Source organism: Schistocerca americana, chromosome 1 (genome assembly GCF_021461395.2).
Source record: "Schistocerca americana isolate TAMUIC-IGC-003095 chromosome 1, iqSchAmer2.1, whole genome shotgun sequence".
Taxonomy (NCBI): domain Eukaryota; kingdom Metazoa; phylum Arthropoda; class Insecta; order Orthoptera; family Acrididae; genus Schistocerca; species Schistocerca americana.
The window spans coordinates 17,348,434-18,501,866 of record NC_060119.1 but is presented as its reverse complement, the minus strand read 5'-3'; the positions used below and the strand labels follow the sequence as shown (position 1 = coordinate 18,501,866).

The following is a 1,153,433-nucleotide window of genomic DNA, read 5'->3' as shown; positions in this document are numbered from 1 at the left end:
TCTTCTGCATGTGCACACAATGCAATTGCGGCACGTGCAACAAGTTGTTGTTGTCAGCCATCTTGAACTTTGACGAAAAATTTGATGACAGTGTAATACCCCTTCTAGCGCTACGTCAAATATCTTTGTCAAATATGTTTGACGGAATGTTTGATGACATCTTTGATCAAATCTTTGACAAAGAAATTTGATAGTGTAATACCGGCCTAAGCAACTGGCAGCGCGCGACAGCTTCAGACGACAAACTGCCACCGTAGGTATGGTTACGGAAGTGTGCTACGTGAGCGACGTCCGTGGCGCTGCCTGTCCTCTGCTGCAATTGGCGACGTTCGGATTGAAACGAATCTTGTCGTTGCAGCACGCGGGACAGCCACGTGCCTTCTCGGCAAACCGGTGGAGCAGATGCGACGACAGCTGTGAAATACTTATCGCCCGATTTTAAGGAAACTATTCGCCGAAAAAAATTATTCTTCCGCATCTTACAGCTTGATATATTTGCTCGATAAAGGTTTGTGTTTATTTTCGTTATTCGTCATAGTTACTGTGCTGCACGAAACAATGTACATTGCATAGACTTTCCTATAGTTCATTTGAGGCCATACATTATTGCGTACGAAGTGTAACCAATGTATCTAAATTGTATTTAAAGTTGACCGGAATGATATCTCTCTTCATTCTTGACGTATTAGCTGTTATGTCCGCTGGCGGATCGCTTGCGGCGCGTGCGAATCCTATGCTGCTCTTCGGGAATCGAGTCGTCGTAAAAATCGTCGACCCATAAACGGTTGAAGATATCGGAACGACGTTATTTGGAAATGACAGCACGCAGTAAGGACTATTTTATCGTATGATGCACAGTCGATATGTTTTTGTAAACGCGTGAGCAGAACGAAAACAAGACTCCCTATAAATTAGACCGTGAGGTTTTGTCCGAATTTTCATAGCCAAACGAAGAGAGAGAAACAGGCAAACGGAGTGTCGAAGTAACCAGAGTGAGGTCTAGTTTCGAGTGAAAATATTTAACTGCTTGAAAGTAACAGGGTAATCAAGGAAAGCTTAATTACAGAGTTAAGGAAAAATTGAAATATTTCAGTAAAAACTGCTCCCAAGTTATATAAATGAAGTGTCAAATAGTTCATCTGTTCAAGGCCTAGCTATTTTACACATAAAAAAATTCATTGGTGCGGTATCTAAATGTCAAGAAGGCTCCCTTGGAATCAAGTACCAAAGTTAGGATTTTCGAGAAGAGAAAACGTGAGGAAGGAAAACGAGGAGTCAGTAAGATCGTGCTTTCTGGATAAAACTTCGAAATAAAAAATGAAAGAAATAGGTCAAATATTTTGTGAAATGATTGGGTAAAAGAAATAAATAGATGAGAGAAACGTTCTACGTGCCTTTGAATGACGCTTGAAATCATGAAGAGGAAGTGAGGTGAATCAAACGTTTCCCTAATCTGTTTTATTTCACACTTTTAGACAAATCATTTCACAAAAAGTTTGATTTTCTTTTCAAACATTTTGTACGCTTTACGTTTACAGACTGTTTAGATTAAACGAAACGCTTGATTCGAACTCTGACCGCTGGTGAATTACGTTCGTAACATTTCATGGTTGTTCATTGTAATTTACTAGTAATGTAGTGTGTATGATGTACTGGGATAGGTGTGTATGCACTTAAAGATCATGTACTTTGGCAAGACCATAACAATAAGCGATGCGGTGTACACAGTATACATAAAACTTAGTGTGCCGGATTGTAGCTCAATCAGTTAAAAAGCAGGAATGTACTGGGATCAGACCCAGGACCTTTCCGCAGCCACAGTCTCAAATGGGAAAGGCTTCCGTTACACCACAGCTAGCTCTAGTTTACTGCGCTTATTTATAGTTGACTGAGTTTGTGGAAGCGCAGGAAACGGCGTAACGGAGAGGGGGGGGGGGGGGGGGGGGGCAGCAGCCAGGGGGCCATCGGGTGTGCCGCAGCTACGTAGATTCAGATCAGTATTCGAGCAGTGGCCGAACAAGTTTACTTGTTAAGATTTTTTGTACTTAAATCTCAAATGATTACATTTTTGGATTAAAGCCTTTAGAAGACTGAAACATAAAAGACGACAGGGCGCAGTTGGTTGAGGCGCCACTTTGTGGGATCCGGAGTACGTCGGCAGAGGCTCAAAAATGGCTCTGAGCACTATGGGACTCAACTGCTGAGATCATTAGTCCCCTAGAACTTAGAACTAGTTAAACCTAACTAACCTAAGGACATCACAAACATGCATGCCCGAGGCAGGATTCGAACCTGCGACCGTAGCGGTCTTGCGGTTCCAGACTGCAGCGCCTTTAACCGCACGGCCACTTCGGCCGGCTCGGCAGAGGCTTCGCGTCCCTCCGCATCCAGTTTTGTTTTTTCACCTTCGCGTTATTTGAAAAGTTGTTTGACTTTCCTATGAAATAGCTTGTTGAATATTTGATGTTTTGTAAATACAGGAGTGAAGTTATTCGATTTCGTAACTTTTGATAAGCTGATGTCCTTACTAAGTGCAACGTACCTTTCATTTCTTATTACGCGTTTATTTATGTGCACCACAGACAGAACAGCATGACTACCGTATGGTCGAGAATAGAGCTGACGTAGAAACTGTAATCGCGTGAAGGAACTGTACGGTTTGCGAGCCGTATAAAGTGGACAAGTGCCGCTGGAGACCCCTGAGAGAGCGAAGTGGCGCCGAGCAGCCCGCAGCCCGCAGCGCGCCCAGGCCGCCCCGGCACGCTGCTCTCTCTCTCTCTCTCTCAGCGAGCGCCACTTTTGTTGACAGCGGTCGTACCGTTACTTGTCGGCGCCGGACACAGGCTGAGGTGGCAGCGAGTCTTTTGACGACGACGATGATGGTGATCGGTTTGTGGGGCGCCCGACTGCGCGGGCATCAGCGCTCGTACAAAGTACCAGTTTTTACACAGTCCAATTTTTCACAGAGTCCAATTTAGCCACTGTCACGGTTCATGATGGTGAAATGATGCGGAAAACACAAACACCCAGTCCCCGGGTAGAGAAAATCCCGAACACGGTCATGAATCGAACCCTGGACCCCGTGATCCAGTCGTAGCAACACCAGCCACTAGGAGCTGTGGACAACAAGTCCTTTCTCGAGGTGTATGTCTGGAGTGTATGGGCTGTTCTGTTTCCCTTTGGACAGCAGGAAACTTTGTGTTTATGTAGCGGTTCAGTTTCCTGTCGTTAACTCGGTATCTTTCGCAGACTCTCAACTCTCATAAACAAATGATTCCCGGTCGTTGTACGGGTCAAAGTTACCGTAAATTAATAGCGTCAAGCGATTCTGAGACTCGTGGGGCAAAAGCTTTTCTCGAATAAAATCAGAATGAAGGTAAAATTGTGCAGTTTGACGTTCTAATGTTTCGTGGTTCCTAGCTGGATGACGAGAGGCTGGTATGACAGGTGGGCGGCCAGTTTCCTCTCACTACAACACAAAATGCACACGTGGTTAAAATGCACTTTATTAAAGCATCCAATTGAGCACTTACCTTCAACCATGTTCAATCTGAAGTTCTGTGGTTAACAAATGGTTCAAATGGCTCTGAGCACTATTGCACTTAATTTCTGTGGTCATCAGTCCCCTAGAACTTAAAACTACTTAAACCTAAGTAAGCTAACGACATCACACACATCCATGCCCGAGGCAGGATTCGAACCTGCGACCGTAGCGGTCGCGCGGCTCCAGACTGTAGCGCCTACAACCGCTCGGCCACCTCGGCCGGCTCTGTGGTTAACAGCAATCAAATAACATGTACTGATTCTCGAACCTCGTCCGTGTCCTCGTCACAACTATGTAATTCCTATCGTTCCCTCACAACTAATTAAGTTGCGAGGCGACGACTGTCACAGTGCGACGTATTGAAGTGCAATGCGAACTGAGTCCCTGAGCGACGTGCTGAGGTGCTGACGCACTGAGGGACTAACACAACTCGGTCGGCGGTGGTCTACATGCACGCGTTATACCCTCGTAGCCTGCGGTTCTGTTTCGCTTTTCATATGCGCGCCTACTGCAGCGCCTGCTATCCAATGTTCCTTAGTGTCGACTGGCGAAGGCGTCCGCCAGCGCAATATCGTATTCATGCAATATGCTTACAACTTAAATTTAACGAAATTTGCAACATCTTTCATACTTTGTCTAAAAAATGCAATTTTATATGGAATAAAAAGTATGCCATATGCTTCAGCGCTTGATTTAAAAACAGTACTAGTGAACTCTTTTTTGGTATCTTCGGAAAAGAACAGTAGAAAAAATAAAAAGTGAGTAGAATCAGGGACAACACCTATAAATCATGATTTAAATAAGGAAAACTTGACCTTTACCGTTTTCTGGGTGTTTTATTTATATGGGCGGATGAAAGTACGTTTCTCCTTTATACAAAGGATATTTTTAGTGCCTTCACTACCACTTCAAACGAGGTGAAACATTCGAAAATTGTTAAGAAAAGATCGACGCCGCGTAATGCTGTATCAATCTCCTGTGATAAAACATACAGAGGTGACTACCTCAATTAACTACCTTGTTGTTGTTGTTGTTGTGGTCTTCAGTCCTGAGACTGCTTCGATGCAGCTCTCCATGCTACTCTATCCTGTGCAAGCTCCTTCATCTCCCAGTACCTACTGCAACCTACATCCTTCTGAATCTGCTTAGTGTATTCATCTCTTGGTCTCCCCCTACGATTTTTACCCTCCACGCTGCCCTCCAGTACTAGATTGGTGATCCCTTGACGCCTCAGAACATGTCCTACCAACCGGTCGCTTCTTCTAGTCAAGTTGTGCCACAAGCCCCTCTCCCAATTCTATTCAATACCTCTTCATTAGTTATGTGATCTACCCATCTAATCTTCAGCATTCTTCTGTAGCACCACATTTCGAAAGCTTCTATTCTCTTCGTGTCCAAACCACTTATCGTCCATGTTTCACTTCCAGACATGGCTACACTCCATACATTTACTTTCATAAACGACTTCCTGACACTTACATCTATGCCCGATGTTAACAAATTTCTCTTCTTCAGAAACGCTTTCCTTGCCATTGTCAGTCTACATTTTATATCCAGTCTACTTCGACCATCATCAGTTATTTTGCTCCCCAAATATCAAAACTCCTTTACTATTTTAAGTGTCTCATTTCCTAATCTAATTCCCTCAGCATCACCCGACTTAATTCGACTACATTCCATTATCCTCGTTTTGCTTTCGTTGATGTTCATCTTATACCCTCCTTTCAAGACACTATCCATTCCGTTCAACTGCTCTTCCAAGTCCTTTGCTATCTTTCACAGAATTACAATGTCATCGGCGAACCTCAAAGTTTTTATTTCTTCTCCGTGGATTTTAATACCTACTCCGAACTTTTCTTTTGTATCCTTTATTGCTTGCTCAATATACAGATTGAATAACATCGGGGAGAGTCTACAACCCTGTCTCACTCCCTTCCCAACCACTGCTTCACTTTCATACCCCTCGACTCTTATAACTGTCATCTGGTTTCTGTACAAACTGTAAATAGCCTTTCGCTCCCTGTACTTTACCCCTGACACCTTTAGAATTTGAAAGAGAGTATTCCAGTCTACACTGTCAAAAGCTTTCTCTAAGTCTACAAATGCTAGAAACGTAGGTTTGCCTTTCCTTAATCTTTCTTCTAAGATAAGTCGTAAGGTCAGTATTGCGTCACGTGTTCCAACATTTTTACGCAATCCAAACTGATCTTCCCCGGGGTCGGCTTCTACCAGTTAGTAGTGAAATTAAGTCGGGTGATGCTGAGGGAATTAGATTAGGAAATGAGACACTTAAGGTAGTAAAGGAGTTTTGCTATTTAGGGAGTAAAATAACCGATGATGGTCGAAGTAGAGAGGATATAAAATGTAGACTGGCAATGGCAAGGAAAGCGTTTCTCAAGAAGAGAAATTTGTTAACATCGAGTATAGATTTAAGTGTCAGGAAGTCGTTTCTGAAAGTATTTGTATGGAGTGTAGCCATGTATGGAAGTGAAACATGGACGATAACTAGTTTGGACAAGAAGAGAATAGAAGCTTTCGGAATGTGGTGCTATAGAAGAATGCTGAAGATAAGGTGGGTAGATCACGTAACTAATGAGGAGGTATTGAATAGGATTGGGGAGAAGAGAATTTGTGGCACAACTTGACTAGAAGAAGGGATCGGTTGGTAGGACATGTTTTGAGGCATCAAGGGATCACAAATTTAGCATTGGAGGGCAGCGTGGAGGGTAAAAATCGTAGAGGGAGACCAAGAGATGAATACACTAAGCAGATTCAGAAGGATGTGGGTTGCAGTAGGTACTGGGAGATGAAGAAGCTTGCACAGTAGCATGGAGAGCTGCATCAAAGCAGTCTCAGGACTGAAGACCACAACAACAACAACAATCCTGTATTCACCTGACCAAAAGTCTTGTTCCTCCTGCCACCGAGCTTCACTCATTCCCACTATATCTAACTTTAACCTATCCATTTCTCTTTTTAAATTTTCTAACCTACCTGCCCGATTAAGGGATCTCACAATCCATGCTCCGATCCGTAGGACGTCAGTTTTCTTTCTGCTGATAACAACGTCCTCGTAAGTAGTCCCCGCCCGGAGATCCGAGTGGGGGACTATTTTACCTCCGGAATATTTTACCCAAGAGGACGCCATCATCATTTAATCATACAGTAAAGCTGCATGCCTTCGGGAAAAATTACGGCTGTAGTTTCTCCTTGCTTTCAGCCGTTCGCAGTACCAGAGCAGCAAGGCCATTTTGGTTAGTGTTACAAGGCCAGATCAGTCAATCGTCCAGACTGTTGTCCCTGCAACTACTGAAAAGGCTGCTGCCCCTCTTCAGGAACCACACGTTTGTCTGGCCTCTCAACAGATACCCCTCCTTTGTGGTTGCACCTACGGTACGGCTATCTGTATCGTTGAGGCACGCAAGCCTCCCCACCAACGGCAAGGTCCATGATTCACGTGGGGGTTAACCATCTTATGTTTTCTTATTATTTGGTAGACATTCCTCACTAACTCTCGAGAGGACACTCGTTTTATCACGCCCTTTCTGCATTTGTCTGCGGACGCTCCATTTCCTGATATAGTCAGCCCTCAGTGAGTGTGGAATTTTATTAACTACTGGTCCACAACCACGGGAAAAAACCGACACAGTCTGTCGGTTATTGAAGCAGTGGCTGCAACATTACCACCTGAAAATTTGCAATTTAGCGCAACGGATAGCTGAACAGGAAAATGAGGAGTGTCAGCCAGGAAACAGAGCGTATATTTTCTAGTTTAGTTCCTTTGTCAACGCGTCTCTGAGAAATGAAGGGTTTTGGGCAGCACAGGCTGATGTGTGGACGCAGTGAACTCTCTTTCAGTCACCTTTTTTACTTCGAATGCTTTATGCATTTATATTGCCCTCTGATTTATTTATAAAGGGCTTGGTTTCATAGCATGTTATGCTTTGGTTATCATTGAGCTCATATTTTATCATGCTCGGAAAACATACTCATTTACTAAATATAACGATTTACTCCGTGTTTGTTGCGACAACTGTGCATAGCGTGGAGGTGAGGCCCCATATGGATTGCTAGCTTTAAATATGCACACGCTAAAGAAGCAAACGAGGATTTTAGTGGTCAGGATTGGGTCTGGTCAAGCCGCGAGGAAAGATACCCATAAATTCATTCAACATGCACTAGATGTGGCAAACAATCGAACACAAAAGTGCCTCTAATAAATAGTTTTAATAGGACAGAGCACCGCGAAAGAAGCAGAGATTGGACCACGTAAACGCGAAATATTGAAAGCATATCAAATTTCCATTCGTAGCCCGCTGAGCTTCGACAAAACAAAACTAATAACCCAGTAGGTGGTACTGGCGCTTCAAAGATCGATTCTATTCGTTCTGTAATTTTGGGGGTAAATTCAGCAAATGAACTTTAGAGTTGAGCTACTTCTGATGATAACTTGCCTTTTCATTACCCCACGCATGGAACGAAATGGTTCGGAATGTTCTTCCCATGTGTACGCACCTCTGGTTCCCACGTACATTTGTTGATGACGTATAGATCCGAGAGACTATGATCTCCCCATCGTACAAATAGCAGCAGGGCCTACACCGCCAGCCACAAACAAGAGGATTGCCACGCGCCACCGCCTCCGGCATACATTCGTGGTCCGAAGATGATCTGATAAAAACATCGAAACCTGTCACTGCTTCCAGTTTATTTACAGTTATTTATAGGGTTGGATATTAAAACTTTATTGCGTCTCAGTACACTGCACAATATCTCGCCAACTGCGAGTACTATGCTAAACAATCATTACGAGCGGTAGCCCTCTGAGACGTCCGACCAGTCTGAATAGCTCCCAGCACTGCGGCTGGGGTAGCAGTGGGAGAAAAATATGTTCACCTGCCGGCGGAAACTCGGCCCGCACAATGGTGTCCAGGCTACCCTTAGTGTTGCAACTTTTCACACAGGGGGCACACCAGACCGGACAGCATCACTGTCCAGCTTCAGACTGCCGCCAAATGGCCATTGTGAGCCGAAACACCATGGGAGGATAATTTCGGTCCATTTCGTTGATCAATGATTTTCACAACAATTATCAAAATTAAAAAAAAAAAAAAAAACCACAGGGTCACATAGATGTCGTCCTTGGGGTTATGTGGCCTGTCAGAGTAGTGACAGATCTACCTCATGTGATTTTGAACACAAAAACATTTAAGAAGTTGGCGTTATTAGAACTACAATGAAACAAAAAAAAGTGTGTGAACGTTGCTTATGAAAACGTTTACTCAAACTGTAATACTCGTTGAGTATTAAAGTTTACATACTCACTGTCCAGCGAGGCTGGCGAAGGTGAGTGAGCAAATGAGACTAACTAAAACTCAATCATTATTAAAAAAATGTTCTCACAGTTATTTACAGCTTATAATGTTATAGACAAATATCATGACTATAAACACAAGTCACTGGTAGTTAAAAGGGAAGAAATTCCAAAGTACTCTGTCAATGGGCAGTAGCATTCTATTATAACAGATTAACAATACACAAAAATCAAATGAGTACTGGTTGGCAGCCCAATGGCCCGCGTGACAGTAACACCTGGATACTAAAATTAGGCAAAGACAACTGAAATGGAACAAAAACTCAACCGGTGGCACATTGCAGTGAAAAATGATGAGCACAAATTAGCCGTGACGGCTGACTCTACCTTTGTCCTGATTGGAGCAGCTGAAAGATTTGTTTCGCTAAACCTGCACTGACTTTTCACCAGTTAGGTTGTACTAAAGTTTAAGCAAAGCTTTGACAGGCAAACTCAACTGCTTGGATGCAGAGTCCATAGTGAGTAAAGGAAAGCTGCCAAATTTAAGTGTTCAAACATCTGAACTCCCCGTTGAGACATTTATTTGACTCGTGCAACGATGTGTTTAGAGAAAAATATATGTGAAGGTGACCAGTGTTTTGACAAGGACAATATACAAACGAGTATGCACAGTAGAATACAAAATCACAGATTGCAAGAAAAATCGATGACGACCTGCTTTTTTCTTCAGGTTTTCTTTTCCTAATACAGAAGATTTCACTGGGTGTTCTAGGTAGGGGTCCTGGGGTGGACGTCTCTTCTAAAGGCTACTGCGAAACTGAATATGGAATTTACGTGGCGGCGTTGGAAAATGACGTCCGTTGTCTCGCTCAGGGCTTCTCCGAAAATCAGCCAGTGACACCTCGCATCTCGCCGAGCTCCTCCTCCTGTGCCCAGAACAGAGGAGTGGACTGATATTGGAGGTTAGCAGGACCTCGCAGTTTGTCGACTCCGTTTTGTGGTACAGAAGCAAGCAAGGTGGTAGGTGTCTGTACTTTATGGGGGAGGTGTGTGTGTGTGTGTGTGTGTGTGTGTGTGTGTGTGTGTGTCTTTGGCGCGACACGCCCCTATCGGCAATCCATCTCGTAGTCGACGTCATTGTGATGCGGCAGACACCGCAGTGGCGTGTGTCAGCCCCGTATTTAGCGCAGCGCAGCTTGTTTCCGCGCTCTCCCTCGTTGAGTCGATGCTTTCTGCGTCTTCCTTCCGCCTTCTTGCCGTGCCGTCGCACGCGTGGACCGCGACGCCTCTCCTTCTCGCGGCACGCGCGCAGCACATCGATCTGTGGTGTCCAGCCGCCGCCGTGACCGTGTCTGGGGACGCGCCGCTTGTTGTCAAATGGGGCGGCCCGAGCGCAAGGTTCGCCGACCTGCCTCGGCCCATTCATCCGGCTGTGCGGCTGGTTTTGGCCGCTCGTCGACCTGGGCGGCTGCGACCTTGGGGCGATGACTGTCGCGGCTGCACCCGCGTCCTCACGCGCTGCCGCGGCGTGGAACTGGCCGAGTGCGCCGTTGAGGGATGTTTTGAACAGGTCTCAAAATACACAGCAGATTACGTGTGCAAATAATAAAGTACAGGGAAAGCGAGGTGTGTGACGGACACTGCCTTCCATTCTGCAGATTTAATGTTTTTGGGAGTTAGCTAACTGTCCTACTGTGCTGCAATCTGTGGAATTAATACAATGTTCAAACAACATGAAAGGTTCATTGTGATCCTTATTCAAATCCCTAAAATCTACAAACAATACATGCAAAAGCAATAATAAAGCCATCGTATTCTAAAAATGAAAACCACTCCTGTATCGATGGGTCTAAAAAAAAAAAAAAAAAAAAAAACTTATGCTAACGTCACATGACAATCCTGAAGAAAGAAAAATATACATGAATGTCAGTCATTATCTTCCTAAGAAAAAATATAAATTTTGGGCTCTAAGATGCGTCAGAACTCTACGCGACTAGGGACAACGGACTGCCTTAAAAAAATGTACAATTTTTTTGTGGCCACTAAGGTGTCTTAGTATTGGTACGGTATCCTGCCTTACGGCAGGTCTTGTCATGGGTTAAGCCTCATGCACTTTTGTCTGTCCACAGCCAGTCTTTTCATTTCTGAATATTTGTCTCTTTTGATATTTTCCACCATTTGATATCTTCTTTTTCCTCTTCCCCTTTTTCCCTCCACCATTCGTTCTATTCTTCCTTCAATAAACAGTCCCTCCTCAAACAATATCTAATGCAGTTCCGTTTTCTCTTTCTGATGGCTTTCAAAATGTTTCTTTCTTCTCCAGCTCTCCTTAATGCTTCATTCCTTCCCCAGTCTTCCCATTTCACTTTTTCCATTCTTCTCCATATCCACATCACTAGTGCCTCCAATCTTCTTTTATCTTCTTTCCTCACTGTTCAGGTCTCCACACCATACAGTGCAACGCTCCAGATGTGCCTTAAAGGATGCATTAATATCGGCACTTAATGGGCTCCCTCAAGAGGATGTTTAATGGACAGATAGTCGTAGTTAATATCTTTTCTAGTATGATTTCATATCATGACACAGGTGGTGGAATTGAATGAGGTCAGTTCGTGGGTCTCGAGGTGTTCTAGGTCGGGTTTGGATAAGCCTTATTAGTTTGCGTACCCATTCACCAGTCTGCTCTACTCTTAAATAGAGGTTGTTACTTGTAATTACACGAACGTTGAAATTATGCAACAGTTCCTACATCATTCAATTTGCTCGTGCACGGTTAACATTGGAAGTGAATCCACATAGCCTCGTGGCGTGGTTGGCAGGTAAATACGAGCAAGTCTTAGGATGTCAAACTATCCTATTTGCTGTCAGCCACACCCGAGCTTTCATCAAGTCTCACATGCACAGAAGATAGGCAGTGTCCTTTGGTGAGGTTATTCTTCTACAACGAAAGACACAAAATGAACTATTTTCATCCAGTATGTGTGCTGCTCATATAATGGGTTAGAAAGTCCCTGGGCGCTTCTGACATACGCTCATATACACAGAGGACATATCAGTGGGTTTATGGGACGATACAATACTCTACCACCCATATCACAGGTGCTTTCTGCTGACGTCGTGACGGCTTTCAGCTGCCGCTGTCGGAGTTCTGCTTGTCGGTTGATGGACTGCTAATAGTGAGCTGTCTTCGCGGTGTTTCTATACCTTCTCACTATTTCTCGACTTGTTCCTTTTGTTCCTCATACGCCTCGGCCCACGCTGCGCGCGTTGCTTTCTGTCTGTGTCGATTCCTCGCCTGCTGCAGTCTTGTTTGTGTCTGCCTTCCTCACCTCGCCGGTTGTACTTTCCGCGTTCCTGGACACACGTCGTAGGACTCCCTTCTACCCCGGTACGGGCCGTTTATAAGCAACAAAACGGGCAGTGGCGCTCCGAACGGCGCATCTACGCAAAATGTAACTACGTTGTGTGTGCTCATTTCTCCGTTTCCCATCCATTAGAGAAATCTAGGACAATGTCTCCCGTTCCTGTGTTGTTACAAATCTGCGGAAGCGCATTGATATCGCAAGGCTGTCTCAGTTTAATTAGGAACTAACAGTTTATTACCGCACATATTTTCGGTACAGAAAAAAATTAGATACATTTTAAAGGAACCATTTCTAATGTTACAATGATAACTTCTTTACTGTAACAGAAGTATATCAAACGTAATCTTCGCTACCTGAATCCTTTTTTTTTTAATTGCCGACGTGACCAGGAGTTTCATGTTATTATATACACGATTTCCACAGCTTCATATTCCTGATGTGATGAAACTCACGACCCTTTCTGGTTGGTATCGTCTCGATTTGAACTGCGTTTGGATGTACGAAGCATCGTACACGGAATGGCCCTGCACACAAGTTTAAAAATCTACTGCCTTTGTGTCGGTGCTTTTTCGACAACCTACGCGATCGCACGAGCACTTGTCGTGCCTTTCTAGCTCGATTTCTCGGAAGGGCCCCCCGTGCCGCCGCTTACGGCTCTATGGTTCTTTCGTTATGCACTCGACTGCTTGTCGCACTATTTCGGAGTGCCGTTGTCTCCGAGTGGGTGGAAAGTCTACCAACTCTCTGCTCTTATCCGGGGGTTGTTCGCTTCTGACCACAGTCACAGGCTTGAATCCCGTGGATCCATGCGGCACGCCACTTAGGATGTCTTCAAAATCATTTGAGTACGTGGACCAGTTCCTGTGCTGCTTGTGGCAGTATATTCGCGACAAACTGCAACAGTTACTTATTTTTTGCTGCTTAGCACGACACGTTTCGATAATTTATTCCCGTTTTCAAGTGCCTTTGTGCGTTTGTTTACATGAATATATTCTGCCACGCGCACAGAGTAAGTGATGATTTGCATGTATGTGACAGTCTGTATAACAGAGGAGGCGCAAAACCTTCCAACTTCGAAAAGGCGCAAGAAAGTCAGAAAATCAACCATGCGAACTTCTCCAAACAAATTCGTATAAACAAATGCATAAAGGCACTTGAAAATGAGAATACATTATATGAAAACGTTGTGCTAAGCAGCAAAAAATAAGTAAATGCTGCAGTTTTTATTATTTAAATTGTGAATGACACAGTCGCAGGCTTTCCCAAAACTTCTTTTATGATGAACGAAATTAACCTGTAAATCACGACGCGGCCGTCGACAGTCGCCTGCGGCAACCCATCGCTACACATTCATTATTTCATTACTTTTCCACGTTTCAGACAAGCGTCTCCGTGAAACTTGAAACTGATATCAATATGTAATAAAAAAAGGTTCATGCGTATGTAAATTTAATATCGGTGAAATTACACGAATAAAAGATTTTTAAAAATTGTTCTAATATTTTTTGTTATTGCTATATAGCTTCATCAACAACAGACATTCAGCTTCAAAATAAATCGCAGTTCAATGAAATTCGACATAACGTTATTGAGTTACACGTAAAACAAACTATTACCCTTGGAAAATAAGGCAAACTTCACCGAATTTTAACGGTAAAACTAGTAAATATTTAAAAGATACATTTATAAAAGTTGTTTTCTTTTACGGCTATTGACACATGTAAAATTATTAATGATTTTAAAAATAGGAAGTAAATTTTCTCATTTTTCGTTTGATTTGAAATGCAATAGCAGGTGTAGAGTGCAATGTGAGCGATAAACACAGAAGAAGTGAATAGAAACATTTGAAATGTGATGCTGTAGAACAATGTTGAAGATTATATGCGTAGATAAAATAACTAATGTAGAATAGAACTGGGGAGAAAGGAAATTTGTGACACAACTTCAGCTGAAAGAAGGTAGTGATTGAAAAGACACGTTCTGTGAGATTAACGGAAAATCAGCTTAATATCGCAGGCAAGTGTGTGTGTGTGTGTGTGTGTGTGTGTGTGTGTGTGTTTGTGTTTGAGTGTGTGATAAGGAGGAAGGGAAAAGATTCTAGAGGGACACCAAGAGATTAATGCAGTTAGCAGGAGTAAAGGATTGTGGGTTGCATTAGTTATTGGGAGATGAAGAGGCTTGCACGAGGTGGAGCAGCATAGAGAGGTCTATCAAATCAGTCTTTGGACTCAAGACATCAAAAACAACAGCTGTCGTTAAAATACGTTCGTAATAGTCATTTCTAAAGTATGAAATGTGATGCTGTAGAACAATGTTGAAGATTATATGCGTAGATAAAATAACTAATGTAGAATAGAACTGGGGAGAAAGGAAATTTGTGACACAACTTCAGCTGAAAGAAGGTAGTGATTGAAAAGACACGTTCTGTGAGATTAACGGAAAATCAGCTTAATATCGCAGGCAAGTGTGTGTGTGTGTGTGTGTGTGTGTGTGTGTGTGTGTGTGTGTGTGTGTGTGTTTGTGTTTGAGTGTGTGATAAGGAGGAAGGGAAAAGATTCTAGAGGGACACCAAGAGATTAATGCAGTTAGCAGGAGTAAAGGATTGTGGGTTGCATTAGTTATTGGGAGATGAAGAGGCTTGCACGAGGTGGAGCAGCATAGAGAGGTCTATCAAATCAGTCTTTGGACTCAAGACATCAAAAACAACAGCTGTCGTTAAAATACGTTCGTAATAGTCATTTCTAAAGTATTTATAGCTGTAATAATTTTTTGACAGACTAAAATGCTTGTTAGAATCTAGTTACATTCTTGCGGCTGGCGCTCCCAATTTCTTTACTCACTGTGCAAATGCTGCGCTCAGGTAGAAATAGAATTAGATTATAATTAATAAAAGTCAAACAAAACTGCACTGCAAGATCTCTGTTTCTGTTTGTTGCAGGTAAGTCTCCCCGTATACAAGACACTGAGGTAGCAGTCGTTCTACAGGTAACAAACAACGCTTCTTGGCGTGCACCACAAATAGATTAACTTACTCTGCTTTTCTAATGGCACTGCATCAAACAGCCACGTAAGTAAGTCACGTGGTGTACCTAAACTGGGGTACTTGAAAGACTGTAATTTCGTTACTTGTTTGCCTCTCTCTTTCTCATGATTTGTTGGGAGATAAACCTAACAAATTTATACGGCATGTGGCATAGAATCAATGTTACCTCAGTAATTTCAGTTTTGTAATGTTCATTTGTTCACAGTTTTTAAAATCACTTTTCTTGTTTCGGACTTCTCCATGGCAGGACGTTTTATGGCGATGCTCCGTTTTTTGTGTGAAGCAGAATAGTGTAAACCTGTATCTCAATACAGTGTTTATTACAAGTTCACAGTTTTTAAAATCACTTTTCTTGTTTCGGACTCCTCCATGGCAGGACGTTTTATGGCGATGCTCCGTTTTTTGTGTGAAGCAGAATAGTGTAAACCTGTATCTCAATACAGTGTTTATTACAAGTTCACAGTTTTTAAAATCACTTTTCTTGTTTCGGACTCCTCCATGGCAGGACGTTTTATGGCGATGCTCCGTTTTTTGTGTGAAGCAGGATAGTGTAAACCTGTATCTCAATACAGTGTTTATTACAAGTTTGGAATGTTTTGTTTAGTAGGAGGAAAAACCTACGTCCATTACGATTGTTTCTACAAATATTTTATATCACCAAGACGATGCCTTATCCAGCAAGAGGAAGGTCGCAGAAGAAGAAACGAGGTAAAGCGGTAACTTCCGCCGACATTACTTTACAAGACATTAATGAGAATTAGTAGTGCTACAGATGAACGTAACAGCAACAGCTGTTCGATCTGCCACCCTTCTCGTATATCTTCAAAACCATGCCTCCGCAATAGAATTTCTTCCAGGAGTGCTAGTTCTGCAAGTTTCGCAGGAGAGCTTCTGCGGAAGGTAGCAGACGAGATACTGGCGGAAGTAAAGCTGTCAGGACGGGTCTTGAATCATGCTTGGGTTGCTCAGCCTGTAGAGCACTTGCCCGCGAAAGACAAAGGCCTCGAGTTCGAGTCTCGGTCCGCCACACAGTTTCAAAAAGATCCGTACCCAAAGACTGGAAAATTGCGCAGGTCACACCAATAAGCAGAAAGGAAATAGAAGTAATTCACTAAACTACAGGCCCTTATCATCAACGTCGATTTGCAGTAGTATTCTGGAACATGTACTGTGTTCTAACATCCTATGTATTGAAACTTCCTGGCAGATTTAAACTGTTTACCGGACCGAGGCTAGTACTCGGAACCTTTGCCTTTCGCGGGCAAGTGCTCTACCACTTACCCGCGAAAGACAAAGGTCCCGAGTTCGAGTCTCGGTCCGGCACACAGTTTTAATCTGCCAGGAAGTTTCATGTCAGCGCACACACCGCTGCAGAGTGAAAACCTCATTCAGGAACCTATGTATTACCTCGAAGGGAACAGTCTATTGACTCATAGCCAACACGGATTTAGAAAACACAGCCAGCTCTTTAGTCACACCAAATGTTGGTTGCCATTGACAAGGGATGTCAAATTAACTCCGTATTTCTAGATTTTCTAGAAGACTTTTGACACTGTACCACACAAGTGGCTTGTAACCAGTTTGCGCGCTTATGGAATATTATCTCGTTTATAGTGGATTCGTGATTTTAACTGATGGAAAGCCTTCGAGTAAAACAGAATTGATTTCTGGCGTTCGGCAAGGTAGTGTTATAGTTCCTCTGATGTTCGTTGTCTATATAAACGATGTAGGAAACAATCTGAGCAGCCGTCTTATGCTGCTTGCAGATATTGCTGTCACTGTCGTTTAGTAAAGTCATCAGAAAATCAAAACCAATTGAATAATGATATAAATAAGATATCTGTATCCTGCGAAAATTGGCTGTTCACCCTAAATAATGGAGAGTGTGAGACTGTGCTCGTGACTGCCTACGCTGGGCTCGTCCGCCCCCTTGTGGAGTTCTGCTGCACGGCGTGGGATCCTTACCAGACAGGGTTAACGGAGTACTCAGACAAAGTTCGGAGGGCAGCACGCTTTGTATTATCGACAAATGGTGGAGAGAGAGTCGCGGACATGTTACAGGTTTGGGGGTGGACATCATCGTTGCGGCGGGATCTTCTCACGAAATTTCAATCACCAACTTTCTCCTCCGAATGCGAAAATATTTTGTTGAAGCCGACGTACATAGGGAGAAACGATTATCATAATAAAATAAGGGAAATGAGAGCTCGCACGGTCCTGGTTTTTATCCGCGTGCTCTTCGAGAGTGGAATAACAGAAAATTATTGTGAAGGTGGTTGCACAATCCCTGCACCAGCCATTTAAATGCAATTTGTGGAGTATCTATGTAGATGTAGATGTGGACGAGGATATTGTTCAAGTGAAACCCAGCTAGCTCTTTGTTCGCACAAAGTAATGAGTGCTGTTGACAGCGTATCTCAAATTGATTACAAATTTCTTGATTTCCAGAAGGCTTTCGACACCGTTCCTCACAAGCGACTTCTAATCATATTGCGTGCGTATAGAATATTGTCTCAGTTGTGCGACTGGATTCGTGATTTCGTCTCAGAGAGGTAACTCACGGAGAGTCACTGAGTAAAACAGAAGCAAGGAAGACTCCGCTGGTCCACGTAAACGGTTTAGGAGACAATCTGACAACCCACTTAGATTCCTTGCTGATGATGCTGTCATCCCACTAGCAAAGCCAGCTGCAAAGTGTTTTAGGCAAAATAACGGTATGGTGCGAAAAGTGGCAACTGACTCTAAATAATGAAAAAATGGAAATTTGTGGTAAGTTCCTATGGGACCAAACTGCTGAGGTCATCGGTCCCTAGGCTTACAAACTACTTAATCTAACTTAACCTAACACGCTAATGACAACTCACACATCCATGCCCTAGGGAGAACTCGAACCCGAACCTCCGGGGGGGGGGGGGGGGGGGGGGGGAGCGGAGCCGCGCGAACCGTGGCAAGGCGCCTAAGGCCTCACGGCTACCCCGCGCAGCTCAAATAATGAAAAGTGCGAGGTCATCCACATGAGTACTTAAAGGAATCCATTACATTTCGGTTACACGGTAAATCACACAGACGCAAAGGTTGTCAATTCAGCTAAATAGCTACGGATGAGATTTACGAACAACTTTAATTGGAACGATAATACAATATATACATCCAACATGTCCATTTCGTTAGAATGGTGTGGGAAAGGCAAACCAACGACTGCGTTTTGTCGTCAGAACAGAAAACGCACAGATCTACTGAAGAGATTCCCTACACTAGGCTTTTCCGTCCTCTGCTAGAGCACTGCTGTGTCCTTACCGGATCTGATTGACAGAGGACATCGAAAAAGTCCAATGAAGGACAGCTCGTTTTGTACTATCGCGAAATTGGGCAGAGGTTGTCACGGATATGACACGGGGCTTCACGAAGTTTCGAGCCCCAATTTTCTCCTCCTATTGCGAAAATGTTTAGTCGACGCCCGCCTACACGGGGAGAAAAGATAGTCGTAATAAAATAAGGGAAATCAGAGTTCGCACGGAAAGATACAGGTATTCGTATTTCCCGCTTGGCTCGAGAGTGGAACGGTGGATAATCAGTGTGAAAGTGGTCCGATGAACATACTGTTAGGGACTTAATTATGAATTGCAGTGTAATTGTGTAGGTGTAGACAAGCATCATAAAAGGGGGGGAAGTAGGATCTAAACGTTAAAACAAGTAGAACGAGTGTGATACACGTATTAAGAGGAAATATCGTAGGGCGTCGTGGCGTCAATTTGCGGCGCTCTTGCCGTCCTTCCGACAGTAGGGTATTGTGGTGAGGCGGTGTAGGGCGCGCAGCCGCAGCACAAGGTTTAGCTACTTCTCTTCTCGTGAAGCCAGGAGAGGAGGTCCACGGCAAGAGTAGCTAGGTCCGGCCCTCATGGTTCAACGGCTTCGCAACATAAACAGAAGGACGGAAAGTGTTCTGCCTCATTGCGGATTTCGTTCTAAATTGTACTGTACTACACACACACACACATATGGGAGGACTTCGAACCTCCGAGAGGGGGAGCCATACGGACCGTTGCAGGGCGCCCCAGACCGCGGGGCTACCGTTCAAGGGATGAGAAATCAAACTAAGTCTAATTACGCTGCAACGAGAAAACTGGAGAGCACGGGTCTCTTATACCCAAATACTCGGAAAATATCCCTCAGCAACAGCCGAAATGTTGTTATTGTTGACCCTGTATACATCCAAAATGTCCATTTTCCTAGAATGTCAACAGTCCTTATGCGCATTACATACACCACATGGTGATTCACGGACGTAGATCATGTTTTATTTTACAGTGTTGTTTGTCGAGTAGAAGAGATACGATTTTTAAAACCCACCTCTGTAATTCGATTTTGATGTTTTCTATCGTATCTTCTGAATATCTGGTGCTAAGTTAAAAAAATGGGTAGGTCAGAAAATGAAAAAAATATAATCATACCGGACCGGAAAAAATTAGGCCTTTCAGTTCTTGTTCGACAATCTAGAGTCCTCTTCATCAGCGAGCCACCTAGGGGCGGAACAGAGCGGCCTTGGCCCTTCTGGCTGCCGGGTAGTTGGCTGAGTTGAAACGGGGGGATCAGTGGGACAATTCCCGAACCTTTCCTGGGTGCAGTTTACAGGACATCACGCCGCACTGCCGCCTGGAGAGGGGCGCGTCCTCTGACGTACTCTGTGTAGAGTCGCACCGGTATCCCGCGAGCTCCAGTGGCGTTCTCTCTGATCAGCGGTTTTCTGTCTCTCGGTCGCTTATTTTGATAGCAGCCAGTGTGTCGTTCGTACGAAAATTTAAAGGAGGCACTCTGGTGCTATATTCCGCTGTGAAACAGTCTTAGGGAAAGATGTTTAGCATTTCCGCCCTTTCTCTGTCGCCCTCCGTTTCAGTGCCTTTATGGTCACAGGTTGTCTGGACGGATGACTTCTATAGTTTACTGATTTAACATAAGACCAGAACGTCTTAGGATTTTATGTAACGTGGGATGTTTCACGGATGGCCCTCCCGGGCTATTTTTGGCTTCGTTTGATTTTCGTTTGTCTGAGTCTTTGGCTACACATAAATTTGCGTTGAAGATCTATTTTCTTTTGTAACACTTTTGGAACATTGTTGTCAAACCATCCCTCACAACTCTGCGCCGCTGATACCGGTCTTAAGTATAAAATGCTCTTGAACTTTGTCCATTGACACTCTATATTGTTAGTACTAGTGAGGAAATTTTAGTGCTGACTGCTCAGGCAGTCTGAAATCTTTTTTTAAAATTATTATTAAAAACAGTCTTGAGCACAATTTATTTATTTAGTGGTCGTAATAAATACACTCCTGGAAATGGAAAAAAGAACACATTGACACCGGTGTGTCAGACCCACCATACTTGCTCCGGACACTGCGAGAGGGCTGTACAAGCAATGATCACACGCACGGCACAGCGGACACACCAGCAACCGCGGTGTTGGCCGTCGAATGGCGCTAGCTGCGCACCATTTGTGCACCGCCGCCGTCAGTGTCAGCCAGTTTGCCGTGGCATACGGAGCTCCATTGCAGTCTTCAACACTGGTAGCATGCCGCGACAGCGTGGACGTGAACCGTATGTGCAGTTGACGGACTTTGAGCGAGGGCGTATAGTGGGCATGCGGGAGGCCGGGTGGACGTACCGCCGAATTGCTCAACACGTGGGGCGTGAGGTCTCCACAGTACATCGATGTTGTCGCCAGTGGTCGGCGGAAGGTGCACGTGCCCGTCGACCTGGGACCGGACCGCAGCGACGCACGGATGCACGCCAAGACCGTAGGATCCTACGCAGTGCCGTAGGGGACCGCACCGCCACTTCCCAGCAAATTAGGGACACTGTTGCTCCTGGGGTATCGGCGAGGACCATTCGCAACCGTCTCCATGAAGCTGGGCTACGGTCCCGCACACCGTTAGGCCGTCTTCCGCTCACGCCCCAACATCGTGCAGCCCGCCTCCAGTGGTGTCGCGACAGCCGTGAATGGAGGGACGAATGGAGACGTGTCGTCTTCAGCGATGAGAGTCGCTTCTGCCTTGGTGCCAATGATGGTCGTATGCGTGTTTGGCGCCGTGCAGGTGACCGCCACAATCAGGACTGCATACGACCGAGGCACACAGGGTCAACACCCGGCATCATGGTGTGGGGAGCGATCTCCTACACTGGCCGTACACCACTGGTGATCGTCGAGGGGACACTGAATAGTGCACGGTACATCCAAACCGTCATCGAACCCATCGTTCTACCATTCCTAGACCGGCAAGGGAACTTGCTGTTCCAACAGGACAATGCACGTCCGCATGTATCCCGTGCCACCCAACGTGCTCCAGAAGGTGTAAGTCAACTACCCTGGCCAGCAAGATCTCCAGATCTGTCCTCCATTGAGCATGTTTGGGACTGGATGAAGCGTCGTCTCACGCGGTCTGCACGTCCAGCACGAACGCTGGTCCAACTGAGGCGCCAGGTGGAAATGGCATGGCAAGCCGTTCCACAGGACTACATCCAACTTCTCTACGATCGTCTCCATGGGAGAATAGCAGCCTGCATTGATGCGAAAAGTGGATATACACTGTACTAGTGCCGACATTGTGCATGCTCTGTTGCCTGTGTCTATGTGCCTGTGGTTCTGTCAGTGTGATCATGTGATGTATCTGACCCCAGGAATGTGTCAATAAAGTTTCCCCTTTCTGGGACAATGAATTCATGGTGTTCTTATTTCAATTTCCAGGAGTGTAATTTGTGATCAAGACTGTTTTTAATAATAAATAATTGCAACACATTGATCACTGTCACTCCCATAATGTATTCGAAAGTAAGTCTGAAATCTATTTTCACTCTTGCGAAGCAGAAAGCTCTTCCTACCTGCATTCCTATTAATAGTCGTATTTAGTGTTGCTGTGACGGCTTGATGATCATTGATTCCCTGTCGTATGTTAACTGATGGATCTACTAAGTATGTTTGGATCTTTTTGTCTCCAGCAGACCTAAGATGTTGCTTTCGTGAATCGGTTGTTGGATTAACTGCTCGAGGTAATTTTTGGATAACGCATTCAAAACAATTTCACACGATTCCCTGTCCCTGCCACTTGCCCTAATCCCTCGAGTCTCTCTGTCTATAGGGGCTAAGTTGAATGTATCCACATAACGCTACAACATGAGCAGGAAATTTACGTGAAATATTCTCCTAGTTTCGCTTCAAATATCTCACTCCTGAGGCAGGGCGTCTACAAAAGCATCCGATGACCGTGTTTGATCCACCTCTAACACTTGTATTATTTCACTGTACTACTCTGATTAAATAGTATCGTACTTTCATGGCTATAAACGCGCCTCCAACACCAGCCTCTAATCTAACTTTGATATATACAGAGTGAGTCACTAACTATTGCCACCAAGAGTAACTCCGAAAATAGGAACTGAAAAGTTTGTGGTACAAATGGTGCATGGGACAACGGGGCAATAATATGACCTTTTTTTTTAGGTGGGGTCGCTTCAGAGATATGAAGGTCAACTTTGTTCTTTTAAAAGGGACGCTATATTCTGGTACTTATTTTCTGATAGCTGCTATCGAGACGCATCCAATGATGTGTAGCAGTAAGGTGTTTGAGGGCAACGAAGGTCACAAAGATGGCGTGGACGTGTTTTTTTACAGAAAGTGTTCGAAGTGATGACCATTGGTATCAATGCAGTGCTATTATCATGGACTGAGTGGTACTCCTTACCACATCGGCACTTACCGAACTCTGACAATTCTCTCTCGCATATCTTCAGATGTAGTTGGAACGTCTTTATAAACAATATCTTTTACGAATTGCCGGCCGCGGTGGTCTCGCGGTTCTAGGCGCGCAGTCCGGAACCGCGCGACTGCTACGGTCGCAGGTTCGAATCCTGCCTCGGGCATGGATGTGTGTGATGTCCTTAGGTTAGTTAGGTTTAAGTAGTTCTAAGTTCTAGGGGACTGATGACCACAGCTGTTAAGTCCCATAGTGCTCAGAGCCATTTGAAACATTTTTTACGAATCCCCACAAGAGAAAATCCAGAGACGTCAAGTCGAGCGAACGAGCCGGCAACGACACATCTCCTCCCCGTTCAATCCAACGATTTGGGAATTGTCTCTGCAACTCATTTCTAGCCATCAGCGAAAAATATGCCGGACACCCATCGTGTTGATACCACATTCTGTTCCTTGCTCCTAAAGGTATTTCTTCCAATAACGGACCTTATGTTCTTGCAGGAATGTGGTGTACTTCCTACCATTAAGATTTCCTTCGATGAAATAGGGGCCTATAATTCTGACCGGTTTTTGGTGTGCAACTTACCGCAGCCAAAATGGATTTTCATTTGTCCAATAATGCATGTTATGCAAATTAATATTTCCACGGTTCGTGAATGTAGCCTCATCAGTAAATAATATCGAATTAATAAATGTGTCATAGCTCTGAATCTGAAGTTGAGCCCATCGGCAGAATTCAATGCGACAGCATATCCGTCCGTACCAGTTAATTCTCGGTGGAGACTGATATGGTAAGAATGCTATTTATGGCGATGCAGAACACGAATAACACTACTCTGGCTCGTGCCAGTTTTCCTTGCGATTTGGCGCAAACTAACACAAGGATCTCGAACCACAGTGGCAATTTCCATTTCTTCGGTAGTAACTTTCCTTTTCCCGGAGCCGGCCGCTAGTGGCCGAGCGGTTCTGGCGCTACAGTCTGGAACCGCGAGACCGCTACGGTCGCAGGTTCGAATCCTGCCTCGGGCATGGATGTGTGTGATGTCCTTAGGTTAGTTAGGTTTAAGTAGATCTAAGTTCTAGGGGACTAATGACCTCAGCAGTTGAGTCCCATAGTGCTCAGAGCCAGCTTTTCCCGGATATGTTTCCGATACGTTAAAGATCCAATTGTTCTCAGTTTATCATACACATATTTAGATGTACGACGTGTAGGGTGAGTACGTCGAGGATATCATTCAGCGTGTAAGTCTCCAGCTCTCACTGAATGTCGTTGGCATTCTCCGTAAATGAGGAGCATATCGATTTGTTCTTCGAAGGAATACACCATTCACATTCTCCTGATTCGACGATACTAGTCTTATCGTTCCTATTAGTGTTGTGTCGCGAAACCGTCGAATGGTGTTCCCATGTCAATGACACGTTAGATGGGTACGCAGTATTCCGCGACTGTTTGCTATTTGCACGATATACGAGAGAGAATTGTCAGAGCACGTGTTTCGATAAGTGCCGATGTGATGAGAAATACCACTCAATCACTCAATGCATGATAAGAAGATTGCAGCACTGCATTGATACCAATGGTCTTCACTTCGAACACCTTTTGTAAATGGACGGTCACACCACCTTTGTGACCTTCGTTGACCTTCGAAGACCTTACTGTTACACATCATTGGATGCGTCTCGATAGCCGCTATCAGAAAATAAGTACCAAACTATAGCGTCCCGTTTAAAAAAACAAAGTTGACCTTCATATCTCTGAAGCGACCCAACGTAGGAAAAAAAAAGTACGGAATCTTTTACGATGATTCCGTACTTATACCCTATCATACGTTTTTAGTCATTATTCTGTGACCATGTTATAGAATATAGACCATTCTTTGTTTTAAATTGTGAAGAAGAGACTCCTAGCAGTGTTGAAACCAGGTTAATTTGTTAAAAATAGTGACCGAGGGCTGTTTTTCTTTCAATTGTAACTATTCACGGTCTCTGAACGTGCAGCCATGTACAAAATTTTGCCAAACGAGTATATTGCGGGCAATATATTGCTTACACCCACACACGTCTCACGAAATGACCACAGCGATGAATTATCGCTAATACGGATGTTTACTGACAGTTATTACTTCGACGTGAATTAAGCACAGATGGAACAGCACAAGCTGTCGTACTGAATGGTCCTATATTCTTTCGAGCACGCAGGGTTAATTTTACCTTGGACGTCGCTACCGGAAATTCTGGTACTGGTCGGTTTACGTTAGCCATTGTCCGATGTGAAAACGCCTCACTTCCTGGACTTGAATCTTTTGCCGATTAACGAACTCTCCGCCATACACCGTAAGCTGACATGCGGGTGTTACGCATATGATTTATCGGTACAATTCACCTATGGACGAGAGCATCATCTTGAAAAGCTATTGTATTTATTAATCCTGATTAAGTTCCTACAAAACATATATAAGGCGCTTGTTGTAATAGTCTAGTGTGATTATAAATGTCTGATCACTACAATATGACTTAAATGTCGGAAAGGCCGGTGCCCTATGGAAGTACAAGACTTTTGTGGTAGTATGCGATGTAATATCGAATTTGAATGAACTTTTATAATATATAGCGGTTTTTCGCTGTCATGCAGAACTCGCAGGAACGCGCCTATTTCGTAGCTGTGGCTCAGCACACAACTGGGCGACTGCCAAACCCCCAAATACAAAAGGAGAGAAATCCGTCTGGCAGTAAGCATGAAATGTATTGAATAGTTTTAAACGAGTTCCTGCAACAGCTAGATGATACATCGGATACCCAACCCTGTCATTACATTCTCGAATACCACGTAGGGTAAGGAAGGCATAAGAGAGTGCAGTAAAAGATTTATTTATTTATTTATTTATTTATTTATTTATTTATTGTTCCGTGGGACCACATTTAGGAGAAGTCTCCATGGTCATGGAACGAGTCAATACATGAAATTATAACACGATTGTAGAAACAGATAAAATGAAACAAGTCGTTAGTTTAAATAAAGAAAATCAAGAATGTAACACTGGAATTTGCTCAATTTTTTATCTCTTCCAGGAGCTCCTCGACAGAATAGAAGGAGTGAGCCGTGAGGAAACTCTTCAGTTTAGACTTAAAAGTGTTTGGGCTACTGCTAAGATTTTTGAGTTCTTGTGGTAGCTTATTGAAAATGGATGCAGCAGAATACTGCACTCCTTTCTGCACAAGAGTCAAGGAAGTGCATTCCACATGCAGATTTGATTTCTGCCTAGTATTAACTGAGTGAAAGCTGCTAACTCTTGGGAATAAGCTAATATTGCTAACAACAAACGACATTAAAGAAAATACATACTGTGAGGGCAATGTCAAAATTCCCAGACTATTGAATAGGGGTCGACAAGAGGTTTTCGAACTTACACCATACATAGCTCGAACAGCCCGTTTTTGAGCCAAAAATACCCTTTTCGAATCAGAAGAATTACCCCAAAAAATAATACCATATGACATAAGCGTATGAAAATATGCGAAGTATACTACTTTTCGTGTTGAAATGTCACTTATTTCAGATACTGTTCTAATGGTAAATAAAGCGGCATTTAGTTTCTGAACAAGATCCTGAACATGGGCTTTCCACAACAGCTTACTATCTATCCGTACGCCTAGGAACTTGAACTGTTCCGTCTCGCTTATAACATGCCCATTCTGTCTGATTAAAATGTCAGTTCTTGTTGAATTGTGGGTTAGAAACTGTAAAAACTGAGTCTTACTGTGATTTAGCATCAAATTATTTTCCACAAGCCACGAACTTACTTCATGAACTACATTATTTGATAATGTTTCAATATTACACACAAGATCCTTCACTACCAAGGTGGTGTCATCAGCAAACAGAAATATTTTTGAATCACCTGTAATACTAGAAGGCATGTCATTTACATAAATAAGGAACAGCAGTGGCCCCAGCACCGACCCTTGGGGAACGCCCCATTTAACAGTGCCCCATTGGGACTGAACATCATTACCACTCTCAATATTGCGGAGGATTACCTTCTGCTTTCTGTTCTTAAAGTAGGAGGCGAACCAATTGTAAGCTACTCCCCTTACTCCATAATGTTCCAACTTCTGCAGTAATATTTTGTGGTCAACACAGTCAAAAGCCTTCGTTAAATCAAAGAAAACACCTAACGTTCTCAACCTTTTATTTAATCCGTCCAAAACCTCACAGAGAAAAGAGAATATAGCATTTTCAGTTGTTAAGCCATTTCTAAAACCAAACTGTACATTTGACAGCAAATTATGTGAATTTAAATGCTGCAGTAACCTTGTATATACAAGCCTCTCGATAACTTTAGCAAACACCGATGGCATAGAAATAGGTCTATAATTGTCAACATTATCCCTGTCTCCCTTTTTATAAAGTGGCTTCACTACCGAGTACTTTAATCGGTCAGGAAACCGACCACTGCTAAAGGAAAAGTTACAGATATGGCTAAGTACTGAGCTAATATACGTGGAACAATACTTCAGTATTCTGCTAGATACCCCGTCATATCCATTAGAGTTCTTGGTCTTTAGTGATTTAATTATTAACTCAATCTCCCTCTTGTCAGTATCATGGAGGAGCATTTCAGGTAACAGTCTCGGAACACTTTTTTCTAAGAGCGCTATATGATTCCCTGTTGGGACTAGGTTTCTATTTAGTTCACCTGCTATATTCAGAAAGTGATTATTAAGTACTGTACATATATGCGACTTATCAGCAACACGGACATCCCCACTACGCACTGATTCTATATCCTCGACCTGTCTCTGCAGACCAGCCACTTCCTTTACGACTGACCATATGGTTTTAATTTTATCCTGAGACTTAGCTATTCTATCTGCATACCACATACTTTTTGCCTTCCTAATAACTTTTTTAAGCACCTTACAATACTGTTTGTAATGGGCTGCTGCATTTAGATTTTGACTGTTTCTAACGTTTTGATATAATTGCCACTTTGTTCTACAAGATATTCTTATCCCTTTAGTCAGCCACCCAGGCTGCCTGTTTGTGCTAGTACCCTGTTTTAAACGTTCTAACGGAAAGCAACTTTCAAAGAGCACGAGAAAAGTCTTGAGGAAAGCATTATATTTATCGTCTACTGTATCAGCACTATAAACATCTTGCCAATCTTGTTCCTTGATAAGGTTTACAAAAGTCTGTACAGCAACTGGATCAGCTTTCCTAAAAAGTTGGTAACTATATTTAACATGTGTTGAAGCACAAAAATCTTTTAGACTTAAAATTTGTGCATCATGATCTGAAAGGCCATTCACTTTTTTACTAACAGAATGCCCTTCTAATAATGACGAATGAACAAAAATATTGTCTATGGTTGTTCTACTGTTCCCTTGCACTCTCGTTGGAAAGAATACGGTTTGCATAAGATTATATGAATTAAGGAGGTCTACCAGCATCCTTTTCCTTGCACAATCACTTATACAATTAATATTGAAGTCACCACATATAACTAACTTTTTGTATTTCCTATAAAGTGAACCAAGAACCTCCTCTAGCTTTAGCAAAAATGTTGTGAAATCGGAGTCTGGGGATCTATAAATAACAACAGTAAGAAGTTTAGCTCCACTAAATTTAACCACACCTGCACAACATTCAAACACCTTTTCAGTGCAGTACTTTGAAACATCAATTGACTCAAATGGGATACCGTTTTTCACATACATGGCTACTCCCCCACACCGCAAAGAGCTCCTAGAAAAGCTGCCAGCCAACCTGTATCCTGGTAAAGGAAGCCTCTGAATTATCTCCTTATTTAAGAAGTGTTCAGATATACCAATAATTTCAGAGTCAACATCTATAAGCAGTTCACTAACTTTATCTCGAATACCTTGTATATTTTGATGAAATATACTAATTCCCTCATTAATCGGATACCCAAGCTTTGTAGAAAGTGGTTTCTTTGTTAGAGAGACTTCCCTTAAGCAGGAATACCTATCAGCTGACTTCAATCTAAAAAAGGTACAGCTCTAACACCCACAACTACCGGAATTTTCCCATGAGTGATCCCACCACCCCCACCTATGCTGTCACCTATAAGTTTTGCCAACCTCCCCTTCCCATACCTGTTGAGGTGCAGGCCATGTCTAGTGAAACCCGTCCTACTGATAGACTCCACCGACACCACTGAAATGTGACTCATGCCTTCTGTCATCAACGCACCCCCAAGTCTCATGTTATTACGCCTGACGGCTATATTAAGATGAGGCCGATCGTGACGCTGAAACAGTTCCACGAAATGCACATTCGTGTTGCCAGTCTGAGTGGCTATCTTTTCCAGGTCACCATCTATGTCATACTTCCCATCCCTATCAATACTATTACCAGCCCCACCCACAATCACTACCTGATCCTCTTTAGTAAAATCCCTACATAACCCCCCTATGTTAAAAGTCACCTGAGCCAATCCTGCATTAGGCTTCACAATGCTGGTGACCTGGTACTCACTGCCCAAAACTTCCTGCAACTGCTGGCCTACACCTCTACCATGAGAACTACCTAACAGCAGAACCTTCTTCTTTCTCTTAGACTTTGCAACTGTCCTAGCCACCGTAACTGCTGAGGTCTGCTGCATACTTCCTACATCTACAGCTACTAGAGATTCCTCTCCACTAGACTCTGACAGTTGGTCATATCTGTTACAAACACCAATAGTAAAACTATCTGAAAATCTCCTTCTCCTAGCAGATCTCTTGCCAACAGCCAGCTCCCATTCCCCAACCCCCTTCTCCCTCCTCATCCTATCTAGCTCCTCCTGTGCGTTTTTCAACTGCACCTGAAGGGCACAGATCTTACGCTCCTGCTCCTCTATCAACTTACTCTTGCTACATAACCTGCAGTTCCAGGAGAGGATCTCACCAGAATGCCCACTGGCTTCCCCACTGCATTCCCCCCAGTGAAAATACTTCGAACAAGTCTCACACCGCAATCCACTACTCACGAACCTACGGCAAAGCCCACACTTCTCACTCATGGTAAAATTTTACAATTATTGAAACAAGAAAACAACTTTATCTAAGTTCCGCTACTACAATAAGAAGATGTTAAAAACTGACTACAATTATCACAAACTTGCTCTACAAGGGAAGTAACTACTATTATTGACAGTATTAATCAACAACAAATGAGAATATAACAAAATACTAACACAGAAAGAAAATCAAACGTCTAATGACAGTAACGAAACTGAAAGCAGTTCGCAAAAATTTCTTCTGAAGTTATTTCACCGGAAAACACCAAGAACACCGGTTGAAGACTACTAAAGTTCCTAAATAAACTACTATACACAAACAATTAATTAGTACTTAGCTTTCGATGCGCCGCTACAGCTGCAACTGGTCAGCGCGGAATGTAAACACGGGTAAGAGGTTAAGTTGCTCGATACGAAACACTCACAAATATCAGGCCACAACACACGAAATGCAGAGGTGAATGAAGAAACCACTAATAAGTCACTTATATAGTAAATATTATCACAAAAACAGTTAAAATATATATCTGAAAACTAAAAATAGATGAAAACTTAGAGAGCGATCTCACACGCAGTCCGCACAGTGTTCACGGATGCCTGTTACCTAGGCTATCGAGTGATTGTTCTTAGCGCTACAGTATGTCTGTTAATACGCATCATTAAAATGAACGTCGCCCTATCGAAGGGGCAGTGTAAAAATGATTTTATTTGTAATTTTTTCCTTCGACTCTTGGTGTCACATGAAAGGTGTCTGTTTAAAAAAACTAAATTACAAATATATACCGAAACTGCAGGGAAAAATGTACCTGCTGTAGGGGATAATCACATTATTTCGCCCCACTTGTGTGCATGTGGAGATGTGAGAACGAGAAGGTATATTCAGAGGCTGTTTCTCTATGTCGATCAGATATTACGCTACAACACCTCGAAGCGAAACCAAAGTGCGTCGCTAGACCATCGTGCATTTCTCAACCTTGCCAGCCATCGTTTCCTTTCAAAACATGGCATTTCATTCAGCCAGTCGGCATGTCTCAGTCTAATGTCCACTGTTAGGTGACTGGATCGTTCTGATTACATAGTGCATGCAGACTGCGTATTACTAAAATGGAAGCAAACTCTCGAGTAAGTTTTTTTTAAAAATGAGATTGATGGACAGCGTGAAGAGCAACGAAGTATGTGCTTCCGCCACTGCAGCCGGCTTAGATTCCTACACCCTATTTGAGTGGGCACGTGGACAGTGGACAGTTGGTCCGGCCACACTTTCTTATGCACATGTGTCCACTGGAAGCATTCGACCACTTCGGTCCCCCACCCCCTCCCCCACTCCGATCCTCACACAAACCTGCTGCCATTGCACTATTATTAAGAGAATCGTTTTGTACTTTATCCTCCACTGAGTGCGGAGGCCCTGGACCTTTGCGGTGGCGTGCGTGTCAGCACACTCACATGCATGCACTGTTTCTTGTTGTTTAAAGTAAAGTGCTTAACCTGTGATTTCAATCCTGTCCCCTGTGGTTGCGGTTGCAGCATGAGTGAGGGAAGTCCTTTACTGTGTAGTTTAGCTAATTCTTGTGGATATATTTATCTCAAGAAACGTTCCTCCTTGGTTTTTTCTTGATTTCCCACCGTTATTCACAAGTTCTGTATAGTGTCAGGCTCCTCTCATGCAGTCTGAAAGTGATATGATGTCATCGCTTTTAACTAGTAGTGCAAGGATAATTTCGCCTCGGTGCAATGTATAAAGTGTGTAATAGTTTCACCGTGCTAATTGTTAAACATTAACCTATTTGGATATGACTGTATTCGTTTAAATAATACACTGTGGTGGTAACTGCTAAACAATTACAGTCTTGTATTTATGTGCGTATGTAAATACCATTCGTTGGAGTGCTTGCAGAAAATGTCATTGGGCAGAATAGTGTGTTGCAAATTGTAAATGTCACTTGAATTTCACACGCGTCTTCTGCACTGTAAAAGTGTCTGCCCTAATCATGGGTTATAAATTACGTTAATAAAAAGAACTGAGCCTGTCCTGTCATTTGTACAGCAGCCAGTTGACCTAGAGGAGTGGGAGAGGGGAGTGCAGCCATTTTGGGTCATGAATTATTGTTATTTAGATGACAGTCATGTTATTATAATGACTGATGGAGTGAGGTTGGATTGAAAATTAAAAAATTCAAAACGTTTTGTCATAAACTAGGCTTATGTAAACATAACTGAAGATCACATGTTATCCGTTCGTTTACATTAGGGTCAGACATTGTACTTGTTTGTTTACATAAGGACGCTAGGGCAGGTGGTTTGTTTGTTTGGATAAGGAGAACAGTGAGTACTCTGATTCAGGAACAGCACTGTCCCCTTACTGCTGACGTTTCGCTTTGTATATGCGATGTATCAAAAGGCAGTCCGCCCCCGGTAGCTGAGTGGTCAGCGCGACAGAACGTCAATTCTAAGGGCCCGGGTTCGATTCCCGGCTGGGCAGGAGATTTTCTTCGCTCAGGGACTGGGTGTTGTGTGGTCCTAATCATCATCATTTCATCCCCATCGACGCACAAGTCGCCGAAGTGGCGTCAAATCGAAAGACTTGCACCCGGCGAATGGTCTGCCCGACGGGAGGCTCTAGACACACGACATTCACAGTCATCAAAAGGCAGCCATCCTTACCCCGAGATTAACAACCGTTTAATTGTTGTAGCCCCTCTTGTTACGAGCTGGAAAATATTGCAATTTGACTCTGCGCCATAGAGAAGGCAGTCTGCCGAGTCAGTATGTCTACTTCTTTCGATTCTTTAAACATAATTTCAATACCTCTTCCTTCTATGTATGACATTCGTTGCCATACCTTTGTCTTCTGCTGAAATCATTGGTACTTTTGCCTTCCTTATTTAATTAATTGAGGATCTTTGACGAGCTTCCTTCTCTTTCAGTCTAGATTTCAACTGACTCTTTAACCTACTCATTCAAAAATTACGTTAGATACACTTTATTTCACTTCATACTCCTTCTGTTTTGTTTGTTCTCTCTTTTGTCAATTCCAGGAATAACTACTACAGCATAAGGTACTTCATCTTAGAGATTTACGGACTATTATGAATATGTAGAGGCTGCACTTCGAAACACAAAGAGAAGTAATCAGGGAGGATCTCGGGAAGCCACGGTTGCCAAACATTTGTTCACACAATTTGTGAAATCCTGAATTCTTTTATTTGTCTCCTCGTTTTTCACCGACCAATTCATCCTAGAAAGTGTTTGGAAGTTCACCCATAACCCTGCAAGTCTTTTATTGTGATTCGACCAAAGTCTTATCTCCCGACTGATTCTCGAAAATTTTGTGGAGCTCAGCTCTACGCTGCGCGATTTTTCTTGCGATTGGTCCAAAAACTTCTCCCAACTGTATCGTAGAAAATGCTCTCGTAGCATCATGCCCTGTTTCTCTCTCTTGCTGTCAACCTAATTAAACAGACGTTAGTGTCTTAGATTGCATAGGTTAATACTGTGCACTATACCTGCATTCGTATATATGTTTTCATTGGCCTCACATTTTGTGTTTGTTCTCTTCTCCTGTTTTTGCCACGAGTCACAAAACGTCGGAACATCGAGTGGTGGTTACTCAGGTTTGCAGTAAGCCTGTTGTCTGTCTGCTGGGACGTTCCATAAGTGTGCCAAGTAGTCTGTCTGATCTGGTCCTGAATTAATGGAGTGTCGGTGGTTCTGTGCATCTCCCGAGTCGGGAGATCGCCTGAAAGATGCGTATCGAGTCGCAGAACTCTGCCTGTCAGTACTTGTAGCAGAGGTACGTGTGTATCTGCGGCATCCCCCCTCCCCCCCCTTCCCTATGGCTGCGCATTCTAGCACTGGCCGGATCAGGGTCAGATCCAACATGGTACCGCACTGTAAGGGTAGAGCGAAGTGGGCATTTTGTAAGTTGTAAAGCGCTTGCAGACGACCGAGGGCTTTGATTCTAACCTCTCTGACTTGCGAGCCCAGGTGACGTGTCTCTCTACGGTCACCACAAGATACTTCACAGCGTGAGAGTATCGGGTGATACCGACTTACTGAAGGTCCAGAGGCTAACCACAACCCGTATTTTGGTGGCATTAAGCGTCAGGGGCCACTTAATAGCTCAGGCACCTAATACGTCGCACGAATCTGCAAATGACGACGCAAAAAGTCTACCTTGTGCGTGGAGTGCGGTATCGCCTGTTAAAGTGCCCCTTGGGTATATGTAAGGTAGGCAAGGAGCACAGCAGTGAAGCACCCCTGTGGTACTCCCACTGATGCTGGTAGTCATCTGCAGCGCGGACACTGAAAGAGACATTTGTCAGGTATGACGCAATCAGCCTGACGTGTAGTCTCGGCACTCCCAGAACAGCGAGAGATTTTAAAGAAGGGCGTCGTGCCACACGTAGTTGAAGACCTTGGAGACGTCTAGAAGAACTTCACACGTTCGGAGGCGCCCATCGCGTCCTCGCAGGATGGCGTAGTTATTGAGTACTGTACGTACTCCAGAAACCAAACTGTTCTGGCCGTATTAAAACCTCAGTGCTTAAGTGTTCCATAAATCATTTAACGTGTTTTCTGAGATGGCATGGAGCACAGTGATAGGCATGTAGTTCTCTAGCAGTATTAGGTCGTTGCCTTCTTTACTACCTCTCCACGTTTCCAAGTAGTAGGGTAGTTGCCAATCCTTAGAAAATACTCTCTAAGAAAAAAAAAAAAAAGAAGGTTTGGGTTGGGTTGTTGTGGGGCAGGAGACCAGACAGCGAGATCATCGGTCTCATCGGATTAGGGAAGGGCGGGGAAGGAAGTCGGCCGTGCTCTTTCAAAGGAACCATCCCGTCATTTGCCTGGAGCGATTTAGGAGAATCACGAAAAACCGAAACCAGGTGGCCGGACGCGGGATTTGACCGTCGTCCTCCCAAATGCGAGCTCAGACAAAAAAAAAAGAAAAAAAAAGAAAAAAAAGGGGCTGGGGGGGGGGGGGGGCTCAACGCATCATGAAGGAATTATCCGAATGGAACCGAAATTGGTAGATGTGATATGCACGTACAGACAAACAAATGATTACAATTTCAGAAAAGATGGACGATTCATTCAAAAGAAAGAGCTTTACAAATTGTGCAAGTCCGTTGGTAGTAGCTGTTTACGCACTGTGTACTCACGTGAGCACAGCCGCCAGCCTTCCTGGGGTTTATTGCACCCCCTCCTCAGTGCTGGCTTCCGCGCCGTCATCGTTTGTCGCCCCTGCCACGAGAAGGACAGACATTCGTTGCTGCACAAGGCGACCACGTAGTGGCGTGAAGTTGCCTGCGAGAGGCTCGTACAGTACATCCTTTCCGACTTGCTGGAGAGGGAATCGTCGTCCCTGCTAAGGAAATGTTCCGTTGTCCTTGAGGCAGTGCCACCATCAAGGCGGACTGCCTGCCCAATCCCTCCGTGTGTGATTTTGCGTTGCCGCCTTAGTCTCGCTCCTCAACCGATGCAGGTGACGTTGGGTAGTAGGATGGAGCGTCAGCTGCCACTCTGGGGATCAGTGCGAGATTGCTTCCAGTATCTGAGTGAGCAGCTGGCGTGACCGACCTCTTGCCTTTTGCGGTTCTCTGGGGGCGCGCTGCCAAATTAGTTAGCCATCGTACTGTTTCGTCAGCTATGACAGCATTTCGTCTGGGACATCATCGAAGGAGTGTTCCAGACTCTTCCTGAACTGTTCCTGTTCACTCTGCGTAACTGCCTAGGCGGTGTTGGGATCTTTACGCCGATGATCTCCACGTCAGATATGACAGGGAGATGGTTCGACGTGAAAGCAAAGCACTTTGTGGCGGTAGTCAGGTGTCGGACACCTACAAGAGCAAAAAATAAGAGGCATACGTCAAGGACCAAATTGTAACAGATGTTTTGGGTTTTCCATACAAACTTACAACAAATAAGATTCGATCACCCACCGTATTATCAACTCTGAGAAGATCCGATGGCACGATGACGACAGGCTGGGAGACATTAGTGCAGTAGCTACTTAGAACTCTGTTACTGGGTGGTACGGCGATGGAAAGTAGAGACTATCATTAGAATCTTCGATCTGAATTACTTGAACAACAGTGCTTCGATTCCATTTGCCCAGGAGGAAGTGAGGCTGGCAAAATGATGGTGAAGAGGAAGAAAACACCAGAGCTTGATAGAATTCTGACAGAAGTGTTGCATCGGACAGTGAACCAAACAGTAGCATATGTAACAGTGTTAGCCGGCCGGAGTGGCCGAACGGTTCTAGGCGCTTCAGTCTGGAACCGCGCGACCGCTGCAGTCGCAGGTTCGAATCCTGCCTCAGGCATGGATGTGTGTGATGTCCTTAGGTTAGTTGGGTTTAAGCAGTTCTACGTTCTTGGGGACTGATGATCTCCGATGTTAAGTCCCATAGTGCTCAGAGCCATTTTTTGTGACAGTGTTATTAAGCGAATATCTTTTGCAAGAATGGGTGTTTAAAGTTTGGAACATCTCGAATATCATTACACTAAAAAAAGAGCAAAAGAGAGACACAATATAATAAAAATCTTACAGGCCGACTAGTTTGGTAAATGTTCTAGCGAAATTACAGAAGGAGCTCCTGTGTCGCCGCCTGAGAGACCATAGATACGTAATAGGCATGAGCGCCCTGCAGGAAAGGGGAAACCACCAAGGATGCGATAAATCACATAATGAATTTGATGGTGACCCCCCCCCCCCCTACCGTTCAAAAGACTGAACCAGTAGGAACCCTATATAACAGCCTATGAGATTATTGTGGGACAGATATGTGCAATTAGAAAGTCCTGCAAAGCCTGCCTACAGGCTCCGTTTGTCGTCCAGATTTCTGGGATGTTGGCATAGAGCCATTACTGAACCAGCTTCAGAGGCTGCGTCGCCTACACAGAAGATCTTCTCATTATAACCAACACAAGGGCTAAATTAGAGGAAAGTAGTAGAACACTTCTTGAAGGACTAAGTAACAGGTGAGTAGAAAACAAATTGACGAAGGCAGCACACACAAGCGTCTATATGTTACTAAAAGGAACATCTACAGAATAAATGACCCACCTGTGAGAAGAAAAGAAGTATACAGTGTATTAAAAACCAAGTGTCGAATATTTTGAGGGGTGGTAATACGCATTTAAACAAGGAAAAAAAAGTTCAATAAACGTGAACTCTAAAATGCATACCTTAACAGCTATGACCATTCGTTCATCTTTGATACTGCGAAACACATTTCTTCTAATATGAGGTTTTTGCTTTCCATATTTTGGGGTGTGGCAGCGTGGACCAAAACAAAAAAAAATGTTCCGTAAACGCAAGTTCTAAAATGCATACTTTAAGAATTATGAGCACTTGTTCAATAGAAGAGATAAGTTTCATAGCAGCGAAGATGAACAAGTGCTGATACCTCTTAAGTTATGCACTTTAGAGTGCATGTTTACTAAATATTTTTTTATTCCTTTGGTCCATCTTACCATACGTCATCACAATGAGACGCAACATGGCTGAGTGTCATGGAGGACCAGGAAGGATTTCCTGAGAGACAGTCATCTCCCTCCGCACACCCCTGTGAGTTCTGAGTTGAGCCTCATTGCGCAGGGAACTAGCTAACCAGCCAAATGAGAAATCTAGTTTGGATCTGAAAGCAAGTGCACTTGTGTATGTAATGTAGTGTTACATACTAGCGTAGTCCAGAATTATAAGTTACAAAATTTGTAACCTAGGAATGCAGCAGAGCATACTAGCACTATAGCATGTGGCTTCTGATTCCAGGTGAACATATGTCTGTGCACCACCTGGCGAAGTAGAACTGTTTTTCATTCTTTTAGAAACTGCTTGTTCTAATGTACATATCATACAGTCCCCCCCCCCTTCTACATCATAATGCTCAGTTATACTAACACATTTTAAATTACGTTAAAATAATATGTGATATATTCATGCCAATTCATGTGCAAAAATTGATCTGCCCTCGTATCTAGATAACACACTAAAAAACGAGCAAGTAAATTAACTAAATAGATGTCCAAGACCCCTCCATATTGCCTTATCGAGAGTGAGGCCGTGATTATTAAGAGTAGACATGGTGGGCTGTTTTGGGCGCAAAAATGTGTCACCAGTGGCGTCATCTGTGAGTCATGAGAATTCTCCTAACCACCTCGCAATGGTAAACTGCCTTGTGTGTAAAATGGCGAGAAAATGAAATTTGGTGGGTAATTCTAAAATGATGGGAAATTCCAAAAGTAGCGTCATTGTGACAGTGTGTTGCCCCCACTTCTATGATGTAGGGTTGCTGTTCCATATAAACTGATGGCAAATTCAAAAATCCAAGGTGGAACAGTCATGCCAGACGACCTGGAATACTGGGATAGGCTCTATGATGTCAGGATCCAAGACTCAGAAGAATGGGACTAGTTCTAAAACCTTATAATCCAAGATGGCTGACTTCAAATACAGGATGGCAATCCAACATGGCGACCAGGGCACACTGGTAAGAACTGTCTCTATGATGTAAAGACCCACGTTCAGGAATACTGGCACTATGATGTCAGATTTCCTCAGACGAAGGATGTCCTATTTGACATGCCACCCCCCCCCCCCCCCCCCCCCCAGAGCTACTGTCCACTCAGAGGAGTGTTGTCACTACATACTGCTTCCCCCAACATCAACTTACATTTACAACTTCATTTAAACAAACAGTAGGAGATGGAAAGGGGCTTCTGGACATATCTCTGTGTAGCTGCCGCCCTGTCATGCTTCCCCAAGTTAAAGTGCAAACTGTATGGTGTGTAGTAGGTACGCTTGCAAATTTTTCTAAGCAAATACCTTGCCAGGGAGAGTTGCCTATTCCATGGTCGCAGAGTTCATGATCAGCAGACCAATCAAGAAGTTCATCACACATGGTAACCCACTAAGAGCCAAGTCACAGCACACCACTGCTGCCCCCAGAAGTTGTGGCAGGGTCGAACCATCAGCTTCTGGGATCGCAATGGCACATAGGATAAGCAAGTCACCTCGGAGTTGCCCACCATGCTCCCATGACAGCTCGGTGCAGAGAGGCACCGTGGGCATACTACTGAGTCGATGACCTGACGCAAAATGCTGATTTCCAATGCTGCAGCCACAACCTGAGTTAAAAAATAGGAAACTAGAAGAATATATGAAGAACTCGTACTTTTAATCCAGATATATACAGAAGAATGGAAAAGAAAATTGAGAATGCGCTAGGTGACGATCAGTTTGGCTTTAGGAAAAGTAAAGGGACGTGAGATGCAATTCTGACGTTACGGTTGATAATGGAAGCAAGGCTAAAGAAAAATCAAGACGCTTTCATAGGATTTGTCGACCTGGAAAAAGCGTTCGACAATATAAAATGACGCAAGCTGTTCGAGATTCTGAAAAAAGTAGGGGTAAGCTTTAGGGAGAGACGGATGATATACAATATGTACAACAACCAAGAGGGAATAATAAGAGTGGACGATCAAGAACGAAGTGCTCGTATTAACAAGGGTGTAAGACAAGGCTGTAGCCTTTCGCCCCTACTCTTCAATCTGTACATCGAGGAAGCAATGATGGAAATAAAAGAAAGGTTCAGGAATGGAATTAAAATACAAGGTGAAAGGATATCAGTGATACGATTCGGTGATGACATTGCTATCCTGAGTGAAAGTGAAGAAGAATTAAATGATCTGCTGAACGGAATGATCATTCTAATGAGTACACAGTATGGTTTGAGAGTAAATCGGACAAAGACGAAGCTAATGAGAAGTAGTAGAAACGAGAACAGCGAGAAACTTAACATCAGGATTGATGGTCACGAAGTCAATGAAGTTCAGGAATTCTGCTACCTAGGCAGTAAAATAACCAATGACGGACGGAGCAAGGAGGACATCAAAAGCAGACTCGCTATGGCAAAAAAGGCATTTCTGGCCAAGAGAAGTCTACTAATATCAAATACCGGCCTTAATTTGAGGAAGAAATTTCTGAGGATGTACGTCTGGAGTACAGCATTGTATGGTAGTGATACATGGAATGTAGGAAAACTGGAACAGAAGAGAGTCGAAGCATTTGAGATGTGGTGCTACAGACGAATGTTGAAAATTAGGTGGACTGATAAGGTAAGGAATGATGAGGATCTACGGAGAATTGGAGGGGAAAGGAATATGTGGAAAACACTGATAAGGAGAAGGGACGGGATGATAGGACATCTGCTAAGACATGAGGGAATGACTTCCATGGTACTAGAGGGAGCTGTAGAGGGCAAAAACTGTAGAGGAAGACAGAGATTGGAATACGTCAAGCAAATAATTGAGGACGTAGGTTGCAAGTGCTACTCTGAGATGAAGAGGTTAGCACAGGAAAATTCGTGGCGGGCCGCATCAAACCAGTCAGTAGACTGATGACAAAAAAAAAAAAAAAAAAAAAAAAAAAAAAAAAAAAAAAAAAAAAAAAAAAAAAAAAGATGGGGAGTCAAAATTCATGTAAGTTGAAAATAACCTGTAACCCACACATATTTTCTGCATGGAGATTAAAAATGTAGAAATGCATATTCATCATCCTGGCAGAGCACACTTGTGCAGTGGCTCTGAAGCAAAAATTAATTAATTAGTAGATTTAGGTACTAATAAAATTCACCACAAAAATCTGTGTCTTTGGAATGAACTGTTGCTGTTTTTATTGGTAATAACATAACCAATCACCACAGAGTCATTTTTTTTCTTTATTGTTAGGGTGTCAACAATATCACTATCTGCTCTGCAACCAAGCTAATTAAAAAAGACTGATAATGAGAAACAGAAACTAAAATGGTGGCTGTTTTCTATTTTAAATTAAAAAATCAAAGGTAGACAATTAAGTTATATATACATATATATATTAAAAATACATCGCAGGAGAGTGAAATTCTTCCGATAAAAATAATGAAGCTCCGCACTTTCACTTAAAATCTGAAGGACCTGCTATAGTGTGGAAAATTTTACTGGAGGAGGGTGTGTGTTCCATACAGTTGATGAGTGTGGGCAGAAATATAAGTATCTGTTAGATTATAGAGCTGAGATGTAGGAGTCGAGGTGGATAGTGGCAAATACAGTCGGTGGGTAAGACAGAGAGTGAGAAGTAGTATGTTGTGTGGGTAGGGTAATGGTTGCATGAGGAAAGGAATGGAGATGGGTGGAGAGAGAAAAGGAGAGATGAGCGCTGGTGTAGAGTGGATAGGTGGGGAAGAGTTAAATTGGTAGAGGGGATAAATATTGGAGCAGGTCTCATTGTTTGGGAGAGGGAGTTCATAGTCGTTGCATTGAGGTAGGATATGGAGTGTGTGTGGGATAGAGGGATGTGTCTGTGTGAAGACGATGAGAGGGGAGACAATGGGATGATTGACAGCTGGTTTGTGAATAGTTTAGGAGATGGGGTGGTGTTCGATGTGAGTGAAGAGATGTGTGAATTTGATGGGAGGGTAGAGGATTCCGGTCGGCGAAGGTAAATGTATGCAGAAAGTGAGATGAAGATCATGGCATTCGAGGATTTGCAGAATTTTGGTCGGGGAGATTCATGAAACATTTGCATAGCAGAGGATGGGCCAGATCAGGACTTTGTAGGTGTGGCGACTAGTGGAGGGGTATAATCCCCAAGTTGGCCTGTTAGTAGTTTTTGTAGTTTTAGTCTGTTGTGGGCTTTCTATTGGATGCTTAGTAGGTAATGTCTTCAACTCAGTTGCTGCTCGAGGGTTAGTGTGGTAGTTAAGTGGATAGGCCAGTTGTAAATGGTAAGGTAGAAGTCATGGAGGCGGAAGGTGAGTGTCGTTTGTATTATAATTATTGCCTGGGTTTTGGAGGGGTTGATCTTGAGGAGCCATTGGTTACATCAGAAGGTAACGTGAACTGATTGAGGTGGATTTGGAAGGATCGTTTGGATTTCCGGAGGGTAGAGGTCGAAGAAAGCGGTGTCATCAGTGTACTGAAGGAGGTGGATTGGCAAGGGTGGTTTGGTCACTTCAGTAGTGTAGAGGAGATAAAGGGAAGAAGAGAGACAGACCCTTGGAGCACTCCTGCAGTGGAATGGAGGGTACAGGGATTGGTATTATTAACAGTGACAAAGAATGGGCGATTAACTAGGAAGGATGCAATAGATTGGACGTGATTCATTTGACAGCCTTAAGTCTGAAGTTTTAAAACGAGACCAGAATACCATACACGATTGTAGGCTTTTTTCTGCCTAGGAAGGCAAATATAGCAAATTTATTGGAGTTGGTGAGGCAAGAGATGGGTGAAGTGCAGGAGCTGGTCATCAGAGGAGAAAGTGGGACAGAAGCCACACTAATAAACAGGAAGAAGGTGATGTTAGTTCATGTGTTGATGGATGCACTGGAAGAGGATGGCATCGAAGACATTGCTAAATACTGAGGTGAGGCATATGGGGCGGTAGGAGAATGTATCAATAAGGGGTTTGTGGGATTTGAGGAAAAGTAGGATTTAGGATGTTTTCCATTGTTGAGGGTAGTAACCTGTGGGGAGGATAATGACATAAAGGGGTGGAAGGGTGAGGAGAAAGGAGCGGGGGCATTCTCTGATATGTCGGTAAGTAATGCAGTGATGACTGGGGGAAGTGCTGCGTTTTTTGTGAAGTACTTGTTTTATGTCACTTTCTGTGATTGGTGTGCTTAATTCTATTTATGGTAACTTATAAGTAAATATCCTCGGAGTAGTGAAGCAACTTAAATCACTTATTAAAAGCAAGTCTTCTGGTCCAGACTGTATACTAATTAGGTTCCTTTCGGAGTATGCTGATGCATTAGCTCCATACTTAACAATCATATACAACCGTTCGCTCGACGAAAGATCCGTAACCAAAGAGTGGAAAGTTGCACAGGTCACACCAATATTGAAAAAAAGGAAGTTGGAGTAATCCACTAAAATACAGACGCCTATCGTTAACGTCGATATGCAGCAGGGTTTTAGAACATATATTGTGTTCGAACATTATGAAGAAAACGGTCTATTGGCACACAGTCAACATGGGTTTAGAAACCATCGTTCCTGTGAAACGCAACTAGCTCTTTATTCGCATGAAGTATTGAGTGATATTGACGATTTCAGATCGATTCCGTGCTTCTGGTTTTCCGGAAAGCTTTTGACACTGTACCACACAAGCGGCTCGTAGTGAAATTGCGTGCTTAAGGAATATCGTCTCAGTTAAGTGACTGGATTTGTGATTTCCTGTCAGAGAGGTCACAGTTCGCAGTAACAGACGGAAAGTCATCGAGTGAAACAGAAGTGATTTCTGGCGTTCCCCAAGGTAGTGTTACAGGCCCTTTGCTGTTCTTTATCTATATAAACGATTTTGGAGACAATCTGAGCAGCCGTCTTAGGTTGTTTGCAGATGACGATGTCGTTTATCGACTAATAAAGTCATCAGAAGATCAAAACAAACTGCAAAACGATTTAGAAAAGATATCTGAATGGTGCGAAAAGCGGCAGATGACCCTAAATAACGAAAAGTGTGAGGTCATCCACATGAGTGCTAAAAGGAACTCGTTAAACTCCGGTTACGTTACACGATAAATCAGTCTATTCTAAAAGCCGTAAATTCAACTAATACCTAGGTATTACAATTACGAACATCTTAAATTGGAAGGAACACATAGAAAATGTTGTTGGGAAGGCTAACCAAAGACTGCGTTTTATTGGCAGGACACTTAGAAAATGTAACAGACCTACTAAGAAGACTGCCTGCACTACGCTTGTCTGTCCTCTTCTAGAATACTGCTGCGCGGTGTGGGATCCTTACCAGATAGGACTGACGGAGTACATGGAAAAAGTTCAAAGAAAGGCAGCACGTTTTGTATTATCGCGAAATATGGGAAAGAGTGTCACATAAATGATACAGGATTTGGGCTGGAAATCATTTAAAGAAAGGCGTTTTTCGTTGCGACGGAAACTTCTCACGAAATTCCAATCACCAACTTTCTCCTCCGAATGCGAAAACATTTTGTTAACACCGACCTACATAGGGAGGAAAGATCACCACGATAAAATAGGGAAATCAGAGCTCGTACGGAAAGATATATGTGTTCATTCTACTCGCGCGCTATACGTGATTGGAATAATAGAGAATTGTGACGATAGTTTGATGAACCCTCTGCCAGGCACTTGAATGTGATGTGCAGAGTGTCCATGTAGATGTAGATGTATGTTGTCCAAGTAGTGCAAGCTGGGACCCAGGGGTGGGACACCGGTATTTGTATGTTTGTGGGTGGTAGGGGAAGGTAAGTAATCAAAATATGGGTCATAATGGATGGAAAAGATGTCAGACAGATAGGATGAAAAAACGTTACCTAACTTTGCTCAGATTGTCAGATAAGGGACAGTTGTCACAGAGAAGTGAGTAGTGAGGTATGGAGTTCTTACCAGTGAGTCAGTGGAATGCTTTTCAGTATTTGGAAGAGTTAATGGGAAGTTTGGCATTGAGTTTGGTGCATGTCTGGCGCTAGTCCCAGGGTATTTTTGTGGTTAATAAGTTCCTGATATGGTTATGTATTTGATGGTGGTGTATGAGTGTATCCTGGTTATGAGTCTGCAAGAAGGAATGGCACATATGACATGAGAGCTTGTGGGGGAATGGTGGGGTGGTGAGTATGTATATCGTCTTAGTAGGAATGTGGGTGGATATGGTGTCTGAAGAGGCCTGGCGCAGAAAGAATGTGGCATGAGGGGTATGGTCAGGTTGCTGGAAGGACAGGGGGTGGTTTCCAGTCTGGGTGTCTGTGGATCCCTTGTTGGCATTCCAGTTGGCATGGGTTTAGTCTTGGATAAATCATGGAAAGAGACTGGGATAGGGTGCAAAGGAAGAGTTTGTGTGAAGGAGATGGTGAGGAGTGCAGGTAGATGGTCACTTCCAGTTAGATCGGATACTTCTTCCAAGGAGGTTGAGAGATGCTAGGATGACACAGGAGTGGTGTTCCTTTCAGAATCGGTGTAGCGTGGGATGGGGACAATGTCACCTAGGAGGGAGTCTGTAAACAGATGCCACAGCTGAAGTGGGAGATCTGCTATGACTGTTGACACTTGCAGCAATAGCATAGGTGGAAAAGGTACGATCTATGTGAGTAAGGAATTCATAGGGGATGGGGTGATTAGACAAGATGTAGATGGTGACACAGGTAATGGTTAGGGTCTGGAAAAAGAGTAACGATTAGGTGTTTGGTGGGAGTATTTATAAGGATTGTGGCCAAACGGGGATGTTCTTGTTGTGGCCAATTGGAACTCTACCTCTGATGAGGCGAGAGCGCAGGTTATGGTACAAGATTTTGTAGTCCTGTCGCGCCATCATAAGGGATAAATTTGCTTTGTGGAGTCTGAGGAAGTTTAGACACAAGTTAGTGCCGAGTTAGGTAAAGATGATGTGGAGGTGTTTGTGGGAATATGTAGCTTATGGAAAATGGACTGTGCAGCAAGGAAGATTTGTTGGAGGCTATTTAGACATTGGAATGGATGTATGTTTTGGAGGACGGTTTGATAATAACTTCAGGTATGGTAGCTGAATGAGAGAATTGTTGGGGTCAATGGGGGTATCAGTGGGACATATTGAAACAGCGAGCTCAGATTTGGTAGGTTGTGACTTAGCAGAGTAAGTGGGGTGGGAGACATTGTAGGTGTCGGAGGTAGGACACTGTAAGAAAATGGGAGACTTTGCAGTGTGGGCAGGTAGATGGATTTTTACAATCTGCAGCAAGGTGGACATTGCAACGAAGACGTTTCTGGCAGCTTTAGGAATAGGGATGGAATTTTGAAGGTTAAACTTGTGGCGGTGCTGGTAAATCAGAGCTTCGTCATTATGGAAAGGTGTAAGGTGGCGGAAGATTCAGAAAAGGCACAAAGGAGGCGAGTCGAGAGAAGGTCATTATTGATCAAAAGGGCTTCTCGAACTTTTAAATCTGGGTGGATGTTCAATTCAGATGCCACTTCCTCATTTGTGATTTCAAAAAAAATGGTTCATATGGCTCTGAACACTACGGGACTTAACTTCTGAGGTCATCAGTCCCCTAGAACTTAGAACTACTTAAACCTAACCAACCTAAGGACATCAGAAACATCCATGCCCGATGCAGGATTCGAACCTGCGGCCGTAGCGGTCGCGCGGTTCCAGACTGTAGCGCCTAGAACAGCTCGGCCACCCCGACCGGCTGTGATTTCAAGTTCGGCCTTTGTGAATGGTGCAGTGATGGTGGGACAGTGGTGGGGAGGTTGAGGTTGTGATACACTTGCTGAAGAACACGAACTGCATCAGGAGTTATTAAATCTGGTACAGAATATCATATCTTGAAGATCTTAGAAATGTTGCCTCAGAAGATGAGCCACAGGAAATATTAATTAAAACATTACTATAGGCGTCTAAACAATTGCATCACGTACACACACACACACACACACACACACACACACACACACACACACAGAGGCAGTTTAAAACTACTCGAAATAAAAGGAACGACACTGCACAGTAAATTGCGTCCACAAACAATAGTATTATGCTTTGACATTTTATTAAATAACCGAAACCTACAGTTGTATGACATCATGATTGGAAGTGATGTATGAAATGATAGCTGGAATTACAAATATCGACATAAATTTATACCGTCATGGTTACGGTATTTCCGACCACTACAAGACCGCTAAGTATATTTTCTTTTCACAAGTAGTACGGAATTCCTACGTTATCTGGTTCTGTAGGCTACACCAGGACGAAGAAGGAAGGAGAAAAGGGTCTACCACATGACATGACAGTAGCAATAAGAAATACCGCTGCGATGTTTTGAGAAACATGATTCATTCACGGCTAGATGACTGAGCTCGCCGAAAACCCTCTTGCATCCCACGTCTATACGCAGCGCGCCCGTGCGCTGCCGCCAACGCTCAGAGACAGAGAAAACTACGGACGTAAACGCGGCCGGTGAGAGAGGCCGTTCAGGGAGACCCGAGTCGTAGCAGTTGGAACGCTGTCCATACTCCCACTCCTCACACTGAATCATCTCAAATGTCCACAGTGTGTACTCGCAACACGTGCCTTCGTGAAGGCCACCTAACGCATACCGTTTGCGTGTTCACTATTCACCCATCCAGGGGGAGCCGCGAGCCAAATCGTCACAAGCTGCACCAGACCGGAAGCTACCTCGGACTCTCCCAACTGGTGTACAAACGACGGGCCAGCACGCTCCGAACAAAAGAGTTACCGTTTTCGGCACCGACCTGTTTGCATGCTGCTGTGCTCTCCAGACTCACAAGAATATTTGGGACCAGGCACATATTTATCAGTGTAAGTAAAAGTAGATATTAGGATTGCTGCCGCAGTCTGACACCGAGCGATGCACTGGAAATATCTCCTATTGACGGCTGTGATTTTGGAACGATTCTCACGTTGAAAAATCGTTATCTGTAGTTGCGCAGATAATTTTCGACACAAAATTTTTTATCCCCTTACGGCTGTCCACGTCAGCTTTATATCTCCCTAAGAACGGGACAAAGCCATTTTTTTGAGGAACATTAGCCACAATAACTTTACAGTGCAACGTATACACACTTCAGAAATGCAGTGCAGTTATCGGTAATATGTGTATGGCACCCAAAAAGTTGTATGTCCACATTCACACCGGCTAGGTGTCTCGATTCTCCTCAGTTCTAGAAAACTGTTTGACGTTCAAGTCTTCCAGTGAGTGCTTCTGGAAGGTGCTGCGTCCTGCGAAGATTACTTCAAACATGTATTGTAAAACACAGGCCTCTGGCATTATGTGATCATCAAAGGCACTTGCCTCTACGAAAGGTCTGGGAGGATGCAGCGATACGGCTCAGTGTCAACATTGCAGTTGACAGTGCAACAAAGGAAACGTGAGGAGCTGCCTATATGTGCCGCTGATGGGACGATCCGTGTGTCCATTTTGTTACAGCCTTTTTCGCCATCCTTTATAGGTGTACATAAATAGGTGTAATCATTTATAGGTGTACATAAAAAGAAAATTATGACACGTCTACACTCGCACCAGGCGGGTGTCGTTCCCGCACTGCCCAGTAGCGAATAAGCCTCCCACTATCAGATATTTGTCGATGACTAAAGGATGTAACTACAGTTTAAAGAAGCCCTAGCGTCTTTTTTTATTTGATCGATTTCACCACTTCCTCGAAATCTTTTCGTATTTTTGATACTTGTAAATACAACCAACACACGGTGGTGTATATTCCGACCGCCAAGTCGGGGTTTGTGTCAGTGGATAGCTACCGTAGACCTACAACCCAGGTCATACAAATTTCTACTGCCTAAAAATCATTACGAGTGCAATATATATTAGAGTACGTCCATTCGGAGTTAATATTTCGTCATAAAACAAGGGAGGCGGCAGTATGGAGCAGAATGTGTAATTTGTAAGTTTTATGATATCATGGTAGATGGAGGAAGAGCAGATATTAAGGATCATTTAGCTAACGCAAAACACAAGTTAAACCTGCACTCTGCAAGCACTTAAGGAAATGGACGGTTACTTTGTTTCAGGTTCATTCAATCAGGACCGGTTAGTAACAACAGGGAAATTAGCAATGTGCTAATCATCATGTCTTTTAAATCAATGAACTATACTTTCACGCTAAGCTCCATACTTGTTTCCAAAGCCGCCAAAAAATGTGACATTGGGCGTAGCAAAATGAACAGCAATTGTGAAATAATTGTTAGCGACCGCCACTACTCCGTGATCTTTCAAAGTTCTGTTATTTTTTTGGTATAACTGCATCTGTTCGCAACTGAAAGCGGCATTTGCTCCAATTTTTCAGTTTTTTAAGCTTAAGAGAAGTAACGCACTTTGTCCTGATTTCTCCTTCCCCAAATTACGTCCATATTTAGTCAGTTTGAGAGAAATCTCCTAATTTGTCAGACAGAAATTGTGGCAACCCTAGATACATAGAAAGCTGAACGTATAGATATCGCGAAATTGGGGCGAGCGTAACCTGTACTTAATGTTACGTTCGGTTTCATGCAGCAGCAGATATCTGACAACCAGCAGGACACAGGCACTGCTCGCAGACCGACACGGACCGATACGGACCTGCTCAGGCTGTCCGGCGTGTCCAGCAGGTTGGCTGGCGCTGCATTCCTGTTGGCGCCTCGGCGGAAGTGCTGGTGGGTGAGGGGGCCGAGCATGTTCCCCACCCCTAGTCGCCTTCATCATTTCGTCAACCACCACTGTGTGTGGTCGATTGTATTGTTCCGGCTCGTGTGTGTCAGTCGTCAGTTTGGTTCATCTAACATGACGCGTTCAGCGGCATCGAGCTCCATCGGTGTGCCAGGGGCGGCAAACGACAGAGACTGTTAGGATGGAAAATTACCCGGTAAGTGCAGATTCAACTGTAACTTTTCTCTTGCAGTACGAATTTCGTAGTATTGAAATCATTCCTTCTTATTGCTTCAGTGCATATATAACGATACCAAATCGTGGATGAAATGTATACTGAGATGCACCAGTGGCAGCAACAGCAGAGGCAGTGGCAGCAGCTGCAGCAGCGGCAGCGTAAGTATGTATGCCATCTTTGTAGTAATGGTGAGACCAGCGAGTCTGTACATCATTTAGAGGGATCAAAATAACTGCGAATTTTTTTGACTAAGAACGTCGTACTGAACACACGTCTTATTGTTTCGACGTGTGTGAAATGGATAATAGAAGAGGCTGAGGGGCAGCAGCTGCAGCAACGGAACACCAGTGGCAGCAACATCTGCACCAGCATCAACTGCAGTTGTACCAGCAACATCTGTGGCAGCAACATCATCGTAAGTAGTTTACATGGATAAGATAGGTTCATCTGTTGGCTAAAGAAGTATGATTCATATGAATCTTAAATTACGTACCTAAAATAGGTTCTATCACTTACAAAAATAGGTTATAAAAATCAGAAAATAGGTGTCCAAAATCTGACATTTTACAGTGTAGAACGATAAATAGATTGACAAAAGTCCACATTATTTTATTGTCTATGTCTATAATGACAGTCACAGTAAATAACTAACATTTCTCAAGATTTTCCGTTGGGAAACTGTATCTCTTGTCTGTTAATGGTATCCTTATGCCGAGAATGAGCGTTCCACGTCAACAGATGTCCGCGGATCACATTTAAATGACGGCATTATTCGTAGTGGCACCACACACTCGTGTTCTGTTGATTACCTGATGAGATGTCAGCCACTGTGCAGTGGGTGGTCAGTCCTGGTTTTTTTTGTAGCACTGTCTTTAGTTTCTCACTAACTTTCATACCAATGGAACCTGGGACCGAGCTGATTTTTTCTGTCACCTTTTCTATCAGTCGCATTTGCGTGTAGAATGGTTTTCCCGAACACTCTACAGCTTTACTAATAGAGACCAAAAAATACATAATGAGTTTTTTTATATGCAGTGTCTTTGGAAATTGAGTCATTTATAAGATCTTCAGCTGAAGTAATGCTCACTGCCTCCTCCCGCAATTTAAGAGCGATGTTCTCAATGCTTCGAAACGCTCGCTGTAATAACCCACGGCCTCTAGCCCCGTTCCCCAGCGAGTAGGTATGGATTCTGGTGGGCGAGGTACGTTGGGAAGTTCCCCTCGAAACAACTAGATTTTTGTAGGTTCTTTAATAAAAACCATTTTGATGTTGAAACTACCTTATTTATATGTGGAAATTCGAGAGGTATCGTCGTGTCAGCCGCACGATCCATGGCACAGGCGAGGCGTGTGATATGGAGCAAGGCTGGGTAAAATACTTTCAACAATTTAACGCCGCGCCGTCTGCGGCATCTTGTCACGGTCCGCGCGGCTCCCCGGGTCGTAGGTTCGCGTCGCCCCTCGGGGATGGGTGTGTGTGTTGTGCATAGCGTAAGTTAGTTTAAGTTAGATTAAGTAGTGTGTAAGCTTAGGGACCGATGACAGAAGCAGTTTGGTCCCATAAGATCTTACCACAAATTTCCAACAATTTAACAGCACCAATCACGTATGCGGCTGCATAGAATACAAGTACTTTATTTTCATCTAGACTGTTGCGGAAAAGTAATTTGAGGACTTGTTTCTTGTTAGTCTTTTTTAGTTCCGTGCTGCAGATCAGATGAGGTACAAAGCGAGTGTCAGGATCTAATTTTCCAAAAATCAAATTAGCCACATATCGATCTTGTCTGTCAGGTGTCTCATCGACAGAGATCCACATGTATGAATCACCTACATCTTCCCTTTTCCTGCTCAATGTATTTTCACATAAATTTCTAAATAGTTCTTTCTCAGTGTCGATTCTGATGGAATGCTGCGGTGATAGTATATCTCCAGAAAACTTTTGAAGTGGCTATTTTCAACTGCATTGGATGGTATGTTTGCTGCAACAATGGCTCGACACAGGCCAAGATGAAATTCGTTTTTGTTTGTTGCATTTGGTTTAGTTACAAACGTTTGTCTCAAGTTTCATTAATGTTTAAAATTTGCCTGTTGTTTAATTCCTGCTACATGCTGATTTACATCTGACCTCTGTTCAGAACGTACCTAAAAACAAAAAGAAATGAGAAATACTTTGTGGAACAGTTTACGTAAGCAGCACGCTGACCGACTGAATGAAGCAAGTGCAGGTGTTAAACACAGGCTGTTCCGACCGGCCTTGAAGGCCCCGGGAGTCAGACCACAGGGCTCCTACAGCACGTGCCCTGCCGCCCCATTTGACGGTCCACAGCGAGCGACGACGCTCTGCTGAGCAGGGCGGGCTGGAACAGCCTGGTCTACGCACTTGTCGTCTGACTCACAACTGGCGCTCACCCATGCAAACAAACCAGTTATACAGTATACCGCACGGAGTGGCCTCGCGGTTTGAGGCGCCATGTCACAAATTGCTAGGCCCCTCCCGCCGGAGGTCCGAGTCCTCTCTCGGGCATGGGTGTGTGTGTTGTTCTTAGCGTAAGTTAGTTAAATTAGAGTGTAAGTCTAGGGACCGATGACAGTTTCGTCCCTTAGGAATTCACACACATTTGAAACCAGTTATCATTCAATTACTGTTTTCTACCTGGCCGGAAAGACCAGAAGAGTAGTTTCAGTCATACAAATTTTATTTGACTGGATTTTTAAAAGTTAGATACACTCAGGTTCTAACATGAAATTAGTAATTTTTAGGATTTTTAAAAATGAGGTACAGTCAGGTCCTAGCATGAAATTAAGTATTTTAGGTACTTTAAAATTGCAATTTTCGATAAAATATTTACGTAATTCGTAGCTGGGAAGAGCACGAGAGAATGTCAGTCATAAAAAATTTATTTAATTGGATTTTTAAAATTTACATACCAGCAGGCACTAACTTGAAATTAAGTATTTTTAGCTGCTATAAAAGTAGCGTTTTCGATCATAAATTGGCGTCATTCGTGTATGTACAACTTTTATTGCCTTTATTTAATGAGGAACAAAATAGGTTTTTACCTATAACCCGAAGTCTAGTAATGAGGTAACATGGTAATCAATTCGACACGCCCTCATAGCCGGCCTATAATCCATATGGCATTGTTCCACAGAACAAGAAGGTTATCGGCCTTATGAAAGACGACGCGAATGGATTGCTGATTGCAGAGTTTGTAGGTCTGCGATCAAAAATTACGCATTGGGAAGTGCCACCAGGCCGGGCTAAGGGTGTGCGTCGTACGCGTCGAAAGACTATTTACGGTGCCTGCACAGCGGTGTTGGCAGTGTTGTACTGCAGCCGCCGCATATCGTATGGAAAACTGGTATTTTCAATCGGTACTTTATCCTCGCTTGTTCTTAAAATACTAACTTAGCGGCATCCTGGTGGGCCTTACATTACGTTCCTGCGCAATTGCCCCCACACTGTATGTTGACATGTTATGGAGACGTACAGTGTTGTTGTTCGTTTACATTTGCCGATAGGGGTCGATGACATTTATTGTCTGCTTCTCCGCTTATTTTATCGAATGGATGTCAGCTTATCCTAATAATTCTACAAGAAATTAAAATATTATATACACATATAATATGTGAGTCCAGTACATATTTAAATTTTGTGTGTTAACAATAATTTCCAGTTTGCTTCATTCATGCTGCCGTGTTTCACGCTTGCGCCCTGGCTGATTGGGCGGCAAGAACTAGTTGCCAATGGTCAACGTGTTATATGCTGCCGTTGCACGTGCGCGCAGTCGTTTTCTTGTGGCTGATGTCAGATTGAATGTTAGTTACACTTTCACCTGATTGCCACGTATCGAAGAACTGCTGTGGCATTTGTCTTCATTCTGGGTGCAGTGAGTGTGTGCTTATTGTTCAAAATCCGACGCTGTGGCAGAAGATTATTTTTACGGCCCGGGCGTCATTACTACCCGTCATACTCGCATATTCTGCGGAGAGGAATTTCCCTCGCCAGCGCCGGTGGCCTACCCCTTCACTTGATGACATACATCGCTACAACCGCGGCACAGAGCTCTTCCCAAGTTGAAGGCTGATTACGGAAGACAAAGTGCGACTTATCAGCCGTGCGCATTCCCCTAAGAACAATAGACATCAAGTCTTGCTCAGGCAAATCGACTGACAAGGCCAAGTAGGCCGTCTGAACTCTGTCCATGTACTGATGTAACTGCTCTTTATCCCGCTGCACTTCCCAAACGTAACCACACTCAAGCTGTTTTCGAACTCCGATGGTCAGTCTCTGGCTAATGACGAGCTCCCTCGATTGCTGTAAGGAAACCCTTCCGCCATGGCTCGGGAGAGGAGGTTCTGCAACTCACCTCTAGCTAACGAGTACAACAGTGACAAAATTACTTGGTGTGGAACGCGAAAGGCAGCAGCATGTTGTTCAAGGTTTTAACGAAAGACTTCCTTTGATTTAATTTAGATTGGCTGAAGACCACATCGAAAATCGTAGGCACAAGGCCTAAGCAAGGAATTGAGGCACAGGAGTTCTTCTGGGGGTTTGACTTATTTAGAAACATTTTTTTATCTCCAGTATAAATAGGCTGAAAGCCTTAGCTTAAATTTTTCCCTTAGAACTCGGCTGAAGGCCACACATTAATCAAGATGAGTGTTCCGGCTTAAGGCCGATACAAAGATTTTGAGCGTTTAATCTAAATAGGCTGAAAACTCGGCTGAAGGCCCATATCCACAAAACAATTTAACGACTTAAGGCCTAGGAAGAAGAGCTTTCAATTTGAAAAGGCTGAAGGCCTTATGTTAAAATATTTCGTGTAAAACTCGGCTGAAGGTCTCATACTAAATAATAACAACATTATGAGTTAAAGGGCAAGACAAAGATTTTGTATTTTTAATTTAAGAGAGATTAAAACTCTGCGGAAGGCCACACACCATGCAGAAAACAATATTACGGCTTAACGCCTAAAGGGAAAAGCTTCTAAATTTCAACTAAAATAGGGTAAGGGCTTTATCCTAAAATGTTTCACATAAAACTCGGCTGAAGGCCACATACGAAACCCAAACAATCTCACGGCTTAAAGCCCAGGCAAAGAAATTTCCAATTTTTAATTTAAGCTGGAAAACTCGGCAGAAGTTCACATACAAACTAGAAAATATTTCTTACAGCTTAAGGCCTAAACAAAATTTTTCAACTTTTGATTTGAAAAGGCTGAAAACTCGAGTGAAGGCCACATACCAAACAAGAAACACGTTTTTCTTTTTATGGCTTAAGGCCTAAGAAGAAAAGCCTTGCAATTTTAATAAGCTAAAATCCGGCTGAAGGCCACACAGAGTACTTACGACTAAAAAGGAAATCACTATGTAAAACACAAGGAGCGGCGCTCAGAAGTTTCCAAGGGTCGGCCTAGGAAGGCAACACTAACGCACGTTTGGCTGAGACAGGCAGCCAGACCGACAACCTCGTACTCGGAAGGCAACCCAACCGGAAGCCAGCTGACGAACCAACCGACAAGATCTGTTCTGCTCCCCACGACCAGCAAAACGACAACAGGATGTCAATAGCACAACGTTCTGGATACTGGTGCCCAATCCAGCCAAGTCAAAATAAACGCCCAAAACTACCAACAACACCTCAGCTGTCGAACTACACGCTGTACTGGACAGCATCAACACCACGAGGAAAATACACTGCCGAAAACTACGTCAACGACCAGGGCAGGTAACCGGAACGTCAACGGCCACGAGGCAGGAGATAACGCTGGTGCACTTCATTAATGAAGGAATCAATTAAATTAAGTTAAACACCACACAGGAGGACGGCTGCAGTTCTAGCCGACTTCAATGTACACACGTTGGCCGGCCGAAGTGGCCGAGCGGTTCTAGGCGCTTCAGTCTGGAACCGCGCGACCGCTACGGTCGCAGGTTCGAATCATGCCTCGGGCATGGATGTGTGTGATGTCCTTAGGTTAGGTTTAATTAGTTCTAAGTTCTAGGCGACTGATGACCTCAGATGTTAAGTCCCATAGTGCTCAGAGCCAATTACTCCGTGATCCTAAGTTGGGGCGATTTTGGATTTTTTGAGTGACCTAACTGGTTATTTAAATACTTTGAACATTTCACTCCGAGATGAAAATCACTCCAAGGTGAAAATCACTCTGTTATTGATTTAGTGCAGACGATTCAATTATTTCGAAAAAAACGTATTTTATGGGAAAAACAGTTGTGCGAGGAGAATTGCGGACACTTCTCTGCATTCGACAGCGTTAAAGAAGATGTGGATTTTTCGGATTATGTTCAGATCATTTGTGAATTACAAGAAAAGTTTGACAACAGTGTTTTGAAGATAAGTGAGCTTCAATTGGCCTTAGACATATTTGTTCAGCCGTTTTCCCTTCGGGCAGAGGACGTCTCACAAGTGTTTCAACTAGAGCTGATTGACCTGCAGTGCGCTATCCGCCTGAAGGACCGCTTTGTTATGTGTAAAAGTTGGGATGACTTTTACAGCTGCTATCCACGGGAGAAGTACCTTCTCTTGCACAAGCACGCGACCAAAGTTCTCTCAATGTTTGGTTCCACGTATATTTGTGAGCGCTTTTCCTACCTTTCAAAGCTTGCTGAAACTAAGAACCTTTCACTACTTAGCGATAAAAAGTTGACTAGTTCTTTGAGGTTAGCAGTTTCCAGTAATACTGTACCGAACCAAGACAAAATAATGCACTCGCAAAAGAAAAACGTGTAAAATGTTAGTTGGCTTCTTTAACAATATTGACTGTAAGGATTAAAAGTCTTTATAACCTTAATTCTATTTTTTAATAAGTTTTCAAACTTGGTCAGTTAAAATTACTGTGCACAGAACAGAAAACTAAGGATCCAATGTCTAAACTCTCAAAAGGGGTACAACAAAAAGCTGTAGCACGAAGTGCAACAAAAAATATTTACTTGTAACTTAGGTAAAATTATTTCTAAAAAAGAATCTTTCAGAGGACGACTACTGTACATCTGACGAGTGTTCATGTGCAATACTAATAGAATCAACCTGCAGGTCGGAAAACTACTAAGGTGTTCTTCGATTCTTGATTTGGATATTGTTTGCTAAAGCTTTGCGTAGTAATTGTGCCACACGATCATTAATTGTTACCTTGTTTTACCGCTCATCGACCACCTTCACAGAGCTGCGCTTCCCCTGTTGTTTTGTTTACGTGGGATGTGACCGCGGGACGGTCCAGCGCAGTCCACCGCCGCGCCGTGCGGTCTCACACGGCCCGCAGCTCTCTCTCTCTCTCTCTCTCTCTCTCTCTCTCTCTCTCTCTCTCTCGCTCCTATGCCGCCACTAGCGACACACGGTAGCTTACGGGGCACTGTACTACACTTCCTTGCGCCCGCGGATGAGCCTGATTTACACACAATGAATAATAAATATTGAGGGAGAGGAATGGTTTAATACTTACAATGGAGTGTGCGAGTTATTTTCTTCTGCGTGGAGGTGGCAGATCGATGCTCGATGATGATGCTCAGCCTTTCGTGATGGAGTGCAGGGCGCAAGTGGTGAGTCTGCTTTGTGGCTGGTAAGCCTGTGAGCCGAGGATGAGTGGTGGGGCTAGATGACCACAGTGCCACGGTAATTGGAACAACAATTTTGGACTGTGCCCGTATTCTCAGGTCAGCCATCTTGAATTCTGAAGTCATGGAGGATGTCTTGGATTCTAATCTTAGAACCGTGAAATGTAGTAGCTGTAGGATAACGTCATAGAAACACTATTAGCTACCTGTTCAGTGGTTAGCTGTGCTGGAATGTCACATATGAATAAAATACTAGAATTTCGTGCAAGAAACTTCTTCTTCTGAAGTGTCTGATAAATCTGAAATATTTCAGATGTATTTTTGGTCTTTGAGGAATTTATGTGATGCAGGAAACTGATCAGTGACGACTGATCAGTTCACTCCATAAGAATAGCAAAAAAAAATTTGTCAAAATGCCTGGAAACTATGCCAAAATGTCCATGAAAGTACACTCCCACTGTTGCTGTATGGTCCCCATATCACATCTTCCATAATCGTCATCAAACTATCAACACTCTCATTATCATATGAGTATTTCCTACTTTACGGTGCTAGTTGGCAGTGTGTGACATGCACCAGTGCAGTGGAGACTTATATCAGGATGGTCAAGTTGGCTAACATGTTCTTGATGGCTTGTAAACCTGGCTTACATGGGCGGATGATGGACAGCAACCTGCTGGAAATGGTAGATGTCCTTTGTGCAATGGAAAACACTTAAATTATGTGAGGAGTCACTTAAAAATGGTTTATGGAGTTTAACGTTCTATCTCCATCAGTATCAAAGTTCCATCACACCAAGGCACGCCTCCAGCGAAAATCTGTGCTAGTTAAAAATAATATTGTTGCAATATTTTGTGAATCTATCTTACCAGGAGGCCTGCTGTTTGAATCTACTACTCTACTATCACTACTATCAGTAAATCAAGTGCTATTATGGCACTATACTAACGCAACCGAAACGACGCTTATGCTTGCGTGAGCTATTATAGCCCTTTTTCGTGTTCAGTCACACTTTAAATTCATGAGGGGTGTGGTGTTTGGCTTCTGGTGTGTCTTATTTGTGGTGTTAAAGATTCTGATGCTGCTTCTGCTAACCTCAAATCTTAGAAAGATGGGTATGTGTACTCTGCAGGCCTGCATACAAGGCCATGCAGAGCATTTGTGATATGAGTCTCTTTTGCTATTCTACACTCCTGGAAATGGAAAAAAGAACACATTGACACCGGTGTGTCAGACCCACCATACTTGCTCCGGACACTGCGAGAGGGCTGTACAAGCAATGATCACACGCACGGCACAGCGGACACACCAGGAACCGCGGTGTTGGCCGTCGAATGGCGCTAGCTGCGCAGCATTTGTGCACCGCCGCCGTCAGTGTCAGCCAGTTTGCCGTAGCATACGGAGCTCCATCGCAGTCTTTAACACTGGTAGCATGCCGCGACAGCGTGGACGTGAACCGTATGTGCAGTTGACGGGCTTTGAGCGAGGGCGTATAGTGGGCATGCGGGAGGCCGGGTGGACGTACCGCCGAATTGCTCAACACGTGGGGCGTGAGGTCTCCACAGTACATCGATGTTGTCGCCAGTGGTCGGCGGAAGGTGCACGTGCCCGTCGACCTGGGACCGGACCGCAGCGACGCACGGATGCACGCCAAGACCGTAGGATCCTACGCAGTGCCGTAGGGGACCGCACCGCCACTTCCCAGCAAATTAGGGACACTGTTGCTCCTGGGGTATCGGCGAGGACCATTCGCAACCGTCTCCATGAAGCTGGGCTACGGTCCCGCACACCGTTAGGCCGTCTTCCGCTCACGCCCCAACATCGTGCAGCCCGCCTCCAGTGGTGTCGCGACAGGCGTGAATGGAGGGACGAATGGAGACTTGTCGTCTTCAGCGATGAGAGTCGCTTCTGCCTTGGTGCCAATGATGGTCGTATGCGTGTTTGGCGCCGTGCAGGTGAGCGCCACAATCAGGACTGCATACGTCCGAGGCACACAGGGCCAACACCCGGCATCATGGTGTGGGGAGCGATCTCCTACACTGGCCGTACACCACTGGTGATCGTCGAGGGGACACTGAATAGTGCACGGTACATCCAAACCGTCATCGAACCCATCGTTCTACCATTCCTAGACCGGCAAGGGAACTTGCTGTTCCAACAGGACAATGCACGTCCGCGTGTACCCCATGCCACCCAACGTGCTCTGGAAGGTGTAAGTCAACTACCCTGGCCAGCAAGATCTCCGGATCTGTCCCCCATTGATCATGTTTGGGACTGGATGACGCGTCGTCTCACGCGGTCTGCACGTCCAGCACGAACGCTGGTCCAACTGAGGCGCCAGGTGGAAATGGCATGGCAAGCCGTTCCACAGGACTACATCCAGCATCTCTACGATCGTCTCCATGGGAGAATAGCAGCCTGCATTGCTGCGAAAGGTGGATATACACTGTACTAGTGCCGACATTGTGCATGCTCTGTTGCCTGTGTCTATGTGCCTGTGGTTCTGTCAGTGTGATCATGTGATGTATCTGACCCCAGGAATGTGTCAATAAAGTTTCCCCTTACTGGGACAATGAATTCACGGTGTTCTTATTTCAATTTCCAGGAGTGTACTCGCGAATGGAGCAGTGAGGGAACTGTCAAGTCACTTTAAGCATTCTTATGTGGTGAAAGTGTGAGACTTGTGCAGTACAATATGTATCGCTATTTAGAGACTCAGTCTATGGTGGGAATATCTTAAACAGCTCTTCGATGATGTCAAGTATGTGTTGGACCATAAAGTACCTTAAGTACAGGCTGTACTGTGGTCTGTCTTCTGACGGCAACAGTTTTTTGTTTTGAAATGTCGTGGATAAGAAGGGAATGGACTGTTACTTCATAAAATGTCGCTGTTCCGTCATATGCATTTACCGTAGAGGATGATCATTTGATAGTAATGACGTGAACATACCAAATTTCCGAACCGTAATCGAACTTGAATTTCGTAAGCAGTTAACGTTATACACCTACGGATACCTATAAACGGCTAGTGTCAGACAGTTTGCGACCGTAAGGTGTGGAACCTGCTAGCAGAATGTGTGCTTATGGAGTGTTGGGTGGGTTTAAAACATCGTGGGCACGTCCGCATTTTGTGTGTTCTGCCCTCTCACTTTCTGTGCTTACCTCTGATTCTGTGGCAAGCGTTTTCATCTGCATGTAATTCACTGAAGCTGCTTCAGTAACCTCTGTGTTTGGAGACAGAGGTATTATGGAATATGCACGGAGACAGTAGTTCGAGAACTGCAGAAACCAGCACGCAAAACATACCTTCTCTCGGAGGCATGTTATGATTGGAGGTTTGGATGACTTACGGCTGGCTGATCTTGTCGGTATGCGGGAATATTCACATGAGAATAATGGATTCAAATATATTTTAAAGATTATTGATACATACTCGAAATATGCCTGGGCACTATCTGTCAAAACAAAAAGGGTGGAAGTGCTACGGAACTGTTTGAGCGTTTGCTGCAGACAGGGACGAATCGATGCCCAAATAACCTCCAAATCGATCACGGTGGAGAGTTTTACAATAGGTATTTAAAGACCGTGATGCAGCGATATAGAATACAACACCACTGAACATTCACCCACCTGAAGGCAAGTATCGTGGAGGGTCTGAACTGAACAGTCAAATGGTGGATGCGTTTTAATTTTTGTGGCTCATACAAATATATAGGATGCAGGTGTTGTGTGAAAGCATATTGATAGGGGTTGCAGCCCATGCTAGTGTAGCACGTTAACAACCACGCTGCCTTGCTACGCTACGCGTACTTCGCTGAGGTTCTTAGTGTATGACCTACAGAATAGTTTCCTCAGTAGCTGGAGTACGGTGAGTCCGTGGACAACCTCTGTCACGCGATAGTGGAAGGAGAGAACCTGATCGCCGAAGGTGCAGCCCCAGATGATGAAACATACACTCCTGGAAATGGAAAAAAGAACACATTGACACCGGTGTGTCAGACCCACCATACTTGCTCCGGACACTGCGAGAGGGCTGTACAAGCAATGATCACACGCACGGCACAGCGGACACACCAGGAACCGCGGCATTTGTGCACCGCCGCCGCCAGTGTCAGCCAGTTTGCCGTGGCATACGGAGCTCCATCGCAGTCTTTAACACTGGTAGCATGCCGCGACAGCGTGGACGTGAACCGTATGTGCAGTTGACGGACTTTGAGCGAGGGCGTATAGTGGGCATGCGGGAGGCCGGGTGGACGTACCGCCGAATTGCTCAACACGTGGGGCGTGAGGTCTCCACAGTACATCGATGTTGTCGCCAGTGGTCGGCGGAAGGTGCACGTGCCCGTCGACCTGGGACCGGACCGCAGCGACGCACGGATGCACGCCAAGACCGTAGGATCCTACGCAGTGCCGTAGGGCACCGCACCGCCACTTCCCAGCAAATTAGGGACACTGTTGCTCCTGGGGTATCGGCGAGGACCATTCGCAACCGTCTCCATGAAGCTGGGCTACGGTCCCGCACACCGTTAGGCCGTCTTCCGCTCACGCCCCAACATCGTGCAGCCCGCCTCCAGTAGTGTCGCGACAGGCGTGAATGGAGGGACGAATGGAGACGTGTCGTCTTCAGCGATGAGAGTCGCTTCTGCCTTGGTGCCAATGATGGTCGTATGCGTGTTTGGCGCCGTGCAGGTGAGCGCCACAATCAGGACTGCATACGACCGAGGCACACAGGGCCAACACCCGGCATCATGGTGTAGGGAGCGATCTCCTACACTGGCCGTACACCACTGGTGATCGTCGAGGGGACACTGAATAGTGCACGGTACATCCAAACCGTCATCGAACCCATCGTTCTACCATTCCTAGACCGGCAAGGGAACTTGCTGTTCCAACAGGACAATGCACGTCCGCATGTATCCCGTGCCACCCAACGTGCTCTAGAAGGTGTAAGTCAACTACCCTGGCCAGCAAGATCTCCGGATCTGTCCCCCATTGAGCATGTTTGGGACTGGATGAAGCGTCATCTCACGCGGTCTGCACGTCCAGCACGAACGCTGGTCCAACTGAGGCGCCAGGTGGAAATGGCATGGCAAGCCGTTCCACAGGACTACATCCAGCATCTCTACGATCGTCTCCATGGGAGAATAGCAGCCTGCATTGCTGCGAAAGGTGGATATACACTGTACTAGTGCCGACATTGTGCATGCTCTGTTGCCTGTGTCTATGTGCCTGTGGTTCTGTCAGTGTGATCATGTGATGTATCTGACCCCAGGAATGTGTCAATAAAGTTTCCCCTTCCTGGGACAATGAATTCACGGTGTTCTTATTTCAATTTCCAGGAGTGTATTTGGTTTTTCGTACGATATCTGTAGTCCGGTTTTTTGTGAAATTTCATGTAGTTTTTTCACTGCGTGAATCGCTTCTGTTCATCGAAAGCAAGGCACTTTAATTTTGTTCTCTTTTTTTATACCAATTTGAAGGCCCTTTACATGAGATTCCCATTCCATGATGATCATTTCTAGAACAATATTGGCGATAGTCCGTTCCCCTGTCGGACTTCACTTTTGATTTCGAAGGGTTCTGATATTTCGCCCATGAATTTCACTTTGGATGTTGTTCCTGTAAGTGTCTGTTCTGTGATTTTTCGTGTCCTTCGGCCGATCCCAAATTCTTCCATGATTTTAAACAGGGTTTCACGATCCACTGAATCGTATGCTTTCCAGAAGTCGATGAATGTAATTACTATGTTTCTACATTCCCTCATTTGTAATATCGTCTTTAAGCACCAGATCTGTTCCGCACATGGTCGTCCTTTTCTGAATCCGGCCTGGTATTCACCAATTAGTGGACTTGCTTGTGATTCTATCTCGTTTAAAAGTGCTTTGGAATGGATTTTGTAAGCGACTGGGAGCAGGGAAATTCCTTTGTAATTGTTGATGTCTGTGTTGTCGCCCTTTTTGCGAAGCAGGTGAATTAGTGCCCATTTCCAGTCCTTAGTTTCTACATAAGTGTAGGATCGTTTAGTTTCCAGAATTCAGCAATGATCCCATCTTCTCCTGGTGCTTTGTTATTTTTTAACTGTTTGACTATCTCCATAATTTCTTCGAGATCCTGGGGATGTGAGTCTGAGGGTGTAAATATGTGGTTTGTGTGTGAATACACATGTGTACATAGTACAGATAAATATTTATACCACACACACATACATACATACACACACACACACACACACACACACACACACACACACACACACACACACACATATATTACTCACTCTATGATAAAGGGTCATACTGGTACTTGCAGACTCTCTCTCTATCTCTCTCTCTCTCTCTCTCTCTCTCTCTCTCTCTCTCTCTCTCTCTCTCTCTCTCTCTCATTTTGTCCCTCTCACTCAATCAGGGTTCCCCGCCCATTCTCTCACTACAAGTGAGTAGTCTGAGTACGGGAGAGTTTCAGTCCTGTCATCACAAATGACACTTTTATCGTCACGGGGCGACAGACAGATTTGAGACCGCAGCACAGTGCACGCTTCATGTCCTCTCGCTCGAATACTAGTCTGCCGTACCATATGCGGCGGCAATGGTGCAACTGTATGGGCACCACAAATAGTCTCTGATGTCATATGACGCACATCCCTAGCCCCCTTCTGGGCGGCACATTCCAATATCCGATATTTGACTGCAGACCTACAAACTCCGCAATCGGCAATCCATTTGCCTCGTCTTTCATAAAGCCGATAAGGTCCTTGTTCTGTGGATCAATAATGTAAAGATTAATTACCATGGTACCACGTTGTTCATATGGATTGCAGTTCTTTACCCAATAGCTGAAGCTTCCTGTCCATACAATGTAACTTAGCATCTGCGAACTGAGTTTCCGCAAACTCATAGTGAAAGCGATACATGTGGGGTTTGGGTTGGTTTAGTAAGCACATCCCCACATAAATGGATTTCGTATACACTACTGCACTTTTCGCTGTCACCACAGCAACAAAGTTCTTATTGACTATGGTGACCTGCTTAAAATGAGGTCTGGCGATGCGTTTTCTTACGCACCAACGGTCATCCCATTCAGTTCTAATCAGACTTTCACGTCGTTCCCTCAAGTTCTCTATTGTTTTCTCGAAAATTGAATTCTTCCTTAATTTATAAAAGTCTCACACGTCGAAGAAGCTCTCTGACTCGCATTCAGATCGATATAATCCTTCAACCAGGGGGACTGCTTGAAAGAGATAGCCCAGGTGATTCTAACCAGCTCCATCCCCAAGCTGAGACGCTGATGGAGATTATGATAATTAATAATGTATCTACGGTTATTCCCAGCGTTTTCATCAGTTTTGAGGTGGAGCCTCACACAGTTCAAAATGGTTCAAATGGCTCTGAGCACTATGGGACTCAACTGCTGTGGTTATCAGTCCCCTAGAACTTAGAACTACTTAAACCTAACTAACCTAAGGACATCACACACATCCATGCCCGAGGCAGGATTCGAACCTGCGCCCGTAGCAGTCGCACGGTTCCGGACTGCGCGCCTAGAACCGCGAGACCACCGCGGCCGGCCCTCACACAGTTGCTCTGGACACATCGGCAAATCGGCATGCGCATCATGCAAATTAATAGTGTTGAGTTCTGTCCCCACCACATATCCTACATCAGAATCAGCCGCCATTCCCCCCATGGTTTTTCCACCTAATTCCTTACATTCGTCTTCGGGCACCCATCGAAACTCACTAATCGGCAAAGATTGTTGCATGGCGTGCCTGTATAGGTTATTTACATTTAGGCACATTATGTAACTCGAATCAAGTGTCGCCTGTCTGTGGGTTATTTGCCTTCACGTGCCTATGGACACATTGGCGAAGTCCACCACGGATCCCTCACTCAAAGAAAAGAAGCATGTCAGCATCGGTCAGTAATTAGATGCTGCAGTTCGTTTTCTTGAGCATTGCGTCCCAAGACAACCCAGATGCTGTGCAATAAAAGGCGGGATCCAGAGAATATGTAGTCATACACATACTCCGGAATTTTTCGAAAATGTCCGCAAGTAAGCGCACGTCTGTGTTAATGTAAAGTCGTATGTACTCTCCTAAATTGGAGATGTTGAATTCCCGCCGGACAATCGCTTCATGCTCATGCTCTCTATCCGTTATGGCACCGCCTCTGAGATTACTGGAGAATGCAGTTATCTCGGGTAGCCTGGTTTCGCTGAGTTTTACTATACTATCCATATATTCGCGTGGTTGGTTGGTTGGTTTTGGGGAAGGAGACCAGACAGCGAGGTCATCGGTCTCATCGAATGAGGGAAGGACGGGGAAGGAAGTCGGCCGTGCCCTTTGAAAGGAACCATCCCGGCATTTGCCTGGAGCGATTTAGGGAAATCACGGAAAACCTAAATCAGGATTGCCGGACGCGGGATTGAACCGTCGTCCTCCCGAATGGGAGTCCAGTGTCTAACTACTGCGCCACCTCGCTCGGTATATTCGTTTGGGGAAACCTCCTTGTGTGTGACAAATTGAAACTTATCCTAGTCGGCAAATGCAGCTCGTGTGATATGCATATGCTCCTGAGGTAGAGTTTCAATGAGTTTCTGAAGTGGCGTCTGCATAAAACGTAGTGTGTTTTTTGGAGAATGAAATGTATTTCTCGACGCTCTCAGATAGATTGACCTGGTTTTTCTCCCAACCGAAACCAGCCTAGCACTCAACAAGAAAGTGAGCGTCACATCCACTTAAATTATGGAAGAAAAATTGTGCTTTAAATTGCAAGTATTTTAGGCTGCGCCACGGAACTTTCCTGCTTTTCCATGTAACGGCGCCCCACAAATATGAGAGTTAGCCGCGTTATTGTACTAATCTTCGTTCTCCTTCGATTTGGTCATGGGAATGTTGTCGCTGTAAAGCTTATCAACCTCCCATGAAAATTTTTCGAATTCTGTGAGCAGCTAAACCGCAGGATATCCCCGACATAAGGTTTTTAGCAGTTGAATCATACAACGATACAATTTGGTACGCTGACACATATGGTACATGTTTTCCTGTGAAGTTGGTATGTGAGGTCGTGGGGTCCCTTCACAGCGGGACAAAGGGGTGAGGAGGCATACAATGTCGGTGTTTACTGCAAACCGGCTTGCTCCTAGTAGTGAGCATGTTTAAGCTGTGTGAATTTGTTTTCCTCAGTCAACGTAATAACATTTGGAAGCGCAATCTGCTAGATGCGCTGCTAATAACTTGTCTGAGGAAAAATAATTGAGGCGCTTTAAGCAAGTATGCTTTTTACATCTGTTGTCATTCAGTTGAGAGAATGGATTCGGAACATGTCTTTGATCGAAAACGTAGTGATAAGTGTCACCTACAGAGATGAGTATCATGTTTAGATGCATCTTAAGCTCCCTGGAAAATTTTGAGAAATATGTGTGTCGTGCTCATCCGATTTGCGTTTCTCCAGGCCATAAACACGAACCGATATTGCGTTATTCTGCGCTTCAAATTTAGTTATGTCCTGGATCTCGATAGGGAACTCGGTACTGTCGATGTTATAGCATCCAAGAATATTGTCACCAACAAGGTATGTACCGGGACGCTCAGGATGATCTCTGTAATTGTTCTTACTCTCACAAACCAGGACTGACCGTGCAAAACTGGCCTGATCTTTTGTATTTTCGACATTAATGCGTGACCGCTTATTAGTTACACGTTTAGGGAGATTGATGTAGGTAAATCCTCCATTTACCGGAACATAGTCATGTGCATGGATTTCCAGGTGTAATATTCGGCTGAGTGCTTTAGGTGACGTCTTACTTCCATCTCGTAAAACCAGGTCAGTATAGCACTCGAGGTAGATTTACTAAACTAGTCGGTGATCGACGTGCTCCGCGTTACGGCACCATTTAACGCCGAAAAATAATGAAGATTTGTCTCTCCGGTACCAGAATCGACACTGGGTAAATGCGATAGTTGAGCGCAGAGCACCGCACTGCATTTAATGGCGGGATACCGCGAATCATTGACTTCTTTGAGGAGGTCCTTTTCCACGAGTGGAAGGCATGCCCTTAGAAAACCAGCAGGAACGCGGCACCCTCTTGCCGGATTCTGCAGTCACCTATACAGTGTCACTGATGTGATGTCCTTCACTAAAGCGATGGGAGAGGGAACTGCCACTAGCCACAGGATGATCTCTACTGCTGCTGCTGCAGGGTGAGGTCCGTCCTGTCGACGACGGGCTCGGTGAGGTGCTGGCAGGCGTGCCTTTCTCGGGCGACGATTGGGACGAGGATGAGGAGGTAGATGGGCAGGAGGGTGGGGAGGTGGTTCCCGGTGCTGCTGCAAGCCTGGCCCGGCAACCCGAGGGCTGGCAGCTCGTCGCTCGGCCCACGGACGGCGCCCTTGTAGCTGGTGCGTGCCTCACCGGACACCGCCTCTGCGGGGTACGAGGTTTAGCCACCACCGGTATGCGCGCCACGCTGTGCGGATACGCGTCCGCTGTAGAAGAAGAAGAAGAAGAAGAAGAAGAAGAAAAAGAAAATTAAGTGCATCGTTTGCTGCAAGGAAAGAAAGAAAGAATATAGGCGATTACATGGCTATAAACCAAGTGACTAATTACCTTTCCCGCTCTGGGTCCTCTGCGTGAGCAACTCGTCAATGTTGTCCGGTGATTCTACCGACCCTTCACGGAAGTAATCCTCCTCAAAAACGGCCAGGTCTCGCTGCCTTTCTACCTCTTCGTCCAGGGCCATTTCCCTGACCCAGTCAGGTATTTCATCCTCGTCAGAATCGATATTCTGCTCATCCATTTCACCTACAACAACAGTAATATATATATATGTATATATATATAGTTGTACTACTACTACTACTGCCACAGAGAAAAAAAATTCTTTTTACACTTTCAGGGCTGTTCTGTCGACTCCTTAGGCACTGAAAACTGTTACAAATGCCGAATTGCCTCCAGCTGCCTATCTAGATCGCTGTAACGAGACAAATATATATATATATATATATATATATATATATATATATATTTATATATATATATATATATATAATTTAATTACACACCTACTACTACTACAATATAGATATTTCCCTGTTCTTCCAAAACTTATGCAATTGTTGGCACCGTGTACCTGCTGCTGCTGGAGACGTTTCCACAGCGTGTGGCTGATGTATTTATCCAGCTTCCAGCAATGCTTCAATCCTCTCGATTTCTAGCATGTGAGCTATATATAACAGAATAAATCGATACAGAAAAACAAATTACGCTACTACTACTAATACAAAAGAAATTTTTTTATACTCACGTGGCAGTCCTAGGCGCTGGCTTTTCACATGACGAGGAGTAGTTTGCTGCGGCCCAGCCTCTTCCTCCCGCGCCTACCATCTACCCACGCAATCCAGGATAAAGTCCTGGAGTTGCAGTATAAAACTAGCAAAAGAAACTAAAGTACCGACGTGAACTTTTTGACACACTAAATTTTTTTGCCGATTTAGGCACCACAACCGTATATATAAATTATTCGCGTACGTGGTAGTTCATATTCTCCCTCCTCTTCTTGAGCCATTCTACAACGCTTGCTACTGCCGCTGACGCTACTTCTGCTGCGCTTCACGATTGAGTGATGAGAGACAGAGAGACACACAGAAACCACAACTATACAGACGAACTGACGAGACCGGGAGTGGAGGGAGGAGGGTTTATAGAGACTCGCCAATTTGGCGGGAACCAGTCAGGAAGTGCTGAACAGTATTTTCAGTAACCAATAGGCGTGTGGCACTTTGCCCCACCTGTAGATGAATGCAGGACAAGTCGGTACTGGTGTGGCCGCCTACGGTTTTCGCGCGCCCGTGGACACAGCCAGACAAACCCTCGCTACCGGTCTGCGCCTCACTCTTTGGCGAGCTGCGGACACTCGCCGCCTTGCGAGTCCCCCAGTTACGACCGGCCCTCTTGTGGGAAACTACTGTGACAGTGTATTTAACAATACGTTTTATTTACGTCATGTAGGATCGTCTTCAGAGTTTCGACGCGGTGTATTTGTTCTCATTTATTTTAACGATGTAATGTTTTTCACAGCGTATTTTGTCGTAATGTATTTCCGTTCCACGTGCACCTGGGAAGACAGTGCAGTGTTTTGTCTGTGAGTGTATTTGAAACAAATTGTGTAAAGCAACATCTGCAAATGTATTGAGGCGTTCGACACTTTACCTAATTTGTTTCCAGAGTAGTGGAGGAAGACAGAGGTTTCGCAAGTGTGCCACTGTCTGTTTTTAGAGTTCTGTGTTTAAGCGTGGTCGTATACATCGCAAAATTGACGCAAACTACTGTGCAGCGATCTTTTTGAAACTGCATTAAGGGGCTCCGGAAAGGCTCAAAATCATGAAAAGTTCAATTTTTACTTTTTTGCGTTTTCTGAATCTGCAGACTATTACCTTTTAATAGATATATAATTTATTCAATTCCGAAGACTACAACTATTTATAAATTTTTTTTGAAATGTGTTCTACATGGGCGTGACCCACTGTGGCGCTGTTAAACTGCTGTCAAATGGTGTTCTTATTAACGTCCGTGTTCATCAGGTACATTTTAGTGATGTGAGATAAAGTATGTGTTGTGGCTAACCTGTGATGGTTCAATATATATGCTGGTGTGATTGTCGATTGTTTCATGTTTATTTACTCTGTCGTTATCTCGAAAATATTCGTAATTAATTCTGTTTCTTGAGTCTCTGTTTTGTTGAAGTATAATAATGAGTAAATGTAAAGTTATTAGAAATCCTCTGAAGGCTTTTAAGAAAAGGAGAAATGTTGGAAAGCCAAAGGTACGTGTTATTACTGTAAACAATAAAGACGATAACCAAGTGAGTGAACCTAACCTCTCAAGTACACCTGCCCATAGCAGTCAAAGTGGGAAAGAAAATACTTCACAGAAGAAGCTTGGTTCAATGAGTGAAAACTATGAATGTTTTATGGGCGAATCGGATGTGAATGAAATATTTGATATGTCGGTTCTCAAAGGAATTTTTTCAAACTGTGTAAGATGTATTCATTGTAGTGAAGTTGGTCTGGAACTCTCCATAATAAAGCACGTAGGACTTGCTAGTGAAATACAACTGAAATGTGATAAGTGTTCATACATGACCACCTTTTGGAACAGTGCTGCAGTAACTGCAACTGAAGAAAATGGTAGCAAAATCTACGAACACAACAACGAGCGATGCTTGCTTTAGACAAGGAACGCCTTTGGGCTGCAGACAGGGCTGTAAAGGGTCTAGAAATACAAGCAAGAGCAAACAGGAGGAGGAACAAGAGGAAGCTGGAGGAGGAGTTTGCAGAGGATGAAGATAATCCATCCTATGCACCTGGAATGCACTAAAAAGTTAATCCAATCTTTGTCGCTCGATTCCCAAAACTCTTATTTTCTCATACTAATTACATGTGTTCTAAGGATCTTCCAATCATATTTGTTTCAAACTTTCAGTAAATGTTACACAGTACCTTCTGCATAATTTAACACAGCCTTTTTCCAAAAAACTGTATATTTTTGAATATATAAATAAAAATTGCAAAAAATGTTGTGAATTTAAATTACAATTGAAAAAAAATCATCTTTAATAACTGAACTAAAATTTTGTAAAATCCCTGTGTTAAGTTGTAGCCCATATTCCAATAAATAATCTGTAAAAAGTTCAACTTCCTACCTCAAATACTTTGTGAGGAAAGATGTAATTTATAAGCGTTATTTTAACATTGCAAGTATAGGGCGTTCCGCAGCCCCTTAAGAGACATATACAGTTGGATTTAGTAACTCCAGAAGCAGCCCGTGCTCAAAGACAAGGGTATTTCGCACAGAAGCGCCCGAAATGTCTCTGGGATAGTTTCACAAGTGTGTCGCAATCTTTTTAGAATCCGTGTTCAAGTGTGGCGGCTTTGGTATTCCTCGGAAGCAGTTCGAATTCAACGAAAAAGAGCATCCGTGCGCCGGGGACAGTGGGGAAGAGGAAGGCGGGAGGTGTTTTCAATGCGACAAGAAGTGGGCGGCCACTCGTGCGGCTACCGCACGGCCGTGCCGTGGCCTCTGGGGGCAGGGAGCGCGTGCACCGCACTGAACGTCTTGTCTCCTGCGCTTCCGAAGACTGACTGGACTTACATCGAATGATCTATAGTTACAGGACACGCATTTATCACTATGAGCTGTGAAGCGTAACTTAGTCCCATCCTGTTGCATCTTCAATATTTCGTGAAGCGTATTCCTCTTCACCAAATATCATTGCTATCGACACAATCCTCAGATGCGTGGTTACAGCTAATATACTCCCCCTTCTCCAGCACAAACATCTCACCCATTGAACAGAGTAACAATTACGTCCATCATACCAGTCCAGCATCTAGACACAGACCGAATCCTTTTTCCGCCATTATCTTGAATTACGTCACAGGAGGGGAGAGGGGGAGGGCAGACAGCCCCCTCCGGTGATGTAAACTAGGTCAATTGGCCTGCGGACCTCATGGTGAACACATCGGCAGCCCAGCAAAGACTGAGTTCTTTTTCCGCCAATTTCCTGACGGGGGAGAGATGAGGAGGGGAGCAAAGCATAAAAAATAAAGACACATTCGTCCTACCCGGCAGCTGAGCACAGAGTCCTTCGCCCAACAATTTCCAGATGGAGGAAGGGAGAGGAGGGGGGGGGGGAGAGGGGGAAGGCGAGGGCTGTCGGGTTGCCCTATTTTCCTGACAAAATTTGAACTTCCCACAGTGACATCACTGTGATTTTGGCACATCTATGGTCGCCATCTTGAATAAATTTGGTAACAGTGCAACATGGGGCGGCGTCCTTGTTGCCCTACTACCGCCCTTTCCCTCCCTCAGTGTTTGTCTAAATAAAGATCCAAGTGGAGAGATCCAAAGTTAGTGTTAGCGAAAGTGGTATGCAGTGACTGTAAACCTCTGAGTGAATAGTGGGTTGCGGAAATATATCAAGTAGAGCATCCATTGTCCAGCAGACAGGCCTGGACGTGCGCTAACATTCTTTACGTCAGGAAAACTCATTCCAGAGCTCCGTTTCTGATGTAATAGAGCCAGGGTCAGTGTTGCAGGTGTGGCCGGTTTGTCTCGGCACTATACCGGCCCGCCATCGTCTATTCCAGGTCAATCATTCTGGATTCTAACGTCATATATCCTGTTCCAGGTGTGCAATCTGGGGTTTTCGAATTTCCCACTAGTTTAGCCTTAGGACAACAACGCTACTTTATAGGAGTGCAAGAAGCACAGTAGCACAACTGAGCTATTTTCGGAATTTCTCGCTATTTTCGAATTTTTGGCCTAAATTTGTATTCATTGCCATTTTATTGATGGGAGAATCGACATTTGTGAGAGGCGGTAGAGTGGGGACGTGTGGGGAAATACCACGACTCAACGACGATGTCATTGGTGACAGTCTTTTGCGGCCAGCGTATCTACGGTGACAGGGGAGGCCAGCTATTCTCACTTGACGCCGTCTCCTCGGAATTACAAGCCTAGAATTCCACACAAAGTGTTTGGCACTAAAGTCCCCAGCGAAAAAAGTTTGTTGTGGAGAAACGTCGGTGCCTCATAGTCTCTTGGGTTCAGGATACCTAGCAGTGACGTTTATGTTGTCACAAAGATGATTTGGCCTGAGGAAGTTGTTGCTGGGATGTCAGTGGCTTCAACTGTAGTGAGCTGTGGCAGTTCTTAATATAAAATTGTACGTCCTCGTTCAGTTAAGTTGTCTGTGCTATGGCGCGTGTAATTGGCTGCTCGTACGGAAGCACCGGGCTTAATGTGGCTTTCTGAGACAAGGCAGATTTAACTACTTCTTCCCTCGAGAACTGACGAAAATTACAAAAATGGCTCTGAGCACTATGGGACTGTGGTCATCAGTCCCCTAGAACTTAGAACTACTTAACCCTAACTAACCTAAGGACATCACACACATCCATGCCCGAGGCAGGATTCGAACCTGCGACCGTAGCGGTCACGCGGTTCCAAACTGAAGCGCCTAGAACCGCACGGCCACACCGGCCGGCATGAAAATTACAGGCCTGTGTTGTTGTACTGTTTGTATTTCACACAAAAACTGTTAACCCATGCCCGCATCTCGTGGTCGTGCGGTAGCGTTCTCGCTTCCCACGCCAGGGTTCCCTGGTTCGATTCCCGGCGGGGTCAGGGATTTTTTCTGCCTCGTGATGGCTGGGTGTTGTGTGATGTCCTTAGGTTAGTTAGGTTTAAGTAGTTCTAAGTTCTAGGGGACTGATGACCATAGATGTTAAGTCCCATAGTGCTCAGAGCCATTTGAACCATTTTTTGTTAACCCACGAATGTATTATTGATGATGGCTGGTTGTGAGTGTGTTTACAGTAGTTGTCACCTCTGCAGTCACGAGGACGTGCTTGCCTGGCCTCAGGAGGAGCCCGCTTTTCCTCGGTCCCAAGCCAGTCTCTGTCTGCGCGGCCGCGTCGCTGATCAGAGGGGACGGGCAGCGGGCAGCCCTCTGGCAGGCTGAGCACGCGGGCTGAGGGCCGCACCACCCTTTCCCTCACTCGGCTTTGCCGGCTTGTCCTGAGGGGCGGACACAGCACTAGAGATGAGTCGTTCGCGAACTAACGGGTCCGAAGGAACGGTTCACCAAGATGAACGGAAGAAGTGAGGAACGAATTCTAAGGAACGGTCTTTGATAGTTCACTTCGGTCGCGGCTTTCTGCTTACAGTTGCCGGGAACGGGAAAAGGCCGACCTCGTTCCCGCATCGGCACTTGGGCCGGTCTCGTTCCAGCCTCGCTCCCGTTCCCGCCTCGGCCTCTGTCTCTGTCTCTGTCTCGGTCCCTCTGGGCCGGACTCTCCTTCTTCGCGTGGCCTCTCGTCGCAGTTGCACCGCTGACTGCTCCTAGTTACTTCGCTGTCGAGTTGTTGTTCGTTTCGTTCGCTGCGCACGCCCATTCTAGATCTGTTTCAAACCTTTCTTGAACTCTGGGCCTCTCGTTCTTTTCGTATTCTATTCAGCGTCCACGACCGCTACTGGAAATGTATTTTATAATTACGTAAAGTGCATAAAAATTACGTGCCTTGTAATACATACGTCTTTTCAAGTAACGGAAGGGCACATCAGCTTACTTCACTATTTCGATAAACAGCAGAAGAGATACTTGTAAAAAGGCAACATTTGTTTGTTATTACACGTGCAAAGGTAGTCGACACGGCACACACGAGTGGCCATTTTCCGACTTTTTTTAATCCGAGGTCAAAAAAATGTTCAAATGTGTGTGCATCCTAACGGACCAAACTGCTGAGGTCATCGGTTCCTAGACTTACACGCTAGTTAAACTGACTTACGCTAAGAACAACACACACAGGACTCGAACCTCCGGCGGGAGGAGCCGCGCAATCTGTGACACGACGCCATAGACCGTGCGGCCATTCAGCGTGGCAATCCGAGGTCAAATAGCATGTTCATTGTTATGGAGGACAGAGCGACTTACAACCGGACGAAGCCCACGCTCCATAATCGAGTGTCTGGTGTCGTATTTTGTAAAGATAATATGATAAATTGTACAATATTTTTTCAGTGGTACATGGTGGCGCACAAAATAGGCCCCGAGAACTAGACTGCTCATTGTCGCCCACCAATCGTCATTTATTGTTCCGAGGATATTGTTTTCATTAGCTTATTAGTTATTTCTTTTCTGTCGAATTATTACATGTTTATCTGTTTGCTCGTAGCGGTCAACAAACTGTGCGTAATTGACGAGCAGTCTGTACCCGGGCCGGTTTTTCGTGCGCCACCTTATATTCTTTTACTTCGATCAGCCACATAACGTTGAGTTGCCTAAAGGAGGGAGGGGATTTGCAGAATCACGAAAATAATTTCCGCAAGTGTGTGAGAATTCTGTAGTGAGTAAAAGCTCTGTATTCCCCCCCCCCCCTCCCCTCCTTTGGCCCCTTCCGTCTTCAGTCACCTATGCTACTAATTTTCAATTTTTCGTAAGAACCAAATACTATGCACAAATGAACGCTCAACGAGTAAAAATGGCTCCCAAAAAAGAGTGATCACCATTGAACTGTTTCCCAAAGATGAACGAGTTTTCCCATTTCTACACAGCAGCCTTCCTCTCGAGGCACCGCTGAAACTCACGGTTCGTCTGGCTCGGGTGTTTCCTGCATGCTGCTTGTCGTCCGCCTGCAACGGGAGCGAGTTAAGAATTGCAGCTGTCGGGCGTGTGTTCTTTCGGTTTGAGCGCAGTCCCTACTTTGGAGAAGGCGAAAAAGTGGTTCAAATGACTCTGAGGACTACGGGACTTAACTTGTGAGGTCATCAGTCCCCTAGAACTTAGAACTACTTAACGCTAACCAATCTAAGGACACCACACACATCCATGCCCGAGGCAGGACAGCCCGTACATTTTACGCGGCACCGTACAAACGCTTGTCTCGTGGTTAAGGCCTAGGCGCGAATAGCATTCTACCATTTTGGCTTTCCCGGAAAATATTTTGTCCTGTCCGTTTGTAACTTTCTCAACCCTTATTAACTGGAATATTTTCCTATTTTGGACTTTATACATTCGGACGACCGTAAAAGCTGACGTCTGTCGCTTCAATTTTGGCGTCCCCCCCACTCCCATGGGCGATATTCCTCAAAGAGTGATGTGGTCTGCGTCGGTGTTAAATGGCAATTTATGAAAGACCAAGCTTCAGTGACTCATAGGAGTGAGCATAGAAATGTAGGCCCTCCTTGTTTGTCACGTATTATAGCCACGTAAATCGTCTTTTGATTTAACAGACTCTTGTTACGTATCCCTCCCCGCTAGCCTTATCTCAGCCGGGCTTTTAAAACTTGTTTAAAAACTTTTAATGACTCGACCGTTGCATTGCAATGGAAGGAGATGCGACAGGCTTTGTTCGCTTGGCCGTTCCTCGGTGGTATGAGCTGAGTCTGGGAGCGCCCGCACACCTGCCGCGGCGGTTCGCCCTCGGAGCCTCGGTGCTCTGCCGGCGTCCCAGCGGACACCTCGCCGGATGAAGCCGCCGGCGCTTCCGAGACCTCGCGCCCACTGCCGCTGCTACACGACTCCGGCGCACAAGTCGCGCTGAGAGCAGCTGCCGCCGGGAAACAGGTGGTAAACCACGTGCTCCAAGCTAGTAAAGCTCTCCTCCAGCTGACGAAACTTCTGGCCAACTTATGAGCGCTCGTCACACTATCCGTGCAACACACGTTAATATTCATTTTTGTTGTGTCCCTATTTATATCTTCCATACTTACTACAAGACTTCTTACTTTTCTTCACTTATAGTCTTGTCCATTAACTGTTTCACTTTTCACTAGAAATACCTGCTACTTTGCTCTTCTAACTGTGAATTATTTCGGTCCCGTTTCTCTGTAAACGCCATCTTGTCTCTCACTGTGTGATCTGCCCACCATCGATCTGACTGTGCGCTCGTTGCTGCTAAAGGTATGTTTATCAAAGCACCTTTCATTTTCAATGTTGTGCATGTGTTGCGCAAAAGAGTTGAATATTTTAATTTTCGTATCTCGCAAGCGTGCTGCGCAGTATCAAGTATGCAACTTCTTGAGAGAAAAAGAAATTATGTTTCACGTCAACCAAGTAATACCTGCCCTAATGTACCGGGTAAGTGAGAATAATCACCTTCAGTCTGACTTACAACGATACGAGAGGTAATGTCAGGTTAAGGCCCGCCAGAAGTGCCTCTGAGTACAAATATACCAAGGAAGCATTATCAGATAAAACCAGCTCAAAAACTTTTACAATTTTAAAATATAATGGAAAAGTTTTAAAATGATGAGGCAGAATTTCTGAACAGTACTTTCGTAGAATATGCTTGGAGATACTGCAAGACCGCAAGATAAGGTGCTCCCGGCTCTTGGGAGGACAAGGGCAGGCAAGGGAGAAGGCCCTTTCAATATATAAGAACGTACTGAATCACTGCACGAAAGAAAAAGTTCCGTCTAATATATAACAAAGAAAAGCAACTACTTTTTCGAAGTAAAAAGTGAAATAAAAAAAGCCATCAGACAGATCAGGATGCAGTTGTTGTTGTTGTGGTCTTCAGTCCTGAGACTGGTTTCATGCAGCTCTCCATGCTACTCTATCCTGTGCAAGCTTCTTCATCTCCCAGTACCTACTGCAACCTACATCCTTCTTAATCTGCTTAGTGTATTCATCTCTTGGTCTCCCCCTACGATTTTTACTCTCCACGCTGCCCTCCAGTACTAGATTGGTGATCCCTTGATGCCTCAGAACATGTCCTACCAACCGATCCCTTCTTCTAGTCAAGTTGTGCCACAAACTTCTCTTCTCCCCAATCCTATTCAATACCTCCTCATTAGTTATATGATCTACCCATCTAATCTTCAGCATTCTTCTGTAGCACCACATTCAAAAGCTTCTGTTCTCATCTTGTCTAAACTATTTATAGTCCATGTTTCACTTCCATACATGGCTACACTCCATACAAATACTTTCAGAAACGACTTCCTGACACTTAAATCAATACTCGATGTTAACAAATTTCTCTTCTTCAGAAACGCATTCCTTGCCATTGCCAGTCTACGTTTTATATCCTCTCTACTTCGACCATCATCAGTTATTTTGCTCCCCAAATATCAAAACTCCTTTACTACTTTCAGTGTCTCATTTCCTAATCTAATTCCCCCAGCATCACCCGACTTAATTCGACTACATTCCATTATCCTCGTTTTGCTTTTGTTGATGTTCATCTTATATCCTCCTTTCAAGACACTGTCCATTCCGTTCAACTGCTCTTCCAAGTCCTTTGCTGTCTCTGGCAGAATTACAATGTCATCGGCGAACCTCAAAGTTTTTATTTCTTCTCTGTGGATTTTAATACCTACTCCGAACTTTTCTTTTGTTTCCTTCACTGCTTGCTCAATATACAGATTGAATAACATCGGGGAGAGACTACAACCCTGTCTCACTCCCTTCCCAACCACTGCTTCCCTTTCATGTCCCTCGACTCTTATAACTGCCATCTGGTTTCTGTAGAAATTGTAAATAGCCTTTCGCTCCCTGTACTTTACCCCTGACACCTTTAGAATTTGAAAGAGAGTATTCCAGTCAACATTGTCAAAAGCTTTCCCTAAGTCTACAAATGCTAGAAACGTAGGTTTGCCTTTCCTTAATCTTTCTTCGAAGATAAGTCGTAAGGTCAGTATTGCGTCACGTGTTCCAACATTTTTACGCAATCCAAACTGATCTTCCCCGAGGTCGGTTTCTACCAGTTTTTCCATTCGTCTGTAAAGAATTCACGTTAGTATTTTGCAGCTGTGACTCACTAAATTGATAGTTCGGTAATTTTCACATGTGTCAACACCTGCTTTCTTTGGGATTGGAATTATTATATTCTTCTTGAAGTCTGAGGGTATTTCGCCTGTCTCCTACATCTTACTCACCAGATGGTAGAGTTTTCTCAGGACTGGCTCTCCGAAGGCCGTCAGTAGTTCTAATGGAATGTTGTCTACTCCCGGGGCCTTGTTTCGACTCAGGTCTTTCAGTGCTCTGTCAAACTCTTCACGCAATATCGCGTCTCCGATTTCATCTTCATCTACTTCCTCTTCCATTTCCATAATATTGTCCTCAAGTACATCGCCCTTGTATAAACCCTCTATATACTCCTTCCACGTTTCTGCTTTCCCTTCTTTGCTTAGAGCTAGGTTTGCATCTGAGCTCTTGATATTCATGCAAGTGGTTCTCGTTTCTCCAAAGGTCTCTTTAATTTTCCTGTGGGCAGTATCTATCTTACCCCTTGTGAGATAAGCCTCTACATCCTTACATTTGTCCTCTAGCCATCCCTGCTTGCGATTTTGCACTTCTTGTCGATCTCATTTTTGAGACGTTTGTATTCCTTTTTGCCTGCTTCATTTTCTGCATTTTTATATTTTCTCCTTTCATCAATTAAATTCAATATTTCTTCTGTTACCCAAGGATTTCTACTAGCCCTCGCCTTTTTACCTACTTGATTCTCTGCTGCCTTCACTACTTCATCCCTCAAAGCTACCCATTCTTCTTCTACTCTATTTCTTTCACCCATTCTTGTCAATTGTTCCCTTATGCTCTCCGTGAAACTCTGTACAACCTCTGGTTTAGTCAGTTTATCCAGGTCCCATCTCCTTAAATTCTCACCTTTTTGCAGTTTCTTCAGTTTTTATCTACAGTTCATAACCAATAGATTGTGGTCAGAGCCCACATCTGCCCCTGGAAATGTCTTACAATTTAAAACCTGGTTCCTAAATCTCTGTCTTACCATTATATAATCTATCTGAAACCTGTCTGCATCTCCAGGCTTCTTCCATGTATACAATCTTCTTTTATGTTTCTTGAACCAAGTGTTAGCTATGATTAAGTTATGCTCTGTGCAAAATTCTACCAGCCGGCTTCCTCTTTCATTTCTTACCCCCAATCCATATTCACCTACCACGTTTCCTTCTCTTCCTTTTCCTACTCTCGAATTGCAGTCACCCATGACTATTAAATTTTCGTCTCCCTTCACTATCTGAATAATTTCTTTTATCTGATCATACATTTCTTCAATTTCTTCGTCATCTGCAGAGCTAGTTGGCATATAAGCTTGTACTACTGTAGTAGGCGTGGGCTTCGTGTCTATCTTGGTCACAATAATGCGTTCACTATGCTGTTTGTAGTAGCTTACCCTCACTCCTATTTTTTTTAATTCATTATTAAACGTACTCCTGCATTACCCCTATTTGATTTTGTATTTATAACCCTGTATTCACCTGACCAAAAGTCTTGTTCCTCCTGCCACCGAACTTCACTAATTCCCACTATATCTAACTTTAACCTATCCATTTCCCTTTTTAAATTTTCTAACCTACCTGCCCGATTAAGGGATCTGACATTCCACGCTCCGATCCGTAGAATGCCAGTTTTCTTTTTCCTGATAACGACGTCCTCCTGAGTAGTCCCTGCCCGGAGATCCGAATGGGGGACTATTTTACTTCCGGAATATTTTACCCAAGAGGACGCCATCATCATTCAACCATGCAGTAAAGCTGCATGCCGTCGGGAAAAATTACGGCTGTAGTTTCCCTTTGCTTTCAGCCGTTCGCAGTACCAGCACAGCAAGGCCGTTTTGCCAGACTGTTGCCCCTGCAACTACTGAAAAGGCTGCTGCTCCTCTTCAGGAACCACACGTTTGTCTGGCCCCTCAACAGATATCCCTCCGTTGTGGTTGCACCTACGGTACGGTTATCTGTATCTTTGAGGCACGCAATCCTCCCCACCAACGGCAAGGTCTATGGTTCATTGGGTGAGGAGGGAGGGGGAGGGGGGAGGGAGGGCAGGAAGAAGTATTTAAGTAAAAATTGAATTTGATTTTTAGAAAAATCGTAATTACAACTCAAGAGAATTCTGATTTCGCAAAATTTATGCTTCAAAAAATCCAAATGGAAAACTAGCACTCACCAACAAGGAAAAATCTTAGGAACTGGACCACAGTACTCCGATCGTTTGAACTGGATTCTTTTCAAGATTTTGTCGAGAAATTTTCTAGTTCACTCACCTAGAGACTTCACTTCCTACACAAGAATAAATTAATTCCGAGACAAGAATTCACACAAAGTTCCCACAAATCTGGCAAACGGAGAAACTGTGCAATGGCGGAACTAAACCACGAGTCTTACGTTGTGCAAGAAGGGTGATAAAACAAATATGAACATATATAGAGGAATCTCGTTCTTCAATTCACTACGAAATTTTCTCAGCCTGTTCTCTCGAAAAAAAAAAAAAAAAACAATAGAAGAACGTGAGCAGAAAATTGGCAAGTTACAGGCCAGTTTTCGCACTGGTCTCTCATGCGTTAATCGAGTTTTAACCTAGAAACAATATTAAAATAAAAGAGGCAGAGACAGTCCAATCGTCTGCTCTTTTGTTGATTTCATAGAGCGTGCGATTTGATCGAGAGAAAATCTCATTTCCCATTAAGTGAAATTCGGAGGCAACTTACAGGGGATGGACAAAAACATGGAAACATCAAAAACACGACACATTGGCATGCCTAAAATGGAGTAGAACAACAGGTGGCACTTAAGACCGCTTTCAATCGTCTCGGAATGAATAAATACAGGCCCCGTACGGTTTTGAAGGGAAAGATACCATATTTTGTGCAGTATAGCGGCACATTCAGGCTACAATGATGTAGATGGATTCTAATCTCGCTATCTTACTCCAAAGTATGCATGAAGACCCCGAGATCTGTAAGTGTGATGGCCAGGGGAGTTGCGATAATTGGTCCTCGAGCTCTCAAGGCCAGTCCTAGACGTTGCGAGCTGTCGCCTTGAAGCACAGCGCCACCACAAACACTGCACCACGGATTGGACTTGCTCAACCATAGTTGTCACATAATCACTGGTAGTAACGCAATATTGTAGGGTAGCCACAGGGCCCAAGGAATACTATGATATGGCCCTCTATATCACCAATCGAATAGCCGCCATGTTTCACGAGAAGTTGGATGTTTCTTCTGCGATATTGCAGAAAGACCTGTCATGAAAGCTTGTTCCGCCTCTGTGTCAGTGGCCTCCAGCTAACCTGTCTCCATGCCAGAAACACTGGAGTGTGATTTCGTCTGACAGCAGGAGCGGGAGCATCCCACGCACCCAGACATTCGTGAACGATTTTCCAGGGGGTGTTTTCCAACAGGATAAAGCTCGATCACATACAGCTGTTGCAACCTAATATGTTGTACAGAGTATCGACGAGGTGAGTTGACCGCCTCCATCACCAGATCTGCCTCCAGTCGAGCACATATGGACAACTCCAGCACCATCCACGACCGGTATTAACTGTCCTCGAATTGACCGATCTAGTGCATCAGGTATGGAACTCCATCCCATAACCTGCCATCCGGCAATGTATGCTCGTTTGTATGCTTCATTCTACATTCTGGCGCCTACACCGGTTATTAATTAATATATCAGCATTCTGGCACTTACGCCGGTTATTAATAAATATGTAGAATGCTTCATTCTACATTCTGTCGCCTACACCGGTTATTAATTAATATACCAGCATTTCACATTTTCAGTGGCTTATCTTGCGAGTACTCAACCCGTAATCTTGCAAAGTTAATCACGTGCATATGCAACCTAGACAAATGTGTTCCCGAAATTTAATTATTCTACATTAATTAATTTTTGGTGCTGCGATTTTTCGCATCAGTGTATATAATGAGAAACACATGACACTTGAATAATATTCTACAATATCTATTACTAGTTGAGTATCTGGTACTGCCCAGATTTGTACTTATTCCCATCTTCTATTAGCCCCCCTCCCACGTCCATTTCCCCTTCCCTCTCACCTTTTGCACCTCCTCCCCGCCCTCTTCGCTCCTCTCTGTTTGTCTCCACTTTCCTCTCTCTGACCCTTTCCTTCTCTTCCGCTTTGCTTTCTCTATCCATCTCCTCCTCTCTCCCCTCTCTGTCCATCTTCTCCAATTCCCTTCCTGTCCATTTTCCCCATTTCATCTGTCCAATCTCTCTGTCCATTTCCTCGTCCCCCTGTCTGTGTCCATTTCTTCCTCCTCCCTTATCTCTCCACTTTAACCATATTTCACGTACATTTCGCATGCATTTAACATATTTCACATATTTTACACATACTTGTAACCATACTTAACCTGTACCTCTGCAGTTTCGTTTTCACGCAGCTCAATACTTATGTCATCATGTCTCATGAACTATGGCATACACTGTAGGCACATGTTGTGGTGAATGTGAATATGTCTGTAAAGTGTGATACGAATAGTTAGTAATGAAGAAGTCATAAATTAAAACTTCATGCCTGATGTGACAGTTTTGCAGCATGTTTAGGGAAAGTGTAGTACGCGATAAAGTTTCTGCCTGTCATCTGCTTGTCTGGGATAAAAAGTTTCGTAAATGTTTGGAATTAGCTGTAAGGTTTGATACAAGTCACTAAGTGCTCTCATTATCAAGTACTGGATGAATTAAGTATGGGGTTTCACTCGTCGTGAGCTGCACTTCTTTTCCACCCCCCACTCCTACCCGTTTGATAAACTTTAAACCTAGTAATAATGTTCTTAATTCCGCTGACTTAGTGGGCATGGTAAAAGTATCTGGCGTGTGGTCCCTACGGACACACAGAAGTCACAATCGAAATCGGTTACAAACACCTCGCTCATAATACATTCACAGAAACCGTAATTACAACGAAGCTTGTCTTATAGAACACAAAAATCTTTTAAGATATTTTCCACATATCGTTTTTTTTCAACCACTTACATTAATTTAAACCATGTCCATGGACTCATAATTAGTTCAGTATGACTGACAAATAAATCACGTTTACCTCACCACTTGCACGTAAACCCCTTTTATCTATTCTTTCATCACATCCAAGTTCGGAGTTCAACAGACAGTAATGTTTTAAGGCTTCCTTGGTCAACTATTCATAATTCAAACACTATATTCATAAAAGCATGCTCGTAAAATAACATAACTATCTTAGGTAAAGTTCTGAGTCCACAAAACATCAAAATTTTAAGGTTTACTAGGCCAACTTTTCATTAACTAATACAAAGTTGATAAAATCCGGATTCATATAATATGACTAACATGACTAACTCACATCAAAGTTCGGAGTTCAACAAACCCCAAAATTTTTAACGTTTACTCGACCAACTTCTGATTAATTAGAACAATACTACTTGCATATACCAGGTTCGTATGATTTCATTACCTGACTATAACGAGAAGATATTCCCAAGAAATATTTAACATGGGCCGCTTCCACTCTACATGAGAATTAGTTATGGAGCGAGCACACCAAAATATTTTAACCAATACAAGATATCCATGGTACAGAAATGAAATAAGAGGTACTCAACTTTGCACTGCGATTGAGCTTCAGAAACCATAACTCTCCACCGAAAGGATGGAATTGTATGACAGTAACAACATAACCCGTGACGTAGGGGGGGAGGGGGGGGCATGGCCTTAAATATCACTCTGCCACCGTGGTAGTCCGATCCCAGTTTGCTCGCAACAGCCACTGCTAATTATCTGCAACATAAAACACGTTAGCGGCAGACAGTATTATGAGGCATGAATACACAATCCTAACTGCACAACTAATTATCATATCTTTCAATGATATACTCCACAAATGAAACCAATAGAAATAACCCCTGTGACTTACTTGGACAGTCACGGCTCTTAAATTTTGGTTAGCCGATCTCTTAAAACCATCAAATCATGGCATAAAAGTTAGAATAGCAAGAATAATCACGGTGCACTTTTATGGCCAGACTAAATTAATGATATAACAGGTAGAATGGGGGAAATATTTCAGCGTAGCTTGGAGCGCCAAACACAGACTTACGCACCACTTAGTTACACTTTTAGCTACGTGTTTAGCCATGCTTCGTGTCTGTTTGGTGGGCGTCGTTACATTTCCTTAACTGCCGTCAAGGTACCAAGTGACGACACCAAATTCAGTCATAAACAACTGGAACAATTCCAGATGGTTTTTAGTACACTGGAATATTTAGTTAACATGAACACCACCCACCGAAGCAACTCGACGACTCCAATTCATTCGGCCTGTGTAACTTGTAACCAACTCGACGGAACTTGTCCTTCCAATCTCGAGGAAATCCTAATCACCAAGGGCAGATCAATACCCTGCATTGTAACGGTTGAACTCGCAGTAGCGGCTGGCCACGCTCCTTCGTCGTGCCGAGTCCGCCTCTCGCCGTGCTGCATACAAACACAGTCCCCCGTCACTCCACCTCACACCGCGGATACCCGCACAACAGCCTCCAGCAGAGCGCGCGCACTGCAGTTAAAATCCCCCGCCGCCGAATATGTGAAGAAGACAAATCAGCATCGAAGTCGACTCAGCGATCAAAAAATAATCGATGGAAACTGGCGCCACCAACGCACCAGCTCCGCCTCCAAATTCCCCCTGCACCAAGCTAGTTTCTTTCGATGCCTACAGATTATTTACTAATGCACTCGTCAGGAGCGCCTAAACAATCTCACAGGTTTATTTAATAAGTCTGGAGCTAACCCATTACTAACTGATGACGTAAGGTTAGCAACACGCACTTGCCTAAGACATACATATTTCCCTTTCATTGGTAAGGTTAGATTGCGTGGCTATTGGGTTTCTTCTCAGTTCAATCACAGCAGGACCATCACGGACAATTTTGAAAGACAACTTTTGGAAATCACCCACTCTTTTCCAAGGATGATTACATGTATTGATCTGCCGGTGATGTATCGTACTTATGGACAAGTAGCACCTGACAGTTTCAAGCATATCTCAAACAATAAAAACTAGGAACAGCAATATCATATTCACAATGAAATTTGGCGATAATCTCAGAAAGGATTTAAATCTAACTTCAAATATCAGTGATCGCATTCATACTTTTAATATTCATAGGAAGCCAGCCAGCAACACATATATTACACACATAAAAAAAAGTTTTGCATCACCTCGGTTGCTTCGGAACCTGTAGATAAAACTGGAATAGAGATTAACATATGCTTCATTTCCGCCCTTTTTGTTGCTCATGAAAACCACACATTGCGTTTTGTACCACCATACACCGAGACCTTCAGAGGTGGTGGACCAGATTGCTTCAAATGGCTCTGAGCACTATGGGACTGAACTTCTGAGATCATCAGTCCCCTAGAACTTAGAACTACTTGAACCTAACCAACCTAAGGACACCACACACATACATGCCCGAGGCAGGATTCGAACCTGCGACCGTAGCGGTCGCGCGGCTCCAGAGACCAGATTGCTGTACACACCGGTAACTCTAGTACCCAGTAGCATGTTCTCTTGCACTGATGCATGCCTGTATTCGTCGTGCCATATTATCCACAAGTTCATTAAGGCACTGCTGGTCCAGACTGACTCATTCCTCAGCGGAATTTGGACGCTGATCCCTCAGTGTGGTTGGTGGGTCACATCTTCAGTCTATCCCAGGCATGATCGATAGTGTTCATGTCTGGAGAACATGCTGGCCATTCTCGTAGAGCGATGTCGTTATCCTGAAGGAAGTCATTCACGAAATGTGCACGATGGTGGCGCGAATGCTCGTCCATGATGACATCTCGCCAATATGCTGCCGATATGGTTTCACTGTCAGTCGGAGGAAGGCATTCACGTATCGTACAGCCGATACGGTGCCTTCCACGACCACCAGCGGCGTACGTCTGCCCCATATAATGCCACCCCAAAACAGCAGGGAACCTCTATCTTGGTACACTTGCTGGACAGTATGTCTAAGGCGTTCAGACTGATCGGGTTGCCTCCACTGACATCTCTGACGACTGTCCGGTTGAAGGCATATGCGACACTAATTGGTGAAGAGAACGTGATGCCAATCCTGAGCGGTCCATTCAGCATGTTGTTGGGTCCATCTGTACCGCGCTGCATGGTGTCGTGGTTGCAAAGATGGACCTCGCCATGGACGTCGGGAGTGAAGTTGCGCATCATGCAGTTTGAGTCGTAACATGTCGTCCTGAGGCTGCACGAAAAGCATTATTCAACATGGTGGCGTTGCTGTCAGGATTCCTCCGAGCTATAATCCGTAGGTAACGGTGACCCATTGCAGTAGTAGTCCTTGGGCGGCCTGAGCGAGGCATGCCATCGACAGTTACTGTCTCTCTGTATCTCCTCCATGGTCGAACAACATCGCTTTGGTTCACTCCGAGACGCCTGGGTACTTCCGTTGTTGAGAGCCCTTCCTGGCACAAAGTAACAACGCGGACGCGATCGAACCGCGGTATCGACCGTCTAGGCATCGTTGAACTACAGACAACCTCCTTCCTGGTAGAATGACTGGAACTGATCAGCTGTCGGACCCCCTCCGTCTAATAGGCGCTGCGCATGCATGGTTGTTTACATCTTTGGGCGGGTTTAGTGACATCTATGTACAGTCAAAGGGACTGTGTCTGTGAAACAACATCCAGAGTCAACGTCTATCTTCAGGAGTTCTGGAAACTGGGGCGATGCAAAACTTTTTTGTAGTATGTATAGTAGCAGCAAATTTTCCAGATCCAGTGACCCGTAAAAATGGTGCTTTTCATTCAATAATGCATGGCTTAATGTACATCTTCATGAGCGAAGAAAGAAGCTGAATTAGCTACAATATGATCAAGTAACGGTTACACACCTCCCTTGGTGGTCTCTATACTGCATAGAAATAAAAAACAGCGTACCTCAACCCTTATTTCCCCTACGCTCGATCCACGACCTCAAGATCTCAATAAATAGTACATAGTTCCAGATTTATGAAAAGTCTGTCATAATGTGGTTAGAAGTCCTATTCCAGGAACATTAAATCATTATTTAATGCACAACATTACTAGACACATTTTGCGCAATGATTATGACAGCACATCAGCTTCGGTATAGACGGTAATGTACTTGTGATAGCCTTAGCAACTTGGTACGGCAATATACATCCGCTTGAAGGAATATCACTTCAGACAGAGATTAGAAGAGGAGACTCCTCTTCCCTGAACTGACTACATAGTGAATGCCATAGCTACAATTCAGCATTGTACACGGTCATAAAGAGAGGAAGATGAATCATCTTGATATAATGGAAATTAATAAACAAAGAATTGTTTGCCCAAACTTGGTACTGTATGATCAAACACAGTTCCGTTACCTTGAGGGGAGTCGTTTACCTGCGAAGGCTGTTTTATTTTGAAATAACCACTTCATTTCATGTTTCATTATTTATCGATTAGCTAATTTCGCGCCCTTGGGCATTATTTAGCCAGATGGCGGTGAAATCGATACCAAAAGTATAATAGTTTCTGCAGGAAACAAGAAATGTATAAATATATGTATATAAAAGTTATACGCTTGTGTTACACAACATTAGTTACGTATATTACACACATCTGTGTGAGAAGAAGGAGTGATGGCGTCCTTAGCTCCTTTACTACTTCTAACCCCCAGATGCTGCAGATAAACCCATCCAAGCGACATTTTAAATCACTCTCTCTACTTATATAGCGCAGCTTTTACTTTCTTTCAGTTAGTGCGATTTCACTTGCTCTGTAATTTTACCTAGTATAATTAGAAGTTAAGGTCCATAATTTGTCTCAGATGCGGTATTATATTACACTGAAGAGCCAAAGAAATTGGTACACCCGCGTAAAATCGTGTAGGCCCCCTCAAGCACGTAGAAGTGCACACAACACGACGTGACACGCACTCGACTATCGTTTGAAGTAGTGCTGGAGTTCCCTGACACCGTGAATCCTGCAGGGCTGCCCATAAATCCGAAAGAATACGAGGGGGTGGAGATCTCTTCTGAACAGCACGTTGCAAGGCATCACAGATATACTCAATAATGTTCGTGTCTGGGGAGTTTGCTGGCCAGCGGAAGTGTTTAAATTCAGAATAGTGTTCCTGGAGCCACCCTGTAGCAACTACGCACGTGTGGGGTGCTGCATTGTCTTGCTGGAATTGCCCAAGTCCGTTGGAGTGCACAACGGACATGAATGGATGCAGGTGATCAGACGGGATGTTTACGTATGTGTCACATGTGAGAGTCGTATCTGGAGGTATCAAGAGTTCTGTATCACTCCAACTGGACACGACCGACACTGTGGGGTGCTGGGGGAGGCAGGGCGCAGGCTGATGGTACCGAGTCAGGCTGTCGGCCGGTCTAGGCGTTGAATAAAACGAGCATTGTTAAAAATGAACAGCAATGTATGTAATACAAGAATACATACTGACAGACCAGTGAATGACTTAGTAACAGCTGTGAAAGTTTGTATGTGGCATTGCCTGCGGACGAGGAAGGAATTATTGTAAACAATAATTAACAGACACACAATTTACGATATTGTGCACGGATAAAATATTATTAATGCTAAGGATCGAAAATGTCTCAATCTTAGAATAGCTGCTACATATTAGTATTTACTTGAAATATCTATATGTATACGGTTGTTGTTGTTGTTGTGGTTTTCAGTCCTGAGACTGGTTTGAAGCAGCTCTCCATGCTGCTCTATCCTGTGCAAGCTTCTTCGTCTGCCAGTACCTACTGCAACCTACATCCTTCTGGATCTGCTTGGTGTATTCATCTCTTGGTCTCCCTCTACGATTTTTTCCCTCCACGCTGCCCTCCAATACTAAATTGGTGATCCCTTGATGCCTCAGAACATGTCCTCCTGTAATTTTTCCTCCTATCTATGTAATTATGTAGTTATGTAGTTCTCAATTCGTTCGACCAATCAATCATTCATAATAGGAAACACAGTCATAACTCAGTCACTCAGAATGATTCATAAATTTTACTTGTTTGAATGAAATCAGGCGATGATTCTTGTTCTCTGCAGGCTCGTGCTTTGCGACAGTCTGCTAATCTGTACAAATAAAATGCCTCGTATTTTTGGAAGCGTTGTATAATGTCGGGAAACCTCAGATCAACCTTTGATGAAGTTTAACCTTCCGAAGAAGTAATAGAGCTCTTGGATTATTAAATGCAGGTTCGTATCCAGTCTTTCGGAAGTTCCCTTCTGATTGACAACTACGCAATATATCGATGAATATCATTAATTCTCAAATGTCAAATAATGTAAATTGTTACACACCTCTTGTATGAAGGAGCAATATATATATATATATATATATATATATATATATATATATATATATATATATATATATATTTTCCCTTTTAATCGTACAATTTCGTATCAGTTATCTTTTGTCATAAATCTCAATATTGAGATCACAATTCTTCAAACAATGCTCAGGCTAATCGGCACGAAGACAATCTCGGAAGCTTTTTGCTAACAACCACCAGAGAGAGTACTACAAAGAATACTTATGCGCTCATGGCACAGCTATTGAATGAAACTACTTAGCGCGTGGATTCTGCGAGTATCAAGATAGAAAATTAGTAAACGTCATTCAAGGGTAGAACTGTATCAGAATAATTCATCGAATATAAAGAGATATTACACTACCAACCGATCCCTTCTTCTAGTCAAGTTGTGCCACAAAACTTCTGTTCTTCGCAATGCTATTCAATACCTCCTCATTAGTTACGTAAGATAAATTTGCGGTCTTCGGTAATGTAAAACAAAATCTTTTGAACTTCCAGTTCTTAGCATATAAGTGTTATTCTGCAATCTCTAGTGTAAAACTCGTGCAAACCGTGTTCACGACATATTGTGGTCTCGTTTCAGTAGTCATGTATATGAAAAGAAAACTGCAAATGCAGTGGTTCAGAGTACGTTTTAGACTTGTTGTTTGCTCTGCCTGTGAAATTATCGTATGCCGATAAAGGATAACAATGTAAAGTAGTTGGTGTGTATAGTGACCGGCTGCTGCAGTTGCTTCTGCCGTGAAAGTAGGCTGCCAGGGTGGGGTTCGTACTCCGCCTGCACTGAGCGTCCACTGGCAGAGCCGGACGTCCGTAGCCCGCGCTCGTGCAGTAGGAACCGCGTTTCAGGATACACTCTCATTGTCTGTACGACGGCAACTTTTACAAAAAACGAAGTCGTACCAAAAAGGTCCTTATACTTCGGGTTGCAAAGACATCGGCGCGTACGCTTTCTGTGATCAATACAATCTGAGAGAAAAATATGTACCTACTCAGGATGTTCTGTTGTCATACCTCCCGTTACACCCGGAAACCTTCGCAATGACTGTGATGTACACGGCAGAGGATACATCCCTCTGTACCACGTGTCGTGTAGTGATACCCGCTTCTGTCGCATGTGCGGTGACTGTTTGAATGGCTCCGTGGGCGCTTCAGTTAGTCTATCCTTGACCTCACGATCTCTAGGCGAGCGATGTGTAGGGCTTTCTGCTATATTCCTGGAATCGTCATTTAAAGCTGGCACTTGAAACTTTGTAACAAGGCTCTCTCGGAATAGTTTACGCCTGTCTTCGAGAGGCATACAGTGTAGTTTTATCAGCATGTCTGCGAGAGTCTCCACGGTCAAAGAAACGTGAGACGGCGCGTGGTGCCCTGCCAGTACGTTCAGTACCCCCTGTTACTCCTGTTTAGTATGGATCACGCACACTTCAGCAGTGTTCTAGGATGAGCGACACGAATCTCCTTTGATTGCGTTTCCCTTCAACTGTGTCATTTAAGCGAAATCTTCCGGTTCTGCTCTATCTGCAATTGCGCCCACGTAATCATTCCCTTTAATATCGCTACGAATTGTTAAAGACTGAAATTTGTATGTCTCCGATTTCAGTTATGATTTATTACTGTTGTAGTCAAACGATACGACGTTCTTTTTTTCTTTTTCGCAACTACATAATTTTACATTTCTGAAAATTTAAAGGAAGTTGCTTATCTTTCCACCACTTTGAAATATAATGAATGTCCGATTGACTATTTCCGCAGCTATTTTTCACATAGTACTTAATAGGTAACTGCTTCATATCGGAAAAGTCTAGACTTACTGTTAATGTCGTCTTCAATGCCATTAGCATACAACATGAATACAAACAGTACGTTACGGTGTTTGTTATGAGGTAGATTGATAATGCCCAAAGAAATTAAATCAGGTTATCACTGATAATGAAATAAAGTTGCGTGAGATAAAAAAAATATACTCAGGAAAGTAAACCGAAGAAAATGATGGCGGCTGTAAGGATTATATGAAAAAGGCTGTATAGAATGAGGAACCACAGCGTGAAGCCTGCTGTGCTGCTACCCGCCTGCCCATCGTGTTTCGCTGGTTGCCCGACGAACTGGCGCTAGCTGCACGTGGACTGCAGCAGCTGATAGCTCGAGCAGTTGAGACGCCAGACACCAGATGGCAGCCGCGTACTCATAGTTGCTGGTTTCTACCAACTACTGACAGACAAATCTTCACGTAACAAAAGATGAAGGACTGTACCCGCAAGTATTAATCAGTGTTAGTCGTCAGCGTTAACCGAGGAGCTTTTGTATCGTTAAATTCTCCTGCACCCACTTGTTCCTTACGTTCGCGCTTTCTTTCACATGTACTCTTAGAATTCACGAAATCTCGAATCAGTCACTCCGTGTAGCAATTCTTTCTGTGTACTAATTTGTTTTTTTTCCAATTTCATTGTCTTATCATATATCTTGTTATTTTCTTGTTTAATCAGAGGCATCCACTACAAAATTTGCATCCCACTCGAACTTTAATCGTATCGCAGACAATGTAAGTGGCTGGTCGAATGAATTCCGAAGGTCACGCGGTCACGTAATATATATATATATATACATATATATATTTGTGTGTGTGTGTGTGTGTGTGTGTGTGTGTGTGTGTGTGTGTGTGTGTGTGTTGCACCATAATACAAGGTACCCTCACGACGACTAACTCGCCAAGAGTATAATGTCCTCCCATTGGCCAGAGTTGTTTGAAACGGCGTTGATCTTCGACGGATTACACTCGAGGTCCCTTTGCATTACGCATTTGTTAGGAAATGTCGTTGCAGTTAGCCAAGGGATGAATTCTCATCGGAGTGAATACCAAGCGCCAGTTTCATTCTTTCCATTTTTATCGGTTTCTACGTCACAAAAGAGCTAAGTTTGGTCACAGCGTACGCTTTGCTGTTGCACTGAGCAACGTATTACCCTAGACTCGTTAGCGTGTTACACATTATCGTTAAGGTCACACTAGTACCAGCTGAATGCGCGCGTCGTCAGTGGTGACGGCTTGTTACACTACTGCAGCCGGGGAGCTGCCCTGGACGCCACCGGAACGATCGACGTGGAAAGGAGGTGCAGGGGGGGGGGGGGGGGGGGGGGGCGCTTCTGTTGTTCTGGTACTGCTTGTGGTTTCACGGTTCCAGGGCCACACACGTGTCAGAGTGGAAGCTGTCACAACAAGTACAAGCTGGCGTTTAGTCGGGGCCCCCGAGGCCTGGCAGCTACAGCCCGCCCAATACTGGTCTCGAGCGCTCCAGCCACGTTACGGGTGACAGCATTATCGGGTAAACGCTATGTGTGACGCTTCGGTGAGCCTTTGAATACAGGGTGCACCCAAGACGGCAGAAAGGAGACTCAGACGAAGACCATCTCAAGGGAACGCGCCGTGTATTGTTTTAACAACAGAGCTGTCCCTCAGCGGTCACCATCGTGCATCTCTGTCGAGCCTCTTGAAACAACCTACATGCGGTCGTATACGAGTAATGTCTCAAACTGATGCTATTGTTATACTTGACCGAACTTATTCATCACTCGGACCGGAGCACCGGGAGATCTGCACGCTATACAGTACTGTAGCTGGCTGGAACTGACAGATATACTTTGTGTGCTGTAATCATATACTGTAGTGCTAGGCGTTTCTGATCGTTTAGATTTCCTCTTATTCTGCTGTATGTTACATAATTTTCGAAACTGTCTCATGTAAGGGAGGAAGGATGATGGGTTTAACGTCCCGTCGACTTCGAGGTCATTAGAGATCCAGCACAGTTTCGTATAGTGTCAAGGATGGGGAAGGAAATCGGCCGTGCCCTTCCTGAGGAACCATCCCGGCATTTTCCTACAGTGATTTATGGAAATGACAGACTCGTGCATCCAGTCGTGATGTGCCGATGTATAACAGATTAAATTAATATCAGTTCTAACTAAATGTCCAATTCTGCAAGAATTGTATGGGTCCCTCCTTTTATTCAGTTCGTAATATCTATAATATATTGGATTGTTTCTATAGTGTCCATATTTGATACTGCTCTGCTGAAACCGTGACGTCTATGTAGAGGCCACCAGAGACAGCTCTCAAGCTTGGACTCGGGGAGGGTTGGGCGGGAAATTTCAAACGTAGAACCATCCCAGCATTCCCCTACAGCGATATAGGGACGTCACGAAGAACCTAACTTTGGATGACCGAGCTGGGTACCATGCTCCTCAAGGCATATCCTCTGTCTCGCCACTGCCATGTCCACTTCAAAAGAAAAAAAAGATTTTTGTTAACCTTTACTAACATTCTCCACCTTAACCGCAGTACGCTCATTATTGATGTCATTGGCTCTCACTGTATCAATCGGAATGACTTCCTGTTTGAATAACATTTCGAACTCTTCACTGTTCAGTAATGTATTGGTCGCCATACTTGATATTAGTCAGAATCCTGAACCCAATAGCGATGGTCGGCGTCTACGTCCACGTGATTACTCTGCAGCTCACAGTAAAGTGCCTGGTATAAGGTTCAATCAACCACCTTCAAGCTGTCTCTCTAGCGTTCCACTCTCGGACGGCGCGCGGGAAAAACGAGCACTTAAATTTTTCTGTGCGTGCGCTGATTTCTCTTATTTTATCGTAATGATCATTTATCCTTATGTAGGCGGGTGCCAACAGAATGTTTTCGCAATCGAAGGAGAAAACGGCTGATTGAAACTTCATGAGAAGATCCCGTCGCAACGAAAAGCGCCTTTGTTTTAATGATCGCCACTCCCATTCACATATCACGTCTGTGGTACTATCTCCCCTACTTCGCTATAGTAAGAAACGAGATTTCCTTCTTTTAACTGTTTCGATGTCATTCGTCAGTCCTACCTGATGCGGATTCCACACCGCACAGCAATACTCCAGAATAGGGCGGACAAGCGTGGTGTAAGCAGTCTTTTTAGTAGACCTGTTGCAGCTTCTAAGTGTTCTGCCAATGAATCGCAGTCTTTGTTTGCTCGACCCACAGCATTATCTATGTGATCGTTCCAGTTCAAGTTATTTGTAATTGTAATCCCTAAGTATTTAGTTGAATTTACAGTCTGAAGATTTGTGTGATTTATCATGTAATCGAAATTTAGCGGATTTCTTTTAGTACTCACTTTCTTTATTCAGTGTAAATTGACACTTTCCGCACCATACAAATATCTTACCTAAATCATTTTGCAATTCGTTTTGGTCATCTGATGACTTTACAAGACGCTAAGTGACAGCATCATCTGCAAACAATCTAAGAGGATTACTCAAATTGTTTCCTATGTCGTTACTATAGATCAGGAACAATACAGGGCTTATAACATTTCCTTGGTCAACGTCGGATATTACTTCTATTTTACTCGATGTCTTTCCGTCTATTACTACGAACTGTGATCTTTCTGACAGGAAACCACAAATCCAGTCGCACAAGTGAGGCAATATTCCGTAGGCACGCAGTTTGGTTTGGAGACTGTTTTGAGGAACGGTGTCGAAAGTTTTCTGGAAATCTAGAAATATGGAATCAATTTGACATCTCCTGTCGATTGCATTCATTGCTTCATGAGTACAAAGAGCTATTTGTGTTTCACAAGAACGATATTTTCTGAATGCATGCTATGTGTCAATAAATCGTTTTCTTCGAGGTAATTCATAATGTTCGAACACAGTATATGTTCCAAAACCCTGTTGCATATCGACGTCAGTGGTATGGGCCCAATTCAGCGGATTACTCCTATTTACCTGTTTGGGTATTGGTGTGAGTTGAGCAGTTTTCCAGTCTTTAGGTACGGAACTTTCTGTGAGCGAGCGGTTGTATATAATTGCTAAATATGGAGCTGTTGTATCAGCATACTCTAAAAGGAACCTGACTGATATACACAACCTGGACAGGAGTCACAGTTTTAAGCGATCGCGCTTAGCTGTGACACTGTTTACAGGGACTCATCCTGTGACAACCGATATTGTGCTTCCGTCCGTTGAGCCATTCTTAGCCACTCTCAACGGGAAGCGAGTCCTCGTTCTGTGCAGACGAATAACTGCACCGTCGAAACAATGTGTGAGAGTCTTAGAAGGCTGTGAGGAAGAAGGGCTCAGCAGAATTTAGTTAAGTTAGAAAACGTTAAACATTTTCTAACAAATAGTACTATAAACGATGCGAGAAGCAAAAATTACTGTCAACCAAAATACTGATATAATTGTTGAAGTTCAGCATAATTTTTTATTGCATGCTGTGGCTGTAGCTCACGTATATCCAGAAGTGTAGTTTTTTGTGGGAGAGGGTGATGCGAGCGGAGGGACAGCAACCAGTGAGCGAATGTCATCTTGGCATGCCCCCCATCCTTCCTTCCCTACTCCGTAGTTGATACACCGTTGCCCAGAAACTAAAGTTCAGTGCCGTTCTTGACAAACAACAATGGGAACAATGCGGAAGCGTTTATAGGACGACGTTACACTAGCAGTACATACGGTAACCTTATGACGACCGCTGGCAGAAGTGGCGGATACCTTTGTTGGTTTTTGGGGTGTATTGGTGCTCAATGGCTGCCTTACAAGTATTAAAAAAATTACTATGGTTAAATTTCTTAAAAACGTTGGCACACTCCCTCACTCACTCACTCACTCACTCACTCACTCGCGTTGATCCACACAATCACTCCATATCATATGCCGTAAAACAAAGCAGAAGTAGTGGAAGGTACCACACCAGAGAAGAAAACGGCAGAGGAGCTAAAACAACGGCACAGGGACACGTGAGCGGCGGACCACTTAAGCAAAACGTGGGTGGCTGAGTCACCCTGTTAACATGTTAGAAATGTCTCCTTAAATTTTTGGAAATAAGTTGGACAGGTCACAATACCTTAAAAGTCTCATCACATTCGTTCGAACGACAGTTAAAATACAGGACAGATCTGCTGGCAAATCGGCTGCTGCCCTCTAGTTAGAAAATAAATCGCAGTCCAGTAGATATGGCGCACAGTTATCTGCAGGCCACAAACACCACGCATTAGAGGGTCGTCGCGCCGAAGCAAGAATCAGAGGAGTGTGGCCCATGCGTAGACGAGTGAGCAGGACCTCATCCAGCCTTCGTGGCTGAAACTAGGTGCACCACACCATGTAGCAGTATCACTTCCAGCCACTCGTCTTCCCACCCAACAGCGAGGCGGAGGACCCAGCAGGATGGCATAATGAAATAACTGGGGATCACGACACGACTCCTTGGCTGCTACATCTGCCATTTCGTTTTCCGCAATACCCGTGTACCCTGGTACCCAGCAAAAAGACACCGCCTTCCTGAGCCGTTTTAGTTGGAGGATGTCTTGGATATTCTGATGGATACAAGCGTTGTAGAGAGTGAAGTGCAGTCAGAGAATCGCAACAGACAAGGAATTTAGCACTTGAAGCACATCTCATCTGCTCCAGTGCCGGTAGGACCACATATAATTCCGCATCAAAGACAGTAAAATCTCGAGGTGATCGGACCTTGAGGATGAGATTTGGAAAAACAACAGACGGAATTTTCGACTCATATGTAAGGTCAGCTGTAGATTTGTGACGCTCAGTTAAAATTTCTTAAAATAATGTACTAAAAGCGTATGAAGAAATACAGTTCTTCAGTACCGCACCAAATCTAAAATTACTCTGTGCCTCTGCAGTAGTTATGGTGGCAAGTCCTTCACTTTGAGTGGTATGTGTTCCACACCAAGTTACTGCAGCACGTCGGCCGGGATGGCCGAGCGGTTCTAGGCGCTACAGTCTGGAACCGCGAGACTGCTACGGTCGTGGGTTCGAATCCTCCCTCTGGCATGGATGTGTGTGATGTCCTTAGGTTGGTTAGGTTTAAGTAGTTCTAAGTTCTAGGGCACTGATGACCTCAGAAGTTAAGCCCCATAGTGCTCAGAGCCATTTGAACCATTTTACCGCAGCACACTATGCTTGCGGACCCCAAGTGGCATAGTTGCTCGTGAACGATTGAGGGAAAGGCATTACAGAGGTAGGCGAGCAACAGTTTGGTATCCAGGTGAAGTCAGAACTGCGAGGAGCTTACTTTCCTGACGCACCATGAAGAGCTGCCGCGGGATGGTGAGTGGCGTGGATCCGCAACCTCTACGTAGAGCCTGGTTACGGGGCTGGTGCTGTAAGCACCGCTCACCAGCGTCCGGCCTAATCCCCTTACGGAGGGTAGCGCCAGTAATCTTCAGGTAAGAAGGGCCAATATACTGTGAGTCTGTGGTCTAGCAGTGGGTATACAAAGCCCCTATAAAAAGAGCAGACGCGTCATGTCTGCTCCCCAAGACCTTTGGCTAAGGCACTTTATGATATTCAGTGCCGTATAAAATGGCTTTCAGGTCTCTGCTGTGTTACAATGACAATATGGAGTCAGTAATGAGACCCAGAACAGAGAACAATTAAAATGAACACACACACACACACACACACAGTCGCACGCACTTATCTTATAAAACTGAAAACCAGCCTTTGCAGCCCACTATTCTAATCTCACCACTGTAAACTGCAATACCTAAACCGTCGAAGAGCCACATGCCTGTCCTACACTGCTGAGTAGAGCTCACGAGTCCTCTAAGGAACGGGTTGCGTCGTAAGATGAGTTGAGGACTTCAGAATCAACAAGTCAGCACACATGTGATGTCATCCATTCCTGGACGCTGTCACAGTATTCGACCACTGCCTGCTGGCTCGACAGCGTCCAGTCAGCTCTACTGACCATCCATTTCGGTGACATCTGTCCAAGTAGTCCTCTATCCAGTAGGTGGATCCACAGTGAGCAGTGGTCACTCGAATGAAGGCCTTCAGTTGCTGCCCACTGAGCTGTTCTGCAAGAGCGGGAGAGCAGAAAGAAAGGTCGATGAGGAAGCTCTGTGAAGAATCTTGCACTTACCGGAGATGAACTCAGTAATGCAAGATGATGAAGTTCCCTTCATGTTATTTATTTAGCTTATGGCATGACACACTACACTGCAAACAGCATAAAAGAGAATATACATTGTTAAAATATAGGATACCAACATAATAAAATAATATAAATTGAACATCGGCACATAACAATAAATGTATAACCACTCTCAGACGATGTGGTCGATGGTTTGTTCTTTGGCACCACTGTCGCCCCTAGGGTCTGGTCTCAAGTTCCATCTGTACACCGAGGATCCGCATCGGCCGTGACCTGTCCCTATTCTGTTCGGTGTTACCCAGATTTTCCTTGGCAGGTGAAAGCCCGCTTGATGGTTGGGAGTCTCAAATAAAGTATGTCATCTTAGGTTGGCTCTGTTTGTCCAGTCCGTTCGCCAGATTTCAACGGCGTTGTAATTTTGGCTCAGAAATTGCTGTGCAGTCTTCACAGGGGGATTTCTGGATTTGAGTCTTCTAAATACAGGAAGGTCCTGGTGGATTGACAGGGCTGTATTACGGGAGATGTTTTTAAACTCTCTTATGAGTATGTTGCATCGTCGTATATAAGGCGGTTCGATGTTACAGAGGGCTGGTAGCCAGTAGAGTGGAGTAGTTGTAATAGCTTCATCAATTATTCGCATCGTCTGATTTATCACCACATCTACTTTCCCCATGTTCGGGCTGTTTAGCCACACCGATGCGCAGTATTCAGCTGTTGAGGAGATCAAGCTTAGAGCGGCGGTACGGAGTGTTTAATTTGTGGAGGATGTTGTTTCGTGATTTCAGTTTTGCGGCCAGGTTTGATAGGTGTTTTGTATAAGAGAGAGTGCGATCCAATGTTCCCCCCAGATATTTTGTAAGGGAATTGTAAGGAAGTGCAGTACCATTCAGAGATATCTGTAGAGGTGTTCCAGCCAGTCTATTATTTATGTGGAAGCATGAGGCCTCCGTTTTAAGTGCGCTTGGGACTAGTCACCATTTCCTGAAGTATTCACCCATCAGTTCCAGATCTTGGGTGAGAGTCTGTTCAAGAGCAGTCATATTAGTATGTTGGCATGCAAGAGTGATGTCATCTGTCTAAATAAATTTTCTGGATGTAGTAGTTGATAGGTCGGCTACATAGAGATTGAACAGCAGAGACGCAAGCACTGATCCTTGGGGGAGACCATTACTGAGGAGTTTTGATTTGCTGATAGAGCCATCCATTGAGATTTGTAAGAGTCTATTTGACAACATGTTCTCTAGAAGAGACGTCATCGTTTTACGTCTCTCCAGACATATCATATGCTGCTGTCAAATCGACGAAAAACCGCACCGGTTTTCAGGTGTTATTCATAGACCCGCTCAATGAACTTTGTTAATACGAGGACCTGATCCTCGCAGTTTCAATTGGGTCTGAAGCCGGCTTGGTCGATAAGCAGAGATTCAAGTATGATTGGGTTTAATCTGTTGTGAAGGGGACGCTAAAGCAGTTTATATGCTGCACTTAAGAGAGCGATGGGTCTATAGCTTTCTGGTTTATCGTCTGGCTTTCCTGGTTTGAGGATGGCAATGATCTTTGCCCTCTTGAATTCTTTTGACAACACTCTTGACTGGAGTATGTGGGAGTGCTTTTGGTCCACAGTGTGTTAGGAACTCTGGGTGTATGTTGTCAAGACCAGGGGCCTTGCCGTTGCTTATGCCTTGTAGAGCCTGTGTCGTTTCTGTGACTGTGAACGGTTTTGTCAAGTCTTGTTGTTCACGAGTGTTTTTCTTTAATGTCTTTAGCTCTTTATTTTACGTGAGTGTTCTTTATCGACAGGTGCTTTAGGCGTTTTGACTATATTGTTAGAAATTTGGTCTGGTGTAATACTTGGCTTTGTTTGTGGTACATGTGAATTATCTCCTAGTTTCTTCAGGAGGCTTCATGCTTTTCTGCTAGAGCTTCTAAAATCCAGTTTTTCATTGGTGTTCCTCCACTTGACCTCCTAACTTCATCCAGGCTATGCAGGAGGTCATCTGCGACTTCAGATCTTCCGCTCTTCTAGTACTTCTCATACAGCCGTTCACTATCTACACTCCATCCTGGTATATACTGCTTTCTAATACCCCTAGGAATGTGTTTTTAGCGGTATATATAACAGTGTCAGCAAATTTTTGGTAATGCTGAGGACGATTGGGTATGAATCGTCTCTAGACAAGCCAGACCAGTCAGCTTTGGAGAAATTCCACCAGGGCAGTGGAGACGTAAGGATCACAGGAATCTGTATACCCACCTCAAGAAAGATGGATCTGTGCTGGCCGTGCGGGAAGTGTTTTGCGATGTGACAGTTAACAGGCATTGGCTTAGGCTTCTGGTCTGTGGAAACAAAACATACCTCGGGGTATGTCTCCGACCCGAACTGGCTGATTTGAAGATTGCCATGTCTTTATGGCTATAAATTAGGCGCATCTTCTGCATTTCAGCCTATTCCATAATCCTGAGCCCATCTGCGTCGTTTTCCCTGTAATTCCATTCAGTGTGGTTGCTATTAAAATCACCTGCAATTGTGGCAGGGTGGCCAACGAGTGGAGGCTGATTTGCTGGCCAGCAAACGGCGGGAAGTTCTTAAATGTTAATGATAGTTAAATCTCCCACTTTTATAGTAGTGTGATGGATATTATAGCTGTCAGATGTAGAGACAACCTTCACATTATCAATATTTGTCTTTGCTTAGGTAGCGGTGTTATAGTTTGGGTGGTATGTTGAGCCAATCAATCTGCACCCTGGGATTTTTGCTCTCGATCTGTGCTTCGTCTGCAGTGTGCGTTTCTGGAGTTAAAAGGATGTCAATGTCATGGTCTAAAAGAAGCTTTGATAAGCATTTACTATTCGGTCTGCTTATGTTTTCTATACTAACTGGCAAACGCGCAAGATTGGTGCCGCGGTCTTTGTCCTTGGGTTATCCTGGAGGTCTTAAAACAGTCTGAATTGCCTAGGTTTCTAACTCTTTAGCCGCGTGACAGCGTTGCCCAAGGTGTATCACGTGGAGGAGAATTAGAAATCATATCATGTGATGTGCGGTGATTCAACACACGCTTTAACACAATATGCTAAAGAACTCAGATGCTCAGGTGCACATCCTTCACACAGACCCAGTGGCGTGACGAACTGCTCTGCACGCCACATGCCTAACCGTATTGTCGTTGTGAGGTACTGTACACAGCGTCATTGTTTATATAGACTGTATATTCAGCGCAATATAAAACTGCCCTACGGAGACACTTACGCAGTGCATGTTGTGGACATTAATTACAAAATTGATTTCAGCCCTATGAACTTGTTTTTCACAACCTTTGCTGATTTAAATCACCACGTACTAGGCACTGAGCAATGCTTCGTACAAGATATATAAAAAGATTCCCTCACGCACGGATCCATTTAATGTATTTAATTTATACTTAGTCATTTCTGTTTGTGTAAAAAAAATTACTTGCATGTTAACAAAGCACTGCACGACGTGAAACATATCGCAGCGCGGCACACGAGTTATTTACCACGTCACCGTACTGTGCGATTTGTTTCGCAGTACTGTGTGGTGGGATATTCTGCTGACAGGTCTTAGCTGTACAATATTCAAAGAGTCTTTCACCTGCCAATAACCGACCCTGCGGGAACTGTCAAACGTTTGTTACGTAAGCTGCCCGTAGCCTTAATCTCATGTCTCCCTTGTCGCTGGGGCGACATCGAGGATTTAATTTAAAGAACTCATTCACACAAATAATCGCATGAAAATAAGAGGAAGAAAGCGATTTTTGTATCATGGGGCTTCATCACATTTCGGCGCCATTTCTGAAGATACACAGGAGGATGATGTCTATGGTGACAGGTCAAAGGGCGCTCCGGCGCAATGGTCCAACCCTTCCCACGATCACAGTAATTTGGATTTTTGTCTGTTTGTCACTTGAGACAATTATCTAACGGAGACGCAATCTAGGGGTGTTGAAAAGTTTGCTTAAGTTTCTGGTCCTTGCGAATGTGTATCTTGGACAGAATGGAATTTTCACTCTGCAGCGGAGTATGCGCTGAAGTGAAACTTCCTGGCAGTTTCATATCAGCGCACACTCCGCTGCAGAGTGAAAATCTCATTCTGGAAACATCCCCTAGGCTGTGGCTAAGCCATGTCTCCGCAATATCCTTTCTTCCAGGAGTGCTAGTTCTGGAAGGTTCGCAGGAGAGCTTCTGTGAAGTTCGGAAGGTAGGAGACGAGGTACTGGCGGAATTAAAGCTGTGAGGACGGGGCGTGAGTCGTGCTTGGGTAACTCAGATGGTAGAGCACTTGCCTGCGAAAGGCAAAGGGCCCCTGTCCGAGTCTCGGTCCGGCACACATTCTTAATCTGCCACGAAGTTTGGTATCTTGGACATTTGCCACCAGTTTCTGACCTGAGAACGTTGTAGAATATTATTACATTTAGAACAACAAATGGCTTACATGTGTCGGCCATTTTTACCTTTCTCAACCTTCGCCACGTCACCCTCAAGAGTTTGTAAAAGTATTTCCGTCACACCCTGAATAGTAGCTTTTGATCACGAAAATCACGTTAGGCTATATTAATGTGTGTCTTAGCCTACGTTACTACCAAGTGCTGTGTTTCTGAAGTTTGAATCACATTAATCAAGTTGAACGAATATGTGTTTACTGGATAATTACGTTATCGTCGAACGCACGCCAAGCGCTCGTCTAGACGAGGGCTGCCCGCTGGCGTTCTGCTACTCGTGTCGTGGACAGCCGGCAGTACACGATCGACAGCTCACGCCCGTGTTCGTAGTCACGCCAGTAATCTCTGCTTTTTGCTGATTATTGCAGGATGACCCTGCAACGTGCTTATAGCTCTTGCGAAAATGTAACCTTAAAGACAAGTCTCGTGTTACACAGAAGTGGGATAGAATGAAAAAGTAGTAACAGTTGGTTCAACAGTTGGTTTATGACATTTCTGTGGTCAAAAAACGCAAATGAGTTTACACTGGAATGTATGTTGTTATGGGCCTTGCCATCACATAAGGCTTTGCATGTCGGTTATTAGATTGTAAAACAACAGTGTTGTTTTCCTATGTTTGTCAGTGAACGAAATTATGTTTCTGATATTCATTCCTGTGCGACCAGCTCATACTTCACGTTGCGCTATTTTCTGATAATGAATATTTCACTTCAGCTTCGTTGGAGAAACTAAAGGCAGGTACACACATTCAGATGATACTAGCAGGCGATCGAAAAGCGGTTGACTGTCTGCAGTTCAACAGAGGCACAGCAGAGCGACGAAGGAACAAACAAAGATAACTCTTTTCACTGCGTAACGCCGAAATGTGTGCTGCAGCGCCGCAGAGTAATTGGCTGCGACTACAGGCGGTCTCTGTCGCGTCCAGCAGAGATGGCGGGGATGGAGGGAAAGAGAATTAAATACCGCTGTCGTCGGCTTAACTTCCGCGTCACAGACACAGCACAGACGTAACATAATAAGCAGAGAACGTGTGCTTTTTTTTATATTAAGCTTCTACTAAGTTAGTACGTGTCATCTCAGTGCGAAGTAAGTTCGGAGCTGGCCTACTACTTATCACTCTATAAATGTCCTTAATTGTTATTTATTAGCGTCTCTGTGTTTGGAGTGCATTGGTCCAGTGTGATGAATGTCAAGAAGACTACTCTAAGGTTTCGGTTTTCTTAATTTCATTGTTGAGAAAACGCTTTCGCACAGATATGTTGTCCCAAACATACTGCAGGCTCGAGTTGTTATACCAAACGACTGCGGGAAGTGTTCTCGAGCCAAGTTCTTGTAAAACTTTCCAGCATTTGCTGCGGCACGTAACCTCTGCGCGAGGACAAAACTACACTGAAAGTCAATTAGCTCCAAGTGGATTTCGGGAGGCACAATTGATCTGCAGTCAGAACTACAAAAATACTAAAATTAAGTTCAAACCGATTTAACTCTAGTATCAAAGTTTTGTAACAAGGCCTGTAGCACTGTAACAAATTCATCAAGATGTTCACTCATTGTCTCCTGTCCTTGATTTATTTCATTCATAGCTAGTGTAACTTTCGAGTAGTGCGCAAATGATGTTTCTCAAAGTTGCTTAATCCGCAACAGCAATTTTCTCTTAGAACCAAAAGCCGCTGTCAGTAACACCGGTAATTAGTTTGTGTCTGTCCTGCAAAGTTGTATTCAAGACATTCGGGTGATTTGTAAGGTCAGTTAGAAATCTAAAATCTAATATTCACTGGATGTCATCAAACTGTCAGGATCAATATCTTTCACAAATACAGTAAGCCGAACAACACCGTTTACATCTGTGCTTTCATCCAAAGTCAAAGAGCAAAAAAAAAAAAAAAAAAAAAAAAAACTAAAGCTTTATTCTTACCTTTGAGTTTGATGTCGTTTGTCATTTCTTCGATGCGCCTGCTTTCTGTTCTACGTACAAGAGGAATGTTTTCCAAAATTGGAAGAGTCGCTGGACACAAGATTGATGCGGCAGCAAGAAAACACTCTTCAACAAATTCTCGATCGCTGAAGGGACGCACAATTTCGGCTACTTTAAGAACTTTGTGATAGCTCATTCTCATTGCGGACGATTCTTCCTGTGAGTACATTACAAGGAAGAGGTAAAATCGAGGGCAAAACCACATAACGGTTTATAAATAATGGTAACATTTTCAGCAAGTGACATACATCTATATGAAATTTCTTGTTTCTCTCTTTCCTGTTTTAGATCGAGGAGTTTGTCCTTCCTTTCTTCAGCATCCAAAGTGATGACGAATTTCTGATGAAGGAGTTGCTTCACACTGTACTACTTCGACACCGATAAACCACCATTACAAAACAGACACTCGGGGCCGGATTGTGTTTGAATACGAAAGTAATATTGTTCTGATTGTGAACTGTAGCGTAGGAACTCGACCAATTTTAGTTTAGTTTTGTGCGCCTGAACTCTCACTCAGCCATTTTCCTTTCTCCAATTTTGTCCTATTCGAACGACAAAGATATTTCTGCATCGACAACAGTGACAACAGGAAGCTCTCTCGCAGCACGCACATCGGTAAGAGACGAGCGGCGTTAGCAGAGCCGTGGAATTCACCTGACCTAGCAGCGCGACAACCGGAGAGACATAAACTAGATGGCCTTTTGATTCCCATGTGATTTCCCATCACGCGCAACGTAACACTGTAATATCCTGAACCAGTGGTTTAGCGTAATCACGGGCAATCATTTCTAGAAATTCGTGAGAATTCGGCAATGAATAAATAGAAAAATATGTGCTCCAGGTTCGAGGAGGCGACGACAATCATCCGCTAACCCTCCTCCCTTCCCTTTGATCGTCCTCGTATGACGTGGTCATTATCGAGGCACTATTTAGGACCCGGCGTCACAGCTTTACTTGCAGCAGGAGCCAGCAGCTCTCTGCTAGTATCCAGACTAAACGCAAGTTTTCCTCCTGTATACCTTGCATGTCTAATACTTCTGGAAGAAAGGACGTGGCGGAGAAATGGCCAGGCCACAGCCGAGGAAGGAGGCTGACTGTGAGATGTTTTGGAGCTCCCTTACAGGAATTCAGCAATGTGTACAGAGAGCTCCTCTGAGGTTTTGAATATAGGAGAGAGGTACAGCAGAGCCAAAGCCGCGAGGGTGGCTCGCGAGTCCTGCCCCTATAGCTCAGCAGGTGAGTGCCTTGACGGCGAAACGGGAAGAGCCAGCTTTGGAGTCCCGCCTGCTGGCAGTGAGTTTCACGCCTCGCCACACAGTGACACGTTGAGACCGGTGCAGAGAGTTCGCACGCCGGGTGGCTGGAGGACAGGCCTGCAGACACGGACTGCCCCGTCGGTTGTTTCACGAAAGAGAAGGCGCAGTCGTCGCCGAGTGCACGCGTGCGAGCAGTAACTCGCCGCGAAGGTCGAGAGAGCGCCTCGGATGGAGCGGGAAAGGAAAACACGAGGTTGCGGCCGGCCGGCGGCAGAGGGAGTGCCGGCGTGGGCGCTGGCAGCGGCGCCTCCCACGTCTTCCTCTGTCTCTCTGACTCTCTCTCTCTCTCTCTCTCTCTTCGTACACCTGCAGCACAGCACTACACGCGCACGAGGCCTACACATATTGTCTTTCTGTTTTTTGTGAACAATGAGACGCCCTCCTTAAGTCCGCAAGACGGAACAGGTAGTTGGAACTGTGGAACGGGGCCAAAAGTGGCTGTCAGTTACACTAAGACACATATAACTTTATTTTGTTGTCCAAACGATACAGCAATAATTTTTTAACTTAGTTATCGGCTGTGTAAGCCGCACTATCTTGTCCCTTACGGGCACAACCACTTAAATTTGAAAACGGCTAAAAGCCATTAACTTAAAATTCAGATTCAAAACAGAATATTTAGAAGGCAGAAAGCCTCACGTAAGTAACTTCTGTAACTTGGCTGAAGGCCCAACCAATCAAGCACTTGGAAAGCAAACAAGTTTATTTCAAAGACGGCTGAAGGCCCATGATTTAAGACTGCAGGTAAAATTAATTTTTTTTAAAAAAAGAAAAAAAACACAAGGCAGAAGGCCTTATATTAAATTAGGCTGAAGGCCTGATACTTGAAAGACAAGAACTTTAATTTAAAAACGGCTGAAGGCCGATTACTTAAAACAACTAAAATAAATTTTAGTAGGCAGAAGGCCCAAATCTTTATCTTTAAACAATATTTTACACAGGCTGCAGGCCCAAACAATCTAAGATTTAACAAGTAAGGAATTTAAATTTTAAACCGGCTGAAGGCCCATTGTTGAAAAACACAATTACAATAAATTTTCAAAAGGCAGAAGGCCTAGAGCTTTATCCAAAAAAATATTTTAAATGAGGGTGAAGCCTCAAACAGTGCAACACTTGACAAGTAAGGATTTTTCAGTTTTAAAGCGGCTGAAGGCGCATTATTTAAAACCCAACTAAAAGCATACAAATTCAAACCATTGGGTATAAGCCATTAAAATACACAATTAAAGCCCAATAAGAAATTTCCGGAGATCGGTCTGCACTTGAAATATTAACGTTCGCTTAGGTAGTCGGCGCAGCTATACCCGATCCGCCGGCAACCCAACCAAGAGACAGTCAATGGACTGACCGACAAGACGACTTGATTTCCACCCTACCAGTGCACAACGAACTCCAAAGCCAAAATGTAAAAGGCGTAGCCGCCCGCAATCAAGTATGCATAAGCTGTCAAAGCTACACACACGTGTTGGACAGCGACAACACGGTGAGGAAAGGACACTGCCTGAATTTTACGTCAGCGGCCAGAGCAGATAACCGGACCTCTAAAGGCCACAAGGCAGAAAGTTCCCCTGGTGCACTTGGACTTCAAATAACCAAAATACAATTATACTCCGCCGGATGGTGGCCAAACTTTCGCCAACTCGAACACTCGCTGTGGCTCACAGGAATACCCCCAACAGCCAACCATGAAAGCCAATAGCGCAGTGTGAACAGTCTGGCTTCGGTAATAAAATCACCACTCGACTTTGAAGTCCTGGGTCGGTGAGCCACGAACCCCGCAGCAATCTGAACAGCTCCCACGCACTCCGGCACTGCGCAGAGACCGCCAGCGGGCCCGGCCCGCTGCGCCGCGCGGAGATTTCCTGCCTCATCCACACCAACCGACCGACTCACTGCAAGTATACCGTCGACATTTAAGACAAATTGTCAGTGGAAATCACACCAACTACACACTCAGATTGACAAACACTTGCACGAAGACTTGAACGACACTCAGCAGTGGCTGTGCAATCACGAAGACAAATCGTGAGTCGATTCACACACACACAGCCAACCCATAGGCGATCGGCGAGCCAATTCACGTCGTCCGGTAGGGCGACCCACCGACCATCCACTGCGACCGTGGCCCGGCTCAAGTGATGTGTGGCGGCAACAGTGGGGCGAACCACGGACATGCGGGCCTCACTGCTGCTCCAACCCGACTGATCTAGCGCCGCGTTCCAACTCCTCGACCGGCACGCTCCAACTCACTCCGCGACAAACGACAATGGGATAGCAGTGCAATGCAGCAAAGATACAAAGATAGCACGCGAGGGCTATATCGATAGGCGCTGCTGCTGCCTCTCACGGGCAGGCAAAGCAGCAATTCAGTAACAACAGAATTTGAAACTAACATAACGAAGTTGGAGCACGCAAAAAAAAAAAAGGAAAAAAAAGAAAATGGAGGATGTTGAATAAGCGATGGCACGAGCGCGAACCACGCACGGCACAAACAGTCTCCGCAATTATTCACAAAATGAGGGTGATTGTTTTCATTTTAATGTTTACTGCTGTGGCAGTTTGTAATGGTGTAAGCAATTGTTACTCAAAGTGGTGAGTAAGAACACAGAGCGTGTCGGTCCGCCTCTGAAGCCCTGTGCGGCAGCCATTCTGCGTGGCAGGACCCGTAGGCCTCCGGCGACTCGTGGAAGCACGCGTGTAAAGCCTGGTTTACACGACGACACTGGGTTGCGCCACTCGTCGCGTGGAATGAGTTGCACGCAAGTGGTTTCGTATATGACTGTAGACACAGCGAGACCAGTATACACTTTAGTTTGGTCGTTTTGTGGGTCCCTGAGTCGTGTCTGAAATGAAAGTTTTGGCAGCTGCATTACGCACGAGTTGCGATGGAGTTAAAGCTCGTTGTGTGGATTCGCTGCACAAGAAAAAAGTAAGAATCGTGTTTCGATTCGTGACTGGATGAAGAAAAGACGTCAGCTAGGTTGCTCAGCATCCTTCCTGAAATAATTTGTAACGGAAGATCAAAGAAGTTCTTTTAATTATCATATAATGTAACCAGAACTGTTCACGTATCTTCTAAATAGAGTTAATTATGCGATAAAGAATACAAGTACTGTAATGCATAAAGCACTGTCACCAGAACTGAAATTACATATCGTTGCGTCTGGAGCCGAGCGTCCGCTACGGTCGCAGGTTCGAATCCTGCCTCGGCCATGGATGTGTGTGCTGTCCTTAGGTTAGTTAGGTTTAATTAGTTCTAAGTTCTAGGCGACTAATGACCTCAGAAATTAAGTCGCATAGTGCTCAGAGCAATTTGAACCATTTGAACAATGGTTTGCAAACTACTCTCCTGAACATAGATCTGTACAGTGGCACTATTTCAAAATTCTAACATAAGTCAATGGGGAACACTACAGCGACGTTTTAAATAAATGAGTATTGAATAAAGGATGCAGCTTATCGAATTTGTATAGCCTTCCCTCCTGTCAATAATATTCCTTATCAAAGAGTGGCCAACTCCGACGACGCGATTTTAGTCCTGTAGATGAGAGCATTGCCACAGCTATAATTACGCACCTGCTTAATTCAGTTGTATATGTGATCGAAACTCAATAAATTGTGCCCTGCAACTCAGATATTGTCAAACCATCTATATTATAATCGCACATGACGGTCTCAGCGGCAGAAATATGTTGCTTATTTTTGTAATCGGCATCACTAAAATCCCACAAACACGTATGCATAGCATGGATATACAAAAGGCGAACATTATTCTCCGTTCCCCAGTTCATATTTCAGTTTGTCTGCACTCTATGAAAGCACATAACCTCAAAACTCGTGCAACTAGTGTCGCCAAGGTAGAAACACTCCGAAAGTGTTTAATTTCAGCAACCAGTTGCAGTGGCCTGCAACCTAGTGCCGGCGGGTAAACTAGGCTCAAACGACGAGCCGCAAGTTCGTGGTCGCGCAGGTGCCACGTGAAGGCATCCCACGTGTATTCCACCCGGTTAGGCGAATTTGCTGGTGAAGACAACACCGTGAGTTGGCTCCCACGCTCCTCTGACCCCTGTAGCACGATGCTGGGCTTACAACAAGGACAGCTGTCTTGCTGGAATGTGCCGTCGCCGTCGCCGTCGGGAGAAACATCGAGAACGAAGGGGTTCAGGTGGTCCGTAATAGTGCCCACCTAGTGTGCAGCTGTCACGGTGCCTTCGATTACTAGCAGAGGTCCCACGGAAGACCAGTTAAACATTCCCCGCATCGTAATCCCTGCCCCCACAACTTGCTTCCTCGGTGCAACGCATATTTCGAGCAGACGTTGGCCTAGGTGACGACGTATCTGGACACAGCCGTCCACGTAGCATAACAAGAAACGTGAACCATCCGATCGGCTGGCATACTTCCCTTATCTACGGCCCAGTTTCCCAGATCGCGTGCGCACAGCGCGTCAGTGCTGGAAACGTAGGGGTCGTTTGCTGAAGAGCCGCAGTATTCAGTGAAGAAGCGCTTGTGCTTACACCAGCGTCAGACGTGCTGTCCTCCTTCACGTACCGAGCGAACTTGCGACATCCACGTTGTATGAGGAGGCTCGGACAGCCGACACCTTATCGTCTGCTCGCGCTTTCACCGTCGTTCCACCACTTTCCACGGATGCTCTGCAGCAGAGCAGATCCCGACACGCTCGTTGACAGGCGCGGGACAGCCACAACTTGCACGTTGTGGAGGTCACTCGTGTCAGTCGGTTCCTCCACTTGTGACCCGTATCGCCGCTGGGACGGTTCCGCATTTGTCTTTTCTTTGCAGCATCACGTGTCCCCAGCCCTAGCAGACTGCATTCAGTCCCGCTGTGGGTGATCACTGGGTGTCTGTGCGTCGTATCGAGACGGGCACAGGGAGACATTCTCGACAGTGAGAAGTTACGATGAAAATAGAAACCCATAGTAAAGAACGACCGACAGGGGAAGCACTTTGGTTGAGGGAGGTCGCACGGTCACGGCCAGAGAGCTCACCGTGGCAACTCGTCAGCAAGACTGCTTTGCGAGCAGGACGGGGGCGGAAGGCGTGTGACCGGGTGCCACGCGCCCGTGTATGTACGTCTGAGGATAACGGTCTGCTCTGCAACGCTGCACAGTTGTGAGCAGGTTGGATCGAAGGCAACACCTGTGCTTTTCTTACACCGGCATTTGTGAGCCAATTCTGTGTCTGACGTATTATGTCAACCGTAACACTGGTACTAGCTCAGCATCTTCTGCAGCTCACCTTCGCCTTAAGGCTCGCAGTAGTTCTGTGTACGGGCGTGTCAACGAAGCTGCTAAACGTCAGTTAGACTCCGTCACGTGTGTTGTGCAGCATCTGTGGTTTTGCCCGAGCTGCTGTAGCGCCGTGCTGCCGCCAGCCCACTCTGGTCAGCCGAGTCCGCACGTTTGCTGTTCCGTGCGCCCACTCGAACAGGACGATGCGTCTGACCGCTCTTCAGATGTTCAGTATTTGCTACTCTAAAGTCACGTCCCGTTTTCTGTTGCAAGGGTCCTGAAAGGTAGGCGGTTTGCATTTGCACCGCTCTAATTCTTCGTGAGCGGTGAGATTAACTCTTTCCCCTGATACGGGCGAGATAAGATCCTCTTCGTTCAACCACGCACGAGATACAAACCGGTCATCCCTCCTTGCTCGAGCGGCAGGTCAACCCAGTGCGTGATGCTTCTGGTGTAGTCATCACAGTTGCACATTTTTAATCGACTGTGATCTATATTCAGGTAAGAGTGCGGAGGCTGATCATCCTGCAGATATACACTATGCTTTAAATGACAGCTGAATATGACGCAGTTGCTTTATATACTGTAAAGTGTGCAATTTGTCGTGTAAAATATCAGCTTGGAAGTTTTCATGTGTTACCAGGGTGAGTGGGTCATCAATTAAAGTGATGAGTCAGGTCTACGATTTTGTGTCACAATTCTGCCTTCCTCTTAATTTTCCCGCGTAATAACAAGGTTTTGGGACAAAAGTTGAAGCTGTTGACTTTAAGTTGAAATGAGCAATTATCTGATACTGCAGAACAAATATTCACAAGAACATGATTTGTGTCTTGTAATACACGGCTCCGGATTATAAATAGCTTGGGTGTTGGGTAGAAACATGCTAGACACCTTAGGAAGAAAGGTTACAATTAGAATCGTTGGAGTTGCTGAAGACAGAGGTCGGTAGAGATATTAGGCAAACAGGGAAGTATTGAAACTGAGAAGATAAGGTGGAAGAAGACTCTATGCGGCAAAAACTGCAGTAATATTTAGTTCTCTGTTGACAAAATGTCAATCTAGTGCAAATTCTTGCGACTAGCTCTTAGCGTAGAGAAAAGTTGTAGACTGCATGTGACCTATGACTCCAGGAATAATGGGCGACGCCTGGCGTTAGTCATACCGTTATGGTATACGGACGGTTAAAAGCCACAGTAAATCTGTAGAGACTCAGGCTGCGATTTATTGGTAGAATACTGGGAGAGTCCTTTCCGCCCGTACCGAGTAGTGCTCCAGTGTGTGAGACTTTTGCGTAATCAGACTGAAGCGAGGCATGGAGCGTGTGCAGAAAAAGACGACGCAAATGGCGACACGAGTGTTCGCCTTGCGAAGGAACACAAGAGCAGCCCTGAAACATCCTGACATACTCGTACGTCTGGCGAGAACCGGCTTAGACCACGTCTGTAACGGTCTCGAGGGGCAGAAAATGAACACTCTTTAGCCCCGTACCTACCTGTCCCGCAGTCATCGAGCAGATATTGTCTCGCCCGCCGTATGCGTCAGTGTGACGGGAAGAAATCCGAGTGTACGACAGAAGGAAAAGTGCCCCGTGCCGCGCACTCCGGCACTCGGACTGTGACGAGCGAGAGGGTGCAGACGAGCGCTCGTGGCAACGCCGCCGCGGCCGGTCAGGGCTGTGTGGGCGGCGGAAGCCGGGGAGCGCGGCGGGGGCGCCGCCACGCCCACCTCGCCAGCAGGCGTGCGCCGTCCCCGCTGTGCTGAACGCAGCCGCAGGTTACCCGTGCTGCTGCACGCGAGTGTGGGCGGAGCACTCACTGCTGCGATACTGAGTCACGTGTTGTTCGGAAATCAAGAAGTACCGCATACACCTGACTGACTTGATCCGTGCGTTTCAGGATGTAGTTGAGAAAGCCGCTGGTTAACATTCTGCTCGACACACGTCATTACGTTTGATCTCGGAAAATTCTACAACAGACAGATTGTAGATTGAGGGTGAGGTAAAATCCTAACTTCAACTATTAATGTCAATATTTTAAACATAGCTGCACAGCAGCAACGGTTTCACGTAATAAAGTTATAAACAGTCGACCAGTTGCAATGGAAAAAGAAATTCTTTACCTAGGTTTCGACAGATATAAATTTGTCTTCTTCAGAAGGTAACCTAAGGACAATGAACATCATAGCTTTGTCTGCCTCTAAAATTTTGTTTTTCCTGTGAATGTGTATTAACAGGGTCGTGTACCAGTGTTCGTAATTCTTTCTTGACAAGAGCCATTATTCTCAATTTTAAAGTTCTGACATGTATACCGTTTCTGGCTTCACTAATATAGTAATGTAATTTTTTTTATATTTTGGCTGTATATGCCACTGGGCGTAAGTTTCTCGGCGTAAGCGCCATCTGCCTTTTTTTATTGTATAACTACATTATTTGCACCAATGCTTCCATACTGTTATAAATGGAGTGTTAATTTCCTTCCTTTTTTTTTATTGTTACTCTACCTAAGGACGTTATTAATACTGATAATTTACACGTTGTCTTTGTACGCCAATTGGCACATGTTTCTCGGCACGAGCGCCCCCTGCCCTGTTTTCAGAGCAACTACGCTCGCCGACTACACTCAGTCGGTTGTGAGCTCCGCAAGATCCATGAGCTATTTTATATTGACGTGACAAACCCTAATTCTAGATTTCATTTTTGACACATGGATCTATGCAGACAATTGTAAAAACGGCGATGGTACATTAGTCCTTACTAATGTAAATTTGTAAGTACCAGTCTTCGCTATCATACTTCTGTAATGTAAGAGTTCTCTAATTTGTTTTAAAATGTATTCTCGGCTTACAAGTTTCATATTTTTCTAATGTAAGCTATGATATTCATTGTCCCTAGGTTACCTTCTGAAGAAGACAAATTTATATTTGTCGAAACCTAGGTAAAGAATTTCTTTATCCTTTGCAACTGGTCGGCTGTTTATAATTTTATGACTATTAATGTTTTCAATGTTCGTACTATTTGCAGTCCCACGTTAAATTCTAATTTTAACTGGTGGGCTATAAACGTGACACTTTCCACCACAAATATTTCCTGGGAACAGCAAACACTGCGGATTTTAGCAAAAATACCCGCAATTATTTTCCGTAGCACAACTAGAGGCAACTTGCTTCCATCACGCTTTCTAAAGATGCCTCGTAGCCGTTGTCGCGATTGGTTTCTTCTACTCCGGCCGTAGGCTTCGACACCTGAGCAGAAGACGGTGCACAACGAAATGTCAAATGGGAATACGTTCAGCGTTGTTGACATTGTTGGGCTTACTTGATTTCATTTTAATTTATAGGACGACAAATCAAGAAACGATTCTATCAGTCAGTCTACCGGCATTAATCATGGCAATGTTACCAGATATCAAAGCAAAACGCTCCACACGAACTCACAGCTCACACGAGGTCATACATAAATGCTTTCCTAGGTATTGTATTGTATTGTATGTTAACCGGGGACCTAGAAATGACGGAGAGGCTCCGTCCCCGCCGCAGCCGCAGTGGTCCACAACCCCACGACGACTACCGCAGTCCACTTCACCCCTCCGCCGCCCCACACCGAACCCAGGGTTATTGTGCGGTTGTGCCCCGGTGGACCCCCAAGGGAACGTCTCACACCAGACGAGTGTAGCCCCTATGTTTGCGTGGTAGAGTAATGGTGGTGTACGCGTACGTGGAGAACTTTTTTGCGCAGCAGTCGCCGACATAATGTAAGTGGGGCGGAATGAGGGGAACCAGCCCACATTCTCCGAACAGATGGAAAACCACCTATAAACCATCCACAGACTGGCCGGTTCACCGGGCCTCGACACAAATCCGCCGGGCGGATTCGTGCCGGGGAGGGGACCAGGCGCTCCTTCCCGCCGGGAAAGCCGTGCGATAGACCGCACGGCCAACCGAGCGGGCTTTCCTGGGTAACTTTAACTCCAAATCGCACTCGATGCCTTGAGGCATGTCTTCCTCCGCGGTAACTGATCGTACGCTCCTCGGGGACTAACTTTGCAGTTTGCCACCTGCTCTCTAAGGCGCACCTGTGACTGATTCTTCTATTTCCAACAATGGCTACCAACATAAACTGAAATTTTTATGTTAGTTTTTAATTATGGGTTAAAAGTTATTGAAAATATTGTTAACAAGCTATCAGTGCACGGGTAGAAAAGCGTGCTAATATTTAAGAATTGATATGAATAATGGAAGTTATGCTCCTTCGCACCAACCCTTGCAGGTGAATCACGGCTACCTGTGTTGGTTCCAGCACGGTACGGACCTGACTCGTTGCAACGTTCCCATGCTTAGAGGCCATCCGTTGCGGGACGTAACGTGTACATCTTTCGCTAACTTACGGCCGTCTGAATCATGCTACACTGCATGCTAAAACGTAGAAATATAATGCAATGAAACGTAAGCGGAAATGTGGCAGAAACGTCACAAGATGTCAAGAATATTGGACGACAGCTTTTTGGTTCACTCCTGCAACCGCCTTCCACACGGCGTCGTCAGGAGCGCCCCAGTGAAGTGTGACAGAGCGGCTCTTGTTCCCTTTACATACAGACATCAAAAAAAGTTTTGCATCACCCCAGTTCCCAGAACTGCTGAAGATAGACGTTGGCTGTAGATATTGTATCAGAGACACAGTCCCTTTGACTGCTCAGAGATGTCAGTAAACCTGCGCAAAGATGTAAATAACCATCCACCAGCCGACCAGTTCCAGTCACTCCACCAGGAAGGAGTTACATGGCTCGTGCTGTCTGTGGTTCAACCATGCCTAGTCGGTCAATACCGCGGTTCGATCGCGTCCGCATTGTTACTTTGTGCCAGGGAGGGCACACAACAAGAGAAATTTCCAAACGTCTCTGAGTGAACCAAAGTGATGTTGTTTGGACATGGAGGAGATGCACAGACAGGAAATGTTGATGACATGCCTCGCGCAGGCATGGATAACCGCTACCTACGGATTATGGCTCGTAGGAACGCTGACAGCAACGCCACCATGTTTAATTATGCTTTCGCGCAGCCACAGGATGTCGTATTACGACTCAAACTGTGCGCAATAGGCTGCATGATGCGTGACTTCACTCCTGACGTCCATGGCGAGGTCCACCTTTGCAATCAGGACACCATGCAGCGCGGTGCAGTAGGGCCCAACAACATGCCGAAGGTACAGATGGGCTCAACAACATGCCGAATGGACCGCTCAGTGTCGCATACACATTCAACCAGACAATCGTCGGAGACGTGTTTGAAGGTAACCCAAAGAGGCTGAACGCCTTAGACACACTTTCCGGTGAGCGCAGCAAGCTGGAGGTTCCCTGCTGTTTTGGGTTGGCATTTTGTGGGGCCGCCGTACACTGCTGGTGGTCATCGAAGGCGCCGTAACGGTTGTACGATATGTGAATGCCATCCTCCGGCCGATGTTGTTGTTGTTGTTGTAGTCTTCAGTCCTGAGACTGGTTTGATGCAGCTCTCCATGCTACTCTATCCTGTGCAAGCTGCTTCATCTCCCAGTACGTACTGCACCCTACATCCTTCTGAGTCTGCTTAGTGTATTCGTCTCTTGGTCTCCCCCTACGAATTTTACCCTCCACGCTGCCCTCTAATACTAAATTGGTGATACCTTAATGCCCTAGAACGTCCTACCAACCGATCCCTTCTTCTAGTCAAGTTGTGCCACAAACTCCTCTTCTCGCCAATTATACTCAATACCTCCTGATTAGTTATGTGATCTACCCATCTAATCTTCAGCATTCTTCTGTAGCACCACATTTCGAAAGCTTCTATTCTCTTCTTGTCCAAACTAATTATCGTTCATGTTTCACTTCCATACATGGCTACACTCCATACAAATACTTTCAGAAACGACTTCCTGACACTTAAATATATTCTCGATGTTAACAAACTTCTCTTCTTCAGAAACGCTTTCCTTGCCATTCCAGTCTACATTTTATATCCTCTCCACTTCGACCATCATCAGTTTTTTGCTCCCCAAATAGCAAAACTCCTTTACTACTTTAAGTATCTCATTTCCTAATCTAATTCCCTCAGCATCACCTGAGTTAAATCGACTACATTCCATTATCCTCGTTTTACTTTCGTTGATGTTCATCTTATATCCTCCTTTCAAGACACTGTCAGTTCCGTTCAGCTACTCTTCCAAGTAACGGCGAACATTAAATTTTTTTTTTCTCCACAGATTTTAATACCTACTCGAATTTTTCTTATGTTTCCTTTACTACTTGCTCAATATACAGCTGGAATAACATCGGGGAGAGGCTACAACCCTGTCTCACTCCCTTTCCAACCACTGCTACCCTTTTATGTCCCTCGACTCTTATAACTGTCATCTGGTTTCTGTACAAATTGTAAATAGCCTTTCGCTCCCTGTATTTTACCCCTGCCACCTTTAGAATTTCAAAGAGAGTATTCCAGTCAACATTATCAAAAGCTTTCTCTAAGTCTACAAATGCTAGAAACGTAGGTTTCCCTTTTCTTAATCTTGCTTCTAAGATAAGGGTCAGTATTTACTCACGTGTACCAACATTTCTGCGGAATCCAAACTGATCTTCCCCAAGGTCGACTTCTACCAGTTTTTCCATTCGTCTGTAAAGAATTCGCGTTAGTATTTTCCAGCTGTGACTCATAAAACTGATAGTTCGGTAATTTTCACATCTGTCAACACCTGCTTTCTTTGGGATTGGAATTATTATGTTCTTCTTGAAGTCTGAGGGTATTTCGCCTTACATTTTGCTCACCAGATGGTAGAGCTTTGTCAGGACTGGCTCTCCCAAGGCTGTCAGTAGTTCTAATGGAATGTTGTCTACTCCCGGGGCCTTGTTTCGACTTAGGTCTTTCAGTGCTCTGTCAAACTCTTCACTCAGTATCGTATCTCCCATTTTATCTTCATGTACATCCTCTTCCATTTCCACAATATTGCCCTCAAAGTACATGGCCCTTGTATAGACCCTCTATATACTCCTTCCACCTTTCTGCTTTCCCTTCTTTGCTTAGAACTGGGTTTCCATCTGAGCTCTTGATATTCATACAAGTGGTTCTCTTTTCTCCAAAGGTCTCTTTAATTTTCCTGTGGGCAGTATCTATATTATCCCTAGTGAGATAAGCCTCTACATCCTTACATTTGTCCGCTAGCCATCCCTGCTGAGCCATTTTGCACTTCCTGTCGATCTCATTTTTGAGACGTTTGTATTCATTTTTTCCTGCTTCATTTACTGCATTTTTATATTTTTCTCCTTTAATCAATTAAATTGCATATTTATTCTTTTACCCAAGGATTTCTACTAGCCCTCGTCTTTTTACGTACTTGATCCTCTGCTGCCTTCACTACTTCATCCCTCAAAGCTACCCATTCTTGTTCTACTGTATTTCTTTCCCCAATTCTTGTCAATTGTTCCCTTATACTCTCCCTGAGACTTTGTACAACCTCTGGTTTAATCAGTTTATCCAGGTCCCATCTCCTTAAATTGACACCTTTTTGCAGTTTCTTCAGTTTTACTCTACAGCTACAATGTCTTACAATTTAAAACCTGGTTCCTAAATCTCAGTCTTACCTTTATATACTCTATCTGAAAATTGTCAAGGCTTCTTCTATGTATACAACCTTTTTTTATGATTCTTGAACCAAGTGTTAGCTATAATTAAGGTATGCTCTGTGCAAAATTCTACCAGGCGGCTTCCCCTTTCTTTTCTCTTCATTTTGTATTTATAAGTCTGTATTCACCTGACCAGAAGTCTGGTTCCTCCTCTCACCGAAGTTCACTAATTCCCACTACATCTAACTGTAACTTATCCATTTGCCTTTTTAAATTTTCTGACCTACCTGCCCGATTAAGGGATCTGACATGACACGTTCCGATACATAGAATGCCACTTTTCTTTCTCCCGATAACGACATCCTCTTGAGTAGTCCCTGCCCAGAGATCTCAATGAGGGACTATTTTACCTCTGGAGTAGTAGGAATTTGTATGTTCTGGGACACTAGGACAATTTTATAAAAAATTAAAAAATCGCTCGTGACTGCATCACGATTTTCTTAATTTTCACAAAATTGTCGTAATCTCCCAGAATATACAAAATCCTACTACTATCCCTTTTACCTAATAATATAATATAATAATTCAATAACGGCTACAATAAAAAATCATTTATTTTACATACATTTCCCATAGGTGATAACACGTATTTACAGTTTTACCACATTTACAATATAATGGAATAATATTGTTTGTGTTTATTAATCTCAATTCTTCGATATTTATTTCTTTGGGTATTGTAGAAAACAAAATATTAGATTTCGAAAAATATGTTTCTCCAGATTTTATAAAGCAATTTTGGATAACAGAAATTACATTATCTGTTTCTTCAAAAATCTCTATACAGTTAATAGGTAACAAGTTAAATCTAAATGCAGATAAAATAAATTTAACTAATTTTTCTCTTACTTCATTATTATCCATTTTAATTTTTATTCGTATTCCTGTTAATTTGTTAGTATTTCTGTTTCCCCACTATACATATTCTAAAAGATCATTAAAAAATAATACAACTATTTTGTAACGAATTTGTTAATTTTTGCTACATTTTACCTAGTGGAACAGAATAAAATGGAGCTTTTTCGAAATATTTGCTGTTATGAGTTGCAAACAATCTGTTAATGGATCAAATTGTTGTTATTTTTGGAAATCTGGATTGTTGCTTCTAATCGTGTAATTCCATTGTCTTTAGCTGATGTAGAAGCAAATGTTTCTTTTAATCTTTTGTCTGGACTATTTAAAAAATCTATAATGTGTTTAGCAAGTTGTTTATTAACACCAGGACTTGTTAATTGGCAAATAAATGTATTGTAGATTTTACCTCTAGAATTACAATTAATCCATGTTAAACAATCTTTGCCAACCGAATTATTGTTGTTAACTAACATTACAATTTTCTTTATATTGTCCTTGCATTCTAAAATTAAAATTATTTGTTAAGTATTCGATCATTTGTTCCTTGTTAAAAATTCCTGCAAAATCCTGTGTTATGTCCAAATCTAATAAATAATAATGTTCCTATTTAAGTTCTTCTAAAATTTCTGGTAATGCTCTTAAAAGTGTATCGAGTTTAACATCTGCTAATACTTCTTTGTAAGGAATAACAACAGGATTTTTATACCTTTGTTCTATAATTTTTATATCTTTGTTAATAATTTGTTTGGTACCTTTAATTATTTGTGCATTGGAATCTAATAAATATGGAATTTTTGCTTTAACTCCATGTCTTGTCAAATTAAATTTAGAAAATCTAGATCTTAAAATACTATTAAAACCACCACATGCTTCTTTTTTTACAAGAAATTTGCTATTTTTCATTTCGCCTTCACATTGTATAAAATCTGTTTTAATTATCATAATATTATCGCAAAATGGTTCTGTAATTGGTTTAAATTCTTCTAATTTTTTCTCTCCTTTTCTGTATATTATATCTCCAATATTTGGAACAAGATTATTATTATTTAAATTTTCTGTAAGTAACCATAATCCAAATCTTTCGTTAGTTGGTTTTACTTTATTTCCCGAGAGTTCTGTTAAAGAATATTTCTTTTCGTTTGTAGCAGACACTTTAATTTCAGCTTCCATTTAGGGACATAAAAGAACATTAGACTTGCAAAAATTAGCTAGAAGTAGAAAAGGTCAAAAAATTGAAAAATAAAAAGTAGCTGAAACTAGGTTGCTGAAAGCATAGTGATGTGATTTTTTTACGTATATGAAAATCAACTTTTTTGTTTATTAAGTTATTTTGATGATATTCGGTATATGGCCTACTGTGAGTATGGGACGAACGTATTTGAAGAAAAAATTAAGTTTGTTGCATTTTAAAACAAAAATTGGGTTTGTTGCATTTTATATGTTTCAAGCTATCCACTTGTTGCATTTTATATCTTTTGAGCTGTACTTTGAGACCTGTAGAGACATCTGTGAAAAGTAGTTTGAACTAACTAGATTCCAACTTCTGTCAACAGATGGCACTAGTGTATGTTCAATTGAAAATAACTTGGGAACATACTTCACTTCAGATGTAATTTTCTCTATTTTTTGTTTCTAATTTTGTTGTTCAAATCACATTAATCAATTTTTCAGGCTTGTTCTCCAATTTTAAAATGGAATAATGTTAAGAAAATAATGAATTTGAGCCTTAAATAAATTGATGAAAAAGTTGATTTTTAGAAGATACTTTGTTAGTAGAACAACTATATATACATTCTTCAAGCTCCTTCTACTTCAGCCAAACTTCATACAATCGTTGGCCAATGAGTGTGCGCATATCGAAGGTCATTATAACGTATTTGTGTGGAAAATGCTAGCCATTTGGCTAAAATATCCAACACACTCGCGTATGTACTTAAAAACAGCCCAAATAAAAGAAGCAGTTCTGTTAATTCAGAACTTTGTATTCGTGTAGCGCTGTGTACATAGGGTCAGAGAAGTCTGAAACACAGAAAATGTGTAGGACATTGTGTTAGATGTATTGCAATTTTCAGATCGTGAAAAAAAATTATATTCTTTAAATGAACAACACTAAGCGACAGCTAAAGCAGTCTTTAGGCTGTGCCAAGCCACAATTAAGACAGTGTAGTAAATGTATGATTAAAAAAAGTATTGAAGAATTTTATAAAAATAAATATCGAACTGGTGGACATTCTTATGTATGTAAACAATGCTGTAAGGAACGTAATAAAATTAAAGTTACTTGTAAATGTGGGAAAACTGTAAATAAGTGATATCTAAAAAAATATTTACAAACAACAACTCATAATAATCTTATGGCTGCTAAAGCAAAAAGCAAATAATTTTATATACTTATTCTTTAATATAATTTTAAAAAAGATATTTTTCACAAAATTAAAAAATAGGACAATTTTTGGGCTAAGGAAAAGGTATAAAAATGCTTTTTTAAATTTGTTCCGAAAATAATTTTAAAAAACACGTTCTTCACAGAAGTAAAAAAATAGGACATTTTTTGGGGCTAAGAAAATGTCATAAAAATGCTTTTTTAAAAAATAATAGTTAATTACCTAATTTATTTAATTACATTACATTCACCTATGGGAAATGTATGTAAAATAAATGATATTTTATTATTGCTGTTATTGTGTTATTATATTATATTATTGGGTAAAAGGGATAGTAGTAGGATTTTGTATGTTCTGGGAGATTAGGACGATTTTGTGAAAATCAAGGAAATCGTGAGTGATGCAGTCATGTGCGATTTTTTTTCTATAAAAGTGTCCTAGTGTCCCATAACGTAGAAAATCCTACCTTCTCCGGAATATTTCACCCAAGAGGACGCCATCATCATTTAATCATACAGTAAAGCTGCATGCCCTCGGGAAAAATTACGGCTGTAGTTTCCCCTTGCTTTCAGCCGTTTGCAGTACCAGAACAGCAAGGCTATTTTGGTTAGTGTTATAAGGCCAGACCAGTCAATCATCCAGACTGTTGCCCCTGCAACTACTGAAGAGGCTGCTGCCCCTCTTCAGGAACCACACGTTTGTGTGGCCTCTCAACAGATACCCCTCCATTGTGGTTGCACCTACGGTACGGCTATCTGTATCGCTGAGGCATGCAAGCCTCCCCACCAACGGTAGGGTCTATGGTTCATGGGGGGGGGGGGGGGGATATTCACAGTACACTCGCGAAATGGTCGTACAGGAAAATCCCCCCTTCATCGCTAGTCCAGAGATGCTGTGTCCCATCGCTCGTGCTCCGACTATAACACTACGTTAAAACTCACTTAAATCTTGATAACCTGCCGTTGTAGTAGCAGTAAACGACCTACAACTACGTCTTACATAGGCGTTGCTGACCGCAGCGCCGTATTTTGCCTGTTTGCATATCTGTTTGTTGGAATACGCATGCCTCTACCAGTTTCTCTGGCGCTTCAGTGTATTACAAATGCGTCTTCAGACGACACTTACTGGTTTTCTTTATTTACTGATGGGTCCTCGTTTGTACTTGTTCTGAGATAAATAAAATGTTTTTATTTCACAGTTCGGAAAACTTATGAAAGATTTTTTTTTCGACATTTATAAAAACATCTATGAAATGATTTTAGGGTTAATAATCCACGAAATTGCCGAAAGTTTGTGTATATTTGTATGCGACGAATTCTCCATGTAGTTGTGTAACGCTGTTTAATTATGTGGTAACTGCAGCAGAACAAAGAAATCGATAAGAGCCATCTGGAGACACCTTTGTAATAAATCTAACCCCGGTGTGGGTCGTATTCTAATGACTTTATTTAAGCACACTTACATCTCCTTGCTGTTTCAATTGTAAACCTAATCAATGTTTCTGAACATGTCAACGTCTCGTCGCTGCACTAGATATTTTCCATACTTTTTGTACTTGTTTTGTTCATCGGGAACGAGCGAGCGGCGACAGTAACATCGAGATATCTCGATGACACTGGCGACACGCGTTTAACTAAATTTCATTATATGCTTGGCAACATGCAATGTTAGATGAGAATGAAATAAAAATATGTGCGTTCTGGGAAGTCTGGTTCACTTACGGAAGCTATAGGATGCAGAAAGCTCGTGTGGCCTGTTATTGAACACTGCTCGAGTGGTTGGAATCCCAGGCGTGTCGAATTAAAGAAAGACATCGAAGCTGTTCAGGAACGTGATTGTATATTGCTTCCTGTTCCGTCCGGTCAGTAAGAAAATGTTTCGGATGTAATGAGGGACTCACTTGAGAGAAAAATACATCGTTTCGTGAAACGCTATTCATTAAGGCTAGGCAACCAGCATTTGCGATAGACTGCAGAATGACATTACCACTGTGAGCGTTCACCCTTCACAAGCACTGTAAGGACAGAATGAGGGAGATGGAGGTTGCAGCTACACTCTGTATCCCTCTGTGGTCTGCTTCTCTTCCTGCTGCACGACGCTGTAAGGGTGAGACGAATAGGTGGCTGTGTGCTCAGGTGTGAGCCACAACACCGCCCAGTTACACGACCCTCATTCTTCGTCAGGTGCAGTACGATCCCAGAAATCTCCATCGAGATATGTTCTCAGAATTTTAAACTGTTCCTTTCGACGCAGGGCTCTTCTGTACGATCGCTTTCTTCCTTTTTTCAATTAGTTTAATCGTGTCGAGCGTACAGGTGTTGGACGTGCGAGGTTCTGCAAGACCACGAAGCTCTACTTTTTTGTCAGTCATTCTGAGTATGTAGTGCGGCTTCATAGTTCCAGGACGCATCGTTTGCTTTCCGCACTGGACCCGCATACGGGAGGACATCGATTTGAAACCGCATTCGGCCTTCCAGATTTAGCCTAATCGCTCCAGGGAAATGCGAGGGTGGTTCGTTTCAAAGGGCACCCCCTATTTCCTTCCCCATCCGCTAACCGTTTCGAGGTTGAGCTCCGTTTCCAACGATCCCGACGTCCACTGGATATTACTCTCCAACCTCGATTCCTTATTGCCTCCTCCACCATAAAACTGGGTTTTCCTAGAAGCATGTACTATGCGCCATGTAGAAGGTACTGCAGCTGCTCTGTGTCATTCCATCGATAGTAACAAAATAGTGAAGGTTTTTTCCACCAAATTACAGTGCGTACCTCGCCAGCGCTTTGTCAGGCGTAAGAGGCCAACTGGTTCTACACGTGTCTAATGTGTAGTATTCTGCGTTCAAGTGAATCAGTTGCTGCAACTCACGTAAAGTTTGTGTGCAAAATGGCTACAAAACGTATTGGAAAGCTGCAACGGCTTCTCAGTGCCGAGGAAGATGACCAACATGTGGGCCAGACCAATGGTCTGTGGAGTAGCATTCAGTAAAAGTGCGCGAATAGTGAAGAGAAGTGGAATTGAAATCGCATTTCGGCGGCCTGCTGAGACCAAAGCTGGTCATAGCCTCAGAGTGCCAGACATTTAAAATGTTCCATGTAGGTATGGCAGCAGTTACGTCGGACAGCCTATTTAAAACCGTTTTCCACCTGTGGAGGCGCCGTCAGCGCCGCACCGAGTACACAAAACTGGAAGACTCTGCGTTCGGAACACAAATCTTGGAAATTTGTGGTATGTTCTATGGGACCAAACTGCTGAGGTCATCAGCCCCTAAGCATACACGCTGCTTAACCTAACTTAAACTAACTTACACTGAGGATAACACACACACACACACACACACACACCATGCCTGAAGGAGGACTCGAACCTCCGATGGGGTGAGTCGCGCGAACCGTGACAAAGCACCTCCGAACAAAACAAGTGTATATATAGAAAATCTTATTTGTGCAGACACGGATCTAACCCACTCTTCAACTACTCTGGCTGACTAATTAAAGAGGCTGTGCAAATTGTAACATGTGCTGGAATAAGTTTTGCAGAGATTCACACTCAGCACTTCATGCCAGCGGCCTCTTGATACAGAGAGGCTGTGTACGACTACTTCCCACATTACAAGTGGGGTGCCGCTACTGGTACCAGTACAGCAAAGTCAGCATTTCTGGAAGTCGCTGACGTCAGCACTGGCATTCCAGGATTGCAATGTCAGCAGAATTTTTTCCTATAATTTCCTGCCCTCCCACATTTACTGAAACTGACTCCCCCCTCCATCTTCCTGCTTCCCCACCCTAGCCACACACATACCATACAAGTTGCGAGTGAGCGTCGCAATCAGTGTGCTCTCAGCCGTTAGTTGTGGGCCCCGGTGCACCTGTGTTATGGCCAATGGCGCGCAGGCTGACCGCCCCACCCGTCGAGTAATTTCGTTTATAATCCAGCTGCACGAGCATTGCCACCTGCAGGACCCGCCTCTCTTTGGCAGTTTGCTCGCCGTTCTGGGTATGGCTGTGCAGCGTCCCAGAAATTATCCAAACAATCTGATGGCACTGCATTAGCATAGCGTGGCTTTATGTCGGCGTAACGCCGGCATCACATCAGCGTCACACTGACGTCATGTTGGCGTCACTCGGCGTTATGTCAGTGTGACTGAATTTCCTCATTTTGAGAGAGCTGTAGAGCGATATGTTTAGTTGTTAAAAATCATTCAACCGCCAAGATCGCATAAAATATTACTTTATTTAAGACAACCGGTTTCAACAAACTACGCTGTTATCTTCAGGTCTCTAAAACTTGTAAAACATGTTCATTTTACGCTAACTTCACGCGCAACATGGCAAGAGGATAAACGTTGCATATTCTAAAATGTTTGTGATCGCTAAAATATTTAAAAACAAAGCGCCTTTTTCAAGAGGCTACGTCCATATATATATGTATATCGCTCGCAGTTGGTTGCATCACAAAAACATGGTACACATTAGAAACACTTCCAAGAAAAAGTTTCCTGTATTTCAATGGAAGATTTGTGAGCACTGAGGGTGATGGAAGTGTTGTACAACCAACATCACGGATTACACATAATACATTCGCCTTTCTGTTTCAAGAAGTAAGATTCGACCTTTATGCCTTGAGCTCAATCGCACAAGAAATGCTGGAATCACCTCAGTCTTCAAAACATACATCTCAGCGTCAATTCCGGACCTTAATCCCTTCGAAAATTTATAGCTACTCGCTTTAGCACCTGAATCATACTCAAAATGACTACATAAATACACACACCAAAATAAAGTTTTGCATCACCTCCGTTCTGAGAGTTCTGGAACCTGAACAGAAAATTGGAATAAACATAAACATCATTTCCGCGCTTTTTATTGCCGATGAAAACCACACATTGCATGTTGTACCACCATTCAGCGAGACTTTCAGAGGTGGCGGTCCAGACTGCTGTACACACCGGTACCTCTAATACCCAGCAGCCCGTCCTCTTGCATTGATACATGCCTGTATTCGTCGTGGGGTACTATCCACAAGTTCATCAAGGCACTGTTGGGCCAGACTGTCACACTCCTCAACAGCGATTCGGTGTCTCTTCCTCAGAGTGGTTGGTGAGTCACGTCTTCCACAAAAAGCTCTTTTCAGTCTATCCCAGGCATGTTCGACAAAGTTCATGTATGGAGCACATGCTGGCCACACTAGTCGTGCGACGTCGTTATCCTGAAGGAAGTCATTCACAAGATGTGAACGATGGGCGCGCGAATTTTCCATGAAAACGAATTCCTCGCCAATATGTTGCTGATATGGTTGCACTATCGGTCGGAGGATGGCATTCACGTATCGCACAGCCGTTACGGCGCCTTCCATGACCACCAGCGGCGTACGTTGGCCCCACAAAATGCCACCTCAAATCAGCTGGGATCCTCTACCTTGCTGCACTCGCTGGACGGTGTGTCTAAGGCGTTCAGCCTGACGGGGTTGCCTCCAAACACGTCTCCGACGATTGTCTGGTTGAAGGCATATGCGACACTCATCGATGAAGAGAACGTGATGCCAATCTTGAGCGGTCCATTCGGCATGGTGGTGGGCCCATCTGTACCGCGCTGTATGGTTTCGTGGTGACATGGACGTCAGGAGTGAAGTTGCGCATCATGCAGCCTATTGCGCACAGTTTGAGTCGTAACACGACATCCTGTGGCTGCACGAAACCATTATTAAACATGGTGGCGTTGCTGTCAGCGTTCCTGCGAGCCATAATCCGTAGGTAGCGGTTATCCACTGCAGTAGTAGCCCTTGGGCGGCCTGCGCGAGGCAAACCATCGACATACCTGTCTCTGCATCTCATCCATGTCCAAACAACATCGGTTTGGTTCACTCCGAGACACCTTGACACTTCCCTTGTTGAGAGCCCTTCCTGGCACAAACTAACAATGCGGACGCGATCGAACCGCGGTATTGACCGTCTAGGCATGGTTGAGCTACAGAAACAAGAGCCGTGTACCTGCTTCCTGGTGGAATGACTGGAACTGATCGGCTGTCTAATAGGCGCTGCTCATGCATGGTTATTTACATCTTTGGGCGGGTTTACTGACATCTCTGAGCAGTCAAAGGGACTGTGTCTGTGATACAAAATCCACAGTCAACGTCTATCTTCAGGAGTTCTGGGAACTGGGGTGATGCAAAACTTTTTTTGATGGGTGTACATTACTACGAATGTTAAAAAGGAGATGATGTGTTATAGATAATGACCCGTGCATTCAAGGAGTGTCATAACAGCAGAATAAAATTATGTCGAGTAACTTGATGTGGAAAGTACTTCAGTTTCAGTGTCAGACAAAGAGCATTTGAAAAATTTTTGGCTGATGCATGTTCATGTCACCTTGGGCGTGTAACCAATGCTTCCAGGGAAACCAAGAAGATCATGGACAGTTAAATCATCTCTTCAGGTACGAGTAGTAACGCCTCGATTGCAAACAGATTGGAGGCGGCATCTAAAGAATGATTGAAGCAATGTTGACAACTTTATAGCAATACTAAAGTGTTCCTAAATTCAGGGTGTTTTCCACGTAATAACTTACAGCTCGACTGGAGTAAAAACAATGTCGGTCTACTGTACAACATGTGTGGAAGGTTTCGTTCTTCTTGCTCGGGAACGCGGTGAATTTAACTGTGTGCTGAACTCTGAGAAGTTCAAAGAATTAGCACCCTTATAGTGGTAACCGACTGTTCCAAACAAAACGAAGTAGTGAATCTGGAGTTATACACGTATGTATTGAAATGGATCAGCGCAAAACTTCCCTCCAGGCTCAGCAGCATATGCGTTACTGCTACATTATCATTTCGTAAACTGGTCACCTTCCACAGAAATCACACAACGTGTCGTGTAGAAGTACTGCGTGACATTAATCAGATCCCGCAGTGACGTCACAGAGTTGTTTATATACAGGGCTTCTGTAATGAGTGTGGGCAGTTTATCTTTAAAGATTTTGCATCCACTGCATCCTCTAACACTGGACAAGTATCAACGAAGTATTCCACAATCTTAGCTTCACCTAAGCCGTTTGGTACAGTAGTGTGCTAAGACTCATCAAACCATCATTTGACTGACACCCTGTCATCACGGAAAGTGGTGGAATGCTGAAAATAAGGTAAAATCACTCTGAACCTTTGGTCATAAAGTCAAGACAGTTTATGCCGAAGACGATGAAAATAAAAAATTTGTGGGTGTGTTACAGTTTGAAGAGTGTATCAGTACGGAATCTTGAGGATTACAGTTTCCCACCAATTCGGAGACTTGGGCAAATGTATGGCGATAACAGCAGCAGTAGTTATATTGAGAAGAAAACGGAAAAATATCTTTAAGTTGGATTATAAAGAAATAATTTTTTTAAAATGTTTGTACTTACTTTTTACATTATATTCTTCACTAACACGACCTACAGGTTTCAGGTTTGGATTTCGGACCGTGCACGTCCGCCGCTCTGGCTGAGTCTCAGCTGCGTGTTGTGTCTCAAAGCCACCACACGATGCAACATCTGTGCCATGCACGCACCGAAATCAGCGCAGTGTCTCAGTGTTGGGGAAATGTTATTTTTTTGGGGGGTCATCTGTCCCCTGACTGGTTTGATGCGGTCCACCACGAATTCCTCTCCTGTAAGAACCTCTTCATCTCAGAGTAGCACTTGCAACCTACGTCCTCAATTATTTGCTGGATGTATTCCAATATCTGTCTTCCTCTACAGTTTTTGCCCTCTACAGCTCCCTCTAGTACCATGGAAGTCATTCCCTGATGTCATAGATGTCATATTATCCTGTCCCTTCTCCTTGTCAGTGTTCTCCACATATTCCTTTCCTCTCCGATTCCGCGGAGTATCTCCTCATTCCTTACTTTATCAGTCCACCTAATTTTCACCATTCCCCTGTAGCACCACATCTCAAATGCTTCGATTCTCTTCTGCTCCGGTTTTTTCCACAGTCCATGTTTCACTAACATACAATACTAGTATACATAAGTGCATTCTCAGGAATTTCTTCCTCAAATTAGGGCCTATGATTGATACTAGTAGACTTCTGTTGACCAGGAATGTCCTTTTTGCCAACGCTAGTCTGCTTTTGATGTCCTCCTTGCTCCGTCTGTCATTGCTTCCACATTCCGCACTCATTCCATTCAGGATATCATTTAGTTCTTCTTCACTTTCAGTGAGGATAGCAATGTCATCAGCGAATCGTATCATCGATATTCTTTGTCTTTGAATTCCACACGTCAACCTTTCTTTTATTTCCATCCTTGCTTTAGATATTAATGTAGACTTCTCTGCATCAATACGTATGTTTTTTTGATGGTGTCCGCCTTTAGCAAAACAATTTTCTTTTTTAACCCAAATATGTTTCACTGCAGTTGCAGCATCTTGAGTGGGCTTTTATTTTTCATCCGTTAAAGATATAGAATGTTCTTTACTGTTTGTATACATGTTACTGTTAGTTTTTAAATCGTAATTACAGATATTTGAAAAAACACATAAATTATAAATTCATACCTTTTTACCACATGGTGTGGTTTTTCTGATGCGTTGTGTTTCTAGAGTGACTGTTTTGTTCCACAGTTTGTCATGCAGGTCTGACAAGAGAAATAGTCGCAGAAGAAATAAGATGCATAATAAAGGAAAACAAAAACAACATATTGACAGGAACAAAAAGTGAAGAAGAATAAAGATCCGGAAAAGTAAAGGACAAACTTAAAAAACAATGAGGCACTCATTACGAGACCAGACAATTGCAGCACCATGACAATAAAACAGGATGAAGGCAATGAAAAAACCTTAAAATTTCTGGAAGACAACAATATAACAAAGCTAACCAGTGACCCAACACAAAGATACCAGAAAAACGCACTAACACTCCTAAAAATATCTCACACATATTCACAAATCAGAAAGCAAATTGGTTTGAACAAAAGAACCCCCAAGCACCTACACTGAACAGCCTACTAAAGTTCCACAAGCATGGCATTCCGGTACGCCATGTAGTCAATTTCGGAGGTGACCCACATACCACTTAACCAGAGAAATACACACATACTTACAGAAACGTTACATATACACAAATAACAGAAGCATACACAACACTGAAGAGCTGATACAAAAATCAAAGACATCAACATACCCACAACAGCCACACTCACATAATTTGACATCACATCCATGTACACCACCATCCCCACCACAGAAACCATCAGTATCATCAAACAACAATTAGAAGAACATCCAAAATTCCCAAACCCGACATAGAAGAAATAGCATTCTAAAACTAATCACAGAGCAAAGCTATTTCTCATTTGGCAATCAGTCCTACTCACAAGAAGATGGGCTTCCACTGGGGTCACCAGTCAGTGGACTCCTAGCCAACATTGTTCTCAATCACTTTGAAAATAAAATATTTGATACAATAGTAAGACCTAAACAATACCAGATAGTATATTAGTACCGTTATGTAGATGACAAGACATGACATGCCTTGTAGATGAAACACCAAGTCACACCCAACAACTCCACAGTGATGTAAACAAAGTACACCCAAAAATAAAATTCGCCATAGAAACAGAATATGACAAAAGGTTAAACTTCCTTGACCTCACAATATACAGACACAGCAACCAACACAAATTCTCTGTATTCAGGAAAATGACCACCACCAACAAAGCCATTCACAAAGATTCAAATCATCTGACTACACACAAAGTAGCTGGGTTCCAATATGTGCTACACAGACTGAACAAAACCCCACTCACTGAAAACAACTACAAGAATGAATTACAGACAATCAGACAAATAGCAGTAGAGAATGGATATGACACAAACACTATAGATAAACTGAACCACAAAATTAAAAAGACACCCAACACACAAAAATAAAAGCCTCCACATCAACTTACAAACATACAGAACCCACACATGAGCACACATGAATAAGAAACACCCATAATGACAAACAAATGGTTCCCTCTCACCTACAACATCAAAGCAGTCCACAGAATTGGCAACATACCCAAAAACCAAGGGGGAAAATAGCCTACAGGACAGACAACTCAACACAGAGAAAACTAAGGACAACCAACACAAGCACAGACAAACATAACACATCTGGTATTTACCAGCTAACATGTCAGGACTGAAAAGCAGTTTATATAGGGCAGAGAAGCAGAAACTTTAATACCAGATACACAGAACAAAGGAGAGCATTAAAAAGTAACAGCTGTCACTCCACATTTGCTGAACACCTCATGGACAAGAAACATAACCCAACAAACATCAATACTCATTTAAAAATTCTCAAATACAGCAACAGCCCCCCACAAAAACTAATAATTGAATAAAATTATGAGATACAAAAAGGCACAGTGGAAGGCAAACAAGTGATAAATGAATACAAAGCTCTCTGCAGTGAAACTGTGTTCTCTGTCCCCAAAGAATTGTTAGACAAGAACAACCTATAGAGCTTTCACACACACACACAAAATAAAAAAATAAAAATTCACAGGCACCTCTGACAGATTCAGAACAACTGCCAAGAATACCTTCAACTGTTCCACTGTCAGCCATCTAGTTTTTATGCCTTCAACTGTTCCACTGCCCGCCATGTTTGTTTTTACAGGTGGTAAACAATGAAACAGTGACAGTGACAACTCGATATATATTGTTTGACAGTGATGAAGAGGAGGAAAAAGAAAATATAAGTGAAACATTATGTAAATAGACACACACACACACACACACACACACACACACACACACACACACACACAGAGTTAATTAATTTAAGGTATAGAAATAACAATTTTCAAATCGTAATTTTGGTTTATACAATTTATCTACTTTAAGGTGTAACTGGTTGCAGAGGACGAATTGTGGAACAAAACAGTCACTCTAGGAACACAACATACCAGAAAACCCACACCATGTGGTAAAAAGGTGTGAATTCATAATTTATGTGTTTTTTCAAATATCTGTAATTACGATTTAAAACTAACAGTTACATGTATACAAACAGTAAAGAACATTCTTTATCTTTAAGAGATGGAAAATAAAAGCCCACTGAAGATGCTGCAACTGCAGTGAAACATGTTTGGGTTAAAAAACAAAATTGTGTTTTGCTACAGGCGGACCCCATCCAAAAACATACGTATTGTTAAAGAAAACACGGAGAAAAGAGAGTTTCGGCCCCAAGATGAGTATTTCTCTGCATCAGTTACCAATTCAGGGCAATTCTTCTTGCAGGTACAATGCTCTCCTATTTCATGTGACATTGTTCTTAGCTTTGTGCATTTAACAATGTCAGGAATAAGACTTCCATAAAAGCAGACAAAAAATCAATTCTTCTTCTTCTTCTTCTTCTTCTGCTGCTGCTGCTTATCCATTAATAGATGTCGGCGACCACATGTTGCATCTTTCTTGTGTGAACCGCAGTATGTAATAGCTGGTCAACACTTCGTAGTCCTGTGCACTGCCTTATTTTGTCCAACCAGGATGTTCTTCTTCGACCTTGCCTTCTTTTTCCTTCAGTCTTCCCTCCTATTATTAACTGCAGGATATATTTGGTGTTCCGTACTATACGTCCTAGGTACGCAGTTCTTCTTCTTTTAAGCACTGTCAACTGCTTGTTCATTCGTTCCAGTAGTTCGGTGTTGGTTATTTTTGCAGTCCACGGTATTTTAAGCATTCTGCGATAAATCCGCATTTCAAAGGTCTCTCACTTCTTCGTTGTTGTCATATTTAGTATCCATCCTTTAGAACCGTATAGAAGTACGGACCAGATGTAGCATTTTACGAATCGGACTCTAAGGTTTAGGTCTACGTTTGTGCTTCTAGGAATATTCTTAAATTTTATGAAGGTATTTCGGGCGCTCTCTATGCGACATTTTATTTCCAAATCTGTTCATCAGTCTTCACAAAGCCAGGTACCGAGGTATTTAAACTTGTTGACTCTTTGTATTACAGACCCTTGAAATCGTAGATTTGCATCTTTAAATGAGTCGGACTCTCGGGTGACAATCATAAAATTAGTCCTTTTGATGTTAATAGTCAGACCTAGGGTACTACTGTAATCTCCTACGATGTTGAAGAATTGTTGGAATCAATACAGCTCAGAAATCCGCACCTGCTGGACTTGACCCGTCTTCTCCGTGTATACCGTATTTTAATCTGGCTACAACTCTGCGACTATACCCATCACATTCATTTAAGTTCATCCAACTGAAAGTACATCTGATGAGCTTCATAATGATAGCATTAACTCATTTTCGTGAGATCTGGACTCAACCATTTTTTTTCAGTGTAATCTTCAATTACCTGTGAGAAACAAATACAAAACTTCAAACAACAAAAAGTGGTCACTCACCATATACTAAAAACGACATGAACACACAAAAAGCTCACACTGAAAAATCACAAAAATCTTCAATCGACGAGATACCTCATCACCCAAAATCGGAAAGTACATTAAGAGATAAATACCACGTGACAGTGCATGAAACAGAGTTACTAAACCACGAAGTAAGAAACAAAACAGACTATAATGACATCGAAGAGCATTTTCGTATATGTCGACTGGAAAAGGAAGAAAGTTTTCCTACTGCACTGAGTCTGGTAACAACACTAAACCACCCATTGGGCGAAACTATATGCTGCCGCACAACTGAACAATCAGACAGACATTGATTCTACCAACTCTAACTCTGTAATTTTTATCGCAAATCACGTGAACGAAGAAATGAAGACTTTAACCCTCACAATGTCTACAAGGACCTGGTAAGGGCTCCTGGACGCGAGTACCAGAGCGGGCCGAAGTTCTTTGTTTTTACTAAATTTCCACCATCGAAGTGTTGCAGGTAAACTGTATGCGTAGTATACGACGGTGGCTGCAGAGCTCGGCAGGCTGGTGAACGAGGTATGCGCGGACTTACGGTGTCTACAAGAACCGTGAACTCGAGATGGAAGAATTCCAGGCCCTCCGAGGCAGTGCGTGCAAACCACAGGCACAAACAATCGTAGTGAACACTAACATTACAGTAACACAAATAATGCAGCTATGCACACAACATGGAGTTACAGTCGAAATAACTTCCGGCAGGGAGACACGGATCATCTCGTCGATCTACGCCCAGTTCTCATTTGATATAGAGTGTAACCCAAAAATGGCGTGGGAAGCTAAGAGTTAAATAGAGCCCCAAATTCATTTTTACCCGGGGCCCTTGGTTACAAAGCTACACCACTGATTGCTGCTATGTCTTAAACAGAGAACTACAGAACATGAACGTAATGTTACATAATAATGTTCATGCAATTAAAACTGAATTGCCCTGCACTCCATATTTTACTTTTTGATGTATTTTTATTGTTTATTACTCATGTAATAATAAAAGCATAAAGAACGCCCACAAAACATTCATAAAATGAAAGTTACACTTGTACTTTTTAGGTGTTTAGTTTCCTTCTCAAAGGTTTTCTTTGCACTGGAAATTTTTGTGGAGATTTCATGTCAGTTTGGCTTCTTACAACGATGGCAAATGTAAGGTGTCTCTCTCTCCTTTTTTGGGTCGCAGGTGGTGCATATTTTGACTTCTACACTTGATTCTGCTGCACAGTACACAGAGTGTGCGATACTTGTTGACTCACTTTTTATCTACGGTGTCACGAATGAGATTGCAGGCTTCTCCACAAATTAAAGCACTTCACCTGAGTATTGCTTTTTTTTAGGAATTGTGAAGCACAAACGCATTCTCCCCGTGTCCAACACGCTGAAAAATAATGTCATTGACCATTGTTGGGAGAGGCTTCTATGAGCAACGATATTTGTTTCGATCTAATGTATTTCTAGCAGAATCTCTAGCTAAAGATACAGTCTCTAATTTCTGCCTTCATTACTTTGATCACTTGTTTTGTTAAAGGAAAAATAAATTCTTGTTCACCTCCGCACTGTTCCCTTACTGTATTATGTTCACTTCCAATTTCGTTGTCACTATCTGATCCAACATTACTTCCCAAACTGTCCTCAAACCATTTTGAAACAGTGTCCCCAAAATCAGGGTCGCTGACACGAAGACTGGACGTAGACTTGGTCATTGAATCCATAGCGCAAGGTCCCAGGTGCGGTCTCCGACACCGCTAGCACGAAAGAAGCAGTAATAATATATGTCCACGTCACGTTCAAGTGGCTGCTGGCAGAGGAAACCACGGAAGCTTCGGGAAAGCACAACTACGCATCGCTGTGATCCTCTACCCCACCATTATGCATTAGCGAGAGAGACCGCACTCGGGACTTTAAATGGTCCAAGTAACTAGATACTTTATAGATACAAAACTACTTCATCATCAGCTCCCTACCGCTCGCTGCATGGCATAATATCTCAAACGTACTTACTACTTAGTAAATTATTATGAGTAACGCAGCAGATGAAACTTAACCCTATTCCTAATAATATCATACATGTGAAAGTTAGTTTATTTGTTACGCTTTCACGCAAAAACTATTGGCTGGATTTTAATGAAATTTTGCTCATGGATGGTTCGACCTGATTATAACATCGGATACTTTCATATCCGGTGGGACAAATTTCATTGTTGCTCCGTGAATAATAAACAATGAAAAAGTACCACTGAGCCACGAAAACATGACCCTTTGCCGTGAAGCACGGAGGGAAGTCAGGACTTGCACGTCCGCCGTGCCAGAGAGGTGGGGGAGGCGGGCTGCTGTCGGTGCCGGCAACTGTCTCCGGGCTAGCGCGGTCTGTTCAGTGTGGCGTGGCGACCAGCACGACTCCGCCTAGAACTACGACCACCGATCGTTAAGTGTCGGCAAGCGTCGGAGGCGGGGGCCATGTTTTCGTGGCTGTAGTACATTACATTTAATAATATAGGTAGACAATAAAACGAAGTAGACAATTTTATGTTAACAGTTCATTTTACAATCTTTTTCTGGCTTTAGTTTCGGCGAAATCATCGATAAGTACTGTTAAATCTAGACTTGATGCAACCTTGTTTCAAAATGGTTCAAATGGCTCTCAGCACTATGGGACTTAATATCTGAGGTCATCAGTCCCCTAGACATAGAACTACTTAAACCTAACTAATCTAAGGACATCACACACATCCATGCCCGAGGCAGGATTCGAACTTGCGACCGTAGCGGTCGCGTGGATCCGGACTGGAACCGCTCGGTCACAGCGGCCGGCCAACCTCGTTTTCGATTGCTTTGAGTGCCAAATGTCGGACCCATTAAATAAGTTTTCATTACTTTTAATTTGCTGAATGGTGTTTCGGTTTCTGCAGAAGTGACAGCCAAGTATTGTATGAAACAATAAAACTACGGTAAATATTTCAGTAATGTCGCATTCTTGCACTGCATATGTGGTTATAATTTCCTCACATAATTGGTGAACAGGCCATGTCAGAATCGATATAGGTAAAAGAAGGTGCTAAATATTAATAAATTGAAACGAAAAATTAGGGCCTAATATACAAAATATTTACTTTGGAACTTACAACATTTTTGTAAAAACGTTGCTTCATTTACAATGAGCAATAATGATGGTTTTCGGAATATTTGATAGAATGCACACAGAGAAACGCCTATTTCACTCAGCTACTTTATTATTGTTGTAGTACATTTTTTAAGTAGTAACTTTAAATATTTCCTCCTTCTTTAGTAATCGGCAGTCAGAAGCTACGTTAGCAAAATGATTTTTTTTTTTTAATTTTCTCTTACTGTTTTCCATGAAAATTGGGATCTATGTCATATTTGCAGTTTCATTGGCTTTGCACTTTAAAGATTTGAAATCATTTCTCTCTCTCTCTCTCTCTCTCTCCTCTCCCTCTGTCTCTCTCTTTCTCTCTCTCTCTCTCTCTCTCTCTCTCTCTCTCTCTCTCTCTCTCTCTTTTTTACATCTGCTCACGACATTGCTAAAGCTTTGCTTGCCTCGTCCAAATCGATATCGCAGTTTTGTAAAATTTTGGATGGTGATGCCATTCCATATTTGACGTACGAACACAAACAAAAAATTTAGCATTTTTGTTTTATTACTTTCTGCTTCGTTACACTCTTTACTGGAACTCTTCAGTACTATATAACAGTTTTATTGCAGATATCGTATTAACTACACTAGACCATCCAGTCGGATTTAATGTTTTTTAGAGTGCTTTCTGATTCGCCAGTGAATGTCGACAATTATGTAGGTCTTGCGTTGTTCCGAAAAAAAGTCTGTACTTCTACGCAACTGCTAATGGAGTCATTTATTGTTAAATTCGAATTATAGCTGGCGCAATGTGCGTACATATTCCACATTTGGGCGAATATTCTTAATCTGTTTTTATACACCACTCATCACACTGGCTTCATCATCACCTTGTCCCACACACTTCTTAAACCAGTACTTTTGTCAATACAAAATAATTTAGGCCCATGCTTGACTAAATCTGCTGCGACATGTTTGAGGACTGGAAAAAAGCCTAGCAATATTTCTTTTACTTCTGTATCCACTGGTTATCCATTTTCCGATGTGGTTATTACTGCATATCTGAGAACAATGCTTAGCTCATCTACCTTCGATACATATTGAGTAGTGTCCATTATGATGGCTACAAACATTGATGCTCTAATTAGTTCCCTAAACACTCAATCATTTCATTTTGAGTTGTTGGACTGTAATATCTTGTAGATCCTAAAAACAAAAAGGGGTGATTTTAAAATATTTTCGAATTTAAGTACTTGGAAAAAAAACCAAAAAAAAAATTAAATGCTAAAAAAATTCTTAGAAGTGATAATCATTACGTTTGGGCATATCCAAAACGCGCCCCAAGATGTGAACATGACGGACAGAAAATTACCGTGGTATCCTTCCTCCTGACTTAGGCTGCCTCGATGTCCTCTGAAGGTCAATGAAGTTTTTCCTAGAGTAAGTATGATATCGAATAGCCTTGTAAGAACTATTTTCCAAAGTGACGCTTCTTTACGAATTTCATTTTCAACTTCCTTGTCGATACTTTCATCCTTTTTCCAACGTTGGTACACAGCATATGATTCCGTACGGCAATTCGAGAAACTGTGTTCTCTCATTTTTTTCTGATATGTGCTTCCCGTCCCGATTCCCCGTACACCGTACATTATTCCTTTGTGAAGCAAACAAATGACTCTGAGGACTATGGGACTTAACATCGGAGGTCATCAGTCCCCTAGAACTTAGAACTACTTAAACCTAACTAACCTACGGACATCACACACATCCATGCCCGAGGCAGGAATCAAACCTGTGACCGTAGCGGTCGCGGGGTCCCAGACTGAAGCGGCTAGAACCGCTCGGCTACTCCGGCCGGCCTGTGAAGCAAACAAGCAGCAAGTTTGACAACAGCCAGCATCTATAATTTTGGTATAACATAACCAGAAACGATTAACTGGTCCATACTTAGAAGCTGAAACACGTACCATGTTGCAAAACACCTGTTGTTCTGGTCGGGAAATGGTCCTGAAGGCTGTAACGGTCCCACAACAAGAATTAGACGTTTTTCTCTAACACTCAGTGTCTCAAGTCACGGGAAGTTTTATTTACCTTTTTGAAGAGCGTATAGGTCGTCGGTTCTTTCCTGTACGTGTGCCACGCAGACGTCGTCACCGTGATAGGCGGCGTCGTCGTGGCCGGCAGTATTTTTAACTGCAGTTATTGTCGGATCGTCTTCATTGCGCTTCTCAACAGATACCACCTTATCTGAGTCACAATGAACACACATGTTTGGGCCGGAAATACTTCTAGAAGGCTGATTAAAAAATTAGTCCATTTTGCCCAATTGTTTTGTACTCTCTCTTTTTTCCTGACGTTGTTCTCGCTTAAATGCACTACTATATTTCATTTTTTAATTCATGATTTTAGTTCACTTCAAAAAAACTTTGCAAACTACACAAACGGTCCTAATGCTTAATTACCCGAATGTGCTCGAGTCGAAGACTCATTGCACTGTCTTTACCCGTTGTTAAGAATAAACCTGTTGTAAGCCTTGGGCTATGTATGCTTCCGCATGTGCTGTTACGCGGAGCTTAAAGCACGTCCTCTGGAGTATGCTCAAGTAAGATGGTAATAAGACAAGTTGCGCTGTAATGTTGAATAAATCCCACCACCACACAGATGTTACCGGCACACTCCTCGCTAGTCAGCCGTGGCAGGTGACTCATACTCTTACTTACATGAGCGTCTGCAGATAATTTGTAGAAACGACGACCGACAGAGAAACAACGAAGCGGTTATTTTAAGACAATGAATTAAAATGCGGTAAAACATCAGAAATAGGCACTTTAACAAACATGTGGAAACAATATGTCGGTACAGAAAAAAAGCAGTTAAAGAAAGGAAAGCCACTGAAAGAATTACTTATCGTCATTAACTCATCCTGCAATCTTTTATCTTTCTCGACATCTGATCCGATGGGTACAGTGACAGAGGTCACCACTAGAGTTGTTATTGACTACACTCATGACGAGCCGATCAGGAACTGACACAGTCCACAAAACCATCCAAGACCAAGATCCACATTTTCTCTTCTTCTTTTACGAAATTCAGAGTGCAGCTTATAACATTCTAACGTGTTTCTCACTCTTCGCTAACAACCGAACCTTTAGTCCTGTCACGGGACAAGCCACATATAACACTAACTTGCCATGAAGCAAGCTAATGTTACCCTCTGGTAGGATTTTTAAGATTGCCCGCGCGTGTGTCTAACGGACAAAGATATCGGTCTATAGTTATGAATTTGGTGAAATTAACAGAAAAAAAACCAAACTGACTTTAACCTTGGGAGTTAATGGAAGTGATAAAATCATAAGCGAATGAAAAAAAATGAATGGTCGCCAGCACAATCAGGCACATTAATTTGGAAATATACGTTTCAGAAAATTGAATATTTGTTACGAAGCTACTTTCGTTGAGATCCCCCTTTGAATAGCAAACAGGATACAAACCGACACAGTGCACTCTGAATTGCGTGTAGCAGCAGTTACCAGTAACGCACACATCAGTAAGTTATAAGAAATAATTTTGCACTAAGCTGATACTAGTGACAGCTACACTCAAGAGCGTTACTTAAATGCTGAAATGTTACTACATGAAGTGCAGAACTAAATTTGGATATGAGGGGTTTTTATCTTAACTGACATAAAAAAATCAATAAAGACGAATAAACCCACAAATACGCTGTTTATGATCCTCTACATACATCAGTGTTCCTTCGCAACAGTAACAGTTCAATTTTTTCCTAATGAGTGGAGAATATGGTGGGGGCCCATAAACTAGTGTAGTTTCTCTAGTCAAAAAAAGAATAATTTAAAAAGGTAATCATTTATTTCACTTGGAGTAGTTCATAATTTACTTTGTAAGTCAATAAAACACAACACTGAGTTTAATTAACGTCAAAAAAGGAACCATTCATGATAGAAACCAAAACCACACTATTTCGAAAATGAGCTTAACTTATTTGCCTTTTTATCACCTATGAAGCAGGTATTTCAGACAATAATATCTACACAATCTTGCACTGTATCTACTATATAAAACTATACTTTGTAATAAACTAAGGATACTTTAACAAAATCCTTTCTAACTTCACTTTGGTTTTAATTTTAACTTTTACTACTCCTTTTACATTAGGCAAATAATGAATTTAAAACACTTGAATGCAAGAATTGTTCATTTAAATCAGGATACTCTGTTTTAGTAGCACTTAGGTGAGAACCCTGCATAGGTTCGTGATCAGGTTAGAAGATATGGTTCTGGATACAAATTTGTTTTTGTGATTATTATTCAAACCACACACAAATAACTGATCCATGCCCATATACATTACTGAATGTACGAAGTTAGTGAAGCAGTGACGAAGATTGGTGGCAAGCGACATGGTGGTTAACTGTACTCACGGCTCCTGATGTTCGAATGCTCTATAAACTCTCCTCTTGGCGTCGGATTTTCACCATATTAGGGTCATTTCTATTTGCCGAGAATACCAGATAATAGCCAGATCCACATCCGAGGCAAATCCATTGTAACGTAGCTTCCAATCGCCTCTCTTAGCACCGTCGAAGTGTACCGTGCTACGGCTAGCCACTTAACGGCGTTCCGTTCACACCAAGGAGCCGCTCGGTTCGACCGCCAAGACCACCTTTTACATCGCGCCATGCCACTTCCGTTGCGGAGGGATGTCCTTCCATCTTTTATTTATTACAAATACGAGTGCCCTAACAATGAACCAGCTTTCGATAAAGATTTTCTTTTTATTCACATACACGTATTATAATAATTCATCATTTTCACAAATCATTTTACTTTTTTCGTATATACACTACAAAACTCTAATTTTCCTGTCACACACTCCATAATTGCAGAGACACAGTTACATAATATAAACCTACTTCTAATCGATATAAGTGTTACAAGCTGGTTACAACACTATCGGGATCAATGATTAAGGTTCATTCGCTTGGGGTAGTTCCTTATACAAACTGTTGTGTTACCACGCTTAATGTCGTGTTATTGCTTGTCCTCTACGACGTGGCGCCTCGCTGCCGCGGAGAATTCTGGGACGGTGTGCAGACAGGCCCTGGTGGACGCGGGGGAGGAAAGGTCGCTCCCTTGCAGAGCTTGCAATTTCGCCCGCAATACCCGTTGTTTTCGGCGTTGGAAATTACGAGCAGCAGCAACAGTGTTCCGTAATAATACATTGTAGTGACTTAATATTCAAATGTCGTCACACACTATATCACCAAACACAGTGCTAGTAATTCAGCGCCACTCACCGTTAGTTCGCAAACACTGACAGCCGTGACAACTCCGACTTCAACAGGCAACACCTGAAAGGCGTGAGGATCTACGTCTCAGCGGACAAGCGATACGGGGGGAAAAAAAAATTCAAATGTGCGTCAAATCTTATGGGACTTAACTGCTTAGCTTACACACTACTCAACCTAAATTATCCTAAGGACAAACACACACACGCCCGAGGGAGAACTCGAACCTCCGCCGGGACCAGCCGCATAAGCGATACGTCCTCTTATGTTTATGTTCTGTAAGTAGGAGAAGTTTTTGTGATTTCATTTCGTGCATTTGGAGGTTTGTTGGTCAGGGTCCAAATTGTTGATTCAGCTAAAGTGTTATACAGCTTTTCCGAAGGTCGTCGATGGAGGCCGAGGGGCGCCTAGAGCTTGGGGACCCTGGGGCTCTGCTCCGGTTAGCGCTTTGCTAGCTACGCCACCGGTAGCATTCCTAATTGATCTACATCTGCATCTACATTTATACTCCGCAAGCCACCCAACGGTGTGTGGCGGAGAGCACTTAACGTGCAACTGTCATTGCCCCGCTTTCCTGTTCCAGTCGCTATGGTTCGCGGTGAGAACAACTGCCGGAAAGCCTCCGTGCGCGCTCGAATCTCTCTAATTTTACATTCGTGATCTCCTCGGGAGGTATAGTTACGGGGAAGCACTATATTCGATACCTCATCCAGAAACGCACCCTCTCGAAACCTGGACAGCAAGCTACACCGCGATGCAGAGCGCCTCTCTTGCAGAGTCTGCCACTTGAGTTTGCTAAACATCTCCGTAACGCTATCACGGTTACCAAATAACCCTGTGACGAAACGCGCCGCTCTTCTTTGGATCTTCTCTATCTCCTCCGTCAACCCGATCTGGTACGGGTCCCACACTGATGAGCAATACTCAAGTATAGGTCGAACGAGTGTTTTGTAAGCCACCTCCTTCGTTGATAGACTACATTTTCTTTGGACTCTCACAATGAATCTCAACCTGGCACCCGCCTAACCAACAGTTAATTTTATATGATCATTCCACTTCAAATCGTTCCGCACGCATACGCCCAGATATTTTACAGAAGTAACTGTTACCAGTGTTTGTTCCGCTATCAAATAATCATACAATAAAGGATCCTTCTTTCTATGTATTCGCAATACATTACATTTGTCTATGTTAAGGGTCAGTTGCCACTCCCTGCGCCAAGTCCCTATCCGCTGTAGATCTTCCTGCATTTCGCTGCAATTTTCTAATGCTGCAACTTCTCTGTATACTATAGCATCTTCCGCGAAAAGCCGCATGGAACATCCGACACTATCTACTAGCTAGTGCTTTCGACAACTTTTGGTAGCCGGCGATGTTTGCAAGACTTGTAGAGAGGAATATTCCGCTGGCTCTATACAGCAGTCTTACCGTTTATTGTAAAAACAGGATAGTGGAATGAAAGGCTAGTTGCCGAAAAGTTATGAAGAGGGTAACAAGGGGTTTTCCGCAAGGATCCATATATGACTAATTTTCTGGGACATAGACATAGAACCACTACTGAATGCACTAGAAGACTGCGAAGTGGCAAACTGTGTGATTGCGTACCCTGATGACCTTATGGTCATGGTATTTGCAAACTCCGTGTCCCAGTTAGAGAGTAAAGCGACGCGGCTCCTCGCGTTGATTGGCGAAAGGTGCACTAACAACAAACTCTCAATAGCAACAAACAAAAATGTTTACCTACTTCTAAGAGGCACTCTGAAAAGAAATCAGATTTTAAAGTTAAACAAATATCTATAAAAAAGGAAAGCTATGACAAGATACCACAGCATTTATATCGATCAACATTTACAGTTTAACGAACATGCCAGACTAACAGTTAACAAATCGACGAAACTCATGCATAAATTTGGAAGACTGAACAAATACAGACTACCCCTGCAGACAATGAGGACGTATTACACAGCACTCTTTAAGTCAATAAATTGTTCGCGGCTAGTGCTCGGGAACGGCCAGAGGAGTGAGTGTTCTACTCAGAATCTCAGGGGCTTTCGGCGTTGTGTATGGTACTGGGAGTTTTTCCTGTAGATATTACAACTCGCCAGAGAGCGACTGTCCACTGGCTGAAGAGGAGAAGACACGACAAAATAAGAGAAATAACTGTACAAGATACAACCGACAAACAGAAATTAAACAAATGGAGAACAGATACGTGGCAGACAGAATGAGACACAGTTAAGGGAGATGAGTCTCCTCTTTCTTCACCAGTATCCGAGAGCGGATGTACACTCCTGGAAATGGAAAAAAGAACACATTGACACCGGTGTGTCAGACCCACCATACTTGCTCCGGACACTGCGAGAGGGCTGTACAAGCAATGATCACACGCACGGCACAGCGGACACACCAGGAACCGCGGTGTTGGCCGTCGAATGGCGCTAGCTGCGCAGCATTTGTGCACCGCCGCCGTCAGTGTCAGCCAGTTTGCCGTGGCATACGGAGCTCCATCGCAGTCTTTAACACTGGTAGCATGCCGCGACAGCGTGGACGTGAACCGTATGTGCAGTTGACGGACTTTGAGCGAGGGCGTATAGTGGGCATGCGGGAGGCCGGGTGGACGTACTGCCGAATTGCTCAACACGTGGGGCGTGAGGTCTCCACAGTACATCGATGTTGTCGCCAGTGGTCGGCGGAAGGTGCACGTGCCCGTCGACCTGGGACCGGACCGCAGCGACGCACGGATGCACGCCAAGACCGTAGGATCCTACGCAGTGCCGTAGGGGACCGCACCGCCACTTCCCAGCAAATTAGGGACACTGTTGCTCCTGGGGTATCGGCGAGGACCATTCGCAACCGTCTCCATGAAGCTGGGCTACGGTCCCGCACACCGTTAGCCCGTCTTCCGCTCACGCCCCAACATCGTGCAGCCCGCCTCCAGTGGTGTCGCGACAGGCGTGAATGGAGGGACGAATGGAGACGTGTCGTCTTCAGCGATGAGAGTCGCTTCTGCCTTGGTGCCAATGATGGTCGTATGCGTGCTTGGCGCCGTGCAGGTGAGCGCCACAATCAGGACTGCATACGACCGAGGCACACAGGGCCAACACCCGGCATCATGGTGTGGGGAGCGATCTCCTACACTGGCCGTACACCACTGGTGATCGTCGAGGGGACACTGAATAGTGCACGGTACATCCAAACCGTCATCGAACCCATCGTTCTACCATTCCTAGACCGGCAAGGGAACTTGCTGTTCCAACAGGACAATGCACGTCCGCATGTATCCCGTGCCACCCAACGTGCTCTAGAAGGTGTAAGTCAACTACCCTGGCCAGCAAGATCTCCGGATCTGTCCCCCATTGAGCATGTTTGGGACTGGATGAAGCGTCGTCTCACGCGGTCTGCACGTCCAGCACGAACGCTGGTCCAACTGAGGCGCCAGGTGGAAATGGCATGGCAAGCCGTTCCATAGGACTACATCCAGCATCTCTATGATCGTCTCCATGGGAGAATAGCAGCCTGCATTGCTGCGAAAGGTGGATATACACTGTACTAGTGGCGACATTGTGCATGCTCTGTTGCCTGTGTCTATGTGCCTGTGGTTCTGTCAGTGTGATCATGTGATGTATCTGACCCCAGGAATGTGTCAATAAAGTTTCCCCTTCCTGGGACAATGAATTCACGGTGTTCTTATTTCAATTTCCAGGAGTGTATTTGAAGTACATAAATGCAAAATGCACATTGTAACGGGCCACGGCCCATATCCTGTGCATCTCCACAGGTTTGGCCAGTAACAGATTCACACAGAGTTCATCTGCAGTGCACTAGGACGTGTAAGAGCGAGCCTTGGGGAACCAGAACACAGGGCAGTTAATACGCAGACAAGATTACCGGAAGTCTCTAAACAACGGCGCAGACCAAGCACTACGTGTGGTGTACAAACAGCAGAGACGCTCTGCATCTGACGATCAGCGATGAATGGTAAACGACACAAGCACAGACACTGAATCCGATGTGACATCGCACACAGGAAGTCAAGATGAGATAAACAAACAAATATTGCAAAAGTAAGCCGAAGTTTCCAATACTGAATCGAATCAATTTGAAAATGTAACTCTCTATGTGGTCGATTGTTATACTACTTCAGAGCATGTAACATTTCTTCGAGATGTGACATTTCAACTTCTTTTGCTGCATCGGAAGTGACTGGCTCAAAGTCTTACCGAACCCTCGCACCTGTTTAGCAGCTGACTACGACGTTTGAAATCAACTCCCTGTCTCCACTGTTACGTTAAGATCGGAAACATATTGTAACCTAATTAATCAATACAGTATATATTAAGTATTACCACAGTCAAGACAGCATATGTAACAAATGTAACCATACACAAAGAAAATATAAAGGGAAGAACTGTCACATGACATGTAAGTCAAATTCTCATCTCTTGTTTCTACAATGAAGTACACTTAATTTTAATGTACAACACATCCACAGCCTATTATCTATCTTCTTTATTATCAATATCTAGGTTAACAAGAAGTTTCAATGAAACTGTATACCTGAATTTGTACTTTCTTTATTTTATCCTTTTGCACAATTCTCAAAAAGCATGTACGAGTAATAAAACTGAGGTTGTGTGATATAACATGTAAAATCACACAACAAATCACTATAGGTCTCACTGTCATAGTTTCCCCTCTTGGGATGAAATGAACGGCTACCGCACCTTCCAGGTCCCAGAATAGTGTCAGCATAATCGTATCAGCTGATGGCTGATATTTAAATTTCTTAACTTCCGGTGAGGATGGGCGTTCTCAAACCATGATCGCAGCCTTACTCTTCGCTTTCGTGACGATGCACCCACGGTTCGTCTACAATTATATTTGTTGTAGAAATTCACGTCCCTGTGATAACGAGCGAAATGTTCACGAAAGATGTCCATCCTTTGCGCCTTGTGCTATGCTGACAATTCTTTTGGTACCTACTTTGCACACACTTACCAAAAATTTAGCCAGTCGTGTAAGATGGAATACCTTGAACCATGTAAAATACTGGCGATTTCGTCCACTGTGATTCGTCTGTTCTCAATCACCAAATTGTCCTTAGCGGCTGACGTCGATGGCCTGCCCGATTTCTCCTTGTCACATAGAGAAGTTGTTCCCTGTTTGAGGCGCTCTATCCATACACCATAAACAGCCGTCACCATACTTCACTTGCATTCGACGTATGATTTCCGCAAGTTAGCACCTTTCGCAAACAAAGAGCCTGCCCTCATTTCCTTCTCAGAGCAGATCGACACCTGCCACAGTCTGCTACAATGCAACGACTAAACGCGGGAGTAAGAATGACAAGCTGTATAGAACTGTTGCAGATGACCAATCTTCAGCCATGGATACTAGCACTGTTACTAAGCCCTTCAGCGAGAAATGACAAAAGTCCTTTTACTTTTTGACTTCTCTTTACATTCTTTAAAGACATGCATTTACGTGCCGTTCTGATTGCATTATATTTATACTATTCACACGAAAATACTCCACAAAGTCATAGTAAACAGCTCCAATATATGCAAGCCATCATGTTAGCCTATCCATCCCAGTGCGCAGTATGAACCATATAAATTCAGAACACTTCAATGCGGTGGGTAATTATCCGAGGTTGAATGACAAGCAATGTCTCCACCTTCGTTAATTGCGTTTGGATGGGATTATTTTAGTAAATCAAACGCAGAACTAATCCGATCGTTAATTATCGATATTCACTTTTCCACATGATCACCAGCCAATTGGATACATTTCTGCCAACGATGAATAAGTTTTCTGAAGCCGTCACGGAAGAAGCCGACACTGTTTCCGCAGCCACAGACTCACAGTTCCCTCAACGTCTTCATCGGAAGCACAGTAATGTCCCCGCAGATCGTCTTTCATTATGGGGGATAGACGGAAGTCAGACGGTGCTAAATCTGGACTGTATGGAGGATGTCGTAGTACGGTGGTGAGGTTCAGTCTCTGGAGTTCTGCTGTGGTGGCACGTGGAGTGTGTGGTTTGGCATTGTCATGCTGCAGCGATAGTGTGACCCACACGTTCTTGTGAAATGCCGATTGTGCTTGCAGTTTTTATCTGAGTGATACGACGATCGTCCCGAATCAATCTGTCAACATTTTGCTTGTGAAACTCGGTGGTTGCTGTCACAGGACGTCCAATCTTTGTTTGTCACGCAGATCAGATGTTTCCGCCTCAGCATCTTCAAACATACTCGCCCAACGACGCAAAGTACTCTCACGAACACAATCACCATAAACTGCTTTCATTCTCTGATGAATCTCCTTTCGGGTGACACCTTCTGCTGTCAAGAATTCAGTGACTGCTCGTTGCTTAAATCGCACTGACCGACCGTCTGCGCAGGGTTCCATACTTTCCCCTGTAACACCACAACCGTTCAATGCTAAGGCTTCCCGCCAACTGGAGCTGTAGAAAAGAGGCTACGGAACAAGCCAGTACCTGCCGCATACCAATGCTGCCAACTGTTGAAGAGTTACGAAGGTCAAACTTAACGTTAATTCAAGAACAGATTCAGCACGCATATTGACTGTTGAAACGATACATAGTTATCTATCGTCATTTTCTTGTATATATACTCTCTCATGCTTCACAGACAGTCTCACCGACAGCATTGGCAGCAATACGTTTAATTTTTCTACCACTATAGTTACATAATTACTGCAAAGTCACTGTCCGGTGCTAGACACACATTCACGAGTTTAGAATCACTACTTGTGTTGCCGAATAATAGTTCCATTGTGGGGCTTAGCGAAGGCTCGATATGTTGAGGGAGCTCGAGTAGAGGTACGGAATAGCTGAATGACAGCAGGTCCAATAAATGTGGAAGGCATCTGGAGGCTGTTGCTGCCGTGGGATGGGGGCGACAGCACACTCACTGAACACTCGAGTGTATTCATCACTCCGGTGCGCTGCACTGCTGGCTTAAAGAATAAAGTAACAGAACGTCAAGTGGAAATGAATATCTTTATAAATGATTAACAACAGTATTATTCTCAATTGATGGGCGAATACTTATTTTCAACGTTTCGCTTTTTGAACGATTTTTGCTGACAATGCTCCGTGACGATCCTTTCGTCGCGACGTACAGACATCAGATGACCTCTGTTGGGAAAGGACAGAGTGGGGGAAGGGGAGGAGGAGAGAGGGGCGAGTGGAGGAGGGAGGAACGGGTGACCTTATCGCGTGCTGACCGTGACCTTCAATACGGCATGCAAAGCAGTTCGACAGCTCGAAACCTGCTGACAGCGATTAGGGCCGGCTGTCCCACTGCCCTTCTGCTGTCGACGGTTTTAGGCGCACAGAGACAGTGGACAAAGGTGCTTAAGCAGTCTCAAGACTGTGACAAGGGCCTCGAAATTTGTTTGCTTCAAAACATGGTCTCTTTCATTTCGTCTGCACGATCGTCGTAGCCAGCTGTGAAAGGGCCTCAGCAGACAGAAGCGCGCTTCCAAACTGAACTGCATTTTTGACCAGACTTGCAGAGTTTGCGGAAGTGAATACTAGATGCTGTTTGCCCGTCTAGCAACTGTACAGCTGTTGTAGGAGCGTTTGTGGCGGAGTACGTAGGAATGCTCCAGCTGTGTCCCCGGGGCCGCGGCACGTTGCAGAAGACCGGTGGTTCCGCGACTTGACGCCTACCAGTGCGACACGTGTGTTCCCGCTGGGACGGTACGAGATGCGATACAATATGCGATGAGACTTACGATACGACAAACAAGACAGCACGAATCACATTTGAATTTCAGTTTCACCCGCAATCGTATGCACTTTCGAAGAGGACGTTATTATGAGTGATTATTATTTAAAGCTGTAAAAAAACTGAGAAGTAAAAGGAGGTACTGGGTGCACCTGTAGTATGATACAAATATCCAACACAGTTCGGCTGTCTTTTCTCGTGCGGTGTCTCAGCACGAAGACGAATTCTACAGAATGAGTCCTGACAGCTTTCATTTTTTTAGAGCAATTAGGATCAGCTACTTTGGCAAACATTTTCGAATTAGTATTTCCACTGCTGAGAATCGATGGTGTAGCAGTAGATGGTGAACTCTGAGTGGGGACAAAAATTTGTTCCGAGAAGTAGAAGGAGGACATCATAATAAAAATAATCCCGACGCGTCCTTCTCGGCTTCGTCAGCTACTCAGACGTACCAGCGACCTGGCTTCCGGATCTCTTCTACACCTGTCACGAAATTTCCTGAACTGCGGGAGCGGAGACTGGAAAAAGTTCCGGTCAGCAGGGTCAGTTGATGACTCCCAGTGCCTTTTCATCTGCGTTTCTCGTTTCCGGTTTCGACTCGGTGCGAGCCGTCTCCGCACTCTGCACAGGAGGCGGCGACAGCTTTCGCGTTTGGCGCAACGCCGCCGACCTCGTCGCGAGCAGCCTCGGGCATGGCTGTGTGTGTGTTTGTCCTTAGGATAAATTAGGTTAAGTAGTGTGTAAACTTAGGGACTGATGACGTTGAGCAGTTAAGTCCCATAAGACTTCACACACAATTGAACATTTTGAGCAGCCTCGAAAATACCTCACTTTCCCGAGAATGGAAAAGTTTTCGCACTCCTTCCACCGTTAAACACAATTTCGGTATGTTATGCAGTAACGTATGACTTAAAATCCACAAAATGTGGTCAGCGACTACATTCGGACTGACTGACTCGATGACTGGTTGAATGGCTGAATGGCTGAGTGGGTGACTGCAAACTCTTCACAATATGCCCGGCAATTTAATTATTTCCGAAATATCGCAATAACTATGGGCAAGAACGAAAAGAAAAACAGATCACTTCAGTATATCCATTGTGGATGACAAACTGCGACTGTGATTTAAATTTACGTTTACGTGTTAATAAATATGCAACCAGTCGCTTTTTTATGATTTGTTCAACCGTGAACATGTTTTCCAGCCACTGGAGGGTCATCGTCAGATGAAGGCGTTACAACAACATTATGTTGTGGACCGAGTGTAGGTAGATGCAGTGCAGGTGAGTACACTGCCTTGTGGATCTAAATCGGATTGCTTGTTATAACGTACATTATTAGACTTTGTACACAAACACACCTCCATCTGATCATGAGCCAGCAGTGGCTCGAAAACATGTTTACGATTGAACAAATCGTAAAAAAGCGACTGATTGCATATTTATTAACACGTAAACGTCACATAGTTCATTATCAGATTGTGACGTGGGACTATAAGATCTGAAAAATCAAGTCTTTTTACCCATTAATTTCCTTAGAATCGAATAAGAAATTGGTTCAAATGGCTCTGAGCACTATGGGACTTAACATCGGAGGTCATCAGTCCCCTAGAACTTAGAACTACTGAAACCTAACTAACCTAAGGACATCACACACATCCATGCCCGAGGCAGAACTCGAACCTGCGAACGTAGCGGTCGCGCTGTTCCAGACTGAAGCGCCTAGAACCACTCGGCCACTCCGGCCGGCAATCGAATAAGAAAGCGTGCGTAGCGGAGAACACCTGCGAATCTTGAAACCGTTAACTAAAGAGACGGTTGCAGCTTTGTTTCTTTTACATAAAACAACATTTTCGGGGCAGTTCCAATGGTTCGAAATTCGTACCTTACGGTGCAGTTGTGAGTGCGCCTGCAGCAGCCAGCGTCGCGGGGGCGGTACGGCAGAGGTAAGCGTCGGCGTCGCGGCGCGGCGCTGCGCTGTCCTGCCAGTGAAGTCGCTCTAAGAATTTACATTTTGATTTCCACTCTCTATACTTTTACGAATAAATTCATAAAACTTTGTTAGCATGATCAGGATGGATTAGCATGATCAGGATGGATTCAGGATTCACAATCATAGCAGTGGAAGTACAAAAAAACAACAAAATAATTTTTTTTTACATGTGAAAGTTCATCATTTTTTCACTTCTGTTGGCTGCGTTTGTGGCTATAGGTACACTTTTCTTCATAAGTAAGAGAGATTCTTCGATGAATTTTGCACAGCATACAAACCATACTTACAGGTGTATGAAACTCTAGAAATTATTTAATTTATGAAAAAATGAGTGTGCTGTTACATTTTAAACTTCATGTTTAGAAAAAAACTCAAATTTTATAGCTAATTATTTCAATTTTTACCACAGTTTTTAACAGATTTGGAGAATTCTAGAGCTTCATACACCTGTAAGTACGGTTTGTATGCTGTGCAAAATTAATCGAAGAATCTCCCTTACTTATGAAGAAAAGTGTACCTATAGCAACAAATGCAGCCGATGGTGAGTGAAAAAAAGGTGAAATACAAATGTAAAAAAATAAATTATTTTCTTACATTTTTGAACTTCCACCACTGTAAGTGTAAATCCCGAATCATTTCTGGTCAATCTGACAAAGTTTTATGAATTTATTTTTAAAAGTATAGACAGTGGAAATTAAAAATTCCTGTGGTGTCTCTCCTGCTCCAAGTCGTCCCGTTTGACGTCCTATCTCCCTTAACTATTTTTGTACGCGCGTTGCTTCTGTGACGTCTCGCCTCACTGAGAATACGGCACCGGAAACTGCTCGTTACGCGCGGTACAGTGCAGCACCTGCTCGAGGCGGACCTCTCATCCTACAAATAGCGGGCTCGTTTCCGCGGGAAGCAGTAAATAACACCAATTACGACTTGTCGGCTCGATTCTTTTATTTTCTGTCCTTTCTCGAATAACTTGTGTTTATTTTGAGGTACTGTTCGCTTTTTGCGCTCCAGTCTGGCTTACATATCCTCTTACAACGGTTAATATTGTCAGAATCGTGTAAGAACTACCGCTTCACGTCGGTGTGAACAATCCTAAAATCTGAATAAAAACTCGATGTGTAGGTGGCGTCGCCGGCAGCCGCGGCCCGGCGGCCACGTCGCGCCAGCCGTACAGCGGGAGCGGAGCCCTGGTGCGCGCCTCCCCGCCGATGCCGCGGCCGCGGCCGCGGCCGCCTTTCAAACTTTGCCACCACTGTGCTTTGGGAACGATCCCGCAGCCTCTCGACGCGAAGGAAATCCCTGACCACCTATTTTTTGCGCGAGTAAAGCAGCAGAGACAAATTTTCTTCTTCTGTTTCCTGAAACGTTTCTGCTCATGCAGGTCGTTCACAAACCCTCTTCCGAGCTTCTCTTTCCGCCTCAGTCTGTTATTCGGGGTTTCTTCCCGTTGTAGTTCTCTTCGGTTCACTTCATCCTTCGCCTAATCTCACCATCTTGTCCGTGGTCTCCAACTGGTCTTCGTCCAGATTCTTTCCATTCTACGGCTCTTCTCGAAAGTCCTTCAGGTTCCATTCTTTTAATGTGGGCAAACCCTGTAAGCCTATTACTCTCCAATAGTTTCTTCTAGGGGCTCGATTTGCATGACGTTTCCTATTGCTTCATTCCTTATGTTGTTTCTTCTCGTTTTACCCAGCATCCCCCGTGGAAACCGCATCTCACTCGTATTCTTCTCACGTCCTTCTTTGTCCGTGACCAACATCTTATCCGTAGGTCAAAACTGGCAAATAATGTGGCTTGTACACGTGTGGCACGTTTTTTTATAATTTCTAATCACGTTCGATACGCAAAACTGAAATTAGGAACAATTTTCTGTTGGCTCCGAAATTGCATCCCAGATGTTTCCATTCTTGATAAAAAAATGTGTGTGAAATCTTATGGGACTTAACTGCTAAGGTCATCAGTCCCTAAGCTTATACACTACTTAACCTAAACTATCCCCTAGGACAAATACACACACCCATGCCCGAGGATTCGAACCTCCACCCGGACCAGCCGCACTGTCCATGAATGCAGCGCCCTAGACAGCTCGGCTAACGCGGCGCGGCCCATTCTTGATAAATTTACTTCCTAGATACTCGAAAGCATTCACTTCTTAAATGACTTTTCCATCGCAAGTTTCATCCTTCATTTTTTTCAATTTTTCCTTCAAATTTCGTTACTTCACTTTTATTAAGCTTAATTGCGTGCCTGCTTCTGCAATTAATCTGCCAGGTATTTAGGAGTTGTTCTCGCAATTTCTGCTCATTTTCTTCTCAAATTGTAAGTCATCTCCATATGCTACAAATTTCGTATCACCTGCTGTTGACCTTTGGTGAACATTCGTTAAAATGTTGTCCGTGACTGTATTAAAAAGAACTGCTGCGTTCACACTCCCTTGCTGAGTCCCTCTGTTCGTTATAAACGATTTTGTTTTTTCAGGCTGCTATAAAATAATTCCAACATTTTGTTCGTGTTTCTGATTCTCTGTTGTATTCATTTTGGCAGTTTCAGTCTGGTCAGGCCTTGTCATATCCCGTCCCTTCTATCAGTGTTATATGCCTTTTTCATATCTATGAATGTGACTACACTGTCGTTTGCAAATTCCTATTTATTTTCTATAACCACTCTGGCCGTAAACATGGCATTTGCAGTTGATCTTCCAGGGAGAAATCCTTGTTGTTCTTCACTTACCAGTAGCGCTCCGCTGAAGGTACAAGTGGACCAGCAAGCCAGTAGTGGACAACCCATTTTCATTCAACAACCAAATGAGCCTCGGATCAAAAGCAGACAAATATTAAGTTTAATTATATGAGTACCGGTAATGAGACACGAACTCGATATTTTTCTCTTTACCATCACAATTGTGTGATCATTCAATCTTGAAAATTTCTTAATTTAATTAAAGTTACTGGCAGGAAACTAATCTGACTTGAAAGCAAACTGAATATCTCTGCTTCCAAATAAAAAAAAAAGTCGAAGAAATTCTCTTTAGTAAAATGATAGCCTGGAGTTAATAATCGTTAAGAACGCATAATATCTTGTCAACACGTAACGAAATACTAATAACTACGTAGCTACTTTTTCGGAAGAACAGTAAAATTCATTTAGTCCATGTTCGGTGCGCCGGTGAAGATGCTGGAAATGTCTCGGCGACGCGCAAGCTTAAATCGTCTTTACTCTCATGTCAACTGAAATGTATTACTCAGAATACTCCGCTAATCAGGAATCAGCTTTATTAATAAGACTTGAGTTGTTTGCCGTGGCAATGAAGAAGTATCAGCTAGTATTCGAAAGGAGGGGACGACATGGTTGCTCCCTATGTTCATACGTGCTTACTTTGTACATACAGAAGGCAATCGACGGGGTGAGAGAACAAAAAAGTTCTAGTCTGCAGTAGAAACAAAGAAAGTAAGACAGCAAAATGGCTCTGAGCACTATGGGACTTAACATCTGAGGTCATCGGTCCCCTAGAACTTAGACCTACTTAAACCTAACTAACCTAAGGACATCACACACATCCATGCCCGAGGCAGGATTCGAACCTGCGACCGTAGCGGTGGCGCGGTTCCAGACTGAAGCGCCTAGAACCGCTCGGCCACACCGGCCGGCAGTAAGACAGCAGTATAGTTAGAAAATGAAACGATTGAGGAAGTAAACGAGTTTGACTTCCTGGGAAGTAAAATCACGAGTGGTGGAAGAAGCTACAAGGAGATATTATGCAGAACTGTCAAGTCCGAGAATGCCTTTAATAAGAGGAGAAACATATTCACTACGAAGACGTGAGGAAACAAATGCTGAAGACCTAATGTGTGGGTCATTGCGACGCACGGCAGCGGAGCTTGGACAGTGAGGCGGAAGACTCGCTGCGTTCGGAACACGGTGCTGCAGAAGAGTGATAAAAATCAGCTGGAGACAAGTAATGACGAACGAGAAAGTTTTCAGTAGAGCGAGTGAAAAAAGGTGCTTCAGGAAACACGGGCTCAGCTGACAGGCTGTACTCGCCAACACGACGGTCTGTTGAAAGGAGCAATTGAAGTGGTACTAGATCGGCGAAATTATAGAGGAAGACTCAACTGGAGTACTTTAAACAGATGATGTAGGACTTTAATTGTTCTTCGCATCGTGAGCCGAAACGAAAGGCCGACTGACGAGCAGAACGCTGAGTTGCTGGCAAACAGTCTGACGACTGCTGAGTCGATGGTTGCATAGTGACAGTACATTAACGAAAAGTTATTGGTGGTCACATATATGTCATAATTTCTAACGAGAGAGCAAATTTCCTCATGTCGTAATCATGCCCCCGCCTGCGTACTCATTGACCACATCACATCATTCTGCCTAAATTCGGACAGGGCTAAGCGATGGCTTATTCCTGCTCGTGTGAGATTCAGAGAACTGTTGAAAATGGTAAACAAATGTAAATTTGTCTTCATAAACGTCTTCTGTATTGTCCACACAGTACAATCCTATTACATGTTGCCGGCCGCGGTGGTCTAGCGGTTCAGCCACTCAGTCCGGAACCGCGGGACTGCTACGGTCGCAGGTTCGAATCCTGCCTCGGGGATGGATGTGTGTGATGTCCTTAGGTTAGTTAGGTTTAAGTAGTTCTAAGTTCTAGGGGACTGATGACCGCAGATGTTAAGTCCCATAGTGCTCAGAGCCATTTGAACCAGCCATTTTATTACATGCTGTTAGAAGTTATTAATATCTGGTGAGTAATCTAGCTTCAATTTCCTCAACTTAAGATTTCGTCTAATGATGGCCGTCCATTTGTACTGCACTACAATCACTTCCTCCTTAAGATTAGATTACAAGACAGTGTGAATTATCCGCTATATTCGGAGAGTATTTATTAGCACGTCAGAGCGCTGAAGGCGCTCGCAGGGAAATATCGCTGTTTTGCGTTTATCAGGAATTAACAGTTATTTTGAATAAGTTCGATATACCCTTACGCAGCGAGGCAAACTAATGATTTCATCGATGGTTCGGGGCAAGACAAACTGTGTACCATTTAGCTTAGTTGCGGCACGCGCTAGTTACGAGCACTCGACTGCCGCGCGCCCTGGCATCAAAATGAGGTGCCCTCAGTGTGGTGACCACGTACCACGAAGCAAGGAAACGTGTTCAGAAGGCAGGAGCACCGTTACCACTTCTGCACCACTTGTTAGCTGCAGACACAGTGGCTGCGCCAAAGACTGAGGCGGCGTGGAGTTTTACGATTACTTATTGAACTTTCTTCACAATTTCTCCCTCGTCGTCGCTGCCCAGCCCTGCGGATCCCTCCGCCTGGCTGCTGCTGTGTACATTCTCCGACAATGCGCGCAACACGCGCCGCTGATCGCACTCAGAGCCTCAGGCCTCCAGTGTTCCGCTGAAGCCAGGATGCCCCGTGGTTGAGACGAACTCGGCGCCGCTCGGCGCCCCAGCACGGGCACGCCCACGGGGCCGCGTCGCCGTGAGGTCAGCTGCCGACGCCTGCTGCACCGGCGGCTGGGAAGCCGTCAGTCGCGACGTCCGCGAGGTCCCGTCACGGGCGGAGCACGCGCCGTGGGTCCGGGTTGCCGTGGAGTCCGGGCATCAGTCCCCGGTGGCGCCTGTGACCCAGACCGCGCTGCGGCCGGTCCTGCTGGAAGTCCTCGCTGTAGTCAGTCAGCCGTGGTGCCGACCGAACTCGGGCCGACCTCCAGAGCTGAAGTTGACATCTGGCGGCGAACGGATGACTCCTGTGAACTGGTACAGACGTCGGGAATCGTCACCTACGAAGATTGAACATTCGGACACGGACCACGTCCGTTCTCAGATCCGAACCGCTTCCTAATGGCTTCTGTCTGTTGCTGCCTGCGTTCCACTCTTTATATCCGGCAAGAGGACGTTTTTTACCCTCGGTGGTAGCTTTTTGTTATTACTCCCGCAGTATATTGCAGCGTAACTTAGCGTGCTGGCCTCACTTCCCCTTACTCAGCACTCTCCAGGCTTCGCTCGGCGCTCGGTCTGCGTGCGTCCTTGCGTCAGCCTGCTGGTAGACTGCTGCTGTCAGCAAGGCTGTCTGTGCCTGCCTACTTCGCAACGCCTCGGTCGCCGGCGTGCCTCTGTTTTTGCCATTCTCCACTGCGTGAAGCAACGCTCACTACATGTGGCCGCAACAGTACTTACCCAGATGCCGATGTTGCCAAAAATATGCCCACCACCGCTTCTCAAAAGCTAAGCTGAGATACCTCTGTTACGACAGGTTGTCCAGGAAAGCTGGCCAGACGAGTAGATCGTGCCAGGTACCGCCGCTGTTGCTTCACGCTGGCGAACAGGCGCGGTGGCTCGTTTCGGTTTGCGAGCTGAAGCGCCGGCGGGTGAGAGGCGAGCACTGACCGCCAGCCGGAGCAGTACTGGAACCACAGCCGCCGTCTCAGGGTCGAGGCGTGTGCGTGACGTGACGCTCAGCTACACCTGCCAAGCAGATACGCAATCCGTCGATACCGCTTCGGGCTTTGGCTGCAGAAGCTCCAGGAATACTGAACACAGACCACCTGTCGTCTTCTTGCTGCTGTGTGACTGCAGGGTATCTGCCGCCACCTCGTGGGGCGAGGTTTCGCGTCCAGGCCGATAGCCGCCTGGCTACACTGTCTTTTTTGGAGGAATATGTTGGCTTGATTTCAGTCTTGTTGAGATTAGACACCGTATTTTTTATGAATTTTTATATACAGGCTGATAATGCCATCAGAGGCAGATCGTAAAAGTTTAGGTTAAAGTTATTTGTTGTTTCCTTAGTAGCGCTTCTTTTCAGTCTCATCCAATGTCAAATCCACTTACTTCTCTCCAGAATTTAAGACGTAGTACAAATTTAAGTGGCTTACTGTTCAGTTATTGACTTTTCTAGTTTGATGCGTCGTTATATTATTCTCCTTTGAATTGATTCACTGATAAATATTGCTGTATTTAATTAAGTTAGCATTTAATCGGGCAGGTAGGTTAGAAAATTTAAAAAGGGAAACGGATAGGTTAGAGTTAGATATAGTGGCACTTAGTGAAGTTCGGTGGCAGGAGGAACAAGACTTCTGGTTAGGTGAACACAGGGTTACAAATACAAAATCAAAAGCGTAATGCAGGAATAGGTTTAATAATGAATAGGAAAATAGGAATGCGGGTAAGCTACTACAAACAGCATAGTGAACGCATTATTGTGGCCAAGATAGATACGAAGCCCACGCCTACTGCAGTAGTACAAGTTTATATGCCAACTAGCTCCGCAGATCACGAAGAGATTGATGAAATTATTCAGATAGTGAAGGGAGACGAAAATTTAATAGTCATGGGTGACTGGAATTCGATAGCAGGAAAAAGGAGAGAAGGAAACGTTGTAGGTGAATATGGATTGGGGGGAAGAAATGAAAGAGGAAGCCGTCTGGTAGAATTTTGCTGCACAGAGCACAATTTAATCATAACTAACACTTGGTTTAAGAATGATGAAAGAAGGTTGTATACATGGAAGAAGCCTGGAGATACTGACAGGTTTCAGATAGATTAGATAATGGTAAGACAGAGATTCAGGAACGAGGTTTTAAATTGTAAGACTTTTCCAGGGGCAGATGTGAACTCTGACCACAATCTATTGGTTATGAACTGTAGATTAAAATTTAAGAAACTGCAAATAGGTGGGAATTTAAGAAGATGGAACCTTGATAAACTGACTAAACCAGAGGTTGTACAAAGTTTCAGGGAGAGCATAAGGGAACTATTGACAAGAATGGGGGAAAGAAATACAGTAGAAGAATAATGGGTAGCTTTGAGGGATGAAGTAGTGAAGGCAGCAGAGGATCAAGTAGGTAAACAGACGAGGGCTAGTAGAAATCCTTGGGTAACAGAAGAGATACTAAATTTAATTGATGAAATGATAAAATATAAAAATGCAGTAAATGAATCAGGCAAAAAGGAATGCAAACGTCTCAAAAATGAGATCGACAGGAAGTGCAAAATGGCTAAGCAGGGATGGCTAGAGGACAAATGTAAGGATGTAGAATCTCACTAGGGGTAAGATAGATACTGCGTAGAGGAAAATTAAAGAGACCTTTGGAGAGAAGAGAACCACTTGCATGAATATCAAGAGCTTTATCGAAAACTAGTTCTGAGCAAAGAAGGGAAAGCAGGAAGGTGGAAGGAGTATATAGAGGGCCTATACAAGGGATGAAGATGAAATGGGAGATACGATACTGCGTGAAGAATTTTACAGAGCGCTGAAAGACTTAAGTCGAAACAAGGCCCTGGGAGTAGATAACCTTCCATTAGAACTGAGCCTTGAGAGAGCCGGCCCTGACAAAACTCTACCATGTGGTGAGCAAGATGTATGAGACTGGGGAAATACCCACAGACGTCAAGAAGAATATAATAATTCCAATGCCAAAGAAAGCAGGTGTTGACAGATGTGAAATTTTCGAACTGTCAGAATAAGTCACGGCTGCAAAATACTAACGCGAATACTTTACAGATAAATGGGTAAGCTGATAGAAGCCGACGTCGGGGAAGATCAGTTTCGATTCCGTAGAAATGTTGGAACATGCGAGGCAATACTGACCCTGCGACTTATGTTAGAAGATAGATTAGGGAAAAGCAAATTTACGTTTCTAGCATTTGTAGACATAGAGAAAGCTTTTGACAATGTTGACTGAAATTCTCTCTTTCAAATTCTGAAGGTGGCAGGGGTAAAATACAGAGAGCGAAAGGCTAGTTACAATTTGTGCAGAAACCAGATGGCAGCTTTACAGCTGTCGGGGGCATGAGAGGGAAGCAGTGGTTGGGAAGGGAGTGAGAGAGGGTTGTAGCATATGCCCGATGTTATTCAACCTGCATATTGAGCAAGCGGTAAAGGAAACAAAAGAAAAATTCGGAGTAGTAATTAAAATACATGGAGAAGAAATAAAATCTTTGAGGTTCGCCGATGACATTGTAATTTTGTAAGAGACAGCAAAGGACCTGGAAGAGCAGCTGAACGGAATGGTCATGATCTTGAAAGGAGGATATAAGATGAACATCAACAAAAACAACGCGAGAATAATGGAATGTAGTCGAATTAAATCGGGTGATGCTGAAAGAATTAGATTAGGAAATGAGACACTTAAAGTAGTAAATGAGTTTTGCTATTTGGGGAGCGAAATAACTCATGATGGTCGAAGTAGAGAGGATGTGAAATGTGGACTGGCAATGGCAATGAAAGCATTTCTGAAGGAGATAAATTTGTTAACATCGAGTATAGATTTAAGTGTCACTAAGTCGTTTCTGAAAGTATTTTTATGGAGTGTAGCCATGTATGGAAGTGAAACATGGACGATAAATAGTTTAGACAAGAAGAGAATAGAAGCTTTCGAAATGTGGTGCTAGAGAAGAATGCTGAAGATTAGATGGGTAGATCGTATAACCAATGAGGAGGCATTGAATAGAATTGGAGAGAAAAATTTGTGGCACAACTTAACTAGAAGAAGGGATCGGTTGGTAGGGCATATTCTGAGGCATCAAGGGATCACCAATTTAGTATTGGAGGGCAGCGTGAAGGGTAAAAATTGCAGAGGGAGATCAAGAGATGAATACACTAAACAAATTCAGAAGGATGTAGGTTGCAGTAGGTACTGGGAGATGAAGAACCATGCACAGGATAGAGTAGCATGGAGAGCGGCATCAAACCAGTCTCTGGACTGAAGACCACAACAACAACAGTCGAAATGGTGTTTCTTGTAAACTGCTTATTTTTCAGACGCATTTCATGTTAGGTGTAGAGTGTTTAGCTTATTTACTTTCTGTTAGTAATGATTCGATAGTCGAAGAGGCGGACAGGAAAGACAAAATACTTTTGATATTCTAAGAATGTTGTCTCTGTTTCCTTTCATTTACACATTCTGTCTGTAAAGTAGAACTGTGTGCCAAGTCTCCTATCTCGAACAACAGCTGATGGATGTTGATGTGCTCTCTGTGAACAGCACGCTCTTGCACGTTACGCGAAGATATCGGCTCCAAGATTTTAACTGCACTTGTAAGGAGTAATTTTATATGGCGACAAAAATTGCCGCAGTTTGGCTGGGATGTTGAGGGGGGGGGGGGGGGGAGTCGGCAGTGTAACGTATAGTTTGCTGGTCATTGTTGCGCGTGCCAGCGCCCGTTTTGTATGGCCCGCTTTCTGGTTTCCGTGGGACGGGGCCCACTGTCCCGCCAGCGAATCGGTCTTCCCTCTGTCCAGGTGAACGGCTGGCGGTCTAGCGCGACCGTGCTGTTTTCGAATACCAGTGCCGCTGTCCGTAACACCTGATGCCGGGGAGACTTGCAAAGTCTTGGCAGGAAGTAGGACGCGGTAGCTAGCAGTGTGTACATTCTACTCAGGAGACTGGTCGGTATGCGTGAATGTTGTAACATTTCCTCGAGAGGCCGGGCGCGGTCGCGAGCATAGGAGGGGATGCGGCGGTCGCGCGGTGCGAGCTGTGAGCCGCAGCAGAGGCAGTTTCTGGTTCCTGTGAACAACGGTGTGATGTAATGAGCGAGCACTCTGTGGCCAGAGGCCCCACAGCGGCGCTCTTGTCGAGGTATCACACAGACAGTGAATCCTATTTGTTGTAGAGGAAACGTCAAGTGTGGTATTTTTGTGGCTGTCTTATCCCTTTTGAGTGTTTTGTTCGTGGAGGAGACTGTCGGTGGGGGAGAGTAGAAACCAGTCTGAGGCGATGTTACGGCGAGTGTCTGTGGTGCACGTACTCCAGCCCAGTGATCGAATTCGTCTTTTGAATGTACGTAGACTGCTACAGAATAGTGATTAAGTGGACTGACGTTTCTAATTCTGTGCCGCGTGGGATTAGCCGAGCGGTCTGTGGCGCTGCAGTCATAGACTGTGCTGCTGGTCCCGGCGGAGGTTCGAGTCCTCCCTCGGGCATGGGTGTGTGTGTTTGTCCTTAGGATACTTTAGTTTAAATAGTGTGTAAGCTTAGGGACTGATGACCTTAGCAGTTAAGTCCCATAAGACTTCAAACACATTTGAAGTTTTTCTAATTCTGTACTGTGGGACACGGTGGGGCGGCCGATGCCGACCCTAGCTTCCACCGACGGTGTACGTGCAGCATCGTGCACACTTAATCCAGGTCTGCCAAAAAGCGTTTCCGCCAAAACCTGCTGACCTGCCTCGCGCGCCTACGTGCATCCAGACGGGGTGGGGTATCCAGTGCGACGAGCCACGGCGCCCCCGGCTCACGGAACGAGCTGCTTACACCGATTTTGCTCTCTCAGAGCTCTCCAGCGACAGTTGTCGGCTTTATTTGGCTCGCACGCCACACATTTAATTCACGAAAGTAGAATTAGTACGTTTTCTCTACTGAAACGCTCATTTCCTTCTTTGTCCGTGTGCAAGCAGTGCTGTCTGTGGTAGATATAAAAAAGACCTTCAACGTCCGTAAACGTGTAATAAGGCAGTAAGTTCATTAAATCGAGCAATCAGAGTCCTGACTTTTACCTACACAACAGCAAGTATTGCAGATAGAATCACAGGCTTCCCTGCGAGTGGCCGCGTTCAAAGTCGGCGACGTTTCGACGAGTGTCGTTCTTGTCTTTTGGGTAAGTGTGTGTGAGGTGAAGCGCGGCCGCCTCGGCGCCTCCAGTCTTGCCCAGATGCGCGAAGCTCTCGCCGTGTAGAAGGAATGGCACGCAGTCGTATCTGAATTGATTCTTTGATGACGCTCTCCCAAAAGCCACTAGCTCGGCACGAAACTTTTTTTCTTCTTTTCGAATTCGAACGTTTGTTCCACGTTGAGGCTGTGTTTTGACATTGCTGGTTTGTCTTTACGCCCAAGACGTACGCGTCTCATGTGTTCCCGGCATCGCTGCGATTTACAGCAACCATTTGCAGTTGGAATCTGTTCTTCAGCGAGCTGAGAAACCTTTTTTGTGCTGGCCGGAAGATGGGCTTGATGATGTTTATTCCAGAATACTCTCAATTTTGGCCGAGGGAAACCTGACATAGGGAATCGAGCGAGTTTCTGTTCCTCTTATAGAGTGGCGCACGAAATGTGTTACCATTTTGTTTTTGAATATAAACTGTATTGTCAACACAATCTGAAAGGAACATATAGTACACTGAAGAGCTGTCCATGGAGATTTGTTCTAACCCAGCACATGCTCAATATGTCCACCACTTCGTTTCCTAACTTCCTTCAAACGAACACTGAAGTTAGTGATTACCCTACGGCACATGTCTTCCGTAATTTCACTGCAAGCTTGAAGAATAAGTCTTCTGAGCTCCATTAAACCACATGGACATTTCGGGAAAATTTTTTCCTTTAGATACTCCCAAAGAAAAAAGTCACATGGATTGAGGTCTGGACCATTGGGGGGCCAATTTTGTCCATCATCGAAGCGACCTGGAAACCTGAGTGAAATGATCCGCATGTCGAAATGCTCGTGTAAAAACTCCAACACAGTGTTTGCAGTATGTGGCCTTGCTCCATCATGCATGAACCACTGCGTGTTCAAGGGCAAGGCAGTAGCAAGAATCTGTGGAATGAAGCTATTGCGAAGCATGCTCAAATAACGCACGCTGGTCACAGTTTCTTCAAAGAAAAAGGCTGCAATAAGTCCGTGACTGGTAATTGCTGCCCACGCTGTAATCCTCGGAGCATAATGTTGTTGTTCATGAAGTACTTGTGGGTTTTCAGTGGCCCAGATGAAAATGCGCCTCGTCTGAAAACCAAACGTTGTTGAGAGTTTCTTCCCTATCCTCCGCCCACTGAGCAAACAGTAGTCTCTACTGCTTGTGTTCTTCAGTGAGCTTCTGTGCACAGGTCATCTTGTATGGGTACATATGGGTGCTTTTAAGAATGCGTTGAACGTAGCGTCTGGATATTCCCAGCTCCATGCTGCCTCTCTACACGATTTCCCGGGACTTCTCTGTACAGCAACTCGTACCGCTTCAATATTCTCCGGCGAACAAACAGGCTTAGGCCGAGGTCGCTTTGTTTCCAATACTGTTGCTTCCTGTACAAATTTATCGTACAACCTGTGAATGGTCTTCTTCAAAGGTACCCATCGTGTGTTAAACTGTTATCGAAAACGCCTCTGAGTCAGAACAAGGCTTTTAGTTTCATGAAAAAGTAACACAATAGCCCATCGTTGCTGTGTCCTCAGTCTTCCATTGTCAGCCATTGCTGCTTACTAGTCTCCTAGCGGCAGTATCGTGAATTACACCTCATTTCGTAACTCATTTGTTTTTCCAAGCTCTGCTGGTACTGCTGTAGAGATCCCAGCGGGAATCTAATGTACGTCGTAAATTGTGAAAGAAACAATAAGTAACACATTTCGTGCGCCACCCTGTACTTGCCGATGACAGTATCAGTAGATTTGCTCAATGCACGTCTAGTCTGCGATTCGCTGTAACCATTTCGGCGAAACACTTCCCTAAGCTGTTGCAGCTCAGCCTTTGCCGCGCGCAGTGCGTGCCCCGTGTACTAGCGCCGTTGGAGCGGTGTGCTGCTACGCTGAATGACGACAGCTCGATGTATGCAGGTGTGGGTCTTCTTTCTATTGTCGGCATGTCCCAGTGTGCCGTACGATTTTCTTTTTATAAGAACATTCAAAAATGGAAGACGTTCATTGTGTCCTGCTTCCATCATCATCAGTATGTTTTGATGGATGATGTTCAGGTGGTTCAAGCACACATCCAGAGTTCTCTGTCACGTTCGCCAGTCTGGCCATGACTGAAGACTCCGAGAATGACACTCATCGACACGTAGCGGACTTTGAACGCTACTCAACCGGATGGAAGCTAGGGAAGATTTACCTTGCACTCTGTAATAATTGAAACAAAGTAACAAGTAGACAAGAAAAAGATAATAGAAAAAACAGCACAGCTTAAGGACATTAGGTGCGAGTAGCATAAGAAGTTTAGATCCCTGCTTGCAGTGCACCACGACTCAACATATTTAACTGAGCAGCAATTCTTAGTAGAGCTATACGAAATAAATCTGAGTGAAGACATTACTAAAGAAGAGTTCGATAGCGAGCTTGAAATGAAATTTAAAACAGGAACAAAGTTCAAAAAGACAGTAAAATGTTTTAGTAGTGTCGCCAAGAGTACGATTACTGTTGCTTGAAAAATAAAGAGTTTTTATTCGATTCCAATCTTCGTATATCAACGAGTATGTTGCTGCACAAGAAGGTTTTAACTGTTGTGGCTTCGGTCACCAATAGAAGCGTTGCTATAAGGACCCATCATGATGGAGATGTGCAAAATCGGGGCACAAAAAGTCAAGATGCAGGGGGGAAAATCCTGTTGGCTGTATACCACGCAAACGCGGAGCTAGAACATGCGATAAAGCAGGGGGCCAGACTGTCCTACATATAAACTGCTCTACGAAAGACAAATAGAGCGTACCGAATACGATGTAGTAGAAGATGTCCATTAATGAGGAGTGCTACCGTAACTGTCAGAAACCCACCCTCCTAACACACACAGTAACAGACGTAATAAAAAAGGAGACGGGCAAAGGTACAAATCTCCGGCGACTAAGATGGGCCGGCAGCGAGCCGTTGCCTGGTGGCAACGCATGGGGATATTACAGCCCTCAAATGCAGGTATTAGTACTGATGTAATGCTCAGTTGTGGGAGCCAATACAGTATAGGTACTTCAGCATTACCGACTACATACACGATATGTGCATCCAGGCTGCAATTGAGTGTGAAGTGGCCAGGCACCTCAAACATCATCTTTCTGCCTAGTCTCCTTTTAGGAGTTTGCGAAGTGGAAGACATAATACTACGAGACAGTACGGAGAAATTTAACGACATTCTTGAACATCCTGAGACTGAAGATGTAACAGAGTTCACAAGAAATACACCAGAGGCAAACATAAACAAAGACAATTGCACGCTTCCCGCACAAGTAGAATATGATACAACCAAATGTAGACACTATATTACACCAGTTCGGTTTGTCTACACAGTCTCTACGAAAAACAAAACAGTAAAATAGCTGAGGAGAAAGACACATCCTGTACCGGCACTATACAAGACACAAGCGCCTCAGAAACGGAGGTACAATAGCTTTCACGAACAAGTCCATGGCAGAGATAAATAAACAACCAGTCACTATCAGGGGAAATCCTCAGCGAAAACACATCAAATGCCACACTGCCTGAAACCAAAAAGCAGGGAAAACATGCTACACTACAAAATTACTCGGAATCGGAGCAACAAAGGAACAGTCGAGAACACCAAACAGACGCGACCAAGGACCTCATGTTGAATACCGTTAATTACGTAAACTACGGAAATTTAGAAACTAGCCTGCGGCTTAGCGGGCTAGAAAACAAGGATATATTTCGAACAGCTCTTCGCTATGTAATACGAACCAAGCGTGAAAACGGGGATAAAATCTGCTTCCGAACCAAATAGATCAAGGTGACAGTATGATCCTAAGAGTTGAAAATCTCTCAACGAACCTCAAAGTAAGGGGGGGCCGGGGGGGCTAAACCTAGGGAAAGTATACAAGGACTTCGTGAAGCCACATGGATGTGTGTTTCTGGATTGTAAAGAAAACACAGCCAAGTGTTTTTCCTTCACTAGTCACCCCTTGTGAAGGCGACCGTAGTCAAGCGTGATCGGGCTGCCCTAACACTTGTATGGGTGACCGTCAGGTATGCCGAGCGCTGTTGGCAAGCGGGGTGCATTCAGGCCTTGAGAGGCAAACTGAGGAGCTACTCGACTGAGAAGTAGCGGCTCCGGTCTCGAAACTGACATACTGTCGGGAGAGCGGTGTGCTCAACACATGGCCCTCCATATCCGAATCCAGTGACGCCTATGACCTGAGGACACGGCGGCCGGTCGGTAGCGTTGAACCTTCATGGCCTGTTCGGGAGGAGTTTAGTTTAGTTTAGTACCTTAGTAAACACCGAAAGTAAGCTCTAAGATGAAACAAAAGCAGAAATTGCCTGCGTTCAGGGAACATTTCTGCTAGGCGGCAAGATACCACGGCTGCTCTTCAGAAACATGAAAACAAACAGTAACACAAATCAGACCTTTTGTTACTAACGTGTTCAACGAGGCACTACTCACAGGCAGAGATGCATACCTCTGGAAAACTGCTAATTAAGTAACAATGAGGAAATCAAAAGACAAAGAGCAAACATACCCCAGAATGTACGGACAGATCTGCAAGGTGCAGGAAAGGCTCCTGTGTGACCGCTTAAAATTGCGGAGACGCCTCCTCGGCCTAACGCCCCATCAATTCGGCTTCAGTGAAAGTAGAGCAATAGAAGACGCCATCAACAAAGCACTAGTAGTAACAAATAGCACCAGCGACAAATACCTGACCGTCCTACTAATCGACATAGCTGGGCCTTTTGACAACATGTGGTGGCCGTCCCTCTTCTCCAGGTTGAGGGAAATTAACGGAAATGACGCAATCAGCTTCCCTCTACAATAGCCTCGTCGACTGCTGCAGAAGCAGAGTGGCTGGCTGGTACACACAGTGCGGTCAGGAGAATAACAGAGGGATGTCCGCAGGGCTCGATCTGCGGACCAATATAGTGGGATATCGCAATGGAGCCCTTGCTGAACACCCTGGACGCTGACGACAGGTTAAGAGGTGTGGCGGAGTGCCGCACGCAGATGGGCTGCTCGTAGTGATGTCAGCCAGCACTAGACACAAAAGGCACGCAACTGCTGCACAAAATTAACAATTGGTGGAAAGGAAACAAAACTGTATATTTACTGCTCAGAGTGACACTAAGGAGGAATCCATTTCTAAAATTAGATAATAAAAACGTACAGAAGATGCACGCCACACGTTATGTTGGACTGCATGTTGACCAAAAACAGACTTTCAACTATCATATCAAACTAGCAACTGACAAAGCCTCCAAAATTATGCACAAACTAGCAAGATTCGACACAACTCAGTACAAATGACCTATTAAGACGATAAGGACCTATCACATTGCGCTACTTGAATCCATCGCATGCTTCGCCGCAAGTGCTTGGGCTCACAGACTGACCATACAGACTAAAAAGACAACTGAAACAAGAGGTCAACGTAGTGTGCTCCTGAGAATGAGCGGACCCGTCGACACCACATCCCAGAGGCACTCTGCGTCGTGATGCGAACTTGCCCTGTAGACGAAACAATGAGTTATAGAGCTGCACGTTACTGGCTTAAGAGGGACGGGATCGATAAACGTGTCGACCCAAGCCGTGGGATGGTCCATTTCCTGACAAGCCGTGGGGTGTACCCGGTACACTCAAACCGAATGGGACTAACAATGAAATGTGCGTTTGCGGAGAAAGTGGTGGACCAGAACACGTCACACTGCTGTGCAACGCGTGAGGCCTGTACAGGACGGCGCTGACATCGCCACAGTAATACGTAATCCCGACGACTGCAGCAAAATAAGTAGCGTAGCCGATTTTGTATCGCACACACTGCACGAAGAATACAACCGCCAAAACCCATATGGAAGGAGGCGTTTTTTTTTTTTTGGTCATCAGTCTACTGACTGGTTTGATGCGGCCCGCCACGAATTCCTTTCCTGTGCTAACCTCTTCATCTCAGAGTAGCACCTGCAACCTACGTCCTCAATTATTTGCTTGACGTATTCCAATCTCTGTCTTCCTCTACAGTTTTTACCCTCTACAGCTCCCTCTAGTACCATGGAGGTCATTCCCTCATGTCTTAGCAGACGTCCTATCATCCTGTCACTTCTCCTTATCAGTGTTATCCACATATTCCTTTCCTCTCCGATTCTGCGTAGAACCTCCTCATTCCTTACCTTATCAGTCCACCTAATTTTCAGCATTCGTCTATAGCACCACATCTCAAATGCTTCGATTCTCTTCTGTTCCCGTTTTCCCACAGTCCATGTTTCACTACCATACAATGCTGTACTCCAGACATACATCCTCAGAAATTTCTTCCTCAAATTAAGGCCGGTATTTGATATTAGTAGACTTCTCTTGGCCAAAAATGCCTTTTTTGCCATAGCGAGTCTCCTTTTGATGTCCTCCTTGCTCTGTCCGTCATTGGTTATTTTACTGCCTAGGTAGCAGAATTCCTTAACTTCATTGACTTCGTGACCATCAATCCTGATGTTAAGTTTCTCGCTGTTCTCGTTTCTACTACTTCTCATTACCTTCGTCTTCCTCCGATTTACTCTCAAACCATACTGTGTACTCATTAGACTGTTCATTCCGTTCAGCAGATCATTTAATACTTCTTCACTTTCACTCAGGCTAGCAATGTCATCAGCGAATCGTATCATTGATATCCTTTCACCTTGTATTTTAATTTCACTCCTGGACCTTTCTTTTATTTCCATCATTGCTTCCTCGATGTACAGATTGAAGAGCAGGGGCGAAAGGCTACAGCCTTGTCTTACACCCTTCTTAATACGAGCACTTCGTTCTTGATCGTCCACTCTTATTATTCCCTCTTGGTTGTAGTACGTATTGTATATGACCCGTCTCTCCCTATAGCTTACCCCTACTTTTTTCAGAATCTCGAACAGCTTGCACCATTTTATATTGTCGAACGCTTTTTCCAGGTCGACAAATCCTATGAAAGTGTCTTGATTTTTCTTTAGCCTTGCTTCCATTATTAGCCGTAACGTCAAAATTGCCTCTCTCGTCCCTTTACTTTTCCTAAAGCCAAACTGATCGTCACCTAGCGCATTCTCAATTTTCTTTTCCATTCTTCTGTATATTCTTGTTGTAAGCAGCTTCGATGCATGAGCTGTTAAGCTGATTGTGCGATAATTCTCGCACTTGTCAGCTCTTGCCGTCTTCGGAATTGTGTGGATGATGCTTTTCCGAAAGTCAGATGGTATGTCGCCAGACTCGTATATTCTACACACCAACGTGAATAGTCGTTTTGTTGGCACTTCCCCCAATGATTTTAGAAATTCTGATGGAATGTTATCTGTCCCTTCTGCCTTATTTGGCCTTAAGTCCTCCAAAGCTCTTTTAAATTCCGATTCTAATACTGGATCCCCTATCTCTTCTAAATCGACTCCTGTTTCTTCTTCTATCACATCAGACAAATCTTCACCTTCATAGAGGCTTTCAATGTATTCTTTCCACCTATCTGCTCTCTCCTCTGCATTTAACAGTGGAATTCCCGTTGCACTCTTAATGTTACCACCGTTGCTTTTAATGTCACCAAAGGTTGTTTTGACTTTCCGGTATGCTGAGTCTGTTCTTCCGACAATCATATCTTTTTCGATGTCTTCACATTTTTCCTGCAGCCATTTCGTCTTAGCTTCCCTGCACTTCCTATTTATTTCATTCCTCAGCGACTTGTACTTCTGTATTCCTGATTTTCCCGGAACATGTTTGTACTTCCCCCTTTCATCAATCAACTGATTTCTTCTGTTACCCATGGTTTCTTCGCAGCTACCTTCTTTGTACCTATGTTTTCCTTCCCAACATCTCTGATGGCCCTTTTTAGAGATGTCCATTCCTCTTCAACTGTACTGCCTACTGCGCTATTCCTTATTGCTGTATCTATAGCGTTAGAGAACTTCAAACGTATCTCGTCATTCCTTAGTACTTCCGTATCCCACTCCTTTGCGTATTGATTCTTCCTGACTAATGTCTTGAACTTCAGCCTACTCTTCATCACTACTATATTGTGATCTGAGTCTATATCTGCTCCTGGGTACGCCTTACAATCCAGTATCTGATTTCGGAATCTCTGTCTGACCATGATGTAATCTAATTGAAATCTTCCCGTATCTCCCGGCCTTTTCCAAGTATACCTCCTCCTCTTGTGATTCTTGAACAGGGTATTCGCTATTACTAGCTGAAACTTGTTACAGAACTCAGTTATTCTTTCTCCTCTTTCATTCCTTGTCCCAAGCCCATATTCTCCTGTAACCTTTTCAACTACTCCTTCCCCTACAACTGCATTCCAGTCGCCCATGACTATTAGATTTTCGTCCCCCTTTACATACTGCATTACCCTTTCAATATCCTCATACACTTCCTCTATCTGTTCATCTTCAGCTTGCGACGTCGGCACGTATACCTGAACTATCGTTGTCGGTGTTGGTCTGCTGTCGATTCTGATTAGAACAACCCGGTCACTGAACTGTTCACAGTAACACACCCTCTGCCCTACCTTCCTATTCATAACGAAACCTATACCTCTTATACCATTTTCTGCTGCTGTTGATATTACCCGATACTCATCTGACCAGAAATCCTTGTCTTCCTTGCACTTCACTTCACTGACCCCTACTATATCTAGATTGAGCCTTTGCATTTCCCTTTTCAGATTTTCTAGTTTCCCTACCACGTTCAAGCTTCTGACATTCTACGCCCCGACTCGTAGAACGTTATCCTTTCGTAGATTATTCAGTCTTTTTTTCATGGTAACCTCCCCCTTGGCAGTCCCCTCCCGGAGATCCGAATGGGGGACTAGTCCGGAATCTTTTGCCAAAGGAGAGATCATCATGACACTTCTTCAATTACAGGCCACATGTCCTGTGGATACACGTTGCTTGGAGGCTTAGAGAAGCACAAACAACACAACAGACGATGTGGGAGGACTTCAGATTCCGAAACCGAGGTAGGAAGCAAGAGACTAAATGAAGTTGACTCAGAAGGGGTGAACACGTCTGGCCCGTCAAAGGGGTGCCGGCGTACGCGCCGCCGCCAGCAGCTCCGTCCTCGGAGGAACGCGACCCAGCCGTCCCGTCCGTGCTACGCAGTTCACTTGGCAAACTGGCTGAGAGGGAGCTGCGATCACTGACAGCGCAGTCCCGGTCGCGTTTCACGACGTGGTCCTCCTGTCTCCGTGGGCTGCGATGCTTTTCCGACCGCTGTTCCGAGGTCGCTTTACACGTTTGCGAGTGGTACACCATTCCACGTACAAACGTTGGACGGTCTGCACCGGTACACCAACGGAGTCGGGAACTTGTTTGAGGGTGTGGTGGCGGGCACAGTCAGACACGACGTTTCCTCTGAGCGCTTCCGTCACGCCGGGGCGTCGGCGCGCCCCACCGCACCGCCCGACACGCGCGCGCACGCTTCAGTCACGCCAGCGGCGGAGGCCTGATGACGACAGCCCCACAGGATCTGCGGCGCTCCTAGGCGACCTCTGTGCACTTCCAAGGTGGTTTCCGATCTTTTGTCGCGGGACGTTACAGATGCATTTGCTGATACGATATGCGTGATGAAATAAAATACAAGGAAAAGAAGAAAATGTTATTTATATAGGCTGCCCAATTGTGCATCGTTCTCTCTTCTCCTTGGGGGGGGGGGGGGGGGGGCGGCCCGGATGCACGTACAGACCGCGCAGTCGGCCCCCCGCAGTTCGGTCAGTGTTTCCGCGAGAGGCGGCAGCGGCCGTTGTCGGCACACTGCTCGCACAGTCTGGCTGGAGCAAGGCGGTTCAAGTGTGTCCTGCCGTCCACGTTTAGGTTCTCCGTCACTTCCCTAATTCATTCCTGGCAGATGCCGGGGCGGTTCCTTTGAGGAGGACGCGGCGGATTTCCTTCCCCATCTTCCTGCTCCGTCTGTAATGACCTCACTGTGGACGTGACGTTAAAGTATAGTTCCGCTCCTTCTGCGTGAGTCGGAAACTGCTGCCCACAAGTGCTGACTTTGAGAATTTGCTGTTCCATCAAATCCAATCACTGCAAAAAAAATGGTTCAAGTGGCTCTGAGCACTATGGGACTTAGCTTCTGAGGTCATCAGTCCCCTAGAACTTAGAACTACTGGAACTTAACAAACCTAAGGACATCACACACACCCGTGCCCGAGGCAGGATTCGAACCTGCGACCGTAGCGGTTTTCGCGGTTCCAGACTGTAGCGCCTAGAACCGCTCGACCACCCCGACCGGCCCAATCACTGCAGCTCCTGTAAATAACAGATAGGAGGTAATAACAACATACTTACACTTCCTGCATCAATTCGCCTTTGAAAAATTGGTCGATAATGCGCAGGCAAAGGCTCGTTCAAGATGAGACGAATACACGGTCTGCCAGGTGATTTCGCCTCCACGCTGTCATTCTCTCACCTCCTGCCAGTGTAGCTGGAGGAGAGAATCGTGATCTCCCTCGAGCCAACGCGTAATAAATACGTAGTGCTACTGAAGTGAATACTGCTGCGCAGGTTACATATTTCGCCTGTGTTCTTTATGGAAAGAAGACGCATTTGACACAGCTGTACAGTCTCACACCATTTTACGAATATCATTAATAAATTAAGTAAAAAATATAATTTTTCCGCACAGAAAACGAATGTTTTGGTACGGTTAATCGGTATTTCACTGTAGCCGCACACACAAAACATTTAGAATAAGTTAACACGAAATTCACACAAATAAATGTAATCTGAACTTCACAGCAATGGGAGATAACATTGACTGCATAAGCAGGTTCACTTGCACATATCTCTATCAGCAAGGGAAAAAAATGCGTTTTACTTATTGTTTTCAAACTCGGACTGGATTTTATATATAAGGGCGTGAAGCTTCGTTGAGAACTAAGGTAAAAACAAAAACAAACAAAACGAAGAAAGAATGCTATAGACGTTCTTTCTATAGTTTACAGACAGCACAGAAGTGTCGCTAGAGGCAGAATCGACTGCGCCCAGTTAAAGGTGTCCTAGAAACAGTCGCCCCCGGGACTCGCAGCAGACCGTGTTGCACGGCGGCGCGCGCTCTGCACTCAGCGGCCAACACCGACTCAAGGGAAGGCCTCGTGACGTCACGTCAGCTAGGCACGGCGAACGCCAGGTCTGTTGCAGGCATACTCGTAATGGTGGTGTCTCCCTCTCTGACACACGAAAATGTGGAACTATTGGCGGTAGTTGGCCAACACACATTGTTCTGAGAGATTTCTGCAATCAATTAATTGTGCAATTCATTACACTTCTTAACAAAGAATGTACTCCTGAACTTAAATTTCCACCTGTTTTATAGATTGACGTACAAAAACAACTTCACGGTGCAGCAGCAACAGAATTCGTGCTTCTTTACCTTATTTGGAAATCTGAGGAAGTTACGTTTGTACTGGGTTGCTTTTACAAGAAACTGTGAACATATTGTTGCTTTTCTTTAGGTATCTTGGTTGACTATGGGGTGAGGAGCACTGAATGTTAATGAAATGTCTTGCGATTGTACACGTTGGGGGTGAGGGTGGGGGACAGAAGAAGAGGCAAAACAGAGATACTTATTTTATCAAATAAAATCTTATAAAGTTTCTCTTTTCAGTACCAAGAGGGGAATATTTATCTTTTCTAATGTTCATGTTTAAAATAGTTTAAGCGCAGCAGTATTTTCTATGTATGAAGCTATTTTCTTTCCTGTTTAGAATTCCTTTCGTTGGAAACGACAGTAATCTAATGACTGGCAACAGTCAGACATTTACACATGTAAATTAGTTCACATTTCCAGTGACGATGTCAAACCAAAATAAGAAACGAGTTCATCGTAAGGGGGTTGGGGTAAGTTTCGATAACATAATGGATCAAGTAAATATAGTTACTTGAATGTAAAATTTCCGAAGCTCGTAATGAGGCAAAGCATCTGCTCATATAGATCTACGTTTTTTTCGACAGGATTCAGCAATACAGAACTATGATCTGCATTTGTAGCTTTACGATAGTAAGAAAATCTTTCATCTAAATAAAACTGCAGAATCCAAAACGATACCAAACATTTTGTCCAAAAATAAGAGATTTATAGTGATAAGCACGCCCAGGCGTTTCTGCCTGCAACAGACCTGGCGTTGGCCGTGCGTAGCTGACAGTTGAGCGCGCGATGCCGGTGAGTGCGGACAAGGGAGCGCGCGCGTCCCAGCCAGCCAGCCGGCTGGGCCGCGCCGGGGCCGGCGTGGGGCCTGCCCCGCCGGCCGTCCCCACAGGACGGATACAACGGCGACGACCGCTGCAGCGACAACGGATTCTGACAGGCAACATAATGAGGACAGGACCACGACGAGCGATACGCGAATGCAGAGCGGAGGACACCGTACGCCAAACCCCTGTGACGAGAGACATCAGCTAACACAGAACGATCGGTAACAACGGGAACTGAGACGTGAAATACAGCACATGATTCTGCAAAGCCAGGAAGTATACGACAACCGGACTGGTACAGTTCCTACTTCACAGCCTGAAGAACAAGAAGACGACGTGGAACAATTTTCTCCACCAGAAGTCGACGACGAAATGGAAGGAGTCTCCTCTGAAGAAGTTTGGACCGTGCAGCCCACCGACGGAGAGGGCGATTTTACACTAGTTCGCCAAAGAAAACGACTCAGCGCTTCTCCTAAGCAGAACGACTCTCGGAAGCGACAACGTCCAGAAGAACTGAAAACTTCCAACCGTTATGCGGCTATTGCGACGGAAGATACTACGGATGCTCCAGAACGTATGGACCAGACGAGTGATGTCAGTCTCGAAGCAGATAAAGAGGGGACAGATGGCACTGGCCGTAACTTACTACGCAAAGTCCCGCCCGTTACTATTACCATACCAAGAACTACATGGAACTCAACAAGGCGCTGAAAGCGAATATTGACGGCAGTCTTACGGCCATCTACCAACGAGACAGGATCAAATATCACTTTGACTCCTATGAAGATCAACGGCGGGCCATCAATTTCTTTGTGTCGAATGACATCCACTTTTTTTACACATCAGGCCGCAGAGGGCAAGGACCTCAAAGTCTTGTCAAACGTCTACCTGCCGAAGTTACGGAGGAAGAACTGAAAGACGCACTGATAGAGAAGGGTTTTCCTGTCATCAGCGTCCACCAGCTTAAAAATCGAGACGACAACACGAAGGAATTACGACCTCAAGATGCTTACTGTGTCACGTTGCCAGCCCAAAAGGAAAACTACAAGATTTACGACATCAAATACCTTCTATATACTAAAGTCGTTATTGAAACCTACAACAGACAAGAAGGACCTGTTCAATGTCGCCACTGCCAGCGATTCGAACATACGGCTAATTATTGCAGCTTGCCTGCTCGCTGCGTTCGATGTGGAGGGCAACACCGATCTTCAGCATGTACTCATCCCCGAGGGGCTCCGCCGAAATGTGCTAACTGTGAAAAGGACCATCCTGCCACATGGCGTGGCTGCCAGAAGTACCAGGAACTTCTCAGGAAATACAGACGTCTTCCTCGCAGCCCTCTCAACGGAGGACTCGTGTAACGCGGAACTCCAACCTGACGCCCCACCCTCCGCCCCACCGTCAGCAACCGCCACAAGAACAGCCGGCGGCGACACGGCAGCCAGTAACACAGCCTCCTCCTGAAGCACGCGCATCTCGACAGCACCGCCAGCATTATTCATACGCCCGCGCAGCATCACCACGCCGACCGGAACCGGAAACCTACGTCTCACCAGCTCATTTGATGGAATCTATAGCTCCAGCGCTCTGTGATGTCGCGAAACTTCTCACCGCCGTGCAGCAACAACTAGTGGGGATACTTTCTTTAATCGAAAGTGCATTGAAGGCCTTTGGAACACCTTAAGATGGATCGCCCTGGGACCACGAGAAACCTGAAAATCTGTATATGGAACGCCAACGGAATGAAACACAAGAAAACAGAATTCATTGAATTTTTACAACGTCACAAAATCGACATCGCACTTGTATCGGAGACGCACCTTCGTCCAACAACTGAGCTCAGATTTCGTAACATGTACGTCTATAGAACGGACAGACAAGCCCAACGAGGTGGAGGGACCGCAGTTCTGCTTAAAAGGGAACTGCGGCACCATCATGAAACACTACCACACCTCCAACATCTGGAGGCAACAGCAGTAACGGTTCGATCGGCGGCAGGCAACATCACTTTCATTGCGGCGTACAACAGCCCCGGTTAAAACCTGGTGCCACACGACCTAAGGAGTATCTTCACCAATTTTGACAAAATCTTCCTCGGAGGTGACCTTAACAGCAAGCGCGTCGCGTGGAATTCCCGGCGTACGAACCCTCGTGGACGAACTTTGATTGCCATGGAAGAAGAACTGGGCATCACAGTCCATGGCCCACGAGAGCCCACACGGATTCCTTACGTCGATCGGCAAGAAGCAGACGTCCCAGATATTGCTATCATCAAAAATATTGAGACGAACCTCCAGCTCCGCACCGTCGACGATCTTTCGTCTGACCACCGACCTGTTATCAGCATAGTGGAACGCGCAACGGCCAACCTTCCGCCCCCAACCTCACAAACTCTGAACTGGGGTCAATTTCGGACATATCTTGACAACAACATCTGCCCGACGCAGGACGTTTGAACACCGGAAGCCATCGACATCGCGGTACAAACTTTGACGCTGAAGATAAAGGCAGACAAACGGAGGGCAACTACTCACACGGTCTACCCTGTAGTAGCTTTCGATGAGTTCCCGCCTCTACTCCAAGAGCTGAAGACACAGAGAAACAGGAGCAGGCGACGTCGGCTCCGCTATAGAAACCCGATCGATCGACGAGAAACACACGTCTTAACACGAGAACTGCACAGGAGAGTGGCCGAGTGGCGACAGCAGGTCTGGGAAGATAAGATGGATGAATTCTTACTTCGAACCAAGAACGAATGGCAGGTAGTCAAGAACATACGACACCAGCGGCCACCTAAACGAGCCATCAGAGGACCAGATGGCCTCCTCTGTGACGAACTCGCCCAGGCGGAGCTGTATGCTACGACTCACCAAGAACAGATGTCTACACCAGCGACCCCCGTGAACGACGTCCGCCTGCAGGAACAGGAAGCCGTCGTTACAGCAGAATGGATTGCTTTTCGTGCTGCGCCTGTGCAGAGCCGCCCACAACTCACCACACCAGCAGAGATCCGTAAAATTATCCGGAAGACTCGGAATAACGCGCCGGGCAACGACTCCATAAGCAGCACCGATTTGAAACAGTTGCCCAGGAAGCCAACTGTGCTCCTTACCCGAATTATCAACAGCTGTCTTCTGCAGGGATATTTTCCTACGGCATGGAAGACGGCTCGAGTAGTTCCAATACCCAAGCCAGGTAAAGACCCAGCAGAACCCAACAGTTACCGGCCAATTAGCCTCTTGCCAACCCTTGGCAAGGTGCTCGAGAGAGTGCTGTGGAAGAGGCTCCATGACACGCTTACAGCGCATGATGTTATACGACCCGAACAGTTCGGATTCAAGGACAAGTTATATGCCGAACTTTAACTTCTACGGATCACCGAACGGATACAAGAAGGATATAACAAGCAGCACTTCACGATTGGTGTCTTCCTTGACATCGAAAAAGCTTACGATAAGGTGTGGCGGCCCAACCTTATCGTCAAAATGCATCGCACTACCCCTATTGCGGATTGTTACATTAGACTCATAGACAGCTTTCTGCAGGACAGGAAACTGTATGTCCGAGTCGACGACAAAAACTCCGAAATGAAACTGATCTCCCCAGGGATTCCGCAGGGCTCTGTCATTTCGCCTCTGCTTTTCAACTTATATGTAAATGACATGCCAACAGTCCCCCTTGTTACGGCGAGTTTTTATGTGGACGATACGGCTTTTCTGACAACTGGACGACACTTGGACCAGCGAATCGCTAGGATGCAACGTCATCTTGCTGTAATGGAACGCTGGGCGCTGCAAAATAAGATAACGATCAACCCGACGAAGACGGCAGCCGTTCTGTTCACAGGGAGGAAACCAGTTCTGAACGACAGACTCCAAATAGCTGACCAATTTATCCCATGGTCGCCGGGAGTGAAGTATCTCGGTGTCTACCTTGACAAAAAATTACTCTTTACGCAGCATATTGACGACAAGAAGACGGCAGCCCAGAAGATGGCCAGGTCATTGATTCCGTTCCTGAAGAGTAAGGATCTCAACCCTAAGACGAAACTCCAGTTGTATAAGGCAGCGGTGGAACCCACAATGTTGTGTCTCCACCTCGTGGGGAACTACGTGCGTCTCCAACTACAACAAACTGCAAGCGCTGCAAAACATTTGCTATCGATGGATCACAGGAGCTCCACGGTGGACAAGAAACGTCGACACCCGCACCGCACTCCACGAGACCACTATACAAGAGAAGGTCCATGACAAGGCTCTACGAGTTTTTGACAAAATCGATGCCCTTAGGGACGAAGTTCGACAATTAGAATCGGTAGGAACGGTAAACCCTGCGAGATGGCACAAGTATCGAGTACCGAAGTCAATAACGTTTCACCCTCCATAGGCAATATGTCATAACACGAGGAAGCAGTCACACATAACAGCCTTGACATATTTCACCCTCCACAGGAGATAGACATCACCAAAGACAGCAGGCTAAAGGACCCATTGCGTGCCCAAGCCTAACTGAATGTGTAATAAATAAAGTGTTTTCCTTTTATCCTTACATCCCATCCTAGAAGAATAAGTCCTCAAGGATGATCTCTTCAGTCCACACTACACACTATATTAAAAAAAAAAAAAAGAAAAAAGAGAAGCCTAGCTGACGTGACGTCACGAACAAGCGCCGAGGCCTTCCTTTGAGTCGGTGTTGCTGGAACTCGGCCGGTGGCCAGAGTGCCTCGCAGAGGGCGCGCCCGGTCGCCCACGTGTCCGCCACCGCCGCCAGCGACGCGGTGCAGGTTCCTGGCGACTGTCGTCTGGCCCGCACCCGAGGGGTGCTCGTCCAGTTTTAAACGTCACCCGTCCAAAGAAATGAAGCCGCGTAGTAATGTCTCGTTCGGTCGGGTCACACTCTTTCTGAGAGCTGACATCCGTGCGCCACACTACCGAACCGGCACGCCGCTAGAGGAGCCGAGACAAAACAAAGACGCCCAGCGTGTCGGGTCCACCACGTAGCCAGCACGCCGCTGGAGGAGCCGAGACAAAACAGAGACGCTCAGCGTTTCTGGCGCATTACGTAGCGGCGTGCTGCTTGTGCTACTGTAGGGCACGGATTTCAGCTTGAAACAGGAGTGCAGACCTGTGATTCCGACCAAAACAAACGTTACTGTGCAGCTTAATTTTTGTGGAGGTGACGTTTAAAACTCGATGACTACCCCTGCCACATATGTATAGTCTGAAAGCTACGGTACAGTGCGTGCCACGGAGTGCTGTGTTTCAGTACCAGCGAGTTTTCTGTCCCAGTACATTCGCACGCCTCCGAGACCTATCGACTTATCGTCGTGTCATTTAGCTCGACTTACAGAACTGTCGCATAATCTTCCGCGAGTACGTATTTTTTAAATTTACCCAGCAGGGTTCCGCGACAACATCGCCGCCTTTCTGCCTTTCAGAAGTGTGCGCTGAGAAACACAGAGGAGGATTACTGTCTTCAGTGCACACCGGCACCGATGTCACGTCTTCCTGTTGTACTGACATATGTAAACTAGTTGCTCCTCCTTGCTCGTGTTATGTTTTAAATCTGTACAACTAAACGTTTTTCGTCACTTGTATTACTAACAGATCTGTAAAAATAGCGAAACCTCTTATAATATTTATGTTTCTACTTTAGCACAAAATGTAAAAAAATACCGTTGCATTTGCATTCCGTGAAATTCTGGTTTGATGTTTGCAATATGCGCAGTTTGCTCTGCTTATTCCTCACATATTCGTTATCTATCATACACATGAAAAATTCCCAATTAACTTCCCGGAATACCAGTGTGACACTCTCGTGTGCAATACACTGCAGTCTGTGGTCGTGGATTGTCCTGCTAAAATATGCTATTTGGTATCCCGATTATTTAGGGCACAGCAACAGAATTAATCGCTATTCTCATATACTGTGTGTAGTCAGGTTCCCTTCAACAATTTGCAGGTAAGTCCAGTTGTCACATACCACCCGAGACATCGCCAAGCAATTACTCCATTCCTTGAGTTTTAATTATCATAAGCAGTACACTGTGGGTATACGATCTACAAGTCTGTGTCCGTTACTTGCTGAACTGTTAGATCTGCAATGGTTTAGTTTTCTCAAGAGGGGAGCGCGTGTAGTACGTGCCGTCCCTTGTCCGTCAATGGCAGAAAGACCCCCATCTGTTCGACATAAAAACATGACAGACAAATTTGTTATGAGACTCAAGCTATCTTAATGTATACAAGTAGATTAATACATGCAGAAAAATGTTAAAGCGCTAGCTGTGGATCATAAAGGGGGAATATCCTAATATCCCAAGCCCGGGTTCCCGGGTTCGATTCCCGGCGGGGTCAGGGATTTTCTCTGCCTCGTGATGACTGGGTGTTGTGTGCTGTCCTTAAGTTAGTTGGGTGTAAGTAGTTCTAGGTTCTAGGGGACTGATGACCATAGATGTTAAGTCCCATAGTGCTCAGAGCCATTTGAACCATTTTTTATCCTAATATCAAAAATGAAAATATTCGAGATGTTTAGAACAACACGATTCGAATGAACATATTAATTTTTTCAAATAAGCACAAATACGGAAACGCATCTCACCACTTGACAATAAACAAAATTAAACAATACAAAGACATACCATGAATTTCAAACAAAATGAATCTTTCGGTTGGTAAAGTGACTTCCAAAGCTTGGAATGGCTACCTGTAAACACAGCTGACGTTCTGAGCTACTTCACAGTTTTCCTTCTGGTCGATCACAGCGGCTGCTCGACCGATTGCTACACTGAAAAAACGCTTGCCTCTGTCAGTGCACTGATAGATGTAGAACAGATGATTGCAATGCTGAGATGGAATTCTGATCAGGAATTTTCTAACGTGCCACTCCTGCTATTATTGCTCACCACAAATTATCAGCGGAAGACGAGGAGAGTGTTGCCTCCATCTCTGGATCTCTGAAATACGATGCTAGGATCGCGCGTTAGCAGACTCGCAAATTGAGCCAACACATTTCTCCAGTGAAGACCTCTGCCTGCAGAGATGTTCTCAACGCCAAGAAGCGCGACCAATCTAAAAGTCCACTGTTCTCTTCCCGCTTTGAAAACATGAACAAACATTTTACAAGTATCTCAGGTCGCCAGTTGGCTTACGTCCTTTTGAAATATCCTGTCATAAACTCGCATCACGTAAAAGTTCCACTGACTTCTCAATGCACCCCTCTTCTCTAAACCGAGAGAGTTGCCAGACTGGTGTGTGATATTCACGCACGTCGCAATCCCCCCCCCCCCCCCCTCCCCCGTGACAACGCCACAGGAGGGCGCGAAACACGTGTCACAAATACACTCTGCTGCCACGGATCACGTTCATATTTCGTCGAGTGATTGCGAAATGTCTCTAGTGGTTCCAACCTGTACACGAGAGTAAAAGTGGCGGTCTGCGCTCCAGAAGGGCACGATCGCATTCAATGGGTGTGTGCTCCGAAACGTCGTTAGAGAAGGGTGGTCAGCAGTATCAAACATAAGAACAGAATTCGACTGCCAAATGTGTGGGTGTCTACGCCCTAAGGAAAGGGGTGGTTCCATTGACGTCATTTATGTCACCCTGTGAGGTCTTTTCATGTCGATTGTGAGTGGTTGTGTATCTGAAATCTTTTCGATAAGAAACCTGCGTGATTTCAAATCTTTGTCTCGAGTTTCTGACCTCCATCGCAGAGGCGTCAAAAGCAGTGAGATGTGGGTAACAGAGGATGTGAGGACCTTGTCACTGTGTGATAGGTCCACGATGACGTTGGGCAGAATATAGTGTCAGTGTGACGTCATTAGGCGGCCTTACACGTTACACGAACTTGTGAGCTCTGGCTTTCTTTCCGTGTGTGCCGACAGCTCGACGTTTGAAGTGTCATCGAGACCAAAGGTTACGGCGCCGGAAACCACACTTTTGCACCGCTACAGAGCAAGATTGGAGGCACCTTTGAACAGAATTACAAACTAGTGTGTCGTAATGGGAGACAGTTACGGGTTTCCTAATAAGTGATCCTTTAATTGTGTTGTGCAGTTCAGATAAGTCAAAGAGTACACAGGAGTACATGTAACACACGGCGCATTTTAGTTCTTGTCTCGATACAATTCTTCCTTACAGGGGAACCTCCCCATCGCACCCCCCTCAGATTTAGTTATAAGTTGGCACAGCGGATAGGCCTTGAAAAACTGAACACAGATCAATTGAGAAAACAGGAAGAAGTTGTGTGGAACTATGAAAAAATAAGCAAAATATACAAACTGAGTAGTCCATGTGCAAGATAGGCAACATCAAGGAGAGTGCAAGCTGCGGAGTGCCGTGGTCCCGTGGTTAGCGTGAGCAGCTGCGGAACGAGAGGTCCTTGGTTCAAGTCTTGCCTCGAGTGAAAAGTTTACTTTCTTTATTTTTGCAAAGTTATGATCTGTCCGTTCGTTCATTAATGTCTCTGTTCACTGTAATAAGTTTAGTGTATGTGTTTTACGAGCGCAACGCAAAACCGTGCGATTAGTAGACGAAAGGGCGTGCCTCTCCAATGGGAACCGAAAATATTTGATCGCAAGGTCATAGGTCAACCGATTCCTCCACAGGAAAATATTCATTGACCTTGTTATTGAAGTCGCGAGCTATATTTGCTGGATCCATATTGCCCACGGAATACATCTCACGTATTTAATGCACTCTCGTTCAAAGTAGCGAACAGTCAACTGCCAGCCAGGGAGCCTCGTTAGCAGGAATACTCTCTCTCCAGTGCGCTGTAGTCGACTGACGTCGTGTTTTTCGATGTTTGTTTAGGTGTAGCGTCCCCATACTACGGCGAAGTTACCTTGCATCGGACGTACGGACAGATAATAATTGTCTAAAAATAAAAAATTAAAATTTTCACTCGAGGGAAGACTTTTTTTTTAATTTTTTTTTATTTATTTTGCGTGTCATCCTTGCGCAGGGGCCATGCTAATCTTCTCTGTATCGTTCCAATTTTAGTATATGTACCGCCGAAGCGAGTACGGCTTGAACCAAGGACCTCAGGTTCCGCTGCTGCTCACGCTAACCACTGGACCACAGCGCTCCTCAGCTCCAACTCTCCTTGATGTTGCCTGTCTGCGGCATGGACTACTCACTTTGTATATTTTGTTTATTTTTTCATAGTTTCACATAACTTCTTCCTGTTTTCTCGATTGATCTGTTTTCAGTTTTTCAAGGCCCATCCACTGTGCCAACTTATAACTAAATGTGAGGGGGGTGCGATGGGGAGGTTCCCTTGTTAGAATAAAACAGAGGTATCCTAAAAATATATTCATTGGCAAGTCCGACAGCAGATACACATGAAAATGTTGCAGGGTTTTATAGAACTATACGTAAGAGCATGGAGGGTAACATTTAAAACAGATACAAAACACAGAACACACATACACAAACACACACACACAATTTTTATATGTACCTGTTATTGGACTTGTCAATGAATATATTTTTAGGGTGTATATCATTCTATTTTTATGTATAGATCTTTCTTCCTCATAACACGATTCTGAGCTGTGTTACCGCTCAAGTACGTGCTACAGAAATCACAATTGCAGTTTAACCGCAGCTACTCAAAGGAGATAGGAAGCTAGGGATCTTTGCTGGTGGACAAACTTGTGGTTGGTAAATAATTTTAATTGCAACTAAGGAACAAATTTCGTTATTACAGAATTACAGAATCAGAATAACAATATAAAAATTTAATTCCGACCTTTGTCCTCTTAAGAAAATATACAACTGGCTTTAACCGTCTGTCCCCGCCCCCCCCCCCCCCCACCCCACCGTAGTTTTTTTTAAAGATACAAATGGAATTACCAAAGATCAAGTATCCAAATTTCGGACGCTTGTCCTTTACCAAACTGAGAAAAACTATGTGATTAGATCATGAATTAATATAACAAACCGTATTTTAAAGATAATAACTAGATCTGGTTGCAAAAGGATCACGGACAGTCGCCACCATAAGCACCCTATCAAGTTCATTGCTTACGTAACCAAAATTTACACAACATTTGCCTCGAGACACTTGTGAAAAGATCTCTTCCGTCCCGGCGGACAAGCCGCATATTTAACTAAAGGATGGGAGCGCGGCTTATACACGGTGGTACCCGGGACAAACGAGTAGAAAGCAACCGCCAGCCAATTTCGAAGATCAGGCTGCATGCCACGGCAGAAAACACACACACACACACACACACACACACACACACACAAACACAGACACACACACACGATCTCAGCCTGCCCGCCAACGCGACAATCCCCATCTGCCCCACATACCAGATCATTTCTGCAACAGCAAATAATTCACGCGGCAGACAATTTCAACTCGTGATTCAGCTTTTTCAAGACTATGGAAGGCTTATTGACTGCATGACTATCTGTCACATAACTGAAAAGCAAACTGAGACATTCACCGAATAAAAGAACAATTAAAATTACACTGACTTAACAAAATCTCTGCCCCTCATATTAAAAGGAAGTCTAAAACCAAAACTGGGCGAAGAGCACACTAACTAACATACTACATCAAATTAACACTGCAAGGAACCTTTAAAACAAGCTGTAGAACAATTCCCTTTTCCATTTGCCGAACTAATTAGACAACACTTCCAAGCCTTAGACTTAGTAAGTTCCGTATAACACTCTTATTCAAAACCATGCTTAACCGATCTCCGGTAGGCACCATAAGTTTCACAAATCTTCACAGGTTAACAGCACAATATGAATCACACGTAACTTCATGCTTCCAGTTACGCGATGAGAAGATGTCCAGCATGAGATGTCAAACCGGCCACCATTTCGCACGCAAACGCGTCGACTAATCAGCGCCGGCCGGAGTGGTTGAGCGGTTCTAGGCGCTACAGTCCGGAACCGCGCGACCGCTACGGTCGCAGGTTCGAATCCTGCCTCGGGCATGGATGTGTGTGATGTCCTTAGGTTAGTTAGGTTTAATTAGTTCTAAGTTCTTGGCGACTGATGATCTCAGAAGTTAAGTCGCATTGTGCTCAGAGCCATTGGAACCACTTTTTTGACTAATCAGAAACGTACACGCGGCGCGCGGCAAAACGGCGAGGACGGCGAGGCCTAGGCACAGCGGACGGGGGCGAGGGCCTGCCTTCAAAACATGTTGCCTCGTTGAACGCCGACCGGAGAAAGACCCCAGCCACACGCCAAGCCGCAAAACAGTCAGAGATACAAGAAAATACGCGAAGTGTGGAGCGACCACTTTGTCTGACAGGTGTCGTGGGGTGTTTCATCGGCGCATAATGTACAGGGATAGGACCTCCACCTGGTGGGGGCTCACAGTGTGGGCGTCACTCACCTGGCAGCTCCAGCATCGGCAAGTCGATCATCTCCAAGTCCACGCAGGCACGGTGAGGTGTCACTTGTCCAACGACAACTGGTTCGTGCCTTTGTTTTCCCATAGTACCAACTTCATGCCAAAATGACTACGTGGCCACGAGCAAACAGTCTATCGTTGTTCCTAATGGTCAGTGTTCTGTCGACAGCGTCGGTTGTTCATATTGTCGACTGTATATGATAGTGAGTTGCTCACTGGTACAGTGACTAATCGTGGAGTAGTGTGAACAGGTAGGTCCTCGCTATCGAAGAGTTTAAATTGAATGGCATGTGCTGAGTGATACGGTGTGTTGGTAGATAGCATTTAGTGAATTCTCACTAGGAGAACAGAAATTTTGTAATGGGTAGTGACCATTTAGCGTAGTACTACATTTTGTAACATGCTAGCTAACGTCTGATCTTCCATAAGGAAGAAGGGTCAGTGTACATAAATGGAATCCAGGCTCTTTAAGTGACATTTGCTGTAGGTTAAAATGCTCGTTTCCTGTGCTACGCAACAACATGCCCAGGGATGAGTGCCCTGAGGTTCCCTCGTAGACGTCGACAGCCCTGTGGCCGCACGTTGCGGAACAACCGTGCTTTGACAGGGAAGCCGTGCCAATGCCGGCTTTTGCCGCTCTTCCCAGCTAACCCTCTGTAAGCCCACCAGTCCTCCAATCTGCCCGCTGAAGCTGGGGCCTCGCCTCGGCCGCTGTCGCCACCAGCTGGGGTGCCCGCTCGCTGCTCGCCCCCTTGACCTGCCTCATAGCCGGAGCGTGCCGCTGTTGCACGCCCATTCCTGACGTGATTCTGCACTGTCCTGGAGGCCAGATTCTATACGTAAATTTGTTGTGTTGTGGTGGTCTTCAGTCCTGAGACTGCTTTGATGCAGCTCTCCATGCTACTCTATCCTGTGCAAGCTTCTTCGTCTCCCAGTACCTACTGCAACCTACATCCTTCTGAATCTGCTTGGTGTTTTCATCTCTTGGTCTCCCTCTACGATTTTTACCCTCCACGCTGCCCTCCAATACTAAACTGGTGATCGATTGATGCCTCAGAACATGTCCTAACAACCGATCCCTTATTCTAGTCAAGTTGTGCCACAAATTTCTCTTCTTCCCAATCCTCTTCAATACCTCCCCATTAGTTATGTGATCCACCCATCTAATCTTCAGCATTCTTCTGTAGCACCACATTTCGAAAGCTTCTATTCTCATCTTGTCCAAACTGTCTAACGTCCGTGTTTCACTTCCATACATGGCTACACTCCATACAAACACTTTCAGAAATGACTTCCTGACACTTAAATCTATACTCGATGTTAACAAATTTCTCTTCCTCGGAAACGCTTTCCTTGCCATTGCCAGTCTACATTTTATATCCTCTCAACTTCGACCACCATCAGTTATTTTCCTCCCCAAATAGCAAAACTCCTTTACTACTTTAATTGTCTCATTTCCTAATCTAATTCCCTCAGCATCACCCGACTTAATTCGACTACATCCCATTATCATTGTTTTCTATTTGTTGATGTTCATCTTATATCCTCCTTTCAAGACGCTATCTATTCCGTTCAACTACTCTTCCAACTCCTTTGCTGTCTCAGACAGAATTACAATGTCATCGGCAAACCTCAAAGCTTTTATTTCTTCTCCATGGATTTTAATACCTACTCCGAATTTTTCTTTTGTTTACTTCACTGCTTCCTCAATATACAGGTTGAATAACATCGGGGAAACGCTACAACCCTGTCTCACTCCCTACCCAACCGCTGCTTCCCTTTCATGCCCCTCGACTCTTATAACTGCCATCTGGTTTCTGTACAAGTTGTAAATAGCCTTTCGCTCCCTGTATTTTACCCCTGCCACCTTCAGAATTTGAGAGAGAGTGTTCCAGTCAACATTGTCAAAAGCTTTCTCTAAGTCTACAAATGCTAGAAACGTAGGTTTGCCTTTCCTTAATCTAGCTTCTAAGATAAGTCGTAGGGTCAGTAGTGCCTCGCATGTTCCAACATTTCTACGGAATCGAAACTGATCTTCCCCGACGTCGGCTTCTACTAGTTTTTATATTCGTCTGTAAAGAATTCCCGTTAGTATATTGCAGCTGTGGCTTATTAAACTGATTGTTCGGTAATTTTCACATTTGTCAACACTTGCTTTCTTTGGGATTGGAATTATTATATTCTTCCTGAAGTCTGAGGGTATTTCGCCTGTCTCATAAATCTTGCTCACCAGATGGTAGAGTTTTGTCAGGACTGGCTCTCCCAAGGCTGTCAGTAGCTCTATTGGAATCTTGTCTACTCCCGGAGCCTTGTTTTGACTCAGGTCTTTCAACGCTCTGTCAAACTCTTCACGCAGTATCATATCTCCCATTTCATCTTCATCTACATTCTCTTCCATTTCCATAATATTGTCCTCAAGTACATCTCCCTTGTATAGACTCTCTACATACTCCTTCCCCTTTCTGCTTTCCCTTCTTTGCTTCGAACTGGGTTTCCATTTGAGCTCTTGATATTCATACAAGTGGTTCTCTTTTCTCCAAAGGTCTCTTTTATTTTCCTGTAGGGAGTATCTATCTTACCCCTAGTGAGATAAGCCTCTACATCCTTACATTTGTCCTCTAGCCATCCCTGATTAGCCATTTTGTGCTTCCCATCGATCTCATTTTTAGGACGTTTGTATTCCTTTTTGCCTGCTTCATTTACTGCATTTTTATATTTTCTCCTTTCATAAATTAAATTCAATGTTTCTTCTGTTACCGAAGGAGTTCTACTAGCCCTAGTCTTTTTACCTACGTGATCCTCTGCTGCCTTCACTACTTCATCCCTCAAAGCTACCCATTATTCTTCTACTGTATTTCTTGCCCCCATTTCTGTCAATTGTTCCCTTATGCTCTCCCTGAAACTCAGTACAACCTCTGGCTCTCACAGCACTATGGGACCTACCTTCTGAGGTCTACAACCTCTGGTTTAGTCAGTTTATCCAGGTCCCATCTCCTTGAATTCCCGTCTTTTTACAGTTGCTTCAGTTTTAATCTACCGTTCATAACCAATAGATTGTGGTCAGAGTCCACATCTGCCCCTGGAAATGTCTTACAATTTAAAACCTGGTTCCTAAATCTCTTACCATTATATAATCTATCTGAAATCTGTCAGTATCTCCAGGCTTCTTCCATGTATACAGCCTTCTTTTATGATTCTTGAACCAAGTGTTTGCTATGATTAAGTTGTGCTCTGTGCAAAATTCTTCCAGGCGGCTTCCTCTTTCATTTCTTAGCGCCAATCCATATTCACCTACTATGTTTCCTTTTCTCTCTTTTCCTACTACCGAATTTCAGTCACCCATGACTATTAATTTTTCGTGTCCCTTCACTATCTGAAAAATTTCTTTGATTTCATCATACATTTCTTCAATTTCTTCGTCATCTGCAGAGCTAGTTGGCATATAAACTTGTACTACTGTAGTAGGCGTGGGCTTCGTATCTATCTTGGTCACAATAATGCGTTCACTATGCTGTTTGTAGTAGCTTACCCGCACTCCTATTTTTTTATTCATTATTAAACCTACTCCTGCAATACCCCTATTTGATTTTGTATTTATAATCCTGTATTCGCCTGACCAAAAGTCTTGTTCCTCCTGCCACCGAACTTCACTAATTCCCACTATATCTAACTTTAACCTATCCATTTCCCTTTTTAAATTTTCTAACCTACCTGCCCGATTAAGGGATCTGACATTCCACGCTCAGATTCATAGAACGCCAGTTTTCTTTCTCCTGATAACGACGTCCTCTTGAGTAGTCCATGCCTGGAGATCCGAATGGAGGACTATTTTACCTCCGGAATATTTTACCCAAGAGGACGCCATCATCATTTAACCATACAGTAAAGCTGCATGCCCTCGGGAAAAATTACGGCTGTGGTTTCCCCTTGCTTTCAGCCGTTCGCAGTACCAGCACAGCAAGGCCGTTTGGTTACTGTTGCAAGGCCAGATCAGTCAATCATCCAGACTGTTGCCCTTGCAACTACTGAAAAGGCTGCTGCCCCTCTTCAGGAACCACACCCCTCCGTTGTGGTTGCACCTACGGTACGGCTATCTGTATTGCTGAGGCACGCAAGGCTCCCCACCAACGGCAAGGTCCATGGTTCACGTAAACATATCCTACTAAAAAATTTAACAAAATTGGCGTTCTGCGGGTCAGAGTGTGGAATATCAGATCCCTTAATCGAGTAGGTAGGTTAGAAAATTCAAAAAGGGCAATGGATAGATTAAAGTTGGATTTACTTGGAATCAGTGAAGTTCGCTGGCAGGGCGAACAAGAGTTATGCTCATGTGAATACAGGGTTATAAACACAAAATCAAATAAGGATAATGCAGGAGCAGGTTTAATAATGAATAAAAAATTGGAGCACTACGAACAGTATAGTGAAAGCATTATTGTAGCCAAGATAGACACGAATCCCACGCCTAACACAGTAGTAAAAGTTTATATGCCAACTAGCTCTGCAGATCACGAAGAGATTGAAGAAATTAATGGTGAGATAAAATAAATTATTCAGATAGTGAACGTAGACGAAAATTTAATAGTCATGGGGGACTGGAATTCGATAGTAGGAAAAGGAAGAGAAAGTATTAGGTGAATATGGATTGGGGGCAAGGAATGAAAGAGGAATCCGCCTGGTACAATTTTGAACATAGAATAACATAATCATAGCTGACACTTGGTTTAAGAATCATGAAAGGAGGTTGTATACGTGGAAGAGACCGGGAGACAGAGGTGTCACATTATATAATGGTAAGACAGAGATTTAGGTTTTAAACTGTATTACATTTCCAGGGCCAGATGTGGATTCTGACCATAATCTATTGGATATGAACTACAGACTAAAACTGAAGAAACTGCAAAAATGTGGGAATTTAAGGAAATGGGACATGGATAAACTGAAAGAACCAGAGGTTGTACAGAGTTTCTAAGAGAGCGTTAGGGAACGACTGACAAGAACAGAGGAAGAAATACAGTAGAAGAAAAATGGAGAGCATGAAGAGCTGAAATAGTGAAGGAAACAAAGGATCAAGTAACTAAAAGGACGATGACTAGTAGAAATCCTTGTGTAACATAAGAGATACTGAATTTAATTGATGAAAGAAGAATATATAAAGATGCAGTAAATGAGGCATGCAAAAGGGAATACAAACTTCTCAAAAATGAGATCGACAGAAAGTGCAAAATGGCTAAGCAGGGATGGCTAGATGAAAACTGTAAGGATGTAGAGGCTTATATCACTAGGGATAACATAGATACTGCCTACAGGAAAATTAAAGAGACATTTGGAGAAAAGAGAACCACTTGGATGAATATCAAGAGCTTAGATCGAAAACTAGTTCTAAGCAAGGAAGGGAAAGCAGAAAGGAGGAAGGAGTATAAAGAGGGTCTATACAAGGAAGATGTACTTTGAGGGCAATATTATTGAAATGGAAGAGGATGCAGATGAAGATGAAATGGGAGATATGATACTGCGTGAAGAGTTTGACAGAACACTAAAAGACCTAAGTCGAAACAAGGCCCTGGGAGTAGACAACCTTCCATTAGAACTACTGATAGCCTTGAGAGAGCCAGCCCTGGCAAAACTCTACCTTCTGGTGAGCAAGCTGTATGAGAAAGGCGAAATACCTTCTCACTTGAAGAAGAATATAATAATTCAAATCGCAAAGACAGCAGGTGTTGACAGATGTGAAAATTACCGAACTATCAGTTAAATAAGTCACAGCTGCGAAATTCTAACACGAATTCTTTACAGACGAATGGGAAAACTGATAGAAGCCGACCTCGGGGAAGATCAGTTTCGATTCCGTAGAAATGTTGGAACTTGAGAGGCAATACTGCCCCTACGACTTATATTAGAAGATAGATTATGGAAATTCAAATTTACGTTGCTAGCATTTGTAGACTTAGAGAAAGCTTTTGACAATGTTGACTGGAAAACTCTCTTTCAAATTCTGAAGGTGGCAGGGGTAAGTTACAGGGAGCGAAAGATTATTTACAATTTGTGCAGAAACCAGATGGCAACTAGAAGAGTCGAGGGGCACGAAAGGGAAGCAGTGGTTGGGAAGGGAGTGAGACAGGGTTGTAGCCTATGCCCGATGTTATTCAACCTGCATATTGAGCAAGCAGTAAAGGAAACAAAAGAAAAATTTAGACTAGGAATAAAGATCCATGGAGAAGAAATAAAAGTTTGATGACATTGTAATTCTGTCGGAGACAGCAAAGGACCTGGAAGAGCAGTTGAACGGAATGATATAAGATGAACATCAACAAAAGCAAAACGAGAACAGTGGAATGCAGTCAAATTAAATGAGGTGATGCTGAGGGTAGCGGATGATGGTCGAAGTAGAGAGGATATAAAACGAAGATTGGTAATGACAAGGAAAGCTAGACTAGAAATTTGTTAATTTTTTTTTTTTTTTTGGTCATCAGTCTACTGACTGGTTTGATGCGGCCCGCCACGAATTCCTTTCCTGTGCTAACCTCTTCATCTCAGAGTAGCACCTGCAACCTACGTCCTCAATTATTTGATTGACGTATTCCAATCTCTGTCTTCCTCTACCGTTTTTGCCCTCTACAGCTCCCTCTAGTACCAAGGAAGTCATTCCCTCGTGTCTTAGCAGATGTTCTATCATCCTGTCCCTTCTCCTTATCAATGTTTTCCACATATTACTTTCCTCTCCGATTCTGCGTAGAACCTCCTCATTCCTTACCTTATCAGTCCACCTAATTTTCAACATTCGTCTATAGCAACACATCTCAAATGCTTCGATTCTCTTCTGTTCCGGTTTTCCCACAGTCCATGTTTCACTACCATACAATGCTGTACTCCAGACGTACATCCTCAGAAATTTCTTCCTCAAATTAAGGCCGGTATTTGATATTAGTAGACTTCTCTTGGCCAGAAATGCCTTTTTTGCCATAGCGAGTCTGCTTTTGATGTCCTCCTTGCTCCGTCCGTCATTGGTTATTTTACTGCCTAGGTAGCAGAATTCCTTAACTTCATTGACTTCGTGACCATCAATCCTAATGTTAAGTTTCTCGCTGTTCTCATTTCTACTACTTCTCATTACCTTCGTCTTTGTCCGCTTTACTCTCAAACCGTACTGTGTACTCATTAGACTGTTCATTCCGTTCAGCAGATCGTTTAATACTTCTTCACTTTCACTCAGGATAGCAATGTCATCAGCGAATCGTATCATTGATATCCTTTCTGTGTACTCATTAGACTGTTCATTCCGTTCAGCAGATCGTTTAATACTTCTTCACTTTCACTCAGGATAGCAATGTCATCAGCGAATCGTATCATTGATATCCTTTCATCTTGTATTTTAATTCAACTCCTGAACCTTTCTTTTATTTCCATCATTGCTTCCTCGATGTACAGATTGAAGAGTAGGGGTGAAAGGCTACAGCCTTGTCCTACACCCTTCTTAATACGAGCACTTCGTTCTTGATCGTCCACTCTTATTATTCGCTCTTGGTTGTTGTACATATTGTATATGACCCGTCTCTCCCTATAGCTTACCCCTACTTTTTTCAGAATCTCGAACAGCTTGCACCATTTTATATTGTCGAACGCTTTTACCAGGTCGACAAATCCTATGAAAGTTTCTGATTTTTCTTTAGCCTTGCTTCCATTATTAGCCGTAACGTCAAAATTGCCTCTCTCGTCCCTTTACTTTTCCTAAAGCCAAACTGATCGTCACCTAGCGCATTCTCAATTTTCTTTTCCATTCTTCTGTATATTCTTCTTGTAAGCAGCTTCGATGCATGAGCTGCTAAGCTGATTGTGCGATAATTCTCGCACTTGTCAGCTCTTGCCGTCTTCGAAATTGTGTGGATGATGCTTTTCCGGAAATCAAATGGTATGTCGCCAGACTCATATATTCTACACACCAACGTGAATAGTGGTTTTGTTGCCACTTCCCCCAATGATTTTAGAAATTCTGATGGAATTTTATCTATCCCTTCTGCCTTATTTGACCGTAAGTCCTCCAAAGCTCTTTTAAATTCCGATTCTAATACTGGATCCCCTATCTCTTCTAAATCGACTACTGGTTCTTATCACATCAGACAAATCTTCACCCTCATAGAGGCTTTCAGTGCATTCTTTCCACCTATCTGCTCTCTCCTCTGCATTTAACAGTGGAATTCCCGTTGCACTCTTAATGTTACCACCGTTGCTTTTAATGTCACCAAAGGTTATTTTGACTTTTCTGTATGCTGAGTCTGTCCTTCCGACAATCATATCTTTTTCGATGTCTTCACATTTTTCCTGCAGCCATTTCGTCTTAGCTTCCCTGCACTTCCTATTTATTTCATTCTTCAGCGACTTGTATTTCTGTATTCCTGATTTTCCCGGGACATGTTTGTACTTCCTCCTTTCATCAATCAACTGAAGTATTTCTTCTGTTACCCATGGTTTCTTCGCAGCTACCTTCTTTGTACCTATGTTTTCCTTCCCAACTTCTCAGATGGCCCTTTTTAGAGATGTCCATTCCTCTTCAACTGTACTGCCTACTACGCTATTCCTTATTGCTGTATCTATAGCGTTAGAGAGCTTCAAACGTATCTCGTCATTCCTTAGTACTTCCGTATCCCACTTCTTTGCGTATTGATTCTTCCTGACTAATGTCTTGAACTTCAGCGTACTCTTCATCACTACAATATTGTGATCTGAGTCTATATCTGCTCCTGGGTACGCCTTACAATCCAGTATCTGATTTCGGAATCTCTGTCTGACCATGATGTAATCTAACTGAAATCTTCCCGTATCTCCCGGCCTTTTATAAGTATACTTCCTCCTCTTGTGATTCTTGAACAGGGTATTCGCTATTACTAGCTGAAACTTGTTACAGATCTCAATTAGTCTTTCTCCTCTTTCATTCCTTGTCCCAAGCCCATATTATCCTGTAATCTTTTCATCTACTCCTTCCCCTACAACTGCATTCCAGTCGCCCATGACTATTAGATTTTCGTCCCCCTTTACATACTGCATTACCCTTTCAATATCCTCATACACTTTCTCTATCTGTTCATCTTCAGGTTGCGACGTCGGCATGTATACCTGAACTATCGTTGTCGGTGTTGGTCTGCTGTCGATTCTGATTAGAACAACCCGGTCACTGAACTGTTCGCAGTAACACACCCTCTGCCCTACCTTCCTATTCATAACGGCTATACCATTTTCTGCTGCTGCTGATATTACCCTATACTCATCTGACCAGAAATCCTTGTCTTCCTTCCACTTCACTTCACTGACCCCTACTATATCTAGATTGAGCCTTTGCATTTCCCTTTTCAGATTTTCTAGTTTCCCTACCACGTTCAAGCTTCTGACATTCCACGCCCCGAAAAAAATGGCTCTGAGCACTATGGGACTTCACATCTGTGGTCATCAGTCCCCTAGAACTTAGAACTAGTTAAACCTAACTAACCTAAGGACATCACACACATCCATGCCCGATGCACAATTCGAACCTGCGACCGTAGCAGTCGCGCGGTTCCGGACTGAGCGCCTTAACCGCGAGACCACCGCGGCCGGCTCCACGCTCCGACTCGTAGAACGTTATCCTTTCGTTGATTATTCTATCTTTTTCTCATGGTAACCTCCCCCTTGGCTGTCCCCTCCCGGAGATCCGAATGGGGGCTATTCCGGAATCTTTTGCCAATGGAGAGATCATCATGACACTTATTCAATTACGGGCCACATGTCCTGTGGATACACGTTACGTGTCTTTAATGCAGTGGTTTCCATTGGCCTCTGCATCCTCATGTCGTTGATCATTGCTGATTCTTCCGCCTTTAGGGGCAATTTCCCCTAGGACAAGAGAGTTTAGTATTGGAGGGTAGCGTGGAAAGTAAAAATCGTTGGGGGAGACCAAGAGATGAACATATTAAACAGATGCGGAAGGATGTAGGTTGCAGTAGTCACTTGGAGATGAAGAAGCTTGCACAGGATAGAGTAGCATTGAGAGCTGCATCAAACCAGTCTCTGGACTGAAGAACACAACAACAAATGGCGCTAGGCACTATGGGACTTAACATCTGAGATCATCAGTTTCCTAGACGTGGAACTACTTAAACAGACTAAGGACATCACAAACATCCATGCCCGAGGCAGGATTATAACCTGCAACCGTAGCAGCAACGCGGTTCCGAACTGAAGCGTTTTCGCTACGGTCGCAGGTTCGAATCCTGCCTCGGGCATGGATGTTTGTGATGTCCTTAGGTTAGTTAGGTTTAACTATTTCTAAGTTCTAGGGGACTAATGACCTCAGCAGTTGAGTCCCATAGTGCTCAGAGCCATTTGAACCATTTTTTTGAACTGAAGCGTTTGGAACCGCTCGGCGACAGCGGCCGGCCCACAACAGCAACAACAACATTTCAACACAACATATAAATATCTCTCGACGATAGCATTACATCTTACAGATTTACATAAGAAGTAATCTGATGACATAGAATAGTAAAACGTTCGTTTTCTTGTTGCTAGCGTTGTCGCACGTCACCTTACGTAGTGTAGGTCTGGTGCAGATGACCGTAAGTGGCTTTTGTAGGAACACAGTCATTATTGACGTTGGCAGTATGAATGTTTATTCTGAAAATGTTAATATTAGAACAAGGTCAGTGATATTCGTTAGATGATTAGTATTAACGTAGATCATGCCATGTCTTAAGACCAGCTAACCTTAATTAGCTTCAAGCTCGCCAAGTCCAGTTAGTTACATATATCATGATAGTAAACCACAAATATTGCATAATTTTGTCAACACTCATGATTATTGTAAATGATCTGTGGTTTGAGCAGTTAGTGGTACCATAATTTGTATCTGAGCGATATCACTGTGTATTTCTTCTTCCCACTCTATTCGTCTCTGTAAACTGCTTCCAATGCTGTGTACTATGTCTGTTAACAAAAATCTCGCAACATAAAAATAAAACTTTTTCGCAACGCACGTTATGTCTATCAATCACTCTCGCTCTAACAATCGCAGGTGAAGTCGAGCAGAGTTCCTCACGATGTTATTCTTTGTATAACATTAAGTTTGTTTCTATGTTTTTTATTTTTATTTTATTTATTTATTTTGAGTCTCTGACTTGATGCAGCCTATAATGAATTTCTCTCATGTGCTAACCTTTCTTCTTAGAGTCACATTTGCAACCTATGTTTTCAAATATTTGCTGAATGTATTCGAATCTTCTTCTGTAGTTTTCACCCTCTACAGCTCCCGCTAGTACCATGAAAGTTATTCCCTGATGTCTTAACTGATTCCTACCATCCCGGCCCTTCTTCTTGTCAATGTTTTCCATGTATTCCCGTCATCTTTGATTCTGCATAGAACCTCCTCATTCGTTATCTTATCAGTCCACCAAATTTTCTACATTCGTCTGTACTACCACATCTGAAATGTCTCGATTCTTTTCTGTTCCGGTGTTCCCACAGTCCATGCTTCACTATCGCACAATGCTGGGCACCAAACGTTCATTCTAGAAATTTTTTCCTCAAGTTAGGCCTATCTTTGTTACTAGTAGGCTTCTCTTGGCCAGGAACGCCCTTCTTGCCAGTGCAAATCTGCTTTTTATGCTCTCTTTGCTCCGTCCTTCATTGGCAATTTTGCTGCCTAGTTAGCTGAATTCCTTATCTTCATCTACTTCGTAATCTCCAATTTTGATATTAAATTTCTCGCTTTTCTCATTTCTGCTACTTACCATTATTTTCTTCTTTCTTCTATTTACTCTCAGTCCATATTTTAGACTGCTCATTCCATACAACATTCTTCTTCATACTCACTGCGGATTGTAAAGTCATCAGCGGATCTTATCACTGGTATCCTTTTACCTTCAATTTTAATCCCACTCTTAAACTTTTCGTTTAGTGGTGTCATTGCTTCTCCGATGTATAGACAAAACAGAAGGAGAGAAAGATTACACCCCTGTCTAACACCCTTTTCACTCTGAGCACTTTGTGCGCGGTCTTCCCTCTTAGTTACATTTATTGCGTGTTACCCGTCTTTCTCTATAGCTGATTCTTACTCTCACCAGTATTTCGAAAACCTTTCATCATTTGACACTGTCGAATGAATTTTTCAGTTCAACAAATACTCTGAAGGTTTCTTTGTTTTTTTTTTTTCCAGGTTCAAATGGCTCTCAGCACTATGCGACTTAACTTCTGATGTCATCAGTCGCCTAGAACTTAGAATTAATTAAACCTAACTAACCTAAGGACATTACACACATCTATGCCCGAAGCAGGATTCGAATCTGCGACCGTAGCGGTCACGCGATTCCAGACTGAAGCGCCTAGATCCGCACGGTCACACCGGCCGGCTTTTTTTCCAGTCTTGCTTCTACTATCAGCTGCAACATCACAACCATCTCTCTGATGCCATTACCCTTCTAAAGCCACTTCTATATATTGTTCTTGTGAGCAACTTGGATGCATTAGCAGTTAAGCTGATCGTGCTATAATTATCCCACTTGTTGGCTCTTGTAGTTTACGGAATTGTGTCGATGATGTCTCTCCGAGAGTCTGATGGTATATCACCAGTCTCATACATACTATATACCAACGTGAACAGTTTTGTTACTACTTACCCAAATGATTTTTAGAGACTCAGATGGAATGTGTAGGACGCCCGCTAAACCCGCAGGGCAGAACAGGTGATTAGGATTGTGGAAAGGCCCAAATAAAGTGTCAGTCAGGTTCACTCAAAATTGTAATTTATTATAATTTAATAACACCTTTAAACCAAAACGGCACATAGCCGAACCTTTAGAGCTACGAGTTTCAAAAGGTAATTATTTCATGGCTGAGGGCCTCCAAACAAGAAGTCTTAAAAGTCGATCAAACAAAATGCAGTTATAATAGCAAATAAAATAATTAAAATATGTATGGTATCACAGCATGGCTGGAAAGCCTTAAGGGAAAAGTAGACAGAACAAACATATGCAAGGTGCAATACTAGCGGCTGAGGGCCACAATTAAAGTTGAAAATTTTAAAATATATTACCATAATCTTTTAAGGTAGAAGGCCGCAATGTTTTTGCTTAAGGGGTAATTTCAAGGATAAGGTTTTAAGCGGCTTAAGGCGCACAATTCATTTTCCAAAATTAAAAAAATACGTAAAGTCCAGTAAAAACAAGAATCTTTAAATCATTGGCTATGATAGATTATAAACAGACAATTAAACACCTGTGAGCAGGGCAATAAAGAAAACGTCACTCAGAAGCCTCTAGGGAGGTCGGTCTGCCCTCGTTCACCTAGGTGAGACAGGTGGTGAGCCCAGCTACACTTGATCCGTCGGAACCCAACCAGGGGACAGCCATGGACCGACCGACACAACGACTTGCTTGCCACCAATTGGTACATGAGAACTCAAACACAAAAGGTTACGAACGTGATAAGCCACCATGAAGTATGTATTAGCTGTCAAAACTACACATCATGTTGGACAGCGACAACAGGTGAGGAAAGGACGCTGCCTGAAATTACGTTAGTGGCCAAGGCAGGTAACCAGAACACTTGAATCTGAAATACAGTAATATAGTTAATTTCACCCAAAAGGAACACTGCCTGAATATACGTCAGTGGTCAGGGCAGGTAACCGGAACACTAACGGCCGCAAGGCAGAAAATTCCACTGGTGCACTCGAATTGTAGTCAACCAGTATAGTTAATTGAAACGCATGGCGGCTAAATTTCAGCAACAGAAACACTCGGTGTTGCTCACAGGAAAACCTCCCCAACAGCGAACCACCGAAACGAACCACACAACATGAATGGACGTGGCTCGGGTAGTTGAAACCACTACTCAACTTTGACGTCCTGGGTCGGTGAACCACGAAGCTCGTAGCGATCGGACAGCTCCACACACGCTCCGACACTGCACAGGAACCGCCAGCTGACCCTAGTCGACTGCACCACGCGGAGATAACTTCCCTGGTTCGCAACAACTGACCGACTCCGCAGAATGCCGACAACATCTAAAACAGTCGTCAGTGGAAATAACGCCAACCACACACACAACCTGACAAACACTTGCACAAAGACCTGAACGATACCCAACAGTCACTAAGCACGTACAAAGACAAATCGGGAGTCGATGCACACACACACACACACACACACACACACACATACACACACGTGTTCTGCAGGCTACCAACTCAGGTGGTGCAATTGGACATACAGACTGTATCCTTTGCTCTTCAATATTCAGATTTTAATCGCGGGCGGTCATTGGTGATGATCTTATCAATGCAGCCGACTTGCTTGATGAAATCTTTGCTCGTTGCCATGGATATGGTCTTCACCACACAGTAGCTTTAACATGAGTTCTACTACTACCAGAACGTAACGAAAACTGTGCCATGTTGACAGGAGTGGACCCGTCAAGTCAGCAGCTAGAGGATGTCACAGTTTCTTGGGCACAGATGGACAGAGAGGAACTTGAGTCACCTGCCGTCAAATCGGGAGAAGAGGTCAGCCGAGGTACAGGTCCTCTGCGTACGATCCAGCGATTCGGGAAGAGATGCCGTAGTACTTAGGTCAGTACAGGCTGGACAGCCATCAAGTTGATACTACAGTTGCTACCGGTTTGCAGTGGAAGATCATCTTTAGGAGGGTGCTAAACTTGTGCACGTTCAGTGGCTGGGTCTGTGAGGTGATGGTTCACTATCCCACACGTTTACACTTCACGGATTCTGACATTTGGCGTGGCGAAGCCAACGGGCATTATCAACAGACTAGCAGTGCGTATTTCGGGGGTTTACCTGGCTGGCCACGATCGCTAAATGTGGCTCTGTAATTAAAAAAGATACGCGATACATCTAGACCATCCTGTCTAACGCCCACGTATAGGAGTTAACACGATCGTCATAATCGTTTGCCGGCCGGAGTGGCCGAGCGGTTATAGGCGCCACAGTCTGGAACCGCGCGACCGCTACGGTCACAGGTTCGAATCCTGCCTCGGGCATGGATGTGTGTGATGTCCTTAGGTTAGTTAGGTTTAAGTAGTTCTAAGTTCTAGGGGACTGATGACCTCAGATGTTAAGTCCCATAGTGCTCAGAGCCATTTTAACCATCATAATCGTTTCGATGCAGCTGTTGATGGAGAGAGATGGAATGAGATGGAAACTATGGCGATGCACGACTGACGCCACTTTCTCATGTGATTGCGCGGGAGCTAATGTGCGGATCAACTGCAACAGCAACAAGAATAAAAATTTCCCACTCTTTTGCTGTCGCTGGATTCCTTCTGTTAGGTTATGTAGGTGTTATACTTTCACGTAACTGGTTCAAGAGGTTGATAAATAATTGCCGAGATGGTTGACGTCTGATGGGATATGTTGCCGCATACACCATACAAGAACGAACTGCAGTCTCCCTGCACCTACCATACACCGTGAGCGTGTCGGCTTGTTCTGCATTGGTAACTCCTATCGTCTACTCACCCACTGACGACCTTGTGATTGGACTGTCATACGTTAATTGACTATCGAGTCGCACTGCACTCAAGGAACACACAAGCACACTGTAAGCAAACATAACAGCATCGTACGTACCAGCTACGCAGCTTGACTGGGACAAACAAGTGTCGGTGTGGAAAATTTTAACACCACTGACATTTTAATTTACACTACTTTCAGTTTGTTAGTAGCAACAGGCAGCGGTCACGGTGCATTCGGTTAGTACCAAAGGTCCTATGGAAGGCCAGGTGAATGTCGCCCGTAACATAGTGCGGTCCTCATCGGCCTCCGTCCGTGGCGCAGTGCGTGTTCCGAGCGGCCGTTCGGCTGCGTGACAGCAAATTCAGACATAACCTGAAACTTCTTTGTTTACGTCCACTGAAATAACTGAGTACGTGAAACTTCTTATCGTTTACTTAAACTGCTGACTGAAAATGAACCTACTGTCTCGTTACTTATTTTTATCATTTTATTACTGACCTACAGAATTTTCCCTGACAAAGACAACTTAAAATTGACCTATTCATGTGTTACTAAGAATACATAAACGCAACCCAATCTGACTGCTCTAAAATGACAACATAACTTCAAATAATTAATACAAAAGAATGGTCCTAAATTGGAAGAAATCCTAACAATAACCCATAGTTTTCATAAGCCACTTACCTCACAAAAAGTCTTCATAACACGAACTACAGCAATGACAGCAAGCAGCAACTACACCCAGCTAAATAAAAGGATTCTAATTACTATAGGCTATAACTACTGGGATGCATATGGTTAGCAAAAAAAAAAAAAAATTTGTTGAAGAGCAAACAATGTATTTTACCTTATTCATGTGACATCGAGTTCCAGGAGTGATATAGTCGTCAAAAATTCCACTACCCATACATTACCAACTACATCCATCATCATTTTCCAACGCATGTCCTACCAACACGAAGGACACCTGTCCAAGCTGTCGCCGTCCGCTGGCTGACAGCTAACCGCCAGTCCGTCCAACCACAGAGGGCGCAGAGCGCTGCCAGCGTCTACAGCGCTGCCGACATATAAACACGCTACTTGCGAACCGTCGGCCTGGTGTAACGAGAAAGTTGATTCATCCGACTAGGTAACACGTTTCCCACGGTCCGTAATCCAATGGCAGCGATCCTGCGCCCACTTCAGTCGTCACTTACGATGTCGGTGTCTGGACGTGGCTGTGAAACCCCACGTCCGACAATGTACGCTGAACGATGTGGCCAGAAACACTTGCGCCTGCACCGACAGTGCTCCCTGTCGTCCTATCTACCACATATTTCCGCATGCCCTACTTCAAAGAGTGGACAGGCCTTCGATTTCTCCATCTGATGTGGTGTTGCCTCCCAGCCGTGGTTTCGTGGTCCTCCCAGACAGCAACACGCCAGCAGCGGACCAGCTTGGCCGTTCCGAGACACATAGGTCCGCCGAGACGAATCTGCATTTTGTTAAAATCCTCATCTCAGAGGATCTCCCTACATGCGACCCATATCTTCACTAGAGGAATTCGTCTCTATTCCTCTAAGCTTTCCTTGCAGTGTCGTGTGGCAGTGGCGACAAGTGACTTTCAGTTTCATGATGGGCAGTGGTCACAACGTACTGAAGCTGGCAACTTGTAATCACGATGTTAAGATGTGTTGGCTGAAAGCGCTCTGCTGCATTTTTTGAAATGAAACTGCACGGATTACCAGTCAGCGCCCCACATCTTCGTGACGACGAATGAGTAGCCCTCAGCTGGTATCTATAGTGATACCAGCTGAGGGCAGCTGAGTCGTCGTGACTGGTTATAGACAACCGGCTACAAAGGTAGAAGTTACGCCGTAATTAACCTGGCACTGGTGACTAAGTTCTATCAGCAGATACGAGAGCACTGCAACACGACTCACGTCCAAGCACGGCTGCTGCTTCACAATGGCTCGCTGTCGCCGCTGTTACGCGACTGCGGAGAGAAGTGGATGCGCGTAACATCCTCCTCGGCTGCCTGAACATGTATAGTATTACAGGCCAACTACGAAAACATTGTCAACATTCGATGCCGTCTGCCAAATTCCATGCTTAAATGCTTTGGAGTAAGGCAACTCATTAGCCATTTTAATTGAAGCGCGCATCACCTTTTAATGTGCAGCAACTTTTTGTACTTTTTACTCCAGCGTTCGTAAACATGTTATAAAATTTGTGTGCATACCTGTGTGTGTGTGTGTGTGTGATTTGCATTATTTATGTTTGAAGTGTACGTGTGTTGATGACTGCACGACTAACTACTGATTACTCAAACAAAACGAGTAAACGGTGTCAGCTGCGTTCAGAAGGTTTGTCCCCCGATTAGGACCTTCGATTTGACGAATTTCCACGTACTTCCGATGACGTAGTTTCTTGTAGGCGTAGACTCGTATCTTTCCCGTTAACGACACTTCGTTTCTTCCCTACCACATGGCATACACCGAATGCAGGGATCTCTTTGGCGGAACACTCGAAGCAACTGAAGGTCGGCATTTAGACTGAGGAGACGACTGCTGACAGAACCGTTTACGTATAGTCCTTCCATCTGTCACCCTTCGCTTTTTCGCTTACTACCGGTTTGCAGTCTGCAGTCTGAGCACTAGAAATTGAAAGACACCTCTTTTCTTCAAAGTTTACTTTAATTTTCCTGTAGTCGGCTTCTACATTTCTATGTTCATTGTATATCTGGTCTATCCGATCCTACTTTTCAATTTTCCACTCTCTGTCAGTTTCATATTTAGACAACTATGTTTCCTTTTGCTCGCTTCATTTGCTATGTCTCCATTTTTCCTTTCCTCATTATTCATATTTACTGTCTCATATATTTTGGAATGACTTGTGCTAGGCCTGGACATTTCCTCGAAAGGTCTTTTGCTACATTCAGTGTTTTGTCTCTCAAAACTATTCATCCATCTTCAATTGCATTTCTGTCGCTCATTTCAGTCGATCGTTGTATAAAGGATTTAACGATTAAGCGATGATCCCGGAAGAGTAAGCTATGTACGACTCGTGTTAAACGTGCGGTAACGTCCCAGTGCTCTGCAGTTGCCGAATATGCGTGTGAATCGTACAGGAGTAAATGTCCTGACCTCTTTTCCCTGTCCGCCACCTGCTGCCCCTCCTCCGTTCGCGACCTTCTCCTTGCTCTCTCTGTCCACTTCCTCCTTCCCAATCTCCGCGTCCGCGGCGAGCGAGATCAGCAGCTCACACACAGCTGCTCCCGTCGGTGCGCTCGCCCGTCACGCGGATACGTCTTCACCATTTTCGGTCGCTGTCTCAGTAATAAATTCTCGGCTGCGGTAGACGTACAACTCTGGAGAAACCCCGAGATTCGTCCGGCGAAAGAGGCACGGGAGCGACTCGAAATGAAGTCTCAGAGTTGCGGGCTTCGGGCGAGCACTGACCTCGCGACCCAGCCGACGCGAGGCAAACTGCAGTGCACAGCTGGAGGCAGCCGGCCGGCCGCGGCGGCGCGGTGAGTTTGTCGGGGTGCGGTTGGCAGCGCGTGCTGTGTGCGGCGGCCGCGCCCGCCCGCCAGTCGGCCGCCAGCGCCAGCCGGAGGCCGCAGCGGCCACAGTGGCGGAGCGAGCGAGCGCGCGAGTGCAGTGCGGTGCAGTGCAGTGACACGATGCACGGCGTGCCGCAGCGGCACGCCAAGCAGTTCCGCCGCAGCCTCACCGTCTCCGATGAGTCCTTCCGGGCGCCGCCTCCCCGCTTCACGGTAAGGACCACACTCTCTCTGTGTTCCCGACTGCCGCGGAAGCACCTGACACGACTTCGGTCCGCGGGAAATGCACGTACCGAGTGGCACGATTCGTCAACAACAACGCCAGCAGCTTTACCCCACACCACGGGATACTACTTTGCAGTCGGAAGCGGAGTGCGAGCTGTTCCGGTGCTCGCCGACAGCGCCACGAGCGGAGGGCGGCGCCGCTCTGCGAGAGCGCTCGCCTCTGGACGCGACGCTGCCGTCCGGTACGTAGTTTCCTCCGCCAGCAGGTTTCGAACTCGAGGCTCCTTTAGGCAGCGAATGAGTGCAACGGCATACCTCCAAGCGAGAGAAGGAACCCAATACCGTACCGCTACACGATTAATAACCGACCTATGCAGCACGTAACGTCCATTACATACGTAAGGAGGAACACGAAATGCCGTCAACCAGTAGACGTTTAACGTGGCGAGCGAATGTAACGCGTAATTTATTCCAACGCTTCTGGGAAAGCCGAGTGCAGCTGTAAAACAAATGGCGTACTAGACGCCACTGCAACTAGCTGCAGTGTTTGGAGTCTCTGTCGAGTAGACGAGTAGACTCGGGAACAGACGTCCACCAGATTAAGAGAAGCACTCCTGAGGTCGTAACGAGTCACCCGTACAAGTATAACAGCGGTGTTCGGGAAACTGTGACGGGAGTCTCTCAATGAACTGCGACCTCGGTATCGCGAGACTTTGGTGGGTAAACGTAGCGAAGTGCTACGCTTGCGACAGTTCTGCTCCCGTCGTCGTGTGTCTCGCGCAGCCGTCGTGACGTAAGGACGGGTACACAGGGCCACAGGTAGTCGCGAGAGTGGTATAGCAGAGGAGAAAGGCGCTGCTGCGACTGTACCGAGTAGCCTTCGACACGCACACAGCGCCGGGTCTAAGGGAAAAACAGCAAAGAGGGGCCCATTCCTACTTCGACACTTTTCTCGGATACTTTTACGAATAGTTTCAACGCCGATAACGAGTCCTATTTTTAGGGCCTCCGATGCAATTAGTATGTATATCGTGCCATTTAAACAAAAACTCGTGCTTTGAATATCTCGTTTTTCTTAAACTACTTTTAGAGCGTGAAAATACAGCCATCTCAACACCCCAAATGTTATATTGCACTTTGATTCTGACAACGCAGGCCGTACCATTAGTTTAATTCGTACGAAGTTACAGCTTCAACGAAACAAAGATGCCGACATAAAACAATCGTCCCATACACACTACACTGAAGCGAGTAACAGAGGACACACACATGTACTGTGCTACAGAAGTCCTACATGTAACCCAGTAAGAATTGGTAAAACGCCGTTTGTACACGGTTCGTATACCCTCATTCACCCCATATGTATGCTTGTATCTAAATTAATAATACAATTTTCTTTTGTATATCATGTAAGAATTGTTTAAAAGGGTTCGGATACAGAACTGAGTATTTGTGCAAGTATCTAAGTACCATCTAGACAGAAGATGAGAAAACAACTTTGGTTAATAAACGTATTGGGTATTATACGTGTACAGACACGTAGTACACCGTAACATATATTTATCGACTATATTCATTTACAGATTGAATGTTCCATATCATCCTGTGTGCGATTGACTTCTAATCACCAACAGCACAGGACTCGACGTCGGCCCGTCTGTATTCACCGCGCACGCAGTGTCCTAGTGAGGCACGACCGCCGTGGCCGTTGATTTCTTGTCGCTCGTCGCACTAGTCTGAAGAATCGATATTTCGTACCGTACGTTATAGTGCGGCATGAGAGGACAACATCTCGGCCGATAAAGCAGGTGCTACATCTTACGCGACAATACATGGTGTACAAAAGCTGCTTATGCAAAATGTTATTTAGTTTAGAGGAAATAACAGGAAGCTTTTTCTTATATGATATAGTAAAAAGTCACAGGTGTACCGCACGTTTCCCCGCCAAGGGTCCTCGAAGGGTCTGGCGCCGGACTTGGCTCAGGGCAACGTTCAAACACAATAGCCAATTTGTGAATTCCACCGTCAGCAGAGACTTACCGGACGCATCTTCTGCTAAACACACTCGGTGGAAGAAGATACCGTGTACTTCTTCGTGAAGTACTGTCGGGAATGCAGGAGAATGTCCCGCTAGCAGCTTGATGGTGACTTGCCAACTTCGCCGTTGACGGCGGGGAACACTTACACAGTGTTATGTGCACGAGACGCCGTTAGACACTCGAGAAGAGCTGATCGCCCATTTGACTGCAGCAGCAGCCATTACTCGTGAAACAACTAATTTCTGTGAACATGCTGGACAATCGGTAGCGCACAGATGCCAGTAGTGGGTTATTGTAAATGGACTACGCTCTCGGCAGCATCTCTGGGGCAACATTCAACACGCGACAGTATGTATACAGTCTCTGAACATCACTAGCGCCACGCCACAACCTAAACGGAACCCCAGCGTCGCAGACTTCCTTTCATCTCCTCGGGACACTCTATACTTTCACACGCATAGTATTTTTACACACTGTATATAAACACAAATGGTGAAGATAGGTGGATTTCTTTAAGAACCCTTCGATTTGTAGACTCATTTTGCAGACGTTGAAAAAGATCAATCATTTGAGTCCTGTAATGTAAGCGTAAATTTTATTTTGGAAAGTAGATAGTTGGGCAAAGATTTCAAACATCTTAGAATCGTTGCTGTATGAAACTAAGTGTAAGGAATAGGAACTGAGTTAATAAACACCTATGATGTCTAGCACCATTCCGGCCCTCTGTTCGTTCAGATATCACGGGAGGGGTTCACTCGACGTACACTTGACTCACGCTTTGACTGATGTGTCGTAATTACTCTTGTTTTGTGATTTATTCAGCACCATATTAATAAAAGAGCAAAGTTAAAAACTTATAATTACGTTGTTCCGACTGTTTACTCCAACCTTTTAACATTTGAATTAGCTTAGTTCGCACGTCTGTCTGCGCGATCGTTCCCGTAGTGCTATCTAATGGAGGTGCTTCTGCAGCTGTATACGGGCGAGAGCATTTACTTGTAGAATAAGAGAGTATATTACGCAGCGTACGCTCAGACTGTAGTCTGTGTACGATAGAACTTAAGTTCTGAATATATTACCAGGGAGACAGTGCTGTTGATCTTCACTGAGCACCTGAGTAGGTCGTGATTAGCGTTTCGGACAACTGGCTCAAGTAGGAAAGTCTTTGCTTTCGCATTTATTTCTCCCCGTTGTGGCCCAGTGATATTTTTAATAAAATTAAATTTGCTTGCACTGCAGACCAGACACAAGCAGTCTGACGAATGTGATCGGCAAGGCGCAGGGCTTAAGGGGAACGTGTGATATGCGGGCTGAAAGTCGCTCCCTGCGTTATCGAAATCTGACGCTTTGGTCTGCGGGACAATTTTACCGCGCTCGTTCCTTTAGGGTTCTCTCCTGCCTCGCATGGCACGCGGAGGTAAGCTCACGCGGTTGTTTGTGAGACATGCCAAAGAGTTTGGGCAGCGTGTCGTAGCTTTCATTGCGTGTAGAACCTTGCCACGTGAAACAAAGTTAGCACCAGAAGAAACGGCTGAAGAGTTCCATTACTTAAAACGTTGTTTTACGCCTCTGGAAACCTTACCGTACATTAGTGGCAAAAAATATAATATAATGTGGACGCCAGTGTCAGGTTTTATGTCTTTCTCTTAGAAAAACTAGACTCGTTCCACTTGCTTTCGCCGTCTTGTCGCGGTTAAACGAGATCCGATTTTAAACATTACGACCTACCAAAGACATCTTCTCCATATAAATCAGCTTGGGTTACGAAGACATCCACCATGCAAACCCCAAGTAGTGCTGTTAGTGCGTGATAACTTCTGCACTGCAGATAGCGGAATTCAGTCTAAACTGGGGTTTCTAGACTATCGGAAAGTTTTCTGTTCAGTAGCACACGGATGCCTCCTAATGAAAACGCGACCTCGTGGGATATGGTAACCAAGTTCGCGGTGTTTCTGGCAGTACGCTACCTTGGGCGATCTGAACATAATCGTCCCTTCCTGTACCAACCTTGCAATAACTTCGTCACTGCAGGTATTTGCCTTTGCGTTCCGATAATTCTCTAGCCGGTCTGCTACTCGCTGTGTGCGAAAATGTTATCTTCATAGCTAGCGGTTCAAGTGGGCAGAGGAGAGAATCAGAGGGAGCCAAGTCTGGTGGGTGATCAAAGACTGCCAACCGAAGACCCTGTAGGAGCGGTGTGCGGCCGAGAATCGTCCTGAAGCAGGAAAAGATTTTCTACGTATTTTTATGTGCTCACTGTGCCCTCAGAAATAAATGAAAAGAGCGACGTGAAGCGATCGACAGGCTTACTAGAGACACTGCCCAACACGTCTGTGCAAAGGTTGAACAGTTTTTCACCGTGGCTTGCATTTCGCGACCGAATGGATCTTACTTTCAGAATGTATTGACGGCGGTGTCAGGATCTTGACAAATAACTGAAATTGCATGCTCTAGCAGTTGCAGTGGTATCCAGTTAGATCTGTAATGAAGGTACGAAGTCTGGCAACTTAATGGAGAGAGATACAAAGTTAGGCAAATCCAAAGACGTGTTGCTACCTTTTCACTTCGGCACAGCTAGCGTCAGTTACGTCAATATATGGGAGTAAAGAGGTGTGTAGGGTAAACGACGACATATCGTCACGTGTGGGTTGCTAGGATACTGGCAGAGAGAAGTTTGTGTACAGAAGTAATGACACACAAGACACTTCCACGGGACAAAAAAATGGTTCAAATGGCTCTGAGCACTATGGGACTTATCATCGGAGGTCATCAGTCCCCTAGAACTTAGAACTACTTAAACCCAACTAACCTAAGGACAGCACACCATCCATGCCCGAGGCACGATTCGAACCTGCGACCGTAGCGGTCGCGCGGTTCCAGACTGAAGTGCCTAGAACCGCTCGGTCACAGCGGCCGGCTATGCACGGGACATAGCTGAGCACTGGCTCGCGTGTATGGAAGCGCATCACGTCGGACTGCCAGCAGACACGGAGCGGATAGAGAGAAAGAAAGTGCGGATCGTGTCAGTGATGTCGGCCTCGCGAGATGGTGTGAGGCACAAGTCTTAACCGACAGGCACAAGTCAGCTCGCGACAGCCTGTGAGGAAACTTCGAATACCGTCTCCCAGGGCAGAAAGCACGGGTAATTTGTTAAGTTGGATATATCTTCGATGTATTTGTTAAGTTGGTTATATTGCATTACATGCGTAAAAAGGAAAAAAAATACTATTATCCAATTTAGAACACACCCTATTTTTAAACAATTTAAAAAAATTCAAGAAATTAACACAGATTTTCATCATTGCAGGTACTTAGCCACGCACATACCGTTGCGCCAACTCGCTTTTTCATTCAGAATTTCTAAAATGGCTGTTTCCACAACCGTTGCACAGGTTTGTAAAGCTATCTGGACAACACTCTTAATGAAGCACATGACTGAGCCAACAGAAGATGACTTTAAAAAAGTGGCACAATGTTTTTGGGACAGATGGCAATTCCCTAACTGTCTTGGAAGTATAGATGCAAAACACATTCGCATTAAAAAAAACCAGTAAGTCTGGTTCCATGTATTACTGCTACAAATACTTCTTTTCCATTGGAGTACTAGCCGTCACCGACGCAAATTATAGGTTTGTCATGGTGAATGTAGGCTCCTACGGCAAAGACAATGGCGCAGGAGTGTTTGATGAATGCCCCTTCTGACATGCAATAGGAAAGGGAGACTAAAACCACCTGAAGAAGAATTTTTGCCAGGATACAGTATCAAGTGACTACGCTTTTCTAGGTGATGCAGCATTCCCACTAAAGGAGTATTTAATGAGGCCTTTCCCGGAAAGAACGACGACTGCAGGTGACGGTAAAGAGATGTACAACTATCGGTTATCTCGGGCAAGAATGGTGGTGGAATGTTCATTTGGTTCTATAACATCTAAATTTAGAATTTTCACAAACCTATCGAAACTAGTGTGGAAAATGCAGTACATATTGGTAAAGCTGTAACTTTATTCCACAACATCATCCGCGCCGAAATATACCAAATGCAGCACAAGACAATTTACTAAAGAGATACAATGCATCGTCACGAGCAGCTGTGCAAGTGAGGGATAATTTTAAATTGTATTTTGAACAAAATCCTGTACAAAGAATGCAGAGTACACGGCTTAAAAAGTCTTATGTGGTCTTACTTGTTGTATAATTTATATTGGCAATGAAGAAAAATTTTAAATTGTATGTTGAACAAAATCCTGCGCACAGAACGTAAACAACACCACTTAATAAATGTATGTTACACATGTACTTACTTGTAGTAGCAATTATTTTCGCAACTTCCTCCCATTCACGGTATAATATTAAACGGATATGATAATTTTTATTTCTCTTGTCCCACAAGACACGCCGTTCTTGAACAGCACCGATCAAAATGTCAGCCATTTTAAGGTCAGAAAAACTCTGCAGACGGCGTCGACTTGATCGCCGCGCACGCCCGCCACGTGCGCGCTCACGTGGGACAATGTGACCGTCGGCCATTGTTTGACATATCCGCGCGGTCGCAACAGTCCGCTCACGTAGGACGCCTCCTTAGAGTTCTCTTCGCGAGAGAAACAAAATAGTCTTTAATGCTGATTGAGGTATATAAGTTTCTGAATATTAATAACACTTAGCAGCAGCACGGTACTCGGATGTAATGCGATACGCCCGCTAAACCCACTGGGCAGAACAGGTGATTAGGATTGTGCAAAGGGCCAAATAAGGTGGCGGTCAGTTTCACTTCAAAATTGTAATTTATTGTAATTTAATAACACCTTTAAACAAGAACGGCACATAGCCGAACCTTTACAACTACGAGTTTCAAAATCCAATTCTTTCACGGCTGAAGGCCTCCAAACAAGAAATCTTAAAAATTTGCAAGATAAATTTCAGGTGACTGAAGATACACAGTTAAAATTGCAAATGAAATTATATATATATATATATTGAAGCCTCAAGACAAAAGTGGATAGAAGAAACAAACAAACATATATAAGGTGCAATACAAACAGCTGAAGGTCACAATTAAATTTCAAAACTTTAAAATATATTACCATAATCTTTTAAGGCAGCAGGCCACAATGTTTTCGATTAAGGGGAAATTTTGAGTATAAGGCTTTAAGAGGCTGAAGGCGCACCGTTGATTTTCCAAAAATTCCAAAAATACCTTAAGCTTTAAGTTTTAAGTGGCCGAAAGCACGCTAAATGAAAAAGCAGCACAACGACAATAACTAAATTTAAGAATAAGGTTTTAAGCGGCTGAAGACCCACAATTGATTTCCCAAAAATTCAAAATACCTTAAACAAGTTTTAAGTGTCTGACAGCGCACTAAATGAAAGATAGCACAACAACATTGACTTTCAGCAAAATATCCACTTGCCAGAGTTCAAACTTACTTACACGGGCTGAAGTCCCTTGATTTACATAAAACAGAATAAGAAATTTTTCTTTTAAGGCATCGGCTATAAGAGATTACCAACAGATCATTAAACACCCATGAAAAGGACAGTATAGACAGTGGCACTCTGACGCCTTCGGAGGGAGGGGGGGGGGGGGGGCGCCCTCGAAACATTAACGTCCACTTAGTTGAGAGACAGGTGGTGGGGCGCAACTACACATGATCCGTCGGAAACCCAACCAAGAGACAGTCACGGAATGACCGACCAAACGACTTGCCAGCCGCCAATCAGTATATGAAAATTCAAAGACCGGACTGTTACAGACGTGATTATCCACAGTGAAATATGTATTAAGCTGTCAGAACTACACACTGTGTTGGACAGCGACAACAGCTGTGGAAAGGACACTTCCTGAAATTACTTTAGTGGACAGGGCAGGTAACCGGAACACTAACGGCGACAAGGCAGAAAATTTCGCTGGTACACTCGAATTTGAAATAAGGTAATATAGTTAACTCCACCAAAAAGGAACACTGCCTGAATTTACGTCAGTGGCCAGGGCAGGTAACCAGAACACTAACGGTCACAAGGTACAAAATTCCACTGGTGCACTCGAATTGTAGTGAACCAATATAGCTAATTCCACCGCACGGCAGCTCGATTTCACCACTACACCACTCGGTGTTGCACACAAGAAAAGCTCCCCAACAGCGAACCACCTAACTAAACGAACGACACAACACGAACGGACCTGGCTTGGGTACTTCAGACACCACTCTACTTTAACGTCCTGAGTCGGTGAAGCACGAATCTCGTAGCGATCGGCCAGCTGCACACACGCTCCGACACTGCGTAGCGACCGGCAGCGGACCCAGCCGACTGCGCCGCACGGAGACATCCTGCCCGGTGCGCACCAACCGACCGACTGCGCGCACTCATCCTAGCCGGAAACTACAGGGCGTTTCAAAAATGACCGGTATATTTGAAACGGCAATAAAAACTAAACGAGCAGCTATAGAAATACACCGTTTGTTGCAATATGCTTGGGACAACAGTACATTTTCAGGCGGACAAACTTTCGAAACTACAGTAGTTACAATTTTCAACAACAGATGGCGCTGCAAGTGATGTGAAAGATATAGAAGACAACGCAGTCTGTGGGTGCGCCATTCTGTACGTCGTCTTTCTGCTGTAAGCGTGTGCTGTTCACAACGTGCAAGTGTGCTGTAGACAACATGGTTTATTCCTTAGAACAGAGGATTTTTCTGGTGTTGGAATTCCACCGCCTAGAACACAGTGTTGTTGCAACAAGACGAAGTTTTCAACGGAGGTTTAATGTAACCAAAGGACCGAAAAGCGATACAATAAAGGATCTGTTTGAAAAATTTCAACGGACTGGGAACGTGACGGATGAACGTGCTGGTAAGGTAGGGCGACCGCGTACGGCAACCACAGAGGGCAACGCGCAGCTAGTGCAGCAGGTGATCCGACAGCTGCCTCGGGTTTCCGTTCGCCGTGTTGCAGCTGCAGTCCAAATGACGCCAACGTCCACGTATCGTCTCATGCGCCAGAGTTTACACCTCTATCCGTACAAAATTCAAACGCGGCAACCCCTCAGCGCCGCTACCATTGCTGCACGAGAGACATTCGCTAACGATATAGTGCACAGGATTGATGACGGCGATATGCATGTGGGCAGCATTTGGTTTACTGACGAAGCTTATTTTTACCTGGACGGCTTCGTCAATAAACAGAACTGGCGCATATGGGGAACCGAAAAGCCCCATGTTGCAGTCCCATCGTCCCTGCATCCTCAAAAAGTACTGGTCTGGGCCGCCATTTCTTCCAAAGGAATCATTGGCCCATTTTTCAGATCCGAAACGATTACTGCATCAAGCTATCTGGACATTCTTCGTGAATTTGTGGCGGTACAAACTGCTTTAGGCGACACTGCGAACACCTCGTGGTTTATGCAAGATGGTGCCCGGCCACATCGCACGGCCGACGTCTTTAATTTCCTGGATGAATATTTCGATGATCGTGTGATTGCTTTGGGCTATCCGAAACATACAGGAGGCGGCGTGGATTGGCCTCCCTACTCGCCAGACATGAACCTCTGTGACTTCTTTCTGTGGGGACACTTGAAAGACCAGGTGTACCGCCGGAATCCAGAAACAATTGAACAGCTGAAGCAGTACATCTCATCTGCATGTGAAGCCATTCCGCCAGACACGTTGTCAAAGGTTTCGGGTAATTTCGTTCAGAGACTACGCCATATTATTGCTACGCATGGTGGATATGTGGAAAATATCGTACTATAGAGTTTCCCAGACCGCAGCGTCATCTGTTGTTGAAAATTGTAACTACTGTAATTTCGAAAGTTTGTCTGCCTGAAAATGTACTGTTGTCCCAAGCATATTGCAAGAAACGGTGTATTTCTATCGCTGCTCGTTTAGTTTTTATTGCCGTTTCAAATATACCGGTCATTTTTGAAACACCCTGTATGTGCACAAGACCAAAGTTGGTACACGGTGCAGATATCGATACACGTCGCTGCTGCCACACGTAGAAGGAGGAAGAACCACAGTATAACCGCAACAGCAGCGGGAAACCAAACGCAGATAGACAGCCAAGTTGAAGGGAACGCGTAGTTGGGAGTGAGCACGGTTCCTCAGTGCAGTCCCCCACGCTGCAGGCGCAGTAGGCGTCGGAGCGAGCCGTGAGCCGCGGCTGCTGGAAGGGACGCGCCAGGCAGCCACGGCGAGGAGCAGAAGGCGGCCGAGCGCCGCAGTAGCCGCGGCTGGCGCACTACTGGCCCGCCGAGATGTTCAGGGGGCTGGCAGACCGTCCTCCAGCACAGCACGCCCCCGCGCTGGCGCCGCAGCTTCCGGCCTCGCTGCACATTCACTTTGAAAGCAAGAGCCTTCAACTTACGTACATTTCCGCAGTCTTGCGAATTTCCTGAATTAATTGACTGGTGTACAGAAAATTTCTCTGTGTCCGGCATTCGATGGTCCTGTAATCAGACGAGACGTCGGTGGTTTTAGTTGGGCGGGAAGAAACTGATATTAATGTGGGACGCCCGCGAAAAACACACACTATTGAAAAGATGCAGTAATTCCAGTATTTTGAAGATACGAAAATGAAGTTTTTTACATGAAATGAATACATAGAAAACATGGCCCCACAGGCGTTAGGTGGGAAAGAGGCGGGGGAAAACATCAGACACCGCCGGCGCCCAGTACCTTGAAGACGTGGAAGCTGTGGGGGAGTGCGGGCGGGCACCGTTTCTCTAATAAGCTTTTTTTTTACCTTTAACATTTTACAACTTTATGAACTTGATTTTTAAATAGTAAGTGAATATTGGTTATCATGAACAGCAATATCCTCAATATAGTTTCTTAACGGAAGTTCCTGAATCTCTTGATCTCTTTAATCTCTTGAATAATAACAGATCAGAGAACAGCTCTCATAATCAATTTACTACGCTTAAAACTCAAAATCCCTTTTCAAGCAAAGGAAAAAATACAAAATCCATAATGCAAGGTTAAATAAAAGATTCTAATACCACATGGCAATACCAAAATTTTCCTAGACATCATCTGTGATCTCTACAGGCAATAAAATATTGATGAGATAATTTTAATTAAAACAACAGCATTAAATGCAATAGAATACGATTACCATCAACGTACACTCAAACTCCGTAGCCTCTAAAATGCACGCAGTATCACAAAATATTTTCCTTCCTTTTAAACACTTTACACCATAAACCTCCCTACAAGCGATACATACGACACCTAACGAATTATGAGAAATAATTAAGCGTAAATGTTATAATTAACCAGTTATGTAAATCTGATCCTTTCAAAATACATAAAAAAACGCACAAATCGACTGTTAAGCTCAGTGGTTACATTAGTTAAAAAAATAATATACAACACATATGTTACGATTTCGTCGTGGTCATGCGTTGTCGTGCACGTTGCAGTCCTTGACCATCACTCGCGGCACGGGGAAGATCTTCCACAACGTACAAAACGTTGACACGGCGTAACCAACTTACATAAATTGCATACCGGTACTGGGATTATGCGTCGGATATGGATGCGGCTCACAAATCTTAAAACGGACGACGGAGTAGATGCGGTACTACTGTACACTTTGACTACGCCGCACCGCACCAAACAGCAGTACGGTGGGGCAGACAAGAGACTAATAATCAGCTGTTGCAAGGCAACCTCAGCAAAGCAGTAAGAAAATATCTGGGGCTTTAATCTCTTAGGATGGCCACACTAAGCCACAGAATGACGCCCCAAGCTAAATTACGAAAATACTATCGGTAATTTCGCCACGACAAGTAACACCGTAAAATACCATAAGAAATGAACTGCAATTAAGACGATTCATAAGCGTCCGGCTCAAAAGCTCCACAGTCACTACAAGCACTTAAAAGTACCTCCAAAGTTCACTCATCGACACTGCTAGAGTCTCAAATTACTCGTTCTAACTGTGGATAACAGGGTTTAACACTCTGGGGGCCGACTTAGGTTTCCTAATAAGACAAGCAATGACTCGCTCCCTCACTTGGGTCCGCCTTCGATCCAAAACAGGCATTTACTGTAAAGCAGCTAAACAGATGACAGTGCCGATATCAACGCCCCCAACGTGCACGTTTTTAGAACTCTTATGTTCACCTCATACACCAGACGTGCCGCAACTCTTCGTCGGAATCCAAGGGCAGAACCAAGAAATCGCTACTCGGCCCGTGAATGACGCGTGAATGAGCGCCACCGGCACAACACGGGCCCTCCACACTGGGGTCTCGGAGCCCACGGCGTTGCGCCCCGGCCGACTGCTTCTGCTTCTGCTTCCGCGGGGCCCTCCGACTCCGACGTCGCTCCTCACGCGCAGTCCAGAGCTCACCTACAGCAACACCTACACCTCCTTCCTTCTTCCTCGTTCTGCAGCCTGGCGGCGCGCGGGAAGCCAACTCGCGGCGACCAGAGACTCCATTCCCATATCGAGTACCGAGAAGGCGAGTAGTTTCAAAAAACAAACAAAAATTCTAAATAGCGAGCCGTACCGGCTCAATATATATTTAACTTGTTTATGGAATATAAAAATTTTACAACAAAAAAAAAACATACGGTATGTTTTCTCAGAAATTATTCAAGAGATTTCTACCAATTGCTTATGGTAAACTTTTCTCTTAAGATTTTTTTTGAATACATCGAACAGGAAAATTTTAATAATCGAGAGATTTCTACCAACATTCTCTGCTTATACAGGGTGTTACAAAAAGGTACGGCCAAACTTTCAGGAAAAATCCTCACACACAAAGAAAGAAAATGTGTTATGTGGACATGTGTCCGGAAACGCTTACTTTCCTTGTTAGAGCTCATTTTATTACTTCTCTTCAAATCACATTAATCATGGAATGGAAACACACAGCAACACAACGTACCAGCGTGACTTCAAACACTTTGTTACAGGAAATGTTCAAAATGTCTTCCGTTAGCGAGGATACGTGCATCCACCCTCCGTCGCATGGAATCCCTGATGCGCTGATGCAGGCCTGGACAATAGCGTATTGTATCACAGCCGTCCACAATACGAGCACGAAGAGTCCCTACATTTGGTACCGGGGTTGCGTAGACAAGAGCTTTCAAATGCCCCCATAAATGAAAGTCAAGAGGGTTGAGGTCAGGAGAGCGTGGAGGCTATGGAATTGGTCCGCCTCTACCAATCCATCGGTCACCGAATCTATTGTTGAGAAGCGTACGAACACTTCGACTGAAATGTGCACGAGCTTCGTCGTGCATGAACCACATGTTGTGTCGTACTTGTAAAGGCACATGTTCTAGCAGCACAGGTAGAGTATCCCGTATGAAATCATGATAACATGATCCATTTAGCGTAGGTGGAAGAACATGGGGCCCAATCGAGACATCACCAACAATGCCTGCCCAAACGTTCACAGAAGGTCTGTGTTGATGACGTGATTGCACAATTGCGTGCGGATTCTCGTCAGCCCACACATGTTGATTGTGAAAATTTACAATTTGATCACGTTGGAATGTAGCCTCACCCGTAAAGAGAACATTTGCACTGAAATGAGGATTGACACATTGTTGATGAACCATTCGCAGAAGTGTACCCGTGGAGGCCAATCAGCTGCTGGTAGTGCCTGCACACGCTGTACATGGTACGGAAACAACTGGTTCTCCCGTAGCACTCTCCATACAGTGACGTGGTCAACGTTACCTTGTACAGCAGCAACTTCTCTGACGCTGACATTAGGGTTATCGTCAACTGCACGAAGAATTGCCTCGTCCGTTGCAGGTGTCCTCGTCGTTCTAGGTCTTCCCCAGTCGCGAGTCATAGGCTGGAATTTTCCGTGCTCCCTAAGACGTCGATCAATTACTTCGAACGTCTTCCTGTCGGGACAGCTTCGTTCTGGAAATCTGTATCGATACAAACGTACCGCGCCACGGCTATTGCCCCGTACTAATCCATACATCAAATGGGCATCTGCTACTCCGCATTTGTAAACATTGCACTGACTGCAACACCACGTTCGTGATGAACAGTAACCTGTTGATGCTACGTATTTCTCGTTTCTTGTTTTCTGCCTTCTTTCCTTTAGCAGGTATTCAACTGACGTTTCAGCTTGAGAGAGGCGCTGTAAATATATTTTTGCTATAGGTCTTGAGTAAAATTTCCTGTCTTAAAGTCCATTCTCTCACGTGTCGGATTCACTAACGTCTGCAAGCACAGTTTATGCATTTTTCTATGCACTCTTTGTGACTGTGGTATTATTGAATGGTGAAAGAATCGAACAGCTGCGTTAGCCCCCGTCAGTACCACAAAGCAAAATAAGCATTACTTCTTCATAAACAAAGTAGCTGATTTGTTATTGTTTCTAAATTACGGAACAGAGTCACCGATGATCGTAAAGCAGGCGAGCCATATCACAGTCTTCTAGATGCATGCCGTACAAGTTTGTTCGAAAGTAGTCCCCCGAATCATTGTTCACCGAGCTAGTTTTGAAATGTTGCTTCAAAAAGTGGGCATGGCAAGAAGGTCGCGTCACACACTTAATTTTTTCAGACGGTTCGTGTGCAGTTTCATTATTGAAAATTGGTGAATTCTTTGTAGTTCTACTACTGAACAACGCAATTCAGCTGTCTTTCTTTGTAAGAGGACTGGAGTGGCCAGCTGCTGAAGCTTTTGCTCGTACTTTATACGTCTCAGAAAAGTCTCCCTGTTACGTCTGGTCGAATGCACATCAGTTGCTTACAGTTCATCGTCCAAGGTACCACCATACTTTTGCACTGGCGTCACTTCTACGCCAGAAATAAAATCGTTCTCAGAAGTTTTTCAACGGACGGTGTGTGAATCTCCTACAGATCGTGGAGATGATATCAGGCAGTTAAAAAGTTGAACGGAGACACAGAAGGAATCATTTTTCCCACGCTTCGTCCCTGAAATAAACGAGAAGAAACTGCCCTCTGCCACGCACTCGACAGTGATGTACATGTAGCGTAGGCAGTCACGAATCGCCAGTCCGAACGGTGCAGCAGCTGGAGCTGGAGCTGGAGCTGGAGCCCGTTCATCACCGCGAGCATTTCACGGAGCTCGCGAGGCCTCTGCAAAGTTCGCGAAAGTTGTCTCGGCGAATCCTGCATTACTTACGGAGGCCGCGTACCGTCAACTGCGGTCGCCGGGCGCTGGTTACGAGTGTAACGCGTTTCCATCGGTGTGAGGGGGAAAGCACACAGCTTCGCTCTTAGCGGAGGTCGACTGGAGGCGAGAGGCTGCGGCGGCGGCAAGTGAGAGGAGGCGACGCCGCGTAGTCAGTCGAGCAGTCAGTCTGAACATGGATGGATGGGATGAGCCGCACCACAATTGTAACAAGGGGACGAGACCCAATCTGACTCGCTGATGGGAACGTTTTCAGCATTTAAGATTCACAAACTGATAGGAGAAGGAACCGGGAGAAAAGGGGACACTTGTATTGAGTATCGGGTTTCACATGTGGCGACGCATCAGGAAAAGTTCCAGAATGAGGTCCAGGAGGGTAGGGCTGAGACGAGAGTGACACTGAAATAATGAGAATAAGCAGCAACAGTGATTGCGAGCTACCCAGTCTTGCCGCTGCTCGCGACGGTGGCCAGCGGTCGTCGTCCGGTCAGGAGAAGCACGGCGGCACTGTGCGTGTCGCGGCGGACAGTCGTATTGACCAACGAGGATCACGTTAAATACTTCACTTTCTCTTCTTCCTTTCTTGTTGATTCCTATTTTACCAGTAGTCCCTCATTTTCACCCCATTAAATCTCTTCCTTTCTTCTGTCCATGTTGTTCCTGCTTTTTTATTTCTTCTGCTTTGAAAGCCTTCCAAATGTAGTAATATATTTTTAAAACGGTTTCTTTCCCCTATTTCTGATTCTTGGACGCTCTCTCTTTCTAGGTCTTTCCTTACTTCTGTAATCCACGCTATTGCCGATTTCTTCTAAATGTAGGAGTACTTGTTCCATCCATTCGGTAGTGTCCGAAAAAGTTTAATCATTGTTTGGCCATTACTTCAGATATTTTCTCTATATTTCTGTAGATCTCCTCATTACTTCTCATTTTCCAACCATCTGCAGTTTTTATTGCACGCATTACTTATCTAATAATCCATCTTTCCAGTACCTCTACTCTGTTCATCTTACAGTTCATCGCTAGGCCTTCACATCCATATAAACATTCTGGTCGTACCACTGTGCTGTAGTGTTTTTGCTTTGTTTTTCTAGATATACATTTCTTGTTGTAAATATTTTTGGTCAAACCACATGCTCTTTCCATTTTGTTAATTCTTACATCTATTGCAGATTTTTCTAGTCCATTCTGTTGTATAGTTTCTCCAAGATATATAAACTGATTTACTCTCCCTATTTTACCCATTTGTGTTTCTATGAATTTTGAGCATTTTTTATAATTGTCATGAATTTTGTTTTTTCAGCTTAAATTTTCGAGACCAGTTCTGTTTGCTTTTTTTCCGGAAGGTTTATTTGAATAACCTCTTCTCTCAGGTTTTCTGAAAGTATTGCAAAATCATCCGCAAAAGCCAAGCAGTTTACCTTAATTCCATTTGTTTTCCTTCACAGAGTTATTGGTTCAATTTTGTCATTTTTTAGCTCTGAATTCCATATCCTTACAATTTTTTCTAGAACACAATTGAACAGTAAGGGTGTTAACCATCACCTTGTCAAACACCAGTTTTTATTTCAGATTTGACTTTAGATATTGTACCTGTTAGTGTTTCACGAATTATATTTGCTAATTTTGTTCAACACCAATTTCTCTAATGACCTTATCTATTGTTTCTCTGTCTATAAAATCAAATGCTTTCTTGAAATCAATAAATGACACTATTGTTGGTTTGCTGGTTAACATTATATGGCGAATTTTTGACCTTAAGTTAAAAATTCGTTCTGCACAGGATCTTTCCTTTCCAAAACCACCCTGACATTCTCCCATTTGTTTGTCTAAAGTGTTTACCACTCTGTTCAGGAGAATTTTTGATAATATTTTGTATACCACTGGCAGAAGTGGCACTCCTCTGTAGCTATTGACATTTTATGTAACAGGTCGATTAATGCTGTTTTCTATTCGACTGGAATCTTTTCAGTTTTCCAAATGTTCTCAAAATGCAGCTGTAGATGCTTTATGATAGTCGGTTCTGACCACTTCAATAATTCTTCTGTAGTGAAGTCTTCACCACTTGCTTTATTGTTTTTGCGTTTTTTTGGTGGCTTCGTGAACTTTTTAGCTCTCTTGGTGGGGAAATCTTCCTCTAGATTTTGAAGTGTCACTGGAAATTCTAATTTATCTGTTGGAACTGGATAGTTTAACAGCTTTCCAAAAAATATTGCTAAAATTACACAATTTTCTTTGTTATTTAATCTGATTTTGCCATTTTCATCTTTGAAACAAATACTTGGTGCCTGATATACTTTAAGTATGTGTTTAAAAGTTTGGTAAAAATTTCTAGTTTTATTTTTGGTGAAATTTTCTTCTATTTCAATAAGCTGAGAATTTTCGAAGTTTCCTTTGCCTTTATGGATTATTTTTATGCATTTCTTTCGAACATCTCTATTTTCTCTATTTTTGATCTCTTTGTATTAGTGCTTCTTCACACTCGTCATTCCACCTAGCCTCCTTTTTATTCTCGGCCAATGCTGAAGTTTTCTCTGCTGCTTCAGTTATTTGCATTAGGAGTTCAAGCTAATCACCTTCTTTACTTGTCTCAATTTCTTCTCTAAATTTTTCTATATTTTCTTTTGTAATATTAGCTGTAGTGGTGTTGTATCTGATCACTTTCTTGGTCGCCTCTTTTGTTTTAGATGGGAGAAATTTTATTTTAATCTTAGAGAGATAATCTGAATCGATTTCCACATTTATGACTATTTTTACATTCATAATTTCCTTGATATACTTTTTAGATATGGCTGCGTAATCCAGTTGTAATTCTCCTAGGTTCGGATTCGGATGTCTCCAAGTTTTGGCCTTTCTTGGTAGTTTGCGGAAATGTGTGGACAAGAATTTTAACTGGAATATTTTACACATATTGATCAGTCTTTCACCATTTCTGTGTGTTCTAAAGTGTGCTGGATATTCACCTACAATAGTCCTAAATTTCTTTTCCCTACCAATTTGCGCATTGGAGTCACCAAGAAGTGTTTTAACGAAGTTTCAGATTCCAAAAGATAATCGAATTGATTTATTTTCTCGAGATTTCTTCTGCTTTCAGCATTTATAGGTGTATGACAGTTTATGAGGGTGTAACTATAATAATATAGTATTTTTTGATCTCTTATTTGCCTTGTGATGACTGGGTGTTGTGTGACGTCCTTAGGTTAGTTAGGTTTGAGTAGTTCTAAGTTCTGGGGAACTGATGACCATAGATGTTAAGTCCCATAGTGCTCAGAGCCATTTGATCTCTTATTTGAACATAAAAATTATGGCTGCGACACTAAGAGTTCTCGAAATATTACTCACTGGACATTACTAGTACCACAACACGGCTCAAGAAACGTATTTTCAGGTTTGCACGATACAGCTTTACTATTTTTAACTGACATCGTCCACTTGCGTGTTTTTATTCGCTATAAACAACAACTTTTATTGTGAACGCTGGAAGAACGTCGGCACAGCTCCCGATTTTAGTCTATATTACGTCGGTGATACCAGCTACAATCGGCACATCAGCTTCTGTAAAAATTTAGCGTACAAGAACGGCCGCGGACATATAATTGGCAAACTGGCCGCTGTCTGCCGACTTAGAGCACGCACGTTTCGTCGGGGTCCGCGGCGCAGAGGCGGCGAGGTGTTGCCGCGGGCGCGCACGGCGCTTATTTTAGCCGCTCCTGCGCAAGTGCCGGCCCGCGCTTATTTTGAAACGCGTCGGCCCCGGCCCACGGCCCCGCTCTCATACATCCGCCGGCCCGGCCTCACACGTCTGCATTGTTTCAGCGGCGAGGTGGCCGTCCTGCTCTGTTGCCTGCCCGGGATCTCTAAGAGTAAGCAATGTGCTGAGTACTGTAAGTAAATTTCAGACAGTAACACTCGCCACGGGAAATTTCCTAATTTTTTTTCCGTCCTCATCTTCCAAGTGTAGTCTGGTTTCACCACCTCGTCCACGGTCTGCCCTCTGACCCCCTGCACACAGGATTATATAGTAAAGTTTACTTTGGTATCCCTCTTTCCTTTGATTTACTTCTGTGCAGCTCTATTAGAGTAAATTCATCCTATTATGGTTGTCACTGACACCTTCTACATATCTGTGGATCTTTATTTCTGATCTTACACTTGCTCCCACGTTTTACCATCGAAACAGATTTTTGATCATACTCCTAGGAAAGTCATGAGTTTAGTTATTGACATCCTTAAATTACGTTCACACCTGTAGAGTTATCACAGAATCAGCATGGCTATCCATCTGTTGGGGAATAACACCTGTTGGTGCTGTACAAAAGACTGTAGACTATACTGTCCTCTACAGCACGTGTTTGTAATTGTGGCTGAAACTGTAATGGAAGCTGCGAGTAAACATGTGTGCTGAAACAGCTGTGTCGAATTTCTTTGAAATACTGGAAGTGGAAGCATTTTGGTGTCGAACTGCAGGACTAAGTGAAGAGGTTAAGTGCTATATATTACGTTCTAGAGGATTCGACATCGAGGGAGAAGATTTTGAGCTACTTGAATCTCGACATACGATTGAGCCAACCCTTTGCAACGTTCAGCTCACGCAGATAAGTCGCGGCATTTGCTGTACTCCACTCACGGACGTTACTGATTGATTCTGTTTGTATATGCCGCTGCTTGCTGCGTACTTGTTGCTGGCCTAGGAATATTGAGCAGTTGACACATTGTCACGCAAGATACGTCGAGATAACTTTCCGCATCTGTCGTTCTTGTGAAAGTTAAAGGGCTACGAGAACAAGAAATAACAAAATTCACAACCTTTCTGTGTGTACTGCGAAGAAACCGAGCACTGGGCTGAGACTGTCGAGAGGTCGGCAGCTCACAGACTGCAGCAGGTACCCGGGAGAAAATGAACCGCTGCTCGTTGTACCTCAGACGTGGCCGTAATAAAAATCAGGGTTTGAAACTGGGAAAGAATCCTGTGCAAAATGTAAGGATGAGCACCACATTTCCATTTGGAACAGCCACCTCACGACAGTGAACACGACTGAAACGAGGACTAGCAGTCTCAGATATTTACATCTGCTCGCGTGACTGTCGTGGGACCAATTGGACGGGGTAAACTCATATCAGGTGTCCTATACACACGGAATCGGTCGCCTGTTATCCATCATTCACAGATCGAAGCACTCCGACTGAGAGTCACTGGAGCAGAACTACAGAGACAATGACGTCTGAAGAGTTGTCCTGTGCTTCATACCTCTCACAAAGAAAGACTCATTTTGATAGATGGGATACCCAGTCAACGCCTGCGTATCAATTACAACATTCAGGGTAGCTTCGGTGAGGTGACTGACGAGGCAGTGCTTTGGAACTTGGAGACAATTGCCATCACAGAGCATCAAGAGCGAGCATTGACACCCAGGCACTAATTTGTCTGGTAAGAGTTTCGCGAGTCATATTGCATGGAGAATGGCCGCAGAGTTGTATACCTGGCTGGGAAGAAGGATGTACTTCTCTCCAACAACTGCAATACTGCAGAAGCACATCCTCACTCCTTACAAAACACTACCGAACTGTCTGCTTTGTGTGAGGGAGAACAGTCATCAAAATCATCAAAAATAGTTTCATACAATCATTTCCTGTCAGATGACATTATTGGACGCGGTGATAGGTTCCAATGCACTCCACTGTCAAACTTGGTGAAGCAGCCAGTTACGTTGGACAGACGTCATCATTTTATAGAGATTCTTGTCAAACGCACGCATGTGTGGTGCATCACTCGGAGCACACATTGTGTTTGAAGAATTGCTCGAAGAACTACGGATTTTGCAAGGATGATAAACTGCAAGATAATACACGGTCGTCAATATGAAGAAAAGGAGGTTCGGGTGCTGTACAAATATAAAAGATAACTGAAGTGTTTGTGTAAAATGTGTATATATTGTATTGTAAAGTTACTGTGGCTTACATTGTGTAACATGTGTATGTATTGCAGTGCAACGTTAGAATGGTTCATGCTATGGCATCACTATAGAGGAAGAGTGTGTCCTATGAGAAGAGCCTTCCGGTCTTGGTCGATATGTATGGGAGTTTGCATGATTTAGCTGTCAGTGCAATATGACGATTTGTGTACAATAATGGCTGAAAGTCTCGTCTGCAGAAGGAAAAGATAAAGGAGGACAGTGCTTCAATATCGGTGGTATCAGTAATTCGATGGGTAAATTCGATAACAGCCAATCAGAATGTTCGATTCATTCACATCGTTTGTGCTGGGATATAGGAGGCTCTATATAGCGGAGGGAACATTTGTGTCTGTTGGAAGCATGAATGATGGACTGGGTACCACATTAGGCCCGTGAGGAAGACTGCATTCGATGCTATTTTCGTAAACAGGTTCTGTTAGGATAAGAATTTTGGTGCATGCAAGCTGAGACATTTAGAAAGTGAAAGTTAACTATTTATGGGACACTATACGATTCCCAATTGGTCGACTTGGGGAAAAAAAAGCAGTGTGAGGTAAGAATGATTTTGGGAACGTTTCAGATGGCGAGTTTGCATCTCATATGTTCCGTTAGGGGGAGAGAAGGCTGTGCTATTCTATCATCTGCGGTAAAGACAAGTGCTGCCCTGAGGTGTATCGCGTATGCGGTCTGCGCCTGTGACGTTGGTATATATCAGTAAATGTATTCTCGAAAATAGAAGTAGCTTTCACCTGCGTCCAGTGGCGGCATGTGTCTGCACTCCCGCCCATTCACGTTGGTCGCGTCGACCACTCACAGATGCGGCTCAGCTTGGAGCGTCGGAGCTCTGTAAATAAGTCCTTCTGTCCGATTGCGTCATCGTTGGCGTCTAGGTGACCACGAATTTCCCTGGTGTCAAGTATGAAAACATATGTGGCCGCCTCATGTCTGAGAGCACCTGTGTGCATTTTGACAGCTGACGGCCGCGCCACTTCTTTGGGGTAGCCGGTGCGCCCTATTGGACACGGGTTGTCAGATTGTGTTTGCGCGTGTTGATTGCATTATTTGCGAGCAGGTCTGTAGGCTGTGCTATGCGTTATTTGTACAGTTCATAAGTACTGAGCGTGTCTACACATCCCTGTGCTGCATTATGTAGGAAGAGTTTGCATATGTGTAATGAAATTACTTTGGAAAATTAGTAGTGGTTTGGATGTCTGGAGATCGTTATTTAGAAGTAGTTTACAGGTCTGTATGTTGTGTGAAATGGCCCCAAGGATGTCTTTTGTATCAGTGTGATGAATAAAATGTTGAAAAGTAAATAGAGTGCACTCCTTCTTTAATCTCCCCAGCGCAACCTGAGTTATTTTCGTGCCATTTTCCCCCTATAGATCTCCATCTGGGGTCACGTGACTAATGCAGTATTCTAGCGATGAGCGGGGAGGGGTTGCTACATCATGAATGAATGAACATTGCGCTCCTAGTGGGAAAATGTGAAAATTCTCATTTCATAATTGAATATCGAAATCGTAGATTCATTTATGGAATATAATTAAAATTGAATTGGAATTAAGTACTTAGGTAATTGATACATTAGATGCTCTATGTGGTGTCACAATAGTCAAGGTATCGGAATATTGAACTCGCTAACTATTTGCGAAATAGAATGTCTCATGCGTCTAGCCCCAGCTACCATTCCACGTTCAAAGTCCGTTAATTCTCATTGTGTGGTCGCAATAACGTCGGAAAACTTCTCACATGAATTACCTGAGTTCAGATGGCAGTTCCGCCAACGCTCTGCCGATTTATGCCTTCTGTGCGGGATACTTCCGCCGCTGTGCAGGTGCATATCGCTATCCATAGCCATGATCGCTACATGACCGTTACTGATAACAGATGATAAGCATCTGCGGTTGTAGGTTTTAGATTTCCGTAGAGAACTACTTAGGAGGAAGATTTTTTTTTTTTTTTTTTTTTTTTTTTTTTTTTTTTTTTTTTTTTTTTTTTTTTTTACCGATTCCACAATAAAGACTTCCCCCGTAAGCCGTAACGTTTTCCGGTAACGTCGTACGCGTGCAGGAGGTTCAGAAAGTCAGCTCCAGAAACGATCCATTAATGTCGACATACTTCTATAGGTATAGACTCGTACGATAATCACACTGTTGTATTCAGTACTGTTTATAGGACGCATTCGTCGGAACATCAGCTAGCTGGTTGGCAAGAGCACTACTATTATTTTTTCTACAGAACGCATACTGGCACGCGTAGTGAAACTGCTGATCCTGGTGTGACCAAAAACAGTCAAGGCAAAATAAAAAAAAATCTTGTCAAGCAGACATTTGCGATGTATTTCTGTGGAAATGGACCACGTGGCGTGATCAGGAGCCATCACTCGTTCCTAAGACCACGAATCTGGCATCCATTGTTCTGCAACTGTCGTGAACTGGAATGCAACGCACGCTGCCCCAGCACGCTGCTGCAGCTGGTGTGGAACTGGTGAAGCGACGACTCGGGGCAACAGCACCATGCCTGCTGGCTGTTGCCGGTGCGATCAGAGAGGCAGGCGAGGTCTGCAAGACTCGTCTCGGTACGAGCCGTGTCCGAGAACCTGAGAGACGTCACGCCTGCTACGACTGACTGGTGCGTCCAAAGAACAGACGAGTCCTGCGGTTCGCAGCTGTGGCACTTTCAGTCGAGACATGAACGCCAGGGAGCGAGTTTAGTTTCCAGGTCACATCAGTTTACGTACTACACGATTGGAGCCTTTGAGTACAGAGAGAGGCTCGCAGGGAGCCGTAGATGCGACTAGCAGTCGACTGCTAGCGCTTTCGTCATTGTGTTGATGGTGTCTACACTATTATTTCTCCTGCCCTTCAAGGGGAGTGCAGACGACACATGAAGCTGGTGAATAAGGAGGTGAAAAATAGCGAGTGAATAAACAAATACGAAGTTCTGCTAAAAAAAGAAACACCAATTTATTTATGAAACAGGTGATGGTTCAAATGGCTCTGAGCCCTATGGGACTTAACATCTGAGGTCATCAGTCCCCTAGAACTTAGAACTACTTAAACCTAACTAACCTCAGGACATCACTCACATCCATGCCCGAGGCAGGATTCGAACCTGCGACCGTAGCAGTCGCGCGGTTCCGGGCTCAAGCGCCTAGAATCGCTCGGCCACAGCGGCCAGCTACGTGATGGTATCTTTCATAAGGAAGCTAGTGCATTCTCAGACCACTGCCGACCGTGCGGCGCCAGACAGCACATCACACGTGACGCCTGCAGCCTTATACGTGTGACGCCTGGAGCGTGGCTTCTTGCTTCACGTCTAATGCCTGGCGCGAGACACTCTCTGTAGGTACTCCGCTGTATGACCACCTTCCATTGCTATAAAAGCTAAACAAATGGCGCAATGCATATTAAAGTGATATATATCATAAGGACATCGTGACATTTTTCAGTACGCACGCTCACCTCCCCCTGCTATTTGGTGTAACGTTTAGTGATTTCTTTCTCCAGATACCCCCACGTCTCCATTTTAAGGTTTATGAACAAACACGATATTTTAAATGACTGACAAGTAGCGTAGTGCGATATTTTCAAACAAATGCACCGATAATAGACACTAAAATAAGTATCACAGAATAATAATTTTCTCAAACATGCAGATAGATGCTTGTTGGCTGCTCCATAGTATTACATTGATACGCACTTACGTAAATATACACGTATCATCTAAGGTGATAGTCTCGTCTTCATAATACCGCTGTAATAGTTAGGTATACAAAGAGTGTTCTAGCTGAGAGGTGGCGTTAGGTGCGTGCACCACCAGCAGCCCACCACTGTACGTGTGTCCACATTGACACAACGACATCATCAGCGAGGGGTGCAGCGGGGGTGGGATCACCGAAACCAGGTTGTGGCCAGCGGAAACGTGTCACCTGGTCGGATGACTCACGTTTCTAGTTACATCAGGTCGGTGAACGTGTCTGGATACGGCATCATTCAGGCAAACGACTATCCCAACCGTACAGTGGGCCACAGACGCGGGCTCGTCAGTGGCGGAGGCATTAATTGCAATGGACTCACGTAGGACCTGTGGTAGTATTCAAATGCTCTAGCTGATCCCTGCACGCTTCAAGTCTTCCAGAGAGCGATTATTTATTCCAGCTGAATAACGTCAAGTGGTCAGAATCATTCTAAAGTGAATTCACACTGATATCTGCCAGCCAAATTCACGTTTGAACCCAGTGGGACGCTGCTGGGGCGCAGTCGGGCGGCAGCTGAGCGCCCACAAAACACCAGCTCATAATTTAGGGGAACTGCGTGACGTATGAGAAACATTTCTGAAAACGTAAGTAAGGGTTTGTGAAATCCACCTTACCAACAATTTCAGCCGTGTTGCGCCCAGCGATGGACAATTAAAAACATTGTCATAACACACACATCAAAAAAAGTTTTGCAGCGCCCCGGTTCCCAGAACCCCTGAATATGGACGTTGACTGTGGATATTGTATCACACAGTCCGTTTGACTGTTCAGGGATGCCACTAAACGCACCCAAAGATGTAAACAACCACGTCACCAGCAGCGCGATAGACATGGGCCCAACATCATGCCGAATGGACCGCTCGGGATTGGCATCACGTTCTCTTCACCGATGAGCGTCGCATATGCCTTCAACCAGACAATCGTTGGAGACGTGTTTGGGGCAACACGGCGAGGCTGAACGCCTTAGGCACACTGTCCAGCGAGTGCAGCAAGGTGGAGGCATTATGTGGGGTGGCGTTATGTGGGGCCGACGTACGCCGCTGGTGGTCATGGAGGCGCCGTAACGGCTGTACGACAAGTGAATGCCATCCTCCGACCGATAGCGCAACCATATCGGCAGCACATTGGCGACACATTCGTCTTCACGAATTCACGTCAACCACCGTACACATCTTGTGAATGACTTCCTTCAGGATAACGACATCGCTTGACTAGAGTGGCCAGCATGTTCTCCAAACATGAATGTTATGGAATATGCCTGGGGTGGATTGAAAAGGACTGTTTATGGACGACGAGACCCACCAACCACTCTGAGGGATCTACGCCGAATCGCCGTTGAGGAGTGGGGCAATCTGTACCAACAGTGCCTTGATGGACTTGTGCATTGTATGCTACGACGAGTGTAGGCATGTAAGACGATATGCTACAGGGTATTAGAGGTACTGGTGTGTATAGCAGTGTGGACCATCACCTCTGAGGGTCTCGCTGTATGGTGGTGCAACATGCAATGTGTGGTTTTCATGAATAATAAAAAGGGGCGGAAATGATGTTTATATTAATCTCTATTCCAATTTTCTGTAGAGGTTCCGGAACTCTCGGAACTGAGGTGATGCAGAACTTTTTTTGATGTGCGTGTTTTGGCCCCTTGATGTGTATCTCTGATGATGACTGCTTCGCATTAGTTCTGATGATTCTAGCATCATACAAATGCTCAAAATCACTTGGATCAAGTTTCTTGGATATCCTATTTTCCACTATATCTTCCACTAGTTCTTTCCATCTAGGAGATCAAACACTTTCTTCGAAATCAACGCAATTTGAGTTTCCGACTTTTTAAAATTTTCTTTTTCATTTCACCATCTAATCGAATTACAGAATTCCTATGGTTGCAGGTTATTATGGTGACTATTCATGCCGCCTGTGTGACCGATTTCGGAATACTCATTCCATCAGCAGATGTATCAGGAAAAGCAGTGACTTCAATGGAATGAAATATGTGCGTGGTTGGACAACTACTAATCTCTGGTTTACTGCCATAGCACTTTACACGTTACTTGTAGTTGTGCGAGAAGGCTTTTTTCTCTTTTATGATACTACGAAAGGTATTACTCTGTTGGACTGTATCCGACAACTGAATGCCCAAATTACGCATTCACACTGATACAGATCATCAATATAGATGTTAAAAATCAGAAACATATATATGTAGAGCTGTAGATAATATAAAAATCCAATACACAAAGCTAAATATATTAGAAAGATCGTGAATTACTGAAAGGAACGATACCTCAACTCAGCTATGGATCATAAATTGCTTCGCCTAGACACTCCCGAACTTCGCCTGCAGACCATACAAACATCCAATACACACCGTAGTGCAAGTGTTTGAAAATTTGGCTGTGAATACTGTGTCAAAATTTCGAAAAATTCACTCTAAAAATATCTACCTACAACATTAAGACAAACTTACTAAAAAATAATGTCGCTACTTAAAGCAAACGCAGATAGATCACGTGACAATCGTACATTCTGTGGGAGACAGCGGAGTGGAGTGAACAGCTTGCTCGTTCACTCACTGCCAGCCAGGGTCGGCAGCCTGAAGTCGCGGGTGCCTCGCATTTGCGCCACGCACCAGCCGGGCAAGCTACTACATTAGGTGTACTGTGTGACTAGTGATGGGGAGCTCGTGAATGAGTCGTTCAAGTGAACGCTTCACTCCAGTGAAGTGTGAACTAACCACTCAATTTCAATGAACTGGTACTTCAAACTCTTCACAGATAGCGCACTCCACACTTTTTTCTAGTTCACTCACTCTCTTCCCCTCTCCCTCCCCCAGTACATCGGCGCTACGTCACTCATTCTCCCTTCACTTCAGTCCTCCCTCTACTGCCTGTCGACGAATCGCGCGGTGTTTGTGGGGAACGATAGGGTTAGGAGGGGTAGAGGCGTCGAGGGGCGAGGGGAAGGCAGCGTCAGCTGCTTCCTGCAGGGCTGACAACATTACCCGCGACTATTTGTGCAGTTATACTTCGCGTCTACGGGTAAGCTACCATTGGCAGCGCTTGCAGACAAATGAGTATTAAAATAAAATACAAACGAAGAGGCTGGTTGTGTGAGCACGCACAGCCAACATGAAAATAAAAAGCTTACCTTGTGAGTCTGGAACTGAAGCACGCTTCAAAGATAATCGTTCATGTAGGAATGTTTATCTCGTACACATTATTGAAATAATTACACTAAATGTCAGTTTGAGGATTGTCCTAATTAAATTTAAAAAAATACACATATATATATATATATAAATAAACATCAACGGATTTGGCGAATGTTCAGAGATTTCCGTTTAAAAACATGATTTGTTCCACTTTTTTTCCTGTCAGGCGATTTCTTCTGTCAGTTATAAGGTGTCCTGCCTTCGAGAACACTCTTTCACACGGCGTGGAGGTTGCGACAATACACAGTCGTATTTTTGCAAGTTCAAAGAGCGAGGGGTATACTGACAGCCGTTCAGACCACCACTGAAGTGGATTGCCTTGTCTCTGTAGCAGAGGCTCTTGTAAATATTTGTCCACTTCCACTATTGCAGCAGCTCTCGGGTGTGGATTACTCTGTAGCCTGGAAAACACTTCATCAAATTCGAGCCAGAGACTGGAAGTAGATTCAGTGGTTGGAACTGAGATTGTTGCAGTAGCAGTGGATGTGCTCGTCACAAATATCTCACAGTGCCTGATCAGGTTTAATTTCACATTCTCAGCTGAATTTTTATCAGAAAAACCATATAATTTGAACCGGGGATCCAATGCAGTTGCTTCCGCGAAAAGGGAATTTTCCTCTATATTTCTAAATCGTCGTTTTAGGTCTTCAGCTTACTTTTCGGCCATCTGTTGCACGTCTACATGAATTTCAGTGTTATTAACAAACCCGCAACACCATTTTTTCAACGAGCGACTAAGGAGTATAACTTTAGAAGCAGTGACAACATTTTCACTTGACATTTCCTCAGTGCAGTCTTCGAAAACTTTCAACAGGTCTCAGGCTTGTGTTACACTTGCAGTGTTCTCTGCAGTCAGATTTGGAAGATCCGGACAATTCAGGGTGATAACTGACGTTAGGGAATTCTTAACCTCGATTATTCTCCGCAGCATATCATAGGTTGAATTCCATCTTGTAATAGTGTCCTGTTTTAGTGTCAGAACTGGCTCTTTTAACTGTTCCTGCATCTTTTTCAGTTTCGTGCAGGCCTGCGAACTTCTTTTAAAAAATTCAACAATTTTTTTTTTTACTTTATTCAGAATGGGTTGAATGTGCGGAAACCCATTCTGAACAATTAAATTGAATGTGTGCGGAAAGCAGGGGATGTGTTTCCAGACTGTGAGTCTTATAGGTGCCACAATATTAGCAGCATTGTCGCTGACAACACACACGACTTTTTCTTGAATGCCCCATTCCCTTGTGACACGCAGCAGTTCTTGCGAGAGTTTTTCTGACGTGTGCCTTTCGTCGTATTTAAAGCACTCTAGGAGGGAGGGAAGACGCCAGCTCCAGGTCTTTAACGTAGTGTGCTGTCACCGACAAATAACTCTCATTTGTAGTTGAGGTCTACACATCCATTGTCAGCACAACCGCTTCCGCAGAATTAATTTTGGCTCTCACAATTTCTTTCATCATGGCATACTGTTGTTGTAGCAGTGTATTGGAAATGGTCTACCGAGATGGCATTCTGTAAGCACCATTCAATTTGCCTACAGAAATTTGGAAATGTTTGCTTTCCACAATGTTGAAGGGCAAATAATCCTTTACAACAGTCTGCAGAAGTGTGAAATCTATCTCCTGATTTCTTTTGTTTGAAAGAGGTTTCGGAAAATACATAGGTAATGTTCGGTGATATTGATGTCTGCTGTCTGATAATGAAGTGATACTGGTATTTTCTGGCACCGACTGCTGTTCGCTTCTGGCATTTGCTGATGTTGGTTCCGGATTGTCCGGGTTTTTTGTCCAAGAAATATCGGAAGATGCAGGGGCAGGGGGAAGGGGGCGCTAAGCGCCTGACTGACAATGACACTGTTGGATGCAGCACTCGAACATGGCGCGCTAGATTAAATGTATTTCCTCCTTTATATGAAATAAACTTAGAACAACAACTGCACTTTGCTTTCCCAACACCTAAATCGGCGAAGAAACCCCAGATTTCACTACTTTTACGCGATCGCGAGTTGCTAGCCATTGTATAAGAGTTAACAGTCACAAAAACTGCTTTCCAAAGAAAATAAAGAGGGATTTTACCTGAAATCGTACCAATGACTACAGGTGACAGTTTACGTTTTGAATTTGGAGGGTTATTATTCTCAACAAAAATAAAATCTACAGGAAAACTTCTGAATAATTACTTAACGTAGGTATATAGACTTTGTAACAGTGGTAAACATACCCATTCTATTTTGCATTAAGTTTTTAAAAGAAGCATAAAATTGGACTACATTTCGTTGGTAGCCCTAGTTTTCAGTCCATGAATACAACAAATAAGGTTTCACTTGGCACATAAAGACTTTTTTGGGCACTTTATGAAAAAATGTGGAGCAAGATTAAATGTAATACGTTCTTTATATGCGACAGGTTTCTCTGTTTATCTTTCCTTTGTCCCCTTCGACCATGCTCTATTTATTTAACTTTCAGACACTGTAAGAGCGTAAAACGTTACTGCATAGTTCGGCCATCTGTTGGTAAAATTATGAAGTATTACGAAGCTTTATTGTACGAGCGAGACGAAGCGAGCGTAGCCGCGGCTGAGCGGCTAACTGGGTAACTTCGCCAGGCTTCCGTACTTCATGAATGAACTACTTCATTTGAACGTTTCACGGCAAAGAGTGAAATGAATGAAGTAGTTCACGGGGATGAACGAGTTCGACCCATCTCTGTGTGTGACACTACATGCTAGAACCGTCAGTCGGTGGCCGGCTGTGCCTCACATCACACCGCCCCCTGCCCAGCTGACGGCTGTATGCAACAGGTCGACTTGGGGATCTGCGGCGTGGGCGGCTTCGTTTCCGCGAGCCGCAAGGACAGTGCTTTGCGGAGCGCACTGAGGGCCAGCCGTGATCCTCCGGAGCTGCGGCTGCACGCTTTGTGCCGCACTCGCCACTGCTTTGTTCATCTGTGGAGGTAGCTCATACTGCCCGTGGCACATTCGTCGCCTGCCACCTAAAATTCCACATGTCGCCAACAATGAACGAAGTGCTTCCTGGAAGGACAAGTGCACTCTTAAGTGGTTCCAACCACACGAAATACAGATAAAGTAAGAAGTTCCCCCTATCTTCATACAAAGACCACTTGCGAATCGTTAGTGTAGTTCCGAGAGCGAAGTTTTCTGGCTGTTGATGGCCTTGCAGCAGTAGCGCTTTCTGTCTTGACGCGCAAGTGGTTGCAGAGACATTCCTCAGCTTGTCCACTCGCAGAGCTATCACTTTCTTATCAGACGGACTGGTGAACTCTCGGGTGTTTAAATGACACTGACTTCCAGATCTAGGAAAATAACAGGACATTTCTCTGACAGCGAATAATATACTTCTCATCTTCCCACCTACAAATTGTTAAACGTATTCCTTAGAACGATACGTTCTGCAAGTGGTCCTAAAGATGTGGTTTTGAGACATGTCTGGAGAGGCCGAAGGATGCTCTTTCCATGTGAGCTGCAGCAAAGTCCCTGTCTGGGGACCACCCGACCACAAACGTGCCTGAGCCTATGGAGCTGCCTTTTCCCTACGATACCGTCCTGTAGAAGCATTGCCAGTGGTCCCTGCCACACAGTCATCCATGTTCTGCTCTAGACTCCAGTCGTAATACCTCGGTGTCCAGGCTTATACTGACCTTCAAGAATATATCGTAGCAGAACTGCTGCCACACAGTGCCATCTGGGAGAGATACTACGTACTCGTGGGCTGCCTGAAAGCATATAATGGGAAACGACACTCTTGCATAGAGATGTCGTGATTCACACACGGCCAGGACTGCAATGTGCCATAGCAAGCCAGCCAGAGCTGTCGCGCACTGCCGTACACAGCCCTCTAACCAATATGGGAACGTCCCCACCTACAGTTGGCGTGCTTGCACCCACGTTGCATCAGAGGCCTCAAGTAGGATCCGGTGCAAGTGTGTGCTCGAATTAATTACGTCTGCCAAACCACTGGGAAACATTTGATTCCAGCGTGCAGACAGCACCATGAGACAAAATTTTGCTGGAAAGAAAATCCCTGGTATTGGTAAATCAGTCGTAGGGTTTTGTGCATATAATCTACCATTACACATGACGCGAATCTAATATCCAAGCTAGTAGCACTGCATTTTAACTGACTTCTCACATAGGAACATCACAGGCCAATACATCCGTATGAATGTGTAGCAGACGTGGTCTGAGAACTTAAACGAGGAAGGGGCTACGTCGGAAGCCCTACGAAACTGCAGATCATTTCTCACCTCGCCTCTGAGCCCTGTGCTCCTTCGTCTTAGTATCAGAAGAGACTGCTTGTGCCATGCAGACACTAGTGGAAGGAAGTTTAACTCGCTTTACGTGCGAATCTTCCTCTTTCCTTGGGCGCCACCCGGCCACAACGATGGTTACCGTCGCTCGGAAACCCTGCGCGCTAGCCACGACGTACACTTCAGCTCGTCTGGTGAGTTTCTACTCACGTTCAAATGGCTCTGACCACTATGGGACTTAACTTCTGAGGTCGTCAGTCCCCTAGAACTTAGAACTAGTTAAACCTAACTAACCTAAGGACAGCACACACATCCGTGCCCGAGGCAGGATTCGAATCTGCGACGGTTCTACTCTGGCACCGACAGTGCGGCCCCCGCGTGGTGCAGGCACTTGACGAACCACCTACGGCGGAATGGCTACCGTTCTGGGTTTTTGGCGTAGTTCCATTGCAAAAAAGAAGGGTACAAAAATAGAAAGCCACGTACGTGGAATATGCACTGCACTAGGCAACCTTACTTCCACGATCCGCACGTCTGTAAATTTAGGAATGCAGTATCGAGTGAAACCCAACAATGAGTACTATGTAATGATAAGGTTTGGAAGGGCAGGAAGTAAGAAACCGAGAGTCCAAAACACAAACCAGTTCCAAGCACAATCGACACTAAGGAGACCATCCAGAGGAAAGGGAGAAAGGAAAAAAGGGTAGCAGAAAGAGAGACGTGCAGCTGGGTCTCCGTGGTAGGCAGGCACGTACTTGCAGAAGGCATGTCAGCCCCTGGAGGGGTAGTGTAACGTCGAGGAGTCTTTCTTCGAGTTTTCACACCTACAACTGCTCTCCCAACGGACAGCGAGGTGCCGTCAGCTTAGAAATATTGGTTATGTAACACCGAACTGCCGAATGAATCACGTCGGTGCAGTGAGGCGTCGATGTCCAGTTTAGGCGAAGTGTGGCGGCGGCTGAGCCTTGCTGGCCACGGCCCCCGCGGCTCGGCGCCGGCCGGGCAGCTGCACAGTGGCTGCAGGAGGGGGCGGCGCGTCGGCGATGCGACCCTCCGGCCGGGTCCACGCGCTGCACACTGCTGCGTCTCGTACTCCTGCGACGCCCGAACTATGCCGCAGCACCATTACCTACTAAATACGTACCTCTACACGTACGGTGCATTGGAAGAAAGTCGCTGGTCAGGATACACAAGGGGCGATCAAAAAGTTGCTGCAAGGTACATGCACAGTGCGACTCTGCATGGCTCTATAAGTAGGGATTGGCGCGGCATTTGTGTCTTTCCGACAAATGGGGGAACGTGAACTATGATTGCGTTATTACCGAATGCATCCAAACGGGACCAAAGTACTGTTATTCATTTGTAAGCTGCTGATGGGTGAACACCGACAGACATGTATCGGAGAATAAAGACTGTGAGGCAGGACGTCTGTCGAAAGCCACTGTGGAATAGTGCTCCAAGTTCTGTGCTGGCCACAGTTTGACACACCCCCGTATCGCAAATGTCGTAACAAAGATGTTGTGCCAACACCAGGAGGAGACACTCGAGCACCTGCTCCCCAGTGCTAACGCCTCTCCGTTCTATTATCACGGCTTCCACCTCCTTCATAAACGCCTCGAAAAGCCGACGATTCCTGCCGGACGAGAGCGTACAGTGGGCGGCAGGGCGTCACGTTTTACCAGACACGTTTGTTCAGCCGGTGCGTTGGTGGGGCGATTGCCCCAACCCTCGCGGTGATTTCGCGTGAATGGCGTATCGATTCAGTACTCTACAGCCATTGAATGGTTTTTGTGTTGTGTGTGTGTGACAGGCGTTCGTGGTAATCACATGTAATTGAAGTAAACCTAATACTGACTGTACTCGAGACCACAGTACAAGATGACAGCGGTGACAACCGATTACTTTAGCTTTCGTATGAGATCTAGTTTGATTTTGTTGTTACATGCATCACTGTGCTAATAATTCTTGTACGTATCTTTGGTAAGTATTGATTCGTGCGTGCCATCCCAACTTCCGCAATGCTCGTAGTGCAACAATCGGGTAAGCGTTAATGACGCGACCCGACCAGTCCGGTGTGTCTGGAATTTCTCCAGGACTGGTGTGACTTGCGGGAACACGCCCGGACAGGCGAGGCTATTTGTGCGGCGCTTTCAGGACTCGGAGCGGCGCGGCGGCCGGTTCCTGACTGAGCATACGGCGCTGATTCACTAGGAGGGCTGGAGGGCTGGAGGGCTGGTTAGCCTTCGAGCCCGGATCAGGTTTTCAGACTCTTTTCGCTCATCCCACGAGGTAAATATTGGGCGCCATGCACGTCCCGTCTCAAATATACGGTAGGCATACATTCAAAAGACGTTCTCACATTTGAATATAACATTTACTCTATACGCACGCAGATGGGTTTGGGGGGGGCGGGGGGGGGGGGGGGGGGAGTGGCATGAGTAAGGGGGCAGGGTGCGCCGGGAGCCCGTTCCCGCCGCCGCCAACTTCCCGCCGCCATTGGTGCCGTTTCCGCGGCTCGCCTTCTGCAGCTTACCGTTTCTGACAGCAGTGCAATGCATGTGACAGGACTACCACACTGCGCGCCGCTCCAACTGTCAACACAACTGGAACTGCTAAGAGTATCCTGCGACTTCCACACCACCGGCAACGGGTTATACACAATGCTGGTGACTGCTTAGAAGGCCAGTAAAACTTGGAAACACGTATCTATTTTATACGAGCTGTAAATAAATAGTTGCCACTTCTAAAGTTCCAATCCTCCTATAAATTCACTGGCATACAGGTTCAGTACTTCTGCCCGGCTTACAGTGATATCACATCGTGCCTTTGCATCTTCACCTTTCGCATCGATCAATTCGTATAATTCCAGTGCATGTTCATCCTGTGACGCATATTACTGCAGCATATCAGTTCACACAGACACGAAAAAGAGACAGATAGAGAAGGTTGAGGCAGTAACGCTGTGGCTGCTGCTACGCTTATCTTGCGTCGTCCAGGGCTTGGCTTATTGCCGTCGATACACCACCTACCGGCCCACGTCAATCGTCCTCGGGAAAATGAAAGCCTCCAGAACACCAGTAGCTCCCTACCCTTTCAGAGACGCTGTCCCTCAACGAGATTACATATCGGCCAGTACCTACTTAAAATTTCAAAAATGGCTCACATAATTTGCAAAGGTCACGTACAAGAAAATAAGAAGAAATCCGCCGAAAAATTATTCGAATAATTGAACACAAAAATGAATTCACAGTTACGAAACTTCTTGGCAGATTAAAACTGTGTGCCCGACCGAGACCCGAACTCGGGACCTTTGCCTTTCGCTGGCAAGTGCTGTACCATCTGAGCTACCGAAGCACGACTCACGCCCGGTACACACAGCTTTTCTTCCGCCAGTATCTCGTCTCCTACCTTCCAAACTATGAAAATCTCATTCTGGAATTCACAGTTAGTTAGAAGCCTTATAAGTAATTCAGAAATAATGAACGTCGCGGTGAATAAAGGACTGTATACTGAGACGGGCCATTACTTCACAACGGTTAAGGTAAAATTTACTCCACAACGCTACAACAGGAGCCATTTAAGAGTAACGTAACGGAATTACGAAAAAACGAGGAAATCTTCCAGCAGTTAAACTACATAGAAACTAGTGACCGAAAAAGCGTCAGTAACACCATGGGAACTAGCCATTAATAATAAAGAGAACTGTGGCTTTTAGCAGACTGCTTTAAGAAACTCCTCAATTATGAGAAACCATCAATATTTTTGACAAAGTAGATCCCTGCATATGTTTTTGTAAATTCAAAACCACAAAGTGGTTCGTAGAACAGATTATGAATACGAAACTTACTGTAAGGAACAATTGTCTAAGAATCAAATTTCTCGTGGTAACCTTTGTAAAATTCTAGAAAATCTACAACTCTATAGTCAGACAAACGCTCTCGAATGCACAAGAAGAATGCGGCACAGACAATAAAGCTTTTGAAATAATTGATCAAAGCAAGGTGTCGAAAATAAAAAATTCGTGGAGAAATTCCGGAACCATTTGGAATAAAAACTGTTATAAGCCAAGATGATGGCATCTCCTCATTGCTCTTCAACTTGGAAAAGTCAATACTCGAATGGAATCTTAGACTTGAAGGAAAAGGAATACGAGGGGTCACATTGGGCAATAAAACCTCGAACGTCAGAGTCAGCTGTCTAGCTTTTGCAGATGACATGGCAATATTTACCGAAAACATCGATACAACTGTGCAAATCGACCTGTTGAAAGAGACGACGGAAAACCCTGAATTAAATATTTCTTTCGACAATTCAAACTTCATAACGATAATTAAAAATGCTTCTAAATTCTTAATCACAAGTTAGGATAGAATCAACAGAGTGAATAAGTTGAAGTGTTAGGAAAAAGATACAGTTAAACGGATGGATAAAGAAGTAAATAAAAATAGAATCCAGGATATGGACATCGCTTATTAACTAAGAAAGGACATTTGCAGTAAAAAATTACTCTCTCTAAAACCAAAAAGCCGATACTACAATATTGTCATGAAATTAAAGTGCCTTTATGCAGCGGAATGTTTCGACCTCAACAAAAAAGAAGAAGCTGAAGAGGGAGGAAGAGGAAAGGTAGGTACTACAAGAAGGTGGTCGGTCCAAGAAAAGATGGGAGTATGTGGATGAGAAGGAGAAATGAAAGCTGTCAGGAAAACGAAAATTTTTTTTTATGGTCACTTGGTTCGAATGAATCCCGAAAGACTGACGAACAAAATATTTGACCATTCCGGCGAAACAACCCAAAATCGCCAATTAATTGATTGAGGGAAATGGAAAAGGACTTAGCAGAAATCAACGTTACGAAAGCATAAATTATAAACAGGCAAACTTTTCGAAGCACGGTTACTAAATGCAGGGATTTTCAGAAAAATAACGGAAAGCACATAAATGTATGGACAGGTGAAAGAAGGAAAGACCATAATAATACACTGAACAAATACCGGAAAGACTGAAAATCAGGAAAGGACACAATATGATGAGGAAGTTCACTTCACGTGTTTCACAAAGGGCGAAAAGGATGAATGCGCGTCGCAGTAGTTGCTTTCCCTATTTTTCTGAGACTTCGGCACTCAGTGAAAACTCATAGCATCATGACGTCTAAGTCTCAGCTGTGTGTGTCCTGGCTTTACTAATCGTGAGAACTGCTTATTGTCTTCCAAAGTGGAGGTGCTTTCCTCTCTGAGTCCTATTTGACAACTCATTTCGAGGGAAAACCCATCAGACTGCCCAGATTGTAGCTACTTTTTTTGGTCAGAGTGACAGGGGCTTTCTAAACGAAACACACTGTGGCAGTAATTTTCCATTCTGTGGCGAGATTTTACTGACAACTTTAGGTTACAGGAGTGTGCCCGCGAGTGAAGGTGGGTTCTTGTTTACAAAGACATCGTTTTAAACTTAAATCCCGATCTTAGTGATAATTTATAACTTATTAGTTGTCATACTAAGTGAGCAGCTGAATTGGGATGTGGAGGGGGTGGGGATACCGCTGTATGTAAGGGACGTCGTTGTGTTATCGTCAGCTCTTAGTCGCCTCTGGACCATACAAAAAAATTCCCATGCTTGATAGCTAATTTTTAGTTACATTCTTTGTTTGATCACTTCTTCTATTCACTTTTATGTTGCTTTGATATTAACAGGGCATCGGCAATTCTTGATGATGAGGCATCCCACACAGGGGAAAATCTGCTTTCGTACTGGCGAATTTAATATGTATTATTAAGGTTGGTTGGTGGTTAGCGTTTAACGTCCCGTCGACAACGAGGTCATTAGAGACGGAGCGCAAGCTCGGGTTAGGGAAGGATTGGGAAGGAAGGCGGCCGTGCCCTTTCAAAGGAACCATCCCGGCATTTGCCTGAAACGATTTAGGGAAATCACGGAAAACCTAAATCAGGGTGGCTGGAGACGGGATTGAACCGTCCTCCTCCCGAATGCGTATATTATTAAGGACTTTTACCTAGAATAATGTGTACTCGCTTCTATACCCTCAAAATAAATCTGTTAGCATCAAACTTTGGCCTAGATTTTAAAACGAAACTTTTCAATATTTACGTCCGAAGCGCAGAAAGCCGTAAAAGTGAATAACGGCTCTGGAAGAACGGAAAATGAGAGAATCGAAGCATTTGTAACGTGGTGTTATAGAAATACGCTGGAAATGAAGGACCGATAAGATACAAACAAGGAGCATTTCCGCAGAATCAATGAGGAAAGGAATGTGTGGCAAACAATGACTGGAACGAGATATAAGAGGAAGGGATACGTGTTGAAGCATCAGGGAACTACTTTCATGACGCTAGAGGGAACGGAAGCCGGTAAAATTTGTAAGGAAAGGCGTCCTGGCTTTAAAATTGGGATGACGTTGCCCATCTTCCATGCTGATGGGAAGTGGGTGTTCACTAGACATCAATTAATGATCCATGTGAGCAGGACCAGTGTCTTCCTTGGAGAGTGCTGTAGGCCGGCGTTGGTTATTCAGTTTATTCCAGGCCCCGAGTTGTTTGTTTTCCCAAGGATCTTCGCCACCTCTCGTGAGAATGTCGGTGTGGACTGATAACAAGGACGCTCCAATCTGAATCGTGTGACGAACGCCCTCGTTCTCTCGGAGCGTCCCATGGGCGCTCTTGTGGGCACTAGTCATTCGTCTCAAGTAGGAATCTACCAACAGTTCCGCTTGAAGCAGTGTATCATGTTTTGGCCCATAAGAGCCGGTAATGGCTCACGTAGCTGGCATATGGTTTTGAGTTGCCATTCCTCGTGTGTCTGGAGGACGAACTGAGACACGTTTGTTTCCCACGACTCTTGCCGTCATTCAACCACCCGCTTGCGTAGCACGTCATCTCCCGCGTGTCTGCCGGGTCCCTGCGGAGGGTACACCTGCTTGCTCGGATCCCAGACATCTTCAGCTCTTAACGATGTCGAGGAAAGGTGTCGTATTGCGAATCTGGTAACACTGCGATGTCCGAAATTACCCTCAAGTAATTCTAAATAAAGTTATGCAATTGAAACAAAAACTAAATAGATCATTTTATTGAAACCGTCGTTCCAAACTAGTGATGACGAGAAAAACCAAATCTACAAATGTGTAAGAGATCACATTACCACGAAATTAAAAGTGCACTGGAAAGCATGCATTTACAAAAAGATCGGGATATTCTTACAAACCTCACACTCCAAAACTCTATACGGCATAAAAAATTCCACAAAAGAGAATAGAATTAAATTTCATGTGATGATAGATCCAAATAAACACGAATCTTACAAGAAACATAATACAGATAATCAGAAAAAAAGATATGCCCTAGATAATACCAAAGAACCAAACCGCTTGCAACCATGTAGTATCGATTACTCAGCTGTCAATGTAGCTGTCACAAAATATCATTATAAAATAAACTTTCATAATTCGACAGTTATATAAATAACTATTCCAACAAAAATTTAACATACTATGTCTCCAACAGCATCAAAGGAACAAATTTATAAAATAGTTTGACACCACCTGAGACAATGCCATACGGACATAGATGTCATACGAATATGAAGACCATCAGAGGTATGTAGCATACCATAATTCTATAACAGGTTAAATTATCTGCTTAAATATTTATTACATTTTACGAAACTATGTACTTTTCACGGATAATCTGAAGATGGCAATCACGCTGAAATCGGCGTATTGAAATGCATAGGTAAGCTGAGGGAAAACAATCGGAACACAAAATATAATTAATGTAGAGTAACGAACTTTCGGGAAATCGTTAGACGAGATAACGTATTTAAGAGATTAAAATTGCAAGAACACAGGTTACGTTAAGTGCGAGGTAAGCCATTGCAAATGTGAAATGCTGGTACATTAATAACCGGTGTAACCGCCAGAATGTTGAATGCAAGCTTGCAAACGAGCGCGTAATGTGTTGTATAGGTGCGAGATGTCAGTTCACAGTATGTCCGCATGTGTCAGATTAGAGACACATCTGATGGTCGAGTATGGTAAGGCAACATGTCGACAGTCTGTAGAGCACGTTGGGTTAGAACAGCAGTACGTGGGCGAGCGTTACTGTTCAGGAATGGCAGCGCAACAGGTCGAATCACGAGTGACATACAAATATGCAGTCAGGGTGCGTGAGATAATGACGAGATTGCTCCTGCTGTCATACGAAATCGCACCACAGACAGTAACTTGAGGTCTAGGTGCAGTGTGTTCAGCAAGCAGACAAACTGTTTGCAGACCCTCAGCGGGCTTCCATCTAAACAACACATGGCCATCGCTGCCATGTCACCGGAAAACGCAGCGGATCTCCACCCTGAACTCCAGAGAGCTCTCGCTCGACACCACTGGAATCTCAGATGGCGGCGGTGTGGGGTCAGGGCTTCTGCCTCGGAGCTGTCCTCGCAGTACCTGCTTGTAACAGTCCGTTGTGTCACTGTGATGGCCAGTGCTGCTCAGGCTGCTGCTGCAGATCCAGTGCGATGCACCAGAGGCGTACCCAAAATGTGACGGCCTTACCTCTCTTTAGTGCCACGTTGTTGTCCAGAGCCCAGTCATCTTGCGGCCACACATACGCGTGACCATCGCTCCCAGCAATCATGTGTGGCGGCTAAATTCCTGCCAAGTCTTTCTTCAGTGTCACAGAAGGAACCTCCAACTTCTCATAACCCAACTACACGACCTCGTTCAAACTTTCCTTACAGAAGGAACCTCCAACTTCTCATAACCCAACTACACGACCTCGTTCAAACTAAACGAGTTGTTAATAATCTCCTCTATAATATTGCTATGATTACTACGCTAGAAATACGGCAGTCTAATGGTCTCAGAGTCTTCATCGACAACACAGTCTCTCTCCTCGTTATTTTTGTAACATTCAGTGGAGTAAAACTACGATCTATAAAAGCTTCACGAATGTAACCTGGTAGAGAACTGATAAGATTTTAGCGCAACTCTCTCTTTGAAACAAATACCATCTGTCTGGCCATATGTAGTGATCCCATTAAATATTGGTCTACTGGAGCAGGCGGCCAGTGAATGAAGTCACTTCCATGGATCTTTTGTTGCCTGTACTGGAGGAAGACCATATCCTATAGAGTATCAGTCACAATTTAGGGTTCTTATGTTGTTGTTTCATAAACAGTTTGTTACAGTGTTTTGACTGTAACACATTGAAGCAGTGTATGACTACAGCTGTGTACACAGCCATACACTTTGTTTTTCTACCACGACTTTGAGGTCTGTGTAAGGTACTACACCGGCGTTAACACTTTTCGAACCATTGAATCAGCATTAAGCTCAACATTGAGTGGTGTAAATAAAGCTGCTCCCACAACACACAGGATGCTTAATATAAAATTGACAAATATTTCCAAGTTTTGTAACTTACGGTAGCTGGAAATGTTTACAACATTGTTCTGTGCTTCCAAACAGCTCTCCAGAGGTGAAATCCTCTAAATTTAATCTCATCTTCCACAGTGACAGCGCGGCAGATGTCTCGTGTTCGGTTTTCAAAGAGATCCAGAGCACTGATTCTTCGTATTGGTGGTGCGTATCGCATCCAGATATGAATAGCTCTTTCGGTGTGCTATGTGATAGTCATCCTGACTTCAAAATCTTTGGACACTGTATCTTTCATTTTTATGCTTTACATGCATAACCGCATGTGTAATCTGTAGAGGACTTAAATCCATAGAGCATGAACAGTATGTAGCATCAGTTGCCAATTCCACCATTGGAGAAATGGAATTGTCTCATTTTCATTGGTTTTACGTATTTTCCATAAATTATCGTAATTTACCAGGTTTTCCATAATTTCAATGCATTTTACCCAATTACTCGAGCTGCAAACCACCACTGTCGATGAGTTGTAACGTCAACATTACGTCTCATCACGAGGATCTCATGGTGCTATCAGTTAATGACACTGCAGCATGTTTCTCAATTTATGTGTCATTACTAAGCCACCACCTCAAATACCTTGCGAGTGTCATAAACATGTGGACATATCGCAAACATTGTTACACAGCCTACATCACATCGTGCTACCAGCATCGCATGACATGAATATTGTTTCTTAGTGTAGGAAATAGGCATCAGAATAGAGTGTAGGAAATAGGCATTTGCATAGAGGAGGTGCAAAAATTAAATTCCATAGCCGAAACACTTTATAAATTCGGTAAGATCTTATTACGACTTGCCACCTTCATTTATGTGGATGGGTGTCACAGAGTATTCATGCATTCCTAGGATAAATTCGTAGACTCAAAGATCTAGCGCTCTGCCCTCAGTTCTAAAACAAGCGACCCATTCCGCCTCGAGATTTCCCATGGTGCTCCATCATACTCGATCTCTCTAGATTCGTATATCGATACTGTGAGGGTTAGCACTCCTTGTTGGGGTGTAGTGGATACGAACCTGATACATTTGAGAGTGTTTTCGTGATATAACAGAGACGATTAAGAAAAAGAAGAAACGTATGATTTATGCAAGATGGAGCTCCAGAGGAGTTTGAGACATTTTACATAAACCACTTGTGCTATCAATTCTGTAGTATTGTTACAGTGTCTGGATTCCATACCAACAAGGTACTCGGAAGGGAGAAATGACTGTAGAACATAAACAAAAACTCATAACGCCACATGGGTCTGATCTTAAGCTTTCTATAAGCTTAATTCAAAGTGGTTTCCAATATATTAGTCGCATGTAATGAAATGGTGTTAATACTCCAATGCAGGACATACATTTCCAATACATGAAATAGATTTACCTGCACGTTTTCTGTCACACACACTATGGCGATAAACTGTAAGATGATAAAACTGCTACTTTCTACAGCAACGGAAAAACAACGTAGATTCATTTGATCCATAGGCTATGTAGGTGTATAGCTTGCCAGAGGTGTATAGCGCCCATTGTTCACATACGATTACACTTCGGAAGTTGTGCTTTGCGCGCATCACTCTCTTATGTGATTCTCAGTAACAAAAGTGCATGAAACAACGACATCTTTTGAGGAAATAGACAAATATATAGCAGTGGTGTTTGACATGCTGCACTTACCCTGTGATCAGGACATAGTCTCATCCACACTCAACACCTGAAAATTAAATGCATACGCAGGGATTGAAGTACCTTGCCACTAACTTACTGCAGTTACGAAACTGAAGACTCTATTTATGTCCAAGATGTGGTGGGGAAATGCATCTTTGCATACATCATCATCTGTCTAGACGAGTGTGCACAGTAGGTGTTTTATCGGTTTAATAAACATGATTCATAACACATGCATTGGAAATCCTCTGCTGACTGTGCTATGGAGAAGTTAACGATTGCAGATAGATAGCACTCTAAGCCACACACAGGACACAAAATTGTTTACAAGTCGAAAGCAGGTTATACCACACAACTGACATAGCTCTGGACAACAGTGGAAAAAAAACAAGTAAACAGTCTTGCACAGGGTAAAAAATGCAATCAATTCTGTAGTGGTATATTGCAGCCCACGAGATGATAATACAATGCCCTTTAGCTATGAACACTTATAAAAATTTATAACATGGTTGTCGATAACTTTGGGGTCACAACTGGGCTTGTGATCAAACATATATAAATTGTAGAGTAAGATGGTGGTCGACCACGTTAAACAATCTATGCCAGTCGTCTTATCGCTGTCAGAGAAAACTAACATTTTCACACTGTACCAGAGCTTCCATGTCAACCATTTCTAGTATTCCTCTTGCTATCACAGACTCGTTCCCACGTACAAGACTTTTCGTGTAACAGGCGGACATATAAACACACCCTCATTTTCCCTCAATTTCCACACATTTTGGCGTATTTTATCTCAATTTATACGTACTTTCCAGCAACTTTTGTAAAATTTCTGATTTTACGTGATATCTCCTCGTATGATCACGATATCACTTCTGGCCACATATTCCAAAATTATTTGCAAGTGTAGTACAGTTGTCAACACCTAGCATAACGGGGCCATTTTTCTCATTTGTCTGTTTGTGTGTGTGTGTCCATGTATCACTTTCATCGTGAGAGAGGGGGCAGGGGGGTCCCCAGACCATACTACTCCTACTGCCTGTGACCTTGCCCCAGCCACAACAACGCATGGTGGACCCACCTCACCTCCAAACTCTTTGCAGGCCATAAGGCGTGACGGATCCGCTTTAGAGTCCTATCCCAGCCTTTACACTCTATACCAGCCATAACACATCGTGAATCCACCTTCAAACCCTATCCCGATCATAATGTGTGGCCCCCTATCCCTGACAACGCATGGATCATCCACCTACGAGCTTTAAACTGATGCTGTACTGGACCTACCCTGCGCCTTAGGCTATGTGAAACGTACGTGCATGCACACATACCTACAGACCTTGAGAGAAATGGCACAACTGTGGTAGGTTTGACAACTGTACTACACTTACAAGCAATTTAAGATTGTGGCTAGAAAAAATGTCACGAACACATGAGCAGAAGCGACATAAATCAGTAAAATTACGAAGCCTGACGGAAAATATGTATAAATCGAGAGAAAAAAGGCCAAAATGTGGGGAAACTGAGACTGAGGGAATACTTTGTCTGCTTGGTACAGGAAAATTCTTGTACATAGGGATGAGTGTGTGACAGCAAGAGGAGCCGGCCGCTGTGGCCGAGTGGTTGCAGGCGCTTCAGTCCGGAACAACGCGGCTGCTACGGTCGCAGGTTCGAATCCTGCCTCGGGCATGGATGTGTGTGACGTCCTTAGGTTAGTTAGGTTTAAATAGTTGTAAGTCTAGGGGACTGATGACCTCAGATGTTTAAGTCCCATAGTGCTTAGGGCCATTTGAACCATTTGAACAGCAAGAGGAATGTTAGAAATAACTTCTCTGTATTATCCCCAATCACAGCCTTGCGGTGCCAGGTAACAGATACCTCACAAAGACTTGCTTTTTTTTTCTAATAGTCTAAGAGATAATAATGATGCATGCAAGTTGCCTGCTATCCTTGATGCTTTCCTGGAAAAGAGAACCGTTTACTTCTAAATTGACTCACATCTGTGTTAAAGGGTGGTAGAAAATGGATGGAGTGATTGGTTGCAATGGGATTATAAAGAGGTATGATTTAATGGTAGAATGATGAAGCATTCTAGAAAGAGGGAGAAATTGCTGCAGACCATGTATCATGTATTTAACCACTTTTCCATTGATCTTTCAGGGTGTATCAGTTGTGCGGTATAACCTGCGTTCCACTCATATACACATGCGTATTCTGTGTATGACTCAGAGCACTATCTGCCTGCGATTGTGAGCAGCGAATCTCTCCATACCACAAATTATCAGCAAATCTCTCCATACCACAATCATCAGAGGACTTCCAACTCATGTGTGATGAAACATGTTCATCGATGGAAAACCTGTTTCGGTATCCTGCTCTAGATGAACGAAGATGCTCGCGCACAATGTTGATTGTTCAGATGGTAACGACGCCCCCCCCCCCCCCCCCCCATTTTGGTACTTTCCCCTCCTCCTGTGTCGAGGGTTTGGTTAGCCAAGAAGAACACCATTTGTATTTTCTTATTGCTGCGCCCTTTTAGGAGGTATTTTGTGTATCTTCGTTGGCTACTATGTAATTATAAGATCATAGAGCCAAGATATGTTGTAAATCTTTAACTTCTGATTACGGCGTGGTCGGCCGTTTAGTATTATGGTGATATAGCGACTATGGCTGTTTCTGCTGCAGATATTATTAGTGCGGTTTTATCCGTTAACAATAACGTCCTCAGCATAGCTATCTTTTTAGTTTAGTTGTAATTTCCACCCAATTCTAGGGCCTCTATATTAGCTTGGGGCTGATTTACCATCCGTGCACAAAGTTTGTCGCGCGTTGCTATTAAATATGTCTTAATTCCCGCATCATCGCTTTTATCATTTGCTATTTGTGCGACAACTTTTGGCAATTAGTTAGGTCCCGATCCGTGCTAACTTTGTAATCCCGCTCCCATGCATAAGATGAGCGTTTTCTGGCCGTGCGCATGCACAGTGATTTCGATGGCCGCGCATGTGAGCAGCCTGCGGTGCCCCAGTTGGGTGGAGAGCCTGTGACCATCGTACGTTGGCTGGGGCGAGGCAGCACACACAGGGTTGAGATAAGTAATATTATTGACTTGGTACATGTGCACCGTGTATTTGTAAAAAATTTTATGGGGTCTTGCCGCTTTAGGTGTTGATTTTAGCCTTTGACTGTGCCTATTTAGGCAAGCTGTTTTATATTTGTTCTGAAGAAGGCGTGGTTACCCACGCTGAAACCTAGGTAAACACCAGGTAGTTTGTGCAACCGAGGCGGATTTTTCATAATTATTTCGATACTTACGATTGCTGACGCCCTGCAATGCTGAAAGCTCTTATGAAATTCGTCCCTTCATCCCTCCTCATCACCAGCATTTCCTCAGTTGTACACACGGATGCTTGTATTGCAGTGGATGAACGTCTCACCTCTTGTGGTTCAGAATACCGGTCGACTTTTATCGAATGATCTACTGCCCAACACATGCATTTATCAGCACTAGTTACGAAGTATAACTTAGCCCCATCATGCCGCATCTCGATTATTTGATGATGTGAATTCGTGATCTTCATTATGCTCATTCAGTATCACCGCTTTCCAAGCACTGTGCAAGCGGCCATGGGGACAGTCCTCAGGTGCATCAATGTAGTTAATATACCGTTAAACTCCTTCTCCAGCACAGGTATCTCATCCCTTGAACCGTAGTACACAGTAAACACTTCTATCCATTCTCTTGTGAAGCTGTGCACAGACTGAAGCTCGTTCACAAGTGGAGGAGGGATGGGATTTGGAAGTGTGATAGCAGAGGGGGGGGGGGGGGGGGGGGGCGAGGTGTGATGGTGTGGGAGGAGTGGTAACATCGGTCTCTGGTGGTGATGTTATGAGTTAGGTCAGATAGCGTCTGAAGCTGGAAGTTCTGCCAGTAAATTTGTATTTCCAAGAATTTCAGGGAGTGGGGCTGGGGTCGAGGGGGTAGAGGAGGCAGAGAAGGAGCAGCGGGGAAAGGGACACTCGTGCTGCCTGGGGGTTGGGGGGGGGGGTGCCCCTGAATGTATGCAACCTACACTAAATATGTTGAGTGATGCTTTCTTTTCTCTACTACTCATGACACAGCAATGAAATATAGTGCTTCGTTTGCTTTCAAAGATTAAGTATTTGTCTGCCATTTATATGAGACAATGAAAGAGGAAGCAAAGTATGATAAAAATGGAAAACAGTTGATCCGCTGCCTGTGCCTGCATAACATTCCTTTACCTGCTTGTAGCCCTTGAAAACAGAAAAGTTAACATGAAAAACAGAGTTCCTTAAACTCAGTTTTTATCCTTAAACACTGGCTATTCTTAATGCCCAAATAATGATATTATCCCTAAATACTATATGATATTTTTACCTCAATTTGAAAAAGAGAAAATGAATAGGGGAATATTGGTGATTTTTTTGTGGTTTTCACCAACTTATCACTTTTTGAGAAAAGCAGCGAGCAGTGGACAGGGTAAGTTCCCTTTTATTTCCCTTTTTAATTTAATATTGTAATTGTATATATCTTGAAACCCAGAAAGTCAAAAGTTTTCAATCTTCATTAGATATCTACGTTTATTAGAGGAAATAATAAATAAATAAGTAATAAAAACTGTCATGAAAAAAAAAAAAAACGATATAGCCGGAAACCGATGTCCGTCATCCCTGTGATATGTGGTCGTCTCGTTTGTTTCAGGTAAGTGTGAGGAGAGGTGAGAGGCCGCTTCTGCAGCGCTGGGCAGGCAGAAGAGCCCACCGGCTACAGAGCAGCTGCTGCCCAGTGCCCATCAGTGCAGCTGGCTTTAGTCACACTACAGCGTAACGTGGCGCGCCTAGTTCCACCAGGTCAGGACAGCTGCCAGCTGCTTGTTGCAGTCGTGCAGCATGCTCCCTAGCTTAGCACACCAACAAACAGGACTTCGCCTTATAGTTTGTATACTTTGAACAGTTATTTTAGAAATCAGAAATGCTTGTGTGGCTCACTACCATACTGCTGGCTGTTACCTGTTTAGAGCACAGCAGAGTAGAGACCACTTGAGTAATAGGGAAGTGGAGGCATGACCCCAATTTTAATATGAAATTGATGTAATATTGATATGCGAATTAATTAAATTGATCAATTAATTACCTCCAACCATGTCCACTCCAATCCCCCACCACCGGATGACGTCATGTGTTTTCCTCAGATGGGTCCATGCACCCTTCCCCCTTCCCACTCCTTCCCCTAACCCTTCCCCACATATCGTGTTGGCAGGAATTCTGAATTTTGGCGGAAATTTCGAATTTTGGTGAAATTTCTTTGTACCACGGCTGTGCTGGTTCACCGACCATGGACACGAAAGTTGAGTTTTGATTTAATCTACCAGCAAGTCAAGACTGTTCACATTGCGTCGTTTGGAGTTCGTTGTCGGCTGTTGGGATATTCACGCGAGCAACAACGTGGTTTTCAGGTTGGAAACTTCTAACCACCCTCCGGTGTAGTTCCACTGTGTTTGGTTATTTGAATTGAAGTCCACAAGCGGAATCTTCTGCCTTGTGGCCGTTAACGTTCCGGTTGCCTCCCCTGGCCGTTGACGTAAATTGTAGGCAGTGTAGTTTCCTCATCGTTGTTGTCGCTGTCCATCACAGTGTGTAGTTTGACAGCTCCGTGTATGATTGGTTGTGGGCGTCAATATCTCGCAAGTTGTTCCGTTGAACTCCATGTTGTGCCCTGGTCGGGTGAAGTGGAAGTTATCTTGTCAGTGGGTCCGTTGACTGTCGGTTGGTTGGGCTGTCGTCGGATCGTGAATGGTTGGCCTGGCTGCCTGTCTCACCTACGCGAGCGTTAGTGTTTGAATTGCAGGCCGACCCTCGAACATCTAGGCGCCTTTGGGCGTACTGCCTTTTTTGATTTTGTTTTATGCCTTCTAGCCGATTTTATTTTTAAAATTAAGGTTGTTTTGCCCTTAAGGCGTAAGATTCTTTAGGCATTCAGCCTAATTTAAAGAACGGTTTCACGTAAGACTTTTGGCATTTTAAAGGTTTTAATGTTGTTGAATTTTAAGTGTTGGGCCTTCAGCCGATATTGAGTTTGAGCTGTTTTGCTCTTAAGGCCTTCAGCCTAGTTCAAAGAACTGTTTCACGTAAGGTCTTTGGTATTTTAAAAATTTTAATGTTCTTGAATTTTAAGTGTTGGGCCTTCAGCCGATTTTGCGTTTGAGTTGTTTTGCTCTTAAGGCCTTGAATCACGTAAGGCCTTTGGTATTTTAAAAGAAATGAATGTTGTGGAGTTTTAAGTGTTAAGCCTTCAGCCGATTTGAATTTAACTTGTTTGCTTTTGAAGCGTCCTATTCTTTGGGCCTTCAGCCTAAATAAAGAACTGTTGTAAGATGAGGCTTGCCTTTTAAATTTCTGATTATGCTTGCGTTTTAAGTTATTGTCCTTCAGCCGTTTTTAAATTAAAGTGGCTTTCAGCCGGTAATTAAGTCGCAAATATTAAAGCTGTGAGTTAAAAATTTTTTTGGGCTCCTGTAATGTATGATCAAATAATAAAGTTGTCTGTTCGAGTGTAACTGAGAGCCGCTTATTTTGGCCCCCTTCCACAATTTAAACTACCTGCCCTGTCGTCTCCTGCGGGTTAAGCTGGGCGTTTCAAAGGGGTCATAACGTAGTACATGTATTGGGGAAAATAGTTGTTTCAAAAGACTGCAGATGGGATGGTAGTTGAACATGCGTTCTCCTTAATAAATGATAACATCCTGCTAAAGAACATAAAATTTCGATGCAAGCTATATTAGCGATGTTTCGTAACAATGTTGTCTAGATACTCTAGTAATAATAACAAATCTAGGCATCCTGATGCGCCTGTCGCACCTCCTTTTATACGCTTAAAGATTCGTGATAACGGCACATAATCATCCCAATTCCGCTATTTTGTCGGTTAGATGTCCGCCAGAAGGATGGAGACTGTTAGTCAGATAGTATACAACTGCACTCCTGTGCGCCCAGTCACAAAATATTCTACAGAGGTAATGCATTTGCTCTATTTTTTGTATGTCTGTGTCTGTATGTATATTGCGAATGGCTCCAATAAACCCAATCCAGTCTTCCCGCTGATGGACCCACTGCTTATTATATCCAGAACGGTGTCTAGAGGATGATCCACAATGTAGTACCTTCAGGGTAGGGTTCAAAGGTGGATGCCCCATTGAGAGGATTGGGTGAGGTTTATGGCAGCCATCCATGACACTCACATAGACATAGACACACAGAAAAATAGAGCAAATGCACTGAATCTGTACAATATATATTTGTGAGTGACTGAGTACATTCGAGTACAATGCTACACCATCTGACTAATGGCTGTTCTGTACGTATAAAAGAATAAAACTCACGAAGGACCGTCTCCATCCTTCTAGTGGACATCTAACACACAAAATAGCGTAACTGAGAGAATTATGCGCCGCCTTCGTGGATCTTTGAGGGTATAAAAAGAGGTGCGACAGGCGCAGCAGAACGCCTTGGTATCACTGGAGAACCTGAACAATATTGTTATAAAATATCAGTAATATGACTTGCGTCGAAGATGTTATGCTCCTCAGCAGAATGAATTTAAAAGTGCTTCCATCCCCTTCAGAATCGTTTTGCGAAGATTTTTTCACTATTTGCGGCGTTGTAGCACTGTCAAAAATAACGCGAAAGCGGTTGAAATCAAGACTTAGCGCATAGTAATATGTATGCTTAGTTTCTATCTGTACGTATGTAGAGCTGTCAGCAGTTCGCAGCAGTCTATATATTACGTTGCGTGGGGTGCACACTCTGTAGTTACGGCGAGGGGATCTCTTACATTCTGGAATGCTAAGTGCAATCGATGCGCTGACAACTAACGAATAGCCAACCGTTAGGATAAAAGAATACCCGAAATCTACAGTTTGTAGATGCCCTGACACGGTTGTGGGGATGTATCAGAGTTGGAAGGAAGGTGTAAACAGAAGCAACGAAGCTCATCTGGTAATCAGAGCATATATTTATGGGAAAAAATGTGAGACCATCAGCAGAAATCAATTCTGTACGCATGTCAGCTCCCTGTTGCAGATGTCTACACGGTAGGGTGGAAGTCTGATGAATGTGTAGAACTGTGCCAGACTTTTAGTTTCCATAAAGTGAATCACTACATTAGGCTGCAGAAAAGCTCTATGATGTGACTACGAGTTTCCAACCTGAACCACTCGCTGAGTCTCATCTAGGTACGAGGAGAGTTTACTATACTTTTCATGATCCTCCCATCCAAAATGACGCCGGCCAGTGTGGCCGAGCGGTTCTGGGCGCTTCGGTCTGGAACCGCTCGACCGCTACGGTCGCAGGTTCGAATCCTGGACGTGTGTGATGTCCTTAGGTTAGTTAGGTTGAAGTAGTTCTAAGTTGTAGGGGACTGATAACCTCAGATGTTAAGTGCAATAGTGGTCAGAGCCATTTGAACCATAAAAAATGAATGCATGTAGATAATCAGGAGGCGGGGAATCCTTAGGATTCTTTTAGTAGGCTGGTGTATAGGACACGCAAATATCCTGATATAAAATCAAACAACGCATGGGTATGCCGGCTGTATGACCATACACATACGAAACACTATCGTAAAATCATGAAAAAATGACGTAATAACGATAAAAAACGAAGAAAACCTCATATAATTATGACAAATTGAGGAGAAATGCGTAAGATTGAGGGAAATACGACGAAATATGTGAAGTCGTGACAAAAAGTTGCAAAATTACTTACATCGACTGAGAATACATAAAATTAGAGGAAAAGTACAAGAAAATGCGGGGAATTGATGTGGATAGCAGTACCCGGACACTCAAGTCCGAGAAAAGCTTAAAAATTATACTCTAACTGCATTCACTTTCAACCCTCAACCTCCCCCTGGGTTTTCATGACACATTGTCCAATTAAAGTGACGTAAGTATTATACAGAGGCGCCAGATAAAAGCATGCAAAACATTTATATCCGTACTCATAACTGTATTCACACAGATGCAGTCGAACATAGATAATACCGAATTACGATTTATTCTCATAAACAATGTTAGTCCGTAAGTATTAAGGAGATGAATCAATGCATGCATCAGATTTTATAAATTCCCTATAGTATTCTGTAGGAGAGTGGACTGATGTCACATATATCACTTTTAATAGTGTAAAGAGGTTTACTCGAGAGATGTGGTGTTAGAATGAAGTTGCTGTATTATCGCACACATGAGCAAAACTACCTAACATCACACGAGGGCTTCTTTGTGCAAAAGGCTGAGGTGACGCTGAGGTGATGCTACTGTAAACAACATTGAGACTGTTACATCAACTTTGGCTACCGAACGTGGTGCTTACTCCCTCGTAAGGCGTCGCTGCTTCTTCTGGTGCATTTTCGTCGAGTAGGGAGTGGGTGGTACCTCAATGTATCAGGTATCGAAAGTATTCATCTCAATTTCTCTTCGCTCTATTTTCTGGTGCGACACAGCCACATCCATCAAAACCGATACTGCCACTACTAACGATAATGATGGCTGATGTGGGAGGTGTAATTGAGGGTATGTACATTCCCAACTATAAAATACGTACAAAATCCATTAATTCTCTAAGTGACAGAACAGCTGTCTCCAGACTTTCTTCTAGTTGGTTTATAAGCAGCACGAACGGTGGATATACACTGACGATGCCTCCCCAGCATGCCAGAATAGTGTAGAAGAAATTAGTTTTATCATTTTAAAGTGTGTTAGTGTACTGATTGGGATAGGAAACTTACAGGGTGGTTGTATGTCTGATGTTGGACAAATATATCCTACATTAAAGAGCGTTGCATTCCATGCGAGTAATACTTAAGAAACCATGTGGCTTTAACGACATAGCATAGAACCATGTAACCATCAGAGTGTGTGTTCATGCTGTATGATCTTTTCTCTCACGCTGGAACCTTCCTGGTAGTGACTCCAGACAGCAGAATAATGCTTCAGAATTGATAGCACATTTGACTTACGTGAAATATTTCAAACTCCGTGTGTCTGGAACGCCATCATGTATAAACCACACTTTCTTCTTAACCATCTGTTGCTATGTGCGTGTGGATTGGTGCTGTGGGGAAGGTTGGTGTTGCAGGGAGGATTGGTCTGGGACAATGTGGGAGGGATCTGTCAGTCTCCGACTATATCCTATGAATACGATCATACTCTGTGATGCCCATTCACATAAGGAATCATAAATTCTGCACTACAGTCAATGCGCTGGAAATATGTAGATATCAAGATTGCATTGGTATAGGACGCTGTCTGGTGTACTTTGGTGTATATGGTAGAATGCATTCGCAGTCTTGTGTACCGTACCTGCAAAGTAGTGAAGGGGTGATTTACTGGTGATACATTCTTTGTGTCATTGGCTGATGTTGAAATTACAGACCAACTGGTACAATTGCTAAAGTTCACCGTGTTGTCAACTGCGGTGCATATTACAGTACGTCGTCCCATATTAGTGGTGTCTTTCCCATCCCATCTGTTCACTGGTATGCTGTTGATTACCACATAATGATTGACTGACACAACGTGGTCGAGATGGAGAGAGCCTTGGTGGAACACTGGATAGCTGCTACTTGTCACTGTGGAGCATGTGATTAAATGTAGAGGTCATTACTTTCACACAGTTGTTTGGAAGTGTTCCTCAGTGCTGCAGACTCATACTACACTCCTGGAAATGGAAAAAAGAACACATTGACACCGGTGTGTCAGACCCACCATACTTGCTCCGGATACTGCGAGAGGGCTGTACAAGCAATGATCACACGCACGGCACAGCGGACACACCAGGAACCGCGGTGTTGGCCGTCGAATGGCGCTAGCTGCGCAGCATTTGTGCACCGCCGCCGTCAGTGTCAGCCAGTTTGCCGTGGCATACGGAGCTCCATCGCAGTCTTTAACACTGGTAGCATGCCGCGACAGCGTGGACGTGAACCGTATGTGCAGTTGACGGACTTTGAGCGAGGGCGTATAGCGGGCATGCGGGAGGCCGGGTGGACGTACCGCCGAATTGCTCAACACGTGGGGCGTGAGGTCTCCACAGTACATCGATGTCGTCGCCAGTGGTCGGCGGAAGGTGCACGTGCCCGTCGACCTGGGACCGGACCGCAGCGACGCACGGATGCACGCCAAGACCGTAGGATCCTACGCAGTGCCGTAGGGGACCGCACCGCCACTTCCCAGCAAATTAGGGACACTGTTGCTCCTGGGGTATCGGCGAGGACCATTCGCAACCGTCTCCATGAAGCTGGGCTACGGTCCCGCACACCGTTAGGCCGTCTTCCGCTCACGCCCCAACATTGTGCAGCCCGCCTCCAGTGGTGTCGCGACAGGCGTGAATGGAGGGACGAATGGAGACGTGTCGTCTTCAGCGATGAGAGTCGCTTCTGCCTTGGTGCCAATGATGGTCGTATGCGTGTTTGGCGCCGTGCAGGTGAGCGCCACAATCAGGACTGCATACGACCGAGGCACACAGGGCCAACACCCGGCATCATGGTGTGGGGAGCGATCTCCTACACTAGCCGTACACCACTGGTGATCGTCGAGGAGACACTGAATAGTGCACGGTACATCCAAACCGTCATCGAACCCATCGTTCTACCATTCCTAGACCGGCAAGGGAACGTGCTGTTCCTACAGGACAATGCACGTCCGCATGTATCCCGTGCCACCCAACGTGCTCTAGAAGGTGTAAGTCAACTACCCTGGCCAGCAAGATCTCCGGATCTGTCCCCTATCGAGCATGTTTGGGACTGGATGAAGCGTCGTCTCACGCGGTCTGCACGTCCAGCACGAACGCTGGTCCAACTGAGGCGCCAGGTGGAAATGGCATGGCAAGCCGTTCCACAGGACTACATCCAGCATCTCTACGATCGTCTCCATGGGAGAATAGCAGCCTGCATTGCTGCGAAAGGTGGATATACACTGTACTAGTGCCGACATTGTGCATGCTCTGTTGCCTGTGTCTATGTGCCTGTGGTTCTGTCAGTGTGATCATGTGATGTATCTGACCCCAGGAATGTGTCAATAAAGTTTCCCCTTCCTGGGACAATGAATTCACGATGTTCTTATTTCAATTTCCAGGAGTGTATTTCCATATGCTGTGATACCCTGCACATGTTTTTTCTTTTCACCAATAAGATAACAGTACGTCTTTATATTTCGACTACCTCACACGTATTGTGAACAGCACCTTTCGGCAATGGTCAACACTGGAACAGTAATCATGTACGTGACTGCAAAATGAGGAAACAATGCTCTTTCAAATGGAACACCTGTCGCTGTGGAAGATGAAATTAACTGTATAGGTCATCACCTTCAGATAAGTGTTGGAGAGACTCTACAATGCCGCAAACTCTTCCAGTTTCCATATGTTGTGATGCCTTCCACATTTTTTCCACTGTGTTTTATTTCTGCTAACCTGTGTGTTGTGGGAGCTTCACAGTTTACATCATGCAATTGCAGCTTTCTGTGAGCGCCATTGGAATGAAGTGTGTTAATATGAGTTTACCACCTGACACAGACCTCGAAGTCATGGTAGAAAAACAAAGTGTATATCGATGTACAAAGTTGTAGCCATACACTGCTGAAAAAACAATGTATTTAATTGCTTGTCTAGAAACAACACAGGAGCCCTCTCTTATGAGTGGTATTCGGTTAGACGTGATCGTCCTCCAGTGCTGTCGATAAAACTGTATGCAGGTGTGTGCAAGTGACGTCGACCACTGGCAACCAACTCCAGTGCAGCGATATGTGTATATGTAATATGGTACATGTCAACACGCTGACTTCATTTGTTTTTCGGTATATCGGAAGAGAGAGATGTGGTAAAATCTTATAGGAGGTTCTATTACAAGGAGTGGTATAACTGGTTAAATTTTGGATGCAGATAGTTCTCTCAAAACTGCACTGATTTTGCTCATGAAACTAATGGAAATCGGCCGTACCTGTTCTCATGGGATCATGGTTGTTTGCATTAATAGCGTCACAATTGCATTTTTAACACAGGTGTTACTACGAGTCCTATGTTGTATCCCACTTCACAATCTCTAATTATAAAGTAGACATCTATTGTATTATAACTCATCATGGAACCAAGAAATGATAGTGTTTTTTCCCAACATGTGATGAGATTGCGTGAAACAGGCTGTAATGATCAAAATGCTTCAAAACTAGAACGCAAGAATCTGCTATATGAGAGAAACTTTATAGACACGTCAGTAGAGGTGAGTTATGGATCGATGTATTGGAAGAGAGGAAAACGCAAATACATTAAAGGGAGTTCTATTACAAACAGGCTCTCACAATTTATTTGGTAAGCGCCAGTGCGATATAGCATGGCATTGGTAAAACGTAACCTGCCATAGTGTACAAATGTCCTCGTGAGTTACAGGTTGTTGTCGAAATGGTGTGAAAGATCATATTCTCTAATGTTATTTCAGGTGTCTGAAATGTTTGTAATACACACGTGCATGACAGTTTATTTAGAGACACTGATTTGAACGCAAGAAATGCTTTCATGTCGTTTAACTTGTCTATGAAGATGAAAGAAACTGACATAGATGTTCTTCAGAGTTTATATTCTCGTTCTTTCTTTACGCTGTTGAGGGCTTCGAAATAACGGGGATGTTCTACGGTGATCGGTAATTTTCGCCGCAACATTGTGGAAGTCTCTTTTTTTTTCAGTTTAACGCAGGGTGGATATGTATATGCCTCTGCAGTCTGATCGTTTGTGATCTTTGGCGGTGCACGTTATTGGATGTCGCAAAGTAATAAGATGCGAATTGTATCCTGCAGTCGAATGTAAAACTATACCGATTTTGCTCATGAAACGAAAAGAAAATGGACTGCGCCTATTTTCGTGGAAAGAGGGTCGCATATCGATGAGAACGTACGTTCAACTACCGCCTCCTCTGCAGTCTTTTGGTACAACGATTTTCCCCAGTACATGTGTTGGATTACAATCGGTTCATTACGAGTGCTGGTTTGTTTCACAACAGTTTCTGTGTGTAATTAGGACAGCGTCGCATTCTCCATCAGCTGCTGCAGTGTGTGTCGGCTTCGATTGCCTGGGCAGCAACGTGATTGTGGGGCTGGCGTCTGTAGCAAACGCTGATGTCAGTCAGCGATAAATACCGTCCTCAGCTTTATGCTTAGAGGTAACTCCTCTCCGTCCAACACCTGCGTCTCGTCAGTAAAAGAAAAGGTGAAGATAGTACATAACACCGCGGCCTTTCCGTGGCTCGTTGTGGGTGTGGGGTGGAGTTGGAGTACACCTGCCACTAGTTTCGAATGGCACTGTGAAATTTTTTCCCAGCAGAATAACACCTGTTGTTTGAGCTTCATTGCGATTTTAGGCAGTCATTGTGTAGCGCTATCCATATGGTTGTATAATTAGGCCCAATCCTTATGACTAATTACGTAGTTAGGACCGATCTGTACTTCAGTTTCCCAACGAAAGTAACTAAAGTGCACTAACCTGAGCTTCCTCTCCTGCATCTGGAGACTTTCCATGTGTTGTGTGGGTGCACCTGGAGTTTCATAGAGAAGGACCAGGGTTCGATTCCCAGAAAGGGCGCTGTCATTTTTAATTTCCCCACAACTGCAGGGTGGAGGGTGGGATGTACCGTCAGCACAGGTCTGGGACAAAGAAATTCCCACCAGAATACGCAGCTGCTGCCAAACTTGGAAATTCCCCCTAATGGGTCACGTGGGGAAGGGTTATGGGAAGGGCTGGGGTGGGGAGGGGAGGGGAGGGTTTCGCGGACCCACATGACGGCTGAGCAAAACACATGTCGTCGTCCGAGGTGGGTTGGGGGTTTACGTGCTTGGAGGACAATTAACTGATCAATTTAATTAATTTGCATATCAATTTCATGTCAAAATTGAGGTTCTGCGACCATCTACCTACTGCTCGCTTGTGTTCTTTGCGATACGCATCAGTTTGCAAGACGCTGACTGCGAGACTGTGGCTCTAAACGTCACAGAAAACGACGAGGGAGACTCGTTCGCACGATCCAGCTGCAGCCGTTGTGTGAACGTGGAAAGTACGAGCGATGAAGTCGTATGTTCCCTAGGGGCAAAAAATTATTAAAATCGGTATCGAAACTCAGGTTGCTGTGGACCAATCGTTCCACCAGGAGTTCCTACTTTGAAACATCACGTATATAATGTAGCTGGCGTCGAGGACTGCAGAGAGAATGTTACTGGACGTGGGAAAAAAAAAAAACACGGATAAAGTGTGAGCAGACATTTTAACCAGCTCGAGATCTGATCGTTCCTCCGATGGATTTCGTTCAACACGAAAGAAAAATAAATCTCCTTTGCTAGTGTGGCGCTGGATGGTGGTGCAGTTGGGAAGTGTCTGGTGATTGTGTGAGTTAGGCTCTTAACTATCTGCAAATCATCTTTATTAAACAATGTGAACAATAAAATAAGTCAAAATGCACGGATGAGGAAGCATACTCAGGAGCTTGCGCTCTTTGTGTCAGATGACCTCGATATAGGATGCAACAAAAGAATGCACTATAAAATTCTTGTCCCACGGGAATAATTAGCTTTACAAAGAGGGCGGAAACAAACCTACATCGTGAGAAGGACTTTACCTAACACACAGCGCCAAATAACAATACGTCGCCTCTCTGAGATCACAACGTGATAATAAAGGTCACAAATCGAGTGCTAAAATAACACCACATGTGAGAACACACAACCGAGGACTTTTTCCAAAGCCTGACCATAAAATACGCTTAACCGAGTCAGACACCTTAAGCAAACACAAAAGACATAAATCAGACAAACGAGACAGAATGTGCAGTAAGACGGCAACACGACGTAAGACACGAGGTAAGGCAGTGGTCTGCAAATTGCAGGCCTAGCAGTGGCTTCGCCGTGTTCCACAAAAAATACCGTTCCACGAGATACAGCACTGTTCAACAAGTTCCAGCCCTAACAGACTTTAGTATGCGTGACTGTGGCAGCAGACTGTGAATGGTTTTCACGACAAGACAGCAGAAGCACTGCTTTGCATTCGCGGTGACGTGGTGCAGAGCTGGCCGCCGGCTGCGCGATGTCCCCTCCCTGTACGCGACGGCAGCGGCCGCCACTGGTGGCACAGCTACGATCCATTGGAATTTTGAAATCACAGCCGGTGTTAATTTTATCTCAAGAGGATTCCTGGGGGGTGTTAAAACCTTTCTCATGGTATAGCGACCGTATTCTACTTTGTTAATAGCGTTTCTGAGGTCTTCTTCTTTTAATGAGCCTCTAGAAGAGCCGGCCTTCCGAATGTGCTTATTTAGCATCTGTAAAAAAAATAACGATGACACCAAAATTGAATATACATCAAGTTTATGAAATGGCCATGTATCCCGATGATGGTGTGACCGCCTCTCCCGATCATCCGGGATGGACGGCCATAGCGCCTCATCGAACATGGTGGACGCTAACTCAAACAAAACCTACGAAGCGGTTTGCAGTTAGACCTAAAAACTCTCAAGTTTCCCGCGCTACTCACAACCTACGTTACGTTAAAATCGAAAGATTATGATATACTACATAATTACATGGTGTACTGAAACCTAAAATCATGGAAATTACTGCAGGCCGGAGTGGCTGAGCGGTTGTACGCGCTTTAGTCTGGAACCGCGGCATGGCTGTGTGTGATGTACTTAGGTTACTTAGGTTTGAGTAGATCTAGGTTTTAGGGGACTGATGACCTCAGATGTTAAGGCCCATAATGGTCAGAGCCATTTGAACCATGGAAATGACTTTATTTTAGTTGAGGTAAAGTATCATCCGGAGCAGTGACAATTCCTCACGTAGCTACCAACTGACGGGCAGGGCTGCATAGAGGATGGTGGAAAAACGGCAGGCGCGGCCATCTCTCCCTTACGGCCATCTATCCCAGGTTCACCCTACCACGATTTTTAGAATCATTAAACAGTACTGTTAGTATATTACTCATTTACTTATGTTTGTCATATTTTTAAGAACAACTCCACCTTTTGCAAGTGAATATTTCCGACCAAATATGTTTCGCCTGTTCATAGTTGCCACCACTAGTGGTTTTGCTTTTCATTTTCTTTTCACGTCATGCAGCCATCGCTTCATCTCCAGACGGCGGATGCAGACAGTACAAGTTTCCGGCTGAGAGTACGTCACATTTACAGGTTTCACCACCCACAAATTTTCCAAGTACACATTCCATGTAGCCTTGCTCATTTGCTGCACGGGGTCAACGAATGTTTTCACACGCGCAGGTTTGACGAATGAAGGCTGGAATTCGCACACTTGCGTTAGAGTGAAGTGGAAACGTTTATGGCTGCTGTGTATCGGCGTTGCCAGTAAATATAAGCACAGAAAATCCTTGTTCGGAATGCATGGCATATTACCGTTTGACTGACTGAGTAAGGGCTGGAATGTGCTGGTTTTTAATGTATAGGGATGTATTCGTGGCGAGTCAGGGGTAGGCCGCTCGACATTGATTAACTTGTGAGTCGGAGGGAAAGACTTGGAGAGCGAGACAACCACAGGGTCGACGGCGGCCGCTCGCGTTCCGCCGGCGCCGGCGCCGGCGCCCGCACACAGCCACCGCGCCGCGCACGCTGGCGGCATCAGCTGCCCACCTGTGACCAGCGGGCAAGTCAGCTGGTAACGGACTGCCGAGAGTATCGGGATGCAGCAACGCACGCCACAAGAAGCCATCCGAGCTCCGTGGGAGTACCTTAGCATCGACTCGGGGGGTAAAATATCACAATGTGCAGGGAAACTAGTTTGGATGCTTCAAATGGTTCTGAGCACTATGGGACTTCAATTCTGAGGTCATCAGTCCCCTAGAACTTAGAACTACTTAAACCTAACTGACCCAAGGACATCACCACATCCATGCCCGAGGCAGGATTCGAACCTGCGACCGTAGCAGCAGCGCGGTTCCAGACTGGAGGGCCTAGAACCCCTCGGCCACCTCGTTCGGCAACTAGTTTGGGTGAATGTAGTTTCAGACGTACCTATCAGTAGCCTGTGCCATCAGACGAAAATGTGAAACTGGATAGAGTGCAACATCTTTTTCACTGTGGTATATCTCGTGTACAAGATGTCGACGGGAGTCGTGCAGTACCTATCAACATGGGCAATTTTTGGCAAGACGCTGTACTGCTATCCAGGGATGGACGGCCAGTTTGTATATACAGGGTGGTCCATCTGAAGTTTGGGATGAGATTATCTCGAAAACTATACATAGGGTAAAAATAGTGGGTAAGACAAGTTCGTAAGCTCAAAGGGGGACACGTGACTTTCAGCCCCCGCCCCCTTAGGTGGGGAGGGGGGGGGGCAATTTTTAAAAAATGGAAACCCCCATTTTTATTGCAGATTCGGATTCTCCATAAAAACATTTTTTTAAACCATTGACAGATGGCACTGAAATCGAGAAAAAAGTAAAATTGGGGGAGAACTCAGAGTTATTTAGAATTATCCGAGAAAGACGAATCAAATCGATAAAAAATGTGCACCAATTCTTTCGTTACGCCAAATTAAGCTATTTTTGTACAAAATGCGCTGTATCCTACTTTTCGCCTTACCTAGGAACAACGACATGGACGTAGTCGAATGATGTTCCCATGGGATGGTTCATTAGTGTGGGTCCCCTTGCCTCTCACAATTTGCGGTGCTAAATTAATGAAATTAGCCACGAAGAAAATGTTCAAAAATATCCCCATTTGCTTCAATGCATAAAGTCAATCGCCTGCGAAAGTTGTCCACAGTTTTGAGCAGCACATCCCGTGGTATGGCTGCACACGCTCTTCGAACGCGTTGCTCAGTATAGTTTCGGGTTGTGGTCTCTCTTTCATAACCAATATTTTTTTAATAACCTCACAAGAAACACTCAGGAGATGTTAGTGAGCGGTGGTTAAAAATTGCTGTTTTAAAGAGCGCGCCGCAGCGCGTAGTGTGAAGCAGTCGTCCTCCGTTTCTGGCGGTGGCGCCGCTTTGGTGTCTCCCTTTGGTGGGAAAGGGGAAAGGTTGTCTGTTCACGTGCATTTAAGGGGTGCTATGAGCTCGCCAGTTGGTCAGTCTGGGTGAGTCTGGAGTCAGTCTGGGGTCAGTCTCTCGTCCCCAGCTTGCTAGTCTGTCTCTCGTCCGAATTTGTGAGGCATAAGAGAACTCAGCGAGTGGTCGCTCGGTCGGGGCTTAGTTCCTGCATCTGAGTCTGCGCGTTAGGCCGCCAGTCTGCTCGAGTTGCTCAGGCAACGGTCACTGGCGGTTGGATCGATCGGTTGGTGGGTCGCGCACTGAGACACGAGATGACTTGTCCGCCTTGAGCGTCGGCGCATGTGAGGTCGCCACGTGAGTCCAGTGGGCCGCGCCGCATAGCGAGGGTAGTGACTTCGCGGCCGACACGAGAGCAACAGGAGCGAACCCACGACATCGGTCTGACCGGCGCGAGCTGCGACGCCGTGAGAAGGGAGATCGGCGCGCCTTCCTGCGTCCGTTGAAGCGGCTGGCAGCGGACGGTTCGGGAGAGCGATTTGGGGGTGCTGCGCCAGGTCTTCTCCAGAAATCGCAGTTTCGTAGAAGTCAAGTGATTGGTGATATTTTGTTTCATTTACTTGTTAAATTCTACTTTTTCTTTTTTTTTTTGAGGTCACCATCCGCTTTGTTTTTGGGTCGTCCCACCATTCTTCTCCGTTTGCCCACCCGCAGGAAGGTGGTTATTTATGAATAGGGTGGTCCGTTTCTTTCCTTGTGGAGTAGGGCCGCGTTGTTCGGTAATATCCCTATCAATCTGCCGTACGTTAGTAGCTGCCTCTGTCATGTCTGTCGGATTCGGTGTGTTAATGAATTTATTGCTTGGAGTGTAACGGCCTAATTCCTGAAATATGTTTTGATCTTGCCTGTCATCTTGAGAGGCGGTATATGTGTGTACTGTAGAGCATGTTAACTCGTTTGGCCAACCTTGTATAATTTTGTATAAGATTGCATTTCATGGACTTTTATTTAACTGGTCATTTTAGTATATAAAGTTACCGCCCTTCCACCGTAAGACTTTTCTTAGAAGTTAAAATCAAGTTGCACCTTCGGTCCCACGTTCATATTTTAATTTTAGTGTTTCGTACCTTTTCCATGCCTCCTACGGGGTGCATAGTGATGTGCTTGTGTAAATTGTTAAAATTTTTAGTTTAAGGTAATATGTTGTGTTGCAGATTTGCACCAGTGTAGTCTTTCAGAGGTTGTTGGGAGCTGTTGTGACTACGGCCGTGTCAAAAGGGAGCGGCAAGGTTCTCAGCCCGAAAGCTCACACAGTCAAAAATTTGTTCTTTCTGCCTCTGAATAAATTGTAACTTGATATTTAGAGTGTGCTTTCTGATTATAATTTTAGATCTGTTCTTAAAAAAGAAAACGCTTTTCGGAATAAAATTCCAGTTTGTTAAAAGCAATTTGATTATGATTTCATCAGTTACTCCCTGGCAACTACTTCCACGCTCACATAGTGTGATTAAATGTGTTAATGTTCTTGGTGAATCGCTAGTAAATGAAATAAATTTTTAAGAATATTCTTTGAAAATAAATTTCACGGTTCAGTTAGGTGTGGTGAACGTAGAGGCCACTGGATTGGTCCGCCGCGTTCTATCCACTGACCAGGGTACCGTAAATTTAAAACGTTCCGCACATTTTTAGCATTATGGTGAGCTGCTCCGTCCTGTTGGAACCACATTCGTTGCCTAGTTTCTAAATCAACATCTTCCATTAGCTCCAACAAATCAGCGCGGAGAAGATGTAAATAAGATTCCCCAGTAACATTTATGTCAAAAAAAAAAAAAAAAAAAAAAAGAGAGAGAGAGAAATACGGTCTTATCAAGAGACCGTTTAAAATCCCACACCAGACTATTAACGACCATTTGTGTTGATTGTCAACGGGTCTGTGCAGTGTGGATTGACAGGGGACCAATAATGACAATCATGATGATTTAATTCGTCGTTGTTTTTGAATGTGGCTTTATTGGTGAACATAACGTATCTAAAATAATCAGTCACCTCTCATCATTTCCAAGGCCCATTAACAGAAATGAACCCGTATTTACATGTCTTTCGGTGTTAATGCCTGTGTCAGTGTGATATGGTACATATGATATTTATGTGCCTTCAGAATCCTCAAAACAGTTGATTTCGGTATTCCAGTTCGTCTCTGAATCGCACGAATACTTATTTCGGGATCCAGTTGAACACAGGCGAGGGCGGTAAGGGTGCGAGCGTCATTTCCATTGTATTCGCGATGACGAGGTGGACGGTGCATGTATCCATTTCGAGCTCGTTGAGTGCAATTTCGAATAATGTTTTCGCTTGGGTGTCGTCTGTTTGGGAAACGATCCGCATACAATTGCGCAGCTGCTGGGTAATTGTTACGGCATTCACCTAAAATTAACATCATATCAACAATCTCTGTAGGAGGATAGTGAGCCATGTTTCGCTAAAGAATAATTTGCTTTCGTCAGTTCATGTTTACGGTTCACAATCTGAAAGTGAAGAGACGTCTTATCGCATTGCACCGACCTTTATACTGAGCCATAGTTCGCAGTTTGGCCACGCTAGCGCCACAATCGGGTGAGTGATACAATTGTGAAGAGTTCCCTAACAAGATTTTAATACCATTCCGCCTCCTTCCATCAAAAACTGTGGCGGGTAGGATAAATTTTGTAAAAAAATAGCTTAATTTGGCGTAATGAAAGAACTGGTGCACATTTTGAATCGATTTGATGCGTCCTTCTCGGATCATTCTAAATAAATCGGAGTTCTTCCCCAATATTAATTTTCCTCGATTTCAGCGCCATCTGTCAATGGTTTAAAAATGTTTCAGACAAAACTTGATTACATTTTTATGGATAATCCGAATCTGCAATAAAAATGGGGTTTCCGTTTTATAAATGTTGCCCCCCGCCCCACCCAAGGCGGCAGGGGCCGGGGCCGGGGGTCACGCGTAGCATCATTTGATGTCCCCCTTTGAGCTTAACAACTTGTCTTACCCTTTATTTTTACCCGATGTATAGTTTTCGAGATAATCTCATCCGAAACTTCAGGTGGACCACCCTGTACATTACGAAAGAGGATTTGGGTAGAGTGTTTTGTATGTAACATTCAAAGCAAGGAAATTCTTCTGGTATAACAGCGCTACAGGATAAAGTGCAGGAGCATATAGGGAAAAACCATTGACAGCAACTCTGGTAGCCGAGGGTACGGTCCCCACTGGGAAGGACTCGTGACGTGCAAGAAACCGTAGCGAATTCCATCTCACCTCCAACCTGTAACGGAGGAAATCGTAAATCTGCAGCTGCGTGATGGAATAATAGAATACAATAGCAACCCTTGGCGGCACCCGTGGTAACTGTTCACAACGAAGTGCAGGAGGGAGTAAGGTTTATCAGGTGTGTTGTGGTCAGCATTAGCTACATCAGCCCCCAGTCACAGACACGTGTGCAATGCTCTCACTGAAATACTGGATAACATAGGGAAACGGCATTACATCAGAGCATTGGATCAGTGAAGCAGGTGCCACCAACTAAAGGGATTACCAGAGGTTCAGACCAATCCTATCTGGGCATTATCGATACTGCCAGATGCCATAGGATTGATGAATGTGTTGGCGAAGTTCCAGCGTCTGCTAGGCGACTTAACGAACTTGTGTTTCAGACCTGTCCTTGGTCTGGGTCGTGACAGGCACCGTCTATTGCTACCACAAGTATCAAATATACGTTCATCACTACCTTTACACATACTGACCCGTATCAGTTTTGTTGTCACTCATGGATAAATGGCACAAAAAGGAGTGCGATCTTAGGAAGAGGGAAGCCAAAAGAGTCTCCGTAGATATTTAGTAGTTTTACCAGTGTGTGTATAATAACAGATTCACCAGTACTCACCCAAGGAGACTTGCCTGCCTGTAGAGACTATAATGTCAAATGAAGTTGTGCTACCTGCAAGCAAGCTGAAAAGTAAAAATGTCTACAGTATAAACCGTGACTGAAACAAAGAAAATTACACGTTCAACAGCAGAACGGAATGTGGAGGCCAAATTCTTCAAAAGAGGAGGGAATGTAATGAGACTGGCCAATACAAGCCGTAGTTGACATAACCACGCCGACTGCAGCAAGCTGCTGTCCCAGCGTTTCGCCATCGTGGTGACGTCACCGATATCCGGGACACAATTAGAAGTGGTACAAGCCGAGCACCATGCGGTGGGTAACGCTGTTCGTGTGTAGATGTAGGTCTGCAGGTAGACACACCTATCCTCGGAGTCTGCACTTACTGGCTGCCCAGGTGGCACAAGGCATTGAGTCGGTGGACGCCGTGGAATGGGCTACCACTGTGTGGCCTGCCTGCCCTGCTGCATTGCCCAAAATTAGCTCCGACTGAGTGGGAGTCGAGCCGAGATGCATCTAGCCACTGACCCACTCAACGACAAACTGTCACCGGCTGGCACTGGCCAGACATCAGGGTCTGCAGTTTGCCCCACGGACGTCATCGCTGCTATCACCAGCTATTGCCAGCAAAGGCCTCCAGCACACACACACCCCCATCGAGGCATAACAGTGACGCTCGGCACTGCCGACGCAGCTTAAGCTGCCGTCCGAGAACGCTCACCTCGTGAGGTCACTCCATTCCCACCGTGGGTTCCAAGTCCACCCACCTATCTGCGGTTGTCACCATCGAATCACCACTATACACTGTAGAGAAAGAAATCCGCTATTCCCGACTGGAGAATGGTCGGATTTGCTCCCGTTTCCAACTAGCAAAATGAAGCGGCTGGTGTGCGCAGAAGTACGAGACGCCAGCGTCCGCAGGCTGGTAGCTGGTACGCCAGTGGACACGTGTCAGGGAGGCGGTGCCCCACGAATCAGTGAGCGGGTTGGGAGGGCAGAGGCTGCGCCGGGGGCCGCTTTTGAGTAGCGCCGCCACGGCCGAGTCAACTCGCCGCTGACCCCGGCAATCGCCGCTGCCGCCGGCAGACCTCGTCTGGCGGAACATTCGCACTGTTCTCAGTGGTCCAGTGTTCTGCGGTTCTCTGTCTCGAAAATTACTCACCTATTGCATGTTATATCATCACTGTAAAGGAACACTGGCAGTTTCGTACGCGTTCCTTTAGCTCTGCCCTTCCGGCACGAGCCGAAATTACTGCCATGTTGTCGACCTAAAAGTATCAGCATAAGAAGGAAACACTTGGGGACTGAAGACAATGATTTGCTTCTTATGAGAGCTCAGCAACAACTACCACTTGTGTTTAAGGTAGCACTGCTGACATACATTCCGTTGGATAACTTTTATGGTCTCATTGGAACACTTTAGTCAACCATTTGCTGGCAATGTTCTTCGATAAGTATCTTCCAGATTGCCCAATAGCTGTCCATTCGTTCCGATGTTTTCCATCTTTCGTCACCTGTAGTTATCATTTTCACTGTATGATTTTTCTCTAGTTTTCGGCTTAAATGTTATTTTCTTGTTTTTAAGTTTCCTGAGATTTTTTGTTTTATTTTGAGGATCAAACAGGCTTACTTACAGTTATTACATATCCTCTCTAATTTCCTCGATCGATCGCACTTTCTCTTTCAAATTTCAGAGTTTCTCTACAGTTCTTCTTGATAATATGGTTTCTGGTGCCCTCAAGATGTGAACATAAAAAGAAATGCTCTTGTCACTTATAATATCTGTAAGGGCTCCAATCCCTGAACACCAATTAATTTGGCACTGTCCTCTATTGTCCTTACTCTTGATATTTTTTGTTTTTATATGTCCTAACTAGTCATCTCTCTCTACTTTTAGTGTTTTCTCGATTCTGTTTCTGTGACTGACTTTAAAAGGAGTCTCACTCGCGGTTATGCTACCTCTGGCTGAGCCACCGTCTTCCAGTGTTCTGATTTTGTTTCGATTGATTTGTTGCATGCAACCATGTTAATTTTTGAGCCTTTCCATTGTGTAAGGTCTTTCCGTCAAGTTATATGTTAAAATTTCTTCTAGGTGTTTCATCTGTGTCAGTTCTTACTTCCCTCTTGTTTACTGTTGCGTGATTTGTTAGTAGTGGATCTGCTAGCGTTATCTCACTGTTTTTGAATTATTTTTGTGCTACATTTTATAGGTTTATCACCCATGTTCTGGTTTCTTGTGTATTATTAGCGAGTAACGCTAAGTCGTCTGCTAATCCTAAGGAATTTAAGTTTATTTTATCCTCCTTGGTTCCAGTTCGTATTTTCTTAAGATAACCTATGTACGATGCTCTCATCGAGTATTCCAGAGCACAGCCAGGAACTAGTACTGATAGTCCATCTGACGTCTGCTCTGTTCTAATCGTAATCGGTTAAGATAATTGTTCTCTGAATTTTACTTTGGACAGGGTGCTTGTGCGGGTTAATTCTATAGTTTCTATCGTTTTTGTTAATGTGGAATCAAGTCCGAAATTCCTTAATATACAGCACTGAGGATCTGTCGAAACGGTAGTGGGCTTTCTTCAGGTCCCCAAAAGTTACATGTTGTTTGCGCCTAGACATCTGTTCCGAGCAGTTTCTCCACCCGACTACTTCGTGGTAACGTACGTAGGTTACTAGCTGTAGCCTCAGTGCTCAGGGTTCTGTTTTACTACAGTGATATGCTGTGTTCGGCCACCATAATTTGTTTATCTGCAGAAGGTCGTCGCGTTTCGGAGCTACAAGTCGTTTGCAGGGCCGTGGGCCGTCTCAGTGATCCACCGCACGCGGCGTGCCATGATTGCGGAGTCCGTGTCGCATTACTTTGCTTACGTCACGTACGAGAGCCGTTACTGTTGTGTGAAACTGACTTTGTGCAGGAAATGGAAACAAAGTAAAAGCTGTGTCTGAAGTAATAACGAATTAATTATCATTGGCACAGTAAGTCGTCGATGTCCTCATACGAAACATTTTATGCCAATTATAGACTTCACACAAAAGATGGAAATAGATGACGTGGATCGCCCAATTATTATTACAAAATTTTAGATACAAGTCCATTTTGGACGTTAAATTTGCTTCAGTTTGTCATCCATTAGTGAATGAACGACACAGTTTTACATGTCTCACACGGTATTGAAGCCGCGCAGAGTAGCCGCGTGGTCTGGGGCGCCTTGGCACGCTTCGTGCGGCTTCCACCGCCCTCGGGCATTGGCGTGTGTGTGTGTGTGTGTGTGTGTGTTGCCATTAGCATAAGTTAGTTTAAGTTAGGTTGAGTAGTGTGTAGCCTAGGGATCGATGACCTTAGGAATTTGGTCTCGTAGGAACTTACCACATACTACCTACGATATTAAAGACGCAAATACAGCATTGTAACGCGTTGATAAGTGATTATAAATGTGAAATTTAGCACTCGTGAAAATGAAACACAGATCCAGAGGTCAATGCAAAATCTCTTGTCCTTAATTCTTTCTCCAAAAGGTTTTCGGACGTTGTGTCGGATGGTGTGGTCTGAACTGCACAGTATTTCCAAGAGGCTGGTGCGACTGTGTTTAGCTGTTGTGGCTCGCCGATTTACAGGCTGGTTCGCTGTAAAACGCAGGCGCCGAGAGACGGGGCCGTGACGTCATCGCAGCTGACGTCATCCAGATAGGAAGATATGGCAATTTGTACACAATACCTTCCTGGTACGGTCGCGTGGTGCCAGTAATGCTGCCTTCATTTTTAGAACATAGCATTTGAGCGTTTGTTTCACAATGGACGTGGACAAAAAAGGATATCTCCCGTCGCGGTTAGTAGAAAAGAATGTGGCTGCTTGGGGTCACAGTGTGCTTAGTAAATTGACACACTGTGACACGTGTCTACCATCTGAGAGGTGTCATAGCCCGTTTCAACGAAGCGACGTATTAGGGACACTCGTTAATAGGTCCAGATAGATCGTCAGCAGAGGTCTGGCTTCACCGTTTTATGTTTCTTCAGAACGGGTATTCCGAAAAGCAGATTCGGAAAGCACTTCCTTGGGCGCGAGTGCAAATGATACTGGGTTCCGTAAGGGACGAATGTGCGAGATACCGTGAAAGTGAGGAAACTCGTACGTTGCCCAGACGTGTCGCATTGTTAACGACAGATGCGAGCAGCGCAGCCGCCACACGAGACTGGATCAGCCCGGGACACGGCGTGAGCTGCGCCATGGCGACGGCTGTCACGTCCGCCTAAACGAACTGGCGCTCCGACACCAGAAGGGCGTGCAAGTTACGGCTCAGTGACAGAGGTGCAGCGTGGGGGGAAAGGTACTGGTGGCACAGAGGAGCCGTCGGCCGCGGGCAGCGTGGTGGGACCGGTCGGTGAGCGGCGAGCCTCGGGCGCCAGCAGGGGCGCGCGGCCGCCACCGTGCTCAGCCCTGGCCAACCAGCGTGCCAGCTGGCGCACCCGAGCGCAGCTTAGACAGTAGGACGCGACGCTACGTCCCAGATCCTTTCCAGCAGTTATTACTTCTGGAAGCCTCAAACAGCACAACATCACTTTCTGCGAAACTCAATGGGTGTGTATACAATATCATTGCGAACACCCTATGTAGACAGTGTCCCAAAAAAAAAAAAAAAAAAAAAAAACACTGTTGCCAAATTATTACTTTAACGCTGAAGCTGGAGGTCTGAAATGACTATGTAATGCACAGCCAAGTTTGTTATTGCTACTGATGTAATATTCTCTGAAAGTACGTTGTACAATATGAGATCTCAGTTTTTAAAGCAATAGTGAATTTACTTATTTACTAGATTAGCGCTCGATGCTTTGCTCGCGTGAACTGTAAGGCCTGCAGCGACAGTTTAGCTTTTATTTCAATTCTTATACTGTTCACAGATTGTGACACATTCTGAGTTTTCCATGCTAATTAAGGCCATATAAGCGTGTTCTTCTCATAACGTACTTCTAACTGAAAAGCGATTCCGGTAGCTGGAGTCCAAGGTTTTTGTTAATCCCGCCTTTTGCGTCTTTGTGGAGTTGTTTCCATAGCAACTTCGCATTTACATAGCAACTTTCATTTCCCAACAATTCTTTCTTTATATCTAACCCAGAAGTAAAATACCAAGTTTCATAAATCTAGCTTTAAAATTTTTTTAATGCAACGAATTATTTTCTTAAAATCTTTCGTCCTCTATTGCACTACAGTAGAAGAGATGTGTTTACAGCATCGAAGATGAAGAAGTGTTCATAGCTCGTAACGTATGCATTTTACATGCCCACATCTACTAGACATTTTTGCGTCTAATGTCGTTTAGTTTCGAGTGTATGCGTTTACGCCATAAATTACGATACACTTTGTATACTTATCATTCTAGGTTCACAGTTTGTTAGTATTACGAGCATATGGCAAAGAAAATCAAGTGGCACGTTCCTGTGGGACAAAACTGCCGAAGTCGTCGCTCCCTAGGCTTACACACTACTTAATCTAACTTGCGCTAAGGACAAGAACACACACCCACGCCGTGGGAGGGGGGAAATCGAGCGAACCATGGTAAGGCGTCTCAGACGAAACGATAGAATTAACCCTCACAAACACCCTGTCCAAAGTAAAATTCAGAGAACAATTATCTTAACCGATTACGATTAGAACAGAGCAGACGTCAGATGGACTAACAGTACTAATTCCTGGCTGTGCTCTGGAATGCTCGGTGAGAGCATCGTACATAGGTTATCTTAATACAATACAAACTGGAACCAAGGAGGATAAAATAAACTTAAACTGCTTAGGATTAGCAGACGACTTAGCGTTACTCGCTAGTAACATAGAAGAAACCAGAAGACAGGTGATAAACCTATAAAATATGTCAGGAAGAAAAACTTTCTAGGAGCAACAATTGAACCCCGTGAGTTATCCGCTGCCCCCAGGACGCGGGAAGGCTAGCCAGACCCGGATTGAATCCGACCGGCGGATGAACATCACGAGCCCGCCGGCCTGTATGTAGTTCTCAGGCGGTTTCCAACATCCACGGCGTGAATACCGGACTGGGAACCACGCCGCGCCGCGCCTCAGAGACACGATAAGGGAGGGCAGCATTCAGTGTGATCGCCTCACACTTGCACACGCCAATGCCCGAGGGCGGTGGCAGCCGCGCGAAGCGTGCCAAGGCGCCTAACACCACGCGGCTACTCCGCGCCGCTTTAATACCGGGACTCGAGACACAGGCAGATCGGGAACAGTGGTTCCTTGCTGGAGGGGTGAATAAGAGACTAGTGCCCACTGATGATTAGTCTCTTCAAACCGATAATCGTCACGATTAGCAACAAATGAAAATGTCACCAGAAAGCGAAGTAGCAGGAGGGTAACGTGCTCCAGCACTGTAGTCACATCTTCTGCAGTGTCCACGATGACTGTTCTGCTCCTGGATCGTGTCTTTGCCTTGTCACTGTGTCTCGCTGTCTGCTGACTGTTCAAATGCTCAAAAAGTGTTGCTGTATTCGATTCTACCTGTCCCTTTAGTCCTCCCGGAACTTTTATTCTCCCTTTATTTCAATTAACGTGCTCGATATGCAAGACATACTCTTCTGGAACAGGTTATCAAATAACATGCAATGAACGTAGAAATTGTTTTCATATTTTATGAATGCGCGTCTACAGTGTTCTGTCGCAATGGCAGTTCACTGAAAAATCACGTTGTTTCGCTCAAAAGTCGTGTCAACAAAAAAGAGATGCGACCAGAAATGTTGCCAACTGTTGCACGTAAACTGCTTGCTACGTCAAAGTCATCAACGTTGTGCCGTATCGGATGTGGAAAGTTTTAATTGAGCGAATGTGTCTTTGCAGAGAAAGAAACACTGCCCAGCGTATTATTTAAAAGTTAATGGAAGTCAGCTGCAGCCTACCGAAGCTAATGGGCTTAAAGACGACTACAGAGCAGAATCCAAATTTTAATTTCGCACCGAAAATACGAATTCGGTGACGAAATAGAAATTCTGCAACGGCCGCAGTGAACTCATGGTGTCTATTTTGTTGGACATGTACGAAGCAGCAGACACCACACATATAAGTATAGGAGAATTCGAACTTTTGACCGTTAATACAATTGCCCCTTAATATTTTCAGCCTTGAAATCATAATCGCTATCTGCCCCCCCCCCCCTCTCTCTCTCTCTCTCTCTCTGACTGTGTGTGTAATGACTCAGTCCCGTGGGGCTCCGGCAGTACATATATCTGCCAAAGCGCTGGAGGTGCTGGCAGCGTCGCCAGCGGTGAGCGGTGAGCTGGCTCCCTGTGGCTCTCTTCTTCTCCGTTCACGCCGGCCGTGTCGGCCGCACGCCAGCCAGCAGTCTTACACGGCGGCTGTGGATCGCGGCCAGCGGCCTATTTCTCGGCCTGTGCGCGAGGCCGGCCACGTGTGCAGTGCTGGCGCCTGCAGTCTCGTTTAAAGCAACACTGACGACGGAAAGAAATCGCAACACCGAAACACAGTTAATACAGAGTAACAAAATTTGTCCAGGTGCATATTTAAGCGATTAACATTTCAACAAGCGCGATATAAACCATTTCAGATACGAAATTCTGCTACATTGGTACCCAGTGTAACCGCCAGAAAGTTGAATGCGAGCACGCAAACGTTCGTGCATTGTGTTGTAGAGGTGACGGATGTCATCTTGTAGAATGGTGTTCCGTGCCTGTCGCACTCGGTCTGTCAACACAGGGACGGCGCACGAGTTCTTGTCCGACGATGTCTCGTATGTGCTCGATTGGAGTCACACCTGGTGATCGAGCGGACCGAGACAACATACAGACACTCTGCAGTGAATGTTGGGCTACGACAGCTATATGTGGGCGAGCGTTATACCGTTGGCAAACACTTTGGAATGGCGTTTACGAATGGCAGCCCAAAAGGTTCACTCAAAAGACTGACGACAAATTTGCGGTCAGGGTACGTGAGATAACAGCGTCAATGCTCGCATTGTCATACGAAATCGATCCACAGACCGTAACTCCAGGTGTAGGTCCAATGTGTGTAGCACGCAGGAGGATTGGTCGCACGCCCTCAACTGGCCTACTTGTAACCAAAGCGTGGCCTCCACCGGTACTGAGGCACAACCAGCTCACAGCAGACATCCACCCTGCCCTCTAATCAGCTCTCGCTTGACACCACTCAGGTCGCAAATGGCGGTGGTCTGGGGTCAGTGGAATGCTCGCTGTAGGTCGTCTGGCTCGGAGCTGTCCCTAAAGTAACAGCTGGTTGTGCCACTGTGGTGCCAACTGCCGGTGCAGACCCAGTACGACGCGCCACAGCCGCACGCCGAACCCGGCAGCCTCCCCTCTCGGCAGCGCCACCTTGTCGTCCGGAGCCCGGTCTTCTCGTGACCCTGCGTACTCGTGGCCACCGCTGCCAGCAGTCGCGTACAGCAGCTACATTCCTTTAAGTCTTTCTGCAGTTGTTGAAAACCATTCAACAGCCAAGATCTCTTAATTGTTTTTTGTTAAAGACAACCGGTTTCGACAGACTACACTGTCATCTTCAGGTGTTAAAATCTTTTGTTGTAGAACAGCAGAATATGTTTATTTTATGCTGACCTCACGCACAAGATGTCAAGTAGATAAAATAGCATATTGTAAAAGGTTTGTAATCGCAAAAATATTTAAATGTGCTATTTTTATCCACTTGACATCTTGTGCGTGAGATCAGCATAAAATGTTTTACAACAAAACATTTAAGACATTAAGACGACAGCATAGTCTGTTGAGACCGGTTGTCTCGTTTTTTGTTTTTTTTCAGTCTAGGTTGCTGAATGGTTTTTAACAACTAAACAGATCGCCCTTCAGCCTCTCAAAATGAGAAAATTCAATCTTTCTGCAGTCTCGGAAAGCAACATCCAGCCTCTCGTAGCCCTATTACACGACATCGTTCCAACTCAGTGATACGTTGATAACGGCGTCTTCTCCGCCTGAAAAGCATACTAGACTAACGTCAACTCACCACGTCCAATCTCAGACGCTTACGACTGCAATAGCGTGTGTTTCAAGCGAACCTGATTTTCATCCTTATAGTGGCACAACTACCGAAATGCGAGTGGTGCGTCTTTCAGACGCAGAAACACGCCTACAGTGGACAGGGCATCCAACTTCCCTGGAGTGTCACCTCACGCGGACTCCCCATCTCCGTACCATCCGACGCAAAGCCCACAACAGACTCCCCTCCTGAAACTTGTGTCTGGCCAGACACGGGATTTGCACCCTTCCGACATCCATCTTTGCCCACCCCATCCTTTCTTACAGCAGTGTTGCCTCGATCTCCGCACCTCCTAAATTCTATAAAGCCCTCGAACGCCATGCGCTCCACCTCCCTTTCCATATCCGTCTCCCGTCCCCCACGAGGATCCTCTATGACCTCCACCCCACATCTCCTCTTTTTCCATGAACTCATCTGTATCCTCTACACCAACCGCCGCCTCGATCCCTCTCACCTCCTGCTTTCTCCATTCCTCTCCTCTCCCCTCCTGCTGCCGCGCTTTTACCGATCTGTCCCTCCGTCACACACTCCACCTCCTCTCTCAAAGGAACTTTCACCACCTCTCCCCTCCTCCTTTAGGCTCTCTTTCTCACTTCTTTTCCAGTACTTGCGCTCACTCCCAGTCTCCTGCCCCTCCGTGTGCCACCGACTTCACCCCTTGCCCCCTTCCTGCCCCCCCCCCTCCTCCGTCAACCCCCATCCCTCTTTCCTCTCTCACTCCTATCCGACCTCCCCTCCCTTGGCAGCTCCTCCAAAATTTTGCTGCAGTTACTTTGTCGTGTTTTGCTGTTCATCGCGTGTGTAACATCATTGCAATGTTCTTCGGTGTCGTTGTCCCATGCTGTGTACACCGTTTTTAATTATGCTGTTAATTATGCTACATCTTCGTGTGCCATTTTAACTGTATATGGACTTTATGTAAATGTGCGTCATCCAACTGCCCCTTCCTTGTGTATGTTAACTCCAGTCGCTTCCTCCTTGGCGCAGGGGAGTGAAATGAAGGTCCGCACCGGGGATGGACACTTCTGTGTCATCGGCATTGGAGTTTGTGCAGCGGTCGAACGATGCTCATTTCGAAAGATATTTCTCTATAATTCATAATTTTGGATGCGAGATTTAAGAGTCGAGATTTCATTTCTCTCTCCTGTATATCCATACACGATTTGTCGACGAGTGAGTCAATAGAAAGTCTCGACTGGTCTGCGATTCCAGGTAATACTAACATATCGAAATACAAGTAAATATTGCTGTGAGAACAACAAAAGTACTATCCTACATAATGTGCAACCTTTAAAACAGCCAAGTGGGCACAGTATGCTGAGGAACTGAACGCACAAATAAAAAATGCAGCAAAATTACTAAACTTTCGTAGAGACCCTTCAAAAGACTTCTAGTAGACACATTTCACAAGTCTGCAGACAGCATTTTGTCCCAGGCATCTCAGATGAATCAAAGAACATCTTGACTAAATACAAAACACTTTACGAACGGACTCTCTCGGTCAAGAAATTGTTCTGTGCTGAGGAGCATGACAACAAATAATTAGTGAATTGAGGCAAAGTAAGTGCGTCGAAACCCTGGAAACGTTGGGTATATCCACAGCATCAGAGTGGCCTGGAACTTGTCAGAAAACTTAACTCTCCCCCTGGGACAGCGAAACGACTCCCTACACTAGTACCTAATTAAATAGCCCACTAAATGCCGCTAATTGCAAAATATAACAACAAATATAACAACAAATATCAGAAAATAGTGGCAAGAATAAAACATTCTCGAAATACCCTTTATTGTAAAACAAATTACTCATGGACAGAATGCAATGAAAAATGGGGGAAAAAGGTGGAGTCGACAAGAAATACGTGAAGCACCTCGTCCTAGGATAAAAAAATGGATCTTACAATCTTAAACCGCACTCTAAAAACGTGCAAGATCCCAGAGATGTGGAGGGAGTGGAAGATAATAGCGCTATTGAGACCTGGGAAAGACGCAGGACAACTGAAGAACTACCGCCCCACAGCGCTGCCGTGCCACCTGCATAATGTGGTCTAACTTGAAACCGCATCGCAAATGTCGCAGACGAAAAGCTTGTTCCCAACACTCTCGTTTCACACAGGCAAACCTGTCCCTACAGAACACATAGAGGAAGGATTTTAAAACAAACATATAATACGTGTAGTCTGGTAGTCTTAAATTCCCCACCTTGCACCCATGAAATACTCATGAAAAAAACTCAACACTTCAGCTCAAAAAAATTATTGAGTGTCTGTTACAGAAAAGGCGGTTTTATGTGACGCTGGAGGGCAGGAAAAGTCTATGGCGTTGACAGGAGGACGGTTTTCCTCCGTGTAGTGCCTTGGCCCTCTTCTACGTAACCCAGACGCAACTGGTCTACCAACAACAAGCCATACTCCGTATTTCTTGTATGCCGATTACCAAGGAAAGTAAAGTAAATTTGAGGGAGTGGAAGGGAAAGTGGAAAACTCGTGAAACATCATGTTTGAATGTTACTAAGAGCACTCCCCCAAAACAAACCCTCTGGAGATAAAAGTTAGCGCCCTGCACCTCCTCTCAAAACAGCTAAACAATAAGCGGAACGTCGCCTAAGTGTGACCAACCTGTAGTCGTACAGACAGATGTCGCACTGGACCGATCACCGACACACAAATGTCACTGCGACAAGACCCGCCACTAACAATATCTTAAGGATACTAGCAACAGTTAATGTGGAACCAGAGCAACTGTATTAAGAATGAATGTCCAAATACATTGCTTTTCCGTAGTGGAAAATGAATACCCCATCCAGGTCCGCACGTGCCAAAAAATTCAATACAAGTCTAAACGACACACGAAGACTAACGGCACGATATATATGAAACACACACAGTGTGGTATGAGCATACAGAGCATGTAGGAAAAGTTTAGTAAGCTTTTCGTTCCAAGATATTTGTTAGTACTGCGGTAAATGTGACGCTGAAGGGCTATAGTACCTGACAAGCGATGCCCTGTGGCAGTACATCAAGCTGGACAAAATCCCGTGAAGGATGATGAGACCGGAGAACCAGACTCCCAGGGTTCCGTGCGTCGGACCACAGACACACAGTAGTTATGTGGTGCACAGAAGACAAGTAGTTGATCGGTGTAGGCAGCGAGAGCGGGGATGTCGGTGGAACACTGAAAACAAGAGGGTAGACGGCGTGCGTTTGGAGCTCTGTCGGGACGGAGTACGTGGAAATGGTTCTGAAATCGAGTTGCCATTCTATTCGTGTGCCTCTAGGCCGTTGCATTGATACGGCACAACGTGTTTACCGGAGTCGGTGACACGAGCCTATAATGTCACGTTGCGCTGACAGAAAGTGCTTAGCGTCGGATCGGTGGGGATGGCGGACACTGTGGACTGTTTTTAGTGCGAATTACCTACATCAGTGGCGAATATACATCAGGGGCAAACCTATTCCTCTTCATTTGGCTCACAGTTACTTAAGCTATTGTTCTGCTAAGAGGATTATGACGCACTGGGGATAATCCATCCTTTTGATTGACAGGTCCTTAACCTACTGTTTAGTTACGTGGTTTCCCCTCCCCCTCCCCCACTTCTCTGGAACTCTCCTCGCCGATACAAGCAAGTTTTTGACATCAATTTGATGACTAATTATTTAAATAAATCGATTAATTAACCCTTCCCTCTCTGGGAAGCACTCCAGCCTTCAAAATTGGCGGGAAAGAGTCTCCGATGTTCGGCTGTTTGGCGGGAAATCGGTTGCAGTGTATGGAACATTGTTTAAACAATTTAGACAATGTGTGGAATATTGTTTATGTACACGATTAGTGGGACACAAGGCGATCTATGGAATATAGTTTCTTTAAATAATTTGTCACGAAATCGATTGCAGTATGGAATATTTAAACAACTGCGGCAGTTTCTTATTCTGATTGCGCTCGGAAATCTGATTAGCCGTAGTTGTATTTACTCCTGGAGCCGGGGGTGTTGAGGCCCTTATTTTTTATTTTCCTCACTTTTCGAAGCACACTCGTGTCTAAGCACAGATGGGAAAATCGAAACAATATCTAAAAGTTCTTGACGTATTTCGAAACCCACCGCCATTTTCTGTAGACAGAAGAATTACTGGAATCTCAGTGGTAAGCTATTATGTCCAGCTCGAGAAACATACAGCAGTCATAATGCACTGACAGTTAAACCCTGCAAAAGGAGTTACAGATCATGAATGGAACGAAGCGCAGTACAGTAACCACCGTTTGGGGTCTCCCGTGTGTGTGTCTGTCGTCAGGGCACCACCACTATCGTCAGTGTCCTAATCAGAGATCACGTTACTAAATACCACCGACCACAGACCGCCTATTAGCCTCCTTTGATCTTGCGACCCCCGAACAAAGCGGCAATTGGCGGCATTCTGGTGATTGGGAAATTCCAGACTCGCTTTCTGTTTCTGTGTTTTTCGAGAGGTCACTCCCTGTTTTTGTGTGTCGATCAACATCCCAAAACATGCAACAGGAAGCTGTCATCTCTCCTCAGAATACAGTGTTCCTACTGGTTAGTGTTGGAGACAAAGCGGGAGCTTACGCAATTTCGAATCAAAAATAGAGTGAAATAAGCCATTTGCACTCCCCTAGCAAACTAACAATTTACAACAGTCAAATTGATCGCTTAAAACACTAACCTCCGCCTTACGATGATCCTTCTTCGTAATTAAAGATTTTTTTTCAGCGTTTGGGTAGCACACACAAACATTATACAAATCAAGTAATGTAATTTGCACCACAAATATATCGTACACTAAATGCATCCCAGGTCTTCTGTGCACCAATGTCTGACAGCACAAACACCCTCCTTCACCACAACGTTCCACTAATATCTAATGAAAAAAAACCTACGTATCAAACAAAGTAGAGTTCGCGAGGCGCCACCGCTCGCCGTCTATAGGGTATGCCCAGTCCACACTGCTCAGGAAGAGACACACAGACCATGCCTGCCCGTACCGAACGCATGCATGCACGCAGTTCAGCTATTGGAAAAAATAAATTGATTAATCGGGAATTTGACGGCACGATTGGGTTTTTAAAAGTACTGTAGGATTCCTAAATTGGTTCTCTAGGCTGCAGTCGGAAGGAGGGGGAGGAGGAGGAAGTTTATACTGTGTGATAGAATAGAGACAACAGCAAATACCATTTAAAGACAGACTTCTCTGGTACGAATTGAGAAGCACTAAACACGACATACTTAAACCACAATCCAGACCTTCGCAATAGCTGACTTACACTATGTGATCAAAAGTGTTCGGACACCCGGCTGAATATGTCTTACAAGTTCGTGGCGCCTTCCATCGGTAATGCTGTAATTCAGTGTGGTGTTGACACACCCCTAGCCTTGATGACACCTTCCACACTCTTTAGTCAGATGCTGGAAGGTTTCTTGCGGAATGGCAGCCCATTCTTCACTGCTCTGAGGGGAGGTATCGATGTCGGCCGGTGAGGCCTGACACGAAGTCGGCGTTCCAAAACATCCCAAACAGGTCAGGACTCGGTGCAGGCCAGTCCATTACAGGAATGTTATTGTCCTGTAACCACTCCATCACAGGCTGTGCTTTATGAACAGGTGCTCGGTCGTGTTGAAAGATGCAATCGCCATCCCCGAACTGTTCTTCAACGGTGGGAAGCAAGAAGGTGCATAAAACATCAACGCGGGCCTGTGCTGTGGTAGTTCCACGCAAAACGACAAGGGGTGCAAGCCCCCTCCAAGAAAAACACGACCACACTATAACATCACTGTCTCCGAATTTTACTGTTGGTACTACACACGCTGGCAGATGACGTTCACTGGGCATTCGCCCTACCCATACCCTGTTATCGGATCGCCACATTGTGTACCGTGATTCGTCACTCCACACAACGTTTTTCCACTGTTCAGTCAACCAATGTTTAGGCTCCTTACATCAAGTGAGGCGTCGTTTGGCATTTACCGCCGAGATGTGTGGCTTACGAGCAGTCATTCGACCATGGGATCCAAGTTTTCTCACCTCCCGCCTGTCACAGTAATTGTAGTGGATCCTGATGCAGTTTGGAATTCCTGTGTGATGGTCTGGATAGATGTATGCCTATTACACATTGCGATGATCTTCAACTGTCGGCGGTCTCTGTCAGTCAACAGACGAGGTCGGCCTATACGCTTTTGTGCTGTACGTGTGCCTTCACGTTTCCACTTTACTACCACATCGGAAACTTACGGATGTTTAGGCGTGCGGAAATCTCACGTACAGACGTGTGACACACCCAGTCACCTGACCACGTTCGAAGTCCGTGACTTACGCGGAGCGCCCCATTCTGCTCTCTCGCCATGTTTAATGATTACTGAGGTCGCTGATTGGAGCTCCTGGAAGTAGGTGGCAGCGCAATGCACCTAATATGTTTTTGGGGGCGTCCGGGTACTTTTGATCACATAGTGTAGGTAGATGTCGGGAGATTGCTGGAACACTCACACATCCCGCGCGGTCAATTCCCGAGGTCCACAGGCAGCGCACCCAACTCCTCACGAGCCACCAGCGTCAGTGTTCAGGGATCAGTGACCACTACCCCCGCGACCACAGCCGCAGTCGTGGACACGCGTGTGTGGCAGAATGCATCACCCGCTGTCGTGGACGACATCTGGGGATGATTGGAGTGGTAGGAATTCGGATGTTATAGGTACTTCTAGTCCCAACAGCCGTCATTATGAATCTCCATACACACAACACATACGCATCTGCTTCTGTCGCGCTCGCCCAGCACACTGGTTACTTCGCCAGCCCTCGCTGCCTTGTACCCGTCTTTGTACCCGTCACAGACTGAGCAAATCCATTACTTCCGATTGCCGACTTCTCGTTACCACTGTTCCAGCCAGCCGCGCTGCAACTACGAAAAAAACAGCTGCAGCTTCAGCGTACACAATAGTTCTAAACAATACCACACCGAAACAGGCCCACCAGTTAAAAAAACCACTTTACCCAATCCGAAGCAGCGATGTAGTCGACCACACACCTCAAATGTCTCCTGTGAGATGTAGATTTCCCCCTTTTATGCAATTTATTTTTTAACACTGAAGAAATCGAGGCATACATGCTTTGTCACAACGATGAAGTGTCGTTACTTGTTGTGAAAATCTTGTAACAGTATGGCATAGGCTACTTTTCCTCTAAGTATTTTCTCATCAGGTAGGAAAAAATCGTTTCTCGTCTGTTACGTCGTGAATCACAGGCCTAGAATATTAAATTCATTTTTGGCTCATGACGGAGTTCTAAGATCTGTCATTGTCACAGGACGCCTCCTCAGTTCCGAACTTTCTCTTTAGGTAACCTAATGTCTCGTGACATACGAAGTCTATTAAGGTAACGGCACAGTGAAGTTGTAAATATAAGGTTTATACTACATATCACTTTATAAATTCGGTAATACATCTTATTTTACTACGGTGGTTGTCTCTCACTGTGCAGGAGGAAGATTGATGTAACATTAAAAGATATCACCGCACAGAAAAAAAAGATAACACCCTGTTACTGTTCCAGGGCAGGAATCATTTTCGTGGTGCCCTAGCTATCGCTTTCACTGGCAGGCAGCATGTCACTGATATCAAATTGATAGGCTAATTAAGTAAATTGCTCATGGGAGTCAGTTTGCATGACGAGTAATTTATCTCTTTCACCATTCGGATTACACTTGTATGGGTAAGAAAAAAGGGGGTTACTATATTTTCAACTATCTAGTTTCAACTACTTTTCAAGGTCACCCGACTAGACACTTTCCCCATCCAAAATACGTACACATGTATCAACGTATATAGGAAATATCTTACGATGTTTGGTAAGGTAGCGAATAAGACAAGTATATATTTCATTACAAAATCTTTATTATCATTTGCATATACAATTACATACAGTAAACAACATTTTTCTAATTTTTTTAGGTTCAGTTTTAATAATGTCCACTTCAATTTTTACTTATAACCTAAATCACGCATCTGAATCATCTATTTCTTCCTCCAGCCAGCAATTTGATGTATACAGAGACGCATTCCAATATGTATCTAATTTTTCCTCTAAGCTCTCTCTCTTTTATGGCTTTAACAATTAGTTCTGTTCCTTTTGGCATTTCTTCTAGACAAGAGCGTTCGGGGATTTTCTTTTTGCTTATCACTGTTGTTATAAAATTCCATATCTTCCTGCGCCAGTTCTTCTGCTGCACATTCTTGTGGCATTTCGCCATAGAATTTTGAGTGTACAACTTTTGCAAACTTATTGCCATTAAAGATTGTTATTCCGTCGGTTTTAAGCTCTGTAAACGGTTTTTCTGTTCCTAAGTGTGTGACATCAAACCCACCACAGAAGTGTTATGCTGAAGCGTGAGAAACTTATGTTTCTGAGTCTACACTATTGTTCTCCATAATACCGTGCGATATATATATCTCACAATTAGAATTGGTTGACACAGACAATGTTATATCACAAGTCCCAAGAAAAAGGACCAATGTATCAAACAGACTTAAACAATTCCCCATTAAAGAAATTGCACCTTTAAATACATTTAATGTGTTTCCGTGCATGGGAAAGGAAACTGGAAATTGAGGACATCGAAATAAAGAAAAGAAAACTGGAGCATATGGAGAAGACAACTAACATAAAGCAAGAATATAAGATGGAAATGGAAAAGGATGAAGCTATTGCGGATGTGCAGTCCAAGTTTACATATGCCTTTAAACACACTGTATGAAGAAATCTAGCTACGACTGGAGAATACAGGAAAATAGCATTTAATATAAAGAGCGCTGATAAGTGGCCATATGTTGGAGTACTGTTCGAAATCGGCGGATTGGATCACGTTTACTATGTTAAAGCACACACGAAAAATCTCTTTATCAAACTCCATTCCTCCTTGGATCTGCTTAAAAAGGATGGTTACATTATATGTAAAGGTGGTGAGCTTGATGTCATACACTTAACAACAACAGAAGAACTGGCAGCCTACACCCAGGAAGATGTGGAGTGTTATAAAAACAGGAAACAAGAGGAAAAATTTCAATCCCCGAATGCTCTCGTGTAGAAGATCTGCCAAAAGGAATAGAACTAATTGTTAAAGCCATAAAAGAGAGAGCTTACAGGAAAAAAAAAACAGATACACACTGCGATTCGAGAAAATACCTTCTCCATATCCATCAAATTACTGGCTGGAGAGAGAAATAAGTGATTCAGATGTGGGCTTAAAAATTAAATTGGACGATATTAAAACTACACTAAAAAAATAAGGAAGGAGTTGTTTCCTGTATGTAAATGTATACGCAAAAGCTAATAAAGATTTTTTACTAGAATATACTTGTCTTATTCGCTAGCTTGCCAAAACTCCTAAGGTATTTCCTATTTCATTGATCCATGTGCATGTATTTCGGATGGGGAAAGTGCGTAGTAAGGTGACCGTGAAAAGTAATTGGTAGTTGAAAGTATAGTAATCCTATTTTCTTACCTATATGAAGAAAACCACAGACATAGTATCTGGATTAAACTGTATACTATATAAGGGGGAACAGGGTGGGAAAAAAAGTACACAGAAATTGTGAGGTAAAAATGCATATATTTCTCGTTCAACTTAAATATAATTTTACATTTTCGTAACAGGATACAATAACACTATTTTCACACATCTTCTTCCTAAGTCTATGGAGAGCAGGACACCTGTAGAATTCCCGATCTTGAATAGGAGCAAAATTGAAGATTCGATGCATCCATGAGGTCTTCTTCTTCCCCTTCACATATCCGTGTGCTCAAATAACCGAAGCGAGGTCACCATTTATTTATTGTTCCGTGGGACCAAATTAAGGAGAAGTCTCCATGGCCATGGAACGAGTCAATACATGAAATTATAACGCGATATTAGAAACAGATAAAATGAAATATAAAAAAACATATTCAGGTGACAAGTCGTAAGTTTAAATGAAGAAAATCAACAATGTAACACTGGAATTTGCTTAATTTTTTAGCTCTTCCAGGAGCTCCTCGACAGAATAGGAGTGAGCCATGAGGAAACTCTTCAGTTTAGACTTAAAAGAGTTTGGGCTACTGCTAAGATTTTTGAGTTCTTGTGGTAGCTTATTGAAAATGGATGCAGCAGAATACTGCACTCCTTTCTGCACAAGAGTCAAGGAAGTGCATTCTACATGCAGATTTGATTTCTGCCTAGTATTAACTGAGTGAAAGCTGCTAACTCTTGGGAATAGGCTAATATTGCTAACAACAAACGACATTAAAGAAAATATATACTGTGAGGGCAATGTCAGAATTCCCAGATTTTTGAATAGGGGTCGACAAGAGGTTCTCGAACTTACACCACATATAGCTCGAACAGCCCGTTTTTGAGCCAAAAATACCCTTTTTGAATCAGAAGAATTACCCCAAAAAATAATACCATACGACATAAGCGTATGAAAATATGCGAAGTAGACTACTTTTCGTATTGAAGTGTCACTTATTTCAGATACTGTTCTAATGGTAAATAAAGCAGCATTTAGCTTCTGAACAAGATCCTGGTCATGGGCTTTCCACAACAGCTTACTATCTATCCGAACGCCTAGGAACTTGAATATCTATCCGAACGCCTAGGAACTTGAACTGTTCCGTCTCGCTTATAATATGCCTTTCTGTCTGATCAAAATTTCGGTTCTTGTTGAATTGTGTGTTAGAAACTGTAATAACTGAGTCTTACCGTGATTTAGCATCAAATTATTTTCCACAAGCCACGAACTTTCATGAACTACATTATTTGTTACTGTTTCAATATTACACACAAGATCCTTCACTATCAAGCTGGTGTCATCAGCAAACAGAAATATTTTTGAATCACCTCTAATACTAGAAGGCATATCATTTATATAAATAAGAAACAGCAGTGGCCCCAGCACCGACCCTTGGGGAATGCCCCACTTAACAGTGCCCCATTGGGACTGAACATCACTACCACTCTCAATATTGCGGAGACTTACCCTCTGCTTTCTGTTCTTAAAGTAAGAGGCGAACCAATTGTAAGCTACTCCCCTTACTCCATAATGGTCCAACTTCTGCAGTAATATTTTGTGGTCAACACAGTCAAAAGCCTTCGTTAAATCAAAGAAAACACCTAGCGTTCGCAACCTTTTATTTAATCCGTCCAAAACCTCACAGAGAAAAGAGAATATAGCATTTTCAAGTGTTAAACCATTTCTAAAACCAAACTGAACATTTGACAGCAAATTATGTGAATTTAAATGCTCCAGTAACCTTGTATATACAACCTTCTCGATAACTTTAGCAAATACCGATGGCATATAAATATGTCTAAAATTTTCAACATTATCAATGTCTCCCTTTTTATAAAGTAGCTTCAGCACCGAGTACTTTAATCGGTCAGGAAACCGACCACTCCAAAAGAAAAGTTACAGATATGGCTGAGAACTGGGCTAACATACATAGAACAATACTTCAGTATTCTGCTAGATACCCCGTCATATCCATGAGAGTTCTTGGTCTTTAGTGATTTAATTATTAACTCAATCTCCCTCTCGTCAGTATCATGGAGGAGCATTTCAGGTAACAGTCTCGGAACACTTTTTTCTAAGAGCGCTATATGATTCCCTGTTGGGACTAGGTTTCTATTTACTTCACCTGCTATATTCAGAAAGTGATTATTAAATACTGTACATATATGCGACTTATCAGTAACACGGACATTCCCACTACGCACTGATTCTATATCCTCGACCTGTCTCTGCAGATCAGCAACTTCCTTTACGACTGACCATATGGTTTTAATTTTATCCTGAGACTTAGCTATTCTATCTGCATACCACATACTTTTTGCCTTCCTAATAACATTTGTAAGCACCTTACAATACTGTTTGTAATGGGCTGCTGCATTTAGATTTTGACTGTTTCTAACGTTTTGATATAATTGCCACTTTGTTCTACAAGATATTCTTATCCCTTTAGTCAGCCACCCAGGCTGCCTGTTTGTGCTAGTACCCTGTTTTAAACGTTCTAACGGAAAGCAACTTTCAAAGAGCATGAGAAAAGTCTTGAGAAAAGCATTATATTTATCGTCTACTGTATCAGCGCTATAAATATCTTGCCACTCTTGTTCCTTTATAAGGTTTACGAAGGTCTCTACAGCAACTGGATCAGCTTTCCTGAACAGCTGATGACTATATTTAACACGTGTTGCAGCACAAAAAACTTTTAAAGTTAAAATTTGTGCATCATGATCTGAAAGGCCATTCACCTTTTTGCTAACAGAATGCCCTTCTAGTAATGAGGAATGAACAAAAATGTTGTCTATGGTTGTTCTACTGTTACCTTGCACTCTCGTTGGAAAGAATACGGTTTGCCTAAGACTATATGAATTAAAGAGGTCTACCAGCATCCTCTTCCTTGCACAGTCACTTATACAATTAATATTGAAGTCACCACATATAACTAACTTTTTGCATTTCCTATAAAGTGAACCAAGAACCTCCTCTAGCTTTAGCAAAAATGTTGTGAAATCGGAGTCTGGGGATCTATAAATAACAACAGTTAGAAGTTTAGCTCCGTTAAATTTAACCACACCTGCACAACATTCAAACACCTTTTCAGTGCAGTACTTTGAAACATCAATTGACTCAAATGGGATGCCGTTTTTCTCATACATGGCTACTCCCCCACACCGCAAAGAGCTCCTCGAAAAGCTGCCAGCCAACCTGTATCCTGGTAAAGGAAGCCTCTGAATTATCTCCTTATTTAAGAAGTGTTCAGATATACCAATGATTTCAGAGTCAACATCTATAAGCAGTTCACTAACTTTATCTCTAATTCCTTGTATATTTTGATGAAATATACTAATTCCCTCATTACACGGACACCTAAGCTTTGTCAAAAGTGATTCCCTTGTTAGAGAGACTTCCCTTAAGCAGGAATACCTATCAGCTGACTTCAATCTAAAAAAGGTGCAGCTCTAACACCCACTACTGCAGGAATTTTCCCATGAGTGATCCCACCAACCACCTATGCTGTCACCTATAAACTTTGCCAACCTCCCCTTCCCATACCTGTTGAGGTGCAGGCCATGTCTAGTGAAACCCGTCCTGCTGATAGACTCCACCGACACCACTGAAATGTGACCCATGCTTTCTGTCATCAGCGCACGCCCAAGTCTCATGTTATTACGCCTGACGGCTGTATTAAGATGAGGCCGATCGTGACGCTGAAACAGTTCCACGAAATGCACATTCGTGTTGCCAGTCTGAGTGGCTTTCTTTTCCAGGTCACCATCTATGTTATACTCCCCATCCCTATCAATACTATTACCAGCCCCACCCACAATCACCACCTGATCCTCTTTAGTAAAATCCCTACATAATCCCCCTATGTTAACAGTCACCTGAGCCAACCCTGCATTAGGCTTCACAATGCTGGTGACCTGGTACTCACTCCCCAGCACTTCCTGCAACTGCTGGCCTACACCTCTGCCATGAGAACTACCTAACAGCGGAACCTTCTTCTTCCTCTTCGACTTTGCAACTGTTCTAGGCACAGTAACTACTGAGGTCTGCTTCATACTTCCTACATCTACAGCTACTAGAGATTCCTCTCCACTAGATTCTGACAGTTGGTCATATCTATTGTAAACACCAATAGTAAAACTATCTGAAAATCTTCTTCTCCTAGCAGATCTCTTGCCAACAGCCAGCTCCCATTCCCCTTCTCCCTCCTCATCCTATCTAGCTCCTCCTGTGCGTTTTTCAACTGCACCTGAAGGGCACAGATCTTACGCTCCTGCTCCTCTATCAACTTACTCTTGCTACATAACCTGCAGTTCCAGGAGAGGATCTCACCAGAATGCCCACTGGCTTCCCCACTGCATTCCCCCCAGTGAAAATACTTCGAACAAGTCTCACACCGCAATCCACTACTCACGAACCTACGGCAAAGCCCACACTTCTCACTCATGGTAAAATTTTACTTTTCCTAAGTTCCGCTACTGCAATAAGAAGATGTTAAAAACCTGACTACAATAATCACAAACTTACTCTACAAGGGAAGTACTACTATTATTAACAGTATTAATAAACAACAAATGTGAATATAACAAAAGACTAATACAGAAAGAGAATCAAACGTCTAATGACACAGTAACGAAGCTGAAAACAGTTCCCAAAAGGTTCTTCTGAAATTATTTCACCAGAAAACACCAAGAACACCGGTTGAAGACCACTAAAGCTCCTAAATAAACCACTATACACAAACAATTAATTAGTACTTAGCTTTCGATGCGCCGCTGCAGCTGCAACTGGTCAGCGCGGAATGTAAACACAGGCAAGAGGTTAAGTTGCTCGATACGAAACACTCACAAATATCAAGTCACAACACAAGAAAGGCAGAGGTGAATGAAGAAACCACTAATACGTCACTTATATAGTAAATATTATCACAAAAACCGTTAAAATATGTATCTGAAACCTAAAAATGTATGAAAACTTAGAGAGCGATCTCAAACGCAGTCACTCTCTTATGACGTCACACCAAAGATCTTTGTAGTGTATGCCAAGATCATCCTAGAAATTCCATGGTAGAAATGTGTTAACTACTTTGCACTCTTCCATCTTTTAGCGCACTTCACAACCTCGAACGAGATCGGTGATGCAATATGTTCTGAGAATGTCTCTATTATTCTGGCACCTATGTGTACGCTACGAATGCAACGTCTTTGAATATGAAACGTCTACGCTCATCGTCATAGAAATCCTGAGTGTCTGCAATGACGTTCACACATTGAGACACCTTTGTGAATGCTCTGGGTATGGCGCAACACCTGTTCATTTATACAGCTCGTTACACAACACTGGTGAGCAGGCAGTAGTTGATCACAGGGACATGTAGAACTAGAGCATGCACTTCAGTGCGTTGCGGGAAATTGGTCGAAGATTGAAATTCAGTTAGTACATCATAAGGTCCAGATTTAATTATCTCGTTATGTTTTGAGCAGTCTATTACGATGATTGGCGTCAGCTCCTTAAATTTCCGTGGACTGAGTAGACATCCCTCCTCTTCATAGTACGAAGCACAGAACCTCGCATACATGTCATATGTTAGACTGTGTACAGTTTCAGTCCACTGCGGGTGTAAATTATCATACGAGTGGAATTAAGAGTTGAGGTAGATTCCGGCAGTAGTTAACTTGGCAGTTGTCGAATAAACTGAAGTCAGTTGCTATACGTGTGAAAAGCTGCTCATCCGATACTGTGAAGTGTGACATTTTCCACGTTATTTTGTTGATGGTGATCTCGTTCTTCTCTTGAGCCTCTTGAATGTAAGAATTGTTATCCGCTGCACTCCGTACCAGAATAAGTTCCCGTTTAGCGTTCAGAACAATGCGCCACTTGTCATCAAAGTATTCCGTAAGGTATACGCGCAGTAAATCTCTTGTACTCTTCCACTTTTCTATCTGCTGGTTCGTCGATGAATAATCCAGAATTTTAAAATCGTTCAACTCCGAGGGAGAAGCAGAGACATACGTTTTAAGAGTTGATGTTATGCCTACATTGCGTGTACGGTCAATCTCGAATCCTGTTTAAGTCCATATCGTATATCATGTAACAGGAACGCTAGTGTGAGGTTCCATTCCGTTGTAGCAGTACCATACCTTTTTGTAAATGAAACATCAAGATATATGAAACTTTTGGATGGGAGGGATGAAGCGTCCAGGTGCTGGATAAAAATCCTAATATCATCGTTGATGCGTAAGGTTTATGCGAGAAGTATTCCTGCCTTATAATAATAAACTCGTCATAGTCCACCAGGTTACTTCGACCGAACGACGGCATAGCACGGCTTCAGACCCACTGATTTGAGAAATATGCGGTTTGTGTACGTTATCACGTTGCTGTTCTGTTGTGAAGTGGCGTACTGCGTGTTTTTTGTTTTGTTTTTTTACTTTATTGTTATTTTAAAACCTGTACAACAGGCAGGCTGTCAGCAGCACACTACGCTGCTCTTCAGCCATAGAATATACAAGGAGCAAAAACAGTGAGAAGACACAGAAGTTACAGAACGGTGGGCAATAAAACAGGAGACACATAGAGACAAACACGGAGCCGTTCACACTCGTCGATAATCCACACTGCTAGCTGATGAGACGACGCACAAACACTGAAGATGACGATGGAACTGGTGAACGATGGAGTGGACGGTGAACACTGAACACTAAACACAACGGCACACACACAAAACACTGATGGCGGTGATCTCCGGCGTGCTGCGTGTTGTGCACTTTGCTTTTATACCTCACGCCCATCCTGTTTTCGATGACAACACGGGGCTGCTGCGATCCTGTGACCGTTTACGGGTCCCTGCGGGTTCGAGGTCGATGCTGGTTCCGCTTTAGACGTAACAGCTGTTCCAGATCGTTCAGAGCCTGAACTCTTACCGGTAGGTAAATAAGTGTTGGTAGGGGTCTCAACGATCTTATACCCCATTCCCTCTGATTGGAAGAGTCCGTAAATTGTATGAATCAATCTGTTGTTGAGCTAGGAGTTCGTTGCACTCGACGCGGACTGTACTGACAGGATATATATCCACTGACTCGTAGAATTTATTAGGATCCTTCTCCAAAACTTGTCCTTTTGTGAAACCCGGCAGCCCGCCTATTGATCCTTTCTCGTTAAAGTAAATCTTTGCACTAGTTGTCTTTATTTCGGATTTAAGTGTATTGATGTTTGCACGTAGTGCAATCCATTTTCCAGAGCGTTTTAACACTTCGTTTAAATCGTCAATATCGCGTGCACCAGATTTCATTTCCACATTTTCTTTTTCACCATTAATTTCCAGATGAACTGTAATGTTAGCCTGCGCCATATTCGGAATTCTGATGTAAGTCTCCAGTTCAATCAACACAATACTCCACTGCCCGTTGCATACATCAATCCGTGGGCAGTAATTCGCATGTATTACTGACGATAGTTATTTTAAAGTCAGAGTATAAGGCATTGCACCTGAATCTCGACTGACGGGTCGGCGCTAAATGCATATCCTCGTATATATGCTTCTTCGTAAACGTTACGAGGAACAAGATGCACAGATGCCCGCATAAGAAGATATTAAAGTCTTGAAAGGGATGAAAATTGTAGAACACACGTTTTCTGTCGTTGAAGTATCGTTGTACCTCTTCTGGCGGTTGCAAGTCTCCAAATGAGTCGAACTAGTAGACGTTATTTATGTTTTTCTTAACGTACGCCACCCAGTGAGTTCATGGTCCCCCAGCAACATCTAAATTCACAATTCGAAATTCTCTATATGTCTACATAGTCTTTGGTAATGTAACACTTCACAGAATGTTGTAATGCTGAATTTTTTTCCTGTCTTGAGCAGATTTAACAGGTTTGTCCGGTGGAAAAGCTAACACAAATTACTTTTTATTTACGAAGAGATCTAGTCCTTTCCTGTATGGTTTCAAGTATAGTCCTCTTCCGATGGCTATTGCTTCCGTCTTGAGGTTATGTCTTCTTGCTTCCTTTAGCTGTTCCTGGGAATTCTATGCGTTCTTCACTGTTCTGGCAATAGCCGCGACACCACCAGCCAGCGAACCCACCGCTGAGAGACCTACGAGGGCAGGAATGAGGAAGGTCATGATTCCACCTGAAGTCTTGGACGTCGGCAGAACCCTGGATGCATTAACCGGTCCTTTACACTTCAGGGCACGTTTAGCTGCATACATCGCTGTCACGACCCAGTCTTTTAAACACTCCTTCTTCTTCTTCTTCATTGTTGCCTTCTTCTTCTTCTTCAGTGCACGATGTGCAGCATTCATTGCTTGCTTGAAATTCAACATACCTAAGCCCAACTTAATTTTACCACGCATTGTTTTATCCACTATAAATGCAGCAACTGCCTGTCCCGTACCAATACCCTTTCTTCTGCGTATTGCCTTGGTTTTATCAGTTACAATTCGATCTGTGGCATGACATCCTGGAAGATCTTTAGGTTTTGCGTATACAATGTCGTGTTCTAAACACGCCTGGTCAAGCAGGTTAATCCCCTTATCAGCACTGGGCGGGTCCCCAACCACGCTGTGCGACCAGTGAGACGCCCAGCTTAACCCGCAGGACACGACAGGACAGGTAGTTTAAATTGTGGAAAGGGGCCAAAATAAGGAACTGTCAGTTACACTCGTACATACAACTTTATTATTTGACCAAACATTACAAGAGCCCAAAAAAAATTTTTTTAACACATACCTTTAATCTTTGGGACTTAATTATCGGCTGAAAGCCACTTTAATTTAAAAACGGCTGAAGGCCAATAGGTTAAAACGCAAGCATAATCAGAAATTTAAAAGGCAAGCCTTATCTTACAGCAGTTCTTTATTTAGGCTGAAGGCGCAAAGAATCTGAGATTTTCAGAGGAAACAATTTTTAATTCAAAATCGGCTGAGAGCCCAACACTTAATGCAAAAAAAGAGAAAAAAAGAAAAAAAAACAAAGGCCTTACGTAAAACAGTTCTTAATGAGGCAAAACTCCACCAAAAAAAATTTAAAAGGCAAATCCTTATCTTAAAACAGTTATTTACTTAGGCTGAAGGCCCAAAGAATAAGACACTTCAAGAGCAAGCAAGTTAAATTCAAATCTGCTGAAGGCCTAAGACTTAAAATTCCATAACATTAATTTTTTTTAAATACCAAAGGCCTTACGTGCAACAGTTCTTTAATTTAGGCTGTAGACCTCAAGAACATAACAACTCAAACTCAAATCAGCTGAAGGCCCAACACTTAAATTTCAACATTAAAATTTTTAAAATGCCAAAGGTCTAACGCGGAACAGTTCTTTGAACTAGTTGGAGGCCTTAAGAGCAAAACAATTCAAACTCAAAATCGGCTGAAAGTCCAACACTTAAAATTCAACAACATTAAAACCTTCAAAATGCCAAGGTCTTCCATTAAACAGTTCTTTAAATTAGGCTGAAAGCCTAAAAAATCTTACGCCTTAAGGGCAAAACAACCTTAATTTTAAAAAAATCGGCTAAAAGCCATACAAGTACAAACTACAAAAACAAATAAAAAAGGCAGTACACCCTAGGGCTCTGAGATGTTCGAGGGTCGGCCTGGAATTCAAACACTAACGCTGACTTAGGTGAGATAGACAGTCGGGCCAGCCATTCATGATCCGACGACAAGCCAACCAACAGACAGTCAGCGGACCCACTGACAAGGTTACTTCCACTTCATCCGACCAGGGCACAACAGGGAGTTCAACGGAACAACGTAGAAGGTATTGGTGCCCACAAAAAATCATACATGGAGCTGTCAAACTACACACCGTGCTGGACAGCAACAACACGATGAGGAAACTACATTGCCTGAAATTTGTGTCAACAGCCAGGGCAGATAACCAGAACGTTAACGGCCACAAGGTAGAAGATTCTGCTGGTGCGCTTCAATTCAAATAACCAAATACTGTGAAACTCCATCAGAGGGTGGCTAGAATTTTCCAATTTGTAAACCACGTTGTTGCTTGCGAGAATAACCCAACAGCCGACAACGAATTCCAAATGACACGATGTCAACAGTCTTGACTTGCTGGTAGATTAAATCAAAACTCAACTTTCTTGTCCGGGGTCCGTGAGCCACGCACCTCGTGGCAATGGGAACAGCCCACACACGCCAACACTGCGTAGAGCCCTCCACCGGCCCCGGCCAAACTATGCCCCTCGGAGAATTCCTCGCTGCTCCACGCCTGCCGACCGACTGGTCGCACACCGCCCAGTTGGAAGCAATAAGCGCCAGGTCAAAGATAGTCCAAGGTGCGAACATCGATAAACACTGCTGCTGCCACCCGCGGAAGGAGACGACAACAGCATAATCGCGAAAACCGCGGGAGACTAAACACAGAATTGCAACGAAGGTTTAATCCAGCGCGTAGCATGAGCCAACCACAGCTCAATCTCCACCCCCCCCCCTGAAACTTAACACAGGAAAGGGGTAATTCAACCCCTGAGCTACCTGAACTTAATTTGGCTAAGGTGAACCCGATACTGTTTACCTGAACTGTTCTCCTTGACCAACAGATTTGTTGTTGTTGTTGTCTTCAGTCCTGAGACTGGTTTGATGCAGCTCTCCATGCTACTCTATCCTGTGCAAGGTGCTTTATCTCCCAGTATCTACTGCAACCTACATCCTTCTGAATCTGCTTAGTGTATTCATCTCTTGGTCTCCCCCTATGATTTTTACCCTCCATGCTGCCCTCCAATACTAAATTGGTGATCCCTTGATGCCTCAGAACATGTCCTACCAACCGATCCCTTCTTCTGGTCAAGTTGTGCCACAAACTTCTCTTCTCCCCAATTCTATTCAATACCTCCTCATTAGTTACGTGATCTACCCATCTAATCTTCAGCATTCTTCTGTAGCACCATATTTCGAATGCTTCTATTCTCTTCTTGTCCAAACCATTTATCGTCCATGTTTCACTTCCATACATGGCTACACTCCATACAAATACTTTCAGAAACGACTTCTTGACACTTAAATCTGTACTCGATGTTAACAAATTTCTCTTCTTCAGGAACGATTTCCTTGCCATTGCCAGTCTACATTTTATATCCTCTCTACTTCGACCATCATCAGTTATTTTGCTCCCCAAATAGCAAAACTCCTTTACTACTTTAAGTGTCTCATTTCCTAATCTAATTCCCTCAGCATCACCCGGCTTAATTCGACTACATTCCATTATCCTCGTTTTGCTTTTGTTGATGTTCATCTTATATCCTCCTTTCAAGACACTGTCCATTCCGTTCAACTACTCTTCCAAGTCCTTTGCTGTCTCTGACAGAATTACAATGTCATCGGCGAACCTCAACGTTTTTATTTCTTCTCCATGGACTTTAATACCTACTCCGAATTTTTCTTTCGTTTCCTTTGCTGCTTGCTCAATATACAGATTGAATAACATCGGGGATAGGCTACAACCCTGTCTCACTCCCTTCCCAACCGCTGCTTCCCTTTCATGTCCCTCGACTCTTATAACTGCCATTTGGTTTCTGTATAAATTGTAAATAGCCTTTCGCTCCTTGTATTTTACCCCTGCCACCTTTAGAATTTGAAAGAGAGTATTCCAGTCAACATTGTCAAAAACCTTCTCAAAGTCTACAAATGCTAGAAATGTAGATTTGTCTTTCCTCAATCTATTTTCTAAGATAAGTCGTAGGGTCAGTATTGCCTCACGTGTTTCAACATTTCTGCGGAATCCAAACTGATCTTCGCCGAGGTCGGCTTCTACCAGTTTTTCCATTCGTCTGTAAATAATTCGCGTTAGTATTTTGCAGATGTGACTTATTAAACTGATAGTTCGGTAATTTTCACATCTGTCAATACGTGCTTTATTTGGGATTGGAATTATTATATTCTTCTTGAAGTCTGAGGGTGTTTCACCTGTCTCATACATCTTGCTTGCCAGATGGTAGAGTTTTGTCAGGACTGGCTCTCCCTAGGCCGTCAGTAGTTCCAATGGAATGTTGTCTACTCCCGGGGCCTTGTTTCGACTCAGGTATTTCAGTGCTCTGTCAAACTCTTCACGCAGTATCGTATCTCCCATTTCATCTACATCCTCTTCCATTTCCATAATATTGTCCTCAAGTACATCGCCCTTGTATAGACCCTCTATATACTCCTTCCACCTTTCTGATTTCCCTTCTTTGCTTAGAACTGAGTTTCCATCTGAGCTCTTGATATTCATACAAGTGGCTCTCTTTTCTCCAAAAGTCTCTTTAATTTTCCTGTAGGCAGTATCTATCTTACCCCTAGTGATATAAGCCTCTACATCCTTACATTTGTCCTCTAGCCATCCCTGCTTAGCCATCTCATTTTTGTTTTCCCTTTTGCCTGCTTCATTTACTGCGTTTCTATATTTTCTCCTTTCAACAATTAAATTAAATATTTCTTCTGTTACCCAAGGAATTCTACTAGCCCTCGTCTTTTTACCTACTTGATCCTCTGCTGCCTTCACTACTTCATCCCTCACAACTACCCATTCTTCTTCTACTGTATTTCTTTCCCCCATTCCTGTCAATTGTTCCTTATGCTCCCCCTGAAACTCTGTGCAACCTCTGGTTTAGTCAGTTTATCCAGGTCCCATCTCCTTAAATTCCCACCTTTTTGCAGTTTCTTCAGTTTTAACTACAGTTCATAACTAATAGATTGTGGTCAGAGTCCACATCTGCCCCTGGAAATGTCTTACAATTTAAAACCTGGTTCCTAAATCTCTGTCTTACCACTATATAATCTACCTGAAACCTTCTAGTATCTCCAGGCTTCCTCTTTCATTTCTCTCCCCCAATTCATATTCACCCACTATATTTCCTTCTCTCCCTTTTCCTACTCTCGAATTCCAGTCACCCATGTCTATTAAATTTTCGTCTCCCTTCACTACGTGAATAATTTCTTTTATCTCATCATACATTTCATCAATTTCTTCATCATCTGCAGAGCTAGTTGGCATATAAACTCGTACTACTGTAGTAGGCATGGGTTTCTTGTCTATCGCGGCCACAATAATGCGTTCACTATGCTGTTTGTAGTAGCTTACCCGCACTCCTATTTTTTATTCATTATTAAACCTACTCCTGCATTACCCCTATTTGATTTTGTATTTATAAACCTGTACTCACCTGACCAGAAGTCTTGTTCCGCCTGCCATCGAACTTCACTAATTCCCACTATATCTAACTTTAACCTATCCATTTCCCTTTTTAAATTTTCTAACCTACCTGCCCGATTAAGGGATCTGACATTCCACCCTCCGATCCGTAGAATGCCAGTTTTCTTTCTCTTGATAACGACGTTCTCTTGAGTAGTCCCCGCCCGGAGATCCTAATGCGGGACTATTTTACCTCCGGAATATTTTACCCAAGAGGACGCCATCATCATTTAACCATACAGTGAAGCTGCATGCCCTCGGGAAAAATTACGGCTGTAGTTTCCCCTTGCTTTCAGCCGTTCGCAGTACCAGCACACCAAGGCCGTTTTGGTTAGTGTTGCAAGGCCAGATCAGTCAATCATCCAGACTGCTGCCCCTGCAACTACTGAAAAGGCTGCTGCCCCTCTTGTCTGGCCTCTCAACAGATACCCCTCCGTTGTGGTTGCACCTACGGTACGGCCATCTGTATCGCTGAGACACGCAAGCCTCCCCACCAACGGCAAGGTCCATGGTTCATGTTGGTAGGCCCTTAAATACGCTTGATAATGCAAGGGCCCAGAATTCGAGGAGTAAATTTACTAAGATTCCCTCCACGCACCTGCCTCCCTGCGAAATTGCGGACATAAACTTGATCCCCTGGCCGGCCCTTAAAGGTTTCTCGACTGCGATTATATCGCTCAGCTTGTTTATTATGGGCTCTGAGTATACTACGCCTGCCCCAGTTCCAGTTTTCCTTGATAACACGAGGACTAATATCGGCTGGAATAAGATCTTGAATTCCCCTCATGTTTGAAAGAAGGGAGTTAACCGGATAGGTAAAACTCAAGCTGGTGGGCGTAGCTCGCAAGGCTTCATGACTGGCGGTATGAAAGGCAAAACTAAGCCAGGGAAGACTGGAGTCCCATTTACTAGTAGTTTTCTGATGATCAATAATCAACGCGGACTTAAGATTTCGGTAGTGAACTCTGGGGATAATACGGGATGGCAGTGACATGCCTGACACCGCTATGAAAACAGAGGGCCTTGGCAGGAGCCGAAAGAAAAGCAGAAGCATTATCGCTAACAAGCTGCTTGGGTGGGCCAGAAATACTGTAAATAATAGTTAAATGATAAATGGTGGGGGCAGCGGTAACGTTACGGGCTGGAGGAGCCAAGTAAATCTGGAGAACGCATCCGTAATAACTAGTACATATCGATGGACATTCTTAGTACGAAGTAGAGGTCCTAAATAATCAATATAGAGCTCGTGTAAAAGACACGACTCTCATTCAGAACTCAACAAACCCTGTTGAAGAGGTTTCTTGGGTTTGACTACATTACACAAGCGGCATTGGGATATCATTTCTCTCGCATCCCGGTCCATGGAGGGCCAAGTTAAATGCTCCTTGATTTTTTGGAGAGTGTTATAAGTACCCAAATAGCCACCGACAAACGAATCATGAAAATAACGAAGTTACAGGCAAACAGCTCTTGCACTGTTTAGCCTCGCCTACCCTCTCACAGAGAATACCACTCTTAACAACATATTAGACAGCTCTCCTGCCAACACAAATTGCTTAATGGGGGCCCAAACAGGGTCCTGATGCTGATGCTGATCCACATCTTCAAACAAGAAAGGAATTTCACCCAACACCATACAATTAAGACCATCTCCTTCTACTTGATGGTTTTTCTCACTAGGTGTAGTTTCGGTGAACATCGGGCTGAGGCACCCGCAAGGATAATTTCAGAGCCCTTCACATGTATAACTTCAAACTGAAACGCCGAAATGCGTACAGCCCACCTGGCAATACGGCCAGTTTTACGCGGCCTCGCCAACACCCAGCTCAAAGCCTGACTGTCGGTTTCTAATTGGAAAACTCGATGTTCAAGGTAGAAGCGGTACTTCTCTAATGCAAACAAAACGGCCAAAGCCTCGCACTCGTAGACGGAATATTTGAGTTCGGCATCAGTTAACCCCCTAGACGGGTAAGCTAATGACTGTCTCTGCCCCTCAAACTCCTGGAGAACAATTGAAACCCCAGCATTAGAAGCGTGAGTTTGAACAATAAACCTTTCATTAAAATCGGGTGCCCCAAGGACCGGAGGATTGGCTATCGCTGCCTTAATATGCTCAAAGGCAGCCTCCTGTCCGGGTCCCCATTGAAAACGGGCGCCCTCCAGGCGTAACTGATTGAAGGGTGCTGCCAACTTGGGAACGAAACGCCTGAAATAATTTGACATACCTATAAATTTAGCAATACCCCGCTTACCAGTAGGTGGAGGCTAAGCCCGTAAGGCTTAACACAATATACTAGGGAGGTATTTGTAAACTCCGAACTTCTACGACAAAATAATTAACGCTTAGGTGCAAAAGTTTCCTCCACCCATAGAGCCCCATTTGAGCAGAGGCTGCCCACTTCCCCTCTCCTCCCTGTATAGTATACCACGCGAACACATGATACCCATTCCTCGTACCCTCTGCATCACTCCATTCATGCACAGGGTGGCTGCTTCCCCTTCTTCCTCAGAGTGCCCCATTTGAGCACAGGATGCCCACACTCCTTCCCTCATAGTGCCTGATTTGAGCACGGTGTATTCGTTGGAGAATTATCTCCTGTTGTCTTATATTAGTCCACGCATTATATCTTGAGAGGAATTAATTTTCGTCCATCGCTATTGATGTTGCGAAAAGAGATCCACCCAAAGTCTTCCTGCCTCTCCTTTCACATATGTGTGTCGTACACAAATCCTTGTAAATGACTGATGTGGAATCCAACATAGGTCATCTCATCGAAAGCTCTATCATTTCTTTTCCGAGTGAATTTGATAAGTCACTTGTTCCTTTTCTAATTTTTCACTTAATACAAGGTTTCTTCAAATATTTCATGAAATTCTTTTTTGGAGGGGAAACTTGAAAAGCTCCAAATGCTTGTATCGTCTGTTGTGACAGATTAACTATTTTAGCAGACTACAGTGTCCATATAGTTGTAATTATCACTGCACGAATAGCTTGGTTATATTTGTGTTGTTACATTTTTTCCTCTTTTCCTCCTGGATATATATTGGCTTTGTCCTCTGCAGTCTAGAATGAAAATAACACAGGATAATCATATTGACAAAGTGGCCCAAAATTTGGCTATAGAATAAATTAAGAACATTGTAACAGACCAGATCTCGACAATTACTTTAACATAATTTTTAAGTTTATTACAAAACTATCAACAATAGTATCTATTAAAGTTAGTTGTAAAAGCTAAGATTAAACTGAACACAACTAATGAACTCATCACTTGTGCAGAGAAATACGAGGGTTGTAACTTAAATAGTGGCAACTATTTATTCACAACCGATACAAAAGAATTACATGTTTGCACCCGTTACTGTCCTTCCTGTCCTTCAAAGTAATCACCAGCGTTGTGTGAAACCCGTTACCAGAGATGTGGGAGGCGTAGTGTACCGTTAGCAGAGCCTGTTCTATTGATGGTGCGAATGGAGCGGTCTACTGCCTGTCGAATCTCTGGAACAGTTCTGAAGTGCCACGGAATCAAATCAAAGTGTCAACGACATAAGTCCGGGGAGTTTGGTGGATGGTACAGTATTTCCTAGTCCCATCGACCGAACAGAGGAGCTACAGCTTGCTCTGTATGCGCCAGTGCATTGTCGTGCAAAATGATGTGTGGGTCGCGCAGAAAGTGTCGCCGCTTCTTTCGCAAAGCTGGTCGTAGGCGATGCTCCAAAAACGAACAGTAATACTGTGTACTGACGGTCTGCCGTGGGGGAACGTAATGCGTTAGGATAACACCATCACAGTCGTACACGAGGATCACCGTAACTTTAGACCGATCCATTCGCACCATCAACAGAACAAGCTCTGTTACACCTACTACACCTTCCACATCACTGGCGACGGGTTCGACACAACGCTGGTGACCAATTTGAAGGATAGTAAAAGGTGAAAACACGTAACTCTTTTGCATCGGTTGTGAATAAATAGCTCCATCCCTCGATTTTAATGAGCACATTCAAAAATTTTCACATGGTTGGAGTTTCTGTTGGCAACAACCACACGCGACAATGAACTGATATGACGTTCTTACAGAACAACTCAGAGCTTTACTTGTTTCCTAAGAATATTTGCTACGCGGATATACACGTATACAGCAGAACTAAATTCATGAAAATGTTTTCCCATCATCTGGAGGGAACGCATCACCAGGGACAGGCGAGTGCCCCTGTCCATGTCTCCTGCTTCCCCTCCCAACACCTCAAAGCACGCTGTTTGAGCTAAGGCTATCTGCTTTCCCTCTACCACCCACCCCACTATTCTCAATTCGAGTACAGCCTGCCAACTCCTCCCGGCACTGCACCCCATTCAGCAGCAGGTTCACTGCTCTGTCTTCCCCCACAGCACCCAGTTCATATAAAGGATGTCTTCCCCCTTCAGATCCCCTTATCAGCACAGTATGCCTATTCCCCCTCTCCCCCTCCCCCAGAACGCCATGTTCAACCACAAACAGCCCACTCCCTCTTGGCTGCCTTTCTATCCCGTTGTAACACAAGCTGCTTGCTCCCACTCCTCCTCCCACAGTGTCCGGTTTGTCCGTAGACTGAACACTCTCCTCCGCGTCGCCTGCTACCCTTCTCTCCGTGACACTGCCCCATTCGAGCACGGGACGCCAGCTCCCCATGCATCACATTTGTGCACAGCAAGTTCATCTCCATAGCAGATGGTATATTTGGTCATCATCCTCTGCTGTTTGGGAAGATGCAGGTCTGCTTTTCTTTAGTTCTCCTCTGCCGCGCACCCGATGCGGGCTTGCGGCACCACAGACGCTGCCCGCTCGGGGCCTTGCCAAGCGCGACCGCGCCACGCACCTATACGAGAGTGCCCGCTCGGGCCCGGCGGCTGACAGACCACATGTCACGCTAATCCCACAACAAAAACACCAAAGAAATTCACGTAAAAGCAAGCGTCCCTGTGGAATACCGACACGTGCGAGAACTCTTTCCGAGGCAAATTCCTGACTGAGAATGGATTCCGCCATGGGCTCTGTGCTACCATATGTGGTGGACAGAAAGGATCTCATGACGAGAAATTCAATTATATAACGAAGGCAATACTGTTTATTTACGAGGGCTATCCACAAAGTACATTACGTTTTGGAATTAAAAATAAATAAAGTATTGGAAATTTTTTTATTATATACAGATGAAAGCCACACTTAAATACTACTTTTCTACATAGTTGCCATTTAAATTAAGGCACTTATCGTAGCGATGGACGAGCTTGGAAATTCCTTCGTCGTAAAATTCGGCCGCCTGCGCCTTCAACCAAGTGGTTAATCAGTAACCCGGTAGAAATACGATTTTTGTGGGTTTCCTGGAAAGAGGCACTACAATAAACTCTCAAAGGTATTGCCAAACTCTGCACAACCTCAGAAGAGCTATACAAAACAAGCGCAGGGGAAAGTTGGGCTCAAAGATCTTGCTGATTCACGACAACGCCCGGGCCCACACGGCAAATGCCACTCGTGAAGTTCTCGAATCTTTTAAGTGGGAGTTGTTTCCTCATCCGCCGTACAGTCCCGACCTGGCACCGAGCCACTTGTTCCCAGCAATGAAGAAGTGGTTGGCTATGCAGCGATTTGATGACGACGCACAGCTTCAAGAAGAGGTAACGACGTGTTTGAAGGCGCAGGCGGCCGAATTTTACGACGACGGAATTTCCAAGCTTGTTCATCGCTACGATAAGGGCCTTAATTTAAATGGCAACTATGTAGAAAAGTAGTATTGAAGTGTGGCTTTCATCTGTATATAATAAAAAAAATTTCCAATACTTTATTTATTTTTAATTCCAAAACGTAATGTACTTTGTGGATAGCCCTCGTATAAAATCCAGTTTGCAGGGACTGGATATCACTTTTATTTGGTGGGAAAAGGTCCAGCAAATACGTGTCCTAATTACATAATTACAGTGTTGCAGATTGATGTTGTCATCTTATTGGAAACTTTTTCTCTGTGCACTCAGCTTGACATGCAGGGATCGATTGAGATGGTGCACAGTGCCACCACCAGAGGATTTTCCACCCCCTATCCCCTGGCTCCTCCCTCCCCACCACTCCTAGAAGCAGTTGGTAGCAAAAAAAGAAACACTCTGCGCTGGAGAAGAAGGATATTACGACATGAAATTCAAATGAGAGTCAATAATATATTGATAAATATTCTGTATTCAATCACTTTGCAGGAGACAGGGTTCGCCCACTTGAGCAGACATCGTGACTGCACCCCGTCATCCTTGCTCCCCACGACATAATAACTGTAATCACAAGGGAATGGAATGAAGTGCGATGTAGCAGCCACTGTTTTGGGCCTCCCACAAGTGTGTCTATTGTCAGGGCTCCGCCGCGAAGGCCTAAACTGGCCAGTGTCTGAACCACACATCACGTTACTGAATACCACCGACCGTGGACAGGATGCTGGCCTCCTTTGACCTCGCGACCCCCAAACAAAGCATCAAGTGGCAGCGTTCTGTTGATCGGCTTCCTGACTCTGTACCTTTCTGTGTGAACCAACGTCTGCAAACAGAAAGATGGAGATTTTCGTCTCTCCTCAGAATACTGTATTCCTATTGGTTAATGCTGGAGACAAAGGACGCCCCGACGCAATTTAGGAATCAAAATAGAGTGGAATAATCCAGTAGCACTACCCTATCAAATTAATTGTTTAACAATTTACAGGGGTCAAGTAGAGCGCTTAAAACACTCACTTCCGTCTTACAACGTTTGAGTGTCACACGCAAATATTAGGGAAATCAGGTAATGAAATTTCCGTCACAAATGGAGCGTAGCGCTAAAACATCCGAGGGCTTGTACACGCACTGCTCCAACACAACGTTTCGACTAAACATCTCTGGTGAAGAGAAATCCTGACGATCATACAAGCTCGCGATCATGAGGCACCGGCCGTGCTTGCGCCGCACCGAACCCATGCGTGCGTGTAATACGACTGATCAACAGAGAATCTGACATCGCGATTGTGTTTTTAAATGTACTATATGCTTCCTGAATTGATTCTGTCCTCTACATTCAGAAGGACGGAGGAAGGTTCTGCTGCGTCATAGAATAGAGGCAACGACAAACACCATGCAAGACAAAATTCGCTGCAAAGAAATCAGAAGCACTAAACACGTCATACTTAAACCGCGATCCAATCCGTAGCAATAAGCTGCCACGATTAGATGTCGGAGAAAGCTGAAAACACTCGCGCACGCTATACTCCTGTGCCGAGGTCCGCTCGCAGCGCGCCCGCCCACACGTACATCGCCAGCGCCGGCATAAAGAAGTAGGTGGAAACCTCCGCTGTGGCCGCAGTCGCGTGTTTTCCAGGGTGCATCACCTCCGGCCACGGACGTAAGGGGTTGGTGGGGGTGGCGGGAATTCGGATGTCATTAATACGTCCAGCACAAACGTCCATCATTTTAAATCTTCACTCACGCAACACACACACTTCCGCTTCTGCCGTACTCACCGAGCACACTGGTGCTGCGGGCAAGATGAGGCAGGTAGGCGCACCCTTGGTACACGTCAAAGGCCGAGCTAATACCGTACCTCCAGTTGCTGACTCCTCGTGACCGCTGCTGCAGCGAGCGGCGGTGCACTGCGAAACAAGCAGCTGCAGCTTGGACGTGTACAGTATCTACATCTACATCTACATTCATACTCCGCAAGCCACTTGACGGTGTGTGGCGGAGGGTACCTTTTGTACTTCTATCGGTTTTCCCTTCTATTACAATCTCGTATTTTTCGTGGAAAGAAAGATTGTCGGTATGCCTCTGTGTGGGCTCTAATCTCTCTGATTTTATCCTCGTGGTCTCTTCGCGAGATATACGTAGGAGGGAGCAATACAATGCTTATCTCCTTGGTGAAGGTATGTTCTCGAAATTTCCACAAAACCCCGTACCGAGCTAGTGAGCGTCTCTCTTGCAGAGTCTTCCACTGGAGTTTATTTATCATCTTCGTAACGCTTTCGCGATTGCTAACTGATACTGTAACGAAGCGCGCTGCTCTGCGTTGGATCTTCTGTATCTCTTCTATCAACCGTATCTGGTACGGATCCCACACCGGTGAGCAGTATTCGAGCAGTGGGCGAACAAGTGTACTGTAACCCACTTCCTTTCTTTTAGGACTGCATTTCCTTAGGATTCTTTCAGTGAATCTCAGTCTGGCATCTGCTTTACCGACGATTAATGTTTTGCACCATGCGTCAATTCGTTGCAGATCCTCCTGCATTTCAGTACAGTTTTCCATTGTTACAACCTCTCAATATACTACAGTATCATCCGCAAAAAGCCTCAGTGAACATCCGATGTTATCCACAAGGTCATTTATGTATATTGTGAATAGCAACGGTCCTATGGCGCTCTCCTGCGGCACACCTGTAATCACTCTTACTTCGAAAGACTTCTCTCCATTGAGAATGACATGTAGTTCTAAACAATTCCACCCTGGCATAGTCCACCCGATTTTTTTAAAAAAAAAAAAAAAAAAAAAAAAAAAAAAAAAAAAAAAAACTTCACCCAACCCGAGGCAACGATATTTTTGACCATACACGTCGAATTTCTCAATCAAAATATAGATTCCTCCCGTGTATATGAGTTATTTTCGAAGATAGAAGAAATCAGACAATACACACGTTTTCATATCATATAAGTGCAGTCACTTGTGAAATTCCTGTACAGGGCTGTGGCATAGGCTATATTCCCTCTAAGTATTCTTTGATCAGGTAGAAAAATATATTTTCTTATTATCTGTTATGTCTTGCAGCACAGGACTACAATATTAAACTCATTTCGGTTCATGATGGAATGCTTAACATATAGCAGGAGGATCGTACAAACATACCGCCGTTTGAGTCTCGTACATATTCCCGTATGGAGGACATAGTGATAGACATCCCTGGGATTGTGAAGCAACTGAATGGGTTGAAAATAAATAATCGCCAGGTCCTGATGGGATTCCAATTCGGTTTTACAGCGAGTACTCAACTGCATTGGCTCCTTACTTAGCTTGCATTTATCGCTAATCTCTTGCCCAACGTAAAGTCCCGAGCGACTGAAAAAAAGCGCCATGTTGCAGCCCTGTCAGCAAGTGTGATAAATTAATACGTGAAAGATCCGCCTCAGTTGCGAAAAGTTACTGGTCTCTACCCAGGTTTCAGATCGACTAATCTAGACTTCTTCAGAAGCATAAAATAAACTAATACATGCCAGAATAAGGCACGATCAAACATAAAAAGCTAAAGTACCCTGTTACCATGTCAAGCTACGTCATGCCTTATTCTGGCATGTATTAGTTTTTTTATGCTTCTGAAAAAGCCTAGATTACTCTAGCTGAAACCTGAGTAAAGACCAGTAACTTTTCGCAACTGAGGCGGATCTTTCACGTATTAATTTATCACAGTTGCTGACAGGGCTGCAACATGTTAAAAATTCTAAAGCATTGTTCTAGCGTCTGGGGTCAGTACCAAGAAGGTGTTGACAAGAGGGGACGTAAAAACATACAGTCCTAATGCTACACGGTTCTGCACTTCAAACACTATATAATTAATGTTATATCACTGCGGTTTCCGACCTATTAGTCGTGTGGAATGCAACCCTGTTGCCGGCCGTGTGGCCGTGCGGTTCTAGGCGCATCAGTCTGGAACCGCGTGACCGCTGCGGTCGCAGGTTCGTATCCTGCCTCGGGCATGGATGTGTGTGATGTCCTTAGGTTAATTAGGTTTAAGTAGTTCTAAGTTCTAGGGGACAGATGACCACAGATGTTAACTCCCATAGTGCTCTGAGCCATTTGAACCGTTTTTGCAACCCTGTTACTTTCCCAAAGTAAGACATACAGGGTGTTACAAAAAGGTACGGCCAAACTTTTAGGAAACATTCCTCACACACAAAGAAAGAAAATGTGTTATGTGAACATGTGTCCGGAAACGCTTACTTTCCATGTTAGAGCTCATTTTATTACTTCTCTTCAAATCACATTAATCATGGAATGGAAACACACAGCAACAGAACGTACCAGCGTGACTTCAAACACTTTGTTACAGGAAATGTTCAAAATGTCCTCCGTTAGCGAGGATACATGCATCCACCCTCCGTCGCATGGATCCCTGATGCGCTGGTGCAGCCCTGGAGAATGGCGTATTGTATCACAGCCGTCCACAATACGAGCACGAAGAGTCTCTACATTTGGTACCGGGGTTGGGTAGACAAGAGCTTTCAAATGCCCCCATAAATGAAAGTCAAGAGGGTTGAGGTCAGGAGAGCGTGGAGGCCACGGAATTGGTCCGCCTCTACCAATCCATCGGTCACCGAATCTGTTGTTGAGAAGCGTACGAACACTTCGACTGAAATGGGCAGGAGCTACATCGTATGCCTGCCCAAACGTTCACAGAAAATCTGTGTTGATGACGTGATTGCACAATTGCGTGCGGATTCTCGTCAGCCCACACATGTTGATTGTGAAAATTTACAATTTGATCACTTTGGAATGAAGCCTCATCCGTAAAAAGAACATTTGCACTGAAATGAGGATTGACACATTGTTGGATGAACCATTCGCAGAAGTGTACCCGTGGAGGCCAATCAGCTGCTGATAGTGGCTGCACACGCTGAACATGGTACGGAAACAACTGGTTCTCCCGTAGCACTCTCCATACAGTGACGTGGTCAACGTTACCTTGTACAGCAGCAGCTTCTCTGACGCTGACATTAGGGTTATCGTCAACTGCACGAAGAATTGCCTCGTCCATTGCAGGTGTCCTCGTCGTTCTAGGTCTTCCCCAGTCGCGAGTCATAGGATGGAATGTTCCGTGCTCCCTAAGACGCCGTCATTAGGGTTATCGTCAACTGCACGAAGAATTGCCTCGTCCATTGCAGGTGTCCTCGTCGTTCTATGTCTTCCCCAGTCGCGAGTCATAGGCTGGAATGTTCCGTGCTCCCTAAGACGCCGATCAATTGCTTCGAACGTCTTTCCGTCGGGACACCTTCGTTCTGGAAATCTGTCTCGATACAAACGCACCGCGCCACGGCTATTGCCCCGTGCTAATCCGTACATTAAATGGCCATCTGCCAACTCCGCATTTGTAAACATTGCACTGACTGCTAAACCACGTTCGTGATGAACACTTACCTGTTGATACTACGTACTGATGTGCTTGATGCTAGTACTGTAGAGCAATGATTCGCATGTCAACGCAAGCACCGAAGTCAACATTACCTTCCTTCAATTGGGCCAACTGGCGGTGAATGGAGGAAGCACAGTACATACTGACGAAACTATAATGAGCTCTAACATGAAAATTAAGCGTTTGCAGACACATGTCCACGTAACATCTTTTCTTTATTTGTGTGTGAGGAATGTTTCCTGAAAGTTTGGCCGTATCTTTTTGTAACACCCTGTATATTTCCAAGGCATGACATACATTCGAAGTTTCCCTACTATAAACTATGGTGACTATCTGAAAAATGAAAAAAACTACTTCCTTAAAACATCGATTCATCGTGATACATGAACAACATACCTTGCATGACGCACACCGTTGGCGAGACTACGACGACATGTTCCCATTTCCATCGAGTGGTGAAAACACGCTCCTGTCACAATGTCTCAGCTCAGGAGACTAGAATGCAGTTGTAGGGAAAGGAGTAGAAGGGAAGGTTACAGGAGAATAAGGGCCTGGAACAAGGAATGAGAGAGGAAAAAGACCAATTAGGTTCTGCAACAAGTTTCAGCTAGTAATAGCGAATATTCTGTTCAAGAATCACAAGAGGAGGAGGTATACTTGGAAAAGGCCGGGAGATATGGGAAGATTTCAATTAGATTACATCATGGTCAGACAGAGATTCCGAAATTAAATACTGGATTGTAAGGCGTACCCAGGAGCAGACATAGACTCAGATCACAATATAGTAGTGATGAAGAGTAGGCTGAAGTTTAAGACATTAGTCAGGAAGGATCAATACGCAAAGAAGTGGGAAATATAAGTACTAAGCAATGACGAGATAAGGTTGAAGTTCTCAAAGGCTGTAGATACAGCAATAAGTAATAGCTCAGTAGGCAGTACAGTTGAAGAGGAATGGACATCTCCAAAAAGGGCCATCACGGAAGTTGGGAAGGAAAACATAGGTACAAAGAAGGTAACTGCGAAGAAACAATGGGTGAGAAAAGAAATACTTCAATTGATAGAGGAAAGGAGGAAGTACAAAAATGTTCCGGGAAACTCAGAAACAGAGAAATACAAGTCGCTGAGGAATGAAATAAATAGGAAAGGAAGTGAAGCTAAGACGAAATGGCTGCAGGAAAAATGTGAAGACATCGAAAAAGAAATGATTGTCGGAAGGATAGACTCAGCATACAGGAAAGTCAAAACAACCTTCGGTGACATTAAAAGCATGGGTGATGACATTAAAAGTGCAACGGGAAGTCCAATGTTAAATGCAGAAGAGAGAGTCGATAGGTGGAAAGAATACACTGAAAGCCCCTATGAGGGGGAAGATTTGTCTGAGGTAATGCAAGAAGAAACAGGAGTCGATTTAGAACAGATAGGAGATCCAGTATTAGAATGAGAATTTAAGAGAGCTTTAGAAGACTTAAGATAAAATAAGGCAGAAGAGATAGATGAGATTCCATCAGAATTTCTAAACTCATTGGGGGAAGTGGCAACAAAACGACTATTCACGTTGGTGTGTAGAATGTAATAAATCTGGTGACATACCATCTGACTATCGGAAATGCAGCAAGATGGCAAAAGCTGAAAAGTGTGAGAATTACCGCACAATCAGCTTAGCAGCTCATGTATCCAAGATGCTTACAAGAATAATATACAGAAAATGGAAAAGAAAATTGAGGATGTGCTAGATGACGATTAGTTTTGCTTTAGGAAAAGTAAAGGGACGAGAGAGGCAATTCTGACGTTGCGGTTAGTAATGGAAGCAAGACTAAAGAAAAATCAAGACACGTTCATACGATTTTTTCACCGGGAAAAAGCGTTCGACAATGTAAAGTGGTGCAAGATGTTCGAAATTCTGAGAAAAGTTGGCGTAAGCTATGGGGAAAGACAGGTCATACTCAATATGTACAACAGCCAAGAGGAAACAATAAGAGTGGACGACCAAGAACGAAGTGCTCCTATTAAAAAGGGTGTAAGACAAGGATGTAACCTTTAGCCCCTGCTGTTCAATCTGTAGAGAGAGGAAGCAATGATGGAATAAAAGAAAGGTTCAGGAGTGGAATTAAAATAGAAGGTGAAATGATATCAATGATACGATTCGCTGATGACATTGCTAACCTGAGTGAAAGTGAAGAAGGATTAAATGATCTGCTGAACGAGTACAGAGTATGGACTGAGAGTAAATCGTAGAAAAACGAAGGTAATGAGAAGTAGTAGAAATGAGAACAGCGAGAAACTTAACATTAGGGTTGATGGTCTCGAAGTCAATGAAGTTAAGGAATTCTGCTACCTAGGCAGTAAAATAACCAGTGACGGACGAAGTAAGAACGACATCAAAAGCAGACTAGCAATGACAAAAAGGGCATTCCTGGCCAAGAGAAGTCTACTAATATCAAATATCGACTTAATTTGAGAAATAAATTTCTGAGGATTTACGTTTTGAGTACAGCATGAGTGAAACATGGACTGTGAGAAAACCAGAACAGAAGAGAGTCGAAGCATTTGACATGTGGTGCTACAGACGAAAGTTGAAAATTAGGTGGACTGATAAGGTAAGGAATGAGGAGGTTCTGCGCAGACTAGGAGAGGAAAGGAATATGTGGAAAACACAGATAAGGAGAAGGGACAGGATGATAGGACGTCTGTTAAGACATGAGGGAATGATTTCCATGGTACTAGAGGGAGCTTTAGAGGGCAAAAACTGTAGAGGAAGACAGAGATTGGAATACATCCAGCAAATAATTGAGGAAGTATGTTGCGAGTCCTACCATGAGATGAAGAGGCTATCACAGGAGAGGAATTCGTGGTGGGCTGCATCAAACCAGTCAGAAGACTGATGACAAAAAAAAAAAAAAAGGAAAGTTTTTCTCTGCTGGATGGTACAAAATGACGATGGTAGAATGTCTGGATGACGGACGTGAATGCATCCTGAGGGACGCATATCTCCTTTCGACAGTAGAACCTGTATGTAGTTTGCGGTTGGGGGGTTTGATCTGTGGGAGGAGACAAAACTGGGAGGTCATCGGTCTCATCGGATTAGGGAAGGATGGGGAAGGAAGTCGGTCGTGCCCATTCAAAGGAACCACCCCGGCATTGGCCTGAAGCGGTTTAGGGAAATCACAGAAAACCTAAATCAGGATGGCCGGACTCTGAATTGAACCGTCGTCCTCCAGAATACGAGTTCAGCGTGCTGACCACTGCGCCAGTATTTAGTTTGGAAACGCATCGCAGTGCAGTAGCAAATCCTACTTGTTATTACACTGTCACAGTAGTAATTGTATTAGTAGAATTGCATTAGTTATAATACTGCCCACCAACTGTTGTGTAGATAGTGGGATAATTGTAGCCAATAAATAAATAAATAAATAAATAACCTTAATTGGAATATTTTCTATCGCCACATTTGCAAGGAGGACTGGACTAGCGGAACCATCACGACCTGTATTCACCATGTGAGAACCAGCGTGAGTGATAAGCCGGTGTCCTTGTGAGGGATCTTGAAAGTGTACCAAACATGCATACAAATCAGAATCAAAATTATCAGGCTCCAGTTGACCAGGTGCAACTGGAATCGCATCAACCAATCAATCATGAATTTCTAAAGAGCCTGATTGAGCATGACGCATACTCTTGTCTAAACTGAACGAATAGTACTCTGATGGTGAAGATTGATACCCGTGGTCTAGGGGTAGCGTCTTTGATTCACAATCAAAACGTCTTCGGTCCCGGGTTAGATCCCCGTCACTGCCTAAATTTTGATAAATAATCAGCATTGGCGGCCGAAGACTTCCGGCATAGGAAGTCAGCCTCATTCTGCCAACGGCCTTGTCAAAGAGGGCGGTGGAGCGGATTGAGGTTCAGGGCACTCTCTTGTCCTAGGGGTGGGAAATTGCCCTTAAATGCGGAAGAATCAGCAATGATCAACGACATGAGGATGCGGAAGGCAATGGAAACCACTGCATTAAAGACACGTAACGTGTATCCACAGGACATGTGGCCTGTAATTGAAGAAGTGTCATGGTGATCTCTCCATTGGCAAAAGATTCCGGAATAGTCCACCATTCGGATCTCCGGGAGGGGACTGCCAAGGGGGAGGTTACCATGAGAAAAAGATTAAATAATCTACGAAAGGATAACGTTCTACGAGTCGCGGCGTGGAATGTCAGAAGCTTGAACGTGGTAGGGAAACTAGAAAATCTGAAAAGGGAAATGCAAAGGCTCAATCTAGATAGAGTAGGGGTCAGTGAAGTGAAGTGAAGTGGAAGGAAGACAAGGATTTCTGGTCAGATGAGTATCGGGTAATATCAACAGCAGCAGAAAATGGTATAACAGGTGTAGGATTCGTTATGAATAGGAAGGTAGGGCAGAGGGTGTGTTACTGTGAACAGTTCAGTGACAGGGTTCTTCTAATCAGAATCGACAGCAGACCAACACCGACAACGATAGTTCAGGTATACATGCCGACGTCGCAAGCTGAAGATGAACAGATAGAGAAAGTGTATGAGGATATTGAAAGGGTAATGCAGTATGTAAAGGGGGACGAAAATCTAATAGTCATGGGCGACTGGAATGCAGTTGTAGGGGAAGGAGTAGATGAAAAGGTTACAGGAGAATATGGGCTTGGGACAAGGAATGAAAGAGGAGAAAGACTAATTGAGTTCCGTAACAAGTTTCAGCTAGTAATAGCGAATACCCTGTTCAAGAATCACAAGAGGAGGAGGTATACTTGGAAAAGGCCGGGAGATACGGGAAGATTTCAATTAGATTACATCATGGTCAGACAGAGATTCCGAAATCAGATACTGGATTGTAAGGCGTACCCAGGAGCAGATATAGACTCAGATCACAATATAGTAGTGATGAAGAGTAGGCTGAAGTTCAAGACATTAGTCAGGAAGAATCAATACGCAAAGAAGTGGGATATGGAAGTACTAAGGCATGACGAGATACGTTTGAAGTTCTCTAACGCTATAGATACAGCAATAAGGAATAGCGCAGTAGGCAGTACAGTTGAAGAGGAATGGACATATCTGAAAAGGGCCATCAGAGAAGTTGGGAAGGAAAACATAGGTACATAGAAGGTAGCTGCGAAGAAACCATGGGTAACAGAAGAAATACTTCAGTTGATTGATGAAAGGAGGAAGTACAAACATGTCCCGGGAAAATCAGGAATACAGAAATACAAGTCACTGAGGAATGAAATAAATAGGAAGTGCAGGGAAGCTAAGACGAAATGGCTGCAGGAAAAATGTGAAGACATCGAAAAAGATATGATTGTCGGAAGGACAGACTCAGCATACAGGAAAGTCAAAACAACCTTTGGTGACAATAAAAGCAACGGTGGTAACATTAAGAGTGCAACGGGAATTCCACTGTTAAATGCAGAGGAGAGAGCAGATAGGTGGAAAGAATACACTGAAAGCCTCTATGAGGGTGAAGATTTGTCTGATGTGATAGAAGAAGAACCAGGAGTCGATTTAGAAGAGATTGGGGATCCAGTATTAGAATCGGAATTTAAAAGAGCTTTGGAGGACTTACGGTCAAATAAGGCAGAAGGGATAGATAACATTCCATCAGAATTTCTAAAATCATTGGGGGAAGTGGCAACAAAACCACTATTCACGTTGGTGTGTAGAATATATGAGTCTGGCGATATACCGTCTGAGTTTCGGAAAAGCATCATCCACACAATTCCGAAGACGGCAAGAGCTGACAAGTGCGAGAATTATCGCACAATCAGCTTAACGGCTCATGCATCGAAGCTGCTTACAAGAATAATATACAGAAGAATGGAAAAGAAAATTGAGAATGCGCTAGGTGACGATCAGTTTGGTTTTAGGAATAGTAAAGGGACGAGAGAGGCAATTCTGACGTTACGGCTAATAATGGAAGCAAGGCTAAAGAAAAATCAAAACACTTTCATAGGATTTGTCGACCTGGAAAAAGCGTTCGACAATATAAAATGGTGCAAGCTGTTCGAGATTCTGAAAAAAGTAGGGGTAAGCTATAGGGAGAGACGGGTCATATACAATATGTACAACAACCAAGAGGGAATAATAAGAGTGGACGATCAAGAACGAAGTGCTCGTATTAAGAAGGGTGTAAGACAAGGTGGTGGTGGTGGTTAGTGTTTAACGTCCCGTCGACAATGCGACAATGAGGTCATTAGAGACGGAGCGCAAGCTCGGGTTAGGGAAGGATTGGGAAGGAAATCGGCCGTGCCCTTTCAAGGGAATCATCCCGGCATTTGCCTGAAACGATTTAGGAAAATCACGGAAAACCTAAATCAGGATGGCTGGAGACGAGATTGAACATGTAAGACAACCTTTCGCCCCTACTCTTCAATCTGTACATCGAGGAAGCAATGATGGAATAAAGGAAAGGTTCAGGAGTGGAATTGAAATACAAGGTGAAAGGATACCAACGATACGATTCGCTGATGACATTGCTATCCTGAGTGAAAGTGAAGAAGTATTAAATGATCTGCTGAACGGAATGGACAGTCTAATGAGTACACAGTATGGTTTGAGAGTAAATCGGAGAAAGACGAAGGTAGTGAGAAGTAGTAGAAATGAGAACAGCGAGAAACTTAACATCAGGATTGATGGTCTCGAAGTCAATGAAGTTAAGGAATTCTGCTACCTAGCCAGTAAAATAACCAATGACGGACGGACCAAGGAGGACATCAAAAGCAGACTCGCTATGGCAAAAAAGGCATTTCTGGCCAAGAGAAGTCTACTAATATCAAATACCGGCCTTAATTTGAGGAAGAAATTTCTGAGGATGTACATCTGGAGTACAGCATTATATGGTAGTGAAACATGGAATGTAGGAAAACCGGAACAGAAGAGAATCGAAGCATTTGAGATGTGGTGCTATAGACGAATGTTGTAAATTAGGTGGACTGATAAGGTAAGGAATGATGAGGTTTGTAAGGGGTCCGTAGGCCCTTACTATAAGTTTGCAATCGGCACAGGTCGATAGGGCAAACAATCGATAGTGTGTCGTGTTGCGAGAGCGAGTGTAGAGTCAGTGTTTCCCAGGTTGCGGGCCGAGCCTTGTAGAGGCCTGTTGCTGTAATGCAAGGTTTACCCACAAAGGGAGTGGCCATCGCCGCGGTTTAGCCCCTTTGTGTTAGAATAATACGGGAAAGTGAAGAAGTATAATTACGATAGTGATCAGTGATATTTCTGTGCCGATATTTATGGCTTCGCGTCTACCGCGCCGGCATCATTTGGATTGCAGTGTTAGATTGCAGTGTTGGATTGCAGTGATTGTATTAGCGTGTGACGATTATGAATAACGAAGAAGCCTGTGCTGAGATTAGGCGTAATTAAATATGTATGACGAAGGCAGTGGCTGTCTCCTTCTTTTTTGTGTGTTTTTGAGACGAATATAGGTTCTTGATTAGTGAAGCTGTGTTGTTGTTCTTCTTGGTACCCGACATTTCATTATTACAGCATTGAGAAGGACAAAATGGAATGTAACAACTCCGTAGCAGTCAAATCCGATTGCCAGCCCCATTAGGTACACGGTCACATTAATTAATATTTATTTGGGCTGCTATCAGATCCCGATCGAGCGGGATACATAAATCGGAGGTGTTACAGGTTCTACGGAGAATCGGAGGGGAAAGGAATATATGGAAAACACTGATAAGGAGAAGGGACAGGATGATAGGACATCTGCTAAGACATGAGGGAATGACTTCCACGGTACTAGAGGGAGCTGTAGAGGGCAAAAACTGTAGAGGAAGACAGAGATTGGAATACGTCAAGCAAATAATTGGGGACGTAGGTTGCAAGTGCTACTCTGAGATGAAGAGGTTAGCACAGGAAAGGAATTCGTGGCGGGCTGCATCAAACCAGTCAGTAGACTGATGACAAAAAAAGGTGAAGATTTGTGGGAGACTCGGCAGAAATCAAGAGAACAAGCCGACAAAGAACTCCGCTAGACAAAAGCAGTGCGACAGTGACGAGTGACCAGTGCTCGGACAGGACAGGACAGGTCTGCGTGCGCACGAGTCCGCCACACACAGTGCGGCAGGGCAGCCTGTTCACTCGATGCGAAAGGTGGAACTGCCAGCACCGCTAGACCGGCAGGTCCGAGATAAATGATCTATCACTTCTGAAAAGAGAGCTTGCAAATATCAAAATATTTTAAATATGTGACTGTATCTATTGATTGTATTGACTTGGACACCGCTTTGGAACTTAGACCTTACAATGCGACATAAATTTCAACTTGATACCTTTACTCGTTCATGAGAAAAAGCGATCTTAACAGTGGACGGGAAGACATATGGACAACAAAGTAATCCTATAGGAGTGAAGTGCGCAACCCAAAAAAAAAAAAAAAAAAAAAAAAAATTATTTAAATGTTTGTATAGTTTTAGAAATGAATGAAAAATAAAGACTCAATTACAACTTCCTTGCTGATAGGCAGTGGTCGATGTATAAAACTCATCCCTGACGTTTTGTCTCCGACGGCTGGAGACATCCTCCGAACTGTTCACCGCTTTACCTCGGAGGATGTCTCCCGCAGCCAGAGACGAAACATCAGGAAAGAGTTTTATACATCGATAGTATTGGAACAAGGCGGAATCTACACCAAAGTACCGTTATCCAATATGGAGGCGATGACATCATACAAGATGGTGGATTGGGCTACCTCTAACCTAACCCCCCCCCCCTCTCCTCAACCAGTAAATGGCGGGAAGTTCAAATTCCAACATGATAATGCATCACACCTGGGAAGATGGCGGGAAAAATGGACTTGCCTTTATTATTTAATCAGTTTCACGCATGTGTGTTCGGTCTTTATTATTTAATCGGTTTCAAGCATGTGTGTTCGCCACGGAGTCTGGACTGCAACTGACTTAGTTCATATCCGTACCATCAGAGGTCGCCACCGTGATGCGGCGCGAGAGAGAGAAAGCTGACAATCTTGAGTCGTCTCCTGACGTCACAGGCCCGCGAGCGGCCTAGCGCTCCCTCCATACACGCTTTGGACATAGTATTTCTTAAATATTATAACACTGACATCGTGCATCTAACGTATGAATTACCCTAGCACTTAATTCCATTTCAGTTTTAATATACCACTTCGATACAACTGACAAGTTTCACATTTTCCCACTAGGGGCGCTGTGGTCCTTCATGACGTACCACCCCCAAGCCTTAGAATGCTACTCTCCTACTCGCTACTGCACTAGTCACTTGACTCTACATCATAGAACCTATATAAACCAGACCAGAACCGAACTCGCCCTCGCTCTGCTCCTATACTTGGTCCACTGCGTTTATCGTCAATAGCAAACTTTCGATATGAAGCGATCAGGAACTGCCAGCAGCACGGACAGTGCCAGTGGAAGCAGCGAACGGTCCCGCTTAGAGGGAGTTCCATTACCTGGTAAGCACATTTTCAGTGTTCCGATATCTGTACTCTTTAACTCTGTGTATGAGTGCTACATCCGTTTCTGACCACTCTCTATAAAGATTGCTGCGTATTTTAACGGATTCTATATTTTTGTGTCTATGTGTTCAATGTTACCTCTTATATATCCGTTTCTGACCGCTCTCTATAAAGATTGCTGTGTATTTTAACGGATTGTGTGTGTATTCTGTGTCTATATGTTCTGTGTTACGTGTTATATATCCGTTTTTGACCGCTCTCTCTGAATATTGCTGTGTATTTTAACGGAGTGTGTGTGTTCTGTGTTATATCCGTATTCGAGTGCTCTCTATAAAGATTGAGCTTACTCGTGTTGTGTCTGTTTTGGACCGCATTCTATACAGAATGTTGTGTCATTTAACAGATTCTATGTTTGTTGTACGTGTCATATCTGTTTTGGACCGCAATCTATACAGAATGCTGTGTCATTTAACAGATTGTATGTTTGTGGTACGTGTTATATCTGTTTTGGACCACATTTTATACCGAATGCTGAGTCATTTAACAGATTCTTTGTTTGTGTGTCTCTATCTTATATCTACTTTGTAGCGCATTCTACCCAGATTGGTGTGACATTTAACAGATTTTTTCTTACGTGTTGTATTTGTTTTCTAGTGCTCTCCATAAATGTTTCTCTTCTTTCGTTTTTTGTCTATATCTTCTGGTCTGCTGGTTTCTGTATCATGTAAGTCACTGCACATTTTCCTTTCCATACTCGATATTATACTCAGTCTTTTCCATCTGTCTAGATTTCATCCGTCAAATGTTGGCTGCTCTAGACTAGCAGCTCGAGATGAAGAGGGCGCAAGTGCAGCTCGAATGTAAGTACATTTCTAATAAAAACGTAGTTCTTAGGTCAAAATAATCGCGTAACATATATACCCGTTTTCCGTTTGTATACATTCAGTCTTCATATTGTTGTCTTTTCTTTGTAGATGTTTCTAATTCGGCGCACAGGAAGGGGGTGTACAGACCAAAGCGAACAAGGCGACGGCGGTCAAACGACGTCCGCTCCAGGGGGCACCCAGTTCTTAGAGGAGGAGCAGCTCGACCCGCCTGACTGGTTTGGGGGCCTAGTTGAATGTGGCAATGAGTTGCTCAAACCGTGGAGCCAGAGCGGAGCAGGTGAATAGTTTTCAACATTAACATTACTGCAAATAATTACCATTATTTACTCTTATTATTATTTATTGCTCTTTTAAATCTATATCATTAAACTATTTTTTTCTTATTTATGTTACAGGTATATCATACTGTGTAGTCCGTGTACCTAGAGCGGCGATTGCGGGGGTGCCAATCCAGGGCGCACAGCCGTAAAGACATGCGGAGCCTCATATAGCCCCAATCAGGGCTGCGCGAGAAGCGGCTGCAGGCGTGCAAGCTCCACCCCCAGCACCGCCGCACCCCTCTGGCGTCTGTGGACAACTCAACCGGTTGGACTCGACCAAGAAGAAGAAGAAGAAGAAGAAGAACATTGGCCCCCCACGCCACAGACAGGTAGCAGCTGCAACAATGCACCCCGTGGGCCGTCGCAGCAGGTCGGCTGCCACCGCCTCCTCCCCGCAGCGAGCCCACCGCCATCGTCCGCGCAAGGTACACGTTCCTGCAAATGATGACGACGCACCATCTACCGGGTGGACCCCTAACTGTCGTACTAGTGGTAGCAGTAATAGAAATTATCCTGTAGCTAGTGGTAGTTCTCTCCCCCATTCTATCGATAATGATTTGGATCAGAATTGCGTAACGCCCCTCTTAGAATAATCAGCAGTAGCTAGGGGCGGATCTCATTCACTAGAATTGAGAATCCGGGCAGGAGGTATCGCGACCCTGTCGGGTTTTTACAAGCGTGCCTCTCTGTCTTGGAGACCCAGCTCCTCAAAGTCCTACAAGATCCGGCATTTAACGCCATTAATTGCTGCGAATTGAGTCACCCACGTAAACATCAAGGTGAGGCGGAGACAACGACTCTGCACTGTATATGGGGTGATAATGTCGTTATTTCCCGGAGCACATCGATTGCTGAGTGGTACCGACAATCCACCTTGAGTGCTGTTGTGGCCCGATTTCCCGAGATGGAAGTACGTGGGTCCGCCAAAGTGCTCAGCAGTATACCACGCCTCGACATCCATATGCATGTGTATGATCCAATAAATGGAGGGTCCAGTTACATTAAACTCCCTCAGGATATTAAGCAGAAAAAGGCATGCATTAATGTTCAAAATCAGTATGATAATGCTTGTTTTGCATGGTGAGTCCTGGCTTGCGAGAGAAAGTATCATTATCGAGATCATCCCCACTATCCGGGCAGTTACAAAGTCAAAGATGTTAAGAGACAAGTATAACTTTGATGAAATAGAGTTCCCTGTATAGATCCAGGACATAATTTTGAGACCCAGAATACCGGAATATCGGTTCACGTTTATGGCCTGGAGAAGAAAAGCAAGTCAGATGAGCAGGACAAGCGTACAGTAATAGGCCCCTTCCATTTCTCAAAATTTACAGGTGTGCGAGAGTTACATGTAAACTTGCTACTCTTTTCTGAAGGTGATAATTACCACTACGTCTGGATCAAAGACATTTCCGAACTCCTTTCCTCCCAACTATCAAAAAATAGAGATAAAAAGCATATTTGTTTAAGATGTTTGATTTATTTTTCTTATGAAGAGTTATTAGCGACACATCTATTAGATTGTGTTTCCAAGGACCCAGTACGTGTGGTTATGCCCACTGAGGAAAATAACTTCATCAAATTTCAAACTGCTCACCACCAGCAGCATTGTCCTTTTGTTGTGTTCGCCGATTTTGAATGCTTGCTGGCTCCTATTAAACGTTGTGGAGGGAATCCCCTAGCCTCACACACAAATTTCACACAAAAACACGTACCTTATGTGGCAGCGTTCCAAGTTGTATGTGCATATGATTCTAAACTTAACCGCTATCAGTCTTATGTAGAGAACGATCCAGCGGTTTGGCTTCTCACTGAGCTTGAAAAACTTTTAAGGGAAGTTGGCAGGCTCAACAGCATCAACATTCCCATGACCAAGTTAAAGGAAGATGATGAATTGTATGAAAAGGCGGTTAATTGTCATATTTGTGGGTTCGCCTTAGATAGAAAAGCAGAAACCCCCTGTAGAGACGACTGTCATCTTACGGGTAAGTTCCGCGGTGCAGCCCACAACGCATGCAACTTGCAGTGTCAGTTACCTAGACACATACCCGTCTTTTTTCATAATTTGAGCGGGTATGGCGCTCATTTTCTCGTTGAGCACTTGGCTAAATTCGGTAAGAAGAATGATCAGGTCAGTGTCCTCCCTGAAAGTGTTGAGAAGTACATTTCTTTTTCAAAACGAATGACGCCAAAAATTACACTCCGCTTCCTTGTCTCTTTACGCTTTATGCAGACATCACTCCAGGAACTGGCTGAGACTTTACCTAGGAATGATGTGCATATCACTCGATCTCCATTTCCCGATGAGGAAAAGTTCCAACTTGCGACTAGGAAAGAAGTTTTCCCATAAGAGTATTTTGATAGCATGGAAAAACTCCACGAAACCAGGCTTCCAGACGCGTCTGCTTTTACCAGGACTCTTACAGGCGATGCCATAACCACCGCAGACTATGAGCATGCCGTGAATCTCTGGCGGGAATTCAACGTCCCCAATTTGGGAGAATATGCAAGGTACATGGGCACGGACGTGTGTTTGCTTGCAGATGTTCTGGAGTGTATGTATGACCACGTACTCTCTGGACCCCGCCTCTTATTACACGGCACCTGGGTTGTCCTGGGACTCTACGCTCCAAAAAATGGGCCGCAGCATTGAACTTTTGACTGATCCTGCAATGCTTCTATTTTTTGAGCGAGGGACCCGTGAGGGACTTTGTCAATGTGTTCACAGACACGCCAAGGCAAATAACCCGCAGATGGGCGTCGAGTTCAATGCATCCCTTGATTCTAGTTTCATTTTGTACTTAGATGTTGACATCTTATACGGGCACGCCATGATGCAACCGCTGTCGGTTTGTGGTTTTAGGTGGCTGCCTGAAAACGAATTGAAGGGATTGGGTAGACAAATAGTGGGTCTTGTGGCTGATTCTGATGTAGGGTATGTGCTTGAGGCAGACATCGCATACCCAAATAATTTGCATGGAGAGACAAGCGACTTGCCATTACGTCCGGAGCAACAAATTCCGTGAGGAAGCACCATCACTAAACTGTTGGCTACTGTTGGGGATAAGCGGAGGTATATCATTTATATCATTCATTACCGTAACCTCCAGCAGTGCCTCAGATTAGGGATGAAGCTTGTTGGAGTCACCCGGGCAATCTCCTTCAAGCAATCCCCATGGTTGAAGGAGTGTATTGAACTAAATACTGAAAAGAGGGCGGTCGCAAGTAATTTAAAAACTCAAAAAAGTGTATTTATGTAAATATTTTTTGACCAGTATTAGTACGTAATATATGAACAAAATATAAATTTTCTCACTTTATTTGTACCTTCTATATGAGGAAAAAAGTTGAACTTTTTGCACTTCATATGTGGTTCCGTGTGAGTGGTTATAGAGATTAGATTTTAGTTTGTAAGTTGTAAGTTTCACCTACCGCTATATATATATATATATATATATATTCACCTTGTTCTTGTAGTGGAAAATGTTTAGAGCCACTTACTTCAGAGAAATATATTTTCATTTGCTTGTGGTAGTGGAAAATGTTTTAGAGCCACCCACTTGAAGTAACTATGTTCGCCTTTAGTTAAAAGTGTATTCCTTTTTTTTGGGTGGAGCTTCACTAGCGATAGTATTTACCTTATAAGATAGTGTCATTAGGTTGTAGTACCTCTGCATATATATATATATATATATATATATATATATATATATATATATATATATATATATATATATATATAATTTATGTGAGGAGAATGCTTATATTTCTCAATAATGTAAAATGTTAAACACCTATCTGCAAACAGCGTACGGTTGATATTTTTCGTCAAAAACCAATGATGTATCTGTAAACTCATATATAAATGTGAAAACTGAATCATGTTACTGTAAACTGATATTTTGCAAACATTGTTAAAAAGAATTCTGAATTCAATAATAAATTCACTTATTATTTTATAGTAAAACTGTCTAATTTTGTTATTATTTCACACCTCAATAATGCGTCTCAGACAGTTCCATTGAAATTCACTTGATATACAATATCCCTCAATAAACGTTTATTCTACAGACGCTGGGTGCTATAGAAAGAAAGAAAAAGAGCAAATTCTATAAATGATTATTTATTTGTAATCCAACTTAAAAGTAATTTTACATTCTCATAAGCAGATACAAAAGCACTTTTTTGGTAAATGTTCTTCAGTTAATGGATAGATGGACATCTGTACAATTCCAGGTCTTGAATAGAAGCAAATTTAAATATACCACGCAGCCAGGTAATCTTCGAATCGCCTTTAATGTAGATGATTGTCTCCTACTGATCAAATACTCGGAGCATTTGCACCAAATCTTTATAAGACATGCCAGGGTCATCCCAGTGAATTTCATGATAGAAGTGTGTTAACCACACTGCACTTCTACATGTTTCACTGCACTTCACTTCCTTGAATGGTTTCGGCGATGCAACTCTTGATGCAAATGTTCCTATTATTCCATCACTTTGTGTGAATGCTATTAATGCACAGTCTTTAATTAAGAACCGCCTGTGTTCATCATAGTAAGATCCTTGAACGTCAGCCACAATCATCACACTGTGGGGTAACATCGTGAGCCAGCAGAGCGCCCTTAATTTACACAACTCCCTGCACTACACCAGTGAGTGGGCAGTAGTTAACAACACGACCATGCAGAACTAGAGTATAAGCTGCAGTGTGATCTGGTAAGTTTGTTGAAGATTCAAATTCAATCTGTACATCTACAGGCCCTCGTTTAATTATCTCATTGTGTTTCAGTCATGATTCTTGGTGCTAGCCTCTGGAAACTCTGTGGACTGAGTAGGCATCCCCCATTTTCAATGCCTTCGTAGTAAGATGCTCGGAATCTCGCATACATGTCAAATGCCAGACTGTATACATTCCTGTCGCACTGTAGATGTAGATTCTCGTATGGGTAGTATTCGGAATTCAGGTAGACTATGGCGTTAGTTAACTTGCAGTGGTCAAATTCTGTAGAGTCCTTTGATACATTGGTACGCCTTTGAGTTTGAAATGCGATTATGATGAATCGAGGGTCTTCCAACTGCACTGATGTTTTAATAGCCAAAGAATGTGTTGATGCTGTAGGTAGGACTGGTTATTCAAAAAGTTCCCATGATCGGAAGGTTAGTGGTAGACAGGTGCCGGCATTCAGAACTTTTAAGAGCTTCAAGCGTTCCTCGTCAGCAACAGTGACGTGAGGCATTTTCCATATTATAATATTAATCTTGATTTGAACAGTCTCTGTAGCTGTTTGAAAGAATGAATTCGTGTCACTTGCACTCCGCACCAAAATAAACTCCTGTTTAGCGTTCATAATAATTTGCTGTATGTCCTAAAAATAACCCATAAGCATTTTTCGTGCCACACATGCGGTAAATCGACTGTATCCCCCCTTACCATCCGGCGCATCGATGAACCATCCCGCATTTTCCAAGCTGTTTGAATCAGAGGCTGAGGCTGAAACATATGTCTTAAGGGTTGACGTTATGCTGACATTGCGTGTGCAGTCGATTTCGATACCGTTAAGTTCATAACGTATCTCTTGAATCAGGAATGATAGAGCATTCCACGAGAGCGGCTTTCTTAAATGTACACTCCAGGTACAGGAAGCTTTTGCAAGGCAGTGTTACGCCGTCCTGAAGCTGGATAATAATCCTAATTTCATCATTTTCCTTAAATGTGCTTGAAGTGTAGGGTTTGTGTGAGTGGTATTCATGACGTATAATTCAACCATCATACTCTACTAACTGAGTTACATTGAGCGACGTCATTTTGCGGTTTGAAACCTGCTGAAATAAGGAATTCGTAATTAAGACATGTTATCACCTTGCGCTGCCGCGATACACAGACAGGTTGTGAGCTCGGTGGGCCACCTTTACACCTTACTCCCATCTCGCCTTAGATGCGTGTGTGCAATGATCTCTTCTCTTCAAAACTTAACAAGCTGATTATTCTGGTCTGCAATACACAGTTCTAGGTAATTCAATGTCTGAACTGTGGGGGCTTGAACCATTTTATACCCAGTACCGACTGTAGGGAAGAATCCGTAAATTGAGTGGATCAACTTATCTTTGAAGTATGAGTTTGTGGCAATATTGCACTCAATGTGGATTGTGCCGACTGGGAGTGTGGTGTCACCCCCAGACACCACACTTGCTAGGTGGTAGCCTTTAAATCGGCCGCGGTCCGTTAGTATACGTCGGACCCGCGTGTCGCCACTGTCAATGATTGCAGACCGAGCGGCGCCACACGGCAGGTCTAGAGAGACTTCCTAGCACTCGCCCCAGTTGTACAGCCGACTTTGCTAGGAAAGGTTCACTGACAAATACGCTCTCATTTGCCGAGACGATAGTTAGCATAAGCCTTCAGCTACGTCATTTGCTACGACCTAGCAAGGCGCCATTACCAGTTTATATTGAGATTGTAATACTGTCTAAACAAGAGCGATGTTTTCCAATTGTGGATTAAAGTTAAGTATTCCAAGAACTACGTTCTTTTCTTTATAGGATAATTACTTTACCTTGTTCCAGACCTCACGCCAATCTGCGTGAGCTTAAAAGCGTGCATTCGGCCTCCTCTAGCAACACGGTGTTGGCTCTTCTGCCAACACTTCAGGAAGTATATCTACGGCTTGATCCGATGCGTAAGATTTACTGGCGTCCTTCACCAAAACACAATCCTTTGCAGAACCTAGCAGTGGACCTATTGAATCTCTCTGTCTAAAGTCGATCGTAGCACTCTCTGTCCATATTGTAGATTTAACGGTATTAATGTTTGCCTGTAGTTCAATACCTTTTCTTGACTGTTTTAAGTCTTCGTTTAAATCATCAATGTAGTAGGCACCAGGTTGTATTAGTAGAATCTCCTACCAATGCCGTGGTCGGTTAATGAATTCTGTGTCAATTCCCAACGTTTCGTCCCCGTCTGCGGAGACATCTTCAAATGGGTCTGTAGCTCGATGGAAGGTCCAACACACCCACTGACTGGCTATTGACTGCCGCTAAACTCCGTGTCTACTGTCTCCACAGCACAAACGTGTCATCCACGTATTGGAACCATACATTTGCTTTCTTACTGGCAGTACCTAAGGCCTGTTCTTCGAATTTCTCCATAAAGAAGTTTGCAATTACAGGACTTAGGGGGCTTCCGATAGCCACGCCATACGTTTGTTCATAAAACTGTTCATTCCAGTTGAAGTATGTGGTCGTCAAACAACACCTAAACAGTTCTGAAATATCGGCAGCAAAAATTCGTTCCAGCTGTTCCAATACATCATTAAGTGGAACCATGGTAAACAGCGAACCCCATCGAAGCTGACCAATATGTCCTCTGGCTGGACCACTATCCCTGCTGATGAAATATTTGTGAACCTGAGTTGCTTGACGCTGAGATGGAACATCTCCACAATGCACTAATGAAGAACAGATATTCGTCGCCGAAATAAAACGTGCGTTGAGACAGCCACGCAGAAACCATAGTGACGTACAGGCTACTGCAAAATCTAAGGTTTTCATGCCGTTTGTTAAAAATGTAACGGAAAGAATAGGGAGGATCTTGACGAAGCGGAGTATTACCGTAATTTACAAGCCCACCAGGAAGATACAGGGAACCCTTAAGCCTGCCAAGAATGCTTGCAAACCATTGGAAAAAGCTGGAGTGTATAGGATCCCGTGCAGCTGTGGAGATGTTTATGTGGGTAACCACTAAAAGAACTGTTTCAAAACGTTTGGTAGGGCACAAGGGCACTTGTAGAAGAGGAGAAACAGAACGATCAGCTGTTGCGGAGCATGATTTCCAGCCAGGTAACCACCATATTCGTTTCGAGGAGACGCAAGTGCTAGCGGCCATAAGCGGATATTACGAAAGGCTCTACAGGGAGGCAATTGAAATCGCCAAACATCCTAATAATTTCAATCGGAATGCGGAGGACGTGAAATTAAACAGTATATGGATGCCGGTGTTGAAGATGTGTACCACCCATCCACCACTGGGTGATGGCAATGGCGATCGACGGCAGCGGACAGCGGCCAATTGCACTGACGTTTTCAAAACACGTGACGTCACGCCTCGGCGCGGGAGCGCGTAGACACGGAATTTAGCGGCAGTCAGTAGCGAGCCAGTGGGTGTGTTGGACCTTCCATCGAGCTACAGACCCCCTTGAAGATGTCCTCCGCAGACGGGGACGAAACGTTGGGAATTGACACAGAATTCATCAACCGACCACAGCATAACAGCCCGGATAATTATAATGGACATGACATTTCCGTGGGTGAAAGTCTACATTTTAGTATTATAGAAACAACCTCATTCGAATGAGCTGTTTTGCCCATGGCAGCCAAAGCCATCAACAGTCGAAGTCTGTCTATTAGTTCATCCGGCTCATCGTAATGTATATGCTGCAGGAGTTGATTGCTCATACCTTTACGCTGAAAGTCTACACCCTCACCAATGCTGTTAGGTTGCTCATTCAGTAAAGGTTGTATAATGGTTGTGTATTTAGAGTCTTGCGGGTTTCTCAGTGTTCCATCAGAATTTTTATACAGCTCAGTCAATTGTAGTATTTCACCATACACTTTGCCATCATTGGTAGAGTATTTTAAGTTTTTTGAGGGCCTTAGGAAGATTAGATTGATTAGTACAGGTGTTCTTTTTGTATCACCGATGCGTATTGTGCTATCTGATAAACTTATAGTTTGAGAGCCTACCTTGTACGGTCTCTCCCTGCTGACACCAAATGTTCAATATATCTTACCCGCCTCATACTGGTTGGTGCATTCTGCGATTGGACCATTATCATGTGAAGCCATCTTACTGATAGATTCGGTAACAGGTTTAAAAGTTCCTCTTAGTGTTTGCTCGTGATCCATATGTCCCAACCTCAGCAAACGTAATTTCTTTCAAACTGCTTTGCTCACGTGAATGACTTTATGCTTTGTCAACATCTCGGAGCATACTAATCAGAGCTCTGCGTATCATGTGGTTTTTATATATGCTTTGTTGTTGTTCTTCTTCTTCTTGTTTCCTACACCTCCTTCTTCAATAACAACAACCTCAGCTTCTATATTTCCCTCAATTGCGCTAATTCTATTCTCTAGCTAATTTTGGTTAAGTACAAGAAGTTTCTGACTGTCCTTTAATTCCTTTACAACCTTATCGAGTCTTCCCTCAAGATTCTTAAATTTCATATCGGTGTACATGCGAGCATTCTGTCTATGCACACCTAACCTCTCAGACTGAGCGTCCGCCATACGTGCGAATTTGTTCATGGTGTAGTGTCAACTGACGCACTCAGCTGTTTTGTACGTTTATATATCGAGAAACTCCTGGAAGTTCTGGCTATACCTACCGTCATTCAGTTCCCGACTTTTATCTATAACGAGAAACCCGTATTGTGAGTGGTTCCAACAATCAGCACATATCTTTACAAATTCATTGTATGACATGTCGGTCCCTGCATGAGCCTGGTAAATGTGTTTTAAATTGAGACTGTATTGTTTGAAGGCTATAATGAGGTTGGAGTTATGCCTCATCAACTGTTTTGGGATTCTGGAATATGTCTGACTCAGATAAAATATATCAACACGCATATGACGACCAAAGCAGATATATCTACGGATTTCATCCTGCTTTTCAGCAGCCACATCATCAAATATGAAGACAGTGTTAGGCTTTACCTCTTTAGGTGGGGGAATGTCGTCGCTTTCACGTTACACCATCCACCCCATCTAATATTTTCTGCAATAACTGTTACTTGGGTTGAAAGAGTTTTTTGGAGAAGACGAAAAGGTGCTCAAATCGGACACGGTCTATGTGCGCTAACAGAACCATGAGGACATTTGTCTTACCACAGTTGGGAGGACCTACAATCTTCGCTCGTATACTGTCAGGAAGGAGTTCTCCATTTTTCTTCTTCTTATTGGTCATCTGGTCTTGGTCATCATCACAGGACGAGTCACCTACAACAAAGTCCTTGCGGCCGAGGTGCTTCACCCAATCTGCCACGATACCTACTGTACTAGGTACTGGTGTGCAATAGACTTTTATATGATAAATAATATGTGTGTGTAGCCACTATAGCGCAGTCACCTTACCAACTGAGCTACAACGGCTACACGATAGAAAGAACTCCAAGTGGTATATTTCAAGGGAAGAGTGTCACATACATTACCGTATATAAATGTATACTAACATGCATTAACGTATGTGACACTTTTGTCTAGAGAAATAAAAAAGACAAACAGAAATTTAAGATTATAAACATATTTGTTTATTCACGATATACAATTTCAATCAGCATGGAAAACAATAAGTTCATTCTTTTTTAAACGGGCGGCAGAACTACAGTATATTCTTGTATCCCTCAAATTCAGCATGTCTATCTCATAATGTTATAGGCGCATTGTAATAGTCTGGTATTCCATCAGTAAATTTGAGTTCAACATTTTCAACACCTATTCGAGGAATAGCACAAGACTTCAAGTCCTGCATGAAGACGTTTTGAACCACTAACTGTTAACACATAGCATGAGGCGAACACTGGAGGTCGGTATCCTATCGTCCACAGCATCTACACCAGGCCAGTTAGCCTGCTGTTCGTGCGCTGATGACTGTACGTCTCTTGTGCGATGATCAATGGACGACAGACACGTACAAAGGAGTCCAGTACTGTGAAGCTGCCTCAAACGCAGTCTCTGGCACTGACATTAGCACCTCGCTATCCTGCATACCATCCATCTACGTCATTATGATGACGTGTTCATATTGGCTGAATCATGTGATCACATGACCTATCGAAGCGCCTTCTAGTGATGAGCTCGTGAAGTAGATCAGTTCTTCGGTCTGCTGGATCGGAGGCAGTTGTCTCTTGTGGGCTGGGAGTTTATATGGTACTGTTAGAAAAGGCAGACAGTTCTAACAATAGCAGATGTTTCCATGATATGGGTAATGCATCTTTAACGCATCTCACTGCAACACATTTATTTGCAGGACCGTATTCTTCCTCTTCATTTCTTCGACCATTAATGCGCGCTTCCATTCTGCATGTAGGAGGCTATGGGGGCAGTCCTCGACTGCATGCTTACAAACAACATAGCTGTTAAACTCATCCCGCTCAAACACCAATAACTCATCGATAGAACACATTCGGCATAACAACGAGGAAGGGGGGAGGGGTGAGCAGCTAATCTTCGATGATATATACAGAGTATACGAATATGCTTAGACTGGAGCGAATTGACATCAACTGGACGTCTCTTCCGTTTGGGGAGAGTGAATGCTTCATGATGAATATCTCGGCAGTTTGCGCATGCGCATGAGCATGTGCTGGTTACGATATGCATCCTGGCTGCATCCCTCTGTATTGCCGAAATCTGCTGAACAGAATTCTTCTACTTATTCCTCCTACACTCCTCCATTGTCATACTCTCCCAGATGTGATGTAGTGAACTGCGGCTACAGTCCTCCCTCGAATGTCTACATGTAATGCAGCTACTGAAAGCTGCGCTATCATTCACATTCATCTTGATGATCGAACACATGACGATGGTTTGACAACAACAGCTCAGCAAAGACTGAATGTGCACTACCAATTCATGTCATCTGAGTGGAGGAAAAAAATTGTCGCCATCTTGGATAACGGTACTCGCGTCATCAGCTGATGTCAAAGCAACGTCCACTGTGTACCAAGCCAGGTGGTGAATACACTGGGTGCAGCCATCTTGAATAACGGTACTTGTGTCATGATCTGGCACCACAGTGGCGCTCTATGGTGGTGATGATATGAACTAAGCCAGTTGCAGTCCATACTCAGTGGCGAACACACATGCTTGAAACTGGTTAAATAATAAAGACATTCCATTTTTCCCGCCATTTTTCTTGGTGTGACACATTATTCTGTTGGAATATGAAATTCGCGCCATTTTTCTGGTAGGGACGAGCTTGGCAGTTTCCGCCAAAATTCAAACTTCCCGCCAAAATCCTGCATCTTAGATGACGTCAACGCCGCCATCTTGGATGAAGTCATCGCCACCATCTTGGATAAAGGTACTTTGGTGTAGAATCCTCCTTGTTCCAACACTATCGACAGCACCCTATCAGCCCGGAAGTTTTAAGTGAAAATACCAGCCATAAAAGCCTACATTTTGTGATCTAAGAGAATAATGAAAACAATAACATTCTAGAAATAACAGCACATGAGAGGTATAAAACGATTCGAGGTATGAGGACAGGAGAGGCGCTGAAAACAATTAAAGCTGGAGGCGAAGTACACTACAGGCTGGTTGTCAACCATATCTGGTGTCAGTTAATGTTCAATCCTGCGTGTGTTGGCACCTGTGCAAGTTCAAGTTGCAACATCATCTCTCACAAGAAGACCCTGATCGACAGGTGTAATTTGCAGATGGCGATCTAAACTTAATAGTGCAGGTGGTGTACAGCGAAGAAGCTAATTTTTAAGTACAAGGAGAAGTAAACAATAAGAATTATCGTTACTGGTCAGATGCAAACCCCTCACGGATGGATCACTGTAAATGTTCTGGTGGTGAAAGTGATGGTCTGGTGTGGGATTTGGGACACAAGAATCGTTGAGTGTGGTGTTTATTAATGGAATCTTGCATGGGAGAAGTACATGCATGTTAACATGCTCCGTGATTATGTGATTCCAACGCTGTTGAATCCGCAGGGTGGTTAGCCAAATCTTTTTCCAACAAGACGGTGCGCCTCCGCTCTGTGTTATTCAAGTCAGACAGTTTCTGGATGAATAGTTGGGTGGTCACGAGACAAGTAGTTGGGGGCCCATCGGAAGGCCACCATGTCTTCTGGTCTTACACCTCTTGACATTTATCTGTGGTTTCATTTGAAATCAGTTGTGTATGAGGTAAAAAGCAACAATGTAGCTCACCTTTGGCGGGTTATTGAGGAGGTCTGCTCCTCTGTTGACCCACAGCACCTTCAAAGTGAGCAAGAGGACTGGCAAAAAAGACTCCGATGGTGTGTCCAGCGCAATGGAGGTCATACTGCAGGTCGTAACTCCTACACAAATAAAGGTATCTTCAATGAGATTTCACATGTGTATTCCTGACATTTATGCATGTATGTATGTATTTATTTCATTAACAGTACAGAGTAACCCACCGCCTTAAAATGTAAGGTGAATTTGATGCTTCTAAATCTAACAGCAAAGACTTCTCATTATTACAGACTTCTTGGTACGCAGTTGTTAATGCTTTTTTTGAATAATATAAAGAACATAATATGTAAAAAATTCTTTAAGGTTACACCGACTTTAATGCTTAACATTGGTGAAGCGGTTCTACAGTTAGAGCAAAAGAAACTGCAACGCTGCCTAATATCGTGTAGGGCCCCTGCGAGCACGCAAAATCGCTGCAACACGACGTGGCACGGACTCGACTAATGTCTGCAGTAGTGCTGGAGGGAACCGGCACCGTGACTCCTACCGGGCTGTCCGAGTACGAGGGGGTGGAGATCACTTCTGAACAGCACTTTGCAAGACGTCCCAGCTATGCTCAATAATGTTCGTGTCTGGGGAGTTTGGTGCGCAGCGGAGGGTTTAAGCTCAGAAGAGTGTTCCTGAAGACGCTCTGAAGCAATTTTTGACGTGTGGGGTGTTGCATTGTACTGCTGGAATTGCCCGAGTCCGTCGCGAGCCGTGCGTGGCCCCCGTTCGTGCCATCTCTTATTTAACCTCCTGTTTTTGCCGTACTGCCACCTCGTTATGTCAGTTTCAATTACTTGTGTCACTGAGTTGCTGCTCTGCCTGCCTGTGAATGGCAGCAGCAGCGCTTATTGATATAAGCCCTGCCGTATTATCTTTGCTGGACTGCTATTACTTCCTGGTCGTCGTGTGTCGACCAGTCAGTTGGAACGTGCCAGCAGTTAGTTCGGACCTGACAGTGTTTGAGTTGGCACGTGGAGCAAGTTCAGTCGGTGTGCGGCAGCGGTGAGGTCCGGACTGCCATGACTCGCCCGACGGTTGCCGAGACACGTGACTGGAGTGGCGACGGCTTTGGTGGGTCGTCCGTCGGTCATGTTGCCGGACGACGTGTATTTGGCCGGCGGTCGCTTATGGGTTGGCTGTGTGTGTGCCGACTCGTTGTTCGTCCCTGTTACTGTACAGTGACTGCTGTTGGCATTGTCTAGTTCTTCGTGCAAGTGTTCCTGAAACTGTGTGTAGTTTGTGTGTATTTGATTGACAATGTATTTTAAATATTGTTGGCGTACTGGGTGTGTGGCAGTCGGTCGGTTGGTGTGGATTAGCTAGGAAATCTCCTCATGGTGCATTGGGCCAGGCCCGCTGGCTGTCTCTACGCAGTGTCGGAGTGTGTGGGAACTGTTGCGATTGCTACGGGGTTCGTGGTTCACCGACCCAGGACATCAAAGCTGAGTGGTTATTTTAATTACTGAAGCCAGACTGGTTTTCATGGTTGGCTTTTGGGGGTATTCCCGTGAGTAACAGCGAGTGTTCGAGTCGGCAAAAGTTTGGCCACCATCCGGTGGAGTTTAACTGTATTTTGGTTATTTGAAGTCCAAGTGTACCAGCGGAATTTTCTGCCTTATGGCGTTCCGGTTACCTGCCCTGGCCGCTGACATAAAACTCAGGCAGTGTCCTTCCTTACCGTATTGTCGCTGTCCAACACGTGTCTGTAGTTTTGACAGCTTATGCATACTTGTTTGTGGGCGGCTACGCCTTTTACGTTTCGGCTTTGGAGTTCCTTGTGCACTGGTAGGGTGGAAATCAGGTCGTCTTGCCGGTCGGTCCATTGACTGTCTCTTGGTTGGGTTGCCGGCGGATCAGATACAGTTGGGACGACTACCTGTTTCGCCTAAGTGAACGTTAATATTTGAAGTGCAGAGCCACCCCCGGAAACTTCTGAGCGCTGCTGGCTGTACTGCGAGTGGTGTTTGATTGTGTATTTTAATGGCTTACAGCCGATGGTTTGAATTTGAATGCTTTTAGTTGGTGTTTTAAATAATGCGCCTTCAGCCGCTTTAAAATTGAAAGTTCCTTACTTCTCAAGTCTTGCGTTGTTTGGGCCTTCAGCCTCACTTAAAATATTTTTTTGGATAAAGCTTTTGGCCTTCTGGCAACTAAAAATTATTTTAGTTTTTTAAGTAATCGGCCTTCAGCCGTTTTTAAATTAATGTTTTTGTCTTTCAAGTATCAGACTGTGTGCCTTCTGCCTTGTGTCTATTTCTTTTTTTAATTAATTTTACCTGCGATCTTGAATCATTGGCCTTCAGGCGTCTTTAAATTAAACTTGTTTGCTTTCCAAGTGTTAGACTTGTTGGGCCTTCAATCAAATTATAGAACTTACTTACGTAAGGCCTTCTGCCTTCTGCCTTCTAAATATTCTGTTTTGAGTCTGAATTATAAGTTAATGGCTTTCAGCCATTTTTAAATTTAAGTGCTTGTGCCCTTAAGGCATAAGATAGTGTGCACTATTCAGCCGATAACTAAGTTCAAACATTTTTGCTGTATTGTTTGGACAAGTTATATGTGTTTGAGTGTAACTGACAGCCCCCTTTTGGCACCTTTCTACAATTTCAACTACCTGTTCTGTCCTGCGGAGTTAAGCAGGGTGTTTCACGGCGGAATGCACATTGGACACGAATGGATGAAGGTGATCAGACAGGATGTTTACGTATGTGTCACCTCTGGGTGTCGGATCTAATCGTTTCAGGGGTCCCATATCAGTCCAGCTGCACACGCCCCACACTGTTAGAGTCCCCAACAGCTTGAACAGTCCCCTGCTCACATGCTGGGTCCATGGATTCATGAGGTTGTCTCCATACCCGTACATGTCTACGTGCTCGATACAATTTGAAACGATACTCGTCCGACCAGGCAACATGTTTCCAGTCATCAACAGTGCAATGTCGGTGCTGACGGGCCCGGGCGAGGCGTAAAGCTTTGTGTCGTGCAGTCATCCAGGGTACACGAGTGGAGTTTTGGCACTGAGCCCATATCGATGATGATTCCTTGAATGGTTCGCGTGCTGACACTTCTTGATCGCCCAGCATTGAAATTTGCACCAATTTGGGGAAGCGTTGCACTTCTGTCACGTTGGACGATTCTCTTCAGTCGTCGTTGGACCCTTTCCTGCCGGATCTTTTTCCGGCCGCAGCGATGTGTTGCTGGATTGCTGATATTCACGGTACACTCGTGAATTGGTCATACATGGAAAATCCCCGCTTCATCGCTACCTCGGAGATGCTGTGTCCCGTCGCACGTGCGACGATTATAACACCATGGTCAAACTCACTTAAATGTTGATAGCCTGCCATTCTAGCAGCAGTAACCAATCTGACAGCTGCGCCAGACACTTGTTGTCTAATATAGGTATCGCCGTCCGCAGCGCCGTATTTTGCCTGTATACATATCTCTGTGTTTGAATACGCATTGCTAAACCAGTTTCTTTGGCACTTCTGCGTATATAACTCCTTTGTCCCTAGTTGACGAGAATATAATTTATATAATGCAAATATCAAAGGAAAATAAAAAATATATACACATTAGAAAAAGTTTTGAATCACCCTGGTTCCGAGAGTTCCAGGACCTGTACAGAAAATTGGAATAGAGATCAACATAAACATCCTTTCCGCCCTGTTAATTACTCATGAAATCCACACATTGCATGTTGTACCACCATACAGCGAGACCTTCAGTGGTGGTGGTCCAGATTGCTGTACACACCGGTACCGCTAATACCCTGTAGCACGTCCTTTTGCATTGATGCATGCCTGTATTCATCGTGGCATACTATCCACAAGTTCATAAAGGCACTGTTGGTCCGGATTGGACTCGATGTAAATCCCTCCGAATGGTTGGTGGGTCACGTCGTCCATAAACATGTTAGATAGGGTTAATGTCTGGAGGACTTGCTGGCAACTCTAGACGAGCGATGTCGTTATCCTGAAGCAAGTCATTCACAAGATGTGCACGATGGAGACGCGAATTGTCGTTCATGAAGACGAAAGCCTCGCCAGTATTCTGCCGTTATGGGTTTACTGTCGGTCGGACGGTGGCATTCACGTATCGAACAACCATTACGGCGCTTTCCAGGACCACCAGCGGCGTACTTCTGCCCCACATAATGCCACCCAAAAACAGCAGGGAACCTCTACCTTGCTGCACCCGCCGGACAGTGTGTCTAAGGCGTTCAGATTGACCAGGTTGCCTCCAGACACGTCTCCAATGATTGTCTGGTTGATGGCATATGCGATACTCGTCGGTGAAGAGAACATGATGCCAATCCTGAGCGGTCCATTCGGCATGTTGATGGGCTCATGACTACCGCGTTGCATGGTGTCGTGGTCGCAAAGATGGACCTCGCCATGGACGTCGGGAGTGAAGTTGCGCATCATGCAGCCTATTGCGCACAGTTTGAGTCGTAACATGGCGTCCTGTGGCTGCATGAAGAGCATTATTCAATATGATGGCGTTGCTGTCAGGGTTCCTCCGAGCCATAATCCGTAGGTAGCCGTCATCCACTGCAGTAGTAGCCCTTAGGCGGCCTGAGCGAGGCATGCCATCGACAGTTCCTGTCTCTCTTTATCTCCTCCATTTTCTAACAGCATTGCTTCGGTTCACTCTGAGATGCCTGGACTCTTCCCTTGTTGAGAGCCCTTCCTGGCACAAAGTAACAAAGCGTACGCGATTGAACCGCGGTATTGACCGTCTAGACGTGGTTGAACTACAGAAAACACATGCCGTGTACCTCCTTCATGGTGCATGGTGGAATGCCTGGAACTGATCGGCTGTCGGACGCCCTCTGTCTAATAGGCGTTGCTCATGCGTGGTTGTTTACATCTTTGGGCGGGTTTACTAACTTCTCTGAGCAGTCAATGGGACCGTGTCTGTGATACAATATCCACAGTGAACGTTTATTTTCAGGAGTTCTGGGAACCAGGCTGATGCAAAACTTTTTTCGATGTGTGTATAACACAATGAATGGGGTGAATTTAAGTTGCAAGTCATGTTCTATATTTGGATGTGTAATATAGTATAAGTAGCTTGTTGGTTGATAGCCTATTTCTACCTACTCCAGATGAGAGGGTATCGTTAGAACCTCGAGTTATTCTCAATTGAAATGGTTTTGCTTATGAATGTTTATTGTGTTTGTGTGCTTACTGGGAGTGTTGCGAGTCATGACACTACATGATATTCAGTAGCTCTTTGTTTGGCCAATTGTTGGTAGATGTGGTATACTCCATCTTAGATACATACACTTGATATTATACAGATTAAATACTGACTGAGCATTTGATACATGGAATATATGAATTTCAGCTTTGTATGAGGAATACACTTATGGTTGTAAATTTGTTAATAGAAATAGAATATAATTCATTGACACTTGAATTCATTATTCCTTCAATAATTTAATACATCACATTTTTAGTTTTGTACGTATTTTATACAGAAAATACATTTGATACATAAAATTAATTGATTGTAGCTTGAAATAGAGAAGAGAATATGCTTCTGTCTCGGGCTTATATGCAGTATACTTAAAGCAATATGTAGTGTGTCATTGGGGAGGAGAAGCCTCGAAATTAAAGTTCTTCGATCGTTCTTCTCCCAAGCGACGTTAACTTATTGCTAGAGCCTTGGTATGTGGTGTCGGTGTTTGTTTGTTTATGATTGTTACTGCCTGTTGTGTTGCTTGTGACCGTGTTATGGCATGCAGTGCCATGTGTTGTTGGTTTGCTTTCCTTATGTGTTGATCCCTTCTGAGTCATATTCACTTAGTGTGTTGGTTCCTTACTCAGTTTTGGAATCTATGGTCGTGTTTATGTCCTCCCAGGCAGTAGTTGTGTCGTTTGTGCTTGTCTATGCCTCCTTCCATATGGGTTTTGGCGCTTGTGGTCTTCGTGCGGTGTGTTGGGTACAATATCAGCTATGCTATTTATTTTGTTCCAATCATCGGGATTATATATTATCCTCCTGATGTAACTCTCGATCTGTATAGGACTCACTTCTGCTAGTGAGTTGCATAGCAGTGTGACATTTTCTGGTGTCCCAGTTTCTCCGATAATGCATATTTCATCGTTAGTTAGTGACATGAGTTTTAAGGGTACTGGGTATGGCGCACAGAATTTCAGAAAATGGACAATCCCACGGCTTGGGACGACATGTTTCAGTTGTAATATCTCGCTGACGTCAGGAAAGAAAGGGTGTACGCGGTGACCCTTGTCGGATGCGTCTCACACTCTCTGCCGTCTTTGAATCGGCCATTCTTTCATTTGTGTTTTGTGTAGAATGTTGGTTCCTGCAATTTCGGTGACTTTATCGAGCCTGTCCCTTTTAATCCAGTAAAGTGCAGCTCTATAACGTATTGTTAAGGTATCCATGACAACGCAATGTGCCTGTAGTGATGTGAAGACTCCGCTCACTCTCAGGAGTGCACTATGTTGACCTCGTCTGAGAGCCCAAGCACTTGCGGCGAAGCATGCGATGGGTTCACGTATCGCAATATGGTAGATCCTAATCGTCTTAATAAGAAATTGGTCGTGAGTTGCGTTGAGTGTTCCTAGTCTGTGGATAATTCTGTAGGCTTCGTCAATATGCAGTTGTGGATAAAGTGTGGCTTGCTTTCACTGTAATCTTGTATTGTCTAATTTTAGAAATTGTGGACTTTCAACTGAAATATTAAAGGTTTTGGCTGGTTTCATTGTCTAGGGGCTAGGATACGTAATTGCCTCATTACAAGCCAAATACTGCTGAGTCAACAGTATAAAAAAAGGAATATACACATGAATCGAATGGTCGAAGGTTCCTATCACTCGGCAATTGCGAATTTTGAATGTAACGTAGAAATTTATAAATGAAAGATTGCAATTAAATAAAATCTGCAGGTACTATTTTTGACGACTTTAGATGATGAGTACGGTAGTACCTTTAAGAAAGCCGTATATCACTGAAAACACGTATATTTTCGATGGTCCAGAAATTAAATGAAATATGAGTTGAATAACAGGGAAACAATAGTTTCCTACATCACGTAATTAGTTAGGAACAACAACATAGCTCACGAGATATTCACTTCTAAACGCACACTACGCCTTCACTGCAGAAGCCACGGAATCTCACAAGTGCACAATCGGCCCTACGAAATATTTCTACCTCGCGCGACCAGGCGCAAACTGCTCCACTGTGCAAGTAGTTCCTGCGACCGACCGTCGCTGCTCCCTGTCCAGCACCCGCTCATGGGCTCAACTCCTCCCCCACTTCCATCCAGTCTCCCCATTAACGAGTACTTTGACTGGCTACAGCACTCCCGCCATTTCTCCAAGCCAATGCACGCTCACAAACACATTGAAACACATACCAAATACGGGATATACATTTAAATAACTTGAAATTAAATAAATATTTCTACAGCTGGACCATAAACACGCTCTAAAACACATTATTAAATCCATAAACAAATCAAATAAACATATATCAAAGGAATGTCTCTGTGCTTTCTATAATACAGTAAATATTTGACCAATTTCTTCATGAATAGTATATATCGGCTATAAAGAAAGAGATAGACGAATAATAATATTTATAAGCATGCTGCTACCGTTATTTCGTGTCACTGTGGAGTACTTGTGGCCAGATGCGATCAATAATAATCGGCTAATTTGACCTGCAATAACTCTTGTACTATTGAAGTTAGCACGAGGTACTTCATCTGGAAGACCCATCATTAGGCAAAGTTTTCGACTTAGCACAAAGCTTCGAAATGACCCGAGCAACAGGAGTCGTATATCGAAATGGCAGCCTTTAATGTAATCACATCCGGGCCAACAGCCAATGGACACGGTAGTGGCGATTTGAACGTAGCAACTGTACAGACAGGATGCCTTACCATTAACCAACAACGTCCTCCACCTCGCTCGAACCGGTCAAACAGGTTCTGGGTACCGAAACGATTGCCGTCATATCCAGATTGTTTTAAAAAAAACATCAACGTGAAGACTGTCCTGACAGATGGGCCTGTTGCCAAAAATGTCCTGCCAATGGCCATTTAGCTTCTGTCCCGTCAGACAAGACAGCCTCCTGCCCGACAGATCTGGTAGCCACTATAGCCAATCAAGAGACCCCGAATACGCTTTTCGTGGAAGTGAAAGTTGCGGAGAAACCTGTTCAATTACAAGTAGACACCGGCGCAATCGTTAGCACACTGAATTACGGTATCTATTTGAAACTTGGAGATCCTCCTTTGCAAGAAGCAAAGAAATATGAAATGGCGTATGATGAACATACATCCCAGCACGTGGCCAAGTGTAACAGCCAACGACGTATCGTAATGTCACTCGCAACGTTACCTTCTTAGTCGTTGACAGTGATTCTGCTGAGAACTTGTTTGGACTTGACTCTTCAGAAATTTTTATTTCCAATAGACGATTCTGTTAACCTGCTATTATCCGAAGATGTTTAGTACTCGGACCTAGAGATACTTTGCCAGGATTATGAGAACGTGTTCAACCCGGAACTGGACACCGCAAAGGATTTTGAGGCGCACATCGCACTGAAACATAGTTCACGGCCTCGGTACTTTCGAGCCCGCGCCGTTCCGTTAGCTCTCTGAGACGAAGTATAGGAAGATATGGATTGGAGTCCTAGACCTATTCCTTCTAGAAAATTGGCTACCCTTATTAGTCATAGTGCGAAAGCCATAGGGGATGATCCGCCTGTGTGAAGATTTTAAGGTAACTTTCAACGCCCCATCAGAGATTGAGACATATCCTATTCCGAAGCCGGAAGAATTACTCTCAAAGTTAAAAGGTGGGAACTTCTTCTCTAAAATAGACCTGGCGGATGCATACGTCCAACTCCCCCTTGATGCTGAATCTCAACATTTTTTACACATAACACGCCGCACGGGCTTTATCGTTTTAAACGCCCAATGTTTGCTGTAGAAAATGCCCCCGCCATTTTTAACGGTTTTTAGAATAATTAGTACTCAAAGTAGATGGATCCATTAACTATTTATACATCATTGTAACAGGGAGAACCACGGAGAAACACCATCGCAATCTGAAATATTTACTCGGTGTCTTAAGTGCGGCTGGCCTAGAATGCAAAGAATAAAAATGTTGGTTTTTTCCAGCTCGAGATTGAGTACTTCGGCGACATCATTTCCAGGATGGGCATTCGCCGTGTGGATAAACATGTCGAAACCATAATCAGACTTCCCAGACCAACAACTCTTATCGAACTTCTTTATTTTCTGGGGAAGATATCGTATTACCGAAAGTTCTTACCCGCAGCAGCAACAGAAACCGACCCTGTGTCCCAGTTATGCAGAAAAGGCTACCTTTCCAGTGGACGCCAGTCTGCGAGCGCGCCTTCTCAGTCGCTGACGGCTCCAACAAAGCAGATAGTTCCTGCAACAGACGCATCTGATACTGGCGTCTGAGTGGTCCTGCCACGGATGGCTCTGGGCACCCTGTAGCCTATGCATCGGAAACATTGACCGACACCCAACGCAGGCACTCCCAAATAGAAAAAGAAACACTGTCCATCACCTTCACATTAAAGGTATTCCATGTTTTTATTTATGGCAGAAAGTTTCCGTAAACCGCTGATCACTTATTCAATCCAGCAGCAAAAATTCGAGACAGGACTGCTCACCGCCTCCAGCGCTGGACTTTATTTCTTGCTGGCTGCCAGTATGAGATTCACTTCCGCAACCCGACTGAGCATGCCAACGCCGATACCCTCTCCAGGTTGTCATGGTGACGTGATCCAGAGTTCGTTAAAGAAGAAATTCTGTGTTTTCACGTAGATGGAGAAGCAGAAGATGCTGTTGATTCTTATCCCAATACCAGCTCCTGGATCGCAGACGAAACCGGCAACGTCGAGGTACTCCAACAAGTCCTGAGGCACATAGTTCATGGATGTCCTGAACAACAACCTCCCAAAGTTCCGCGGCATTCCGTCAGTTCTTTAATTCCCGCCATCAGCTAATGTTGATGAACGGATTAATTCTAAAATGAAACTTCCTGACAGATTAAAACTGTGTGCCGGAAGGAGACTCGAACTCGGGACCTTTGCCTTTCGCGGGCAAGTGATCTACCAACTGAGCTACCCAAGCTCGACTCACGCCGCGTCCTCACAGCTTTACTTCTGCCAGTACATCGTCTCCTATCATCCAAACTTTACAGAAACTCTCCTGCGAACCTAGCAGAACTAGCACTCCTGAAAGAAAGGATATTGCGGAGACACGGCATAGCCACAGCCTGGGGGATGTTCCCAGAATGAGATGTTTTCACTCTGCAGCGGAGTGTGCGCCGATATGTTACTTACTGGCAGATTAAAACTCATTCTGGATTAATTCTACTCGTTTCCAACGTGGGATACGCACGAGTAGTCACTCCTTATTCTTTACGTCTGCACGTCCTTCAACTACTGCACCAAGCTCACTGGTTTATCCCAAACTAAACTTCTAGCTCGCAGTTTCACTTACTGGCCGGGCACGAACCAGAAGACTGTATGGCTTATCTAAACATATCCATCCTGCCAAAGCCTGCAGGAGCCTCACAACATTCATTTGCGTCTGGGGCACCATTTGCTCGCCCTTGGGAGCAGTTGCATATTGTTTTTTCCGGGCCAGTGTTTAACGGCATGTCCTTGAGAGTGGTTGATGCTTACTCCAGATTTCTATACATTGTCCAATGCAACACCGCGTCAACAACCAACGCCTTCACAGCCTAAGAAAAAAAATTTACGATTGAAGGCCTGCCAGAAGTGCTCGTAACTGACAAAGGTCCACAGTTCTGTACCGAGGACTTTCATGGTTTCTGTGCCCAGCATGGCATTCACCACAATTTAATGCCCCTCTTCCATCCACAGTCTAATGGAGAAGCCGAGAGGATGGTCCGCACTTTGAAAACTCAGATGACGAAATACATCCAGGATCACTCCAAAGATGCATCACTCGCTTCTTTTTGAGCAAGAGTCACTGCACTGATGCACCACAAACTTTTTCTTGAGCAGTTACAGGTCGACGCCCAAAAGAAACAAAAGTCCTGCGCAGCTTCTGCGCAGACGGCAGCCCTCTTGAGCCTGCTCACGCTGACACCCTGCCCAGCACCACTAGTGCCTGCTTCCAAGTTACGCCCTGGGACCTCGGTGTCGGCGAAAGTATTTGGCTGTCAACCAGCCTGCATTCTCGGAATAATCACCCAGCACCGGGGCCTTAAGTACTTCTGGGTGCGGCTTCTGGACTGGGGGATTCTGCGACATGCCAATCAAATTCGTGCCCGACTAGTATCCCTCTCTGCACCACCATCACGAGTCACTTAGTTCCCATACTCCCATACTACCCCACACCACTCAGCCAGTGTAATACCAGACTTGTATACGTCATTTTCCCACAGCTAGCTGACCAATACCACTCCCTGATAAGAAATACTAACACGAATTCTTTACAGAAGAATGGAAGAACTGGTAGAAGCCGACCTCGGCGAAGATCAGTTTGGATTCCGCAGAAATGTTGGAACACGTGAGGCAATACTGACCCTACTACTTATCTTAGAAAATAGATTAAGGAAAGGCAAACCTACATTTCTAGCATTTGTAGACTTAGAGAAAGCTTTTGACAATGTTGACTGGAATAGTCTCTTTCAAATTCTAAAGGTGGCAGGGGTAAAATACAGGGAGCGAAAGGCTATTTATAATTTGTACAGAAACCAGATGGCAGTTATAAGAGTCGAGGGGCATGAAAGGGAAGCAGTGGTTGGGAAGGGAGTGAGACTGGGTTGTAGCCTCTCCCCGATGCTATTCAATCTGTATATTGAGCAAGCAGTAAAGGAAACAAAAGAAAACTTTGGAGTAGGTATTAAAGTCCATGGTGAAGAAATAAAAACGTTAAGGTTCGCCGATGACATTGTAATTCTGTCAGAGACAGCAAAGGACTTGGAAGAGTAGTTGAACGGAATGGACAGTGTCTTGAAAGGAGGATATAAGATGAACATCAACAAAAGCAAAGCGAGGATAATGGAATGTAGTCGAATTAAGTCGGGTGATGCTGAGGGAATTAGATTAGGAAATGAGACACTTGAAGTAGTAAAGTAGTTTTGCTATTTGTGGAGCAAAATAACTGATGATGGTCGAAGTAGAGAGGATATAAAATGCCTCATATCCCATACCATCGCTCTTTTGATAATAAGCGTGGATGTGGTACGGCGTCAAACGCTCTTCAGATATTCGTCTACCTGACTGCCTCAATCCGTGGCTTTCAGGTAGTCCAGTGAGAAAACTGCGAGCTGGGTTTCACATGGTCGATGTTTGACATGCAGCAGATAGCGTATCACGTTTGCGCTCAGAATATGTTCTCTTATTCTAAAACAAGTAGATATCAAAGATTTTGGACCTTAGTTTTATGGTTCGTTACTTATTCGCATCTTGTGACTGGGTGTGGCCTTTGTTTTCTTCCAATAGTGGGCACCGTTTCTTGTTCGAGGGATTTATGATAAATTATGGTTAAAACGAAGCTCACTCACACGGATATCTGCTATTGAATCTGTTAGCGATTCCATCGAGTGCTGTCGCTTCGTTACATTTTAGCGGTTTCAGCTGTTCCTCAATATCACTGACTCTAATATTTCTACCACTTCTCTTTGCGGTGGAGTGAGAATTGTGTAGAAGCAGTACTCCTGGATAATTCTACTGATCATTGTCATTATTCATAGTATGAAGGCTTTCACGACCGGATGACATATCTTCTGGTAAACCTTGCGGGATGTAAGGTCGTGGTCGATGAAACTCTTCAGCTCCTAACGTTTCGTCCAGTGCTTCGCTGGACATCTTCAGAGGGGTGTTTCTCCTCCGGTGAGTCTTGCCGGCAAGACTCACCGGAGGAGAAACACCCCTCTGAAGATGTCCAGCGAAGCACTGGACGAAACGTTAGGAGCTGAAGAGTTTCATGGACCACGACCTTACATCCCGCAAGGTTTACCAGAAGATATTGTCATTCTTGCTAAGTGAAAGGTACATGATCATTATGAAATTCTGTACTATGTAAGAGGCACTAAAAGAACATACTATTCATGACAAGTTACATAACATCACAATTTACGTGACAGGAGAACAAAAAAGTCATCCACGTGATTACTAAAAGGTATCCGTCAAATTTCGGTTAAACGATAAATCCCACAAATCTAAAGGCTGACAGTTGAGCTATGTAAGAGTTAGGAGCTAATGTAACTGGAACGGTCACGTGGCGCCGGCCTCTCCGCCCGGGAGTCACGGAGTGCTCGCTCGTCAAAGTCTAGGCCCCCACAGCCAGTGTATCCAGCCCCCACGAAGAGACATCGGCCAGGTGATGGCGGCGGTCGTTGCTCTTGAGGCGCGCTGGACAGCAAGAATGTAGTTTTGAGCCAAATGTCACTTACTTTATTAACTATAGTCGGATAATGGGATGTGAAAGGTGCTAGTCACTTGTCTCTTGGATTCATCTCTGTTATTCTTGGCTGTCATATACATTCTCTCTATGAGAGTGGCAAGAAGTGGTATCCCACGAAAAGAGTCAGCTCGGCTGTTGGCGAACGCGTTTCGCAGCATACACTACTCTTCTATCACTCAACCAAAACACGGGTAGCAGTGTCCAGGGCACTTGACTCGCACTGGAGAGGAACCGTCTACAAACCGCCGTCCGCCCATCCAGATTTATGCTGATCCTGATTGTAAGAGGAATCCTAGGTTGATTCCTTTAGAAAGGACACGGCCAGCTTCCTTCCTCTTTTCTCCCCAATGCGAGCTCGCGATCCGTCGTCAGTGATCTGGTCGTCGGCGATAGGATCTTAAACACTCTCACTCCCTTTCCTTCCGATACCTTCGTTGACAAAGGTATTGTCCGCGATTTAAGCTCCTCTACCTAATGTACAACAGACAGCTCGTGAGCCCCTTCCCCAAGATGAGCGACTGCCTGTGTGTGTGTGTGTGTGTGTTCTGTTCACATCCCCCTGTGCCCTTTCTGATGAGTGTTTGTCTTATGTTTCAGGTGAGTGAACGGCGTAGCCAGAGACGTCACACCTACCTGCTACTTTCACCGCTGCGTATGAGGTATGCTGTTTTAGATGCTGAGGAAAGCAGAAGTTATTGGGCAAAGCTGACACTGACCAACTTTTGATATTAAATTGATATCAAATCAATTATGCAAATAAATTAATTGATCATTTAATTACCTCCACCTCCACGACGGTGCCATGAGTTTTCCACAGCCAGCACGTGTACCTTTCCACCACCACCCCAGTGGGAAATCCCTGTCACACAAACTCCCTACCCTCACCCAGAGAAAATGGTGCGAAATTCGAATTTTAGCGGGAAAGTAGAGCAGATGGGCTGGTTCCACTGACCTGCGCTCTCCCCCCCCCCCCCCCCACTCCTCTGGCGTCTCCTACCCCCAACCACCTGCCCACCCCTGGAAATGGCGGGAAAAATCGCTCAATCAGAGCTGGACTATCGGACTGGGTGGATCTTACGAGAGTAGGGTAATGTATCGTTAGCCACACTGCATTTTACAATTTAAGGCATTGCAACATTGTTCAAACAGTTTTTGGGCATGCTGTTTATTTAAACAATTTACAGGAGCGAGAACAGCGGAATATTACTTACTTGAACAATCTGCAGAGATGGATTTCACGCAGTTTTTTCATAAATCACCATCCACCTCGAAATTGACGATGTCAAACAATTGGTGTTACTCTGCTGGAAGAAAAATTCACAGTGCCACTCGAAATTAGTAACAGGCAGACTCGAATTCTGCATCTTGCCCTCCCTATACCTACAACTTGAAATAAATAAATTTCTCTGCAACTCTAATTAGGATGCTCACCACTTTTAGACTTTTAGGTACTTGTTTAAAGGCACTGTCAGAGACAGAAAAATTTCTGGGTGCTATGGCTCTGTGGTGTACATCTCTTGTTTCCTCACTTTTCAAAGCATACTGATATTTCAAAGTTCATAATGTATTTCGAAACCCAACACAAATCGTAGAAAAAAAGAAAACAAAGACACACAGTAGATTGGATGTCTAAAAAATTCTCCTAGTATTCGAAATACTGTCCTATAGATGATAAAAACGGCTGGATTGAGTGAATTTTTTATGTCCTATAGCTGCTGGTCTGGAGATGCTCTAAAGCCACAATGCCGGATGGGGAACAGAAACCCACCTGTCCGAACCAGACGAGGCTGGTCTGTCTCGACTTGCCTCTGAACACTCGCGCAAAGCAGACATCACGTGACTCTCTGACGTCACTAACTTTTCCATAGATACGTTGTTCTGCCCCAGTCTGTGCGAATGACAAGTGTTGATTTTGACACTGGTTGAATACAGGCATTTCTACGTTGTTCTAAAAGACGACACCTAAGTGTTTGATATAAATGCACCTGTCTCCTAAAGTTAATTCCTGCACTGCATCAAACATATGGAAGTTAATAGGAGTGTAACGGATTGTTCTCATTCGTCATTTTCCTCTCAGTGTAGCCTACCAAACTGTATTTTGTCCATATATCCCACTTCTGCAGGTGCTGTGCGAATGACAAGTGTAGACTTTGACACTGGATTAATACAGGCATTTATACGTTGTTCTAAAAGACGACACCTAAGTGATTGATATAAATGCACCTGTCTCCTAAAGTAAATTCCTGCACTGCTTCAAACATATGGAGGTTAATAGGAGTGTAACGAATTGATCTCATTCGTCTTTATCCTCATAACATAGACCGCCAGCTTAAAGTTAGATATAGTGGGAATTAGTGAAGTTCGGTGGCAGGAGGAACAAGACTTTTGGTCAGGTGAAAACAAGGTTATAAATACAAACTCAAATAGGGGTAATGCAGGAGTAGGTTTGACAATGAATAAAAAAATACGAGAGCGAGTAAGCTAGTACAAACAGCATAGTGAACGCATGTTGTGGCCAAAATAGACACGAAGCCCACGCCTACTACAGTAGTACAAGTTTATATGCCAACTAGTTCTGCAGATGATGAAGAAATTGATGAAATGTATGATGAGATATAAGAAATTCTTCAGGTAGTGAAGGGAGACGAAAATTCAATAGTCATGGGTGAGTGGAATTCGGTAGTAGGTAAAGGGAGAGAAGGAAACGTAGTAGGTGAATATGGATTGGCGCTAAGAAATGAAAGAGGAAGCCGCCTGGAAGAATTTTGCACAGAGCATAACTTAATCATAGCTAACACTTGGTTCAAGAATCATAAAAGAAGGTTGTATACGTGGAAGAAGCCTGGAGATACTGACAGGTTTCAGATAGATTATATAATGGTAAGACAGAGATTTAGGAACCAGGTATTAAATTGTAAGTCATTTCCAGGTGCAGATGTGGACTCTGACCACAATCTATTGGTTATGAATTGTAGATTAAAATTGAAGAAACTGCGAAAAGGTGGGAATTTAAGGAGATGGGGCCTGGATAAACTGAAAGAACCAGAGGTTGTACAGAGTTTCAGGTAGAGCATAAGGGAACAATTGACAGGAATGGGGGAAAGAAATACAGTAGAAGAAGAATGGGTAGCTTTGAGGGATGAAGTAGTGAAGGCAGAAGAGGATCAAGTAGGTAAAAAGACGAGGGCTAGTAGAAATCCTTGGGTAAAAGAAGAGATACTGAATTTAATTGATGAAAGGAGAAAATACAAAAATGCAGTAAGTGAAGCAGGCAAAAAGGAATACAAACGTTTCCAAAATGAGATAGACACGAAGTGCAAAATGGCTAAGCAGGGATGGCTAGAGGACAAATGTAAGGATGTAGAGGCTTATCTCACGAGGGATAAGATAGATACTGCCTACAGGAAAATTAAAGAGGCCTTTTTAGAAAAGAGAACCATTTGCATGAACATCAGGAGCTCAGATGGGAACGCAGTTCTAAGCAAAGAAGGGAAAGCAGAAAGGTGGAAGGAGTATATAGAGGGTCTATACAGGGGCGATTTTCTTGAGGACAATATTATGGAAATGGAAGAGGAGGTAGATGAAGATGGAAAAGGAGATATGATACTGCGTGAAGAGTTTGACAGAGCAGTGAAAGACGTAAGTCGAAACAAGGGCGCGGGAGTAGACAACATTCCATTAGAACTACTGACAGCCTTTGGAGAGCCAGTCCTGACAAAACTCTACCATCTGGTGAGCAAGATGTATGAGACAGGCGAAATTCCCTCAGACTTCAAGAAGAATATAATAATTCCAATCCCACAGAAAGCAGGTGTTGACAGATGTGAAAATTACCGAACTATCAGTTTAATAAGCCACGGCTGAAAATAGCAACACGAATTATTTACAGACAAATGGAAAAACTGGTAGAAGCCAACCTCGGGGAAGATCGGTTTGGATTCCGTAGAAATGTTGGAACACGTGAGGCAATACTGACCATACAACTTATCTTAGAAAACAGGAAAGGCAAACCTACGTTTCTAGCATTTGTAGACTTAGGGAAAGCTTTTGACAATGTTGACTGGAATACTCTTTCAAACTCTGAAGGTGGCAGGGGTAAAATACAGGGAGCGAAAGGCTATTTACAATTTGTACAGAAACCAGATGGCAGTTATAAGAGTCGAGGGCCATGAAAGGGAAGCAGTGGTTGGGAAGGGAATCAGACAGGGTTGTAGCCTCTCCCCGAAGCTATTCAATCTGTAAATTGAGAAAGCAGTAAAGGAAACAAAACAAAAGTTCGGAGTAGGTATTAAAATCCATGGAGAAGAAATAGCAACTTTGAAGTTCGCTGATGACATTGTAATTCTCTCAGAGACAGCAAAGGGCTTGGAAGAGCAGTTGAACGGGTTGGACAGTGTCTTGAAAGGAGGGTAGAAGATGAACATCAACAAAAGCAAAACGGGGATAGTGGAATATAGTCGAATTAATTCGGGTGATGTTGAGGGAGTTAGATTAGGAAATGAGACACTTAAAGTAGTAAAGGAGTTTTGCTACTTGTGGAGCAAAATAACTGATGATGGTCGAAGTAGAGAGGATATAAAATGTATAATGGCAATGACAAGGAAAGCATTTCTGAAGAAGAGAAATTTGTTGGTATAGATTATAGATTTAAGTGTGCCCCCCATGAACCATGGACCTTGCCGTTGGTAAGGAGGCTTGCGTGCCTCAGCGATACAGATAGCCGTACCGTAGGTGCAACCACAACGGAGGGGTATCTGTTGAGAGGCCAGACAAACGTGTGGTTCCTGAAGAGGGGCAGCAGCCTTTTCAGTAGTTGCAAGGGCAACAGTCTGGATGATTGACTGATCTGGCCTTGTAACAATAACCAAAACGGCCTTGCTGTGCTGGTACTGCGAACGGCTGAAAGCAAGGGGAAACTACAGCCGTAATTTTTCCCGAGGGCATGCAGCTTTACTGTATGAGCATGGAGAGCTGCATCAAACCAGTCTCAGGACTGAAGACCACAACAACAAGTCGTTTCTGAAAGTATTTGTATGGAGTGTAGCCATGTATGGAAATGAAACATGGATGATAAGTTGTTTAGACAAGAAGAGAATATAAGCTTTCGAAATGTGGTGCTACAGAAGAATGCTGAAGATTAGATCGGCAGATCACATAACTAATGAGGAGGTATTGAATAGAATTGGGGAGAAGAGGACTTTGTGGCACAATTTGACTAGAAAAAGGGATCGGTTGGTAGGACATGTTCTGAGGCATCAAGGGATCATCAATTTAGTACTGGAGGGCAGCGTGGAGGGTAAAAATCGTAGAGGGAGACCAAGAGATGAATGCACTAACCAGATTCAGAAGGGTGTAGGCTGCAGTAGGTACTGGGAGATGAAGAAGCTTTCACAGGATAGAGTAGCATGGAGAGCAGCATCAAACCAGTCTCAGTACTGAAGACCACAACAACAACATAGACCACCGTACTGCATGGATAGTCCTATTCGCACCACGAATACTACACTCCATTCTTAAGACGTTGAATAGTCTCCACTTTAATTGATACATGATGTCGCTCTCAAGCACGTGACCTAGTTTCATACGTTAAGATTTAATAGCTGACGAATTATAGGACTGTCGAATAGCAGTATGTTGCGAGGATGTGGAAGGCCAGTAGTGGGCTGCCAAGGTGGTGGAAACAATGGTAAATTGAACACCTGCGTACCCTGATTCACCATTTCTGCAAGTGTAGCATCAGGGACATGTGCTGTTGGGTAAAACAACAAAACATAGTGGTATGACATAGGATCCGTTAATAATAATGACAATAACAATAGTGGGTGGACAAATAATTTCAGTCTTCATTTTATTGCGTCCACAGACCAGTCATTTCTCTTGCTGGCTCTTCGTAATGATCATTTCACTTTTGCTTACAGGACAAGAATGATGAGTGGACAAAAGGAGCAGGGGGCAAAAAATTAGGATCTCGGCAGGCACATGGGGGGGGGGGGAGTTTACCTGTTACTGGGAGCTCCAAGGTTCGGCGCGTTATCTAGCCCCTTATACAGACAGATTCAGGGCTAGAAAGAACGAAAATTTGCACTTGTATGTCTGGTGGGGGGCCTCATCCGAGATGCGGAGGTGACCTCGCCTGTGGCTGTTGAGAGTGCAGGGTACGATGCCCACGTCAGCACCAACGATGGCTGTCACACGGTGTCAGAGGCCACCTCACTGGCGGAGGTGTGGGGTGCAAGCAGAGCTCGCAATCTGCAACATTGTTCCCAGAGTTGATCGAGGTCCACTGGTTTGGAGCCGAGTGGAGAGTCTCATCCAAATGCTTAGCCAGCTCTGTTTTTGTAGGACTCGCCTTGATAGGTAAGGGGTGCACTACACAAAGGAAGCAGCTACTCGAGTTGCAGAGTAGTTGTGGATTGCACCTGAAAGCTTTCTAGGCTCGGCAATAGTTTGAGATGCTGCGATGAACAGTCGCCAGTCCATATGCAACAAGGGAAGTCAAACGGCATTCAGAATAAAGGCGCTTCGATTGTCATAATTTTGTCAGTAAAGTGTCTAAATATTCGTAATAAAGTTGGCGAAGTTATTGCCGTCCATGAAAATTCTCGCGCTCAAATTATTCTTGGGACTGAGAGCTGGCTGAAACCGGAAGTGGAAAGCGCCGAGATATTTAGCGAGTCGTGGAACGTATATCGGAAGATAGATTACAGGCTGCAGGAGGGGTCGTGTTTATTGCTGTTAACAAAAATACTCTCTCTAATGATGTCAAAGTTGAGCGTAACATGGAAGTTGTCTGGTCGTGTATAACAGGTTTGGGTGAAACCAAGTTAATTGTTGGACGTTTTGACTGACCACCCAATTCTGCTGTGACAGTTCTACACTCAATCAAAGAAATTCTGTGGTCAATAGCACGTAAATAGTACAACACTAGTTAGAGACGACTTTACCCTGCAGAGTATAGACTGTGAGCAGTAGGCTAACCTGTGTACTCTGCGCACTATGAGACTTAACTTCTGAGGTCATCAGTCCCCTAGAACTTAGAACACATCCATGCCCGAGGCAGGATTCGAACCTGCGACCGTAGCGGTCGCGCAGTTCCAGTCTGTAGCGCCTAGAACCGCTCGGCCACTCCGGCCGGCTCTGCCACCCTCCACCATCTAGAAGTGTATGGGAAAAGGGTTCTGTGCTGCAGAGGCAGGATCTCATGACAGAAAATTCGAATCAATGTCAGTTATGTAGCAAAGGTTATACTGCTTTTCATAAAATTCATTTCGTGAGGTTTAGATTTCTCTTTCTCATCATTCTCTGCTGTTTCAGAAGATGCAGATCTTGCAAAATCCATCAAAAAGAGGTAATTAAATAGATTACTTTTTTCAGATCACGCAAGGAATAAGGTTATGATATCAATGTCAACGTAACTACACGTAATTTTCCGACCTCGTGTTCATACCAAGAGCGTTGTGGATACGCTGGCCGGGACATTGCACGCCAACGTGGCAGCTGCGTACCTATTCTCGCAAGTGCAGGCTGGGAGAGAGTGCCACCTCGTGCAGCACGCAGACCAGAAGTCGCACTAATCCCCCGAACAAATTATCAGGAGACGGCAAAACTTTGAGATTGATACCTGAGAAATTTCTGTCAATACACATTCGCTCTCTCTTACCCACCCTCTCACAAGTGCCCACTTCCTGTCACATGCCACTGCTGGGCCCGTACACACAGCCAGTTGTCACTGGATAGAACCACAAACAAAGCAACGTTTACCTGTGAAAAATCCAAGCCTTCCTTCCCCTGCAGGTAACTATTCTGTGCTTCAGACGATAAAGGTGTTGTAAAATACGTTGAACAGAGATAATTAAAGAGGTCACTACTTTTTGTGTTTGTGCAAGGAATACCATCATGAAACACTCAGCACACGTAATTACACTGTCGTCCCGATAAACAGATCTGGGTTTTAAAGCGCTATATATATTGGGTTCTATCCCAGGACGAAAAAGGATGATGATGTGCTTACTCCTTATAGGATAGCAACAACAACAGATTACACTATACAGCGATGTACTGAGAAATACTAAACATGACAGAGTTAAACCACGACCTAATGTGTTGTCGTTTCCAGATGTCGAAGATCGCTAGAACTCTAGTACATCCTACGTGTTAATGTCCCAATGTCTATGCACATCGCCCCAGGTCAAAATGTCGTGCAGCACCACTTGCCAACATGTAAGAGTATGCGCGTCTCAGAGATCGCTCCAGGTTGGCAACTGGAATTGGCCTGCTGGAGAGAATTGCCCAGCTGCCGAGAGCGTCTGGGGGTGATTTGAGTATTAGGAGTTCAGATGTTATCAACACCTTCAGTACCGCAATTAATGATGTAGAGTCATCTCAAATATCCACGTAAAGATCTGAGAACACTCGAAAAACACGCAGTCGCGAATGCTGCCCAACACATAGTTAGTATTGAGAGGCACCCACATGCCTTGCTCATACTGTGGCATCAAGCAGTCAGGCCTGCAAGATGAGTGGTCTGTCAAGCGAGTGGATTCATTCTTATTTATCGAGTAACATGAACTCTAATACTCACAATTAAGTTACAAATTATTCTTCTGTATGAATATTACGCAACGGAAACGCACTTCTGACTATTGGTAATTTACACAACTCTGACTGTTCACTACGCACTGGCAATACCACATTTTCTTTTTTATTTAACGGCTTTGATCAACACGTGGCCATCGCACTGAATATGAATGGCGCACACATTATGAATTCTGGATATCATGGCAACATACAATTCGAAGGAAAAGGACACCAGTCTTTTTCCTTTCACTATCTTATTTATTCCGATAAATTCTATAACCTAAACACACAAATTCTATAACCTACAACAATAACACATGAGAAATTCCGCCCAGAGGGCATGGCTTTACATTGGTGATTCTCTATCTTATGGTCTCGTAATTCTTTAACGCTACAGTGCGCTTTCTGGATAGGATGGTGGATCTTTTGCTATCTCTCACACTTCGACTCTCACTACCATCATCACGAAACTTTCCTCCAGACCGAGCGGTACGAAAGGAACATGCATAACCCACTACCTCTGGAACTACCTTGCTACTCTCCCATTCAAACCACACATACTTAAATTACATGACATACACCACACTGCAACATGGAATACAACATAGGAATAGTCACAACATTATAATCCCATCACTTTCAGCTTTCCCACTTCAATTAGTATTCATCCCAGTTCCACACGATACTGCCCCACTTCGTAACTTTTCTTTCCTACTGCGAACTCTGGACGATATATGCACGTCTTCCTGTGCAATGCAAGCCAAGTGGCGTTGCTGGATAGACGGCTGACTCACCTTGCTTCTCTCTCAGAGTATTATAGTTTGAATCAAGCGTCACACGGAAACATAACATGCAAAGTAATATTAAGAACATATTCATCACACACGCGAGTCCTCAACTGATACCATGGACGAGTACTTCTCTTTATCCTTTGTCTCATACACAGATTGAGACTCACACAGTACTCACCACGTGGAAGTACTCGTCTCTAATTTCAAGTCCTGCACACGCCATTTCTTAAATATTACCAATTTATAGTACACACGCTAGTAATTCAGCTTAACTTAAGCACTCGGAAGTATTTCAACTTATTGCTACACGTGGTTTCATTGTGACCATTGGTCACTTCCGAAGATTACTACGATCCCATTAATATTACCTGCCTGACATTTAATTCTCCCCACAAAAGTTCCTGAAATAGAGAAATTATTATTCTAAACTACTCTTAAGTATTTCACATGCATACCATGTCTCCACTCTTTTGTCCTTACGGGGCACGCCTAAGACAGGTCTTACCAACACTAGATCCAGCGGCAGAGTGCTGAAAACACGACCGTTCTTCAGGTCCTCTCGCACCTCTGCCGAAGTGGGGGAGCACCTTGCTACCATATTGGTCAGCCACATTTCAGGTGCTCAAAGCTCCGGTAAATTTCATCTCTTTGGTTCCACCAAAGGTGGCCAAAGGATCGTCTCAAAGATGATCATATAGTCACATTCACTATCTGCGGTTAGCAGACGACCATACATTCATTCATTTTACCGATCTCACCAAACTGCATGTAGGGATTTATTTTGTGGGAGTGCACATGTGACCAGTTAAATAAATAAATTGTCATTCTTTCCCACACTGGTATCCGGCTTTGCTGTATTAATTGAAATTGAGTTTGTTTACAAAAAATATCTTGTTCTGACAAGAATAATGAAGTATGTTGTACCTATTTTCAATGTCGGGCTGTACTGTACCCTTTCAGTATGAGTTCGCTAGACAGTGACACGGCTGTACTCTGCCTGACCGGTTGGTGAGGCTTAGCGATGGTTTGCACCTGAAGCCGGAAATGTCAGTTGGTGCCAGTCACCAGCTCACCTGTGCCACGCACTCTGCACGCCAAACGGTCTCGTCCTAGGAAACCAGACACATATGTGTCACTGAAATTTCAATTAACTATTATGATTGCAATCCCAATCTGGTGAGATTCGACAGTCACAAAGTACCAGAAATATCTCAGCCTGATGTATGTGGCTCCCACATTGTAATACGAATAACTATATCCTCCTTTTGATTGGGCACAATTTTCCACGTAAAATATTTCATCCCCTTACGGCTATCGTCAAACCCTTTGTTACGACCGGACATAGTCAATTCCTTTGCACTTGTCAGAACACTCACCAGAATAACCTTACACCTCAACAAATATTTTATAAGTCTGCCGATCACAGAGAATCTACATACATCCCCTACTAAGTACAATAGTTTGCCCATAACTGAATGCTGGAGACACGAAACAATTTGAACAAAAATCCGCTATCGATGAACATGCTCCACATGTTTTTCTTGTGAGTGGCAGCAGTGTGTCTTAGAAAGAAAGAGGTAATCGTCTTACAAGCGACACACTATTTTTTAAAAACACGACCGCATCGACCATGTTACTGTCACCCTGCAAAAGAAGCGGTCGTGCTTCTACAGTTACACACAAGTACCGCTAAGGACATTCATGTTAAAAATTATACATGGTTTATAAATCGAGGTATGGCACTGCTTCTGAATGAACTGGTCTTCCACAAAAACACCGCGACATTGAATATAGATGATGATTGCAGAGTGTGCATTGATAGAGAAAAAGTGCATGTACACATAGCCAGCTCGTAATAAATTCAACCTTCTCACGAATTTAGAAAGTGGTTCGGGTAAGGAACATGATATTAAGCCGATATATGCGGTTGCTACATGTTTACGATGCAAACAAACTCATTCTACATGGATAATATGTAGACAGCATAACAGAGGCTCTGCAATATGTCTGCAGGGATGATCGTTGATTGAAAATTAACGCATACAATATACTATGTGAGGAATCACTTCAAAATGCAATGCAAGATTGATGTCGTGAGGAATGCACAAAATCCAATACACTGGCTTTTTCAACCTATACTGTTATGCTATCTGATAGAAATTCTGCCTGGAATATGGAATCAAGTCTCTCCATTCAACCATAGACTTGCATTGGATCCTGTGGAGACAGCGTTTGATAATTACAGACGTTGGTGACCGTTTTTTAACCTATCTGCTAAGGACCCCACACAGCAAACCTCCAAAGTGGTCTTAGACAGCCTTTCTGCACCTTGTAGCTGTTCCTCATTCTCTGGCCGGCCTCCCTGCAGTGTGGTCCGCGTGATCATTCCAATTTGAGTTGGAACTGAGCGGAACTCCGAGAGCGCTACATCTGCCACATTCTGCATCCCATCTAGAAACACAGTGAGGTGAGTTAAGGTGATAGGACAGCGTATTGACCACGCGGTGGGATTGGGCATGTGTTGGCATTGCAGTGGCAACCATGTACAGTGTGTAGCGCCAGCGCCAAACCAAACTTTCGTCTGCGACATGATGTAGTAAAAAAAGACAGTACAGGCACCTACAGTGGTGTTTCTTATCGGGAAAATTAGGAAGACTTCACATTGTAAGGAAACTGGAAGAAGGATAAGGATACTGAATTAAGGTGCATTTCCAGACTACATACAGGTTTCATCCAAAGGCGATATGCGTCTCTCACTGTGGATTCGTGTCTGTCACCCAAACATTTTCTCCCCCCGTGTCATTTTCTACCAACCTTCGGAGAAGAACTATGAACTATAAAAACTTCACTTAATACGTCACCTGGTAGAGAAATTGATAAGATATTATCGCAACTATTTCTACTTATATATCGAAAACAAATACCAACTGCTTGCTGACATCGAGCATATGTGGTGACCCTATTAAATATACAGGTATTGGTCCACAGTAGCAGATGGCTAAATATCGAAGATGCTTGCACAGATCAGTGTAAAATTCCGTCACTTGCACTGTAGCAGGTTCATATTCCACAGACTATCAAACACAAGAGTGGGCCCCCGTGTTGTTCTTTCATAAGCAGCTGCTGTAACACATCAAAGCCGGCCGGAGTGGCCGTGCGGCTCTAAGCGCTACAGTCAGGAACCGAGCGACCGCTACGGTCGCAGGTTCGAATCCTGCCTCGGGCATGGATGTGTGTGGTGTCCTTAGGTTAGTTAAGTTTAATTAGTTCTGAGTTCTAGGCGACTGATGACCTCAGAAGTTAAGTCGCATAGTGCTCAGAGCCATTTGAACCATTTTTGTAACACATCAAAGCAGTGTATGACTACAGCTTTGGACACCAACATACATTTCGGTTTTTCACCATGACTATGTGGTCAGTGTCTGGTGATAAACTGACATTAACGCATTTTGATCCACTGGCTCTCACAGGAAGATGGACATCGTATTACATAAACTGTGTTGCTCCCAAAACACGCAGGATGATTGAAACAAAAGATGGGGCGGTGTTTCTTATTTGTAAAAATGTGGAGGACGTCATGGAATATGAGAACTGGAAGAGTTTGCGGCATTGTGGAGCATTTCCAGACACCTGTCCAAATGTGATGACCTCCACACTTAATCTCTTGTTTCACAGTGATGGGGTAGCAGATATCTAGGTATTCAGTATTGCAGGCAAGTACATGATCACTGTTTCGGTGTTGACCATCGCCAGAAGGTGCTGCTCCCACCAAAACTCTCTCCATCTGAAACAATTGTAATCAGTCATCGTTATGTGGTAATCAACAGCATACCAATAGGCGGATTGGTGAGAGAAGACACTGTCAGTATGGGACGATGTACTGTAATAAGAATTGCAGCTGATAGTGCAATAAATTTTACCAATTTACCAGTTTTTCCGCAATTTCAACACCGACCAGTGACATGACAGCATGCTTCCCAATTTATGTATCATCGCTGAACCACTCCTCCACCTCTTGCATGTACCATTTACTAGATTGCAAATGGAGGTAGATGGCTGTACCGTACATGTGAAGTGCAACGCAATGCAAAACTTATATCTTCAACGAGTGTCATTCATCCACCCTGCCAATTTTCTATCCCACTCACTATGATGATAAAACTACTTCCTTCTACACCAAAGGAAAACATAGATTCTTTGTGATACATACAAAATATAGCTTTCTGGAGGTGTACAGTGCCCACTGTTCATGTCTGATTTTGGTTAAGAAAGTATGCTATGCTCATATCAGTCCTCTAAAATCATCACCAGCAACAGAAACACACGAACTCATGGTAGTGGTGTCTCAGGTGTGAAATTACACACCATGTTGCACTAACTGTGTGAACAGGGCAACTGTCAGGCTAATGTATTCACTGGGTTTTCAGTATCTCACAAATCCCCATCACTAACTTGCACTGCAGATTTGAGACTGAAGACTCGATTGATGACCAAGGTGTGGGAGAGAAATGGAGTAATGTGCATACAGCTTAGTTCTTTTAGAGGAAGGTTTTGAAATAGGTTTCCATCGATGGACATGATTCATCACACATGCGTTGAAAGCCTTCCGCTTACCATGGCATGGAAAGGTTTGCTGTTAACAATTGCAGGTAGATGTAATATTATTGGGGTTTCCGTCGTATGAAAGCTATTAGTACCCTTGGAAAGGCATTTACCAAGCTACGTATTAAATGATCAACTTATAAGTTGAGACCTATTCTTTGAAAGACATTTGGTTTATATAATTTACGTAACTGTAAAGATGCGCATCTAGCGCAAACGCTAATACATCGACTGCGCAGTCAGAGAAACATTTTAACAGAAGCTGAACTGAGCGTCCCGCTTCGATCTAAATAAAAAATATGATGGTAAAAACTTTTGTAGATCTTCAGATTTTATCAAACTTCTTCTTGTAATGTGAAAGAGTAAAAAAAAGTCGATTGTGAGCCATAAAACGAGCGGTCTTGCCAGCATGCAGACAATAATAATTAATTGGCAAAAATTCAAGTAATTTATGTTTGATACTGTAAATCGGCAAGTAATTGTTATAAAAGTGTTAAACAGTGAAAGAATTGCATCGAAAGAAAGAGAAAGATAATGAATATAATTTCTGATATAGACGTGAACCAAGAAGCGATCACAGGACAGGCTGAAATCTTATCGCACCAACATAGAAAATTACTTATGTAAGTCATCTACATCTACATTTATACTCCGAAAGCCACCCAACGGTGCGTGGCGAAGGGCACATTACGCGCCACTGTCATTACCTCCCTTTCCTGTTCCAGTCGCGTATGGTTCGGGGGAAGAACGACTGCCGGAAAGCCTCCGTGCGCTCTCGAATCTCTCTAATTTTACATTCGTGATCTCCTCGGGAGGTATAAGTAGGGGCAAGCAATATATTTGATACTTCATGCAGCAACGCACCCTCTCGAAACCTGGCGAGCAAGCTACACCGCGATGCAGAACGCCTCTCTTGCAGAGTCTGCCACTTGAGTTTGCTAAACATCTCCGTAACGCTATCACGCTTACCAAATAACCCTGTTTATAAATAAGCTCTAATTGCTTGTGCGAATTATTTGAATATATTCAGTGTTTACCAGAATTCTTATTCTATTCCTTTCTTTCCTTCCACGTCATATTATATTTATAAATGTCAATCAGCCTTTACTACAGCAGAGAATATTGCGGTATCCTGGTCGTAGACAGAAGGCCGTTTCTTGTTTTCTATACAACTCATAGCCGCCCCATTTATTCATGATTTCATCTGCAAATGCGATTTTTATTGTTCATTTTTAAAGGTCCCTTAGGTAATTATAAAATTCATACTGATTACGTAAAAGAATCCATGTTGTTCTTTTCCAAATAATAGAAGCCTTTGCGTAATCAGAAAACTAGCCTCCTTCTGACAACCATCAGGAGCCGATCAGAAGACGGACGTCTTCGGCCTTTCTTCTTTCCCGTGGCAAAGCTGTGCCAAACTGAGAACACGTCATTCTAGTATGAAATACAACATCTATGTGTATTAAATCAAGACTGAAAAAATTGAAACATATAGATATTTAATTTATTTATTTTTTTCATACTAGATAGACTGCGATCTAAGTCACACACAGACCATGCAATTGTGTAGGAGTCAAACATAAGTTACACAGCACACCGGATGTAACCCGAGAGAACAATGAATAAAACTGGTTAAATGCATGATAAATGATGTGCCGCACCGCCTTCCTCTCTCTCTAGAATGTGTTTTCAGTCTACCTTGTTACAACTCCTCTCATCCGATCGCTGCATTTACTATCATCCTTTGATGCAGATCAACGTGAAGTTATGTCGTGATCACATGGGTCGAAGTGACTTACTGTCATTAAAAACTCGAAAATTGACGGAAAATACTTAGAAATTGCGGAAAAATAAGCCAAAATGCGGGGGAATTGAGGGGGGATGATGAACATGTCTTCTGCTTCATGCAGGAAAATTCTTGTACATGTGAATGTTCACATGGAAGCATCAGGAACCACAAAAACAGTCATTTTTCGTCGACAGCGATCAGACTCCTGGAATAGACTGTTTAACGCTGTTGATCACCAAGTGTGGAGTAATTAATTTGTATATCTCGGACCACAAGCCCAGGCGTGACCCCAAAGTTATTGGCAACCACCACATAGATTTTTATAAAGTGTCCTTAGCTAAAGAGCGTTGTATTACCAGCTGGGGAACTGCAATATACAACTGCAGAATGGATCACGTGTTTGATCCTGTGCAAGACTGTTAGGTGTTTTAAACCCTAACACAGAGCGTTTACAATGTGCTTCTCTGTACTCTTTACCAATTACAACAGTACGGTGTCAGCTAAAAAATGCCTTACACAACAGTTGCTGCATGTTTTTTGACAACATTCAGCTGTATGTCTATCAAGGTAATAGGGAAACATGGAAGTTAACTGCTGTCTTCGATGCTTTCCTGAAAAAGAGAACTATGTGGCTCTAAATTGACGTGGATTTGCGTCAAAGGATGATAGAAAATAGATGGAGTGATCTGTTGAGAGGTGTTGTCAAGAGGTAGACCGATGACCCATTCTAGACACACGGAAATGTTGTGGCAGGTCATTTATCATGCAGTTAACCATTTTTCCTGTTGTTCTCTCAGGGGAAATCCGTTGTGTGCTATAACTTGCATTCGTTTCGTATACAATTGCGTGTTCTGTGTGTGACTTAGAGAGCTATCTACCTGCAGCTGTTAACAGGAGACCTCTCGATACCACAGTCAGCAGACAACGTACAATGCATGTGTAATGAACCATATAGGTTTAGAAGTCCATTGATGGAAAACGTATTTCCACACTCTCCTTTAAACAAACGGAGATGTATGTGATATATTCTATTCCTCTGAGACATCTTAGACATAAATCTATCATTCAGATTCATACAGAATGATTCTAAGTTAGCGACGGGGGCTTGTGAGATACTGTAAATGCTGTGTATATATTTGCTTGACTATTGTCCTCTTTATGGAGTGAGTGTAACATGGAGTTTAATTTCATATACAAAAATGCAAAACACCACTGGCTGTCTTTGTCTGTTTCCTTGTAAGATGCACTTTCCACTGCTGACAATCATTTGATAGCACTGAGCCTAGCACAGCATGATTTCTGATTCATAATCGAATGTGAAGAGTGGGTGCTATACATCTCCAGAAAGCTATGTTGTACATTTATCAGAAAGAATCCATGTTTTTCTTTGGTATAGAAGATAGTAGTTTCATCATCTTAAGATTTCTCACCATAGTGAGTGAGATAGAAAACTTGCAGGGTGAATGTATTTCAGATGTTGGAGATATACGTGTATGTCCTTCATTAGAGTATTAAGAGCATTGCACTGCGCATGATTAAGATTTTGGAAGCCACGTGGCTATAACATTATAGCGTGTTTAAGTGCAGAACCATATAGGTTTAGAAGTGCATGTGTTTATGTGCTACAATCAATCCTCTTGCCAGCACATTTTTGCTACTTACCCTAGACACTAGAATAATACTTTAGAATTAATAGCACAGTTCATTTACGTAAAATGGTTCAAACTAAGGCCATCTGGAGCTCCATCATGCATAAACCACACTTTTCTTCCTACCCATATGTTATATCACAACTTCTCATAGCTAGTATGCACCGATAAGGTGTGCTAACACCCTCAACAACGATGCATCTAGAGATGTTGTGAACTTGGATAAGTGCCGGAGTAAAATTGGTGTGGACAGTCTTGCTGAATAGCAATTACGGACCTAGCTCACTCTGTTCTTCACGAGATGTGTAGAGTAGTGGGTATAGTACCTTCCTGGTTCTGGTCAATTGCAAATCAAATCAACTACAGTATCAATGACAATGCAGGGAGATCTTCCAATGTCCAATGTTATCCTATGAGTGCCAGAATATTCTGTGACTCCCATCCACAAAGGGAAAAATGGGCAATTGTAAATGTAAATGCAACACTATAATCGAAGTGAAGGATATATGCAAATAGGCTGATTGCATCGATATAGGACGCTGCCTGGTATACTTTGATATCCATGCTTGAAAATTATCACTAAATGGACATAGCGCAATCTACATTGGCAATCTAGTATATGGTACATGCAAAGAAGTGAAGGGGTGGTTTAGCAGTTATACAGGAATGGAGGAAACTGCTGTTGTGTCATTGTTAGGCATTGAAATTATTGAGGAAGTGGTAAAATTGCTAAAATTAATTGCACTATCAACTATGGTGCTGACTACAGTACATTGTCACAGTTGATGATGTCTTCTCAATCCTTTGCATCCACTAATACACTGTTAATTACCACATAATGATTGACTGACACTGATTGTTTGAAGTGGAGACTCTTTGGCAGGAACAACACCTTCCGGGGAAGCCATCACCAAACCAGTGATGACATACATGGCTGCAGTATGAAGATTCAATCCTGGGGTCTCTTCAAACTGGAACACCTAGATAACTACTACCACATCACAGAGATGAGATTAAATGTAGAGGTCATCACCCTTGGACAGCTGTTTGGATACATTCCACAATGCCTCAAACTCTCATAGTTTCCATAAGACATTTTTTAAATAAGAAGCACCAACTATATCTTTTATTTCAACCACCGTGTGTGTTGTGGGATGAGCATAGTTTATACCATGCTATGTCCTGCTTCCTGTGGGAGCTAATGGATTTAAACACGTTAATGGCGGTTTAGCACATGACACAGACCCCAAAGTAGTGGGGGAAAAACAAAAGATATGGCGGTGTACAAAGCGGTACTTATGCGCTGCTTGGATGTGTTAGGGCAGAATGACAGTGTATTACACTGCTTATGAAGTCTTGATAGTCTGTGGGATATGGTCCTCCTACAGTCAGAGGGTGAAACTTTACACTGGTTTGTGCAAGTGACACCGATCACTGGCCATCTGCTCCAATGGACCAATACCTGTATATTTAATAGGATCGCCACATATGCTCGATGTCATCACGCAGATGGTATTTGTTTTCGATGTATTGGAAGAGAGGTACATGGTAATGTTGTATCGAGTTCTGTACCCGGTTAAATTCCCTTCTGCGTAATACGCATTTTTAGTGATTCATTTATAGGTTTATACGACGTAAAACCCATAAACGAAGCACTAGAAATCATCCATATTACAGAGAATGGAGCATTCATGAAAGTCCTTGAGGAAACAGAGATATGTTCTCATTCGCATAATGGTTCAAATGGCTCTGCGCACTATGGGACTCAACTGCTGAGGTCATTAGTCCCCTAGAACTTAGAACTAGTTAAACCTAACTAACCTAAGGACATCACACACATCCATGCCCGAGGCAGGATTCGAACCTGCGACCGTAGCGGTCTCGCGGTTCCAGACTGCAGCGCCAGAACCGCGCGGCCACTTCGGCCGGCTTCATTCGCATATCAGCCCTATAAATTTACCGAATGAACAAGCCGACCTAAACTACAAAAACTACATACAAAATTTTATTCACATTATAAATCAAGAAAACAGGTAAACTAATAAATCAGTGATGCTAAATAACACGTATCCATAGTAACAGCAGTAACAACCTGAAGAGTATAAAATGAAGACATAACACACACATTAATCATAGACAATAACAAAATTATTAGGAAAAATAAAAATATAAACCCATAAATAAAACCAAAACAAATACCAGAAAAAAACATGATTAGAACCAAACCTATAACAATAATTACAAACAACCGAATTTCCACCCATCACTTACTTATAATGATAATGATGTAAACATGTATTACTGCTGATTCATTGTCATCCAAGCTGTCGAGAATAATAGCATACAAAGAAACCAAGTAAACTCAGATACACGCCTCCAGTATACATCTGAGGAGAAAGTAATATGCAAAGAAGGTCACGACACTGCAGCAGCAATTTTATGTGTGTGCTAAAAACACCTCACGATGTTTTATAACTTTTGTGATCATAGTTACAGACCGCGCTGTAGAGCCAAAGAAACTGGTACACCTGCCTAATATCATATAGGATCCCCACAAGCAAGCAGAAGTGCCGCAACATGACGTGGCATAGACTCGACTAATGCCTGAAGTGGTGCTGGAGGAAACTGACGCCATGAATCCCGAAGGGCTGCCCGTAAACCAGTAAGAGCACGAGGGGGTGGGGTTCTCTTCTAAACAGCACGTTGCAAGGCAACCCAAGTATGCTCAATAATGTTCATGACTGGTGAGTTTGGTGTCCATGGGAAGTATTTATACTCAGAAGAGTGTTCCAGGAGCCCCTCTGTAGTAATTCTACGCGTGTGGGGTGTCGCAGTGTCCTGCTGGAATTGCCCAACTCCGTAGATATGCACAATGGACATGCAAGGATGCAGGTGATCAGACAGTATGCTTCAGCACATGTCTCCTGTCAGAGTCATATCTAGACATATCAGGAGTGCCATATCACTCCAACTGCACGCACCCCACATCATTCATGGTTGTCCCCATGCCTGTAGACGTTCATCCGCTCGATACAATTTGAAATGAGGCTTATCTGAGCAGACAACATGTTCCCAGTCGTCACCAGTCCAGTGTGGTGACAGGCCCAGACGAGGTGTAAGGCTTTGTGTCGGGCAATCATCAACGGTATACGAATGGGCTTTCGGCTCCTAAAGCCCATATCGGTGTTGTTTCGTTGACACTTGGTGGGTCAGGAGTGAAATCTGCACCAGTTTGCAGAAGGGTTGCACTTCCGTCATGTCGAACGATTCTCTTCAGTCGCCGTTGATCCCGTTCTTGCAGGATCTTTTTCCGGCCGCAGCGATGTTGGAGATTTGATGTTTATCCAGGCTCCTGATATTCACAGTACATTCGTGAAATGATCGTACGGGAAAATCCCCACTTCTTCGCTACCTCGGAGATGCTCAAACTCACTTAAATCTTGACAAGCTGCCATTGTAGCACCAGTAACAGATTTGACAACTGCGCCAGACACTTGTCTCATATAGGCGTTGCCGACCGCAGCACTTTATTCTGCCTGTTTACGTATCTCCGTATTTCAATACGCTCTGGTGTATTAAGACCATCGCTATTTACAGAGCACCTGATAATGGCAGTATGCCGAATAATTTAGAAAATAAAAATTAAGATACTTTAATATATATATATATATATATATATATATATATATATATATAAAAATAATGTATAAAAAAGAACTACCTAAAGACCAGTGTAGCTGGCTGATATTCGTAATAACCTCTGTCCGTGGCTGGGGATCGCTCAGAGGATTTGTTCACCCTCGCCAATTTAATGGGCTACGCTTCACCAGAGTAACGCGCTCTGCTGGGACAGTTAAACTTCTCTCCATGGTCGCTACACAGCGAAAATTGGCTAGTCTGGCGTAGCAGACTGCGAGCTCTCACTATCCACGAGAAACACATTTCACTCAATTCTATCGCGCACTCGGTATCACGTACAAGATTAGGATATAGACATAACGCTTTATATAAGTAGAAGACTCTTTCGGTTCCATGAGGCTAGCTGCAGTCTCGAACAGGCAGGTACAGGCAGCGAAACAATTCTTTGAAGGGACAAATTATATGAAAGAGATTTAACAGACCTGTTTGTGTACTAACAGAATGCTGGGCAGCAGCATAGAAGCAGTCAGATCTCGAGAACAAATTCACTGGCCCAGAGGCAGGTGAAAAATAATAGTCAGCAGATGAGAAGCAAGCTTAGAAAAGTAACAGATTGGACGAGGAAAGCTGTGGGACAGAAATACTGGTCCGCCACACTGCAGAAGGGAGACGGCTTGCGCCTTGAGAGAAACGGCTCCCATGATTAGAGATTTAATCTCCTCTCGAACACAGGGGAGCAGGAGAAGGTTCAGTGAATTTGCAGTTTGATTCAGACTCGTATGACGAAACAGGTAAGTTTCATTGGTATGCACAGGTTGAATGAAGATACAGGATATAACAGATATAGTGCTGCAACTAAGGAGCTATTAGGTGAAGCGAGGTAACAGGAACATCAATGGCTAACAAACCAGTGAACAAAACGTCGCCCATCTGCTCCCACACATCCTGAACAAACGTGGAAGGATATTATGTACACGTTTTATGCAAATATTCATTGCTAAATGAATTCATCTGAAGTTTTCGGTATCTGTGCCGTTTCCAGTGTGATTAATGATAAACCTACTTTCCATTTTAGATGGAAACACTTTTTTTTTTAAATTTTAGGATTTTACTAGATACCAGGGATATTTACTGCATCTGTGACAGTTTGTTCTCCCATCGCGTATAACACCGAAATCTTTTATTGTTTTTCGGTATGGTAGCTGGCCACCGTAGAGGAACATGGCGGGAAGTATCTCATGGAAGTCCTCGTTGATCAAATTTCTGTGCGATATGGGGATCATATGTAACTTGATTAGGTTTTATTTCTGTTGCGCCCATTGTGATGCTGAACGACAGTCGTAATTCGTAAATAATGTATCAGAAGTCATGTAATTACGGCTGATGTACGCAGCTAGATGACGACAGTGTTCAGGAATGTAACTCAGATACAGTACAATAACGACGTCCAAGTTGTGTGCAGCAATCTGGCTGGCTGAGGGCGACCCCGTGGTGGGCGGTTATGCGACGCAGTCACGAGACGGGCCAACCATGTGGCTTTGCGTGCCCAGCTAGCTACGTTTGTTCGTGTTTGCAACACAAATTTCACTATGTTTAACATTGTCGTGACCTTTTTGTATTGAACTTGAAACCTTCCCGAATCCTCTATATCTCTTTTGTTACGCAACCTTCCCTTCTACGATAACCTATGAAACCTTCCCTTAGTATTTCCATCTCTTGGTTAATAATAACAAATGAAATCTTCCCTTTGAAATTAATTCTCTTTCTCAACAATAATAAGTGCAATCTTCGCATACAAATTTAAATGCTGCTTATTGCAAGTGATTTGCCGATTATTTCGACGAAACATAGAACGTGTCGTCGTCGTGGCCCTCAGTCGTTACCTGCAATAACCCAAAACAGTTCCTTACCTTTTTTACTGTTACTGGATCGCCACGTGACTGCTACATCGAACTGCGACATGAATATACTATACTCTGTTAGCTGCTGGTGGGTTGTCATAATAAGTGGCTGAATTTATTACCAAAGCTGACGTTATTCTTTAACTAATTTGGCTGAAGTTACGTAATTCATAGTTAAACTTTTTTTTGACAATAATAAAATTTTGCAAAGTTTTATGTTGATGGTTTTTGGGATGGATTATAATCAGTAATGCAATATTGCTGGCAAAAATTAATTATATTCTGAAAACGATTCTTCACATATTTACTGTTGATAATGAAATGATTTTACAAACGGTCAAATGGGACTTGCTTTTTACAATAATCTTACAACTAGCAATGCGCAAACATACCTTCAGTAGCCTTGAGGTTCTAAAAAAAAAAAAATCAATAATATTAGTTCCTCTTATGATAATAGTTAGGTGATGTCTCTGTACATCCGCTTATAATCTCTTGTAAATCATAGCTGGTGGCTGGCAGGCACACCGCTCCTCTCAACCTCTCGCTTCAGACCTGCTACCGACTCGCTTCACATCTCGCTTACTACTGACTTCCTACGAACGCTAAACTGCGGTCTCTCCCGCCAACAATGCTTTCTGGTGCAGACAATCCCTGCTACCATTACAAAATGTATCAATGCGCGGTCTTTCCCGCTCTTTTCTTAAAATGTATTCATGCGCGGTCTCTCCCGCCCTTTTTAAAATTATATCAATATGCGGTCCCTCCAGCCAACAACACTTTGGTGCAGACATTCCCTGATACCACAATTATTTCTAAAATGACAAATATTAATTATTCCTACTTAATCCTATTAATAAAATATAAAGATCTTCCATAAATTGTTGTTTGACAATAGACAATAGAAATATACATGTCTTACATAAACCTCCACTGGGTTTCCTTAAAATTTTCCTACGTCGTTAAGTCATTTGGACTTGACGTAAGGAGAAAATTTGATTATAGAAATATGTGTAGTAGTAAGTAAGTTAATGGTAGAATATTTCTTTCAACAAGGCACATACATATACTGTCATAAGAATTTGTTTTCCTAAGTCTAACAAAGAGAATATTCAGAAGAGTATACATCAAAGTATACAAATAATATGAGTCAGTAAGTTGGAAGTGTACATCAGGTAGTAAAAGTTATTTCTATCTCTAATAATAATAAATGGAAAAAATTAGAACATAGTTTATGTTTCATTATAAATTTGTTTCACTGGTAAAATTGGCATCTATTAGTACCATATTCAAGGAAGGAAAAAAAATGAATTGGATAGAATGGTCAAAGCACTGGCAACTAATGCACTCAAAAGTCCGTTTCTTTCCCTCACATACCACAACACCAGGTTTCACCAAGTGATTCCGTCGTCTCTTTGATCCATAATTTTAGTCTAACCAAACACTAAGTTAACCGTCGAATTGCATGAATTGATGCAGCTTCATCTGGTAACAGTTCCAACTCCAGTTGTCCATTAGTAGTGATGATGTGCATCTTGGTATGCAAGAAATTGACGCACATCATGACTGTGGTGTGCCGGCGCCTGGTAGAAAACATCGTAGGTTGAAGTAACGTGGTTCCCTATCCACTTTGTTTGTCCTCCTTAACCATGGGGATGCACAGGAATTAAGGTACGGGTATAAGCATTTTGCCAAAAGGTTAACGGATATGGTTGATACCGTTATTACCAAATTTTACATCATCTCTTTCCTCTGTGCTCATAAAAATTATCTTTGCCGTATTCTTATTTTACGTTTAAAAGGACAAAATATGTCACATTGTGTGACTGTAGAAAAAGTTTATAGTTTTAAACAATTACACACAAAACACTTTTTTATGTGTAGTGAATTCAGCCTACAGTACACATGACATTACGTGACAGACAATAACATAAACAACTATTCCTGTGAGTGTAGTACATTTAGACATCAACATTTTAAATAAAATAGACAGGTACCCTTACACAAAGTATGTCACATTCTGCGACTTTGGCAGATACATTTCCTTTAAATAAATCATAATCTGGTGCTCATTCAAATAATTACATAAAGACACTGTTATATTACTTCACAGGTTGTGAATTATACAAATACAATTGGACAAGCTGTGTCACTTTCTGTCACTTTAGTAGTTAAATTTCCTTTAGCTAAATCATAGTTTGGTGCTTGTATAAACAATAACATCAAGAACCTCTTGTGTAGCTTCACAGTTTTTGAAATATTCAAGTACATTTTGACAAACTATGTCGCTTTCTGTGACTTCAGTGGATAAATTTCCTTTTGTGTGTTCTGTTCGGCAATGTGGTCGTCAGTTACGAGTCATATTGTCAGTCGACTATAAATTATGTTTGAGTTGTGTAGCACACATCGTCATTGTTATTTAAGAGAAAACATTTGTATTTTACGCAGACTGCGAATCGGTATGCTGACATTTGGCGTGATCTGTTTTTCCTGTGTATGTATTTGATGTAAAAGATATCATGTTCAATGCAGAAAAACTGTTTTGAATAGCAAAGTACATATAGTAAGCAATTTAATGTGGTTTCTCCATCCGTAGTGCTGCGCTGTGTCACCTGTTATCAATTCATTGTTAATAATTGTCAGCGTGCGGCCTGACTTCAACATCCCTCTGCATCTGGAAAATCGCGTCAGCTCTCGGCATGACCTGTAAAGCGTTTATCCATATTTCTCCATATTCAGTACTTACATTATAATTAAAACTACGTTTATTTTGGTGAACTATGACAACAATGCTGCATGCACGGGTTAAAGAATACATCTAATTGCTACTACTGTTTGAAAATCATTTGTACATGTTATACATTTACATTGAAAGTAGTCTTGTTAATTGCTTCACTTACCTTACATAATGTGAAATAAATTTCCTGCGAGTACGCTTCTAAGACTGCTGTTAATGTTCAGTGTAATTATCTACGGTCGAGTCGAGGCGACCTGTTGTGCACGTAAATAACCCATTAGTAGCTCACTGCGTTCGGGCTTGCTGGAATGTGTCAAAAAGCTCATTGTTATACTCCGTCTATATGTATCCCTGTAAGAAGGTTTTTCTATTTTAAGAATTTCTTTATGTTTGACATATGATGGTTTCCTCTCGAATTTTGTCTTCTGAGTGTCTGAATGTGTACTACATTAGCGTGCGGAATATTTCGAATTCTGTACGGTCCTGCATATAGAAGTTCAAAACTTTTGCATCGGTTCTTCCCTTTATGTGACAGACAATGGGTACGGACTAGTATCTTATCGCCAATCTCGTACTTGCGTAATCTACTTACCTGCGTCTGCTGTCTCTTCCGACGATCTGCAGCTCGTTTAATGTTCGCTAGTACCATGTCTGTTATCTCACAATGACGAAGTCTACGCTCCTTTGGAAAAGCAATCATTTCAGTAAGTTTAGTCAGTGGGTCTTTATTCGTCAGTATTACAGTTGTTGGGAGCATCGTTGACTCATTAGGTATTGCATTTATTACTTCCTGAAACTGTGAAATGTATTCGTCCCATGTTGTATGCTTTCTGTGGCAATAAATTCTACATAGTTTCCCGATCTCTTTCATTATTCTTTCTGACGGGTTAGAAGAACTGTGATATCTTGATATGTATATTGGTGTTATGTTCTTACTCTCTAACATTTGTTTCCGTATGTCTGACCTACTGCGATCCGTTATCTGAAATAACTTTCTGTACATGTCCTACTACTGACAGCGAATCTTTTACAAATGCTCTTGACACTGGTCTAGCTGTTGCTTTCCTTAGTGGAGAAAATGTTACAAATTTGGGTGTCAGTTCTACGGCTACTAGAATATAACTAGGGTATTTGACCGAAGAGATCTACTGCTGCATTGTGTCTTAACTGAACCGCTATGATGGGATACAGTGGTGGAATATGTGATACTATTGATGATTTAGTTTTTTGACATATCTTGCAGGGTGCTACAACTTGGCGAATGTGTTTTTCCATATTGTTGAAGTGACAATTTTTTCGAAGAATTAGAAAGCATTTCCTAGCTCCCTAATGTGCATATCTTGGTGCGTATGCCACATCAATTTGTTTCTGATCCCTTCTGGAATGCATAAAAGCCAATGTTGCCGTCTGGGTATGAGCGAATAAACAGAATATTTTGATGTATAGTGTAATTATGTTTCATTTTTGCTTTCCTCTTGTCTCGGCAAAGCGTTACAATCGCTTTTAGCGTTTCATCTTTCTGCTGTTCTCTCTCTATGTCCCGTAATTCTGATGATATAAAGTTTTCGAAAGCTACTTGTTTGATATAAATAATACTATGGTTGTTGTGGCGGAAGGTATTTTCTTTCTCTAGTCGTTTAAGATGTATAGATCTCGATAGTGCGTCGGCAACAATATTCTGCGTGCCTGGAATGTGTACAATAGTAAAGTTGAACTCTTGTAGATATAATTTCCAACGGCTTAATCTATCATGCGTAAGTTTTGCTGATAATAAAAACTAGATTGCTCGGTGATCGGTATATACTGTGGTGTGTCTTCCGTATAGATAATGATCTCTTAAATGCCCATATTACGCATAGCGTCTCTAATTCTGTTACAGAATAATTGCGCTCTGCTGGGGAAAGTATCCTGCTTGCAAACGCAATATGTTTAAGTATTGTCTTACCCTCCTCCTCTACTTCCTGGGAAATATGTACTCCTAGTGCTGTAGTTGAACTATCTGTTGCAATGGAAAAGTTTTGTGTTGGGTCAGGATGTGATAACAAAGGTGCCCATAGTAACGCTTCTTTCACATTCTCAAATTCAGCTTGAACGTCTTCATTCCATGACCAAATTGTGTTTTTACTTGTGAGCTGGTACAGATATTAATAAGGCCTAAAAAGCTCCGAAGTTTCTTCTTATTTATATTGTAACAAATAAGCCCTCGGTCACAAATATTCAGTCAAAATTGACCTGGTTTCGACGCTACTATGAGCGTCGTCTTCAGAATTAGACTAACTGTACTAAAACATTAGGTATATAGTACATTAATAAAATTAAAGTTTGTACTGACTCGAAAAGATGCAGTACTTACAAGTCTCACACTAAAAAAGTAAAAGATCTAAGCCGGAAAGAGCGACGTCATGAACACTTGTGAGATGGCGAGCCGCTAAGGGCTGCTCGTACTGTGAACAAGGGTTGCAACAAGACGGTGAATGACATACGCGAAGAAACAGAAATGGAAATATCGAAAACATTTTTAAATTCAACAAGACAGTAACTTATAGATGAATCAAGATCGGTGGAGCTGGAATTAAGGACGACTGACAAGCCGAGAAAGACTGGGACCGACCGAAAGAGCGAGACCTCGCTCCTTCTGCAGTTCATCCCGGTGAGCCGTTTGTTTCGACACACTGCTTCACGAATGACACACCTCCGCAACTCGTAAGGTTTTAATTATCTCCTAGAAACTATAAAGTTAATTACTGTAATTAATATTTCGTTTTGTCGGCAGCTACGTGTCTACAGCTACAGTCCACGCTGGAGTGGCCACGCCACAGTGAGATAGCACGCCGCTACACGAACCGTGACGAAGGGTTGCGGGAAAGGGGGGGGGGGGGGGAGGGTGCGCTGACTGCAGAGAGGAACGGTTTCTACCAGTTTCTAACGCCGTAAAATGTTATTATATTGTAAAATTTTTAAATTTATAACATAATTTTTCGTATTTTTTATATTCCTGACTGTAGCTCAATATTGTACTTATAGCAATAACCAAGATCCATTCGACAACGTTGTAGAGAAACAAGTGAACTTGATGATTTACTAATAAATTTAAAAAAAAGGACATTTTTGCCGTACGTGCCTCGAAACAAGGGGCAAGAACAAAAGCATTATTCATAATTACACAGTATCAGTGGGGGCAAATAAGACGTAAAAGTTGTTTGTTTCAATTTATTGCTTAAATTTGGTTTCGTGTCTGTAAAGAAGATAAGTTTTTCGTAGCTCTATGTTGACCGCCTGTCAGACACGTGAGTGCTGCGGTTACAAAGCAGATGGGCGTTTCGTGTTTGACCGCGTTTTGCCGCCAGCTGGATCGAGTCCAGAAGGTGTCCGACAAGCCGCGAGTCTATAAATAGACACGCAATATGTATTCTGGCCTGACGGCGGGCGAGGGCGCAGTTGTTGCGACCGGCTCATTCTTCCTCCTCCCTCGCCTTCTCGCGAGATACAGAAAGTAAGTGCGCAGCGGGACTGCAGCGCAGCCAGGCGCACACGCGAGCAGCGCCGTCTGGCCAGAAATAGCTGCCGTCACTGACGGACTAGCAGCGGTCGATAACGCAACCCGAGTCCAAGCATCAGCTAATAGCCTTGTGTTCATACGTGACACAACTTGCGACAGGCAGGTCGGTTAGACAAATAGACTGACAGTAAGGTGGCAGCGCTACAGGCGAGTAGTGTCCGTTTCTGAAATATTTTTAAGAGCTGCAAACAAGAACAATTTATTTTCTGTTACTTGTGTACTTAGTAGTTTTAATTATTAAATTTATTGCACGTTGTTGTGTTTGCTACGCGAGATCTAGCGTTTTACTTACTGTCTTGTGCACAGTTCCATCGTCTTTAGTACGGATAGGGACTCTAATTGCTGTATTCGATCGGAGGCTATGCCAGTGACCCTCCACTCGCAGCTCCGGGTTGTGATGCAGTCGGAGGCTGTTGGCAGTGGGCGTCACTGTGGAGGCCCTGATGGGAGGATCTGTCCCACCTGCCCGCCGGTGGTTGCCCCAGTTACTGCACGCACTGAGGTCGTGCAGCAGGCAACAAAAGATTTTACAGTTGGTCTGACATTCAGGTGCCGGTCGCTATCTGTGGCTGACAAAGATTTTGAGGAAGATACAGTCGCGTGTTCTGTTTCAGACGAAGTTTCACAACTTGCACGATTTGGGCATTTACAGAGGCTGGAATGATTAGTAGTTGGAAATTCCAATGTTACGTATCACGGAGCCCCTTATGGATATGGCTACTGAGGAGGCGAAGAAATACAGTGTGCAGTCTTTAAGCATACCGTGAGGAGTCATTCCCAATGTGGAGAGGGTGTGCTTCCAGATGCAGTGGAAGAATGCGGGGTGCAGCAACATGTTGGAACTGATGATGTGTGCCACTTAACATCAGAAGAGATACTCTCTGGTTTCAGGCAGCTATCTGAATTTGTAAAGACTGCCACTCTTATTTGTGAGATGAAGGCAGACCTGAACATCTGTAGCACAGCTGGCTGGAGCGACTGCGGACCTCTGATACAGAGCCAAGTGGTGGGCTTGAATCAGAGGCTCAGGTGGGCCTGCAGCCATGTAGTCTGTAGATTCCTCACCTCGTGCCACATGATGTTGGTATTTTTCCCACTTAATTAGTCAGGGGTTCGCTATACACTGGAAATGGCAACATACGTACTGGACGCTGTCTGCAGTGGTGTTTTCAGTTTAGACTGCCTCAGGAATCAAGAAAAATGATTCCATTCTCAAAGGGTGCAGGTCAAACACAGGAGAAAGGTAGACACAGGAACCATCGCTATTATAGTAGTAAGCGGTCGTAGTTGCGAAGGAACCGAGCTCCAGGCGCTAATAGAAAGCTCGGAAGGACAAATTGTTATTGGTACTGAAAGATGAGTTCAGGAAGGAAAGATTAAATACGGTTGCTGGTGGCGTGTTTGGTACTGTTAAAAGTAGTCTATTTTCTACCGAAACTGATGTAGGTACTTCTTAGTGGTTAGCATGATTTACTTATACTTGACAACTTGGATACTGACCTCCCGAATCGGATGATACAGTTGCTGAACAGCTCAAAGAAAACTTGAGACTCATTTCAAATTCGTACCCCAGTCATTCAATTATAGTTGATGGTGACTTCAATTTACCCTCGAAATATTGGCGAAAATACTTGTTGATGGGCATAAAACATCGTCCAGAATCGTATTAAATGCTTCCTCCTAAAATTATTTTGAAGAATTACTTCAAAAGCCCACACGAAGTGTAAAAAGTAGCGAAAACATGCTTGACCTCTTAGCAACGAAGAATCCTGAGAAATAGGGAACATCATGATTGATATAGGAAATAGTGACCACAAGGTCGTTGTCGCGAGGCTGAAAACTGTAACATCCGAACACCCCAAAAATAAATGAAAAATATATCTATTTAAAAAAGGAGATACAGTTCGCTAGTCGTCTTCCTAAGAGACACCTTCGATTCCTTGCAACTGTACTACCGAATTGTAGACCAGATGTAGCTCAAATTCAAAGAAACAGTATCGACAGCAGTTGAGAGATTTATATCAAATAAACTATTAAGAGACAGAACTGATCCACCGTGGCCCTCAAAAGACGTCCTAACATTGTTGCAGAAGCAAACAACAAAGCGTACCAAATTTAAAAGAATGCAAAATACGCATGATTGACGAAGTTTTACAGCAGCTCGAAATTTGGCACGGTCTTCACAGCGAGATGCTTTTAATGGTTTCCAGAAAGAATTTCTGTCTCGAAATCTGACAGAAAATCCAGGGATGTTCTGGTCTTACGAAAGTACACTAACGTCAAGAAACAATGAACACTTTCATTGCGTTATAGCGATGGTATATTACCGATGACAATGTCACAAAGCTGAGTTATTAAATAGGGCTTTCCTAAATTCATTCACTGAAGAAGGCGAGTTAATTATTCCAGAATTCGAATCAAGAACTGCTGCCACCATGAGTAACTTAGAAGTAGGTAACTTTGGTGGAATGAAGCAGCCCAGTGGACTTAATGTAGGTAAGTCTTCTGGTCCACATTATATACCAATTAGATCCCTTTGAGGGTATGCTGATGTAATAGGAATGGCACCGCCACGTTCAAACTAAAAGCTAACAAGGACAGATTTTTGCCACTACTTTAGGCTTCGCCCGCGGGCTGAGACGAAACATGCATCCTATCATTCAGTAAAAAAAGGAATGGGAACAGAAAAGGTACAATACTTTTTATTTACTTATTTTTCTTTTTATCTTTTTTCCCAGAGTGTCTACAGCAGCCAGATGGCGGGATGTCCGGGTCGTCTTCACGTTTATCGAGGGTTAAACACCCTATAATTATCAGTTGATGTCCCATGTCAGCCGATCCTGTGCTATACCTTCAGTCTCTTCTCTCACCCCATACACCCCAATGGCCTGCAGGGTGCGTAAACAATGATCCCAAATAATTCGCAAAGAGCGATGCCTTACGCCTTAAAACCGTGTAGCTGCTTGTTAAGTAGTGCGAAAAATCTAACAACTCTGCTGCACCCTCACAAAAAATGTATGCCAGCGCCATGCCTTTAAGCCACACAGTGACATTATGTCGAGTAGCAGGGCAGTAAGTGACATCAGAATGGATCAGTTTTGTGGTCTCTACGGACTGAGGTGTCCGTCGCAACTACGGTGCCAAGGTGCGGCTTGTGAAGAGCTGACAGTCGGCAGTCGTATTAAAAACAAAATGGTGCAAGTAGGCGTTGACAGAGGGGTTTTTTGGGCAGAGAGGGTCCTCAGCAAGATGTGTAGTGTATAAATGTTGGGCGGAGAATTTTTCAATCGGCTTCACATACCACAGACTCCTCACCGCAATGGGAGGTAAAGGAGAATGAATGTAACTCCACTGCCGCTTGCAGCCAACTGTCGGATGTCGGAGTTCAACCACATTAGCAGGCAGCGTCTGTTGAAAATATCAGTAGAAGTCCTTGGCTGTAGGCGCCCACGTAGTCGGTAGGATGTCCAACAGATAACTCGTGCCCAGCAGATACGTGCGAATGTGACATTACTGGCGGCCCGACACGTCCGATAGGAATCAGTGGCCAGGGGGACTGTGGCCTCCTCAGTATGCAGTGAGGGTTTCCTTGTCCGAAGCATGTAGGTGTTGCATCGTTCACAGAAAGAGAGCATGCGTCCTATTTTGCACATCTATCATTCTAATGCTTCCAGTATGTGTAGGCACATTTGTTACATGAAACGTCTTGAACTCCCACCATCGCTGACGAAATGATCAAAGGCCGTCTGGAATTTGGCAGTACTGCAGTGGGCATAGGGAGAACTTGTGTTTAACGAGCAAGTTTCGGGACAAGGTAGGTGTACACAGAGTGTATCCGCATAATGAATTCGTGCGTTGGAAAGGTATGGATACGAACTTGTGTGCAGATCACAATAAGTCTGTGATACGTTGTCCTTGTCACACTGAGCGCTCAGCAGCTCATGGTGATGATTGGTAGCCATTGACCATCCTTACAGTTACGAGGAGGCGAGTAGAAAGTATGTGTTCGAACAGCTTATAATTCGAATTCACTAAAATCAGAGGGCGGAAGTTTCGCGGTACGCACCATTCGTTCGGTTTTGGCACAGGAATTCCCATGCCCTCCAAAAATTCTAGAGTTGCAAACGTCCAGGGCCAGAAGTTCACAGCACTTCTGTCCCCAAACGACCCGCATCAAGCGAGGAAAGGTGCTATAAAATTCGAGCGACAGGTCCAGGCGATTTGTTTCTTACACACTGTGACAGGACCACGTACAATTTCTCCAGTGTGATGACCTCCAAGAATGTTTGGGTCTCCTCGTGACCTTTCCTCAACGTCATTGTCAGGCCATTGAACAACCAGATACAGCAATAATCTGTGATGACACAGGAGATGGCGGTCTGTGTCTCTGCACGTTGTCTGTCCACCGCAGTAGCTTCTCTGAGACTCGCCTCCTGCGATGTCTCCGTTGTCTGACGACGCGATGGACAGAAGCACATTCATCTGGGACGGAATGTTGCAACCTTGCTTGAACCGACACGCCTACCAGGATGGCCGCCATGATCTGCAGGAGACGCGCCCATGTCTGGGGGACAACCGTTTCGCGCACCTGCCAACGTCGTTGTGACACTGGTTTTCCTAAGACCAAATAGTAAAACTAGAGGGCTGCTGTTGCCAAACAGGCCTGTCTCCCCTGTACGCCCTGAGTGTGTGACAAATAGTGGCGCAGTTTGGCGCAGGATTATAGATATGATTAAAATGGCTCTAAGTACTATGGGACTTAACATCTGAGGTCATCAGTCCCCTAGACTTAGAACTACTTAAACCTAACTAACTTAAGGACATCACACACATCCATACCCGAGGCAGGATTCGAACCTGCGACCGTAGTAGCAGCAACGCGGTTCCAGACTGAAGAACCTAGAAGCGCTCGGCCACAGCGGCCGGCATCATAGGAATGACGTAACATTTGTACCAAATATCAGTGATGGCCAGATGGCAGGCCTCATCCCAGAGAATGTTAATAATCCGTGGTGTTCCACTACAGCTCCTCTATTGTCGTCACGGAATCACAATACAGATGAAGAGCTAATGGTTGGTGACTTCAGTGGGCCACTGCTCGGTGCTCACAGTAGCTGCCCTAAGACCTCGGGGAAGGTAGATCGTGTCCAACACACTGGCTGAGTGTGTGGTAAAATACATGTCGTTCACCGTGGATTTACCCATGCATTGTGCACACGAAGGACCGGATATGTGGAATATGACGGATCTGATCGTCAGAGGGTAAGATCCCGTTAAAGTCCCTGTCCACCACTAAGTGGTGTGTGGTGCCTTAAAATAGCGATCTCGGTGGAGTAATAGGCTGCTTGCTCTGTGCTTCTCCATTCCAGACTCACACAGTGCTGGTGGTAAATACTGAATGTCAGCTGCCTCTATGCCATCGTGTATGGCCGTTCTACCACCATCTTTGGTAGTTGGGTTGCTGTAAGAAGTGTATCCATAAAAATATAGGTGCCGACCGGAATGGACCTCTTGAAGAAGCACTGCCTGAGTCATGTCCTCAGCAGCTGGGTTTTGATCATGGAACTAATGGCGCTGATATTGAGTGTACCTATGCAATACGCCTGGGACATCTGATAGTACAACGTATCCCGCAGTCGTCTGGGCGAGTAAACTTCACGTCGCCTTACTGGCACCATTGCATTGGTGCCTTAGCCATCAAATTCATCTGACCTGACAACATCTGGAATGCTATTGGACGGCAATTCAAAACTGGAGATTACGAGAGATGTGTGTAAACATACGATGCTACATTCTTCAGGAGGAAATCGCTCTAGAATTAATTCATCTCCGTGCCTGACCTGCTGGCTTGCATGTGGAATGCAACGTGAATCTCTGACGTGGCCATGTGCAACCTTGGCCATCAAAAGACTTCCAACATAAGCATGTTGTGGAACGAATAACATCTGCATTCATCAAAAATTATTTAAAAATTCTGTGGATACGTCTATGTCTGTTGTTTATGTATATCGAGATTAACGGAATTTGCACTCTAATATAACGAACTATGTGCTAACAACCGATTCGCGACAGTTCGTGCAATACGACCATCCTGGCGGTCGTCTGTGTTTCGTAGACGTCCAGAACCTTGTCTAGGGGTGTGAGAATGTTCACGTGACTACTGATATCAGCATCGATGCGCAACTGACACAGCATGTCCAACTTGTGTGTAAACCACGTCGCTAATCGGAAGGTCACAATGTGACTCGTTCAGTTGGCTGTAGGGGGGCGCGAATATCGCCTGTGTGCTACACACGTTTGCCCCACAGAGAGCCTTCCGACTGGGGGCAATCTCTCGTAGCTGTGCCCTTACGCTGCCTGTTGGCGGACGACGTTGAAACTATTGTTTTCACATCTACCATCCAACAGGTACCATATGCCGTCATCATATCAAAATCGACGTCGTTTTTCCAGGTGTACTAATTTTCTTACGGCAATCTGTATCATGCTTATAGACACATATCCTACAGCTCAATGAAACTGTTTATTACAACCCGAGCACTTCTCTCATGAATCTTTTATATGACCTGATTTTGACATGAAATTTGATGAAACATTTACTGCTGGCATGCTCCATTTTTGCTTTATTGTTCTTTCCTTCGTTTCAGTGATCTCCATCCTGGTGTTTGCTTACCTTCATCCCAAATCTGTCAACCTAGATTGTCTTTGTGCTAGTTATGCATTTTTTCCAAATGCTGTGTGGTCTTAGGTGCATTTGTCACAGCATCACTACAAGTTTCTATTGCAATGTAGAATGCCTTCATACAGCGCATAGTGGGAGCTAACTTGTTTCACATATAGTCAGTAGAGGGACAAAGCTAGTTAAGGCCAAATTTTGATATTAGTTTGATAAGAAATTAGCTATGCAAATTAATTAAATTGATGAATTATTTACGCCATCCCATGATGACATCATGGGTTTTCCCTAGTTGGCACATGTTCCTTACCCTTTCCCTCCCCTCCCCTTCCCACCCCATCCACCACCAACCCTGGATATGGCGGAAACTGAAATTTTGGGAAGACATTAAAAATGGATGGAAATTCAAATTTATTGGTGGGAATACCAAATTTAGTGTTTCCACCTTCAGGTTCAGAGATCAACAGACCTAGTTCACAATACCACAACAAGGCGCTGTTGACCCTCCCTTCTGGGAACTGGCAGGAAAAGGACAGAGTCTGTGCTGGGCTACTCGACAGGACAGACATAAGTCTATATTATTTTGTATGCAGTGCAGTACATTGTTTACCGAAACAATTTGAGTTGTCATTGATCGATCACTAGACAGTAGGTCAATTCAGTTTCATCAGTAAGTGATACATGTGGAGTCGATATTTTCACTGTTAGTCTACCACTGGAGAGTTGCTCCAGGAAGTCTAGCCAAGTCCCTTTATGGACAGGATAAGTGGTAATAATACGACGACAGTAAGCTCTCATTGAAGTACAGCCGAGTAGCCACCTGCCAGTCTACAAGTGAAAACCTGCTGGACATGGGCGTACCCAGCGAGGGGCAGTGGGGGGCAGCTGCCCCCCCCCCCCCACCTAGAAGATATTCGAACTCGTTCGCGCAGACCTGGGAGTAACTTTTTCGTCTTTGGCACGTTACTGTCGGCAAATCCTAGAAGATTATTACTGAATTAAAAAGTTGTATTTTTAAACAAGTGCACTCTTATATTTAAAATGTTTATTGAAAGCAGTTTTTCACTAGTTTACTGTTCTATTTAATAAGAAGTGCTGTATGTTGTCTCGAGTCCTTGTTTCCTGAGACTAGTATGACATGCCACCCCCCCCCCCCCTCCCCCCCTCTAGTTCAGATCCTGGGTACGCCCTTGCTGGTGGATGTGGAGATGATATTTTCAGTATGAGTCTAGCACTGAAGAGTTGCTTCAGCCAGTCTACCCAATAGCCCAATATAGCAACTGTCACTGAATTACAGGCGAAAGCAGCTGCTGGGAAATGATAATATTCGAACAGTGATCCACTGTCCCAATGCCTCTCTTTTCTTATTTTTCTTTATTATGTTTCGATTCCCCTCCAGAGGGGAGGGGGGGGGGGGGCTGGCAGCAGCATAATAAGCCGCTCTGCAGCCTACAGATAAACACATAATGAGGAGATATAACAATAAAAAGAGGTGATAAAAAGGTGACAGTTTAAAACTGGTACATGGCGAAAAAGTTGTGAATAAAACATAAAAAACAAAGGGGATCACTGATGCTGATTAAAAACACTTAGGAAATAGACAGGCACAGTTAAAAACACCGTGACAGTGTCGTTTCTGTTCGCAGCACAATACTGAAAACTCACGGAAAATACTGCACCATAGAGTATAAAGGCAAATGGTTATGAGTGGGGGGCAAAGGTGGGGAGCTGATGGAGGGAGAGGGCACAAAAAAGGGGGCCAGCAAGGGAGGGAAAGAAAATGGACTCAGGGGGAGAGAGAACAAAGTCAAGGAGTGAGTTGGTGGAGAAAAAACAGGATGAATGGGAGGGAAGAGGGAGGGGGAGGTGAAGATCACAGTTGATAGGAGGGATAAATGGAAGGAGAGAGCGTATCATCCAGGAGGGGAAGTTGATGGAAGCCACCTCAGAAATGGAGATAAATGGTGTAGAGATGGATTTCAGTGCCCCATCTGGGGCAGCCTGGCAGCAGCATATGCACTGCTCTTCGGGCGACAGACATTTATTATACAAAGGATACATTTGAAACAACAGAAAGGAGACAATATTGTGTACATATGTGTAAAAAAGAGAGAACAGTACGGAAGAGAGTAGACAAAAAAGGGGACGACTGTAAAATTCAGATAAAAACCGGAAAAAATTAGCGCACTCAAAACAAAACCACACACTGGATCGTAAAAGTGTCACTGACAATAATGCTATGTACAAGTCGGGCACACAATTAAAATCATAGCTCTTGACGCACAGGAGAACAGCACCAAACATAACACTGACGTAGTACACTGATGATGATGAGAAAACGGAAAGGATCTTCCAGGGGCATACAGACTAGGGAGGATGGAGGAAGGAGGAAGGAATAAGAGGGGGGGGGGGGGGGTAGGAGAGAGGAAGGGAGAAAGGGGAGGAAAGGGGGGAGAAGGGGAGAAAGAGGAGAGGAGAGGTGAGGACAGGAGAGGAGAAGAGAGGGGAGAGAACAGTAGAAGGGAGAGATGGAAGGAGAGGGGTGGCGATGGGTGGGAGGCACGACAAAGGGAACCGGGGAGGGAAGCAGTCAAGGAGGGGATGCAGGGACTCAGGGAGGGAATGCGCCTCTCTTTTTTTTTTTTCTTAATTGGATTTCGATTCCGCCCAGATGGGGGGGGGGGGGTTAGCAGCAGCACAATACACCACTCTGCAGCCTACAGAAAAGCTAAAAAACAGAGTTAGGAGATTGTTGTTGTTGTGGTCTTCAGTCCTGAGACTGGTTTGATGGAGCTCTCCATGCTACTCTATCCATAGGAGAGGAGAGGAGAGGAGAGGAGAGGAGAGGAGAGGAGAGGAGAGGAGAGGAGAGGAGAGGATAGGATAGGATAGGAGAGGAGAGGATAGGATAGGATAGGATAGGATAGGATAGGATAGGATAGGATAGGATAGGATAGGATAGGATAGGATAGGATCTAGTCGGCGGGAGGACGCGGATATGCTCGAGGAAAAGGACCAGATGGGGGAGACCGCGCCTTGTCGCCATATGCAGGACTCATGTAACAATATCATTTGAGAACGAAACACACTCACACCTATTTATGAGCCGCAAGTGTCATCCTAGCCAACAGAAACATGGAAAATATATGGTAAGGTATTTTTTACGAATGTAAAGTGCTCATTACCTTACCTGAACACTGTGTCCCAAGACGAAAAAGAAAACAGATCAGCCACCTCCAATCACTTTGCATCGTCACCTACTGCGTGTGTTATGTACTTGAAGAGCCGACTAGCTGGGGAGCTGCCACTCGGTGGAGTCCCGGATAATCCGCAACTTACTACCGCGGCTCGACCCCCTCCCACCGCCAACTGCGATACTATGTGAGTCGAGCGCCAGCAGCCGGGATGTATACAATACATCCATCCCTGACACACTCCTTAATTTAAAAAACCGGGAGTGAGTATGTTGTTTTGTCAATACACCTCGAATTTCTCAAGCGAAATGTAGCTTCCTTGTATTTATATGAGTTGTTTTCGAAGGAAGAAGAAATTGGACCATACACGCATTTTAACATCACTAAAATATCGTTACTTGTTGTAAAACTCCTGTGCAGCACTATGGCCTTGCAATATTTCCTCTAAGCATTCTCTCACCACGTAGAAAAATATGTCCTTATATGCTACATCCTGCATCACAGGACTAGAATATTAAATTCTTTTCTGTCATGATGGAGCATGCTCTACCTCTGTCTCCTTTTCGAACCCTCCCTTAAATATATTGTCACATATGAAGTCTCTGAAGCTAACAGCTCAGAAAGTTTTAAATATCAGGTTTATACAGCACATCATTCGATAATATAGCTGATCTTATTACTATGATCATCTCGCCCTGTTTAAGTTCCGTTAAAAGATCTCACTAAAACGAAAAAAAACGCCCGATTTATGCTCCAACTCTCGAAGAATGTCTGCGGTACTCTCAAAATCGCATCCACCCGACTGGCGGTACGTCATTGGTACCAAATTGATAGACTAGTTCATTAATATGATCATGAGAGCCCCTTTGCATGGTGAGTAAAATTTTTTTCCCACAATAAGATTACACCCATCAGGTAACCATTACACGCGTTTTCGTGATGTCTCTGAAGGCCTCCCACAGGCTAGATAATCACTTCCTCTGATACCAGAATGGGTGGTAACCATCGTCAAGTCGCTGAAGACGGGTGAATACTATTTGCGTTCTGCCTCTGGATTGTCTTCTCAGTCACTTAGAATTCTTGTATACTGCTCCCGAACTAACCCTGCTGACACCTGTTGGTCTATGGGGGCAGTAGGATGTTTCACTCTCTTCTCTATCCGCAGATTGCATGTGAACAGCTGTCACTGGGGCACTAACTTCTGCCTGCACGTCAGAGATGTACCGCTACCAGCCGACAACCCACTTTTGTCCATACTGGACAACTGTTAATGAATCCAGACTCGCAAAAGTTGTCCTATCCTTTTCAGGAGGACTGTGCGCTTAAATATCAGGGCGTTGAATATTATGTTTTCCACCATCTCTCCTGCAAGCCGAAACTTTCTTAGATATGTTTTCGAAATATCCCAGAAAGGCTGATGCAGTGACCAATAACAAAATTCTTGTCTACTGACCGCCACATCCCAAAAGTGTACCAGTCTGCAGACCTATCGACGTGTTCCCATTGGCTCCCGCCAAATTAGTGGGCACATGCTTCGAGAATTGAAATGGGAGTCCCCGGAGGGAAAGTGATGTTCTTTTCAAGAAACACTATTGAGAATTGGAATTGGAAGCTGACCACAAAGGGATTCTAGTACCCTCAATGTACATTTTGCATGAGGACCACGTTGATGAGACAGAAAAATTAGCGCCAATAGGGAGACGTATAGGCAGTCTTTATCCCTCTCTGTATTTGAATGACTGGTAGTGCTACAGGATACGCTGCACCACACACCGTATTATGACTTGTTAAGTAATCATATAGATGTAAATATAGTTCATCTGTTAAAATGTCAGTCCCTTCATTTATAGGCACATAAAAGTCACAGAAGGATGTTGCGTCTTATTTATCGAGAAAACAAAAGACGGATTTTCTGCTGCTGTCTTCCTCTAGCAACCTTTATATTAGCCCCTAATTTTCTCATTGCAGTCCTTCATGAGACGTAAGTGAGAGGTTGTAATATTTTTGGCCACAATACCTAGAAGAGACGATGTAGAGCTCACCTCTCACCCTATCACCTACCTGCCGCATTCTCATCAATCTTCCAATCTTCAGTGTATAGAATTTTATTCCACCTGGTTTCGACGAGTAAGAGATGTCTCACGCCAAGTTACAGACCCCTTCTAATTCTGTTGAAATCTCATCACGTTCTGACAGCACTGCTCCACTGACAGGTAGAGAGCTGTCACAATCAGAAAAATAGCATACTAACATACAGGAGGAAATGCATAACCATGCAGAGTATACATGGACCTCACAAAGAAATTCAGAAGCATAACACTTAAAATTTATCGATATCGAATGACTGACTATAAATATCCCTCCTGCGTATGACCTAATTTTCTTTATCACAAGAAATACAATGGTATGGTGGTGTCGGATGTCCGTTGACAGCACAGTGTTTCTCTTTCTCTCTCTCCTCGTTATTTTTCTTACAAACAAGTGAATAAAAGTGTGAAACATATAAACTTTGCTAACGTTACCTGGTAGAGGACTCATCATTTGATTTTCTCACATCTCTCTCTTCCTATATATTGGGAAACAAATACTGTCTGCGTGTTGACATCAAACATACGCGGTGATCCTATTAAATATACATGTATTGGTCTACTGCATCAGGTGGCCAGTGATCAAAGTCACTTTCACTCACCTGTGTAAAGTGTTGCTGCCTGAACTGGAGGAAAACCACACTGTTTATCAAATGTACAAAATACTACACCAGCACACAGACTTTCATGTATGGTGTTGCGATTTCTGGTAGAAATGCTGTGTGTGGTTTGGAAACAAGTCTTTCCATTCAGCCACACACTAGCATTGGATGCTATGGAGACGTCTTTTAATGATTTCAGTGAATCATATTCATGGCACCCCCATATCTCTAAATGAGTCACCTTTTTCGAACCCATATAGAAAGACTCCAGCATGGTTTTAAACAATCGCTCTGCATCTTGTAACTGTTGCTTGGTGTCTGCCCCGACCTCCCTGCAGCTTTGTCCACGAGGTCATCCCAGTTGAAGTTGGAATGGAGAAGCAATCGAAGAGCGCCATGCCTGCCACCTTCTGCAATCTGTGGAGGAACAGGGTGAGCTGACTTAATGCGACAGGATTGTGTGTTGAGCAAGCAGTGGTGATGGGAACACGTTGTTGTAGCTCTGCCAACTGTGCACAGTGTGTAAGGACAGCGCAAAACGAAGCCTTCTCATGCACCACCCGCTAGTAGAAGAGACAGTGCGAGCAGTTACAGTGGTTTTTCATATTGGGAAAATTAGGAAGATGCCATATCATGTGTGAGCTGCAAGGGGGATTACGATTTTGCTACTGCATTGTGGTATGTTTCCAAACTACATACAAGTACTGCAGTCTGAAGATCTGTGTCCTTTAGGGTCCACTCATATCTGTAACTCAAACACTCCCTCTATCGCCGGCTGTGGTGGCCGTTTAGGTTAGTTAGGTTTAAGTAGTTCTAAGTTCTAGGGGACTGATGACCTCAGATGTTAAGTCCCATAGTACTCAGAGCCATTTGAACCATTTGAACTCCCTCTATCCTCATTATTTTGTACCATCCAACAGATAAAAAATTACAAACTATAAAATCTCCACTAATGTCATCTGGTAGAGAAATTGTTAAGATATTATCCTGTCCCTCTCTCCCAGTATATCGAAAACAAATACTGTCTGTGTGCTGACATCGAGCATAGGTGGAGATTCTGTTGGTCCCTTGGAGCATGTGGTCAGTGATCGAAGTCGCATGCACAGACCAGTGTAAGGCTTCATGAGCTGTACTGTAGGAGAACCGTATCCCTCAGCCTGTCGGTCACAAGAGAGGGTCCCTGTGTTGTTCTCATAAACAGTTTGATACATTATTTTTGTGCTGTAACACATCCAAGCAGCTTATGACTACAGATTTGTACACTGCCATATACTGTATTTTGTTTTTCTACCACAACTAGAAGATGCTAAACTGACATTAAGATGTTTCAACCCATCGGCTCTCACAGAAAGCCGGACATCACATGGTGTAACCTATGACGCTCCGAAAACAAGCATGATGGTTGAAATATTGTTTCTTAATGACAAGAAATGTGGAAGACATTGCAACATATGGAAACTGGAAGAGTTTGTGGCATTGTGGAGGCTCACCAAACAGGTGCCTGTTGGTGATGACCTCTATATTTAATCTCATCTTTCACAGTGACAGGATGGCAAATGTCTAGGTGTTCAATTATGAAGAGAGCAAGAATATTGATTCCTTATATTTCAACCATATTCGTGACCACTATGTTGGTGCTGGCCATCCCCAGAAGGTGTTAGCCCCACCATGACTCTCACCATCTCAAGCAAGTGGTATCAGTTAATCATTATCTGATAACCCACAGCGTGCCAGTGGATGAATGGAATGGAAAGACACCATCGATATGGGACTATGTACTTTACAAGCACCACAGTTGATAGTTCATTCAGTTTTAGCAGTTTTTCTGGAATTTCAACACTGACCACTGATATGGTAGCATGCTTCCCAATTTCTGTTAGACCACTATTCCAGTAATTTGCATGTACCATATACTTGATTACAAAACTAGATGGATGTCTGTGCCGTATGACCATTCATAGTCAGTCCTCAAACAGGTACACCAAAGTGTACCTGACAGCTTCCTATGCTGATACAGTTACATTATCTATACATTTCCAGCACGTCAATCACAGTGCATAATTTACAATTACCTTTGCCCATCTTTCCCTATGTGCATGGGAGTCACAGAGCATTCTCACTATCTTAGGATAAAGCATGTGATTCAAAGATCTTCCCACATTGTTTTTGACCAACCCACAGTACAACACTGTGACCAATTTAATTTGCAGCTGACCTAAAGAAGTGGGGTGCTACCCATGCTGCATTCTACATTTTCTGGATGAACAGAGTGAGCCGAGTCCACAACTACTGTTCAGATGTCTGCATGTCAAGGAGGTTAGCTGCCCTTATTGGTCTCACATATATCCACCCTGCAATGTTTCTTTCCCATTCACTGGGGTGAAAAATGTTACGATGATATAACTACTTTCTTCTACACCAAAGAAAAACAGTTGATACAAGCACCATATAGCTTTCCAGAGGTGTATAGTCCCACATTTCAAGTCTGACCATAGTACAGAAATTGTACTGGCATCAGTTACATAACATTTCGTCCGCAATGGAGAATTCCTCTTACATGCAAGCAGACAAAGGCATAGCAGCAGTGTCTGACGTGTGAAATTACGGCCATATCGCTCTAACTCTGGGAACAGAAGACAGTCTCTTCCACACACGACATCTGTCAAGCAAATGTATACACAGGGATTGCAATACCACACAAACACCTGCCACTAATTTAGAGTCACCTCTGTGGACCGTGGTATGGAGAGATTTGCTGTTAACGATCACAGGTAGATGGTAATCTAAGTCACACAATGAACACGCAGCTGTACAGGGTGTTACAAAAAGGTAGGGCCAAACTTTCAGGAAACATTCCTCACACACAAAGAAATAAAATATGTTATGTGGACATGTGTCCGGAAACGCTTACTTTCCATGTTAGAGCTCATTTTATTACTTCTCTTCAAATCACATTAATCATGGAATGGAAACACACAGCAACAGAACGTACCAGCGTGACCTCAAACACTTTGTTACAGGAAATGTTCAAAATGTCTTCCATTAGTGAGGATACATGCATCCACCCTCCGTCGCATGGAATCCCTGATGCGCAGATGCAGCCCTGGAGAATGGCGTATTGTATCACAGCCGTCCACAATACGAGCACGAAGAGTCTCTACATTTGGTACCGGGGATGCGTAGACAAGAACTTTCAAATGCCCCCATAAATGAAAGTCAAGAGGGTTGAGGTCAGGAGAGCGTGGAGGCCACGGAATTGGTCCGCCTCTACCAATCCATCGGTCACCGAATCTGTTGTTGAGAAGCGTACGAACACTTCGACTGAAATGGGCAGGAGCTACATCGTGCATGAACCACATGTTGTGTCGTACTTGTAAAGGCACATGTTCTAGCAGCACAGGTAGAGTATCTCGTATGAAATCATGATAACGTGCTCCATTGAGCGTAGGTGGAAGAACATGTGGCCAAATCGAGACATCACCAACAATGCCTGCCCAAACGTTCACAGAAAATCTGTGTTGATGACGTGATTGCACAATTGCGTGCGGATTCTCGTCAGCCGACACATGTTGATTGTGAAAATTTACAATTTTTATCACATTGGAATGAAGCCTCATCCGTAAAGAGAACATTTGCACTGAAATGAGGATTGACACATTGTTGGATGAACCATTCGCAGAAGTGTACCCGTGGAGGCCAATTAGCTGCTGATAGTGGCTGCACAGGCTGTACATGGTACGGAAACAACTGGTTCTCCCGTAACACTCTCCATACAGTGACGTTATCAACGTTATCTTGTACAGCAGCAACTTCTCTGACGCTGACATTAGGGTTATCGTCAACTGCACGAAGAATTGCCTCGTCCATTGCAGGTGTCCTCGTCGTTCTAGGTCTTCCCCAGTCGCGAGTCATAGGCTGGAATATTCCGTGCTCGCTAAGACGCCGATCAATTGCTTCGAACGTCTTTCCGTCGGGACACCTTCGTTCTGGAAATCTGTCTCGATACAAACGTACCGCGCCACGGCTATTGCCCTGTGCTAATCCGTACATCAAATGGGCATCTGCCAACTCCGCATTTGTAAACACTGCACTGACTGCTAAAGCACGTTCGTGATAAACACTAACCTGTTGATGCTACGTACTGATGTGCTCGATGCTAGTACTATAGAGCAATGAGTCGCATGTCAACACAAGCACCGAAGTCAACATTACCTTCCTTCGATTGGGCCAACTGGCGGGGAATCGAGGAAGTACAGTACATACTGATAAAACTAAAATGAGCTCTAACATGGAAATTAAGCGTTTCCGGACACATGTCCACATAATATATTTTCTTTATTTGTGTGAGGAATGTTTCCTGAAAGTCTGGCCGTACCTTTTTGTAACACCCTGTATATGAGTCAAATGCAGGTTATATACCACACAACTGATACACCCCGAGAGAAAAAATTGTTAAATGCGTGATAAATGACCTGCCTCACCATCTCCCTGTCTCTAGAATGTAAAATCAGTCTACCATTCACACCTCTTCACAACCCCATCTCAACCGATTACGCCATCCACTTTCTGTCATTCTTTAACGCATATCCACGTCAATTTAGGGGTAGATGGTTCTCATTTCCAGGAAAGCATCAAAGACAGCTGTCAACTTGCATGATTCACTGTTACCTTAATAGGCATATAGTATAATGTTGTTAAAGAAACCATACAGCAACTGTTCTGTAAGGTATTTGTTAGCTGACACAGCATAGTTGTGACTGGTGGAGAGTACACAGAACCACATTTTAAATACTGATTTTTAGGGGTTTAAAACACCTAAACAGGCTTGCAGAGGATAAAATATGCAATTAATTCTGTAGTTCTATATTATAGCCCCCAGCAAGTAATACAACGCTCTTTAGCTTTCTATAAGGTGGTTGCCGATAACTTTGGGGTCACACGTGGGCTTGTTATCTGAGATATATAAATTTATTACTCGATATTTGGTGGTCATCCGCGATAAACTTTCTATTCCAGTCATCTCATTGCTGCTGCTCATGACTGCTTCCCTGGATCCCAATGCCTCCATGTCAGCAATTTCTCGCATTCTTCTTGCTGTCACATACTGGTCCCCTTCCTGCACCAAGCAGAAGAAATGCAAGTACGTCGTCATTCCCCATAAATTTCCCCGAATTTCAGCGAATTTTCGCTCAATTTATACGCATTTTCTGTCATTTTTTGTAATTTTATAGATGTTATGTCACTTCTGCCCATGCGACAGGAACATCACTTGTCGCCATGTATTTAAAATTGCTTGCAACTGCAGTGCAGTTGTCAACATCAAGCGCAAATGCGTTGTTCTACTGTCACAGTATGGTACAGCACTGTGCCTGATTGCATCCAGACACTTCCAACAGAACATTCCACAGTTGCAGTGCATTTGTTTTGTTTTCTGCATGTTTGTGTGTGGTGCCTATGGCTCCCTGTGGTTTGATCGGTGCGCCAGGGAGGAGGAAAGCCGGGGTGTTTCCAGCGCAGTAGGAAGTGCGTAGCTGAGCCCTGTGGCTGTCACATGTTGGACCCTGGCTGGCTTGGAGCACCCTGGCGGACGATGAGACGCGGGAGTTGCCTACTGCGCCACTTTTTGTATTCATCTACATCTACATCTACACGGATACTCTGCAAATGACATAAGTGCCTGGCAGAAGGTTCATCGAAGCACCTTCACAATTTTCTGTTATTCCAATGTGCAACGAGCGGAAAGAACAAACACCTATATCTTTCTGCACGAGCTGTTATTTTATCGTTGTGATCGTTTCTTCCCATGTAGTCAATGTCAACAAAATATTTTCGCATTCGGAGGACAAAGCTGCTTCAGGTTGTTCGAATAACCCACCTCCCAATCTATCAAATTGATTGACTAATTAATTAAATTAATATCCTTAAGTTTCCCTTGGTGTATACTGGAATATTGTTTGATTGCCAGGAAATCGACTGCAGTGTGTGGAATATTGATTAAACTATTTATGACTTACAAGGCAGTGTGTGGAACTGAAGCGCTTTTATTTATTCCGAAACACGTAATTATACTGTCACAGATCGCGGTAACTTCTTCTAAAAGATTACGCTAATTTTTTTTCGAATAGTGTATATGTTACCAGCATTTTGCGAATTACGGTTTTCTATAGGATGTCTAGTTAATGTATAGGATATCTAAAATCGAACGTCATTGTAAAAAGGCTGATTTTTATACATTGCCTAGGCATTGTATACTTTTTCGGATTTCCTGTTGTCAAATCTCTCCATTTTTTTCCGCCACCTCCGTTAACTGTGGTTTTCGCGTCTTTGTTTAATGCTCGCTAAGGCAGCGTTTAACTATCATGCCAGGTATATCACCGTAATAGCTTTCCAGTGTAGAGAATTTGGTTGGAGTTCCATAGAATCTCTCCCTTCATCCTTTCAGGCTGTTCTTGTATTATCATTTCGGAAGGGAGTGTTGCGCTTAGAAAGGAATCACGCACTGCTGACATGCAACGACTGTTCTGTAATTAATTATCTCAACCCAGAGCTAGTACTGCTAAAAACTGTGTTTTCCTAAACGAAGCCAGTTACCAAAATTTAATCAACGATGTGAAGAAGGCTAAGACGACCATGAAGAAGGAATCACGGGACTATTGGCTGCAGAAACACTATGACATATTGATGGTCGAGAATAAGATGAAGTTGATGCATCCAATTTATCAGATAAATCAGATCACAGTCGCCAAATACACCCACGTTCGTAATGGAATGTAACCTGATGTTAATCTATTCTGTGAAAGAAGCTACGAGTGCTATGTAGTTTTACGTCGTGGACACCGAGATATTTGCCATACTCCACAAGGCCCATTTGGTTAGTGATCGTGGAGGGTGGAAGAGGATACTGAAAGAACTTTCACGCTGGTGTTAAGAACATTACCGAACACGTTATTGAACTGCACTTTCACCTTTGTGAGCCTTGCTGGAAGAGGCAAAAATGTGTTAAAAAAGATGTTGAGATAAAGCCAATGGTTCCTTCGGAATTCAGTTCCCGTTGTCTCCGTCCCATCCTGGTGGAAAGTACAAGTTTGTACAGGTCTCCCAAGATCATTTCCCTAACATTGTAGTTCCCAGAGCTCTGGGGTCAAAGAGAGCGGAAGACGTAGCTCAAAACTCCATCACATTGTTGCGTTACTTGGTGCTCCAACGACTCTACAGCCCGATAACGGCAGAAAGTTTGCAAGCAAAGTGGTAAGCAGCCTAAAGGAGTATTGACCAACCATGAAGTTCGTCCATGGTAAGCCGCCCACTCTTAAAGTCAACAGAGACTCGAAAGAGAAAATCAGGACATTGAAAATATGCTGCGTGCTTGGATCCAAGATGAAAAGAACTAGCTGCTGGAATGACGGACGGCGGTTCATCCAACTTATTAAAAACAGCTCTTTTATTTGGGGGATTGACAAGTCACCATGCGAAGCTTCGTTCGGCTGCAAAGCTCGAGTTGATGTCTCGAAGTCCTCCCTGCCTGAGGACGTTTTTCAAGACGTAGAGACTGAGAGATAGCTGTAAAAAAAATAAAGAGCTTACAAACAAAACAACAGCAGAAAGAAAGACGAGATGAATCAATGCAAGAGGCACAGCTCCCTGCAGAAGAAATAGATGAGAATGCAATCCATGATGGACGGAAAGAGTCTTCCATTTATATGGTTACCGAAGATTCTTTTTTTCCGATATCTGTTGCATCTGTGTAAAAGAAACCAGCGGAGCTCATATATGTCAAGAGTGTGCCCGAAACGTTCGTGTTGTCTGTGGACATTCTCCTAAAGCGATGATGACGACCGACCGAGGTGGCGCAGTGGTTAGCACACTGGACTCGCATTCGGGAGGACGACGGTTCAATCTCGTATCCGGCCATGCTGATTTAGGTTTTCCGTGATTTCCCTAAATCGCTCCAGGCAAATGCCGCGATGGTTCCTTTGAAAGGGTACGGCCGACTTCCTTCGCCGTCCTTCCCTAATCCGATGAGACCGATGACCTTGCAGTTCGGTCTCTTTTTCCCAAACAACCTAACCTGAATCAACCAGATGACGACGACGTAGTAGAAGGTTATGGGGTTAGCATTTTGTGCAGTGTTTGCTTCAGCATTGGGAAAGCTATCCGAAGTAAAACGGAATCGAAATTGGACCTTGAGATTCAGGCCACAAATATGAAAAGGAATCCTGACAAAAAAGTTCTTCCTGGACCTTTGGCTGCCATTGTGCGAGTTCCCATTCCTGACATCGACAAATGGCGGGGTGACTCACGCAGTCAGTAGTTAGCATGTGAAACTTCTAGCACAGCTGACGGAAGCTAATGAAATTGTCACGTAAATTATCATGCGAGAGTTCTAGAGCAGGTATACACCAGCACACAAAAACCTTATTAAAATTTTTCCCTCACATAAAAATTGTAATTTTTAGATTTACTGTTTTTCCAGTAACGAAAAAATTCCAAATCCTAACAACGTAATAACAATGTGTTTAAAATTAAGAATACCAAATGGTAAAAAATAAAAAATTGCTAATAATGTCCTCGTGATTTGGCAGGTCATAAATTTATTGAAATTTGTGTTATAAAAAAATTCCAATCTATTTTTCAATATCCGTTACACTCAAAGAATAATTTTTACTTTTTTTGTACCTCTATACAGAAATTTTAAAACAACAAGAGTGACTAGTTTATCTTCATCATCTGAAAATGTAACTTTCTGACCAGATATATTAATTCTGTTAATTTAGTAATACCCTATGTAGAGACATTATTGAAAGTATTAAACTTGTTTAATAGCTCTCCAGTATTATTGCTCATGGTTGTTTTGTAGTTTTACTTATATATATAAGACAATTATGTATTTATTAATTAAAACTTCCGGGCTGAATTTCCGTGGTCCATATATAAAACTACTTCTCATTCCTGACGTTTCGTTGCCGGCTGCGGGCAACATCTCCTGAGGTGAGTCGGGAACGAGAAGTAGTTTTATATATGGACCACGGAAATTCAGCCCGGAAGTTTTAATTAATGAAGACGCCGGCCGTGAAAGCTTACATGCTAGAATTATGTATTTTTTAAGAATAGAAATAATGTAGTTAAGCTTGTTTAAACTATGTTATAATTTTAATTTTTAAAAAATATCTTCAACCACCATATGGAGAAAAATTATAATATGAAAAAAAAACAATTCTCAAAAAGTGCAAAACTTTGGCACCAGAGGAAGCGTGGTGGGAGTTTTTGTTGGTACTCTCTTTATTTCATCTTACCCCACCAGGCAACCATTGCTGTTGGTTGCGACTTGGGTTGCTACGTCCATCCACCCATCTTCTTGTTGGCTATATCTTGACATCTACATCTTGGTGTAGACAGAAGAGCTGCTGACGCCTAGTGTCTTTTCCTTGATGGGCTGCAGCAGTGGAAATATAGTAAATAAAATAGAATTAGTGTAGCCCCGTCACGAACGCACAGGGCAAAAATTAGAAAAGGAGACTCACAGAATTTATGCATATTACATTAAGTTTACTTATGTTTTGATTTCGCTGCTAATATCTCCAAGAGCCGCACATTTCTGCCTTCTATAGCAAGTTTATGACGGTTTCACCTCGCGTCCCTTTACATGACTGAGTTATTGGCGAAGAGCTTGATACAGGGTTACAGACATGACGCGCCGGTTGGTGATCGCTAAACATTAAGAACGGCCTCCCGAGTTCTTCCAGCGAGGTAACTGTCATTCTGATCACATACCTGTTACGATATTCCTTGTGCAAGTGTTTCGTTTGCTGGGTGAAGGGCACGGAAATGTATGAAATACTTTCTAACAGTCAAGAAACACTGCGTCAGCGTGAGCTCCGCTATCCACTGCATGCATCGTATCTCGTGAATGAACACAGCGGGCTGGGTTTCACACGACCAGTTTTTGCGGCAACCGTGTTGACTCCTTCACAGGAGCTGCGCGTCATCGGAAAAGTCATGAGCCGCGAGTGCCACGTCATCTTAAACCCACTGCTGGATCCAGGAGCCCTCTAGTCCTCTCCATACACAACCATTTTTATATTTTCACTTCCCAGCTTGTCTCTCTTAGTACCTCGTGTCATCTATCCATTTTCCATTTGGTCTTCCTCTAGGTAATATGTTTTCACTCATCATTTTACCTCCCTTTGCGCCCAGCTCATATCAATCTGAGTTTGGTAACAATCACTACCTCGTCCTTAGCTCCTGTCTTTTCTCTTACACATTTGTTTCTCTTTTTTCTGTCCCTCTTTGTTATGCCCGACATGCATCTTCCTATTGCTGATTGGAAGAACCTCAATTACAGACCTGTGCACACACTTCACGTCCGTGTTTCACTGGCAGTATCCTCCGCTTAGAGAGATTCCGTTGAAGACAAACTGGATACGTAGTTCTGGGTAACATATTCAATATCGGAAATTAACTGCAACGCATTTTTACCCTTAACTATTAAAGAAGCCCTAAGTATAAACATCCGCGAACCATTTGTAAGTACAGTCTATTTTCTATGGTTTAGAATGAATTAACTTCGGTGAGATGGGTCGATAGTCCATCTGACCCAAGTGCCTTGAAAGTTACTCCACGACGACTCTGCACACGCCCCCTCAGTCTTTTCCTTCTTCTAGTCAGAGCTGTCCACGTGTTCCACTCCTCACAGATTCTGTAGAGAACCTCGCAATTCGCAACATTATCAGCCCATTTAACTTTTTGCTTTCGTCTGTAAGCGCACATCTCAAGTACTTCATTTTTCTTCGTCTCCGATTTTCTCCCAGTGCACTGTTCACTTCCATGCGATGCCTGAGAAGCACTGTCTTAGAAGCATACATGTCGAGTTGAGGGATACTTTTGATGCCAGTAGACGTGGAATGCCTTGTTTTCTTGTACCAGATATTATTACGTCTTCCTAGCTTCTTCCGTCTTGAATTACTTTGCTTCTGGGGCAGCAGAATTTCTTCACTTGGTCTAGTCCAGTGTCCCCAATATTGATGTTAAGTTTATTGTAAACCTCATTTATGCTAATCTTTACCTCCGTCTTTCTTAGGTTTATTCTTAAACCATATTTTGTTCATTCCATCGAAAAGATCTTTTAATTTATCCTCTCTTTTCCCTGAAGATAGCAATGTCATCAGCGAATCTCATCATCGATATCTTTTCCTGACGAATTTTAATCCTACTCCCGAACGTTTCTTTTATTTTCACGACCGGATGACACTGCTTGTGGTAAGCCTGTCAGGCCATAGGATCGTGGTCCACGAAACTCTTCTGTTGCTAGCGTCTCTTCCAGACCTGCGCTGGACATCTCCAGAGGCTTTGCTCCTCCGTCGAGTCTTGCCGACTGACAGGTCGGACGTCTCAGAGCGTCGTGTACACCGTAGAGAAAAGGGGCGTGGCCGGAGCTACAGGCGGTAAGCAAAATGATCCTTGTCAGAGATAAAATTTAACTGTCGGTTGTCGTCTTGCCAAAGATAAAAAACTGTTTAGAAATTCTGAAGAGCTACTGTCCATGTGTCGCTAAGTTTCACGGTCTCTTCTTTCCTATTAAAATTACCCCTACGTTTGTATATTTTAATGGTTTCTCTACGTAACCATGAATAACATTTCGTCGTCGTAGATAAAATTTTCGTTTCAGAAAAATTGCACTTTGTGGCATCCTGTGCTACAGCCGATTTGTCTATTTTTCCTACTCGGCACAGACTCTTGTCATCCTTTGCCCGTGTACTCACGCTTCTCTTGATTGTTCCAATAGAAACTTTATCACACGTACGGGGAATTTTATATACGCCACATGCTGACATAATTGGGCGTTTATCAGTTGACCCTTTTGTTCTTCACAGATAGGAGTGTTTGACCCATTTTCCTTGTTGGTCTACAAACCGGTCTAATGCCATCTGTCTGTAAAATCATTCCGATCTGATCTGTTACGTCCATAACTCCTGTCGTAACTTCTTCGATGTCCAGGTTGAACAGTACATGAGAAAGACCATGTCCTTGTTTTCCCCCTCTTTTTAATCCTAACATAATTCCTTCCCGTTCAAGTCTTACTGTTCCTTGATAATTCTTGTGTGTAATGTAGACTACCCGTCTTTCCCTATAGCCTATGCATAATTTTCTAACAATTTGAAAAACCTTAAATCATGTTCCGTCAAGTACTGCTTTTCAACGCCGACAAATTCGATGAATGTGTTCTAGAGGTCGTCACCTCTTGTGTTTTTATTATCTTTGTCAGAAACTTGTGTATATGAGAAGTTAATCTGATGATGCAATATTTGTTGCATTTACCCGCCTTTGCTATACCCTTTTGCTATCCTTTGAGTATCAATTTAAATAAAAATGTAAATGTTCATTTGTACAAAATCGTAAATCTTCGAAACTTCTTCACCGATTGCTATAAAATGTTTTCACAACGTTGCGGTAAAATACGCACCTTTTATTATACACTTACTGGGCAAATCTATACAAAAATGTTAATGTTCGTTTGTTCAAAATCTTAAATCTCTGAAAGTTCTTCGGCGATTGCTTCGAAATTTTGACACAACGTTGCGTTCGAATATGCGCATGTTTCATATACTTATTTTTACCGAGCGAGGTGGCGCAGTGGTTAGCACACTGGACTCTCATTCGGGAGGACGACGGTTCAATCCCGCCTCCGGCCATTCTGATCTAGGTTTTCCGTGATTTTCCTAAATCGCTCCAGGCAAATGCCGGGATGGTTCCTCTGAAAGGGCACGGCCGACGTCCTTCCCCGCCCATCCCTAACCCGATGAGACTGATGACCTCGATGTTTGGTCTCTTCCTCCAAACAACCCACCCCAACTTATTTTTAATACACAGGGTATCTCATTTATATTGACCAACCTAAATAACTGTTTGCCCAGATGCAAATTACAGAATGTTTCAAGCAAATGTTCTTTAGCCGTCAGGGGGACATCAGTCAGCATGATCACCATCGTTGTGGCTTTGTTTTTACGAAGATATGTACAGCGGAATGACTTTTCTAAATGGTAATTCATTTACTCTCCTAAAGACCTATTCAAAAATGTATCACAGTGTACCAGTCACTGAAACACAACGTTATTAATTACGTGACACAATACTGACTTTGAGCCCGGGCTCACAAACTCGTCCACTTGCTGTAGTCATCAGAAAACAAATCAAAACCAAGCAAAAGCATAACACAAAATTGACTTTGACTCTCCTGTACCATTGCCCAGGAGTAGAACATTCAAAGGTGCTCGATGTGGTGACCCAGGACACCGATACACTGGTGCACTCGTTCAATGAAAGAATTATTTACTGCTTCCAGTGTTGCCTGCTGAAGAGAATTACAAGCAACCACGATACGTTCCTGCATGTATCTCTGGAATTGTTAGAATATCGCGAATGACAACATCTTTAATGCATCCCCAAAGAAAAAAGTCCAGAGGATTTAAATCAGGAGACCTAGCAGACCAAGACCTCCTCGACCAATCCATCTGGCAGGATACCTTCGGTTCACAACACTACGTGCACCGAGGCATTATGTGCTGCACATCCATCGTGTTGATACCAGATAAGCATTCTGGTTCTTAATAAAATCTCGAAAACTTCTCGAGCGATTTGCTTCAAATTTTTGCACTATTGTATATTCGGACTGACGAAATCTGTATTTTAATATGCATAATAAGTAAATATATATGTGATACGTAAAGTGGAAACACTGTTACGAATAATTTCAAAAAGAGCTTCACCAATTTCCTTCAAATTTCTGCACATTACTGTAATAAACGCTTGAACACATACAGGCTATTTTAGATATACAAGGTGTTCGGAAATTTCAGTTATAGACTTCTAGTACCTGCAGGAGGAAGTAAGTAAATAATATTTTGAATAGTTTGCGTACTACAGTCGTTTGAAAGCACGTTTGTTAGGTAGGCGTGAAACGTGGTAGTCACGGTCGGAGGTGGTTACATCAGATCGGCTGACGTCATTTGACTTCTGTCCTACCCCTCTGACGGGTTTCGAGCCTCATTCACGTGTCTGCGAGTGTTACAGAAACTTGGTTGAGCACACACTTGCAGATGCAGCAGCGTGATCCTTCTGAATTGTGAAGCTCACGAAAATGGAAAAGTTGCTCGTCGCCTTTATCAACATCGTTCTCCCTAACGTCCACCCTTTCCGCCACAACTACGTAACGGCTTCGAGAAAGGGTAGCTTCAGCGTGAGCAGGCGGGACTGTGGTGTTCCAAGGAGACGCTACACGGCCGCACTGCAGCACGTCCAACAGTACACGAGCAGTTTCTCTGGCTATTAATGAGTGTAACTGCAAAACGAGTGATGTACTGGGACACGCATAATCAATTACTTGTGAAAGAGTTCACGTTGCGAAATTCTTTCAAACGTTTGTAGCATGGAAACTGTACGTTTCTGGATAAGAGCTCCATTTGAAAATAACATCTACTCATCCCCCTCCACAAGTGCTGGAAGTTTTTAATGGGAATTTCCGGACACCCCATATATAAGAATGTAATACGAGAACGGTGTTAGCAAACAAGAAACTTGTATTTGTGGCTAGTCGGCTTATGATTAAGAATACCGATACTACTACAGAATCTGAATTTGCAATTACAATAAACACTGCTCAAAGTCAGAGAGAGGGTGGAAGAAGAGGTGGCGAGAGGGGTGAGTGGACAACGACGTAGAAAGATGAAGAGAGAGAGAGTAAGCAGGATGAAACAGGGCGAGGGGAGGAGAAGTTGGACTGAGAAATTGAGAGAGAGGGAGCAAGAGGGACCGGAGGAAAAGCTGGACAGAGAGAGGGACCGTGAGGTGATGGATGGACAGAGGGAAAAGGAAATGATTGACAAAAGGGCAGGACGAGAAGGGCAGAGACAGGAGATAAAAACATTGCTAGGGATTCGCATTTTAGGTCTTGATCTCGCTGTTCCCCAATACTACATTTGCTATGTGCGGTTTATGACTTTTTTGCGTGGGGAAATTGTGGGCAGCATGTTCAGAGAATAGGGAGAGAGATGAGCTGGGGGCCGCGACCTAGCCATATGAGTGATTCTGGGAAGTAGCACCCAGAGGATCGTACCTGCAGAGCGACTTCTGGCCTAAGTGCTCATCTCCTTCCGCTTAGAGCCCGACAGAAGGGCGCCGGTTTGCAAAACACTTTATCTGGGCCAGGTGGCGATGCGTTGCAAAGGTGGCCGGATGCTCGAAAGTGGGTGGAGGAAGCCATTTAATAGAGACCCGTGTAAATTGAGTTTTTATACAAATCGTGGGAAGGTCATAGAAGTCCATGGATTCTCATGTTAGAAGCCAGCGTGGCTGGTGTACGTGTCTAGTGCAGGCAGTGCTGTAACCCACCCTGAGACCGGGAAGTCGCCAGGCTGTTTAGCGAGCGGCAAAAACGTATGTTTCGGAGGCACGACGGTCTGCGAAGCTTAACAGTCTTCTTTCAGAAATTGGAAATGGTTGGCCCGGAATGAGTCGATCTCTGCGTAAATGAGCGACTGTGGTCCCACCGAAGCAGAGGCTTACCATGAGCACGACGCCTCCATAGTCTAAAATCTTCTTTTTCCAAACAAGAGAGGTTTAGAGTCGCCATTTGGCTTCTCTCAGGATATGCAAAGTAGAGGCTTGGTCCCCCAGCGTGGGAACACCAGTGCGGTGTCTGTACAGTATTGGCTATCAGGCCAACAGAACAGTCAAGGGGGGAGACTCAATGCGCACAGGATGATAGCTCGATCGGGTTATACAATGTGGGTAGGTGGTGGTTTTGCTTTTGCTAATTCCATTCCTGTTCTGTGGCTTGTGGAAAGTGGTTTTGATTCTTTGGCTTCTTCGTCTTCTGGTCCTCTCGTGGTGGAGAACTTCAGGTCTTTCCCTAGTGGGTGAGACTTGTGGTCTGCAAGTTGTGGTGGAGTAAGAGTCAGTGGCAGTTTTCAACTATACCGACAGTGAAACTGCGTTTCATCTCGGACATATCGTGTGTCACGAGGGTGAACTTAGTCGTCCTGAGTCGGCCATCTGATGTTTGACAATTCTAGCACACACCATCCTGTCTGTGAGTCAAATTGGTTTGACCAGACCAGCGAACGGGTGCACCTGACATTGAAATATTCCAGGATTTCAGCTCTCTCGTATGGAACTTCCCTTCGTTCTGATAATCAGAATGCCAGACCACGTAGTTTGCATAGTTTCGTGGACGTGCATCAACATACAACTGCCACAGCACACCACTCCTCGCGACAGCGCGCCGTTTTCTACTGCTGACTGAATCGAGGCGATGGCGTAGGGTTGCTAAATGGTATTCACAGCTGTTTGTTCTGAGGTGAACCATGGTTTGCGATGCACTTGATCGTAATAGATTGATGTAAACAAAATCAGATTCCTTTGTAAAAGGTATTAATTTAGGGGAGAATTAGTATAGCTTCCACCCTAGTGTATGCTTTGATTATCAAACACCATTCCTTAACTGGTTTGTGTTTGTCATTTTTGTGTAAGATTTATCAGCCGGTTCTCTAGAAAGTTGCGGTTACTAAAGGCTTAATAAAACTTGTCATTATTTTCTAATCTTAAATACGCCACTGTTCTCATTCATACTACCTCTACTATTCACTGTTCTTATTTCATTCTTGCTGTACACGGGTACACCAGGAATTTAAGGTTCAGTATTATTAAATTACTCGATTCGATTATTAATCTGAGTTCTGAAAGTGATTACAGGCATAGGGGAACAAAAGTGCCTCGAGTAAATTCACGAATTGATGTATAAAAATTAATGCTGTAGCACTCAATTTGAAGTTTATTGCCAAGATAATATTTTTCTTTATGTGAAGATAATGACATTTAGCTTCAGTCAGACATATATTTAGGTTTTTAAGCGAGTGACACCTAGCAGTTCTATACATATTAGAAACGCGCTTTTCCTTCTCTTCCATTTCACCAGACTGAACCACTGCAGCGCGTGGCCGGTAACAGCTAGTTTACTACGAAATGTTACAAGGACACCGTCACGTTCCGTATCCTTTATCGAGTAATTTGGGCTGTTCTGTAATTCTGCGCAGAGCTATTTCCATACGTCTGTTTCGATTCGTCCTCGTTATCTACTTCTGTAAAAGAGTTTCGACATACAAAATTTAGTATTTCATGCACGATTGTATCATATTTTGTGGTCGTGCTTTAAGAGGTGCGATCGGCAGCGTCGCGGCCGCTATTGCCCCCGCTCGCCAGAGGCTGCGGCCGGCCTCGAGACATGTGGAGGGCGCTGCGAGGCCGTTCGAGGCGCCCCTCACAGTGGCGACCTCTTGCCTTCTGGTGGGGACTGCCCTACCTGCTGTCGTGCAGTCTCGTCCCAGCTTAGCGCCGTCGTGACAAAGCAAACACGTCTAGGTCGTCGCATGCATATTTACTACCGCCTACTGCATAAATTCATGAGCCATTTTTGCTCCGCTACGGCGGGCTAATGAAAGCATCTGTAGGCCATTGTGTGCCCTTTGACGGAGGCAGCACAATGGCAGGACACCGCCCGCTGTCGGCAGGCGCTCTGCTGGACGGCTCGCCGGTGGAGCACTAGAGCGAGACCAGTCGCAGACTCGCTCTAAGTCTAGTCCCTTACTTCTGCTAAGACTCAGTTGTCAAATTAAGCTCTCAAACTTCCGAGTATATTAAATACGTCTGTATGAATACTGTGTTGCTCAGAAAGAAGTTCCACACCTGAGAGATTACATAGCTACAATTCGTCCGCACTACACTTACGATATGCAGCAGTGCAAGGAATAAAAAAGCGACAGCGTTAACGATGTGTTATGGATGAATGTATCACGGCACATACATACAGAATTCTTATTAGTTATAAACACTCATAGATAGAAGCAATAACAACTTCATTAGTTTGCAGATAGCTTAATAATGGTCGTGGAGCCGAAATAGGCTTATAGCACCAAAAAATGACATCGTAATAAAAAGTGTTTGAATACAGACGCTTGTAGGTAACTGAGCTAGGTTGTTCAGGTAGAACTCGGGAGTTCGAATCGAGGCGTATGGCGCTCTGTATATCTTCCCATATGATCGGCTGCCGATACATCCCGAACTCTCCACCATGTTATATGAGGAATCCATTAGTTTCATATAGAAAAAATGTGACTGTGGGGGCTTTATCTGAACTTGTCCACCACACCACGGACACGGATGGATCTGCTCACTTATTGACTAGGAGCACGTCATCCTACGGTAGAGGGCCGACCGACGTCCGGCGTGCCGGATTACTGAGACACTTTCGACAATGTGCCACAACTGCGTTACAAAACGTCTAGCGCGGTGTACCGGTGTACTGGTAAGTTACCTGTCTGACGGATTCCATTCGTTTACGGAATTTCTTATAATTACTGAGCGAATTTAAAAGTTTAAAATGCCTTCATAATGCAGACATTGAGAGGTATAATCCCACGTTAACAGGTGAACACAGTAAGTGAAGGGCTAAAGTCAGAAATTGCATCTATGTCTGGAGGCGGCGTAGGTGAGGGCACACCAGTTATGGAGACCACGCTGACCCAGTGTCTCATGACGAGAGCATCTGGCGCCTCCTGACGGCTGATGATCTAGTATAAATGAAATACGATCGTGTGTACTATCTTCACAGGTATGCGGTTGTCTCGCTGAATACGAGGGTGGGAACTTTAACAGTGGCAACTATTTATTTACAGCTTGTAAGTAATAGATACGTGTTTCAAAGTTCTACTGGCCTTCAAAGTAGTCACCAGCATTGCGTATAACCCGTTGCCAGCAATGTTGAAGGGGTAGGATACTCTTAGCAATGCCAGTTGTGTTGACAGTTCGAGCGGTGCGGTCTATTGCCCGACGAATTTGTAGCAGTTCTGAAGCGAATGCCGTCAAGTGTTTCCTTCAGTTTGGAAACACGGTTGAACTCACGAGGGCTTAAGTCAGTGGAGTGCAGCCCCATCAGTCAAACAAACCAGTAACAGCTTGCACTGTACGTGCTTGAGCACTGTCCTGCAAAATGATGGTCAGGTCCTGTTGGAAGTGTCATCACCCTCTATGCTGTTAGTAGGTTGTGCTCCAAAAATGAATGGCGTAGAGACAGAAGTGATGACACTTTCTGCAGGACCTGACCATCATTTTGCAGGACAATGCTCGCACAGTGCAAGCTGTTACTGATTTGTTTGACTGATGGGGCTGCTAAGTGCTACACCACCTACTGCACTCCACTGACTTAAGCCCTCGTGAGTTCAACCCTGTTTCCAAACTGAAGGAAACACTTCACGGCATTCGCTTCAGAACTGCTACAAATTCGCCGGGCAATAGACCGCGCCGCTCGAACTGTCAGCACAACTGGCACTGCTAAGGGTATCCTACAACTTCCACATCGCTGGCAACGGGTTATACACAATGCTCGTGACTACTCTGACGGTCAGTAAAACTTTGAAACACGTGTCTATTTTGTACGAGCTGTAAATAAATAGTTGCCACTACTAAAGTTCCAACCCTGGTATTTGACGGACAGAACGCAGTACGTGTTGCGCCCGGGGACGACACTAACAACGGGCGTGCGTCAAGGGCGCGTGCTGGGGTCGCTGCCGTTCCCGACACACACAGACCATTCAACCAGAGTGGATCGGCAGCACTGTTAGCTGCGTCGCCCACTGAGTTGTTGTTGTTGTTGTTGTTGTTGTTGTCCTGCGCCGGAGGGGATCGTGGCCGGACCATCTTTAGTAAGTGAAGATGCAGAAAGGCTTCCACAAAATTTCTAATAATAATAATGAATTACAAATTAAATACAAGGCAACAGAGACGAGGAACCGGATAGTATCAAGCAACAACCTTGTTGTCAACACCTGCAATGTGCCACATCGTATAAGCAATTAGGAGCAGTAGTAAAAAGCGATATAAAATTGTCGAACCGAAAAGTCTGTTGTAGGCAAGCCGAAAGGAAGACTTTTGTATTGTAAGCCAGCTGGAGAAATACGGTGTATATGTAGAGAAACGCGCAGACAAGACGCTAGAATCAGGAGACAAGGTACGATTTGAGATGAGCCCCGCTAGTGTCGTACAAGGGCAGGAGTATAATCCACACATCTACTTGGTCAGTTTCAAAGGGAATCTCTGGTAGATTTTGTTCTCGTGAAGCCCCTGTGGGTGACGATGGCTATGCGACGTTCCTATTGCACCATTGTATACTTTGCTCCAGGAATCACGACAATAAGGTAGGCCTAACACAGATTGTACAGAAACATGTAGACAATTATTCTTCTCTTGCTCAAAGCGCGAATGGAATAGGAAAGTATGACTGAGGAAGTCGGGATGAGGGGTACACTTAGCGTGTACCACAACGACCATATCAATAAATTAAGAATTAATTCAAAGACAATACTTATAAAACAGCTAAGAGACAATCATCATGTGGCCATCTTAAAGACAATACCAAATTATCACAGATAGCTTGCTTCTCAAGCAGGGCACAAAATTACAATTACGAAAACTGACTTAAAGAAATGAGCCAAAGACATTTCAATACCTAAAGGGAACAATAAATTACAATCAGAAAGTGATTTAAAGAAATGTGGCACAGATAATTTACTTAAAAGAGCAATGATTTGTTATATGAAAGTGATTTATAAAACGCACACCAGTTCGTTAAGAACCCAAATAACACAAGCAGCACAAGTTAAAATTTAATATAATTCACTCCCAAGCAAATAAAAAACCTATATATTTTTAAATATACATGATAGACGTTAAGTGTTTACCAAACAGGCAGTGACGCAAGGTCGCCGTGGGCAAAAGGTGACTTAACTTAAAATGCCGGAAGCAGCAGACAAGCCGTCCAAAACAACACCTAAACCGCGGGGCCCAACCGGGAGGCAGTTCCCATTAGACGACACGTCACAGCTTCTGTGCACCGAAGCGGAACGTGGCGCCCCTCCCACACACCCCAACTCGTAGAAAACTGGAACACAAACAGACCGCAGAAGACACGGCAAACACCAATTAAACATCAATTAATGTAAGTTAAGTGATCAATAAACAACAAAATAAATGAAGAACCAACTTTTACTAATACTGAGTGAGTGCATTCAAATAAATGCACGCGTATAAAATTCTACGTACAAATGATTCCCTTTTACAGAATACGAGCCTTTACTAACGACTGAGTGAGTGGTGTCAAATAAATACACGTATATAAAGGGACTACGTACAAATGACTAGCTTTACAGAATACGAGTCCTTACTAATAACTAAGTAAGTGCTTTCAATAGAAGTCACCCAAATTTTACAGCAATATACAAGGGACGTCGATTTAATGGCGATGAAAATACACTGAATTCTCATACAGACAATACATAAACTTCTGGATACTGTCCCCAAAAAGAACAGCATGTAACTCATACACCTTCGAGCTAATCAGTTTCCTTCCCTAAGGGTATCCGGAGTAATGGAAAACGGCAACAAGTCATTGATCTGCCAAAGATTGGAGACAGGCGAATTGACGCGATATGCCAACACTAACTGAGCCGGAACTACCCTAGAAGTTTCATGTTGGGCCGTGTTGAATGCGAAATTTAACCACGGGAGTGTAGTATCCCACCTACTGGGGGATTTGGCGTGGTAAATTACAAGCGCTGCCTTTATGTTACGGTTAACCCTTTCTGCCAAGGGCTTGCGGATAGTAAGGGGTAGTCGTAATATGCGTGATTCCACCACGGAAGCAAAACTGTTTAAGCTCTCTCGATATAAAAGCAGGCGCATTATCACTAACGAGTTGTTTCGGGGGCCCAAACCGTGAAAAAACACGGGTGAGATGACGGATGGCTATACTCGCAGTTACCCCAATACTGGGCAGGAACCATACAAAACGCGAAAAGTCATCAACGGCGACGAAGATATAACGGTACCCTCCCTTAGTCCTAGGCATAGGTCCTACAAAGTCGATAAACATCTTATCCATCGTTTGCTGCTCTCTTTGAGACTGAAGTAGACCGAAAGGGGCGTGAGAATTGGCCTTGCTCCTTGTGCAGTCGTCACATTGACTCACCAGTTGCCGCACATCGCGGTACAGAGAAGGCCATGTCACGTGGGCCCGCACCTTGGCCAAGGTTTTATAGAGGTCGAGGTGCCTCCCTAGTACAGAATTATGGAAATACTGAAAGAGAGTGTCAAGCAAACCCTAACACCACCGGGCTTACCAACCTCTTTACAGAGTACCCCATTCCTTAAGGAGGATCTGGGCAGGCCTTCACCAACTGTGACCTTCCGCTGATCGGACCCAAATACGGATCTAGGAATTTTTAGCATATTGCAGCCCCGTCAGCAACTGTGATAGACTAATATTTTGAGGAATCAGCCTCAGTTACACAGATTTTCTGGTTTTTACCAGCTTTCGGCTAAATTAGTCTAGCCTTCTTCAGAAGCATAAAAGTACTGCAACATGCCCGAGTTAACTGTGGCGCTCTGTATCTCCTGAGCGAACAGGTAGAGGCGAATTTCAGACTACCTCTGTCTGCAGGAAACACGTCGACTGCCACAGATGAGGTTTCAGTTCTCCGGAAAGGTCACCCCTGGACGTTACAATAAAACGAGTTCCGTAATTCTGACAGCGGACCTCTTTGGGCTAAAACATGCGCGTGCTGTCACGTGGACGGGCCCACTCAGCCGGTGACTGACGCACGTTCCGCTCCGCCTGGATATGAACCGTGTTCCAGTTCACGGGGTGTTTCCAGCTGCTACGACCCTCATCTCGGCTCGTCCTGCGTCATGCTTCACGCGCATCGCCAAAGGCGAAAAAGTGGTAGTAGGCTACCAGCGTCCACTGCTTGTCCCAACATCTCTCCTATCAGCGGACAAAATGCCAACGTCCCGGACCCAAAATTATTGGGAAGAACGACTAACGAGGAAATCGAGAGAGAAAGATCTCTCCCTATGGAAAGTCCTCGTTACTTTGGGGAATATGTGCAAACGAAGTACGTATTGGACCTACGACGTAGACAGAGCTCTCTACTGTTTTAAACGACTAGTCTGATCGCCAACAGCCCGTTTCTGTTTTAGCAATTGATCGAAGTTGTTTTAGAGTTTTATGTTTTAGTTCTTATTTATTTCTTTATTCTCTTCTTTCATATTAAAATAACCAATAAATTCCAACAGATCTTCTCTAGCTACATTTGAATAACTATTTTCTTTACAGTAATTTTCTAAATCCTTACATATCAATCTATACTTTCCTTTACTATAATTTTCCAAGTTCTTAAATAGTGCAGGTTTGCTGATCTTCTTTGTTTTCATTGTATTTATATAGAACGAAATTTTATTTTCTTATTTGATTAAAACGTTTACCGCTAAAATGTACCTTTGAGATTTTAGGTTTGATGGTACTTACTTGAAAATTTTTAAATGAGAAAATGAGAATTTGGTTTTTTCGATATAGGCAAATGATATTTTTCAGTTTGGGAAAACTACTAAATTAGATTCTTGGTGTGCAATGTCGAATTTTTACTCGGAAATGTTCTTTGAGCCAGAAACCCAGTAATATATAATTAATAGAAGGAGAATTGTGTTGGACAAAATTCGTTTCTATATTGCTGCTACGTTATAATAGCTCTAGCTCCAAGCAACTGCATTTCGTGAACGATAAGTTACTTTCCACGTAACACAGGAAATTAGTTTGTTTGTCGTTAGAAAACTCGCTACCATTATTTTTCCGTGCCCGAGTACTAGTTTATCCAGACTCACATTGAACAGCGGGCAGGAGTCACTGGCCTTAAAGATGTAATAAAATTCGACGTGATTTAGCGAAACTTAATACCACTGTGCCTCTAAGACGATTTCCCCATCGCTCAAATGGCCCACCTGACGAATTCCAGCGCCGCTTTTTTACTTACCTTCACGGCGTTGGGCGCAACCGCCGCCACGCTACGCCAGCCGCGAGCTGCCGCTGCCGGCTGCCCTCTCGAGTGCGCGTCCTATAGTCAACTTGTGCCACCAAACTCTCCAGTTCAATAGACTTCTTCATCGGTCCTCCTTAGCACCGCTTTTCAAAAGTTTGGATTCTGTTTTTGGTTGTACAGTTCATCACTTCTGTATAAGGTTACATTCCAGACAAATACTTTGAGGAACGACTGCCTAATACCAAGCTGACAGTTAAGGAACTAAATCAAACGTTGCGGATTGTTACTGTAATGGTCAAGTCAAGTCCAGTACTCTTGTTACTGCCCGGAGCTGCACCCAACCACCTGATCCGAGAACAAAGAATATCCTGCAGAAGGAACAGAAGAAAATCTACAAGTGCAAACAGCTGCCAGTTCGTGAGGACGTACCTGCTATCTGAGTTAGCAGCCTACACTCTAGACGTCCTCCACTCAGACACTCTGAACCTGGTTGACAAAAACTTTAAGTTGTACAAACTTTGAACACCTCAGCTGCATAACTGCATACCAAAACAACAACACCGGAAATCAATCTGCCCTGTAATACATGAAGGACTCTTAGGATCCAGACTAAGTATGGGAGATGCGCTTACCTGCTGTGCAGATGCGGAAAGCTTGTCACTGTGGGGTGCACCCATGACTTTTCAAGAGAGGAATATTGTTGAAAAATGCCCTCAAAACTCATAACCTGTAAATCCCACCAACTTTTGGACAGTAGAGCAGATGCGGTCATTTATGTAAATAACGTGTCTGTAAATCTGTAAATTATTAACATATTTATTTTCATTTCTAAAGTAATGTATTTGCCACATGATTAATAATAATAACAATAATAAAAACAATAACATTAAGTTTATGTTCAGTGTTAACATATTGCTCGTTTTCAGAAAACCTCATCTTGCTATTGCCAAAGTGCATTTTATATTCTCGTTACTTTTCCTGCTCCCCCAATAGTAAAACTCGCCTTGTACCATTTTTGTTTAACTGCCTAATTTAATTCCCTCGTGACTTGAATCCGTCGTTTAGTTGATACTAGCAGTGGAGCAAGGAGAGCACCACCCAAAAGTCGGGCGGGCATAACCCCAAGTACCGTTATCCAAGAAGGCGGCCGTGACGCAAGTACATGACGTCAAGTGACGTCAGCTGATTATGCGATTGACGTCATTCAAGATGGCGGGAAGATAGGGCAGTTGGACTACCTCCACTAACCTGTCACCTCGTCCTTGGAACTGGCCGGAAGTTTGAATTTTGGTGGGGAGATAGGTCAACTGGGCTGCCTCTACTAACCTAAGAAAATGGCGGCAAAGAAACGGCACTTGAGCTATCTCCACTAATGTAACTCACCTCTTCCTAAGTCTTTATTTAAACAATTACAAGCAGTACCACCATCAACTGTGTCAGCCATCCTCTTGGAAAATTTTGCTGAGGGGACTTGGTATTGAGTCGCCCCCACAACAGGCTGCTCATTCAATTCTAATATAATTTCTCAGATTTTTTTAAAAATTTGTATAAATTTCTTTACATGTATTTTAATTTGTTTAAATGTATTATCTACCTACAGCATTAATGTTGTGTTACCGCTACAACAGGCTTATATATCCGTTTCTCACTGTTTTAATAGCTGTATTACATGCACTCATTTAGTTCTGGACATTAGTCTTTATTTAAACAATTATAACCACTACCGCCATCAAATGTGTTTGCCATCCTCTCGGAAACTATGCATGAATTTTGCTGAGGGTGGGTTAGAATGGTGTCGGCCCCGTTAGAGGCTGCTCACTCATATGGGCAAGAAAAGGTGTTCGTTGCCCTACCAAATAACTTTTCAAGGTCATCCAACCACAATTCCTACATACATCGACTTACGGATCTCACCTAGTTTATTACGCTGATACAAAACACTCACTATGCCAGCGGCCTGGAGGCGGGGAAAATTGGTGTGAAAAAAAGAGTCAGAACGTTCTGGGCTGCTGGAGAAAGGAGGGAGTGTACTTTATTTATTTTTTTGAACTATTTACTGAGCTACACATTTCACCTAGTTTATTTATTACGGTGATGCAAAACACTCACCCTAATGTGCTTAGAATCACTATATACAGTTTACAGACCTCGAAACTACTCCTAAATGATAATACATGTGCTGAGACGCAAACAACTCGTAAATTACGACGTCGTGCAGTGGCTAGCAAACTGGACTCACATTCGGGAGTACAACGGTTCAATCACACTTTAGGCCCCATCCTGATTTACGTTTTCTGTTATTTCCCTAAATCGCTTCAGGCAAATGCTGGGATGGTTCCTTTGAAAGGGCACGGCCGACTTCCTCCCTCATCCTTCACTAATCCGATGAGACCGATGACCTCGCCATCCAGTCACCTCCCTCAAACAAGTCAACTCAAAAATTGTCGAAATAAACCAGTACATACCATGCAGACGTGTTAATTACTCGTAGATCACCGAAATAATGCATGCAAACACGCTCACAACGCTTAATCACCAGAAAACAATTCAATGCAAAAACACTCACTGCAGATAAAAAGCCCAACTTATCAACCACTCGAACCCTGATTCTACTGGATGGAAAGCCTAAGTGCACCCCCGCCCCCCCTAACACATGGAAACTATCCCGATGCAGGAGAGGAAGCTTAGGTTAGTCTACTATATTTATTTTGCTCGGGAAACTGACCCAAATATCCATCCTAATTACATAATTAATCATAAAGATCGGTCCTAATTACACAACTATATTCATAGCGCTTAAAATCGCAAAAACTAACTATACAACTCACTTTATCATGCTTTAATTACACAACCATATGGATAGCACTGAACAAGAACCGCAATACTATGCATAAACTGACAACCCGCGTTATCCTGTTTGGGAAAAAATTATACCTCTCAAACCAGCGACAGAAACTCTCAAACTCTACCCTACACCTACAAGCTAGGGGAAAAACGTTCAACTCACTAGATCCTGCTGTTCGACAGAGATAAGTTTAAAAAAGAAGTCTATTAGCTCCAAGCATATACTACCTATCCCTGTTTGAAGTCAGAGTTTACTACACATGCCATCTAAAAAATCACCCTAACTGAAGCCAATCCTCGTCCTAAAAGAATGCCTTCTCATCCATATACAATTACAAAGCTACTATGCCAACAGTCTCAAGGCACTGGCCTAGCCGAAGTGCCTCGCCACGAAAGCCCTTCTTTCCTCCGGATGCATCCTGTTCCTCTGAAAGTGTACTGCCCCTAATGGCTACGAAGCATCGCTTGCACAGCCACACAACGCCTCGCGTTCACAGACTTTGTTTTTACGTCACGTAGTACGCTCGAACAGCGCCGAATGAGAGCCACCGTTCAGCGTGCCATGATTATTTTTTTTAACATCAACTTCGCTCCTATAATAAAGCAAAATATTTCCGATCACTATAAATGTCTTATTTTTCACCAATATCAAAGTCGGAAACGTGATGGTACGCATTTCTCCTCGCTACACGAGGCATCACAATAACGTTTCACCAGGAAACGCAAGTCAACTGCTGTCTGTATATGAGAAATCGGTTGGAAACTTTCCTCATGTCAGCACGTTGTAGGTGTCGCCATCGGCGCCAACCTGGTGGGCATGCTCTGAAAAGCTAATCATTTGCATATCACAGCATCTTCATGCTGTCGGTGAAATTTCGCGTCTGTAGCACGTCATCTTCGTGGTGTAGCAATTTTAATGGCCAGTAGTGTAGATTGGAGGCGCACCGCAGTACGGTAGAAAAAGAAAATCGTTGTCCTTCTAGCGCCGGCCGGAGTGGCCGAGCGGATCTAGGCGCTAATGTCTGGAACAGCGCGACCGCTACGGTCGCAGGTTCGAATCCTGCCCCGCGCATGGATGTGTGTGATGTCCTTAGGTTAGTTAGATTTACGTAGTTGTAAGTTCTAGGGGACTGATGACCTCAGAAGTTGTCCCATAGTGCTCAGAGCCATTTAACATTTTTGTCCTTCTAGCGGTTCCGGTTTCCATGGAATGGAGAAAACACCTGTCGCAGAAATGCGGCTTAGCCTGTTTCTACATGGGTTGCAGAAGGTGGTAGATACATTTTCCCCCGGATCCTACTCAGTTGCGATTTAAATTGGGACGATCACATGCGTAAAGCTGGAGAAATGGCAGCAGTTGCATGGGGGGATAACTAAAACGAGGTTGGAATTTTACTGTAGCAGATCGGCTCGAGAAAGGTGACGCGTTTCGAGATATGAGAGTGATAGAAATATGACTCATTAGTGGCTGTAATAAACGACTTCTCGTAGGATCCTACGCAGGTCTGTGCTAGAATGCGAGGACTTGATTGAAAACCGGATACTGCACTTCTAGCGGATAGTGTAGCACTAGAGAACTGAAAAGGCAGTGTACATTACTTACTTTCACAAGCAGCACATCATCCACAATTTGTGATCCTTCTCAATCAAGCATCGCCTGTAGCCCAATCGATATATCACAGAACCTACTGCATGGCATACAGAGAGAATGCTTTACAAACACTGGATAAATGTCTAGCCGCGGTGGCTTGAGGAGGTTGAAAATACCGGCTTCATAACACGTTCCTTAACAGAATAATTTTGCGTTCTGAGATGTGTAAAGGAGATGACTATGTCCAGTGGTAATGAAGGCTTGGATCTGACGTGGAATACTGTGACAGCAAAGGGAAGAGTATGTCAAGTGATAAGAATGGTACAGCTACTCCTATTTCCAGAGCTGTTTATGCGTGGCCTGTGGTGGGAATGATTCAAGTTTCCCACTGACGGTGGGAGACCATCCTATTGAAGAGGGCTGTTGCAATGCGCGAATGTATTTGACTCAACTCTGTAGTCGTCTAGACGATCAAATAGCGAACTAATACTCAGTGTATGTTGGACAGATTTCGTGACCAAGTGGGAGTTTGACAAGATTGAATACGGATCTATGTTTGCGCTTGGTCATTATTCCGTTACCATATAAATTGTTCGGTCGAATGCTTCTTCATATTTGACTTCTTTATTTAGTTGAGAGGAGGTCGATTGTGGTGTGTGCATCTAGCAGATGGAAGACACGTTTGCAGGTTGTCTAGATATGAGAAAGACGTTATTACACTTTGTATACTGTTGGACGTAATTTGGAACCTGCTAAATACGGAAATCTTTATTCGTAAGTGGAAATCTCGGTTTAGACGTAATCGTGTTCGCAGGGGCGATAAGTTTCTAAGTCGAACGTGAAAAACTATATAGATTTTTGCTCATAAAACTGGACTTTGTCTATTTTCATGAAAAATAAGACATTTATAGTGATCGAAAATATTTTGCTTTATTATAAGAGCGAAATTGATGTTAAATAAATAGTCATCGAACGCAGAACGGTGGCTATCGCCTGGTGCTGCTCGAGCTTACTACGTGAACGCCTGAAACATCTGCGTGACGTACGACAAGTGAGCTCCCACGTTGGTGTAAGTGCTACTCTGACGTGAGAAGGTTGGGGCGAAACAGGAATCCGTGATGGGCCGTCTCAAAGCACAAGGAAGAATGATGACGTAAAAAAGTATATACTACTGGGATTAGAATCGGCCTTCGATGGAGGCCATGCGATATTCTGCGTGTTGGCAATAAGTAATTGTGTTGTAGCCATCTTACCAGTCCTATTATTTGGAATCCATTCCAGAGCGTTCCTGACGCACGACCATAACGAAAGTCGGCGATAATACCTGGTCTGCACTGGTTTATTACCTCTGCTTTGGTACAGGCGCAATGATTTGTTTAGTTCTCACGTTGTGCGGGACTGTGACACAGCTACTCGAGACATTGAACGAGTCAGTATATAATTTACAGACTGCTGATTAGCAAATTTACACGCGAAAGAATTAAAAAAACACAAAAAATTAAAAGGATGTACACGAATAAGTAATACATTATACATGAAAGTTCTCAAAACACTACGAGGAACTCCTGTCCAGAGTAGAAGTGAGCGACAAGGGCAACTTTCAACTTGGGTTTGAATAGTCGAGTTTGTCACTTAGTTTTTTTGTATTCAAATCTGCTTACGACTCCACACTTTTCTGTAGAGTGCATATTGTGTTTCTGCCTAACGTTCACTGAATGAATGTTGCAATGAGTCAATATTGCAAATAACAAATCCCACAGTGGAATATACGTGCAGGAATGGCGGAAACGTGTTGTGACTGTGCGGGGGAGTGAGCGACTCTCCCTGGCACATTGCAGCTGGCGGTGCTCTCGACGACTGAGCCCTCGAGTGACGGCTCGGGATCCGCCACGCACCTCCAGTGCCTGCCTCCGGCAGAACACTAGCCGCCGCAAAGGTGTAGGTTTGTGGTTCGACGCCTGGTGTGACAAATGGTCTTCATGTCTCAGGAAGTTTCGAATCAGAACGAACCCCGCTGCAGAGGGGTAATACATTTACTAAGATCTATTTCACTCATCTTTGCAATGACGTGAGTCTTAAGCTGGAATATTATGTCTGTTTCTTCCTAAACAAAGTAACATTTGAAAGTGGAGTTCACTATTTTAGAGCTCCTTCGATCATATTCTGCCACGGTAGTCATTCAAGGGTGCACACTTTGCCTCTTGACGGGCAGACGCGATTCATTCAGCATCTTCTTAACCTCAGCTCTATGCTTTGTTTTACAACTGTTATGAAGTACCGTCTGTCTGTTTGGAAGTTTCTTTGTAGCGAGTGTATACCGTGTACTTTCTGTACCATCGCGAACTGCTCTACTACATTGTATCTATCGAGTGCGTGGTCAACCATTCTTCTTAACTTGAGTCACTGTTCTTCCAAATACTTTTCTCGAGAGCTAAATAACAGCAGCTCCTAATTGGTATACGTCACTACTGCCTCTTTGTCTAGTTTGCTGAACATAGAAAACCTTCTCTAGGTTTTACTCGCCCTTTGTACATTGATAATCATTTGTGCTACAACTGCAACGTCGTAACTAATACGAGTTTCAATGTGGGCGTTCTCAAAGAGATCGGGTCTCATAATTGCTATTAGATTCAAAATATTTCCGTCTTTTCCAGATAGTTATCAGAAAATTATCAAGCAACGTTTCTAGGACGTCTTGTCATACCTGCGACTCATAAAACTGTGTTTCCAACTCATCGATGGTTGATTAACTTTCCTCCAGTGATGACAATGTGGTTAGAGAACTTGCTAGTGAATTTGGGTTTCTCTAATGTTTTCGGTTACATCTGTAGATGAGGCTTGTGGTAGACGCAAGAGACCGATTGTAAGTTTATCTCCACCGCTGGTACTGAGTATTGGCCAGCAGTCTCGCATGCAGTTTCAATTTCGATCTCGGTGGATTTGCGTTTCTTGCCTGCTGCGACAGGTACACCATCTCTGTTTACCACAAGCCTATTGTTTCGGTGTACGCTTAAATTTTCGTCAAATATCTCACTGCTACCAATTTCGGGCTTTAAACACATTTTTCGGTACCTAATACGAGGTGAACTCCACAGCTTTTGTGGACTGCTTCAAGTTCTTTCACTTCATTGCTAAAGCTTAAGCAGTTAATATTAGTTTTATAGAAGTCTCGCTTGTAGGGAGAATTTCTTTGGATTATGCGATGCTACTCCGGCGTCTCCTACAGCTATAAATATCGGGCCAACACGAAGGGTCGCGTAATCTAAAAACAACCTCGTGTGCACCCCACATGCAGTCAGTCACCTCGGTAGCAGCCTCTGATGTGTAGCCCACTCCTAAAACATTTGCGGGGCCCCGCAATTCTCAACTTATATACAAAAGCCCAAGACGTCGGAGAGTAGCAAGTCGCGGAACCTTTCAAGTCTCTGTTTTAATCCGTCCACTCGACTCGGAACCAAAGGACCAAGATCAATTCTGTAGGCAGTGCTACAAATTTTCAGTCTCGTTGAAATTCGGTGAGCAAGGCTCAACCTTGCCCACCTACCGAGAGCTAGAATGATCCGAGCCCAGACGACAGAGGTCGTTTGTTGCAACGTGCGCCATAATCTATTGTTGGCCGTCCTGGTCCTCGAATGACTGCCTTAATAGCGTCTTCCACATGTGAGATGCGGCCGCCAGGCAGATCCCGGGTGCAGGATGTGTACACCTATCACTGGCGTGCCTCTCACAGACAGGTGGATGAGTCGTGATGGATGTCGAATTTCCTGTAGAGAGACAGGATCAAACAGGAGAGGATGGTACTTATGGTAGCACTGGTGCCTCTGGTACACGACTCTCGGTAGCTCTCCCAACATACTCACCGGCAGTAGCTTCCAGTCGTCTGACAGGAGTCAGGGCGATTTCCAGCTACTTAAAAGTGTCGAGTAACTCACCCTGTGTTCGAAAATAGAATTTAAACTAATGTGGTTGGTGCAGTGTTTTACAGAACAGGAGTCAAATAAGTTTAAAATACGGTTGCTCATTGTCTTTTAATTTCTGGAGCTGTTATCGTAAAAGTTATGGCGCATGGATTTCACGTCAGCTCTTAAACAACTGTTATTTAACGAACTATACAATTACCATAGTGCATAGCAATAACGAAGGAAACCGAGAGTTCGTTCTCAGCTATCCAATTCACTTAATACATTATGTTGTATAAGAGGAAATTAAAAAGTTGCCGTTCGAAAGCTGTACAGTGCAGTACCGGTACGCCACTCGAGCAAACCGCCGCGAGCAGTGAGGCAATCGTTGCACCACATCACCAAGGTGAAGATACTCGTTTGGTAAAACACCTCGTCCTGATACGTGGAGTCCGTAGCTGCCTGCAACACATCCTCGTCCACCGGGAACCGTGGACACTGCAGGGCCTTTTTTTAAGTAACCAGAGACGAGAGATCAGGGCTGTAGAGCGGCAGCTCGAGTGTATCCCACTTGAGTTGACGTAACTTCTGCGTTACGACATTCAGAATACGGACACGAGCTGCGTTATCACGAAGCACCCCTTGTCGCAGTTTTCCGATCTCGGCTCTAGTGCTGCCCCATCGCCATACTCATTCTTCATTCTCCGATGGATGTCTGCCTATGTTTGTCCTTCGGCAGTCAAGAAAAGCGTGACAGCGCGTTGGTTCTGTTTGGACGTCTTTGGTAATAACGTCGGCATAGTTCGCGTTTCCCAATCACCGCACCACAGATGGCACACCAGTCTCCTGCCTACATGTCCGTGCTTGTATACCCAAAAATGGTTCAAATGGCTTTGAGCACTGTGGGACTTAACACCTGAGGTCATCAGTCTCCTAGAACTTAGAACTACTTAAACCTAACTAACCTAAGGACATCACACACATCCATGCCCGAGGCAGGATTCGAACCTGCGATCGTAGCGGTCGCGCGGTTCCAGACTGTAGCGCCTAGAACCAATCGGCCACTTTTGAACCATAAAAATTACTAATTTCCAGAAATTTCTGTGAGATTATAGTCGCTAACAACTCGAAAATAGCGTTATTTTACGACAAATGCAGTCTCCTGTTGAAAGAGAAAACTAAAGTATCATGAGAGAAGTGGGCAATTTGTAAAAACGTACTAAAAAACTATCAAAAGTGACTAAAGAAAAGGAATGTTGCAATAATGGGTCATTTTAATGCAGCAGCAGACTCCCGTACAGACAATAATAACGCGACACGAAATTTTGACTTGGGGATAACAAACGAAAGCGGTGAAAATTTTGTAGATTTATGTATTGAAAATGGTATACATGTAAATAGATTATTCCACGTTAGAAGAAGGTATAGATGGGAGGCGCCAGATAGATGACGATCAGTTAGACCATATACTAGTGAAGCAAAGGTATATGGATGAGATAAAACTATGCCACAGCTATCGATGCCCAAAAATACATGCTGCCCTACACTTCTGTTATTGTGCAATATTAGATTTAAAAGAACGAAGAGACGTTTCAAAATGAAATGAATTGAAAGAAGAGGCAATAAAGATGGCTTTTGAAGAAATAACAAATAAAATAAGTAATGTAAGTGATGAACCAAGATCAAGAAGGCGATAATTGAAGCAACGAACCTGGTTTTAGATAAAAGGAAAATGTAATCCACAAAACCTTACTTGACAGAAGAAACACTAAAACTAATTCAGGGAAGGATTAACCTCGCGAAGATGACTACGAAAGAATTAAAACTCACGTCACAACGAGATGCAAGGGAAGACAAAGGAAAATGGACCCAAAACATCGGACAAAGGGAAAGCAGGACCAATTTTATAACAAAATCAAAAGCTTTCATTACAATTCTAGAATGAAATCTGTAGCAATAGTAAAAAGTAAAGAGGGGAAATATTGCTGGTAGATAATGATGAGATGCGTGCTCGTTCGAAAGAATGCGTAAAAGAACTGTATGGTGATAAGGACTTCAAGAATGAAAAGAATGTAATTGAAGACATGAGTGATTGTGAAAGAGAAATCATGATACGTGAATTTGAACACGCCCTTCGAAGACTCTCAGATGAAAAAACAACCGGTGTTGATGGCGTCCTTGCAGAACTGCTGAAAAATTTAGATAACTACATAAAAGACCTATTATTCAGAATAATAAATGACTGCTACGAAAGAGGAAAATGCTAGAAGATTTCACACAATGCAGAACCATTACCATACCTAAAACAGGAAAGGCAATTGGCTGTACCATTTATAGAACACTGTCAATCTTATCGCATGCTCCACTAACATAGTTAGCAGCGGTATAAAAGGAAAAGTAGCTAATTATGCTGAACAAGACCATTTTGGATTTACAGAAGGCAGAGGAACAAAATGGTTCAAATGGCTCTAAGCACTATGGGACTTAACATCTGAGGTCATCAGTCCCCTAAACTTAGAACTACTTAAACCTAACTAACCTAACAACATCACACACATCCATGCCCGAGACAGGATTCGAACCTGCGACCGTAGCAGCAAAGCGGTTCCGGACTGAGCGCCTAGAACCGCTCGGCCACAGCGGCTGGCCGAGGAACAAGAGAAGCGAATCTGGTTTGTGCATGCCATTGTAGAGAATTGTTGATATGAACAGAAGACATTATCTTTCGTTAGAAAAAGCTTTTGACAATGTTAACAGGGAGCTACTCTTCAGAACTACGAACAAAATAGGACTCGACTGGAAAGATAGGAGACCTATTAATCAACTTTGTCTGAATCAAAGCACAAAAATAAATACGAATAAGATGGAAGAAAGGACTAGGATCAGAAAAGGATTCAGATAAGGAAGACGACTTTGTCCGTATTTATTTCGCATGTTCACGGAGAAAGATGTTCAGCCCATGCAGAAATAGTTCAAATGGCTCTGAGCACTATGGGACTTAACATCTATGGTCATCAGTCCCCTAGAACTGAGAACTACTTAAACCTAACTAACCTAAGGACATCACACAACACCCAGTCATCACGAGGCAGAGAAAATCCCCGACCCCGCCGGGAATCGAACCCGGGAGCGGGAAGCGAGAACGCTACCGCACGACCACGAGCTGCGGGCCCCATGAAGAAGAAGACAACGACAATAAAAGCTAAACGTAAAACCATGCATTGTATCACGTACGCTGAAGACATCGTAATAGTTGCAGACTTAATTGAATAGTCCTGATAGACGACCTAACGAAAAGTCAACATGAAGAAAACGAACGTAACAGCAGTGCAGGAAAATACAAAAACTGATGACGTCAGAACTGTCCAGGGGAAAATTTTGTTATCTCGGGAGGATAATGACGGCGGACAATAGATGCGTAATGAAACTGAAGAGAAGAATTGCAGTGGTAAAACAGGCCTCCATGACTAAGAAAAACAATATGCCCACCAAGAATATGAATCTCCTAAAAGTTATTTCACGGAGTACACTACTCTATGGAAGTAAAAGTTGGACTCTGGATAAATTAGATAGGAGTCGACTCGAAGCTGCTGCATAGAGAAAAACAATCTGGAATTCGTAAGTGAAGTGAATGAAGAGATAAAATTATTAAGGGAAATGGAAAAGTGAAAAATAAAATTTATCGGGTATGTCTTCGGACACAAGACTTTAATTATCGATGTTCTTGAGGGTATAGTGCTGGAAAAGAAATCAAGAGGACGGCGTAGGATAAAGTATTCTGAAGGCAAGGTGGTAATTACATGGAACTGAAACGAACAGATAGTGACAGAAGAAAGTCGTATTACAGTAACTGTAAATCACAAGGCGTTGATATACACTAAAATTCAAGTTACACAATTTTACTAAAATTGTATAATGCACACATGTTCATTATAACTGATGTGGTAGTACAAAATACGTTTTTCTTGGCATTAAACATACGAGAATACACAATATATTGTGACACAGGCTCAAGTTTTGATACAATGAACACGCAAACCACGTTTAAATTTTATACGGAGTTTTTGAATCTAACTTATTTTACTCGTACGTTAAGGAAACACCGGAAGTCAGCTTGTATACGTAAATATAAGAAGTTAAGTGTGCGAATTACACGGATTTTGCTAATTTCATAACATCTCTTACACTAACGTGCCGAAGATGAACACCGTAGCATCATCCCACAGATACAACGTAAAATGCGGACTACAACGAAGCACGTCTTCCGCACGGAGCGAGTAGCGGTGTCTACGCATATACTGTTTAGGTTCCGAACATGCTTTACGATGCTGCTAAGGCGTGCATCAGTGTCATTAGTCCGTAATTCCGCGCGTCCGATATTTTACACTTTTTGTGGTGAGGACGTATCGCGGAGCAACAGATCCCAGACAAATAGGATCTAGGATAGGGGCCGCTTCCGCAGGCTTTTCAGTGTCCGAACCGCCCAGTGCGAGATCTGTGCAGTGTGTGACACGAGAGCGTGCAGCGGCTGAGCGCGGGGCAGGGGTCAGCGACCTGCCCCAGGGCGCACGGCCATACGGCTCGCACTAAACAACCGAACACTCCCTCGCGTCGTAGTGCAGCCGTTAGATTCTTTAGTTCAGAGACAGCGGGAAGGTACGCTGCTTCATTTAGAGGAACGCCGGCAGAGGTGAAGGAGAATAACTCACCGAGAATTAGAGCACTTCTGGATGGAGGGGATCTTCCGTCACATACAGTCTCTGTAAAGTAACTGCTAATGAAACAGCGACTACTTTGCAAAGAAACGTCCAAGATGTTGGCCCAATTTAACTGTCGCACCACTACAGAGATCAGTGATATCGGTTTTGATGTCTACGGCATTGACGAAACAGCACAAATCCTTAAAAGTGAACTGAACTCTAGGGCCCATTGTGATCCGTATCAGATTTCGGTTTGCAGCTGAATTAGCCCAATCTTTAACCGTAATCCACCGTAGATTTCTCCAGTAAAAACCTGTCCCTAGGATGAAGGCACAGATCACAACCTTATAGAAGAAGGGTAGCAGAAGTATTCCACAAAACTACCGTCCAATATCCTTAAGATCCATTTGTTGTAGAATCTTGGGACATATCCTGGTATCAATCATATTATGAATCTCGAACAATAAGACTTTCTCCGTGCCAACTAGTATGGATTGCCAATACGTCAGGCAAGTGAAACCCAACTCACACGTTTGTTACTTTACAACCTGAAAGCCATAGATAGAGGCAGTCAGGTTGATGCAGAATTTCTCGATTTCTGAAAAGCGTGTGACCCTGTACCACTGCTGAACTTACTTTCGAAAGGAAGATCGTATGGGGTATTAAGCGATTGGACTGATGATTTGTTGTAGGGAAGATGCAGCATTTCATCTTGGATGGAGAGTCATTGACAGATGTAGAAGTAGCTTTAAGAATTCCCCAGGAACTAGACTGGAACACAGACATAGCTGTACGTAGAGCAGATTGCAAACTTCGGTCTGTTGCTATAAATCTACCGAAATGCCATCAGTCTACAAAGGAGACACTTGTGCGACCCATCCTTGACCATTGTTCAAGTCTGTGCGACACGTACCAAGTAGAAACAACAGGGGATAGACTTAGAAAGGCAGTATCAATGGTCAAAGATTTCTTTGACTCGTGGGTGAGTCTAACCCAGATGCTGAAGAAACTGAACTGGCAGAGATACAAATAGTGGAGTGCTGAAAGCATCGCCCCACTTTGTTAGTGTAGGTTGCATACATTTGGAGGCAATCCCTTCAACCCCAAATGATGTCATGAGTTTTCCCCAGCCAGAACATGGGTCTGTTGCCCCAGCTCTCCCCCCTTCCCTCCCCCATCCTTCTCACCCCTCCTCTCAAAATAATGGTAAATTCAAAAAATGGCGGGAAATTCAAATTTATTGACGGGATTATCAAATTTCGTGTGTTTAACTTGAGGTCTGGAGACCAACTGACCTAATTCACAACGCCACCACCACCAGAGGGCGCTGTTAGCTCTTAGCTCTCCCCATCCCCGCCACCATTCCTCCCCCACTACCCTACACCCCCTCCCATCCACCACTTGTGAGGGAGCTACAGTGTGTGATGAGTCATCAGACAGGACTGGCATACATTTTTACTCTGTACTATGTGTTCAATGGACGAGATGTCTGTGTCGCTTAGTATGTCTTTTGGTTTGTGTTTGTGTGCAAAAATCACAAACCACAACATATACTCATAAGTACAAAAACAAACAGAATACAGAGATGTGTACAAAAGTGTGCGGTGGAAAAAATAAGAAATGCATAGTGATGCAGTACAATTGAAAATTAGACCAAAATTATCAGTGTCCAACGCAGAAAAGGAACGCTGTGCTAGCAGACGGCCTTTCATGATTTAAGCGAGAAATGAAGCGAAAATCACCGTAAGTACAAATCTTCGCTCTAAAAGCAAATATAAATGTAAATAACTTAATTACACATCACTGATTATTGTAGAGCAACTATGGACACCATGACCACACAAATGAAGAATTTAATGTCGCATTTGCCTTGTCTTTTATAATGCTGGTAAGCTTCTTGTCCTGTGGAAACAATACCATAAAGGTAGTATGTGCAGCCATAGGGTCGCCTTCACAGCGGGTCATGTAAGCGAAGTCGGAGTATATTACAAATGGGCATCGTTCCTGATGGTGAGCACTTTAAACCTAACGACTTTGTCTTCCTCAGTAGCCAAAACAACACGTACCAGATGCTTGGAAACGCAATCTACTAGATACATTGCCAATAACTTGCCTGAGGAAAAGGCATTGAGGCAACTTAAGCAAATATGTTGTTCACCATTATACCTAGTCAACTGTGTGGGAAGGAGACAGGACATGTTTTTGATCCAAACATAACGATAATTGCCTGTCTCCTTATTTTTGTCGCCGGAATAAAAGAGCATTCTTATATGCATCATATGCTCACTGTCCTGGATCTTTACAGGGAACTCGATGACATAAAAGTTATAACACTTATGAATGTCTACCATATCGAGATGTGCGCTCTGGATGATCTCTGTCATTGTAATTTCTTTCGCAAGCCTGGACTGACCTTTCAAAACGACCTAATCTTTTTCATTATCATCATTAATACATGTCCTCTTATCAGCTGTATCCTTAGGGAGATTGATATAGCTAGATGCTCCACTTATCGGATCACAGACATGTTTATGGATGTCCAGGTGTAGTGCTTCAGCTGACCCTCTCACTTCCACCTCGGAGTACTGTGCCAGGTAGCTCTCCAGGTGGATCCACGAAACCACTCGATAACTGACGTGCCCCGCGTTATCACATGTTTCCCTCTCAAAGATAATGAAGACTTGTCTGTTCAATCCCAGAGGCAACTTTGAGGTGGGTGCGGCAGTTCGATGCACATAATAGCACCGCGTTTAGTGTTGGGATGGCACGGCCTTGAGGAGCTCTGTCTCCGTGACAGGAAGGCACATTCTTAGAATCCCAAAAGGGTCGCGGGGTCGCGGTAGACTCCTGCCTCATTCTCGATCCTTGGAGCTTTAAGGCCGGTTCCCACTAAAGGCCGGTTCCCACTAGGGCTGCCGCGCGTCAAAACGGCGCGTCAGCGGCGTGGTTGCCATGGAAATGGCGTCAGCGGCAAGGCGCGGCGGGCTCTGCGTCGCGGTTTGACCATGTCGAACCGCTTCCGCTGCCGCGTGCCGCGCTCCAGGTGCGCGCCGCCAATCACAGAACGCGCTGAGCGTGACGTCAGGTACGGACTCCCGGGCCACACGAACTTTCGCCGAACCGCTGGCGCGGACGCGGCGGCAGCTATGAAATACTTATCATCCGATTCCAAGGAAACTATTCGGTAGAAAAATTTGATTCTTGGGCATGTTACAGCCTGATATCTTCTCTCGATAAAGGACCGAATTTCTTTTCGTTATTCGTCGTGGTTACTTGCTGTATCGCATTTACGTAAACCTTTACACGAAATTTTAATGAGTGTGCAGAGGTAAAAACGCATTGCGTGGACTTTGCGTACAGTTCATTTTAGGTAATACATTATTGCGTATGAAATTTAGTCAACATATCGAAATTGTTTTTAAAGCTGAGAGCAGATCGATAGCTATCACCGTTCTCGAGATATTGTCTGATATGTCGGCGGACGGGCTATGCCGTGACCGCGCGCGGGTTGCTCGGCGACGCGACCGGTACTTCGTCCTGCTCGTCGTAAACCATGTGGTTGTATCAACCGCAAATTTCGTAAACGGTTCAAGAAATCGAAACATGTTTTTTTGCAAACGATAACTTGTGAAAAGTCATGTATTTCGTCGCATGATAAATATCCTAAATCTGTTTATCTACCGAGATATGAAAGTAACTCCAGTTTTTCAGAAGGGATAGATGAATTTTTTTAAACGGCATTAATAGCATGTCGAATGAGAAGTTAAACCGAAACTAATTTGCTGGTATGTCATAAGATGTAATTTACTAAATATGTAGAGCTATTGATTATTTCCTTTCTTTTTTCTTTATCCAGTGTACTTTACTGACTCAAGACGCGTTTCGCCTTTTACTTTAAGGCATCTTCGGTGGAATCTAGAATGATTCAGTTTTGTTTTGATATGTGATACTTGGAGATTATAAAACAGTTCACATCTTTTTTTACGTGAATGACTGATTACTTTCAGTGAATCGAATTTTTGGCGGACATATACGTTTCCCCTCACCTGGTCACATGCTGGAGGTTGAACTAAAACTTAGATTATGGAACATAAGCACATTTTCATGTTCGCTCTTTTTTCTTCTGTCACTAGCAGTAGACGTTTTACTGAAAACTCTGATTTGACGTCGTAACTACAGTGTGTTCACCTCATGTCCCTTCCTGTCTGGTTTGTTTATGTACATGTTGCCAAACTGCAGAATTATATGCTGAAAACTAATGTTTGTTTATTTTCGTTCTCCTTATATCTGTGTGTGTGTGTGGCTAGCCGGTGATAGTTATAGAAAGTTGAAAGTGAATCCAGTAGTTGTCAGACAGTGGTTGAAAGATTTGGTGTTCAGCTGATTTCAGTTTTGGTTTAAATGTTTTGCGGAGGAGTGCATGGAAGAGTAAATTCACTGCTTACATTAACAGATAAAATAGTAGAATAGTATTTCAACAGATGATTATTATCAGAATAGTATCAACCAACCCCTTTGTTCTCACTCTTTGACGCCCCATAATATGTCCTGTCAACTAACCCCTATTGTTGTCAAAGTTGTGCCATAATTTCCTCTTCCTCCTCTATTTAATTCCGTACCTCTTCATTAGTCACACGATCCTCGTATCTAATGTTCAGCATTCTTATGAATCACCACGTTTTGAAAGCGTCTATTGTCTTTTTGACAGAACTGTTCATCATCCACGTTTCACTTACGTACAAGGCTGCACTCCACACAAATACCTTTGTAAAATAGTATCCAACCATTAGAATTTATATTCGGCATGAACAAATTTTCTTTTTCAGAACTCTTTTCTTGCTATTGACAGTCTTCAGTCAGGTTTGCGTCTGCATCAGGAAATGCCTTACAATTTAAAATCTGGTTTCGAAAACTGTTCGAAGTATATATTATTCTTTCGTGATTCTTAAGCAAGGTGCTGGCGATGATTACATTATGCTCTGTGGGAAATTCTATCAGGTGGCTTCCACTTTCATCCCTTCCCCCTAGCCTTTGTGTTCTTACTGTTTCGTGTACCTGCTACCATATCACATTTTAAATTTTTGTCTCGCTTAACTATCTGAATAATTTCTTTTGTCGTACATTGTTTCAATGTGTTAGGAGATAGTGAACAATCGTGAACGGTAGTCATGAATTCTGTTCATGGTGAAATGAGAAAACATGAATAATGAAATATGTGAAAGAGTACATTGTACAGAAAATGAAAAATTGGTATGTCTTCAGCCAACTTAGTCTTTCCTTCATGTAGGGGTAAGATACAGTTAATCAAACGCACCGGGCGTTTCAGTGGGTCCCGCCCCGTACCTCAGTGGCTGTCCGTCATTGGCTACCGCTAACGTCTGCCGCTTCCAGATGGGAACGCCAATTCCGCGAGCCGCCGCGTCAACGCGGAAAACGCTTGCCGCAGCCGTTGCCGCACGCCGCGCTGCCGCGCTCTAGTGGGAACCGGCCTTAAAGCGCGGCAGCGCGTCGTGCGGCAACGGCAGCGGCAAGCGTTTTCCGTGTTGACGCGGTGGCTCGCGGAATTGGCGTTCCCATCTGGAAGCGGCAGACGCTAGCGGTAGCCAATGACGGACAGCCAGTAAGGTACGGGGCGAGACCCACCGAAACGACCGGTGTGTTTGAATAACTATATCTTACACCTACATGAAGGAAAGACGAAGTTGGGTGAAGACATACCATGTTTTCACTTTCTGTACAAATGTACTCTTTCACATATTTCATTATTCACGTTTTCTCATTTCACCATAAACAGATTTGATAACTACCGTTCATGATTGTTCACTATCTCCTAACACATTGAAACAATGTACGACAAAAGAGATTATTCGGATGTTAAGCAGGACAAAAATTTAAAATGTGATACGGTAGCAGGTACAGGGAAACAGTAAGAACACAAAGGCTTGGGGGAAGGGATGAAAGTGGAAGCCACCTGATAGAATTTCGCACAGAGCGTAATGTAATCATCGCCAGCACCTTGCTTAAGAATCATGAAAGAATAATACATATTTGGAACAAAGTTTTCGAAACCAGATTTTAAATTACAAGACATTTCCTGGTGCAGACGCAAACCTACAATAATTTATTGGTTACGAGCTGCGGTTTACAACTAAAGACACAGTAAACGGTGACAAATTAAGGAAACGGAACTTGAATACGTCAAGACCCACAGTTATTCGATGATCTTAAAGTTACCGCAATGCAACGACTGACTGAAATAGAGGAAGGAATCTGCTAGAATACGAATGGATATCTTTGAGAGAAGAAGTGGTCAGTGCAGCAGAGTATGTGAATGGGAAGAAGGTACAGTAGAAATCGTTAGATAAAACGTGATATATTAAATTTGATACGAGGGAAAAATATAAAAATGCAGCAAATAAAGTAGGCCATAGGAAATAGAAATGCCTAAACATGACGTTGACAGAAAGTCCAAAATTGCAACGCGATTTTGCACTTGGAAAACATAAGGGATTGAAACTGAGAAAGAACAAAGAAAACTTTGCTCAAAGGAGAAGCAACTGTCAAGAACTCATTTGGCAAGTCAGAACTAAGCAAATAAGAGAAGGCTGGAAAGTGGAAGGAATATGCAGAGAGGAGAGGGGGAGGGGTTGTACAAACTAACATAAGCACAATGTTAGATTCCTGTGAGATGTCTGAACACGCAAGGCAATACTGATCCTACCACTTAGCTAAGTAGACACACTGAAGAACTGCGAAACTGTGTTTATAGCATTTGCATGTTAAGAGAGAGATTTTGACAATCTTCATTAAAACATTCTTTGAAGCTCTGGAGATGTCATCGATAAAACTCAGGGCCACAAGATTATCTACAACTTGTACTGAAACCAAACTGCATTTCTAAGACTTCAATGACTTGAAAGGGAAGCAGTAATTGAGAAGGCAGAAGTAGAGAGGATATAAAATGAAGTCAGTGAATAGCAAGAAAAGCGTTCTAAAAAAGAAAATTTGTTCACATCGAATATAAATTCTAATGATTGGATACTATTTTACAAAGGTATTTGTGTGGTGTGCAGCCTTGTATGTAAGTGAAATGTGGGCGATGAACAGTTCTGTCAAGAAGACAATGGACACTTTCAAAACGTGATGATCAATTAGAATGCTGAAGATTAGATATGAGGATCGTGTAACTAAAGAAGAGGTACGGAATTAAATAGAGGAGGAAGAGGAAATTATGGCACAAATCTGACTACAAGGGGGGTAAGTTGACACGACATATTATGAGGCATCAACGATTGAGGACAAAAGGGGTTGGGTGATAGTATTCTGATAATAATCATCTGTTGAAATGCTATTCTACTATTTTATCTATTAATGTAAGCAGTGAATTTATTCTTCCATGCACTCCTCCACAAAACATTTAAACCAAAACTGAAATCAGCTGAACACTAAATCTTTCAACCACTCTCTGACAACTACTGCATTCACTTTCAACTTTCTATAACTATCACTGGCTAGCCACACACACATACAGATATAAGGAGAACAGAAATAAACAAACATTAGTTTTCAGCATATAATTCTTTAGGCTGGCAACATGTACATAAACAAACCAAACAGGAAGGGACATAAGGTGAACACACTAGTTACGATTTCAATTCAGTGTTTTCGGTAAAATGTCTACAGCTAGTGACAGAAGAAAAAAGAGAGAACATGGAAATGTGCTTATGTTCCACAAACTAAGTTTTAGCTCAACCCCCAGCATGTGACCAGGTGAGGAAAAACGCAAATGTCCGCCAAAAACTCGATCACTGTAATTAATCAGTTATACACGTAAAAAAAAGTGAACTGTTTTATAATCTGCAAGCATCACATATCAAAACAAAACAATCATTCTAAATTCCACCGAAGATGCCTTAAAGTAAAAGGCAAAACGTGTCTTGAACCAATAAAGTACACTGGATATGGAAAAAACGTTTGCTACTTAAAAAGAAAATAATCAATAGCTGTGGATACTTAGCAAATTACATCTTATGACATACCAGCAAATTAGTCTCGGTTTAACTTCTCATTCCACGTGCTATTAAATGCCGTTTAAAAAATTCATCTATCCCTTCTGAAAAACTGTGGTTACTTTCATATCTTGGTAGATAAACAGATTTTGGATATTTATCATGCGATGAAATACATGACTTTTTACAAGTTATCGTTTGCAAAAAAACGCGTTTCGATTTCTTGAACCGTTTACGAAATTTGCAGTTGATACAACCACATGGTTTACGACGAGCAGGACGAAGTATCGGTCGCGTCGCGAGCGACCCGCGCGCGTCACCGCATAGCCCATCCGCCGATATATCATTCAATATCTCGAGAACGGTGATAGCTATCGTTCTGCTCTCAGCTTTAAAAACAATTTCGATATGTTGGCTAAATTTCATACGCAATAATGTATTACCTAAAATGAACTGTACGCAAAGTCCACGCAATGCGTTTTTACCTCTGCACACACATTAAAATTTCGTGTAAAGGTTTACGTAAATGCGATACAGCAAGTAACCACGACGAATAACGAAAAGAAATTCGGTCCTTTATCGAGAGAAGATATCAGGCTGTAACATGTCCAAGAATCAAACGCCCGCGCCAGCGGTTCGGCGAAAGTTCGCGTGGCCCGGGGTTCCGTACCTGACGTCACGCTCAGCGCGTTCTGTGATTGGAGGCGCGCACCTGGAGCGCGGCACGCGGCAGCGGAAGCAGTTCGACATGGTCAAACCGCGACGCAGAGCCCGCCGCGCCGTGCCGCTGACGCCGTTTCCATGGCAACCACGCCGCTGACGCGCGGTTTTGACGCGCGGCAGCCCTAGTGGGAACCGGCCTTTATTCGCTACTCAGAGCCGTCCGCAATCACTGAGTATTCTAACTGCAGTATGCTATCACTGACCTGATGTCCTTCACTAAAAAGATGTGAGAGAGAACAGCCACTAGCCACAGAATCATTGTCATTAACACTATAATTAATATTGTTTCTAAGAGATGAAGCAGACTGCTGCGTCCACCCTGTGGATGACGGCGTGGGTGAGGAGGCACCTGCGAGGGGGAGGGGAAAACACAAGAAGGGCTTCAGTCACAAAGGGTGCAGGCCTATCACAGGAAGAACGTAGATACAGGAACCATCGGCATAGCAGTTGAAAATTGTCGTAGCTGTGTTGGGAAAGTACCACAGCTCCAAGCCCTAATAGAAAGCACTGATGTTCCTATCGTTGTAGGCATTGAAAGCTGGCTAAAGCCGATGATAAGTTTGGCCGAAATTTTTGCGAAGAACCTAACGGTGTTCTGAAACGATGGACTAAACACAGTTGGCGGTGGCGTGTCAGTTGCTGTTATGTGTACTTTATCTTGTCGCAAAATGGAAGTAGATAGTTCCTCTGAGTTAGTATGGGTAGAGGTCATTGTTGGTAACCGGAATAAAATAATAATTGCATCCTTTTGAAGACCTCCCAATTCAGATGATACAATTGCTGAAAGGTTCAAAGAAAACTTCAGATTGATTTCAAACATGTACCCGACTCAGAACATTATACACTCCTGGAAATTGAAATAAGAACACCGTGAATTCATTGTCCCAGGAAGCGGAAACTTTATTGACACATTCCTGGGGTCAGATACATCACATGATCACACTGACAGAACCACAGGCACATAGACACAGGCAACAGAGCATGCACAATGTCGGCACTAGTACAGTGTATATCCACCTTTCGCAGCAATGCAGGCTGCTATTCTCCCATGGAGACGATCTTAGAGATGCTGGATGTAGTCCTGTGGAACGGCTTGCCATGCCATTTCCACCTGGCGCCTCAGTTGGACCAGCGTTCGTGCTGGACGTGCAGACCGCGTGAGACGACGCTTCATCCAGTCCCAAACATGCTCAATGGGGGACAGATCCGGAGATCTTGCTGGCCAGGGTAGTTGACTTACACCTTCTAGAGCACGTTGGGTGGCACGGGATACATGCGGACGTGCGTTGTCCTGTTGGAACAGCAAGTTCCCTTGCCGGTCTAGGAATGGTAGAACGATGGGTTCGATGACGGTTTGGATGTACCGTGCACTATTCAGTGTCCCCTCGACGATCACCAGTGGTGTACGGCCAGTGTAAGAGATCGCTCCCCACACCATGATGCCGGGTGTTGTCCACGGGTGGACGTACCGCCGAATTGCTCAACACGTGGGGCGTGAGGTCTCCACAGTACATCGACGTTGTCGCCAGTGGTCGCTTCTGCCTTGGTGCCAATGATGGTCGTATGCGTGTTTGGCGCCGTGCAGGTGAGCGCCACAATCAGGACTGCATACGACCGAGGCACACAGGGCCAACACCCGGCATCATGGTGTGGGGAGCGATCTCTTACACTGGCCGTACACCACTGGTGATCGTCGAGGGGACACACTGAGAGAACCGCATGCCCACTATACGCCCTCGCTCAAAGTCCGTCAACTGCACATACGGTTCACGTCCACGCTGTCGCGGCATGCTACCAGTGTTAAAGACTGCGATGGAGCTCCGTATGCCACGGCAAACTGGCTGACACTGACGGCGGCGGTGCACAAATGCTGCGCAGCTAGCGCCATTCGACGGCCAACACCGCGGTTCCTGGTGTGTCCGCTGTGCCGTGCGTGTGATCATTGCTTGTACAGCCCTCTCGCAGTGTCCGGAGCAAGTATGGTGGGTCTGACACACCGGTGTCAATGTGTTCTTTTTGCCATTTCCAGGAGTGTAGTTGGTGGTGACTTTAATTTACGCTCGATATGTTGGCGAAAATACATGTTTAAATCCGGACGTGTGCATAAAACATCATCCGAAATTACGCTGAACGCATTCTTTGGAAATTACTTCAAGCACTTACTTCATGAGCCACGGGAAGAGTAAATGAACACAGAGTGTTCGCAGCGAGACTGAATAGTGTAACACCCCATTTCTCCAAAAATAAACGAAAAATATACCTGTTAAATAAAGCAGATAAAAATTCGCTTGTGCCTTCCAGAGAGAATCTCCACTCCTTCCAAATTAACAGTGTACCGGTAAATGTAGATCAGATATATCTTGAATTCAAAGAAATAGTTTCGATGACAACTGAGCGATTTTTGCAAAATAAATTTACGAACGAAGGAGCTGATTCCCTCTTGGTACACAAAACGGATCAGAAAACTGTTGCAGAAACAACGAAAAAAGAATGCCAAATTTAAAAGAAAGCAAAACCTCCAAGATCGGCGATCTTTTACGGAAGCTCCAAATTTAGCGAAGACTTCAATGCGAGATATCTATAACAGTTTGTCTCAAAACCTGGCAGAAAATCAAAAGAGATTCTGGTCGTGTGTGAAGTATGTTAGCGGCAACAAACAATCAATGCCTTCTCTGACGATAGCTATAAAGATACTATCGAAGACAGTGCTGCCAAAGCAGAGCTACTAAACACACCCCTCCGAAATGCCTTCAGAAAAGAAGACGAAGTAAATATTCAAGGATTCGAATCAAGAACAGCTGTCAACTTGAGTAACGTAGAAGTAGATATCCAAGGAGTAGTGAAGCATCTTAAATCACCAAATAAAATAAAACCTTCCGAGCAAGGCTACACGCCAGTTAGATTAATTTCAGGGTGTGATGATGCAGTAGCTCCCTACCTCACAATCACATGCAGCCGCTCGCGGAGGAAAGATCCTTACGCAAAGACTGGAACGTTTCACAGGTCACGCGAATATTCAAGAAAGGCAACAGGAGTAATCCACTAAATTACAGGCCCATATCATTAACGTCGATATGCAGCAGGATACTGGAACATATATTGTGTTCCAACATAATGAATACCTCGAGAAGTACGGTTTATTGACACACGGTCAACACGGATTTAGAAAACATCTTTCTTGTGAAACACAACTAGATCTTTAGTCATATGAAGTGTTGAGTGCTATTGACAAGGGATTTCAAATTGATTCCGTACTTCTGGATTTCCGGAAAGCTTTTGACACTGTAGCAGACGAGCGTCTTGTACTGAAATTGCGTGCCTATGGAATATCGTCTCAGTTATGTGACTGGATTTCTGATTTCCTGTCAGATTGTCTCCCAAAGTTTACATAGATAAGGAACAGCAAAGGGCCTATAACACTACCTTGGGGAACGCCAGAAATCACTTCCGTTTTACTCGATGACTTTCCGTCAATTACTACGAACTGTGACCTCTCTGACAGGAAATCACATATCCAGTCATATAACTGAGACGATATTCCATAAGCACGCAATTCCAATACGAGCCGCTTGTGTGGTACAGTGTCAAAAGCCTTCCGGAAATCCCTTGTCAGTAGCACTCAACACTTCATGTGAATAAAGAGCTAGTTGTGTTTCACAGGAACGATGATTTCTAAACCCATGTTGACTGTGTGTCAACAGACCGTTTTCTTCGAGGTAGTTCATAATGTTCGAACACAATATATGTTCTAAAATCCTGCTGCATATCGACGTTAACGATATGGGCCTGTAATTTAGTGGATTACTCCTACTTCCTTTCTTGAATATTGGTGTGACCTGTGCAACTTTCCAGTCTTTGGGTACGGATCTATCGTCGAGCGAACGGTTGTATATGATTGTCAAGTATGGAGCTAATGCATCAGCATACTCGGAAGGGAACCTAATTGGTATACTGTCTGGACCAGAAGACTTGCTTCTATTAAGTGATTTAAGTTGCCTCACTACTCCAAGGATATTTACTCATGTTGGCAGCTGTTCTCGATTCGAATTCTGGAATATTTATTTCGTATTCTTTTGCGAAGGCATTTCGGAAGGGTGTATTTAGTAACTCTGCTTTGGCAGCACTGTCTTCGATAGTATCTCGATTGCTATCGCGCAGAGAAGGCATTGATTGTTTCTTGCCGCTAACATACTTCACATACGACCAGAATTTGTTTGGATTTCCTGCCAGGTTTCGAGACAACGTTTCGTTGTGGAAACTTTTATAGGCATCTCGCATTGAAGTCTTCGCTAACTTTGGAGCTTCTGTAAAAGATCGCAAATCTTGGGGATTTTGCGTCTGTTTAAATTTGGCATCTTTGTTTCGTTGTTTCTGCAGCTCCGTCGTTTGTTAATTTATTTGGTATAAATCTCTCAATTGCTGCCGATACTATTTCTTTGATTTTAAGCCACATCTGGTCTACACTTATGTTATTAATTTGGAATGAGTTGAGATCGTCTCCCAGGAAGGCGTCAAGTGAATTTTTATCTGCATTTTTGAATAGGTATGTTTTTCGTTTATTTTTCGGGGATTTGGGATTACAATATGCAATCTCGCTACGACAACCCTGTGTTCACTAATTTAAGGCAATTTTAAAAAATAAATCAAACTTGAAACAAACGTTTGTAACTAAACCAAATCCAACAAACAAAGACGAATTTCATCTTGACCTGTGTCGAGCCATTGTTGCAGGAAACATACCATCCCATGCAGTTGAAAGTAGCCACTTCAAAAGTTTTCTAGAGAAATACTGTCACCGCAGCATCCCATCAGACTCCACACTGATAAGGAACTATTTAGATACTTTATGTGAAAATACATTGAGCAGGATAAGGGAAGATATAGGCGATTCATATATGTAGATCTCTGTCTATGGGAGAACTGACAGACAAGGTCGATATGACGCTAGTTTGATTGTTGGCAAGTCAGATCCTGACACTCGCTCTGTACGTCATCTGATCTGCAGCAAGGAGCTAAAAAATCCTAACCAGGGAACAATTGCTCTCTTTCTTAATGAAGCCCTCAAATTACTTTTCCCCAACAGTCTAGATGCAAATAAAGTACTTGTATTCGACACTGATGCAGCCGCATACGTGATTGGTGCTGTTAAATTGTTGAAAGTATTTTACCCAGCCTTGCTCCATATCATATCTCATGCCCATGGCACGAATCGTGTAGCTGAGACGTCTCGAATTTCCACATGAAGCTAGTTTCAACCATCAGAAAGGTTTTCATTGATGCACCCACAATAATCCAGTTATTCCGAACGTACCACTTCCACCAGAACCCACACTTACTCGCCGAGGAACGTGGCTAGAGGCCGTGGAATGTTACAGCGAGCATTTGGAAGACATTAAGAACATTGCTCTTAAACTGCGGGAGGAGGTACTGAGCATTACTTCGGCTAAAGATCTTCTAAAGAACCCAACAGTTTCCAACGGCATTTCATACATAATATCTCGTTATGCAATTTTGGTTCCTATTATTAGCACTGGTTGACGTGAAACGTTCATTCTCGGCATAGAAGATGCTATTAACAGAAAAGAGATGCAGTTTCCCGATGAAAAATCTTGAGAAAGTGTCAGTTATTTACTGCGACTGTATTATGGACACGGGCAATAATATAATGCGGATTCTTGTGAATTTATTTATCTGTGTAGGCAAAAAGTGTGAGATTTTGGTGAGCTATTTTCTAATTTTTATAACCAATTTTTGTAAGTGATAGAACCTATTGTGTTGCAGGCCAGCCAGACGTCGCTGCCGTGCGGGCCGAGCGCCAAGGGGTCTGCAGCAGCGCGGGCCAACCAGCAGCAGGTGAGTGAGGCACTCGTGTACACTATGGCAATATGCTCTAGTTGTGCCTCAGTATTAAAAGTATTCGCATTTTCACGTGTTAGAAATTTTACATTTCACGAGCGAGCCGATACTTCCAGTGCAGCAAAATGTACAGTTTCTCGTGAGGCGGCCGTTTCTCCTGCGGTATCACTCGCACGTACTGCGCCATCAGCCCCTGTGGAGCGTGCCCGCCTGCTCACCCCACGTACTGCTCCAGCTCAGCTGCCTCTCTCACGGCGACGGCCCTACCCATCCGGCGGGGACATTTCGATGCTTCTGAGCCAGCTCCTAGAGACGTCCCATTGTCAAGTGTACACGCGATGGAAGGCACAGCTAAACCGAGACCACGACCTCATCAAATAACGGACACGGGCCGTCGAGAATTGCACAGGGCAGGTATTAAAAAAAAGTCGCGCGAAATCAGTTGAAAGAATCAGTTGTGAGCTCCGGTATGCCACCAGGAGACCGTGTAGCACAATACTGTGCGGATGGCGTATAAAAGAGTAGCGTACAGTGAGGGAGCAGTTCCTCGTAAGCCACTCAACTGTGTAGTGGACGTAAGCGCCGCCTGAGCGACGTCACTCGGCAGCGGGCGGCTGCAGACGAGGGACCGTCCTGTGGCAGTGCTCTGGTAGGCCTTGGGTTTGGTGAAAGCCTCGACAAACTTACGTTTACGTCTACATCTATATACCGCTGTGAGGTGCACGTATCCTCTATACGTCCCATAGTGCCACTTATTAAGGGTTTCTTCCTGTTCCATTCACTTGTGGAGCGCAGCAGGAATGATTGTATGAACGCCTCTGTCCGTGCAGTAATTGTTCCAATCTTATCTTCACGTTCCCTGTGTGAGTGATGCGTACGGGGTTGTAGTATATTCCTAGAGTCACCATTTGAAGCCAGTTCTTGAAAATTTGGTAAATTTCTCGGGATAGTTTACATCTATCTTCGAGAGTCTTCCAGTTCCGTCCCTTCAGTGTCTCTGTGACACAATCGCACGGATTAAACGAACCTGTGACCTCGTACCTGCAATTATGTGTAATGCCAACAACCACGTAGGGAGGGGGTGGTGTCCCAGTATGAGGGAGTTTTCGCAGTTAGGGTGTCGTCTCCTCATTGTGCGTCCAATGCGGAAGGATATCCGTACAGTTTACAGCTTTGCGTGCTGCGCAGACCAGAGAATCGGTGCGGGAGCGGTGGCTGTTTCTGGCAATATGGCGGCACCTGCGGAACAACGACGAGAATGGTCCGCCCTCCCACCACACAGATTCAGACAACTCACTGAAACTCTCCCCAGCAGACGTAAAGCCGTCACAAAGGTGGGAGGGGCGGGGGCGGACGCATTCCATACTGGTATCTGCCTGCTAGTAAGTGTTCGGATACTTTTGGGTAGACAGTGCGTCCGTCTCTTCCCTGCACTGATTAATCGTGTCAGAACTCCTACTTTCCAATTATTTAAATTATTTATATATTCATTAAATCATTGTATACAGCATTTGGTTGCACTTTTACTGTCCGTTTCCGGTTTCCGACAGTGCTGCTTTTTGCAGAAAAATGCTACAATTTTGTCGATACTTTACTCTCGAGCCCCCACATGGGATTGCACGAATTCTAAATCGAAATTGTCAAAACAGTGTTCTCGGGTTTTTACGATGTGGCTGCGCTACTGTTTAGGGGTCAACCCAACACACTTGTCGACAATTTGTTACAAATGTTCAGCAATCAAAATATGGAGCAACGATTATTTAGCGACAAATAATTAAAGTTGACAACTCGGACCATTTTTAAATTACATAGAACTCTCCTGTCGTTCTCTTTTTTTTAAGTCGAATCAACGTAACGACTGTGTGAGCGCTTAAAAAGACGAAAACCAGACCGGCACCTCGCATGACCTAACGCGTAGAGTCTCGGCAATTAAGTGAAAGTTCACTCAGTGTAAGTACTGACTAACCGGAAGTTCAAATCGCTCCACCGGCTATCAGGTGTCCGTCCTGGAGGCCAGGTGCAGCCCTTATGCAGGCGGCGTCGAGCCCGCCTCAGCCGGGTGGCACACCCGGCCGCCCCCACGAGACGCGCCCCTACCTGTCTACCTATACAGTTTGCATTCTATTGTATAGTGACTACCCTAATAATACTCACATTTGCTACTCCTTACACGCAGCACCAAACACAGTGATAACTGTCTCCAACATATTTAAACAACAAGTTAAAACTTCAAATGATCTTACCACACTGTAACCCAGCTAACATACGGGCTGGCATTTTCTACTCTGTTATCCAAACATAACTGAACATGTGTGTTTCTGTGTATCCCAAAAGCAAAGTGCACATCTGCAAACAAAAACATGTAGAATAAATTCAATCCTAGTAAACTAATGCTCGTAGCATTTTCTGTTTTTTGCATGTGCATGCGCACAACTGGTCTGGCAAATGAAAACAAAAAGATTACGTGACCACAGTCTCACAATCAACTTCTTAAAAATAGTTACGTTCTCAATGTAGTCGTTTTATAATGACTTATCAATTCAGTCACTTATATCGTCGTATTTTGCTACATCTTTTTCGTAGCACAAACGAAATCACTGTTGCCAACACCTTTGCTGTGTTCTTAAGTACCTCCCGGGCTCGTTACAATGACGAAGCTCAGATCATTGCCGCTGTTCCAAACACTCCTGACAACCAGTTGATATGACGACAGAAACAAAAAAGAATCACAAAGTTAAATGCATCCGAGTACCGAGGATATGTCAGATCTAAACCTGTCTCCTCTGCTATCCAGTCTTCACACAATTGCGGACTAAATCTTAGAGCGAAACAAACAGGTGATACTGTTCGCCAGGAATGGAAGCTAAGTGCAGACTTCCATTTATCTAGACGGAAATATAATGGGAGACTATAGGTCTTCAACCAAAAATGAAGTCAAACTGTGACGTAAATAATGCAGAAAATTTTAATTAATTGATCCCTGTCATCAACAAGCTTAAGCAAAATGAACTAAAACTCCGTTTTTAGAAAAAAGAAAACAGATTTGAGTTTTTGCCCCCTTACAGGTTTACCACAAGCTTGATGCCACGAGTTGAAAACAAAACAACACTGAACCAATTTTATGCATTATGCATTTTAAGTTTATCATTAATATTCCTAATAACCCTGTTGGTGTCATGTTCTAAGTAGACACCATTATCTTGTTTATGTAACTGATTTTGTATAATCTTCGCTACTTTACACTTCCTTCTTCTTCTACAGGTAGTTTAGCCGTATCCAACGTTACTTCGGTATTTGCTATAAGGTTTTTTATCGTACAAGATAGTACATAGTCTGTTGGTGACGTTAAATTTCAATCCCTTATTTGAAACATTTAATTCTTTAGCCCTGAAGACTATATCGGTAAGATTTTCGATTCTTTTGAAAAATTGGAAGTTACTGTGTTCACTGTCACCAACGTTTTGACATTTGGTTCTACGTTGATTAGCTATCAAATTAGTTATTTTCTTTGAATACTTTGTTCTAACTTGTTCATTAACATAATGAGTATAATCATTTACAATTCTTATAAGGTAATCAAATTGCAACGGAGAGACACTCTTAGCTAATTGTAGATGTGCTAAATACAACTTTTGACCTAACCACTTTTAATGTTTAAAACTGTCTCTAATTTGTTCTTTGAGCTATACTTTTCACATACCGTTTTAGCTCGTCTTGCTGCCGTGGGGGTGGCTTTAATTTCCACGTGTATTTAGGAAAAACTTCGTTATTCTCACACTGTTTATTGAACTTTATGCATTGTGTTGTCTTTAATTATTTTATCTTCGTTCGTGAAAGTTCAGCAACAACCCCTATGCGTGGCTAGGCAAACAATGAATAAATTTGTTGTAGCTGGGATTCACAGTCTTAAATTTTTTTTTGAAGGACATCATCTTCACGCCAGTGACTGTCATAAGTTTTTATTACACTATTTCAATTGCGGCCTTAGGCCATTATCAAGTGCTGCTCAAAAATACAGAATGTTTAGAAAATTATTTTACGGATTCATTATATATCTCGACGTTGTGCAGCTTATACAAGACATTTTAACTGTGTACAAATGTAAATGATCGATTTGGAATCTTCCGAAAACCAACGACAACAGACTGTATTAGGAGTATTGACTTGTGCCATCCAAAACAACATAAGCTAGCATACTTCAACGGTATGACACATAAATTATGTACCCTACCACTAGACGAAAAAAAAGAACTAAGGATACTACAAAAAGTGGCTATTAACAACGGTTTCGAACCCAAATTAGTGAAGGACCTATATGAACGCAAACTTAAAAGAGGAAATACATGCCTAAATAATGAAATTATGTTAGAAAGAGAGTACAATTCGCGCAAAAAGAATAAATAAGCTACCTTACCATACGTAGGCACAATATCAGATAGAACTGCGCAGGCTTTTAAGAAAGCCCCTCTAAATTTATCTTCCACACCAATAACGCCCTAGCTAACAGATTAATACACAATTACAATAATTCTAGCCAATTCAAAAAATGAGGGGTTTATAAAGTAGAATGTGACACTTGTGACAAATATTACATCGGACAAACAGGGAGAACATTTACAGACAGCTTTAAAGAACATGTTAGACAAACAGAAAATGACACCTCTACGTTTAGCAAACACTTAAGTGAAAACAAACATAATGTTAGTAACGTCGATACAGCCCTGACAATATTACATGCTGTACCTAAAGGAAGAGTTATGAGCGTGCTAGAAGACATGGAAATATACAAGCATCTCAAAAATGATCGTGATAGTCTTCTAAATGAGCAAACCGACTTGAGAAACAAACAATTCTTAGATAATTCTTACTCGATCTTACGATGCACACACTAATAGTAGCTCAGACTTAGGCTCTGGTTAACGTATTCAGTGTATTATGAATTTTATACAACGACTAATATGAATGCAGTGTGGTGTGAATTTTATAAAATGACAAACTCCCCCCAAACCAATATTGTACGCTATTTTACGATATATTATTTTACTCTTCGATGCCGGTAGCACGTTTCATATGACTGACACAGAGAACACGTATTGTATTGTATTTTCATATTACTGTCGTTTGCTATGTCGATGTTCAATTCATGTATTGATAATGCATGTAAAGCTGAGAAAATGTTACGCCAGCAGTGTTGGACTAGAGCGAGGGTGGTTCCATGGGACCGTGATACTGATTTGATAGCACATGAGGTACTGCGTGACATCTCAGTGTCTATGTCAGTTTGGTTATGCAGTGTTAATACGATAAACCTACGACGTAATACAATACATTTCTGTACAAATTTAACAGCAAGAGTGGGCAAAAAAGAATACCTACAGTTACGTATAACGATGTTTAACCCTTATGTGTGTAATTCGACGTATAATCCTCAAGTTTATTCATGATGTTTTAAAAATAAGTGACATAAGATTTTATGTATAACCCTTGTGTATGTAATTCGATGTGTAATCCAAACGTTTATCTATGATTGCTTAAGAATTAGCCACGTAAGATTTTATAGCAGGCTTCATAATTGTGCAATGAGGGCATACTCTTTGCTTCTTAGTACAGTCGTTGGACTCAATGGCGCTCCACACATGTCAAAACAACATATGTAATCCGTTTATGCGCCAAAACGGTTATTTGTAGCCTGCAAACAGTAGCCTGCAGCTGTGGTCTAATTCATTTGTGACTAGTGATGGGTTAACTAATTATGGTGTTTTACTATGTTTGAATACGTGTGCTCTCACTGTGTAAAACGTCACGAATGTATTCAGCAGTGTTGACAACGACATACAAATAACCCCTCTAAAACCCTGACAATCACCATAGACCGCACCACCTGCTCTTTCCATCTCCATGACTTCTACTCACCCTTTATGGTCGTCCCACCCAGCTCGCCCCCACCCTGAGATACCTTGGCCTCACTCTCGACCGTCGCCTCACCTGGACCCCTCACTTCCTGAGCATGCAGCAGAAAGCCAATTCCCGCCTCTGCCTCCTGAAACTCCTGTCTGACCAGACATGGGGATTGCATCCTTCCACCACCCTCCACACCTAGAAATCCCTCATCTGTCCTATCCTACGTTATGCCAGCATTGCCTGGATCTCCTCACCCACCCGCTTTTACGAGGCCCTCCAAATCCTCGAACATCGTGCACTCTGCCTTGCCTACCGTAACTGCCTTCCTTCCCCCACACGGCTCCTGTATGACCACATCCTCTTCCCCCATCTCCTCCTTTTCCTCCAACGTCTCTGCATCCTAAAACTGCCCACAGGCTTCATTCCTCCCCACCTCCTGGTTTGCTCCTTCCTCACCAACCCCCACCCATTGCCGCGCCTCTATTGCGCTATTCCTCCCTCTCTCCACCTCCACACCCTCCATCTCCTTCATCAGGGCAATTTCCAGCACCTCCCCCTCCTGGATGTTGAACTTCGCCATTACATCTACCCTTCCTTTCGACTGTAACCTGGCCTTGCTCCCTCCCCTCCCCAGGGGTCCTCTCCCCTCCTTCTCCCAGAGTGGATTTTCCTCCTTCCCCCCCTCCCCAGAGTCCCTGCACCCCCTCATCGTGTCCCTCGCACGTTCTTCCCTCCTCAGCCCTCTTCGACGCGCCCGTGCTCATCTCCCCTCTACCCTCCTCCCTCCCCTTCTCGATCATCTCCATGCCCCTGGCTGATCCTGTGTTTTGCTCATCTTCATCAGTTTGCTACGTCAGTAATGAGTTTGGTGCTGCTCTCCTGTGCATCGGGAGCTGTGATTTTAATTGTGTGCTGGACTTGTGCATAGTGTTGCTGTCAGTGAGTCAGTGGTGAGTTTGGTGCTGTTCTCCTGTGTGTCGGGAGCTGTGATTTTACTTGTGTGCTCGACTTGTACGTAGTGTTGCTGTCAGTGATTGTTATGTGCTACGCCGTCTGTCGATACTTTTATGCTCTGGTCATACTTCGCTGTGTGTTCTTTTAAGTGCCTCAGTGTGTGGTTTTTTTGTGTGAGCTACTTTTTACAGTTTTATATGTTCTCCATTTTACAGTCACCCCCTTTTTGTCTATTGTCTTCCATAAAGTTCCCCCCCCCCTTTGTTGTATCTATGTACACCATATTTTCTCATTTATGTTATTTTTAAATGTCTTCAATTGTATGTTCTATGTCTTTTGGCTGAAGAGCAGAGCATATCCTGCTACCAGCCTGCCCTGATGGGGAACTGAAATGTAATAAAAGCAAAGACAACATACAAATGTGTCAGCTTACATTACGTTGACATGTCTTAAAGCCACAATATGTAAGTTACATGGCTACATATTTAAAATGTCTTGGTAATCGGCACAATGTCGAGATACATAATGAATCTGTAAAATAATTTTTTAACCATTCTGTATTTTTCAGAAGCACTTGATAATGGCCTAAGGCTGAAATTGCAATAGTGTAATAAAAACTTATAAGAGTCACTGGCGTGAAGATGATGTCCTTCATAACATTACCCTCTTTACTACCCATGTAAAAAGTTTGCAAGTCCTACATCTACTTGCCCCCAACAATTTAAAATCTTTGTCCCCAGCAAATATCTCGTTACCAACCTGTAACTGTTGATCACCATTACGAAAGTAATGTACCTCCACAGTCTCTTCACTCATACAATTAGCAACATAATTTCACTTCGTTAGCATGCAATGCATCGTCCTTAGCTTCCACCACCAAACATTATCTCCACAAAAGAAACATCATCACAAAAAACAAGTGCCTGCTCATAGTTAAGCCGTACTGCCTGCACACCCCTCAAGAGCTGGAGCATATACCTTCCACGTATGTTGCGATTCACAAAATAACTTCAACCACAGACCCTGCTGCCTGCCCACAAATAACATGAACCTCCACTTGCTTGGATTTCACTTCACCCAAAACAATTTATTAATTCCAGATGAAATTTTGTTCCATGGCTACACTGACAGAACAATAATATCCTCAAGACTTGCAAAACATCTGCAGACACTAAGGCTACACAAATGAAGAATTCAGTTTATTCATGTTGCCAAAGACACATACATTCATCCCATTACAGCATACATTTATACTCTTAAGCGCCACACGTGAATCATCTTCTGACTTCTTACTGTATATTGATGATGCTGCAGCTGTCTCAAATGATGAAGATAACAGTAAGATTGAAAGTGTTGAAGAGGTAGTACGGACTACCTCTTCAACACTTTCAATCTTACTGTTATCTTCATCATTTGAGACACCTGCAGTTTTAATATCATCCCTATGATTCGTTGATTCCTTACAAAATATTCCCTTACTTCGTCCTGTCATCCTGCCTATAGTTATTTCATTTCTTATTCCTATTTATTTCGTCAGTTAGTGCCCAAATTACACCCCAGTTGTAACAGATTTCAGTTTTTCAAATTTTGTCACTGTTGTTCCCACTCATTCATTTCAAAATTACACGGCTCTAATGTGCTGATGACAGCGCCATCTCAGTTGGTAGGAAGGAAGACTCTTCAGCACGACTTTTTCTTGTTTGGGGGGGCATTGGTCTTTTGCACTGGTACTGTTGTACGCAGTGACACCATTTGTATTCCTCGGATGTAAAATGTGCGTCTGAAAGACGACATGAGCATCACACACCGCAGGACGGTGCCCAGTGGGACGTATTTGGTGACTGCCGTGACCGTCAGGGGCAGAAAAGCCTGAGGACTCTCATTCAGTCAGAGCGCGGAGCCTGGCATACAGCTGCACGCCCGCCTGGACACTGCATGGCAGTGGATGGCGCTGGCAGTGCAGCCCAGTGCACACTACTGGGGTTGCCAAATACGCCTTGTTTATAATGGATACTTCTGACTGCAAAAAACCCCCACCTGTGCTCCCACTTCCTCAAACAATGTCTCAACCTCGCCACCTGCAACACCTGCAGTGATGCCCACTCCACCAAGTACAAGGCTATACCCCACGTGTCAAACCAGAATTAACAATACCCGCCCAGCCTGTCGATCCTCTTATCCATCCCAGGAATTCACTCTGCCCAATTCCCACTGCTGCGGACATCGTCAATTTGCTCATCATCGTCCTCCAAAATATCTATCTCTTCCAACGACTGCATACCCTACCGCAAATTTCTCTTGCCACCTGCTGTGTTTTCCACCCCAACACCAAGGCCACTTACTTCCAAAACCAAGTCCACTACATTTTCACTCATCTCAACACCCTCATTTAAAACTCTCAACCCTCTCATTCAAAACATTTGCTCCCTTCCCTTGAACAAATCCCATTTCACGCACACACTCTGCCATTGTACAGATTACCCCTCGCCCTAGCCACAGGGGAAACTGCAACTGGCCACCATAAAAACTTCCCTATTGAGCCACAACCCTTACTGAGTAATCCTACTGAACACCTTATCCTTAACCTCTACATAAAAACACTATTTACCTGTGCTTCTATTTACATCTGACCTAATACTCCCATTCCCTACGATTTCCTCACCCACTTCAGTGGTACCTTTTCCATCACTAATATTACTGCAGACCTAAACACCCAAAGTAGATCCGCTGCAGAACTCTGGTGGTGTTGTCAGCTTACAGACTCCCTCCAACGTGACATCGTCCCCATAACACAGCACACCTGTCCTGAAAGTGACATCATTCCAGATTACATCCACACATCCCCCAACCTCCTTGTTCATGGCCATCCCATCCAGCTAACTAACATACTACAATACCTTAAACTAACCTTCGACAAGTAAGTAACATGGAAACCCCACCTACTAACTGTCTAACAGAAAAACCACAATAGACTAAAACTACTAAAACTAGGAGCTTCATCCTTCCACTGTCCGTCACGCATACAAATTTCTAATCTGCTTCATCCTTTGCTATGCAGATGTTGAACAGATACCCACCGCTCTACAAGTCCTTCCAGATACTCAAAGGTCGTGCACTCTGTCTCACTTTCCACATTCGTTTACCTTCCCCAACAGGGATCCTTTCATCGTCTCATCACATTCCCACCTCTCCTCATTAACGCTGAACACCTCCGAACTATCTACACTGTCTGCGAACTCGACTCCAATAATCCTATCGTGTCCTCTCTACTTCCCAATCCTCATACACTGATGCCCCTTTACCAGCACAAACTGTCAACCCGCCACTTACACACCCTCCACATGCTCTCACAAACAACCTTCAACCATCTCTTCCTGTGAGATCACGAACTCCATCCCAACGTTTACCCATCCTACCAGCTATAGGTCAGCCCCATCCAGTCCACCTGCTCAGGGCTTCCTGTCCTCCTCCTTCCCACATATCCTTACCCCTTTCCTTTTCCCTTCTACCTTTCTTCCTCCCCTTTTCCCAATAACTATTAGTGTCACCACTCCTCTATCTACTCCACCCTCTCTTCTGTAGCAACAGCCTGTCCTACCCCATCGCTTCTATGCACCACTTCTCCATCCTCATATAACCACATTTCTGCCCTCTTCACTGGCCAATCTTTTATCCTTCGACAGCTAACTTCCTATCCTGCGGCAGGTCCTTTCAATTTCTAGTGCAGGGAAGTGCTTATTTTACATATTAGTTTTCGGCAACATATTTTGAATGTTTTAAATGGGCACCTAATGTATTTCATTTTAAGTTACCCATCATATATGTCAAAAATAGCATTTTTTCGGCTTAAAAAAGTTTTATATTCATTGTATATATTTCCGCTAGAGATTTTTGTTGTATTTATCACTTTCACTATTTTTTCTCTATTTGTTGAAGAGCAGGTTGATTGTACCGCTGGAAGGCATCACAACCCCCCCCCCCCCCTACACACATCCACACCCACATGGAGCGCGGGGGGATGAAATGACAATCGATAAAGAGAAGAAAGCCTCGCCGGGACGTGACAGGAGGTGAGGAGGTGGCGGGGGGTGGGGCGGGAGGGGGGGGGGGCGAGCGAGCGCTGGCCGCGGCCGCCGAGCAGCTCGCCTGCCGAGGCTGCCGCCGCTTACTTCAGAGCGCAGGCATTTCCGGAGCCCAGGTTCGGCGTTGCGCAGTCGCGCGTGGCCTCCAGTGTCGTCCGCGGGTACACTCGACCGGCTCTTATACCGCAAGCTACCCGAGAGGCCCAGCAGCGCGCTAGCGAGTAAGAGCTTCCTCCTACATTAACGGGCCGAACGTATGGCAAGCGTCAATTGTACACTGTTTGATCAGAAGGGCCTGGACGCCACTAGGCAATGCAGCACTGAGTTGGCGATGTGACGAGAAGCAGGCGGGAAGTAGTGTGTTGTCGGTAGAGAAGCAGTAACGACAGAATGAGCCGGTCAAGTGGGCTTAGTGACTTGCACTCGTTCGGTCTCACGAATCCGTCAGGTGGATTGCAGCTCTTCCAAAGCTGCCCGAGGCGACTGTTTGTGATAAGTTACTGTGGAGGACAAACGTGAAGGACGAACCACGGCCAAACCGCGATGTTGCGCTGGCGGACAGGGACCGTCCAGCGTTCCTGAGGGTGGCCCAAAAACTCACACCAAGTCAGCGGAAGAGAGCGTGCGTGAATTTCAGCTGGCACAATGGGGACAATGGTCCAACAGCTCCTCGTGAGCTACACATTTCTCTAGTCAGTGTTAAGCTACGCTGTGTTGTAAAGAGACACGCCACTCAATACTGGGTCTCTGGAAACGAGTTTTTCGGAGTGACGAATGACGCTACACCCCGTGACATTCCGATGGAAGGGTTTGGGTTTGGCGGACGCCTGCAGAACGTTATCTGCCACCGTGTGTCAAGTACGCACCGGCTGGTGCTACGGTGAGCGCTTGTTTTCCGCTGTCAGGGTGCGGCCTCCCTGCTGCTAAGTGTCAACACGTTTACAGCACTGTGTGCTGCGTACAGTGGAGGAACAGTTTGTATCGGAGCGACAACACAGCCTGTCATAAAGCAACGGTCTGCGGACAATCACATTCCTGGAATGGACTCGCGTGCGCAGAGCTCGTTAGGGATGAGCCGATTCCCGGTGAGCCAGCTCCGCCTACGGGGGAAGAGAGGGCCGCCACTCCTCCACTCTGAATGTGTCGCTCCCTGTCACAGCACCAGCCGCCGGACAGGGGAAGGGTGTACACAGCCCCGGATAACACCATGGAGCAGTTCACTTCACGAACACTAACAGATTCTTCTGGCAACTAGCTGTACATATACACCCGAGAGCCTCAGAACTGAGGAATCGACGTTAAATATGCGCTGTTCGTACAGTACTTTCTTGCAACATCTAGCTATCAAAGTAAAAGGTACTATCGTAGTTAACCATCCCGAGACTAAATTAATTTTCATATCTCATATCGTGTCGTAATTATTGGACTGTTTCTTGAATGCATGGTAAGTGAGCCAATGTTTCCAAAGTGTCCGCGACTACTTTCAGTTTTACAATTATTTTACGCAGTAAGCCAGTAGATGCCCCACTGGTCTCGAGATAGAAAAAAGAGAGCTATTTTATGAGGAAAGTTAGGCTGATCTGTAAAAAACGGTACATCGTGTCACTAAGGTTGAATTATTCAAAACGTGATTCGTGAAATGTTCAGAGTACCCCATTGGTTCGCAAATCGTATGACATAAAGTGCAACTTACATAACTGGGATACATTTTAAGGAAAAGAAGTGAAATGTCAGAGGGGGGCAGCATTGGACGAGGTGTTGGACAAGGTTGGTGCCTTTCCCCACTGTTGTTTAACGCATTAAAAAAGGGTTCAAATGGCTCTGAGCACTATGGGACTTAACATCCGAGGTCATCAGTTCCCTAGAACTTAGAAATACTTAAACCTAACTAACCTAAGGACAGCACACACATCCGTGCAGGAAGCAGGATTCGAACCTGTGACCGTAGCGGTCGCGCGGTTCCAGACTGAAGCGCCTAGAACCGCTCCGCGTTTAACGCATACCTTGAAGAGATTATTCCGAAAGGCTTAGGTGGGAAAAAAGGAATATATATTGCCGGAAAGAGAATGTATAACATTTCTGATGACATGGTCTTAGTGACAGAAAGTGAACGAACAGTGAATAACATGCTGAAAGATGTGAATGAATGAATGAAGCTAGTTTGGAATATTGGATGCAAATAAATACAGCAAAAACAAAAGAGTATGGTCATCACTACAAGATGCAGACTGTACAATATTAAAATAGGACAATCTACCACTAGCGAAGTAAGGGCATTTAAATATCTTGAAAACTCAATAACTGAGGACGTAAGATGTCACCAGGAGGTGAAAACTCGAATTGCCATAGCGAAGGAGGCATTCAACAGAAAGAGGAGAGTCTTATGTGGCAACTTAGGTAAAGGTCTAAGTAAAAGGCTTGGCAAACGTCTGGAGTGTGGCAATACATGGGGCAGACACATGGACGCTGAGACGAGAGGATGAAAAAAGGTTAGAGGCATTTGAGATGTGGATGTGGAGGAGAATGGAGAAAATAAGCTGGATGGAAAGAATGAATAGTGAAAGAGTGTTGGAAAGAGTTGGTGAGAAAAGATGTCCTCTGAAGGTTGTAAGAGAAAGGAAAAAGAACTGGTTGGGACATTCATTGGAAGGGAGTGCTTGCTAGCAGATGCTTTGGAAGGATTTGTTTGTGGAAGAAAACTGAGAGGAAGAAGGAGATACAAGATGATAGACGACATAAAGGAAAGAGGAAATTATGCAGACCTGAAGAGGATGGCAGAAGACCGGACAGCCTGGAGAACTACCACGTGGAAACCTGCCTTTAGGCAGAACACTGATGATGATAGATACCTGGTCTGATATTTGCTGCCCCCGTGAGAACAACCGTTAACCCTCTCGCTCAATGGACTAAACAATGCTAACAAACAAACTGTCGCCCCCACCAGTGCCCTTACGCTGGGTTATTTATTATATGAACACTGCCCTCCGAAAGTATCCCCATCTCACAAGAAAATTAATTAATTCGGAAATGATTAGGAAGGAAAAAGCTACTGAAATGAAATATTGTTTTCCTCAGACTTCGTTCATTGTAGTGTAAAACATTAAGTACACAGAAGACAGGTCAAAACTGAAATGACAGTCACGAAACATATTCACTATCCCAGAAGATACTGACGGTTGGCAAAGTTATTAAAGGAAAAAGGCGGTCAAGTTAACACGGTGCCCCTCAAGGTAACCGTAGCAGACGCTGTCTGAGGCTTGGAACTTAAATAGTGACAACCATTTATTCGCAACCGATACAAAAGAGTTACATGTTTGCACCAGTTACTGTCGTTGAAAGTAGTCACCAGCATTGTGTAGAGCCCGTTGCCAGCGATGTGGAAGCCGTAGTATACCGTTAGCAGAGCCTGTTCTGTTGATGATGCGAATGGAGCAGTCTACTACCTGTCGAATCTCCGGAACAGTTCTGAAGCGAATGCCTCGAAGTGGTTTCTTCATCTTCGGAATCAAATCAACGTTACAAGGACTTAAGTGCGGGGAGTACAGTATTTCCTAGTCCCATGACCGAACAGAGCTGCCTCAGCCCGCGCATTGTCGTGCAAAATGATGGGCGGGTTGCGCAGAAAGTGTCGCCGCTTCTTTCGCAAAGCTGGTCGCAGGCGATACTCCAAAAACGAACACTAATACTTTGCGCTGGCGGTCGCCTTGGAGGAACGTAATGCATTAGGATAACACCATCACTGTCGCACACGAGAATCACGATAACTTTCACCATACTGGGACTCTGACGCGCACTTTCGAGTTCTGTGGCGACCCATAATGACGCCATTCCTTGGACTGGCGTTTCAATTTTGGCTCTTACGATGTGCCCCATATCTCATCCAGTGTTATGATCCAGTGTAAGAAAGCCTCTCCTTCGCGCTCATAGCGCTCCAAGTGCGTCTGAGCAGCGTCGTAAGGCATCCATTTCTGCATTTCTGTCAAGTTACTTGGAACCCATCGTGATGCAATTTTTCGCATGCCCAGGCGTTCCTTCAGGATGTGAAACGCAGTCGTATGCGCTAATCCGGTTTCGTGCGCGAGCTCACGAATCGTATGGCGTCGATCACCGTCCACTAGCGCGGGAACAGCATGCACTTCTTCTTCAGAGATATCTGCCACAGCTTGCCGACCTTCGTTGAAGGCTTTTACCCAACGTGCCACTGTTCTGTACGGGAATGGCGATTCCCAGCCCGCCTAGTGAAGACCTTGATGACACTGTCGTGCTGTACGACCTCTGGCACATTCAATCTTGATCCAACTCCATTGTTCCTGTTTCGAAAACTTAGTGACAATGTTTCCCTCGATTGTGCACTTGTCGGTGACGTGGGACGGGCGAGTCCATTTGCTCAGAGGTAAGGTAGGTATGTCAACAACGTGTGCTACCAGCGACAATAGTAGATTCCATTGCAGTGACTCCACAGCAATGTAAAAGTAAAAGATGATATTCACGAAAATAACCAAGAGAACAAGTATAAACACCAGAATAATAATTACCATGCTGAGAATAAGAATACATATATAAAGTATAAACAGCTCTAAAAAAAGACAAAAAAATTAAAGCAAAAAATCTAAAATAAGATCAAGACATAATTCTATTTAATAATCTATGCCACTATTTAAGTTCAAACTACGTAGATGGGATGGACAGAGATTGCAGATTTCTAGCTAGACGTTCAAAACGACATACGCTGGCTGAAATACAGATGCCGCAGGTCAGATAGACTCGCTGCAGTGAAGACTAAACTCGTCACAGAAAGAACACTAATATGCACGGGTGCATATATTCACCAACATACTCCTCAACGAGTGATGTGGTGTCTGCTCGAAGGTGCGCAACTGCTAAGGCACCAAGATGAGTGGAGAATCATGGCTGGCGCCTGCCAAAAAACGAGGACTTTCGTCTCCAGTGGACCTCCACCAAATGCCAGACAGATATTCTCTGCCTTCCGCTGTAAACAGCACTGCACGTCGTGGAGTGTGTAAAGAAACTGGTTCTCTACTTCTGAAATAGAAACCATTTTAAATTATAATACATGAACTATACAAGGAATCGTACTACCCCTGTTAGTAATGGACGAAAAAAAAAATTGGCATAGTCTTTGTCAGAACGTGCAGAATCTTATGTGGGGCCTATAAGACGTCAATTTTAATCTAAATATGGTATGGCAATGTTAACCTAATAAAAAAATAAATTAGGTAATTCAGTACAATTATTATATACACGCGATAAATAATAATAATAATAATAAAAAAGTGGGGGCCTACATAGACATCGCGCATTTGCTAGATGCCCACGAAATACGTGTTTTGAAGCTGACATCCAATGAGCAAATAGGTGAGAAAATACTATTGGTCAGTTTTCAAGCAGTAATGGTCGACAGCATCAGCTGGTAATATACGTAATTTTATGGTAGCTAATTTTACTGCACAAAAAATAAAATATGTACTCCCTGCAAAATAAGTTACACACAAACATTAAATAAAATTATGATGAGCAGCAAAATGTCCGAGAAGAATTTTGAAACAAAATTATTAATTGAATTTTAATTTGGCGGGTTTTCAACAATGTCAACAAGACGAAATAATGGAAAGAGTATTTATTGTAACTAAACAAATTTGAACCTTGATATTGCGACAGTATTTTTAAAATAGATAATTAGCTGCAAATTGCCTTTAATTTTGAGATGAGAGAGAGAGTAATAATTTTCTTTTAATGTCTTAACTGTTGCTGCAGGCAGTCCGATGACGTCAGCGGTGGTCCGCGCGGACGATGTGTGAAGTTAATCCCGGTTCGTGGCGCGAAGATAATGATGGATCCTCCTGTTTCACTAATATTCCAGTCACGGCGGTGGTCCACGTCTCCGTTGTAGTCGAATCAGCTGGCAGCACTGGCGCGATAATGATAGTTTCAGTGTGTGCGTTGTCGTTACGCGCGCGACGTTTTATTATTAAAAGTTTATTAATCACGCGGTGCGGGTAGGTCGGAATTATGCAATGTCTTTAGTATTTACGATATATATATACACGATATATATTTACGATATATATACACCTAAAAAAAATATCCATTTGAGTCCATAGACCTATTACTGCACTGCACTGAACAGATATTTGAATGTTGTGCAGGGTCAGTTGGATTTAGTGAGACTAAACTTCTAATTGTTGTTGTTTATACGTCCCCTAACTCTGACTTCAGAGCATTTCTGCTCAAGCTAGAGAGGGCTCTTGATTCACTTTGTAGGAAATACAAAAAGTTAGTTATATGTGGTGACTTCAATATAAATTTTGTGTATGATGATGCACGAAAAAGGATGTTGGTAGAATTCTTAAATTCATAGGATCTAATGCATACTGTGTTTTTTCCAACTAGGGTGCAGGGGAACAGTAGCACAGCCATAGGCGATATTTTTATTCGTTCTTCATTACTAGATGGGCATTCTGTCAGTAAAAGGGTGAATGGCGTTTCGCATTATAATGCACAGATTTTAACACTACAAGGCTTTTGTACTCAAACAAATGTAACATATGATTCTTCCATTTCTCCAGGCGTATTTCATGACGAAATAAACCACACACACCAGGCTGTTCACCCAAGATTTATTTCGTCAAATGTCACGTGTAATTACAAGCTACGTAGGAAAGTTAATCCAACAGTAATAGAGAGTTTTTTAAACCTCGTCAAGGAACAAGAATGGCAGGATGTTTACAGTGCCGATAACATAGATGATAAATATAATGCTGTCCTTAACACATTTCTCGTGCTCTTTGAGAGTAGCTTTCCATTAGAACGTTCTAAACGGGATACTAGCAGTAGAAGATAGCCCAGGTGGCTGACTAGTGGGATAAGGATATCATGTAGAACAAAGCGGGAATTACATCAAAATGTTGCAAGGAGTCACAGTCAAGCTACAGTAGGCCATTACAAAGACTACTGTAAGGTGCTTAAAAATGTTATTAGGAAGGCAAAGAGTATGTGCTGTGCAAATAGAATAGCTAATTCACAGGATGAAATTAAAACCATATTATCATTTGTGAAGGAAGCAGCACAAAGTCTCCGATATGAACTCACTTAGTGGTAAAAATATTTCTATTACTGATAAATCAGATATATGTACAGTATTTAACAATCAGTTTCTCAGCATTGCTGGTGAATCAGATAAAAATTTAGTTTCTACAGGGAATCATATACCTTTCTTGGCAAATGCCTTTCTGAGATTGAAGTCTGGAATACTCCTCTGTGATACAGACAAGAGGGAGACTGACTCAGTAATTAAATCACTGAAGCCTAAGGATTCTCACGGTTATGATGCAGTGGCTAGCAGAAAATTATACTGTGCTGCTCATGTTAGGTCTGTATTTAGTCATATTTGTATTTTTTTCTTTAGGAATGGTCAGTTTCCTGAACGATTAAAGTACTCAGTAGTAAAGCCGCTTTATAAAAAGTGAAAAAGGGATAATGTAGACAGTGTTTGCCAAAGTTATTGAAAAGTCTGTGTATGTAAGGATAATTGATCATTTTATATCACATGATTTGCTATTAAATGTACAGTTCGCCTTTAGAAGTCGTTTAACAACTGACAATGCTATATTCTCTTTGCTCTGTGAGGTATTGTATTTGTTAAACAAAAAATTTAGAACACTAGGCATATTTCTTGATTTAACTAAGGCGTTTGATTGTGTTGATCACAAAATATTGCTCCAGAAGTTGGACCATTATGTAATATGGTGAGTAGCTCACAATTGGTTCACCTCTTACTTTAGCAGCAGACAACAAAAGGTCATTATTCACAGTGTTGAGAATGGCTGTGATGTGGCGTCTGAGTGGAGTACAGTCAAGTGGGGGATGCCCCAGGGATCAGTGTTTGGGCCTCTCCTGTTCCTTATTTATATATATGATATGTCCCCTAGTAACTCTAAAATATATCAGTTTGCTGGTGGTAAAGGATGTTGTGTGCAACATTGGCTAGGTTTCAAATACTGCAGTTCATGACGTAAGTTCGTGGTTTGTAGAAAATAAACTAATGCTAAACCACAATGAGACTCAGTTTCTACAGTTTCTAACACACAATTCAACAAAACCTGACGTTTTAATTTCACAGAATGGCCATATGATTAGTGAAAGTGAACAGTTAAAATTTCTAGATAGATAGTAAACTGTCGTGGAAAGCCCACTTTCAGGATCATGTCCAAAGATTTAATGCTGCCATTTTTACTATTCGAAAGGTATCTGAAGTGAGTGATTGTTCGACACGGAAGTTAGTCTACTTCGCTTATTTTCATTCGCATATGTCGTATGGTATTATACTTTGGCTTCTCATTCTGAAAGGATAATTTTGGCTCAGAAACGGGCGGTTCGGCAATAAGTGGTGTAAGTTCACGAACCTCTTGCCCACCCCTGTTCACGAGTCTGGGTATTTTGACTTTGGCCTCTGAATATAAGTATATTCGTTACTGTCATTTCATGTTAACAATATTAGCTTATTCCCAAGAATAATCAGCTTTCACTTAGTTAATACTCTGCAGAAATCAAACCTGCATTTGGATCGGACTTCCTTAAATCTTGTGCAGGAAGGATTTGCAGTATACTGCTCCGTCCATTTTCAATAAGGTACCACTCGAATTCAAAAATTTTAGCAGTAATCCACGTGCTTTCAAATCGAAACAGAAGAGTTTCCTCATGGGTCACTCCTTCTATTCTGTCAAGGAGTTCCTTGAAAAATGAAGCTTATTCTTGTTGGGTTGTTGATTACGTTCATTTAAACTTATGGAGTGACTTTTTTGGGTTCATAAACATTTTATTTTTATCTGTTATGACTTTTATGTTGTAATTTCATGTATTGACACGTCCCATGACCTTGGAGATTTTCTCCTCAATTTGATCCTAAGGAACTTGACGTGTAAATAAATAAATAACACAGGGCTGTTGATTCGCGTACACGTTGACGGACCCAGATGGGTTACGTGTCAGACGAATTGGGTTGCCAAGAGATCAGCACGAGTTCACTATAGTGCGCTTCAAACCACTGTAGCACGGTTCTGGCTCTGAGCCAAGGGCAATTACACTGATGAAGCATGAAATGATAATACCCTAAGCTGCCGACAGCCGTTGATGTACAACAATGGGGTCAGCTGAAAATGTGTGCCGCGAGCGGGACTCGAACCCGGGATCTCCTGCTTACATGGCGGGCGCTCTATCCATATGAGCCACCGAGGGCATAGAGGATAGTGCGATTGCAGGGATTTATCCCTTGCACGCTCCCCTTGAGACTGACATTCCCAACTTAATGTCCACACACTACATTCGTAGTGTCCATAAATGATGAAGCATGATGTCGCCGCCGCGAGCACGAGGTGATGCTGAGCTGTCAGCAGTAGGGGGATAGAGTTTATATCGCCTCATGTTGTGTGTTGTCTACATTCAGGAGCAGCATACAGTCAGCGGTAAGCCTCTCGTTCTCTTTTCGTTGACAGGTAGTTGACCTATGGTCCTGCTAAGTGGTTTATTACCATCTCATCCTTCCCGTCTGTGATCTCCCCCACCGATACAAGCACACTTTTCATATCAAGTTAATTGACTAATTAATGAAATCGAATAATTAATTAACCCCTCCCTCTCTGGGAAACTACACCCCTCCCCCTACCTCCACCCGGAAACTGGCGGGAAAAAGACTCACCTGATTGGACATTTGGCGGGAAATAGATCGCAGTATGTGGAATATTGTTCAAACAATTTATGTTGGATACTGTTTATTTTAACAATTTATGGGGTACAAGGCGGTGTATGGAATATAGTATATTTATTCGAAGAATTTGTCTGGAAATTCACTTTAATGTAAGGAATACCGTTTCTTTAAACAATTTCTAGGCAGTATGGAATATTTAAACAATTGTGGTGCTTCTCATTCTGATGACGCAGGGAAACGCTGAATGGGCTTAGTTTATATTTGCTGTTGGAATCAGGGAAGATAAACACTTTTTTTTTATGTTCTTCAGTTTTCGAAGCAAACTGGTGTCTGGACATTGACAAGAAAATGAGGACAAACTCATATGTAAGAGTTTATGGCATGTTCCGAAACCCACCACGTATCATGAACAAACAAACAAACAAACAAACAAAAACAAAAAAAAATTCGAAGCACTGGCCTACAGAAGACAAATATGGCTGGAATTTTCGATGTCCTACAACTGCTAGTCTGGAGAGGCTCTAAATCCGCAAAGGTGGCTGGCGGGCGGCATTCCACGTGCCTACACTTGTCGCACAAAGAAGAGCTCACGTGTCTCCCTGACGTCACGGAACGTTCTGCAGATGCACTGCTCTGCCCCATATTGTTCACATCAGTCTGTCTTGTGTCTCTCTGACGTCACGGAACTCCCTCTGATCTGTCCTTACTGAACTTACGCGCCAAATTGCTGCTGTTGGTGTCGGTGCACTGCCCGGCACTTCTCGCAGTTGCACGAATTACGAGAATTTTAGCGAAAAACTATTTTGTACAGATCGAGAAACACACACCAGTCATATTCCACCGACAGTGAGACCCTGCAAAAGTGGTCTACAATCGTGAATGGAATGAAGAGCGGTACAGTAGCCACTGTGTGGGGTCTCCCACCAGGCCGCAACGACGAAGGTAAAAACCGCCCAGTGTCCGAGTTACAGATCACGTTACTAAATACCACCATCCACGGACCGGATATCGGCCTCCTTTGCTACCGCGGCCGTCTAACGAAGTTTCAAGTGACGGCTTTCTGTCGATCGGGAAATTCCACACTCGCGTCCTACCTCTGTCTTCCTCAAGGGGCCATTCTCTGTTTGTCTGTTTGAACCGACGGCTTGAAACTCGAAGAATCTGGTTTTCACCTCAAAGGAGAGCAGACACAATTTCGATATGAAAAATAAAGTGAAAGAATCCATTTGCACTACGCTATCAAATTAATTGGTTAACAATTTACAAGAGACAAGTAGATCATTTAAAACCCTAACCTCCACCTTACGATGATCCTTCTTCGTGATAAAACATATTTTCAACGTTTGAGTATCACATGCAAACACGATGTAAATCGAGTAATGAAATTTCCACGACAAATGTATCGTGGCGCTATATATGCGAGGTCTTGTAAGCACTGACTTTTGAGGGCACAGACACCGTTCTCCACCACAACGTTTCAATTAAACATGCCAGAAAAGAAAATCCGAGCGGCCACGTAAACTTCGCAAAGAGAGCGCCGTCCGCCGACTGGCAGGAGCTGCGGCCGCGCCACCCGCCGTCGCCAGCAACTCGGATGTGTACAGCAGCAGCTCTGACAACTTCTGCCTCGACACAGAGCCACTAGTGGAAAACATCTGCTTTACCAAATGAGTTGCAGCGATGTTGTTGACCAAGCATCTCCAATTTCTCTTGCGAAATGTTGATTTGTGTCTTTAATACAAGCTATTTTCGAAGACAAGAATTCGGGGCGTACATATGTTTTCACATTGCTAAAGTATCGTTACTTGTGAAAATCCTGTAACAGTACGCCATAGGCTACATTTCCTCTTAAATATTTTTTCATCTCATAGGAAAAAATCTGTTCTAATCACCTTAATGTCTGTTACTTCATGCGTGAAGAACTAGAATATTAAATTGATTTTTGGCTCATTACAGAGTGCGAATTCTCTTAAAGTAACCAATTGCCTCGCCACATACGAAGTCGTAAAAGGTAACACCACAGGATGTTCAAATGTGCGTGAATTCATAAGGGACCAAACTGCTGACTCATCGGTCCCTAGACTTACACACTACTTAAACTAACTTATGCTAAGAGCAACACTCACACCCATGCCCGAGGGCGGACTCGAACCTCCTGCGGGAGGGGACGCACGATTCGTGACATGGCGCCTCTAACCGAGCGGTAACAGCACAGAGAAGTTGTAATTATCACGTCCATACTAGGTACCAATTAGGTAATATATACGATTTTATTACGATGCTCTTCTGTCCCTCTGTAGGTGGCAGACTGAAATTTCATTAAAAGGTGTCGCCGTATCGGAAAAAGAAAACGCCCGATTATTGCTCCAAGTCAAGAATCATTCCCTTGGTATCATACCCATCGCTTCCATCGGCCAGGCGGCACGTCATTGATATAAAATTGGTAGGCTAATTGAGCCACTGATCTTGAGAGTCACTTTGGATGGAGGGTAATTTTTCTTTTCTTTCAGCAGTCGGATTAGCTCAAATGGGAGTCCCTGGAGGGAAGGCGATGCTCTCTTCGAGGAACACTACTGAGAACCGACATTTGAAGCTAACCGGAGAAGGAGTTTATTGCTGGCAACGTACATTCCGCGTAAGGACTGCGCTATTACAAACGCGATCACGATGTTACGTCACCCTGCATAAAAAGCGGTCTTAGTTCTACAGGCACACACAAGAGTCAATGATAAAGTTACTCTTTCTGATAGAAATGCAGGGTGCGATTTGGAATCAGATCTATCCGTTTAATCACACAGTTGCGTTGGATCCTATGAAGACGTCTTTTAGTGATTACAGCCATTGATGGATCATATTCGTTCCTCTCTCATATCGCGAAACGAGTCACCTTTTTCGAAAGTATCTCCTAAGGATCCCATTCAGAAAAAATCCAGAGTGGTTTCTAGACAATCCCTCTGCATCTTGTAACTGTTCCTCAGTCTCTGTCCCGCCATCCCTGCGCATTTTTCGATGTTATCGTCAAAATTTAAGTTGCAACTGGACGTAAGTCAGAGAATACTGTATCTAACAGCTTCTGCACCCTACGGAGCTGAGTTAATGCGACAGGAGCGTGTTTTGAACACTCGGTGGAAATGGGAACTTGTTGGCGCAGCTCCTCCAGCCATGGGCAGTGTGTGAAACCAGAGCCAAACGAAGCTTTCCCCTAGTAGAGAAGACAGTACAAGTTGTTCCGGTGGTGTCTCTTATCGAAAAAATAAGGAAGACTCCACATCGTACACGAACTGGAAGAAGGATGAGCATTTTGCTACTGCACTGCAGTACATCTCCAAATTACACACAGGTACTGCAGTCCGAAGGAGATCTGCGTCTCTCAGGGAGACTTGAGAATTAGGATAGGTACGGCAGTGGATTGACGGTCGTTTAATCGGGGCAAGCGGCTTCTTCTGTTCGGTTGTGCGGCGAGCAGCTAGTTGCGTTGTTGGACTGTCAGACAAATCTGAAAAGCGTCGGATTTCAGTCGAATCACACGGTTCATTTTCGGGGACTTCCAGTCTGCATTTTATGTACTAGCTACTTTGATCATCGTGTTTCTAAAATATCAAAACTTGTCCTCTCTTTTCACTGTTTATTTGCCTATTCCAATTATCCAGTTCGCTCAGAATCACCAAACTTAATCTTACTAACACCGATACCCTTGTTTTAATTTTTGTTGACGTTCATTTTATAATATCTTCTCAAGAGACTCTGCATTCAATTCAGATGGCCTTTCACATTCTTCATGGTCTGAAAAAATGTCATCGGTAAACCCCAAAAAATTGTGTTTCTTATCCCTTATTTTAACCGCCTTTCCAAAGTTGTCCTCGGTTTCCGTTACTGCTTGCTCAATGCACAGGCTCAGAGCATCGGGGATAGGCTGCTATCCTGTCTTTACTCGCTTCTGAACTAACAGTTACCTTTTTATTGTGCTTCGTCTCTTAGAACTGCAGTCAGATTTGTGTACGAGCTCCAGACAACTTGTGGGTAGCAGTATTTTATGCCTGGTAGAGTGCGCGCAGACGACGTGGCACACATGTGGAGAGCAGTAGTTGTGGGGGTTGCAGGAAGCCGCCGAAGGTAAAATGCACGGCTCTGGAGGGTAAGTGCCGTTGTAAAAACTGAAGCCTACGTTGACATTTTTTGTAAATATTAAGTGGGGCCCTTCCACGCACATGCTTGCATGGTGACCATTCAAAATCAACTGTCGCTTCTGCTTTGATTAGCCTCTAAAAAGAATTCCGCAGAAAATGTAGCGACTTATTTTTGCCCCGCATGTTACCCATTTGTAACTTTCAGAGAAGCGTCATGAGTGGCGAATTTCGAGTAAAACCTACACATTTCTTTTGTTGACGTGCTAAAAGTTCCTTCTTTTGCCAAAGCACCTTACTAATATGTTACGCCCACGCAATAGCGACAGAATTCTAAAACAGTGGTTTATTAAGTTTATTAAGTGAGCTAGTGAGAAAATGTTAGGTCAGTATCATGAAAAAGTACATCCTCGGAACAAAATAAACGTGTAAGGTATTCACTTACGCTGTTCCAAAACCCATAGCACTTCGCACTTCACCAGCTATCGATGACCCTTAAAAATTACATTCTTTCATAGAAAAAGTGGAAATAACGCAGAAGCTAATGAAGTTTTGCATCACAACCATATGGAAAAATACTGTCCTCTTTGCGTGCTATCATTTGCCAAAATATCATTTGGATACCTCGAACCGCTTATGAAATATGAGGAATGTTGTGAATATTTCACTCTGGCTTTATCGCTGCCGCGGCGCGATCGCAAATGTGTGTGCTACACCGGATCAGTTTTATCGATATTTGTGATAGACTGTAAAGAAAAATTCAGTATGTTTGCTAAATTTTGTATCCAGGAACATATCATGTAATATGCACCAAACAGAAAATCATAGCGATCCCTATTTTTCATTGCAAACTTTTTCGAATTTCTCGCAGTGTCTTACTTCCACGTAAATATCACAGTAACTATGATCGTTAACAAAATGATGGGTACATTATCACGAACCTGACATATAAAGTTACACGTAAAGCAAAAACTAAATTTTTTACCCAATAGTTTGCGTAAACTCGTTTGAGAAAGGTTCAATGGCGTGCTGATCGATTCTGTCACCGCCGATCTGCCGGAAGGTACACGGTCGACCTTCCCCTCCGAACAAACGAATGAACTCGCCCAGCGCTCTGGACGACGACTGATCGCCCCGCATCGGCCACCGTATCCTGCTAGAGCTCTACCTTCAGAATTTCAGACAGCGTGTTTCAGTCGACGTTGTCAAAATCTTATGTTCGTCTTTCCTCAACCCAACTTGTAACGTGAATCGTAGGGACAATATTGCCACCAGTGCTCCTGTATTTCTCCAGAACGCGAAACGATCGTCCCCCAGTTGGCTCCTACTAGTTTTTCCATTCTTTTGTGAATAACTGGTGTCAGTATTTTGCAGCTACGTCTTATTAAGCTCATAGTGAGTGACAGCTGACGAGTGTCGCCTGCTACCAGCTGTCAGCCACCGCCCCCCGCAGTGCCCCTGGCTTAATGAAGCGCCTATCATCAGCTCGCCTCCTGCCAGCGCGCCGCGCAGTTAATTGAGTCACTCTGGTTCCTTAATCCCTGGTGCGGCGTCAGCAGATAGCAGGCAAACACTGCCCCACGATACGGTCCCCAAACTAAAACAACATTCGATGCTCCGAGGAACAGAAGACTCGCTCGCACTAGGCCATTAAGTGAGTCGAGCGGCGAAACACGTAGTGACTAAACGTGAGTGGGCGACAACGTGTAGTGAAGCAGCGGAACCGTTTAGTGGGTGTGATCCGGAAGGCGAAGTCTTCACCGGTCGAATAGCTTCTAGCCTGCAGGTGTACACACTCCTTGCCTTCTACAAGTGATACTTACGGCACGCCTATATTTCCTACCTCTCAATGGGCCACATTTTAAAGGTATCCGACTTTCGCATACGTAATCACTTCAATTCGCTTCACGACAACACGACAGGTATACTTTCTTCCTATTCCTTTTTTTAATACGCTGTACATATGCAAAGGTTTTCTCATCTTGAAACACCTACATTCCTCTGACGTTAAGTATTCATTATATCATTATGCACAACGTTTGGTTGTATTTATAACGTCAGTTTCATACTCTGCTAGAAAATAGGTTAAATGGAAAAGCCGATATCGGGGTGGAGTTAAGTAAAGAACTTTTCAGCCAGTGGGGCAGTTTTTTATTTTTTGGTAAAGGTCGTGTTCGCCGGCGCCCACAGGACTGGCTGGCCAGCCACCAGGCCAGCGCCTCAGCTACCCACCTGCTGGCCCTCTTTCCGTTTAGCGGAGCTACGTAGTCCCTCCCCGCGTGACCAAATTAACTGGCCTCCCGAGAGCGGCCTAGAGGAAGTCGTGTGAGAGCCAGCTGTAGAGTTTAACGCACCAATATTGACGTTGAAAATTGTTCTGACCACAAACACTATTTATCGTCCACGCAGCGGAGTGCTGCTGAGAAGCTTTGTTATTCAGCTACCTATGTTTCCACTGGAGAGGAAACAGCTTGTGCAGTCAAGGCCTGCAAGGCAGCCGGCAGCAGTGTGTGTCTGCAGCAGAGGAGCTGTCAGCGGCCAGCAGCTATAGTTCAAAATGGTTCAAATGGCTCTGCGCACTATGGGACTTAACATCTGAGGTCATCAGTCCCCTACCACTTAGAACTACTGTACTTAAACCTAACTAACCCAAGGACATCACACACATCCATGACCGAGGCAGGATACGAACCTGCGACCGTAGCGGTCACGCGGTTGTGGACTTGACGCCTACACCCGCTCGGCCACCGCGGCCGGCCGCAGCTATAGTGACCGGCACGAAAATAGGGCTTCAAGGTCATCTCGCTGTCTTACAGCATTGCCAGTTTTTTTTTATAGTGATAGTGTCAAATGTTCGTAAAAATTAAAAAAAATTTGGCCAACTCTATTTTTAGTCTAGAATATGATGAGTACTTTCCAAAACAAAATTCTCACTAGATACAAGGGAAAAAAATGAAAACTAACCTTACAACAAATTTTGAAGGAAAATAATTTTATACTTCAGTCTGTGTAAGTAACAGAATCATTAATGTAATTGAAGTGAAATAAATATTTGAACATCCTCACAGTTTGCAGATGGATATGCTGCATCTTTTATTTCAGAAACGTGAAAGTATTCTGAGATAAAAAATAAAATATTACAAGAGGTGTGAAACCATGCCGATTGCATAGTGAAAAATGTAGTCGCTGATGAATTTTCGTTCTGTAGGATTGCGAAGAAACTTCCCACAAGAAAACTGTTAAGAAAACTACAAAATAGTTTTTAATAATATTTCAGACATCATTACTGTATCGTATCACGTACTTCCGCGATACTCCGTGCGCAGCAGTGCGCGAGTCATTGTAGGCCGTCGCCAAGAGTTTTGTGCAGATGGCTCACTTAGACGGTACTTGGCTTAACTGCAGGATCTTGTGGCTCCGTGTCTTCAGATTCACTGTGGCTTGTGTCAGCCAGGTGCGTCATTGAAGATTCGACTGTGGAGTCCCTTAAACCCTGGTTCAAGAAGTCAGTTCCATGCAGCGCGCTTCTGCGTGTTTCACGCATCTCTCCCACTCATGATGAATAACACTGTCAAGAGCTTCGTGTGTCATTTTCTCGACATCAGCAAGTTTGAAAGTAGTGTTTCCTTTCGCTACTTTTCCCTTTACTTGGGCCCATATCAATTCAATGGGAATTGTACTGGCAGTGATACGGCGGTAGACGTACCACCTGGTGTCCCATTCTGTCTGCCTGTTGATCTAATTCGTAAGTCTTTTTGGCACCTACGATTTCTTCCTTAGACAGGACGTCAGCCTTCGTTTCATCGAATGAAAATGAAACATTCTTTCTTTTTGACCACTCCATAACATCTGCCTTGCCCCGATTTGAATGTGACAGGTTTTCTATCTGAACGGAGTGGTAGCTGGCGTTATCCGTCACGATACTTGACCCTTCTTCCAGCGCATCCAACAGTCGAATAAACCAATTCTTAAAAACTACTCCATTCATTTCTGAATGGTAAAAGGATTTGCAAGAACTTTTCCCACCACGAAAAACAAGTCTGACCTCTGGTATGAAGCCTGTGATTAATGAACCAGCGTGGGCGATGATTAATCGGCCATCCCTACCAGCGGACACTTTCAAACGGCCGTTTCCTCTGGAGTCGCACCACACGTGCTTACTGGTGTGGTTCTGTGAAGGGACACTACAGGTCTGGTGTCTTCACCATGCAATAAGTCCATCGCACGCAAGAACTTCGCATTTTCTACTGCAATGTCTCTGCGTTCCATTAACGATTTCCGTGCGTCATTACACTTCTTGTATCGGAAACCGAGGAAGCGGAGAAGACGAAGAACGGAAATCTCTGAGCACGAGTAATTAATTTTTTCGTGGAGGTCAGCCTGTATTTTTTTAGCTGTTGGATACTCTCCTCTGTCGAAATATCCCAAGTACAGTTCTAAGTAAGAGCTCTTTGTTAAAATGGTCAAAGTCTGTTGATTTACATTCACGTTTCTATCCCTTTCTGGAGAATCGAAACATTCATTCGTGTCTGGAGATTCTGCCAATGACACAGATTTGCTAATATGGCCTGCAGTTGACCCGGAGACACCACACGCTTTAGCAGTGAGTTTATGAATTTGCGCAAAATTTAAGTTATTCTTCGCTTGTTCATTGTCGGTCAGGTCAGTAAAAAATTTGAGTACATTCCATATGATAATTTTCGATTGTTTACGAATGTCTTTCCGCCCTTCGCCCACCGGCTGGAGGAGTAGTACGAGTAGGCCGTTGTTCGTGCTCACACCGAACACACGTCACCACCAAAGACACGTCAAAACACCTTTCTAAAGGCAGTAAGACACTGAGATCAGGTGTGAACACTGAGCTTTCAGCTGCTCTCACGTACCGCACAGCTAACTACGTGGCAGCAAAGCCGAGAGGCGGCCGAATCACAGCCCGCAGCCCCTGCTGGCAGCGACCTTCAGCACTCTACTTTCGTGCTGGCCACTCTAGCAGCCAGCCACCGAGCCTGCCAGCTGGCCAACATTTGTGACGTCATAATAAACGCAGCGTGCCCCAGTAGGCACTTGTGCGGCCAGGGTGCAGTCAGTAGCCGCCCTGCCGGACCTATTTTAGTAAATTACCGGCTCCTTATGTCTTCGAACGGCACTGTCGTAGTAACTTTATAAGCTGTAGCGTCGTTTACTTACTTCGTAACTCAGAACCAAGTTCATTCTCGTGACTTATAAAAATGAGTAGTTTCTCCCACTAGTAAACTAGTGTATGCGTATTTTAAACCAATGACGTATAGTCGGTGGTGTGAGGGGTAAGTCAGTTACCGCTTCCTTCACACCTGCTGGTACTACATGTAACTGAGAACTGCCCCGTTTCACCGTGGTTCGAAGTCCATAAAACATGTGTGCCCCTAACTGGCTGGGTTACTGAGTTCGGAGAAATGTAAAGGCACAGCAACTGCTTGTGTCACTGCCCAGTCGAAACAACTCTGGCTGAGGGCTGTGCTCGCTTCAGCGCTCGTTCCTGTACGCACACGACGAAGGGCGCGTAACACGCGAACGGCGAAAACTACGGTGGTCAGTAGCGCGAGGAGGTGCGTGCCAGGAAAACCTGCTGTGTGTACGGAGCGCAGGCTGTCGTGGCGTCGAGTGCTAAAAGGAAATCAGCAATTCTTGTTTTCTCTGCAGCCACTGCATTATGTACTGAGACAAACAACACGAAAATAAGGGAACAGCCGTTACGTGTGAAAAAATGGATGAGCCGACGTGAGGAGAGAGAAAGCTTGACATTTTGTCTGGTAGAGAGCGGATACGCGTTTCGCTGTTAATTGATGAGCGAGGATAATAACAGATTCCTGTTGGACCATGTGCGGAAAAAACTACCTTAGCAGCACACTGCCACGAGAAAAGCAGTCACGTCTTCCGAGAAGTTACCGGCTACTCTAAGGTTCAATGTAACTGATGAAATGAAGCCTGTCAAAAATTGTACTTTTGGTACATAAACATTCTTACCTCCTTAACAACTTCTGTTTGTGGCCTGAAAGACACGGTTTTCCTTTTTTCTCTTCTTTTTTCTCAATACTGTGAACGCTCAGTGTTTATTTATTTTTAATTTCGTTCAGTGCTGTCTGTAGTTAAAATGAACAGTCGAGATCGAAATAATACTTCTTTATTAACCGGCTTCGGCTTGTGTACTAGAATTTTCTGGCCCCCTACAGCTGGTGCTAGCGGCTGCTCGAACTTATCGTGACACCACGATCGTACGAAGCAGTGTTACTGCCATCTCGACTGTTCATTTCAACTTAAACGTAGCATCAGGTCGCCGGTCTCCGTAGACTATGTTGTCAAAACTTATGATTTAGTTTAATGCTGTATCACGTTTGTTCCTGTTGTGGTAATGTTTCCTGTGAGTGTAAAAAGACACGGCTTCCCGTCGTAATGTTTGCAACCAGTTGCCATAGTCTACCTTTCTTCTTTTCGAAACCACTTAGTCATAGAGTCGTGGGTGCTGTATAAAGCTCGAACCTGCAGCCAACGTCAGCACTTGACCTGTGAATGAACGCTTCAGCTTGTATCGTCAACGTTCGGTGGGCCACCGGATACGTTCCCACGCACCGCTGTAGACTTGCAGCAGGGTGGTGGCAGTGGTCTTGGAGGCTCGTGTGAAAGGCCACTCGTAATTATAAGCTGTTTCTTCTTCACACTACGCTTACGATAACCGTTCTTGATTTACTCCTTACAGCAGTTCTGTCAAGCTACATATCCCTAACTACAATAGAAATAGTTCGCAGAGTGATCTCTGACAAATTTTTCCATCCGTGTTACCTCTAGTTCCTCATGCAGACATGTTTCGCGACCTGTTTATTGAACATTTCAGAGCGATTTAAGAGCTCTAACCATTAACCGTGAAGTAAAGAACATGGGGCAACTGTAATTCAATAAATACAACCCACATGCACCTGTTGCATCCCGCCATTACTCCAAACTGTTCTCGGTGTGGCATGCATGCTGCAATCAGGACGTTAACGGCAACGTGAATTAAGCATGATTCTTCGTAGATCTTTGTAGAGAAGATGGGAAGGAATAAACCTTCTCGCCGGCCGGTGTGGCCGAGCGGTTCTAGGTGCTTCAGTCCGGAACCGAGCGACCGCTACGGTCGCAGGTTCGAATCCTGGCTCGGGCATGGATCTGTGTGATGTCCTTAGGTTGGTTAGGTTTAAGTAGTTCTAAGTTCTAGGGGGCTGATGACCTCAGATATTAAGTGCCATAGTGCTCAGAGCCAATAAACTCTCTCGGCTGGAGCGGGCAGGACTGCAGAAGGTGTGGATCCTCGCTACTGACCACCTGATCTGCTGCCGCCTGGTCTATTATTTCGTTCTTAATGAATTCTGGGTGCACATGGCCCATTTCAGTATCTGTCTGGAACTGTCCTTGGAACATTCCCTCGACTTAAAGTTTGATTATCGTTCTTAATTCTCTCGTGATCCCTCCACGCAGCGTGTCTGAACGTTTCCTTTTATTCCACTGGCTTCGACCCTCGGAGTCTATGGCGAGGTATCAAACGTAATGCTTACTGGTGTTTCTGACTAGCCTCTCAGAAACAAATAGTGTCTAGCTGCTTCAGGAAGCGTTACCTTCTATCGATATCCTGTTTGTCTGCCATCTGTTGAGCACTGCTCGGATTCACTATGGAACACTTCACACTCTTCTTGTTATCATATGACCGTAATTAAAATTATTAACATTGTCTAAGATCGGAACACTTCCCCCGAAAAAGTATATTGATATGCACTTCCCATTGTGCCGTTAATAGATTTAAAACATAGTTACAAAGTTTTTTACATAACTTTTCTCTTATACTACACTTGACAGAAAACGTCTCAACGTCTAATTGTTATTACCACTCCGGCACCCGTGTTTCTCAGATGTCTTTCGCACATGACCATTTTATCGTCTGTCTACTAATCGTAAAGGTATTCTATTTATGTTGGGTGTTTGCACTACTGTCATCTTCACACAAATACACTGACACCAGTTCCCATCTCCAGGTTGATCAAACAATTTTATGCATAAATACAGGTACAGATTTTTGTTTCCAGTTCGTCACAACAATGTACTTTTATACATGCATTTGGTGTTGCATCTCTCCTGGATCACTTTCTATGACTGAATATGCAAGTGATCCTCATCCTTTTCTGTTTTTCCGAAATTATAATATTCCTATTCTCTTTAATTTAATGTCCTTAGTCAGATACATGCTACACAAATTGGTCATGTTTCCCTCCTTAGGTATTACATATAACCACTCATTAGTACTTAAACTAGTCCGTATACATCTTTCGAACGAAATAATTTTCTTGACATTGAAATTAAACCAAATATTTGTTTACATATACTTCTTTGTTTGTCCATTTCTTCACAATCTAATTGAACAGGTGATGGTTTAGCATACCGTTTCTTATGGGTGTTAATCAACAAATATTCTTTCTTTGGTTCTATGTAAGCATACTGATCTTTACCAGAAGTCAATTTAATCGGTAATGGTAACATTTTGTACAAATTCAAATCCTATTTCTCAGTATGTATCGATATTCTTCTATTAGTGATTAGAAACTTTAGTTCTCTTCATTCATTTTGAATTAGTCTTAGATATTTGACAATACCCCCCCCCCCCCCCCCCCCCCCCCCAAGAACCATGGACCTAGCCGTTGGTGGGGAGGCTAGCTTGCCTCAGCGACACAGATAGCCGTACCGTAGGTGCAACCACAACGGAGGGGTATCTGTTGAGAGGCCAGACAAACGTGTGGTTCCTGAAGAGGGGCAGCAGCCTTTTCAGTAGTTGCAGGGGGAACAGTCTGGATGATTGACTGATCTGGCCCTGTAACACTAACCAAAACTGCCTTGCTGTTTGGTACTGCGAACGGCTGAAAGCAAGGGGAAAATACAGCCGTAATTTTTCCCGAGGGCATGCAGCCTTACTGTATCATTAAATGATGATGGCGTCCTCTTGGGTAAAATATTCCGGAGGTAAAATAGTCCCCCATTCGGATCTTCGGGCGCGGACGTCGTTGTCAGGAGAAAGAAAACCGGCGTTCTACCGATCGGAGCGTGGAGTGTCAGATCCCTAAATCGGGCAGGTAAGTTAGAAAATTTGAAAAGGGGAATGGATAGGTTAAAGTTAGATATAGTGGGAATTAGTGAAGTTCGGTGGCAGGAGGAACAAGACTTTTGGTCAGGTGAATACTGGGTTATAAATACAAAATCAAATAGGGGTAATGCAGGAGTAGGTTTAATAATGAATAAAAAAATAGGAGTGCGGGTAAGCTACTACAAACAGGATAGTGAACGCATTATTGTGGCCAAGATAGACGCGAAGCCCACGCCTACTACAATAGTACAAGTTTACATGCGAACTAGCTCTGCAGATGATGAAGAAATTGATGAAATGTATGATGAGATAAAAGAAATTATTCAGATAGTGAAGGGAGACGAAAATTTAATAGTCATGGGTGACTGGAATTCGACAGTAGGAAAAGGGAGAGAAGCAAACGTAGTGGGTGAATACGGATTGGGGTTAAGAAAAGAAAGAGGAAGCCGTCTGGTAGAACTTTGCACAGAGCATAACTTAATCATAGCTAACACTTGCTCAAGAATCATGAAAGAAGGTTGTACACATGGAGGAACCCTGGAGATACTAGAAGGTTTCAGATAGATTATATAACGGTAAGACAGAGAATTATGAACTAGGTTTTAAATTGTAAGATATTTCCAGGAGCAGATGTGGATTCTGACCACAATCTATTGGTTATGAACTGTAGATTAAAACTGAAGAAACTGCAAAAAAGTGGGAATTTAAAGAGATGGGACCTGGATAAGCTGAAAGAACCAGAGGTTGTACAGAGTTTCAGGGAGAGCATAAGGGAACAGTTGACAGGAATGGGGGAAAGACAGTAGAAGAAGAATAGGTAGCTGTGAGGAATGAAATAGTGAAGGCAGCAGAGAATCAAGTAGGTAAAAAGACGAGGGCTAGTAGAAATCCTTGGGTAACAGAAGAGATACTGAATTTATATTAACAGAATCTTCCGTCGGTTCTTGGTAGAACAACATTATAATAATAAATGAAAAGCACCAGTTTGCTTTTGTTCTACAATATTATTTTTATTGCTAACCGGTTTTCGGCTTACAAGGCCATCTTCAGGCATTTAGCTTAAGTTCTTCGTGTATTCTGTATTTACATTGACAAATGTCTCTTCTTTTTTAATTGGTTGTGTATCACTCTCCATGTTTCATACCTCTTGATGCAGCCTTGCCTAGTACTAAGTTTATCTTATTTCAATAGTTTTGTTTATCAATAGATACCGTTATGTAGGCATGTTATTCTTATATTGTGCTAAATGTTTTCCTGTCAACTCCATTGTTATTTATGTACTGTTCAGTTTTTACTATTTCATTGCAAAGATGTTACTCACTGTATGTTTCTACTTCACTCTAGATGTTTTACTTCTCTTCCAGTGTTGTCTGCTAACATTTAACTTCTTTGGTGATAATACTCAGTAAATGCCTGAAGATAACCTTGTAAGCCGAAAACCGGTTAGCAATAAAAATAATATTGTAGAACAAAAGCAAACTGGTGCTTTTCATTTATTATTATACTGAATTTAATTGATGAAAGGAGAAAATACAAAAATGCAGTAAGTGAATCAGGCAAAAAGGAATACAAACGTCTCAAAAATGAGATCAACAGGAAGTGCAAAATGGCTAAGCAAGGATGGCTAGAGGACAAATGTAAGGATGTAGAGGCTTATCTCACGAGGGGTAAGATAGATACTGACTACAGGAAAATTAAAGAGACCTTTGGAGAAAAGAGAACCACTTGCATGAATATCAAGAGCTCAGATGGAAACCCAGTTCTAAGCAAAGAAGGGAAAGCAGAAAGGTGGAAGGAGTATATAGAGGGTCTATACAAGGGCGATGTACTTTGAGGGCAATATTGTGGAAATGGAAGAGGATGTACATGAAGATAAAATGGGAGATACGATACTGAGTGAAGAGTTTGACAGAGCACTGAAAGACCTAAGTCGAAACAAGGCCCCGGGAGTAGACAACATTCCATTAGAACTACTGACGGCCTTGGGAGAGCCAGTCCTGACAAAACATGTTCTGAGGCATCAAGGGATCACCAATTTAGTACTGGAGGGCAGCGTGGAGAGTAAAAATCGTAGAGGGAGACCAAGAAATGAATACACTAAGCAGATTCAGAAGGATGTAGGCTGCAGTAGGTACTGGGAGATGAAGAAACTTTCATAGGATAGAGTAGCATGGAGAGCTTCATCAAACCAGTGTCAGGACTGAAGACCACAACAACAATATTTGACAATTTCAAGGATTCAGAGTGTGAGGCGCAAGAATGCCCTTCTGAGCGTGTATTATCACCTTTACTAATTGTTCCTACTCCTAATTAATCATGAATACAGAAATCTTACGTATATCATGATCCGTAGCAATCAGAGAGCATGTAATGAATTGTTTTAATTTAGTCATTCATTTTTTCAACAACTGCTCATTTCTGGCGATCAGTTCTACGTTTCTATTCAGATCTGACACCGTGGTCCTTACAACAGCCACTTGCTCTTTGGATGATTTCAACAAATATTCTGATCTAGACTCCATACGATGGACGTGCATTTTGTAATAAGCAGCCTTGTCCAAGGTTACAAATAAAAATTCATTGAGTTATCCTCCAAAGTTGTGAATTCCCCCTTTTGTCACGTTACTGGTATTGTTAACTGATGTCTCATGGAGTCGGTTTCTTGCAGTCATTCTACGTTGTGCATAATTCCCCTAACTAGCATATTATGTTCTACCTAATATTTCATTGCTCCAGCCTATATTTACATCCTTCTTACAGCATTAAATTTTTCATCTACTGTTCTCAGATTCACACAAGTCATCAATTTCGATGTTGTACTGGTTATGTTGAGGTCGGCTTTATGGTGGTAATAAATTTTTGGGGATGTCTTAATCATGTGAATCTCTGCAATTCTATACGTCTCTCCATACACTTGACAATTGTAGGTGAAATGCGTATTCCTGTCACGAAAAGGTTTAATGTTAGGTTATGAATTTCGTAAGTCGAACGCGGAAAAGATGTGCAAAATAGTGGAAAATGAACAATGTAAGCTTACCACATAAGTGATAAGTTTACACTGTTCATTTTCCGAATTCATAACCTAACATTAAACCTTTTCGTGACAGAAATATGCAATTCACCTCATTCCAGAGAAGAAATAAAACGTGTATTAAGACAAATTTCACCTAACGATGGACTCACAGGGTCCGAAATGCATCGTGTAGTTAATAAAACATGAAAAAGTTGTGACTGAAGGCGTTGTTTAATTCATACCTCCAATGGCATTTTGGTCTCACTTTGAGTAAATTTGTTTTGTTGACATTCGTGACATGTTCTGATGTATTCCTCGACATGTCTTTTCATTCCCTTCCATGAGCCATTTCTCCTTAAACGATCCAGCATTTGCTGAATCCACCTAATGGATTGTGATGTACTTTCTACATAATTTTGGTCTACTGTTCCTCTCTTAGCTCTGCTCTGTCTTCACTTGACTCATTAGTCTCTGTTATCCACCTGATAGGCTCCTTGTTTTCTCTTACATTTGTCTTTGCGTAACTTCGTCGCATTCCACTTACAGCATCTGCATTGGTTTTCAGTCGGGCTGGTTGCTATTAATATTAATCTCGTTTGTCTCCGTCTTAGTAAACGTGTGGAAGGGCCTCTTATATTAAAAATCCGCGTTAAGGGGATACGGAATCGCGTAAACCCGCAATGTTAAAATATGCCTACTAAAGGGAACATTTTCTCACAAACTACTGGAGACAGAGAGATAAAATTTTTACTGTATGTGCATTATGTGGATTGATATGTAAGCAACAGTTTATTGTCAAAGTATTTTCTTACAGAGATATTTTACATTTATTTTTAAGTTAATTTTTTCCATCACTTTTTACTAGATTATCACCACGAAGTCTTTTGTAAATCAAGTAATTGAAAAATCGTTTCCAAATGTGTAAAAGAAACCCATGTGACTAAGTTATAAAAATTTCAGACTTATAGGTTCACCAGTACCTGAGATAATGTTCCTAGAAGAAGTTAAATGCAGACTTACGGGAAACGGAGAAAGAAGATTAAAACATTCCTGATCCATAGTTAATACCCCCTTAACAGTCTTCTTAATCATCTTCAAGTCTTCTTTTGGCACCCCTGTGCACCTGTCTTTCTTTCTTCACTAATGTCTTGGTTATATTGTCAGCATGCCTTAGTCTGTGCTGCTCTAAAGTCAACATAGCACATACTGTGCGGGAACCAACACACAAACCCAACTTTTGAAGGACCTGGCATTTAGTTTTATTCCCAAGATTGAATGTTGCCACAGCATCATATACACCACAATGTAGTGTATTAATTCCGACAAACACTGTTTTTGGGAGTCGATGCTATATCACACTATTCAAGCGCTCGTGGGGGTTCTACATTTTTCCATGAAGACATTTCATCAGAAGACTTCTGTCAGCCTGATCTCTGAAAATGGGCTTTATTTCTTCCATGATGCCTAATGGTAGACTGTGGTGGTGAATGTATTTCTCTCCAGTCCCCTATTGTATTTACACCAGTTCTTTTTATCTTTGGGGCACGAACCATGTTCGGGATGCTCATCTGTGGATGCGGTGTGGAAATACAAAGCCCTTAAAGCTTTCATCATTTCTTCAAGATTGCCTGTATTTTGCCTGATTGATAGGCCATAGCAATTCTGAATGTGGTCTATTATGGAATCAGTCAATCTTCCTTCGCCATGCAAGGTTTTCCCATCATCTAGTTTTTTCCCTTTCATAACTGGTTTTAACCTTCTCATCCTGGCACCCGTTCTCTTCTGCACTTGTCCTATACATTCAAGTTTTGTTATATTTACACTGTTCCCATATGGTTTGCTTTCCAAAACTTCTTCCAATGCTTTAGAGTCACCATCTCCCAGATATTTGACATAGCGAACACTATACCACTCTGAAGAGCGAAGAAAAATTTTTTCCACCCCAGTAACCTCCATGCCATAACTACCACCATAATAATTAGCAACACAGCCATCACTATGTTCATTTTTCAGCCTGTCATCCATCTACAGTATTTAGACATTATTGCAACATCAATAAACTTGCCAGTGTCAACACTAGTTGCTGTTACAACACCATTGATGGAGGTGTGACCCCTTTTTTGCCACGTGCCATCAAAAGCTACTGTGAGGTCACGACTGCCATTATTTTCTTCCACTGCTTCTTCCACAGCTACCTGCATTGACTTCTGTGTTACATCTTCAACTGCAGATCTTAGTACATAGTTCTAAGCATCAAACTTTGAAGGTACACTTGGAAGTTTTAGAAGACCGCACTGCGTATCACCAGCTGCTTTGTCCTTACCAATTGCTCGCAATCCATAAACTAACCTAATATTTAAACTACAAAGTTTAGTTTTCTTGTTTCCATTATTTACAGTCACTGAAACAGAACTTGGAAACTTACAGCTGTACTTACAAACACTGCATATTAAATTAAACTGGGCAGCGAGGCCAGCATGGGATTCTACTTCCGGAGATACGCTTCCTTGACATTTTTTGCAGCACACACTGTTTTCAAGAGCTTCACACAATATACTCGTATCAATGAGTTCAAAAACTTCTTTCCCTTTATCAAGTAAATTATATTTCTCTTCAAAATCAATTAATTTTTTATGGGAAGCATTGTTTTCAATTGGAGTAAGTTCGTTTGGCAAATCAGTAGTAAGTGTACTCACATTTTCCAACAGTGATGATGAAGAACTGCTTTGCTAATGAATCATCATTTCTTTTCTTTTTCCAGTTCACACGCTTTTTAAACACTTTTGCTCTAGCTCTAGGCATTTTCATTGCGTAAAATGAAGCACTAAATACGAAATAACTCGAGAACAAAAACTTTCATATAGCACACTGTTTACAAACAATACCGTTACATAGTCAAAGAGTAACTTGAGGAAATCAGAGGGAAACATTTTCGGACAAATAGCGTATAATGAGTCGCTGGAAAGCGGGATATTTGAATTCATGTCACATAAATGTAGTGCCAAAACGTTTATGGTCAGCCATGAGAGACGTGTATAACTAAAGCGCAATACCCGATCTCACAAATCTACAAAAATAAAATAGTTATAATTCTAGTAGAGCTATGTATGATACGTCATTTTAAAGAGGAATCTTGGCGGAATATAATACGTCAGTAAAACGAAAATCGATTTTTTAACCCAAAATCCGATTCCGTATCCCCTTAATGGCTTGTCACCTGTTACTATTTTGAATATCCCCCCAAATGTGTATGGTCGAAATTGCATTGTTGTGCGTACTGTGGGAAACACTCCAACTCGATGGCTGAACAGATTCTTTATGCTTTATTCAGTGACATAGGTGTGTACAGCATTAGTAAGTCTCTCCCAACCTTGCCTTGTGATAAAACTAGACTGAGTGCTTCACCACTTGCGTCCATAGTAGTAATAAAAGGTTTCTAGAAGTCAGAGTACTGTAGTATGGGAGTACTGATTAACTTATCTTTTAATTCTTTGAACGCCTCTTGCTGCTATCATCCACACTCATAATTTTCGTTGGTGTTCACCAACATGCAGAGGGATTGGAATTTTATAAAAATCTTTTGGAAATTTTCTATATTATCTTACTAAGTATCCTTTTAATTTTTTCCGTCTTTGGACGGGGAATCTCTTTGCCTTCTCTACATTCCTCTTGTCTGGCTGTACTCCTGTTTCTGTTACTTTATGTTCCAAAAATATTACTTCCTTCCGTAAAAATTCAATCTTGTCTGGTGCAACTTCAGCCAGTTTTCCCAAATTCGGTCGAAAATCTATCATAATTTAATATTATGTTGTCTTACAGAACTTCTGTAGTAGATAATATCGTCTAAATATACGCAGTACTTTGTACCCTGTAATCTTAATACTACAATGCTCATTAGTCTCTGAAATATATCAGGTGCCCCTTTCAATCCAGTCTGCATTCTTTTGTACTTGTACTGCTGATAATTGGCACTGAATACTGTTTCCTCCCTGCCCTGGGGGTCAATTCATGTCTGGTGGTATCCACTAGCCAAATACAATGTGGCAAACTACTTAGCTTCTCTGTTGGTCCAGAATTTCCGGTATATTCAGGCTTGGGAATGCCTCCCTATTGAAGTCTCGTTTACTTTATGAAAATAGTCACCCAATCCCCATGACCGCACGTGCAGACAAGACAATTCTGTAAAATACGCACACGAACAGCACACAGGAGAACAACAAATTTACAATTTAAAGACAATATCCATTAATTAGAACATGAACCATGTGCAATAGCAGCAACCACTCTGCTACCAGAACTGGTCCGAGCACGGGGCTCACAACCCGAACCACACGCCACTGTTAAGCTCTAATGAAGGACTCGGTCCCTTACTTCAATTGCACATAATTCATTAAGGTCAATCCAACACATTTATTTTAAATAACATAAATGAAGTTACATTTGAATCTGTCTGACATTAAACAGGAATGAGAAAAACAATTTGAATATCAGCTGATTTAGTGCGCGAGGCGCGAGTTAAGCCAATAACCAGGTAAACTAAACAATTCTCCGTAATACAAAAGAAAGAGAAAAACAAAAGTGAATCAATACACCCCACTGACATATATCCAGCAAACCTTACAATACTACTCAAAAGTATACACTGAAGTGGGGAGCAGTCATTCACCCGACAAAACACTTCAAAATGAGTTCAATAACACAGCTGCGTGCCCCAGAAAACTGCAAGACATTAAATACACTTCATTTGATGAATAACAAATACTCATTAACATTACGCCACTCCTGTTTGAACTGCAGTGTCCCAAAGAAACAGGCGCTTATTCTGAAAGAACAATTTTTCTTAATTGGATTAAGGAATTCCAAATCTTTCCCCTTTCTAGGCGAAGGCTGAACCACGAACACAGAATGCCCCAAAAACACAGTTTTGCTGTGAAATCTTACAGGACACCCGGAAGCAGTAACAGACAAGGGGTCGGCACCCACAAATAACACAGGCTAAGAGTCAGCCTGGGGGCACATCCTACGGGAATTTGTTCACACTACGCTCACCACAAACTGTAGACATTCCGGCCGAACATCCGCTCGCGGTGGCTGCCAGAAGGACGAAGCAGCCAACAGGCCCACGCCGTGCTTCTCACACGGGCGCCTCAGTTTGTACAAACATCTCGGCCAACACCAACTCCGGACTCCCCCCTCACTGCGAGGCTCGGCACAGTTTATACGAAATGCCTTCCAGGCAGCCAGTAACCGCCGCAGGAGTTTCACGGTTAGCAAACAGCCCCAGCGTAACAGACATCGCACGTGTGCTTACTCCCGAGCCACAACTCGGCCAGTCTCACCGGCCGCCCCAAACCGACTGCCCCTCCGTCCTGCGCGCCCCAGCCGAAAACGCAAAGATGCTCATGCCCGGGGACGCACCAAAGATAACAAGCCGACAGCTCATGATCGACCAGCGATCTGGCTCATGATGTTCATGTGGTACGGGGCAATGGTCACTATCACAAGACTGACCTTACTAAGAAAGGGCCAAGACAGAGATCGATGTGTTTGTCAATATTGTAAATACTCTGCCTTCCCCTCCCCCCCCCCCCCCCCCATCCAGGTACTGATCTGCAAGAACTTGAAATTCATGTGTGTTGGAGGATCGCTGTTTGCTCACAGTATTTACCGGCGTAAGATGCAATACACTCTGAGCCTCTCACAGATCTTGGAGAACAACTGCCCTGACAATTTTCCTACAGGGAGACGTCAATGTGCATCATGCAGAGTCGGAGTTTGGAGAGCCTCATCATACCGCACAAGCCGTGCATCCTCAACACAGCTACTCCCACTCATTTCTGTGCTGCTGCTGGGTCACTCTCAGCCATCAACCTCTGTTGCTGCTCTCCAGCATTCACAGACTCTGTTCAGTGGAAGTCATTGATGACCTTCATTCCAATGACCACTTTCCACTTTGTATTCAGCTACTGGATGGAGAATTACCTGAAGAGCAGCCACCAAAATGGATCGTCAGCTGGCCTAACTGGACGCTGTTCAGCCAGTTGGCTATGTTTGGACACCGTGACAGTGTCCAGGTATGGGTGGACCACATAACATGAGAGATCCATCCCAAAGTCCTCAGGGCGTCTGAAGAGGGAACGTGTATCTTGGTGGACCAGTGAGTACCACTCAGCAATTTAGGACAGGCGTGTATCACTTTGACAGTTTAAGTATCATCAAACGGTAGAGAACATATACGTTCGAGTCGCGAGAACCAAGACTCGACACATAATTAAGAACAGCGTGACAAGTTAATGGAGTCCAGCTCCACTTGTTCTACAAAAAAATGGTTCAAATGGCTCTAAGCACTATGGGATTTAACAGCTATGTTCATCAGCCCCCTAGAACTTAGAAGTGCTTAAACCTAACTAGCCTAAGGACATCACACAACACCCAGTCATCACGACTTGTTCTACGAAAGTATGGGAAGCCATCAGGTGGATTTCCAGTAAAGACGTCGTTTATGAATAGCAGCAGTGCTGAAACAGTGGTGTCTCCAAACAACGCCCAGAGACATGGCCCAGACGATGGTAGAGCACTTAGCAGCGACTTCTGCAAATGCGACCCAGGATCCGGCTTTTCGTCGCTACTGTGCAACTGCAGAGAGGGAAAAAGCTACACTTCAGATCCCACAAAGCTAAGTCTTATAACTGCCCTTTCTCCATGTGAGAGCTAGATTCGGCACTGTCTGGATCTCGTAATACTGGGTCCTGTCACGACCAAATCCGGCACTGCACGCTTCATCATTTGCAAGCAGCATCAAAGGAAATTGTCCTCGAATATTTCAATTTGATACGTCAGACAAGTCGCTTTCCAAACTCGTGGAGAGAGGCAGCTTAGATATGTCTGCTCAAATCAGGAAAGGATCACACATGTCCCAGTAGCGACCAGTACGAAAGTCCCTGCAGCAAATGGTTAACCGACATGTGCTCTGGTTGTTAGAGACCAGGTGGCTGTCGACAACCTGATCTTACCGGAGGCGGCCATTGTGCAGGCTTTGATAAGTAAACATCATTGTCTCGGTATATTCATTGATATCAATAAACTGCGCGACGCTACTCGGGGCACAGCATTCTCGTGCAACTGCGTCAGTGGGGCCTTCGTGGCGGCTTCCCATCTTTTCTGGCGAAGCGGTTTTTTACGTCGTGAGTTTGTAAAGTGGTGTCGGATCGTTTCGTGCAGGGCAGTGTTTTAAGTGTGAGGCTCGTTGCCGTAGCCTTAAACAGTATCACGTCCAAGGTAAGGAATCGTGTACACCGCTTATTATTTGTGAACGATTTTGCCGTTTTGTGCAGCTGACAGTGCAGAGGTAGAAGCGGGTTGTGTCTGTGCTGAGGCTGGGGAATTTCCACTCACCACGCAGAGGCGGCTCCCCGCGGCTCGCCAGGCATGTTAGCTCCTCACACCTCCGATATCACCTGCATATCACACTGTTGCTCGGCCACCTCTGCTACGCCGCCCTTTCTCCAATCGTACACAAGTAACAATGCCAGTTAGGACCGGCTGCAGTCACTTTGTGTGCAGCAACACCCCGCATCCAGGGACTTAACCACCTGCCACCACGTTTACTGCAGAACTCCAGAGTAATTTTAGATTTCGTGCGGTACAAGACCGACTGCACTCCTGCATATGCTTTTAATACACGATTTTGTAACATTTTCGCTGAGCATTGGTACTCTTCAGCTATCTCTCAGATGGGTCGAAGCAGGGGAATTCCGTTGGTGGCGCTGTTGTTTTCCCTGATCGTCTTCTGAAAGTCCAAGTGCCTCGAAACTTCACGGTCTTCGACGTGCATTTATGTGCGGTCTTTCGGGCACTCAAGCAGATGAGATGTACTTCAAGTGCTAAATTCGTTGACTGTTCCGATTCCCTGAGTGCCCTTCACTTTCTACAACTCTTGAACCAGCAGATGAAGTAGTTGAGAATATGCGGCACACCCTCCTCTAGCTACAACAGCTGGGGAGGAGGTGTCCTTCTGTTGAGTACCAGGGCACGTGGGTACTGTGGGGATTGAAAGGCCAAGGGGGCGTGTCGTGATCCCCGCTTACTTCAGTGCGTCAACCCTGTGCGCACTACCGCATCGCTGTTGAGGTACAGAGCCATTCGTCTTTGGGAAGACGAGTGGCTGGAAGTGGCATACAGTAAGCTGCGTCTGGTAAAGCCGTGGTGGCCCTCCTTCCAGCCCTCCTCACTCACAGTCCCCTGACGCACGGCTTCCCGCTCCGGCTCGGCGACCCTCTAAAGTGCGCTGCTTGTGGCGTAGAGGCTATTCTGCGCCGCATTTTCATGTTCAGACCAGTGGTGTTCAAACGAATGTGGTGAGACTTTTAAGGTTTTGTGATTTGTCCAACTTGTTTCCAAAAATGTTGAGGTTCTTATGTGTTAAGAGGGTGACTGTCTCACTCGTGTTTTCTGTAAGTAGTCAGCCGGTCACGTACTCGTGTGTCGTTGTTTCATGTCCTCTATCATTTTCCTTCTGTTTTCTTCCCAGCCGTAGCACCTTTCATTACTTCTCCTTGGTTTCACGCCGTGTGACGTGGAGTGATTGTCTGGATCAACGCCAGTTAGTGCGAGTTGATGAATGAGTGAGTGCGCCAATGTTTCCAGCCCTTTTAACCGTATTCTTTCCTTTTAAAATTTGTAACGGCGGCGATAACCTCACCGTTGAGTGCTCGCACGCCCAAAAAACAATAACAATAACAACCCGTACTGAAGAGCGTTATTCAAGTGCAGAGTGTTTATGTGAAGTACTCCTTTCTTTAAGGGTCTACATTTCCTGACAACTGCTCCAATTAATCTCAGTCTGGCATCTGCCTTACTCGCGATTAATTTTATGTGGTAGTCCCACGTCAGATCCTTTCGTACCTAGACTTGTAAATATTTTGTAGAAGTAACTGGCCACAGTAACTGTTCGGCAATCGCGTACTTGCCGTTGCGTGTGTGCACTCCGAGCACGCCACGTGTGCCAGCGCTGAGCTGAGCTCACGGTGTCCCACCCTGCAATCCAGCGCTGCGTCTTCTCTGTACGCAGCAGCATCATTTGCCAAAATCCTCATAGAATAATATCCTTCGTTGTCTACTAGGGCATTTAAGTATATTATGAAAAGTAGCCGTTCTATAACCACCATTCGGGCACACCCGAAGTTACTTCTACGTGTGAAGCGCCCTCCCCATTCCGAATGACATGTCGTGTTCTGTTTGCGACAAACTATTCAACGCAATAACACAATCGTGAGACCCAGAATACGGACTTGGATTGATTTAAGGAGAACGCGTGGAACGGTGATTCCCAAACAAACATTCTTATTTAATAATAATGCTATCATAATGCAACTAACATTTACCAAGATTCTTGCCAAATTCGTACAAATAGTTAAGCTTTTTCAATTATCACAATGCATAAGGACATTTGTATTATACTTAAAATTACAAATGGTACTCGAGGAACATGTCGACTGTGAAATATACCGGTTACAAACAGTTAATTTATTAAATAAAACTGCGGCGGCGCTCTGTCCGCGCCACTAGCATTACAACTGTCGGCCAATCCCACAGTCCAACAAACGTCAAATAAAATACATTAAAATGCATACTTCTACATCTACATCTACATGATTACTCTGCAATTCACATTTAAGTGCTTGGCAGAGGGTTCATCGAACCACAATCATACTATCTCTCTACCATTCCACTCCCGAACAGCGCGCGGGAAAAACGAACACCTAAACCTTTCTGTTCGAGCTCTGATTTTCTTATTTTATTTTGATGATCATTCCTACCTATGTAGGTTGGGCTCAACAAAATATTTTCGCATTCGGAAGAGAAAGTTGGTGACTGAAATTTCGTAAATAGATCTCGCCGCGACGAAAAACGTCTTTGCTTTAATGACTTCCATCCCAACTCGCGTATCATATCTGCCACACTCTCTCCCCTATTACGTGATAATACAAAACGAGCTGCCCTTTTTTGAACCCTTTCGTTGTCCTCCGTCAATCCCACCTGGTAAGGATCCCACACCGCTCAGCAATATTCTAACAGAGGACGAACGAGTATAGTGTAAGCTGTCTCTTTAGTGGACTTGTTGCATCTTCTAAGTGTCCTGCCAATGAAACGCAACCTTTGGCTCGCCTTCCCCACAATATTATCTATGTGGTCTTTCCAACTGAAGTTGTTCGTAATTTTAACACCCAGGTACTTAGTTGAATTGACAGCTTTGAGAATTGTACCATTTATCGAGTAATTGAATTCCAACGGATTTCTTTTGAAACTCGTGTGGATCACCTCACACTTTTCGTTATTTAGCGTCAACTGCCACCTGCCACACCATACAGCAATCTTTACTAAATCGCTTTGCAACTGATACTGGTCTTCGGATGACCTTACTAGACGCCGGCCGTGGTGGCCGAGCGGTTCTAGGCGCTTCAGTCCGGAACTGCGCGCCTGCTACGGTCGCAGGTTCGAATCCTGCCTCGGGCATGGATGTGTGTGATGTTCTTAGGTTAGTTAGGTTTAACTACTTCTAAGTTCTAGGGGACTGATGACCTCAGATGTTAAGTCCCATAGTGCTCAGAGCCATTTGAATTTGACCTTACTAGACGGTAAATTACAGCATCATCTGAGAACAACCTAAGAGAACTGCTCAGATTGTCACCCAGGTCATTTATATAGATCAGGAACAGCAGAGGTCCCAGGACGCTTCCCTGGGGAACAACTGATATCACTTCAGTTTTACTCGATGATTTGCCGTCTATTACTACGAACTGCGACCTTCCTGACAAGAAATCACGAATCCAGTCGCACAACTGAGACGATACCCCATAGGCCCGCAGCTTGATTAGAAGTCGCTGTCGCTTGTGAGGAACGGTGTCAAAAGCTTTCCGGAAATCTAGAAATACGGAATCAACTTGAGATCCCCTGTCGATAGCGGCCATTACTTCGAGCGAAGAACGATGTTTTCTGAAACCATGCTAATTGCGTATCAATAGATCGTTCCCTTCGAGATGATTCATAATGTTTGCATACAGTATATGCTCCAGAACCCTACTGCAAACCGACGTCAATGATATAGGTCTGTAGTTCGATGGATTACTCCTACTCCTATTACCTTTTAAGCAGTGGTGCGACCTGCGCAATTTTCCAATCTGTAGGTACAGATCTATCGATGAGCGAGTGGTTGTATATGATTGCTAAGTAGGGAGCTATTGTATGAGCGTAATCTGAAAGGAACCTAATCGGTACACAATCTGGACCTGAAGACTTGCCCGTATCAAGCGATTTGAGTTGCTTCGCAACCCCTAAGCTATCTACTTCTAAGAAACATGCTAGCAGCTGTTCTGGCTTCAAATTCTGGAATATTCCATTCGTCTTCCCCGGTGAAGGAATTTCGGAAAACTGCGTTCAATAACTCCGCTTTAGCGGCACAGTCGTCGGTAACAGTACCATCGGCACTGCGCAGCGAAGGTATTGACTGCGCCTTCCCGCTTGTATACTTTACGTACGACCAGAATTTCTTCGGATTTTCTACCAAATTTCGAGACAATGTTTCGTTGTGGAAACTATTAAAGGCGTCTCGCATTGAAGTCCGAGCCAAATTTCGCGCGTCTGTAAATTTTAGCCAATCTTCGGGATTTCGCGTTCTTCTGAACTTCGCATGCTATTACCGTTGTCTCTGCAACAGTGTTCTGACCTGTTTTGTGTACCATGGGGGATCAGTTCCATCTCTTACCAATTTATGAGGTATGAACCTCTCAATTGCTATTGCTACTATATCTTTGAATTTGAGCCACATCTCGTCTACATTTGCATAGTCAGTTCGGAAGGAATGGAGGTTGTCTCTTAGGAAGGCTTCTAGTGACACTTTATCCGCTTTTTTAAATAAAATTATTTTGCGTTTGTTTCTGGTGGATTTGGAAGAGCCTAGCTACAAAGACCTTGTGATCACTAATCCCTGTATCAGTCATGATGCTCTCTATTAGCTCTGGATAGTTTGTGGCTAAGAGGTCAAGTGTGTTTTCGCAACCATTTACAATTCGTGTGGGTTCGTGGACTAACTGGTCGAAATAATTTCCGGGGAAAGCATTTAGGACAATCTCGGAAGATGTTTTCTGCCTACCACCGGTTTTGAACTGCAACATTACGCTGCAGGCCTACTCGATGGCAAGAAATTAGACAACGTACATATACTGTTGGTACCCAAGAAGTCCATTAGTCTTCTCATCACTAGGAGGCACAAAATCACTTTAAATTTTCCTTTTACTAACAATAAAACGTAAGCCACATGACGACACGTTGGTGGTACAAGACAATGTTGTTCTACTCCCATATAGACAAGATACGGCTAAGCTCGCCAACTCTGCCCACGTGTAAAAACCACAGCAGATAATATACTTCACTGAATGACCACAGGGCTGTTACATATAAATCAAGGTAAGTGCTTAAAGAAACTACTGACCCATTATACACTATTAAAATGATAATGACTATAAAACCCTTAATTTTTGAAATAAATCAAGAAACTCAGTGCTCAGTTTACACAAAGTCTTTCATCGCACGCCCAGAAGGACCTTGCAGCAACAGAAACACTGAGTAAATTACTTCCCCAGTATCACTTAAGCCAAGCCCTAGTCCGGCGACACCCCCGCTGCGTCACGATATCAAGAAATGGCAATAAACTTCTCAACGTGGGGCTGGAACAGAAGACCCGCAGGAGAGCGCCTGACCTGCCAACACTTATCCCGTGCGCTGGACCAGCAGAACAGAAACCCTTCGACCGCCGCCGATACAAGGCTGTCAACACATACCAAACAACAAACAGCAAACAAGTTTGATAAAAATTAACGTACACAGCAATACTTAAACGCCCAATTAAAGACTATTTTCAAGGAAACCAACTGTTAAAACTTCAGTGCCTGCTCACGAAAATTGCAAGTTAACCTTCCTAGCAATAACAAGAAACAATGTACAAAATCAGTTGGAGGAATAATTGCAGAATAATTCAAAAATTAAATAAGTCAAGGTATACCTTTAATGTGGCCTTTTAAAGACTAATAGACAATGTAATTTGGATCTGGCACCAAATGACAGAGGACCGGTTAGAGTTAGAATGTACGCCTGTAACCCGAACTTAATCATAGCTAACACTTGGTTCAAGAATCATAAAAGAAGGTTGTATACATGGAAGAAGCCTGGAGATACTGACAGGTTTCAGATAGATTATATAATGGTAAGACAGAGATTTAGGAACCAGGTTTTAAATCGTAAGAGATTTCCAGGGGCAGATGTGGATTCTGACCACAATCTATTGGTTATAAACTGTAGATTAAAACTGAAGAAACTGCAAAAAGGTGGGAATTTAAAGAGATGGGACCTGGATAAACCGAAAGAACCAGAGGTTGTACAGAGTTTCGGGGAGAGCATAAGGGAACAATTGACTGGAATAGGGGAAAGAAATACAGTAGAAGAAGAATGGGTAGGTCTGAGGGATGAAGTAGTGAAGGCAGAAGAGGATCAAGTAGGTGAAAAACGAGGGTAACAGAAGAAATATTGAATTTAATTGATGAAAGGAGAAAATACAAAAATACAGTAAATGAAGCAGGCAAAAAGGAATACAAACGTCTCAAAAATGAGATCGACAGGAAGTGCAAAATGGCTAAGCAGGGGTGGCTAGAGGACAGATGTAATGTTGTAGAGGCTTATCTCACTAGGGGTAAGATAGATACTGCCTACAGGAAAATTAGAGAGACCTTTGGAGAAAAGAGAACCACTTGTATGAATATCAAGAGATGGAAACCAAGTTCTAAGCAAAGAAGGGAAAGCAGAAAGGTGGAAGGAGTATATAGAGGGTCTATACAAGGGCGATGTGCTTGAGGACAATATTATGGAAATGGAAGAGGATGTAGATGAAGATGAAATGGGAGATACGATACTGCGTGAAGAGTTTGACAGAGCACTGAAAGATCTGAGTCGAAACAAGGCCCCTGGAGTAGACAACATTCCATTAGAACTAATGACAGCCTTGGGAGAGCCATTCCTGACAAAACTCTCACCATCTGGTGAGCAAGATGTATGAGACAGGCGAAATACCCTCAGACTTCAAGAAAAATATAATAATTCCAATCCCAAAGAAATCAGGTGCTGACAGACATGAAAATTACCGAACAATCAGTTTAATAAGTCACGGATGCAAAATACTAACACGAATTCTTTACAGACGAATGGAAAAACTGGTAGAAGCCGACCTCGGGGAAGATCAGTTTGGATTGCGTAGAAATATTGGAACACGTGAGGCAATACTGACCCTATGACTCATCTTAGAAGCTAGATTAAGGAAAGGAAAACCTACAATTCTAGCATTTGTAGACTTAGAGAAAGCGTTTGACAATGTTGACTGGAATACTCTCTTTCAAATTCTGAAGGTGGCAGGGGTAAAATACAGGGAGCGAAAGGCTATTTACAATTTGTACAGAAGCCAGATGGCAGTTAAAAGAGTCGAGGGGCATGAAAAGGAAGCAGTGGTTGGGAAGGGAGTGAGACAGAGTTGTAGCCTCTCCCCGATGTTATTCAATCTGTATATTGAGCAAGCAGTGAAGGAAACAAAAGAAAAATTAGGATTAGGTATTAAAATCCATGGAGAAGAAATAAAAACTTTAAGGTTCGCCGGTGACATTGTAATTCTGTCAGAGACAGCTAAGGATTTGGAAGAGCAGTTGAACGGAATGGACAGTGTCATGAAAGGAGGGTATAAGATGAACAAAAGCAAAACAAGGATAATGGAATGTAGTCGAATTAAGTCGGGTGATGCTGAGGGAATGAGATTCGGAAATGAGGCACTCAAAGAAGTAAAGGAGTTTTGCTATTTGGGGAGCAAAATAGCTGATGATGGTCGAAGTAGAGAGGATATAAAATGTAGACTGGCAATGGCAAGGAAATCGTTTCTGAAGAAGAGAAATTTGTTAACATCGAGTATAGATTTAAGTGTCAGGAAGTCGTTTCTGAAAGTATTTGTATGGAGTGTAGCCATGTATGGATGTGAAACGTGGACGATAAATAGTTTGGACAAGAAGAGAATAGAAGCTTTCGAAATGTGGTGTTACAGAATAATGCTGAAGATTAGATGGGTAGATCATATAACTAATGAGGAGATATTGAATAGGATTGGGGAAAAGTTTGTGGCACAACTTGACTAGAAGAAGGGATCGGTTGGTAGGACATGTTCTGAGGCATCAAGGGATCACCAATTTAGTATTGGAGGGCAGCGTGGAGGGTAAAAATCGTAGAGGTAGACCAAGAGATGAATACACTAAACAGATAGAGAAGTATGTAGGTTACTGTAGGTACTGGAAGATAAAGAAGCTTGCACAGGATAGAGTAGCATGGAGAGCTTCATCAAACCAGTCTCAGGACTGAAGACCACAACAACAACAACAACCCTCAAGGGCTCCTCAATACGGAGTTAGTGTGCAAATACAAGCACACACACACACACACACACACACACACACACACACACACAGACAGACACACACACACACACACACACATGAAGCACATGTGCGTAGTTTTTGGCTGACCGCACACGACTTTAGTTACGGGCCAAACCTAGTAAATCGTCCCAGGAAGAGCCGTAAGGTCAACAACGAACAGAAATTACAATCAGCAGTATCAAATACTCAATGATACAAAATTGTGATTTGCAGTACTAAATTAACATTGCCAAGTACTTGGCACTTACAGAAAGCTCCAGATTGACACACACAGCTCCAAAAGTGGTCACAGAAAGGCATAAAGGAACTGGATTTCCGGCCAGCAAACACTGTGGCAAAATGAACAGTCATTCAGTACAGTACTTACTGAACGATCTTCAAATAAATACGAAGTAAGCCAATAGCTTTATGACTCCAATTAGTCACCGGATAATACTGCCCTCGCCGGCCGGAGTGGCCGTGCGGTTCTAGGCGCTACAGTCTGGAGCCGAGCGACCGCTACGGTCGCAGGTTCGAATCCTGCCTCGGGCATGGATGTGTGTGATGTCCTTAGGTTAGTTAGGGTTAATTAGTTCTAAGTTCTAGGCGACAAGAGGTGACCGAGACGTGTAACCAATGGCACCCCATACCATCACACCGGGTGATACGCCAGTATGGCGATGACGAATACACGCTTCCAACGTGCGTCAACAGCGATGTCGCCGAACACAGACGCAACCATGATGATGCTGTAAACAGATCCATTTGAATACTGCCCTTCTGCTCGTAGTTGCAAACAAGTTGTTTACGTATTTAGCAGACCACAATTGACAGATGCACTCCGTGACGTGTTTCCACACGACAAGATCCGCTCTCTGTCCGCTAAACTCGCCGGTAGCAACGGTCAACGCGCAGAAATCGCGGTTTCCCGCAGCCCAACGGTCAGTGGTTTCACCTCTCTGCAAGCGCCAGAACGCCAAGTGCTCGGATACACCCGTCCCACACCGTACTCACTATCAGACAGCCCCAGAGGGAACACACAACCGAGCGAAGATGGTACGACGAGGACCACAGCCGATGACACGCGCGCGCGCGTGTCGCCAGCAGGTTGACAGAGGCCGCGGTCTGACGCTCCGCACGCTCGTGTCTGGCTCGTCAGCTGGCAGTGCGCAACACCACCCTCCCCTGGGTGCCTGGGCGGGCAGCTCGCTGGCTCTCGCGGACGAGCAGAGCGCGCGAGGTTTCACACGGTCCCTGTGGATTTTACACAGACTTTCGCTCACCTGAAATGTCATCATACGCGCCCATAATACATGTTACCAAATTCTACAACAGACTGACGTCAGAGATAGGGCCTATGATTTTGTGCATCCGTTCGCCGTCCCTTTTTGAAACTGGACTGAGATGTTCTATTTTCCAATCATTAGCAACGCTTCGTTCCTACACACACCTACGCCACACTGCTGCTACAAGAGGGCCAAGTTCTTTCGCGTGCTTACTATGTATAGAATCGAACTGGTATCCCGTCAGGTCGAGCGGTGTTTCCTTTGTTGAGCGATTTCAGTCGGTTACTTATTTCGATGTCTGTTCGTTCGTGTGATGGTTTGAAGGAGGAACAACATTCCTCTGCAAAACAGATTTGGAAAAAGACGCTTCGTGTTTAGGTTTCTGCTTCATTGCCACTACGATCACAGAATGTCTGAACAGATGGCTTCGATCCGCTTGCCGATTTAATATGAGATCAAAACTTCTTAGCCGCGCGGTCTAGGGCGCATTGTCACTGTCCGCGAGGCTCTCCCCATTGGAGGATCGAGTCCTCCCTCGGCCATGGGTGTGTTTGTGCTGTCCACAGCGTAAGTTAGTTTAAGTCAGATTAAGTAGTGTGTAGGCTTAGGGACCCATGAACTCAGTTGTTGGTCCCTTACCACAAATTTCAATTTATTTTTTTTCAAAACTTCTTAGGATTTTCTGTCAAGTCTATACATAGAATTTTAGTTTACTTTCGTTTAGTTGAACGCATCACGCATAGCCCTCCTTACTTTGATTCCTTTATTATTTTATCTGTGAGGGTTTATCTACGTTTACATTTGCAGTGAATCTCTCTTTGCTTTCGTAGCAGCTTTGTAACAGTTGTCGAACCACGGTGATTATTTTCCATCCCTCACAGCTTTGCTCGGCGCATACCTGTCTAAAGCAAATCGTACGATGGTCACGAACTTTGTCCATTGATGCTCAGCATTGGCGATCCTGCAGACGAAATCATCGTTCGATAGCCTTACGAATAACTATTAATTACCTGACATTTGATATAGCTCAGTGAATATATCGTGCTATTCCTCAGTTCCAAAGCAGGTACACAGACATTTCGGTTGATGGCCTGTCACATAGTACAGGGTGGATTCACTATTTCGTCTGTTGTCTTTACCTCGCACGATGACAAGTGGTGTGGGGGTTGCCACCCAACGAAACGCTAGTCGTCGGTTTTCGCGTTCACGTGTACCTAGCTGCCCGACATCTCTCCGTGGCTCCCACATTTGCTGGAATTGCACCTGCGTTGTTCCCAGTTCCCGGCCTGCTGGAGAGAGTGCGTGCTCCGGCGACAACGTGCGCCACCCGCGGACGCGCCAGCCCAGCTCCGCAGCAGACGTGTTAGCCTCTGCCTGCACAGTGTCCCTGTGAAACACTGGGGCGCAGCTGCACCACTACGTAGGGGGCAGCAAACGACCCCGACAGCAGGAGCTTCGTGCGGGTACGCTCTGGTACCCACGTGTCCGATGTGTCGACTCTGAGACGTCGTCGTCAGCCGATCTCCGAAACCTCTCCCGGACGTACTTCCTAGGCAGGTGGAAGGCGAGTCTGACAGCTGGTGCCACACGCTGCAGGCGATCGACTCCTGTATCGGCGCAGCCTCGCCACGCTTTTATGCTCAGTTATTGGACACACTAGCGCCAGAGTAGACGGCTGCCGAGAGGGACACTTAGTTGGTCGGCAGTGCTCGTCCGCGTGTGTGCCTCGGCGGGGGTGGCGGCACCTCGGTGCGCCCCCGCCCTGCCTCCGCCTCCGCCTCGACAGCTGCGACACCGGGGCAGTGCAGCGTGGACAACGCTGCCTGAGGCACCGGCTCACAGGTACACTTCGTCTGCGTGAGTGTATCGGCAGACTGGCAAGTCCGCGGTGTACAAACTTTGGGTCTACAGCTCTCAGAACGGGCAGCTAGCCCCGAGTCCTGTCAGCGGTTGTGGTTTATGGGCGTCTAGTGCGAACAAGTAACGACGGTTCTGAGGGGACGAAAACATTCACGGGCAAGCGAGTAAAGTTACGAGCGAGGAATGAGGAAGCGACCACGTTCAGGAGCGACAGCCCACGTTCACGGCCACTGGGACTCGGAACCCACTCCCACTGCTCCTCACGGATGCATTCGTCTCAAGCTCTCACAGTTAGAATCCCAACTGTCAAAAACTACACACACCCAAACGTGATGTGATCTGGGCTTTTTCCAGTATCAGCATCTCAAGGGGACCTCCTGCCTTCTTTCAACTCAAACAGCAGCCCCCTCTCAACTGAAATCTCTCTCACACGCTCATTGGAACGCCGAGTGAGCCACAAAGCACTTATCCGCTTCCGCGATCACAGCCAGCAGACATAAAAACGCGTTCACTGCCACTGAATGTGTCTACACCCGGCCCATCAAGTTGAGTCTCTGCTGTGACGCGGCAATTGTTTTCTGCATAGAGGACTACGTATCTCTGAAATTGATACTACCACATCAAATGAGTTTCAGAAAAGGGAAATTACCAAATTACCTTTGTAGCAGATCGGCAGCCCGAGATCTGGTAATAGCGTTAGTAGCCTTCAACAAGCATACGGTTCCGTCGGAAGGGAAGTGGATGCCAGAAAAAAGAACTAAAAGTATCAAAAAACTTTAACGGGAATCCATTCGAAGGTATAATTTATGAGAGAGCTGTCGTTGCAATTTGATATTAAAACAGGCGAAAGACATGACTTATGATGGGCTCTCTCCCTTTCGACTGTAATTTGGGGACGGTCGTCGATGAATCTCTAAGAAACAACAGGACAGGGAAGGTCTTCTCAACCCAGTACGCACAGGAGGATCTGGAAGCTGTACCAAAATCAAATGCCTCGCTTTCGTTGAAGATTTTGTGTTCCTGTCAAGGGTAAATAACAGCTACCGCGCAGATAAATCTAGTAAAATAACAACCACAGAAAGCCAGATTGCACATTTCCTTCCGCAAAACAAGATACATACATAGTTTGAAGATAGAGCTTGGTAAGACTGAAAGAGCCTACAGTTTGAATTATCTCTAGGAAGTTAGCGACAGAGACGTAAATAGCGTCAGTGGCGAGATCTTGGCCACTGCTTTCGGCAGGATACGTCTTGTATATAAGAGATAACCCTTCTCCGGACGATCCGAGCAAAATACAACAACACAGGTCCTAAACCAGAGCGTCTGTAAGGCGAAGGCCTCCGAACGACAGGAATGTCGCGACGAAGACAAGCCGGTAAATTCTAGAGACGGAGAAAGACCCTTCACAAGACATCCAGATGTCGCGGATGGATAGCATAGATCACGGGAAATGTTCGAAAGGTACTAGCAACTTAAGACTGATCTAGTCAGTCGAAAAATGAGACTAAAATTTTACTGATACATGTTTAGGACGGATGTGAAGAGACTGACAAAACGAAATAGAACTTAGCTGACAATAGACTAATGAAGCTGTAAGATGAGAAAGCATATTGAAAGGGCTGGATTAAATTGAGGAGATTTCTCAGATCGGATCAACGGTGGACAGCTCTACAGGTTCCCATGATGAAGAGAACCTAACAGGGGATGTACAAAAGACATAAAACAGAAAGACTGCAGTACAGGCTTCCCGTAACGTGTAATTCTCACATCACGTATTGTTTGATGGCTGTTTTGGAATAATAAAATGGTATGCCATTTCAAAACTCTAACATTCTAAAAGCGTATAATAAAATTTTGCTGCACACGCAATTTACATTCTTGCAAGTCGTTACAGTTTTCCCAAATTAACTACAAGGACAGGTGCTGAAACATTTCCACTTTGCAATAAACTCAGCAAGTAGTTAATTGACAACACTTTGACTTTCTTCGACGAATAAATACAAAATTTATAATAACGTCAAAAACATTCAAGATCTACGAAAATGGCATTCGGAGATGGTTTTCACGCTAAAATATTTGAAGTTGCCAAGTTACAAGCCTGTAACTACCGATTGTAGTGGCATAGTGGCATTAAACATTTCGAAACGAGCAAATATCTCGGATATTGCCCACTACAAACTATTTTATATGCAGATTGCTTACATTTTTATTAATCTGCGTCAAATGGCATCGAAAAACGATGCATCAAGAATTTCTTAGCGAGGTGATAGCACAGCAGTGACGCCAAATGCGGCTCAGACGGCAGCTCGGAGAGTGATTTTGGGGGGGGGGGGGGGGCGGTAGTGTGTCCATCACGCACTGTCCAGTTTCTTCTGTCCAGTGTCCAGTGTCCACTGTCCGCTACGCACTGTCTAGTATCCACTGTCCAATGTTCAGTGTCCCAGGCTGCATCGCTATACAGACAGGCACGGACACTGGGGCGCCACAGGGCTAGACACCAAAGCTGCAGCCTCTGTCCAGACTGGACTCCAGAGGCTTTGGCACTGCATCGGGGAGCACGTTATTGTGAGGCATGCACCCATCGCCTTCTGATAGTATAAACGCAACTTCTCCTGTCCAATTACTTCAGGTTCCCGACAACCACAGATGTTTCCCGGTGTCCCTGTTGCCCAGCTGTCGCACAGAGAGGACCAAAAAATGTTACTGCATCATCTACAAATAATAGCCCACTTAAATTATTGTAGTTACCTACTTCCCGTCTTTCTAATGAAATAGTTAATACAAATGTTAAACAGAATGAGTCCAAGAGAGCGTCAAATATGTGTGAACACGTTGCTCAAATCTCTCGGCTCACGATGAAAGTTGCGGCGTTTCGAGGCAAATACCGATTACCGTCGCAGATATTGCTTAATCCCTCTTTGTTCTGGATTTCGTTGCGAGTCTTCACAACGGTGTTGTTGCAGCTTGTTTACAGTGAGAAGCAGGAGCCATAAAAGTTCCCCTTTTTAGATGCAGGTACGCAGTGCGCAAGACACCTCGCTAGTAAACTCGTAGGGCAAAATACCCTGAACGATATCGAACTTTTCAGTTGAGTGCAATATAAATAAAAACAACGACTTCCAAGCAATGGCACGATCGCAGGGGACAGCGAGTTGCAGAGGACAGGTTTGGCACCTGCTGGCGGCAGGCTGACTGCGCGAGCCTCACGCCATTGCTTTTTTCGCGGCCGTCAGCCCCACGGAGTGTAGTGGCGATGACTATCGTACATTTAATTAAGTGGAGTACATTTGTAATTTCTTGTATTTTGTTTGTAGTGTTTACAGGTTAATAGTTGAGCGAATCGTTGTCGTAAGCCGTGGCGATGGGGCGCTCTTCCGGACAGTAGAGAAGCTGCTAGTGTCGTGTCCGGTTGCCTACCGGCGCAGGCGAACACCGTGCGCCGCTGCTGTGCCGACAGGCCCGTGCAGAGTTTCCAGCCGCGGCTATCGGACGTCCGGTGTTGGGAGAACTCACGCTAGTGCCTTGACGTTTACGAAACTTGAAATAGCAAATAAGAATACGTGCGACGCGTTACGGACGTGGCGATACAGAAACGACCTCAGTGCGCGGCGTACAGAGGAGGTGCCGCTGGATCGCGGTTCCCGACCCGACGAGGCGTGTTGACGGCGAGCCATGCACTCAGTTCACAGATAGTCGACAACTATTCAGTCTAAGTACACATTACATTACTACAAACACATTATCTATTCCATTCCGAGTGTTTCGTACGCGAAATGGCTTTATTTATCTGAGCTCGAGAGACAACCGGCTCACGAGGATAGCTTTCCAATCGCTTACCGTTGGCGCTATGGCGGCGTCCAATACTGCGTCCCCTGTCTATTTTACTTATTTCTGCTGATCTTCTGCAGACTCTTGACTACTCACCCCGCTGGAAAGGCCACCTCGATCTTGTCGTGAGTCCTATAGATGTTTCTGCGCCTGCAGTTGTGAAAATTTCCACAACTGTACGAGGTGCATTCAAGTTCTAAGGCCTCCGATTTTTTTTCTAATTAACTACTCACCCGAAATCGATGAAACTGGCGTTACTTCTCGACGTAATCGCCCTGCAGACGTACACATTTTTCACAACGCTGACGCCATGATTCCGTGGCAGCGGTAAAGGCTTCTTTAGGAGTCTGTTTTGACCACTGGAAAATCGCTGAGGCAATAGCAGCACGGCTGGTGAATGTGCGGCCACGGACAGTCTCTTTCATTGTTGGAAAAAGCCAAAAGTCACTAGGAGCCAGGTCAGGTGAGTAGAGGGCATGAGGAATCACTTCAAAGTTGTTATCACGAAGAAACTGTTTCGTAACGTTAGCTCGATGTGCGGGTGCGTTGTCTCGGTGAAACAGCACACGCGCAGCCCTTCCCGGACGTTTTTGTTGCAGTGCAGGAAGGAATTTGTTCTTCAAAACATTTTCGTAGGATGCACCTGTTACTGTAGTGCCCTTTGGAACGCAATGGGTAAGGATTACGCCCTCGCTGTCCCAGAACATGGACACCATCATTTTTTCAGCACTGGCGGTTACCCGAAATTTTTTTGGTGGCGGTGAATCTGTGTGCTTCCATTGAGCTGACTGGCGCTTTGTTTCTGGATTGAAAAATGGCATCCACGTCTCATCCATTGTCACAACCGACGAAAAGAAAGTCCCATTCGTGCTGTCGTTGCGCGTCAACATTGCTTGGCTACATGCCACACGGGCAGCCGTGTGGTCGTCCGTCAGCATTCCTGGCACCTACCTGGATGACACTTTTCGCATTTTCAGGTCGTCATGCAGGATTGTGTGCACAGAACCCACAGAAATGCCGACTCTGGAGGCGATCTATTCAACAGTCATTCGGCGATCCCCCAAAACAATTCTCTCCACTTTCTCGATCGTGTCGTCAGACGGGCTTGTGCGAGCCCGAGGTTGTTTCGGTTTGTTGTCACACGATGTTCTGCCTTCATTAAACTGTCGCACCCACGAACACACTTTCAACACATCCATAACTGCATCACCACATGTCTCCTTCAACTGTCGATGAATTTCTATTGGTTTCACACCACGCAAATTCAGAAAACGTCTCCATTTGAAGTATTTAAAACAGTTCTCATTCTCGCCGCTGGCGGTAAATTTCCATCTGCCGTACGGTGCTGCCATCTCTGGGACGTATTGACAATGAACGTGGCCTCATTTTAAAACAATGCGCATGTTTCTATCTCTTTCCAGTCCGGAGAAAAAAATCGGAGACCTTAGAACTTGAATGCACCTCGTAATTCGTAATGAATTACTGTGACTCCTGCTGAATTGATTTTCACTCTCGAGTCTCGATGGGCTTTGATATTCATCTAGTTCAACTTCGGATATATTAACTGGAATATCAATCATCTGACACTTCTCTTCATTAAGGAATGTGCCATAAATAGTATGGGATCTTATGTCGACTCCCGGTATAAATTTATAATACTGATCACATTCGAACAACGTGCGTTTGCGTGCACACACAGATCCACAGCTGCTGCATCTCCGCGTCACTCCTTTGTGATTTAATTGAAATACATCACGCGGTGGCTGTCTTCTTTCCTCATCGCAGCGTGCTTCTCCGTAACTGGGGAGAGGTCTCAGGTAATTCACAGAAATGTTATCCATGCATATCTCTTCCTGGTAGGAATAAAAAATTTTTGATGGGTCTTTGAATTAGGCTAAGCTATCCTACAGTCCTGACACTACCCGAATAATTTCCTTAAGTCGGTGTTCAAACTCCTCCTGGTTAGACATAGATACTTCTTAATTTTCCTGATTACTTTGTACATACCCAAATGTCCCCCACAGCGTAACTGGTGAAAATAATTAAAGACAGGGGGAACCAGTTCCTTAGAGAGGTAGACATTTAATTTACCCCCATAGCGGGTACAGTTACAGAAAGTACCTTTGCTAATAGGATACTCCGGAATCTGTTGACAACCACTCCCGTTTGATGTTACTGAACTGAGCATATTTATACAGTTAACGTCCGTACTACACTCAGGAGTGAGAAACACACACGGGTTCCTGGCTGAGTTGTTTCCGGCTTACATACGGCTAAGACCATCAGTGACTTGGTTATTGGTTCGTAATGTGTCTCAGTTGAAAATGGAAAGCACAAATCCTGACAGACTTGTGGGATATACTGCCACGGATGTCCAGGGATTAGACGCATCTGGAAAGTAAACTCATTCTGTGAATCAGGAACGTCCAAGATTAGACCTCTGTGTAAAGCCTTTTTCAAGGCATAAAATCCAGCTTCTCGTGTGTCAGTGCACTCGAACTTTCCCACTTTCCAACGTAATTGATTTAAAGGCACGGTCAATTGGGCATATTTAGAAATAGGTTTCCTAAAAGTGTTCATCATGCCTATAAATCAACCAACACCTTCTTTGTGCATCGGTGGAGGAAATACATACGTGAAGATAGCCTTAGTGCGATTCTGATCAGTCTTGAAACCAACAACAAAGATAACGGATCCCAAAAATGAGATTTCTCGACGGGCTAAATTAATGTTAGAAGGTGTTGCAGTTAACTTGACATTCCGTAAGCAGTACACAACCTGGCCAAGAAGATCAAACTGTTTAGAAAATTTTTTTCTGTACACGTCGTCATCTAGGTAGTTATTAACGATTTAAACTTAAGTTCACCTGAAACAGATTCCAGTAAACACGAGAACACCGCCGCCACAGTGGACAAACAAAAGACCATTAAAATTGCTGCACCATGAAGATGACGTGCTACAGACGCGAATCACCGACTGGAAGAAGATACTGTGATATACAAATGATTAGCTTTTCAGAGCATTCACACAAGGTTGGCGCCGGTGGCGACACCTACAACGTGCTGACATGAGGAAAGTTTCCAACCAATTTCTCATACACAAACAACAGTTGACCGGCGTTGCCTAGTGAAACGTTGTTGTGATGCCTCGTATAAAGAGGAGAAATGCGTACTATCACGTTTCCGACTTTGATAAAGGTCGGATTGTAGCCTATCGCGATTGCGGTTTATCGTATCGCGACATTGCTGCTCGCGTTGGTCGACATCGAATGACTGTTAGGAGAAAATGGAATCGGTGGGTTGAGGAGGGTAATACGGAACGCCGTGCTGGATCCCAACGGCCTCGTATCACTAGCAGTCGAGATGACAGGCATCTTATCCGCATGGCTGTAATGGACCGTGCAGCCCTGAGTCAACAGATGGGGACGTTTGCAAGACAAGAACCATCTGCACGAACAGTTCGAAGACGTTTGCAGCAGCATGGACTATCAGCTCGGAGACCACGGATGCGGTTACCCTTGACGCTGCATCACAGACAGGAGCGCCTGCGATGGTGTACTCAACGACGAACCTCGGTGCACGAATGGCAAAACGTCATTTTTTCGGATTAATCCAGGTTCCATTTACAGCATCATGATGGTCGCATCCGTGTTTGGCGACATTGCGGTGAACGCACATTGAAAGCGTGTATTCGTCATCGCCATACTGGCGTATCACCCAGCGTGATGGTATGGGGTGCCATTGGTTACATGTCTCGGTCACCTCTTGTTCGCATTGACGGCACTTTGGACAGTGGACGCTATATTTCAGATGTGTTACGACCCGTGGCTCTACCCTTCATTCGATCCCTGCGAAACCCTACATTTCAGCAGGATAATGCACGACCGGATATTGCAGATCCTTTATGGGCCTTTCTGGATACAGAAAATGTTCGACTGCTGCCCTGGCCAGCACATTCTCCAGATCTCTCATCAACTGAAAACGTCTGGTCAATGGAGACCGAGCAACTGGCTCCTCACAATACGCCAGTCACTACTCTTGATGAACTGTGGTATCGTGTTGAAGCTGCATGGGCAGCTGTACCTGTACACGCCATCCAAGCTCTGTTTGACTCAATGCCTAGGCGTATCAAGACCGTTATTACGGCCAGAGGTGGTTGTTCTGGGTACTGATTTCTTTGGCTCTATGCACCCAAATTGTGTGAAAATGTAACCACCTGTCAGTTCTAGTATAATATATTTGTCGAATGAATTCCCGTTTATCATCTGCATTTCTTCTTGGTGTAGCAATTTTAATGGCCAGTAGAGTATTTTAACAAATTTAAATGCCGGAAGAGGCTTAGTCTTTGCAGTCAGTGATATCTGACGACAGACTTGAGTCAGGACGGTACAATGCAGGGCTTCAGCGAACCCGGTGGCACAGTTATGGAAATCGGGCACGGAGACCAATTCAGACCAATTGCACCAGTGACTATTGCACTATTTGCACTCAGAAAATAGCTGATGTGTATGGTGAAAATGATGGCCTAATAAACCTGTTAGCCGAAAGTTTATCTATGATCTTAAGTATTTCCTTAATTTTGGGAGGAAAGAAGAGATAGGGAGCTTGATGGACAGGAATTTGATCTGTAAGATGAATTTGATTCTTAGTTTTCTTCGTGAACTCTAATTTGTCAGTATGTACATCAGGGAATTTAGCAACTAATTTAAGCAATTGCTGTGACTCTAATTTGTTTAGTTGAGCCTCATTAAATCACTGTATGACGTTGCGTTCTATGAGTAAACCACCTATAGCCAAGTCATACTGGAGGTGGTTTATCGCCATATACGATATGCCCAATTCATCTGTTTTGACAAAAAGGACAACTCAGAGCAGTAGTTATAAGAGCCACCGAAAATTTATGAATGAATCCTGTAGGGTGCCAACGTGCCACACAAGAAGAGTCTGCGACTGTTGGTACCGCAGGAACACGGCTGCGCGCAGACCAGCCACGCAGCCCGTCACCATCACGCCTCCAGCGGGACAGAGGCGCGCACGAGCACAAGTTGCCACTTCCAGCTGCAAGTTAGTCCGAGTCTTGCTACGGACCCCTTACACAACGTTCGTCCGGTCTTTTAGTCTCGGAAACAATGGCCATTAGGTTGACAGTGGTTAGGCTTCATTAGAAACAGAACAGTGAAAAGAATTATCGGGTATCGACGGAGACCACCTTTGTACAGAATTAACTGAGCACTGTTAATTTGGGACAGTTCATAGAATAGCACATCAAGATAGAAGTTTTGTTCCTTCAGACTTTAGTTCAGGGAACATTATTTACTTTGTGTTCACCTAATTGTAGAAACGCAGGAGACATAGGCTAAATCTGAATTGACAATTGCTGTAACCAGCATTACAAAAGTTTAGTAAGATATTTTACTATTCACTATTCTGTTTCACTTTCAATGTGTGTGTGCTGTCGTAGAATTCACCCCTCCATCCTTCAGGACACCTTTTTTCCGTCAAAGTGGGCGCCCTCAGACATCAACAAATCATAATATGAAGACACTAAAATCTATTAAATATTTATTAAAAATTTTAAGCTTTTGCACATATGAGTTATGAATACCATAAACACAGAGAGAATCAATATTATCAGAACTTAAATAATGAAAACGACATTAAATCACAATTCAAAGAGCTGTAACAAACGCACTTTGTTACTGACGTTCAAATGGTTCAAGTGGCTCTGAGCACTATGTGACTTAACATCTGTGGTCATCAGTCCCCTAGAACTTAGAACCACTTAAACCAAACTAACCTAAGGACATTACACACATCCATGCCCGAGGCAGGATTCGAACCTGCGACCGTAGCGGTCACGCGGTTCCAGACTGAAGCGCCTTTAACCGCACAGTCACACACACCGGCAGGTTACTGATGTGCCGCTGGCCTAAGGCGGCCAGCTTCAGTTCGGCCGAGACATCATTCGATCCTTCATTCAACTCAGATTAGCTAGTCTAAAAGACAAGCAGGGCAATATTTAAAACTATGTAGCCACAAGATGACGAGACCAAAAATTCTTTACAAAACGCGCAGCGATAAATCTTGTAGGACCCATTCAGGATTTAACTGTGGCTCAGCAAACTTGAAAATAACTGTGGCGACTTAACACACGAGTATTTAAAGAGAACAAACACTCCAAATATTGACCTCCCGTGACAGTTGCAACTTTTCTGCCTTCAAAAGGAGGCACCCAAAAAGATTAGATTTTTAGTAAATAATTACTTCCATAAAGCAATCAACATCAAAATTTAAATTCTGTTTTTTGTTACAAGTAGGCTAAATATAGATAGGATATGTAGTGGTAAAGCGAAATCCTGATCCACGTCGAGGAGTAATACCAATTTGACGGTCGGTAATCATAGTTAGATAGTGTTACTCGTGAGAATCCAAATTAAATCTCTATAACAAAGCCTTGCACAAAGAACGCGGGCTTTTGCGGATCACAGCCAGTACTTTAGTCACACGTAACAAAAGGTGCTCACTGTTTCCCTTCTACTGCGGTCACTGGCTTTGTTGTAAAAACAGTCATCTCAGCATATGCAAACCAAAACAGTAGAAACAGGCAGACTGGCGACCACGAAGGCAGAGGTAACGTATAGCCTCTGGTACGTGGTAGGCACACTTTGCACAGTGTGGCAGGGTCACCTCAGTCATTGGTAAGCAAAGCAAGTTACCACGCAGAACTGCCGGAGGCAGCGTGCATGCTGATCCCGCCCCTGTCATACAGAGCACACAAAAGTTTCGTAAGCGACAGGTGTTGATACATAAGCATGTGAAGGAATTGCTTGTGTTTTCTGGATGGTAAATAGGTAAATTTTTGCTTTAGTTTTTTGTATAGATCTAAATATGAAGTTGATACAGATTCATTTTTTGCTCTTTATGTACTGTGTACCCCGAGGCCATCATTTATGTTCCCAAAATTCTGACCTGTATCTTTAATTATCAGCACTGCAGGCCACAGGATTGGCCGTCTCACATGTTCTTACAAGAAATCATCAATACTTACCACTAAGAACAGCCACATAAAAGACACCTCCCAGCTAGCTGCTGATGGCGGTAGAACATCGAATCGCTTAGCGCATGAAACAAAACTTGGTGGCTGACGGAAAATTGCATTTTTGTCACCTGCTGCCTAGAAGTAATTCTGAGCAGAGACAGCACTGAAACAAGGGAGACGCAATTCTGATACCTCTGCTCAAACCAGGAAAGGACCTTACATGTCCCAGCAGTTACTGGAGTGTGGCCTTAACGAGCTGTGTAGGGAAGACACCGAAGCGAATGGTTAACCGTCGTCTGCTCTGGTTGTTAGAGACCAGGCGACTACTCGGCTGCTCTCAGTATCGATTCCGGAAATTTCGGTTTTCTGTCGACAACCTGACCCTACTAGAGACAGCTGTTAGCAGGCTTTTCTATGTAAGCTCCACTGTCAGGGTATATTCTTTGATATCAGTAAGCCACGCTTGGAGTCACAGTATTCTCATGCAACTCCATCAACGGGGTTCTTGTGGCCATATCTCCATCTTCATGCGGTCGCTCCTTTGTTTTTCACGTCCGAAGTCGGTGATACGCTGTCAGATCATTTTGAGCAGGTGAATGGTACTCCACAGAACAGCGTTTGAAGTGGTGGTCTCTTTACCACAGCCAAATTTGTGGAGATGCTCTTAAGGTGTTAACAGGGTGACTGGCTCACCCACTTGTATGTAGTCATACACTCACATTTCCCTGTGCTTTTCTTTGAGCTATTCTGTGGTTTTACTTCTGTTTTAATCCCATGTATAGCATCTTTCAACCTTCTCTATTGTATTAAGGCCTGTGAGGTAGGGTGATTGTGTGTACGAACGCGAGTTTGGTCGGACTGAATGAATGTCATTTGATATGTTTCCTCCTCGCTGTGTGAAATTATGTTTGGCGTTTTATCCACATTTGTTTCTTTTAATATATGTATGCGCACTGATAACGTCGGTGTTGAGTGCCTGTTATCTCCAGATGTATACACGCGCGCAAACACACACACACACACACGCACACACACACACACACACACATACACACACACACACACACATACGAGAGTGGTTTGTATCAAGGGAATGAAATAAGTGTCATGGCATTCGCCATTGCAGTAACAGGATTACATCCACAGTGCGACATCCTGCACCGTGTTCTTTCTTTGTGGACGACTTCTCCATCTTCTGTCATCTTCCAACCTTGCAACAGCTACTCGGCAATTGTAATTGACGACCAGTCGGTTGGAGGAAAGGTCTTACACCAAATGTTTTAAATTCTCTTAGTAGAAAACTGTTTATGTTGATTTTAATCGCCCCCATTCTTTTTTTAATGTACCCATTTTAAAAGTGGGAGATACCGTTCTCACGTTTAAGGAAAAAGTGCGATACCTGGGACTTACTTTTGAGGAGAAGCTAACATAGTTCCTACACCTTGAAGAACTGAAACTGAGGGGTCTCGCGGCCTTAAACACGATTAAATGCGTCAGTCATACTTCTTGGGGAGCCGACAGGGCATAATGCCTTTATGCGACCCCGGCTTTAATACGGATGTTAGGATTATGGGTCAGCAAGGCCTTCACACGTCAGAATGCTGGGTGCGGTTCACCACGAGGGCATTAGGCTGTCAGAAGTGCTTATCGCATGAGTCCTGTTTCGAGATCATACACTTGGCTACTAATGAAGCCGTGTTTACTCTATGACTAGCTGTTTATGGGAAGCATTGCACCCCAGACTACATTTATGCAATTAAATTTAGCGAGATTTTACATCGCCACCCAGACTTTATTACTGTTTACATGGGTCAAAGCAGAGAGATTTTCTCGGTTGTTCTGTAGTGTTATTCCAGCCATCTAACGTTGTTTCAAACACTTTAGCAGGAGCCTTTTTGTTTTTGAAGCTTCTCATTACTTTAGGCCGCTCACTGTGCTAATAATCTGCAATTTAGGATTCGTTATTTTGCGCCGTGGCCTCTTTCCCACAGTTTCTCTGTTCATTCAAAGTCTTCCTCCTCTGGAAGGCAAGTGACGCCCGTTCTGTAACAACTCGGCTCCTTCGAGGAAAAAAAGCTAACCTCATCGTTGCTGGAATGTGTCTGCTGAGGGCTGTAGGCCAGTGCTCACAGGCAGACGGCCCCTGAGCGCCCGGCGGCAGGCTCGCTTTACCTATCCATAGAGTAGTCCGTGGTTACAGGTTCGCCACCGCCTCTCTGCCTTACAGCATCACCATTCTGGTATTCACAAGGAAATGGCTCGAGACCCAGGTGTGGACGTCCTGACGGAGAAGCTCCAGCCACCCGACTCGGTAGCGGTGTTGAACTGCCGGCCTGTTGGGGTTCACGCAGAGGCTCGAAAACTTCACTCGGACAGTTTTAAAATTGTAGCAGTGGCCCAGGTTGGTGTGAGACCGCCATACAGATTTCTCTGTGAAGCGATTGCCACAGTTTCCTTGCTGCAAGAAACAACTTGATCCGTCAAGACATCTGAGAAACGTACGGAAGCAGCACCTCCACCCAGGGGACACCTGAATTCTACGGCACACAGGGCTGCCGCCTGAGTCCTAGACACTACGAGATCCAAACCGCGCCACGAAATGAGATAACGGTTGGCATTTGTAGACACTCAGAATGTAAGCGTTATAACTGACCTCTTGCTGCCGCCGTTTGTAACGCTGCTGTAAGGTGGTGATCCCCGCCGGGATATTACGTCTTTTCAGACGAACACAACGGCCACAGGAGGGAGTAAAGAGGTGCGCCGCACCCCGCCGCTCTGTCGTACTGTAGCGCTGCCCGACGGCAGGGGGAGCCGGGACGTAAGGAAACCGTGTCCAGTGAAATCTGTGCCCAAACGCAAATCTCAGAAATTTCGGCCCAGTGTTGCTGGAAACCACGTACTCACGTCAGTCTCGGCTTACTTGCGCCCCAGGAGTCTTTGTCCGCCCGGAACGCTCTGTTTGGCCGCAGCGAGGGTTTAAGTCGGCCTGTCGGCGCTGCGTCGACGCCGGCAAGCAAACAACGAGCAACGCGAACGTCCTGCAGCTGGAAGACGAGCCCGCCAGTGGTCGGCACGCACAGTGGGCCCTCTTTTGCGCGCGTATTCAGTGCTTCCGGTTGTCTCACCTTTAAAATCCCGCTTTTTCTTCTTTTTTGAGCCATAGTCTGTCTTAACGTGAAAACAATATTAGTCGCATTGAGGTTTTTAAGAAAAATGTTATTACACAAGTTATTTACGATGCATAATCCGTGCTTTAAATAATAAATTAACATACTATGTCATCATCTCTGTGTCTGTGCGGTAGTGAAAACGTCGTGAAAAATTGTAACGTTAAAGAAAATGGTTGCAATGTTTTGAAATCACGCGCAGCGGACGGCCTACGTGGAGCGCCGCGAGCGCAACGAGGAGCCGCCTACGGCTTTGGGTTTGTTTCGGCGGCAGCCACTGCGGTGGCGCTCTCTGCTGCTGCGTCCACAACTCTCTCGAAAACAACAGCGCGGCGAGAGGTCCGTGGCGCGGCACCTACGTGGCTCCGTGCAGTGCTAGGCTTCCGAACACAGAAACTAAGAGTGGCACTGGAGCTCTCGTCGCAAAAAATGAACTGAAAGAGTTGCCTCTGCGCCTGTTTCGATAGACCACTTGTATTCGTAGTATCTAACTTCAGTTTTAGTACTGTTAATAATGTGCTTTCAGGCGAGGTACGGGCGTCGTCGACGCGTGCGCCATCGCGCGGCTGTTTCGGAAGGTATTCCGAGCATAGAAACCGAGAGTGGCAGTGCTTATCGCATCGGTGAGGCGGCTAATAGAGGTTTCGGTACGTAGTCTGTCAGCGGCCCAGAGATCGGTTTCAAAAGCGCAGGCCCTATCCGACAAGGTGCTATCGGATGCGGTATGCCTCCACCTCCTCCCGACTGAGGCAGCCTGCTGTAACGAGGCCCGGCTCGGCCCACTGTTCCGCGTGGATTCTGTACCACCGTGATGCTCGTAAAAAAAAAAAAAAAAAAAATGATGTCGGGCGGTAAGGGACAGCTTATCGTACTACGATTTACCGGGGATCTAACCTGTGAGTTCTACGCTCCTACAAATTCGTGGCCTCGTAGTTCGTATGAGAACGTACTCCGTGTACCGAATGCATTTACAACATTTTATTTTATATTATAGTGTGACTTGTCAAGAGGAATAATTTTCAGTCCAATACATCTACATCTACATCTACATCTATACTCCGCAAGCCACCTGACGGTGTGTGGTACCTTGAGTACCTCTATCGGTTCTCCCTTCTATTCCAGTCTCGTATTGTACGTGGAAAGGAGGATTGTCGGTATGCCCCTGTGTGGGCTCTAATCTCTCTGATAGTATCCTCATGGTCTCTTCGCGAGATATACGTAGGAGGGAGCTATATATTGCTTCATTCTTCGGTGAAGGTATGTTCTCGAAACTTCAAGAAAAGCCCGTACCAAGCTACTGAGCGTCTCTGCTGCAGAGTCTTCCACTGGAGTAACACTTTCGCGATTACTAAATGATCCTGTAACGAAGCGCGCTGCTCTTCCTTGGATCTTCTCTATGTCTTCTATCAACCCTATCCGGTACGGATCCCACACTGGTGAGCAGTATTCGAGCAGTGGACGAACAAGCGTACTGTAACCTACTTCCTTTGTTTTCGGATTGCATTTCCTTAGGATTCTTCCAATGAATCTCCGTCTGGCATCTGCTTTACCGACGATCAACTTTATATGACCGTTCCATTTTAAATCACTCCAAATGCGTACTCCCAGATAATTTATGGAATTAAGTGCTTCCAGTTGCTGAGCTGCTATATTGTAGCTAAATGATATGGGCTCTTTCTTTCTGTGTATTCGCAGCACATTACACTTGTCTACATTGAGATTCAATTGCCATTCGCTGCACCATGCGTCAATTCACTGCAGATCCTCCTGCATTTCAGTACAATTTTCCATTGTTACAACCTCTCGATACACCACAGCATCATCCGCAAAAAGCCTCAGTGAACTTCCCATGTCATCCACAAGATCATTTATATATATTGTGAATAGCAACGGTCCTACGACACTCCCCTGCGGCACACCTCAAATCACTCTTACTTCGGAAGACTTCTCTCCATTGAGTATTTTCAGTCTGGTTTTTATGTTCTCCAGTGTAGTTTCAGAAGATTCGGTCATCAGTTAAAATTCTGCGATTGCCTTCTAGACAAAATAAAATAAGCTACGATCAATGTGCATTATAAAAGTTTCGCTATGACACGTTGTGGGAGCGCCTCCACGTAAGACGTCGGCCCCAGTACGAGCCGGGCCGGGCCGGGCCGGGCCGGGCCGGATGCGCGAGGTTCGTTCAGTGCCGTGCCGTGCAGCTGGGGAGCCGTGGAATGCGCGGCGGGTGAGTCAGGCCTGGGCTGGGCCGCGCGGCGCGGCGCACAGTGAATCACCGCCAGCCGGGCCGCTGCCGCTGCCGCTGCCGCAGCAGCACTCGGCTCACCTCTCCCACGTCGGCACGCCGGGCTGCCCTGCCGGCCCGGCCTCCCGTGTCCACTCGCATTATCATTGTTCAACAGAAACAACTAAAACTGCTGTGTACCTACATCAGTCGTTACACTCATCCTCAGCTCAGACCTAATTTGATGAGTAACATCGATAAGAAAAGCACCCGTAAGAACAGGAAATTGTTTGAATCCGTGCGAAGAAATTATGTCGTGCGTGTGGTGCAATCGGTGGAAAGCACAGCGTGTGGTGACAGACTGCGGTCGGCGCGGTGCCGGCCGACGGACAACGAGTGACAGCTGTGTGCCGTACAGCCACTGAGGCACTTAACGACTTCCAGACACACTACTACAGGCGTACGATCAGCTCCGCTACAGAATAGGAAAATTATCCAACAAGTTTTATTTCAACAAAATGGTGAACATAGTGACATAACGTGGTGCAATCTATGGTAAAATAAAACAAATTGTAAATTATAAGTGATAACTCAAGTAATAACTATAACTGAAAATCCTCAAAGTAAAATGGAGCTATTGTCACAGTAAATAAGAACTGAAACTTCCTGGCAGATTAAAACTGTGTGCCCGACCGAGACTCGAACTCGGGACCTTTGCCTTTCGCGGGCAAGTGCTCTACAATCTGAGCTTCTGTAAAGTTTGGAAGGTAGGAGACGAGATAATGACAGAAGTAAAGCTGTGAGTACCGGGCCTGAGTCGTGCTTCGGTAGCTCAGATGGTAGAGCACTTGCCCGCGAAAGGCAAAGGTCCCGAGTTCGAGTCTCGGTCGGGCACACAGTTTTAATCTGCCAGGAAGTTTCATATCAGCGCACACTCCGCTGCAGAGTGAAAATCTCATTCTAAATAAGAAACTGTCTTCAAAAACGTTGTAAAGTTGTTTAAAAATATTCACTGTTTTTTGTCAATTTCTTGTCACGAAGCGTTTCGGGACCGTCGCTTCATCTGATGACCGTGGAGTACATATGTACGACACGAATTCCACATAGCACTCGTGTATAGTCCATTGACGCTTAACCTCGATCGATTAAAAACTTAATGCCAATAAGAAACCTACGGGCGTAAGGCTGCTGAAATTTTGCTTTCACACCATCATTCTTAGTGCTATGAAGTGTGAAACCGAAATTTCATCTACACATCTACACTCACACTCCGCAAGCCACCTAACGGTGTGTGGCGGAGGGCACTTTATGTGCCACTATCATTACCTCCCTTTCTTGTTCCAGTCGCATATGGTTTGCGGGAAGAACGACTGCCGGAAAGCCTCCGTGCGCGCTCGAATCTCTCTAATTTTACATTCGTGATCTCCTCGGGAAGTATAAGTAGGGGGAAGCAATATATTCGATACCTCATCCAGAAACGCACCCTCTTGAAACCTGGACAGCAAGCTACACCGCGATGCAGAGCGCCTCTCTTGCAGAGTCTGCCACTTGCGTTTGCTAAACATCTCCGTAACGGTATCACGCTTACCAAATAACCCTGTGGCGAAACGCGCCGCTCTTCTTTGGATCTTCTCTATTTCCTCCGTCATCCCGACCTACATCTACATCTACATCTATACTCCGCGAGCCACCTTACGGTGTGTGGCGGAGGGTACTTATTGTACCACTATCTGATCCCCCCTTCCCTGTTCCATTCACGAATTGTGCGTGGGAAGAACGACTGCTTGTAAGTCTCCGTATTTGCTCTAATTTCTCGGATCTTTTCGTTGTGATCATTACGCGAGATATATGTGGGCGGTAGTAATATGTTGCCCATCTCTTCCCGGAATGTGCTCTCTCGTAATTTCGATAATAAACCTCTCCGTATTGCGTAACGCCTTTCTTGAAGTGTCCGCCACTGGAGCTTGTTCAGCATCTCCGTAACGCTCTCGCGCTGACTAAATGTCCCCATGACGAATCGCGCTGCTTTTCGCTGGATCATGTCTATCTCTTCTATTAATCCAACCTGGTAAGGGTCCCATACTGATGAGCAATACTCAAGAATGGCAGATATCAGACGAGGAGCAGCTGTAACGAAGAAAGAAGAAAACATGTACATAAGCATTCACTAAATCTATAAGTGAAACTTTACATTATTACTTCATCGTGGAAAAGCAAAAAGTGCCAGAACTGTTTATAACCCATACGTACAACGTCCTAAATGTAAACTAAATAGTATGAACAAAAATATGAACATATTACGGGCCACCGAACAGGCCTCGAAGGAATAAAGGCAAAACGCGTATGGCACAAAACTGTTTGTTATTCAGTTCTGATTCTGATTAATAACTACCAATATGCCCCAATAAAATGCTGGGTGTTTTCGATACGGAGTGTGAAGCAGCTGCGTCACTAATGTGCAGACAGTACGCCGAGTGGGAAGTAAATACAAGCCAGAAATCGTCCAAATGTGGGAGAAATATGTCACATCAGCTTGTTTTTTTGCAAGTTGGCTACCTCCAGGCGAAAGGAAGAACACTACGACATCGAACTAATGAACAACGATGAAAGAGTCAACCTAAGCAAATAAAGCATTCCTCTAGGGACAGTGACATAATCTGGAAGAAAACCCACAACAAAGTCATAGGAACCCACATAAGACCAACCTGGTACAAAGTAATTAATGAAACAATACTAGCAAAAGAAAAACTTCACAGACTACATTTGTTGCGGTCTGACAAAAGTGAGCAGTGTAATCTTATCGGCAGCCTACCAAAAAGATACGTCAGTCGAGAGAACAACGTTATGCGAAATTGTGTAAAAGGAATCTGGTTACGACCTGCGGAGAAGCAAGGCAGTACATGACGCTAACACTGGTCCTACAACCAGATGAAAACTACCACCCCACAACCAAGAAAAGCACTTGGACATGGCTAGTTGGAAATACCCTGCATTACTTAACAAGTGAGCACGAAGAGCGATCCTATAGGGGCTATATAGCATACATCACAACGACGCCCAACTACTAGCGAAAGACTCTTAAATATAGACGCAAGCATGCAAATTACATCTCAGCACTGGAGTTAATGAAAATAAGGGGTAAAAAGAGTAATAGGCAAAAGATGGGGCTATTGAAGATTTTTTGTTTGGTTGATTGCTGAAACTGGTAAGAGGGAAGAAACAATGTCCCTCAACATTACATCGTGCACCCAGAAAAGAAGGTGGAGACTGATCACGAACATTCGCTGCCCAATACAAAATAATGGTTTTTGTTACTTAAGAAGTCTTCGAGTCGCTCATATATCTGTGACCTTCTTCCGTACGACCGGACCTTGGTTATCAATCTGCAGTATGCTACTGTGTCAAATGTTTTCCTCTGCCTTTTGTCCTTCATCCATGGTTCACAGGATATCCTACGACACAAGACCAAGTTAAATTTTGCACGAACGATGCTTTCTAAATCCGGGTTGATTAGTACAGAAGCTTTTGTCGCCCTTTTCTTCGCCTGGTCCTACTACACATGTTTTCCCACTGCTGTAGGTTCCATAGACAGGCTGCTGGAGGCCGTAGCAGATCTCACATTAACCTCTCCTTTCTTCTGGCGACGGTCTTCTGTAGACTCCTTTCCTATCTGTTCCTTTCAGTACTTGTCCATTTCGGGCCTAGTGTGACAATAGTCATGATATCTGTCGGTCCACTAGTCACGTACATATACTCTCGCTGTTACTCATTCGTCATTTACATACCTCTATGTGGCCACAGCAGTAAGCTTTCTTCACTGGTACCGGTCTGCTTGTGGTGGCTCCCATGTTTCGGCTATGGTGCGTAATCCCGCTTCACTTTTCCCCAACTGTGTCCAGCTCTGTTCAGCACACGCTGTCCATCCCTCGCGGCGAGTCTTACCACTCTGTCTTGCCTACATAGAACCATTCGGTCTGAGAGCCAACCACGCCTGACAGTATCAGCCCGCAACGTTTCGGAGTTTCGTTCTGCTTCCGAACTTTTTCGTCGCTTCCGTCAGTGCCCCCGCGAAGCATAAGTTACGCTGATAAGCCGCACCCCTGGCCTAACGTGAATTTGCTCACCTTGACCTCGCACATTTATTACTCTCATTTGGGTTTTGTAGATGTTGTAGATTAATCGTTCGATTTCGTACTTTATAAGATTATTGTTTATATTAAATTGTTGGTTTTATTCTAGCGCCGAAAGTCAAGAATAAATTATCCAGTAGCGTTGAATATCTAGTCTGTTGTATAAATATTCCTTTTTATACTGTTTATAAACTTGTAACTATCATTATTTGATCCTTTATTGAACACTCTCTATACGTTGTTAGTATCTAACTGTGTGATTTTGCTAAAAGATTCTGCGACATTCAGTGTCCATTTTTGAACGCCCAGAGGGGTGGTTTCCGGAGTACGCCGGTAATGTGCGCTGTTCTGCGTCTACGATGGCGGCGAACCCTTGTCGGTGTGCCGCTCCTGCCACGAAGACGACGCCGTAAACATTTTACCTGGTAGTCGTGGGAAGGTGATTATGTTAAATAAGAAGCCCACCATTTTATCCAACTTTTTTAGTTACTAATTATTATTAAGCACCTAACTTCTCGACACGAGCTGTTAATATTCAGGGCTAATACCGACTCCATTATCTTTGTCAGTCTCAATAAACACTTCAGCGAACACTGCAATGGACATAGTATTCACTTGTGATATGCACACCTCGTAAGAATTATGTCAATGGATATCTCCTAAAGTTCACAGATGCCATCCCAGTTGACTGAGATGTATGTCTTTAACATTACCTTGGAAGTACTTGCGAAAAAACTTTTTAAATGAGAAACGCAGAGCGGTTTCGTGATTAACCTTGCAGTGCTTTCATGAACTATATTGAAACTGTGACTCGTCTCTATTTTTCAAACAATTTTTCATGCCAGTCTTGACGGGTTCTCTGCCGTAGCCTTGGTCGCAACATTTGTTGACTTGCAGGCCCATTCGTTGTGCAGATTCAATGAATTGATATTCCGGTTCTATTTGAGATTGATCTTTTACCAGGGTGAAGGATGCAACTGTTTTCGCCTATCTTTACCTCTGCACCATTATTTGAACACAGCGAGAGAGATCGCGCGACCGATCGATTTGACTGATTTTCCGTTTTTCCTTTCCATTTTTAGGTTTCTTTCTTTTCTTTTTTTTCGTTCTCTTCGTCCTCTGGGGTCCCACGGCGTTGCCCCAGGTGTCGTAGCCTAGTAATGCCCTTGCTTTATTGGTGAGTAGTTACTTTAATAATTGTGCAGGGATTATTTAAATTCTCAACGATAGACGGGCGCCTGCGGAGGCCCATGCCCATGCAATTCATCGGTGTGAGACGTGATTGTATCCGTCCGTAGTCGAATGTAATAACAGTGGCAGAAGGCAACCAAAACACAGGAGTTAAAGCAGTGTATGGAGACAATCGACTTGGCAGTTACATCAGAGTAATCATCCACACTCTACACCACAGCTCATTTGGAGCAGTTTGTGTTCGGAAAGCCCCAGTGTTATCAATATACTAATTACAGGAAAACAGGAATACTACAAATTATGTATTCTCCTTAGCAGGTTCCGTGTAAAAGGCACTTACGCATTCGCTCACACATAACGTTCAACTAGTCGAGTGTTCCAGCATGGTGACTTGAAATACACGTCTATGAAATACACTTACATGCACTAAAACAAATATATTTTTTGCGAATTTGTACCGAATTGTAGATAGATTTCATATATTGATCTGTTTATTTTGCGTCAGAAAAGTAATTTGTTATTTGCGTCATAGGTGTCTTCAAAACTGGGGGTATCAACGGGATGAAATGCGATTCAAAATGGTTGTTTCTGCAGGCTTGTAACTAAGTAAGGTGGCTCGAGTTTATCGCCTGTGTGCCGATGTAGTTCGTGTCCTAAATACCACAGTACATTGCTTCTCGCCTCCCTGGTGCTGAACGGGTAAACGTCGCCGGTATTCGAACTGCTAATATTTTGACTCGTCTCGTTGTCATGTTAAGTGACCAAACGACACTGCGCGCAGTAGACCTGATAAAATGCTTCTCGTGGCTTACTGCTTCGATCCACTTCGATAAAAAAAATAGTTTATAACAGTAAGCATCACTTTTCATGACATTTTACGACTTTCTCTTCCTGGAACGACACATCAAGTGGTCCCAGCGATTATGGGTTCGATTTAAGACGCACAGTTGATGTATAGCTGGCAATCTCGGTAGCAGCATCGCCTGCAGTTGGCGGCTGCCATCGCAGTCGTCCCAGACGAGCCACGTGATAAGGAACTTGAAACAGCGTTTTGAAGTCACTGTATCGGGAAGCTCTATTATGGAAAAATTACTGCTGTATTTAGCAGCACTGTTTTGGAACCCACTTCTTGGTAACTCTAATCTGTCAGCTAAAGAAGTGTTCAGACCGAAATTACCTGCTAAGAAAAACCTTGTCGAAAGTGTCTACAAAGTAGGGACAGCTTTTGATCAGTTCACCATATGTGTATATATGTGTCTGCTCTATCCTGTGCATTTAACAGTGGAATTCACAGGGCACTCTTAATGTTACCAACTTTGCTTTTAATTTCACCGAAGCTTATTTTGGCTTTTCTACATGCTGAGTCAGTCCTTCCTACAGTCATTTTCTTTTCGATTTTTTTACTTCTGACAAGCAATCACGTCGCCTTAGGTTCCCTGCACTTCCCGTTTATTTCATTCCTAAGTGACTTATATTTCCGTATTCGTGAATATCTCTGTACTTCATTCATTTTTTTTTTTTTGTTTTGGCAGAGTTTTTCCTGGCCGGATGCCCTTCCTGACGCCAACCCTCGTCCTTTATCGGGGCTTGGGAGCGGCAAGAACAATTAACGAGCTACTCACTCCACTCGTTACCTGTTGCAGGCCCTTCGCAAAGTAAATGTTCCGCAGTAATAGTCTCTGGGGGAGACGTGCAGACAAAGAGTCCGGAAATGGAGTAGGGATTATTGTGGATAAAGATCTAAAAGAGGAAGTCTGTGGAGTGGACAGAATTATGAGCATAAAACTTACTATCGGAGGAGGCGTCATCACAGTTTTAAGTATGTATGCACCCCAGACAGGGTTTTCGGAGGAAGAGAAGGACGAATTTTGGAAAATCCTAGATGGAGTAACAATGAAAATACCAGACAATGAAAGGGTGATAATTGGGGGAGATTTAAATGGACATGTTGGTGAGAGTAGGAATGGGGAAGATAGAATTCATGGTGGATGGAGTTATGGAGAAAGAAATGCAACAGGGCACAAGATTGCAGAACACGCTGTATCTTTTGACCTAATGATTGTCAAAACCTTCTTCAATCGTAGAAGAAAACAACTTATCACGTACTGGAGCGGAGATCATAAAAGTCAGTTAGACTAATTGTTGTCCAGAAGGAAACATATAAAGGAAATAAAGAATACCAAGGTTATATACAGTGAAAGTGTGGCTGCGCGACACAAACTTGTAGTGGCCGATTATGAAATGGTAGTGGGAAAAGACGTAAATGTATCAAGCGAGAAGAACAAAGAATGAAGTGGTGGTCACTGAAAGATGAGGTGTTGCGAGAAAAATTCAAGGAAACAGTATTCAGAGAAGTGAAATTACCAGAGGATGTACAGGAGTGGTGGAGTTATAGCAGAAATGTAATTAAAAAGCTGGAAAAGACATGCTGGATGTAACAGCAGGAAAGGGACCACCAGAAGATGAGGAGGCATGAGGAGGTTCAGAAAGCGATACAAGTGAAGAAAGATGCAAAAAAAAGGGACTTAACAGAAAGACAGGAAGATAAGAAATCCTGCAAAAAAGATGGCAAAAAGAGCAGTTGCAAAAGCAAAGGCTGAGGCAATGGAAGAGGCGTATGAAGAGCTGCAAAGAAAACAGGAAGGCAGGCAACTACGGACTGCTAAAGCAAGAGATAAGGTGGCCAAGGACATAACATCAATGAGGCAGATAAAGGATGAATCAGGTGTAGTATTACACGACCTTAAGTAAATCCTAAATAGGTGGTGGGAGTACTTTGAAAGGCTATTGAATGAGGAAAATGTACGAGAGGAGTATGAGGACGGAGATATGAATGGAGGACTGACCCAAAGTAGGGAAGATGTCGAACACACGATGAAGAAAATGAAAAATGGGAAGGCCCTAGGGGCAGACGAAATATCAATGGAATCATGGAAAAGTCTGGGAGAACAAGGAACTGATATTCTCTGGGATCTAATGAAAAAGATCTGGAAAGGAGAAAGAATGCCGAATGCGTGATAAGGAGAAAGGGGTATCCAAAACTGGCAATTATGGAGGGATGAAACTGATGTCCCACACAATGAAGACCTGGGAAAGGATAATTGAGACGAAGTTGCGTCTAGAAACTGAAGTATGTGAAGATCAGTTTGAATTTATGCCGGGAAGAAGAACTACCGACGCAATATTTGCACTAAGAAGTACAATCCGAACTGCATATGGCCTTTATCGATCTTGAGAAGGCATATGATAGAGTGCCGAGTCAAGAGATATGGAGATGCCTGAGAAGTAAATGCCTGCCAGAAAAATGTATCCCATGCGGTGTAAGGCGCCTTGCTTCGGTTCGCGGCGGCTCCCCCCCCCCCCCCCCGCCCCCCTCCCCCGTGGAGCGGAGATTCGTCTCCTCCCTTGGGCGTGGGTGTGTGTGTTGTCATTAGTGAAAGTTAGTTTAAGTAAGCCTAGGGACCGATGACCTTAGCAGTTTGGTCCCATAGAAATTTACCACAAATTCCCAATTAAAAAATATATCGGCGTGGTAGAAGACATGTATGAAGGTGCAAGGAGCAGTGCAAGTGCAACAAAGCATTTTCCAGTAAGAGTAGGACTACATCAGGGATCGGCTGTCAGCCCATATCTCTCTGACCTTGTCAAAGATGTGAAAAAAGAGGCAGCTTTGGGCAAGGTGTTTGCCGATGACGATGTAATCTGTGAACCCAGCAAGGAGGCACTTCAAGACAAGCTTGAACAGTGGAGAAAAGCTCTAGAGGAAAGGGGAATGAGAATTAGTAGGGTGGAAACAGAGTATATGTGTACAAAGGACGCCAAAGATCTATGTATTAACCTGCAAGGAGAACAACTGACGCTGGTCAAGAAATTTAAGTACCTAGGCTCTTACATGGAAAGTGATGGAGGACTGCAGGCCGAAATACAGCACAGGATAAATAGTGGATGGACGAACTGGAGGAAACTGAGCGGAGTGCTGCGTGATAAGAAAGTTAGGTGCAGAATGAAAGGAAAGCCTTACAAGTGTGTGGTGAGGCCCGCGATGCTGTATAGTGCAGAAACTTGGACAATTAGAAGAGAAAAAGATGGAAGTGGGTGAGTGGGGTGACATGAAAGGATAGACTAAGGAATGAGTACATCAGGGGAACAGTGAAAGTGGGAAGGAGACCCGAGATAGTTGGCTAAGACATGTGCAGAGAAAAGCGAAGTACTACGTGGGGAGAAGAGATGGAGACCTAGAAATCGAAGCATCAAGGAGAGGGGGAAGACCGAAACTGAGATGGAAAGACAAGGGGAGAAAGGATGGCCGAGAGAAGAAGCACTGGATAGGCTTTTATGGAAGAGAAGGATCCAGCAAAGCAACGCCGACCCCACATGACGTGGGAAGAGACTGAGAAGATGATGATGATGATGATGATGATTCCTGTACTTCCTTCTTCCGTGGATCAACTGAAGTATTTCTTCTCTTACACGTGGTTGTGGTTGCCTACGACATTGGCACGTATAGCTGAACTGTCGTACTGTGGTTTTGTTTCCAACTTCTGTGATTGCTCTTTTTGCAGATGCCCACCCCTCTTCAACTGAAATGCATACTGATCTACTCGTTGTCGCAATATCTACAGGTATAGCCTTAGAGAATTTCAAGTGCACTTCTTCATTAGTTCATTACATCTGCATCCCACTTCTTTTCGTATTGGTTGTTCCTGACTTGTCTTTTAAACTTCAGAGTGCTCTTCAGTACCAAACTGTGATATGGTCTATATCTGCTCCTGGATACGCCTTATATTCCGGAATATCTGTCTGACCATGACGTAATCTAAGTGAAATCTTCCCGCACCTCTCCTCCTTTTCCAAGTATAGCTCCTCCTCTTGTGATTCTTGAACAAAGCATTCGCTAATACTAGCTGAAATTTATTGCAGAATTCAATGTCTTTCTTCCCTCATATTCCTACTACCAAGGCCATAATCTCCTGTCAACCTTTCTTCAAACCCTTCCCCTACAACTGCTTTCCGGGCTCCACGACTATTAGATTTTCATCTGCCTTCACATACTCAACAACCGTTCAACACAGTAATATAATTTCTCTGTCTCTTCGTATTCAGCCTATGACATTGGCACGTATACCTGAACTTTCGTTGTCGGTGTTGTTTTGCTGTCAATTTTGACGAGAAAAACCCTATCGCTGAACTGTTCACAGTAACACACTCTCTGCTCCACATTCCTATTCGTAACGAATGGTATTCCCGCTAGGCAAGTTTCCGCTATTGTTGATATTACCCTACACTCATCTGGCCAGAAATCCTTGTGTTCTTTCCATTTCACTTCACTGAAGCCCAGTACATTCAGCCTCAGCAATTTTCTTTTCAGGTTTTGGTTGGTTGGTTTGGGGAAGGAGACCAGACAGCGTGGTCATCGGTCTCATCGGATTAGGGAAGGATGGGGAAGGAAGTCGGCCGTGCCCTTTCAGAGGAACCATCCCGGCATTTGCCTGGAGTGATTTAGGGAAATCACGGAAAACCTAAATCAGGATGGCCGGACGCGGGATTGAACCGTCGTCCTTCCGAATGCGAGTCCAGTGTCTAACCACTGCGCCACCTCGCTCGGTTTTTCAGGTTTTCTAGCAGAGCATTTAAAGGATATTCTCCGTCACCGTGTCATAAGGATTGCTTTTCCACACTTTATTTTGACTGTGTCGCAAGTTCTTGTTTCTCGAGGTTTTTTTGAAAGTGCATGCATTGGCAAGAGTGTAGACTTCTATGACTTCAATTGGAACTAGTTCAGGCATGCAGAATTTGGTTTTTCGAAATTTTCCTAACTCGCCTAAGGCGTTCCGATTCTATTTCAGTTTTTGGTTTTGCCTTCGTGTCTGGTGTTTCCGGTGGTTTGCTCGAGTGGCCGCAGGCCGGTGACAGAGCTGTGAGCAGCTAGTGACATCGTTGAGCGGTGGGTGCGGTGCTGGCTGCCGGTAGCGAGGGGTGGTGCGTGCAGAGCGGCCGCCGGTGGCGGCCAGTTTTTCCCTCGGCGGACGGCGCGGGACGGTCCTGGCACGGCGCGCCGGTGGAGCTCCAAAAGAGGCCGGGCTGCGGCTGCAGCGGCCGTCTTAAGGAAGGCGAGAGGGACAGACAGCGCTGCAGGCGTCCCGCCGGGCCGTACTTGGCGCAGCCGCCAGTCGCCAACCCCACCCTGCCAGCCTGCCAGCCTGGCAGCTCGCTACACGCGCTCTCCATCGCTACTCGTCTCGACAAATACGGGGCCCGTCGTCGCTTTACTATTGACGGTATTAAGTGGACGACTTCGCGAGATGAAATCGTCGCTTTTATCTAAGCTCTCGTACCTTCATTTTGAAATTTGGCTCTGATTTAAGAACGTGTTTAGTCTACAAATAAAGTCGGTGGACTCTAGCTATTTGTTACTGCGCACAATGGGTATTCTACTTTGTGCTAGAGATATTCAGAGTAACATATTCGGTCGAGTTACGTTTCAAGTTATTATTTGTCTAGATCGTAAAAACTACTCGATTTTAAAGACAGATTCGACGTACAGAGGTGATAACGTAACGTGCACTAGTTAAACAACACACTGTGCAGCACCATCCTTAATCGTATTACAATAAAAATGTAGTGCAGGAACCTTCGAGCGAAGATAGCCACTAAGCCTTCCAGCTGGAGATGAGGATCGGCATTAGCAGATGTCCACTTGTACTCAAAGAAACATTTAACTTCGACCTTACTTATCCTTCTTAAATTTGTCATTTACAGTTTTAATTTTCATTACATCGGCAACAACATGAAAAGTCTCTGAAAACACATATATAGATGCCCAGTAATACGTTTCATAGACTAATCGCACCGTATATGTAATACGAGGCTCAAATCCAGTTAACGAAACATCAATAACAGGAAAATTACATCTTAAAGAAAAGTGATACTTAGATTTTTTTTTTAAAAAATCTTTATTCAAATTATTGTATTATATATATTAACCCACTACCTGAGTACAATAGTGGGTCCTAATTTCGTACACAGTGTTGCAGCTATTTTTTCCACAGTACAGGTAAACCTTAGATTTTGGCCTTGGCACTACGCCGGCCGGTGTGGCCGTGCGGTTCTAAGCGCGTCAGTTTGGAACCGCGTGACCGCTACGGTCGCAGGTTCGAATCCTGCCTAGGCCATGGATGTGTGTGCTGTCCTTAGGTTAGTTAGGATTAAGTAGTTCTAAGTTCTAGGGGACTGATGACCTCAGATGTTAAGTCCCATAGTGCCCAGAACCATCATCTGTTAGACTGTATCGGCTTGCCAACGGTGTTGTTTATTGTCGTCCCCAGCCGCTATATCGGCACCAGCAGTTTGGCGAGGCAGTTTCTGGGACGTACTTGTCGGGGTCGGCAGCCAGCCGGCGCCCAGTGGCTGCCCTGCGGCCCTGCGGCCCCGTCCCGTGCCGCCTGCCACCAGCCGCTGCTGCCGGCCCCTACCGCTGCCGATAAGCGCTAATTGGTTTCGCTTGTAAAGGGCCGCGGCCATCTCCCCCTATCTTATCTGCCAGCAGCCATTGTTTGGCGAGCAAAGTGTCCTCTCGGAATCGATGTGGGCTGCGCGTGTCTCCCTCTCCCTCTCTTACAGAGGAGGCCTACGCCCGGATCAGCTTCTCACTGCAGCTCTGTAGGGAGAAAGCGCCGCCATTCTGAGACCGTCGCGTTCACTGCCCGCCACGGTATACACTGATCGGCTACAGAGCGATGGCGACAGCACCTCGGCCCAGCTTTGGAAAGCAGTACACCGACGATTGTGCGTGACACGGTTTCGACAAGTTTTCGGCACGTTCCCGAAGGTGCACTGTCTCGTCAAATGTACCGGGGCATCTATTACCAAACATCAGTGTGGGGTGCGTCCACCTTTCGCCTCAATGACGACTCGAACTCTGCTAGGGACACTTTCAGTGAGGTGTCTGGACGTCTGTAGAGTCGACACCAGAGGAGATAGTGATCGTTATTTATTTCATTTATTTATTTAATTATGGCCAAATTATAGATCTGTTACCTGATGTTTTAAAACAGGTCATTCATTTTACAATTTTCGTTTTTCATCTTTTTAGTTGTCTTTTCCTTTGTTTTATCTACAACATTAACAAAGAATAATACTTTTAAAATTATAAATAATTTAAGTTTGAAATATGAATAAAATTTTGTTGCTTTTGAAGAAGAATATAGAAAGATGATAGGATAGAGGAGAGAAGCACCTTACGCTTATTTACTGTCACATCTCCACTTCCTCCTCCTGTTCGTCCTCATTGTCACTCTTTTCGCTGTCACTGTGGGTATCGCAGTCCACCCTCTGGAGATTGTTGTTACGTTGCACACAGGCATGTCTGTTATGTCGTCTCCGCATGTACTCTTCATTGTTCTTTTTGAAATACTGTTTGTCAGTACGTTTAATTGTGCCCATTGTTCTTTATCTCTTATTGCTGTGTATATATCTATGTCTGTATCTGTGTAGGCTAAGTGTAGCGTACGTATATTGTTCCGTATTGCCCGCACAAAAAGACAATGTTTTCTGGGGAACCTTTTTCCCCACATGTGCATGTAGGTGTCTACCTCAGACTCACGCTGTTTAAGTGCGTGGGATGAAGTCCGTGCCCGGTTAAGAAATGTACCATACCGCGGCTGGGATCGATATGTCTCATTCTCAACCGCTCCCTTACGTCCGGGAGGAAGTCGTGCAGTCTACGTCCCTTATCACTTACATCCCACTCAACTTTCCATGTATCCAAACGCCAACCTTTAAGGTGACGTATCGTCTCGATGGCACACCAGTTATTGTGTGTACCTTATCTAGTCTCCCCACCTTTAACCATTACCTCGCAGCTCTGTATTTGATCGTGACATCTATGGGTCATATTCCGAGCACCACACACAGTGCATCCGCTGAGGTGGTACCGAAGGCTCCAGATAGCCTAAGTAGGACACTTCTCTGCCCTCGTCTGACGGATGCTTTGTTGGCGACCACGTTCAGTCTATGCGCCCATGTGTTAGTTGCGAAGTTGAGTACTGATTCGAAGAGCGCACAGTGGTATGTTCGTATGACTGGTAGACGTAATCTGTACTATTTTGAATTTAGCCTCACCAGTTTGTGTAGTATCTTTTCTGCTTTGTCTGTTGTTAGTCTTATGTATTCGTGGAAATTCAATTTTTCATCCATGTGTACCCCAAGATTGCGCGTAACGTGTGCTCGTTTGATGTTTGTATCCCCAATTTTAACGATTCCTTCGGAGCGATCCTTTATGTTGTTTTGTTTTCGGCTATCCTGAGTTTCTTGTTGCGACACCATTGTGTAATTGTTTGTAGTATTCCACCGGCTTTCTCTTCTAACTGGTCTCTGTTGTTTGCAGTGACTACGGCTAATAGGCCATGTCCGTAGGCGACAAATCCGCCTGACCTGTCATCCCCATCCAGAAGTTGTAGGAGGGGTTCGATTTTTATGGCCGGCCGAAGTGGCTGTGCGGTTAAAGGCGCTGCAGTCTGGAACCGCAAGACCGCTACGGTCGCAGGTTCGAATCCTGCCTCGGGCATGGATGTTTGTGATGTCCTTAGGTTAGTTAGGTTTAACTAGTTCTAAGCTCTAGGGGACTAATGACCTCAGCAGTTGAGTCCCATAGTGCTCAGAGCCATTTGAACCATTTTTTTGATTTTTATGCCTCAGAAGATGGGGCCGCGGATCGACCCTTGAGGACAGCCTTTAGTAATTCTTTTAATTACTTTCCGGCTGTCCATCTGCCATTCGACTACTCGGTCTTCACAGTAGTCTAGAAAACTGTTGTACAGTGACTGCAGTACCTCCAGATGTCTTAACCTCTGAAACTGCGGGCCACAAGAGATTATCGAATGCCCCGGCAATGTCAATCATTATTGGCATGTCGTATTTGTGTTTTGTAGTATTAACTATGTGCAGGGCCTGGTCGATGGCATCATCTGTTGATCTGCCAGTTCTGAAGCCGAACTGGTGTTGGCTCATACCCCTGAGAGCTCTGTGTGTTTGCAGGCGCTTACACAGTAGCTTCTCCTGAATCCTTGCTACGGTGTCTATTAGGCATATTGGCCTGTAAGTCTTTGGATCTGAAGGATCCCTGTCCGCTGATTTCTTAATAATGACTGCTTTGGAGTTTTTCCATACTGTAGGTACTCTGCCCAGCCGTAAGGCATCGTTCAGTAACGTTGTTAGGAACGGGTTGATCTGCGGTGCTAGTTTTTTCAGTGTTTCCGAGTGGATAGCATCTGATCCAGGTGATTTCTTGTTTTTTGAGCTCTGAGATTGCTAGCGCAACCTCTTCTTGTGCAAAAGCACAGATGACAGTTGCAATGTTGTGTGGTGTGTGTTGGTTTTCTCTTAGTGTTGCATGATCTAGTGTGTCTGTACCGGAGAAGTCTGTATAGGAGATAGTGATTTTGGACACCGTGGTCTGGAGTGAACTCCATGTTCTAACTCACCTGAAAGATATGCCATTTTTTTCAGGTCACAGCATTTCGGGGATGTCATCGTCCACAAATCACTGCCACACAAACTGTGCTCTATGGCGGGGCGCACGATCATACCGATACAAACAGTCGCCGCCTCCGAACTGCTGCCGCGCAGAGCTGCGCGGCGCGGCGCACGGCGCTGCAGACTGTGTTCGCAGGCGTCGACGTTTAGCGACCGCTTAAACGCGATAAGGTGGCCACAACCGTACTGCAGCATCACCCACTCTGTGGGTATAGGACGTCGTTTTATATCTTACTATTCTCTGAACTGTGGTAGGTGTAAATAAAACGTATGCAAATGTACCCTTCAAAATTGTGGTAGGGGGAACGTATGGATATTAAATGACGCAATATTATGTCTTCGATTTACTGCTATAAAGTCAGTGTTAAACAGGGAACATGTGGCAACATTAACATGATAAGTCATAGGTAAACAAACAAATGAAAGGTAACCTGTGGCAGCATTAACGTGATATCGTTGGAATAGCTGACATCGGGTCAGAGGGAAAAGCTTATTATGTCACAACAAATTTACTTAATAACCGCGGAATGCGTTGTAATTGTCGTAGGGTTAATAGAAGAAACTCTTACAACAGAAAGGAGAAGTGTCACAACCGTGAGCGATTTGGAAGCTGACTCCTGACAAAATGTCTTCACAGTGAAGCTTGAAATAATCGGATTACGAAAAAGTGAGTCTAATTTCTTTACGCTCACATTCGGGAGTACGACGGTTCGAACCAGCTTCCGGCCATTCTGATGTAGGTTTTCCGAGATTTCCCTAAATCTCTGCAAGCGAATGCCGGGATGATTCCTTTGAAAGGGCACGGCCGACTTCCTTCCCCATCCTTCCCTAACCTAATGGGACTGGTGACCCCACCGGTTGGTCCCATTATCCCAAATCGACCAACCAACTCTACACCTCGTCTCGCAGCTGCAGCAGTGTTGCACGAGATGGTTTACCTGGCTGTAGAATGTGTCACTGGTGGAAGCAACGACTCTCGCCAGCAGCTGAGGCCAAATTTGCCCAAAATGTTTCCATGCCCCAATCGTCAGTCAGGAGGTTTCAGCATCGGAGGGACGGTGGAGGCTCAGGATCTTGATCTCGATCTGAGAACGCTACTTTGCCATCTGATTTCCAATTCATGGCGAAGTAAGGGGAAACCTTGCACTGCCGCGTTTTCCACCTCTCAGAGTGTTTGACTGTCTCGGCTCTGAACCTTCCGAGAACTGGCCGCTCAAACTGATCGTTACAAAAACTCGTCTCCTTTCCCCCACTGGTTAGCCAATGATTTGTGTCCTGTCATACTCTACCGTGAAAATGGCACCGTGCTCTGTCTGTCTGTCTGTTGTTTTGGCCAATGAGGTGCTCTGTCTCGCCACCTCCCAGAGTCTCTTTCTAACTCAGAGGTTTGCCAATGGCGGCGCGTCTCACTTCAAATAACGTTGTTCTTCCGCAAAGTCAGAGCGTTCAATGTTATCCCGCAGTTTCAGAGGCCAAGAACTGAACGTCACTTATCCATCTCTGAGATCTTTAGTTTCTGTGCTTTTCTTGGGAAGTGGCCAGCGTTCGCTATCTCGTGTACAAAGACGCATTCCAGCTGAAGAGGGCGAGTTCTCACTCCATTTCCTGGTCGAAGACGTTTTGGCCAGGCGTTTCTCTACAGAAGGTGCCGTCTGCGTGTCTATAAAATGGTCCAACTTGCTGCAGTGCCTCTGCGTGCCGACAACCTTTCTCCGTCGGCTGTCCAGTGACTCGTCGGACCAGCCCTACCAGCCTTTCCGAGAACTCGTGCCTGCGCTGCCAACCCCTTACAGCCTCGTCCGCTACGCATCCCTGCTTCCAACATTTCCCAATGCTACACTGCACGAATATGAATTAAACGTATAAGCACACCGAGACTGGATCAGTTATCTACTGACAATCACTGGTAATGTAGTTTATCAATTTTACCGACGTAAATTAAGTATTCCGATTAATTGGGAGTGTCATTACTGATCTGCATATGTGGCGGGATGTTTCCGTCGCAGAAGGTACGATTTCGCCGCGCATGTTCCAAACCCAAAGTCTTCCGTCGGAGTGCCACAGGGTTTCATCGCTCCAGATCATTCGTTTCCAGCTATGGCGTCACTCTTGACATCGGCTAAGGCATCGCTACAGAAGTATGGCTGGCGAGGAGATACGTGACAAGTGTACACTACCACACGACCAGCACACGCAGCCTGCCCGGGCTCGGCTTTGTGATGGACAGTTAATCTTCTACAAGACGCCATTGCCACAGTCCACAAGTGTCACGATGCCTTCGGCTACTACCACACGTCGCATGGAATGCCATGTGAATGTCCCTCTCAGCATAATACTACCCTCGACGACCTGCATCTCTTATGCGTTGCATGTTTCGAACACCTGGCAGTGGCTTTCTTGTGCTTCTTTTTTTATGCGGTCCTCAAATCGACGATTTATTTAATGCAGATCTCCATGCGAATGTACCCTGTGGAAGTCTCTTCATCTCTGCCCAACTTCTTCAGCCTAAATCTGCATAAACTTGCTTACTCTACTCTAAGCTTTGGTCTACCTCTACGACTTCAACCTCTACACACTTCCTCTTTTACCAAATTGACAGTTACATAATGCCTCAAAGATGTGTCGCATCAAGAAAACCCTTCTTTCAGTCAAGTAGCATCATAATGGTCTTTTCTCCACGACTCCATTCAGTACCTCTTCATTGGTTTTTAGGTCTACCCATCTAGACTTTATCATTCTTCCATGGAACCACGTATCAAAAGCCTCTGATCTCTTCTTGCCTCTATCGTCTATCACTCATGAATGTTACTTACCACAAAAATAACTTCAGAAACAATTTACTAACAAATTTATCGTACAGTGCAGCCTTTCGCGGACAGTATATGCCTGGCCCCATAAATCACAGCCATAGGCGAGGTGGAGTGAGTTGCGTGTCTCAGTGATACAGAAAGCCGTACTGTAAGAGCCAGCAGCCTACTAAGTAGCTGCAGGGGCAGATGTCTCAACAAATGACTGGTCTTGTTACGCTGGTACTATGAACAGCTGAAAGTAAGGTGAAACTACAGCCGTTATATTTAAGGAACATGCAGCTCTAGCGAGTAACGAAATAATAATGAGATTCCCTTGGGTCAAAAAGACCGACGGGATTAACGGTCCTCTTATTTGGATCTCCAGGCAGCAGACACTGAGACGGCTGTCATCATCAGGAGAAACAAGCCTACTGGCTGGAGCGTGCAATATTAGATTTTTGTATAGGTTAGGAAGGCTAGAGAACTTAAAAATGGAAACAGACGGGTGGAAGTTAGATATATCTGGTATTAATGATGCGTGGTAGCAGAAAGAACAGAACTTCTGATCAGATGAATACAGGGTTATAAACACAAAATCTGATGGGGGTAAAGCATGAACAGGTCTAATAATGAATGGGATAACAGGAATGCAGGTTAACTTCTATGAACAGAATAGCATAGTCAATGCATTATTGTAGCAAAGACAGACATGAAGCGAACGCCCACTTAAATAATATTAGTTTATGTGCCAACAACCCCTGCAAATAATTAAAAAAGGGAAGAATATGTAATAAGGGAAAAGAAACTATTTAGATAGTGAAGATGGACCAACATATAATTGTGATGTGAAGAGAATGCGATAGTAGGAAAAGGAGGAAGAAGAAAAGCAATAGTAGAACATGATCTGGGGGGAAGGAATGACAGAATTTTCCACACATCATCATTTAACCATTGCTAATTTCTGGTTTAAAAATCCTCAAAAATGATGGTGTTCGATAAAGAAATATGGAGTCACAGAAAAGTTTCAAATAGATTCCATAATGTAACGCCTGAAATTTAAGAAGGAAATTTCGACACTGTATATCAAATGCTCAGTTTCAATGGTTGTTCCTCTTGTTTTACTTATTTTGGTATTTTTACTGACTTGTATGCCACGACAGTTCATGTGCCTCACTCAGATGATGAGATGGCTGCTACACTATGTTATCAAAAGTATCCGGACACCTGGCTGAAGATGACTTAAATGTTCGTGGCGCCGTCCATCGGTAATGTTGGAATTCAATATGGTCCACCCTTAGCCTTGATGACAGCTACCACTCTCGTAGGCATCCATTCAGTCAGGTGCTCGATGGTTTCTTGGGGAATGGCAGACTATTCTTCACGGAGTGCTGCACAGGAGAGGTACCGATGTCGACCGGTGAGGCCTGGCACGAAATCGGCGTTCCAAAACATCTCAAAGGTGTTCTATAGGATTCAGGCCAGGACTCTGTGCAGGCCAGTCCATTACAGGGAAGTTGTCGTGTAACCACTCCGCCACACGCCGTGCATTATGAACAGGTGCTCGATCGTGTTGAAAGATGCAATCGCTATCCCCGAATTGCTCTTCAACAGTGGGAAGCAAGAAGGTGCTTAAAACACCAATGCAGGCCTGTGGTGTGATAGCGTTGCAAAACAACAAGGGGTGTTAGCCCCCTCCGTGAAAATGACGACCACACCACTACAACAACGCCTCCGAATTTTACTGTTGGGACGACACACGCTGGTAGATGACATTCACCGGGCATTCGTCATACCCACCCCTTGCCATCGGTTCGCCACATTGTGAAAAGTGATTCGTCACTCCACACAAAGTTTTTTCGCTGTTCAACCGTCCAATGTTTACGCTCCTTACACCAAGCGAGGCGTCGTTTGGCATTTGCTGGCGTGGTGTGTGGCTTATGAGCGACCGCTTGACCATGAAATCCAAGTTTTGTCACCTTCCGCCTAACCATCATAGTACTTGCAGAGGATCCTGATGCAGTTTGGAATTCCTGTGTGATGGTCTGGATAGATGTCTACCTATTACACATTGCGATGATCTTCAACTGTCGGCGGTCTTTGTCAGTCAACAGACGAGGTCGGCCTGAACGCTTTTGTGCTGTACGTGTCCCTTCACGTTTCCACTTCACTATCACATCGGAAACAGTGGACTTAGTGATGTTTAGGAGTGTGGAAATCTCGTGTACAGACGTATGACACAAGTGACACCCTATCACCTGACCACGTTCGAAGTTCGTAAGTTCCACGGAGCGTCCCATTCTGCTCTCTCACGATGTCTAATGACTACTGAGGTCTCTCATATTGAGCACCTGGCAGTAGGTGGCAATACAATGCACCTAATATGAAAAACGTATGTTTTTGGGGCGGTGTCCGGATACTTTTGATCACATAGTGTATATCGTACCTGTAAAACATGTAATATTTCATCTCAGAGCAAATGCGGGAATTGGGACGGATACCTCGGGAAAGAATCATGTGGGAGTGCAAAGGAAAAATCGTTCGGAATTGTTCGATTATCTTGAAGTAAACAAGTTTGCCAAAGTGTTGCTGGAACCGTCCGTATCATCTGACCATAGTGTAAATTTCAGACTGCATAGGTCACGTTCTACCAAAGTTGCACCGTATTTGGTAACAATGGTTCATAAATTTCTGTAATGGTTATTTCATTTTCAGATCGTTTGTTCATTTATTGTCATTGTTAAATTATGTGGTACTTAAAATGGGTTTCGACAGCTTACTTTAACAGTGTTGTATAACGAAAAGAAGTCAATTGAACAAGAGAATAAGTCAGTTACTTGAGGTTCTGTAAGTGCAAAAGACGTTATGCGTTGGCATTCTGCTAAAAATCAATTTGTCATATTCAAGTTCTTGTCACCTTACTGAAGTAGCCCTGAATAGTATAAGTGCCAATGTGTCTTCATTTTGTAGAATAAAGTGGACGAGGGATCTGTATGGCCAGAAAATATATAATTTCATCCTGCTGAACCATTGCAACATAATATTGTATTTCATTTTATTTTGACAAAGTTATTACTTCAGACAGTTTTGCATATAACAGTGTCGATGCTTCGACGAAAGCACTGCTTGGCACAAACAACATGTGTCAACCAGTAATGAGTATTTGAAACATTTTCTCCACGATTTGGCACTTGGAACAAGTACAACAGAGTAGTGAGGAGACAACGGCAATGAAAACGCGTTTTGAGAGAAGCTGGCACTCGAAACGCTCTCTCCACTCTGTTTCTCGCTGCCGTGCACTAGAGTACCTCCCGCCCGACAGAGGCCTTCTTCTGTGCTTCCGCACCTACTGCTTCATCTAACGCAAAACCCACCAGCAATTTAAATTTTCTGCGGGACAACAAAGCTTTAGCACCCAGTGGCTTCGTCATTGGAGACTGCCGCTCTCGATGGCAAACCGAACCAGTAGTCTCTGGAAGCTGCAGGCCGCCGCGCCACCCCCAGACTGCTGGAGAACGGCCTCTGAGTCTCATTCGTCGTGCGCTGTTCAAGTTCACTGCCTCGCACACTGATCCTGACTGTTCATAGCAGTTCTATTAAGTATAGTCGCTTTGCCTCACTCGAGTTTCTACTTATGAGTGGCTCTCTTCGGTCAAAGCCCACTTTTTCATGCACGCGGCACTCTTTATATTGTGTGAATTGGCGTTCCTACAGACGTATCACATCACAATCTCATGCTGACCATCATCCTATCCTGTATATTGTAATGGAACTGTTTTTATCGGATTAAGAAGTTGGTCACCGTAATAGCACTGAAGTTAAATTGCTGGTTTTATTCTGGCACACAAGCAAAGATTGTAGTCTAAAAGTGCCCCTATTTTGTTCATAGCCACGTAATTGCTATTTAATTCTTTGCGGACAACAGTTGTATTCCTGCCGTAATCTCCTTCTGTAGTATCTATAAAACAATGTACGAAATGCAGTACTGAACCTCATAGTCTTTATGTTGACAGGATGTCTCAGTCAGTCCTTTACGCTCAGACTGTTGGTTTGCGCAACATACCAATAATAGTGGCGAACCATGTGGAGTGCGTTCCTACCATCGTGACGATTTCATTGTAGATATTTAACGTCGTACTTGTGGGAAGCTGTTTATGTTAACTACGAAACACACAGTTCTATTCGTTTTTGATTAGGGCTTATTATTAACCACTTAAATTCTCGATACTAGTTGTTAATGCACAGAGTTATATAACGAAAGGAAGTCAATTGGACTATATTTGTGTGTGTTTTATTTGTAATCTATATTTGTAAATCTACTGCGAAAATTGAAAATAACAAAGTTCTTTCTATTATACACTCTTGAACGATCCCTATTACTTGCTAGGTGTATTCCAATCTTGTCTTCTTCTACAGTCCTTCTACAGCTCCCTCTAGTACCATGGAAGTCATTCCCTCATGTCTTAACAGATGTCCTATCATCCTGTCCCTTCTTCTTACCAGTGTTTTCCACACACTCCTTTACTCTCCGGTATTTACTCTCGTTAAATTCTGCCTGCTCCGAGCACACTCTGCCGACCGTGAGCACACGCCATTCTTGTTCCACGATTCTGCGACTGACCCTCCTAGGCTGATAACGTGAACCTCCACGCAAGACTTGGCAGTGCCAAAACATGTCTGTCTCACGTGTTAGTGTAACGAGCACGATACTCTTCCCTGTAATGCCGTCTTTCGTTTTTCTTATAGATAAAATGCGTGTTAATATAATGTAAGGTTGCAGCTGAGGATTCTGAGTATACGCTAACCTTAAAACATATGTGAGTGGCTGTGGACCTGGGCGGTAACGAAGTGTACTATTGAACGATTTAGTGGCAACAGTTTCAATATAAGTCACTCTCGCACACTAGGAGAAGTTTCGCGAGTTGCGCAACCTGTCTGAGAGATACCTCTTTGTTACTGCCGAATTCGTAACGCGGTTTTCTGGATTTCCTGCTTGCCGGATACTCCTCGACTGTCTCATTTAGCCTAGTTTCCCCTTTCCCGCCGAAGGTACGCAGCACGTCTCCAAACAACCGCGTTCAAACCGAAAACTGAGAACCCTCGTCACGCACTGGCAGGAGCCGGCGGCTGCGGCGCGTGCCCCGTGCCTGGATGAGGCGGCACGCGGCCACAGGTCAACGAGGCTGTCTGCCTGCTGCTGATTCACGCCTGCCCTCTCTGCCACTCTCTGCGGAAGACGTCCGCTCTTTCACTGTCTCTTAGGTCGCCAGAAATTCCTGGCAACAGGGTCGTGACGTCCCTATCCTCTGAAACACACACATGTCATCTGACATGACGTTATTCCACAGCAACTGCTAGTTGAGTACCTCGGTCATGTCTACTGGGACCGAATTTCCTCTTTGCATAGCATCGAGGAAAACGGACGTGCTATGCAATAAACTCAAAACGATCCCAATCCCAAAGGAAGAAAAAAGGTTATTTACACTGACGAGCCAAAACGTAATAAGCACTCTCTACCTCAAGGCTGAATATCCGAGTGCACTCTAGGTAAAAAAAAAAAAAAAAAAAAAAAAAAAAACGGTAGCATTGCGAAGGAATTATCCGAATTGAACTGAAATATTTACATGTTATGTACATGTACAGACAAACAACTGATCGCAATTTCATAAAAAACACGATTATTTATCCGAGAGAAAGAGCTTCAGAATTGGAGAAAGTTAATAACGCGTTCGTCGATCTGTGGGCCTTGTACAGGCGGTTATTGGGCTTGGTATTGACCGACAGAGTTGTTGGATGTCCCCTCGAGCAATATTGTGCCAACTTCTGTCCAACTGGCGTGTCAGAATTACGGGCTGGTTGGAGGACCCTGTCTGTAATGCTCCAAACGTTCTCAGTCGAGACATATCCGGCGACCTTGTCGGCCAAGGTATGGTACGGTAAGCACGAACGAAAGCAGTAGAAATTCTTGCTGCGTGCAAGTGGGCATTCTCTTGCTGAAATGCTTGTCCAGGAAGGCACGCCACGAAGGGCAACAAAGCGGGGCGTAGAATATCGGCGATATACTGCCGTGCTGTAAGGGTGCCGCGTTGACAGCCACAGCTGTCGTGCTATGATACGTTTGTCATTACGTGTACACTAGATCTAACGATTTCCGTCCCGTTTGCATAATTCCTACGTGGTCAGTCGGTTTTTGCTTTTCAGAGAGTGTATGTGAGGTGAGCTTTTATGAATGGGCAGTCATTCGAGGAGCGATATTGGCCGCAAACGTGGAAGTCCACTGACGTTAAAGGACAGACTGTTACGCTCAGCCGCCTGGAAATCAGCATCACGGAACGGCGAAAGTGTTGGCGCGCTGCTGTCGCGGGCTTGTACGAAATACGGTCGAAGGAACGCTGAAACCACGAGTAGCCGACGAGATGTTGAACAGCAACGCCTCATTACACGAACTACAGGTCACCGCCCAGCACACTTTGCTCAACGTGAGCCTCCACAGAATATGACCCGAATGTGTTTCCCGACGACAACGTCAGTTACTATTGTGGTAGGCAAGAGATCATCGAGAATGGACCGAGAATCAATCTATAAGTGTACATTGCTCCTTACATCAGTAGGTGGTCGTGTCCGCATACGCCGCCAGCAGGTGTTTTAAACGTGCACCGCACCTCGGTAGCAGGGCGGTGGGCTATGGGGGCCATTCACATCCCCTTCTACGGAACCTGTGGTAATAATCGAAGGCACCGCGACAGCTTTGGATTCCACGAACATCATTACGACCCACGGGCAACCGTTTATGCTTGGTGTCTTCCTCTCCAGCTACGACAACTTCCTGCAGGATAACTGTCCTTGTTAGGAGGTAAAGTGGCTTGAGCACCTTGTTAGTTAAATGACACTGATGTATTGGCCACCAAATTTTCCTGATCTCAACCCGTTGGAACACACCTGATTCGCCACCCCCGCACCCACGAACCACCGGCACGAGAAGTGCACGACGTGTGTGTAGGCGTTTGGTGCTTCATAACTCCAGACTTGTTGAACCCGTGCCACTCAGAGTGGCCTTTGTATTCACTTTCACAGATAGGCAACAAGGTATAATGCAGTCGGTTATAATGTGTTGGGTCGTGAGTGTATCTTAACCGGTATCTGAACAATGGCTTTCTCTTGCCTTGCCACACATTACGATCAAGTGTCGAACTTTGAACTATAGCAGAACTCACCGAGCACTTACTAGGTTTGTAAACGAAATAATCATTAGTAGTAGGGCAACGGCGTCGTCACCCCACTCTCAATTTTTGCCAAAATTATTCAAAATGGCGGATCCAACATGGTGGCCATAGATGTGGCAATGTCGCACTAACGTCATGGCGGGAAATTCAAGTTTTGGCGCGAAAATAGGTCAGTTGGGCTACCTCCACTAACCTAACTCCACTGTCTTCCCCTCCCCTCACCTCCCCCTCCCCTCCCCTCCCCTCCCCTCCTAGAAATTTGTGGAAAAAGGATCCAGTGTATGCTGAGCTGCTGGGTAGGATGGACAAAAGTATTTATTTTTTATGTCGTGTGTATATTATATTATTATCATATTATTATAACGATTGTTCCCCTTTAGGAGAGCGATTGAACTTGAATTCATAATTTCATCTTCGGATGTTTTTCTTCTTTGCTTCCCAAAACCTCCTCATCCTCTCAGAATGCTTCTTCTTCCGTTCCTCTGTCCATTTTTTACCAGGCTGACGCGATGTTCTTTCTCCAATTTGTATATTGTATATTGTTTATTTAAACAATTTTAGCTGTACAAACTTCCAGCATGCTGGACAAGCTGCAGGTCAGCAACTTCCGTCAATCAGTACAACGAAAACCCTGTCCAAAGTCGCAAATTTTACATTTTTCATTCATGTGATGACTACTTTTGGGCTGATACTCATTTTCAGATCATTGTAACGAAGTAAAAAATAGTATTTTTGAAGATGTGAAAACCCAAAAATATGCAATAAATAGTTACAGCACATACAGTTATTTGTATGTGCTGTAACTGTTCATTGCACATTTTGACATGGTTTTCACATCCTCAGAAATACCTTTTTTGAATGTGTTATGCTGATCTCAAAATAGGTCTCAGCCCAGAATTAGTCATCAAGTGAATAAAAATAGTAAAATTTGCAATTTTGGACTTGTTTTTTGTTGCACTGAATTTGAATTTTCATCAACAGTAGTTCCATCCAGTATGTTCATCTTGAGGCCTGTAGTCCAACTGATCTAGCTCACAACACCACCACCAAAGGGTGCAGTATGCCCTCCCTCCAGCCTCTTGTGATGTAATCCGAGATGGCGGCCCAGGGAAGATGGCGGGAAATTCGCTCAGTCTGCGTCTAGCTGTTGGAGTGGTAGGACAGATGTAATTGTTTACAGTGTACTATGCATACAGTGAATAAGATGTCTGTGCTGGAGGAGGAGGAGGAGTTTAATGGGTATATTAGCAGCTGCAAGCCGTGTCAATAACCATCTGCACGATGCTAGGAAAGCAATGATATTTGGTGAATGTTTGAAGAAGGTGAATATTCTCATTAGATAATGGAGATGCCGCAGGATGGGGAGCTAAGTTACACTTCACAGCTCATGCTGATAAACGTATGTGCTGTAACTGTAGGTCATTCGATAACAGTCCAGTGTCCTGAAGTGCAAGAGGCAAGACGTTGTTGACCCATTCTGGTGCAACCCTCCATGTGTACAATTGAGGAAATGGTGGTCATGAGCAGGTATGAGTATAATAAGTGTACTGCATGGAGGCACACAGCTGAGGACTATATCCACACGATGAGTGGAAAGAAAGAATATTGGATGAGCGTGTGGTGAATACTTTTCGACAAATAGTAGCAATGGAGTGGGATGGTGTTAAGATGCATTTCAGAACTAACGCAGATAGTTGCTTATGTTTGAACAGCCTATCCTTTTTGAAGTTGTGTAGCACCCCACATTAACTTTGCCCTATTTCACAAGGAACCATAGGTGTTCACGTTGAGGTTTGGAGACCAACTGGCCTGTTTCACAACACGACGACCAGAGAGCACTGTCGCCCCTCCCCTGCTCCCCTCCCGTGACGTGATTAAAGATGGCGGTCCAGAAAAAAATGGTGGGAACCATTAGGAAAGCTGAATCTGGTCATGTGACAGGCTTTGCTCAACAGGTTGGCAGTATCTGGTGACACCATCAGAGGAGATTTACGGTGGGCTGAACTGCTCTGTAGCCTCACTCAGTCAACCAGCAACAGAAGAAGAAGAAGACTAATGAAGCGTCAGCAGCAGCAGTCGAGATCCGGCACAGCCCAGTAGAAGGTGAAGAAATCTAAAAATAAGTATCCTGTATCATACCCTTGTCAGTAGCTAAATTTATTATTGTAGGTTGTTTTCGTGTCTCGGTCTGTACGTAACGCTTCTTTCCGCTTGTTCAGAAGTCGGCTTCGACATGTTAATGCCTACAGGGTCGACATCGGCTACAGCCGGACCCGCAACAACCTCAGCAGCCATCTTGTAGAGACCTGCTCTGACCTCTAGACCTACAGCAGCAACCTGTAGTGACAACTTGGGATCCTGTAGCGCACATATCCCACTTGCTGGAGCGTGACAAGCAGCTATAATTGTCTGTTCCACCCATCGACTTAGGAGATGAGGACGCCCGGTCTGTTCCTAACGTTTCGAACGCTGCTGGCGATCCTAAACAACACGAGATGAAGCTCAGTACTGGTCACCGACATATGACCCATCCCACTAGAACACCCCTGTGGTAGTGCAGGGACAGAGTGCAGATGTTGTGGATAAGGAGGACATAGTCCACTTGCTGGTGTGGTACATGGAGCTGTTATTGTCTGTTCCACTCATTTATTTGTGTGATGAGAACATGTAGTCCGCTCCCAGTGCCTCGAATGGTGCTGGTGGTCCTAAACAACAGCAAGGTGGAGGACTGTACTGGTCACTGACATACGACCCATCCCAGCACAACATCCGTGTACCAGCACAGGAACAGAGCGCAGATGCTGTGGATAAGAAGGTATCAAGTGTACCCACGATTTTCAGTTCTACATACAATTTAGCTCGTAGTGGAACGAAATGTTTAAATGTGGATATAGAAGCACGCTATGAGTGGGGCTCACCCCAACTGAAAAAGTAAAGTCAAATACTGTTTTCATATTTGACAATGTTGCTGAGGAAAACCAAGACCAATTCGAAAATATTTCTGTTTTGGTCCTCGTATGGGTGCCGATGTATTTTATCTCAGGCAGACATATTCCAGAGTCCCAGAACAGTTGTTAGGGATAATGCAAACCTCATTATAACCTTCAAACAGGACAATTTGAATTCAAAACACATTTACGAAGCACATGTAGGAAGTGACATGTCGTTCAACGTTTTTATAAGGATATACACCGATTGTTGGTATCATTCACAGCATGGGTTTCTCGTTACTGATAAAACAAGAAAACGGAATGATGGTAGATATAGGCGAAACTTCAAGAGTTTCTGTATACATAGCCCAGTAAGAAAAGTGGAACCCGAGAGAATGGGTGCACACTGACAGAGCATTCGTTTGTGTATGGATGCAAAAATTCAGACTATCGTCCATAAAGTTGGAGGTGTGCGCAGGTAGCTAGAGACGTATTACCGGACTCTTCTCAGAATGATCAACGGATAAGTGTGTTAGTTAATGAAATAACCGACCTAACTGAGGTTCAGGCTACTGAGGGGAAAATAGATGAAGAGACCCTCGTTATTGAGAAAGGGGAGCAGGCACGTAATAAGAGGAAAGAGACCTGATACATAAAGCTTCACGCTGCAGAAACGTCTGATTAGTATATAACGTGATGTCGAAGAAGCAGGAAGTCAGATTAGGACATAGGGATCGACAGCAAACACTAAGAGAGGTCTTTAAGCCAATTACTGAATCACCCAGGCAGCTCCCAGCAGAAACAACACCACAGGATGACGACGGTGGTGCCATTCACGAATTCGTTATCCGTCACGCCCCACGCCAGACTTTTAAAACATTCGGCGTCAGCAGGGAAAGACCGTACGTGCTGGGTACGCACCCAAAAATGTAACTGATGACACAATACAGATTAGTGATAGGCATTTTGAGACACCTCCTGGCTGAATGAATCTTATTTTCCTAAGACGCACGGAAAAACCATAAATTATTCAGTTAATGATAACCGTTGTAAAACCAATACTTGATGGTGAAAACAACAACGGCAGCAGCGGTGACAGAGTGGCGTGTCGAGGCGTGACTCTGATCTGTATGCTGACAATAGCCCTGCCTTTAAGATCGTCCCAGTACTGATGTAAATCGTCACATTTTTAGTTCAAGATGATCATCTGAGTGAAAGTAATAGGAACTGCTCACAAACTACGCATGCGACTAAAACACAAGTACACAGGCTACATTACGTCGTACACACACTGTCAATATTACACTCGTCAATAGTGTTGCAGTGCGTTGAAGTGGTCAAACTTAAACACACTTTAGTATCGGTACTATAACTAGGATTTGATTAAATCTTGTGGACACTGCACATTATCTGAAACCTCAGTACGCTCGTTCAGTGAGCTGTAATGTGTGTTGCTACTGACAAAAACAGTTCGACAACTCTCAGTAAAATTGCGTACGTTATAATTCGTAATCTGCACCGATTATGGTGTATTATTAATTATTTAAATGATTAAAATCTCTTACTGACATCAAACTACTTTATAACACGAAATAACTACAGCTATCGCTTAGTTATTTATGTAATTCACGCTAACGATCGATATAGTCTACTACGCCATCTTTGTCTCATTACGATAAAACGAAAACACGCAATCTTTCACTCACTACTATAAAACGAAATCACCAAAAAACGCCTAATAAATATTTACCGTGGTCAACGTTTCACTTTCTTACGTCAAATCTCAATTTCGTACACACTTATTCAATCAAATTAAATAAACATTTTCTTATTACGATAATTCCGAACGTAGTAATCAAAGTTATAATTTTATTGCAAACCAGCGATATAGCGATAGCTATCTTTGCGATATTCTTAATTCTCTTACGACCTGTAAACGTTATTTCTCGTTGTCCCTTCCACTTATTTCTTTCTTTTTTATCTTTGAAATAACCGTTATGTGAAAAAAGAAGTTAGCCTCCTTGTCTTTTCCTTAATGAAATCTAAGTAAGTCTTTTCTCTAATTACTGATTTTTAAATCGTAATAAAATCTCAATATGACATTGTGGTAGTCGCCGCCCAAAGAATAGATCGCACACAGTCTGTTTTACGTGTCTGAAACGGACGCTGTTGACAGTACGTTTACACTTTGGAAATGGACACTGCTCTTAGACTAGTTAAGTTCACTTTGACATAGTATGAAGGCTTTCACGACCGGATAACATATCTTCTGGTAAACCTTCCGGGATGTAAGGTCGTGGTCCATGAAACTCTTCAGCTCCTAAAGTTTCGTCCAGAGCTGCGCTGGACATCTTCAGAGGGGTGTTTCTCCTCCGGTGAGTCCGGTGAGTCTTGCCGGAGGAGAAACACCCCTCTGAAGATGTCCAGCGCAGGTCTGGACGAAACGTTAGGAGCTGAAGAGTTTCATGGACCACGACCTTACATCCCGGAAGGTTTACCAGAAGATTCACTTTGACAGTTTGTAATAGCGAGTTACGTAAAAATAAATTTTTTCGTAGTAGCATCCCCAAGAGTGTTTTCATCGTCTAAAATTACTAACGTGCAGGATCGCTACAAACCAGTGACCTCGAACTGCAGCTGTCAAAGGTACAAGACGAGTTCCAGAAGCAGATTAATGATCTCGAAGACAGAGTAGAAACGCAAGATAGAGGAGAAACGTGGCCACAATCGCTGAGAGAAGACATTCAGGTCGACAAATATGAGTTGCGAGTCAAGCCTAGAATGAATGTGCAAACTCCTCGGTTCTTGTTGAAAAACCGGAATTATGGTTTGCGGTGTTAGTCCTGGCATTTGTTCAGAAATAAATGACTGACAAATGCAATAAACAGCTTTGATGGTACAGCTGCCGCTATGGTCACGGACGTCATACTGGAACCATTGCAAAAACAACAGTACACACAGCTAATGGAAACGCTAATTTATGGGTTGTGTACGTCAGTCAGTAGGGCAACGAGTGCAGCAGGTATTGCGCAGCGAGCAGGCAGCTGACGGAACACCAGCAGAATTCTCGCGACATCTACGAAGTATCATCAGTGGAGTTTTCAGCCGCTACCCTGCGACACGTGTGGACGGCAGACAAAGTGTATACAACGTTAGACCAGGCAAACGCATCGAGCACAATTGAATTCCACGAGGGAAGCAATACGCAAGGAACTGCGGCTATACAGAAAGAGCGACACACAGACGTTAGCAGGCAGTACGAACACTTGAAAGAGCGGACAGCAGCGTAGCGGAAACAGGAGGCGGCACTCGTAGAACACACAAAGGATACACACCGACGAGTGAACAATATTTCAAGAAGAGGCACGATTCAGCGCGCTGGTATCATCGGCGTTTTGTGGAGCGGGCCACGAAGTGAAGTGTTCATACTCAAAACGGTGCCGGCGGGCGGCAAAAGACGCGGCAGGCAGCGGACCTCAAAAGAAGCGCCATACTAAGACAATCGACGACCTGAGAGAACCCCAACGAGTGAGTGACCAGACCAGTCTCCTGGCATAGTCGCGCACATTCTAGGGCCGGTCGATGCGTGCGGTGCACATAGCCGTACATTCCAGGAGCTCCGCTCTACCGCAGGGAAGCTGTGTGGGAATCGTCGCACAAAGAATAGTTCGCACACAGTCTATTTTACGTGTTTGAAACGGACGCTGTTGACACTACGGTTACTGTTTCGACTTGGACAGTTTGTAATAGAGAGTTACGTAGAAATAAAAGAAAAGGCTTTCGTCATAACATCCCCAAGAGTGTTTTCACTGTCTAAAATGATGAACATGCACTATCGCCACAACATTGATTCTTTGAGTCTAGTTCTTTGACCTTGAATAACTGACTTATCTCAGCAAGAATGACTTGTAACTACTTTGCACCAATGTAGCTCTTTATTTTCCAATGTAGAATCAGAGTCTGAATTCAGAATTCAGTTTAACTTTTCTTTATTAGGATCAAATTATTATCTCAAATACATCTTCCATGTGAACGAGTGATATTCAGAAAAGCTAAACCCCACACAAATCGGCATAGAAAAGACAAAACAAAAAAAAAAAAAAAAAAAAAAAAAGAACATCAAATGTGCCACTACCACTTTTGTACCGACTTTAATACAACGATCTAAGCTCATCCACTTCAAGTGTTGGAATCTCGTTGCGTCTAACAGTCCCTAAGTTAAATTTGCCACTCGTCACCGCACCAAGCAATGGAATTGAGTATCGTCAAAAATATTAATTGATTCCGCTAGGTTACGTAGTCTGTTTTCAGAGATTAGTGTCACAAATTTTACGGGCTACAATAACTGTGTCTTCCTTTACATAAGTCGTGCCGACCCTGGTTCCTGGCTTTGTAAAAGGCCAATTGAGACATAAACTCAGTGATACCAAAACCAGAATTATTACGCCACTATCACTGTAGTGCGTACTGAAATACATACATCAACATAAACCGCTCAACACTCTACTATATTAGAGCAGGCGTCCCAAAGCCACACAATACTGCAACCGCTCAATTATCTTAGAGCGTGAGTGAATACAGATTCCACCAACGTAGACCACAACGGCTTCTATAGTCTTGTGCGCACCAGGAACACCACGAATTGCGCTCAAAGTCCACTCCAATGACTGAGTAACACCGCCAGGCGTCAGCTTCTCCCAATATGGAGCACAGTTTCCGAAAAACAAGATCGCAATATTACAACAGCGCTCTACCCCGTTACTTCTTACACAACGTGATCACTAACAAATTTTATCCACGGAATTGCAGCGTCAGCCAACCAATTGCTCCACACATACGATCGTAGTAAAAGTCTTTCCAGTACTACTTCCCAAAATAAACCCCAGATCAATTAGTTTAATGTACCCTATTTTCTCTCGCGGAAAAGTATAAATTGAAGCAGATACACAGCTAAATACGTTTAATAACGCGGTCACACTAAGTTCTGATCGACAATACCGACCGAATACCAGCTCAGTACTTCAAGAAACCCTCTTGACGAAATACTCACACAATTTATTAGTCGCGATCCCAGATAGATCCGCGATCATTGTCTTTCCCCGGTGACTGTTGTCTTTCCCCGGTGACTGTTAGATGTGATAATTAATTGGAGCTTGCACCTACCATGTCCAGTGTAAGCGTCCCCAACAACTGAAATTCTGAATCCCAAAGACCATAGGCGAACCAATTTAGACAATCACTTCACAATTCCATTGCTTTTACCAATTAAATGTTTCTTCGGCGGCCTTCGTCTCGTTGAATAGCGGCCACCTCGATGTGATGATATCTCTGGCTCGGGCAGCTTATGCCTGCTGCTGCCGGCGCGAGGAACAGGAAACTCTTTGCCGCAACTTGTTCTTTCTGTCAAGCGCAGTCGAAAACTTGCTTTTCTACAACATTTGCGCACATAAGGACTTAAGTTGCAGAACATACATACATTTATAACTATTCATTACGTATTTAGCACTTGCCAGCCACTAAGTTAATATGCTAAGGCGAATCAAATTCCGTGACGGCATCCCAAAAACCAACTGATTGGAGCGCTGGTGAATGGAGTATTGCTTTGATTGGACTGGAGACTTACAGCAGCATGCCAAACATTACCGAGCGCAACAACAAGCTGTATCTGGATATTAATGGTGATAAAGATATTGTGGAATTATAAACTGCTGCGTACGAATCGAAGATTGAAACGAAGACATAAAACAGCCTGGGGAAGGTCTTGAGCTACGTCATCATCTTCGTTTCCCCTCTGTACGTCATCTGGTCGGATTGGGGTATCAATGGTACTTCGCCACTTTACCCTGTCTTTCCACCATTCTTCTTTCACAATTTGGATCCATAGCAGGTTTCTCCTCCTTAAACTCATCTTTATTGTATCAGTGCATCTTGTTCTCGGTCTTCCTCTTGGTCTCTTGCCCTCAATCTTGAACTCCATCATTCTTCTTGGTATTCTTCCCTCTCCCATCCTCTTCACATGCCCAAACCATTTTCATCTATTCTTTTCAATTTTCTCAGTCAACTTCTCCACTCCAATTTCCTTCCTAACACCATCATTTTTCACTCTGTCTCTCCTCGTCTTCCCTAGCATATTTCTCAGAAACTTCATTTCACTGAATTGTATCCTTTTCTCCTCTCTTGTAGTCATAGTCCAAGTCTCTGAGCCGTAAATTAGTATGGGTGTGAAGTAAGTTTTGTATAGCACCAGCTTGCACCTCATTGGCACTTCCCTTCCCCACACCAAGTCCCTCACACACACAGGTAAATTGTACTATTCTGTTGTATTCTTATGCTAATTTCTGTTTCCAAACGAGCATTCCCCATTAATACACTTCCCAAATATTTAAAGTTGTCCACTATTTCGTTTAATATGAATTTGTCCCTTGCTCTCTCCACCCCTTCTGGTTACCACATTGGTCTTGCTTTTCGCCACCTTAAATTTCATTCCATACTTCTCGACCTTATCATTTAGGATATCTATTTGTTTTTGTACCTCCTTACTGCTTGTTCCCGACACCACAATATCATCAGAAAATAGTAACAGCTTCATCCCCCTTCCTCTATGGGCTTCTTTCGTCTCCTTGGCTATTTCATACATCACCATTATAAATAGTAATGGTGATAACACACTTACTTGTCTTAGTCACGTAACATTCTTAAACCATTCAGTTCTTCCAACCGGTGTTTGCACACAACTACACCAGTTGGAAGAACTGAATGGTTTAAGAATGTGGTCTACGTGCAAACATCAATACACTTAAATCTGAAATAAGCACTGTGAATCAGCCATTGACTTTAACCAGAAACGTTCAATAGGGGGCCTACTGGGTTTCACGAAAAGACGGGTTTTGAAGAAGGATCCTAGTAAATTTTGCATGTCAGATCAGACTGTGGACATAATGCCTGTGAGCACAATCCGAGTCGAGTGTAACATTGCAACGAACTCCTACGTCAACGACAGCCTGATTCGTACCATTTACAGATTCCTACCCGCAGTTGCAATAGGGTAAAAGGTTGTTGAGACTCCCACTAATGCAATATACCTACCATGACACTTCAGACATTGGACTATTTGGAGGTGCGTAGTGTGAACCAGAATAATCAATTTGCTAACTTTCGCAGTGAGGAAATCATTGTACAATTACATCTAAGGCAGGATGGGCGTACGGTATAAAACCAGTGCGCGCAGTCCACAGCATGTGACTTTGCTGCCGAACCGCAAAGTGACAATACGTATGAACTACGAGTTTCTTAACCAGTTGGCTTGAAATCTTGCAGTGACGTCCTCACGCAATGTAACCAGTCCCGCAGAATATGACGAGCGAATTATATGTCAGGAATACTTCTCACATAAAACTTATGCTTCAACGACATTTAACAAGAAGGATGAAATTAGGATTGTCATCCAGCATCAAGACATGCATGCAAGAGTTTCATATATTTGGAGGGATCATTCAAGAAAACCGATTGCAGCGTTACAGTGGTATCCAAGCTTACACGTAATGGTTTATAATTCCTATTTCTAGGGATAGACAGTGAACTCAGTGGATCTGAGAGCTATTGTACACGCAATGTCAACATAACAAAACATAAGTCTCTGCATCACCCATGGTTTTGAATGATTTAGAAAATGCAGGATTGTTCATAGATGATCAGTTGGATAGAACAGTTGCAGAGTACAAGCGATTTACTTCATGCATACCTCTATAAATGCTTATGGGCTACTTTGAGGACATGAAGCAGATTATTATGAATGCTGAACAGAAATTAATTCTGGTATGGAGTGCGATGCATAATAACTCATACATTCAAGGAGGTCAAGAGGAGAATATGGTCACAATGAGCAATATAATATGGAAGTTGCATCACACCAGTATACCAGACGAGGAGCGTTTGATTCATTTAAAAGTCCTGAATTCCGGTACATATATATCCCTAACGTTTCTCTCTTGGGAGTTTTTCGAGTACCCAGTGCTACCGAATGCAAACGGATAAACATGGGCTATTGAAACCGCATCTACAGACCCCGAGATTCATCACACTTGTCTTTCTGACTGATAGAAGGGGGAATATAGTAAATGACTCCACTGTATTCGACAACTACAAGTTAACTAATGCCAGAGTCTACCTGAATTCAGAATTCTGTCTGTATGACAATTTGTGCATGCAGTGGGCTGAAAATGCATACAGTCTGTCATATGACATATATGCTAGATTTCATGCTTCTTACTATTAAAGTGCTGAAGAAGTAGGAGGAAGGTGTCTGCTCAGTCCACGGAAAACAAGGAGATATCGCCGATAATCGTAATAAACTGATGAAACGGAATGAGATAATTAAGTCTGCACCTATAGGTGTATGAACTGAATTTGAATCTTCATCAAATTTCCGAGAACATACTGCAGCGTATGCTTTAGTTCTACATGACCGTGTCATTCACTACTGCCCGCTCACCGGTGTTGTGCAACGAGTTGTATAAACGTACAGGTGCTGTGTCATACCCAGAGCATTCCACAGTGGTATCTCAAGGTGTCAACATCATTGCAGACGCTCAGGTCTTCTGTGGTGATGGCGTAGACAGTTCACATTTAAAGTTGTTGCATTCGTAGTGCACACGAAAAATGTCGGAATAATAGAGACATTCTCAGCAAACATTGCATCACCGAGGTCTTCCATGGATGTGAAGTGCGCTAAAACGTAGATGAATGCAAAGTATTTAACACATTTCTATGGTAGAATTCACTGGGATAATCGTGGAATACCCTATAAAGATATGGGGATGACGGTTCGATTATCCGACCACATGAAGAAGATGGAGTAGAACTCATGGATGCGTGGTATCTTCAAGTTTGCTGCTATTCAAGACCTGGTATTCTACGGATGTCCTACTCTCCATCGACTCAAGAAGAAGATGTAGTGAAAATAGTGTTGCTGTGTCTACTTATAAAAATGTAAAATTACTTTTACATTGATTGAGAAATAAATCAATATTTACCTCATAGTAGTATGTGTATGATTTCTCTTCACCCTGTTCGCACTTTCATAGTATACAATTTCGTCCAGATATTATGTCTGTCGTTTTCTTCAAGCACAGGAGATATTATTTTAGACGTGTTTAGACATTTTAAACATGTCTTTGGAAGCGGACGCGGTCACCCGCCTGCTGCCCCCATAAGCCAATACAAGCTGCACGATAGCCGTAATTAAATGTGACCATTCCTTATGTTTTGTTATTCTCTGTCTCAAACTTCACCTCCTTAATAGCTCTCATCCGCAGAAAAACTAATTTCATTTGTATCACGCAAAGTTCTCATATATATATATATATATATATATATATATATATATATATATATATATATATATAGGGTGATTCAAAAATGCATGTAAATATTTTAAGGGTGTATTTGTGAGGTAAATATAAGACAAAAATGTTCTATAAATGTTTTTCCATAAACGTTTAATTCCAGAGTTATCGTTAAATACGAAAGTCATGTCCGTATCAAAACGACGGCAGTGCAAGCAGCAGGATGCCATATTCTGGTACGTAATTCACATACGTATCTCCCAACAGTTGATTCGAAACTGCATGAATAGTGTTTGTTTTTGTTTGCACGTGATGTTTACTCCTACTGTACGGAAGATGGCGCTGATGTTGTTGGTAACGGAAAAGTACGTCCTGTCGTTCATTCATCGTCGGAAGGCTAAAGGTTTCGTGCACATGATGTACTCAAACAGTGAGTATGCTGATATGCACCTTGTGTATGGTGCAGCAGATGGAAATGCACTTGCAGCAAGACGAAGGTACAGTGAGCTGTTTCCAGGAAGACGGTTACCAAGTCATCAGACGTTTGTATCTGTGGACAGACGTATGCGGGAGTATGGCATTCGTCCTGGGCCACATTCAGGTCGACCACTTGAGCATGCAGTGAACGTCGAGGAACATGTTTTGGACCTGGTAGACCAAGATCCATCTATCAGTACGAGACAAATTAGTGCAGCTGTACGACTTCCACAATCTACTGTATGGCGGCTGCTTCGGAGACAACAGTTGCATCCATTTCACCTGCAAAAAGTGCACGAATTGACACCTGAAGACTATCCTCGCCGTCAGCAATTCTGCCAGTGGTTACAAGAGCGTCATTTGAATGATCCAATGTTCATTCGGCGGATATTATTCACAGATGAGGCCATGTTTACTCGTGCGGGTGTAATCAATTCGCATAATATGCACCAGTGGGCTGTCGAGAATCCTGGCGCGAGAATTGTGCGTGGATATCAACATCAATTCTCCATAAACATTTGGTGTGGTATTGTGGGGAATTACTTACTCGGACCTCATGTTCTGCCTCCAAGGCTGAATGGGCACGCGTACTGCGAATTTTTGGAGGGAGAATTGCCTGGATTGTTACAGGATGTCCCTCTTGCAACACGAGCCACCATGTGGTTTATGCACGATGGTGCTCCCGCCCATTACAGCCGCAACGTAAGGGCGTACCTCAATTCTGCGTATCCACATCGATGGATAGGTCGCGGAGGACCAATTGCTTGGCCAGCCAGATCACCTGACCTGAACCCTTTAGACTTTTATTTATGGGGCCGACTAAAGACATTGGTGTATTCTTCTGCAGTACCGAACAGAGAAATGCTACAACAAAGAATTGAAGGTGGTTGTGAAATTATTCGTGGAGAGTTGAACGGACTGTGTAATGTGCAGAGATCATTGATGCGACGAGCACGGGTCTGTCTGCAAGTTCAGGGACAGCATTTTGAACATGCATTGCATTAAGATTTGTGCAAATACAGTACAGTACAGTACAGTCTGTAAAATGCTTCAATTTTCCTTAGTTATTGTGCATTGCTGTAGTTCAATCAACAGGACCTAAATTAATACAGTGTTCGCGAGGAATTGTTTCAGTTTGTTACGTCACGTTTATTTATCAGTTTGCGTTGTTAGTCCAAATGCACTGTAATTAAACTGTGAACTCTGGGAATTAAATACCTTACGTTGTATTGAATGTATTATCCTGTTTTGTTCATAACTCTGTAATAAGCCAAGTATGGAAAAAATTGTATAGAACATTTTTGTCTTATATTTACCTCACAAATACACCCTTGAAATATTTACATGCATTTTTGAATCACCCTGTATATATATATATATATATACATATATATATATATATATATATATATATATATATATATATATATATATATGCAATAGGGGATAGGTTATCTGCAAATAACAACAACGGAGACATATGGTAAACAATTTTTTTCGTTTACCAGTTCACACGAATACAATATAGTTCTTGAGATTAGAGTTCATTTTTTGAGATCAAAATTTAATTGTATAGTACTATTCTTGAGATTCAATATCGTTCTTGAGGTACTATATAGTTCTTGAAGTACGATTTGACTCTACTATTCCAATGCAGAGATACTTAATGCTACAACACTAACACTGGTTGAGAATACATTCTTCACAATTTCTTTCCAGTAGTGCTAGATGATAATTTACAATTTTTGCCAGGTATATAAATCTACGCTGAAAACTGATTCGGAGAAACTTTTTTTTACTACTAAATTCCACAGTCCCACTACCATAGCTTTTACGATAGTTGTGATGGACTGTGTACACTTCAGAACTAATTTCTGCAGCCTCAACAGCAAAGGTTTTCACAATAATTCCGATGGACTGTGAGCTATCTGGATATATATACTTAAAAACTAATCTGACTTGAATGGCTAACTGCAGGTGAAAAACTTAAAAAATATTCTGTTTGCAAGATACACATGGTGCGTAGATATCCATACACTATGTGAACCAAAGTATCCGGACACCTGGCTGAAAACGACTAACAAGCCCGTAGCGCCCTCCATCGGTAAAGCTGTAATTCAGTATGGTGCTGGCCCACCCTTAGCCTTGATGACAGCTTCCACTCTCGCAGGCATACTTTCTGTCAGGTGCTGCAAGGTTTCTTGGGGAATGGCAGACCATTCTTCATGGAGTGCTGTTCTGAGGAGAGGTATCGATGTCGGTGAGGCCTGTCACGAAGTCGGCGTTCCAAAACATCCGAAAGGTGTTCTATAGGGTTCTGGTCAGGACTCTGTGCTGGTCAGTCCATTACAGGGAAGTTATTGTCGTGTAACCACTCCGGCACAGGCCGTGAATTATTAACAGGTGCTCGATCGTGTTGAAAGATGCAATCGCCATCCCCGAATTGTTCTTCAAAAGTGGGAAGCAAGAAGGTGCTTAAAACTGTGCTGTGATAGTGCCAACAAAAACAACAAGGGGTGAAAGCCCCTTCCATGAAAAACACGACTACACCACAACACCACCACCCCCGATTTTTGCTGCTGGCACTACACACATAGCCAGACGACGTTCACCCGGCATTCGTCATACCAACACCCTGCCATCGGATCGCCACATTACGAACCGTGATTCGTCACTCCACACAAAGTTTTTTCACTGTTCAATCGTCCAATGTTTAACCTCCTTACACCAAACGAGGCGTCGTTTGGCATTTGCTGGCGTGATGTGTGGCTTATGAGCAGTCGGTGGACCATGAAATCCTAGTTTTCTCACCTCCGGTCTAACTGTCTTAATAGTTGCAGTAAATCCTGATGCAGTTTGGAATTCCTGTGTGATTGTCTGGATAGATGTCTGCCTATTACACATTACGACCCTCTTCAACTGTTGGCGGTCGTTGTCAGTTAACAGACAAGATTGGCCTGAACGCTTTTGTGTTGTACGTGTCCCTTCACGTCTCCACTTCACTATCACATCGGAAACAGTGGACCTCCTGATGTTTAGAAGTGTGGAAATCTCGCGCACAGACGTGTGACACAAGTGCCACCCAATCACGTGACCAAGTTCGAAGTCCATGAGTTTTGCTCTATTGTGATGTCAAATGACTACTGAGGTCGCTAATATGGAGTACTTGGCGGTAGGTAGCAGCACAATGCACCTAATATGAAAAAAATAATGTTTTTGGGGGTGTCTGGATACTTTTGATCACATAGTGTAGTTACAGGGTAGACATATGTTGCATATGAATAAATAAATATACACATATATTTTCTTCTGGTTATGCGATTTTAATAAAAAATAAACATATTTCTTTCGTTTTCGCTTTTTTGACCTTTTTTTACACACACAGTATATATGTTCCTTTTATCTATTTTTTCACACACATGGTGTATACACATGTCTACATAATGCCCACAAATAAATAAATATTTTCATCTCACATTCTCTCTCTCTCTCTCTCTCTCTCTCTCTCTCACACACACACACACACACACACACACACGCACGCACACTCCACGCATACAATCACTGTGATAAAAGGGTGATACAGCTACTCTGTAGGCACCCCCCCCCCCTCTCTCTCTCTCTCTTTCTCACTCCTTCTCGCCCTCTCGCTCAGTGACAGTCCCCCACCTCTTCTCTCGCTACAAGTGAGTACCGTGAGTATGGGAGAGTTTCAGTCCTGCCATGCCATATGCAGTGGCTGCAGTGCAGCACTACGGACACCACTGTATGGGCACCGCAAATAGAGAGGGCTCTCGATGCCGTACAACGCACACCCTTAGATCGCCTCTGCATGGCACATTCCAATGTGTGATACACATATGGTTTGACTGCAGACCTACATACTCCACAATCGACAATCCATTCACCTCATCTTTCATAAGGCCAATAACATTGTTCTCTGGAACAATACCATAATGATTATCAGCCGTGTATAAGGGTGTGTCGAATTCATTACCATGGCACCTCATTACTTCATATGGATACTTAACTCAGTAGATGAAGCTATCTGTATCGATATGAAGTAATTTATGATCTGCAAAATGAGTTTATGCAAACTCATAATGAAAGGGGTACATGTGGAGTTTGTATGCATATCTCCACATAAATGGGTTTCGTAAACTCTACTGCAGTCTTCGCCATCTCCATAGAATCCAAGTTCTTACTGAATATGGTGACCTGCTTAAAATTTCGTCTTCCACTGCATTTCGTTACGCTGTAACGCCCATCCGATTCAGTTGTAGTCAAAAATTTGACGTCGTTCCCTCTAATTCTCCATTGTTTTGCTGAAGATTGAATTATTCCTTAATTTATAAAAATCTTTCTCAAAGTCAAATGTCGTGAAAGCTGTCTGTCTCGTATTCAAATCAATACATTCTTCAACCTGGGGGACCACTTGTATGAGACAGCCTGCTTGATTCTAATCAACTCCATCCCAAGATGAGAGACTGTTGGAGATTACGAGTATGAATAATGTATCTCCCCTTATTCCCCAGCATTTTCATCAGTTTTGGGGTGGAGCCTCCTCTTCGAAGTAGTTTCTATGGGCACAGCAGCAAATTCTCTTGAGCATCATGCAAACTAACAGGGTAGATGAGTTCTGCCTCCACCACGTACCCTACACCAGCTCCCACACCTCTAATGATTTTTCCGCCTACTCCCTTGCATTCTTCTTCAGTCACCCATCGAAACTCACCAATCGGCAGTGATTGTTGCATGGTGTGCCTGTATAACTTGTTTTCATCCAAGTATATTATGTTACTTGAATGAAGCGGTACGTTGAGTCGTTCACCCATTCGTAGGTTATTTGCCTTTGCCTGCATATGGACACATTGGCAAAGCCCCATGGATCCCTCGCTCGAAGAAAAGAAGCATGTCAGCATTGGTCAATAATTCGATGCTTCACTTCCTTTTCTTGAGCATTGTGTCCCATGGCAACCAGGTGCTATATAATAAAAGGTGAGATCCAGAGAATGTGTGGTCATGCAGAGACTCCCGACTTTCTCATAAACGTCCGCAAGCAAGTGCACGTCTGTATCTATGTAAAGCCGTACATACACCTCTAAAGTAGAGATGCTGAATTCCCATCAGATGTCCACAGCATCCGTTATGGCATCGCCTGTAAGATTGCTGGAGAATGTGGTTATGTTGGGTAGGCTGGTTTCGTTGCGTTTTGCCATACTACCACATACTCGTATGAGAAACCCCCTTCCCAGTCACAAGGTGAAACTTTTCCTCGTCAGAAAATGCCGTTCAAGTGATATGCATATCCTCCCAAGGTGGAGTTTCAACAAGTTTCTGGAGTGGCGCGTGCATAAAATGTTATGTGTCAAGGAAGCAGAGCGTAATTCTTGGCGTCATTCATTTGTAGAGCCAAATGTATTTATCGACACTGTTGGGTAGAATCCTGACCTGATTTTTCTCCCAACAGAAATCAGCCAAGTGCTCAACTAGAAAATGAGCGTCATACCCGCTTAAATTACGGAAGAAAACGGGTGTGTGCCTTGGAAGCTGTTACTCAAAATTGCACGCATTGTGAGCAGCGCCACGGACGTTCCCTGTAAGATGACAGTCGTCCCTACGAGGATTTTCCGATTTTCTAACTGCAGCCCATAAATATGACAGCCAACCGCGTTATTGTACAGATCTTCATTCTTCCTCAATTTGGTCATGGGAATGTTGTCGCTGTAAAGCTTATCAAAGTTTTTCAAGCACAGTGAGCATTCAAAACTCTTGACGATCCCCGATATAAGATTTGTAGTGTTAAAGACTCGAATCATATGACGACATAATTTGGTGCAGTGCCGTAAATGGTATGTGTTTTTCTGTAATTGTGGTGTTAAGTGAGTTCGTAGGGTTACATTCACAGCGGGTCACTGGAGAGAAGAGGCATTCAAAGTCGGCATACACTACAAACGGTCATCGCACCTGATGGTGAGCATTTTTAAACTTTATGAATTTGTTTTCGTCAGTTGGCATAATAACACGTACACAAGTGCTCTTTTAATCTTGCCTGCTTGTCTGAAGAAAAGGCACTGAGGTACCTTAAAGCAAATATGCTTTTTATGTACATGTTTACTCAACAGAGAGATGGGACATGTCTTTGATCGAAACATAATGATAATTATCATCTTCAGAGAAGGGCAGCATATTGACATGCATCTCACACTCACCAGCAAATTTTGAGAAATTCCTGGGGCCGACGACAATATGCTTGTCCTCCTCTTTTTTTCTTCTACAGGCCATAAATATGAACTGATATTGCAGAATTCTGAGCCTGAAATTTAGATATTTATGGGGGACTCGATACCATCACAGTTAAAACACTCGCGAATTTTGTCACCTAGTGGTATGTACTGGGACACTCAGGACGATCTCTGTGATTGTAATTTCTCTCGCAAGCCAGGACTGACTATGCAAAATGAGCCTGATCCTTTCTGTGTTCGACGTTAGTGCATGCCCTCTTATTGACCATATCCTTGCTTGTTTCTCATTTTCGCAAATGAACGTGATGTTTAAAGTTTCATACTAGAATAGGCTCTAGCTTTGCTAGAACATTTATCTAAACTGATTTAGTGTATTAAATTTACTGATTATAGAGTTATTTGAATTTACACAACATTGAGTAATTTGGAACTCATCTTAAATTAAACATTTTGTTTTATACTAACGTGACTATTGACTCTGCTTGAAGTCCGCCCCAGAATATCTGCACGTTATTGATATTTCAGCCGACATATCAGTTTTGAGAGTTGTAAGAAAATGTGTGTTAATTATGTTAAATGTGTGAATATTATATTAACTAAAATTACGTTAACTTACACTTAACGAAATGTGACTTGTTAAATAGTCTGTATAATATCGGTGAAAATGCGTCGTAATTTAAACCCTATACATAGAACCATGAAAGAATTGGAATAGCAGATATCATGCAGAATTGAACATGTGTCTTTTATTAAGTTTCGGAAAAATCCTTTGTGCAGTCTCCGGCCTGAATTCTGTATAGAAGCGCGTGGAAGTAAAATAATTTTTTTTTATCGGTTGTGTTTCAGAGTTTTGCGTCTCGTACGCTCATTATGGACTAAATGCCAGAGAACGTTTGTCGTGAACCTAATTGAAAGATTGAAGTTTCCGGAGTAACTGAACAGTAAAAATATTGGAGCGTTATTAGATCAGAACACTAGACAGTACAGAACTGAAATCAGGTCAGGATTTGTAGACACTCTCACTGGGCTTGTCAGAAATACTCACCTTCCCTGCTCGTCCGAAATGATGTCTTCATTTACTTGTGTTTTGTCTCCTCTGTTCGAGGTGCGCATTTGTTCACCTCGACGAGCCAGGTGGCCGTTCCGAGTGCGCCAGTATGTGTGTATATGTGCCGCGAGCAGCTGATGTTCTTACATCGTCACTGTTGCTACCGCTTCTTGTACTCTTAACAATATTACACCGTGTACGTTACATATAGAACAAGTGTTCTAATAGCAATCTTAGTTGCCTGCCTATTCGGTCTTCGCCAATAAAGCTATCATATTTTCAGTTTGATTAAAATATTCTGAAATCAATGAACGATGTTACTCTAATTCAAAATACCGACAGAAAAGCGAACAGACGTACACCTCCAGACATAAAAAGACAATAGGTATAGAGATAAAGGAGTCACTTATAATATCATGATGAACGTTTTAGTATGGAAGGAACAACGAGAGATTTAGCAAAGCAGATTTCTGTTTTTTCATTATGCCTGATAAAATATATACTGACGATATACCATAAAACATGGCTAATAGTTAAGTAAAGTGTGGTAACAAAAGTAAAGCAGTCTTATCGGAAATTGTCTTAAGTTACAGAAGTTGTTGAATGTGGTTTCTATTACACGATCTAAGTAACTGAATACGACGTTGCATGTTCTTAAACACATGCTGCAAAATTTCTTGAGAAACTGCAGTAACATAGTTGTGCAGTTCGAGAACAGTGTGGCGTCGAGGTTCAGAAGCAGCACCTTTAAGCTATCTCCATGAGAAACAAGTCAGATGGAGACAAATCACAAGTTTGTAGGGAGCAAAAACACTTCGAAAGCACTTGCCCGCGAAAACACTGAAGCAAGAAAGACATCGTGTTTGACTGAGCGAACCACAGATTTGTCTTGGAGAAACTAAGTGTACTGAGTGGGTTCTCAGGCACAACTTTAACAAATTGTTGCAGGTCTGTACTGATGGCTGTACACTGTGCCACTTGAGAGTGTAAGAGGTGTTGCCTACGGTTCTACGCAACATACACCAACGTCAGTGAGTGTTGAGGGTTTTCGTCCCGCTGACATGGATTTTTCGTAGGCCAAATGCGTGAATTCTGTGCAGTCACATATTAATGCAGGTGCAACGGTGCCACATCACATCGGGCTCGTCCCGATCAGACGTTACGGATGACAGAAAGCTACCTGTCTTCCATTTGCCTGTCTTCGGGTAACAAGTCGTGAGCATCAGCAGTTCTGCATAGATACATCTTTCAACACTTGAGCAACGCCGTGTGGACAGTGCCAACGTATTAAACAGATCTGCTAGACAGTCATCACATAGGATTCGTCCTGCACGCAAAACCCACATCAGCTGCACGACCTCCTAACAGTTACACCACTAGAGGATGCTAGGTTACGTTAACAGGACCGTAGTTGCCATGTTATAACATATAGGTGACAGCACTTGAAGGTGAGTCCTAGTTGCTTGGAAATCGAAATTGAATAAATGAAAACACTAAATACAACTGAGTCTGAGAAAAGTGATAAGAGAAAAGCCTTTCTTTTCTACAATAACATATTTCGCAGCTGACATCTCCAATTTAGGCCAGTATAAGAACAATAAGACTATCAGCTGAATGCACAAATAGTAGACGTTCGGTGAATCTCCATCAAGTTGACTTATCTGACGTTAGAACTTTGCGTCGAACGCTACTGGCTGCGTCTGGCACATTTCACGTCTTCTGGAACTTGTCGTTCATAAACTTGATGTGACCTTGTGAGGGCACTCTGAGTCTCGACGTATCTAGCATATCCAATGTATGAGTACTGTATCACAGAGTATTCTGGCTGCTGTAACTCCCTTAGCTACACAAAGACCGTAGTAGTGTAAACGATGTTTGTTATACCCTGTACCTCGTACACTGTCCATTCACATTAATGTGTCCACCTATCAAATCCCTGAATGAGAACTTTGTCCGTGCTGACGATGGGAGACGTGCAGCAAGGGTGTCAGCTGGGTCCTGAAAGGTGCCGCCCCGGCAGGGACACAGCGACTCCAGGTCCGTGGCCAGCTGCGCTACACTGCTCGGTTGGGGATCCGTGGCATGAAGAGATCAGTCAACTTGGTCTCACAGATGCTCGATTGTGTTTAAATCCGAGGAGTCTGACGGCCAGAGCAGAATGGTAAAGTTTCCTGGTGCTCTCAAACCGTGCACATCCCTGTGAGCTATATGAACACATTGCACTGTCATGCTGGTAGCTTGAAAGCTATACATATACTGTATATGTGGATTGTATCGTGAATCGGTGTTTAACTGAATTTCTCGGTAACTATACGAAAACTGTCTGATATCTATATTCCGATTTCATGTTCAGAACTGGAATAAGTTTACCTACCCTACTTTTGAAAATTTACTTATTTAAACAAATTAATTTTTAAGAAAATGATTTTAATTAATCGGGAATGCTTCCGACAATCTATAAATTAGACTGCATAGAAGTGCAATTCACAAGACTACTCAGAACGATTAACTGTTACATAATTTAAATGTGCCCTATTACAAACACAGACTTGTTTAATTTACATGAAATTTCGATAACCAAAAATTGTTTTCCATATTCTGTCAGAAATAGTCACATAGGCCCTAGAATAAATTCTTACCTCGCAACAGATAACTGGAATCTACTCTGGCTGCATTGTAAATGATGTTCTGAAATAAATCAATGCATAGCAGTTTGCTTGTAGTGGGACAAAGCTGGCATCAGCCCATTTTGTTAATGAAGGTTGCCTACATCAGGGGCAGGTGTGCACTCGGGGGCAAACCTAATGTTCTGCTTTCATTGACAGGACATTAACCTATTGTTCTGCTAAGAGGATTAAGACTCCCAGAGCAAAATCCTTTCTTTTGACTGACAGGTCCTTAAACTAATGTTCCCCCCACCCTTATCCCTCCCAGTCCTCCAAACAAAGCCCAAAGCAAACCTCCAACCCAACCCCCTCTCCTCGCTGCTACAGGTATAGTTTCAGGTCTCCTCTCACTCTCATCAATTCGATTGACTACTTCATTAAATTGATCAATTAACTAACCTCTCCCCCTTTGGTAAACCCCAGACCCCTCCCCTTCTCCCCTGCCCCCCCCCCCCACACCTAACTGGAAATTGGTGTCTCTGTGGCAGAGCAGAAGGATCTCATGACATGAAACAGAATTGTGGATGCCTGAAAAAGAGGTTTAATTAGTACATCCTATCGCTACTGACCACACGATCGGAAGAAACCGGTGTTCGAATGTTAATCCTGCTTAAGGGTTGACCACGTGCAAGCTCCCAACGACTGGTATTTAGATCGTAAATGCCGTTAATTCTACCTGTCTGTGGAAGGCTGAGAAGGGAGTTTGCTTAATTTTATCACCAGGGGTTACTTTTATTCATTTTTATATAAGCCTGCTGTGGGGAAGGATCTTATGCTTACATTTTCTCTCTCGGCAGCATAGGTATGGTTTAAATGAGCAAGCCGAGAACGAAAATTACTTCGTAAAACAAAGTTAATTTTATTTTAACCAACATTAGACAAAAATTAATGAAGTTACTTTATAACAATCTTTTGAATACACATTTTACTAATTCTGCTTTGAATTTTCATGTAACTATAGACAAAGATTATTTAACTATGCACATAGATTATTTCTCCTTTGAATTACAAATTATGTTGCCTTTGATTTGCATCGTCCTGTGGGGATAAGGAAAATCTTGGAGAGCACGTGGTCACTACACTACTATGCTGATACATACACATGCACTAAGTTATCACTGAAATGCAAATATCGTAACTATTTCTTTATGCAGATTTTCTATGTACAGTGGCTGGCATCGAGCAGGACTTGTGGCTGGTATCTCCAGTGCGAAGTGCTTGTGCTTGAATACGAAACGATTCATCTTAGAAAAGCTACACTCGTTACTAAATTTTTCTTTCTTTGTTTTTTTTTTTTTTTTTTTTTTTTTTAGCCACAGAATAAGCAATACAATCAGTCTTGTGACTTGCAGTTGTGCTGTACACTTGACAGCAAAAAAAGTGGGTCACTACCGAATACAACCAACATAACGTAACTGTGTTGCAGGTCCTCTAAACACCATAACCCCTATGGGGTACAGTCGTTTGACTACACACAATGGGTACTGCAAGAGACTACTAGAGACCAAAGGCCTTTATGGCAGCCAGTCTAAGCGTCAACTAATATCATCATACAAAACATATTAGAAAACACGTTCTTAGCGATGAGACACCCCATAACACTCATAAACTAACCTTAATTACAACAAGTGACATTCCAAAATTTCTGAGAAAACGGATTATTTTACATATATCGTACAGTAATCCTTAGTCACAATGAAATACTTGAGACAATATATGGAGTTACAAAGCTGTACAGCAATTGGAAAAAAGTTTTTCGCTCTCGAAAAGGTTTTCCATCCACGTGCTGAACGTTGCTTAACGGCGAGTGGCTCTGGAAATTGGATATTGAACGAACCAGTAAAAAACGCGATTAACGGCAACAAGCACTCTACGGAAATCTCAACATTAACAGCGAATCACCAGTAATATCATTGTTCTCGTAACACATCAACAGCTACGTGTACACAAATTTGAACTTTAAATGACATGACCAACGTCGTCGTTCTGGACCTGGATTCAAACCCAGCACCTATAGCCATTGCTAACTAAACTAAGCTTTGTTTGTGCCTTATTGAGATCTGATCACTAGGCATAAAGAGACGTGAAGTATAGACGTTTGCACCAGTATCAGTTATCAATTCAGATCCTGAAAATAAATGACGAAAATGTTTGTACTGAACTGGGAATCTTGTCATAACAGTTACCTTCCTGGGAACTACCCCCAACGACTTTTAATATGGTGTCATTCACAAGGAACAAGGTATGCTCATGTTTAAAATTGAAATGCCATCATGTAAAGCCTGTGACAGGGATGAGAACCCAGTACCTAATCGGATTGTTAACGAAGTACGTAAAATCAGAAGTTAAATATCAAATGTTTTTACCATTAGCGAGATGTTGGAACCTTAAATGACGATAGAACTGTTTTTGCCTAACTGGGATTCGAACCCAGCATCTAGCGCCGTCGTTTTCTAGCCAGGAACAGACGATAAATAGCTATTGTTGGTTCACCAGTAGCGAGGTGTGCGCATGTTTAGCTAGACATCAGGCGACGAAAAGTTCTATGCTGAATGGAATTCAAACCCCGCACACGAGGTCATGAAGACACTATGAAATTCTTTTCCAATAATAGCTAGGAGTGGCATATTTGTACTTTCAATGATGTGATGAAAAATACTCTGCTGGCTAGAAATTGAATCCACAACATATCATCGTTGGTGATCACAACGAACAGAACGTCAAACCCAAATCCGTTTTCGCCAGTAGGATGGAAAGGAATGTTTGAATTTGAAAAGATGTAAGGAAACGTTTCATCTTATCATGTTGTGATAAAAAGCTTATCATGTGGCTGTGAGTTGAAACGAATACGTTACATCTGACAACGCACGAAGAGACGTTGAAAATGCATCTATTTTTCACTAGTAGTTCAGAGTGCACAAGCTAGGGCTTGAAATAATGAATATTGTGTGCTGATCAGGACTCGAAACCAGATTGGTGCCTTTAGAGGTGGCCTAGAAGAGTTTGCAATCTTGGGGAACACAGTGAAATCGAATTTGAATCCCAGCCCAGCACCACAATTTTCAACGTCTCAGTTTCAAATAAAGTGAGAGCATTGTGAACTTACATGGCCATTGGTTCATTAAATGAAGTACATTTTCTAGATTACGACGGCTTGCTGGTGACAGAGTCTCTGCCTTCCGAGGTTTCTCCATCTGTCACAGCTCAAACGATGCCCCTGTGCCCCAGTCGGCAGCGAAGGGATGTTATCTTTACTGCGTATATTGAACTACGGAGCTTACTGGCTTTCTGCCCTTGGCTTTACTAGGGGTGAAGGAGAGTCACTTGTGTGTGTTAAAAATCTACGCCTGACGTGAGATGTGAACCTACACGTTTTACACATCAATACAAGATTAATCCACCAGACCACAGAACCCCCTCCCAAGCACATAATTATGAAGTGCATAGTATTCATTTAGATGTAGATGCAGACGTCAAGGGACGGGTAACAGGAAGGAGGGCGGGATCTGGGAATGGATAGAAGTGCAGAAGTGCAAAATACAAGCTTGAAATGCTTGCAAACTATTGGTAACTTAGATGTGTGCCACAGTTCGTTTTATCTTAGGACCGAGAGATAAGGAAGGACTGTTTTCGGAACTAAGAATGGGTTATAGGGAAGGAGAGATCAAAGAAAATGGTTTCATAGGTGTTGAGAGGAATGATAGGGAGTAAAGACAGCAGAAATCAAAAGAGAAAATGTAGCGTCAATGGAAACCGCTAGCTTTGTTTATAAAGTTTTGGGGAATGTAATAGAAGGGCACTTGCGGCGATAGTGTCAGAGAGAGAGAATAGAGGAGATATTAAACAACGAGTAAACATAATATGAAATCGTTTGCGTATTGTGTGGAGGACGGAAGGTGTATTCATGGATGGAGGGGAAGAGAGAGATGTATTTGAAATAACAAAAACTACTGTGACAGAGTCCATCTACGCTGATTAGTTTGTAAGTATCTAGAGACTATAAATCAAATCAAAATAGAATATTTAATAAACTGTATATTCAAAAGAAAGCCACTTGAATTAAAAAGGCAACTCAAAGGGAAACTAACCCGTATTGTATCTTTTCTGTTGCCACGCAATCTGCCACTAGCTCCCAATGAGGAAAAATGACGAAAAAGAAGACATAACAAAACATTTTAAGGAGTCTAATATTTTATCCTGAATCTTTCATTATTTTGTACTTCTATCATGCGTCTTAGCGTAGAATGTATAAGCCGTCGGACGTAACAGCCTGAAGAAGCAACTTCCTCCCACGCTTCCAGGACGCAATCCCAAAGAGCGTCCGCAGTCGTTGGTTGGTTTCGTGGCCAGTTCTCTGTTAATGTTCTGGCGACCTCAGCCCACATGTTTTCCATGGGGTTCATATCAGCCGCCCGTGGCGGCCAGTCCATGACGTTGACGCCAATCGTGGAGAGCCGCTGCTGAACAAACGCAGACTTGTGATGGGGAGAATGGTCCTCTTGCAATGTGACGTTCCCTTCTGCGTACAGCATTCGCACTGACGGAAGCATCAGATTATCCAATTTGTGGGCATACTGCACGCTGTCCAGAGTTCCTTCTACCCTGTGAAGAATTCCCGCCCCTCTCGCGGAAATCCAACCCAGCAGGTATCAGATAGCCGGCCACTTCATCTCGTCTTGGTTACATATTCGCGTCGATGGCGAGTCCCTTGCGGCCTGTAAACGATTCGTGGACCGTCGTTGCTGGTGGAAAACACCTTCTTATCAGTGAAAATGACGTTGTCCCACGACGCCCTCGGATGCAGCTCCGCAAATACTAGCCGGTATAAAACGTTGTCTTCGCTGAGCTCTTGTTTCACGGCGGATCGTCGTGCATGCAGTCCAGCGTCCCTCAGCCTTCGGCGAATCGTGTCACTGGAGCCGGGGAAGTTGGTCTCCCACCGCAACTGCTCCGCGTTCAGAAAGGGATTTTCTCTCCTCCTACACACTACGTCTCTGTCTTCCTGCTGTGAGCTCACTCTCTTCCTGCCTGAGCCAGGAGCCCTGTTGGTGGTGCCTCTTTCGAGGCAGATCCTCCACCATCTCGTTGCAGTGGTATGTGGTACGCCATACCGTCTTCCAGCTTCTCTGATGGAACATGCTCCTTCTTCAATGAGAGCGACGACTCTATCTCGAATAGACCTCTCCCAGTAAGCCATTACGGCAGCAGCCTGATGTGTATTTCTGCTTGCCGCTCTTATACTGATGCCAGGAGAGGAGGTAAACATATTTACGTCAGACGGAGCGGCAGAGGCAGAGGCATGCGGCGCAGCCGTGTTGGCTCGTCCCGGGCTGTTGGCCCACCAGCGCCACCGCCAGCTCTCTCACTTCCGCCTCGCCTCGGCCAGCCTGGCTGACCCGTAGCTCGCGAGCCGCGGCTACTACAGACCCGGGACTCAAGGCCACGATCACCCCTTGAAGGATCAAACGTTACACCTGACCTACCCAAGTCTGTAGTATCAACTAACGCAGCTACAGCTATTATGCTATAACATGTGCAGGCACACCTACAGTTGACGATTCGTTCAAATATTTGACGAACAATACGTTCAAAAATACATTCATTTTAAACATAGCTTCAACAAAATATTTCACCTAGCTAGCAATAGCATGACGCAAGAAACTATTCTTTCTTGTAAGCACTCTGCATTAGATGTAGCCTTAAGAAAATGTATTCAACCACGACAACTAAGCAGAATGTAAAAGTAATTAGGTTTGGCGGCAGCTTCTCCAAATAATAGTACACAGGGTGAGTCACCTAACATTACCGCTGGATATATTTCGTAAACCACATCAAATACTGACGAACCGATTCCACAGACCGAACGTGAGGAGAGGGGCTAGTGTAACTGGTTGATACAAACCATAAAAAAATGCGCGGAAGTATGTTTTTTAACACAAACCTACGTTTTTTTAAATGGAACCTCGTTAGTTTTGTTAGCAGATCTAAACATATAAACAAATATGTAATCAGTGCCGTTTGTTGCATTGTAAAATGTTAATTACATCCGGAGATATTGTAACCTAAAGTTGACGCTTGAAACCTCCGACGTTCAGTTGCGTGTTGTAACAAACACGGGCCACGGTCGGCGAGCAGCATCTACAGGGACATGTTTACGATGACGACCGTCTTTACGAGTGTGGCTGTAGTGCACTGTTGTGGTTTGGTCTAGCTGTCGCAGTGTCCGCATGTAGCGCTTGCTGCTATTGTTATTCTGCATTCGTCTCCGCACGCAGACCAACTGTAGTACACCGTGTTACCAGACGTCTGTGATAGTGTAGTGTTGTAGGAACTGTGACCATGGTGTATTCGAACTCTGGAAAGGCGGAGATGATACTCATCTATGGCGAGTGTCGACGAAATGCAGCTGAAGCCTGCAGAGTGTATGCAGAACGGTACCCGGACAGAGAGCATCCAACGTGCCGCACATTGCAAAACATCTACCGCCAACTGTATGCAACAGGTATGGTCGTAGCACGCAAACGGCTCCGTAACAGGCCCGTCACAATTGAATAAATCCAATGACATCACATTTGTCGTATCCCCCGTGTCTATCAGTACATTTACAGGTATTCCATTTATCTTACCAACTATCAGAGCTTGAATATGTTCTTTCGGTTCCAAACGTTGCGTAGTTGCCTCACTCATCAATTCATCTCTGATATCTATCCCTGCATTATATCTTAGCAAACCTACACAATGATTGTCATGACCTCCACTGCTTGTACCAGCTACCCCCGTAAGTCTAGGACCGGCTGGCCCTAGTTTGTTGGATTCACATATTCACTACGCGGTTCTTCAACAATCTCTACAACATGCACATTATGGTTTTGGGAATTATACAGAGGATTTCGGACCTCTGCTGCACCATTTGCTAAGGGAATGGCCGCAGAAGCGTTCTGACACGAAGAATTTGGTATATTACCTGAGTTCATTTGGTTAACCCAACGAGAATGAGTCGGAACCCATTGGACTGATTCTGATTTCCAGTATTCTTCGTTTCTTGACTTATATACGGTCTACTGCCATTAGATTTTATTTTTCGATTCTGTATAATAGATTCATGAAAACGTGTAACATTCACCTCCGGTGATGCCGGTCCGGTCCTTAATTACACTTATTTCTATTGTTTTGGTTATTATAATTTTGATCATGGAAATTTTGGTCGTTAAAGTTAGGCCTACGCTCTGTATCTCTGTTACCAGTTTTCCACCGATTGTTGGTATTATTCTGGGAATGATTACCATTATTCTAATTATTACTGTTACCATTCTTATAGTACATTTCTCTGTTATTTAACTGACGGCAATCTTTCTATATAATGTCAATAGAGTCTATTGTAGCTAGAAATTGTTCAGAGTCATCATCCGGAGCATGAACTAACATCTCACGGATATTAATTGGAAGTCTTGTCTTCAAAATACGAATAACCTCGCGATGTGATATCGGCTTCGTCCAATACCGAGTTTTATTCATACATTTATTAAAATATGAACGTAATGCTCCCCTTTTTGGATTGTAAAACTCGGGATTATATACTTCGTTACGCAAACGTTCCTGTTTAATAGTGGACCAATACTTAGCTAAAAACAGTTTTTCAAACCCATGACAGGTTTGACACGTTTCACTAATCTCGCTGGCCCAGAGTGAAGCCTCAGTGTCCATTTTAGAGATTATGAACTGGATCTTATCATATTCCGTCCACACCTTGGGGAATATTCTTTTAAAACCATTGATAAAGATCTTAGGATGAATAGTATTCTTTTCACATGAGAATATTGGGAATTGTCTGCTTTGAAGATACTATTTTCAATTTTGATCGAAAACAATGCAGTTCGTTGATTAAACGATTCTGTATCGGGCAAAGGTCGTTCCTCATTATCGATTCCCGCTGCTTTAGATTCGTAAGGTAATCTTTTTCTGGGCAAACGTTACAGTTTTGACTTTTACTGGCTATTTCCCGCTCGTTTTGGCTACGCTCCTTTACACTTTCGTTCAGAACGTCACCAAAACGACCGGTACTCTCTATTTCTATTGCAGTTTCGTTGACTACTTTGTTCTTAATAGTACGACGCTCCTCTTTGAGCTGTTCTAAGTCTTCAACATTAGAGGCATTTAATTTAGAATTACTGATAGAAGTCAATCTACGTGCTACCGTATCATCTACCCGTTTTTTAATCTCTTCAGATTGCTCGTCTATCCAGTCGGACATCTCCTTTTCCCACTGGCTAGATCTTTTAACAAAGAACGAATCAACATTCTGCTTAGTAGTTGGTTCTAATTGGTTCATCTTCTCTGATAGGTCCGCAACTTGAAGTGCTACTGAATCTTGTGTAGACTTTACTGCTGTTAAATTCTCTTCTAGCGTTTGAACATAATTGGCTATGTTATTAACCTCATTCTGTACCTTTTCTATCTTTTGGTTGTACTTAAGATCCCAATTCCTTTGTAATTCTAACCTTTCTTGCCTAAACTTTCTATTTTCCTCGCTTTCTAATTCTCTCCGTTTTATATCTTCCTCCATCTTCGACATGAAACTAAATAGTATATTCATATCGAAGTGCTGCGCGGGAGAACCATCTGCCAACCCAGAAGCTTCTCTTGGTTCGTTTATTACTGTTACCTGCGCTTCAACAACGTCCGGAATTTTCTCAATTTCATCATCGGAAGTTGTGGGCATGTTCAGTTCATTCATTCGTTCTATTGACTCAGTTTCAGGGTCAACAGAAGGAATGTTTTGTACATTTTGATTTATCTCTCCCACTGGGTTTTCTCTAATACCGAATTCCTCCCTGTCAGGTTCGAATCTACTTTTCTTGGATCTCTTAGACATCTTGAATAATACTTGACAAATACCAGTTTACAAAACCTATTTATCTAGTAACACTTATTCATTTGTCTTTGTAGGTGCACACAATACCCTACTAATGCTCGATGGTCAAAGATTCCAATGCTACACCACACACAAAACAAGAGTTCGTTTACAACTAACTAACCTGAGTTGTACAGTACAGTACAGTTGTACAGTACTTTACTGTTTGTTGCTGGGTTGGGTCGAGACGACCGGCGCGTCAGCCTCAGCGCCCCTGCGGCCTTCACGGCGTCGCACGCCGTCGCTCTCGCAGTCGGCGCGTCGCTGTAGGCTGGTGCGGGCTGCGTCCTGCAACGCCGACTCCAACTTCTGCGTCGGTGGATGGGCGGCATTTTTGTTTAACGCAATCTTCGGATCTTCGGTCTTGGCTAACACTTAGCAGTAGAGCAATGAGATTGTTATTTCTTATGTATCGGTATCGACGTTACAAACAGAACACTGATGAACTGAACTCGCGACTGGTGCGAGATATTTACTTCACCAAATGTCGTAATTAAATCGTTTGTAATCGATGGTTTATCAGTTGCTATTTAAATATTAATGATAAGTTCAAATTAGTTTCAGTGACACCAAATTCCCTATAGACTGGTTGCAATCTCAAATCTATAATCAGTCTTAACGGTGTCATTAATTCCTAACGTCAAGGAGTTTCTATGTAAGCGCAGAGCGCGTCAGTCAAATAATACCCCAGCACGTTATCTCTATAAATAATATTGTTAAACTTGAATGATGAATGCGTGAATTGACACGATATGCTGGTTTATTACACAATATTAGTCACTTCCTAACAGAGCCGCGAGGAAGAAGCTTTCCCAGGTGTTGGGGGGAATTACAAATTATATGCTTCGTAACTATCGCCAACATATTACGAATGAAATTGTCTATCTGCTTTCACTTCCTAAATAGTGTTAACTTTAAATTATGTAATTAAAAGTCACTTATGTCTAATATATGCAAGTCCTCCATCTAAATTCTAAATAACGTAATATTTGAAGTCAAAGTATCGTTTCACTGCGTCGTAGTAGATCGCAATAATCAGTTCTGAAAAACAACAATCTAATTGCGCCTACATATACGAGCATTCAAAAGTATGACCTGCTTCGGCTAGCTCTCGTAACGTAGTGATAATGGATTGAATTATCCTTAGCCATTACTCACGAATGTCAAAGAGTACTAACACGGAGTATTCTATGGGAACGTTGGCTCTACTTTGTGAATTTTAATTATAATGATGTTGCGATTTACTATGATTTTGAATTTGATTTTACTGGATTCCTATCTTTGTTTCGTATGTTAATAAATGACTAAGTAGTACATTCCTGATTCAATTACTGGTTAATATCCAAATAACAGTGTTAACTGGAAATTTGTTTGCTTGTTCATTTTTCATGGAATTTGGAACTTGTTTTGGGGAAATCTTTGCGAATTTGGGAGCTAATTTTTGATTTTCATTTCTCGTCCGAGGAAGTGACATTACAAGTAAAAGAGTTGTGGATGGTTATTCATTATTTGAATTTTGGCTATGGATACCACTGGTTCTGTTGTTTTGTTCTGAGCTTCGAGATGGCAAGTTGGGCGATGTAGAATACTCCGTATACCCACCTCGACGGTGCAATTGCTCCGGATTAAATATGCAAACAGATGAATGTTAAACGAATCACATTTACAACATAAACAAGTAATTGTTTCTGAAATTTGTTTTGAAATTAATAAGCGTAACAGATTTGTTATCGAATGAAGTCATTTTTTTTCTTCTTCTTCGCGGATGGATCACTTACGACCACGCGTAATCAACATTTGTTGGCCTTCCTTTTCGCCCAGTATTCCTTCATAAACAACGAATGGGCTAGCTTTCGTTGCGTAGACCACGTATGTCGGTTAGTTTTTCTCTCTTCTTCCTCAGAACCCCGTGTGTTTTGATTTTCTGATTTCATTTCTATCGTGTAAATTTGGAGACCCTAATTCTCTCAGGTCTTTTTCTGTCTGTTTGTACGAGTTCGGTCTTGTAGCTTTGTTCTTTAAAAATGTATGGATTTTGTGCGTTAACCTGTTTGAGTCCATTCTTTCTAAATGCCCCATGAATTGGATTCTTCTCATGCGCGTTGTGTCTGTTATTTTGGAGATATTTTTATATATTTTTGCATTGGGCTTTGGATCACGCACACCATCTTTAGTTCTTGGTCCTAGGATTTTCCTCATTATTTTACGTTCTTTCACTTCTAATTCCTCTTTTAGTGTTCTGTGTTGAAGGTTTAGTGTCTCAGATGCGTAGAGAGCTTCGGGTTTAATTACTGTTGTGTAGTGTCGTATTTTGCAGTTCCACGAAAGACTCTTTTTGTTGTCAATGTTTTTTGTTAACTGAAACGCCGTCTCCATTTTCTGGACTCTTGATCTGACAGATTTCTTTTCATTACAATTTTCTGCAATCCATTCACCTAAATATTTAAATTCTTTTACTCGAGAGATGTAGTTATTACCAAGTTTGAGATCAGAAGGTGCATCTTTGATGTCATTCATAAATTTTGTTTTTTCAAATGAAATTTGTAATCCTATTTTTGTTACCTGCTCTTGTAATAATTCTAGCTGTTTCTGTGCATCGGTAATGTCTTGAGCGATCAGTGCCACGTCATCAGCAAGTGCTAAACAGTCTAATTCTATGCCCTTACGTCTTGGTCCCGGTCTGTGTGCTGGTGCACCTGCTTTTCTCCATTCTCTAACAACTTCTTCAAGAGCACAATTGAAGAGCACTGGGCACAGTACATCTCCTTGTCGTACTCCTGTGTGTATTTCAAATTCTGTGCTCAGTTCTCCCATAAATTTTACTTTGGATTTGGTCTCCGTGAGTGTTTCTTTTATTTTTTTCTGTTATTATTTAGTAATTCTTTCAAGAGTGTAAACTAGAAGCAAACTCTGAATTTATTTTGTGAACATAAAATATGTATGTTCCCAAATTTTCATGATTATATGTATTTTTAAAACCCTATTTGTGGTTTCCCAAGTATTCCATACTGGCCTAAAACTACAACTTTTTTAAAAAAATTGTATTTTTTTAATGTCACTAAGGGAAACACAAGTAGTCATTTTGACGAGGTGTGACGTCATCGGCTGTGCTGCGTCCACTGTGCGGCGGACAGGCCCGTGTCCGTGGTGGAGGCTGAGGCTGAGGCTGGGTGGCGGCTTCGACGCAGGCAGGCGGCGCGCTGCGGTCGTTATACGTACGCTGCCGCCGCCCCCCTCCCCCGCTGACGCCGGCTGTTTGTCCCGGTCAGTAGGGCGCCGGGGCGCTCTAGCGCGGCACGGTCACTGCACGCCGTGTCGTCACTTCGCAGTGGGGCGCGTCGCCGATGTAACGTAACGTAACGCACCTGTTGCCCCCTTCCTTTCGCCGTCCTGTTGTCTGACTCGGCAGGTCAGCGATCAACTTACGACACTGCCTCGTTCCCCTGAGCTGGTAACAAAAGTCACACTACTTCTTCAACCGTTTTAATCCGTTTAACCAATCTAAATACAGCTCGCTTCCCACGCTTTTTACAGAAACGTAGCGGTGTCTTTGTTCTCTGCTTCCAATTTCAGGACAGCCTGTGGGCTTTTGTTGAAATCTCTCTGGAGCTCACGTGGTTTGCTCTGTTTCTAAAGGTGCTTTAAAAGTATTCTGGCTTAAGAGATACCCAAAGCGGCTCACTCGCGCGACCACTGCTGGCGGACATTCCCGGTGGGAAACGTGCCTGGTCTCCGCCGTTGACTGCCCACCACGTAAAGCTAGCAGGGACACGTCTCCCCGCAGTCCGCCAACGGCAATAACACGACCTAAAGTGTCGCAGGCCCGGCTCTTCCATTCAGGGAGTTTGTCAGAGTCATAATTCGAATGTGGTTCGTGTTTTAAGGTTATGTTTGATATCTGGTCTTCTCAACAGTGTCTTAGGCAGAAGTTGTTAGCGTGTTACTCTGGTGGTTGTTTCATCATTTATTTTACAATTAATCGTGCAGGCACAGTTCCTTGTCCCACTATTTTAGACGTTGAGTGCTTATAGTCTGTGTATTATGCTCCCACTGCCTTAGGCACCCGCCTCTTGCTGTTTTGTGTTACAATGTGAGTGAGAGAGTCCCAGGATGGCTGCGAATTCCATTTTTTAATTTACATTTTCTTGCATGGTTCTAACAACTCATAACCACACTCGTGCTCTTTTAATTGAGTACAGGCGCTGTTGACCTCGCTCTTGAGCGACCCATACATACTATCACCACCATCAAATGGCAACCATAAATACTGCACAAATAAATTTAAGAAACAACGCACAACTGGGTTCAACTAACAGTAATATGTCTGACACTGCATACCAAAGCCAGTTACAATAATACTCCTAAGTTATTAAAACCTCTGATCCAGTAAAGAGGAATATCTGTAACATCAAAGGTTTAAAATTCATATCAAAGTCTGTATATACAGGGTGGTCCATTCATAGTGAGCGGGCCAAATATTTCAAGAAATAAGCGTCAAACGAAAAAGCTACAAAGAACGAATTTCTCTAGCTTGAAGGGGGAAACCAGATGCCGCTATGGTCGGCCCGGTAGATGGCGCTGCCATAGGTCAAACGGCTATCAACTGCGTTTTTTAAAAAATAGGAACCCCCATTTTTCATTACATATCCGTGTAGTACGTAAAGAAATATGAATGTTTTAGTTGGAAAATTTTTTCGCTTTGTGATAGATGGCGCTGTAATAGTCACAAACGTATAAGTACGTGGTATCACGTAACATTCCGCCAATGCGGACTGTAACTGCTTCGTGATACATTACCTGTGTTAAAATGGACCGTTTACCAATTGCGATATCGTGTTGATGTATGGCTATTGTGATCAAAATGCCCAACGGGCGTTTGCTATGAATGCTGCTCGGTATCCTGGACGACATCATCCAAGTGTCCGGACCGTTCACCAGATAGTTACGTTATTTAAGGAAGCAGGAACTGTTCGGTCACATGTGTAGCGTCAACCACGACCTACAACAAATGATGATGCCGAAGCGGGTGTTTCAGCTGCTGTCGCGGCTAATCCGCACATCAGTAGCAGACAAATTGCACAAGAATCGGGAATCCCAAAAACGTCGCTGTTGAGAATGCTACAGCAACATCGATTGCACCCATACCGTATTTCTATGAACCAGGAATTGCATGGCGACGACTTTGAACGTCGTGTACAGTGCTGCCACTGGGGACAAGAGAAATTACGGGACGATCACAGATTCTTTGCACGCGTTTAGCGACGAAGCAGTAACGTAAACCGGCATAATATGCACTATTGGGCAACGGCGAATCCACGATGGCTGCGAAAAGTGGAACATCAGCGACCTTGGCGGGTTAATGTACGGTGCGGCATTAGGGGAGGAAGGATAACTGGCTCCCATTTTATCGATGGCAATCTAAATGGTGCAATGTATGTTGATTTCCTACGTAATGTTCTACCGATGTTACTACAAGATGTTCCACTGCATAACAGAATGGGGATGTACCTCCAACATGATGGATGTCCGGCCACACAGCTCGCGTGCGGTTGAAGCGGTATTGAATAGCATATTTCATGACAGGTGAATTGGTCGTCGAAGCACCATACCATGGCCCGCACGTTCACCGGATCTGACATCCCCGGATTTCATTCTGTGGGGAAAGTTGAAGGATATTTGCCGTCGTGATCCACAGACAACGCCTGACAACATGCGTCAGCGCATTGTCAATGCATGTGCGAACATTACGCCGGCCGCGGTGGTCTCGCGGTTCTAGGCGCGCAGTCCGGAACCGCGCGACTGCTACGGTCGCAGGTTCGAATCCTGCCTCGGGCATGGATGTGTGTGATGTCCTTAGGTTAGTTAGGTTTAAGTAGTTCTAAGTTCTAGGGGACTGATGACCACAGCTGTTAAGTCCCATAGTGCTCAGAGCCATTTGAACCAGCAAACATTACGGAAGGCGAACTACTCGCTGTTGAGAGGAATGTCGTTACACGTACTGCCAAATGCATTGAGTTTGATGGACATCATTTTGAGCATTTATTGCATTAATGTGGTATTTACAGGTAATCACGCTGTAACAGCATGCGTTCTCAGAAATGATAAGTTCACAAAGGTACATGTATCAAATTGGAACAACCGAAATAAAATGTTCAAACGTACCTACGTTCTGTATTTTAATTTAAACAACCTACCTGTTACCAACTGTTCGTCTAAAATTGTGAGCCATATGTTTGTGACTATTACAGCGCCATCTGTGACAAAGTGAAAAAAGTGGTCCAACTAAAACATTCATATTTCTTTACGTACTACAGGAATATGTAATAAAAAAATGGGGGTTCGTATTTGAAAAAACACAGCTGATATCCGTTTGACCTATGGCAGCGCCATCTAGCGGGCCAACCATAGCGGCATCTGGTTTCCCCCTTCAAGCTAGACGAGTTTCGTTCTTTGTAGTTTTTTCGTTGGACGCTTATTTCGTGAGATATTTGGCCCGGTCAAGATCAAGGACCAGCCTGTATAATTTGAACTACAACGCCCACATGGCTTCAGTTAAGACAGGAAAACTAAAATTGCCTTCATGGTGAGTACAAATTACAGGCGCAACTCGTAGTATTCATATGTTATCCACAGAGCAAAAGGTACTAGACAGCGATAAGCGCGAAGTGAATCAGCTTTAAAAATGTACCTACAGTAAACGCCTCTCAGCAATACTGGGGTTAACTGAAGCGTAGAACACACAGTATAAGAAAACCCCGACCGAACGGGTAACTCTGACTAGCTTCTCGCGCACTTTACATAATGAGATGCTCAACAAGGAAGTCCATATGGCTCAACCGTTCATGCCACTTTGCGAGCAATTTCCGTGGATGCGATGCAGCAGACGTAATACCGAGATCGTCTTCCTCCAGATTCGAATGCCAGGTTTCTCGTGCATGTAAACTAACAGACTGGCAACGCCGACGTTCGTTCAGATTCCAGCAGGTGCCTGCAGCGTCCACGTCGTACATAGCCGCGAGTGGGCGTCGGTGGTGGGCCATCTCGTGTGGCTAGTCGGAAACGACTGCGGCCAGGTGGACCCGGGAAAGCGGCAGACTGCGCGGGGGCCCGGTGGTGGTTGCCAGCAAAGGGGCTGGGCTCAGCTTCCCATTATACATCGAAAGCGAGCAAGACTCTAAAACGAAACAAGGCTTGATCAACTTTTCACACAATTAACGTTCGTTACCACGAAGAATACAAGAACAGACTGGGAAAAGCGAAACACTTGTCTGCTTTAAGGAGGTGATTTCACTAATTTTTCGCAAAATTAAGCTTTATTGTCACAGTAAGTAACGACAAAAAGAAGACTTTTCAAAAAGTAAAGAATCAGTCGTTTTATTTAGGTGTTTCACTTTGGAACGACTAGGACATATAGCTTGCGACCTCCCAACATTTCATGTGATATATTTGAAAGGAAATTCGCAATTTTCTTAGGCACAATTTCACATTTCGAAACTTGCATGAACAGATAAGCCTAAAACATATTATAGTCCTAAATATCGAGCGAAAATTGTCCTAAAATTTAAAAATTTTCTATCAGAACTGTATACTACCGCGTAGGATTCGTATGGAAGTCACTAATAACTTTGAATATACTTTCTCCCACTGTCACTGATCCCGTGACAATCAGAATGAGAAGCATCTGGAATCACGTAGAGTGTCTCTGCGCCGACTGTTACTCCGAGTCCCACAGGTAGCCCCGCTACAAAGCATTCTGCTACATTCGTAAAGGTAGCTCAGTGTGTCAATCTGTCTTGCAACAAAAGAAGCTGCTGTATTAAGAAAATAATAAAATGGCGCAGTCGAGCAGAAACCACTGCTACTCACAGTGAGACTAACGCTGCGGGAGGAAGAAAGATTGCACGGAGGCTACAGCAGCGGGGTATCCTCACCCGTGTAGCTCGCTGATGCAAGATTAACGAACCTAAAATTCATATTAGAATAAAGTCAGCAATTTAGGTTGCACATCCTGAGTACACGAGAAGCGAGCTGCTCTGATTGCGGATCGCGAAAACTTACCTCTGCTGCTCCGAGTGAGGAGTGTGTGGCAGGCGGCCCAGATGGCCGTCTTCCCGCCCTACTCCGTTCACCTGTGTGGTGTTGCGGCGCTGACGCAGTCACACTCTGACTTACGCCAGTGGTAGCCCACCCCCCGAGGAGGCGTGGCTGACGCCGCCAGATTCACCGAAGCACTCTTTGCAGACAAAACAACTCCGAACACGACCTGCGACGGCAGTTGGATGCGAAGCTCCCTTCCACACACGGACCGACTGACCGTAAAGGTAACAGCAAAATACTGGCCGTAAAATGAATCGATGTCACATAGCGATAAGTGACAGTAATGACACACCTCTTAGAAATCTGGATTGTGGAAACTGTCTTTTCTTCGTTCCTGAATCTGTACACCAGCATCGTCAGTTGGGTAGGAATGTTACTGTTCCGCCGCGATTTTGCCATTTGCAATCTTTAAATGGCCTCTGCACTTACTCCATTCGAAATTCATCCACAGCCGGTCCGTATGCGAGTCACATTTTCTGTGTACTCCGAAGCGGTGACCACCTTAGAGAGGACGCGGTTCTCTTTCGTTGTTTTAATTATTTGCAGTAATCGCAGTGTACAGAACTGGGTTAGCTTAGGCCCAGGAAATTACAGGGAAACGAAGGCTGTAGGTGAGGGCACTGGGTGACAACACGCCCGCTGCTGCACGAGGGGGTCTCCGGTGGGGAGAGGCTACTACTGCTCGGCTGGAGGCTCTGGAGGCTCCTACACGGCGGCGGTCAGCTCTACGTAGCCCCCAGTCCGGTGACGGTGTCCGAGTGTTCTCGGCCAACGCTACGCACTGCACGCGTGTAAAGTCACCCTGGATAAATCACGTGCGCACTGTATACCATTCAGGTGGCAGAGTACGTGTCGAATTCACACGGTTTTTGTGTCCTCTAGATTGGACGAAATTCCGAGACCTGAAGTAGGAAAATCAGCGTCAGGTGAACCACTTACTTCAGCAACAAATGTGCAACGTGAGCTGTCTGGAAACGCAGAACAGGTCCGCCGTTACATGTCACGGTGGAAGCGTTCACGTTATTCATCACTCAATGCACCGTAGCTTTCTGTTAAAACAATAAAATAAAATAAAATAAAATAAAAATTGTAATGGGACTGGAGAAAGTGCGGTTTGAGTAGCACGTCGATGCTTAAGCTCAGTTTTAAACGCTTTCTAAGTTTATTTCTGATCGATCTGGTGAACTAAGTGAAAGTTCTGATCCACAACAGTTTTACGAACTTCAAGATCTGTGAAGCTCCTTTTCTTCGATTTCACCTCATTCGCGGGTGATAGTTTGTCTCTCAGTTACTTGAAAGCATTTACATCCTCGGTCAATTTCTTTACAGAATTGTTAGTGAGGCCGAGTTTGTAGTGTAAAGGCAGGAGAATAATTTCATTTCTTCGAGACCAGTGTTTTCTGATGTTCCGTGCAGATCTTCCCCGACTGTCTCACTCGCATAGGAAACAGTATGCTGACTGAATGTATAGCAATATTGAAATCACATTGAGATGTCGCCAAATGTGCCAGTTGAGTCTTTGTACTTAATTGCTTCCGGAAGTAATTTCATCCTCGCACATGTTTCCTTCATACGGACAGCATGGCCTGTAGGATTCGAAAGCAGACGACTCATATTACGTAACAACACGGCTTACGAATTAAGCTTTGACACGTTTGTGAATAGTTCTCTGGCCGTTGCACCTTATACAAAGCTGTCATCAAACCATTCACCATTTTTAAAATACCTTCTGTGCGCAGCACATTTAGATATTAGCATGTAGTTCTACAAGTTTCCACTGTATTAGCCTAAATGCTTTTAAATTCAGTTTCGTTGTCAGTAGGTCTGGCTCTCGAATCAAAGCACTCACATCACCTCGAGTTAGTCTGTGTGGCTCATTTATTGATTCAGCTCCGAAATGAGGATCCTATTATTTTGAAGCATATGTTGGCTCCGTTTTGGTTCCATCAATATGTGCCTCCAAACTATAGCGCCCTGGTGGATTCGGCACGGGCACATGATCCCCAAGAAGAACTGGGCGGATGGCTGACGGGATGTTGGTATACGTAATATTCAAACTCTTATTTCTTAACAGATCACGCGGAATTAATAAGTACATACGTGCCTTGTCGGCTCCCTCCAGAACATAGGGACGGTGAAGGGCGTGGAACGTCCGGTTTCATTGATCCGTCGATGTCAATTTGCAAAATACCAAATTGTAGAAAACATGAGGTTTGCCTTGACGACCTAACTTCAGACCAACACAATGGTGGTAGCGTTTCTCGCTGTCAAACATCACGTTTCTACAGATAATATAGAACTAGTCAGGATGATTAACATATTACAGTGACATTTCAGCTTTTTTAAGTGATTCAGTTCATATTTGGCTTCACTGGAGACAATCTGCGAACAGATAAGAAATCAAACAAGTTGTTTACAGGGCGGTCAGAAACAGTCTGAAAATCTTGCAGGAGAGTTGCAGGGGAGGGGGGGGTTGCGCTGGGAAATAATTGTTAGCAAAAATATTCCATACGTTACCCCTTTTCTGAATTATTTACCATTAAAGTTAGTCGATCAGATCGCTTCACACGGAAATTCAAGCACTTACACTTGCTAAAATGTGGTAATGCACCGACATCTGTGTCTCAGTGAGTTACCACTTGTTGAAATTACTAGTTAAAATGTGCCTTTTTCAGAAGTGATAAATTTAATCTACATCGAGGAAACCAAACGAAATACAAGTTTGGTGACTCTGTCTCTGGCGGACGACCCCCTGGTTGGCTAATTTCAGTGCTAAATAACTCGGAAACGGCTCAAATTGCCGATTTTTATTCGTCGCTATTATTTCTCAGCTCAAGCACTCCTGCAAGCTTTTAGGACCGTTTCTGATCATCCTCTATAATGAACTCAGGAAGATGTACATCGATATTTTAACCTAATGCAGACTGGCTCGACTACAAATTTTAAAACACCATTATGTACTTTATCTGGGAAATAAAAGCTAACGAAGCGTTTCAGACGCCGTATTCGTTTTTGCAGCCCAAACTGCGTAAGAAACAGCTGTTTTGAACTTGTGCTATCTGATATCTCTGCCGCACATCAGAGTGTGACACATCGGTTGTAGTCAAACAGAGATAACTTAAATCAAACAATGGAAAATCCAGGATGGAATGTAACAATATTAGAGAAGGAAAGTTGCTACTCACCATATAGCGGAGATGCTGAGTCGCGATAGGCAGAACAAAAAGATTCACACAATTGTAGCTTCCGGCCATTAAGGCCTTTGTCAGTAATAGACACACACATACACACACACACACACACACACACGCACACACACACACACACAGCCGGCCGGAATGGCCGAGGAGTTCTAGGCGCTACAGTCTGGAACCACGCGACTACTACGGTCCCAGGTTCGAACCCTGCCTCGGGCATGGATGTGTGTGATGTCCTTAGGTTAGTTAGGTTTAAGTAGTTCTAAGTTCTAGGGGACTGATGACCTCAGAAGTTAAGTCTCAAAGTGCTCAGAGCCATTTGAACCATTTGAACACTCACGCAAATGGAACTTGCACACACGTCTGCGGTCTCAGACAACTCGCGTTTGCGTGTTTGTGTGTGTATTGCTGACAGAGGCCTTAATGGCCGGAAGCTAAAATTGTGTGAATCTTTTTGCTGTTCTATCGCGACTCAGCATCTCCGCTATATGGAGAGATAACCTAAAGTGAGTATCACGAAAATATCACGTACGGTAGTGGCGGGTGCCGACCTGAACGTGCCTAGCGCCGGCTCTCAGGAGAAACAGCGCCGCGCACCAACACTCAGAATAAAACTGTTCTGGGGTGACCGTCTAATGCTGTTAAGTATTTCCAAAAGCCATATTTCCGCCATCAGCTGTACAATTGTATATTTACTCTCTACCGGTTTCAGTTACAAGAAGCATTTTCACATGAAAGAAACAGGATTCACCAACGAATCGAAAAAACGTTTTCATCAAATACCACACGACCACATGCAGAACGTAAGAGTCTATCTGAACATAATCTATACGAGCATGCTGTAGAGTTGTACACTCGATCTCCGAGGTGAGGTTTGACTAGAGCGTCGGACGGGTTCTTCACGAAATGACTGCTCCTTGTCTGTGGGTCATGTTTGAAGGAGCTGTACAGTATAGACGAACCGACAGCAGTGACGCCTGGAGTGCCACTGGTGAGATGTTGCCACTGGTCACCGCCACGAGTGCCGGGCAGTCGGCGGTCGGCAGGCTCCCAAGCCGCCGTCTACGCGTCTTACGCGACACAGCCAGTACGTCAGGCACCTCCTTCTTCGACGTTTTGGCTCCTTGAAATCACGTTGCCAAATGAAAATACTGACCGATTTTAGGTACAGTTGTTGCAACTGATACCAACATATTTCCAGCTACCGTTCCGTTGTACCGAATCAGTATGTGGAAATCGAAATATTTAAAACATCTTGGAAACGAACGAATATGTCAACACGTAATTAGTTCTTCCAAGCATAAACATAGCCCCATCGTCCCTCCACCTGTGCGGCAGCTTCTTTCCACACTTGCAGGTTGCGACAGAAAAAAGGCCATCGCCAGAGGAGCGGGCGAAGATCTATGTAAAAAGAATGTGAACGTTCGCTAATCATTGAAAATACTACGTTTTTGGCTAATTTAATTACTATGACTCACAGTCCGAAAAACAATAACAAATTCATTAATAATGTTTCACGGGACGACGTTAAAAAGAGGGTGGCGGGGGGGGGGGGGGGGGGGGAGAATATTTCGTCACTAAATAGAAAATTACAGTTGTGTGGCGACCGGTAAAGTGTATATTGATGTTTTTTCCTTGTTTGTACGTTGAAATGTTCGACAGTGCTGTGATGCGCCCTTTCACAAGCGTTTGAAGACTACTCATGCGGACGGCCAGAAAGCAACGGAGAACGTGCTCTCCATACTCTTCATTTCACAGGTTCACTTCTCAACTTGCCTAAACTGAAATAAAATGTTCCAACTCTTTCAGAAAATTGAAAAAGGAGTCGGGAATCTCGACGATAAATGAAAATCTACTATCGCTTAACGGAACAATATACTATGATCAGTGGTCACACGTATTAATAAATATAAAAACCTTTAAGGTTTCTGCTGTTGTACTCAGCGCCCAAATCAGATCTCAGATGATTTCTGCTGTTTTTTCCCGATTACAAAGAAATTAGTTTTTCGCGTCGAATTGCAGAATAGTTTCGGAATCTTGCTAGGCGATTTTCTGTAATGTGGCAAGCGGCACACGTACAAAACATGGAGAACAAAACGCATATTTTCCAGATAAAATCATAATCCAAGTAAGTTCCCTTCTACACAGTTTAACAGTCATATGCGGTATATCGTTCGACCGAAACACAAGAATGTCAGCCATTCACAGTGAAGCGAAGCACGCTACCTCACTATTTACATTTCTCGGTGCTGACGTCGCAGGGAACACTTGCTTCGAAACTGCTTCCAGCGGCAGCAGCAGCGCCCAGTCAGCACCCATTTTGACTCTAAAAATTGTTTATATCGTTGTCAGTTGAAGCCTAACAACGATCACAATTTTCGCATACGAAAATCTCTACTTTACTTATCAACAGTGTAGGAGACGACAGACTGCTACCTACGGTAAGGACGGCACGCGTCGAGAGCGCCACTTTGGTCCGGGGTGCCCAAGTTGGCGGTCACGTATGCTTCAGGTGTGCTTTGCTCGTCTGAATGAATGACGTGTGTTTCTCTTTGTTTTTATGACGAAGCCTGTGAGCGAAAGCTAATGTGTAGGCGTATTTAAACTGTGACTGTGTGCAACGTAACGTCCCATCTTTACGGTAATTAGCACTCTCTCTTTTCTTACATTACAAAATTGTTAAGGACTTCGTGGCCATTTGCCTGTTGGTTCTTGTCTCGAGTTCTTCGGCCGACTATCGTTTGATGATTTTTCTGACCTTTCACCAGCACGAGTGGCTGGCATTGTCAAAAGCTTCACCCTCCATTGCTGGTGGTGGAATGGAGTTGAGCTCGGGGCCGCAGGTTGACACGCCAACGTCCGGAGGCTTTTCCGTGGTCATTTCCGGTGCGGTTCTCCTTTTGTTACCTGCAACGGTCGTTCGCTGCAACACGGCATTCCAGAATTCGTTCACCTTGACGTTTTCTCCTTTCTATCGTACATACGACAGAATGGAACGAGCTTTCCTTTGTGAGCACATTTATGCAACACGGAGAGACTTTGCAAGAACGGATGAGAAATTTTTGGACATTTTGTATCAATTAAGTAGCAGAGTGCATCGAGAGGATGGGACAGGATTGACAGCATCACTCACAGGAGCGTGCAGAACGAGCTCGAGCGTTGCACAGAGCGACAGAAGAAAACAAATTGCAAGATCCGGAAGCAAAGTGCCAGCGCTATTCCCAGCATGTCACGCACAGTGGTCAACCTCACTGAACGACAATTGAGCAGAGAGAAACAGTCTGTTCTTCAAAAAGGAGAAATTTCGTGGTCTTCCTGAGAACCGTGCCTATGGAGGACCTTATTGCTAATACCGAAGCGGTCATTCGGACCCTTCGTTCTGAAAAAGCTGAGGAAATACGTAGTGAAAGAGCCAGGATGCCCCGCCGAACAAAACCACCATCTTGTAACCTGAAGAGAAAAGAGGTAGTTGCTATAAAGAGTCTGAACGCCGACGAGTGTATATTGGTACTGCCTCGCGATAAGGGAAATCCGGTCGTCGTAATGAAAACCGAAGACTACGGGCAGAGGATCCGGGCCCTATTAGGCCAACGACGTACCGGAAACTAGCGCAGATCCGACGCAGCTGGTCACGTGGAATACTAAACGGTTTATCGAGGCGTCTTCTCTCTCGGCGGACATACAGAGGGACCTGCGGAACACAGAAGCCCTGCCATATCGGCAGTATCGATTATCAAAGATCCGTAAGAATAATGTTCCATTAAGACCGATTTCTAGCGCTCCTGGCTCACCGACTTAAAACGTTTGACCTCTCTGGTCCAGTCGCACGTAGGGTAGACTGAGACATACATAAAGGACTCAGGACATTTCATTGAGGAGCTGAAGAAACCAAAACTGGTCAGCTTTGATGTTGTTTCTTTGTTTTCTAAAGTGTCACTCAGTGAATCTCTGGAGCACATCAGTTCCATTTTCCCGCAAGACATCGCCAAGTTCTTTCATCCGCGTCTGACCACGAACTGTTTCACGTGGAATGACAACTTCTATAAACAGCCGGAAGGCATCGCCATGGGTAGCCCTTTAGGTCCACTGATGGCCAATTTCCTCGTGGAAAATTTCAAAGCACAGGCACTGGGCTTGAAACCTTGTGGACGTACGGCGTCGTACAGGTGCGCCCGGTGGTGCCTTCGTTGTGTGGAGCCACCGTGACCAACAGCTCGGTGACTTTGTAACAAGACTCAACAGACTCTATGGCAACACAAAAATTTGGAAAAACCTGGGATACAGCGTGTACTGAAAACCGACACACTCGAGCCGATACCTGCACAGACTGTCAAACTACGACGGCGTATGCTTAGGCACTCTGCTGGACTGTCCTTGACCGAGCAAGTGGGAGAAATAGCAATACTCTACTCGCCGTACTACGCAGGCTCGCTTCCCTACATTTGCCGCTATTCTGCCTTGTGGAAAGATATCCTGAAACAAGATCAAATATTGGAAGCAAGAACTTACAAAACCGTTTTACCTCTATAAAAAGTTGTTAATGTCAGTTTTGGTACTTAATAGTGGACATACAAAACAGCTATTTATACACACCTAAACACGCATCAAAGTATTATTATATACGTATACAAAAACTTGTGAGTAAATTTGAGGTAGTATTTTACAGTTTAGTTTGAAAATGATTTATTTTGTCCTTTAATGTACCTGAAAAGAAAGGAAACAAGCACTTCAGACTGACAGCTTTGATATTCACGTATCACTGTTGTCTCTATTGTGAGTGTACTATGCTTACTTGCTAATCACTCCGGGCAGAGAGGGAGTGACTATGCTGTGGTGAAGCTTCTACTCGCCACTCTACTTCTACAAATAGAGAGGGCGGGGAGGGGCCACTTCGGCCGGTGGCCTTTCTCGACGCTCTGTCCTCACAGTTCACAGGATGCAGTTGTAGCACGCCTCCGTGTCGCTTGGGAAACAGATAACGTAGCCTCAGCTGTTGTTCTCCTACTATACCGATTCAGAACAAAATAAATAAAAATCTATTTTCTTTTCCTTACTCACTTAAATACTTGTAATAGAGGTCAACAGAAAGAATTTTTCTGTTTAAAGTAATTGTAATTCGAAAATATAGATAAAATGCCGACCTGTAAATCTTTGCTAGAGGTATTATCCTGCCGCTTCGTACTAAGCCATTTACTTTAGACGGTGTCTTGTGAGGGCCGCGACGAGGAAAAGTTACAGGAAGTGACTGCAGTCCGCCCGCGGCCGAGTCAGCTGGCTGGAAGACGCGGAGAGTGGGCAGCCCCCGGGTCTGTGACCAGGGCAGGGCGTGGCCGCGGCAGCGGAGGGCAGGGCAGGGGCGGAAGGCAGCCCAGCTGGCGGGGGGTACGGGCTGCTTGCTCCGCCCGGATCCCACCTGGCCGCTCACTGCCCTCGCCTCGCTGCTCCACAGCGCCATCGTTTCCACACAAAATATTTCGTTCACTAAGTGTTGCAATAACCAGATATTTCTCGCTCGCAAGAATGCGTTTCATTTGTCACCTTTTCTGTTTTCGCTGCGCCTTTTGATCTTCAGTGTGTGACTTTGTGTTCTCATTCCTGTTAAACTAGGGACGCCAAGTTCGTCGTCAGATCTTACTGATGGATTATGGCGGCTCACGACAGTTTGTAACGGTAAGGCTGCTGGTGAACTGGGCGGCCGAATCCCATCACGAGCCGAGATTAGTCCGACTTTCGCCGTAACGATATATACCGCCGATGACTCAGTTGAATTTTCTCGAAAGTTGGTGTGACCGTGTTTACGTTTTGGCGCTGTCACAACGAGCGTCCTGTGCCCCCGAAAAAGAGATGGCCGCCCGCCAGGCGCGCTCCCCCCCCCCCCCTCCCCCCCCACCCAGCAACCCGCGCCCTTCCACCGCTGCAAACCGCCGCCGCTGCAACGACACGCGCGCTGATGCCTTCTCTTGCTGCACCAGACAAAGTTTTGTCTTAATGCTAGACAACGCGTTGAGTGGCAGAATTTGCGATCAGTCTCTGTCGGCAATACTGTACGTGCCGTGACGAGTCGAGACAGTTATGTAAGTCTAACGACACAACACAACACCCCGAGTAAATAAAAACAACTTGTCTCCTGTTATTTCATGTTCTGTTCGGGAACTAACTGATAGTCATTACATGTCGTAATTACACACATTTTGCACTCGAGTAAGGCATTGGCAGCCAACACTAAGTGTCACCGTGAGATGCGCAAGTTGAGCGAATGTGATTACAATAGATTACAATTGATTTTATATCCACAAAAGACATCGATTTCTCTTACTCAAAATATATAAAATTATTCGGAAACAAACAAAATCTGTTCATCATTCAGTGACACTCAAAGGAAACATGATAAGTCGGTTGTGCTAGTAATCCTGGTCGACAACCACTTTGCAAACTGCCGTCGAGGGCTCAGCATTCGTCTGCTGGGTACCGACTTGCCGACGCCCGGGATCCTCAGCTGCGGACTGGTAGGCGCCGCCAGCCCTACGCCACCGTAAGGTTCGGAGCGTGCTCAGCGGCCACCCTGCGCCGCGGCGGTGGAAAGTTGTGTGTCACGCAGAACGGGGATCTCGGTTTAACCACTCGGATCGCGCGTATCGTGAAACCCGGGATACAACGTTCCGTCGTTAGCGGTGATTCGGACTTAAAGTCTAACAATTCGCAGTCCTATAACTACCCATATTCCATGTGGGAGTTGGATTCGGCACTACCTGCAGTTCACGATGCTGCGCACGGTCTCGACCGAGTCCTCTTTTGTAGTCCGAATCCAATATAGCAGAGAGACAATTTTCCAGACTCGTGGTGGGAGGCAATTCTGATAACGCTTTTGAAACTGGAAAAGGACACGACGTGTCTCTGTAGTTACCAGAGGTGTAAATGAAAGATCTTGGAGTGAATGGGTAAACGTCCTCGTGTCTGGATGTTAGAGACTAGGCACCACCTAAGTCGCTCTCGGTGTGGATTCGGAAGATTTCAATCCACTTGCGATAACCTGACTCTGCTAGAGGCGGCTATTCCCCAGGCTTTCCTCCGTCAGCTGCAATGTATACGTATATCTTCTGATATCAGCAAGGCGTACGATACTATTTGGAGAGTCAATCTTCGAGGTGAGCTCCAGCAATGGCGCTTCCGTGGCCATCTCCCCTTTTTTATTCTGCCTTTCTTATCGAAGCGCTCTTTTCGTGCTTTCGAATAGTTTTGAGCAGGAGAATGGTGTTTCTTAGGGCAGTGTTTTATGTGATACCCTCTTTGCCATAGCCATAAACAGTATCACATCCACGGTGAAGAATCTCAAGCAGTGTTTCTTATTTGTTTACGACTTTGCAGTTTTCTATTCAAAAATGGCTCTGAGCACCATGGGACTTAACATCTATGGTCATCAGTCCCCTAGAACTTAGAACTACTTAAGCCTAACTAACCTAAGGACATCACACACATCCACGCCCGAGGCAGGATTCTAACCTGCGACCGTAGCGGCCGCGCGGTTCCAGACTGTAGCCCCTAGAACCGCTCGGCCACAGCGGCCGGCGCAGTTTTCAATTCCTCCCCCAGTACTGCAACAGCAACTCGTCAACCGTAACTTACATTGAAAACGCTCTAAGTGGATTGCAAAGACTGCTTTTACATTTTCTGCACAGAAGTGTGTGTGTACATTTTAATCGATCTCGTCGTAATTTTAGTTCATCTGAATTGCGTAAGTGGAAAACTGTTCTCCCTTTTAAAGATTGTACTGTATTTGGGCCTCATTTTTGGTTCCAAAGTGCCTCGGTTACGACACCAGAAGGACCTGAAGGCAAGGTCCCAGCAGGAATGACTTCTTGGCCACAGGTGTCGGTGAGTGGAGAGCGTGCGTTTGGTCCAGCTTTGCAGGGCTTGGACTGAGGGTGTACAGTGTTCCGGTAAAACGCTAGTTCTAGCAACCTGAAGGTCATTGACGCTGTACACCATCTGGTAGCAGCTTCTCGTGGTGCGTCAGGGTTGTCAGTTGCTCGCTACGCCCAATTCCCCAGCATACCATTCTGTTGCTCGTCGAACTGTGGGATATCTCTTACCAATCTTCCACGAGCATCGATGACGTCTGAGATCCGTACAAAGTATGTGTTGGAATCCTTTGGTGTGGGTCATTACAGACTCAAATCCGTGGTTCAACCATCTCCCACCCTGGTTACTGCAGAGGCCAAGAGTGATTTTGGATTTAGTGAAGTGTAGGAGAGATCGCACTCCTGTTTCTGTTTTTAATGCGATACTTTCCGACATGTTAAATGAGCACCACACGTGTGTAGCGGTGTTCACAGATGGGTCCAAACAGCGAGAATCCGCTGATTGCTGTGTCGTTTCCCCGGGTCGTGTCCTTAAGTTTCGTTTGTCTCTTGAGTTCACTGTATTCGATACCATCTTGAGCAGATGAGATGTGCCATGCCTGCTAAATTCCTCGACTGTTCCGACACTCTGAGTGCAGATAAAATAGTCCAGAGTATCCAGGACGCCCTCTTCCGGCTACAAAGGCTCAGGAAGGAGGTGTGCTTCTTCTGAGTGCCAGGCCAAATGAGTATAAAAGGGCGGACGCAGCAGCCAAGTCGGCATGTCATGTTGCTCAGTTAGTGCCATTGCCTGGCTGTGGCTCCTTCCAGCCACGCAGGCGGGACGTGGTTCTCCTTACTCGTCTCGTCTTCACACGGGCCACAGCGCTACCACGCCTCGGCGAGAAGGCCCTCTAAGCTTTGGCACTTGTGGCGTGCACATCATTTTATTCGAGTGTGTTTTACTTTCCGGCCAGCGGGTAGCGGAAAATCTACCGACAGATCTGCACTCTATTTTAAATATCGTCAAAACGAACGTGGCGCGAGTTTTCAGGTTTTGTGATTTGTTCAGCTCGTTTCCGGAAATTTAGGGGAGGAGTTTTTAATGTGCTACACATTGACTGGCTCATACATGTTCTTGTAAGTGATCAGCATGGTTTATCTCCTTGTGCCTTTGTTTTAGCTCCTCGTTTTATTTCTCTTTAAATCCCCTTCTCCATTGTCTTAAGGTATATGAGATACTGTGTTTATGTAGGTCAAAGCGCATGAGGTGGGAGTGAGTGCATGAGTATCATTTTATAGGTTGCTTCCTCACTGTGTGACGACAATTTTCGTAAGTTTATGCACAATCTTTTCTCTTCATGCGTGTAAGGAGGCCGATAACCTCGCCGTTGAGCAGCCGTAGGCTACTTAAAATTTAAAAAAATACAAAAAATAACAAATGGCAACCAGTGTGATATTATCATTTCCTAGGTATTTTTGGTTGTAGAAGTAAAATACGTCCTTAGCGATGCGTAATGTTTTTGAGTCAGTTTTAAAAGAATCATCCTCGGTGTGTGTGTGTGTGTGTGTGTGTGTGTACCTTTGGTTGAGTCACTCGATACGAAGGGAAAATATCACAGCTTGGTACTGTTACTACAGGGCACTAAATACGATGGTCTCCTCCTATATAACAGTTGTTGCACTACATACACCTTTACGGGCTTGTTTAACAAAACAGTGTTCCTTTATGTGTTTGTTCGACAGCTCAAATATCAAAAACCACAACAACGTCAAGAGGGGATCTATGAGACATGTAGGAAGAGTAATGTTAAGAACAGACTGTTAGCTGTGCCTAGCCAAATCGTGCAGTCTCTGCTTTGTATGAAGTTAGGCCTGATGACGAAGACGGTCTTGATAAACAGCGTGAGCCGTTCAGTAATTCGAAAGATGGATTTCCCAAGATCAAGCAGACCAAATTGCAAGAAACTGTGTGGGAATGCAAACCAGAAAGTTTTAGATTGATGAGACCTTTGATGCTACACTCAGCAATTTCTACTTACAAGATTGGACGTCTTTCATAGGCATTGTTCGTGGCTATTTTGGGCAACGGAAAATGTTTTTATAGTGACTGAACTATTGGAGAACTGCTGAAGGGCGGGATATAGGACGTCAACAAAGATACGGCTTTTACGTTCCTTCCTCGATTTATCCTGCAAACCGTGGGTGCTATGAGCGATAAACAGAGTGAACGCTTCCAGCAACACATTCACACGCCGAAGCATTGCCCTCAAGGTCGTCGGAATCCTTCAACAACAAAAAATTTGGAATTTTGTGGTAAGGTCTTATGGGACCAAACTGCTGAGGTCACCGGCCCCTAAGCCTACACACTACTTAGTCTAACTTAAACTAACTTACGCTATGGACAACACACACACCCATGCCCGAGGAGGGAGGACCTCCGACGGGCGGGGGGGGGGGGGGGGGGGGGGGGAGCCGGACCGACCGTGACAAGGCGCCCTAGACCGCGCGGCCACCCCACGCGGCCCTTCGAAAGCAAGCGACTGCTGTTACTTTTTGTTTAGAGGGAATGGTGTGACATCTTACCAAACGAAAACATCTGCATCCAATTTCTCAACATAAACTAACATCCAACATTTTGATGCACTAATCTTTGTAATTATCGTTAGTGTTTTGATGGTACTGTGACTTCCTGTATAAAATGATCACGGTTACGGTACTTTATGATTTTCAGGTTACATGTGTCACACTTTGTTTTATCAAAGTACACCATATGATGGAAACGAAAATGTATGCCATTTGAAACTTTTATGTACGTTATCATACGATCTGGTAGATAAAATTTGCTAGCATCCAAATTCAGTACCCCATATTTCCGTAAAACCTCACTTTTAGAAGCCAGATGCAAAAAGAGTTGAAATTTGTCGACCAGTTAACGACGTCAAGTTCTCACTCGAGACTGTTAAATGTTACACCGAGGCCTACAGCTGACTCGCATTTGGAGTTTTACAAGAGTGCTGGTGTCAGTCCGCGCCGGGCAGAGCCTCGTGCTACGTGCTACCTGCCCACCAAAGGGTGGGTGTCAAGCCGGTAAACAGGCCCCGAAAATACGTCGTCGCGGTCGACCAAATCTGGTACCAACCGATTACAGTATCCTATACTTCCGTGGTTCCACACATTTGGGAACCAGATTCAAAAACATTTTCTATTTGTTGATCAGAGTAATGACGTCAGGGTCGCTTTTCATAGCGAGGCGCACAGGTCACCTGCAGCCAGACTTCCCGAGAGTGCTTGCGCCAGTCCTCGATGAGCCAGCAGGAGGCGTGCGCTGACCACAGCTCTGGCGCCAGTCTGCCTGTAGACACCGGCGCCACTACCCCACTGGTCGTGTCCCCAAAAGAATCCGAGTGAGGCCGCCCACATTATGGTGAACAGCAACCCAAAATACGGTGTGGTCAACCAAAGCTGGTAGCATACGAGTACGGCATCCTATATTTGCGCAACTCCATTGTGAATGTCACTACACCACTTCTGTCTCCCTAAGAACATCTGTTCAGGCAGTTGCTGTCAAGACGCATATTGAATTGCTGCTTCCATCTGTAGTCGGTACCTGCCGCCGAACAAAAGTTTGGATACAGCGGGTGCTTCTGACCTGCTTTCACAATTTCCTCTGCCTTTCTTCCTTGGAGATTTTAATGCACACAGTGTGCTACGGGGAGCTCCACGAGTGTGCCCCAGGGGTCGGGCTGTCGCCAGCCTTCTTGTGTCAGAGCAGTTATGACTGGCGTGGGAGCGTTCTCGGCCATAGACCTCGCTTTTTGTTCTTCTGCTCTTGTCGATGCTGCTGACTGGGAAGTGGTTAGCGACTTGCATTTCAGTGATCGATTTCCTGTCTCGATTCATCTCTGTCCCTGAAAGGAAACCGCCACGGTTGACGGTTAGCAGAGCTAATTGGGTACTGTACAGTCAATTAGCTATTTTTGATCGCTCAGATAGTGCCCAGGACTGGCGGGATGACATTACTAAAGCGATCGCCCATTCCGCTGATGCATCTATCAGCAAGCCTTCAGACCGACTCGGAGGAGCGCTGTACCGTGACGGAACAATGAGCGTCGCTTGCTATCAGGGAGACACGCATGGCCTTGCGACGGTTTAAGTGTCAACCTTCTGGTATCAACCTCGCAAGTGCAAAGGCGAGACAGACAATGAGGGAGACCAAGAAGACGCCTTGGCAAGTTTTTGGTCTCGAGCAATCATTCCACTAGCTCCTCAAAGCTATGGGAAGCTATACAAAGGATATCTGGCAAATGTGCTGTATTGCGGCAAGGTTGCCTACAGTGTACACCTGGGAATATAGCGAATACTGTGACAGATTACTTTGGTTCCATTACTGCCACTGCAAGTCAGGATCCAGCTTTCCGCCATCGGGCATGATGGAGAGGAGAGGTTGGAATTTTAATTCTGCCAAAACAGATGAGTGGAATTGCTCTTTTTCCATGTGGGAGTTCGAGTGTGTCCTGTCTCGGGTTAGGAGACTGTCCCGGTTAAGAATCGGATCCCGAATAGCATTTTGCAGTTCCGTCACCAGGATACAAAAGAAATACTCTTGTCCCTCTTAAGTGTCAACTGATTGATCAGGAACTTTTCTGACTTGTGGAGGGAGGCGATTTTAGTGCCCCTTCTCCAACCGCGGAAGGACCGCATGTTGCCCAGTTGTTTCTGTAGTGTGGCGATCACTAGCTGCGTGGAAAAGTCACTAGAACGCATGGTCAACCGCCTTCTCGTCTGTATCCTAGAACTGCGAGACCTACTTAGCTCACAGGTATCACTCAGCCCTCGACAACCTCATACTGCTGGAGGCGGAAATCCATCTGTCTTTCTCAGCTCATAGTTCTTCGATCTTGAGAGGGTCTATGACGCTGCTTGGAGCCATCACATCCTGGGATAGCTTCACCAATGGGGCTTTATATGACGATTGCCAATTTTCATTCGGTCCTTCTTTTCAGATGAGTTTTTCGATATCGGGTCGGTGATGATCTTTTCGGGCAGTTAGGCTGCGTTCACACTGCCGGCCGGGCCGGGCCGGGCTGACGCGTACTGGCTCGGCTCGTGCCTATCCTGCTCAGGCCGACGAGTAGTGCATTCACACTGCGCGCCGCGCCGAGCCGGGTCGGCGAAATGGGGGAAAATCCACTTCTCCGATTTTCATGTTCTAAAAATTCTTAGCGGCATATAAGACTGCGCCACATCGTTTTATGAACTCATTTTTTCCTTAAAAGCGTTACTTACGTCGTGAAAAAAGAAAAAGTCTACTTTTCGTTTCGCGTGATTTCTTAGTTTCGTAACGCTTCCCAACCGATTTTGAAGAAAGTATGCGGCTAAAAAATCTGATTTTTGTACACGTGCTAGTGTAACATCTTAGCTTCGTATTGAATCATTTATCTTTTCGTATTTCTTAACAGTCATTGTGAAATGATGCTATTTGTCAACGTTGTGCACTTGATTTACAAATCTTGTAGTGAAAAAGTTATGTAGCGGGTAGCTTACTGTTAGATGCGTTTTACACCATACATTGTTGCGAATGAAATGTAGCTAAAAGTACCAAAAAGTTTTTGAAATGATAATGACACTGATATCTGTCTCTGGTCACAAGGAATGCGAGATATTCAGTGGCGTCAGTGCCGCGTCCGCAAGCCACGGAGTTCGAGCGGTTACAGCTTGGTTTAATGTAGTCATATAATGCAGGACAGAAAAAAACTAATTACTAGTGATCAGTGGTGTAAAACTAATCACAAAAACAAACTGGAGATTTGTGATACGTTTACTGCAGAAACTGAAGCGCAATTCTGTAGTCTCGTTGTCTACTTTGACAGAAAAACTACTGTACATCGACACAGATGTGCGTTTCATTGTTCTTCATTGTTTTTTTTTTCTTCCTTGGCGGGCTGCGCTGCACTGTCAAGGTAATACCCACTCTTTGGCTAAATGGATGTCAGCTGCCGGAGGCCAAATAAATAAATTTTAAAAGATCCCCACCCTTCGACAGCTGACAAGCAAGTCAGTAGAAAACGCAGCTGCAGCCAACAGCTGCTCGCCTTTACCTAGTCTGTGCTGTGTAGAACAATGTCTTCACTCTTTTATTGGTATTGTTTTGACTCTGCATTTAGGAGAGTTTTTCTCTTTATATGAAGAACTTAAAAACTATCCTGAAAAATTTTATTCAAATTACAGAATGAATCATCATACATTTCAGTATGTGCTGCAGAACATTCAAGACAAAATTTCTAAACAGAACACAAATTTTCGCAGAAGTATAACAGCAGAAGAAAAATTGTGTATAACGATAAGGTAAGATTCGTTAGTACACACTTTTTGGTTTGCAGTAGAACTTTGTACAGCATTCGCTACCTCCAGTTAATTGTAGTCATGCTTTTGTATTTTAAATTTCACAAACACTAACCTCTGAGGGGAAGAGAGTTTATGGGACTCCTGAGAATCATTAGGAAGTAATTAGCTTCGTCATTTTGGGTAATGTCTTGCTGTGCCTTCAACGAAGAATCGCAGAAATAATCCTTCAGAATTTTCCAAGTTTTTTCTTCTTTTTTCTTCATGATGCAGCGCTTGGCAGTGGTGATGGTTCATCATGTGGAGCCACTGATGACCTCACAGAATTCTTTTCATTACCTTGTAAGATAGACAGATTGATAGGCGAAGAGTTTTGAGATAATGCCCTTTGACTCAGTGGTTCTATCTCCACTGATAAGGAACTGCCACAGCATGACTTTACAATGCATTATCATCTGGTAGGGACACCTTTCCGTCCCTCAGTGACACTCATATCTGTCTCCGTTTACAAGTAAATGCGAACTATTCAGTGGCGGCAATGCCGCGATCGCTGGCAAGCTATTGTTGTAAATGCATGCAAATACGGTAGATTAAATAAATGAAATAAAAGTAATTTCGCATGTATCATCATAATAAACGTAATTTTTCCTCACTGATTGTGAAATGTGAGGTAACATCTTAAAATAAGACGTGTGCAGTCACACTTGTGAAGAAAGCAGAAGGGAGACGTGTGATGCGTGTACTGCAGAAGCTGTAGTGCTGCTCCACAGGCTCGCGCCTGCGGTCGGCTCGCGCCGGCAATATTAAACACTCCGAATGTCGTCGGCTCGGCTCCGGGAGGCTCACGCCGTGTCGGCGCGGCCCGGCCGCCGGTGTGAACACCGCAATTCAAAACCATGTGTTTGATATCGAAGCGGGCGGCGGCCCGGCCAGGCTCGGCTCGGCCCGGCCGGCAGTGTGAACGCAGCCTTAGAGTAAGAAAATGAGGTCCCTCAAGGATAACTCAAGTGTAGCTCTGTTTGCCATTGCCATCAATCGTATTACGTCCACAGTTACGTCTCCTGTTCGATGTTCATTGCTTGTGGATGACTTTGCCATCTTCTGATCTGCTCCTCTTTGAACCTTGCAACGACCGTTCGTCAGTTGCAACGTACGATATGGAGACTGGAGGAGTGGACAGAGAGTGCAGGTTTTAAATATTCCCCGGAAAAATGTTTTTGCGTTAATTTTAATCGTTCTTGTCGCCCTTTTACCCTGCCTCATCTCACGTTGAGCGACACTGTTTTTTTTATTTTAAACGTTCAGTGAAATTTCTATGTCTCAATTTCTAAGAACGACTCATGTCGTTACCGTATCTGAAGTCTCTTAAGGCCAAACGTTTGAAGGCATTTAATATTTTAAAATGCCTCAAATACAGGTCATGGGGCTCCGACCGATCATGTCTGCTTGAGTTATACAAGCTGTTCGTGCGAACTCCTTATTGACTATGGTTGCACGGCTTATGGTTCAAGCCGGCCGCGGTGGCCGTGCGGTTCTAGGAGCTTCAGTCCGGAACCGCGGGACTGATACGGTCGCAGGTTCAAATCCTACTTCGAGCGTGGATGTGTATGATGTCCTTAGGTTTGTTAGGTTTAAGCAGTTCTAAGTTCTAGGGGACTGATGACCTAAGAGCCATTTGAGCCTTATGGTTCAGCACGACCATCTTAAGATGGTTGATGCTGTTTATCATGAGGGATTCCGTTGGCGACAGGAGTGTATAGAACGAGTCCAATCTGTGTTGATGTTGGTGATCCACCACTTGAGTCCGGCAGCGGGTTCTCATGATGCAGCCTGCTCTCCACGCCACAGTCACCCTATCACTGGGACAACTATTTAGAAGTGGGCTAGCAGCATCGAAGCTACTCAGCATTCGCGTCGGAGTCGTTCGCTGCCCTGATTAATACGGAGACCCAGGATTATTTTAGATCTCTCAGTGTGCGAGAAGTCCTCTGTTTGTAAATCAATGGTTTATAGAATTTTAATCGAGCACTGTGACCGCGTGGTCGTTTACACTGATGGGTCTAAGCAAGATAATTCCGTCAGATCATATCATCAAGATTCGCTTACCTTGCCTTCCTGCTGCCTAATTCCCCATCTGCACCGACTCCCTAAGAGCCTTTCAGGCTATCGAGCACATGTGTCCAGTGGGAAAGTATCTTCAGCTGATTCGTGACACCCTTTTCGAGTTACAGAGGCAGGAAGAGGGCGTGTCATTCAGCTCGGTACCAGGGCACGTGGACTTTCTGGGTAATGAGGTTGTGGTCGCAGCATCAAAGGCTGCCTGTTTGGAAGTTACAGTTTCCGATCGTGCTGCCCGTGACCACGCAGTTGTCTCGCTAGTGAGGCAAAGCATCACGCCTCTGTGTGGGGGCGGGGAGGGTTGGGGAACAACAAGCTGAGGCCCGTGCAGACAGCGACACGACCGTGGCGCCCCTCCCCACGGCCATTGTGACGGGAGCAAGTGCTTTTAATGCACCTATGGATAGGACGCTGTCCTCTGACGCACGGACTCTTCCTTTGGCAGGAAGACCCACTGGTACGCAGTGTTTGTGGTGTACAGGTTTCTGTAATCCACATTTTAACTGTGTGCGTTTCATACCAAGCCATGACAGCCACCACCCATTCATCAGCTGACCTGCCCTCTATTTAGGTGATGATGAATCGAATGTGGATCATGTTTTAAAATTATGGATGACGTCTGGTCTTCTCTGTGTGTTTTAGGTAGAAAGTTTTTGTGTGTTTCTAGGGTAGTTGTTTCATCATTTATTTTACTATTGAGCGTGTAGGCACAATTCCTTGTCCCAATATTTTAGATATTGTGTGGTTATAGTCTGTGTATTATGCTCGTATGCTTAGGCATCCACCTCTTGCTGTTTTGTGTGACAGTGAGAGAGAGAGAGTCACAGAATGGCTGCGAATTTCATTTTTTTAATTTGCATTTTCTTGCATGCTTCTAATAACCCATAACCACATTTGCGGGGGCTGGTGACCTCGCTCTTGACCGCCCTAACATACCATCGGCACCAAATACATGTGAGGTCACCCACATTATGGTGACTAGACTTCGAAAATTACAGTGATCGACCAAATCTGCTAGCAACCGATTACAGCATCCTATATTTCCGGCAGTCCCAGTTTCAGTCTGTTGATCAGTGTAATGAAATCAGATTCGGTTCCCAGGTCGTTAATTATTACGCCAAGGCACACAGGTCATTTGGAACAAGACTTTTACGAGAGTGCAGTTGTCCGTCGTCGACCAACCAGTAAGAAGAGCGCAGTAACCGCTGGAGCCACTCTGCGTGCACAAAGTAGCGTCACTGGGACGAGTGTCTGCTCACCAACGCTCACGCCCACGAGTACATTCATTTGAGGCCGCCCATAATATGATGAACAGCCCCTGAGACAAAGCCGCACTTTACTGTCTTTGACGCTCAATTATATGCGATCTTACGAGCACTGGAGCAGATGAGATGTGATTCCAGTGCTCCACGTCTGTTCTGATTCTCTGACTGCCCTTCACTCTTTCAAGGAAACAAAGTAGTCCAGAATACGCAGGACGCTCTACTCCAACTACACCACCTGGGAACTGGGCGCCAGCAAGTGAAAGTCCACACCGCATAGTAAATCCAAACGACAGAACACTGAGAAACAAAATACAAAAGACTGTCAGCAACGAGGAAACCGGGAGAAACAACATAAAATACAACATACAACTAATACTAATAATAATGATTCTGCGCGAGTTTACAGGTTCTTTAAAGTAAAGTGCACAAACACAAAATCTATGCAAGCAAGCTGGGTGATACTTTTCACAGAAATTATTAGCTGAAGGAATTTTAAGTTGAGGTTTCTGTCAACCGATTTTTTTGTCTATCGGGGATGCCTAGAAACTAATGCTGGCACGGTCATCCATTTCTAACACTCCCCCAGTCGTTCACCTATGTAGTTATCTGTGAGTTTTCTGCTGTGCATTTTCGAGACATGCAAACTAAGGGGATCTATCAGTGTATTAATTACACAATGGAATTTTTAAAACGCTATCTTGAAAAGTAGCCCTGTCACACCCCTGGAGGCCCGCATCTCGTGGTCGTGCGGTAGCGTTCTCGCTTCCCACCCTCGGGTTCCCGGGTTCGATTCCCGGCGGGGTCAGGGATTTTCTCTGCCTCGTGATGGCTGGGTGTTGTGTGATGTCCTTAAGTTAGTTAGGTTTAAGTAGTTCTAAGTTCTAGGGGACTGATGACCACAGATGTTAAGTCCCATAGTGCTCAGAGCCATTTGAACCATTTGAACACCCCTGGAGGAGATGTTTGGATCACTAATTACAGCTGTTACCTAATATGAATTTTGACATACACAACGTTCAGCGGACACATAAAAACATGAAGTGACTGCAATAAAATGATACTGGCTATTTTCTGCCTAGTTTTGCCCAGTTGTGAATTACGCAATCCGAGATTGTCTACACGGAATGACTCACTTCGCTTCCGTACTGGAAAATTAGAAGAATCTACTCCCGTCAGTTAAGGTGAAACCTCAGTTGGAATACTTTTACAAGTAATCCCAGAAATTTAAACTGTCTGCCCCCAGCGCTGGCGTGGGTGTCTGTTTCACTGTCTGAGAGAGGCTGACGACTCTCGAAGCAGTGTGCACTGAGGGCGAGGCTGTGCTGCCTCGTAATGTTTTTAGTGCTGAAAACTAAATCCTCAGACAGCAGGCTACTGTCCACGCCGGACCTTTGCCACACCTGCCCCTTCGCCAGGTAGCTTGAGTAGCGATCCCTCAGGTAAGGGACGCCCTTCGTCGCACTTCTTCTGTCCGCTTTCAAACCGCCGTCTCCACATCTTACTCGATACAACCAGTACGTAAGGGACCTCCTTCTTCGACATCTTGGCGAAATACAGAGCTTCTTTTCCGAAATCGAAATATTTATAACTTTTGGGAAACGAAAGCAATTCCCACGATTATGTCAGTATGTAATTAGTTCTGCGAAGTATAAATATAGATCCCTCTGTCTGTACGGTAGCTTCCTTTCACGCTTACTGATTGCGACAGACACAGTCCATCACCATGAGAGCAACAAGAAAGGAACGATGTAAAGACAATGCGAATGTACACTAAACATTTCTTTTTGTTCACTGCATTTGTGTCTACTTTAATTACTACAACTACATGCCCAGAAGACAATAAGAAAAGAAGAAATGGGTATGTGAATGTTTGAAAAGAAGAACGAGATACTCCATATTAATTTACTCTCTAAAATCCGATATCCCTTGCGGCGAAACATTAGTTAATAAAGTGTAGCGGGACAATGTTCAAAACATGACTGAAAGTACGTTCATAAACAGAGATACGAACATCTATGATTGACATGTCATCTAAAGTCGATGTACAGTTTTAAAATGTTAGAAATAAAGAAACGAAATAATACAGAATGCTGTGCTTGTAACGTGCGTTGTTGTTCTACATTGTGCAGCTCTGGTATTTACAGGGTCACAGAGAAAGCATTCTACGTTTTGGAGGGAAAAGTAATTCTAATGATCTGCACTAACATTTCAAAGAAAACTCGAGTCTCATCGCAAATAGGTACCCTACTCATACAGTTGTAGTTGGCAATGACTTCAATCTACCTTCCGTATGTTAACAAAAATACATTTTCAGACCCTATTATAGATAGAAAACAACTTCCGTAATTGTTGTAAATGCTTTTTTTTAAATTATTTTGAACAATTAGTTCACGAGGCCATTCAAATTGTAAATGGTTACGAAAACACACTTGGCCTCTTAGCCACAAATAATCCTGAGCAGGCCGGCCGGAGTGGCCGTGCGGTTATAGGCGCTACAGTCTGGAACCGCGTGACCGCTACGGTCGCAGGTTCGAATCCTGCCTCGGGCGCCGGCCGAAGTGGCCGTGCGGTTAGAGGCGCTGCAGTCTGGAACCGCAAGACCGCTACGGTCGCAGGTTCGAATCCTGCCTCGGGCATGGATGTTTGTGATGTCCTTAGGTTAGTTAGGTTTAACTAGTTCTAAGTTCTAGGGGACTAATGACCTCAGCAGTTGAGTCCCATAGTGCTCAGAGCCATTTGAACCATTTGAACCTGCCTCGGGCATGGATGTGTGTGATGTCCTTAGGTTAGTTAGGTTTAAGTAGTTCTAAGTTCTAGGGGACTGATGACCACAGTAGTTAAGTCCCATAGTGCTCAAAGCCAATCCTGGGCATCACAACGTATACAGGGATTAGTGAAGACACAGTCGTAGCGAGGCTCAATTCCGTAGCAAAGAAATTCACTGAAACTAAACGCGAAATATACCTATTTATAAAAGCAACGAAAAATTCGGTTGACGTCTTTCTAGGAGACAGTCTTCAATCCTTCCAAACTACGTAAGTGAAGACCATATGTGGCTTAAGTTCAAAGAAATAGTATCAACAGCACTCGAGAGATTCATACCAAATAAATTAATAAGAGACGGAACTGCTCCCCCGTGGCACACAAAACACGACAGAAAGCTGCTGCAGGAGCACCGAAGAAGGCACGTATAATTTAGACGGATGCAAAATGTCTAAGATTGGCGAAGTTTTACTGAGGCTCGAAATTTGGTGTGAATTTCAATGGGAGATGCATTTAATAGTTTCCGCAACGAAACTCTCTCTAGAAATGTGACGGAAAATCGATAGAGATTCTGGTCCTATGTTAAGTAAACCAGCGGAAAGGCTCAGTAAGTACCTTTACTGCGGGTCGGGCGACGGGTGAGGAGGGGCAGGAGGAGGGGGAGGGGGAGGAGGGGAGGGGGAGACAAGGGACCCAACCCTTCGGAACAAGTAAAATCGTGGCAAATGTCCGCACAGCTTCGCAGACAGGGGCGCGGTCCGGCCAGCCGTCGGCTGACTGGCCGCTTTCCCGTTCGCCCGCTTGTGGCTGCACTCCAACCCTCGTCTCGTTCCCTCACTGAGCTTTCCACCGCAACACTACATTTAAATTCTGTCACCCAGCATGCACTTCACGTTCAGTTATTAGTAACAAGGTGCGCTTGTCAGTGTCAGTCATATACTGTATTCGTAATAAAACAGCCTGCTCTTACCAAATGATATCAAAATCCAATCTAATTCCGTATCGTAGTATGCTTCGTAAGCATTTTAAGGTGTAAAATCTCTCCGTCTTACACTATAAAGCGTCGATAACTTGAACGATCTTTGTGGAATTCGATTTGGTAATCGTTCGAGAGGACCTGTGCAACTATTCTGACTCGACGTGTAATTATTTTGCCAAAGAGCTTATATATCATTTTCACTAAACTTATTTCTCTGTAGTTGTTTGGGTCCATTTTATTTCCGTTCTCGGACACTGATACAATAATTTATTACAGTGCTAGTGTTGATATCTCTTTGTTGAAGTATGGAATACGTGTTAGGCTATCTCGTCCTTATCTGTGAAGTTCTGAGTGTGGCGCGGTCCGAAAAACTGAATCGTATATTTAAGATAGCAACGATCAAAATGAAACACCGTATCATATTTTTTATTGACAAGGTACAGCTTCTGCTCGCACCCACTTTGCTCTGAAGCACATGCAACTGTATGGTCGCAGCGTCAACATTCTCGTACAGTACGGCTTTACAGCGTCCATCAAAATTTTCGTTCTGTTATTCTCCACCTCGCGCTACAGACTTTCCTGGCAGCAGTGCGGCTGTGCGGCTGCGCCAGTGCCGCTCGCGACCGCTCGTGCTGGGTCGGGCAGCCCGGCGAGTGCAAAAAGCACGCGCACAAACTGGGGGCGGTGGGGCCGGCTTCTGCCGTCGGATGGTAGGTAACCAGTTCCCGCCGCGGTTGCTCCTATTATGCTACGGTATTTCGTCCTTCTTGTGTCTTCTCAGTTCGTGGTTCGTTTTGCTTTTGTGACTTTTTTTCTACGACTGTCCTCTCCAAAAGAGGGGCCACTTGCGTGAAAGCTAATAGTATTTAGTTTTTATAATATCCTGGCAAATAAAACTTCTAATTTGTGTGTAAATAAGAACGTACACAAATAAAAAAAATTTTTTAATGGAAAATGCGCCGACAGCGATAAAGTCAGTTCCACTCAAACACAAAAAGGGTTTCGGCACTTTGAAAGATTTTTAAGGATCTTTTGAGGTGTTGAACATAGAGATTATTCCGAGATAATGAAACGCTTCAGCGACACTTGTACGATTCTTTCAGTGCTTCACAGCGTACAGAATTACAGAATTAGCCGTACCGCTATCCAGTATCCAGTATGAACTTTGCTTTGCTCTTTTGACTAGTTGCTTAATGCTGTGACTGGATGACGGCCTTTTGTCAGACTAACCACTCCTCCAAAGTGACCACTGGACACAAGAAGCGCGCCTCTGTTCAGGAACGCGACACACCACGGTTTTCTGCCTGTGTAGTAGCAATGTGTTTACATTGAGGGTCAGCTGCTACTCCCTGCGCCAAGAGTCGAACCTCTGCTGGTCTTCCTGCATTTCACCACAATTTTCTAGCGTCGTCGCGACTTTTCTGCGCGCAACAGCGTCATCTGCGAAAAGCCTCTCTGAACTACCTACGTTATCTAGTAGGTCACTCAGATGTACAGTGTATTGCGAAAAGTAAGATCCTATAAACCTCTCCTGGGGCACACCCGAAGTTACATTTACGTCTCAAGACTTCTCTCCATTCAGAATGAGATGCTGTGTTCTGTCGCTAGAAACTCTTCAGCCCAGTCACACAGTTCATCTGGTATTCCGAAGGCTCGTATATTGTTGATTAGACGTCAGTACTGAGCTCTACCGAATGCCTGTACCTACCGCTTTCTGGGTCTCGTGGACGAACACAGAGCGAACACGTTCATTGTTTCCGGAACCCATATTTATTCCTTCAGACGAGATTTTCGCCCTCCAGAAATGTTACAATGTATGTACAAAATAATGTTCCAAAATTCTACAACTGACCGACGTTAGAGATACAAACATATAGTTTTGAGCGTCTGTTCGATGATAATTGTTGAAAATGGCGATGACCTGTGCATATTCCAATCATTAAAAATATTTCGCTTCTCCAAAGACCTACAGCAAATTGCTGCTAGAAGTCGGACTAGTTCTTTCACATGCTCAAAGTAGAATCATGTTGGTATCAGGTCAGGTTCAGCGGCCCTCCCTCAGTTGAGCAATTGAAACTGCTGTTCTGTCCGATGGTCATTAATTTGGTATTAAACATTGTGTCGTTTGTGCGACGATTTGAAAGAGGCATGACAGTGCGATCTTCGTCAGTGAAACAGGTTTGGAAAAAGACATTAAGTATTTTCGTCTTTTCTGTGTCGTCCTCCGTTTCAGTGGCATTATGGCCACAGACTGTCTGCACAGATGGCTTCGATCCGTTTACTGATTTAATATAGGATCGAAACTTAGCTAATTTTATCTTCGATCGGTTTTTGTTTGTGAGACTTTGGTTACGTTTAAACTTGCACTGGAGCTCTTTTTGATATCGTAGCAGTTTTCTAGCACGGCTGTCTAACCAGAGCGTGTCTTTGCCGTTCCTAATAACTTTACTCGGCACATACCTGTCTAAAACATACTGTACAATGCTCTTGAACTTTTTCCATTGATAATCACCGTTGTCAATGCTGGAGACGAAGTTTTCGTGATGACTGCACAGGTAATCTGAACTCTGCTTCATGTCGCTCCTGCTAAGCAGATAGATATTCGTGCAGAATTCGTTGTATTCCTGTTTACAGCCGTATTCAGTAATGAGGCAACGGCCTTTTCTCCGCTTAATGAGTCGAGAAGTACGGATCTGCATGTCACCAGCGGGTCTCAGATGCTATCTTCACGGGTCGCGTGTCTGATAAACTACACAAGGTAATTTCTAATAAAGCACTTGGAACAATTTCACTCGATCCTCTGTCCCTACTACCCATATCAATCGCTTGAGTCTCCCAGTCAACAGCTAATATCTTACAATCTCCACCTCAAACCATAAGATGAAGAGGAAATTTACGCGAAATATTCACCGAATTTCCCCTCAAATATTTCGCCGCTAATGAGGCTGAGAGAAGGGGTCTATAAAAGCTTCCGATACCATGTTTTATCCACCTTAAAACAATTGACTTCCCCCACATTGTTTCGAATTCGGAATCTGTGTTAATATCACTAGACATTAATTATATTTTTTATGGCTGCAAACGCCGGCGTTCAACGTGCCTTTCCGATACACATTTCAAGCCGAATTTAGAATTTCATTGCTCCTGACATGTGGTTTCAAACGGCTTTCTGTTGCTAGTACTACGTAGGCATTGTTACCGTTTATAAGCGAGGGTAGTTACAGGACCTTCCCAAAGACGTTCCTGCACTTCACTAACACTATGTTAGCATTCTTTCTCCGATCTGCTATGACGAATACTACTCTCTCTGGACTCACAAGGCATCTTTTGAAGGTATTTCTGTATACTAAGAAACCCACGTGTGCACACCACACGTAATCCACTACCCTAGTGGGCACTTCCTTCGTGTAGTGGACACCTGATGTATTAAAGGAAACACTATAGTTCTCCACCTGATAATCCAATGCCGTCACAGAATTGTCTGCGCCTCTGATTTAGCCTTTCCATTTCGCTCCAGATCAGAGGACCGTGACCAGTTCTGGGAACGATGCTGCAAAACGATAGGCTGCTTCCACCCCATCCTCCAGCCACCTGTAGGAATCGAGGATGGCCTGTGAACCCAGACGGCAGAAGTCACTCGTGCCTACACGAGCAAGTAAACGGAGTGGACTCTCGCCACGTTTGTCGAGCTGCCTGCTTTTTTCTTGAGGTGCTCTGTCACGTGCCTTACTCTGGAGCTCCCAAGTCGTCCCTCCCACTGCACTTTCCCGGGCCTCTGAGGGATATCGGCCATAGTCCCAATGGGCCAGTTGTTGTGTGCTGGCTCAGGCTTCCTTCGCCAAAAGGCAATACCTCGACCCTGTGTTAGGGGACAGCCGTGGAGCCGGTAGAGGCTTCAGTCGTCCTGTGACGCCGCCACTGACGGCCAGCCACCGCCAGGGAAGCGTCGATCGGCCAGGACGTGCGAGTCGGAGGGCGCAGCGGCGCCGGGGCTGTGGCCTCCAGAGGCTGGAAAGCACTCTGCTCGGACGCATCGACGCCGCCACGGCCCAGTACGGCAGCGTGGGTCCTGCACAGCTCCCTGCCGTCAGCGGACGGTGGTCAAATCCTCCTACATCCGTACAAAACAGGCCCAGTCCTCGTCAGAATGATAGGTAATGTGCCGCTAACCCAGTAAACTGAACACGCTCGTCACAAACAGTCGAAAAATATGCGAACTCTTTCAACAATAACAAATAGCACTATGAAGAACAGGTAAATAATCAGTTAGTGTCCACTTGTACTCAGAAGTACGTGAGAATACCACTAAAGGACTTTTACAGCCTGTGTTTAGGTGATAGACATGAATGCACCCTGGCAGACACAGACCCCCTTCGCACTGCAGTACCTGTATGTAGTTTGGAGATGCATCGCAGTGCAGTAGCAAAATCCTCGTCCGTCTTCCGTGCCCTGTATGATGTGAAGTCTTGCTAATTTTCCCAACAAGAAGCACCACTCTAGCTGCTCTACTACATAGTGTTGCAGGGAAGGCTTCATTTGGCGCTAGCCTTAGACACTTAACGCGGTTGGCGGAACTATGAGAACATACTCCCATTTCCAGCGAGGGGTTAAAACGCGCTCCTGTTGCATTAGCTCGTCCTGTTTCTCCATGAGATGCAGAAGGTCTTAGATATAGCACTCTCCGATTCCCGAGCAGGTCCGACGTAAATTGGATCGATAACATGGACGAAGCTGCAGCGAGGCCGGGGCAGACACTGATGAGCAGTAACAAGATGCAGAGGGACCCTTATCAGATAGGTCGAAAAAGGTGATTCGTTTCGAGATATGAGAGCGGCACGAATATGATTCACCAGTGCTGTAATAATTAAAAAACGTCTCTTCAGGATCCAAAGTGGTTCAGTGGATAGACTTGACTCCAAATCAGGACAACATTTCTACCAGAAATCGTAATGCTATCACCGACACGTGTGTGCCTCGAGACCGCTTTTATGCGGGCTGACGGTAACATACAGTAGTCGTTATGATCGTGTTTTTAATAGCACTATTCTTCTGCGAAATGTATGTTGTAGGCTGTAGAATCCCTCTGCTGTCAGCTTCAAATTTCGTTTCTCAATAGCGTTCCTCGAGAAGAACATCGTCTTCCCTTCATGGATTCCCATTTGACCTACATGGTGAGTGTAATCCGACTGCTGAAAAAAAAATACTCGCCATGCAGAGTGCCTCTCATGATCAATTTGGCTCTCAAACGGCTCTGAGTATTATTGGACTTAACATCTGACGTCATCAGTCCCGTAGAACTTGGAACTACTTAAACCTAACTAACCTAAGTACATCACACACATCCATGGCCGAGGCAGGATTCGAACCTGCGACCGCAGTCGCGCGGTTCCGGACTGAGCGCCTAGAACCGCTCGGCCACCGCGGCCGGCTCTGTGGTGAACTCTGACGTGAAACAACGCTAGTGAGCCGTGCACAGCTCGTGTTCGTGCCATTTGTCGTTTGTCATCTTGTATTACGGTAGTGCCGCCTCGTTTTCTTATTCCATTTGCTGGCGTCACTAACTTCCTGCCTTACTTGTCCGTGAGTGGCAGCAGCAGCGCGTATCGATAAGTGCACTGTCATACCATCTCTGGAGCGAACGACAGCATTTCGTTTGTCTGGTAGCCAGTTTGGAGACGGACCAGCAGTGCAGTCGGGAAGTGGCAGCACTGGTGCGCCGACAGCCAGTGCTCGCCGACCGCTGGCGACACACACGAACTGACCGACAGAGGCAGACTGGAGCCGGACGACCGACGGTTGGTCGTCTCATCAGCCTACGATATTTGGTCCTTTCACCGTTTCCGCGCCTGGGCAGTCTGTCAGTTGGCGCGGAGCAGCGACGAATTCTCCACGGGACGTGGTTTGGCCGGGGCTGCTGGCGGTCTCTACGCGGTGTCGGAGTGTGAGGCGCTGTTCCCACCGCTATGGGGTCCGTGGCCCACCGGCCCTGGACACGAAAGTTGAGTTTTGATTTAATCTACCAGTAAGTCAGGACTATTCACATTGCGTCGTTTGGAGCTCGTTGTCGACTGCTGGGATATTCCCACGAGCAACAACGTGGTTTTCAAGTTGGAAAATTCTAGCCACCCTCTGCTGTTGTTCCACTGTATTTGGTTATTTGAACTGAAGTGGACCAGCGGAATCTTCTGACTTGTGGCCGTTAACATTCCCGTTACCTGCCTTGGCCGTTGACGTAAATTTCAGGCAGTGTAGTTTCCTCATCATCTTGTTGCTGTGGGGTGTAGTTTGACAGCTCCATGTATGATTGGTTGTGGGCGCCAATATCTTCTACGTTGTTCCGATGAACTCCCTGTTGTGCCCTGGCCGGGTGTAGTGGAAGTTATCTCGTCGGTGAGTCCGTTGACTGTCAGCCAGTTGGGTTGTCGGCGGATCATCAATGGTTGGCCCAACTGGCTGTCTCACCTAAGCGAGCGTTAGTGTTTGAATTCCTGGCCGACCCTCGGACATCTGAGCGCCCTTGGGTGAACTGCCCTTTTTTATTTGTTCTTGTTGTTTCTACTTGTATGGCTTCTAGCCGATTTTCTTTTTTTTAAATTAGTGTTGCCCTTAAGGCGTAAGATTCTTTAGGCCTTCAGCCTAATTTAAAGAACTGTTTCACGTAAGTCCTTTGGCATTTTAAAGATTTTAATGTTGTTGAATTTTAAGTGTTGAGCCTTCAGCCGCCGATTTTGAGTTTGAGTTGTTTTGCTCTTAAGGCCTTCAGCCTAAATTAAAGAACTGTTTCACGTAAGGCCTTTGGTATTTTAAAAAAATTAATGTTATGGAGTTTTAAGAGTTACGCTTTCAGCCGATTTGAATTTAACTTGTTTGCTCTTGAAGTGTCTGATTCTTTGGGCCTTCAGCCTAACTGAAGAACTGTTTTAAGATAAGGCATTGCCTTTTAAATTTCTGTTTTGGTTGAGATTTGCCTAAGGTTTTATGTAAGGCCCTTTTTAAATATTATTTTATTTTATTCACTTATTTATTTTTAACTAATGTTGTTCAGCTTTAAGTGTTGGGCTTTCAGCCGATTTTGAACTCAAATTGTTTGCTCTGAAAATCTGAGATTCTATGGGCCTTCAACCTAAATAAAGAACTGTCGTAAGATAAGGCTTGCCTTTTAAATTTCTGATTATGCTTGCGTTTTAAGTTGTTGGCCTTCAGCCATTTTTAAATTTAAGTGGCTTTCAGCCTGTAATTAAGTCCCTAAGAGTAAAGCAGTGCGTTTGAAAAAAAATTTTTTTCTTGGCTCTTGTAATGTTTGATCAAATAATAAACTTGTATGTTCGAGTGTAAATGGCAGCCCCTTAGTTTGGCCTCTTTCCACAATTTAAACTACCTGTCCTGTCAATGATTACATTCAACTACTTTTCGAAGCTTACAAATTTTACAGTGACTCTGACGTTTTCTGCGTCATGGTAACTTCTGTTCGTAAGAATTTAATTGTCCATCAGTCTGGAGTTTCTTTAAAGCCTTTGCTACTGTTTCGCCAGTCTTCATTGCTGACTGTTTTTTCTTCCTTTTTTCTCTTTTCAGATCAACGTTTAAAATTAGTCGGTGAAAGCGGTGGCCATGTTACTCTGCATCTTCTCGAAGATTAAAAAAAAATGGTTCAGATGGCTCTAACCTCTATGGGACATAACACCTGAGGTCATCAGTCCCATAGACAGACCTACTCAAACCTAACTAACCTAAGGACGTCACACACATCCATGCCCGAGGCAGGATTCGGACCTGCGACCGTAGCAGCGGCGCGGTTCAGGACTGAAGCGCCTAGAACCGCTCGGCCACAACGGCCTGCCGAAGATTTGTCACTAATGAGTAAACATTAGAGTGAACTTTTGATATTAGGGTCTAATGTATTTCTTCTTCGATTCTATCATTGTGAGACGTTATTAGCGCGATGGGGCCTTCCAATGCAATTTCACATCTCTCTTGCGTGTGTTCGTCTTCGAGCCACTGGTCCAAAAAATAGTCGTAAAAGTCGTGAAGCTTTTGGTTTCCAGGCATGCTCTGCTGAATACACAGCCAACCATCATCCAATATTTCCAGTGATGATGTGCTAGAGCAGAACACAGCTTATTTCCTCGTTTTCCTTATAGGCTGGAACGAGGTCGCAAGGCTGAACACACACTAACTAAAATGATAACTGCAACCAGTAATCTCTGTTCCAGGAAACAAACTATTAGCTAATTATCACTGTTAGCATTCAACCACGATTCTTATACATATATTTTAACAACGCGTTTCAAGAGACAAACCGAGCGAGGTGGCACAGTGGTTAGACACTGGACTCGCATTCGGGAGGACGACGGTTCAATCCCGCGTCCTGCCATCCTGATTTAGGTTTTCCGTGATTTCCCTAAATCGCTCCAGGCAAATGCCGGGATGGTTCCTCTGAAAGGGCACGGCCGACTTCCTTCCCTAATCCGATGAGACCGATGACCACGCTGTCTGGTCTCCTTCCCCAAACAACCAACCAACCAACCAAGAGACAATGCTCTCATCATCAGGTTGTAAAGTCTATGTCATGAAATTAAACGGACTAAAAAGACAAAATACCATGGGAATACTATGGGAAGTCCATAGAGTAAAGCAGAATTAAAAGTATATTGGACTCTGGGTCCTCGTCTTACATTGAAGTTGTTGACACAAGTCGATGGCCGTCCCACAGCTACCAAGTATGCTGTCGCACTGTGCCGGCTCGGGAGCTGTTGTGGACTGACGTGCCTAGGTGTTGTGGCGTGGTTACAGCCGTGTGCTTGACGGTAACACTATGCTGTTGGGCGCCTTATTTCCTTACTGCATGGGCCTGCCATCGTTAGCCTCTCGCAACTCCGTCAGTGACATGCTACAAGTTTAAAGTCGCATACCTACCCTAAAATAATTCTAAAAACCCGCTAAAAAATCTCATTTCTTTAAAATTATCTTGTGCATTTAGAATATTGCTTTGTTTCTTTTCATGCATAGCTATCTCGAATTCCTCTAGTGAATCAAGTTTCCTCCCTTTGTTTTCTACATGCAATATTTCTACGTTATCTTCTATGCTATTAAGGGGATGGCCTGTTTCATATATATGGTTCGCAACAGCTGATTCGTCATAATTTCCTAACCTGAACGCATCCTTATGTTCTTTATACCGGATCGCGAATGATCTTCCTGTCTGCCCTATATATTTTCCATTAACAAACTCCTGATCTTTCAAACTTATTTCTCTTCTCGCCAATATCGTGCTTAAGGCTATACCTCCCTTGGTTATTAGTCTGAAAAGTTATTTTAACACCGTATGGCTTGCTATCTTTTGTGAGACTGTTCCGTAGTATGGCATCGTGATAATTTTCACTTTCTCTCCATCAGGTTTTTTCTTTTTGCACTTACTACTTTTCCGTAACAGTTTTTTAACCTAGTGAGGTATAGCCTTAAGCACGATATTGGCGAGAAGAGAAATAAGTTTGAAAGATCGGGAGTTTATAGGATTCAGTGCAGAACTTGTGATGCAAAATATATAGGGCAGACAGGAAGATCATTCGCGATCCGGTATAAAGAACATAAGGATGCGTTCAGGTTAGGAAATTATGACGAATCAGCTGTTGCGAACCATATATATGAAACAGGCCATCCCCTTAATAGCATAGAAGATAACGTAGAAATATTGCATGTAGAAAACAAAGGGAGGAAACTTGATTCACTAGAGGAATTCGAGATAGCTATGCATGAAAAGAAACAAAGCAATATTCTAAATGCACAAGATAATTTTAAAGAAATGAGATTTTTTAGCGGGTTTTTAGAATTATTTTAGGGTAGGTATGCGACTTTAAACTTGTAGCATGTCACTGACGGAGTTGCGAGAGGCTAACGATGGCAGGCCCATGCAGTAAGGAAATAAGGCGCCCAATAGCATAGCGTTACCGTCAAGCACACGGCTGTAACCACGCCACAACACCTAGGCACGTCAGTCCACAACAGCTCCCGAGCCGGCACAGTGCGACAGCATACTTGGTAGCTGTGGGACGGCCATCGACTTGTGTCAACAACTTCAATGTAAGACGAGGACCCAGAGTCCAATATACTTTTAATTCTGCTTTACTCTATGGACTTCCCATAGTATTCCCATGGTATTTTGTCTTTTTAGTCCGTTTAATTTCATGACATAGACTTTACAACCTGATGATGAGAGCATTGTCTCTTGAAACGCGTTGTTAAAATATATGTATAAGACTCGTGGTTGAATGCTAACAGTGATAACCAGTGTAACGAAAACTGCTACCTCGATTCCATAATGGATTATATTAAAACTATTAGCTGCTGGGACGATAGAAATTTCAAAGTCCATCATCATTCGAGCTGCAGAGTTCCATCCATCCAGTTTTCAATAGTTTTAAATATGTTCATATATTTCTCGCTTTTAATTAGGCTACAAAGCGTAACAACTGGAATGGTATTTGTTTCCTCCTAAGAACTATTAAAGTAGGTGTGTAGTATAAACAACCGTCTAAACTGCTTGTTAGAACTCATGAACCTTCCGTCGAGAAACAGTGATTTGCAGTTTGACAAACACGCTTTTCCCTTTCCCCTGGCAAACATCAGTATTGTGACATTCGGTCCTGTGTTATCATCTACAAGTAAAAAGCTGCTACCATCATTCATCAGTAAATATTTTCTTCCAAGAATTTTCCTCCAGAATCCGCGGGATCTTGTGTAGTTGCCATATTTTCGCCTAACGCAATGTGACGATTGTTTCGCGCTTCTGTGTGATGGTAATGATGTTACTAAATCGTAGCCTCGATTTCAGCGCTGCCGTTCTTATTCAGCGTAAACCAATGGAATTGTAACTTTTGTTTCTTTCGCCCGCTTCTTTGCACTGACAAAGTGTTTTCGCACTTCATTTGCTGATTCATCTGCAATACAAACCTTCTTCTAAACCTTCATGTATAACTGTTATTTTTTGTGGATAGTCTTCCCTTGAATTTATTCGTTTTAAATTTTACACGACGCCATTAAGTCACTTCTCGTTTGTTTGTATAGTCCACTATATGTTCTGATGGCCGTTGTAAGTCAGTGAAGGCTTCGCTACAGGGGTCTCAGTGAGCTCGACTACCTCAGCACTAAGACACGGAGCACTACTTACCTGTCAGAGATCAGCCGCAGCGCTGAACTCGGGGAAAAAGCCACTCACACGGGGCAGGGAACTTTGTACAGGAAATGGGCTTTGGCCTTCTCCATAATAGACATTTGTGAACAGTGAATTTACACTGAAGAGCCACAGAAATTTTAACACCTGCCAAATATCGCGTACGGCCCCCGCAGGCTCGCAACACGACATGGCATGGACTCGACTTATGTCTGAAATAATGCTGGAGGGAATTGACACCAAGAATCGTGCAGGGATGTCCATAAATTCATTAGAGTACGAGGGGATGGAGATCAGTTCCGAACGGTAATTTGCAAGGCATTCCAGACATTCTCGCTAATGTTCGTGTTAGGGGAGTTTGGTGGCCAGTGGTAGTGTTTAAACTCATAAGAGTGTGTTTAAACTCATAAGAGTGTGTTTAAACTCATAAGAGTGTTCCTGGAGTCAATCTGTACCAATTCCCGAAGTGTAGGGTGTCATATTGTCCTGCTGGAATTGCCCAATGCACAATGGACACGAATGGATGCAGGTGAACAGACAGGGTGCTTACGTACGTGTCGCCTGTCAGAATCGTACCTAGACGTATCAGGGGTCCCATATCACTCCAACTGCACACGCCCCACACTATTACAGAGCTTCCGTCAGCTTGAACACTCCCTTGCTGACATGCAGGCTCCATGGATACCCGAATCCGCTCGATTTAATATGAAACGAGACTCGTCCGACCAGGCAACAAGTTTCCAGTCCTTAACAGTCCAGTGTCGGTGTTGAAGGGCTCAGACAATATGTAAAGCTGCGTGTCGAGCAGTCGTCAAGTGTATTTGAGTGGGCCTTCGGCTACGAAAGCTCGTATCGATGTTTCGTTGAATGGTTCGGACACTGACACTCGTTGATGGCCCAGCATTGAAATCTGCAGTAGTGTGCGGATTTCTTGCACTTCTGCCACGCTGAGCGATTATCTTTAGTCGTCGTTGATCCCATTCGTGCAGGATCTTTTTCCGGTTGCAGCGATGTCGGAGATAAGATGTTTACCCGGATTCCTGGCCGTTCGGGAAAATCCCCACTTCATCGCTACCTAGGCGATGCTGTGTCCCATCGCTCGTGGGCCATCTATAACACCACCCTGAAACTCACTTAAATCTCGATAACCTGCATCGGAATAGCAGTAACCGATCTAACACCTGCGCCACACGCTTGTGTTGTATAGGCGTTGCCGAACGCAGCGCCGTATTCTGCCCGTTTGCATGTCTATGCAGTTGAAGACGCATGCCTATACCAGTTTCTTTGGCGTCTCAGTGTACAGTTAAGGATTTTCCTGAAAGTATTTGTCTGTTGTTTACAAGTGAAATATGAGAATAAACACTACAGACAAGAAGGAATAGAAGCACTTGAACTATGGCGCTCCAGAAGAATTTTAAAGTTTGAGAGATGGAACTGAAAAGCGGTGAAGAGAACAGATGTTTGTGGAACAACTTGACTGAAGAAACTAGCAAGTTGGTGGAATACGTCTTAAGCTAACTGCAGTTAAAGAGCTTTTTCAGCAACTGCGTTCGCTTTTATTTATGAAGCATCTTGTGGACATGTGTCTCTACATTATGCTATTTATAAGTTAGGTTATAGAATTTACTTGCTGTCTTTTTACCTCTAGTGGACTTGACAATATGTAAACGAGAGGAGAAAAGCCGGGTGGGAAAACATAGCGCCATTGTTACAGAAAAACACTTTCCTGAACCTATTATATTTCCAGAGAAGTCACACGAGATGCTTTCTAAATAAAGGGAAAATAAGTCTGGTGAAAAATATTATTTAGTTGCAGTAAGCTTGCGACGTAGAAAACAATAATGATTGGTATACCAGAAGCTGCGGAAGAGAGTCTTGCAATAAAACATGATCAGGTTCGTAACGGAACGAACAATGGGTGTGAGCGGGGGTTGGGGGGACGGGGGCTAGATGTTGGAGGCAGAGGGTCGAATACAGAAGCGGCGGACAGTGGGTGAGGCGTGAGTCCCCGTGGACGCGCTGCGCTCGGCCGGCGAGTACGGAAACGCCACAAAAACTGGGCGCGGCTGCCTAATGCCCGACTTCCTCCTTACTTAGTCGGGCCGTCGCGTCGGCCTGATTGCTATGGCGCCCACGGCGTGGCCACTCTTGTGAGGGGCAGTGGGGAGAGGCGTCGCGCTGACCTCTGACCTCTGACCGTCACGCCCCCCACTCCTGGCTATGGAGTCATCCCTCTCACTGGCGTCCCATCCGGATTAGAGGAGTACGTCGAAGCATTGCAAAGGCGTGTTGCTTGAGAAGCGAACAAAATTTGGGGAACGGTAACAAAAAACTTTGAACGAGATACCACTGAGACTCGACGACATGGCGTCAAAGTGTGATAGGAGCACTCCTGTCCTTTAGGACGGGCAGCAACCTGAGACGGTCTGATGATGGAGTTACTCCGTGCACTGACTATCGGAAATTCGGTGCGATGAACGGCGGCTTTCATTAAATGTGCATGTTGTTATTGTTGTTGTTGTGGTCTTTAGTCCAGAGACTGGTTTGATGCAGCTCTCCATGCTACTCTATCCTGTGCAAGCTTCTTCATCTTCCAGTACCTACTGCATAACGTAATTCAATAATGCGGATAGGTCGGAAATCATTCCCTCACTGGCGGTGTACAGTGCTAATCACACGCTGCTCACCTCACTGGCCTCGATTACATACGAAGGCCTAACGTTGCAAGACGGCACGAAGTGAACCCAGCTCGTAGGCTACTGGCCAACTGCGACCTGCTGGACAGTTGTGGCTTACCTGTGAACACGACAGCATGCGAGTAGAAGGATCGACCTCTCTCCTCGGGTACGGCTCGGTCGGGATTCCCGTCGTGTCGGATTCAAGGAATACGTCGACGCCTTTCAAAGGCGTGCTGTCAGATTCGTAGCTGGTCGGTTCGATCAGTACTTAAGTGTTGGGAGCATATTTCTTGAGCTTGTATGGGTACCTAAGGGGGGGGGGGGGGGGAAGTAGACGACGAATGTGTGAAATGGTGTGGACCGAGTCTGGAGAACGAGCGCTTTCACAACTACTCTGCCGCCCCAGTACACGCGTTCCCCTCGCGCGACATCAGTGACGACAGTGCCAAGGTAGTGCAGAAGCGCGCAAGGAATCACCTTACCCTGATTCGAGGTGCAAATAGAATACGAAGGCAAATCCCTAACAGGTAACTGGGAAATGACATGTAGAAACTGCCCTCCGCCATGCACTGACAAGTTCCCAGCGAAGTTTGTGTATAGACCTCGTTTTCCTTTTCGACGACTTAACACTGAGCTCTCGCGTTTCCAGTCGAGTTCTTTGGAATGGCGTGACGTTCCAGTGACCGTGACGTTCTACCCAATTGGTAATGCGAGCTACACTCGCGGAAAGTTGCGCCATTTCGACGAACTCATTTGGCTGGAAGTGCGACAGCTTTGTATTTGTGTACATAGGTTTAAATATAGAAATTTTTGAAATTTTAAATATGTTGAAGGATATTGCTTCGATTATTTAGCCTAAATGGAATTACAGTGCAAAGAAGTCGAATTCTTGAAAGTAAGAAAAGGGGGCGAAATAGACTGAATACCAATAACACATTGGAAAAACGGACCGAATGAGTCACATATTGCAAAAGAACATTTTAAATAAATATCGGCATACGGAGCAATACGTAACTGTTGGTGAACTGCGTTATTACACACAAATATGAACCGAAAAGCTTATGTAAAAATAATATGAGGGCCTCTCTACTCACAACAACAGAATTAAAGAAATGTCACAGCTCTGAAAGAAAAACGACAGAGAAGAACAACGCGAAGTCACGGCAGGCACTAAAGTGCAGAAGCTGTACTTACATAGACCAGCACCCACTGCTTCGCTCGCGTGCAGTGCATGGTTTGCACGGATTGTTTTCCCTTCAATCAAATTTTTACGTTGTTTACAAACTGCTACACTTTCTAAACTTTCCACGCTAATTTCGGCTTTTTTTGGATGTACTTCTGATCAAAACGCGCTCTGGTAGCTGGAATCCAAGCTTTTTGTTAATCATGCCTTTTGTGTTTCCGTAGAAACTTTTATCCTCTAACCCATATTTCTTTATTCTGACCGAGAAGTGAGAGAGCAGTTTTCATAGAATTAATTGTAAATTTTTTAAATATATCTAACTATTTTCTTAAAAATTTTGATGCTCTATTTCATCCGCTTAGTCGATAAATTTCCAAAAACAGTAAAACATGTATTTCTTTAATTTCTAACACAGAAGCCAATTACAAATTTTCATATGTTTAGGGTTAAAAATGCTTTCATAATGAAATAATTCATAAAACGTTTCATCGCCTATTTCAGCCCCTTAACCGTTACGAAAATTAATTTTTAGTTTCTCGGTCAGAAATAAAACAAAACGTGTTTCAGTATTTTTGGAAATTTAACTTCCCTGAGGGTGACATAGTCGGTATAGTCGGTGTAAACTCACTATTTCACCCCCATAAGGGCTAAATTTCCAAAAGTACTGAAACACTTGTTTTTTCTTCCTGACCAAGAAACAAAATAGCAACTTTTGTACGTCTAGCTTCAAAATAGCATTGATAGCGACATATTTTCAGAAAAACTCAGTCTTAGATCGATATCCTCTCCATGTTTCTAGTTTCTATCCGCAGCGGTATGGGCTGGGCGATGGTGAGTCAGTCAGTTAGTCAGTCAGTCTGGACATTTGCCTTTTGTAGGCAGTTGAAAACTATTTCTGTAGTATTCTGTTAGATAACACCAATATCATCCGTTCCCTAAAAGCATCGGGCTCTCATGTACAAAACAGCTACTGACGTCTGATTACTTTACAAATGAGTTAATATGTTATATAGTTGACGATAAGGGTGTAAAACGTTTATGGCTGAAACCGCAAAACTCTATTCCTGTTGGTTTTATTACTTTCATATCATTCTCTGCATGAGTATAGTGTGGGTAAGTGTGCTCCGTTTTAATAAAAGCTAGTTTTTCACGGACTTCAGTGTTTATGAGGTATCTCGTGAACTGTGCTTCGTACAATGCTATAAGTTTGCAGGAACACTCACTGGTATACGTGGATACTGTCAGAAAAATGTGCTGCCAATAGAGTTAATAGTAAAGAAGTAATAAATTAAAACGTAATGCCTGATGTTGAAGTTCTACCAAATGGACAGTGAAAATGTAGAAATGGCCTTCATTATTTTGTATGGGTGTGAAATTACTTGAACTTACGCATGAAGTTCTCTCTAATTATCACATACCGGTTTTCCCAATTTGCCCGCAGCGAGTTGCGCTGCCTTTAGGCATGTACACCGCTTCTGACTTTGGTGCTTGGCTTAATGCGTTAAACTTGAAACGTAAGATTTTATCTCTTAGTTAGAGGACCATATTCACATTTTAAAATTTTGAATTTGATCAATAATATAAAGATGAAATATTGATAATCAAATTTTTGTGGACTGTGGCAGCCTTTAGAAGGGTAAACTGCAAAAGGGATTGGGTGATGTTGTTGCTGTGCCCTCTTGTAATGTTTTGTGGTTCGTGGCTGGATGAGGAGAGGCTGATATGATAGGTGGGCGGCCAGTTTCCTCTCACTACATCACAAAATGCGCACGTGGCTAAAATGCGCAATTGAGTACTTAACTTCAGTGATCTCCAGTCTGAAGTTCCGTGGTTAACAGCAATCAAATAACATGTACTGATTCTTGAACCTTGTCCGTGTCCTCATCACAACAACATACAATGACTATCGTTCCCTCACGGCTAGCTAACGTACGAGGCGACGACTGTCACAGTGCGACGTATTGAAGTGCAATGCGAACTGAGTCCCTGAGCGACGTACTGAGGTACTGAGGGACCGAGGGCTAAGGCAACTCGGTCGGCGGCGGTGGTCTACATCACGCGTTGTAGGCGCGTAGCCTGGGGGCGTGCCTCGGTCTTCTCTTCTCATAGCCGCGCCTACTTCAGCGCCTGCTATACAACGTTTCTTAGTGCCGACTGGTGTGCTGGCGAAGGCGTATGCCAGCACAGGTGACTGTGGTAGCCGGTTAGTAATATAGACAAGTGGCATGTAGTAACACTTAGCACTTTACTCTGTTATCACTTAATGGACAGCTTGTTTCACTACGTCGATCCGTTCTCTGCTTCCTTAACATTAGTTAGTGGTCTCTGAAGAGTTAAATAAAAAAGGATCCCATTAGTACTTGAGCACCACTCAAAAATATTTTATTTTAAAAAAAATGACTTGTAAGTAGCGCGAACAAGAAAAGCGTATTAAAATTCATTAAAAAAAAGCCCATGACGTGCTGCGTAAACACGCCGAAATTCCGGAAAGCCAAAACCATATTTTCACCTTAAGAAAACAATGAGTTTTTCGAATAAAAACATAAAAGTTACGTCCTGAGTGCAGATGAGTACCGATGAACATGAAAACATCAGTTCTGCAGAAGGACAAAAAAGTTTCCCACGAAAATTCAATATTGGGCTGATAATTTCAGTGACTCAAAATAACAAGCTTGCACACAATCACCCTCCGAAAATCATATCATATAGGCGATTTCTGCAATAGCGCTAAACTTGTATCTCTGTTCTCTGGTAAACTGCAAAACATCCCCAGAGGCGTTGGCCTGAGGTATTCTCGGCCTCCCACCACGCAGTACGTCAGCACTGGCACAGAGGCGCGTCTCTGAACTGGCAGAGTGCTCCACTGATTCTGGCTGAGGCACGCCTTTTTTCCCTACGACAGGTGCAAGAGCCGCCTGGCGTGCATGTTTTACCAAACAGGCACGCCTGCAGTGATGGAACAGTTTCTGCCAACCTGCAGACTATAGGACCCCTCATCAGGCACGATACTTGGTCAGCGTTTGTTGCCGAAATATCTACGGTCTTCTTTCTTTATTGTAATTTCACTCCTCTGCCCCATATGAGCAGTGGAGAGCTGGCAGTGGCACAGTCCACCGCTCTTCAGCCAAACTGGTTTACAAAATACATGAAAGCGGAACGTTTACTAAAAAGGGGGGGATCAATGGGGACTTAAAAACAAATTAAATGGAGAAGATGCGAGTTAGAATATACACTAATATGGGGACATGCAGAGGAGAACAGTTAAAAAGTCGACATAAAGTTAAAAGAACACAGCTGGCAATTTGTTGCGCACTTAAAATCATTGGAGTCAAAGTTAAAAAGTCGGTCACAGTATAAAAAATCACATGAACTCATGGACTATACAGGGTGGTCCATTGATAGTGACAGGGCCAAATGTCTCACGAAATAAGCATTAAACGAAACAACTACAAAGAACGAAACTCGTCTAGCTTGAATGGACAAACCAGATGGCTCTATGGTTGGCCCGCTAGATGGCGCTGCCATAGGTCGAACGGATATCAACTGCGTTTTTTAAAAAATAGGAACCCCCATTTTTTATTATATATTCGTGTAGTACGTAAAGAAATATGAATGTTTTAGTTGGACCACTTTTCTCGCTTTGTGACAGATCGCGCTGTAATAGTCACAAACGTATTAGTACGTGGTATCACGAAACATTCCGCCAGTGCGGACGGTATTTGCTTCGTGGTACATTACCCGTGTTAAAATGGACCGTTTACCAATTGCGGAAAAGGTCGATATCGTGTTGATGTATGGCTATTGTGATTAAAATGCCCAACGGGCGTGTGCTATTATGTATGCTGCTCGGTATCCTGGACGACATCATCCAAGTGTCCGGACCGTTAGCCGGATAGTTACGTTATTTAAGGAAACAGGAAGTGTTCAGCCACATGTGAAACGTCAACCACGACCTACAACAAATGATAATTCCCAAGTAGGTGTTTTAGCTGCTGTCGCGGCTAATATGCACATCAGTAGCAGACAAATTGCGCGAGAATCGGGAATCCCAAAAACGTCGGTGTTGAGAACGCTACATCAACATCGACTGCACCCGTACCATATTTCTATGCGGCAGGAATTGCATGGCGACGACTTTGAACGTCGTATACAGTTTTGCCACTGAGCACAAGAGAAATTACGGGACGATCACAGATTCTTTGCACGCGTTCTATTTAGCGACCAAGCGTCATTCACCAACAGCGGTAGCGTATACCGACATAATATGCACTATTGGGCAACGGAAAATCCAGGATGGCTGCGACAAGTGAAACATCAGCGACCTTGGCGGGTTGATTTATGGTGCAGCATTATGGGAAGAAGGATAATTGGCCCCTATTTTATCGATGGCAATCTAAATGGTGCAGTGTATGCTGATTTCCTACGTAATGTTCTACCAATGTTACTACAAGATGTTCCACTGCATGACAGAATGACCTCCAACATGATGGATGTCCGGCACATAGCTCGCGTGCGGTTGAAGCGGTATTGAATAGCGTATTTCATGACAGGTGGATTGGTCGTCAAAGCACCATACCATGGCCCGCACGTTCATCTGATCTGACGCCCCCGGATTTCTTTCTGTGGGGAAAGTTGAAGGATATTTGCTATCGTAATCCACCGACAACGCCTGACAACATGCGTCAGCGCATTGTCAATGCATGTGCGAACATTACAGAAAGCGAACTACTCGCTGTTGAGAGGAATGTCGTTACACGTACTGCCAAATGCATTGAGTTTGATGGACATCATTTTGAGCATTTATTGCATTAATGTGGTATTTACAGGTAATCACGCTGTAACAACATGCGTTCTCAGAAATAATAAGTTCACAAAGGTACATGTATCAAATTGGAACAACCGAAATAAAATGTTCAAACGTACCTACGTTCTGTATTTTAATTTAAACAACCTACCTGTTACCAACTGTTCGTCTAAAATTGTGAGCCATATGTTTGTGACCATTACAGCGCCATCTGTGACAAAGCGAAAAAAGTTGTCCAACTGAAACATTCATATTTCTTTATGTACTACACGAATATGTAATAAAAAATGGGGGTCCTATTGAAAAAAAAAAAACGCAGTTGATATCCATTTGACCTATGGCAGCACAATCTAGCGGGTCAACCGTAGTGGCATCTGGTTTTCCCCTTCAAGCTAGACAAGTTTCGTTCTTTGTAGTTTTTTCGTTTGACACTTATTTCATGAGATATTTGGCCCAGTCATGATTAATGGACCACCCTGTATATAGGTGGAGCACACAATTAAAACCACATCACTGTATAACGGCACCGAACGCAACACAAACGCAGCACACTTGATAATGAATACAAAAATCTGGGAGGATCTGCCAGGGGTCGGGGACAAGGGAAAAGGAAAAAGTAGGCAAGAAGGAGGGGAGGGAAAGAGGGATGAGGTGGGGGCCATGTCGAAAGGGGACTGGGGAGGGAAAGGATGGGAGAGGAAAACAGCTGAGGAGGGGGTGCAGGGGCTCAGGGGGTGGGGGGAAGGAGGAAAATCCACTCTGGGAGCAGGAGGGGACAGGAAAAGGGGGACCTAGGGGAGGGGGGCTGGGAAGAAGACCAGGCTGGAGTTGGTGGGAAGGGTAGATGTTATGGCGAAGTTCAACATCCAGGATGGATATTGCCCAGATGAAGGAGGGTGTGGAGGTGGAGAGAGGGAGGGATACAGCGATAGAGGCATGGCAATGGGCGGCGGGTTGGAGAGGAAGGAGGAAACCGATGGGTGGGGCAGGATCAAGCTTGCAGACAAGGATGTGGAGATGTTGGAGGAAAAGGAGGTGGTGGGGGAAGGGGATGAGTTGACACAGGAGTCGTGTGGGGGTGGGAAGGCAGATACAGAAGGCAAGGCGGAGTGCGTGGCATTCTAAGACTTGGAAGGGGGGGGGGGGATGCAGAGATCCAGGCAATGCTGGCATAACAGAGGATAGGACGGATGAGAGATTTGTAGGTGTGGAGGGTAGTGGCAGGATGCAATCCCCATGTCCAGCCACACAGGAGTTTCAGGAAGCACGGGCTGGAATGGGCTTTCTGGTGGATGGTCCAAGTGAGGTGACGGTCGAGGGTGAGGCAATATCTACAGCCCACATTAACTACATTTGAGAATATTTCTCAAATTTTTCTCATTATTCTTTGTTAAACAAAGAAAACGTTAACATCACTTCAAAGGTCAATTTTCGTACTACACACAAAAAAATATCGACTGAATTCTCCATACTGCAAGAAAAGCGAGCTGGCACTGTTTAGACCAGACCAGGCCTGGCTGAACAGCATTCTGTAGCCGTAGCCGCTGGCGCGGGGAGTGCGGAGGGGTTGTGTCAGGCGGGGCAAAAGGGCGGCCGCAGCCGGACGCCGACGCCGACGCCGCCGTTAGTGAATGTGTTTGTGTTGAAATTTTGTGCTGCTTAGCGTGAGATAATTTGTTATTGCGAAGTTTATAAGTCGAACCCCTTTTTCCGAACTTTTCTCGTGTAAACTGAAATTGCCAATGGTTAGTCTGTAAATTTCCTCCTTTCCTACTTTGGTATTAAAATCTCCTAAAACTACTTTTACGTTATGTCAATTTATTGAGTTGTACTGCAGAATTCTTCATTCATATCATTATCCTTATCTTCTGTGGGTGCATGTGCATTTAGAAATGTAATATCTAACCACTGAGTCTGAACTGTGATGTATGATATTCGATTATTGATATGTTTGAATTCCTTTATTGAGTCATTTATTGGTTTATGAATGCAGAATCCAATTCCAAATTCATGGCGTTGACCGCAATCTCCGTATATTATAGCCCCGTCTCCTATTGTCAGCGAGCCAGTTCCTTGCCATCTTACTGCTTGGCGAGCTACCAGTTGTACTCTGTATTTCTGTAGTTCATTTATTGGAATTTGGGCACATCCAGGGCGGTATAGACTTATGATATTCCGAGAAACAAAAGAGGAACCCTTGTAGCTTTGCTAACTTTTGTTCCAGTGTATTCTGTCCTGTTTCCGAGGCATGCGTTGAGTAAAAAGACATTTAAAAATGCCTGTGAACTTCGTGCATAGCTAGTCCTAGCCCTGGATGTGAAGGGATGCTCTTATGACAAAACGGCTGGCAGGGCCTTTCCCACGGTCGGTCGGGAGAAAAGCACGTTGCAAAGAGCGCGGTCGGGAAGCCGGTGGCCCCGCGTGGCTGCCGCCCTTCACCACGCGGTGCGGGGACGACCGTCTGGCTCGCCTCTGGCTGAGCTCCTGAGCCCGCAACAGGGACCGCTTACCTGCTTGCCGAGTTTGGGCGTTTGTACGGCCGTGACTAATTCTGGCTCTTTATCTTTCGCACACACTCATATATATGCCCTGCACCTGTGCTAGCTGAAACCAAATAGCTTACACAAGTAATGCTGCAGTCGAAATTCCAGGTACGCGTAACTTCGGAATGAACCACAAATCCAGCTGATTAATGATAAATAATTCTGACATATCCTTTATGATCAGTAGTGGTACCCAACACAAATGAGTTAAGTTTTGATGAATTAATTTCTTTTTTATTCGTCAACGGAATGCAGAACAACTAAAACTGGCACTTCAAACAGTTAGCGTACACACGGTGAGGTACCTAAGACCCAAAATATATCCAGAATGAGTAAATATATCGAGGTGCGCTTTTCACAGAGCTACAGTGGACAATACCGCGTATTGCCTTACGCTGGCAAGTAATTTTTGTCGTTTATAGTCGCCGAATTACGACACTAACCTTTTCTTGTAATGGTTCTATATTTGTTTCTCTGTGGCATCTCCAGAAACCTTTTAAGGAAACTATTGCCGCGCAGGATTAGCTGAGCGTTCTAAGGTGCTGCAGTCACGGTCTGTGCGGCTGGTCCCGGCGGAGGTTCGAGTCCTCTCTCGGGCATGGGTGTGTGTGTGTGTTTGTCCTCAGGATAATTTAGATTAAGTAGTGTGTAAGCTTAGGGACTTATGAGCTTAGAAGTTTAGTCCAATAGGATAAAAAAAAAGGAAACTATTCTACCAAATGTAAACAAGCACGTAACTCAGGTACGGTTCGCTTGTTTACTGTCGCGGCTGAACAAGTCAAAAAATTTTGATGTTGAGCAATGCTGCACCCTATAAAGTGCCTCTGGAGAAACAATACTGCACGTTCAATTACTTCAAGAGTTAACGGATGCACAGAGACGTGTTATAAGGCGTTTGATGCCCCCGAAAGTCCTCGGCATTTCCTAATTAAATGGAAATAAAGTCCCATGCTTCTTGACAGAGCGTAGGGGAACGATGCGAGAGACCCGCACCGCCGTACTAGGCAAGGTCCTAGTGGAGGTGGTTTGCCGTTGCTTCCTCCGATCATAATGGGGATGAATGATGACGATAAAGACGACACAACAGCACCCAGTCATTTCGGGGAATCTAACCCGGGAACCCGGGCGTGGGAAGCGAGAACGCTACCACACGGCCACGAGCTGCGGACCCACTGGGATGCATTCCAACATCTGAGACGGCAGCATATCGTAGGAATTGGAGATACTTGCGTGTATTTAGATTCCTGTCAATAAAACAGGGACCGATGATGCGGGTCTTGCAAAACACGCATCAGACATTAATACAACACAGCATTGTTTTTATCCACTTCGTTGAGTGAGCGTGGATTTTCAGTTGACTATTACTGCAAATTGCGAAGATTGACTTCTCTGAGGTTTGTAAACGATGCTTTTTCCTTAAACAAAAGTTTACATAGGTATGCCGCATCACATTACACCTTCCGGAAGTCACTGCCGTGATGCTGTAGATGCTGATGAAATGCGATGAACACTCGTTTGGTCGACCCTGTCGTACTTCCGGGATACATCTGAGTGACATTTGCATTTTGTGTTGTGTTGCAGCAATGTTAGTTTCATTTCTTTCATCAGCTGCTCTCCTGCTTTCTTGCCGTATTTTATCCTACGCACTAACAGTTTACAGAAATTGTTTACAATGTTTTGAAAGACAGATCGTGAGTGCCTGGTAAGAACTGGATATCGTTCAGCGTACAGCCGCACCGATGCTGTAATAGTTTGGCCAAATTCGCCATAAACGATATTCACTTCTTCAACTGTCGCGTACATTGTGAACGTGTGAACAGCTTTACGAGCGAGTTATGTGATTGCTGCAACACCAGAAAACAGACTGATGGACTTGAAGCGCACCGGTAAACACAAGAATCCTACCCGAGTTACGTGTCTGCGTGCAGATGTGTAGGGGTCAGGGTACGGAGCGGCCGCTTGTCACTCACTTGATGTCGTTCCAGTGGCTCAAGCAGACAGAGGCGTGTCACGGTAGCGCTGCGCCAGCTCGGAACGATGCTGTCGTGAGCACTCCAAACTACTGATAATTTTGCGAAAATGTTCCACAATTCAAACTAGGAGCAACCTGTACGTCACTAATACATGCCGATTGCAGCGCTTCTCTTCGTCGGCCATTTTCTGATATCACAGGACAATCCAAACCCTTTGGTTGATTTATAAACCATGTTACTACATATCAGCCGCTCATGCGCTTAACACTTATTGTAAAGGGAAGATATTTAACCGCACGAATTCAAATCGACATTGCCTATTCATAAGGATCGTCTTCCCGAGCTCTTTTCAGTGATCGGTTCACGTTCTGACACAGTTACATAATTGGGTGTAAGTTAAACATAGGCTGTTTATTAATTGGCGACCCGGGCACAAAGAGTGACAACATGTACCTCCGTATCAGCATCCGGTGACGCCTGAGGGCTGAGGATGACGCGGCGGCCGGTGGCTACCGCTGGGCCTTCGAGGCCAGTTCGGACGCTGTTTGTTTTTATTAGTTAGCGACGCGAGACCGCATCTGACGCAGCTATCGTCCGACAGCTTGACTGTAATTATTGCTCAGTTCGTTACTAATTTTGAAGGGGCTATGTAACAATGTTCTGTGCCGAAGTAAATTCTGCAGTGCAATTGTCGTTCGAGCGACGATGCACTTGTGCCGCTGTCACGATCTCCCAGATATATTTGGAATTCTAGTAGTACGTTCCTGTGATTTACAACGTAATATATGAATTATTGGTCGTAGCCATTCTTTTATCCAACAAGTAGCGAACTCTGCCAGCTTCGCTGCGCTCGTCTTCGACCACACTCCACCACTTCAGCGCTCTGTAGAATCGCAGCTGGCTGCCCAAGCAAACCTACTTTCGAGTACGCACCGGCGCCTGTCGGATCCCCTCCTGTGTTTGCAAAACACGGTAGGCGTCATCTTAACTGACTGCTTTGTGAGTCACGTCTCAGGTGGGTGGGTTTCCAGGGACTCGCTATGGCCCCTGCTGTTCCTCCGCTCCGCTTTAGGTGAGTGTTCCCAGCAAAGCGTACCGGGAAGCGCCGGTGCAGCCGCGCGGCGCCTCCGGCGAGAGAGTGGCGCTCCGCGCCGCCGTCTTGGCAGCGACGCCCGGCGCGGCCGCAAATAGCCGAGCGACTCAGGGCGCGCGGGCCGCGGCGTCGCGCCGCCATTGGCCGGCGCTGCCTTGACGTCACGCCCCGTATAAATGCGGTCGGCGGCTCCCTCCCGTGAGTTTCCGAACGAACAGTTTTGCTAGCGAGTTTGTTCCGCAAACCGACGAACCTCTCGAACGACCCCCGAACGACAGTGAAGATGCCGTCCCAAGGAAATTTCAAGAAGATCTTCGGCAAGTCCAAGAACAAGGTCAGTAGTGGCGCGAACTGGCAGCAGTTGCAGTGCGGTGGTTACCGTTCACGCGTCGTGTGTCTGCCTCGACAGAAGCCAGTGGTGTCTTGTGCAACTCCTCCCGACGATAAGTGACTTATGACTCTCGAAATTCTTTGCGTAGTGTTTGGTTTTCAGTTTCGTGGCTTTCTAAGCGGTCTCTCTTTTCTCCACTTGTTTTCGTGCCACATTCCGTCAACGCCTTTTCCTTAAAGTGACTTTGTTTCTCTCATCGTATAATTTTCACGTTCTTCGTCCTCTACGTTTTATGAAACGTCCCCTTAGAAAGTTTAATGAATTACTGTGCTGATAAACCTCTTACATTATTTGATTTTCAAACAGCTGAGCAGAACTGAACGTACTCAGACATTTCGCTCTTTACCTATTCTGATCAACACTAAACTGATAGCCAATATTTTTAGCGCAACGCTATCTGACTTTCAATAACCCCGACAAGAGAATGGCCCTGACTAATATTAACCTATACCTTTCACAAATCACTCACCTCACAAAAATCTTCGTTACTCGAACTGCTGCAATACAGCGAGCGCCACTACTGCCAGCTAAATAAAAGATTCAAACTACTGAAGGCACTAACTAATGATAGGTATACTTAGCAAATGAAAGATTTTGATAGAGAACAAACAATGTATTTATGATATCCAATATTACAAATTTACTCTTTCTGATGGACACACGTCCAGATCGTCCGCTCTCAAAACTCCGCCACCTCTCTCCCCACATCCACCACTGCTGGCGGCTCGCCTCCAACTGCGCAACGCTACGTGCTGTTTAACAGCCAACTGCCCAACACTACAATAGCATATAATCCAACAATGCAAACCAACCACAGCCATCACACAGCACAGTCAGTGATTTTCATATAGAGCGCTACGTGGCGTTACCAACATAAAAACCTAAACAGCCTACTTACAGTTTTTCTACAAAGACTCATAGCGTATCGAAACGGGGATCTCATAAAATCGCTCCATTCTTTCTGAACAATAAGCTAACATATCTGACTCGACTCGAATCGTTGCTAAATAGTAATTTAATTTCTTTGATATCTGTATTGCTTGCATTGACTCTGTAAATTTACATACATTTAAGTTTATGTGTGTCGTCTAATGACAGTAGTAAGCAGCGATCTTCATTCTGGCACACTCTTTATTTACAAGTCACAGAACATCTATACAACAAAAGAGTTTAGATGTCGTGTCTTACAAAGAATATTACTAACCAGAGATATAAATGTCCCGACGACTTCAATTTCCACAACTCCCAACTTCCTCCCTACTCTCGTCAACCTCCAGGGGGGTGACCAGTCTCGTGGAGCGATGTAAACCATCTAGAAGTAATGGATCTCGTTCCTCACAGTTTAGGTCTGCAAACTGTAGTTTATCTCCCAGTCGAATGAGTCCGTCTTAGATGAGTAGTTGAAAGCGTCAAATTTTAGTCTCGTGTAATCGGTTTCCCGTTCTGGAGTGCGTGGAATTCTCGCGTGAATCAGCGACGTTGATCCAGTAAGTGCGTGCACCTGCGACCTCGATTGCTGTCAGCTCCCCGGTAACTTTATCTTAGTGACGTATGACGTATGAAGCGAAAGACCAAGCCGGTTGAAAGAATTAGTCTTCAGTAGGACCTGAATTTGGAAATATCTATGATGGTGGGAGATATAGCAATTGACATTACATGTTTTATATTCCTTCTTTCTACCGGGAAGTTATGACGAGTATTTGGAGTACGAGATGGCCAACAATCTCTGCGTGTGTAAACCATGGCGGTCATTCGCATCTAACAATCGTAGATTGGTTCTGATTGACAAGAAGTCCTCGTGTTAGGTGATGCGCTGGGTTATCATTTCCAGGACCACGTCTCCTATGACTAGAGGACGTATATGTATGAATTGCAGATGAAAGCTTCCATCGATTCGTATCACCAAGGTCACTGCAACGTCAGTCGACAACACTGCATGGGTAATGTCGTACCCTGATAAAAGTGAAGAAATATCTTTGTAATCATGCTTCCAGAAGTGCACCTATGTTCTCGCTGCTAGCCAGGTGAATCACTGCGGGTGTACAGATCTGTGCCGTGCAATCGTTCCGAAGCATCGCAAAATACGTGAATCTGAGCGTCGAGATCTTTGGTAGTTGATATCCATCGTCGGATACTAATGCAAGACAATTGACGTAAAGTGGACACCTAAATATTCCATTGTGTTGCCAGATTGTTGGGTATCAATTCATTCATTCCCCTACACCAGGTTGCTTGGAATAATTGTTTTTCCATGATTGACACAGGAGAGAATAGTTCTTGTGGATCGGAAAATTTAGAAACAGTCTGTAGTAGTTTCCTTTTGGTAGTAGGTTCATCAGATAATTTTTCAGACATCATCCGTGTAAATGTCCATTGCTGTGTTCCAATATACGTCCAAAACTTGAGTAGATGTAATAATCTGTCATTCTTCCGTTCTCCATATGTCCTGTAACTGATCGGAAGTAGTTGCCCATTTCACTAATTGAAAGATCAATAAGGTCGTTAGTTCTTAATACACAGCGATAGCTTCACTGTCGTCATCTGCACCAAATGCAAAGTCATCCATGAAGACATTGTTGGCTAGTATCTGTGCGGCGAAGGGAAATGCGGTGTCATGCCTAGAAGCGCGTTCTTTCAGCGTCGCCGGAAGCAGGTGTGTACCACATGCCAGGCCGAATGGAGGCTTAGTGAAACGGTAAGTCGTTACTTCGTTCGTCGTATGGTAGTTTTCGTGACTATCTTGAAAAACTTTGTGCAGTATAAATCTTGTCAAATCCCTGTCGTCTTCGTGAGAGATGAGGAGCAGAAATGCTTGCGTAATATCGGTAACAACAGCCACGAGGTGTATTCGAAACCGTATGGGACAAGCTAGTATTTCTGGCAGGAGATTTGGTCGCTCCTCTAAAGTTTTGTTGAGAGAGGGTGCGTTGATCTCGGGAGAAGACGCATCAAAAGCGATCCTCAACGTTATTTTACGAAGTTTCTCCTTCCTAACTGCACGATGTGGAAGGTAAAATATGTTGTTACTTGGGTGAGTTCTACATGATTCTTTATAATGTTGACCTACGTAAGACGGTGGTAATTGTCCCCTCAGGAAACGTTGCTAAGAAGTCTTTAATGTGAACTTGGAGATCTGCTTCCTGCTTTCATTCGGTTAGTAGAATATAAAATCATATTTTGTTTCTTGGGAAGACGAACGACTCTTCGGTGATCCTGCATAAGGTAAGACTCCTGAAATTCGTGAAGGAGGACAGAGTTTTTATTAGTCTTTACCGCGTCATGAAGGGCATTTATTCCAATAGTATCTAGACCCCAGAATCGTCACAAGAGGCCGTCTGTGGGCATTTGAGTCTGAAGTACAAAGTTAGAGACGGCAGATCTACAGCCACTGAGGATCCAGCCGAAGATGGTGGGAAACAGAACAGTGGATTTAGAAATACGGATCGGTAAATCATCAGTGACAATCTTCTAGTAGTGATCACTACCAGTTAACAGATAGATGGGCACATCTTCTGGGGAATCTGTCTGTGTATCAGCTAACTGCATTTTGCATGCATGTGCTACATCCTTAGTATCTTTGGCCTGAGGCATGAAGTGGCGGTCCCTCCCATATGTGTAGAATTAGTCCACACCCCTGTAATTTCGAAACTGACAAGGCTACGCCGTCGTGAGAAGCTAGACGAGATTTGAACGTGCGAACACTTAGTTGTCGTTGGTCTAGGATGGGCAATTCCAGATCTTCTGTTAATGACTTTACTATGAAGAATGTTTGGCTTCCCTTGTCTAGCAAACATCGAGTGAGTTTTCTTAGTCCTGTTGGTCCTACGAAGTGCACCTAAGCAGTTTGCAAGAAGGTAACCGTGGGTGTAGCTGCGTCTATGTTACTAACAACAGTAATGTTGCTTTCTTACACGTCGTACCTTCGACGCATATCCACTTACGATGTCGTTTTTTTACATTTAGTGCAAAATGTCCTACCCTTCTTCCCGCAACCGTGACACTTCATGTCCTCTGTTCAGTCATAGAAAACACCGGTTGGTACTTTTCAAATTCTGTTTGCCTTCCGTGAGGTCAGTAACTTCATTTCATTCTTGAGCCCAATCGCCACGTTCTTCGCAAAAGACGCAAAATGGCCGTAGTTTTTATTGCGCTCGACTAATTTTTATTTCTGATTAGCGCGGACATGAAGAGCTATAGTTGTGGGAGTGTAATTCGCCGTTTTGTCACACCGGACCTTCTGCGAAGCAAGCGCTGCGCTGCGTCTACTCCCTTTCCTATAAATTCCATCAATTGAAGTATGCCCCCTTCTGAAAGACCGGTTTGCTTGAAATGAAGGAGGCAGCGTCGGTAGATATCATCAGGAAAAGTTCTGAGAGTTTTTAGTGCCAGCACGCGACACTACTCTATTCAAGCGTTGTAACTGACGGTTTCTATCAGAGTTTTTCCGTGTCAGACATCGTGAAGTGATTGCAGTTGTCTAAGCGGATTAATATAGTGCGTCCAGAATGAGATTTTCACTCTGCAGCGGACTGTGCGCTGATATGAAACTTCCTGGCAGAGACGAGATACTGGCAGAAGTAAAGCTGTGAGTACCGGGCGTGAGCCGTGCTTCGGTAGCTCAGATGGTAGAGCACTTGCCCGCGAAAGGCAAAGGTCCCGAGTTCGAGTCTCGGTCGGGCACACAGTTTTAATCTGCCAGGAAGTTTAATATAGTGCGTAGTTGGAAAACAACTAAAGGCACTACAACATGTGTGGCGTGATAATTTAGTTAAACTTAACTGCGTGCGCACGCGGCTGTCTCGGGAAGAGTTTGACTCCTGGTGTGACAAGTCTCGTGGTACTGCCGCCTGAAGAATCATGTTGTCACAGCAACAGTCGTGGAAGTCACCCGGGCTTCCGAACCAATTGGAATGACAGTAGTAAGTAGCGATTTTCATTGTAACACACTCTTGATTTATAGTCACAGGATATTCATACAACAAAAAAGTTATGTCTTACAAAGAGTATTACTAATCAGAGATACAAATGTGCCGATGACTCCAATACCCAGCAGTGCAACACACTGATGGCCGAAATGGGCTAACTACTTATTTTCAGCAGGAGACGTACATTGTGATCAGTTCTGCTGCACGCACGCTTACATATTTGCCGATTGTGTGGTAACTATCATACGATTTGGCGTCCACATTATACCGTGTGTATCACGACACGATTACATTCGTCGTTTGCTGTTTGCTCATCAAATAGCATACCTTCGTGGACGTGTCCACTTTAAAATGGCTGTGTATCCGAAACTGGCGCTTGGTGGTTTAAAGAAATGTTGACCTGCCCAAATAAACAATCCCCGCGGAAACAATGCCGTCTTTCGTGAGCCAGTGACTCGTCGAATACCATGTTCCGTCTGCGTCATATAAAGAACACAGCGTTTACACAAACAGGCACCAGCCCAGTAGCAATTACGTGTGCTAGCACACTTTTCATCATATTACAGTTCCGTTCAAAATCTTCTCCCAGCCAAAGTTGTGCAACACACAAAGAGCCACAAGCATTAGACGGTATATGGCACTTACGACTGTAAATTAATGAAACTACTCGCATCGCCAACTGAGTCCACTGAGAAGTGCGGCGTTAAAAACGAGTCGGGCCATCCCGAAGAGTGTTCGCGTTGCTGGCACGCGTTCAGAATCTGGTTTTCCAGTGTGTCACGTCCGCGTCGGAGGCTGCAGCGGCGGCAGAGGACAGGCGGCGCCCTCCCTCCCCCTCCCCCCCCTCCCCCCCCCCCTCCTCACCGGCTCGAGTGTGACGTCTGTTCCGATGCGGGACGTGGCGCTGGCTTCTGGGGTACTGAGGACGTCTCGCACCGGATTTATAACTTCAGTTGCGAGTAAAATGTATGTTTGTATGGGTGGCTATGTTCGATTACGTTGGCACAACTGAAGAAAGATATCTGAGTAATTCAGACATGCGCTGCTAGATTCGTTGCCATTCGGTTCTATCAGTACGAGAGTGTTTCACAAGTGCTGTACGAGCTAAGATAGGAATTTTCGAAGGTAGAATACGATATCCAAACGAAAGTTTTGAGAGGAGAATTTGCGAGCAACTGTAGACCTCGGACGTTGTTCTGTAGTTAGGACAAAATGAGGAAGATCAGGACACGCAAAGAGTCGTCATTTTCCTAGCTTCGGTTGGGAGTGGAGAGAAAAGTTTAAGACTATCACTATTCCGCAGTACCTTCCGCCATGTACTGTCCGGTGGCTTCTGTTCCCAGATGTCGACTTAAAAAAGGTAGAACCACCGGAGAGCTATTTCGTTGGTGTCACTCTGAATTTAGTCTCTGAATAAATTTATTAGAGGTTTGTCGCCGTGTCACTTGTATATTTGTTTTGATTTAAACAGCCCAGTGAAAACTAAAATTAGCTATATAATCGGTCGCTGTTCAGCGATTCTTAACACGTAAACAAACAATGGAAAATGCAGGATGGAATGTAATAATATTATCAAAAGGAAAGTTGTTACTCACCATACAGCGGAATCCTGAGTCGCAGATAGGCGCAACCTTCCCGCCAGTAAGGCCTTAGCCAAAAATACATCACACACACACGCTGTATGATGAGTAGCAACTTCCCTTCTCATAGTATTGGTAAATTAAATAAACTTTTGTTAAAGGCAGGATACTAGAAGTATTGACTTGGCAGTGACTTCTCGAAGACGGTAAGACACACACACACACACACACACACTGTTGGAGATTGGCAACTGCGTTGAATTCTCAGATTTTGTCGGCGACTGCCAAATGCGAAATTTCATTGGAGACTATCCAGTGTCAATGACGGCCTGACAAATTTGTTGCAGTGACGTCCCATGCAGTTTGCTACGATAGGGCGCAAAAACGTCAGAGAAACAATATGATCTTATTTCAGATTCACAATAGTATTTTTTCCATCATTTCTTACTCCAAGAAACCTCCCTATTAAGCATACATGGCACTTTGGCATCTAGAAAGTATTTGTGGAGCTTCGAATGCTTCTTTATGCGTTTGCGTCGACTGAACATACCCTTTTGCTCCAAACTAATCTCGACAGCAAAGCACATAGTCTCGCAGTGCGTAATTTTTTTTATGTGTTGACGCTCTTACGTTCTTCTAAGTAAGACGACTCAGATTTGTTAATCAGTTGTTGTGGCTCTAGCTGCAGCCAACATCCAAAAGTCTTCGGTTTTCATCTGCCGCTGAGGAAAGCCTGCTGTCCGGCACAACGAAAACTGCCACTCCTATCTTTCGTCCACTGCTTTCACTCACCTCGTCAATGACGAACGACTCAACTATTCCAGGAGTACCTCATCAACTGTATCGGTATCAAAAATCATTAAAACATCAGCGCACACTCCGCTGCAGAGTGAAGAATCTCATTCTGTATGGGTATTCTTTTAGTTTGCTTACTAATGTTACCCTGGCCGCTACTTAAGTCGGATGGTAAAATGCACGACACTGGACACGCGTATGCTTTACAAAATAGCGCCTGCCGCGTTTCTGCAGGCGAGTGCCAGTGCCGTCTGCAGTAGCAGGGTGGAGGCGCGGTGTCCGGCGGGAGCGGACGCTGCCGGCTCGTACACGCCATCGCCGTGCCGGGCCGGGCCGGGCCAGCGACCGCCGCGGTAGCAGCACGCGTGGCTCGCGCAGCTGGTGACTCTGACGTCGGCCGGCACCTCCCTGTGGCTGCGCACCGTCTTAGAGGTCTCCGTAAGTCGTCTTTCAACAAGATAATACGGGACCTCGTCATTTCTACCCCGTTGCATTTGGAAATGGAACATGAAAATGAATTGCGGGCAAGTGTAGGACGTATGAACAGTGCAGTTCAAAAAATGGCTCTCAGCACTATGGGTCTTAACATCTATGCTCATCAGTCCCCTAGAACTTAGAACTACTTCTACCTAACTAATCTAAGGACATCACACAACAGTGCAGTGGTTTTATAAAGACTCCTTTTATTACTAGGCTAATTACTGTTTAGCTCTACAGGGCCTTTATACTGAAATGTTTCCCCACACCACCTAGTATTGTCTTTCTATTTGTGTGAGTAACTGTATGTTCACTGTTGTGCGTAAATACATACAGCGTACACAGGGCGGTGTGTGAAACTGATAGCGATTACACGCTTCCGCTGTTGTAGAAATCTGCTCCAGATGCTGCAGATACCGTGTTGAGCTGAAAGTGGTAACCAAAGTACGGAGAAATATTCTTCGGGGCTCTGTTGCATAGCAATCAGATTGCTTTCAGTTCTGAGAAATGTCCAGTTACTATTGTGGATTTGAATGATCCGTGAAGTGACTTCTTTTCCGAAGAAAACATCGAACTATTTCACTATAACTGAACGCTCCCGTCGGAACTGTTCTCAGCTGGTGTTTATTAGTAAATCACAATAGCAGTACATCGCTGGGTGTATAATAAGACGTACCTTCTTGAAATGAACAATATTTTATTGTTCTATTAACTGATTTCCTTCCATATGCACTTATATTTTACAATGTGAATCAAAAACTCGCAATGGCGTCGATTTTTTACATCACAAGATTGGCTCTCCTCCCCTCAAATTACTCTTAACAAGAACAAAAGACTCTATATCCTAAGAATAATTATGTGAGCGCTGACCGCCACAGAATAATAAACAATATCTTTGTCTCTCTCTCGCACTGTCACAGCAAGTTACGTTGCATGATACATCATAGTTTGCAGAGTATGTATGTAGATGCAGATGAGCTGGCAGTTCGAAACGACTACCGTTCAGAGCAAAATGACGCTCCACATACAAAGTTGCAGTGTGTCCCCGTCTCCAACACAAGTCTCGTAGAAATAACAGTCGGTTGGGAGCTGTTTCGAGTAAATTATTGTTCCACAAGTTAGGTTTGGAGGCAGGGTACCTGGGCCGCGCTGTAGCCTGCAGGCAGTGCGCGCTCGGGCGGACGGAGGGACCCGCCCGTGCCTCGTGCTCTTCACTCACAGGCGTCCGCTGTGCTGCTGCACGGCTTGTAAACGTCCCTCACCTCCCACAGTCGTTATCGTTTCAGACGAGATCAGATCTGTAGTGCGGCCTGCTGCCCGGTTCAGTTCGGCGCCTGCTCCCTCTGCCGTGCTCGCCGAGTAACTCGCGGTTTTCGCGTGCTTTCCTCACACGTCTCCATCTCCAGACGATTCAGAAGCTCAGCGCTGACTACCTCGTTTATGTTTCCAGAACTTTACTTCTTCCCTGTTCGCCTAGTCATTTATTGTCTTCAACTGCGGAGAACAGCTGTTGCCGTACAGTGTTTCTGTGACTTCATCCTCGACATGCAGTACCCCTTTTGGACGTCGTGATTACGTGTTGTTCTAGCCTTACTGAAACTCATTTACGTGCGACTACTTCTTACGTTTTCTCTATCAGATCCTTCCATTAGTGCGTACGATTTGCCCACGCTAGAAGCAAACCGCGCACTGTCACCATCAAAACGGAGGTCATTCAGTTGTAACACGCACTCTTCCTCGTGTTTTCCAGTATCGGCTTCTGATAACTTTCTCTAGCAAGTCTTCCTGTGTACGTGATGAACTAGAAGCATTTTCCGACATCTAAATTTAATTCCTACCAGAAGGGCAGTTGCTGCTGGCTTCCGACTGTGGCTTATTTAACAGAAATTTTGCTAAAAACATCAACAGTTGAAATTTATTACTCCATAGACCAAACAAAAACATTTGTAGTGTACAAGACCGTACGAATCGTAGACTAAAAGCCTTGCAGTTTGGGAAATTTGCCTGAATTCTAATCAAATTGAGTGTTGCCATACACTTCACGATTTCCTAGTAGAAAGTCATTTTACTTGGGACGAAAAAGTCAAGAATAAAATTAAGGAACATCTGAAGGGATTTGGAAAAATTTCAAACAGCTGGATTCCCAACGGCATGGGAAAGACTATAATTCTCGACTCGACATAAAGTGTAAACTAAAACAAGTAGCTACTCCAAACTTCCAGTGACTAAGTTACAGAAAACAAATCATTGTCACTGATATGTTTGTGGCTAAGCTTAAAGACGGAGTTTGCTGTCAAATAAAGCTGTAACAAAGTTTATTACCTGTCTCGTACACATATATGTGCGAAAAGACTTTTCCTTCTTACACATATATAAACAATAAATCCAGAAACGAAGTACACAGCGAAAGTAATTTGAAACTGTCTTAGTATTGGGCCAAGGGTGATTCTGCACCACTCTCCATTGTTGCCAGATGTATCCAAGATCATAGCTGTGACGTCATTCAAGATGGCAGATTTTGGTGGGAAGTTTGAATTTTGGCGGGATGATAGGTCAATTGGGCTACCTCCACTAACCTACCCTCCCTCCCCCAGAAAATGGCAGGAAGTTCAAACTCCAACAGGATTATGCATCACACCACGGTTGTCTCTAGTAACCTAAGGATATGGAGGGAAAATAGGTCAACTGCACTACCCACACTAACCTACGTCATCTGACCGCCACCTCATCCTCTGGACTCGCGCCAAGTTTGAATTTTGGCAGTAAAGAAAGGTCATTTGGGCTATCTCTACTAACCTAAGAAAATGGCGGAAAGAAAAGCTGTTTGGACTAACCTAAGTCACCCAACCGCCACCTCTTCCTACGGATTGGTGGGAAAAGGACTCAGCCTGCACTGGGCTGCTGGGGAGAGGACAGAGTGTATTTTATTTATTTTGGAACAATTTATTTAGGGACGGAGTATATTTAGCACAGTGATACAGAACACATGCTCTGACATGCCATACAGCATACAGACCGGCAAACCATTTCTAAATAATGCAATACCTTTATGTCCAGAGAGCCAAACTACCCATAAATTGTCAAAATAATAATCCATCTAAAAGAATCTGTAAACATGCTTGCTAATCGTCAACTGTCTAATTGATGCACGAGTCTATTTTTAAACAATTAGAGGTGGCACCACCATCCAGTGTGTTCATCTCGAGGTCTGGACTCCGACTGACCTAGTACACAGTACCACCACCTGAGGCCACTGTCGTCCATTCTGTTATGTAATCCGAGATGGCATCCGTGACGTGACATCAGCTGATGACACAAGTACCGTTATCCGAGATGGGGGCAAACAGTGTGTTCACCACGAGGTCTGGACCTACTACACAGTACCACCACCAGAGAGCACTGTCATCCATTCCGTGATGTAATCCAAGATGGTGCAGGGAAATGGTAGGAAAACGACTCTCCATGTGCTGCACGTAAGTTTTTATTTTGCAGGCAGTGTCTCCATTATGAGAACTAGACCCCAACTGACACAGTACACAGTACAGAGGGGAGTTGCTGTGTTTGCCAGTAGCACACACCACTCCTCTCCTTGGTTACTGATCCACAAGCAGGAGCAATTGGTGCTCCTGTGGGTCAGAAGGTCACTATCTGGTCTCTTGCAGGGTACAATAGACTCTGAGGCCCTCATAAGTTATATTGCACAACTGCCCTGACCATTTCTCCTACTGGGCGAGTCCAGTGTCAATAACATCTTATGAGGATCGAACTATGCTTGCCTCAAGGGTCGATTCTTGAAGAATCTCATGATGTCTGAGGAGCAGTGGATCCTCAACACTGGCAATCCCACTCTTCTCTCAGCAGCTACTGAGGCATCCACTTTTTTTTCTGCTGTCCAGCCCTTGCAGAGTCAGCACAGCACAGTGGGAAGCAGTTGATGACTTTTATTCCAGTGTCCACTTCCCACTGTTGAACCACATAATGGGTGAAGGATTGCTTAAACAGAAGCCACTGCAATGGGTGGGCAGCAGCTGGTGGTGTGATAGCATCCAGGAATATGTGGACCATATCACACGGGTGGTCCATCATAACACTGACTTATCCACCACAAAATCTTTGGGTCATCCCCGGTTGTAGCCTGTACCTTGGTGGAATGATGGGTGCCACTCAGCAATATGGGACACATGTATGGCTCTTCTACATTTCAAGTACCACCCAGAAGCAGACAACCACACAGCCTTTCGAAACATGAGAGCCATGGCTCGATGCGTAACTATGTAGAGCAAGAAAAGGCCATGGCAAGCGTTACTGAACCTTGTCAACATTTCCATTTGTTCGACGAAAGTACGGGAAGCCATAAGGAGGATTTACAACAAACAAACGACCTATAGCAGCAGTGCTGAATTAGAGGTGTGCCAAACAACGCCCACAGACATGATCAAATGATGGCAGAGCACTTTGCAAAGACCACTGCCAATGTCAGGGACTGTCGGACGGTTTGCCGCTAACGTGCGACTGCAGAGAGGAGCAAGTTAGACTTCAGATCCGACAATTCTAAACCCTATAACTGCCCGTCCTCCGTGTAGGAGCTGGAGTCGGTACTGTCTGAAACTAGTAATACGGCGCTCTGTCAGGATCAAATCAGATACTGCACGCTTCGACATTTGCCAGCAGCGTCAGAGAAAATCGTCCTCGAATTTTTAATTTGATGTGGCAGACAGGTCACTTCCCCAGTTCGTGGAGAGAGGGAATTTTGATATGACTCCTCAAACCAGAAAAGGACCGCACATGTCCCAGTAGATACCTACAGTGGCTGGGGAAGGTGTCTTACTGCTGGATACCAGGACACATGGGTATAATGGGGAATGAAAGGGCAGATGTAGTAGCGACAGAAGCAAGTTAGTTTGGTGCGCATTTACTCTTGCTATTGAGATACAGAGTCTTGCGTCAACGCGAGGTTGAATGCCGACAGAGAATAAGAAAAACCCACAACTCGGCTGTGGCGCACCTCCTTTCAGCCACATCGACGGGACGAGGTCTTCCTCACTCGTCTTCGCGTAGACCACAGTTACATCACTCAGGGCTTCGTGCTCCAGCGAGAGGACCCTCCAATGTGTGGTGTTTGTGGCGTACCGATCAGTGTGTGCCACATTTTACTAGTTTTTTTTATTTTCAGGCCAGAGGATAGACGCAAATTTTCCGACAGACCTGCTCTCTTTTTAAAAGGGACTTTGTGTCTTTCCAACAAATGTGATTAGAGTTATAGTTTTCTAAATCGTCCAACATCTTTCTCAAGATTTTCAAAAGTTGGTGTTAATGTGGGCCGGCCACGGTGGCCGAGCGGTTCTAGGCGCGAAGTCCGGAACCGCGCGACTGCTACGGTCGCAGGTTCGAATCCTGCCTCGGGCATGGATGTGTGTGATGTCTTTAGGTTAGTTAGGTTTAACTAGTTCTAAGTTCTAGGGGACAGATGACCTCAGATGTTAAGTCCCATAGCGCTCAGAGCCATTTGAACCATTTTTGTTAATGTGGTGAGAGGGTGACCGGTTCATCCACTTTTTTGTTAAGTGGTCAACGAGTCACATTTATCTGTGCCTTTGTTTTAGCTTCTCTGTCTTTTTACATATATACTGTAGCGCGTTTTCCTTTTCTCCGTGTCTGAAGAGTTGTGAATGTGTAAGTGTATGCGAGTAAGTTGGAAGTGAGTGCATGAGTGTCGTTTTGCAGGTTTCGCCTTTACTGTGTGCAACCATTTTAATAATTTTATCCTGATTCGTTTCTTTTAAAATGTGTCCGACCGCTGATAATCTCGTTGTTGAGCGGCCGTGAAGTCAACACACACACACACACACACACACACACACACACACACTTATCCTGCTAATTGATTTACGGCACTGTGTTGGAATTTCACATGTGAATAACATGCTAGAAATTCATAGCAGAAGCTTCTTATTCTTCTGAAGTATTCTGGTAAATATGAAATATTTCAGATGTACTTTGGACTTTCAGGGATTAATATGACGCAGGAAACTGATCGATGGGGACTACGTAACACTTGATCCCTTACATGTTTCAGCAAAACACGTAGTAGCAAAATGCTTCCCGAACCAGAGCTTCCACCATCATCGACACTCTCGGCACTTTCACCACCACATGAGCGTTCCACGCGTTACCGTGCTGGTTGCCGGTCTTTGAATTCCAGCAGTACAGTGGACTCCTGTATCAGGGCGGCCATGTTGGCCAATATTCTCGTATTTTTCATGGCTATTAAGCCTGGACGCTACAGGGGAGTGGCGGATAGGAATCTGTTGGAAATGTTACATGTCTTTTGTACAACATAAAACACAACTCTTAAAAAGGTCACATTCTGTTTATAAGAAGGATGGTTGGAGTTTGACGTTTTATGTACATCGATATCAAAGGGTCCCTACAGCGAAAGTCTTAAGAAACTGATAATGTCATCGAACAAAAAGAGAGAAATACAGGTGACTGAGAATCCTACAAGCAGCTAGGAGCCGACTACGATCTGACTTTGCCATGAGACCTACTTGAATCTACTGCTACGGTTATTACTCTTGTGGTTGCTGGTGCTATACCAACTGAGCCACAGTGAGCCACACACATGTTTGAGCCATTATGTCTGTGTCTCCTGCAAGTGACTTTAAGCGCTCAAGAGTGGTGACTGGCCGACTTTGTAACATCGATTTCTATGGAAGGACTCAATCTATAGTGACCGTACCTTGAACTGCTCCTCGACTATGTCGTCAAGTATGTGTTGGAACATAAAATAAGCGTTGCTGTCATCTGATATGTATTAAATACAGTGCGTGCCGGCCGAAGTGGCCGTGCGGTTAAAGGTGCTGCAGTCTGGAACCGCAAGACCGCTACGGTCGCAGGTTCGAATCCTGCCTCGGGCATGGATGTTTGTGATGTCCTTAGGTTAGTTAGGTTTAACTAGTTCTAAGTTCTAGGGGACTAATGACCTCAGCAGTTGAGTCCCATAGTGCTCAGAGCCATTTGAACCATTTTTTAAATACAGTGCGTATTGTAGTCTGACGGCTGTCTTTCGTGCTGAAATGACGAGGGTAACAAGGGAACTGACTATTTCTCTCGTTAGATGTCCCTGTTTACTTTCTGGACTGTAAATAGCGATAGACAGAGATGTATTGCTGGAAATAGTTCCCACAAGAGTTACATCTTATTCCTTTCAGCACAGTGGACCGCTATACAGTTCCACATCTGTGTTGTGACATTATTTCAGCATAGGCATTAGCAGATTATAGATGATTTTATAGAGAACCATGACTAAAGGAACACATTATTAAACTGCCATTTGCAACTCCATGGTGCTGCCGGATGTTTGTCCCGCTAAGAACAAGTATTCGTACTGCATCCTATGACATAGACTTCTGTGTAATGTAGACTGTGGAATAGTGTTGTGTGATGTGTCCACTGTGTTATAAGAAAACGACATTGTGCACCTAGAAATTGGGAAGGAGTTAACTGAGTTTTTAAAACCCGTGGAATAACTGAATTTACGAAGAATTTGTTTGCTATGATTTTTAACTTACATGCAGACTACGTGGAACTTGATTACACAGGCTGAAAGACTATTTATGGCTCTGTATACGAATCACCGAATCTGTAAAGTGCTCGACTAAAGAAGGCGATAGCATTTGCGTACTATTTATAACTACATTGTTTGCCTTTACACAAACAAACATTAACAGAGCAGTCAGAAATGGTAAGTGACAGATATGAACGCTACGACTGATTGACGATGGAACACATACCGAGGGCTTCCGATCTATATGCTGGTTACAGTTCAGTCGTTCTCTGTCTTCGTAAAGCGCTGGAGAAGCGAATGGAAGTCTCAGATTTCTTGAAAACATAACAAGCCATTATATCACTATATGCGTGGAACTCTCAGTTTGCTAGTTGTAGTTTTGGATCTCTGCCAGAAATAAGAGCGCCTGAACATGATAGTTGTATGGGTATTACCACAATATGTCAGAACTACGCCTGTTGTGCTAGTTCGAAATCACACCAGGAATGTGAAATGTACTGTGTGAAGTATCGTCGAGTTGGTCCGTACAACTAAACGTATGTGTCTCTAGTGCTAGTCGTCCATTCAGTTTTGGAAAACGTCTTATGCTCTTTCTAGAGACAGAATAACAACATGTATTCCATCCCTTTCAGCCTATTAAGAACCTGTCCAATCCATGTAACACAGAATCGCGAACTTTGTGTGAAAAGAGAAGGAACAACACAGCAAAATTCAGTGTTGTTGGTACAATACTCGTTTTGAAAGCATAAGACCACACCTGGAAAGTGGGTTAAGACTTACTTAGGTGCTAATTTCATTAATTTCGATACATTGTTGGTCGCACTATAAAAATGATGTGAAATTCAGTAACTTCCTTTATATATTTCCCCTATTGCAATTTAGAAATCCTGTGGAGACGGTAGATTTTTAGTAAAATATTTTTTGATCTCTAGACACTATACTGTATTGTTGATGTACATAACTTTTTTCATTTAACAATACTACATTTCGCATCCGAGCATTACATCTTAATTAGTTTTCGTAATACCAGTAAACAAACCTGAAATATGTTGTTACTTCTATTGAAATTTAGCTTTTACTATTTATTAGCTGACATTCTCATTCGATTGTAAATGTTTTGTGGTCATTCACACGCCTACTTAACTTATGGTACTGAGTAGGTTCTCTCCAGTATGAATAGCAAGTCCTGCGATGTCGGAGCAGCTGATATTAGTTACTTTAAAAAGTGAAAAGATGCGTGAAGCCGCTTGCCGCATGACAAGCAACAAGACTGCGTGAAACACACTTCTGTTACAGTTTCAGTTTCAATCGTAAGCTATTCTAAACAGGACGTTATCGTGGCTTATCATTATTTAATGCTCGGGAAACAGAAAAAGAGAAGGAAGTACCGGGTGAATCTTACAGTGCTACAAATATCAAACATAGTACGGCTGTGGTTTGTTGTGAGTCTCTCAACACTAAAAACGCCATGAATTCTGCATGATGAGCTCAGACGGTTTCCACTTCGACAGAAATAAGGAAGAATAATGTTAATTAATAAAACTTCTGTTTATCATTGCATCAGTATGTTGTTATTTAACTGACTTCCTACTTCATTTAGCAAATTAAATATACCTGTGAAACGAATAACATTTTTCATTATATTTTCGAACCAGCCGGAGCTGCTTGAAATTAGCTTCTTCACAACACCAAAGAGTGTTACGAAATGGACAGTGACATAAAGTACAGAAGTCTTAAGAAATCCCAAATCTGGCGTTTTTAGTTACTTGCTCTTTGACTATTACGGAATTCCTTCCATATATGTGCAGTGTGGTCGAGCGTTTGACTAACACTTTATTAGTTAGCAACTTAAATAGTAATATGTGAACCAGAAAAAACTGGATACAAATAACTACATACCGCCAGGAAGAAAACTATTTCTGAGATTGTTTTTACTTCCCGACTATTAAATATTCAGAACGTCGCTCGTAATTATGATTTGAAAATGTGGAATTTAAGAAATAATATCTGAATAGCTAAAAAATAGTTACATTTCTTGGTTCTGCTTACTACACAGCGTTTACACGATCGCGATGGTTCTCCAGTGTTCCTGCTCAACTAACGTCCATGGGTCAACGGATATGACTGAGTTATGTTAGTATCGTAATCTTCTTTTTTTTGTTCCTCTTGAAGGATGCGAAAACAGCAATAGAGGGAAGTACTAATCCGACAAAAAAATTATATTTTGTGGGACTAATCGGCGTTAAATTACGTTGTATTTTATTGAACATCGCAGATTTATGAAAAATGAAGTTGGTGGTTTTTGAGAAAATTATATCAAAACTGAAATCAGGTACTCATACGACAGTACTAGACAGAATTTTTTGAAATAAAGGTAGCGGAATTCTATCACGGAAGTGACGAATGAATGCGCTCACTTTGTTCTGATGAACATGACTGAGTCGAGAACTTGGCAAAACTTGCTGCTCTGTCCAGACTTTGCCAACCGTGACATTTCAACTCTTAGATCTACTGCAATTCCATCCGAGAAGACAATAATGGCTGTTAGCATTCATTTTTTCTTCAGCTTTGGGTATCGTAAGGTCGTCTGATGCAGAAAAATCATAGTAAATTATTACTATTATTATTACCGTTTTGTTTTCATGTACAGTGCCAGAATGGTGACGGAGTTGAGTGAATATATGTCGCGACACTGTTCTCAGATGCAGTTTGAGTGTAAGAACCGAAGTCTTTCGTGGCCTAAAATGAAGAACATTCTAACAGCTGGAGCAGCTCTGTCGCTCAGCAGATGTGGAGAAACTACGTAATGTAACGTCACAAATTCGGACCACGAGAGGATAACGTTGCACCTCCGTCTCCCGCGCGCGTTTAGTGGGGTATCAGTTGCCGGTGGCCGGCGCTCGCTGCCTGGCGTCGTTCAGCCTATGAGTGCGGTGCACAGTGGCGTACAAGCAGGCGGCGACCGAACGTCAGGTGTGCGAGCGGCGCCAACAGACCACCGTGCTGTGCGCGCGCAGCCGAGACAAGAGCCGGGCAAAGTCGTCCATCTTTGGGAACTAGTTCACTGGTGAATGTTTCTCTTTTTCACTCTTTCACAGTTCCTTGTTTTACGTAATTGTGCATGTTACGTGAATCTTAGATAAATTCCCAGAACAAAATGACAGGCACGCATTATTATTTCTGCTTGATAAATTTATTGATTACCTCATGCAGACGTTTCATTTACTTGGATTTCTTCAGCTGAATGCGTTCTTACGAAGCATCGCATTAGTCGACTGACGTGACGAGTAAGTGACCACAAGCCAAGTATATAGAGAAAGGTGAAAGCAGGCTGGACACAAGTGCGGATTACGGAACCCGTTTATGACCCAGCGCCGACCACACCATCCGCCATTCAACTTAAAGCAAGATCTTAATCAGGTGGCAGCAAGTACGCTGTCTTCGTTTTCACTTCCTTTAGAGAAAATATGCACTTATCTGCATTACTAACATGAAATACGTGAAAGTAAACACTCATCTGCCGAACTAAAATCGTTAGTTTTCTCTCACATTGTGTGTGAGTTTAAATTAACTGCGCGTCAAAGTGCCGTACTACCTGTGTGGGAAGTGGAGACTTATTTGGAAAAATCACTACTTCTAACGCAGGAGCTGAAAAATTGGGCACTACAATTAGAAACTTTGTATCAGCAACGGGAACAACTACACAAATATGATGGGACATTGTTGAAACTCAATTACAAATCCTTGACGAAGTACAGCACACATCACTGCTTTGCAGTCTTCACAGTAGAAAAAAATTACCAGTTTTTGATCAGTCTTCAGCTGAAAGCAGTCGCCAAGGTTCGTGCATGGAATCAAGTGGTAGTTATTTGAGATAGTGAGCTTATGGGCGCCATTCACAGACGACAGTCAAACGCGAAAGAGAAATTCAGTGCTAGTTCAATACTGATAATTTTACACATTTCTCGGTCTTTTAACTTACTACTGAAAAGACTAGTCTATGAAATTCGCACTGAATGTCTTTTTATTTTCATTATTAGCTTCTGCCACAACAGCACAAAACTCAATCAGTTTTAGAGGTTGGATTCAAAACATTTTGGAAAAACATGTCTTGAATCTACCTTGCAAGCATAAAATAAATGGGAGGATTATACTGAATTAACTGCGAATTCTCTTCTCGAGGAACCATCTTACGGTGAATTTTTCCGCGCTCCAAGGGAATCCGTTATGCAAGACGGACTGCGAAAGCCATTTATGTATTGAAAAAGTTGAAATACGGCCACAAGAACAGACTGCAATTTGTTTTATGTGTATTTTCCTTACCAGTACGTAAGTTGAGAAACATGATCCTGTGCCGCTTGAGAAGCCAAAGCAACATATAATCCTTTCATAGTCACGTCGTCGAAAGTGATCCCCCGTGTGTGGCTTTACGAACCTGAAAAATCGTCCGTGTTTTCCGTCCCTTATTATGACGTCTCAATCTTCTGAATCAAAAGTGAAAACAGTCACTTCAATGAATCGTGAAGCAGAGCCAACACACGATAATGTATATAGGGATTCAAGTAGGAATCAAACAAATACCAAAAACTATGACTAATGGGCCCCCCCCATGAAACGTGGACCTTGCCGTTGGTGGGGAGGCTTGCGTGCCTCAGCGATACAGATGGCCGTACCGTTGGTGCAACCACAACGGAGGGGTATCTGTTGAGAGGCCAGACAAATGTATGGTTCCTGAAGAGGGGCAGCAGCCTTTTCAGTAGTTGCAGGGGCAACGGTCTGGATGATTGACTGATCTGGCCTTGTGTTGTTGTTGTGGCCTTCAGTTCTGAGACTGGTTTGATGCAGCTCTCTACATAGCAGTAGGAATGTTAGTGTGTGTTGAAAGCAGGGAGGATAACGTGTGATGAACGGACTATGGTGTTAGGACCGCTAGGAAGAGGGTATTCGATGTTATTCTGCGCTATATTCGTAAACAGGTTCTGTTAGGGCAAGAATTTCTGTGCATACAAGCTGACACATCACGAAAACTCCTTCAAAAGCGCACGTTAAGTATTTCTGGGGCACTATGCAATTTACTAGAGTTCGACTCGGTTATTATTTTAGATAGCCACGTGGCTTCAGTCTAACATTGAGAACGTTGCTAGATGTGCTTGCGATGGTATGCAGCGCCGCGCGTTGATGCGTGACCCACCCGTCACGTATGGTCTGTTAGAATCGCTAGGGAGAAAGCAGCTCGTGCTGTTCTCGAACAGATCTCTGCAGTGTCACTCGGTAATTGTCTCTTTAGCGGACCGCAGGTAGAGGGCGAGTACTGGTGAACACACGCTTGTGCTACCCACCTTGGAGCATCTGCGCTCTGTAAATAAGTCTTAGCTCCCGCCTGGTTGCGTCATCAACGGCGCCCAGGTGAACACCTGTATGTAGTTTGACAGCTGACGGCTGCGTCACTTCATGCGGTTGTAGGTAGCCTCCTGTGCGGACTAGTCGACAGCGGCATTGGGCGGTGTCTGCGTACTTTGTTTGCATGTTTGTTGCATTATTTTACGAGTGGTTCTACGTGCTGCACTATGCATTATTTGGTCAGTTTAAGAGTCGATTTCATTTCTGCACATCGGTGTATTGCATTGTTTAGGAGGAGTTTGCATGTCTGTTCTGAAATTATTTCGGTAAGTTGCGAGTTGTTTATATGTCTGCAGAGCGTTATTTAGGAGTGGTTTACAGATCTGTGGGCTGTATGGCATGACCCCAACCATGTCAGAGCGTGTATTTTGTATCAGTGTGATAAATATACTCCATCCCTGAATAAATTTTTCCGAAATAAATACACTCCTTCCTTACTCTCTCCAGCAGCCCACCTCAGACTGTCAATTTCGCTCCATTTTTCGCCTCCAGGCCACCATCTTTGTTTATGTCACAGGAGGGATGACAGCACCTTCTGGTGGCAGTACTGTGTACTAGGTCAGTTGGACTCTAGATCTCGTGGTGGAGACACTGTCTGCAAACTAAAGAGCTACGTCCAGCACAGGCAGAGTCCTTTTCCCACCATTTCTCCCAACCCCAACCGTCATCTTGCATTATGTCACGGAACGGAGGACAATGCTCTCTGGTGTTGGTGTTGTGTGCTAGTCCCAGACCTTGTGGCAAACACACTGCTTGCCGCCATATTCCCACCATTCTGAATTATGTCACAGAATGGATGACAGAGCTCTCTGGTGGTGGTACTGTGTACTAGGTCATTTGGCGTCTGGACCACTTGGTGAACACACTGGATGGCTGTACTGCATCAAATTGTTTAAGTAAAGACTTATGTCCAGCACTGGTTGAGTCCTTTTTCCCATGAATCCCTAGGATTAGGTGGCAGTTGGGTGACTTAGGTTAGTGGAGGTGTCCTTTCTTTGCCGCCATTTTCTTACATTAGTAGAGATACACCAATTGACCTAACTTTACCGCCAAAATTCAAACTTGGCGCCAGTTCCTAGGAAGATTTAGCGGTTGGGTGACTTAGGTTAGTGGAGGTATCCCAACTACCCTTTCTTTCCCGACATTTTCTTAGGTTGTTGGAGATATCGGTGGTGTGATACATTATGCTGTTGGAATTTGAACTTCCTGCATGTAGCCCAATTGACCTATCTTCCGACCAAAACTTAAACCTCACACCAAAATCCGCCATCTTGTATGATGTCATCAACTGTAGTCATGGCCGCCATCTTGGATGACGTCATGAGCTGACGTTAGTTGAAGACGTCACCGCCACCATCTTGGATACGGGTACTCTGGGGTAGAAACAGATCTGCCCCAATACTCACAGCCAGTGTTCCTCGTATACGTTGTGGCCATTGTCTTGCAGTTTCGGCATTTAAAAAGTGCTCACTGTAACTGCTACAAAAATTGTCCAAGCCTCTCTGCATTTCCTTTCCTCGCGATCGCCCAGTGGCGACACTTCGCTGCAGGCAGCGAGTGCCTTTTAGTGCTGATAGTGTATGTATGGTACAACAACAACTTTAAGGGTCATGCTCGTACAATGAGGACTTTAAAGGTCTTGCTCCTCGTCTTTGGACCACTCCCAATGAAAATCACTATCCAGTATTAAGCTTCTATCGCCAGTCCCGTATCGTCAGACATCCATACTGTCGTATCTCGCTTAATAGTCTACACTCTCTGTGAATGTGGAATCTCGCAGAATAGCAGACGGACCATTTCGTCGCCTTCGTTTCCTACAGCAGTAACACAGTTTCTGAAATGATGCCTTTCACCTGTGTGTGCATCGTCCTTACAGCCATTACCATGTGTGCTGATATCTTTGTTTCTGCTTCTGTGTTGCAGGTGAGCATTTGTTCATCTCGTCCAGTCAGATGCCCGTTCGAGTGTGGCAGTACGTAAGTGTGCTGCGAGCTATGCGCTGCCACTACAGCTACCGCTTTCACAATTTTAATCACTAATTCGCGGTGTATGTGACTTGCAGGACCGGTTTTAATATAGCGGACATAGTAGCCATATTGATGGTTTGTTGTTATTGAACCTCTCGTGTTTTTGTTCCGAGTGAAGCAACCTGAACGGACCAACTGAGTATCTCATTTTCCTAAGGTTTGAAGTTCCTCTTTTCGTTCTTCCGTGTTTGCGATTTAAAAACTGGGTTGTTTTGGAAATCAGCCTTATGCAAACACAAATAACCAGAGAGAATAGGTACAACACACAAATGATAAACAAACTGAACAACAAAATTAAAAAACAATTTAAAAGAGAACTAACCATCGACATATCACCAGCCACAACAGAAAACCAAGAACATAACCTCCAGACAAACACAGGATACCAGGAACACCCTACAAAGAGTACAGCAAGACACACACTAACATACAGCAACAAAACCGTACACAGGGTGGGAAACATGCTGAGGATACAAGGGCTACAAATATCATTCCGCACAAATGACGCAGTACGGAAGAATCTAAGATCTAAGAACACCTCTGCATACAAATTCTCCAAAGCTAGAATATATCAGTTAACCTTCAGGTCATGCCAGTCAGTCTACATTGGCCAAACATGTAGAAATTTCATAACGAGATCGAACACCTCAGAGCCCTAAGAAGTGATAGTACACACTCCACCCAAAGAACATGGAGACTGATCTTAAGATCCTCAAAAATGGTTCAAATGGCTCTGAGCACTATGGGACTTAACATCTGTGGTCATCAGTCCCCTAGAACTTAGGACTACTTAAACCTAACTAACCTAAGGACGTCACACACATCCATGCTCGAGGCAGGATTCGATCCTGCGACCGTAGCAGTCGCGCGGTTCCGGACTGCGCGCCTAGAACCGCTAGACCACCGCGGCCGGCTTAAGATCCTCAGAGATAGCAACAGTCTCTGTCAAAAACTCACAATAGAGGAGAACTACCACATACAAAAGGTAATAATACAGGGAAAGAGAGTCCTGAATGAAAATACAACACTATGCAGCAAAACACTGTTTGCAACACTGAATGAACTATACAAAGGTGACTCACTACAAAAAACATAAAAGGAAAAAAAACTTCTGTTTTCTTGGTTCTCTTCGCACCCCGTTTTCCATATCTCTCTCTCTCTCTCTCTCTCTCTCTCTCTCTCTCTCTTTCTCTTTCGCCTCCTCCCCTCCCCTCTCTCTCTCACACAAACACACACACATTCAAAATCAGCGCCATAACACACACAAGACCAACGATGCACAAGTGAGCAACGACGGTAACATGACACGTCTCACTGGCTGTATTGTCAGAAGTGTCTGATCAAATCACATTTCGCCACATTTTGTGTAAGTGCATGTGAGGTGAAGTAGTGAGCGGAAAATTATGAAGAACTGAGTGAATGCAATGCGCTAAATAGTAGCTGATTGAGACACCAACCAGGGCAACGAAACAGGACGGGAAATGTAAGTACAGAAACGTACATAACCTCTAACTTCGAAACAGCTCCCCACAAATACGCAATAATTTTCTTCATGGCTAGTTTGCAGATGACATGCTGTCAAAAAATCGACGGAAACGAGCACTAAAATCTATGTATAATAAATAATACAGTTCAATTAGCGATGTATTTTTAAGGTGAGTGCCCAGACGAAACGAAGCAAATTGCAAATATTGTATTTCTTAGGCCTACAGTAGTTAAATTATTACAAATGTGATATTGTACTTTACAGAAAATAAAAACAGTAACCCAAACAATATGATACATTGGTGTTGAAACATGTCTAAAAGAATTAGGAAATATAAAAATAAACTGATTGTTTTTTCATAAGGCTGATTTCCAAAACTGAGTATCATTGAAAATGGCGATAAACCAGAAAAACATGTTTCTTACGGTGACCGTTTCTCAGAACAGTTATGTACAGGGTGTTATGGGTATAACTGAAGATACACAATGACTAATGACTACTCAACAACATTACATCAGTATTAACTTCATTTGCAGACTAATAATTATAGCTGCTATGAGTAGTATGTTTTTGAGTTCGTTAGTATCTCCAAGTACGCAAGGCACAAGAGAGGCATTAATTCTTATTCCCCCCCCCCCCCCCCCCCCGTCAGGTAGCAAGCCAGGTGTTGAAGTGAGGACATGAGAACAAAAAACGGAAAGTCTATACTGACAGGCAGTAATGGTGGACTTACGACTATGCAGAAAACAGCAGATAACAAATTACGTAACGTGTCTGCAGGAAGGCTGTTAGCCACAGAAAATACAATTAACACAATGAAGTGGGTACACATTAGAGTGCGAATGATCACAGTATCTTTACCCATACACCTAACGCCCTGTACATTAACAGGGTGTTACAGAACGAGGTGAAAAAAAATTGGGACATTGTATAGGACGAAATTCAGAACGTTTTTATGTCAAGAAAATACTAAGCTGAAATGAAGCTTCTACAGCCACCACTTGGCTGTTGAAGACCAACACACCACATGTACTAAGAGTTGACAGGTGAGGCTCTCAGTAAACATTTGGGATGAAATTCTGTGGTGTTAACATTATGGGACCACGTATCATATCAGATTGTTTGACTAGTATTTGAACTTCCTGGAGAACTTGTGGAAGACCTTCCTTTCCAGTTGTGTGGTAGTTTGTGGTTTCAGAACCAAGGGTCTCTAGCGCAGTGTGATCGTCGAGACTGGACGTATCCAGCAGACAGCTTCAGGCAGGCAGTAAGCAGCGAAAAAAAAGCGAATGTTTTAGAGTTAAAAAGGCTCCGACAGAAGAGTGGGGAGCCGGCTGCCTCAGTCCTCGTTCCGCCGTCCTCACTAGAAATTCTGGCACGGGAACGTATTCCCACTCCTTTAAAACAGAACACTCTAAATCCTTCTACACACTCTCTCTTAAGATTTAGGTATAGGGGAGGGCGCATTTTGGATTGAAGTTCACTGATGTGGGAGGATCCAAACCCCACAAGCCTCTGTAGGGTCTACACTCGTATGGATTTTTCATTCCCGCTGTCTCCTCTGTCTTTTGCTCCCTGTGTTTCTATCTCCACCCATCACTCTTTCATTTTCACTGCCACTGTCCCTCAGGGAGCATCAATGTTTCCTCTCTCTTTGAGTCTCACTGCTATTGTCTTCATCCATTTCTCTTTCTCTCTCACTGCCATTCCCTCTCTCTCACCATCCCTGTTTCCACGCATTTCCTCTCCAATGAGCGTTGTCTCCCCTTCCTTCCGGCATCACTGTCTCTCTGGTATTCTCTCGGAACACGAAAGAGTGCGAATATTTTGGCGTGCCAGAAGTTTGGGTGAGGCAGGTGCAGTACGGACTGAGGCAGCTAGGTCCAACCCAGTCTTTTTAAGAGGAACATACTCGCCTCTTTTGTGCTCCAACAGGATCGTTTTTTCCGCTCGTTCACCTCTTCACCCTGCTACAGCAGGGTGTGTTGCTTGTGTAAAACCAAGTCCAGTCAGAAAAGTTTTGACAGTTTATTTACGTAGTTCGACACATTTATATGTTTTGATACATATAAATAACAAGCACGGATAGTATAAGGTTGGCAAAAAATCATTTGCTTAATATTTTTACTTGATGCTCATCGATTGCAATTCATTGAAAGCACCCGAATCGTGATTTGTATCTTAACTGAGTAAAAATGTTATCAGAAATATTTTACCCAGTTTGCAGTCTTTCTTGTTTTGGCAGTCATTTTCTCTTCAGGCATGCCAAGAACTCTTTTAACCCTTTTTCGTCATCACACTGTCACTTTGAACAGATATGTAAAGGCTTAAATGCTCATTATACAGAGCCGGCACGCCATAAGGTTTTATTGATGAGAAAGTACTGACTAAAAGCATAGTTTGGTGACCTCAGAACCCTTGGTATGACTCTAGAACCCTTTCCATGTGTTCATAACGTCAGTTGAAACTATATTTGCACCTCAGACCGTATATTACGTGCACGTTTTACGAGCATAAGAACGGTATCTCGGTACCGGGTACCGGTGTCGAAAAATTTTCAAAGTTCCCTGAGAACTTCACGATAAGAACATACGATATAAATTTCTACGATTTGTACTGAACAGAAATTATAGAAGTGGCCGTCCCCACAACTGATACTTTCCGACTCAAAAATCGTGATCGAGATTTTCTCAGGACCGCCCGTCAAGAAATGGCGCTTTTAAAAGCCGCCTACGGTGCACTCTAGGCCAAACCTATTGCAAAAGAATCAACTGGTTTGTTCAATTTGCCTGGGTTGGAGGAAGTGAGTAATGTTCAAGTTCGGCCCTGTACTGTAGTGTAATCGTACAGTGCAGTATAACTGCAGTGTGGCCGCTCCTCCGTTAGGTATAGGCCAAGGGCTATTCAAATCACTTGACCCCTTATCTCTGTCATCAGCGGAAACCAGAGTGTGATCCGCTGAAAAATGGCGTTTTCACGAGTGACCTTTTGGAACATACCGGTACGGTGCACCGTCGTCCACGAGCCGGCCGGCCTTTGCGCTTCCCTGACCTCGCCCCTCTGGACATTTTCCTCTGCGACTATGTTACGTCCCTTGTATTCCCAACGCCTTCAGAAACAGTACCTGAGTTTGTTGAGCGCATCTTTACAGCGCCTGGCGCCGTCAGAGGGAAGCGTACAATCTTCCGACGAGACACGGGGCTGTGCTTTGCACACCACATAACAAGGCAGTGGGGCCACAGGTCCGGTTTACAGTATCTGATTGTACTCCGCTGTAAATAAACGTTCTCCAAGTTTCATTTCGCTTACCGCTCACAGTGCTGAACAAACTTCATTTCGCATTTACAGCTAAAGGTTCCTTAATGCAAAATATTCTGAATTTCGCCTTCTACAGCCTCTCAAATTTTTAAAACGTAGTTCTGTAACACACTTATATGTAGTGGCAGTTAGCAAGAAAACATATTTTCGCCTGCTGCATGTGAAATGTTATTTCTAAATTATTTCTACACCCAGACACGATTCCTTTTTTAACAAGGCATTCTCAGTGGGTGTCCTGCAATATCACACGATTTTTCGTTTCCGTATAGTGGTTGGTACATATTCAAAAGGTTCATTGCCTACGTAACGGATTTCCAGGACAGCTGTTATCATTATATTCTTTTTGTCTAAGAAGTGTTACCCAAGTTTAATGAGAGACTGGACGTTTGATGTTGCTATATAGTTTTTATTTCCTGGATTTAATTTTGCGTGTGAGATCTTCAGGGTGCTCCGATTCACCTAAAACTTTACATTATGATCCCTCAGAATACGAATGACTACCTCACACCTTACCACTGGCTGTGGCGGAAGACTTACCTGACGTATTCTGACTACATAAAGCCTTCATATCCTTACTGATTATTGTTTTAGTGATTCGTTCACCTCTGATTTTTGAAGATAAGATGTTAGGAAACGGCCGCGCCTCACATTGTGAACAGACGCCTACCAGGGAGCCGCTCAATATGAAGCAGACGCCTCTGGACTTGACTTCCTACCCCAAACCCGGTAAGGTTGCCTCTTCCGCCCGCTTCACCGTACCAAGGTAAATCTCTTCCGCTGTTGCTACCGTTGCGATCTTCGTGTATCCTGACAGGGGACCCCCACGCCAGCCAGGTGAACCGAGGTTTTTTACCGAGATGTTACTCCTCCCTCTCCTTCTTTCTCAATCGGGCTTGGGACAGTCTGTGACGGATTACAGATGCACAGGAACCCGTTACGTAGAAAATAAACCTTTAAAATAATTGACTCAGTGATAATTTTTGACCAGATTGCCGAAAGAACATCTTCTCTAACATTTAAATCCACAATTCTGAAAGTCCATGCTCCGACAAGTGATAAAAACCAGAAGAAAATAAAACATAATGTAGACGAATACTGGAAGAAAATTGACAACTACATGAGTAGAAAACCAACGAAACACACTATTATTATACTGAGCGACTACAGTGCACAAATTGAAAAAGAGAAAAAATATAGGAAAACGGTTGGTAAAAACATCTGCTCATGAACTTACCAACAAAAACGAGGAAAGACTGATAAAACTATGTGATAAGGAGAACTTACTCGTAAAGTCCACGTCTTTTCAGACAAAACCTAAGAAGCTAACGATATGCGTATCACCAAACCGAATACGTGGGAAAAAACAACCAGACCACATAACAATAAGGAGAAAGTCACCTAAAAAAATAATGAATGTCACAGTATAAAATCCGCAAATATCAAATCGGATCAATACATCTCTGTAGCTAAGTTTAGGATTAAGTCTGAAGTGCGCGGGAAACGCAAAAGACAAACTAAGATCCCAAAATACGATCATGACAAACTACAGCAAGGAAAATTAAAGGCAGAACTTCAAAACCAGGACTTTCAAGTATGGGATGATCTCAAAAATGGGATCATTGAAGTAGCAATCAGAACGGTACAACATACCAAACGTAAAAAACAGACATGGTGAAACGATCAATGTGACAAGGTTCTACAAAAAAAGACAGAAATCATGGGAAAAGTAGAATGCAAACAAATGTCACGAAAACAGAGAAAACTTCCTACAAAAGAAAAGAGAAACCACTAGAACTGTTAGAGAGAGAGAGAGAGAGAGAGAGAGAGAGAGAGAGAGAGAGACAGGAGACAGGGAAAGGGAGAGGGGAAGCTGTTCATCATAAATCAGCTACATAAAATCAATGAAGATTTCAAAAGGCGTAAGTCGAGAAATTATTACCAACTGTATAAGAAACATCTAACCAAATTTATACCTCCAACATTACAGCTAGTGAGCCCAAAAACGAACTAAAAGGCCCATTCTAAACAGGATAACTGTGACATCATGGCAAAATAATTTGAAGATTTACAGAATCGTCATAAACTTGAAACTAGATCCACTTTTAGTGAAAATTATACTCAACAATTCAACGGCCTCGGATATAAAAGAACTTAAGGAAGTCATATGCATCTTAGAAAATAATATGGCAGTCAGTGAGGACGGGATTAAGGTGGAGCTACGGTAGGCTCCAAATAATGACATCATTTTTAAACTTTAAACTATAATAGATCAAATCTGGGAAAAAGAACAAATTCCAGAAGGCTGTAAAACTGCCTCTGCACAAGAAAGGCCCTGAAACAGATCCCAATAGTTGCAGGGGCATATCCCTTCTGCCAGTAACATATAAAATCCTACCTAAGTCACTACTCAGTCGGGTGGAACATCAGCTAGACCCACAAATAGGGAAATACCAAGGTATATTTCGGAAAAATAGATCATGAATTGTACAGATCTGGAATCTAAAAACCATCCTTGAAACGAGAAAACTGAGAAGCAAAGACACAACTAATACCTTTCTAGAGTTCATAAAAGCATATGATTCCATTTATAGAGAATCCCTTATGGGTATTATAAAATAATTTGGCTTCGATTCCAAAAACTACAAAAAAGTAGAAAGGAGACTGATTGGGAGCATACTCGCCCAAAGGACAATGGGAACAGTATAAAACAGACTACGATCCAACATAGAAATCTAGGAACATGTAGGGAATATAATACGTACTACGCGCAAAAGAAGATTGTCATTCTTTGGGCATTTGTCGAGGACGAAAAACGACATGCTCACAAAACAAATTTTTAATAAAATAATGAAGCTTAAAGGTTTACACAGACTTTAAATTACCTCAGAGAAGCAAACATTGAAATAATGGACACACACAACGGAAATTTATAGTGGTAATCTTCAGGGAAGAACAGGAGAGAAGAAGAAAGCAGCCTCATAACATCGAGGAGCTCCAAAGACAGAGGTCAGAATGCATGCAATAAATGTGGCCAGAAAGGAAGAAGAAGGAAGAAAGCAAGAACTGATGTATTGATTTAACATGCTCTGTAAAAGTGCCATTCGTATATGTGTGCGTGTGTCCATTCATTCCGGATGATAATAGTTACAATGGACTCGAAGTATTAGGGTAAGATTAAAAGAAATAGCATCCTCAGATGAAACAAAATTCTATTGATCAAGTGCAAGAACAAATGCCCAATGTTCAAGAGTTTCATGCACCGCAAAAAAGCTGGTTACAACCCGAAATTGATAGCAGTGGAACCTTTTGGGGAAGATGTTAGTGCAGGTCAAAATGACAGGCTAATGGAAAATGTCGCAGTTGACAAGAAACTAAGATCCACCGACAAAGAAACTGAAGCTGTACACGAGATTGTTTGGCGAGATTCAGCATCGGTCATTTCTTCTGGCTCTATCGACCTTGAGACTCACCCCTAGATGAAACTTTAGAGCAAACCTCAGTTCCCTAGTACGTAAGTTCTCCAAACATACTGTCTACATCTACATAATTACTCTGCAGTTCACAGTTAAGTACCTGGAAGAGGGTTCATCGAACCACCTTCAAGCTATTTCTGTATCATTTTACTCTCGAACACCGCACGGGAAAAGGAGCACTTAAAACTTTCTGTGCCAGCTCTGATTTCTCTTATTTTATTGTGATGACCATTCCTCCCTACATAGGTCGGCGCCAACAAAATAGTTTCATGCTCTGAGGAGAAAGCTGATGATTGAAATTCCATGAGAAGATCCTGCCGAAACGAAAAACTCATTTGTTTTTGTCGTCATCAGAGCAGGTGATAATCATCCAACAATGACCTAGGTGGGTTGCAGTTTTTTAGCTGTGGGCGTGACAAAACATCCTGCGAAAGAATTAGATCAGTGAGTTTCCAGCATCAAAGAGCCTATCCAGATTGAAATTTCCACCCTACAGCGGAGTGTGCGCTGATATTAAACTGTCTGGCTGATTAAAACCTTGTGCCGGACCGAGTCTCGAATTCGAGACCTTTGCCTTTTACGGGCAAGCGCACTCTAGAGAGATACGCAAGCACAAGCCATTATCCGACTGAACTACCCTAGCTCTTCTAGGAGATGAGGTGCTGGTAGAAGAGAAACTGTGAGGACGGGTCGTGGGTCGTTCTCGTATAGCTCAGTCGACAGAGCAGTTGCCCGCAAAAGACAAAGGTCTCAGGTTCGAAACAGTGCAGCACACAGATACACCGTACCAGACAGTTTCATCTCAGGAAAGTAAGTCTGATAAACATGTATTCACGTAATCTTAACTTCGTTGTCATTTATCGGATTGTACATTTTGCCTGTTTATCTCTTTTTTCCTTAAATAGCTGCACTGTCGCAGAATAGAACGAAATTAAGTGTACACCAGTTTCAAACAGCATCACGTGAAACGTTATCTTACGGCAGAGCTTTTAAAACGTTTACTTAAAGAGCAGTCGTTTTCAGATTTCTCGTATTTCCTCCTTTCCCTAATATTTGAGATTTCCTTTTGGGTGTTTGCTTCTCTATTATAGAACCAGGAACCATATATCTCCCTACGTCTTACTGTTTATGCTAAGAAAACTAATAATGAAATTTTTTCGAACTAGGTGTCTGTATAAAGGACTACCAAATAACAATAATATAAATAATATATCACCAGTTCGTGTTTTTTATGGTATTTCCATGGCGTTTGACTGGGTAGATCATGACACTAAGAAACCCAAGTTTTATGGAACTGATGACTTTAAAGACAACTGGTTGGACTCGTACTTGACAAACAGAAAACAAAACGTTGTGATGAATAATTCAGGCAATGTCAGAAATGTAGAGAATTTTAGTGACTAGGGTAAAATCACAAAGGAAGTCCCACAGGTCTCAATTCTGAGTTCACTCCTAATCCTTATACACGCGAATGACCTTCCGCGTATTATTCAGCAATCAAAACTTGTACTTTCTGCAGACAATACTGAGCCGTGGCTGGGTTACTGGCGTCGCCTTTCGAACTCCTGGCGCCACCAGGTCAATACCAATTAAATGAACTTTCTTCTGTAGAGGATACGAGATGGCAACATGATCAATCTGATATTCACCGAGCTCTTTTATTGGGGATCTCCAGGTCTTTTGTTATCGGGGATTCTTCCTCAATGATGTTGACATGTTTTTAAGGTTCCTTTGTTGGCACAGTTCGATAAGCCTTTTTCCGTTTTTGATGGTAAATTTAAGGGCGGAATATTTTCCTACAGTTTTCCAGTATTGTTTTTCTTTGCCTATCTGAGCATTGAAATCACCCAGTAAGATTTTGATGTTCTGCTTTGGAATTTTAGCCATTACTTCTTGAAGATAGTCCCAGAATTTCTCCACAGTCTGTGGATCCTTTCTGTTAGCAATGTTGGTGAGGACATGAACATAAATGAAGGTATATTTCTTGTTGGCGCACTGCCTGCTCATTGTCATAACGCGGTTACTTATGAGGCATACATCTCTTATGAAGCTTTTATGTTATTATGTATGACAACAGCCATTTTCAGAAGCGGTGTACCTTTAGCAATACGTTTTTCTGTTTTACCCTTAAAGATGTGGTAATTTCCATAATCTACTGTGGCTTCATCCGTGAATCGTGTTTCTTGAAAGGATAAATCTGAATTTTTTGTCGATCTGTCTCCTTACTAGGTTGTGAAATTTTTCCGGTTGAATTAGAGTGTTGATATTACGTGTGCCCATATGTAAGTGATGGTTTTGGATAGAAGTCTGCCACAGAACTCCGACTTTCTCTGTGTTCGTGACTGGCCAGATCCCCCGGACTCCGAAGACCCGGTTGCCGTCTATTGACGGCTAGATTGAGAACCACGTGGGGTAATATTGTTATTACTTCCACGAATAGTGATAGCTTATAACTGTTTGTCCAATGTTTTCCACTGGGTTATTAGAACCAGTTTCTGGAGCAATTATTACAATCGCCCCTAACATGAGGAACAGACACTGACCAGAAAGCCGCCCGTTATGGCATCAGACGCGTCTGGGTTTGCTATCGTGAGTTGTTATATTAACCCTAAAAACAGGAGCGCCTCTTCCGCCAGCTCCGTCGTGCTGATGATCTTCATCTGCTTCTTCACTGCCGCTGATGTCTTCGCCGTTTCCCTGACAACGAACCCTCAAGGTACTACCACCCGGGCCACGTGAACCAAGGTGTGACTCCTCCCCCGTCTCTTTTATCAACCGGGTTTGGGACCGGCTACGGCGGAGTTTTCATGCATATATACATATACACTTGTAAATTTTACGAAATAACTAAAATTTAAATATTGCAAAGCATTAATTAGTGTATTAGTGATTCTCTGGCCCTCTGCCTGACACTTAATTGTGAATTGCAGAGTAATCGTGTAGGTGTAGATCTACTTTATATTTTAAAATACCGCAAGCTAATAAGTATCGTAGTATTTATGGACTCTGATAGTTACTTTTAAACAACAGTGCTCCAGCAAAGCCAAATAAATGTATCAAAAATCCAGTTAATTTCGTCTACATAAGAGGAGCAAGTCCTTAAATGGGCATTTTGGTTCTTTCTATGTACGTGTGGCACTGTTTGTTCTGCGTATTCTTGCTATCTGGGTTTTTCGGTGGCCAAAGAAATACGCAAAGAAATCCCTCGTACTTCTTGACAACGAATAATGCAGCAATTTGGGCCTCCTCTGATTTTGCTAAGATAGCGTGGTAATTTTATGCGAACATACGCTAACGCGTTAATTGAGACCTTTGCTAAACGTGAATGACTGCTATATTGTATGAATATGCGTACAGTTGCAAACGCATGCATTCGCTGAATTCAGGTGGACTCTTTAGGTTCAGCTACGCTGCAGAGGCCTGGGAGGGGCCGCTGAGTTTAATTTTCGAGGCTGGATCGAGGCGCCGGGACCTCAGCTTCGTGGGCTTTCTCAGTGTGTGGCTTCACGACTGGTCCCTTCACGCCCACACACAAGACACGCGTTCCTTCAGGTTTTAGACTTGGAACCGATGGAAAATTTTGAGCGAGGGAAACAGATGTCGTCTCTGATATCTTCTGATTGGAGGGGATGCCTACTGAAAGATTCATCATGTCAATTGGTCAGTTCACTCCCTACTTGATTTTTAGATCTCTGCGCTCGGAGGCGAGGCAGGTTCGATCTTGTAAAAAATTATGCAGTCGTTGTTCTGATGCCAGATGAGTATAACATGCCTGTTCTGTACTTACATAGGAGGTGTTGTTTGGATGGGGTTGTATGGATTTCCGTGTTAGGAACATTCCGTAAATTAAAGTCTGTTTGTCAGAAGCGTTATGGGGTTCTCGCGAGTGAAAATTTAGCTATCGTTTAACCAGATTTAGATGCAGTGGAACTTGTTCATTGTCCGGTCACGTATCAAAATTGGTTCAAATGGCTGTGAGCACTATGGGACTTAACTTCTGAGGTCATCAGTCCCCTAGCACTTAGAACTACTTAATCCTAACTAACCTAAGGACATCACACACATCCATGCCCGAGGCAGGATTCGAACCTGCGACCGTAGTGGTCGCGCGGTTCCAGACTGTAGCACCTAGAATCGCTCGGCCACTTCGGCCGGAGGTCACGTATCATTTAATGCGTTGTGATCCCGAGTAAGTTTCACGCTGCTTTCCACTGCGAGGCATAAGCCAGATTTCATTACTCGCTTTTGCTAAAAATGGTGATTTTCCCGTTCGGTTATTTTGTGAATGTTTGTATTTTATGCATGAACTCGTGAGCGTCCTTGTTGCGTTCCTTGCTGAACCTAATCCTCGTTAAATAACGATGATCAATACAGTGACGAACAGTTTATCCTTACGGAACCATAGTTTTAGGGTATTGTACGTGATAAATCTTTACTGAAGTTCAGGAGTATCTCCTGTTGTCGTTAACATCATGCACCTTCTAAGGGGAAGATACCAGGAAGCATTTAGTAAAGTTCAGTCTCTGATTGGTCGATTCGAATTTCGGTTGTTAGATTTACATTTCCCCTTCCTTGGTGACAAACCTTGGGCTAAATTCAATTAATATTTCTGGAACCTGATACTACTTGGCACCTAGGGGAAGTTAGAGAATGCTGAGCAGTGTTTTGCTCGGTAGCAAGCTCGCGGCTGTGAATGTTGTATGCCAGAAGTGCTTCCGACTGAAGAACCACTGACTTATATTAAGACGTTTTCAACAGTTCATAAACAGTGGCTGCCTTTAAATCCAACTGCAGGTTTTGCTGGACGGAATTTCTTCATCGATAAATGCATCAGCTGCGAAAAGTCAGAGCTTACAGCCAATGTTGTTTCTAAGGCACTAACGTGTAATGCGAAGAGAAATGGTCCTATTGCAGTCCCCAGGGACGTCCCAGATATCATTTCAAGGTCTGCCGCAGCTGACTCTCCGTCCGGGACGTCGTGCTGCGTCCAGTTTGTGTGGAAGTTCTTGATCTAATCGCAAACCTGGACAGCTGTTCTTCAGGAGCGCATTTTAATTTACCACAACATTAACCCGGTGTCATCAGAGATACGATGGAGAAGGAAAATTTGGAAACAGATAAGAATAGAAGTGTAGCAGCGTGTAGTTGCTCTTTTCCGGCAGGTACTACAGCTGAGCTCACTGGTCAGACGCGGCGCTGTCTGCCGAAGCTATCCTGCTTCTTTGCAGTTTGTTCCGTGCCGTCAGTGCAGCTGTTGTTTGTCAGAAAGTGGAGGAGGCAGGGGGGCCACGCAGCCTGCGGCCTGCGGCTTGCCCTCTTTGCGTGCACCACTCTCCACTCTGTACAAGCTGCTCGTGGTGGGCGCCCCTCACAGGCCGACGCGGCGGCTAGCCTCGGACGGCGTGGCCAGCGGCTGAGTGGATCCGGCCGCACGAGCCGAGGGCGCAATTACGAAATTCAGAGCACGCTCACCACTGTGCAGGCGCAGAAACGGGGCCAGTGCCGTCGTTCACCGGCGCAGCGAGTCGACCAGTCTTTGCCGCTTCCTCTCGTGTTGTACCAACGGATTATGTACTTCTTTTTCATTTTATTGTTTGCTTCGTGTTGGTGACAGACAGCGAACACTGTATCGGGACACGATACTTTGCCCACTGATATTTTCTCAGAAAACAGATCAGTTACCTGAAATATAAGGAAAAGAATTAGTTTATACAATACAGGGACAAATAAACCCCCCACATTCTGCATAAATAACAACTTCGGTAGACAAAAAAATTTCCTAATTAAATTGTTTCACAGTCGTAAAAGTCAGCTCTAGTAGTAGCACTCCGTCTTCAGGCCACAAGTGGCCCATCGGGACCACCCGACCGCCGTGTCATCCTCAGGTGAGGATGCGGGTAGGAGGGGCGTGTGGTCGGCACACCTCTCTCCCGGTCGTTATGATGGTATTCTTGACAGAAGCCGCTACTATTCGGTCGAGTAGCTCCTCAATTGGCATCACGAGGCTGAGTGCACCCCGAAAAATGGCAACAGCACATGGCGGCCGGATGGTCACCCATCCAAGGGCCGGCCACGCCCGGCAGCGCTTAACTTCGGTGATCTGCCGGGAACCGGTGTATCCACTGTGGCAAGGCCGTTGCCCAAAAGTCAGCTCTACTGAATGAGAAAATCAAATCAGGATGTAATTGGGCACTTGAAAACAAAACACAAAAGAAAGGATAAAGTAAAACCGTTGCTATGTAGTGTCTAGTAGTATTCTTTGACATCTTTACGTTCACGTTTCCGCAGTGTAAGGAATTTTCCATAAGCCATCTGATCGAGAACATGTTCACTTAACGCTCTCGCTGTGTTAGGACCTTTAGTCAGACTGACAGTCCCTCACAATCTCATTTGCCCGTGCAGTTCTGTCGGGGATTAGACCTACTCGTTCCTGGCGAAGACGTGTTGACACAAGTGAGCAGCCTGGACGCGCGAGCGCGGGCCCGGGCACAGGGCGCAGCCGCAGCTTGGGTGCCGGTGCACCAGGCAGACGCTACACGCAATGGTAATCAACTAGTTTACACTGATCACCACTTTTCACAGACAACTAAACGTCGCGAAGTTGTGTACAGGTCATCAGATACAAACCATACTCGCAAGAATATTGGACCGTCAAACCGAGCTCCAACCTGGGAATATAGCACCGAGTACCGTCAATTTTCGCAGTACTTCTCGATATCAAGAACACCGCACTAGCCTCCCGACCGCTAACGTAGCATATACACTATAAATTATTTCTCCACAAACACCAAACTTTAGCGATGTGCAGCGTGCTGTAAACCATTGACTAACTAGAAACAAGTAGAGTAAACTGATATTCGCTCTCCCGAATACCGAAGTCGGTCATCTAACAGATCCGAGATGATCAATATTCTCTACAAACCAACTATGGTCGTTCCCACGTCTAGAGAACAGGCAAACGTGTGTCCAACACACCACAAGCCATATTCCCTCAACTAAATAAAGGCAGCAAATGTGCAGAAGCAGTCGACCGAAGGGAGGGGAGGGAATAACGCTCCACCGCAAACGCGCCATCTTCTCAAAGTTACACTTGATCACGAAAGCAGCCCAGGACATACTTAGTTCGCTGTTCGGTCGTCTAGAACATGATAAAGTTAACTCTGATACATTCCTACACTCCAACAGGCCTCTGCATTCGGAAGACCGCTACCATTATCGTGGTAACCCGAATCAATACCATCACAGACTTTGCATAACGAACACATTCTAGAAAACGCCTCACATATTTCTTCTATAATCATACGTAAAATTAAATCTTACGATGTAGGTCTCAACTGAACGGTATTCGGCAATGAGCGAAGTATTGGAAATACACTCTGTTGAGCGCTGTGGCTCCAGAAATACCTGTACCTTCCTCAGCACCAGACACACTCTTCCCTTCGCTATCTACCACAGTACCCCAAGTCAAATCCCCCCCACATAGACATTTCATTTACACAAACTGATGTACTTTATAAACCTGATCCTCAAATGCGGACATATTACACACACACACGATTAATTTTGAAAGTCATTCGGCTAAGGAACGCAGTATGTGACCGGTATTTTCAACTCCCTCACGCCTCTAGATATTTATCAAGTATGTGTAACTGATTCTGTCTCGATACTATGTCAGATGTTCCGTTATATATCCACTGAGAAAGATCACAGCCACAAGTGAATCATATCTCGAAACGAGTCCCCTTTCTCGAACCTATCTGCTACAGTAAAAATCCAACATGGTCTTAATCAGTCCTTACACATCATGCAACTGCTCCCATTTATACAGCTTTGCACATGTAATCATACCATTTTAAGTTGGGACTGTGCAGAAGTCGGACAAAGCCGTATCCACCACCTTCTGCAGGCCGCCTAGAAACAGAGCGAACTGAGTTACTGCGACAGGACCGTGTTTTGACCATTCGGCGGAAATGCGCGCATTGTGGTGCGTCCCCAAACTACATACAAGTCCTTCAGATCCACATCCATTGCCGGCCGGAGTGGCTGAGCGGTTCTAGGCGCTACCGTCTGGAGCCGCGCGACCCCCCAGGTTCGAATCCTGCCTCGGGCATGGATGTGTAGGATGTCCTTAGGTTAGTTAGGTTTAAGTAGTTCTAAGTTCTAGGGGACTGATGACCTCAGAAGTTAAGTCCCATAGTGCTCAGAGCCATTTTAACCACATCCATTCAAATCTATAGGCCCGACATCCTGTCATCGCTATTCTCTACCCCCCCCCCCCCCCCCCCCAGCAGACAAAAATTAACAGCTATAGAAGCTCAAATAACTTCATCTGATATAGAACTCACATAGACGCCATTACTCGCGCGTTGACTCAAAGCTGCGTTGCGGGTCCAGCGCGTAGAGAGAGAGACACAGACAGAGAGAGGGATATAGACAGAGAGAGAGATTTCGCGATGCTTCCCAGAATAGCACAGCGTGCAGCCCTAACGGCATACTTTGCCCCTCACTGAATTTACCCCTCAACCTGTTGCTGCTACTGCTCCCTGGGTCGAACAAACGTATTAAATACACACTTATTGATACACTACAGAGGGTAGTTTAAAGTAGCATCACCTCTACTCTAGGAGAATGGTCGTGTCCCACGTACTATACTGTAAATCGCAAGAAACGTCCACTGTGCTCCTGTTTACTTGTTTGAAACACTGTTTTCTAACGCGCTTTGTACACTGCCAATCATTTCTTTTTTCTGCCACCACTTCGACCTCTATGTCACATTCTAAACTGGCATTAAGACGCTCTGATCCACGACCGCTCACAGAAAACTAGACATCACACTATGTAAATCATATTTTTACCGCCGATAGCATAACACTGAATTATTTTTAAATATGACACACTTACAGCATTTAAGTTCATATGTCGCCGTGACGGAACAGATGATGGCTCCACGTTCCATTTCGAGTTATTGGTACTTTTGCACTCATGTAAGCGATCGCTGTTTAGCTGCTAGCAACCCCCAAAACTTGTCTCCCATCCACTAAACATCTCCCCCAATTCAAACAAGCTATGTCACTCAATTATTATGTCGTAACCGATGCGTGGATGTGATGGAAAACACACCTTGGATGCCCTGTAATATTAAGCAACAGACTTGATAGTGCGAGGAATTTTACACTACCGGCCATTACGTGACAGCATTTCAGTACCACAGCTAAATCGCCCCTTTTACATCACTTCGCGAGTGTGATTGCGAATGTGGGTAGATTGCTGTGCAGTACGTGCACTCATTGTTAATACATGATGAGAGTACATCAGATAATGCTCCACACATTTGTAACACTTAAAGCATAGTGTTTAATTTATGATCTGTCTCTCAGCGTATGGGGGTCCGGGAGCACTCTCCCCGTCTTAGGTTCAAAATGGCTCTGAGCACTATGGGACTCAACTTCTGAGGTCATTAGTCCCCCAGAACTTAGAACTAGTTAAACCTAAGGACATCACAAACATCCATGCCCGAGGCAGGATTCGAACCTGCGACCGTAGGGGTCTTGCGGTTCCAGACTGCAGCGCCTTTAACCGCACGGCCACTTCGGCCGGCCCCCGTCTTAGGGTAAAACACCAACCTCACACAGTCATTGACCAACACACCCTGCAGCAGCGCTAGAGAATTAATCTCCAAGCGATCCACGTCTCGTGAATGAATATATTTCTCCAAGCCCCAACCCATCCAAGTGCACGAGATTTCTCGAGATGTTACGATGTCGAGGAGCTTAGCACTCCGTATCGATGTATAGTAACAGATTTCAAAGCGCCGTAATGTAATAGCATACAGTTAAGAAGAACAAGACAAGGCTTATTTTTATGCGCAATGGAGTTCGAGATGAATTGAGTTGGATACATTTTTACCTAAATCAACGAAGCTATCAACTCTAAATTATTGTTTAGAGTCTAGGATCTGTACTTGGAAGGAGAGAGCAGACGATCTTGAGTCTGTTAACTTAGCGAGAGCGTTCTTTGTCGAGCATGCTATATGATGGAGCGGCGGTTGTGTGACGCCAGGTCAGATTCCACTCTCCAGCAAACAACTTTGGCCCCAAGCGTGTTCTTTGTCCGCCACGAAACGACGTGGTGGATCGCTAACCGACCGTTGTGACGTCAGAATCGGCAGGTTCGAACGACCAAAACATGTTTAGTGGTCCGAGCGGCCGATCGACCGTCGTGAGGTGGGCATGGGCAGGCACCAACCTGTACAGCAAATCAAATTTGGCGCAAAAAGTGTGGCAGTGCATTGTATGTCGATCACGTGGTGGATCGAGAACAGACGGGCGGTTGTGTGACGTCGGCATCGGCGGGTTCCAGCGTGTCCGGCGAAAACATGTTTACAGGGTCCAGCGGCTAGTGCGGTTGGAGTGGCCGCTGGACCTGTGGCGAGCTACCGCTCACCGGTTGCGCCAGGGGTAGCCTCCGCACTGTGCGTTGCTGCGATCTCAAGGATGTGTACTAAATCTGTTGGAGAACAAGGGATGACTGTACTGCTTGAAATAAACACTTCAGTCCTTTTTCCTTGCAAAATCAGAGGATGTGAATTACGTTAGTACAAGTGCAGTTTATTATTTGACGTGATTTGGATGGGTTAGCAATGAAAAAAGATAAGTGACAGTCAAAGTTCGTAGGATGTGGACTATTTTGCACGTGTGATCGATTATGGTGTTGGAATTTGAACTTGTGACAGATCTTTGTTGTGGATGTAATGCAAATGGCTTTCGTCCCACCAAAATCGGACATCTTGAATAAATAAAAAATGATGATAAATGATAATAATAATAATAAATAGAAGTATAGTTTTCGAGACATTATCGTGTTGGAATTTAAATTTGGCGCAATTTTCTAGTGGAGGTATGCCAATAATAATAATAATAATAAATAATAATAATAATAAATAATAATAATAATAAATAATAATAAATGATAATAAATGATAATGAGTGATAATAAATGATAATGAATAATGATGAATAATAATAAAGACAAGTACGGTTTTGCAGCCATTATCCTGTTGGAATTTGAAATTGGCGCCAATTTTTCCTGCAGGGTTAGGTTAGTGGACGTAGCCCAATTGGCCTGTTTTCCCCGCCAAAATCCGCCATCATGGATGACGTCATGCGCTGTTGCCAAGTCTACATGTCGCCATCTCGGATGAAGTCATCGCCACCATGTCGAATAAATATGGCAACAATGCGGAGTGGCGTTGTACGAAGGTTGTCCCACTACTTATGTCTCCCTTGTCTTATTCGTGAAGTATTATCTACAGGATCATAATGAGAGTTTTAATTAGTAACTAATCAGAAACTGACATAGAATTTTTACCTCAGATTGCAGCTATTTACATTTTCTTTTTGTTATTCCGTGAGAATGAAATGTTGGTCGGAAAGTATGAAAGACGCTAAACTCTCCTGGCTCGTCCCCTCCCCTTCCCTTTCTTTGCCTCGATTCCACTTTTTCTTATTAAGTTTCCGAATGCTGATGGCCAGTTGAGATCATTAGAGTAAAGAAATCTGGAATGATTGATTTTCTTGAAGGAGTAATTGGACGTTGGGTCTGTTACACTTTATCAGGCTATGTGTAGCGGCACGGCTACCTGGGCGACAAGAGCTCAGTACGGCTCGTTCGTTGCACCACAAGGGGCGAGCGGGGTGTCCGGGACATGGGCAGCATCGACGCCGACGCCTCGCAAATCGTTTTAGTGCACCGGGACCCGTCGCTCTCATCGGTTCAGAGAATTTTAATGTTCACCTCCACGGGAGATCGACACCACGGCACCCTCTTACATGACTGTCATTCAGTGGCAGTGGCAGAGGCAGTTTCAGGTCTATACTTTCCCACGCACAGATCGAAAAGTGCCATCTGATTGGTGGACCGGTATGAGGTGTGCTGCTGACGCAAAAGAGCACACTATGACGGGACGACCCGTGATAGGAGTGAAATTTAGTGCAGTAGTTTGGAGGGGAAAGGAGAGGCAGCTCTTTGTGTGCCCTCCCAAGATAGGAGACTTTCCTGCACGCTGCGGTCACGGCCCTAACCTTTGGATGTGAAAGCCAAGTAATTGGTTCGTGGGAGTCTCTTCCGGAGGGCGAAAGCGATCGGTCGTGTTTCACTTCTAGAGCGGCAGAGGAAGCGTTAGAGGTATTCACTTCTGGTCAGAGTGAAGAGTCAGAATTATTACTGTCACAGTAGTCCGGACAGAGCCAGTCTGTTACCACTTGCTGACAATACTTGATATTGTTTCTCATTTCGGGCTTGCGTTATTTCTGCCGGATCTTTATCCGTATTTGCAGCAGCGGCGGTGTGCAGCTGCCTTATCGCCCGACTGACGCAGTCCCTGCCAGCCTACGCTGTCGCCTTGTCGCCGTAGACAGCCGCAGGTTGCACGTGTGACCTGCATCGAGGGCTCTCATTGTCGATCAATAGTCAGAGGTGACGTGGTAAGGCATCATCTCACAAAGTTTCCGCTACTCCATAACGTGATATTTGATCCCACTCCTGTTCGCATATTCAGTCAACATCTCGTCACCCAAGTTACGTTGTTCTTATTTATATTCCATTCAAAATTTGTGTCTGGCAATACTTTAGAAAATCTCGCAGTAAATCACTTTGTAATGCAAAATGTCTATTATTTAGTATTTGAATTTCAACTTTATTATCGGGGCCCTTTGCCAGATACGAGTGATGAGCTACCAAATTATCATAAATAGAATTATGTCGACGGTGCAGCTCTTAAACTGACCACAAACAGGGCCATATCTTAATTTCTTCCACAAATTGTGTGTTGCGTGATAGAAATTGTGGTAGTTAAAGGGAAGATTGAGTGTATTAGCATGACTAACATGAATTTCTTGAATGAATTTGGGTGCCACGACTACCGTTCAAGCCCGGCACCTCGCAAGTAATATTTCGTGTTCTAGAACACTAAGATCTTAGCAAATTTGAAGACACTTTGTTTCTATAGCAGGGCAGTGCCACTAATTAATTTACTGATAAATAATTCCGTTGCTTTGAAAAAGGGGAGCAAGATAAGAGGAGCATCAGTACGTGCAGAAACTAGTCTCAAGCGAAGGACGGAAGTTAAAAAATTCATCATAAAGTTACAGGGGTAAACGTTCTATTTGGGACGCACTCTCGTAATTCCGCAGTAATTCTTGTTGCCTGTTCACCTATCGAATATTAATTAAAATACTTGGTGATGGTATTTCAACAGGCATGTTTTTTATCTGTTAGATTTACAAATGATAAAACCAAACCATTACTACAGTATACTGTCGCAGAAATATAAATATATATGTGTGTATAGATAAGAGAAAATAAAATATTAAGTGCTGCACTAATTTTGCATCTTTTTGGATTCTTTAGGTCAGTAACTTTAAGACATAATTCGTTTTGAAAGCTCCGTATAATTCCGACTAGTGCAATGTTCTCCGAATACAAAAGATACATCATCTTCTTCTAATAATAAAAAAACTAATGAACTGAAATCTATACTAACTACTGTTTACAGTTCTTGCATATTATATCAGTTCATTTTTTCACATTTGTTATCTTTCCGGTGTACTACTCTGCTCGGTACAGGATGAGCTATTGTTATCTACAGAGATCAGATTCCTTGCCACATTCTCAGACAATCACTACTTTTATTAAGATTTGTGCTATACCAATTCAGATTGTGATAGTATGATCATTTACGTTATAAAAGAGAAAACTTAACACTCGTTGTGTGTACCTTCACAGTTTGTGTCTTTTCGTGTACTCTGTACTAGAGGAACTCTGTACTCTGTATAGAGGAACTCTGCAACTAGGAAATTTATTTTAAGGAAATTAAGAACTTTCTGTTAGTTTGGCAAAAGTTCTTTGCACACAATTTCGAAAAAAATCGATAAGAGAATTGTGTTGTCACCATTGCATTTCGAGTCGTTTTCGTGTGGAAAATTAGTTTGCGTAATACTCCTGTACGTAGTTCATATGAAGGTTACGATCCCATTATTTCGTAATTTGTACAGACATATTTGGCGAGACGCAACCACGATTGTTTTTCGTAAACTGGACGACTAATGCGTAAATACACCTTTACGGATTTGCTATACGATAACAAGGAATGAACTGACGAAACTATGTTTTTTTTTCACTTGGTACTCAAATTGTCCTTGTTCGCTAACTGGTTGTACAAACCTGCAGTCCGCGACGAACTCCCGGCAACATTGTAGTGTCCAGAGCGAGGACGTGCGTGTTTTGCGCTGCTGGAGCTGGCAGGGCAGGGCAGGGCAGGGCGCCGCTACGCCGCCACTCTGCCGGCCTCTCGCCCCCCGCCCCCCCGGTCCACTACTTCCGGCGTGCAGAGCTACACCACACACACACACACAGGAGACTCTTACGGTTACCAATCCATGCCAGAGGCAAAAAAAAAAAAAAAAAAAAAAAAAAAAAAAAAAAAAAAAAAAAAAAAAACACTGAGACATGTTTATAGAAAGAGGACGCTAACAGCCATAATAATGTTAACGGTCGGCATCTGCGAACATACTCAGCGGCCCACTGATCAGTCCATGGCGAAGGCTACCTCGTACCATTCCTGTCGTGTTAAACAGCGGATGGGGCGATGCAGCCGTGACTGCCACTGCTCCTCGTCACGACCCGTGACGTCCCTTCTTTGTCCTCACGTTCCTTTCCCGAGGTACTGAGATGACCATTACTCTACTTTCAATTATCTGTTGCTACAGGTGCTTGAGAAAAAACTTATGCAACTATACTACGAATTAAATTAAATTAATTAGGTATAAAAAGAAAATAAAACAAAAGTAACATATCACAAAGTACACTCTGCACTTTCTCATAAATGCTGTTTCTGTAGACTTGTTCAGTAGATTTTCATGAAAAGATCGTCTCCAAAAACTCCGATTTTAGCTGACAAAACATTTCCGTGACGTTATCGTGCCGATCGAACCGTCTGGAACAACTCCAGCAGCACGTCTTCGCATAGCTTCGACGTCTTTCTTCGATCCCATCTGGTCGGATACAAAATGGTCGGGCAGACTGAATAACGGGTCCCACGAGCGAGCGTTCTGTACGTGGCCTTGTGCACAGGTGCGATACACTGTTCCGAAAGTCTCGCAGTAACCCGGAGCTACCCAGTCCCTACAACTCACCGTGTGTGCTCAGTGCACTTCGTACCATTTTGCAATATCACGCAAAAACGTTTACTGGGCGTGACTTGAATTAAGCAGCATATCAGTGAGCCGTGGTCGGCTCGCGTTAATGCCGTTTTTCCTTTTGGGCATTTTGTCACCATCGAGTGGCGTCTTACTCTTCCCTCAGCTAGTATCTGAACGAGTTGCTCACTTGCCTCCGTCAGTGGCAGCAGCAGCGTTTATCGATACTAGTACTGCAGTAACTTCTTTGGTGTGGCAGTTGTATTTCCGCGTCACAGTGTGTGTGTGGCAGTCGGTCGGAGCAGCGAGGAAGTCTCCGCGGCATGTAGTCAGGTGGGGGCCGCTGGCGGCGTGCGCGCGCGGTCCGAGTTGTGTGGCACCAGCGAGAACTGCTAACAAGGGAACCTCCCCATCGCACCCCCCTCAGATGTAGTTGTAAGTTGGCACAGTGGATAGGCCTTGAAAAACCGAACACAGATCAATCGAGAAAACAGGAAGAAGTTGTGTGGAACTATGATAAAATAAGCAAAATATACAAACTGAGTAGTCCATGTGTAAGATTGCAACATTAAAGATAGCGTGACCCCAGGAGCGCAGTAGTCCCGTGGTTAGCGTGAGCAACTGCGGAGCGAGAGGTCCGTGGTTCAAGTCTCCCCTCGAGCGAAAATTTTTTCTTTATTTTCGCAAAGTTATGATCTGTTCATTCGTTCATTGACGTCTCTGTTCACTGTAATAAGTTTAGTGTCTGTGTTTTGCGACCGCACCGCAAAACCGTGCGATTAGCAGACGAAAGGACGTGCCTCTCCAATGGGAACCGAAAACATTTGATCGCATGGTCATAGGTCAACCGATTCCTCCACAGGAAAACACGTCTGATATATTCTATACGACACTGGTGACGGCATTTGAGTCACATGACAGGAATATGTTGTCGACCCACCTAACTTGTACACTTGGCGAATGGGTAAAAACATTCTTCTACGTTGCCCGATTTAGGTTTTCCTGTGGATGTGATAATTACTCCCAAAAAAGTGATGAAAACATAAGAGTTTGTCACATAAACTGCGACAAATGAATGCAACAGTTTCCCTGTGCTCTGTCAAAACGTTTTCAAATTTTTCCGTGTGTAGACCGTCAAATCCTGCATATGTCCAAGCAAATCTGAACATGTCCTGGAATTTTGGAGAGCGAAGTGTGGAGAGTGTGTGTGTGCCTGAACTTTGATAATTGTCTGAAAATAAAAAATTAAAATTTTCACTCGAGGGAAGACTTGAACCAGGGACCTTTCGTTCCACAGCTGCTCACGCTAACCACAGGACCACGGCGCTCCTGGGCTTATGTTATCTTTAATGTTTCCTATCTTACACATGGACTACTCAGTTTGTATATTTTGCTTATTTTTTCATAGTTCCACACAACTTCTTCCTGTTTTCTCGATTGATCTGTGTTCAGTTTTTCAAGGCCTATCGACTGTGCCAACTTTTAACTAAATCTGAGGGGGGTGCGATGGGGAGGTTCCCTTGTAAGTACGTCGCCCACCGCACCTGCGTAATGGAGTTGAGTAATCAGTGAACCTGTCACGAAAGCTCAACCGATGTGACATCTCTTCGTCGACTGCCGGTTGTCGCATCCTGGGCTGTCCCCGCAAGCAGCGAAGTGACGGTGTGTCGGAGTCGGCAAAATTTTTCAGCCGTCTCCCTGTATGGTGTTTAACCTTTGAAATGATTATAATTTATTAGCGAAGTGCCTCGGGGCCGTTAACGTTCCGGTTACCTGCCCTGGTCGTTTTCGTAGTTTTCCGGCAGTGTGTTTTCCTCGCCGTGTCGATGCTGTCCGGCACGGCGTGTAGTTCGATAGCTCGGTGTTCTCCTCTCCTCTTTGAGTGTTTATTGTGTCTCGAATGTGTTTACACGCCAATTATTGAGACATATTCCTGCTGCGATCCTCGTCTTCACTGGGACTTTCGGTTGTCGTGCTGTTGGTCGGGTGGAAGGGAATTGATTAGGCGGTTGCTTGGTTCGTCAGCCGTCCACAGGTCGTGCTGCAACCCGCTTGGCTGCCTGTCTCACCTAAACTGTGGTTATAGTTTCCTCCCCAGGCCGACCCTTGGAACACTTCTCAGCACCACTGTTTGTTCTTTCTGCTGTCGTTTTATTTGGTCGCAGGTAATGTGCCAGGCCATCAGCCGTATTTCATTTAAAATTCTTGTTCCTCTGTATTTAGGTTGTTTCAGAATCTGTGGCTTTAATATGTAAATCCTTCTCTGTAAGATTTCTCTTTAATTATTTAGAATTCTTGAAACGGCCTTCAGCCGTGTTCTGTAAATGTTTGAACTAAGGTTGTCTTTAATTATTCTTGAGTAATTACTTGGGCCTTCAGCCGACAAGATACTTCAAGTTTTCTTAACATGTTTTTCTGTTGTACTGCGTAAAGGCTTATCTCTAAAGTCTCTCTTTTATTATGTAAAACAAACTTTTTTAATTTTGCTTTCAGCCGAAGAATTAACTTGAATTTTCTTTTAATGTGGCCTTTAGCCGGAATTTGTAAATGCTTGGCTTTTAGAGAATATACTTCGCTGATCTGAAATATTATTTCGGCCTTTAGCCGAGAAGATATTGTAATTTTACTTAAGGCCTTCAGCCGTTACTAGAAATCCTGGTGTTTTAAAAACAATCATTTAAACTTATTCTGGAGAAGTTATTTGGGACCTCAGCCGTGAATTGATCTTTGTTGTTCCAAAGAGAAAACTGTGCATTGGTTTGAGGAATAAAGTATAACTAAGAGCAATTGACCTTGGCCCCTTTCCACAACCTGATCCGCTGTGTCCTGGGAAACCAGATTACAGTCAGTTTAACTGTATTCGAACATGGCAGGTATGTTTCCAGTACGTATCTCCGCTTACTTACATCTTACGTTGACACATTCCAAGCCTATAGGTGAAGAAAAAAAAGAAGAGTCACGTTAACTTGGATTTTCCTCTCCGTCACTCGGTAGACACCGAGACAGGCCAGGTGGTTCACGTTCTATTCGCAGCCTAGTGCTTCTGTCGGCTGAATAATTCCTCCGCTTTCACAGCTCACGAGTCTCTGTACTTGGCTGTCTGAGTGACATGCTTTCTGAGCAGCAGGTGCTGATTAAAAAACTTTTCAACGTCCTACATGTCTGCAAATATATATTGGCTTAAATTCGAAGGGGACAGAGAACGAAAGAATAAGCCTTACTAAAGTATCAAATAAATTTTACACTGAAAGAGATACAAAACAATAACCGAATTGAGGATACGCAACTGGACGGTGCGTATCTTTGCACATTGATATAGTTGAAATCTTGTGACGAGTGACAGACACTTGGTACGGTGACCTCTGAGGTTTTCTCGGTGGAGCCTGTGTGTGCGCGCAGTCCCTGCAGGAGCCGGGTCGCCCAGTGCAAGTTCTGCATGCCGCGCCGCCCACAGTCCGGAGCTCGCAGCGCCTCCACAAAACGAACGCGTCTGCCACCGAGGCCTGCGCTCGACGTGCGACCACCGGCGGCTGTCCGGGAGGGGATAGCGGTTATCGCCGGAACACCACGCGTTTTCAGTTACATCGTATTTTTTTCCAGCTCCGCTTTAACTGGACTATCAAAACCGCTCAAAATAACAGGTTTCCGAAATAACAACTTTTCATTTTTTATGCTTTTTCTGTGTGAAACGTAGAAATCGAATCAAGATTGAAGAGCTTTCAGTGTCCAAGTTTTAAGACACGTAGAATCAAGATATTAAATTAAATAACCTAACTGTCGGTACAAACTGGGCAGACTGTCGATCGACTGTTGCAACCTGCATGCACTTAATCAAACTCCGAAGAATATTGACGATAGCTTTGTTTAAAAGAAAGAAAAATAAATAAAGAAACGAAGAAGCTCTAAGCACTATGGGACCTACAGTCTGTCGGTAAACCGAAGAGCGAGCGAGCGAGTCCGCACTCTGGCCACCCTGCTACGGCACTAGGCGCCTCTACAGGCTGTTTCACAACGCAGTGCTGGCCCTGCCGCGGCGCGCGCTTTCAATCTGTGGCGACGCCGTCTCGTCTCGGCTGCGTTTATTTTTAGACAAATGCATTAAGACCAGAAGGGATACAAAAAACGACAGCTTCTTCCGAAACACAACAATGCAGAGTAAATAATGTTAAGATAAGAATGGAAGTCAGGATTACACTACACACATAGAACCGAATGCCTGTACATGTGAATGTATTGTATCATCCTCTATCGCTATTCGTAAAACGAACCCCATATAATGCAATCAATCTGTAGAATTTAAGGCTTGTTCTTACTTCGTGTTTCTACTAAAAGGTAGAAGTTTTCTTTGAAAGACTTGCAACACGAAGAGTGTTTAAAAAGTAAGCAGAAATTTATAATTTTGTGTGTCCGATTTGCTCTACGTTTTTATCACTGTCTTCGTAAACATGTCTCGAAAGTATGTGTACAATGTTGTATTGGGTATTTACTCTCTTGTCAGTTGTCAGAAAGGTTACATGTGTTTTGGTAGCATCAAGGATTATTTGTTTTGCATAAAAACAGATTAGAGAATGTGTATTACATTTTGTTATAGGAATGGAATAAAGTGTATGAAATTTTTAGAAATGTTAAGTATTGCTTTTGGTGAAACTGTTCTGACTGAACCAAGGGCATAGAAGTAGTATAAACGTTTCAAAGCATGGATGAGATTAAAAATGCACAGTTAAGAGATCTATAAACTACTTCCGTAGAAATACTGGAACACGTGAGGCAATACTGACCTTACGACTTATCTTAGAAGAAAGATTATGGAAAGGCGAACCTACGTTTCTAGCATTTGTAGACTTAGAGAAAGCTTTTGACAATGTTGACTGGAATACTCTCTTTCAAATTCTGAAGGTGGCAGGGGTAAAATACAGGGAGCGAAAGGCTATTTACAATTTGTACAGAAACCAGATGGCACTTATAAGAGTCGAGGGACATGAAAGGGAAGCAGTTGTTGGGAAGGGAGTAAGACAGGGTTGTAGCCTCTCCCCGATGTTATTCAATCTGTATATTGAGCAAGCAGTAAAGGAAACAAAAGAAAAATTCGAAGTAGGTATTAAAGTCCATGGAGAAGAAATAAAAACTTTGAGGTTCGCCGATGACATTGTAATTCTGTCAGAGACAGCAAAGGACTTGGAAGAGCAGTTGAAGGGAATGGGTAGCGCCTTGAAAGGAGGATATAAGATGAACATCAACAAAAGCAAAACGAGGATAATGGAATGTAGTCGAATTAATTCGGGTGATGCTGAGGGAATTAGATTAGGAAATGAGACACTTAAAGTAGTAAAGGAGTTTTGCTATTTGGGGAACAAAATAACTGATGATGGTCGAAGTAGAGAGGATATAAAATGTAGACTGGCAGTGGCAAGGAAAGCGTTTCTGAAGAAGAGAAATTTGTTAACATCGAGTATAGATTTAAGTGTCAGGAAGCCATTTATGAAAGTATTCGTATGGAGTGTAGCCATGTATGGAAGTGAAACATGGACGATAAATAGTTTGGACAAGAAGAGAATAGAAGCTTTCGAAATGTGGTGCTACAGAAGAATGCTGAAGATTAGGTGGGTAGATCACATAACTAATGAGGAAGTATTGAATAGGATTGGGGAGAAGAGAAATATGTGGCACAACTTGACCAGAAGAAGGGATCGGTTGGTAGGACATGTTCTGAGGCATCAAGGGATCACCAATTTAGTAATGGAGGGAAGCGTGGAGGGTAATAATCGTAGAGGGAGACCAAGAGATGAATGCACTAAGCAGATTCAGAAGGATGTAGGTTGCAGTACGTACTGGGAGATGAAGAAGCTTGCACAGGATAGAGTAGCATGGAGAGCTGCATCAAACCAGTCTCAGGACTGAAGACCACAACAACAAACTACCACGAAGAAACAGTTCCTAAAGAATTTGGGAATAGGAAAATGTACTGACACAAGTGAATAGTATGTAATGGGGAATATTTTGAAGAAAATAACGTTGCTGTAGATTAACAAATAAAGTTCTTACCAAAAACTAAAAATTAATATGCGAACGCACCATGTATGTCAAGCTATTTGCTTGTAAGTCCATAATCGATGTACATGTTACGAAGAAAATTTCACCGGTGTTTAGAATATCTATTGAAAACAAATTTAAAGTAATATGTCTCAGACTCAGGTGACTAGTGACCGAGATAGAGATTTAGTGTTCCATAAGTATCAAAGGTTTCACGTGATTTTGAAACTGTCTATAACGATCGCTTTCCTCCCAAAATTATTAGTTTTGCTTCTTGGCGATTCCACTATGCCATGCGGCTTATTTTCGCGTTCGTTCCTTATGCGTCCTATTGGACGAGGCTGACTTTTGCATAAATTTCAGCCCTTTGATTGGGGCTCGTAACATTAGCCAACAGTTCTTTTTGGGTCGTCTCTAATACACGCTGTAATAACATTAGAGACGGTCGAACGCTCGTTTACTCCGCAAATACCTCCTCTTCCTCGTATTCTGCACATTTTCTTGCAGTGCTAGACGATTATCCATCACTTCCGGATATCGAAGTATATCAGTAAGTATACAAAGTTAAGTGACTGACACTGGCAACTAAGGTCCCACGAACAGAAACGACGTATATCACTGCACGCCGATCTGCACCGCTAGACATGTAACGGCCAACACCTTTTGGGTGCCCCTGTAGGCCGGTGGCAGCGTTTTTCCGGGAAAGGCCGCTTCCCCCACCAAAGTGCTGCTCGCTCTTGAGTTTACAGACAGACTATAACATCTGAGGTCATCAGTCCCCTAGACTTAGAACTACTTAAACATGACTAATCTAAGGTAAGGACGTCACACACATCCGTGCCCGAGGCAGAACTCGAACCTGCGACCGTAGCAGCAGCGCGGTTCCGGACTGAAGCGCCTAGAACCGCCCGGCCACAGCGGCCGGCGATACGTTTGTTGATCACAGCCACAGGGAGAACTGGTCGGCAACCGCGGTCGCCATTTGGGTAAGTGCAGGTGTTGGTGACGCCAGCAGATGCCCCGCTGCTGAGGCTCGAGTGCGGAAGAGGCCGCGGACGACCCGCTGCGGTGGCGCTTGCGGCTCGCGCCGAGCTACCAGTCAGCTGCGCCCGCGGGCTGACCCCCGGCGTCGCCGCGCCTTGCACTTCATCGACCGACCCCGCCGCGACGTCGACGTCCCACTGTGACGCTACGCCTGCTCTGAGAGGCAGGCGCACGCGAACGACTGCTGCGTAGTGTGCGCAGTAGGCTTTCCCGAACGCTTCCCACGTCTGTTTTGTTCTATCGTTCCGGGCTTCCAGTTGAAAATAACTTGCCTGGCTACGGTAAACAGTAGTATCGTAACAGTGCAAAAACTAACTACCAGTACGAAAGTTACAAAACGAGAAAAAGCATCATCGAAGAATAACGAAAAGACAGCACACATACACAATACACAGCTTCTCTGGTGGCTGGCGCAGAATTGTTGTCAGTGCGATTGTTCCTAAACAGGCGCAGACGACACGTGCGGTACGACATTATGTAACTAACTGCGCCACGCCTCCACGTCCACCGCTCGCTGCTTCTCTCAAAAAGTATTAAGTGGCCGACTACTGCAAAACAAAATCACCAGTAGTCTCCTATTGGTGCTATTTTTTTGAAACTTTGCTCAAAAATCGTGTTGTAATCCGAGATCGTAGCACAATGTGGACATTATAAATAGTCAGTGCTAAAGAGTGAAAACTGCAATCCGCAGGCTCAGTGTTTTGTTTTAAATAGTCCGATTTCGAGGGTTACAAACAGATAAAGGCATGTTAAGGCAACACTTCAGCTGCTTTCTGGACACTACGAATGAATTGTTAAGTTTTAAGTTTCGTCCTTACAGTTTGTTCTGCGGCTCCTGCCGTTCTTAATCTTTTAAAGGAAACGGAGATTTGCTCTTAACTATTTTCCCACTTGGTCACAGTTCGTGTCAGCAACTACAACACAGACCAGGCGGCACGTACACTCCGTGTGCTGGGGGACCCTACTGTCTCACCAATGCTGACCCACTCCTCGTGCCAAGTGTTTGTTGCTCGTTTCTGCTGACATTGTTATTATATAATATTATTAAAATAACACTCGTCACTTTTCCGATTTTCTATAATTATGCAAGATTTGAAAGCAATACAAATTTCACGAATAAAAATTACTCGTTCTTTAAAGGAGGTTTATTAAAAAATGCAAAATTTTAGCACTGCCACTATCACTAACTGATACTGCGTTTTCTTACCCGGTTATTAGTAAAAGAAAAAAAAAAAGACTTGTTATAACCCAGAGGAGTCAAATATCGAAAAAGTGGCGATTGTTTCGGACTAAAATCCCGGTATCGGTGTTAAGCGGTCAGTGTGTGCCACGGCCACGTGTGGGTCCGCGCGCCCCCTCCTCCGTCCGCAGGGAACCCGAGCGCGGGCGTCCGTGCCCCCTGGGCCGGCGGCTCTGTGTGCAGCGCCTCCCCTCGCGCCCGCCGCTGCTTTCCACGAAGCGACGGGCTCACGCGGGCCATTAGCGCAGGCTGCACTGTCCCGTTTCAGCACTGCACACTCAGTGCGCCCTGTTTTGCTGCTCTGGTACGCATCTTTACTTTTACTTCCGTTACAGAGCTCGTTGTACGTAGCGATTCTCTATGCATGAGGGCGGTGACAAATACATACTGGCCATTAAAATTGCTACACCAAGAAGAAATGCAGATGATAAACGGGTATTCATTAGACAAATGTATTATACTAGAACTGATATGTGATTACATTTTCACGCAATTTGGGTCCTTAGATCCTGAGGAATCAGTACCCAGAACAACCACCTCTGGCCGTAATAACTGCATCGATACGCCTGGGCATTCAGCCAAACAGGGCTCGGATGGCGTGTACAGGTACAGCTCCCGACGCAGCTTCAACACGATACCACAGTTCATCAAGAGTAGTTACTAACGCACTGCGACGAGCCAGTTGCTCGGCCACCATTGACCAGACGTTTTCAATTGGTGAGAGATCTGGAGAATGTGCTGGCCAGGGCAGCAGTCGAACATTTTCTGTAGCCAGAAGGGCTCGTACAGGACGTGCAACATGCGATCGTGCATTATCCTGCTGAAATGTAGCGTTTCGCAGGGATCGAATGAAGGGTACAGCCGCGGGTCTTAGGACATCTGAAACGTAACGTCCACTGTTCAAAGTGCCGTCAATGCGAACAAGAGGTGACTGAGACGTGTAACCAATGGCACCCCATACCATCACGCCGGGTGATACGCCAGTATGGCGATGACGAATACACGCTTCCAATGTGCGTCCACCACGATGTCGCCAAACACGGATGCGACCATCATGATGCTGTAAACAGAATCTGGATTCATCCGAAAAAATGACGTTTTGCCGCTCGTGCACCCACATTCGTCGTTGAGTACACCATCGCAGGCGCTTCTGTCTGTGATGAAGAGTCAAGGGTAACCGCATCCGTGGTCTCCGAGCTGATAGTCCATGCTGCTGCAGACGTCTTCGAACTGTTCACGCAGATGGTTGTTGTCTTGCAAACGTCCTCATTTGTTGACTCAGGCATCGAGACGTTGCTGCACGATCCGTTACAGCCATGCGGATAAGATGCCTGTCATCTCGACTACTAGTGATACGAGGCCGTTGGGATCCAGCACGGCGTTCCGTATTAGCCTCCTGAACCCACCGATTCCATTTTCTCCTAACAGTCATTCGATGTCGACCAACGCGAGCAGCAATGTCGCGATACGATAAACCGCAATCGCGATAGGCTACAATCCGACCTTTATCAAAGCCGGAAACTTGATGGTACGCATTTCTCCTCCTTACACGAAGCATCACAACAACGTTTCACCAGGCAACGCCGGTCAACTGCTGTTTGTGTATGGGAAATCGGTTGGAAACTTTCCTCATGTCAGCACGTTGTAGGTGGCGCCATCTGCGCCAACCTTCTGTGAAATCTCTGGAAAGCTAATCATTTGCATATCACAGCATCTTCTTCCTGTCGGTTAAATTTCGCGTCTGTAGCACGTCGTCTTCGTGGTGTACTAATTTTAATGGCCAGTAATGTATGTCCCCGATGAAGGACAACAAAGAAACTATGCAAGTCGTAAAGGCACTGCTCTGGGAGTAGACCTCACGACGCCCCTCATATAGACGAACATATACAAGTATTTGCTACCCTGAGTTCTAAGAGGTATGGCCGGCCGCAGTGGCCGAGCGGTTCTAGGCGCTCCAGTCTGGAACCGCGCGACCGCTATGGTCGCAGGTTCGAATACTGCCTCGGGCATGGATGTGTGTGATGTCCTTAGGTTAGTTAGGTTTAAGTAGTTCTAAGTTCTATGGGACTGATGACCTCAGACGTAAAGTCCCATAGTGCTCAGAGCCATTTGAATCATTTTTTTCTAAAAGTTCCTAAAAGCTTCGATATTTGAGTTAGAAAATTTACTCACATTGCACAAAAACACAAATCTGTTCTTCTGGCTGACCCGTGCACTCCAACAGCTGCTACTGTATAGTTTGTGAGAGCTGTCAGTAGCTTCCATCATCCGTGGCACTCGAGGGGACTGGTTCCCCACAAAAGGGCTCTCTGTAAGCGTGCCCCCTGCATGAAAGGGAGTATTGGGACAATTGGTATGATGCCACTCTGCATTATTGCCAGTTGTATCCAAGATGCCGTCGATGACGTCATGCAAGATGGCTGCACGTAGACTTGGCAACAGAGCATGACATCATCCAATATGCCAGGCATGACATCATTCAAGATGGCTGATTTTGGAGGAAAGTTTAATTTTGGCAGTAAAGTGCCACGCCCCTTCCCCTCCCCTCCCTCAGAAAAATGGCGGGAAGTTCAAATTCAAACAGGATAACATATCACACCACGGTTATCTCTACTAAGCTAAGAAAATCGCTGGAAAATAGCTCACTTGGCCTGTCTCCACTAACGTAAGTCACCTGATCGCCACTTCTTCCTATGAACTGGCAGTAAACAAAGGCCAATTCGCATATCTCTACTAAGCTTAGAAAATGGCGCGAAAGAAAGGACATTTGTGCCTACCTCAGTCACCTGACTGCCACCTCCTCCTAAGGATTCGTGGGAAAAGGACTTGGACATGTCTTGTTTAAGCATTTTCACACAGTCCGGCCATCCAGTGTGTTCACCACGAGTTCCGGAGTCCAACTGACTTAGTACACAGTACCAGCACCAGAGGGCACTGTCGTCCGTGACGTCATCTGATGATGCGACTACCGTTACTCGAGATGGCGGCATACAGTGTGTTCCCTACGAGAGCTAGTACATATTGACTCCACCAGAGCGCGCTCCTGTGGACTCGGAATGAATTTTCGCGAATGCCACAGCTACCTGGACTTGTAAGAAAATATTTAAAGTCTCCACCACGATCCTCAACCAGCTGCCACGTCCCCTGACCAGCCGATGTTTTTCGGGCTAACGTGCACTAACGTGTACTAATGTGCACAGTGCATGACGTAATCCGAGATGGTGGAGGGGAAATGGTGGGAAAACGACTCTGCCTATGATGGACGTAAGTTTTTATTTTGCAGAAAATGTCTCCACCACGAGATCTAGATTCCCACTGACCTAGTACACATTACTGCCACCAGAGGGTGCTGTCATCCCTCCTGTGACCTAATCCCAGGTGTAGGTCTGTAGGGGGAAAATGGTGCGAAAACGATTCAGCCTGGGGGGCTGCTGGAGAGAGTAAGGAATGACTGCACTCTATTTATTTTGGAACATTTTGTTTAGAGATGGAGTATATTTATCACAGTGACACAAAAAACTCGCCCTCATGTGGTTGGGGTCACAATACACAGTCTGCAGAAATGCAAACCACTCCTAATTTTCCTAAATAATTTCATTACAGACATGTAGACTCCTCCTAAATAATGCAGTACACAGATGTGCAGACATGAAATCAACTCGTAAACTATCCAAATAATGCACAGCACAGCTTACAGACCTGCTCACAAAAGAATACAACCAAGACACGCACAAGCACCATCCCTCAGCCTGTCCAGGAGAGAGCACAGGAGGTTAGCGGCAACCCCACCAAGTGACGTGGCTATCAGCTATCACTCAGGTGCCCTCAGGCATGAGGTGGCGACATCCCTTTCATACTTGACTCCAAAGAAATTCCTATCGCAATATGTGTTCACCTAGACACCAGTGCTGACGTGATCGGGCAGGGACCGGCGCGCTATCACAGTCGCGAGCTGCCGCAGGGTCCAGGTGAAAGCTGCATGTATTTTCGAGTATACAGCCACTGTTTTACTGATGTCACAGAACTCCCCCATATGCCAGACATCTCCGGACAGCACTTGTCCTTACCGTTGATGACAGAGTAGCACAGGGCGCATTGCTCCTGGCGCGACACGACACACCCATTTAAGCCTGCTTAGCAGCCAGCGTAACTCACACCTCGCCACGAAACGTCCGCATAGCAACTCACCATCTAAAATGTTCTCTATCTTATACTCATGTCAAGTGACATTATAAAAAACAAGAACTCAGTTGACCTCACGGAAATTGTATAGTGTCCCAGAAATAGTTAACACTCGCTTTCTTCGTGTCTCAACTTGTATGTACGAAAATTCTTGCCTTAACAGAACCTGTTTACGAAAATAACGTGGAATGCACTTTCCCCCGCGCTCCTAACGTGGTACCCACTCCATCATCTGTTACCCTTCCTGCTCTCAACTTATGCAAATGTTCTTACCACTATGTAGAGGCTCCTATATCCCAGCACGAAGGATGTGAATAAGTCGAGCATTTTGATTGGCTCTTATCGAATTTACCCGCCGAATTACTGATGTCGCCGTTATCGAAGCACCATCCACCTTTTCTTTCTTTCTGCAGATAAGAGTTTTAAAGGTAAAATTATTTTGCACAGATCGCTAAATTACATTCACAGTTGTCTGTAGATCATCAAATACATATGAGAGTCACAAGGATATGCAAGCCAGGAAAATATTTACCAGTGTAACTGTAATTAAGTATTACAATTGCTGCTACAGTCTGACACCGATCGATGTACAGGTGATGTCTCCTCTTGACACCTGTGCCTCTGGAACTAATCTCAGTATCTATACTGCACATAATTTTCCACGTAAAAAATCTCTTCAGTTATCGATGTGCTGAATCTATACGTACCTCACGACAGGACACACGGTCATCCTCTCTAGTGATGCCACAACATAAATCACAATAACTTTACAATGCAATAAATACACATTTTACACAACATAAGCCACAGTTACTTTACAATGCAATATAAACACATTTTGCACAAACAGTGCAATTATCATTTATATCTGTGCAGCACCCGAAAAAAATTAGCGCATACCTACACTCACACCGGCTATATGCCATGCTGCTCCTCAGTCCTAGAGAAGCACCACCCGCCTTTTCTTTCTTTCTACAGACGAGACTTTCAGTAGCAATAAACTATTTTACACTGATGGCCTTATTGCAGCCACAACTAAACCTCGCAAAGTGCCATACATGTCGTCACATACGGAAATACTCTTACTCAATTACATTGCTCTCTCACTGATGACAGGAGCTCGAAGACATGAACACAAGTATTTTCGAATGGTTTACGATAATATTATATCATTTACGCGGTACTTATCGATGTCATACACACATCATTAGCCTTCTAATAGCTCACGCAACATAATTTCCAAGATATAGACTGAAAATTATTTCTCTACAGACCCGAAACATTATCTAGGTGCAGCATGCTCTAAACCACTGAGTAACTGGAAACAAACAGATGAAAAATGATATTTCTACCAGCGAATACCGATCTCGCTGATGTAACAAATTCCAAATCATCCCTACAATTTACAATCCAACTAAGATCTTTCTCATGTCTAGAGAACAAGCTTCTAGATGCACACACCAGAATCGATCTACTGTCAACTAAATAAAGGCGAGAAATGTGCAGAAGCGGTCAACTGAACAATTTACATGGTAGGGAATAACGGTCCAGCGCAAACGCACCCCCATACGCAATCTTCTCAAACTTCCTCTTGATCACGAAAGCTATCAAACACATATTAAGTATTAGTTCGCTATTCTGTCGTGTAGACGACGACAAAGTTAACTCAGATATATTCCTACATTCCAACAGGCCTCTGCATTCGGATAGCTGCTGTTGTTAAAGGGAAACGTGAATCATTCCCACCACAGGCCATGCATACACGGAATCACTCCAGAAAACCAGTCACATGTATGTTTTATCACGATACTTCCAATTAAATGTTACAATCGCGCTCTCAACTGAACAGCATTCGACAATCAGCCAAGTATCGGAAATACACCCTGCTGAAGGCTGCGGCTCTGGAAGTGGAAATATATGTACCTTCCTTACGACTGGACATTGTCATTTCCTTTACACAAACACATAGTTTATAAACGTGATCCTCAGATGCGAACATATCACCCACCCACCACTACTACTAAGTATAATAGTTTGTCAATAGCTGATTGCCTAAGATACCAAATAATACTAGCCAAAAATCAATGATGGGTCTCCATGTCTCTTACATTTCTTCCTGTGAATCTTAGAAAGAGAGACGAAATCGGCCAGATGCTAAAAAAAAAAAAAAAAAAAAAAAAAAAAAAGACTGATCTCAACAACTACTGCATGCATGTTACTGTCACAAGCGATGTTGGTTCTACAGATGCATAAAAGTGTCCACGTTAAAGCCTATTCCTGCTTTGTGGAGAGAGGTACGACATCACCTCTGAATGAGGTTTTTTTTCCCGGACAAATACCGTGACGACGGTGATCGTAGGAGTGTGTGTATTATCAGCCCACGATGCGAGCTCGTGATGAAATCACTGGACTTTCAAAGTGATTCGGCTAAAGAACGTCGTATGTAAGCGTCTCAGCTAGATAATTCTGTAGTATTTGTACAGTATTCTGTCTCGAGACCATACCGGCAGTTCCGCGATATACCCATTGAGTTATAGGCGATGACTAATTAAGAAGGAACACAAACAGTAGTAGTAGATGATGTGCCAATTTAGGTCATAAGAAAATGTACACTAGCTTCTCAGATCTGTAATGTTACACTATCTGCTAGAAATGATGTCGATCATTTCCAATCGAGTTTCTCTATCGAAGCATTTACCTCCGTTGGATCCTATTGACAATTCCTTTAATGATTACAACCACTGCTCAATCATATTTCTGGCACTCCCATATCTCGCAACGAGTCACCTTCCTCGAACCTGTCCGCTGCGGTAAAAAACCTGGTTTAAGCCACTCCCTACACATCCTGCAGCTGCGCCCCTTTCCACAGCTTCCTCCCTGTGATCGTTCCATTTTAAGTCGGAAGTAAGCAGAAGTCGGAGAAAACCATACCCACCACCTTCTTTCAATCCATGTAGAAACAGAACGACCTCAGCTACTGCAACTACTGCGTGTTTTGACCATTCGATGGAATGCGCGCATTGTGGTAAGTCCCCAAACTAGATACAGATACTACAGCCCGAAGCAGATCCATGTCCATTCAAGTAAGTCAGCCCAACATGCAATCATCATTATTCTCTACCCCCAAACAAAAAAACTATTAACAACTATAGAAGTACCACTAACTTCATCTAGGCGCCATTGCTCGCGCGATAACGCATAGATTCGGTGCGATCCAGCGGAGAGAAAGATTCAAATGGTTCAAATCGCTCTGAGCACTATGGGACTCAACTTCTCAGAACTTAGAACTAGTTAAACCTAACTAACCTAAGGACATCACACACATCCATGCCCGAGGCAGGATTCGAACCTGCGACCGTAGCGGTCTCGCGGTTCCAGACTGCAGCGCCTAGAACCGCACGGCCACACTGGCCGGCGGAGAGAAAGAGATTTCACAATACTCCACAGAATAGCGCAGTGTGCAGCCAAGCATTCCTAACGGTATACCCAGTCCCTCACTGAATTTGCACCTCAAACTGCTGCTGCTGCTGCTGCTGCCTGTTAAATACACAGGCACCGCAGAGGCCACTTTAAAGTTTGATCAACTATACTCTATGTGAATGATCGTATCCCACAGACCATACTAAGTCGCAATAGACGCTCCCTCTTGTCCTGTTTAGTTGTTTCAAACACTGTTTTCTAACACGCTTTTGTACAATGACAAGCAATTCTTTTTTTCTGTTACGACTTCGAGACCTGTGCCTGGTTCTAACACCGAGCGAGGTGGCGCAGTGGTTAGACACTGGACTCGCATTCGGGAGGACGACGGTTCAATCCCGCGTCCGGCCATCCTGATTTAGGTTTTCCGTGATTTCCCTAAATCACTCCAGGCAAATGCCGGGATGGTTCCTCTGAAAGGGCACGGCCGAATTCCTTCCTCATCCTTCCCTAATCCGATGAGACCGATGACCTCGCTGTCTGGTGTCCTTCCCCGAAACCAACCAACCAACCTGGTTCTAACCTGACATTAAGAAGTTCTGATCCACGGCTTTTCGCAGGAAACTAGACGTTGCACATAGTAAATCATATTCTTATGCCGGATAGCATAACACGCCACACATTGGCTGATTTTAAATAAAAGACAGTTACAACATAAGGAAAGTGGCAGAGTTTTACGGTGTTGGCGTAGGTTTCCAAACTACTGTCCGAAGGTGATTCACTAGCTCTACATTTCGACTTGTCCCTCACACTGACGGAATAGCTGATGGCTCTGCGTTCCATTCGACTGTTTCCTCATATTGCACTAATGAATGCGTTGAGTGTCTCGGCGCTGTCCACCCCTGAAGGTGCCGTGCATCCACCAAAACTTTTTCCCCAACTTAAACAAGCGATATCAGTCAACCAGATTATGTGGTAACCAACAGTGTGCCAGTTCACGGATGGGACGGGAAAGACACCATCGATGTACTCTAATAATGAGCATCACAGTTGATAGTGTGAACAATTTTGGCAATTTTACAGTAGCTTCAACACCGGTCAATGATGTGACAGCATGTTTCCCCGATTTCAGTATCACAGCTAAGCCACCCCCTCTAGACTTTGCGAGTATCATTGCGAACATGGATAGATGACTGTGCAGTACGTCCATTCAGTGTTTATTCTCGAACACAAATATGCCAAACAGCGTTCCACATATTTATATCACCTCGAGCATAGTGTTTAATTTATCTCTCTGTGCATGGGAGTCACAGCGCATGCTCGCTGTCTTAGGGTAGAATTAGAGAGTGAAAGACCCTCCTCACACTGCCATTGACCAACCCGCCGTGCAGCACCGTTACCGAATTAGCCTGCAACGTATCAGCAGAAGACAGCTACACTCCACGTCTCGTGAATGAATGGAGCTTTCCGAGTCCTCACCCATCTCGAGATGCGTCCATGTCGAGGAGCTCAGCACTCCTTATCGGTGTATAGTAACAGATTTCAAAGTGCCGTGATCTAATAGCAGACAGTTAAGAAGAACAAGAAACGAATGATTTTTATACTCGATGTAGCTCCAGACGGATGGAGTTCGGCGCATTTTTACATAAATCAACCAAGCTATCAACTCTAAAGCACTGTTCTAGAGTCTAGGATCGGTACATGGAAGGTATTGGTAAGAGAGAACATAAACACACGCACTCCTAAGGGTACAACGTTCTGCACTTCCAAAACGGGCTATAATGTTAGATCACCTGCGTTTCCGAACTATCAGTCGTATGGAATGTAGCGTTGTTAATATTCATGTGAGAAATATTTTTCAAGCGCATGACATACATCCTTCTTCCTTGTTTCTCTACGATAAACTATGTTATCGAACCGTAAAAACAAAAAAAACTACTTCCGTAAAACACTTGCTCTGCGTGATACGAGCACAATATAGATCTCCGGAGACGTATAGTGTCCACTATTCACATCGGATCACGGTTCAGAAATTATACGATGCCTGCATCAGGTGTATATAAAATGGTCGTTAGTAGTGGGGGATACGTCCTACAAGGAAACAGATAAACACATAGCAGCAGCGTCCGACGTGTGAAAATTACATTCGATCACCCCGTCCACTCTCTGTTATCCTTTGACGCAGATGCAAGTAAGTTTATAGATGAATGGTTCTCTGACCTCCTGAAAAGCATCAAATACAGTAGTCAACTCGCGTGTATCACTGGTACCTCAATAGACATACAATATAATACTGCCTCGACGGAAAAAAATTGACTGCCTCCCTGATTTCCTTCGTTTCGAAGTCGACATTTTACCGGATTCCTCTTGTTGCCGCATACTTGTTCCCACATACAAATTGTTCGGCGCGAGCCACAAGATACGCAAGTACTTCCTCAGTTTCCCCGCATTTCGATGTATATTCGGTCAATTTATACCTATTCCCTCGTCATTTTTCGCAATTCTATCGATTTTATGTCAGACCTATTGATGCTATCATGGCGTAAGATATCGTTCTGTGTTCCAAAATTCCTTGTAAATGTAGCACAGCTGGCAACACGTAACCCAAATGCACTGATCGGGAGGCATAATACAGCATTGTACTCGTCTGCATCCAGTTGCCTTCACATTAGTAGAGTGGGATAGCTCAGTTGGTGGAGCACTTGCCCACGAAAGGCAAAGGTCCCGAGCCCGAGTCTCGGTACGGCACACAGTTTTAATCTGCCACGAAGTTTCAAATGGAGATTTGTTCTTAACTGATACCCCACGTCACAACTAGTCACAAATAGTCGTAGTTGAAAACTCCCGTTATGTACATTGGAGCACAGGTTAACAGCTTGGAAACAAAAATGACAACTGCATTGTAACTAGAGTAGCAACAGCTATGATAGAAGCTTTATCTCTGTAACCAATTCATACTGGACCCGTGAATTAGGAAACTAACACCTAGTAAGTATCTAATATTCCTCCTGAAGGGCAGTGTATCTCTCGTTTGCGTGCACCTGCGACGCTGAGCCGCTGCAAGCGTCCATTTCATTTCGCACGAGCCAGCGACTGTCTGGGGGCGTGTGCACGCCACCGACTCACTCTGTCTTCAGCGGCATCGTCGCCGCCGCTACGTGCACAATCGACTTTCGCTCTGCTGCCAACTGATTTGAGTGCAAGGTCAGACGGAAAAAGCCTTATCAGCTCCCACTTCGCTATCAGTATAATTTATGGACACTGAGTTGTGTTTGACTCACGAGGGTTCTACAACCGCAATATTCTGTGGCTTATATGCCGCGCTAAATCTTAGAGCTGCATTAAGTACACGGATGGGAGATGATCCCGTCAAGGAAATTGTCAGGACGTAGTAAAATGTGTTTCTGTTATTGATAAATCAGATATACATACAGTACTTAACAATCACTTTCTGAACATTGCTGGTGAATTAAATAAAAACTTAGTTGTACAGGGAACCATATAATTCTCCTGGTAAATGCCTCTCGGAGACTGCCAACTGAAATACTTGTCTGTGATAGTGAAAAGGGCGAAGTTGAGCCAAAAATTACATCACTGAAGACTAAGGACTCTCATGGATATAATGGCTTATCTAGCAGAATATTAAAGCATTGTGCTCCACGTGTTACCCCTGTACTTAGCTATATTTGTAGTTTTTCCTTTAGGAATGGTTAGTTTTCTGAACTATTTAAGTACTCAGCAGTAAAACCGCTTTATAAAAATGGAGAAAGGGATAATGTAGACAATTTCAGACCTATTTCTATGGCATCAGTGTTTGCTAAAGTTATTGAAAAGGCTTAATAGGTAAGGATAATTGATCATTTTATTTCACAGAATCTACACTTTGATTTTAGAAGTGGTTTAACAACTGAAAATGCTTAATTCTCTTTCTCTGCAAGGTACTGGATAAATTAAACGAAAGGTTTCAAATGATGGGCATCATTTTTTATTTAACTAAGGGGTTTGATTATGTTGATCACAAAATATTGATCCATAAGTTGGACGATTATGGAATATGGGGAGTAACCTACAATTGGTTCACCTCTTAATTTAACAACAGCCAGCAAACAGTCATTCTCCACAGCACTAAGAATGGCTATGGTGTAGGACCCAAGGGGGGGCATAGTCAAATTGGCAGGGGGGGGGGGGAGGGGGTGCCCCAAGGATCAGTCCTGGGGCCACTCCTGTTTGTTACTTATAAAACTGGATATGCCCCCTAGTATTACATGTGATTCTAAAATATTTATGTTTGCAGATGACATTATTTTGATAGTAGAGGATGTCGTATGCAACGTTGGCACTATTTCAAATAGTGCAGTTCAGTACATAAGTCCATGGCTTGTAAAAAATAAGCTAACGCTAAACCACAGTAAGACTCAGTTTTTGCAGTTTCCAACACACGATTAAACAAAACCCGACGTTTTAATTCACAGAATTGACATATGATCAGTCAAACTGAACAGTTCATATTTCTGAGTTCAGATAGATAGTAAACAGTCATGGAAAGCCAATGTTCAGGATCCTGTTCAAAGGCTTAATTCTGCCATTTTTATTATTAGAATGTTATATGATGTAAACGACAGTTCGACACGAGAAGTAGTCTACTTTGTTTATTTTCATTCGCTTATGACGTATGATATTATATTTTGGGGTAACTCTTTCCATTCTCAAAGGGTATTTTTGGTTCAGAAACGGACGGTTCAGGCTATAAGTGGTGGAGATTTGCTCCTAAATTTGGTCTTATGGAAGTGTACGTGTTAAATTTTTAAAAAAAGAGGATCATTGTAAGAAGGTATGTCTCCATTTTGTATTAATTCCAGAGGAATGTTATGAGGACCATAAATATTTCTTAGTCTTAGTTGATTGATTTTTAAAAGTTCCTAAAATAAATTCGTGTGAACATACATCGGTATTCCGTGCTGTCTACTCATGAGGCCACTTACACTCGTGGCAGTATCTGTGGTTCGACCGAAATCCATTTTCCTTTGTGGAGACATATTTTCGTTAACGCTTCTCTGCAGATGTGTGATGGGATATGACAGACAAGCAGTTGACTGGGTGGTGTTATCAGTTCGTCTTACATGGCCATGGTTCAAATGGTTCAAATGGCTCTGAGCACTATGGGACTCAACTGCTGAGGTCATTAGTCCCCTAGAACTTAGAACTAGTTAAACCTAACTAACCTAAGGACATCACAAACATCCATGCCCGAGGCCACTTCGGCCGGCTTACATGGCCATGTTATCTAGACTTTCTGGAGAAGGAGGTTCCTGCATTATTGCAAGACGTTCCTCTAGCTACTAGGATGGATAGTCATCAGGCGCTCAGTCTTCATTTTCTGGGTACGGGCTTTGCGACACCGGTGTACATGAGCTAGAGACTGGTAAGTGCTACCAGTCCTCTGCCACTGAAAGCTCTGGGCATGCTTCAGCGACCACCATGTGGCGCTATAGTGCAACGTCCTGTGTCACAGAGAATATGTGGGGGATATTGGATTGACTGCCTGGATCGCGAAGATGGTAAAAATCTCTATAAAAAGCCCCTCAATCTCAAGGTGCGCAGTGCACGGGTGGGATGTATGGCTGTTGAAATGGAATAGTCGTCAATGAGAACTCTGGAGGAACCTGCTGCACCTCAGTTGTGTAAGGCTTGCCTAGGCAGGCGGGGTTCTGTCTAGGTGCTTTCGTTTCCATAGTTGCCCATAGGACAGATTTGGAATCCTTGAAATTTCCTCTTCATCCTTCCAGCGGAATGGGTGGACCACTGGTAGGAAAGAACACCCAATCTCACTATAGGACTCATGTCAGCAGTCCTCCTGACTCAGGGACTATACAGAGTTCTTCAGTGTACGAGGGTTGGAACTTAACTAGTGGTAACTATTTATTCACAACCCATACAAAAGAGTTACATGTCTGCACCCAGAGTAATCACCAGCGTTGAGTAGAACCCGTTGTCAGTGATGTGGAAGGCGTGGTATACCGTTAGCAGAGCCTGTTCTGATGATGGTGCGAATGGAACGGTCTACTGCCTGTCTGATCTCTGGAAACAGTTCTGAAGCGAATGCTACGGGTAGTACAGTACTTCCCAGTCCCATCGACCGAACAGAGCAGCCACAGCTTGCGCTGTATGCGCCCGCGCAATGTCGTGCAAAATGATGGGGTTGCACAGAAAGTGTCGCCGTTTCTTTCGCAAAGCTGGTCGCAGGTGATGCTCCAAAAAAGGAACAGTATTACTGTGCACTCACGGTCTGTCGTGAAGCAATAATGTCTTAGGATAACACCATCACAGTCGCACACGAGAATCACCTTAACTTTCACTATACTTAGTTTCTGACGCACTTTCGACTTCCGCGGCGGCCTATAATGACGCCATTCGTTGGATTTTCGTTTCAGTTTTGGCTCGTACGATGTGGTCCATGTCTCATCCAGTGTTACGATACGGCGTAAGAAAGCCTCTCCTTCGCGCTCATAGCATTCGAAGTGCGTCTGAGCAGCGTCGTAACCCATAAATTTCTGCATTTCCGTTAAGTCACGCGGAACCCATCGTGATGCAATTTTTCGCACGCCCAGGCGCTCCTTCAGGATGTGAAACGCAGTCGTATGCGCTAATCCGGCTTCGTGGGCGAGCTCACGAATCGTATGGCGTCGATCACCGTCCACTAACGCGGCAACAGCATGCACTTCTTCTTCAGAGATATCTGCCACAGCTTGCCGACCTTTGTTGAAGGCTTTTACCCAACGTGCCACTGTTCTGTACGGCAATGCTGGTTCCCCGCACGCCTCTTGAAGACCTTGATGACACTGTCGTGCTGTACGACCTCTGGCACATTCAATCTTGATCCAGCTCCGTTGTTCCTGTTTCGAAAACATAGTGACACCGTTACGTTAGACCGCTCGCTCACAAGTGATTGTGTTTCCCTCGACTGTGCGCTTGCCGGTGACGTGGGACGGGCGAGGCCTTTTGCTCGGAGGTAAGGTAGGTATGTCAACAACGTGTGCTACCAGCGACAATAGTAGATTCCATCGCATAGTGCCTCAACAGCAGTGTTGCCACAATTTAAGTTCCAGCCTACGTATAATAACAGAACGATTACTGCTGGTCAGAATGTGTTTTTGATTGTAAAGCGAAAAGTGGGCGGTTTGAGAAGGTTTCACCTTTTTGTATTCAAAAAAGTTTAGGGGCATCGCAGGTACACTGAAATCAGTCAGCTGATTGTGTAACGGAACACTGTTGGTTGAAACTGGTAGTTCCACACCAAGCAACCAACCTCTGGAAAACTAAATGCGTTAGGTAATATGCCATAGAAATGGAGCTCCGGTACTCGACAACTCCTTGAACTATAGCAAAGGTGTGTCACCAAGAGATCTGGTTGACATTCCCAAGGAGGATTTGAAAGATGAGTATACTCAAGAAGGGATCGTTGATGCGCAAAATATATTGGAAGGGCTGTATGGCGATCTGGTAATGCCTGATTCCTTCATCATTACCTTCACTTGCACAAAACTGCCAGAGCATATCAAGGATGGTTTCCTTCGCTTAAGTGTATGGCCTTATGTATCCAACCCAATCTGCAGTTTTAAATTTTTAAATGCCGGCCCTTTGGGCACAAAAGCTTTGGATGTAAGGGTGAGGTCACCTGTGGCAAATGTGACAAGCCCCCTTCCCCCCCTCACCCCCGTCCCCCCCCACCCCCCCAGGATGAAGTTGCTTGCCAATCTCCTGCAAAGTTGTAAATTGCTCTGGGGATCACCCTGTCTGGAGGACGGACTGCTGTGTACTGCTTGAAGGAACGGAGACACATGAGACTAAAACATAAAAGATACATCCCACATATTGAGGTCGAGATGGCCTTTAAAGCCATGCCGCCTCCCTTATTCAATACACATTTTGCTTCTGCCGTTAAAACGCCTATTTGGAAAGCCAATGCTTATACACAGATGTAGGTTGCTAGTGTCAGCACCAGTACCTCCGTTTTTCAGAGCACTTGTCAAGCTGCGGTTGCTTCAGAGCCTATAGCCATCCTGAGAACATCAGATAAAGCCACAGTTGCCTCTACTGCGGAGCTTGTGGTACCTCCAAAGGCGGGGCCTCGTAAAAAAAAAAAAAATAGCTCCAAGACTGCTGTGGTAGCTCTGGTAGCTTCCACGAAGGCCTCCCAGACCAAAAAAGCAAAAGGAAAGCTTCTACTCCAGGTGAAAACAGGTGACAAACCGTCAGACCATGTCGATGTCATTCAATTTGACCGTTCTACTGCTTCTGTTTCAGAGCCAATGGACTGTAAAGTGTGGCCAGGGCGGCCATATTCCACTGGGGTTGAATCTTCACCTGATGCGTCCACCTCATCCTAGCGAAAATGCAGGGTGAAAGTGCAACCCCTGTGATAAATGGCTCCCATAATACAGTGGAACATAAATGGATTAGGACACACGTGCAGGAACTGAAATTCCTGGCACAGGCATACTCCTAGAAATTCTGTTTTTAGGAAACACATTACAAAGCCACTGACATCCCTGAACAATGGGGCTATGCCCTCCACCGAAAGGATTACCTGACTGGCGAAAGAGCTAAAAGAGGGGTTGCTATGTTTGTCAGTACACAAACCAATTCTCTGCTCTCGCCATGATTAATGACGTACAAGCCGTAGCCATTGCTGTTCATGTTCGTCAAAATATCATTATCTGCTCCCTGCATTTACTGTCACAAGATGCGAGAGACTCTTGCAAGCCTTAATGTACAAATCCCCTGCCATTTTCTATTATTGAGTGATTTCAATGCTCATAACATATTACTGGGCTCAAACTGTACTTGCCCCCAGGGGTCGAGTCATGGAGAAGCTGCCGGCCGCAGTGGCCGAGCGGTTCTAGGCGCTACAGTCTGGAGCCGAGCGACCGCTACGGTCACAGGTTCGAATCCTGCCTCGGGCATGGATGTGTGTGATGTCCTTAGGTTAGTTAGGTTTAATTAGTTCTAAGTTCTAGGCGACTGATGACTTCAGAAGTTAAGTCGCATAGTGCTCAGAGCCACTTGAACCATGGAGAAGCTCATGATGTTGTGGTTCGATGAACCCACTGCCAGGCACTTAAATGTGATTTGTAGATGTAGATGTAGATGTCTCAGGAGCCGTGAACCCACAACACAGGCAGTCCCAATCATTTCTTGGCTGCTACCGTGTCATCCTCAGGCACCGACCTCTCTTTCTGCTCTCCAGGTCATGCAGACTGAGCACAATGGAAAGCAACTGATGAGCTTCTTTCCAGTGACCATTTCCCATTGTGGTTCCATCTATTGGATGGAGCATTACCTGAATTGAAGCTACCAAAATGGATGCTCAGCAGGGCAAACTAGTCGGTAGAACGAATTTGAACCATCACTCTCGCTCCAGCCTGCAGTTATTTAAGAGTGACTGTTTTTGCACCTAAAATCCAAACGAAGGTGACTGTTTTTGCACATACAAATAGTGCCATTAGCTGAGCACTAATTTTACCCTCTCTTTTACAGCAGGAATTAATCCGTTCTCACAATCTGTCTGGGCGCCAGCTCCGGTTCGTCGTTTACACCTTGCTTGATATACTGTGACATAGCTACTGTAAGATAGATGTTAGAATGGCCATGGGTCCGAGCTAAACCTGAAAATTTCCACTCCATATTCCTATATCAAATAGGAAACAAGCACCAAGATTATGCCCCCCCCCCCCTCCCCTCTTTTACACTACAATGTTAACTCTAATCATCCCATTCTCACGTCACTTTCTGAAAGGTTTTACGTTGATAATATACAGTCATTTATTACGTTCAAGAGCATTATTCTTTATTACTTTGTAACATACTGGGTAGGTAAAAAAAGAACTACAAACTGCAGCCAAACCTGCCACACCTCTCCTTATAATAGAATTTCCGAACATCACCCTATAGCATAATACTTCGTCTCTCTTCAGATATATCGAAAAACAAATGCCATCAGCATGCTGAAGTCAGCCATAATTGATCCATAACTCGCTTTTACTGATCTATGTGTGTGTGTCTACAGCTACGTCAACTGTGCAGGAAAGAAGAATATATCCAGCAATCTACAATAAATATCTGCGTGTTCCGTCTCGAAGAGCCCAAGGCACATGCACATGATTACTGTTCTACTGTTTACCATCCCCGAAGGTGCTGTTCACAACACGCACGGAACAGAGGCACTGCCACCTCAATGGTAATAAAAAAAAGAAAAAATATAGCATTCATCACAGCATGTGGAAATAGGTTGAGTCTGCAGCATTGGGGAAGACCTTCAACCACTTGTCTGAACGTAATGACCTCTACATTGGATACTGTGTAATATGGTGACAAGTGGAGGGATGTCCAGTGTTCCACCAAGGCTTTCTCAATCTAAAACAAGCGGTGCCACTCAATCAATATGTGGTAATCCAGAGCGTACCACTGGAAGTATGGGAAGGAAAACACAACATCGATATGAGACGATGTATAATAATAAGAACTGTAGTTGATACCAAGATAAACTTTAGCAATTTTACTTTTCCGTAATTTCAGCACCACCCAGTGACACAACAGAGTGCTTTCCACTTCCTGTATCATCGCTAAATCACCCCTCCTCTACTTTCTGAGTACCACATACTAGACTGTGAACGTAGTTAGATGACTGTGCAGTATGTCCATTCCTTCATATACACCAAAGTATACCAGACAGTTAGGTTATCTGCATATTTTTAGCACAGGAGTATGGCAGTATTGGGACAAAGTTCATTCTGGGCCACTCTGCATTGTTACCAGATGCATCCAAGATGGTGGCTATGACGTCATCCAAGATGGCAGCATGTAGACTTGGCAACAGTGCATGATATCATCCAAGATGGCAGCCATAATGTCATCCAAGATGGTGGATTTTGTCATGAAGTTTGAACATGGGCAGGAAGATACGTCAATCAGGCTACCTTCACTAACCTAACCCCCCTCCCCTCCCTTCCCCCCAGAAAATGGCGGAAAGTTCAAATTCCATCAGGACAATGCAACACATCTCTAGTAACCTAAGAAAATAGCGGTAAAATAGGTCACTTGGGCTACCTCCACTATCCTAAGTCACCCAACCGCCAACTCACCCTAGGAAATGGCAGGAAGTTGAAATACCATCAGGACAAGGCAATACACCTCTACTAACCTAAGAAAATGGTGGGAAAATGGGTCACTTGGGCGACCTCCACTAACCTAAATCAACTGACTGCCACCTCATTCTAGGAAATGACTGGGAGAGAACTCAGCCTGTGCTGGGCTGCTGGAGAGAGGAAGGAATGTACTTTATTTATTTATTTTGGTACATTTTATTTAGGGATGGAGTATAATTATCACAGTGATACCGAACACACACTCTGACATGCTTGAAGTCACGCCACACAGCACACAGACCTGCAAACTACTCCTAGATAACCGATGTATAATGAATGCTCTGCACACGCACTTGCTAATTGTAAACACCCAAAATAATACATTTCACAGCCTACAGACCTGTAAACCACTCGTAATATCATGAAATACATTTATGTCCAGAGACCCAAACAACTCGTAAATCGTCGAAATAATAATCCATGTAAATGACTCTGCAACATGCTTGCTAATCGTCAACTCTTGAAATCATGCACCAGTCTTTATTTAAACAATGTGATACAGTACAGCCATCCAGCGTGTCCTCCATGAGGTTCAGAGTCCAACTGGCCTGGTACACAGTACTGCCACCAGAGGGTGCTGTCATCCATTCTGTGACATAATACAAGATGGCCGGTGTGACATCAGCTGATGACATGAGTACCATTACCGAAGATGGCAGGAAACAGTGTGTTCATGACAAGGTTTGAGCCTAGTACACAGTACTGCCACCAGAGGGCACTGTCGTCCATTCCGTGACGTAATCCAAGGTGGCGGCAATGACATCAGCTGTTCATGCCTCTGCCATTATCCAAGACGGCGGCAAATAGTGTGTTCATCATGTGGTATGAAGTCCAACTCCATACATTCTATGACATAACCCAAGATGGCGCTCTGTGTTGGGGTAAAATGGCAGGAAAACGACTCTGCCTGTGCTAGACTTGTCTTTATTTTGCATACAGTGTCTCCATCACGAGCTCTAGAGTCGAACTGACCTAGTACACAGAACAGCCACCAGAGGGTGCTGTCATCCCTCCTGCAACATAATCCAAGATGGTGGTCTGGAGGGGGGAAATGGCGCGAAAATGACAGCCTGGGCAGACTCGGTACAGACATGCAGACTCCTCCTAAATAAAGCAGTACACAGATGCACAGACACGAAATCAACTCGTAAACTGTCCAAATAGTGCATAGTATAGCCTAGAGACCTGCTCACAAAGTACTACAACACACACGCTATCAACATGCACAAGCACCATCCGCCACCCAATGCCCAGTAGACCGCAGCCCCGCTAAGTGACGTGGATATCAGCTGTCAAACCACGCACAGGTGCCCTCAAGCATGAGGCGGCGACATTCCTTTCATACTTGCTACCTTAGAAATTCCTCTAGAAATACGTGTTCACCTAGGCATCATTGCTGACATGACTGGATGGGAGCGCAGATGCTCCAGGAGTCCGCGCACTGACACAGCCGCGAGCCACGGGTGGATGCAAGCCAGTGTGACCTATTGCTCTCATGCTGCTGCAGGTGAAAGTTGCTTCTATTTTCGGGTATACACTCAGTGTTATACTGATGTCACAGAACTCCAAGCTGCAGTCCTGCTGCTCCCGTATGCAAGACACCTCTGGGTGGCACGTGTGTTTACCATTGATGACAGAGCAGCACGGTGTGCATTGTTCCTAGCTGGATATGAGAGCTGTGTCTAGCTGTGTTGTGTAACTGAGGCAATGCTGTGAAGTGCATGCACGTAGCTACAAACCATTGCAAGCGCATCTGACAAGGTTCTCAATCTTACACTGATGTCACATGGCTATGCAAAGTCGGAACCAAGTCGACCTCTCAGAAATTGTATAGTGTCCCAGAAATAGTTACTGCTTGCTTTTTTGAGGTGTCAGCTTGTATGCACGGAAATTCTTGCCCTAACAGAACCTGTTTATGAAAATAGCGGAGAATAACATCGAATGCAGTCTTCCTAGCGTGAAATCCCCTCCATCACATGTTACCCTTCCTGCTTCAACATACACAGACGTCCCCTCTGCTATGTATAGACTACTATGTCCCAGCACAATGGCTGTCTTGTGAATGAATGTGGGATTGTGATCGGCTCTTAGCGAATTTACCCACCAAATTACTAATGCTGTCAATGTGGAAGCACCATCTGCCTTTTTTTTCTGTCTGCAGACGAGATTTTCAGCGGCAAAAACTATTTTACAGTGATCTCCATATCACACCATCAACTAAGCCCCGAAATTTGCCAGACATATCATCAAATACGGAAACACTCGTACTCAATCACAGTGCCCTCGCACTGAGGACAGCAGATTGAATATTAGAGCGTGAAACTGATCTCCAACCCAAAAATATATCACTGCAGACCGTATCGATGTAGTAAACATACAAAATCGCCCCTTTCACAACATTCGTACATATACCAAGAAGACACTCGTGGCACTAGGGCATCCACACCCGACTAGTGGCCACAGCACCCTCAGCTGACCAAAGTCACTCTCAGAACTGTTCTACAAATTTGGACTCGCTTCCCCTTGGCACAAACGCATTACTGTTTCTGGTTCAGACCTGCTTGCTTGCTTTTCTACACCCATCTCCAGACTCTGATATTACAAGAACACATGTATTTTCGCATGGTCTGACATACTATTATAATATTTTTGCGGTACTTCTCGATATTAAGCACACAGAAGTAGCCTACCGATCGCTCACGCAACAAAATTCCGAAGATATAGACTGGAAATTATTTCTCTACAAACCCGAAACATAAGCGCTTATCCTGTCTGCGAAGACCTTTACGTGAGAACTCGAAAAATATAGAGGAAAATGATATTTCCAGTTGCGAATACCGATCTCGGTGATGTAACAGGTTCCAAATCATCCCTATAATGTACAAAGTCAACTAAGGTGTTTCTCATGTCTAGAGAACATGCAAACATCTCTTTCACCTGCTAGATGCACACACCACAACCGATCTTCTCTCACCTAAATAAAGCCCCGAAATGTGCAGAAGCAGTCAATCGAACAATTTACATGGTAGGGAATAATGGTCCAGCACAAACACACCTCTATATTCAATCTTCTCAAATTTCGACGCGATCACGAAAGCTGCCCAACCCATACTTAGTTCACTACTCTGCCCTCTACAGGACGACAAAGTTAACTCAGATACATTCCTGCATTCCAACAGGCCATTTCATTTGGACGGCTGCTGTCGCTAACAGGAAACGTGAATCATTCCTGCACAGGTCAACAGCGTTGCAGGCCAAGCACATATAGAGAGAATGATCCTACGAATTCGTTCACATATATATTTTATCCCTCTGCTTACAACTAAATGTTAGCACTGTGGTCTCAGTTGAGTGACACTCGTCAATGTGCAAAGTATCGGAAATGCACTCTGCTGACGGCTGTGGCTCTGGAAAGAGAAATATCGGAACCCATTCTTATGACTTGACATACTCTTCCTATGCTATCACAGTAGTCCACGTCAAATCCACACCTTCCTCACGACTGGACATAGTCATTTCCTTTGCACATGTCAGAACACAAACACATACTTTACAAGCCTGATGCTCAAATACGGACATATCACAGACCCGCTACTACTAAGTATAATACCTCGTCAATAACTGATCTCTGGCGATACGAAATAATACTGAGAGAAAATCAGCCATGGGTGGACACGTCTCATAAGTTTTTCTTGCTACCACTGTGTCCTACAAAGTGACGTTTAACCACCAGATGTTGAAAAAAACTCGATCCCAACTACTGTTGGTCTTGGTTCTTCAGGTGCACACAAGTATCTATGTTAAAAGCTATACTGGCTTTATAAATCGAGTTGGGACATTACCTCCGAATGAGGTGGTATTTCCGGACAAATACCGAGACGGTGATCGCAGGAATGAGTATTATCAGACCAACACTCTGATTACACGTCGCCGACGGTGCAACCTCGTAATAGAATCGCTGAATTTTGAAAGTGATTCGGCTAAGGAAAGTGTTATGTAAGCGGTATTTGCGACTCTCTCACGCTGCGCCAGATAGATATTTCTATAGAAGTTGTAACGTTTTCTGTCTCGATACCATGGCAGAGGTTCTGCGATATATCCACCGAGTTATAGGCGATGACTAATTGAGTAGGATCACAAACTATGGTAGTAGATGATGTCCTGACTGAGGTCGTAAGAGAGTGTACACTAGCTCCTCAGATCTCTAGTGTTATGCTGTCTGCTAGAAATGACGTCCATGATTTGGAATCAGATCTTTCCATTCAAGCATTGGATCCTGTTGGCAAGTCTTTTAATGATTACAAACACTACTCAACCATATTTCTGGCACTTCCATATCTCGAAACAAGTCACCTTTCTCGAATCTATCTTCTACAGTAAATTTCAAACTTGTTGTTAGTTAGCCCGTACACATCTTGCAACTCCTCCCATTTATACAGCTTTGCACATGTGATCAGCCCAATTTAATTCGGAACTGTGCAGAAGTCGGAGAAAGACATATCCACCACCTTCTGCAACCCATGTAGAAGCAGAACGACATGAGTTAGTGAAACAGGACCGTGTTTTGACCATTCGGTGGAAATACGTGCAGTGTATTTCTCCAATCTCCAAAGTAGATATAGATACTACAGTCTGAAGCAGATCCGCATCCATTCACATCTATCAGCGCAAAATGCTATCATCGTTATTCTGTGCCATCCAACAGAGAAAAATTACGAACTATAAAAGCTCCACTAACTTCGTCCGATATAGAACTCACATAACTGTGATTTGCATCCGCCACAGAGAGAGAGTTGTGCGATGCTCCCCAGAATAGCATTCCTAACTCTGGCTACCATAACACACTCAAGACCGAGAAAAGCTTAAAAATTATACTGTGTGTGCATCCGAAGCACCCTGCAGTTAGAGTAGCCGTCATGACGTCTAATAAAGGCCTTTCTGGTCTGAACCCCGTCTTCCTGCCATACAGCAGAAAATACCCAAATTTCTCAAATCACCACACAGAGCGGGGGCAGCCTGTTCTATCACTGCATAGCTCTTCTCTTCCTTCCTTCCTTCGTATGCGACTAGCCAAGGTTATTATCTTTCGTCTTGTCTCCCCTGCTTCTCTGATTTCTCGGAAGATAACCATAACCAAACCTGTCCATGCATTGTCCATTACCTTACAAAAGTCCTTACGACAAGTGTGGGTGGGATAGCATCAGTGCAGCTTCAGTGAGTGGATTACTTCTCAGCAGCTGCATCCCAGATCCAATTTGTCTTCTACCCCATCCCACATAGGTTCAGCGTAGCTACGTCCTCTAAGTGCACAAAACACTTGTAAAAATTTCTTAGTCCAAGATACTGTATATCCATAATTATCATTTAGTCTACAGTGAAGAGCGTGGTATCGTTTCCACTTTCTGAAGATCCAGTGAAATCCTATTACCATCTATTATATGCCTTAAGAAGTGGATTCAGCAACCGTAAACTGTGACTTCAGTCTTGGCCGTTATGCCGAGGTATCTGAAAATTATGAGTAGTTGCTTCAGTGTGGGATCATGTTCTTCCCATGAGAATCCCGCTATCAATACGTTGTCCACGTAGTGCGTAATGCGGCAGTGCAATCAGAGTATCAAAGATACTATCCGAAGTTTGCATGAAGGCGACTGTAGATACATTCAAGCTAGAAAGGAGTCAGTGAAATTGGTAACATCGACGAAAACGTAAAAATGCTGCGTACTGTCAGCATGATGGTTCTAACTCAATTTGTCAGTATCTGACCATAGGTTCAGGGAAGGAAACACCTTCACGCCGTGAAATTTCTGTAGTAGTTCTTCTAGACTTTCTGGTTGATTCGTCTCCATGTGAATCACTGTAGTGATTTTCCTGCTGTCCAAAAAAGATATCTCATCCTATCTCTCTATTCTGCTGCTGTCAGTGAATAATGAAGATATCGCCAGTTCAATCCTACCTATTTCATGTAGTATGTGGTTGTTATATGCCAATGGAATCGTAATGGGTATCGCAAAAAATTTTATGGGGTTTCACCACAAACTTGTATTGAAAATTCCATAAAGTACCTACTTTTGGCGAAAAGACCTCCACCTTGTCGTTCAAAATTGTTTTCAAGTTATCGTTGACGCGTCGCTCCATCTGTGTCTCTTCTTTCTCTCAATTTGATCCAGTCTTCTTCATGTGATACTCTTCTATAGTTTCCTCCATTGTATTGCATTTCAACATTATCTATAGTTTCCTCCATCGTCTTGCATTTCTACATGTGGTTTTAAGCTGTTCAGCAGCATTTGTTCTCTATCGATTTTTAAAGGTTCTAGTCATACTTCATGCCACAGATCTGCACTCTCAGAGTTAGCTCATATCTTACTTTCATCCTGGGTGAATTTAACATGGGCCATTTGTTCCCTTTCATAAATAATTGAAACGTGTCATCTTGCACTACCAGAATTTGTGTATCACTGTCAAGAATAGTCTCAAAACCTATAAACCAATTTCACGAACTAATGCATTCAGTAACGGTTGTATGTTTCGCGTAACCACACTCTCCTCCAACAACACTTCACATGCGATGCACTTTATGTTTCCTGTTCCGAGTCCGTTTCTCTTTCATTTAGCCACGGACGTCGACAGGCACTGTGATGATGACATCGGACGGTGAGGTTCGTTCGTGCGTCAGTTCCGCGCAGTTCAGTAACCACGACTTGTAGAGACTCGTTCGCCAGTTGCCTGTAGTCCATGTGACCGCTACCCTGTGGCAAGTGCGAGCGCTCCTCCTCCAGCCTGCATCCACGTCTGTACCGCACGACACTCCGCAAGCTGGCGAGCGGTGTGCGGCAGCCGGCAGACGGTACTGTCCCTGCCCACCTGTCCACGCTCCACCCGCGAAAGGCCGTGGGAAGAGCCGCCGTCTACAAGCTCACCACTAGCTCTCACTCCTCATCGTGAGCTGTATCTGGGAGGAAGTAATTGTTGCTCACTTGAGCCTTCCAGAAAATGGGAATAGCATTTGCTCCAGTCGCAAGGTACACGCTGTTGCTCAGCGATCTACAATAGACTGCTGCTACAAAAGAAACAAGTTCTCTCATAATCTCTGTAGAATCTTGTAGGTATCTCACCTGCTCCTGACGCGTTTTCACTACTAATCGACTGTAACTGTTTTTCTTTTCCGCGATCGGTTACACAATATCTGTCATTTTGACATTCGTACGATGACTGTGTTACGATCTTCTGCAGTGAAACAATTTCGGAAGACCGAATTCAGTATGTCGGTCTTCTGTTTGTTATCTTCCATTTCGGACCTGTATGTTCCCTGAGTGAATTAACAGGAGATTTCCAACCACCTACTAATTTTATCTAAGACCGAACGCTCTTAAGGTTTTTACTCAGGTCAGTTGACAAAATTTTACTTTCAGAGTCATTGAAGGTTTCTCTCATTCTCTCCTTAAGCTCATTTTCGCCACTGGCAGCTTTTTTTTGTCAGCTAAGTTTTGACTTCTCTTGAATCTGAGTTCCCTGACACAGCTATTAAACCCCAGTGGGTCTTTCCAATCGCTTAAGACCTTGCTCGGACATAATGGTCTAAAGCACATTGAACGGTGCTTTTGTATTTCTTCCATTTGTGCTTGACATCTTCCTGTTCTCAGTATTGAATATTCGATGCTGACTACTCAGATACTACGCAATTGGCAAATAAAAATATTCACTATAATACGAGAAGTCAAGTTGCTATCGCAGCCTTATGACCAGCCTGTCACTACGTTAACTGCAGATTTGTTTGTAGCTGCTGCACCACCAACACCGAATGAAAAATGGCCACGAAGAAATGGTTCAAATGGCTCTGAGCACTATGGGACTCAACTGCTGAGGTCATTAGTCCCCTAGAACTTAGAACTAGTTAAACCTAACTAACCTAAGGACATCACAAACGTCCATGCCCGAGGCAGGATTCGAACCTGCGACCGTAGCGGTCGTGCGGTTCCAGACTGCAGCGCCTTTAACCGCACGGCCACTTCGGCCGGCAGAGGGCCACGAAGATTCTCATCATCAAGAGCGAAGGATGCTACATACCATGCAGGACGTTCAACTACATGCCCACACTTTAAGAATGCGTATAGAATCATATTGGTGTAAGGGGGTAACGAGGACTAATCAAATGTGGTGGCATCCAACCGAATTCAGAACATTCTGTCCCGAAGCTTCTCGTGAAGATCGCTATCTTTAAGGTGTAGCTGCAGATAGTGCGATAATATGTTTTATAGACACGGGAAAAACAAACATTCAGAAGCTGTATTTGTCCACTGGTTCCAGGTGTTATGAACTGCAACGTTACGCACTTCTCAGGAGTGATAGTTTGCTCTAAAGGAGTATGATTTTTATACACAGACCAAGAATCAAGGAATAGCTAGTTAGTTTGACCTGCTGTTGGCCAAAAGCAGTGATTTTATCAAAGTTGTAGTTTGACACGTTACTAGCCGTAAATATATTCAAAAACAGTAATTTCAATGACTCAGTGTAAATCCTAAAAAAGGAGTAGGTGTCACCAGATTGTGGTTGCTCGTTTTGTCGTACGCAATACGCACGGCTCAGGGTGCTAATACAGTCAATGTCTCGTACCGAGTTCGGCGTGAAGCTGGGAATGCAACATATAACGGGAATTAACTGCCATCAAAACTTTCAAATGTTCGTGGGGCCTGTGTCTGACAGGGGGGTAGGCCGCACAATGACGTCACTCTTGGTAGACGATTGACCGAATCGTTCTTTGCACAGGTTGAGTGAAAGTCCTACGAGATACAAATAAAATGATCGGTCCAAGGCTCTCAGGGACGTGCAATGTAAGATGCAATGGAAAATAATGGTCGAACACGAAATGTGGTTTTGTTAGAAATTAAAGGCAGAAAATTTTAACTTCATACTATATTAAGGAAACCTAATTATCTGTGGTGTCCTGCCCACTCGTCTCTTATAGGATACCTAAAGGATGCTTCTTTCTCGGATAGCTATAGAACAATTCAAACAAATCACATTAATGGTTTTTATTACAATAAAGTAGATTGAAAATACTTAACTTTGGTTTGCAGTGTCGTGTCGCAAGCTAATGGCGACACGCAAAATAACCAGTGTCTTTCGCTGTATGGAATTTCCATGTAAGTACTGGATATGGATCACAAGTGACAGCTCTGCTCGCGTCCGTCTTCTACTGTGCGGCCGAGGGCGGCAGCAGCGGCGCTTATGTTCCCTCCGTATAGAGAGAGGCCGCTCCTGCCGTGGTGCTGTCCTAGCCAGCGAACTATCGGCTGACGTCGTCTCGCAGTCTTCTCTGCTCTTGCGTTCTTCGCCTTCGTGCCGGCGCTTGTCGATATGCCGGAACGTAATCTTTTATGTAATAACCTTTACAGTGAGTACAGCAGAATGACGAACGGTGTCCGTACCTTACGAGAGCGAGACAACGAAAGACAAAAGTTCAGCGATTAGATAAGAGGTTTTAGGAGTCGATATACTCACGTAAATGCGTAAATTGAAAGTAAGAGCGCAGGTGCATCGTTATCAGAGTTATTTCAGAAACAGTTCATACGTACAAAATTTGGATGAAATAAAAAGTACTAATACGTCGCCCTCTCGAAGGCTTGAAAGTATAAAATACAATGAATACTGTCAAGTGTTCAACCAACGTTAGGATAATAGTCGTAGTACACTTGGTTGCCATAGTTTCATTCCACAAGTACGTAACATTAGTTGGTACGCACGGTAAGTGTACAAACACATAAGAAATTCAGAGAGTGTTGCATACAGTAGAATCAGATAGCGATTTTGACTTATTTAGTTGCATATGTTACAGTTATTTCAGTAAATTATAATTCAAATTCAATATTTAAGTATTTTCATCTTTACAAATGATACATGGACCCCGGTGATAACTGCAGAAGATGAAAATTTTTCATAGAAGTACAATGTTTTACAAATCAAATTATTTACGTCAACTCGGTTAGCTAATGATTTCACATAATTTAGCAGAGTCAATGATTTCATGTCATAAGTTTTCGGAGGATGAATTTTGGAATGATAGTGCTGACACATCATCACTACCTTCTAGTATTCTGGCTCGATACCACAGGTTTCACGAAACAAGTAGACTCGACGTCTTCATAGATCGACGGTTAGCGATGGTCCAAGGGAAAGTCGGTTATACAAACACATTGTAGACTCGATGTCGTCCATAGATGTATCAGGACTTTCGTTTTACGAAAAGTGAATATATACAAACACAAAGTAGCCTCGTAGTCTTCTGACGATTGATGGCGTAGAAAAGTTCGAAGGCAGTGAATTCATACAAAGCAAAGTACACTCGAGGCCGTGTTAAGTTGAGTAACGTCAGAATCTTCTGGGAAAATGGTTGTACGCAATAGCCAAGTAGACTCACGGCCATCTGGCCGAGTGGTTTACAGAGTTATTTAAATGACTCGTTGTTGATATTTTCATTCGACACATGGGCGGAGGAGCAGTCAGCGGCAGAGGGAGAGAGGGCAGGCTGCCTCCTCGGGTTGATGACCGCAGCGGCCCCCTCCACCGACAGAGCACGCGGTCCTGCGTGTTGCCAACTGTTTGCTCAGTACTCCACAGGTTTCACGAAACAAAGTCAAACCCCAGTATCAGTGACTCGTTCACTCGTGCTACCAGTGGTATGTTCTGATGTCCTAATGCACTTTCTGGTTTCGTGCAAAAGTTTGATCCCGGACCACGTTACTGTCGACTAGCTTTCTGTAAGTTGGTACTGCCGGTCAACATTTCCTACTGTACAAAAAATTTAATCCTAAAAACAAACAATACTGTTTGAGAGAGCAGAAATGCTTCTTAAATTCACGTTTACACTCTCTTGTCCTTGCGGTGGGAAACTACCCCTAAAGGCGGAACGATCGGCAATGACCAACTGCATGAAGATGCAGAAAGCAATGGAAACTACTGCATTAAAGAGACATAACGTTTATCCAAAGGACATGTGGCCTGCAATTTAAAAAATGTCATGATGATCTCTTCATTGGGAAAAGATTCCGGAATAGGCCCCCACTGGAATCACCGCCAGGGGACTGCCAAGGGGGAGGTGACCGTGAGACAAAGATTGAATAACCAACGAAAGGATAATGTTCTACGAGCCGAGGCGTGGAATGTCAGAAGCTTGGTCGTGGTAGGAAAGCTAGAAAATCTGAAAAGGGAAACTCAAAGGCTCATTCTAGGTATAGTATAGATCCGAGAAGTGAAATGGAAAGAAGACAAGGATTTCTAGTCAGATGAGTATAGTGTAGTATACAGTAGCAGAAAATGTGTTACTGTGAAAAGTTCAGTGATAGGTTTGTTCTCATCAGAATCGACAGCAAACCAACACCGACAACGATAGTTCAGGGAGGTATGCCGACGTCGCAAGCTGACGATGAAGAGATAGAGAAAGTTATTGAAAGGGTAATACAATACGTAAAGGAAGAGGAAAATGTAATAGTCATGGGGGAATAGAATGCAGTTGTAGGGGAAGGAGTAGAAGGAAAGGTTATAGCAGATAATGGGCTTGGGACAAGGGATGAGAGAGGAGGAAGACTAACTGAGTTCTGTAATAAATTTCAGCTAATAATAGCGAATACTCTGTTCAAGAATCATAAGAGGAGGAGGTATACTTGGAAAAGGCCGGAAATCTGGTACTGGATTGTAAGACGTTCCCAGGAGAAGACATAGGCCAGATCACATTGTAGTAGTGATGAAGAGTAAGCTGAAGCTATTAGGGAGGAAGAATCAATTCGTAAAGAAGTGGAATACGGAAATTCTAAGCAATCACGAGATATGCTTGAAGCTCTCTAAGGCTATAGATACAGCAATAAGGAATAGCTCAGTAGGCAGTACAGTTGAAGAGGAATGGACATCTCTAAAAAGGGCAATCACAGAAGTTGGAAACAAGAACATAGGTACAAAGAAGGTAATTACGAAGAAACCATGGGTGACAGAAGAAATACTTCAGCTGATCGATGAAAGAAGAAAGGGCAAAAATGTTCAACGAAATTCAGGAATACGCAAATACAAGCCGTTGAGGAATGAGACGAATAGGAAGTGCAGGAAAGCTCAGACGAAATAGTAGCATGAGAAATGCGAAGAAATCGAAAAGAAATGATTGTCGGAAAGACCGACTCAACATATAGGAACGTCAAAACAACCTTCGGTGTAATTAAAAGCAAGGGGCATAACGTTATGACTGCAGCGGGAATTCTACTGTTAAATGCAGAGGACAGAGCGAGTAGGTGGAAAGAGTACATTGAACGCCTCTATGATGGAAAGATTTGTCTGACGTGACAGAAGGAGGAACATGAGTCGATTTAAAAGAGGTAGGTGATCCATTATTAGCATCAGAATTAAAGTGAGCTATGGAGGACTCAGGGATTTGTTAGATAACTTTCAGTTTGGCTTTAGGAAAGGTAAAGGCACGAGAGAGGCAATTCTGACGTTGCGGTTGATAATGGAAGCAAAACCAAAGAAAAATGAAGACACGTTCATAGAATTTGTCGACTTGTAAAAAGCTTCTGACAATGTAACATAATGTAAAATGATCGAAATTCTGAGAAGAACAGAAGTAAGCTATAGGGAGAGACGGGTAATATACAATACGTACAAGAGCCAAGAGGGAATAATAACAGTGGAGACCAAGAACGAAGTGCTCGGATTAAAAAGGGTGTAAGACAGGGATATAATCTTTCGCCCCTATTGTTCAATCTGTACATCGAAGAAGCAATGATGCAAATAAAAGAAAGATGCAAGGATATCAATGATACGATTCGCTGATGACATTATTATTCTGATTGAAAGTGAAGAAGAATTAAATGATCTCCTGACTGGAATGAACAGTCTCATGATTAAGAATGTGAACTGAGAGTAAATCGAAGAAAGACGACGGTAATGCGAAGTAACAGAAATGAGAACAGTGAGAAACTTAACATCAAGGTTGATGGTTACGAAGTAGATGAAGTTACGGAATTCTACTATCTAGGCAGGAAAATAACCAATGACAGACGGAACAAGGAGGACATCATAAGAAAACTAGCACTGGCAAAAATGGCATTCCAGGCCAAGAGAAGTCTACTAGTATCAAAAATGGGCCTTAATTTCAGGAAGAAATTACTGAGAATGTACGTTTGGAGCACAGCATTCTATGGTAGTGAAATATGGACTGTTGGAAAACCGGAACAAGAGAATCGAAGCATTTGAGATGTGGTACTAAACACTAATGCAGAATATTAGGTGGACTGATAAGGTGAGGAATGAGGAGGTTCTGCACAGAATCAGAGAGGAAAGGAATACGTGGAAAATGATAAGGCGAATGTACGGGATGATAGGACATCTGTTAGGCATGAGGGAATGATTTCCATGATATCAGAGGGAGCTGTAGAGAGCAAAAACCGTAGAGGAAAACAGAGACTGGAATAAATCCAGCAGATAATTGGGGACGTTGATTGCAAGTGCTGCTCTGAGATAGGTTGGCACAGGAAAGGAATTAGTTAAATAATGCACACGTCGTGGCAGTACTCAAATTTACAACTTAGTCTATGTCCATCAGTTACTTTGCAAGGGCAGGCAACTCTTGAGTTCTCATCCTATTAAATAAATATATTGTGCACAAGAAATGTACATAATATTTGCACTACAGTCCCAGGATCGTGGTAAAAGTCTTTTTAAAATTCTTTGTCATAGGAGTGTAAGTTCTAATCAAATATAAATGGTCAAGTAATTCTTCTTCTTCTTCTTAGCGTGTCTGTCTGCTCCGGACGTTAGCAATCATCATGCCTATTCTATCTTCATCAGTTTCAATGCGAAACAGTTCTTCATAGCTAATATTAGACCATGATCTAAGGTTGTCGAGCCAGGAATTTCTTCTTCGTCCCGGAGGTCTCTTTCCCTCGATTTTTCCTTGCAGGGTACGTTGAAACAGCTCATATATTTTTTGATTCCTCATGAAGTGGACAAGGTATTGTAGTTTGCGACACTTGATGATGTTGATCAGTTCTGGGCTTTTGTTAACTCGACGTCGAACCCTGACATTTGTCACTTTTTGAGTCCATGATATTTTCAACATTCTTCTGTGTAACCATAGTTCAAAAGCTTGGAGTCTGACAGTGGTTGCCGTTGTAAAGGTCCATATTTCCACACGATACAAGAGAACTGAGAACACATAGCACCTGAGGAGATCGTGACTCTCGAAGGCTGAGCTCATCGAGTTGAAAACACTCCTCACCTTTCCGATGCGACACGTTATCTTCTGCAAGTTGTCTCACGCTTTGTTAATGATGGTGCCCAGATACGGGTACTGTGCCATTGATGTACAGACTCACACCTCGAATGTTCTTCCTGCTGATGATCATAAATTTTCTTTCGTTTGTATTGATGTCTTGCTTGTCTCAGAAATTTTGTTTATCAGCTTCTGCGGCCTTTCCATTGTATCCGCAAATACCACGGTGTCATCTGCATATCGAAAATCGTTGAGTGTGACACCATTCACTGAGATTCCTTCTTCCACTTCAAGTAAGGTTTCTCTGAATATGTGTTCTCAATACAGGTTAAAGAGGATCAGTGATATTATAGAGCCCTGCCTGACGCCATGTCGTAAGTAGTAGAGCTACAAGGATGCCGGTGCATTTTGTTAGCATGGGTTGCCTACATTGGGGGAGGTATACACTCAGGGGAAAACCTATTGTTCTCCTTTGATTGACAGGTACTTAACCTATTGTTCTCCTTTGGTAGACAGTTCCTTAGGCTAATGTTCTTTTAAGTGGTTTTCCGTGTCACTGCACTTAACCTATTGTTGTCTCCCCCCCCTCCCACTCCCCTCCCCCCCTCAGGAAACCTCCTCCTTGCTGCTAGAGGTACACTTTCAGGTTATTGGAATAGTCCCTGTCATTACTATTAGTTTGATTGACTACTTAATTAACCCTTCCCTCTCTGGTAAACCCCCTACCCTCCCATCCTCTCTGCCTCCCCTAGAAAATGGCAGGAAAAAACTCTGCCTGTGCTGGACATGAGTCTTTATTTTGTAGGCAGTGTCTCCACTATGAGATCGAGACTCCAAATGGCCTAGTACACAGTACTGCCACCAGAAGGTGCTCACTTCCATCCCATAATGTAATCCAAGATGGTAATCTGGAGGGGGAAAATAGCTCTAAAATGACTCAGCTTGCGATGAGCTGCTGGGGAGAGTGTGGCAGGAGTGTACTCTATTTATTTTAGAATATTTTACTTAGGGGTGGAGTGTATTTATCACACTGACGCAAAACACTCGCCCTGATGTGCTTCGGGTCACAATATACACTCTGCAGACCTGTAAATAATGCTCTCCAGACACATAAACAACTCCTTAATTTACCGAAATAATTTCAGTACAGACCTGCAAACTGCTCCTAAATAATGCAGTACACAGATGTGCATACACAAAATCGACTTGTAAACTGACCAAATAGCGCATAGCACAACCTACAGGCCTGCTTGCAGAATAATGCAACAGACACACAATCAACACACACATACCCAGCACACATGCATAGCTACAAACCTTCACAAGTATATCTAACAACATTCTCCATCTTATACTGATGTCACGTGACTATGTAAAAACTAAGAACTGAGTCGACTTCGCGGAAATTGTATATTGTCGCAGAAATAGTTAACGCTCGCTTTCTTGATGTACCAGCTTGTATGCACGAAAATTCTTGCCCTAACCGAACCTATTTACGAAAATAGCGCAGAATAACATCGAATGCAGTCTTCCTCGTGGACCTAATGTGGTACCCAGTCCATCACGTGTTACCCTTCCTGCTTTCAACGTACACAAACACGTTCCCTCTGCTATGTAGAGGCTCCTGTTTCCCAGCACAAAGGATATGAATGAATCGAGCATATGAATTTACCTGCCGAATTACTGGTGCCTCCTGTATCGAAGCACCATCCACCTGTTCTTTCTTTCTGTAGACAGGACTTTCAGCGGTAAAATTATTTTGCACAGATCGCTAAATTGCATTGACATTTAAACCCGCAAAGTCATCTACAGAACGCTGAATACATACGAGACTCACAAGAATATTGGAAGCCAGGAAGATATTTACCAGTGTAACTACAATTAAATATTACGATTGCTGCTACAGTCTGACACCGATCGATGTACAGGTAATGTCTCCTCTTGATGACTGTGCTTCTGGAACGAATTTTCCATGTAAAAAATCTCTCTCATACCCACGTGGTTATCGATGTGCTGAACATCTCTCACGATAGGGGACAGTCATGTCGCAACATAAAGCCTATGCTGTAACTTTACAATGCAATATACACACATTTTAAACAACGTAAGCCACAGACACGCAATCAATGCACACAAGTACCACCCCCCCCCCCCCCACACCCCCTGTCCAATAGAGTGCACAGGAGGCTAGCGACAGCCCCCGCAAAATTTTACACAAACAGTGCAGTTGACTTTTATATCTGTAAAGCACCCACAAAAATTATGGTATGCGTACACTCACATATGTCACCATGTTCCTCAGTCCAAGGAAAGCACCATCAGCCTTTTCTTTCTTTCTACAGACGTGACATTCAGTGGCAATAAACTATTTTACACTGATCACCATATTACACTGACAACTAAACCTCGCAAAGTGTGATACATATCGTCAAATACGGAAAGACTCTTACTCAATTACACTGGTCTCCCACTGAGGATAGGAGCTTGAAAATTAGAGCGTGAATCCGATCTCCAACCCAGCAATATGTCACAGTGTACCGTGTCGATGTAATAAACGTACAATTCATATCCTCTGCCACACAAAATCATCCATTTTACACCAGAGAACCCACAGTGGACCGAAGTCGCTCTCAGAGCTGCTCTACAAATTCGCAATCATTTCCCCTCGGCACAAACGCGTTACTGTTCCTGCTCCAAACCTGCTTCCTTGCTTGCTCGCTTTTCTACGCACATCTCCAGACTCAGGGATGCCAAGAACACAGGTATTTTCGCGTGGTTTGCCATAATATTATACCATTTTCACGGTAATTCCCGATATCGAGCACTAGGCAGCATCTTACAGATCGCTAGCACAACATAATTCCCAAGATAGAGTGGAAATAATTTCTCTACATACCCCAAATTTTGGTGAAGTGCAGCATGCCTTAAACCACTGAGTAACTAGAAACTGATATTTCCACTCTCAAATACCAATGTCGGTGAAGTAACAGATTCCCTATAATTTACAAGCCAACTGAGGTCTTTCCCATGTCTAGAGAACAAGCAAACGTGTCTTCCACATGATAGATGCACACACCACAATCGATCTACTCTCAACTAAATAAAGGAGTGAAATATGCACAAGCAGTCAACCAAACAATTTATACGGCTGGGAATAATGGTCCAGCACACACACACCTCCGTACACAATCTTCTCAAATTTCCACTCGATCAGGAAAGCCGCCCAACACATACTTAGTATTAGTTCGCCATTAGGTCGTCTAGACGATGGCAAAGTTAACTCAGATACATTCCTACACTCCGACAGGCCTCTGCATTTGGGCGGCTTGTGCCATTAACAGGTAACGTGAATCATTCCCACCACAGGCCGTGCATACACGGAATCATTCTAGAAAACTGGTCACATATATGTTTTATGATTATACTTACAATTAAATGTTACAATCGCGGTCTCAATAGAACAGCATTCGACAGTATCGAAAATACACCCTGCTGAAGGCTGTGGCTGTGGAAATAGAAATACCTGTACCTTCCTTGCTACTGGACATAGTCATCTCCTTTAAACATGTATATTGTAAGCCTGATACTCAAATGCGAACACATCACGCAGCCTCCACTAGTACTAAGTATAATACTTGACCAATAAATCATTCCAAACAATGCAAAATAATATTGACCCAAAATCAAGAATGGGTGGTCATGCCTCTTAAGTTTTTCTTGCGAGTCCTACCACTGTGTCTTAGAAAGAGAGATGTAATCGGTCAGATGTTGAAAAAACGAACTCGCAACAACTACTGTATGTTACTGTCACAAGCGCAGCTGCACACAAGTATCCATGTTAAAAGCTACACCTGCAATACAAATCGAGATAGCTCTGGATGAGGGGGTTTCTTCGAAACAAAAATGGTTCAAATGTGGCTCTGAGCACTGTGGGACTCAACATCTGTGGTCATCAGTGCCCCAGAACTTAGAACTACTTACACCTAACTAACCTAAGGACATCACACACATCCATGCCCGAGGCAGGATTCGAACCTGCGACCGTAGCGGTCACACGGTTCCAGACTGAAGCGCCTAGAACCGCACAGCCACAACGGCCGGCCTCTTCCGAACAAATACCATGACGGTGATCGTAGGAATGTGTATTATCAGACCAACCTGTACCCCATGATGCGACCTCATGAAAAAATTACCGCAATTTGAAAGTGATTGGGCTATGCTAGATAATTCTATTGTATTTGCAACTCATTCTGTCTCGAAACCATATCAGAGGTTCTGCGATATATCCACTGAGTTGTAGGCGATGAGTGATTTAGAAGGAACACAAACAGTAGTAGTAGATGAGGTGGTGATTGAGGTTGTAAGAAAATGTACACTAGCTTCTCAGATCTCTAGTGTTACGCTATACACTAGAAATGATGTGTGGGATGTGGAAACAGGCCATTCCATTTAAGTACATACCTGTGTTGGATCCTATTGTCAATTCCTTTAATGATTGCAACCACTACTCAATCATATTTCTGGCACTCCCATAGCTCAAAACGAGTCACCTTTCCCGAGCTGCTACAGTATAATAACAGCGTGATTTTAGTCACCCCCTATGCATCTTGCAGCTGATCCCATTTCTACAGATTTCCATATGTGATCGTTCCAATTTAAGTCGGAATTGAGCAGAAGTCAGTGAAAGACATATCCACCACCTTGTGCAACGCATGTAGAAACAGAAAGACCTTAGTTAGTGCAACATGACCGTGTTTTGACCAGTCGGCGGAAATGCGCACAATGTGGTACGCATCCAAACTAGATACAGATATTACAGTCCGAAGTAGATCTGTGTCCATTCAAATCAATAAGCCCAACATGCTATCATCGTTATTCTCTACCCGCCAACAGAAAAAAAATACGAACTATAAAATTTCCACTAACTTCATCTGATATAGAAGTCACCTAGGCACCGATGCAAAGCTGCGGTGCGGTCCAGCGCGGAGAAAGAGGTTTCGCAATGCCTCCCAGAACAGCGACGCGTGCAGCTCTCTGAGCACTCCTATCGGTATAGCCTATGCAGTTTGAATATAGCTTCAATATTTTTCCTGTTCACTCCCCATAACTACACTCCTGGAAATGGAAAAAAGAACACATTGACACCGGTGTGTCAGACCCACCATACTTGCTCCGGACACTGCGAGAGGGCTGTACTAGCAATGATCACACGCACGGCACAGCGGACACACCAGGAACCGCGGTGTTGGCCGTCGAATGGCGCTAGCTGCGCAGCATTTGTGCACCGCCGCCGTCAGTGTCAGCCAGTTTGCCGTGGCATACGGAGCTCTATCGCAGTCTTTAACACTGGTAGCATGCCGCGACAGCGTGGACGTGAACCGTATGTGCAGTTGACGGACTTTGAGCGAGGGCGTATAGTGGGCATGCGGGAGGCCGGGTGGACGTACCGCCGAATTGCTCAACACGTGGGGCGTGAGGTCTCCACAGTACATCGATGTTGTCACCAGTGGTCGGCGGAAGGTGCACGTGCCCGTCGACCTGGGACCGGACCGCAGCGACGCACGGATGCACGCCAAGACCGTAGGATCCTACGCAGTGCCGTAGGGGACCGCACCGCCACTTCCCAGCAAATTAGGGACACTGTTGCTCCTGGGGTATCGGCGAGGACCATTCGCAACCGTCTCCATGAAGCTGGGCTACGGTCCCGCACACCGTTAGGCCGTCTTCCGCTCACGCCCCAACATCGTGCAGCCCGCCTCCAGTGGTGTCGCGACAGGCGTGAATGGAGGGACGAATGGAGACGTGTCGTCTTCAGCGATGAGAGTCGCTTCTGCCTTGGTGCCAGTGATGGTCGTATGCGTGTTTGGCGCCGTGCAGGTGAGCGCCACAATCAGGACTGCATAAGACCGGGGCACACAGGGCCAACACCCGGCATCATGGTGTGGGGAGCGATCTCCTACACTGGCCGTACACCACTGGTGATCGTCGAGGGGACACTGAATAGTGCACGGTACATCCAAACCGTCATCGAACCCATCGTTCTACCATTCCTAGACCGGCAAGGGAACTTGCTGTTCCAACAGGTCAATGCACGTCCGCATGTATCCCGTGCCACCCAATGTGCTCTAGAAGGTGTAAGTCAACTACCCTGGCCAGCAAGATCTCCGGATCTGTCCCCCATTGAGCATGTTTGGGACTGGATGAAGCGTCGTCTCACGCGGTCTGCACGTCCAGCACGAACGCTGGTCCAACTGAGGCGCCAGGTGGAAATGGCATGGCAAGCCGTTCCACAGGACTACATCCAGCATCTCTACGATCGTCTCCATGGGAGAATAGCAGCCTGCATTGCTGCGAAAGGTGGATATACACTGTACTAGTGCCGACATTGTGCATGCTCTGTTGCCTGTGTCTATGTGCGTGTGGTTCTGTCAGTGTGATCATGTGATGTATCTGACCCCAGGAATGTGTCAATAAAGTTTCCCCTTCCTGGGACAATGAATTCACGGTGTTCTTATTTCAATTTCCAGGAGTGTAATAACAGAATGGATATACGCAACTGATCTAATACATGAAATATCAGATCCCGAAGTAAGAACTCTGAGGGCATAGCATGCTGTAGAGATTCTGTTACGAAGAATTTTTACATGGTCTTCCCCCTTCAACTGACTATCAACTTGCATGCCAAGAAATTTTGCGCTTTCCACCCACTGTATGGCATCATTATGTAAAAGTTTGTAGCACTTGTTTTCCTAAACTGCTGCAGCTACTACTGCAGGTGTGGCACGATCCTATTAAATATACATGCACTGCAGAGGCCAATTTGAACTTTGATCACCTATACTCTAGGCGAATGATCGTATCACACAGGCTATTCTAAGTCGCAAAAGACACTCCTTCTGGTCCTGTTTCTTTGTTTGAAACTCTGTTTTCTAGCACACTTTTGTACAATGCCAAACATTTCGCTTTCTGCCACGACTTCGAGACCTGTGCCAGGTTCCAAACTGACGTTAAGAAGTCCTGATCCAAGGCCGTTTGCAGGAAACTAGACGTTGCACATAGTAAATCATGTTCTTACGGCGGATAGCATAACACTCCACACATCGGCTGATTTTAAATAAAAGACAGTTACAACATAAGCAAACTGGAAGGGTTTTACGGCGTTGGCGTAGGTCTCCAAACTATAGTACAAAGGTGATTCACGAGCTCTACATTTAGACTCATCTCTCACACTGACGGAATAGCTGACGGCTCTGCGTTCCCTTTCAACTGAGTCCTCATATTGCACTCATGTACACGATCAGTGTTTCGGTGCTGTCCACCCCAGAATGTGCTGTCCATCCAGCAAAACTCTTTCTCCATCTCATCCGAGCGTTACCAGTCATTTCTTATGTGGTAACCAACAGTGTGCCAATGGACGGATGGGATGGAAAAGACACCATTGATGTACTCTAATAATAAGCATCACAGTTGATAGTGTGAACAATTTTGGCAATTTTACAGTAACTTCAACACCGGCCAATGATGCGACAGCATGTTTGCCCGATTTCAGTATCATAGCTAAACCACCCCTTCTGCAATTTGTGGTTATCATTGCGAACATGGATAGATAACTGTGCAGTACGTCCATTCAGTGTTAATTCTCGAGCACATAAATCATCAAAGTATACCAGACAGCGCTCACATATTTATATCACCTGGAGCATAGTGTTTAATTTTCGATCTATCTCTCCACGTATGGGAGTCACAGCGCATGCTCGCTGTCTTAGGGTAAAATTAGAGAGTGAAAGACCCTCCTCACACTGCCATTGACCAACCCGCCCTGCAGCACCGTTAGCGAATTAATCTGCAACTGACCAGAAGAAGACCGCTACACTGCACGTCTCGTGAATGAATGGAGCTCTCTGAGTCCTCACCCATCAAGAGATGCGCCCATGTCGAGGAGCTCAGCACTCCTTATCGATGTATAGTAACAGATTTCAAAGTGCCGTGATCTCATAGCAGACAGTTAAGAAGAACAAGAAACGAATGATTTTTATACTCGATGTAGCTCCAGACAGATGGAGTTCGGAGCATTTTTACGTAAATCAACCAAGCTATCAAGTCTAAAATTATTGGTCAAACGGGTCAATACTTGTAAAACTTTTATTCTTCTCTCTCAAACCCCACCCTATGGGGAGAGAGGGAGAGTTTTAGATTAAGCGAATCAAAATTTACAAAGTAAATAAGTATATTTTATTTATCCATAAGCATTTTCCACGCAAAAATGAGAACATGGATTTTCTTGAATTACAGCGCCAACTACCAAGAATCAAAACAAATATTTAGGACAAAATGTACGTTGTTTTTTATGTAGAATCTGATTCTGCAATAAAAAATGGGGGTTCCCATTTGAAATTTTAAAGTTGTCTCCCACCCACAACCAGGTGGCTGGGGTGGTGGGCTAGTTTTAGCATCAGCAAATGTCCCCCTGAAATTAATCAGCTTTGGATTCTACACAAATTGTAATATAAAATGGTACAAATTACCATTTACGTATTGTCACTCTATGAGTCTATGTCAAAATTACAAAGTTGCACCTCAACAAGGACGAAATATTGCGAATGTGAGATTTGCAGTTATAATAATCGTCAGTGAAGGAAATTTCGATCAAGTTTATTATACGTTATTTGAAATGACACTTTACACTTATGCCACAAGAAGCACATTCATGTATGTTTGTTCCTTATTGAACAGTCCGTGTTGCAGGGCCTGCAACCTTTAATGCTTAACTTCACCCGGATTAATTCACATTCAGAGTCCATAATAACCCCGCTAGATATTATCTGATTTTTCACTGCAATAAATACGCTATCACCATTGGTGACTAACCTATCCTTACGGTAAATACTGCAATCTGTACTTAGAATGTTGTTGCCATTCACTTTCGTTTTCAGCCAACTTGCTGTTCCTATTACTATCTGTGATTATAACCGTCAATAAGCGGTAGGAAATCTAGGACCTTTCCTTCGATGCTGCTGCAGTTTTCTAATATGTGACCTTTTTTATATTCGATCTGAGAGAACAAGAACATTGTGCCTAAGGTAACTTCGTTTTAGCAAGTAATTCCTGTTTGATCCCAGGGGGGGGGGGGGGGGGGGGGGTTCTCTAACCTAAAAAACCGTCATTTGCATGTTGCACACTACCCAAGAAGCCGCTTCCTGCCTATAGTGCACGCCTGACATGTTAAGGGGAAACCTATTATACTGCACCTGATAGCAGGGGTCGAGTAATTCGCAACCAATAGCGTCGCAGAGTCATCTGAGCCTCTGACTTAGAACTTCCGCTCCGCTCCCGACCAGAAGACCGCGATAGGCCATGGCTACAATGCTATAAATAGTGAGTTTTGCCTGTACACCGTGAGCAATGCCAGTTGCCTTCACCAGACCAGCCACCTTCCGAAAGGAGGCGAGGACGGCCTCAGAAGCCAGCATGTGGCGCTATCTGCAGTCGGTTGCAGCCAGAGCCCCTCAATTTGTACTAACCTCAGTCGACTCCTCCGCCTAAGAATTCCTTGCAAGAAAGCACTTTCCGTTATTATTTAACCAATTTCAAGCAGGTGTGTTCGCCACTCGGTCTGGACTCCAACTGGCTTAGTTCAGATCGCCATCAGCAGAGAGCGCTCTGAGATCGTCAGATGATAACGCAAGCACCTCTATCCAACATGGCGCCACGCAGTGTGTCCACAAAATAGGTCCAGAGCGCAACTCGGTTAGTTCATAACGTCACCGCCAGATGGCGCTGCCGGCCGAAGTGGCCGTGCGGTTAAAGGCGCTGCAGTCTGGAACCGCGAGACCGCTACGGTCGCAGGTTCGAATCCTGCCTCGGGCATGGATGTGTGTGATGTCCTTAGGTTAGTTAGGTTTAAGTAGTTCTAAGTTCTAGGGGACTGATGACCTCAGCAGTTGAGTCTCATAGTGCTCAGAGCCATTTGAACCATTTTAGATGGCGCTACCGTGATGTCGTGTATGATGCAAGTGCCACTATTCAAGATGGCTGCATAGAGCATATGCTCTACGACACACAACTACTGCACGGTCCCATTATGTAACCCCAGATCGTCTGTTCTATCTGCCTCGCGTCAGCGACCCACGAGCGCGGGACCACTGACGTCACAACCTCCAGCATGCATGCCATAGATAGTCTTCTGCAAATACCCTAACGAATGTAACTAAACACATGTGACACCCGCATCGTGCATCTAACATTCAATTACCTAATAGTTAGTACAATACTGTCTCGCGACGGAAATTGAGGAGGCAATTTAATTCCATAAATGAAACAAATATTTCTGTATTCAGTTATCAAATGACAATTTTCACATTTTCCCAATAGGAGAGCAATGCTCATTCATTCATCACGTAGCATCCTGCCCACCCCTATAACGCTGCACTCCTATTGACTACACAAATAGTCACGTGATTCTACTTCATAGAACCCAAGATGCTGATCTGTAGGGGCCAAATGACTCAGGCTGTGCTGGACTGCTGGGGAGAGTAAGGAAGCAGTGCACTCTGTTTATTTTTGAACATTTTATTTATCACACTCATACAAAAGACATCCTTCAGGCCAACTCACACGGTCCACAGACCTGTAAACTACTTCTAAATAACGCTCTCCAGACATGCAAACAACTCCTAATTTCCCAAATAATTTCATTTCACACTTGCAGACTACTACTAACTAACGCAGCACAGGGATCTGTAGACACGCTCAGTACTCGTAAACTGTACAAATAACGCATAGCACAGCCTACAGGCCCGCTCCCAAAATAATGCAATCAATGCGCGCAAGCACCCTCCCCCAACCCTGTCCAGTAGAAGTAACAGACAACCCCAATAAAGGGGCGGGGCAGTCAGCCGTGAAACCACACACATGCACCCACTCAGGTCCTGCAAGCATGAGGCGGCCACATACTTGACACAAGAGAAATTCCTAGTGCAATATGTGTTCACCAGACAAATGTCCCGGCACAACCGGCCAGAAACGCGCACGCAGTCACAGTCGAGAGCCGCAACCGAATGCAGGTGAAAGGTGCCTGCCCATATTTCCGTGTGTGCACTCATACTGATGTCACTGAATTCCAAGATGCGCTACACGAGACACCTCCAAGCAGCAGATGTCTTTTCCGCTGATGACAGAAGGAAAAAAGGCGGAAAGTGCTTCGATATCAGTAATTCGGTGGGTAAATTCGATAAGAGTGAATAATAATGCTCGATTGATTGACATCTTTTGTGCTGGGATTTCTCGGTTTCTATACGATAAACTAGGTTATGGAACCGTAAAACACTTGCTCTGCGTGATACGAGCACAATATAGCTTACCAGAGACGTATAGTGTCCACTATTCACATCCAAACACCATTCAGAAATCGAGACCACAATGCCTACAAAAATGGCTCAAATGGCTCTGAGCACTATGGGACTTAACATCTTAGGTCATCAGTCCCCTAGAACTTAGAATTACTTAAACCTAACTAACCTAAGGACATCACACACATCCATGCCCGAGGCAGGATTCGAACCTGCGACCGTAGCGGTCTCGCAGTTCCAGACTGCAGCGCCTAGAACCGCACGGCCACTTCGGCCAGCAATGGTCGCAGGTTCGAATCCTGCCTCGGGCATGGATGTGCGTGTGATATCCTTAGGTTAGTTAGGTTTAAGTAGTTCTAATTTCTGGGGGACCGATGACCTCAGATGCTAAGTCCCATAGCGCCCAGAGCCATGGAACCATTTTTTAAACACTATGCTCGAGGTGATAGAAATATGTTGAGCACTGTCTGGTATACTTTGACGATTTATGTATTCGAGAATTAACACTGAATGGACGTACTGCGCAGTCATCTATCCATGTTTGCAATGATACAAAGTGGAGAGGGGCTGGTTTAGCTATGATATTGATATTGGGGAAACTTGCTATAACATGATTGGCCAGTGTTGAAGTTATTGTAAAATTCTTTGCTCTATGAAATGTGATGTTTATTATTAGATTACATCGATGGTGTCTTTTCCATCCCATCCGTGCACTGGTTAGCACATAATGACTGACTGATGTCGCTTGTTTGATTGGGGGAACAAGTTTTGGTGGATGGGCAGCACCTTCTGGGGGCTTGCTAGCGGCGAAACAGTGATCGTGTACTTGAGTGCAATATGAGGAATCAGTCGAAAGAGAACGCATATTTGTCAGCTATTCCGTCAGTGTGAGAGACGAGTCTAAATGTATAGCTCGTGAGTCAACTTCAGACTGTAGTTTGGTGACCTACACATACGCTGTAAAATTGTTACAGTTTGCTTATGTTGTAAATGCCTTTTATTTAAAATCATCCAGTGTAATGCTATCCGCGGTAAGAATATGATTTACACCGTGCAAGGTCTAGTTTCCTGTGAAAGGCCGTCGATCTGAACTTCTTTGTCAGTTTAGAATCTGGCCCAGGTCTCGAAGTCGTGGCGAAAAAAAGGAAATGTTTGACATTGTGCAAAGGCTCGTTAGAAAACAGTGTTTGAAGCAAATATACAGAATCAGAGGTCATTAGCCTAGAGTATATGTGATCAAACTTTAGAGGGGCGTCTGCGGTGCCTGTATATTTAATAGACGGTAGTAGCAGTAGCAGTTTGAGGTGATGGAGTTGGTAAACGCTTAGGAATGCGTGGATGGCTCCACACTGCGCTATTCTGGGGGAGCACTGCGTAATCTATTTCTCCATGCTGGAGCGCCAACGCAGGTTTGCGTTATAGCATCAGCATCGGTGTCTAGGTGACTTATATATGCGATGAAGTTAGGGGAAGTTCTATAGTTCGTAATTTTTGTCTGTTTGAGGGGTGGGGGGGGGGGGGGTAGAGAATAAGGATGATAGCATGTTGGGCTGATTGTTTTGAATGGATGCGGATGTGTAGTACTTGTATGCAGTTTGAGGATATAGCACATTGCGCGCACTTCCGTCGAATGGACAAAACACGACCCTGTTGCACTACCTGAGGTCGTTCTATTTCTACACGGGTTGCAGAAGGTGGAGGGTATGGTTTTCTCCGGCTTCTGCTCAGTTCCGATTTAAAATGGAACGAATACATGCGCGAAGGTGTAGAAATGGTGGACTTGCAAGATTCGTAAGGACTGGCTAAAACCAGGTTGTATTTTTACTGTAGCAGCTAGGTACGAGGAATGCGACTCGTTTCGAGATATGGGAGTGTGAGAAATATGATTCACTTCTGCGTGTGATCAGATGCAGGTACGTGCTTGAACAGAGAGACTTTATTCGAAATTATTGACATCATTTCTAGCTGATAGCGTAACAAGACTGCTTGTGGCAGTAACATGCAGTAGTTTGTGCGATCTATTTATTCTGTAACATTTAGCGGATTACGTCTCTCTTTCTAATACACAGTGGTAGGACTCGCAAGAAAAACTTAATCAACTTGCACACCGAAAGTTGATTTTCGTTCAGTATTATTTCATATCGTAGGCAATCATTTATTGACGAAGTATTATACTTAGTAGTAAGGGATGCGTCATATGTTCACATTTTTGTGGGAAGTAGAATATTATTTACAGTCGTAAGGAGGGTATGGATTTGACTTGGAGTACTGTGATAGCAAAGGGAGGAGTATGTCCAGTCGTAAGGAAGGTACAGATATTTCCATTTCCAGAGCCACGGCCGACAGCAGGGTATATTTCGGATACTTCGCTCATTGTCGAATGCCGTTCAACTGAGAGTGCGATCGCAACATTTAATTGCTAGTATAGTGATAAAAGATATATGTGACCACCTCTGTAGAATGATTACATGTATGCATGGCGTGTGGTGGTAATGATTCAGATTTCCTGTTAACTTCAGCACCCGTCCGAATTCATAGGCCTCTTGGAGTGTAGAAATGTATGTAAGTTAACTTTGCAGTCCTCTAGACGGCCGAATAGTGAACTAATACTTAGTAGGGACCGGAAACATGAGTTTGATTTATTTGTTTCTAGTTACTCGGCGGTTTACAGCACGCTGCACGTGGCTAAAATTTGACTTTGTAGGTAAATAATTTCCAGTCTACATCCTGGGAATTTTGTTGCGCTAGCGATCTGTTGGACGCCACCTGGTGCTTGATATCGAGAAATACGGTGAAACTGGTATAATATTGTGGTTGACAATGCGAAAGTATGTATGTTCTTGTAATCCCCGAGTCTGGAGATGTCTGTAAAAAAGCGAGCAGGTTCGGAGCAGAAACAGTAATGCGTTTGTGCTGAGAGGGACCGATCTCGAATTTGCAGAAGAGTTCAGATACCGACATCGGTCCACTGAGGGTGCTCTCATGTAAAAGGAATGATTTTGCATGGCGCTGAATGTTACGTCTGCAGAATGAAAGAAAGGGATGAAGGTGCTTCCCTAGGACTGGGGAGCATGTGACATGTAGCCTGCGTGAGTGTAGGCATAGTATAATTGTTTTGGGTGCTCTACAGATAAAAAAAATAGTTGCACTGTTTGTGTAAAATGTGTATATATTATATTGTAAAGTTTATGTGGCTTAGGATGTGTGTAATATGTATATATTGCATGGTAAAGTTACTATGGCTTATGTTATGGCCTGACTAGAGAGATGACTATATGTATGGTAGTTTGTATGATTTAATTGTCAGTGCAATATGGTGATCTGTGCAAAATAACCAATGAAAGTCTTGTCTGATGAAGAAAAAAAGGTGGACAGTGCTTCGATATCGGAGGTATCAGTAATTCCTCGGGTAAATTCGATAAGAGCGAATCATAATGCTCGATTTATTGACATCGTTTTTGCTGGGATATAGAAGCCTCTACACAGCGTTGAGGACGTTTTTGTGTGTTGAGTGCAGAAAGGGTATGACGATAATGCGCTGGGACGATTGCATTGGATGTTATTTTAGTAAAGAGGTTCTGTTAGGGTAAGAATTTCCGTGCATACAAGCTGAGACATGTAGAAAGCGAGCTATTTATGGGACACTATACAATTCCCGAGAGGTCTACTTGGTTCTTATTTATTTATTTATTTTACAAAAACATGTGGCATACGAATAACATTGAGAACGTTTTATATGGCGAGCGGCGACGCAGACGTTTCGTGGCGAGGCGAGAGCCACGCTGGGTAGTTAAGTATGGTCAAATGGGTGTCTCATGTCGCGCTAGAAGCAATGAGCCCTGAGCTATTCTGTCTTCAGCGGTAAAGACATCTGCTGCTTGGAGGTGCCTCGTGTGAGCGCATCTTGGAATTCAGTGACATCAGTATGAGTGCACACACGGAAATATGGGCAGGCACCTTTCACCTGCATTCGGTTGCGGCTCTCGACTGTGACAGCGTGCGCGTTTCTGGCCGGTTGTGCCGGGACATTTGTCTGGTGAACACGTATCGCACTAGGAATTTCTCTTGTGTCAAGTATGTGGCCGCCTCATGCTTGCAGGACCTGAGTGGGTGCATGTGTGTGGTTTCACGGCTGACTGCCCCGCCCCTTTATTGGGGTTGTCTGTTACCTCTACTGGACAGGGTTGGGGGAGGGTGCTTGCGCGCATTGATTGCATTATTTTGGGAGCGGGCCTGTAGGCTGTGCTATGCGTTATTTGTACAGTTTACGAGTACTGAGCGTGTCTACAGATCCCTGTGCTACATTAGTTAGTAGTAGTCTGCAAGTGTGAAATGAAATTATTTGGGAAATTAGGAGTTGTTTGCATGTCTGGAGGGCGTTATTTAGAAGTAGTTTACAGGTCTGTGGACCGTGTGAGTTGGCCTGAAGGATGTCTCTTGTATGAGTGTGATAAATAAAATGTTCAAAAATACACTCCTGGAAATTGAAATAAGAACACCGTGAATTCATTGTCCCAGGAAGGGGAAACTTTATTGACACATTCCTGGGGTCAGATACATCACATGATCACACTGACAGAACCACAGGCACATAGACACAGGCAACAGAGCATGCACAATGTCGGCACTAGTACAGTGTATATCCACCATTCGCAGCAATGCAGGCTGCTATTCTCCCATGGAGACGATCGTAGAGATGCTGGATGTAGTCCTGTGGAACGGCTTGCCATGCCATTTCCACCTGGCGCCTCAGTTGGACCAGCGTTCGCGCTGGACGTGCAGACCGCGTGAGACGACGCTTCATCCAGTCCCAAACATGCTCAATGGGGGACAGATCCGGAGATCTTGCTGGCCAGGGTAGTTGACTTACACCTTCTAGAGCACGTTGGGTGGCACGGGATACATGCGGACGTGCATTGTCCTGTTGGAACAGCACGTTCCCTTGCCGGTCTAGGAATGGTAGAACGATGGGTTCGATGACGGTTTGGATGTACCGTGCACTATTCGGTGTCCCCTCGACGATCACCAGTGGTGTACGGCCAGTGTAGGAGATCGCTCCCCACACCATGATGCCGGGTGTTGGCCCTGTGTGCCTCGGTCGTATGCAGTCCTGATTGTGGCGCTCACCTGCACGGCGCCAAACACGCATACGACCATCATTGGCACCAAGGCAGAAGCGACTCTCATCGCTGAAGACGACACGTCTCCATTCGTCCCTCCATTCACGCCTGTCACGACACCACTGGAGGCGGGCTGCACGATGTTGGGGCGTGAGCGGAAGACGGCCTAACGGTGTGCGGGACCGTAGCCCAGCTTCATGGAGACGGTTGCGAATGGTCCTCGCCGATACCCCAGGAGCAACAGTGTCCCTAATTTGCTGGGAAGTGGCGGTGCGGTCCCCTACGGCACTGCGTAGGATCCTACGGTCTTGGCGTGCATCCGTGCGTCGCTGCGGTCCGGTCCCTGGTCGACGGGCACGTGCACCTTCCGCCGACCACTGGCGACAGCATCGATGTACTGTGGAGACCTCACGCCCCACGTGTTGAGCGATTCGGCGGTACGTCCACCCGGCCTCCCGCATGCCCACTATACGCCCTCGCTCAAAGTCCGTCAACTGCACATACGGTTCACGTCCACGCTGTCGCGGCATGCTACCAGTGTTAAAGACTGCGATGGAGCTCCGTATGCCACGGCAAACTGGCTGACACTGACGGCGGCGGTGCACAAATGCTGCGCAGCTAGCGCCATTCGACGGCCAACACCGCGGTTCCTGGTGTGTCCGCTGTGCCGTGCGTGTGATCATTGCTAGTACAGCCCTCTCGCAGTGTCCGGAGCAAGTATGGTGGGTCTGACACACCGGTGTCAATGTGTTCTTTTTTCCATTTCCAGGAGTGTAAATAGAGTGCACTGCTTCCTTACTTTCCCCAGCAGTCCAGCACAGCCTGAGTCATTTCCGCGCCATTTCCCCCCTACAGATCACCATCTGGGGTTTTATGATGTAGAATCACATGCAGCAGCCAATAGGAGTGCAGCATTCTAGGGAAGGAGGGGGGGGGGGTGCTACGTGAAGAATGAATGAGCATTGTGCTCCTATTGGGAAAATGTGAAAATTCTCGTTTGCTAATTGAATATACACTCCTGGAAATGGAAAAAAGAACACATTGACACCGGTGTGTCAGACCCACCATACTTGCTCCGGACACTGCGAGAGGGCTGTACAAGCAATGTTCACACGCACGGCACAGCGGACACACCAGGAACCGCGGTGTTGGCCGTCGAATGGCGCTAGCTGCGCAGCATTTGTGCACCGCCGCCGTCAGTGTCAGCCAGTTTGCCGTGGCATACGGAGCTCCATCGCAGTCTTTAACACTGGTAGCATGCCGCGACAGCGTGGACGTGAACCGTATGTGCAGTTGACGGACTTTGAGCGAGGGCGTATAGTGGGCATGCGGGAGGCCGGGTGGACGTACCGCCGAATTGCTCAACACGTGGGGCGTGAGGTCTCCACAGTACATCGATGTTGTCGCCAGTGGTCGGCGGAAGGTGCACGTGCCCGTCGACCAGGGACCGGACCGCAGCGACGCACGGATGCACGCCAAGACCGTAGGATCCTACGCAGTGCCGTAGGGGACCGCACCGCCACTTCCCAGCAAATTAGGGACTCTGTTGCTCCTGGGGTATCGGGGAGGACCGTTGGCAACCGTCTCCATGAAGTCCCGCACACCGTTAGGCCGTCTTCCGCTCACGCCCCAACATCGTGCAGCCCGCCTCCAGTGGTGTCGCGACAGGCGTGAATGGAGGGACGAATGGAGACGTGTCTTCAGCGATGAGAGTCGCTTCTGCCTTGGTGCCAATGATGGTCGTATGCGTGTTTGGCGCCGTGCAGGTGAGCGCCACAATCAGGACTGCATACGACCGAGGCACACAGGGCCAACACCAGGCATCATGGTGTGGGGAGCGATCTCCTACACTGGCCGTACACCACTGGTGATCGTCGAGGGGACACTGAATAGTGCACGGTACATCCAAACCGTCATCGAACCCATCGTTCTACCATTCCTAGACCGGCAAGGGAACTTGCTGTTCCAACAGGACAATGCACGTCCGCATGTATCCCGTGCCACCCAACGTGCTCTAGAAGGTGTAAGTCAACTACCCTGGCCAGCAAGATCTCCGGATCTGTCCCCTATTGAGCATGTTTGGGACTGGATGAAGCGTCGTCTCACGCGGTCTGCACGTCCAGCACGAACGCTGGTCCAACTGAGGCGCCAGGTGGAAATGGCATGGCAAGCCGTTCCACAGGACTACATCCAGCATCTCTACGATCGTCTCCATGGGAGAATAGCAGCCTGCATTGCTGCGAAAGGTGGATATACACTGTACTAGTGCCGACATTGTGCATGCTCTGTTGCCTGTGTCTATGTGCCTGTGGTTCTGTCAGTGTGATCATGTGATGTATCTGACCGCAGGAATGTGTCAATAAAGTTTCCCCTTCCTGGGACAATGAATTCACGGTGTTCTTATTTCAATTTCCAGGAGTGTAGAAATAGTAGATTCATTTATGGAATATAATTAAAATTGAATTGGAAATATGTACTTAGATAACTGGTATTTTAGATGCATGATGTGGATGTCACATGCGTTTAGCTACATTTGTTAGGGTATTTGCAGAAGACTATCTGTGGCGCGGATATGAACGTGCAGGGCGGAGGTTTTGACGTCAACGGGCGGCAGACGCGAGAGAGATAGAACAGACGATCTGGGGTTACGTAATGGGACCGTGCAGTTGTTGTGTGTCCTACAGCACATAGTGAGGAAAATGTATGCAGCCATCTTGAATAACGGTACTTGCGTCATGATCCGACGTCATGGTAGCGCCCTCTGGTGGCGACGATATGAACTAAGCCAGTTGGGCCCTGGACCTCTTGGTGGACACACTGGGTGGCCCCATCTTGGATAATGGTACTTCCGTCATCGCCTGACGACCTGAGCTGGTGGCGATCTGAACTGGTTAAATAATAAAGGAAAGTGCTTTTCTACAAGGAATCCTTAGGTGGAATAGTCGACTGAGGTTACTACAAGTGTCCTTTCTTTCGCGCCAGCAGAGAAACCCCAAGTGACCTACGTTCCCACCAAAATTGAAACTTGGCGCCAGTTCGTAGGAGGAATCGGCGGTCAGGTGACTTAAGTTAGTGGAGGTAGGCCAAGTGTCCTATCTTCCCGTGATTTTCTTTGCTTAGTAGAGAGCTAAGCATGGTGTGGTGCATTATACTGTTCGAATTTGAACTTCGCCCCATTTTACAGTAGGAGGGGACGTGGAACTTTCCCACCAAAATTCGAACTTCCCGCCAAAATACGCCATCTCGAATGACGTCGTGTCCGACATCTTGGATGACGTCATCACCGCCATCTTTTATAATGGTACATTGGGGCCATACCCCTGTTGTTCCAATATTCGAGACGCTGTAGCAGACACACCCAGGACACACTGGCGTTCTCTCCCGCCCTGCGTGCTATTTTCCTGCGGGGCTCCATTGTCTGTCTCACCTCGGAGCTAGCACTCGTCCAGCTTGGGCAGGAAAATCGGCCACTGGCCCAACAGAAGATGCATCGCGCGTTGGCTAAGAGGTACGAGCAGCTGTGGGTAGGACATTAAAGGGTAAGAAGCCGGTCGTGCAGCCAGTTTCCCCTCTCGCCTTGCATCCAGTGACCCGCGGGTCCACCACCGACTGAGAGCTGCTCGTCAGAAGACACAGCGGCAGCCAGAGCAGGCCTCGTTGCTGGCATGCCGAGCAGCCAGAGGCCTGTCGACTGTGGCCAGTTCTAATTCCAGCTATTTGCAGTCGTCAGCCAACTCTTCTTTTGTCCGTGACCACAAGCTCTGTCCCTGGCCGTATCGTGCTGTGTAAAAATGAGTAACATCTCAAAAAATACGTGGAAAATAACGGGGAGTGACGCAGAAACTACTAACAGATCTCCGCAAAAAAATAAAATATCCCGACTCTGGCGCTACTGAGATCGAAATGTACGCAAAATTTAACGGAGGGAATAAAAATACCAAATTGTGGTCAGCACAGTTCTCACTACTCACTACAGCCTGACACCGCACATTCTGCGAGCGCTTAAAATGAAGATAAATTGTTGTACTGAAAATGGTTGTGTCTACAGTTATTTTTTACTAGAAATTCTGCTTACACAAAAGCTGCTGCAGGAAATAAATGTGCAAACTCTGACGCACTGACCTAAAGTATACTCTGTCAACTAACACGAGAGTTAGAGGTTGTCACGTGACTTTTCAGCAGAAAAAACAAAAAGACACGAGGGGGCCGTCCCGCACAAGGAGCTGCAGCTGCAGCCGCCGCGGCTGCAGGACGCCGCCCTCTGCTGGGCGCCTGCCGCTGCACGTTTGCATTCGTCCGCCCCCTGTGGTTCTGTTGACGCGGTCGACATGTCCGCCGCCGCTGGAACGCGACCTACTGTTTCTCCGGTCAGCAAACTCAGATACTCGCGCCACTGGTTGCTCTGTGCACTGATCACCACGGCGTACAAATTCGATTTCCTGCAATAGGTTCTCCAACTGCTACAGTGTCCTATATGCTGGTGCCGACCGGGGTGACCAAGCGTTTCTAGGCGCTTCAGTCTGGAACCGCGCGACCGCTACGGTCACAGGGTCGAATCCTGCCTGGGGCATGGATGTGTGTGATGTCCTTAGGTTAGTTAGGTTTAAGTAGTTCTAAGTTCTAGGGGACTGATAACCACAGCAGTTAAGTCCCATAGTGCTCAGAGCCATTTGAACCAGTATATGCTGGTATTTTTAAAAACGAAATCTAACCAACTCTTCAACACAGCTGCGACGCTGCTGAGGGAATTTGCACTGACTGTTCGTTTCTCTCTGTTGCAGGTGAGCGTATATACACGCCAGTCGCCGTTCGGGAGTGTGCGGCTCGAAGCTGTGTTACGCTGCTTTTGTGGGTAAGAATACGTCAATGGTCCGCTTGTTTTACTGGCCCACCCTGATGCAGCACTGTGACTCATCCCCATCTCCTGTAATCTGGTCAGAAATTGACACGAGGCAATGCTCTGTCCACGTATACTGTCGAAGCAGTTCAAGTCTCGGTAGTGGATTCACATTTTTATCGTACTAAACCTACGTGTGATGACATGGACATTTCACCTCCATTTTGCTTCGCAGATGACAACTGCCCTGTGGAATAGCCAAATCGTAGCCTCTGCACCGGCTGGAGGTCTTTCTGAGTGCTGAAAACTGGCTGCAAAATCTATGTAAAGCCGAATAAATGAAACGGGCCGAGTCATCACGTTCAGGGCAAGAACGCAGCATTTTGTCAGAAGATTATCAGATAACAGGATGATTCCTTTCCAGCGATACATTAAAAAAGCCACGAATTTTAAAGTCGCTCCTGTTGGTTTCTTCCTGCAAATGGTAACAGGAAATTTAGTTCATCGGGAGTATTTTGTGAGTTTCTTATCTTTATCTAGAACGAAAATCGTTTTGAGTCACCTTGCACAAGTATCTCCGTTGTCAAAATAGACCACACGTACTATCCAAAATGCAGATAACGTTTCCCAAAACATGAAATGTGATATGTTGAGACAAATAAATCGGCGCATTCGCAGTATGTGCCCCGTTCTGACACTGGGTGGCCACAAAAATGCTCGTCAGCAATACGTCACACAAAATATGCAGACTGTAAAAATGTATTCCACTTCAGACTGAGACGTAGATGTCCTAAGATATACTAATATTATTTCCTGCTTAAGAAATATTTCTTCGTTCCATTCGAAATTTTAATGATAGACTTTGGCATGTCGAAGGAAATGGTCTGAATTGTATTGAAGACACATTTCCATTGTTTACAATACTTCATTTTAAGAATTGCTTTCGTTTAAAGATACAGCTCTTACTAGTACTTACTCTATCGATTTCTGTTGCGCCGCGTTATTGTCTACGAGAACGAAATTTATAAGTAAAGTGAGAGAGAAATAAATGGTGATCAGTTGTCTGATGCGCTTTTAAAAGTCCGACCCACGCAAGAGTTCCGGAATTACACAACTGAACTGACACCGATATTCTCTTAATAAAGTTAAAACAAAATCTTAGGACTAGGTAAAACACAGTAGTCCAGTGCTCACGAAACAATGAGAGACGTGAGACCGTCAAATCCTTTGCCTACCTACGGAGTAAGCTTACATCAGGCGGAAGACCGAGGAAGGATACTGGAAGCAAAACCTACCAGGGAAGAAACGTTTTCACATTCGACTGCATACACAAACATCTGAGGAAACACCCTATAAAGACGATTGTTTGGCATGTGCTGCTGAAAGGAAGTAAAACGCGGGCACTCAGAGAAGCAGAGAAACACAGGATGACAACCTTGGAGATGCGGTGCACCGCAAAATGCTAAACGTTTCCCGGATGGGGAAGACATCGAGTCGCGCCTCCCGCAGTGTACGCTACGTAGTAGCGACACGTGCTGGGACTGCAGGAGGAGAGGGAAGTGCACGGCCGGCAGAACGCGTGAGCGCGCCGCTCTCAGGAGCCGCTGCCGGACCGACCTGAGCCCGGGTGGCTCACCCTGATAGCTGCACAGCGGTGGGACACCACACGCGTCTCTTACATTCCAGTGATGCAAGTTTGTCGTTGTACAGGACTGACGGACTGAGTGTAGCAGCGACCGTCGGACTGTTAAGCCTCTTTTACACGATCCACTTCCTTGTCTCAATTGACTCCTCGAGGCAAGTGCGTGTACTGCAGCGCCCCTGGCTGACAGCCACAACTAAATTTCAAAACTTCTGAATACACTACTGGCCATTAAAATTGCTACACCACGAAGATGACGTGCTACAGACGCGAATCACCGACTGGAAGAAGATGCTGTGATATACAAATCATTAGCTTTTCAGAGCATTCACACAAGGTTGGCGCCGGTGGTGACACCTACAACGTGCTGACATGAGGAAAGTTTCCAACCGATTTGTCATACACAAACAGCAGTTGACCGGCGTTGCCTCGTGAAACGTTGTTGTGATGCCTCGTGTAAGGAGGAGAAATGCGTACCATCACGTTTTAGACTTTGATAAAGGTCGGATTGTAGCCTATCGCGATTGCGGTTTATCGTATCGCGACATTGCTGCTCGCATTGGTCGAGATTCAATGGCTGTTACCAGAATATGGAATCGGTGGGTTGAGGAGGGTAATACGGAACGCCGTGCTGGATCCCAACGGCCTCGTATCACTAGCAGTCGAGATGACAGGCATCTTATCCGCATGGCTGTAATGGACCGTGCAGCCCTGAGTCAACAGATGGGGACGTTTGCAAGACAAGAACCATCTGCACGAACAGTTCGAAGACGTTTGCAGCAGCATGGACTATCAGCTCGGAGACCACGGATGCGGTTACCCTTGACGCTGCATCACAGACAGGAGCGCCTGCGATGGTGTACTCAACGACGAACCTCGGTGCACGAATGGCAAAACGTCATTTTTTCGGATTAATCCAGGTTCCATTTACAGCATCATGATGGTCGCATCCGTGTTTGGCGACATTGCGGTGAACGCACATTGAAAGCGTGTATTCGTCATCGCCATACTGGCGTATCACCCAGCGTGATGGTATGGGGTGCCATTGGTTACATGTCTCGGTCACCTCTTGTTCGCATTGACGGCACTTTCGACAGTGGACGCTATATTTCAGATGTGTTACGACCCGTGGCTCTACCCTTCATTCGATCCCTGCGAAACCCTACATTTCAACAGGATAATGCACGACCGCATGTTGCAGGTCCTGTACGAGCCCTTCTGGCTACAGAAAATGTTCGATTGCTGCCCTGGCCAGCACATTCTCCACATCTCTCACCAACTGAAAACGTCTGGCCAATTGTGGTTGAGCAACTGGCTCGTCAGAATACACTGAGTGAGGTGGCGCAGTGGTTAGACACTGGACTCGCATTCGGGAGGACGACGGTTCAATCCCGCGTCCGGCCACCCTGATTTAGGTTTTCCGTGATTTCCCTAAATCGCTCCAGGCAAATACCGGATTCCCCAAACAACCCCCAAACTCGTCACAGTACGCCAGTCACTACTCTTGATGAACTGTGGTATCGTGTTGAAGCTGCATGGGCAGCTGTACCTGTACACGCCATCCAAGCTCTGTTTGACTCAATGCCCAGGCGTATCAAGGCCGTTATTACGGGCAGAGGTGGTTGTTCTGGCTACTGATTTCTCAGGATCTATGCACCCAAATTGCGTGAAAATGTAATCACATGTCAGTTCTAGTATAATATATTTGTCCACTGATGACCCGTTTAACATCTGCATTTCTTCTTCGTGTAGCAATTTTAATGGCCAGTAGTGTATATTGCCATAATCTTTGAAGGCAGAAGGCCGCAGTGTTTAAGCTTGAGATCTATTTAAAAATTAATTTGCAAAATTTTAAGAAACCAACAATAACCATAAGCCTAAAATTTAAAATAGCTGACAACAGATAATTAAACACTGGTGGCACTCAGAAGCCTCTAGGGAGGTCGGTCTGCCATCGTTCACGTTGGTGAGACAGGTGGTGAGCCCAACTATACCTGATCCGTCGGAAGCCGGAACCCGGAACCCGGAAGGACTACATGAGAATTCAGAACAAAAGTTACGAGCGTCAATATCCACAACCAAATACATGTGTGTACTAAGCTTCCAAAAGTACACACCATGTTGGAGAGCAGCAACAGGTAAGGAAAGGTCGCTGCCTAAAATTACGTTAGCGGCCAGGGCAGGTAACCAGAACACTAACGGATACAATTCCACTGGTGCACTTGAACAGTAGTAAACTGATTTGATTAATTCCACGTAACAGCGGCTACTTCGAGCACTTCAAACACTCGTTGTTGCTCACAGGAAAACTCCGCAGCAACTGACCGACTAGCTGCAGAATGCCGACATCTAAAATAGTCGTCAGTAGAAATAAGGACAACTAGACACACAACGTGAGAAACACTTGCACGAAGACCTGAACGATACCCAACAGTAACTAAACACACACGAAAACAAATCGGGAGTCGATGCGCGCACGCACTCACGCACGCACACACACACACACACACACACACACACACACACACACACACACACACACAGCCGACTAATGAACGATCGGCGAGCCCAAACGCGTCGTCCTGTAGGGCGGGCAACCGACGATCCGCCAAGACCGTGGCCCGGCTCAAGTAATGCATGGCGGCAATGGTCGGGGGAGCCATGTCGCTCACTGCTGTTCGAACCCGACTGTTCTAGTGCCACATCGCCACTCCCACTTGCAGATTCGGACTGCGCTCCAGACGGTTTCCAACTGACTGGCATACCCGAACTCGCCGCGAGCTCCCGACGCGAACTGACGACGAACTCCTCTCAGAATGCCGACAACATCTAAAACAGTCGTCAGTGGGGATAACACCAACTACACGCGCAACCTGACAACACTTGCGCGAGGACCTGAACGATGCAGAACAGTAACTAGGCTAGGCGCAAATTGAGACGCGTATAGCGCGACGCAGCACAGCGCGTGTTTTTGTAACATCACAGGTTCAAATGGGACGGCGCAAACTGCGACGCGACGCGACTGGGACGCGACACGCGCGGCGTTGTGGTTGAGGCACAGTTTCTCGCCTCGCTACCACCGTGGGAAATCTGAGGCGGGGAGCGGAAAAGTAGCCCGGCCATATGCTCACATCGGAACGGTGCATATGAGCAGTGGTAGTATTGCCCATACGATAAATTTTGCTTTACTGTGTACTGAATTGTATTGCCTTTGGGTAGTGTTTCCTTTTTCGCCATTTAAACGCTCCAGCTTTCTTCGTTAGCACGTTATTCTTTTCTGTTATTTATATGTGCATAGTTTTGTTTTGTTTATCTTCTGTCAAGAAAAATGTATACTTCAGTAACTGATGAGCCATTGGCCGCTGGAATTGCACCACTGTCGATGTTTTCAGATCGCAAGAAGGGACAGAGGGTAGTGAATAAGGAAGCAAGGAATATTATAAAATCATGTGATTAACAATCAAGGCAGGGAAGTAAGGCAAGGTTATCTTCTCGCTACCTAGTAAGCTAGCGTATCTGTACGATCTGTTACAAAAATTTAGAAAGGGATAATCGCCACAGGTGTGATCCCTTTGTGCATCTGGTAAAAAGCGTCCAAGATCTGAAGTATAGAAGTTTCACTGTGATTACCCAGATACGGATGTAATAATGTAATACGACACACTGTACTACATGCATGTGAACAACGTATTTCCACTGCAAGCTAGAAACAGTCGAAAAGCAGTCACAAATAACAATGTTTTAATTGATTCGCCGTGATGAGGAAAAGCATTTCAATTGTTGCATGGACATTATCAGCATTAATAAACTAACTATACAACAACAGGCTACACAAATGAAGAAAATGATCGGTATTATTACGAAAGTAGGAATATCCTAAAAGAGTGTTCTGATTAGATATGTTTAGTTTGTTGAAATGTGCTGCTGACAAAGGCAGATCTACTTTCATGACAATGTTTTCGAACTCCATTTCACAAGGCACAAATGGATAGCTGCATTCCTGTCGTGCGCATTATCCTTCGCTGCTGACAATACACTGACCATTGTGTAGTGCGACAGATCAATTGTTTATTTTTCTCAATAACAACTATTTTATTCGCGATCACACATTGTCAGTTTGCCAAGCCCTAGGTGAGTAAACAGTATCTGGCATGTGCCTATCATTCCGCCGTAAGGAATGCTCGTCATTATTTTAATACTGCTCAGATCAAGAGAAGGAATAAAATCTTTTGGTAAGTTTCCATTCCAGTCGCTCAGTGTTAAAAATACGATGGGTTACGGGGATCCCACCAAAATTGCAACAGAATTGCCAATCTGTTTTTGTGTGGTTGTTAACCTTTTCTCATTCGAAGAAGCATCACCGTTTATGAGTAAAGGCCAGATTTCTCTTGGTGACTGGTTTAATTGTACTTCCTTTGTCACAATGTAATTTGCCAAACTCATTTCACATCAGCTGTTCAGACAGAATTCCGAAACGGAGGGCCTCATTAAACAAGTAGTTGGCAATCACAGAGCTCAATAGCTTACGAAAAACCTCGTAGTGTCGGTTTGCAGTAACATAAAAGAAGAAATTTCATGTTTATTTTCATACTAGGAAGCTCTTGTTTCGCTAGCTGTCGATAACTCTTAAAAAATTACAGTCACTGGAGTGAAATAAATAAAAAAAAGAAGTAGTGATATATCGCCATAGATAAGAAAGTTCCGTGTGTTTAATAATTGGCAAAACACTCTCCTCCTTGTGTGCTATCATTCGCCAAACTTTCGTTTCGATGTCTCGAGCGGTTTAGGAGATACGAGAGATGTTGCGAGTATTTCATTCTCGCGGGCGTGAGATCGGAAGTGAGCGCGCTACATGGGATCCATTTTCTCGAGATCGGAGGCAGATAGAGATCTCCTCCCAAGTCTAAACAAAAATTCAGCATGTTCGCTGAATTTCATACGCAGCAACATATGGTGTAACACGCCCCAAACGCAAAATCATAGCGACCCCTAATTTTCGTTGCAAACTTTTTGAGTTTTCGTAGTGTCTCACTAAAATGTGTACATCACAATAAGAATGGTCGTTAACGAGGTGATGGGCACTTCGTCACGAAGCTGACATATAAACGCTACAAGTAAGGCAAAAATAAAATATTTTCAGAGAATAGTTTCTGTAAAATCGTTTGGGAAAGATAAGGGGTTGTGCGCGCTTCGGTTCAGTCAGCGCAGAGCGTCGCCAGTCGGCGCGTGCGAAGTATGGTGGTGTACGCGTCGCAATGTGCGCTGCACGCGCGTGACCCGTGCGGCACGTGCGTGTCGCGCTGTAGTGTCGTGTCGCGTTACACGTGCTACACGCTTCTCAATTTGCGCCTAGCCTAAGCGCGCACGAACACAAATCGGGAGTGGATGCGCGCGCGCGACTGTTAGTATTTTGGTTACTTGCCCAGGTCGCTAACGTAATTTTAGGCAGTGTCGTTTCCTCACCTGTTGCTGCTGTCCAACATGGCGTGTAGTTTTGGAAGCTTTACTTTATACTTCGTATCTCGTTCGTTGCCAAGTAGCACCGAAAATTATTTTTCTCGTCCAAAAATTCCGACTTTTACACTGTTGAAATAATTTTCTTTAAACGAGTTTGTGTATTTAGGTTTCTCCTCTGTAAAACGTATATACTTTTTTACTTTATCGTATTTCGTCTCTTATATAGGAGAACACTAGGAGGTAAAAAGTAGCAGGCCCTCGAGAACCTTCTCAATGTGCCACGAAAAATAATAAATATTAAGAAGACACGAAGTCCGTTCTTGTATTAAGAGTGAGCTCGACTGGAATAGGTTGTAACATCTTATGTTAGCAGACGCCGTTATATTCCCTTGTCTGCGCGACGTGCTGCAGACTCTGAAATTTATAACTCCGCACTCGGCGCAGTCTGTACATCATTGACGCCCCCCCCCCCCCCCACGACACACACACACACACACACACACACACACACACACACACACATACACTCGCATCGTGAAGCACGCATGCTCTTCGAGTAGTCGATTTTGACCAGAATGCCGCTACTGTTAAGACAAGCGAGTGTGTGGTTGCGAGGCCGGCTGCGGTAGTTGCGGCGGCTGCCGCGCGGCGCGCTGCGGGCGGCTAGCCGAGCCGAGGCGGCGCGAGGTGGCGCCGAGCGCAGCCGCTGTTGGCTGCCCTGCCGGCCGTCCTCGCGACCGCCGACGCCGCCGCGCCTGCCATGGCGGCGCGCTCTCCGCCGACGCTCAGGTAAGCCGGCCAGCTGCGCGTCGCCGTCTTTCCGCACGTGTCAGAGCGGGGCTCGCTCGCCTATCGCCCGTAGCGTCCCTCTCGCCGAGGATTTGTCGAGCTGGGCACGAATTCAAGTTCGTTCCTCGACGCGTTATTTCTCTGCCAGTTCCGACGCACTCGTCACCCGCGAAACAGCGGTTGCTCGTACGTTTTGCGGCAGCTCGTAAGTGCACAGCGCCAGACGTGGCTACAACGAAAGAACCTCTCTGTTCAGATTCGTCGTAAAACAGATGAGAAGAGAGTCGCGGCTAATTGCGTGTAAGACGGGAAGCTGCCGTCGGCGAGTTAAGTGAGGGACGTACGTGCCGCAGCTGTGAGCAGCCGGGGTCACGGGGCGGCTCGCCGGCCAGCGCGCCGGCCTTGGCCGCTCGCCGCGTGGGCGGGCAGCCGGCGGCCGCCATGTCGCGGCGCACCACCAGCCTTCCGTCAGCGCGCAAAAACACGCGCGAGGCCGCGCCGCGCCGAACAGCCGCTACGTGTAGAGGGGCTCGCCTGCTCAGCTGCACCTCAGTTTCCGGAAACAGTAACACGGAATACCCGATCCTGCCGAGACCGAGGTCCCGGAGACAGTTGCCCGATTCGGGTTTTTCCAGTGGTTCCACTGTTTCTACAGCTGATGGGCTAATTTTCTCCGAACCGTGCAGAGTGAACTGGAGCAGACGGATACTGTACGTGCTGCAGGTTTGTGTCCGACACTTGCTCGGCTAACGAAGGGCTTACCGGTCTTCCACTGACGTAGGTTTTTTCCAGCTCCGTTTGATTTGGAAATGCGCTCGTGATACTTACTCAGTGGCACCGCCTGCCTGCCTTCAGCCCCTGACCCCCGGCAGGCTGAATGGTGTCAGCGCACAACATCGTGATTAGAGATCACGAGCTCCTCATCTTTACTTCAGTGGCGAAAACTGGATTCACAAAGTGCATACGATAGTTAAGAAATACACAACACTGGACACCTGTAGAAATATAGTATAGTTTCCGGAAACTAAAATTATAATGCAGAGTGTTAATTAGTTCATTACCTGTCTTTATATATTTTAACGCAGGCTACAAAGTATCGTACAACTTTTCAGTTGTTAGTTTCACTCTCCTCTCCCTATCCCCCCCCCCCCCCCTCAACAGCCTCGGAAATTCGATCGTAACATTGCCTGTTCTTTGAGACGGACCTCACAGTTGAGGTATTCGCCAGCTCGAAATGAGGAAATGAAACTGTTATAATTTATCTCTCGAACAATGGCGTCCATTGTCCGAGCAAAAACCAAGATTTTACGTTTATACTTACGAAACAAATAATTCCTTAAGCTTTTAAAAACCTAAACTGAACGACGATAGAGTCCATACATCAACTGTCAGGTTAATTTTGCCTACGAGACTCTTCATAAATAAATTATTCTGTTATTGTTGCGTAATTGAAGCAACTGTCGATCCTGTACGGTGATTTGTGTCAGTACCCGCGTGTAGCGTGGACCGGCTTTTGAGAGACACGGGGCAGCGGTGGCGCGCCTCGCCGCCTGCAGACACGTCCGCGCACTCACCGAGAATCACGGCGAGCCCTGTGCAGAGTGTGCAGGCGCCTGTAGCAGATTAACCAGAGAGTGCTGGCGCTATTTGGCCTCACTCCCTACCGCAGTGTTTAAAAAAGAGACAGCCCTGTGTACGTCTCATCGCATCGTCGGTTCTTCTCCAGGCTGCAAGTGTTGCGATCTTTGTATGACTCTCGCCCCGCTTATGTTCGAACCGTTGCATTGTGTTCAGCAATGAATCGAGCTTCTGCACTACCCTGAAAGGCCACCGACGGCAAATCTAGCAGCCCTGTGACAAGTGCCAACGTTTTATAGAGGCACGCCGGTGTTATTCCCGGCGCCACGGTGTCAGGAGGCACCGGGTGTGACGTCAGGCTGCTGCTCGTGGTGACTTTGATGACAAAACAGTACATACAGACATCCTGCATCCTCAGCTGTTCCTCTCACTGCGACGGAAGTTTTCAACAGGACCATTCTCGTCCACACGTGGCACGTATACCCAGCAACTATCTCCGTGATGTTGAGGTATTCCTGTGTCCAGCAAGGACCTCGGATCCGTCAGTGATACAGCATGTGCGGAAGCACCTGGGACGCCATCTCCATCCCAGTGCTGCATCCAGCATGGCATTTACAATATTTGTGAGTCCGCTTTTCTCAGGAGACGCACAAAGCGTTCATGACACACTCTGCAACCGAATCAGTGGACACATCCAGGCCAGAGACGGAGCAACGTAATGTTGTAAGTGGCTTCATATTGCCAAGTTCCTTGTAAAGTTGATTCGATATTGTAATCACTGAAATAACATCACATCCCTCTAAACCCGTGGCCTTTTATTTTTGAAATAATAGAATAAACTGCAGTCGGCAGATTAATGTTATTCCACAGTATCTTCAAAGGGACAACCAAACACCTTTATCGAAATAGAGTGCTTCGGTTCGATCCTACTTGTCGTCTTTGACAGCAATATTGCGACTGTGCGTCCATTCTACAACTAAAAGACGGGCGGGAATAGCGACACACAATTTATTATTGTGGCTGGGTATGCAAAAGAATTTAGAAACACGAGAATCCTTGTATAAACTGGATATGCACTTTATGATTTCCAGTGCACAAACAAATAAGAGAGCAGCTTACGGAAATCGGTTGAATGTGCAGAAGTCTGAGAGACAATTGCGCTTGCTACCCACGAAAAATTTGCTTGAGTACTGTAATGGTTTGAGACGACGACAGTCATCCTAGAGACAGTTTACACAATGTCCATAGCAGTGTACCAATGTATGTTCTCGATCTAATCACAAGGTCATCACTACAGGTGCTACGTTACAGCCGAGGCGTATGTTCTTATTATCTTCGAGGTCACTGGTGTGACAGCTAAGGCAACAGATAGCTCACTTCCTCCCCTTCCACAAGTCGCTTTCGATCGATCGCACGGCAACGTCATCGTCCACTCGGCCGATAATCGTAGAGCCATAGTGGTCTCGGACAAATTGCTTTTGGCCAATAGGAATCGAGTTCCCCCCAGATTGCTAATGAAGAGGCTACGATGTGACGGCTAACGAAGTGGCTAACGTTGAAGCTGCTATCGGAGTGGGCCGCCGTCAGCTGGGATGTCGTCTTCACCTAGGGGCCGCTGCTGTCGCGTTGTCGCCCTGGAGAGAGATTGGCTGACCTCTTCTCACAGCCGTCTCTTCTCTGTCGTTCCCGACTGGCGTGCCGACGCGGGCTGCCGGCGCTGACTTTACGCTGTAAAGTGTGATGTTTATGTCGATTATCATATTGTTAATTTCCATGTTCACCCATAGTCATCAAATTAGCTCCTAAAACCCTAAAGTAACTACTCCAGACCCATTTCCATACTTATTAACAGCTGACCATTTTCCACGTCATTGATGCTTGTCAAGTGCCCCGTATTCTGAAATGTTTGCAAAAATAAACTTGCAACACAACAAAATGTTATGTGTAGACCAAGTATCATTATGTTGATTTCCACATATACACACAGTCGTGAAATGAGTGCCTAAAACTCTAAGGTTTGTACTCCAACGCCACTTCCATGATTAATAACAGTTGCCATTTTAAGGAGTTAGGCCTAAGGGACTTAACTCCTAAAACTAACCTGACCGGCCTTGTAACAGCATAAAAATATATTTTAGCTAAAATACTATGCTAAGCGGGCAGATTGACAGGATGATTGTAATTAATTAGGTCTACCCTTGATGTAAGACACAATACACCTGGAGATTAAATATTTCCACATTGAAAATGTTCTCAAGTACCACTGTAGAAGGCGTAAAGATAATGCATAATGTTATACCCTAGAAAAATCTAATTGGTGATACTGACTGACAGTTTTCGCTACTGTCTGTAATAATACAAACAACACAGTTCTACTGGAGTTTGCATACAACTATTTATTTTGACAAAGTCTGCAGTTAGAACTATGACATCTAGGGCTTCTAAAAGCTGTACAGCACGTCTTCCCTATGTCTTGAATAACATCATCATCTAATAAAAATATGCGACGCACACAACATAGCCAAAAGACAAACAAAAGCCATACTGCGGCAGGTTTCTTAAGCTGTAGAACGAGATGTTATATTTGTACACGCTTATGAGATAACCAAAGACGGTGACAGAGAGGTATGATGTCTCCAGAGACGATGACAAAGTCCATATCTCGAAAAAAAAAACATTTATGTGACATATGGGATTATATGAAATATACTATAATATGGCATATAATACATAATATAATAGGGCATATAATATGACCTACGTAAGGTACGGCTCTCTGGAGATTTAGACTAAATATTTGTGCTTTTAAAGTGCCTGTATAACTTATTAAAATAGCACACGTTATGTGCTTATGATAATATACAAGACCTCTGCAAACATTCCAGCAAAAATAAAGTTGCATTATGTGCAAGACTTTGCACATTTTACACGCACACTGAGGCATCAGAATAAACATTTTCTCACCTATGTTGTCTCCATTACTTAAATAATTATAAATTAGCTGATTACATTAGTTTGAATAAATTAAACTCCTCTAAATAAATAAAAATTGATTGCACATGGGCACTTAGCCTGATTACGATTCCATCTTCTCATTTAATGTGGTTAAGATTTTGGAAAGATGTATGGTTAATGTAGCTCAGTGAGTAAGATATTTGACTCATAAATACAAGCTTATACATGGATGAAGTAGAATAGCCCACTGACTGACTGGACAAGATTGACCACACATTTTTGTAAGAAAAACATGTACATTGCAAAGATTTGGTTGCTGTGAGTTATTGGATGTTTCGCATTTCAAATCCTACAAAATGCTGGAAAATGTTGGTCTACCCACTCCTTTAGGCGAACTGTGTGTGACTGGAGGCCATCCTCCTTAAGAGTGGTAGCCAGTATTCGTATAATTAAAGCTTCGCAATGGCAGCTATCAAGTTTCATATCTTTATTAACACAATTAACAGCGCAGTATGGATATTTTTCTATAAGCATTTCACCTCCCAGAGCTTTTATGTAAGAGTGTGTGCAGCAAATAAAGTATTTCTCAACACATCAATCTAGAACAAACTGCAGTTCGCAGTGTGGTTTCAACTGAGGCCTGCAGTATGCGTCAGTGACCACCACGGCCTGTGCAGCACCATCTTTGTACATGAACAGCACCTTGGCCCAGCGTCTACAGTTATGGTGTCTTACATCATAGTATGTTAAAAGTATGACATAAGCACGTAACTTCCCATTGCTGTTTTCAGTTTCAACCAATTTTCACTCAAATACCACATTTTCATTCGAATATGTACGATGTTATGAAATATTCTCTAAGTTGTCCAAAAGTTTTAGTCCTCTAGGGGAATTGTGTGTGAGAGCATAATAGCCTCCAAAAATGTAACGCGATTTTTATCAGCAATGCCATTATGCATTCTAATTTTAACACTCATAACTGGAAGTGATGTCATGATCACATGCTACACTTACAAGGGTGTAGTTTTCAATTCTCGAGATACAGTTCCTGTCATCAATTTATGGCTTCTGTTTACACCGTAATACTTCCACACAGTCATTAGTATTCTTAGCGAGTATCAAGAAAAATAGCAGTAAATATTACCATAATTTAATAGAGAAGACACATTGATACTACATTGTGTGGCTAAATACTATAAATTACTAGCAAAATGGTAGTAACAAATACCTATCCCACATTAAACAAATAACACGTTGTCCCTACATTATCAGTGTAGTATACTAGCAAATAAACGATGGGTAAAAAATTCCAATGACAACACACTATTAAATTTATACTGTAAAAATTACCTCTACCAACGTAGAATGACGATAGGATAGACAAGCACCCTATTTAAAACAACCTGAAAGAAAGGGAGACGGTAGAGAGCTACCTACACTGGACCTACCTGGTAGTCAGCTGGGAAGTGATGTCGGAATTGCTTTTTGCCGTGAGGGGTCTGCCGCAGTCGCCAGCTGCCGCAGTCGCCTGTGTTTCACGGCACCGGCCGTGTGCCACAATTGTCACAGGCCACTCACTACTAACCACATGTGAGATGCTTACGGCAAGGTGATGGTCAACTGCTGATCTGCGTGTCGTTCTGGCTAATGGCTAAATTCTCCCCTCCAGTTCCCAGCCCACTAACCAATATGTGTGCATTCAGTACATCCACACACCTTAGAGGTGCTGGCAGACAGGAAACACCAGGTCTTGTCTTGTCCTAGCAGTTAGCAGAGGATACGGTATGCAGGCGATATAAATATTTTTGTTACACCTTGACTGCACCTGCCAGCAGTATTAAGAATTGCATTCTACGTAGTTGCAAGGAGACTCGAGCTGCAGCTGCCTTTTGCTCGGCAGCAGACCTATGTGGGTGTGAGTGGGAGGTTGAAATGATCCCTCTACTCCCACCGCATTCCTTGACTGATTGTAAAGGCTACATTTGACAGTGAGAACTATGTTAGCAGATTCTTTTTCGTGGTGAGCATTTGGAAAAGATGTGCACCTCAAACACTTTGTACATCAGGGAAACATTATATTAAACATCTTAATATATTATTAATTTTATAGTCGACGACTTTAAAAGATTGAATGAGGTCGTCATCATAATTCCAGAATGAAAGCGGCTTTCGTTAATCTGCAAGGATTTAAAGATGATGTAGAGTTTTGTGCTAAGACAAGCTATCAAGTTATCGTTGTGGTTTCTCTCAGAATAGCAGTATTCAGTAGCCTCCAAGAGAAAAATGCAAGAGACGGACTCTCGGTTGTCACGAAATCCTCACCGTCAGCAGCTACTTACTGCAAAAAATACGTTGTAGGGACTGTGGAGATGTATGGAGTACGTTATGCTAACCATTCACGAGAAAGCGAAATGGTTAACATCTGTGCTAGATGTGGATCCTCTTAAAATAGGTAACATGCAATCTCATGATTGTCCATCACTCAAAAAACTGCACAAGTGTTTCAGTAACACTGAAGATTAGTATCTGATGATGCCAATGTATGAGTAATGATACTTTGAGACTAAAAGTTCCTCATAAAGTATGTGTTTTTTGTTTATTATTTCCTTCAACTCCTGTAAACCATGACTTCAGGCTACAAAACTGAATCTCGACATCATGAGATAATACTTGGATTTTGTTTGTCGCTTATCTGTAACTGAGAATGATAACTCCGATTTGGTAGTTAATAAACACTGTAAGTTTATGGTGGTACATCACAATTCAGTAGCAGACACCTAATGCCACATTATGACACATACACTATCTAATCACAAGGATCTATTAATATAGGCTGTGTTTATCCTCAGTTGTAATATTCGTTACACTGTTACATAGTTTCTGTCAATATCACTCATACATACTGATAAATAGATTAAATGCTGTAAACATCAGTTAATGATACAACTGAACAGTTCAGGTAGAGTCCAGCCACGCAGCGTAACTTTTTACGTCAGTATCGTATATACACATGACAAACAGGTTTGAATTCTATAAAATAATTATAAGGCCACTTCAGGAGCTATATCTCAGCGGTCCAGTACAATACTAGAAGCCAACACGTGACGTAGAGTGTGTTTCTGCCTACTGTAGGTGTTGGGAGCTATGTTGATACTACTTACATGATTGGTTCGTGATCTTCTCGAAGCGTGTGGTAGGTGCTCATAGCCTGTTGGCATGTATATTTGGAAATTCGGTACAGTTCCACCACGTCATACTCATGTCAATAAGCTGTCATAAAAATACCTACGATCATCCATCCTGATTGATCTTGTCATTCGCATAATAGATTTCGGGTAATGACTCACGTCTTCAAGTGCCTTTTTCGTGATGTGTTAACGTAAAAATATATCAGGCTGTGCTAGTTGCTCGTCAGCCTGAGACCCTCATCAAGTTGGATTAATGGAAGCGTGAGAAAAATTTTAGCATAGTCTACCTCAAATTAGAGTCCCCAAAAAACTGCCCAGCAGTTACGCGAGAACTACATATGTTGTCATTCTTCATCAGGCGTTAGACGTTACTGGGTGTTAAAATAGTACTCTGTCAACTGACCACAAATCAAAAAATTGCTAGGACAATCCATACAGTTGGTAAATTGACAGGACAGACATTAAAAATTGGCAACGCCACTTACCTTTGAAAGTGAACCACCTCATCAGAAGTTGACAAGTCACCGATGTGTAAGGAGCATTACGCCGAGAGCATTAGGCCGATAGATGTGAAGCAGTTGGAGAAATGATGGTATAACTACCAGCATGTGCATAGTGGTGTGAGCAGATACCAGTTTGTAATACGGATATAATAACACGGTGGCACGACATGCGCTTTTAGGTGAGCCGCCGTCAGCAAAGAGTCACTGAAAGGAAACCGCTGGCTGGCTTGGCGCACACACACCACAAGGTGTGTGGCGATTGCGCACTAACCTTGTATACCAGCAACACAACCAGTTTGTAGTTGCAACACTTCTGTATTGATTACACATACACGTGAATTCATCAGCAGTAATAATCAAATAACAACATTTGCATATCAAGGCCCCATCTACAATTAGTATTTTACAATATAACCGTCACACTTGTGACAACGGCCCCTTTACGTGGCGGTAACAACCAAAATAATAGATGAAATAGATAACGAAATGTTTACAACGTCGGATATCGCCTTTCTCACTCAGTTATACAGTTCTTGAAAAGGTAAAATTAATTTGACGCTATTTGACCTGAAGGGTACTATTAATCATTCTGTTTACACTTTGCATTCTACTACACTCATCGTCCGGAAGATTCTAGACTTTATGCAAGCTTAAGGCAAAACGTCAATTTGATGAACATTTGATGGACTTGAGCAATCGTTAACCTATTACGATTTCATAAACACACGATCCAAAGGGTGAACTTAAACTCAACTTTGGGCAGTAGGAAATCTTCTGCCTAAAACAAGACTCTCATTGAATGGGATAGAGAAATCGCGCGTTAACGGGGTCCGGACGGCCCTGAGTTCAAATCCTGAGACTTCCGTCACACTGCAAGCTCGCGGGGCGAGGTTTGCTCGCGTCGACCACTATACACGTTTCTGAAAACAGGAAAACATGAGCCGCAGACGCACTGCAGTATATACAAGCTACACAAATAGCAATACCTTAATATATTACAGGTTAACCAATAAACGGAATTAAGGAGCTTAGTTTCCTTTGATTAAAAAAAATCTAGATACTACGTGAAAAGATGTGTCAATCCACACCCAATGAATTAAGGTCCACCTTACAAGATAATGTGTTTTCGCTGAATGGCTGAGACACATAAATCAAACGTGCACTACCGAACGTGACAATGAAGCTTCAGATAGGTGTTTGAAATTTACATAGAAAACTTCACTTCAGTAGGTCGCTAATGCAATAAGCGCGGCCCCTATGGCCGCAGACCGAAATACACACGGCCTCTATCCGACCATAAAACACAATGTGACCTGTATTTATCATGGCCACTTGCCTTCCATACACACAAGAATTCGTAAAACCAGAAAATTCTAAATCTATAACTAGATTAAGAAATGACGTTCAAGTGAACCAACTACCTTCAGCGTGCCACTAAGCACCAAATCCAGACTTACAAATGCGAGGCGCTATTTCTAGCCACTTTAGTAACATAATTTCATGGCCGTTCCACTGCAGTGAATGTTTTACTGGCCACTAGCACGAGCAACTCCAACAGTCAACAGTGCTGAAGTACACAATAATATTCACTGTATATAATGTTGGAGAAGGAACCCACCACGAAAGCTTGGCGATTAATTTCTTCTTCTTCATGTGAAGTTCACACGCCATCCTTCCACATAGCTCTCGAGGTGTCAGCAAATCCTGGTCGCCATTGGCCAGCCGTGTCAATACAACTTTAATACTTTCCATGCTTCTTCGTTGCTCCAACTCAACTGGTCCTCACGGCATACGGCCGTGCCACGTGACATGATGACGCCAACTCCCCACAACGACAACATCGAAAGCACGTCACGTCACGGACTCACTCGGCTCGTGCGCGGACCCACTCTCCCCGACTTGCGCACACGCGCCACCAGAAATAGCCTGCCACAAAGACTCAAAGAGAACAAGGCACAGGGACAACGATCAAAGATGGAAGTAAGAATCCACATCGCCTGGCGCCAGAAACCCACCGGCTCACAAGGCAAACCGCTTTGATGTCTGATGCATGCGCTGGAGACACACACGTGCATCGCTTTGGATATGCGATGCGTGCTGGAGCTGCCGCAGCGGCGCCTGACGCATGTCGACCAGTGAGCACGGCTAACAGCTTACAAGGTAGAGTCAACACACATACGGAAACAAGTTATTTGCATAACATAAAATTGGAAAAGGAGAACGAGAAAAAGAGTGTTCATTTTCTGGATGATTTTGTGCATCAGTCGACATATATTTTTCTGTACACAGAAAGGCCCACACTGATCCTGGGTACAGGGAAGAGTCGACGGATACCACTTCCAGCATCGTGTAGAAAGGCACTTAAAATTTTATCTTTCATCCTTGATGAACTGCGTAGGCAACGCGTAATGAGTGCTTAGTTAATTAAAAAAGACCTGCAAGATGTCCAGGGGTAGCTGAATAAATAAATACGCCGTTGAATATGTTGAAGACTCCCACGTAGTCAATTCGAAAGCATGACCTTGCTTCTAAGTTTGGTTCTCACGAGTTGATAGGTGTTTTGCATTCCAGATTCTACAAAATGGAGCAAATGTTAGTCCAATGGTGGAATAGGCCACAAAAGTGATTTCCCCGCGTAAAAATGATGTCTGGGAAGGAGTTGTCAGTAATGCTCTGTGAAAGGTTGTTGGATGCAGGGCACACATGGCACGCAATGTGGCCACAGCAGGGGCCAGCTCGCTTCAACGCAGCTCAGTCAAGCTGTTTTGTATGGAGGTCCATACTACCTCCCACTAAGACATACTTCGGACACTACCCCGGAACCCCTGTACTGAACCTGCCCCAGACAGTGGGGGGAGAAACCAGGAGGAGAAACCGGCATACAAAATAGTATAATGGTGCTTTCTTGAAGCGATCCGGCCCCCACTATGGGCACACGGCACAGTGCCCGTGACCCACATGTAACAACCTTTCACAGAGCACGAATGTCCTTCCTTCCTTTCTTTCTTACTCACAAAAATTCCATTTTAAGTCCAGTCCTACGAATTTTCCAATTTTATGGTCTATACTACCAATTTCCTTCCAATTTTATGGCATATCCTTCAAAACTGCCTCTGCTACCAATTTCCTGCCCGTTCCCATTGTTACACCCTTTGCTGCCAGTATGATGATTTTACGGTCGGTCCTACCAGTTTGAAGATTTAGCCCTTGTCCGCCATTTTGTAGAGTTTGAAATGCGAAACATCTACTCACTCGCAAGAGCCAGTTTTACAGGCCATGTCTTACATTCTAATGAATATGTTGAGGTATTCCACGTATCGTCTTTTAAAACGACACACTTATTCAGCTCCTCTGAAAAGATTTCTTGGAAGATTTAATTTAGACGCCTCTTGTATACGATTCTAGAAGCAATAATGGTCGATGACTGCCTGTAGCCAGTGACCCATGTGGGCCTCTCAGTATATAAAAATTCCCAGTCATTTAATATGTGAACTGATGCACACAGCTCATCAAGCAAATGAGCTTTCATTTTGTTCTTCTCCTCCGTAAACCTCCTCCTTAATTTAAACATGTAACGAACGCCTCGTAACATATCTAAGGCGATGTGCCTCCAGCGCGCATCTGGTGCGCCAGAGTTCACGGATCCCTGTCAGTCTCGCTGTGCCATCAGGGTCCCACGTCTGTGTTTCTACGGCGCTCACGTGACTGCAGCTCAGTGGTCTGAACAGAAGTGGGCAACGCCGCACGGCCAGCGAGACCAGCAGCCGCTGCGGCCACAGGGGGGCGGGTCGGCGCCAGCTGGTGGCTCGGTATTCTCTCTGTGCGTTAAGCGGATTCTTTACCGCTCCTTATTACTCCCTGCCACATATGTGTCGCCATCCGAGACCACAAGATTCGAACGAACATGGAGGGTAAGCGAGAGTCTGACAAAAGGGAGCCTAAGAGCTGATCTCTTTCCCGTACCTTCTAATCGTTGTGAGCAGACATATTACCCCTCCCACAAACGTCTCGTAAAGCGGCTGCAATGAGAAAATTAGCGGCTATACCTTTTATAAATATGTTCACGAAAAGACGGTAATACGGCTATAGAGATACATTAGCAGCGAGATAAAAAGGAAGTGCAGCGCAGCCACGGCAATATGCCTGCAGGGAAACAAATGAGATGTGGCATTTTTACCGTTGTTCATAACTCTCTTCCTAGTCAGTGACGGGCGGAGGACTGGACAGCCTTCTGCCTAATCGAACAGTGCCATCAGAACGTGATGGAATTTCGAAACAGTTAGCAGGGGTTGTGTGACTTGGCGAGGTCACATCTCTCTCACTCGTCAAAACCAGGTGGATTAAAATGCTGTACATCAAAGACTGGAAGATTCGTGAACATACGGTGGGGTAAGCGATGCTCTGGCTAAAGACGAGTTGAGAGGTGAGCTCTATGTAGCTTTTTCTAAGTCTTGTGGGCAAACATACGTCTCATAAAGTAGCTGCAGTGAGAAAATAAGAGAGAAATATTAATGTCTTTATTGAGAGGCAGTCCGTAGCACAAGTTTCTTCTTTTGTTTTCTCAATAAATGAGAGGCAACACTCTTCCGTGACTATTGTGTGCCTATAAATGGGAGGACTATTGTCTTAATAGATAGACTAAATTTATATATACATCTATATGCATACTTCACAACCCATCGTATGGTGCGTGGCGGAGGGTACCCAGTACCACTGCTACTCGTTTCCTGTCTTATTCCACTCGCAAACCACGTGAGGGAAAAAAAGACTACCTATATGTTCCATATGAGCGCTAATTCCTCCTATCTTATCTTCGTCGTCCTACGTGAAATGTATGTTGTTAGCAGTAGAATCCTTCTTCAGTCAGCTTCAAATGTCGGTTCTCTAAATTTTCTCAATAGTCTTTCTCGAAAAGAACAGCATCGCCTCCCCTCCTGCGATTCCCATTTGAGTTACCGTGGGTGGCAGGAAAAAGTCACCATGCAAAGGGAATCTCATGATGACTTTAATTAATTTGTCAGTGAAACTGATAGGAGTGACGTGTCACCGGCCATGTTAGGGTGACAGTGCCACGGACACGATTCACAAGTTGGAGCAGTAATCAGGCGTTATTTCGTTTCGGTGGGATCTTCCAGCAAAATTTCAATCTCTCACCTGCACTGGGAGAGGCGATCATAGTAATAAAATCGCATAGATTATCAGAGCTATAAAGTTATATGCAGTATCAGTCAGATATTTACAACTCCTCTGTGCTACTACTTGGCTGCGTTAAGAGACTTCGTAAGGGAGTTCGAAAGCGAGGAGGCAGCCTGTTACAGAAGCAGACCATATTCACAGCAATTCATCATGAGCCAAAAATGAGTTTAATATGCTGGTCCTGTGATGCAGAATATAACAGATATTAAGCTGCCAAGAACAGATCTTTTTTATCAGACGAGAGATTACTTAGAAGAAACGTAGCCTCTACCATACTGTTGTACAGATTTTTCACACTAAGAATCGACAAGTAACGATTCTTCAGCGATCATTAATTGGGTGTATACCCCAGTTTCTTCTTTCTTCCAAAAGAACTTGGTTAAAAGGCAGGAATCCACATATCACATGAGAACTGGAGATGAGTGGCGGGGGGTGGGGGACTGCGCCTACTCGTCTTACAGTGTGCTAGAAGTTGTGAATGGCAGATACAAAGAAAGGCTGTCAGCTCTTCAGGAAACACAATACAATTGGTAGATGGGCCTGGACTAGATCGGAGGTGACTGGCCAGGTTTTTCATTTTGATGGTCTGTGTTCTAGTATGATAATGAGCACTACACTCATAAAAATATCGTGCAATGGATTTCCCATCTTTCTGTTGGCTAGTATGCGTCTTTCGAGTTATAAATAGGTTTAAGTGTGTTTCATTTCCCAGTGTTGCTGCCACAAGACTCCTGTCTTAGACATAGGGAGCATGGATTTATACCTGCACAGGGACAGTGGATCATTGTTCTAATGTTATTACCCACGCTACGTTCGTAGCATTTGTAGACTTCGAGAAAGTTTTTGACAAGTGCAGAACTTAGAGGATCGAAATATCTTTTTACTACACTTTCTGCCCTAGCAGTCGATATGTTCCAAGCAAATCTCTGTGTCAGATACTATGGCCAGTCATAAATGCGTTTTCTTCCCCCACCGTCTAGATATGCCTTCACTATACATCTCAGATCGAATCTTGCGACATAAGAACCATAATTGGACATTCTACATTCCAAATATATTACTTACACTATTTAATCTCATAAGTGCTTCCTGCAAAGTTTCTGTTGTATAAACTGCAATATGGGAGTGCGTCGACTCTTCCTCTTGACTTTGGAGCCATTTTATGATGTAAATTTGACAAGAAAGCCAGGAATATAGCTAAATTCAAAAATAGCTGTGATCGGTAGTTTTACAGGACAACTTTGTGGCAGTGCATTCTGTCGCAATGTTGTAACCTATTTCATCCCAAGGAAAAAATGCGCTACATCTACGATTTTTAACAGAGATGCCCTCAGCACATAGTACTTTGAACTCATCTCTATTACACTGGTCTGCGAAAGCAAAGTTTGGCAGAAAGCTCTTTAGTATCTGTAACGCGGTGAACAGTGGCTTTGTGATACTGTTGTAGAAGACACTCAGTTAGCTTCCAGTTGCTCTAGGAGATGGCGTCATTCATAATGCTCGCAGGCCACACGGCGTCGAAGTTCTCAGCGTCACGGAATGCCGCCGAGATTTGAATACATCGCGCACGGTGTAGGTGTCACAGTTTTTCACCACCTGCCACGAAGTTGCTTCGGTTTACGGTAATCGTCTGGAGCACTGCCACACGCCTTCACAATCACAGTGTGGTCAGCCACTGTTCCTTTCCGCAACTGCCGCCGCTCGCGCTGCAGAAGGCTGACAGCTGACTGTCGACCGCTGACGTCGCCGGTGACTTTGGCCTGCGGCGGGCTCCCTCCGTTTCCCACGAATCCCCGCTGATTCACGCCTCCCTTTCGAACCACTGCGCAACGCGCGCCAAGTCACTGGAATACCTCCTCCGTGGCGTAATGGCGCCAGTCCGGCTGCAGCAGGGCGAGCGCTAAGAATAGGCTAGGAGGGGGGGGGGGGGGGGGAGGGGGGGGGGCGCCCGACTTGTGACGTCACTCCAGGGTCACACACCGACAACACAGTTCGCGTCTCCCTAGGTGCCGCCTGTGAGCGTGCCAAATTCTTTAAGGAGCCCTCTGCGTTCTGTTTTCTACTTTCTCGTGTGTTTATCTCACTTGCCAGGGTATGTGTCACTTTATCGTACATCAGTAAGACGTCATAATTTTCATTTATAGGAAAATATAATTTCTCATAGATTTTATTTCCCATCATGTACGACAAAAGTTAGCACTAGATGGTATCGAGACAGTATACTTCCATTAACAATAATAATATTAATAATAACAAAAAATCTGAAGGATAGCTGACTTACAAGATGCTTATCGTAGTTATGTAACGTAACATATGAAGGAACAGAAACAAAGTACCAGCGTCCACGCCAATGAATGTCATGTCAGATTACTGTAGAAGAAGGTATGAAAAGGAATTTGGAATTAAAAACAAGAAGATATTTTTTTTCGTTCGTTGTATCAGTTATAGATACAGAAAAGTTAGTAGTTTGGAACGTGGCTTCGTATGCTTAGCGGACTGGGGTTGATGGGAGGATGTTGCTGTTGTAACTCATTCTTATCATCACCCCAGTAAGCTTGCAGCAGTGACTTGATTCGCACAAAAGCTTTATACTGCGTAAAAATAGTACATTCGCTCTTGCCAGAAAGCTGACACGGAGTAGATGTGTTAAATACTAATAATCTACAACCACTCGTCACTGACATTGTGACGTTAGTCCAGAAATGTCAAACTACCGTTGCCCTATCCTTTTATACAGAGCAAAGCTTGAATTCTATGGGTTACCTCCGTCCATAGTACAGCTGATCAAATCTAACCGGTATTTATCTACACCCCATTTTAAAATTATCAAAATGGATGTAAACTCCTAAAACACTATGTGTCTCACATTACACTACTTCAAAGATAACCAACTCGATACCACTATGCAACTGATACACAAAGCGGAACGTTGCTCGTACTAAGAAATATGAGGAAAATTTATTGGTATTCGGGTGATAATTCTCCTAGGGAACATCAAAAAGAAAATTACACGTATCGTACCATGCTAAGAGCATTGCGTGAGAAAGAGTGTCTCATCGTCAGAAGAAAGCACATGTTGTTGGTTTCCTGCAGACGCAATTCCTCTGAGGTACGTAAACAGGTGCACCACAGTGCGCGAGGAACGTACTCGAGTGTAGGAGTGTGCGCAGCACCAAGGATTCATGTGGGAAAAGCGTCTAAACTGAACATACATTGAGCGTGAAAGTCTGACGGTATACTAGCGCGCAGTCAGTGAAGATCAAAGACGTTCTAACAGGAAAAAAAATAATGTAGTCGCAACTTTTTGTACTCTGGTGGTAGGGACAGCCATGAATAGCATACTAAAAAGCCTGATGGCTAGGGTGGAAATGTGGGGCGCGAGATTAAGGTTCACTTGTAATTCGATTTTTTCGAATAAGCCGAAATCCGCGGACTCTAGACAAAATGTCGCCCAGTATAAAATTAAACTTCATTAAATTTCTTGGAAAAAGGACCAGATACTTTCTTTTTTATGTCGTCTCGTTGTCTCTGTAGAGATGTACCAAGGGAAGCTAGGACAGGATTAGTGGCCAGTATCCTCTTTCTATAACACAAACTGCACGCATAAATTAACTGGGTTCTTTATTCAGAAGACTAGAAAATTACTTAACTCTAGATAGTTGTTGTGGTACAAGCTGTCTGTAATAGTCCACGTCAGACTCACTGCTGGTGAAGTACGAAGTCCGCTATGTACACTACTCTGGTTGTCGATGTGCTGAGCTAGATGCTGTGTAAGTACCGGCGGCCGAGAGGATGTTGGCGCCGCGTTTCCTGGAAGTCTGTCGTTGGTCTCTATTGATCTTGTCATAATCTCTGTGTCGCCTGGTGTGCTTACGCAAGCACATTCCTCCCCCGTGAAATGTCACACCTTTGTCGTGTAGTGAGGTTGAGAACGACGGTAGGGAGAGAGACAGGATGCTCGACGTAGAGATGGGCCAGGAGCTGTGATTGTGCGAACCGGAGTACGAGGGGGGACCCAAAAGAAACCGGAAAAATTTATTGATGAACCTTTTTACAAAATTACTTCAGTCACCTTCAAAATACTCTCCATTACATGCAATGCACTTGTCTAGTCTCTTTTCCCACTGTTGGAAGCATGTTTGGAATTCTTCAAGTTTGATATTGTCCAGTGCCCTTTGCGAAGCTGTTTTTACCGCCTCCACATCGTCATAACGCTGCCGTCTTAGCATTTTTTTTTCATTCGTGGAACTAGGAGAAAGTTGCACGGGGTTAGGTCCGGCGAATACGGAGCGCGGGGAACGACAGACCACCTCTGAGGTGCCAAATAGTGGGTCACTCGTAAGGCCGTGTGTGCTGGAGCGTTGTCTGATGCAGAAACCAGTCACCTGATCGCCAAAGTTCCGGGCGTTTCCTTCTCTAATCCTCTCACAGACGCCTTAAAACATCCAAGTAAAAGTGTTGGTTAACAGTCTGGCCAGGGGGTACGAATTCCCGATACACAGTTCCACGAACATCAAAAAAGACAATGATCATCGTCTTCACATCTGACCTCACTTGCCCTGCTTTTTTTGGTCTGGGAGACTTGGGAGTCCTCCACTGGCTTGACGCTTGCTTGGTTTCTGGGCCATACCAGTAACACCAACTCTCATCCCCTGTAATGACTTTGTTCAAGAAGTTCGGATCACGTGCGGTCCCTGTTTCCAAGTCATGACACACATTCGTGCGGATGGTTTTTTGCTCCTGTGTGAGAAGGCGCGGAACAAATTTAGCAGCAACACGTCTCAAGTGCAAATCCTCACTCAAAATCTGCTGGCACGAGCTCCAACTGATTCCTGTCTCTGCTGAAATGTGGTCGATCGTTTGGCGACGATCCTCGTTGATCTTTTCAATGTTCTCCTCATTTCGCGATGTTGAAGGGCGTCCAGAACGAGCTCGGTCTTCAACACACATCTCACCACGTTTAAAGCGCTCAAACCACTCGAAAACCTGTGTGTGGCTCATAGCGTCCTCCTGGAAAGCTTCCTGAAACATTTGGTGTGTCTCCATTGCAGTTTTTTTAAGCAGGAAACAAAATTTCACACATACTCTTTGTTCTTTTAAAGTTACCGTAACGACTTCGCAGAGGTAACCCGCCAACAGTCAGAGAAACACAACACCACACTCGCACGTTCAGCTCTACACTGACGCCGCCCGCACACCTGTTTCATGAAGGTATCTACTTACACCACCTAGCGTGAGAACCCTGTACTACGTGTACGAGTGCCAGCGCCCTCGGAGTCCGGTTTCTTTTGGGTCCCCCCTCGTATTCCCCCGCCATCTGGCTTGCGAGGCGATGGGAACGTCCTCCGGAAAACTGCTGCCGGGGCACGTGCGCAGGCAGGCCTGAGGCGTGTGGCGTGTCCTGGGGCGATGGCGGCAGTGGTGGCAGCGACGGCCAGTCCAGGTCCGTCGGGTCGGCCAGCGGGGACTGCGCGTCGGCCGTCCGCTCCTCTAGTGGTGCCCTTGTGGCACCGGCGAGCGGTTGCGATGGCCGCGTGGTCCTGTCAAGTCGTGAATCTTGGGGAAGAAAAGCAACACAACCGTAGGGCAGATGACATGCGCGAATAAGGTTCTGGTGGAGGCGCTGCAAACCGTTGGGACCTGCAATTAAGTACATATAAGAGCCAATGCGTTTCTGGATGACGCCTCTTTCCCAGTGCCCACGGTTGCCACAAAATCCCTGAAAAGAACAAGATCGCGTGGCACAAAGCCATACTTGCGGACCATTGGCGGCGCGGGATGCTGTGGTGGGTGGAGCAAGTGTAACAGCGTTCGAAGGCGGCGGCCGTGCACAAGTTCGGTCGGTGATGGTCCGTCTCGTGGGTGGGCGTGATAGGAGGCGACAAAGAGTTGCAGATCCTGTTCCTGTGTGTGGGTGTTGTGAAGCTTGGCCATTGTGGCTTCAAAGTTCGTATGAAGCGTTCTGCTTTTCCGGTGGGCTGCGGATGAAACGGAGAACAAGTGAACTGTGGTCCGTTGTCTGACACAAGTACTTCTGGCAAACCTTCGATGCAAAATATTGAGGTCAACGCTTGAAAAGTGCTACATGATGTGGTAAAAGCCATAGGCACCGCAAATGGGAACTTGCGAAAAGAATCTACCACTATGAGCCAACGAATGTTTCAGAATGGTCCTACAAAGTCTATGTGCACTCGTTGCCATGGCGATTGAGTCTTAGGCCAAGATGAGAGTGTTTGTGGCGGAGCGGATTGGTTCCCCGCACATGCGGCTGTGACGCATCTCTTCAGTGTGGGCGTCCGTGCCACGCCAAGTACAGCGCGGGCGCGCTAACTGTTTAGTGTGAACAATTCCCCGATGCTCTTGATGGATCAATCGCAACACATCCATTTGCGACACATTGGGAATAAGCACACGTGATTGTGCATCATCATTTTGAACTACAATCACACCTTGTTGTACTGAAAGGCTATGCTGACGAGTATAGTATCCGGCACACTACTGATTTCTGAATGCTGTTCAGTGAACGAGGCCAAGACGTGCGAATGTAATGTAACAAACTCTTGAGGTCTGGGTCTGCTTTCGTTGCCTGTGCAGTTTGCCTGCAGTCCAACCAAAAGCTTCCACCAATTCAGACTCCTGCTCGTCGCTTTGGCAACACGATGCGGCAGATGCATCAAAATCGGAGTCTGGGCCAATCGGAAGGCGAGATAGAGCGCCTGCACACCCATGCTTTGGCACACATTTTCATACTGTCACTGCGAAACCCACAAAGTGCAGCGTTGCAGTTTTTGAGCAGTGCGTGCAGAAGCCGGTTTTGATGGATGAAACAAGGATTGCAAAGGCTTGTCATCTCTCACTAAATAGAACTTGCGACCATACAAATAATCATGGAGTTTTGTCACACTATACACAATAGCGAGAGCTTCTTTTTCAATTTGAGAGTAATTACACTGCACTTGAATTAACAATTTTGAGGCAAAAGCAATAGGTCTTACTTGTGCACCGTGTGAAAGCGCAGCGCCGATTCCATAAGAAAACTACCGGCATGGTAGGTTCAAAAGGCACTAAACATCTGTCACTGAGCAAAGCATTTTTGAGTTTGTGAAATGCGTCTTGACACTCCCTAATCCCCCCGAAAGGCACATTTTTGTGGCGCAAGTGATGCACTGGAGCCACAATGTGTGCCTAGCAATGACTGCAAAATTGTTCAAATGGCTCTGAGCTCTAGGGGACTTGACATCTGAGGTCATCAGTCCCCTAGAACTTAGAACTACTTAAATCTAACTAACCTACGGACATCACACACATCCATGGCAGAGGCAGGATTCGAGCCTGTGACCGTAGCGGTCGCGCGGTTCCAGACTGAAGTGCCTATAACCGTTCGGCCACTCCGGCCGGCATACTGACTGCAGTTCAGATACATTGCGAGGAACAGGCAGGTTACGGATTGCAAGCAAATGAGATTGTAGGGGGTGCACACCCTGACTGTTTACCGCATGGCCTTAGTACTGTTGTCCAGTATGAAAAAATTGACACTTTTCGAGACAACACTAGAGTCCTGCTTCTGACATGACTCGAAAAAGAGTACGCAAATTGGCAATGTGTTCCTCTGGAGTACGACCTGGGATGACAATATCGTCAAGGTAGTTTGAACAAAATGGCACTTTTGCAGTCAGCTGTTCCAAATAACGTTGAAAAATGTCGGGTGTAGAAGCACTACAGAAGGGCAAACGCAAATACTTGAAAAGTCCTAAGTGTGTATTTACGCCAAACACTTTTCGAAATTTGTGGTAAGGTCTTATGGGACCAAACTGCTGAAGTCAGCGGTCCCTAAGCCTACACACTACTTAATCTGACTTTAACTAACTTACACACACACACCCGGGCCTGAGGGAGGACTCGAACCTCCGACGGGGGGAGCCGCGCGGACCGTGACAAGGCGCCGCAGACAAACACTTTCTGTGGTTCTTCATCCAATGGACTTTGCAAGTAGGCATCACGCAGATCCATCCTAGAAAGGTAAGGTCCTGCACGAATCCTGAGGGCGAGGTAACGAATAAGTGTCAAGTAACGTCTGTGAGTTGACTATCGACTTGAACTCAACACAAATGCAAATGCGACCAGAAGGCTTAGGCAACAAAACGAGAGGACTTGCCCATTGACTAGCTTGAATGGGAGCAATTACACCCTTATCTTGCAATTCTTTCAATTCTCCGGCTACTTTGTCTCTTAAAGCAATTGGAATGGGGCACGACCGAAAAACCTTTGTCTGTATATTGTCTTTCGATGTAACATGCGCTACAAAGTTGTTAGCCTTTCCCATCGCTTCTCAAACTAGTGGCACTGTTTTTCAGATCGCAAGTCGGTATGGAAACTACGTCGTCGTGGATGCTAATGCCAAACAAATCAAACTGAATATGTTCTCACTGTGTCTGTATTTCAACACAGTAAACTTGGCTGTCCTGGTGTGAGATTTGTAAGTAGCAGGCAAACTACACTGTCCAAGCACTGGGATTTCCTTTCCGTTGTAAGCAGTGAGGTGCTTGTTAGATATAGAAGATCATGGTGAGCCTAACTGTTCGTACGTGCCACCATTAAGCAATTGTTACTGAGGCATCTGTGTCTTACTGAAAGTTCGCACGACGGCCAGCAACGCCTAATGGGACAAGTAGTGTGTTAGAATGTCGTTGCACAGCACTAGAGCGAAAATGAGGCACAACCTTAATCTTACTTTTGTCAGAACCTGTAGTAGGTTTGAGAAACAGAACGCTCGCTGCATGTGCGCGAGCCTGTATTTCCTGGGAGCGGGCAAAATTGGCGTTTTTTTGCCGTTGCAAACGAACTGCTTGGACATAGCCTCTTTCCATACGTGTAACGTGCTGCTTTACGTGATGGGCAATCCTGTCTTTTAGGGCGAGCAAAACATCTAGGGCAAACCTTTACTAAGTTCACAGGTCTGTTTACCTGTCTACGTGGGCCGGCTGGAGTGGCCGTGCGGTTCTAGGCGCTACAGTCTGGAGCCGAGCGACCGCTAGGTCGCAGGTTCGAATCCTGCCTCGGGCATGGATGTGTGTGATGTACTTAGGTTTGTTAGGTTTAAGTAGTTCTAAGTTCTGGGGGACTGATGACCTCAGAAGTTAAGTCACATAGTGCTCAGGGCCATTTGAACCATTTGTCCACGTGGCTGTCCACGCGCCAGCATACGCGCTCGTTGTGGCTGCTTGGGGCAGCTGAGAGCAAGGGGCGACTCGACCCGACAAATCGGGGCCTGGTCAAACTAATCAGCCGCTGCGGCACCCGAATCATATTGCTCTAAGATTTGCAACACGTGAGGAAGCGATGGACTCGAGTACTTTAAGGTCTGTTCCCGTATTCTACCATAGGTGACACTGAGTGTTATAGCACACCTAATCATTAAATAAGGGACCGATTATCAAACAGTTTGCTCCCTTCCCCCTTCCCCCCTTTTAAACCAGATAATCGTTAAATAACTGTAAAAATTGCCACAGCTGCACTTAAATTTACACTTCCTAGTCATGCCCATTAACTCTGTGTACCACTGACAGCATGTGTGTTGTGGCTTTTTCTGCAAGCGAAAAACTGATTTCTGGTTGCAGCTGCTTGAACTTGCTGGTCATAGTACTCGGTTAATGCAGCAATTACTTCGTCATAACTGAGTTCGTCGGGAGACGCAGTTGGGGGTAGTTTTTGTATTAACCTCGACACTGGGGACCCCGCAATCGAAAGAAAGCATCGTGGGGCTTTGCAGTACCTTGTACACGACGAACTTGTCAGGTGTTCAGGCCATTCCTCGTCGGTGACGTTAAATTGCCACACTGGTTCAAATGGCTCTGAGCACTATGGGACTTAACATCTGAAGTCATCAGTCCGCTAGAACTTAGAACTACTTAAACCTAACTAACCTCAGGACATCACACACATCCGTGCCCGAGGCAGGATTCGAACCTGCGACCGTAGCAGCAGCGCGGCTCGAGACTGTAGCGCCTAGAACCACTCGGCCACAGCGGCCGGCCGCCACAATGGTGGTATGCTGGTTGGCCACACTTACTGGGCTCGTCGGTCGGGTGTTGTTGTTGTGAGGCCGACGCTACCTGTGCAGCCAGTTGTTGTTGTACCTTTGTCAGCAAAGCAGCAATTTGCAGGTTCTGAAACTGGAAAGCTTGAGTTACATACATCACATTGGCCGTCTGCAGTTGAGGGGGGAGGGGGAGGGGCAGGGGGTGGAAGGGGGGTAGCCATGGTTTACACGGTTTGGCAAAAAATGGAAGCAAAACCTCTGAAAAGAGAAATTTGATTAGTTCTGTGGCTCCCCTCCTGGAATACACGCAAGAACACAACAAAAAATTAGCAAGCACTTGAATATGATCAATTCTGAAAAAAATGGTTCAAATGGCTCTGAGCACTATGGGACTTAACATCTATGGTCATCAGTCCCCTAGAACTTAGAACTACTTAAACCTAACTAACCTAAGGACATCACACAACACCCAGCCATCACGAGGCAGAGAAAATCCCTGACCCCGCCGGGAATCGAACCCGGGAACCCGGGCGTGGGAAGCGAGAACGCTACCGCACGACCACGAGATGCGGGCGATCAATTGTGAAATCTGAAACAACAGAAGCAAGCAATGTTTACTTCACTGAATTATTCTCGTCGCCATCTTTTGTGTCGTCTCGTTGTCTCTGTAGAACTGTACCAAGGGAAGCCAGGAGAGGGTCGGTGGCCAGTATCCTCTCTCTATAACACAAACAGCACGCATAAATTAACTGGGTTCTTTATTCAGAAGAATAGAGAATTACTTAACTCTAGATAGCTGTTGTGGTACAGACTCACTGCTGTTGAAGTACAAAGTCCGCTCTGTACACTGTTCTGGTTGCCATGTGCTGAGCTAGAGGCTGTGACTACGACTCCAACTGGGCTGTGACTGATGACACACTCGAACTCACTCGGTATGACAAACTCGAACTGACCAACCCTCCGGTACACTGCGGCGATCTAAATACTGGCGACCGATAAGGCGTTGGCGGCACATTTCCTGCAAGTCTGTCGTTGGCCTCTATCGATCTTTTCACAATCTCTGTGCCACCTAGTGTGCTGGCACCAGCTTACGCCAGCACGATTTTTCTATAGGACTAATAATTTCATTGCGCCTGATGGAAAAATGGCAATTACTAAGAATAATGTTTTAATGGTATAAAGTAAATGTTTATTTTTATTGAAATGTGTTAAGAACAGATATTAAATACATGTGTCCCACATCGAAGTGCAGTAGGACTGTGTCAAGGGATAAATTGATAAACTGTGTTCTGGGATGGAGGGGGCAGCTGTGCAGCTAGGGCTAGGGCGGCCGCGCGCTCCCCTCCTTTGCCTCCCCCCTCTTTCTCCTCAACACGTCTGCTGCGACGAGAAGAGTGTGCAGGCTGGCTGCAGTCACAAGAGTGTCCACAAAGCTGTACCGACCCTTCCACAGCTTGCTATATGAACCACTGGCGACGCAGCCCACAGATACACCCAGTGCGTTTATCTACCACAAAATACGTTAACACTACATGAATATAGGTATGAGTCACTCTTGACACTAACACGAGAAACGCATATGCACAGCTTCTACGTAAATCTCTGTACGCAGATCTACACTGCTAAACTCATTCTCAGTCATCCTGTACGACAGCTGTAGCGTTGTTCTGGGAAAGGCAACTTCGCCCACCACGAGTGCTGTTCGCTTTTCAATTTACGCACATTACCTCCCCAGAATTTCCGTCCAGTTCTCTTATGTAAGCAGACAAAAATAACTTCATTTAGCTTGCGTTTATACAGGGTGTTTCCGTAACAGTGTGCAAAAATGTAACAGGATGTAAAGAACGCTCCACTGAACAATTTGAGGTAGGGAACCTGCGGTCGGAGAAGCCAGCCTGGGGAGATACAAAAATAAACTTGTCTCTCCCTTTGACTAGCGGTACTGATTTCCAGCTTGTTTAAAAACTAACATGTATAAAAGTTTTCGCGTACTGTGCTGTTTGATTACATGTACATTTTTGGTCGGCATTGTAGGCGACAATCTCATAAGGCCATATTGTCTACCTGGCCATCTGAATGGGCACCTGTGCTTGAGGTTTGTGCAAAGAGCTCTACTTGAATTGTTGGAGAACGTGCCCTTGGCTGTTCGTGAGAGGATGTGCATACAACATGACGGTGCACAGCCTCACCTCAGTATAAATATTCACATCCATTCCGATACTGTATTTCCCGGTCGCCGAATTGGAATGGCAGGTCCTATTCCGTGGCCTATAACGTCATCTGACCATAATTCCCTCGATTATTTCCTATGGGGATGTCTAAAGCCACTTGTGTATGAGACCCCAGTGGATATAGAGATGGAATTAGTTGCCAGAATTGCAGTTGTCTGTGATGAGATGCGAAACACACCAGGCATATTAAAGGGTGTGTCAGAAGCATCTTCACTGTTGTCATACTTGCATTGAGGTTGATGGCTATCGGTTTCATCACATTTTGTAAGATACGCCACAAATGATACTTTCATTGTGTCGTTGTGTCAGTTAACTGTAACTAATGTAAATAAAAAACTGCGCAGAAAAGTGATTTTATTCCTGTTACCTCTTTCAGCTGGCTTCTCCCGACCGCTGAGTCCCTCAAATCGTTCAGTGGAACATCCTCTACATCCCATTACATTTTTGCACACTCTTACAGAAACATCCTGTATAGTGGAGCTATTTTCAGTTCATTACGCCAGTACTTATTTACAGCTGCTAAGGGAATTATTGTGTAGGATCTCTCAACAACTGCCGCTGTCAGCTATTTACCACGATGACGAGCATATCCAAAGTTTAGCATGTAGACAATACCTGTTCTATTCTACAGTGTCGGTTTCATAGTATGCAATACAACGGATGGAATACTTTCTACAGCATGAGGGGTGCATTATCATAACCTCAGCTCTCTCAACATTTGAAAGTGCCCAAGGCTCAAATTGGCTCCCATTGCAACAGAAATGTGTCACTTCAGTATAATGGAACTTAAGATATTTCAACGTAAGTCAAGCAATGCATTATAGTGGATTACTGTTCTAGACTTGAACAAATCAGTCCCATTCCATCAGATATTTTGACACGTAACTTGCAAGATATGCTTTGCATGTATGATAGTAACTGGCTCCACACAGTGCAGCCCATTCTGCAAGTTCCAACAATTCCTCAATGGGAGATATTTGTGCAGTCAAACAGTAATCAATTATTAGTAGTGAAACAAGAACAGTAACTTTCTGGTAATTCATTAATTCACCAGCAAGTGAATCTGACACAGTTACATAGTTTTACAATAAGTGTCAATAATGGGCATCAGCAAGATGCCGCATTTACCAACACAGTCCTTTTCCCACCCACGCTGCATCTACATCTACATCTACATCTACATCTACATCCATTCTCCGCAAGCCACCTGACGGTGTGTGGCGGAGGGTACCTTTAGTACCTCTATCTGTTTTCCCTTCTATTCCAGTCTCGTATTGTTCGTGGAAAGAAAGACCGTCGGTATGCCTCTGTGTGGGCTCTAATCTCTCTGATTTTATCCTCATGGTCTCTTCGCGAGATATACGTAGGAGGGAGCAATAAACTGCTTGACTCCTCGGTGAAGGTATGTTCATGAAACTTCAACAAAAGCCCGTACCGAGCTACTGAGCATCTCTCTTGCAGAGTCTTCCACTGGAGTTTATCTAACATCTCCGTAACGCTTTCGCGATTACTAAATGATCCTGTAACGAAGCGCGCTGCTCTCCGTTGGATCTTCTCTATCTCTTCTATCAACCCTATCTGGTACGGATCCCACACTGGTGAGCAGTATTCAAGCAGTGGGCGAACAAGTGTACTGTAACCTACTTCCTTTGTTTTCGGACTGCATTTCCTTAGGATTCTTCCAATGAATCTCAGTCTGGCATCTGCTTTACCGACGATCAACTTTATATCATCATTCCATTTTAAATCACTCCTAATGCGTACTCCCAGATAATTTATATAATTAACTGCTTTCAATTGCTGACCTTCTATATTGTAGCTAAATGATAAGGGATCTTTCTTTCTATGTATTCGCAGCACATTAGGCTTGTCTACATTGAGATTCAATTGCCATTCCCTGCACCGTGCGTCAATTCGTTGCAGATCCTCCTGCATTTCAGTACATTTTTCCATTGGTTACAACCTGTCGATATACTACAGCATCATCCGCAAAAAGCCTCAGTGAACTTCCGATACTATCCACAAGGTCACTTGTATATATTGTGAATAGCAACGGTCCTACGACACTCCCCTGCGGCACACCTGAAATCACTCTTACTTCGGAAGACTTCTCTCCATTGAGAATGACATGCTGCGTTCTGTTATCTAGAAACTCTTCAATCCAATCACACAATTGGTCTGACAGTTCATATGCTCTTACTTTGTTCATTAAACGACTGTGGGGAACTGTATCAAACGCCTTGCGGAAGTCAAGAAACACGGCATCTACTTGGGAACCCGTGTCTATGGCCCTCTGAGCCTCGTGGACGAATAGCGCGAGCTGGGTTTCACACGATCGTCTTTTTCGAAACCCATGCTGATTCCTACAGAGTAGATTTCTAGTCTCCAGAAAATTCATTATACTCGAACATAACACGTGTTCCAAAATTCTACAACTGATCGACGTTAGAGATATAGGTCTATAGTTCCGCACATCTGTTCGACGTCCCTTCTTGAAAACAGGGATGACCTGTGCCCTTTTCCAGTACTTTGGAAAGTTACGCTCTTCTAGAGACCTACGGTACACCGCTGCAAGAAGCGGGGCAAGTTCCTTCGCGTACTCTGTCTAAAATCTAACAGGTATCCCGTCAGGTCCAGCGGACTTTCCTCTTTTGAGCGATTTTAATTGTGCTTCTATCCCTCTGTCATCTATTTCGATATCTACCATTTTGTCATCTGTGCGACAATCTAGAGAAGGAACTACAGTGCAGTCTTCCTCTGTGAAACAGCTTTGGAAAAATGCATTTGGTATTTCGGCCTTTAGTCTGTCGTTCTCTGTTTCAGTACCATTTTGGTCACAGAGTGTCTGGACATTTTGTTTTGATCCACCTACCGCTGTGATATAAGATCAAAATTTCTTAGGATTTTATGCCAAGTCAGTACATAGAACTTTACTTTCGAATTCGTTGAACGCCTCTCGCATAGCTCTCCTCACACTACATTTCGCTTCGCGTAACTTTTGTTTGTCTGCAAGGCTTTGGATATGTTTATGTTTGCTGTGAAGTTCCCTTTGCTTCCGTAGGAGCTTCTTAACTCGGTTGTTGTACCACGGTGGCTCTTTTCCATCTGTTACGATCTTGCTTGGCACATACTCATCTAATGCATATTGTACGATGGTTTTGAACTTTGTCCACTGATCCTCAACACTATCTGTACTTGAGATATAACTTTTGTATTGAGCCGTCAAGTACTCTGAAATCTGCTTTTTGTCACTTTTGCTAAACACAAAAATCTTCCTACCTTTTTTAATATTTCTATTTACGGCTGAAATCACAGATGTTGTAACCGCTTTATGATCGCTGATTCCCTGTTCTGCGTGAACTGTTTCAAACAGTTCGGGTCTGTTTCTCACCAGAAGGTCGGTTCTCTGTTAACTGCTCAAGGTAGTTTTCAGATAATGCACTTAAAAAAAATTCACTGGATTCTTTGTTCCTGCCGCCCGTTATAAACGTTTGAGTCTCCCAGTCTATATCTGGTAAATTAAAATCTCCACCCAAAACTATAACATGGTCGGGAAATCTACTCGAAATATTTTCCAAATTTTCCTTCAGGTGCACTGCCACTACAGCTGCTGAGCCAGGGGGCCTATAGACACATCGAATTAGCATGTTTGAGCCTGCTTTAACCGTGATCTTCACCCAAATTATTTCACATTTGGGATATCCGTCTATTTCCTTCAATACTATTGCACTTTTTATCGCAATAAACGCGCCTCACCCTTCAATGTCCAGCCTGTCTCTGCGGTATACATTTCAATCTGAGTTTTACTGTTTACATCTGGTTTCAGCCAACTTACCGCGCGACTGCTACGGTCGCAGGTTCGAATCCTGCCTCGGGCATGGATGTGTGTGATGTCCTTAGGTTGGTTAGGTTTAAGTAGTTTTAAGTTCTAGGGGACTGATGACCACAGATGTTAAGTCCCATAGTGCTCAGAGCCATTTTTTCAGTCAACTTACCGTCCCTAGTACTATGTGGGCATTGTGACCATTTATTAATGAGAGCAGTTCTGGGATCTTTCTATAGACGCTCCTGCAGTTTACTATTACCACATTAATATTGTCATTCCCTGTTGCGTTTTGCCTATTGCTACCTTGTCGCGTCTCAGGAGGCGTCTTGTCGTGCCTAGGGAGGGAATTCTCTAACCTAAAAGACCCACATGTGCACTCCACACTAACTCCGCTACCCTTGTAGCCGCTTCCTGCGTGTAGTGCACGCCTGACCTATTCAGGAGGACCCTACATTTCTCCACCCGATAGCGGAGGTCGAGAAATTTGCACCCCAGATATCTGCAGAATCATCTGAGCCTCTGGTTTAAGCCTTACACTCGGCTCCAAACCAGGGGACCGCGATCGGTTCTGGGAACGACACTACAAATAGTTAACTCATATACCACCCCGCGAGCGAGGCGTTCCGCCTTCACCAACTCCGCCAACCGCCTGTATGAACTGAGAATGACTTCTGAACCCAGACGGCAGGAGTCATTGGTGCCGACACGAGCAACAATTCGCAGTCGGGTGCACCCAGTGCTCTCTATTGCCGCCGGCCATGTTCAAGTAATATAATGTGCACTACATTTATAAAAAATATCACACGATGTAGTTCCCATATTTCTGTTGGCTAGGATGCGCGTTGCAACTCGTAAATAGGTATAAGCTTGTTTCAGTCCAAAATTATGTTGCTACAGGAGTCCTGTACATAGGGGCAGGGATTTACAGCCGCATTCCCCTCCGCAGGTGTGCCCCAGGACTCTGTCCTCTCCCCTCTCCTCTACCTCCTTTACACGCAGATATGCCCCAACCCCCCCTCCAGTACACCTCTACGTGTTCTCTCACCAGGTAGAAAAATTTGTTTTTATCAGACACGTCGTGCATCATAGCCCTAGAAATCACACTCACGTTTCGCTGATGACGAACTGTTAAAAGCGTGCTCTACCTCTGTCAAAGGACGGCTCCTCACTTTCCAACTCTCTTAAAGCAACCAAATGTCTCCTCACCTAGGAAGTCATTCAAGGGAGCAGCAAAGGCAAGTTGGAAATATCAGGTTTATCTTATGTATAACTTTACATATTCTGTAATATATCTGATTCTATATCGATGATGATCTGTCCCTGTGTAGATGGGTGATTGAAATCTCTCTACTAACGAAAAAAACGCCCGATTATTGCTCCAACTCTCCAATCATATCCATTGTACTCTCGCCCTCATTTATACCTTCCCCAGAACATGTCACTGGTACCAAACATTTTGACTAATTAATCAAATTCATCGTGAGAGTTCCTTTCTGTGGTGAGTAATTTTTTCCTCTAGTCGGTTTACACTCGCCAGTATCTGTTACAGACGCTTCTGTAACACCTCGGGACGCTTCCCACAGGCTAGGTAGTCACTTCGTCCGACACAAAATGGGTGGTAACCATCATCAAATAGCTCATGACATCGATCTGTCTCTCGGTTGCCTTGTCAATCTGGTGGAAGTAAGTCACTTAGAGTTCTGGTACACTGCTCCCGAACTAATCCTGCTGAGACGTGTCGTTCTATGGGGATGTTTCACTCTCCTCTTCGGCCCCGCGGCACCTCCACCCCCATCCCCGCCCCCGCCACTGTGTCGTATCAGAACAGCTGCCACTGCCGCCACTTAGTCGTGAGTGTCTCCCCGCGTGTCAAGTTTGTACCGCTACCGTCTGACAACCCACTGCTCGCCATGCCGGAATGCTGTTAATGATTCCAGACTCGCAATACTCATCCTTCTCAGAAGGACAGGGCATTTAAATTCAATGGGATAAATACCAGCATGTTGAACAATATGTTCCCCCTCATCCCTCCTGCAAATCGAAACGTTCTGAGATGTGTTTTCGAAATATCCCAGAAAGGCTGACCCATTGGGCAATAGCAAAGTACCTGTTTACTGACCACCACATGCCAAACGTGTACGGGTCTGTAGACCTAGATTTCCCTCGGAGTACAGCCGTATGGAAACGTTTCTATTGGCTCCCACCAAATAAATGGGCGGATGCTTCAGCAACTCACATGGGAATTGGTTCAAATGGCTCTGAGCACTATGGAACTTAAAAATCTATGATCATCAGTCGCCTATAACTTAGAACTACTTAAACCTAACTAACCTAAGGACATCACACAACACCCAGTCATTACGAGACAGAGAAAATCCCTGACCCCGCCGGGAATCGAACCCGGGATCAAATGGGAATCCCTGGAGGTAATGCCATGTTCTTTTCTAGGAACACTGTTGAGAACCGATAGCTGAAGCAGACTGCAAAAGGATTCGACTGCCGTCAACGATAAGCCAGGCATGTAGACCGTCTTTTCTACCTCACTCTATTTGCGAGTGGAATAGGGAAGGAAATGACTAGTAGTGGTACAGGGCTTTCTCCTCCACGCGCCATACGATGGCTTGCGACGTATCCACGTAGATGTAGATGTAAATTTAGTCTACCTATTATCAGTCCATGTGTCCACAGGCACACAAGACTCTCGGAAGAATGTTATCTCTTATTTACAGAGAAAACAAAATACAACTACATCTGCTGCTGACTGTCTCCCTGTTCAAATCTTCGTATTAGAGTCAATTTTCTTATTACGTCACTTCGCGGAATGCATGTGAGAGGTTGTAATCTGTTGTTTGCCCACAGTACTCTCTAGAGGAAAGGAGGCGTTCTTTACGTGAATCGCTACTGAGGAAATTTAGAGAACCAGCATTTGAGGCTGACTGCAGTACAATTTTACTGCCGCCAACTTACATTTCGCGGAAAGACCACAAAGATAAGATAAGAGAGATTAGGGCTCCTACAGAGGCATATAGGCAGTCATTATTCCCTCGCTCTGCTTGGGAGTGGAACAGGGAGAAAGATGCTAGTTGTGGTACGAGGTAAACTCCGCCACGCACCGTATGGTGGACTGCGGAGTATGTATGTAGATGTAGACGTAGATACTTCGAAGAAACGGTATAGAGCTCACCTCTCATTCTCACGAGTCCTCCAGTCTTCGATATGTACCGTGTGAATCCACCTGATTTCGAAGAGTAAGAAATGTCCCACACCAAATTACAGACTCCTGCTAATTATCTCGAAATTCGACATCGTCCCGCCAGCTGCTCCGTCAGTTTGAAGGCCGTCCAGAGCTCCACCCGTCACGGGCTAGGTAGAGCGCTATCACAACGAGACAAGTGGCACACTAACGTACAGCAGTAAATTCACAACCACGCAAAACACACGCTGACTGCACAAAGAAATTCAGAATCATAACATCTACCATTCATCGACATCGATGAAGCTTGTCTCGCTGTGGCAAGTGCAGACGACACACAGTTCCTCTCATCTGTAGCTGGAGGCAAGCATTCACTTTAACGCTTCAGCCACTTATTGTGTTTGCACTTAACAGACACCAAATTTCTCCTAAATTCTAGATCGTAATACCATGGTTATCGGTTTTACATTTGGTCAGTCAAACAGTAACACACAGTTTGAAACATTCTACTGATAACTCATTCTTTCTTTTTTCAGTGAATTCCTATAGTGTTTACACTGCGGGTCATTTATTTCTCTGCTTCCACGGGATCATTTAGTTTTTTCACGATTTCTCAAAAATATAAATGAAATGCTATATTCTGATTTATTAAGAAATGAGATACGTTCCTACCCATAATGCCCAATTATTAGACAAAATAAACTTTTATGTTTGATGAATTTTGCTTAATCCAGTATGGACTGAAAAATAGCATTAAGATAAGATATTAGAAAACATTGATAATAGAGAAAAATATCGTACTGGGATAGATATTAACATTCTACCAAATACATTCAACATTCAAAATCTTCGTTATTCATCGAGTTTTAGGTCTTAAGACCAACGCCTGTTTTATGAATGCTACATCTTAAGATCAACACCTGTTTTACGAGAAGGATATATAGTGACCCTTATCAATCAATTCATACCATTTAGACACAACAAAATACTCTCAATAGAATACCATTTGGATCTCCTTAGTACAGATATCACTTCTTAGCTTCAGAGTGTACATTCACTCACTTGAAACTTCCTGGCAGATTAAAACTGTGTGCCGCACCGAGACTCGAACTCGGGACCTTTGCCTTCGCGGGCAAGTGCTCTACCAACTGAGCTACCCAAGTACAGTTGGCAGAGCACTTGCCCGCGAAGGCATAGGTCCCGAGTTCGAGTCTCAGTCCGGCAAAAATCTGCCAGGAAGTTTCATATCAGCGCACATTCCGCTGTAGAGAGAAAATTTCATTCTATTCGCTCACTTATTCTCTAAAAAAATTTGGCAATTTTAGCTCTGTTTTAAAACAAGTTTACCTGCACGCTTAAATATTACTTCCTTTCCCATAGCCTTCAGTGCACTGGTGTCAGAAAGAAACACCTTAAGAAAGTACTGCAGTAAGGATAAACTGAACAGGTAGTTATCACAGATGTTACTTTCAGTGTGATGATAGTAGTGGGATAAAGAGAGTTCTGGGACACTTTTGATCTCAAATTGATATCAAATTAATTATGCAAATTAATTGAATTTATCAATCAAGAACCCTCACCCCCTATTGACGTCGTGGGTTTTCTCCAGATGACACAAGGAATGCTTTCCCCACCACCTCCACCTTTTCCACCTTTGGAAATGGCGGGGAATTGAAATTTTAGCGGGAAATTCAAATTTATTGGTGGCAATATCAAATTTTGTGTGTTCATCTTTAGGTCTGGAGGCCAACTAACCTAGCTCACAACACCACCACCACCAGAGGACGCTGCTGGGCCTCCCCATCACCACCACCACTCGTCCCCCACTAGCTCACATCCCCTCCCCTCCTCCACTTGGGAGGGAGCTTCAGTCTGTGCTGGGCTGCCAGACAGGACAGACTTAAGTATTTATTATTATTTTGTACACAGTTCAGAAAATTGTTTATTTAAACAATTTGAGTTGCATTGATTGAGCACTAGCCAGTAGGTCCACCATGTTTCATCAATAACTGCTAGATCAGAAGTGTATATTTCCACTATTAGTATAGCACTGGAGAACTGCTCCAGCCAGTCTAACAAATTGCCCTGTAAGGAAAGGCTGGGTGATAATAATAATAGGAAAGCAAGCTATTACTGAAGTACATGGCAGTAGTTTCTTCCCAATCTACCTGCTCGGTTTGGAGAGGATCTTTTCGCTTTTAGTATAGCACTGGAGAGTTGCTCCCTAGCCATTCTAGCCAATAGCCATATATTAAAATGACAGGACTGTAAGCTATCAGTGAAGTACAAGGGGGCTCCATCTTGCTAATCCAAAAGCGAATAGCCACTATAGAGAGGAACATAAAGATAGGTATTAATAATGTTAGAACAGCAACCCACTGTCCCACTGCAACAGTTTTTTTTTCTTAGTTGTAATTTAATTCCCCTGCTCCATTTGAGAAGGGGAGGGTTGGTAGCAGCCACTCTTCAGCCAGGTGGCTTTATAAAAAATAAAAAGGTGAACTTATACATAAGAAAGGGGTGGAAAAAGGGGGGATATAAAAACACAGTAATTGGTGGCAATGAAAGTTAAAATATACACCAACACAGGGAGGTTCATTGGGAGACGGTTAAAAAAGTCGACATAAAGTTAAAATAACACAGTTGGCGATTTTGAGGCACTTGAAACACACTGGAGTCACACACAAGTTAAAAGTCGACCACAGTACGAGTATAAAAACGCACTGGGAATGGCGGAGCACACACAAAGAATGAAAACCGCTGGTAGGGTCCTGCCGAGGGGTGGGAGGCCAGACGGGAGGGGGGCTGCAAGGGGTGGTAGGAAGAGAAAAAAGGGTGCAGGGGATGCACCAAGAGGCAGGAGATGGGTGGGGTGGGAGATGAAGAGGGGAGGCAAGTCAGGAGGCAGTGCAGAGACACAGAAGGGGGGTACAGGATAGGGAGGGGCATAACCGGGTGCGAAACAGCTCAGGGGAGGGAATGGGAGGGGAGCTCCAAGGAGTAGGAAGGGGAAGGTGGGGTTCGAGTTGGTTGGAGGGGTAGAGATCAGGACGAAGCTCATCATCCAGTAGGGGTAGGTGCTAAAAGTTGTGTTGGGAAAGGAGGTGGCGAGTGTGGAGATGTAGAGAGGGCAGGATACAACGGTAAAGGCTAGAGCAAAAGAAAAAATGGGGGAAGGGGATGAGGTCATAAGGATTCACACGGGGGACAGAAGGCGAGGCAGAGTGCAAGCATTTGGAGGGCTTTATAGAATCTGGGAGGGGTGAAAATCCAAGTTACACTGGCATAACAAAGGACAGGGCGGATCAAGTAGGCGTGAAGGATGGTGGAAGAACAGGAGTTTCAGGAGGTGGGGTCTGTTGTGGGTGTTGTGTTGGATTGTAAGGAGATGGGGAGTCCAGGTGAGGTGATGGTCGAGGGTTAGGTCAAGTTATTTCAGGGTAGGAGTGGGGTGGATAAGACAAGCATAGATGGTGAAGTAAAAGTCGTGGAGCCAGAAGGAGCGGGTGGTACAGCCTATAACAATTGCCTGGATCTTTGAAGGTTCGTGTCAGTTCTCGGTAGTATTCATCGTCTTTACTTCAGGGATTCCCATTTAAGTTCTCGGATCATCTGCGCACTAATTTGGCGAGAGCCAATATCAACGCTACGATAGGGCTGTATTCTGAGAGAAACCTACGTCTGCAGAGTCGTACTCGTTTGGGATGCTGCGGTCAGTGGACAAGGATTTTAATGTCAGAGGTGGAGATGCAGGTAATCCGATTTGCACTGCGTTGCGTCACGGACAGCAGCAGGGGTGGCCGGAAGCAGAGGCGTGTCGTCAACAGCCAGCATTGGAAAACTGCGAGGCTGCCGATTCTGAATTCGCAACCGGCAGACCACGCTCATTCCTGTTTTGTGTAGTTTACCACAAATCTGTGCAGGAGAAAGATGGGATATATTCCTCCCTGCAGTCTTACCTGGCCTTCCGACGGAATGTTGCGCACATCGAGTTAACAACTGGGTGTTTTGCGACTGCCAGTGAGTGTCTCTCAGGGAGACCGCCCCCCACACCTCGAGAGCCGCGGCCGTGGGGGGAGCCAGGCGCCCGCGCCGGGCTGTTGGTGTGGCAGTCCCAGCTTCCCTCCTCCCTCCCAGTTACTGCTACGTGCAGTGTTGCCACCTATATACACACATTACTTTCTACTTACCCGTGTTTGGGATCTTCTTCTAACCTGTGCACCAGACTGCTCGACAGCAAGTTCTTACAAGTTTACAGAACTATGAACTCCTCGAACTCAATAGCATAGGCTGCGAACGGTGTGATAGCGTTACATAAATTATCCGACAGGTCGTCAAGACTTGCACCGGGACCTAGCACAGCACACTAAGGTAGTCAGAAAGTCGTACTCAATTATTTTTACTGACAAGTCTTCGGTCCAGTCGTATATCTTTTCGGACATCCCGCTTTCAGGTATTTTGTTTAGCAGGCGACGGTACGAAATGGTATCTGTTGATTTATGGATGTCAAAGGCAAAGGAAAAAACTATCGCATCAGCGTGATCCATGGCCTTCTCCATCTCATGAGTGAACAGAGCAACCTGGGTGGCAGACAGAAATAATGCTGATTCTTACGTACATGTTTGGAGACCTGTCACTTGCAGTAATTGTGATTACTTAAGTGAGTACCACATCGACTGTTCAGAATGAAGCTTCTTGCCTTGTTGAGCATCAGAGCACACATTCTCGCCAACAACAAACAAAAGAAAGAGAAGACGATGTCCTCAGAGAGGACGAAGTGTCATTTGGTGTGTGACCGCGGTGTAAGATGTATCTTGTGTTACTGCGTGAGGCATTCTCTGGAACATGTTGGCTGACGGAAACTGTGAAATGCTGAAATACATGGGAATCACTGAAACTTGGGAGAAAAGAGGGACGTCAAAGGGAGTAAATACCATGAATACAGAGGGCCCAGGATAGTGTCTGTTGTATTTCGGGTCTGCTTTCGTGACTAATGATCAGGTGAACGGTAGTTCCAACAACTATCTCTGCTCTAACCGGTGAAAACGTATCGCGTTCCTCGCATGACAAGTTTGCAGGGAACAGAGGTTTTACTTAGTCCCGCCTTGATGGTTACACGTCTCACCATATCAAAAAAACGACGGAAAAGCGAGTGAGATTAGCCGGCTGGCTCTCTTAGGTCGAGAGAAATACACACGCAACTGGCATGTATAGTATGGACGAGGCAGGTGTAATGTAACTATACGAGGTATATTATCTGTGTGTTTGTGTAAAGGAAATAAATGATCTGTATGCAGCGCAATTCTAATGCGTTGCACGAAATTGCCTTTTACACAGACAATGATTGATTATTTTTATTGCAGATCTTCTTACAGTCTTTTAAATTGCAAAAATGTTAGCAGAGATTTATTACACCCAACACTCTGGTGTACTAAACAATTGATTGTAATTATTGCCTTTTACTGAAGTTACGTTATCCTGCTGATTCGTTGTTGCACACCAAAGCAAAAACAACATCTGAACATGATCTCTTTTGGCCTCAGGGGTTGAAACTTTACGGTTCGTATGTATGTATTGGTTTGTCAATTTCAATTGAATGAAGCATACTTATAGCTTTCTCTGTAGTGGCGCCTACATGAAACATAACGTACTCGACATTTGTGGCCCAGTGTGGAAAAATTTGCGTCAGAAAATGATGATAATGACTGAGATACTTTCATACATTTGTAAATGCACAAACTGAATAAGTTATCTGAATAATGTCTCGGTTAGAAGAACCGAAATGGCAGACAACTATTAGGTAACATCTTAACAAATAAAACATACAATAACTGCAAGAAAGGTCACAATTCTTCTATAAATAAAAGATGGTTTCAACAGTAACAAATAAATTTCGTATTTTGAATACGATTTAGATAAATTAACATTTGTTACAGTTAGTACAGACCTCTTAATGTGGAAAGTAGGAAGAGTGCGTCTTGCTAGGTCATCGGTACTATTCGAAAAGGTACAACGGCTTCCCTTTTATCAGACAAATGAAAATTAACACAGAATATATTGTCCTTTTTAATCATTGCCTACACAGATAATAAATCGCGCTCATTGCCTTTGTCCTTTTCCCTCGATGCGTACTACATGAAAAAAGTCTATGTTTTTCGCATATTAGAGAAAAACATTAAGTCTTTTTTTCAAGTATGCCCACAGGGAAAGATACGCCAAGACACACCACACAGGTTTCACATCTGGCTGTCTTTACAGGACGAGAGATAAGCTGGCAGCTGGTGTGACTTTTAGAAAAGCAGGCTGTATAGTGATGACTTGTTGATGACGCATCACCGCCGTGGCACAAGAAAAATCGTTGAGGCTTTACTTCCTGTAGTGATGGCCACTGTGGATGGCGCCTACGGACAGTTAACTGCATGCCGCACGAATATTGGTCGGTGGATGCGAGTGGTGTCTGTTCAGAAAGTGGTGTAACGTAAATGTTTATAGCGACGCCGAGGACGAAGCACGAACGATGGCGTCGTATCGGAGGCTCGGAGCACGCAGCACGGCGGCGGCTCTGCAGAGCACCTGGCTGGAGCTCTGGCCCAGCAGACGAGACCGCCACGTCCTGGCGCGCGCTACCGGCGTTAGGCGCGAGGCCACCATTCCATTACCAACGTGAGGACGTTTGTGAGGGGGTGGCAGTATGTGATACCGTAGTGAGGGGACAGGAGCCGAAACTGAAGCAAATGCCGAGCTTCCGTACGCACCCGAGCGTACACCCTGTGCCTGTGTGAGAACACCAGCCGAAAAACTAGGCAGAGGGCTGACAGCCGTATCCAGGGGCATCCCGGTGACTGCAGAGGGCCACGAGGCGAGAACCGCTGCGGAGAGGGGCTGTGCCCAGACGGTGGTGACTGGTGACGGATCTGGCGCCAGTGGCACAGGACGCACGGAAGCTGGGTGCAGTGCGGGTTGCTGCGTCCTGTCAGGAAACAGAATCTGAAAGCCCTAAGCCTACTACGGGATCACACAATTCACATGGACGAATTTGATTCTACTGGGATCTCAGCAATCGCTTCGGTCCCTGCAGGAGAAACGAAAAACATCCGACATGTCGATCCCAGCGCTTCCATCCATCATACAGTCTGTAAAAGACCGAATCGCTGGTGTTACACTTGGCCAGTCTAGCCAGAGTGGGCGGCGCCCATTGTGGTGGGTGCAGCATCTGAAGTAAGGTGTGGTGGCACCATGCGTCTAACATCTCTGACTGCAGTGGTCCGTCGCGTGGCTGGGAGCGGTAGTAAGATAACAAGAAAAACAGAGCTCATCCCATGTGTGGGAGGCACCACGTTTGTCCATCTGTCGATTAAATGTTCATACAAAGCGTTCAGCTTTGTCGTTGGATTGGGTGGAACGGTGCGCTCGACATGTAATTGATGCTAGAGGCTGATCAAAACATCAAAACTATTCAGCCTCAGTGGGAACAACCGGAGGTCCATTGTCAGTCACAATCTCTTCAGGCAACCCCTCGAGACAAAACATCGCGAGACGAAAGATCGATGATAAGTCTTGGATCGTGGAGCGAGGAATAGTTTATTGGATAGAAATTATGAAGAGAAATTTGCTGAAAGCATCAACGACCGTGAGCCAACGTGTATTCCACTAAGGACCCACGAAATATAAGTGCAAACGCTTGAGCTTTGAGCCATACAAACAACTGCTGACGCTCAGCACAGGCGTGGCACCGAGAAGTCAACTCTTAAATCTGCACAGCCAGACTGTGCCAAGTGAAATGACGTCGTGCCAACTGCTTGGTGTGCAGACGATGAACCCAAGGCGGGAGAGCCCGGGGAACCACAACGCATGACTGGTCATTATCACTAAGAAATGAAATGATACCTTTGTGAACTGCAAGGGCATGCGGATGAGCAAAATATCTGCAGAGCTACAATGTGTCCGACTGAAAGCAGCCAACCACTGTGGATGTAGTCCAACAGAATCTGCAAATCACAATCGGTTGCTGTGGCTTGGAAAATGTTCTGGCGATTAAAGGGAAAGCTGTGCAGAGCGTGTGTGTCTCGTGCATCAGTGCAGCAACTAGAAGCAAAGGCATTCGGCCTCTCAACAGAACCAAATTCGTGTAACAAAATTGCACCAATGCTGTAAGAGGAAGTATCTACTGGCAAGAGCACAGGTTTGGATGGATGAAAATGAAGAAGGAATCAATGACAAAGCAAAGCATCTTTCAGCTGCTGGAAAGCAGACTGATACTCATGTGACGAAACAGAAAGAACATTTTTCCTGCGAAAGTGGATGGAAGGAAGCCGCCGTTTGAGCGGCGTTAGGAATAAACTGGATGCAATACGTGAGCTACCCTAACACAGACTGCCACTGCCGCACATCTCATGGGGGTGGAAGGTTACGAATAGCAAGTAAATGAGTCAACACCTTGGCTGTTAATGACATAAGGTAAGTGCTTGAGTCTGTAAAAGACATACATTTGTCTCCGTTCCACTGGAGACCAGCTGCAGACAATACTTGAAACAGAGTGCGAAGACTGCCAATGTGTCCTTCAAGAGTGAGACCACAGCCGACAGTGTCACCTAGACAATTTGAGCAAAAAGACTGAAGCGCCTAGAACCGCACGGCCACACTGGCCAGCAAAGGATCTGCGTATTCAAGCATATGTTCACGAATTCTAGAGTGAGCTGCACTGTGCGTGACGCCATCACGAATCACGGCATCATCGTAGTAATTAACGCAGTCATTTCTGAATCTTTACTGTCTCGCAAAGCTTGCATTTGAGTCAGAAACTGATGGTATGTCTGTCCTCGTTGCTAACTAAAGAATTTGTAACAGGCAGCTGCCAGTTGTGTCCTGTCATCATAACACTTCATAAGCGCCTACAGTAGGTCCTTTCACGGGGCTAGTTTAGGGGGGGGGGGGGGGGACATGGGAAACAATTTTGTGGACAAGTGGTAAACAGTCACTCCCAGTGTGGTGAAGAAATGAGAATGTGTATGTGAGATGTGATGTGCGTGTGGGTAATGTGTCCAATCTTCCCTGGCCTCGCCAAGCTCACCAGCTGGCAGCAGACGCGCGGCTGGTGCAGGCGGTGGCGCTGCCGTTGCGTGCGGCGGCCTGTGTGGAGCCAGCCAGCCACCTGCCGTCTCTCACCAAGCCGTCCCTCACTTAACGCAGTTGCGGCGTTTGTCGAATAAACTGCGGTAGACCAGACGTGGGCGACTGCCACTCAGTAACCGTCATCTACGAAACAGTGGACACAGACAAGCAGCGAAAAGCAAAAACTGTGCAGGAAAAGCGAAAGGGGATGCAAAACTAGCAACTGCGGAACCTGGAACATAAAGAGCACACAGGTCAGGTACCCACAAAGTAACGGGAAATAAAACAACCAGTAACAGGAAAAATCAATCAAATAGACAACAGAACAGGAAGAAAGTACCTCGAAGACTGCCACACGTAGGCTCGATAACCAGTCGCCCGATGTCGTGTAAGACTCGGTGCGTAATGGTAAGCGAGGGTGGCGACTGTCGCTGTAGGAATACTGGACAGGAGCAGAAATTATTAGCGAAGCAGATAACACAAGTAAAAGAAGATTTACTTGACTCGTATTTCTCCGAGTCTCAACACAAATAATGCCGCCAGAAACGGAGTACAGCTGAGACAGCGTCCCTCGGCTGTCCTGCTGTGGCGGCAGAGCAGCCGGAGCGCCGCGCCGCGCCGCGCCGCGCCGGCGTCACGCCCACGCTCGGCACTCTGTTACCACTGTACCTGCTGTCTCGGGCTGGTACCGGTACACAGTATGGCGAAATACTCGTACCTCTACTGATACACTTCAGAGTGTATGCAATAACAGCAACAGTCTTTGACTGATGAACTCACAAGATTTTCAGCCAAACAGAATAAAGAACTGTTTGAGATTTTGACACAGAACAGCCTTTTACGAGTATATGCACTGGAAGAGAACGATATTTAATATATGGTAACCATTCGACCTCCACAATTTTTTTCATATCCTCACTTATTTCTTCACTTTAATAACCAGCTGGTTAGAGGTTGATAGGGATCACATTTTACAATAAATTCTTTTGACACAATTTGAAACGCAAGCACGAAATGTCAGAAAGATTGGTAGAAAGAGAATCAAGGACAAAGAATGAAAAATGACAGCTTACTGGCATTCGTCACTACTAATTCCAGAAAATCGTAGATACTCCTAAACGAGGAATTCTGAATTGGTTTCTCCTGAATAAAAGTGCCGTGTTCCACTACCGGATCAAAAAAACTGAGCCCAGACACACCTTATAGATGAGACACGCTTTGTACTCGTAAACTGTGCAAATAAGGCATAGCACAGCCTACAGACCTGCTCGCAAAATAATTCAATCGACGCCCGCAAGAACCCTCCGCCAACCCCCCGCCACGTGGCGCGGCCGCCACCTGTCAGACCACGCACAGGCCCCTGCCCAGGTCCTCAAACCGTCAGGCGGCGACATCTCACTCGTACTTCATTTCTGAGATATTCCTATCCAGATAGGTGTCCACCTAGACACACGTGCTCACGCGATCGGGCGGGAGCGCAGCCGCGAGCTGCCGCCGAGCGCAGGCGAAAGTTGTGTGCAGGCGCCTTTGGTGACGCGGTCGGACAGAGGCGAATGCTTATTTACAGAGCGCGTACTGCATCCGAGCAGGGCCGCACGCGTGCTGGGTTCCTCGCTACCCTCAATCTAACTACGGTCTGGCGAAGACGCTGCAGGAATCCATTCCAGGGTAGCAGAACCTGCTTTCTCCTTAGCGATGCTGACTGACCGTACGTGACGTTTGACTGACTCTTCGCCAACGGTAGCTACTTACCATCGCAAGTGCATCTAGGAACGTTTTCAGTCTTATACACAAGCCACATTGCTATCTAAAATAATAACCAACTCTAGTAAATGCTGTAGAACCCCAGAAATACTTAACCTGCGCTTTTTTTAGTAGTTTCCGTCTTCTCTCACCTTGTATGCACCGAAATTCTTGCCCTAACAAAACCTCTTAACGAAGATAACGCGCAATAACGTCCAATGCAGTCTTTCTCACGGACCTAAAGTGATACCCACTACATGACGTGATACCCATCCTGCTCTCAACATACGCAAATGTTCGTACAGCTATGTACAGGCTCCCACATTCCAGCACAGAGCATGTGAATGAATCCAACATAATCATTGGTTATGGATAGTTTGGGTGCGTGATGTGGGTTCCACACGTGTACACTTACATATTTGCAGAAGACTTTCTGTATCTCGGGTATGAACGTGCGGGGTGGAGGCTGTGAGGGCTACAGTCACGCACTGATGCGGCGCGTGTCCGGTTATGAGAGAGAGAGAGAGCAGATGATCTTGTATCGTCACCTGGCGTCACGATAGCGCCCTCTGGTGGCCACGATATGAACTAAGTCAGTTAGGCTCTGGAGCTCGTGGTGAGCACACTGGGTGCCGCCATCTCGAATAATGGTACTTGCGTCATGATCTGACACCAGGGGAGTGATGATATGAACTACACCAACTGGAGTCGAGACCCAGTGGCGAACGCACCTGCTTGAAATTGGTTAAATACTAAAGAGATGTCCTTTTCCCCATGAATCCTTGGGAGGAGGTTGTGTTAGCGTAAGTGTCGCTTCTTTCGTGCCAGCACTGAAACCTCAAGTGACCCATTTTCCCGCCGAAATTCAAACTTGGTGCCAGTTCTTAGGAGGAAGTGGCAGGTGACTTACGTTAGCCCAAGCGACCTATCTTCCCGTTATTTTCCTTGCTTGGTAGAGATAACCTGGGTGTGATGCATTATCCTGATTTAATTTGAACTTCACACCATTTTTCAGGGCTAGGACGTGGCACTTTCCAGCCAAAATTCAAACTTCGCGCTAAAATCCGCCATCTTGAATGACGACACAGCTGCCATCTTGGATAACCTCATCGCCGCCATCTTGGATGACGTCATCGCCGCCATTTTGGATAATGGTACTTTGGGGTGGTAATACTTTGTTCCAGTACTTCTCATATCTTATCCTTTATCCCTTTCGTGGGCAGAATTATTGAGCAGTTTTTTTAATGAATGGAGAGCAGATAGTTTATCATACAGAATATCAAATTTGCTCCAGCTGTGAAAGTGAGGTCACACAACAAGGTGGGAAGTATTCTTCCCACTGCCCTTCCTTGGCGATAAATGACAAAAACAACTTTTTCAATATATGTCATATTTATTTGATACATTTACTTCTCTTGTTACAATGATTGTTCACAATTACTTGCCATGAAATTTTCTGAAACATGGGTCTATGCAAAGTGGTATTTGACAATATGTATAAACACAGCGAGTGCTCTTTTCCGCAGCTTTGGTACAACAATGGCGACACGTCCAGTAGGTTTCTCCTAAAATGGCTTGATGCTCCCCTACAGCCACATGACGAAAATCTTCAGGTACTTTACCCCTTTTTCGCCAGAAAGACAGGGTTTTGTCGACGCCCTTTTTGGGATGAGAAGCCAGCGATCAATTGTCTGGCTAGATGGATCCTGTATGTGAGCTGATCATGCTGTCCACCTTCTCTTTTGCTAATTTTCCACAGGATAAAACTGTTGACTGCAGCAACGTCCACCAGGAAATAAAATATTCTGTGCCACCGTTTTACAGAACGTCTGCCAATAGCATACCTTTCTCGTAATTGATCAAACTTGTCGACACCAACCCTTATTTTGTTGTATTCTGCCACAACTTCAGGACAAGAAATCTCTGTACTAGTACCATCCTTGTTTTTCCTTTTCACTGTGGCTGTTTCTCATGGCTCATGAATTGAGGACAGGAAAGTGACTGGACGGTTATCCATCCATTTTACTGCAGAAATGGTTCCTTTTGTTTCAAGCTGGAGTTCTCCTCGTTCAAATTTTAAGTTTTCCTTCATAAATTTGGGTAAGTCAAAAGTATTTACCTTATACTGTAGCTTTGAGCGAAAAATCACAAAATGTCACGCAAACAGCACCGAAAGGCTCCTCTACAGAGCAACACTCAGCTATACAATGCCTCTGCACGAAGGTACAGCAAAAACGGCGGGAACTTGCGATTGGAAGTAGTACCCTATACTGTTCACTAGGTGGTAGCACCGTACAGAGGTGGGAACTGTGAATCCCACGGGAGTAGGAGCGAGTTCATTGTAGTGGGAAACATGTTTCCCACGGCTCACAAAGAGTTAAATAACCATCACACTCACACTGCTCATATATTGTCATTGAAATCACGAATTTTTACTTTGGAATCAATACATTGCATGTTTTCAACTTCAATGGCCACGGCAAAGTCATTATCTGGATCTGGGCCAACATTAGCAAGTTTAGAGCCGCACGCAGTAACGTTATGTGTTCCCACAAACAGTAGTACTTGTGATGCTGGACTTTCCTGCATGTCTGCAGGCTGTTGGTGCTGCTGCTGCTGCTGTATTGGTGCTGTACAGATTAACGAAGGTGGCTGCTGTGGTTGAAACACACCAGGCCCGTTAAATCGGGAGGCCCATGTGTGCGCTGGTGTAGCAGTGTTTCACGTGTGTGTCCCCATCCAGCAGTTCAGGGACGCAGTCTGCTGCTGCAACAATAGCGAACCAGATATTAAGAGATATTTATTAATAACAACAGCAATAATTATATTATTATTAGATAGTTACTTTCAAATCCAGCTGCCTCATTCCTCTTGTCCCTGTTGCTGATGATGCTGGCGTTTCATCATCCTCTCACTGTGAAGAACAGACCTCAAATGAAGAGGGCTAGGGCTGCTGGATTGGTAGTATGATAAAGGTAGGGGGAGGGGAGAGCTCTATTGCTATTGATCATGTTAAGTCCCTTAGTACTCAGAGCCATTTGCTATTGATCAGTTGGGTTTCCTCCATTTTATTGTGCTCCTATTGGCTGAGAGAGAAACTGAGGCGTTTCCCATCAGTTTTATATCAAATGGCCAGTATTGCATAATTTTCCTAAGATGTGGTGGTGGTGGGGGGGGGGGGGGATTGCCTTTGGTGACCTAGATCAGTTCCCTGTGGTTCCTGGGGGGGGGGGGGGTGGCACTCGCCTTGAATACAAGTCGGCCAAGTGTGTAACCCCAAGAACGTGATTTGCTCTGGAAACCACGGTGCTACCCTAATACCGCCCGCCCACATGGTGACGAGGCTGTTCCCACTGCGCTGCTGACATTCTCGCTCAGAAGCCCTTACACATCCGCCGGAAATGCCCGATCTCTCCGTGTGGGATTTCTGTTTTTGTGGAGTCCTGGAGAAAAGCATTCCTGCTCGTCGATTTGCTTCCGACGAAGACACTTGTGCATGGATGTGATCGCGGGTTCTGTAGGCAACTGTAAACATTGTTCAGTGAAGACACTGATCATCTGTCTCACACTGGAATAAAGGTATTAACAATCTGGGCTATTACTTACGAAATAATAAATAGTTTAGTAGTTTTTTTTTGTCTGTCTCGATTTGATATGACTGCCTCTTTTACAAAACACACTTTCACTACTTGCAATAGGAGACTTTGCACTTTATTGTTTCACGTCATTTGTATTTCACACCTTCTAAAAATTCTGCTTCAGATTACAAGCAGTAGCTTAACAAGAATGGCTTTAGGGTTTTACTATAAAACAAGAATGATAAAATAATTTCTAATAGAAGATTTAAAACTGCTGTCCTTACTTATGGCAATGAAAGTTTTCGTCTCGTAAGTGATATAGTTCATAACAATGTTTCCGACTGTAACAAAAGACTAATGTAGACCATATGCATTTCGTTTAATTACAAAACCTCTCAGTCGTCATTGTAACAGCTTCCCTTTTCTTGGATAGCTGTTTGTCAAGATCCTAAACAGTTCTCGTTTTACACATTACCAGTATTAAACAATATTAAATTGGAATTATTAGTCACAAGTTTTTGCTTCATACTCCGTCCTAATTTTCTTGCACATATAACTCCTTCATTATTTATTACATCTCAGCACTTCATTGACAGTGTACAGATTCCCGTTCTCATGATTGTACCTGTACTTATATCTTGTGCTTTCGTATTACGAGACGCAATTCTCTCTCTCTCTCTCTCTCTCTCTCTCTCTCTCTCTCTCTCTCCCTCTCTGTATACACATATCAAAAAAAGTTTTCCATCACCTCAGTACCGAGAGTTACGGAACCTATACAGAAAATTGGAAAAGAGATCAACGTAAACATAATTTCCGACCTTTTTATTGCCCATGAAAACCACGCATTGCATGTTGTACCACCAAATGCAGCGAGACCTTCACATTGCTGCATACACCGGTTCGTCTAATACCCAGTAGCACGTCCTCTTGCGTTGATGCATGCCTGTATTCGTCGTTCATCAAGGCACTGTTGATCCAGATCGTCCCACTCCTCAAGGGCGATTCGGCGTAGATGCCTCAGAGAGTTGGTGGGTCACATAGTTAACAGCCCTCTTTAATCCATCCCAGGCATGTTCGATAGGGTTCATGTCTGGAGAACACGCTGGCCATTCTAGTAGAGCGATTTTGTTATCCTGAAGGAAAAGAAGTGCACGATCGGGGGCGTGAATTGTCGTCCGTGAAGACGAAAGCCTCGCCAGTATTCTGCCTATATGGTTGCACTGTCGGACAGAGGATGGGAATGGCATTCACGTATCGTACATCCGTTACGGCGTCTTCCATGACCACCAGTGGCGTACGTCAGTCCCACATAATGCCACCCCAAAACAGCAGGGAGCCTCCACCTTGCTGCACTCGCTGGACGGTGTGTCTAAGGCGTTCAGACTAACGGCTTGCCTGCAGACACGTCTCCGACGATTGTCTGGTTGAAGACATAGGCCACACTCGTCGGTGAAGAGAACATGATGCCATTCCTGAGCGGTCCATTCCGCATGTTGTTGGGACCGTCTGTACCGCGCTGCGTAATGTCGTGGCCGCAAAGATGGACCTCGCCATGGACGTCGGGAGTGAAGTTGCTCATCGTGCAGCCTATTGCGCACAGTTTGAGTCGTAACACGACGTCCTGTGGCTGTACGAAAAGCATTATTCAACATGATGGCGTTGCTGTCCGTAGATAGCAGTCATCTACTGCAGTAGTAGGCCTTGGGAGGCCTGAGCAAAGCATGTCGTTGACAGTTCTCGTCTCTCTGTACCTCCTCCATGTCGGAACAACATGGCGTTGCTTCAGTCCGAGACGCCAGGACACTTCCTTTGTTGAGAGACCTTTCTGGCACAAAGTAACAATGCTGACGCGATCGAACTGCGGTATTGACCGTCTAGGCACGGTTGAACCACAGACAACAAGAGCCCTGCACCTCCTTCCTGGTGGAATGACTGGAACTGATCGGCTGTCGGACCTCCTCCGTCTGATAGGCGCTGCTCATGTATATTTCTTTACATCTATGGGCGGGTTTAGTGACATCTCTGAACAGTCAAAGGGACTGTGTCTGTGACATAATATCCACAGTCACCGTCTGCCTTCAGGAGTTATGGGAACTGGAGTGATGCAAAACTTTTTTTGATTATATATATATATATATAGGGTGAGTCACCTAACGTTACCGCTGGATATATTTCGTAAACCACATCAAATACTGACGAACCGATTCCACAGACCGAACGTGAGGAGAGGGACTAGTGTAATTGTTTAATACAAACCACACAAAAATGCACGGAAGCACGTTTTTTTAACACAAACCTACGTTTTTTTTAAATGGAACCACGCTAGTTTTGTTAGCACATCTGAACATATAAACAAATACGTAATCAGTGCCGTTTGTTGCATTGTAAAATGTTAATTACATCAGGAGATATTGTAACCTAAAGTTGACGTTTGAAACCTTCGACGTTCAGTTGCGTGTTGTAACAAACACGGGCCACGGTCGGCGAGCAGCATCTGCAGGGACATGTTTACGATGGCGACCGTGTTTACGAGTGTGGCTGTAGTGCACTGTTGTGGTTTGGTCTACCTCTCGCAGTGTCCGCATGTAGCGCTTGCTACTATTGCTATTCTGCACTCGTCTCCACCAACTGTAGTACACCATGTTACCAGACGTCCGTCATAGTGTAGTGTTGTAGGAACTGTGACCATGGTGTATTCGAACTCTGAAAAGGCGGAGATGATACTCATCTATGCTGCGTGTCGACGAAATGCAGCTGAAGCCTGCAGGGTGTATGCAGAACGGTACCCGGACAGAGAGAATCCAACGTGCCGCACATTGCAAAACATCTACCGCCAACTGTATGCAACAGGTATGGTCGTGGCACGCAAACGGGTCCGTAACAGGCCCGTCACAGGAGAAGCGGGTGCAGTTGGTGTGTTAGCTGCTGTTGCCATGAACCCACACACGAGTACACGGGACATTGCGAGAGCCGGTGGACTGGGTCAAAGTAGTGTCATGCGCATACTGCATCGTCACCGCTTTCACCCGTTTCATGTGTCGCTACATCAGCAATTACATGGTGATGGCTTTAATCATCGAGTGCAATTCTGTCAATGGGCATTAACAGAGAATGCGTTGCAGTTCTACCTGTTTACCGATGAAGCGGGTTTCACAAACCACGGGGCAGTGAATCTACGGAACATGCATTACTGGTCCGTGGACAATCCTCGCTGGCTCAGACAGGTAGAGCGACAGCGACCGTGGACTGCAAATGTATGGTGCGGAATCATTGGCGACCACCTCATTGGTCCTCACTTCATTGCAGGGGCCCAAACAGCTGCAACATACATCACGTTTCTACAGAATGATCTGCCAACGTTGCTCGAAAATGTCCCTCTGGAAACGCGTCGACGTATGTGGTATCAGCATGATGGTGCACCTGCACATTCCGCAATTAACACTAGGCTGACCCTTGACAGGATGTTCTACGGGCGTTTCATAGGATGTGGAGGACGCATAAACTGGCCAGCCCGTTCTCCTGACCTTACACCTCTGGACTTCTTTCTGTGGGGTACGTTAAAGGAGAATGTGTACCGTGATGTGCCTACAACCCCAGAGGATATGAAACAACGTATTGTGGCAGCCTGTGGCGACATTACACCAGATGTACTGCGGCCTGTACGACATTCATTACGCCAGTGATTGAAACTGTGTGCAGCAAATGATGGCGGCCACCACATTGAACATCTATTGGCCTGACATGTCGGGACACACTCTATTCCACTTCGTAATTGAAAACGGAAACCACGTGTGTACGTGTACCTCACCCCTCACGGAAATGTACATGTGTGTCAGTGAAAAAGACCAATAAAAAGGTGTTAGCATGTGGACGTAATGTGCTGTTCCAGTCTCTTCTGTACCTAAGGTCTATCACCGTTCCCTTTGGATCCCTACGTAATTCGATGCTCTCTGATACACACAATCGAACAGCGGAGGAGTGGTACTCAAGCGTCAACTTTAGGTTACAATATCTCCGGATGTAATTAACATTTTACAATGCAACAAACTGCACTGATTACGCATTTATTTATATGTTCAGATGTGCTAACAAAACTAATGGGGTTCTATTTAAAAAAACGTAGGTTTGTGTTAAGAAACATACTTCCGTGCATTTTTTTATGGTTTGGATTAAACAATTACACTAGCCTCTCACCTCACGTTCGGTCTGTGGAATCGATTCGTCAGTATTTGATGTGGTTTACGAAATATATCCGGCGGTAATGTTAGGTGACTCACCCTGTATATATATGGTGTTACAAAAAGGTACGGCCAAACTTTCAGGAAACATTCCTCACACACAAAGAAAGAAAATATGCTATGTGGACGTGTGTCAGGAAACGCATACTTTCCATATTAGAGCTCATTTTATTTTTTCTCTTCAAATCACATTGAACATGGAACGGAAACACACAGCAACAGAACGTACCAGCGTGACTGCAAACACTTTGTTGCAGGAAATGTTCAAAATGTCCTCCGTTAGCGTGGATACATGCATCCACCCTCCGTCGCATGGAATCCCTGATGCGCTGATGCAGCCCTGGAGAATGGCGTATTGTATCACAGCCGTCCACAATACGAGCACGAAGAGTCTCTACATTTGGTACCGGGTTTGCGTAGACAAGAGCTTTCAAATGCCCCCATAAATGAAAGTCAAGAGGGTTGAGATCTGGAGAGCGTGGAGGCCATGGAATTGGTCCGCCTCTACCAATCCATCGGTCACCGAATCTGTTGTTGAGAAGCGTACGAACACTTGGACTGAAATGTGCAGGAGCTCCATCGCGCATGAACCACATGTTGTGTCGTACTTGTAAAGGCACATGTTCTAGCAGCACAGGTAGAGTATCCCGTATGAAATCATGATAACGTGCTCCATTGAGCGTAGGTAGACGAAACTAAAATGAGCTCTAACATGGAAATTAAGCGTTTCCGGACACAGGTCCACGTAACATCTTTCCTTTATTTGTGTGTGAGGAATGTTTCCTGAAAGTTTAGCCGTACCTTTTTAAAACACTATATATATATATATATATATATATATGTGTATATATATATATATATATATATATATATATATATGTGTATGTGTGTGTGTGTGTGTGTGGACAGCTAAAAATACAAACACAGAGAGTGAGTAACAGCATACACTTCCACAACCACAGAAAACAAAACAAACGAGGATTGTGCCTCACAACACGAAAACAAACAACACGACATGTCAATGCAGGTGCAGTGATGCGGTGATGGAGCGTCAGGCAAGTGCTGCAGTTGTGTAAATAATCAAGTAGCTATGTCTGGAAGAATATTAGGATGGAGCTTGAAGCAAAAGACCAGTGAGTAATAATTGTAATTTAATACGGCTTAACCGTCGTAACTTGACAAACAGCTTTGTAAATAAAGCAAATCGCTACAATGACCACTTTGAAATGAAGCAAAATGTGCACAGTGTAAATAAGAGTTTTGTTACAGTCGTAAAAGATGGTTATAACCTACACTGCTTGTATAACTGCAACTGTGTGAGAAAGGAGACCTAAAACAAAAAAGGACAACTTCTGTTTTCTTCTCGCCTTGTATCATTAAACAACTGATGAGGGTAAACTTGAGTAGAATAAGGTACCCGTTGACAGGGCGTATCTCAAGGCATCGATTTGGTACTGCAGGGAAGTGTGGAGGTAAAAACTGGAGGGAGAGTGTAGTAAGCAGCTTCAAATGGACGTGGGTTGCAGTAGTAATTCGACAGTGAAGACTCCTGCGCGAGACAAACCAGCTTAGGGAATTGCATCGAAACAGTCTTTGCATTGGAGACTACCACAAGAAACGACAAGAATGACGACGACGACAAAATAAGAAATGTGTGTTTCAAAGTAGGTAATGCAGCAGTTTTACGCGCGACCATTTTCGTAAATGATGTGGTTTGCGGGTCAGACGCAGCCGAGAAGTGCCGGTGGTGGCCGCCGCGGCTTCGAGCCACGACGAGGAGCACGGTGTGTTGGGTGCGATGCGGTCTACCAGCCGGTTTCTGAGCGTGGCGAAAGCGCGGCGGAAACCACGTTTGGCGCGCGCACATGCTGCGGGAAGACGCCCCCCTGCCGCCACCTGCTTTCGACATACAAGGCCGGCCGGGGCGGGCGTGAGTCAGGGCCGCGCTGACTCACCGCGGTGCTTCCGGCTGGCAGGACAGGGGACTCGGGCTCCGCAGCACCAGTGGCGGCCAGCCGAATTCCACGTTCCGCAGCCGAAACAACGTGGACAGTGACAACGCAAGAGCGTCGTTTTTTTGTCGAACCTCACATTTGGTGGATTTTCTATTATAACTAACGGCCAGTAAATATAAGCTGTCACAGAACACCAGCACATTTAACGTTTCTCGAAAACGCAACTGTACCGTTGCAACTTCTCGTAGAAAAAATGATTACAAACGGCACATTGATGCTGACACGCTCGTCGTCGCATTTGGAGCTTTCGTATTGTAACTTGCGTTTCTTAAAAGTATACGGTTTCGAGACGACAGTCCACTGAAGGGTTAACAAAACACGGCGGTCTTTGTACGATTTCTTCTGATTAAATGTCACTTAGTGATATATCGGCAGTTAAGGGAGGGGACCACACGCTGTTCAGGTCGAAAAAAAGGAGTCTGCTGAAAAAAAATTTTTTCGAGCATTTAAAGAGGATTTTCCTACCACGTGTGATTACGTGCAACGCCCACTTTTCTGTCAGCCACTTTTCTGCATATATTTCAGATCTTTATGTCCCCTACATTGCACGTTGGAGATTTTTTTTGTTTTGGGTTTCTTTTTTTTTTTTTTCACGCTCTCAAACACGCGGTTCGTTTTGTTCACTTGTAATTGCGAGTAGTTGTTATACTTATGTTTGCAGTGCTTCTTTACGTGTCGCTTGTTGAGTTTATTGAAGATCACGAAACGTAAAGGCATTTTCAAGAAACGACAATTTAGAGGAAACAAGTTCAGAAACCTTTCTGTACAAGAGGTTATGTAGCCTGGTAACGATGATTCTAATTCTAATCATCTCACCATTTCAAGAGAGTTACAACGAATTTACTGCAAGTGACAAGAGGTGCAGTAATATTATTATAAATTTCAGAATATTATCAGAAGTAATTTCTAAATTTGTGTAATGTAGACAGTGTGGTGAATCACAGAGTGTCAAAATTTGTGAGAGTGCCAGTGGTAGAAAAGACCTAGCAATTGCTTTGGATTTTATTTGCACTAAATGCTCAGCTGTGATTTCATTTATGAGTTCTTCAAAACCAACCTTATGAAATGAATACTAGATTATTTTATGCCTTACGATCCATTGGCAAGTGCATGGCTGCAGGGAGAACATTTTGTTCAGTGGTGAACCTACATCAACCACCAAATAAATTTGAAAAACTGACTGCAATATTACAGAAAGCTGTATGTCAGGTCAGTCAGGAAAGCACGAAACTGGCTGCTAGGGAAGTAGTGGAAGAAAATGATGGATGTTCGGATATTGCAGTTGCACTCGATGGAAGTTGGGAGAAAAGAGGACATACTTCTCTGAATGGAGTAGTCACTGCCATGAGTGCAGACACCGGTAAAGTGTTATATGTGGAGATGTCTGAATATTGTAAATGTTGTAAAGCCAATGAACATAAAGAACATAACTGTGTGGCTAATTTTAGAGGAACAAGAGGTGGTATGGAAGTTCGCTCCATAGAAACAAGAGCTGTGTGGTACACCAAATATTTGGGCGATGGTGACAGTAAGACATACAACAATGTGGTGAACTCTAAGCCATATGGAGATGCCATTATTAGCAAAATAGAATGTGTAGGCCATGTTCAAAAACGTTTGGGAGCAAAGCTGAGAAAACTAACTGTTGATATGAAACAAAAAAAATTAGAAGATGGAAAATTGTTGACTGGACAGGGTCGGTTAACTAAAACTGAAACAGAAAACTTGCACGTATACTGTGGGCAGACAGGAGAAATAAAGAAAATCTGGAGTCAATGAAGAGAGACGTTTGGGCCATATTCTTCCATAAGTCCTCTGCTGATGATAAGCCACGTCATGGATTGTGTCCATCAAATACAACAGGGCTCAGGCAACTGGAGAATCTTATTCTCACCAGCATTCTCTTCCTGCTGCTGATTTTACAGCAATTAAACCTATTTCCAGAGACTTAGCTCATCCTGTCCTTCTAAGGAAATGTTTGCATGGGCACACACAGAGCCCAAATGAATGTTTCAAGAGCATAATTTGGAACCGCCTTCCTAAAACTGTATTTGTAGGCATGCATACAATGAAATTAGGAGTTCATTATGCTGTTATTACATTAAATTGTGGGAATATTGGAAAGTATTGAGTGCTGAAAAAGCTGGGAATTAATCGCGGTGAAAATATGATCACTGGGCTGCAACATTGTGATAAAATGAGGATAGCCGATGCAGATGGGTCTGCATCCAATATGGCCAAGAAACCAACACAAACATCCAGGAAGGTGAAAAAGAAGCTGGAAGACCTGCTAGAGGCCAAAGAAGGGCCATCATATGCAGCAGGATAGTTTTAATTAACTGTAAGTAACAAATTTCAAAAGTTTTTTCTTTAAAGTCAATTTCCCGCAAATTAAAATTTTCAGTACATATGCCCCATTATATCAGAAAAATCATAGATAAATTAATGAAATTTTCAGAGACTCTGCATAACATAAAAAGCCACCTCTGGTACTACATTCATTAATATTCCCCAATTAGAAAGTTCACAAAAAATATTTTCTGCAGAAAAAACTTGATATTTTTTGTTATAAATTTAAAAAAATATTTCTTAAAAACTCTAAAATGGATAGAGTAGATTTTAGTGCAGTTGACTCTATTAGCATCAGGTAACATACAGTAAGAATATTGAGGTCCTGCATCAAATAGTTTCTTCAGAAATGGGTCAAATACTTGCGTAAATCAACATGGGTTAGGTAGACAGGGTGTGGTCCACTTAAAGCACCTAAGAGCCGTTCATTCAGTTTTGACAAGAGCACACGTCATGTTCAACGAGGCTCTTTAGAAATTCACGATTGGTCGGTTGATACGAGTCGAATTACCTCTGATCAGGCAGATACTGCTTGCTTTCATTCTGATTTATTTACATTTTTTGTGAAGCTTCAAGAATCCTCGCAGGTAGACCGGCTGCTCTATCTGGTTGGTTCTCAGTTGACCTTTACACATCGTGACGGTTCCGTTGGCCCAGCGCTTCTTGCAAATGCAGCGATCGAGTATATTCCGCTTAGAGTTTACAATCTTCTAATTTCTTAAGGCAGTGTTCTTTCCTTCCGGATCTTTTGGATTTGCAGCTCCTGTATTTCTTCTATGTTTGTAGTTTAAATTATTGACTTTTGTATCTACACAACATGTTTCAGTACCTCTGTGTCATCCTCAGTGGGTTATGTTTATTGAACAACTCTAAAAGTGAACGTATTTTACGTTGTAACTAATCTAACAAAATGAGGCCACCCACTCTAAAATCCCTACTTAAGACCAGTCACCAGCTTCAGAAATGCTCCATCGTGCCACCAAGCCCAATGTCGAAATTTAAAAAATAAAAATTACTCGTTTTAAAAAAAGGGTTATTTAAAAAGGAAAAGAACTAGCACTGCTGCTTTGGCTAGTTGATATTCCGATTTTTTACCCGGATACTAGTAATAAATGAAAAGCACCTGTTCTAACGAAGATCAAATAGATACCAAAAAAACCGGTTATTCAGAACTACAACACCGGTCGGGGTTTTAACCACTCGGTTCTTTCCATTCCTACTATGTCGTTTTTATGATCTCGCCTTAATTCTCCATCTCGTAGTCGTACGCATGACCGCTCGCGATTTTATAAGAAAGATGCCGTTTATTTACTTCGTCAAACCCGCGAAAAATTTGTATGGGGGAGGTTTCAACAGCGTCTTGCGTCCAGTGCATCAGACTCCCAGTAATAACTGTCGTTGTGAACCTAATGACATGGTGGCGACGTTGAGTCTGCAGGATGCTCGGATCTGCGGATATCCCACATAACTGCAGTTTACATATTTTGTTGCTACTTCTAGTAGTCGACTGGACCGTTTTTATTTGTCTGCTACCTTAGTAGCCGCCCAATTGATGTAATTCCTGCCAGCATCACTGACCATTATCGTATTTCAGTGAGTCTTAACCATGCCCTGCAGCGGGTACATCTTTGTCGCCCTATCTGGAAGCTAAATATTTTACATCTGGCGGACCACCCTCTGAACGATATCGTCGCTGACGTGTGCGAGCGGGCGAGACGTTCCCAATGCATTATCCCTCAGTTATGGAATGGTGGGTTGCCGTTGCCAGACCACAGCTTCTCACTGCACTCATGCGCTGTGTCGTCTCTGTATCATCTAATTTGGCTTTGAGCGCGATCTCAAAGGGCGTGTCTCACTACCATTCGCTCTGTAGACGGACGTTAGGGATCATCCCAACCTGATATAATGCCTCAACTTTCCCAGTATTTTTCCGATCTTTACCCTGGAGTTGTATTACACAATATACCGTCTGAAGATTTTACTTCCTTACTTTATAGAGTTGTTACACAAGCTCTCAACTACAAGCTCTTCAAGCTATTGATCGTGATAAAAGGGTCTGACTGTAGAAAGGAGATGGCGGCGTAAGGACACTTTTGATATCAAACTGATGTGCAAATTAATTAAATTGATCAATTAATCACCCACGCCCCCTCCAATCCCCAACCCCGACCACGCCCACCCCCGCTCCCAGATGACATCATGTGTTTTTATCAGCTGCACGTGTGCCTCAGAATCCTCCTCCCCTCCCCACCCCCCTCCATTCATCCTACTTATTGGCGGGAATTTCAAACTTTGGCGGGAATTTCGAATTTTCTTGGGAATTCCTTTGTTGAAGGGCTGTGCTGACATCCCGACCCACCCCCCAAGCGAAAATGGGAGGGTGGTCCTCCTGGGCAGAAAGCCCAAGTGCACCCCTCTAACACAATTAAACCACCAGAGGCGCCTGGAATTAACGAGTAATTAAAAATGGCTTTGGCCTTCAGGGGATGCGAACCCTAATTCCCCCCAACAACCCACCCCCACCCCGAAAGACAATTATAACGTCAGAGGTGCTTGAAATTGGCAGTAGCCAATAGGAACGAAGCATCCGATCACAGTGGCGATATAAGGCGGGCCCTACAGTTCTGCAGCCTCAGTCTTTCCGCTTCTGTCATCGCTTGTAACGGTTTGCTCATCAGCAGATCTACTTCTACATCTACATTTATACTCCGCAAGCCACCCAACGGTGTGTGGCGGAGGGCACTTTACGTGCCACTGTCATTACCTCTCTTTCCTGTTCCAGTCGCGTATGGTTCGGGGGAAGAACGACTGTCTGAAAGCCTCCGCGCGCGCTCTAATCTCTCTAATTTTACATTCGTGATCTCCTCGGGAGGTATAAGTAGGGGGAAGCAATATATTCGATACCTCATCCAGAAACGCACCCTCTCGAAACCTGGACAGCAAGCTACACCGCGATGCAGAGCGCCTCTCTTGCAGAGTCTGCCACTTGAGTTTATTAAACATCTCCGTAACGCTATCACGGTTACCAAATAACCCTGTGACGAAACGCGCCGATCTTCTTTGGATCTTCTCTATCTCCTCCGTCAGACCGATCTGGTACGGATCCCACACTGATGAGCAATACTCAAGTATAGGTCGAATGAGTGTTTTGTAAGCCACCTCCTTTGTTGATGGACTACATTTTCTAAGCACTCTCCCAATGAATCTCAACCTGGTACCCGCCTTACCAACAATTAATTTTATATGATCATTCCACTTCAAATCGTTCCGCACGCATACTCCCAGATATTTTACAGAAGTAACTGCTACCAGTGTTTGTTCCGCTATCATATAATCATACAATAAAGGATCCTTCTTTCTATGTATTCGCAATACATTACATTTGTCTATGTTAAGGGTCAGTTGCCACTCCCTGCACCAAGTGCCTATCCGCTGCAGATCTTCCTGCATTTCGCTACAATTTTCTAATGCTGCAACTTCTCTGTATACTACAGCATCATCCGCGAAAAGCCGCATGGAACTTCCGACACTATCTACTAGGTCATTTATATATATTGTGAAAAGCAATGGTCCCATAACACTCCCCTGTGGCACGCCAGAGGTTACTTTAACGTCTGTAGACGTCCCTCCATTGATAACAACATGCTGTGTTCTGTTTGCTAAAAACTCTTCAATCCAGCCACACAGCTGGTCTGATATTCCGTAGGCTCTTACTTTGTTTATCAGGCGACAGTGCGGAACTGTATCGAACGCCTTCCGGAAGTCAAGAAAAATAGCATCTACCTGGGAGCCTGTATCTAATATTTTCTGGGTCTCATGAACAAATAAAGCGAGTTGGGTCTCACACGATCGCTGTTTCCGGAATCCATGTTGATTCCTACATAGTAGATTCTGGGTTTCCAAAAACGACATGATATTCGATCAAAAAACATGTTCTAAAATCCTACAACAGATCGACGTCAGAGATATAGGTCTATAGTTTTGCACATCTGCTCGACGACCCTTCTTGAAGACTGGGACTATCTGTGCTCTTTTCCAATCATTTGGAACCCTCCGTTCCTCTAGAGACTTGCGGTACACGGCTGTCAGAAGAGGTCAAGTTCTTTCGCGTACTCTGTGTAGAATCGAATTGGTACCCCGTCAGGTCCAGTGGACTTTCCTCTATTGAGTGATTCCAGTTGCTTTTCTATTCCTTGGACACTTATTTCGATGTCAGCCATTTTTTCGTTTGTGCGAGGATTTAGAGAAGGAACTGCAGTGCGGTCTTCCTCTGTGAAACAGCTTTGGAAAAAGGTGTTTAGTATTTCAGCTTTACGCTTGTCATCCTCTGTTTCAATGTCATCATCATCCCGTAGTGTCTGGATATGCTGTTTCGAGCCACTTACTGATTTAACGTAAGACCAGAACTTCCTAGGATTTTCTGTCAAGTCGGTACATAGAATTTTACTTTCGAATTCACTGAACGCTTCACGCATAGCCCTCCTTACGCTAACTTTGACATCGTTTAGCTTATGTTTGTCTGAGAGGTTTTGGCTGCGTTTAAACTTGGAGTGGAGCTCTCTTTGCTTTCGCAGTAGTTTCCTAACTTTGTTGTTGTACCACGGTGGGTTTTTCCCGTCCCTCACAGTTTTACTCGGCACGTACCCGTCTAAAACGCATTTTACGATTGCCTTGAACTTTTTCCATAAACACTCAACATTGTCAGTGTCGGAACAGAAATTTTCGTTTTGATCTGTTAGGTAGTCTGAAATCTGCCTTCTATTACTCTTTCTAAACAGATAAACCTTCCTCCCTTTTTTTTAATATTCCTATTAACTTCCATATTCAGGGATGCTGCAACGGCCTTATGATCACTGATTCCCTGTTCTGTACATACAGAGTCGAAAAGTTCGGGTCTGTTTGTTATCAGTAGGTCCAAGATGCTATCTCCACGAGTCGGTTCTCTATTTAATTGCTCGAGGTAATTTTCGGATAGTGCACTCAGTATAATGTCACTCGATGCTCTGTCCCTACCACCCGTCCTAAACATCTGAGTGTCCCAGTCTATATCTGGTAAATTGAAATCTCCACCTAAGACTATAACATGCTGAGAAAATTTATGTGAAATGTATTCCAAATTTTCTCTCAGTTGTTCTGCCACTAATGCTGCTGAGTCGGGAGGTCGGTAAAAGGAGCCAATTATTAACCTAGTTCGGTTGTTGAGTGTAACCCCCACCCATAATAATTCACAGGAAGTATCCACTTCTACTTCACTACAGGATAAACTACTACTAACAGCGACGAACACTCCACCACCGGTTGCATGCAATCTATCCTTTCTAAACACCGTCTGTACCTTTGTAAAAATTTCGGCAGAATTTATCTCTGGCTTCAACCAGCTTTCTGTACCTATAACGATTTCGGCTTCGGTGCTTTCTATCAGCGCTTGAAGTTCCGGTACTTTACCAACGCAGCTTCGACAGTTGACATTTACAATACCGATTGCTGCTTGTTCCCCGCATGTCCTGACTTTGCCCCGCACCCGTTGAGGCTGTTGCCCTTTCTGTACTTGCCCAAGGCCATCTAACCTAAAAAACCGCCCAGCCCACGCCACACAACCCCTGCTACCCGTGTAGCCGCTTGTTGCGTGTAGTGGACTCCTGACCTATCCAGCGGAACCCGAAACCCCACCACCCTATGGCGCAAGTCGAGGAATCTGCAGCCCACACGGTCGCAGAACCGCCTCAGCCTCTGATTCAGACCCTCCACTCGGCTCTGTACCAAAGGTCCGCAGTCAGTCCTGTCGATGATGCTGCAGATGGTGAGCTCTGCTTTCATCCCGCTAGCGAGACTGGCAGTCTTCACCAAATCAGATAGCCGCCGGAAGCCAGAGAGGATTTCCTCCGATCCATAGCGACACACATCATTGGTGCCGACATGAGCGACCACCTGCAGATGGGTGCACCCTGTACCCTTCATGGCATCCGGAAGGACCCTTTCCACATCTGGAATGACTCCCCCCGGTATGCACACGGAGTGCACATTGGTTTTCTTCCCCTCTCTTGCTGCCATTTCCCTAAGGGGCCCCATTACGCGCCTGACGTTGGAGCTCCCAACTACCAGTAAGCCCACCCTCTGCGACTGCCCAGATCTTGCAGACTGAGGGGCAACCTCTGGAACAGTCCTCCAGCCTGTCGGAGTCTGCAACAGCGACATGTCCCAGCCCGTCGGGACCCTCAGCAGCCGCAGCATCCTGGGATCCTGGCGCGCACCTGGTCAGCTTGATGGAGCAGGACAATCAGCTGTTATTGTCAGTTGAAGACACCCAGCCAGCCCCTGACTTACTGAAGGGCACCGGGGGTCCTAATCAGCATGACGCACCATCGCAGAATATTCGAGGGATACTGCATGAGCAGAGTGAGCATGTAGTGGATGAGAAGATACAGACTGAGCTCTGAGCACCACTACTCTCCTCTTCAGTGTACAATGTAACTGCTAGTGGTTCGAAACGTCTTCGTATTGGTATAGAGGCAACCACAAACAGAGAATGGCGGACTGTGATAGAGATCGAGAATGCAGCTAAAGGTATTAAAGTGCGGTTTACAGAGGTGGAATGGAATGAACTCTGTCGTGCAAAAGAGTTCATCATGCAGAGTTGACCGCCAGTATCACCTAGGTGTTCTCCTCTGGACATTTACTGTGCTGCTCTAACTCTATCCAATACATCAGCGTACAATGACCGCACTGCGTGTGACACCAGGTAATGTATCTATTTATCTACAGTACTCCACCGTTCAAACACTTTTTTGATCTACAGATGCTAATATCCGTTGTGCTGGAAAGATTCAACAGATGGCTGCCATGTGTTAAAGCTGTGTATAGAGACATTGCAGAGTGTCTAAGTATGAACAGTCCCACTTCGAACAGTGGGTCAGTATGGTGCCGGCGAAACCTAATGTACTGCCAACACATTTGTGAGAAATACATGCTGAATTCTGTGCTTCCAACTAGGCTTTATTTTCTATATTCTGTATTGGATTACTATAAAGAATGAACCAGTTGATGTGGTGCATATTGTGTATGATAACTGAATAAAAACAGTGTACAACCATGTATTTGTTTTTTATTGCTTATCTCTTATTATATTGCAAGTACTAAAGCTATAGCCCTGTATTTTCACTGGAAGCATGCAACAGCTGAAAACTTTGTCATTTAATTAAATTCCCCGTAAAAGCCCATTGCCCCCTACAATTATTGCACGTATGTTGTCGGGAAGGAGTGCACCATTCTCCTTCGTCCGGTCTTCTTGCGCACCGCCACAGCTCCAGTCGGTTGCAACAAAGTCTTGATGCTTCACCCACCCTGCCATGATACCCACTACGTCAGCTACCGGCGTGCAATGGGTTTTTATAGAAAATAATTAACACTATGCCCTTTCAATGATACCGACCATTTCAGGTACTGGCGTGCATTGGGCCTTTACGGGAAATTTAGTTAAATGACAAAATTTTCACATGTTGCATGTTTCCAGTGAAAATACAGGGCTATAGCTTTAGTACTTGCAATATAATAAGAGATAAGCAATAAAAAACAAATACATGGTTGTACACTGTTTTTATTCAGTTAATATACACAATATGCACCACATCAACTGGTTCATTCTTTATAGTAATCCAGTACAGAATATAGAAAATAAAGCCTAGTTGGAAGCACAGAATTCAGCATGTATTTCTCACAAATGTGTTGGCAGTACATTAGGTTTCGCCGGCACCATACTGACCCACTGTTCGAAGTGGGACTGTTCATACTTAGACACTTTGCAATGTCTCTATACACAGCTTTAACACATGGCAGCCATCTGTTGAATCTTTCCAGCACAACGGATATTAGCATCTGTAGATCAAAAAAGTGTTTGAACGGTGGAGTGCTGTAGATAAATAGATACATTACCTGGTGTCACACGCAGTGCGGTCATTGTACGCTGATGTATTGGATAGAGTTAGAGCAGCACAGTAAATGTCCAGAGGAGAACACCTCGGTGATACTGGCGGTCAACTCTGCATGATGTACTCTTTTGCACGACAGAGTTCATTCCATTGCACCTCTGTAAACCGCACTTTAATACCTTTAGCTGCATTCTCGATCTCTATCACAGTCCGCCATTCTCTGTTTGTGGTTGCCTCTATACCAATACGCAGACGTTTCGAACCACTAGCAGTTACATTGTACACTGAAGAGAAGAGTAGTGGTGCTCAGAGCTCAGTCTGTATCTTCTCATCCACTACATGCTCACTCTGCTCATGCAGTATCCCTCGAATATTCTGCGATGGTGCGTCATGCTGATTAGGACCCCCGGTGCCCTTCAGTAAGTCAGGGGCTGGCTGGGTGTCTTCAACTGACAATAACAGCTGATTGTCCTGCTCCATCAAGCTGACCAGGTGCGCGCCAGGATCCCAGGATGCTGCGGCTGCTGAGGGTCCCGACGGGCTGGGACATGTCGCTGTTGCAGACTCCGACGGGCTGGAGGACGTCGCATCTGCTGATGAGCAAACCGTTACAAGCGATGACAGAAGCGGAAAGACTGAGGCTGCAGAGCTGTAGGGCGCGCCGTATATCGCCACTGTGATCGGATGCTTCGTTCCTATTGGCTACTGCCAATTTCAAGCACCTCTGACGTTATAATTGCCTCTTGGGGGTGGGGGTGAGGTTGTCGGAGGGGGGGGGGGGCGGGCGGGGGGAGCTCTTGGTCTTTCCATCCAGTAGAATTAGGGTTCGCATTCCCGAAAGGGCAAAGCCATTTTTAATTAATTGTTAATTCCAAGCGCCTCTCGTGGTTCAATTGTGTTAGAGGGCTGCAGTTGGACTATCCCCCCAGGAGGACCAGGTTTCGAGTTCCGGGAAAGGAGAATTCGTAGTTTCCGCCAAAATTACAAATTTCCGTCAATAGCAGTGGTTGGTCGGAGTTGTTGGAGGGGGGGGGGGGGGTGTAGGAAGGAGCTGGGGCACACGTGCAGCTTAGAAGAACTAGTGACGTCATCTTGGTGTTGGGGTGGGCGTGGTCAGGGCGTATGTGGGTAGGCGTTGGCGGGGAGTGGGTGGTTAATTGAATTAATTTTCATATCCAATTGATGTGTCCTGACGACGCCATCTCCCTACTACTTCTGACATTTTGTTCATATTCATTTCCACAAATCGCCGGGTTTGGATGGCCTGCCAAAAGAGTTTTATGTTCTGTTATAGTTGCTGATGGGAGATACGGCAACATGTATGGTGAAGGGGTACATATCCTGCCCTCCTTTAAGGTCCGAAAACAGCTTTAATTCCCAGAGAGACAGGATGTGTGTCTGTATATCAGGTCTGACCGATAAGGCTAATCAATTGTGATTATAAATTGTAGCGTGGGCGATAATTAGCCGTTTGTCAGACTTGCTTTCTGGCATTGTCGCGCGTTATCAGAGTGGCCTTCCAGATCGTACTCTCCTGACTCCCGTTGCTGAACGTCGCGATCTCACCTCGATTGCTTCCACTGTTCCCGGAAGCTTAACTTTCTGTTGATTTTAATCATGATTTTGTGTTGCGAGTGTTGGCGACTGTTTGTTTTAATAATGCCGCACGACGGATGTCCACCTCTGTAATTGCTGGTACACAGGCGTCTGCTGACCCGAGCGGTCGTCGTACTCCAGCCATACAAGTGCGTCGACGTGCTCGCCAGGGGACAGGGGAGTACCCCGTCTGTGCCGTTGTCCGTACTATTTCTGCAACTCGTATTGCGGGTCGATAGCTGCTCGACTGAGTGGCCTGTCGTTTTTGGGAGAAAGGTTCATCGCTGGCGGGTGTTCCGATGACGTCATCACACTTCTTAGTACTCATGACGACCTACCGGTGCCCAAGGACGTTTTGAATGCATTTTGAGGTGTTTCAGAAGCACAGATAATGACCGGGAGTGTCTGTTACTCAGTTTTCGGGGATTTGACATCGTTGGCTTCGATGGACTATGGCGGTCGCCGGCCTTCGATCGTTGGGTGTTATTATTGATCGCTGTCCGATGATGACTGCGTTAAATTGTAAGTCCGTCACAGACAGGATTCAAGGAGCGTCGCTTCCTCTCGTTGCTTCATAAGGTCCGGACCTTGGACACTGATTTGTTGCACAAATTTGTCCCCTTTCCTGCGATGATGTCCCAAAAGTTACATTTATTATCGGGCAGGTTCTTTTGCCAAAACTCTATTTTTCGGGTGCTGTGAGATTATGCAAGGCTTCTGCTTCTTTTCTTCGTTGCCTGATTCCGACCTGCTACATTAACCTCTCCAATAGGTGTTGATGGGATAAATAATAGTGACATTCGTGGAGTTCGTAACGCCTGCTCCGTCCACCGCCACCCCCTGCCAACATGGTATGAGGTTTGAATATGGCCAGTAACTGGCCGAAAGGTTTCCTGGGGTCGATGGTGAAGTGCAACCAGCGGTGTTTTTCTACACCACTTATCTGCCATGAAGGTTGGCGTATTTTCGCGGCAGTGTACCTTTCCTCACCTTGCCGCTGCTGTCCGGTAACGTGTGTAGTTCGACAGCCTCCTTGATTGTGGTTCGGATATTTGTTTCTTTTGACTACTTTGGTCATAGTGGGGTCCTTCTGCTTCTGAATGATCTAATCACCGGATTCAGAAGACGCAGTACTGTCTACCGGTTCCGCCTTGTCTGGGTTATTCCATCGCTGTGTTGGTTATCAGACGTTAGGTAGATGTTGCAAGAGTGTTGGCAGCTCCGTAATGCCTCCCTTGTCATCTCGGCCTACCAGCTGTTAATTGCTGAGATCAGCAGTACCTCTTCAGTGTTTACTTCTACAAACTTGCTCAACGCTCCCCACTTCACTGGATATGAATGGACCGCGAAACACTGAAACCTCGCGTTTTTCCCCATTACTGGGAATTGCATCAAATATACACTCGTGAGCCTTGTTACCTTTACTGTTGCAACATGGTAGAAAAACGGCAAAGTTTGCTCGCTGGGCTCCATTATTAAATGTAACCCTGATGGTAGCTCCTTCTGCGTCTTGCGCAACGTACCTAAATACTGGTCCGGCGGTAACAAATCAGTACTTATCTGGCCTCGCAATGCGTGATGCAGCGCTTCTCGCATATTCGTTATCACTCACTCTCTGTACACCCCACACACTGTCAGCTACCCCCTGCAGAAGTCTAGTTAACACCAGCTGGGTATCTAGGACTTCCAAACGCCCCTATAAGGCTCCTAGGTTACGATTTATTACGTCTTCCGACGCCTTAGCGTATTCCACTACCTGCCCTGCTAATGAGCAGAGTAAGCGTGTGTTATTCAGGACTTCCCCTTCTAATGTCCTGTCTGGGTTACGTGCCGGGTTTCCGCCACTCTACTCTCTTCTGCAAGTTGCCTCACCGCTTCCTCCGTGTTGTTCAGCTCCTTTATATTGCTTTCGTCCGCCACTCCAAAGACTGTTTCAAAATTTTCCCTCCTGCATTCAGCCACCCTCGTTTCTGTCCTACCCGTGGCACCGCTTCCTCCTCCATCCATCCTACCTGCCTCCGTAGCGTCTCATAAGCCTCATGCAATTTCTTATACTCCCCGGCTACTTCCTTCAGCAATCCCTTTCCCTCTGCACATTGCCTAAGCTCTTCAAACACTTCCTCAAGCCTCCTTCCTTCATTCCTCATTTCCCATACGTTCCATACCAACCTTAATGCCCACTAGTGACTTCACACCACCTCGAGTACAGCACACCTTTATCCAGGTGCTGCACCTACAAGGCATCCACCCCAATGATGAAGAGATGAATCACCGCCAACACTCCCCTTTCAGTGACCTGAGGACAGGGATCAACATTACCCTTCCTCCCTCCTCAAAAAGACTGTTGTCCCCAGCAGGCTCACAATACTCGAAAACTCATACAAAATATGTAAATACAATGCCTAATTAATCTACGCATAACAAAAAAACAACAAACTACAAACACTGTGCTACTTTCTGGATCGTAAAGTATACAGTACATCATGCTGTACTCTATCTTCCTGGTTTTCCCATGCGCTTAACACCTTTTTCCACCCTCTCTTTCTTCCTCTTCCCTTTTTGAGACATGCCTGGAATCACATCTGGACCACTCTTATATGTCCGCAACCACCCAATGTATACTATCGTTGTTCTAGTTGGCAGCTGAAGCTTAGCATTAAAGGGGGATGTGGTTTTCTACTACTTGGTATGACTCTTGATACCTCATGATGAACTTCGTTTTCCCTTTTGGCGTATAGGAGCTGGATAGCATTCCCCATTGCCCAACTCTATACTGCAATAAACCTCCTTTCCACTTCACTGCGTCTTCCTGCCTTTCCAAAGCCTTCGTATTCTCCTTTTGTACCTGTTTCCAAATATCCTGAATTGTCCTCACGAACTGACGTACAGATTCACCGGTCCTTCCTTTCTGTACCTTCACTAAATCAAATGGTGATGGCATTTTTTTGCCCATACACTATCTCAAATGGAGACAATCTGGTATTGGTATGGATTTTTGCATTGTATGCTTCAAATACTAACTGACACAGTGATGAGAATCCACATAAAAACTCAACATCTTCCCGATTGTTCTGTGTAGACACCCCCCCCCCCCCCCCCCCCGTCCTTCCACTTGCCTGTGGATGCAACGCACTCGTCCTCAACTTCTTTACATTCAACAATTTACACAGTTCCTTCATTAAATCCGACATGAAGTTGATCCCTTGGTCAGTAATTATTGTCTCCGGTACAAAATTATTGATGCAGAGAGCAAAAACAAAATTAACACTCTCCTTATGAATCTTAAATTTTCAACATAAGTGACACACAGAAGACCAGTAGAGATTTCAGATGTGTTAAGAAAATTGTGTTTGGAATGAATGAAAAATTACTGGGCTGAGTGCAAGAAGAATTATTCCAATCTTCAAAGAGAAAGTGAACTTGGAATGACTCAAGTGGTCCAATGTGGCCAATCAAGTTAATAAAAAAAAAGATACTGCTGTAGTGAAGAATGCTTAAACAACCACCAAGTAGTTTGTGATAAAGCTTAAAAAAGTGAAGAATGCAGATCTGAAATTCATAAATTTGCCTTTGACAGATGTAGAAACTGTGATCTAGAAGTAGAAATTAATAATCACAAATGTTACATGCAATACAATAAGGTGGTCTGTGTAAAGAAAATTTAGTGAAGAACATATAGTCATAGGTTGTCAAAAATGAAGTGAAAAAGTTGTTATATTAATGATGACTAAAATTTATTATATTTTTGAATGTTCAAAATGCAGTAACATAGTTACAGGAAAATGGTTTAAGTGTTGTAGAAAAACATTCACTATGAGAATTCCGTGTATCTATATTGAAAAATACTTGTGGCTTGATTATGAAGTTCGACCAGAAACAGTAATACATATTCCACATCTCATAATATTCACAATTGTAATGTGGTACTGCTTATAAATTTCAAACAAATGATTAATTCTATAGTTGGATGATATCTAATAAACATAATTTATTTTGAATTATTGTGTTGAGAATACAATAAAACTATATACTATCTACACAGAAACTAAATTAATACTGTTGGAGATAAAACAGTAAGGTTTTTAAAATTGTACCTAGCAGTAATTTTATACAAGGATGACTTAATAGTTTTCCAAGAGCATTTCATCTGAAAGACCTAAAGAAAGGATATTTCCCTAATTTATTCAATGCACAAGAAAATAAAAATTACATAGGACCAATTCCTGATATCAAATATTATTTTGCTGATGTTGTGAAACCAAAGGAAATACAAATCTTTCTCAAATGGCATAGTCAAAGATAGAGAAAATTACATGTTCAATATGAAGAGATAAATTAATATTGTAATTCTGACATAGATATATCGAGAAGAGGTTGTTTAGAACTAAGAAAACAGTTCCTGGCTATAGCTAATATAGTTCCATTCTGTTGAATAGCAGTTGATGGAGTTCATATGGTTATATACAACTCTAAATATTTACCTAATAGAAGAGTTGCTCTATTGGATAAAGAACGAAAGGTAAATTAGAGTAAAGAATCTATAGCTTGATTAAATAGTTTAAACAATAATAATATACAACATCCTCATAATTGTGGTGAAGTAAATGTAGTAGGAGCTAAAGTAGATGGCTTTGATAAAGAAACCAATACTGTTTACAATAGTATGGCTGTTTTGGGCATAGCTGAAAATTTTTTTAAAACTGAAACAATCTGGAATCTGGAATCAGTGGTTGATTTGTAACAAAGGAGATGACCAAGAAGTACAGAAATACAAAATTGTGAAAATAGTTTAGTAGAGATTTGGGAATGTAATTGTGAGTACAGAAAAACTTAAGAAATTACAACAGTTATCCGAATTTGTCAAACCACTAAACTCAAGGGATGCTTTTTATGGTGTTTGTACAAATATAATGACATTAAGAGCTAAAGCACATAGCGGTAACACAAAAATAAGATATATTGATGTGTGTAACATCTATCCAAGAGTACAATATTATGATTACTATCATGTAGGTCATCCAACAAAGATATATAAACAGAAATATTAAAACAGTGAATGGTATGAGCTTATAAAATGTAAAATAGTGGCACCTAGAGGAATGTACCATCCAGCTTTATCAGTACAAGTAAACTTTGATAAAAATCAAAAAGTGTTGTTCCCTTTATGTGAAAAATGTGGAAAACAGAAAATAAATAAACATACTCACAATGATAATGAGATAAATCGTATTGTAACTTGGCAACTGATGAAATTGATTAGGCTTTGGAAAAAGGATATAAAATTTTAGATACCTGTGAAGTGTGCAATTTTAGAAATATAAGCAATAGATTTTAAAAATTATATGAAAAACTTTACGAAAATAAAATTAGAAACCAGCTCCCATACATTTGAAACTGATTAGATGTATATGTAATGTATAAAAGAAAAAATAGATATTGACTTAGATCCTGATAAGAGAAAAGAAAATCCAAGAAATGAGCTGTTGCTAAGATATATGTAAATTCATTGAACAACAACAAAACATGAGAGAAAATTGACTATGTTACATACTTACTACAATTTTATAAGATGCTATTGGATGATCGATTAGATAATATACATATAATTTTATTAATGACATTATGGTGCAGATGATGTACAGATTCAAGGATTATTATGTGGAAAAAACACAGCTACAAATATTTGTATAGCAAGCATTCAGAGCATCAAGTACAATGGTCAGATTATATGATCTATTAGATAAGCTGGAAAAGGGGTTATATATTTTGATACAGGCAGTATAGTCTATACTGTTAATGGTGAGAATACTGGGGAAATAGGTTGTATGCTAGGCGAACAGACAGATGAGCACTTGCCCGCGAAAGGCAAGGGTCCCGAGTTCGATTCTCGGTCAGGCACACAGTTTTAATCTGCCAGGAAGTTTCAGACAGATGAATTACGAGACAATAAATGGATTGCAAATTGGGTTTCAACTGGTCCTGAAAGTTATTATATTGAGAAAAATGATAAAAACACTGTAATGAAGCTAAAAGGTTTCACTTTAAATCACAAGAATTTCCTGAAGTTGAATGGTGAATCTCTGATGAGTTTAATAGAGATTGAAGTTAAAGAAAAGAGTACAATCACAGAAGAAAGAAATAACTAGAAATGTAACTACTAAAAATTTAATCAACAAGCAAGTTAAGAAAGAATTCTCATTTCAGAAGGATAAAAGAATAGTTCTGCAAAAATGTGATACTGTACCATACAGCTTTTAAAATTATAACAAACAATTATTCTATATGAATGAAAAACGTTTTGAAGAAGCTCAACAATGTTAGCAATTTTAATTTGTTTTAAAAGAATAGTGAACTACAGGCAAATGTTTTAATCATATTAATTGTTGTGAATATTTGAATACTAGACATGGTGATAAAATTTGCACTGAAGAAAATGCAATATGTTAATGGTAATAACATCTTCATGTATAATTTTATTTTGGTTTATTATTTAATACCTTTTTTAATTCATGACACTCTTGTGTGGGATGGATTTCCAATGTGGGAGTTCACAGACCAAAATGAATAAAATGTCTATAATTTAGTTCAAATGGTTCAATTGGCTCTGAGCACTATGGGACTTAACTTCTGAGGCCATCAGTCCCCTAGAACTTAGAACTACTTAAACCTAACTAACCTAAGGACATCACACACATCCATGCCCGAGGCAGGATTCTAACCTGCGACTATAGCGGTCGCGCGGTTCTAGACTGTAGCGCCTAGAACCGCTCGGCCACTCCGGTCGGCTATAATTTATTGGCTGATAGCCATCAGTCATGGAATTTGCTAAACCAAGATGAATAAAACGTTATTTCATTCATTAATGGTAACCAAACTAAGGATCTGTGTTTTTTAATAAGGGCTAGTGTGCCCAAAATGACCATTATTTTTAACTAAAATTTTATTTAATCTAGTGCACTGAATATTGATGTGAATTTTTATATATACAAGGTGGATCAAAAAGAATCATATGATTTGGCATGTCTATATTACCTGAACTAATAAACATGTTGTTGTTGTGGTCTTCAGTCCTGAGACTGGTTTGATGCAGCTCTCCATGCTACTCTATCCTGTGCAAGCTTCTTCATCTCCCAGTACCTACTGCAACCTACATCCTTCTGAATCTGCATAGTGTATTCATCTCTTGGTCTCCCTCTACGATTTTTGCCCTCCATGCTACCCTCCAGTACTTAATTGGTGATCCCTTGAAGTACTACCAACCGATCCCTTCTTCTAGTCAAGTTGTGCCACAAACTCCTCTTCTCCCCAATTCTATTCAGTACCTCCTCATTAGTTATGTGATCTACCCATCTAATCTTCAGCATTCTTCTGTAGCACCACATTTCGAAATCTTTTATTCTCTTCTTGTCTAAACTATTTATCGTCCACGTTTCACTTCCATACATGGCTACACTCCATACAAATACTTTCAGAAATGACTTCCTGACACTTAAATCTATACTCGATGTTAACAAATTTCTCTTCTTCAGAAACGCTTTCCTTGCCATTGCCAGTCTACATTTTATATCCTCTCTACTTCGATCATCATCAGTTATTTTGCTCTCCAAATAGCAAAACTCCTTTACCACTTTAAGTGTCTCATTTCCTAATCTAATTCCCTCAGCATCACCCGACTTAATTCGACTGCATTCCATTATCCTCGTTTTGCTTTTGTTGATGTTCATCTTATACCCTCCTTTCAAGACACTGTCCATTCCATTCAACTGCTCTTCCAAGTCCTTTGCTGTCTCTGACAGAATTACAATGTCATCGGCGAACCTAAAAGTTTTTATTTCTTCTCCATGGATTTTAATACCTACTCCGAAATTTCTTTTGTTTACTTTATTGCTTGCTCAATATACAGATTGAATAACATCGGGGATAGGCTACAAACCTGTCTCACTCCCTTCCCAACCACTGCTTCCCTTTCGTGTCCCTCGACTCTTATAACTGCCATCTGGTTTCTGTACAAATTGTAAATAGCCTTTCGCTCCCTGTATTTTACCCCTGTCACCTTCAGAATATGAAAGATAGTATTCCAGTCAACATTGCCAAAAGCTTTCTCAAAGTCTACAAATGCTAGAAACGTAGGTTTGCCTTTTCTTATTCTAGCTTCTAAGATAAGTCGTAGGGTCAGTATTGCCTCGCGTGTTCCAATATTTCTACGGAATCCAAACTGATCTTCCCCGAGGTCGGCTTCAACCAGTTTTTCCATTCGTCTGTAAAGAATTCGCGTTACTATTCTAATAAACATATACAATGAATTTTGTTTTTTGATGAATAGGAAACTCAAAAAGTTTTTTTTGTACCTTTTCATAGGTGTTCAATTCGCCCATTTGACATGCACAGAATATTTCAGTGTGGTATTCTGATCGTTCCTACACTGCAGATAGCATTGAATTACAGCTTTCACAGCTGCTATTATGTGATGTCTCAGTTCATTCATTGTTGTTGGTAACGAAGGCGCATAAACAGAGTCTTTTGTATGCCTCCACAAGAAATCACATACTGTCAGGTCAGGTGACCTTGGGGGCCAGTAATTTAAGGTTGAATCATTTGGTCCAGTTCAACCAATCCATCGTTCAGTAATCCTTTGATTTAAAAATTCCTGCACTTTCAGATGCCAGTGTGGCGGTGCACCAACCTGTGGGTAAATGAAGTCGTTCGTATCATTCTCCAGCTGTGGAGAAAGGAAGTTCTCAAGTATATCGAGATATGTGCTTCAGTAATCAGTGTTCTTGGCAAAGAAAAATGGACCATACACTTTTTCCCAGGAAACTACACGAAACACAGAAAATTTGAAGAGTCCCTCTCATGTTGTACAACTTCACGTGCTTGTTCTGTACCCCATATTCTCACACTGTGATGGTTCACCTTTTCATTTAAATGGAATGTTGCCTCGTCACTAAACACTAATTATGGAAGAAAACTGTCTTAATCTTGAACAGTTATTACTGATCCACACTGCACAAAACATAGAACACAAAATGCTTTCTGTTGTCCCGACACCATTTTTACTCGAACTGAAGATGGTGCACACAGCTGCTACCTAACGGAAACACTGTAAAATTCAAGAGTTTGCTCTCTTCAAGAGAAAAGTGACCTATGTACGGCGACTATGTTCTGCTTCCAACGTGCAACGATGTCGTGACTTACTGACCACGTTCCTCTCCATAAGGAAACATCTGACGTGGTAGATTCTTTGTTTCACGCTGTGTAGAGTATTGGAATTACACGTGACGTCACCAGCTCCTCGCCCGCATGCGTTTTTACGTCCTGTAAGGTAACCTCTTTAGTGTGGGAACGCAAGGGAAGCCAGTGGTCTGCGTGATGACTCACTGCAGGTTAGGTGCACCCTGATCACCACTCCAGGCACGCCGAGTGCTTCGCAGTTTTTCTTAAACGATTTTACATAAATTACTTTTTAGAAATGCCATTCTTTCTGTTTTTCCTTTATTGTCATTTCATTTTCCTCGCCCTATACGGGCAGAAGTGGATTGTCAGTGGGTACAACTCGCCACTCTTCAGCTGTATAAGAGTAAAAAGTTTAAAGCATATTATAGAATTGGACACAGTGGCTGCCAAAATGAATGTTTGGCATAATAGAAAGCCATACATTTCGTTGCATCATTTGAAATATAAAAGGTGGATTTGTTGAATAAGTAAAAGACTGACAAACGAAATGGCAAATGAATGTTTCACAAAAGATAAAAGACCGAGAGACAGATGCATAAGTTAAAAAAGTGAAACGCCAGTGTCAGTTGACTGATTAAAATAGAGACGTAGATGAGTGAAGTGATGAGTAGGCTCAGAGTGCCAGGAAGAGGGTATCGTAGGAACATAACAGTGGGATGGTGCATAAAAGGGTGTTTGTGTGGGTAGATGCTCAGAAGAGGATTTCGGGAGAGCGAAGAGGAATGTTGTCCCGGACCAAGCCCTAGGATGTTGGTGGAGAGGAGTGGAGTGGAAAGGTGCCCTAACAGGGTGAGGTGGGGTGGGTTCTTTTAGCTCTGGTAAGATGGGTGTATATCAGGGCGGTAAGGAAAAATGATTAAAGTTTCGTTGGGAGAGAATGTGGAGGGTGTAGAAGTGTAGCTCTGGGAGAATGTGGTGGCAGAGGTGTGGCAGAATACCAGGAGCAGTGAGCAAAAGGGGGGGATGGGTAATGTCGAATTTATGGGTGATGCAGGATCTACATCTACATCTACAGTTATACTCCGCAAGCCACCCAACGGTGTGTGGCGGAGGGCACTTTACGTACCACTGTCATTACCTCCCTTTTCTGTTCCAGTCGCGTATGGTTCGCGGGAAGAACGACTGTCTGAAAGCCTCCGTGCGCGCTCGAATCTCTCTAATTTTACATTTGTGATCTCCTCGGGAGGTATAAGTAGGGGGAAGCAATATATTCGATACCTCATCCAGAAACGCACCCTCTCGAAACCTGGACAGCAAGCTACACCGCGATGCAGAGCGCCTCTCTTGCAGAGTCTGCCACTTGAGTTTGCTAAACATCTCCGTAACGCTATCACGTTTAACAAATAACCCTGTGACGAAACGCGCCGCTCTTCTTTGGATCTTCTCTATCTCCTCCGTCAACCCGATCTGGTACGGATCCCACACTGATGAGCAATACTCAAGTATAGGTCGAACGAGTGTTTTGTAAGCCACCTCCTTTGTTGATGGACTACATTTTCTAAGCACTCTCCCAATGAATCTCAACCTGGTACCCGCCTTACCAACAATTAATTTTATATGATCATTCCACTTCAAATCGTTCCGCACGCATACTCCCAGATATTTTACAGAAGTAACTGCTACCAGTGTTTGTTCCGCTATCATATAATCATACAATAAAGGATCCTTCTTTCTATGTATTCGCAATACATTACATTTGTCTATGTTAAGGGTCAGTTGCCACTCCCTGCACCAAGTGCTTACCCACCGCAGATCTTCCTGCATTTCGCTACAGTTTTCTAATGCTGCAACTTCTCTGTATACTACAGCATCTTCCGCGAAAAGCCGCATGGAACTTCCGACACTATCTACTAGGTCATTTATATATATTGTGAAAAGTAATGGTCCCATAACACTCCCCTGTGGCACGCCAGAGGTTACTTTAACGTCTGTAGACGTCTCTCCATTGATAACAACATGCTGTGTTCTGTTTGCTAAAAACTCTTCAATCCAGCCACACAGCTGGTCTGATATTCCGTAAGCTCATACTTTGTTTATCAGGCGACAGTGCGGAACTGTATCGAACGCCTTCCGGAAGTCAAGGAAAATAGCATCTACCTGGGAGCCTGTATCTAATATTTTCTGGGTCTCATGAACAAATAAAGCGGGTTGGGTCTCACACGATCGCTGCTTCCGGAATCCATGTTGATTCTTATAGAGCAAAAAACATGAGGTCTATAGTTTTGCGCATCTGTTCGATGACCCTTCTTGAAGACTGGGACTACCTGTGCTCTTTCCCAATCATTTGGAACCCTCCGTTCCTCTAGAGACTTGCGGTACACGGCTGTTAGAAGGGGGGCAACTTCTTTCGTGTACTCTGTGTAGAATCGAATTGGTATCCCGTCAGGTCCAGTGGACTTTCCTCTGGTGAGTGATTCCAGTTGCTTTTCTATTCCTTGGACGCTTATTTCGATGTCAGCCATTTTTTTCGTTTGTGCAAGGATTTAGAGAAGGAACTGCAGTGCGGTCTTCCTCTGTGAAACAGCTGTGGAAAAAGGTGTTTAGTGTTTCAGCTTTACGCGTGTCATCCTCTGTTTCAATGCCATCATCATCCCGGTGTGTCTGTATAGACCAGAGCTTCTTAGGATTTTCTGTCAAGTCGGTACATAGAATTTTACTTTCGAATTCACTGAACGCTTCACGCATAGGCCTCCTTACGCTAACTTTGACATAGTTTAGCTTCTGTTTGTCTGAGAGGTTTTGGCTGCGTTTACACTTGGAGTGAAGCTCTCTTTGATTTCGCAGTAGTTTCCTAACTTTGTTGTTGTACCACGGTGGGTTTTTCCCGTCCCTCACAGTTTTACTCGGCACGTGCCTGTCTAAAACGTATTTTACGATTGCCTTGAACTTTTTCCATAAACACTCAACATTGTCAGTGTCGGAACAGAAATTTTCGTTTTGATCTGTTAGGTAGTCTGAAATCTGCCTTCTATTACTCTTGCTAAACAGATAAACCTTCCTCCCTTTTTTTATATTCCTATTAACTTCCATATTCAGGGATGCTGCAACGGCCTTATGATCGCTGATTCCCTGTTCTGCACTTACAGAGTCGAAAAGTTCGGGTCTGTTTGTTATAAGTAGGTCCAAGATGTTATCTCCACGAGTCGGTTCTCTGTTTAATTGCTCGAGATAATTTTCGGATAGTGCACTCAGTATAATGTCACTCGATGCTCTGTCCCTACCACCCATCCTAAACATTTGAGTGTCCCAGTTTATATCTGATAAATTGAAATCTCCACCTAAGACTATAACATGCTGAGAAAATTTATGTGAAATGTGTCCCAAATTTTCTCTCAGTTGTTCTGCCACTAATGCTGCTGAGTCGGGAGGTCGGTAAAAGGAGCCAACTATTAACCTAGCTCGGTTGTTGAGTGTAACCCCCACCCATAATAATTCACAGGAAGTATCCACTTCTACTTCACTACAGGATAAACTACTACTAACAGCGACAAACACGCCACCACCGGTTGCATGCAATGTATCCTTTCTAAACGCCGTCTGTGCCCCTGTAAAAATTTCGGCATGATATTAGGAGGTGTTCAAGATGGAAGAGGAGGGAGGGGGAATTTTGTAAGTTGGTAGAGGATGTTGGTGGGGGAGAGTAAGCAGATTGGAAAGGCTAGAAGAAATCCATGGGTAATTCTTCCTTTGTTCATAACCTTATATTCCATCTTCCTGATGAATTGTCTGACAGTCCACACAAATCTACTGTATTTTTTCTTTCCTTTTAATCTCTTTGGACCTAGGAATCACATGACATGAGTATCTTCTTGCAATCAGCAGCACTACAGGATCGATGGAAAGTTCCTCCATTTTTTATTAGTAGAGCCACTGTAGTTTGATGCTTAATGGAGATAGTACCACTTCGCACCAATAGATCGTACTGACTATATGAACCTTATGCTAGTCTGTATTTGTTAATGAATCATAGAGAACACATCCCTTCAGATGTTTTTCTGCCACTGGCAAATGTTGTTGTACTGATGCACTTCTTCTAAACGGATCATTTTCATAAATTTGACACATTCTCATGTCTTCATCTAAATCTTAATTATCGAGGTAAAGAAGACAAGTGTTGTAAATGTTTGATTTTCTCCAATTTAATGGATTTACACATTGTTGATTTATATAAATTTTTAACTTTGTCTGTTTACTGTGTATAATAAAGAACAAAACTAGCGCCATTACTCGAACACTTGCCAAACGTCTGAATTTCTCAGATGACTGCCACCAAAGACAGAAGATCATCGGTGGGACAACTCTAACAGACTTTATTCATAGACAATCCTGGGGAAAACATGCTTATGTCCAACCAACAAAACCCATTCTGTCAGGAAAAATGTTGTTGATCATCAGGCATCTTGGGAAAGACTAATGTCTGAAGGTTTCTGCAGTGCCAGTCCCGATGGAAAGAGGACAAGGATGCGTGTTTTATTTACAGACAAGTCTCCAGTCCAAAGCTCAACAAACAAGATGTCTGAATCCAGTCTGAATCCATACCAGAGAAAATATCCACTGTCCACAGACAAAAACAAGATCTGAAGATAATGGTCGCTGGCGGCATCTATGGCGACTAGAAAACTGGACTGAATGTAGTTCATGCAGAAAGAATGGTCAGTGGTGATTATTATCGGGGAAGAATTGTTCCTGTCTATGCTGAGGCAGTCCAGAGTGGTCTTTTCCCAGCTCCAGACAAAGTTGTTTTGATTCAAGATGGAGCAACAGCTCTCATATCCAAACAAACAACAGCACTTCTAAGGAGAATATTATCTGTTGTTTGGGATGACTGGCCTGAAAACAGTCCAGATATAAACCCTACAGGGCACCTGCGGGACAGATTACAGGACACTGTCTCGTCCACGCAGCAGAGAGCAGCTCTTTACTCATGTTCAGGAGGAATGGAACTCAGTCACCCCTGAAGAGACAGCTGTGCTCACGACGAGTTTTAGCAGAGGGGTTGAAGAATGTCTTCATAATCAGGGACGCCATACAAAATACTGAAATAGTGAAAGGATGACTGGCAAAATCATTCATTCAGATGTAGAAATGTGTTACTGTAAGAAATTTTAAAAAAATCTTTGTGATAAAAAGTCTTTTAAAAACTTAAGAAGAAACTTTCCATCCTCCTTACACATTACTCCTTTTTTTCATTTGGACTGGAGCAGCGGTGGCGAGATGCTGAACAATTGCAGACTGTCAGTCTCAGGCAAGGAATGGCGTTTGATATAATTTGCAATGTTGCCTTTAGCAGAAACTCGAAAGGTAAGCCATTATAGCGATATTACAGTTTACTCTTAAGGGGTTTGTTATTATTGCAGTGTTATTTTCTAATTACATTTTATTTACTAGTTACATTGTTATGGCCCCAGAGAGGTAAATTTACCACAGACAGGAATTGAAACGCAACGAGTGCAACTGAAATTCAAGATCTAATGGGCTTAATATATTTAGCTGGGATGATGGAGACTAAATGCAGACGATCTATGGAAGATGGAAGGCATGCTCACCACGTCACTGAATAGATTTCTCTTCCTTCTTCCATATCTGCGAGTTGCTGACAAGTCAACACCAGACGAAAGACTGAAATACGACAAGTTAGCTCCACTAAAGTTAAAATCTTATGGGTTGATAGGGCCACGTCATATTTCCTCTAAAATAATCAACGTTTTGACCCCTCTGCTGGGATGTTCTTCAGGATGTTTCGGTGTCCTGTAGTGCTAGTGTTCTAGCAATAGTGGACACCGAAACAATATGAAGACGATTCCAGTAGAGGCGTCAAAACGTCGATTATTTTAGAGATGACGTGGCCTAACAATCCAGAAGATTTTAAATTTAGTGACAACGGTCACGAAAGCCTGCAGACCTTAATATAAGTTAGCTCCAGTAGCAAACATTTTTGACATGTTTGCCGAAAATTACGAAACAGCATATAGTGCTTTCGTTTTTCTCGCAATCCATGAGAAGTTAGAGACATTTCGTGGTGGAACAAATATGAAATAAAAATACTTGCCCTATGTTCAAATGGTTCAAATGGCTCTGAGCACTATGCGACCTAACTTCTGAGGTCATCAGTCGCCTAGAGCTTAGAACTAATTAAACCTAACTAACCTAAGGACATCACACACAACCATGCCCGAGGCAGGATTCGAACCTGCGACCATAGCGGTCACGCGGTTCCAGACTGAAGCGCCTAGAACCGCACGGCCACACCGGCCGGCACTTGCCCTACGTGACACCAGGATGTATAAGTACTATGATATGGAAGTGTGTGCAGGAACACTACCAGAGGAGGCATATTGTGTAAGTAATACTTAGACAGCTGCAGTTCAGAGACTGTGTACCTCCATGAAATGGCCGTGCGCGATTAGCAGAGCGGTCGAAGCCGCTGCAGTCATGGACTGTGCGGCTGGTCCCAGCGGAGGTTCGAGTCCTCCTCGGGCATGGGTGTGTGTGTGTGTCGTGTGTTTGTCCTTAGGATAATTTAGGTTAAGTAGTGTGTAAGCTTAGGGACTGATGACCTTAGCAGTTAAGTCCCATAATATTTCACACACATTTGAACATTCCATCAAAGGAAATAGGAATATCACAGTGGATAACTACAGTACCAGTCTTCAGTTGGTTGTTAGGATTTACTGTTACGCATTAATACATTGGTACAGCCAAGGCGAAGGTCGTGTACTGTTGTATTTATGGAATAACGATAGGTATCTGGTATACGACCTCGCGTGTTTACAACACCAGTGACTAAGAATATGTAGACGAAAACAAAACGTTTGAAAATCATGACGGCTCTCCTATCACACTCACACTAATAGAGCATAGGAAGAAGTGACGTGAGCATACAACCGAATTTTACGGCTGCTCGCCGACAATGTATTCAAAGGCTTTAGATACTGCGGGCGATATGGTGATCGGCCTGTGAACGCATGCTGGTTTTGAGTCATAATGCTTCGGTACTGTGCATCATGCTTTGTTTTACCGTGTACCTTTAACGAGGGATTAGTTGAATATGTCTGTAAGAACCGGAATAATAATTTTGACGTTTTCGACCATTACACTCTGCCTGAGAAGCTATAGTCATGACAGCTTTCTGCACCTTGTGCGTCGAGATATGTATTAAAAACAATAAAAATCTTTCGTGAAAGAGTTATCTTGTGATTAATTGAGAGATGGTTGGTGTCGTATGTATAATGCACATGTGGAGGCTCCAAAAACATCGTGAGCTGCGCCATTTCTTATGCCGAAGATGTGAAGTTTTTTCCACACCGTTGCACGGTTAGGAAAGACGGTTATTTAATCATCAGCGCATTACCTTTCCAAACATCGGTCATCGGGGTGGTATCCAGCAGGGCACAGCAACACTTTTGTTTTCCGGAGGAAGATTACGCAAGCGCTGGGACCTGCACTGGGTTGAGCGTCCGGCGTTTGCGAAACACCAGCTGACGCCGGCGGTTGGTGCGTGCGCGCAGGTATGTGGGCCGAACTAGAGTGCGGCTGGCGCGACGACTGCCTACCACGTTACAGTACAGCTGAGCTCGAGGGAGACGTGTACTAGTCGCGACGTCTAACCGCGGCCATAACACGATAAAAAATGTTGTACCTATTACTTAGGCAATTCGTTACACAGAGAAAGCAGTTTATATTGACAAACTGCCTGTTGCCTTCCGTCTCGCGTTCTTCTACCGACGTTCGTTTGATGGTCTTTCTTACTCTTCGCCAGCACGAGTGGCTGGTATTGTCAAAACTTCACCCTCGCTTTCTGCTGGTGGACTGGAATCGAGCTCGCGGCCGCAAATTATACGGCATGTACCTGGCGCGCCATCTGTGGTCATTTCCGGTGCGGTTCTCCTCTTGCTACCTTCGACGGTTGTTGGCTGCAGCACGAGAATACAAGGTCCATTCACCTTAGGGCTTTCTTCTGTCTGCTCATGTTTGTGTTTTTCTACAGCTTCTCTGAACAAGCGAGTGTGATAGCTCTTCTCCACAACCGGGACTTCCGTGTCGGCGAATTTTACTATGCGGTCGGCCTCACAGAGCGTGTACTCTTCTGCCACGGCCGATTTCTCCACCATTTGCAATGCCGCTTATGTTCTGTGATCCTGGCGTTGATAGATCGCCCAGTCATTCCGAAATAAACCTTTATGCTGTGTTTACGGGCAATATGCAGCCGTTTCTGTCCGTCACTCAGGGAATGAATGGCACGAAGGTCGTACCCAGTATTCATTTTTCCCATGTCTCACTTCGCCGAGTGTTACATTTCTTATATAACTTGTGGAGTACTCATTGCTCCTCAGAACGCGGCCGTGAGATCGCCTCAGTTTACTACCAGCAGTGGAGCTTGAAGTTTGACAATGGTCAGAAAAATCGTCAAACAAACGTCGACCGAAGAACCCGAGGCAGAAGCAACACGCAGTTTATCAACAAACGACCACGAAACCCTTAACAATTTTGTAAAGTTTACATTCTCTCCCGTCGCGATTGCGTCATTCAGCCGTCGATAGCTGTTTCCTGTACTAGTGTTTAAGGCAGTTTCTTGTAAATGGCTGTTCTGTGTAACAACAGTTTCCCTAATACCTGCTGTCTCGTCCGGCCAACTGCGCTCTGCTTCTGAGACTGTGTGACGTAGAAAGGTACAGTTGACTGCAGACCTACCATGTGCTTTTAACGCGTTACATTGTACACTTGGGAATGGCAACTCAGCCAGAACTATTTAGTAGAGAACAATTTAAAATAAAAATATGCATTAATCCCATCAAGAACAGTCAGTGCCGCGAACTGGTATCATTATCGCCTCATCGACCGAAAAATTATGTTTTGAAAGTGTATTAATTCAGATCAGTCAAGGATTTAGGCATAAATCGGCCTTTTTTCCGAGGAGTCGTTCCGGCATTGCTGTATGATTGAGGAAACTACTACAAGTCTAACAGAATGATTTCGCTCAAGTTTTTGAGCTAAGATCCACTTAACTGCGATTCCAATATTTTATCGTTGCTTTGAATCTCTCGCGGCGTGCTTGGCACGATTCGTCGCTGTGAGTCATTAGCGCTGCAGTCCGAGACAACAGCATGACGACATCCAGCGCTGATAACCAAAGCCTTGGACTGGTTAACTTAAACGTGGGTTTCAACGTTATCAGAAGTGCCGTAGCTAACTCATAAAGAGCACTCTTTGAACAAGTGTTCTATAAATACTGTACGATAAAACTATTTAACATGTAGTTTTACCGTATAAGAGCAAATCGCTTTCCCCGTAAGAAAATATTCTCCCAGACGACCAGAAACATCGTAAACGTTTTTAGTGGTATTTGTTTTACAGGCATTACGCCATTTCCAAGGCACATTTCTCAGCATAACGTTTCGCCTTCCAGTATTGGAGACACCGCCAGCGGCCATAACCAGTTAGAAAGGAGTTACGTGTGGACGCGTCGGTCGGTTCCTCACGTCAACAGGGAGCCCACGAAGACCGCAGACCGCGCCGGCGTGCGTAACGGAGCTTCATTTATTACTAAGGCCCACAACTTGTCTAAATTTAATCCTCTTTCTTTTCTTTTACAGGTTTTTTTGTATGGCTTTTCTATGCCTTCTAGCACAGTAATCATTACAACTCGGTATAAGAGAAACGAATCTGGCGGTTCTCTGGTCCCAGTGCATGATCTACAGTTGACGAACAGTTGCTCTTGCGTTCCTTAAGGCGGGTGTTAATGTTCCTTCCTGTAGTTGGTACGTACAGTATACCGCGTTTGCGTGGCATTTTATGTACTCTTGTGGCAAGCGGCGATCGTAGGTTGTTTTCAGTATTTAAATAATCACACACCTTTCTCGTTGCTTTAAACACTGTGTCACTACCGTGACTTCTGCTGAGGCAGACTGCGACAGTGTTTACACGTGGATGGAAAAGTTCCCTTTTAGTTGATTCTTTTTCATTTGAAGTTGGAGGTACTTTATGATGCAGTGCCGTGTTTATCTTTGTCGGTGCAGCCTTTTGTTCTGAAGGCAGTCCTTAATGATGCAGCTCCTCCTCCGAGTACTGTGTTTCACAGATTCTTTAGGCCGTTCCACCAATGTTCTGATAATTCCTGTTTAGTGCTTGTTATGGTGACTGGAATTTCTGTGCGGGTATCTTTCCAAAAATGAAATTTTCCACAGTGAACTTCATATCAGAATTAATATCACTAACACAGTGTAGAAATTCTGAGAATTATTTTTCTGCAGGAGGCCGTATAAAGAAAGTATTATTAACGTACCGAAACCAACATGAGTGTTTTTTCTTAGCCATCTGAAGGACTGCGTCTTCAATTTTTTCCAAATAAAAGTGCGCTGAGTGGCCTCCTCACAAAAGAGTCGTCAGTTTTCTCATAACATTTGCTCTCTCACTGGAAGTAAGCCGATATGAGATATTTTTAAAGCGATCTGCCATATCGCTTGCGAAAATACTTTCCAACTGTGACAAAATCCGATGAAGAGGAAACGTCAAAACTGGTCATATCGCTTGGACTCCGCCTGAAGAATTTTAATACGGGTGTTTTTCCTGTAAATGGCTGTAGGAGAGTGGCAAAGTGTTTGGCTGGACAGTCAGGAATGACAGGCTTTTGCATCTTTGGTAAACCATGCAACCTCGGTGATAACTCTTCTTATTTTATGAGACACTTCTTGTCAAAGAGTAAAATCGAAGAGGCCTCTTTAGTTTATTCGTTATCCTAAAAAGAGAGGTTGTGGGATTTCCATACCTCCCGGATTCTAACACGTCCCGAATTTTACTGCCGTAGTCTTCTTCCTTCGTTCCTATTCCAGTATTGGCATTATCTGCTGGAAGGATGAGAATGTTTTTATCAAAATTTAAATCTCGGAGAGGCTTCATCTCACCTTTCGTTAACTTAATGCTAGGTAGTTTGCTCCTAAGTAGTGTCCAGGTCGATTCCATGCGTATTTCATTTGCAGCTGGTTTAGGTAAAAAACAAATTCCAGCTTCGACATTTGCAAAAATGTCTTCCGCTGGTTTTCTGAAAGCGTTAACTCCATAGTTTTCGCCTTTCGCAAGCGCACCTATTGCATTTTTTTAGGCACCACCGTGTCACACCTATTAATAACGGCATGACTCATATCAGGAGGTAAGAAAGGCACTCTCACCGTTGTGCAGGTGCCTCTTCGTCGCAGCAGAAATCAGAGCGTACCAGCTTACTTGCGTGCCCTTCCAGAAGTTTCAGAAGAAAAGGCTGCTCTGACAAAGGGATAAATACGGCACTGCACCATAAACATCTGGAGCTTGTAGTGGAGAAGAATCAACTAAAGGGGAATTTTGCCTCCCATTCCAGAAAACGGTCAAAGGTCGTGCCAGCAGAGTACTCAGAAGACGCGCTCTTAATGGGTAAGCCAACGAGAAAGGTTCGCGAATATTTGAAGACGGCGGAGGACCTGCGACCGTCGCTTGCCCCACCAGGAGTACGTAATATGTTTGCAGATGCGGTCAGCCGTACATACGAACTGCAGAAAGAAGCGATCGTGCACTGGGATCAGATTCGTCTCTCTGATACCATGCCTTAATCAAGACGTAATCATTACTATCCTAGGATGGGCTGACTTGCTATAGCAATTCAAAACCGCAAAAACAACTTTAACAGGAAAGAAAAAGAATTAAAATTAGACCAGTTAAGGGCCCTAGTAATACAAATTTTGGGCCCTAGTAATAAACTGAGCTCCATTACACGCGTCGACTCGACTGCGCGATCTTTGCCAGCGACCTGATGATGTCACGAACCGACCGATGCGTTAATACGTATAAACAGCCCGGCTTGCTGCGTTTGTTGAGGCGGTAACTGTTCCCTAAGTCGTTACAGCCTCTGATAACGTCTCCGTCATTGGAAGATGAAACTTTAGGTCGAGAAGACTGCCTTCGACGACGGTCTAATGAACATAAAATAAACGCCAGTAAACACTGAAATACCGACCGTGGAAGCCTGTATTGTATGGGCATTAACGTTTCGTCGTATTCACGTCGTAGGTATGGCGTCGGGGCTTCACACAGAAAGAAAGCCTGCGTGTGATAGTGTTAACGGCCTATTAATTTCTTACCTTCTCCAGTCATCGGTCAGAGCGATCGTGGAGGAGTGGTGGGATTTTCGGTAGACGCTGGTCGGTGATCGTGGGCACTGCCCAGGATAGCCGGAGTGGGGCACCCTGGCACACAGTGTGATTCTGGGGCTCCACGTAATGGACCGGAGACTGCGCTCTCTCCTTGTCAACTCAGTGAAGGCGCCAAGTCACACTGAGAAAGCCGGCCGCGGTGGTCTAGCGGTTCTAGGCGCGCAGTCTGGAACCGCGCGACCACTACGGTCGCAGGTTCGAATCCTGCCTCGGGCATGGATGTGTGTAATGTCCTTAGCTTAGTTAGGTTTAAGTAGTTCTAAGTTCTAGGGGACTGATGACCTTCGCAGTTAAGTCCCATAGTGCTCAGAGCCAATAAATGCAAAATTTTCGGAACAATAAGAATGTATCTAAAACATAAAACACTGGAACATATGAGACAGAGATTTATAAGACTCTGAGTCTAATGACACTCTTATACTGAAGTCAACAATGGGTAATAAACAAGATGGAAGACGTGTTTGACCAGAGTACACAGATGAGGTTCCTATGTAGTACCATAAGAAGTGAAAGAAAAGACAGAATCGGAAAAGAAAAAAATATATGTTGCGTAAAAGATATGGTGGATTGAGAATAAAGTGGATTCGACATCCGTAAATAATGTATCCTGAAAGATTACCGGTAAAAATAAATAAATGCGAACGAAATCGGAAATGACTGCTGGACAGGTGGTGAAAGCATGGGGACCGTTGCACGCAGAAAACGGTATAAGAGGGGCAGTGAAGGGGAAGAATTCGTGTGCCGACTGGATACGCCAGGAGCTGAAAAGGGAGGCCGGGTTGGCGGTGGGCGGGCGCCGGCAGCCAGCCCGGCACTCTGCGTGCCAGTCACCTGTCAGCCGAGACGTCGCGCGCAACCAGGGGCTTCGGCAAGGCCGAGAGCATTCACGGCAGTGTGCAGGAATAAACTGTCAATTTCAGCGTTGACACGGAGGCCGTGGAACGAAATGTCGTACCTGCTCCAAGTGTATACGATAATCGGGAAAGGTTGCAAGCACGATTGCTCATTGTCGAAAGTGGCATTTACTTTTCTTTGTTGTAGCGACACTGCGACGGAAGACACGGGCGATCCCGAGGTGTCAACCAGTTGCCACGGACACAAAATCTGCTCGTTTTAGCTCGCGGACGACGTAGCAGTAATCGCTGAAAGCGAGAAATGAAACGGGTAATTAATGGAATGGAACAAGTTTTAGGTGGACGCCATATATCGGCAAATGAAACGACCGCGGTGTGAGAGCGTGGGGCAGATCGTATACGGTGCGGAAGGCGGCAGTTGAGGCTGAAGAACCGGTGACAGGATAGAAGAGGAAACGGCAGAATGGGATAGACTGCGAGCGACAGGAACAGGGGACCACACGACGTCGACATGGAAGGCGAGGGCTCGATGTCGCCTCCGGCTGTCAGCTGGCGAGAGGGAGCAGGCAGCGGCCGGCTGCGGCCAGCTGCCAGCTGCCGGCCCAGCCGCGTGCACAGCCGGGGCTACCGCTCATAATTACGTCGCGTCCTGCTCCTAGTGTTCATTTCGTGTTTCTGTAGATCAAACAAACGACGGCAGTGGAACAGAAAGTAACTACCAAAAGTGGGGTTCCGTCAAACGCTGCTCTCGTGGAGTTCGGTATCGGGATGTCACGCAATTACCTAGTCATTGCCGCGATATTCAGCTAACTCTGTCGTACTGCCATCGACACCAGATCGCCGCGCGATTATTTAGTGTCTTTTCCAGCGGGCGGAAGGTGCGTGTCTCGTTACGTCGGCGACACAACTGCGACGGCTGCTGGCTGCTGGCGGCTGGCGGCTGGCGGTCCGCCCCCCCCCCCCCCCCTGACGTCAGCTGCGGCCTCGCCCTGGCCCGCAGTCCGGGACGGGACGGCTGCCGGTGGCGACGCTGGCCTTCCCGGCCTGGCTGGTGTGTAGCGCCGGGCCGGGCAACAGGAATAGGACTCCTTCTTCTTAACAGTGCTGCTCACCGGACATCTCCAGTCGCGACCGACCGACCAAAAAGTCTCCGTCCCAGTCGCGTGCTGCACAACCTGTTACGTGTGGTCGTTTTTTGCTACCAGTCTACGGTGTATCACAGTGTCGAACGCTTGCCACAAACGTAGACTCTGTCTGCTGATATGCGTTCGAGATTTGCTAGATATCGTGTCGAGAAATGGAGCGCTGCGTTTCTAACCGACGTTTTCTAAATCCGCGCTGATGTACGGACAGAACAATTTTTCCCCTTCCAGGGAACTCGTCGTATTCGAGCTCGGAATATTCTCACAGATCTCGCAGCGGGGAGACGCTGCGATTCTGCACGGCGGCTCTCGCCGTCACCAGCAAGGCGCGGTACGAAAAGCCCGCTGCACTTACGCGCAGCTCTGATACCAGCTGCCCCGTCACACGAGGCGCCAGACGGCCAATCGGCGCAGGAATGTGCCTCTGATCTCCGTCGAGGCGTCTGCGCGGCAACGAACGAGTCGTGACGTAGGAGTGACGTCGGTGCGGTGAGGTAATGCCGCCGTGGGAGCGTGAGTGACTGGATGCGGCTGACGTCACCGGCTGCCGGCCTACTGACTGACTGCCTGCGCTGCAGACGGGCTCGCCGCAGGTCTGTCGCGTGACGCGCCACTTCAGTTTAACTTAAATCATTTACTGTGCAACGATAGATAATTAGGTAGCGAAAAAAACTCCTCATTTTAATTCAGTTAGCTTGCGGCATCAGTCGCATATGATAAACAGATAAAACTTTAAAAGCTTTGCAGCTATCAGCGCAACGTTTAAGCGCAATGCAAAATCAACTGAACGAAGGTCAGATGGGAGAATCTAACATATCACTGAAGAAAAAAAAAAAAGAAAACAGAACTGAGTGTACGGCATTATTGACCGCGAAACTCTGTCTAGGTTTGTTCTGCTGCTTGTCTTTCTATTTAACGCCACTAGGACGACTTGCGACGTTGATAAAGAGGAGATTAAATCATTAGCACGAGATGAGTACCCAGCTCCAGAGTCAAGAAAATATCTGAGCCCGTCGGGAATAGAACCCAGGACCGTTGGTGCTAAGACTTCTGACGCCGACCACCAGACCACGGCCTACTGACAGAGCTCTTGAAGGCCTGAGTGGTTAAAAGCGTCCTGAAGCTGACTACATTCTCTCAGAATGACTGAGACGGCCGCAATAAAATTATTCCATCTCCTCTGCAACGTACACGAGACAGGCAAAGTAACGTAACGCTTCAAGAAGAAGAATGTAGTAATTTTAATACCAAAACGGACAGGTCCTGACAAGTGTCAATACAAACAGTCAGTTTAACAAGTCACGGTTGTAGAGTAATGACAAGCAACGATGGAAAAACTGGTAGAAGCCGTCATCGATGGAGATAACTTAGGGATCCGGAAAAATGTGGTAATCAACTTGAATCAGGTGACAATGATGGAGACAGATATGGCAATGACACATCAAGAATAATAGAACCGTTCTGCTATTTGGGTACCAAAATGACTGACGATGGGAGGAGTAGAGAGGATATAAAAAGCAGATATCTAATAGGAAGAAAAGTATTTGTGAAAAACAGAAATTTGTTGATATCGTATATTATTTACTGTGCACAGCAGGTTAATATTATTAAACGTAGAACGGTCATTGAAAGCCATTCGAACAACAGTTTAAAACTTTCTGTAATTGACAGGCAATCGTAACACACAACAGTTCCACAAAGTTCGTCGCCGTGGGAAGCATTATTATATGTAGCTTCGTGGCAGCTCTCAGCGACATAATGTTAATACTTAATGTTGCTATTGATCGTGTGGGCATTTCAATCAGGGTTTAGGTCTTTCGCCCATCACGAAGTGTCTTATTGTGTTAACTTTGACACAAAACAGACATGGGTACACACAAAAATAAAATAAATATTACCGTAAGCTGTTGTGACTGTTGTTTGTTTCTTTGTTTATCAGCAGCCGAGTAGCTTTCACAGATGTTTTCTTGCTGATTGTAAAAGGAAAAGAGTAAAAAGCAGCCTGTCAGATTTCACGTGTTTCACAGGTAAACCTTCATTGAAAGGCTTATTTCAATAGTGGTACAAGTCCATTAGCTCCACTTTTCTGCCTATAATGCTTCTGAAATTAATGATCCAAACTAACAGAAAGAAAGGTTCATCTCTAGCAAGAAGCCATATGCTTGAATATTTCTGGTATCTCATCTGCAGATTTTACAGCACTCATTTAACTTTAGCACACTCTATCTCACAATGAACAAAAATGGACTTGTACCGCTATTAAAATAAGCCCTTCATACATCTTTGTACCACATCATAAACAATGTCGCTTGAAACAATTTGTAGACATGTGATAGCGAAGGTGTGTAACAAACGTGAGTGATATTCTGGAGGTAAAATAGTCCCCCATTCGGATCTCCGGGCGGGAGCTACTCAAGAGGACGTCGTTATCAGGAGAAAGAAAACTAGCGTTCTACGGATCGAAGAGTGGCATTGCAGATCCCTTAATCGGGCAGGTAAGTTAGAAAATTTAAAAATGGAAATGGATAGGTTAAAGTTAGATATAGTGGGAATTAGTGAAGTTCGGTGGCAGGAGAAACAAGACTTTTGGTCAGGTGAATACAGGGTTATAAATACAAAATCAAATAGGGGTAATGCAGAAGTAGGTTTAATAATGAATAGGAAAATAGAAGACGGGTAAGCTACTACAAACAGCATAGTGACCGCATTATTGTGGCCAAGATATACACGAAGCCCACGCCTACTACAGTAGTACAAGTTTATATGCCAACTAGCTCTGCAGATGATGAAGAAATTGATGAAATGTATCATGAGATAAAAAAATAATTCAGATAGTGAAGGGAGACCAAAATTTAATGTTCATGGGTGACTGGAATTCAAGATTAGGAAAAGAGAGAGAAGGAAACATTTTTTTTTTTTTGGTCATCAGTCTACTGACTGGTTTGATGCGGCCCGCCACGAATTCCTTTCCTGTGCTAACCTCTTCATCTCAGAGTAGCACTTGCAACCTACGTCCTCAATTATTTGCTTGACGTATTCCAATCTCTATCTTCCTCTACAGTTTTTGCCCTATACAGCTCCCTCTAGTACCATGGAAGTCATTCCCTCATGTCTTAGCAGATGTCCTATCCTCCTGTCCCTTCTCCTTATCAGTGTTTTCCTCATATTCCTTTCCTCTCCGATTCTGCAGTAGAACCTCCTCATTCCTTACCTTATCAGTCCACCTAATTTTCAACATTCGTCTATAGCACTACATCTCAAATGCTTCGATTCTCTTCTGTTCCGGTTTCCCACAGTCCATGTTTCACTACCATACAATGCTGTACTCCAGACGTACATCCTCAGAAATTTCTTCCTCAAATTAAGGCCGGTATTTGATATTAGTAGACTTCTCTTGGCCAGAAATGCCTTTTTTGCCATAGCGAGTCTGCTTTTGATGTCCTCCTTGCTCCGTCCGTCATTGGTTATTTTACTGCCTAGGTAGCAGAATTCATTAACTTCATTGACTTCGTGACCATCAATCCTGATGTTAAGTTTCTCGCTGTTCTCATTTCTACTACTTCTCAATACCTTCGTCTTTCTCCGATTTACTCTCAAACCACACTGTGTACTCATTAGACTGTTCAATCTGTTCAGCAGATCATTTAATTCTTCTTTCACTCAGGATATCAATGTCATCAGCGAATCGTATCATTGATATCCTTCCACCTTGTATTTTAATTCCACTCCTGAACCTTTCTTTTATTTCCATCATTGCTTCCTCGATGTACAGATTGAAGAGTAGGGGCGAAAGGCTACAGCCTTGTCTTACACCCTTCTTAATACGAGCACTTCGTTCTTGATCGTCCACTCTTATTATTCCCTCTTGGTTGTTGTACATATTGTATATGACCCGTCTCTCCCTATAGCTTACCCCTACTTTTTTCAGAATCTCGAACAGCTTGCACCATTTTATATTGTCGAACGCTTTTTCCAGGTCGACAAATCCTATGAAAGTGTCTTCATTTTTCTTTAGCCTTGCTTCCATTATTAGCCATAACGTCAAAATTGCCTCTCTCGTCCCTTTACTTTTCCTAAAGCCAAACTGATCGTCACCTAGCGCATTCTCAATTTTCTTTTCCGTTTTTCTGTATATTATTCTTGTAAGCAGCTTCGATGCATGAGCTGTTAAGCTGATTGTGCGATAATTCTCGCACTTGTCAGCTCTTGCCGTCTTCGAAATTGTGTGGATGATGCTTCTCCGAAAGTCAGATGGTATATCGCCAGACTCATATATTCTACACACCAACGTGAATAGTCGTTTTGTTGCCACTTCCCCCAATGATTTTAGAAATTCTGGTGGAATGTTATCTATCCCTTCTGCCTTATTTGACCGTAAGTCCTCCAAAGCACTTTTAAATTCCGATTCTAATACTGGATCCCCTATCTCTTCTAAATCGACTCCTGTTTCTTCTTCTATTACATCAGACAAGTCTTCACCCTCATAGAGGCTTTCAATGTACTCTTTCCTCCTATCTGCTCTCTCCTCTGCATTTAACAGTGGAATTCCCGTTGCACTCTTAATGTTACCACCGTTGCTTTTAATGTCACCAAAGGTTGTTTTGACTTTCCTGTATGCTGAGTCTGTCCTTCCGACAATCATATCTTTTTCGATGTCTTCACATTTTTCCTGCAGCCATTTCGTCTTAGCTTCCCTGCACTTCCTGTTTATTTCATTCCTCAGCGACTTGTATTTCTGTATTCCTGATTTTCCCGGAACATGTTTGTACTTCCTCCTTTCATCAATCAACTGAAGTATTTCTTCTGTTACCCATGGTTACTTCGCAGCTACCTTTTTTGTAACTATGTTTTCCTTCCCAACTTCTGTGATGGCCCTTTTCAGAGATGTCCAGTCCTTTTCAACTGTATTGCCTACTGCGCTATTCCTTATTGCTGTATCTATAGCGTTAGAGAACTTCAAACGTATCTCGTCATTCCTTAGTACTTCCGTATCCCACTTCTTTGCGTATTGATTCTTCCTGACTAATGTCTTGAACTTCAGCCTACTCTTCATCACTGATTCTTCCGCCTTTAGGGGCAATTTCCCACCCCTAGGACAAGAGAATGCCCTGAACCTCTATCCGCTCCTCCGCCCTCTTTGACAAGGCCGTTGGCAGAATGAGGCTAACGTCTTATGCCGGAACTCTTCGGCCGCCAATGCTGATTATTTATCAAAATTTAGGCAGTGGCGGGGATCGAACCAGGGACCGAAGACGTTTTTGATTATGAATCAAAGACGCTACCCCTTTTTTTATCATATTTTGTTCTAGATTGTTCGTTGAATTTGTTCGTGGCGGACGTCCGATGACGCCTGTTCAGGTTGATCGTTGATTCGTTCACTCAGTTTTTTTGTTACAGAGGTTAGCTAAACCCTCTGACCGAACACGCTGAGCTACCGTGCCGGCTTATAAACTTTTCACTTTTTTTTTTTTCATTTTGTTCGTTATTGATCGTTGTGTTTGGTCGTTGCGGACGTCGCAAGACATCCTGTTCAAGTTCGGTGGTTGATCCTTCCACTCAGTTTTTTATTACAGAGGCCACCCGGCTCTCTGACCGAACACGCTGAGCTACCGTGCCGTAAACCCCTAGACCACGGGTACAACAAAGGAAACATGGTAGGTGAATATGGATTGAGGGTAAGAAATGAAAGAGGAAGCCGCCTGCTAGAATTTTGTACAGAGCATAACTTAATCATAGCTAATACCTGGTTCAAGAATCATAACAGAAGGTGGTATACATGGAAGAAGCCTGGAGATACTAGAAGGTATGAGATAGATTACATAATGGTAAGACGGAGATTTAGGAACCAGGTTTTAAATTGTAAGACATTTCCAGGGGCAGATAAGGACTGACCACAATCTTTTGGTTATGAACTGTAGACTAAAACTGAAGAAACTGCAAAAAGGTGGGCATTTAAGGAGATGGGACCTGAATAAACTGTCTAAGTCAGAGGTTGTAGAGAGTTTCAGGGAGAGGATAAGGGAAAAATTGACAGGGATGGAGGAAAGAAATACAGTAGAAGAAGGATGGGTAGTTTTGAGGGATGAAGTAGTGAAGGCAGAAGAGAGTGAAGTAGGTAAAAAGACGAGGGCTAGCAGAAATCCTTGGCTAACAGAAGAAATATTGAATTTAATTGATGAAAGGAGAAAATATAAAAATGCAGTAAATGAAACCCACAAAAAGGAATACAAACGTCTCAAAAGTGAGATCAACAGGATATGCAAAATGGATAAGCAGGGATGGCTAGAGGACAAATGTAAGGATGTAGAGGCTTATCTCACTAGGGGTAAGATAGATACTGCCTACAGGAAAATTAAAGAGACCTTTGGAGAAAAGAGAACCACTTGTGTGAATATCAAGAGCTCAGATGGAATCTCATTTCTAAGCAAAAAAGGGAAAGCAGAAATGTGGAAGGAGTATATAAGGGTCTATACGAGGGCGATGTACTTGAGGACAATATTATGGAAATGGAAGAGGATGTAGATGAAGATGAAATGGGAGACACGATACTGCGTGAAGAGTTTGACTGAGCACTGAAAGACCTGAGTCGAAACAAGGGCCCGGGAGTAGACAACATTCCATTGGAACTATTGGCAGCCTTGGGAGAGCCAGTCGTGACAAAACTCTACCATCTGGTGAGCAAGATGTATGAGACAGGCGAAATACCCTCAGACTTCAAGAAGAATATAATAATTGCAATGCCAAAGAAATCAGGTGTTGACAGATGTGCAAATTACCGAACTATCAGTTTAATAAGTGACGGCTGCAAAATACTAACGCGAATTCTTTGCAGACGAATGGAAAAACTGGTAGAAGACGACCTCGGGGAAGACGAGTTTGGATTTCGTAGGAATGTTGGAACACGCGAGGCAATACTGACCCTACGCCTTATCTTAGAAATAGATTTGTAGACTTAGAGATAGCTTTTAAGAATATTAACTGGAATATTGTCTTTCAAATTCTGAAGGTGGCAGGAGTGATATTCTGGACCGAAAGGCTATTTACAGTTTGCACAGAAAGCAGATGCCAGTTAATAAGAGTCGAGGGACATGAAAGGGAAGCAGTGGTTGGGAAGGGAGTGAGACTGGGTTGTAGCCTCTCCCCGATGCTATTCAATCTGTATATTGAGCAAGCAGTAAAGGAAAGAAAGGAAAAATTCGGAGTAGGTATTAAAATCCATGGAGAAGAAATAAAAACTTTGAGATTCGCCGATGACATTGTAATTCTGTCAAATACAGCAAAGGACTTGGAAGAGTAGTTGAACGGAATGGACAGTGTCTTGAAGGGAGGATATAAGATGAACATCAACAAAAGCAAAACGAGGATAATGGATTGTAGTCGAAATAAGTGGGGTGATGCTGAGGGAATTAGATTAGGAAATGAGACACTGAAAGTAGTAAAGGAGTTTTGCTATTTGGGGAGCAAAATAACTGATGATGGTCGAAGTAGAGAGGATATAAAATGTAGACTGGCAATGGCAAGGAAAGCGTTTCTGAAGAAGAGAAATTTGTTAACATCGAGTATAGATTTAAGTGTCAGGAAGTCATTTCTGAAAGTATTTGTATGGAGTGTAGCCATGTATGGAAGTGAAACATGGACGACAAATCGTTTGGACAAGAAGAGAATAGAAGATTTCGAAATGTTGTGCTACATAAGAATGCTGAAGATTAGATGGGTAGATCACATAATTAATGAGGAGGAATTGAATAGAACTGGGGAGAAGAGGAGGTTGTGGGACAACTTGACTAGAAGAAGGGATCGGTTGGTAGGACATGTTCTGAGGCATCAAGGGATCACCAATTTAGTATTGGAGGGCAGCGTGGAGGTTAAAAATCGTAGAGGGAGACCAAGAGATGAATACACTAAGCAGATTCAGAAGGATATAGGTTGCGGCAGGGACTGGGAGATGAAGAAGCTTGCACAGGATAGAGTAGCATGGAGAGCTCATCAAACCAGTCTCAGGACTGAAGACCACAACAACAACAACATGTTGTAGGAAGTACGTCCATAGTGCTGGTCCCACAGGGTGTAGAGGAACTCTGGAAGGAGTTGATCCAGTCGGCCAGCCTGGCAGAGCGCTCCAGGGGCCTATTCTGTATCTTTCCGCCATTTTGCCGATTGGTTCGGTACGCGAGCGCACAGAACAGTCTTGTTTTCGAAACAGATGCCTGTCGTTGTTCAGTAACCATTTCGAAAGCGATGCCGAACGGTGCTAGTGAACCGAAGCGCTGTTGTCGGCCTTCCTCGCGCCAACCAGTGAAAAGCAATCTGCCTCAGATCCGCGCATGCGCACTACAGCGCCACGGCGGCACTATCTTAAAGCGGCCAGCAGCCGACACAGGCGTGCCATTCTTCACAGTACCGAGAAGTGTGGTTAGAGCACGTAATACTGTTCAAATTACGCTGACCACGGCCTTCCACGAATGCATGATAACGATAAAATATTGACTGTGTTCTGGAAACTCTCGTAAATCTCACATTTTATTCTCATTCATATCTACGTCTTGTTTTGGATTTTATGTTTCATAATATGATGAGTAGAGTGTAATACCAGTTTGTACAAATACATCTATAGAAACACCCGAAAAATTCGTCATTTTTTCTGTTTTCCGTCGTTCCTTAGTTGCTTCAAAATTCATGGAGGTACGCTCCATTTGTGCAACTATTTGAAGGCAGTTTGTTTATTGTCACTCGCGTTTCGCTTTCTTTATTCCTGATGATGTTTCACAAATAAAAGAAGCGAAATGCGTTCAAAGATGCTACTCCTGGCGGGTGTAAAAAATGAACATGTGCAACGGAAAATAGTAAACGCTAAAATGCTGAGTTCGCCCTGTTTGACTAACCCCTGAAGCAGATCTTAGGATCTCTCGATGCTCTTTTTTGTATATAAATTTCAATGTAACATAAATGAATGATGAATTAAATGATAAATTTTGTTGTTCGATATATATTTATTATAGATTAAAATTCAGCCTTTAAGTAAAATTGTCTATATTTCCTAACTAAAATTATTGATCAATTGCCCCCTTGTTATGACTGTGCGGTCTAATATCACTAACGCAAAATGACTGACATCATCCACGTACCAAACACTAGAAGACACTACTTTCAAAGATGATCTACGGTGGTGTCGAACCTCAGTGGAAATAAACTAATGTGATCACAGCTGTTTAGCTTTATAGCCCTAATAAGCCGAAGCAATTTGCGATATCACCGTATGTACTGCGTCCGGTGCGTCGAAGTGAGGGTTCTCGTACTCGTCTGCGACGATGGAAGAACTCCAGCCACAAATAAACTCTTTCCAACACTAGGACGGCAGAAGGCGGTCCTCTGACTAATATACTCTAACACTGTCTTCTCCTCTCTGTGTTCTACAGACGAGAAACGCGAACTCCCAGCCACAAGGACGGAGTTCAGATAGTCCATACTCGTACAATGGTACGCTTCTGCGTAAAAATGCTTGGAAACAACCCAGCCTCCGTGGTTTCCGAGGTGCTGCGTCCTAGATTTGCTGAGTTTCCGGTTATCCTTCCGATCCTGCTGTAATAGGCCATCACCCTATTGTGCTCCAGAGCTCGGGTGCAAAAGTTTTGTTTTTCTGTGTATAAAAGCAACCACATACCATCCAACGAACGTGAGTACACCAATAGTTAAGCAACAGCTAAATACACACCAAAATAACTGGTTTCCACAAACACTACCGCAACCCCAAGTATATACTGCTGACATACGAAGTTCACCTTTGAGTATTTGTTTACTAACAGCCGCTCACATGGTTGCAGATGACATGATGTATAAAAAGACGGCAACAGAAAAAGAGCACAGAAAATATGTCACGAACAGCGCCAATAATAGCTTAAAACATGCTGTAGCATACAATAAATAATGTAGTATAACAGTATGAATATAAAACTATATTTCAAAAGTCGTCTGACCTCCGCGATCTCTCGTTCTAGTTTTATTCGGGGCGTTACTACCTCATTTTTCACTTCCCTCGCCTCATGTTTTATTGACTGAATTTCAATACTAACATCATTGGCCAGGATGCTGACGTCGAAGACGTGTGACGCTCATGTACTGTCGGAGTGGGGGAAGCGGGTGCTGCGACAAAAGCTGTGGGGGATCCGTCGTCCTCGCGTACTGGCAACATTGAGTAAGTGTTCTTCTGTCACAGGAGGGGTGCCAGGAGAGGCCGTGCCCTGTGACTGAACGCAATACGGAAGGTCACCGCCACACATCCGGCCATCATCTCGGAGGCCATCTGGAGGACGGCATCGTCAGAGGCTGTTCTTCGGCATTTCTTGCACTTACTGGGAGACCGCTGTTTCCTTGTGTGTTATTCTGAATCACAATCTTCTGATGCCGTCCTAAATGCAAGCACAGCTACATTGTTCGACCCTAAAACGACAGTTCTGAGTTATTATTGTTCATTTCGGTTGTTTCCCTGTACAAGAGTGTCAACAGAATGTATATTTGTTTTATCTGCTTCACGTACACCACGAACCGCGTTAGATTTTCATCGAGCGCAGTTATTCCGTTCGTGCGTCATCCGAAAGGCAACTGATAGTAGCACACCTCAACAGCTCTCAGCGCGTCCAGCGAAACGGAAATTGTAAACTGAACGGGTAATACGTGCCGATAACAAAAATAAAAAGGTTTACCTTCATCTGAAGCATATAGATGCGTTTTGTGTTGCATTCTGGCGCGATACGAAAGAACGAGCGTGACAGAGGCCCCGGCCACCTGGCGTAATCCGCACGTAATGCGGTGCGAGTGCTGGGTGGCCTGCAGGTTTATTCCAGCACAGTCCCAGCTGAGCGTCGCGTCGCGGAAGGTAACGCCGAGCAGCGAATGGCAAGCAGGCGGCGCGCCAGCAGCCAGTCACAGTCGGCGGGCACGAGGTCGCCACGTGCGGACGCTCGGCGCGTGTCGTCACGACGGCAGCAGCGGCAGCGGCAGCGTCTGTGTCTGGCCAGCGCGGGCTCTGCGCCGCAACACCCAGTGATAGGGGTCGACATTCTACAGCCGGATAACGTCGAAAACGCCTTTGCGGTGTCCTTCAGATCACTGCGACTTTCGGGGCAACGACGATAACGAGACATGTACGTGCGTTCGAAGGAACACTGCACCGTAACAATACAGGTGCTGCAATACCGTATTTTCCCGCCGACACTAAACTGTTCTCCCCTCTACGGGAATAACATAACGTGTGTAGGAGTACAGGTTGCGACGCAGGAATGACGACGTGTGGAGGTTTCGACCTGGGCGTCAGCAGTGCACGGGTAGCCAGCGCGGTCGCTTAAAGCAGGAAGTCCGAGTTGGAGTCCCGGTGCTGCACGAACTTTCCCTGCCGTCATTCCCTTATACAGCTGACGGTCAGTTGTACGTATCCGCTACTACGAATACATTTCACAAATCTTATCTGATAGCTTTTTTGTGTTATTGCGAATTTGTGTCATTTGATGTCGGATAGACAAATTGTCCGAGCCAGTATTATAAGACTTTTCTTACATTTCCCTTGTTAGCTCTTTTTCAACCATCTGAAATTAGAATTTTTTTAAGTTTCCGTTGATGACTCTTACGACCATTTGAATTAAGAGTGGCCTAGTTTATTTATTTTCACAACTCTGTTTCCTAATAGTGGCGTGCTAAAATCGTAAAAACTGATTCATGTGCGTCAGTTTAAATTAAATAATTAAGAAGGGCGACGCGATGAGCAGCACACGCCACGTCACGTGACCGTGGAGTGCAGGCAGGGCGAGGCAGGCGCGCGGGGGCGGCGGAGGCGGCGGAGGCCGCGGTCAAACGCAGTCCCTCAACTAAGCGACGTATCCGTCAGCATTTATTGCAAGGCTGAGAACTTTGCCTTCAGGAATTCAATTTTGAACACTTAAATTTATCAAAACCATTAAATGGTCTACAAGCATTCAAATTCCAACTACTGAAAGACGACGGTTCAAACAATCGTGATCTAGGTTTTCCTTGATTTCCCTAAATCGCTGCAGGGAAATATCGGGATGGCTTCTTTGAAAGGGCATCGCCGATTTCGTTTCCCATCCTTCCAAAATCAGAGCTCGTGCTCCGTCTCTAGTGACCTCGTCGTCTCGTCGTCGACGGGGCGGTTAACACTAATCTCCTTGTCTCCAGAATTACGTACGTCAGGCCTGTTCGCACAAAATGAAGCCGACCAGAGAGTTACACACACAAGTCCAGAATTTTAACCAAGCCGAAACGGCTTTAATAGTGATGACCTCGAATCGTTTCTCAGACAGCAAATTTAAAGGAGAGAAAGTCTAAAATCAGCTTTCGTTACAGTACCTGACTTTGACAGTAATAAAGTTTATATGCCGAAATGGAGATAATAGCAAGAAAAGAATTTCTCATTGAAAGCGGTAAAAAGTAAAACATCTGACGCCACATGTTAGATACGTCCATTATTCAAAATCAGTATTCACTTCCAAAATAATTAACCTCGAGAGCGACAAAATGTTATTGCAAATGGCGATAATAGCAAGACGAAAAACTCTTATTTCATACAGCAGTCATAGAAATGACAGAAAATTTTTGACATTCATTCATACAAACGGTTGAAGGATATTAAAGTTGTAACTTCAGAAAATTAATCCTTGTCAACAGAACAAGGCATTACAGCAACCAAGTAATTGAAAAGACGACCCCCCCCCAATGTGCGGCCAAATACTTCGACAGCCCCCTCCGTTGGGAGGGTCAGACAGCTGCAGAGGTACACTTACAACACAGTGAACGACTTATGGCGGCATTGTTGCCAGATGTATCCAAGATGGCAGCGATGACATCATCCAAGATGGTGGCGTGTAGACTTGGCAACAGTGCAGGATGTCATCTAATATGGCGGCCATGACGTCAGCTGATGACGCAGTTACCGTAATTCCGAGAAGGAGGCTTTTGGCGGGAAAGTGCCACGCCCCCTCCCCCAGGAAAATGGTGTGAAGTTCAAATACCAACAGGATAATGCATTACATTTCTACTAACCTATAAAGTTGCTGGAAGATAGGTCACTTGGGCTACCTCCACTAACCTAAGTCAAACTGCCACTTGTTCCTATGAACTGGCGCTAAGTTTTAATTTTGACTGTAAATAAAGGTCAATTCGCATTTCTCTACTAAGCTAAGAAAATGGCGCAAAAGAAAGGACACTAGGACTAACCTCAGTCACCCGACTGCCATCTCCTCCTAAGAGTTCATGGGAAAAGGACTCGACCAGTGCAGGACATAAGTCTTTATTTTGCATGCACCAGTCTTTATTTAAACAATTTCACTGCACAGCCATCCAGTCCAGTCCAGTCCAGTCCAGGTCCAGACTCCAACTGACTTAGTACACTGTACCACCACTCATCTCTGATATAAAACGAGATGGCGGGAAACAGTGTGTTCGCCTCGCGGTCTGGACTCAAACTGGCCTACTAGACATTGCCGCAACTGCAGGGCGCTGTCGTCCAAGATGGCGGCCCAGATGTCAGGTGACGACGCAAGTACTGTTATCCGAGATGGCGGCAAACAGTGTGTCCACCACGAGGCCTAGTACATATTGACACCACCAGAGAGTGCTACTGTGGAATGAATTTTCACGAATGCCACGCCCATGTGAACTTGTAAGGAAATTGTTAAAGTCTCCACCACGATCCTCAACCGACCACCACATCCCCTTACCGACCCATGATGTCGAGTTAATGTGCACTAAAGTGTACTAACGTGCACGTCGCATGACGTCATCCAAGATGGCGGCTATGATGTCAGTTGATGATGCAAGTACCAGTCCCCTTGGTTGTAAGTTTGAATTTTGGGCTACATCCACTAACCTAACCCCCCTCTCCCAGAAAAACGGCGGGAAGTTCAAATTCCAACGCAATAATGCACCACACGACGGTTATCTCTACTAACCTGAGAAAATCGCGGGAAAATATCACTTGGGCTACCCCCACTAACCTAAGTCACCCATCGCCACCTAATCCAAGGAATTGGCGCAGAGTTTGAATTTTTATCGGTAAAGAAAGGTCACTTGGGGTTTCTCTACCAACCGAAGAAAATTGCTGGAAACAAAGCTCAGCTCCAGTAACCTAACTCACCCGATCGCCACCTCTTTCTAGGCATTGGTGGGTAAAAGACTCAGCCTGTGCTGGGCTGCTGGAGAGAGGAAAGAGTGTTCCTTATTTATTTTGGAACAATTTATTTATGGATGAAGAATATTTATCACACTGACACAAAACACTCGCCCTGATGTTCTTGGGGTCACAAAGTTACAAAATAAAGACTGTCAATAGCAAGAAAAGCGTTTCTGAAGAAGAGAAACTTCTTAATATTGAATATAGATTTAAATGTTAGGAAGTCCTTTTGGAGGTATTTGTCTGGACGTTGCCTAGTATGGAAAAAAAAGGTGAACAATAAAAGTTTAGACAAGAAGAGAATAGAAGCTTTTGAATTGTAGTGCTGCAGAAGAATGTAGAGGATGAGATGTGTACATCACGTAAGAAATGACAAGGTACTGAGTAGATTTGGGAAGAAAAGAAATACGTTGCCCTAGTTTACTGAAAAACGTTATCGATCGATAGCACGCATTCTGTGACATAAAGGCGTCACCAGTTCAGTACTGGTGACAAGTGTAGGGGGCAAAATTGTAGATGGTGACCGAGAGACGATTGCAGTAAGCAGATTTAAAATGGATGTCGGTTGCAGTAGTTATTCGGAGATGAGGAGGGTTCCAAAGCGTAGAGTAGTGTGGAGACCTTCATCAAACCAGTCTTCGCTTTGGAACCCTCGTCATCTCCGAATAACTACTGCAACCGACGTCCATTTTAAATCTGCCTACTGCATTCGTCTCTCCGAATAGAAACAACAGAAACCGTAAATGTGAAAACTCACGAAGAAACAGTGTGGAAATTGCATACGGTTGCAACTTACTCCACTGAAAGGAATATCCAGTGTCGTAGTGCGTAACAGAGACGAGCGGTAGTGTCGCAACCGTACGTGCGAAGCTGGAGCATCCGGTCGGTGTGTGTGGCCGGGACGCTGCCGGAAGGCGGCAATACGGGAGCGGCGGGCGCGGTCCCCCTGTGTGTGTGTGTGAGTGAGTCAGGCCGCCGCGAATAGCGGCGCCGTTTCCGCGTCGCTTCCGCCGCCGCGCCGCGCCGCGCCGGCTGGGGATTTCTGCGGGGGCAGCCACGCGGAAACAGCGACGCCGGCCGCTGCTGCCCGCGTGCGGCCGTGCCAGCGAGGCGCGCCGCGTGCCGACGCCGTGGTCGTTGCCGCCCGACACGGACGGGACTGGACGCAGCGACAGCCACACATCCGTACAACAAAAACTGCCGAGTTTCCGCAAAAACGGTTTTCCTTACAATACAGCAAAAATTGTTGCCAAACAACACATTTATCGACATCGTCAATAGGATACTTATTGTGTGCACTTCGTTTCTTCCTCGGTGCAGACACGCGGGGGTCCTTTCGTCAATTCCTCACCGACAACTTACACGGCTTCAGAACGTTCGCCTTTTCCGCTTTAATGACGTCAAACGGCGAGCCCTCGGGGCATTTTCCGTGGTGATGTCGCGCACTTCGACTGTCTTTCAGCTGCGTCGCCAGCTGTTTCGTAAGTTCCTGCTACGATGGGAGCACGGTGGCCCTGCTCTGTCTCTCTGTCTGTGCGCCTTTGTTGCAGAGTATCACCTCTTGTCACCGTAAGCAGCTGGCGGTAACTTAGTTCTCTCTTCCTCGTGTCTTCCACCGCCACGTACATTTCCACTTGTTTCATAGGGCTACCTTTTTATTATAGTCTCATTTTGTTGTCTTGCCGCGAGATTCTCTCACGCTGAGTTACAAACATTCACACCTCCTCACCCAGCAGCAGTGGCCTTGCTGCACGGCACGGACCACACACGTGCTGACGGTACGGGGTGTGGAGGACGGGGCGGCAGTCCGCTCGTGCCACCCCAGTATTCATCCTTGCCACTCTTTCCGCGGACGGTAAGTGGAAGAAAGAGTGAATCCACACTTCACCGAGTTCACCTTCGCGACTGCTCGGCTCGGACAAAGCGGTATACGTTTGTCCACACGACTACAGCGCAAGTTCTCGGAATTTTGCGAGTAGAGCCCTCCGCTCTGCTGTGTGCGACACCTCTCTCGTAACGCCTCCCCCTACCCTCCAATTGCAGTCTGTTCAGCACCACTCCCAACGTAGCGTGCAGCTCCTCTTTGGTAACGCTCCCAGACTGACCGACAATAGTCTAGAACTGAGGTTGCGTGGGCGAACTGTGTTGGTGCGTCGAGTACACGTGCTCAGGAGACTGCCGGTAAGTCAGGATACTGCGCCAGCCAGACTCCAGTGGCCGTATCGTTCCACTTTCCTTGACTGTGGTCTCGCGGATGATACTGGACGCTTCGGGCCTCGGAAGGGAGGGGGAGGGACCCAACCGAGACAGCGGTGAGAAGGCACCGGGATGACAGCGGCTCAGCTATCCCGCTGGTCTGAGTTTTCCTCCGGTTCCCTACATCGCTCGAGACAAACACTCGCATGGCTGCTCTGGAAAGGACGTTGTCCATCGTTCCCCAATACGAGCTTCTGAAAAGATGGAACCCCGTGGCTGAGAAACTAGCAGCCACTCCGCTGCTGCTGCTGCTGCTGCCTACAGCATCGAATCCGGAACGGACTACTACAGCTGCTACAGCCGTGACGCCGCCTTGTCCTCACAAGCACAGAGGAGAAGACTAGCCGTGATGACATGGGGATAGCACAGCTCTATTTGAATAAGATTGGACTAGAGACTCTTTAACTGTGTATACACTGATAAAGACTCACAAATACATTAGTAGTGTAGCTCTCACGACTGAACAATGTGAAAAGGCACTGACTTTGGTGGGAAAAGTGCCCAGATACGAGGTGTTACTTGGCCGGGAGGCACCGCTACGTCTACATCTACACGACCACTTTGCAATTCGCATCCAATTGCTTGGCAGAGGTTTCCCAGAACCACTTGCTGACTATTTAACGGCCGTTTCCCTCTCCAGTAGTAAGTGGGAAAAACGAAAGCCGAAATCTTTCAGTGTCAGCTCTCAACTCTGTTATTATATCACGATAGTCATTTCTTCCTACGTAGATGGGAGTCAACAACATATTTTCACACTCAGAGGAGAAAGTTGGCGATTGTAATTTCGTGAAAAGACTCGCCGCAGCGAAAACGCCGCTGTTTTAAGGATCGACATGCGAGGAAGCATCATAGTCCTGATCCTTCCTTCCCTGTTTGGCGATAACACACAACCAACTCCCTTCTTTGAACTTCTTCGGTGTCCTCCGTCAGTCATACTGCTAAGGATCCCATACCGCGCAGCAGCAGGTTCGAGTCCTGCCTCGGGCATGTAAGTGTGTGATGTCCTTAGGTCAGTTATGTTTAAGTAGTTCTAAGTTGTAGGGGACTCATGACCTCAGATGTTAAGTCCCATAGTGCTCAGAGCCATTTGAAACGTTTTTTTATATTTGTTTTCGCCTGCTTCATTTACTGGATTTTAATATTTTCTTCTGTCACCAATTAAATTCAATATTTCTTCTGTTACCCAAGGATTTCTACAAGCCCTCGTCTTTTTACCTACTTCATCCTCTGCTGCGTTCACTATTTCATCTCTCAAAGCTACCCATTCTTCTTCTAGTATATTGCTTTCCCCCGTTCTTGCCAATGGTTTCCTAATGGTCTCTCTGAAACTATCTACAGCCTCTCGATCTTTCAGTTTATCCAGGTCCCATCTCCTTAAATTCGCGCCTTTTTGCAGTTCCTTGACTTTTAATCTACAATTCATAATCGACAGATTGTTATCAGAGTCCACGTCTTTATACTAGGAAATTCAGAAGAGAGCGCACTGTTTGGCAGAAACTGCAGACTGCCACAGACAGCCGATGGACTGCGTACTCCGTGGCTCCCGTATTGACTGCGAGAACGAGGCCGGACAATTTGAACGCTGACAGGGACACTCAATCTCGTCGCGCTTCACACGCGACTGGTAGGAGAAGAAACGCTAACATTTGCTATCGGGCTGAACACTGTCAGCCGGGAATCTGGCGGCGGTTTGCGGAGGAAGACGCGGATACGGCTCCAGGCCGTGGCGGCGCCGCAGATGTGGCAGGGGTAGCCAGATAACGCGACTGAACAAGTAAGGGGGAGGGAGGAGTATGTGTAACACCAAACCGGTCGGAAGTTGAGTGGTCCCGAGTGATCGACAACCGTATTCGACCAGGGTGGAGGGCTTTGAGAGGCCGCACGTGTTTTACACCGCGCTAGCGTCGATTTCCTCGTTGTCATCGGAAGCAGTTACTGGGATCAGGTGGGGCAAGTATACGAGCTGCTACTCACATACATAGGCTTTTTCCAGTGTACGGGTCGCAACTCGGAAACCTTCTGAACGCCCTGCAGATTTCTCTAGGGCATTAATCGTTAGTTTTGGAGCGGTTACGAGTTTAACCCTGTCTTACTGTACGAAGCAAGGATGGAGACTTTTCTGCAGAGTGCTATTATTAATAGCGTAGCAGTGCAGAGGCAGAGCGAGAGGGGCCGGCGACGAAGTGCGTGGCGCGCCGCGCGCTATGCGTGAGCCGGCCGGGCCGCGCGCGTCCGCCGCGTGAGTCAGCGGGCGGGGGCCGCCCCCGGGCGCACTTCCTCGCCCCCAGAGTGCGTCACTCGTCAGCCGAGAGTCAGCCGCTGACGACGGCGGGAACGGGGAACTGCACCAGCTCAACGCCTACACTATTCGCTGCTTCCCGACACGAGAATTTAACTCAGATCGACCCGACGAACAATTTCATTGTTAGCAAAAAATATTCCTACAGCTGGCAAAAGTCAGGAACGACAGTACGAAACAGATAACTACTCACCGTACAGAGGAGCTGCCGAGTCACGGACATGCTCTGTAAAAAATACTCTTTTCGGGCGAAACAGTCTTCGGAGAAACGGAACACGAGCAAATCTCACACGCACGTAGGCACTGCCTCTGGGCGCTGGGGCTAACTTCTTCTTATTCTATTCTGGACTTTCCAATGTTTCACAAAATTAGCGTCATTTTATTGCTCGCAATATTTAAGCCCAATAAAAGAGTGTACGCCCAATGACTCCGTGTACATGTGGCTACGGCGTACGAAGCAGTGTGTAGGCTGACTGGAGGATTCTAACGGAAACACAGACACCACGGAGAAGGCCCGTACGAGACAAACTTACAATTACGGGGAAGATCAGTTCGGATTCCGTAGAAATATTGGAACACGTGAGGCAATACTGACTCTACGACTTACCTTAGAAGCTAGATTAAGGAAAGGCAAACCTACGTTTCTAGCACTTGTAGACTTAGAGGAAGCGTTTGACAATGTTGACTGGAATACTCTCTTTCAAACTCTGAAAGTGGTTGGGGTAAAATAGAGGGAGCGAAAGGCTATTTAGAATTTGTACAGAAACCAGATGGCAGTTATAAGAGTCGAGGGGGAGAAAGGGAAGCAGTGGTTGGGAAGGGAGTGAGACAGTGTTGTAGTCTCTCCCCAATGTTATTCAATCTTTATATTGAGCAAGCAGTGAAGAAAACAAAACACAAATTCGGAGTAGGTATTAAAATCCATGGAGAAGTAATAAAAACTTTGAGGTTTGCCGATGACATTGTAATTCTGTCAGAGACAGCAAAGGACTTGGAAGAGCAGTTGAACGAAATGGAGAGTGTCTTGAAAGGCGGATGTAAGATGAACATCAACAAAAGCAAAGCGAGGATAATGGAATGTAGTCGAATTAAGTCGGGCGATGCTGAGGGAATTATATTAGGAAATGAGACACTTGAAGTAGTAAAGGAGTTTTGCTATTTGGGGAGCAAAATAACTGATGATGGTCGAAGTAGAGAGGATATAAAATGTAGACTGGCAATGCCAAGGGAAGCGTTTCTGAAGAAGAGAAATTTGTTAACATCGAGTATAGATTTAAGTGTCAGGAAGTCATTTCTGAAAGTATTTGTATGGAGTGTGGCCATGTATGGAAGTGAAAAATGGACCATAACTAGTTTGGACAAGAAGAGAATAGAAGCTTTCGAAATGTGGTGCTACAGAAGAATGCTTTAGATTAGATGGGTAGATCACATAAGAAGTTTGTGGCACAACTTGACTAGAAGAAGGTATCGGTTGGTAGGACATGTTCTGAGACATCGAGGGATCACCAATTTAGTATTGGAGGGCAGCGTGGAGGGTAAAAATCGTAAGGGAGACCAAGAGATGAATACACTAAGCAGATTCAGAGGGATGTAGGCTGCAGCAGGAACATGGAGATAAAGAAGCTTGCACAGGATAGGGTAGCACGGAGAGCTGCATGAAACCAGTCTCAGGACTGAAGACCACAACAACAACAACAGTTTAGTGGCGCGTTGCACGAGCCACTGAGCAGCGCGCGGCACGTAGAGTTTGGTACGAGCGCCACCACTCGCGTCACACACCTGTCTGACCGGCCTGGAGCCGCGAGCCTGCGGCCGGCGTCCCTCAGCTGGCGAGGCGAGCGCCGGGGTGCGGCAGGCGCGGCGGGATGCAGGTGAAGCTCCACCTTAACTTCCTGACGTGTCGATAGGTGAGGTGTACCAATACTCGTCACGTGTTAGCCACTTCACGCTCTTCCGTGTTTTATCACACTTCACCTCTCTGAAAGGTCTCGGCGACGCAACGCTTTCCGAAAATGTATCTGCTATAAGTTCTGTGTACGCTGCTAACGGAACATCTTTAAATATGAACTGTCTACGCTCACCATCATAGAAATCAAGAAGTAAAGAAATAGGTCATTAAAGAAGTAGCACCTTACCGGGCTACAGAATACCCATCATTATTATTATTACGTTGCCAGTCTGACCACGCTGGACACGTCGGTGCCCGTCTGCGAGCACAGCCTGCGTCCAGATGGTTGCGGAATTTTTCCTACAGCTGCAGCTACGTATTTGTCTGCCGGTGTCGGGCGCTAACAATTATTTTAGAATTGCTGTTAGCGTGAAAGTACAGTTCAACGATTAGAAAGACATGATCATTTTTTTAGCGGTATGATGGTACATTTGCTAATTTCGTTGCTGTCACTAATTGCCTCTATTTGAATGAATTCGAACCAAAATAACTGTCCAATTCTTTAAGTGCTTCACGTTAGCTAAATAATACTTAATATCTGATACTCCCCCATCCGCATTCTGCTTCATAGTCACACCTCCCTTCTTTTATGAAAAAATTAACCGCTAGACGCCTCAGAGAACGAAGAATCACGGTGCCGTAAAGTTTAAAATAAAGTCACATAAGGGACGCTGATAGCGGTCCATCAGTGTGGCATAGCACATTCGAGTCATAGTGCTTAAAACGTGGCTCATTCTTTGACATACGTCAGGTAGCAAGTAAAATATATATCTCACGTAGTAATGGTAACAAATTGTGTAGGGAACATGTAATAATCAAAAGCGTTCACGTGGCGACGACTCTTCACAAGTTGTCATATAAATATCCAAAAACGCATTTCATGATTTCACCAGCTCAGACACGCTGTAAGCAGTGACATTCTCTTTTCCCCTGAATCCGTAGTTCTCAAAGTTAATTGTCGTAACATAGTAAGGAAGTAAGAGCTATGGAATATTTCTTCTAACATGTGGCTTCAGCTCTGTTGTCGAACAAGTGGAGGCGCGCAGTCATTACCCCCTTTATTAGCGATAACTAAAGCATGACCATACTTTGCACACTACACTCACTACCGCCCCTCAGAACTACGGCATTCCTTATTCACAGACATCTAGGACACACTTGAAGCTGAATAACTGAATTACGATGGAATCATGGTCATTATTCAGTTAGAAACAACTAGTGCGTTGAAAGAGACAGACACAATTCTATTGCACGCTTGTAATAAAGCATTCTTTGCATTCAGCCGTGTAGGAGCTTTCTACATGATATTCCATTTTTTGAAAATTCACCTCCCACGCACACGTTATAGGATCTAAACAGGGCTGTATCAACATTTCTCGCACGTGTAATAAACAAAATCTTTATATGACGCTCTAACAGGCTCTTTTGTTTTTCGTAACAACTCAATTCTGCCAGTTGAAACAACGTATCCGTCCTGTGTCAACCCCACTCCTACTCCAAAGTGTTAAACAGGTACGGCGCTTAGTAACATGAACTTAAAAATACGCTTAGATAAAACAGTTTTGCGGTTTCTGCACCCACCTGCTGCGCCCGTGAAAATTAAGTCCGAGTGAACTTACTCTAGTATATTTCGCACTCACAATGATTTTTTAGTCAGGGGGAAAATTGTGTGTGTGGTGGAAGCTATGCATGGAACGCGCTGACACAAACATCGACTTGGCTGTGTTTCGTGGAAGTGGTGAAATCGATAAACCGAATATACTCCAGGGCTTTTTTACACTGTAATTACATCCTTTATTCATTGACAAAAACGTAATGGTGGGAGGCTTTTTTGCCGTGCGAAAACGACACCCCTCTGGTGCAAGTGTGGACGTATCATAATTTTTTTATACGCCTATAACTGATAGTCAGAAATGTCTTACTGCTGCTTGAACGTGAAGGTACCGTGGCTTATGTTCCGACATACGTTTGTGGGAAGTAATATCACTACTATTCACGTAAAAACAAAAAACTATTTCGTATGTCTACCCGTAGTGGAAGGATAGATTGGACGTGGTGCATTGTGATTTCAACGTACTGAGAAGTATACCCGAACGTAAGGGGCGATAGGTTCATTTCGGTAAACAGCTGAACAATATAGCAATGTAGATTGAAGGCTTTCACGACCGGGTGACATGGCTGTTGATATACTTTGCGGGATGTGAGGTCGTGGTCCAAGAACTTTTCTGCTCCTTGCGTTTCGTCCAGGACTGCGCTGGACTTCCTCAGAGGCGCTGCTCCGCTGAGTCTTGCCAACTGACTGGTCGGGTGTCTGAGAGCGACTTATATATTGTGAGATAGGGGGCGTGGTTCAGGTGACAAGTGATGAGCAGTGATAATCCATAGCAAAGATAAGGTTGACTATCGAGTACCACCTTGTCAAAGATAAAAATTGTTAGCAATTTTGTAGAGCCACTGTCCATATATCGCTAAGTTTCATAGCCTCCTCTTTCCTATTAAAATTATCGTGATGTTTATAAATTTCAATTGCTTTTCTATATAGCCGTGGATAGTAATTTAACGTTGTAGATAAAACTTCGGTATCCGAAAACTTCACTTGGTGGTTGCCTGGTTGAAGAGCATGTTCCGCTACAGCTGATTTTTCTATTTTTCCAAGTCGACAAAGACTTTTATGCTCTTTCAGTCGCGTGTTTACGCTTCTTTTGGTAGTACCAATATAAACTTTACCACAGGTACATGGAATTTTATACACACCACATGTCGACAGGGGAGGGCGTTTATCCTTCACAGATCTTGACTTATTTTCTTTGTTGGTTTAAAGACCGGTTTTATGTCGTGTTTTCGTAAAATCGTACCGATCCGATCTGTTACTTTTTTAATAAAAGGGAGAACTACTGTATTTTTCTGTCGTTGTGGTTCATTCTTATCTTTTGGTCTTCTGTTCCTTGGACGCAAAATTCTATTTACCTCTTTCCTTGAGTAGCCGTTTTTTTCAAAAGCCTGCTTCAGATGTTTCACTTCAGCATCCAAATGTTCAGGTGTACATATCCGTTCCGCCCGATCGACAAGACTTTTTATGACACCCCTTTTTTGTTGTGAATGATGATTAGAATTTTTATGTAAATATCTGTCTGTACGTGTTGCCTTCCGAAAAACTTTATATTCCAAGCAGATATCGGACCGTCTCATAACTAAGACATCCAAGAAAGATATTCCGTTATCCTTTTCTATTTCCATGGTAAACTGTATTTTTGGGTGAATTTTATTTAGATAATCAAAGAAATCGTCCAAGGCCTTTCTGCCATGGGACCAAACCACAAGTGTGTCATCTACATATCGATACCAACGAGATGGTTTGTTATTAGCTTTGTCTAGGGCTGATTATTCAAATTTCTCCATGTAAAGATTGGCAATCGCAGGGCCTAATGGATTACCCATTGCTATTCCATCAAGTTGTTCATAAAATTCATTATCCCACTGGAACTGACTTGATGTAAGACAATGTCTGAAAAGAACAGTCAAATCTTCTGGAAAAATATCCGCTATGAAAATCATAACTTCGTTAACAGGAATCATTGTGAATAAAGACACAATGTCAAAACTTACAAGAATATCTTCAGGGGCCAGAGTTAGTCCCTCTAGTTTTTCAATAAAATGACGCGAATCTTTTATATATGAGTCAGTTTTTCCAATAAATGGTTGTAAACGAGTTGTTAAATATCTTGCTATTTCATAAGTGGGAGAATTGATGGCACTGACTATGGGTCTTAAAGGAAAATCTATTTTATGAATTTTGGGTACACCATACAATCGAGGACACATAGCTTCACTTTTCAACAAAGTTATTTTATCTTCTTTTCGGATAGAGGTAGATGACTTAATCAAATTATTTATTTTCCTAAGTACACTGGCTGTAGGATCCCTCGCAAGTTTTTTATACTGTCCTGACGTTAAAAGGTTCAAAATTTTCCTTCGGTAATCTTCTGTATTCATAACAACAGTAGCGTTCCCTTTATCTGCAGGAAGAACCACTATTTCTTCATCTGCATTCAAATCCATAAGAGCCTTCCTCTCACCTTTTGTTAAATTACTTTCTAGAGGTTTGCTGTGGCTTAAAACTCTAGTGGTTTCAATTCGAATTGCATTCGCGGTTGCCTTAGGGATATTTCGTATACCTGCTTCTATATTCGCGATAATATTCAGCGGAGCAGCGCCTCTGAGGAAGTCCAGCGCAGTCCTGGACGAAACGTAAGGAGCAGAAAAGTTCTTGGACCACGACCTCACATCCCGGAAAGTATATCAACAGCCAATATAGCAATGCAAGTGTTCAACTGGATCTGCTGTAGTGCAGAAACAGGACGGGGAATACGGCTGTAGCCATACGCCCCCTCATCGACAGTCCTAAGCGTACCCTAGCATTTTCCTTGCTGTTCTATCGGTACTGATGTTGATTACAGTGCACCAACCTGCGCGTCGGTGATGCCTTTCCAAGCATTACGCCCGCGGGTGCGGTATTCATTATCTGAACACAGTTCCAGACGTCTGTCCTTCATAACACGTGTTTGAGAGAATCTTGGCAACACTTTCCAGAAGCGATGATTCAACGACTTTGTCAGATAATTTCCTAGGACTGAGGAGAATCGAGACATATAGCATGTTAGAGTGTATGTATACCATAAATTTTTCGGGCACTGTACGGATATAAAAGATAACTGCACTATTTATGTAATAAAAGTGTCTATATTGCAGTTTGATGTTACTGTGGCTTGTGTTGTGGCATGACCAGAGAAAATGAGTGTGTGTCCTATCGTGAGGGACGTAAAGATTAAGGACATCGATAACCGCGAGAGATTTTTCTTACGTGTGCGCATTAGACAGTGAGATTCGTTCCAGAGAAAGCATTACCAGTACATCGATCGGTGTCAGAGTGCAGCAGCAATCGCAATATTTAACTGGAGTTAGACTGTTAAATATTCTTGTGAGTGTTGTATGTATTTGATCATCTGTAGACAACTTTTGCAGGATGTAACTGTCTGTGCAATGTAGAGAACTGCTCAAAATCTTGCGGATTGTGTAGATGTATTAAATGCCAACAGACAATACTTAAAATGTGCACTGGCGTACTCCGTTGTCATCACATCTACGTGGTGTCTATCAACGAATGTCTCATAGAGCAGCTGCTTTGTGGTGTTTAACAGTATTGTGAAGTTTGTTTAGCGGGGTAATAACAAAAAAAATGGTTCAAATGGCTGTGAGCACTATGGGACTTAACATCTGAGGTCATCAGTCCCCTAGAACTTAGAACTGCTTAAACCTAACTAACCTAAGGACATCACACACATCCATGCCCGAGGCAGGATTCGAACCTGCGACCGTAGCAGCAGCGCGGTTCCGGACTGAAGCGCCTAGAACCACTAGGCCATTCCGGCCGGCGGGGTAATGACAGTACTCAAAAATTGACACGTGTATAGGTAAACCTTCCAGGTCATCAAGAACTAGAAAGGGTTATAAATACACAGATATATTTCATCATATGTAAACTACTTGGAAATTGTTAACACAGACTGCAAGGCAGACGATGTAAGCATTACGCACAAGTGCTATATTATAGCAAGAGAAAAATATTTTTCACGATCTAGAACACTGTTCTTTACAATATCGTTTGATACAGATCTTGGCGAATTAAGGCTGCTTCCTATAAATGATGTAATTCCATAGGTCCTAAGAAAAAGATTAAACGTGAAGCACAGACTTAAATAATACAGTTCACTTTTAAAGAAATTAGGCTACCTGTTTAAGTATAGGTAATGTTCTACGTGTAAATAAGATTAATCTCAAAATGGAAGGGGTTGAATCGTAAAACCGAAATCTGGGGCATATGGCGAAAACAAATCCCACAAAAGAAGAATATAAGCAGCAACATGCTATAGCAGATGCGTAGTCAAAGCTTATTTATCACTTTGAACACAATGGATGGTCAATTGTGGATCCAATTTGAGAATAGCAGCACTTACTGTCAATAGCACTTCTTAAGAGTACTTGCCGCAAATTATGGATCAGAGCTTGTTTATTATACGTTATTCCAACATCAAGTCAGGACAGGACCAGCAACACGGACTTTTTTTTTTACTGTAATTCCGTCACTGTTGCATTTTATTATCCTGGCGACTAGTTTCGAAATACCAAGTTCAGTTTCAGGCTACGCGTACTCTTTTTTAAGAGCCATATGTATCCTACAATGATTTGCAATGTACGTGTCTATGTATTTCCAGCAAGAGGTTGGAACAGGGCGAGGAACATTGACAATATATATTCTTTCGTTAATTCGAAACAGCTACGTTTTATTATACCGGCTACTACTTTCGCCCTCGGGGGCTCAACATTCATTTGCTGGTCACTGCCACCATAAACTCTGGGCTTGCTTCAGCGACAACTGTATGGTGCGGCAATGGATGTTGAGCGTCACAGGGAACGCCTATCTCGAATTGAATGCCGAAACGGTGGAAACCTCTATAAAAAAATCTGTCATTCTCCAGGTGTGCTGTGCACTGATGAGATGGATGGCTGTTGAGGTGGACCAGTCGGTATGGGCAACCTCTGCGGAATCTGTCGTACGACATTTAAGGCTTACCTAGGCACACAGGGATCTGTGTAGGTGGACTTTTATTTCCCTAGCTGCTCGTGGGACGGAGATGAAACCTTCGACATCTTTGCTTCCTCGCAGTGGAATGCGTGGGCTACTTGGAGGTACGAGCAGCCAGTCGCACAAGGGCCGTTGTGAGACGATTCCTCCATATTCTGGAGTTGTTAAAATTAATTCTGTGTTTAGTAACAGAACGCACGGTGCTGGTCAGAATGTTTTTTTGGTTGTGAAACGTAAGGAGGGCAACTCTGAGAAGTTTTCGCCTTTTTATATTCAAAAAGGCTTAGAGGGCATCGCAGGGAGATTAAAGTCAGTCAGGCGGCTGCGAACCTCTAATTCCCAGCACTCAACCAACCTGCAGGAAGCAAAATGCCTTGGGGAGTATGTCACTGAAACTGAGCTCCACACCACATTGAATTGCAGCAAGAGTGTTGGGGTATTCAAGGGTCTGGTGCTCATTCTCAAATAACAACTACAAGTCGAGTGGACCTAAGAAGGTATAGTTGATGTGCAGAATATCATGGAAAGGGTGAATGGCGATCTTGTCAAATTCGACCCTTTATCCTGACTTTTAGCAGCACGAAGCTTCCAGAGCACATTGCCAGGTTTCCTTTGGCTCAGCGTGCGACTATATGTCCCAATACAATGTGCTGCTTCAGTTGCCAGTACCTTGGGCATACTACTCTTGTGTGTAAGGGAAAAGCCACTTGTAGCAAATGTGGTAAGACCTTCCACCAAGGAGGAACTGCTCTGGGGCTCATCCTGTCCGGAATCTGCAGTGTATATCTTCAAGAACGAAAGATCCAAAGTGCACTCCATATAAGAAGTCCATAACGGTGCTGCCGACGTTCGCCACATTCTTGGCTTCAGTACTGAAACGGCCTGTGCAGAAAGCGAATGCTGCTACACAGAGATTGTGGCTCCGAAGCCTCTTCGGAAAAAAAAGTCGAAGGCGAAAAGTGTCCCACTGACGGGGGCGAGAAGCATACAATCTGACGATGTCGATGTCATCCAGTCTGATTACTCTCTCGACTCTTCTTCAGAAGTGATGGACCTCGATGTCAGACTGAGGCAATTACCTCGTGCCAAGACTGAGCCGAGCCTCCACCCACGGCAGAAAGTCTGGATGATAGTGCTACGCCCTTGGTAAGTGGCTCCCATCCTACAGTGGATAATTAATTTATTCGGGACACATGTGGAGGAACTGAAAATCCTACGACAGGAATGTCCCCTGCGCTTTTGTTTATGCAGGAAACGCATTTTAAAGTGTCAGATGCCCCTGTACTATGGGGCTATACCTTCGTGAGTCACCTACTGGATGGAGTATTATCTGCAGTGAAGCCGCCAAAACGGATGGGCTAGCTGCGCGCTGTTCAGCCAGATGGCTGTATTTGAACATCACGACAATGGGTGGACCACGGTACACGAGCCATGCCACTGACTTTTCCGTCCCAAAGTTATCAGGTCATCGTGGGAGCCAAGCTACGCCTTAACTTACCAGTGAGTGCCACTCAGCCATCCAGGCCAACTGTGCGGCTCTTCGTCTGTTTATATGCCGCCCCACAGCAGAGAACCTCACAGCGTTTCGTGTAGCAAGAGCCAAGGCCCAACACGTAATTAAGGAAAGCAAGAGAGATTCATGGCAAGCGTACCTGGAATCTACCAACCGTTCCACTTGTTCTACGAAAGGAAGCCATCTGGAAAATTTCTGGTAAACGCAGCTGTTTACCAATAGCAGCAGTGCTGAAGCAGGGGTGTCTCCAAACAACACACAGAAACATCGCCCAGACAATGGTAGAGCATTTTCCACAGACCACTACCAATTCCGGCCAGGATACAGCGCTTTGCCGCTACCGTGCGACTGTAGAGAGGGTCTATGTGGGAGGTGAAGTCGGCGTTGTCTGATACTCGTGGCGCTGCACCCGGTCACGACCAACTCTGGTACTGCACGCTTTAACATTTGCCAGCAGCGCCAAAGGAAATCCTCCTTGACTGTTTTAATCTCACCTGGCAGACAGGCAACTGCCCTGAATCATGCAGAGAGGCAATTCTGATACATACCCTCAAATAGGGAAAGGACTGCAATGCCTGAGTAGTTACCGGAGCGTCGTCTTAAGGGATGTGTAGGAAATAACTTGGAGCACGTGGTTAATCATCGGCTGGTCTGGTTGTTAGAGATCAGGCATCTCCTTAGCCGGAAACGCAGCCAAGATAAATCTTCACCCCTGGCATATATACAAACATGTGAAACAAATGTCCATTTGACTACGAAGGTCAAACTTTCACACCAAATTTAAAGAACACATCAACACCTCCCGATATAACACACCACACAAATCTGCAATAGGAACCTGTATAAGAGATACAGGGCATACATTTGGTGGTGTACAAAGCAGTCTTAAGATACTACATACACTGAACAAATGAAGCAAGGTATCACTTTATGAAGAACCAGAAATATATATCCACAAAAAAAAAACTTTGGACGAAATCTACTCAGTGACAATGGCGAAACAGGTTCGACTAACCTTTTCAATAGTTTTGACAAAGTACTTCAAGAATTTTCATAATCTAGAATTTCAATGGACATTTCATTTAAATCTTCCATTCATTTCTCAGTAAGTTCAGCCCACAACATACATGTATAATCTGTTATAATCTCTATGTATAAAAAGCAATGTCCTGAAGAGTTATCACAGCCCAGCCCAAACCGCTAAGGATACAAATTCGAAATTTGGAGAATATGTGGACGTCGTTTAAGAAGGGATATTTCGAAATTCGAATCCTGTGGGAGTGGAATATTCGATGAGAGGTTATTTAGAAACAATATCATTATTAAAGAACTGCTAAAGTATTTTTAAAGCTACATCTATGAATATTGATATTTGACTTATCTATTACAGATTACAAGGGACGTGTTTCAGTGTTTTTGGAAATTGAGCCCCGAGGAGGGTTCCAGGGGGGGGGGGGGATTTTTTAAGAAAATACTTTATTATGAAAGCATTTTTAAAGCTAAATCCGCGAAATTTTAAATTTAGCTTCTCAGTTAGAATGAAAAAATATGTTTGACTGTTTTTGGAAATTCAACACCTAAGAGGGTGGTCAGGGGTCAGGCTGATTCACTGGCTCATCATCGCACAGCCCACGCCGCTGGAGATGGAGAGAGGAACTGTGGAGGCATCGTTTAAGAAGGGATTGTGTAAAATTCCACTCCTAAGGGGGTAAATAGGAGATGCGAGGCTGTCTGAAAGTATGTCGCTATTAAGGCAAGTTTGAAGCTAGAACTACAAAAATTGGTGGTTGGTTTCTATTTTCATTATTTTGAGCTTTGCCTCATTACAGAGGCTTATCTCCAACATAATAATTTACTAGGAAATAACTATACAAAGAATAAACGTTCTTAAACTACATTTTCAGAATGTTTCTCCAGGTGTTCCGATCTTGTGTGTACTCTTCCTCTGCGCCCGTTCTCCTCATTGTGTGCTGTACATTTTGGAGCCGGGTGGTCATAGGTCGTCCTCTTCTTCTTCTCCCCTCCGCTTCCCACTCCAGTATTAAGTTTGGTATTCTGGCTTTCTCCATTCGTCGTACACGCCCGTACCACTGTAATTTCTTCCTATCCATTACATCATATATTCTTTCTTTTATTTCCATTCTCCTTATTACTTCGGTGTTCCTTATCTTTTCTTTCCTGGAGATTCTTGCCGATCTTCTCTAAAAGTCCATCTCTAGAGCTTGAAATTTTCTAATCTGCTTCAGGTCAATTGTCAAGGTCTCAGCTCCATACAGAACCACACTCTCTAATATAGATTTGTATATCAATTTTTTAGTTCTGATCATTACATTCCTGCTCCATAAGACTGAGTTAAGCATTCCAATGTCCTTCCGTCTGCTACTAATTGTTTTATTGATTTCTGGCTCTGATTTTCCCTAGATTTCTAAAATGGATCCCAAATAACAGAAAGTGTTTATCTTTTGATTTTTTTCCTTCAATGTATAGTTCATCTGAATCATTAGTCAAGTATTCTGTTTTGTGGTCATTAGTCTTCAAACCCCAAGTTTTGTATACTACTGCTAGTTGATTGCACATATAGCTAGCATCCTACCCATCTTGTGCTACGACTACTTGATCATCAGCAAACAATAAATGATGAAGGTAAACTCCATCTGTTATTTCTAATCCCATACCATTATATTTACGAGACCATGTTCTAAAGCTAATATCTATATCGGTTTCAAGTAATGATGGTGACATGGGACAGCCCTGTAAAAGGCCTTCGCTTTTTCTAAATTTCTGTGAAAGTATATTACCAACTTTCACTTGGGAAATGTTATCTTTATACATCTGTTGTATTATTTTAATCAAGGACGGGTGTATGTTTGCCATATGTAGTGCTCTCCAAACTAATTTTCTTAGAACAGTATCATACGCTTTTTCTAGATCTGTGAAAATTAATCCTATATTTTTTTTATTTTTCCCTATTGTTTCTCCAAAATCTGTCGTAATGTGAAAATGTGGTCTACACAAATCTCCCAGCGGTAAAACCACATTGTTCTTCCTGGGTTCTAAATTTTTTTCCAGTTTGTTTTTAATTATTCTCGTAAAATTCTCATTATGAGTTTGTAACACAAATTTCTCGATAGTTTGAACAAATTTTGCGATCCCCTTTCTTAAATATGGTCTTAATGTAACCTAGCTTCACCTCGTTGGGAACTGAATCTCCTTGTATCATTTTGTTAAATAGCTGTGTTATCAGTTTCACAATTTTGTCACCACCATATTTCAGACACTCCAGACTGATATTGCCTGGTCCAGGTGATTTACCATTCTTTCCTGATCTCAATGCCTGAAGTACTTCACTTTCTAAAATCTGGATCTCATCATCTTCCTGTCTATTTTCTTCCACTGTTCCTTCTGCTATAAATTCTTCTCTGTCCTCATTTAATAATTCTTGGAAATACTCTTCCCATTCCTTTTGTGTTATCAGATGGAGATTGGTTTTGCTTTTTGTATCCTCTTGAAGCCCTTTTAATACTGACCATGCTTCTTTTGCTCACCCAAATCCTAATTTGCTATTACATGTTCTTTCCCATGCTTCATTTTTTCCCATCCTTATTTTTTCTTCATTCTTCTTTTCCTTGTATATTGATCTTGTTTCTTCTGATTTATCATTCAACCACAGGAGGAATGCATTTCGTTTTTCTCTAACGAGGATCTCTATTTCCTTTGACCACCATTCTGCTGCACGCTTGTGGTTGCTATCTTTTTTACCCAACACCTCTGTTGCTATGATTTTCACATTAGTTTTTATATAATCATATACTTCCTCTGTACTTCCTTCAAATGATTCAACCAGTTTCCTTTCCATCCTGGCCACAGTGAGTGTTCTGATACTTTCGTCTTTTAGCCTGTCAATATTAAAAGATAAATTTTCATCTTTTTCAGTCTGGTTCGTTTTATTTATGTTACTTATATCATTCCTTGCATTCTTCCATGGCCAAAAAGATTTCATTTTCACTAGATAGTGGTCTGATCCACACTGGGCTCCTCTAAAAGATCTGACGTCTGCTGCCTAGAAACTACTTGTTTGCCTGATGATAATATAATCTATTTTAGAACGAAGTTCTCTAGTGTTCTGTTGCCAAGGACATTTATGAATGTCCTTGTGTTTGAAAAAATGGTTCAAATGGCTCTGAGCACTATGCGACTTAACTTCTGAGGTCATCAGTCGCCTAGAATTTAGAACTAATTAAACCCAACTAATCTAAGGACATCACACACATCCATGCCCGAGGCAGGATTCGAACCAGCGACCGTAGCGGTCGCTCGGCTCCAGACTGCAGCGTCTAGAACCGCACGGCCACTCCGGCCGGCTGTGTTTGAAAAATGTGTTGGTAATTTTTAGATCAAATTGTTCAAAAATTACAATCAATCGTTCCCCATTGCTATTATATGCTTCCTCTCCATGTTTTCCTGCTATTCTACAGCCTTCGCTTCCATTCATGTCTCCCATAATAATCAGTTCCTTTCTTCTTGAGATTTTTTCAATAGTCTCCCTGATAGTGGCCCAGAATGTAATTTTCTCCTTATCTTTTGTGTCGTACGGGTTGCGTATACACCAATAACCACAACTTCCGAAGCAAATACTGCCATTTCAGCAGTTATAATACGCTGATTGATGAATGTCCAATTTGTGATTCTTTTTCTCCATACTTTCTTTATCATATTGGTGACTTCTGCTTTTTCTCTTACTGCTTTTGATACCCTACTGATACATGTACATAATTATCCAGACCTTCTACTCCTTGGCTTTTCTTCTTTGTTTCAGAGAGTACGACAACATTCATGTTGAACATTTCAAGTTCTGCAGGTAGTAAATTTAGTTTAATGGAAGTACCTTGCACATTAAAGCATACAAACAACATCTTCCCTTTCTCATCGCCAGTTCGTCGTCCAAAGTTCCAATTTTTCCGAGGCATATTGTTAGGTTTTTTAGCATTTTTAGGTTTTTATGTGAGTGAGGAGCTGGCCACACAATCCCCAACCCACCTGATAATTTTTATTCAAGGTTTTCTTGCTTTAGCCTTTGATGAACAATATCATATTACAAGGCAGCAGTTGCTAGTTTTGGTCCACCTCGGGTATTTTATTTCCCCGGTACCCACCGTATCTGGTGAGCATTCCCCTATCAGACACCTGGGGAGGCGCTCGATGGGAGACCAGCAAATTCCACACGGGGCTTGGTTTCACAGTCAGAAAATAAAAAATAGCTGTTTCGGCGTTTTTGAAAATTCTACCACTAAAGGGATAAAATAGTGGGTGAAAGTGTTTTGAAAATAAATAATTACAAAAAAGCGACTAAAAAATTTATGAGGCTATATCTATGACAGTCTGTATATGACTTCTCGGTTACAAAGAAAAAAAATACGTGTTTCAGTGTTTCTGGAAATTCAGGCCCTAAGGAAGTGCAATAAGGGATGAAAATTCTTAAGAAAATATATCGTTTTATTAAAAAAAAATTAAATGTAAATTAATGAAAATCGGTATTTCACTTCTGGGATAGACATAAAGAAATATTTATTACGGGATATGTAAATATCTCCACAAGAATGCAAAAGTCATTGGACTCCAGCTACCAGAATAGCTTTTGGTCAGAAGTACATTCGGAAAAGACCATGCTTATGTGGCCTTAATTACCGTCACAAGCTTGGAAGGTGTTGCAGTTTGTGAACAACATAAAAATTCAATTAAATAAAAACAAAAACAAAAAAAAATCTTTCAGCAAAGTGTCGGACGCGAAGTTAGCCTGTTTTATGGATAAGCATTTATATGTAATAAATGAAATGTCCACATGTAGATATTCTGTTGCAGCACATCACATTGTCTGAAATAAACAAAGAAAATATTAGGTACGTAAAACCACCAAGTACAATAATTATTTTGTGAACATATCCAGATTTTGTTACAGGAAATTCATATTTCTTAAAATAAAATAAAGCATATTTATATGTAGAGCTATTTAATATAATAACTGGCTTGTGATGTACAGCAAGGAGTAGGCAAGGTCCAGTAAATGCATCTCTCAATTACTTTTTGTACTTCATGTGAGGAAGAATGTCTGTAACATGTGTAATACGTGTGGAGTGACACTGTAAGGATAATGTACAGCAAGTAACGGTATGCGGCCTTTTTGCAACTCTACTTCTCTTGTAAGTACACTTTATTCTCACAAATTCATATTTATTAAGTTTAAGTCTACTTCTGTTGTAAGTACGCTTTCTTCTAACGTTGATATTTATGCAGCTTAAGAGTGTCTTTTCTAAAAACACAATTTTATTATCTGCAAAAGATGCAACATAACCAGCCTTGCACATGGTCTGCTGTTGTGGAAGGGGGGGGGGGGCGTGCTCTTCACTAAGACGACCTACATGACTAAACAGTTCTTCAGCTAAAGCTGATGGTGTGAACCATTGAAACACATAGTGGCAAACAGATAACTGACTGATACGGGAAACAAACATTTGTGTTTGTCGACAATCCCGGCCTTGTGATGGCGTTCTTTATGGATGGAATACCTTAAGATATGTAATACACACAGCTAGAAACAGAACATTTCGGAATCCGAACGACATCAGAAGAGCAAAGAAATGAAAAATGTTAAAATCCTAAACAATTCTACTGTAGAGTAGTGAACAACACATATGTATCGTTCAATGAGAAGCTGTAAAATCTGTTAAACGAAGGTTTGTTATATAACACAAAGGAATATCTATCAGGGACCACAGTCGATCAGCTCATAGTGGATTACTGTACCAGCGCAGCGGAAATTCTAGCTGACAGACACTGCTGCTCGTTTGTGGTAAAGGTGGCCGGAAGGTATCTCCAAGTCCCCATTCTGCTCCTCTATATCCTTCAAGTTCGTCAGTGGTTTTGTCACAAGATTTAGCAACACCGCCGTTTTTTCACCTCCAGCAACGCTACCAGTAGCGAAAAAGGGATAATATTTCCAAAATAAACCCGTTTTAAAATGTGAAAATATGTGCCAAGGGTATTTGCTGGGTTATTTATGCCCAAGATATCGCCTCAACTCTCTACCTTTGATCAGGTGAACGAAAATACTGTAGAATCTTGTACTCATTTTTTGGCTGCCGGAAACTTTAGATGTAACCTTGTTCTTTTCAGTTTTTTATTTCCCTGTGTATATTGATTCAAATGTGTTAGAATTCCACTTTGAGAAGAGATTCATTACCTCTTCTTTGACATGAGGTTGCTCAAGAATAACAAGACTCTGTGATGGAGATCTCTTTTATTTCCCGGTTACCTCAGAGATGTTCGTACTTATCGCAAAATCAATTTGTTTGCACAATTAAATTTTAGGGTGGAATCGAGATATGTGCAAAAATATACGTACGAATGCAAATCGGAATGCGGTGCAATGAAGACTGAAATGGCAGTCTTCTTTTTCGGTCTTCCTAAGTCGAAGGAAAGCGTTTTCTGTCGGATCACATTTTTCCTTTCCGTAAATGAAACTTTCATTACGGAGGGCAGCATTCGTCGATTCCTCTGGCTAATCATTGGCATTCAGTTCGGTTTCCCTTTCTGCAGATGAATCAGTCCTAGAGATCGTCTCTGACAAATGCCACAGTTGTGTGAAAAGTGACGTCCGAGGTCTTGGGTTATCTTTTTTTTTTTCTGCTCGCTACATGTGCTTACGAACAGCAAGGACGTGCTCGAGGCAAATATTGGTATTAGTTCCGACCGGCTACTACGTGCCCAAGTCAATATAGGTACATTACGAATTTTGTGGAAGTAAATGCCGAATTGGCTCCCTCGGTACGCAGTAAGGAAATGTGGGCGAGCGAAGCGGTCGGCTGTGGCCGGTAATCCCGGCGCGCTCGCCGCCGTGGAGGAAGTGTGCGCCGGGGCCGCGTAGTGCCGGGCCGGCCGGCAGAGCGCGTCACGTCCACCCACAGGCGGCGGCTGCGGCGGCGGGCGCGACTACTGTGCGGGCAGCGGAGCGGCACTGGCCAGTGGGCCCCCAGCACCCGCGCCGCGCGGACGACCGCCCCGCAGCCACACGATGAGCGTGTCTGCCGTGAGCGGCGGCCCGCCGCCCCTGCCCGTGCTGCCGCCGCCGCCGCCGCGACTACTGCCGGCTCTCCGCGCGCGCTTCAGGGTGAGCGCCAGCTACTGTGCCGCGGCCGCGCTGCTCACACCACGGACGGACCACTCTTTCTTCCGACAGTCGCCGTAGTTTGTCACGTGCGCGTGTTGTGCTTGTGTGTCTGTGTGTGTGTGTATGTCACACGCTTCTATTTTGGCGCAACATTTCGTCTGTATCGTGAGGCGGTGAGTGCTAATCCGACGGCAACACAGGCTGTGACACCACCTCTACCTTTCTTACGTCAGCCCACACACCCAGCATTTCACGTGCAAAAGGGTCACTGTCATATGCAAAAAAAAAAAAAAAAAAAAAAAAAAAAATGTTTCCATCTATGTTAACGGCTCGTGTTCTCTTTAACGTACAAGTTACGACTTCCGTAGGCTCACATTCCTCAAGTAAAGAGACTCGAAAGACAAAAGCAACCCTGTCCTGTGCTACGTACCGAGTTAGGAAGAAAAAACAAAAGCCACGAACGGGTCTTTCCAGAGAGGCTGATGAGATCGCCGTCTCCTGTCACGATGCTAGCGGCTTTCATTTCCGAAAGCTCGTATCCACTTTGTTCCGTGTCACTCGGAACCTACGCGGAAGTACTGTATCCCTCCAGTCTCGGATGACAATTTCAGAGCGAGTAACGTCTGAATCGTCATTCGGTGACAGCGCTGCTCGTACGATCGCACGCTGTTCCAGAGCTACGGAAAGCACGCCTCGTTCCTACTACGCCTTATCATTCTATATACTTCTTGTCGTTCCTTAGCCTTTCACTTTCTTACTTGCGTCTTCTCAGCGATCAGGTTCGTCTGTGCGTCTAACGATAACGCTGTGTTACTGATTAGCACACGCGCTCCTTAACTTTCATTTTGGAAGCATTGCCAGTTGCAGTTTTGTGCCGCCTTCTCTTGGCGCACGTGACGAAACAGAGGTGTGTAATGAAGTGAGGACACGCACGCGCCGGCCCGGACTCTGGACTGCTTCCGTGTCGCTTTGCGCCGCCGCTGCCGCCGCCGCCGCCGCCGCCGCCTTCGCAGTAGGTGTGGACGCGGCGCGGCGTGCAGGTGCCGCCCGGGCTTCGGCGGTCGCCGCACAGATGGAGCACGAGTCGCCGCCGGCACACAGCCGCGCACAGCTTCCGCTGCCTCTCTGCGTTACGAGCTCCCCGCCTCAGCGGACAGCTGCCGCACAGCTGGTGCAAACAGCGGCTCGTTCCGAATGTTTCGACATCAGTCTGTGAGACGCGTAGTTTCGCCGCGATTTCCAAAACTGGAATTGACAACCCCATATGCCTCCTCTGTGGTCGACACAGAGTTGATTAATGTGACAACTGTCCAATACGAGCACGTCTTCTTCCTTCTTTACTCGACTGCTACAACTGCGTCCATGCCCCGTCGCTACTTTTCCTTCTTTTTTCCTCCGAGACGTAGTTCAAACTGTCTCATCAGTTCTCAAATGGAAGCACTCCTTTTGGCAGGAAACCGTAATTATAGTGTTGTCAATCTTCTTGAGTCTGAAGAATACAATGTGCAAGTGCGCTGAATATTTTCCTCCATCTTTGAAGGTACCTTGGATGTGAATCCTTTTAAGCTATAACATACGTTGTAAGTGAAACAGTACGTGAAAATTCGGTGCGTCGGTGATGCTGCGTGGGACAGACAGCCCGCCGCCTGACCTTTGCCTTTGCGACTGCCGACTACTGCTCGCCGCGATAACAGCGGCCGTGTTCCCCTCGCGGGTCGCGCGCCTTCGCCGGCCGCTCTTCGCTATCGCTCCTGTTCCAGTACAGACACACTGGTTGCTCACACGAGGAAACGTCCAGACACGCAGGATGTAACACAAAATGGAGCACACTTTTCCGCCATTTTAGTATAGCTTATCGTATCCCGTCTCCCTACATTGAATAATCACCGTTCCCCAAACATTCAGCAAAAGCGTATATAGCCGACGTGGTCGCTAACAGCTGCAGGACATCACAAAACGAGACTTCATTTCTGAAATAAATTGTTTCAAATAGTGTGTCGATAATTTTCGGGTTAGGCCCGTCTATGGCAATGGAAATATATACCAGTTTACACGTACACGTATTCGAGAGTTGCAAACAAGTTCTGACTGAAAATTGGAAAGTCTGGATGCAGAAAATCCGCTTTAAAACCAGCAAAGCAAACACACGTGTAGAGTAGCATCGACAATCCTCGTAAATTAATAATTGGTCGTTATTACATTATAGAGACTCAGAAAGTTCCTGAACGTCTTGTAACCCGAAGGTACAGTGTCTGGCATGTAAAGCACAATAGCTTACACACTGTTATGTACATATTGCAGGCCACAGATGAGGCTTTTCCAAAAATAAAGGCTGAACGTGTATGGCGTGATAAAATTAGTTTTGTTCAATTCCTCATAGACGGACCTAACGTGAGAATTATCATCGTAACATTACGCACAACTGAAGACGACGGGACAACAGAAGATGGAACATATTTCAGGTCGTTTTGATTTCTTCAGTTCGTTGTTGATGTTATTTGGTGCGGGAAATAGACATCACAAAAGACTAATTTCTTGATTGAATAAAAACTTTTAAAGCAAACATTGCAGATCGCAATTTTCTCGTCACAATTAAACGCATGCAGCGTTCTCATATTATTCTTCAATTTGTACATATTTTATAAAGATGACTACGTTATACGCCCTGCAGGACCATTCTTGTGTTAGCCAGGGTACGGTGTTTCCATCCCATTTTATGATTATTGATCACTTAGCTGTATTACCAAATTACTACGAAATGTGTGGCTTGCATGTTCACAGCTAAGGAACAGTTGACAGTTTTCGTAGCCGTTGCGTATGCTGCTCTTACGATAATACCTGTTATACTATTGCAAATAATGAGCTTTTACTCCCAGTTCTTCTCATGCAAACTGGACAATTTCCAATTGACCGTCAGCGTGCGAATGTCATTCATATTTCTAGCACTAGCTCTGCTTTCACGTTTTTATCCTTTGCCTCTCACGTATGATCTGTCTTTTATTCTGTTATTTACATCTGTTAGCGCTACTGTACGTTGATGTTTCTATCAATTGACTCTCACATATGATACGTCTTCTACATGTGGCACGTTGCCGATCAGCTGTATAACACAGCTTCCCTGTCTTGTAGTTTTAACTACATTCCCCTGTCACTTTTATGGTTTTAAAATTAGTTGGACTTTGGCACAAGCTGCTTGGATTTCATTCATGAATTACATATGATCTACTTCCTACAAACGGCATGTTGCCAGTTGAGGATGAAATACCAATCTCAATTTTATACCATTATCATCTATATATTTTGAAATCAATTTCAATGCAGAGTGAGCCTCTTCTTCTTTCTGATCTACAATTCTTCCGACAGATCTACAAACCGGCTTGCTCACGGTGACAATTTCGGCTACTTACTGCAGTGGTTTTGGTACTTAGGAATGCATACTGTTGCATGACGACATCGTGCTTTCCAATGCTTATTCACCGCCTTTTCATATTTTGAACAGTATGTTACTAAATGACCATTAACATAGTTTGTACTACACTGTTAAATGCATTTTCAAATATTGACTTTTACATCTAGAATTGGCTCCCCATTATTTTGTCTCAGGTACTGTACGGTGTTTATGTATTCTGCTTGATTGTACATAATTTCCTTAGGGTATGTTTCCTACATGCGTTACAGATCCGAAGATGGTTGCAGATAGCAACCGAAGCTAGTTATTTAACTTTTAACTGTAATAGAAAAATTGCTGTCGGATCGTTAAAACTGTTTACTTTAAAAAAAATTTTATTCAGTAAAGCACATTAAGACCGCCGCCTCTCCCTCCTGACCAAGAGAGGCTCCACCGTCTAATTTCTTTCTGTAAAAGTATTTTCTAACTAGTCATTCGAAACAGCTGCGGTTTGTTTGCCCGATAAATTGCAAATGAAGTATTCCCTGGTTCACAATATGTTAAAAATAATTTCACCTCGGCTGCCCTATTCCCTAACTGCTTTCCCACGCCGATAGTGATTATTTGGAGAACTTTCATTTTAGAAGGGGTCAGATGTTGGTATTCGTGGAACACATCCCAAACGCGGAATTTAACGTTCGGCTTTGTGTCTGCTGTCTTCAGATTTCACACCAGATTGATCCGAGTGTAGACTGAACACTAGGTATGGACACATTCAGTGAATTTACATGAGATCAGAATTTAGTTGTACTTTTTGACAGGCCTGGAATGTATTGTTCACTTCCCGCACAGCCCCTTCTTGCTGCTGCACTAATTGTCATCGGTTATTTTCTCTCTCAGTATCCCAACATTCTTTATAAAAGCGTGCGTTCTGTTTTCCAACATTATCCTAACGGGACCATAAAACCGAGGTGAGTCTTTTGCCGTCTTTCGTCGCTTTGCTTCTTACTTATTTGATTCGACCGTCGTCGATCGGATCTTTGAGTTTTTATCAGTGCTGTTCTGCGTTTGTCAGGATCGCCGTCCGTGTAACAGCAAACCAATCGCCGATTCCTCCCTCGTGGATGATATTCCTAGTGGCCAGGAGCTTAAAATGTATTTTTCTCGTGTGGACTGCCAAGTAGTTAGTTCGAGGCGGTTGTCAACGAGTTCAGTAGTACTTCTCTATTAAGTCCGCACCGCCGATAACTCGTGCGTGGTTTTCCGAAGTGTTAGTCACCACCTGCGACGTGCTCTCATTTCCGTGAATCTATCCTCGCGCCGCGTCACGACACGTTCGAGATAAAATTCCTGCGTTAAGTACTTGACGCTAACGCGACGCTTGCGACGTAAATCCGTAGCCGTGAATGGTGACGAATGTGGTGCGCTGTCGTGTCGCCGGACTCTGCGAGCGCAGCTGTCACCTGTGCGGCGTGCTCTGCAGCCAGCGGCGGTGCTCAGCACGCCGGCTCCCACCCTACTTTCCGGTTTTCCGTCGTTTTCGCGACTCCCTCCGGGACGGTTTCTCTGCAAGGGCGGTGCCGATTTCTTTCCCCGTCCTTCCGTTCTCGGAGCCAGTGCTCCGCCTCTGGTGGCGCCGCCGCCCTAATCCTCCCGGCATCCTCGCTTCCTTCCTTCCTTTTTCCTCCAACCGTCGTTCCATCGTCCGGCGCCCTCAGGATTTTCGCTGCGGACTGACTCGTGCAAAATTTTATTTTGTACGAGTGACCTCAACGAGCGCCATCCTTTAGTTTCTTGCTGCTGATATTTCACTAGTTGAGCCCTGCTGTGTTACTCTAGGTTAAACAGTAGTTTATATTGAAATGTTAATCCCGGAACTCACTATCCGCGCGTATCGCCATAAAAATGCTATCTCTTGAAAGTCTCGCAGCCCACGCCAGTTGCGGCCCAGGAAACCGTGCGCATCGAATTATGAGATGATGCGAAAAGTTGACAGAGTTTGTGCCGCTCGCTCGTTTCTTTGTCTGAGAAAGTTGCTACGCGACCGAGTGCCCAATTACAGAATGTCCCAGAAAGGAGTCAATAATTTTACGGCTGTTTGCAACATGCTTAGCACGTGTAAGATCACAGTTGTCACGGGTCGCCAGAAATCTATTGCAATACTTGTTCTTTGCGTGTATGTAGAGAGAGCTGGGTGCCCGCCGTTGGCCGGGTACGTACCTATTTCCACCTTACCGTTAATTTATGTCCTTCCTCCTCTCCCTGTGCCTTTTACTTCTTTCCTCCCCATATCAGTCCTCTCCTGCACGCTCCGCCACTTTCTGTTGATTTCATGCACCCATCCCTGTGCAACTGCTCCTCCATCTCTCTCTCTCTCTCTCTCTCTCTACCTTCCTCTCTCTGTCTCTCTCCTCGACCCAATAGCAGGATGGTCGTTCTTAACCACCACAGTATTTCTTTCCAGATTGTAACCATAATATTTCTACCAAATTTGGTTGAAATCGTTCCAGAGTTTAGGACGACCTTTTTATCCGTGGCTTTCCCCACATACGCACATGTCAAATCTATATCACATATATTTAATACATTTCACCTGTATCTCGAGCAAATTTCTCCCTGCTGTTTCATTTTCACGTAGCTCAGTTTTTATGACCTGAACTATATTCGTAGACTGATATAATTTTGCAGATACGTCTAGTCCTATACGTGGCTACTGTCTACGAACTGTATTGCAAATAGAGTTAGCAGTAAAGAAGTAATCAATGAAAATGTCAGACATATGCGGCAGTTTTCACGCTTCTCAGTGTTTACGACGCCGCAACTCCTGAAATATGTATCGTGCAGCGATATATTTTTCTTTTTACGTTCGGCTGTGGAACTTGGCCGTGACATCTACCCTTCCTACCAACTGCAGCCTGCTCTTGTTCCCCCCCCCCCCCCCTAGGTCCCCCTTTTCCTCTCCCCTCCTTCTCCCTGAGTGGATTTTCCTCCTTCCCCCCACCCCCTGAGCCCCTGCACCCCCTCCTCAGCTGTTTTCCTCTCCCGTACCTTCCCTCCCCAGTCCCCTTTCGACGCGGCCCCCACCTCGCCCCCCTCTCCCTCCCCTCCTTCTCGCCTACTTTTTCCTTCTTCCTTCTTCCTTGTCCCCGACCCCTGGCGGCTCCTCCCACATTTTTTTATTCATTATCAAGTGTGCTGCGTTAGTGTTGCGTTCGGTCCCATTGTGCAGCGTCATCAAGTGATGTGGTTTTAATTGTGAACTCGAACTGTATATAGTCCACGATTGTTCATGTGATTTCTTATACTGTGGCCGACTTTTTTTGGGGGGGATTTGAGGTCCGCCAATTACGCAAAACACCGTTTTTCTCAGTATGGGTACTGAGAAAAACGGCGTTTTGCGTAACTGGCGGACCTCAAATCCCAAAAATCTTAACTGCAAACACGGCCAATACAAGGAGCTGCAAATCAAAAGATGGATATTTTTAACTTGAGTTTCACTCCAGTGATTTGAAGTGCGCAACGAGCTGCCAGTTGTGTTCTTTTACCTTTATGTCCCCCCTGTGCATGTCCCCATATTAGTGTATATTTTAATATCCATCATCTCCATTTACTGTGTTTTTTATGTCCCCATTTCATTCCCCCCTTTTAGTAAGCTTTCTGCTTTCATGTATTGTGTAAACCCCTGCCGCCCGGAGTGGCCATGCGGTTCTAGGCGCTACAGTCTGGAACCGAGCGACCGCTACGGTCGCAGGTCCGAATCCTGCCTCGGGCATGGATGTGTGTGATGTCCTTAGGTTAGTTATGTTTAATTAGTTCTAAGTTCTAGGCAACTGATGACCTCAGAAGTTAAGTCGCATAGTGCTCAGAGACATTTGAACCATTTTTGTAAACCCCTTTTGGCTGCAGAGCAGTGGACTGTACCACTGCCAGCCCTCCACTGCGAATATGGGGCAGGGGAATGAAATTACAATAAAGAAAAAAAAACCGTAGATATTTCGGCACCAAACGCTGACTGGAAGTATCGTGCACGACGAGGGGCCATATAGTCTGCAGGTTGGCAGAAACTGTTCCATCACTGCAGGCGTGCCTGTTTGGTAAAACATGCACGCCAGGCGGCTCTTGCACCTGTCGTAGGGAAAAAAGGCGTGCCTCAGCCAGAATCAGTGGAGCACTCTGCCAGTTCAGAGACGCGCCTCTGTGCCAGTGCTGACGTACTGCGTGGTGGGAGGCCGAGAATACCTCAGGCCAACGCCTCTGGGGATTACTACATTTCTGCTCAGAAGAAGAATTTAACGTTTTTCAAGCTGGTAATATTAAACTCGTTGTTATTGAACTAGTGTGTGTAGTGCCTCTGTTTGTATGTTTGTGAAGGAAACTCTCTTGATAGGCATCGACTACTCTCACAGCATACGTAATTTCGAAAATGTAGACAAGTCAATCTCGTGGTGGAGAAGCAGCTGCCGACTGCGACGGTTGCCTGTAAAATTCTTGAAATATAAGATAAATAAAACTTCTATAGGATCTTCTCCAATTGCAACACTGCCATTCGCATTTGGGCATTCGATGATTGTCTGCGAGTGAAATGAGTTCTTTTTAGCAGAGAAAACTTTCTCTATTCTCTTCACCGTGTTATTGAAGCAGAATCCTTTGTTCAAAATTAAATAGCAGCGCTCTTAGAGGCGCCATGTCGCTGAAAGCACGGCCCCTCCCGCCTGAGGTTCGAGTCCTCCCTAGGGCGTGTGTGTGTGTGTGTGTTGTTTCTAGCACACGTTAGTTTAAGTGTGTAAGTCTAGGGACCGAGGACTTCTGCAGTTTGGTCCCTTAAAAACTCACACACATTTTTTTTTTAATTAAATACCTTTGAAATGCAATAGACTGTATTATGAACGTTACGAAACTCCACATTGACATAACATATCGCCTGTGAATCTCAAAAACACAAATTATCCAATATGGTGCCTAACAATTACTGTTTCATTGCACACACTCCCTACACGTCCTATCGTTATTCTGTCTCGTAACAAAGTCTAGTCATATTCTCATTTTCTTAATTTTCTTCGCTCGCCATGGAGCAACACGGAGTCAAGGAGTAAATATTTCACTCGCTTAGGCGAAACGCACTACCTCGCAATATGTGTTCACTTTAGACCAATAACATCAGGATGGTCATTGAACCGATCAGTCTCTTTCGCCAGCTAGCACGGGCCAAGGGATATTATGGACTGCTTTAGTCCGTTCGAGAGAATGAAGTTTTATGCTATCGCGGGAATTGGCTGTACGATAATTATTTTTGAAGCGCCACTGTGTGCAACCGTGTTATTTTGTGGGAATCTTTTTCGTTATTCTTCAGAACTGTTGTTTTCATGTTCATCGGTGCTCATTTGCACTCAGTGCGTAACGTTTATGTTTTTACTCGAAAAACTCTTTGTTTTCTTGAGGTAAATGTATGGTTATGGCTTTCCGGAATTTGGACGCTTTTACGCAGCGTGTCATGGGCTCTTTTTTGTGAATTGTGATACGCCTTTTTGTTCGCCCTACTTACAGATCATTTTTTAAAAACATCGAATATTTTTGAATCGTGATGGAATCCTTTTTGATTTTACGCCTCAGAGACCACTGGACTAATGTTACGGAAACAGAGAACGGATGGAGATATAGAAACAAGATGTCCGAGAAGTGACAACAGAGTAAGGTGCTAAGTCTTGTGCTATGGTTATTACATGTCACTTGTCTATATTACGAATCAGCTGATACAATCACCCAATCCCTTTTGCAGTTTACTCTGCTAACAGCTGCCAGAGCCCACAAAAATTTGATTTATGTTATGGATCGAATTCGAAACTTTAAAACGCTGCCATGGTCCACTAACTACGAGGTATAACCTTATGTTACAGGTTTAACGCATTGAGCCGAGCACCAGAGTCAGAAGCCGTGTGTAGCCCTAAAGCCAGCGTTACCCGCTGCGCGCAGATTAGGGAAACCGGTGTTTGACAATGAGACCACTTCACACGTAATTTCAAGTAATTTCGTAGCTTTTTCTCGCTGTCACCACACACAAACTAATGAAGGCTCGTACTACATTTTCGCTGTCCTTTTAGTAAAACTTCACATCAGGCATTACGTTTTAATTTATTACTTCTTTACTATTAGCTCTATTCGCAACACATTTTGAAGGCAGTATCCACATATACCACTGAATGTGGACGCAAAATTACAGCTTTGTATGACGCACAGTTCAAGAGATACGTCATAAACACTGATGTCCGTGAAAAACTAGCTTTTCTTAAAATGGAGCACAGTCACCCACACTATACTTAAGCACTGGATGATCAGAAAGTATTAAAAAAAACACAAACAGGGTTTTGTGCCTTCAGCCATAAAGGTTTTACATCCTTATCGTCAGATATTTAACACGTTACCTCATCTGTAAGGTAATCAGACGTCTGAAGCTGTTTTGCACACGAGAGCCCGATGCTTTTAGGGAAAGGATGATACTGGTGTTATCTAACAGAATACTATAGAAATAGTTTTCATCCGCCTACAAATTTACTGACTGACTGATTCACCATCGCGCAGCCCATACTGCAAAGGACAGAAACGAGTACCTTAGAAAGGTACAATATCTTAATACTGTCGTTTAAGAATCGATTTTTTGAAATTCCAACCATAAGATGGTTAAGCAGGGGACGAAATGATTTCTGAAAATATGTCACTATTAAGGCAATATTGAAGCTAGACCTACGAAAATTGATATTTGGATTCTCGATCAGAAATAAAGAAATTTTTGTAAATTTATCCCCTATGAGGGTAAAATAGAGGGAGGAATTTCTTGTGAGTAAATCATTATTGAAGAGATACTAAAGTATTTTCAAAGCTATGTCTATGAAAACTGGTGTTTAACTTTTCGGTTACAAATATAAAAAAATACGTGTTTGAATGTCTTTGGAAATTCAGCCCCTGAGGGTAAGAAATAGAGGATCAAAATTGTTAAGAAAATATATCGATACATGGACCCCGTCAGATCTGAATTCTCTCTGGAGGAAGGAAAAATTTTCTGTATATACTGTAATACTCTTAGGTGATTTTTTAATGATTTTAGATGCAAGTTGTATACAAAAATATGTACCAGTTCTCAAAATATTTTCTACACTGGGCTTTTTTTGCAAATCACTAAAATAACTAATTTTGAAGTATTCATTGTTGTAATAAATAAACTGATCCTTTAATAAGTACAATGCAAAATAACAATAATAATGTTCATTTATGCCGAGGAATGTGACTAACCAACCACTTCCGTGTATTCTGGCGGTTACGAGCTGCTGCACACTGCTACATTGTCTTATTGATATTCCTATAGAAAATCTCAACTGGTGGCAGCAGTTGTACACGATTAAAAGATTTAACTTTCACAAGTGTGTACATGAGGTTTCCAATGTGGAAAAATATTAATGTTGCAACTGAAAGACAGTAGGATTTTGTCCGCAGCTCGTGGTCGTGCGGTAGCGTTCTCGCTTCCCACGCCCGGGTTCCCGGGTTCGATTCCCGGCGGGGTCAGGAATTTTCTCTGCCTCGTGATGACTGGGTGTTGTGTGATGTCCTTAGGTTAGTTAGGTTTAAGTAGTTCTATGGGACTGATGACCATGGCTGTTAAGTCCCATAGTGCTCAGAGCCACAGTAGGGTTTAGTGTATACAGTTATAGCCAGACGTTTCAAAGGGTTAAAATTTTTAAGCTAAATTTATGAAAAGTGTTATTTCGCTTCTCAGTTAGATATCAAGAAATATGTGTTACGGGATAAAAGTTTCTACTGGAAAGTCTCCACAAGAACGCAAAGGACATGATAACCTTGGACTCTAGCTACCAGAATCATTTTATGGTCAGAAGTACCTCCGGAAAAGATCATGATTCTATGGCCTCAATTAGCGTGAAAAGCTTAGAGTGTGTTTTGATTTGTGAAGAACGTAAGAATTTAATTAAAAAAATAAAAATAGAAAATAAAAAAATATCTGCGCGGTACATACGGTCTGCACGAGCGAAGCGGCGGGTGCTCGCTAATCCAATCATAAAGTTCATTGTAGCAAAAGAAAATGTTGAAGATAACGTTATGTGTACGACACTATGAATTGAAACGAAGTTGATCTAATGCAACCACGAACTAAGGAAATGAAACTTCATCTCTCTGCCACAATTTTCGTGGCTGTCTCGGAGAGACTTGGTCTCTCGGTAGTCGTTTCTCGGCATCTTAGCGTAAGTGAGAACATTATATCTCATTTGTTCCATACTGTCCGGTTGTTGAGTTTCCCGGGACAACTGTCAGGTAGATGTTCTGTGAGTTATCGCTATTGTAACTGAAATAGTAAAATGCACACACTGTGCACACAAAAAATAAGCAGTGATAACGTTTAAATGAAAGTTGCATCGAGGAAATGCCACTTGGACTTTATACTGGCTGCCGTAAAAGATGGACGGATTGCTGTGCGCCGGGTCACCTGGCTACGGGATGCGCTCGTAGTTGGTGTTGCTTCCCCGTGATGGCTGTACACTTTAAGACCGTACTCGTGTGTATCAGTGCCAAGAGGTCGCGCAACGAAGTCAGGAAGCTCCGTTTCCGAAACTTTCTGCGTGGAACTGTGTCCACTCAGCGCCGTAGTTAGGGCTCTTTTGGAAGGACGTATCGAAGGCAATTGCTTCCAAACGTCTGCGGTGGACCAATCAGAAATGGGTACACCCGAATCGAGTCCTGACGTTTACAGTGTCGCGTCTTTGTGAGCGCCATCAGCAAATTTTGAAGAAACGTAGTGGGTAACGACCACGGCCACCCATGAGTTGAGTTGCGTCAAAGTGATCCAGTTCCCTAATAGTCGATTAACTCTCGCTCGTGCCGCAGAACTTTAGGCTCTCTCTGTCCGTGACTATGAAGTCTGCCAATCCTTTAGGTCTTCCCGCCGAAACCAGTACGATGAAGCCACGTTTCTAAATCGTACGCAACGATCACAAACCGTAGTCGACGAAATGTCGTCAGGAAAGGTGTGACGGAGAGTGTGGGTAGGCTCTGCTAGTACGGCAGTAGATGTACCCCCGTACTCTCGCCGTGAAGGCGACGTTGTGAGAAACACAAACACACACACACACTCGGCGGCAGTGCTGACACGTGCTGTTGTCCCGCAAGGAGCGCCTTCTGCGAAACGTTTGCTGTGTCGAAAGATTCCTTTATCATCGAGATACGCACTGAGATGCTTTGTGGAGAATATCTCTTCTCGTCGGATACCGTGCAACTAAAAAGTTGTGTGCTAAGTCTACTGTTAAGCACAGTAAACGTATTTCGTTGCGGTTGCTTGTAATTTGTTAGCCACGTTACCGCGCTTGTGCACCTGTGCGGCATTGGCCGAGCGCTCTCTCTTCGCACCGGAGCCAGTGGTGACGGTGAAGCAGGAGGTGGATCCGCTGTAGTGACTCGCGCAGTAGTTCGGCCGCCGCGCCCCCGCCCCCCGCCACCGGGCCGGTTATCTCGCGCCTCTGCCGCTGGCGCTGGCGGCCGCGCAGCCGCTCGCCAGTGCTGCCGCCGCCTCCGCCTCCGCCGCTGCTGCTGCGACGCCGGCAGCCATGCAGCGCCGGCCGGGCCCGACGGGCAGCGGCCTCGCCGTGGGCCGCGCGCGACAGGCGTTCTTCAAGTCGGTCAGTACGGCGCCCAGCCGGAGCTCGCCGGGCGCCGGGCGCCGGCCGCCACTGCCGCCGTTAGCTTAGCGCGAGTCGTCGAGCGAGGGAGCGAGAGTGGCGTTCTTCAGTCTGTCGTTGCGCAGCGAGTATTGTGCTCTCGCACGAAATTACGTGAGTAGCGGCGACCGTTACGGGTCGGGCAGTCGTTCGAGACTGCCCTCACTGCAGACTCGCGGCTACGTACCTCCAGGGGGCGTGGCCCCGCGGGAGCCGCCACTCCCGTTACTCCTATAATCTGCCATAATCTGCCGCTCTTTGTCGATTAACACGTACCACTACACAGAGCACCGCCAGGGTCGCAAGCGAATCCAGCCCCTGTACTGCACTTAACACAAGTAATACCACATGTCGGTGATAAATTGTACACTCGGAGGTTCCTGTATAATCGTATCCAGTAGAAAATGATATGGCATTATTGCTCATGTCGTAGTATAACCTGTGTCAAGTGCGTCCGTTTAGTTTGCTCGTGATAGGTATGGTAGATACCGGTATTCGTGAGATTTGTTAAATAATCGGAAGTGGAGGGAACTGCCTACATAACCTTTCCCCACATTTCGGCTCTCATTATTTTATACGTTACCCTAAACTCGTGCGGCATCAGTTAGCAATAAGGCACACAATTTGGGTATTGTTCTCCACTGTGCTCGCTTGCGAACAAGAAGCTCTTATCTTATCGTTCACAGATTTTGACAGCTGAGATGCCCAACTGGGTACGTGCCAATAGACCAGTGCCGAATGGACACAAAACCAAATACCGATACGACGAGTGTCACGCTTCTTCTTCACAACTATTACAAACTTCCCAGCTCACACAATCGTGGCCGGGCTCATTTCAACTCGTGTTTTGCGAATGTTGTGCAGGGAATAAGACCTGGGACTCACGTCGCAGTTAGCAGTCGTGTCGGTCGATGCGTACATTCCTGCTTGTAACGTTACGTATTTAAATAAAGCTCTCTCGTGATTTCATCCCGCTTTCGATTTGCATTGTTACGGCAGTGCTGTCTTCAGTGGAAGGCACCATTCTCTTCGAATAAATTGCCGTCGTTTTCCGTATGACAGCACGTGTACGAATTCCGTCGAACAGATTCATTTTCGTGTTTCTTTCCATAGACCGACCGTGACTGGTGTCAGAAAGACAGGTACCTCCGTCCAAACTGCTTCTCGTTGTTAACAGTGCTCTCCCGGAATAAACGCCAAGTAAAAGAAGAGATTTCTTGCAGCCGGTACGGCAGTTCGGCCGGAAGGAGGCGACGAGAGGCGGGCGGCGGCGGTGGCGGCGCCGGGACTGCCTCCGCGGCAGCTGCAGCGCGAGCCGCCCTTGCGGCTGCAGGTCGAAACCGTCGCAACAGCAAAATTATCAGTGCAAGTCCACCTCTTTCATTAATCTGCCTGCTGTCAAAATAACTCACAGTACAGGAGCAAGTGACAGGCACGCCCCCTGGCTGACGAAGACGAGCCCGAGGTTGTTCGTACCCCCTTCTCCACAACAGCTCAGCGCTGTGTTACACAACATATATGAGCCTAATCGACTTACAAATATGCCTGTCTCAACACAAAAATGCCAGTTGAAGACCGGGGACGAGGGTGTATTGTAAACTACGTCCGTAACTATGGAAAATGATTTTCCAGGTGTTTACGCCTCGCCATAACAGGATGGCACATGCAGCAGTCACCCATCCATTCGAAATATGGTGCAGTCGTTCCATACGGAAAGTTACACACTCGATTCCTCAACGGGAGAGGCTACTGCCTGTGGAATTCCCGCAGCCGCATTTGGTGAAATTGTGCGTCCAGGGTATGTAGCACCGCGGCAAACGCACCCCGTCACTTACTGCGCGACCCTGACCTACCGGCTGCGTGCCTACGAGAGCGAGTGTTTGCACCGTGGGGCCGGCTTCTACGAGCCGTTTACATAAATCAGCACACTTGTCTGTGAGTCTGCAGAAACTGCGCAGAAGGACAATACGTTTTGTTCGAGCTGCTGTCTATTTGCATCGAGCGCGTATTCTTTCCCGGAGCGAGAGTGCCAACGCCGGTCATCGGACGGCGCGGCGGCACGCAAGACAAGCGCTTCGGTACGCGACGGCGACACAGCCGCGCTGCTTCACGTGCGTCTGCGCCTCGCCGTATCCGTTATAACTGAAATTTCCGCCACATATCGTATCCCAACTGTAATACGGTTTTTAATGCCCCAAAAAATATCGAATCTGTCGACGTCGGTCGCGAAACTTGTACTGCAACGTATACAGATGGTCTGTGACGCGTGAAGCTGGTGTGCGTCATTGGCGTCGTTTGTTTCAGAGCGGAAGGCAACTGTTGACAAGAATGATGACAGAAGTGGCCGTCCGTCTGCTCTCAGTCACCGACTTATGCAGGATGTTCTTTGATTGCTTAGGGAGATGGTTCATCAGAACTACAACAGCGGAAATATTACTTCACTTTATTACATAAATGAGAAAAACATTTACTTAACTCGATACAGTCCTTTGCTACAAAAGCGCTTAATATACAGCTGTCATTGACTATTAAATCATCATTTGATGCACTAATTAACAAATACTTCTCTCGCAGTGCAATGTTTGACATTTACAAAAGTACATTCTCATCCGAGACTCGAATAACTCTTTAGTCCTACTCGATGATGTTTACTGCTTCAACTGAGGTCACGAGCGCTCCCAGACTCGGCTCTGTATTGACCTCCGGTCGCCGGCGCTGCTGCGCTGAGGCGGGACAGAGAGGGCAGGCCGTTGCCGTCTTCGCCTTCTCACATTCGTCGTTGCGGACTGCTACGACACACGGTCCGATTGGCGTTTCCGAATTTGGTGTAGCAGGAGCCGCCATCTTTTTACAGATTTCTCCAAGTATTTTCAATGAGTGTGGGCCTAAACAATTACACCGCATGTTGTCTTCTTTGTTTTCGAGACGTATCCTCCGCAATGTCCATTTTACAGCTTCAGTAATACGGAAGCTGCGTCGTCTTTGGCGACTGTATAAAGTCTTATTTTCACCAAACGCGTTTCGCTTTATTTAAAGGAGCATCAGTGGCCACTGTAACAATTGTAGTTTTGTACACTATCTGTTTAACGAGCTCAGAAACAAGTTTCAGGTTTAAACATACTTCTTTTTTATTCGCGTTTTTTGGTGTGTTCTCCTATGCAGAGGCGGTCGGATTCTAACACGCTGCTCTGCGCTAACAGAACATATTTTTTCGTTTGCATGTTTTATACGAGGCGAGAGGGGCGAGTTTCTCCAACTTGTAGCGGACAATATGGCGGATTTGTTGACGTATGAAAGTAATTTTTATTGTTTATACTCGGCGAATTACGATATTTACTTAATGACTTTGTTATTTTTCTCTCGGAACTATATACTTTCTTCTGTGACATCTGAAAGAAGATTCGAACAGAACTTGAACGACATAACCAGCATGCGACTTGTCGAGTTCCATAATTCACTTGCTGCTCCTAGTCCCATCGAGTTGCGTTTTGCAAATTGGACGGATGAGTATAGCCTGCCCGTTGTCGGGAAATATTGTAACTTTGCGGAACTGGACTTTGCAGGTCCTGTGTGCACGCCGGGTAGCCTGCAGCGAGCAGACGTACCTCTCGACAAGTCGAGGGCCGCAGCGCCACCTGGTATTTGTCTATAACAAACTCTGTTCCATCAAAACATTGTAAGTGGAAGTAAGGGGAGAGCAGTGAGTCCTCAAAAACACTTCAAGCTTAAATGTAACAGTGCAATCCAGAGCCCTGTAAGCGAACTATGTACAGTTTGTGGTCCTCCAAACCTAATTAAGGGAAACACGCTCTGTTCCGATATTTGTGAATGTGAAAAAATCGCTAGAAATTAATCACATGTGAGCTGTACACATTCCCGGTTTCGTCAGGAAGTGCTACCGAGTGTTCCAAACTCAGTTCGGAAACTCGAAAACAACAGCTTCGACACCAGTGTTCCGAGACCTTTGTTGCCGACGTTTGATGTGTTTCGAACTCGGACGGCGCCAATCGTCATCTTCTGTGACGTCACCCCGCCGAAACTTGGCAGCCCCCGCCGCCGCTGTTCCGGTCCGTACTGCCGTTTACTGCTGGTGGCTTCTTGCTACCATCTACCCATATCCGAAGTGGATTGCTCTGGCAGAACAGGATTCGTGAAACAGGGAGAGATTGCAAATGGCATTCTCGCACACTGAGGGAGTTTTTGCAGACTGCAGACAGTGCCGGAATGTCGGAATCAAAATAAGCAGATTGGTGCGAATTCAGATTAATTTTGAGTCGTCTCAAAGCCGCCTGGAAATTGGAGACGAATCCTCGAGTCATTATAAGGACAGGGTGGAATCCGAGGGTTTCTGTGACTTCACTGAATCCACTATCAAGATTTTAATGAAGGGGCACATAACTACTGGGGCAACCTGCGTTCTGAGACACCCTGCATTGTTGCCAGATGTAACCTAGATGGCAGCGATGACATCATCCAACTAGGCAACAGCGCATGACGTCATCCAGTATGGCGCCGTGACGTCATCCAAGATGGTGGATTTTGGCGGGAATGTTGAATTTTGGTGGGAAGATAGGCCAATTGGGCTACCTACACTAACCCAACCCATCCTCCCCTCCCCTCCCCCAGAAAAATGGCGGGAAGTTCAAATTCCAACAGGATAATGCACCACACCACATTACCTCTACTAACCTAAGAAAATAGCGGGAAAATAGTTCAACTGGGCCACCCCCACTAACGTAAGTCTTCTGACCGCCACCTCATCCTAGGGATTGGCGGCAAATTTGAATTTTGGCAGGAAGATAGATCTATTGATCTCTAATAACCCAAGAAAATGGCAGGAAACAAATGGCAGTTGGGCTACCTCCACTAACCTAAGTCACCCGACCCCCTAGGGATTTGAGGGAAAAGGACTCAACCAGTGCTGGGCATAAGTCTTTATTATTTTGCATGCACTATTTTATTTAAACAATTAGAGGCACTACCACCATCCAGTGTGGTCGCCAAGTGTCCAGAGTCCAACTGACCTAGTACACAGTACCACCACCAGAGCTCACTGTCGTCCATTCTGTGATGTAATCCAAGTTGACAGCCATGACATCAGCTGATGACAGAAGTACCGTTATCCGAGATGGCGGGAAATGGTGTGTCCACCATGAGGTCTGGACCTGGTACACAGTACTGCCACCAGAGAGTGCTGTTGCCGTTCTGTGATGTAACCCAAGATGGTGGGAAAGTGGCAGGAAACAGTATGGTCGCCATGAGGTCTGGACCTAGTACACAGTACTGTCACCAGAGAGCGCTGTCATCTATTCCATGACGTAACCCAAGTTGACTGGAGGGGAAATTGACGCAGCCTGCGCTGAGCTGTTGGAGAGAGGAAGAAATGTACTTTATTTATTTTGGAAGAACCGACTTGAGATACTCTATTTATCACACTGATACAAAACACATGCTCTGACATGCTTGGGGTCATGCGACACAGCCCACAGACCTGTAAAATACTCCTAAATAACACTATGCAGACACGCAAACAACTACATCTACATCTACATCTACATTGATACTCCGCAAGCCACCCAACGGTGTGTGGCGGAGGGCACTTTACGTACCACTGTCATTACCTCCCTTTCCTGTTCCAGTCGCGTATGGTTCGCGGGAAGAACGACTGTCTGAAAGCCTCCGTGCGCGCTCTAATCTCTCTAATTTTACATTCGTGATCTCCTCGGGAGGTATAAGTAGGGGGAAGCAATATATTCGATACCTCATCCAGAAACGCACCCTCTCGAAACCTGGCGAGCAAGCTACACTGCGATGCAGAGCGCCTCTCTTGCAGAGTCTGCCACTTGAGTTTGTTAAACATCTCCGTAACGCTATCACGGTTACCAAATAACCCTGTGACGAAACGCGCCGCTCTTCTTTGGATCTTTTCTATCTCCTCCGTCAACCCGATCTGGTACGGATCCCACACTGATGAGCAATACTCAAGTATAGGCCGAACGAGTGCTTTGTAAGCCACCTCCTTTGTTGATGGACTACATTTTCTAAGGACTCTCCCAATGAATCTCAATCTGGTACCCGCCTTACCAACAATTAATTTTATATGATCATTCCACTTCAAATAGTTCCGCACGCATACTCCCAGATATTTTACAGAAGTAACTGCTACCAGTGTTTGTTCCGCTATCATATAATCATACAATAAAGGATCCTTCTTTCTATGTATTCGCAATACATTACATTTGTCTATGTTAAGGGTCAGTTGCCACTCCCTGCACCAAGTGCCTATCCACTGCAGATCTTCCTGCATTTCGCTACAATTTTCTAATGCTGCAACTTCTCTGTATACTACAGCATCATCCGCGAAAAGCCGCATGGAACTTCCGACACTATCTACTAAGTCATTTATATATATTGTGAAAAGCAGTGGTCCCATAAAACTCCCCTGTGGCACGCCAGAGGTTATTTTAACGTCTGTAGACGTCTCTCCATTGATAACAACATGCTGTGTTCTGTCTGCTAAAAACTGTTCAATCCAGCCACACAGCTGGTCTGATATTCCGTAGGCTCTTACTTTGTTTATCAGGCGACAGTGCGGAACTGTATCGAACGCCTTCCGGAAGTCAAGAAAGATAGCATCTACCTGGGAGCCTGTATCTAATATTTTCTGGGTCTCATGAACAAATAAGGCGAGCAATTACCAAAATAATTTCTGTATAGACATGCAAACTCAACCTAAATAATGCAGCAAACAGATGTGCAGACACGAAATCAACTCATAAACTGTCCAAATAATGCATAGCATAGCTTACAGAACTGTGCAAAAAATAATGCAAAAGACATGCAAACGATGTATGCAGGCACCACCCATGTCCACTGGACCGCACAAGAGGCTAGTGGCAGCCCCAGCAAAGTGACATGGCCATTAACTGCCAAGCCACGTGCAGGTACCCGTTCGAGTATCTCAAGCATGAGGTGACGACATCCCCTTCATACTTGACACCTGAGAAATTCCTCTCGAAATACATGATAATCTAGGGGCCATTGATGACGCGACTCCACAGGAGCGAATACCTACTTACAGAGTGCAGACACTCCAAGGTGGGCTGTGCAAGTGTGTGTTCTCTGCTGCTGGTGTGAACCCCCCCTCCCCCCTCCTACCAGTGGTCTGGCGAAGAGCTAATTGCTGAGTGACACTGTAGAAATAGCTCAAGCTGCTTTCTCCCTAGTGATTCTAGTGGACCATGTGTCATGTGTGGCCGACACATCGCCGCACGTAGCTACATACCATCGCAAGTGCATCTAGAAATGTTCTGAATGTTATACTGTAGTCACATGGCTAGCAGGAAATTGTATAGTGTCCCAGAAATACTTAATGTGCTCTTTAGTAGTAGTTTTCGTGATGTCTCAGCTTGTATGCACAGAAAATCTTGCCCTAACAGAATCTGTTTACGAAAATAGCACAGAATAACATCGAATGCAACCTTCCTAGCAGTCCTAATGTGGTATCCCATCCATCACGTGTTACCCTTCCTGCTTTCAACACACACAAATGTTCCCTCTGCTATGTAGAGACTCCTATATTCCAGCACAAAAGAATGTCTTGTGAATGAATCGAGCATTATGAGTAGCTCTTATCGAATTCACCCACTGAATTACTGATGTGACTGGTGTGGAAGCACCATCCACCTTTTCTTTCTTTCTGCAGACGAGAGTTTCAGTGGGAAAAACACTATTTTACACAGATCACCATATGGCTCCAACAATTAAACCATGCAGAGTGCACCTACATATCGTTAATTACACTACTCTCCCACTGAGGACAGGAGCTTGAATATTAGAAAGTGAAACTGACCTGTGACCCATCAATGTATCATCACGTACCCTACATATCGACAAATACGGGAAGACTCCTACTCAGTTACAGTGCTCTCCCACTGAGGAGTGGAGCTTGAATATTAGAACGTGAAACCAACCTACGACACATCAAAATATCACTGCGAAACCTACATATCATCAACTACTGAAGGAGTTCTACCCAATTACACTTCTCTCCCACTGAGGACATGAGCTTGGATATTAGAGCGTGAAACTGATGTCGAACCCAGCAATATAAAACCGCGTACTATCTCGATGTAGTAAACATACAATTTGTATCTTATGCCATACAAAATCAGCCCTTTTACATCACCCATACATATACCGCAAAGACAGACAGCGCCATATATACCCGTCAGAGCAGTAGATATTTACTGCAAGGTCACCCGCCAATGAGTGACCAGAGCACCCTCAGCAGATCGAAGTCACTCTCAGAACTGTTCTACAAATCCAGGCTTACTTCCCGTCAGCACAAACGCATTACTGTTTCTGGCCCGGACCTGATTTCTTGTTTGCTTTTCTACACCCATTCCAGACTCTGGGATTACAAGAACAGATGTATTTTTGCACTGTTTGCTATAATATTATACCATTTTCGCGGTACTATGGGACTTAACATCTAAAGCCATCAGTCCCCTAGAACATAGATCTACTTGAACCTAACTAACTTAATCACGTCACACACATCCATGCCTGAGGCAGGATCCAAACCTGCTACTGTAGCAGTCATGCGGTTCTGGACTGAAGTGCTTAGAACCGCTCGGCCACTGCGGTTGGCAACGTTGTAGTCTTAGGGGTGCGTATGTTTATGTTCTCTCTCACTAATACCTCCCAGGTCCTGAACTAGAGTCTGGATTAATACTTTAAAATTGATAGCTTGGTTGATTTATGTAAAAATGCTTCAAACTCTGTCCGTCTGGAGCTCCATCACACATAAAAATCATCCCTTTCTTGTTCTTCTTAACCATCTGCTATTACATCACGACACTTTCAGATCTGTTACTATACATCGATAAGGAGTGCTAACCATCTCGACATAGGCACATCTTGAGTAATCTTGTGCTCTTGGATGGGTGAGCCGGCCGGAGTGGCCGTGCGGTTCTAGGCGCTACAGTGTGGAGCCGAGCGACCGCTACGGTCGCAGGTTCGAATCCTGCCTCGGGCATGGATGTGTGTGATGTCCTTAGGTTAGTTAGTTTAATTAGTTCTAAGTTCTAGGCGATTGATGACCTCAGAAGTTAAGTCGCATAGTGCTCAGAGCCACTTGAGCGATTTTGGATGGGTGAGGACTCGGCAAGCTCCATTTATTCACGAGATGTGGAATGTAGCGGTCTTCTGGATGGTTGCAGATTAAATAGGTAATGGTGCCGCACACTGTCAGTGTGAGGAGGGTCTTTCACTCTTTAACATACAGTAGTTGTGGCGATCGGATTTTTTAACATCTGGCCAATTACACTTCTCTTTCTAAGACACTGGTAACACCTGCAAGAAAAACTTATGAGACGTGTCCACCCATCGCTGATTTTTTCTCAGTATTTTTTTGTATCGTGTGGAATCATTTACTAGCCAGGTATTATAAATAGTAGTAGAGCATGAGGCTTATAAAGTATGTGTTTGTGTTCCGACATGTGCAAAGGAGATGACTGTGGAATACTGCGATAGCAGAGGGAAGAGTATTTCCAGAGCCACTGCCGTTGGCAGGATGTATTTCCGATACTTCGCTCATTGGAGAATGTCGTTCAATTGAGAGCGCAATCCTAACGTTTAGTTGTAATTACAGGCATAAAATATATATGAGGGTGGTTTCTAAGCATGATGATTGTGTCTATGTGTGCAGCGTAGGTGATCTGTGCGCCAATGATACACGTTTCCTGTTAACAGTAGGAGCCGTGCGAATGTAGATGTCTCAACCATGTAATCCTCTAGACGACAGAATAGCGAACTAATAGTTAATGTGTGGTGGATTGCTTTCGTGATGGGGTGGAAATTTGAGAAAATGGAGGTGTGTTTGCGCTTGAACATTATTCCCACCCATGCAAATTGTTCGGTTCATTGCTTCTGCACATTTCGCGCCTTTATTTAGTTGATGGAACATGGATTGTGGTGTGAGCATCTAGCAGGCGAAAGACACGTTTGCTGGTTCTATAGACATTAGAAACACGTTATTTAACTTCGTAAATTATAGGGGTGATTTGGAATCTGTTACAATGCCGACATCGATATTAGCGATTGGAAATAATAGTTTATTTTTCTTTTGTCGAGTTTTTTTCACTTAAAGATCGTCGCACACGGGATAAGTTTCTAGTTACTCAATGGTTTAGAACACGCTCGACCTCGCTGAAGATTGGGGTTTGTAGAGAAATAATTTCCAGTCTATATCTTGGGAATTACGTTGCGCGAGTGATTGGTAGGATGCTGGCGTGTGGATGCTGCGGCAATGGTATAATATTACCGCAAACCTTGCGAAAATACATCTGTTCTTGTCATCCCAGAGGCCAAAGATGGGCATAGAAAAGCAAGCAAGCAATCAGGTCCGGACCAGAAACAGTAATGCGTTTGTGCCGAGGGGAAGTGAGCCCGATTTCGCAGAACAGTTCTGAGAGTGACTTCGATCCGCTGAGGGAACTCTGTTCACTCGTTGGGGGTGGATGCCGCGTGACCTCGCGGTAAATGTCTACTGCTCCGAGGGTCATATTCGACGCTGTCTGTCTTTGCGGAATATGAACGAGAGATGTGAAAGGGCTGATTTTGTATGGCGCAGGATAGGAATTGTATGTTTATTATATCGAGAGTTTAGGCGGTGATAAATTGCTTTGTTCGACGTCGGTTTCACGCTCTGATATCCAAGCTCTTGTCCTCAGTGTGTGAGCAGTGTAACTGAGCAGGAGTCTTTCCATATTTGACGATATGCAGGGTACGCGGTGATGTATTGATGGGTCACAGGTCGGCTTCATGTTCTGATATTTAGGCTCCTGTTTTCGGGGGCAGAGCAGTGTAATTGAGTAAGAGTCTTTCCGTATTTGACGACATGTAGGCTTAAATTGTCGGTGCAATATGGCGGTCTGTGTAAAACAGTTTTTCTCCCGCTGAAAGTCTCGTCTGCAGAAAGAAAGAAATGGCGGATGGTGCTTCCACACCAGCCGCACCAGTAATTCTGTGGGTGAATTCGATAAGAGCTAATCATAATGCTCGATTCATTCACAAGACATTCTCTTGTGCTGGGATATGGGAGTCTCTACATAGCGATGGGAACACTTGTGTGTGTTGAAAGCAGGGGTGACACGTGATGGATGAGGTACCACGTTAGGACCGCTAGGAAGACTGCATTCGACGTCATTCTGCGCTATTTTCATAAGCAGATTCTGTTAGGGCAAGAATTTCCGTGCATAAAAGCTGAGACATCACGAAAACTCTTACAAAGGCGCATGTTAAGTATTTCTGGGACACTATATATTTTCCTAGAGTTTGACTCAGTTCTGATTTTACATAGCCATGTGACTTTAGTATAAATTGAGAACGTTGATTGGTGCGCTTGAGATGGTATGTAGGTACGCGCGGCGATGCGTCAGCCACACGTCTTGCATGTTCCGATAGAATCGCTAGGGAGAAAGCAGCTTGTGTTATTCTGGATCAGATTTGTGCAGCTTCGCTTGGCAATTAGCTCTTCGCTGGACCACAGGTTGAGGGAGGCTTCACACCAGCAGCAGAGAACACACGCTTGGGTGGCCCACTATGGAGCGTCTGCACTCTGTAAATAGGTCTTTACTGTTGGGTAAAATGTTCCGGAGGTAAAATAGTCCCCCATTCGGATCTCCGTGCGGAGACTAGTCAAGAGACGTCGTTATCAGGAGAAGAGAACCGGCGTTCTACGGATCGGAGCGTGGAATGTCAGATCCCTTAATCGGGCAGGTAGGTTAGAAAATTTAAAAAGGGAAATGGATAGGTTAAAGTTACATATAGTGGGAATTAGCGAAGTTCGGTGGCAGGAGGAACAAAACTTCTGGTCAGGTGAATACAGGGTTATAAATACAAAATCAAATAGGGGTAATGCAAGAGTAGGTTTGATCATGAATAAAAAATAGAAGTGCGGATAAGCTACTAAAAACAGAATAGTGAACACCTTATTGTGGCCAAGATAGACACGAAGCCCACGCCTACTACAGTAGTACAAGTTTATATGCCAACTAGCTCTGCAGCTGACGAAGAAATTAAGAAATGTGTGATAAGATAAAAGAAATTATTCAGATAGTGAAGGGAGACGAAAATTTAATAGTCACGGGTGACTGGAATTCGAGAGTAGGAAAAGGGAGAGAAGGAATATAGACTGGCGATATGAAATGAAAGAGGAAGCCACCTGGTAGAATTCTGCACAGAGACAGGGACAGCGGTGGGCCAATATCGGGGACGTCCGACTCACGCCTCTGAGTTGAGAGCTGTCCAGTGTCGGGACAGGACCCTGCAGTCCATTTTCCAGCCCTACAGTCGTAATTTTGGCGGCAGGTTCGTGTTTGGAGACAACAATGCAGACACTGCCCTTTTTCAGGAGGTAGGAAGCGCGCCGGCGACCTGCTGGAAGCTTTCTGTCACCCTGCACGACCCGGGGGAAGGCGGCCCGGACGGCCGTGTTTAGCGACGTTTCGGCCATTTTGTGGACAGCGCAAACGTGTTATTTCCCGGCTCCACCGAAGCATACCTGATTTCACAGGTGTGCTATTTTGGTTTCCCAGTAAAGCCGTTTTCTTAGTTTTGTACGGATAGCCCTTAATTCCCTGTTCACCTTCACTCCTAGACCACGTACGCGCACAGTGCAAAACGTTCGCTGAGCAGTTCGTGTCTTCCATGGCGAAGCCGTAACGCGCTCCTCCACCAACCGCACGCCCGTGAAGAGGAACACCACCCTGCGTCTCGCTGTCAGCTCTTCCTCTTCTCGAGTACATCTACGTGGTGTGTTCCCTTGCCCTCCAAGCCTCCGTACAGTTTATAGCGTCCCATTATTATTATTATTCTTCATTTTATTTTGTACTTCATTCGTGTACTTGGAGCGGATAAAGACATTGTCTACATGCGCGTAATTTTTCTCGCCTTATTCCCGTAGTCCCTGCGCGAGACGTAGGCTGGTAGGGAGCAGCACACTGCCGCCAACCAACCCCGTTCTCTACACTCACCCAACACGGTGTCGCCAGACGTACTTCGCCGTACTTCGAGACATGCTCACTTAACTTCCCCGGGAATTTCCAGTTACACTTCGTATGGTCTATGCCAAAGTGTTATAATCCTATCAGCGCGTCACTGAATTCATTTCTTGTCTGCTATCAAAACTGCTACGAACGACGACACGAATGTGAGTCGTTGGAGAAATACAAAAGTGCCAGTCGAACATTTTACGTAAGTTCCACCCTAACACATGCTTGTAACGCAACCAGCAATATTACATATTCGTAGGTATAATTTACTCATCTTAGTTCAACTTTTCTGCAAAGAATGTGACGTGTTTGGAAGAAAGTATGGAAACCGTACGATGACTCACTGTATTAATTCCAAACCGATAACGGTAAAGCATATAAAACAAATTTGTAACCGGTTGGTGCTGTTTTTCATCAACAATTTGTCAGGGTCTCCAATCGTGTCCTTATCTGATGAAATTGCATGCGAGATCTCCGAGACACTTTGAATGGTAGGTCTGGACTCTATATCATTGACTTTACGTATGACTAGAACCTCAAAGGATTTTTGATAAACCTTTGACCAGGATCTGACCGTGAAAATTACTGTAGGCTTTACGTACGACACTTGATGGGGTATGAGAGTCGCTATTAACTTTTCTCTGTCAGCGTTCCTGCAGTATCTTTTGTTCCTAGAGTGTAGTAGTCTTTGTTTTTGCAAAATTCTCCCATCGGTACCGTTAGATCGGGATAAATCCTTGCCATTTTACATTACGTGTCTTGCAGCGTAGTCCGTCACAGTGTGATTTGTAACGTGTTTCAGTTTTCTCCGCAATTGTTCTGCGTTTGCCAGAACTTAAGCTCTCATTTCGTTCTCCTAATAAGTCGATAGTGACTCTCAGTCAGTTGGAGCAAACACAAATACTCTCCTACCGTTCTTGGTGACGTTTCTGTCTTCGGTACTGTTGTTCCCCTAATAGCATCGTGCCTTTTAATCCCTCTCACACTGCTCACACTCTCTTCCACTGGCGCTCAGGAGCCGCGCAGTGTAGCCCAGAGCATACGCGCCGCGCGGCACCTGACCGCAAACTCTGCCAAAATGTTTGTTTGCAGTTTGTGACGCAGAACACGGCCGGTGTCGTGGTATTTATGGTTCCCCGCGTCTTTTGGCGTAAACGTGGAAGGATTGACGTTATTTATCAACACACCGGCCGCTCGTATCCAGCCTGCGCGATCCCAAGGATGGGTGGACGAAACGAAAGATTTGATTTCCCTCGACAAGTTTCTTATTACAATGTGAAGCGTAACGTGCTACTCGGTTCAAAAATAGCGAAAGCGTGAAAAACTGCCTTATTAGGATACTCCAGTGTAATACACATATATTCATTATCTCATGAAAGCCATAAAGTCGTTGTTTAACTGAAGACGAGGAGTCGGAATGAAGCCGGCCGGGAGGACGCGCAGCGTGACCTTCTCTTGTTCCGACACGCCGGGGGACGGAGTGGGTCAGAGGTAAGCACATGCTCAACTCTGGTGAAAGCGAATGACGAACCCAGTTTCCTCATCCGAACTCAGAAATGTTCCTGCCGTTGCAACACTGCCCAGCTTCTCTTTGCTGCCCTCTTTGTCCTCTGTTAGACAGCTCGCATCCCTTTCCCGCTAAACATCGAAACGACATTGCTCTTTGGACGTATGTTATCAACCAAGTGAATATGTAACTTCGAGTTCCCCTAACGTTCGCTTAGAGCTTTGGAAGTTCACAGTAATAATAGAGTCGTTTATCTCAAACATTTGTCTATCTTCAGGGTTCTACATCATCTTACACATTCGAATGGAGTGACTACCAATGACGAAATGTCGAAATGTCAGGACGGATTTAGGTCGTTAGTATGAAGGGATACCAGTGGTAAGAGTTTAGCACTTTTTAGTACCAACATTAGTAACTTTGACCTGTCGTACCGAACACCTGGTAGCAGAAAAAATTAGTGTTCTCGAATTTCCGTAAAATATTCTACGCCATGCCACATGGTATTTTTACAATGGAGACACTATTATATAAAGTATGTGCGTAGGGCGTAGTCGTGAACATACAGTGTAACAGGTGTAAGGGCAGATATTTTTATTGGTGATTGAGGACATTGTATTAAACATGACATCAGCATTTATTTCATTTGCAGACTAGTAACTATAGCTATGAGGAGTAAGTTTTTAGGTTGGTAGGTACCTCCAAGTATGTTCCGGGACGATTTGTTGTCGTTCCACGCACACCTTCCACTTCCGGCCTTTCTTCCTCCATTTTCAGTCAGGAACCCGTCCCTGCAGTTTGTCGGTTTTATTAATGTTCGTTCCATAACGCAGTCCACTCCGTGTAAACGCGGCCCACGACGTTACGGAGCCGTCGCCAGCTTGCGCCCTGCCTTGTTGATAACCTGGCTCCACGACTTCGTGGGTTCTGCGCCGCTACCATCAGCTCTGGGACTCATCTGACCAGGCCACGGTTTTCCCGCCTTCTAGCGTCCGATCGACGTTCTCGTGCTGTCAGCAAAAGCACTTGCATCGGTCGTCTGCTGCCAGAGCCCATTAACCTCATATTTCGGCGCACTGTCCTAAGGGATACGTTCGTCGTACGTCCCACACTGATTTCTGCTGTCATTTCACGCAGTGTTGCTCGTCGTTAAGCGGTGTCAACTTTAGGCAAAGGCCGCTAATCTCCGTCGTTAAGTGAAAGCCATCTGCTACTGCGTTGTTCGTGGTGAGAAGTAATGCCTGAAATATGGTAGTCTAAGCACAGACTTTACTGTGCGGATCTCGGAATACTGAGTTCCCTAACGATTTCCGAAATGGAATGCCCCATGCGGCTAGCTCCCATGCGCTGTCAAAGTCTGTTAATTCCCGTCATTCGGGCGCACTCTCATGGAAAACCTTTTCACATGTTTCACTGCGCACACCCCACGCCACTCACTTCCTGTAAATGATGGGCCGGTGGTTTCTGGGTGAGGACCTTGTACTGTGCCCGCCTGCCCTGTCTACTGAATGAACTTCATAGGTTTTGTTTAATACGATTTAACGTTGTACTGCACTTTGATGATAGTGACGATATTATCGAACAGTGATTACATTCGACTCCCTACACATGAAAAAATAAACACTTCAGTAACTGATGTGCTTCACAGGTTCCAGAGCATAGTAGAAATATTTGTAGTTTCTGACATGGATTTAGGGGTGGACTCTTAATCTACTGTTTCTCGTTAGAACTGCACAATCAGCGTCCGTTACACTTATTAATACTCAATAGAACTGTCACTACAGAATCACACGCATCCCTGCTAAACCAAGGTTTCTATATTCTCAAAGATGACGTTTACTCGACGAATGATTAATCCAAGTAAAAATCACGTTAAATCTACTAGTTATTAACAATTGATTAAGAAACTTACAACACTTTTTTGCAGTTCAAAATCCACTTAAAAACTTTTAGATGCATCTACTGTATTATTAGTCCATAGTCAGAGTACCTGAACGTCTTTGGATTACCAGTCATTGATCGCTGTTCTCAGTATACAAACAACTTTAAATTACTTTTCTATAAACTCTATACCTTGTCGAAACCAATGTCTCCTTGTAGTATACTGATCACGTTTCATATCATAATATTAATTAGCTTGAATACTTCGTAGAAATGCTGAGCTTCTGTGAATCCCTTTGCCTTTTGCTTATAGCAGCGATGTTAGTAGTACATTTCGCTACTTCAGTTTATTTATACCAGTAATATCTCTGAACTCTGAGTTCATATTATGAGAAAATGAAATAATTCAATTCATTTCCTTATTCCGGATTAATTATTACGGAAAATCTTGTTCAAGTATTTGTCAAATGTTCAAATGTGTGTGAATTCCTAAGGGATCAAACTGCTGAGGTCATCGGTCCCTAGACTTACACACTACTTAAACTAACTTATGCTAAGAACAGCACACACACCCATGCCTGATGGAGAACTCGAACCTCCGGCGGGAGATAACGCGCAATCCGTGACATGGCGCCTCAAACCTCGCGGCCACTGCGCGCGGCGTATTTCTCAATATATATGGTATCCTACATGCGAGTCGTAATTAAAGAAATAACGCATATTTCTTCGTAATGTCTCACTTTACGACGAAGACTCGAAAGATTTCTCTTTAACTTGACATGTCCAAAAGAACAGATACCATCTTCATATAGTAAAGGCTAACCGGCCATTGACCTTCTTCTGTCCGGATGCACACGCATTGCCTGAACATTTACGAGACTCGGTAAGATTGTCTGCCTCGAGTAATGAGTGTAGTGGGCAGTGTCACTACGAATGTAGTGTGTGGACATTAAGTTGGGAATATGGGTCTCACGGGGAGCGTGCAAGGGATAAATCCCTGCAGTCGCACTATGCTCTGTGCCCTCGGTGGCTCAGACGGATAGAGCGTCTGACATGTAAGCACGAGATCCCGGATTCGAGTCCCGGCCGGGTCACACATTTTCAACTGTCCCCGTTGATGCATATCAACGCCTGTCTACAGCTTAGGGTCTTGATTTAATTAGCATTTCATTCCTCATAACTTATGGGTTGGAATACGAAATACTGATTTGGTTTTTGATTTCTGTAGGGTCTTATTTTTTGTTTGTACTTCATTTTTGTCAGTTAAGTTCAGTGTTTTGCACCATTTAAAAGAGGCAGTGCCCGAGAACGAGCAAATCAGTTTCATTTTTTCTAATGGAATCCAAAGAACAACAAAAATATAACAAAAATCCTAAGTGCCGCCGCCACTTTGCACTAACCTTAGGACAATTCATAGACAAAGCTAAGCCTCTTCAGACGTTGACCGGTCACGTATCCCACTAATCAACTCAAAGTTAAAAACAGTCAGTCACTTCATCAATCACAAAATTATAGCATAGAGACATGCAGTTTCCTAGAATGTTCCCAAATTTCAAGGAAAATTTAAGGTATGGAAGAAAGAAAATGGCTCTGAGCACTATGGGACTTAACATCTGAGTTCATCAGTCCCCTAGAACTTATAACTACTTAAACCTAACCAACCTAAGGACAACACACACATCCATGCTCGAAGCAGGATTCGAACCAGCGACGATAGCGGTCGCGCGGTTCCAGACTGAAGCGCCTAGACCCGCTCGGCCACAACAGCCGGCAGCTATGGAAAATTTCGCTGCCCGACTTCTATATTCCATAACGAGGCGTTGAAGTCCAACGTAGTGACTCTTGCCGTGGCTTCATCGCCTTTGGACCACAACACTAACACGCAGACAGCCAACCGACTTCGAGGTCCCACAGCTGTTCGTCACCAGGTGACGCTCCACAGCAGTTCGCCATTTGTCGAACTCACTTATGTCAGTAGATTTCCCCATTTCCAACATTTATCACCGACAAATGTGTTTCCCCTTTTGCCGTACTCCATTTATGTACGAGTATTTTTATTGGCACGCCACGTGCGCACAATGCCACCAGATGGCATTCATTCTTGAAGTGGCCATAATCTTATGGCTCCTCAGCGTATACTTGGCGTACAGTTACAGTACTACAGGGGTGAGTTGGCATAATGTTTTGGATCCTCAGATTATACTTGACCTGAAGTTAAGTCACTACAAGCCCATTGTGTTCGTAGAAACGCTTTTAATGAGGCGCGTACAATCGAACAATGCTTTTCGCTCCTATTATATCGTGTCATGTAGTGTGTTCTGAAGAACCTTAATGAAAGTTGAACGCTAATTTTCTGTTATTTTGATCTGAACAGTAAGAGAACACACAACTGTATTTAGGAAACTTTCACTTGATCAGGTAGTTTGAGATCTTTTCCAACAGACATATCAGCAAATTTCTCTCTTCCACCTCTACGCTAGTGATGATAATGCCCTGTAGTCACTAAGATTTGGGCGAAGGACTTGCAGGAAAAGTGCCCTTTGCGGCCGCCGAGGGACACGTGACCTGCGGCTAGGTACACACTCCGCCAGCCACAGTGCGGCGTTTCGAGCGGTGTACTTGGCGTCCCCACAAACTTCAGCCAACTCTAATTTTTTTTGAGTTTTTCACCGTGGTCATTTCGTGCTTGTCTGTTAGCACTGACAGCTCTACGCAGAAGCTGCTGTTCTAGGCCGTTAAGGGAAGGGCGTCAGGCACCGCATTTTCCGTGGTGAGAGACAGCGCCCCAAAATTTGGCATTCTAGGCGCAGTTTTGACATTGTCGATATCGGAATGTTAAATTCCGTAACGATTTCCGAAATGGAATGTTCCATGCGTCTAGCTCCAAGTACCGTTCAGCGGTCCAAGTCTATTCCGATCGTTCTGCCAGATATTTCCTACACACTGAATGAACATGATGAATTAAGGCCCCCGTGGCGTCATTCTGTCTGTACAGGGTGTAACAATAAGGTACGGCCAAAATTTCACGAAACGTATCTTCCACCGAAAGAACGAAAATGTGTTATATGGATATTTGTCCCAGAAACGCTTTATTGCCATGTCAGAGTTCATTTTCTGTTTTTCTTCAAAATCACATCAATAATCGTGAAACAACAGAAATAGAACGTACAATGATTGCATGAAACATTTTTACCAATGAAATGTTGAACATACCCTGTTGGTTACCGAGGGTTGGTTACCATATGAAACGGCTTCCTAAATGAAATGTTGAAAATGGCTTCGTTAGCAAGATTACACGCATCAACCCGCCATCTCACAGAATCCTTGATGTGCTGACGCATCCATCGAGAATTGCCTAGTATTTCACAGCCTTCAACAATATGGGCGCAATGACTCTGCACATCCTGTACCCGGCTTCCGTACACAAGTGACTTCAGATGCCGCCACAGATAAGAGTCTGATGTATTTAGACCCATAGAGCGTGTAGGCCAAGGAAAATGGTCCACTTCTACCTATCCACCTCTCATGGAAGCTGTTATATAGAATCCTATGAATGATAGCGCTGAAGTGAGCAGGAGCTGCAAAGCATATGTCTTGTCGCACTCGTAATGGCGTGTGTTGTAGCAGAACAGGTAGGCTGTCCCTAAGAGATCATGGGAAGTCTTTCAGTTGAGGCTAAGTGAAAAGAACATGAGGATGTAATAAGCAGTCACCAACAATGCCGGACCAAACGTTGAAAGAAAGTTTTTCTTAATGATGTGATTCTTCAGGGACGCATGAGCGAATCAAGGATTCAGTGTGATGACGGTTTAATGAATGTATTCATTTAGGAAAGTGTTTCATACTGTTGAAATGCGACAACATGACGTGGGGATCTGAGAGTTGAAGGAGGTATGTAAGCAGACTTCCGGCGTACTGTCGTCGCCGACGACGTCTCCATGAGTTGTGGGATTTGCCCCACGTACGAAACGGCAAGAAATTTAATGCCATTATATTCTGCATAAAACATACCAAACTGTGGAGCACCGACGCTTTAGCAACGTCCTTGCGTTGGGTGTGAATCGCTCACTACGTGGTATTCTCCTTGTCGATGTATATTTTCCTTGTCCTAGGATGGTTCTTACACTCTGTAATCCAGCAACGCTATCAGCGCTTGAGAGTTGAACACTGAAATCACTTGTGCTAAATTCTGGTCCCGCCCTACTCCGTCCTACAGCAAACACACACATTGGTAACTACATGTTCTGCAAAGGAAGGCGCTAGTACGATAGATTTCAGAATACGTGGCAAACAGATATCGAACCAAGTCACAGACATCCTGTTAGGATCATAACATTTATGTATAGTACAGACGAAAGTGTAGCCGTACGACTCGAAATTCACTTCTTACGGTAAAATTGTCAGTGATGTAAGCACAGAGTTGGATGATTTGGCTTGGATGTTGGTGGATGAGCGCTATATTGTTGCTTCCAGCGCCGATGTTATTGCTATCGTGGCAGAAGTTAGGTAGCAGTGCTTGCGTGCAGCTGTCGATTGTTTCAGTTTAGGATCTAGTCATTCCCAATAGCGTCTCGCGAAAAGAACGCCAGCACACTGCAGCCGGCCGCCCTGTGTCGATGTGTGGGTGCTCTGGTCGCGCGTTGGGGGCGTCGGCTGCAGGGAAAATATCTAGCGCTGAGAAGAGTATATATACGGCAGTGCTTGTCTTCGCGCTATATGTACGAATGATATAAAAGGGATGATTTTGTTTGGCGCAGGATAAGAATTGTATGTTTACTACATCAACACGGTACGCGCTGATATATTGCTGGGTTGGAAATCGGTTTTGCGCACTAATATTCGAGGTCCAAGCTCCTGTCCTCAGTGGGAGAGCAGTGTAGTTGAGTAGGAGTCTCTCCGTATTTGACGTTATGCAGGGCACGCAGTGATGTATTGGTGGGTCACAGGTCGGTCTCACATTCTAATATCCGAGCTCCTGCCCTCGTTGGGAGAGCAGTGTAAACAAGTAAGAGTCTATCCGTATTTGACGATATGTATGGTAAATTTAATTGCCAGTGCAATATGGCGATCTGTGTAAAATAACTGCTGAAAGTTTCGTTCGTAGGTAGGAAGAAAAGGTGGATGGTGCTTCGATACCGGTGGCTTCAGTACTTCGGCGGGTAAATTCGCTAAGAGCCAATCATAATGTTCAATTCGTTCACAATCGTTGTGCTGGGATATAGGAGCCTCTACATAGCGGAGGGAGCGTTTGTGTCTTTTGAAAGCAGGAAGGGTAACACGTGATGGACGTGGTACCATGTCAGGTCCACGAGGAAGACTGCATTCGACGTTATTCTGCGCTATTTTCGTAAACAGGTTCTGTTAGCGCAACAGGTTCCGTGCATACAAACTGAGCCATCAAGAAAGTGAGCATTAACTGTTTCTGGTACACTATACAATTTCCGCGAGGTCGACTTGATTCTTATTTTTACATAGTCACGTGACATCAGTATAAGAATGAGAAGCTTGTAGACGTGCTTGCGAGGGTTTGTAGCTCGGCGCGCGCACTTCGCGGCACTGCGCCAGTCACGCTGGGCAGTTAAGCGCTGTTAGACGCATCTCTCATGTTGCGAGAGGAACAATGCACCCTGTGCTATTCTGGGAAGCATTGGAACATCTCTCTCGGTGCTGGGCCATACCACAGCTATGCATCATTGCATATGGGACCAGCGTGACTGCGTCTTGGAGTTCTGTGATGTCAGTTTAACACTCGAAGAATTCTAACTGTGTACACAAAATAGAGCCAACTGTCACCTGCAGTGGTGATGGCTCGTGCTGGCTTGCATCCGACTGTGGCTCACAGCAGCGGCGCCGGCTGCAGCGTCGGGCATCGAGTGGCAGGACGTGTTTTTTACTAGCAATCTTTTGTTTAAGCCATATTCCATCGATTTCACCGACCAGTAGTATGCTGCAAATTAAGAATAACTACCTCGTACATGTGAAGAACACCAATTTAATGAATTTTCATAAATTTTTTATGTCAATGTGGTGTTAGCGGTACAGTGGTTAATGGGAAGGAGTGCGTATGTGCATGACATGGAGCAGAACAGCAGGTTAAGCGCAGAAGACTAGGTTAATTTTCATAATTTTTATGTTAAATGCACTACAAAAGTTTAAGGGTGTGTGTGGCAAAGAAAAATTCACCTGAAATGGCGTTCAAAAGCATGTGAAGTTAGAAAAGTGTACCAGAAAATGGTGGGAGGACATCAATGGCGGTAGAATATTTCAAGAAAATAGGGACGACATGGAAAACCACTTAACAGAACAATAGGTTAAGGGCCAACAAAGGCCCAAAAATTAGGTTAAGACACCCAGAGTACAGTGCCAAACATTAGATTATGTGTCATATTTGGTCCACATAATTACTTCTAACAAGACCCTCGTGTTTCCAGCAGGAAATGGTGAGCAAGAGAAATCCAACACCCATAAACTGATTTTTCTATAAATAAACAATATACCCTTGAATTTCCTGTCATGAGATCCTTCCTTTCCACCAGTTTCCATGTAGCCCACACAATGCCTTCAATCCCCTAAATTGTTTAAATAAACACTATTCCACACAATGTCTAAATTGTTTAAACAATATTCCATACACTACAATCAGATATCCTCCAAATGATCGATCAGCTGAGTCTTTTTCCCGCCATTTCCTAGGAAGAGGTGGCGATCGGATTTTCTTAGGTTAGTAGAGGTTGCATTGACCTGACGGAATTTGAACTTCCCCTCAGGGGGTTGTGAGACATTCTCACCAGAGAGGTTAATTAATTGATCAATTTAATTAAGTAGTCAATGTGACATAAATCATCTTCCCACTATTTTCTTAGGTTAGTAGAGGTTGCATTGTCATGACGGAATTTGAACTTCTGATCTGGGGAGTATGGCAGGGGGGCGTAGCACTTTCCCACCAGAGAGGTTAACTAATTGATCAATTTAATTAAGTAATAAAATTGATAAGAGTGAGAGGGGGCCTAGTCCAATAACTCAGACTCGAAAGTGTACACGTAGCAGCGATGGGGAGGAGGAGGGGGCGGTGGGGCGATGGACAATAGGTTAAGTGCCTGTCAATGAAAGGAGAACAATAGGTTCGCCCTTGATGTAGGCAACCCGCACTAACAAAGTGGCCCAGCACCCCCCTTGCCCCCCTACTTCGGGTGCCAGTGGGTGGCCTTAGCTAGCGTAGAACTGGCGCTGGAATCGTGGAATCGGATGACCAGTGAGTGACGATAGCTCGAGTAGACTGGCAGTGGAGTCGGGTGGACAGGCGGCAGCCTTAGCTCGAATAGAACCGGCACTGGAGTCGTGTGACAGCAGATCGGGCAGAACTGGCGCCGGAGTCTGGCAGCGAGCATTTGGCCGTAGGTCGGCCAGAACTGACACTGCCAGTCGCCGTAGCTCGGGCACAACTGCCACCGGAGACGCGCGGCTGGGGAGTGGCCGCAGCTCGGTAGAACTGGCGCTGCTGTCGGGTGGACTCGCTGGTGCAGTAGCTCGCAGTTCCCACCTTTGTTACGAGATGTCACTCCAAACGCCAGTCAAATACGGAGCTAGTAATATTCGTCCCTGCCGAAAATTCTCAGAGATTATAGACTAAATTGTTTGCACCAAGTGTAAGTGATGATATTCAGTTACCTAACGCCATTCTCTGAGTTTTAATCTTAACCTTTCGCAGTGGCCCATAAACAAAATTATCGCTGTGCCAGACCAATACAGAGGGTACAGATACTTGGTGCCACCTGTGCGAAGATGGGGCGGGTCACCAGTACAAATATAATTGGGTGCGCCTCTCACAGGGCCAGTCTAGGAAAGAGTGTGACCGGCGTTGTTTTCGAACAGCTTGTGGATCTTTCAAACTGCTGTCTGTCAAGATTCTTTCGTGCATCGGATGTACAGGCCTTTCTTCTGCCCAGCAAAACAGTGGACTAGCTGGTGCGGCGTTACTGCCTCGACACGAGACTGCAGCGCGGCGACTTCTGTTGCAGATGTCGGACCTGCCCGTGGAGAGCGCCGACAACGGGGACGTGGCCTCCGTGATGGACAGCCTGCACAAGAAGGCCCTCGTCCGCCCCCAGGCGGCCGCCGTCACGCAGGTAAGGCTTTCGTTCAACTGCTGAAACGATTTGCACAGCTCTGGGCTTCCAGCCGTTTTTCTTGCACACTGCGGCTGGCGAGCTGTCTCCCTGTCGTGGTCAGTGAAGATTTCGCTGCTCGCTGTTTGCTCTCCATCCAAACTGTCAACGGAACACTCTTCGCCGCACTGCTGAGGGTTTCCTGGCACAGTCGAAGAATGAAACAGTCTCACATGGACTTAAGAGGCTAACCTAAAGAACGTGACGCAAGAAACGTCTCAATTCGGCCCCTGCACCACGACGCTAGGTGTGTCTAATAAATGAGGAGGTCCAAATTGGCTCGGTGTATAATTTAACTGACAGGGACAGAGTGTTTATAAGAGAGGCGTCGCATCCGGCATTCTATTTGCTTGTATGACGTCGCAAACGTATTAGTCCTCTGCCCGCAGTCGGCGTTTTTTGGCGAAGGACGTTTCTTGCGACAGTTTGGCATAGCCTTGTGGTTTAAGTACGACGGCATTTAATTATTCTACGGCGCTGGTAAACAGTGACTGTGGCTACCCGCAGACCGAGACCGGGACCTGACCGAGACAGCTAGGCAGGTTGTCCAAGTGTCGTGCAAAGAAAGCTGTACCTTTACCACTGATGTGGTTAGCTGTAGCTCAACGGTACGTGATTGCAAATACTTCCGTAATCTGCGCTGTTTGTCTCTGTATTCAAGACTGTTTAATGTGGCGTTATACCCGTACCTGCTCTCCGATACTTCCTATGCACGTCTTAACATCTCACCAGATGCTGGGGTTCTTCGCACAGTTCTGCTGATTAACAATAATAGCCCGATTTTAATTATATTTACTGTTTTACGCGGAACCTAACATCTAGTGAACTTAACGCAGTGGATAATGCTAGCTGCACCACGAACCAACAAATTCAGTTTCCTTTTGCCTGATCGTGACCAAATGGAATGTTTAATCCTTCCTTCTGCATTTTTTTTTATATTTCAAATCATTCTTTGGAATGGAATTCACCACAATCTTCACCTAGTAGGGAAAGGACTGGTGATCTGGTTATATTGTCCTCAATATGTGGTTTTTAAAAATTATCCACATTTATTGATCTAGAGCACTACCTTCAACATTAGATGATGTAAATATGACATTGATTCTAAGAATAGTAATCACGTTTGGACTAATAGCTGTAGTTGAGTTTTATGTTCGACTAATAGTAATGAATTTTACGTTATTTGGTCTCTTACATACAGAAATGGAACTTCCGTCACGCTGTGTGAAAGAGGGATGGATTAAATCGATTGTTGTTCCACGTAGATCCATACAACATCATAATCACACAAAACAAGTAAAATGTGCAGCTAGGAGATAGATTCTGCGCATAGCAGGTATTGAGACTAATTGCGCCAGCTTGCACTGTAGGCAAGCGAAACAAAACAGATTGCAGAGGGGGTTTGTGCACAAATTACGTTACGCACTGTCAGAGCTGTGATTGTATCTGATGCCGTTCAGGAAAGCAAATTCGTGTGAATGGACTCAACAGATAAAACCTAGGCGGCCGAGGTGGCCGAGCGGTTCTAGGCGCTTCAGTCTCGAACCGCGTGACCGCTACGGTCGCAGATTGGACTCCTGCCTCGGGCGTGGATGTGTGTGATGTCCTTAGGCTAGTTATGTTTAAGTAGTTCTAAGTTCTACGGAACTGATGACCTCAGATGTTAAGTCCCATAGTGCTCAGAGCCATGTGAACCATTAGATAAAACCTACCGCGAAGAAGAATTTGAGATAAATTAATGAAAATAGCTTTTAAGGGTTACTATTGCACACTAAGGGAAAATAAAATGCATGCAAGGACAGAGAGTAACGAATTCACAATGGCGGGAACGCGTGGGGTCCGTTAGGATCAAACAATGGTTCAAATGGCTCTGAGCACTATGGGACTTAACATCTGAGGTCATCAGTCCCGTAGAACTTAGAACTACTTAAACCTAACTAACCTGAGGAAATCACACACAATCATGCCCGAGGCAGGATTCGAACCTGAGACCGTAGCGGTCGCAAGGTTCCAGACTGAAGCGCCTAGAACCGCTCGGCTGCACCGGCCGGCGGTGCGTTAGGATTCGCAAATGCAATTCACCGAAAATTTCTAAATTATTAGGAAAGGCATCAAGATTATTATATGGTACTGCAGGAAATTAAATAACATCTGAATCACTATCAAATTTATGTACCACGTGAACTACTACTACTGCACATGTGGGTAAACTTCACTCACAAAGAACAAGTTAAAATCGAACAAAAATTCTGAATAAAGGGGACATCAAACTTCATAGAATCACTTTTGGAAAACATTAATGCACTTTAGCATACTCCGATACCTCACCTGGGAGCAGAACAGATTCCACGCACCTACGTGGCGAGCGCAATAGGTGCATTACAAATCACAAAGAAAACTGCCTACAGTTTGTAAAATAACTGAGTGAAAATACTATGGTCCGGCTTTTGTTCTCTGTGGCAAGCTTTTAATATGCTTAAAAACACGCAAAACCTTAACTTTTTAGTTGTGAATCTACGCTCACAGAAGTGGCACGAACGTGTGCTCGTGACCACATCACAAAGAAAATTGGTATGAAAGTTAACTTTATCCCACAAAACTGTACTAACTAAGCAGTGACTCGAAACATTCCCTCAAATTTACTCACTGTTACTCTGCAAACAACGTGCATAGCTGATGGCCAACACTCACACTTAATGTACATGACCATAGTATACCAACTACGTTATAACAAGAAAATTATGATGATTAAATCGTTTTCTGACTGGAAACGACCCATTTCGAACGCTTCATCCAACATCAGCAACGTCCACCCCTCACGCCAGCCGTCCAGCGGTGCACCAGCATGACGGACTTACGGAGACGCCTCCTTGTTCAAACCGCCTGGCGGTGAACCTTGTAATCTTACCCTCCCACACATCACTGTTAAAATTCTCTTAGTCTCGTCATTATTTTCAAACGCATTGAGAGGCATAAGATATACAAAAGAAAAGCTTTTTACTTATCTTCATTTTCTCATCTTGTTGTTGGCTCCAAGTCTTGCTCAAATTTTTATTTATAACGCTGTGGATTCCTGATGACTAAATAACTGATGAAGATTTGCCTGTATTGTTCCTGAATTTTATTCTTTGACACATTTTTCAACAGCACACCGTCTTAACAACTTCCACTTCTATCACACCACAAATTACATTAGTAGTGACACAATCAAAAACACGTCTGATTCCATTAAAGGCATGCCCACTACTACTTACATTCTGCAGTGCTCAACAATATTCTAAAGAAGTTACAAAGCATAAGAGCTTACAAACTTTCTTGACTAAAGTAGAATCATTACTCCATTATATCATTATCTTCTAAATGAATCCAGAAATAAATATAATAATTCGCGTTAGATTGTGCATTTAATAATATGAATTTTAAGTATGCCAGATATTTTCGTAATTTCAAATATTTTTAAAAGAAGAGTAATGTTAAGGGTACATACAGAGTGTAACAAATTAGTGTCTTTTTACACATTTTAGTTTGACATTTAATACATCGTACACAAAATCAAATTAAAGTCTTTCACTGAAACAGCCGATAATGTTCAGCTATACCAGATTCGGGATTAATCCTGGTATCGGCTGCTTCTATAAAAGAAGGTTATGTTAGAAAAAGGGTGTCCCATTACAACCTCTCTTATTGGTTGTTGCCGCCTGACACGCACTACTCTCGACTCTGTCGATCGCTTCTGAAACTTACAGGCGATGTCTTTGCTTTGCCTTTCCACAAGTTATACTTTGTCCAAGCCCGCTACAGTCTGCCTTTGGCTGGTCCGCCACCTTTGTACAGCCCATCACCACCAAACGTCAGGCAGTCACACACTAGTGGAATGATGTAGATAGGAATTCAGAAGTCTGACACGGAAAAGTAAAACGAAGGTAGATCCACTCTTATACCTATAGGGAATATTTTATGATCATAAGAATGAAAAAATTTTGTTATGCCAGTAAGTACCATGTTAATAGTAGTACGCAAACTGTTTAAATGGAGCGTACTAGCAGTACGGCTTCAATGTCGCTACAGTAATTCCCCTTCAGACCCAGAAACGTGAAAATAACAGCTCCACCGAGTAAGCCAGATAGATCATAACAACTAAATTGTTTGCGACCACATTAATTCCCAATTTTCAGAGATAGCGGTGCAGGAAACAACTTTGAATCACGCACATGCACTTACATACATACATACACCACATTTACGTGCACCATTCAAAATCTCACAGCTTACCGTACACACAGTAGTGTATTTACAAGTAGTAGAACAGTGAGATTGTGCGTAAGATTTTAATACTGTGAGATCTTAATGTGAGCATGAATAACTCGGTACCATCTCGAAGGTAATTTTTTCCCCTCGACGATGTCATCTTGCTTTCGCCCGTAAATGTTTTCACTATTGAAATTTTGGTATTAAGCTGTTTTCAAGTGTCTACGAAACATAATACAACGTTAAAGAGGACTATGTAAAGTGGAATTAACATTACGTACAACCAATTTTGTAGTTTGTTGACATCATATACTTACAAGATTTTGACACATAGGTTTACATTACGCAGAGATAAAATGTAATATGCGCATGATAGAACAACAAGTCAGTGATGCTAGTCAATAATCCATTTTATGTTCAAAATGGTTCAAATGGCTCTGAGCACCATGGGACTTAACTCAAAAAATGGCTCTGAGCACTATGGGACTTAACTTCTGAGGTCATCAGTCCCCTAGAACGTAGAGCGACTTAAACCTAACTAATCTAAGGACATCACACACATCCATGCCCGAGGCAGGATTCGAACCTGCGACCGTAGCGGTCAGCGGTCGCGCGGTTCCAGACTGTAGTGCCTAGAACCGCTCGGCCACTCCGGCTGGCTCCATTTTATGTACTGCAATTTTCAGTGTTTACATACATGGTGAGTCACCTAAAACTTGCAACGCAAACACTGTGGAGACGGCAAGTGCTACTCATCTGTGATTTTCACAGAATGGACTGGTAGTCAGAAGCTCGTAACGTTAGCCAATCACGTCTTTTTTTTTTTTTTTTTAATGGAACAATACCTGTTGACATTAACAAACTAAGCGTAGGGCAAATTAGAATGTGAATGGTGTTAGTTGCAGCATTCTAGTGCGAGTCGTTTGCGACGTATCGTAATTTGAAAAGTTCCCACATGGACACACGTGTAGTTCCTGTAGCAGCACAAACTAGAGGACAACACGTGTGTATACACTGGTCATGTGGGTTCTGACCAGCGTCGAGACAGTTGACCATCACAGGTTGTGTTCAAAATGACCACCAGCAGCGCCAACACCCGCTTCCAGTCCGGTGTGGAACGACTGCTGCACATTTCAGCGGAGATGTCCGAGCGGGCTAAGTAATACATCGTTGCGTATCTTCTGGTATAGTTGGTATCATCTTGTAGACAGCGTCTTTTACGTTTCCCCACAGTGAAAAGTCTATAGGCGACATATGCAGGAAACAGGCCGGCCAAGATAGAGGTCCTCTGCGTCCAATCCAACGATTTGGAAACGGTTCGTGCACCATGGTTGAATGGCCACCGTGCTGGTACCACGGTTCTCCTAGTCTGCAGTGAAACGTCTTCCAGCATCCGTGGAAGATGGCCTATTAGGAGGCTGCGACACATGTGCGCGTTCCTTCACACCTGTGAAGGAAGTGAGGAAGATTGAGTTTAACGTCCAGTCGACATTGTGGTCATTACAGAGGGAGCACAAGCTCATGTTGTGTCAAGGATGGGAAAGAAAATCGGCCGTAACATTTCAAATGAACCGTCCCGGCATTTGATGGAGTGATTTAGGGAAATCACGGGAAACCTAACCTGCATAACCGGACGCCGGTTTCAACCGTCGTCCTCCCGAATACGAATCCAGTCAAAGCATTTGCTATATATTCCTCTGACCCCTCAACTGCGTGTAGTGGTAAGGTGTGAGTCATACGTCTTAGTTTTGCCCAGTTGGCCTTATGTGCTGTGTAGTGGTGTGTAGCTGTGTGTCTGTGTTCACGATAACAGCGTCGCCGCCGCTGTGAGAAGCGCCATCCGTGACCTCGCAGCCCGTCATAAGTGGCGGTGCATCTGCATTTGCAGTTGTTTGTCAATCCTGCTGCTGGCTCCCGGCGGCGCTGTGTATGTGGGCGGCCGATTCGGACTGTCGGCGATGTAGAGGTTGCGTTCACTTAACTGCTCGTGGACTTGGTGCCCCTGGTCGTCCGTTGTGTCAGCATGGCATATAGTCGACCTAGCATGTATGCCTGCAGCTATTAATAAGTTTCTGTTACTGGCGTATCCGACAACGTCTCTCATGTAACTGAGATATGGCTCAATGTCGTGCGAGTGCCGCCCGTATAACGACACAATAATCTTCTCCTTGCCTCCGTGCACTATTTCCACTGTTGCGAGGTGTTCGTTACATCGGTGAGCTATCTGTGTAACTGTAACGTTTCGATTGGTGACAACGATCGCACTCTTAGCATTGCATGTACCTGTTACGATGGTTTGCCTGTGGCCGAAACCTGTTAGTTTGCCGTTCCTGGTGTGGGGTTCCTGCAAGCAGACCTCCTCTGAGTGCACTCTGCCCACTGGTGTAGATAGCTCCATGCCAACTAGTGTCTATTTTCATAGATGTCGGCTGGATACAAAACATTTAGATCCCTATTGATTGTGATCGAAGTATACTCGTCCGCGGGCCCTCGCAAGGTCTTTGTACACATTTTATAGACTGTACAGCAAAACTTTGACTATCAGCTCGGTCGTCGGATAGCAGATTGTGGCACCTTTCGAGTTGCCAATTCTAGTCGCAAGTAACGAAGTTGTTTGGGAGGTGCGTCTGTTTTCTAGCCTCAAAAGGTGTATTTTTCTTCCAGCTTTAAAATGTCGTCTGTTCCCAAAGATCCGTGTTGTGTGGGTCTGATGATTCTCTCGCTGTCTGCTCGGGCTGCAAGTGTGTTGTGGGTGTCTGTATTTCCCGTTTTGTGTCGTGTCCTTGTTTTACGTTCGAGCTTACGTGGTAGAAATTGTGTTGGGTTGTCTGTTTGTTTGTGTGCTTTTGGAATCGTCAAGTTTTCACTTTTTCCCTTCCATGCTGTTCATCATCATGCCTTGTGATACTGTGTACTGTGTTATTCGTGTTTCTGAACACCCCCCCCCCCCCCCCCCCGAGGTGAACGTCACTGGTTTGATGTGGGTTTCACACTTTTCGGTGTTGTAGGCCCTGTTGTGTTTCGGTGTGTCATGTTTGTGTTCTGTCACGGTGCTTTTTCCTATGTCTGTGTGTTGGGTGTATCCTTGGGTGTCTGCACATGTTTCAGGAGCTGGATAGTTGTTGGTGCACATGTCATCATTAATTTCCTATTGTTCTTGTTTGTGATGTCTACGCTTTACACGATCATTACTAACTAATTCTATTTCTAATTCTTCTATTCTTAACAAAAAAATGGCTCTGAGCACTATGGGACTTAACATCTGAGGTCATCAGTCCCCTAGAACTTAGAACTACTTAAACCTAACTAACCTAAGGACATCACACAACACCCAGTCATCACGAGTCAGAGAAATATTCTTAACAGAAAGCATGTCTCAATGGTAGCCCATTGGTACATTTCACGTTTTAGGTGCCTGGGTACCTCATAGTCCTCGGCACCTTGCATGCGCAGTAGATCGATGTGTTCCGTTGTCTGTGAGTAATGGCACTGAACCGCTTTGTTGGCAACCAAAGACGGGTGGGTGGATTTCAGTGTTGTCGGACGTCTCCGGGAGAAAGCCCGCCTGTTGCAGCCATGCAGTTGCGCGGCGCCCTGACCTCGTCCTGGTAGCTGGAGACTTGTGTTTCCGGCGCTGAATGTCTTCGTATGCGCGTAATGGAGGTCCTCATGACATGCCGTGGTCTTAGTAGACACACTTTTGATAATTGTAGTCTGTGTCTGCGATCAGTTTTTCAAGTAACTGTTTGTACGTGAGGCATTCCGGACCACCTGATTTGTTGCAACTACGGTTTCAGGACATACATGGTACGGAACCAACCGCCTTTTCGGGAAAATCGGTTTGGATGTGTCCCGGTTCGGCACATTTGTAGCAGACGGCTCCGTCTCGCCTGTAGCGCTTAACTGGGTATGATTAGTCATAGAATGTGTAGCATTTCTGCATCCTTACGAAGCGCCTCGAAATGTATGTATATCCGTTCTCTTTACATAAGGACATACCATTTTAGAGGACTAACCTCAATAAGGTTGTTCATCGTACGCTTGAGTTTCTGTCCCGTTTCAAACTTCAGCTTCACTTCTTCGTTAAACATTTCTCTGGTGACGTCCTCACTGAGGTTAATCTCATACAGCCCCACCATAAAATTCTTGTTCGAAATATACGTGGGGACGTTTTATGTGGTCATTACCGGTCTGTTTTTACGGGCCTCTTCGGGTTTAATGTCCTTCAGCTGCGATGTTTCCTCTACGATTTTCATGGCATCCGTCTTCGTCTCGGTTTCGATAATCATTGTGTTGCCGGCAGGTGTGGCCGTGCGGTTCTAGGCGCTTTAGTCTGGAACCGCGTGACCGCTACGGTCGCAGGTTCGAATCCTGCCTCGGGCATGGATGTGTGTGATGTCCTTAGGTTAGTTAGGTTTAATTAGTTCTAAGTTCTATGCGACTGATGACCTCAGAAGTTAAGTAGCATAGTGTTCAGAGCCATTTTTGAACGAATCATTGTGTTTGTTGTTGACGTGATCCCGCTTATTTTGATTTTATCCTGAAGTGGATTAATCGTTTTCGTCAACGTATCCCGTATCGCCCTCGTGTCCTGATTGGTTGTTAGCTTAAAAAACACAACACTTGTTTTTACTGCATTTACTTTCTCAATTTTACTAATCATTTCGAATGTGCGTTTCGTGACACTAGGAACAGAATCTACAGCAGCATACTTTGGGAATTTGGCATTTCCGTTCGGAGTTTGTAATTGTCTTCCTGGAGTGCCTCTATTTTCGCTTCTACTTCGGCACTTCTGAATGATGCGTCAGGCGCATTGGCGACTGCAAGTTCATTTCTTAGTCTTTCATTTTCCACTTTTGGTTTCTCTTTGTTACCTGTGTGTTTGGCGTGACCAAGATCAAGTGACCAAATTTCTTGTCTGACAAGTACAGCAATTGTTGAGGATACCCTTTTTTGTTTTAATTCAGCTCGGAAATCTGCGAGAATATGATCGAGAGTTTCTGTTCGCTTTCTCTCCACGTCTGATGTTTGCGGCGTAGCCTCCCCCTCGAGCTAGCTGCTCCGGCCGGTGTGCCGTTCCCACCGTCTGACTTCTGCGGTACGCTCGTACCCGGGGATCGGGTCGCGCCATCACTATTTGCAGATGTTGCCGCCAGATTAAAGGAAGGTACTTGCTCTAGTGTCGGCGTACTAACGCGGACGTGGACGTAAACTTGGCGGAGTGTCTGATGCTCGTGCCCCTAGTGGCTCAGTGTGTGAGCCGCCCACGGCCACGCCGTGACACCTGCTGCCGCAGCCAGTCACTCGCCGGGCCCTGCTGAGTGGGCGGCCCGCGGCTGCCAGCAGCGGCTGAGGCGGCCCCCAGCCGGCGCGCGGCTCCGGCCGGCACCGTCTCATGTTGGGTGGTGTTGGTCCGGCCGACGACGCGCCACGCGTGACGCAACGTAGGCCGAGCGCCGCGGCAGGCCGGCGATCCCTCCACGCTGGCGTTACCGATTGCAATTTAAAACTTTTATCGCTCGGGCTCTCTAATCCCACCCGATTTCTCTTTCAAATGTCGCGCACCACGACGAATGTCACTTCCGGGACTTGTGAGAACAAACGCTAGTCGTTGAGATCCACTTCTACCACGTGAACACCACGTTCCAACACGGAGCCGACATCGAGCCACAACCGAGCCGGCAGCCATCTTGGAGGGACTACGATGACAATATGCGACCTCGCGCAAATTTGCACACCCGAGGGGAGGTCACAAAACGTCATTGAACTGTTCTTCGTCATTCACCCTACAGCCTGGATCACTCTCCTTCCGGTTTGCGTTTGTGTGGCCCAGTGTACGGTACACTCCGTGGGAAGCAGTGCCTACCTGGCTCGCGTGGAAGTTACTGGTGCTACAGGACGTTGGCTCCGACGTCGACCAGTACAGTTTCACTACGTGGGCACAGGCCCTTCCAGTGAGGTGGCGTAAGGTTGCCGCGTTCGACGAAGATCGTATTGTAAAATAGGGTTTTGTAAACCCTCTATGTATTGAAATCCTCTATAAAACCAACTTGCTTTCAGAAAAAAATGGTTTCATTACTCATTGGACACCCCTCGTATATTAGAGTAAATGTTAAAACAATCGAGAAAAATTTTAGTTCAGACATCTGTTTGTTCATTGAGTACGTATTGTGGTTTTTCTTTGAAGGCTCTCGAATTTCTTCCTTAGCATCCGTTAGTCTTTCTCTATTCCTGTGCAGTATCTTAAACATTCCTCCGTGCTGCTGGTTTTATGATTGTAGGTTCGTAGATGTGCACTGAATTAAGATTTACAGTTCTTGCTTACGTCTGAGTGCTCCCTCAGTTTCGTGAAGAAACATCTACCCGTTTGCTCCACACAGAAATTTTCACACTCTCCACATTTGATTTTATAAATCCCTGATCGTGTAAATGGGTTTAGTTTTGCGAATTGTGTGTCTGACTATGGTCCCTACGTTCTTGCTCGAGCGGAACCCGATTCTTACATTTGTTTGGCGAAAATTCTCTCTGATATGGTACCGTAATAAGGTAAAGCAACGTGTTTAGTTTCTTAGGATTCTGTAGTTGAATCGGCAAAAACGGAACCCTTATAGGATCAAAATACAGGATGCTGCTCGAGTTTAGGGGCAATACCAAAAAGGCCAATGCGTGAATAGCAATCGGGGCTGAGGAGCGAGCCGCGCCGCGCCGCGCCGGGGTAGGCGCCAGTCGCCAGTCGCCAGTCGCCAGTCGCGCAGAGCCTCGTCGCGGTCAGCACATCGGGCCGGTGAGCGGCAGACTGGGCTGCGGCGTTTCATTCGTCGCTTCAGTCCGTATACTTTATAGGATCGCTTTGTTGTCTCTCTGTCCTACTATTAAGAACCGTTTGTGCCGGGAACGGGAAACAACTTGTAGTTGAAATTTATGCCACACATTACGGTCTACAGTCCCTTAGCGGTGTAAAAAATTAAATCTGCAAAGTCAATACAGTAAAAAAAAAATTACGACCATTTATGTCACATATTTTGATACTCGCAAACTCACTCATCATAACTTGTAGGGTACTTCCCGTGAACCTAGAATCGTGGAATTTGACAAGAAGTAAGCTTTCACGTTACTAGTTACGGAAAAATCCGAGAACTGTTTATTTGCAATATCACACGAAGAAATATTATCATTTGTTATCCGATTGTCCGTCCGTCTGTTAAGAGCCCTTTTTCTAGCTACGCGCGGACGAATAGCCTGCCGGTACTGATTTCGATATCAGGCAATAATCGTCGAGAACCTCGATTCCCGGGATAGATTATCCATAATTTTGTACGGAGACCTTGCTGTGCGAGTTCTGCTCGCACGTGTCCCGATTTTTTTATTCTGCTTCTGCTTCTCTTGCTAGTGTTATTTCTTTATCTATATTGTGCTCTTCTTACGCAAAGTGGTAGTATACATTCTGTGTACCTTAACAGCCCTTGTAGCCGTTGTTTGTTGCTATATGTTGTACTGTACCTCTTCGGTAATTTCGTTTTGTCCTAATCGGAAGTTAATGGTTATATCGGTAAAGTAGTGAAAAGAAGAGTTTCTTATGCATTTCTGGGTGGCACAAAATGTTGAGGATTATGCTGTTAGTGCGAGTTGATTTCCAAACAATTCCGAATTTATGGGTGCCATTGTCATTCTTAAACATCAAATCTAAAAAATTAATGGACTGTTGTGTTTCTAATTCCGTAGTTAAAACAATTTTTGGGTGTACACAAATTATGAAAGCGTACTTCCGATTTCATCAATTGTGCCAATTAAGAGGAGTATCGTCTACATACATCTTGTAATATAAAAGCTTACTAGGAGTATCAGTGTATTTTTAAAGAATAGGTTCTCTAAATGGCTTACGAATATACCTGCCAGTGTGCTAGCAACACAACTACCCATTGCAACACCATGTGGTTGTGAATATATCTCATCTTGGAATTTAAAGTAATTGAAAGATAAGATCAACTGTAGGAACTCAGTAATTGCGTAAATTTCGAATGCTCTAATTTTGTTGTGTTTTTGTAGGGTCTTTTTTTATAATGTCAATCGTTTCTAATAGATTTACTGTATCGACTAAGACGACCTTTTTTTTATGTGCATGCATGCATACGTCTGTATTCTGGGCAGCTACATCAATGGCATTCGTAACTTTACAGTGTGTTTCAAAAGTTTATTATTTTCTATTAGTGTATTAAATTTCTTACAACTTCCTACTATCAGGCAGAATAACCGATAATTTTCGTAAAACTAGTGCACGAATCGGTTTCCGCTCGAACAAAGTAAGGACAACCCGTGAAACAAAACCATTTACACAATCATAAAATTAAGTGTGGAGAATGTGAAAATTTATGTGTGGGGCAAACAGGTAGATATTTCTCCAGCAGATTCGGAGGGCACACAAACGTTAGGAAGAGCTGTAAATCATCATTTAGTGCACATCTACGAACCTATAATCATAACACCAGCAACATCGAAGAATCCTTAAGAGATAGGGTAGAGAAAGACAGATTAATGGATGCTCTAGAAGAAATTGAAATTTATAGCTTCTTCAAAGATCAACCATAGTGCATACTCGGAAATAAAAAAATCATCGATTGTTTTAGTCATTTACTCTCACGTGTTGTACCGCGAAAAAGTGCGATTGAACCTGAGTAGCCATGATTTCTTCTTCTTTTCTCGTTCTTCCCAAATTCCCTGTGTTCTCTCTTGTGTTCTACCGATCATCTTTTTCCCGTTCTGTTCTCCGTGTGTTCTTGTTTAAGTGTGTGTTTCTAAACTGTTCTCTATTGGGTATGTTCTCTTGTGTGATACCCAGTTCTTTAATGTCTTCGTCTGTTTCAGTGATCCACTTTGTCTTGTTTTTGCTCTTGTTCACTATCTCAGCCTGGTTTTATTCATCCTGCCCATAAAATTTCGTCCTTCTCTTTCTAATGGTGTTTTTCTTTTTTTTTTTACGATCGTATTGACCAACTAGGATCACGTTAACAACTTCAGTTCCTCTTCTTCCTTTGTTGTTGTTTCCTATTTTTCCACTATTCCCTCATTTTCTCCCCATGAATTCTCTTCCTTTCTTCTGTTGTACCCGGTTTTTTTATTTCTTCTGCTTTGAAAGCCTTCCAGGTTTAGTATTTTATTTTTAAAAGGGTTTCTTTCTGCTATTTATTATTCTTTGATGTTGTTTCTTTTTAGATCTTTCCTTACTTCTGTAATCCACGCTATTTTCGATTTCTTCTTCCAGATATATAGGAGTATTTGTTTTGTTAGTCTATTTCCATCCATTCGGTAGAGGTGTCCGAAAAAGGTTAATCCTCGTTTAGCCATTACTTCAGATATTTTCTCTGTATTTTTGTAGATCTCCTCATTATTTCTGATTTTCCAACCATATGCACTTTTTATTGCACCTATTATTTTTCTAATAATCCTTCTTTCCAGTACCTCTAGTCTCTCCATCTTATAGTTCATCGTTAGACATTCAGATCCATATAAACATACTGGTCGTACCACTGTGGTTTAGTGTTTTAGTTTTGTTTTTCTAAATATACATTTCTTGTTCTAAATATTTTGTTCAAACCATATGCTGTTTCCATTTTGTCAATTCTTACATCTATTGCAGATTTTTCTAGTCCATTCTGTAATATAGTTTCTCCAAGATATTTAAATTTATTTACTCGCTCCGTTTTACTTATTTGTGTTTCTATGTATTTTGGGGCATTTTTTATATTTTTCACGAATTTTATTTTTTCAGCTGAAATTTTCAGACCAGTTCTTTTTGCAATTTTTTCCAGAAGGTTTATTTGGATAACTGCTTCTGTCACGTTTTCTGAAAGTATTCCAAAATCGTCCGCAAAGGCCAAGCAGTTTACCTTAATTCCATTTGTTTTCCTTCTCAGAGTTATTGGTTCAATGTTGTGATTTTTTAACTCCGAATTCCAGATCCTTATATTTTTTCTAGAACACAATTAAACAGTAAAGGTGATAAGCCATTACCTTGTCTAACACCAGTTTTTATTTCAAATGGCTGAGATACTTCTCCCATAAATTTGACTTTCGATATTGCACCTGTTAGTGTTTCACGAATTATATTTGCTAATTTTGATTTAACACCAAATTCTCTAATGACCTTATCTATTGTTTCTCTGTCTATACAATCAAATTCTTTCTTGAAATCAATAAATGACAATATTATGGATTTGCTGGTTAACATTCTATGGCAAATTGTCGACTTTAAGTCAAAAATGTGTTCTGCACAGGATCTTTCCTTTCGAAAACCACCCTGATATTCTCCCAGTTGTTTGTCTAAAGCATCTACCACTCTGTTCAGGAGAATTTTTGCTAATATTTTGTATGCCACTGGCAGAAGTTACACTCCTCTGTAATTATTGACATATTGTTTGTCTCCCTTTTTATGCAGCAGGTGGATTACTGCAGTTTTCCATTCAAATGGAATCTTTTCAATTTTCCAAATTTCTCATAAAACAGCTGTAGATCCTTTATGATTTTTGTTTATGACCACTTTAATATTTCTGCTGTAGTGAAGTCTTCAAAAAATGGCTCTGTGCACTATGCAACTTAACTTCTGAGGTCATCAGTCGCCTAGAACTTAGAATTAATTAAACCTAACTAACCTAAGGACATCACACACGTCCATGCCCGAGGCAGGATTCGAACCTGCGACCTTAGCGGTCGCTCGGCTCCAGACTGTAGCGCCCAGAACCTCACGGCCACTCCGGCCGGCTGTGAAGTCTTCACCACTTGCTTTATTGTTTTTGAGTGTTTTGATGGCTTCATGAATTTCTAACTCTGTTGGTGGGAAGTCTTCCTCTAGATTTTGATGTGTCACTGGAAAGTCTAATTTATCTGTGGGAACCGGACACTTTAACAGCTTTTCAAATAATTTGGCTAAAATTTAACAATTTTTTTTGTTATCTAATCCCATTTGGCCATTTTCAACTTTGAAACAAATACGTGGTACCTGTTATCCTTTAAGTATGTGTTTAAAAGTATGGTAAAAATTTGTAGTATTTTTTATGTGAAATGTTCTTCTATTTCAATAAGCTGAGAATTTTCAAGGTTTCTTTTGATTTTCCGGATTGTATTTGATGTTTCTTTCCTTTGTTGTCTGAATTGTTCAAGGTCTTTGTCTTTTTTGGAACATCTCCATTTTCTCCATTTTTGAGCTCTTTGTGTTAGTGCTTCTTCACACTCCTCATTCCACCATGTCTTCTTTTTATTCTTGGCCAAACCTAAATTTCTCTCTGCTACTTGAGTTTCTGGAGTTCGCGCCAATCACCTTCTTTACGTTTCCCAATTTCTTCTCTTAATTTTTCTATATTTTCTTTTGTAATACTAGTTGTAGTGTTGTTGTACCTGATCACTTTCTTGGTCATATTTATGTTTTAGATGGGAGAAATTTTCTTTTAATCTGAATCGATTTCCCCATTTCTGTTTTAAGATTCATAATTTCCTTGATACACCTTTTATATATGGCTACGTCATCCAGTTGAAATTCTCCTAGGTTTGGATTAGGATGTCTCCAAGTTTCGGCTTTTCTTGGTAGTTTGCGGAAATATGTGGACATTTTACACATATTGATCAGTCTTTCACAATTTCTGTCTGTTCTTGAGTGTGCTGGATATTCAATTACAATATTCCTAAATTTCTTTTCCCTCCCAATTTGCGTATTGAAGTCGCCAGGAAGCATGTTAACATTCTTTTTAGGTTTGATAGAAATTTCAAATTTTAAAGGAACCCAAAATTGATTTGCTTTCTCCACATTTCTTCTGTTGTCAGCATTTATAGGTGCATGACAGTGTATGAGGGTGTAACTTTTATTCTTGCACTTTATTGTTAACATGGATATTCTTGCTGAATTCGATCTAAATTCTGTTACACTGTCTACGATTTTTTGTGTGCTTAAAATGCTGTTTCAGACATCGGCATGTTTTCCATTATTCTCACAGCTGGTTTCCCTTTATAAACTCTATGATGTTGTGTGTCAACTACATTCTCATCTAAGAATCGTGTTTCCTGGACCGCTATAATTTGTATATCGTTCTTCTGCAGAAATAATTCTAATTCCTTTTGTTTCCCAATTTTCAGAAGAGAATTTATATTTTATGTTCCAAAGTAGTACTTCTTCATGAACTGAAACTTGGAAGGCTCTTCAATATATTCCATTTCTTCTTCACCGCAAATGTTGGGACTCTCCAGAATCCTAGGTCCCATTGCACTACATGATGTAATGGTGGATTCGTCATCAGAGTTACCACCTTGGATAGAGCGTCCATTGTGCGAACTTTCCATTTTTTGACTTGAGGCTGTAAATTTTAAAAAGTAGGGAATCTAAAGTCATTCCTGAATTTCCAAAGTAAGACCAGGTTGTTAGCCTGGAATATTACTTATTCAGCAGCCACTAACATGTGCAACAGACGATGTCGGGGTGCCCTCTGTCCATTTTGGCCTTGGACAAGAGGCTGCCTCTTCCCTTCTTCCGCCAGCCCCGTCGTACCGAAGTCCATCTTCTCCTCCTCCGCTGCCATTGACGTGTCTGTTGTTGTTTCTAAGTCTTTGTAAATCTCTCTAGATTGCCTCTTCACCAAAGTTCCTTCCCGAAACACTGGTCCATATATTTTCCTCAGATTTTTTCTTTCCTGGTTTTCAATCTCTTTGATGTCCGCCCCGACAGCTGAGTGGGCAGCGTTCTACGGGCCCGGGCTCGATTCCCGGCTGGGTCGTGGATTTTCTCCGCTCAAGGACTGGGTGTTGTGCTGTCTTCATCATAATTTCATCTCCATCCGGCGCGCAGGTCGCCCAGTGTGGACAGGGGGCCTCCCGGCCAATGACGCCAAACGCTCATTTCTATCCCTCTGATCTTCGCACGACCATGAATCACTGTAGTTTCTGCAGCATAATGTGTTTCTGGTAGGACTACTGTGTTGTAATGCCTTAGTTTCGCATTGACAGAAATAGATTTATTAATATAGTGATTCCAAGTGAGCTTATATGCTTTTGGTAATCTTTTGATTCTACCTTTATTGGCTATTGAGTTCAATCCTGATGGTTGGATTACCTCTCCCAGATATCTAAAGTGGGCAACCGACGATGCCAAATGCTTTTTCTGGGTCAATCAATGTAATATATGTTTTTTTCTGTGTAGTTGTAATCTTTATTCGAAAATGTATAATAGTGCCAATACTGATTCTCTGCTTTCCCTAATCTAAAGCCAAACTGGATCACTGGCTAAGTTAGAATCTATTTCCATTTTGACGCTCTCTTTAACAATTGACAGTACAATTTTTGTTGCATGTGAGAAAAGGCTACTGTTCTAAGATTCGTACAGCCGTTTGGATTTGCGCTCTCGGGTGACGCAATAGATATGCTTTTTTCCCTCGTAGTAACATTTACATACCACAGTAATCAGTTAATGTGTGCATCATTACTTTTGACGAGGTAGTGTGCATTTGCTGAGGGGTCGCCTATTTTGGGACTGATCCACACACAAATTTCAAAATCGACTGATTCAGTTAAATTGCTTCTGCCTTTCTGAAGGATTCTCACACTTTATGAAAATCGCAGTCCAGTTTTGGATACTCATAGTTGGACAATCGCTATCGTAATATTAGAATGCGTTATTTCTGCCGTAGGCCTAGAGAGGACTTGTTGGCCACAGCAGTTTAACCGGTAACGCTCTCGGTTTTACAAAATGAACACCACAACAAACCGGCCGCATCGTAGCGTGTGCAGCTGCTACAGCCGAACAATCTTTTTACGGGCGTCGTTGCTGCCTACACACATACGCTGTGCGTGCCGCCAAGCAGCGCGGGGCTGGCAGCGGCATTCTAAGGGGAGGCTGAGGCGGTGGTCGCCTCTTCCGTCTCACTGAAGGTCCGCTACGTCACGTACAGGTACGGCGGTGTCGCTCGAATACGGGTTGTCTAGATGTATCCGACAGTGTTTCGGCGGAGGAATGCCGGCTTTCTTCGAGCCGGTGCCCTTTAAGTTGGCGATTACAGCTGTTGCACTTTGGTATGCGTTGTAGCTACTTGTAACAGTTGGAGGGAGGCAAGGTGTCCTCACACCGACTCAGTAAGCACTGTTCAGACTGCGACACGACTGGCCGTTGTATATCGTTTCTGCGGCTACCCAGCCCTAAGCCCCGCCTATTACAGACTATACGTGTTGATGCCATTTCGCATTGATGCCTAGCGTTAGCCCTAAATATTTAAACGGCGTGGCGTGGGTGCGTCGGATAGAGCTGCCACTTGGAGACCGAGTGGGGACTTAGTGCAGGAGAGCGGCCGCCCTGGCTGGCAGCGAGCAGCCAGCCGCCGGCAGAGCGCCACTGCGTGCCGTGCCGTGCCGGGCCGGGCCGCGCTCTGTGCTCTGTGCTCTGTGGTGGCCGCGCCTCTCCTCCTCGCCTCCTCGCCTCCTCGCCGCGCCAAGGCCGCCCGCAGCCCGTTGCGTTGCGCAAGCCGCGCGGCTGCCGGCGCTGCGCTGCCACGTCCTCCACAGCCGCAGCCGCAGAGCCACTCTGTACCGTCTCGCTGATCCCTCTCCTCTGTCTGCACCACTCGACCCATTACAAGCGTACACCATTTCCTACACCTAGTCTCTACACAGCTTCGACGGTAAGTGCAAAAAAAAAAAAAAAAAAAAAAAAAAAGGTCCGAATGTTGAAAATCAGGTGGAATGATAACGTAAGGAATGAGGAGGTACTGTGCAGAATCATAGAGAGAAGGAATACAGGGAAAACAAGAAGGGACAAGATGGCAGGACATCTGTCAAGGCATTGGGGAATAATTTTCATGGTACTAGAGGGAGCTGCAGAGGATAAAAACGGCAGGGAAGACACGGATTTAAATACTTCCAACAATTAACTGGGGACGTAGATTGCAAGTGCTACTCTGAGATGCAATGCCATTTCAATAGGAAAAGAGTAATTACGATAGCAAACGGGGCATGTGCTGACAAGTGCGAGACTTTGTAAAGGAATGGAAGGACTGATAAAAGCAGAGCTGGGTCAAAGTCGGCCCTGGGTCCGGAGAAATGCAGAAGCACGGCGCGACTACTGATCCTGTGACTTGTAGAAATATGGCAAAGGACTCGGGAAATCTGCTTAGCGGGATGTACAGTACCGTAGAAACATCTTACAAAATAAGCACCAACAAAACTGTCTGTTTTATTGTAATGTATTCGAATCAAATCGTGTGACAGCGTCGAAATTATATTACGACACGAGACACTAAACGTAATAGATTATGTCGGCTGTTTAAGCAGCGAAACGAATGGCGATGGCCGAAGTGAAGATAATATAGCATACCGGGAGTACCGAGAACAGCTGCTCCGAAAAACACGTACACTTAAACCCTTTCAGACCCTGTGCTGCAGTTCGGTAGATCAACTTTCACTTTGCAGGGTGAGATTTTCACTCTGCAGCGGAGTGTGCGCTGATATGAAACTTCGTGGCAGATTAAAACTGTGTGCCGGACCGAGACTCGAATTCGGGTCCCGAGTTCGAGTCTCGGTCCGGACACAGTTTTAATCTGCCACGAAGTTTGAACTTTAACTTTGTCTTAGCTGCAGTAGAAGTATTTTTTCCAATGGATAACTGAGGTAGAGATCTGTGAATGTTCAACCCTTTCATCTTGCGCGACTGCCGCCAGCTGCTCGGCATCAGAAGCTCGTGACCACCAGACTTTACCGATGTGATCGGTTCGCCAAATTCCACTGCATAACTGAATGTTATTAGTGTTGTTTTGTACGGTAATTATTGACTGGGCATTTTACAGTCTATTAAGATAGAGAATATTCCGTAATTAGTTACCTTGGCCCGTAAAATGAAGCCAAGTGTACAAAGTATCTTTTCTAAACGGGTACATATTTTTACATAAATATTGCACCTAAAGTCATTAAAAGTCACCTAAGAGCATTACCACATAAAGAAAAATTTTCCTTCCTCCAGAAGAAACTACGGTCAGAAAGGGTAAAATGCTAACGTGAATTTAAATATTGCCAAGGCTGTCTCGAAAGTATACGTCACGAGTGTGGCGTTATATGGAACACGAATAGTGTGGACGAGAACAGGATGGAAGCTCTTCTGGAAAATCGTAAATTCTCAGGGTAATGAAATTCATTGGAAAAGTCGGGAATTCGGAAAGGCTTCGCGACAGACTGTGGAAGCAGTTGCAACCGCCGGTTAGCGTCGACTCGTTTTTTAGCGAGTCGCTGTGAGAGAGTGCCGTGGGGTGGCGCGCCGGAAGCCGGCCGGGCGTGGGGCTGCGCGCAGCGCGCAGTGCGGCCTGTCTCTTTGGCCGTGGCCCCGGCGACACGGCAGACAACTCTGAGGGCGACTTCCGGGTTAGCGAGAGCTCACAGCCTTATACAATTCGCGATAAAAGCTAAATAAACTGTTCTTTTCTCTTTCTCTCTGTTTCGCGCTCAGCTAACGATTTTTCGATCATTACGCTCAGAAGATCCGAGCCACACGTTTTCTGCTCTGTCTGCGTAATGTCGCCAGTTTTGTCAGTGACACAGATAAAGTCCTGCCGCAGAACTGAGAGGAGTCACCGCTTATCTCGTCGCGGCGTTGTTTGCCACGTCTCCAGTTACTTAGTCTCTGACTACAAAATCTATTTCGTGCTCGAGATCCTGTGTGGTATTTTATTGGCCTTTGTTCCGAAACTAGTGGATCTGCTGAATATTCATTTTCTTTTCTTCTGCTGTAAAACGAGCAGAGATATTCACCGGTAAATTTCTTGTCGATGGTCTTACCTTCACTTCATTTAGTATTGTAACAGTAAGAAAATGCACATCGTAGACAGAAGCGGCTAATTACTGTTACGAATCGCGCCAAGTATTTTGAAACAAATACATGTGGTCCACAATGACGGTCTCCGAATAATAAAATAATGTAGATTCTACGTTTGGTACGAATTTCGTCAGTTGAAGATTACGCTCTTAAATTCATTTGCTGTAGCTGTGTTACAGTATATTACGAGCGAACGTCATTTCTTGAAAAACAACAAAAATAATCAGTGTTCTGCGTATCTTTTTTTCAGTCCTAGCTGAAACTGAAACCATCACTTCATCAAACCAGTTCTAGGTTTGAAGAGCACACTACAAATAACAACATATTATGGCTGTCAATATCGTAATGTACTCTTACTCTTATTTTTTGCTACGGTATTTGCCAGTTCGTCCTCTAAAATGTGTACAAGTGTAGACGACTCGGACTGCTGGCAGGGCCCGGGTGCGCGCCGCCCTCTCTGCGCTGCCGTCAGGCGCACCAGCGCGCCGAGCCACCCCATCACAGTCTAGCCTGCATAGGCCGAGAGCAACAATCTTTCGTCTTTTATAACCGACGAACACTTTTTTGTATGAGTATTGTGGGCCATTTCATGGAGCCCGCAATGATTCCCTTATTGCCCTCCAATGGTAAAATGTTTATGCTAGAATAACATATGTTATTCATAAATTACAGTTTCTGTCTTCCCGTACAGTTTTTGCCGCCTAGAGTACCACGGACGTTATTCTCCATGTGTCGTATAACGTTTCCTATTCATTCGGTTGCTGTTTCTAATATATTTGTTTCCTCAACAATTTTGCAGAGGACCTCCATAATAGTGCACATAATTTTCAGCATCTTTCGGCAAGCGAAATGTCAATGTTTCGATTCTCATCTTTTCCAATTTGAACAAAATCTATGCTTTTTGTAATCGAGAGATGTTTCTCAAATTACGATAGACACTAGAGCAGGGCGATTCACGTTGGAGGCAAGTGCTGTGCGGAAAACGGTACGCCCCCTCCCCTCCCCTCCCCTCCCCCCATCAGCCGAGCAGGCAGCAACCAGCGCACGGCTGAACGGGCCACTGATCGGACAGAGCCTGCCCACGCCTAGTAACACACCGAAAACCGAGAGACTCGTTAGGAGCGGCCTCAGAGAGAACGCTGAGAAATGGCGCGTGAGACGGGCGTGTCGGTGGTCTGGCGCCTGGCTAACGCTGCCGTGCTGACGGTGCCACTGTTCCAGTCTTTGGCCGATTGACGCTCTTCTCTTCTCCTGAAACTCGACGTTGCTTTTAGTGGGCTGCACGAACTAACTGAACAATGGACGCTGGTGTGAAGATCCGCGTCTGTTAAATCGAGGTGTGCAAGCCCGAGTGTTCTGTGCAATTAGTGCAACACTATTGGGACCGTCTTTTTTTCTCGAAACCGTAACTTCTTACACGTATGTAAACAATATGCTGCGTCCTTTTTCTTTCATAGAAGTAGCCACTACGGTTATTTCATGGAAAACAACGCGAGAGCAAACACCGTCCGCCAGTATTACCGAGATGTGGTTTTGAAGGTATCCTATCATCAAGAGGCCTCGGTTCTCTCATTCTTTTTCGTGTCTCTATCTGATTAACTCTCGTGCTGAAAAACAAAAGTTTTAAATGAATTTTATCCATGTGGTCATCTACAACCCCAAGAAAAGTTTTACTCGAATCGAGACCAAATTATGTCAAATACCGAGAGATAGATTTGACCATCTGTCAGAGTTGAGTGGAGAGGAGCCTCTTGTAACTGTAAGTGTAGGGAACATGCAGCAGTCCTCAGCAGTTAGGAAGCATAGGTCAGTTGCAAAGTGTAACAGAAAGAAGGAGGTTCTGCTGCTAGGTAGTTGGCACGCTAGAGGTGGGGGCAACTGCAGGAAGTGTTGGGGAGTGACTACTAGGTCGCCAGTATTGTGAAGCCTAGTGCAGGGTTAGCTCAGGTGACTGACAGCATAAGGGAGTTATGTAGGAATTTTTCGAGGGAGAATCAGGTAGTGATAGTGGGGTGGAGCAGGGAACAGCCTTGACAGGGACGGGGAATATGACGTAGGTGGTGACCAGGTACAGATAGCTGCTCAAACTGGTCGCACTAATGTGTATTTCGTGCCACTGTTTCAGCGTCGTGACCGGCCTCATCTTAATACGGCTGTTGGGCGCGTTAAGATGGGCCTGGATGGGCGCTGGTGACAGAGGGCATTGGGTACATTTCAGTGGTGCCAGGTGGGGTGGCCTGCACCTCAGTAGGTACGGGAAGGGGAAGCTCAAAAATGTTCACATGTGTGTCAAATCTTATGAGACTTAACTGCTAAGGTCATCAGTCCCTAAGCTTACACACTACTTAACCTAAGTGATCCTAAGGACAATCACACACACCCGTGCGCGAGGGAGGACTCGAACCTCCGCCGGGACCAGCCGCACAGTCCATGACTGCAGCGCCCTAGACCGGTCGGTTAATCCCGCGCGGCAAGGGGAGGCTGGCAAAGCTTATAGGTAACAGTGTAGTGGATGGTGGTGGGATCACTCATGGAAAAATTTCTGTAGTACTTCTGTAGTACCTGCTTAAAGGAAGTCCCTTTAACTAAGGGCTGACCTTCAGGGCACGTAATGTTTCCAAGTAGAGAAGCAATTAGCATATTTCATCAAAATATAAGAGGTATTAGAGATAAAGTTTGTGAACTGCTTATAGATGTTGACTCTGACATTATTGGCATATCGGAGCAGCAATTAAATAATTTTACACTTCAGGGGCTTTCTGTACCAGGATAGAGGTTAGCTGGCTGTTTTTCAAGGAGTTTCTTGCGTGGTGGGGGATTGGCCATGTAAGTGAAAGACAGTATTCCCTTTGAGTCCATACACGTATCACGGCACTGCACTGAATAGATACTTGAATATTGTGCAGGGGCAGTTGAATTTAGTGAAATTAAACTTCTAATTGATATTGTTTATAGGTCCCTAAAATTCTGACGTCAAGCATTTCTGCTCAAGCTAAAGAGGGTTCTTGATTCACTTTGTAGGAAGTACCAGAAATTAGTTACATCTGGTGAGTGCAATATAAATTTTGTATTTGATGGTGCAAGAAGAAGGATGTTGATAGATCTGATTCAGACGGTGTTTTTCCAACTAGGGTGCAGTGGAACAGTAGCGTAGCCATAGACGATATTTTTATTCATTCTTCATGACTGGATGGGCATTCTGTTACCAAAAGGGCGAATGGCCTTTCAGACCCTGATGCACAAATTTTAACACTAAAAGGCTTTTGTGCGCAAACAAATGTCATATATAATTACAAGCTATGTAGGGAAGTTAATCCAACAGCAATAGAGAATTTTTTAAACCTTGTCGAGGAACAAATTTTAACACTAAAAGGCTTTTGTGCGCAAACAAATGTCACATATAATTACAAGCTATGTAGGAAAGTTAATCCAACAGCAATACAGGATTTTTTTAAACCTTGTCGAGGAACAAGTGCGGCAGGATGTTTATAGTTCAAAAATGGCTCTGAGCACTATGCGACTTAACTTCTGAGGTCATCAGTCCCCTAGAGCTTAGAACTACTTAAACCTAACTAACCTAGGGACATCACACACATCCATGCCCGAGGCAGGATTCGAACCTGCGACCGTAGCAGTCGCGCGGTTCCGGACTGAAGCGCCTAGAACCGCTCGGCCACCGCGGCGGGCATGGTATTATATTTTGGGGTAACTCTTCCCATTCTGAAAAGGTATTTTTGTCTCAGAAACGGGCGGTTCGGGCAATAAGTGGTGTAAGTTCAAGAACCTCTTGTCGACCCCTGTTCACGAGTCTGTTTATTATGGCATACTGTCATTTCTTGTTAACAATATTAGCTTATTCCCGATTATAAGAAACTTTCAGTAAGTTAATACTCGGCAGAAATCAAACCTGCATTTGGATCGGACGTCCTTAACTCTTGTGCAGGAAGGTGTGCAGCATACTGCTGCATTCGTTTTCCATAAACTGCCACTCGAATTAAAAAATCTTAGCAGTAATCCACGAGCTTTCAAATCGAAACTGAAGAGTTTCGTTATGGGTCACTTCTTCTGTTCTGTCGAGGAGTTCCTTGAAGCTGATTCTTGTTGTATTGTTGACTGCGTTTACTTAAACGTACGGACTGACTTTTTTCGGGTACATAAACATGTCCATAAACATTTTATTTTTATCTGTTATTACATTTATGTTGTAATTTCATTTACTGACACTTTCCGTGACCTTGAGATTTGCTCCTCAGTTTGGTCCTACGGAACTTGACGTGTAAATAAAACAAATAAATAAGTAAAGCCTTGTTAAATAATGTTTCAAACAGTGAACTCAAAAAGACTGAAATGGAGTGCGGAGCGAACGCGCCTCTGTGGTCGCTTGTCCCCGCAGGTTTTCTTGCCTGGCCGCGCGGCAGCGGGCTGTGGGAACTCATCTCCGCCTCTGGAGCTCGTGCGAAAGGAAAGTGACGCGCAAAACACGACCTGTCGCGTTATCACTGCCAGCTGCTCGGAACAAAGGTGCGTGCGTCGCAACCTTCAAGTCCGCTTTATCTGTGCAAACACCCGCAGCGGCCCGCCTGTCCGCGAACACTGACAGCCGCCCAGTGGAGTCATGAAAGTGCACCACGAAGACAACTTTTCTTCCTGGCTTTACGCTTAACAGGAATACGAAAGGTACAAATTGTGTCCGTACAGTTTGCTATAGTCGCTGCATCTTGTTCATCGCTGCTGTATATCAGCAGAGAAACAGCTGTGAGATTACCGTCTACTTGATTACATAATGCCATGTCCAGACAAATGCTACGTGGACGTCGGTGAACACAGGAAAACAATGTTCGTTGCATTAAGGCAATTGTTGCAATTTATTTGTCTATGATGTATTGAGAAAATACGTATTGGTTGTGTGGTGGCGATTCCTATGTATATGTATGTACAGAAACAATGCTGCGATGCTTGTGGCGAAGTACACTGGGGTCTTTGTTTACTCTAAAGCTTGTCCAAGTCTGTCCGTGTGGAATTTCTGGGATCATCATTAAGTCGTACACGCCCTCTTAATATTGTGTTAAACAGGGTGATTCAAAAGTAACTGTACTCGACCCTGGGATTAAGGTATTCCTCAAAATAAAGATAAAATGTTAATAAATTTTTGTCTCAAATTACTTTGTTTCATAGCTATGCAGTAGGGTAAAGATCACAAGTGCATCACAACCAAAACAAAATTAATTCTTGGCAACTTCGTGGATGTAATGTATGGATCAAAACAAGCGTAAAATGTTAAATAAAGTTTTGGCTGAAATTACTTTATTTCAGAGTATTGCAGTAGAGAAGGAATCACAAGTGCAACACAAACAACACAACATTAATTCCTGTGAGAAAGCAACGTCACTAAGGGACCCGAAATTCAACACAGCTACTCATTGTGTATTTGCGCCAGAACATATTCGTAACGATATCAGTTCAGACGAAGGCAGTAACGTTCTCGACATCTCACAGCTCGTGGAATGTTGCAGGGTCCGTTCACCTCGTTCTGCACAGTTGCATAGTGATTTTCCATCCTGTGTTGTAGTCGAGCTACGTTCACGGTATCAATATCGTACACGTGCTCCTTGAGACGGCCCCAGATGTAAAAGCCCTGGGGGATAAGATCCGGAATCTGGCGGGCCAAGCAACTGGTCCTGCACGACCTGAGCATTTATGTGCATACGTGTACGCATTTCACTCACAGTCCTCTGGTCCTGCGTTACTACATTAAGTTTTGAGCGTGCAGTGTGAGAGGACTACTCCGTATTACTTTACAGATGTTACTCAGCAAAATCTAATAAGTGCCCGAGAACTGGGCGAGACATTCGTATGCTCGCCGCAGTCTCCGAGCTACCTGCTGGCCGACCACGAAGGACCTGGGAAGCCCATTTCCCACACACATTACAATGTTTCCCGAAAGGGAGCAGATTATAGCGGACTGTCTGACCTGCCCAGTTTTAAAACTGCCGCTAGATGGCTCTTACAGTGGCAAGTTGGTTATCTAACTCAACAACAAGTGAGATCGAGATACGCTTTTGTCTCCTGACTGTAATTTGTAGGGTCAGCGCCATGCATGAGCTGTAAGTTGCTTCGTGTAGGGAGCGGTACATCATGAAGCAGACCGCCAAATTCATGTTCCAAAACTGTCGGTACACTCTGCCAGTCAGGTGCTGTGGAACAACGGAAAATATTCATCTACATCTAAATCTACATGGTTACTCTTCAATTCACACGTAAGTGCCTGGCAGAGGGTTCATAGAACCATTTTCATACTATTTCTCTACCATTCCACTCTCGAATGGCGCGAGGGAAAAAGGAACACCTAAATCTTTCCCTTCGAGCTCTGATTTCTCTTATTTTATTATGATGATCATTTCTCCCTACGTAGGTGGGTTTCAACAAAATATTTTCGCATTCGGAAGAGAAAGTTGGTGATTGAAATTTCGTAAATAGATCTCGCCGCAAAGAAAACCGCCTTTGTTTCAGGGACTGCCACCCCAACTCGCGAATCATATCAGTGGGACACTCAACCCTATTGCGTGATAACACGAAACGAGCTGCCCTTCTTTGCACTTTTTCGATGTCCTCCGTCAATACTACCTGGTAAGGATCCCACACCGCGCAGCAATATTCCAGCAGAGGACGGACAAGTGTGATGTAGTCTGTCTCTTTAGTGGGTTTGTCGCATCTTCTAAGTGTTCTGCCAACAAAGCGCAGTCTTTGTTTTGCCTTCCCCACAATATTATCTATGTGGTCTTTCCAATTTAAGTTGCTCGTAATTGTAATTCCTAGGTATTCAGTCGAATTGAGAGCCCTTAGATTTGTGCGATTTATCGTATACCCAAAATTTATCCGATTTGTTTTAGAACCCATATGGATGACCTCGCACTTTTCTTTGTTTAGTGCCAGTTGCCACTTTTCGCACCATACAGAAATTCTATCATTTGAAATTGATCGTCTGATGATTTTACTAGACGGTATATTATAGCGTCATCTGCGAAAAATCTAAGGGGGCTGCTCAGATTATCACCTTGACCATTTACGTAAATCAGGAACAGCAGAGGGCCTATGACACTACCTTGCGGAACACAAGATATCACTTCTGTTCTACTCGATGATTTACCGTCTACCACTACGAACTGTGACCTCTCTGAGAGGAAATCACGAATCCAGTCACACAACTGAGACGATACTCCATATGCACTCAATTTAATTAATAGTCGCTTGTGAGGAACGGTATCAAAAGCCTTCTGGAAATCTAGGAATATGGAATCGATTTGAGATCCCTTATCGACAGCACTCATTACTTCATGGGAATAAAGAGCTAGCTGTGTTGTACAAGAACGATATTTTCTGAATCCGTGGTGGTTATGTGTTAATAAGTCATTTTCTTCAAAGTGATTCATAATGTTCGATTACAGTATATACTCCAAAATCCCACTGCAAATTTAGGTCATTGATATGGGTCTGTAATTCAATGGGTTACTTCTACTTCTCTTCTTGAATATTGGTGTGACCTGTGCTACTTTCCAGTCTATAGGACCGGACCTTTCGTGAAGTGAGCGGTTGTATATGATAACTAGGAAAGGCGCTACTGTGCCTGCATACTCTGAGAATCGTCGTAACTGCCGTCTGCTTCACATCTCCTGTGCAGCAAGCTACGAAAATTTAACTGTGTTTTTCTTACATGTTACTTCTTTTTCGGTGTGTTTTTGCTTTTAGGAAGATTTAATTTTCGAGTACTCGTAATAATGTTCCATAGATTTCGTGTTTGTTTTGAGTACAGTCCAGAGACAGTTAGTGCTTATTTTCATTGTTTCCAACAAGAAGTGTCTAGTAACCACAGTTTAGTCAGCTATCAGCCGCCTTTAATGAATTAGCAGTCTAGTTAAAAGTTGTTTACTTAACTCTCTGCAGCAAATTGTTGATTTCTTAGGATGGATAGGATGTGGAACTGCTGTGTACGGACGCAGGAGGAGCTGGCCACTGTTCGCGAACAGATGAACGTGCTGATGGGTGCGGTCAACCGTCTTCAGGCTGTTGCCTCGGAGTGTAGCGGCAGTGGGGTGTCTGGTGTGTCGCATGGTACACCCCAGGTGTTACATACTTCACCCACGGTCCCTGCTGTCGAGACTTCTCGGATACCGGGCACGGTTGGGCCATCCTCTCCCCAAAGGGAGTGGCGGCGCACGAGGCGGAGGGTCAATGTGGAGGCTGGCCGTGTGGCATCGCCCGCTCTGCCTGTGAGTGGACATGTGGCCGCTCCTTCAGCAAGGTCCGAGCAGGCACACGGGGGGAGGGGTCTATTAGTGATTGGGAGCTCCAGTGTTAGGCGGGCGATGGAGCCCCTTAGGCAAATAGCGGAAAGGTCGGGGAAGAAGGCCAGTGTTCATCCGAGATGTGGAGGAGGCCCTGCCGGCGGCGATAGAGAGCACTGGGTGCACCCGACTGCGAATTGTTGCTCATGTCGGCACCAATGACTCCTGCCGTCTGGGATCAGAGGTCATCCTCAGTTTATACAGGCGGTTGGCGGAGTTGGTAAAGGCGGAAAGCCTCGCTGGCGGGGTGGAATCTGAGCTAACTATTTGTAGTGTCGTTCCCAGAACCGATCGTGGTCCTCTGGTTTGGAGCCGAGTGTCAGACTTAAACCAGAGGCTCAGACGATTCTCCGGGGATCTGGGGTGCAAATTTCTCGACATCCGCTACCGGGTAGCGAAATGTAGGGTCCCCCTGAATAGGTCAGACGTGCACTATTCGCAGGAAGCGGCTACAAGTGTAGCGGAGTACGTGTGGAGTGCACATGTGGGTTTTTTACGTCAGAGAATTCCCTCCCTAGGCCCAACAAGACGCCTCCTGAGACGCGACAAGGTAGCAATAGGAAACGCAACAGAGAATGACAATATTAATGTGGTAATAGTAAACTGCAGGAGCGTCTATAGAAAGATCCCAGAACTGCTCTCATTAATAAACGGTCACAATGCCCACATAGTACTAGAGACGTAAAGTTGGCTGAAACCAGATGTAAACAGTAATAAAATTCTAAACTCAGATTGGAATGTATATCGCAGAGACAGGCTGGACATTGAAGGATGAGGCGCGTTTATAGCGATAAAAAGCGCAATAGTATTGAAGGAAATTGACGGATATCCCAAATGTGAAATAATTTGGGTGAAGGTCACGGTTAAAGCAGGCTCAGACATGCTAATTGGATGTCTCTATAGGCCCCCTGGCTCAGCAGCTGTTGTGGCAGAACACCTGAAGGAAAATTTGGAAAATATTTCGAGTAGATTTCCCGACCATGTTATACTTTTGGGTGGAGATTTTAATTTACCAGATATACACTGGCAGACTCAAACGTTTATAACGGATGACAGGGACAAAAAATCCAGTGAAATTTTTTAAGAGCATTATCTGAAAACTACCTTGAATAGTTAAACAGAGAATCGACTCGTGGCGATAACATATTAGACCTTCTGGTGACAAATAGACCCGAACTATTTGCAACAGTTAACGCAAAACAGGGAATCAGCGATCATAAAGCGGTTACAGCAGCGGTAATTTCAGTCGTAAACAGAAATATTAAAAAAAGTTAGGAAGATTTTTCTGTTTAGCAAAAGTGACAAAAAGCAGATTTCAGAGTACTTGACGGCTCAACACAAAAGTTTTATCTCAAGTACAGATAGTGTTGAGGATCAGTGGACAAAGTTCAAAACCATAGTACAATATGCATTAGATGAGTATGTGCCAAGCAAGATCATAAGAGATGGAAAAGAGCCACCGTGGTACAACAACCGAGTTAAGAAACTGCTACGGAAGCAAAGGGAACTTCACAGCAAACATAAACATAGCCAAAGCCTTGCAGACAAACAAAAATTACGCGAAGCGAAATGAAGTGTGAGGAGGGCTATGCGAGAGGCGTTCAACTAATTCGAAAGTAAAGTTCTATGTACTGACTTGGCAGAAAATCCTAAGGAATTTTGGTCTTATGTCAAAGCGGTAGGTGGATCAAAACAAAATGTCCAGACAATCTGTGACCAAAATGGTACGGAAACAGAGGATGACAGACTAAAGGCTGAAATACCAAATGTCTTTTTCCAAAGCTGTTTCACAGTGGAAGACTGCACTGTAGTTCCTTCTCTAGATTGTCGCGCAGATGACAAAAAAGTAGATATCGAAATAGGTGACAGAGGGATAGAAAAACAATTAAAATCGCTCAAAAGAGGAAAGGCCGCTGGACCTGATGGGATACCAGTTCGATTTTACACAGAGTACGCGAAGGAACTTGCCCCGCTTCTTGCAGCGGTCTACCGTAGGTCTCTAGAAGAGCGTAGCGTTCCAAAAGATTGGAAAAGGGCACAGTCATCCCCGTTTTCAAGAAGGGACGTCAAACAGATGTGCGGAACTATAGACCTATATCTCTAACGTCGATCAGTTGTAGAATTTTGGAACACGTATTATGTTCGAGTATAATGACTTTTCTGGAGACTACAAATCTATTCTGTAAGAATCAGCCTGGGTTTCGAGAAAGACGATCGTGTGAAACCCAGCTCGCACTATTCATTCACGAGACTCAGAGGGCCATAGACACGGGTTCCCAGGTAGATGCCGTGTTTCTTGACTTCCGCAAGACGTTTGATACAGTTCCACACAGTCGTTTAATGAACAAAGAGCATATGGACTATCAGACCAATTGTGTGATTGGATTGAAGAGTTCCTAGATAACAGAACGCAGCATGCCATTTTCAATGGAGAGAAGATTTCCGAAGTAAGAGTGATTTCAAGTGTGCTGTAGGGGAGTGTCGTAGGACCGTTGCTATTCACAATATAGATAAATGACCTTGTGGATAACATCGGAAGTTCACTGAGGCTTTTTGCGGATGATGCTGTAGTATATCGAGAGGTTGTAACAATGGAAAATTGTACTGAAATGCAGGAGGATCTGCAACGAATTGACGCATGGTGCTGGAAATGGCAATTGAATCTCAATGTGTACAAGTGTAATGTGCTGCTATTACATAGAAAGAAAGATCCTTTATGATTTAGCTAAAATATAGCAGGTCAGCAACTGGAAGCAGTTAATTCCATAAATTATCTGGGAGTAGGTATTAGGAGTGATTTAAAATGGAATGACCATATAAAATTAATCGTCGGTAAAGCAGATGCCAAAATGAGATTCATTGGAAGAGTCCTAATGAAATGCAGTCCGAAAACGAAGAAAGTAGGTTATAGTACACTTGTTCGCCCACTGCTCGAATACTGCTCACCAGTGTGGGATCCGTACCAGATAGGGTTGATAGAAGAGATAGAGAAGATCCAACGGAGAGCAGCGCGCTTCGTTACAGGATCATTCAGTAATCGCGAAAGCGTTACGGAGATGATAGATAAACTCCAGTGGAAGACTATGCAAGAGAGACGTTCAGTAGCTCGGTACGGGCTTTTGTAGAAGTTTCGAGAACATACCTTCCCTCCTACGTATATCTCGCGAAGAGACCACGAGGATAAAATCAGAGAGATTAGAGCCCAGACAGAGGCATACCGACAACCTTTCTTTCCACGAACAATACGAGACTGGAATAGAAGGGGGAATCGATAGAGGTACTCAAGGTATCCTCCGCCACACACCGTCAGGTGGCTTGTGGAGTATGGATGTAGATTTACATGTAGATATAGATGAGAGGAACCTGACTGGTATACCATCTGGACTGGAAGACTTGTTGTATTAGCAACACCTAAGGTATGTCACTCATGCTAACAGCTGTTCTGGTTTCGAATTCTGGAATATTTTCTTCGTCTTCTTTCGTGAAGGAATTACAGAAAACTATATTTAGTAACTCCGCTTTAGTGGCACCATCGTCGGTAACATTTCCATCGCTATCACGCAGTGACGGTATTGACTGTTTTTTGCCACTGCTGTACTTTACATACTACCAGAATCTCTTTGGGTTTTCTACCATATTTTGAGACAATGTTTCATTGTGGAAACTATTAAAAGCATCTCGCATTGACGTCCGCATTAAATTTCGAGCTCCCGCGAAACTTAGCCAGTCTTCTGAATTTGGCGTGCTTTTTTCGTTGCTTCTGCAACAGTGTTCTGACGTGTTTTGTATACCATGGTGGATCAATCCCGTCTCTTATTAACTTATGCAGTATGACTCTGTCTATTGGTGTCGATACTGCATCTTGGAATTTGAGCTATATCTGGTCTACACTTACATAATTAGCTTGGAAGGAATGGAGACTCTTAGGAAGGCATCAAGCGAATTTTTATCTGCTCTTTTAAATAGATATATTTTGCGTTTATTTTAGTGGTTTTGGTTGATATGATTTTGAGCCTCGCTACAATGACTTTGTGTTCATTAATCCCTGTATCCGTCATGACGCTCTATATTAGATCATGATTATTTGTTGCTAAGAGGTCAAGTGTGTTTTCGCAACCATTTACAATTCGTGTGGGCTCACGAACTAATTGTTCAAAGTAATTCTCAGAGAAAGAATGTAGTACAATTTCGGAAGATGTTTTCTGTCTACCACCTGCTTTGAACATGTATTTTCGTCAACAAATCGAGGGTAGATAAAGTCTTCACCAATTATAACTGTATGAGTGGGGTACTTATTTGTAATGAGATTTAAGTTTTCTTTGAACCGTTCAGCTATTACATCAACTGAGTTGGGGGGGGGGGGGAGGAGGTTTCGGTAGAAGGAGCCAATTATTATTTTGGTACGGCTGTTGAGTATAACATCTTCCCATAGTAATTCGCAGTAGCTATTTCAACTGCACTACAAGATAATACCAACAGACACTAACACACCACTACCTACTTTATTAAATTTATTCTTTCTGAACACGGTGTGCGCCTCTGTAAAAATTTAGGCAGAAATTATCTCCGGCTTTAGCCAGGTTTCTGTTCCTTTAACGATTTCAGCTTCATTGCTTTCTATCAGCGCTTGTAGCTCTGGTACTTTTCCAATACAGCTACGACAATTCACAACTACAATACCTACTGTTGCTTGGTCGATTCTCGTCGTTTCTTTGCCCTGTACCCTTTGAGACTAGAGCCGTTTTTTCTCTTTCCCGAGACTGTCTAACCTAAAAAACCGCCCAGTCCACTTCCACGCCACACAGCCCTTGCTACCCGTGTAGCCGCCTCCTGTGTGCGGTGGACACCCGACCTATTTAGCGGAAACGGAAACCCCACCACCCTACGGCGCAAGTCAAGGAATCTGCAGCCTACACGGTCGCAGAGCCGTCTGAGCGTCTGATTCAGACCCTCCACTCGGCTCTGTACCAAAAGTCCGCAATCGGTCCTGTCGACGATGCTGCACATGGTGAGCTCTGTCTTCATCTCGCTAACAAGACTAGCAGTCTTCGACAACTCAGATATCCGCCGGAAACCAGAGATAATCTCTTCCCATCCATAGCGACACACGTCATTAGTGCCGACGTGAGCCACCACCTGCAGTTGGCTGCACCCTGCACCCTTCGTGGCATCCGGAAGGACCCTTTCCACATCTCGGATCACTCCCTCCGGCATACACACGGAGTGCACATTGGCTTTCTCCCCGTCCTTAGCTGCCATATCCCTAAGGGGCTCCGTCACCCACCTAACATTGGAGTTCCCAATGACAAGCACTCCCACCCTTTGCTCCTGTCCGGACCTCTCAGGAAGACCGGCCACTGCCGCAACAGGCGAGGTCACCCATGCTGGCTGCAAGGTACTTTCAGCAGTGGGCAGCACCTCAAACCTATTACGGAGGCGTAAGGGTACAGCCTTGCGGCCAGCACCAACTTTCGCCTTTCGCCCAGGGATTCGCGACCCCGCTACGGTTCGCCAATCACCGTCAGGCAAGTGTCGGCCGGGCGGGCGTCCGAATCCGAGGGCGCAGTGGCATCAGAGATCCCAGGCGATGCTACAGGTTCCAGAGGTGGCAAAGCGCTCGCCTCGGGTGTCCGAATGTGATCGCGGCCCAGGGAAACAGCCTGGAGCCTGTCGAACACGGCCAACACAGCTTCCAGCTGTTTACGGACGGTGGCCAATTCCCCCTGAATCCGTACACAACAGGCGTAGTCCCTATCCATCCCTAACATTTTTCTTCCTCTCTTTATCTCACAAGCCGCTCAAAACAAACAGACGACTGACGACTACGCGAATTTACACTACGCGGGTACTAAAACGCGATGCTACAACTCTCAAGTACTATAATACGCCCGAAATTTGTGAATTAAACTATGCAAAAACCCAAAAACACGCAAAGAAATTAAGAATTAAACTTTGAAACAAATAATTGAGCTAAGAGTACGACTTGCTGCTGGCTGCTGTTTATCCAACGGCGGCAGGAAGCTCACGGCAAAACTATGTTGACATCCTCACACTGTAATGCGAAGATTCTCATTCGCCCACACGTGCACGTTATGAGCATTTACGGTACCCGCACGGGTAAAGAGGCTCTCATCCATAAACGGTATCCGACGACCGAACAGTGGATCACCAGAACGCCGCTCGAGCAGTCGATGACAGAAATTCTGACTTGAAGGGTAGTGTACAGATCTCAGCTGGTGTACCTTCTGCGCATGAAATGAGTGGAATTGCTGTGTCCGAAGCAGGCGCCGTACAGTCGATGGAGGACCCGCTGCAGTGGCACGTATACGGCGGATGCTCGTGGTCAGATTTTCACGTAACACTCCATCGAGTTGAGGCCAACCTAAACGTGTCACACCACGAATATCGTATTCCCTTAAACGCCTGTCCATAGCTGTGAAAAGTCTGACGGTTTGGTACTCTGCTTTTTGGAAGCAATTCAATGTACCTTCATGCTGCTGCTCGAGCACTGCCTTCTGCTGCGACGTAAAGAAGGTGCAGACCAGCGTATTCACCGTCTACGTACGCCACCGTATTGTATACGACGACTGCAGTCTGTGAACTGCGACAGTACGAATGTAGGTAATACATGTAGTGCCGCTACACAGCGATAGCGCCATAGTGTACAAAGGTCCGAAAAGAAATCAAGTAAACAGAGGCATTTCGTCAAGCGATCAATGTAGAGAGGTGTACAAAGTAGCATTAGTCTATATGCAAGCGAAAACGATACGCAGCAAGTCTGTACTGGTCCGCCATATAATGCCTACCACAAGCGACGTTACGCATCGTAACTGGGAAAGAAAGGAATTTACTCTTACTGTGATGTATACTTTACACTCACGAAGTGTGACGATTACTTGTGCACGAGCTTTTAAATGGCTGACCGTCGCTAACCGTGTGCTGCAGATGGTGGCCAACGCGACGAGCGCCAGCGCCAGCACCAGCACCAGCAGCTCGTCGCGCGTCGCCAAGACGTGCTCCACGTCCACGTCGTCGTCGTCGACGTCGTCGTCGTCGTCACGCGTCCACCACGTGACGTCGTCCAGCACGAGCAGCAGCAGCAGCAGCTCGAGCAGCGAGATGAAGGCGTCGTCCATGAAGTCGGACCTGTCCGAGCTCAAGTCGAGCATCTCGGAGATGAAGAACATCTCGAGCAGCGCGGCCAACTTCAGCTGCCGGCAGCTGCACACGTGCGGCTCGCTGGAGGAGCTGGACGAGCAGCCGGGCCCGGCCGACGAGCCGCTCGTCACGTTCCCGCCCGAGCCCGACTCGCCGTCGCCGCCGTCGCCGCCGCCGCCGCCGCCGCCGGCCGCCGCCGCCGCCGTCGCCGTCGCCGCCGACACGCTGCAGCTGGAGCAGAAGCGCGTGCTGTCGGCGTCGAGCACGCAGCGCACCCTCGTGGACGGCGCGACGACCACGGCCGAGCTGAGCTTCCAGCAGCACCACCAGCACCAGCAGGCGGCGGCCGCGCTGCGCGCCCGGCTCGACGCCGACGGCCTCTCCGCCGACAGGTCGCTCGCGCTCAAGCAGGTGGGCCGCCGCTCTTGCCGTCTAACACCTCTTCCTTTCTCTCCACGCTCTTTCGCTTTTATTTATAAATCTTTTTCAATCTTCATCCTGGAGATATAGCAGACGGTACTTACAGATTAAAAACGATTTTTCTTTATCACATTGGCGTGCAATCTATTTACGATACTTTTGCCTCTTCTTTACATGTCCGCTGCTTTTTTCTTCGTTGTCAGCGAAGGTCCGAGACGGGAAAAAAAAACTGGTTGCACTTACGCTTTTCTTACTTTTTCGGCTTTTATGAACCCGATTTTTCCTACGCTGCTTTTGTGGATGTGGAACCGAGTTTCCCTCGGACTTGGACCTCCGCTAACAACTAAAGAAAAAGCTTGTAATGTGAAAATTCCGTGACTAACTTGTACGTCAATTTTATAAAAACAAACTGTGTTTCTAATCTATATTTAGCAAGATGAAGAGACGTATTATGTACACCTTAGTTGGAGGATCATCACTGAATATGCTTTATAGACAATAGGGAATTGCGTCTGTTCAAAAATACGTATATGTACATATACTTAAACTGAAATAAGCTTAAGAGCAAAAATCCGATATTGTTTGATTCGTCGCAGCTGCTGCGGAAGATGGACGTGTAAAAAACGTATTACGTTACTCGTTAAAGCATCGAACTTTCGGCGCTGACAATTGGTCGCCCACTTTGCAGTTCATCGTGAACATTAGTACGGGAACTTATTCTGTTTATTTTCGCCCTTCAGAGTGCACCCGTACACCAGTCTACAAGATACTTCTTGGACTCCAAGTTTCGAGTATACTACTCGTACTTAAATACACTAGTTTATTCTTAATTCTCGGTTCAGTATCTTAAGATGTGCGAGCAGCCCTAAAGTTGGAAAGTAAATGAACGTCCAGCAATAGACAGAATAATTCCTGTCACTTATTACACGTTTTGAAATCTTACACTCCTGCACATGAAAATCGAAACCGGAAGTGTACAAAGCCGTTTGTGTTGCACACAAGTTCATAAATTTTATAGTCACTTATTGCAATAAGCATTTCAACACTTGTCCGATGTTGTCTAGTGTTGCGCAGCTCGCTGCATCTGCGCGATGTTCGTGTCACACTAGGAGAACACCTCTTTCAGTTTTTCTACAGCGTCACATTCGCCCGGATCCTATACGTGACACGTCTGCTCTGTGCAGATTCAGTGGATAAAATTAAGTCTCGCAATTGACGTTCCCGATGTTTCGTGCAACTTTCGACTTCATACCAGTCCTTTACTGTGATACAAATTCGCCTCCTAGTTGTGACTATGTGATCCACCCTCTTTCCAGTCACGTGTGACGTCTCTCTGGGACGTGGGCGTTGCTGCAGCGTGTATACAGCGTGTATGCAGGGCGGGTATCTAAGCACCGACACGGAGGCAAGGCATTAGTGTGGCCGACTTGCGTGCGGTAAAAGTGGAAAAGTCCACTATGGTGACATTGTTACCAAATGCTGCCAAACAGGACCAACGTGCTGTTATTCTCTGTTATTCTTTTCTCGGCTGCGGAAGGACAAACACCGGTAGACATCCTTCCCTGTTCGTCCCGCACAACACAGCCGAGGGCCCGGAATCAGCTGTTGGAATTTTAACAGCAACATAAAGTTATAAAAATAAATTACTGAAGTAACATTATCTCCGAACCTCTCTGTCTCTCCCTTGCTGATCGAAAACAAAATTGAAGCTAACACGGATCTCATAAACTATAATGTGAACTGAATGTAAGGGGTGCCCGATTACCCGCCCTATAACCGTGATCCCTCCCCAAGAGATTACGACGTCTCCGGCCCCTTAGAAAAGGCTGCGGAGGGTCGACGCTTCCTGTCGAACGAGGAGGTGCGGCAAGCAGTTGCGGAAACACGATCTTACGTGCGACCTGGTGCGTCGGTGAGATGGTTGCCTCAGTGTTCGTGGCGATTTAGCCCTACTGGAATATCCATTCTGGACTGTACGGCCTTCGCACGGACGCTTCTTTATCGCCCCTTATACAGTTCCTTGAACAAAATGTCTTCGCCATTAAACAGCGAAACGGCGAAACGATCGTCAGTTATGCAGTTACAGTGAGTGGTTGCTCGCGCACACGTGACTGCAGGAAATGATTGTTAGGTAACTCTTAGCTCCTGTTGTTGCCGTGATTCCCGTCACCCCGCACGTCCTTCTCTGACCTGCAACGGTGCCTGTGTGAGCAGACATTTTCTCTGCGGTGCTGGAGCGCCGCCGCCTGCAGCCGTGGCACGCAGCCTGCGGCGCGCCCACTGCCAGACACAACGAAATCGTCACATTTTTAACTATGACTTGGCCACTGTGTACAATACACAGAAATCGTCTTGTCGGTACCGGTGGAAGCTAGGCGAGTCTGTTCGCGCACCGTCTTGTTCTACTTAGGGTAAGCTGCAATACTAGAAAATCGAAAAGACATTCAGGAAAACGTGCGGAGGATCGACGAATTGTGGGGGAACTGAAAACTCACTCTGAACGTAAATAAATGTAACATACTGCGTGAACTAGCCGGAAAACCGATATTATACATTTACACCTACGTGCAGATGTAGAAAATGCAATTAATTATGTATACGGTTCGATTGCAGTGTTGGTGGTGTAACAACGTAAAATACATAGGAGTAATGTACCGCAGAGAGCTACTCTATGTACACGGGTGTGCAAAAGGACAAAAGTAATTTTCACACAATGTGTCACAGACAACTAACACAGCTGTATGGAACTTGGACCACACACAGAAATAATTGCCTCGGTATAGTACAGAAGGTGAACTGAATGGAATACGCAGTAAGACGGACGGAAATGATACCTTTATTCGAGGGCAATAATTACACTGAAGCGATTATGATGGTTCTCTAGACATACCAAAACCCGGGTCGCGGTTCTTACTAGGGTATGTGATCACCACGGATAGAAGTGCGTACTCTGCAACGTGCTCCAATAGTGGGCACGAGGTCGGTAAGCAGTTGTGGTCGTGTTGCGCAGTGGACAGCTGTGGGTGGTGGCCGGTGCACGTGGCGCGCTGCGGTACGTCTCCCGCACGTGCTGGATGTGCGTCAGGTCGGGGTGCGGACAGGCTAGTGGCTTCCCCTGACATCCTCTCATTCCGAGGGCTCCACCGGCTTCGCCGTTCGATGCGGTCGTGCGTTGCCACCCGTAAAAGTGAAGTCAGAGCGGAATGCAGCCGTGAGAAGACGCGCGTGGTGACGCAGGACAATGTCGTAACGACGCACACCGCTGTGAGTACGGCTTCGAAAGATTTGCAAGTCAGTGCGCCGACTGCCCACACCGTAACACCGGGACCATCAAAACTATCACGTTGGACGATGTTGCTGCTCGTATTGGTGTTCCCACGTCCGAAATGACCAGGCACACTGAAACCGCTCGCACCCGGGAAGGGCACGGCGTCCCACTCTCGGTCGGTCCTGTCCCAGTGCTGTTGCTGCCATCGCGAATCCCTCACCGTGGGGTACTCGCGAGTGGACGTCGTTGCGACCTAGACGGCTTCCCCGTGCACATCTTTCCAGGAGTGCATTCGGCGACGACGCCAATTTTATGGACGAAAGTGCAGGACCGCATAGAACAGAGCGGCCGGTGGAGCTCTCCGAACGAGAGGATACGAGGGGAATCGACTCGCCTGTCCGTTTCCCGACTTCAACCCCATCCAGGCCGTGTGGCACGCGTGCTGCAGCGCACCGACCGTTCGGCAGTGGTCGACCGCGCTCGAGGACGGCTGCAACGCTGTGCTGCCGACCTCGTGGACGGCCGCGGCACGGCAGCACGTCGCACAGTACGTGTTGAGCTGTCCGTGCTGGTCACACACCCAATCAACAACCACGTTCCGCCTTTCGTTAAGTCTGGGCGACCGTCATAAATCGAGCTGACATCAGCGTAGTTACCGTCTTTGAGTAAAAGCATAATTTCTCTCCTTCTAATTGCACGTTTAATTAAGTTTATCTTCTGTACTATACCGTGGCAGTTCTTTCTATTTACGGTTCAAGTTTCGTAGAGCTGCGTTACTTCTCCGTGACACATTGTGCGACAGATATTTTCGTCCGTAAGTTTTGCGCAGTGCAGTGCACTGTGCAGACCGCCGAGGCGTACCACGAGGCAGTTATCGCAGAAGCAAATGTATCGATCACGCGTGGCTCGGAAGCAACGAGATCGCTGCTGTGGTCAGTCTGGTTCTGTCGTCACGGCACCTGCGGCAGCCGTATCCAGTCTCCTCTAGAGCCGGCCGCGCTGGTCTAGCGGTTCTAGGCGCTCAGTCCGGAACCGCGCGACTGCTACGGTCGCAGGTTCGAATCCTGCCTCGGGCATGGATGTGTGTGATGTCCTTAGGTTAGTTAGGTTTAAGTAGTTCTAAGTTCTAGGGGACTGATGACCACAGATGTTGAGTCCCATAGTGCTCAGAGCCATTTGAACCATCTCCTCTAGATTCTTCGCGTGAAACTCGTTACAGAGATTTTGTGAGTAGGCTTTCGTGCGAAATAACCACAACAAATAATTTGTGGGGAAAGCAGATGCCAGACTGCGTTTCGTTAGAAGATTTCTTCACATTTGCCATGTTATTGCCAGAAGGTTTGGCGAGCGCATTACTTTAAACAGTAAGGTTTTAGAAAACCTACCGAGGAATTTGCACGATCATTTTTGAGTGAAATAAATTTTTTTGTTCATTACAAGAAGCCGAAAGCAATACAATTTACCCACTACACATGCCACTTGCAAAACACTCGTTCGACTCGTTAGTGAGCATTGATCGTATGTACAGGACCTTTACCTGGTAAAATTAATAGGAGATTCAAAGAAGAGCCGCATTTAGTGAATGCGAGAACGTTGTACATCCCTAAAGGTTTATTGTTAAAATTAAAAAAGCTAGCGTTTTAAGATAAGTGGGAGAAGCCATTGCGGATGGTAAGCCAGGAGAGGGGGAGGGGGACGGGGCTGCCGGAGTAGGCACCTGTCTGCCTACCGTAACGCGAGCGCTGTGGTGGCTCAGCAAAACGGTCAGCCGTCAGTCTACTGCGAGTGGTTGGACGTCGCCACATTTCGACTCACTGCAGGCTACACTTGTATCTATGTTTTGCAAGTGGTAGGTGCACCTTAAGACTTTGGAACAATGTTTTATGACTATAATGTGATGTTTAAAGTGTTCTGATTCTGATTTAAAACCCGATTTCGGCTTTCCTGTATCACTTTTTTTCTAAGATGGAATTTTTAATTACATTAGCAATAAATGATTCAATTTGCAACCTTATATAGAATTACTACACAGTGTGTTAGAGTAAACTTGCGGTTCCCAACCTTTCCGAGATCATCATCCCCGAGTGAAATCAGATGTTATCTAATACACCATCCACTCTCCAATTACCGTCAGCATAAGCACCAAATTCAGCTCAGAATAAAAAATATTTTTCTTTCAACTTTCATTTTTAAAATGACACAAGAAAAACTACACTTGGTTTTGCTAACCCGCGTTCTAATGAGGCAATAATACCGCTTATTTGTAGCAACGTTTTTGTAGAATTCTCAGTGCGACCAGACGCTCCTTCTCAGAAGAGGAAGCTCACTGCCGACTCTTGTCGTAGACCGTGCTTCATCTCCACCGTTTCCATCTCTGCTGACACTTGTTCCACCCACATGCAGCGTGAACTCAATCAAATTATAATGTATGCACTGCACATAGGAGTACTATTTGTTAAATCACTTGACTGCGGGCGCTTACTCCTAAACTGGCAAAAATTGAAATACTTGTGTATCACCACTGATACTAAGAATGATGGTAATAATATTAAGGGTGTGTGGGCCCTACAGCAGTGTTGTGCAAGCAACCACCATCACAGACTGTCACGCATTAGTGGTAGTATTTTTTTAAAAAATGTAGTTATTAGTAATTCATATAATCACTTTATATTCTTATTAAATAGTACATAACAGTAAATGTCTCTTAAAAATAATTCAGTTTCGTCAGCGAAATGCAGTCGAACCTGGCTTTTTCCATTTTTTTTTTTTTTTTTTTTTTACCCGTCAGAAAATTACATTTTACTCCTCAGGGGATAAATAGTCCCGAGTTTGGAACAAATGGAGTAGAAAATGGTATATGTTCACTTAAAAATGCTAATAATTATTTTTGTTGATGTAGCACCAGCGACCATTTTATTTCATAGCGAGTGACAGCTGCAGTACATGTATTTTCTTGGTGATTAGTTTCAAACGCACTGGTTCATTTTCAAGACTGAACCACTGATGCTGCACATGACATGCCAGATCATAATGGCAACCATCTAAAATTGGTAGTACGTGCATCACACAGTGACATCACAACATGCATATGCTCACAAGTCTTTAGTTTGATTTTGATTTGTATTGTAGGCGTAGGTGTATTGTGACATTTATCCATCTTCACAGTGTGGTACTTGTATGACAATTTTATGTGGTTGCGATTAAGATTTGGCACCTTAAGTGCAGCCTCGGTAGGTCAAGCTTGAGAATGAACCAGTCGGTTCGAAACTAGTTGCCAAAAATATACGTACTGCAGTTGTGACACCACGTTCTTTTTAACATGGGGCGAAAGATGTATCGAGCCAAACAAATTTCAGTGATGTAAAAGTACACCTTTCAGGCTATGTAGTGACGAGTCTATAATGAAGCCACAATGATACAGATCTCAGGTGGCGTTAAGGAAATTCAATAAATCCTCAATACCACAGCAAAAGACAATATGGTTTTCTTTTTTAAACAATTTTGTTAATAACTTTTATCTGTTTCTGTATCAAAAGAATAATACTCCGTTTTGCTTTCGGTCTTTATCCGAGAAATTCAGTGGCATCTTTTCTCAGATTCAACTCACGAGTAAAATTATTTACTTTGTTTTGGCTAAATAATTCTATTGCAGAATCGTTTTCGAGCCTGTAATCATCACCCTCAAAGAATCATTTCCTGAGCTGCTCTCCTGCTGCAACTCTCCAAGAATAACAGGGCTGCTGCAGTAGGAAAACATTCACTATACGTAACTGGTCGTAACTTAGGGTATTTTAGGTATTTTATAGCTTTTTCAATACTAACCGTGCAAAAATAACAATCGTTTACACGACTGTGCTGCTCCCTCCAAATCACGGGAATTGCAAAATGCATTGCTTTCGTCATTTCATTTTTGCACAATTTCAGTCCGTATACTCACGTGCAGCTTACCTTGTCTCGATCAACAAATCTTATACCAAAGTATGTCATGTGTGACAAATATGGTGGTTACCGTAGACATCTGAAGGAGGGGGTGTTCTGTAGGTTATGGTTTCATTGGGGGGGGGGGGGGATGTAGCGGCGAGGAAACGGGGGTAAATAATGGGGCTCTTCCATGGAGACGTAGGTTATGTTGAAAGGACAGAAAAATCGCGGAACAGGAGGCGAAGATTTGTGCCCTTCAGCCTGAATTATAAAACGTGAATTTGGAGTTATGTAGGCTAAGGAGGAAAAAGAGATGGGGTGCTGGGAAAAGGTAACAAGCAAAGAGCGAAAAAGGGAAACCCTTGAAAAAACTTTAGAAATTCCTGCTATCTGAAGTAGTGGAGGAAGGGCATCATCCAGATGTAGCTGAAAGTAGGTTCAAAAAATGGTTCAAATGGCTCTGAGCACTATGGGACTTAACTTCTGAGGTCATCAGTCCCCTAGAACTTAGAACTACTAAAACCTAACTAACCTAAGGACATCACACACATCCATGCCCGAGGCAGGATTCGAACCTGCGACCGTAGCGGTCGCGCGGTTCCACACTGTAGCGCCTAGAACCGCTCGGCCACTCCGGCCGGGAAAGTAGGTTGAAGCAGAATATTATCGTAAAGAAAAAATACAGATCGGGACAAAATCAGCACAGGAAAAGAATTCTGCTTCTAGGCAGCAGTCATGGGAGGAGTGTAGGCCAGCCGCTTCAGGAGAAATTACGTGAAGGGTACCAGGTCACAAGTTTTGTGAAATCAAGTGCTAGCCTTGGGCAGGTGACAGAAAACGTAGGTCAGCTATGTGGGGACTTTGAAAAGGAAGATCAGGTAATTATTGTTATGGGAGCAAAAACAGCCTGGCTATGAATCTAAGATATAGTATTAGGAGTGACCAGGACAAAATAGGAGCAGAAACTAGGCACACAAATGTGGGTTTTGTGGAGGTCTTTCAGCGCCATGATCGGCCATGGGTAAACACTGCTGTAAGACGTGTTAACACTGAGCTGAACAGGATGCTTCAGACCCCGGCAAAATCTCACATGAATGTTGTTCCAGTTGTTGCTGTTGGTAGGTGGAGATACACTACACATGGCCTGCACCTGAATAGGAAGGGGAAAGATAAGTCAGCTTTTCTGTTAGCAGATACTGTAAGGGGAACCACAGTCACACGTGAGAATGGGACCAGGCAACAGATTTTTTAGGTTAAAGCCAAAGTCTAGGCAGCGAATAATCAAGAGAAATAGAATAGAAGAAGCTTCATGTACAGTAAATAGTGTAGTATCAATTTACTAACCCACCAGGCTAGCCGAGAGCGCTAATGCGCTGCTTCCTGGACCCGGGTAGGCGCGCTGGCCCTTGATCGAATCCGCCCAGTGGATTACTGACGAAGGTTGGTATGCTGGCCAGCCTGGATGTGGTTTTTAGGCGGTTTTCCACATGCCACTAGGTGAATACCGAGCTGGCCCCCACTTCCCTCCCAGTTACACGACTCGCAGACATCTGAACATGTTCGCACTATTCCATGGATTGCACTGGATGCAGACAGTGGGGGTGCACTAATTCCATGCCGGGGGTCTGGGGTGGTGACAGGAAGGGCATCTGGCCACCCCTTAAATTATCCTTGCCAAATCCTACAACAATGCCTAAGGTGCACGTTTGATGTTAAACAAAGTGTACTACTCACTGTGCATGAGTGTACAAGTGTGATACTGTTAGTTACGTAAGCCCATCCATAGTGGCAAGATCATATCACATCAGATGGGAAAAATCGGTTTTTAATTGTCCTGAGGCCGAAAACCGCATAAAAAGGATCAATGGAAATCAAATCTGATTATTAATTTCCGTCTGACTGCCGCAAAACATGTTCAATATGCTGAAACTTCCTGGCAGATTAAAACTGTCTGCTGGACCGAGAGCCGACCCCTGGATCTCCGTCGTGAGTCGTGCTTGGGTTGGTCAGTTACCACAGCACTTGCCCGCCAAAGGCAAAGGTCCCGAGTTGGAGTCTTGGTCCGGCACACAGTTATAATCTGCCAGGAAGTTTCATATCGGCGCACACTCCGCTGCAGAGTAAAAACCTCATTCATGTTTATTATGCTGTCCATCGTTTTCTGCAACAAGTTGAAATTAAGAAACAGCATGTTCCACAACTGATCGAAGTGTTTCCGGAATCACGTTCAGAATGTGTTGCGCAATGTGTGCCTCCAATGCAGCTAAGTTTGCAATCGGAACACTGAACACGACATCTTTCAGATAGCCCTTCATGAGTTCTCTGAACTCGACCTCTTGATTAACAATGCCGTCTGCATTAAAGACACACATTGTCAGGCACTGGATATTTGGTCGTCTATCCATGATGGGGTTTTGTAACCACTGGCGAAGTCGCAGAGGGGAGCGACTGCTGGACTGTTGCCTGAAGGGCAACGCGGATCTGAGTGTTCTACTTCTGGGCCTCCCTGAATTCCTTCATTATTTCCATGACGAGGTTCATGGTCTGGACCATAACCCCTAACAATTGATCCGACGTGGTGGAGTGTATGTCGGGTTCCCTAGGGCTTCCTCTGTTCAAATGGCTCTGAGCACTATGGGACTTAACATCTGTGGTCATCAGCCCCCTAGAACTTAGAACTACTTAAACCTAACTAACCTAAGGACATCACACACATCCATGCCCGAGGCAGGATTCGAACCTGCGACCGTAGCAGTCGCGCGGTTCCGGACTGAAGCGCCTAGAACCGCAAGACCACCGCGGCCGGCGCTTCCTCTGTCTTGGTGTACCTGGTCATTGTTGTCTTTTTCCCGGTGTGGTTCTTGCGTGTGTCTGGTGTTGTGGTGACAGGGCTTGCGCCGATTTCTCGACGTTTTCGTGGCTCTTTGGTGGCAGTAGTGACGTGTCGCTCATCAGCGGTGTTATTTATGTCCGTCAGTCGGGCTTCGACTCCCTGTGCCGCCGACATTGTGATTGCGGCCGCCGACGCTTCGACTGCGGTCGCCCCGCCGACCATCCGTTTGCGGGCGCCGATCCAGATCCGCGCGCAGGTCGGAGCCGTCCCCGCAGTCGCACCGGCTGGTGGAAGATGCAAAATCCCGTGGAGAGTCCCCGAAGGCCGTCGTGGAACGATCTTGTGTCCGTTTGAGGCGTGACTCCTTGATGGAGCTAAATAATGGTTTCCAAGCCTTCACTCGCTGAGTGGCAGTCAAGCGTGGAACATCTGTTCCGCGAACTCGCTCACGTTCAGCCATAGGCCCTCGCTTACACGGGTGTACAACCAGGAGTGTATTCCGCCTTTGTTTTTATTAAAACATTGACGGGCACAAGCACCGAGGCCTCGCAGCATAGTAAAACGGGAAGTTTTGCATGGCGTCGTCCGACAGCAGAATTGTCGTGTCTTCTCGTCGAAGTGGGATGTCGAGCTTGGATAGGCCTTGGGGTCGCGGCGATCTCTTTTCGCCGACGACACGAGGCGTTCGCTTTTCGCCGCGGACCGCGCCGACTGCTTTTTCGAGCATTTCGGCGACCACAGAGCTAGGCTCTCCTCACCCGGAACAAAAGACAGGTTTTCGCCGCCTCCGCCCAGAATTCCGCGTCTATCATTGTGAAATACTGGATAAACAGTTCGTGCAGTGCAGTTTAGTTGCTTCAGCTCCAAAATAAGGTTTCATACAATTTTTCCGTATCATCTTAATGTTCTCTATTCATTATACCGGGAAAGAAAAGGTATGAGGGAAAACGTAAAAGCCGGCCGCGGTGGTCTAGCGGTTCTAGGCGCTCAGTCCGGAGCCGCGCGACTGCTACGGTCGCAGGTTCGAATCCTGCCTCGGACATGGATGTGTGTGATGTCCTTAGGTTAGTTACGTTTAAGTAGTTCTAAGTTCTAGGGGACTGATGACCATAGATGTTAAGTCCCATAGTGCTCAGAGCCATTTGAAAACGTAAAAGAAGTTATAGGCAAAGTAGAAAAAAATTAATTTACCGGAGCATGACTAGAGAAAAAGCAATGTAAATGATTTTAATGGCAGATCCAAAGGAGAGGGAGTGGTGGGGGAGGGACTGCATGCGTCTTTCCGCGTCCAAAATTTGCTTAACTACAATCTCTGGCTTGAAATACTATTGTGTGTGACGGGCAGTGCATATCTTACTTATTCTTTATTTATTTATTATGAAGTATTTTTCTCAGCGATATCGCAATAGATGTTCGAGGTTGCAGTATAGGAAGTGTTAGGCCAGCATGCTGTCACATTTATCCGCGGTCTAGGGGGCCGGCACGGTAGCTCAGCGTGTTCGGTCAGAGGGTTAGCTGCCCTCTTAATAAAAAAAAACTGAGTTAATTGATCAACAACGAACTTAAATGGATGTCTTACGACGTCCAACCCGAGCAGATGCAACGAACGAAACCGAAGAAAATGAGATTAAAAAAGAAAAAAAAAAGAAAAGGGGTAGCGTCTTTGATTCATAATCAAAATGTCTTCGGTCCCGGGTTCGATCCCCGCCACTGCCTAAATTTTGATAAATAATCAGCATTGGCGGCCAAAGACTTCCGGCATAAGAAGTCAGCTTCATTCTGCCAACGGCCTTGTCAAAAAGGGCGGAGGAGCGGATAGAGGTTCGTGGCACTCTCTTGTCCTAGGGCCGGGAAATTGCCTCTAAAGGCGGAAGAATCAGCAATGATCAACGACATGAGGATGCAGAAGGCAATGGAAACCACTGCATTAAAGACACGTAACGTGTATCCACAGGACATGTGGCCTGCAATTGAAGAAGTGTCATGATGATCTCTCCATTGGCAAAAGATTCCGGACTAGTCCCCCATTCGGATCTCCGGGACTGCCAAGGGGGAGGTTACCATGAGAAAAAGATTGAATAATCTACGAAAGGATAACGTTCTACGAGTCGGGGCGTGGAATCTCAGAAGCTTGAACGTGGTAGGGAAACTAGAAAATCTGAAAAGGGAAATGCAAAGGCTCAATCTAGATATAGTAGGGGTCAGTGAAGTGAAGTGGAAGTAAGACAAGGATTTCTGGTCAGATGAGTATCGGGTAATATCAACAACAGCAGAAAATGGTGTAACAGGTGTAGGATTCGTTATGAATAGGAAGGTAGGGCAGAGGGTGTGTTACTGTGAACGGTTCAGTGACCGGGTTGTTCTAATCAGACTCGACAGCAGACCAACACCGACAACGATAGTTGAGGTATACATACCGACGTCGCAAGCTGAAGATGAACAGATAGAGAAAGTGTATGAGGATATTGAAAGGGTAATGCAGTATGTAAAGGGGGACGAAAATCTAATAGTCATGGGCGACTGGAATGCAGTTGTAGGGGAAGGAGTAGAAGAAAAGGTTACAGGAGAATATGGGCTTGGGACAAGGAATGAAAGAGGAGAAAGACTAATTGAGTTTTGTTACAAGTTTCAGCTAGTAATAGCGAAGACCCTGTTCAAGAATCACAAGAGGAGGAGGTATACTTGGAAAAGGCCGGGAGATACGGGAAGATTTCAATTAGATTACATCATGGTCAGACAGAGATTCCGAAATCAGATACTGGATTGTAAGGCGTACGCAGGAGCAGATATAGACTCAGATCACAATATAGTAGTGATGAAGAGTAGGCTGAAGTTCAAGACATTAGTCAGGAGGAATCAATACGCAAAGAAGTGGGATACGGAAGTACTAAGGAATGACGAGATACGTTTGAAGTTCTCTAACGCTATAGATACAGCAATAAGGAATAGCGCAGTAGGCAGTACAGTTGAAGAGGAATGGACATCTCTAAAAAGGGCCATCACAGAAGTTGCGAAGGAAAACAAAGTTACAAAGAAGGTAGCTGCGAAGTAACCATGGGTAACAGAAGAAATACTTCAGTTGATTGATGAAAGGAGGAAGTACAAACATGTTCCGGGAAAATCAGGAATACATAAATACAAGTCGCTGAGGAATGAAATAAATTGGAAGTGCAGGGAAGCTAAGACGAAATGGCTGCAGGAAAAATGTGAAGACATCGAAAATGATATGACTGTCGGAAGGACAGACTCAGCATACCGGAAAGTCAAAACAACCTTTGGTGACATTAAAAGCAACGGTGGTAACATTAAGAGTGCAACGGGAATTCCACTGTTCAATTCAGAGGAGAGAGCAGATAGGTGGAAAGAATACATTGAAAGCCTCTATGAGGGTGAAGATTTGGCGGATGTGATAGAAGAAGAAACAGGAGTTGATTTAGAAGAGATAGGGGATCCAGTATTAGAATCGGAATTTAAAAGAGCTTTGGAGGACTTACGGTCAAATAAGGCAGAAGGGATAGATAACATTCCATCAGAATTTCTAAAATCATTGGGGGAAGTGGCAACAAAACCACTATTCACGTTGGTGTGTAGAATATATGAGTCTGGCGACATACCATCTGAGTTTCGGAAAAGCATCATCCACACAATTCCGAAGACGGCAAGAGCTGACAAGTGCGAGAATTATCGCACAATCGGCTTAGCAGCTCATGCATCGAAGCTGCTTACAAGAATAATACACAGAAGAATGGAAAAGAAAATTGAGAATGCGCTAGGTGACGATCAGTTTGGCTTTAGGAAAAGTAAAGGGACGAGAGAGGCAATTCTGACATTACGGCTAATAATGGAAGCAAGGCTAAAGAAAAATCAAGACACTTTCATAGGATTTGTCGACCTGGAAAAAGCGTTCGACAGTATAAAATGGTGCAAGCTGTTCGAGATTCTGAAAAAAGTAGGGGTAAGCTATAGGGAGAGACGGGTCATATACAATATGTACAACAACCAAGAGGGAATAATAAGAGTGGACGATCAAGAACGAAGTGCTCGTATTAAGAAGGGTGTAAGACAAGGCTGTAGCCTTTCGCCCCTACTCTTCAATCTGTACATCGCGAAAGCAATGATGGAAATAAAAGAAAGGTTCAGGAGTGGAATTAAAATACAAGGTGAAAGGATATCAATGATACGATTCGGTGATGACATTGCTATCCTGAGTGAAAGTGAAGAAGAATTAAATGATTTGCTGAACGGAATGAACATTCTAATGAGTACACAGTATGGTTTGAGAGTAAATCGGAGAAAGACGAAGGTAGTGAGAAGTAGTAGAAATGAGAACAGCGAGAAACTTAACATCAGGATTGATGGTCACGAAGTCAATGAAGTTAAGGAATTCTGCTACCTAGGCAGTAAAATAACCAATGACGGACGGAGCAAGGAGGACATCAAAAACAGACTCGCTATGGCAAAAAAGGCATTTCTGGCCAAGAGAAGTCTACTAATATCAAATACCGGCCTAAATTTGAGGAAGAAATTTCTGAGGATGTATGTCTGGAGTACAGCTTTGTATGGTAGTGAAACATGGAATGTAGGAAAACCGGAACAGAAGAGAATCGAAGCATTTGAGATGTGGTGCTATAGACGAATGTTCAAAATTAGGTGGACTGATAGCGTAAGGAATCAGGAGGTTCTACACAGAATTGGAGAGGAAATGAATATGTGGAAAACACTGATAAGGAGAAGGGACAGGATGATAGGACATCTGCTAAGACATGAGGGAATGACTTCCATGGTACTAGAGGGAGCTGTAGAGGGCAAAGACTGTAGAGGAAGACAGAGATTGGAATACGTCAAGCAAATAATTGAGGACGTAGGTTGCAAGTGTTACTCTGAGATGAAGAGGTTAGCACAGGAAAGGAATTCGTGGCGGGCCGCATCAAACCAGTCAGTAGACTGATGACCAAAAAAAAAGAAAAAAATAGTATTCGCTTCTGTAGGGCCTTTCAAACTGACGTACGTACAGTTCAGTGTTCTGTAGGTGTATGGTAGAATCTCAGTTGGCAACACTTGCTTTGGTATTTTGAAAGACAAAAAATGGTTCAAATGGCTCTGAGCACTATGGGACTTAACATCTAAGGTCATCAGTCCCCTAGAACTTAGAACTACTTAAACCTAACTAACCTAAGGACATCACACACATCCATGCCCAAGGCATAGCAGTCGCGCGGTTCCGGACTGAAGCGCCTAGAACCGCTCCGCCACCGGGGCCGGATTTTGTAAGACACATCCTAGGTGACCAGTTCCAGCACTTGATTGCTCATCTGTTTCGCAATACCATAGATAATTTCCAGTAAGACTCTAGATTTTACAAATGATTTGTACGTCCAACTTATTGTCACACTTATTGATGTCTGGATAACTTCCATTGCCTTGTTCGGACCATATTAAAATGTCTTTGAAATATTTAAGTTTCACCCCTAACGCGAAAATGAGTTAACAAAATAGGTTACTCATGAAATACTTGAGTAGTGGGCTTAACCCACCGCTCATAATAATGCATCGGTATACTTAGAACCCGGTTAGTTCCAACAATGTATATAGAGGTAAGCTATATTTAAAATTGTAACTTTAGCATTGTGTAACTTGGACATTTTCTTTCTTAAAATTGTACTTCTTGTTACTGTAACTAAGAGTCATCTCTTCTGGAAATATTATTTTGCGCCCGCCGAAAACCTGCCTTCCTGGGCGGTGGCGCGGTTTGCTTCCCCCCATTCCCACCCTCCTCGCAAACGCCCTACCTCCCCTCCTACCTTAAAGCCGGCTCTGGCTTCATCACTGTTCCTTCTCAATAGCAGGATCTTTACAACACGTGCAAGTACAAAACTTGAAACACCGAAGTATAAAATACCTTACTGCAAACTGTCTTGTCGATAAAGCCAACCGAACAAACCCACTCTTCAGGAAGAGTGCACTTATATTTACATAATAACTACTGTTATGCGCAAATCTTCCATTAAATTAATCAGAAAGTGTCAGGACCTATTGGAAAATGCGAAGGTTAGTAAGAAAACTTGATCCAGCGGGACACGAACCAGCAACAGATTGCAGCTGCGCCCCTCCCTACTGCACTCCTCTGCTCATTATGCCACACGTGCCACAGACCACTGGCGACCGTGCTTTGCGTCTTAACGTCTCCTGGAAGCTTTAATCGTAGATGTTTTACCAACCGACATTTAATTATAACAAATTGTACCAAGAACGATGTGCGTTGGTGGTTTCTCAGTATTCCGTTGCTTTGAAACGGAATACTTTCATAATTAGAAAGTTGCAGCAATTCTTTAACCACCGATATGACGTTTCCCAACGTTTTGTTACAACAAATCGTACGTGTCTTCTAGAGATACACGTGCTGAGAAACGGTGTGTAAACATATGGGCTTCAACGGAAAGCCAAAAAGGCACCTCGCAGCTCTGTACTGAAGAGAGTGGCGTCCACGTGACGTAGGTGGCATTCTTCCATCTCGTTGGTCTACGTTCAAACGCACGTCCAGAGTAGCTGACACGCTAGATATCGCCTTGCACGCTCGGCTCGGAAAGTCCCGCCGGCGTGCGTTTTGCACGCCCGGACGTCGGGCCGTCAGCTCTCGAGTGGGCGGCCCGCGTGCCGGCGCCGGCGGCTTACCAGGGCGGCGAGCGGCCTCCACGTGCTACCCCGCTGACCAAGTCGCGGACCCGCGTCACCTATCTGCTGTAAGGCTGTTGATAAAACATCGGTATATCGATATTTTTTCCACAAATGTCGATGTATATTTGCCGTAATTTTTCCCGATATGTCGATATCCAATGGCAGTATCGGGTGCCGATATTTTTATTTTATATTGTACTTTTCTCATAATTTTCGGTAAATATTCGGACTTGTTCTTTTGGACCAGAAGTTGAAATTACTGCTACAGTTCTAAGGTTGTTTTACTTAGGACACCACCGGTTTCGGGTTCTTATGCGCCCATCTTCAGGTGTCGTTTGTAGCACAGTCTGTTGTCACTTTGGCATTGTATTAAGTTTTACAGCACCTCGCCCGACAGGTTGTATTTTAAATTTTTTTGGAATATTTTGTATTTTTTATGTATATTTCTGCATGTAAAAATTATCTCTCGTCTCTTGCTATTTTCAGTGCGACACCTAAAGATGGACGTATAGGAGCCCGAAACCGGTTGTGTCGTAAATAAAAGAATCTTACAACTGCAGCGATATTTTCAACGTCAGCCAGAATGCTGAGTCGCGGATGTTCCTCCGAAAGGATTGTTTGTTATTTTGTAAAAAATTGTAGTAGAACATGATTTTAGTTTCACCGAGTGAAGGAGTCTTACAAGTTTTTCAGCTTTCATCACGTCCAGTCTTACACGCAGTCTTTATCGCTCGTGCAGAATTCGCTTTCTGACAGAGATTGATAAGTTTGTCTCGGGGGAAGACGGATGTATCACCTCGCGGCTCGTATTATTACTGACTTCCAGCCTTACTTCCAAACTTTCTCTGTTGCGATTTCATTCCCTGCTGAAGTTTTCCTACTCTGTCTTGCCGAAAACGAGGAAACTTGAAACATATTTATTGCAACCACACGTACTCCTGCTCCTTGTCCCCCTATGTCTACATATAATTCACATTTTCTAACAAGACAGATTTCTTTCTTAACTTTATGGGGTATATCTTCCTATTGTAAAGTATGTATATTCTATGGCCAAAATAAAGCTGATCGAAAATTGGAACCAAAAACTGCAACTGCTGTTCAGTGTGTTGGTGAGCACTTAGAGAGACATAATGCCGCGTGCTCTGTGAATTTACACACTCACAAAAGCTGAAGAAAGTGTCATCAGCACACACCAGAAACTGCGTATGCAGGTATCCCAGTCTATTTGGTCCAGAGAATACCAGCAGTGCCGAACACGCACGGGACACTCGGAAGAGGTAAGCCGTGCACAAGTTGTAAGATCAAGAAGCAGGTCTTCTTTGATAGTACACCGACAAGACAGCCTCTCAATTCTCACCTCCAGAGTGGCTGTCCAGTGTGTTAACCATTGAGATACCTTAATCGACAATACCTTTGGCGCCAGTTTTCTTTTACCACCCGCTACACGCACCTACGTACTTTTGGAATTCGACGCTCCTTTGCTTTCTGATGGATACGAGTGTCGCCAAGAGAGTAGCCAGCAGCTGAACCAAGGCTGGGGAGACACTCGTACGCAGTCAACGATGAAACAGTTAACGACAAATGGCACAGGGTGTATCTGCTGCGAGTCAGTGTGAGTCACTCTCTGTGGCTTACCTCGGGGGATAGGGAGGAGGGGGCGTGGGCGGTGATGCGAAGTACTCGCCAGGTACTTCCTTGCCCGCGTCACGTTCCCTCTGCAGAGGTCCGTCGTGGCGGTAACTCTGGCAGAATCTCAGTCTGACCGGACACCTGGGCCCCCCCCTCCCCCCCCCCCCCACCCCGGATTTGGGCACCTGCCAATGCCGCCGCGCTACTTAATTAGGCGCTGACGTAAGGCAGGTGAGCCACGCAGCCGCAACTGCGCACGCCCGAAATTCGCGGTCGCGACAGCACCGTTCCACTCGCTCGTGCGACTTGGAGCGACACGGGCCGTGCAGTGCGTAGCAACAGTAAGTAGCAGCGTCGAGCCGCCGTGTAGGGGACACGGCGCGACGCTTTCGTCTGCGAGGGATGTTTCAGCCAGCCAGCAACTGAGTCACGTGCTGTTATCGACTGCCGGTGACAATGGTCGAGTGACCAGGTGTGGTGGAGGTCACAAAAACTGCAGACTGCCAGTACGAATAGGAATGGGCCCACAGTAAGGAAACTGTTGTAAAGCTGTTGTCTCGGCTGTCACCTGAAATCCCGTAAGGCTTTTAGAGCAACTACGAAGTAACTCGAGTAGCTCAAGGAAAGCCGAGTTGTTGTGATGTTTTGTGCGCAGCAGTGGCGGCAGTCTGCCTTCTCGGGTAATGCTTGCATTCAAAGTCCGTAGGAGGAAACGCGGCAAATTCCAACCGACTCTCGTACGTTCCAAACCTAAGTCTTGCTAGCTGTAACCATTTGAAGCTGAGGTTGTCCTGATCATACGTTGCTAGCACTACTCTAAACCGTGACACTCAATAACAGGTGGAAATGTACGGCTAAACACCATGTGTTACAAACTTTCCTTAAAATTCTGTCGAATACGTACACGCTACGTGACTCGGCTATCTTCGTCACGTGCCGCTTGTGAACGTTACTTGGGAAGTAGGCTCCGCTTGCCACGACTCACTCTCCTGTGCTGATTCTTCATCTCGAGAGTATCACGTACACCCAGCGATCTAGATAGTTTGCCGGACGTACTCCAGTCGCAGCTTCCCCGCCTGCAGTTTTTGTCCTCTGGTGCCGTGCAAGTTTTTCCCTGATGTCTTAACAGGTGTCCCACATGTTTCTCTCTGCACTGATGCTCCGTTTATCATCTTATCAGTGCACTTAAGTTTCAGCATCTGTCTCTAACAGCACACAGCAAACGCCTCTGTTCCCTTCTTTCCTGGTTTTCCTACACTCCGTGACTCATTTCCAGAAGTAATTCTCAAAAATTTCTACCTCCACTGAAGGTCTATGTTTCATCCAAGTAGACCTGTGCCATCTTTTCCCGGTACGGTTTTTGTTACTATATCCTCCTGCCTTTGTCCATCGTCCGCTGTTTTTCTTCCGAGGCAGCGGAATTCCCGTACTTGGTCCACTACGTGATTCTCAATCTTGATCTTCCTGCGCCCATCAGACTGTTCATTCCACTCTTCCTCACTTTCACGGGGGGAGCCATGTCATCACCGAGTGTTGCGGTTGATATACTATCACCCTGGGCTTTAATTCCACTCCAGAACCTTTATTTTTTGTGCCATTACTTCTTCGATTAATTGTTCCGAGTTGTACATTTTTCCAGAGTCAGCTCCTGTACAGGTTTGCCGGTTCGCGCTACCCCCAGAACTAATTTTGTTCAAAGGTGTTTGCTTTTTGAGCTTTTTATACGAGTGAAGAAGCTGCGCGCCCCGATTTCTTCAGGGATGCCCGGTTGTGTGCTGTCCTTAGGTTAGTTAGGTTTAAGTAGTTCTACGTTCTAGGGGACTGATGACCTCAGATGTTAAATCCCACAGTGCTCAGAGCCATTTGAACCATTTTCTTTGGGATGCCCGGGCTATGGCTCGAAGCGCCTAACGCTGCCGAATGGGACGGAAATGTGCCGACAGCGACTCGGGGCAGCACTTCCCTTCCAAAAGCGGACTAGGGGGTCCCAGGGGGGTGAGGGGTGCGGAGAAAGTGCTTGGCAACACGGGCCTCGAGCGTATAAACCGTCTCACCCGAGCTACTCTGCCATCCGCAGAAACAGTCCCCGATCTCTCCCGAAGAGAACCGCAACTGTCAGATCTTCGAACGAGGCGGCGTTCTCGCACTTCCTTACCCGTTCACGTTGTCTCCGTTGTTTTAGCGTGTGCTATAGTGAATTTTGCGGCTCAAGTACCAAGTCAGTATGTGGAATAATAAATCAGGTGAAAATCGTGCTTGACTCATCATGTCCCAGACCGACACACAATCCTAAGGGAAAATTGTCGTCACAGTTGTGACCAGCCAGTAGAGCAACGTCGACAGCGGCTACCCAGGCCGCATTCCTGTCCACACAATCACCTTCACGCATCCGGTTGCAACAGTACGAGTCAAGATAGATGTAACGGATCTTGAATAGCGTATTTGCCTCTATTGGTTACGGTAGAGAGATCGATCTTTCGGTCCTGTCTGTATATTTATATCTAATATTGCATGTATAAAGGCTGGGCGAGTGTAAAGCTATCGTTAAAAACGCACGACGCGCTATTTGTTACGATTTGGTCGGTCATAATAATAATAACATGCTTTTGAATACAATTAAAATATAACGCCGATACCTGTTTAGTGTTATTGGAAATAATATGTAGTAAATTAATGAGTAAGGTAGCCGATCCTATAAGAAGAGGTAAAATTGGGCGTATTGAAGTGTTCTGCTTTATATCGACGAAGCCGATGATACGGCGCCATTTTTTCGTTTACTCTTAGAAATAAACAAGTAAAGAAGTGCTAATTGTGTGTTGTGAAAAAATATAGGGGCGAGTTTTAAATAACTACAGTATACGATCAGAGTAACAAAAGGACATTTAGTTACACGAAATCGCGGATAGCGAAGTGTGGTCATTAAAATGATTGCACCTACAGGGCGGTCAATTCCGGGATAAATCTATACGCATCTCACGAGGGACGCGGTATTGAGACCGTTTCTTTTCTTTTTTTTTTTTTTTATTTATATCGCGGAGAACCGACTCCAATTTATGAAAAGGTGCAAAACGTTAACTTTTACGCGAACCCTTAATAATAGTGGACCGGAGAGAAAAGTGTGTAATTGTCTTACGCCTAACAAACATTCGTGGACGGCTGTGGCTAAACTAGAAGAGCCAATTACAAAATACTGTATCATTATCATTGACTGTTGGTGTCGAGCAACCAAAACTGTTCGTCAAAGGGTTTCGATGGAACTTGGGAGTTAGGGTTCAGGCACTCGCATGTATTCCACATCAGAGTGTGAAGGAGTGGTGAATGCGAAATGTGAACAAAGTTACGTTAAATAAAACAAAAGAAACAAGAATCTTTCGTCATATCTGTTATTATTCCATAAACTGTAACAAAAAAAAATGGTTCAAATGGCTCTGAGCACTATGGGACTCAACTGCTGAGGTCATTAGTCCCCTAGAACTTAGAACTAGTTAAACCTAACTAACCTAAGGACATCACAAACATCCATGCCCGAGGCAGGATTCGAACCTGCGACCGTAGCGGTCTTGCGGTTCCAGACTGCAGCGCCTTTAACCGCACGGCCACTTCGGCCGGCTAAACTGTAACATTTCTTATCGTTGTACGAAGCCTTTATAGACGATCGTTATGACAATTTGCTTCGAAGGGATCTCGTTAAGTTTTGGGCACCTGGTCAAGAGGGGGTAGTTCGTAGATCCTAACTACTGCAGCAATTCTGGAATCAGGTGCTACCGTGACCGTTGAGTGTTGTCAGTGACTTAAGGTTACCATATCTCATGCTCTAAGATGGACGCGCCTTTCCACTTGGTATAACGGTGCCTAACGGCAACAACGACAACGCCGACGACGAAGGAAGGTACGGTAGACGGTGTCAAGTTACACACCCCATGTCGGGTTACGTACATGGACTCCTTGCTTCCCCCACTCCCTTTCCCCCGGGCAATTACCAGTGAACTGAATGAGTTCATCCATGGTAATCACATAGGTAATTGTGCAAGTTATATTCCATGCCTTGACGTTATGTAATAAAAAAATGGCAGCACTTCCTCTCAGCGAATGAGCACGCCCTCCCTCTCCTATGTAGCAGGGACACTTCAATGGGAAGGGTTATTCTGCAGCTGGGCAGCACTGGGAAAGGATCAGGCTGTGTCTGTCTGTTTATAACAAATTAAATCACATCACTTGAGTTCTAGTTCTTAAAAACAATATTGCGTGACAGCAGAATGGACCACACTCAGATACGTAAGCGCTCCCATTTTTATGTATTTTCCTATATTTTTCATAGCATCCCCAATTTTACATATTTCCCACTCATTTTCCATAATTTTTCTATTTTGTAACTGGAACACTCTGGAGCAAAGGTTGTACGCATTGTCTATATGTTTATAACAAATTATGGCGCTCTAGGTCTATTTCTTAATAAAAATTTAATAATATATGGCACGAGCAGAGAACTCACCTAGGTAGATATGTAAGCACTCAGTTTTACGGATTTTTCGTATTTTCCTCAATTTTACGTATTCTTCACCCATCTTGTATCTTTGTTGGGTTTTCCATAATTTTAATAACTTTGTCCAACCACGTAAGACTCTTCCTGACCTCATGGCGCTCTCAGACAATCACAGTGCCTGAGTTAGATACCACTGATACTCAGACACACTCCTCAGCTGGTACGCTCTGGAGCTGGGTATCATAGGGATAGGCCGAGACTGTTTGTTAATAACAAATTACGTCACGAGATCTGTTTAATATTTCGAGACACTCACTCACTCAGACAGATATGTAAGTACTCTCAGTTTTAGATATTTTCCATAAGTAATGCATATTGTGACCGACTACGCGAGTTATGTGTCAATATTGCATCGCATCATGTCACGACGACACGTCATCACGGTGCCGCATAGCATCGACATCCTGATGCTCTCGGCAATGTCCCATTTTACGTGTCATAGCTCCTTTACTAGCATGTGACGTCGTGTTGTTGACATCATAGAGAATTCGATAAGCACTACCGATTTTTAACCAAAGATATTGTTTAAGAAATACACACCACATTACTATATTGTGTGATGTCACAGTAAAATTATGAGGCCTCCAACCAAAGATACCATATTTGTAATGCACCTCTAAAGAGAGGCGAGCAGTATCTGCGACAGCCCCAGCGAAAATCGTGTCACGTGCCGGTTGGGGGGTAGACCACCCCTCGCCCAGACGCAGATGTGTGCGTGTGTAGCCGCGGACGCCGGTTATCGCGCTCACAGTGCCCAGCAGTTGCCGAGGAAGTTCCGGTTGATACTTAACATTGCTGCAATATCAGTTCCGGCCGAAATATCTACGGCTCATGGTAATAACGGCAAACAGATACGGTCAGTGGAAATGAAAGATTGATACGCACGTAGATTACGTGTGTACCAGTGTGCAACTTTGTCCTCCATGTCTGGTAATATGGTCTAGCATAATGTTGGGCGGACCTGCGAATGCTGGGGAGAGTTTCTCATAATCTAGTTGTGTGTTTGTGCCAGATTTTAAATTTCCACCAACATGTTGGGATCAGTTTGCTGTTATTACCGCAGGTCAGAACTGATATAGCAGCACTGCCTTTTTGCATCAGCCGTGACTCCGGGCGTGATTACATTGCAACTTCCTCAGTCATTGGTGGTTTGGTGGGGGAAGGGCAGTGTTCATGGCTACACGCCAACGTATTGGAGTTTGGGGAGTGGGCTACCCTGCAAGTGAGACGCCGTTGATTGGAGGTGATTGCAGTTACTGCTCGATTTTGTCTGTAAGTGTATACAGTATCTTTGTTTGGTAGCATCGCACAATGTAGTGCTGTAGATGTGATTTGACAGGGGTTTATCTACTTCGATGTGGTGTTTCCTGTAGATACAATATTTTTGGTTAGAAATCGGTACTGCTTTTAGAACTTGCTACGTCATTATTTTATGACATTACGTCATTATTTCTACCAGTGTGTTCGTTTCTAACATGCACACAATCATTAATAAATCGGGGCGGATGCTGCATTGTGGTTGACTGAAAGCATCATGATGTTGACACAATGTGACGTGGCGGAATGTTAATGCAATGTCGCGACACGACACAGCGCAATGTTAATGCAACGTTGAGGCAGAACTCGTGTAATTGGTAAAATGAGTAAAACGGTGGAAAATATAGAAAAAATGAGCATACATACATATCTGCATGGGTGTAGTGTCTGCTGGTGTCTCGAATGACGAAATATTAAATTGTTATTAAGAAACAGACATTTTTGTTAGCAAATACACACGTGCTACAATCCGTCTCTACGCTGTTCAGTTACAGAGTGAATCCGTGCATCCCGAGTGAAGCAGTTCTAAACGATGAATGTGTGGACACGGTGCTTGCCTTCATTAATCCAGAGGGGAGGGCAGGGACTGGGTTTCCCACGGCTGGCTTCTTATATAAGTCACAGAATTGCGGAAGGTTTGTGGAGGGTTCACGTGGGTGACGTCGATCGATTCCCGGTGGTTTTCCAAGTGAGACGGGTCAGAGGTACTGAGGAGACCAAGTGTGTAACGTGACACGGGATGTGATGAGATCGTTGTCTCGGCCAGAGACCACAGTGCTATCTTACTCTCAAGGATATTTTTCGGCCACCACCAAAGAAGTCGATCGCCTGCTCTGGGAAGGAAGATCGATTCTACAGAAAGTAAGCACGTCACTGCGGTCTGTCGTATACGGGACCAGTCGACACGTAATCGGAGAACGTCGCGCTGTACCTGCCCGCTACATTCCGATAATTCTGCCTCGGCCAAGCACCGTATTCGGGAAGGCCGAGATACAAACTACGAGAAAGTCCGGATTTTAATATCTTTTAGTCGTTCTGGGATTAGTGTCGAGGAATGCCATTGAAATAGTTTGACGAACGATTTAATTAATCGCGACACTTTGCCAAAATGTGGAATCCGGCAGTGGCAGTAGTTAACTGTCATACTGTCCCCTGTCGACCAGAATTTGAGAGACGACAGAGAGCGCTACGCCTGCACGTATATCTGTGCCGTACGTGTCGTATTTCTTCGGCTACGATTTACCATTTTGTCATTCTGACTTACCTTTGCTGCTGGTATATAAGGTTAACGGGACAGCTTTACCGTCAGCATTTCCAGCTCGGTCGTAAGATGGCCGAATGGTTTACAGCAGAAACATTAGCAACACACGAAGTTTAGTTATAGCGGCATTTACCCAGTTGTACGTTTCTGCTTGCGAGAGATTCCGTGCGTGGTAGCACGCGTCGCTGCCACGAATCGAGTAGCGTCGGCTCACCTCGGGGAGGCGATCGGGGGCGGCGGAAGTTGTGGGAGTGTGCCGCTGCGGGGTCGATGGGGCGGCGCCTGCAGTGCTGCGGGCCAGCGGATCGATGGGGAGGAGTGGGGCCGCACCGCGCCGCGCCGCGCCGCGCCGCTCCTTCAGTGTCGCATGGCGGCGTCGGCAGGCCGGCTGGTCGCGGGAGCGGCGCGGCGGTGGCTGCGGGGGCGGCTGGCCGCGGCTGCGGGCCGGCAGGTAAAGCTAGGGCGGCGGCGGCGGCGGCGGGCCTCTGTCTGCCGGCGTGGACGCCTTCAGCTGGTGCTGCTGCGCCTGCATCCGCCTCCTAGCCTCCTCTGGTGCACGTGCTGTCACGTCGAGCCCCTGTGCTGCGCGTCGCGCTTGCGCGCCGACGCCCACCCTACGAATGATTCACGTGAATGTGCCAAACACTAGAAACCTCCACTGGGCTCTCGTTTTTCACCCTCATGTCGAGTCGAGTATAACGCAGTGGGTCTAAAATTTAGTGAAAAATTCGTCCGAGCGTCGGCTCTACGTCTGTTATCAGCCGACGACGGTATGCAGTGCGCCGCGCTTTTCGGAAATGTACGGTGAACCAGTCCGGCTGCTTGCGTTAACCTCACCATTGTGCAAAATTTAGTTTACCTTTATGGCTGGATTCCCTTCGTCGGTTAAGCTAAAGGTGGCGAGTCCTGTGCTCTATTTATCTGTGAATCGCGTAAACTTCGTTTTCTAGTGCGAATAATTTCGTAGCCCTGTCTGTGACGTGAAGCCGAATATAATTTGTTTACAGTTCCGTGGTCTAGAAATATCAATGCGTTCGAAAGTGACATGTGGGTCCAGGTTTCTGGGTGCACGTTGTATTTCAGAGGTGTCGGAGTTTGTTTGCGAACGTGTTCCGGGCTGAGGAATCCCTCGCCCCGGCCTACGGTGAGAGCGACGGCGCGCGCGTGACTGTGTGACAGGTGTCGGCGGTGCAAAGTGCCGCGGCCTTGGCGGCGGCGAGCAAGTGGCGGGCGGTCGCGAATGAGGGCTCGCCTCGGCTGCTAACAGCCGAGGCTGGGCCCGCGCGGACAGTCAGGCGGCCAGCGCGCCCGCCGCCCGCCGCCCGCCATGACGCCCTCGCAGGTGGTGGGCGCCGCCCTGCAGCGCATCTGCCTCGTGAGTAGCCCGCCGGCCGCGCTCTCTCTCCTCGGTACACGTCGCTCCTTTGCCTTCAAAAATGGCTCTGAGCACTATGGGACTCAACTGCTGAGGCCATCAGTCCCCTAGAACCTAACTAACCTAAGGACATCACACACATCCATGCCCGAGGCAGGATTCGAACCTGCGACCGTAGCGGTCTCGCGGTTCCAGACTGCAGCGCCCAGAACCGCGCGGCCACTGCGCCGCCTTTGCCTTCGGCGACAGGCCGGTCTACTCCCGTTTGCAATCGCGCCCGTTGCACCTGCTCTTTGAATGTGACTTTCACAACAACAGTAGCCCCGTGCAGCTGACTTTTATTTTTGAGGACGAACGTAATTATTCTCAAAGACTCGACGGGCGCTTTTTCCGCTTTTATTTAACATAGTCATATTTACATTAGCGATTTTGGGGATACACTTCCCATCTTCTTAGGTTCGTGTAGCTAGTCTAACAGTCGAAATTTGCAGTCGTCATCCGTACCAATGTGGCATTACAGATCTCAAAAAATAGGCTATATCCTTATAAGGTCATAGCGTAGCATAGAACTCTAAATAGTGCATTGATCGCATTCGGTACTGCGATCACTGCACTACTTAAAATTCTATGCTTGTCCCTATACCTCCTTAAATATCCACCGTGCATGTGATTTCCATTCGTTGGACAACTGTATGGGCATTCGAAAATGTGATACGAAAATAAAAGACAGGTGAGTGGAAGTCAACCCCGCATACGGTTAGTTAACAACTATTTTATTGTAGAATTTCAGTGTTGGGCAACAGTAAAAATCCTTTTGAAAGCTGGTTCTTCGGTGAACCTTCCTGTCACAAAAGAACGCTCTCACAGAATTAAAAAGAAACCGCGCCCTCCGTGATGGACAGCCGCGTCGAGCACACCGCGCACTATGAAGCCTTACGCAGCTGTTTTTTCCAAGTGGCAATTCCTTGCTATAGTGCGCACTGGCAACTCGTTCGTGGTGGCGCTTTTGCGACATCTAACTAGATGCTGTTCGCGCATTTCCTTCTCCGTTCACTGTTTGATCAGTTTTATTGTACTAATGTTGAACATAAGAATCGGTACACACCCAAGTGGTTACCAGTTTCATCCGCTCAAAGCAGCGGCGGATGTTCTATAAGTATTTCGCCAGCTACAGCTGCCGTGAGCAAAAGTCGAAGGCTCCAGTATCGGCAGAAAAAAGAGAGGTATGGCTGTGGCGCCTCGCGCACCTGGTACTCCACTTTCTAGCTCCGTACTTGCCGACCTCGTCTCTTTTCTGCCCGCTCATTCACTTTCAGAGGATTCTCATCAGTTACCTGCACTCTATACATACGAGGTTAAACGAAGAAGTAACGAGTACTTGACTTTAATGATATGTACGAGAAATGCATTTCATTAACAAAAGGCACATGAACTTTACTTTAATCATCTTTTATGTATTCCTTTCCCATGTCCACAAGCTTCGGAATCTCAATGTCGCAGCTGTCTGTGGCAATACGTTCTCTGCGTCTTCACCTCCACAACACCCAACAATCTTTCCCATCTTGCGACTGGTGAAACTTCCTCTAAAGCTGAAAATAGCTAACAGTGAGAGGCGATGAGATTACAACAAGCGTGCGCAACAGTCTCTCAGAGCGTTCGGCACTGCTCGCCGCGCCTTCCTCACGATGGCAGTATCGGTGTGCCCTGATCTCAGTCTGGTGCCCTTCGGCTTGAGATACACCAACAGAACGTTCTTACCACCATAAAAAACGCCATCAAACGTTTCCGCGATGCAAGAATTTGTTTTAATTTAAGCAGCTTTCTGGGAGATAAAGGATGCAACCACATGTGTGATTGGCGCTAGTAGTAGAGAAAACTATTTTTTGGGACACTTTTGCTATCAAATTGACATGAAAAGTAATTAAATTATGACAGCTGATTTACGACGTTAACCTACTGTTCTGGTATGTGGTTTTTCGTGTAAGCCAACCTCCTCCCCGCAAGCTATTGTTCTGTTAGTTGATTTATGACGTCTCAAGGATAATCCTCCCTTCTGAGAAACCCCCCATCCTTCCCCATCCCCATCCACCTCCACCACCCCTCTGGGAAATCCCTCGCCGACACGAGCACACATTTGATATCAAATTACGTAATTAATTAAATCGATAAATTAACTAACCCCTCTCCTCTACTTCACTGCAAATTGGCGGGAGAAAGACTCAGTGTGTGTAGGAGGGGAAGGATCTTACGACACGAATTCAGATCGAGGTCAGTAATGGGAATGCATATTTTCTATTTAATCAGTTTTCAGGAGACAGGTCCAGTTTGCACCCACCCCTGCTTCCCCTTCCCAGTGAGCACCGAGGAATGGAATGAAAAGCTGTATAGTAGCCGCCATTTTGGGACATCCGCACGTGTGTCAATCGTCTGGACGCTCTGAGGTCAAAAACCGCCCTTTGTCCTAATTACAGATCACAATACAAAGTATCACAGATCACGGACTGCATGTCGGCCTCCTCTGATCTCGTCCAATATCGTAAACTGGACAGTTTCTCCAGTCGACATAAACGTTTTGTGGGTGTGGTACCGCTTCATAATGTATCAAACTACTGCTGCTGGAGAAAAAAACCGACGTTTCGGCCACGGTTGCAGCGGCCTTCTTCTGGGTTTACTGGTGCGTTCTAGCTATGCAGTACCCCTTATATTTTGTTGTTACTGTTCACTGCGTCTGCCATTACATCATAATTTTATCGCCTACCGACTGGAATAACGTAGACAGAATCACTCATCTGCAAGCGTATGCAACTAGTGGAACCGCCGCCATTCGCCAGAGGAAGAAATTTGAGCACCTAGCAAAGACGACACGGAACACTACGCCTCGACTGGATACATCTCGAACAGTGGAAGAAGTTGTCGAATCCGTGAAAACAGCACTCCGGCACACATCTGCGATAGGAGCTGAGAAAATTAGGCAGGAAACCGTTCGAGTTCTACTACGTGCCAAGCCACCTAAACACAACCTTAGCCGAGAGGAAAGCGCAGCTATCAAGGAACTGAAGAACAACAACTACATTGTGATATTAACAGCAGACAAAGGCAATGCTACTGTTGTATTAGACACTATGCAGTACGAAGACAAGATAAAAGAATTATTAAATGATCCCAACTACAAAGATGTAAGACGGACCCTACGGCAAAGATAATTGGAAAGACGCAGGCCTCGACTAAGGACTCGAGAATTGACACTGACACAGCCAAGGGTCTTATTCCCAGAATACCAGTCTCTCCTAGAATTTACGGTGTTCCAAAGATACATAAGCAAAGTTATCCTTTGAGGCCAATAGTGAATGGGATCAATTCGCCTACCTACAATTTGGCAAAGTATCTAGCCTGAAAATTAAGACGTCTAGTTGGCAAGACGGATTCTTATGTGAAGAACTCGACGCACTTTATAGAACGCCTAAAGGGAGAAACTGTTTTACCTACGGACATCATGGTCAGCTTTGACGCGAAGTCACTCAAAAAATGTGTGTGAAATCTTATGGGACTTAACTGCTAAGGTCATCAGTCCCTAAGCTTACACACTACTTAACCTAAATTATCCTAAGGACAGACACACACACCCATGCCCGAGGGAGGACTCGAACCTCTGCCGGGACCAGCCGCAGTGAAGTCACTGTTTTCGAACATGCCAGTAGGTGAAACTAACCACATTCTTCAGAAGCATGTCCCGCCAGACATAAGCGACCTGGTTGAGTTGTGCCTGACTTCAACGTACTTCAAATGACAAAGAAAATACTACGAGCAGACAGGCGGCTTAGCAATGGGGTCTTCCCTATCTGTTTCTCTGCCTCGTGATGACTGGGTATTGTGTGATGTCCTTAGGTTAGTTCGTTTGAAGCAGTTCTAAGTTGTAGGGGACTGATGACCATAGATGTTAAGTCCCATAGTGCTCAGAGCCATTTGAACCATTTTTTTCTTCCCTATCTCCGCTGGCAGCCGACATATGCATGGAAGCCTTTGAAGTTACGGCCCTTGGTTCAGCTCCTTTACTCCTACGTTGCTTGTTCAGATACGTGGACGATACGTTCGCTATATGGCCTCATGGTGATCGGAGTTACGCAACTTTTTATACCTGGGATTCCCAGCCATGTAGAACTTTATAAAAGACATCATATTTACGCCAGTGACTGTAACACTTTCTTTATTTCGCGATTGAAATTTCGGCCTTAGGCAATTATCAAGTGAAGCTGAAAAATACAGATTTTTTAAAATTATTTAACAAAATTGTGTATCTTGATATTCGGCCGATTACACAGAATGAAAAATCCAGTTGCGTAAGCATGTTACTTACATGTTATGGCTATTAGGCCATGTCAACCGAAAATGAGCTGACACATTTATATGTTTTTTTTTTCTTTATTGTGTTTCAATTCCCCATCGGGGCGTGTTGACAGCAGCATATGAGCCGCTCTTCAGCCGAAAGACGTAGAACAAACAATAGAAGACAGTTAAAAATATTCAAAGGAGAGAATTTGGTGGACATAGATATAAAAAAGGGGGGACATCATGGAAGGCAATAGACAAAAAAGGGGCGACTATAAAATGGAGATAAAAACTGTAAGAAAGTAGCACACACAAAAAACCACACACTGGGACAATTAAAAGAACACAAGGCACAGTATGACCGTAGCGTAAAAGTATCGACGGATGGCGTAGCACATAACAAACACTGACAGCAAACCTCAAGGCAGCACACAATTAAAATCACAACTCTTGACGCACAGGAGAAACAGCACTAAACACAACACTGATGTGGCACACTGATGATGATCAAAACAGAGGATCTGCCAGGCGCTAGGAGATGAGGGGGACCTGAAGAAGGGAGGGAGGGGAAGAGATGGGGGAGATGAGCGTGGGGCGTGCTGAAGAGGGCCAGATAGGGAGGGAAGTGGGAAGGAAAGAGGCAAGGATGGGGTGCAGGGTCTCAGAGGGGGGGGGGGGGGGGAGGAAAATCCACTCTGGGAGAAGGAGGGAAGAGGAAAAAGGGGGCCATGGGGAGGGGGGGGGGGAACAAGGTCAGGTTATAGTTGGAAGGAAGGGTAGATGTCACGGCGGAGTTCGTCATCCGGGAGGGGGAGGCGCTGGAAATTGCCCCGACGAAGGAGATGGAGGGTGTGGAGGTGGAGAGAGTGAGGGAGACAGTGATAGAGGTGTGCCAACTGGCAGGGGGTGGAGAGGTAGGAGGAAACTAGATGGTGGGGGGGATCAAGCCTACGGACAATGTAAAGGATGCGGAGATGTTGGAGGAACAGGAGGAGGTGGGGGAAGGGGATGAGTTCATACAGGAGTCGTGTGGGGGAAGGAAGGCGGATACGGAAGGCAAGGCAGAACGCACAGCATTCGAGGATTTGGAATGCCTTGTAAAAGCTTCAGAGATCCAGACAATGCTGGCATAACAGAGGATAGGATGGATTAGGTGTGGAGGATGGTGGAAGGATGCAATCCCCATGTCCGGCCAGTTTCAGGAGGCAGAGGTGGGAATGGGGTTTCTGCTCAACGGAAGGAGGTGAGGGGTCCATGTGAGGTGACGGTCGAGGGTGAGGCCAATGTATCTCAGGGTGGGGGAGAGCTGCATGGGACGATCATAAAGGGTGAGGTAGAAATCATGGAGGCGGAAGGAGTGAGTGGTGCTGCCTATGATGATTGCCTAGGTTTTGGAGGGGTTGAGACAAAGGAACCACTGGTTACACCATGTGGTGAACTGGCCAAGGTGGGTTTAGAGGGTGCGTTGTGACCATTGAAGGGTAGAATAGACATCCAGGAAGGCAGTGTCATCAGCGTATTGGAGAAGGTGGACAGGTGGGGGTGGCTTAGGCATATCAGCCATGTACAAGAGATAAAGGAGAGGGGAGAGGACGGAGCCCTGGGGGACACCAGCAGTGGGATAAAAGATGCGGGATTACTTGGAAGGAGAGACAGCATTGGTCGTATATTTTTGTTTATTATCGCAAAATCGATTTTCGGTCACTCAGTGACCATCTTCAGTGCTGTAATATATAACTTAAATTAGTAAGCACTGGTGTCAATAAGCTTACGGCGATCACATAGAGTCAGTGCTGTAATATATAACTTAAATTAGTAAGCACTGGTGTCAATAAGCTTACGGCGATCACATAGAGTCTATGTGATCGCCGTAAGCTTATTGACACCAGTGCTTACTAATTTAAGTTATATATTACAGCACTGAAGATGGTCACATAGAGTCTATGTGATCGCCGTAAGCTTATTGACACCAGTGCTTACTAATTTAAGTTATATATTACAGCACTGAAGATGGTCACTAAGTGACCGAAAATCGATTTTGCGATAATAAACAAAAATATACGACCAATGCTGTCTCTCCTTCCAAGTATACCCATTATCTGGTCGTAGTGCACAGGACACTATGGAGTCGCCAATCAATAAAGATACGGGAGTTGGTGTTGTGGAGGGTGACATAGGAAGCATGGCGCGAAGGGAAGGAAGTGACCAGAGGGGCAAATTGATAGGCAGAAGTCAGCAGTCTTCGCCAGAAACGTCGCGAAATATCAACGCTACCACCCGGCTGGAGACCCGAGAAACTTTCATCTTTATCTCCATGTATTTTATGTACGATGTGTTAAAAATTGGTTACGTAGTATATTATTGAGGCACAACGAGGACATACTCTATGCTTCCTAGTACAGTCGCTGGACGGCAATGGCGCTCCACACAGAGCAAAACAATATTTGTAATCCGTTTACGCGCCAAAACGCCTACCAGTAGCCTGTAAACAGTAATCTGCCGCTGCAGTTTAGTGCATATGTGGCTAGTGATGGGCTAATGAACATGACTGTCTACAGACTATTCTGTTTTATGACATAGGGATATCTGCGCTCGCACTAAGTAACCGCGTCACCAATGTATTTAATAGTAATGACAACGACATGTAAATGTTGACCGGTTCACCACTTGGTGTAACCAGTGGTCGCTCAAGGTCAATCCTTCCAAGACCCAGACGATCACTGTAGGCAAAACCACACCTTCCTTCCGTCTCCTCGACTTCTATGTCACCATTTATGGCCGTGCTATCACCCCCACCCCCACCCTCAAGTACCTTGGCGTCACCCTTGACCGTCGCCTCTCCTGCACCCCCCACCTCCGGACTATCGGAGCCAAGGCACGCTCCCAGCGCCCAGCTCCCAGCTCCGTCTCCTCGAGCTCCTTTCTGGCCGCACGTGGGATTTGGACCCCTCCACCATCCTCCACACCTATAAATCCCTCATCCGCCCTATCCTCTGCTAAACCCACCCCACCTGGATCTCCGCCCCTCCTCCCCTTTACAAATCCCTTCAAATCCTAGAACGCTATGGGCTCCTTCTCGCCTATCGCATCCGCCTCCCCTCCCCCGTGCGGATCCTGTATGACCTCATTCCGTTCCTGCACCTCCTCCTTTCTGGATACAGAAAATGTTCGACTGCTGCCCTGGCCAGCACATTCTCTAGAGCTCTCACCAATTGAAAACGTCTGGTCAATGGTGGCCGAGCAACTGGCTCGTCACAATACGCCAGTCACTACTCTTGATGAACTGTGGTATCGTGTTGAAGCTGCACGGGCAGCTGCACCTGTACGCACCATCCGAGCTCTGTTTGATTCAATGCCCAGGCGTATCGAGGCCGTTATTACGGCCAGGGGTGGTGGTTCTGGGTACTGATTTCTCAGGATCTATGCACCCAAATTGCGTAAAAATGTAATCACATGTCAGTTCTAGTATAATATATTTTTCCAATGAATACCCGTTTATCATCTGCTTTTCTTCATGGTGTATCAATTTTAATTGCCAGTAGTGTAATTGTTTACTGTGTTCGATGGATGAGATGTCTGTGCTGGAGAAGGAGGAGTATATTAGCATCTGAGGACTGTATTGATAGCATTTGTATATGTTGATGACAAATACTTTTCATGATATAATGAAAATGGGCCAAGTTACAGTTCGCTATTGATAAATGTCTCTGCTGTTAATGTAACTCCTTCGATAAAAGTCCAGTAGCATTGCTATTTGGTTTAGACAAATACAACTCAGACTGATAAATGCCTGTGGTTTAAATGTAGATCATTCGACAAAAGTCCAGTGAGTCAGTCCTCCGAAGAGGCGAGGCGTTCACCCACTCTCGTGCGCGACCTCTCCCAGGAACTCGGTCCGCTGACGCGCCACGCTACCTGCCCCGAGTCCTTGCACGGCTTACGACACAGTCACGCGCTAGCCGCTAAGCACTTCCTGTCGCGTTGGAAATACCAGCGGGCTCCTAACTTCCCAGTGCACTGATCCCCTTTGTCTTTCAACACGAACTGCTTCAGGAATTATTACATCTGGTGTTGTGGAATGTTTTCACATACAACACTTGAAGATACCAGAGGAACTAAATGTACCACTGCACAGAGAGAGAGAGAGCTTTGCAGATGACGCGAAATACACATTTTATTCCGAGAAATATCGCCACCATCGCACACTTGAATACGGACTCTAAAAGAAAAAGATCGCGACACAGATGTGAAACCGTCCCAGAGAAACATCACTTGTTTCTGTGGGAAATACCCTTGTCTTCGAGCAGAAGCCGCTTCAGGAGTTACCAAATCCAACTGAATATGTCTCTAAACGCGCTTTCAAAAAGATCAATGCACAGTAGTTTGCGTCAATATTGCGATGTATACCGCCACACTCGAACTTGGACTCTAAAAAGAGATCAGTGTATACTTGTGAAACCTCCCTGAGACACTTCACACGCTTTCGTGGCAAACAGATCCCGAAACCGATATCAGCTGCAATATCTGATTTTACACACGAAAACGATGATATTTGGAAGTCGAAATAAATATCCCTGTAACTCTAAACAGGAGGCTCACCACTTTTCGAGGTCTAGCTACTTTTTGAAAGCGCTGTTAGAGGGAGAGAAAACCTTCTAAGTCCTACAGTTGCTGTGGTGTTCATCACTTTTCTGAAATGACGAGAGGGCTGCTGTTGGAGTCAGGGACATAATTTTTTCCTGACTTGTTGAGGTACACTCTGGTGTCTAAGCACAGACGGCAAAATCAGAACAATTACACAAAAAGAAATCGAAACACTGTCCTACAGACGAGAGTAATGGGCTGGAATTTTCGGTGTCCTGCAGCTGCTGGTCTGGAGACGCTCCAAAGTCACAATGGCGGATGAGGGGCAGCGCCCCGCCAGAGATGGATGGTCTGCTTGAACCTGTCCCTGTAGGAAGACATCACATAGAACTTTCCATAGATACCTTACTCCCCCCCCCCCCCCCCCCCCATCTTGATCGAACCAGTCTGTAGGGGCCCCTTGCGCCACACAAAGGACGTCTTTTAATGAGTGGAGCATTCTCACCTGCGAAACTGATGCTGCTGCCCTGTTTGGAGCACTGTCCTCCGTTATTTCTGCAGACAGACAAATTGCGAGTCCTTTAGCGGCTAAACTATTTTGTGCAGTTTAAAAAAAAAAAAAAAAAAAACATAATGCAGCCATATTGCACTGACAGTTAGATCCTGCGAAAGTGGACTACAGACCATGAAATACGGAAAGACACTTCCTCAATGACACTGCTCTGCTACTGTCGAGGAAAGCGTGAATATTTTAGCGTGAAAGCGATCTCCAACCCGACTATATCACCACATACCATATAGTAGTAAACATAATTCGTATTCTGCACCATACAAAACCACTTCTGCATCCTGCATGTAGCTATTGACCACCAGACACCCGTGCATATACCTTGAAAACAGGCAGCAGAAGCACATGCACAGTATATAGATATTTGCCGCAAAGTCGCTCGGTCATCCATCGCAGCCAACATCTCCCTCCCCCCGCACACACGGTGGATCGATGCGCCCACAGCGGACAGCAGTACAACGGCTGGGAAAGTGTCCCTTGGCACAAAGACGCTAATTACTGTTTGTGGCCCTTGCTTGCGTTCTGCACCCATATCAAGACTCCGAGCTTACAAGAACCCATATATTTTCACGCGGTTTGGTAGAACATCATGCCATGTACTCAGTACATCTCGATATCAAGCACATAGCAGTATTCTACCGGTAGCTTGCACAGATAATTCCGAAGAAAAGACTGGAACTTATTTCTCTAGCATCCCAAAACTATCTAGAATCCCAAAACACTGGTGAGGTCCAGCGAGGTGGAACGTGCTGTAAACCACCGAGAACTACAAACTTATCTCGTGTGCGAATATGTATACGTGAAAAATCGAAAAAAACTAGAGGAAACTGGTAGTTCCACTTGTGAATACTGATGTCAGTCATCCTTCTAATTTACAAAGTCTTTCAAGATGTTTGTCGTATCTAGAGAACTACCTGACTTTCACCATCTAGACGCACCCAACACACACCACAGTCGATGTTCTTTCAACCCAATAAAGATGGAAAATGTGCAGAAGCAGTCAACCAGAAAATTTACATGGGAGGGAATAACTCTCTAGCGTAAACACACGTCCATATTGAAGCTTCTGAAATTTCCACGGAGAACACACGCGGTCACTTAGGCTGCCCAACACACACTGCGTATTAGTTCTCTATTCAGCCGTCTAGAGGACGACACTGTTAGGTTAGTTAAATTCCTGTACCCCAGCCGGCCTCTCCATTCGGACAGCTGCCACCACAAGCCGCAAACGGCACTCATTCCCGCCATAGCCACCGCACCCCAGACTGAATCGCCCTAGGAAACCAGCCACATACGTTTTATCACTGCACTTGCGATAAATATCACGATTGCAACCTCAATCGGGCTACATTCGACAGTGAGAGAAGTATCGGAAATAACACCTCCCGACAACTCGAAATAAAAATATCTGTACCATTCTGATGACTGGACATGATTTTCCAAAAAAAAAAAAAAAAAAAAAATCGACTTTGGGGTTTTCCCTGTCAATTGCATACCTTTCTTACGGCAATTTTCCATTCTATTTGCGCTCGGTGTCTGGGATGAAGTTAGGCACACCTGTCTCAACACACTAAACTATTTCATCGAGAAAGGCGTTTCCGTGAGCTCGGTACCGCGTCAAGAAGGCAGCGGTGCCGCCTTTCTGTTGCCTGTTGGTCACTGTTACTAAGGAGCTGTTACTAGCCGATATGTTGGGACGCAGTATTTGGGGGATGAAATGTGTACGTAACGCACGTAGGGTTACGTCTCCGTCTTGCACGATTTCTTCACTCGATTCTTTAAATAATTTGTTGATGGTGGACGAGTCGCGTAAGTGAAGGAAGAGTTTCGCCATGCCACATTTCTGGCACACAGCTTTTTCACATTTCTTTCGTCTACTGCTGTAGCAACTGCGCAACAGCGAGGCGAGGCGCTGAGAAAGCGTGCGGCCTGGTGCGTAAGTACGGCTAACTTGTGCACGGCGCTCGTGCTCGAGCAGTCGCCGTCGGCTGGTGTCTCTGGAGAGCCGGCCGTCGCACCACACCTGGCAGTGGCTGACTGGAGCCAGGAGGAGAGAACAGTGGGCATAGGGCGGCTGCACCTGCCGCGGCACTCGAGTCCAACACACCTCTCCCGTAAAATTAGCACCACAGTGTTTCACACGATCACGAGCTGTGTCAGTGTTTAGACATTAAGAGTAGTAAACGCGCAGGAAACCGTCTGTTACCTGACCAGCAGTGGAACGAAAGGTGGATTTTTGCGTCACCAGGACGCACGGAATGGTCGCAAGCTGCAGACGTCACAGGAACAGAGCGGCGGAAAGTACAGCTGCAGTCGATGGATCAGTCTGTTTTGAATTCATTAGATCGTGATCTTTTTTACACAGCCGGCGTTAAAGTTACAGTTTCAGTCTGTTTGCAGATACATAATTGTCAAATAATAACTTTTAGATTCGTGATCAAATCAGTGTTAATAACGAAATTCAGCGGACAACGAATGTAAAGCGAGGCTTTGTCAGTACCCCCCGACTATTAGTTCCTCTCAAAATTATAATTGCTTTTTTTGTATAGAGGACATTTTTTTCTCGGTTTCCTTAAAACACAAATCAGTGAAAAGACGTGAAACATGTTAATTGACTGGAGGCGTTATAAATTTCACTACCCCTACCGAAATCATTTTGTGGTGTTGTAAAACTCGTAGCATACGATGTTCCACACGGAAGGTCACTTTAATACGTGACTGGAAAACGTTTTAGCGATTGCCGCCGGTGTCTTCAGCAGTACAGTCGTTCGGTGCCTATGGCAGGCGTGCAGGTCGGAAGTGGCTCGCTGTAAGCGGACTCCTCGAGGTCGTCGGGGGCTGGGTGGTGGTGCGTCCTGCTGCCGCACGTCGCCGACGGCTGCGGCCTACGACGTGCACCGTGCCCTACGTGCACACGTGCCGGCCGCGTCCGGTAAACCGTAGCACAACTTTTATTTCGCGAACGTTGTGACACGTCGAAACGAGGCAAACAATAGTAATCAGAGATGAGCGTAATTTTGTTCTAGGGCAAATATTCACAAGTCTCGTCCGACTTAGGTGCAGGAGCAAGAGTGAGTACTATACTTCAGTTAACGGCTTTAGAAATCTCTGGAGAAGGCGAATTTACCGGTACGACGATTGTTAGTGTTGCCGTTGAAACTTGTCGCAAAAAGTGCCTGAGAAATGCGATAAGATCGAGGGTCACTGGCGGGCAGTGGTGCTGTGAACAGCTTCATTTTTATCGTCGCGAGTAGTGACTACGCGAGATATCCGTTTAGCTGGTGGTTTCATCACGATAGCGTTTTGCGGACACGTGGCCTCATGTTTCTTACATTATTTTGCGAAATGGTCCAACCCAAACTGCAACGAGCGTTGTCACTCTTCGAGAGCTTTGTCGATGAAAAATAATATACCGTAGGCTGAAAAAATGATCTCGTTCGATACCACACTCGAAAGTATTAATGTTCTATAAAAATTATGTATCCTTCGGTGTAGTATTATTTGTTGAAAACCTCGTTTCGACATCTCCAAGTGGTCAGGTTGTACAAGGGGTGACGCGCGTTATGTAACTGGCCGTTTATAAACTGATCAGCCAGCACATTACGATCAGCTACCTAATAGCCGGCATGCCCAATACTAGCGGCGACGTGTCGTCGCATCACCTGATCCCCGTAAATTCTGGGGAGGGGGAGGGGGGAGCCGAAGTCTGACGCCTCGTTCAATCGTGTCCCAGATGTGTTCGATCGGGTTCGGATCTGGCGAGCTAGGGGGCGAGCACGGCAATTGGAACTCGCAGTTGTGTTCCTGGAGCCACTCCACCACACTCCTGGCCTTGTGACACGGCGGATATTCGTGCTGAAAAATGCCACTGCCTTCGGGAGAAAATGATTGATACGAAGGGGTGTACGTGGTCTGCAGCGAGTACTTCTCGGCCACCGTGAGCCCCACCGGACCCCCAATGCCCACGCGAATGTTCACCAGAGCATAATCGAGCCCTGCCAGCTCGTTTCCGTCCCCCAGTATAGGTGTCGAGGAGCTGTTACTCTGCAAGGAGACGGATTCGCGCCCTCTCATCGGCACGACGAAGAAGATGTCGGAATTCGTCAGACCGTACAACGCTCTACCACTGCGCCGATATCCAGTGCCGACGGTCACGTGCCCATTTCAGTCATAGTTGCGGATATCACGGTGTTAACATTGGCACGTGCACGGGTCGTCGGAGACGGAGGCCCATTGGTAGAGTGTTTGGGGCACTGTGTGTTCACACATATTCGTACTCTGCCCAACATTAAAGTCTGATGTGAGTTCCTCTACAGTTCGCCGCCTCCCCTGATTTACCTGTCTGCCCGGTCTGCAACGTGCGACACCTGTAATAGAGGGTAGTCGTCCAGCCCCAAGGTGCCTGGGCGTGGCTTCACCTGGGTTTCGCCACGTGTCTAAGACAATCACCACAGCACTCCTCGAATATCCGACAAGTAGTGCAGTTTCCGAAAAGCTCGTGCCGAGCCTCCGGGCCATCGCAATCAGCCCTCGGTCAAACTCAGAAGAATAGTGTGCCTCTCCCATTGTACACAGGGACAGCACACTCACTACACTACATGCGCCGTCCGTGTGTCTGACAAGCAGTCAGATGACGCTGCTACCCGCTGCTCGGGTTTATATCGACAGTAGGTCAGTGGTCGTAATGTTCTCGCTGATCAGTGTGTCTGAACGTGCACACGCCAGCGCCTTCGGTGTGTGTCTGCCGAGTATGTCGGGCCAAAGCCAGTGCGACTGGCGCGCGCCCAGCGGCCGCCCACGCGCCGCCAGAGCGCGCCGCAGCGGCGGTGGGTAGCGGGGGCAGCGGGGGCGGCGGCGGCGGCGGCAGAAGAAGAGGCAGTGGAGAGCGATGGCCGGCGGAGCGCCGTGGCCCGTGCGTCGCGGAGCCCTCCGCAGCGGATGGCCGCCGCCACCTGCGGTGAGTGCGCGCAGCCGACACCTGCGGCGCCACTAATTCGCTGACGTCAGTCGCTGCGAGCTTACACGCGGCAAATCCCGACTACAGCCGAGCGAGAGCAGCCGTGCGCCGAAATGGGCGACGCTCTGGCCGTCTACTAACGTCGACGGGGTCTATAGCTTTCTACAATTCATATACTGTTTTTTTTCATCTTTATTACTGTTGTTTGCTCTATTTCGTGAGACATTAGAGAGATTGCGAAAGGATAGGATATTTTTCGTACGAGTCTTCTCCGGCGACGGATATCGTTAATGTGACTGTCAAAAGTTATTTAAGATTTACAAAACGTGGACGAATAAACGAAGCGTCCCGAGTGACGAGCAGACGCGGCCGCGTATCGCCAGAACTCGGCCGCAGCTGCTCCTCGACTAGAGCAGACAGCTTCTGCTTCTACCACTGCTGCTCGCTAGACAGTTTCGTTCGACACGACGTACCGACAGAGCAAGTCATCGACTTGACTCTGTTTGTACACCGAGATTTTTTTATCATCTGTGTGGTTTGCTCAGTCCTAGAATTAAATGTGAAACAGTCCCCATCCCACGGTTCTGACCAATGTTTTCCGGAGGTTCCCTCTGCTCCCCCCCCCCCCCCCCCCCCCCTCACCCTTCCACCAACTGTAGCAGCTGTGCCAGCTCACCTGCTGTGCCGTGCGTCGTTACTCGAACCGCCGCTCTCTACCTTTGAACATAGGGAGAAATATCTCGTTGAGAACCGGTACAGCTTCGAGTCTCCGTCTTTCCTAATAAAGTTAATTTGCCTTTTGATGTCTCCAAACTGCATAACATGTTTATACCCACAATGGCTCTAATAAATTATATCACTTTTTCGTTGCACAAAATCATAGTCAGATAAACATGGTAACACAACAACATTTAACTTAAATATACGCGGATTTTGCTCTAGCACTCTTTTAGTGTCTGCGTGTCCTACGGACTGCCCACAGAAAAATAGATGTGTAACTCATTTTAGAGTGCCTTTGCTTCGGTTGTTCCCCAATTGTTAACATGAAAGTATAAATAATCACATATTCTGTCGTCTTGTAGCCTGTTATTCCTTTTCCACAAGACAATAACTAATTCTCACGAACGATTCACTTTCTATAATTGACAACAAGCCAGCAAACCGAGAAAACGCTTTCTCCAACACGTCGTATTGCTCTGTTTTTCCACAACCACATGTTGCTTGGCGGCAGCTCACCACTAAACTGTCACACAGCGTGTTCTGTAGTGTCATATAGTCGAATCTTCAGTGCTGCATAATAACTGCAGACAATATTTGGGACTACCAACGACTCCCACCTAATTTACTTCTTCTCTTGCCTTCGTTTTCTGCAACTTTGGAAAGCTTTTTCTAGCTGGCTTGCAACGAGGGAGTTCACTTAAAGGAACAAGAGAGTCAAAAATTTGTTGAAGATATGAAAGCTGCCATCAAAAGCAGGTAAGGAACGCAGAATTCGCGTCGTCGCGGTATGTAAAATTTCAGGAGCGTCTGGACGGGGTGAACTTCTTAAGCAAGCAAAAATTATCTTCTGGGACGAATGCACAATGTGACATAAGAAATCACTGGAAACCGTGGACACAACGTTACAAGACTTGCGAGGAAACTCTGAAGTGATTAGAGGAGCTCTGCTCATACTCTCATACAATTTTCGACAAACACTTCCAATTATCCCCAAGTGAACATCAGAAGACGATATAAATGCATGCTTTAAAGAATCACATCTCTGGTCACACATACATACAAATATTGAAACTAAAAAAAATGAGAGTTGAACTATCGAAAGACGATGTAACATCGGATTTTGCTTAACAACTTTTACAAATAGGCAAAGGTACTTTCGTATGGACTAGATGTCCTCATTAAACTCAACAGTAATTTCTGCAACATAGCCTCTGCTGAAAACGAACTCATCCACCCAGTTTATCCAAATATTGTTCACAACTGTATCAATCCTGACTGGCTATTTGAAAGGGCAATTTTCGCTACTGAAAAAAATATTTTCACGCCGATATCAGCTGTAATATTCAAAAGAAAATTCCCGGTGAAGAGAGAATATGCAACTCGACCAACACGATGGTAACGCTGAAAAAAGTGTAAACTTCCATACAGAATTTCCAAAGTCTTCGCACGTACCAGCACCGCCATTACGCGGCGTTTGACTTAAAATTGGATCTGCTGATGTAAGGAAGTATTATTATTATCATCATTAAGCATCAGATTGAGAAGGAGAAGCAATATATATTTGCGTGGCTCCCTTTACCGTTTAGAAAGTGCCGCGTACTATCATTGTGGAACAGTGAGGCTTTGTACGAGCGATGTGCGACTGAAGTATACTAAGAAATTCCCGGACGTCACTCGCACTGAAAACGTACCTAAAGCCATCGGCACACGGACCGTGCATCCGAACGTTGAGCGTTGAGCGTGCCGAGTTTCTGACGTCATAGCGCTCGGGAGTCTTTCCGAACGTGCAGAGCCAATATCTGGCATATCAGATATTCTGAGCGTGCGTCTGAGCGTTGACCAATGAGATGGCACAACGCCACCTACGTCACACGCACGCCGTCTGCCTTCAGTACAGAGTTGTGAGGCGTCATATTGGCATTCATTTCAAGCTTATATGTATATATGCGGTTTCTGAGGACCAGCAAATTGAGAATGACTGCAAAACCCGTTGTTACGTGTGTGATTCGTTCCAATAAAATAATGAGAAACATCATATTCGTGGGAAAAGAATTATTCTAACTTGCGTATTATGAGAGTAGGCTATTAGAAGGCAGCGACATACTCAAGATCCACCCAAAACGCATTGTTGTTGGTACAATTTGTTATAATTAAATTTCAATCAGTAACATATCTACGATTAAGGTTTTCAGCAAGGCGTAACACAATATGATTAGATGCAGAACATGTGATGTTGGTTTTGCGTACTTAGTAGCGTCACTGTCCTGTAAATTATTAGTTTAATATGAGTATATACTATAATATTTGATGCTATGTAAATATATAAGTTAACCTTTTTTTGAGGGGTGACTTTGTTCGATTGGCTCAATCTACAGGACAGCTTGCGCTAGTTGTATAAAGATATTTTGCTCCTTTTTCTTTTACGCTTCGTAATTCACATGTTGCAAAGATTCTGCTACTAGGTAGGAACAGTGATCAAGTAAAACTGACTTTGGTGTTGTACTAAAATGTGGAAATGATGAAATAATGTTTATCTTATGTGAAGAAGTATTCCAAATTTTGTAACGCACTGTTTGTAATGGAACGTTTATAAGCCTGTGTCCTTAGTGATTGGACATGGTACTTTCCTTTTCGTGGACGATGTAGGAAATGTGCCTTTTTAATAGAGCTAACGTGGGAATTTCACGCGCGCCCGTTGAGTAAACAGTGTGATTTACGAACTAGACACATCCCTCAAACTGCCGCTGGAGTGCGTTGCGATCGCGTACACCACGTCGGGGCCCACGTACCGTACGCACGAGTCGCATCGGTCCTGAGCGTTCAGCAGCACGTTGAACTCGGCACGCTCAGCGTTAACGTTCGACAGCACGGTCCGTGTGCCGACGGCTTAAGGGCCAGTTTAAAACTGAGTTTGAAGAATATATAAGTAGTATGTTAACGTCGGAGTCGACTGTTCCGCCCGCACAGTGATACGTCACACACAGTTGGCTCTGTAAAAAAACTTGGCACACAGAAAGTAAATTATTAAGCAAACACAAATTTAGAGTAATTGACACTGTAATTATGAACTTGGACGTTAAGTCCATATAACATGTTAACACTTATGTCAATAACACCGACAGAGCTTGAGTGGTTTGTAAAGTTTAGAAATCACGTAGAAATGTTCATTCAGTAACCACTCTGCGTTTTTCACACATGCTAGTCCCACGTGCAACAAAATGACAGGGTTTAACAAATTACAAGTCTAATAATGACGCCTATGTAATGGTGCGTCCGTATTATACAGGAGATAAAAAGAGAGTGATATCGTCCGGCAGTGCAAGATGGGTTGCGCGCTTGTTTTTTGTAATATTCAAATGTCTTCAGAGTATGTCTTTAATATGGTGCGCGCTGAATCAGTCTATAGTTTCTTAGGCGCGTCGGTGGCGCTGGATCCATTTCTCCTTGTAAATCGTCAAAATACATCATCACAATGCGTAGTTAAATATTATACATTGGCAAATAAATGGCTCTTGGCCTCTTTCATTACTCAAATCAGTGTTTTATATGACGAGATGTGGCGGTGTGAAAATACAAGATCTCAATCTCCCATCGTACTTCTTAGAAATTTTAACTCACCAAAACTATGTAGTGGAATAAGGAGGATCGTCAAACAGCTGTCGAATAACAGCATCTAAGCCGAACTTATGACTGGAATGTACAAAGGACACACGCTACTTATCCCCAGAATACTGATCTCTGCTGAACTGCCACCCAAATTTAAAAGACTGAAATTTTCAATCAGATTAGCCTCCAGTTTCACATTTAACAAAGCGTAAGGAGAAACTTTAAAATATTACGGCATCAGTCTCAAAGACTCCTGGATCTCACACGATCAACTACACGTAGCTTCCTCTCGAATAGAAAATTTAAAAAAAATTGTACATACATACACTCCATAACAAAATGAAAATGTTGTTTATAAACTTGCTTCGTTTACATGCATTGCGTTCTTTCAGCAGAGCAGGAGATGACTCTACTTTCAGCTTTCTGCTTTCCTTGAGTGAAGCTTTGGACACGATTCTTTGCGTGGCACAGCGAAGCAGTCTGACATAAAGAATACACGACAAGAAATTGCGCCAATGAGCCTGAACAACGGATCACAATGCGTAGTAAGCTTTACAAGAGCTCCAAACATGTACGTGATTTTTTTAATTTTTTTATTGTATTTGTGCCACCTGAGACAGCCTCCGATACATATCGAATCACTCACATACACGGGCAGCCGTGATTTGCACACAATATTTACAATGGTCGTAAACATATTGCTCGTATGACGATGTACCCCTCACGATTGCCGCGGGATGTCATTCGAAATTCCGATTCGGTACGGAACACATAATATTCGTACCTCCGGGCGACTTTCCTGCCGTGCACCACTTACATCGTGTAAGTTTATGAAAGTGATGATATTCACTTACTTAACGTTGTTCTCTGAATAATTTTATTCGTGGTCCGCAAACAAAATACGCGTAGCCATTCGAGTCGTGTGGCCGTAGATACCTCTAGGGCTAAGCGTGCGGGGCAGGACGGAGAACCGCTAGTCTGGCCTCACTCCTCACTCCATTTACAGTATCTGACTGCACTGTGCTGTTTTCTCATTGAGACTTTTCCAGACTACAGTATTCTGGTGTTTCATTTAACCTACCGAGTGCGTAAAAAGTGCACAGTGCTGCAGAGACTTCATTTCACATTTCCGGCTATAGGTTCCTAATATCCGAAGATTTCCCAATTAATCCTCTGCAGCCTGCCAAATTTTTGAAACGTCATTCTGTTACACCGTGATATACTCTCTAGTTCAGTCGAATGTCGTGCTGTCGAAGGATGTCGAAAATCAGATGGATGGGTGAGATAAGATATGGGGACAGTGTTAGCAGAATTGGAGAGCATAGGGGTGCGCCGACAAGAAGGAGACACAGCATGACACAGGACGCGTGTTAAGGAGTCGGCGGACAACTTAATAACTACCAACTGTAGGGGAAGACGGAGGCTGCAATGCATCCAACACAGAACTCAATTTGTAAGGCTGCGAGCTACTGCGGACGAGAAATACCCGTTTGCGAGCTTCGCTGGGTCGAGAAAACCATTTTCGACGTGCTACGGTTTCTCCCTATGCGCAAGATCGGGAGAAACACACTGGTTGCACTGGGTGATCGCAATAATTTTAGTTCAAAGTCAGTTATGTAGTAAAACTAGATGGCTCGAGCCCCCACGAGGTTCTGCACGGAAAAAAAGAAAAAAAAACAGATAAACAATTATCACCCAAGGACCTACATAGCATGCATCTCCTTGGGGTTCCGTTAAATATGGTTGGACTTATTAAATAAACTGGCTACGTTGGATCTGAGTGGTGCCAACCACATCCGCTGCACTATCCCCAGTAATTTTAAATTTGTGTCAAGCTTATAAAACAAATGTTAGCAGGCGGGAATAATTTTTAGTAAACACAACACACTTTTAGCTAATTGGAGTTTATTTTAATTTGTTCAGGACAGATTTGACTGAAATACTGTTAAGTGGTCTTGATTTGACCTCAGATATTTACCGAGTTAGTTCAACAATGCCACTCGGATATTAATCACAATCATTAAGCAATTATTAACTTAATGTTTGTTTTAATATAGCTGAAACCGAAAGGTGAACAAAGTTCCGTGCGGGGAATACTTCTCGAAAAATGATAATAAACCAAACACAATCCGAAGTCCAACGGTAAGCTGAAACCACTATGTCGCACAGCGGTTGTTCAGAGTTCGACACGACTTCGCGGTACGAAAATATTCCAAGTTCATCTCGTGCGCGAAATTTTCCATAAGTCTCACAAACGCACCACCGAGAATTCTTCAAAGCCCAGCAGAACCCAACTGCTGAAAATCATAAGTTCCACGCGACTTCGCGGTCCGAAAATATTCTAACTGCAATTCCTGCACGGACTTTCGCCAGTTAAGTCACACTTTCAACTCAACTGAATGACTGCCCCGTACCACAGAAAATTGCCGCCCTTAAAAGCCCTCTGTTTGAACACTCTGAAATCAAATCAAGTTTGTTTGCACATAAAATTTACTTTTACACTTAATATAGGTACAACAAAATGCATGTAACACTTCTATTGAGATGGAAATTTTCCGTTGAATTCAGATTCATCATCACAACTTCTGTATGGGATCTTATTCTGATTTTATTAAAATTTACGTGTTCTTCATATGGAACTTTTCATTATTTAAAATACTTTCAATGCATAAATAACTGATATTATTATTGTATTACTAATTTGCTTATGTGTAGTTTTCCATACGGCCGCTATCTCTATAGTTCCTATTTTTTATTTATCAAAATTTTGCATTTTAATCACGAAAACAGCATTCCGGCTCCTCATTCGAATTTTTAAAACAAGTTAAAAAAGTTACGTAGATATCTTAATACTACTCATTCAGACCTTTCATTTGACACATCGTTCGTAAAATTTTCTCAAAGCTTCTCCAAGATGTCCAATTTACACTCTTACTTAGTTATTAAAATATTCAATTTAGTGTAATTCAAAAACTACCAGGGTGACTGGAGGCGCGTTTATAAGAGGACAACCGGCTAATTTTCTGCTTTAAAATGAGCCTACAAGCTCCTTTGTGCCACATTGGGATCAGTTTTTTATTTATTTCTACATCATACATTCACTTCGGCTCTACGCTAAAAGCGGCCCGGAGAAAGCCCGCCAGGAGCCACAGTGGCGGCCGTCGAGTTTCCCCGTCACGTGGCTGGACGCCAAACTGACCGTAGGCCTACTCATTTTGATGTACCGCCACCTGTCGGTCAGTGCCGGAACTAGGAGGGTTCTGCTGCTGTCCAGACGGCTGACACACGCCCATCTCAGATGTAAACACGTCAGATTCTCGACCGCCACTTTGCCGCGATTTTTACTGCAGAAACGTCCGCCCCCAAAGCCCGTGACGTCACGAGGTGCGACGAAGGCAGTGGCAGTCGCAGCGGGCCGCCACGTCTTACAGCTCAGCAGGCTGACCACTTCGCACCACCGGGAAGACGTCGCAAAGAATGGCTCCGAGGAGTATGGCACTTAACAGTCCCATAACTTAGAACTACTTAAACCTAACTAACCTAAGGACATCACACACCTTCTTGCCCGAGGCAGGATTCGAGCCTGCGACCGTAGCAGTTGCGCGGTTCCGGCGCGAACCGCCTAGAACCTCTCGGCCACAGCGGCCGGCAGGAAGACGTCACGTTGAGAATGCTGCAGTCGCAGGGACGAGCCCTATTCGCGGCGTCGTGGCGGTCGGCAGCCTGCAGCTGTGTGTGTGTCTGGACCCGACTCGGAACACTGTGCGTGCCTCGCGTGACGAGTAAGGACGTACACGGCACTACTCAAGAATGATCCGTAAACTAAGCTATAATTCACCTAGTATATCTGCAGATACTACTTCAACGCAAAATTAAGAAAGCCTGCTTGTTAGACGTGTGTAGGCACCTGCTCGGTCCTGACGGTGAAGTTAGAAGCGATTCCGCATCGGACTTATTCGCGTTAGGTAGCAGGTTTCCCAATTCCGACGAGACTCTATGCATTTCTGTCACACTTGCGAATGCTTCGCAAAGCAAAATTCCGCCATACGACGTCAGGAAACTCGTCCTCTTTGACGCCCACCGCAGCTTTCACGCGAGGACGGCATTAAACGATCACAGTGCGCGGTATCGAGCACTCAAGGCGCTTTCGCGCTTTATCTACGAAAGAGTTGTAACCGGCTGCAGTGGAAAACTAGAAAATGAATGCGGAGCTGGAGAAGTCTGACGGGGGGGGGGGGGGAGCAGGACTGCGGCGGGCGCCCGGCTGGCTGCGGCTGCACGTAATTCGGGACTTTAGGTGGAACTCGGCCGCCCGCCCGCCGCTGCACAATATAAATAGGCAGCCGTCAGTCAGCGAGTGAGCCGGCCAGCCAGCCAGTGCCCGCGCAGCGCCGCGTCCGGCCGGCCCACCTGGTAAGCCGCTCTCCGCTCCACCCTAGCGCACTGTAACGCCGCAGGTACCGGTCTGTTGTTAATACGTCAGCCCGCCGGCTCGCCGACCGTCCATTCCAACGTCGGCGCCGAGCGTGCTGAGTTTCTGACGTCACAGCGTGCAAAAACCGTGTGCGATAACCTTTCCGAACGCATAGACCAATATCGAGCGTGACAAATATTCTGAGCCTTTCGACGTAGAGCGACGAGACGTAAGAACACCAGCTATGTCACAAGCACATCTCTCTACAGTACAGAGTGTACCACATTGGCTTCCAGTTGGTGGGTTTTATTTTATATCTTACGTCCTATGAATATATGCCGTTTTAAAGCGCCAGAAAATTCTTCCCTCGAAAACCCGTCGTTTATTGATAGGATTTGTTGTGCTAAAATGACGGGGAACGTGGATAAATAATCTTCCAGCTGGGTGTTGAGTGTAACGAAAGTATGCTGCCTCCAGGGAAAGCCACGTTGAAGGTCTCAAAACGCATTCTTGTTACTACAATTTCTTATAATTAAATGTTACTTAGTAGAATCTCTGCTATTAAACCTTCAGAAGATGCTAACATACGAGACAAGGCAGAGACGCAGCGTTACAAAGTGATGTGTCGTGTGTTCCGGGTTCGCCCCTTGCCATTTCGAAATTCCTTCTTACTTGCCTTCACGTTGCTAAAAGGTTCTGAGACATAGTTATTAATTTAAAACTGTGTGCGTGTGTGTGTGTTCCTGTTTGTTCAATTGGCTTTATCTACTCGAGAGCTTGTACTAGTTGGAGTAGGATTTTTTCTACTTTCTTATTTGGTCTTGTATTTCACATGTTATCAAAATTATGCTACTGAATAGAAACAGTTATCAGAAAAGAATGAAGCAAGCGTTACACTAAAAAGTGAGAATGATGAAACACTTTTCTTCTTTTCTAGAACACGACTGTAAATTTGAATTTCACTATATGTAATAGCGTGTTTGTAAGCTGATACCCTTACTAACTGTATATAAAGATTCCTTTTTGCCTCATAACATGTTCGTGAGCATTTAAATTTTCGTGTATTCGTAGTGCAGACAGAACAACATGTCTAGTTTATGGACAAGGTAGTGTACATGCGTTTTAATATAGCCGAAGTAGCTGTCTTATGCCCCCGCATTTCGTAGACAGACTCTTTGATTTGCCCGCAGGATACAGCCGACAGTGACTTGGTCCTTTTACTGTCCCCCAACTCAGATGACACAGTTCCTGAATAAATACTTGTTTTGTAAATAAAACTGCCTTTTCGTGCTGCTAGTTACTTTACTTATCCCACAAGCGTTTCGCCCTCTCCTGTCCTAAGGCATCATCAGTGGCGTGCTTCGCTGATCTGCGTTTCCTCACATCTGGTCTGGAGGTCGCACTACCACTGCCATACAATCACATCTTTGTGTTCTCGCCTTCCCCACGCTGTTCACCATGTTTCTCACTTTTGTTTGTGGTGGACTATTGTTCTTTTGTCACTCGATACAACTATTTCGTCGTATACTGTTTTTCACAAGGTAAATATTGCGTCTCGATTTATATGCTTGCTGGGGAGGATGACCACACAAACAAACTTGTTAGTTGCTGAATAGTTGAATAGTTCAAAGAAAACTTGAGTGTCATTTCAAATAGGTATCCCACACGTATTTTTATAGTTGATAGTGACTTCAAAATCCACTGGACATGTTGGCGAAAATATGTGTTTAAAATCGGTAGTAGACATAAAACGTCGTCAGAAATCGTACTGAATGCGTTCTCCGAAAATTATTTTGAACAGCTAGTTCACGAGTCCACTAGAAGTGTAAACGGCTATGAAAATATACGTGACCTCTTATGAACAAATAATCCTGACCTAATAGGGAATATCGCGAGAGGGATTAGTGGCCACAATATTGTTGTAGCTAGATTGAATACCGTAACATACAAACCCATCAAAAATGAACACAAAATACATCTATTTAAAAAAGGAGATAAAAATTCCGTTGAAAACTTCCTTAGAAGCAGTCTTCACTCCCTCCAGTCTGACTATGTAAGCATAGACCAGACGTGGTTTAAATTCAGAGAAATATTGTTGACGGCTATTGAGAGATATATAGCAAATAAATTAATAACACACGGTACTGGATCCCCTATGGTACACAAAACAGGTCAGAACACTGTTGCAGAAGTAACGAAAAACGTATGCCAATTTTAAAATAACGCAAAATCTCCTAGATTGGCCAAGTGTAGCACAAGTTCAAATTTTAGCGGGAACTTCAATGCGGGAGGCTTCTAATAAATTCCACAAAGAAACCCTGTTTCTAAATCGGACATAAAACCCAAAGAGATTCTAATGGTATGTAAAGTACACCAGTGGCAAGATGCAATTAATACCTTCACTGCGTGAGAACGATGATTATGTTCTTGATGAGTGTGTCCCTAAAGCAGAGCTACTAAACTCGTTTTTCCGAGATTCCTTCACAAAAGAAGACGAAGTAAATACTCCAGAATTCTAAACAAAAATAATTATCCACATGAGTAACATGTAGGTAACATAACTAAAAGTAGATTTCCTTGGTGTAGCCAAGCAGCTTAAAACACTTAAGAAAGGGAAGGCTTCCAGTCTAGACTGTGTACCACTCGGGTTCCTTTCAGAGTATGGTGATTCAATAGCGTCATACTTAGCAATCATATAATACTGCTTTCTCGCATAAGGATCTGTACCCAAAGACTGGAATATTTCACAAGTCACAGCAATACCGAATAAAAAAAATAGGAATAATCCGCTAAATTAGAGACCCGTATCACTAACTTCGCTTTGCAGTAGGGTTTTGGAACATACACTATGTGGTCAAAAGTATCTGGACACCCCCCAAAACATACGTTTTTCACATTAGGTGCATTGTGCTCCATATCAGTAGTTATTAGACATCGTGAGAGAGCAGAATAGGGCACTCCACGGAACTCACGGACTTCGAACGTGGACAGGTGTCACTTGTGCCATACGTCTGTACGCGAGATTTCGACACTCCTAAACATCCCTAGCTCCACTGTTTCCCATGTGACAGTGAAGTGGAAACGTGAAGGGACACGTACAGCACAAAAGCGTACAGGCCGACCTCGCCTCTTGACTGACAGAGACTGTAGACAGTTGAAGAGGGTCATAATGTGTAATAGGCAGACATCTATCCAGACCATCACACAGGAATTCCAAACTGCTTGAAGATCCACTGCAAGTACTATGGCAGTTAGGTAGGAGGGGAGGAAACTTGGATTTCATAGTCGAGTGGCTGCTCATAAGCCACACATCACGCCGGTAAATGCCAAACGACGCCTCGCTTGGTGCAAGGAGCGTAAACATTGGACGATTGAACTGTGGGAAAACGTTGTGTAGAGTGACGAATCACGGTACACAATGTGGCGATCCGGTGACAGGGTGTGGGTATGCCGAATGCCCGGTGAACGTCATCCAGATACACAATGTAGCTCGAATCAAGGAATGCATTTAACTTGTCACCCATGTCTATGGACACATTGGCAAAGTCCCCCACGGATGTCTCGATCACAGAGAAGAAGCATGTCACCATCGGTCAATAATTCTATGTTGCACTTCGTTTTCTTGAACATTGCGTCCCACGACAACTTAGGTGCCGTGTAATAAAAGGTGGGATCCAGAGAATATGCATGGACTCCGAAAATCCTTGGAAACGTGCGCAAGCGAGTGCACGACTGTGTCCGTGTAAAGTCTCTTAAGGTGGACATGCTGAATTCCCGCCAGACATTCACGGCATTCCCACAATCTGAATCCATTATGGCATCGCCCGTAAGGTTGCTGGAGAACGCAGGTATGTCGGGTAGCCTGGTTTCTTTGAGTTTCTCCGTACTGTCCACATACTCGTATGGGGAAACCCCCTTCCTAGTGACACGATGAAACTGTTCCTCGTCGGGAAATGCAGCTCGAGTGATATAAATATCCCCCGGAACTAGAGTTTCAACAAGTTTCTGGAGTGGTGCCTGCATAAAACGTAGCGTATCATTCGTATGGAGAATGAAATGTATTTCTTAACTCTCTCAGGTAGGACTCTGACCTGATTTTTCTCCCATCCGAAATCAACCAAGTGCTCAACGAGAAAGTGAGCGTCATACCCGCTTGCATTATGGAAGAAAACGGATATGTGCCTCGGTAGCTGGTACTTCAAATTGCACGTGTTGTGAGCTGCTTCCCCGTAAGATGACAGACGTCCCTACGAGGAGTTTCCGCTTTTTTGTTTAACGACAGCCCACAAATATGACAAGTCAACCGCGTTACTGTACAAATCTTCATTCTGCTTCGATTTGGTCACGGGAACGTTGTCGCTGTAAAGCTTATCAAAGTCGAGCCCAATGAGCAGCCAAACCGCAGGATTGTCCTTGACATAAGATTTGTAGCGGTTAAGACTGGAATCATAGGACGGTGCAATTTGGTGCGCCCCCGCCGCATATGTTTTTCTGTAAAGGTTGTGGGGTCATCAGAGCAGATCACAGGAGCGAGGAGGCATTCAGAGTCGGCGTACACTACAAACGGGCATCGCTCCTGGTGATGATCATTTTTAAGCTTTATGAATTTGTTTTCCTCAGTAGGCAAAATAACACGTACTGGATCTTCGGAAGTGCAGTTTAGTAGATGCGCCGCTAATGACTTGTCTGAGAAAAAGTCTTTGAGGCACCGTAAGCAAATATGCTGTTTACCCTTATTGTTATCCAGTCGGGCGGAAAGGAGGCGGGACATGTCTTTGATCCGATCACAGTGATAATGATCACCTTCAGAGAAGAGTAGCATGTTTACATGCTTCTTACACTCACCCGCAAATTTTGAGAAATGGAGGGGGCCGACCACCATATGCTTGTCCTGCTCGTCTGACTTGCTTTTCTTTTCCAGACCATAAACTTGAACCGCTGTTCCGGTATTCTGCGCCTCTACTTAGGTACGGTCGGATCTTGGCGGAGAACTCTATACCATCAGAGTTATAGCACCTACGGATATTATCACCTACACGGTATGTACCGGGACGCTCACGATGATCCGTACGGTCGTAATTTCTCTTGCGAAGACAGGACTGACCGCGCAAAACAAGCCGGCCCCTTCCCACTTTCGCCATTAATGGCGCTAGACGCCGCTCTGGCGCGTGTCTCAAACTCCGCCCCCGCAACCACCGCTCTAGGCACTCGTGTCACAGCCAGCTGGCGTGGTGCTGGTCGCGACTCTGCAACTTATGAATAACGAAAAAAAAGTTAAGTACAATGCTCAAGGTTTTATTTTTTTACATGTATATGCTGTAAAGAAATAACAACAGTATTTGAGAATAATACGAGTAATTATTACGTGCCGTAACGACGATGGTTGCGTTCTAATCACCTATTCCACTGTGACTCGAAGGATTGAGCAGTTGGATTTTCCAGTAGCTCTCCCACCCAACCCAGAATTTCACCATCCTCCCTCGACAAGGCGTCCCCTGCAGCAGCCACCATCTCATGTACCCACTCCGGTATTTCGCCCTCGCCTTAGCACAATTTGTCGTGCTCACTGACGCTACCTACAACAATAAGATATGGAACGTAATTATTTCTTTGTGTGAAACACACTGAATTTGATAATCGTGCGCTGCTACTTACAAGACTGAATCGATTGTTCCTGGCTCTCGGCCTCGACACATACCCCTCTGTCTCCCTCCTCATCCGTAGAAACATCTAGAAAAGCAAAGAACATGTCTCAGAAAACAGAATGCATCATGTTACGAAAAATAAATGTTAATACGTTCCGCACCCCTCATCATTATAATCACAACACATTACGGGAAGAAAAAAAAAAAAAAGTGATCTGAGGCTTTCCCGGCGAATGTGCTGTATCCAAGGGCGTGCAGCCGGATCCGATCGTCCAAGTTCCACGATATTTCGGCGAATAACCGTTCCGCCTTCATCAGGTGGTTCTGAACCTTGCATTAAAAAAAAAAAGTTTTGTAACAGCCACATGTTAAAAATAAGAAATAAATACACTTACGTTCTCGCTGCGCCGATTCGGTTAATATTGCTAGAGGCTGTTGCAGAAATAGTCTCTCAGTCTCCAGCTGCCGATCTCGGGGATAAGGCTATAAGACAAGGAAAAAATAGAAGAGCTGTAATACCAGCTACAGTATAAAAATTCGTCACACACTAAAATTACAGTAACGAGCCTTTCAAAAGCTCGGCAGTATGGAGGTTTACCTGTACCAAGTACGACCTAAACAAGTGCTGTGATAGGTACTAAAATTACGGGGCATACGTAGGTACATTGAATGATTAGAACAATTAACTTGCACGGTAGACTGTCCTGGCGACGGCTTCTACTGCTACCGCTGCTGATGCTGTCGCTGGCTTAACGTTTCACCTTGTAATGTAAACGAGTATCACACAAGCGACCAAAGGAAGACTAGGAATGGTGATAAGCAAACAATCGAGCACACGGGAAAACTGACGAAGGCAGAGTGAGACCGAGCACACCACGACGAGGGTTTATATAATCTCTAACCCCTCCACCCGCCATTTTACCCAGGGAACCAATAGGCGTGCGACATTCCATCCCACCTGCAGACGAATGCTGAACAAGTTGGTACCGGCCACGGTTTTTCTCCTCGTCTGCACAACGATCTGCCGCGCGGGATTAGCCGAGCGGTCTGAGGCTCTGCAGTCACGAACTGTGCTGCTGGTCCCAGCGGCGGTTCGAGTCCTCCCTCGGGCATGGGTGTGTGTGTTTGTCCTTAGGATAATTTAGGTTAAGTAGTGTGTAAGCTTAGGGACTGATGACCTTAGCAGTTAAGTCCCATAAGATTTGACACACATTTGCACATTTTTTTTTGCACAACGCTCTGGGGTTGCGGACGGACGCATCGCCGCTTTGCGAGTCCCCCCAGCTACGGCCGTGCCTCGTGTATCAGACTACTGTCATACTGTATTCAACAGTATTTTGCACGATCGTGCTGACAGTTTCGACGGAGTTTATTTGCACTCATTTCATTTTAGCGATGTATTTTTCCAGGTGTATTTTACCGCAATGCATTTCTGTTCCACGTGCACCTGCAAGACAGTGCACTGTTTTGTGTGGGAGTATATTTGAAACAAATTGCTTAAAGCAACATCTGCAAATGTATTGAGGCATTAAACACTTAATTTATCTATGCACGTAAAAATTCCGGAGTAGTGGAAGAAGACTGAGAGGTTTCACAAGGGTATTGCAATCCTTTTTTAAAATTCGTGTTCACGTGTGTCTGTATACATCGCAAAATTGAGATAAAATACTGTGCAGCGATCGTATTTTCAATGTGTATTTACTGACGTACTCAGTTTGATTTAGTAACTCCCGAAGCACTCGTGCTCAAAGACAAGTGTACGTTCCACAAAAGCGCACGAAGCGTCTCAGGGACGATTTCAAAAGTGTACCGCGAACTTTTTAGAGTCACTGTTCGAGTGTTGCGGTATACATCGTAAAATTGTGGCCATCTACAGTACAGCTGTCTCTTTTGGAAGAGTATTTACAGACGTATTGAGTTGGATTCAGTAACTCCTGAAGCATCTCGTGCTCGAAGAGAAGTGTATTTCCCACAAAAGCGCGCGAAATGACTCAGGGACGGTTTCACAAGTGTGCGGCAATCTTTTCAGAGTCCGTGTTCAAGTGTGGCGGTAGCTGGATTTCTCAGAATGAAACGTGTAATTGTTCAAATATTTGCGCGTCATCTACAAAGCTCTTTGTGCAGTGGTACATTTAGTTCCTGTGGTATCTTCAAGTGTCGTATGTGACAATATCGCACAACACCAGACGTAACAACTCCTGAAGCAGTTCGTGTTGAACGACAAAGGCTGTCCTTGCGCCGGGATGGGAAGGAGGAGGGCCGCGGGTACTTCCAACGCGACAGGAAGTGCTTAGCGGCCGCCTCAGTCGCGACGCTCCAGCACGATTTCGTTGCCTACTGCGCCAGCAGCGCACCGATCGGTAAGTAAGTCAAACTGATGAGTTCAGCGCGATCGTGAAAGTGAAAGAGAACGGTAGTTGCTTATTTAGGTTTGTACTACGGTTTTCACAAACCGGAGCGTCTGTAGCGCAATAAATTGCAGCAACAACAAGAAGAAGATACATCTGCCTTTTTTAGGTTTCCTAAGGACCCTGGGAGGTATACATATCATCATGTTACTAAACTGTATTGTAAAGATTCGCTTGTAAACTACAGGTTTATTAGATTGTTTCGTTTTAGGAGCTGAAAATGGCTAGTGAATATCAGACGAGAAGATCTCATGAAAAAAGACCCTGTTTATAATACTGTTACGTTTTGTCCGCTACACTTCGAACCGAAGCAGTTAATGAATGCAGACAATAATAAACTCGTGTGGAATGAAGTACCCACACTATTTGACATCCCGAATAAGCTACTTCAACTGACGACGAAGAGGAAACTGCCACAGAGGTTCGATAATTCGTTTAAAGCTGTAAAACAGTCCTGTGACAAAGAAGCAGCCATTTCAACTCCATATGTCAGTGCCAGATCCGTCTCAATCGTCAATACAGACATGCTTTGACGATGAAGTGGTTGGATTAAGTGCAGTTATTGCTGTCTTGCAAAAGCGTTTGAAGTATCATAATGTGCAGATCGCAAGTCTTTCTGCAAAACTATTACGACACAAGGAAAATGTCTATCATTTTAAGTACAGACGGCAACAGAAACTGTATCAGGACGATCAAGTGAAGAGGACAAACAAATTTTGAAGACTATAGAATCCCGATATTTAAAAAACAGATGCTATTGAAGGAGAAACGAGCTGCGAGATGGAAAGACGAAAATAAAGTGTTTGCTCTAAATTTATTATATTACAGCACTCTGGAAAAGGGTTTTGTGAGAATGTTTTATTATGCTTCCATCAGTGCATACATTGCAGAGGGATGTGGAAGGCATACAAATGAAATGTGGGCTAAGCGACACCTTTTAAAGCATAAGGTACAGCATTTCTCCGATAGTGATAAACTAGTGAAAATGTTATTGGATGAAATGCATCTGCTGGCCGGCGTGGCCGAGCGGTTCTAGGCGCTTCAGTCTGGAACCGTGCGACCGCTACAGTCGCAGGTTCGAATCCTGCCTCGGGCATGAATCTGTGCGATGTCCTTTGGTTAGTTAGGTTCAAGTAGTCCATTTTTTTGAAATGCCTCTAATGGCAAATTTAACAAATGACAACAATTCTGACAGTGTTATTGGCTTTGAGAACTCGGGGCTTACACGCACAGCATATTTCTCCCGTTTGCAGTTGGTTGTCCCACACAGAATAATATAATGTCACAACAGGCGACAATGACTAATACACAGTGGGCCTACGGAACTACAAATGAGTGGTACTTGTCTGTGCTTCTTACGTGTGAATTTGTGTGTTTGCATTAACGTGGTAAGGTGCAGTTCTATCCAACGTCACAACTGTTTCTTCACGAAAGCTTGTCACTGGATACGTGATTTTTGTCCCTACTTGCACTTATTTTAATATCATTTTTAGAAACATGTCCTATTACACAAACTCTTGGAGGCAAAAAAATAATTCACACATTTCGTAAATCACGTAGGAAAGGGATGAATCGCAAACGTTATCCTCTTGACGCATCTGACCTTCTCCTTTGTTGCCGCTTGGAGCGCTAGTGTCGCTCCAGCTGTCAAACGGTAACAACTTTGACAGCAGTAAGTGTCGCGACTGTTGTGTTAGACTGTGGCGGCTACTGCGAGACCCCACCCACCATGAGCCGGCGCGCTGCCTGGTGCCTGGCCGGGTCTTCGTTGTGTGTTGCAAGGGACGACGCCCCACACTGGGTGAACGTCTTGCCTCTTGCGCTTCGGAAGACTGATTGACTTGACATTTATCGAAAGATCTAGATTTACAGCACACGCATTTACTAGTATGAGTTGCGAAGCCTAAGTTAGTCCATATTCATTATGTCATGAAGCGTATTTGTCTTCACCAAATATCAATGCTATCGGCACAGTCCTCAGATACCAATGTATTCCTCCTTCTCTAGCACAGACATCTCGTCCATTGAACACAGTACACAATTACCTCTGTCTTCCCAGCCCAGTAGCTAGACACAAAGCCTAGCAGAGATTGTGTCTTTTTCCCGCCAATTTACTAAATCGGGGAGGGGAGCAATGCATAGAAAATAAAGACTCACATCTGTACCATCTGCCAGCCGGGCATAGACTGAGTCCTTTTCGCACCAATTTTCAGATGGGGGAGGAGAGGGGGAGGGGAGGGTGTTAAAAAGCATCAGTGACCGTTATCTTGAATCCGCCATCTTGAATAAATTAGGCAACAGTGCAGTGGGGTCATACCCACTTTGCTCCACTACTCTGGGAGTGTCCTCGGACAGCCTAATGGTGAGGCGACCGATCGCAATAGGCGGGAAATTCGTGTTGGAGTCGTGGTCTGGCACAAGTTTTCATATGTCGTTTTAGCTGGTAAATGTATACCTATTACTGTCAATATGAATGTCAGGACTAAACTTTAATGAATTTGATGAGATTGGAAATTAGCTTGATTATTGATGTTTTGGAAACATTAAAGACTATGTTTTCTAATGGATAAAATCGCTGAAAAGCACGTGATACCAGTGCACTAATTTCGCTTTCTGTAGATTCGTCGGCTCCAGTACGGAACTCGCTCGCCCTCTGGTTCAGAAATGGTTCAAATGGCTCTGAGCACTATGGGACTCAACATCTGAGGTCATGAGTCCCCTAGAACTTAGAACTACTTAAACCTCACTAACATAAGGACATCACACACATCCATGGCCGAGGCAGGATTCGAACCTGCGACCGTAGCGGTCGCGCGGTTCCAGACTGAATTGCCTAGAACCGCTCGGCCACACCGGCCGGCAAACAGCTTTCGCTGGTACAGACTTATACGATCTCAAAGGTTGGCCACCGGATGTCGAAGCAAATAATATCCTGTGTTGTATGCAATATTTGCCGTCTATACAGCTCATTTAGATGACATTTCCTAGTAACGCTTCATTTTTATTAACCGTACTGTACAAATTACAAAGTGTCTTCTATCTCAGTAGAAAAAAAAAATAGTTTTTGTGGAAGGGTGAAGAGCGCAGCTGAGCAGTGTGCCAGTGGTGCAGGGTCACCGGGGGAGACTGGCCCGTCGCGTCGCCGCGGCTGCCGGCACCGACACCGACACGGAGCACTGCAAACTGAACCCGATCACCGCCGCTCTGTCGCACTCGTACTACGTCAAAGTAACGTCCAACTCAAACTGTTCGATATAGTGCTGAAAAAATACAGCGGATAAAATAAACGCGGATAAAGAAGAGACAAGAGAGCAGCTCGGCTACGGCGCAGTACGGCGCTCGCCTCCCGCCGCCCGCCGCCCCGTGACTGGCGGCGACGCGAGGCGGCGCGCAGCCGGCGCCAGCGGCGCGGCCTTGGCTCGGCTCGGCCGCCCGCCCTAAATTTAGTGCCAACTTATTTCGAGGGCAGCGCGGGTTTGTTTGTGTGGGTGGCGGCAGCGCGCGGCGCGAGGGCAGCCGCAGCGGCGTGCGTCGCTGAGAGCCGACACCTGACGCCGCGGTGCGCCGTTACTTCGGAGCACGAGAGCACTACGTGCAGATATTAGTCGTGTCGTGCGAGTCTCAGTCACGAGTACATTTCTCTGAGAAACTAAGATTAGCGATAATTTATGCTCACATTCAAATATACTCGTAAGGTTCTTTGCAAGCGACCCCCTCGAAATTGTATTTAAATAATGCTATGCCCTTCACCGAGTCCGCATTAAATATTTTTTTCATTTCTCTATTGGTCCAAAATCAATCAAAAACCACGTCCAGTAGCTGCAGTACGAGTTGTAAAAGCCAACAAGTACAGACATAAGCCCGTAACTGGAAAAGAAAAAAGAATACTCCTATATCCCAATCATATACCGTTTATGTGCTACACAGACGTATATCCCTGCAGAGAAAGTTAGGTCTTACGCTTCACGGTCGTTCCTTACTGCTTTTGGACGCATTAAAGCTATTTTAAAATTCTACATTTTGTTAGCACGGGTGTTTTCCCTTCTCACAGCGATCGGATGTTCGGTTCGCCGTCGGGAACGTACATCTACATCTACATCTATACTCCGCGAGCCACCTTACGGTGTGTGGCGGAGGGTACTTATTGTACCACTATCTGATCCCCCCTTCCCTGTTCCATTCACGAATTGTGCGTGGGAAGAACGACTGCTTGTAAGTCTCCGTATTTGCTCTAATTTCTCGGATCTTTTCGTTGTGATCATTACGCGAGATATATGTGGGCTGTAGTAATATGTTGCCCATCTCTTCCCGGAATGTGCTCTCTCGTAATTTCGATAATAAACCTCTCCGTATTGCGTAACGCCTTTCTTGAAGTGTCCGCCACTGGAGCTTGTTCAGCATCTCCGTAACGCTCTCGCGCTGACTAAATGTCCCCATGACGAATCGCGCTGCTTTTCGCTGGATCATGTCAATCTCTTCTATTAATCCAACCTGATAAGGGTCCCATACTGATGAGCAATACTCAAGAATCGGACGAACAAGCGTTTTGTAAGCTACTTCTTTCGTCGATGAGTCACATTTTCTTAGAGTTCTTCCTATGAATCTCAACCTGGCGCCTGCTTTTGCCACTATTTGTTTTATGTGATCATTCCACTTCAGATCGCTCCGGATAGTAACTCCTAAGTATTTTACGGTCGTTACCGCTTCCAATGATTTACCACCTATGGCATAATCGTACTGGAATGGATTTCTGCCCCTATGTATGCGCATTATATTACATTTATCTACGTTTAGGGAAAGCTGCCAGCTGTCGCACCATGCATTAATCCTCTGCAGGTCCTCCTGGAGTACGTACGAGTCTTCTGATGTTGCTACTTTCTTGTAGACAACCGTGTCATCTGCAAATAGCCTCACGGAGCTACCGATGTTGTCAACTAAGTCATTTATGTATATTGTAAACAATAAAGGTCCTATCACGCTTCCCTGCGGTACTCCCGAAATTACCTCTACATCTGCAGATTTTGAACCGTTAAGAATGACATGTTGTGTTCTTTCTTCTAGGAAATCCTGAATCCAATCACAAACCTGGTCCGATATTCCGTAAGCTCGAATTTTTTTCACTAAACGTAAGTGCGGAACCGTATCAAATGCCTTCCTGAAGTCCAGGAATACGGCATCAATCTGCTCGCCAGTGTCTACGGCACTGTGAATTTCTTGGGCAAATAGGGCGAGCTGAGTTTCACATGATCTCTGTTTGCGGAATCCATGTTGGTTATGATGAAGGAGATTTGTATTATCTAAGAACGTCATAATACGAGAACACAAAACATGTTCCATTATTCTACAACAGATTGACGTAAGCGAAATAGGCCTATAATTATTCGCATCTGATTTATGACCCTTCTTGAAAATGGGAACGACCTGCGCTTTCTTCCAGTCGCTCGTTCTTCCAGCGATCTATGATAAATTGCTGATAGAAAGGGGGCAAGTTCTTTAGCATAATCACTGTAGAATCTTAAGGGTATCTCGTCTGGTCCGGATGCTTTTCCGCTACTAAGTGATAGCAGTTGTTTTTCAATTCCGATATCGTTTATTTCAATATTTTCCATTTTGGCGTCCGTGCGACGGCTGAAGTCAGGGACCGTGTTACGATTTTCCGCAGTGAAACAGTTTCGGAACACTGAATTCAGTATTTCTGCCTTTCTTCGGTCGTCCTCTGTTTCGGTGCCATCGTGGCCGAGTAGGGTTCGTGGACTCTTCTCTTCCGATATAGCAGAGTGATGCTGCGATTCCAAAGTTCACATCCTATCGGATGGCAGCTGTGCGTCCATCTACACTCCTGGAAATTGAAATAAGAACACCGTGAATTCATTGTCCCAGGAAGGGGAAACTTTATTGACACATTCCTGGCGTCAGATACATCACATGATCACACTGACAGAACCACAGGCACATAGACACAGGCAACAGAGCATGCACAATGTCGGCACTAGTACAGTGTATATCCACCTTTCGCAGCAATGCAGGCTGCTATTCTCCCATGGAGACGATCGTAGAGATGCTGGATGTAGTCCTGTGGAACGGCTTGCCATGCCATTTCCACCTGGCGCCTCAGTTGGACCAGCGTTCGTGCTGGACGTGCAGACCGCGTGAGACGACGCTTCATCCGGTCCCAAACATGCTCAATGGGGGACAGATCCGGAGATCTTGCTGGCCAGGGTAGTTGACTTACACCTTCTAGAGCACGTTGGGTGGCACGGGATACATGCGGACGTGCATTGTCCTGTTGGAACAGCAAGTTCCCTTGCCGGTCTAGGAATGGTAGAACGATGGGTTCGATGACGGTTTGGATGTACCGTGCACTATTCAGTGTCCCCTCGACGATCACCAGTGGTGTACGGCCAGTGTAGGAGATCGCTCCCCATACCATGATGCCGGGTGTTGGCCCTGTGTGCCTCGGTCGTATGCAGTCCTGATTGTGGCGCTCACCTGCACGGCGCCAAACACGCATACGACCATCATTGGCACCAAGGCAGAAGCGACTCTCATCGCTGAAGACGGCACGTCTCCATTCGTCCCTCCATTCACGCCTGTCGCGACACCACTGGAGGCGGGCTGCACGATGTTGGGGCGTGAGCGGAAGACGGCCTAACGGTGTGCGGGACCGTAGCCCAGCTTCATGGAGACGGTTGCGAATGGTCCTCGCCGATACCCCAGGAGCAACAGTGTCCCTAATTTGCTGGGAAGTGGCGGTGCGGTCCCCTACGGCACTGCGTAGGATCCTACGGTCTTGGCGTGCATCCGTGCGTCGCTGCGGTCCGGTCCCAGGTCGACGGGCACGTGCACCTTCCGCCGACCACTGGCGACAACATCGATGTACTGTGGAGACCTCACGCCCCACGTGTTGAGCAATTCGGCGGTACGTCCACCCGGCCTCCCGCATGCCCACTATACGCCCTCGCTCAAAGTCCGTCAACTGCACATACGGTTCACGTCCACGCTGTCGCGGCATGCTACCAGTGTTAAAGACTGCTATGGAGCTCCGTATGCCACGGCAAACTGGCTGACACTGAAGGCGGCGGTGCACAAATGCTGCGCAGCTAGCGCCATTCGACGGCCAACACCGCGGTTCCTGGTGTGTCCGCTGTGCCGTGCGTGTGATCATTGCTTGTACAGCCCTCTCGCAGTGTCCGGAGCAAGTATGGTGGGTCTGACACACCGGTGTCAATGTGTTCTTTTTTCCATTTCCAGGAGTGTATAACTGAACATTGTGGAATTTTTTAAATATTATTCTATTCGCTGCCTTTTACAGGGACCTGCCACCTAAATACTGAGACAGAGTCTGAGTTGGCGCTCGTAGTTAACTGATCGTGGTCGCCCATTTATAACCAGTACGACGCTGCACGGTATGTCCTAGTACCGCGTACAGTGCTTCCGCTGATGTCGTGCCAGACGCCCGAGACGGTCTCAGCAGTACACTTTTCTGCCCTCACCTGACAGCTGTATAGTTCACAGCCAGACTTGGACGGAATGCCCGTGCACTCGCAGCAAAGCTCAGTACTGACTCCGAGGTCGCACACTGCTGTGTTCGTATCACTGTGGTTGGCGGTCTGCAATTGCCTAAATTTACGCGTGCTAATTTGTGTAGTATTTTTTATACTTTGTCTGCGTCACTCGTATATGTTCGATACGTTCGTTGAAGCTATGTCTTTCGTCTAGGTCTTCCCCTAAATATCTTGTTACTACTGTGCGTTCAATTTCCTGACCCCGAGTCTAATGCGGCAATTTGTTTTCAATGATCCCTCCGCTATAATGTATGTAGTTTTGTTGTTTGCGGCTATTGGCTTGCTCGTGTTGCACCATTCTGTAATTGTACGAGGTATTCGACTTGTTTTCTCCTCCAGCTGATCTCTGTTGTCAGCTGATACGACAACTAATACGTCCTCCGCTTAGGCAACTAGGCTACTGCATCCACTGTCGCGTCTCCTTCCTGTACGTGGAGGAGGGCTCCCACTGAGACATCCCAGAGTGTGGCGGCCCGCAGGGAGCGACCGCGCCGGCTCGTGCACGCGACACGCGACACGCGCCTCACCGACAAGGCGGCAACCGACGGCTTCTCACGTCCCGCGCAGCGCGAAACCGAAAAAAAGAAAAAAAAATAGTCCCGAACAAGTTCCTGCCATGTCGAGTGATAGATCTCACCCTCAAACATTGAGGTGACAAAAGTCGTCGGGTGGCGATACGCAGATATACGTAGGACGGCAGTATGTGGCAGTGCGTCAGCGGATCCGTCATTTGCATTCAGGTGATTCGTGTGAGGAGGTGTCCGACGTGACTGTGGCAGCGCAACGGCAGTTAACAGCATTTGGACGCGGAACGTTAGTTGGAACTAGACGCACGAGATATTCCATTTCGGAAATTGTTAGGGAATTCAATATTCCGGGGTCCACATCGTAAAAAGTGTGGCGAGAACACCGTGGAAAATGCAGTAGCAGACGGCCTTCACTTAGTTTCCGAGAGTAGCGGCGGTTGCTTAGAGTTGCCACCGCTAACGGACAAGCGACACTGCGTCACAGCGCATCCGTCAGGACAGTGCGGTAAAATCTGGCATTGTAATTGGTATGGCAGCAGACGACTGACGCTGATGGTTTTGCTAACAGCGCCGAGTGGCCTACAGTGCGTCTCCTGCGCTCGCGACCTTAGCGGTTGGACCCCAGACCACTGGAAAACTGTACGCTCCTCAGATGAGTTCTGATTTCAGTTGTCAAGAGCTGATAGTAGGATTCGAGTGTGGTGCAGATCCCACGAAGTCACGGACTGAAATTGTTAACAAGGCACTGTGCAAGCTGTTGGTAGGTCCGTAATAGAGTGACCTCTCTCTACACGGAATGGACTGCGTCCTTTGGTCCAGCTGAACCGATCATTGACAGGAAATGGTATGTTCGGCTACTCGGAGACGATTTGCAGTCATTTGAGCCCTTCACGTACCCAAACAACGATGAAATTTCCGTGGATGACAATGCGGCAAGCCACCGGGCCGCAATTTTTCACGATTGTTTAGAAGAACATCACAGACAATTCGAGCGAATGGTCTGGCCACACACACGGTCCGAAATGAACCACATCCAACATTTATGGGACATAATCGACAGGTCAGTTCGTCCACAAAATCCTGCACCGGCACACTTTGGCAATTATGGACGGCTATAGAGACAGCACGGCCCAATATTTGTGCAGGGGACTGGCGAGTAGCTGCTTTGCGTGGGACAAAAAGAGGTCCGACAAGCAGGGCGTTAGGAGGCGCCGCGCGACTCTCGTCGCGTCCCTGCGTACTGCGCGCACGCCCGCACTTCGCTGTAGCGTCCTAATTCGCTCTAATATCCCGATTTTTTCCCACTCGAGCAATAGTATTAATGACAAAGCAGAGAAACAACAGTACGGTTGTCTAACCGGAGATTCCTGACGAGGCTGAACACTCGTCGTAAACACAGACAGAGACATTGAAGAAATAGAAAAAGACGGATGAAAAGTAATCGCGAAAATTTTAGCTTCAAAACAGACTGAAGGAGGAACATAAGGATAAAAAGCAAATAAATAAACTGAGACGTAAGGCTAAAATTGTTTGTCCATATTAAAAAAACTGAAACAAGCAGATTAAGTAGACAAATTGTAGACTTATCGGAAACTAGCAGTACGATCGAAAGTGACTGAGAGAGAAAAGGATCATAGCACTGAACAAGCAGGTATAAGACGACCGGAGATACGAGACAGAAAAGTTTTACGCTTAAAATTGACAACTGATTAGTCGGCCAGGCAGAACAGAAGCACTCGTTGTAAGTATGGGACGGGAGCGAGAGCGTCAAATGTAGAGAGACCGAAACTAGTCTGTGTACAAAGGGAAACAAAAAAGACTGAAAGGGAACTCTGAAATAACCTTTCTGCTAGATCCCGTAGCCCAGTAGGAGTACCGGACTGGCGAGCAGGTGGCTGCGCTCTCGAGTGGGTCTCCCGCGTGGCCATCCGTGTTCTCCTGCACGAAAGCGGAGAGGTGTGCTCCGCATTCCCGTGCGACTAGGTGCCGGTGGCGGCTCGCAGGAAACGCCTCCGAAGCCGGAGAGAGTCCCGGGAACAGCCGCAGAGCGGCGGGCGCGGCGCTCGCGACCCGCACGGCTCCAGCTGCAGCCGGCCACACCAGTATTTTCGTGTCCGTGCGTAAGCGGAACGTCAAAAAATTGTCACTGAAACTAATAATTAAACCTATGTTCATACCGTCCGCGGTCGCTAAACAAATGAACAACATATGCGCATTTGAAGATGAAAATAAGGGACTGTCCTCGATAACTACTTTCCAAGTCTCTAAAATACTGTGGGTGTTGCCACGTGCACACGTAGCGAGTTGCCGCGGCGGAAGGCAGTTCCCTGAGGACGAGAGCGATCAGCAGCTGTTCCCTTTTCTCTCCTCTGAGGTCAGTGAATGAGACACGTGCCGAGGCGGTGACGCAGCAGCGCGCAGAGCTCCGGTCAGCGGTTCGCGGCGGCTGTGCTGAGCGCGCGCGTCTTACCTTTCCTGTGTGTGTTGCAGGAGCAGCGGCTGCTGAAGGCGGGCGACATGGCGCACCAGGAGAGCCAGAGCGTGGCCGCCTCCAGCATGAAGGTGCACGCCAACGTCTACGCGGCCGAGCAGGTCAGTGGCCCCCTCCACCCCACTCACTTCACCCTCTGCCCGGGCTACGGCTCTTAGCGATACACCGCGCAGCTGCTGCAAAATATTCACCGCTGGCGTGCTACACGAGTTTCCGACTCGGTTTTTACTTGCAGTTTTATTGAGAGAAACTGCTACGAACTCCTAAATGGTCGTACGTGGGACCCAATAGTACACAATTTTCTGTCTATGAAATACAAAAATAAGTACTCGAAAGTCCACGAGCATTAGAGAAGTCTCTCTAATGTGCTTCCAATGTGATTTATTTACTGTTACTCAGTCGGCCATTGTGCCATTTTGAGCATAATTGCAGGGGCAGTTTTTGTACACAGGCCTGTATTGTTACACTTTGAAAATGAACACACGTGTTCGAAACTAAAAAGAAAAAAAGAAACTTCTAAATGAAACATATGGCGAACCTGCAACCATTTATATTAAAAGTACTATGTCTAATTACTAAGTTCCATTAAAAATAGTGCCATACAAATTTACAGTACTTCTCCATATAAAATACAAATTATTTCATCGTTCTCACGTTTTAGTAGAACCCAAAAGTCATTCTTACTTAAACACTGTTCCTATTCAGAAGCAGAATCTTGCTAATACGTAAAATACAAAGCCTAAAAGAAGCAAGTCCGAAATATCTTATGCATGTACTTCGTGCTGTCTTGTAGATTAAGCCAGTCGGACAAAGTTACTCCTCCGAAAGAGCGCACTTTCATCCACATAACTTCCAATATGATGGAATACTAGCTGAAAATTCGATGGTAGGAAAAGGAAGAGAGGAAAAAACCGTAGATGAATATGGACACGGGGAAAGGAATGAAAGAGGAAGCCATATAGAAGAATTTTGCTTAAAACGTAATTTAATCATCGCTAACACTTGGTTCACGAATCATAAAAGAAGGTTGTATATGTGGAACAGACCTGGAGACACTGGAGGGTTTCAGACTGATTATATAACGATTCGAGATTTAGAAACCGGGTTTTAAACTGAAAGACATTTCCAGGGGCAGATGTGGACTCTGCCACAATTTATTGGTTATGAGCTGTAGATTAAAACCGAAGAAATTGGAAAAAGTAGGAAAGTGGAATCCAGATCATTTGAAAGAACCAGAGGTTGTTGAGAGCTTCAGAGGTAGAATTAGGCAACGGTTCACTAGAACAGGGAAAAAGAATACAGTGGAAGACGAATGGACAGCTTTAAGAGATGCAATAGTCAAGACAGCAGAGGATCAAGTAAGTAAGAAGACAAGGCCTAGTAGAAATCGTTGGATAACACAAGAGTTATTGAATTTAATTCATGAAAGGAGAAAATTTAAATATTTAGCAAATGAAGCAGAGGAAAGGGAATACAAAAGTTTAAAAAATGAGACTGAGAGGAAGTACAAAATTTCTAAATGGGGAAGCCTAGAGGGCAAATGCAAGGATGTGGAAGAATATTTCACTACAGCAAAGATAGATACCACCAGTAGAGGGGCAAAGCATGGCACTATCCTCCACCATTGCCATATTTATTCAAGATGGCGGATCCAAGATGGCAGCCATAGATGTGGCAACATAACAGTGATATGGTGGCAGGAAGTTCAGATGTTGGCAGAAAGGTAGCTCAATTGGGCTACCTCCACTAGTGTAACTCCACGCTCCCTCCCCTCCCCCCTTCCCCTCTCCACTCCTCCCCTCTCCCGTCCGGAAATTGGCGGGAAAAGAGTCTGTGCTGGGCCGCTGGATAGGATGGACGTAAGTCTTTATTTTGTATGCATTGTTTTTTTAAATAATTTGAGTTGTCATAGAGAATAGTTCCATTAAATATCTTTCCCCTGAGGTCCGGAGTCCAATTGACCTAGTTCACAACACCATCACCGAGGGCGCGAAATAAATATCTCTGTAACTCTAAACAGCACGCTCACTACTTTTCGAGTTTCAGCTGGTCATCAGTCCCATCGGGTTAGGGAAGGATGGGGAAGGAAGTCAGCCGTGCCCTTTCAAAGGCACCATCCCGGCATTTGCCTGAAGCGGTTTAGGGAAATCGCGGAATATTTAAATTAGGATGGGCTGAGGCGGTTTGAACTGTCTTCCTCCCGAATGCGAGCCCAGTGTGCTAACCACTGTCCCACCTCGCTCGGTTTATCTGCTAGTTTGAAGGCACTGCCAGAGAGAGAAAAACCAATCTGAGTCCTACAGCTGCTGCGGTGTTCATCACTTTTCTGAAACGGTGACTGGGCTTAGTTTATATTTTCTTCTGGAGTCAGGCACGTTATTTTTCCCACTTTTCGAGTCACACACTGCTGTCTAAGCACAGACAAGAAAATCAGAACAATTACACAAACAGAATTCGAAGCACTTTTCTACAGACGAGAAAAATGTGTGGAATGTTCGGTGAATTTTCGATGTCCTACAGTCGCTAGTCTGGAGATGCTCGAAAGCCACCGTGGCGGTTGGGGCAGCATTGCGCTGTCCGAACCAGAGAAGGGCGGTCTACACGGACTTGTCTCTGAACACTCGATCAAAGAAGACATCACACGATTCTCAGACGTCGCAGAGCTTTCCGTAGATACCTTGCCGTGTCTTGTTCAGACCAGTCTGTAGAGGCACCTATGCCCTGCACAAGGATGCCTCGTAACTCTGATGTCATGGAACTTCCTCTGAGTGGAGCATTCTGATTGGCTCTTACTGAATTTACTCGGCAAACTGCTGCTGCTGCCTGTGTGGGATCACTGCTCGCCATTTTGTGCGAATGGACAAATTACGAGATTTTCAGCAACAAAACTGTCTTGTACAGATAAAATAAAAAACATACAGCAGTCATATTGCACTGACAGTTAAACCCTGTAAAAGAGGTCCACAGATCATGAAATACGGAAACTATTGCCAAAGACATTTCTAGGCAACCAGCAAACCTGTTTTTAGCATCTAGATGCACGCAACACACACCATAGTCGATGTTCTTTCAACCAAACAAAGACGGGAAATGTGTAGAAGCAATCAACCGGAGGCGGCCGAAGTGGCCGTGCGGTTAAAGGCGCTGCAGTCTGGAACCGCAAGACCGCTACGGTCGCAGGTTCGAATCCTGCCTCGGGCATGGATGTTTGTGATGTCCTTAGGTTAGTTAGGTTTAACTAGTTCTAAGTTCTAGGGGACTAATGACCTCAGCAGTTGAGTCCCGTAGTGCTCAGAGCCATTTGAACCATTTTTTGAGCCAATCAACCGGACAATTTACATGGGAGGGAATAATTGTCTAGCGCAAACGCACGCCCATATTGATTTTTCTCAAACGTCCACGGATAACACACCCGATAACGAAGGCTGCCCAACACACACTGAGTATTAGTTCGGTACTCAGCCGCCTAGAGGGCGATGCGGTTAGGTTAGCTGCATTCTTATACTCCTGCCTGTCCAGTTAAGACGGCTCCCGCTGTAAGCCGGAAATATCGATCGTTCCGGCCACTGGCTACCGCCGCCATACGCCGCGCACCCCTAGCAGAACTGTTCTACGAAACCAGCCACTTATTTATCACTGTACTCACAATTTAATATTGCGATTGCAGCCTCAATCTGACGGCAGCATGGCTCTGTATATCCTCCTTATGACTCACATAATTTTCCACATAAAAAAATCTTTCAGCTCCTTATGGTTATCGCAATCTTCCTCGTCAAATCCGTGCCTCCCCTTACGACAGGACACACATTTTCTTTGCACATGTTGTAACACTGACCACAGTACACATACTTTATAAGCCCGCGGATCATAGCGAATCTATGACACATTCCCTACTAAGTATAACAATACTTCGCCAGTAACTGAGTGCAGTTGACACCAAGCAATATTGAGCGAAAATTCACGGTGGATGGACATGTCATTTATTTTTCCTTGCAAGTGGTACCAGTTTGTCGTAGGAAGAGAGAGACGTAATCGTCTTATAAGCGACCAGCTAGTAAAAACACGATCGCAGCGACCATGTTACTGTCACCTTGCATAGAAAGTGGTCTTGTCTCTACAGACGCACACAAGTATTGCTAACGATATCCGTGTTAAAAACTATACAAACTTTATAAATCAGATATGGTATTGCTCCCGAATGAAGTGATCTTCCACACAAATGCCACGACACAATATAGTCGGTGTTCATTGGGGTGTGTCTTTACAGACCGTGAGACCGTATGAGCGGGTGCACGTCGGCGGCAGTGTAAGCTCGTAATAACATCACCCAATTTAGAAATAAAGTGTTTCGGCTAGTAACGTGGTATAAATGAGGTATTTGCAACTACCTCATGCCCTCGCTACATATTTTTCACGCTAATAAACAGTATTTGTAACGCATTCTATCTCGATGTCATGTCAGAGGCTACGCGATATATCCATTGGATTATAGGCGAGGGAGGTTGATTGAGAATGATCACATACAATAGATGGTGTTCTATGCGACGAATCACTTTTATAAATGCAAAGCTAGATTTAGGTCGTAAGAAATATACAAAATCCTACGACTAATACATTGGCTTTTCAGCTCTATAGTGTTACGCTTGATAGTAGAAATGCTGTCTACGATTTGGAATGAAGTCTTTCCATTCAACCACGTACCTGTGTGGGATCCTATGGAAATGTCTTCTAATGGTTCAAATGGTTCTGAGCACTATAGGACTTAACATCTGTGGTCATCAGTCCCCTAGAACTTAGAACTACTTAAACCTAACTAACCTAAGGAGATCACACACATCGAGGCCCGAAGCGGATTCAAAACTGCGACCGTAGCGGTCACGCAGTTCCAGACTGAAGCGCCTAGAACCGCACGGCCACTCCGGCCGGCATCTTTTAAATGATTACAGCCGCTAGTGAATCTTATTCGCGGCACTTTCTCATATCTCGAATCGAGTCACCTTTTTCGAACGTACCTGCTATAGAAAAACTCCAGCGTGGGCGTCGGCAGCCCCTGTGCTTCTTGTAAATGTTGCTGAGTCTCGGCCCGCCATCCCTGCAGCTTTGTCCATGTGGTCGCCCCATTATAAGCCGGAGAGCGCTGCGTCTGCCACCGTCTGCAACCCCTGGAGAAACAGGTCGAGCTGAGTTAATGCGGCAGGACCGTTGTTTTTGGCCACTCGTTGGAAATGGGAACATGTCTTCGTAGCTCCGCCAACCGTGTACGACGTGTGGGGTCAGCGTCAAAACGAAGCTTTGTACTGCAGCACGAGGTAGCAGAAAAGACAGGACGGGAAATGGAAGAAGGACGCGAATTTCTACTGCACTGTTGTGCGTCTCCAAACTGTATACACTGGTACTTCAGTCCGAAGGAGATCTGCACCTCTCAGGGTGCGTTCGCGTCTGTCACCCAGACATTCTCTTAGCTCCGCTAACTTAACCCGACAGAGAACTCGATAAGATTTTACTGCATCTCTTTCTTCCGGTGTATCGAAAACAAATACCGCCTGCGTGCTTTCATCGAGGATATGTTGCGATCCTATTAAATATAACCTAATTTGGCCATCAAATCTTCAGAGCGGGTCAACGGAAAAGAATCGACAACCGTTATTGGGTTAGCAGTCGAGTTAAAAAGTCTGCACAGAGTCTCAACCGGTCTGACGATTCAGTAAGGACCACCAGGGGGACGCCCACTGCCTTTCCAACACTCGTTTGATGACGTCACAGTCTGCAACCGCTGGAACTCTGCAGCAACTCAGTCCTGTAATGTATGAGCGACAGGCCGAACACGAAAACATCTCGTTTGGATATTTTAGTATGGCAGCTCGGATACGAGAATCAGCCGTATTCTGTCTGAGTAATCGCATATCTCAACACAGTGCCATTGTCACCAAATGAACACTGAAAGTGACAGCATCTAGTAAGGCCACAAAGTTCTGTTGCCCACTGGTTGTAGGGTTGTACCAGTTGCTGTTTTAATCTGAAGAACGTATAACGAGCAGCCGCTACAAGCACATGTGATTTAAAGTGATTTGACAGTTGAGGCGCGCGGAGTGGCCGCGCGGTTTTGAGATGCCATGTCACGGATTGCGCGGCCCTTTCCACCGGAGGTTCGAGTCCTCCCTCGGGCATGGGTGTGTGTGTTGTTCTTAGCGTAAGTTAGTTTAAGTAGTGTGTAGGACCGATGACCTCTCACACACATCCGAACATTTGAACAGTTCGTCAGCTAACTCGCCGTTGGGGACCCCATGAAGATGGCGATCTGAAAACACTATCACTATCAACCGGAATGCATCTGAGCCTACTGTGGAGAGAAAATGGTAAATACGCCGGTTACGCGTTATGCTGTAGTCGTTGAAATGCGTCGTCGATTGTGCAACATAATCAGCCAAGTCTTCGCTTTACCCCAGAAACTCTCTGAATTTAGGCGCGTGAACCGTCGATTGAGTTGTTTCCGATTGAACAGGCTAGGGTGGTGGTCGTAGTGCGGCCGCAATTTCTTGCATTGCTTGTAATAATTGTACAATCTTTTGTTCCTGGAACTGTATAGCTTGCACTGAAGCACATTCGGAGGAGACATCGTGAACACTCAGTATAACAACACACACAAACAGAAAAATTACACTGCTGCAAGAGAAGGTTAGCTACACAATATGCCACACTGAGCTTATCACCGCCTGCGTTCTCGACATCACTGTAGTTGTGTCCGTCTTCTTGGACACTGGGGAGGTTGCTAATAATACAGGTAATTAGAACACTTCGAATAAGTTATACTTTATTAATTACAACAGAACTTACCTGTGGTCCCCAGGCTCGGCTGCAGCTGTCTTGCGGCTCAGAGCACACTAAATGAGCCACGATTACTGAGTGGTGAATTGACACAAGTTCAGAATGGTCGTACTGTGACGTCACTAGAAAACGCAAATTCGTAGACAGCTGTTGACACAGTTCTGGTGAAGTTGGCGCGTAGGCACGATTCACAGGAGGCGAGAGTCTCTCCACTCCTCGACGGTTGGTACGGTCCGTGTCACAGCGAGTAGGCGGCACGACGACGCTCTACCGACTGGAACTTGCTGGAAGTGCGGCAGGATCCGCCCTGGAGCGGAACTGCCCTGCTGGCCCCTGGCGGGGCAGAGGCGCGGCTGCGGCTGCGGCTGCGGCGCCTCGCAGCTACGGGAGGCGCGGCTTCTTCGCGGCATCTCACCGGCCCCTCACGGTACCGCCTTCTGAGCAGTATCTGTGCGCTGGTCGATACTTCTCACGCCGCTCTCGATATTCGACGACACCGAAAATATGACGTTTCTTGTCATTTTGTTACAAAAATAATACAGTTAACGACGGGATTCCGAGAAATCCTCAGTTTGCCGGTGCTTAGAAATGGCATATATACTGATGAGACAGAAGTCACAGGCTCTCCTTTTGCCCGGCAACTCGACATTGCGTGGACTCTACAAGTGGTCGTAAGTTACTTGCAGAAGTATCGAGCCGTGCTGCTTCTATGCGAAAGCGCTGCCGGTGCCAGATTTTGAGGAGGAACTCACCGCTCGATGATGTTCCCTGTCGGGTGACCTGGATAACCAAATCATTCGCTCCAATTGTCCAGTACGTTCTCAAACAGACTGTGAATATCTGTCGCCTGGCGACAAGCGGATTGTCATTCATAATAATTTCATCGTTGTTTGGGAAGAGGAATTCCACGAATGGCTGCAGATGGTCTCCCACTATCCGGACATAAGAGTTTCCAGTCAATGATCGGTTCAGTTGGACCAGAGGAACGAGCCCATTCCATCTAAAAACACAGCCCACATCAATAAAGAGCCGTCACCAACTTGCACAGTGCCTCGTTGACAACTCGGCTCCGTGGCTGCGTGGGGTCTGCGCCACGCTCTAGTCCTGTCATCATCTCTTACGAGCTGCTACGGTTTTCCAGTCGTCTAACATTCCACCAGTATGTTCACGACCCCAGGAGAGGCGCTGCAGGCGATGTCGTGCTGGTAGCAAAAACATTCTCGTCAGTCGCCTGCTGCCAAACCCCGTTAACTCCAGATTTCGCCACACTGTACTAACGGATACGGTCGTAGTACATCCTGCTCTAGGTCGTAAAGTGAAGGCCATCGGCCGCTGCGTTGTCCGTGCTGAGAGGGAATGCCAGAATATATTCTCGGCATACCTACGCCGCTGGGACAGCTGTAGTCCGCGCATAACTATTACTTGGGACAGAGAGCGGACAGACTGTACTGCTCGCCAGACTGCAAAGTGTGTGCTGCTGTTCTCACAGCAAGGGCAAATTGTCTTGTTACTTGGCTCGCGCCGCGCGTAGTGGCCGCGCGGTTAGAGGCACCGTGGTACGGATTGCGTGGACTCTCCCGCCGGAGGTTCGAGTCCACCCTCGGGCATGGGTGTGTGTGTGTGTGTGTGAGTTGCCCTTAGCGTAAGTTAGAGTAAGTTAGTTCAAATAGTGTGTAGGTCTAGGGACCGATGACCTCAGCAGTTTGGTCCCTTACAAATTCACACACCCACACACACACAAACACACACCCACCCACCCACACACACACCCACACACACACCCACACACCCACACACACACACACACACACACACACACACACACACACACACACACACACACACACACGTGGCGCTGAGCACGGCGAATCGGGGCCTATCTAAACGCTGCGACAGCGAATCAGACAGGACGCAGTCGGTAGCCCGGGCTTCCGAAAGCACCGGCGAGCGAGTACAAGAGCAATCGTTCCCTGCAGATCCAGTGCAGAGGAGAGGAGAGGAGAGGACAGAGTTGTACGATCTGGCGGCAGTGGAAGTGCGAGGTCGTCGTCGAGTCGACAGACTTCGACAGCGGAATCGAGCTGGTAGCGGCGAACACGGGCGACAACGAGGCGCGGAGGAGCACTGCAGCCGCCTACATCGCTGACGCACCCAGCGAGCAGACGCCGCTGGAACCCCGATGCGTGAAGACTACCGAAACACTCCTGAGGGGACTGCCTCCGATCATCAGCGAGAGAAGAGTCCAGGATGGACTGCACCGAGCAGAATTCCAAAATGCAGCAGTGGACCTGCACAACCGGACGAACGAGAAGAGATCGACGCTCTTCACCGTCGCTGTGCGAACGGCAAATGCCGGTGACGACATAAAGCGCTGTGGAAGCTTCTAGGCTTCCCTGCCGATGCGGAGGCTTTCCCCGCCAACCCGGACCCGCCACCCCAATGCTACAGGTGACAGGAAGAAGTGCGTGTGGCGAAATATCGCCACAGCTCCGCAAGATGCGTCAAGTGTGCCGGGCAGCACGTCAGCCGAATCTGTACAATCGGCACCGACGAACGGCCGACGTGTGCCTACCGTGGCGGAGCACACGTAGCGGACTGGCGTGGCTGCCCGAACTTCGCAGAGCGCAGCGACACGAGTGAGAAGACGAAGAGACCGACTTGCCACTCAGTTCCCAAAAAAGACGTCGGAGACACAGGAATGAGAAGATGACAACCTCGCCTCGAGAGAAGTCCAGAGACGCGAGGCGCGACGGCAGCAGGCCACACCCACGCGTGGCCGGCCGCTCACCCCACCACTGGGGGAGGCAGTCGGCGTCCTCAGACCGGAGGCGGCCGCTGCATCGGAGCACGGCGCAGCAGCCCACAGAGAAGTCGAACACCGCCACCCTGACATTGGCGCGGCTCTGCAGGGGGCAGAGAGCCGCTTCGGGATGGCGCTCCACGCGGAGACGCAGACCGCCTGCCTCCTCCAGCTCCACCGGCAGCAACTGGAGCCAGGGCGGCGCAAACGGACGAGCAGTCGTGCTACGTGACGGCCTCCCAAACGGAAGACCGCACCGCACGAGTCTCTCGCAAACCGACAGGAAAAAAGACACGATAATGGCAAAACGCGCCACACAGACAACGGACGTCGCCAGAGAAGACGCGCCAGCACCCACTGACAGGGACGCACAAACAAGGGAGTTTGTGACCTGGTACGGAAGTGCAATAGACCGTTCCAAACGTAGAGGAGCGAGCCGACCGCCAACGCAAATGGCTGGAGATCTGGGAGGAGAAAGAACAAGAACACAAAGAACTCGAGACGAAGATGGAAGGCCGCAGCAGCGACAAAAAACGCCGACGCAGACGAATCGAGACGTACCTGCCTAGTGCATCCAGAATGGACGCGCTAGGAAAAGGTGGCAACACCAGCAGCTGTGGCCGGGTTTTTCACGTTTCCCTTAGGCCGTAAGGTGAATACCGTAGCTGTCCCCAAAATTTCTGCAAATAAATTCCTAATTGGGATAAATAAGACCCACCTCCATTTTTACAAGACATAATAAATAAATGAAACCAAATAAAACTTCCTAGAACTCCTCGGCTGAAGAGGGTGCTTAGCACGACTCAGAACAGCCCTTATGTATGCTACTATCACCATCTGTATATGGGCATATCGTTGTCCCACAGCTTTTGTCACCTCAGTGTATACATATTGGCTTCAACGGAAAGAAAATATGGCGTCTTGCGACTCAGTACTGAAGAGAGATGCCCTGCATGTGACGTAGGTGGCGTTCTTCCATCTCATTTATCTACGTTGAAACGGCCATTCAGCAATACCCTGGCATGCTCTGCACATTCAAAAGAAACCCGTAACACCGTTGCTGCGACGCCATAAGCTCGACACGTTCGGCGCTCGACCGTGGAATGCGCGGTACTCGTGGCGACTGCCGTGGCGTCACGCGCGCTCGCTCCACGGCTTGTCGAGGAGAGGCTTGTGGAGGGCCGGGCTGCCGGCGCAGGCAGCTGCCGCTCCGCCTGCGTGCCGCGCCGCGCCGTCCTTATCTGGCCGCGTCACGTCACGTCACGTCACGCAGCATCGCGTCACGTTACGACCTGTCCGTCATTGTCAGTGTGGCTTTTAGCGCCTGACTGATTCCCTGTAATTTTTTCTCTACGCCGTATTAGGTCAGCCGCATAATATTAGCTGGCCACACAGAGCCCATAACCTGGGAAGCGCGCAACGAGCGCAGGTAGCTTATCTCTCAGTTTTCGCTTCTGTGCGCGTCTCTGTGCCCGACTGAAACTGCGTCGGATTGCCTCTCTAGGCTAACCGTCAGTGGTTTGCCGGTGAACCGTACGAGCCGCAGAAAGACGACGACTCGGAACACCGTGAGTTGGAAGTAGATGCGCGTCGGAAGCCGGTTTTCTCTGTTCCAGCACAGATTTTTTAAAAAAAGTCGGATAACGTGCTTGCGTACTGAAGACGATGCGTGATGCTCTGAAACAAAGCAACAGTAGTTAACTTTATTCCTTTTCCAGGTCTTTCGACGGAATCAGGAGAGCGCAGGGGTAGCAAAAAGGAATGGCACACCACACGTTCCAGGCGTCGCTCTCCAGTTCTCGCCTTGTTAAGTGATCACAGCTTCGCTTTTGATATGTAAACTTACAGTACTTCGTTTCACTATAGGAGAGGTTCACCACAGAAGCCCTCTAGCAACTGCCGGCCGCGGTGGTCTAGCGGTTCTAGGCGCTCAGTCCGGAACCGCGAGACTGCTACGGTCGCAGGTTCGAATCCTGCCTCGGGCACGGATGTATGTGATGTCCTTAGGTTAGTTAGGTTTAAGTAGTTCTAAGTTCTAGGGGACTGATGACCTCAGAAGTTGAGTCCCATAGTGCTCAGAGCCATTTGAACCATTTTGAACCTCTACCAACTCACCTCACGTTGGGCTTTTATTTAATAAAAGAACTGTCTAGCTCTGACTTTACTTATCGAATGCAAACTACATGTTCCGGCGCATTGCCCTCATAAAATTCAGTCTGACTTTTTTTTTCTTTCGGAAAGACATATGTCACAATTTTCCATTAACTATTAGGAAGCAGTCGAACAGTAAGTTGCAAGAAAGGAGAATCAGTACCGCACATACCGTGTAACTGCGGTGTCGCATATCACCTGCCCACAACTTCCGCTAGCAAATGTAAATGCCTCGGGAGCGTCAGATCCGGTCCTGCTCACAGGTCTGCACCGAGCAGCCACTCTGTCTACGGAGCAGTCGCGGCTAATCGCGATCCAGCTGACGAGGCAGTAGCACAGTCATTAGGGAAGAAACTGCACTCCTTAACTGCGTCACACTCTGCATTCGAGATTTAGAAAGCAGCAAAAAAATGGATATCGGGCGCCGATATCCGAAGGAAAGAGGAAGATTTCAGTTTCGAGGTCAGTTTAAACAAAAGTTACGAAGATGTACTCAAATACGTTCATGTAAGATCGCGACGAACGAGAGAGAGAGAGAGAGAGAGAGAGAGAGAGAGAGAGAGAGAGAGAGGGAGGGAGAGAGGAGCGGGGGGCGGGGGAGCAACGCTGGCAGAGAGCGAGAGGGCGGCCTGCCAGGCAGGCAGGCCCAGCGCCCTGCGCCACGTGAGTCGGTGTTGGTCGCGCCCGGTCGCCGTGCCGAGTGTCGTTTGAAAACTCGGTCACGGCGGGAGAACGGCGGGCTTCCAGGGCACGCCTGCCTCAACCGCACTTCCTGCAGAGAGCTCTGTGTGTGTGTGTGTGTGTGCGTACGTCTCACCAGCTGCCGTCAGTTCTAGTCGCCAACTACCTCCCTACAGCTCCTGCAGCGCTTCCTCAAACGAGGAGCTTCTCGGATGGTCACCGCCATCTCGGTGACCACCGGCAGTTGCAGTCTGAAAGACAATGCCTTAAAATTTAACTGTCTTAAAGCTGCTCCTGTAGAGATAATAATGTTACACAATCTCACTCTTGTCCCGGCTACACGCAGAACATCGCGAGGCAAGGTTTCTTATTTTAATTGATAGTTTCATTCCCTAATAACGTAAATATCGTATCACGTAATCGACCTTATCGTATGCAAGTTTCAACACCACGTTCAGAGAAGCAGACTAATCGATCCGCCACCACGTGTCGTTCGAGATCCACCGTACACGTGGCAGCGCAGTGCGACGAGGTCAAAATGACGTCAAATACAAAACCTTCCCTGAGCGCCTGTTCTATCCATATTTCAGTTTATAGAATTTACCGAACCCATGCGCTCACACGAACTTTATCAACTAATTTAAACTCGTGAGAAGGCTGTCCCAGGAGGAATGGTGAATATGCAGCGATATGACAGGAACGATCACTCGAAGCAGCAACGTTCAGTAAACATGGACACTAAAGTGAATGCCTGAAGTATTTGAATGCGTGGTGTCTGTTGTTACGGACACTGCGCGGAATCCGCAGTTGTGACACATACTATGTAAACTGAGGGAGGAAAAGGGGGGGAAGAAAGGAAATTAAAGGGGAGGGGCTATTGATATGAGCTGCAGCAGCGCTTTGTGCGGCATCGGCGGACTGGCTGGGCGGGCACGCCCCTCGGCCGACACACCCCCCACCCCAGCAGTCCCTGCCTATCTCCTCCGCCCCCACCACTTTGGAATTCCTCCAGGAGGTCGGAGGTAATTGTGCACCCGCACTGAATGTCGTGGGCTCGTCTTCGAAAGAATAGATAACACATTCGTGTAATTGATTCTCCTCGATAGGCAATGAGCACCTGTTCATCTTCGATACTGTGAAACGAATCATCGTATCTCGGCGGCTGCTTAAACATACTCTTCATCGGCTATATTCTTTCCGGCCATACATCAATATCATCACAATGCAGCAATACTGAGGACAACACCGTTGCCACCACACATTGCCGTAAAATGAAGCCCGTATAAATGCAGCCGAATGTCGTTTTTTCTTACAATAAGTGCTGCTCGGGTCTCCTGAGCGTTACTTATTGGACTACACGTCCATAGTAGCACCATTTAACCTTTCCAGGACCGAATTAATTTCTGTATACCGTTTTGCTATTATAGTTGTTGGACTCTTTGAGTGCATAGTGAATAAGTCAATTTCTGCGAATTTCCCCTACTATTTATAGTTTCATCGTTATTTTGTATGGGATACGTTCGAGATGAACCGTAATATTTTGTCAGTAGGATCTAATTACTCAAAAGTTAAGATTATAAGATTTTTTAAGTATAGGTTGATATATAAGATGACGTGAAACTAGTGTGAAACTAGTTCTTATCTGTGGGTTTTCTGTGCTGCGTTGTCTCTATCGCCTCCGTGTGCTTTCCTACCGCTTGTAGCGGCTCGTCGACAGGAACTCCACAAACGTCTGGCTTATATGCGACGAAATTCGCAATCTCCTTCTCTTTTCGACGAATCTGACGTCTTTGAGACCCTGAGCAGTCGACAGAACTGTGACTGGCTTCTTATTCCAGCATTTCGCGACAGGCGGACAGGCGCATAGTCTTTTGTCCTCAAGAGAGATTTCCCTCGCTGTATTTGGTCCTTTCCCTTCAGAACTGTCGACCAATTGTTTGCTATCTGGCCTGGCTGTCCCCACTGCATAAAGACCAGATCCGTACAAAGAGGCGATTACTTAGAATGCAGTGAAGGCAACAACCCGATGCGATTTCACGCACGTCTTGCAAAATCTCTGCAACTCCCCCTTACAATAAGTCGGAATCTCCTCGTCCTTGCCGAATGGTTATCCTTTCAGTAGATAACGCAACAAAGGTATGTAGGACCCGCAGTGACGTTTTCGTACACAAATAAATCCAAACTAAAGTAGCAGAAAGCTTTACGAGAGTGGCGCGTGGCGGTGGGTGTGTGGTGTGGGCTTAGGCGTCCTCTGTGTTGCAGAAGGCGATGGCGGCGCAGCAGCAGCGCCACACCGTCAGCTCGGCGGCGGGCGTCATCAACCAGGAGAAGCACGTGTCGTCCTCCTCGCAGTCCAACATCACCATCACAACCAAGGGCGTCTGCACCAAGTCCGTGGTCGCGTCCGCTTCCCAGGTATACCACCTGCTGCTGCTCGTGTTCACATTACCTTCTGTATTTCATTGTGTCCTAGCCATTTAGTATTGGAAACTTTTTTGTAGTCTGAGACGCGACTTATTTAAATGGTCACGCAGCCGAAATTAGTATTGACAGGACAGCAGAATAATTCGACGTTGCGGCACAAGAAATGTTAAACTGTACGTACGTCTCGAACTCGAATGGAATTCTTCCAACAGATAAAAACTCTGCACTTCTCACGAAATGAGGATGTCGACCTGTTCCCATTTGAATTTCCGTCAATTTAGCTCATCTGATTGTACAGGGCATCTACAGGTTTTTTGGATCAAAAAAATGGTTCAAATGGCTCTGAGCACTATGGGACTTAACATCTATGGTCATCAGTCCCCTAGAACTTAGAACTACTTAAACCTAACTAACCTAAGGACATCACACAACACCCAGCCATCACGAGGCAGAGAAAATCCTTGGCTCCGCCGGGAATCGAACCCGGGAACCCGGGAACCCGGGCGTGGGAAGCGAGAACGCTACCGCACGACCACGAGATGCGGGCCTTTTTGGATCAATTTCACGATTACACCGTATATGTTTTGTTTATCATAATTTCAGAAACCTCCACAAGTATTTAAAAAAGCACTCTAAATTTCCCCACTAGAGTCGTTTTTCAGATAAAGTCCTCAGTCACATACATACTGAAACGTATATCTCCTAATATGACGAAAAACTTTTGAGGTGAACCGGCAGTCCTGGTAGGTCTCGTATTGGGCAAAGCATAAACTCCGTTCACATGACGCTACACGTAAAGGTATCCCAGCGTGGAACGTGTTATACTTTCAGCACGGTCAATCTGTCCCGAACTCGAGACTACCGACTCAAGTTGAGATACGGCGTAAACATCAGATGATGATAGGTCGCCATTCCCCGCTATTAGAATCACGACAATTATTTATTTGTAATTTTTGCTACCAGTCACTTTTTTATTTTTTTGTTTTATGTTTAATCTTACATATTACAACGCATTTCGAACATGTTCTGTTCATCTTCAGGCGTTTATACATACATACATTAAGAGAAATGTTACTTAAAAATAAACTGTCTTAAACTAGATTAACTTAGAACTCTTTGTCCATTGTTTGTTATTGCAGTGACTGGTGTATCATTTGGGGGGGGGGGCAGTGGATGGCTAGAAATCGGTGTCAGTGACGTCTTCTGCTGGTTTTTTTGCTTGTGGTTGACTACGTATGATATCACAGCCTGTATAAAATACAGATAATTTTTCATCAGTTGTGTGTTGCGAAAATAGCGTGAAAGGCTTTTGTATGACAGTTGATCACTCACAATTTCAACACCTTGCAGCTTCACTTGCATCACTGGTGCAATGGCGGAGCTGTTGAGTAACATTACATGATTGCAGATTATATTTTGTCACTGATTTCCGACGTAGTTCACTGCACAAGTTGCTTCGACATACATGTAAACGTTATGCACGTAACACAAGATTGCAGACTTGTAGCATGTGAGTCAGTATCGAGTATGGAGGTTTTGTATCGATATTCCTGGTACTGACAGATTTGTAGTCATTTATTTACATTGACACATCTTGAATCTACTGAGTTAGAACTAGTTTAAGACTGTTGAAGAATTTTGAGTTTTTGAATTCGGTTATCTCATTAAGAATGTTATGTACATGCTTTGTAATATGTATGAAAATTTCCATTTCTTCCATGACATCCATTCTTTTACTTTTCCCTATTTTGTGTAAAATTTCAAGGTTGTCTTCGATTTTCAAAGGGTGCCTGTGTCTTTAATGTGAGTTGCTACTGCTGATTTGGTACATTTATCAAGTGTGTAGCAGTCTAAAAGTTCTTTGAATCGAGTTCTGAAATATCTGCCTGTTCAGTTGATATAATTCAGTTGATATAATATTTATTACATTGACCGCAATTAATTTTGTAAATGCAGCTAGCATCAAGGCTTGTATCTGGTGGTTTTATATTGCGAATAAGCTTCCTACTTAGGTTGTTGTTGGTGCTGAAGCTGGTTTTTACTTCTGTGTTTTTGAATAATCTTGCTAATTTGTTGGATACTGTTCTAAGATATGGCATTTTTACATATTTGACTGCTGGGGCATTGTCCGTTGTGAGTATAATTTGATGTTGTTTGTCCAGTATATTTTTCATCTGCTGTGACATGGTAGTAATTAGAGAAGGATCAATGCATTGTTTATTGCGGTGCATGTTACGGTTTCTACTCCTAGTTGGAGTTCTGTATGTTGCAGTGGAAATTTGTGTGCTCTGTAAAGCACAGCTATTTCGTCGGAGGAGGGATGTGTTGAGGAGTTTGGCATAGTGGTGTCAGTGCCAGTCGGTTTTCTGTAAACATTGAAAGATACCTTTTGGTTCTGTTTTGATATTTTTATGTCAAGAAAAGGTATGGTGTTGTTCTCTTCCTGTTTAAGGGTGAATAGAATATTTGTATGTAGCCTGTTGAATTTGTTAAAAAGGTTTGTCACTTCATACTCTTTGCTATCAAATAGAATGAGGGTGTCATCTACATTCCTGTGGTAGAATTTAACTTTGCTTGTGATGTTATCAGTCAGTATTTTTTTCTCTATATGGTGTATAAATATTTCAGCTATTAGGCCACTTAGAGGGCTTGCCATTGCTAGTCCTAGGTCCTGCTTGTAAATTTTATTGTTAAAGGAGAAGTAATTATGTGAAAGTACTAATTAAGTATATCTGTAAGTTCTATGATTTCTGGTTTGCTCATTGTCTTTTTTCTCAATAGGTTCATTCTTATTATCTCAACTGTTTCATCTACAGGTATACTGCTGTAAAGTATTACATAGTCGACCACAAGGGAAAAAACCAGCGGAAGTCATCACTGACATCGATTTTTGGCCATCCACTGCCCCCTCCCTCCCCCCCCCCCCACCTGCCCCCAAATGCCACATCAGCCACTAAAGTAATAAACAATGGACAGAGCTGTAGGTTAATCGAGTTGAATATGGTTTATTTTTAAGTAAGATTTCTCTGTATGTATGTATAAACATAGGAAGATGAACAGAACACGTTCGAAACGCGTTGTATTATGCTAGATTAAACATAAAACGAAAAAATAAAAAAGTGACTGGTAGCAGAAATTGCAAATAAATAATTATCCCACACAGTCACGGTTCACACATGTAGCCATTATGGCCTAAAATAATTAGAATCACGATGTTACATAATACACAACAATTCAGCAACCGTTGTTACAAATGACTAGCTGCAGAAAATGTCGCGCGTGTTTTGTATCCAACTTACCGAAAAAGTCTGAGGTGTTAATGTGTGTTCACGCGTTTGTAGTTCTCTGATGAAGACGATCTGAGCTACTTCAGAGATTTTGGGATGTCGCTACTGACGCCAGCCCGCTTCGGAGAGCACGGTCCTACCGGAGCCGGTACGCCCTCGCCTTCCTGCGAGTGTTTCAACTGAGTTTCCAGGCCACTTTATACCGACAGTTTAATGTCGAATGCCAAGCACGGTGGAACCTCGCGTTTTTCAAATTAACAAATCATTGCCAGAGGTGAAAGTCACAGAAACAAATCCTAGCAGTAGGCAAGAGCTGAAAGACAATCTTTGCATTACTATTGTGGCACTACATCACTGAGCCACCGAGAATACTGTGAAACCCAAAAGACTCGTTTAGGTAAAAGTTTTCTTCGTCAGTCACAACTCTCGTCATTATACTGTTTTACTGGTGCCGACATCGCCGGACACGCGAGAAAAAAAGATAACGGGCCGTACGTTCCGCACTAATGCTTAGTGTGCGTTTCAGAACGGATTGTAACGTATTTGTGTTTGTGACGCAGATGAGTCAGTTGGTGAACGGCCACCTCAGATCGGCGGAGGACGAGCTGCTGAGCGAGACGTTCGAAGACCTGGACCAGCTGTCGGCCAACTCGAACCCCAAGGAGGTGGAGAAGGTGATCGTGAAGTACTCGCAGTGCCTGGAGCGGCTGGTGCAGAGCCTGGAGCGGGGCGGCGGCGCGGCGCGCGTGCCGCAGGCGCTGGACCGCGTCAACGAGCTGGTGCGGCGCGCGTGGTCGGTGCCGCGGCACGGCCACGAGCTCGGCTACTCGCTGTGCAACGCGCTGCGCGTGTGCGGCGCGCTCGACATGCTGGTGCGCAACTGCTCGTCCGACGACGGCGAGCTGCAGTTCTCGAGCGCGCGCCTGCTCGAGCAGTGCCTCACCACCGAGAACCGCGCGCACGTCGTCGAGTGCGGCCTCGAGAAGGTGGTGAAGGTGGCGTGCGTGTGCATCCGCAACTCGCGCGGCAGCACGGTCGACCACTCGCGCGTCGGCACCGGCATCCTCGAGCACCTCTTCAAGCACAGCGAGGGCACCTGCAGCGACGTCATCCGGCTGGGCGGGCTCGACGCCGTGCTGTTCGAGTGCCGCAAGAACGACGTGGAGACGCTGCGCAACTGCGCGGGCGCGCTCGCCAACCTGTCGCTGTACGGCGGCGCCGAGAACCAGGAGGCCATGATCAAGCGCAAGGTGCCCATGTGGCTGTTCCCGCTCGCCTTCCACAACGACGACAACATCAAGTACTACGCCTGCCTGGCCATCGCCGTGCTCGTCGCCAACAAGGAGATCGAGGCGGCCGTGCTCAAGTCGGGCACGCTCGACCTGGTCGAGCCGTTCGTCACGACCCACAACCCGTTCGAGTTCGCCAAGTCCAACCACGCGCACGCTCACGGCCAGAGCAAGAACTGGCTGCAGAGGCTGGTGCCCGTGCTCAGCTCGAAGCGCGAGGAGGCGCGCAACCTGGCCGCCTTCCACTTCTGCATGGAGGCGGGCATCAAGAAGCAGCAGGGCAACACGGAGATCTTCCGCGAGATCGGCGCCATCGAGCCCCTCAAGGTGGTCGCCAGCTGCCCCAACGCCGTCGCCTCCAAGTACGCCGCCCAGGCGCTGCGCCTCATCGGCGAGGAGGTTCCCCACAAGCTGAGCCAGCAAGTACCGCTCTGGTCGACGGAGGACGTCAGGGAGTGGGTCAAGCAGGTGATCACGCCGTAATTCCTCTAACGTCCTCGGGCTCGGGCTCGGTCTCTCTTGCGAGAACGGAGCGAAACAGATCGTCCGTTAACACCGTTACTGACTTCTTCTTCTTCTTCTTCTTCTTCTTCTTCTTCCCCTCCGAGTCGGTAGTCCGTCCGTGCTGCTACCGACGGCGATACCGTTAAACTCTGACGTTCCTCCGGTATCTCGGTGTCGACAGGGCCCGCAGCCACTAAAAGTATTCCAGTGATCGAGTTTTAACATACTGGACGAAATAGAACGTCCTTTTCCATTGCAGCACAGTTTAAGCTCTGAAGCAGTATTACCATTGTTTGCCAGTATATTGGTCGGAGTGTAATAACTCATCAAAACACACAATCCTGTAAACGTAGGACATTACCAGACTATACAATTAAAGGCACGACGGTAAGCCATTGCACGTAGAACTATAACAGTACGATTACTGTTTTGGATAAACTCAGCGTGACTCTTTAATTCCCCAAGTCCAATAATGTAGCTAACCATCTACGTTTCATCACTGTGTCAGTCCCTCAATCCTTGGGCTCTAACCACAGGCGCATCTTTTATGCAATCATAAAAGGTCGATGGGTGAAGCGTCCACAAAGTCCACCGTCATAACGTAGCAAAAGTTCATGCCGAGAGCCAGAGAGAATTCTGGCCTTACGTAAAATCTAGAACAGAGTCGAGTCTTCTACACAGTAAGTCGTCAACCATTCTCGTGTGGCAATACAAGACTCCAAAGGGAAAGCAAAATTTTTTATTTTGCTTTATCATTCACGCAGGAGATTGGACATCCACACGAATGTCACACGAGTTCCTATATGGAGGACATACAAATAGCCATCCGTGACGTTGACAAGCAACGGAAAGAGATGAAAACAAACAAGTCACCAAATCCGATCAAACCCAAGTTGCCTTTACAGAGAGCGACCTTCGGCGTTGGCCCCTTGCCTGAGTTGTTTTTATCGCGAATCTCTCGCCCAGAGCAGTCTCGAGCGACTGGAAAAAGTTGCAGGTGGCTGCTGTATATAAGATAAGAGAAAGGAAGGGCCAATATCTTCAGCGTCGGTTTCCTGCAGAGTTCTTGAGCATACTCTACGTTCGAATATAATAAATTTCCTTGAGACAAAAATAATCCTGTCAACACATCAGCATAGATTTAGGACGACCACTTGTGTGATACTCCATATCATCTTTTCTCACATTACGCTCTGCAGACCCAGGATGAACGACAACATCCAGAGCCCTTATTCTTACATTTCCTGAAGCGTTTGGACGGTGCTCCACTGCAGACTGTTGACGGGAATAGGTTCCCACATATGTGAGTGGTCCGAACACTTCTTAAGCAACAAAACCAAGTACGTTGTCCTCGACAGCGAGTGCCCACCAGAGACAAGAATATCGTCAGGAATGCACCACGGAAGTGTGATAGCACGCCTATTGTTCTCTGAACATATAAACGATTTCACGGACAAGGTGAGCAGCTGTCAGCAACTGTTTGCTGATTACAGGGTGGTATACGGGAGGTTCATTTGTGTAGTTGATGAATGTTTTGACACATTCGTATGCAACAGTGCCAGCGATAAGTATCAGTGGATAGCCGTTTCCACAGTTTTATATCTGTCTTCAGGAACCTCAAGCCACATTAGGGGAAAAACATGTAAAAGAAGACTGGTTAGTAGCAAAAACCCTGTAAATGGCGTGGAAAAGTCTGCAAAAATGGAAGAGAATAATTTTCAGTACTAGATCCGAAACATCGTTTTACCAGTAACAGGAAATAATTCATTGCTTTTGTTGGACTCTTATCCTGGGCATCACAATACCGCTGTCTTTAGGAGGAGGACGGAAAAACTGTTAATATACACTCCTGGAAATTGAAATAAGAACACCGTGAATTCATTGTCCCAGGAAGGGGAAACTTTATTGACACATTCCTGGGGTCAGATACATCACATGATCACACTGACAGAACCACAGGCACATAGACACAGGCAACAGAGCATGCACAATGTCGGCACTAGCACAGTGTATATCCACCTTTCGCAGCAATGCAGGCTGCTATTCTCCCATGGAGACGATCGTAGAGATGTTGGATGTAGTCCTGTGGAACGGCTTGCCATGCCATTTCCACCTGGCGCCTCAGTTGGACCAGCGTTCGTGCTGGACGTGCAGACCGCGTGAGACGACGCTTCATCCAGTTCCAAACATGCTCAATGGGGGACAGATCCGGAGATCTTGCTGGCCAGGGTAGTTGACTTACACCTTCTAGAGCACGTTGGGTGGCACGGGATACATGCGGACGTGCATTGTCCTGTTGGAACAGCAAGTTCCCTTGCCGGTCTAGGAATGGTAGAACGATGGGTTCGATGACGGTTTGGATGTACCGTGCACTATTCAGTGTCCCCTCGACGATCACCAGTGGTGTACGGCCAGTGTAGGAGATCGCTCCCCACACCATGATGCCGGGTGTTGGCCCTGTGTGCCTCGGTCGTATGCAGTCCTGATTGTGGCGCTCACCTGCACGGCGCCAAACACGCATACGACCATCATTGGCACCAAGGCAGAAGCGACTCTCATCGCTGAAGACGACACGTCTCCATTCGTCCCTCCATTCACGCCTGTCGCGACACCACTGGAGGCGGGCTGCACGATGTTGGGGCGTGAGCGGAAGACGGCCTAACGGTGTGCGGGACCATAGCCCAGCTTCATGGAGACGGTTGCGAATGGTCCTCGCCGATACCCCAGGAGCAACAGTGTCCCTAATTTGCTGGGAAGTGGCGGTGCTGTCCCCTACGGCACTGCGTAGGATCCTACGGTCTTGGCGTACATCCGTGCGTCGCTGCGGTCCGATCCCAGGTCGACGGGCACGTGCACCTTCCGCCGACCACTGGCGACAACATCGATGTACTGTGGAGACCTCACGCCCCACGTGTTGAGCAATTCGGCGGTACGTCCACCCGGCCTCCCGCATGCCCACTATACGTCCTCGCTCAAAGTCCGTCAACTGCACATACGGTTCACGTCCACGCTGTCGCGGCATGCTACCAGTGTTAAAGACTGCGATGGAGCTCCGTATGCCACGGCAAACTGGCTGACACTGACGGCAGCGGTGCACAAATGCTGCGCAGCTAGCGCCATTCGACGGCCAACACCGCGGTTCCTGGTGTGTCCGCTGTGCCGTGCGTGTGATCATTGCTTGTACAGCCCTCTCGCAGTGTCCGGAGCAAGTATGGTGGGTCTGACACACCGGTGTCAATGTGTTCTTTTTTCCATTTCCAGGAGTGTAATTCGGATTCCGTGCGGAACTAATAGTGTCGTTCAGTCCCTCAGCAAGGAAATTTTTCGACAGTGTAATGCATTTCTCAGAAAACTGTCTGGCAGCACAATTTCCGATAGCTCTTTGGCATTTCATCTTCATCAGCGTAACAGTGTTGTTAAACTTAAACACTCATGCATTGTCAGTTTCTTTAACGAGTCTGATCGAGTATACCAGTTACGCATCACAATATGCAAAACAACAACAACGACCTTTCTTACTGCACCCCAATTCTGTCTAAGTAAATCTGGCAGTCGCTGTGTAGTGCCTACATGTGTTAGTGTTTCTTTTGTCAGGAGTACCTTGTAAAACGTCTTTTTTCGTCATCCAATACACAGTTCATATTTTTGTGACGACTACAGTGAATAAACAAAGAACTGTTCCTTTGTTAGTAAAATATTCATTATTAAAAATTATCAGAAGAACTGTGATAAAGAAATTTTTAGAAAATATTTCATCTCAACGAATATAAGTCCCGACTGGTGGAAGTTGTTTGTAATGTAACAGCATGCAAAGCCTTTTCTGTTTTTGCAAGTCACTTGTGTAACAGCTTCATCTGCAACAGTTTAGCTGTCGATATGAACTGCAAGTTATTGAAAACTTGACACATTTTTCATTTAAGTGGTTAAAATTCGCGTTTGTGCTCTTTGAACTTGGCACTGCGCTGCACCACGTCACGGTCGTGTCCGCTTATTTGCCGGCTCGCGCGCTACGGCTCTACAAAGTAAAGTTCTTCATGCCGAATAACTGAACAGCATTAAAATTTTTAAATACTTGCAGTGCGCCTTAGCACCTAAAATTTTGACACTGCATTTCTTTCTGTACATTCTTCTCGTGACAAAAATTTCAGGATGGGTTTCGACATGTCAGATTGGACCATTACCTTGGTAGAAGGAATTTCCGTTTGGTGTGATGAAGGGCAGTTGGCTCGAAATGTAAAAAATCCAAATTAGTCCTGGCGAGTAGATAAAGACAAATCCGTAATGTTAAAAGTATTAGTGCTTCGCTGCTTGAGATACTCGTATTCATTAACGGTTTTCTAGGCGTAACGTTGCAAAGGGATGGAACGAGCACGCAAGGTTGGTAGTAGGAAAGACGTGGGGTCGGCATAGGCTTATTGGGAGAAGTCAAGGGAACTGTAGCTCACTTATAAAGGAGAACGCTTATAGAATACTCGATCGACCCATTATTGAGTAATGCTCGAAAGTTTGGGATCCTCAACAGGATGGATTAAGAGAATATATCGATACAGTTGAGAGATATGCTGCGAGATCCGTTACTGGTAGGTTCGATCAACTCGAGAGTATTACAGAGATGCTTCGTGAACTCAAATGGGGACGTTTTTAAGGAAAGACGACGTTCTTTTCGTGAAAGACCTTCGAGAAACCTCCTTTTGCAGCCAACTGCAGAACAATTCTGCTGCCACCAACGCACATCCCGTGTAAGGACAAATTAGGGCTCGCACGGAGTTATATAGACCGTCATCCATTTGCGAGGAGTGGAACAGTAAAGGGAGAGACCGACAGCGATACAAGGCACCCGCTGCCGTGCAGCGTATGGCGGCTTGCGTCGTACGTATTTAGTTGTAGATAGAGGACAAAGTAACAAAATGAATTGTAAAGTGATGTTTTATTCCATTCAGTAGCGACCACTGCGGTTCTCCGAACGAGACGGCAAAATTTTCTCTGCTATCCATGTCGTCTCCTATTGTATGTCGGTACATTTTATTTGGGTCTACTTGTAAGCCTTGTTTTATCCGTAGTCCAATTAAGCCCTCTCCATATGGCCCTGCCATCTGAATCTACGTGTTTGTCCTAAGTCCTACAGTTTCTCTACCCCGACGTTTTGGTACCAGTTGTGCACAGAGCGCTTTTCCGACTTGTCCCGCTAGCCGTGCGTGTCAGAGTGCCGGTTCAGGGACGGCGAGGTCCGCCGGCTCCGGATCGGACCCAGACAATAGGCTAAGGACGAGGGTCGGTGTGCAAGCGGCTGCCAGAACGCCTCTCTTTCGCGCAAGTCCCGCCTGTTACACGATTGTCAAACATTAAGAAAAACAACTTTCGCTCATTTTCACTACACGCAGACAGTTGCGGCACGCGCAGCACTGTGCGTAACTGCGCCAAGTGCCTCAGTGGCAAGCGCCGACCGTGCGCCGAAGCAAAGCAGAGGCACAAAAAGACCAGTAGAGCTCTCATTTGAGACCTTATTTTCGGTCCTGTTTCCCTAGTTTCTCTGGAACAAACAACTTCGTGCAGTTTAATGGAATTCTGCTGTTCCAGAGCAGCTACAGCATCTATCTAGCAAGACGAATCTTCAGTATTTCGTTTATCTCACATTGCGCTCGTTACAATATCTCCGAAATTTACGTAGAACGTTCGAAAATAACACTCTTATAGCAACCGCCTCAGTCATAAATTGCGTTTTCTGCTCAAGCACGCAGTGCATTAGTAGTGGGGCAAGGGCGGTGCCACCCAACTTTCCATTGTTGCCAAATTTATTGAAGATGGCGGCGGTGACGCCATCCGAGATGATGGTATGTCGACTCGGCAACAGCACACGACGTCATCCGAGATGGCGACTTTTGTCGGGAAAATAGGCCAATTGTGCTATGTCCACTAACATAAACCCCGGAAAAAATTGCGAGAAATTTGAATTTTGGCGGGAAAATAGTCCAATTGGGCTATGTCCACTAACCTAACCCTCCAGAAGAAATTGGCGCGAAATTCAGATTCCAACATGATAATGCCTGCAAAACCATACTTTTCTTTACTATTATTGATTATCATTTATTTATTATTATTATTATTATTATTATTATTGGCCTACCTCCACTAGAAAATTCGCGTCAAATTCAAATTCCAGCACGATAATGGCTGAAAAGCCGTACTTCTCTTCATTATTATTGATTATCATTCATCATTTATTATTATTTATTATTATTATTGGTCTACCTCCAATAGAAAATTGCGCCAAATTCAAATTCCAACACGATAATGTCTCGAAAACTGTACTTCTATTTTTTATTATTTATTATCATTTATTATTATTTATTCAAGAAACCCGATTTTCGCGGCGAGAAAGCCATTTGCGTTACATCCATAACAAAAATCTATCACAAGTTCAAATCCCAACACCATAATCGATCACACGTACGAAATACTCCACATCCTACCAACTTTCGCGGTCACTTATCTTTTTTCACTGCTAACCTATCAAAATCGCATCAAATAACAAAGTGCACTTATAGTATCCTAAGTCACATCCTTTGCAGGGGGAAATGGACTCAAGTCTTTATTTCAAGCAGTACGGCCATCACTTGTTATCAGTACACATCTTTGAGATGGCAGCAACACCCAGTGCAGCCCCCACAACGAGGAGTTAGTTCAGATCGTCGCCACCCCGCCAGCCAGTGCGCGGACCGCTACCGACGGCGGTCACGTGAGGCGGCTGCTCGCCAACTGGGGGCCGGCCCGCGCCACCTGCTGGACTGGGGATCGCTCCCACGTCGTAAACATGTTTTCCCTGGACACGCTGGAACTTGCCGAGGTTGATGTCACAACGGCCCGTTGTCCGTTCACCACGTGTATTCGTCGCCTCCGCACATTTCCCGCCAAAATTGTTCGCCTGGGAGCGGAATCACACAACGGTCGATCTTTCGGCTCAGCACGTGGTGGGCAAAGAACGCCCCGCCACACTTTTGACTCGAAAGTCGTTTTCCTGGACACGTTCAAACCTGCATACGCCGACCGTTCGCTATCCATCACGTGTCTTTGTGCGACCAAGAACACCCTGCTACACTTTTGGCGCCAAAGTTTGCTCGAGAGTGGAATGCACCATGCCTGTACAACAGGTGGTGCAGCACATGTGCTCGCCACGACATCCGTCAGTAAGTTAATTGATCATCCAACTCTTATTATTCAATCCACATTCTGCACTTACCTAATCCAAGATCGTCGCGAATACACACGCCCGTACACACGAGCCATCGCGTGCGCCTAGCTTAGTATCTCCGCAAGTGAATGTAGCAAAGTTAGCATGATACTTAATTAAATTGATCAATTAATTAACCTCTCTGATGCGGAAAAGTGCCACGTCCTAGTGCCACGTCCAGTGCCCGACCACCTGGACTTGGAATGAAATCGTTAAAGTCCCTACCGACCAACACATCCCCTTACCGACCCATGTTCGTTGGCCAACATGTACTAATGTTTACTGCCGTTTACTAACGTGCTCTAACGTGTACTAACCTACATTAACTTATATCACATTCTGTCTATACGAGTAAGCCAAGTTTGAATTCTGATGGTCAGTTCGTGTTCCGCTACCAACACAAGAAAATTGTGGCCAACAAAGCCACTAACCTAAGTCACTTGTGATGACTCAAAATCGTCGGTGTTGCCTCTCTCACGCACCACGAGCGCGAGACCACCCACGTCACAGCTTGGACCTTTACACTCGCGTCGGACATACTCCTCTATAAATATTCTGGCTAAACTATGACCTGAATACAGTTGTTCAATCCACACGGTCTAGGACATGGCCAGAGCGCACCCCCAGTACCTATGCCGAGAACATCGCTTGCCCCACCTGTAGTTAACCGTCGAGAGACAAAGATATGCTGCAATCACATCCCTCGCGCTCTCGAAGCTACTTGCCTCAGCAATTCGATCTAACAAAACCTCCAAGCAGAAAAAATAATAACCAACTCGAACTCTCTCATATTCTACACTCCTGGAAATTGAAATAAGAACACCGTGAATTCATTGTCCCAGGAAGGGGAAACTTTATTGACACATTCCTGGGGTCAGATACATCACATGATCACACTGACAGAACCACAGGCACATAGACACAGGCAACAGAGCATGCACAATGTCGGCACTAGTACAGTGTATATCCACCTTTCGCAGCAATGCAGGCTGCTATTCTCCCATGGAGACGATCGTAGAGATGCTGGATGTAGTCCTGTGGAACGGCTTGCCATGCCATTTCCACCTGGCGCCTCAGTTGGACCAGCGTTCGTGCTGGACGTGTAGACCGCGTGAGACGACGCTTCATCCAGTCCCAAACATGCTCAATGGGGGACAGATCCGGAGATCTTGCTGGCCAGGGTAGTTGACTTACACCTTCTAGAGCACGTTGGGTGGCACGGGATACATGCGGACGTGCATTGTCCTGTTGGAACAGCAAGTTCCCTTGCCGGTCTAGGAATGGTAGAACGATGGGTTCGATGACGGTTTGGATGTACCGTGCACTATTCAGTGTCCCCTCGACGATCACCAGTGGTGTACGGCCAGTGTAGGAGATCGCTCCCCACACCATGATGCCGGGTGTTGGCCCTGTGTGCCTCGGTCGTATGCAGTCCTGATTGTGGCGCTCACCTGCACGGCGCCAAACACGCATACGACCATCATTGGCACCAAGGCAGAAGCGGCTCTCATCGCTGAAGACGACACGTCTCCATTCGTCCCTCCATTCACGCCTGTCGTGACACCACTGGAGGCGGGCTGCACGATGTTGGGGCGTGAGCGGAAGACGGCCTAACGGTGTGCGGGACCGTAGCCCAGCTTCATGGAGACGGTTGCGAATGGTCCTCGCCGATACCCCAGGAGCAACAGTGTCCCTAATTTGCTGGGAAGTGGCGGTGCGGTCCCCTACGGCACTGCGTAGGATCCTACGGTCTTGGCGTGCATCCGTGCGTCGCTGCGGTCCGGTCCCAGGTCAACGGGCACGTGCACCTTCCGCCGACCACTGGCGACAACATCGATGTACTGTGGAGACCTCACGCCCCACGTGTTGAGCAATTTGGCGGTACGTCCACCCGGCCTCCCGCATGCCCACTATACGCCCTCGCTCAAAGTCCGTCAACTGCACATACGGTTCACGTCCACGCTGTCGCGGCATGCTACCAGTGTTAAAGACTGCTATGGAGCTCCGTATGCCACGGCAAACTGGCTGACACTGACGGCGGCGGTGCACAAATGCTGCGCAGCTAGCGCCATTCGACGGCCAACACCGCGGTTCCTGGTGTGTCCGCTGTGCCGTGCGTGTGATCATTGCTTGTACAGCCCTCTCGCAGTGTCCGGAGCAAGTATGGTGGGTCTGACACACCGGTGTCAATGTGTTCTTTTTTCCATTTCCAGGAGTGTATATCGTCCCACAAATACTTAACGTACGTTTTATTTAGGCATCGAGTATATCTATCACTCTCAAACAAAAAACACTCGCCCTGACGGACCTGGTGTCATGTTGCACAGACGGCAGACACGCAAACAGCTCCTAATTTCAGTGCACAATATCAAACTGTTCCTAAATAATGCAGTACACATAACTGTAAACACCATGAGTACTCGTAATCTGTCCAAATAACGCATAGCAAAATAACTCAACAGACGCACGCAATCAACCTGTCGCACACTAAGTCACACGTCCGACAGCTCTCAATTCGCTGAAAGGTCTCTGTTCGACCCCTCAAACATGACTTGATGACAACCGCATTCACACCTAACACCTGAGAAATTCATATCACCTAGACGCCAAACATGACTATCCAAGCCAGGCAGCGCGTGTCGCCTGTCATAGTCCTAACTCACAGCGGTCCAACACATTGGTTAATGCCACATTCCATTGCTTGCCGGCCTATTTACGACACATCTCCACCTTCACGTCTGTTGTCAGAATAGCCGAGAGCGAATTGACACACACACACCATCTGCACACATCCGAGCGCTGCCCTCTCTTCACAATCTAAAACGATCATCTGACTATGTATAAAAAGTAAGAGCCCAGTCAACCTCTCCGAAATTGTATAGTGCTCCCAGAAATAGTTAACGCTCGCTTTCGTGTTTTCTCAGCTTATTTGTAAATTCAAATTCTTACCCTAACAGGACTTGTTCAGGAAAATAATACTGAATGCGCTCCTAAACTCCTACCCTTCCAGCTCTCAACATACGCAACTGTTCTCAACCCTCCTATATCCCAGCACAACCGATTAATCATTCTTATTCCTTCTTATCGAATTTACCGACCTAATTTCCTAAGGCCCCGTTTTCGAAGTACGATCCTGCTTTCTTTCTGAGGCTTTCTGTGCTTGCTTTTACAGAGATCGCTAAATTACCCCAGAGCCTCCTCAATCGACACACACACAAACACACGGTCATCCTCTCTACTAATCCCTAGAAATGGAACGCATAGTTATCAGCTATTCGGTCATTGCGACATATGTAGAGGCCGTCAGTCACTTTCGGGGGGTAGTTTGGAAAGTCACCACAACGCCACCAGACTCTTCTAGTTTCCTAGTGTTGTGGCTGTCCTTTATTTAAAATCATTCAGTGTTACGCTATCAAGCATAAGAATATGATTTACAAGGTGCAAGGTATAGTTTTCTGTGAGAGGCCGTGCATCAGTCCCTGTTAATGTCGGTTTAGAATCAGACACGGGCTTCGAAGTCGCGACAGTAAGACGAAATGTTCGGCAGTGTGCAAAAACGTGTTAGAAAACAGTGTTTGAACCAGGGTCAGAGGTAGCTTCTCATTCGCTTAGAGGAATGGTTTTCAAACTTTAAAGTGGTCTTTGCAGCGTCTGAATATCTTCCATACTCCGAACGCTCGATGAGGATTTGGGTCTTTTCTTTTTTTCTCTTTTCGTGTTGGCTGTCGGAACGATCGAATACAGGAAATAAATTGTAGCAGTTGTATCGCGATATGTGTGTGTGTCGGAGAGTTGCTGGAAATCCACCTGAGGCGCACGAGACGGCGGGAAGCGGGCAGCGGGCAGCGGGCAGCGCGCGCGGTGTCTTTGTCGACATCTGCTGTACGTCTCTTGTTGCTTTACAGATCGGATTTGCCGAGTACGCCAACAACTTCACCGAGAGCAGGGTGGACGGCGACCTGCTGCTGCAGCTGACCGAGGAAAACCTGAGGGACGACATCGGCATCGGCAACGGCATCCGGAGGAGGAGGTGGGTAAGCTGAGCGCGTGCGCCCCAGCTCCTCAGCATTACGGACCGCCTCAGCTGTGCGTCTTCTCGCCAGGTTCACGAGGGAGCTGCAGAACCTGAAGAAGATGGCCGACTACAGCAGCCGCGACGCCGGCAACCTCAACACGTTCCTGCAGACGATCGGGCCGGAATTCTCCATCTACACGTACTCGATGCTGAACGCGGGCGTTGACAAGGACTCGATCAGGTCCCTCTCCGAGGAGCAGCTGGCCAACGAGTGCGGCATCACCAACAGCATACACCGGCTGCGCATCCTCAACTCGATCAGGGAGATGGAGACGGGGCTGGGCAGCTCGTACGACGAGAGCCCGGACAAGTCGCTGGACGTGTTCGTCAGCTACAGGCGCTCCAACGGCTCCCAGCTGGCGAGGTAACTCTCTCCCGACCCGTACCCGTCTCACAACTCTACTCTGCACATAGTCTGGCAGCTACTGTCCACTGAACGCACCCTGTGTTCGCCTTCCAGCTTACTGAAGGTCCACTTGCAGCTCCGGGGCTTCTCCGTCTTCATAGACGTGGAGAGGCTGGAGGCGGGCAAGTTCGACAACAACCTGCTGCAGAGCATCCGGCAGGCGAAGCACTTCCTGCTCGTGCTCACGCCCAAGGCGCTCGACCGCTGCATCGGCGACACCGACTGCAAGGACTGGGTGCACAAGGTGAGCCGGGCGCCGCTCTCTCCTCCGTCACTCTCTCTTTCTCTTTCTCTTCCCTTTAGCTCAGCACCACTTTGTTGTTGGCGTCATTTGTGAAATGAACTTTTTGCCTTCCTCACTTCAAAAGAGACCCTTCGTTGTGTGACTTTGTCTAAGTTAAATATTTTACAGGTATTTATGCGGCAAAATATGGAAACTACAGGGCTTAACAAAGATGTACGGCACAAACTGCACCCTTTTAACCGTGCTTCAACGATACCACGATAGGTGTTATATGCTGCAAACTGCAGGACACATTGCTTACAAGAAGACGATGAAATTATGTTGTACGAAGATTGGCAAATCCATGTTAGCCGGCCGCGGTGACCGAGTAGTTCTAGGCGCTTCAGTCCGTAACCACGCGACCGCTACGGTCGCAAGTTGGAATCCTGCCTCGGGCACGGATGTGTGTGATGTCCTTAGGTTAGTTAGGTTTAAGTAGTTCTAAGTTCTAGCGGACTGATGACCCCAGATGTTGAATCCAATACCGCTCAGAGCCATTTGAACCAAACTCCATGTTACAACTCATCTTCTCGAACTCATTAATCGTGGGAAACACACGAACAGAACATTAGAATCGTGGGGAACGTGCACTCTTGGTGACGTCGGTTTACGTTGTGCACCAAAACTGTTTTGTTGAACATGTACCTGTTGCCATGTGACGTAGGCCTACGTCGTTGCTTGTTTACAGGTTCCAGCGATCAGTACGACCGTTGCGAGCATACAGGTTCCTACGTAGAGTTAATCGTAGACTGTGCTCGTGCAGTGGTAGTGCACACAAATGTAAAGAGGGCAGATGCCCATTTAGTGAATCGATTAGCTGACGGCAATGGCTCTCGCGCTCAACATTGGACCGCGAGAGATTGCGTGGACGAAGGTGTCCTGACAGGAAAACGTTTGAATCCACTGATCGTCGACTTAGAGAATATGGAGCATTGAAAACTGTTATTCGTGACCGGGAGAGGCCTAGAAGGACGAGGACACCGCAACGGGAGGCGGCAGTTCTCGAAGCAGTTGACGACAACAATAGTGTCAGTACAAGACACGTAGCTGCGGCACTGAATGTTACACGAGTACCAGCTGCATCCATACTATTTACAGGGATGCAGGCAATATCGTCAGTGATTTTCTTCTGCGAACAGTTTATTCAACAAAGTATGTTCACGGATGAGGCGTCGTTTCTACGACGTCGGATTATAAATTTTCATAATCAGCATGTACAGACGGACTTCAGTCCTAATACAACTGTTGAAGCAAGTCATCAGTAAAGATTTTCTGCCAATGTTTGGCCGGGCGGCGTTGGTGACTGTTTGGTAGGGTCTCACTTTCTGCCACCAGGATCAACAGACAAATTTCGAAGGGAATGTTGTACATAATCTGTCAGCAGATCATCTCAGATGTGCAACAAAACACGTACTTCATGCGTGGTGGGGCACCTCCTCATTTTAGTGCTTATGTCCGTCGGCTCCTATAAATAACACATTCGGCGAGAGATAGATACGTAGAGATAGGCCAACGGCATGATCTCTACGCTTTCCGGAAATAAACTCGCTGGATTTTTATTTTATTTGTGGGGTGTTTGAAAGTTCTTGTGCATGGAACCCCAGTACAAGACATTCAGAGTCTCCGTGCCCGTAAGGCTGTGAAACCGTAGGCAATACTCGAAGAATACATCACCACACCCGAGATCCACGACAACGGCAGGTTGATACTTGTATCAAGGCCCAAGGAGGGCATTCTGAACATCTCCAGTAAGCATGTGGTATGGTTGGGCGTTCTGTTCGCGTGTGTTTCCCATGATTAATGACGTTTTCAGACCCATGTTCATGTAACGTTGTTGCTTCGCAATTTGTGCAGTACGTTTGTGTTACACCCAGTGTACAAAAAAAAAAAAAAAATGGTTCAAATGGCTCTGAGCACTATGGGACTTAACATGTATGGTCATCGGTCCCCCTAGAACTTAGAACTACTTAAACCTAACTAACCTAAGGACATCACACAGTCATCACGAGGCAGAGAAAATCCCTGACCCCGGCGGGAATCGAACCCGGGAACCCGGGCATGGGAAGCGAGAACGCTACCGCACGACCACGAGCTGCGGACACCCAGTGTACATTTATAATATAAAAATGGTCCACAGTTTAAAAGTAAAAGCGGAAGCGTCACACACAAGACTGCATTGTTTATGAAGATGGTATCTGTTCATGTCCGAAAGAACAGATACCACTGGTGACCTTGCAGCCCTCGAAGAATCAAATTACGATGAAGTGCACACATTTTCAACTGTCCCCGATGCCTGTAAGCAGCCAATGGTCTGCATTTCATTGTGATTTCAGACTGCATTGTAGTGGCTGATGAACATTATGATCAAATTGTCAGTCGTGAAACAGTGGCGACTGTTCGGCAACACGGCTTAGCAATGTCAGACAGCGGGTCTACATCATTTGTTGAGGCACTTGCGTATTTAAATGAAGCCCGTTATTTCACTGACAGTCCACCAGAAAGCGATGCAGAGCTCACCGTTCAAGGTGGTAGAATCAGTAGGCGTAATTTCGAAGCTATGACTTCCTTCAAATAGAGAAAGAAATTTTGCGCATTTGCGTCGCCTATGTTACCACCTACCTATTCGAGAGTTGCAAGGCCGTTACCAACCTCGTCTACTAGGTCAGTCAAAACCAAATCATAAGTATCTGTAATTCACTAGAAACGTAATTTTTGATTGTCTGTAAAGCAATTCTGATTTCAAATTGGATTACATTGAAAATCGCACTGAATAGCGATGAAGAAGCTAGTTCTGTGCTGAATTGCTGTACGACGCTAAAACACTGTTCATCTACGTCTACATCTACGTCTACATGGATACTCCGAAAATCACACTTAAGTGCCTGGCAGAGGGTTCATCGAACCGCCTCCACAATAACTCTCCATTATTCCAATATCGAACACCGCGCGGAAAAAAACGAACTTCTATATCTTTCAGTGCGAGCTCTGATTTCCCTAATTTTATTATGATGGTCGTCCCTTCCTTTGTAGGTCGGCGTCAACAAAATATTTTCACATTCGTAGGAGAAAGTTGGTGATCGCAATTTCGTGAGAAGATTCCTTCACAACGTAAAACACGTTTGTTTTAACGATGCCCGCCCCAAATCCTGTATCACGTCAGTAACACTCTCTCACCTATTTCGCAATAATACAAAACGTGCTGCTCTTCTTTGAACTTTCTCGATGTACTCCGTTAACCCGATCTGGTAAGGATCCCAGACCGCGCAGCAATTATCCAAAAGAGGATGGACAAGCGTAGCATAGGCAGTCTCTTTAGTAGATCTGTTGCATCTTCTAAGTGTTCTGCCAATAAAATGTAGTCTTTGGTTTGCATTCCCCATGACATTTTATGCGTTCTTTCCAATTTGAGTTGTTCGTAATTGTAATTCCTTGGTATTTAGCTGAATTTACGGCCTTTAGATTTGACTGATTTATCGTGTAAGCGAGTTTAACGGATTCCTTGTAGCACTCATGCGGATGACCTCACACGTTTCACCTCACACGTTTTATTATTTAGGGTCAACTGCCAATTTTCGCACCATAAGTCATCTTTACTAAATCGTTTTGCAATTTTTTTTGATCTTCTAATTAGTTTACTAGACAATAAACGACAGCATCATCTGCTCTGATCGTTGACATAGGATAGACAAGGAATAGCAGAGGCCGTATAAGAGTTCCTTGGGGAACGACAGAAATCAGTTCTGTTTTGCTGCATGACTACCCGTCAGTTACTACGAACTGTGACCTCAGTGAATCACTAATCCAGTCACATAGCTGTGACGATATTCCATAAGCACGCAATTTCACTACAAGCCACTTGTGTGCTACAGTGTCAAAAGCCTTCTGGAAATCGAGAAACACAGAATCAATTTGAAACCCCTTTTCAATAGCACTCAGCACTTCGTATAAATAAAGAGATAATTATGTTTCACAAGAACGGTGTTTTCTAAATCCGTGTTGACTGTGTGTCAATAGACCTCTCTCTTCGAGGTAATCCATAATGTACGTAAACAATATATGCTCCAAAACCCTGCTGCACATCGACGTTAGTGGTATGGTCCTGTAATTTAGTGGATTACTCCTCTTGCCTTTGTTTAATATTGGTGTAACCTGTGCAACTGTCCAGTTTTTGGATACGGATCTTTCGTCGAGCGTCCGGTTGTATAAGATTGTTAAGTATGGAGCTATTCCTTTCAGTGTATGCTACACTGAAAGGGACCTAACTGGTATAGAGCGTGGACCGGAAACGCTTTCATTCAGTGATTTCAGTTGCTTCTTTACTGAGAGGATATCTATTTCTAAATTATTCATGTTGGCAGCTGTTCTGGATTCCAATTTTGGAATATTGACTTGGTCTTCTTATGTGAAGGAATTTCGGAAGATTGTGTTTAATAACTCTGCCTTTGCAGCACTGTCTTCGATGGTATTTCCATTGCTATCGCGCAGGGAAGACATTGATTGTATCTTGCCGCTAGCATAGTTTTCATACGACCAGAACCTCTTTGGATTTTCTGCCAGGTTTCGCGGCAAACTTTCGTTGTGGAAACTGTTTAAGTCCGCGCTAAATTTCGAGCTTATGTAAAAGATTGCAATCTTGTAGATTCTGCGTTCGTTTCGATCTGGCATGCTTTCTTCGTTGTTTCTGCAACCATGTTCTAACCCGCTTTGTGTACCAAGGAGGATTAACTCCGTCGTTTCTTACGTTATTCGGCATAAAACTCTCAGTTGCTGTCGATACTGTTTCTTTGAATTCAAGCCACGTTGGCCAACACTTACAATATTAATTTGGAAGGAGTGGAGATTGTCTCTCAAGATGGCATCAAGTGAATTTATATCTGAATTTTTGAGATGGTATCGTCAAAATGATAAGCACGATTTTTATCTGCATCAAACCACGACTAAAAAAGCCAGAGTGACACATGTAACACCCCTCCCCCCCTCCTCGCCCCCACACCCACCCACACGTGTGTGTGCGTGCGTGCGTGTGTGCCCTTGAATCTCGATACGCGATGGACTCAAGCGTGACTCGCCAAATGCGAAATTACTAAGCTAGGCTATGGCCAGCCGGCAACATATATGGCTTGGTCACTAGGTAGAAAATATGTTTCAGACAGGTTATTCTGATGTTTATATAAAATGAAAACGGGAAATGTGTACTAAATGTGCTTTATGATAAAAATATTTCACGTTAAAGTAACACTGTCTTACTATGTCTAATAAACATTTTTTTAAAAAAGACGGTGAAATGTTTTTTGAAACTATTTATGTACAGGTAAGAAACGAAATAGGTTAGAAAAACATTCGACATGCCTTCAAACGATGCTCTAAATCATGCGCAGCAAATTAGGTGCGTCCAATGTTTCCTTAACCCGATTTATTTTTTACTTTTAAAATTACCGTTGCACAAAACAGTTGACCGCTTTTCCATTTTTTTATTGTCAAGTTTTTTTGGAAAGTATAAAATATGATACACACTCCTAAAAAACAGGCAACACTCTCCAGGACTGTGTTTAGTGATACCAGCGTTTAATACACGCGTATCGCGGGATTGGTAGAGACTTTTTTTTCCACGCTTATCGGCGACCAGACAGCCCCCTATGCATTCTTTTCTTTACCTCTGCAGGAGCTCGGCTGACTAATTCATGGTCGAGTACAACCGTGCCCCAGTGACGAGTACGTACTCCTGTTGAGCAGGTCAGTCATTTGAACGAATTCGAACTGCGGGTCAGCGGGAAGATGGATGGACGTGTTGACGGACTGGTGCATACGACGATCGCACTATATCGCAGGTGCTTCGCTGCTTTCAGCAGTGGTCTCTGGAACACTCCCACATCCATAGATGTCCGCACAGATGAGATGATACTTAATTTATGTAGCCAGCGACAGCTATTCATGAAACGTTCCAGTTATAACCAACTATCAGTTTGCATATGAGAGTTCGGACAAAATTTCATTGTGTAATTTTTAGGGAGTCTTGTCTTCGCCCCATTCAAACATTTGACCAATAAACTAGAGTTTTAGTAATAGATTATCGGTGTAGACATCAATTCTCAGAGGTATTCTACGTTAAAAAATTTAAGTATCTTCAGAGTGAATCACCTAAAAATTGTGCTGCAAATGTTGCTGTTGATGTGCGGTTTTCAAACAATGAATTGTTAGTAAGCGACTAGTATTGTTAACAGTCACTCTACAGATTGTAATAACATTTAGAAAGCGTATTTTTTGTGCAAACACACACTTTTTAAAATGAGACAGTGCCTATTGACACTACCGAGCGAAAAGTAGGGTAAATTAGAATGTCAGTGGTGTTTGTCGCAGGATTCTAGTGCGAGTCATTTACGAGATCAGTATTTTGAAAGAGGTTGCACACCGACTCTTGTCTGTGTTATTGAACGTAATTGCTAGGTACGGTGTTCTTATGTTTGCCAACAGTGCTCTTATGTGTTCTTTGAGTGCATTACGACTCGCTAGTCAGTGAGTGTGTGGAAGTACAAGTTGGAATGGATGCAAAGCACCTGTCTTGACCGGCCCATTCCCTGAATTTGACGCCTGTACACTTCTTTCTGGGGGGGGGGGGGGGGGGGGGGAGCTAAAAAACGCTGTATTCAAAGGTATACAAACTACACCCGATGATATGTGACGACGTACTACTTCACCCTCCCAGGACATCTCCGCTGAAATGCTAACACTCGTGAGCAGTCGCTGAACAGTGAACTGGAAACTTGTTTCATCTCTCCCGGTGGTCATTTATAACACAACCTCTGATGCTCAATTGTCTCGTCGCTCGTCATAATCCACATAATTAGTGTATGCACTTGTGTTGTTCTTTAGTGTGTGCTACCGCAGGTATTGTACAAGTATCGGTGTGGGAACTTTTCAAAATGCGGTACCTCGTAAACGACTCGCAGTAGAATCCTGCAACAAACACCACTGACTTTCTAATTTACCCTACTTTTAGTTTTTTAACATCAATAGGCGTCGTTCCATTTTAAAAAAAGTGTATGTTTGCACAAAAAACACACTCTATAAGTGTAAGCCTGTTTATATGGTTAACAGTACTCAGCTTTATTTGTGGTACAAGTTGTAGGTGATTCAAATTAGCCAGCCCGGTCACCACACGCGCACATTCAAGCAGACCGCCAGAGACAGTGGCACCGAACGTGTTTCCTGAAACCGAACGAACGTAGCTTTTGCTCACCTATCTTAACTTACGACTCCCGAAAAAGACGCATTTAACTGGTGAGAAGCATTCGAACAAGTTGTAATTCAGGCACCCACAGATGTCTGTGTACAGCCGCATTTTAGAGCGTGCAAGTGCTTCAGTTAGCGCCAACTCCAGAAACGGCACAACTTATCGAATTTTTTTCCTAAGAATTATTTCTGAGCACAACATCCACTGCACGCTGTACATACTGCAACACCCTCACAAGCTTATCAGACTGTTTCTGACCTCCATATATATATATATAATCTGTGCCCTGTTAATAGCGTACGAAATGAATGGGAATGATCGAACAACGTATTTTAAGGCGAAACGCATTGGTGCAGAACTCAGACGTAGAGAAAAAGAGAATTTTCGGAGTCGGAGGATTTCAGAAGGAGGCAATGCTATCATCCAGCGGGAGAAGGGCAGGTGGTTTGCCTCCCATCGACCATTGAACGGACGTACAGGGCCAGGTAGCCTATATGGTGACGTACAGTGTGACGTGGCTTCCTAACTACGGAGAAAATCGGTATTTTTCGCGTCAACAAACATTGCCACAAGTGCAAGAATTGGTAAGTGACAGATAGAAGTCTTAGGATTGATCGGTGATTGAACCCGAGATGTTTGGATCCGTAGTAAATATGAGACATTAATTAAGGAATGTCAAAGCTGGTTGGCCATAACATTTGTGAGGGGCACTTCATAAACTGATAGCAGTACCGAATTAACATTTCCAACTGGTGGCGGACATTTTTCTGTGTTGTCAACGCTGGTAATGCTACACACGTTGACTTCAAAGTAACCTTTTTTTTTATGGAACCCGTATCCGTTTCTTAAGAGCTGTGAGAACTGTTGAAAACGAAAACAGCATATCAGCTGATACTGACAAGAACAACTTTTCTGTTTTCCGCTGATAAACTGGGGCGATGCGCCGTATGGGAGTATAAGACAGGGCAGACGACGGAGCTCACGCTGACCTCCATCGGCACGTAAACATTATATAGTGCGACTTGCCCTCTGCATTCAAAGTGTTTTACGTATATTGGGACATGTACGACTGCAACTATTTACGAGCGTTATATTTATGTTTTTAAAGAGATTTGCTGAGTTACTAAAAAGAATGTGTAAGTCGATGAAAATAATATTACCCCTATTTTCAGCACATGTTGCAACAAAGTGCTGCTTAACACGCTGATTAAAATCTGTCTGCTTAGACATATTTTAGTCAGCTCGGCCCAAACGGGCAGTTCTAACCTCGTGCAGTAGAAGATAATCTACGTCAATAAATGTTTAACTGCTATTTTAAAAGAACTTATTTATTGCACTAACCACGAAACACTATGAATGTCGATATTAGAACTTCACGAAGTCTCTCGTAGTTCAGTCAACGCTTTCCCTACAAAACTGAGACAGTTTAACTAAGCTTTTTAAGTTTAAGTAAAATCTTGCAGTGACTTCAAACATCAGAAATTTCCGTAATTCAAAAATTCTTTAAGTGAAACTTTACACTAAGTAAGAAAAATCGAGACATTTCAAAATGTGAAAGAATAAAATCACTCTAAAGATAAGAAATGAAATGTGAAACTTTGGCAGCAGACGGAAGTAAGGCGTCTCGCATCCGGAAGGAGCCCGCTACCGTTTAGTGGCCGGTACTGACCCCAGGCGGCAACCCCTGCTCACGTCGCTCGCACGTGCCTCTTGTATAGCTGCTAATTGGCCCTTACGTCCATTTAATAGTACAGCAAGAGCTCCTGCAACATAAAAGCTGTTAAGCATTTACAATAATCAGGAAACCTGGATGAGCGTATAATCTTTTCATACTTACCATCACCAGGGCATGGCATAATTAACTGGTACTTACTTTATTTAATTTCCAACAAATAATTTCAGTGGTGATGAAATCATATCGGGCTTTCATCCGGGTAGCTGCGTCGAAAATCTGCGACATTCACGAATAATTTCGGTGATTAATTAATAAGAAAAAGAATCGAAAATTAAGTATAGCGATCAGTTTCATCTCCAGAAGTACCTCGTGCGTTGCGAGTGTTTTACTCGACACTCGCACCGAATAGCTGTAGCAGTTAAAATGACGCGTCAGCGAAAACAAACGGTTGACACCACAGTTTACTACCCACAGTACATCAGTTAACTAATGAAACTGAACAACGGTAACAAGTAGAAAATGTAAATATTGTTAAACAGCACCTAAATCACTTGGTGTACTGCTCTCTTTAACGTTACTGCGCAAAGCCCTAAAAAGACTCACTTAACTGAGACGAAATGTATGTCCGGTAACCGGAATGGCGATCCCCACACAGGTTTACTGCAACACGTGTATTTAGAACTGGGTAAGTGCTTATCAATAATCAAACCCTCACTGCGTCCTTTACCGCTAGTGAAGTAATACAGTTGCCATAGACATCATCATAGTCGGAGGCCCATCAAAAGCTGGCCGCTTTCCACCCACTGTCGGCAATAACTTGTTCTACAAGGTGCACCAGGAGTGGTCCTCCAATAGGGAACAAGTAGCAGTTTCATGTGCAGAGAACCGCGATCCACTCTTCGAAGTGAGTCGAGGAAACGCGAGCCGAGTGGGCGTGTGTACTCGGTTCCGGCTGGCAGAGCGCACACGCGGGACGGCAGCCAGCCCCTGTGGTCGGCGTCGGCGTCACCCTTCAAGGTATCCCCGGCGCCACCGTGGCCGCTCTTCTGACTAGCCGTGCCACAGTTCCTCTAGTAATCGGGGCCCCCAAACTGACGCCAGGTATCAATCCCAGATAACGACGGACACTGAAGCAAAGCCAACCGCGCCGCGGCTCGAACGTAGCTGCTTACGCAGTCTCCAGATACTTATCCCTTCACGTACTCTTACACGCCATACTCTTTTCGGCACGTGTAACTATTCGCCCAAGAATATCGATGTGTGTATTGCCTGGGAGACATCGTATTTCTGCTGTTTGGAAGACAATTAATGGCAATGCATTAGAGTGAGACGGAGGTAAAAGACACGCCAGAGAGCAGCGCGAGACGAGGCTGTGTTGTTGCAGGAGGTGGTGGCGGCGCTGCAGTCCCAGTGCAACATCATCCCCATCATCGACAACTTCTCGTGGCCCGACGCGGAGGAGCTGCCCGAGGACATGCGCGCCGTCTGCCACTTCAACGGCGTCAGGTGGGTCGGCTGGCGCAGGCGCATGCGCACACGCTCACGCCCGCCCCGCTGCTGCTGTCCAACGATTCCTGTAGCCTTGGAAACTTAGTACAAAGTACAGACCGATTTAGAGTGAAAAGCGTAGGCCACAAATGTGCAGGGCGTGGACAAAAATGTGGAAACAGCAAAAATACAGCGCATTACCGCGATTAAAACAGCTCGCAGTCGTCTCGCGGAGATACCAGTAACATTCTTATGACTTGACATACTCTTCCCACTGCTATCACAGTACTCGACGTCAAATCCATACCTTCCTTCCGAATGGACACAGTCATTTCCTTTGCATATGTCGGAACACAAACACATACTTTATAAGGCTGATGCCCAAGGCGAACCTATTACGCACACACTACTACTAAGTACGATACTTGGTCAATAACTGATTACCTACTATACAAAATACTGAGAGAAAATCAGCGATTGGTGGACATGTCTCATACGCTTTTCTGGTGAATGATACCACTGTATCTTCGAAAGAGAGCCATAATCGTCTCTTATGTTAAAAAACTCGTCGCAACAACTACTGTATGTTACTGTCACAAGCGGTCTTGGTTCTACAGGTGCACACAAGTATCCATGTTAAAAGCTACGCTGACTTTATAAATACACATATGGCATTACCTACGAATGACGTGCTTTTTCCAGACAAATACCGTAACACTGAATATAGACGGTGAGCGCCGGAGCGTATATTATCACACCAGCGGTGTGGTTACACGTCGCTGACGGTGCATCTTCGTAACAAAATTATCCAATTTTGAATGTGATTCGTCTAAGGAGCGCGGTATGAAACAGATATGTGAAACCCCCTCACGTCGAAGCCACTAGATGTTTCTCCAGTATTTGTAACACATTCTGTCCCGATGCAATATCATATTTCTGGCACTCACATATCTCGAAACGAGCCACCTTTCTCCAGCCTATCTGCTACGTGGTTTTAGGTAGCCCCTATGTATCTCGCAGCTACCCCTCAGACCCTGCACTACCGGCCCTACAGCGTTGCGCATGTGATTGCTCCAATGTAAGTCGGAGAAAGCAACCCGTGTACAAACAGGCGAAGCTGAGTTACTGTTACTGAACGGTGTTTGGACCATTCGACAGAAACGAAGCCTGCTCTTGCAACACAAGGAGGTATAATAGACAGAACGGGAGCTGGGGGAAGGATGTGGATTTTGCTACTGAATTGTGGTGCCTCTCCAAACTACAAGCAGGTACTACAGATCCGCGTCCCCCTGGGTCCATTCACTGTAATGCACTTACCAATTCTGAGAAAAATAGGGGTAAGTTATAGGGAGAGACGGATAATATGTAATACATACAAGAACCGAGAGGGAAAAATAAGCGTGGATGACCAAGAACGAAGTAGTCGGATTAAAAAGGGTGTAAGACAGAGTTGTAGCCTTTAGCCCCTACTGTTCAATCTGTACAACGAAGAATCAATGATGGAAATAAAAGAAAGGTTCGGAGGAGGAATTAAAATTCAAGGTGAAAGAATATCAGTGATAGGATTTGCTGATGACATTGCTATCCTCAATGAAGGTGAAGAAGAATTACATGAATGGCTGAATGCAATGAACCGTCTAAAGAGTACTCAATATGGATTGAGACTAAATTGAAGAAATACGAACGTAATGAGAAGTAGCAGAAATGAGAATACCGAGAAACTTAACATCAGGATCGATGGTCACGAAGTATATGACGTTAAGGAATTATACTACATAGGCAGCAAAATAGCCAGTGGCAGACAGAGAAAGGACATAAGAAGCAGATCAGCACAGGCGAAAAGGGCATTCTTACTCAAGCAAAGTCTACTAGTACGAAACATAGACCTTAATATGAGGAAGAAATTTCTGCACAGCATTGTATGGTAGTGAAATTAGACTGTGGGATAACTTGAAAAGAAGAGAATCCAAGCATTTGAGACGTTGTGCTACAGGTGAATGTTGAAAATTAGGTGGACTGATAAGTAAGGTTCTGTGCAGAATCGGAGAGAAAAGGAATATATAGAAAACACTGACAATGAGAAGGGACAGGATGATAGGAGATCTTTTAAGACGTAAGTGAATTACCTCCATGGTATTAGAGGGAGGGATAGTGGGTGAAAACTTTAGAGGAAGACAGAGATTGGAACGCATGCAGCAAATAATTGAGAACTTAGTTTGCAAGTGCGGTGGGATGAAGAGGTCGCCACAGGAGAAGAATTCATGGCGCGCTGCATCAAATCTGTCAGTGTCGTAAGACTGACGACTCAAAAAAGAAAAAAAAAAAATTGCGCACACCAGCTAGGACATCTACCTTCATTTCCACTTCTTCCTCCGCCGCCTACTGTAGGAGCTCCCCTGCGGATAGCAACTAAAAAAAAAAGTTACACAAAATTATTTAAATACCTGTCTTGATGGCAGCTGACGTTAACCTCTGGCCTCTTTTAATTACTGTCAGTTGCAGTAACCCTACACAGCCACCCAGATGGTGCAAACTCTGATAATGGCCCGTTATTGAAAGGCCGAAGCCGGTCAGAAGTTAACATTAGCTGTGTTCAGGACTGTTTTTTAAATAATTTTATGACAATAAAGATTACACCATTGCACGTTATTTATTTGTAATTATATATCAGATGACTGAAGCTGCCGTAACTGGGTTATTTACCTTCACTGAATTCCACAGTATCTGTTGTGTGGATTGTATGCCCGTCCTCCTCCGCCTCCTCGTAGTCTACACACATCCACATAAACGTGTGGATGGCTCTCACATCTTTGGGGTGCAACAAGATGAAGGAATCACAGTCACAGTCTCTTGGAGGATCAATGGAAGCGTCCGATTCCTCCCGTCTACTTTGACCCATGACGGAAGGGTGTTGTATTGTGTGGCGTCTATACGGCGCGGCGTTTATGTGTTGCTTGTGTTTGTTGTGTTTGATGGTGCACTCTAGTGGTGTCTGTGTAATGTGTTGTATTGAGATCATTTGAGCCTTGGTGTTGGATGTGTGAAGTCGTTGGCAGTGTTTGTAGTTCAAAACGTGAAGTTTGGAAGTATTTTCAGTGAGTTATCAATTTTTTTGTTTGCGTGTTTGGCGTTTTCGTTAGATGTTGTTGGTTTGCTGTTTGTGGTGCGGTAAGACGTTTAATTCATTGTGCGGTCCCTGTTGTTGGGTGTAGATGTGACGATGAAATATAACAGTGCTATGTCGCGGTCGGCGGTGGAGGAGGACATGTCCGTTATTACATTCATCGAGCTATTTCGAATGATCACTGAGATTATGAAGTGTAGTATTTGTCGGGAGAACGTTAGGTTGACCAAAGTTCCGACGTCTCGGACCAGCGACGGGTGATGCGGTGGAGTCTGTGTGTGTATGTGGAGGGGAGGGGGGGGGGGCGGGGAGGGGGGAGTTGGGTCTATTCTTCTCTAGTTGTGATGTTTTGTGTTTTTATGGTGTTTTCAATGTGTTTTATTTTATGTGGGGATGTCTGGTTTTTCGAATTTTGAGGAGTTGAGGTTTTGCTTTTATTTTTCGTAGTTGTAAGTGTTGGTTTCTTGGTATCAATAGTTGTAGTTGATCTACATAGCTCAAGGGAAATGACCGATTCCAACTTTCGTAGTTTTAATTGTAGGTATTGATGGTTTGGTTTCGTCAGCTCTAGTTGACCTATCTAGGTCAAGGGGAGTGTCAGATTCCTGTTGGTGTAGCGGAATGTTATAATTTCTTTTTTGTTATTTTATGTGTTTTGGAATCATGGTGTGGTTTTTTTCTATTATATTTAGCTTGTTCACATCCTGAAACTCCCAGTTTCCAGCGGTAGTCCCGTTAGTTTGATTATATTTTTGGAGGGAGTTGCTATTGTCTTATTTATATTGGTGGTGGTGGTTAGTGTTTAACGTCCCGTCAATAACGAGGTCATTAGAGACGGAGCGCAAGCTCGGGTTAGGGAAGGATTGGGAAGGAAAGCGGCCGTGCCCTTTCAAAGGAACCATCCCGGCATTTGCCTGAAACGATTTAGGGAAATCACGGAAAACCTAAATCAGGATGGCCGGAGACGGGATTGAACCGTCGTCCTCCCGAATGCGAGTCCAGTGTGCTAACCACTGCGCCACCTCGCTCGGTATTTATATTGTTTGTTGCCGAGTGTATGTAGTGACATCATAGGCGCCATATTGGAGGAGCTTAGAATAGCCATTTCCTACATATTGATGACGTCATGGGTCAAAGAAGACGTGTGGAATCGGACACTTCTGTTATGAAGAAACACTGCAAGATATGGTCTTTCTAGTAAAGTATTTCTGAAACGCAAGAACTGTAAAGATCAGAATTAATTTTGTATCAATAGGAAGACTGACAGTGGGTACAAAACTAATATTCAGTTTGCGAGATGGTGACTTAGCTGGTACGACATCATGTGCAGTAATGAATCTTCCAAATGGCTCGACAGTATTCCAGAAGTATACAGATACATTATATGAAGCTGCTAAGCATTGTGCTATTTCCTCTATGAAAGCTGCTGTCAACGAGGGAATTGAAATTAAATGATAACTCTACAGATATTCCTGTGGCTATTGATGGGATAAGAAAGTGTAGAGGACAAAACGTCTGAATAGTCCACTAACTGCAGTAAACATTTTTTTCCAGGTCAGGTGATGTGTCTGAGATAAGGTATGTATAATAAAGGATGGAGACAGTAAGTGCTTCAAGAGCGTGGTAGAAGCAAAGCCACATGGAGATGCCAGAGTGGGAAAGCTGGAGTGTATTAGCCATGTCCAGAAAAGAATGGGAAATGGGCCTTCACAATTTGAGGAAAGAGACGAAAGGCATAAATTTGCAGAACAGTTACGGTATGGCAGTTAGTAGAAGATGAAAACTATCAGCTGACAAGGAGCCTTCTCGTACTTGGTGCGAAAAGTACCAACCGCATGGTGTAAATACAACTGTGCTCTAGCAGTTAGTGAACAGTATAATGAAAGGCATTCATTGTCTGTTGAAATGTGCAATATAATTACGCCAGTTTTTAGAAGTTTGGCTGATCACACCCTGTTCCATAAATGTCTGCGTGGAAAAAGAACGAAAATGAATTATTTTACAGTGTCATGTGGTCTAGAATTCCTAAAACAGTATTTGTATATAAGGATATATTGAATTTGGGTGTTTATGATGCAATTGTTTTATTTATTGATGACAGTGTAGAGAAGTTAAGCTGCTCCAGGAGTCGGCACACAACTAGGGGGAAATATGGTGAAGGCATGTTCCGAGTTGGATGCTACCCGTGTAAATAAAGCAGAATATGAAGTGACTATGATAGCTAGGAAGCCAAGAATGCACTCAAGCACTGCTAGGAGGGCCAGGAAAGGTGAAAGAAATGCAGATGACCCATGATATGGTGCAGGGATGTTCTAAGGTAACAAACTTTCTTCAACTTAAAAACCTGTTTTCTGAGGTTCTATTTTTTTTAATGTTTAGGTACACTTTTTCTCAGGAACTTACCGTCATAGAACAGTAAAACTTAAAAAAATCTTACAGAAACTGGGCTGATATTCGTTAATACGTTTTAAAAACATTCTGAGTTTTACATTTTAGAAATTATGAACTCACAAAACTGAAATATTTGGAAATCTTTTTATAACTTACAAAAAAAGAAGCTGCAAAAAATAAATTATACAAGCTACTTATCTACACCCTCCCCCCCCCCCCGCCCCCCACCATGAACCATGGACCTTGCGTTGGTGGGGAGGCTTGCGTGCCTCAGCGATACAGATAGCCGTACCGTAGGTGCAACCACAACGGAGGGGTATCTGTTGAGAGGCCAGACAAACGTGTGGTACCTGCAGAGGGGCAGCAGCCTTTTCAGTAGTTGCAGGGGCAACAGTCTGGATGATTGACTGATCTGGCCTCGTAACACTAACCAAAACTATCTTGCTGTTGTGGTACTGCGAACGGCTGAAAGCAAGGGGAAACTACAGCCGTAATTTTTCCCGAGGGCATGCAGCTTTACTGTATGATTAAATGATGATGGCGTCCTCTTGGGTAAAATATTCCGGAGGTAAAATAATCCCCCATTCGGATCTCCGGGCGGGGACTACTCAGGAGGACGTCGTTATCAGGAGAAAGAAAACTGGCATTCTACGGATCGGAGCGTGGAATGTCAAATCACTTAATCGGGCAGGTAGGTTAGAAAGTTTAAAAGGGAAATGGATAGGTTAAAGTTAGATATAGTGGAAATCGATGAAGTTCGGTGGCAGATAGATTATATAATGATAAGACAGAGATTTAGGAACCAGGTTTTAAATTGTAAGACATTTGCAGGGGCAGATGTGGACTGACCATAATATATTGGTTATGAACCGTAGATTAAAACTGAAGAAACTGCAAAAAGGTGGGAATTTAAGGAGATGGGACCTGGATAAACGGAAAGAACCAGAGGTTGTACAGAGTTTCAGGGAGAGCATAAGGGAACAATTGACAGGAATGGGGGAAAGAAATACAGTAGAAGAAGAATGGGTAGCTTTGAGGGATGAAATAGTGAAGGCAGCGGAGAATCAAGTAGGCAAAAAGACGAGGGCTAGTAGAAATCTTTGGGTAACAGAAGAGATACTAAATTTTACTGATGAAAGGAGAAAATACAAAAATGCCGTAAATGAAGCAGGCAAAAATGAATACAAACGTCTCAAAAATGAGATCGACAGGAAGTGCCAAATGGCTAAGCAGGGATGGCTAGAGGACAAATGTAAGGATGGTTGGTGGGTTGGTTGCTTTGGGGAAGGAGACCAGACAGCGTGGTCATCGGTCTTATCGGATTAGGGAAGGATTGGGAAGGAAGTCGGCCGTGCCCTTTCAGAGGAACCATCCCGGCATTGGCCTGGAGTGATTTAGGGAAATCACGGAAAACCTAAATCAGGATGGCCGGACGCGGGATTGAACCGTCGTCCTCCCGAATGCGAGTCCAGTGTCTAACCACTGCGCCACCCCGCTCGGTAAATGTAAGGATGTAGAGGGTTATCTCACTAGGGGTAAGATAGATACTGCCTACAGGAAAATTAAAGAGACCTTTGGAGAGAAGAGAACCACTTGAATGAATATCAAGAGCTCAGATGGAAACCCAGTTCCAAACAAAGAAGGGAAAGCAGAAAGGTGGAAGGAATATGTAGAGGGTCTATACAGGGGCGATGTTTTTGAGGACAATATTATGGAGCGGGAAGAGGATGTAGATGAAGATGAAATGGGAGACGCGATATTGCGTGAGGAGTTTGACAGAGCACTGATAGACATGAGTCGAAACAAGGCCCCGGGAGTAGACAACATCCCATTGGAACTACTGACGGCCTTGGGAGAGCCAGTCCTGACAAAACTCTACCATCTGGTGAGTAAGATGTATGAGGCAGGTGAAATTCCCTCAGACTTCAAGAATATAATAATTCCAATCCCAAAAAAAGCAGGTGTTAACAGATGTGAAAATTACCGAACTATCAGTTTAACAAGTCACGGCCGCAAAATACTAACGTGAATTCTTTACAGACGAATGGAAAAACTGGTAGAAGCTGACCTCGGGGAAGATCAGTTTAGATTCCGTAGAAATGTTGGAACACGTGAGGCAATACTGACCATATGACTTATCTTAGAAGCTAGATTAAGGAAAGGCAAACCTACGTTTCTAGCATTTGTAGACTTAGAGAAAGCTTTTGACAATGTTGACTGGAATACTCTCTTTCAAATTCTGAAGGTGGCAGGGCTAAAATACAGGAAGCGAAAGGCTATTTACAATTTATACAGAAACCAGATGGCAGTTATAAGAGTCGAGGGGCATGAAAGGGAAGCAGCCGTTGGGAAGGGAGTGAGACAGGGCTGTAGTCTCTCCCCGATGTTATTCAATCTGTATATTGTGCAAGCAGTGAAGGAAACAAAAGAAAAATTCTGAGTAGGTATTAAAATCCATGGAGAAGAAATAAAAACTTTGAGGTTCGCCGATGACATTGTAATTCTGTCAGAGACAGCAAAGGACTTGGAAGAGCAGTTCAGCGGAATAGACTGTGTCATGAAAGGAGGGTATAAGATGAACATCAACAAAAGCAAAACGAGGATAATGGAATGTAGTCGAATTAAGTCGGGTGATGCTGAGGGAATTAGATTAGGAAATGAGACACTTAAAGTAGTAAAGGAGTTTTGCTATTTGGGGAGCAAAATAACTGATGATGGTCGAAGTAGAGAGGATATAAAATGTAGACTGGCAATGGCAAGGAAAGCGTTTCTGAAGAAGAGAAATTTGTTGACATCGAGTATTGATTTAAGTGTCAGGAAGCCGTTTCTGAAAGTATGGAAGTGAAACATGGACGATAAATAGCTTAGACAAGAAGAGAATAGAAGCTTTCGAAATGTGGTGCTACAGAAGAATGCTGAAGATTAGATGGATAGATCACATAACTAATGAGGAGGTATTGAATATAATTGGGGAGAAGAGGAGTTTGTGGCACAACTTGACTAGAAGAAGGGATCTGTTGGTAGGACTTGTTCTGAGCCATCAACGGATCATCAATTTAGTAATAGAGGGCAGCGTGGAAGGTAAAAATCGCAGAGGGAGACCAAGAAATGAATACACTAAGCAGATTCAGAAGGATGTAGTAGGTACCGGAAGTTGAAGAAGCTTGCACAGGATAGAGTAGCATGGAGAGCTGCTTCTAACCTGTCTCAGGACTGAAGGCCACAACAACAACAACTTATCTGCAAAAATAGGGCAAGGAAGAGAAACCCTACGTCTGCCAGCCATTACAATTTTATAACATTATAATGAACAGTTCACGAGAAAAATTTACGTAAAATTAGCCCGCATCTCGTGGTCGTGCGGTAGCGTTCTCGCTCCCCACGCCCGGGTTCCCGGGTTCGATTCCCGGCGGGGTCAGGGATTTTCTCTGCCTCGTGATGGCTGGGTGTTGTGTGCTGTCCTTAGGCTAGTTAGGTTTAAGTAGTTCTAAGTTCTAGGGGACTGATGACCATAGATGTTAAGTCCCATAGTGCTCAGAGCCATTTGAACCATTTTTACGTAAAATTGGCAAATTCAACATTGTGGATATACAAGATAGAATCTGCCCTTAACTTATCCAGAGGGTTTCCGAAACAAAGTAAACCTTTTCTAATATAAAATACCTGTTTTTTTTTGTAATGAAAGAAAAAGAAAGGAAATAAGAGGCAATAATATTTATCAGTTAGTTAATTTTTGTCAGATCACTTTAACGAGTCTTTTCACCGAAACGGTGTGGGCCCAGTGAGTTTTTGGGGTACGTATACGTGCTGAATGTTAATGTTAGTGAACACAATATTTCTTAGTCCTATTCGTGCCATTAAACTTAAAGTGCTTTGATTCAGAACATTTTATGCTATTTTAACATAGTAATAACTTGTAGATTGCACTAAAATAACTGCTATAATTTGATGCAGCTAATAACAATTGTTTTCTCTGAAGAACTACTTACGAGGACGCAGTACTATTCGTTTCTTCAAAACAAATTGCAGTCAGAAAGTGGTCGAAAAATTGGCGCAATTAATTTTTTCAACTACGATCTCGCAGCCTCGATGTTTCAGCAAAGTGATGAGCTCAATAAGTTGTGCAACTGATTTTAAAACCTCCTCGAATGTGCTGCTAGTTTGAGTTTTAAGCTATTACAAATTTGCCCTAAACTGTCGTACAGTTGGCACAGTTTGCAGTCGTGCACCAAAAGTCCCATCGATCGAGGTGGTGCAGCGTTTAGCACAGTGGACTCGTATTCGGGAGGACGGCGGATCAAACCTGCGTCTGGCAGTCCAGGTTTAGGTTTTCTATGGTTTACCTAAATTGCTTCAGGCAAATCCCGGGACGGTTCCTTTGAAAGGATGCAGCCAGTTGCGTTCCACATTCTTGGCACCATCTGAGCTTGTGCCCCGTCTCTAATGACGTCAGTTCAACGCGCCATTAAACCCAGTTTCCCTTCTACCAAAAGTCCCTTAAACCCTGATTTTTTTTATTATAGTTTTTTCAGCTCAAGAGAATAGAAATCTCTGAAATATAGTAACACAGAAACATGCTGAAGATTATGTGGGTAGATCGTGTAACTAATAAAGAGGTACCGACTGAGGAAAATGCGTCGATAGGTCGCATCCCGAGGCATCGTGTGAACGTTAGTTTGGTAATGGAGTGAAGTGTGGAGCTACAGTAATTGTAGAGGCAGACCTAGGCCCATGTGCAGCGAGCAGGTCGAAACGGATGTAGGCTCTGATAATTATTCCAAGATGAAGATACGTACGACACAGAGCATATTTTGAGAGAGGGTGTGCGTGTGTGCAGGTGGATCCACGACTACCAGGACGCGTGCGTGGACAAGCTGGAGCGCTTCCTGCGCGGCGAGATGAGCGTGCGCGCCGAGGGCCCGGGCTCGGCGTCTCGCATCGGGCTGGCCGGCAAGGGCGACGCGACGCCGGGCGGCAGCAGCGGCGCCGCGACGCCGCTGCCCCTGGGCGCCGGCCGCCAGCCGCCCTACCAGCGCATGCACTCCAACGACAGCGGCAAGGGCAGCACCAGCGACAAGGACAACGGCGCCCCGCGCGACTGACTAGATGGTCCCCGCGCCTCGGCCAACTTACAAAGGTACTGTTCCTCTCTCTGACCACCCGCCACTGCTCCTTCGAACGTACCTCGATGCCGTAGCAGATGTCTTACTGACCGGCCCCTTCCTCCCATAATGCTCTTTCCTCAGAACCTCTCCATTTATTGCTTTACCTATGTGCTCGTGTTTCTTTTTCTCTCGATTTCACTTCGTTACAAATTACACTGTCCTGGACATATTCCTCAGTTTCGTAGCGCTAATGCCGATGGAGCTCTACTGTCGAGAAGGCTTTCTCTACCTGTGACAATTTTTTATTTATTTATTTATTTTTTCTTGAGTCTTCCCCACTTCTGCTACACTGTTTAATTTTGTTTCCTAGACAGAAGAATCTTCCAACACTAAGTAGTACCACGTTTTACAGTAAACGAATCGTTACTCCCTTTTCTACCACTCTCACCACTTTTTATCTGTGCTAAGTACGCTGTCTACTCTTCTCAGTATACGTCTGCTGAGAACCCTGCAGTGTGTCCGTTTCGCACCTTTATTCGTGTATCCTTTATTGTCTCCGTGGCTCCTTTTGCGTACGAGTCGGACGCCGGTGGTGAAAGCTGGAATCCTACGGTGCACCCTTGTTAACGAGAACGTGCCTTTCCAATATCGTTTTTCTTTCTTTTACTCTCACTATTGCTTTTTTCACATACAACTTGAGCACTGGTGGTTAGTTTGTCAGTCAGTTAGTTAGTTTCACATTCCGTGGATCTTTCGCGCAATAAATTTTAATCGTGTCGGACATGTCATTTTACATCCACATCGTAAATAAATGATGAACATTTATAACTTTTTTCTTGCTGTAATATACAGGTGTGAGTTAGTAATTCCTACCCACCATCTTTTACCCATTACGATAATAGCAATTCTTCTACAGAATACGACGAGTTGTCGAGGAGAATATCAGTTTGTTGCTAAAAAATGGTACTTTTCTGTATGTCAGACATTTCATGACAAAGTAATCAAAAATTTTAGTTGCACCCTTTTTGTGCTAACAACCTTATTGTGGAGTAACGAATGTCATCTTTCCTATCCTTTTTCTTCTTCCTGCGAGTTTTGTGCACCGCGCGGCGTGTTACCGCATCCGAGTTTCCGTGCGCTTCTATCCTGCCAGTCCTTTTCTTTCACGGTCCTGTCTTGCATCGCACGCCTCACTCCATCGTTCCAATGTTGCCGGGGTCTTGCTCTTATTCCGTGTCGTGGAGTTCTCCAGCGCCATGTTTTGGATGGAAGATGTCCGTCACATGTTAGCTGTTTATTTTCGCTATTTTCAGTTGTATCTACAATACCTCCTACTTGTTCTCGCTGTATTTCATTTCTCACTTTGTCTCTTCCTGTTACTTCGTAACTTCATTTCCCTTGCGTTTAATTTCTTCTCACTGACTTTGGAGATTCCCACAGTTCGGCATCATACAGAGCCATGCTCTCAACTACAGCTTCGTATATCCTCCTTTTCAAACTTTTCACCTCGTTTTAACCAAGCAATTTCTTCATTCCCACCTTTCCCTTTCCTATTCTGTGCTTGATTTCCTCATTGCTTCCACCATTATCCACAACTGTGTCCCTAAATATGTATACGAACGGCTAGATTTTACTATTGACCCACAATCCATAACAAGATCCATTCGTGTACCTTTGACAACCAAGTACCCAGTCTTTCAAAACTTAATTTTCATGCCCCTCTGCTCACATTCTTTTTGAAGGTTTCTTAACATATAAGACACGTCCCCTTCTTTCTTGGTGAAGATGAACTGATCGTCGGTGAAGTTTAGGGCGAACAGAATGTCAACACCTAATCTAATTACGAAGTTTTCACTTCCGTTTCCAATTTCTCTGTGCTTCTTTCGAAAATATTTTAAATAGGTTATGCACTAAACAGCATCCTTGCCTCAGTCCTTTATTAACCTTAACTTTCTCTGACAGTAACTTCTCAACTTCAACATAGCAAGTATTATCTGAATACAGATTTGTAGATTTATAGCTTGTACATGACATTTATGCAAGTTCTGGTTTTTCATTGCTTCCCACATCCTAGAAAGTGCTTCACTGTCATATTCCTTCTGAAAATCTATAAAAACCATGTGTGTCCCAAAGTTATGTGCCAGTCTCTTGTCAATCACTTGCAGATATTATCGATAAAAGGCCTGCTGGAAGTTTAGTAATGTACAGCACTATTCCTTTTGAACTGTATTGGATTATTGAGGGAATAAATATGCTGTGAAGCAGTAGTCGGAATGCTCAACTCCTTAAACAAATGTCTACACGATAATCATGGATGAGCTCCACATATTTTTACAACATGCTTTTGAGCATAAAGATTTTATTTCTTTAAGATGAGCTACCCCAAAACATTATTTCACATGACGTTATCGAATAAAAATATGTCAGCTTACGTATTTGTCTCTCCCCAAGGTTTGCCGATGTAGGTGAACTAAGTTGTTCCAGAAGTTCCAAAATGTACTTTATCCAGTTCAAAATCTCATCGCTACAGACACCTAAGAATTTTAAAGTTCCACCCTATTTATTGTTTCCCCACCAGGTGTTACACTTGTCATTGGTGTAGTATCCCTTGATGTGCAGAACTGAATATGTTGTGCCTTTTTAAAATTGAGGGCGAGAACCAGTCAGTGACACTTTTAAGAATTTCTCCTGTGTCTGTATGTAATGTCATCTGGAAAACGAACTAATTCTGCTTGTTGTATGTAAGACGCAAAATCATTTACATACATAGGGCGTTTCCGTAAGAGAGTGCAAAAATGTAACAGGACGTAGGTAATGCGCCACAATTTGAGGTAGGGAACGTAGGGTCGTAGAAGGTAGCTTAAGGAGGTATGGAAGTAAACTTGTCAACCGCTTTGTCTAGTATGACTGTTTTCCAGCTTATTTGCTACTAACATGCACACAAATTTACATGTACTGTACTGTTTATTTACATGTACATTTTTTCCCTGCTAGGAAACAAGGAGGACGAGCGTGACTATTAGGTCGCCATGATGCAGGTTTTGTATACTTTACTTGTCCATAATGTGGTTCTTTTGTATACCATTTGCATTGTCTCATGACAGAACGTGCTACGAATCAATGACAGACCGATTCATTACTGACTGCTACTCAGAGAGATACAGTACAATGCGATGGAACAGTACTAGTACAGTTTCGCAGAATTCACTGACACGCACCTTGTGTATGGGGAAGTATGCTGAACAGCTCTCGCTGCTGAAAGGAGGTCCAGGGATGGAAGGGGAGGTCCAGGGATGGAAGGGGAGGTCCTAATCCGTGGTCTGTGTTGTGCCGGGCTAACAGTACACACGCCCGGGATCACGTCGAACGCGAAAGTAGCCATGTCTAATGTATCTTGTCTACCAAGTCCACTACTTCCGGCAATGACGGGGTTTTAAACCTGAGGATTTGCTCGCGGATGCGGTGATCCGCCACATTCTGCGCAATAGCGTCTCTAATCACTATATCCGCATATGAGCGGCCACACGAGCAACTAAAGTCACAATCACAAGTCAGTCCCTGAAGGTCCGCTAACAAAGATTTATTCGACTGAGTAGGGCCACGCCGGAGGCGAAAGAATTTGTAGCGTACAGCTACCACATTTACACTGTCGCGGAAGTGGCAGTTCAAAGCATCAATCACTTCATCGTACGTTTTAGTTTCTGGGCGGGTGGTGGGAAACAAGTTTACGAGCACACGGTATAACAACACCCGCGTTGGCAATGAAAAAGGCAAGCCGCTCTGTACCTGGTATGTTGTAAGCTGCGAAGTGTGCCTCGAGCTGGGCGATGTATTCTGGCCAGCGTTCAACGTCAGAACTGAAGGCACGAAATTGTGGCGCAGTCGGCGACTGCGTCGGTACAGGCGGTGGCGTGGGAGGCGCCAAAGTAGCTGCAGTTTGTAGCGTGACCAGTCCATTTATGGCAGCAAGCAGCTGTGTCATTTGCTGAGCCTGAAAACGTACAAGATCAGACAGCGAAGCCTGTTCCTGTGGCGAAGCCACGGTTTGCCCAAAGGAAAGTCTTATAGCGAAAGGTGGGAGCACTTAGATACAGTCACTAAAGCACACGGGGTATAAAAAGAAAGCTAAAGCAGTAGCGAGCAAAAAAGGAAATGGTAGGAGGGGAAAAAAGGAGCCTCGTCGCCAACTTTTGTATCCCGCCTGGAAGGTGGGGCGAGGGTAGGAGCAGGAGCAGGAAAAACACGTCGGTGCTGCACGTAAGTAAAAGTGGTTTACTGGTGCAAAAAACAAGTTAATACATGGTGCGATGCAGACACCCGTCGTATGTAGAGCAAAGCTGAAGTGTCCCAGCCGTCTGCTGTTGATCAAATGGGTGTTGTCTGGAGTGAGGCTCGTAGAGCTGAGCAGCTCCGGATAGAGGGCGCTGTCGTCGGTGTGTCGTGGTAGTGCCAACCTAAGAACTTTTATACGCCGTGGCATCGTTGCTATCGATACCACAGACGTGGTAGTGCCAACCTAAGAACTTTTATACGCCGTGGCATCGTTGCTATCGATACCACAGACGTGGTAGTGCCAACCTAAGAACTTTTATACGCCGTGGCATCGTTGCTATCGATACCACAGACGTGGTAGTGCCAACCTAAGAACTTTTATACGCCGTGGCATCGTTGCTATCGATACCACAGACGTGGTAGTGCCAACCTAAGAACTTTTATAAGCCGTGGCTTCGTTGCTATCGATACCACAGAGTCGTGCTTGGGTAGCTCGGGCACTTGACCGCGAAAGGCAAAGGTCCCGACTTTTAGTCTCGGTCCGACACACAGTTTTAATTTGCCAGTAAGTTTCATATCAGTGCACACTCCGTTGCAGAATGAAAATTGCATTCTCGATACTACTAAACTATCACTTGTGCCAAAGGTGTGAGAAGCCACAGGATAGAGTCTCATTCCTGAAATGGCATATTTTTTATTTCTAATTCAAATATATGTTGAGTGAAATACTTATGTTTTTGTTATCTTGTATCATTGTTTTGGTTGATTTACTTCTGATTTTCTGTTGTTGTGTAATTGCGAATAATTTGTGAATTTAGTTTTGGCACCTTACATTATGTACAGGTCTGAATCTGAGGTGATTGCTAAGTCTGGGTCATTTTGTGTGTTAACTTCTACGTGCGCATATGTCAGTTCCTTAACTCAAAGTCTTCCCATGGGTGGTTCAAATGGCCCTGAGCACTATGGGACTTAACATCTATGGTCATCAGTCGCCTAGAACTTAGACCTACTTAAACCTAGCTAACCTAAGGACATCACACAACACCCAGTCATCACGAGGCAGAGAAAATACCTGACCCCCGCCGGTAATCGAACCCGGGAGTCTTCCCATGTATTGTGCTGTTGTTCTGTCCATAAGTTCATACATATGGATTTTGTTGTTTGCACGTCCCATGCAATGTTCTAAAAAAATGGTTCAAATGGCTCGGAGCACTATGGGACTCAACTGCTGAGGTCATTAGTCCCCTAGAACTTAGAACTAGTTAAACCTAACTAACCTAAGGACATCACAAACATCCATGCCCGAGGCAGGATTCGAACCTGCGACCGTAGCGGTCTTGCGGTTCCAGACTGCAGCGCCTTTAACCGCACGGCCACTTCGGCCGGCATGCAATGTTCTTGCACTTTGTCAACAATAATATTAAGAGTACATCATCGTCTGGATCGTGTACCTTTCTCTGACATCATGGCCTTCATTTATGCGTTGTACATGTGTAGGTATGTTGTATCGTTATGATACATCTTCAGGAAACCCGTACGACCCACATATTCGTGCTCTGACTGAGGTACATACAGTTTAAATCTGCTGGATGCAGGCTGTGACTGGTCAAGAAATGAACTGTGCCCTGGCTTGGGTCTGCATTCTTTCCTGCAGTCATTCCATCATATCAGAAAATAAGGAGAAAACATGATGGCCTTTCTTGGATGCCTCCCACTCTCTTTACCTTATATTTATCCACCAAGGGTTTAATACTCATATTGTTAATATTTGCTGCCATTTTCCGTAGTTGCTGATTTCAGCTATGTTTTATTAAAGAGACACGAAAAATTCCATCATTTTCAACTGAATTTATTGTGTGTACCATACATGTTTCACCTATTCATGCTAGACAGTGGTCGATAATATAAAAATGTTTAATAATAAATATTTTGACGTGAGATTTACAGCTATATGGAATTTTTTATTTATGTTCATACCATGTCCTATTATGCATCCATTTGTTTTTGTATATGTGGTAAATACATATAGTACAGATTTCTTCCAATAAACATTTCATTGTACATGACATACTGTAGCATACTGCAAAATGATTACATGCTTTAGAACTGAATGAAGGACTGTGGGAGCGGTAGATGGGAAGAGTGGAGTGGGTGTTGGGGTGGGGGAAGAGAAGCTTGTTGGACGCTGTGTGTGTGTGTGTGTGTGTGTGTGTGTGTGTGTGTGTGTGTGTGTAATTTGTTTATGTGTTACTGTTATGATAAAATGTGTATTAGTTTAAATACTGGTCTTCTTCTGTTGGTCTTTTGGTCATTTAGATTATTTTCATTGCTGTTATGGCGTTCTGTATGATTATTATGCAGTATGAGTGTTATGCAGCTCTGTGATGCATTGTTGTATCAGTGGGAATATAAATTTTCCACCAATGTGGTGTTGAAGGTACCAGACATCCTTAGTAACATACTCATGTCTCCTCATCATGTAATTGTTTTGTTGGTCACCAAACATAGGCGATGTGCCCATGCACTATCTGCAAAGCATGTAGTAGATTTGAAGATGATAGTGTGAGCAGTTCATAATGTTCTTAATGGCAGTCTGCGCTGTGTCTTGTTTAGTCTTGTTAATTTATCCATTATTTTAGTCATTTTTTATGTTGTTATTATAGTGTGTTCATCAGTGTGACGTGTTCTCTATATGTTAATAGTGTCCAGTTTTTATGACTGGATTCCTTGTTTCTACTTGATTTGCTTTTCTATACTGTGATTTTAAGTTTATCTTTGTTGCACCAGCTATGAAGTGTTCGTTTTCCAGGTGTCCTTGTGAGTTAGCTGGCACAATGATTAATTAGTCATCTGCATATACAACTACCCTATTCACCCTTTCATCCTCATGCAGCATCCAGGGCTGTTCAGCAAACACTCAGTTATCATGTCCCAGAAAATAAGTCCATACATTGAGCCATGTGGACATACTTTTGTTATTCTTTGAGCTACTTTCAAACAGTGAGAACTCCAGGTATTAGGAAGGAAAAAGATAGATTGCCATTGACCATAAAGATCCCCATTGAGCTGCAGGCAGGCAGAGCAGACAGACTTACACATCTATCATACAGGAGCCTCACCTGCACTGCAGGAAATATGTTGCGGACACAAAATATGTCTACAAGTTTTGGGTCAGCTGGGTTGCTATCTTCTAATGTTTTAGTAATTACTATGTTAATTGTTTTCCAGAGTGTAGTAATTCTCCCTTATAGGTTTCATTTAACATGTCAGTGAGATATGTGTGATGACGTTTTCTAACATTTCTGATTGACTTATTATTGTTTTGTCTACAGATCATTAAAGTCGCCTATTCTTGAGGAAAAGAGACAGTAAACCAACCATTTGCGTCAGTATCATTCATTTGGCCTCATAAGACTGTGTGATGCCGTCAGTCATGCGTTAGCTCGTCATTGGAGAGGATTTCGTTCAAAAGATATTCTGACAAGTATCTCCAGTCATCTGTTATAGAATCATCTAGCCATTTTAAGATCGACTGAACCACTGGAGGGTCTCGATTCACTACATCTGTAATTTTATTTTGACACAGTCAATCCAGTGGCCCTGTGTTGTTCTTTACAGTTCATTCTTATGTTTTTGTTTTGGGTATCAATATACTTCAAATCTGAGAGTTGTAGTTAGGTGTAGTTTGATAGGATTGTCATTTGCCATTTTCCATAATGTCGTGTGTTCTGTCGACCGTGGTAGTTTTTGTCCTTGCCCAGAGTTATCTCGATGAGTGGCATCTGTTTCTGCTTTTTGTAAGCTATGTGGTCGGACATTTGTTTCATAATGTATATTGCGCGATTTGGTGTGTAGTGAAGATGCTTCAATCTTCTTGCCAATTTAGTGCCAGGTACCCTGTCAAGAAGCAGACATACTGTTGTAGCACACGTATCTGTGTGAAACTGTCTGTGAATGACAGTGACATTGTGGTCATAATGACACACGGACAGTATGAAAATGTCTGTAAGCACCAGAGACTGTCAACACAGCTACCACTGCCACGAGTTGCATCGACGTGGCGAAAGATGGCGGGACACCGTCGGAGATGCGCCCAATAACGATGCTCGACACCTCAAGCGACACAGTGTCGTCTTCCTAGATGCCACTCGGTTCTATTTGCAGCATCACGATGTATGTATTCTGGTGTGGAAGTTTTCAAATTGGATACATCATCGTCGTACTGGCACAGCACCTCGTACGATAGTATAGTGTGTAAGAGAATAGCATGTTGTGCACGTAGCCGATAATGTGGGCAATAGACATCGCAATTTTGCCACGTTTAAGCCAGTGGCTACGCCTTATATTGCCGGTCTCCGTGATGATTTCTTCCGAGAATAGCAGATCTCTCCTGTACAGTCGCAGAGAGAGTGGCACACTTCCACTCACCGGCACAGAGTCAAAGCAGCGCGGGTTGACGTAGCCGTATCTGTCGTATATGCTCGGTTCGACTCGATGCCCAGCTGGGTGAGAGACGTTGTCGCTGCCAGAGGTGGACACTCCTCGTATATTTCCGAGTCACTTACATATTTAGTCGTGTATTGTTCATTATGCAGCTCGTTACTCTTCAGGCCACGGGCTGCGGCACTCAGCTCTTCACTTTTCCCGCTCTTCTCTTCCCCTGCAGACTGCAGCAGCCGCAGCCGCAGCCGCAGCCGGGCAGCCCGCCGCGGCGGCCCGCCCACCGCCCCCGCCCCCGCCAGCGGCCGCCCGCCAGCCCGGCGCGCCGCGGCTCGGCCACGCCTTCGCCTTCGCCGCCGCAGACGCTGTCGCCGCCGCTGTCGCCGCAGCACCGCCGGCCCAGGCCGGGGGCGGCGCCCGGCTGCCGCGGCACGGCGCCGCTCACCCCGGCCGCCCCCGAGCCCGCCGCGGCTGCAGAGCCGCCGCCGCCGCCGCCGCCGCCGCCCCCGCAGCCGCGCAGCCCGGACGCGCTGGCGGACGGCGGCAGCGGCGACGACGGGGAGCGGCTGGTGCGCGAGTGCGAGCAGTACCTGAGCAGCCACGAGCTGCGCGCGCGGGGCCCGGCCGCGGACGCAGCCGCGCCGGACTGCAGCCGCTCCGGGTCGGCGTCGTCCCTGTCGGAGAGCAGCGGCGCGGCAGGCAGGCGCGCGTCCACCTCGTCGCTGCCACCGGACGACGCGGCCGGCCTCAAGCGCAGGCGCAACCTGGTGGGCCGCTGTGTCAACAAGGTGCGGTCGCTGATCCGCAAGTAGCCGGGCCCGGCCCACCCCCACCCTGTACATACCGCGCCACGGACTCACTGTACATATGGACACTGTTTGTCACGGAGCGACACTCAAACGTCAGTGTAACCAAATGAGCTATTTTTATTTCTATTGCTGTTAATTGTATTTTACCAAAGGTAATTTAAAGTAATCGCTGCGAGGGCAGCTTCAATAAAATATTTCGAGTCGTTTCTGTGTGTTCCTTCATTTACTACCGTATTCAGTCATTTTCCAAACCGCGCACTGCTTGCGCTCGATTCGGAGTGACGTACGGTCTGCAAATGTGGACATTGCTTCCATTGTGTGTGGTTGACCTGTTTACTGGTGTACTGTTCACCACAGCTGTGCAGGAGTGCTGTGCACATCGCAGCTTGTTTTCTCTTTCAGTTCTACTGACCCGTGCAACCGAGTCTACTCACAGTGGGTCGACATCCTGACAAAATACCTCTACATCTGCGTCTGTGATCCGCATACGATTACACAGTGCGAGAGTAGGAAAGGAATGGTTGTTTTTGTGTGTCTCCGCGAACAGTAATCTGCCTTGTTTTGTCCTTACCGTTTCTTAAATGAGATGAAAGTAGAGTGCAACAGAATAGTTCCGCAAATACTCAATCTCATAAAGTTCGTCGAGAGTGTTTCGTGAAAACATCACCTTTATTTCCGTCAATATTTCCAATGTAAGTTCACGGAGCATTTTCGTTACAGTCTCAGACTGTTTTAAAAGTGGCTCTTAATTTCTTCACCAGTCATTTAGTGTGACCTGATAGGGATCCCGAACACTGTAGCAGCACTGAGGAATGGAACTTTTCGTGCAGTTCCCTGCCTGTGTTTAAAACAAATTCCGTATACTCATCCTCAGTTGAATAGGCGATTGCAGACTAATGCCTCACTTCTGACTGTTTTATGTCCTCATTCCACGTATAGTTGACATATAGAATACTTGTGCCACTTGTACACAGCTGTCACAAAACACTCAAGAAAATTAATTTTATCCGTAATGGGATCGAGAGGAAACTGCTGTCTAGACACATGGGACGACATTCGGGCCACCAAAATCAAGACTGAGGCCGACTTACAGGGGAAACCTTAGTCCGCACAAGAAGGATAAAACACCACAAAGTCAGGGAATCGTGAAATCAATTAAGAAAAATAGATGACTGGTTCAGGAAATGCAAAAAAATTTGAAAACAAAATGTATGACATTTCATCCCTCTAAGAAGAGCTTCAGAAACGTGTAAAATGTAATACAGAGATGCTAAAGAGCAACTAGGTAAACTGTTATATAGGTTGAATTTCTTCATAACATTGGTCCTTTCGGTCGTGCCAAGCTGATAACTGGGATGATGTGGTGTCTGCCTCATGCAAGGTAGACATTTGATGCTTGTTGAGACTACGTACGACGTATCAGTGTGGTAGGTCTTGTGTTACGAAAGGTACCAATAAGTAGGAAACGTATTCTTGCGCGTAATTTTGAGCGCATTCATAACTCGGAGGGTTTTCGCACGTGATGTTGGAGTTAATTTTTATAGATTCTACTTCAAATTTAAGTGTTTCTGCAACGGTAGTAGAAAACGAAACGAAAAAAATACTACACCTGCGTTCTTTCTGTGAAAAGAAAATACTACACCTGCGTCATATCAATGAAACCAAGTTACTTTCTTTCTGTGTTCCCGCTGGGAGTCCGAGACACTGACTTCACAACGAAAGCGAGCGGTCCGGTGGTCGTGGAGGCGGCGCCTGCAGCGCGGCTTCACCAGTATCCAGAACCGGCGTTGACTGCGCGGACACGAGCAGCACAAGCCGCGCTGTGCTGCACACGCAGTGGCCTGCGCAGTCCGCAGTCGCCTTCAGTTTCATGAAATTTATCAGCAATGGCCTTCAATTTAATGAAATTTACACTGCAATCCTATACTTCCTTTCACGAATTATTCAGACTCGGTGTAGTAGGTAATGATGAATCGAAATCAGCGAAAACCGATCAGAAAATGACTGTCTGTGATTTCCCACTCTTCGAAAGGATTCGTCTTACCCATTAGCCTATCTCACTCAATCTTTCATTGTGACCTATGTTTCCTGTCACCAGCTGTCTCCCTCGAGTAATATGGAGGGTGTACCATAGTTTACAGCAAAACCTGGTAAAGGGGAAACACAGATGGTTCGCAAGCGAAACACCTACGAACGTGTGTTTTCGAGACGCCACGGACTTCAGCATCAAATGTTGTCTACATCCACATCCACACAACTACTATGCAAGTCACACTTAAGTGCCTGGCAGAGGGTTCATCGAACCACCTTCATGCTGTTTGTCTACCATTCCACTCGCGAAAATCGCCTGAGAAAAACGAACGTGCGGGCTGTGATTTTCTTTATTTTATTATAATGATCATTTCTCCTTATGTAGGTGGATGCCTACAAATAGTTTCAAACTCTGAGGAGACAGTTGGTGATTGAAATTTCATGAGAAAAGTCTACGACATCGAGAAACACCTTCGTTTTAATGATTTCCACCCCAGTTCGCGTGTTGCTCTCTCCCATATTTTGCGATAATACAAAACGAACTGCCCTTTTTTGAAATCTTTTGATATCCTCCGTTAGTCCTACGTAATGCAAATCTCACATCACACGGCAATACTCCTGAAGATTGCAGACAAGCCTACTGTAAGTAGTCTCTTCAGTATACCTGTTGCACTTGCTAGCTGTTCTGCCAATGAATCGCAGCCTTTGATTTTCTTTCCCGACATCATTAGGTATGTGATCATTCTAATTTAAGTTATTCGTAATTGCATCCCCTAAGCATTTAGCTCAATTTATAGGCTTCAATTTTTGTGTGATTTATTGTGTAACCGAAATTTAGTGGATTCCTTTCACTATTCCTTTTCATTACTTAGAGTCAATTGCCACATTTCGCACCATACAGATATTTTGTCTAAATCGTTATGCAATTGCGTTTAATCATCTAGTGACCGCATCATCTGCAAATAATATAAGAGGGCTGCTCAGATTATCTCTTAACTCGTTTATGTGGATTTGGAACAGCAGAGGCGCTACCTATAACACTTGGTTAGGGAACGTCAGATATTGTTTCTGTTTTACTCGATGACTTTCCGTCATTTACTACGAACTGTGACCTTTCTGATCGGAAACCACGAATCTAGTCGCACAAATGTGACGATTATCGAAACGCATGCAGTTTCATTAGAAGTTGCTTACAAGGAACGAAGTCACCCCGAAATTTGGAATCACTTTCAGATCCCCTGTCGACATCGCTCGTAACGCCGTGTTTCACACGAACGTTATTTTCTGAATACTTACTGTCGATGTGTCAGTTAGACCGTTTCCTTATAGGTGATTCACAATGACGGAACACAGTATAGTTTCCAAAATCCTACTGAAAATAGACACAGGTCTGTGATACATCAGATTACTCCTATTTTTTTTCTTGAGTATTGGCGTGACTTGTCCAACTTTCCAGTCCTTAGGCACCTTTCGTCGAGAGAGGGGTTGTATATGATTGCTACGTATGCGGCTATTCTTGCAGCATACTGTGAAAGGAACATAACTGGTATACAGTCTGGACTGGAGCCATACCTTTGTTAAGTGAATTGAGCTACACCGAGGATATTGGCAGCCGTCTTGATTCGCGTTCTGAAATATTGACTTCGTCTTCTTTGGGTAAGGAACTCCGGGAAACTGTATTTAGTAACTTCGCTTTAGTGCTGTTGTCACCAGTAAAATCACCGTTGTCACACAGTGAAGGTATTGATTGCATCTAGCCACTGGTTTACTTTGTATACGACCAGAATTTCTTTGGGTTTTCAGTCTGATTTCGAGCAGACCTTCGTTGTGAGACTATTAAAAACATCTCGCATTGAAGTTTGCGCTAAATTTCGAGCTTCTTTAAAACTTAGCTAGTCTTGGGGATTTTACGTTCTTTTAAACTCGGAGTGCTCTTTTTCGTTGCTTCTTCAAAAGTGTTCCGGCCTGTTTTGTGTACCACGGGCGATCAGGTTGTCAGGTAAAGCCTCCATTCGTACTGAGTCACAGGAATTATCTACTTCAGTTTCACTATCAGGTAAATTACTGACAGCAATAAACACTCCGTCACCAACTGTATTTAATCTATCCTTTCTGAACATGGTTAGGCCCTTTGCAAAAATTTCGACTGAACTTATTTTCGGCTATGTCCTAGTTAGTGTAAATGTGTTTGAAGTGTAAACTTCTCGATCGAGCCGCCATGTAGCTGGGATGTAATTCCACCCACGATCTATCTTAATAAGAAATACAGTACTACTCCAGCGCGTTGTAGGCCATAATTTACTGTACACTTAGACCTGCTAAAAGGGGAGTTCCACGTGTCGTCATGCAGTTTCGTGAAAAAAGAAGTACTGCGCTCCTCTCTGCACTTGCTAACGAATTCTCTCTGCAGTGACTAACGAACTATTTCATACATACTCCCATCATGTCGTAACACTTGACAGTACTGTACAATTCACTGCTCCAGCTCTTCAAACTTATCGCCAGGAGTACGGTTCATTTCAAATGATCCTACATAGAAAAATCTGGATGACTGAGGACAGGAGGTACATGTGCAGTTCGACCTAACCAACCTTGTTCCGTAATGATGCGTTGTATGTTGTCTTATGTCATTCTAGCGTCAATGGCTCGACAGAAAATATGTACTAGAAAATTTTCAGACGATGAAAACTCTAACAAAAAGTATCATAACTCCGGCGAGATTTCCTATGCCCTGTCACCTCTGTGGCGGTGTAAACGCTGGCAGAAACGTCAACGTGATCGTCGCCACGTATCTCCGTGAAAACGGAGCGGACCACTGATGCTTCAAGAGTTACGCTACAGGTAAACCCTGGGAACATCTTCTTGTGCCCGAAAATGGTTAACTTTGAACAGTATAAACTTCCGTCATCTTCTTGCACAGCGGAAGCAGTGGCTATCATGAAGCCCATCAAATGCATTTTAACTCTGAAAGACGAAAAAAATTAACTACTACTGATTAAAAAAATCAGTGTCTAAGGCAGCAGAAACTGAAAAAGACACAGTACTACACATCTTAGCGAGATTGCCCATGAAATAAACATATTAATTTGATTTTGCAGGCTTTTTTAGATTGGAAGACTAGTTCAATTGGCCAAGGAAGCCACAGCCGGATAGCCCCCTCTCCCCCTACGCCACCTAATGATTCGTAGGGTGGCTTGCAGGCTTCAACGACAGACAGATGGCTATCTATGGTGACGGCAGCAGCCTTTTCTATAGTTTCGAGAATAGCAGTCAGAATGATTGAGTGATCTGACCTTGTAACATTTAACCAGTTTGGTCTTGCTATGTTCGTGTTGGGTATAGCTGAAAGCGAGAGGAAACTGCAGCTGTCATAATTCCAGAGTGCTTGCAACTGTACAGTATGGCTTAATGATGATGATTTCATCGTGTGTAAAACAATCCGGTGATAAAATGGTCCGCCACTTGGATCTCTGGGCGATGGAGGAGGGGACGTACTACTCAGGAGGATGTTGTCATTAGGAGTGTACCTTATACATAAAAGAATAAGATGCCTTTGAACTGAATTTAGGAGTTGACAATAAACAGATTTTAAGCAAATACAGTTTAACAGAAAGAAACGTTTTCTTCAGCCTTAAAACGAGGAGAGAACATAGTCATCGACAAGCATCACAGCCACTAGTTCGTAGTAGAGAAACAGAGCCAGTGTGGTGGCGCCAGAACACCATACCGCCTTTCTCTCCCCCTTGTATATGCCAACTTAGAAAATGAGAAATTCAAAATAAATGGCGGCAAATTCAAAAAGGTATGTTCTGTTGGTGAAAAAAAAAAAGAGTCCAGCCTATATTATTGTAAACTTCACTGTCATTTTTACTACCATTATTTATTCATTTACTTCATTCTAATTATAATTATTATTTATTTATTTCATTTTTATTATTAATTTATTTCATTATAATTACTAGTTATTTATGACAAAAAATATCTGTTTTCCCCAATTTTGCAGTCACTTACCATCACCATCAGTCCCAAGTAGTTATCCCCACCTCTTATCCAAACATGAAAACCATCAGCAGGGCTCTTCACTCATGTTCTGTACATCACTGGTCCAGCGCTGTAAAGTGCCAGCAGGTAATTTATTATGGAGTTATAATGATTTATGACCCATAAACGGTACAATACACATGGTTGCCCCCACTTAGTATATGTCACTTACATCTGGGTGATGAATATACTGTGGAGAATTCGAAAAACAGGAGTTCATGTGTTATCTTACTGGTATACTCAATTAGTCTTATTTATTACTCAAAAATGGTTGTCATCGATCCCTCCCCCCCCCCCCCTACAATTTATTTTGTCTGCTTTACAACCATACTTATGACTTGTGTATCTCATATATATATATATATATATATATATATATATATATATATATATATATATATGTGTGTGTGTGTGTGTGTGTGTGTGTGTGTGATATACAATGGCCTGGACTTTTTTTTTACTTTTATATGCATTATGGCTGCTAATGTGATTCAGTTTGAGAACTGAAGGCATGGTTTGTAAATAATAACAAGGGCATAGGCTAACAAATTCTCTTGTTTTATCAACAACATATATTTTGGTGGCAGTTCTTTGTGCAATACATTCTTTGAACCTGATTAGAATGTTACAGACATTCACACTTCTTTGTATCGATTTTTTTACAGAGTTACTTTTTTATGCTAATGATAATAATAATAGTAAATCTAATATAATAATGCTAGTAAATCTAATACAACAAAATATATAGTATGCCGTTCAACATGTTTCCCATGAAACTTTTTACATTTGTCACCCTTTTCAGTTGTTGCAGTGGAAACATTTCAGCTTTTGCAATCTCAATTGATGTACATCTGTTGCAATGGCAAAAATGTTTTTAATTCTTTTCAGTTCTCACAATGGAAAGACTTTTACTATTCTTTTTCAGTGTTACAATAAGGCATATCTAGCATGGGAAATGCATTAAACTACCATTTGGCAATCACAAATCACTTTAGAAATACAAATACAATACAATATGTACATAATTTACAAATTTACAGACATATTATTTGTACATGTGATTCTTCAACTTCTCCCGGCGTATAGCCGCAATCTCTGTTCCTGGTACGAATTTCGATACCCTCTCTAACGACGCTGTCCCAGTATTGTCCCTTCCATGGGGACATAACGTTATGTTGATGACACGTTCGTGATATGGACCCATGGAAGGGACAAGCTCCTAGACTTCCTTATACACCTGAACTCCATAAATCCGAACACAAATTCACTATGGAGACCGAAGCAGAAGGAAGTTTACCATTCCTGGACGTTATGGTCAAAAGAAGAGCGGATGGCAGCGTGGGCCATGGGGTATACAGAAAGGAAACGCACACTGACCTGTATTTGCATGCAAATAGCTGCCACCACCCTTCGCAGAGGAATGGGGACTAAAAACACCGGTGCACAGGGCGCGCACCATCTCGGACGCAGAGAGTCCGCCTCATGAGCTGGAACACCTCAAAACTGTGTTTCGGAAAAACGGGTACTCGGAATGGCAGATCAGACGCGCTCTCCGCCCCACCGCTACAGTACAGCGTGTGGAGATGGACGAAGTTGCATATCTAACAGCTTCGTGTGGCTGCAGTTTATCCAGGCAGGTTCGCAATATTCTATCACTGAGGAGATATGGCCAAGGGTGGACGATAGTAAAGCTGCAGGTCCCCATGTTGTATCAAATAATTTTTGCAGATTATTATTCCTTTTTCTCAATTTGGCAGCGTTTGTTTGAGCTATGTTGCTTGGAACCCTGTCGTCAGCATAACCAAACTTCCTGTAATGATGGGCTGGAATATCTGCAATATACAGGCTAAATAGTAGTGGACTTAGGACACAGCCTTGAAGTAGGACATTGTCGATGTTCTTCTGGTCACAAGTGGTGTTGCCGGTAATTATCTGAAATGGTCTGTCAGTCTGCATATTATTAAGAAGTTGTGCTATCCTTCTGCAGGGTATTACACAGAGCAGTTAACAGACAACCCTCTGCCCGCAGAGAGCAGAGATCTGTAGTTGTTTTTGCAAGCCAACTTCTATGTAAGTTGATCCACACAACTACTATTTGGTCAGAATCTGCCTGTTTGACAGGAAAAGTATCTCGAAATGTATTCTGTTACAGCAGCCTCTCACGTAGTTTGTACCTAATACTCGAACTGGCAGTAGGGCCATACCTTTGAGGTTTGTTACCAGGTTTCAAGATATCAATGATTTTCGTCTGTTTCATAAGTTGTAGAGTGGATCTTGTTTGAGAATTTTGGAGAAAATTATAGATAGCTCTGTTTTAAATTGTTGATGGTGTACAGCAACCGGCCACAAATTGGTTTTAGGTTACTTACCTCAAAAAGTACCATTATCGGCTTCGAATTTTTCACAGTTCATCAACAGACAGTTTTTTATGTTTTCATAAAAAAGTATGATACATTTCCTGTTAGTTGTCCTAGATAATAACTAATTCACAATAATAAAAATGTAACAAAAATAGTTCCATTACAGATTTGTGCTAGAATGCAACTTATGTGAAATGCACACCTGGATCATTGGCTTTTTGGAACTTTTTCCCAATTAAAGATATTCGCAATGTTGTTTGTATTTTCACAATAACATATGTTGGTTTATGTTGTAAAATACTCTCGTTTGGCTACCAAACGAATTCTGAATGTGCACTATATGTTTTGATTCACAACATACGAAAAAAAATACTTAGTTTACAAAGTATATTAGTGTCAAAAGATGTTGCGATACAATGTTACAAATATATAGAATTTTTTTTAAAAGGAAGCATAAATTATTGTTGTGTTAAACTGAAAAAAAATATTACATTAAATCTAGGGCATTAAATATAGACAGATAACGAGAAGTTACTGTTGTTGTTGTTGTGGTCTTCAGTCCTGAAACTGGTTTGATGCAGCTCTCCATGCTACTCTATCCTGCGCAAGCTTCTTCATCTCCCAGTACCTACTGCAGCACACATCCTTCTGAATCTGCTTAGTGTATTCATCTCTTGGTCTCCCTCTCCGATTTTTACCCTCCAAGCTTCCCTCCAATACTAAATTGGTGATACCTCGATTACTCAGAACATGTCCTACCAACCGATCCCTTCTTCTAGTCAAGTTGTGCCACAAGCTCCTCTTCTCCCCAATTCTATTCAATACCTCCTCATTAGTTATGTGATCTACCCATCTAATCTTCAGCATTCTTCTGTAGCACCACATTTCGAAAGCTTCTATTCTCTTCTTGTCTAAACAATTTATCGTCCACGTTTCACTTCCATACATGGCTACACTCCATACAAATACTTCCAGAAACGACTTCCTGACACTTAAATCTATACTCGATGTTAACAAATTTCTCTTCTTCAGAAACTCTTTCCTTGCCATTGCCAGTCTACATTTTATATCCTCTCTACTTCGACCATCAACAGTTATTTTGGTCCCCAAATAGAAAAACTCCTTTACTACTTTAAGTATCTCATTTCCTAATCTAATTCCCTCAGCATCACCCGACTTAATTCGACTACATTCCATTATCCTCGTTTTGCTTTTGTTGATGTTCATCTTATACCCTCCTTTCATGACACAGTCTATTCCGTTGAACTGCTCTTCCAAGTCCTTTGCTGTCTCTGACAGAATTACAATGTCATCGGCGAACCTCAAAGTTTTTATTTCTTCTCCATGGATTTTAATACCTACTCCGAAATTTTCTTTTGTTTCCTTTATTGCTTGCTCAATATACAGATTGAACAACATCGGGGATAGGCTACAACAATGTCTCACTCTCCTCCCAATCACTGCTTCCCTTTCATGCACCTCGACTCATAACTGCCATCTGGTTTCTGTATAAATTGTAAATAGCCTTTCGCTCCCTGTATTTTAGCCCTGCCACCTTCAGGATTTGAAAGAGAGTATTCCAATCAACATTGTCAAAAGCTTTCTCTAAGTCTACAAATGCTAGAAACGTATGTCTGCGTTTCCTTAATCTTTCTTGTAAGATAAGTCGTAGGGTCAGTATTGCCTCACGTGTTCCAAGATTTCTACGGAATCTGAACTGATCTTCCCCGAAGCCGGCTTCTATCAGTTTTTCCATTCGTCTGTAAAGAATTCGCGTTAGTATTTTGCAGCTGTGACTTATTAAACTGAGAGTTCGGTGATTTTCACATCTATCGACACCTGCTTTCTTTGGGATTGGAATTATTATATTCTTCTTGATGAGGAAATTTCGCCTGTCTCATACATCTTACTCACCAGATGGTAGAGTTTTGTCAGGACTGGCTCTCCCAAGGCCGTCAGTACTTCTAATGGAATGTTGTCTACTCCCGGGGCCTTGTTTTGACTCAAGTCTTTCAGTGCTCTGTCAAACTCTTCACGCAGTATCATATCTCCCATTTCATCTTCATTTACAGCCTCTTCCATTTCCATAATATTGTCCTCAAGTACATCGCCCTTGTATAGACCCTCTATATACTCCTTCCACCTTTCTGCTTTCCCTTCATTGCTTAGAACTGGGTTTCCATTTGAGCTCTTGATATTCATGCAAGTGGTTCTCCTTTCGCCAAAGGTCTCTTTAATTTTCCTGTACGCAGTATCTATTTTACCCCTAGTGAGATAAGCCTCTACATCCTTACATTTGTCCTCTAGCCATCCCTGCTTAGCCGTTTTGCACTTCCTGTCAATATCATTTTGAAACGTTTGTATTCCTTTTTGCCTGCTTCATTTACTGCATTTTTATATTTTCTCCTTTCGTCAATTAAATTTAATATTTCTTCTGTTACCCAAGGATTTCTACTAGCCCTCGTCTTTTTACCTATTTGATCCTCTGCTGCCTTCACTATTTCATCCCTCAAAGCTACCCATTCTTCTTATACTATATTTCTTTCCCACATTGTTGTCAATTATTCCCTTATGCTTTCCTTGAAACCATGTACAACCTATGGTATTTTCTGTTTGTGCAGGTCCCCTATCCTTAAATTCCCACCTTTTTGCAGTTTCTTCAGATTTAATCTACGGTTCATAACCAATAGATTTTGGTCAGTGTCCACATCTGCCGCTGGAAATGTCTTACAATTTAAAACCTGGTTCCTAAATCTGTGTCTTACCATTATATAATCTATCTGATACCTTTTAGTATCTCCAGGGTTCTTCCATGTATACAACCTTCATTCATGATTCTTGAACCAAGTGCTAGCTATGACTAAGTTATGCTGTGCACAAAATTCTACCAGGCGGTTTCCTCTTTCATTTCTTAGCCCCAATCCATATTCACCTACTATGTTTCCTTGTCTCCCTTTTCCTAGTACCGAATTCAAGTCACCCATGACTATTAAATTTTCATCTCCCTTCACAACCTGAATAATTTCTATCTTGTCTGTAGTGTCTATCTTGGCCACAATAATGCGTTCACTACGCTGTTTGTAGTAGCTTACCCGTACTCCTGTTTTTTTATTCATTATTAAACCTACTCCCGCATTACCTCTATTTGATTTTGTATTTATAACCCTGTATTCACCTGACCACAAGTCTTGTTCCTCCTGCCACCGAACTTCACTAATTCCCACTATATCTAACTTTAACCTATTCATTTCCCTTTTTAAATTTTCTAACCTACCTGCCCAATTAAGGGATCTGACATTCCACGCTCCTATCCATAGAACGCCAGTTTTCTTTCTCCTGATAACGACTTCCTCTTGAGTATCCCTGCCCAGAGATCCGAATGGGGGACTATTTTACCTCCGGAATATTTTACCCAAGAGGACGCCATCATCATTTAATTGTACAGTAAAGCTGCATGCCCTCGGGAAAATGTACGACTGTAGTTTCCCCTTGCTTTCAGCTGTTCGCAGTACCAGAACAGCAAGGCTATTTTGGTTAGTGTTACAAGGCCAGATCAGTCAGTCATCCAGACTGTTGCCCCTGCAACTACTGATAAGGCTGCTCCCCCTCTTCAGGATCCACACGTTTGTCTGGCCTCTCAACAGATACCCCTCCGTTGTGGTTGCACCTACGGTACGGCTATCTGTATCGCTGAGGCACGCAAGCCTCCCCACCAACGGCAAGGTCCATGGTTCATGGGGGAGAGAGAAAGAGAAATTACTATGTAGTTTATAATGCTATAATTCACAAAATCCCATGTATATCTTGTTAGCTGTCTGTATTTAATGTCCTAATTTAGTATAAAATACTTTTTTGTTTTAACACAACAGTAATTTGAGCTTCCTTTCAAAAAAAAGAAAAGAAAAAAATGCACTGTCTCTGTATCACCATATCGCAGTATCTTTAACACTTATGTACTTTGTAAACTATATATTTGTTTTCGTATGTTTTGAATCAAAACATATGGTGCACATCGTGAATTCATTTAGTGACCAAACGAAAATGTTTTACAACGCAAAACAACGCATGTTGTTGTGAAAATACGAATATCTTTGCCAAATATTTTATTGGTAAAAAATGCAAAAATCAATGCACCAGATGGACATTTAACATAAGTTGCATTCTGATACAAATCTGTAATGCTATCATTTTTGTTGCATGTCTGTAATTGTGAATTAGTGGTTATTCCAGTGAAAGTAACAGAAAATATATCATTCGTTTTGATGAAAGCATGAAAAACCGTCTGATGATGAACTGCGAAAAATCCGAAACTGATAATGATACCTCTTGAGTAAAGCAACCTAAAACCAATTCGTGGTTGGTTGCAGTCCAACATCAACAGTTTGTTTCATATAACAGCCACGGTTTTAACTATGTCTTTATTTGACAGAATTTCAATGAATACTTACTGGAATGGAAAAGGAATTCTGGGTGTATACCATCAGAACCTGGAGGCTTACTTGGTTTAAAGCCATGTAAAGCAATTGAAAAGTCCTTACAAGTGAGTAGGAGAGAATATGGGCTGCCATGTGAACAGTCTGCCCACATGGTTCTCAGTTATCGCTTTAATTGTACAGCGTGAAGCCAGGAAATAGAAGGTTTAGATCTGTGGTACCTATTACCCACTAGTGGGCCCTCCAGCTTTCATGGTTGGCGGTGAGTGGTAGAGATTTTAAAAATATTTTCATTACTTTTCAGCAAAATTTTGACAATATATGGTAACTAATTGTTATTATATTCTTTAATATGATGTAACTCTGCTTTATAAATTTTATAACATTAAATTACTCCCCCACTTTGTAAATCAATATTACTGTGAAGTCGGTGAGTGGTCAGAAAACTTTACAACTAACAGAATTGCAACCGAGGGCGATATGTTAGAAAGGTTAACTATCTCTGGGTTAGATGTTGAGATGGTGTGTGCAGCGACTGCATTCGGTTTTATGAAGTTGTTGTTGCTTGTTATCCGATTTCCCCTCCCAAGCTGCGTAACAGAGACCAAGCTTTCCTGCTTGAAAAATGATCAGCCATTTCTGGCCGTGCATGGTGTCAAGATTATGCAGCAGTTCGTCTGCCATTTCTTGTTCTCCACTTGATGAGAAGTCCTCATATAATTTCTCACTGACCTCAGATTATCCATGAAACTACTTCTCCCGCTAACCTCTGGGAATGAACTGTCCTGCTGTACTTAACACTGCACCCATAAATCTTCCATAGTTATTGCTCATGGAGGAATCCGCTCCAAAATGTTAACAGGGTTTTTAGAGAAGTCAGACCAATTTGCTTTCTGAAAGTTCTGACGTGAGTGGGGAATTTACCAGTGGGATCAACAAGTCTGTTTCAAGTACTACTCAGAGGTGCTGACTGTGTGGGAAGTCAGATAGAGTTCTCTGGGGGATGGCTAATGGTTAGAGGGTATCGTATTAAGATACAAAACATAGATCAGTATTGTACTCTTGCTCCATGTAGCTGATCTAAATGTGGATAGTACCCTCATATGTGGCTATACCGTAGACTGGATGGTAAGTTGCGCTAAGGGCATCGAATTCTGGTATTTTACCCCATGTCTTGAGTTGGCCTACATTACTGGACAGTGATCATGTCAAAGTTATATTCGAAACAGGGTTTCAATGAACATTGGTATTTAGACTTGCTACTCCTCTCTACGTTAATCTGTAAAATTCTAGTACTTTGGCTCTTAAAAGGATCACTGTTGGTGTCAAGAGCCACAGTGATGAGTTATGGTAGGAGATTATAAGGACTGTGTAGCAACGAATGCTGTTGCTTGCTTAGGACCACCCAGGGATCACGTGCAGGATATTTTAAGGTTACACTTACAGATGCGAAGCAACAGCGACCTGCTACACTCACACGTATCCTCAGATATGCACAATATAAACACATACACACGTGTGTATAACACACACACACACACACACTCTCACACACACACATATACACACACACACACAGCTCTCGCTCTATGTGAGTGTGAGTTCAGAGGTGTCTCGATTGCATTCTCACAAATGAACTGTTTCTCATTATGGCGTGACAGACAGATTTTCGTTGTGATACAGTGAACACCACATGGTCTCGTGGCCAAATGGCAACTTGTTGGACCAGGTGCAGAGGAAGTAGTGGAGCCCTACCAAAACAACTGAGCCCGTTCATCCTGTCAGTGGGCAGCACGGCTTTGGAAAGCATCGCTCCTGCGAAACCCAACTCCCCCTTTTTTCACATGTTATTTTGCGAACCATGGATGAAGGGTATCAGATGGATGTCATATTCCTTGCCTTCCGGAAAGCGTTTGACTCGGTGCCTCACTGCAGACTCCTAACTAAGGTACGAGCATATGGGATTGGTTCCCGAATATGTGAGTGGCTCGTAGCGGCAGTACGTTGTCCTCGATGGTGAGTGTTCATCGGAGGTGAGAGTATCATCTGGAGTGCCCCAGGGAAGTGTGGTAAGTCCGCTGTTGTTTCCTATCTACATAAATGATCTTGTGGATAGGGTTGATAGCAATGTGCGGCTGTTTGCTGATGATGCTGTGGTGTAAGGGAAGGTGTCGTCGTTGAGTGACTGTAGGAGGATACAAGATGACTTGGACAGGATTTGTGATTGGTGTAAAGAATGGCAGCTAACTCTAAATATAGATAAATGTAAATTAATGCAGATGAATAGGAAAAACAATCATGTAATGTTTGAATACTCCATTAGTAGTGTAACGCTTGACACAGTCACGTCGATTAAATATTTGGGCGTGACATTACAGAGCGGTATGAAGTGGGACAAGCATGTAATGGCAGTTGTGGGGAAGGCGGATAGTCGTTTTCGGTTCATTGGTAGAATTTTGGGAAGATGTGGTTCATCTGTAAAGGAGACCGCTTATAAAACACTAATACTACCTATTCTTGAGTAGCGCTCGAGCGTTTGAGATCCCTATCAGGTCGGATTGAGGGAGCACATAGAAGCAATTCAGAGGAGAGCTGCTAGATTTGTTACTGGTAGGTTTGATCATCACGTGAATGTTACGGAAATGCTTCAGGAACTAGGGTGGGACTCTCTAAAGGAAAGGAGGCGTTCTTTTCGTGAATCGCTACTGAGGAAATTTAGAGAACCAGCATTTCAGGCTGACTGCAGTACAATTTTGCTGCCGTCAACTTACACTTCGCGGAAAGACCACAAATATAAGATAAGAGAGATTAGGGCTCGTAGAGAGGCATATAGGCAGTCATTTTTCCCTCGTTCTGTTTGGGAGTGGAACAGGGAGAGAAGATGCTAGTTGTGGTACGAGGTACCCTCCGCCACTCACCGTATGGTGGATTGCGGTGTATGTATATAGATGTAGATGTAGAAACTCTACCAAAAGCTAAGCCATCTCCACATCAACGAAGTCTTGTCGCCAATTTAATATTTGACATGGTAAATAATCTCTTCCACCTTAAAACCCCTTCCATAGGGTAACACTGTAGATTTTCCTGTTTGTTTGAAAGAAAGATTACTGTTAATGAAGTAAAGATTCACGCAATGGACACCAAATGAAAAAGCTGCTATTTATGTTTTGATCTAGACTGCCATAAAAATGCGAAGGAACTGTTAATCAGAACTCAGGGAGAAGTTGTAGTCTAATTCACAGTCGATTTATTGATCTTAAACAAGACAAGACAACAAATTTATTGAAGAAACATCATACAAAAATGTTTATTTAACAAAAGCCTTACTAAAATGGGATCTATGGTGCAGAAAGTGATCTGCTGGGGATCGACACACGACACCAACCAGAACACTACCCGCTCTGTCTCACTTCATACACGTGAGTCCAGGTTATGGCATCAAACTACGCCACCACCAAGCATCTTTAATCTACCATAAAAAAGGAAAAAATATGGTTCGAAAGAAGAGGGTGGTGAGAAATAGATATTATAGCCCTACTTCGCAGCAGCGAATACTTTACCATCCTGCTGGTCAAGGCGGCACACTAGGATGCGTTTGGCGACTGAAGTCATGGACGGCGGCAATCTGTTATTAAATGCGCGTTCCCGAAATACGCAACTACACGGTCTCACGTTCAGTTAATTCAGAACGCAGGTACTTCCCTAAGAGCCTCTGAAACCCCGACGGATTCCAGTGTGCAGGTGGACCCGTTTGCTGGTCTGCCAAACCAATTTGTCTCCGTGCCACGACTGTGCGTGTCAGAATACGTCAAATGTTTAGACGGCCTGTTCAAGACAAATAAGTACACCCACACATCACTCGTTGTGACCGTGATGATATAAGCAATACCTCTTATGGTTCAGAAGCTGACTGGCACAGTCTCTAAGTCGCGCCCTAGCAAAGGACACAAGTCTCATTGTTTAGGTAGAGACCTGCACTTCTTTTACTAGCGATACACCAGTACAAGAGACTTGAACCAGTGTGAGTGACGATCTCCATGTCTCTGTGTTGCCTCCTCAGCTCGCTTCCAAAAGCACATTCCTCTTTTTTGACTTCCCCCACTTTCGCACAAGCCAATCACGAGCTGGAGCCTGACATTCTATGCTTGGTGAATGGTCTTTGCACTGCAAACCGATTTGACCAATCAGAGACTTAACGTCAATTGGCAGAAAACGGAAAAAAAATTCAGCTTTGCGGCCTCTTTCCGACATGTTTGCTGTATCTTTTGCTAACACAATACAGGGCGGAAGCACAGCCCTACATAAACAGCTCGTTATCTCCCCTGTTCTGTCCATTTCAAAGTTTGCAAAGAACGGCCATAAACTTGCATTGACAAAGGAGTCTGCACATCTGGGCGCCAGTTTTCCTGTCCCACAGACATTTGTAGAACGTTTACATTTCTTTTGGCGGCTTGCTCGCTAACAAGGCCTACAAAGTGCTGTCGGCGACTTTTCGGCGCTAGGTCGTATACCTGGACGTCTGGCGCCAAAGCTAATGTGTTTTGCACAATACGAGCGTGGCACGGGGCTGTCTGGAAATGTTTCTTCATCGTTCTCCAGAAAAAACGCGCTTTGTCACCCCCACCAACGCCGTGCTTTTACTGCAGTCATTTAAGTCGGCACCCTGTTCCTTTGAACACAGATATAGCTTACTGTATTTCTTTCCCTAGAGTACACAAACAAGACCATATACTGCTGCCCACCATCTCACCACAGTGTATGAAGTCAAATCGCTACAGATCATATTCCCTACACTGAATCAGAAGTGAGAGTGCCCTGAAATCTCTATTGTTTTCTCAAATTCTTCACTGTCTTCCTGAAAACCACATTACTCATGAGTTTAAAAAAAATCTCTTTCGAAGTCGCAAGTTGGAGAAACGCTTTGTTCAGTGTTTTAATATAAATATATTCATTCAGCCAGAGTGACTACTTGAAGTAGATAGCATGGGTGACTCTAATCAGTTCCATTCCCAAAGTGAGACACTGCTGAAGATTACTCCAGTGCATTACGTGTCTCGGTTTACCCCAAATGTTGTCATCAGATTGGGGAGGGAACCATTGCGCCAAACTAGGCGCTCAAGACGTAGCGTCAAATCACTGTGTGTGTCATACATACCATGAGGACATGCCAATTCCACCTCAACATCTGTGAATTCAGCTAAGCTGATGATTTCTTGATCACATAACCATCAAAACCCTCCACTTTTCAAAGACTGTTTTATGGAATGTACATATATATGAGTTATCTACCTCAAGTACAGGATGTATATCAAATTATTAGATGTGTTGAACAACTCACACATTGCAGGTCATTTGCCTCTGCACACCTATGAACACATTAGCGAAGTCCCCTGCATATTTTGCATTTGAAAAGGAGCAGCATATCAATATCAGTCAATAATTAGATGTTGACATGCATCTTTTTTCAACATGGTGCCCCATAAAAGCCATGGTGTGGAGTAGTAGAAGGCACAGTCCAGCATGTACGTGGTCATGCATAAATTTATAAATTTCTCGAAAATATCTGCATGCAAGTGCATCTCTGTATTCATGTATAGTGTCCACATATATTATGGCACTGCGTGTAGGAAAATAGGTGAATGCATATGTGTCAGGCAACGTGATTTTGTTGAATCACTCCACCGAATCCAAATATTTCTATGGGAAGACACCCTTCGCCGTTATGGTCTGGAACTTTTCGTCACTGAGATGTGCTCCTTGAATGAGGTGCATGTCCTCTTAACACATGGCCTCAGGAAGTTTTTGAAGTGGTGCATGCATAAATCGAAGTGGATCTAGGAAATACAGTGTAATGTTCTGGATGATTTGACTGGAAAATGAAATGTATTTTTCGACGCTATCAGGTAGGACACTATCCTTACACTGGACTCGCATTCGAGAGGACGACAGTTCAATCCCGTCTCCGGCCATCCTGATTTAGGTTTTCCGTGATTTCCCTAAATCGCTTCAGGCAAATGCCGGGATGGTTCCTTTGAAAGGGCACGGCCGATTTCCTTCTCCATCCTTCCCTCACCCGAGCTTGTGCTCCGTCTCTAATGACCTCGTTGTCGACGGGACGTTAAACACTAATCACCACCACCACCACACTATCCTTATCAGTTCTCAAGCCAAAATCAGCCAAATGTGTTTTGGTTGGCAGGAGAGCCAACACCGTGTTACTAGAGGAGGCTAAAAGGCACGCGTTTTAGCTCACGCAGGCTGGTGTGAGGTCTGGAACAGGACAAGGAAATTAGAATTTAGAAAAACAGACGTAGCTGGTGGAATACTTAACTTTAATCCGTCAATGAAGAACGTCGGTCTTGATGGTACATGATTCATAATATCAGTAGTAACTGATAATGGCGGCTTGCTAGGTCATAGCAAATGATGTAGCTGAAGGCTATGTTAAACTATCGTCTCGGCAAATGAGAGCGTATTTTGTCAGTGAACCATCGCTAGCAAAGTCGGTTGTACAACTAGGGCGAGTGCTAGGAAGTCTCTCTAGACCTGCCGTGTGGCGGCGCTCGGTCTACAATCACTGATAGTGGTGACACGCGGGTCCGACGTATACTAACGGACCGCGGCCGATTTAAAGGCTACCACCTAGCAAGTGTGGTGTCTGGCGGTGATACCACAAAATGCTCAACAAGTAAATGAGCATCATACCCACTAAAATTATGGAAGAAAATGTGTATGTGTCATGGTACTTGGTATTTCAAGCTGTATGTATTGTGTGTTATGTCACAGAAATTTTATATTTAATGACAGTGGTCGCTACATGGAGTTTTTGCTTTGTTATCTAAAGGTAGCACACAACGATGACAGTTAATTGCTTCCCTGTGTAATTCGTTATTTTCCTGCGATTTGGTAATGGGCATTGTGATATGTGGTTGTTCAGGCCTGGAGAGCAACTGACTCACAGGACTATCCCTGATAAATGAATCAAAATGATTATGACTTGTGTCATATGTGCATACAACTCGATATGCTGCTGTGTATTGTAAGTGGCGTTCTGTGAAGTGGGGTCATCCCCATACTGCGCCACAGGATCTAGGAGGAACTTGAAGTCAGCTTATACTACAAAGAGATGGTGGGTGATCTTAAACTTGAAGAAGCTGTTGGCCTATGTAGGAATTTCCAAATATCGATGCATAGATGTTTTACTACATATTTGCTCAAAGTAAAACATCTAGGACAATAATGCAGTTTATGAATATTTTACTCAGTTTGGAGTAAAGTAGATGGGACATGCTTCTGAACAAACACAGTGTTGTTCCTCCCCTTGGAGAAAAACAACAATTCTATGTATTTGGGCCACCAACAAGCTGAACTATAGAATTGAAAGGAGTCTGACGACTTTATGCTATAAATGTGAACTAATATACCTGGATTCTGCCTCTCAAATTTCGATAACTCCTGAAGTTTAACGAGGAAAATGTTCCTTTCAGTGTTATATATATCACAAATGTTATCACCTACATTTTATCTAGTCAGATGCTCGGGATATGTCTTGTAATTTATTTTCCAAGCCGGAACTGACCATGCAAACGAAATTCATCATCTTTATTTTGGACAATAATACAGCTCTGCTTAACATCGATAACCTCTGAAAATGAGATGTAGCTGTACTATCAGTTTAATGGTTCAAATACATGCAGGTGTACATTCAAATAGAGTGCATGACTGAGTCCCTTACTGGATCATCCTTCCTTTATTTTAGAACACTGACATAGTATGACACTCAAAGAAATAGTTCATGACCATTGAGGAATTTAGGTGCCCATGAAATCACTCTATTTTTCTTCTTAATATAGACAATTATCTTCTTTTGCAGGATAAAACTACACCATACTTAATGGTGGGATACTGTCGGTCATTTCAGTTATGAGACACTCCCTTTCTAACATGGGTAGAGACGCATTTAGTAAACAGATCGCTTATCAGTAGAGCATATGAGATACTTTCCTCAAATGTGCCTCTAATTGTTGAATAGATTAAGTTTGTGCACATCTAACCTGCTGCTTGTCTAAAATAACAGGAAAGCGGAGAGATTGTTGCTATCCAAAGAATTACTGGAACATAGTCCAGAATGAGCTTGTCATGAAGACAACAATTGTTCTGGTTGTGATGGTCCAACGAAGGTGACAGCAAACACAGCAATTTAGGATGTGGTCATATCAACAGCTGAGGTAGGTTCCCAATCAGATGTTGATTCCAACAATGGATGGAGAAAAATAACGAAATAGATAAGAATCATTTATGCCACGATTCCAAAAACATGATAAATGTATGTGGAAGTATAATAACATTTTGTGGTATGTACATATGTCATAGTCTGCACCAGTATCACTCTATTACCATCTCATCATATAGTAATTGACACTGTACTAACCATAGTGTTAATATCAGCATCAACATCCATCTAAATGGTATCATCAAGTGCACCAGCAAAACAATACAAAAATCTTATAAGCTATGTAGTATGTGTAAATTATTGTAGAAACACTTTTAATCTGAATTAAAACTTACATGTGTGTTCATTGACAATTGGAGTCATCCTCCCATGAAATTGGGGTCGAGAATGGTGTTGGAACAATGTTAGCCATTTCATCATGGTCCTATGTAGTTTTCATTTTATGGCTTATTGAATAAATGTGGGAAGTACCCTTTCTTCAATTCCTTCAAATCCAAAGTTTTTGGAAAACTGCTAAGTGGACCTTGTACAAAATTTCTAGTATCTATAATTTTTATACCTAACTGTTTGATCTCCAATAACATTAGTTTTGTTCCTGTGTAGATGGTATATGGTCTTATTGTATGTTCAACACAGTACTTCAAAATAAATTGGGAATCATAACCTTTTGCATAGTGAGCTATGAATGTGTGATAACTGTTCTTTTCAGATATCATCCACTTACAGAAGTCATCATTTGCCTTAAATTTATAAACATTATCACCTTTAAAATTGTGGTCAATTATAAGATTTGGAATGTGTGTTCCACATTCTTGAGTTGCTTCATAATCAAACCACATGTATTTTTCAGTATAGGTACAATTCACTTTCTTTGGAGAGCCTTTCTTACAACATTTAAACTCTTTATCACCAACCACTTTATTGCATTCGAAGCACTGGTAAATATAAAATATTTACACTCTTAATTTTCCTTCTATCAGTGGTATTTCTAGTGTGTGTTTTTTATTTAATTTATGAGCTTTTAGTACAATACACATTTCACGAACAGGAAATTGTTATCTTTAATGACACACTTTTAAATAATTAACAGAACATGACACCTACTGATAGTAAAATTTAAAGGTGAACAATTCGTTCACCTTAAGAGTTAATGAAAAATTTTAATTTACTAATGTATTTGCATTCTATATTAAATGGAAATATCTAATGCAGTTGTCGCTAGTTCAAAGTCAATGTTAAGTATTTTTTAATACATGAATGAAAATAATTTAGCACTTTCTGATGATCAAGTATTTTTGGAATTGTGGATGTCTTTGAAGGATAAGAAGGAGATTATGATCACACCAAATTTACTTATTTTTAAAGGTTTCCTTGATCAAAATGGATGGTCGAAAAATCCAACCATCAATTTTTCGAACAAAAAAAAGGATTTTGTTGAATTTTTAAATGAGAATGAAATAGGTTATGTGCACATAGATTACCAAAATGAAAAAGTAAATTTATATCCATATATACAAGAAGACATAAAGAATACAACTTCAAATATATCTAAAAAAAGATGGTTACTTGTGGCTATAGATAGTTTTAAATGTGCAGTTATTTTGTTGAACAGCTCTAAATCCAAGGAAGTTAAAAAATGTTATCTTAAACTAGAAAAAAATCTTTCTATGTTATGTTGACTATGTAAAAGAGTACAAAGCTATTCAAGTTGAACAACAAGCTATAGAATTAAAAGAACACAACCAAAACTACAGCTACAATTGGAAGAGAAAGAAAAAGAATTTCTACCATTAAAAGATGTAATATCTGATGTAGTGGAGATGAAGAAAGAACAAATTACATACATCGCCACATCCGAGCAGAATCCCAAGAAAAATTATTTTAAAGTTGGTGGTGTATTATCTAAAAATCATCTTTCAAAAAGATTATCAAGCTATACTAGTGGAAGACCTAAAGACAATAAAATATTTTATGTTATAAAATATAAATGTACTGATTACAAATTAATACATCAAACGCTAAATAATTATTTTGGTGTACATGGAGTACATAAAAGAAAAGAAATATACAATATACATTGCAACACTCTACCTTACTCCATTGAGAAATTATGTGACCAGTCCAACAATATTGTTGATGAAGTAAATGAAGAGAGAAAAAATATTTATGATGAAATTTTAACTGTGCCTGCTGTAGAATTTTAATTTACTGGTGTATTTTAATTCTATATAAATGGAGGCGCTTATTGATCTAAAGAATAATAACCTCACTTATAACAACCAAAATAATTTAGTAATTATTGATGAAAATAATAATCCATGGTATAAAGCAAAAGATATAGATGACATATTAAAATATTCACAAATTCGTAAAGCATATAATCTTGTTGATGAAAATGATAAAAATATATTAATAAATCTTAGACTGTCATCAGAAGACACTATATTTATCAATGAATCAGGATTATATTTATTAATATTATCTTCTAAAAAAGAAGAAGCAAAAAAATTAAGAAAATGGGTTACACATCAGGTTTTACCAGGAATTCGCGAGCATGGCGAAAATGAGATAAGGAAAGAGATGATTGATGCTTATAAATACCAAATAAAATATTTACATGAAATACGTGAATTGGATACAAAACAAATCGAAAATTTGAGGGAAACAGTTAATATGGCTTTAGATGTAATAAACAAAAGAAACAGAGAAAATAGATACACTATTATCACATGTTACAACTCAAACAATCAAAATATAAGACCAGCTTTTATTGTTTTAAGAGCATATAATTTTAAATATGAATACTATAACATCTGAGCACAATTAAAAAATGTACAAAGACAAATGAATATATCAGAAATATGCACCAAAACAGTGAACAAATTTTAAAAATTGATTATGTGCCAATTTCAATAAATTTATATCATTGAATGAAAGAAAATTTGTGAGTTGTTTTTTATCAAAATTATTTTAATACCTGGATAACTATACACATGAAGAATTAATTGATGATATAATGAATCTTCTTCATCAAATTGAATTAATGTAAGTCAGTGCTGTTTTTAAGGTATTCATAAACAATGCAAATTTCATATCCATTGAGATCATATAAATAATTCACACTTTCATTGGTTAATTCATTTATGAATGTAGAAATTATATCTTATTCAACATCATTACAATAACTTACAGATAGAAAGAATGAAAGTGTGAGTTCCCTCATTCATACTATTTGGTACATTTATATAGAATTTTTTTTAATAGATTTGTGGTCAAGCGACTATTACTTTATCTTTATTTACCCAACTGTTGTGCGAGTTATCAAAACCTAACCATACAACATAAACTTTATCTCCTTTCTTTCTCAAAACTTTTTCAACTAAGTATACATATTTCGTTTTCTGTAGTTCTTGTTCATAAAAATTTCCTTTTATATCTTTTAACTTATATGTAATTGAATTAGGATGAATAACATCTTCAATTTCGAAAAATTCTGTTGACCAATTAGCTGTATATCCTTTTTCTAAAAGACCTTTAAGTTCACTAATTCTCACTTTATCACCTTTATTAAATTTAGCTTTTTCATTTTATACAATGTTACTTATTTTTAAATTTTTTCAGTAACTTCTATTGGTTTTATTTTTATAGTCCGATGAACTATGTTATTGTATATGCCAACTAGTTTCGAAACTAGATCAGCCCACTTGTAATTTTCTTGAAGAGCAAATTTCTTCCACATCTTTTCTTTAAGTGTGCTGTTAAAATGTTCAACAACAGATGCTTTTAATTCTGAAAAAGTTGATAATGATAAATGCTGTATTTCGTCGTCAATTCTTGAAAATCTTCATTATAGAATTCTTTACCATTATCTGTTTGTAAATTTTTTGGCTTTCTAACAATGAAAATTTTTTCGAGTGCATCAGCCACATTATTACCTGTTTTATCTGTAACTGGAACAGGCCAAGCAAATTTCGAAAAGCCATCAATAACAGTTAACAAATATTTATATCCTTTATTTATTTTTGAAAATCCTTTTAACTTCTCAGAATCCATTTCGACTAAGTCAGCTTCCCATAAATCATCTATACCGAGAGAAATTTCTTCATGTAAAATTTTTTCTCGTTTGTCTGGCCAGCTCTTTAATGATTTTTTTCATGAATAAAAAGCTTACTATACGATAGAATTTTTTTTTTGACAAATTTACTTTTGTTTTCTTTACAAACAGTACAAAGACCTTCAATTCTTTATTTTCCATTTTTTGTTGATACTCTGTGTGGGTTATGTATATCAGTAAATATTTTACACTTCAAGCAATAAATGTGATAATCCCTAAGGAATAATAATGAAGTGTGGTTGTCCATTTATATACAGATCAAATTTATTAAACTTTTAAATTATTTCACCAAATACAATTATATTTACATCAGCTGAACTGTTTTAACAGAATCCTTAAATCGTACATTTAGAAATTTGATTTGTGTACCTTTATGGATTGATTTTTATTTTTTATTTGGTATAGCTTATCAGCGACATTTACTGTAATATCAAAATCATCAAAATTCAAGTTTCTGTTTATATTCTAACCAACAACAATAATTCCTTTAAGCAAGAAATCGTACTTGATACTACATTTTTTGCTCGCCTCCTGTCAAAAAAGTAAATTCAATTACTTGTTTATCATATGCTTTATCTTTAAGGTTACTTAAATGTTCTAAGAGTGGAGTTAAATCTGTTTTTGAGCAATAATCCGAAAAAGCTTTTTCTGCTTCTTTTTTGGTGAAATAATTATTGAACCATGTTAGAATGCTTGCATATTCAGGGTTTGTAACAACATTTGATAGACAATGACTGAAGTCAGCTAACTCGCTATCGAAATAATGTTTATTGATTGGCGGCTCCATGGAGTGTCCTGTGCACCACGACCATATAATGGGTATACTTGGAAGGAGAGACAGCATTGGTCGTATTTTTTTGTTTTATTAAACGCAAAATCGATTTTCGGTCACTTAGTGATCATCTTCAGTGCTAGAAGTTAAAAATTATTTCACATTACGATCAGAGAGTATAAAACAGAAAATCACAACTACATCTGCATATGAACATAACAGTTAGTAGGAACATACCTGTAATATATAACTTAAATTGGTAGGCACTGGTGTCAACGAGCTTACAGCGATCACATAAACTGAGGCTGCTGTTTACATGCACTTGATCAGCAGACCTCGGTGTGACAGAGCTTGGCACGACCTCTATGTGACATGTGTCACGTGAAGACTTAATATTACTGGTTTTTCGAGATATTAACACTAAATAACTCTTGTGCATTTGTGGATCATGAAGTAATTCAAATTTAAAATGTACGTAAAACACATAGCAGACGAAGGGGGAAGGACATATCTAAAATACATTGGCATATTGTTTTTAAAAAACAAACTTATAAAACATAAAACAGATCGATGATAAGTTGTCAGAGTGCAGGACAGGTAAAAGAGCAAAAGACAATGAAAAAGAATAATATATGAATAACATGAAATGAGGTATAACACAGGTTTTTTTAAAAAACATAATACCCACCATCTGGCGTGAAAAGTTAGAAGTACAACGTTCGTGATTTACGTAAAATGTTACTTTAAGACTAAGGAGTCAAATATACACTCCTGGAAATTGAAATAAGAACACCGTGAATTCATTGTCCCAGGAAGGGGAAACTTTATTGACACATTCCTGGGGTCAGATACATCACATGATCACACTGACAGAACCACAGGCACATAGACACAGGCAACAGAGCATGCACAATGTCGGCACTAGTACAGTGTATATCCACCTTTCGCAGCAATGCAGGCTGCTATTCTCCCATGGAGACGATCGTAGAGATGCTGGATGTAGGTAGTCCTGTGGAACGGCGCTTCATCCAGTCCCAAACATGCCCAATGGGGGACAGATCCGGAGATCTTGCTGGCCAGGGTAGTTGACTTACACCTTCTAGAGCACGTTGGGTGGCACGGGATACATGCGGACGTGCATTGTCCTGTTGGAACAGCAAGTTCCCTTGCCGGTCTAGGAATGGTAGAACGATGGGTTCGATGACGGTTTGGATGTACCGTGCACTATTCAGTGTCCCCTCGACGATCACCAGTGGTGTACGGCCAGTGTAGGAGATCGCTCCCCACACCATGATGCCGGGTGTTGGCCCTGTGTGCCTCGGTCGTATGCAGTCCTGATTGTGGCGCTCACCTGCACGGCGCCAAACACGCATACGACCATCATTGGCACCAAGGCAGAAGCGACTCTCATCGCTGAAGACGACACGCCTCCATTCGTCCCTCCATTCACGCCTGTCGCGACACCACTGGAGGCGGGCTGCACGATGTTGAAGCGTGAGCGGAAGACGGCCTAACGGTGTGCGGGACCGTAGCCCAGCTTCATGGAGACGGTTGCGAATGGTCCTCGCCGATACCCCAGGAGCAACAGTGTCCCTAATTTGCTGGGAAGTGGCGGTGCGGTCCCCTACGGCACTGCGTAGGATCCTACGGTCTTGGCGTGCATCCGTGCGTCGCTGCGGTCCGGTCCCAGGTCGACGGGCACGTGCACCTTCCGCCGACCACTGGCGACAACATCGATGTACTGTGGAGACCTCATGCCCCACGTGTTGAGCAATTCGGCGGTACGTCCACCCGGCCTCCCGCATGCCCACTATACGCCCTCGCTCAAAGTCCGTCAACTGCACATACGGTTCACGTCCACGCTGTCGCGGCATGCTACCAGTGTTAAAGACTGCGATGGAGCTCCGTATGCCACGGCAAACTGGCTGACACTGACGGCGGCGGTGCACAAATGCTGCGCAGCTAGCGCCATTCGACGGCCAACACCGCGGTTCCTGGTGTGTCTGCTGTGCCGTGCGTGTGATCATTGCTTGTACAGCCCTCTCGCAGTGTCCGGAGCAAGTATGGTGGGTCTGACACACTGGTGTCAATGTGTTCTTTTTTCCATTTCCAGGAGTGTATAAAAATAGTAATAGTACGAAACTGCCATTACTGAATAATTAAAATGCCATGAAACACAATACTCATTACAAAAAAGTTTGTAGGTGTGGATAAACAATTTTGCTATCATATCTAACCGACATGCTGATGTAGATCTCGTTTGTCTCTTTGGACAAGCTAGCAGTGTTATAACAGTGGTTATAGGCTTCCACATAAGCACTGGGTCAGAACCCATACACACATGACATCAAATGTACACGGTTGCTTATTGTAAAACATAGCCCCATCATTTTTCGTGGGAAGTTAGAAGTATATCGTTCTTGATTTACGTAAATATTACGTTAAAACTGAGAAGTCAAATATATAAAAATAGTAATAGTACGAAAATGCCACTAAGTAACAATTCAAATGCCATTAAACAATATTCACTACAACAACAAAAAAGGTTTGAGGGTGTAGAGTAACAATTTTGTTATCATATTTAACGGCGTGATAATGTACATATCATTCGTCCTATCACTGGTTGTACGCTTCCTCATAAGCACTGGGTCATAACCCATATGTACATTCACAGGATGATAAAACGTTAATAAAATTGCCAAGCAACCGGTTTTCAATATTAATAAAATAATTTGATTTTACATAACTTATAGTAGTAGTGGGACCCATATGAAATACAAGCAGACTTAAGAAGTACCTATAATTCTAATTGTGTTATTGAAATAAATTTAAAAATATAAGGTGCGAACAGGTAGTATACATCAAACATCGAGAAACCATCATGAGGAAGGACAGGTAATAGTGCCACTTATACCAGAAATGTACATCGTACTTTAGTGAAATTAAACATAGGCTATGCATGATATCCAGCACTTATTCAAACAGAAAAGGAATTGTTAACATATATTAAAAATAATTACGTAAAGTGATAACCAGTTCGTATTACTTTGTGTCAACGCCTAAGAGATGTCGACTGTAGTAAAATTATGTTCAGTAGGCGTCCATAAGTTCTGAAAATTACGGAACAGAAGCGAGCATCTTTTTTAAAAACTGAAATTAGTAATGTTATTAGAACAAACCGAACCATGTGTGTCTGTGTGTTGAGATAGTTGGAATAGCGGCCATTGTAAGTGTTCTCGTAGCAACTATGACTGAGGCGTTGTATATAAGGGATAACAAGCAACTGACTACGAATTGCTAACTGTGATAATTGGCAACAAGTTGTTGACTTTTTTCACAGGAAATCAGAGAAGCATTCCCAAAAATGTGTGCTTCTCGATATCGTTTGCTCGTTAAGTAGCGCGATAATATAACAAAATTGTTACTCTACACCCTCAAACCTTTTTTGTTGTTGTATTGAATATTGTTTAATGGCATTTGAATTGTTACTTAGTGGCATTTTCGTACTATTACTATTTATATATATTTGACTTCTCAGTTTTAACGTAATATTTACGTAAATCAAGAACGATATACTTCTAACTTCCCACGCAAAATGATGGGGCTATGTTTTACAATAAGCAACCGTGTATATTTGATGTCATGTATGTATGGGTTCTGACCCAGTGCTTATGCGGAAGCCTATAACCACTGTTATAACACTGCTAACTTGTCCAAAGGGACAAACGAGATGTACATCAGCATGTTGGTTAAATATGATAGCAAAACTGTTTATCCACACCTACAAACTTTTTTGTAATGAATATTGTGTTTCATGGCATTTTAATTATTAAGTAATGGCAGTTTCGTACTATTACAATTTTTATATATTTGACTCCTTAGTCTTAACGTAACATTTTACGTAAATCATGAACGTTGTACTTCTAACTTCCCACGCCAGATGGTGGGTATTATGTTTTTTTTAAAAAACCTGTGTTATACCTCATTTCATGTTATTCATATATTATTCTTTTTCATTGTCTTTTGCTCTTTTACCTGTCCTGCACTCTGACAACTTATCATCGATCTGTTTTATGTTTTATAAGTTTGTTTTTTAAAAACAATATGCCAATGTATTTTAGATATGTCCTTCCCCCTTCGTCTGCTATGTGTTTTACGTACATTTTAAATTCGAATTACTTCATGATTCACAAATGCACAAGAGTTATTTAGTGTTAATATCTCACAAAACCAGTAATATTAAGTCTTCACGTGACACATGTCACATAGAGGGCGTGCCAAGCTCTGTCACACCGAGGTCTGCTGAACAAGTGCATGTAAACAGCGGCTGCAGTTTTTGTGATTGCTGTAAGCTTGTTGACACCAGTGCCTACCAATTTAAATTATATATTACAGGTATGTTCCTACCAACTGTTATGTTCAGATGCAGATGTAGTTGTGATTTTCTGTTTTATACTCTCTGATCGTAATGTGAAATAATTTTTAACTTCTAGCACTAAAGATGGTCACTAAATGACCGAAAATCGATTTTGCGTTTAATAAAACAAAAAAAAAACGACCAATTCTGTCTCTCCTTCCAAGAAATAATGTTTGTTCACTGCATCCTTTCCATGAATAGGATCATTTACATTAGCTAGCCAATATAACCTCTACTTACTTTAAAAATAGCATTAAATTCTTTCTGAAATTGTTTCATTGGGTCTATTGATGATCGAAATTGCTGAATCAAATTTTCTTCAATTTTTTCTAGGTTTAATGCAGTTTGACCTATTTTATTTCCAAATATGTTCATTTATTAAAACTAAAGTTTTGTTAAATGTATAATTCTCACCTAACAATTTTAAAACAAATAGACACAAATGATCACAAATTACTACATTAAAATTTTGTTTTCTTTCTGTATTTTTTCCTAAATAGTTAACTAGCTGTTTTAGTATATTACCACCAAATGAATCAAAAACAAATTTTAAAATTTTAGCTTTATAATAACAAATCCAATACCAAAATGATCAGATTTATCTAAATTAACTATTCCACATTCATATTCTCTTGGATGGTTTGGTAATTCATCAATCGTGTGTACGCTATGAAAGTGTTTAATATTCAATTGTTTAGCAAGTTTCTCTATATCGAAATTACTTAATGTATTAGGATATCTATTAATTACTTCTTGAATTTTTTTGTTTTCTTTAGTGCAGTGCCAGCTTTTTTCTCCATTTCCAAATTGTCTCTTTTCTGTTCTTCCAATTCCTTATCTCCTTTTTTCTTATTTATTACTGCATTTGCAGTTTCTGCAGATACTCCAGCTAGTGAACCAATTGTTGCTAAATATGGTAATGCAGCTAATAATAATGGAAGAAATCCATGTTTGTGTTGTGTTAATCCAGTATCTTCTTTTTTTTTTGTTAAATATTCAATAATTTTTTTCACAACAGGAATAGCTAATGTAACAAGTAAATTTCCACCAACTTTCTTTTCTTTCTTTCTCTTTTAAACATCTGTTAAAATGGTTGAATTACATTTAATTGTTCATTATTCAGTTTTAATTTGATTGATTTTGGTTTAGTATTGCCACTAGGTGGCAAAGTATAATCAATAGTAAAACTCTATGTTTATATAGATTAAAAATTTAATAAAGATTAATATTCTTATACTTCCCATCCAATGTCATCCATGCCTAAGCCCATTCCTAATTTTCGTTTTCCATACATTATTCCTCTAACTGCTATCGCTGCAACTTTTTCACCTAAAGAAGAATCACTTGCATGCATTCTTTCTTTTGCAACTAACTGAAGTTTTTTATCAGCTTCACGTCTTTTTTTCTAAATCTTTATGATCATGATAAGCAATGTCATGTTGTTTAGAAGCTTCATCTAATGGATTTATACCTTTATCTCCTCTTGCTAGTCGTTCTTCAAGTTTAGTTAATGGTCTGCAGTAATTAAATCCTGGTAACATTGGAATACTATTTAAAACCCAATTGACTAATCTTTTACTATGTGTCTCGCTCTTTAAAAATGTATGAGGAAGATTATTTAAAATTCTAATCAAGTATGGAATTCCTTTTGGATTGTTGACGACAAAATCACTACATTTATTTGTCAACATTTGCATTATTCCAACTTTTTCATTGTGGTAATTTTTATTTCCAGCTAGTTCTTCACCATGAATTACTGCTAATCTATCAATTAATTGTCAAACATCAGTCATCCAAACATATTCAATTGGTTTTTCAGTATATTTTTAACTAAGCCTTTGCCTTTTTTATCAGGTGAACTAGAATCTATAGTTAGTCTTCTTAAGTTTGTAAAATAGTCATCAACATTTGGTTTTATCAGATATTTATATTTATTACCTCTACTTGATCGTATTTTATTTGGTTTATTATCGGAATACAATGCTCCTGAATTATATAATATATCTGTACAATTTGATAGATCTACTCCATCAAACGTTTCTCCCATATCACCTATAGTAATTTGCTTTTCAGTTAAGAGGCTCATTAATCCATCAGTTCCTTCATATGTTCTCTTACCAATTGTTAATTTATCGCACTCAAATTTTCCAGGCAATCTACCAACAAATTTAAATGTGCCAACAGGCTTTAACCCAAAAACTTTATCTTCACTATGATTGATGTATTCTAACATTCTTTCACTTACGTTTATTTTTTTAACATTTTCTGATGATGGTTTGCCTTTTAACTGCTTTCTTCTTCATCATGATTATCTAACAACTTTGTTATTTCTGATTTGCTTAATGTGTAATCTGTTTTGATTGCTGGAACATCATTAAATTCATCGAAATAATGAGGAACAATTTGTTTTTCAACTTCTCTATCTTCTTCAATAGCTTTCAGAACATTGTCACCTAATCCTTCAATGCCTTGTATTACTAGTTCAATGGCATCGTTAACTGGTTGATCTCCTTTCTTAAATTTTTCATACTCTGTTCTTGGTTGTTTTTTCCATTTATTAAATTCTTATTTTAACTGTTCTTGTACTCTCCTGTTCTGTCTAGCTTTTTTAACGATATCTGGATAGTATTTTGCAAACATTTATTTAAGAATAAAAACATTACAGAATGAGATTTTCACTCTGCAGTGGAGTGTGCGCTGATATGAAACTTCCTGGCAGATTAAAACTGTGTGCCGGACCGAGACTCGAACTCGGGACCTATTGCCTTTTGCGGGCAAGTGCTCTACCAACTGAGCTACTGAAGCACGACTCACGCCCTGTACTCACAGGTCCCGAGTTCGAGTCTCGGTTGGGCACACAGTTTTAATCTGCCAGGAAGTTTCATATCAGCGCACACTCCGCTGCAGAGTGAAAATTTCATTCTGGAAACATTCCCCAGGCTGTGGCTAAGCCATGTCTCCGCAATATCCTTTCTTTCAGGAGTGCTAGTTCTGCAAGTTTCGCAGGAGAGCTTCTGTAAAGTTTGGAAGGTAGGAGACAAGGTACTGGCAGATGTAAAGCTGTGAGTACCAGGCGTGAGTCGTGCTTCGGTAGTTCAGTTGGTAGAGCGCTTGCCCGCGAAAGGCAAAGGTCCCGAGTTCGAGTCTCGGTTGGGCACACAGTTTTAATCTGCCAGGAAGTTTCATAAAAACATTAATTAAAATATTAATGTTGTTATGAAATATTGTATTTTATTTCTAAACTTACCTTCATTTGGTTTTCTAGACATATCTATTGTGAAAAATCCAAAGTCATCATTCCAACATTTACTACACAATATTTTGAAATTGTCAAACTTTAAATCTCCACCAACAAACTCATGGTAAATATGATTTAAATTTGTATCATCTTGTCTAAATATATTTAAAAAATTTAAATTTTCTCTAACTAACTGTTTTGGTATTTTTGAATAAGTTTGAGCTAAGTAGAAACAATCTATACCTTTGTGTCTGCCTCTAGTAAAATAATCTCTAACAATATCTGATCTAATGGGATAATTTCTTCATTACTTCCAATGCATGTAGCTATTTTTTCATTATGCTTATCTTCAATTTTTTCACTTTTTTTATAAATTCTTAATATTTTGGCTGATCTAAACTTTTGAATAAACATACAAATGATTAATTTTATTCCAATTCAGCCATCCTGGAGCTAAAATATAATTATCAATCATTAATGTTGTTTTTCCACAATCACTTGGTCCAATTATTGCACATTTTATAGATTTTGGTAAAAGATTACCATGTTTGTTTTTCGACTTCTTTTCTGGAATTCTTATTTTTCGTTCCCAATCTGATTTGATCATTTATTAATAAAATTATTTAATAGTAAATAAGTAGGTTGTTTCAATTAAGTGGTAAGTCATCTGTTCTCAAAAAAACATTAACTGTACCTATACGGGACAGTTTTAGTTGTGTTTCATTAGTTGTTTTTTATTCAACTTTCCTAACTCCTAATAGTACATCGAAAAATAATAAACTTTATTGTAATGGAGAAACAATATAAATTCCGTAGTTCAGTGCAGATTGAAAAATTTACAAAAATTTATCCATTCTAAGAAGCAGATAAAATTTTGCACAGAATTGTTATTGAAAGTTTTGTAAAATTGTATATGGATACAGCAGATAGTATTGTAAGTTTACTTGGTTTTAGTAATCAAGTAGTTCAAGAAAAGAGAAAGTTGTAACTAAAGATGTTCCGAATATAATTCCTTTTGAATTAATCAATATAAATTTCAATCTTGCTGATGAGATGTTTGTAAAACATACTAAGCATTTTCACAGAGAAACTAATATTATTGCTTCATTCAAGCCTAATGCAGAATTTGGTGGACCAATAATTCATGAACCGAGTTATCCTGTAATTATTCCAATTTTTGATCCAATTATAGACTTAAAAATTACTGTAACTGGTGAAACTGATAGTTTAATTGACTTTAATGGTGCTTGTGTAACAGTTATTTTAGAAATTTCTTAGTCTGCTTTGGTGAAACTAATATTATTTTATTCTTAAATAAATCATGAACAAAGTTGAAAGTTATCAGTTTTATTCATTCCCTGTGAATGAAAAGACTAAAAATAATTTGAATCTACCCAACGAGAACATGGAGATTAATATAAATATTGGTGACGGTTGGGTTCATCCAAATCGTGTTCAATTGTACATGAATTTCAGTATTATTGGAACTGATGGTACAGATTATCCAATTTATGATGGAAAATCCAATAAAAAATTAATTGATAACTATGTAGCAAAACTGTTATCACCATAAAGAAAGGCAACAATATTTTGTCTAGAATGGAATTTCCATTTATTTCTCCATCGGCTCTTATTCGATTGACTTCGACTATAGCCATTGAGTTAACCATGGAAGGTCATATTCTTAGTAATGGAAAGGTGAAAAGTAAGAAAAATGAAGTACTTTATCCATTAGAATTATTTGGTGGATTTCTTAAAGATTATAAAGAACAATGTGGGAAGGAGATTTAACAGTTATTTTTACATGGTCATCGAATGCTGGAGATTCTAGTTTTCATTGGTCAGATCGTAACCAAGCTGGAGTTGAAGATGTAACTACACTTCCAAAAGAGGAAAAAATTGTTGTAGGATCAGTGAAAATACGTGTTCCTGTTGTTAAATTTGAACCAGAATATTCGCTTGATATAAACAAGATAGACTTAAAAATCCAAAAATTCCCATATCTTTCTTTGAACCACAGACTGTAGAGAGTGATGGATTAGATGAAAGAAGGCATTTGAGTTAGATATTACAAATTTCTGTAAGTCTGCAGAGTTTGATATGCCTTATTTCATCTTTGTTGTTTTCCAGACAAAAAGGAAAAATAACCAGTTAGTTGACTCTTTCTTATTCAGTCATGTTAAATTACAGAATATCTATATTAAAAATGGAAGAAACGAGATTTCTCCTCAAGAAATGTGGGATCTAGATCCACCTTCTGCAACCTGTGTAGAAACAGATTGACCTGAGTTAGTGCAACAGGACCGTGTTTTGACCATTCGGTGGAAATGGGAACATGTTGTCATAGCTCAGCCAACAGTGTACGAGGTGTAAGGTCAGCACCAAATAAAGCCTGCTCCTGTAACACAAGAGAGTACAGAAGACAATACGGAAACTGGGGGAAGGATGAGGATTTTCCTAGTGCATTGTGGTGTGTCCCCAAACTACATACAAGTACAGCTCTCCAAAGCAGATTTGCGTCCCTCAGGGACCATTCATGTGTATCACCCCAACATGCTACCTTCATTATTCTGTACCATCCAACGGAGAAAAATTACGAATTATAAAAGCTCCACTAACTTCATCCGATAGAGAACTCGGTAAGATTTTTACCACATCTCTCTCTTCCCATATATCGAAAACAAATACCCTCTGCATGCTGGCATCAAGCACATGTGACGATCCTATTAAATATACAGCTATTGATCCATTGCACAGACCAGTCTAAAGCTGCATCACCTATACTGGAAGAGGATGACCATGTCCCACAAACTACACTATAAGACGAAGGGACCCTCCCTGTGACCCTGAGTCGTTGTTTGAAACATTGGTATTTTCTGCTGTGATACACTTTGTACACTGTCATACATTTTGTTTTTTTCTGTCACTACTCTGACGTCTGTGTCAGATTCTACACTGGCACTAACACGTTCTGATCTATTTCTTCCCACAGAAAACTAGATGTCACACGGTATAAGTAATGTTGTTACTGTTGCTATTGTTACTGTTGCTACCATAACACGCCACACACACGTGAATTTTAAATAAAAGGCAGTTACAACGTAAGGGAACTCCAAGAGAGCGGTGGCGTTGTGGAGAGTTTCTAAACTGCAGTCCAAAGATATGGACGACCTCTACACTTAAACTCATCTGTCACAGTCACGGAATATCTGATAGCTCTGCGTTCCATTTCGACTGATTCCTCATATTACAGTCATGTACACGATTACTATTTCGGTGCTGAGGATATGGATTTGACACGTAATACTGTGACAGCAAAAAAATATTTCTATTTCCAGAGCCACAGCCGTCAGCAGGGTGTATTTCCGATACTTTGCTCACTGTCGAATGTCATCCAATTGAGACTGGGATCGTAATATTTAATTGTAAGTACAGTGATAAAACATATATATGTGGCCGGTTTTCCTAGGACGATTCTGTCTATGCGTGCTTGGCGTGCAGCGCCGGTGACCTGCGGCAGGAATGATTCACGTTTCAGGCTAATCGTAGGAGAAGTCCAAATGGAGAGCCCTGTTGAGGTGTCGGAATATAGCTGACTTAACTATGTCGTCCTCTAGGCGGCCGAATAGCGAGTTAATATTTAGTATGTGTTAGACAGCTTTCGAGATCGCGTGGAACTTTGATAAGATTCAATATGGACGTGTGGTTGCTTTGGACCATTGTTCTCTCCGAGGTAAATTGTCCAGTTGACTGCTTCTGAACATTTCGCGCCTTTATTTAGTTGAGTGAACATCGATTGTGGTGTGTGCATCTAGCAGGTGAAGGGCAGGTGGAAGACACATTTGCTGGTTCTCTAGACATTAGAAACACCTTAGACGACTTTGTAAATTACAGGGATGATTTGGAATCTGTTACATCACCGACATCGATATTCCCGAGTGGAAATATCAGTTTTTTCGAGTTTTCATGTAAAGGTTTTCGTAGATGGGATAAGTTTCTAGTACTCTCCATCTCGCTGAAGTTTCAGGTTTCTAGAGAAATAATCCCAATCTGTATATACAGAATTATGTTGCGTGAGCGGTACTGCTATGCAAGCGAAATTGCTGTGTGCTTGATATCGAGAAATATCGCTTAATTGGTGTAATATTCAGGCAAACCATGTGAAAATATATGTGTTGTTGTAATCCCAGAGTCTGGAGATTGCCATAAAAAGCAAACAATCAGGTCGGGACTAGAAACGGTGACGTCTTTGTGCTGAGGGGAACCGACCCAGCCTTTGTACAACAGTTCTGAGAGTGACTTCAGTCCATTGAGTGCATTCTGTTCACACATCGGGGGGGGCGGATCACCACCTGAACTCGCGGGAAATATCCAGTGCCGCGAGAAGTACAGCAACGGTGCATGTGCTTATGCTGTCTGTCTTCACAGTATATGTACGAGTGTCTTGATACGAATAGTATTTTTACTACATTGACACGGTATGCAGTGATATATTGTCGGGTTGGAGATTGGTCTCACCCTCTAATATTCAATCTTCCATTCTCAGTGGCAGAGCAGTGTAATTGAGAAAGAGTCTTCCATTTTTAATGATCTGTAGGCCACTTTGTAGGCCACTTTGATATGGTGATCTGTACAAAATAGTTTTGCCGCTGAATGTTTCGTCTGCAGAAAGAAAGTAAACTCGTTCCTCTCTCCAGCAGTCCAGCATAGGCTGAGTCCGTTTCCTGTCAATTTCCCCACTCCACACTGCCATGGGACGACAGTACTCCCTGGTAGCAGTACTATGTACTAGGTCAGTTGGCCTCTGGACCTCATGGTAGACCACTGGATGGAGCTGCTGCCTTAAATTGTCTAAATAAAGACTGAAAATAAAGATTTACATCCATCCTATCCAACACAGCCAATTCCTAGGAAGAGGTGGCGGTCGGATGTCTTAGCTTAGCGGAGGTAGCGCAAGTGACCTATTTTCCCGCTATTTTCTTAGGTTAGCGGAGGTAGCCATGGTGTGTTGTATTGCCCTGCTGGAATTTGAATTTCCCACCATTTTATGGGGGAGGGGAGATGAAGTGGGGAGGGGGGGAGAGGATTTGGTTAGTGGAAGTAGCCCAATTGACCTATCTCTACACCAAAATTTGAACTTCCTGCCATGACATCATTGCGACATCATCGCCATCTTGGATCCGCCATTTTGAATAAATTTGGCAACAATGCAGAGTGGGGCTGCACCGCTCATGCCCCCCTACTGAGCAGCTACTTGCAGAATTCCCCATCCTCATCCAGCCATCCATTGCTCCCTTCTCCTCCTCCCCCCCCCCCAGAATGTTCAGCATGACACTATCCATCACATCTCCACTACCGGTTTTCTGCTGTGCGCGCCACCTACCTCCTCACAGATGCAAAATCCCACAAAAATATTTCGAAGAGCTGCTCTCTGCCAGTGTATTTTGCCCTTCAAAACGCCCTGGGATTCAGTTCTTCACCATGCCCCCATGAAGAACAGTTCCTGGAGCTCTTGCGGCTATTACCGTAAACTCAACGCCCACGCCATCCCTGACCACTATTCAGTCCCACTCCTCCATACCTACAATGGCGCCATCTCAGGAGCTACTATTTTCAGTACGATAGATTGCGCTAAAGCCTACACACAAATCCCATTTGCCCCAGAGGATATTGAGAAAACCGCCATAATCACACCATTTGGCCTGTTCGAGAGTGTATTCATGATATTTGGCCTCTGCAATACTGCACAAATACGGCAGCGGGGCGCACCAGAATGTTTCACTTATCTTGATGATATACTCATCTACTCCAGAGACCCAAATGAGCATCACCAACACCTATGCGAAATTTATTCCAACCTACAGAAAGCTGGAGTGATCCTCAACTTGGCAAAATGCATTTTAGGGGTACGAAAGGTCGAATTTCTTGGACACTTAGCCTCCACTGCTAGCTCCCACACCTTTCCCGAGAGAGTACAGGCGGTATCAGACTTTCCATTCCTGGCTACATTCAAAGGGCTCCAGCGTTTCATTGGCATGGTCATCTTTTTCTGTCGCCACTGGCACCCAAGAGCCCCTTACTACAGCACTCCGTGGCGATAAAAACAAAGGGAACAAGCTGCCCCCTTGGACCATGGGCATGATCAGAGCTTTGAAAAAACAATGGGACCTACCCAGTGAGGTCCTTCTGGCCAACCCCATCCCGATGTCTCCCTCTCAATGGTGCAGACATGAGCCAGATGTCTATTGGAGCCATCCTTCAGCAATGTGTGAACAATGTCTGGGAACCTGCTCGCCTTCATTTCATCCAAGCTCTGCAATACACAAGGCCGCTGGGATGCGTATGACCGCTAGCTGTTTGCAGTCAGCGAGGCCGTCTACTGTTTCTGATCTTTAATCGAGGAATGCACTTTTACGATCTTCACAGACCTCCATCCCCTCGCCTCCGGTTTTTGCAGGAAAGACATAGACCAGATCTCACCTTGACGCTTGAGGCTACAGGAGCGTGGGAAACTGTGTGGCGATTCCATCCCTCACCTCCATCTGTAGCAGCAACTGATGGTATGCGTTAACCGGAAACAAGCGTGACAACACTTTCGCTGACCTCTTCCACTGTGGGGGAAGAACTTATACAGCCACATTTCCAGATGCTAGGCACACCGAACCGTCGCTCGAGCAGTCTCTTGTTCCGCTCTGTGGAGGCAACATCCCTGGCTGTGCTCTTGGCAGCTCGACCGCGAACCGCCACATGGCCCCCATAGTAGTCCGCCGCATTTTTTCTGAGGTATGAGTGAACTGCAGAACTCTCACCCCACGCACGTCACTGTTGTCCTGTCGCGGTCCATTTAATTAGAGGAGTGCTACCGCGTTTTTTCCACGCCGCTTCCCCGAGCTGCGTCTTCTTGAGGTGGTTCTACTGACTACAGGAATACAAAGCCTGAAGCCAGACACCCAGTTCGTCCACACGGTATCAGCAATTGGAATACTGCATGTAGTGCAAATACTGCAGTGAAGTGCAGTGTGCGCCAGGACAATTCTATTATCAGTCGTTTTGGAGCCTCTTTGTTGCCAAGCGCGTCATTGAAGCGGTTTTTCCCACGTCGCCGGACAACGCCAAAGGTTGCAAGCCATTTATGGTCCGTCTGGTCCAGACCCTCCTCGATTAAAAGGTACTACCTCATTTTGAACGTTACTCAAGTCGTTAGCTTTTGGGTTAATACGTTAGAACCAGCCCATGCGGCTCTTCCGGAGTGCCCTTTCATGTACTGTGTAGGCATGTGCACCCCTTAGGTGAAGAGAAGGGAACATATTTCGTTCCGATAATACTATGTTTGGTACAATCAGAGCGGAATGTGCAATCTTAGATTCAGACAAAACATGTTTCATCATTGCACGAAGTTGATGATCATCAAACTGAACATTTACTCTACTATAGTGGAGCCACAGATTTGGTTTACTGCATTTAACTGCAATCTATTATCAATAAATGTTTCACGAACTACCATATTATAGTGTTTCATTTAGCCTACCGAATGCATAGAAAGTGCAAGTTATAGGTTCCACATCGCAAAATGTTCTGAATTTCATCCTCCACATTTTTCCATATTTTTAAAATGTCATTCTGTAGCACTCTCTATGTGTCTGTTGGTGTCTGTTGGCAGTACATATTTCGACTCTTGAGGTAAGGTACAGTTCTAGCTTCAGGTCAAAGAGAGTAGAAGGGAGGCATGCCATGAAAAATAAAGATGGATATACTAGAAAATGAAGCAGCATCAGGTACAATAAAGCAAATAAACTATAACAAGTAAAATGAGGAATTAAAGATAGATAAAAACATTAAAATATAAAGAAAGAAATTTTGACGAACACCAACCGAAGAAGTGGTATGGAGGGGGAGGTCAAGTAGGGAGTGTAACAGTCTGGGAGCGTGGTGGATAGAGTGTATGTGTTAAGCCAATTGCATACTGATGGTTACAGCAAGTTTCAAACAATAGTTCCAGCAAATACTGCTGCCTGATGTTTGTAACATATCACGGACATATCTGTAACACAGAAACTGTTATCCTTGCAAGTATGGGTGAAGATCAACGGAAAAAATATTTCTTCCCACCGCATGTTGCTAGTTCTTTCATATGTCTATCACCTTTTGCTTTTTCTTTAGCTTTTCATTGATACAGTAGTGGGTGAGGCTGTATGTTTTGGAATTGCCATCATTGTATGGGTCAGAGGAGTTCCTGCATAAGTTCAGTTAGAATGTAAACGAAAGACGGGCTCATTGCAAAGAATTATTCCTGCATTTAACACCAGTAGTAGCTCCATTGAGAAAGGGATTAAATCTGAATGCTGTATGTACTAATAAAATTGTCTCGAGCGTCCAGCCACTACCAGTGGTTTAAAATCCATAAACTTTCGGCCGAGTATTCCTCGGCCATTTCAAATGGTTGCTACTACCGTCCGTACATGGCTGCACTGCCTCCTGCGAGTCACTGGTACTCGCTCCAGCGCCATGTATGGTAACGTTTTTGTTGTGCGCCCACCGCGACCTCTTCAACCTTTCGATGGCCAGTTTCAAGCCATCCTTAGCTGTAAGCCGCCATCTTTATTGAGGGTGTTGTCACAAATTTTTATCTCGATGGCTTCTTCAGTTACACTATCCCAGAAACTACTAGTCCACGTAGTAACTGATAACTATTTAGATGCAATATGATGTCCATTTTCTAGAGCATGCTCTACTACAACTGATTTCTCAGTGTAGCATCTAATGTGGTCTACACAACACTGTTCAGTACTACACACAGTCTGTATGAATAAAAACTGTCCACACACACGCAGTATTTATATACACCTGGCGTTCTCAAGCCTACATCAGCTTTCACAGCCCTCATGAGTTGTCAAATTTTTCTTGGAGCCCTGGAGACCGAACTGTTAGGAGCGGACTAATCTTTCCTGTTACTGAGCCACAGATTGGCAAAAACGCAACGTTCTTCTAGTTCTACTCGGGTTCCTTCTGCTTAAATGTTTTTGGAAAGATGGCTTCTGAAATCTGGCCGTTGTTGTAACCGTTTTCTTTTCATATTTTCTATAAGTGGCTCAGTTTCTTTGGCAGACTTTCAGAGTTTGAGACAACTTCCGCTTGACGCATCAAGGTCCTCAGAACAGAACGTTTCCATGATGGATGGCGACAAAACGCATGCAGATATCAGTCTGTTTGGCTGGATTTCTGGTAAGCACTGTGACTGAGACATCCATTTACTTTACGGTGGACGAGGATGTCAATGTACAGCAAGGCACCATCAGTCTACAGTTTCATCCTGGACTTTATGTTGTCATGGATATTTCTGATGTGGTCCGAAATTTCTCCAAGCTTTTCACGTCCATGAGATCAGACAGCAAACGTGTCATCTACGTAACGATAAAAGCAACTTGGCTTTGGAGGAGCTGCGTCCATGGCGATGTCCTCAATATGCTTCACAAACAATTGGCTGTAACTGGAGCTAATGGGTTCCCAATCGTGACGCCATCTGTCCGATTAAAATATTCACCATTGTACAGAAAATACGGTGACATCAGAGAGTGCAACAGTTGCATCAAATAATTGGGAGAGCAGATGTCTGGAATCCTTCATGGGAACGCATGTGAATGACACCACATCAAAGCCAACCATCATATTTCCTTTTCCAAAATGCAGGCATTTAATTCGACTGAAAATGTTGGTTATATTCTTGATGTGGTGCACACAGTGAGATCTACATGTACTTGGATACCCTGCAGATCACACTGAAGTGCCTGGCAGGGGATTCATCAAACCACTTTCACAATAATTCTCTATTACTCCACTCTCAAACAGCGTGAGGAAAAGACAAACACCTATATATCTCCGTGTGAGCTCTGAGATCCATTATATTATTATGATGATCACATCTCCTTACATAGGTCGGCGTCAACAAAATATTTTCGCGCTCGGAGAAGAAAGTTGGCGAGAAGGTCCCACTGCAACCAGAAACGCCTTTGTTTCGATGATGTCCACACAAATCCTCTATCATGTGCGAGACACTCTCTTCTCTGTTTTTCAATAATACAATACCTGCTGCTCTTTTTTGAACTTTTTATATGTACTCTGTTAAACCTATCTGGTAAGGATCCCACACCATGCAGCAGTACTCCAAAAGAGGACAGACAAGTGTTGTGTAGGCAGTCTCTTTGGTAGATCCGTTGCATCTTCTAAGTGCGCTGCCAATAAAACGCAGTCGCTGGGTCACCTTGTGCACAACATTTCCTATGTATTCTTTCCAATTTCAGTTCATAATCGTAATTCTTAAATATTTAGTTGAATTTCTGGGCTTTAGATTTGATTGGTTTATCGTGTAATCAAAGTTTAATGGATTCCTCTTAACACTCATGTGGATGACCTCACACTTTTCATATGCCAATTTTCGCATCGGCGGTCCAATGGTGTTCACGATGAGACATGGAGGTGTGTTCTTTCTGTGAACCTTTGGGAGACCGTACAATGTGTGTGCTGGAGGTGCCAGATGGAGGAGATTTTTAATGACATTCTCTTCCAGTGAAGATCTCTAGAGAAGCTCCAGTGTCTTCCTCAGTATTCTGGATGTTGGAGCCCTTGATAATGTCAGCTGGCGGGATTATGAGGGGAAGATCGTTACAAAGTTCTTTAAGACCTTTACGCTTAGCACTTGTCACGATTGAGGATGGTGGCTTGGATTTTTAAGCAATGAAGCTCATTCCTCGACAAATTTTCTCTGCAGTTTCATTGGGAATGTTGCGAACTGCTTATTCAACATCAGTTATTATTTTAGCGAAAGGGATATTCTACCGCAATAGGGCAAAATTAAGCCTGTAGTTAACATCTGGGCCAGTCTCACCCTGCTGTGAGAGAGGATACATCACACCAGCAAACAGTTACATATAAATAGCTGTGAGCTAATGGCCATTCACCTTGGGCTGACGGAGTCACTAACAACTTTCGATTGGGAAAGGATTGATGCAGCCACAGTAGCACAACAAATGTCGTCACAGAAGACTACCACAGAAAGACAGAATGGGAGAAAGAGAAACTCAGTCAGCTTTCACAGCAAAAGCATAGGACAGAGCGGAAAACAAAACGCGTCGTTTACAGAGTTCCGACGAGAAACACCAATATGGGTGTCATGTGGTCTCTTAGGAAGGGACTCTTATTTTGCATCATCGCCAAGAAGTATGCAGTTCGCTGAGTTTATATGTGGTGTGTAACAAGCGATACTCAAGATACCCAAAGAAATCGCAGAAGAAATTCGTCGAGAAATGAGCTGCATTCTCTCAAAATCCAAGCTGCCAACCTTGAAAATAACAAGAGCTGAGCACAAGGTGTTAAAGAACTCACCAACGATCCTCTTCTTGTACTCCTGCCAGCTGATAAGGGCAGTGCAACCGTCACTACGGAATGAACCGACTATAACACGAAGATCTGGTTGATGGTGGAGAAGGAGACGTATTAAAAATTATCAAGGGACCCAACATCAAGGTTTATGAGGAAGGCGTCAGAGCTTCTCAAGAGATCTTCACTGGGAGAGAATATCATTAAAAATCTCCTCAGTTGGGCACCTTGACTGCCTACATTGTATTGCCTGCCAAAGGTTCACAAGAAGAACATACCTCTACATCGCATCATGAACACCATGCGATCATCGACTTTCACACTCACGAAACTTCTGGCCAGCCTCCTTGCTCCGCATGTTGCTTACTGCTTGTACCACATCTAGAACACGGCCAACGTCATACCTTGAACTAAATGAAGCATCTTAGGGAATAAAATATTATGATTAGCTTTGATGTGGTGTCATTATTCACATGTTTCCATTCAGGACTCCATAATCTTCTCTCCCAGTAATTTGACGCCACTGTTATGGATTTATTTAAGCACACTCTGACGTCGTCCTGTTTTTTTAAAGATGGAGAACATTTTAATCACACAGATGGCGTTGCGATGGGCAGCTGATTAGCTTCTGTTACAGCCAATGTGTTTATGGAACATTTCGAGGACATCTCCCTGGACACAACTCCTGCGAAGTCTAGTTGCTTTTATTATTACGTCTAAGACACGTTCGTCACCTGGTCTTATGAACGTGAAAAGTTGGAAAAATTCTAGAACCATATCAACAGTCTTTGGTTCACTGGAACTGATTTCATGAAATTTGTCTCTTTCTTTCAAATATATGCTGCTGCTATATTCACAAGAATTATAGGTTATTCCCATTACTTCTTACGAGGTATGTTTTCGTCCAACGATAATGACGATGTTTGTTTTAATTTTTGAGCGTCAGCGTGCGCAGAGATTTTAACATGAAATATATTTCAAACTTGTTGCAAACAGCACAGCAAACAAGTCTGCAACGAAAACGTCTTTCCACTGGCAATATGGACACAGGTTCAGAGAACAAGTTCCCAATCCAAGGAAATTAGTATTGTGTGTTAGGATCACAGTAATCTGTGTATTATAGAGGACACTTAGATCTCTCGAGCTAGTTTTATGAAATGGCACAGTGAGCTGCGTAATATAGAAGATATTTAGATCTTTCTAGCTAGTTTTATGATATGACAATTCCAGTTGCACGAAATGTATATACACTGCGTTAAAAAAACGTGAAGCACATAGAACACATAGCTGGATGTCAATGTAACATCATAACCTTATACATCATGGGCAGATATGCAAGTGATTAGAATTGCAAATCTCTGTGACTTGTAGAATGACGACCAAAGCGCCCAAGTCATGTCTGCATCTAGTCTTTTTGCTGGGCCTGGATTAGGGTATATAAGGGACTTGAACAGCATCAGATTTTATTGATCACTGTGAAGGACATACAGGTGTTTCAAAAAGGACTTTACAACTTTAAAAAATCATATTAATTTATTGAAAGAAGTTATAGAGCTAGCTAGTGTTGTTTTCTAGGGAAACACATCAAGCTTTTTTACCTTAAACTAAAGACGTTGTATGTGGCGTCCGTTGGTTATCCTGCACGCATCTCATCGGAAGTCAAAAAATGGTTCAAATGGCTCTGAGCACTATGGGACTTTAGGCCGGCCGGTGTGGCAGTGCGGTTCTAGGCGCTACAGTGTGGAACCGCGCGACCGCTACGGTCGCAGGTTCGAATCCTGCCTCGGGCATGGATGTGTGTGATGTCCTTAGGTTAGTTAGGTTTAATTAGTTCTAAGTTCTAGGCGACTGATGACCTCAGAAGTTAAGTCGCATAGTGCTCAGAGCCATTTGAACCATTTTTGAACTATGGGACTTAACATCTGAGGTCATCAGTCCCCTAGAACTTAGAACTACTTAAAACTAACTAACCTAAGGACATCACTCACATCCATGCCCGAGGCAGGATTCGAACCTGCGACCGTAGCAGCCGCGCGGTTCCGGACTGCGCGCCTAGAACCGCTAGACCACCGCGGCCGGCCATCGGAAGCCAATATCTTCCCAACTCACTGTAGCATTGCACGTGTAGCTTGCACTAAGTTCAGGTAGAGAGGCCGGCACAGGAGGTACAAACATTATCTCCTTGATGAATCCCCATTTAAAAAAATCGTGTGCTGTCAGGTGTGGGGAATGTGGAGCCATGCAATTGGTGCATCTCAGCCAGTCCATTGACCTGGAAAGCAGTAACTGAGAAAACCCCAGATGTCAGCCAGGTAGCGGGGTGGTGCATCATCCTGCGTGAAGTAAACGTTTCCTTCTTTGTCATCCTCATCGATCTGTGATATCAAAAATTGTTGTAACATATCCAGGTTCTCTCGAGGAACGAAAAGGGGCTATACACTTTGTTCTTGCTCAGTGCCCAAAAAACGTTCAGTTTTGGGCTATCACAAACATGTTGCAATATTTGATGTGGATTTTTCACTGCCCCAAGTCCTACAGTTCTGTGTTGCCACTTAGGTGAAAAGTGGACTCATCAGAAAAGATGATTTTGTCAAAGAAATGTTCATCCTCATGTAATCAATTTAACATACCCACACAGAATTTCTTGCAAGCAATTTTATCAGTGTTTATTATTTATTACTTTATTACCAGGTCTTTGTTATTTACCAGTCACGACTGGACAGACTGCGTCATGGTTACATATATAAGATTTGGTTAGAATTTTATACAACATACAGAGAAGTATTCACAATAAGGACAGATATAACATATTACAATATTATTTTGTCCATTCACTTTGGTCAGCATTGAGAAATTGTGCAATTGCCCTTTTGAACAGTCCTAGCAGCAGAGACTACACTTTTCGGTCCAGTGTACTGAACATTTTTAGGGCTACCACTGGAAAAGTGTCTTGTGTTCCAGTCAGACGACAAGTTGGTACGTCAGTGCTCCTCTTGTTGTGGGTGTCGTGATTATGAATGCTGAAATCACCCTGGTTTTCCTTTACACTGTTGTCTACAAGCAGCTGTTGCAATATTCCAGGCAACTCTTCCATTAGAACATCCAATTTAACGTCGGCTAATTCCACTTTATGTGGTATATTTTTATATTTCTTCGAAATGGTTTCCAGTGTTTCCGTGCCGATTTTATCCAATATTCCTCTTGCTGTCACACTGCCGCTTCCATGTAGGAGAAATGGTAGCTTCGCCTTGACGCCATGTCTTGCAGTGACGAACTTGGAGAATTTACTACGTAGATAATAGTTAATTGAGCCACACATCTCCTTTAACATTAGAGATCGTCCCTCCTCTAACTGCTCCTGACAGTCCCCTTGATCACAGATTTTAACTACCATAATGTTAAAGGTCCCGAGTTCGAGTCTCGGTCTGGCACACAGTTTTAATCTGCCAGTAAGTTTCATATCAGCGTACACTCCGCTGCAGAGTGAAAATCTCATTCTGGTACCATCATGTTGCTAAGGAGCGTACCATTTTCGGTGTAATTTACGTTGCCAGTGTCAGAAACAAGACTGTGCAGGTTCTCCAGTAGTAACCACTAACCAAAGCGTTCGTCGGTAGGTCGCGTCCGCATCACTAATAGTTGAGGCGTGTTAAGGACTTTGGAGGAATCCATGTTCCCCCTTTCAACTACCACAGAAGACTGATCGCTTGCGGCAGTCATGCATCCTTTTGTACTCTAAATATTCACGGCAGCGGCACTTCCGGTCACTTGATTTCCGGTCATACACTCTGCATAGATCGTAGCCCAAATGCGCTATTTCGTGCGCAAAGTGTCCGTGGGAGGGAAGGCGACTGGCAACCGCGAGTACATGGACAAGTTTTGGGACGCCACAGTACAGCGCAATATCCATGCGGTAGAGTATGGGGCTGTACCTGAATTCGGCTTCGGACGGGGTGGTATGCACGCCTCGCAGAAGACTCTCAGCATCCAGTCGCCTCCGCTGGTGGAGGATCCGGATGTAACGCGTGGTTGGTCCACCCGCGAACCCTATCGCGGATGTGACGTGTGATGCATCCACCTCCGAACATAGGTTCGGATGTATAGTCCGTGGCACATCCACACTCGAACGCTAATTCGGATGTGGTATATTGTGGATCTGCATCCCAACACCGCTTCGTACATTGCGCATGGCGGATCCACCTTCAAACCCTATCCCATGCGCGGCATATTGTGGATCGGCATCTCACCATCGCTCCGGATATAATGGCGGGCAGATGCACATTCGAACGCTAACTCGGGTCTACTGCGGGTCCTGGCGTGTGCACATACACAGACATTCAGAAAACAGAGCAAACACTCTGGGCGGAGACACTCGAGTACAGTGCTGTATTACGCCTCCCGATCAGTGTATTTGGGCTAGGTGTTGGTACATTTACAAGCAATTTTAGAACGCAGAACGAGATGTTGTGTCATGATCGCATGGATAGATCTGACATAAAATCGATAGAATTGCGAAAAATGACGAGGGAATAGGTATAAATTGACTGAATGTACACCGAAATGTGGGTAAATTGAGGAAGTACTTGCGTATCTCCTGGTTCGCGCCGAAAAATTCGTGCATGGGAACAAGTATGCGGCAACAAGAGGAATCCGGGAAAACGTCGACATCGAAACGAAAGGAATCAGGGAGATAGTCAATTTTTTCCCTTTGAGGAAGCATTATACTGTATGTCTATTGAGGTACCAGTGATACACGCGAGTTAACTGCTGTATTTGATGTCTTTTGAGAGGACAGAGAACATTCATCTCTAAACTTACTTGCATCTGCGTTAAAGGATAACCGAGAACGGACGGGGTGATCGATTTAGATTGAGCTGTTTCGAGGTACGATTTAATGGCTGACTGATGCATTCTAGAGAAGGAGAAGTTGCTGCAGTTCAATTGTTTTCCAGTGTTCTGTCCGGATGCGTAAGTCGCGTGACATAACCCGCTTTCTACTCGTATACCGCCACGTATTCTGTATGTGGTTTAAAGCACTGTCTGCTTGCGATCGTTAACGGTAACCTATCGGTCATCAGAGGATTTCTATCTCAGGTGTGATGAAACGAGACACATTCTTCTAAACGAACTTTGATTTATGCAATGCCCTCTATCGCATCTTGGGTGAAAAATCGATATTTCAGTGTCGTAAGTAAGCTAGCGATAAGAACTTGTGAGGTACTAAAATCCCCGTGTACACATTTGCCCGACAGATGTGCTGTTTACAGAGTTAGTGATGGAATGACTAGTAATTTTCTCATGTCGAACGCTGCTGCTATGCGTTTGTCTGTTTCTTTGTAGGATGTATCTCCCGCTACTAACGTTCATTTCATATAGGCCTGATGCAGGCATGTCATAATTTCTGAATCGTGATCGGATGAGAACGGTGGACACTATACATCTCCGGAAAGATAATTTGTGCTCGTATTACGTAGAGCAAGTGTTTTACAGAAGTAGTTTGTTTTTCGTTTTCGGGTCGATATCATAGTTTATCGTAGAGAAACCGGGAAGAAGGATGCATGTCATGCGCTTGAAATAAGTTTCTCACTATGGAATATTAACAGCGCTACATTCCATACTGTGACGTCCCTCCCCGCCTTCTGCACCCGTCGGGAGGAGACGAGACTCGTAACGATGTTCGTCCCCGTCAGTATGACGTGGGACAGCACCTGTAACTCTCGTAAAACACAGCCCCTCGCGTAGTTAACAAATATTCTATTGTTCGTCCGTAAAAGTCTTACCAGTTTGTGTTAACTGATAAATTGCAATTGTTTATCTTTCATCTTATACCCAGTTGGTTTCGTTGTGCAGTTAAATCTTAGTTCTTGATCCTATCGTTTTTCACATCACCCTTACTGAGGATTAATGATTGCTGTTCGCAAATTCAGTTGCTATGCCGTTGCTACGTCAAATTATTAACAACGCTCCAATGTAACTCCAGAGATCACTTATGTTGAAGTAACGTCCTTGTAACACGCCGTAATGCTGATTTTTATATTATTCACCTCTCACTGTCTGTTATTCCTGTCTTCATACAGTCACTTAAAATGTTTAAAAGACTCAATCACTAGCATGAACATACGTAATATTATTTCTCGAATCATGTAGGCAACACGTCTGATTTATATTTTGACTAATAGTTTATTAATCCTTTTGTAAGTTATTGTTTGTCCCTACCACGCACACATATGTAATTCAAGATCCAGTAATCGTGAAGTTGACAACAACTTTTGATTGAACGGCGTATTGGTTTTTCTCCGTGACTTTGTATTATTGTGTCCTACTCAAGACTACGAATAGTATTCGTGTTACTGATCTATTACTATCAAGTTCGCAACTGTTCTTCAGTCCGAAGGTTAAGTCCAGTAAATCAGTATCACTCAATTAAAATCACCGTCGTGTTGATAACGGTAAAGATTACTTTATTCGGTCGAATGACTGCGTATGGCTTTAATCTCTCTCTCCCGAACTTCATAACTGAAACAATCTAACAGCATTTCCTTCCAGAAGACTATCGCAATAGTAGCCGACTCTAGAGCGACTCAAGAGCAACTAACTAAACATTTCCATATCCAAGTTGCATTGTAGGCGCATTGAATTTCCATTTCGATGCGGCTACAACTCTCTTCCATGGTAAATTTTGTCTTTGACCGAATTACCTCCTTGGATTTTACTTTCGTTCATATGAATTTAAATTTGTTCTGTAGATGTTTAAAAGATAATGCATGACAAACCTTTCCTTTTATCTCCTCTTTTGTATGTCACTCTCAGTATTTAAGTGTTATAGTTGTTAATCAAAACATTATCAGGGTAATTATTTTTTTTGTCACCAATAGTTGTTGTCACTGTTGTCAAAATGACTCACTCCCCTACTTTAAGTTTTCAGAAAGTTTCTTAATTGGGGTTTTCTGTCCTTGGGGCGTTACACATGGCATCTGGACGATGAAGTGGGTACGTGACCTCCCGCTTCAACGTCCCTAGCCACGTCAGGTCCTTCTTTTTATTTTTTCACACACATTCACACACTCATAAACACAATATTGAATTGTTACATAATGTGGTACAATCATCTGAACTTAATTTTCACAACTTATAAAATTTCATTATCATTGTTCAGTTTCTTTCCGACGGATCGCCATATTGACGCTGCGCCTGCACCAGGCCATGCGAGCTGCAAACAAGGCGCGGTTCGAAGCCAGTTTCTTCTCCTCAGGCACCACGGCGAGGCTGCTACAGCATCAGATAGTATAAGGCAGCGAGTACGAGCCGATAACCCATGCTTGTGTGGCGACCTGTGTTGTCCAGTGCCTGCTCTCCTGGTACACTGCACTAATAACTCAGTACAATCTACTGTAAGACTGTCCACATCACCACTGTCGCTTAGTCTGCTACAATTAATTCACTCTTCTCTTATGCATATACGTGACACTACATGTTCATTGCTTTTATCATGGCACATTGTTTCCGCACCTAATTGATCATGTTTGTATTTAGTCTGATTAAGCTTTTGTAGCTTCACACTGTCTTATCGGTGTATTAACCATTACAGGTTTTAAACTCTGTCACTATTGTGTTAGTAATGTTTATCATTGGAATGCCTTTCCTTCTTTTTAAGTCTATGAGTTGATCGGTTTATATTTATTTCCCTTTCCTCGTTATGTCCCTCGCTTTTCTCAAAATAAGTGATTTTTTCCCTTTTTTAATCAATTTCCTTATCCCAGAATGATCATGACGTTTCAGTGTGCTTGCGTACTTGATGCCTCGTTTATTGTATAACATGATGAGGCATGTTAGCAAAGAATAACCAACAAACATTAATATTTAACTTAATATAGGCACATACTTAACTACTTAATAACTTTTAATAAAAGCCGTCATCTTTCTCAATGGCTTATTAAATAAAACTCAACGAACATGTTGCTATTACTCGTTAAACTCTCAATAGAACTCCTTATCTTCTTTTACGTCTTAACATTTACTTAAGTGTTATAAAACTACTACTATTGATTAACTGTATCCAAATTCTACATAGAAAATTTCACAAACATTGTTCATGTCTTCTTGCTTCCAATCTTATTCTACTTTATACATACAAAAAACTAAACTCTGGATCAATGAAAATACTTCTCTATATGAGGATATATTCCTTTTATCTTCTTGTCATCTTCATCTTCCCATGTCTCTGTGGCGATCAATAAGTCGTCAACATATACCATGACCCGCTCTAGTAACTCCGGACCGAGCACTGTATCTAAAGTAGTTATAAAAACACCACCATTAATGTTCAGCCCAAACGGCATTTCTTTAAATTGGTAACTATGTCCTAGATAAATGAACGCCGTATACTTCCTCGATTCTTTAGATATCTTAGTTTGCCAATATGAGCTTCAGAGGTCAATGGAGGTCAGGAAATTTCTGTAATAGTTCTTCTAAATTCTCCAGGCGAGTCCTTACAGGCTTAATAATCTTATTAATATCACGAGCGTCTGAGACTAACCGAATGTCACCGTTATAGGCTTAGTCAATGCCAATAATGGGTTTGAGTAGTCGGACATGGAAGTCTCAATAATTCCCCAGTCTATCATCTTTTTTGTCTCTTTAGTTACGGCTTTTCTCTTCGAGCAAGGAACTGAATACATAGTTTTACAAAAAGTTATATGAGGGTATGTTTCGATACTATATTCAAAGTCTTTAATTACACCTGCTTTTTATTAAATACCAACAAAAATAATTGCAAGACTTCTCTCAATTCAGTTTGTTGTTGTGGCGATAAATATTCCGACCCTCGTACCTTTTCAGCGATACTCAGTACATTGATCTCATCATCAGTTTGCCTAACACAATCATTATTCTTAAAATGCAAAGCATTAACAGGAGGACAATTAGTGGTTAGGTTCTGGCAATATTTCCCTAAAATAATTTTATTCTTCAATAAAATTACCTTGAGTGGTTTGCCTTCAACTACAAAAGTACACACACCTTCCTTTATATCAATCTGCACTATAGTCATATAAAAAATCCATACCCCAAATACACGGCGTGGACATTCTAGACACTACCAAGAAAGTGCACTAAGGCTACTCCTCATAGTTCCATTTTCACCCGTATCTGCTTAATTACTCGTTGCGCTTTCACGCCAAATGCCCCTGATAATGTGGAGCCTGTCACTGGTAAGGTGAGTAATTTCTGTTGCTGACGAACCTTATTCAAGCAACTCATCGCCATAACACTAACTGTCGTCCATGTGTCTACTAGTTCATGAACTGGTACACTATTTATCTTTGCTAGTACAATCACTTGCAACGTATACCCCTCTCCCTTCGTTTCATTCCCTGGTTCTTTCACGAGATCTTCCCGAATATCCAATTCCGTATTATATTCAAGAATATTTACTGACTCGCGATGTATGCCTCCCTCCTCAGTACCAGCCACCCGAGGAAGGCCTAAAGTGACTGGTACTAGTTTCACTGTCCGCCATTCAGGTTCCTCGGCGGTTCATGTACTCTACCAAATGAAAGTTCCTGTTTGGGGATATGCATTACCCTTAACTACATTTCTCCCATCTGTCAATGGTATGGGTCCGGCACCTCCAGAAGACATACCTGTCGTATTAGTATTTGTCCAACCTGAGTTATTCGTTTGATACTTTCCCCAATTTACTTTATTCGTTGGCTCCATAGGAGCGCAATTATTCCTGCGGCCATCGTCGCAAAATGTATTGTTTCACGATTGCCGCCCCCCCCCCCCCCCACACACACTTTCTTTTCGTAGTCGTAGTCACAGCGTTCACCCGTTGAAAACCTCCTGCTCCTGGTACTTGGCTGCGATTACCTCCTAAATTCCCCTTAGCATATTTGTAATTCGTATTCCAATTTTGATTACTGTTTTGTGAGCGATCCACCTGTCCACTATTGTTCTTAAAATTATTGTTACCTTGATTAAAGCCTGGAGAATGACCATTACTTCGATAACTATTATTCCATTGATTGCTATCCATATTATTTCTAGAATAATAATTACTATTATTATTCTGCCATTGAATCGCATCTTCCATCAGCATATAGATCGAATCGATCACTGTCTGGTACATGAATAAGTTTCTCTCTAATCTCAAAAGGTAATCGGCCCTTTAATATTCTAATAACCTCCCTACTTGAAATCGGTTCACTCCAATGACGTGTCTTGTTAAAATAACGTTCAAAATATTGTCTCAACGTTTCTTTTATTTTTTATTTTATTTTATTTATTTATTTATTTTGGAATTGTAAAATTCAGGCTTATAAACCTCTTTACGTAAGCTCTCTTGTCTACTTATTGACCAATATTTTGCTAAAAATAATTTTTCAAATCAGGAACACGTATTGCAGGTTTCGCTTATCTCGGCGGCCCACAATGCTGCTTCTCCTACAATTTTTGATACTATGAATTGTAATTTGTCATACCCTGTCCAAGTACGTTGAGATATCCTTTTAAAAGAATTGATAAATACCTTCGGATTAATGTAATTCTTTTCACTCGAAAAAGTAGGAAATTGTCTACTTTTGAAAATACTATGTTCTACCTTCAGCGATGAAATACAGCTTCTTTGAACATATGGGTCATTCTCTCCATTCGATTGGCTGTTTACTTCCCATTGTTCACGTGTATAAGCGTTCTGTTGTACTCGCGGACGTCTTCTCTCGCAGTTAGATATCGTATTGCTACATATTTGTTCATTTTCCGGCTTGACATTATTACTTGATTGTTGCTTAAAAGCCGGGCCTCAGCCTAGGCATTAACCATATCAGTCATAACCCATAATTGTTCTGTAAAATTACTAACACTTTCCTGTATGTTGTGTACCCGGTCAATAATTGTAACTTCTCTTTTTTCTCAATTAACTAGTCTGGATCCTATATTACTAATTTTATGATCCACTCAACTTGCTGTTGACTAAACTTGTCCTCCCAAGCAGCTATCATTTTAGCCTGTTGTTCTCCAAATTTATTTTGTAAGTCCTGTTGTTGATCCCTAAATTTTGCATCGATGGATGCTTGCTGCCCCATTATCCTAGCATCGATGTCAGATATTCTAATTTCTAACATCTCTCACTGTTCAGAGGATTTAGTATTTAAAGTTTCTTGTTGTTCAGCTAAAGTTGCTTGTTATTTAGCTAAAGTTGCTTGTTGTTCAGCTAACTTAGTGTTTAAATCACACAACATATTTAACTTTGATAATATAGCACTAAGTACAGCTATATGTACTGAAGTGGTTTGTGCAACATTCATCATGCATTCATTGCCTGCTTTCTAAGGAGAAAGCAGAATTATTATCATCTAGTTCCATAACCCTACTTTTCATTCCAGAACCAGATACACTAGGAGTAATAATTTTGTCTGCCTCTGTAAACGATTCTCCACCTACATTAACAATTGTTCTATTAATCTCCTCATGTTCAGATAATTCACTTAATTCATCACCAGATTCTGGAATGGCTTTGTCAAAATCACTTTGTAATCTCCTATTTCGCTTGGATATGATGGAAAACCTTGTTAATTACGTTATTACAATTACAATATTGAAACTACACTGCTTTTACTCCTACCTGACACAAGCACAATGAACATGTTGCTGTTACCAATATGGTAAAATAATGAAATCTACGGTAGCTGAATAATCACTTATTTCGATTAGAGCTTACTGTTTATCGTCTATTTGGTGTTGTTGCAGCTTCACCCACGCCCGTGCCGGCAGCTTATGTTGCTGTCTCGACCGACGTTCTGCGCTCGAACAGTTCTCCGACGCGTTGCGTCGCTCCGTCTGTAGATACCTCGTAGTCGCGAAGCGTTGACCCTCAAGGAGCGTCCACACTACTCGTGTGGCTCGTGTACTTGTGAGCCTTACGAGTAATGTGGACGGAGGTAGGCTCCGAGGGCTCGCCGCCCGAGTCTGGCCCCGGCCGTTGTCGGTACATCAGAGGGATGCGCGGCCACCTGCGCGAGTGGTGTGCAGGGAAACAAAGCACTTTACCAGTAGGCTCGCTGCACTCGTACAGTTTGTCTTGGTATTATTCTTTCCCTGTGTTGTGGCCTATTTTTCTTTTGAAATGGAGTGGACCGACTATTTTGTCAATAAATTCATAAATACCCTGTGCTGTGGGATGCAACAAACTCCCAATATAAAATAAAATTAAAAAAAAAAAGTGAAGCGTGGGATTCCATCGCGACAGAACTCGGCGTGGATGTGGCCGAATTAAAAAAAAATGACCAGCTTATTAGCCACTTACGGGAAAGTCCACCAGAAGAAGACTGAGCCTGGGAAGTCTGGCGCTGGGGTTGAGGAAGTGAACGCTCAAAAATGGTTCGCTTTCAAAGCATCTGAATATCTGCACTACAAATATCAGCCGCGGAAGACAATCGACACAGATGTAAGTAAAATATATTTATTTTTCGAAATGTATAAACAAACTTAATGGGGTTCAGACCCTTTTTGGTTCTGTCTCCACAGCTACCTAACTTTTTATCTTTCTCAGCTTACATTTCGGTCCCTGCTCAATAGTTAATTTTAAATTTTTTGGTGTTATTCCCTTATCTACCAGAAATAATTTCATTTATTAAGATATTTTTTCATATTTGTTTTAGCTTACTACCATTTCTATTAGGAATATACCTAGTAATTGCTTATAGTTTTCAAATTTAAAAATTAAAAAAAGTTCTAATTGTGATAAAATTATAAGGTTTATGGCAAAATGAGTTCTGAGCGTCACAGAGGGGAAAGGAGGAAATGGAGTAACAGGATTGGATTATTCGTACATACTGAGGCAACCCTGGGTACTCAGCTAGTAATAAATAAATATTCATTTTTCTAACACAGTATATTGAAGAACATGTACATTTATATGTATTTTATTTGTATACTATGTAATTTGAGGAAATAAAAAAATAATATAGTAATTAATAAAGGTAAAACTTCACATATACAGGTAGATGAAATGTGTGCAGTCAGGCAGTCACTAGTACCTACGTAGCTAGCAGCTGAAAATTCTTTAATAAGTTATTGGTAATCATCTTGCCATGGCAATCTTCCCTCTTCGAAAATGAAATAAGCAGCGAAATCATCTCTAATGTCTTGGGCAGTCTGCGTTGAACGTCGTGGAATGTTCGCTAATCTTGTAAACGTTGTAGCAGGAGTGATCTCATTTCTCCAAGTTCCTGGCTTTTAAATGCCCGCTCTCCTCATGATCCACTGCTCCTGCTGGGGTATAAATTTGTCTGGAAGCAGAAGTTTTTCGCAAGAAATTATAGAGGTATATATAAGTCATAATAACACTTTGGGTTTTCTGAGGCAGTAGTAATATAGACTTTCTTAGTATCCAGAATACGGAAGAAAGTATTCCGAACGCATTTTCTACAATCCGCCGTGCTCTTGAAAGTCTGTACTTAAAAATTCTTTTCATTGACCTCCGTGGTTGTTGTCCACTATATGATTGTTGAGGGGAAACGCGTCGTCTGTGACAATAACATTGGGTAGTTCTTCTGTCTGCCTGGGAGGGTACGATCGTCCGGAAAAACGATGGTACCATTACTCATATTCTTTAAAAAAATATGTATTTCGAAAAACACCACCGTCTGAAATTGGACCTTGGCAGCTGACATCAGCATACGAAACAACAATAGTCAGCATCCACTAGACCAAAAAGAACAAGACTGAAAAGTCTTATAATTGAAAAAATCGCTTCCAGAATTAACTGGGCTTTGGATTGTGCATGGACAACAGAACACGCGCTTTTGCTAAAAAAGAATTTTCCGGCGCGATTTTCAGAGCAGAGAGCGGCTGTTTAGAACATTCTAGACCAAGTTCAACCAAGAGCGACTACAGCTGCTCGTCGCATTTACGATTCCTTCAACTTAACAAGTTCATGTCCATGACCAGATGCAAAACAACTTCAACGGACATCTACTTCTACTTCTGACAACACCGAACAAGGCTCTCCACATATTCTGGATCTGCTTGATTTATAATAATTAAAAGTAATAATCTTTGCGTTTAATTGTTCCTCATTCTTTAAATCTAAATGGTTTTATTTCTTTTGCTGATTATCTGATGAATAAAAGTGCATTAATAACAAAATTTGTATAATTTATTAACTTATCTTTACGAACTCCTTCAAGCTGCCAGTAAGAGCTGCACATATTTCAGGAACAATGTTTGATAGCACTTGCTTGGAGACTTTAAATAAAAAACTGAGGCTGGTGTAGGAACCGCCAGTTGCTAGGTATCTGAGCGTAAGTACCAACCGCTCAGCAACTGGTATAGCTTTCCGAAATTTGCTGTCAGCCTTTGATACTTTCAGTCCTATCGAATTTATCAGACATTCAAAATCTGATGCGGACATACGGCAAAATGTCTTGAAATGTATGTTTTCAACATCCAAGTCATCCATCAAATCACTCCCACTATATCTTTTTCTGCTTCTGAAAACTGTGGTCATCCTCCACCTGCGTTTTCTTGGGACTTTGTAGCGTCTTCTTCTATCCTCTTCCTCAGCTAAAAGGCACATCACAAGGAAGCTGGCACTTAATATAACCACTTCGTCCATTTTTAAATTAGGAAAGTGGTCACGACTGCGAGTACAGTGCGGATCGTCACGAGCCAAAGCCTGGCAAGCAACTGGAGTAGTGTGGACGAAGACAGAAGCATCACGAGTGCAAGTCAGACAAGTTTACAAGTGTCCCGACAGACGAGTATGACGAGCACAAGACTGCCGAGTTCGAGTCGTGTGGACGCACCTTCACGTAGCAGTCGTAGAGGCGCCGAGCTCCACACGCTGTTTCGGCTGTCGTCGGCGGGTTGGATCACCAAACGGTGGGTGGTCCGGCGTCGTCAGCACTCGCGCCAACTAATGTGACGCTCGTCGTCGTCGGGCCCAGCGCTGCAGGCGCCAACTGATGTGACGTCCCTCCCCGCCTTCTACACCCGTCAAGAGGAGACGAGACTCGTAACGATGTTCGTCCCCGTCAGTATGACGTGGAACAGCACCTGTAACTCTCGTAAAACACAGCCCCTCGCGTAGTTAAGAAATATTCTATTGTTCGTCCGTAAAAGTCTTACCAGTTTGTGTTAACTGATAAATTGCAATTGTTTATCTTTCATCTTATACCCAGTTGGTTTCGTTGAGCAGTGAAATCTTAGTTCTTGATCCTATCGTTACGGTCGTTTTTCACATCACCCTTACTGAGGATTAATGATTGCTGTTCGCAAATTCAGTTGCAACTCCAGAGATCACTTATGTTGAAGTAACGTCCTTGTAACACGCCGTAATGCTGATTTTTATATTATTCACCTTTCACTGTCTGTTATTCCCGTCTTCACACAGTCACATAAAATGTTTAAAGACTCAATCACTAGGATGAACATACGTAATATTATTTCTTGACTATGAGTTTATCAATCCCTTTGTAATTAACTGTTTGTACCTATCACGCACACAAACTGATACGTCATTCAAGATTAACTTCTCATAAGACCAGTAATCGTGAAGTTGACAACAACGTTTGACTGAACGGCGTATTGGTTTTTCTTCATGACTTTGTATTATTTTGTCCTCCTCAAGACAACGAATAGTTTTCGTGTCACTGATCTATTACTATCAAGTTCGCAACTGTTCTTCAGTCCGAAGGTTAAGCTCAGTAAATCAATATCGCTCAATTAAAATCATCATCGCGTTGATAACGGTAAAGATTACTTTATTCGGTCGAATGACTGCGTACGGCTTTAATCTCTCTCTCTCCCGAACTATCGAACTTTCACAACTGAAACAATCTAACTGCGTTTGCTTCCAGAAGACTATCGCAATAGTACTCTAGAGCGACTCAAGAGCAACTAACTAAACATTTTCATATCCGAGCTGCATTGTAGGCGCATTGAATTTCCTTTTCGATGCGGCTACAACTCTCATCCATGGTAAATTTTATCTTTGACCGAATTACCTCCTTGGATTTTACTTTCGTTCATATGACTTTAAATTTATTCTATAGATGTTTAAAAGATAATGCATGACAAACCTTTTCTTTTATCTCCTCTTTTGTGTGTTACTCTCAGTATTTAAGTGTTATAGTTGTTAATCAAAACATTATAAATGTAATTAATTTTTTTATCACCAATAGTTGTTGTCACTGTCAAGATCACTCACTCCCCTACTTTAAGTTTTCAGAAAGTTTGTTAATTGGGGTTCTCTGTCTTTGGGGTGTTACAATACGTCTGATAGGTCGGAAAAGCATGCGATCTAACACCTAGGCCCGTTTTAAGTCCAGAACGTTGTAGCCTTAGGAGCGCGAGTGTTCTCCCTCTTACCGTTACCTTCCAGGCACCGATCCTAGACTCTAGAACATTACTTTAGAGTTTATAGCTTGATTGATTTACATAAAAATGCGTCGAACTCTATCCATCTGGAGCTCCATCGCATATAAAAATCAATCTTTTCTTGTTCTTCTAAACCGTCTGCTATTACATCACGGCACTTTGAAATCTGTTACTATACATAGATAAGGAGTGCTACGGTCCTCGACATGGTCGCATCTCGAGAAACCTCGTGCACTTGGACGGGGAGTGTAGCGGCCTTCTTCTGATCGGTTGCAGATTAATTCGGTAACGGCGCTGCAGGGCAGCTTGATCAATGACAGTGTGAGGAGGGTCTTTCACTCTCTAATTTTACCCTAAGACAGCGAGAATGCTCTGTGACTCTCATACGCAGAGAGGTAGATCGTAAATTAAGCACTATGCTCGAGGTGTTAGAAATACGTTCAAGAATTAGCACTGAATGGACGTACTGAGCAGTCATCTATCTACATTCGCAATGAGAGTCGCAAAGTAGAGAAGGGGCGGTTTAGCTATGATAATGAAACTGGGGGAGACATGCTGTCACATCATTGGCCAGTGTTGGAGTTACTGTAAAATTGCTAAAATTCTTCGCGCTAGCAACTGTGTTGCTTATTATTATAGTAAAATGGCTCTGAGCACTATGGGACTTAACATCTGTGGTCATCAGTCCCCTAGAACTTAGAACTACTTAAACCTAACTAACCTAAGGACATCACACACATCCATGCCCGAGGCAGGATTCGAACCTGCGACCGTAGCAGTCGTGCGGTTCCGGACTGAGCGCCTGAACCGCTAGACCACCGCGGCCGGCTATTATTATAGTACATCGGCAGTGTTTTTTCCACCCTATCCATACTTTGGTGCACTGTTGGTTACCAGATAATGATTAGCTGACAACGCTTGTTTGGGTTGGGGAATGAGTTTTGTTTACAGGTGACAACTTCTGGGAGTTGCTAGCAGTGAAACAGTGATCGCGAACATAGGTGCAATATGAGGAATTAGTCGAAAGAGAACGCAGAGCCATCAGCTATTCCATCAGTGTGAAGAGGAGTCTAAATGTAGAAATGTGAATCACCTTCAATGATATAATAATGAAGAGTTTATTCATTCTTCATGTCACTCAACAAAATATTATCATTAAATATAGAAAGACCAATACAAAACTGTATCAAATTAAAATGTTAAGCTCTATAGTAGTTTGAAACCGATGCCAACGCCGTAAAACTCTTCCAGTTTGCTTACGTTGTAACTGTCTCTTATTTAAAATCAGTTGATGTGTTGTGTGTTATGCTATCTGCTGTAAGAAAATGATTTACACCGTGCATGCCTAGTTTCTTGCAAAAGCCTGTGGATCAGAACTTCTTAATGTCAGTTTAGAACTTGACACATGTCTCGAAGTCCCAGCACAAAAATGGAACTGTTCGGTATTGTACAAAAGTGTGTTAGAAACCAGTGTTTGAAACAACTAAACAGGACCAGAGGGAACGTCTTTTGCGACTTAGTATAGTCTGTGGGATTCGATCATTCGCTTAGAGTATAGGGGATGAAACTTTAAAGTGGTCTCTGCGGTGCCTGTATATTTAATAGGATCGTGCCCACACAGGCAGCAGTAGCAGTTTGAGGTGTAAATTCAGTGAGGGATGGTGTATACTGCTACGTCTGCCACAGACGGCCCCTGTCACGCACACTACACTCAAGGTACCCCTGCGTACCATGCAACGTACACAAACACTTGCAGGCGCAATCAAGAGGGAAACAATTCTTCAAACTAAACAGAACTTGCTAGAGACTAACGCGAACCTTTTTCTGCAGAGGTCGCCTCACAGACACAGGAAAGTTGGAGTACTCCGCCGGCTTTATAAGGCCAGCGCAGCAGCAGTACAGCCAGTTTCTTCAAGCCCACTGAGATGTTGTGGATGAATTGGATATCCCACAAGTCATCAACGACTTCGTATTCAGTAATCCAGTCAGATGGTCGACATTTGCACCTTTCTAAAGACATACTCGCCCTAATAATGGCATTTAGAGCAATATTAAAAATCTTTATAAAATAGAGAATTAAGTACAGACATAATGTAAAATTTTCAGTTTCGAAATATTAGTACTAGTTTAGTACTGTATTACTATTGTACTGTGTTATTTATTTTCAAATACTTAAATATTTTTAGGGTGTACGACCCAATCATAACCCGCTACTTACATTCTTTTTGACTGAAAGTATTAGGCATATTGTATTAACTTTATTAACTGCATTATAGCATTAACTTTAAGATATTGTTTTTATGTAATGAACCCCGAGCCTTATTCAAAGTAAGGTTCAATTAGCTATTTCACTTATTAATCAATGTCCTATTACTGTGTGATGGCAATGTTTTATGTATTATTTTTTAATGATGGTTTAGAATTTATTTAAATATAATTTCACTCTTTCCAGAGCTATATATTCACTTCTCTGTAATAGTCTATAAGCATGATTATTATTGTAAATTAAATTAGCTTTTTACGAAAATACTGTGTGTGTTTATGTTTTCAAAGCCAAAAAATATGTCCGGCCTGCCGAGTTTCCCAGAGTGTCGAATTATCGAGAGTCCAGTTTTCGGGGTTCTAATGTTGTTTCATATGACTCTAAAATGCTTTAACTCTCACAATTTTTCATCTAAAATTTAGAACATTTCCCAGGGCTAGACCCACAGTATCCCTCCTCCCCCCTCAATGTTTTTTGTAAGTCAGCACCTCTGATCATGGATGTCCTGCGCCATCATGTTACCTCTGATGCGGAAGTATCATGGTGTCATTTTTCAAACAGGAAAATGCCAGTCCACACAAAGCACGTGTGTCTGTGAAATGTTGGCATAATGTTGAGGTACTCCCATGGCCAATAAGATCTTCAGATCTGTCTCCAAGAGAACACTTGTGTCCAGCTCTGTCTGTCCAAGTGGCAGTATCCAGGATATCAATGACCAGTTACAAAAGCCATGGGCCAGCTTGCCTCAGATGATACGATGGCTTTACGGCACTCTTCCGAACTGAATCAGTGCCTGCATCCAGGCCAGAGGAGGTGCAACGTCCTACTGATAAGTGGCCCACACTGCCAAGCTCTTTGTAAACACTGCAATAACATCACATATCCTCTTAACGTTATGAAGTTTCATTTCTGTTTCTCCTTCCCTCCAGGATGCTTCTCGTTGTCAGGCAGTGTACCTAAAAAGTCAGTTTCGACTACTAGGCCATTATCAAGTATTTAAATCCTGACTGTAAAAACAAACAGTTTTTTTAAACTTAGGACACTAGTATAGTTATTTATCAAAGTATCTTCACACATTGACATAGGATTTGTGAAGGTAATACGATGCCATTCAATAGGCCAGAATACGGCAGGCTATCCAGAAACATACATATCGCGGTGGCGGGCTGAGCTACAGCCGCCACCTTGGTGCCATAACGTTCCTACACTCAGCACACATCTAGCGGTGGTAGATGTCATCTGTATATTACCTTGCTCTCTGTGTTGTATTAAAATGTGCGCTGCAATGGAAAATCCCGTCACTCGTGAGATGTGTTCTGTGATTAGATTTTTGTGGGCAAAAACTGCAAATCATTTGAAATTTATCGCAATATTTGTGATGCGTACCGTGAAGGAATAATGAATCAAAGCCGAGAAAGGTAATGGTGAATTGATTTTAAAAATGGGCATGCCAGTGTTCATGATGAGGACCACTTTGGTAGGCCTAGTCTTGTGACTGACGGACTGTTGATGAAAATCAGAGACAAAATTCGTGAAAATAGCCGTTTCACACTTACAGAACTTTTGCAACATTTTCCCCAGATTTCACGGACTTTTGTGCGTGAAATTGTGGCGGAGTAGTTTGGTTACCACAAATTTTGTGCTAGCAGGGTTCCCAAAATCCTAACGGAAGACCACAAAAAAATAGAGGCTGGCTGCAGTGCTGATCTTCTCAAAGATTATTAGCAAAACGGTAGAAAAATTATCAATCGTACTGTAACAGAGGACGACACTTTGTTGACGCATGCCAACTGTAAAACAAAAAGCCAGTCGATAAAATGGGGACACACAACTTCTCCCAATAAACCAAGGAAGTCATTGCAACCGCTATCAGCAAGAAAGATCACGATTTTTGGGACTCTAAGGAAGTGACACATGTCGAGTTTCTTAAACATGGCTCAACAATTAACTCAGAGAGGTATTTTCAAACACTGGCAAAGTTAAGGCAGGCAATACAAAATCAAGCATCAGGGACAACATTGCGCAAATTTTTTACGACAATCCATTACTGCACACGGCCAATCGTACCTGAGAGCTCCTATGGGGTTTTGGATGGGAGTTGTTTGATCATTCATCATACATTTGGTGCTGAGCTACCATCACCTCTTCCAAGGTGTGGGACACAGCTCACTACATAATGCTTTGATACTGATACTGAATTGCATGCCAGTATAAACCAGTGGTTGCAATTGCAGGCGACAGGTTTCTACAAAGAAGGTATTGAAAAACTTGTGACATGGTATGATAAGTGCCCCAATGTGAATGGCAATTATGTATAAAAATAGCTTCCATGTGTTTCTTTAAAATGTATATAATAAAATTTTGTTTTTCCATATTGCTAATTTTTTATTTCAAAACGTCTGTTTCTTTCTGGAATCACACACAGCATATGTAACATACATTAAGAGAATAGGACTGGTAGCCTATGGGTGTAGGACAGGTGTTTGGCTGTGGTCTAGATTTATTTCTTTACTTAATACATGGACTATACATGGAAACAGTCTACTATTGAAATACATAGATTAAGACATTTACTGTTTGTGACAGTCTTCAGATCTCAGAGCCATATATTTACAATTTGTGACACGGTCTAAGATCTGAGATTCATATACTTTTAGAAAAAGTGTCATCCATTATTTGAGTGTAGTAAATCTAGGAACACTTTGATTGAATACACAGGATTTTTTGGACAATTTCGAGATATTAGGACATAAGCGATTCAGCAGTTTTATGCCTGCACAGTGAAAGCTTTTCTCATAAAGTGTAGTTCTATGAGAGATGTTGTGGGGTCTCTCTTTCTACCTTTAGTGTTGGGGTAATGTATTTCTTTATTAAGTGTTTTGTCACTTATTACTTCCATATTGATTATCTTAAGTACATACAGATTATGAACAGTTAGTATTTTAAATTCTTTAAAGAAATTTCTGCAGGATTCCCTAGCACATTTCTTTTCGAGAATTCCAAGTGCCTTCTTCTGTAGGATAAGCAAACTTTTCATACTACCTTTGTTGCTGGATCCCCATAGCTCAGATCGGATTCAAAAAGTGCAAAATATATTTGCCTCAGAGTGGTAATGGTGCAAAAAGGTGTCAGTTTTCTTGGGGAATATGTGGTAGTAGACAGCTTTATGCAGATATCATTTACATGATCAGACCAATTTAACTCTGCAACAAGTGTCAGGTCAAGAAATTTGGTTGAGTATCCTTTCTTAAATGTATTCATCATCCATTAAAATTTGGTCTTTATAAATTTTTTGCCTCCCAAGATCAAATTCAATATTTATTAATTATTTGTATTTAACTTTCATTAAAATACTTCATAATTATGCCTGCTGCAGTATTGGACTCCATTTCAAGTTGCAAATAGCTAGGATTATGACATATTAATGTGGTACGTCTGCATATAAGATAGCTTTAGTGGGGTTTGTTGTGAATTTAATATCATTAACGTAAATAATGAAAAGAAATGGTCCTAATATTGACCCCTGTGGAATACCAAAATTAATGTCAGTGGTGTTTGATTTATTTGCTCCCTCTGTAATGCTAATAGACACAAAGCGCTTCCTGTTTGTCAAGTGGGATCTAATCAGATTATGGCCTGTGCCACAAATGCCATAGTTCCACAGTTTATCCAGCAATAGGGTCATATCAATACAGTCAAATGCTTTTTGTACATCTAGAAAGATGTCACATACATGTTCTTTATTGTCTATTTCTTGAGTGATGTCTTTGATTACGTAGGATGCTGCCATAATGGTGGATGATCCTTTGACAAACCTATACTGCCCCTTTGAAATCACATTTTGCTTACCAGGAAGTTCCAGATTCTTATGTATATTACTTTCTTAAAGATATTTGATATTATTGGAAGAACAGATATAGGTCAAAAGTTTTCTACTACATTTCCGTTTCCTTTTTTAGAAATAGGCACAACTCGAGTAATTTTCAACTCATCTGGAAATAGACCATCTTCCATTTAAAGTTGATAATTGCTGAGAAATACATTTCCTAATAGTGTCCAGACTAAGACCATCATATCCCGCTGCATGGGAATTCTTCCAACTACTCACTATTTGAATTATTTCTTCTTCACTTGGTGTCAAAAAAATACTTCCTGACCCTGGTACTCTGACTTTGTATTTGTGATTTCTAAGTTGATTGTTTATGCTGGAGCCAACTGAGGCAAAATAATTGTTAAGTAGCTCTGCTACCTTATTCTGCTGTTTCTATTTACCACATATCAGCAAGTGATTTTCTGTTGTATGTTTCCCAGATTTTCCCTATTTTTTTATTTACCAGTAACCATGATATTTTGGAAATATTATTTGAGTTTTGAATATAGTATTTCTTATACTTTTTGAACTCATTCTTTTAATTTTTTATTGCTCAAGTCATTTACCATAGGCATACTCATACCATCTCAGTTTTTCTCTAGCGTCAGTGACTGAACTTTGTATCTAGTTTCGGGATACAACATGTGACTGAATTCTATTTTTTATTAATGGGCAGACTTGGTTGAGAATGTCATATATTGCACTTGAGAATTTGCTGAAATTGTAACATGTTGCCAGAATATTGTTCCTGGCATTGCCCTAGTGATCATGGAAAAGACAAATCAAGATGGCTAGGCAGAGCAGCTCCATTTTCCCAAATATGAGGTCAGCTTCCTAACAGCTACATTGCCTCATCCAGTAATTCTCTATTGTATAATTTTCCTTAATTTACACAAAAGGTGTTTCAGATAAATAAAACATCATTTCCTTCTTCACTGCCCAAACACGCAGGACACACCCTGATGAGTCCTGGACTGCTTCCAGTCACTTGGAATGTGAAACATAGTTCCACTCTTCACTGCCACTCACGCCAATGATTCTGGACTGATAAGACGCTGCTGTGACCCTTGTCTCAATTCTGGACCCCACACTCAGTTGTCCATCTGAAAACCTAATCCAATGGACATTACTGTCATGCATTATACATCTTGACACATGTTCCTTGTGAAAGCAATAAATCATAACCATGTACTGAAATGTGACAAGATGTTGTAGTTACCTCCTTTGATTACTATCCACTACTCCCTAAATAATCCTTAACTGTGTACAAGCCTTTACTTCCGAAGAATATTTCAGCTGCATTTTTAAACAAATGTGTCTTAGTAGTCGTTTTCACTTTCTTTGGCGATTTATTATACAATTTTATCCTCTGATTTAAATTACTGTTTTGTTTGTTTTTTATAGGTTCATGTAATCACAAACAAGCTCTTGTTGCATGATTATAAATATAACTATTAATATTAATAATATTTTCCTTGATACGCAGCACAGGTGTACTTGGTTGCTTAGTCATCAAGCAACTCACAACAGTGCTAGTAGTACTGATACAAAGCGGAGCAAACATTATATTATATCTACAACAGCAGTTGTTGAAGTTGACATTTCGTCAGAAAGGAACCCAAGGAATTTTGCAGAGTGAAAAACAAGTGTCAGATGAAACACAACGTATTACCGTTTCTGAAAAATGAGTTAGTGGAATGTGTGGAATCATGTGTGTGTGTGTGTGTGTGTGTGTGTGTGTGTGTGTGGACAATGTATGTGAGGAGTACAATAACAGTATTAAAACAATTATGAAAATATTTCAAATAAGCCATGGCAATATGACCATGTAGTGGATAAGAAAAATTATAAATATTCAAGGGAGGACAAGGGACACTTGTGACAAAACTGGTATTTGTGCTTTTCAAGGATGCTCGATACAGTTTACAAGATGTGTATGATGGTCACCTGCTACATTATGCACATCCTAATGTGCATGACATACACTGACTGGCACTAAAAATGTAATACACCAATTTCTTACAAAAACTGAAATTTATTTTAAATTTATGACTCTCTTATGAGACTAATCCACTAACTTATCATGGAATATTGAGATATGCTCCCATCTAAGTGTCCAACAATGAAAAAAGAAAGACGATTATAAACAAATTAAACCAGAGATGCACACTTTAAGGAAATTTTGAGTAAGCTCATAAAGCTAATGCACGTCTGTTTTGATATTATACACTTCGCACTTTACCTTACAGACCTCAGAAACGACCTCAGACACCTCTGTTCACATCTTCAAAAGCACGTATTGCCACCCGTTGCACCAGTGATGGCATTCAACCTTTCTGGCACCCTCCTATTAATGACTCATATGCCATTCTTTCAGGAGGGCATTCCGTAGGTCCTGTAGGGTCTCTGGTTAGTGCTGACAGGCTCTTCTCCCCAGTCAGTCCCAAACGTACTCAATAGGATTCAAATCAGGGCTTCAAGCAGGCCAACCTATAGAGTGAATCC

At 44.2% G+C, this 1,153,433-nt stretch overlaps 2 protein-coding genes and 1 non-coding gene across 9 annotated transcripts; 2 read left to right on the top strand and 1 right to left on the bottom strand.

Moving 5' to 3' along the window:
* Positions 1 to 185,807: 185,807 nt before the first annotated feature.
* Positions 185,808 to 185,914, bottom strand: LOC124554827. The gene has a single exon (XR_006968465.1). It is a non-coding gene; the product is annotated as a U6 spliceosomal RNA (small nuclear RNA).
* Positions 185,915 to 207,355: 21,441 nt separating this feature from the next.
* Positions 207,356 to 1,082,885, top strand: LOC124545731 (NAD(+) hydrolase sarm1). 7 transcript variants are annotated; one of them, XM_047124683.1, is made up of 13 exons: positions 207,356 to 207,526; positions 447,263 to 447,334; positions 915,139 to 915,246; positions 951,649 to 952,272; positions 1,020,914 to 1,021,015; positions 1,035,637 to 1,035,786; positions 1,039,643 to 1,040,839; positions 1,052,009 to 1,052,133; positions 1,052,207 to 1,052,542; positions 1,052,639 to 1,052,828; positions 1,063,158 to 1,063,279; positions 1,073,614 to 1,073,913; positions 1,082,820 to 1,082,885. In XM_047124683.1, the coding sequence occupies exons 1-12, from the start codon at positions 207,434 to 207,436 to the stop codon at positions 1,073,876 to 1,073,878; spliced, it is 3,384 nt and encodes a 1,127-aa protein (XP_046980639.1). In that variant the 5' UTR covers positions 207,356 to 207,433; the 3' UTR covers positions 1,073,879 to 1,073,913; positions 1,082,820 to 1,082,885. The 7 variants fall into 7 exon arrangements, with proteins under 7 accessions (XP_046980639.1, XP_046980632.1, XP_046980677.1 ...); XM_047124676.1 differs by having other exon boundaries at positions 1,035,634 to 1,035,786; XM_047124697.1 differs by lacking the exons at positions 207,356 to 207,526; positions 447,263 to 447,334 and adding an exon at positions 634,900 to 635,041 and having other exon boundaries at positions 1,035,634 to 1,035,786.
* LOC124622427 lies at positions 1,079,653 to 1,083,608 on the top strand. The gene is made up of 3 exons (XM_047148123.1): positions 1,079,653 to 1,079,718; positions 1,082,749 to 1,082,871; positions 1,083,106 to 1,083,608. The coding sequence occupies exons 1-3, from the start codon at positions 1,079,653 to 1,079,655 to the stop codon at positions 1,083,403 to 1,083,405; spliced, it is 489 nt and encodes a 162-aa protein (XP_047004079.1). The 3' UTR covers positions 1,083,406 to 1,083,608.
* The last annotated feature ends 69,825 nt before the right edge of the window (positions 1,083,609 to 1,153,433 follow it).

Bases quoted from the DNA above. Each gene is read 5' to 3' on its own strand.
- LOC124545731 (XM_047124676.1), top strand. From the start codon at position 207,434: ATGCACGGCGTGCCGCAGCGGCACGCCAAGCAGTTCCGCCGCAGCCTC. The intron at 952,273-1,020,913 runs GTGGGCCGCCGC...TGTGTGTTGCAG, and splicing joins GGTCGCTCGCGCTCAAGCAG to GAGCAGCGGCTGCTGAAGGC. The intron at 1,021,016-1,035,633 runs GTCAGTGGCCCC...TCTGTGTTGCAG, and splicing joins ACGTCTACGCGGCCGAGCAG to AAGGCGATGGCGGCGCAGCA.
- LOC124622427 (XM_047148123.1), top strand. From the start codon at position 1,079,653: ATGTTGTATCGTTATGATACATCTTCAGGAAACCCGTACGACCCACAT. The intron at 1,079,719-1,082,748 runs GTACATACAGTT...TTCATTATGCAG, and splicing joins ATATTCGTGCTCTGACTGAG to CTCGTTACTCTTCAGGCCAC. The intron at 1,082,872-1,083,105 runs GCCCACCGCCCC...CCGCCCCCGCAG, and splicing joins GCAGCCCGCCGCGGCGGCCC to CCGCGCAGCCCGGACGCGCT.